This window comes from Schistocerca nitens, chromosome 1, assembly GCF_023898315.1.
Source record: "Schistocerca nitens isolate TAMUIC-IGC-003100 chromosome 1, iqSchNite1.1, whole genome shotgun sequence".
In the NCBI taxonomy this organism is placed as follows: Eukaryota; Metazoa; Arthropoda; class Insecta; order Orthoptera; family Acrididae; genus Schistocerca; species Schistocerca nitens.
Window position 1 is genome coordinate 967,381,246 of NC_064614.1, and position 1,153,433 is coordinate 968,534,678.

General features: G+C 44.2%; 1 protein-coding gene and 6 pseudogenes across 1 annotated transcript; 3 read left to right on the forward strand and 4 right to left on the reverse strand.

Moving 5' to 3' along the window:
* Positions 1 to 123,941: 123,941 nt before the first annotated feature.
* Positions 123,942 to 124,059, forward strand: LOC126210690 (5S ribosomal RNA; annotated as a pseudogene).
* A 19,397-nt stretch (positions 124,060 to 143,456) lies between these two features.
* LOC126195081 (tyrosine-protein kinase Dnt-like) lies at positions 143,457 to 705,456 on the reverse strand. The gene is made up of 10 exons (XM_049933545.1): positions 705,211 to 705,456; positions 363,553 to 363,680; positions 272,378 to 272,624; positions 198,114 to 198,291; positions 166,535 to 166,744; positions 154,514 to 154,629; positions 152,684 to 152,843; positions 151,666 to 151,978; positions 150,100 to 150,236; positions 143,457 to 146,952 (listed from the first exon to the last, which is right to left on the reverse strand). Exons 1-10 carry the CDS (start codon positions 705,350 to 705,352, stop codon positions 146,841 to 146,843), a joined length of 1,743 nt encoding a protein of 580 aa, XP_049789502.1. The 5' UTR covers positions 705,353 to 705,456; the 3' UTR covers positions 143,457 to 146,840.
* On the reverse strand, positions 193,251 to 193,368 carry LOC126207768 (5S ribosomal RNA; annotated as a pseudogene).
* LOC126213078 (5S ribosomal RNA) lies at positions 309,419 to 309,535 on the reverse strand (annotated as a pseudogene).
* On the forward strand, positions 393,746 to 393,863 carry LOC126208986 (5S ribosomal RNA; annotated as a pseudogene).
* LOC126210417 (5S ribosomal RNA) lies at positions 422,800 to 422,917 on the forward strand (annotated as a pseudogene).
* Positions 705,457 to 1,104,388: 398,932 nt separating the features above from the next.
* LOC126212986 (5S ribosomal RNA) lies at positions 1,104,389 to 1,104,505 on the reverse strand (annotated as a pseudogene).
* Positions 1,104,506 to 1,153,433: the final 48,928 nt, after the last annotated feature.

The following is a 1,153,433-nucleotide window of genomic DNA, read 5'->3' on the forward strand; positions in this document are numbered from 1 at the left end:
ATCACACAACACCCAGTCATCACGAAGCAGAGAAAATCCCTGACCCCGCCGGGAATCAAACCCGGGAACCGGCGCGCGGGGAGCGAGAACGCTACCGCACGACCACGAGCTGCGGACAGTTATGGTCTGAGCTGCGGTTTCTTATGACAGAGCGGGAACACTCTCGTGGTTACCCCACACACCCTGACTGAAATTTGTATATCAGACCTCTTGTACTGCCATTCAAGAAGAGCATTCCAGAGGGTGTTTTCCAACAGGATAACACTCGCACACCGACCCCTGTTGTAACAGAACAGGCTCTTCAGAGCATTAACACGCTTCCTTGGCCTGCCCAATCACCACATCTGTTTCCAATCAAGCACATATGGGACATCATCGGATGACAACTCCAGCGTTATCCACTTACAGCATTAACCTTTCTTGCATTGACTGACCACGTGCAACAGGCATGGAACTACATGTATATCCCACAAACTTACATCCGGCACATTTACAACACAATGCCTGCACCTTTCCAGGCATGCATTCAACAATCTCCTGATTATACCGGTTGTTAATGTACCTGGATTTCACATTTGCTGTGATTTAACTCGCGCATTAATCTGGAACGTTGCAATGCTACTAACTCAAATTTATTACCAAAAAAAGTGCATCCCCGAAATGACGTACTTCACATTAATTACTATTTTGGTGTTTCAATTTTTTCTGTCAGTATATACGCTGATTAACAACTACACTCCTGCAAATTGAAATAAGAACACCGTGAATTCATTGTCCCAGGAAGGGGAAACTTTATTGACACATTCCTGGGGTCAGATACATCACATGATCACACTGACAGAACCACAGGCACATAGACACAGGCAACAGAGCATGCACAATGTCGGCACTAGTACTGTGTATATCCACCTTTCGCAGTAATGCAGGCTGCTATTCTCCCATGGAGACGATCGTAGAGATGCTGGATGTAGTCCTGTGGAACGGCTTGCCATGCCATTTCCACCTGGCGCCTCAGTTGGACCAGCGTTCGTGCTGGACGTGCAGACCGCGTGAGACGACGCTTCATCCAGTCCCAAACATGCTCAATGGGGGACAGATCCGGAGATCTTGGTGGCCAGGGTAGTTGACTTACACACCTTCTAGAGCACGTTGGGTGGCACGGGATACATGCGGACGTGCATTGTCCTGTTCGAACAGCAAGTTCCCTTGCCGGTCTAGGAATGGTAGAACGATGGGTTCGATGACGGTTTGGATGTACCGTGCACTATTCAGTGTCCCCTCGACGATCACCAGTGGTGTACGGCCAGTGTAGGAGATCGCTCCCCACACCATGATGCCGGGTGTTGGCCCTGTGTGCCTCGGTCGTATGCAGTCCTGATTGTGGCGCTCACCTGCACGGCGCCAAACACGCATACGACCATCATTGGCACCAAGGCAGAAGCGACTCTCATCGCTGAAGACGACACGTCTCCATTCGTCCCTCCATTCACGCCTGTCGCGACACCACTGGAGGCGGGCTGCATGATGTTGGGGCGTGAGCGGAAGACGGCCTAACGGTGTGCGGGACCGTAGCCTAGCTTCATGGAGACGGTTGCGAATGGTCCTCGCCGATACCCCAGGAGCAACAGTGTCCCTAATTTGCTGGGAAGTGGCGGTGCGGTCCCCTACGGCACTGCGTAGGATCCTACGGTCTTGGCGTGCATCCGTGCGTCGCTGCGGTCCGGTCCCAGGTCGACGGGCACGTGCACCTTCCGCCGACCACTGGCGACAACATCGATGTACTGTGGAGACCTCACGCCCCACGTGTTGAGCAATTCGGCGGTACGTCCACCCGGCCTCCCGCAAGCCCACTATACGCCCTCGCTCAAAGTCCGTCAACTGCACATACGGTTCACGTCCACGCTGTCGCGGCATGCTACCAGTGTTAAAGACTGCGATGGAGCTCCGTATGCCACGGCAAACTGGCTGACACTGACGGCGGCGGTGAACAAATGCTGCGCAGCTAGCGCCATTCGACGGCCAACACCGCGGTTCCTGGTGTGTCCGCTGTGCCGTGCGTGTGATCATTGCTTGTACAGCCCTCTCGCAGTGTCCGGAGCAAGTATGGTGGGTCTGACACACCGGTGTCAATGTGTTCTTTTTTCCATTTCCAGGAGTGTATAAAATTGTCATTTTTACGAAAAAAGCGGGTCTTCTTGTTTCTGCTTGCATGTCACACACAAATATCCAGTTTACATTGCAAATAAACATTGAAGTGCCAAAGAAACTTGTGCACCTACCTAATATCGTGTAGGGCCGCGGCGAGTATGCAGACGTGCCGCAACACGACGTGGCATGGCCTCGACTGATGACTGAAGTAGTGCTGGATGGAATTGACACCATGAATCCTGCAGGGCTTTCCATAAATCCGTAAGAGTGCGAGGAGTGGCGATATCCTCTGAACAGCACGTTGTAAAGTATCCCAGATATGCTAATTAATATTCGTGTCTGGGGAGTTTGATGGGCAGCGGAAGTGTTTAAACTCAGAAGTGTGCTCCTGGAGCCACTCTGTAGCAATTGTAGACGGGTGGGGTGTCTCATTGTCCTGCTGGAATTGCACATGTCCGACGGAACGCACACTGGACATGAATGGATGCAGGTGGAAGTACAATGTTATTGACAAACCTCCAACTTTTTATTTCTTCTTCCTGAATTTTTGATTCACTTTCCAAATATCCCCTTGGTTTCCCATATCGCTTGCTCAATTATTTTTGTTTTGTTTTTTGAGTCATCGTCTTCTGACTGGTTTGATGCGCTCCAAAAATGGTTCAAATGGCTCTGAGCACTATGGGACTCAACTGCTGTGGTCATAAGTCCCCTAGAACTTAGAACTACTTAAACCTAACTAACCTAAGGACATCACACACATCCATGCCCGAGGCAGGATTCGAACCTGCGACCGTAGTGTGATGCGCTCCATTGCGAATTCCTCTCCTGTGTCAATCTCTTCATCTGAGAGTAGCACTTGCAATCTACGTCCTCATTTATTTGCTGGATGTATTCCGATCTTCGCCTTTTAATAGATGTCCTATTATCCTGTCAGTTCTCCTTGTCAGTGTTTTCCACATATTTCTTTCCTCTCCGATTTTGCGCAGAACCTCCTCGTTCCTTACCTTATCAGTCCACCTACTTTTCAACATTCGTCTGTAGCACCACATCTGAATTGCCTCGATTCTCGTCTATTCTGTGATCCAAATGTACATCCTCAGAAATTTCTTCCTCAGATCGAGGTCTATTTTTGATACTAGTAGGCTTCTCTTGACCAAGAATCCCCTTTTTGCCAGTGCTAGTCTGCTTTTGATGTCCTCTTTGCTCCGTCCCTCATTGGTTATTTTGTTGCTAGGTAGTAGAATTCCTTAACTTCGTCTACTTCGTGACCATCAATCCTGATGTTAAAATTCTCGCTGTTCTCATTTCTGCTACTTCTCATTATTTTCGTCTTTCTTCAACTTACACTCAGTCCATATTCTGTAATCATTAGGCCGTTCATTCTATTCAGCAGATCATGTAATTCTTTTTCACTTTCACTCAGGACAGCAATGTCATCAGCGAATCATATCGTTGCTATCCTCTCACCTTGAATTTTAATTCCACTCCTGAAAGACTACATCCCTGTCTTACGCCCTTTTTAATCCGCTACCCCATTGTTGTGGAAGATGAGATTAACTGTATAGGTCATCACCTTTGGATAGCTGTTGGAAACGCTGTACAATGCCGCAAACTCTTCCAGTTTCCATATGCTGCGATGTCTTCCACATTTTTGCCATTGAGAAATTTCGCTTCTGTGTTTCATTTCCACCGATCTGTGAACTGTGGGAGCTGCATAGTTTACACTATGTGATGTTCAGCTTCCTTTGAGAGGCAAAGGATCGAAACGCGTTAATATCGTTTAAGCACCGGACACAGGTGTCGAAGTCATCGTAGAAAAACAAAGTGGACGACTGTGTACAAAACTGTAGTTGTACCCTGCATGGGTGTTTTACAGCCGAAAAAACAATTTTTTAAGCTGCTTGTGAAGGACCAGTACAGGAGCCCTGTATTGTGGTTGAGAGTCTGCCGGATATGGTCTTCCTGTAGTACAGTCGACAGAAATTTATGCCCATCTGTGCAAGTGACTTCGGTCACTGGTCACGTGCTCCAACGGGGCGATACGTGTGTATGTAATATGCTCGGTGTTAACGCGCAGATGGTATTTGTTTCTTCGATGTATCGGAAGAGAGAGACGCGGTAAAATCTTATAGGAGGTTCTGTTATAAGGAATGGTATAACTGGTTAAAGTTTGTATGCACATAGTGCACATAGTTCTTTCAAAACTACACCGATTTTGCTCATAGAAGTGATAGAAATCTAATGTATATATTCTCGTGGAATCATGACAGTTTTTATTATTATTGTCACGGCTGCGTGTCTAAAAAATAGCTGTTACGCCAAGTTCTGTGTTATTTCACATTTTATAACCTCTAATTATAAAGTAGGCACCATTTAAATTATAGCTCGTTATGAAACCTATAAATGATAGTGCTTTTTTCCTTACATGTGAGTAGATAGCATGAAACAGGCTGTGATGATCAAATTGCTTTCAAAACTAGAGCGCAAGGATCTGCTGTATGATAGAAACTTTACAGATATGTCGGTAGAGGAGAGATATGGATCAAAACCGTCAAATGTAAGCACGCAAACCGGAATTGGTTTAGATATAAAAGAGAGAGAGACGCAGTAAAATGTTGTAGGAGGTTCTACTACAAGGCATTCTCTCACGATTTGTTTCTTAAACGATGGTGTGATATAGCATCACACTGGTAAAACAGAACTTTCCTTAGTATACAAAATAATAATGGCAGACGTACTCAAACTCTACCCTCCGCCTAAAAGCTGACGGGAAGGAGGCTGGGGTATAAGATACCATCTTTATTTTTTTTTCTTTTTGGTGGGAAATATATTCAACTGACGCAATGGTGGTGTTGGACAGAGAGGAATTTAATAAGTGTATTACCTGTGACCATACAGCTGTTTGACATCAGAGTTCGCTACAGACACCTGCTTGACAATCACCTTGTAGCCCAAGTAATCAAAAGCAGTACACGCTACCGCAATTGAGGGGAAATCCATCACTGTTCTAATAACGCATCGAAATTGTCGCGAAAAAAAGCAGGACTTGTAATGAACGGGTCATAATGCAACACATATGCTGGGGAAAATTGTTGTCCGAAACGACTGCAGAGTGGACGGTAGTTGGAATTGCGTTCTCCTACATTGGCACTGACGAACTAACCAACTTGGAGGTAGTCTTACCTCCTCTCGCCCTCCCCCCCTCCCTCCCTTCCTCTCCTCACCATAGGTAGGGACAGAGGCCTGTTCTATGTTACCGTTGGTGGTCCACAAAGAGATCCTTCTGGCAGCAGTGATATACTGCCTCCATCTGCGAAAATCAGTTACAGATAGACAAGCTTCTTGCAGTCTGTTAGACGTATTTCTCGGAAAGACTGGACCCCCTCGAACAACAAAGAAATTCCGGAGAACTCTCCAGATCGCTTTTTTAAATGTCCACTGCTTGGAGAACAGGCAGACTGCCTCCATCGCCTCTGCCGGCCACAGCTCCTGACGTACCTTAGAGCAGAGTCTTCCTCAGCTGTGGCTGAGGGCACGTGGCTGGATGCTCAATTCGGCGGTTCTTCGCTAACTCAAAGGGGAAATTTAATGCTACCACCCCTCCCTACACGCCGCCCCCCTGGTCGAGTGCAACTGCGTCAGCGATCTCACACACACTGGACCAACTCCCACACCGCCCCACCGCAAGCGACCGCCGTTCTTCGATGAAGAACTTTTTTATTTAACGTCAATACATCTCTTATGATCATGCATCTTTTAAAAAAGAAAACACATCACGACGATGATACACATCTTTTTTCCACGAAAATAGGCTCAGTCCATTTTCTTTTATGTAAATTGAAGCGGGGTGACTGCTATCAGCTGCAGTGCGACATTATGTGGAATCAGCAGCGACGAGCGAAAATGTGTACTGGACCGAGATTCGAAACCATGATTTCCTGCTTACTAACAAGGGAACCTCCCCAACGCACCCCCCTCAGGTTTAGTTATAAGTTGGCACAGTTGATAGGCCTTGAAAAACTGAACACAGATCAATCGAGAAAACAGGAAGAAGTTGTGTGGAACTATGAAAAAAATAAGCAAAATATACAAACTGAGTAGTCCATGCGCAAGATATGCGACATCAAGGATAGTGTAAACTAAGGAGCGCCGTGGTCCCGTCGTTAGCGTGAGCAGCTGCGTAACGAGCGGTCCTTGGTTCAAGTCTTCCCTCGAGTGAAAAGTTTACTTTCTTTATTTTCAGACAATTATTATCTGTCCGTCCGTCCGTCCGATGCGAGGTAATGCGCCATAGTATGGGGACGGTACACCTAAACAAACATCGAAACACACGACGTCAGTCGACTACAGCGCACGGAAGGGAGAATATTCCTGCTAACGAGGCTCCCTGGCTGGCAGTTGAGTGTTCGCTACTTTGGACGAGAGTGCATTAAATACGTGAGATGTATTCCGTGGGCAATATGAATCCAGCAAATATAGCACGCGACTTCAATAACAATCGCACGGTTTTGCGGTGCGGTCGCAAAACACAGACACTAAACTTATTACAGTGAACAGAGACGTCAATGAACGAACGGACAGATCATAACTTTGCGAAAATAAAGAAAGTAAACTTTTCACTCGAGGGAAAACTTGAACCAAGGACCGCTCGTTCCGCAGCTGCTCACGCTAACCATGGGACCACGGCGCTCCTTAGTTTACACTATCCTTGATATTACATATCTTGCGCATGGGCTACTCAGTTTGTATATTTTGCTTATTTTTTTCATAGTTCCAAACAACTTCTTCCTGTTTTCTCGATTGATCTGTGTTCAGTTTTTCAAGGCCTATCCACTGTGCCAACTTCTAACTAAATCTGAGGGGGGTGCGATGGGGAGGTTCCCTTGTAAGCAGGTGCGGCAACCATTGCGCCGTCTGCGACACAGCATTATCGCAACTGCACTATCTCGGAACGCTTCACGGCTGATCCACACTCCGACCGAGTGTCACCTATCCGCAATCCCTTTCCATTATACTCCTGTTCGCTACTTACAGATTTCCACAGGAGGTTTGACTTATTGGTGCAATTGCACTGAAGAAAGTGGATCCATTGCGCAGGCAGGATTATGAATTATATGAACGTATGGTGCCTGTTCCGTCGAAAGAACGCACACCTTACTGATTCCGCATAATGTTCCACTCGTAGCAGTCATCTCACTTCAATTTACATGCAGTGTTTCACAGCTGAAGGATCTACGTGGTGTCTGTTTTTCGAAGGAACAGCATTTTCTTTTGGTTTATGAGCAAAATCGGTATAGGTTTTGTATTTGACTAGAGGATACAATTCACATCTCAGTACTTTGTGACATCCGTCGAAGTGCACCACCACTGACTGCAATTGATCAGACTGCAGATGACTATACGTATCCACCCTGCGCAAAATTGGAAAGAAAGCTTCCACTATTTTGCTGCGAAAACTAACGATCACCGCAGAATGTCCTCGTTATTTCGAAACCGTCATCGGAGTAAAAAAAAAGCGAGAATTTAAACTACAAAAAAAAATAAACTTCTATATTAAGCAATTTATTTCAGTTTGGTGGACAAATTACGTGACCTGAGAGCGTCTCTCGTTTCCAAGTCAGTGTCTGCAAATAAACTGTCATGCACGTGTGTATTTCAGACATTTCAGACTCACGAAATAACATTAGAGAATACGATATTTCATACCATTAGATCACATGTCGGAAAAAACACAGTCGTTTTACGTTCGACAACAACAATGGCGTCGTCAATTTTTGAGCTGTACTGTGGTTGTAGGCGCACTTTGTGTTGCGCTATGCATACAGTTGTTTAATCGGGACCCATCCATATGATTAGTTACGTAATCAGCATCGATTTTTACTTCAGTTTTCCAACCAAAATAAATAAAGTACACTAACCTAACCTTCCTCTTCTGCAACTGGGCAGTTTCCATGTGTCGGGTGGTGCACTTGTTTTCCGTGCAGAAGGACCCGGATTCGAGTACCAGAAAGGGAACTGTCATTTTTAATTTCCCGTCAGTTCCAGGGTGGTGGGTGGGGTTGGACGTCAGCATATCCATGGGACAAAGAAATTCCCACCAAAATACGAAATTCCCACCAAAATTCGAAATTCCCACAAAAATTCGAAATTCCCGCCAATAGAGTAGGTGGGGGAAGGGGGTGAGGGAGGGGTGAGGAAGGGGCAAGGGTGTGGAGACCCACGTGCAGGCTGAGGAAAACACATGACATCATCCGTGAGTGGATGGGGTGCGGGTGGGCGTGGTTGGTGGGTAATTAATTGATCAATTTAATTAATTTACACATCAATTTTTTATCAAAAGTGTCCTAGCACCGCCCTTACCCTAGTGCTTACATATAGTGCCGCCAACAATCAGAACTTCACGACAGTGTAGGTGTTGATGCAGAAATATTGTACGATGTCTCACGATAGTTTTCACACTTTTTGAATCGAAATTGATTGAGAAAAAATTGTTGCATTAGTTATTGAATGCTCCTCCTACTATATTGCCTATCGTGCGCCTACATTTCTGTGGAAGTACAGTCGATCCATCCTTCTGACAATAATTTGTGACAGTATTATACAGGGTGATTATAATTAAAGTTAAATTATCAAAATTTTCAAAATTTTGAAAAATTTTCGAATGATTGTGATTGTGATTGTGTTTTCCGTAATTTACCGAAATATTTTCGTGCATATAGGCTACTGGTTTCTTTCCCATTGCTACCTAACATCCCAAAGATGTTCTGGCTCACATGCGGTTCCTCTTCGTCGAAATGTCTTGGCTCAAACTGGTCTAGGGGTTGAACCGCACGTGTCGCATTACACGCCCAAAATTAGACACTTGTGACCCTTTGGTTAAATTGTCTGGTTGATGGCAAGTTTGCGAAATACAAAGTTAATATAACATACAATAACAGTAATAATAATACTGGGAACGAAATTAACGACCCATTAATGATATAGGCCACACAGTTGCGATTTGGTTAGAATAATGTTTATTCATAAAGCAAACTAATACCGAAAGTGGTCGTATTTAGAGTTACTGTTACACTCTAAAGCATATCCATTTGACAGAGTTCGATGATTCAGAATCTCATCGTGAAACACAAGTCCAATACTCCACGTCGATGTTTACACGAAAAGTTAGAATTCACACCAGGCGCGCGGCTGCTCACCGCTCAAAGTCCCGCGGTACCACACAACGCGAAATTTTCTAAGTCGTTTCAATCCCTAGCTGCCTAAAGACCGACTGTCCGCTTTCGAGTCTCAATCCGAACTGTCCACTTTGGTGTCTCCAGCCGAACTGTATCCAGTGTCTCCAGCCGAACCGTACCCTTTGGTGTCTCCAGCCGAACTGTACAATTTGGTGTCTAGACAAGAACTGCCCTCTGTCCGCCTCTGGCCGCGTTTCCCGCGCGCCGATCTTCGCTCAGCTGAGTAGCGCAGTTCCCTTTCCATCTGATTGGCTATAGCTTATTCCACACTATTTTACATTTTAACATATTTAAATAATCAAAGCTTGACCACTTCCATTCTTTTACATAAAACCAATACGCCAGCCGGGGTGGCCGAGCGGTTCTAGGCGCTTCAGTCTGAAACCGAGCGACCGCTACGATCGCAGGTTCGAATCCTGCCTCGGGCATGGATGTGTGTGATGTCCTTAGGTTAGTTAGGTTTAAGTAGTTCTAAGTTCTAGGGGACTGATGACCTCAGACGTTAAGTCCCAAAGTGCTCAGAGCCATTTGAACCATTTGAAAACCAATACAATTTCCTTCTTAGCTTTGAATAACACGACCAGTAGCCTTGCACCAGTGTGCTTTCTGATAAATAAATGAAGAACAAAAGTAACTATTATGCACTAAACTTTGCAACAAATATTCCATTACCCAATGAGTCAATAAAGTCGCATACTGTCATCGTTGAATGTGTTTTGTGTGGAGGAACTGAAAATACTGATAATTTAAATTTACTATATCTTTTAAACACATAAAGTTACAGAGTTGATATTTACAATGTTTGTCACTTTAATGATGCGCTCCTATATGAAATGTCGATCGTTAAGATCGACCAAAGCGTTCAAAATTTAGTATTCAGGTCTTTGTTACAAAACTTGTTACTTTCACTGAAACAGTAAATTTATGGAGGATGGCAGATTAAAATTTCTGTGGCTTCATTCCCTGACTTACTACAGAATTAAATAGTTTCCATAAATGTTTCCCTGTGCGGCCGATCTTAGGCAGCCATATTTAACAGTGATACATCTCCTCGGCCACAAAAGCCTTCTGTTGGATTTCCCTATGACGTAGGTTCTCTTCCGTCTCACTCGCACACTACAGCACTTAGGTCTCAATAGACAATAGACACCTGTGGGTTTCTCCACCTCGTGGTGAATCTGCACCCTTTGTGGCATCCGGTCCTCGACGACAGGGTTCGTTTGACAATTCCTGTAGGCTGACTCTTTCGGCCATATATTTAAATGAGAGAGAAATTCTCGTTAACTCACACCATCCTTATTCTGTCCCAACTTGTATTGAGACTTTAATGACCTCGTCATTTAAGTGATCTTAAACACCAATTTCTCTTCCTTCAACGGGAGACTGTGTCTTTCGAAATAGATGAATCTATGATAAAAATAAAAGTATAAATTTACGTCAGACAATTTAACATTAAAGAACGAAAATAAATATATTTTATAGAGTAGTATTTTAACACTAAATTTTAATTTATAAAACCCAGTATATTAAACGTTTCAAATTTTTATCGAAACGACTCCTGTTGTTAAAGTTATTAGTGTTCCCAGGTCGTCCTTATGGTTTCATTGCTTATATTTGCTGATATATTTCAGCATCACAGAATTATTACGTAGTTCCGTGGAGTAAATTCGTAATATCAAAAGTTCTCGAAAGAGAGCAACACTTTCCGCTGCTGCATAATATAAGCTACAAATGCAGCAACTTTTGAATCCTTCTTTTGCGGCTGTCGGCTGTCTGACTTGTTCCTTAACACCATTTGCACCTTGCCCGCCTTAAAAATAGTAAAAAAACTCTAAAAATCCAAGACATTAACACTTTTAAGTAGCTTACTTTCACTGTCGGTTTCCCTAGGTGAGAAGTGCAACTACAATCCTAGACTACTAAACCCTCATAAAATTTACGATTGTACTTGATACTAATTCGTGGTTCCCGCCAAACTACTGTTGTCAGTATAGGGTGTAAAATAGGAGCTTTTTACTTATTTTGTATGTGATATACCATTGGAGACCTTATAATTGTAATTAACTAGTGCATAAACAGTAAATTATGATCTCCTTTGAATTAGGACGTGGAGTAGTAAAATTTTAGGCGGTTTTGTAACTATGTTACTCTTTCCTACCTTTAGTGTTCTAGAGTTAAATTTAGCACGAATCTTATTTCCTGAGTGAAAACTTGTAAATCAATAGTTGGAACTTCTGCTGTTGGCGGAGGAGGCCATCGAAGAGATTGAAGTTGTTTGTCAAAGTAGTACGGACGGTGAAGATTTGGGAGGAACAGACTGAATGAGGCGAGGATTTCTTAGGACTGGAAACACTACCTTGGATCTGAAGAAGGGAGGAGGGTTTTCTGGTTAAATGCTACTTCGAAATTTGGTGCTGTGGATAAAATTGCACTTACGGAGAGAAGTGCTTTGTGAAATATGTGTGTAATTAAGATATTCACAAGGCTATATCTTTTATATGAAAGAAGTCAAAATTCTGGGTATACAGGGTGCTACAAAAAGGTACGGCAAAACTTTCAGGAAACATTCCTCACACACAAATAAAGAAAAGATGTTATGTGGACATGTGTCCGGAAACGCTTGATTTCCATGTTAGAGCTCATTTTAGTTTCTTCCACCTACGCTCAATGGAGCAAGTTATCATGATTTCATACGGGATACTCTACCTGTGCTGCTAGAACATGTACCTTTACAAGTACGACACAACATGTGGTTCATGCACGATGGAGCTCCTGCACATTTCAGTCGATGTGTTCGTACGCTTCTCAACAACGGATTCGGTAACCGATGGATTGGTAGAGGCGGACCAATTCCATGGCCTCCACGCTCTCCTGACCTCAACCCTCTTGACTTTCATTTACGGGGGCATTTGAAAGCTCAAGTCTACGCAACCCCGGTACCAAATGTAGAGACTCTTCGTGCTCGTATTGTGGACGGCTGTGATACAATACGCCATTCTCCAGGGCTGCGTCAGCGCATCAGGGATTCCATGCGACGGAGGGTGGATGCATGTATCCTCGCTAACGGAGGACATTTTGAACATTTCCTGTAACAAAGTGTTTGAAGTCACGCTGGTACGTTCTATTGCTGTGTGTTTCCATTCCATGATTAATGTGATTTGAAGAGAAGTAATAAAATGAGCTCTAACATGGAAAGTAAGCGTTTCCGGACACATGTCCACATAACATATTTTCTTTCTTTGTGTGTGAGGAATGTTTCCTGAAAGTTTGGCCGTACCTTTTTGTAACATCCTGTATAACTTACCGTTCGAAGCTTAGTCTATCCGGCACCAACTGTAAGTTGCCCACAGGTGCCTCCGTCGTGTAGATAACTGGCTCGCCCGTTCATCAACCAGTGGGTAGAGTCGACATTGCGATAGTACATCAACATATCAACATAATATGTGAACGAAAGGCGCTTTGGGATCGACGTTTCAACAGCTGCAGTTCAGTTACAACTGTGCGGCGTGTTTTTCGTCGATGGTACGACACTGCACCCCCTACAGAGTAAAAGGTACTGAATTATTGGCCTCAAAGGTCTCCTGGTCTCACGGTAATTAATTTTTTAAATTATTTGTGAAAAAGGCCTCGTCTACGCGTCGCTCCTTCCAACAATAACTGTAACGTCGCCTAGCAACTGCAGTGAAACCTGAAACTTTCGGCACGCGCTAAAAACTGTGGAAAGATGATGACTATCCTCTGCATCTGTGTCGTGAGTCCGGTGGAGAACAAAGTGAACATTTGTGAAAGGTAAATTACAACTTTGGTTTTAAGTGTAACTGTAAAATGTACCAAAACGTTTTACGTGCGTCCTTTAAAAGTTATATCCTTGAAAAATTCTTTTGAAAATAAAAACTTCGTAGTCCTCCCTGTAAGTTAAAATTTACCCTAAGTTTCTATTTTCATTCATCTAGAAGAAGCAGTCTCGTCAAACTGTGTCAATCCTTTTGAAACACCTTATATTTTGATTTGAGTCTTTAATATTGTTTGGATTAAGATAATTATCGTGTCTGACTGTTATGCGAATGACACGGCTACGATTGCGTACAATACATGACTGTTGCTGATGATTGTAGGTTTCAGGAGATTAAACATCCAAGACCACTAGTCTCCTATTCCCACCCGCGACGGAGTCAGTATGCCCCATCTACGTGCATGTAGAATAAATTTTATGTGCGTGTGTGAAGAAGTTTTCTAAAGTTTGCGCAGCTTGTATCTGAGGTGGGACGTGGGAATCAGCCTGGTATTTACCTATTGGCATGTGGAAAACCGCCTAACAACAGCATCCAAGATGACAGGCACACCGACTCTCGATGTCAATCCGTCAGGAGAATTCGAATTGGGGCCGGCGCGCCTGCTGTCCCGGAAGCGCGCCCCTTAGCGTTCAGGGCTTTGCAGGGCGGATCACAACGCTAGGGATTGTTTTTTAGCTAAGGGGTGGAAGTGAGTCGACTCTGACTCGTGGGTACTAGTGTCTGGTTTGCAAAGTCGACATTTAGTCCGCGTGTTCTTAGTCTTGGTCACAAGCCTCTCGAATATAGCCGCCCAAAGGTGACTTCAACAGAGAAACATGCAACGGTCGATCGGCATCCTATACTTTACGTTTTACTATAGTGAATTAACCCCGGCGGGGTTTTCTCTGCCTCGTGATGACTGGGTGTTGTGTGATGTCCTTAGGTTAGTTAGGTTCAAGTAGTTCTAAGTTCTAGGGGACTGATGACCATAGATGTTAAGTCCCATAGTGCTCAGAGCCATTTTGAACCATTTTACAGTCAAATTGCTAATGAATTTTCAATATCCACTTGCATTGGAATATTCTGTAGTAATTACATTAGTGATTTACTTTATAATCATCTGTTTCTTATTTGTTAATTTATGTGTGAGAAAATAAGTTGAGAGGGAAATGAAAATTGTCATTGTGATCCATAGCTAGTGTATAAATTTTGTATACTCACACATGTAGTTATCATCATTACTTAAATCGCTATTACAAATGGCTGACGACCTTTGTGAAGGCCGTTTCGTTCAAAAACTCTCGTTATTCTTACTCGCAGAGGGTACCCTTTATTACAGATGTTTACTGCTGAGTAAGCTCACAAAACCTCAGAAAAAGGTTTTTTTCCCTCGGTACGTTGTCATTCAAGCGATACACATTTATGGTATCTTCCGGGTAAATGAATTTTTCAGTCCGCAGTCCGGTTTGCCGCGCGATGTGTGGGCGAGCGTTGTCATGGAGAATGTATACGCCCTTGCTCAACATTCCTTTTCTCCGGTTTTGAATTGCCCTGTTGAGTTTTTTCAGAGTCTCGCAGTACCTGTCAGCGTTAATTGTGGTACCAGTGGGCATAAAGTCGACCAACAATGCCCCATTCCGATGCCAAAAGCGGTTGTCATGACTTTACCGGCAGACTGTGTTTGTTTGAATTTCCGCGGCTTTCGTGAAGAAGGATGCTGCCATTGGATTGTTGCTTTGTCTCAGGTGTAAAGTGGAATGCCCAGGTTTCGTCACCCGTGAAACAGAATCCAGAAAGTCTTCCTGTTCGACTGCAAGGCGGTGAAGAAATGCGCAGGAAGCAACAACTCGTTGCCGCATGTGGTGGCAACCATCTTGGGCACACTTTACGATAGTTCAATGTTTCCGTTAAAATTCTGTGGTCAGTGCTTCGGGAAACCTCAGGAACTAACGTGCAGAGGTCATCCAGGTTGATCCGCCGATCTTCAAGCATGCTTTGCTCAATATTCAACACTGTCTCCTCAGAAATTGACGGTCTCTCGCTCCTTTGTTCGTTCTGAATTTCGGTACGACCAGGTGCAAACTCTCTACACTACTTACGAACATTTTTGACATCCATGCACGACTCACCGTACACTTTCGTCTATCGGCGATGGATTTCAATCGGCGCAGTGCCCTTTGCGTTCAAAAACCGAATAACTGTGCTCAATTCGCACTTGGCGGTAACATCCAACGGGAGCTCCATTCTCAACGGCTGCCAAGCCAAGACTGAGCGCCTCAGCGCGGCGTGCCCATGTTTACACACACTCTTCATAACAGTGTGGCCAACACAAACAGTTCTGTACTTATCAAAACTAGGAGACCTTAGTTTTGGGATTACCCTCGTATCTAGTGTAACGTTGCAGAGCAGTAGGAAATGGAACGAGCATGTGAAATTGTAGCAGGGAAGGCGAATGGTCAACTTCGGTTTATTGGGAGATTTTAGGAAAGTGTGGGTAGTTCCTCTATAAAAGAGACCGTGTAAATGACGCTTGTACGACCCATTCTTGAGTACTGTTCGAGTGATTGAGATTACCACCAGGTCGGATTAAAGGAAGACTTTCAAACGTTTCAGAGGTGGGTGGGAAACTTATTACCGGTAGGTTGGAACAAAACGCAGGTATTGTGGGGATGCTCCGGGAACTCAAGTGGGAATCACTGGAGGGAAGGCAACGCTCTTTTTGACGAGAAATGTTGAGAAAATTTGGAGAGTCGGCATTTGAGGCTGACTGCAGAACGATTCTATTGTCGTTAACGTACATTTCATGTAAGGACCATGAAGATAAGATCATAGAGATTAGGGCTTCTATTGAGGAGTATTGATAGCTGTTTTTCCCTCGCTCTGTTTGCTAGTGGAACAGGAAAGGAAACTACTATACTCATGCTCACAAATTAAGGATGATGCTGATACATGGTGAAACAACGCTCTGGTCGGCGGTTTGCGGGTTTAAATCACCTCGGGGTATGACCATGCGGTGCATTTCACCTGCGGTCGTCGCACGGTGGCGCTGTCAGCAGTCCACATAGGCAGAGGTGTGTTGGTGCATGTCAGAGTACGGTGCAGCGGATAAGTGTGCAGACGTTTTCAGACGTGCTAATGGTGACTGTGTGTTTAAAATGGCTCAAAGAACACATATTGATGACGTTATGAAGGGTAGAATACTAGGGCTACTGGAGGCTGGTCAAACACAGCAGGTCGTATCACGGGCCCTACGTGTGCCACAAAGTGTCATCTCAAGACTATGGCAACGATTCCAGCAGACAGGAAATGTGTGCAGGAGCTACAGTACGGGACGTCCACAGTGTACAACATCACAAGAAGACCGATATCTCACCATCAGTGCCCGCAGACGGCCACGGAGTACAGCAGGTAGCCTTGCTCGGGACATTTCTGCTGCCACTGGAACAGTTGTCTCCAGACACACAGTCTACAGACGACTGAACAGACATGGTTTATTCGCCCGGAGACCTGCATTCCACTGACCACTGGTCACAGGATAGCCCGTAAAGCCTGATGTAAAGAACACAGTACATGGTCTTTGGATCCGTGGTCCCAGGTTATGTTCACGGACGAGTCCAGGTGTAGTCTGACCAGTGATTCTGGTCGGGTTTTCATCTGGCGTGAACCAGGAACCAGATACCAAGCCCTTAATGGTTCAAATGGCTCTGAGCACTATGGGACTCAACTGCTGAGGTCATTAGTCCCCTAAACTTAGAACTAGTTAAACCTAACTAACCTAAGGACATCACAAACATCCATGCCCGAGGCAGGATTCGAACCTGCGACCGTAGCAGTCTCGCGGTTCCAGACTGCAGCGCAAGCCCTTAATGTCCTTGAAAGTGACGTGTATGGAGGTCGTGGTTTGATGGCGAGGGCTGGGATTAGGATTGGTGCATGTACACCCCTGCATGTCTTTGACAGAGGAACTGTAACGGGTCAGATGTATCGGGACGTCATTTTTCATCAGTACGTCCGCCCTTTCAGGGGTGCAGTGGGTCCCACCTTCCTCCTGATGGATGACAACGCACGATCCCACCGAGCTGCCATGGTGGAGGAGTACCCTGAAACAGAAGATATCAGGCGAATGGAGAGGCCTGCCTGTTCTCCAGACCTAAACCCCATCGGGCACATCTAGGATGCTCTCGGTCGACGTATCGCTGCATGTCTTCATTCCCCTACGACACTTCAGGAGCTCCGACAGGCACTGGTGCAAGAATGGGAGGCTATACCCCAACAGCTGCTCGACCACTTGATCCAGAGTATGCCAACCCGTTGTGCGGCCTGTGTACATACGCATGGTGATCATATCCCATATTGATGTCGGGGTGCATGCGCAGGAAACAGTGGCGTTTTGTACCACATGTGTTTCGGGACGGTTTTCTCAACTTATCAGCAAGACCGTGGACTTACAGATCTGTGTCGTGCGTGTTCCCTATGTGCCTATGCTATTAGCGCCAGTTTTGTGTAGTGCCACATTGTGTGGCACCGCATTCTGCAATTATCCTTAATGGTTCAAATGGCTCTGAGCACTATGGGACTTAACATCTGAGGTCATCAGTCCCCTAGAACTTAGAACTACTTAAACCTAACTAACCTAAGGACATCACACACATCCATGCCCGAGGCAGGATTCGAACCTCCAACCGTAGCTGTCGCGCGGTTCCAGACTGAAGCACCTAGAACCGCTCGGCAACACCGGCCGGGCCCGCATCTCGTGGTCGTGCGGTAGCGTTCTCGCTTCCCACGCCCGGGTTCCCGTGTTCGATTCCCGGCGGGGTCAGGGATTTTCTCTGCCTCGTGATGGCTGGGTGTTGTGTGCTGTCCTTAGGTTAGTTAGGTTTAAGTAGTTCTAAGTTCTAGGGGACTTATGACCACAGCAGTTGAATCCCATAGTGCTCAGAGCCATTTGAACCAACACCGGCCGGCAATTATCCTTAATTTATGAGCATGAGTGTAGTAGTGGTACAGGGTGTCCTCCTCCACGCACCATACGGTGGCTTGCGGAGTACGTTTGTAGAAGCAGCCCTAATAAATGGTTCGATAGGGAGTACCTTTTGCCATAAACGCCACAGTGGTAGATCTCGCAATTCATTCGGGTTTCGGTGTTTAATTGCTGACTAAGCAACAAAGTTGATTTCTTCTGTCATGCTCACTATAGTTTAATTGTGATTCTTCCTCGTTTGAATTTGTAGTACTGTTGGATCCTGTTGTTCCTAATATGCTGAGTTGCAATGGAACTGTGTCACTGGAAATATAACTGTCAGTAGGACAAGGCATGAGATACATGTATTAGCAATCCACTGTCCATATTAATTTCTCAGCGGCAGACAACGTTTATGGGAGAAAGGATTGCGGGTACTACGGTGAACGCCTACGCTCAGGCTATCTACGTTTCATCTAGCAGGATAGCGCATAGGAGTTAGGTTCCACAACACGACTGCGTTGCACGACAGTGAAATATTACTTACTGATGAAATTCTGGCCCTTTTTGTTGGCAACACGTGTACATTCTGTGACTGCAGTAAGGAATGCTCCAGGTGCATTGGAACGCAGTCAGTCCTGGAGGGCTGGTGTCGGTAATGGCGCGTATCTGAACGCGGGCACGACGGACAGCAGGTGTGCGAGGTGCGGAATGTTGTTTGCAGAAGACAGCAGACAGACAGAGACAGCCCGGGGCGCCTCCGCCCCCTCGCCTTTAGAGGCGCGTGAAACGCGATTTGCCGCCTAACGAGGCCCGTGAATCACTCGCTCGTCAGCGCCGCATCCAGCACGAGACGCGTCGCCGTGCCGCGCCACGATTACTGCAATTGTGTGTCCGCCGCTGCCGACGGGCGCGCCCTCTGCAGTACCAGGACGGGCATCAAGCGAGCTCTGCGGGCAGCGGCTCCCGGCCCCTCGCCGTACGTCTGCTTGTCGCCCGTACTACTCACTGGCGAACATGGGCCACGGAATATTCAGCCCTGGGAGGTGCACTTGAAACTACTAAATATAATTTTTTTGCTTAAACTTAAATAACTGAGAAGGTGAAACTTCTTTATTTAATTCTGAAACTGCTGAGTGAGACTGACGTACTATCACTTTGCTTGTCTTTGCCGTTTCAACACTGACCTACAGAATTTCCCCTGACAAATACAGCTCAAACTTGTTCTATTCATTAACGACCCACAATATACAAACGCAACGCAATCTGACTATTAATTAACACAAAATAATGGCCCTGAATTAGAAGAAATCCTAACAATAGCCCATACATTTCATGTCACTTACAGAAAATCTTCATGACACGAACTACAGCAAATACAGCAAGTACAGGATGAAAAGTATTTAAAGCGACAAACTCTGGTAGATTGTAGGGGACATCAAACTAATATTTTCCCCTAATGTCATTTCTTCCTATGAGGAGTATTTAAACCGGTAGAGGAAGATTTCTCTGGCGGCAAATTAATTAAACCAACAAACACTTTTCCATTTTTTATATGACCAAGAGACAACACATTAACACAACCCAATTTCAATTACAGTAGATTTTCAAAAATGCCTCCATTGAAACATAAACAAAGGTTACACCGTCGGATCATGTTCTGTCTGACACGGGCAAAAACCCCAGGAGTATCCTGAATTGTTCCTGCTGCTGCTACTATCCGGGCAACTAGATCATCTTCTGATGCAAGAGGAGTTGCGTAAACAAGGTTGCGCATCTCTCCCCACACAAAAAAGTCCAGAGGGGACTTATCTGGGGATCGAGCAGGCCATGGTACAGGACCACCTCTGCCAATCCACGTTTCTGGGAACCGTCGGACCAGGAATCGACGCACACGACGAGTGAAATAAGCCGGCGCCCCGTCATATTGGAACCACATGTGTTGTCTTTTAGGGAGAGGGACGTCTTCCAGCAGTTCTGGCAATGCTCTGGCGAGAAAATTGTAATAGTGCCTGCCATCAAATGGCCTAGGTAGCAGATACGGCCCAATTAAACTGTCCCCAACAACACCGACCCACACATTAACGAAGAACCGCACTTGATGAGCGCTAGTAACTGTGGCATGTGGGTTATCCTCACTCCAGACATGCGAATTGTGCATGTTGAAGACTCCATCAAGCCCGAACGTTGCTTCATCGGTAAACAACACAGAGGATGGAAATGTAGGATGCATTTCACACTGTTCCAGGTACCACTGCGAAAACTGTGCTCTGGGTGGATAAGCAACTGGTTCCAGGTTGTGGACACGTTGTAAGTAAAATGGACCTAACAATTGCTCTCGAAGGACTGTTCTTACATTCGTCTGTTTCGTCCCCATGTTACGTGTAACTGCACGAGTGCTGATTGAAGGATCCCGCTCCACATGCTGCAAGATAGCTTCCTCAAATTGCAGCGTTCTTACCGTGCGACGGCGTCCCTGTCCAGGTAATCTGCTAAATGACCCGGTCTCACGCAAACGTTGGTACACAGCAGCAAAGGTCGTATGATGCGGGATACGGCGATTAGGATATTGTTGTTGATAAACCCGCTGTGCAGCTCGTCCGTTGTGGTGCGCTACGTAATACGCACCAACCACTCCAGGTGTATCGCTCCATTAGTAAACAGAGACAATGCACTACTACACTGGTGGACAGCAGTTGCCTACAACTGAAGAGCGTAATACGCCCTCTAACCACTAAAGATCGTAATACGGCTTCTAACAACTGAAGAGCGTAATATGGCTTCCACTGGTTTAAATAATCCCCATAGGAAGAAATGACATTAGGGAAAAATATTTGTTTTGATGTCTCCTATAACCTCCCAGAGTTAGTCGGTTTAAATACTTTTCACCCTGTATATAGCCAGCTAAATGAAAAGATTCTAACTACTGTAGGTTCTAACTACTAACAGGCATGTGGTTAGCAAATGAAAGGTTTTGTTGCAGAGCAAATAATGTATTTAGCAGATTTCACCTTAATCATGTCACATCCAGTTTCAAAAATTATACAATCGTCAATAATTCCGTTATCCACATCGTAGTAAATACATCCATCTTCATTTTACAATCCATTTCCAACCAATATTGAATCTCCATGACTGACACACGTCCAGACCGTCCGCTCGCGCTAACACTTCCACCTCCATCACTGCTAACTTTTATCTTCTAACTGCGAGTCCGACCAGCCACAGAATCTCTTAGCAAGAGCGCACAGCGCTGTTAGTGATACTAATGCAGTCTAAAGCGCTGCCAACATACAGACATATAAACAGGCTACTTACAAATGGCTCTGAGCACTATGGGACTTAGCCGGCCGAAGTGGCCGTGCGGTTAAAGGCGCTGCAGTCTGGAACCGCAAGACCGCTACGGTCGCAGGTTCGAATCCTGCCTCGGGCATGGATGTTTGTGATGTCCTTAGGTTAGTTAGGTTTAACTAGTTCTAAGTTCTAGGGGACTAATGACCTCAGTAGTTGAGTCCCATAGTGCTCAGAGCCATTTGAACCAACCACTATGGGACTTAACATCGGTGGTCATCAGTCCCCTAGAACTTAGAACTACTTAAACCTAACTAACCTAAGGACATCACACACATCCATGCCCGAAGCAGGATTCGAACCTGCGACCGTAGCGGTTACGCGGTTCCAGACTGAAGCGGGCTACTTACACATTAAGTACGTGGTCACTTCTTCGCAATTCCGAATTGAACAGTAGATGTCATGAAAAGCTAAAATGGGATGGTGAGTATTGTGTTGTGAGTAGAGAAGCAGGAAAAGCAGTATGGGTCAGCCAGGAGGGCTCAGTGACTTCCAAGGTAGACTGGTCACCGCATGTCACCTGAATAACAAATCCACCAGGGACATTTCAACAAAACCCAACTCGAGTGTTGCTGATGTTATTGTGAAGAGAAGACTCGAAAGAACCAGTACAGCTAAATCAAGAACAGGCACTCATGTACTGACGGACACGAACCGTTGAGTATGGAAGGCGGTGGTCGTAAAAATGGCATAAATTGATGGAAGGAATCACTGGTGAGCTCCAAAGTGCTTAAAACAGTCCAGCCAGCACAATGAATGTGCGTAGGGAGTTAAAGGAATGGTGTACAGTGGTCAAGCAGCTCATCATGTAAGTCACACATTTCATTAGTCAGTGCTAAGCGACACTTTACGTGGCGTAAAGGGCAATGGATGACTGTAAATGAGTGATTTAGAATGATGAATCGTGCTACACATGGTGGCAATCCAGTGGGAGCGTTTGGATTGACTGGAGAACGTTACCTGTCATGTGTAGTGCCAACAGCAAAGTGTGGATGAGCTGGTGTTTTGGTATGAAGTTGTTTTTCGAGGTTAGCGTTATGATACCCTTATTGCCAGCCCGCATCTCGTGGTCGTGCGGTAGCGTTCTCGCTTCCCACGCCCGGGTTCCCGGGTTCGATTCCCGGCGGGGTCAGGGATTTTCTCTGCCTCGTGATGGCTGGGTGTTGTGTGCTGTCCTTAGGTTAGTTAGGTTTAAGTAGTTCTAAGTTCTAGGGGACTTATGACCACAGCAGTTGAGTCCCATAGTGCTCAGAGCCATTTGAACCATTTGAACACTTATTGACCTTATGAAAACGATAATTACAGAAGGATATCAACACATTTTACAATACTGTGCACTACATACAGTGGAGGAACCGTTCGGAGACGGTGATTTTAGCCGTGTGATAATGCGTCCTGCCGACCGGAGTGGCCGTGCGATTCTGGGCGCTACAGTCTGGAGCCGAGCGACCGCTACGGTCGCAGGTTCGAATCCTGCCTCGGGCATGGATGTGTATGATGTTCTTACGTTAGTTAGGTTTAATTAGTTCTAAGTTCTAGGCGACTGATGACCTTAGTAGTTAAGTCGCATAGTGCTCAGAGCCATTTGAACCATTTTGAACAATGCGTCCTGTCATAAAGCAGCGTCTGTGAGACACTGGTTTGTGGACAGTAATATTCCCGAAACGAATTGGCTTGTCCAGAGTCCCGACCGCAGCCTAATGGAACACATTTGGGATGAGTCAGAGAGTCGACTTCACTCCAGATCCCAGCGTCCAGCATCACTATCTTCTCTGGTTTCTGCTGCTGAGGAATATTGGGCTTGCATTCCTTCACATAAATGCAGACACCTCTTTGGAAGTGTCCTCATCAGAGTCCAAGCCGTCATAAGAGTGAAGAGTCGACACACCCCATATAAATGTCCAGTATTAAATGTCTCAATTATTTTGAGCGGATGGGGTACTGGTACGTGGGTTCCCTTCTTCGTATCACACTTACCCACCATATCTTAGATACCATAAAAGAGGAAGCGGGATGGAATCATGGTTGGTAGTCAATTATAATTAAGACAGTTTACTGACATTACACCTTTTAAGGAATTTGACAATTAAAAATTGTGGACGAGTCACTAGATAAAGTTTTGCAAATACAGTTAGACACCCAACGTACTCAGTACTCAAATAAACAGTCCCTCAAGAGAAAGTTATAAAAAATTTAATGTGCCAGGCATTTATAGAAACTTTAAGCATAGCAATTATCAATTACTTTACATAGCCACTTCATCAAACTCCTTAAAACCAGTTATTACATTAAGATGGCCACACTTAAAACATTCTTCACTAAAATACACTTGTACATTTACTATTTCAATCCGTTAAAGAAGCACTTGTTAAAAGGTCAATTACAAACTTAACGGTGCCGGGCACTAATACCCCTCAGTTTTTTTCCCTTATTAAGAAAACAGAATTACTGAGAAACTTCAGAAATTCAAACTCCCATGCAGGATTTCCCTCAAAATACATTTAATGAAAACAGTTACCAATAAAGGGCGACTTAATGAAACTTCAACACTAGTGCCAAGCTAAGATCCAACTACGTAACATGATAGAACCACTTACATAAAAAACTACAACAGAAAAACTTATCTTTAAAAATGCATGTTCACGTGCACAGACCTGTTGATGAAAGACTACTAGAAAGAGCTGCACAAGGAACTCGGGAAATGCTATGCAATTCAAAAGTTTTGCCAGTTGCTAGTCGCCAATATTTAAGGAAACAGGTTCGCATAAGAACAGGTTACATACAATATACACTCCTGGAAATTGAAATAAAAACACCGTGAATTCATTGTCCCAGGAAGGGGAAACTTTATTGACACATTCCTGGGGTCAGATACATCACATGATCACACTGACAGAACCACAGGCACATAGACACAGGCAACAGAGCATGCACAATGTCGGCACTAGTACAGTGTATATCCACCTTTCGCAGCAATGCAGGCTGCTATTCTCCCATGGAGACGATCGTAGAGATGCTGGATGTAGTCCTGTGGAACGGCTTGCCATGCCATTTCCACCTGGCGCCTCAGTTGGACCAGCGTTCGTGCTGGACGTGCAGACCGCGTGAGACGACGCTTCATCCAGTCCCAAACATGCTCAATGGGGGACAGATCCGGAGATCTTGGTGGCCAGGGTAGTTGACTTACACCTTCTAGAGCACGTTGGGTGGCACGGGATACATGCGGACGTGCATTGTCCTGTTGGAACAGCAAGTTCCCTTGCCGGTCTAGGAATGGTAGAACGATGGGTTCGATGACGGTTTGGATGTACCGTGCACTATTCAGTGTCCCCTCGACGATCACCAGTGGTGTACGGCCAGTGTAGGAGATCGCTCCCCACACCATGATGCCGGGTGTTGGCCCTGTGTGCCTCGGTCGTATGCAGTCCTGATTGTGGCGCTCACCTGCACGGCGCCAAACACGCATACGACCATCATTGGCACCAAGGCAGAAGCGACTCTCATCGCTGAAGACGACACGTCTCCATTCGTCCCTCCATTCACGCCTGTCGCGACACCACTGGAGGCGGGCTGCACGATGTTGGGGCGTGAGCGGAAGACGGCCTAACGGTGTGCGGGACCGTAGCCCAGCTTCATGGAGACGGTTGCGAATGGTCCTCGCCGATACCCCAGGAGCAACAGTGTCCCTAATTTGCTGGGAAGTGGCGGTGCGGTCCCCTACGGCACTGCGTAGGATCCTACGGTCTTGGCGTGCATCCGTGCGTCGCTGCGGTCCGGTCCCAGGTCGACGGGCACGTGCACCTTCCGCCGACCACTGGCGACAACATCGATGTACTGTGGAGACCTCACGCCCCACGTGTTGAGCAATTCGGCGGTACGTCCACCCGGCCTCCCGCATGACCACTATACGCCCTCGCTCAAAGTCCGTCAACTGCACATACGGTTCACGTCCACGCTGTCGCGGCATGCTACCAGTGTTAAAGACTGCGATGGAGCTCCGTATGCCACGGCAAACTGGCTGACACTGACGGCGGCGGTGCACAAATGCTGCGCAGCTAGCGGCATTCGACGGCCAACACCGCGGTTCCTGGTGTGTCCGCTGTGCCGTGCGTGTGATCATTGCTTGTACAGCCCTCTCGCAGTGTCCGGAGCAAGTATGGTGGGTCTGACACACCGGTGTCAATGTGTTCTTTTTTCCATTTCCAGGAGTGTATATTTATATATATACCTGCTTAACCCACCATGGCGGAAGGAAGATAAATACTAAACTTTGGAAGGCGGTATGTGAACGACTCCCGGGTAGTGGCCAGGTTGTTAAACACTGCCCGGCCTAGACCTCGGATGACATTTCACTCCCCCCCCCCCCCAAGGAGCTGGCACAATCAAAGATTTTTGCGCGAATCACAAAGACATCCCAGTAATTATGAAACATAGAAACACTCGGCAGAGCCTTTTACTCGATATATAGGTAAGCGTGTAAAAAAACACGTTACACTACTGACATATTCACAGCTTTGACTTTAAGCATTCAACACATGGACAACTGTATTAATAGACTTCAGGCTCTGAAAACGCCAACATTAAATCATCTAATTAGAAGAAAGACAGAGCACTAGTGAAACTACTGAGAAAGCTTTCAAATAACGACCATCATTTAACTAAGCCAGTTGAACTCTTCCACACCATCTTTAAGTTCGACTATGAAAGTTTCACCATAATAACAAAACTTTAAATGCCTCTGAGTGCGTCGGTCAACAAAACCCAATTACGACCACTTACTTATATCACGTATACAATACGAAGGAGCGGGTCCCGCAGATTCACCACTTCACTTCAAATATTGTTCCCAGCGAAGTCACAGAACTTGTATCTCCAAGCTGCCCATGCCGCCAAAACGCCAGACCAACTTCACACCATAACATATAACGGTTATCACGCTCGTTCGGCAGCCGTTGACACTCGTCTCGTCTTCACTTCAAATTTTGTTCCCAGCGCCGGCCGGAGTGGCCGAGCGGTTCTAGGCGCTACAGTCTGGAACAGCGCGACCGCTACGGTCGCAGGTTCGAATCTTGCCTCGGGCATGGATGTGTGTGATGTCCTTAGGTTAGTTAAGTTTAAGCAGTTCTAAGTTCTAGGGGACTGATGACCTCAGAAGTTAAGTTCCATAGTGCTCAGAGCCATTTGAACGCTTTCTCGAGGGTTACCCGTCGAAGGCTAACAACCCACTCGCTTCGCCCGCCAACCCGAAAGATAAGACACGCGAAAAGCTTAGCTCAACCACAATCGATCTCAACGATACATGAACAAAATAACACTGGCGCCAGCTCGCCACGGCTCAGGTACTTCGTGGCAGATTACAACCGAGTCTCTCGGCTGTCGCGTATGGAGTATTTGGCAGTCTCACACCGGAACCTACGAGTTCTGGGAAAATGTAGCAAACCTATGAGACAGACAGCTTGCAGGATGTCTGTGTACCCCGTCCTTGAATACTGTTAGAGTGTTTGCAGTCCCAAAGTGATCGGTTTAAAAGAGTGCGTCGAAGCAGTTCAGAGGCATCCAGACTACATTTGTTACCGGTCGATTCCATCGATAGGCGAATTGGAATGTTTCGACAGCTTCGTTGGGGATCCTCAGAGTGAAGAACTTTTGCTAGACACTATTGGGAAAGTTTAGATAATAAACATTTACAACAGGCTGCAAAGATTTACTTGAGGACCACTTCACATTTATATAAAATCTACTGTAGTTTGTCTGGTTCTAGTAACAGTGATGTTAATTACCACAATAATGTATAGCGATATAAGCCCCCTCTTCAAACACTAACAGTGGCCACAAAGATCATCAAGTAGACGTATCGATGCTGTCAGCTGGTGAAGAAACTTGGCTGGTTGCACGATGATGACTTATCACGTCTTACACTCTCCGGGGAGATACTATTGGTTCCATTGAATGGGGGCTGTCTAAGCCCACTTTCGTTTTTCTTCTGTAATATTACCTGGTAAACTCGTTTAAGTGCTGATCAGATGGTTTTTCTGTGTGTTGTAATCTGTTAGAAGCAAGAATACTCACTGTGCGACAATATTTATTTTGTAAAATCACCAGCATCCTCTTTTCATTCAAAAATGATATCTGCAGGTATGAATGCGTGGGTGTTTGTGTTTAAATCTACCAGTGAGGGGAACAAAGACTTTCTTGTGCTCTCTGGTAGTGTATTGCCAACCTCGCTGAACTCTTGCAGAGAGTTCTGCCAAAGCGCTTATTTGCAAGTCAACTTGTTCACGCCAGTTCCTCTCCGAACTATTGGCAGTGAGATCCATCCCCACTCCCTTAAAAATAACTGGTCTACGTGTCAACTACCGTTGGCTGGCCTCTTTAATGGCTGGAAAAGTTTCTTCTTTGTGAATCAGACCGTTTCCCGCTTTTCTTTCTCTCCTAACCACTGACTATCCACGCGCACTCACTTGAAAAGCAGTCCTCTTGGCCACGATCGCTGGCTGGCGTTTTTGGAACAACGCTCTCGATCCGGATGCAGAGGCGGTAAGCATGAATGTTCCTTGGAACATGCTTTGGTACATTTTCTGTTTCAGTCATCGAGAGCAGATACTTATCTTTTGTTAGGAAACCGTTTCATTAATTTCACTAAATCCTCAGGAGTGTTCCTTGTGTCGAATTGTGGAATTTTTCTATTAATTCTCTAGAGTGATGTTTGAATTTATGCTTTCCTTTGTTCATAAAAATACCGACCGCGTGCCGTCAACAATGATGCTTCTTTACTTGAGGACCACTTCACATTTATTTAAAATCAGTACTTTAATTAGTTTGACAGTAGAACGATACTGATATAAATCGATTTCTTAGAATAAGCCGATTGATGGTTTCGAGTGATGGGTGTCTTGTGGAAGCAAGGTAAAGTTTGCTACTGCCCAGCCAAAGTTATCGCCTTCATAGATTAACTCGTCGTCCTGAAAGGTTTTATGTGATACAAGTGGCGTCCGAAAGAATAGGCACAACATGTACAATTAAGGTAAGGACGACTAGGTGATCATTCCAGTCCAGATGAACACCACGCCCGAACTCTTACAGCATAAGCTGAGAATTTGGGTCTGACGGGGGGCGTGCAAGGATAGTCCGTGCAGTTGCGGCGCCCACGCTGTCCGGATGGCACAGCGGTCAGCGCGTCCACCCAGTAAGCAAGAGACCTGGCTTGGAATTCCTGTCCGGCAGAAGTTTTCAACTCTCCTCACTGATTTACATCAGTATCCACTAGCAGCTAATATCAGATATTTCCTTGCGTCTTGTTTTATGAAATTTGATTTTTAAAGTTATTTCTCTGGCTGTGGCGCAGGATACTTTTACACGTCCCGACAGCCACGTGTGCACTAGGTAAAAATATCGCCTGCAGAGCCTTTCCTAATGAATGGGACAAATGAACGCCAATTTGCATAATTGTTTTCACATGCAATAGTAGTTACAGAATTTATTATTTGTAATGGGAATGCTTTGGCGCCAGTATCGCTCTGTAGCACTGCCTCTTGCTCCTATGTGGTTCCCTAGAGGTGGAGAACGAAATATTGCTCTTTTTTAGTATGTTGCGTGTGCCTGTTCTAATGTAAACGAGGGATTATTTTCGTCTTTGCATAGACTTTCGGTTTTCATGTCATTGCCTCAGAAATTACTCACGCTGATTTCCCCCTGTAATTTTATTTTATCTTGAATGCTATATAGTAAGGTACTACATCATTTTACCATTGGTTAATATTAGGTCATATGTTTCATGTAATTTACTGACTTTGTAATGAATCACCAGGCAACGGCCTTGCCGTAGTGGATACACCGGTTCCCGTCAGATCACCGAAGTCAAGCGCTGTCGGGTATGGCCGGCACTTGGATGGGTGACCATTCGGGCCACCATGCGCTGTTGAAGTTTTTCGGGGCGCACTCAGCCTCATGGTGCCCATTGAGGAGCTACTCGACAAAATAGTAGCGGCTCCGCTCACAGAAAGCCATCATAACGACCGGGAGAGCGGTGTGCTGACCACACGCCCCTCATATCCACATCCTCATCTGAGGATGACATGGCTGTCGGATGGTCCCGATGGGGCACTTGTGGCCTGCGGAAGGAGTGCTTAATGAATCACCCGTCTTAATCAGAATCGCTTTTTAACTGTTCATCCTCGTCATGCAGTCCCTCATACTATAGTTGTAGTCCCGAAAGGCAAACAGATCAAATCTCTTCCGTATCAGAATTACATCCAATCAGATTTCTACACGTAATGTGGGTTTATATGAGTTGCACTACGTCACCGTATTGTCAAATATCATGTTTTTGGTCAAATTTTTAAATCATCCCTCATGGTTGTCATTGCATGAACGATGTCCAAGACTGAGACGAAATGTACATAAAGTACTCACTTCGACATCTCAGCATCAAAGTCCACTGTTGTAAGGCAGCTAGCACTACTACTCAAGCATCATAACAGACAGTCCTCCGGGATTGATTTCCGCTTTTACAACGAGATCAGCGCTAAACACAAGTAATAGTAATGTTAATATCTGACATTGTCAGAAGAAGAGTGATCTCCATACCAATATAAAAAAGCTTGCAAAGTAGAAGTTTTACTGCCAAGATAGCAGTTAGTACATATCCCGATTGCTAGTTTCGGCAAAGTTATATTGGCGTCTTCAGGTCATCGGATACATGAATTATAAAGCCGCTAAATGTGGTGCATAACCACCTGCCCATTAAAAACATGGAGGTAAACTCACAGAAATGACACTTCCATGTAACACTAAGTGCGCTAAAATAAAAGACATTAACTTTACCAGCAAGGAACTGAGGTATCAAACACATTAAAGAGAGCTCATACTCTGCTCCCACATGCGTGTATGTGCTCAATTTGATGTGTTTGATACCTCAGTTTCTTGCTGATGTAGTTGTGGTTGTTACGGATTTTAATTTAGTGCACTTAGTGTTACATGGAAGTGTCATTTCTGTGAGTTTACCTCCATGTTTTAAATGGCCAGATGGTAATGTACCACAGGTTGAGGCTTTATAATTCACGTATTCAGTGATCTAAAGAAGGCTATATAGCTTTGCCGAAACTAGTAATTAGTATATGTATCAACTGCAAACTGGGAAGTAAAACTTCCATTTTCGGAGATTTTTACATTTCATATTTCCTACTTAATACAGACACAGAGGTGCACCTGCGCCTGGCGACTCCAGCCAAAAACGAGTAGTAAGCTTGCACCGTCGACGAGATCGTTCTACAGCCTGTGAGGCAACGCACTCTATACACTGAATGGTATTTTAGCTAAAGTCGAGTGAAGATTTCGTCAAGAATGTAACTGAAGCACACAGTTATACTAGTAAAACACTTCTGCATTTTCACAACTCGTTTTCACGTCATAATTTTTTTTTAATCTGTAAATCCTTAGACTAAATCTCTGCAAAGAATAATATTAACATCTTATCTTCTTTCTGGTCTTAACATATCATTCATTATGATGGATGTTGACATAGTTTTCCATTCAAGCAAGTGGGAGGTAGTGGTATACATGATGGAAATCAAATATCATAGTCATGGTCCTGCTGTCAATTCATAATGTGTGTATAATGTGTATAGTGCGTGTGGGTTGCGCAGTGACAGGTGTTGACAAACAAATGAACATTGCAGCACTAGCTCGTGACATTATGATACAGCTTCTCTGCAAAAATGTATAAACAAAACAGCGTCTACATCCACGCTGCGCAAGTCGCGGAGGCTACTTTGGTACTACTGTCATTGGTCCAGTCCCATGTTCGATTCGCATGAGCTCCAGTTTCTCTGATCTCCTCGTCGTGCTCATTTCGCGATGGACGTGTAGGAGTAAGTATTACGTTGCCCGACTCTTCTTCGAACGCACGCTTTCGGAACGCCAATAGTACCCTCTCTGTAATCTCTTGTAGTGACTGTTCCTGGAGTTTCTTGATACAATAATTTACCAACAGTCGTATATAGTGTAGAAATTTATTTTATGAACTTCTTATATGCAACCAGTTTCGGCATTACATTGATGCTATCTTCAGACCCCACATGTCATACTCGTAGCCATTAAAATTGCTACACCAAGAAGAAATGCAGATGATAAACGGTTATTCATTGGACAAATATATTATACTAGAACTGACATGTGATTACATTTTCACACAACTTCGGTGCATAGATCCCGAGAAATCAGTTCCCAGAACAACCATCTCTGGCCGTAATAACGACCTTGATACGCCTGGGCATTGAGTCAAACAGAGCTTGGATGGCGTGTACACGTACAGCTGCCCATGCAGCTTCAACACGATACCACAGTTCATCAAGAGTAATGACTGGCGTACTGTGACAAGCCAGTTGCTCGGCCACCATTGACCAGACGTTTTCAATTGGTGAGAGATCTGGAGAATGTGCTGGCCAGGGTAGCAGTCAAACATTTTCTGTATCCAGAAAGGCCCGTACGGGACCTGCAACATGCGATCGTGCATTATCCTGCTGAAATGTAGGGTTTCGCAGGGATCGAATGAAGGGTAGAAAATGATTCAAATGGCTCTGAGCACTATGGGACTTAACATCTGTGGTCATCAGTCCCCTAGAACTTAGAACTACTTAAACCTAACTAACCTAAGGACATCACACACATCCATGCCCGAGGCAGGATTCAAACCTGCGACCGTAGCAGTCGCTCGGTTCCGGACTGAGCGCCTAGAACCGCAAGACCACCGCGGCCGGCCAATGAAGGGTAGAGCCACGGGTCGTAACACATCTGAAACATAACGTCCACTGTTCAAAGTGCCGTCAATGCGAACAAGAGGTGACCGAAACGTGTAACCAATGGCACCCCATACCATCACGCCAGGTGATATGCCAGTATGGCGATGACGAATACACGCTTCCAATGTGCGTTCACCGCGATGTCACCAAACACGCATGCGACTATCATGATGCTGTAACCAGAACCTGGATTCGTGCGAAAAAAATGACGTTTTGTCATTCGTGTACCCTGGTTCGTCGTTGAGTACACCATCGCCGGCGCTCCTGTCTGTCATGCAGCGTCAAGGGTAACCGCAGCCATGGTCTCCGAGCTGCTAGTCCCTGCTGCTGCACCGTCGTCGAGCTGTTCGTGCAGATGGTTGTTGTCTTGCAAACGTCCCCATCTGTTGACTCAGGGATCGAGACGTGGCTGTACGATTCGTTACAGCCATGCGGATAAGATGCCTGTCATCTCGACTGCTGGTGATACGAGGCCGTTGGGATCCAGCACGGCGTTCCGTATTACCCTCCTGAACCCACCGGTTCCACATTCTGCTAACAGTCATTGGATCTCGACGAACGCGAGCAGCAATGTCGCGACGATAAACCGCCATCGCGATACGCTACAATCCGACCTTTATCAAAGTCGGAAATGTGATGGTATACATTTCTCGTCCTTACACGAGGCATCACAACAACGTTTCACCAGGCAACGCCGGTCAACTGCTGTTTGTGTATGAGAAAGCGGTTGGAAACGTTTCTCATGTCAGCACGTTGTAGGTGTCGCCACCGGCGCCAACCTTGTGTGAATGCTCTGAAAAGCTAATCATTTGCATATCACAGCATCTTCTTCCTGTCGGTTAAATTTCGCGTCCTTAGCACGTCATCTTCGTTGTGTAGCAATTTTAATGGCAGGTAGTGTAGCTGTACATGGCTGTTGGTAAATTGATGTATCAAGAAATACATGTCAGTCGTTGTCCCACAGTCCATAATGGATCAGCAAAAGTTCCTGGAGTTTGTTGAACACTTTCATAACGACCTATCAGTTACTAAACGATCGGATGACGAAATGTGATGCCCTTCGTTGAATCTTCTCTAGCTCTTCTGCTAAGCCTGCATGGCAAGGGTACCATATTGATGAGCAACACTCAAGAATCGGTGAAGCAAATATTTTGTAAGCTACTTGTTTCGAGAATGAACTACATTTCCTTAAGATTCTTCTCACCAATCCTAACCCAGCATCTGCTTGTCCTTCAGTAAGTTTCATGCATTCATTCCACTTCAGGTCGATACGGATGGTTACTTCTAGATTATTTACAGTTATTACTCTTTGCAGTGACTATTTGTGCGCAATATGTTACATTTATTTTCGTACAGCGTCAATTGCCACTCCCTGCGTCAATCACCGATCCTCTACAGGTCCTCGTGCATGTTGCTACGTTGGAGAAATATCGAATCTGACTGTGTTGTTCTTAACTGACTGGCCTTGTATTCAGTGGAATGGGGGAATCTAACCCCCATCCAGTCATCCTCATTTAAGGTATCCGCGGTTCCCCTAAATTATAAGGATCAGTCAGATGAAAACGAGACAGATGGAAAAAATAAGTAAACTGTTTATTATTTCAAAAGTAACAGCCGTAACTATTAATAGATTCATCTCAATGTGAGACAAGAGGGTCAGTGCCTTCACGGAAAAATCATACGCAGTTTCCTATGCAACTATTCGTACGAAACAAATCGACGGCCACAGATGTCTTTATTCAGTGCTCAAAAAATTTGAAAATCCCATGGCGAGAAATCGGGACTGTATGGAGGATTTGTGAGGGCTTCAGAGCGAAATTTCTGAGCGTGGTCGAAACAACAGACACGCCAGCTCCAGAAAAGTCATGATGACCTTATGGTCACGATGCTATTGCTTTATTTATAAATTTGAGATCATAATAGGGCTATTAGCTTCATGAATTATACATCAGTGAAGAGAAGGGCTTGAACTTCTGACAATTCGTCATACATATGCAGTGACAAGTAAGAGGTATTCAAAATAAATCTCAGTCGTACGAATTTATCACAAAACGTAACAAAAAATATTTTACTTTAACTATATCAGTGCAGGACATATGTAATTACTTCACAGGTTTCAAGAACAATTTTGCTAGTTGTGTTTCCTGATATTATAGTACCAAACTCAAAAGTACTGGAACTTGCCAGGAATCTCAGATACACCTCCTCTACCATCGACTGCGATTGCCTCTTTCATTAACGTATTTTGCTTCTCTATTTTAAGTCTTATCAACAGTAAAAATTTGTCGTAAGATCTAGGACTCACCCAAAAACAGTTTATGAATTCTTTTAGGTCTGTGGTTATGATTTGAGTCAAAATTTCAATATGATAAGTCGCTCCTCTTTTCGGCTATTCTCGGAACCTTTCGCTGTTTTTTCTTGGTCTGTGCTGTTTATCAGCTATACCTTATACAACTGGGCAATCACTTTCAATTGGGTGTTTCACATATTAGCCTCGTAAAATCGCGTTGTGAACTGACAGTATTATTGATGGTGTGAGAGTCATTTAAATTTATTGATAGTTTGAAATACTAGTGTTGTCACTGAACATTGAAGGTGTGCAGGCTCCATTACAGACGCAGAAGTGTGTTGGGGACTTCAGAGGATGAACAATGATTCATGCAGGCGCCACAGGGCAGCGCAATATTACGTAACAAATTCAGCTTAATTCGATGTAATGATATGGAATATACTAAATAATTATATGACAAAGAATAACAATAAACTGTATCTGTACAATTAAAATATGTGAGGGATGTTAAGAGCTCGCACAAAATAACATGGGGCCTACACAGACTTGCATTCTCGTCCTGAGTGCTGGGTGAGTCCATCGCCTATGTTGGCAAGTCGCGGCCGTCTCAGGTGTTCTTCGAGGATTCTCGAGCTGTTTCTTTACCACATAGCACGGTGCCACAGTCTTGGCCGACCATACACTGTCGCCCAAAAAGTTTCGAGGCTAAATTAATGAAAACTATAGACATTTTAAGATGGTGGTTTTAATGCTTCGCCGGCCGCTGTGGACGAGCGGTTCTAGGCACTGCCGGCCGCGGTGGCCGAGCGGTTCTAGGTGCTTCAGTCCGGAACTGCACGACTACTACGATCGCAGGTTCGAATCCTGCCTCGTGCATAGATGAGTGTGATATCCTTAGTTAGGTTTAAGTAGTTCTAAGCCTAGGGCACTGATGGCCTCACATGTTAAGTCCCATAGTGCTTAGAGCCATTTGAAACATTTTGATTTAATGCTTCGGGTGGCCTATATAGTCTTCTCCACTTTGAATACAACGCACGGAACGTTCATACGACCATATGAAAATGTCAGAAAAGCCTTTCTTTGGAATGTTGTTCAACTCGTGAATTACTTCGGCTCCAGTGTAGGTTATACCGTCAAAGCGATGATTCTTCATGCGAATCGCTGTTTGTTGTCGTTTTGAAGTAGGTGCGTATTGACAATGCTGGTTTTTTTTCAGAAACAAACTGTTCATGTTTTGCCTTTCAGTCAGGTTGCGGCAGGTGACCAAGCATCATTGTTTTTGTTCAGGAGTCAAGGTGTACGAGACCAACTGCGCATACACTTTTCCCTTCATCAGAACTTTCTGGAGAATTTGTTGTACACTTGAATCAAAGATGTTGCTCCACTGCAAAATATTCCATAACAACGTTGACACACTTCAGTTGCACGTCCACTACTTAACACTGCCTGATCACGACTGACTGATGGAAAGCAAATTTGGCTTTTACAGTTGTTACCTGCAATTGTATCCGTAGTTATTGTGCTGACGTCGTTTAGACGCCGGAAATAAAATCAGCCTCGGAAGTTTTTGGAAAAACAATGCAGGTGCGGCAAAAATTCTTCATAATCAGGCGTATGGGATTATTTGCCGTTCCATCAAAGCCGCACGGGATTAGCCGTGCGGTCTAGGGCGCTGCAGCCATGGACTGTGCGGCTGGTCCCGGCGGAGGTTCGAGTTCTCCCTCGTGCATGGGTGCATGTGTTTGTCCTTAGCATAATTTAGGTTAAGTAGTGTGTAAGCTTAGGGACTGATGACTTTAGCAGCTAAGTCCCATAAGATTTCACACACATTTGAACATTTTTGTTCCATCAAAATTATGTCGGGAGAAGTAAAAGAGGAAGTGCAGATCTTACTAAACATTGTGCTTGAGTGGGTAACGGGTGCATCTCGCTATTCCAATTCTATAACAAAATCAATCCAGAACGACGGGGAAAACATAGCTACAAGTCGTTCTCCAAGCTTGAGTACTTCAGAAAGATGTGAAAGAAGGAGAAAAAAGTTAAATTTACCGTGTTGTTCCCCGCTCTTTTCGCTACAAGACTGTTTTTCAACACTCTCCGTTCATTGCGACGAACTTACCCGCACTCCTGGGAGAATCTTTATGCACTGATGGAACCACCCGACTGGTGGACGTCGGAGCGAAGGTCTTGCTGCATCAGTAGCGTCCCTGTCATCCACGTGCTGCTTCCTGTGGAGTGTATCCTTCATTGAGCGAAAGATGGACGTCGGAATGTGCGATATCTGGCTGTAGGGTGGGCGAGCAAGAACAGTCAAATGAAGTTTTGTGAGTGGACAGATTTCTGTAAGACTTTGAGTTGGCATGGAGCAACAACAATTCGTTTGCACTGATTGCTTTTTACGGTATTCCGTTAGGCAGGGAGGAACTCAGCGGGCACACACCTTTGAGTACCCCAACTGGTGGACCAGTGTGTCATCACTTCCAACAGAGACGCCCAGTTGTGCAGCGAGATGTTTGAGATCCGTCGATCGCCTCAGATGAGTGTGTCCACAGGTTCCAACACTGCAGAAGTCGCAGCTGTGTGCGGTCGGCCGGCGTACGGGGGATCGGACACATCTGCGCGACCTTTTTGCGATGATGACAGACGCCTCGCCCAAAGACTCGTCGTGTTATTGTTCACTGTTAGTCTCCGCAGCCATTCTGCAAGCACCTATAATTACCTGCGATGCTTTTGTTTTCTGCCAAAAGAAACTAGATGGAAGTCTCTGCTTGGAATGCACCTCTGATACCGACCCCATTTTGAAGGCTACATGTAGTCCCGCCAAGTACCGGAACGTCATGAAACTATAACGGCTGAAGCTGGAATGTTCCACGATGTCCCACAACAAATTCAGCATTTTTTTTTTCAACTGAAATTGGCCAGAGAAAAAAATGTGTTGCAGTACCTTTTGAATGTCCCTCGTAATTTCAACGTAACACATTTTCCTTGTTTTACTTTGTCAGTATCATAAGCGACATTGTCTGTATCGTTTCATGTTTTGCCCCTTTTTTGTTTTATGAGATTCCCTTGTGTCAGCTCATTCGTCGGACTTGTTTTACCTTCGTTGATCCATTTGTAAGCGGTTTTTATTTTTTTGGTGCCCTAATAAGTAACTTTGAACGTCTATATCACCGATGACAATGTAATTCTGTCAGAGACAGCAAAGGACCTGGAAGAGCAGTTGAACGGAATGGACACTGTCTTGAAAGGAGGATATAAGATGAACATCAACAAAAGAAAAACGAGCATGATGGAATGTAGTCGCATTAAATCCGGTGATGCTGCGGGAATTACATTAGGAAATGAGACGCTTAAAGTAGTAAATGAGTTTTGCTATTTGGGGAGCAAAATAACTGATAATGGTCGAAGTAGAGAGGATATAAAATGTAGACTGGCAATGGCAAGGAAAGCGTTTCTGAAGAAGAGAAATTTGTTAACATCGAGTATAGATTTAAGTGTCAGGAAGTCGTTTCTGAAAGTATTCGTATGGAGTGTAGCCATTTATGAAAGTGAAACGTGGACGATAGATAGTTTAGACAAGAACAGAATAGAAGATTTCGAAATGTGGTGCTACAGAAGAATGCTGAAGATTAGATGGGTAGATCACGTAACTAATGAGGATGTATTGAATAGGATTGGGAAGAAGAGAAGTTTGTGGCACAACTTGACTAGAAGAAGGGATCAGTTGGTAGGACATGTTCTGAGGCACGAAGGAATGTCAAATTTAGTATTGGAGGACAGCGTGGAGGGTAAAAATCGTAGAGGGAGACCAAGAGATGAATACACTAAGCAGATTCAGAAGGATGTAGGTTGCAGTAGATACTGGGAGATGAAGAAGCTTGCACAGGATATAGTAGCATGGAGAGCTGCATCAAACCAGTTGCTGGACTGAAGACCACAACAACATCTGTCGAATTATTGTTATATATTACCTGATGACACCATCGTTAGCAGACTCTCTAATTGTGGTTTACTGGTGTCTTCAGCTGTTGAACTACAACTCCGCTGTCACATCGTCTGCGGAGCTACTAGTCAGATTATTTTGTGCGATTCTCTCTATCTCGCAACTTCTAAACGTTTCAGCTCAACGCAAGGACTGAAAAGTACAAAAATACATACTGTAAGAAGAAGGGAATATACATTCATTCGGCTAGGAGATACATCCAGGCTGGACTGCGGTACACAGCAGTAGTCGTTAATCCGCTGTACTGACTCGAGTTTAGATCACTTCGCAGTCTGGTGATTTATCGCCATACCCGCAAGCGCAAGCTTTATGCTAGCGGGTCGAGTGTGTATCTTCGCTAACTACCGAGGAAGATAAGGAAATGGTGTTCTGCAACTGGGCCGCGGTATTACTGTGCTGTGGCTAGGCTGTGTTTTGATAAGAAAAGATGATTTAGTTGGGTCTGGAAATGAGTTTCATCGCAGAACGGCCAGAAGCGGGGAAATACATATCCACGCCGCCGGGTGGAAACCGTACCGTCCACGTAGAGCGTTTCTGGGGTGGCAATATCCACAAGTTGACAAAATTGCGGGGAGGGCATCGCGCAGCCATTATCCCGCGCTGAGATAACGGACAGCTCCTGTGTAGATGTATATGTGTGTGTGTGTGGTGTGTGTCTGGCCGTGCACGCCGCCTGCGCGTATTCATGAGGTGTCCGGCCGAGCGCGTGATTCACGCCACGGCCCGCGGGCGGCCTCGCTGTTTATCGGCCGTAATGCTCGCGGCTCATCAGCGACGGCAATAACCGCCTCCCCCGGCGCTCTGGGGCAGCAGTTAGAGAGTAACACGGTGGCCGGACAGTACGGTCCCATCGCGAGCTGATGAGGCCGCAGGGACAGAGAGACGCGTGTCCACCAAGTACGCAGCCGCCCTTAGCCGTAGAATCATTCCCAACCGGGACAACGTTGTTCACACGTAACAACCAGTTTTTTTCTAAATTGGCACAATAATGTTGTGACGACGACTTCAGAGAGCTTCTGTTTTTGCTACATCAGTATAGCCCGCAACGACCTCCTCTCGTGAGCCGGCCCCGTCATCTCAGAGTATCGCTAGTACTTACATCCTAAAACTTTTCTTTCATCCGTGCCTCGTAACTGTGGTGATACCGTAAACTGTGAGTTGAAAACAACAGAAGTTCAAATGGTTCAAATGGCTCTGAGCACTATGGGACTCAACTGCTGTGGTCATAAGTCCCCTAGAACTTAGAACTAATTAAACCTAACTAACCTAAGGACATCACACACATCCATGCCCGAGGCAGGATTCGAACCTGCGACCGTAGCGGTCGTGCGGTTTCAGACTGTAGCGCCTTTAACCGCTCGGCCACTCCGGCCGGCAAAACAACAGAAGTGTCACACTCGTAGCCGCGTCCAGAATCGACGCAGTCTTGGCGATGCACGGCGCGAGAGACAAGCTACACAACGTAATGGTCCGCAGATCTACTCGGAAACGTTTATTAGCAATTCAGTATACAGTGAGTAACGTTAATATAGCCCACCCGGTTGGCCGTGCGGTCCAACGCACGGCTTTCCGGGCGGGGAGGAGCACCTGGTCCCCGGCACGAATCCGCCCGGCGGATTTGTGTCGAGGTCCGGTGAACCGGCCAGTCTGTTGATCGTTTTTAGGCGGTTTTCCATCTGCCTCGGAGAATGCGGGCTGGTTCCCCTTATTCCGCCTCAGTTACACTATGTCGGCGATTGCTGCGCCAACAATTCTCCACGTACACGTACACCACCATTACTCTACAACGCAAACATAGGGGTTACACTCGTCACACAGTAACCGTGGGTTCGGTATGAGGCGGCGGAGGGGTGAAGTGGACTGCGGTAGTCGTCGTGGGGTTGTGGACCACTGCGGCTGCGGCGGGGACGGAGCCTCTCCGTCGTTCCTAGGTCGCCGGTTAACATACAATACAATACATACAACGTTAATATACGGAGACAATGAAAAGTTTGTAACACCATAATGTTATTCTTAATCTTTAACCGGTTTGATCAGAAATTTTAACACTAACTGCGTTATGGAATCGTGGTCACACACACACACACACACACACACACACACACACACACACACACATAAAACAAACGTGGCTTGTGTCTGGTAATGATTTCGGGACGTGTGCGTAATCAAAGACATATAAAGGAATCGAACTTTTATTGTCAGCAAGTTTAGAAACAAACTAAAGCCAGTAAACATGAAACTATATATATATATATATATATATATATATATATATATATATATATATATAGGGTGGTCCATTGATCGTGACTGGGCCAAATATCTCACGAAATAAGCGTCAAACAAAAAAACTACAAAGAACGAAACTTGTCTAGCTTGAAGGGGGAAACCAGATGGCGCTATGGTTGGCCCGCTACATGGCGCTGCCATAGGTCAAACGGATATCAACTGCGTTTTTTTTTTAATAGGAACCCCATTTTTTATTACATATTCATGTAGTACGTTACGAAATATGAATGTATTAGCGGACCACTTTTTTCGCCTTGTGATAGATGGCGCTGTAATAGTCACAAACACGTGACTCACAATTTTAGACGAACAGTTGGTAACAGGTAGGTTTTTCAAATTAAAATACAGAACGAAGTACGTTTGAATATTTTATTTCGGTTATTCCTACGTGATACATGTACCTTTGTGAACTTATCATTTCTGAGAACGATTGCTGTTACAGCGTGGTTACCTGTAAATACCACATTAATGCAATAAATGCTCAAAATGATGTCCGTTAACGTCAATGCATTTGGCAATACGTATAACGACATTCCTTTCAACAGCGAGTAGTTCGCCTTCCGTAATGTTCGCACATGCATTGACAATGCGCTGATGCATGTTGTCAGGCGTTGTCGGTGGATCACGACAGTAAATATCCTTCAACTCTCCCCACAGAAAGAAATCCGGTGACGTCAGATCCGGTGAACGTGCGGGCCAGTCCGCCTGTCATGAAAACTGCTATTCAATACCGCTTCATCCGCACGCGAGCTATGTGCCGGACATACATCATGTTGGAAGTACATCGCCATTCTGTCATGCAGTGAAACATCTTGTAGTAACATCGGTAGAACATTACGTAGAAAAACAGCGAACATTTCTCCATTTAGATTGCCATCGATAAAATGGGGGCCAATTATCCTTCCTTCCATAATGCAGCACCATACATTAACCCGCCAAGATCGCTGATGTTCCACTTGTCGCAGCCTTCGTGGATTTTCCGATGCCGAATAGTGCATATTATGCCGGTTTACGCTACCGCTGTTGGTGAATGACGCTTCGTCGCTGAATAGAACGCGTGCAAAATATCTGTCATCGTCCCGTAACTTCTCTTGTGTCCAGTGGCAGAACTGTACACGACGTTCAAAGTCGTCGCCATGCAATTCCTGGTGCATAGAAATATGGTACGGATGCAATCGCTGTTGACGTAGCATTCTCAACATCGACGTTTTTGAGATTCCCGATTCTCGCGCAATTTATCTGCTACTGATGTTCGGATTAGCCGCGACAGCAGCTAAAACAGCTATTTGGGCATCATCATTTGTTGCAGGTCGTGGTTTACGTTTCGCATGTGGCTGAACACTTCCTATTTCCTTAAATAACGTAACTATCCGGCGAACGGTCCGGACACTTTGACTGTGTTGTCCAGGATACCGGGCAGCATATATAGCACACGCCCGTTGGGCATTTTGATCACAATAGCCATACATCAACACGATATCGACATTTTCCGCAATTGGTAAACGGTCCATTTTAACACGGGTAATGTATCACGAAGCAAATACCGTCTGCACTGGTGAAATGTTACGTGATACCACGTACTTATACGTTTGTGACTATTGCAGGGCCATCTATCACAAAGCGAAAAAAGTGGTCCAACTAAAACATTCATATTTCTTTACGTAATACGCGAATATGTAATAAAAATGGGGGTTCCTGTTTTAAAAAAAACGCAGTTGATATCCGTTTGACCTATGGCAGCGCCATGTAGCGAGTCAACCATAGCGCCATCTGGTTTCCCCCTTCAAGCTAGACGAGTTTCGTTCTTTGTAATTTTTTCGTTTGATGTTTATTTCGTGAGATATTTGGCCCGGTCAGTGTCACTGGACCTCCCCTATATATTACATATAGTCCTTGTGTTATAACTATTTTCCAAGGAAAACTGACAAATAAAAACATTTTTATCGAATATACGTTTAGTAACGTCTAAACTATAACAAAAGAGCATATATTTAGTTCTATAGGAAACTTGTAAAATACTGACAACAGGTCAAACATGCATACAAAAAGAGGTAACATTTAAGAGGAGTCTTGTGCACTTGCAATACATTGAACACACAATTTTCGTCTTCACTTTCAGCAATCTGCATCTCGCTTTCTTCATCAGATTCACCGTCAGAGAGTTCACTTGCAGTTTCGTTATCACTTGGAATAGCATTATCAATGGTAATGTTGCTCTCGGGATCGCCGTCTACATCTGAACAGTTAGCATCACATTCTTCAGTCCACCTTGGTAAAAATTTCTCAAAGTTAGAATCTACAGCGTTAACGTTTTCTGGATTCGCGGCCGTATCCCCGGTGACTCTTACGTTCGTTGTTTAGAGTGCTTGACTTGATAACAGACTGCAGTATCTTCATCATGCGACCTGTTTCCCCACCATAGGAAAGTAATGAGTATGGCATGCTGCCTGGTCAACAAATACAGAAGTTACTACAATTTCTTACTCAACTGAAGTCCCAGAAACTTCGCAAAAAAAATGGAGTTTTATATTAAGATAGTTGTCCAATAAATAATAGTATGAACTTTTCTCACATAACTTATAACAGTAGTCAATTAATACCAATTATGTAAAACACTGATCGACTTTCACGTTACTTTAATATGCCGACAGTTGCCAGTGTAGCGCTTGTTTTGATCGTTCAAGCCAAGTTATAACTGTTATTGTTAGAAGGCTGCGTATGTTTACAAGTGCGGTCGATCGTCTAGACGGTTCAATGCCACTCAAAAGTAATACTATCTTTGATGTATGACAGCTAGTGATTTTTCGTAACACTAATGGTAAATCATGTAGACAAACTGCTGCCATTGTCAACATTCGTAAATTTACTGTGGTAAATATCGTCAGGCGATTCAAAACTGAGGACAATGTAGACTCTACATCCCGAAAGGGCCGACCAAAGAAGTTCGATGCACGTTACAAGAGACATCTAATACGTATCATAAAGAAGGAGCCTCCACTGAGTGTACCCAAGCTGGCAAGTGAGCTTCTGGACGAAACTGGAAAGAAGGTGCATCCTCAAACTATTAGCAGAACACTGGAGTATTGTGATTACAATGGAAGAGCGGCTAGGAAGAAACCTTATGTGGAGAACAGAATCGAAAGAAGAGATTGGACTCTTCTAAAGAGTTTATTACGAAGGAAAAATCATGGAAGAACAACGTCGTTTTAGCGACGAAAGTGAATTTAATGTTTTTGCTTAGGATAGACGAAGATTGGCGTGACGGAATAACAATGAAGAATTTAAAGTTAAGAATATTAAGCCGACTGCAAAGCGTGGAGATGGCAGTGTTCTTGTCTGGGGTTGTATATGTAGTGTCGGCAGACTTGCCAACACTACGTACACTAATTGAAAGAGGCGGCCAAGATGCACGCGCTACTCACGAAGGATGGAGTGAGGTCTGAAACAGGAGACTTAATGAATGCTATAAAGAAAAGTACGTAGCTTCTGGACTACTTAACTTTTAATCCTTCCTTTGTATACATCGTTCTTGATGAGACATTTGGAGATTGTGGCGATACAAGTGAGACTCTTTAGATACAAGCTATCTAAGGCTAATGGCGCCTTGCTAGGTCGTAGACATGAACTTAGCTGAAGGCTATTCTAACTGTCTCTCGGCAAATGAGAGCAAAGGCTTCGTCAGTATAGTCGCTAGCCACGTCGTCGTACAACTGGGGGGAGTTCTCGTACGTCTCTCGAGACCTGCCGTGCGGTGGTGCTCGGTCTGCGATCACACAGTGGCGACACGCGGGTCCGACATGTACTAATGGACCGCGGCCGATTTAAGCTACCACCTAGCAAGTGTGGTGTCTGGCAGTGACACCACAGTATATCCGTATTTCGACCTATCAGATCAGTGTTCGTTGTCAGTATTATGGACAAACATGCCCATTTGGATGTACTGAAAAACAGTTTACGCACAAGTGATAAAAAAAGAAGGTATCAAACACGTTCAAATTCTGTTAGGACAATGACCCGAAACATAGGGCTCCATTGTGCAGGACTTGACTTCCGGAAGGCGTTCGATGCAGTTACGCACTGTCGCCTGATAAACAAAGTAAGAGCCTACGGAATATCAGACCAGCTGTGTGGCTGGATTGAAGAGTTTTTAGCAAATAGAACACAGCATGTTGTTCTCAATGGAGAGACGTCTACAGACAAACTAACCTCTGGCGTGCCACAGGGGAGTGTTATGGGACCATTGCTTTTCACAATATATATGAATGACCTAGTAGATAGCGTCGGAAGTTTCATGCGGCTTTTCGCGGATGATGCTGTAGTATACAGAGAAGTTGCAGCATTAGAAAATTGCAGCGAAATGCAGGAAGATCTGCAGCGGATAGGCATCTGGCGCAGGGAGTGGCAACCGACCCTTAACATAGACAAATGTAATGTATTGCGAATACATAGAAAGAAGGATCCTTTATTTTATTATTATATGATACCGGAACAAACACTGGTATCAGTTACTTCTGTAAAATATCTGAGAGTATGCGTATGGAACGATTTGAAGAGGAATGATCATATAAAATTAATTGCTCGTAAGGTGGGTGCCAGGTTGAGATTCATTGGGAGAGTCCTTAGAAAATGTAGTCCATCAACAAAGGAGGTGGCTTACAAAACACTCGTTCGACCTATTCTTGAGTATCGCTCATCAGTGTGGGATCCGTACCAGGTCGGGTTGACAGAGGAGATAAACAAGATCCAAAGAAGAGCTGCGCGTTTTGTCACAGGGTTATTTTGTAAGCGTGATAGCGTTACGGAGATGTTTAGCAAACTCAAGTGGCAGACTCTGCAAGAGAGGCGCTCTGCATCGCGGTGTAGCTTGCTGTCCAGATTCCGAGAGGGTGCGTTTCTGGATGAGGTATCGAATATATTGCTTCCCCCTACTTATACCTCCCGAGGAGATCACGAATGTAAAATTAGAGAGATTCGAGTGCACACGGAGGCTTTCCGGCAGTCGTTCTTCCCGCAAACCATATGTGACTGGAACAGGAAAGGGAGGTAATGACAGTGGCACGTAAAGTGCCCTCCGCCACACACCGTTGGTTGGCTTGCGGAGTATAAATGTAGATGCAGTATGCAGATGTAGATGTAGAATGTCTGTTGTACAACTGCCTGAATGGCACCAGACTTTAACCCTCCCTACTGAGAATGTGTAGGGAGAACTACAGAGACGTTTCAGCCGAACACTAATATCTTACAAATAAATTTTTGAAGCATCAGTTAAAAGAAGAATGGGACGGTTTGTGCACTGACTACTGAAGAAAGATCATCAGAGTACGACGTAAGGTTTGAAAGAAGTGATACTGCAGAATGGCTCCCTGACAAGATATTGAAACATACATTTTTCACAAAAAATTGTCTTGTAGTAATTAGTCCTGAAAAGTGTCCGAATATTAAGGTAACGTGAAAATACGATCGAGTTTTATTGAAATCGTTCTTTAAATAAATTTGGTAAGTTATGTTAATAAAGTTTATATGTGTCATTTACAAGACATGTAACTTAATATAATACTTACTTACGTCTTTTGTTTGTTTTGTTTAGAATAAAGTTATGATGCTGCACAGAAAAGATCTCATAGCGTGCACATATTAACATTACTCACTGTATGTAAATATCATTCTTGGTATAATAACACGCACCCGGATACCCGTGCGTGTTAAAGCACCACTTTCGGGACGGGCAGGTGCGTCGGAGTTCGTATCGGGTCTGCCAGGTAGATACCGACAACGAGCGGTTTGCCGCTCAGCCTGCATGTGAAGTTTAGGCGGTTTCTCACATCCAGCCAGGTGATCGTCGGACTGGTACCCAGGGTCTAGTTCAGGTATGCGATTCGTAAACACTTAGAAAGCCCTCGCACACTTGCACATGCACAACACTGCACACATACACTCAGGGTGCACACATTTCCTACCGGGATGGTGGAGAGGGGGGGAGGGGGGAGGGGTTGGGGGATCAGCACAGGGAGGGCATTTGGCCATGCCTTAAATTAACCATGTCAGATCCTAGCCGCGTAGATGGGGGACAAAAAAGAAGCACGCTCTCGAAATAACAACCATATACAAAGAATATAAATACAAATAACCGGTTGTATTGTTAGTAATAATAGAGACCATTTTGCACATCGAAGTAAATTAAGAAATCATACTTTTGGTGTGTGTTTGGCATTATCTTATGTTTGTTACACACTTAAAAGTAAAGTCTTTCTTCGATCCTTTTCCTGTTGGAGCAGGAACCTCGGGTTATGAATGATAGCTCTGAATAGTTTAGTGAATAACATTTTCTCTCTTTTCGAAATACAAGAAGGATTTATTGTATACCTCGAACAGCTTAAACGGGTATAACATTGTACTCGATAAGGAAGTCCTGTCGTTTGAGCGCCGATTCATAACGAAATACCGAGCGAGGTGGCGCAGTGGTTAGCACACTGGACTCGCATTCGGGAGGACGACGGTTCAGTCCAGCGTCCGGCCATCCTGATTTAGGTTTTCCGTGTTTTCCATAGATCGCACCAGGCAAATGCGGGATGGTTCCTTTGAAAGGGCACAGCCGACTTCCTTCCCCGTCCTTCCCTAATCCGATGAGACCGATGACCTCACAGTTTGGTCTCTTCCCCCAAACAACCCAACCCAATCCCCACAACGAAATTTTAGTTTGCCCTCTTTAAACGTTTATAAATATAAGATAAAGCCTATAACGAAGAAAAAGATCTTATAGTGTCCGACTACAAGACTGGTGGATCACGCGTTAAGCGTTACATCGTGAAGATATCTAGAAGTAATACTAACAAACTACATGGAAATTGTTCTGAATGCCTTATCCGAAAATCATCTGGAGCAGATAATTAGGGAGCCAGCAGTGAAGGTAACACATCAGATCACGAGGTTACCAACAGGCCCGAACTTACCTACTGAGCGTAGAACAGGGAATCATTGATCATTGAGGTCGTTTGTGTATCACTGAATTCGGCTGTGAATAGCAATGTAAATAAAGGTAGAAAGCTATTTCTGTTTTCGAAGAGCGACAAAAACAGATATCAGTTTATCTGAGCGATCAATATGAAAAAATCCATCACCAGAACCGTCGAATTGTTGAGCATTAGTGAGGAAAGTTCAAGGGCGTGAGTTCAAGTTGGGAGGGCTCGAAAGGCCCGCCGTGGTTCGACAGCCGTACTGGGAAGCTGCTACGAAAGCATAGAGACCTTCACTGCAAGTTAAATCGTAGCCAGAGCCTCACAAACAAACTGAATCTTAACTAAACCAAAATTAGCCTAAAGAGAGCCGGGCATTAAGCGTTCAACGAATTCGAAAGTAAAATTCTATCTACCGACTTGACAGAAAGTCCTATGAAGTTTTGGTTTGAAGTCAGTAAACGGATCGAAGCCATATGTTCAGACACTTTGTGGCCATAATAGCATCGAAACGGAGGATGACACAGAGAATGTCATAATATGAACTGTTTTTCTCCTAAAATATTTCACTAACGAAGATCGTATTGCGATTTCTCCTTGAAATCGTCACACGAAGGATCACACGAAGGACGAAATGACAGGTATCGAAATAAGTGACCATGCAATAGACAAGCAACTGAAATCTCTCAGTACCGGGAAGGTCATTGCACTTGATGGGATGAAAATACGATTTTACGTAGAGGGTACTATGTGTAACAACTCTTCCGGCGTCAATGTAGCTTAGGGCTCTAACATTCTGCGTGGTGTCTGTTTGTTCTAAGTCGTGTCTCCCTACCACTTCCGCGCAACGACGCTCTGAGCGTGTTTTTTAGGGAATTGACTAGTTTGAACCTGGGACCTGTTGCTGGTAAGGAGACGCCAGACCACACATAACATGTAGAGTTCAGAAGAGTTCAGTGAGACTAGCGATGATATAACTAAATACTTAATGATTTCAGCGTCAGCTCCACTGCACTCCCTGTAAAAGAATCTTAATACTAACTAAATTTAGTGGAAGGGGTTCAAGGCTTTCCTATTTTTAGTTAGCTGGTAAAATAACGTCGAAAAAGCAGTTAAGGTTACCATTGGAATTTTTATTCTACTCACAAAACATTGTTTATAAATTGCGCTATTCATAAAAGGAAATATTTTAATACAGGATGATAAAAAGCAACTGCGTTCAACAAAAATGTGAACGAATATTCCCTGAATGGGTTTCCAAGTTCTACAATGGATCGAAGGATGACCTATGCCATATCACATCTATAATCTAGGTTTAAATTAAGTTTCATAAAAGAGAAAACTATCAAAAATGGTCTACAGAGACTTTCAATTATCTTTAATTACTTATTTAACTTGTAAATTAAAGTGGCTGATGTGGCTTCTCAATAATTATATAACAGAAAAATCATCGCGTTTCAGATTTTTAACTTCTAATAGCAAATGTGAATACCACGAAGTTTAATTGACGATCGACACTAGTATTACGTAAAAAGGGATGTAACAGATGAGACTTCTGCAGTTCTGAGTGAAGCCTTATGACTCTTATGCGGCATCGCGTGCATTCATTACCTTGTCGTTGGTTAGGCAGCGTCATGGGGCGGCGGGCGGCGCAGCTCCACACACCTCGCCGTCTCGGAAGCAACTCTTTCTAACTTCTCCTTACTACAATTTACCGAAGTTGGTTTTAGAAAAGCTGTCTGGCTGTGTTTTTAACTGACCAATCAGGGTCTCAATGTTATCCTTAAGCTCCGCCTACAAAACTTCTGTCTATCCAATGAGAAACGTTATACTTTTTGTGGTGGGGCAATGTTTTTAACGTTTGCAACGTAACAGAGACGCGTATAGTCTCACGCTAAAATTTGCAGCTGGTGTGGCCCTTTTAGTGTTATCGTAAGATCTATACTGTTCTTCTGGAGGGCTCTATCTTTTAACATGGGCTGGGGGGTGGTCTTGGCGGTCGGCCGGAGATGTGGGTGTCCGGCCCTTATTGTAGGGCCTTCTAGCTTAACACGGTTCTCCTCTCGGCTTCTGTTCTCGTTTCTCCCCTAGGAACTGCGTCTGTTTCACGGTGGGAAAGTATGACATGCATTTAGGCGTTCTTGTGTTAGTCTGTGGTATTCCATTTGCTCACTCGTTACTCGTATTACTTTGGTTAATTTAATGTCACGGTTTATTCGGAGCTATGTGACATACTACTGGATTTGCCTATCATGTCAGGGTTTTCATGGAAGGTGTTGGATTTGCCTGACACCTTACAGGGGGCTGGAGAAGAGTTCCTGGTGAAAAAAAAGGACAAATGTTTCCTGTTTTTAAGAAAGGTGTTGAAGAGACGAGCAAAATCATAGGCCAATATCTATGACGTCGGTGTGTTGTAGAATTTCAAAACACGTTTAAGCTCGCGTATTATGATATTTCTGAAGACAGAGAATCTCCCCTGAAAAAATCCAAAATAGTTCCGAGAAAAACGATCGTGTGAAACCCAGATAGCTCTATTCGTCCATGAGATTTATAAAGAAGGAGTGTAGGCGCCCAAACTTCCGGAAGGCATTCGACACATGCCGGCTATCAGGCTAACTGTGCGACTAGATTGAGAAGTTTGTAGTAAACAACACAGCATGTCATTCTCAACGGACAGAAGTCTTGAGACGTAAAAGTAAATTCGGGCATGGCCCAAGGGAGTGTTATAAGACCATTACTTTTCCTAATATATATAAATGATCTACTGGGTAACATTCCATGAGGCTTTACGCGAACGATGCTGTTATACATAGAAAATTCTCAAAGCCCGAACATTGTACTGAAATGGGGGAAGCCTTACAGAGGATCGACGCTTGGAGCACGGGATTCGCAGATGAGCCCTAACATAGACAAACTGAAACTTATAAATAATTTTTTACTTAAATCGCTGAATGCAACTGAACCTTCTAAAACTGCTGAGTGTTTGTCTTTATCGTAACACTGACCTACAGAATTTTCCCTGACAAATACGGCCCAAACTTATTCTGTTCATTTATGACCAAGAATATACAAACGCAATCTGACTATTAATTAATACAAAAGAATGGCCCTGAATTAGAAGAAATCCTAACAATAAGCCGTACATTTCATAAGTCACTTACCTCACAGAAAATCTTCATGACACGAACTACAACAAATACAGTAAGTATGCAGCCAGCTAAATAAAGAAATGTAATTACAGTAGGCTCTAACTATTAATAGGCATGTGTCTAGCAAAGGAAAGATTTTGTTGCATAGCAAACAATGTATTTAGCAGATTTTACCTTAATCATGTGACATCCAGTTCCAAAAATTGTATAATCGATAATAATTCCATTACCCACATTTTACAATACATGTCCAACCAATTTTAAATCTCCTTGACGGACACACGTCCAGACCGTCCACTTCCGCTAACACTGTTTCTAACCTCCATCACTACTAACAGCGAGTCCGACCAGCCACACAGTCTCTTACAGACGGCGCACAGTGCTGTCAGAGATATTGATGAAGTCTATAGCGCTGCATAGCGCTGCCAACATACAAACATATTAACAGGCTACTTACATAACCCCCCTGCTAGTCTCAAAAAAAAAAAAAAAAATGTACGAAGTCTTTTGGGCAGTAGCCAATACAAAGTTGTTAAAATCTTTTTTTATATTAACGATATCAAATAGATCAGATGCACAAAATTAGTAATATACTGTTGGTCAATAAAGAAAGAATTGTCCTCACAGTCCCTAAACACAGTCCTAATCATTCATTAGAAGAAAAGTCTATGAAAGTTTTATGCGCAAAGTCTGAGTAGTAAAAGAAAATGCACACGTAAGTAGTGGACTTCCATGCAGTCTTGAAGAAGTAGTGTTTTCCTCAAAACGTAAACACAGTGCTGACTCTTGACATGAAGATTGGTAATGGGCCACAACAGAGCAGACCCACAGCAGAATCAGTCGAAGTCTTGAATAATACTGGTAGAATTAGTAGGTCACCACAGAGCACATCCACAGTATTCCTTATAGACCCACTGTAGTCCCTGTAGAGACAGCGAGCAGCAATCCATTGCGACTGTGCGGGTGCACAATTACAGTTGAAGAGTCTTGAGGATAATATAGCAAATCCATGAACCAGCACTTGACACTCACTTTTTTTTTTTTTTGCAGTATCCTTAGAACCAGCAATGCTGTTAACCAGTCCCTTGCTGAATTATCAACACACGTGCATGCACTAACACAGTCATATAACCACTGAGATTTTATACATATAGTATGACCAACAGACAAATGTGTGCAGTAAAATGAATCCCTACTATTTATTTAACATGAAGAACGGCTGTCTATACAATTACAATATTACAGCATAAGAATACAATTACAAAGGTAAAGAAAACATCATTACAGTAAAGAACATGATAATACAGGTAACATTTGTAGTAATACAGGCTTTACAAAAGAATAGAAATAAACATTTACATGAGTACTACAGGAATTATCTCACAAGTAAATAAATCAAAAATGATAATATCCTTAGAAACATTAACTTGACACATAAGCATTAAAAGGAAACATAACAGAATAAAAATGTCTAAACATCTTCCCAAAGTAAAGAACATGTTACCAAGACAGATTAGATTTGAGAACAACAGTATTCCTCATTATAGTGAATGCAGCTTAGTATTAGAAGGAAAAAAAGTTCTACCAAATTAATTTTATCAGGTAAACACACAGAGACAGGAAGAACACAGACACACAAGGGTACACATAAACACATAGCGGGATAACACAAAAGGAAAGGAGAGGCGCTGTTTTCGGTGTAACATTTGGTACTGCCCTACTTGTGGTGAGCGTTGTATACTTCTTTCTCATTTTTCTCCTTTCAGTAATATCCTTCATGCTGATCCCTCCATGACTTTCAGCCAAAACTGCTTCTTTTAATTCTCAGAGATCTCCCTTAGTTCAACATTTGTTCCCAAAAGAAAGTCCTATCTAAACCTGTAGTCACAATATTTGTTCCTAATCGTACAATACTCTTTGGCCAAACCTTTTTCTTACAGCTTCTCAATGCATTTCTTCCAACTCATCACAGCTCATTTTCTTGTAAAGCATACCCTTTCTTAAACTAACTTAAATCTACTGAGCTCCGATACATAAACTGGAGAATGAGTCAATGCAGCAGCACAAAACAATTAACACAAACAACAATGACAAAAATGCAAATTGGCAAAGCAAGCGTCAGCATATCTAAATTAGCAAAGCAAATGCAACATTGCAACTAATATAAGGCAATATGCAGCAAACAAGAAAAATAATCATTGGTAAAACTAGCTTAATACTGTAATACAAAGTAAAATTCAGTAGGACAATGCCTGACAAATAGCAGCAGTAAATGTAATAACTTATACATAAACATAAGAAAGCACAAGCAGAAAAAATATTACACATAAAGACAGCAATGCAGATAAGGGAAATGTCCATTCACATCTTAATGTATATGTCACATTTTAACACTGGCGTGGTGCACAACAACAACTACCAAAAAATTACCAAGTCCTTGAAAAGAAAATTACGAATGCAATTCCTGTTGCTAACCCCTTTTCCTTATTGTTCTTTCCTTTCCAAGTGTTCTTCTTTTTAAGAAGGTGGATCACATAATTATTATTTAATGGATCTGTAGACAGAAAGTGTTTACATTAGCATATGTATTGAAATTTATTTTATAAAATCATTGCTGCAGGGGAGCTAGAAACTATATTTCAAGTAAAATAAGCAAATATGTACAAAGCAAAGCATAAAAACGTCATTCACCTGCATATGACATTTCATAAGTCAGTAAAAATTCTCTCAACTCTAGCAGAAAGACACTTGTCATCAGATGTGTAGACGTAAGAATATTTCTCATCACTTCATAAGCATAAAGTACAAGCTTCAAAGTGTAAGCATATGTTTCGAAGTAGTAGTGCGTTGTGTTTATGGTGCGTTCTGCAAAGAAATGTCGACAACGAGATCAATGGCCTCTCTTTTCTACAGATGTGCTCGCAGTTATGGGAGTGCGGCGTGCTTCGCACAGGCTTACGCGATGTCATTTAAAGTTGGAAGGCAACACCTCAATGGGTTTTTCCAGAATGCTAGCTCGCAGCTGGGTGCAGCACAGCATTTCGTCAAGGTTACATACACTCTTTCCCGAAAAATTTATGATAGCAGTTTGAGCTACAATAAAAGTTTGATACAAATCAAAAATTTCACAGGTTGAAAAATTGCAGGAGAAGTGTGTAGAAACGAAAACTCATCAATAACTGTGTTCAAAAATTTCCGTCGGCATTCTGGTACTCACATTCACATATATACTCACTTTTCATAACGCTTAAAGCACAATTCTTGGTTTCCAACATTTTTCTTCACAAACCAGAACACAAACCAGAATCCCTAACCCCTACTCATTATTCATATACGTATAAACACGCAGCATGATCACATTCCTCATATAGAATCACCTTATTGACCATAAACATATTTCAACCTCATAATACACATGGTCGTCGTAATAATATCATCATAATACATCAAACAAATCTCAAAATCGTCGTAGCATCCTCCAGCAATCTCCAAACCTTAAAAAAATCCTCTCTGCTTGTTTCAGTAGTGTCATCTACCTCAAACGTACTTCAAAAATCATTATCCCATACAATATACCTCTCTCCAAGCTCTCACAGTTTCACAACGGTTCCGAAAACATATGTGAATAGTTCACAAAATGCAGACGAAGTACAATTTCATAAGTGCAAAGTAATTCAACTGTGTAACTAAGTAAATATGTGTCAGAGACGTAGTAAAAAAGTTTATTCCTCTCAGTCAAATGACCAGGTAGCTGTGTAATTCTGTGTTAGAGAAATGTGGTACCGATGTATAAAATTGTATAAGCAAATACCATATTAGCTAGGGCTCCTTTCACTTGCCACACGAATAGTACACAAAGCAGGCGTACCCCCATGAGGGATAATGTAATTATACCTCAGATGTTACAGATTAAAACTGCGGAATGAAATGTATCGCCGAAAACCTTCTCTGTATCATTGTAATTCAAAAATATTTCTAAAAATGTTCCTAGTACAAAAATTAATCTCTCAAATGCATGTCCTATAGCGCTAAGCTATGCTATGCTTCTTGCTATATGTTAATTTCTATCATTGGCTAACGGTAAAAATGTACCAAGTGTCGTAGTTATCGTCGTTCGTAACCAAACGTCTCCAAAAATCAATGTACTTACCTTGTTCTATACAAAAGTAAAGTACTATGCATATAAATGTCGTAGTTATTACGTTTGTTGCCGTGACCTTGAAAGTACTATACTGTAACGTATTGTTGTGTTACGAAAAATACCTGTCCCATTGTAGCTATGCCATAAAATTCATTACCAAAATATGTTTTACTTTCTAGAAGAACGTACAAAAACGGCGCAGACATAAAACAGATACAGCGCAAAAACAATAATGAAGATTGTGTCACTCCTAAGTAGCGTCGTAGTATAATCGTGCAGCTGTCAAGCAAACCGAATACTCTGTCATCAGTGACCTCTCAGAAAGTACTTTAAATAAAAATGTCTTTTCAAGTAAACCAAAATGTTGCAGCGAAACCTCATTATCAGTATATGTTCCAAGAATGTGGACTTTATAGTCGTGACGTAATTGTGCAACTAACAAGCAAAAATGTACACACAATAAGACTGAGTCGTGTGTTCCCCATAAAAGTGGACTTGTAAAATTACTGTCTTAATAAGCTCCATAGGTTGTTGACTAGATGCCCGCATCTCGTGGTCGTGCGGTAGCGTTCTCGCTTCCCACGCCCGGGTTCCCGGGTTCGATTCCCGACGGGGTCAGGGATTTTCTCTGCCTCGTGATGGCTGGGTGTTGTGTGATGTCCGTAGGTTAGTTAGGTTTAAGTAGTTCTAAGTTCTAGGGGACTGATGACCATAGATGTTAAGTCCCATAGTGCTCAGAACCATTTGAACCATTTTTTTTGTTGACTAGATAGTTAATTTCAAAACATCGCTGCATACGAAATGTGACAAAGCGTAAATTTAATAGCAACGACTAAGTCAGATAGCAAATTATTTCACTATAAACGATTTTACACGAGAAATGTGGCATAATCTTTTGTTAATTTTTTATCGCTCTGATGAACAATTAGGAGGGAAACAGTAAGAAAATTGATAAAGCCAAGCCTGTGGATGTATATCATTATTAGAATTCTTGAATGTTCTGAATTTATGCTTTGTGATAAAGAACTTATAGTCAAAGTCATTGTGTCGCCGGGGCGCAAATCTGTCATTCTTACGTCGTGTCGGCGGTCCCTTCTCAAGGCTCGCTGTACCTTACCGACTCTTTTCAAGATCTCCGAAATACCATATATTATTGCCGTGTGACTTTTGTGTCGTAATGGTACGTACTGTGTCCTTAAGGTTTTCCCGATTTTTTACATGTTGCATGATCGTATCGGTAGATGCAACTGAGTCAATTTTATCCTGCAAGGTGGCGTACTTTTCATGTACAATAATGTGCAATTATTTTATGTCAGCTTCAGGATTCTATAACGTGTCTTCATGTCGCGAAAAGGTAGGCTGGAAATGTTCGCAAATTTGTGTTTTTACCTCGATTCGATTCCGAGTGTCTCAGCGGTTAAACCTTCACGTGTTTGTTCATGTGGTTGTTCAATTGTGTTAAATTTTTCGAGGTGTTGCAGTATTCGTTTCAGATTTTGTACCATTGTGTCTAACTTTTGGTCTGTTAGTTTCTGATTTTGTTCTAATTGTTGCTGTCTTTGTTTCTTTTTTTGAATTAATAGCAATATCAATTAGAGTGAGTGAAACATGTTCCATTGTGTTTTTCGTCAGTGAGTTTGCACCGGCAACATTCATATTTTGAAAAGCAGAAAATGTGTCTTGACTTAATTGAGGAAAATGTAGTGATGCAAAACCTAAATCTACGGTATTTGCAAGATTTTGTTCTGTTGTTTCGCATTCCTGGGCCGAACAGTTACCGACCGATCGATCGACAATATTTCCGTGTTCACTGATTGTTTCACTTTCTGCACCGCTATTTACTACCTGGTCCATGCCCCTATGCAAAATTATCAAATTAATGTCTTGAACGTTTGTCAATTCCTTACAAGGTGATACTAACAAGCTACGCTCGTCGTCACTGCCATTTCTCAATTTGCTTTCAGCCTGGTTGTCACACGCCATGATTATCACAGTATTTCACACGATAACACAGAAAAAATACAATCTGAAAAGCAAAAACGGGAAGACACACTAAAATAGCACTGAAAATAGTCAATATCTAATTAGTTGCAAAAGCGACTGCGAAATACTTGGTGCAAATCCACATGCATAACGCTATTGCTTTGTTCATTACAGTATAGTACAACAATAAGAAACTACAACTACAAAGGAAACTCCATATACAATTACCCGCTAGCAGTAAACAATAACTAAGTTCTAATCAGTGGCTCCCCCCATGAACCATGGACCTTGCCGTTGGTGGGGAGGCTTGCGTGCCTCAGCGATACAGATGACCGTACCGTAGGTGCAACCACAACGGAGGGGTATCTGTTGAGAGGCCAGACAAACATGTGGTTCCTGAAGAGGGGCAGCAGCCTTTTCAGTAGTTGCAGGGGCAACAGTCTGGATGATTGACTGATCTGGCCTTGTAACATTAACCAAAACGGCCTTGCTGTGCTGGTACTGCGAACGGCTGAAAGCAAGGGGAAACTACAGCCGTAATTTTTCCCGAGGACATGCAGCTCTACTGTATGATTAAATGATGATGGCGTCCTCTTGGGTAAAATATTCCGGAGGTAAAATAGTCCCCCATTCGGATCTCCGGGCGGGGACTACCCAAGAGGACGTCGTTATCAGGAGAAAGAAAACTGGCGTTCTACGGATCGGAGCGTGGAATGTCAGATCACTTAATCGGGCAGGTAGGTTAGAAAATTTGAAAAGAGAAATGGATAGGTTAAAGTTAGATATAGTGGGAATTAGTGAAGTTCGGTGGCAGGAGGAACAAGACTTTTGGTCAGGTGATTACAGGGTTATAAATACAAAATCAAATAGGGGTAATGCAGGAGTAGGTTTAATAATGAATAAAAAAATAGGAGTGCGGGTTAGCTACTACAAACAGCATAGTGAACGCATTATTGTGGCCAAGATAGACACAAAGCCCATGCCTACTACAGTAGTACAAGTTTATATGCCAACTAGCTCTGCAGATGAAGAAGAAATAGATGAAATGTATGACGAGATAAAAGAAATTATTCAGGTAGTGAAAGGAGACGAAAATTTAATAGTCATGGGTGACTGGAATTCGTCAGTAGGAAAAGGGAGAGAAGGAAACATAGTAGGTGAATATGGATTGGGGGGAAGGAATGAAAGAGGAAGCCGCCTTGTAGAATTTTGCACAGAGCATAACTTAATCATAGCTAACACTTGGTTCAAGAATCATGAAAGGAGGCTGTATACATGGAAGAAGCCAGGAGATACTGACAGGTTTCAGATAGATTATATAATGGTAAGACAGAGATTTAGGAACCAGGTTTTAAATTGTAAGACATTTCCTGGGGCAGATGTGGATTCTGACCACAATCTATTGGTTATGAACTGCAGATTGAAACTGAAGAAACTGCAAAAAGGTGGGAATTTAAGGAGATGGGACCTGGATAAACTGAAAGAACCAGAGGTTGTAGAGAGTTTCAGGGAGAGCATAAGGGGACAATTGACAGGAATGGGGGAAAGAAATACAGTAGAAGAAGAATGGGTAGCTCTGAGGGATGAAGTGGTGAAGGCAGCAGACGATCAAGTAGGTAAAAAGACGAGGGCTAATAGAAATCCTTGGGTAACAGAAGAAATATTGAATTTAAATGATAAAAGGAGAAAATATAAAAATGCAGTAAATGAAGCAGGCAAAAAGGAATACAAACGTCTCAAAAATGAAATCGACAGGAAGTGCAAAATGGCTAAGCAGGGATGGCTAGAGGACAAATGTAAGGATGTAGAGACTTGTCTCACTAGGGGTAAGATAGATACTGCCTACAGGAAAATTAAAGACACCTTTGGAGAGAAGAGAACCACTTGTATGAATATCAAGAGCTCAGATGGAAACCCAGTTCTAAGCAAAGAAGGGAAGGCAGAAAGGTGGAAGGAGTATATAGAGGGTTTATACAAGGGAGATGTACTCGAGGACAATATTATGGAAATGGAAGAGGATGTAGATGAAGACGAAATGGGAGATAAGATACTGCGTGAAGAGTTTGACAGAGCACTGAAAGACCTGAGTCGAAACAAGGCCCCGGGAGTAGACAACATTCCACTAGAACTACTGATGGCCTCGGGAGAGCCAGTCATGACAAAACTCTACCATCTAGTGAGCACGATGTATGAGACAGGCGAAATACCCTCAGACTTCAAGAAGAATATAATAATTCCAATCCCAAAGAAAGCAGGTGTTGACAGATGTGAAAATTACCGAACTATCAGTTTAATAAGTCACAGCTGCAAAATACTAACGCGAATTCTTTACAGACGAATGGAAAAACTGGTAGAAGCCGACCTCGGGGAAGATCAGTTTGGATTCCGTAGAAATGTTGGAACACGTGAGGCAATACTGACCTTACGACTTATCTTGGAAGAAAGATTAAGAAAAGGCAAACCTACGTTTCTAGCATTTGTAGACTTAGAGAAAGCTTTTGACAATGTTGACTGGAATACTCTCTTTCAAATTCTGAAGGTGGCAGGGGTAAAATACAGGGAGCGAAAGGCTATTTACAATTTGTACAGAAACCAGATGGCAGTTATAAGAGTCGAGGGGCATGAAAGGGAAGCAGTGGTTGGGAAAGGAGTGAGACAGGGTTGTAGCCTCTCCCCGATGCTATTCAATCTGTATATTGAGCAAGCAGTAAAGGAAACAAAAGAAAAATTCGGAGTAGGTATTAAAATTCATGGAGAAGAAGTAAAAACTTTGAGGTTCGCCGATGACATTGTAATTCTGTCAGAGACAGCAAAGGACTTGGAAGAGCAGTTGAACGGAATGGACAGTGTCTTGAAAGGAGGATGTAAGATGAACATCAACAAAAGCAAAACGAGGATAATGGAATGTAGTCAAATTAAATCGGGTGATGCTGAGGGAATTAGATTAGGAAATGAGACACTTAAAGTAGGAAAGGAGTTTTGCTATTTAGGGAGTAAAATAACCGATGATGGTCGAAGTAGAGAGGATATAAAATGTAGACTGGCAATGGCAAGGAAAGCGTTTCTCAAGAAGAGAAATTTGTTAACATCGAGTATAGATTTAGGTGTCAGGAAGTCGTTTCTGAAAGTATTTGTATGGAGTGTAGCCATGTATGGAAGTGAGACATGGACGATAACTAGTTTGGACAAGAAGAGAATAGAAGCTTTCGAAATGTGGTGCTACAGAAGAATGCTGAAGATAAGGTGGGTAGATCACGTAACTAATGAGGAGGTATTGAATAGGATTGGGGAGAAGAGAAGTTTGTGGCACAACTTGACTAAAAGAAGGGATCGGTTGGTAGGACATGTTTTGAGGCATCAAGGGATCACAAATTTAGCATTGGAGGGCAGCGTGGAGGGTAAAAATCGTAGAGGGAGACCAAGAGATGAATACACTAAGCAGATTCAGAAGGATGTAGGTTGCAGTAGGTACTGGGAGATGAAGAAGCTTGCACAGGATAGAGTAGCATGGAGAGCTGCATCAAACCAGTCTCAGGACTGAAGACCACAACAACAACAATCAGTGGCTAACTGTCGATAGGTGAAACTTCCAAATAATTTTTTTTGCTTAAATTGCTTTTTCAACTGAACCTTCTAAAACTGCTGAGTGCAACTGAACGTACTGTAACTTTGCTTGTCTTTATGGTTTGAACACTGGTATACAGAATTTTCCCTGACAAATACAGCTCAAACTTACTCTATTCATTAATAGCCCACAATATACAAGGATAACGAAATCTGACTATGAATTAACAAAAAAGAATGGTACTGAATTAGAGGAAATCCTAACAATAATCCATACCTTTCATAAGTCATTTACCTCACAGAAAATTTTCATGACACTTAATACAGCAAATACAGCAGGTATACAGCCAGCTAAATGAAAAGATCCTAACTGCTGTAGGCTCTAACTACAAATAGGCAAGTGGTCAACAAAGCAAAGATTTTGTTGCAAAACAAACAATGTATTTAGCAGATTTTACCTTAATCATGTGGCGTCTAGTTCCAAAAATTATATAATCGTCCGTGACATGCAGTTCCAAAAATTATATAATCGTCAACAATTCCATTACCCACATTTTACAATCCATGTCCAACCAATATTAAATCTGCATGATGGACACACGTCCAGACCGTCCACTCCCGCTGTAAGTAGGCTGTCTACATCTACATCTACATCCATACTCCGCAAGCCACCTGACGCTGTGTGGCGGAGGGTACTTCGAGTACCTCTATCGGTTCTCCCTTCTATTCCAGTCTCGTATTGTTCATGGAAAGAAGGATTGTCGGTATGCCTCTGTATGGGCTCTAATCTCTCTGATTCTATCCTCATGGTCTCTTCGCGAGATATAAGTAGGAGGAAGAAATATACTGCTTGACTCCTCGGAGAAGGTATGTTCTCGAAACTTCAACAAAAGCCGGTACCGAGCTACTGAGCGTCTCACCTGTAGAGTCTTCCACTGGAGTTTATCTATCATTTCCGTAACGCTTTCGCGATTACTAAATGATCCTGTAACGAGGCGCGCTCCTCTTCATTGGATCTTCTCTATCTCTTCTATCAACCCTATCTGGTACGCAGCCCACACTGGTGAGCAGTATTCAAGCAGTGGGCGAACAAGTGTACTGTAACCTACTTCCTTTGTTTTCTGATTGCATTTCCTTAGGATTCTTCCAATGAATCTCAGTCTGGCATCTGCTTTACCGACGATCAACTTTATATGATCATTCCATTTTAAATCACTCCTAATGCATACTCCCAGATAATTTATGGAATTAACTGCTTCCAGTTGCTGACCTGTTAGGTTTTTATGTTGGTAACGCCACGTAGCGCTCTGTATGAAAATCACTGACTGTGCTGTGTGCAGTCTGTGGCTGGCTGGACTCATTGTAGTGTTGGGCAGTAGGATGGGACCAGCGCGTAGCGTTGTGCAGTTGGAGGTGAGCCGCCAGCAGTGGTGTATGTGGCGAGAGAAATGCCAGAGTTTTGAGAGGTCACTATAAGCGGACGATCTGGACGTGTGTCCGCCAGAAAAAGGAAATTTGAAAAAGATGGATGTCATGAATTGATAGATATACATATATGATGACTTTTGTACATTATTAAGGTAAATACGAGGGCGGTTCAGAAAGTAACCTCCGATTGGTCACAGTGCGGGTTGTGGGGGGAGTAGCGACGCCATCTGTGCGTTCACGCACTCAACAGGTCAGTCGGCATCAAGCCGTGGTCGAGTGAACGTCGTACCTGCGCTAGTTTAGTTTTTGTGGCAGTTTGAAATGTGTGCTGCAATAGAAAACCCCGCCAAATGTGAAGTGCGTGCTGTCATAAGGTTTTTTACAGCCAAAGGATATTCTGCAGCAGCTATTCATCGTGAGCTTTGTGCCGTGTACGGACCAAGAGTTATGAGTGAAGGAGTTGTCCGTGAATGGGTACGTTTATTTAAAAGTGGACGAGAAAACGTTCATGATGAAGAGAGGAGTGGTAGACCATCATTGGTGACTGACGAACCCGTTCAGACAGTTGATGCAAAAGTTCGTGAAAATAGACGTTTCTCAATGTCGGAGTTGTCTACTGGTTTTCCACAGATTTCTAAGACTCTCTTGTACGAGATAGTGACAGCAAGATTGGGTTACCGTAAGTTCTGTGCACGATGGGTGCCCAAAATTCTTACCGACCACCACAAAACTCAAAGAATGGCCTCTGCATTAGACTTTCTGTCACGTTATGAGGACGAAGGAGAACCATTGTTAAACAGAATCGTGACCGGTGACGAAACCTGGATTAAGTACGTGAACCCTGAGACAAAAGAACAATCAAAGATGTGGGCACATTCAAATTCGCCTACCAAACCAAGAAAAGCCTCGCAAGATTTTTCTGCCAGAAAACTGATGGCAACGGTGTTTTGGGATGCCAAAGGGGTGTTGTTGGTTGAATTCATGGAACGTGGTACGACCATTAATCAAGACGTGTACTGTGAAACAATAAAAAAGTTACGACGGGCTATACAGGACAAACGCCGTGGTATGCTGACTTCCGGTATCGTTTTTTTGCACGATAACGCCCGTCCTCACTCTGCTCGCAGAACAACGGCCCTTCTTGAGTCCTTCAAGTGGGACGTTATCAACCATCCACCTTACAGCCCATACCTGGCGCCAAGTGATTATCACCTCTTCATGCATTTGAAGAAATGGCTCGGGTCACAGCGGTTTGATGACGACGAAGAGCGCAAAGATGCGGTCACAGGCTGGCTCCAGGCACAAGCGGGTGATTTTTATGCAGAGGGAATTTCAAAGCTTGTGAAGAGATACGATAAGTGCCTCAATCGCTATGGAGACTATGTAGAAAAATAGTGCAAAGATGTAGTTGTAAGATGTATATATTAAAATATTTTTATTTAACTTGGTGTATTTTTTTAAATCAACCGGAGGTTACTTTCTGAACGGCCCTCGTACATTGTTTGTTCTCTATCAAAATCTTTCATTTGCCAACTATGCCTATCAGTAGTTAGTGCCTTCAGTAGTTAGAATCTTTTATTTAGCTGGCAGTATTGGCGCTCGTTGTATTGCAGTTGTTCGAGTAACTAATATTTTTGTGAGGTAAGTGATTCATGAAAAGTATAGGTTATTGTTAAGGGCCATTGTTTTGTAGGAATTATTGAAAGATTGCGTTGCGCAAAAAAAATATTGTGTGTCAGTTTAGTGATGATCAGAACAAGTAAAGAGAGAAATGTCTGAGTACGTTCAGCTGTTTCAAAATAACGTTAAAGTTTACCAGCACAGTAATTCATAATTTTTCTAAGGGGACGTTTCACCACTAAGACAGATTCTAACCTCCATCATTGCTAACTATTAACTCCTAACTGAGAGTCCGACCAGCCACAGAGTCTCTTACAGAGGGTGCACAGCGCTGTCAGTGATAAAAATGAAGTCTATAACGCTGCATAGCGCTACCAACATGCAAACACATAAAAAAGCTAACTGACAAAATGTAACACGTTGCGCACAAATAGGCAGAGAGACCCATTGCTGTATAGCTATACATGGCAGAACAACCACTCGAAGCAGTCACATCCATTTAATGTCTAGGAGTGTGTGTACAAAGCTATTGAAAGTGGAACGATAACATAACCTTAATCGTGGGAACGGTAGGTGCCAGACCTCGTTGGAAGAATGTTCAGGAAATTCAGGCCACCCACAAAGAACGTAGTATACAAAACCCTCGTTCGACCGTATGGGATCTGTACCAAATAGGATCGATAGAGGAAATGGAGCATATCCAAAAAAGAGCAGCACATTTCGTTACAGGTTCATTTAGTAAGCGCGAAAGTATCGCGGAGATGTTCAGCTAAATCCAGTGCCAGACCCTGCAAGAGAGGCGTTGTGCACCACGGTGTGATGTAATGTTAAAATTTTGACAGCGTACGTTCGTAGATGAGCCAACCAACATATTGTACTGTATGTTAACCAGGGACCTAGAAACTACGAAGAGGCTCCGTCCCCGCTTCAGCCGCAGTGGTCCACACCTCACGACGACTACCGCAGTCCACTTCACCCCTACACCGCCCCACACCGAACCCAGGGTTATTGTGCAGTTCGGTGCCCGGTGGACCCCCCAGGGAACGTGTGGTGTGCGTACTGTAAGACCTTCGGTACACACACCATCAGATTATTTGACTTGTCGCTCTAACGAAGTAGCCGAGTGTCAGCAATATGTCTCGTGGTCTTATCGTGGCGTGTTTATCTTCTGCCGTTAGGACAGGCGAAAGAAATGCCACTTGCACGCTTAGAGTAGCAGATTGACGGTGACCAACTTTAAACAGAACTTGATTAATTTTCACACACATTTATTAAAATAATAAAAAGCATAGACATTACATAACTTGATTCTGGATGCTGTTTACAACTGACAATCTGAAGTTCCTTTGGTCTTGGTCGTTAATCTTATTCTCACATATCTCTGATACTTGACAAAGTGTCTATTCGATTATCTTCATGGCTATGTATCGGAATATGGAAATCTTATTAGGCGCAAACTGAAACTTGACTATAGACTAATGCCGACTGACTAAACGGAGGTCTGTACACTCGTTATAATACCTCGAGCGTTCAGGTATCACTACGCGAGTGTGATCCGCGAGGAGAAAAGGTTCTACTTAGCAGCAATCTCATTGGCTGCATTACATTTTAATACGCGGATCGACGGAAGCAGAATTTGGTCCGTCTCTAAGACAGCGCCATCTCGTAGTGTGGAAACGAACGAGCGCTGCGCCTGTGCTGTTGTGCTTAGCGGGGCGCGCTCTAGTGGGAAACTACGCGGAACTATGTACACAACAGAACGTCTCAAACCAGACGAGTGTAACACCTATGTATGCGTGGTAGAGTAATGGTGGTGTACACGTACGTGGAGAACTTGTTGGCGCAGCAATCGCCGACATAATGTAACTGAGGCGGAATAAGGGTAACTAGCCCGCATTCGCCGAGGCAGATGCCAAACCGCCTAAAAACCATCCACAGACTGGTCGGTTCACCGGACCTCGACACAAATCCGCCAGGCCGATTCGTGCCGGGGACCAGGCGCTACTTCCCGCCCAGAAAGCTGTGTCTTAGACGGCACGGCCAACCGGGTGGGCTAACCAACATATTGCTTCCACCTACACGTATTTAGAAGAAAAAAAATGTAAAACAAGAGAGAGATTCGAGATCACACGGAGGTTTACAGTCGTCCTTCCATAGATCCATCGCGACTGGAACAGGGAAAGGGCTACGCGACAGTTGCACATAATGTTCCCTCTGCTGGACGCCGTACAGCAATCTACGGAGTATAGATGTAGAAGTAGATGTGGGACGATCACGTCAAATGAGTATCAGCGAAGGCCGATGGAAGATTTAGATTTGTTGTAAGGGTTCTGGAAAAATGCAATCCTCTTTTGAAGAGAATAAAATACATGATGCTAGTGCAACTTATTCCATAGATTTTTCCAGTGGTTTTAGCCTTTATCGAGTAGCCAAGACAACAGATGTTCAAGGAATTCAGAGATGCGACTTTAAGATCTTAAAAATGTGGTGCCGTTCGTACGAAAGTGTAATAGAAATACACGGAGAGCTTCAATTGGAAATTTTGAAAGCAAGATGACGTAGTACTCGCAAAACCCTATCGGGTAAACATTGTGCTGCCAGAAACGTACATTTCACGTAGAGTTCAAATGGTTCAAATGGCTCTAAGCACTATGGGACTTAACATCTGAGGTCATCAGGTCCCTAGACTTAGAACTACTTAAACCTAACTAACCTAAGGACATCACACACATCCATGCCCGAGGCAGGATTCGAACCTGCGACCGTAGCAGCAGCGCGGTTCCGGACTGAAGCACCGAGAACCACTCGGCCACAGCGGCTGGCTCTCACGTAGGGATCGAGAGGAAAAGATGAGAGAGATTAGGATTCGTACAGTCCTTTTCCATGGCACAATACGTGAACTGAATACGAAGTTACTTGGGGATAGTGAGCGGAGCTGTGGGCGCTAGAAAATAGAGTGCCGGGTGGAGTAATTGGAACACTTCAGACATATACATTAAATGAATGGGTAATTGCGAATAAGGACAACCATCAGTTGTAGACTAGAATGAGGACATGAAAATTTGTGCCGGACCGGGGGTCGATCCCGGATTTCCCGCTTATCGCGAGCGTTCGGCTTACCATTTGACTATCAGAGCACGACTCACGGCTAGACACAAAGTTCCATTTGTCATCAACCACGCTTCTACGACCTGTACTCGCACATCCATTATGTATGATCCCGTGCAGGTCAGCCGTCGTACGTGAAAGGCACTTGCCCGGTATCGCAAGATAAATACGATATTGCAGTGACTGTGTTATTCTGATTACAATGCACACTTCCTTTGAACATACATGCATGTCCAAAGGAACTTTGCACAGTAATCAGAATAACACAGGTACTGCAATGTCGTATTTTCGACGCGTTGTTCCGTTTCAGTTCAGCAGACGCCGTGTATGCGGATAATGCCATACGACATAGGAAGGCACGAAGATAGTTTTCTCGTGTTACGAAGGGTCGTTTTTACCCCTTAGTGATTCTCCACATTCATGATACCACTCCGTCTACAGGCCACAAGTGGCCCATCGGGACCATCCAACCGCTGTGTCATCCTCCGAGGACGATGCGGATAGGACGGACATGGGATCAGCACACCGCTCTCCCGGTCATGATGATGGTATTCTTGACCGAATCCGCTACTTTTCGGTCGAATAGCTCCTCAATTGGCATCACGGAGCTGAGTGCACCCCGAAAAATAGCAACAGCCCACGGCGGCCTGGATGGTCACCCATCCAAGTGCCGACCACGCCCGACAGCGCTTAACTTCGATGATCTCACGTGAACCGGTGCAGCCACTGCGGCAAGGCCGCTGCCACTCCACATTCATGAAGGTCTTCAAGATTTGATGAAGATAGTTTAAACGCATTACCCATATGATCCATGTCAGTGTACTCGAGAACTACGATCATTCCACAATCGTGCGACATTTGCATGGAATGGGCAAGGTTAGAAACTCGGATGTGGGTACCACATAATCTAAACCAAAATATCATAAATCGGAGGGTGGCCATATATGCATCTCTGCTAGCTCAACATCAACTGAGTGGTGAACAACGCCGACCATTCGTATCCTTTATTGTTGCTTGTGAGGAGAAATGGTATCTTAAGCTAACATAAGGAAAAGAAAATGTCTGAGCTCACACGAAGTAGCGGCTCCCCGTACAAAGACCTGTGCGCATCTACAAAAGATAACGTTGAGCAACTGGTGGAACAGTGTCGGTGTAGTGTACTGCGAATTACTTCCCAGAGCTGTAACCACCAGTGCTGGCATTTATTTTCGCCGCGCGGGATTAACCGAGCGGTCTCGGGCGCTGCAGTCATGGACTGTGCGGCTGGTCCCGGCGGAGGTTCGAGTCCTCCCTCGGGCATGAGTGTGTGTGTCTGTCCTTAGGATAATTTAGGTTAAGTAATGTGTAAGCTTAGGGACTGATGACCTTAGCAGTCAAGTCCCATAAGATTTCACATACATTTGAACATTTATTGTCAACAACTAAGACGTCTTGCCGACGCTTTTCAACAACAACGACCAGCAAGCGATGTTGCTCGACAATAACGCTCGCCCGCATTCTGCTAGGTCGACGGAAAACACTATACAGGAGTTGGGCTGGGAAGTCAGTATGCACCCACCTTATTCACTTGATCTTGCGTTCTCGTATTTTCTCATTTTCCGCTCTCTGTCGAACAACTTTCAAGGAACTTCCTTTCCGCTCCAAACATGCCTCGACAAATTCTTCGCCTCAAAACATCGTAGTTTCTACAGTCGCGGAAATCGGAAAATTACTCAGCGGTGGCAGATTGTTATAAACAGTGAAGGAAAATATATTATTGATGACTAAAGTCTCTGTTAAGTGTACCTGTTCCGTTTATTAAACTCACGGAATAACGCTACGAACTTATGCACCAACTTAATACGAGGTTGAGTCAAATGAAAACCTTGAATTTGTAATAACAAATCGAAATTTCGCGCCGTTATCCTGTAAGTTGGTAAACGTGCTACAAACAGCGTGCAGAATGGCCTGTAGGTGGCAGCATAGTGCAGATGCACACATACCGTCGCAGTATCAGTATAAAGATGGCCACCCCACTTGCGACTTGCACCAGGGAAGAACAGCGTTCTGTTATTCGTTTTTTTGCGCAGTGAAGGTGTGAAACCTATTGAAAAACATCAGCGAATGAAGGTTCAGTACGGTAATGTATGTTTGTCACAGCAGCAAGTCTACGAATGGAGTAGGAAGTTCGCAAATGGTGTGACTTCTGTGGAAGATGCTCCTCGTCCAGGTCAGGCACCACGAGTTGTGACCACAGAACATTGCAGCAGTTGCAGCCATAGTGAAAGTAAACCGCCGAGTGACACTGAATGACATTGCAGCGTGTTCACAGATTAGTCATGGGTCAGCACACCACAATGTGCATGATGTGCTCCAGTTCCCCAAAGTGTCTGCAAGATGGGTGCCACGGCAGCTGACTCCTGAAATGAGAGAACGACGTGTTGATGCTTGTGAAGAACTTCTTCGGCGCTTTGAACGAGAAGGTGATGGTTTCCTTGCAAGAATCGTTACTGGGGACGAAACCTGGGTTCACTTCCACCAATCGGAAACGAAGACTGGGAGCAAGGAATGGCGCCATTCGTCATCAGCAAAACCAAAGAAGTTTCAAACAGAACCATCAGTAAGGAAGGTTATGGTTCAAATGGCTCTGAGCACTATGGGACTTAACATCTGAGGTCATCAGTCCCCTAGAAGTTAGAACTACTTAAACCTAACTAACCTAAGGACATCACACACATCCATGCTCGAGGCAGGATTCGAACCTGCGACAGTAGCAGTCGCGCGGTTCCGTACTGAAGCGCCTAGAACCACCCGGCCACCACGGCTGGCAAGCAAGGTTATGCTGACTCTCTTTTGGGACGAAAAAGGCGTAATTTTGGAGCATTACGTGCCTAGAGGGAACACTGTCACCAGTGCATCATACACAGATCTCCTAAAAAATCATCTCCGGCATGCAATCAAATCAAAACGACGTGAATTGCTGTTAGCAGGTGTCCTTTTGCAACATGACAACGCGAGGCCCCACACTGCCCTTATAACAGTTGCAACAATTACAGACCTGCATTTTGAGTGTCTTCCTCATCCTCCATACTCACCAGACCTTGCCCCAAGTGATTTCCATATGTTTGGACCACTCAAAGACTCAACGGGAGGAAAGAAGTTCCGTTCTGATGAAGAGGTACACCACGCGGTGCATGAGTGGTTGCGCGGACTACCAAAATCGCGGAACAAACACTGGTAGCAGTTAGTTCTGTAAAATATCTGGGAGTATGCGTGCGGAACGATTTCAAGTGGAATGATCATATGAAATTAATTGTTGGTAATGCGGGTACCAGGTTGAGATTCATTGGGAGAGTCCCTAGAAAATGTAGTCCATCAACAAAGGAGGTGGCTTACAAAACACTCGTTCGACCTATACTTGAGTATTGCTCATCAGTATGGGATCCGTACCAGATTGGGTTGACGGAGGAGATAGAGAAGATCCAAAGAAGAGCGGCGCGTTTCGTCACAGGGTTATTTGGTAACCGTGATAGCGTTACAGAGATGTTTAGCAAACTCAAGTGGCAGACTCGGCAAGAGAGGCGCTCTGCATCGCGGTGTAGCTTGCTGTCCAGGTTTCGAGAGGGTGCGTTTCTGGTTGAGGTATCGAATACATTGCTTCCCCCTACTTATACAGGGTGATTCAAAAAGAATACCACAACTTTAAAAATGTGTATTTAATGAAAGAAACATAATATAACCTTCTGTTATACATCATTACAAAGAGTATTTAAAAAGGTTTTTTTTCACTCAAAAACAAGTTCAGAGATGTTCAATATGGCCCCCTCCAGACACACGAGCAATATCAACACGATACTCCAACTCGTTCCACACTCTCTGTAGCATATCAGGCGTAACAGTTTGGATAGCTGCTGTTATTTCTCGTTTCAAATCATCAATGGTGGCTGGGAGAGGTGGCTGAAACGCCATATCCTTAACATACCCCCATAAGAAAAAATCGCAGGGGGTAAGATCAGGGCTTCTTGGAGGCCAGTGATGAAGTGCTCTGTCACGGGCTGCCTGGCGGCCGATCCATCGCCTCGGGTAGTTGACGTTCAGGTTTCATAACTAACCTTTTTCGTAGGACTCACCATACAGTTGATTGTGGAATTTGCAGCTCTCTGCTAGCTCTGCGAGTCGATTTTCCTGGGCTGCGAACAAATGCTTGCTGGATGCGTGCTACATTTTCATCACTCGTTCTCGGCCGTCCAGAACTTTTCCCTTTGCACAAACACCCATTCTCTGTAAACTGTTTATACCAACGTTTAATACACCACCTATCAGGAGGTTTAACACCATACTTCGTTCGAAATGCACGCTGAACAACTGTCGTCGATTCAGTTCTGCCGTACTCAATAACACAAAAAGCTTTCTGTTGAGCGGTCGCCATCTTAGCATCAACTGACGCTGACGCCTAGTCAACAGCGCCTCAAGCGAACAAATGTACAACTAAATTAAACTTTATAGCTCCCTTAATTCGCCGACAGATAGTGCTTAGCTCTGCCTTTTCGTTGCAGAGTTTTAAATTCCTAAAGTTGTGGTATTCTTTTTGAATCACCCTGTACTTTCCGAGGAGATCACGAATGTAAAATTAGAGAGATTCGAGCGCGCACGGAGGCTTTCCGGCAGTCGTTCTTCCCGTGAACCATACGCGACTGGAACAGGAAAGGGAGGTAATGACAGTGGCGCGTGAAGTGCCCTCCGCCACACACCGTTGGGTGGCTTGCGGAGTATAAATGTAGATGTAGAAGAATTTTTTTCTAAAGGAATTTATGCACTTCGTAAGCGCTGGAGGACTTGCATTGAGCGTAGGGGAGATTATGTTGAAAAGTGATACAGCTTTTTACCACTTCTGCACAGTAAATAATATTTAAAAAAATATTTAAGGTTATCATTTGACTCACCCTCGTATAATGATTTCATCTCCCATGTCTGCTCCTCTTAATTTTTTCCCTATCGTCTCAGGCGCTATTCAGTCTGGTTATCGGCACGGGTCATAATATTTTGCCTCATTAGTGTATTTAGATCTAGATGTTGAAGTTCTGTGCGGCGTACACTCCGCTGCAGATTGAATATGGGCGGCCGCGAAATGCAGCGGCAGTTGTTCATCAGCAGCGTCCTCTGGTGGTCCGCTGTGAATCCGCCACCCTGTGGACCGTCGGCAGTGACAGATGCGCGCCGCGGCGCCATTGTAGAGCGCGATTGCTGCGCCCCCGGGGGGCACTTACCGCCCTAAGTGCGCCTCCAAGGGGTGGTCCGACCCTCCCGTCAGGAGCCGCGCACTGCTCTGCCGGCTGCGACAGCGGTGCTTTATTTATGTTTAAACTCAGGTCAGCCGGAGACAGGCTCAATCACTGGCCACAGCGGTAACGCTCCAGAACCGCCATGGAGAGGGTGGTAATCGTACAGCCCAAGGGAGTGTGCCGCGTTCGGCGATGAGTACTTAATGAGCCAATATAAGACTACAGACAACTGCAAATAAAATTTTCTTTTATCAGATCTGGATCGTGTTAAACTTCGTGGCTGTTTTTCAACTAATGATTTTTGACAGAAAACGAAGTTACTCACAAATAGCAAGTCTATTAAAAAGCATTTCAGAAACGTGACTAGTTTTTAGTTTTCATGCTCATCTTCGGATGCCTACACTTGTTTAATTACAGTAATAAATTCGTCAGCAGCATATTATCGGCTTCTTCACTGGATAAGTATGTGTCACTCCATATGCTTTGTAGATGACTTTGTAACACACTCGGGGGTACAAATTCTCAACCTGGCCTCTGGTTTCGGCTTTTCTTGGCCGTGCGCCCTGTCCACACCACGTACCTGATAATCCCGCGGCGGTCGTACTGTTCTACGCCACACTGCTGCTGGCTTGCCTGAAATTATCTATCTAAATATGGAAGCCGGTTTAGGGGAGCCACTCAACATTAAAACATAACACTGTTCTACGCCTGGTATGAACAACTATATTCTGAGACGATAAAAGAAAATCGCAGGTTGCGCTCAAAAATGGTTCAAATGGCTCTAAGCACTACGGGACTTAACAGCTATGGTCATCAGTCCCCTAGAACTTAGAACTACTTAAACCTAACTAACCTAAGGACATCACACAACACCCAGTCATCACAAGGCAGAGAAAATCCCTGACCCCGCCGGGAATCGAACGCGGGAACCCGGGCGTGGGAAGCGAGAACGCTACCGCACGACCACGAGCTGCGGACGCACGCAAGTTGCTCTGTTTACATTCTAATTCATAAGTGTTTATCCCAATTAATGGATGATTAGCAGTCCACAATATCACTCAGACGAGCTTACACGTAACCGACACGACGCGGGTTATTGTTGATGATGCGGAGGCCGAATGATCGCACGAAAGTTCTTACGCTCGTCACGCATACACAGATATCTGGTACCAGTCCTCCTTGACACTAGTAATAAATTTTAACACACTTCACAAAGTTAAATTTACAGTTCACAGTTCTCAATTGTAGGAGCGTGCGCGTAACCGTCGCGGCGCGGTTGATTGTTGATGATGCGGAACGCGATGACCAAACGCACGTTCTCACGCTCGCTGCAAGACATTGGCACCTAAATGCTCTCTTTCGTGGTAAATAGTATTACTGATTCACATTAGTTCATCAGGGAGACCGAACACGGCGTGGATGATTGGTGCTGTGCGACACGCAACGAGAGAATACACAAATACGTTATTAGCGGCAATGCTCACTTTTAATTACATCATTACGCACTTTCCTCTGAATCAATTTCATATTCCATCACTTTACTGTAATGGCACTTGCAGCAAGACTTCCACGATAACAATGCTTCTTACATGCAGAGCTACCCACATCACAACGTAACAGTTCCATGTCCCATGCTCGACTCTGCAGGCGCGGCTGCCCGCAAAGATACTCCGCAACCAATCCAGCGATATGACAGTACGCTTACAACTTGAATAACGTATTACATGAAAATGAATATTTCTTTGCTCGCCTTGTATGCGTTCCTGTTGTGCTCACGCCCGCAAAGTTTTCTGTAGAGGTAAGTACCACCTACCTCCCATACTGGTGACCGTGAGGGTCAAAACAAGATGAGACAGAAGTACAACTCAGAAACGCCTGGAGCAATTTCAGTCAAATTTGGTATCAACGTAATTCATTATGTCCATAAAAACTTATTGGGAGTAAGAAACTCCTACTACTGCTGGGGGCGAGGGTGACGATGAGAGCACCAACATCTACAAAGGTCCGAAAACGCCCTAAAGGTCTTTCTTTCCCATGTATAGTTCACTTGGAATACTTTAAAAATTTGCGTTGTTTAGTGAATCATCCACATCGAGCTTCAGCGCCAAAAATCATGCCACCCCGTTTAACACCACAACAGCGGAGAGTGAGACATTTGCCAGCGGCACTTCTACACACATCAAAAAAAGTTTTGCATCACCTCGGTTCCGAGAGTTCTGGAACCTGTATAGAAAATTGGGATACAGATCAACATAAACATTATTTCCAACCTTTCCATTGCTCATGAAAACCACACATTGCTTGTTGTACCATCATACAGCGTGACCTTCAGAGGTGGTGGTCCAGATTGCTGTACACAACGGTACCTCTAATACCCAGTAGCACGTCCTATTGCAGTGATGCATGCCTATATTCGTCGTGGCATACCATCCACAACTTCATCAAGGCACTGTTGGTCCAGATTGTCCCACTCCTCAATGGCGATTCGGTGTAGGTCCCTCAAGTGGGTGTTGGGTCACGCCGTCCATAAACAGCCCTTTTCAATATATCCCAGGCATGTGCGATAGGATTCATATCTGGAGAACATGCTGGCCACTCTAGTCGAGCGATGCCGTTGTCCTGAAGGAAGTCATTCACAAGATGTGCACGGGGGGGGGGGGGGGGGTGCGAATTGTAGTCCATGAAGACGAATACTTCGCCAATGTGCTAGCGATATGGTTGCACTGTCGCTCGGAGGATGGCATTCACGTATCGTACAGCCGTTACGGCGCCTTCCATGACCACCAGGGGCGTACGTTTGCCCCACATAATGCCATCCCAAAACAGCAGGGTACTTCCACATTGCTGCACCGCGGGACAGTGTGTCTAGGGCTTTCAGCCGGATCGGGTTGCCTCCAAACAGCATTATTCAACATGGTGGCGTTGCTGTCAGGGTTCCTCCGAGCCATAATCCGTACGTAGCGGTCATCCACTGCGGTAGTAGCCCTCGGGTGGCCTGAGCGAGGCATATCATCGACAGTTCCTGTCTCTCTGTATCTCCTCCATGCCCGAACAACATCGCTTTATTTCACTCCGACACTCTTGGACACTTCCCTTGTTGAAAACCCTACCTGGCACAAAGTAACAATGCGGACGTTATCGAACCGCAGTATTGACCATCTCGGCATGGTTGAACTACATACAACACGAGCCGTGTACCTCCTTCCTGGTGGATGACTGTAACTGATCGGCTGTCGGACACCCTCCATCTAGTAAGCTCATGCTTGGTTGTTTACATCTGTGGGCTGGTTTAGTGACATCTCTGAACAGTCAAAGGGACTGTATCTGTGATACAATATACATAGTCAACGTCTATCTTCAGGAGCTCTGAGAACTGGGCTGATACAAAACCTTTTTTGATGGAAGTATTTCTCGAAACGACAATCAGTTACACGCAGAATTAACAAGTTGCCTCAGAATTCAGACGAAACTGCTTGGCGAACTTGAAACGTTAAATGTTCACATTTCTAAAGTCGTGTTTGCGTCTGTTTGGTATCTGAAAAATTAGTAAAACTTATTTTAATAGCGAAGTGTGTAAACATCGGTGGAGGGCCAGAGAACTGTGTTAAAATTAAATTCTGAACGAAGTATGTGAAGCTCACTTCAAACGATGCGAAATTCAGGCTAGCCAGTACACCAAACAATTCGCCTGCGAGAAAGCAAACCGTTTTCTATGATGTTTACATACTCTATTTTGCAAAACAAATGACTCACATTACAATGTTAGCCCTGAATATTTTTAGTCTTTCTTTTTAGCTTTGCAAACAATAACCGCACCAGAACTGTTATTATAATCATGCAGCAAATGGACATAAAAATTAACACAAGAGACTTTGTTCTAAAACTGCTTGAAAGTTCACAAGACAATACTTGTCTGAAATCTTTTACCGATTTGAAACCCCCGAAGTGGTATGATTTTTACAAATACATTCCGACAATCACTGTACCTTACAGTGGAAATGAATTTTGATGATAACTAAATTTTTTGGCTGTCTGTGCGCACAAAACGATCATCTGTTCTGCAACCTGTTACTGTTAGGAATATCGATATGACTGCCCGAAACTCAATTTCATTTGCCGTACTTGCCATGTGCAATGGAAGACGGTCTCTTTAACAATTGCAACACACAACTAGCGATGTGCAATGCGAATATACAAACACATTGATGAAAATAAAGTCTGATAAATGAGGAAATAAATTTAACGACTGATAAATGAGAACAATGACTCCAAGTATAACTATGATTCATTAACAGCAACACACCCTTTCATAAAGTTCTCACAACTAAACAAGTTAGCAAACATTTTTCTTAATAATTTTCCTGTCTACAATTACTTTCCTTGACACATATTTAAATTATAAGTCAAATCTAAGAGCTTCACTACGAAACTTCTTACAATAAACTTTAACTATACACAATGTTCTTCAATAAGATACTGCACAGTTACGAATGTATATAAAAACTAGATTACCTTAGAAAACTGTCCTGACATTCTTGCATTCAAATCATCTCAGTTCCACAAATTGTTTCGTCATACCAGTACGTCAAACAATTCACCTACGAGAAAGTTATCTGTCTTCAATTAAATTTACATATGCTATTTGACTTCAAAACAAATGACTCAGATTAAAGTGTTCTTCTTCTTCTTTCTTAGTTCCTGTCGTTCCCTCTGGAACATAGGGCCGTGACGAAATTCCTCCACCTGGTACGATTTCTAGCAAGTCTCTTCACTCAAGGTTTTCCCATCCTCTGCAGCTTCTCTCACGATAGTCCTTTTCCACGTCTGTTTGGGACGACCACGTTTTCTAACTCCTTGAGGGTTCCAATCCACAGCCATCCTTTCAATAGCTCCATCTGGTTTCCTCAATGTATGCCCAACCCAGTTCCATTTTCCTTTTTTGATTTGTATATTGATTGGTTGCTGATTTGCCTCCCTCCAAAGATCTTCGTTTGTCATTATATCTGGCCATCTCACATTCAAAATACGCCGTGGACAGCGGTTGATAAAAACTTGGAGCTGGTTTTTGATGTGGTGAGTCACCTTCCAAGTTTCGAGACCATGCAACAGAACGACCTTCACATTGCTATTGAAAATCCGGAGTTTGGTCTTCTCTGAGATGTTCCTACTTCTCCAGTCAGGGTACAGTTGTACAAATTCACCATTTGCTTTGCGGATGCGACCACGGACGTCATCCTCAGCGCCTCCTGTAGTCGTGACTATACTTCCGAGATGGAGGGAAGATAGGATCTGTTCTACGTCCTCTCCATTAATGGCCAGCCTATTGGTGATGGTCGAATATATCCGCATTTCTTTAGTTTTGCGAACATTTATCATGAGGCCTGCAACTTCCGCCTCTCCCTATAACCTGGCCAGTATCTCTTCAATGTCTCGATATTGTTGTGCCATTAAGCAAATGTCGTCTGCGAAATCTAGATCTTCGAGCATGTCTCGCATCCCCCATTGTACACCTCTCTTCCGTCCCCCCATCACTCTCTTCATCACATGGTCCAACACCTAAAGAAATAGTGTTGGCGAAAGAATACACCCTTGTCGTACTAGCGAATTAGTTCTAAAAGGCTCTGTTACCTCTCCATTATGTAGTACTTGGCATTCATAGTCTTCATACATTTCCTTGATGATGTAAATAACCTGATTACTGAAACCGAGACGAGAATACAAAACCGGATGGATAAACTGGTAACAACCTTTGGCATGAAAAGGAAAACGAAAATTGGCTTTTGGAATATACGAACCTTCAAGGAGAGTAGAAAGCTGAAACAAGATACAAGGGAAATCAATAACTATAAGCTAGATGTCCTGGGATTGAGTGAAGTGAAGTAGCCAGAGTTTGGTGAAATGCAGACATCAGATGGAATTACGTTTTTATATTTAGGATGTGAAGAGGAAGAGGAACGTCGGGATGGAGTAGGGCAATTGTTGACCAAGGCAGCAAAGAAGATTAAAATATTGGCGCTCAATATTGTTGGTCTTTATCTCAAGCCTTGCAAACAATCACTGTACCAGAACTGATACTTTAATTATGGAGCAAATGGACATAAAAATGAACCCATCTGCCTTTGTGTTAAAACTGCTTGAAAGTTCACAAGATAACACTTGTCTGAATATTTTTTCTGATTTGAAACCTCTGAAATGACATGATATTTTACAAATACATTCCGACAATCACTGCACCTTACAGTTAACATGAATTTTGATGATAATTAAATTTGTTGGGCTACCTGTGCACGCGGAACGCTCATCTGTCCTGCATCCTGTTACTATTAGGAATATTGATCTAACTCTCCAAGCCGGCCGCGGTGGTCTCGCGGTTCTAGGCGCGCAGTCCGGGACCGTGCGACTGCTGCGGTCGCAGGTTCGAATCCTGCCTCGGGCATGGATGTGTGTGATGTCCTTAGGTTAGTTAGGTTTAAGTAGTTCTAAGTTCTAGGGGACTGATGACCACAGCAGTTGAGTCCCATAGTGCTCAGAGCCATTTGAACCATTTAACTCTCCAAAATTTCATTTGCCGTACATGCGATGTATGGAAGTGAAACAAGAACGATAACTAGTTTGGACAAGAAGAGAATAGAGGCTTTCGAAATGTGATGCTACAGAAGAATGCTGAAGATTAGATGGGTAGATCACATAACTAATGAGGAGGTACTGAATAGGATTGGGGAGAAGAGAAGTTTGTTGCACAACTTGACTAGAAGAAGGGATCGATTGGTAGAACATGTTCTGAGGCATCAAGGGATCACCAACGTAGTATTGGAGGGCAGAGTGGAGGGTAAATATCGTAGAGGGAGACCAAGAGATGAATACACTAAACAGATTCAGAACGATGTAGGTTGCTGTAGGTACTGGGAGATGAAGGAGCTCGCACAGGATAGAGTAGCATGGAGAGCTGCATCAAACCAGTCTCAGGACCGAAGACCACAACAACAACATGCGATGTGCAGTGGAAGACGGCCTCTTAACAATTTTCTCAAAAATCTTCTGCAGCACACAACTAGCGATGTGCAATGCGCGTATACAAACACATTGATAAAAATAAAGACTGAAAAATCAGGAACTAAACTTAACGACAAATAGATGAGAACAAAGACTCCAAGTATAACTACGCTTCATTAACAACACTACACCCTTTCATAAAGTTCTCACAACTAGACAGCAAAACTCTTTCTTAATAGTTTTCCTGTGTACAGGTCCTTCCATGACACTTATTTCAATTATAAGACAAATACGTGTGCTTCACTATAAAACTCTTTACAGTAAACTTTAACCACGCACAATGTGCTTCGGTAAGAAACTGCACAATTACAGATGTACATAAAAACTAGATTACCTTAGAAAACTATCCTTCTGATATTCTTTCATCCATATCTCAGTTCCACATTTTTTTCCGCAGACTAAATAATACAAAATCCTTTCCAAATAATGCTGCCTCCACTATACAGCAGGCCAGCTTCTATCCTCCTCAAAGCAAGTACATAGCCAGATTGTCTAACACACAGTACTGCTACTCCGACAAGGTAAAACTAATCTCTCTGACCAACATCTGTGATCTCAAGAACAGGCTTACAAAGAATATGGTTGTGTCAATAATATGGCGGTTAAGAACGTTTATCAGATTCACAACATTCGCATTATTGGTCAAAACCTCTTGAAAATTGATATTGCAAATAGGTCAGCCCCTTTCGATCTCGCTAGAGGTAAGAATGAAATGTGTGTACAAATGCGTGTAAAATAAGTTCAATGTATGTGTAATACGAGTGTAAGTCAATTATTATCCGTAATTTTGTTGTATTTTTGTTTATTTTGGTAGTACTGTCATTTTACGTTGATGACGTATGCTTTGTTTATTTGTTGTTATATCTTTGCAATTTTCAAGCTGCTAGGTTAGTTTCGTTATCGCTAATTATGGCTGCTCCGCTGTCTATTTGCACCAAAGAAGAGCAACGTTCAGTGATCCGTTTTTTGTGGTCGGAAGGGATATCAGAGGCCGAAATTCATCGAAGACTTTCGGTACAGTATGGGAACAGTGTTTTGCCACAACGGAGTGTCTATGAATGGGTTGAAAAATTCCGAAATGGTCGCACAACTGTTACGCACGATGTAGGAGCCGGACGACAGTTTACCACGACAAATGAATTGAGCGTTCACGTGAAATGATTCTCTTAGACAGGCGATTAACTCTTCAAGAAGTCGCACATCATCTGCAAATTAGTCACGTTTCTGCCTACGAAATCATTCACAACAGACTTGGGTTTCATAAAGTTTGTGCAAGATGGACCCCAAAAAAACTCACACAGTTGCATAAACAAACGCGCTTGGACATCTGCAAAAACATTTGGATCGCTAAGAGGACAACTTCTTAGACAGCATCATTACTGGTGAGGAAACATGGATCCATCATTACGAGCCGGAGAGTAAACGGCAGAGTATGGAATGGAAATATCCAAATTCGCCGTGCTTACGGTTTTTTGGGACGCACAAGTCCAGTACTGGAACATTATGGGAAAAGGGAAACGACAATAAACAGTGTACGTTACAGTGAGGTGCTTACTGCTAGGCTAAAGCCTGCAAATCGAAGCAAACGCCAAGGATTGCTGTCAAAAAGTATTGTGTTGTTGCACGACAATGCCCGTCCGCTTACTGCTGCCCACACTGCTGAAACTGAGTGGTGAATCCTAAGGACCCGGGTTCGATTCCCGACTGGGTCGGAGATTTTCTCCGCCCAGGGACTGGGTGTTGAGCTGTCATAAACGCTGTCGTTTATCGACTAATAAAGTCATCAGAAAATCAAAACAAACTGCAAAACAATCTGAATGGGGCGAAAAGTGGCAGTTGACCCTAAATGACGAAAAGTGTGAGGTCATCCACATGAGTGCTAAAAGGAACTCGTTAAACTTCGGTTACACAATAAATCAGTCTAATCTAGAAGCCGTAAATTCAACTAAATACCTACGTATTACAATTACGAACAACTTAAATTGGAAGGAACACATAGAAAATGTTGTGGGGAAGGCTAACCAAAGACTGCGTTTTATTGGTAGGACACCAAGAAAATGTAACAGACCTACTAAGGAGACTGCCTACACTACGCTTGTCCGTCCTCTTTTGGAATACTGCTGCGCGGTGTGGGATCCTTACCAGATAGGACTGACGGAGCACAATGAAACATTTCAAAGAAAGGCAGCACGTTTTGTATTATCGCGAAATATGGGAGAGAGTGTCACAGAAATGATACAGGATTTGTGCTGGACATCATTAAAAGAAAGGCGTTTTTCGTTGCGACGGAATCTTCTCACGAAATTCCAGTCACCAACTTTCTCCTCCGAATGCGAAAATATTTTGTTGACACCGATTTACATAGGGTGGAACGATCACCACCATAAAAGAAGGTAAATCAGAGCTCGCACGGAAAGATATGTGTTCGTACTTTGGAATAATAGAATTGTAAAGGTGGTCCGATGAACCCTCTGCCGGGCACTTGAATGTGATTTGCAGAGTATCCATGTAGATGTAGATGTAGAGGGTCGGCGACATACAGCAGACCTGTCAAAGTCCTTTCGATGTTTGAAACGTCCGAGTCAACTTTCTCCCTACTTCGCCTGGTGCGTACGATTAGTTGTATATTCTTTGAATTAGGGATATCTGTTGTGCTCCTGCTCCTATGTACTCCATCGCTTCACGTAGTCCGTTGATTGGACACAGCATTATACACTTTTTGTAAAGCTTCTTTGGTAATTTACAATAGGAAGCTATGTGATCCAGACAGCCGAAAAACTGTTATACATAATTTGAGAAAAAATCCATCTCTCCTAAGGAAACACACACACAGGATAAAATAACTAAAAACGAGTACCTGGTGTTGTCAGTGACACAGTACAATTCTAAGCCGTGTGAATGTCTGGAAGGCCAGCAGTGTCTTTTAGAACGACTTGCGGAGCACTGTTCCCTGGACGCCTTTGTTCCTTACCCTTTGTGTTCCTTTTCGGGAGAGGTGAAAGATTAACTTATAGTTCCATTTTTCATCTGCTCTGAGTGCACCAACATCTGCATACGTTTCTCTCTGAAGCAGGACACAGCACATCGCTGCCTCCGCTGCCAGGCCCCCGCTTCTTTTGCTCTGATTACAGTACTGCAGGTACATTACGTACTTCCAGAATGATTCTTACACTCTGCATCGGAGTGGAAGCTGTTTTGAAACCTTCTGGCAGACTGGCTTTGGATTAGTGCATAAGTTCAAAGCGTTTTAAACACGACAGACAAAAGTAACGGAGACTTTAGTCATTAATAATAGATTCTCCTTGAGCATTTATAACCATCTGCCAATGCTGGGGTAACTTTTTGATTGCCGACTGTAGAAGTCGCATGGTTTTGAGGCGGAGAATTCGTCGAGCCATTTCGGAGCGCATTTACTTCCGAAACGGAAGTTCCTTGAAAATTGTTCGATAGACAGCGGTGCAAGATCAGTTGGATAGGTAGGGTTGGTGCGGAATGACTTCGCAACCCAACGCCTGTATAGAGTTATTTGTCAGTCTATCGCAATGCTGGCGGTGTAACGAGAAAACCATTTACTAGCCTCGCTCTGTCCTATGGCGTTATCCCCATACACGGCGCCTATGTTTCTGGCTGCCCCCGCTGTTGTCACCTCTCTACTGAACTCAAACAGAACAATATGTCGGAAACATTCCGATTTCTCCACTACGCACACTCTATTTTCTAGCGTCCATAGAGCAACTAACTCTCTCCAAATGACAAAATGACAATAAGTAAACTCAAATAGCAACAGTGATATAAAATAAAAAATAACAATAGATAAATAAACCTACAGCAAGCGGAATACCAACATGCTAAACAAGAATATTACGGACGTATTCACCAACCTAATAGAACGTATGGGGCCAGAAAGCCTAGATAACGTGCGTGTTTGGATTTTGTATACAATAGTACATTGCGTGAAAGGTGGATGGACTCTAAACGGCACCTAAAGCCACATGCCGAGATGGTTCCTTTTTTAGGGCACAGACGATTTTCTTCCTCATCATTCAACAATCTAAGGTTGTGCTCCGTCTCTAATAACCTCGTTGTTGACGAGATGTTAAACCACAATATTCTTTCGGTCCTTTCTGCGAAACGTCAAGAAACATCACAGTAAAAGAGTTTTCAAATGGTGCGTGAAGAGATCAGCAAGTGTAAATCCGAGCAGATATTGGCGAATTTAAACGCTTGGTCGTGTGATGGTATCTTTTTGGCTCGTTTCAAAACTGGACAATTTAAAAGCGTCCCATCACTAACAGTGTCTAATCTTTGTACTAATGGTTACACGCAACCATGCCGAATATTACGGACTAACGAACCCACACAAATCGTGAGCGAAAAGTTACGTGAAATTCAAATACCTAGTCTCCTGACTTTAAAAATTTATGTTTTATCCACTGTGTCAAGTACCAAGTGTAATAATTACGACAGTATGAAACTGGTATGAAGCGTAATTGTCTATATAAGTGGAACCTATCAACCCAGTGATATTTCTTCAGTGAAAAGTCTCATGAGTTACAAATAATTTTTGGTGTTCCACTAAATTATTTTAATTTTCTTTTGACAAGATTTATAAGGAGCAGTCAAATAAAAACGAAACAGATGGGTAAAAGTAAATGGCTGTTTATTACTTCAAAAGTAGGTCCCATAACAGTTAATACATTTATCACACTGTGAAACAAGAAGGCCAATGACTTCGTGGAGGAGGCCTTTGTGGCCGAGCGGTTCTAGGCGCTTCATTCCGGAACCGCGCAGCTGCTACGGCGCAGGTTCGAATCCTGCCTCGGGCATGGATGTGTGTGATGTCCTTAGGTTAGTTAGGTTTAAGTAGTTTCTAAGTCTAGGGGACTGATGACCTCCGATGTTAAGTCCCATAGTGCTTAGAGCCATTTGAACCATTTTTGACTTCGTGGAAAAATTTTTGTGATCGTCTAGGAACCATGATTGCAGTCAGGCGTGCACCTCTTCGTCCGGAGCAAATCGACGGCACGAATGTCTTTCTGCAGGGCTTCAAACATAACGGATTCGCATAGCGAGAGGTTGCAACTGTGTGGAGGATGTGTAAGGGCTTTCCATCGGAAGTTCTGCAGCTTAGTTGAAACAACAGGCATGCTTGCTCCGGCTAAGCTATGACTAGCTTTTTCTCTCACTACCCTGCCCACTGACTTTAAAAAACGTGGCGCCACAATTTACGCAAGACGGGGTACAATCACGGTTCCGTAGGCAACCGTAAACATTTTTCTACGAAGGTACTGACCGTCTTGTCTCACAATGGGTAAATGTATTAACATTATGATGATTACCTGTGAAGTAATAAATAGTTTACTTTCTTTTTCTTTTGTCTCGTTTTCATTTGACTGCCCTTTATGTGAACATTGTTTCAGCTTTGCGAGATTATATTAACTGAAGATTCTAAACCAACAATTACAGTTTAAAATTCCTCTTTTATATAGGGCTTAAATGAAACAAATATCAATTAATAACTTGAATATAAAGTATAATATATACAATAATATTTATTAGTTTTATATGAACTGACTATTATCTCATAGGCCATTGTCAGATGAGTTAATGCTAAACTGATAGTTCACACAACGTCAGCGACAATTCATAGGTGTACAAAGAATGCTGTACAAAGATATGTGACGTTTTAAAACTATATCAATACAAAACTCAAGCATGATGTAATACCTCAAGAGACTCTGAACAAATACAGGGTGTTTCAAAAGGACTTTACAGCTTTAAAAATTCAGATAAATGTATTGAAAGAAGATATATAGCTGAGTTTAGTGTTATTTTGTAGGGAAACAAGTCAAGTTTTTTTACCTTAAGCTAAAGATGTTGTGTGTAGCTTCCTTTGGTTATCCTGCACACGTCCCACCGGAAGTCAATTTCTTCCGAAACTCGCTGTAGCAATGCAGGTGTAACTTGCTCAGTGGCGGCGTTAACTCTTGCTTTAAGTTCAGATGGAGAAGCCGGCACAGGAGGTGCAATACGATATCCATGATGAATATCCGTAAAAAAAGTCGAGTGGTGTCAGGTCTGGGAAACGTGGGGGTCATGCAATTGGCGCATCACAGCCAACCCATTGACCTGAAAAGCGGTCACAGAAAATCCCGGACGTCAGCCAGGTAGTGGGGTGGTGCACCGTCTTGCATGAAGTAAACATTTCGCTCTTGGCCATCCTCATCGACCTGTGGTATCAAAAATTGTTGTAACATATCCAGGTACACTACCCCATTGATGTTTCTCTCACAGCAATAAAAGGGGCCACACACTTTGTTCTTGCTCAATGCACAAAAAACTTTCAGTTTAGGGTTATCACGAACATTTTGCAATGTTTGATATGGATTTTCACTGCTCCAAATCCTATAGTTATGTGTCATCCTTGCCACTTAATTGAAAAGTAGACTCGTCAGAAAAGGTGATTTTGTCCAAGAAATGTTCATCCTCATGTAATCGATTTAGCATCCACAAAGAAGTTCTTGCGAGCAATTTCGTCGGTGTTTTTTTATTTCTTATACGATTGTCAATCTGTACGGTTTCAAATGCAAACGGTCCTCAACACACGCCAAACAGTCGTATGTAGGATTTGCAGTTCGCGAGATGCACCCAGGGTCGATTTGGCAGGGCTGTTGACAAAACGTTGTCTCACTCACTTAACGACGTCGTCAGATGTGCTTGGACGACCTGATGATTTCCCATGCCTTACCGAGCACCCTGTTTCTATAAAACATTTATGCCTCTGATCCTTAGCGCACTTGGTACGAAAATTAACCTGAACTGTTGTCGCCGACTTCGATTCTTCAAACCAAAACACATAGTTAACACGCTCGGATCCAGTGAAGGTAGCCATTTTTAAGGCAACTGCCGCTAGAGCTCATTACGGTGTGATTCGGCACTAGCGAACTACACGAGACAAAACTTGGTGTATATCTCTACAAATTGACACTACAGTCACATCTGTAGATACTATGAATTAATTGAAATGAATTTTCAAAGTTGTAAATTCCTTTATGAAACACCCTGCAAATCTTGTATTACAGTATATTCAAATATTAAAAATGAGTGAGTGTATAAAACAGAAATGTACTAAAAGTGAGTAATAGTACAGGCTACTGTGTCATATGGACAAACTGGTGAATGTGACGAACATACTGAATAAAGGGAGGAATATGGGTGTGGAACAGTTATAAAAAGCCTGTTAGCTATTGGTGAGAGGATAATAACTGGCTGCTACTTTAATAAGAAAGAATAATGGAACTATGTTTAGTCATTAAGGACAACGTGAGGACTCTTTGACTGGTGTTTATTAATGGCCATATTTTCAAGTAATATTAGTTGTGTCACTTAAGTTCCTTTATGAAGTACATCATAAAGGAACTAAATGGAGAAAACTAATATTACACGGAATACTGGCCATTAATAAACATCAATCAAAGAATCCTGACATGGTCTTTAATGACTAAACACAGTTCCATGGGTCATCCCTATTAGAGTAGCAGCCAGTTATTATTCCTCTCACCATTAGCTAATAAGCTTGTTATAACAGTTCCAAACCCACATTCCATAGACTTCTTTCTTCCCTTCCCTTTATTCAGTCTGTCCGCCACATTCACCAGTTTGTCGATATGACACAGTAGCCAATGCCATTATTCACTTGTAAAAATTTTCTGTTTTATACACTCACACAGTTTTAATATTTAAACTTACAGTGAAGTAAGATCTATTTGTTCAGTCTCTATAGGTATTACATCATGTTTGTGTTTTGTACCGATATAGTCATAATATGTCACACATCTTTGTAACCATTCTTTGTACAGCTACGAATTCTCGCTGAAATTGTGTGGACTATCATTTTTGCATTAAGTTATCAGACAATGAAATAAGAAGACGAAAGCCAATTAATATCGAATTAATAAAAACTATTGGGGGACCATTAATACTTTGTATTCAAGTTATTGAGATGCAGCACAAATGAGAACAGCGAGGAACCTAACATCAGAATTGATGGTCACGAAGTAGATGAAGTAAAGGAATTCTGCTATCTAGGCAGTAAAATAACTAATGACGGACGGAGCAAGAAGGACGTCAAAAGCAGGCTAGCAATGGAAAAAAGGGCATTCCTGGCCAAGGAAGTCTACTAGTATCAAGCATAGGGCTTAATTTGAGGAAGAAATTTCTAAGAACGTACGTCTGGAGTACAGCACTCTATGATATGAAACATGGACTGTGGGAAAACCGAAACAGAAGAGAATCGAAGCATTTGAGATGTGGTGCTACAGACGAATGTTGAAAATTAGGTGGAGTGATAAGGTAAGGAATGAGGAGGTTCTGCGCAGAATCGGAGAGGAAAGGAATGTGTGGGAAACATTGATAAGGAGAAGGGACAGGATGATAGGACATCTGCTGAGACATGAGGGAATACCTTCCATCGTACTAGAGGGAGCTGTAGAGGGCAAAAACTGTAGAGGAAGACAGAGATTGGAATACATCCAGCAAATAACTTAGGACGTAGGCTGCAAGTGCTACTCTGAGATGAAGAGGTTAACACAGTAGAGGAATTCGTGGCGGGCCGCATCAAACCAGTCAGAAGACTGATAACCCAAAAAAATTCAAGTTATTAATATGACTATGTTCCTCCAATAACCGACCGAATATTCCATAAATAGAAACAAATATCATTTACGTTTCGTTGATAATATTGCGAGGAACGCCTACAAAGTTTAAGATAACACTTTTCTTATAAATACGGTGGTTCAAAAATGGCTCTGACCACTATGGGACTTAACTTCTAAAGTCATCAGTCCCCTAGAACTTAGAATTACTTAAACCTAACTAACCTAAGGAAATCACACACATCCATTCCCGAGGAAGGATTCGAACGTCGCGCGGTTCCAGACTGTAGCGCCTAGAACCGCTCGGGCACTCCGGCCGGCTATACGGTGGTGTTCGTTCGGTAAGAACAGTAACATGGTCTTAATCCTTTTATTTCAAGTATTGAAACTACAGTTATGACAAAGCCCCTTAGGTAATATGCGTTAAAAGTAGTTGGTGCAATATTTTAGCAAAATTAAATTACTTGTGATTAAAACCAATTAAGTTCTTTAACATTAAAGTACATTAAATAACTACAAAAATGCACATTTCCTTACATTAAATAAATCATAGTATAAATCTGGTCATCGCTAAAAGTTTTTACAAGTAAAATTTTTTTGAGATAGTACATATTATTTTTTCTGGGTGTGTTCCAATGTGTGCATGCATCTCTTAAGTAGTTTCTGATAGGCAGTCTATGATAAATGTATTCTGGTCACACAGAGAACATATTATTGATTTTTCGAAGTTGTTTTTTTTTAAACCATATGGTGATGTTCCCAGAAAATACAATGTTTACCTATAAAATTAATAGTTTTCTGACACCTGGTATAGGAATTGTTACGTTAGTTTACCAGACTGTCACTCCGTCGAAAACCTCCAAAAATACTAGCGATTCAATTATATATTTCAAAATCCGTACACCAGTGAGGGTATTACAGCCTCTGTCAATAAGAGGATGATGAAGGCCTTGTAGAAATGTGAACCTTGGCTTTTTTACAAACTTTTCAATACCAAAACCGCAGACGGCTGTATTTCATTGAAATAAATAGAATTAAGAACTGCGACTGATTATTTTTTTATTTTAATAATCTTTATTCGTACTTTCAAGCAGCCAAAGTATCACAATGTCAGTTTTCGATAGATTCTAAGAACTGTTACCGTCCTAAGGTATAGCGAACTAGATCGCCGTTTTTCTCTGCAAGTGGCTTGTCTCTTCCGCTCGATGCGCCTCTGCTTCTTAATTTTCGCCGTATCAGTCAAGCTGGATAATTCTGGGAAATGGTCTTCGCTGAGGCCGCTAAAACCATGTTTTGCAATCAGAGCGTTCGCGACGCGGCGCCAGTGCCGTCTCTGAGGTACATATTTCCCTAGAAGACCGCAAAAGCTATTACACGCACGACTGGCTTTCTTGCTTCGGTTCCTCGACATTCCAGCGGGTAATTCTGAATATCGCATGGCACAGGGTGTGTGACGCGTCAATCGGCAGCCCTTCCCTGACATTCAGAAGTTAAAAGGTGCTACCTGAGAGCCCATTGTGATCTACACACCACAGGCAGTTTCACGTTTGACACAACCACTTTGTCCAGCGTTGCACCGCCACCGATATTGGGGAGATGGAGGCAGGTTTCCTCGCAGCATTCGCCGCACTTTTTTCCCAGTTTATTAGTTTTCGTTTCGTGTCCATAAAGCCATCTCAGCAGTGGAAAAACGGCACAATAGTCTGTCTGAGGCGACTTTAGTGTCTGCTACGGCGACACAAATGTAAGGAAAATACATTTACTTCTCGAACGAAGAAAATCTTCGAGCAGGCCGGGAATAGAACCCGTTCCCCTTCGGTTAGCAATCACTTTCAGTTCTGTAGTGACTTTTCCAGTTGACGTCCTCTTATTTTTCTTCACAATCCTCTTCAATGACCGTCTGACACTCAACACGCGCTTCTGACTTAGCAGATAATGTTTCCAGCTTTCCCTGCATACCGTGTAAAGCTTCGATTCGGTGTCACTTCGCGACCGCTACGGTCGGAGGTTCGAATCCTGCCTCGGGCATGGACGTGTGTGATGTCCTTAGGTTAGTTACGTTTAAGTAGTTCTAAGTTCTAGGGGACTGATGACCTCAGATGTTAAGTCCCATAGTGCTCAGAGCCATCTGAACCGGTGTCACTTGAAATGCTAAACACTTCGGTTGCCTTGGTTGCAGAAGCATCCGCCATACGAGTATCAACAGTTTTGTTCACGTTCGAATTAACTGAGCTTCGACGTAATGCAGACACAATCACACAGAACACTGCTCTGACCGCGAGTGACACTTGCAACGTCTGGAGGACATTGAGCAGCTGCCGTTCGTGGTCACGTATAACAGCGCAACTTGCCGGCTTGGCTAACATCTGTATTTATGTTCAAGTTGAAAGGTCTGTGTGTGTTGATTGGCGACTCCATGGAGTGTCCCGTGCACCACGACCAGATAATGGACATACTTAGAAGGAGAGACAGCATTGGTCGTATTTTTTGTTTTATTAACCACAAAATCGATTTTCGGTCACTTAGTGACCATCCTCAGTGCTAGAAGTTAAACATTTTCACATAACGATCAGAGAGTATAAAACAGAAAATCACAACTACATCTGCATATGAACATAACAGCTGGTAGGAACATACCTGTAATATATAATTTAAATTGTTAGGCACTGGTGTCAACAAGCTTAGAGCGATCACATAAACTGAGAACTGAGGCCGCTGTTTACATGCACCTGTTCAGCAGACCTCGGTGTGACAGGGCGGGGCCGAGTCGGCGTGGCGTGCCGATAATTTTCAGACCTTCTTCTCGGTCTTCTTTGGCAGCAGGATGGCCTGGATGTTGGGCAGGACACCACCCTTTGCGATGGTGACACCCGGCAAGAGCTTGTTGAGCTCCTCGTCGTTGCGGATGGCGAGCTGCAGGTGGCGCGGGGTGACGCGCGTCTTCTTGTTGTCGCGGCCGCGTTTCCGGCCAGTTCGAGCACCTCAGCCGCGAGGTACTCCGTGACGGCGGCGAGGTAGACGGGCGCCCCGGCGCCGACGCGCTCGGCGTAGTTTCCCTTGCGCAGGAGGCGGTGGATTCTGCCGACCGGGAACTGGAGCCCAGCCCTGCTTGAGCGGGACTTTGACTTGCCCTTGACTTTGCCTCCTATTTTCTGTGTGTATTAGTATACACAGTTGACTGCTTCGAATGAAATACGTTTGTTTCTGTAGAAAACTTTTTTATTTAAGGAAGAAGAAAGACTACACAAAGCAAAGACTAGTGCGTTTTCACGATAAGTGAGATAAATGTTCGCTGGCGCTTGCCAGCGGCCATTAGGGATAATTTCATTGAATTCACTAGCCCTGGGACGACGAGACATAACCGAACGAGAGGGGTCTACTAGCAAGGTGTGCTGCAACTGCATGCTGTCTGCCACAGTAAATTGTTAGAGTGATTTGCAACAAGAAAATCAGTGTCTCCAAGAGGAGAAAGATATTTTGGAAACTCGGCCTACCGTCTTTCACACGGAGCAGATGACTAGCTTACAGGCAACAAAGATTGCAGAAGAACACTGCAGAGTGCCTACACCCTGACAAATCTCAGGGGCGTAATTAATTATTAAAGATTCCTAACAATGTCCGAAAGTGTCAGCGAACATTTTGTCTTCAATAAAAGTTGTTCTCCATGAGCTTATCTGTTATCCCTCTTCTTGACACAACTTTATCCTTTTGAGTGATTTACACGATCCCGTTTATCGTTTCGAGTCCCGACTAGAAACGGAAACAAACATGAATAAATTAGAAACTACTACTCCAATCACAGATGGCACTGACCCCATGAGTTCAATATATAAGTAACTTTACGACATGATTTTTGCCTGCATGGTCGTAACTGCACCAATAAGTGGGCTAACAGTTTGAGTCCACGCATCCACAAATCAACACCTGACCTGCAGCCCAAGGGAAAATAAACATGAATGGCTTGCTCTTGCAACCTGTAATTTGAGATACGAGGTGCATTCAAGTTCTAAGGCCTCCGATCTTTTTTCTAATTAACTACTCACCCGAAATCGATGAAACTGGCGTTACTTCTCGACGTAATCGCCCTGCAGACGTACACATTTTTCACAACGCTGATGCCATGACTCCATGGCAGCGGCGAAGGCTTCTTTAGGAGTCTGTTTTGACCACTGGAAAATCGCTGAGGCAATAGCAGCATGGCTGGTGAATGTGCGGCCACGGAGAGTGTCTTTCATTGTTGGAAAAAGCCAAAAGTCACTAGGAGCCAGGTCGGGTGAGTAGGGAGCATGAGGAATCACTTCAAAGTTGTTATCACGAAGAAACTGTTGCGTAACGTTAGCTCGATGTGCGGGTGCGTTGTCTTGGTGAAACAGCACACGCGCAGCCCTTCCCAGACGTTTTTGTTGCAGTGAAGGAAGGAATTTGTTCTTCAAAACATTTTCGTAGGATGCACCTGCTATCGTAGTGCCCTTTGGAACGCAATGGGTAAGGATTACGCCCTCGCTGTCCCAGAACATGGACACCATCATTTTTTCAGCACTGGCGGTTACCCGAAATTTTTTGGGTGGCGGTGAATCTGTGTGCTTCCATTGAGCTCTCTGGCGCTTTGTTTCTGGATTGAAAAATGGCATCTACATCTCATCAATTGTAACAACCGACGAAAAGAAAGTCCCATTCATGCTGACGTTGCGCGTCAACATTGCTTGGCAACATGCCACATGGGCAGCCATGTGGTCGTCCGTCAGCATTCATGGCACCCACCTGGATGACACTTTTCGCATTTTCAGGTCGTCATGCAGGATGGTGTGCAGAGAACCCACAGAAATGCCAACTCTGGAGGCGATCTGTTCAACAGTCATTCGGCGATCCCCCAAAACAATTCTCTCCACTTTCTCGATCATGTCATCAGACCGGCTTGTGCGAGCCCGAGGTTGTTTCGGTTTGTTGTCACACGATGTTCTGCCTTCATTAAACTGTCGCACCCACGAACGCACTTTCGACACATCCATAACTCCATCACCACATGTCTCCTTCAACTGTCGATGAATTTCAATTGGTTTCACACCACGCAAATTCAGAAAACGAATGATTGCACGCTGTTCAAGTAAGGAAAACGTCGCCATTTTAAGTATTTAAAACAGTTCTCATTCTCGCCGCTGGCGGTAAAATTCCATCTGCCGTACGGTGCTGCCATCTCTGGGACGTATTGACAATGAATGCGGCCTCATTTTAAAACAATGCGCATGTTTCTATCTCTTTCCAGTCCGGAGAAAAAAAATCGGAGGCCTTAGAACTTGAATGCACCTCGTACTACGCAACCTAAAAACATACGAGTCGTAACAGATTTAATTATTAGTCTGCAGTTGACATACATACTGATGTAATGTTGTTTGGTGCACCGTCATCAGTCAGCAATAAAAATATCTGCACTTACATATATTACACGCTGTATTATTGAAATTGGATTGCTTGATGGCCTATTATTTTGATTACGGATTTCAGACATCCGAAACAAGAAAAATTCCCACAAAAATTAACACACACACACATCTCGCAAATCTCGCAAAACCAGTAATATTAAGTCTTCACGTGACACATGTCACATAGAGGGCGTGCTCCCTGCACGCAACGCACCGCCTCAAAGCAAAAACAATGTTTTTCGAATACATGATTTCCAGTATAAGTTTTTGTTGGTTCTCTAATTAATGCAAGAAAATATAATCATACATTAATTTCTGACAGGCAATAATTTACTACTGCCATTAAATAAGTCATTACGGTACATTTTATGATAAGCTTCAAAACGATTATTTCTCACAAAACTTAAATACATTCCAAGTCTGGCACTCATATCTATTATCGTGGAACTGCACTCAGGTTTCCTGCGTATTCAGGCATCCTTTGCGTAACATTTTAACAATTAACTTATGGAATTTGCTGAGAGACAACTCGTCTTGGCTTTTTAAAATGGCTCTGAGCACTATGGGACTTAACTGCTGAGGTCATCAGTCCCCTAGAACTTAGAACTACTTAAACCTAACTAACCTAAGGACATCACACACAACCATGCCCGAGGCAGAATTCGAACCTTCGACCGTAGCGGTCGCGCGGTTCCAGACTGTAGCGCCTAGAACCGCTCGGCCACTTTGGCCGGCTTGGCTTTTTATTCATATTTTCTACATCATCTACATATTCGCTGTCAGAAGAATTCATTGTACAAGGACGTCCTCTTCTCCTAGCTACTGACACGCGAACTTAACGGTCTTATTGTTTACCAGTCAGTTTTACCAAGCTCAGAATGACAATATTAAGTAAAAAACGAGACATCGTCGTCTTTCAAATAAGATACACTATTGGCCATTAAAATACACCACGAAGATGACGTGCTACAGACGCAAAATTTAACCGACAGGAAGAAGATACTGTGATATGCAAATCATTAGCTTTTCAGAGCATTCACACAAGGTTGACGCCGGTGGCGACACCTACAACGTGCTGACATGAGGAAAGTTTCCAACCGATTTCTCATACACAAACATCAGTTGACCGGCGTTGCCTGGTGAAACGTTATTGTGATGCCTCGTGTAAGGAGTAGAAATGCGTACCGTCACGTTTCCGACTTTGATAAAGGTCGGATTGTAGCCTATCGCGATTGCGGTTTATCGTATCGCGACATTGCTGCTCGCGTTGGTCGATATACAATGACCGTTAGCAGAATATTGAATCGGTGGGTTCAGGAGGGTAATACGGAACGCCGTGCTGGATCCCAACGGCCTCGTATCACTAGCAGTCAAGATGACAGGCATCTTATCCACATGGCTCTAACGGATCGTGCAGACACGTCTCGATCCCTGAGTCAACAGATGGGGACGTTCGCAAGACAACAACTATCTGCACGAACACTTAGACGACGTTTGCAGCAGCGTGGACTATCAGCTCGGAGAGCATGGCTGCGATTACCCTTGACGCTGCATCACAGACAGGAGTGCCTGCGATGGTGTACTCAACGACGAACCTTGGTGCACGAATGGCAAAACGTCATTTTTCCGGATCAATCCAGGTCCTGTTTACAGCATCATGATGGTCGCTTCCGCGTTTGGCGACATCGCCGTGAACGCATATTGGAAGCGTGTATTCGTCATCGCCATACTGGCGTATCACCTGGCGTGATGGTATAGGGTGCCATTGGTTACATGTCTCGGTCACCCCTTGTTCGCATTGACGGCACTTTAAACAGTGGACGTTACATTTCAGATGTGTTACGACCCGTGGATCTACCCTTCATTCGATCCCTGTGAAACCCTACATTTCAACAGGATAATGCACGAACGCATGTTTCAGGTCCTCTACAGGCCTTTCTGGATACAGGAAATGTTCGACTGCTGCCCTGGCCAGCACATTCTCCAGATCTCTCACCAATTGAAAACGTCTGGTCAAAATAAGAGGACGTCAACTGCAAAAGTCACTACAGAACTGAACGTGATGTCAGACTCGAGAACCCTCTCAACGCAGAAAAAACGGGAAGGGAGTTCCATAAGCGGGGAATTTCAGGACCAGCTGCAATTCGTAACCACACATCAGTTACGCAGCTGCTCGTAACTGGAAAAGGTGGTGAAGCCATGAAATGTGGAGGATGAAAATGTGGAAGAAAGTCATTTGATTAGATGCGTCTTGTTTCACATTGCTTCCGACTTTCTGCCGAGTATGTCTCCTAAGACTGAAACATGGCGGGTGTCCGGTGATGATTTGGGCAACAAAGTCGTCGTACGCCATGGGGCCCATATTTACCGTTCAGGGTAGCATTACTGCCAAGGATTATGTCACCATTTTGGCAGATCAGTTCCATCCTATGGTACAATGTTTGTTCGCTAATGTATTCCAAGACGACAGGTTACCAGTTCACATACACTATTTGATCAAAAGTATCCGGACACCTGGCGGAAAATGACTTACAAGTTCTTGGCGCCCTTCATCGCTAACGCTGGAATTCAGTATGATGTTGGCCCACCCTTACTTAGCCTTGATGACAGCTTGCACTCTCGCAGGCATACGTTCAGTCAGGTACTGGAAGGTTTCTCTAGGAATGGCAGCCCATTCTTCACGGAGTGCTGCACTGAGGAGAGGTATCGATGTCGATCAGTGAGGTCTGGCACGAAGTCGACGTTCCAAAACATCCCAAAGATGTGCTATTGGATTCAGGTCAGGACTCTGTGCAGGCCAGTCCACTACAGGGATGTTATTGTCGTGTAACCACTCCACCACAGGCTGTGTATTATGAACATGTGCTCGATCGTGTTGAAAGATGGAATTGCCATCCCCGAATTTCTCTTCGACTGTGGGAAGCAAGAAGGTGCTTAAAACATCAATGTACGCCTGTACTGTGATAGTGCCACACAAGACAACAAGGGGTGAAAGCCCCCTCCATGAAAAACACGATCACACCATAACACCACCGCCTCCGCGTTTTACTGTTGGCACTTCACACGCTGGCGAATGACGTTCACCGGGCATTCGCCATACCCACACTCTGCCATCGGACGACCTCATTGTGTACCGTGATTCGTCACACCACACAACGTTTTTCCACTGTTCATTTGTCCAATGTTTACGCTCCTTACACCAAGCGAGGCGTCGTTTGGCATTTACCAGCGGATGTAAGGCTTATGAGCAGCCGCTCTACCATGAAATCCAAGATTTCTCACCTCGCTCCTAACTGTCATAGTACTTGCAGAGGATCCAGACGTAGCTTGGAATTCCTGTGTGATTGTCTGGATAAGTGTCTGCCTATTATACATTACAACCTTCTTCAACTGTCTGCGGTCTCTATCCGTCAACAGACGAGGTCGGCCTGTACGCTTTTGTACTGTACGTGTCCCTTCACGTTCCCACTTCACTATATAATCGGAAAAAGTGGACCTAGGGATGCTTTGAGTCTGGAAATCTCGCGTACCGACGTGTGACACAAGTGACACCCAATCACCTTAGCACACTACATAAGAAAACACTTGTGGGTTAAGTTAATACACCGTGTCAACTTTCTCCTTAAGAAGCGTATCAACTGGACCCAAAAGACGCCATTACACTAAACTAAAATCTGCGAGAAATAGGTAGCAGTTGTAATTACTGTTTAAAGTTAATATTCTTACCATCAAACCAAAGGTGGAAATGGCTATCAAAACTTTACTTTCACGTGAGTGTCGATCTGTTCCCCCTCCACTGCCGTTCCCGCTTGCAAGCGTCTTCACGTTTGGAAGTTAATGGGGCTTGTATCAACTTGACCCTGTATCGATTAGACCCAGTCTCCGCTACGATGCGCCGTTTCCGAGTTAATTAGCGTTGAAGTCAGCTAATCAGACACTTGCGAGTGCAAATTCAAGCGGTCCGCCAGAGATGGTGTCGCCATGTGTGTTTTCGTGAGTCTTATTAAAACCGAAAACAGAGAGTGATACAAAAACTGAACACAGCACGTGATCGTGCAGTAGCGTTCTCGCTTCCCGCGCCCGGGTTCCCGGGTTCGATTCTCGGTGGGGTCCGGGTTTTTCTCTGTCTCGTGATGACTGGGTGTTGTGTGATGTCCTTAGGTTAGTTAGGTTTAAGTAGTTCTAAGTTCTAGGGGGCTGATGACCATAGATGTTAAGTCCCATAGTACTCAGAGCCATCTGAACCGGTGTCACTTGAAATGCTAAACAGATTGCGCTGCCCTAAAAATATTGTGTGTCAGTTTAGCGATGATCAGAATAAGTAAAGAGAGAACTGTCTGAGTACGCTCAGTTTTACTCAGCTGTCTTTGTATCAAATAACGAAGAAGTTTAACAGCACAGTAATTCATAATTTTTCTAAGGGGACGTTTCAAAAGGTTTTTAGGCCTGTGATTATTTGTACTTTCTCCAGGACGTTACTGTCCACTTACACGAAATTTGTGTCGACGTCACTGCAGTAGTGGGCAGGGGAACCCCAACATTCTGTTGCACCCCAGCGTACTCGAGACAAGCGGTACCAGTCGCGCGTTACCGGTAGTGGACCCTCGCGAACGGTGACACAGCACACGGCGGGGACCGGGCCGAGGCAGAGAAAGAGAGACGTTAATAACACTTAGCTCGACAGCCGGGATTATTGCCTCGCTTGGCCATTAGACGCCGTATTTAAGACGGAATTAATTTCAGTAGCGGAACCGGGAAAGCAGCTTAGCGGTGAAGCCTTCCCTCGGAAAACTCCGGGGAAACTGGGAAGGCGCTGCCGGGATGAATATTTAAAATGATAATCGCGTCTCAGACGCGCCTGCCTCGGCCTGGAGGAGGTGCAATTTGGCTAATGATGCAGCCACTCCGCGACCGGGGGGTGGTGTGTGGGGAATGTGCTCATCTAACGCAGAAATAATGCAACGCAGCGAGGCCGAGGGGGGGGGGGGGGGACATTCTGGGGACGCAGTGTTGCACTCGCACATGCGCGGGAGTGCGTACGGTGCGTATGTGACGCCGCGCTGCGCCTACAATGCCGCTCTTCTGTCTTCTCCCCCCAACACAAACTCTGGTGGCATTGTGCTCAGGCTCCAGCGCCGGCGGGGAATCGCGGAAGCCCGACCGACACCCGCCGCAGGCCTTGGGGAGTTGGCCGGGCTTCCGGCCTTATTGCCATCCGAGAGCCGGTCACCCGAGTCGTTACGTGACTCACCGGTAAGCGGGCTTTCACGTTTATGAACTGTCGTCCGCATCACCATATTTGCGGTGACACAGCGAGATTGCGACAGATCGAAAAAGGAAGAAGGTGCTTAGAGTGCTGTGATACGGGGACTGCGTCACTCTGCGCGTTGTCGTCAACAGTGTAGTCATGCTAGGGCACGTCATTGTGATTTATCACCTCCTCATCATCTCATATCATCGCAGTCTCCTCTTTCTCCTCCACCTCACCATCATCATTTCCTCAGGTCATTGTAAAGTCAGGTGGTATTGCGCGGACGTGTAACAAGCATTAAGCTGAAACTTGGTTCAAAGGCTCTGAGCACTATGCGACTTGACTTCTGAGGTCATCAGTCGCCTAGAACTAATTAAACCGAACTAACCTAAGGACATCACACACATCCATGCCCGAGGCTGGATTCGAACCTGCGAACGTACCGGCTGCTCGGTTACAGACTGTAGCGCCTAGAACCGCACGGCCACTCCGGCCGGCGTAGCTCAAACTTCCTGACAGATTAAAACTGTGTGCCGGACCGAGACTCGAACTCGGGACCTTTGCCTTTCCCGGGCAAGTGCTCTACCATCTGACCTACCCAAGCACGACTCACGCTCCGTCCTCACGGCTTTTACTGCTGCCAGTATCTCGTCTCCTACCTTCCAAACTTTACAGAAGCCCTCCTGCGAACATTGCAGGAAGTTTCATATCAGCGCACACTCCGCTGCAGAGTGAAAATCTATGATTGGTTGGTTGGTTCCGGGGAAGGAGACCAGACAGCGAGGTCATCGGTCTCATCGGATTAGGGAAGGATGAGGAAGGAATTCGGCCGTGCCCTTTCAGAGGAACCATCCCGGCATTTGCCTGGAGTGATTTAGGGAAATCACGGAAAACCTAAATCAGGATGGCCGGACGCGGGATTGAACCGTCGTCCTCCCGAATGCGAGTCCAGAAAATCTATGGCTCTGAGCACTATGCGACTTAACTTCTGAGGTCATCAGTCGCCTAGAACTTAGAACGAATTAAGCCTAACTAACCTAAGGACATCACACACATCCATGCCCGAGGCAGGATTCGAACCTGCGACCGGAGCGGTCGCTCGGTTCCAGACTGTAGCGCCTAGAACCGCACGGCCACTCCGGCCGGCGTGAAAATCTCATTCTGGAAACATCCCCCAGGTTGTAGCTAAGCCATGTCTTCGCAATATCCTTACTTTCAGGAGTGCTAGTTCAGCAAGGTTCGCAGGAGAGCTTCTGTAAAGTTTGGAAGGTAGGAGACGAGATACTGGCAGAAGTAAAGCCGTGAGGACGGAGCGTGAGTCGTGTTTGGGTAGCTCAGATGGTAGAGCACTTGCCCGCGAAAGGCAAAGGTCCCGAGTTCGAGTCTCGGTCCGGCACATAGTTTTAATCTGCCAGGAAGTTCCATATCACCGCACACTCCGCTGCAGAGTGAAAATCTTATTCTGGAAACATCCCCCAGGCTAAGCTATGTCTCCGCAGTATCCTTTCTTTCAGAAGTGCTAGTTCAGCAAGGTTCGCAGGAGAGCTTCTGTAAAGTTTGGAAGGTAGGAGACGAGGTACTGGCAGAAGTAAAGCCGTGAGGACGGAGCGTGAGTCGTGCTTGGGTAGCTCAGATGGTGCAGTTCGGCGCTAGCGGCCGTGCGAAGCGGAGGTCCGATACTTCCGCCTGTGCGGCGTGTGCGAGTGTTTGTTTACTTGTGGACTTAATCTGCGCGCGGCTAGTAACAACGATCATGGCGAACAAGTACAGGAAAACTACATTACGATTCAGTTTCTGCAGACTACGAACGACCAAAGGCTTTAACAGTGGAACGATTCATTCGAGAGGACGTCAAGATACTGCCAAACGATATTGTCCGAATTCACCTGTCCATCGTTAGTCCCACGGGTATGTTAAGATTGGAAATGACGCGGCGTGTGAGAGAATTCTACAGGCGACAAAAGCAGGTCTCCGATTTTGTCATAATGACGGGAATGTCGGCACGGTAACTGTAGAACATGCTGGTCTGGGTGTACGGACAATACGTGTTTTTGAGTTGCCATTTGAGCTCCCGGCTGACGAAGTTATCGAGGCTTTTAAGCCATGAGGCACGGTACATGGTCCCACGGCAGAACGCTGGACACAATTCGCCACGTACCCCGTTCATAACGGAGTGCGACAGATCACTATTGATCTTCAGAAGCATGTACCGTCCTATCTGACAATTGGTGGCTGTCCGGTGTTGGTGATTTACGATGGTCAACCACGTACATGTTCTGGCTGTGGCCAGGAGGGACACCTCAGGTCGAACTGTATGCAACGGCGGATTACGCAACTGCCTTCAGATGTGTGGGGTCCGTCGCCGGCGATGACAGTACTACCGATCACCTATGCCAAAGTCCTCACTGCGTCCGCTGATGACCGAAAGGACACAGCCCGGTGGAAGATCAAGATGGCACTCTCCGAAACCTTGTAGCAGACGTCGGGATGACAGAGGATGCTGCTCCATCGAGCATACAATCTACGGCGACAACATCAGATGAGACCGAACTCTCACCAAGCACACCGATAGTACACGAAGCAGTTCCAGCCACTACGGTGCTGTGCCGACTGGAACGCACTCTGTGACGACAACATCAGTTTCGACCGAACTCCCGCCAAGTACAACGATGGGACTCGAAACACTTCCAGTTCCTACGGATGCTTTTCTGTCGGGCAGCCGTGATTCCCTACAATCTGAGGACACGGAAGGAAGATCACGCAAACAACGTTCCCCGAAAAGGAGGAAACGGCGTCGTCGCACGACATCTCCTAGGGATGACTCCCCTTGCCCCGACGACGATGTGCCTGTGGACCAAGACGACACAACAGCCTCTACGAAACAGGATGAGGCAATGGAAACTGTTCGATCAGATTGGTTGGTTGGTTGGTTTGGGGAAGGAGGCCAGACAGCGTGGTCATCGGTCTCATCGGATTAGGGAAGGATGGGGAAGGAAGTCGGCCGTGCCCTTTCAGAGGAACCATCCCGGCATTTGCCTGGCGTGATTTAGGGAAATCGCGGAAAACCTAAATCAGGATTTCCGGACGCGGGATTGAACCGTCGTCCTCCCGAATGCGAGTCCAGTGTCTAACCACAGCGCCACCTCGCTCGGTCTGTTCGATCAGACCCGCAGCGGTCTGTCACATTGACGGTACCGGGACGTGGTGATGCTGAAGAGGAATCACAACCATTTGGCTCTCCAGACGCAGATGCTGTGGCTATGGACACGAATATATCACTGCCTGAAAATATGTGGTATGACGATATTGAGGAGGCGCCGGACGTCATACAGAGGCAGCCGCCACTCACGAAGACGGCCTAATAATTGCTGAAGGTGAAGGTAGAGGGGCGAGAGAACGTCTTCTAACTCAGCCCCCAGTGCCGATGCAGGGAGATGTTGTTGCGCCTCGACAGAGTGGGATTCAACGCCATGCGAACCGTATTGCGACATTAAATATAAATGACGTGCGTTCACCGGCCAAAATACACCTACTGAAGGAAACGATGTGGGCATCTGATGTGGATATTGGTTTGCTGCAGGAAGTCCACATAGCTGCACTCCCATACATCGCAGGCTACCAATCCTATTCGTCACATGGAGATCACCATGGGAGTGGGGTGGCAGTTTACGTGCGAGATGGCTTCCCAGTGTGTTATCTTCCGTCGGCCAGGGGAACGGCTTTCACGACGTTTGGGACACGCATCATCAATCTTTATGCACCGTCGGGAAACAATCGGCGGCGGGAAGACATTGCCCCACTTTTCCATGGACGTTATGAATGTGTAATAATTGGTGGAGATTTCAACTGTGTTCTCAGCCAGAAAGACCAATGGCCGCAAGCAAACATCAGCCAAGAGTTGCGAATCGTTGTCAACGACCTTGTACTTAGTGACACGTGGGAATTACGACATGGAGATGCACCGGGATACACCTATGTGACAAGTCATTCGTCGATCAGGTTAGATCGCATTTATATCTCACGGGCTCATGCAATTGATGTCCAGGACGCGGAACGCTGGCCATTGGCATTTTCCGATCACAGCGCTTACATCTGTACGGTGCTTCTTCCCCGTAGAGAGGTGTGGAACAGTAAGGCCCCGTGGAAATTAAACATTCAACATCTACATGATCCTGAATGCCGTCAACGGATCCTTGAGACATGGACGATGTGCGAGCGAAGGATTGTAAGGTATGCGACGAAGCTTGATTGGTGGCTAACTTGTACTAAACAGGCGCTTCGCCGTACGTTGATCTCATATAGCAGGGAGATGGCAGAATGGCGCCGCCGTACGACTGACTTTTATTTTGCAGCACTGCGCGACCTGGATGATGGCCCGCCGGGACAGGACATCTGGATCGAACGCAAAAGGATAAAAGCTAAACTAGTGGCTTTAGCTCGGAAACATCTTCAGGGAACCATGGAGCGCGCCAGATGTCACGATACGGTAAGGCACGAGATTCCTTCCATACACCACGTCGTGAATGAACGAAAGCACCGACGACGCGTTTGGGTACGGGAATTAATTACCCGCGAAGACCGAAGAGTGACGCGTCAAGCGGACATTGTCTCTGCATTCGTCGACCATTACCAACACATCTATCGGGAAGAAGCAGCCCCTGTCGATGACCTCGAACGTATAGCCACGTACGTCTCCCGTACACTGACGGTGGAAGCCGCGGGAACCTTACTGGAAGCCATTAGCTGTGAGGAAGTACATGATGCGATCGCAAAGGGTGCGTTGAATCGGTCCCCAGGCATTGATGGACTTCCTGCTGAATTTTATCGAGAATTTCGCAACGAAATGGCACCGCGATGGACGGAAATGTACAACGAGATGTTAAATTCCGATGCGCCTATTCCACCGGATTTTATGGAAGGCCTCTTGGTGCCAGTACATAAACCGAAGCCAGGAATTACGGTCACACATTATCGCCCCAAAGCCCTGCGTAATGCCGACTATAAGATCTTTGCACGGTTGCTAGCGTCCCGATGTCGTATGTTAATTCGTAGCGTTCTCTCTCCAGAACAGACGACACCGGGTGGATCGGTGAATGTGCAAACAGCTACTGGCGAATGCCGTGATGTGATAGCGCTGGCGGAGGAGTGCCGGCTTAAAGCTGCGATGCTGGCGGTTGATTTTGACAGTGCTTTTGATAAGGTGCGCCAAAACTATCTGTACGCTGTACTGGAACAAATGGGATTTCCAGACCGTTTTTCTGGTCTCATTAGAAGGATTTATGGGAGCGCACAATCCTTGGTACAGGTTAATGGGCGTATAGCAGGGCCCATTCAAATTCGACGATCCATTCGCCAGGGCTGCTGTTCGCGACAGCGTTGGAACCATTGATTGGGAGGCTAACAAATTCTCTTTCTGGGATGGAACTGCGGGGCTACACCTTCAAATGTCGTGCCTATGCGGACTACCTCCTGCTGCTCGTTCGTTCTGAGGAAGAGGTGAAGACGGTCCTTGAACTGTGTTTGGACCACAGTGTGACGGCGGGTAGTGCAGTGAACATGAACAAATCGTCAGCAATGCCGGTTGGAAGGGGCCTTACGCCGGAAGAAATCAGTCCGTTTCCTTATATGCAACGATTCCGCTATCTCGGCATAGACTTTACCTCATCTGTAAAATATACTGCGGCAGTTAACTATCGACGTATTTTACAGACAACACGTACCATGGTCCGACAACATCTCCTACGGCGCCTTGATCCTTTGCAGCGAGTCGAATATCTGAACACTTATGTGGTTTCTCGAATGGTGAATATTTCGCAGATCCTGCCCCTACCACTCACGCTCGGACGTCGACTTCAATCAGCACTAGGCTATTTTGTGATGATTGGGTCGCTCCTCAAGGTGCGATATGCAACGCTCACGCTCCCTACGGACAAGGGGGGACTCGGACTTACGAATGTTCACTGCCGAGCGACGGCGCTCCTTCTAGCCACGATGTACAAGCAATGGCGTAGCGGGCGTGATTCCCTTACATCCCGCCTACTGAATCTCCTAGTTCCAGCGTCCCTCACACCTCCGGTGGCGGTGGGCAACATTACGCCACATTTTGCGCATGTATCAACATTTATCGTGGAACTTAGTTATATCAGAGACGAGCTTCCGCGCACGAGACCCCCATGCGCGAAGGATTTTTATGTTTGACTGCTACGACGGATAAGTCGTAATGTCATTGAACTCAAACACCCGAAGTTGCATTGGCCGAAGATTTGGAGACATGTGTACCAAAAATTCCTTCCTACCTTCGTTCGGGCACTGTGGTTCTCTGTCACGTGTGGCAAGTTCAACACCAACCAACGACTCCATGCAATTGGACTAGTGGACACTCCTCTATGCCCGAAATGTCGCCAAGTGGATGACGACCATCATCGCTTAACTTGTATCGCGGTGGAGGACGTCTGGCTCCTAGGAAGACAGATGGTGGCTTGCTACCTCCGTGTGACCCCGCAACATGTTACACCTGCTTCCTTCTTACATCCGGGGAGTGACTACTTTCCGGCGACTAAATCACAGTCGATCATCTGGGTCAAAGTTTGGACGATCGCGTACCTCTATGGGGATGCTGCCAAGTCGCGACTCGACTTTTGGTATTTCTTGCAGCAAGCCCACAATGAGGTTCATAGATGGCCACGCTATCGGAAAACGTATGCCAACTATCTTCAGGCAGTCTTCCTCGACCCCCCACGTAGTTGGGATGCGCCGGGTGCAGTCGGTGTGCACATTTGACAGCTGATAATGAACCTCACGCTTCTCTCACCGCTCCATGTCTAATGCACATACTATACCATGAAATGATCTACATGTTCCTTTCAACAGAGTGATCTTTATGGAAAATAAATAAATAAAAACAACATCCCAGTTCCTTTACATTTGTGATTTGTTTAAAAAAAAAATGGTAGAGCACTTGCCCGCGAAAGGCAAAGGTCCCGAGTTCCAGTCTCGATTCGACACACAGTTTTAATCTGCCAGGAAGTTTCATATCAGCGCATACTCCGCTGCAGAGTGAAAATCTCATTCTGGAAGTATTAAGCTATCAGAATGATACTTTAAAAGCCTTACACTGAAGTGGCAGAAACCATGGAATACCTCCTAACATCGTGTCGGACCTCTTTTTGCACTGTCTAGCGGAGCAGCTCGACGTAGCATGGACTCATCAAGACGTTGGAAGTCCCCTGCAGAAATATCGGGCCATGCAGTCTCTACACCCGTACAAAATGCGAAAGTGTTGCCGGTGCAAGATTTTGTGCACGAACTAACCTCTCCATTATGTCCCATAACTTTGGGGACACATTAAAGGTTTGGTGTATGTACCGCCTCTACCACGTGATGTAGCAGAGCTCCGGAAGAGAATACGTGAAGCGACTGCCACAGTCGACGATCCATGCTGGTACTGGTATGGCATGAATTCGATTACCGTATTGACTTCTACCGGGTCACTCATCGTTCGCATATCGAATGTTTGTAAAAAAAACTTTCAGAGTTTCTCTTAAAAATGCAATATGTATGACACCTGTACAATGTTTAGTTCTTATGCAATAAATGATTGAAAGTGTTTCCGAATTGTATGTACACCCTGTAGCTGTGAAACAACGGGAAATGAACGTGTAAGTCAAACACTTATGTGCGGTGTATGTAAATTGACTGTGTATCACACTCACTCACACACACACACACACACACACACACACGCACACACACACATGCTGTGCGGGATATGGTGACTTATTGGGAAACAGAACGAATTCCGACACTGAAAGTCTGGACAGCAAAATTAGGAAGTTACTGCCAGCAATGAAAGAAACTAAAAAAACGTGCTGGAAAACCGCCAGAGGTTCATATGCCTACAAAAACAGATTTTGTTTAATAGCTTGAGGATACCATTTCTCATTACTTTCAATATCATTAGCTTTTTATCAATCAATGGCGGAAAGGACGGTCAATGTTCAAGCATGAAATCTATTACTTGTTTGTAAGAAAAATAAAAGCGTCTGTGCGACCGCAAGCAGCCGTGAAGAGGCTGCAGTTGAGCGAATATGCAACTCAAGAATTCAGTAAGATATATACACATATAAAAAAAGTTTTGCAATAACCTCGTTTCCGAGAGTTCCGGAACCTGTACAGAAATTTGGAGTAGAGATCAACATAAACATCATTTCCGCCATTTTTATTGGTCATGAAAACCACACATTGCATGTTGTACCTGTGGTGTCACCGCCAGACACCACACTTGTTAGGTGGTAGCCTTTAAATCGGCCGCGGTCCGTTAGTATACGTCGGATCCGCGTGTCGCCACTATCAGTGATTGCAGACCGAGCGCCGCCACACGGCAGGTCTAGAGAGATTTCCTAGCACTCGCCCCAGTTGTACAGCCGACTTTGCTAGCGATGGTTCACTGACAAAATACGCCCTCATTTGCCGAGACGATAGTTAGCATAGCCTTCAGCTACGTCATTTGCTACAACCTAGCAAGGCGCCATTATCCGTTGCTATTGAGATTGTAAAACATGTACCGTCAAGAGCGATGTTCACCATTTATGGATTAAAGTTAAGTATTACACCGTCTGCGTCCGTTTTTCTAAGTTCTAATTTCCATGTCCTGTTCCAGACCTCACGCCAGCCTGCGTGAACTTAAACGCGTGCCTTTCGGCTTCCTCCAAACCCCGTGGATTGGCTCCTGCCAATCCACAACAGTACCACCATACACCGAGACCTTTAGAGGTGGTGGTCCAGACTGCTGTACACACCAGTACCTCTAGTACCCAGTCCTGTAGCATCGATGCATGCCTATATTCGTCGTGGCATACTATCGACAAGTTCATCAAGGCACTGTTGGTTCAGATTGTCCCACTCCTCAACGGTTGAACGCATATGCAATACTCATCGGTGAAGGGAAAGTTATGCCAATCCTGAGCGGTCCATTCGCCATGTTGGGCCCATATGTACCGCCCTGCATGGTGTCGTGTTTGCAAAGATTGACGTTTCAGCGAAGTAGCGCATCATGCAGCCTATTGCGCACAGTTTGAGTCGTAATACGACGTCCTGTGGCTGCACGGAAAGCATTATTCAACATGGTGGTGTTGCTGTCAGGGTTCCTGCGAGCCATAATCCTTAGGTAGCGGTCATCCACTGCGGTAGTAGCCCTCGGGTGGCCTGAGCGAGGCATGTCAGCGACAGTTCATGTCTCTCTGTATCTCCTCCATGTCCGAACAACATCCCTTTGGTTCACTCCGAGACGCTTGGACCCTTGTTGAGAGCCCTTCCTGGCACAAAGAAACAATGCGGAAGTGATCGAACAGCGGTATTGACCGTCCAGGCATGGTTGAACTACAGACAACGCGAGCTGTGTACCTACTTCCTGGTGGAATGACTGAAAGTGATCGGCTGTTGGACCCCATTCGTCTAATAGGTGCTTCTCGTGCATGGTTGTTTGCATCTTTGGGCGCGTTTAGTGACATCTCTGAACAGTTAAAGGGAATGCGTCTGTGACACAATATCCACAGTCAACGTCTATCTTCAGGGGTTCTGGGAACCGGGGTGTTTCAAAAATGACCGGTATATTTGAAACGGCAATACAAACTAAACGAGCAGCGATAGAAATACACCGTTTGTTGCAATATGCTTGGGACAACAGTACATTTTCAGGCAGACAAACTTTCGAAATTACAGTAGTTACAATTGTCAACAACAGATGGCGCTGCGGTCTGGGAAACTCTATAGTACGATATTTTCCACATATCCACCATGCGTAGCAATAATATGGCGTAGTCTCTGAATGAAATTACCCGAAGCCTTTGACAACGTGTCTGGCGGAATGGCTTCACATGTAGATGAGATGTACTGCTTCAGCTGTTCAGTTGTTTCTGGGTTCTGGCGGTACACCTGGTCTTTCACGTGTCCCCACAGAAAGAAGTCACAGGGGTTCATGTCTGGCGAATAGGGAGGCCAATCCACGCCGCCTCCTGTATGTTTCGGATAGCCCAAAGCAATCACACGATCATCGAAATATTCATTCAGGAAATTAAAGATGTCGGCCGTGCGATGTGGCCGGGCACCATCTTGCATAAACCACGAGGTGTTCGCAGTGTCGTCTAAGGCAGTTTGTACCGCCATAAATTCACGAAGAATGTCCAGATAGCGAGATGCAGTAATCGTTTCGGATCTGAAAAATGGGCCAATGATTCCTTTGGAAGAAATGGCGGCCCAGACCAGTACTTTTTGAGGATGCAGGGACGATGGGACTGCAACATGGGGCTTTTCGGTTCCCCATATGCGCCAGTTCTGTTTATTGACGAAGCCGTCCAGGTAAAAATAAGCTTCGTCAGTAAACCAAATGCTGCCCACATGCATATCGCCGTCATCAATCCTGTGCACTATATCGTTAGCGAATGTCTCTCGTGCAGTAATGGTAGCGGCGCTGAGGGGTTGCCGCGTTTGAATTTTGTATGGATAGAGGTGTAAACTCTGGCGCATGAGACGATACGTGGACGTTGGCGTCATTTGGACCGCAGCTGCAACACGGCGAACGGAAACCCGAGGCCGCTGTTGGATCACCTGCTGCACTAGCTGCGCGTTGCCCTCTGTGGTTGCCGTACGCGGTCGCCCTACCTTTCCAGCACGTTCATCCGTCACGTTCCCAGTCCGTTGAAATTTTTCAAACAGATCCTTTATTGTATCGCTTTTCGGTCCTTTGGCTACATTAAACCTCCGTTGAAAACTTCGTCTTGTTGCAACAACACTGTGTTCTAGGCGGTGGAATTCCAGCACCAGAAAAATCCTCTGTTCTAAGGAATAAACCATGTTGTCCACAGCACACTTGCACGTTGTGAACAGCACACGCTTACAGCTGAAAGAGAGACGTACAGAATGGCGCACCCACAGACTGCGTTGTCTTCTATATCTTTCACATCACTTGCAGCGCCATCTGTTGTTGAAAATTGTAACTACTGTAATTTCGAAAGTTTGTCCGCCTGAAAATGTACTGTTGTCCCAAGCATATTGCAACAAACGGTGTATTTCTATCGCTGCTCGTTTAGTTTTTATTGCCGTTTCAAATATACCGGTCATTTTTGAAACACCCTGTATATATAGTTTATGAATTTCGAGCTGTGTGCATTTTTCGCTCGTACGTTAAGGCCCTAGCGTTTGACACAAGAACATCAAATACAGACATTTTTCGAGCTGTGTGACTAAAAATTGCATTCTCAAAAATGTTTTCATCGAAAAGATGAGCTGTAGACATATAGTTCCGACTCTATTACCAGTCCTGGGACAATTTCAAATGCACTTATTCTGGAACCAATTTCAATAAATTCCAAACTGGAATTGAAGAGTCGATGTGTCTCGAATACTCCATTTTCTTCGAATTTCTTTGAGAAGCACAATGTCATGGAGTAAATTGTCGCGCTACCATGCAGAAAAACTGTTCATTATTTCACAATTGTTGTTATCCATGGTTAATTTGAATCATCATTACAAAAATATCATGCAGTTTGTAGTATTTGCATATTCAGTGCCATTTCTGAAGTCAAAGCACTTTATCTGGATTTCAGTATTAGTTCGAAACTGCACACGTGTCATGTTGTCTGTCTAAGTAGATTTAGTGTAACTTCACTGAAAAATTATTAACGATTTCTGTTTCCTATCTCCGAAACAGTGTCCACTCAGCCTTGCGAGACCAATGGGGGAGTTGCTTTTAAGAGAAGAAGCGGCATCACCAGGATTCACCTACTAACAATAACGGCCGCAGGAATTGACAACATGCTCATCACACGTCCCACGATCATTAATCGCTTCTAGTAGTGCCAGTCGGAACAGGTCTTACGCTAAGTCCGTGAATGGCTTGTTTTAGTTTTGTCATGGCTAACAATAAGCTAGGTGAATTTTGATTACTCTCTTTTGTATTGATGAGCCCGATACTGTAAAAAATTCAGTTGGGTCCAGTGTGGAACGAATTATTTGTTTAACGAAGTGAAATAATCGTAGGGAATTTTTGGTCGGGAGACGTCGTATGGGTAGTTAGCCAGCCTACAGTGGATCGTTCTGTATGACGCCACTCCGGCGACTTGCGTGTCGGTGTGAATGAAATTATGATGAGTACAACACAACACTTGGTTCCGAGCAGAGAAAAATACCAACCCGGGTTGAATTGAATCTGGGATCCCAGGATTCAGAGGCAGCAACACTACCCATTGTTTCCTACCTTTTCTTTTTTTTTAATGATCGCTGTGGGTTTGGTGGTGGTGATGGGGGGGAGAGGGGGGGGGGGCGGCGTGGATCAGAGTGGGCAGGGGTAGGGTCTCGAGACCTGACCACGGTGTCCCCGCACTCCCAGCGGTCGGGACTGACTTTAGGAAAGAAGGAAGTGTAAAGCGTATTGGAAACACAGATAAATAAGATTTTTTATTTCGGTTTTTTATTTATATACACTCCTGGAAATGGAAAAAAGAACACATTGACACCGGTGTGTCAGACCCACCATACTTGCTCCGGACACTGCGAGAGGGCTGTACAAGCAATGATCACACGCACGGCACAGCGGACACACCAGGAACCGCGGTGTTGGCCGTCGAATGGCGCTAGCTGCGCAGCATTTGTGCACCGCCGCCGTCAGTGTCAGCCAGTTTGCCGTGGCATACGGAGCTCCATCGCAGTCTTTAACACTGGTAGCATGCCGCGACAGCGTGGACGTGAACCGTATCTGCAGTTGACGGACTTTGAGCGAGGGCGTATAGTGGGCATGCGGGAGGCCGGGTGGACGTACCGCCGAATTGCTCAACACGTGGGGCGTGAGGTCTCCACAGTACATCGATGTTGTCGCCAGTGGTCGGCGGAAGGTGCACGTGCCCGTCGACCTGGGACCGGACCGCAGCGACGCACGGATGCACGCCAAGACCGTAGGATCCTACGCAGTGCCGTAGGGGACCGCACCGCCACTTCCCAGCAAATTAGGGACACTGTTGCTCCTGGGGTATCGGCGAGGACCATTCGCAACCGTCTCCATGAAGCTGGGCTACGGTCCCGCACACCGTTAGGCCGTCTTCCGCTCACGCCCCAACATCGTGCAGCCCGCCTCCAGTGGTGTCGCGACAGGCGTGAATGGAGGGACGAATGGAGACGCGTCGTCTTCAACGATGAGAGTCGCTTCTGCCTTGGTGCCAATGATGGTCGTATGCGTGTTTGGCGCCGTGCAGGTGAGCGCCACAATCAGGACTGCATACGACCGAGGCACACAGGGCCAACACCCGGCATCATGGTGTGGGGAGCGATCTCCTACACTGGCCGTACACCACTGGTGATCGTCGAGGGGACACTGAATAGTGCACGGTACATCCAAACCGTCATCGAACCCATCGTTCTACCATTCCTAGACCGGCAAGGGAACTTGCTGTTCCAACAGGACAATGCACGTCCGCATGTATCCCGTGCCACCCAACGTGCTCTAGAAGGTGTAAGTCAACTACCCTGGCCAGCAAGATCTCCGGATCTGTCCCCCATTGAGCATGTTTGGGACTGGATGAAGCGTCGTCTCACGCGGTCTGCACGTCCAGCACGAACGCTGGTCCAACTGAGGCGCCAGGTGGAAATGGCATGGCAAGCCGTTCCACAGGACTACATCCAGCATCTCTACGATCGTCTCCATGGGAGAATAGCAGCCTGCATTGCTGCGAAAGGTGGATATACACTGTACTAGTGCCGACATTGTGCATGCTCTGTTGCCTGTGTCTATGTGCCTGTGGTTCTGTCAGTGTGATCATGTGATGTATCTGACCCCAGGAATGTGTCAATAAAGTTTCCCCTTCCTGGGACAATGAATTCACGGTGTTCTTATTTCAATTTCCAGGAGTGTATTATTTAAACGGCGAATAAAAAGGAAACAATAAGAAATAAACAAAGAAAGGCTCTCCAGGTGGCGAGGAAGGCTGCGGCGTTTTGCGATTCTTGTCGCGTCGCGCAGTCGGCGCTGGATCCATCGGGTATGTGTTCAGGGAAAAATTTATCATCTCCCCAATATGTGGTTCTGCATGTTCGGAGTCCCAACTGCACGGAGCGTCGCGGAAAGCAAGGCCTAGGTAATTTGAAAATTGTTGTTGATACTTCTGGTTGCGAACAATTTTGGTACGCCTTTCTTACAAGTAATTTCAGAAGTTCAAGACTCTTTGGCAATGAACAGCGTGTCCTTTGATCCGCACGACTGCTTTGCCTTTCGTACGAGGGTACTAGGTTATTGTTGTTGTTATGGTCTTCAGTCCAGAGGCTGGTTTGATGCAGCTCTCCATGCTACTCTCTTCATCTCCGAATAACTACTACAGTCTGCATCCTTCTGAATCTGATTAGTGTATTCATCTCTTGGTCTCCCTCTACGATTTTTACCTTCCACGCTTCCCTCCCGTGATGCCTCAAAACGTGTTCTACCAACCGATCCCTTCTTCTAGTCAAGTTGTGCCACAAATTCCTCTTATCCCCAATTCTATCTGGTACCTCCTCATTAGATACGTGATCTACCCATCTAATCTTTAGCATTCTTCTGTAGCAACACATTTCGAAAGCTTCTATTTCTTCTTGTCTACGCTGTTTATTGTCCACGTTTCACTTCCATATATACCTAACTCCTCACATATACCTTCAGAAAAGACTTCCTGACACACAAATCTATACGCAATGTTTTCCTTGTCATAACCAGTCTACATTTTGTAACGTCTCTACTACGATCCCTTTCACTTATTTTGCTCCCCATATAGCAAAATTCATTTACTACGTCAAGTATCTAATTTCCTAATCTTATTCCCTCAGCATCACCTGATTTAATTCGACTACACTCCAATATCCTCATTTTGCTTGTGTTGGTGTTCATTGTAGAAGGTATAGTCCGGGAAAAGGAGGGATTGTGGATCGATTTGTGCCGGCGTCACTCGGAGAAAGTACCACCAGATCACGAGCTGCGCGACTCACTAATTGTGTTACTCCAGTAATTACTTGAAATTTCGCCAATCGTTGCTTCCAACAGAGGACTGCTTGCCCGAATAAGCGAGCACAAAATGCGAAATGGGCCAAGCACTTCCTAACTGGATAGGCTGCCCACGCCGCTGAGCGTAGAAGCCGTGATCGAATCCTAGGTAATTTTTGACTCCAAAAACGTTAAATGTGTCTTTATCCATGAACGACTACATCCAGCAGAGGCTTCTTATTCGTGGTGTACTTCTAGCCGTGGAGCATGAGGAAGCCAGTGCAGTAAGCAGTCAAACTGAAACCAATGCATGCGCATTGAAGAAACGGGAGGGTCTAAGAAACGTATGGAACAATTCTGTTTGCTGTGGATACGTATCCTGTAGGGAACGACTCATTTAAGGAAACACCGTTGTAAGAAATGCCATATTGACACAACTCCTTCAGGGATACCTACAATATTAAAAAATGGAATAACAGTAACGTGTCCTAAAGATATGGGACCTTTTAATATGTTTCTGGTGAAGGTTTCAAAGAACTGGGCCAAGAATGAATTCATCTAGGTGCACATTGTCAGCAGTTCAGATGTCATGCCACATCCCTCTAATGCGTCAAAGAACAGGCTGATACAATTCGAAACAGCATAAAACTTCCGGTTACTGAGGAAGTTACTAATAAAACACGTTCTACGACATTTAATATGTGGATTGATTCGTAAAATAATATGCATAATCTGATGCTTACAGCATTTAACATAAACAAACATTGGTCTCTTGTGAATAATGTTTTACCTACAACTAAATTCCTGGACGTTAAGATTAGGGGAGTAAATATTATGAAAGCTACAGAAGAGATGATGACCGGAATGTTTCGCCGAACATGTTGCGAAGTTTTGTTTTGTTTCCGACTACGGTGCCAATGTAATAAAAAGCTTTGGAAAATCACAAAAGTCTTCCTTGTGCTGCTCACTGTATTACAGCGCTTAGCCACACTTCCGATTGACGTAGCATCTTGTTAAACGATGAAGCTAACATCGCAGCAACAATAAATACTGTAGATCGCATTTGCACGTTGCATGAAGAAAAGTGGCCTCTGCTCAGTGTTGAGGGCAGAGGGCAGAGCTCGCAGGAACAGCTTGTACACTGTGCTGGATTCCTTACGCACTCTGTATAACCAAGTTCCTGTGTACTGAGGAAAATAATCCCCATTATAATCTGTAGGAATATAACAATGAACCTGCAGGAAGACTTGTAGATTTCTCGAAATCATTCATGAGGGTGCAGATGAGTTAGAAGACAAAAAAGAACCTCAAATCCAGTCTTTTTTCTTTGGTTTCATAAACGTCAAAAAATCTGCAGTGTCAAAGACAGAGGCTGTAACTGTGAGGTGAGTTTAATTAGTTTACTTACAAGTATTGTTGCATTATGATGCAAGGTAAGGACAGATATGTAATAAACTACCGTAACTGTTGTATACTGGCAGATGTGTATTTGTTAACAGCACGTACAAGCTTTAAAAGGACGAGCAATAAGGCGTAATTATTTCTAAACATAAAACCGCTATGTCCGTTTTGCCATCTCCCGGTATCTCAGTAAGTTTGACATAAATAAAAATCAGTAAATTCCTAACTGTGCGAGATAAAAGTGTGCCAACTGTTCAGGTACAACATGCAACCATTTACGTAATCGTTTTTGTGTAGCTAGTGCATAGTGTCTGACAGCGAAACGGAAGTATTATAATTCGTATAATATTTCTTCATCGTAAAACAATTTTTTCCGGTTATTCTTTCATGATTTCCGCAGCCGTTCTGTACTATTTCTCTCTCTTTTGTTTACTAAAGTTCAAGTGCAGTGCCGCAGCCAGCCAGAAAGAGAGATCCTTTCAAGCAGATGAGGTACACGTCTATATTTTAATGCACCCATGCGCTCACGGTATCTTAAAATCGTGGAACAGACATGAAAAGGATTTAGCAGGCCTGACTGCAGTCGTAACACGTATTTTACACTGAAGAGCCAAAGAAACTGGTACACCTACCTAATATCGTGTAGGGCCCCCTCGAGCACACAGAAGTGCCGCAATACAATGTAGCATGGACTCGACTAATGTCTGAAGTAGTGCTGGAAGGAATAGACACCATGACACTATGAACCCTGCAGGGCTGTCCATAGATCCTTAAGAGTACGAGGGGTGGACAGCACGTTGCAAGGCATCTCAGATATGCTCATGTCTGGGGAGTTTGGTGGCCAGCGGAAGTGTTTAAACTCAGAAGAGTGTTGCTGGAGCCACTCTGTAGCAAATCTGGACGTGTGCGGTGTCGTATTACTGCGCTGGAATTGCCCAAGTCCGTCGGAATACACAGTGGACATGAATGGATGCAGGTGTTCAGACAGGATGCTTACTTACGTATCACCTATCAGACTCGTGTCTAGACGTATTAGCAGTGCCATATCACTCCAGCTGCACACTTCCCACACCACTACAGAGCCTCCACCAGCTTGAACAGTCCCCTGCTGACATGCAGGGTCCATGGATTCATGAGGTTGTGTCCATAGCCGTACGCGTCCATCCGCTCGATTCAGTTTGAAACGACACTCGTCCGACCAGGCATCAACAGTCCAATGTCGGTGTTGAGGGGCCCGGGGCAGACGTAAGACTTTGCGTCGTGCAGTCATCAAGGGTACACGAGTGGGCCTTCGGTTCCTAAAGCCCGTATCGATGATCTTTCTTTGAATGGTTCGCATGCTGACAGTTGTTATACCGCAGCACTGAAATCTGCAGCAATTTGCGGAAGGGTTGCACTTCTGTCACGTCGAACGATTCTCTTCAGTCATCGTTGGTCCCGTTCTTGCAGGATCTTTTTCCGGCCGCAGTTATATAGGAGATTTGAAGTTTTACCATATTGCTGATATTCACGGTACACTCGTGAAATGGGGGAAAATCCTCACTTCATCGCTACGTTGGAGGTGCTGTGTTCCATCTCTCCGCCGCCGACTTTAACACCACGTCCAAACTCACTTAAATCTTCATAACCTGCCATGGTAGTAAGAGTAACCGATCTAACAACTGCGCCACGCACTTGTTGTCAGCGCCGTATTCTACCTGTTTTGGCCGGCCGGTGTGGCCGAGCGGTTCTAGGCGCTTCAGTCTGGAACCACGTGACTGCCACGGTCGCAGGTTCGAATCCTGCCTCGGACATGGATGTGGGTGACGTCCTTAGGTTAGTTAGGTTTAAGTAGTTCTAAGTTCTAGGGGACTGATGACCTCAGAAGTTAAGTCCTATAGTGCTCAGAGCCATTTGAACCATCTACCTGTTTACATATCTCTGTACTTGAATACGCTTGCCTATACCAGTTTGTCTGGTGCTTCAGTGTGTGTATCCCAGCAACAAGCACAGCTAGCGAACGGTGCTTTAGCAAAGCTGGCATGTTATTAACACATCGCCACAGCCAACTAACGCAGAACACGTCAGCGATCTACTGCTGGTCAACAGTAACTACAAATCATTTTCTCTTGCAAACAGATGAAAGGTGTGAAAAGCTACAGCTGTAAATGTACAACGTCGTCAATATGCCCTGTTAATAAAAACAGTCGTCTCCTACATTTCTTGGGTAGTATTTGTGTAATATGTACGAAGTTTCCTGTTAATGACAGGAAGAATAAATCTTCTGTTTGGAAATGAGTCATATATTTTCCTGTGGTTGTACTGAAATATCAGATTATTTTTCACCCACTGCATGAAGTTAGGTGTGGCATGTAAGCGTTCTTGAAATCGTTACTTTTGCGTTTGAAGGAGAAAGAGTGCGAGAGAAAGCTGTTGGACTGGTGAAGTGAGGCGCGGCGAGACTTCTGCCAAGACTGGTCACGCACGGTTATTCGCATGCCCAGAGTCCGGCTGAGCGAGTACATGACCGAGCAGATTCATTTGAGGCTGGATGCGGGCGGCTCGCTCCTCCATGTAGCAGCCGAGCCGTAACTGGTCAAATATAGGCGCTGCAGCACTCTCGCTACATAAGAATGCCAATACCAGGCGTACAAAACTGCACGCGCGACAGAATCGCTTTCCGGGTAGCATTACGCTCGTCTGTAGGCGTTAGTCGGAGCGATGCCCGGCATGCTGCGACTGCAGAAAAGAAACAAAAGCGGTCGCCATATTTCACAGACGACACATGCACAAAATATTTACTTCAGATTACACCTTACCCGTGAAAAATTGTTGTTACTTACATTGTTTGGTGGTTTACCGTCAGATTTTTGGATAAATATAATCCACACAATCCTGAAGATAGCAAGGACAGATAAGTGCGAAAACTATCTTACAATCAGCTGAACAGTTCATGCACCCAAGCTACAGACAAAAATAATGTACAGAACAACGGGAAAGGAAACCGAAGATTTGTTAGACGACGATCACTGGCACTTTAGGGAAAGTAAAGTCGCCAGAGAAGGAGCTCTGGCGTTGCGACTGATACTGGAAGCAAGACTTTGAGGAAATCAGAACATTTTCATATGACCTATCTACCCAGAGAAAGCGTTCAACAATGTAAAATTGTGTAAGATGTTTAAAATTCTTAGGAAAATAGGTCTAAGTTGCAGGGAAAGACGGGTAATACACAATGTGTACAGGAGACAAGAGGAATAAAAATTAATGAAAGACTGGGAACTAAGTCCTCAGATCGGAAAGGCTGTAAGACTGGGATGCTGTCTTTCTGACGTAGTAATCAATCTATAGATCGAAAAAGCTATGATGGCCAAAGAAACATAGTTTCTGGAATGGATTTAAAATTCACTATAAAAGAATATCAATGATAAGATTCACGGATGACATTGCTATGCTCAGTGAAAACGGGGAAGAATTGCGGAACTTACTGAATGGAATGAACGTTCTACTGAGCAAGAAAGTAAAGGGGAGTAACATAAATGTTGTTAGTGAAAAAGCGAACGTCAAATTTGAGGCCTACGAAGTAGACTGAGTGAAGGAATTCCACTACCTTGGAAGCAAAATAACGTGTTACGGACGAAGCAAAGACGACATCAGATTAGCACAAGCAGAGAGGGAATTCCTGGCCAAAAGTAGTGCACTAGTATCAAACATCGGCCTTTGAGGAAGAAATTTCTGAGAACTCGCGTTGAACCATAGAACTGTGTGAAAGCAAATAATGCGCTGTAGGAATAAAAGAAATAGAATCAAAGTTTTTGAGGCGTGGTGCTCTAGAAAGACGTTCAAAATTGAGTGGATTCATAAGATATGAAATGAGGAGGTTCTCTGCATAAACGACGAAGATGTGGAGAACATTGACAAGAAGAAGGAACAGGATGACAGAATATCTGCTGAAACATCAAGGAATAACTTATATGGTAATTGAGGGTAAAAACTGTAGGGGAAGACAGAGGCTGGAATATACGCAACAAATAGCGGAAGACGTTGCATGCAAGCTCCATTCTAATATTAAGAGGTTTACACAGGAGAAGCATTCTCGATGGGCCGCTTCAAACTTCCAGCAGACTGATAGCACAAAAAATGATTACCTAACCCAGCTCCCACGAGCTGTAAATGGACTCGTAACTGTCTGTAATGAACTGTGACTGATTCACTCGTCACACTTTAACTTCTTCGTTCTCAAATTTTTGCGGTAGGTTTACGTGGTTTAAACACGTGGAAATGCTAGGGCGGCGGCTGTAACTCCCTGTTTCACTGAGGAACTTACGTATACAATATGTTAAACGTTCTTGCAGTACCGTTTTGTTTCACATTTGACATAAACGTTTCCTGCCATCTCTCAGAAGTTCTTAAGTAAGCTTGTTAAGTTGTTACGTAAGCTTGTGAAGTAACCCATTAATACCGTGGCTTGTCGTCGAGTAATGCTATACTGACCCGCTGAATTTTTTCTGCCTGTGAGGATGTAGTGGACTTATTTTGACAATGAAAATCAGACTTAACTGTTCATTGCGTTCTGAGCACTGCAATCTCAAGTGTACCAGATACAAATTACTGATATATTGTAAGGGTACTGCTTGTTATTAAGTTTTGAGTAGATGTAAGAACGCCTCCAGAAAATAGTCCTATTTAAAATGTTTTCTTTTAATCCGTTAATACTGGCCCATGAAACAGTATTTGTTTTAAGAACAAGTTAACAAGGGAACACTTACTTTGCACAACTGTTGTTCTATGGGCAGCAATGAACACTTAAATGTACTTTGATGGTCAATTCGCCTATCACCCAGTTCACCACCTGATTTACGAAATGTTTAAATGCTCCATCTTATAGAACAAGCAAGTGAAATGAGCATACCTCACAAAAAAATGGTTCAAATGGCTCTGAGCACTATGGGACTCAACTGCTGTGGTTATCAGTCCCCTAGAACTTAGAACTACTTAAACCTAACTAACCTAAGGACATCACACACATCCATGCCCGAGGCAGGATTCGAACCTGCGACCGTAGCAGTTTACCTCACAATTGGGATCCAAACACTTTTCCACACAAAGATTGAAATTATTGAACAACAGAACAAATATTGAATGGGACTTGAGATGTCACCGGCCGCTACGAAAATCGCGAGGCAACCTAACTGCAAAACCTGAAATATGCGGGTGAAGACGCTAACAATATATGCGTTTCTAAATAAAAGAGAGCCGATTCAGTGTTGTAAATGCTCATACTTTGTATGTTCAAATTACAAATCAGAAATGGGTGTCATTGTTGCCGTGAGGCTATTGCAAACGAGGTTCTCGTGATTGACGATGTTCAGGAGACACCAATGAATGGGAGTAAGGAACAGCTTGAAACTGCAGTGAGACGACTCCAAAGCACGTGGGAGGAAGCATGCTATCATACATAAATAACAAGCAGGAGTCATTGAAATGTCAAATCTGTTCTCAGAGTTTCATGTGCATGTACTGTTTCTTTTTTTTACTTTTTTTGCAATGTACGAATGTGTAAAAATGTAAGTTCTTTATTTTGAAAATTAAAGCAATTATATAATGGGTAGTTGGAGTCTGCTAATAATAACGTCCTCTTCAGATACATGAATGTGTATCAAGAGTGATGCATGTGGCCATATAAAGCTTCTAGTCGCATCTTAAGTTTAAAATAGGCCATGTGCATCATATTTGATCACACCATATTTATCAGGTAAAAAACGGTTTTTTGTCGTTTCATGCGTGATCAGCTATACTAGATTCAACTTTTTTAAAATAAGAAGCAAAAAAATTACGGCCAAAATGAAAAATTTATCAAAAAGCTGCCGGAAATCAAAGTGTTAAAACCAACGGCATCTGGTTTTCCCTGGACGGTTACCCGTCCAATTACTACTCGGGCCCAACGATGCTTAACTGCCGTGATCGAGCGGGAACAGATGTTACCAACGTGGCAACATCGGTTGCGTTCTTTGCAGTGAAATAATATGCTAACCGTACTTTTCAGCACATTACACCGTAAGTCGTAGGTCGCAATAAGAGAATGCCGGAAGCAAATCTCATTGCAAGTATGCTCATACAGACTGTAAGAGGTCCATGACTAAAGAATTTATTGCTAGCGCACTCGAGCAGATGTAATTTAGATGGATTGCTCACGAGCTCCCTGCGATATGTAAGCTATAAGAGAATCTCAGACCAGAGAGCAGTGTTGGCTGCAGTAGGAACTGTGTAGCAATAGGAGTAAATAGTAGCTTGCAGTCGTGTGTATGGAGTTGGTTGGGCCGGTCGTGGAGAGCGATGGCGGTGCCTGAGCGATGTAGTATAAGGTAAAAGCGGCCTCGCGCATATGTACTATTGTTATATCAAGTCCCATGTAAAGGTTTTTAAAAAATACCTTAATAATAATCTTTCTTATAAAAATTAACTTTTGACAATCATTCATCTCAATTTAAAGAATTTACTAATTTCTCCAATCCATAGTCATCTCGATTATTGTAAAGAAATATCAGTTGTTTCTTTTTATACAAGACAAATCTATCGGCCAGCATTGCACAGGGCTATGCCAGAAAAATTTCTTATAGGAGCAGATATACACTCCTGGAAATGGAAAAAAGAACACATTGACACCGGTGTGTCAGACCCACCATACTTGCTCCGGACACTGCGAGAGGGCTGTACAAGCAATGATCACACGCACGGCACAGCGGACACACCAGGAACCGCGGTGTTGGCCGTCGAATGGCGCTAGCTGCGCAGCATTTGTGCACCGCCGCCGTCAGTGTCAGCCAGTTTGCCGTGGCATACGGAGCTCCATCGCAGTCTTTAACACTGGTAGCATGCCGCGACAGCGTGGACGTGAACCGTATCTGCAGTTGACGGACTTTGAGCGAGGGCGTATAGTGGGCATGCGGGAGGCCGGGTGGACGTACCGCCGAATTGCTCAACACGTGGGGCGTGAGGTCTCCACAGTACATCGATGTTGTCGCCAGTGGTCGGCGGAAGATGCACGTGCCCGTCGACCTGGGACCGGACCGCAGCGACGCACGGATGCACGCCAAGCCCGTAGGATCCTACGCAGTGCCGTAGGGGACCGCACCGCCACTTCCCAGCAAATTAGGGACACTGTTGCTCCTGGGGTATCGGCGAGGACCATTCGCAACCGTCTCCATGAAGCTGGGCTACGGTCCCGCACACCGTTAGGCCGTCTTCCGCTCACGCCCCAACATCGTGCAGCCCGCCTCCAGTGGTGTCGCGACAGGCGTGAATGGAGGGACGAATGTAGACGTATCGTCTTCAGCGATGAGAGTCGCTTCTGCCTTGGTGCCAATGATGGTCGTATGCGTGTTTGGCGCCGTGCAGGTGAGCGCCACAATCAGGAGTGCATACGACTGAGGCACACAGGGCCAACACCCGGCATCATGGTGTGGGGATCGATCTCCTACACTGGCCGTACACCACTGGTGATCGTCGAGGGGACACTGAATAGTGCACGGTACATCCAAACCGTCATCGAACCCATCGTTCTACCATTCCTAGACCGGCAAGGGAACTTGCTGTTCCAACAGGACAATGCACGTCCGCATGTATCCCGTGCCACCCAACGTGCTCTAGAAGCTGTAAGTCAACTACCCTGGCCAGCAAGATCTCCGGATCTGTCCCCCATTGAGCATGTTTGGGACTGGATGAAGCGTCGTCTCACGCGGTCTGCACGTCCAGCACGAACGCTGGTCCAACTGAGGCGCCAGGTGGAAATGGCATGGCAAGCCGTTCCACAGGACTACATCCAGCATCTCTACGATCGTCTCCATGGGAGAATAGCAGCCTGCATTGCTGCGAAAGGTGGATATACACTGTACTAGTGCCGACATTGTGCATGCTCTGTTGCCTGTGTCTATGTGCCTGTGGTTCTGTCAGTGTGATCATGTGATGTATCTGACCCCAGGAATGTGTCAATAAAGTTTCCCCTTCCTGGGACAATGAATTCACGGTGTTCTAATTTCCATTTCCAGGAGTGTATATGCGTTACAGGCGACTTCATTGATGTAAGAATTTTCAATTTATTCAGTATGATCTTTCAGGGCCATGACGCAGCACTACTGACGTCCAAATTTACCAGTTTAGATTCACAGTCAGTTAATTATTGAAGGGTTATATATGAGTCACATTTTTTGTTAGGAGGTTAGTCACATTGTATTATTGGTAGGTTACGGAATTTAGCTGTTGGTAGATTACACTGAATGTGAATGATATATAATTATTTTTTTTACTGTTGGGAGGTTACAAGACCTAAGCAGCAACCACCAACCATCTCTTCGTCTGCGTACGGCAGACAAAAATGGCCCAAAACCGAGACACGAGAGGACTCTTTGCTCCCACGCTGTGCCGGTCTAGGCCGCGGTAATTCCTTATTGTTCGAGACACTGATCGCCAAAGTGCAGCGCCCAAACTATCAAAAAAATGTTCAAATTCCTAAGGGACCAAACTGCTGAGGTCATCGGTCCCTAGACTTACACACTACTTAAACTAACTTATGCTAAGATCAACACACACATCCATGTCCGAGGGAGGATTCAAACTTCCTGCAGGATGGACCACGTAACCCGTGACATTGTGCCTCAAACCGCGCGGCCACTCCGCGCGGCCCCAAACTATCCATCTTGACTGACCAAAGACTGTCTTCATCCCAGAAGTCGACTTGTAGGCACATTTTATGTTCCCAAAAGTGATCGTGAGTTAACAAACGCGAAGGATAGTAAAAGATAAAATCTGACAAACAATTTTCAATTCACCAAATGAATGAATGACGAATCGCATGTGCAGCACTATGCATTAACTACCATGTTGCCGTACAAACAGTTTGAAAGGCATATTGTTTGACATGTCGACTGCGGTGAGTATAACAGCCCCGTCATCATAGACTGTGACGCACGCTTAACACCTCAGGAGCTCTTTAAAGTAGTCCACTCATACGGCAGCAGAAGAGACCCGTCTCCATGCGTCTCGTCCCTTTTGCGGTAGATCTCTGGTTCGAATCCTGGTGGTAGAAGAAGTTTTCATCGCCAGTATTTAGTCATCAGCTATATAAGAGATGGCCAACGGCCGTGCCGCAGTGGTAATACCGGTTCCCGCCAGATCACCGAAGTTAAGCGCTGTCGGGCTGGGCTAGCACTTGGATGGGTGACCATCCGGTATGCCGAGCGGTGTTGGCAAGCGAGGTGCACTCAGCCCTTGTGAGGCAAACTGAGGAGCTACTTGATTGAGAAGTAGCTGCTGCGGTCTCGTAAACTGACATACGGTCGGGAGAGTGGTGTGCTGACCACATGCCCCTCCATATCCGCATCCAGTGACGCCTATGGGCTGAGGATGACACGGCGGCCGGTCAGTACTGTTGCGCCTTCATGGCCTGTCCGGACGGAGTATGTAAGAGATGGTGACGTCAATCTTTTGTGTGTGTTCGGAAGCGCTGAAATCGGGGATAAGTAAGCGTTATTTGTCGTTAGGCCCCTTGAGAGGAGGCCCATGTATTCATTTTGTTGGAGGCAATGATGCCGTGAATTCCAGAGAATATCAGCGAAATCCCACACCGTTGCAGCTCAACCAAATTCTGCATTATGTTCACAAAATGAATATTGTTATTCTTCCGTATCGCTTGGGTGTAGAGAGACTATAGCACGCCGGCCGGAGTGGCCGTGCGGTTCTAGGCGCTACAGTCTGGAACCGCGCGACCCCTACGGTCGCAGGATCGAATCCTGCCTCGGGCATTTATGTGTGTGATGTCCTTAGGTTAGTTAGGTTTAAGTAGTTCTAAGTCCTAGGGGACTGATGACCTCAGAAGTTAAGTCCCGTAGTGCTCAGAGCCATTTGAACCATTTGATTATACCGCAGTTCGAGGACCGCCTCCAAAATTTGATCGGTGCATTTAGGCTTCATTCAGTGCGCGAGAATGAAAGCCAGTGAGCTGAGTCTGAGTTTTTATCGGTTGTTTGTCACTGGGCCTTGGCCTCAGTTTTAAGGGCGAATTCAATAAACTGGGACTTTTTCAGCAGAGTATTCCATCAGTATAATTCCAACAGTGAATTTAAGATCCCCGATTGGAGTATAATCACATCAGACGTACCAAGTGGACTCAGTAAGGCGGAGAAACAGCAGCGTACGTCGAATAGCAGGACAGAGGGGGCTGAACAGGGTGAGTCGTCAATGACGTCACGCACACTCGCCCTATAATTACGTTGGCGGCCGCTGCGCGTCGCCAGTTTCGTCAACAGGGCGGGCGGGTGACACAATTGAAATAATTACTGCCTGCCGATTTACGACCCCTGCTGCAAGGGTGGATCATCTTTGTGTACGCCTGTGTAGAGGGGACGGGGGGTAAAAAATGGGTTCGGCGCGCTGGCGTCTGTGCCGTCCGGCAGTTTATAATGGAGAGCGATTCGTTGGCGGTGCACCCGGGCAGCGGTTATGTCATTAAGGGCTGCGACGGACTGGCGACAAATTAAAGCGGTCTCCGGGGGGCAGAATCGCTTGAAGGGCGCCTCGTCACCGAGAGGCCAGCGGTGGCAGATAGGAGGGGCGTTACTCACTGCCGGCACAAACCGCCTCAGGTGAGGCGGTCGAGACAGCTGCGTTCAACAGCTGTCAAGTAGCTGACGATTACTGAGAATACGATTCGTGTCACCTACCGGCTTCTCAATACTCCCATTTCAGTGTCAGTATGTCAGTAAGCAGTATCTGCAGCGAGCAGCTACCTCTTGGCACTGCATTCAGTAACCTCTGCTTATTTCTAAATACACTACTGGCCTTTAAAATTGCTACACCATGAAGATCACGTACTACAGAAGCGAAATTTAACCGACAGGAAGAAGATAATGTGATATGCAAATGATTAGCTTTTCAGAGCATTCAAACACGGTTGGCGCCGATGGCGACACCTACAACAGACAGACATGAGGAAAGTTTCCAACCGATTTCTCATACACAAACAGCAGTTGACTGGCGTTGCCCGGTGAAAAGTTGTTGTGATGCCTCGTGTAAGGAGGAGAAATGCGTACCATCACGTTTCCGACTTTGATAAAGATCGATTGTAGCCTATCGCGATTGCGGTTTATCGTATCGCGACACTGCTGCTCGCGTTGGTCGAGATCCAACGACTGTTGGCAGAATATGGAATAAGTGGGTTCAGGAGGGTAATACGGAACGCCGTTCTAGATCCCAACGGCCTCGTATCACTAGTAGTCGAGATGACAGGCATCTTATCCGCATGGCTGTAACGGATCGTGCAGCCACGTCTCGATCCCTGAGTCAACAGATGGGGACGTTTGCAAGACAACAACCATCTGTAGGAACAGTTCGACGACGTTTGCAGCAGCATGGACTATCAGCTCGGAGACCACGGCTGCGGTTACCCTTGACGCTGCATCACAGACAGGAGCGCCTGCGATGGTGTACTCAACGACGAACATGGGTGCACAAATGGCAAAACCTCATTTTTTCGGAAGAATCCAGGTTCTGTTTACAGCATCATGATGGTCGCATTCGTGTTTGGCGACATCGCGCTGAACGCACATTGGAAGCGTGTATTCGTCCCGGCGTGATGGTATGGGGCTACACGTCTCGGTCACCAGAGGTGGTTGTTCTGGGTACTGATTTCTCAGGATCTATGCATCCAATTTGCGTGAAAATGTAATCACATGTCAGTTCTAGTATAATATATTTGTCCAATGAATACCCGTTTGTCGTCTGCAATTCTTATTGGTGTAAGAATTTTAATGGCCAGTAGTGTAATAAGGATATCTGAGAAAAAAATTGTCATCCCTGGAAGAGATCACAGTAATACTGCGGAACACCGTCTCTAGCTTTCGTAATGGGGTTAGTTCGGCGTGAAAGAGAGTCCATAAGTTTTTTCAGATATGCCATGTCCAGCTCAATCCATTCACCGATGAACAGGTCGCATAGAGCCTCCATATTGCGTGAATATTGGTTGCTAGGATTCTCCCGCTGTCCCCAACGGTCCCAGATCTTTTCTGTGGGATTCAGTTCGGGAGATTGAGCTGGCCAGTCGAGGTGCGATGTGGTGCCTGAGTGTTCATCAGGCTAGCGACACAGACGTATACAACTTGGCCAACTCAGTTGTTGTCATCTTGTTGAGGGTAGTGTCCACAGCATTCATACCACGAAGACGCAGAAGAAAGATCAAAACTCGCTCACCGTTAATCTCGAAATATACTGGCTGGTTCATGTTTGCGGTTACCTGAATCAGTGCCCCCAAAATATCGCAGAGCCCTCTCCAGTTCAAACTACAAACTCCTCATTCGGCCGTCGGAGCTCTCGACGCGTTGCATTACTTGAAAAGAGGAAAAATCGTAAATTGCCAAACTACACTAAGCGCCCCCAGTCAGCTAATGTCCAGTTTCTGCGTTGTTTGGTCCATTGGAGATGGTCACCTTCAGGTTTCGCTGTGGATGAAAGCTTGTTTTGAAGTACACGATCCCAAATGTCAATTGTATTCAATTCACTTCACAAAAAGTCGGGAACTTGGCATGATGGACTGGCATCCACCGGTAGCAGAAAATACTATCCAGCCAATCTATATCATCGCATTGTTTACATTTCGCCATTTCCTTCATCAGACAAGATGCTTCCATAAGGGATTATGCAGTTATATCACAGAACCCCCTGAGTTCTGCACATAATAATAAATTTAGTGTAGAATTTTACTACTAGATAGATATAATTTCTTTTAAGCAAGCACGTATTCAATTATGTAGATTGTACTTATCTCCCTAGTAACCTCATGGTACAAAATGGAATTTACTACAGTATGTGACGTACACTAATGTGGCAAAAGTCATGGGATACCTCCTAATACCGCGTCGGATCTCTTTTGCCCTGCGTAGTGCAGCAGACTGACGGAACATGGACCCATCAAGTCATTGGAAGTCTCCTGTAGAAATATTGAGCCATATAGTCGTCCATAATTGTGAAATTATGCCCGGTGCAGAATTTTTGCATGAACTGACCTTTCGACTATGGCCCATAAACGCTCGATGATATTCATGTCGGGCAATCTGGGTGGCCAAACTGTTACCAGAGGGACGTGTGAACTACGTAATAAATATGCATTTTCTTCAACAGATAATACTGACAGATCATTTTCTACGGATTGGTTTCGTATGAAGTTAAAAAGCCGTTAGAGGTTTTTTCTTGTAGGCATATTCTCCTGGGCCTCTTCTCGCATATTTAAGAAAGCTCAGTGAAAATTTCTTTTCTGCGGCCACATGGATTTATGGCTTAGAAAAATCTTAAGCCCAAAGTATTACGAGGGCAGTTCAATAAGTAATGCAACACATTTTTTTTCTCGGCCAATTTTGGTTGAAAAAACCGGAAATTTCTTGTGGAATATTTTCAAACATTCCCGCTTCGTCTCGTATAGTTTCATTGACTTCCGACAGGTGGCAGCGCTGTACGGAGCTGTTAAAATGGCGTCTGTAACGGATGTGCGTTGCAAACAATGGGCAGTGATCGAGTTTCTTTTGGCGGAAAACCAGGGCATCTCAGATATTCATAGGCGCTTGCAGAATGTCTACGGTGATCTGGCAGTGGACAAAAGCACGGTGAGTCGTTGGGCAAAGCGTGTGTCATCATCGCCGCAAGGTCAAGCAAGACTGTCTGATCTCCCGCGTGCGGGCCGGCCGTGCACAGCTGTGACCCCTGCAATGGCGGAGCGTGCGAACACACTCGTTCGAGATGATCGACGGATCACCATCAAACAACTCAGTGCTCAACTTGACATCTCTGTTGGTAGTGCTGTCACAATTGTTCACCAGTTGGGATATTCAAAGGTTTGTTCCCGCTGGGTCCCTCGTTGTCTAACCGAACACCATAAAGAGCAAAGAAGAACCATCTGTGCAGAATTGCTTGCTCGTCATGTGGCTGAGGGTGACAATTTCTTGTCAAAGATTGTTACAGGCGATGAAACATGGGTTCATCACTTCGAACCTGAAACAAAACGGCAATCAATGGAGTGGCGCCACACCCACTCCCCTACCAAGAAAAAGTTTAAAGCCATACCCTCAGCCGGTAAAGTCATGGTTAAAGTCTTCTGGGACGCTGAAGGGGTTATTCTGTTCGATGTCCTTCCCCATGGTCAAACGATCAACTCTGAAGTGTATTGTGCTACTCTTCAGAAATTGAAGAAACGACTTCAGCGTGTTCGTAGGCACAAAAATCAGAACGAACTTCTCCTTCTTCATGACAACGCAAGACCTCACACAAGTCTTCGCACCCGAGAGGAGCTCACAAAACTTCAGTGGACTGTTCTTCCTCATGCACCCTACAGCCCCGATCTCGCACCGTCGGATTTCCATATGTTTGGCCCAATGAAGGACGCAATCCGTGGGACGCACTACGCGGATGATGAAGAAGTTATTGATGCAGTACGACGTTGGCTCCGACATCGACCAGTGGAATGGTACCGTGCAGGCATACAGGCCCTCATTTCAAGGTGGCGTAAGGCCGTAGCATTGAATGGAGATTACGTTGAAAAATAGTGTTGTGTAGCTAAAAGATTGGGGAATAACCTGGTGTATTTCAATGCTGAATAAAACAACCCCTGTTTCAGAAAAAAAATGTGTTGCATTACTTATTGAACTGCCCTCGTAGAACATGAAAAAAATTGTCATCGTGTTGTATCATTTGAAACCTGGAAAGAGCTTTAAATGCGGCTACACAAATATGATGGTATTAAATTTGATAATCATAAGTCATTTGAGAAATGAAAATTTTATTAGCAAGTAATGTTGATTGTGTATTGTATTAACCTTGCGTGGTCACTAAGAAAATATTCGTGGAAGTATCTAATAATAATGTTGTGTGATGAGGGCCTCCCGTCGGGTAGACCGCTCGCCTGGTGCAAGTCTTTCGATTTGAGGCCACTTCGGCGACTTGCGCGTCGATGGGGATGAAATAATAATGATGAGGACAACACAACACCCAGTCCCTGAGCGCAGAATCGACCCGAGCCCTTAGGATTGACAGTCCGTCGCGCTGACCACTCAGCTACCGGGTGCGGACTTCGTGGAAGTGATAACTATGGTAATTTCCACGAAACTTCCTAGCTACTTGCCAAATATGGTCCAGTTGCGAATCATCATCTTCGCAAAGTTCAGCAGACAGACGGCAGTGCTGTTTCTTAGCTTTCTCCGCGATGTCAAAATTAATATATCAAACTATTTGATTATCATTTCAGAACATAGATATTTAAGATCATTCATAACGGTAATTATTTATCATTTTTGATGGCACACAAGATGTATCACATATCAGTCAAATGTCTGAAATAATTCCGTATGTACGTATTGTAGGTTCAGAAACCACAGTAGACGAATCCTTTATCGATTTCATTTTATTACGTGTGAAAGCAGCTAATGAAATTACAGAAGAAATTTTTGACAAGTTGAAAGAAGATGGTGTAAAACTGTAGTATTGCTGTGCTCAGGGATACAATAATGCTGCGACCATGTTTGGACATACGAGGTGTGATCAAAAAGCAATGGGATTTTTTTCTTAAATAATCTTTATTTATTCATCAACATCAATTTTGTTCCCTTCAGATATAACACACTTATGCCAGTGCAAAAGCACTCTTAGAAGTACTTCTGGAACTCATTTTCCGTTACGGAGTTCAGCTCCTTCAGCGAGTCTGTTTTTATTTCCTCAGTGGTGGCAAAACAACGTCCTTTCATGGTTCTCTTCAGCCTCTGCACAGAAAAGGCGATAGCAAGCATTGAGGCGTAAGAGCGGGACTATTATCTTGATGCAATTTCCACGGCTGATTTTGCCACAATTTAGATCGTTTTCTTCGGACTGCCTTATTGACCATATGACCATAAGGCAGGAACTCATGATACACTATCCCTTTGTAAATTAAGTAAACAGTGAGAAAAACCTTCACTTATGATCGAACTTGTTGATTTTTTTTCGGTCTTGGCTCTTCAGGCAATTGCCATTCGAACGATTGTGCCTTGGTTTCGACGTCATTCCTATGTAGCCATGTTTCGCCGCCTGTAATCTTTGGAAGTTCTGGATCGTTGACGACTTCATTCAGAAATATCTGAACGATGTTTAAGAGACATCGTTTTCGGTCGAAATATGACAATTTCTTCCTCAAAACATCCTTAAAAACTGCTTGGCATGAGCTAAAGGTTATGCCGACATGATCAGTAACCTCTCTGGTAGTGATTCGGCGATTTTCAAGGACCATTTTCTTCCCTTCTTCCACTGCGTCGCCAGTAACTGATGTGCTTCGGGGTCCAGAGTGATCTTCGTCTTGAGGATCTACGCGACTTTCTTTGAAACGTTTGCGTCGCTCGCAATCTCTTGGCTTCCTCATGGCAGATTTGCCAAAAGCCACAGTCAACATTTTGAATGCGGTGCTGCACTTTGTTGCCTTTTTCATGCGAAATTTAATTCAAGTTCTTTGATACATCTTTTTCGAAAGTAAAAATTCGCCGAGCACTCGAAAGCACTTACAACATTTTCGACTGTCACCAATAAACTAAATATTCAGAATAGCTGAAAATGCAGACATACATCAGGAACATGTGTACCAACAAGGAAAAAAAAATTAAAAAATTTCCGTTACTTTTTGATCACACTTCATCTTAACGGAGTTCAGGGACATATTTTTACATACTCCCCAAAACAGTGTTTGTACTACTCACTTAATCTTGTTGGAGTACATGCAGCTACTATTGGAACAAAATTGGTGACCTGTGTTTTTTGCACTGTGCAAAAGGTGTACACACTTTTCTCACTATCAACATACAGGTGAGAAATTTTTAAACTGCATGTTCCAACTAATGTGAAGCGATCCTGTGATGCAAAATGGAGTTCAGAGCATGAACCTGTACATGGGCTTGCAGAGCACATAAATTCGTAATAAAAGCTTTGGTCGTCTTGTGGGATGGACCAGGAGAAACCCCAGAAACCAAAGGAGATGCAGGCAGTTTGTGGGTTAGCAGTAAGAACTATTCTTTCTTTGGATTTCTTTGTTTTTGGAGCCCATTGCTTACTGAAGTGAAGTGAATGATGCTCAGGTGTACCTACAACAAAAACTGGGACTCAAACAACAAAATCTGAAAGTGCTGATTCTATTTTGTGAGAGAAAGCGTGATTCCCTAGTCACAAAAACAGCTGAAAGAGTCAAGGGAATATGTAGTATATTTGATATTTCGACAACAAAAACCGAAAGACGAAAGAAAATATCTGATGAGAAAAGCATCAATCTGGCTTAAATGCGGGAAACTTGTCGAGAACAGCTTGAGACAGTAGAAAATTTACCATTAGAATTAAAGCAACATACAATTACAAATGTATATAATTGATGAGCTATTAGCCTTTCTTCAAATTCAAATACTATTGGATGCAGAAAAACACAAATTCATTGTTTGAAACATTCGGCATTATGTGGAAAATATTCCGAATAAAATGCTTGAGCTATGATTATTGAAGTACATTGTATTAGGTGCCACATTTCTTCATTCAAAGTACATCAGTAAATGGCAATATGTGGTCACAAAAGTGCTCCCAGCAACACTGCAGTAATGCAGCTGATGTACATGGCAAAACTCATATATGGAACAGACTGCTGCAGATAATTGCAGACGTTGTCGAGGACCACTAAGGGTGGAGAATGCCTGGGCAATATCTCTGTCCTTGTCTAAAATATGACTGTGTAACCCTATTTTCATCAGTATTTTAGGTAGCAGGAGGACAACATTAACTGAATTTCCGGGACTTAACCTGGCAGTGTGTGGTCACCCCCTCAGATGGCCAGCAAGCCAAATTTGACCACTGTACCACTATCCACAGAACAGAGAGATCTGTAAAGAGGGCGATACCATAGCAAGGTACCTGTCAGTTCATTACTTTCCTCTGATGTCTTTGGTGTAATCATTCTGTCCTGCTGCTTTTGTTCCCCAAGGAATGTGCAGTTTCATGGCTTGGGTTTAAGAGCTTAGAGGACTTGCCAAGTCATCTGGTGACTAATAGCTAATTGGAAGTGAGAAAGAACTCTTCTTGACAATGTGGTATGCCTTCCTTTCCTATGAACTGCAGTTGTGCAGAATGTCTACATATGCTTATCACACACACATAGGATCATTCACTTTTCAAGTCACTACATTCCTATGTTTGCCATTACGAATAGGAATTTTTGTTGTGAAATGTCTGTAACACACAAAAAGTTTTGTCTTAAAAAGACAAAGCTAAGCAGCTCAAAAATGTTAATTGTGTATGCCACTGTTAGTTGGGATATCCCACACGATGGCTTCAGCTGCCTGTTTGAAAGGGTGTTCTCCTTCCATGCATATTGGTCTTTACCTTGCAGATATGTGAGAATTAGGTCATATGTGTATTTTTAGAGTGTAGGTGAGTGTAGTTGATGCATGTACGAGGGCAGTTCAATAAGTAATGCAACACATTTTTTTTCTGAAACGGGTTGTTTTATTCAGCATTGAAATACACCAGGTTATTCCCCAATCTTTTAGCTACACAACACTATTTTTCAACGTAATCTCCATTCAATGCTACGGCCTTACGCTACCTTGAAATGAGGACCTGTATGCCTGCACGGCACCATTCCACTGGTCGATGTCGGAGCCAACGTCGTACTGCATCAATAACTTCTTCATCATCCGCGTAGTGCCTCCCACGGATTGTGTCCTTCATTGGACCAAACATATGGAAATCCGACGGTGCGAGATCGGGGCTGTAGGGTGCATGAGGAAGAACAGTCCACTGAAGTTTTGTGAGCTCCTCTCAGTTGCGACGACTTGTGTGAGGTCTTGCGTTGTCATGAAGAAGGAGAAGTTCGTTCAGATTTTTCTGCCTACGAACACGCTGAAGTCGTTTCTTCAATTTCTGAAGAGTAGCACAATACACTTCAGAGTTGATCGTTTGACCATGGGGAAGGACATCGAACAGAATAACCCCTTCAGCGTCCCAGAAGACTGTAACCATGACTTTACCGGCTGAGGGTATGGCTTTAAACTTTTTCTTGGTAGGGGAGTGGGTGTGGCGCCACTCCATTGATTGCCGTTTTGTTTCAGGTTCGAAGTGATGAACCCATGTTTCATCACCTGTAACAATCTTTGACAAGAAATTGTCACCCTCAGCCACATGACGAGCAAGCAATTCCGCATAGATGGTTCTCCTTTGCTCTTTATGGTGTTCGGTTAGACAACGAGGGACCCAGCGGGAACAAACCTTTGAATATCCCAACTGGTGAACAATTGTGACAGCACTACCAACAGAGATGTCAAGTTGAGCACTGAGTTGTTTGATGGTGATCCGTCGATCATCTCGAACGAGTGTGTTCGCACGCTCCGCCATTGCAGGAGTCACAGCTGTGCACAGCCGGCCCGCACGCGAGAGATCAGACAGTCTTGCTTGACCTTGCGGCGATGATGACACACGCTTTGCCCAACGACTCACCGTGCTTTTGTCCACTGCCAGATCACCGTAGACATTCTGCAAGCGCCTATGAATATCTGAGATGCCCTGGTTTTCCGCCAAAAGAAACTCGATCACTGCCCATTGTTTGCAACGCACATCCGTTACAGACGCCATTTTAACAGCTCCGTACAGCGCTGCCACCTGTCGGAAGTCAATGAAACTATACGAGACGAAGTGGGAATGTTTGAAAATATTCCACAAGAAATTTCCGGTTTTTTCAACCAAAATTGGCCGAGAAAAAAAATGTGTTGCATTACTTATTGAACTGCCCTCGTATAACGTTATGTTAGTGTTGCATGATGTTGGTGAAAGAAGGGAGGTGGTGAAACTCAGTGTTGGCAAGTAGCCTACTCCTTCCGAATAGCACCAATGGAGCACACTGAACTTAATTTTCCCATTCAATAACCGATCATAGTCAATAGTGTTACATGCCCTCATTTCATTAGCCACTAAGGAGAAGCTTGGAATGTGATCCAGGATATTAGTGCCAAGACTGGTGAAGAGGTACCTTACATCATCAAATCTCCTCCCCATGTGGACAAAAACTGACAGTGAAAATTTAATCTACCACCAGGATCAAACCAGCTTACCTCTGAGATGATCACCACTGTACAAGTGTGCATTATTGACCTCAGCTACAGAGGCAGGGGTGGGTGCTAAATAACTTTTCACAAGATACCATTTCAGTCACCGATTCTACTATGTTTAGATGGGAATAAAGAGGAAAATGGCTCTTACATGTACATTTCTGTATTAATGTGAAGTCTTCTATTTACATCCTTTTTTTTTTGCTTTAATAAGCATTCACATACACAAGAGGAAGGCATGGTCTGTAGCCATCTTGTTTCCATTTGTCAGTGTGATGCCAAACCTGTTTAGAAGTTGTGAATGTTTTTTCTTTTCTTTTTTTAAATGAAAACCAATCCCTCTTCAGCGTGTCTTCAGTTTTTCCTAATATGCTACTGTATATAGAAGCACGATATGTCAGACTGATCATGCAATAGTTTTCACAGTTGTCTGTCAGTGATTTCTTTGGTAATGTAGTATATCTAATGGTATGTCATACAGTCACTTGAAAAACTTTTTATTCATTTAATTACCAACTGACTTTAGTAATTATTATCTTACTGAAGGGAATATTACACAAAATTATTGTATGATACGATACACACAAGTAAATTACATAGAACCATTAAAAAAAATATGACCTAGTAATCTCTTTGTGTTCAAATTTTGTTTTAAAAAGCAAGACTGTGATTTTTTTCAAATTATCTTCAGTTGCGCTTTTTACACAATACAATTCTGATACGTAAACATATAATGTGTATTCTGTTTATTGAAAAACACATTCAGAATACAGAGAACAGTAAGTCATCAAGAAATACAAACATAAAGAAAAAACTTTCCAGAAATTCAAATTTTACTCATTTATCTTTTTTACCCAAACTGCATTTCTTTCATAAAATGCCTTGGGTTCATCACTGTCAGGAACATACTTGAGCATTTTGTGCATATCATTAATTCTGTTTTCACTGACTGGGCACACACCATCTGAATAAATATATCTGGTTGTTAGCTCTGGGATTTGTTGATATGTTGGGCTGAGAATGAAAGAATATTGAATTATTCCTGCTAGGAATGATTTTACCATAACTATTCTGATCTGTTCTGCAGAAAAGCAGAACTCCATGAAATATAGAATAGTGAATGATACCTTTTTATCTCGAGGAATCTTCTTAACAGAAGATTTTGTGGACTTCACATTTATTTTGTAATACTGTGACCATCAGTTGTCGCAATCATAAATATCCTCACTTTCAGTGATAGCTGTGAAACTTCCTTTGCTACTTGAGCTAACTATGTGTTCACATACGTACTTCATTGTGTAGACTCTATCAACAAGCTTCAGTCCTTCTTTTCATTACTGCAAAGTCCCTATTTGATAGCAGAAATGAGTGTCCTCTGATAAAGAAATGAAAACTGATGTTCAGAAAAGGTCTATAAGCACTTACAGCCATCAAAAACATGTCATGTTGTTCTTATTCTGTCCTGGACATCCATCACAAGACAACCAGTGTTCCATAACACAAGATGAAGTACAAGCATTGACGTAATGGAGGAGAAAACTATGTAATTGTCAAGAGAAACAACTTAAGTCTTGGAGTGAAGCTGTTTTGGCAGTAAACAAGAATATTGTACAGAAGATGCAGACTAAGTCATTTTATTAATAAACAATGTAAGTTGGGCATCTGCACACTGCCGTACTCATAACTCAAAGCCATAAGTCATTTTACAAATTCATCATTATGTGTCTTTGCACCAAATTTCATTTTCAGTTCGTCTATTTTTATTTCCTATGGTTTCCATTTCATAGTATGATGTTGCTGCTATCCTTTGGCATTCTTCATAAATAATCTGAAGTATCTGTTTCCACATCAGTTTTCTTTTACATTTGTTTTCTTGTACTTAGAGTGGTCTCTCCACACTTCATGATATATTTTTGAAGTATGTTCCATTCTTTTCTTGTTGAACTATTCAAAATTTATTGATTGTTCTGGTCATCAGCTTATGAGAAATGCAAATTATTATTACTCCAAAAGGATAAACTAGTGTGAAGCCCTTTTTTATGTTTCCTTTCTATCAATACTTAGTTGCAATTTGAACTTATATTCATTCTGTGTATATTCTCTATCCTAGGTAAATGCATATCAAAACATTACTTATCACATTGTAAAGCATGTGTCTGAGGATGAAAATCATGTAAATGAATAATTATAAAATGTCCATACCACAGGAATGAAGGGAGGACTGCATAATTGTAAATTAGCAATTCCCTTTGACGTCTCCTACCTTTCAGTTGGTAAACTCAGATATGATACAGGAAATGACAGAGATCATATATTACTAGAATTAACCATGAAATAATACAGAAATTGTACAAGAGGTGGCATTCTTATACCACTGATCACATAATTTTAAGTTGCAGAGAAAACCCAGATTCAAAGCTATAAAGAAATAGTTATCAGACCTGATGTCAGAATATTGGATTATAAGAAATTAATTACAAATAGGAATCTATACTAGAATACCATAAAAAATTTCAGCATCTTAGAAAATTGAGATAATATGCATGTGGCTGCAAGAACAATCACTTAATACAGGTAGTTAACACAAACAACAAAAGATGTTGCTGACATGAAGAGAAAAAAAAGGAAAGAATACACACCAAGATAAAAGAAATGATGCACCATTAAGGAATTATCTGAGTGGGTTAGAAATCAGTAGCTATGATGTACATGAACAGAGAAACAAATGCTTACAATTTCAGAAAAACTGTATGATTAATTCCCAAGAAAGCTTCACAAACTGAGAATGTCACCAACACACTGCTCCACCTCTGGCCCTTATGCAAGCAGTTATTCCATTTGGCATCAATTGAAAGAGTTATTAGATGACTTCCTGAAGAATATCAGAGCAAATTCTGTCCAGATCATTAAAATTCCAAGCTGGTTGGAGGGCCCTGTTCATAATGTGGCACACATTCTCAACTGGGGAGAAATCCGGCACCCCTCACTTTGTTGCCCTTCACGGTAAGCCATCCTGGGCTTACATTTCAGCAAGATAAAGCCTACCCATACATGACAAGAGTTTCAGCTCCTTTGTATCCATGATTTCCAAACCCTACATTGGCCAGCAAGGTCACTGGATCTTTCCCCAATTGCAAATGTTTGGAATATTGTGAGCAGGGCCTACCCCCCCCCCCCCCCCCCCCAACCAGCTTGGGATTTTGATAATCTGATGTGCAAATTTGGTAACATATCTGCTAGGACATCCAACAACTCTCTCAGTTGGTACCAAACCAAACAACTGCTTTCATAAAGGTCAGAGGCAGACCAATGTATTATTGACTTGTTCAGTTTGAGAAGCTCTTTCCTGTGAATAAAACATTCAATTTTTCTGAAATTGTAATCATTTATGAAGAAATCTTCTTGGGTTATCAGCTGAGTGATGGCATCATCTTGTTGCAATGTTGTGATAAGCTTCATCATCTGATTGATTGACTTCTTCATTAATCCATGTAACAATTTACACTGTATGGATTTCATCAGTAAAATCATATACAATACAATATACCTACAATTTATAAACATAAAATTAATATTTACACACATTTTTAAAGTACCTTACGTTAGTTTTATATTCTTATGTAATTTTCTTATAGTACTGTACAGTTCTGGATTTCATATTATAATTATTTCCTCATGTATTACAATGCAGGCTACTTTAATTACACTATATGTTTTAATTCAGATAGTCCATTACTGTGTAATAACTTTTATTTAATAATTTTTTATTTTTTTTTAGTTTTGTTTTGAACTGTCCAAGCAAAGTGCTGGGATGCTGTGTTCCACCTATCCATATAATTGCTTGACAGCTGTCCACTTCTGCAGGCAGTACAATTGCTCACCTCCAGAAGTGTGGTGCCATATTGGTGGTCAGGGAACATGACACAACCAGTGGCAGGGGATTGCAGTGTGGTCCTGACACTGGCATCAAGTCTCAGATACTGTCCATCTGCAGATGCTGCTGGCTTCAGAACAGAATGTTCCTGACCTATTTACTCAATTGTGGAATCCCATGCTGTGCTCAGCAGAAATCCACTATCATGTTTTCACAACAGTCTACTAAGTCATGATAGCTGATTTGAGTTTAGCACAGCATGGGATTCCACAATTAAGAATTACAGCAATAATGCTCCATTCCTAAGGCAACAGAGTCCACAGACAGATTGGACTACAACCAGGATTCACTGGCCATGTCAGGGCCTGGCTATGATTTCCCATCACTGGTCAAATTGCATCCCCAATAACCACACAGTATCCCTTTCTGGAGGCAAGCGATTGGCCCACCTGTATAAGTGGACAGTGGTCGAGTGACTATACAGATACATGGCATACAGCATCCCCAACACTTTGCTTTGAAGATGATGGCTACAAAACTCATCAAAACATTGCAACAAGACAGCACCACAACTCAGCTGATCACCCGAAATGATTTCCTCACTGGAATATGCCAAGAAAGCCTGCAATCTCATATATTGTAATATCTGTTCTTTTCTTTTTTTTAGATAGAAAATGAAAGAGAAAATTGCACTAGGATTTCTATTTCTTTTTTAATGTGTAGTTCAAGATATGAATCAGAAATGGAGATAGTTAATAATGAAAATTCTGACATTCCATAAATAATGCCAATGCGATGTATACGATCATCTGATGATGTATCAAGGTAGGAAAAATGACAGAAGATAATGATTAAACCTGGAGAAAAAAAATACAAAATAAATATGCTAAATTATTTGCACAATATTTATGGAGGGACATTTCCCCAAAAAATGGAGAAATACTATTATTATTCTACTTCATAAGAAAAGGAGCAGGATTGGAAATTTTAATAACAGCTTAATAGATGTAAGATACGGAATAAAATTTGGGAATATACTGAAAATTATATATATCAACACCATAGTTTCCATTAAACTTCATCCAGATTGTGAGAAATTTAAAATTGATAGAGAAGTCAAACAAGGAAACTCCATAACTTTGTAGCCCTGGGAGAAGTTTTCAAATCTTAAAACAAAGAAAGAATGTGTGTTAATAGACCATATCCGAATCACTTACATTTTGTGAATTATGCTGTGCTGCTTGCCTCTAGTGCAGAAAAACTTCAGCAACCAATGGAAGAACATAGTACAGCAAGTTTGAAAGTAGAGCAAAATCAATTATAATATGACACAAAAAATGTAAAACAAACTAGTCATGTACTTGGTTCATGATAATTTGATTTTACAGCAGTTGAAGATGACGAGTTGATGTAAGACAAAGGAAATATCACGCAACAGTAAAAAAAATCTTTTGGATTGTTTTTGGCAGCCTAAACTGTGTTTTCAAAGCTATGATTTAATGTGAAAACTATTTTAAAAGGTGAGTATTGTTCAGAGGGCTGTGGAGAGCTCCATGTTAGAAATTACTAATCACTGAACAGACTGTTGGGGAGGTGTAATTATTATGGTAAAGAAAATAAGGGGAGGTGTACACAGCATGTAACCAGATGAATACATGGTAGACGGACCAAGAAAGTCATTTTGCTGGATTTCAAGAAATAAGAAAAGGCCAAGACATTGTTGTCCTAAAAAAGATGGATATATCACAATACAAAAAAGGCAGGAACAATAAGGATACATGGAGCAGGAATGTAAAGCCTGGAAAAATATATGACGGGCTTTTATTCAGCAGCTGATGATAAATCTCTGCTGCTGATGGTGATGAATGTTTGACATTACCATTATCTCACAATCATGTTCTGAAGATGGACTGATCTGAGAAAAAAAGCTGGAGAAAGTTAAGGCTGTGGGTGCACCAATGCAAAAACGTGCTATGCTGTATGGCACACACAGAAGTTCAAATATTAGTTTCTTTCTGTTTAGTCCGTCTTTTAAATCATTGTTCTTATTACTAACTGAAATGTTGGTCAAAATTTCATCTGAGCTACACAGAAAGAGATTTCCTGTTAGTTATGCTTGACATGTTAAGTATGTTTTACATATTCTACTTTTAGCAGTACAACAGCGTACGCACGTTTGAGAGGGTTCTCTTTGCAGCATGCATTCACTGTCAATGCACTTTTCGGGTGCAGTAAAGAGCTTCTGAATGGCTTCAAAGTTATTTGCTCATGATTGCAATGTTCATTATAAATGATGAAGATAATTAAAACAGTGACACAAGGTAAGATCCAGTAAATTCCATGCTACCACTTTTTGCTCTTGCTATGAATATCATAGATTGATTTTTAACTCATAGAATAGGTCTGCAAGTTCCTTGTAGGCACTGTAATCCTTTACAACATCTGGGCATGAAATAGCTACAAGGGAATCATCTTTACATTTCCAAGCTGCTGTGCTTTTGTTCTCAATTTTGTGGAAATTTTGGAGAAACTGTAATGGTTCCTGATCTTTCCAACCCACTGGTGTGATATCTGGCCTACTACATCAAAACTGGAGTCCTCCCTGGAACAAAATCTAGCTTTATTGACACAAAAGTGATCATATGATATAACAACAACAAAATTTTAACTTCATGATACTGTATTTTGGGTGGTTTCAAACTAAAACCACTGGGCCCTTATGATGATTTTAATGGCTACATATGAAGGTAATTACATCTAGGGGCTTTCAGGCTGAAACTATCTGTTTTTGCAAGAAATGAAACTGCTTATTATAATTATAAATAGAAATATCTTCCTAAATGAAGTATAAGAACAAAGCATTATCCAAAATTCCAAATGTCTACTGAAGAGATGTTATAAATTAAGTATACAATTATGTGTGGATTCCATCATCCAGTATTCAATACAACACTGCTTTGAAAAGGTGGGTAACCTTCAACAATCACTTTGCTGCTCCTCTAGTTGTCAGTGCTGATGATAGGTGACACCAGCACTCAGTGTTCAGTACTGACTTCAAGACAAAACCAGTAGATGTCGCAAGGAAGTGAAGTAAATAAGTAAATACATGGCTTCAGACAAATCACTGGCTTGGAATGAGGTAAGTATATTACAACTATCATAAAACTTGGTTCCGTCGTTTATCGTTTTATTACAGTATTTACCACAAAATTGTGTTCATTAAATTTTCTCACACATTGTTTTCTAAAACATATTTTATATGTAAATGATGAAATAACTTTTTACCATTTTTATGCATTAAATGAAAGTGTCTTGTACTGTTGAAGTTTGACTACAGATATAGGAAATTAATGAAACAAATTAGTTTCTCTACATTTTATTCATCAAGTAGCTATAATTTATAAACCAATTTGCGCTTTGCAAATGGGAAGGATGTTATCAGTGGTGGAGGACAGCAACACAACAATTACTTTGAAGCATCAGTTGGGAAAGATGTGGGTAGAAGTAGGGGAAGGGTTGGTATTATTCATATACTCAGATTATGCCTGAGAGATCAAGTCGACTCAAGGCTCCAGACCACTAGATTAATCTCTTACAACGTAATGGCAGTTCCATAAAAGTACTTGAGATATTTACACTACCAAGTTCTATAGATGACGGGAAGAGAGCTTCACAAGCACATGTATCATATATACAATGATTCGGTTGCTCATGCTGAAGGATTTTATGCAGCCCGCAATGTCTTCAAATATAACACGCAAGGTTTTCATATTATCTCGTTTGCTATGCACAAACTATCATTCCTATAGAGACAATAAATGGGACTCTTTTGTAGGGAATTTAATGTAGTTAAATTCTGTAGCAGGGCGTGTTTTTGCTAGACACCATAGTTTTCAAATTATTCAAGAAAAACATACAGAAGAGACCTTCAAATGCATTTTTCTTGAATAACTCAAGAATCCTGGTCTCTGGCGAGAACTTATACCACTACAAAATTTAACTACATTAAATTTCCTACATGAAAGTCCTGCTCATTTTTCCTATAGGTCTAACACTGTGTGTATCGAATGAGATAATATGAATGTCTCACATGTCTGGTTTTTGAAGGCATTGCAGGTTGCATAAAACCCGTCAGTAGAGGCAGGTGAATCACCCTGTATATATTTTTTTGCATAATTTTCTTGTTTTAGTTTGAGAACATAGTTTTAGGCTGCATTTGTTATCTTTTTAACAGTGATAGCATTACACGATAGTAAAGCCACTCATCACATAAAATTGTGAACATAGCAGCAAGAGGCAAAGAAGTACTCATGGATTACCGGACAGTTTTTCTGTGTTTAAAATTCATTAGTAGTTTGTCATTATCACAAATTATCATTTTGTAGATGAGACATTAAAAAGATTACTGATTTCATTTGATAAATTCTGTTTCCATGTTGTCTTGTATATAAATTGTTGAAGTGGAATTTCAGGATCATTTTGCACATAGAGAAAATTTAAAATTTGAATGAAAGAAAGTGTATAGTTATATATGGTTCATTTTAATTAATATAAATATGTACATGAATAATTTTACAATAAAAATACTTTTTTATACTTTGATTTACAATATATGAAATAAATAATATTCAAATTATTTACAAATGTTTACAGAAAAATCTTATATACAGTCATATTTACAATGTATGTATATTATAAGGGTCTCTTAAAACTATACAGTCATATGTTCACTTGAAGGAATGATAACTCATTTTGTAGCAGTTAATAACATCCATGAGCAACTGTCTCAAATATGTTTACTGAAATGGTTGTTATATGTACAAAAACTGTATGGAAGATCTATGTTCAATGGTATGATAATATTTGCAGTGTATTACATTAAAATATCTTTATGATATGCATTCTGGTGTCAGTACAAGTCAAAGGCTGCAATTTCTTGTGCTTTGGATAAATTTATGAATATACTGCAAAAACAAGATAACCATAGGGGTCTCTCAAATGATGATATCAGTGAATGTTGCACTTACATTAAACTTATGACATAAAATGTTAATCTCATTCCTGAAAAATTCTCTGACATAAATAGTACGATTGTCAATGGTTTGGAAGCATGTCTATTGACACTGTGCTACTACATGACAGTCTCTACAGCAAGTTCTACATGTCTATAAATATCTGAGACCACTTCCATCTAATGTAATGGCACTTTTACCTAATATACTGTACTGAAGAAATCTGAGATCATCACAGGCAAAGGCAGGGGATGGGCACTTTATCAGTTACATTTTGTACTGCTTGCCAGCTTCTCTATCATAAGGGCACATTGGTCATGATTTTTTTATTAAGTATACCTCAAAAACAGCTGGTAAGGCTAAACACTATGGTAAAAGAGCCTACTGCTACAAACATCATCTCTTTTAAAGTGTACAAAAGTTGCAAAGGACACTTCCATGTAAGAATTAAAATATTCTTCATACAATTCCCACATTTACCTCTAAAAGCTCTAGAATGTCTGAATACTGAATACAAATATTTCTTGATAGCATAATAGTACCTACAATAGCTACTAATACAATTTCCTTCCAATAGCAGATCAATAAAATGATGCACTGCTTTTATTTAATGCTTCTTGACAAAACATTCACAGTCACAATATTAGTGTTAAAACTTAATGATACAAAAGACTGATAGTAAACTATGGAATCCAACAAATAAAAATGTTGTCTGATAAGCATGGTCAAAAGATGATGCAGACTCTGACACTGTGCAAATTAAATTTTTTATGATCCAAACTAGAAACCTAGAAAAAGATTCAAAATAGTGCATGTGTGAAAGTGGACATATGACCACTAATTCACTTTGATAAGGGAAATAAATGGTACAAGAACAAAGGAGAGCAGCACAACATTATCAAAATAAGTATAAGATATTCTGTATATGCCTAACCAGCAGATTAAAGTTGACCGAGGCTCAGAGATCAAAATTACTCATAAACAGTGTTTAGGTATTATGTGTATTTTTCTATACTGGGTAGTCAGAATTATGTAGTCATAAAAAGGCATGAAAAAGTGAAGATAAAAAATCGTTAAAAATCATTAGAACTTCCCAATGATATGTCTGGACAACCATGTCATAAATTTGTAGTAATATTTACATATGATACAAAAACCAATATCATGTTAATCAACAAATGCTAGAACACATCTGATCAGAATTGCCATTGTTCCTTTTTCACCTATGCACAGTCTTAGATATAAATGTTATTCATATTTTTTGTGTTTCCTGTTATACTATTTAGCTTTAACGTGCGCCTCCATAGAGTGGAAGAAACATTTTATGAGAATCTCCACATGACTGATGTGTTTGATGTCCTATCACTTTAATACACAGTACTGCCATTGAGCATTACCATTTTATCATACCTTGAAATGACAAGTTACATGCCTCTGAAGAAGAGAGCTCTGTGACAAAATTGTTACAATTACTGATGCTAATTATCAGCAGATGCACTGGCAAGACTACATGAATGCATGTGTTCACTTAGATATCTCACAGCAGTTACAAAATGAAGAGACAGAAATGTTATAGAATTAGTCTAGAACAGTAGGTTCTAGATTCTATTTGTGGAACCAAACACTTGTACCTAAAAGACATCAAAGTTCTGTGAAAAAACTGAAAATCTGATTTAGAAATGAACTATTTCAATGAAACAAATTCAAATATGTCTAGGCTCATTCTAGAGAGAAATATGACAGACAGTACTGTAAGATTCAATATGCAAGAGATTTTTAAAATGTATAGTACATCAGTGCCTGTAATAATACATGTCACATGGAATGTGGCCCAGTTTTGAATCATTCTGTGCATCTCCTTCTACTAAACATGGCAGGCAATGACATTTAGTCTTTCCCTAGATGTGCCTTGCGATGGTGGTAATAAATGGTCTCTTCCAGACTGCACTGTGGCCACACTTCAGTGGTGATGAAATTTTGTGCATTGTTGTCCACAAAAGCACTTTATACAGCTTTGTAACAGGAGAAGTATTTGCTCTCCTTACTCTTCTTCATTGCGTAGAGATGTCTTCTGACATGACGTGCAGTATAGGAATGAATGCTCTCTTAATGGACCAGAGTGAACAATACAGAAACTGATGAAACACACAGAGAGCAGCTTCTTTCTTATGCAACAGAAAGTAAAAGTAACACAATTCCTGTCCTTGAAGGAAGGATAGTGATTTACAATACATCTCAAATTCTGTTACTCTGTAAGATTCTGCGATAATTTTCAATTATAGTTGTACACAGCATTACATGGATTAAGGAAAACAACAAATTCTCATTTGCTAGTGTCAGTCAATAGGAATTAACTGATTAGAAGCCAAATACATATAAGCTTATGCCAAGATAGTGGCATGGAACAGAATCTTAAGTATGTTTCAGATTAGAAAAAAAATCTGTTATAAATACTTGGTTCAAATAATGACAAGAAAAGACTATGGCACTTAATAATTTGCACCAGAAGATAAACTACAATATCACTCATTAATGTGGATTACTGGGCCAACTCAAATGTTGCATAAAACATAGTTTCTAACAAGAAAAACTATTTCAAATTGTTGTAGTTAATATAGTGATAAATCTGACAAGCATAAGCGAGATACTTTTAAAATGCATAGGTATTACTAATCACAGAAGTTTGTAGGTGATGAGGAGATGCTAAATCTCTAAAGCTGTTACTCAGATTAATCACCCAACATACGTAATTTATCGAGGGACTGTTGTGCTCAAATAATGATGTTCAATTAATGGAGGATAAACCACATAATGCCAGTAAAACAGGATTTCTTGGAATGTTACAGCATCACACACTCAAGTTCGCCTACTTTTCACACACTGAAGTTGGCCTAGTTTATGTTTTAACACAACATTATAGAGTGATACAGTCTTTTCCATTTCTGCTTGTAATGGCATTGTGATATGTCAGAAATGTAGCAGCAAAACAAGCAAAGCTGGATCTACTACACATATCTTGTTAACTGTGTATAGAAATCCTGAAGGCACACTTGGAGCTGACTGAATGTTGGTCTTTCATCAGGACTCATTGCCCAGCAATAAGCCATCACACCAAACCTGAAACAGATGGAAGTTATGCAAAATCTACAAATGTTGCAGGCACATGTATTAAGTGCTATGTGCAGAATATTATGTCCATAAACTTGATTATGAAAGTAAAGACTATTGCTTATAACCTGATCAAAGCTGTTATTTTGCAACAACACAAGTATTAATCCATATTAATTCAGCAAGTAGCAAAATTCTAAATAATACCTAACACAGTGACAAGACAAAGTTATTATAAACTATTGAAGACCAAAGTACACGTTTTCCATTATTATTTTGAATTTAGTCAGGGCTTTTATTTTGGGACAAGTCCAAGTAGCAGATGAGTCAATATCACAATTAGGTTCAACTCATGAAGTGAAGAGCCATTAGCTAGATAGCTAGCAATGGCAAGAGGCTGTTGATGCCAATGAGGGTGGTGACAGAGCATAGCTATGCAGCTGTGGACTAATTTTCAAGCAATGTAATAAGTTTGAAAGCAATCAGAATATTGTCATATGTGTCAAACTATAATATTAGTACCTCTGTAATCAGATTCAGTGGCAGAGTGCACACTGTCCGGTAATATGATGCCAACTTGTGCAATCAGTCTTGTGAAGATACTCTCTACATACCAACTTTGTTCACGGTGACACGCCTGAAAATCCAAGCATACAATCTCCCTAACTTAGATTCGTCCATTCTTGCTATGTTGGAAGGCATGACAGCAGCCAAGTTGCATGTAATAAACATCCAGAAAGTCATGAGCTGTAAGTTCATCTTCAACTTATTTTATAGGCTACTGGTTTCAGCGATATAACTCGCCATCGTCAGGCCGTCTACTCTAGATTGCGGCTCAATTTTTCACTGAAAGAATTTATGTAAAATATGTGCTTACATCATATGTACACAAGCTGCTGAGAAGATTGCTTATTTCCCATATATGACATATGAGTGTCATTCAATAATTAAAGAGAAAAATTGGTCAGGGGAAAAAACAGTTAGTAGGGCAAGTGTGATACTTCTATGGCTTTACGTTGGCATCACTGGAATGAGCCTTGATCAGCAGATGTATCAACATTGTTTTGTTTATACCCTCAAAAATACATTTCAAGATGGCTAGTCCGCTTGAAATGTTCACATTAGTTGAATATCGTTCTGTTATTCAATTTTTACTTGCTGAAGGTGAGAAACCAGTGAATATATATTGTAGAATGTCTAAATTTTATAGTGAAGGCTGTATGGATTGTAGTTCAAAAATGGTCAGGACTCAGTGATTGACAAACACCATTCTGGCCAACTGGTTGCAGTTTAAGCTCCCTCACTTGAAGTCGAACTGATGACGTTATTCATGCCGGTCGCTGTGTGACTGTGGAAATGATAGTTGATAAGTTTCAAGTCAGTACTGGTAGAGTTCACAACATTATCTGTAACAAGCTTAAGTACTGCAAAACATGTGCAAGATGGGTTCTAAAGGAGTTGATGTGACTACACAAGAAAACAAGGTTGAGAGTGTGCACAGAGCTAAGGGAACATTATGAAAGAGAAAGTCAACACTTCCTCAACGGAATTTTAACTTGTGATGAAACTTGGGTTCACTATTATGAGCCAGAATCAAAAAGACAAGGCATGGAGTGGAATTACACCAACTCACCTGTCAATAAAAAAAATTGAAAACCCAAGCATAAGCAGGAAAAGTCATGTTGATGGTGTTTTGGGATGATGAAGGTCCAGTTTTTTGTGATTATCTAGAAGAGCAGCATACAATGAACAGCCAATATTACTCAGATTTGCTTTTCTCTCTCATGTGAGACAGATGTCATGGATCTCAGAGGAGGGGTGTGATTCTCCAGCAAGACAACGCACTTCTTCATATTGTTCAACTAACCTGGTAAACCATTGACAAAATGGGTTCGGAAGTGCTGCCTCATCACCCGTACAGTCCTGATTTAGCACCTAGTGATTTCTACTAGTTTGGTGCACTGAAGGAGGCATTATGTGGGAAGAGGTTCCACGACAATGAGGATGTGAAAAAGTTTGTGGGAAATTGGTTCAAACATTAAGACAAAGAGTTCTTTACAGCCTGAATAGAAAAGCTTGTAGCCCATTGGCACAAGTGCATAAATGTTCAAGGGAGTTATATTGAAAAGTAGAAAAAGTATTGCTTTGTAAAAATACATGCTGTTTTCTCCAAACCAATTTGTCTCTTTGAATACAGAATGATTCTCATACATACATTTTGTCATTGAAAAATTCTATCTAGAATAGAGGGTCTCAGGATGGAATATTATATCACGTAAACTGTTAGCCAATGAAATAAACTGACGATGAAGTTACATCTGATGGCCTTTTCGATATTTATTATACATCAAATCTCTCTGGAAACTGAAGCAAGTAACTTGTGTGTTTATCACACTTAAAACCCCACTGGTCATGTTTGATGTAAGCCTGCCAGCAGAACTGCATCTACACTAACATGCCACACAATGCTTCCAGAGTGGCATGTTACTCTTCCCAGTATGTACAGAATTCTGCCAACAATTCCTTGACAATAGTGGTGAATCTACACAAAGAAGATTCAAAGCAGTAATGACTGATTGAAATGACTACACCATCCTATCACACATTACCTCTGTGGTCTTACGTGTCTGTTCAACTGTTTCACTGAAATCACAACTGGCCTATCAGATCTCACAATTTATGCTCGTATGTGTCAGAATGAATACTGTTACACCTGAAATATTTATCAAATAAAAACAAAAATCATATTATTCCTGATGTTCTGTCTAAGCCTTTAATAGTGCCTAAAACATGGAAAATAAAAGAAAAGAAACTAAATGTGTACAAAAAAACTGTTAAAGAATATCAGACTGAGATTTTAATACTTTGAATTCTTTTTTGTGAGGTCATATTTCTTTACATTGCCACTGAGATGCTCTGTAAATGTGAGTATATCATCTGTCCAAATAGAGTGTGACAGAGAAAACTGGAGCAGGAAATTAGGATAAGAAATGAGTGGATGTTTATTTCCTAATAAGCCTAATTTCTTCAATATGCCAACTGCAGTGAGCAGTATAGTATATTATACCCAGCTTATGACATTAGTCTGTTTAGTAGTGTTACAACCCCTTTAACAAGTCACAGCAAATCAGATCATAAGATAAAGAGGAAACTCACAGTTCATCAGGACAATTTACAGGCTGCACAAGCCTAAAACCATCACTGAGGTATGCAGCCATTTCAAATGGATCAATCTCTGCGTAAGGTTGCTGTGCCAGCGTTGTTAGCTCCCAGAGCAGTACTCCAAAGGCCCACTGAAACAAAGTAAGTTTTTATTACTTCAGTACCTCAATACACTCTGATACTCAATGTGTTGGATAAGAAACAAACAGATCCCTCATCCCACTCTCTCTGTCACACACACACACACACACACACACACACACTACAAATGAGCAAAGTTCTCAGAATGTAAGAATGTAAATCATAAAAGATAAGCAAGTATTTGTTGCAAAATTTTCAGGTGGCAGCTAGTAAGATCTCTGCAGTTCAGTATCAGTCTACTGCCTGATTCATGTTTCAATTAACAGTACTAAACAGAAGAACTTTATGTAACTATTTAGATGAAATTAAAAAGTCTTGTGACATATATTAGGACTGTTAGTATGAATTTTAATATTTTACATTCAGGCATTCACTTCAAGAGCTCAACGTAAGCTTTGACGTCAGTCGTTCATACATGTGCGCTAGTACAATAAGTTTTCTTTGTCACCTAAGACACATTCCATTTTTCGTTCTGCTATTGTTTCTGTTTGAATACTTCTACATTTACATCTACATCTACATATACACTCCACAGGCCAATGTACAATGTGTGGGAAAGCTACCCTGTATCTCTACTAGCCATTTACATTCCTGTTCCACACATAAATAGACCAAAGGAAAATACTGTTTATCTACCTCAGTACAAGCACTAATTTCTTGTCTTTTCTTACAAAATGTATGTTGGCGGCAGTAGAATCATTCCACAGTCAATTTCAAATGCGGGTTCTCTAAATTTTCTCAGTAGTGTTCCTTCAAAAGAACATCAGAGATTCCCATTTTAGTTCCCAAAGCATCTCCATGATACTTGCATGTTGTTCAAACCTACTGGTAACGATCCAGCAGCACAGCTCTCAACTGCTCAGTACCTTCCTTTAATCTGTCATGAAGCAGGTCCTAAACACTCACGCAGTATTCAAAACAGATCACACTGGTGTTCTATTTGTGGTTACCTTTACCCATGAACCACCCTTGCTCAAAATTCTCCCAATAAACTGAAGTTGACTATTCGCCTCCCCTACCTGAATCCCCGCATGCTCATTCTATTTCATACTGCTTTGAAACATTACGCACAGATGTTTAAATGATGTAACTGTATCAAGGAAAACTACTAACACTGTACCCCAACATAATGGGCGTCATCCACATTAACTTGCATTTTTGTACAGTTAGAGCTATCTGTCATTCATCAAACCAATTAGAAATTTTGTATAGTCATACGGAATTCTCATTTGACACCTTCCTATACACCATATAATCATCAGCAAACAATTGCAGATTGTTGCACACCTTGTACAACAGATCATTTATGTATATAGAAAATAACAATTTCATAGCCAGACATAGCGTCTTGTTCAGGTATTCTTTATTGTTTCCACTGTATGATTTAGTTACACTTCTGCTGAAAGTTGTTCAACTTACGACATCAGATGCTGGTGAATAGCTGTTGTGAAGGAGACTTTCTATAGCCAGCCATTTAACAGGGCGATTCTCGTTGTCACCCAGACAATGGTAGTCAGCAGGGAAGAGATCGCGTGAGAGAGCACAGTCTGTGAGCTGCACATGCAGCCTCTCATCGACAACACAGTTCCGTGCTGCAAGGTCACGGTGCACGAGTCGCTTCTTGTGCAGAAATTGCACTGCTGCCACAATCTGCAGTGCCATGTCGACCACCTCCTGTGTTGTCAGAGTATGTGCTACACCTTCCGGGCACAGCTTACATTTCTGCAGGAACCTGGAATGAGCAATTTATTTATGAGTTGCGTTTAATTATGCTTGAGAAGATATTACAGTCAGTGAGGAATAGTTTTGCAATGGGAAAATACACATTTTACTTTGACATACATTTCAAATGCATCAGACAGTACATTCAAGAAGATAAAGTTAATAACATAACATCAAAAAGCCTTCTACATAGATAATGGCAATAACATAGTTCATAATGAGTAAAGAAAAAATAATATAAACTAAGGAGGACATCTTATGCACATGAAACTCCTCTTAATGTAATTCACCAACATGGTGAGCTAAACATAAAAAGATTAGAGGACTGATTAATTAAATGGCATGGTTTAGACGTGAGTTGTCACTCATCAACCTCTCTCCTTCCTTCTGATTTTACACATACCACCTCATTTGTACAAAAGATATATCACAGACATTCAAGATAAAAATCTGTATCTATTAAAGTAAAGAACTGTAACTTATGAATAAAGCTTATGTGAACTGGACCACAGACTAACATTTACTTTAATGTGCACAGAATCAATGGTAAATACATAGTGGATCATGTACCCACGTGAAGAACATCAACAGAACCACTTGTGATTAGGATCTGAAAAGAATTTTAACAAAACTCTCCCCCCCTCCACACCCCTGCACTGCAGATAAATTATGTTATTTTAATAATAGTAATAGATTAGCAAAAACAGATGCTTACCTTTTCAGGTTCGTGTAACCATGATATGGATAAATGAGAAAAGGTGAAGTGTGGTCTTCAATGGACACACCCAGCACAGACAAAATATTCTTGTGGCTGAAGCCGTACATTGCCATTCCCTCTTGCAGTAACAATGAAACTTGTACTTGGGATGCATGATCTGTTTCAAGGAAATTAAAAAACAAGCATGTAGTTAGCAACTTGCTACATCAACAAGTTATAATACATCTTAATAAATAACAGAATGTGTACCAAATTACAGAAACTGTAATATAAGTGCAAGTATTAAGGATGCAACCAGCAGAAAAAAACTGGCAAACAAAATAAAGGGACATAATAAGCTACTTGCTATGTTGATAAGTTATAAATGAACATAATAAGCAACACAAAGCATACCTAATTACAGTTATTGTAACATAATGCAAGTATTCAGGATGTAGCCCAAAGAAAAAAAAGCTGGCAACAAAATATGTAAAGAGATATAATTGGCTACGTACTAGCATGATGGGTGGAAGAGCAAAGGAAAAATAAATAAAGGAAATAATAATAACAAACCAACAGAGAAAATTGCCTTATTTATTTATTTCCCTACCTTATTTCCCTACTTTTTTTGAAGGGGGTGGGTGGGACAGGGGAGTGAGGGGGATGTAATAGATACTACAATTCAAACAATGGAAAGTTCAAGATGGAATAACGTGAAATGAATAGACTGCTACACAACACACAGAGGAAGTGATGAGTAAGGTGACCAACACTCCACATTTCCCAGGATCTCCTGTATAGGAATTCTTTTTAATCCTCCCAGCTTCCCTATTGATCACCTGTTTCTCCTGTGTATTTCTACCATGATCATTTTATAATGGTGATCAGTGATGAAATATTTATTATCAAGCCCACATAGTACTATTGATATTTCGTATTCCATGACTGACAGATCTCCAAGTTTTCAAGTAATAATCAATCCTATAATTTACATATAGTCTTTTTTCTGTTTGTGCATTTATGGAAACAAGGCTCATGAAAATAAATATAATGAGAAGCATTAGTTACTACATCTAATTATCTGAACAGATAATGGCATGCTTTTCTAGAACTTCCACAACAAATAAGTCTTATTACATGTTTTTGCACTCTAAAAACTTTCTCTCAGTTTGTGAAATTATCCCAAAATATGATAATGTATGGCCTAACAAGAGTAAAACTAAATCATGCATGCCAGTTTCTTATATTTATATCTCCATTGTTAACCATTCCAAGAAAATGTGAAGTAGTACGTGCAGTTGGAATTTATTGCACCCAATTATGCCTTAAATGTCCTTTAAAATCATGGTTAGATGTTTACCATCCCCCTTAAAACCATTATCAAATGTTGGTAATCCTTGTGTTGAGTCACAGAGGGGCACAATGAAAAAGACTGCTACATTGGACCTCAGCACCCAGAGAAAGAGGCCATGTGTGTGTGTGTGTGTGTGTGTGTGTGTGTGTGTGTGTGTGTGTGTTTTCTCTGTTTGAGAAGAAGGCCCTTCTATCCAAGAGCTCAAATGTTCAATAGTATTTTTCATTGTGCCTGTCTGCAACTCAATACCTCTGCCACACAATTAGCAGCAACCTACCTTTTCCTACATTCCAACTCTGCTTTCTATGATTATCAATGGACACAGTTGAACATCCTACCATTTGTTAGAGGTTAATTCAACGAAAATGGGGAATTAAATTTCTTATTGTCAGTAAAGTATAGTTTTCTGGCATATTATAGTATTCAACATTATAAACTTTGGCTTGATACTGCCTCATAGATTTATATATATCATTTTGAAGGAAAAATGGTACCTGTCACAGTTTTGACTAGCACTTCCTCTTCCACACCATCTTCATGAGTGTATGAACCACGATACACTCTACCAAATGTTCCTTCAAGAACCACACTACGCAGACGCACACGACACCTATAAAGATACATCATTATTACAAAATGTAATTTTCAAATGCCTTGATAACTCTCCAAAGATCTGAATACTTTTATTCAGCACTACTATATGAAATAAGCTACTTTTCCAATAGCAACAAATTTAATCAATATGTTTTGATTCTGAAAGGTAATAAAGAAATACATGTTGATACACAATTAACAACTTTAGTTGGGATCACTGATGTGCTAGTTTACCTCGGACCAAGCAATCATATCTGCAGCATATCTATGAGTAAACAGTGTGTGGGAAAATACTGCACTGGCTTGCAGCAGTAAGGCCTAATTATACAGGGTTTTTCAGTGTATCACATCTCTGTATACAGCCCACCCCCTCTGAAAAATATAAATATATTTATATTTGTGGATAAATGTAAAATTAACAGCAGAAAATATTTTTTTACTTATTCGTTGCCTGTAATAATCCAGTAGGACTTAAGCATATTAATTGGAGCATGGCTGCTAAGATGATGAAAATTGTCACTTCTTAAACAATAAATACGGAGTAGCGCGAGAGAAACGAAAGTTGATAGGTGTGTTTCTACATCTGAAAGATGTTGTCTATTCAAATTACAAGTCATTCGCTTATGAGTGGTGCCTTTAGAGCCACTGCGAGAATGTAAATCCTGTTTGCTTTAAATACACATAGTAATGGTCATGAGCGTTAGTTACCTTTCAGACTGGACATAGTGAGTTGATGTTAGTCGAGAATGCCTTTAAGATGACGAAGGCGCCATTATCAACAGCTCACTGAGCTTGAACAAGATTGTGTAACTTAGGCTACAAGAAGTTGGACATTCTTTCTCATATTGCAAAAAAGACTTGGGAGGAATGTAGCCACTACATGTAATTGCTGGCAGTGGTGGTCACGGGAATGTTTAGCTGCAAGACAGGCTCTGGACAGCTATGTGCCTGCCATAACCGAGTTGGAAATCAATCCTATTCGTCATATGGCTCTGGCGTATCAAATTGTGTCTGCAGCAGCAATTAACTTCGACAGCTCCGAGCCGGAAGCTCGGTAGTGTGCATTCCACTCACCCCAAACCACAACCTTTTGCGACTTCAGTGGTGTCAAGCAAGAGCTCAGTGGAGAGTTGATTGGAGGTCTGTTATATGTTTTGATAAAAACTGGTGCACCTCGATGCCAGTGACTGCCATGTGTTGGTTCCAAGGAGGCCAATTGAGGAGCTACAACTAGACTGGGTAGCAATTTTGTAGGGCAGCAGGAGCACTTCCGTGCGTATCTCACGCATCCTGACTGCAAATATGTACGTCAATTTAGTGATTCGACATGTTGTGCTACCGTTTATGAGCAAGAGTGTTTTCCAACAGGATAGCACTCACCTAGCATATTCTGCAGGGTGTCCAAATGTTGCTTTGGCCTCCTTGATTACCAGACCTCTGTCCAGTCGAGCACATACAGGACATCATCAGGCGACAACTTCAATGTCATCCACAATGAGCATTCACCGTCCCTGTATTGACCGACCAAGTGCAACAAGCATCGAAATCCATTCCACAAATTGACACCTGACACCTGTACAGCACAATGAATGCACATTTGTGTGCTTGCATTCAACATTCTGGCGGATGCTCCAGTTATTAATGCACCAGCACTCCACTTACACAATTGCTTTTTTCGCGCTTGCGTTAACCTGTGATCTTGAAACGCTAATCACTTAAACATGTTACCTTGGGAAACGTATCCCGAAATTCAATTACTCTACATTGGATATTTCTTGTTGATTGCATTTTTTTCTGTCATTGTACTTCCACGATGCATTTCAAAAGTGGCAGGAAAGTTGGGATGTATTTACGTCAAAAGGTACTACTTTGAAGATTTATGTAACATGTAATGCCTTCAATTAATTTTTTTTAATACCTCAGATAAATATGTTGTCGTTGTTGTTGTTGTTGTTGTTGTTGTTGTTGTCTTCAGTCCGAAGACTGGTTTGATGCAGCTCTCCACGCAACTCTCTCCTGTGGAAGTCTCTTCATCTCCACATAACTGCTGGAACTTACATCTTGCTGAATCTGCTTACTGCATTCATCTCTTAGTTTTCCTCTACGATTTTTACCCCTACACTTCCCCCTGGTACTAAATTGGTGATCGCTTGATGTCTCACAATATGTCGTATGAACCTATCTCTTCTTTTAATCTAACTGTTCCACTAATTTCTTGTTTCTTCTGTTCTGTTCAGTACCTCCTCATTAATTTCGTGATCTACTCACCTAATCTTCAGCATTCTTCTGTTGCACCACATTTCCAACGCCTCCATTTTCTTCTTGTCTGAACTCTTTATCGCCCATGTTTCACTTCAGTACAGGGCTACACTCCAAACAAATACTTTGAGATAGGGCGTCCTAAAAGTTAAATCATTAGTCGATCTCAACAAATTTCTCTTCTTCAGAAGCGCCTTTCTTGCCATTTCCAGGCTATATTTTATATCCTCTTTACTTCGGCCATCATCAATTATTTTTCTGCCCAAATAACAAAACTCATCTACTACTTTAAGTGTCTCATTTCCTAATCTAATGCCTTCGGCATCACTTGATTTAATTCGATCACACTCCATTATTCTTGTTTTGCTTTCGTTGATATTTATCTTGCATCCTCCTTTGGGGTGTCCAAGTCCTTTGCAGGCTCTGACAGAAATGCACTGTCGTCAGGAAATATCGAAGTTTTTATTTCTTCTCCCTGAACTTTAATTCCTTCTCCAAATTTTTCTTTGGTTTCCTTTACTGGTTGCTCAATGTACGGATTGAATAACATCAGCGATAGGCTACAACCCTGTTTCATTCCCTTCCCAACCACTGCTTCCCTTTCATGTCTTTCGACTAGTATAACTGACGTCGGATTTATGTACATGTTGTAAATAGCCGTTCGCTCCCTGTATTTTACCCCTGCTACCTTGGAGATTTCAGTGAGAGTATTCCGCCAACAGTTTCAAAAGCTTTCTCTGGGTCTATGAATGCTATAAACGTAGGTTTGCCTTTCCTTAACCTATCTTCTACGAAAAGTTGTAGGAGCAGTACTGCCTCGCGTGTCGCTACATTTCTCGGAAATCAAAATCTATCTTCCTCGAGGTCGACTTATATCAATTTTTCCATTCTTCTATAAAGAATTCGGAATAGTATTTGCAACGATGACTTATTAAACTGATAGTTGTATAATATTCACATCTGTCAGCACCTGCTTTCTTTGGAATTGCAGTTATTACATTCTTCTTTAAGTCTGAGGATATTTCCCTGTCTCATACCTCTTGCACCCCAGATGTAAGAGTTTCGTCACGGCTGACTCTACCAAGACTGTCAGTAATCCTGACGGAGCGTCACCTACCGCGGGGCCATGTTTCCACTTAGTCTTCCAGTGCTCATGCCACACCATCGACGTGCACGGACCACCTGGGGCTGTCAGAAGATCACTTGGAAGATGGAACGGCGCGCCTAAGTCTTCAGCGATGAAAGCGATAAGCTACAACTTTCCTTCATCTTCGGTGGTTTCGGTAGGGGACGCTAACCAGCGCTCCGTACGTGCAGAATGTTGTCAGACTTATTCTTCTGCCGCACTCAACAGGATAATCCTCGCCCACACATCACCCGTGAAACTCAACATTTTCTGCAAGACGTGCAGCAACTTTCTCGGCCATCACGATCTCTGGACTTGACTTCAATCGAGCACGTGTGGAATATGATGAGGTGAGAAGTGACTCGTGCGACTCGTCAACCAACAGCTCTTACAGAACTACGTGAAAAGATCGAGCAGGCGTGGCACAACTGTCCCAGGACAGTATTCGGCTTCTGTTCGATCGACAGAATGACAGAATCAGCGCCTGCATACAGCGCGCACTACACTAGAGAGCCAAAGAAACTGGCACACTTGCCTAATATGTGTAGGGCCCCGCACGAGCAGCAGAAATGCCGCAACACGACGTGGCATGGACTCTACTAATGTCTAAAGTAGTGCTGGAGGGAACTGACACCATGAATCCTACAGGGTTGTCCATAAATCCATAACAATATTTGGGTGTGGAGATCTCTTCTGAACAGCACGTTGCAAGGTATCCCTGAAGTGCTCAATAATCTTTATATGTGGAGAGTTTGGTGGCCTGCGGAAGTGTTTAAACTCGGAAGAGTGTTCCTGGAGCCAGTCTGTAGCAAATCTGGTCGTTTGGGGTGCCGCATTGTCCTGTTGGAATTGCCCAAATCCGTCGGAATCCACAAGGGATATAAATCGATGCAGCTGATCAGACAGGATGCTTATGTTCGTGTCACCCGTCAGAGTCGTATCTAGACGTATCAGAGGTTCCCTGTCACTCCAACTGCACACGCCCCATACCATTACAGAGCCTCCAACCAGCTTCAACAGTACCCTGACGACATGCAGGATGCATGGATTCATGAGGCTGTCTCCATACCCGTACACGCCCATCTGCTCCATACAATTTGAAACCAGACTCGTCCGACTAGGCAACGTGTGTGCAGTCATCAACAGTCCAATGTCGATGTTGACGGGAGCAGGCGAGGCGTCAAGATTTGTGTCCTGCAGTCACCAAGGGTACAAGTGTGGGCCTTCGGCTCCGAAAGCCCATACCGAAGCGAAAAAAGCGATCCAACTAAAATATTCATATTTCTTTACGTACTAAACGAATATGTAATAAAAAATGGGGGTTCCTATTTCAAAAAACTCGGTTGATATCCGTTTAACCTATGGCAGCGCCATCTAGCGGGCCAAACATAGCGCCGTCTGGTTTCCCCCTTCAAGCTAGACAAGTTTCGTTCTTTGTAGTTTTTTTCGTTTGACGTTTATTTCGAGAGATATTTGGCCCGGTCACGATCAATGGACCACCCTGTATATAGCACGATGTCACATGGAGCAATCCTGTTGGATGTTGAGGATTTTTTACGTGCATCGTCTGCAGCCAGTCTTACGTGTTTGCTGCTCAGGACTACGGGGACACTGGTTTTGTTACCGTCTCAAGTGGGGCGGGACTGGTCGGTCACGATGGGACCATTCTTGCTGCTGGTTGTGTGATTTGGCGTTGGCGCCAGTCCGGCGCCAGTGCGGCTAAATGAAGCCGTGATCAGCGGCGGAAGGCGCCGGAATGCAGCAAGAAGCGGCCGCCGCGCCGCCGGGATAAAAAGCGGGCGCGGCGCCTCCGTCCTCTTCAGTTAACGCTGGCCACTCCCCGCCAGCACCGGACCGAGCCAGTCGGCGACGCCAGCCTAGCGTCTTTGCAGGGAGGCCAGAGAGCGATAGCGGCGCCAAACAGGAAGAAAAAGTGCGCTGCATCCAGCCCCTTGTAATACCTCCTATGTAAGAGTCGATACTGCTAAGCGACTTTTCCAGAATCCCGTACCAGTTGCAGGTTTCCTGCTTATTGGCTTCTGGGGGCAACAAAAACTAAATTTCCAATACTTCGCGCAATTAATGACTGAATTTAAAAATTTAAATGATGTCGTAATCTACTCATTAAGAGACCTAATCATACATTAAAAGTTTAACACCATGAGACAAGTATTCCAGTTAGAAACTGTTTGTTTGTCTTGAGGCAGTGGTAACAGATGGAGTGGAAATATCCAGACTTCAATCATCCAATATTTGAGAATGAGAGCACTTAGTGACTGCCAACAAGGGTTGCACATAATTCCAAAGCTTTAAGAAAAACTTTCTCGCTGACATCCCCACAAAATGACGAAAGAAGAAAAGCTTCCGTTCTAGGTGCTTCAGTCTGGAACCGCGCGACTGCTACGGTCGCAGGTTCGCATCCCGCCTCGGGCATGGATGTGTGTGATGTCCTTAGGTTAGTTAGGTTTAAGTAGTTCTAAGTTCTAGGGGACTGATGACCTCAGATGTTAACCCATAGTGCTCAGAGACATTTTGAGAAAAGCTTATTGCTCACTACATTGTCGCTGTTCATGTAGTAGAATTTCAACTTAAGGCGTGACGCTTTAATTTATTACTGACTTGTATGTATGTATGTATGTATTACAACGGGGACATAGAAGCAACGGAGAGGATTCGTCCCGCCGTGGCCCTCAGTGGTTCAAAACCCAACAACAGGCCACAGCAGTCCACGCACCCCACCGCCGCCCCACACCGAACCCAGGGTTATTGCGCGATTCGGCCCCCAGTGCACCCCCCCCCCCTCCACCGGAACGTCTCATACCAGACGACTGTAACCCCAAATGTTTGCATGGTAGAGTAATTATGGAGTACGTGTACGTGGGAACTATTAGTGATACTGACTTACTACCGACTCTATTTGCAATACAGTTTGCAAACAGTACCTAGATATATCACTGAATGTACACTACTGGCCATTAAAATTGCTACACCAAGAAGAAATGCAGACGATAAACGGGTATTTATTGAACAAATACGTTATACTAGAACTGACATGTGATTATATTTTCACGCAATTTGGGTGCATAGATCCTGAGAAATCAGTACCCAGAACAACCACCTCTGGCCGTAATAACGATCTTGATACGCCTGGGCATTGAGTCAAATAGAGATGCCCATGCAGCTTCAACACGATACCACAGTTCATCAAGAGTAGTGACTGGCGTATTGTGACGAGCCAGTTGCTCGGCCACCGTTGACCAGACGTTTTCAATTGGTGAGAGATCTGGAGAATGTGCTAGCCAGGGCAGCAGTCGAACATTTTCTGTATCCAGTGAGGCCCGTACAGGACCTGCAACATGCGGTCGTGCATTATTTTGCTGAAATGTAGGGTTTCGCAGGGATCGATTGAAGGGTAGAGCCACGGGTCGTAACACATCTGAAATGTAACGTCCACTGTTCAAAGTGCCGTCAATGCGAACAAGAGGTGACCGAGACGTCTAACCAATGGCACCCCATACCATCACGCCAGATGATACGCCAGTATGGCGATGACGAATACACGCTTCCAATGTGCGTTACCCGCGATGTCGCCAAACACGGATGCGACCATCATGAGGCTGTAAACAGAACCTGGATTCATCAGAAAAAATGACGTTTTCCCATTCGTGCACCCAGGTTCGTCTTCGAGTTCACCATCGCAAGCGCTCATATCTGTGATGCAGCGTCAAGGGTAACCGCAGCTACGGTCTCCGAGCTGATAGTCCATGCTGCTACAAACGTCGTCGAACTGTTCCTGCAGATGGTTGTTGTCTTGCAATCGTCCCCATCTGTTGACGCAGGGATCGAGACGTGGCTGCACGATCCGTTACAGCCATGCGGGTAAGATGCCTGTCATCTCGACTGCTAGTGATAGGAGGCCGTTGGGATCCAGCACGGCTTTGCGTATTACCCTCCTGAACCCACCGATCCCATATTCTGCTAACAGTCATTGGATCTCGACCAACGCGAGCACCAATGTCGTGATACGATAAACCGCAATCGCTATAGGCTACAATCCGACCTTTATCAAAGTCGGAAACGTGATGGTACGCATTTCTCCTCCTTGCACGAGGCATCAAAACAACGTTTCACCAGGCAACGCTGGTCAACTGCTGTTTGTGAATGAGAAATCGGTTGGAAACTTTCCTCATGTCAGCACATTGTAGGTGTGGCCACCGGCGCCAACCTTGTGTGAATGCTCTGAAAAGCTAATCGTTTGCGTATCACAGAATCATCTCCTGTTTCTCCTGTCGGTTAAATTTCGCGTCTGTAGCACGTCATCTTCGTGGTGTAGCAATTTTAATGGCGAGTACTGTACCTCTACAATTATGTCGTTGTAAGACGCAAAGTTCAGGAGATACGACGTCATAAGCATTTAGCTGTGTCAAAAATGGTGGATAAATTACCCAGACTATATTCATCTATTGTTTCACAATGAGAGCACTTAGCGACTTCCAACAAACTTCGGGCATAATTTCAAATCTTTTCTACATTTCTTCTTGCTTTCATATATAAAGTCAAATATTTTACACTTTAACCCATTTGTAAAATAATGAGGCATTTGAAGCTATTTAATACCGAGTTGTTACAATTAAAGTGCAGCAGCTCACGGAGGTCCGATACGGGCTGTTGTTCCCTTATGGCAGCGAAACATGGAAGATATCTAACGCGAAACAGATTTACGGCAGAAAAAAATTAGTTCCAGTTTTGGTCACCAGTGCAAACCTGGCGCTGGACAGCATCTAGTCGACGTCTCTGAAGCTCATATTTAACAATTTGTGTAAGCGGTAGTTAATAACAAAATCACCATTATGCCTTTCTCACTTCTTTGGCCTTCTCTGCACACGTCCCATTCCTTATCCATTATGTATGGAAACATTTCTGTACGTATTTTTTTCCATCACTGTGCCAGATTTGCACCTGGTGGTCAGTAATTTTGTCAGTGTAAATCGTTGTGCATTAACGCATTAGAATGTGTACCCAGTTTCGCTGCCATACGATAACTATGGCCCACAATGGACCTCTGTGAGCAGCTGTATCTTAACTATAACCACACGGGGTGTATGGGAGTTCGATTCTTTAAAGAACCGGGGGTTTACTGCTCAGCAGATTTCGCAAACAATGATCTTGCCAAACCCGCTGCAGTCATGGGCTGTGCGGTTGTTCTCGGCGGAGGTTCGAGTCCTCCCTCGGGCATGGGTGTGTGTGTTTGTCCTTAGGATAATTTAGGTTAAGTAGTGTGTAAGGTTAGGGACTGATGACCTTAGCAGTTAAGTCCCATAAGATTTCATACACATTTGAACATTTGATCTTGCCAAACCGTGCTTGCTATATTCGTCCGCAGGATCCAGAAGGCAGCAGACACTACTAATCCATACAGGGAAGGTACGACCGTCCTTTTTCCCTCCGCCTGTCGCCGTCTGCAGTTCGCGACTGGCCGAAGTCACATCACGAGGGATTTGTGGCCATATTGGGGCCTCCTGTTACGTGTGTCTCACAGGAAGTCTTAAGTATTTTCGGAAGTTTCGGGCGAAAGTGTTGTGCTTTTCGAGGGAAGAAGGGAGGCAAACGTTGTACAGTTCGGGACGACGGGAGAGATGCAGATGGTTGTTTGGAAGTACTCAAGAAATAATAAAGTAGAACATATCAACACATCTGAGTATTGTTTCGTGTCATAGTTAATGTTAAGTTCTTCAAGTCGTGTCATAGTTAATGTTAAGTTCTTCAAGTCTGATGCACGCTTTTCTCAATCGTTAATTTGTGTGTAGTGTACAACTACGAGTATACTACATAACACAATTTCAAACACTGCTATTAGCTACAACAATATGTGCAATGTGTCTTGCTACGCATGAAACCTTATACAGAGTTGCAGGAGATTCCAATGCCCAAGTTGATGTCGTGATCCTTTAATTCCTGATGCTGCTCCGACACTCACCAAATGAATAACGAGCGCACGGAAAATCAAAAAAGTTCGTAGAAAACAGAACATAGCCTGTCCTTAATGGAGAGAAATCTTCAGATGTGAAAGTAGCAACAGGCGTAATATTAAGAACTGCAACGAGACTATTACTGATCAGAATGTATGTAAATGACCCTGTGGATAAAGTAGGAAGCTCTTTCAGTCTATTCGGGAATGATGCTGCTGTGGAGTGTAGCGAATTTAACTCTGTCTCGCGGGAAAACGACGACCGTAACCCCTTTTTAATTCATTTTATTCCTGTGAATCAAAGCAGAGAATTAATCTGGGTCCTCCAGTGCACGTTTCGGATTATATATATTGAGCAGTACGTCTTACACAAGCGAGACGAAGTGTGACACCGTGGCCCGGTCTAGGGCTGCCACCTGTCCCAGTTCCGTAAGGATCGTCCCTACTTTCTATTATTGTCCCTTGTACTTAGATGAGTGTGTCGGGACAGCCTCAAGTCGCTCCTTTTTCGGCTCACATTACTGTTTCTGACATGTCCGAAAGAACAGATGCCATCTTCATATCGTCAAGGCTAACCGGCTGATGACTTTCTTCAGTGCGGATGCGTACGAATTGCCTGGACTCTTACGGGACTCGGTGGATTGTCTGCCGCGAGTAATGGGTATAAGACAGGGGCACTACGAAAGTTGTGTGTGGAATGTAAGTTGAGAATGTGGGTCTCACGGGGAGTGTGCCAGAGATACATCCCTGCAGTCGCACTATCCTCTGTGCCCTCGGTGTCTCAGATGGAGCACGGGTAGCTCAGCGTGTTCGGTCAGAGGGTTAGCTGCCCTCTGTGTGTGTGTGTGTGTGTGTAAAAAAAAAATTGAGTTAATGGATCAACGACGAACTGCAACGGGTGTCTTGCGACGTCCGTCCAGAGCAAATGCAACGAACGAAATCGAACAAAATGAGCTTAAAAAAAAAGAGAGAGAGAGAGAAGATGGATAAGCGTCTGCCTTGTAAGCAGGAGATCCCTGGTTCGAGTCCCGGTCCGGGCACACATTTTCAACTGTCCCCGTTGGTGTATATCAACGGCTGCGAGCAGCTAATGGTACTGATTTAATTGTAATTTCATTCTAGAGATCTGCACGGTCGCCAATGGCACCTGTTCATTCGGACATGTAAGCTATTGAAGATATTAGGTCACAGTCTAATTGTAAATTTCTGCGTGCCAAGCTTACACAATTGGCAGTTACATTGCAGATCTATGCAAGGAAATTAAAGTGCAAAAAACCTAATTTGTGGTGAAGTTGTGCATTTGAATAACGTAATATTATCTTGAAATTACTTCCATTTCATCTTTGTACACATTGTCGGCCTTAATCATATGAGCAAATATTGAGAGTGTAAAAGTCTGATACTATTTTATAACATTAAATTTGTGTACATGTCTTAGTTAAAATGTTTACAGCATTGATATTGCTGCAAAATTTACGTTGTTTTATTGAATGCACTTATTGTTTTTTTAATTATATTATTACTTATTGGTTCTTAACTTATATTCATTGATGTTTGCTTTGTGTATGCCGTGTTTTCTGCGGTCTGTTGTCTGTTTGTGTTCTAGTTTTTCTGCGAGTTGAGGTGTGTGGGAGCGGCGCCACGTTCTACTGCGGTGCACAGAAGATGTGCACTGAGGCCTTTTTTCTTTGAGGAAATGCGTGATTCCGGTTTTGTAACTGCTACCGTGACGGGTGAGAGGTACGCCGATATGTTACAGAATCGCATCATCCCCAACCTGGCTGATAAACACCTGCTGGAACGTACGATGTTTATGAAGGGTGGCGCTCCACCCCATATTGCTAGACGCGTGAAAGATCTCTTGCGCGCGTCGTTTGGTGATGATCGTGTGCTCAGCCGCCACTTTCGTCATGCTTGGCCTCCCAGGTCCCCAGACCTCAGTCCGTGCGATTATTGGCTTTGGGGTTACCTGAAGTCGCAAGTGTATCGTGATCGACCGATATCTCTAGGGATGCCGAGAGACAACATCCGACGCCAATGCCTCACCATAGCTCCGGACATGTTTTACAGTGCTGTTCACAACATTATTCCTCGACTACAGCTATTGTTGAGGAATGATGGTGGAAATATTGAGCATTTACTGTAAAGAACATCATCTTTTCTTTGTCTTACTTTGTTATGCTAATTATTGCTATTCTGATCAGATGAAGCGCCATCTGTCGGACATTTTTTGAACTTTTGTATATTTCTGGTTCTAATGAAACACCATGTCATTCCAAGCATGTGTGTCAATTTGTGCCTTTCTATCTAAATTATTCCGTGATTAATTCAGTTTTCAAATTTAGACTGACTTTTTGATCATCCAGTATAATTAATATCATTAAGTGATAACGGATATGACCTGTGTGTTTACTACATGTCACTCGATTACCATTCCTCTTTTGTGATTTTCAGATTATCCGGATTTTCTATAATCCGGATGACCAACGATCGCACCTAGTCCGGAGAAACCAGGTTTCGATGTATAGCAAGTGAAACAGAGAGAGAGAGAGAGAGAGAGAGAAGTACCTCTGTATGGTGAGCTGGGCGATGCGCTCGTGGATGTCGGTCGGCGGCTGGGCGACGGCGCCGGGGGCGGGCAGCGGCCCCGCGGACGTGCGGAGGCTGGCGTAGCTGTTGCTGGAGGCGGCCGACGTGGCGCGCGCCGGCGGCGGGGGCGGCGGCAGCAGGGAGGCGTGGCCCGCCGCGCTGCTGCTGGCCGACCCGTGGCGCGACTCCCTGCACACGCAGCACACACCAGGCGGCTGTAGCAGCGGTAACGACTGTGCACTCGCTGTCTGTTGTACATCGCGACACTCGCGGCTGTATAAGTTGGTACCACCTGACTGCCGGAACGACACTAGCGCTCCAAGCGGCGAGAAAGCCGGCGACTATAGCAGAGCGGTTCCGGACTGAAGCGCCTAGGTGCTTCAGTCTGGAACCGCGTGACCGCTACGGTCGCAGGTTCGAATCCTGCCTCGGGCATGCATGTGTGTGATGTCCTTAGGTTAGTTAGGTTTAAGTAGTTCTAAGTTCTAGGGGACTGATGACCTAAGATGTTAAGCCACATAGTGCTCAGAGCCATTTGAACCATTTTTTGAAGCGCCTAGAACAAATGGTTGAAATGGCTCTGAGCACTATGCGACTTAACATCTGAGGTCATCAGTCCCCTACAACTTAGAACTACTTAAACCTAACTGACCTAAGGACATGACACACATCCATGCCCGAGGCAGGATTCGAACCTGCGGCCGTAGCAGCAGCGCGGTTCCGGCCTGAAGCGCCTAGAACCGCTCGGCCACAGCTTCCGGGTAAATAAGATACAATTCGGAACAATATCGATCAGGGGAACAATGATCAGCTCTAACAATCAATGCCAAGCCGAATAACTACTTGTATAAGCGCCAGAGTTGGACCAAAGCGTTATTGATTTTCTCAACGTGTAAAACTCTCTTTCTCTTGAATAAATCATCCGGTATTTCTGAAATTGCCATCATTTGTTTGTCCGCACGTGTAAATCACTTCGATTTCTATCCCATTCGGATAATCCCTTCAGTTATGAACTATTAGTAGAAATATATGTGTCTAAACTGGCTGCAACAGAGACAATGGGTGCTGTGTTTGGATCTGCATTGTACTCATATTTTTTGCTACTGGCTGGAGACTTTGTGAAGAAAGATAACTGCACACTTTTTTTTTAATACTTAATGTGTGAACCTCACTACACACGGCACAGCATTTTTTTTAGTTAACTACGGAACTGCAGTAGTTGGAAGTGTAAAGAGGATTTGACATTTCAGTCTTACTCGTTTATCTCCATTTGTTGTGCCACTGCAATACAACACAACATTTCCGTTCCTGTTAACTAATGCATGAGTTTTTTTTGCGCTCCGCATGTGGTACTTGGATCTACGAAGCGAAGTTTTAAGGCTTTAACCTTTAAAATCCTGAAAAAAATATTATTGTTTTTAATGGAGTATTCTACCAGATTCCATCAAACTTTTAAATTTAATTTAAATTAACACAAAATTTAAATCGTAGTTGTGGCCGTTACTTTTTCACAACGAATGTAAAATTCAGTATTTCAATTTCAGGACTATACTCACACATCAATATCTCTTTAAAAAATATGTTTTCACTAAAAGTCAACAACAGTTAACTAATTTTGTTGTTCTTTGTATTATCTTGGGGTAGGCATTATGTACCCGTTCCACCCCCTTGGTAATACATCTTACTGAAAATGTGTTTATGTTGCTACGGTTAAGCATGAGCTTGCAGACACAAAATAACGTAACAGATTTTTTAAATCTGCAGGTAGATGTCTGCTGTTCTGGTTCACATTAAAAGACCTGCGCTGTAAAACTATAGCACGCTAGAGGGCCCGAAACAAAACGGCGCAGACCATGGATGAAGAGTCGCAGGATCAGCTCGTCTCCGGCAGCAGCAGAAAAGATGCAGTCAGGTGAGGGCAATCCACGTGGATGAAGACGTCATCCAGATGCCTGGTTGGTAGCATTTTTGAAAAGGACATGGTCAATTTCCTTCCCCACTCTGAGCTTGTGCCCTGTCTCTAATGCCACAGTCGTCGACGGAAAGTCGAACCCCGATCTGCCTTCTTCTTACGATAAGAATCGCTTGATAAAAAAGATCGAGCAGCAGTGTCTGTATGAGCTGTAAAAAGAAAGGCTGTTTTCATCTGAGACTTCAGGCATGTCCAGTGCTACTACACAAGCCTATTGCAAAGAATCAAAAATTCAGAATTACCTAAATGACGTCCTAGCAACACCCCTGGCAACAGTCGGCACATTTTAAGTCTTCGCAGACCTTGAAAATACACTTGTTTCTCTGCCCGCACGCTTCTTGACGTCGCCTCTCATCTAAGTAGTGTTTCCATTATCTACATGTGTGTCCTGTAAAATCTGTCCTCTGCGCTTTAACATTTTCTTCGCCGTGTTTCTGACGGGTGACGGGAAATCATAAAAATTCGTCGAAAGATGTACGAGCAACGGACTAAAATCCACACTCAGGTTTGTCAGTGTCACAACTGTAACGGATGGTAATTCGTTGCGTTGACGCGAAAGTTGCCGAAGCGGCGTCAAATAGAACCACTAGCACTAAGCGGCCCAGCAAACCCAGACGGGGGCCTCCCGGCCAATAATCATCTTGAAAGTTGGACGTCTATGGTTCTGCCGTGTGCATAGACAAACTCTGAGTCTGGGATTTTACTCGTATTATCGCGAGTAGTAGCGAACGAGCAGTGGTCGAGGGGAAACGGAAGTGGTCGGACGCGGCCTGCGGTCGAGAGAAGCCGCGCGACATGCGAGGTCGAAGTCTGCCGTGATCGTGCTAGTACCGCCGGAGGAGACTTCCGTATTAATTGAGGATTTTTCGATAATTTGCCTTTTCGCTGCACGTAGCTGTTGGTTTCTTGCGCACTCGAGGGATTTTGTCAGATTTATGTGTGCCTACGCTCAGAATAATATTCGTAACTTTGTTCAAAAAATGGTTCAAATGGCTCTGAGCACTATGGGACTGAACATCTACGGTCATCAGTCCCCTAGAACTTAGAACTACTTAAACCTAACTAACCTAAGGACATCACACAACACCCAGTCATCACGAGGCAGAGAAAATCCCTGACCCCGCCGGGAATCGAACCCGGGAACCCGGGCGCGGGAAGCGAGAACGCTACCGCGCGACCACGAGCTGCGGACGTAACTTTGTTGTGGCCAGTGGTTATTGAGTATATACATCCTGGAATAATGAAAAGTCCGTGTAAAGTTTGTCAGCACTTAAATCATCAATTTTCTGAATATAGTAATTTAATAGTTTTTATTGGTTTCTTTCATTTTTCTTTACATCGTTTAAGGTTAGTTGACGAAACCCGTCTTGATCATTCAATTTATATATACGAGGGGTGTCCAGAAAGTAAGTTCCGATCACTCGCGAAATGGAAACGACTACGAAAATCAAATGACGTTTTTTCACAGATGTGTTGGGCAGTGTCCCTAGTATGACCCTAGATAGCATCACGCCCCTCTTCTCATTTCTGAGCTCACACTGACCGCGTAAAGATGTCTAGAAAATAGTGTCTCCCGCCAAGTACGAGGGCCTGGTGAGAAATTTCGCCTGAAGCTATGCAGCCAACATTACATAACTGTCGTGCGGTTTCTTCTTGGAGACAATTCTCAGCCTCATTCTGCAGGGTCAATGAAGATGCTCCTGCATCATTTTCAATCGGAAATGTTTGATTACCCACAATACAGCCCGTAATTGTCTCCCTCTGAGTTTCATCTCTGCTCACATGAACCGCTGGCTATGAAGACAACATTTTGGCACAGACAACGAGCTGTGGGCCAGCGTAGAAAATTGGCGGAAAGCACTGGCGGCTGCCTTGTATAACGAGGGTATTGGAAAGTTGGTACAACGCTACGACAAATGTCTAAGGCAGAACGGCGACTACGTAGAGAAGTAGCTGGAAGGTGTAGCTAACTGTTACAAATAAAACATTTCTGATTTTCTTTGTGGTTTCCATTTCGCGACCAATCGGAACTTACTTTCTGGACAGCCCTCGTATAGAAGTATGTCAGTAATTGATGCAATTAGTTCGTGCATTGCTCTCTGCATGGATCGCAGTACTGCTTTTTGAAATATTTTAGCAATTTGCTGATCTGTGCAGTTGCAGCGGCAAGACGAGGTAAGTTGTCCGTTGCGTACAGGAGTACTGCAGAACAGCTGTTAGGAGACGTTAGAGGATATTTTAAATCTCGCAGTCAGATGGTTGAGGTTTCATTAGTTTGTAATGCGTGGGAGGAGTAATTAACTTTCTGTTCAAATTCCCTTTTCTATATATATTCAATCACAATTCCATTACTGTCAGAGACGGAATGTCACGCACATATTTCCGTACATGTCTTTTAAAGAATAATTACGAACCTATTTGAATCTCATTTTACTTCAGTTCAGCGCAAATTCCGTCTACGTATGGTACCTTAGCGGCCTGCTCCCTACATTACCCGATCAGGTAAATTAACTAAAATGATCCTGCATTCCGAGTACTGTCTTAGAATGCAACAAACGACGTCAGTAGCCGAAAGTGTATGGACGTACATCGCCAAGCTTGGCCAGTTCTGTGGGTATAAGGGAAGGTACACAAAACTTTTATATGACAGCCTCGCTGCTCACGTGTCGCAGGCGCCACACAGCCACTTGAGCTGCGGTCTCGTGGGACAGCTCAGAGCCGCAGAGTATAACATAAAGGACCACAAAGGCGGAAGCGTCGCTGGCCCCGAGTGAATGGCACGGTCAATGGAGGCAGCCAACGGCTACCTGTTGCTTCGGCAATGTTCGGAACGGGACGTGAAAAGCACAGATCGGCGGAACAAAAGGACGGAAAACGCGGCTCACTGCAGATCAGCTGACGGACGAATGTTTTCGAATGACTCTGACCGCCTGATATAATGGTCCCTACGTTTAATTGTTGCTGTACGGGGAAAAGGGGGAGGAGGGAGTAGAAAAATATGAGAACACCAAAAACGCCAGACATTACCACGCGAATGCAGTGTAGGAAAGCAGCTGGTATTAAAAACAGCAACAAGTCGTCCCCGAATGAATGAACACAGGTTCGGTATGGCTTTCAAGGGAATATTAAATCATCGTTCCTGCGAAACAGTGACATGTTGAAGGTAACGAACGTGGAGATGGATAGCATTGACGCACCCTACTCTCCAAATTAGATCACATAGACTCAATAATATTGAGATCTGCTGACTATTGTGGCCAGGGAAGATGCAGGGGTTTATCCTCGTGCTCATAAAATCAGTCCTGGACGATACGGGGTGTGTTAACAACGGTCCTGGAACACAGCATCACCACTGGGTAACGAACATTGTCCCATAGAACGGACCTTATGAGCCGAAATATCACATGATACTTGGCAGCACTGCAACCTTGAGAAGAAACCATTGGACCCATGGAATTCTACGATTGTTGTTGTTGTGGTCTTCAGTCCTGAGACTGGTTTGATGCAGCGCTCCATGCTACTCTATCCTGTGCAAGCTTCTTCATCTCCCAGTACCTACTGCAACCTACATCCTTCTGAATCTGCTTAGTGTATTCATCTCTTGGTCTCCCTCTACGATTTTTACCCTCCACGCTGCCCTCCAATACTAAATTGGTGATCCCTTGATGCCTCAGAACATGTCCTACCAACCGATCCCTTCTTCTAGTCAAGTTGTGCCACAAACTTCTCTTCTCCCCACTCCTATTCAGTACTTCCTCATTAGTTATGTGATCTACCCATCTAATCTTAAGCATTCTTCTGTAGCACCACATTTCGAAAGCTTCTATTCTCTTCTTGTCCAAACTATTTATCGTCCATGTTTCACTTCCATACATGGCTACACTCCATACAAATACTTTCATAAATGACTTACTGACACTTAAATCTATACTCGATGTTAACAAATTTCTCTTCTTCAGAAATGCTTTCCTTGCCATTGCCAGTCTACATTTTATATCCTCTCTATTTCGACCATCATCAGTTATTTTGCTCCCCAAATAGCAATACTCCTGTACTAATTTAAGTGTCTCATTTCCTAATGTAATTCCCTCAGCATCACCCGACTTAATTCGACCACATTCCATTATCCTTGTTTTGCTTTTGTTGATGTTCATCTTATACCCTCCTTTCAAGACACTGTCCATTCCGTTAAACTGCTCTTCCAAGTCCTTTGCTGTCTCTGACAGAATTACAATGTCATCGGCGAACCTCAAAGTTTTTATTTCTTAACCATGCAGTAAAGCAACATGCCCTCGGGAAAAGTTAGGCTGTAGTTTCCCCTTGCTTTCAGCCGTTCGCGGTACCAGCACACCAAGGCCGTTTTGGTTAGTGTTACAAGGCGAGATCAGTCAGTCATCCAGACTGTTGCCCCTGCAACTACTGAAAAGGCTGCTGCCCCTCTTCAGGAACCACACGTTTGTCTGGCCTCTCAACAGATACCCCTCCGTTGTGGTTGCACCTACGGTACGGCAAGGTCCATGGTTCAAGGGGGGGGGGGGGGATATGACTAGCCAAATCACCACCGTAGCTCCGCCATGTTTCCCTCTAGGGAAGTAAACTCGACTAGCACTTGGAAACAATGTCAAACAAGACTCGTCCGACCGAATGACACTGTTCACTAGTCCAGGTCTTATGGTTTCGGCAGCAACTTTTTTCTGAGACGGCAATTTGCATCACTGATGTGTGGTTTTGGTATTCCAGATCGCCCTCCAGTGCCCTGCATGTCGAGCTCCCTTCGTGCTGATTTGGCGCTTCGTGTTTATTTGGCGCTGATAGCATTCACAAGTGCGACATTCAGTTCTGTACGCCGGCCGAGGTTCTAAGTTCTAGGGGACTGACGACTTAAGAAGTTAAGTCCCATAGTGCTCAGAGCCATTTGAACCATTTCAGTTCTGTAGTGACTTTTGCAGCTGTCGTCCTCGTATTTTTCATTACAGTAGAGTTGCCAAGTGTGATGTTTCAGTCGGAATTGTTCTCAATTTCCAGTCGAAAACCCGACTCCCGCTTAAATCTTGTCATAACAGGTAAAGATCCCGAGCACAGAAAAAGTACAACATTTCAAATAATATTATGGTCTTCACTTTAAATTGTTAATTGTAGCTTAAAACTGAGCGGCAGCCTTCTAACAGTTACTGGAATTTAAAATTCTGCTTGAGTTTTAGTCACAGAGCTAAGATGGCAAACCTGACTTAACTGCCGTTGTTTTCGTGTAGCGAGTCGTCGATCATCACACTGCTTAATTGTTGTCTTGAAGAACAACTAAGTAGTGTTGTGCAGTTTCCTTGCTCTGTGGCATGTTCGATCGTCAGAAAATGAAGATCGTGTCAAATAATTCGAAAGAGAAGCTGCCTATTACTTGCAGCAGAGTACAGACTATCTTGACAAGCGACGTGGGTTTGAGGACAGCGCGTACAAAGCTTTCAAACCATTTTCATTAACAGGCAGTGCTCAATTTCTGAACTCATAAAAATGACCCGTCGATATGAACTTCGTGTAGGTGAGGATTTGATTTTCGAAGAACATGTGCAATCAAACAACAAGAGGAAATTTTTAAAATTTTTTTTTAAAGTTGAAGTCGGATGATAAGTGGAAGAAACTTTTTCGTCGTTACGAAAACTGTGAAAACCTCTTCAGACTTGTCCGTTGCGTGTTTTCTATGCGTCACTCCAGCGCTGCTCCAGAAAGAATTTTCAGCCTCATGAGGAACACATGGCGAATAAAGAGGGTCAATCGCTACATCAGAAACTGAATTAATGGTGAGGCCCGCAGTTTGTTCGTTTTCTAGACGGGGAGGAAGGGTAGGTGCTATCAAGGAGCAGACGGCAATATTAATAAGATCAAATGCCGTGCTTTCTTATATTGCTTGTTGAATTTTAGGCCTATGCGTGTTTCATCTAGGTTTCGTAAAAAAAAATCCCGATTTTGTTGAGAAAATACCTGGGAATCCTGCCACAATTTTCTTCAATGACCGTCTGTAAAGATCACTTAAAACACACTTTCGACCCCGTTCTGACTTAGTGGATGATGTTATTCCGCTTTAATGTATGCGGTATAAATCATCTATAAAGTGCCTTTTGAAACACTACACTTCGGCTCCCTTGCTTACGGAAGAACCTACCATATAAGCATCAACGAATCCACTTAGCGTCGACATAATGCGCCCGCAGCTACACAAAACACTATTCTGAATACGACTGACTTTTGAGGCGTACTGAAGACATTCCGAAGGTGCCATTCGTGGTCAAATACGAGTCGCTCATGCGACTCGGAGCGTCGACGAAAATCATCCGTTTACTTCCTGTTACAAACAAAATTATATGTAAAGTAAAATTTTACGTGCTCATTCGGTAGAGTGGTCCCAGTTTAGTCTAGTGCGATGTTCACGTTACTGATACACTATGTGATCAAAAGTATCCGGACACCTGGCTGAAAATGCCTTACAAGTTCGTGGCGCCCTCTATCGGTAATGCTACAATTAGCCTTGATGACAGCTTCCACTCTGGCAGGCATACGTTCAGTCAGGTTCTGGAAGGTTTCCTGGGGAATGGCAGACCATTCATGACGGAGTGCTGCACTGAGGAGGGGTATCGATGTTGGTCGGTGAGACCTGGCACGAAGTCGGCGTTCCAAAACATCCCGAAGGTGTTCGATAGGATTCACGTCAGGACTCTGTGCAGGCCAGTCCATTACAGGGATGTTATTGTCGTGTAACCACTCCGCCGCAGGCCGTGCATCATGAACAGGTGCTCGATCGTGTTGAAAGATGCAATCGCCATCCCCGAATTGTTCTTCAGAGTGGGAAGCAAGAAGATGCTTAAAACATCAGTGTAGGCCCGTGCTGTAATAGTGCCACGCAAAACAACAAGGAGTGCAAGCTCCCTCCATGGAAAAACAAGACCACACCATAACAGCACCGCCTCCGAATTTTACTGTTGGCACTACACAACGCTGGCGGATGACGTTCACCGGGCATTCGTCATACTCACACACTGCCATCGGATCGCCACATTGTGTACCGTCATTCATCACTCCACACAACGTCCTTCCACTGTTCAGTCGTCCAATGTTTACACTACTTACACCAAGAGAGGCGTCGTTTGGCATTTACCGGCGTGATGTGTGGCTTAAGAGCAGAAGCTCGACCATGAAATCCAAGTTTTCTCACCTCCCTCGCCGGACGTTGTAGTCGAGCGGTTCTAGGCGCTTCAGTCCGGAACCGCGCTGCTGCTACGGTCGCAGGTTCGAATCCTGCCTCGGGCATCGATGTGTGTGATGTCCTTAGGTTAGTTAGGTTTAAGTAGTTCTAAGTCTAGGGGACTGATGACGTTAGATGTTAAGTCCCATAGTGCTCAGAGCCATTTGAACCATTTTACTATTGTTCGTATTTTGTTGCCGCTGTTGACAGATAAGGGTAATATGGCACCGCTCTATCGAATAGGCACGTAAAATTACGCATTAAAAATCACTTTGATTGCAACGGCAAAGAAACCTATGCTTTCCGTCCACATCGGACGTCGCATGAAAGACGTGGTGTGCAGTATTTATTTGGGCTGACTCCTGCTACATGCTGAAATAACGAAACTGCAAATATCTGCCGAAACACCAGAGAAAATGCAACTGACGACTCTTAGGAGAGACACACTCCACATTGTAACTTCAATTTGTTTAATCCTGTTGTTCGTTTGTGTGATATCATTATATTAGTTGCTTTTAAGCTAACTATGCCATACATCATTTCACACAACGTTACAATTCATCTAATTTTTGTTTAAACACTATATGTTATGTGTCAGTAGATCGATTTCCGTCTAACTATTTTGACTTCGACCTGATATTGAATCGTAACCAAAGATGTGAGACCACTACGGTCGCAGGTTCGAATCCTGCCTCGGGCATGGATGTGTGTGATGTCCTTAGGTTAGTTAGGTTTAAGTAGTTCTAAGTTCTAGGGGACTGATGACCACAGATGTTAAGTCCCATAGTGCTCAGAGCCATTTGAACCATTTGAAAGATGTGAAACGTACCTTATTTTGTCTTCCCTTTCGAATAGCATCAGAAAGAACAGAATAATAGGTGCCAGAAAAGAAATTTCGCTCGGCTCAATCTTCGGACAGTGGTTCAGTTTGTATGTGTAACTGCAGAGTGCGACCTGAGAGAGCTGGCCAGAGGAAGGGGAGCATGTAAAGGTTAAACGCGAGGCATCTGGCCCGCTGGACGCCGTCCAACGGAGACTGCTTTACGCGAGGGAGCAAGCGCTGCGAAGTACGTCCCACGCTGCTCTGCCACGTCTCAGGTGCGGCCGCACTGGCCGCTATAGCGGCTGAGTATGTGCCAGAGCAAGCTACACTACTGGCCATTAAGATTACTACACCAAGAAGAAATGCAAATGATAAACGGGTATTCATTGGACAAATATATTATACTAGAACTGACATGTGATTACATTTTCACGCAATTTGGGTGCACAGATCCTGAGAAATCAGTACCGAGAACAACCATCTCTGGCCGTAATAACAGCCTTGATACGCCGGGGCATTGAGTCAAACAGAGCTTGGATGGCGTGTACAGGTACGGCTGCCCATGCAGCTTCAACACGATACCACAGTTCATCAAGAGTAGTGACTGGCGTATTGTGACGAGCCAGTTGCTCGGCCACCATTGACAGACGTTTTCAATTGGTGAGAGATCTGGAGACTGTGCTGGCCAGGGCAGCAGTCCAACATTTTCTGTATCCAGAAAGGCCCGTACAGGACCTGCAACGTGCAATCGTGCATTATCCTGCTGAAATGTAGAATTTCGCAGGGATCGAATGAAGCGTAGAGCCACTGGTCGTAACACATCTGAAATGTAACGTACACTGTTCAAAGTGCCGTCAATGCGAACAAGAGGTGACCGAGACGTGTAACCAATGGCACCCCATACCATCACGCCGGGTGATACGCCAGTATGGCGATGACGAATACACGCTTCCAATGTGCGTTCACCACGACGTCACCAAACACGGATGCGACCATCATGATGCTGTAAACAGAAACTAGATTCATCCGAAAAAATGACGTTTTGCCATTCGAGCACCCAGGTTCGTCGTTGAGTACACCATCGCGCTCCTGCCTGTCATGCAGCGTCAAAGATAAGCGCAGCCATGGTCTCTGGGCTGATAGTCCATGCTGCTGCAAACGTCGTCGAACTGTTCGTGCAGATAGTTGTTGTCTTGCAAACGCCCCCATCTGTTGACTCAGGGATGGAGACGTGGCTGCACGATCCGTTACAGCAATACGGAGAAGATGCCTGTCATCTCGACTGCTAGTGATACGAGGCCGTTGGGATCCAGCACGGCGTTCCGTATTACGCTCCTGAACCCACCGATTCCGTATTCTGCTAACAGTCATTGTATCTCGACCAACGCGAGCAGCAATGTCGCGATACGATAAACCGCAATCGCGGTAGGCTACAATCCGACCTTTATCAAAGTCGGAAACGTGATGGTTCGCATTTCTCCTTCTTACACAAACAACGTTTCACCAGGCAACGCCGATCAACTGCTGTTTGTGTATGAGAAATCAGTTGGAAACTTTCGTCATGTCAGCACGTTGTAGGTGTCGCCACCGGCACCAACCTTGTGTGAATGCTCTGAAAAGCTAATCATTTGCATATCACAGCATCTTCTTGCTGTCGGTTAAATGTCGCGTCAGTACCACGTTCATCATCGTGGTGTAGCATTTTTAATGGCCAGTAGTGTATATCTGAGAAATTGAAATACCTCTCTTTGCTGACTTGAAAATGTATATATCATTTCCTTGGAAATTAATCGCTGCTTCTCTGCGAACGGACAGTCACTGAGCTCAGATAAAATACAAAACGTCTAATTCAGTAGAAAAAGTGCCTGACCACAACATTATAAATAATAAAAGCTAAAGTCCGTCCGCTGGCGTTGCTAGGCCATTAAGTACCAACCGACCACCATGCTAGTTACAATACTGGTGTGCAAAACTTTAGCCTAGTTTACACGACGGTACTAGGTTGCAGGCAACTGCGCTACCGGCCACTGCGCATGCGCGCCACGCGTTTGAGCAACTCATTGGTGAAACTAAACACTTTCGGCGTGTTCCAACTTTGGCGACACTAGTTGCATGAGTTTTGAGGTTGTGTGTGTTCGTAGAGTGTAGATAAACTGAAGTATGCAGTGAGGAACGGAGAATAATGTTCCCTTTTTGGATATCTATGCTTTGCGTAGGTGTTTGTGGGATTACAGTGATGCTGATTACAAAAATAAGCGATATATTGCTGCTCCAGAGACCTTCACGTGCGGTCAGAACACAGAAAGTTTGACAATATCTGAGCTGCAGGGCAACATTTATTGAATTAGAAGCACATATACAATTGAATTATGAAAAATACAAGCTAATGTAATTCTATCTGTGGAAATGCTCTCGTCTACAAGACTAAAATCCCATCGTTCGAGTTGGCCGACTCTTTTTTTTCTAAGGAATATTGCTGACAGGACGGTAGGCTACACAAATCAAGAAGCTGAATTCTTTATTCAATATTCATCAATCTAAAACGTCCCAGCAGTGCTCCCCATTCACATTCGTTTGAATTTTGAAATAGTGCCACTGTAGAGATCTATCTTCAAGAGATTAGTTTGCAAATCATTCTCTTCTTAATGTGCCCTGTTCGAATAATTACTGCCGTTAATGATAATAATTATTACTGTTAACGTTAATAATTATTGGTGTTAATGAAAAAGTGGCATCACCAACTAAATCCGTATCTTATAGCATGCCGAGTGTTTTCGATTGTAATGCACGCAATGTGATATGTAATTTCAGTTCTGGCGAAGTGCGTCATGCATCACAGTATCTTCATTCCTTATCGCAAAATCACTCCGTCTTCAGGCCACAAGTGACCCACCGGGGCCATCCGACCGCCGTGTCATCCTCACTGAGGACGTGGATAGGAGGGGCGTATGGTCAGCACACCGCTCTCCCGATCATGACGATGGTTTTCTTTGACCGGAGCCGCTACTATTCGGTCGAGTAGCTCCTCAATTGACATCACGAGGCTGAGTGCACCCCGAAAAATGGCAACAGCGCATGGCGACTGGGATGATGACCGCATCCTAAGCGTCGGCCGCGCCCGACAGCGCTTAACTTCGGTGATCTGACGGGAACTGTTGTATCCATTGCGGCAAGGCCGTTGCCGCCTTATGGCAAAATTAACTCTATTTAGAAGATACGTGAACAGTTCTGGTGACATTCTAAGATCATTAAAAGAACTTCCATTACAAATTAATTCAGCAAGAATGCTGATCAATCGAGCTGACATCTTTTCTTCATCCAGTCACGAATCGAAACACGTTTCTTATTTTTTTATTATGCAGCGATTCCACGAAACAAGCTTTAACTCCATCACAAATTTTCATTTCAGACACGACTCAGGAACCCACAAAACGACGAAACTGAAGTGTGTACTGATTTCGCCGTGTCGACAGTCAAATATGAAACCATTTGCGTGCAAGTGATTCCACGCAACGAGTGGCGCAACCCAATGTCGCGGTGTAAAGTAGGCTTTAAGGACGAAAGTAATTTTCGCATGATGTGTCACTGCCAAGTAACAGATCCCTGTGAAGCTTTGAACACAAACAGGAAGAACTGCTACAGTATATCACAGAAGGTAACTGATAGAGATACGCAGCGAGACGAACAGATATGACAGTTTTATTCAAAGACAATAGTTACGCTGAAGTCACCGCGATTCACGATGGTCTCCTGGACATTACAAACGGACGAACAGATATGACACTTTTATTCAAAGACAATAATTACGCTGAAGTCACTGCGATTCACAATGGTGTCCTGGTCATTACAAACGGCGGGACATGGTTCTTAATATGATGTATGATCACCACGGACGGCAGTTCATGCTCTCTGATGTGCTCACATGCTGCCCACAAGGTCGGTAAGGAGTTCTTGGGATAGGGCGTTCCATTCCTCAACCAGCTCGGTTGGAAACTGTGGATGGTCTTTGACACATATACACTTAAGTGTCCCGAACGCATACCACATGCGCTCGATGAAATTTAAGTCGGTGAATGGGCGGGGCAGTCCATTCGCCAAATATCCTCTCGTTCCAAGAGATGGGGTCACTGTTCGATGCGGTGGCGCACTGTCATCCCTAATAACAAAGTCAGGACCGAAAGACCGTTGAACAAGACGCACATAAGGAAGGAGCACAGTGACAAAAAAAAAAACAATGACCGGCGAGTGTACTTTGGTCAAAGATTTGGAGATCAGTACGCCCTTGCAACACTATGCCTCCCCACACCGTAACGCCTGGACTACCAAAACGATTATGTTCGACAATGCTTGGCGTACCCTCATATGACTAGTGCAGGAAACACACAATGGACCCACCAACATTGTCGAATATGATTGTTTCGATGCTGTTTGTGTTATGGTGTGGAATCCTATAATGTCGCGTTGGCGTACTGACCACCAAATCTTTCAATACGGTACTCATTTCCTAATAGGGTCTTTTGAGGGGCGCATTCGACCCCGACTTCATTTTTATGGATAGCAATGCGCAGGTGGAGGATGGATGAACTCTAGAAATGAGAAGATACGAGGGCTATTCGGAAAGTAAGGAACGATAGGTCGCGAAATGGAAACCACAGTGAAAATCAAAACTGTTTTATTTGCAACAGTTAGCTACAGCTTCCAGCTACGTATCTCCATAGTCGCCGATTCGGCTTTGACGTTTGTCGTAGCGTTGTACCAACTTTCCAATACTCTCGTTATAGAAGGCAGCCGCCACTGCCTTCCGCCAACTCTCTACGCTGGCCTACAGCTCGTTGTCTGTGCTAAAATGTCTTCGTAGCCAGCGGTTCATCTGAGCAGAGATGAAACTCAGAGGGAGGCAATTACGAGCTGTATTGTGGGTAATCAAACCTTTTCAATTGAAAACGATGCAGGAGCATCTTCATTGCCTCTGCAGAATGCGGCTGAGAATTCTCGTCCAGGATACCGAGCAGCATACATAGCACACGTCCGTTTGGCATTTTGATCGCAATAGCCATACACCAACATGATACCGACTTTTCCGCAATTGGTAAACTGTCCATTTTAACACGGGTAATGTATCACGAAGCAAATACCGTCCGCACTGGCGGAATGTTACGTGATACCACGTACTTCTACGTTTGTGACTATTACAGCGCCATCTATGACAAAGCGAAAAAAGTGGTCCAACTAAAACATTCATATTTCTTTACCTACTACACGAATATGTAATAAAAATGGGGGTTCCTATTTTTAAAAAAACGCAGTTGATATCCGTTTGACCTATGGCAGCGCCATCTAGCGGGCCAACCATTGCGCCATCTGGTTTCCCCCTTGAAGCTGGACGAGTTTCGTTCTTTGTAGTTTTTTCGTTTGATGCATATTTCGTGAGATATTTGGCCCGGTCACTATCAATGGACCACCCTGCATATATATATATATATATATATATATATATATATATATATATATATATGTGTGTGTGTGTGTGTGTGTGTGTGTGTGTGTGTGTTTGTTTAAGAAAGAGAGAATGAAGATAATTAAGTATATATCGCTGTAGTTTTAAAAAAGTAATAATAATAACCTGAAGTTTCGGTGTGAATGTTGAGCATCTGGCCATGTTTTTCACTGAGGGATAAAGCACTGGCACGGTAGGTCTGGGACATCAGGCGTATCATACAACTCACTGACCTTTCTGCATGAAATGTCACATGTCAGGAAGAATATGTGTTAGTCCTGCCGGTGCGGTAGAGAGGAGATGTTCTTACGAATTCCAGAGGAGCCTCCAAAAAAATCACAGAACGTCACATACACGTGTCAGGAAGCCACGCCGCTACACGGCTGCTGTGAACGTGGCATCCACGTGGAATGCCAATGAGGGCATCTCATACAAGACAGGGCTGCGCGCTGCCGAGGATGTTCCGTGACTCCGCTGAGGATACACAGAAATCTCATTTGGTAGTATGACGAAAATAATCGTGTGTTGTGAAATATGAAACAGGCATCTCCACCGAATTTATAGTACAGGACGTTTGTCAATTAAGAGACTACATTGAAACTTACCATGGCAAACTTTAGATCTTGAGATTTTTTTTTGTGTTGCAGATAAATTGTGACGAATAACGTAAGTGTGGTAGACAGGCCATGTAGAATTGACATATGATGTCGGGCGTGGTGGCTATCTGAATGTGAAATTCAAGTAGCGTGGTGTGTCAAAACATATAAAAACTGTCTTCGGATGCTGCCTGCAACGGGCAGTGTCACTGATGAGAAGAGATCAGAAAGATCACTTCGGAGAACACATGCTGTGACGACTTCGAATAATGGATCTTACCAGCGCCTTACTTAAGGGTCGCATGACAAGGTCTAACGGTTCATACAGTTAGAATCATTCTGAATAGAGAGATATCCTTTACGAATTGGACAGCACATTACTCCTACGATTTATTGTTTTGTGAAAATTGTGACCACAATACGTTGTTCGCTGGAGTCTTTTTGCGCTAGCCTGATGTACTGTTGGGAATTTTTATCAGTGTGCTGTAGTCAGACTGGGCAGTGTTTCACATTTGAGTTCTTTATTTTTTTTCTTCCGACAGACGTAGTTGTCATAATACGCAATTATCATTACTGGGTTAGTAAGGATCTGGACATTTATGTTGAAGACGGAAGGTGGTAGTTCAATGCGGCTTGTCGGTGACTTCCGTTGCTGGTCCTTTCCGATTCATGTCTAAAAGGTATCCAAAGATACTGCAAAATCGTGTATGTCCACTGTAAAATCGTGTATGTCTAGTAATTGCTTAGTGGGGTCACACTGCGCAGTTTACTTCATACAGTATGGTGCACTCGCACACTTCTCAAATGAAGTTCGTAAGTCGTTGCACAAAAGTTTCCAAGGACTATGGGTTGCGCCGGCCGGGGTGACCGAGCTGTTCTAGGCACTACAGTCAGGAACCGCGCGACCGCTACCGTCGCAGGTTCGAATCCTGCCACGGGCATGGATGTGTGTGATGTCCTTAGGTTAGTTAGGTTTAAGTAGTTCTAAGTTCTAGGGGACTGATGACCTCAGAAGTTAAGTCCCATAGTGCTCAGAGCCATTTGAACCATTTTTGACAATGGGTTGCGGTATCTGGTCCCTCATACGAATGTCCGAATCGCAGTCCAAACCAACCATCCTTTGACTTTTTCGTTTCGAGATACGAAAATGAAGAGGAATTACTTGAAAAAATGAAGAAAAATCTAGATCAGGATGGGTGCATTTATATAAAGTAGTCTCCATCCTCTTTCCATCAAAAACTGTTATGCGGCTTTCGGTTCATTATAGTAGTTTACAGTTACTTATTATTAATAAAGGAAAAAATCCGTAATATGAATTCGCGATCATAAAGGAATTTACGAATAATACCGTCTAGATGGCTTAAGTATATCTTTCATTATGTTGTTTCACATAACAAGTTTCGGCTCATGTCATCTTTAAACCCAAACTTAAAAGTTTCTGAAATATAGTTCTGTACCAATACACGGTAAATGCTAGGCGAACCAAAGAACCTGTTATCGGCGCGAAATGGCAGTTTATTTGCTTCACTGGCACGCAAATTTAAGACTGCTTCACCACGTCTACAGACACCTCCATCTGCTTCGGAACCTAAAGAGAGAACGGTTCGCTAAACTGAAATAGCCAGTAGAGTTTATTTGGAGTATCAACTGTTTCTTCCAAGTATGTCGGCTGGTCTTCTTTCGCCGCCGAAGTCGACATTTAACTCTGACGTGAATGGCCTCATTGAACCCAGCAGTTCCCACGAAGCTAGTTCTAAATGGTGTCATTAGTTGACAGATGATGCACTTGCTCCACAGAGGCAAGAGAAAAGTTTATAAACTTCACCTGCTATATACTGCATTCTCCCTCTTCCCCAGGACATCCCTCTCTCTCTCTCTCACTCACTCTCTCTCTCTCTCTCTCTCTCTACCACACCATAAACTTCCACCCCGCCTTCTCTATCTCACTGCCAACTGACAATGCCTTCCTCTACTTTCCACTTGTTCGCTACCTTGTAGTCATCTTTGAGCCCTGCCCCCCCCCCCCCCCCGCTTTCTGCTTCATCACAACCCACATCTCATTTAAGATCAAAACATTATAGGACATGCTTAAAGTCATTCTTAGAAATGTGTACTGTCAATGACTGGAAATATTACATAATAACAGTTCAAGTTCCACTAGACGTTTGAGATTAATTACAATATATCGATGGATATGATTTCTCGGCGGTACAAGCACACTGTTGACATCACAGTTTTTCTGCGAGTGAACAAAAACATGGAAACAAAAAACGCAACACATTACCACTCCTCCATGCGTATTTAATCTGTATATTGAGCAAGCAGTAAAGGAAACAAAAGAAAACTTCGGAGTAGGTATTACAATCCATGGAGAAGAAATAAAAACTTTGAGGTTCGCTGATGACATTGTAATTCTATCAGACACAGCGAAGGACCTGAAAGAACAGTTGAACGGAATGGACAGTGTCTTGAAAGGAGGATAAAAGATGAACATCAACAAAAGCAAAACCAGGATAATGGAATGTAGTCGAATTAAGTCGGTTGATGCTGAGGGAATTAGATTAGGAAATAAGACACTTAAAGTAGTAAATGAGTTTTGCTATTTGGGGAGCAAAATAACTGATGATGATGGTCGAAGTAGAGAGGATATAAAATGTAGACTGGCAATGGCAAGGAAAGCGTTTCTGAAGAAGAGAAATTTGTTAACATCGAGTATAGATTTAAGTGTCAGGAATTCGTTTCTGAAAGTACTTGTATGTAGTGTAGCCATGTATGGAAGTGAAACATGGACGATAAATAGTTAGGACAAGAAGAGAATAGAAGCTTTCGAAATGTGGTGCTACAGAAGAATGCTGAAGATTAGATCACATAACTAATGAGGAGGTATTGAATAGAATCGGGGAGAAAAGGAGTTTGTGGCACAACTTGACTAGACGAAGGGATCGGTTGGTAGGACATGTTCTGAGGGAACAAGGGATGACCAATTTAGTAATGGAGGGCAGCGTCGAGGGTAAAAACCGTAGAGGGAGACGAAGAGATGAATACACTAAGCAGATTCAGAAGAATGTAGGTTGCTGTAGGTACTGGGAGATGAAGAAGCTTGCACAGGATAGAGTAGCATGGAGAACTGCATCAAACCAGTCTCTGGACTGAAGACCACAACAACAACATGCGTAATGTAGTGTAGGAAACCCATTGGCATTCAAAACAGATTCGTCATCTCAGAAGGGATAAATACAGGTCCTGTGTGGTTTTCAAGCGAATCTTACACCAACCTTCCTGCAAAATAATGACAAGTCCAGGTAACAATGACTCAGGTGGATAGCGATGAAGCATCTTCTCTCCAAAGTAGACCACAAATATTCGAAGTACTGAGCCCTGGCGACTGGGTGGGTGGGGGGGGGGGGGGTGGTTTGCAACAATTCATTCTTGTGTTCATAAAATCATTAATAATTACTTTCTTCCACTGCTCCATAGTCTAGGATTTATACCTTCGGCACCATGTATTCCTGCTACAGCCATCTGCACCAGTGGTAAGTGGTTTTGGAATTCTAGCTCGCCTTGCAATTTCTCGCTTATAGAGCTTTCTTCGAGTGGTTTTCGTGTTAATTGGGTTCGCGAGTTCGACAATCAGTTCTGCAGTGACTTTTGCAGCTGTCGTCCTCTCATTTTTCGTCACAATCCTCTTCAATGACGCCTGTCACAATCGCTGAATGCACACTTTCGTCCGCGTTGTGACTTAGCGGATGACGCTTTCCCGCTTTCCCTGTAAGCGGTATACCCGATACGGTGTCCCTTGAAACACCAAACAGTTCGGCAACCTTGGTTACGGAAGCACCCACCACATGGGCACCAACAATTATCCCTAGTTCGAATTCACTTAGGTCCGACACAACGCTCTCACAACTACATGAAACACTGTTCCGACTGCAGCTGACACTTGCAACGTACTGAGGACACTGCACAGGTGCCGTTCGTGTTCAAACACAACTGCAGACTTATTTAGCATCTGCATTTATGTTCAACCGTGACCCGTGAATTTCTCGCGGTGTTTCCCTATTTTTGCCCAACGCCTGAAACTTCACACACCTAAGTCCATTACTAGGGATAAATCTTTGTCTTAGGCCTACATGAAATGTTCTGCATAATCACTCGCGATACCGTTCCGTCTCTCCGCTGATAACTGAGTTACACCCTCTCTCATGCCTCTGACGCGACCACGCGCCTCAGCTCCAGTCTCTGGCCGCACACTCTACAGACTCCACACTAGGGATGGCGGTTATCGCTGAAAAAAAAAAAAAAAAAAAAAAAAAAAAAAAAAAAAAAAAAAAAAAAAACAACAGTGATATCGTTTTTTTCATGCCAATTAAACCTGACTGTTAAAACCGGTTTCTGAAACAACCGATTTTCGATTTTTTGTTCCAGTTATTTCCTGCAATAAACGTGGAAATCGAACAAAGATTGAAAAATTTCGTCTCTCTCCGTTTCAAGATAACATAGAATCAAAATATTAAACAGGCAAACAAAAGGAAATTCTGTCCGTCCATCGTTCGCTGTTTTTCTCGAAAGTGTTAAGTGGTTGAGTACTACAAAAAAAAATCACCAAGATTCCATTACTAATTCCAATATTTTGAAACCCTAATCGAAAAACACATTTTAATCGAAGATCTTACCACTATTTCGGAATTACGAGTAGTCAGTGCTAACCCTGTTTTAAGCGTTCATTTGACCATTTTGAAGGGCTGCATGCAGATAAAGACATATTATGTAGACACAGGCACGAGATCAGCTATTTTCTATTTTTGTTGCTTACTATGAATGAATTGTTGTCACGTCTTCAATTTATTACTGTTACCAACATTTTCCTCCTCTTTCATTATTTCATAGAAACAGCAGACAAATCTCTAATCGTTTAAAGCAAATGAAGTATTGTACCTCATTACTACGTCACTTCGCTAAGAATTTGTAATATGTTGCAGCCCTGTCAGCAACTGTGATACATTAACCCAAAGATTCGCCTCAGTTGCGAAAAGTTACTAGTCTTTACCCAGGCTTCAGCTAGAGTAATCTAGCCCTCTTCAGAAGCATAAAATAAACTAATATATGCCAGAATAAGGCACCGTCAAACATAAAAAGCTATAAGTATCGTGGTACCATGTCAAGCTACGTTATTTAGCTGAGGAACAGCCCTGGCCCCACTTCATGAAAACGGTCGGTTAGCTGCAGACGCTGCGTTGGAACTAACTCACTTCGCTAACATATTTTCAGTCTAGGATTGGTGCCATTCTGCAATAAAGCGGATATGCAGCGACGACAGCAGGAAACTACCATACAGACCAGGTAGGGTAAGTCTTGCACAGTGCACGTTCGCGTGTACTTTAAGCCAAGACACATGGCAACAGCGAAATTACTGTCTCAGCAGTGTTGTGCCATTGCTTGTGCCACGTGTTTGTTAATCATTTCTGTCGGCACTGTTATTAAAATAGCACTGATCGCTTTTATTTCTTTCTATAATAACGCAATATTTCAATCCACTGCAAATTTTACGAATAAAAATTACTACTCTTTTTAAAAAAAAGGTTTTATTATATATGGCTAATTGATATTTCAATTTTTGCTCGGTTATTAGTAGGAAATAATAAACGTCTGTTATAACCGAAACCGAGAAGTACCGAAAAATACCGGTTATTCAGAACTAAAATAACGGCATCAGTTTTAACCGATCAGCTTTTCCTATACGTACTCTGTTCACTCAAACAGTGCCTATCGCTCGCACTAGCCGTTTTCTAGTTCAAAGAGAACCAACAGCGTAAGAAAGTCTACACTGCCCTGGCTGTGGTATGGGCTAAGCCTACAAAGTCCAGGCGCTGGGACATCCATATAGAACCCTTATTGGACAGCCTACAGCTGAGCGGAGAGGTGCTAGAGGTGACAGCCTACGCGGATGACCTCCTCCTGTTGGTTGGTGGCCGTAGCCGCGAAGATATTCAGCCAAAGATAGAAGGGCTGTGGAAAAACTACAATTATGGTGCCGAAATAAAAAAATGACAATTTCACCAAATAAGTCAGCGTATCTCTTACTAAAAGGACAACTTGTAAGAAACCCAACGGTGAGAATTGAGGCTCGTCAGTTCTTCGGCGACGAGAGGCGCGCTACTTGGGAGTCATCAATGATGACAAGTGGAACTTTGCAAAGCACATCGAAACCGTAACCCAAAGAGCCCTAGAAGTACTCAATAACCTCATTTCCATTGGTCATAAGAGATTCCATATTCCGCCTCATTTAATAAAATTATACTGCGACAGCATATTAACATCAATTGTACGGCTCGGGAGTCTAGGAGCACAGGCTCACGAGGGTGGTGTCCACCATGACAGTGAGGAGGGTGGAAAGAAATATGATATTAAGGTCAAATGCGACGGGACATCTCCAGGTGGGGCCCTGTTGGTAATAATGGAGCTCTGTCCTCTTGACAATTAAAATCAGCATGGTTTGGACCAAGAAGGGGGAAGTTGGAAGAACAGGGAACATTCTGGGCGTTCGGGCTGGGGATAAGAGTGCGATTAAGAGACGTTGTGAAGAGCTGTGGCAGGAGTCATGGGAAGCCGATGACACTAGTCGAAGAACATTCCATCTTCTACCAGACGTGAAAGAACGGTTAGGCATGAGATACTTTGAGCCAACATGGGGACTGTTCCATTTCCTCACTGGTCATGAGCCCTATCCGACATATCTATGTCGGTTTGGAAGGAGGACTACGCCTTTGTGTGACTGTGGTACATCGGAGGGTAGTGCCGACCATGTGGTTTACGGGTGCTCCCTTTAAAACGATGTAGCAGCCGCACTACGACCTCAACTACCAAACAACAACACGTACACACTACTGAGACGAAAGGATACATTTTGAACATTAAACAACCTAGCGAACGAGGTATCACGAAAAGTTGTATCGGAATATCTGAGGCACAATCGTGATTAGTAACAAATAACCAAATGGGTCCCAGTATCCCAATCCCGTGCCACCTGTGCGTGGATAGGTCGACTATCATTACAGTTGGAATCCGCCACGTGCAGGACTATGGAGAGCGGGGTGCAACAATACTGAATCAAGACGAGCACCGAAATTGACGTAGGCTAGATACTTAGTAAGTAGAACTTAGAATTAGGAAACAACAAATAGGAACCTGCAGCGATATTCAAGTTGTCTTTGGCCAGCCTAGTGTAAAGGGCACGCTCATCGGGATTAGCTCGGTGGGCAAGAGGCGCAGTAGGTTTATACACTTGACTGACACACCTGTGACGTTGCAGGCAGTGTAGAGGTTTAGTCTCTAAGCACACCATTAGACTAAATAGAGTAATATTAATAGCAAACAAACTGCACATTGTAACACTACTTTAGCTCACCTGTAACCTTGTAATTTAGCTGCTAAGAACCCACAAATTATGTGAGGTGGTGTGTTGTGCATGTATAATATAAAGATCAAGAATGAAGAATTAAAAAAAAAAAAACTCCAGGAGTTTCAGCCAAACAAATGAAGAATTCGAGGATCATCCATCCGAATTTATGATTCAAATAAATCGTTTTCACTATCGATGACGCCAGTGAGGAACATGCTAACGGACAGTCTGTCAGTCTTCTGATACAGACACTCTGCCACTATATATGTTGTAACAAACGTCACCTACGTGCTCACTAACGTCAGGTCGTGGATATAATAATGTGACTCAGAAGTACAGGTCTACGTACCGTACGGCTATCCCACTGTTTTTCTAGAGTGCTGAACACAGCCAGGTCCCAGCCTGTGTAATGCACCAGCGAAGGATCCGCGGTGTGCGCCTGCTGCATCGGCATCAGCGCCAGAACACCTCGGATCCCAGCGCGGTCGCCAGACACAGCTGTGCGCTGTGTGCTGTGCGCTGCCCGCCCACACGCCTTCTTTCTCGCTTTGTGAGCGCACCGTTTATTACCTCTTGTCCGCCATAGTCAGCACCAGTCGAACGTGACGGGCGCAACGTGCAGTTTGATAAAAACAAATAACACACTCCGTTCGGAACAGCGACGCCGAGGCAGGAGTGTGTGTGTTCGCTAACCAGCATGACAGTTCCTAGCGAAACAACAATTACACTGGTCAAATGCTCTCGGACAGCGATACACTGAACGGCTATTCATCGGTCAGCCTGATGTTAGTATTCACTGTACTCTGCACAGTATTTGCTATCTGGACTTCGTAATAATTTATTTCCTCCAGTCGTCAGCGTCTTAAGCAGCTTCGGTATCAGATACAAGTAAATTCAACGAGGAGCTTTGCGTACTAAGTTCATCGAGGTTTCTTCCCGTTTTTAATACAGCAAGACGTGAGACTTTGATTTAGTGTACTATGCCTCAACAGATATAAGTTCCTTTAGTTCAATTGTAATTTTACGATGGAGGAGAGGATGAACTCATATTTTGATTATGTGTTGGCGATGGAGTTGGGGTACTTTTATAGAATGAGGGGGTAGTGGCCTGGTTAGTAGCGGCCTGTCTCCTAGAGACAGAGACAGTATCCCAGCAGGCACAACTTGTTGAGGCAAGTGGTCAACAATAATCAATTAGCTAGCAATGTCAGCAGCATCATCATCATCTCAACTTCAAGGGATTAGGCTCACAGCCAACTTGTTGAGACGAAGCGGCCAACAATAATAAACTAGTCAGCAATGTCAACAGCATCATCGTCATCTCAATTTCTAGGGATTAGGCTAACTGCCTGGTCCCTCTTCAAAGATTATTGTTGAGCCCATCACATTTTGGGTCTACCAGAGCTTTTACTTCCTCTTGGCCTGTATCTCAATCGTTGCTTCACCATTCTTCTGGCATTCTGCCAAGATGTTCTTTCCATATGTTTCTATATTTATCTACTGTGTCGCTTATCCCATCAACATTCAGTTGTTCTCTAATTTGTTAATTCCTAATTCTATCATCGCGTGTGGAAGATCAGACTGGGAAAGAACATGTTGAAACTCACTAACTCTGAACAGTTGTGTAGCATGTATTTATGGCTAATTGATATTTCGATTTTTTACTCTGTTATGAGTAATAAAATAAAATATGCCTGTTAAAACCGAAACCAAAGAAGTGCCGAAAAATACCGGGTATTTAGAACTAAAATATCGGTATCAGTTTTAACCGATCGGTTTTTTCTGTACCTTCTCCACACTGTTCCCTCAAACAGTGCCTATCGCCCATACTACCCGTTGTGCAGTTCAAAGAGAACCAACAGCGGAAGAAAGTCTACGCCACCCTGACCGATAAACAGACGTTCTGTATGGGTTTCAAGGCAAGCTTGTGCCAGTCTTTCTACAAAATAGTGGCAAGTTTGGATAACGATGATGGAGGTGGATGCTGATCACACATCCTTCTCTCCAAAGTTGAATACAAAAGCTCAATAATACTGGTGGCAAGCTGAGATGCGACAGTTCATCCTCAAGATCACAAAACCAGTCCTGCACGATGCGAGGTGTGTGAATAGGGACCCTCTCGACTTGGAACATGGCATCACTATTCGGGAACAAACACTGTAACATACGATGGACCTGATAAGCCAAAATGGTCACATAATCATTGGCAGTAATGCGACCCTGCAGAGTAACCATGGGGCCCAAAGAATACCATGATATGGAAACCCAAATAATCACCGAACCTTCACCCTGTTTCATTCTTGGGACGTAAACTAGCCAGAAGTTGGAAAAAGTGTGGAACAAGACTCGCCCGACCAGAGTTTCTTCCATTGATCCACAGTCCAGATTTCATGGATTCGACACCTCGTTTTCCTGTTACAGGTATTTGCATCACCGATGAATGCTTTTGGAATTCCAGCTCACTCTGAAATTCCCTACTTATGGAGCTTTCTTGATCTTGTTTTGGTGCTGACAGGGCTCGAGAGTGCGACATTCAGTTCTGCAATTACTTTTGCAGCTGTCGTCCTCGTATTTTTCGTCATACTCACAATCCTATTCAATGACCGTCTGTCACGATCACTCAACACACACTTTCGTCCGCATTGTGACTTATTGGATGATGTTTTTCTTCTTTCCCTGTAAGCGGTGCCTCTTAAAACACCAAACGTGCTTGGTTACGAAGCACCCACTATACAACTACCAACAATTTTCCCACGTTCCTGTTCACTTAGCTTTGACATATTGCACTTACAACCACACAGAACATTGTTCCGAACACAACTGACACTTGCAACGTAATGGGGGAATTGCACAAGTGCCGTTAGTGGTCAAATACCATAGTGCAATCTGCAGACTTAGCTAGTACCTGCATTAAAGTTCAAGCATGAATTTTGGGGATGTTTCCATATTTCTGTCCAATCCCTCTACACACAACCAATCCGTCTACAGGCCACAACTGGGCCATCGGGACCATCCGACCGCCGTGTCACCCTCAGTGGAGGATGCGGATAGGAGGGGCATAGGGTCAGCACACCGCTCTTCTGGTCGCTATGATGGTAATCTTGACCGAAGCCGCTACTCTTCGGTCGAGTAGCTTCTCAATTGACGTCACAATGCTGAGTGCACCCCGAAAAATGGCAACAGCGCATGGCGGCCTGGATGGTCACCCACCCAAGTGCCGACCACGCCCGCCAGCGCTTAACTTCGGTAATCTCACGGGAACCGGTGTATCCACTGCGGCAAGGCCGTTGCCAATCCCTCTACAAACATACTCTCTACAATCCGGTGGAAATTTTCGCCGGCCGAAGTGGCCGTGCGGTTAAAGGCGCTGCAGTCTGGAACCGCAAGACCGCTACGGTCGCAGGTTCGAATCCTGCCTCGGGTATGGATGTTTGTGGTGTCCTTAGGTTAGTTAGGTTTAACTAGTTCTAAGTTCTAGGGGACTAATGACCTCAGCAGTTGAGTCCCATAGTGCTCAGAGCCATTTTTTTTGGAAATTTTCCGCCATCAGCCCCTTTCTTTCCCATATTGTCTGATATAGCATGTCTTAGGACGTGTGCTCCAGCTGCTACTTCCTGTTGCTTAGAGAGTTCCTTGCATTTCTTATATTGCTTAGCTGCTTTGTTTTTGAGACATTTCTGTTAGACATTTCAACTGCCTCCTGTTTCTTCTTCCCAGTACATGCTTCACGTTCGTACAATGTTTTGTTCCAGGTTCTCAATTTCAGAACAGTGGAAGGAACAACTGCCGGCCGGGGTGGCCGAGCGGTTCTAGGCGCTACAGTCTGGAACCGCGCGACCGCTACGGTCGCAGGTTCGAACCCTGCCTCGGGCATGGATGTGAGTGATGTCCTTAAGTTAGTAATGTTTAAGTAGTTCTAATTTCTAGGGGACTGATGGCCTCAGATGTTAAGTCCCATAGTGCTCAGAGCCATTTGAACCACTTTTTTTGCTGTTCATAGGCGACGAAGACTAGAATTTGCACGCCAATACCGCAGCTGAACGTCCACTGAGTGGCGATAGGTGTCATCTTCAGGTGAATCACGTTTTATGCTCCATCAGAGAGACTGCCGTTGGCGTTTATGGTCCTTCAGCAATCGTCAGAAGGGTCGAGGCCGGAGGAGGGAGCTTTATATTCTGGGGTATGTTTCTGTGGCATTCCCTGGGTGATATCATTCTGAAAGGCACAATGGATCAACGCAAGTATGCATCTACCCTTTGGGACCATATCAACCCCTACATGCAGTTTCTTTCTTCCTCAGTACGATGGCATCTACCAGCAGGACACTGCAACATGTCACACAGCTCGCAGAGTACGTGCGTGGATCGAAGATTATCAGAATGTGTGAATATCGAAAAATTCGCGAGACGCACATGCTGTGTAGCTTAGGTGATTTTTGTAGGCCAATTACAGATAATTAAGACACAAAGTAATTACTGCAGGTGGGCACTGATATAAATCAATGGAGAATGTTGAAAATTTTTAGCGGATCGGAATTCGAAGCTGGGTCTCCTCTTTACTAGGAAGATGAGCTGATCACTGCGCTATACGGAAACAGTGGGCATTGCAATAGCACGGACTACCCTAGCACGCCTCCTATCAGACCCAGATTCTCGACCTATTGACACATGACGAATGTAGTGCCCCAAAATTTTTATTGACGTAGCCACAGTCTAGCTCCTACTCAGAATAAACAGCCACAGATAAAATACATAGCTATCAACATTCAAGTATTATTTTGTGGATAGGTTCAGTGTGACACCCACAGATAAAATATACAGCTACCAACATTCAGTACCATTTTGTGGATACGTTCAGTGTGACGTTCAGTGTGACAGGCTTTTCACCATTCTGCTATTCACATCTTCCTCCTGGTCTCCATTCTTCACATCTCCTTAGTTGGGCACAGCCTCTGTAACGTGTACTTAGTTATTATCATCTACTCCATCCACTTCCCCAACACTTTTTCTCAGCATTTTCTGTCTTACATTAATGCTCATTACTGTTTGTATGGTATGATTCTTTTTTATTGTCGAATTGTCACTGGAAATTAAATTTTGAATGTTATATGTTGGTTGCTAGAGTGGCAGTTTTTCCACAGCAGCTATGTAAATACTTGTGTATAATACTTATACAAAGTTGACATTCACTACCTTTCCTGACGTGTTACGGTTTTGCTTGTACACAAGTAAATTGGAACTTTGAAATAGTTCATGCTCTATTTTTTATATAAAGTAAAATGGTACTGTGGTGTCACAGCCAGACACCACACGTGCTAGGTGGTAGCTTAAATCGGCCGCGGTCCTGTAGTACATGTCGGACCCGCGTGTCGCCACTGTGTGATCGCAAACCTAGCGCCACCACAAGGCAGGTCTCGAGAGACTGACTCGAACTCAGCCCAGTTGTACGGACGACAGAGCTAGCGACTAGACGTACGAAGCCTTTCTCTCTCATTAGCCGAGAGATAGAATAGCCTTCAGCTAAGTTAATGGCTACGAACTAGCAAGGCGCCATTAGCCTTACAGTGATTGTAATTAAAGTCTCCTTTGTGCGATGTACCACAATGATTGATTAAAGATAAGTAATACCAGCTACGTACTTTTCTTCATAGCATTAATTACGTATCCTGTTCCAGTACTTCACGCCCGTCTGCGTTAGTCTAGCGTGCCTTTTAAGCCACCTCTATCTACAAGGTGTTGGCCCAGCTGCCGACACATCAGGTACTAAGAGTTAATTGTACATATTTTGAAATTTTCCATGTTTTCTCACCATGGTGTCTCAGGTTAAAAGTACACATTCATTTAATTTGTGAAAATATTTACATTGAACTTGCTGTGTTGTACTTTTACTGAAATGTTGTATGCCTATGTTTCATGAGTTACTTTGTAACATATACAAGTGCATGATAGATGTAGATGTTATCAGTATTTTAGTACATGATTTTCTTCTTTCTTTTTAAACACATCATCTGATAAGAACTTAACAAAAGTTGAAAGTAGTGATGATACTATTTGTGCGACCCAGACTGGAAAGAAACAATAAAACAATTTTACTTAGAAGATGGTTACTGTGTCGCCTTCAAGATTATGACTAATTTTTGTTTGTCTTATTATTGCTTATCTCAGACTTCGCTCAGTTTGTGTTGTGTGACTTAAATACTTCACTGATTGTCTGATCATTAAAACATTTAACATGAGTACTATTGAAGTTTGAGAAGCAGAAATGTTTGTTTATGTGGCATTAGTTGTCTTAACCTGTGAGTAAAAGTGATGCTGCCTATTTGCCTGTAACTGATACCTGCCCCCCCCCCCCCCCCCATCATTCGTCCTACTCTTTGCTATCGCATAAGAGTTGGAGCCTGGTTTGCATCCGCACTGGAGATGCCATTGATCATCTTCGCCTTAATTAATCAGAGATAGTTCTTGATGTGATAGACCACAGGCGTCTTTTTACAAACATTGTAAACAGTTATCGTTTACACTATGTAGACTGAATAGTATAGGAGGAAGACTGCATGCTTGCCTTATACACTTTCAAAATCCGTGCACTTGCTTCTTGGCCTTCCGTTCTTATTTTTCCCTACTGGTTCTTGTACCTGTTATGTGTTGTTGTTGTGGTCTTCAGTCCTGAGACTGGTTTGATGCAGTTCTCCATGCAACTCTATCCTGTGCAAGCTTCTTCATCTCCCAGTAGCTACAGGAGCCTACATCCTTTTGAATCTGCTTAGTGTATTCATCTATTGGTCTCCCTCTACGATTTTACCCTCCTCACTGCCCTCCAGTACTAAATTACTGATCCCTTGATGCCTCAGAACATGACTTACCAACCGATCCCTTCTTCTAGTCAAGCTCTGCTACAAAAACCTCCCCAATTCTATTCAATACCTCCTCATTAGTTATGTGACCTACCCATCTAATCTTCAGTATTCTTCTGTAGCACCACATTTCGAAAGCTTCTATTCTCTTCTTGTCTAAACTATTTATCGTCCATGTTTCACTTCCATACATGGCTACACTCCATACAAATACTTTCAGAAACGACTTCCTGACACTTAAATCAATACTCGAAGTTAACAAATTTCTCTTCTCCAGAAACGCTTTCCTTGCCATTGCGAGTCTACATTTTATATCCTCTCTACTTCGACCATCATCAGTTATTTTGCTCCCCAAATAGCAAAACTCCTTTACTACTTTAAGTGTCTCATTTCCTAATCTAATCCCCTCAGCATCACCCGATTTAATTTGACTACATTCCATTATCCTCGTTTTGCTTTTGTTGATGTTCATCTTATATCCTCCTTTCAAGACACTGTCCATTCCGTTCAACTGCTCTTCCAAGTCCTTTGCTGTCTCTGCCAGAATTACAATGTCATCGGCGAACCTCAAAGTTTTTATTTCTTCTCCATACATTTTAATACCTACTCCGAACTTTTCTTTTGTTTCCTTTACTGCTTGCTCAATATACAGATTGAATAGCATCGGGGAGAGGCTACAACCCTGTCTCACTCCCTTCCCAACCACTGCTTCCCTTTCATGTCCCTCGACTCTTATAACTGCCATCTGATTTCTGTACAAATTGTAAATAGCCTTTCGCTCCCTGTATTTTACCCCTGCCACCTTCAGAATTTGAAAGAGAGTATTCCAGTCAACATTGTCAAAAGCTTTCTCTAAGTCTACAAATGCTAGAAATGTAGGTTTGCCTTTCCTTAATCTTTCTTCTAAGATAAGTCGTAGGGTCAGTATTGCCTCACGTGTTCCAACATTTCTACGTAATCCAAAGTGATCTTCCCCGAGGTCGGCTTCTACCAGGTTTTCCATATGTCTGTAAAGAATTCGCGATGGTATTTTACAGCTGTGACTTATTAAACTGATAGTTCTGTAATTTTCACATCTGACCTGTTATGTATTACCGCATAATATACTTTTATCGATATTTCAGTTAAAGAAGAAGTCATGACAGACGCAGAAGAGGCTCTTATGCGACAAGGGCGGTACTCACTGCAGGATGTGCCCGTGTCGGCGCGCCTTGGAGGTCCTGAGGTAGCAGCCCGCGACGGCGAGCAGCACGATGACGATGAGCGCGCATGCGCAGCCCAGCGCCACGTAGAACACCAGCGTCGGCGTCGCCTCCGACACGGCGGCCGCCGCGTCCACCACCACCGACGGCTGCTGGCTCTCTGCACACACACCACACGCGACTCTCACTCGGCTGCTCAGTGACCTCTTCCCTAATGCCTTCAGCATCCACAAGATGTTGAAAACTAAACATTCCTCTCTCTCTCTTCTCTCTAGGCTAGTTGTAGTGATACGACGTCACCAGAAATCTAGATGTCTGTAAATGGGACCATAACTGCGGGAAACCGTCCCTCAGTGGATAAGGACCAAGGGTCACATCTACATCTACATCTACATGATTACTCTGCAATTCACATTTAAGTGCTCGGCAGAGGGTTCATCGAACCACAATCATACTATCTCTCTACCATTCCACTCCCGAACAGCGCGCCGGAAAAACGAACACCTAAACCTTTCTGTTCGAGCTCTGATTTCTCTTATTTTATTTTGATGACCATTCCTACCTATGTACGTTGGGATCAACAAAATATTTTCGCATTCGGAAGAGAAAGTTGGTGGCTGAAATTTCGTAAATAGATCTCGACGCGACGAAAAAGTCTTTACTTTAATGACTTCCATCCCAACTCGCGTATCATATCTGCCACACTCTCTCCCCTATTACGTGATAATACAAAACGAGCTGCCCTTTTCTGCACCCTTTCGATGTCCTCCGTCAATCCCACCTGGTAAGGATCCCACACCGCGCAACAATATTCTAACAGAGGACGAACGAGTGTAGTGTAACCTGTCTCTTTAGTGGACTTGTTGCATCTTCTAAGTGTCCTGCCAATGAAACGCAACCTTTGGCTCGCCTTCCCCACAATATTTTCTATGTGGTCTTTCCAACTAAAGTTGTTCGTAATTTTAACACCCAGGTACTTAGTTGAATTGACAGCCTTGAGAATTGTACTATTGATCGAGTAATCGAATTCCAACGGATTTCTTTTGGAATTCATGTGGATCACCTCACACTTTTCGTTATTTAGCGTCAACTGCCACCTGCCACACCATACAGCAATCTTTTCTAAATCGCTTTGCAACTGATACTGGTCTTCGGATGACCTTACTAGACGGTAAATTACAGCATCATCTGCAAACAAACTAAGAGAACTGCTCAGATTGTCACCCAGGTCATTTATATAGATCAGGAACAGCAGAGGTCCCAGGACGCGTGCCTGGGGAACACCTGATATCACTTCGGTTTTACTCGATGAATTGCCGTCTGTTACTACGAACTGCGACCTTCCTGACAGGAAATCACGAATCCAGTCGCACAACTGAGACGATACCCAATAGGCCCGCAGCTTGATTAGAAGTCGCTTGTGAGGAACGGTGTCAAAAGCTTTCCGGAAATCTAGAAATACGGAATCAACTTGAGATCCCCTGTCCATAGCGGCCATTACTTCGTGCGAATAAAGAGCTAGCTGAGTTGCACAAGAACGATGTTTTCTGAAACCATGCTGATTGCGTATCAATAGATCGTTCCCTTCGAGGTGATTCATAATGTTTGAATACAGTATATGCTCCAAAACCCTACTACGAGGGTTGTCCGTAAAATAAGGTTCCCCCACTCCAAATTCCCTCCCTAGCGAGCTGCCTGCGGAGCTCAGTCTTGTAGAGGTGGGCAAACTGAAACACGTAACTATTTCGAAACAAATGAAACAGTACAATGTAATGTTTCGATACGCTGTTTAGAAACAGTAAAACAGTTTGTGTTTCGTAATCTAATAAACCTACACATTTTATCATCTTGAATGTCTACTTTATAAGTATGTCCAGATAAACACAAATGAGGTGCGAGAGCGCTAATCATATCGCAGAAAGTATGAAATTATCACTTAGGCGTATTGCCAGTTTCGTATTTCCTGCAGCAAATGCGCTGCTTTCGTGTCGTGTGACTTTCATACTTTTCAATTGGCTGTCCTCAGCCATAGCTGAAGACAGAAGAACCACCACGAACGGAACTGGAGGTGGGAGCAAACTGCAGAAACAACGGATATGCTACTGCGATTCCCACATTCCGTTAGTATGGGTAATATACCCATCCTGCTAATTTCCATGCACACAAAGGGAATCATTGTGGATAATAGGCACAATGACTACAGACTCACAAATAACGCCAAATAATTCTAATAAATAATAAAATATAACAGAAAAAAATTTTGTCTTTCAAGGAGTTTCGAACCGTTACTATAAATTCACCATGCTTTCTAGCCCTTCCCGTTCACCATATCAGTGATATGTCAAACAGATTGCTTGCAATTACACCTACATCACATTTATGTATATGTCTAATAATTGTCACTCTACGCCTTTTTTTATTCAAAATGTTGTAGGCTTACTTGCGTTTCTTAATATGATTACTGTATATGAACAGAGAAGCGTATGTTATAAAAAACTGTAATTTAATTGAATGATTTTCACATATTTTTATTTTGAATGTGAGTAGTATGCGTTGTTTTATTGTTTGGTTAGTGTTTATAAAGCAGATGTTACGCCATTTCGGAATACGACAGTCAGCTAGAAACGAAGCTTTATTTTCGTATATCTTAAGCTTCATGCTATTGCTTGTCAAAAAGATTTCGACACTCTTGGAAATGTTTCATGAAGTGGTATGTTAAATGTGTTTCAGTACCTGTGCCGAGCCCGAATCTCGTCCTACACAGAGGGGAATGAAACATCACTGTTTCGATACAATTAGTCCGTTCCAAGCACAGGTGGACTGAAACAGCCTTATTTTGAAACAACGATACAGTTTCTGTGTCTGGCTCGAGATCGAATCTGGTCCGGTTACCCGAGACAGGGGCGGAATAAAATACCACTGTTTCGAAACAGTGAACCGTAGCCGTTCCGAAACACTGAAGCAGTTCCACGTATCGATACACTGTATCGAGACATAGAAACAGTGGCCAATTCTACAGTATTGTCCTGGCAGCCGTATGTGATGGTTCTCCCCCTCGCTTCGCCGGCCAGGTGTGAGCTGCGCTCGGTGATCCGTTTCCTGTCAGCAAAAAACATTGCGCCGGCAGAAATCCATTCCCAGCTATGCAAAATCTACGGAGACAAGTGTAAGAGCGTACAACACGTGCACAAATGATGCAGAGCATTCAAGAACGGGCGTACTGACGTCCATGATGAGGACCGTTCCTGACTGCCATCTGTTTCTGACGAAACAATCTCATATCGAAGAGTGACAGTTCGTGAGCACTACGAAATGATCCCTGATGTCAGCAAAACCTCTATTGACAAGATTTTGACGGAGCATTTAGGGTATGCTAAAGTTTGCGCGAGGTGGGTGCCAAGAATGTTGACTGAAGATGACAAACGTCAACGCGTTGAAGCGGCCCAAGAGCTTCTTTAAGACCATGGAACTCATGGCGAGGAATACCTCGACTCCATCGTCACTGGAGACGAGACTTGGGTGCACTACCGCACACCCCAAACCAAAGAACAGTCCCAACAATGGAAGCACCCAGAGTCGCCGAGGTCGCGAAAACTCAAACAAACGCAAAGTGATGGCAACAGTGTTTTGGGACAGGAAGGGAGTATTGTTGTGCGATTTCTTGCGCACCAATACAACAATCAACGCTGCCGGGTACTGCGAGACACTGCAAAAATTGCGCCGTGCAATTCAGAACAAGAGGAGGGGTATGCTGTCCAAGGGGGTGCGTTTGCATCAGGATAACGCTCGACCGCACACCGCTAAAGCCACTAACGAGCTCGTCGCAAAATTTGGATGGGGTATTGTCAAACACCCACCCTACAGCCCGGACTTAGCCCCTAGTGACTACCATCTCTTCCCTAACATGAAGAAGCACCTGGGTGGAACGCATTTCGGCGACACAGAAGAGCTGGAAGAAACGGTTCTCAGGTGTCTGCGCGGCTTGGCGGCAGATTGTTTTGAATCGGGCATTCAAAAGCTCGTACACCGCATGCAAAAATGTATTGACCTCAATGGCGACTATGTAGAAAAATAGGTTAAAGTCTGAACTTTCCAAAATGTACGCATTCATGAAATAAACATGTCTTACACTGTAAAAAAAACTGGGAACCTTATTTTACAGACACCCCTCGTACATATGGCCGAAAACGCGTTCCAGAGGGGGTAGAACCACTTTAGAATGGAGACGAAACATCTTTGCCAGTGACCCCTGCATCAGCACCAGACACGGACCCACAAGCAGAGGTAACCCAGCGACCGTGTGGAACATTCTCCACAACTACCACTATCCGTAACGCTTTTAACGCGTACCGGTCCTATTACGCACGCACTTGTCTCGGCGGCGACGTTTTTGTCAGTGGTTCGTCACACAGACCCCCATGGTGGTGGTCATCGGGGTTCAATTCGAAGTGGGGCTATCTCTCAAGAGTATTCTACTCCAGTCAATGAAATTGGAGATCGAAGGCGTGTCTGGAGACGCCCCGGACAGCGGTGGAATAGAAATAGTCAGCATTAACGTTAAAGAGATATTCCACATATTGATACTGAAGAATTCATGGATTTTATTATTTGAAGCAACTAATGGTCATGATGTACAAAATTCACATGTTTTGTATAGCTTCCAACACGAAGTTGTAACTGCGATTAGATTAATTGAAGAGGAGCCTGGTGGAGGTAAAAGAGTCGCTTGTTGGTTCAGTAAGAGCTGGTATGAATGTAATTCAGTAAGTAACTGCAAACACAGTACATACACATAGGTTTGACGTTCCGTCAAAATGTCCGTCCGTTATCTCTGGCAACTCGTCGCACTAATAGCTTTGAACACCAAAGCAATCACGCAATGAAGTTCAGACTCACACTGGACCCTTTACTTTGAATGTGGTGGTAAGTCCGTTCGTAGTCTGTAGTTGTGCGCCGCTAACATGATTGACAGCCAACGGCAAATGAGATTGCGCGGCGGGTCGCTCAGATTTGTCTCCCAGTTATGCTACCAGCAAAACAATAATGTAAGTGAATTTACGTGTCAGCCAGTCGCATCGAACCACTGTGAGTACAATTATGTTGTGTGACCCTTCAACGAGAGAGCTTTTTGAACAAATGAGATGTCGCATAATTCGTGGTTATTTTAGTAAAGGTCAGTGTATTAAAATAGCGGCCTCGGGCTTTCGACTACGACTGCCGTCCCACGACCGGATAAACGGAAAGCAGAGCTGATAGATGAAGTAAAGTGTGAAAACGCGCGCCGCCTCACAGCGGGAGAAACACTCACCAGCGCCGGTGCTGAAGTGTTAATTATAAGTACAATTACTGTCATTAATCAGTTATCCCTCTCCTCACACAGAAAACATAACAACACATCGTCAGGCAATTATAGTGTCACAACTTTGGGTCGCTGAGTGTGGCAGCAATCTGAAACAGAGAATAGTATTTCGAATGGTGCCGACTTTTAACGATCCAATATATTTCAGTTATACTATAGCTAGTCTGTTGTGGTCTTGTAACACACTATCTTGTACAGGTTACCAATTATTAATAATCATCATTTCTGCCAAAAGGCAGGTTTTCACGGTAGTTCTCCAGGCTGTCCAGTCTTCTGCCATCCTCTTTGTGTCTGCATAATTTCCTCTTCCCTTTATGTCGTCTATCATCTTGTATCTCCTTCTTCCTCTCAGTCTTCTCCCGCAAACCAATCTTTCCAAAGCATCTGCCAGCAAGCACTCCCTTCTCAATGAATGCCCCAAACAGTTTTTTTTTTCCTTTCTCTTACAACCTTCAGCAGACATCTTCTCTCACCAACCCTTTCGAATACTCTTTCATTGCTCACTCTTTCCATCCAGCTTATTCTCCCATTCTCCTCCACATCCACATCTCAAATGCTTCTAACCTTTTTTCATCCTCTCGTCTCAGCGTCCACGTTTCTGCCCCATATAGTGCCACACTCCAGACAAAACATTTGCCAAGCCTTTTCCTTAGTTCTGTATCTAATTTGACACATGAGTCTACTTTTTCTTTGAATGCCTCCTTCGTTATGGAAATTCGAGTTTTCACCTCCTGGTGACATCTCAAGTCTTCAGTTATTGTGCTTCCAAGATATTTAAATGCACTTAATTGGCTATTTTAATATTGGACAGTCTGCGTCTTGTACTGATGACCATACTCTTTGTTTTTGCTGTGTTTATTTGCATCCCATATTCCACACAACCTTCATTTAGATCTTTCAGCATGTTATTCACTGCCCACTCACTTTCTGCCACTAATACCATGCCATCAGCAAATCTTATACATTCTATTCTCTTTCCACAAATACATATTCCTCTTTTCACATCTGAGCCTTTCGGCAATAATCTCTTCAAGGTATGCGTTAAACAACAGTGGGGAAAGGCAACAACCTTGTCTAACATCTCGTCCAATGTTGCTTCCTTCTGACATTTCATTTCCAATCATTATCCTTACTTTCTGGTGTAAATACAGATTCTGTATCAGTCGTCTCTCTTTCCAGTCTACTCCTTTCCTCTCCAAAATATCCATCAGCTTGTTCCACTGAACTCTATGAAAAGCCTTTTCTAAATCTATAAAAACAGCAAAGATTTCTCTAACTTTTTCCATATATCTTTCCCATATAGTTCTTAACAGGCCAATAACATCTCTTTTTCTTCTTCTAAATCCGAACTGTTCTTCTGCAATCCCTCTATCCAGCTTGCCATATAGTCTTCTATTCAACACTCTCAGCAAAACTTTAGCTGCATGAGAAATTAGACTGATGGTCCGGTGCTCTTCATATTTTTAGTGTTTCTCTTTTTTTCCGTTGGTTATCATAACTGTTACAAGGAAGTCCTCAGGCCATTCCCCTTTGTCATATATCTCGTTACAGAGGTAGACTATTTCTTTTCTTGCCTTGTTTCCCAGACTCTTCAACAGTTCTGCTGGTAAATCATCAATTCCACATGCCTTCTTATTCTTCATCTTCTTCAACGCTTTTTCTACTTCTGCTTCCAAGATGGTGAATCCCTTTCCATCCTAATAATGACAATTAAACGGGACCTACTATTAAAAAAAATGGCTCCCAAGACCAACACTCCTGGTTGCCATGCCGTATGGCGGGCGGGCGACAATCAGGTTGGTATCCCACAGCTTTCTAGCGCGTATCCACACACGTCTTCGGCCTCGAATCTCCTTTACTGGAGTAGGATTGCCTTCAGTGATGAGTCCCACTTCGGACTGATCTCCGATGACCATTGAGAATCCTCACACAGCTATGGGATACCAATGTTACTCTCGCCCGCCGTACGGAAAGACGACGAAGAGTGACGCTCTAGGGTGCCAATCCTTTTCACAGCAGGTCTCGTTTGGATCTCATCCGCGGTACCCTTGTTGCACAGCGGTACACGGACGATATCGCACGTCGCGTTTTGTTGTCCTTTATAGCAAGTCACCCTGAACTTACATTTCGGCACGATAAAGTCCGCCCGCACACGCGAGAGTTTCTACTGCTTGTCACAGAGCATGGCAAACCCTACCTTTGCCAGCAAATTCGTCGGATCTCTCTCCAATTGAGAACGTTTGGAGCATTATGTGCAAGGCCGTCCATCCGTCTCGGGATTTTGACTATGTAAAGCGTCCGTTGGACAGAATTTGGCACGACATCACTTAGAGGAACGTCCAACAAAAAATGGTTCAAATGGCTCTGAGCACTATGGTACTTAACATATGAGGTCATCAGTCCCCTAGAACTTAGAACTACTTAAACCTAACCAACCTAAGGACATTACACACGTCCATGCCCGAAGCAGGATTCGAACCTGCGACCGTAGCAGTCGCACGGTTCCGGACTGAGGTGCCTATAACCGCTCGGCCACCGCGGCCGGCGAACGTCCAACAACTCTATCAATCAATGCCAAGCTAAAGAACTGTTTCGTAAGGGCCAGTGGCGAACCAACGCGTTATTGACTTGCTCTATTTGTGAATTTGTTTCTCTTAAATAAATAACCCAATTTTTCTGAAATTGTAATCACTTGTTCGTCTGTAGATGGGCATCACATCTACCGAATTCCGTCCCATTCGGTTAATTCCTTCGTGATGCATGCTTTCGTTTTGTCTTAGAAGCGACTATCTCGTAACCCGTAAGGAGTAAGAACGGTTTCGAAGGGCAATAAAAATGATTTCATGTAATTGTTGATCGAATTTAAAAAACGTTTAAAACACTGTCCTAACCCACTCATTAAAAGGCTTAATCTTATGTCAAAAGTTTAGCACAATAATACAAGCATAACAGTTAGAAACGATTGTCTTGTGGTAGCTAGCTGACAGCACGGAGACTTCAGACTTTATTCAGCCAGTATTTGAGAACGAGAGCACTTAGCGACTGTCAACAAACTTTACACATAATTTCAAACCTATAACAAACTTTTTTCTCGCTAAAACCACCTCAAAAATGATAAAAAGTAAAAACTTTGTCACTTACTACATTTTCGCTGTTCCTGCAGTAAAATTTCAGCATCAGACATGATGTTTTAACTTATTACTTCTGACCGAGCGAGGTGGCGCAGTGGTTAGACACTGGACTCGCATTCGGGAGGACGACGGTTCAATCCCGCATCCGGCCACCCTGATTTAGGTTTTCCGTGATTTCCCTAAATCATTCCAGGCAAATGCCGGGATGGTTCCTCTGAAAGGGCACGGCCGACTTCCTTCCCTAATCCGATGAGACCGATGACCACGCTGTCTGGTCTCCTACCCCAAACAACCAACCAACCAACCAACCAACTTATTACTTCTTTACTGCGAGTCTTCGTAAACCAGTTAGCACACAGTATACACATGTATAACTGAATGCACATGCAAAATTGTATCATTGTAAAACATAGTTCAGGAGCTATGACATCAGAGGCATTTAGATGCGTGAAAAACTACCTTTTGCTTAAAATGGCTCACAGGCATGACCTTTAAATTTATTACTTATTTACAACTATCTCGAATAGCGGCACACTTTGCACACAGTACCTACATACAACCACCGAGCGAGGTGGCCAGTGGTTAGCACACTGCATTCGCGTTCGGGCGGACGACGCTCCAATCCCGCGTCCGGCCATCCTGATTTAGGTTTTCCGTTATTTCCCTAAATCGCTCCAGGCAAATGCCGGGATAGTTCCTTTGAAAGGGCAGGGCCGATTTCCTTCCCCATCTTTCCCTAATCCGATGAGACCGATAACCCCGCAGTTTTGTCTCTCCCCCCAAAACAACGCAACCCCCTACATACAACTGCGAATGTATCTGCAATATTATATTAATCTTCAGGAGATATGACGTCATAAACACTGCGATGCATGGAAAACTTGCTTTTGGTTGAAATGAAACACAAACAGCCGTATTACAATCATCCAGTAATCGGGCGTTTGAAACTGCTTTATGCATGGCCGTTCGATTCTTTGAAGATGGTTCAAAAAGTGGTTCAAATGGCTCTGAGCACTATGGCACTTAACATCTGAGGTCATCAGTCCCCTACAACTTAGAACTACTTAAACCTAATTAACCTAAGGACATCACACACATCTATGCCCGAGGCAGGATTCGAACCTGCGACCGTAGCAATCACGCGGTTCCAGACTGAAGCGCGATTCTTTGAAGAATCGGGGGTAATTATTTCCTAAGATCTTAGCTCGCTGACATCAGCATGCAGCAGTAGCATGGACTGCAAAACCTTTGTTCACAACTCTACCCGGGAAGTGTCTCCTCGGTGGTCGATACAAGTTTTGCTGTGCACACTACTTCCAGACGGTGACGTCAGAAAGCTACGATCCTAGGCAATACATATCTCATTCCTGTAAGAAGTATATAAGCGAGGTGCATCTGAATATGGGGCTGGTAGCTCCGAAATCGATCAAGACACAATAAAAAGAAACTGCTGGTCATTTTTGCAGTCACAGGAAAATTTTCTCGCACCAACGAATTAATTTCTCTGCACTGTAAGATTTCAGTCGAGCAAACACGCGGTGCCACCGGTAAGGTTGAGGCCTCGGAAACTTAAGTTAAGCTACGCGTTTCAGTCCAGCAGTGAGTCAGCTTACGGTGCTGTCGCACGGCCGTTGTGTACTCCAGTTTGATCAGCGATGGGCGAGGCCGGGAAGGCGTGGTCAAATAGCTTTCATCTGTTCATAGACCTTGCAACGCGAAGTGAGCGTAATCAAAAACTCAAAAGAAAGAGCTTATACATTACAGATTACTCGCTCACTGTAAGACGCGTCACTTGCCCTTTATCACGAAATGTAACTACGTAACTAGTGCAACTGTTCCGTGATACTGTTTCCTTCTTCAGTATATTACAAGAGGCACAATGAGCCAATTAATAGTTAGATGTTGTTGTTGTTGTTGTGGTCTTCAGTCCTGAGGCTGGTTTGATGCAGCTCTTCATGCTACTCTATCCTGTGCAAGCTTCTTCATCTCCCAGTACCTACTGCAACCTACATCCTTCTGAATCTGCTTAGTGTATTCATCTCTTGGTCTCCCTCTACGATTTTTACCCTCCACGCTGCCCTCCAATACTAAATTGTTGATCCCTTGATGCCTCAAAACATGTCCTACCAACCGATCCCTTCTTCTAGTCAAGTTGTGCCACAAACTTCTCCTCTCCCCAATCCTATTCAACACCTCCTCATTAGTTATGTGATCTACCCGTCTAATCTTCAGCATTCTTCTGTAGCACCACATTTCGAAAGCTTCTATTCTCTTCTTGTCCAAACTAGTTATCGTCCATGTTTCACTTCCATACATGGCTACACTCCATACAAATACTTTCAGAAACGACTTCCTGACACTTAAGTCTATACTCGACGTTAACAAATTTCTCTTCTTCAGAAACGATTTCCTTGCCATTGCCAATCTACATTTTATATCCTCTCTACTTCGACCATCATCAGTTATTTTACTCCCTAAATAGCAAAACTCCTTTACTACTTTAAGTGTCTCATTTCCTAATCTAATTCCCTCAGCATCACCCGTTTTAATTTGACTACATTCCATTATCCTTCGTTTTTGGTTGTTACCTATATGCTGTCTTCGTACATAATACACTTTAAAGCGTGAATGGCGTATTACAGAAAGAAAACCTTCTTCGTTGTTGGGCTACGTCACGTTCTTATTCAAGTTTCTTCTTCATAAGCCGATATTTCGACGCCTCTGCTGGTATTCTTTTCAGGACTCTTCTTGTGTCCCCAGTTAACTGACTGTGGATAACAGTTAAGTCCTGTAGAAGATTCCAGCAGAGGGTCGAGACGTCGACCCGTGAAGAAGAAATCTGAAGAGGAACGAACATGACGCGGCCTCACAATTTAGATCTGTACCTACAGATTGGAAAATAGCGCAGGTCGCAGCAGTGTTTAAGAAGGGTAGTAGGAGTAATCCATCGAACTACAGACCTATATCATTGACGTCGGTTTGCAGTAGGGTTTTGGAGCATATACTGTATTCAAACATTCTGAATCACCTCGAAGGGAACGATCTATTGATGCGTAATCAGCATGGTTTCAGAAAACAACGTTCTTGTGCAACGCAGCTAGCTCTTTATTCGCACGAAGTAATGGCCGCTATCGACAGGGGATCTCAAGTTGATTCCGTATTTCTAGATTTCCGGAAAGCTTTTGACACCGTTCCTCACAAGCGACTTCTAATCAAGCTGCGGGCCTATGGGGTATCGTCTCAGTTGTGCGACTGGGTCCGTGATTTCCTGTCAGGAAGGTCGCAGTTCGTAGTAATAGACGGTAAATCATCGAGTAAAACCGAAGTGATATCAGGTGTTCCCCAGGGAAGCGTCCTGGGACCTCTGCTGTTCCTGATCTATATAAATGACCTGGGTGACAATCTGAGCAGTTCTCTTAGTTTGTTTGCAGATGATGCTGTAATTTACCGTCTAGTAAGGTCATCCGAAGACCAGTATCAGTTGCAAAGCGATTTAGAAAAGATTGCTGTATGGTGTGGCAGGTGGCAGTTGACGCTAAATAACGAAAAGTGTGAGGTGATCCACATGAGTTCCAAAAGAAATCCGTTGGAATTCGATTACTCGATCAATAGTACAATTCTCAAGGCTGTCAATTCAACTAAGTACCTGGGTGTTAAAATTACGAACAACTTCAGTTGGAAAGACCACATAGAAAATATTGTGGGGAAGGCGAGCCAAAGGTTGCGTTTCTTTGGCAGGACACTTAGAAGATGCAACAAGTCCACTAAAGAGACAGGTTACACTACACTCTTTTGTCCTCTGTTAGAATATTGGTGCGCGGTGTGGGATCCTTACCAGGTGGGATTGACGGAGGACATCGAAAGGGTGCAGAAAAGGGCAGCTCGTTTTGTATTATCACATAATATGGGAGAGAGTGTGGCAGATATGATACGCGAGTGGGATGGAAGTCATTAAGGAAAGACGTTTTTCGTCGCGGCGAGATCTATTTACGAAATTTCAGCCACCAACTTTCTCTTCCGAATGCGAAAATATTTTGTTGATCCCAACGTACATAGGTAGGAATGATCATCAAAATAAAATAAGAGAAATCAGAGCTCGAACAAAAAGGTTTAGGTGTTCGTTTTTCCCGCGCGCTGTTCGGGAGTGGAATGGTAGAGAGATAGTATGATTGTGGTTCGATGAACCCTCTGCCAAGCACTTAAATGTGAATTGCAGAGTAATCATGTAGATGTAGATGTAGATGTAGGTGTTTTGCCTTCAATGACAATGGCCTCGAGAGGCTGCAAACTTACATAAAACGTCATATTATTCTGGAAAGATTCATAAGAGAATGGATTACTTTCATCAGAGCATAGAGCTGATGTCCAAAGCTTGGTCTTTTTTTACACTGTTGGAAACAAATATTAATTCACCATTTCAGTGGTTTCCAATTCACTCAAGATTACTGTTGCAACAGTCCATATGAAGTACATAAGATGATTACATTCACAGATTAACAACACAAGCTGTTCTGAGGTACCAGGTATCGACCAATGGAGAAGTATCCATATTATTTCGTGATACAGCCTCCACGGGCAGTAATACAGGCGCTGACTGTGGCACCCAGTCGATCGTACAGATAGCGAATACTGCTCCGCGATATGTTATGCCACGCCTACTCGATCCGTTCACGTAGTTCTGTAAGAGTTGTACGCTGACGAATCGCAGGAGTCACTTGCCTTCCCATCGTAACCTACATGTTCTCGATTGGACACAAGTCAGGAGATAGTGCTGCCCAGGGAAGCTGCTGCACGCCTTGCACAGTATATTGAGTTTCACGGGCAGTGTGTGGGCCAAAATTATCCTACTGGAACAACACATCATCTTCCTGTTGTAAAAGAAGGCCCTAACAACATTCTGCACGTACCGAGCGCTGATTAGCGCCCCGTTCAGAAACATCAAAGCTGAAGGAGACCTGTAGCTTATCGCACCCCAAACCATAAGGCCAGTGTGTCTTGGACGAATGCGCTCTACGAGAAAGCACTCATCAGGTGTACGTCGTATGCGCAAACGATCATCATCTGCGTGGAGGCAGAATCTGTTTTCATGGCTGAAGACCACGGCGCACCATTCCAACGGATCCTCTGATGGCACAAGTCTAGCCGTGCACGTCGGTACAGTCCCGTGAGTGGAGGATGGGCTAGAGGTGTCCGAGTCTGTAGCCCCGTTGCTAATAACCAGTTCGCAACAGTTCGTGTTGACACGTCTGGACTCGCAAGAACCTCTTATCTGTCCTCTGGTACCTATGCGATCTGTCATTGCTGTCGCTGCAGTACGAGGACCCTGGTGGACGTCTGTGCTGTGTGGACGTCCAAGAACCTCGTCTATGGATGTAAGAATGTTCACGTGACTACTGATACAAGCACCGTTGCACAATTGACGCAGCACGTCCAACTTGTGTAGCAGTTCTCAGAAAGGACCGTCCCGCCACTAGGAATGCCACAATGTGGCCCCTTTCAGACTCGCTCATTTGGTTTTGGGAAGCATGAATGCATCTCTGTGGCATGGTAAATGTAAATGTCGTGTGAATTGGGCCTCCCGTCGGGTAGACCATTCACCGGGTGCTAGTCTTTCGATTTGACGCCACTTCGGCGACTTATGAGGATGAAATGATGATGTTTAGGACAACACAACACCCAGTCCCTGAGCGTAGAATCGAACCCTTAGGATTGACATTCAGTCGCGCTGACCACTCAGCTACCGGGGTCGGACTGTGGAATGGTTACCAGCTTGCTTTACACGTTTGCAGCACACTGGGCCTTCTGGCTGTCAGCATTTCCTATTAAAGGGTCACGTAGCTGTCGCTCTGGTAGCTATGCCATTACGTTATTTGTTGGCGGAAAACATTAAAACCATTACCAATACATCTACTATCCCCCAAGTGGCATATGCCATTATCGGATCAAAATAGACGTCGTCTTTCCAGGGGTACATTTTTTTTTTTCGTCATTGTATAAGGGGCACGTGGGCGCAGTGGCCTGACACTGCAGAAGTGTTCGTGAGGGAAGTGGTTCAAATCCCCGCTCAGCCATATAGATTTTGGCTGTCCATTGTTTCGCTAAATGACCTGGAGGGGATGCCGGGATGGTTCCTTTGAAAGTGCAAGGCCAACTTCCTTTCCTATCCTTCCCGAAACTGTAATTGTGCTCTTTCTCTAATTCCCTAATCTTCTTTTCGGTTTTCGCCAAAGCAACAGTCGTGCAATATACAAATCACAGGTGGTCAAATAGTTGAGGAAGTTTCTGAAGCTCTTTTCTGAAAACATGTCCGCCGATCGTTATTTTAGTTGTTAGACACTTGGCGATCAGCAGCAGCCCCATGCATTGACTGCCGTTAATATCACAACGCAAACGGCTGCGTCTGGAGTGGTGTCGCGACTGGCAAGCATGGACTTCTGATGAAAGGCACTGCACTGTGTTCAGCGAGTGTTCGAATTTCTGCACGACCCGGGATGACCTTCGTCGGCGGGAACGGCGGCGACCTGGGGAGAAGTCGCATCCTTCGAATGATTTGGAGAGGCATAGCTGTGTTACTCAAGTCATCATGGTGCGAGAAGCCACTGGATATGAGTTCAGGTCACGGCTCGTAGTGATCAAGGGAACGCTGATGGTACAACGATATGTCACGCGTGGCCTCCCATGCGACTGTATCTTAGTTGCTTCGTTTAACAGATAATGCTCATCCACAAATGCCATGTGTCTCTATCAACTGTTTGCGTATGCGGAGGTCCTCTCATCGCTAGTAATGTCCCATTATCTCTACGCAGAAGCGCATCTGTGGGACCAGTTCAGACGTTAACTGGGTCCCAGTGCCACTATCGGGTTATCAAGGACCAGTTGCAACAGTGATGGTGGACCAGCTTACCTCAGGAGAGGATATAACCAAAAACCAAATCAGTGCATTCCTACGGGCCAGAAGGGGAAGCGACGTCATACTGATAAGTGGATTCGTACTCTCAAGTTGTTTCAAAATTTGATTGGATATTGTGATCAATGAAATAAAATTATCTACCCCTTCAGGCCGTGAGGTTTCATTTGTTTGTATCCTTCCTTATGGGTGCTGCACTTTTTTTTGTCAGGCAGTGTACTTGTTCGTATAAGTTTTTGTTTGATTTAAAGCTTGTAAATTCTGATTAAAACTTACGAAAATACACTAACAGATACAAATAGTTGAGGGCAACAGCAGCCGAATTAATCCACGTTTCTGAAGTAAACCGCTTTCACCTGTGTAAGAACTTTTACAGGAACACGACCGGGTTCGTGATGTCAAATCGCATCTTCATATGTACATCTACAAGACAGTTAACGTACAATTGATATTATGATAAAAAGCAGATATCTATCGTAACAATGTATGCTCTGTGACAAGCAATATGAAATAGTCACATGTGAGTATAACATTTATGCCCTCATACTGGTATGAGGGGGACTACTCAGTCTTCTGCAAATGAAATACTGTTACCCGCAAAAGAAACAGAGCGTCATAGTTCAAACTGGATAGCTAAAAAACTGACAAGTTAAAAGAGCAAAACAAGAAAATAATTAAAGGAAAAGCTCCAGCTAGTAACACTGAAAGCCCATAGTTAAGAAAACAACAATCCTCCAAGCGCCTCCCCGTACAGAGCCACACTGCCGGTCAATGTATTCATGTGTGTCACGGAAGGCGCTATCGCGACCTTGCACATAGCGGGGAGAGTTACAAACATTTTCGTGCCTATGGAAATACCATGCAATGACTGAGGCCCTCTTTACACAGCACAAAAAACTTCAGCATACAAAAATACACAAAACCAAACAGACCAGACGCAAGAACATATAACAACAAGCCCAAGATCAATAACCAAGAAATCGAACAACTATGACATTATGTCCCTAAAAGCTAATCAATACCCCCAACACACCCTTAAAAATCAGGCAGAGTTAAGACGTTACAATACAATGACGAACTTTTTTGCCTTTCAAGGACGTAACGTCGTAGTTATTCGTCTACCTAGTTACTGATCCTGGGCTTGTACATGCTCTTGCTTCTGGTCTGTTTGGTCCTGCATATTCGTAATGCTGAAGCATTTTATAGTTTGTATGGTTGTGCTGTGTAACGGGGACCTCAGTCATTCCTACGGTATTTGGATATGCACGAAAATATTCGTAACTTTCTGCGCTATATGTTTGTTGGGTCTAGTGTCTTCCGTGACGCACATGATCACACTGGCTGGCAGTGGCGAGGCGGTTGGAGGGTTGCTGCTCGAGCTTCCTAGTATGAACTTTTCTTAGTCATGCGCTTTCAAGTTTGCTAGCTGCGGCTTTTACCTTTTACTGTTGTCTTATTGTTTTGCTCTTATCATTGTACGGAAACGCGCTTTTAACATGTCAGTTTTTCAACCGGTCAATTTAAACTACGATGTCCTGCTCGTTGTGGATAACAGCATTTTATTTTGAGAAGGTTGAGTCCTTCCCCCCCCCCTCCCCCTTCCTGTATTAAGCCTTAAACGTTTTACTGACGTGTGAGTATTTCACATCGGTTGTCATTGATCATAGAACCCGCCAGGTTAGCCGAGAGGGCTAATGCGCTGCTTCCCGGACTCGGGTAGGCGCGTCGGCCCAGGATCGAATCCGTCCGACGGATTAACGACGTGGGCCGGTGTGTCGGCCAGCCTGGATGTGATTTTTAGGCGGTTTTCCACATCCCGGTAGGTGAATACCGGGCTTCCGCACTATTTGATGGTTTCCACTACACACAGACCGCTGGGGTACACTGATTCCGACCTGGGAGGGGGAGGGGGGGAGGGGGGGGAGGGTGTATGGGCTGGTGGCAGGAAGGTCATCCGGCCACCCCTTTCAATTAACCTTGACAAATCCGTTGTAACCACGCCGACATTGCGGGACAAAGGCGCAAGTGAAAGTGAAGTGTCATAGATCATTACGATAGGTCTCTTTTTTTATCATAATGTCGATGCACGTTTATCTGTACACCTAAAGATGTGATCTGACATCACGGAACTGGCCGTGTTCGTGTAAAAGTTTACATACAGCTGCAAGTGGTTTATTTCAGACACGTCTATTGTAGATGGATTTTCGTATCAGATGTGTAGAGATTGGGGCCGATAGGACGTACTCTAATCTTTTCATCGAATATACGTATCGATATTCATGGTATCGATAACTTTTTTTCTTCCATTACTATTCATGAGTACAGTGACGATACATGTCCTTCGATCTCCGCGTTTCTCCGCGTAACCCCGCCGCGTTCTTACTTGCACGCCGCTGCAGGGACCATCTGCTGCTTCAGCCCCACCATGTTCGTTCGCATCCTGTCGTCAGCTCATCGAGGAAGACCTGAGAGCGCAGCCCGCAGTGAGCACCGCACTTCAGCCTTAACGACGTAATGGCCACTCTACATGCCCGCGTGTCGCGCGCCCAGCCGGATACGGCGGCTGCAGTGTAGGGCCAGACGCCACGGCCTGCAGCCTGCAAGCTGGACCGGCCCCCGCCCATACTGGGAGCGCCATCAGATAACTCCTGGGGAACGTACGGGTGTCGCCGGCGAAAGCAGCCCACAGCCCACACGCACAACTACTGACCTTTACGCACTGCGCACCGCCACTCCAATAAGTAGCGCGTTCGCCTTCAGTCAGTGCACAAACCGCAGCCAACCGGACCTTTCTCGTCGCTGAGAGGCCGAAAGAGAAAACATCGCCCCATTTCTCTCCACTTACACAGTGCCAGAGTCACAGATTATCTGTGATTATTCGAAGAAAAACGCCAAACAGGAAGTGGGGGTGCTTACCTGTATCCTATGGCTAACGACGAAGGAAAATTACGCGGAGTGTGAGAACGATCAGCTTTTATCGACTTACCGATGTGTATGCACGAAAGTAGATGGGACGCGGTGGAGCCCGTCACAGACAGGAAGGGGGGAGAGGGGGGGGGGGGTGAACTAGGGGTGGTGAAGCTTCAAATTTTTTCAAACGCTTTCCTTACTTAATACTGCAAAACATGGATGCATGTGTTCGAGCCTTTTGTGCAACACAGGCAAAAATAGTGGGGTGTGTTTACACAAACCAACAGGAAACATGCCATTGGTGGAAATAACTGTGGTGATTGGTCCCTGCTACTCTGGATACTGGCATTGGGACAGAGTTGATATCTGAACTGGTCCTGCACATGTTCTATTCGGGACAGATCTAGGGATCTTCATGGCTAAAGTAGTACCTCAACATCACACAGACATTCATAAAGACACGTGCCACGTCTGTTGAAAAATGGCACAATGATATTTCACATGAGATGTAATACATGGGGATGTAAGATGTCCGTACATATCCTTGTGCACTCAGAATCTCCTCAATTACCACCAGCTGTGACCTGAAGTCATACCTGATGGCACAAGGACTAACATCACAATGCCTCTCCAAAACACTGGAAGAAAGGGACCTCTTCCCAGGTTGCCATCATACTTACTGATGGTGGTCATCTAGAGTAGTGCGGAACCATGACTCACTGCTAAACACAATGTGATGAATCCAGAATGAGATTTTCACTCTGCAGAGGAGTGTGCGCTGATGTGAAACTTCCTGGCAGATTAAAACTGTGTGCCAGACCGAGACTCGAACTCGGGACATCTGCCTTTCGCGGGCAAGTGCTCTACCGACTGAACTACCCAAGCACGACTCACGCCCCATCCTCACACAGTTTTAATCTGCCAGGAAGCTTCATATCAGCGCACATTCCGCTGCAGAGTGAAAATCTCATTCTGGAAACATCTGCCAGGCTGTGGCTAAGCCACGTCTCCGCAATATCCTTTCTTTCAGGAGTGCTAGTTCTGCAAGGTTCGCAGGAGAGCTTCTATAAAGTTTGGAAGGTAGGAGACGAGGTACTGGCAGAAGTAAAGCTGTGAGGACGGGGCGTGAGTCGTGCTTGGGTAGCTCAGTCGGTAGAGCACTTCCCCGCGAAAGGCAAAGGTCCCGAGTTCGAGTCTCGGTCCGGCACACAGTTTTAATTTGCCAGGAAGTTTCACAATGTGATGAAGTTCATCAGCCGTACATGTTTCCCAGCAATAGCGCCACTCCAAATGCTGCTAGGTCATGGCATGGGATGGTAATGTCCTAGTCCAGCTTCTGCTACTATCTGACCCACAGAGTGCAATGACACAGAATGTTGGAGGTATGGATTTGAAGGGAACACGATGTGCTTGGTGCATAATACTGAGATCCTTCCTTCTGATGTTCGACTGAACATTGATGACAAGTATCCCTGCCATAAGTCTGATGCAGCCAAGAATTAGATCACTATCACATCCAAAAGCACCTCATATCTAGATATTGCACAATTTGATCAACCGGCGAAATGGAGACTCACAAAGAGGCCTCTTTCAAATTCTGTCAGATCCAGATACTAATTTCTCACATGAGTATGTGGGATCTGTGTGTCCTTTACAGTTCTCGAGAACTGAGATGATATGAACACGTTCGACGGACGTGGCAACAACGATGGCCGCAGTGTTTGCTCAACTGGTCTCCCCCAGGGGGAAGGAGTCGAGTGAAAGCCGAGGACAGCGTAAAGGGAACTATAGTCAAAGTCACGGAAAGGAGGGCCCTATGGGAAGGAGACCGGCGGAACAGAAGTTTGTGGCATTGAGAAAAGGCAACTGCTAATATGTGAAAACACTCGCTATAGTAAAAAAAATAGATAAATTTACGCCTCTACTGGACATATGCTGATGAGCCAATTCTTTGGTACGTTTCCGGAGGTATGTGGCACCAGATATCTATACACAGATCACGCCTTTCCCGCAAATTATGGGCCATTATTTGGAAGCGTACGCGTGACGTCCAATAGCCCAGTAGCGGTCCAGATGCGTTCCACAGGATTCAGGTCCGACGGATTAGGTAGCCAAAACACTAACGTGAATTTCTGTCATCAATCTTAAACCATTATGGCACTGACAGGCTGCTGCGGCGACACTATAATAACGGGAAATCGTCACTGACACGAAGAAAGCGGCCGAGAATGAGGGAGGCTCACTTGAGAGGTTATTCGATTGCCGGTTATATCCCCAGCAGTCATCCTCAAGACACCTACGTGGCGCCAAAGTGTCGGTATTACCCAGGCGAATGTGAACTGCAGTAAATGTGCCATAATGCGGACATCTTCGTACATAGAAACGTTTACATGGAAACATCCGCGGTATATTCGCTGTGTTCTTCGACGATTTCCTTCAGCTGCACCGTAAACAAAGTGCCATGTCTTGCAATTCTTTCCACGTGCAGCGCTCCAAGTTAACGTACTGCGAACGCTAAGAAGGCACTGTACAACGCTACATGCTATTTACTGGCTCAGTGCGAACATTTTGACGTCACAGCACTTTGTATTTAAAATCAATTTTGGTGTAACGGTGTTTGAAGAAGGCACTAACGCATGCTTTTGATGCTCACTCAGTGTTCGTTTCCAACACCTGGATTTGCATCTAAATACGTCTGTCCTTGGCTTCTTCGTAATACGTCATGTTCGGCATTGAATTTTTGATCATCTTGTGTATGCGCCTATGGCCACTGAGGAGACGATTGAACAAAGTAATCCCGTGTTGGTATACGTAACCTGTGCACTTCGCTGCAGGCAGGGACAATACTGCTGCGAGATGTACTGCATGCTAGCCGGCCGCGGTGGCCGTGCGGTTCTGGCGCTGCAGTCCGGAACCGCGGGGCTGCTACGGTCGCAGGTTCGAATCCTGCCTCGGGCATGGGTGTGTGTGATGTCCTTAGCTTAGTTAGGTTTAAGTAGTTCTAAGTTCTAGGGGACTTATGACCTAAGATGTTGAGTCCCATAGTGCTCAGAGTCATTTGAACCATTTTTTTGTACTGCATGCTATGTACTGAAGCGGTAAGCGTCACTGCATGGCGTGCAGGATCAGATCAACAGGAAATATTTGTTATTTAGTATTTCTTATTTCTAGTTAGATCTCGAAGTCTCTCATGTTTTTAAAGTTTACCTATTCTGTAGTATTCGATGTTTATAGAAATAGCAGCATTCTCTGTCCAGGATGCAGCTCTGTTGTGTCTGTACGTTAGTGCCCGTAATATAGGAGCTTTCTGTGCTAAATGTTATACTTCACTGAGGACCATGCTTTCTGGTTACGACATGATAATATGATCATGAGAGATACGTCGCCTGCATACTTAATAGAAGCCGAGGTCAATGTCTAGGGAGACTTCGTAGTTTGGAGGCCGGAGTAAGCGCACACAGTATCTGAAGATGAACAAGACTAGGCCTCGAGCCGTCATTGTTTTCATGTCTATAGACCAATTATGCTACTCAAGGAAAATGTATTCCGCAACACAGCTCGTGATACCTCTACTCGGCTGCCATATGCCTCGGATTGCGTGTATCTGCTTTTCAGGTGTTCGTCCGTGCTTCGGCCACTGCTTAGAAATTCTCAGGAGCGGGAACTTCTAGTTCATACGGCGGATGTTTCAGTACCACTGGGAATTCGACGGCCCATCCGCTGGCACACATTTAATTAAGGAAAATACTGGTGCCACTCGTCAATGATACGTAATTACCGTCTGAGAATAGCGACAATTTGCAGCAGCAATTACAGCCTAATACTAACTGTAGTTTTGCGGAGCATCTAATAATCTTGACTGATGCTACGAGTATAATGGGTCCTGCAACGCATACACATCTCGTGAGAACTGCACTCATTAGTAGGGTTTCCGGAGAAGCATAGAAGCAGGAAATAGGGTATTCATCTGCTATCAGATTATTCTAGACATTATTTTAAAATACTGAACTCATCATGAACAGCCTTTTTGTATTTTTTAAAGGCCATCATATTCACCGTGGTCCTTAGAAATTACTTATTTCACTATTGCAGTTTCTGCCTTTGGGTAATTTTCAAGTGGCACTGCAAAATCCCCCGACACATATACATGTCATCATCAAAAACAGACCTTTTCACTGTGGAAATATAGTAACATGAGACGAAGTTCTGTATATCGTGAAAATAATGCAAATTACGTGAAATGTTACCAATGTTAACATCATCGTAAATCGTTACAAATCGATGTTAAAGAACACTGTTTACAGGCAAACCAAGGCCGTTCACATCAACGGCCTCACTTTGCTTGTAAGCACAGTGCCAGAACATCGGTCTGCCGTTTTAAAAATTCTACATGACTGTGGACCCCGACCATGAGAAGTAGAAAGATTAGAATTTAATTTATTGCCGACGTTGAGGTCACTCAAGATGGGAAGGACGAGTTAAACTGAATGGTGATGGTGGAGGATACAAGCAACGCTCTTACGGAATTATGTGATTACGGGAAGAGGCCAGCAAGAAGATGACTGGACGGGGAATTACGTCTGCATTCACAATGTGTGATAGTATGCTCTTAGTCAAAGCTGAGAGCAAATTTTTGTTGCCAATCGGGATATGGTACGGCTATTGTCGCGTCACTACGTTAAACAGAATCCTGTGGGCACAGTTTAGGCGATAACCAGACACACACTGATGAGCCAAAACTTTACAATCATAGCTTGTTTGTCGTCTCTGGAACGAAATACATCACTGATTCTGCGTGTCAGGGATCTGATAGTTTGTTGGTAGGTTTATGGAGCTATAGGCATTAGATGTCTACACACAGTTCATGTAACTCGCGTAAATACCGGGCCGTTGTTCCGCGTACGCGGTGACAGCGCCCGATAACAACCCATATGTCTTCCGCGGGATTTACAACAGGCGAATTTGATAGTCGAGGCATCACCGCGAGTTCAGTATAACGCTCCTCAAATCACTGCAGCACGGTTCTGGCTTTGAGATACGGACAGTTATACTGCTTAAAGATGACACCACCTTCGGGGAAGAGATGAAGCATGAAGGGACGCAGGTGGTTCGCAGCCGTCAGCGTGCCTTCTATGACTACCACGGGTCGCATGCAAGCGCAGGAGAGTCTCTCCCATAGCATAATACTGCTGGAGGATTCCATCTCAAATCATACAGATCAATAGTGAATGGGTCACATTACTATTTCAAAGTTTGCTGAGAAAAATAAATATGTTGAAGTTTACAAGATACCTCTCCAAAACTAAAATATTTTGATTTTCTGGTGATTTTTTAAAAAGCTAGAGACGCCTCTAAATGAGAGTACTTGTGAAAAAGTAGTTGTAACAAAAGGCAAAATTCATAAATTGTAATAAAGAAACCAAAAGTGATAAAGATCTGAATTTATTTTCAATAAATACTTTGTTCCCAATACTACGAGAGAAGAATAATACATGGGTACATCTGAGCTGCTTTCACTTTTTATTTTGCAAAAATAAACTACGAAAGTTTGTAACTTTTTGCGAATTCAAAATTATGTTTTGAAAACATGAATAGTCACAAGATGTTAACTGTCTTGAGAAATGATAAAGTGGAAGGAGTGTTGTCAGCTATGACTTTAATGCATGAAATTCTTAAACAGTCAAAATATTTATACGTAAAGATTAATGAATCTGAATGTTCTAAAAATTTCATAATACGGTAGTTGGTCATTGTACGTAGGGAATTTACAATCACAGTGGGCAATACTTGTCTGTACAAAATGTGAGAAATTTTTTAGGTAAACCTAGCGCTACTCTCAAAGTCAAAAAATTATGGACGTTTAAATATTTAAACTGATCGCTGATTTTAAATAAATGTCATGAAAAACTGGTATTTATGAATCAAAATAACTACTTTGCAACATTATAAGTGAGTGGGAGAAGAATTCACAATTTTGCTCGAAAGCATCATATAATAAAAGTGAGATACATAGAATATTTATATCCACTTTTCTTTTTATGATGTTGTTGTTGTGTGGTCTTCAGTACAGAGACTGATTTGATGCAGCTCTCCACGCTTCTATATCCTGTGCAAGCAAGCCTCTTCATCTCCGAGAAACTTCTGCAACTTACATCCTTCTGAATCTGCTTAGTGTATTCATCTCGTGGGCTCTCTCTACGATTTTTACCCTCCACGCTTCCCTCCAGTACTAAATTGGTGATCCCTTGATGCCTCAGAACATGTCCTATCAACCGATCCCTTCTTCTAGTCAAGTTGTGCCACACATTCCTCTTCTCCTCAATTCTATTCAGTACCTCCTCATTAGTTGCGTAATCTACCCATCTGATCTTCAGCATTCTCCTGTAGCCCCACATTTCGAAAACTTCTATCCTCTTCTTGTCGAAACTATTTATCGTCCATGTTTCAAAATAGTAGCTTACCATTTCTCTGTGGACATTTAAGTAACTTGACGGCTTACTGGAATACGGTCATGCTATACTTCAGGGGTATTCATCTATGAACCGAAATTCAAGGGGGAAAGAAGTCCTCTCCAGGAAATAGGACCTTCTCAAATCCTGTAGCATGCCAGCCACAATGCGACATGGAAACAAGAATCCTTCAATCACTTTGGTAGACAGTGTGTCAGTTGGGAGAGAAGAAACACATTGGTTCAATCCTAGGCCGTTAGAAGCCGATTCTATTGGTCAATTTCAGTGTGTTTTGGGAGATTTCCCGCAATCATCTAGTCGAATGCTGGCACAGGGATACACTTTACTAGAGCAACCCAAAAAGTGTAGCTTTCAAAACAGACTTGTTTTCAACTTCAAATAATAGAGTACATTAAGGTAATGCAATAAATCCGTTTAAGCGATCAAATGGAAAGTTTTTTTAAACAAAACCAACTATTATAGTTGGCATAACATTTGAATAAGCGTCTCTTAAAGTTTGTCCGCTTTGAAGAGAGTTAAAGCTGCATCTTTTGCTGGTTATTTTTGCTGCTATGCAACAGGATTTTGTCAATCAATTAGATTTTTAGTCCTGTTCCGGATTTTTTAATTTTAAATGTAAACTAAACATCATTTGTTTTCGCGATCTTCAGTCCGAAGACTGGTTTGATGCAGCTCTTCACGATATTTTATCCTGAGCAAGTTTTTCCATCCGCGAACAAGTGCTGAGTATACCCACGCTTGACACATTCAGGTTGCTTTCCCTAAGTCTCGGTCTCCCAAACGTCCTTACATTACCAAATTGACCATTCGTTGATGCTTCAGGATATGTCCTGTCAATCGATCATTTCTTTTTCACCAATTCGATTCAGTCTCCTCATTACATATTCGATCTACCCGTGCAATCTTCGGCGTTCTTTTGTAGCACCACATTTCAAAAGCCGATATTCCCTTCCTGTGCGCGCTGTTTATCGCTTACATTTCGATTCCATACAGGGCTGCACACCAGAGCAATGTCTTCAGAAAAGACTTCCTAACACACAAATCTATATTTAAATTTAACAAATCCCTTTCTCTCAGAAACGCTTTCTTTGCTACAGCCACTCTGCATTTTCTGTACTCTCTGCTTCGGCCATCATCTGTTATTTTGGTGCCCAAATAACACAACTCATCTACTACTTCTTCCAATACCGCCTAATTTAATTTGACTAGAGTCCATTGCCCCTGTTTTACTTTTGTTTATGTTTATCTTATAATCACTTTTCAAGACTCTGTACATTCTTTCAACACAAAATGGATATATGAACATAATTTTTTGTGAATAACCCTTTGGATATCCTCGATTTAATCTTAAGCCTTCTTAACGTAATTTAGGGTTACTGCCATTTTGATTCATGGCAACAGTGTAAAAGATTAACTTTGGATTGGGAAATGAAATATGCTTACAATTTAGGTATTAAAATAATTTCCCTTAAAAATATTAAGTGGATTCATATTAGACGTTCGAGATACTGTTTTCTGTGAACTTTCTGCCAATACGTTCTCAAACTCATTTAATCCGTTATGTAGAAAAACGACAATTTTGCAACCTTGCCCCTCCTAGAATTAGTACAAAAAAGAGATAACCAGCAGTGAGTAGTATCGTAAATGGGACACATACGGAGCAAATCACCGAAGCCAGAGACGCTACCTTGTTAGTGAAGCGTCTCCTTGCTACCGAAATAAAAGGAGGAACAAGTTTAAAAGGGAAGCGCACGAGAAGTGCGGAGAGACACGAGGTTTTCGTCGAGCTTCTGCGCGGCGCGAGAGTATTCAGGGAGGCGCGAGAAGAGGGAACACGGCGCGGGGCGTGAGAATGGGAAGCGCCGCTTCCGGCGCTCTTTACGGGCGCCCTAAAACAGGGGAAACCAGCCAGCACAGCACAGTGGAGCACAGCAAGCCGGGTGCCGCGAGACAGACAGGCCCGGCGAGCGGCGGCGGCGGCGGCGGCAGCCACGTGTGACTGGGAACACCTCTGACGTGCTCTGACAACGTACTGCGCCAGCGGGTTCCGACGCTGTTTCTTCGTAGGAACTTCGCCAGTGCAGGGTCTGGTGGATCAGACGAATGCCGGACATTTGCCACGCCGGACATCTGCCACGCCAGACATTTGCCACACTTGCCCCTTCTCCAGGTAGCGATCCCTCAGGTAAGGGACACCCTTCCTCGTACTTCTTCTGTCCGCTTTCAAACCGCAGTCTCCACATCTTACTCGATACAACCAGTACGTAAGGGACCTTCTTTTTCGACATCTTGGTGAAATACAGAGCTTCTTTCCGAAATCGAAATATTTATAACTTATGGGAAACGAAAGCAATTCCGACGATTATGTCAGTATGTAATTAGTTCGGCTAAGTTTAAATATAGATCCCTCTGTCTGTACGGTAGCTTCCTTTCACGCTTACCGATTGCGATAGAAAGTCATGAGAGCAACAAGAAAGGAACGATGTAAAGAGAATGTACGCGAATCATTTCTTTTTGATCACTGCATTTGTGCCTACTGTAATTAATACAACTGCATGCCCAAAAGACAATAAGGAAAGAAGAAATGGGTACGTGAATGTTTGAAAAGAAGAACGACATACTCCATATTAATTTACTCTCTAAAATCCGATATCCCTTGGGGCGAAACAGTAGTTAATAAAGTATAGCGGGACAGTGTTCAAAACATGACTGAAAGTACGTTCATAAACACAGATAAGAATATCTATCATTGACATGTCATCTAAAGTCGACGTACAATTTTAAAATGTTAGAAATAAGGAAATGAAGTAATACAGAATGCTATGCTTCTAACGTACGTTGTTGTTCTACGTTGTTAAGCTCTGGTATTTACAGGGTCTCAGAGAAAGCATCCTAGGTTTCGGAGGGAAAAGCCGTAATTGTAATGATCTGCACTACAACAGAAACAAGAAGCACAACTTAAGGAAAAATAATGTAATGTATGTTCCAGCTCACAAGTGACATTGAAGCAGATAGTTACTGTGACTTAGTATGGGCAGAGGTTATATTCGGCAACCGGAATAAATTAATAACTGGCTCCTTTTACCGACCCCCTGTCTCAGACGAAACAGTTGCTGAACATTTCAAGGAAAACTCGAGTCTCATCGCGAATAAGTACCCTACTCATACAATTACAGCTGGCAATGACTTCAATCCACCTTCCGTATGTTGACAAAAATACATTTTCAGACTCTATTGTAGATAGAAAAGCACTTCTGTAATTGTTCTAAATGCTTTTTTAAAAATTATTTTGAACAATTAGTTCAAGAGGCCATTCAAATTGTAAACGGTTACGAAAACACACTTGACCTCTTAGCCACAAATAATCCTGAGCATCACGAGAAGAAATTCACTAAAACTAAAAGCGAAATATATCTATTTATAAGAGCAACTAAAAATTCGGTTGACATCTTTCTAAGAGACAGTCTCCAATCCTTCCAAACTATGTAAGTGAAGACCATATATGGCTTAAGTTCAAAGAAATAGTATCAACAGCACTCAAGAGATTCATACCAAATAAATTAATAATAGACGGAATTGATCCCCCATGGTACACAAAACACGACAGGAAGCTGCTGCAGGAGCACCGAAAACGGCAAGTATAATTTAGACGAACGCAAAATCTCCAAGATTGGCGAAGTTTTACTGAGGCTCGAAATTTGGTACGGATTTCAATGCGAGATGCATTTAATAGTTTCCACAACGAAACTCTCTCTAGAAATGTGGCGGAAAATCCATAGAGATTCTGCTCCTATGTTAAGTAAACCAGCGGAATGGCGGGTGAGGAGTAGGAGGAGGGGGAGACAAGGGACCCAACCTTTCGGAGCAGGTAAAATCGTGGCAAATGACCGGCGTGGCAAATGTCCGCACACTGGATCAGACACGGATGCATGGAGGCGGGGTCACTAGGGTCATGCCCACTGCCCAGCTCCTCCCCCACCCCCTAAGAAAAGAAAACATTTCAGCATACCATAAAAGAAAACATTGTCCGTTGTAGGCTGCAGATTTACCTTTCATTTTATGTGCTCTTGGCCAGTCTCGACTGAGGCGTCAGTACCAAACACGTATGCATCTACATCTACATCCATACTCTGCAAGCCACCTGACGGTGTGTGGCGGAGGGTACCTTGAGTACCTTATCGGTTCTCCCTTCTATTCCAGTCACGTATTGTTCGTGGAAAGAAAGATTGTGGGTATGCCTCTGTGTGGGCTCTAATCTCTCTGATTTTATCCTCGTGGTCCCTTCGCGATGTTTACGTAGGAGGGAGCAATATACTGCTTGACTCCTCAGTGTAGGTATGTTCTCGAAACTTCAACAAAAGCCCGTACCGAGCTACTGAACGTCTCTCTTGCAGAGTCTTTCACTGCAGTTTATCTATCATCCGCGCTGCTCTCCGTTGGATCTTCTCTATCTCTTCTATCAACCCTATCTGGTACAGATCCCACACTGGTGAGCAGTATTCAAGCAGTGGGCGAACAAGTGTACTGTAACCTACTTCCTTTGTTTTCGGACTGCATTTCCTTAGGATTCTTCCAATGAACCTCAGTCTGGCATCTGCCTTACCGACGATTAATTTTATATGGTCATTCCATTTTAAATCACTCCTAATGCCTACTACCAGAAAATTTATGGAATTAACTGCTCCCAATTGCTAACCCGCCATATTGTAGCTAAATGATGAAGGATCTTTCTTTCTATGTATTCGCAGCATTATACACTTGTCTACATTGAGATTCAATGGCATTCCCTGCACCATGATCCTCTTGCATTTCAGTACAATTTTCCGTTGTTACAACCTCTCGATATACTACAGCATCATCCGCAGAAAGCCTCAGTGAACTTCCGATGTTACGCAGAAGGTCATTTGTATATATTGTGAATAACAACAGTTCTAGCCGGCCGCGGTGGTCTAGCGGTTCTAGGCGCGCAGGCCGGAACCGCGCGACTGCTACGGTCGCAGGTTCGAATCCTGCCTCGGGCATGGATGTGTGTGATGTCCTTAGGTTAGTTAGGTTTAAGTAGTTCTAAGTTCTAGGGGACTGATGACCACAGATGTTAAGTCCCATAGTGCTCAGAACCATTTGAACAGTTCTACGACACTCCCCTGCGGCGCAACTGAAATCACTCTTACTTCGGAAGACTTCTCTCCATTGAGAATGACATGCTGCGTTCTGTTAGCCAGGAACTCTTCAATCCAATCACACAATTGGGTCAAATGGTTCAAATTGCTTTAAGTACTATGGGACTTAACGTCTAAGGTCATCAGTCCCCTAGTACTTAGAACTACTTAAACCTAACTAACCTAAGGACATCAGACACATCCATGCCCGAGGCAGGATTCGAACCTACGACCGTAGCGGTCGCGCCGCTCCAGACTGTAGCGCCTAGAACCTGTGGGGAACTGTATCAAATGCCTTGCGAAAGTCAAGAAACACGGCATCTATCTGGGAACCCCTGTCTATGGCCCTCTGAGTCTCGTGGACGAATAGCGCGAGCTGGGTTTCACACGATGCACATTACGTACTACTTTGTATGAGGTGTGACATGCAAATCAATATGTCAGTCAACATGGGGAGCCACACTTCAGTCTCAGCATGCTCTATATCCAATGCGACCTGAAAGACAGTAAAATACGCCCTTAAAAAAATAAACCAATGCACCACGAAGCAATACTCCAAGCAGGAAGGAAATTGGTAGATGCGATGAACACGTACAGACAAACAGACAGTTACAGTTTCAGACAAAATGGATGATTTACCCAACAGAAAGAACTTCACAGACTGTGCCAGTCAGTAATCGTTGGTCCATCTCTGGTCCTTAGCCGGCCGCAGTGACAGAGCGGTTCTTGACGCTTCAGTCTGGAACCGCCCGGCCGCTACGGTCGCAGGTTCGAATCCTGCCTCGGGTATGGATGATTGTGATGTACTTAGGTTAGTTAGGTTTAAGTAGTTCTAAGTCTAGGGGACTGATGACCTCGAATGTTTAAGTTCCATAGTCCTTAGAGTCGTTTTGCAATGGAGCAGCAACTGGAAACCCACTCCGAAGTAGAAATACGCGGGACAGTACGATTCTGAGGTTCACAGTAAAATGCTGGCGCTACGTGGACCAAATGCAATGTCGCATCCAGCCGTAGAGAAAGGGTGCCAACAAATTGAGAAAAGGACGCACAGATGTGGGCGCGATGCTGATTGGCAAGAAGAGCCATCGACATCGACCACAGATTACAATGTACAGGCCATCTACTAGCTGCTGCTGCTGATGATGATGATTTTGGTTTGTGGGACGCTCAATCGCGTGGTTACCAGCGCCCGTACAATTTCTCAGTCTTTGGATTTCTCACTCTGGCCAATTTCTGAATGAAGATAAAATAACGAGGACAACAAAAACACCCAGTCCCCAGGTGGAGAAAATTCCGACCCGGACGGGAATCGAAGACGGGACCCCGTGATAGAGATGCAGCGACGTTAACCACTTGACCACGAGCTGCGGACATCTGCTAACTCATTCGCAGGCATGGCAGACCGTGCACCGCGAGCATAGCTCAGCAGATGCGCATCTCAATAAACAAATCCGATTTTTAAAATATTATACATTTCGTAAATGTTACTTTAATTACTCGTATGTACGCCAGTGTAATTCCCTGCACAGTCCTAACAAACCTGCAACCTCCCTACAGAAAGATCAAAAGCGTCACAACAGTAAATTAAGCTTTGCTAACAGTCCTTCACTCGTCTTTCAAATGGTGTGCCTCCACCGCATTTGGACTGAACTCAACAGCTGCCTACTTACATAGCCTGGAGCCGACACCGCTGCACCCGAACCAGTCACGGTTGACAAGCGAGTGCTCGCCACGGCATGCCTGATGTCGCACACGAGTACAGCCTCGGCGAGATTAGTATTCGTACCGGGTCTGCTGAGATCTTAACGCTGCATGTTCTTCGTTTTTTCGTGCGCTCGTTTGGGAGGTTGCCAGGCAGAGTCCAGTTAGGTGAGGGGCAGGTGTCCGCCAGCTGGTAATGGCTCGAGGTGTATACATCGCCGTGCTCGCTCCGTATCTGGAGTAGCCGCCTGTACGTCCGTGTCCAGTGTAACGCGGCCTGCTTTCTGACAGGCCGGAATTTACTCCGGTCGACGATTCGACTAAAGATACTTCAAGAGACGTATCTGTTTGCATCTGAGATCAGGAAGGTATTCAGTAAACTTATGAATAGATTATACATGACGATATGGCATGAGAGAGAGAGACAACCGATGCAGCTGCCTTGCCAAAGAACCATGATGCAGCCGATTAAGTTGTCAGTAAGGACACTGCCAGTACTGCCTCGACATACCACTGAAACAGAAGCAGATTTGGTCTAGTCACTGGTGAATGGTGCCGTAGGCGGTAGGAATAGACAGTATCTGATAAAAAGTATCCGGACACTCCTATGTAATGTAGAGTTGACAGCCAGATGTCACGAGAGGCGGAAGCCAGTATAAAGAGGCGAGGAGTATTATACACACATCTAAAAAAGTTTTGCTTCGCCCCGGTTCCCAGAAATCATGAAGATATACGTTGACTGAGGATACTGTATCACAGACACAGTCCCTTTGACTGTTCAGAATTGTCACAAAACCCGCCCAAATATGTAAACAACCATGCATGAGCAGCGCCTATTAGACGGAGGGTGTCCGACAGTCCCAGTCATTCCACCAGAAAGTAAGTACACGGCTCGTGTTGTCTGTAGTTCAATCACGCCTAGGCGGTCAATATAGCGGTTCGATCGCGTCCGCATTGTTACTTTGTGCCAGGAAGGGCTCTCAAGAAGGGAGTGTCCAGTCGTCTCGGAGTGAACCAAAGCGATGTTGTTCGGACATGGAGGAGATACGGAGAGACGGGAACTGTCGATGACATGCCTCGCTCAGGCCGCCCAAGGGCTACTATTGCAGTGGATGACCGCTACCTACGAATTATGGCTCGGAGGAACACTGACAGCAACGCCACCATGTGGAATAATGCTTTTCGTGCAGCCGCAGGAACGTCGTGTTATGACTCAAACTACGCGCAATAGGCTGCATGATGCGCAACTTCACTCCCGTCGTCCCTGGCGAGGTCCATCTTTGCAAGCACTTCACCATGCAGCGCGGTACAGATGGACCCAACAACATGCCGAATGCATCGCTAAGGATTAGCACCACGTTCTCTTCACCAATGAGTGTCGGATATGCCTTCAACCAGACAATCGTCGGAGAAGTGTTTGGAGGCAACCCGGTCAGGCAGAACGCTTTAGACACACAGTCTAGCGAGTGCAGCAAGGTGGACGTTCCCTGCTTTTTGGGGGTGGCATTATGTGGGGCCGACGTACGCCGCTGGTGGTCATGGAAGGCGCCGTATCGGCTGTACGATACGTGAATGCCATCCACCGACCGATAAGTGCAACCATATCGGCAGCATACTGACGAGGCATTCGTCTTCATGGACAACAATTCGCGCCCCCTTCGTGCACATCTTGTGAATGATTTCCTTCAGGCTAACGGCATCATCGCTCGACTAGAGTGGCCAGAATGTTCTCCAGACATGAAACCTATCGAACATGCCTGGGATAGACTGAAAAGAGCTGTTTATGGATGGCGTGACCCACTCACCACTCTGAGGGATCTGCGCCGAATCGCCGTTGAGTGGGACAATTTGGACCACCAGTGCCTTGATGAACTTGTGTATAGTATGCCACAACGAATACAGGCATGCATCAATGCAAGAGGACGAGCTACTGGGCATTAGAGGTACCGTTGCGTACAGCAATCTGGATCACTATCTCTGAAGGTCTCGCTGTATGGTTGTACAACTAGCAATGCGTGGTTTTCATGAGCAATAAAATGGGCGGAAATGATGTTTATGTTGATCTCTATTCCAGTTTTCTGTACAGGTTCCGAAACTCTTGGGACCGAGGTGATTGAAAACTTTTTTTGATGATTGTTTTGTCAGCAGAGACGCAGTATCAGCCGAATCGGTCGATCAGGAGAGCTCTGTACCTTCGCACGTCGACTAGTTACTGGATGATAGGCGAGCAACAAACCCACCACGTATATTTTTATGCTTCTAAAGCTGTCCAAGCCGGTACTCGGTTATACGATTGTGAACTGGAAACGCGAAGGAAAAGCCACACCTAAAACAAGACCAGGCAGACTCCTTATGCTGACGAATAGGAACAGTCGAGGTTCTTTGCAGAAGGTAGCAATAACAGTCGCATGAAATCAGCGGAAGGAACTACTCGAGAGCTCCAAAGTGCTACCAGCAGTCTAGCTGGCACAGTGACTGTGCGTAGGCAATTAAAAAGAATGGGTACAATGGTCGATCAGCTCCTCATAAACCATCCATTTCTGTAGTCAGTACTAAGGGACGCTAGAGGTCGTATAAGAGACGGCTTTCAATTCTGATGGCTGCAAACGAGTGCCTTGTAGTGACCAATCACGCTATAGCCTGTGGCAATCCGATGGAAGGGTCCGCAGCTCGTGGTCCAGTGGCTAGCGTTGCTGCCTCTGGATTACGTGGTCCCAGGTTCGATTCCCGGCTGGGTTGCGGATTTGTTTGCCCGGGGACTGGGTGTTTGTGTTGTCCTCATCATTTTATCATCATCATTCTTGACAGTGGCTAGATTACACTGTGTAAAAATTGGAGTGTGTCAAAAGTGGGAGAGTCTGGGTCTGGCGAATGCCTGGGGAACGTTACGTGCCATTACGTGTAGTGTCGACAGCAGAGTATAGTTGAGATGGTGTTAAGGTGTGTAAGGCCATTTTTTGTGTTTCTCTTTACTGCACTCAAGAAAACAATGAACGGGTAAGGATGCGAATGCGTTTTACACCATTGTGTAGTGCGTACAGCAGATGAACAGTTCGAAGAACACGATTGTCTGTCTCAATATGACAATGCACCCCTTCATAAAGCAGGATCTGTGAGGCAGTGGTCTGTGGATAATAACATTTCTGAAACTGACTGGCCCGCCCAGAGTTCTGACCTGAAACCAAGGGAACGGCTTCGGGGTGAGTTAGAAAGTCGACTTCGCTCCAGATCGCAGCGTCTATCAACAGTAACTTCTCCGGTTTCGGCCGCTGAGGAAGACTGGCCTTCCATTCCTCTATAGACATTCGGACACCGCACTGGAAGTGTCCACAAGAGAGTGAAAGCCCCCAAAAAGGCGAAGAGTGGACGTATGCCACATCAATGTCCACTAACAGATGTCTGGATACTTTCGATAAGTTAGTGTGTATGTATGCTACCTATGATTCCTAGTTGACAGTTTCAACTTCAACGATATTACATTGGAGTTCTGAATCTACATTTGCTCTCTGCAAGTTGAGCTGTAGGGCGAAAAGTTATGTACTGGTATCACTTTCGGTCTTTAATTAATTTTAATCGATGGCACGCATAGAAGAAGGAACATCTGTATGGCTCAATATGAACCTGAATTTTTATTACTGCACGGTCGTATGGAGTAAGTGGAGTATTTCATAACCACCCTTGGCCCGCCAGCATCCTGAATTTTAGCGAAAAGGTTTTATGTAATGCACAAATCATTTCCTGTAGAGGGGAGGAAGATTTGGCAAAGCTATTTATGGAAACCACATAAAACCTAAATCTCGATAACCGGATGGGGATTCGAACCGACGTCCTTAAGAATGTGAGTTCAGTGTAGAAACGAGTGTGACATCTCGACATGTGTTCCCGCTTTGGCACTGTGTTTTAAGCTATGCGCGGTTTCCCTACATCCCTTGAGGCGAAGACCACGGTAATTGCTTATAGCACGTCACCATATAACATTTTCGTTCTGAAGTTTTCTTCATCGCTGCGTGGCTTCCAGTCGAATACCTATAGACGCTAATGGTTTCCTCAAACTTACTACGCCATGCATTTCTCATCTTGAATATCGTTACTGCTTTACTATGTGTATGTCGAGCCTTAATTTGAACTGCAGCGCTATAGTAAACATTTCGCAAACTAAAAAACTTGTTGGATTGTTTATTGCACATGGGCCGTGAAACTACCCGCATGGCAACTTTAGCAGGAATGCTACATAGGTAATTACAATTAATTAATGGGTAATTACCAGTGCCAATAGTGTACCATCCCGGAAAATTTTTATAAATCTGACACAAAATAAGTTACCGCACTGAATACATAGCAGAAGATGATGAAAATTGCTACCGTAAAAGGTCGATGCAGCACCGTACACGAGAAAAGGCAGCAACAGGCTTTCGAATGTTACGCTGTAGCTCTTCCAGTGTGTGTGTGTGGATTATTCGAGTACACTTAACACTTACATTTTGCCACACAGGTAATAGTCACATGGATGGCGATTATGCGATCACAGATGCGAGGTGATTTTACTGCTCCTGTCCTCTCCTCACCGAACGAGCCATAAATTAACTTAGATTTGCATGTGCGGTTTATGCCGAAACGGAACGGTGTGCCGCATTAGTAAGATATTCGGCTTGTATGCGGGAAGACGGCGTTTCATGTCCGGTACTTCCCGTCCAAATGTACGTTCCTCGTGATTTCCGTAAGCCGCTTAGGGCGAATGCCAGTATGGTTCCCTCGAAAGGGCACAGCCGATTTCCTTCTCCCATGCTTCCTCAAAAAGGCTTTGGGATTCGCCTCTAGTGATCACATCGTCGACTGGACGTTAGACTGCAATCTACCTTCCCCCCTACTGACGAAAACATCCATATCCGCAATATCCTCCTTAAGCTGATCTACACATGAATTATTACGACGATCGTTCAATAAGTAATGCCCCACATTTTTTTAAAAAAGTCATTAATATACCTAGACGAGAGAAAGCTTCCAAGTTGTAACAGGATTACGCCAAGGAGATGGGCTATCACCTGCCCTTTTCAACCTGGCACTTGAGAAGGTAATGCGGGACTTCAACAAAGAAAACATCAAGGGCATTCAAATTGGTAATGAACACATTACATATCTGGCCTATGCAGACGACATTGCACTATTAGCATGCACACAAGAAGATCTGAAGAGAAGTATCCAGACCTTGGAGTTATTGGCAGCTAGGATCGGTCTACAAATTAGCTCTGAAAAGACAGAGTATATGACCATAGGAAGAAAGATCCAGAACTCTCAAGATTTAATTGTGAACAACACCAGGTATAAACATGTCAAAGAGTTCAAATACCTTGGATCATTTTTTACAGAAGTAACATCAACTGAAGCAGAGATAAAAGCACGACTGCAGGCGGGAAACAGATACTATCACCCTCTAGACCCTATATTAAAATGTAGAAGTGTCTCGCAACAACTAAAGCTACGGTTGTATAAGACATTAATAATGCCAGTAGTACTTTATGGTTCTCAAACCTGGAGCACTCGAAAGCAAGACCTTAAGCGACTGCTAACATTTGAAAGGAAAGTCCTCAGGAAAATATTTGGACCAGTCAGAGATCAGACTACTGGAGAATGGAGAAGACGCCATAACACTGAATTAGAAGAGCTGTACAAGGAGCCTAACATCTTGGGAGTGATGAGAAGCAAAAGACTACAATGGGCTGGACATGTTGTTAGAATGGAGGCAACAAGATGGCCCAAAATCACAATGAACTGGATCCCGTCAGGCAGCAGACCAGTGGGAAGACCTAGAAAGAGATGGATCGATGGAGTGAGAGAAGATCTGTTGCAGCTGGGAGTCACGGAAAACTGGAGACAGATAGCAGAAGACAGAGACGGATGGAGAGCTCTAACTCTGGTGGCGCGCGGTCCTCTGGGCCTGATCGCGTGATGATGATGATGAATATACCTAGACAAACGTCCTTGCTGGTGCTTCACATTTGATGTTTTTCCTGTGCACCTATGAAGTTTGGAACCGTTCTGGTAGATGCCAGAGCCGTACTACAGCGTCAAAATGTCGTCTACATACTACTCACTTTAACAAGCAGCGTGCTGTTATTGAACTCTTGTTTGCAGAAAAAGAAACCGTGGTGAACATCGATAAAAGTTTGTGTGCAGTGTACGGTGATATTGCAGTTGGTAGGAGTACTGTTCGGCGATGGGTAAAGAAAGTTACAGCCTCAGGAAACTCAGAAACAGAGCTCCATGATCAGCCACGCTCGGGACGTCCTGTCACAGCCATTGCTCCAGACATGATGAATCGTGCGGATGCCATTATTCGTGTCGCCTAGCGTATCACAACTCGACAGTTGACTCTACAATTGTCGGTCAGCATTGGCAGCGCGTCTGCCATGATGTAGACTCTCGGATATTCAAAGAGGTGCTCACGATGGGTTCCACGAATGCTCACAGCGGACCACAAGTTTCAAAGAGAGGCCATTTCATCTGAATTATCGGAGTGTTTTGAGACCGACTGAGAGGTCACGGATGCAGTAAAAACATGGCCACGTCTACAGGACAAGAGCTTTTACCAGCAGGGAATACATGCTCTTCCGCAACGTTGGCGTACGGCTCTAACGTGATGGAGATTATATATTCTGACTCTTAACAATAAATATGTTCTAAGAAAATAAATGTGGGGCTTTACTTCTTGAATGACCCTCGTATATACGTTCAATATGCGGCTCACTTGTCTAATGTTACGCTACGGAAGCTCAACGTACTGATGAGGATTTTATGGTACATAATGTCGTGTGTTTTGTGAGTTCACTTACCTGGGAAGCCTGGTAAGTCCTCATGGAAAGAAATGAAAAACTAAGGATACAAATGTCCTGAACGACTTCATTCAGAAACCGTCGGCTGAACTAAATAGACGCACGTTGGTCTGGAAGCTTTAAATGCTGCCACAACAGAACATTTGTAAGGCCAAAGATACGAATCCTGGGAGATCCACGATACTTCGTTTGTATGTTAAACACACAATCAACCCTTGGTGCGCATCCAGAAGAAGTCGGAGGATACATGCTATTAATGTGATCAGTTAAAACTTCCGCTGCATCTGGGAGGATAGTATGCTTCGTCGAGTAATTCTGCGAGGTCAGCATAAATGTACAGAAGTTATACAGCTTATGGGGAAAGAGAACACGTCCGTACACTACACAATAAAAAAATATGGTACGCAACTAGAAGCATAAGGGGGAGGAAACGAAATGGAACTTCAAGAATTGAGAGTGTATGTCACGTTACTATAGTATCAGAAAATCAAGTCAAATTTAGAAAGAACCTGGCAGCATGAGCCCACTTATCAGTACGACGCTGCACCACCCTCTGTCCTCGATGCAAGAACTGATTCCGTTGGAAAGTTACTTACGTATTCCATAGATCATTTGAACGATTATTTAATTAAGCCAGTTTTCAGGACATACACTCCTGGAAATGGAAAAAAGAACACATTGACACCGGTGTGTCAGACCCACCATACTTGCTCCGGACACTGCGAGAGGGCTGTACAAGCAATGATCACACGCACGGCACAGCGGACACACCAGGAACCGCGGTGTTGGCCGTCGAATGGCGCTAGCTGCGCAGCATTTGTGCACCGCCGCCGTCAGTGTCAGCCAGTTTGCCGTGGCATACGGAGCTCCATCGCAGTCTTTAACACTGGTAGCATGCCGCGACAGCGTGGACGTGAACCGTATGTGCAGTTGACGGACTTTGAGCGAGGGCGTATAGTGGGCATGCGGGAGGCCGGGTGGACGTACCGCCGAATTGCTCAACACGTGGGGCGTGAGGTCTCCACAGTACATCGATGTTGTCGCCAGTGGTCGGCGGAAGGTGCACGTGCCCGTCGACCTGGGACCGGACCGCAGCGACGCACGGATGCACGCCAAGACCGTAGGATCCTACGCAGTGCCGTAGGGGACCGCACCGCCACTTCCCAGCAAATTAGGGACACTGTTGCTCCTGGGGTATCGGCGAGGACCATTCGCAACCGTCTCCATGAAGCTGGGCTACGGTCCCGCACACCGTTAGGCCGTCTTCCGCTCACGCCCCAACATCGTGCAGCCCGCCTCCAGTGGTGTCGCGACAGGCGTGAATGGAGGGACGAATGGAGACGTGTCGTCTTCAGCGATGAGAGTCGCTTCTGCCTTGGTGCCAATGATGGTCGTATGCGTGTTTGGCGCCGTGCAGGTGAGCGCCACAATCAGGACTGCATACGACCGAGGCACACAGGGCCAACACCCGGCATCATGGTGTGGGGAGCGATCTCCTACACTGGCCGTACACCACTGGTGATCGTCGAGGGGACACTGAATAGTGCACGGTACATCCAAACCGTCATCCAACCCATCGTTCTACCATTCCTAGACCGACAAGGGAACTTGCTGTTCCAACAGGACAATGCACGTCCGCATGTATCCCGTGCCACCCAACGTGCTCTAGAAGGTGTAAGTCAACTACCCTGGCCAGCAAGATCTCCGGATCTGTCCCCCATTGAGCATGTTTGGGATTGGATGAAGCGTCGTCTCACGCGGTCTGCACGTCCAACTGAGGCGCCAGGTGGAAATGGCATGGCAAGCCGTTCCACAGGACTACATCCAGCATCTCTACGATCGTCTCCATGGGAGAATAGCAGCCTGCATTGCTGCGAAAGGTGGATATACACTGTACTAGTGCCGACATTGTGCATGCTCTGTTGCCTGTGTCTATGTGCCTGTGGTTCTGTCAGTGTGATCATGTGATGTATCTGACCCCAGGAATGTGTCAATAAAGTTTCCCCTTCCTGGGACAATGAATTCACGGTGTTCTTATTTCAATTTCCAGGAGTGTATATACGTAATTAGTGTAAACATTAACGAGTGCATTGTTATTTTTAATCATTTTAGAAGGGTGTCATAAACCTGTCGTATTCTCTCTCGAGGTATATTGCCCACAACCGTTGTAACTCGTCATTGATATGCTGGATTGTGGCACTGGTTTGAGCTGGCGCCGGAGCTAGTCTCACGCATGTCGTATCAGGGATCCCGATGGCAACTAGAGTGCCTCAACAATAGGCAGACAGTTTATACAGACACGGTCATGTGACGACGAGCGTGGCACGACAATATTGTCGCATGAGACATCACGCATGAGGACCATCGTAGTTTTCTCAATTACTACCAGCCGTGACCGTAAATACAGCCAACAGCTCCGCACGCCATCACGCCACGAGTAACACTGATGTGGCTCTGCAAAAGATTGGGCGACGGTCGCATCCGAATGCTCCACAGATGTGGATACGGCACGATTCGACCAGTCGGACAAATGGAGATCCACAAGAAGGCCTCTTTTAAACTCTTCCAAGTGCTGATAACGCTGTCTCGTACGAGTATGTGGCATCTCCACAACGAATGCTCAACATCCCTCTTACATACCCTATCAGGCCTACTAACGAAAAAAATCGTTCAAATGGCTCTGAGCACTATGGGACTTAACTTCTCAGGTCATCAGTCCCCTAGAACTTAGAACTACTTACACCTAACTAACCTAAGGACATCACACACATCCATGCCCGAGGCAGGATTCGAACCTGCGACCGTAGCGGCCGCGCGGCTCCAGACTGTAGCGCCTAGAACCGCTCGTCCACTCAGGCCGGCCCCTACAAACGACACTAAACACGAAATCAGTAATGTACTGTGGTTGCCGTTCTACATGTGACACGGAATTGCAATTACGAGGGGCATTCAGTAAGTAATGGAACACTTTTTTTCTCGGTCAGTTTCGGTTGAAAAAAAAAAAAACGGAATTTGTTGTCGGACATCGTGGAATACTCCTGCTTCAGCCCATATAGTTTCATGAAGTTCCGACAGGTGGTCGCGCTATGCGTAACCTGCAAAATGGCCTCTTAATAGAGTTGCGGTCCAAGCAGAAAGCTGTCATTGAGTTCCTGTTAATGGAAAACCAGAGTATCGCAGGTATTCATGGGCACTAGCTGCATGTGTACGGAGATCTGGCAGTGAACAAAAGCACGGTGAGGTGTTGGGCGAGACGTCTGTCATCATCGCAACAGGATCAGGCAGACTTTCCCGCGTGCTGGTCAGCCGCACATACTGCGACCGCTGGATTGCTGGAACGTGCGGACACACTCCTTCGAGGTGGTCGACGAATCACAGACACCTCGCTGCTCAACTGGATGTCTTTCTGGTCGTGCTGACACACTGGTCCAGCACTATGAGTGTTCAAAGGCATGTGTTTGCTGCGATCCTCGCCGCCTAACAGGAGACCATAAAGAGCATTTGTCGCAAGCAAGACGTTGGCTCCGACGTCGACCAGCAGAGTGGTAGCGCGCGGGCATAGAGACCCTTCTAGCAAAGTGGTGTTGAACGAAGATTACGTTGAAAATTATGGTTTTGTAGCCAAAAGAGTGGGGTATGATACGGTGTATTGCCATCCTGAATAAAAGCAACCCTGTTTACAGAAAAAAGTGTTGCATTGCAGATTGAACGTCCCTTGTGTAATTATTTACAAACCCGCCGATGGTTTGCACGTGTACAAAGCTATGTTGAAATCCGATCATGTCTACTGGGTGCTTACATTGTTTGTCAGGCAGTCCATACGTCAGGAAACTACACTACTGGCCATTAAAATTGCTACACCACGAAGATGACGTGCTACAGACGCGAAATTTAACCGACAGGAAGAAGATGCTGTGATATGCAAATGATTAGCTTTTCAGAGCATTCAAACAAGGTTGGCGCCGGTGGCGACACCTACAACGTGCTGACATTAGGAAAGTTTCCAACCGATTTCTCATACACAAACACCAGTTGACCAGCGGTGCCTGGTGAAACGTTGTTGTGAAGCCTCGTGTGAGGAGGAGAAATGCGTACCATCAAGTTTCCGAGTTTGATAAAGCTCGGATTGTAGCCTATCGCAATTGCGGTTTATCGTATCGCGACATTGCTGCTCGCGTTGGTCGAGATCCAATGACTGTTTGCAGAATATGGAATCGGTGGGTTCAGGAGGGTAATACGGAACGCCGTGCTGGATCCCAACGGCCTCGTATCACTAGCAGTCGAGATGACAGGCATCTTATCCGCATGGCTGTAACTGATCGTGCAGCCACGTCTCGATCCCTGAGTCAACAGATGGGGACGTTTGCACGACAACAACCATCTGCACGAACAGTTGGACGACGTATGCAGCAGGATGGACTATCAGCTGGAAGCGTGTATTCGTCATCGACATACTCGTGTGACACCCGGCGTGATGGTATGGGGTACCATTGCTTACACGTCTCGGTCACATCTTGTTCGCATTGACGGCACTTTGAACAGTGGACGTTACATTTCAGATGTGTTACGGGCTCTGAGCACTATGGGACTCAACTGCTGTGGTTATCAGTCCCCGAGAATTAGAACTACTTAAACCTAACTAACCTAAGGACGTCACACACATCCATGCCCGAGGCAGGATTCGAACCTGCGACCGTAGCAGTCCCACGGTTCCGGACTGCTCTGGATACAGACAATGTTCGACTGCTGCTCTGGCCAGCACATTGTCCAGATCTCTCACCAATTGAAAACGTCTGGTCAATGGTGGCCGAGCACCTGGCTCGTCACAATACGCCAGTCACTACTCTAGATGAACTGTGGTATCGTGTTGAAGCTGCACGGGCAGCTGTACCTGTACACGCCATCCAAACTCTGTTTGACTCAATGCCCAGGCGCGTCAAGGCCGTTATTGCGGCCAGAGGTGGTTGTTGTGGGTACTGATTTCTCAGGATCTAAGCTCCCAAATTGCGTAAAAATGTAATTACATGTCAGCGCTAGTATAAAATATTTGTCCAATGAATACCTGTTTATCATCTGCATTTCTTCTTGGTGTAGGAATTTTAATGGCCAGTAGTGTACATCTGGAGATGAGGCGTTTGTGTTTTTATTTTCCATAGGGATAGCGCAGGAAACTTGGAAACATTCCAGGTCCGGGTAGTGGTCAGGTTGCTCTGAATTATTCTGGCACGACCTGGGTCGCGGGGGCGCCGAACGGGCGGTCCACTGCGCGCGCCCCCTGGCCGCGGCATCAGATGGCGCGTCGCCCGTCGGCGGAAATACTGCGGGCATTAGCATGCGCCATTGTGGGTGCGCGCCCCGCCATTAATTAGCCGAAAGCTGGCAGAGGAGCAGGCCCTGTTTTGCATGTGGCCGCCGCCGCGGGACCGGTTGCCCGCCCGCCGCGCACTTGTTAGCATTCCTTATTCAAACAGTGGAGCAGGGCGGTGGAGAGGCGGGCGAAGGGCAGGGAAAGGAGAGGAAAGGGAAGGCACCGGGCCCACTCACACAAAGGAGGCGCGCTCCCAGCACCGCGCCGCCGCGCCGCTCCGCCACGTAAGGACTCGCGGGCTGACTGAGTCCTCGACACCTCCAGAGCACTGCAACTGTCATTTGAAATGCTTTTTTATTCCAGTCTATGATCACAAGTGAATTCTTTAGACTATGACAGGTTTCAGGTCTGTAACGACCATCCTCAGATCTAAAATATACACATCTAGTGAGCAGTGTGTCTTTTAACATAAAACAGCAATATGTACCACAATATACTGTCATACACTAGGGGAATGTACAGATAAAATATGGTATAAGGTAGCTTTTTTACACCATATTTTAAATCTATGTGACGATGCTATGCTGATTATATTTATATGTTTTAACGATGCCGTTATGGCCGTATCGCTTAAGGACGTGGTGTAAAAAAGGTACGTTATATCATATTTTATCTGTACTTTTCCCTGGTGTATGACAGTATATTGTGATACATTTTGTTGGCCGGCCGAAGTGCCCGTGCGGTTAAAGGCGCTGCAGTCTGGAACCGCAAGACCGCTACGGTCGCAGGTTCGAATCCTGCCTCGGGCATGGATGTTTGTGATGTACTTAGGTTAGTTAGGTTTAACTAGTTCTAAGTTCTAGGGGACTAATGACCTCAGAAGTTGAGTCCCATAGTGCTCAGAGCCATTTGAACAATTTGTTGTTTTACGTTAAAAGACACACTGCTCGAGTATATTTATATATTTGATCTGAGGATGGTCATTACAGACTGAAACCGCTCATAGTCTAAACAATTCATTTGTGATCATAGACTGGAATAAAAAAGCATTTTACAGTATTGAATCACTGTTTGTACACGCGATTATGTAGCAGTTGGTGTGACAACTGTCATTTCCTCCTCGACGCTGTCCAGCATCTATGCAAATTGTGTTAAGATAATTCATAGAGATGTCGTGTCTTAAGAACCCATGGCTCTACTCATGACCTCACGCAGCTAGGTAAACTTACGTCCGCAAGCCGCCTATGAAATCACTCAGCTATTATCACTTACTGTCATTTGTATTTTGCCTGTACTGAGCCTATTATACTCAGATGTTTCCCACACCACCTTGTGTTGTCGCTTTATATGTATGAGTGACTGTGTGTGTGTGTGTGTGTGTGTGTGTGTGTGTGTGTGTGTGTTCTGTTGTAGTGAATACATACACCGTTGGTGGGACGCAGGGCGATTGGTCAAACTGCTTTCACACTATACGCTTCCGTTGTTATGGCGATTTGCTCCAGCTGCTGCAGATACTGTATTGAAGCTGAAAGTGTTAATCAAAGTTGCTGTAAAATATGCGGCGGGGATCTGTTGTATAGCAATCAGATTTGCCTTCAGTTCTTAGAAACATTGATAGGGAAAAAACACACTTCTTCTCCGAAGAAAGAATCAAATTATTTAATTAGAACTGAACGCTCCCGTTGGAATTGTTCTCGAGCTGGTATTCATCAATAGATCACACTTTAGTATACGTCGTTTGTGGAAATAACACGTACCTTTTTGAAATGAACAAGCCGCGCAGGATTAGCCGAGCGGTCTAAGGCTCTGCAGTCATGAACTGTGTGGCTGGTCCCGGCGGAGGTTCGAGTCCTCCCTCGGGCATGGGTGTGTGTGTTTGTCCTTAGGATAATTTAGGTTAAGTAGTGTGTAAGCTTAGGGACTGATGACCTTAGCAGTTAAGTCCCGTAAGATTTCACACACATTTTTTTGAAATGAATGAAGTGTTATTGACCTTAGCGTCAATGAAATTCTTATCGCACATGAATTAGCGATTCTTTTTCATATACAAAGATGTATATATAGAAATCTTCTTCAAAATCTCGCAATGGCGTCGATTTCTACTACAAAATAAAGAACAGACTCCTCTGTCATGAAATTAAATCTTAACAAGAACAAAAGCTTACTCTCTAAGAACAATTATCAAAGCGCACTATGCCACAGAGTAATAAAGAATATCTCTCTCTCTCTCTCTTTCTCTTTCTCTTTCTCTTTCTCTCTCTGTCGTACTGTCTCATTAATGCTTAGCAATCTTATTACATGATACATCATAATCCCTAAAGCGCGTGCCAGAGGGTATATCTGATGACGCTGTCACTTGCCGCCTTCCCAATTCCATTTGTGAATGGTGCGTGGAAAGAATGTCAATAAATTTCTACACGAGATTTAATTTCTCTGATTTTTCATCGTGGTCATTTCGCAACATATACAGGGTTATTTAGCTGTCCCTACTTACGGGTTTCCTGCAACCTATAACATCTTCAAAAACGACTCACGAAATTTTCAAACGCTCTCGCTCACTGTGTTCAAACTGTTACTCCTACTGAAAACCTGAGCAGGACAGTGTTGTAGGAAATTTAATGTAGTTAAACTTTGTACTGGGATACGTTTCTGCCGGGGGTCACAGTTTTCGACTTATTCAAGAAAAACTCATTTGAAAGTCCGTTTTGTACGTTTTCTTGAATAATTCGAAAGCTACGGCCTCTAGGAGAAACGTATCTCAGTACAAAATTAAACTACATTAAATTTCCTACAAAAAGGTCCCGTTCATTTTCTTCCGTGGAACTAATAGTCTGCATGTAGGTAACAAGAGAGTATGAAAATTTGCGCCTGGTATTTGAAGCTTTGTTACATTTGTACCTTATATGCCGTTTAAAGTGGATTTCCGCTGTTTAGAGTACGTCCAGTTCACGTGGACGGATGTCCTACTGTGTACCGTGTTTTTGTGGTGTAACAAGCACCTGTGACCCGTTATGTATGACTTCTGCACAGGGTTCTTCATGTTTTTAAATATTTTACTTATGACAGACCTTTTATAATGTGCTGATTTTTATCCACATGACCACTTGGTGTGAGGTGCAACGTAACTGAACACGTTTCACAACAAAAAGATTTTTAAGACCTGAAACTGACCACAAAGTAGGTCGAAATAAGATTGTCATAAATAAAGAAACATTTGAAGCGATCTAGGCTATTGAATGTTTTTAGCTCGTGCAGTCAATTGAGACAAAAAAAGTCGCTCTTATAAAAGGGGCTTAAGAGGCAAGAGGGCACTGCGGTGGACACGGGTCACTCAAAAGGGAATTTTAGATAATGCAAAATGCATAGTTACAGGATTCACAGGCTGAAACCTGGGGTAAAACTGCAACTCACTGAAGCTGGTAAATGTGACTGTTCGAAAATCCATTCCAGAATGTCTACACTGCCCATATCTACATGAAGCTGAGAACAGAAAGGACTGATTTCAGCCAAAGAACAATTCCAAGACAGATGCGCAACGTTGGAAAATTATTGTAGATTGAGCGCAATGTGGACTTGAAAAGTAGGTAAGCGCATTTTTTTAGTCGATATATGTTGTGAACTGTGTGTTACTGTATCAGCAAGGGCGATGAAATTGGCGTACAGCGAGATCAACAGTAAAAACGGCATCAAAAATTTTTCGGCGTTTCGTGACAACGTAACATAAACAGCACAGAATTCGTCAGAAAAGAGCGAGACTTCACTGGATGTAAATGCAGCACGTGAGGGGGGGGGGGGGGGGGGCCGCAAGCGCATGCGCATGCGCTGACACGTGACAGCAACAAGTTGTTCATCTCTCAATGAGAGCTGCAGAAATTGTCAGTGTCTCGCTGAAGTGGACACAAATGCTACGATTCGTGGAAAACTCGCGTTAAACTGTTTGCACAAGACTTTAAGGCTTGCACTGTTTTGGAAAGAAACCTCCAGGGAAATCTGCGACAGATAATTGTGACGAAATTGCGTGAAGGGTGATCTGAACGTGCGTCTCTCAATCTTCCTCTTCCTTTCCTTCTGACATCGACCGTGTCCATTTCACGGTTTTGTATTTTATGGTAAAAATAATAACCGAGATCAGTGTAACTCGTAGCTATGGAGTCACATGTGGTATTTTATAAATTGTATACGGAGAGATAATGCCGTTGCCTTTTTACATTCATTAATGCGTTTTTAATCGCATGAATACAGTCATTTAGCGTTCTGTTAGTACACCAATCCGTATTTAACTACAGTGCCATGCTATTGCAACTTTTCGCTAGTACCTCGATCAGCTGCCATAGATCTCAGTTAGCAGTTACAACTGTTTGTTCAGTCTAGTATTAGACGAGATACATTGTATCCACCCTCGACGATGATGATGTTTGGTTTCTGAGGCGCTCAACTGCGCGGTCATCAGCGCCCGCACAAAGTCCCAATGTTTACTCAGTCCAATTTTTATCCATTCTCATCTAGCCACTGCCACGAATGATGATGACGAAATGATGAGGACAACACAGACACCCAGTCCCGGGGCAGAGAAAATCCCCAACCCGGCCGTGAATCGAACCCGAGACCCCGTGATCAAAGGTAGCAAGTATCCATACTTGACTTTTCTTTGTTATGTATTAAGAGTTACGGAGATCCACGACGACCTGTTTGCACATTAGCTCACACCGACTGCTCTTATACTGCGTGATTCAGCTGACCTTACCACTGTCGTTTTATGTAACCTACAAAGTTTTAGCTGTCCTTCATAAGCCACGCACGAGATTTTCGTTTTCTCTCACTCGCTATGCGCAAACTTTTACTCCTAAGAAAAAATTACCTGGACTTTTTTTTTGGAAATGTAATGTTGTTAAATTTTTTACTTTGTTACGTTTCCGCTGGGGTCACGGTTTTCGAGCTATTCACGAAAAAGGTACAGAAGTAACCTTGAAACACACATCCACCCCCACTGATGTGCCGCCAGTGGGGATTTCTAGTACGTTGTTCGTGGCACTCCTCCCTACCACTGTGCAAATATTTCCGACTACGTGAGCTGTTTCCAATAATCGACTTTTCTTGGTCTCGACTGGGCTGTTTCGCCACTAGCATAGTCAGCTACTTCGCTAACATTATTAATTTAAGCGGACCACTGAGAGTAATAAACGACAAACTTTACACAAAAACTGATTACGTTGACTATTCGATCCAAACTTAACCGTTACAGGCACAGTAGTTTCGTAGTCAGAAGGCCCGCCAAATACAATAACGTTTAAACTCGCAAAACTGTTAGATAAAATTTACACAAACGTCAGTATTACAATTTGTAGCTGCTAAAATCTTGGTGACGTCAATGAAGACGGAAAAATATGGACTGTGGGAAATAAATTATGCAGTCGCAAATATTTGTACAGTGGTAGGAGGGAATGCCACGAACAACATACTAGACATCCTGACTGGTTGGGGCTGTGCTTGGGAGTGGGGTGAGTCTGACGGTCATTTCTGTACATTCTTCTTGAATAACTCGAAAACTGCGGCCTCTAGTGGTAACTTGTCCTAGTATGAACTGCAACTACATTCAATGTACTACAAAAAGGTTCTGTTCATTTTTTCCGTAGAACTAACAGTTTTCGCGTAGCAAGTGAGAGAAAATGAAAATCTAGCGAGGGGTTTACGAAGGCCAGTTACACAAAACGACGCGGGTTGCACAAAACAACAGCGATAGGGACAGCTGAATCACCTGTAGACCATTTGATACCTGAGGCGTATACACGTCACAATAATAATTATAAAATGCATGCGATCTACGGTCTGTGTACGAGACCCGGGTAGTTTCATACGATAGCAAAGGTCTGAGAGAGTCAAGAAAGAGTTGGCATATTGTTCTCGCTGTTTGAGTGATGTGGGTGGGCTGCGAGCGTCCGTGGAGCTTCACGTTCGAAGAGATTTGCAATTCGAGGTCACGGCAGCGACTATCGACTCGGCGCACCGGTACCGTTATCGACACACCTCAAGGCCAGAGCAGAACACAGGCTCCAGTGTTGGCTGCAGCCGCCTAGGAATGGCTTCCTCAGCTCGTTGTTTACACTGTCAACGTTGGCATACGGCTTCCTACGGTCATGTTTACACTGTCAACTTCAGCATACGGAGCCTACTGTGCGAAAAAAAACGCCCTGTGATTTGTGGGAACGCTCAGGATTTCAAATCTGGATCCCAACGCTGACGAAGAAGGCTTCACAGCGACGTTAGCACTGCTATTACTATGTAAGAGTTCACTTTCAGCTCCTATGTGCTGTTTGCAAATATTCTTATAGTAGCAGGCAGATACTGAAATTTTCAAGTTTTTTACTGTTGTTATCCACATAGGTACAGGTAATGTCGAAGTCTGGATATATAAGCATATTACTTTTAAAAAATCAATGTCATTCATTCAAGATAATTACATTAATATTTCAATAAATAGGTTGCCCTCTGTGAGTCAATGTTATGAACACAATAAAACGACAAAAATCTATTATTTACATTTTACTAAATTATAGACAAAACAAACGCTTTAACTTTTTCGTGTCACTCAGCATTTACCCTTGGGACTGTCATATATTAGCAAGTTAAATTCATTGCTTTGATGCCGTTCTTCATTTCTTTCCATGTTGCATATCAGTATATATTGATAAACAAGGCATCTATCCCTAAAATTTTTCCATTCTACTCAGCAGGAATCAACCTGGATGCCTCAGCAGGTGTCCCACAAATGGACCTCTTCTTCAAATAAGGGTTTCACAAGGACTTCCTTTGTCACCTATCCTTCTCAGAACCTCTTCTTTTCGCACTTTATCGCTCCACTTCAAATTTAACATACATTCACAACGCCACATTTGGAAAGTTTGCTGAAACTTTTATTTGTCTCAACCTAACTCATGGAGTTAGGCTGAAATTAATGTTTAACGTTCAAATAACGAAAGGGAACTATTCACATCTCTTTGATATGTGTCAAACATGTATTCAAGGGAAAATCTTAAAGAATTATGTAAAATGGGGCCGGTACAAGCTGTTAGCGCTAAATTCCGCGAAGTCTTTCCGGTGCTCGCAACAGACTAAATGATAAACGTACTACTATTTTTTTTTTAATTAGAAAAAAGGAAACCTATATGTATTTGTTATGGGAAACATTAAACTTCCATTTATGGCAAATACATGCAAATGGCCCTTAAAATAATTTAACAACTTGCTTCTCACGGATTTGATTTGCCCCCTTTTATTTTATTCTGCCAGATATGGACTCCCTGCAAACTGCCACATTAATGAAGAACAACGTTTTACGACGCAGCTTTCATTACGAACGACTCTGGTACCATTATACTTCGTTTTTTTTACGCTGGGTAGACTGAAAAGCGAAGCTTGTATCCACGTCATAAAAGTTTTACGGTGGTCCTGCCTGTCCGTGGAGAAAAGCGGCGCACCTGATCAGATCATTTTATTGCTTAACTCTTCTGCAACTTCCCCAGTCGAAGAACGCAAAAGGAGACACGGCGGTGTTAACTCGCTTTGATTGGGGAAACGTTCCGACCGCCACAAATTTCGGCCCAGGTCACCAGAATAAAGATATTTTAGAAATGTGAAATCAGCTGCTGACTTTGACGTCAGGAAGTCCGGAACGTAACTCTGGCAAACCGCTTCTGTCAATAGCTTTCGATTTAAAGGTATTCGTGTCCGTAAATAACGGATGAATGTCTCTACTCAACTTCACTGGAACTGCATACTTGAAGCGGGATTATAAAGACAAGTCTTTAGACTAGAGATTACTGTGAGGAAGAAGACACTTACTGCTAATCAAATGAGGAAATCCAGTTTGACCCAATGATCTGGATGTGGTTAGTAGTGTACGATTACATATTACACGATGCGTTCAAATGGCTGTGTTTTCACCAACTGTAAATCTTACCGCTATCTCAAGAGGAGGAGTAAGAGTTTCGACGTCATTTCATCACAGTTGCACAGCAGCGTCTGATGTTGTCCTTGTCAGGAAACTTGGTTACATTAACTATAGAAGACACACTGTAGCGCCAAAGGAACTGGTATAGGAGTGCGTATTCAAATACAGAGATACGTAAATATGCAGAATGCGGCGCTTCGGTCGGCAACACCTGTATAATACAAGTGTATGGCGCAGTTGTTAGATCGGTTACTACTGCTACAATGGCAGGTTATCAAGATTTAAGTGAGTTTCAACGTGGGGTTATAGTCGGTGCACGGGCGATGGGACACATCTCCGAGGTAGCGATGAAGCAGGGATTTTCCCATACGACCATTCCACGAGTGTACCGCGAATATTAGGAATCCGGCAAAACAGCAAATCTCTGACATCGCTGGGGCCAGAGAAAAGATCCTACAAGAACGGGATCAACGAGGACTGAAGAGAATCGTTCAACGTGACAGAAGTGCAACCCTTCTGCAAACTGCTGCAGATTTCAATACAGGGGCATCAACAAGTGTCAGCGTGCGAGCCATTCAACGGAACAGCATCGATGTGGGCTTTCGGAGCCGAACTCCCACTCGTGTACCCTAGATGACTGCACGACACAAAGCTTTACTCCTCGCCTGGGCCCGTCAACACCGATATTGGACTGTTGATGACTGGAAACGTGATGCCTGGTCGGACGAGTCTCGTTTCAAATTGTATTGAGCTGATGGACGTATACAGGTATGGAGACAACCTCAGGAATCCATGAACCATATATGTCACCAGGAGACTGTTCAAGCCGGTAAAGTCTCTGCAGTGGTTCGGGGAGTGTGCAGTTACAGTGATATGGGACCTCTGACACGTCTAGATACAACTCTAACAGGTGACAAATACGTAAGCATCCTGTCTGATCACTTGCATCCATTAATGTCCATTGTGCAGTCCCACAGACTTGGGCAATTCCAGCAGGACGATGCGAAACCCCACGTCCAGAATTGCTCCACAAAGTGGCTCCAGGCGCAGTCTTCCGAGTTTAAACACTTCCACTGGCCACCAAATTGTCCAGAAACGAACATTATTGAGCATATCTCGGATGCCTTGCAACGTGGTGTTCAGAAGAGATCTCCACCCCCTCGTATTCTTACGGATTTATGGACATCCCTGCAGGATTAATGGTGTCTGAAATACATTTCTACTGTACGTGACTCGGCTAGTTAGGCGTAGGCAGACTATTTAGAGACGTAGTCGAAATTTCACTAGGGAAGCCAGTTAATTTATTCACGAAGTTGGTCAAAATAACAAAACCACAATCACAAAGTCGTATTCTCACAAAGAGCAATTAATAGCTTTCGTAATTTGTAATGGGTCTTAACTCTTAGCGCGGGTTACTTCTTGAGACATTGTTCGTGACAACCCGACAACGCGCGAAGTGATTTGAGCTGTTCATATCTATTCTTATTTTATAAATGTCACAATCAAATTATTCTGCAAATTCATTGATGAGAGCTCACCTAAGTGGTGTTCAGCGCGCAACAGACGTGTGGCAACTTTCTTTGATCACAAACAGCGATCAGTACATGTTTGTGGCGTCAGTAGAGCGGCGCTCTATCAAAACTACGGTTTGGTATTTTTCGCACAATACATACATGACGCTAACATTCTTAGGAAAAGAAACGTAAATGAATATGTCAGAGAGAAACTAGGAGCCAACGTCTTGTCTTTGCTTTTTGCTTGTTTTGCAGATAATTAGAACTGCACATCGTTCAGTGTTAGTCCACTGTGTGTTTTATATCCTTACAAATATAAATCGAATTTTTAAGTAATAAAAATTAGTTCATCGCGCAACTTCTGCGTTTTTATGAAAGCAAAGCAATTATTTTTGATACAAGTACAGTTTACATTCTCAAACATAAAAAATCAATATTATTATCGTTGTTTTTTATACTCAGCAGAACGTTCTCCATCATGATCAAAGGCAAGAGTTCCCTGTTGTTGTTGATAAGTGCGAAAGTTACACATAACAGAAATATGTTTTATATAAGCTAGACGAGGTATTGAAGCGATATTGGTATGTTTTTCTTGTGTGTGTGTGTGTGTGTGTGTGTGTGTGTGTGTGTGTGTGTGTGTGTTAATTTTACCTTTTCAAGGATCAAAAAGAATCATATTTCTGAAACTAATTAACATATTCATCGAATTTTGTTTTTTGATGAACGGAAAACTCAGTTTTTATTTCCTACCTTGTCATAGGTGTTCAGTATGCACCCATCGAGATGCACGCATATGTCAATGCGATATTGAAATTGTTACCACACTGCAGCGAGCATGTCTTGAGTACAGCTTCCACAGCTGCTATTATGCGACGTCTCAGTACATTCATTATTGTTGGTAACGGAGGCACTTTTTTCGTAAAAAAAAGAGGTGGAGTCCCTCCACCCCCGCACCGGCATGATGGCCAACTCAAAAGGTCTACTGCCATCTCTGCATAATGTGTGTTGTGTCGCAGGATGAGGGTGCTGCCATGTTTGCGTACGCCTAGTTAAGGTTAACCATTAATACGCGCTCATCTGGAGGAAGTCAGACGAAGGGTAGCGGTTTGAAGGGCAGAGAGAAAAAGGTACCAAGGCAAGAGCCAAGGGAAAAACCTCTGCGACAGTGAGGACGGGTGTTAAGAGCAGTAGCGGATGCCTTGCTGCCTGCGATAGGTCATGCAAGGGTAGGCTTTGTTAGTAGTGCGTGCCATGCATGTCGGTACCTTTGACGTTGTGCGGTGCTGTTGCTCGGCGGCTGCCGCTGGGGCTTATAAAAGACTTTGTGTCTCCGGTAACGGAGGCACATAAACAGAGTCTTTTATAAACCCCCACAAGAAATAATCACATGCACTCAGGTCCGGTGACCTTGGAGAACAGTAATGTAAGGGTGAATCATTTGGTCCAGTGCGACCGATCCATCGTTCTAGTCCTCTGATTTAAAATTCCCGCACTTCCAGATGCCAGTGTGGCGGTGCCCCACCCTGTTGGTAAATGAAGTCGCTCAAGTCAATCTCGAAATGCACGAAAAGAAAGTTCTCAAGCATATCGAGATATGTTCTTCCTGTAACTGTGTTCTCGGCAAAGAAAAATGGACCATACTCCTTTTCCCGTGAAACTACAAAAACAAATTAAATTTTGGAGAGTCCCTCTCATGTTGTACAACTTCATGTGGTTGTTCCGTAGCCTATATTCTCACATTATGGCGGTTCACGTTTCGATTGAAATGGAATGTTCCCTCTTCACTAAACACTAACCGTGGAAGAAAACTGTCATCCTCCATCTTGCCAAGAACGAAATTACACAACTCCACACGTTGTTGTTTGTTACCTTCACGAAGAGCTTGAGTAGCTGAATTTTGCATGGTTTCATGTGCAAACGTCGACGCATCACACGTCATACACATATCGGGGGCATGTTGAGCTGTCGAGCTGCACGGCAAATGGATTTCTGCGTACTGCTAGTGAAACTATGGCGGACGCGTTCGACATCTGTGTCAAACATTCGGGGACTGCCCAGCGATTTGCCTTTACACAAACAATTTCTCGAAATTGTTCCTGCCATCGTCTAATGCTCTGTGCTGTAGGAGGGTCCACACTATATCTAGCACGAAAGTCACGCTGAACAGTTATTACTGACCTGCACTGCGCAAAACGTACAACGCAAAACGCTTTCTGTTGTCTCGACACCATTTTTACTAGAATTGAAGTGGACGCACACTGCTGCTACCTAGCGAGAACCATGTAAAACTCGAAGAGTTTGCTCTTTCCAAAAGTACGTTGCTCACGCCCATATCTCAAATAACATAATAGTTGTGATTTTTTAATGGAATAATTTTTTGATACACCTTGTAAGTAATAGGATGATAACTATGTAGAACAAAAATGTTCGTAGGTTACGTGGCCTTTTGTATATCGTCACCCAGTTTCTAGACGGTTCAACGGTACAGGTCTTAGGAGGAATCTAGTAAGAGACTGATAGCATGAGTGAAGAAAGCGACCGTTATAAGGTAACACTCGACAGGTATACAACCAATCCAATACACTGTTAACGTGGGTACAACCTTAACTGACCAAAGTTACTACGAAAACTACCTCAGTCTAGACTGACTTGTGACGGTCTACTGTAGCCTACGGTAGATTTACAACTCTAGGCGTCAGCTGCCTGCTACATCACGTAAGATGAGAAGAGAGTAGCCATGGCTGCAAGAGATAAAAATGTTACAGTAGCCTTGCGCGGAAGTCAAACACTGGCAATAAGCACTTCATACAAGAAGGGACTGGAATCTTTTGATAAGCAGTGCTATAGAGGATTGCTGAAGATCAGATAGGTAGGTACTCTAAGTGAAGAGAAAGGACATTTATGGCTCAACGTGGCTAAAAGAAGGGATCGGTTGATCCTGAGGTATCAAAGAATTGTGTTTGTGTGAAATCTTATGGGACTTAACTACTAAGGTCATCAGTCCCTAAGCTTACACACTACTTAACCTGAATCATCCTAAGGACAATAGCCGGCCGCGGTGGCCGAGCGGTTCTAGGCGCTACAGTCTGGAACCGCGCGACCACTACGGTCGCAGGTTCGAATCCTGCCTCGAGCATGGATGTGTGTGATGTCCTTAGGTTAGTTAGGTTTAAGTAGTTCTAAGTTCTAGGGGACTGATGACCTCAGACGTTAAGTCCCATAGTGCTCAGAGCCATTTGAACCATTTGAACCTAAAGACACACACCCATGCCCGAGGGAAGATTCGAACCTTCGCCGGGACCATCCGCACAATCCATGACCGCAGCGCCAAATAATTGTGGTAGGAAATGTATGTGTTTGTGTGTGGCGGGGAGGGGTAGAAATTGTATGAGGGAGACCAACGCTTGACTACAGAAAGCGGTTGAAATTGACGTAAGTTGTAATAGCTATGCAGAGGTGAACACCTGTCGTGGAGAGTTTTCTATTCGGTCTGATGACAACAACAACAACAACAACACTGAGAACAAGAAGATATAAAAACTGCTTGACTAGACACTCTGTTGACTACTATCGACCTGTACAGGGTAAAGAGATGTTGCACCTCAAGATCTTAAGTTTACTTTTTCCCCGCCACGTGCCAGAGTGGCTGTACGCCAGGAAATATTGCGGTCGGTGCGCAGTGTGTAGGCGGGCTGTCCGTGTCCAGGCGGGTGGTCACACGCGCGACGGCTGAGCTTCCAGCAGGTGCGCTGGAGCAGCTAAGCGGCGCGTTCCACCCGGCTGCCACTGCGTACACACGCTCGACACAGCAGAGGACGGCCTGGAGTAGGCTGTCCCTCACAGCGACACAGGGCTTTGTGCCTGCTGCTGCTGCTGCTGCTGGCGCGTCTCCGCTCACACGCCGCTGCACCTCAAACGACGCTGGCGATTTGGGGCATAGCAGAGCAGCGCGGGTATAACTCGCACAGCAGCCGACGGCGGGCACACCAGTCCCCAGGCACACACTGCCGTCCGTCCCACGTAGGCCAGCCATCTTACCTGTCCCATAAAGGCCGCCCCTATACTAATACGTAAATCGACAAGAGAAGTGGGAAAAATTCACTGAACGTTCGTCTTGTAGCAAGTTGCGCCTCACAGAAACTCAGCCATTGCTCTTTCCATGTAGTGGCACTGTCTAAGTCATTTACATCACACTTAAGATTTGTGGTATGTGTGACAGTACACACGAATAATATGAATATATCGTTGTACTTCAATAATCGTTATAAGAACAGCGAACAAAAATTTAATCACTCCCACGTGACATCATGCTAATAACGTGCAACACGGCTTCCACCCTTGATAAGGGACTAATCTCGGGGTGGAAGAGAGTCCAGAAGTTTCTTCAGCTGTGTCAACCCACCTCCGCAGCCGAGGTCGGCAACGCAAGCCTGTGCGGTAGCGCGCATCGGAGGCAAGCCGGCCCGAATCCTAGAACTGAACTAAATTTTCACAGCCACTGTTTGCCCAGAAGGGATGGAGAAGTGGTAGTGTATAGTTCCTGCTCTTTAGTGTTTCCGATGATGTTCTGGATTAAATTCGAAACCTCTCCGCAGTGTCTCATGATGTGAGGGCATGTTGTGATCCGTCCGTCGAATGCGTCCTCCTTGGTGCCCTTCGACAGAAGTAGGCTTTGTGCCGGCACCGGCAGATATTTCAGTGTGCGTTCCCGTGAACGTCTTAATTTGGCCAGTTCGGCCTTGAGTGCTCCCCTTCGTGAAACAGGACATACATTTGGTAATCTACACTCCAATTTACGTATTATTTAACTCTCAACATCCTTCGGGAGGTGGAGATCACGTAAGAACACCCTCCCATCGCACACTCTGAATAACCAGATGGACCTAAGGTACTGTGGTATTTTGAATAACTTTGACTGTCTAAAAAGTGGATTTTTAATTTGATCTACTTTGTCATTCAACTTATTTTTATCTGAATCACTTTTTTACTTCATTATATTTACCTTTTCTTGAATAATCAATTTTCATCTTTAACTTTTTTTATTACTCTATCTTTGGACACATTCTTTCCCAACCTTTCATATTAAAAAATCCCGCCGCGTTTACCTTACGTCGTGTTCTTACCGTTGCGCAGTAGCGCCTCCCGTCGTATGTCGCCTTTGGAAGTCTCAGTTCACACCTGACAGCCTTATATGTCCTGCCCTTGCAACCACCACAGCGTATGTATAGGTCCTCGTTTTGTATTACTGCAAGTTATCATAGTTCTTTCCCATCTTATTACCTTAAATTTCTGACATGGTAAGGTGTCCTTTCACTTGATGTACTCTGCCGGACAAAAAAAAAAAAAAAAAAAAAAATAGCATGTCAATAACACTGCCAGTATGCTGCTGTTTTAGTGTGATGCCCAGCATCTCACTGATTCCACACGGATGGCGTTGGTTATTTAGCTCGCTGGACGCCCCAGTTATGATCTTTACGTCTTTAGTTTTGACTCATTGTACCAACACATGTTTCTTCTCGTACTACGCCATCACTCTATTCGCCCCGATGTTCTGTTTTACTTATTTTGACAACTTCCTGTCTTCAACTTTTTTTATTTTTGACTACGAACATTGGGGCTGTCTTGGAATGCTAATTAGAAACTGTTGTAAGTTTGTGCCTGTTTAAATGTGTACCTAAGATCTATAAAAATACCAAAAGAAATTCCTTGAGATTCTCGAAAAAAAATTAAATTTATTAAAATTTTTAGAAATAATTCTTATAGCATTTTGTCCATTTGTATTACGTGGAATCCTTTCCTTCCTAGCCGGCCGGAGTGTCCGAGCGGTTCTAGGCGCTACAGCCTGTAACCGCGCGACCGCTACGGTCGCAGGTTCGAATCCTGCCTCGGGCATGGATGTGTATGATGTCCTTAGGTTACCAGAATGAGATTTTCACTCTGCAGCGGAGTGTGCGCTGATATGAAACTTCCTGGCAGATTAAAACTGTGAGCCCGACCGAGACTCGAACTCGGGACCTTTGCCTTTCGCGGGCAAGTGCTCTACCAACTGAGCTACCGAAGCACGACTCACGCCCGGTACTCACAGCTTTACTTCTGCCAGTAGAGCACTTGCCCGCGAAAGGCAAAGGTCCCGAGTTCGAGTCTCGGTCGGGCACACAGTTTTAATCTGCTAGGAAGTTTCGTCCTTAGGTTAGTTAGATTTAAGTAGTTCTAAGTTCTAGGGGACTGATGACCTCAGAAGTTAAGTCCAATAGTGCTCAGAGCCATTTGAACCATTTTCCTTCCTATGTAGTTCAGCAGAGGATGCTGCTTTAATGCAGCGAAACCGTTTAAGACTACAAAGAAACCAGCAATTACAGCTATCTTGAGGTTCATTTTACTTCCATTGATTATGAAGTTTAACGGCTGTGGCCACCCGTGTTACAAAGTTTTATGTGCCGGCACTGGGTCTCACCCTTTCCCTTCTTTCACCATCGCTCGACAAGACAAGTATAACACTACATTCTATACGCACGTACTACACTCGCCTACACTCTAGAAATACACACATTACACAACACTCAAGTACCCGCATGCACGAGGCCAATGTACGCGGAGGAAGAACTCCCCTTACGACAGGCGGCTTCCCCCTTCCTTTCTATATCCCAGCCAACAATGCCACACGACATTTAAATCTTTTTCTGGTATTCAATAGACAGCAGCGGCCACTGATGACTAGATCCAGTAGAGTTATCAAATTACGACGACGTTGGTCGCTACGTTTCACACACTGTTCCAAACAGTCCCATGCGTTTTAGAGGAACAAACATAGCATGATTTAAAAGGCCAGTTGAGGTACAACATGACGCTTGAATTTTCGTTAAACCAGGAACGCATTTGTGTAGCTGTTTGCACATGGCTGTCGTCAGCTTCCAAGACGGGACTGTCCACAACATTGAAATCAGGAAGACGCAAAATAAAGCGCAAGATATGGTCACGACACATTTACTTCTGTCCTTAAGGCTGTCGCGCAAGGAACATGGATTCGAAAGTTCTGCGTACCGAGTTTCTGAAGTCATAGCGTTGAAAAAACACGTCGGGGAGTCTTTCAGAACGAGCAGAGCAATATCTAGCCTGTCAGATATTCTGAACTGCTGCTGAACGTTGACCAATGAGACGGAAGAACGTCATCTATGTCACATGCACGTCATCTATCTTCAGTACGGAGACGTGAAGCACCAAACTGTCTTTCAGTTCAAGCCGATGTTTATAAATGCCATTTCTAAGCATCAGCAAATTGAGGATCTCTCAAAATGCCATTTGTTGAATGAAATGATGTGAAGCGTCATATTGGTGGTTAAAGAATTATTGTAACTTGTGTATTATGCAAGTACGACCTTCAAGACGACGTCACACTGAGGATCCATAAGAAATGCAATGTCCTTGGTACAATCTGTTATAACTTAATACCAGTTAATAATAAATCTACCAGTGAAACTTTCAATTAATACCAAATCAGCTGTCAGGAGACAATATATGCAAAGTATGGTCGCAAAACAATAATATCTAGTATAGCGCAGCTTCAACACTCTGCCGTGCAACTAGGCAACATCAGTAGAGTCGTTGAATTGTAAGTTATAACCTGATCTGCTGCTGGTCCACGTCTCACTGTACCCAAAAAATGTTCTACTATGCTTCGAGTTTTCTGATCGGTTCTGATACTTTCTTATTAATTTAATAAAAGTATATTGTATAACATTGGATGTTAAGTAAATATAAGTGTGCCCTTTCTGGGCAGTGAGTTCTTATCGATTAGCGTGATCTACAAGACCGCTTGCACTACTTGCAGTAAGATATTTTGCACTTTGTTTTTTTAAGTTTAGTATTTCACATGTTGTAAAGATTCTGCTGCTCACTAGGAACGGTGATCAAGTGAGACTAAAAAAATGAGAATGATGAAATAGTTTTTATCTTATCTGGAGAAGTATTGTAAAATTTTCCACATTATTTCTAATGGAACTGCCGGCCGCTGTGGCCGAGCGGTTCTAGGCGGTTCAGTCCGGAACCGCGCTGCTGGTACGGTAGCAGGTTCGAATCCTGCCTCGGGCATGAATGTGTGTGATGTCCTTAGATTAGTTAGTTTTTAGTAGTTCTACGTCTAGGGGACTGACGACCTCAGAAGTTAAGTCCCACAGTGCTCAGAGCCATTTGAACCAAACTGCTGAGGTCATCGGTCCCTAGACTTACACACTACTTAAACTAACTTATGCTAAGAACAACACACACACCCACGCCCGAGGGAGGCGGGAGGGGCCGCGCAGTCCGTGACACGGCGCCTCAAACCACGCGGCCACTGCGAGCGGCTTAGGCATTTTAAAATTGTAAAAGAGCCTTTGGGTTGATAACAGCTTCTCCATTAGGTCGTGCTGTGAATGATTTTGGAGAGTTCTGAAAGACATACTAAGGAGCAGAAGCTTTCAGACAGGGTGTGAGGTGTGCCCAAATAATTCAGTCGGTAAGAGCACTACCCGCAGCGCATCTTGAAACAGCACACAGTTTTAACATCTGACCAACTTTCGCGACTCTGCATGTACAGTATGCTCCGTTGCAAGGTGAGGGGTAATTCTCTGTTAACACTGCTCTATACACGACCTGCCTGATGAAGGCACCGGAGAATATATTTCAATTGTACAAAGTGAGATTTATGTAACCTGGGCTGCCGTTCTCTCCTGCTATGGACAGTTCTCCCATTCACCATAATTATCACTGCCGCGTAAGCCTGGAGCAGAGCTACAGAAAGCACACACAAAAAGGTGAGCCACTGTCAAATCTACGGGGAACGCCACGCTGTCTCTCCTCTAAGCCGCGACCACTGCCACGCCGGATTTCGAACGGCTAATGCGTCACGGCGGGAATCTAGACATCGAAAACAACGGCTCTCATTGTGCTCGACAGCTTAAGCAGCGACAGCGGCGCGGGAATCAAAACAAACGTCAACACAGTCAGTGGTGCCTGTAAAAGGGTGCGGGGGAAAAGAAATAATGCGAGAGGTACCGCTCCAGAGTGCACCACACACACACACACACACACACATAGAGTGAGTCAGTCGGGCAAAAACGCTAATGCGGAGCGGCGGACCCCGGTATCTGGATAAGCGGGCAGTCAGTCATGCCAACCGCCACGTCCGTCCCGTATTGCGAGGCCATGCTCATTAGGGCCGTTTCTCGCCGGTTCTCGGCAGAGGTGCCACCACTAAGTGGCCGTCTCGCAGTTCGCTTCATGTCCTGTTACGTCTCAATAGCTAGGCAGCGATGCGCAAGCGGCCTTCGTAACTTGTAGTTAAAGTGATTTTGTTTCAGTTCCACAGTAATGCCCCCTCTGCGCTCCGAGGCTCACAAGGGAACCTCCCCATCGCACCCCCCTCAGATTTTGTTATAAGTTGGCACAGCAGATAGGCCTTGAACAACTGAACACAGATCAATCGAGAAAACAGTAAGAAGTAGTGTGGAACTATGAAAAAAATAAGCAAAATATACAAACTGAGTAGTCAATGCGCAAGATAGGCAACATCAAGGCATCTGGATGCAGGAACGCCCCGGTCCCGTGGTTAGCGCGAGCAACTACAGAATGAGAGGTCCTTGGTTCAAGTCTTCCTTCGAGTGAAAAGTTTAACTTTTTATTTTCAGACAATTATTTTGCGAAGCTGTACAAGTACACAGAGCAGTATTGTTTACGTGATCGTGTGTCAATTATCAAAGTTCAGGCACTCAGCCGGCCGCGGTGGTCTAGCGGTTCTGGCGCTGCAGTCCGGAACCGCGGGACTGCTACGGTCGCAGGTTCGAATCCTGCCTCGGGCATGGGTGTGTGTGATGTCCTTAGGTTAGTTAGGTTTAAGTAGTTCTAAGTTCTAGGGGACTTATGACCTAAGATGTTGAGTCCCATAGTGCTCAGAGCCATTATCCATTATTCAGGCACTCACACATAATCAACTTCGCTCTCCAAAATTCCAGGACATGCTCAGATTTGCTTGGACATGCAGGATTTGACGGTCTACACACGGAAAAATTTGAAAACGTTAAAAACATATGTTTTCACAGAGCACAGGGAAAACTGTGCGACTGTGAAACTGTTGCATTCATTTGTTGCAATTTATGTGACAAACTCTAATGTTTTCATCACTTTTTTGGGAGTGATTATCACATCCACAAGAAAATCTAAATCGGGCAAGGTAGAAGAATCTTTTTACCCATTCGCCAAGTGTACAAGTTAGGTGGGTCGACAACATATTCCTGTCATGTGAGGCACAAGCCGTCACCAGTGTCGTATAGAATATATCAGACGTGTTTTCCTGTGGAGGAATCGGTTGACTTATGACCTTTCGATCAAATGTTTTCGGTTCCCATTGGAGAGGCACGTCCTTTCGTCTACTAGTCGCACGGTTTTGCGGTGCGGTCGCAAAACACAGACACTAAACTTATTACAGCGAACAGAGACGTCAATGAACGAACGGACAGATCATAACTTTGCGAAAATAAAGAAAGTAAACTTTTCACCCGAGGGAAGACTTGAACCAAGGACCTCCGCAGCTGCTCAGGCTAACCACGGGACCGGGGCGCTCCTGTCCTCAGATTCTACTTGATGTTGTTTATCTTGCACATGGACTACTCAGTTTCTATATTTTGCTATTTTTCCACACAACTTCTTCCTGTTTTCTCGATTGATCTGTGTTCAGTTTTTCAAGGCCTATGCACTGTGCCAACTTATAACTAAATCTGAGGGGGGTGCGATGGGGAGGTTCCCTTGTCAGTAACAACCATCACGCATCTGTATGTGACACTGCGAAGCGAGATGGAGAGGAACGAGTACGCATAATGAAGTGCGTGTCACACTGTGGGAATTCTGGGCAATTGAAGCGTGCATGTGAAGCACATCAACTGAAAGTAATGAAAAGTGCCTTGAACAGCAGTTGCATGATGAACATTAACAAAAGTTCAACGAGGGTAATAGAGGGTAGTAGAATTTAGGTGATCCTGTGCAATAAGATTACGAAATGAGACACTAAAAGTTGTAGACGAGTTCTGGAATTCAGGCAGTAAAATAACTGAAGATCCTCGAAGAAGACAGGACTCAGGACGCAAATTGACAATAGCAAAAACGGCCGTTTCTGAAAAAGAAAAATAAATTTTAGTGTGATAAAGCCTTTTCTCAACGCATTCGTCTGAGTGTATCATTATATGGAATGGAATGTGGACGAGGCATCATACACAAGAAGAGGGCAGAATCTTTTCAAATGCAGTGTTCAAGAAGAACGCCGAAGGTTAGATGAGAAGAGCGAATAACTGAATAGAACTGGTGAGGATAGAGCGTTATGGCATCAACATCTACATATTGCCGGGCGCAATGTCCGAGCGGTTCTAGGCGCTTCAGGTTCGAATCCTGCCTCGGGCATGGATGTGTGTGATGTCCTTAGTTTAGTTAGGTTTAAGTATTTCTACGTTCTAGGGGACTGATGACCTCAGATGTTAAGTCCCATAGTGCTCAGAGCCATCTACATCTACATGGATACTCTGCAAAACACATTTAAGTGCCTGGCAGAGGGTTCATCGAACCACCGTCACAATTCTCTTATTATTCCAATCTCGTATAGCGCGCGGAAAGAATGAACGCCTATATCTTTCCGTACGGGCTCTGATTTCCCTTATTTTATCGTCGTGATCGTTCCTTTCTATGTAGGGCGGTGCCAACAAAATATTTTCGCATTCGGAGGAGGAAGCTGGTGATTGGAATTTCGTGAGAAGGTTCCGCCGTAACTAAAAACGCCTTTCTTTTAATGATGTCCAGCCCATATCCTGTATAATTTCTGTGACACTCTCTCCCATATTTCGCGATAATGCAAAACGTGCTGCCTTTCTTTGAACTTTTTCGATGTACTCCGTCAGTCCTATCTAATAAGGATCCCACACCGCGCAGCAGTATTCTACAAGAGGACAAGCGTAGTGTAGGCAGTCTCCTTAGTAGGTCTGTTACATTTTCTAAGCGTCCTGCCAATAAAACGCAGTCTTTGATTAGCCTTCCCACAACATTTTCTATGTGTTCCTTCCAATTTTAGTTGTCGTTATTGTAATACCTAGGTATTTATTTGAATTTAAGGCTTTTAGATTAGACTGATTTATCGTGTAACCGAAGTTTAACGAGTTCCTTTTAGCACTCATGTGGATGACCTCACACTTTTCGTTATTTAGGGTCAACTGCCACTTTTCGCACCACTCAGATATTTTTTCTAAATCGTTTTGCAGTTTATTTTGATCTTCTGATGAATTTATTAGTCGATAAACGACAGCGTCATCTGCAAACAACCGAAGACGGCTGCTCAAATTGCCTCGTAAATCGTTTATGTAGATAAGGAATAACAAAGGGCCTATAACACTACCTTGGGGAACGCCAGAAATCACTTCTGTTTTACTCGATGACTTTCCGTCAGCTACTACAAGCTGTGACCTCTCTGACAGGAAGTCACAAAAAAAAAGGTTCAAATGCCTCTGAGCACTATGGGACTTAACATCTGAGGTCATCAGTCCCCTAGAACTTAGAACTACTTAAACCTAACTAACCTAAGCACATCACAAACATCCATGCCCGAGGCAGGATTCGAACCTGCGACCGTAGCAGTCACGCGTTCCGGACTGAAGCGCCTAGAACCGCACGGCATCCGCGGCCGGCAGGAAGTCACAAATCCAGTCACATAGCTAAGACGATATTCCGTAAGCACGCAATTTCACTACGAGCCGCTTGTGTGGTACAGTGTCAAAAGTCTTCCGGAAATCCAGAAATACGGAATCGATCTGAAATCCCTTGTCAATAGCACTCAACACTACATGTGAATAAAGAGCTAGTTGTGTTTCACAGGAACGACGTTTTCTAAACCCGTGTTGACTGTGTGTCAATAGGTCGTTTTCTTCGAGGTAATTCATTATGTTCGAACACAATCGACTGATAGGGCACAACCGGTGGTGTCGAGGAATAGTCACTGCGGTTATCAATGAAAGAGACAGATGGAGAGAGGGGGAAGGGGGCTGACGGGGAGCGAGAGGAGTAAAATTGTAGACCATAGCTTGACTGCTATAAGCAGATTCCAATGGACTGATTTTGTCACAGATATATGCAGAAATGAAGAGACTTGCATAGGACAGACGGACATGGGAAGATGCATCAAATCAGTCTTCGGACTAAAGACGACAACAAAAACTTACGATAGGCATTGCAGCAGTAACTCTCGTGTGATCTAGACCCGGGAAGAATGGTCCGTACGAAACCAAACTCTGAAGACTGTAAGCGCTGTACCGGCAACGAGCAAAGACGGCTACAGGACACGACGAACCCGAGGCAGCAACAGCGCCGCGTCTCGCTTGGGTGGAAGTTCAGTAACACGCCAAGATCAGAGAAGTGAAAAGCAAGTGCCTATGGGCCTCGTCATCAACGAAAGGCGTAAAAGCGGAGTATGAGTATCTTCGAAACAGACAGAGTTGTCGATTTCCGGGAAAGGGTTTTGGAATACTGAGATGTCTCGCCTTTACAGGGTATACTGATGTACTGTGACTGCTACGGCAGTGATGCGTGTGTGCAACCAACGGAAAGACAGGAGCATGCACACTACTGAGAATCGCCTGCTTCTGCGCGTAGGTTCGATCGCAAAGCAATGATTTCCAGAAATGGGGCTGGTACAGTAGTCTGGGAGAGTGGATGTAACAAGCGCCACTGTATCATAACCTGAATCTTATTTTCGTATAACGTTGACGGAACTATTGCGTCTAACACCTGAAGCCACGTGGTCCAGCTGTGATGTAAAGTGAGTATTTTCATATCCCCTCATTTTTTGGCTCATATCATGGCAAACCTCAGAAACAAAATGCGTAAAAGAAGTACACAGTTCTCTGACGGATAGTGAATAAATATGCCAGTAAAGGATGAGGGGGAAAACAGTTAATGCGCCACATTTATCTGTATTCGACGAGGACGCGGCACCTGTTTGGTCACTTTTCTTTTCAACTAATTCGGCATTCATACAGGGATCACACATTTTACGCAATTACCAGAACTGGTTCCAGAAGACATGATCGGACGTCAACGTGACTTCGTACACTTAGATACCGTTGGCGGTTATGTAAGAGATTACAGCTGCAATTTTGTGAGACAAGTAGAATGTTAACCGGAGTGCGTTAGCGTTCTCCAGGTTTGTATTTGTTATCAGGCCTGGCAGAATATACAAGGGGCGTGAACAGCATCAGATATTGAGTGATCACCGTGAAGAACACGGAGATGGCATGTACACGTATGAGACAGCGTTATCGGCACCTGCACAATTTCGAGGGGCGTGATGTGGGTCTCTGTCTGACCGGCTGGTGGAATCGTGGAATATGCAAGTTTGTGGCGCATTCGGATGTGATAGTGACCGGCCTTTGGACAGCATGGGAACGTAACTGCAGGCCTTCTCGTCGTTAAGGTTCCGCTCGACCACGTCTGCCAACCAAAAGGGAGGATCACCGCATTGTGCACCAACCACGTCACACCGCCTTAACATCTGCGCCTGCGATCCCAGAAAAAGTAATGGACTCCATTCAACATTTTGTGTCATCCCGCACCATCCTTTGATCGGAGACTAGTAGCAGCCTGATTTGGGAATGACCATCCCATGCGTAGCGGTAACCGGTAAGCATGGGCTGCTGATAAATGGCGTCGCACTGTATTCATCGATGGATCAAGGTCCTGAACGACCATCGTCGGCGAATATGGCGAAGATCTGAAGAGGAGTCTCATGTTTTGGAGATGTATTACGGTCTTCTTCGTGGCGTCATGCTTTACGGCGTAATCAGGTATGACTTCAGGTCACGACTGGCAGTGACTGAAGGTATTCTGACGTCACAACGCTACATCAAGGACGTCTTGCGCCATCATGCGTTGCCTCTCATGCGACAGCATCGCTGTGTCATTTTTCAACAGGGCACGGGTATCTCTGAACTGTGTGCATTATTATACAATGAAAGCATTCACGACCAGATGTTTCAGCTGCCGAGAATTCTTCCGGGTTGTATGGCCGTGGCCCATGGAACTCTTCTGTTCCTGACGTTTCGCCCAAAGCTAAGTTGCACATCTTCGGAGGTGCTCCTGGTTGTAGTGAGTCATGCTGAATAACGGGACGGACGTCGAAGAACGGCCTAAATACCGTGGAAAGTGGGCGTGGTCTGGATTTCAGGTGATAGCAGAGATAAACCTTGTCAAGGATAAAATTTAACTATCGATCATAGTACGTCAAAGATAAAAACTTCTCATCGATTCTGTAGCACCACTAGTGATACGAGGCCGTTGGGATCCAGCACGGCGTTCCGTATTGCCCTCCTGAACCCACCGATTCCATATTATGCTTACAGTCATTGGATCTCGACCAACGCGAGCAGCAATGTCGCGATACGATAAACCGCAATCGCGATAGGCTACAATCCGACCTTTATCAAAGTCGGAAACGTGATGGTACGCACTTCTCCTCCTTACACGAGGCATCACAACAACGTTTCACCAGGCAACGCCGGTCAACTGCTGTTTGTGTATGAGAAATCGGTTGGAAACTTTCCTCATATCAGTACGTAGTAGGTGTCGCCACCGGCGCCAACCTTGTGTTAATGCTCTGAAAAGCTAATCATTTGCATATCACAGCATCTTCTTCCTGTCGGTTAAATTTCGCGTGTGTAGCACGTCATCTTGGTGGTGTAGCAATTTCTATGGCCAGTAGTGTATCATACTTTAAATTTGTTCAGAAGTGAATTCTGTATTACATGAGACATAAAAAAATCAACAAGCATGTTATTTTTAAGGTCATATTTATGTAAGTTTTACGTCATAAATGCTTGCATATGTCGCTGTTTTTTAGGTAATTAAAATCCGTGTCCTACTGATAAGTGAGCTTATACTGACAACTTCTTTGAAAATCGGACAAGACGTTGTAATCACTGCAGTAACATGACTTGTTAAGTTCCATTTCGTTTCCTCTGGCTCTTCTCAGTGCCCCCCCCCCCCCTTTATTTTCTTTTTCGTAGGCAATATGTATCGAAATTATTAGTGCTGATTCTAAAATGCTGACAATGTAAGAAAACGTCCAGAAAGCTTAACAGAGAAGTCACTGGTCGCAACACTGCATGATGGACGTTTTATGTTTGTTTCATTACTGAGGGAACTCTCTTTAGATTTCTTTCAGAATAGACTGCCCCCAACAGGCTGAACTTTATTTATTAGCGTTTCTCCATCTCAGCCGGAACACTTTACGCTGCCGCCTCATCAATATTCCGGACTTGATGGGTCCCCCGGGACGCGGCAGAAGCGCTGACCCGGGACCAGCGGCGAGTGGCGCCTGCCCGTATCGCCGTCGTTAGGAGGGCGCAGCCGTTAAGTGCGTTTCTTCGCGGCTGTCACGCGGCCACAGGAATCCGATCACTTCCCGACAGACATCCAGCGGCCGCCCCCAAAAATACCTCTGCAACCGGGGCCACAGCTTGTACGCTTCTCCAGCTATCGACGACCACCGTTCTTCAAAACCTAACTCGAATGACGCGAGTCTGTAATACCTCCGTGCAACATCAATCCAGATTCCCTCGTAACAGAAATTAATGAAGTGTAATATAACGACGCTCTGCATATTTTATTTTATACCGCTTCGAAATATACTGATCTCTCGTAATTCGGAGACGACGCGGTCATTTACCATCCCTAAGGCAGCTCTAGGCAGCATGAGCAATGTCTTTATCTCTTTCGTTTCACTTCCACCACTAAATGAGCAGTTATTTTCCCTTTTTCCCCTCTTCTCTTTACCAGAACATTATACGGCCGTTAAGATAAACGTGACGCAAGTAATATGAAGGTGAGTGAAGAAACGTGTTACCTGTCTGAAGCGACTTACAACTTCTTACATATATCAAGGTGAGTGACTATCTTGGATGAATATATTTGGTAGTATTTGACGTAAAGTACTGATTAAGCAAGTAATTGGATCATATGCTTATGTCGAGTTTCGTAAAAATTCAGTCAGCCTAGTGGCAGTTGAAGAGCAGCTTACTATAGTCGTGTTCCTACGCTCCGCCGGTAAAGGTCGTGTTGAAACGTCTCTGTCGGAAACGTTTCATGTAATCTTTCTCAGATTTCATTTTATTTCCACTCAATACCGGCACCTCGAATTATCGGTGCGTTTCTTGGCTAACCCGCGAGAAAACTGAGCAGCTGGACATGCTTATCTCATTATAAATTAATGGAAAGATGAGGCAAACCTTATTCCGCATCACTCTAACGTATTTATAGATGCATACTGTCCGCCTCCGGTAGCTGAGTGGTGCCGGCACAGTAACTCAGCGTGTTCGGTCGGAGGGTTAGCTGCCCTCTGTAATAAAAAAAAACTGAGTTAATGAATCAACGACGAACTAAGCCGGGTGTCTTGCGACGTCCGCCTCGGTCAGATGCGACGAACAAAAACGTACAAAATGAGATTTAAAAAAAAAGAAGAAGAAGTGGTCAGCGCGACAGACTGTCAATCCTAAGGACCCGCGTTCGATTCCCGGCTGGGTCGGAGATTTTCTCCGCTCAGGGACTGGGTGTTGTCTCGTCCTAATCATCATCATTTCATCCCCATCGACGCGCAAGTCGCCGACGTGGCGTCAAATAGAAAGACTTGCACCAGGTGAGCGGTCTACCCGACGGGAGGCCCTCGTCACACGACACTATTATTATTATACATGCATACTTATGTTCCACGCAAGTCCTCAATACTACTTATGTGATTTTTGTTATGTGCTTCCATACGTCCCATCCTTTCTCAGCACCGGTGAGCGTGTCTATTTAGTATTTCAACAATAGTTAGTGATGCAGCACTTTGCTGTCTGCTGTAGGCACAGGATTGCAATCTCAATGGTTTCAGGTAAAGCAAAGAGGTTTGTGCTTGCTGTGTGTCTTTCGACTGTCGTTAAGCTGGTGTCGGAGAGGATGCTGGTCAGCTCCTCTTACCTAGAGGTTCGTTATTCGGGGAGCTTGCGAAAACATTTGGCACTGGACGGCTGGTGAGCGCACATCGTAACTGTAAGAGCCAGGCGAGACTTCGCCTTGGAACGTGAATTGTGTAAGTCCTCAGGCCAATGTGAAGTATTCTAGTTCAGTTTATTTCACGATGACAGCCTCACAATTATATTTGATTGTTCGTTAAGAGTACTTTGTCTTACGAGAAATTGTTGTCTGGAAATGCTTTCTGCCAGGAAACGCTTAAGTTATTCAGAGAATGAATTCTATTAAGTGAGAATGATAATGTGCGTGTGAATGTACTCTCGTGTGAATTTACTTTCATTTCTTGTAAATTCATTTCCGTTTCAGCTGTATCTATAACTTTCCAGCTTTTTTTTCATGGCATCACACATGGTCAAAATCCTTTCTGTGTGTCCTCAGCACTATCCAATTGTGTTTTCTATGGTTGAGTCGTGCGATAGGAAATATTCAGTGTAGTTAGATGTGTTCGTGTGATTCGATTGTGTTAAACTCCAATTTTCGAGTACGCGCTTTGTTCGTGTAGGTCACATGCACAAATGATTCCGTTGAGTCCTGAGCTCCTCATCTTTTTTGTTTAGTAAATTGTTTTGTATTCGTTTGCATTTTTACTACCGTGGCAAGTATTTATCAGTTTAATTTATCTCGTAAATATTCAGAAAATTTGCGAGCGTTCCACTTGATTTGCTGTGCTGGGGTGAATGAGCCGCGTGGTCTGTAGCTATGTGGCGAAGGGCTGACTTCCTTCAAACTGTATTCTTTTAGTGTGAAGTTAGTGTACGTATGAATTTACCCTATCCTTCTCTCATTTTGTACGAATTATATGCATGAAGTGTCTCAGTATCAAACATACATGCTATATTCAATGACAGAATTTTTGTCTAATAAAAGGAAAGCATCACGAAAGGCACCAATATCCGGCAAGAGATCGCAGGACTCTGTTCTTCTACCTTGAAGCAATGGGTGCAGTTCATACGCCGACGATGATATTTTTTCCATTTAAGTGTCATCACCAGTCCGTTGTTCTGCTCTAAGATTAATCTTAAGTAGCTGTAGAACAACGTACGGCTCACCTGTGTGTACCCCAACCCCCAATATTTCTGCGGCCAGTACCCTCGGACACTACAGTGTTGAACAGCGAGGACACTTAACGAAAAATTTTGCCTTAAAGTTGAGGTTGTCTTTCTGCAGAGTGAAGCTGCTTGAGTAACAGCGAAACAAAAAATTAAAGAGTCAAGTGTCTTGGACGCTTTCCCACCTTGTACTGTGCAGGATGGGCCATAGAGGTGGCCCGCAAAATATTTCATGCACCTTAAGATAGGCAACCCTGCGAGCATTACCTGCCCTAGGTGCAGACGATGTAAGCTGGGCTGCCTATCGTAACGTACATGAAATTTTTGCTGGTCAGATTTATAATTACAACACCTAGCAGATAATAGACTACTAGCCATTAAAATTGCTACACCAAGAAGAAATACAGATGATAAACGGGTATTCATTGGACAAATATACTACACTAGAACTGACATGTGATTACATTTTTACGTAATTTGGGTGCATAGATGGTGAGAGATCAGTACCTAGAACAACCACTCTGGCCGTAATAACGGCCTTGGTACGCCTGGGTATTCAGTCAAACACAGCTTGGATGGTGTATACAGGTACAACTGCCCATGCAGCTTCAACACGATACCACAGTTCATCAAGAGTAGTGACTGGCGTATTGTGACGAGCCAGTTGCTCGGCCGCCATTGACCAGACGTTTTCAGTTGGTGAGAGATCTGGACAATGTGCTGGCCAGGGCAGCAATCGAACATTTTCTGTATCCAGAAAGGCACGCAAAGGACCTGCAACATGCAGTCGTGCATTATCCTGCTGAAATGTAGGGTTTCGCAGGGATCGAATAAAGGGTAGAGGCACAGGTCGTAACACATCGGAAATGTAACGTCCACTGTTCAAAGTGCCGTCAATGGGAACAGGAGGTGACCGAGACGTGTAACCAATGGCACCCCATACCATCACGTCGGGTGATACGGCAGTATGGCGATGACGAATTCACGCTTCCAATGTGCGTTCACCGCGGTGTCGACAAACACGGATGTGACCATCATGATGCTGTAAACAGAACTTGGATTTATCCGGAAAAATGACGTTTTGCCATTCGTGCACCCAGGTTCGTCGTTGAGTACACCATCGCAGGCGCTCCTGTCTGTGATGCAGCGTCAAGAGTAACCGCAGCCATGGTCTCCGAGCTGATAGTCCATCCTGCTGCAAACGTCGTCCAAGTGTTCGTGCAGATGGTTGTTCTCTTGCAAACGTTCCCATTTGTTGACTCAGGGATCGTGAAGTGGCTGCACGATCCGTTACTGCCACGCGGATAAGATCGACCAACGCGAGCAGCAATGTGGCGATACGATAAACCGCAATCGCGAAAATAGGCTACAATCCGACCTTTATCAAAGTCGGAAACGTGATGGTACACATTTCCCCTTCTTACACGAGGCATCAGAACAATGTTTCACCAGGCAACGCCGGTCAACTGCTTTTTGTGTATGAGAAATCAGTTAGAAACTTTCAGCGCGTTGCAGATGTCGCCACCGGCGCCAACCTTGTGTGAATTCTCTGAAAAGCTAATCATTTGCATATCACAGCATCTTCTTCCTGTCGGTTAAATTTCGCGTGTGTAGCACGTCATCTTGGTGGTGTAGCAATTTTAATGGCCAGTAGTGTAATCTAAGAGTATCTAATCATACAGTAAGAAAGATATACTGGCTCGATCATTTGCTATATGTTTTTGTTTTACATTCTGAAGATGATGACACAGGCTGATACGTATAACGATCAACAGAATCATTTAACAAGAGTGACTGGAACAGATAAACGGTTGCTGTATGATAACAAGGTAATACGTGTGCCTGTATACGATTATGTTCCTGGTTGCAGAGGTAAAGACGGACTCACCGGGGTCGCCCTTCCGGCAGATCTTGCGGCGGCGGAAGAGCAGCGAGGTGACGTTGTTGGTGGCTCGGTGCAGCGTCACGTTGACGGACAGCGCCACGTCCACCTCGGCGTCGGCGCGGCCGGTGCAGGGCAGCGTGACGCGCCACGTCTGCGCGTACGTGGGCACCTCGCCGCGCGCGCTGATGTTCAGCTGCGGCGGCCACAGCGCCTCCAGGTCCGACGCCCACACCGACACCTCGTACGGCAGCTGCGGGCACACGGCGAGGCGCCAAGTCAGCACCGCCAAACTGTCTACCGACACGGACGAGTGTGCCTACAAAGCTACTGAAAAGCAGCTACAGCTCCGTCAATATTACGAGGCTTACTCCGAAAGAAATGCGCACTGTTTTTGTAAAAATACAGTTTTCATTCCGCATGTGTGAAAGTTTAACAGTGTGCAGATACTTCCTTCCCGCTTGTTTTCAAATTTACCAGGAAAGTACTTGGGCTCGAACAAACACAAATACACCAAAATCGTGTGAGAAATAATGTAAAGGTCTCTTATTGCACTAGTGATACTCCCGCATCTGCAAAACTCTGCAGTCGTCCGTTAGAGGCCTCTGCGTGTGCCATGCCGCATTGCACACTGACCTGCCGGTAAGCCAGTCGGGACCAATAGGGACGGTGCAGTGTGCCTCTGAAGTTGCGTTTTGTGACATTATTTGTGTATTGAAGCGTCAGATGGCTATGCGATTGGTAATCAATCCTGCTAATGTATTGCGATTGGCTGGGATGAAGTTACGAAGAACTCTTCTTCGTGAAGATGGTATTGGTGTAGGAGACGAATGATTCGCATGTTTTCTGGTATCTATTATAGTGCAGAAATATGAGCATAAGTTAGAAACAGATACTGTTGTAACGCTAACACATAATGATGATGATAGGGATGATAATGACGAACAACTCATTGCAAACGGTAGTGCTACGGCAAGTGCGGGAAGAGGCGATGGAAGCAGTGACAATGATACCAACCGTCTCCTAAGAAGAAGGTTAAAGTTGCACGGCGTTTGATGACATCACACTGGACAACATGTACGATGATTATTACGTAAGAGGTTTCGACACATACGACAAGCTCCTGAAAAGATATCCTAAACTGAAGCCTAAAAGCAATATTAAAAACATACTGGATTACGTGGCAAAGAAAAGAGAAGGAAATACAGTTTTCAAAGGGAATCGTACACTGCTGTTCAAGACCATCAAGGAGCGTGTAATGGCGAAATTCGGTGAAGCGTGAGAATACGGTTCCGCCGTTCATAATTGGCATTTACAACATTGGGCATTGGACGTAGCCAGAAATCTCGGGTGTACAAACTTTACAGCTTCACTAAGATGTATTACTAATTTAAAAAAGGAGTTTAGGATAACATCACGCAGTATCACTATGCTCCAAGCACGAAAAGATAAGGACGACGAAGAAGAGCTGATTGAAAGAGCTCAAACGTTTGTTGCTGACGTCAATGAGCATATCACGAGAGAAAACATCGATATTAGTTCTGTATGGAACTGTGATCAGAGTCAGTTCAACTATGAACTTTCTTGTGACAGAACACTGTCCACGAAAGGGGAGAGAAACACTGTCGCGATGTTGCAATCAGTTAACTGTGCAACACATAGTTACATGATCCATGTTGCTATATCAATGGACGGACGATTGGCAGAAAAACTCTATATTTGCTTCCAAGAATCCAGTGGAAAGTTTGGAACCCGCGTGTCAAGGGAAATAGAAACGCGGTGCCCTGCAAATGTCGTCGTCGATGCAAGTGTGAGTGGGAAGATGGCGAAACAACTTCTGAAGACGTTTTTTCTGTCAGTTTTGAATCCACATTTGTCGAGAAAGTCATTAGCACTTTGTGACTCCTGGTCTGGACATAAGGATGAACGAGTACTACTGGAAGCATTTGGCGGAAAACATGTAGATTTAAAAATCATTCCGCCTAAAACTACAAAATATGCACAAGCTCTGGATGTGTATTTCTTCAGGCAATATGAAATATATGCCAAGAGAATAACAGACTTCATTAAACTACGTTCCAGTAATATGCAGCCGAAATTGCACGATAGATTCTTTATCATGAATATGCATTCTGTCATTTACAATCAGTTATCTGCTGGAGTATACAGACCAATGCTTCGTTACGCGAGGCAGAACGCTGGCTACGATATTGGTGAAGCAGTGAACAACTTCAAAAGTGTCACTGACGTGGCGTTCAACACTGATATTATAGAATGTGCAAATACGCCATGCGATCAACTTGCATTTCTTCGCTGTGCATTTTGCAGTCATTCGTATTGCTCGGAGCATTTTATTGACATTTCGCATTTACATTTATAGTTAAGATTGCTGCATTGCGTATGGCGTCTACAATTACATATACAGTGATATCTAGAGCATGGCTGCAGAGTTTTGCAAAAAAACGACACCCACCAGCACATTCAGAGGTACATAACGGTCCTCTAACCAAACGTTCATACAGATCTGTTTGTTCGAGCCCAAGTACTTTTCTGATTAGTTCAACCTGTTCCCGTGAGTGGGGCCGTCACAGCGTGTCTTCAAGATGGCTGCTACACTTGACGTTCGTCAGAAGCAACATGCTTTCATAGAATTCCTGTGCTGTGAAAACGAGAATGTGGGAAACATCCACGATAGGTTGAAAAAGGTGTATGGAGACGCTGCTGACGATCCCAGTACAGTTAGTCGGTGGGCAAGCAGATTACGTGATGAATGCGGGCACGGCAATATTGAGGACTGTCCTCGCAGCAGCAGGCCTCGTACTGCACGCACTCTAGGCAATGTGCAGAGAGTTAACGAATTGGGGACTGCTGACAGACGCATCACAGTGAACGAATTGTCACGCTACGTTGGGATAGGAGTACGAAGTGTTTGCAGAATACTGAAAGTGTTGGCGTTAAAAAAGGTTTGTGCCAGGTGGGTTCCCAGGATGTTGACAGTGGCTCACAAGGAAACAAGAAAAACGGTATGCAGCGAACTTTTGGAACAGTACGAGAATGGTGGAGATAAATTTCTTGGAAGAATTGTGACAGGTGATAAAACATGGCTCCATCATTTTTCACCGGAGACGGAGAGGCAATCAATGGAGTGGCATCATGCAAATTCACCAAAAAAAAAAAAAATCAGAACCACACCTTCTGCTGGAAAATTTATGGGTACGGTGTTTTTCGATTCCGAAGGACTCTTGCTTGTGGACATCGTGCCAAGTGGAACCACCATAAATTCTGATGCATATGTGACGACACTGAAAAACTTCAAGCTCGACTGAGTCGTGTTCGACCACATCGGCAAAAGCAGGATGTTTTGCTGTTGCACGACAATGCACGGCCACATGTCAGTCAACAAAGCATGGAAGCGATCACAAAACTCGGGTGGACAACACTGAAACACCCGCCTTAGAGTCCTGACCTGGCTCCATGTGACTATCATCTCTTTGGGAAACTGAAAGACTCTCTTCGTGGAACAAGGTTTGAAGATGATGACTCCCTTGTGCACGCTGCCGAACAGTGGCTCCAAAAGGTTGGTCCAGAATTTTATCGTGCGGGTATACAGGCGCTGATTCCAAGATGGCGTAAGGCAGTTGAGAGGGATGGAAATTATATGGAGAAATGAAAATACCGTTCTTAAAGGATGTATCTACGCACTGTAAAACTTTCAAACATGTAAAATAAAAGATGGATTTAAATAAAATAGAGTGTATTTCTTTTGGAGTGACCCTCGCAGTTTGTGAGCAAAAGGTGCATAACTTCTCGATTCCTTTCAGCATTATCTTTATGTCTTACCACTTTGCGTAAACAAAGAAAGGTCACTCCGCATATATAGTAAAGATAAATCGCAATTAATTATAGGCTTATCAATGCAGAAAAATTTTTGAATTTGGCAGTTGAAAGTTAGATGGGCTGATAAGAAAAGAAATGAGGTGGTTCTCCTGAGACTCAGCGAGTAAAAGGATCCTACGGAAAACCGTCACAAGGAAAAGGGACAGTACGACAGCGCATGACTAAACACATGAGGGAATAACTTCAATGGGAGTAGGGATCTGTAGAGGGCGAAAGCTGTAGGGAAAGACAGATAGGGTGTTTTTACCCTTCAGTCCTCTGAATGATTTCATGTGACGCGCTAATAATTCCTTTCCTGTGCCAACCTCCTTATCTCGGAATTAGACTTGCACCCTAATTCTCAATTATTTGTTGGAAATATTCCGGCCCCTGTCTTCCTTACAGCTCCTTCTACTACCTTGGAAGTTATTCCCTTATGCCTTAACATGTGTCCTGTCATCTTGTCACTTCAGTTCTTACCTTACCAGTCCGTCTAATTTTGAAGACCCTTCTCCAGCAGCACACCTCGAACGTTCCTATTCTCTTCATTCCCGGTTTTCCCGGAGTCCATGATACACTTCCACATAACGCTGGGCCCCAAACGGGCATCCTCAGAAATTTCTTCCCCAAATTAATGCCTAATTTTCATACCAGTAGACTTATCTTGGTCAGGAATACCCTCTCCGCCTGTGCTAGTCTGTTTCTTAAGCCTTCCTTCCTTCGTCCGTCATGGGTCATTTTGCTTCCAAGCTAGCAGATTTCCTTAACTTCGTCTACAACTTGGTTCCCAATTTCAGTGTTAAGTTTTTCACTCATCTCTTTCTGCTATTCCTCATTACTTTCGACTTTCTTCGGTGTACTCTCAGTCCATATGGTATGCTCAATAGACTGTTTATTGCATTCAGTATCTGCTGTAACAATTACTATTTTTCACTAAAGACAGCAAATGCCATCAGCGAATCTTATCATTGATATTCTTTCCCCTCCTGAACTTTTATTTTCGGTGCCGTCATTGCTTATTCGACGTACAAATTCAACAAGAGGAGAGAAAGACCGCATACCTACGTTTCACTGTTTTCAATCCGAGCACTGATATAACAGATAATTGCGGATGTTTAGCGCAAGTGCACTCCAAGGTGAAGAAGTTCGCACCGTGGCGGGCCGCTTCAAACCAATAAGAATACTGATGACAAAAATAGATGGTATCACTTGTTACGAAATTTGTTAAGAGGAGGATGGAATATAGTCAACAATAACTGGAGTTAAAATTTTTACTCTTTATTGAACACTTCAGTTTAACTTACAAATAACCAAAGTTAGTCACGATTACGCATACTAAAAAAAGACGTACCACGAAGGGAAAGAGCTTTAGAAACTGATCAAGTCAATAACGCGTTGGTCCATCTCTGACCCTTCTGCAAGCGGTTATTCGATATGGCACTGACCGATACAATTGTTGGGTGTCCTCTTGAGGAATATAGTGCCAAATTCTATTCAATTGGCGCATTAGATCGTCAAAATCCGGAGCTGGTAGGAGGGCCCTCTCATAACGCTCCAAACGTTCCCAATTCGGAACAGATCCAATGACCTTGCTGGGCAAGGTATGGTTTGGCCAGCACGAAGACAAGCAGTAGAAACTCTCGCCTGTGTGCGGACGAGCATTATCTTTCTGAAATGTAAGCCGAGGATGAATTATCGTAAAGGACAACAAAACAGGGCGTAGAATATCGTCGACGTACCGCTGTGCTGCATGGGTGCCGCGGATGACAACGAAAGGAGTCGAGCTATGAAAATAAATGGTACCCAAGACCAACAGTCTTGGTTGTCGGGCCGTATGGCGGGCCACAGTCAGGTTGGTATTCCACCGCTCTTGGGTACGTCGGCAGGCACGTCTTCGCTGGTCAAAGTGGCTCAGTTAGAAGTGTGACACATCACTGAAGACAATTATACTCCAGTCAATGACATTCCAGGCCGAAGATATGTTCGCTGACGCCCCGGATACCGGTGAGATAGCAACCTGACTCTCGTCCGCCATACGCCCCATCTACCAGGAGTAATGGTCTGGGGCGCCATTTCTTTTCATAGTACGACACCTTTCTTTGTCATCCGCGTCACCCTTACAGCTGAGCGGTACGTGGACGATATTCTACCCTCAGTTTTGTTGCTCTTCATGCCAGGCCATCCTGGGCTTACATTTCAGCAAGATTATGGTTCAAATGGCTCTAAGCACTATGGGACTTGATATCTGAGGCCATCAGTCCAAATGGTTCAAATGGCTCTCAGCACTATGGGACTTAACATCTGTCATCAGTCCCCTAGACTTAGAACTACTTAAACCTAACTAAACTAAGGACATCACACAGATCCATGCCCGAGGTAGGAATTGAACCTGCGACAGTAGCAGCAGCGCGGTTCCAGGCTGAAGCACCTAGAACCGCTCGGCCAAAACGGCCGGCGAGCAAGATTACGATTTTCCGTACAATGCTAGAGTTTCTACTGTTTGTCATCGTACTTGCCAAACATTATTTTTCGCAGCAAGGTTGCCAGATCTCTCCGCAACTAACAACGTTTGGAGCATTAAGGGGAGAGCCCTGCAACCATCACGAGGTTTTGCTTTTCTAAAGCGCCAATTGGACAGAATTTGGCACGATATCTCTCAAGTGGATATCCAACAACTCTCTCAAACGATGCGAAGTGGAATAACTGCTTGCTTAAGGACGAGAGGTGGATAAACGCGTTTTTTGAGTTGCTCAATTTGTGTCTCTCACTCTCTTGAATAAATAATCCAATTTTTCTGAAAGTGTAATCATTTCCTCGTCTGTATGAGTACATCACTTCTGTCGATTTGCGTTACATTAGGATAATCGCTTCATGGTGCGTCGTTTTATTCTTCTTCTTTTTTATTAATATCATGCTTATCCAAAGTTTTGGATAGTACACAAAAAAAAAGAAAAATGTGTTCTTGAAAGCTGTATGCACTGTGCACAGTTGTCTACGGGAGTTCTAATGATAGATCGCGTATTATCCACATTACACGTTTCTGAGTAATGAATGATTACTTCACCAAAACAGAGTTGCCTCATAATATTATGCCATTACATGCTAGAAAATAAAAATGGGCAAACAAAAGTAACTGTCGGACACCGGTATGTCTCAAGTCTGCAACTGACCGCTTAATATCTATAAGTACCACGTGACTCGCATCTGCCTGGGCCGGCCGCTGTGGTCGAGCGGTTCTAGGCGCTTCAGTCCGGAACCGCGCTGCTGCTACGGTCGCAGATTCGAATCCTGCCTCGGGCATTGATGTGTGTGATGTCCTTAGGTTAGTTTAAGGAGTTTCTAAGTGTAGGGTACTGATGACCTCAGATGTGAAGTCCTATACCGCTTGGGGCCATTTTTTTGCATCTCCCTGGGCCGCATGGGAGGCAGTTGCTAAACGTGTGTTTCCACAACGTCGTAAGTAAATAAAGTCAAAGTTCACAGCAGTTAGTGCTTGCGTTTTAATTTGTTTATCACTGCGTACTCGATTTGAATACAGTGCATCTTATCATCCAATTGGGGGTGGGGGGGGTTCATCAACAATTCAGAGTTTACCGTGTTCAGGCCGATCAGAACACGAGTCGTTGTGCCATGGAACGAGCCACTGGACGATGAATGAGAATCAACACCATAGCCAGTACATTGTGCAGCTTAAGGAGTAACAGAGTGCGCCCACAGAGCTGACACGATGCGAGCACACAGCGGCAGCGGCTGTTCAGCTGGGCTGCTGGGTCGCCCTAGTGCGCAGGGCGTGCGCGGCACGTGTGGCGGGGAAGGTAGGAAGGAAGCGGAAACGAGCAGTTTTCAGCGGCAGCGGCCGGGCCCACCCACCGTCCAGGGAGGGCACTCGCTAAACACTGCGCCCTTCACCAGCTCAGTGCCGAAAGTAAACATCGGCTGACACTGACGCCCACAGTGTTCCCAGTCGTTGTACCATGAGAAAAGTGATGTGTTTCTGCAGACTGTTTTGCTTTCTCATACATAACTGACAAGGGAACCTCCCCATCCCACCCCCCTCAGATTTAGTTCAAAGTTGGCACAGTGGATAGGCCTTGAAAAACTTAACACAGATCAATCGAGAAAACAGGAAGAAGTTGCGTAGAACTATGAAAAAAATAAGCAAAATATACAAACTGAGTAGTCCATGTGCAAGATAGGCAACAGAACAGCCGCTTATGAGCCCTCGAGCGCCGTGGTCCCGTGGTTAGCGTGAGCAACTGCGGTACGAGAGATCCTTGGTTCAAGTCTTCCTTCGAGTAAAAATTTTTATTTTCAGACAATTATCAAAGTTCAGGCACTCACACATAATCAACTTCGCTCTCCAAAATTCCAGGACATGTTCAGACTTGCTTGGACATATGCAGGATTTGACGGTCTACGTGCGGAAAAATTTGAAAACGTTAAAAACATATGTTTTGACAGAACACAGGGAAAACTGTGCGACTGTGAAGCTGTTGCATTCATTTGTTGCAGTTTATGTGACAAACTCTTATGTTTTCATCACTTTTTTGGGAGTGACTACCACATCCACAAGAAAACCTAAATCGGGAAAGGTAGAAGAATCTTTTTACCCATTCGCCAAGTGTACAAGTTAGGTGGGTCGACAATATAATCCTGTCATGTGACGCACATGCCGTCACCAGTGTCGTATAGAATATATCAGACGTGTTTTCCTGTGGAGGAATCGTTGGACCTATGACCTTGCGATCAAATGTTTTCGGTTCCCATTGGAGAGGCACGTCCTTTCGTCTACTAATCGCACGGTTTTGCTGTGCGGTCGCAAAACACAGGCACTAAACTTATTACAGTGAACAGAGACGTCAATGAACGAATGGACAGATCATAACTTTGCGAAAATAAAGAAAGAAAAATTTTTCACTCGAGAGAAGATTTGAACCAAAGACCTCTCGTACCGCAGTTTCTCACGCTACCCACGGGACCACGGCGCTTCTCAGTTCACATTATTCTTGGTTTTGCCTATCTTGTCCATGGACTACTCAGTTTGTATATTTTGCTTATTTTTTTCATAGTTCCACACAACTTCTTCCTGTTTTCTCAAGTGATCTGTGTTCAGTTTTTCAAGGCCCATCCACTGTGCCAACTTATAACTAAATCTGAGGGGGGTGCGATGGGGAGGTTCCCTTGTGAGTACCATTAACATTTGTGTCAACTCCTCCTGCCACCGAAAGGAACAATGCTTGGTCGCACATGCTGTACAGGTAGGACTTAAGCACTGCATGGCGTAGTGATGGCAGCAGCCAGCACTTAATTTGCCACTGGAACCCTAACAAGGGCGTTTCAAAGTCAGTGTGTAGTCAGCAAGTTCCGAAAGTAGTAAGTCGTAAAAATTGGAAGATTTACGACCGCTGTGAAGTCCACAACATTTCCTGCTCATGAACTTAGTTGTACCGACCGAGGTGGAGCGGTGGTCAGCTCACTGGTATCGCATTCGGTTCAAACCACGTCCGGCCATCCTGCTTTAGGTTTCTGTGGTTTCGCTAAATTGCTCCAGGCAAATGGCTGGTGGTTGTTTTGAAAGGGCAGCGTCGATTTTCTTCTCCATCCTTGACAATCCTAGCTTGTGCTAGGTTTGTAATAACCTCGATGTTGACGGGACGTTAAACCTAACCTCCCTTCCTTTCTTCCTTTAATATAGCTGTACGTAACTGAACGCTTTCTCAAGAGAAGAGGTACTTACTTTCTTTGTTCATCCACTCTCTAAAAAATACATGAGTACACAAAAAGAGTGAAAAAGAAAACAAAGTGCGTAACGTGAAAGTCTACTATTTTGTAAATTCATTGGTTCACATCTCACTGATGATAACCTTTTTTTATGGAACTTTAGTTTCTCCCGGCGTACAGAATGTTCAAATAGCTTACGGGAATACAATTTGTGCTTTGAAAATGACAGGGTGTGCAACTGTTGAAATATTGCCAGTTGTCGAAGACTTCATCCAGTTGCTTTCCCGTAGATTACTGGAACCTTTTTTTTAAATTTTATTTAAGTTCTATATTCCTTATCAAATGGAAGTGTTAATTAAACAATGGTAAATCACAATTTTAATAACAATGACTTCTTTCTGTTTCATTTACTAATCGCAAGAAAAAGCGAGTCTTCATAATAAATTCAAATTTGCTACAAAACTGTGTGACATCCTATAGAAAATTAAATATTATCTTATCATTGATTGCCCAATTTGTTTCATTTAACAACAGGCCATTCCACAGGCCTGTATCATTTAATGTATTTTAATGACCAGTAATAAAAAAAAATACAAAAGTATTACTTTATTAAAATTTATGACTCAATATTGCTTAATTAACATTTCCATTTGATAATAAATATAGAATTTATATAAAAATAAAGAAAAAGTTTCTTTGAGCGAGTTTAGAATCAACGACTTCATCAAAACTAGACTTTATGAACACAGTTACAGGCAATTACGTTAATGTGTTCGAAATGTTTGGAGTTAACAGCGGTCGGAAATCTTCCAGTATTCAAATGCGATGAAGCTGATACCCGGGCACTGGCCTTCAAATCCTACAAGTAAGGCCCCCTTGTGAGGATGGGACTCTGGAACCGGATACACAGTCGTAAGGTACTTTTACATACTTTAATGGTTTATTAAAATTAGGGTGAATAATAACGTATGCTTCACACTGGAATCCAGCGCCCAACATCAGAGCTTTATGTGGTCTCGACTCTTAAGGAAGAATGGGTTGCGATTCCTCTATTGACATTCAGACACCTTACTGAAACTGTGGCCAGCAGAATTCAAACCGTGATCAAAGGGAAGGGCGTACACACACCCATAATGATGTCCACTAAAAGTGGTTTGAAAATGGCTCTGAGCACATCTGAGATCATCAGTCTCCTAGACTTAGAACTACTTAAACCTAACTAACCTAAGGACATCACACACATCCATGCCCGAGACAGGATTCGAACCTGCGACCGTAGCGGTCGCGTGGTTCCAGACTGAGGCGCCTAAAACCGCTCGCCCACCACGGCCGGCCACTAAAAGTGTCCGGACACAGTTGATCAGGTGATAGGGGTACGTATAGGTATAGAGGGTGGTTATGATTAAACTTCCGCTACTTGAGAGGACCCATGGAAAACGATAGATCATAGGACAATAAAACTTTTTGAAAACATATGTTCAAAAATGGTTCAAATGGCTCTGAGCACTATGCGTCTTAACTTCTGAGGTCATCAGTCGCCTAGAACTTAGAACTAATTAAACCTAACTAACCTAAGGACATCACACACATCCATGCCCGAGGCAGGATTCGAACCTGTGACCGCAGCGGTCGCCCGATTCCAGACTGTAGCGCCTAGAACCGCACGGCCACTCCGGCCGGCGAAAACATATGTAATGACATGCGGAAGAAAAATAACGAACAAACCATTTAAAGAAACACATTTTAATTTCCACGTGAGAAGGTGACATTTGTTAGTTACGTACATGTATACGTTTCAGGTTACTAACGTTGTTCATTGTGACGACTATCTGCATTCACGGCAACCTGCAACCGCAACAGAGACTGCTCTTCTGCTGCCGAAACATCTCAGGTGGAATATTCACTACCTCCCTCGCTATGTTCATCTTCAACCTCCGACATGTGTTGGAGTGGCGTTGATAAACCCTGTCATTCAGGGAAACCACGCGGCTTCAAATCTGGTGATCTTGGTGGCCGCGCAGTTTGAAACGAAAGGCCAACGATTCGGTTTTCTCCTACTGTGTTACGAAGTAACCGCGTGGTCTCAAGGGCAACGCGAGGTGGATCTCCATCGCGCATCAATACAGTTGAGTCCAAAGCACCTCTCTCCCGTAGAGCACGGACTAAAATAATATTGGCAAAGTAGATCACAGTAACGTGTGCCGTTCACTCTGCGTGTCCTTGGTCATTGGGATCCCAGTTCCTGGAAGAAAAATGGGCAAATCATGAACTGTACCGCGAATCCACACCACGCAAAGACGCACTCACTATGCATGGGAACTTCATGAACGTTTCTTGGCGGTGACGATTCCCAAATGCGATAACTGTGAGTGCTCACTGCCGCGGTGAGCGTAAGGTATGCATCACTACACAAAATGTTTAACCTTTTGAAGAAACGTAAGAGGGAAGTCTACTCGAAAGTCTCCGTCACGTGGCAGAAGTTAGTGAGTAATGTGAAGCTTGCACACATATCATTTCACAATTGTTCGCAGTACTCTTCGAACGGTGGACCATGGAATGTCCAAACGTCGTGACACAGCTCGCGCGCTGCTTGAAGATCGCACATTGCGTTCAGAATTCTCAGCCGCGGCAACGGTAACTCGTTCTACAATTTGTGGCGCAATAGGCCTTCAGCGTCTTCCAGGAGCAGTTCGCAAGTCGTCAGTTAATTCGAACTTCCAAATATGCTGTTTAACTCCTTTAATGCATCGATTGTCGCTAAGGGCAGCAGCACTATTGCTGTTATTTAGATGAAACAATATTACGAGTAAAGGCCAGCTCACCTTGTCCAGAGCCACGTTGGCTGGCTGCAGTTGTAATGCGCACTGATGCTTGCGTTTCAACCCTACGGAGCCGTACCTGTACCGGTGCCTAACGGAAACTCATGGCACTAGCAGCACTACCAACGCAATTCCTGCAGCGTACAGTCTGAACCTCATTCCTATACAGTGAAGAACCGATACGGTAAATAGTTTTCCGTCAACACCTGTACAAGTATGTCACTAAAAACTGTTATAAACTATTTTTCTGAAGCTAATGTCGACTATTTCGTCGTCATTTGGCAGACCTTGAAGCTTGAAATCCTATATGCGAGACACCCATTATTACAATATACATTAAATATATAGTTAGTGCTGCGGAAGCAAGTGGACTTGGTATATGACATATACAATCGCCCTTCGCAACTGCTTGCCTTCCGGAAAGTGGACATTTGTGAATCTTAGTAGGAGATTTCATCCTAGCAACACTGAAGCATTTTCCGTTGACTTTCTCTCAGAACGTACTTTTTAGGGTAAACTGAACTGTAACTAAGGTCCTGAAGCCCGCCCGGCTAGCCGCGCGGTCTAACGTGCTGCTTCCCGGGCGGGAAGGCGTGCCGGTCCCCAGCACGAATCCGCCTGGCGAATTAGTGTCGAGGTCCGGTGTGCCGGCCAGTCTATGGATAGTTTCTAAGCCGGTTTTCCATCTGCGTCCGCGAATGTCGGCTGGTTCCCCTTATTCCGTTTCAGTTACACTATGTCGGCGATTGCTGAGCAAACACTGTCTCCACGTACGCGTAGACCGTCATTACTCTACCATGCAAACATTTGGAGGTTACACACGTCTGGTACGAGACGTTCCCGGCGCGTGGGTGGGTGGGTGGGGGGGGGGGGGGCGGGGGCGTCCACTGGAAACCGAACCGCACAATAACCCTGGATTCGGTGTGGGGCGGCGGTGGGGTAGGTGGACTGCTGTGGCCTGTTGTGAACCACTGAGGGCTACGGCGGGACGAAGCCTCTTCGTCGTTTCTAGGTCCCCGGTTCAGTACACAATACACAAGGTCTGGAACAAGAAGATACTGAGTATGACATTCACTGGGGAAAGTGACATCTACTACTAAGACTTAAAACTGTTGAGTTAACTTTATTTGGCAAATTTAAAACATTTATGGAATATGGTTGAATAGTTTATTAAAAAGAATACAAAAATTTCCAGAATTTAAAAATAGAAAGTAACTGCTTAGATTACAATATTTTGAAAAGGTGGGCATAAAGTAATCTCTCCCCCCTCCCGTTGATTTTTGCGAGGGTCAACTGACTCACACATCGAGACTCGAACCGGGACCATGCTTTTAACGCGCCGCTTTTCTTACGACCGAGTTACTCAAGTGTACTTGGAAATACCGGGTGATCAAAAAGACAGTATAAATTTGAAAACTAAATAAACCACGGAATAATGTAGATAGAGAGGTAAAAATTGACACACATGCTTGGAATGACATGGGGTTTTATTAGAACCACCCCATATTGCTAGATGCGTGAAAGATCTCTGACCTGAAGTCGCAAGTGTATCGTGATCGACCGACATCTCTAGGGGTCCTGAAAGACATCATCCGACGCCAATGCCTCACCATAACTCCGGACATGCTTTACAATGCTGTTCACAACATTATTCCTCGACTACAGCTATTGTTGAGGAATGTTGGTGGACATATTGAGCATTTCCTGTAAAGAACATCATCTTTGCTTTGTCTCACTTTGTTATGCTAATTATTGCTATTCTGATCAGATGAAGCGCCATATGTCGGACATTTTTTGAACTTTTCCATTGTTTTGGTTCTAATAAAACCCCATGTCATTCCAAGCATGTGTGTCAATTTGTACCTCTCCATCTACATTATTTCGTGATTTATTCAGTTTTTCAAATTTATACTGACTTTCTGATCACACGGTACATAGATAATGGATAAGAAAATATGAACAAGATATTCTAGGTAGGAATATCAGGAGCAGGACAGAGTTGTAGGGAAAATGAGCACAAGACAACATTTGTCGCTTGTAGCTGACAAGGCCGTATCTCCGTTCTCAGCTGCTACGGAGCGCTGCCTGAGACGAGTTCCAGGAACCGCAGCTGCAGCCGGCGCGGCGCTCGCGGATCGGCATCGCCGCTGTGCGTCGCAGGAATGCGGCGCAGGCACGTCTCCCGGGAGACGCTAATGATTACGTCACAAAGTCGGGCAGGAATGCGGGTGGAGAATGCGGACGACTCGGCAGGCGCCACACGTCACGTCAGCTCAGGTGGGGCGGCCAGCAGCTGAGAGCTACCGGCGCGTGGCTGCGCCGGCATGCGGCCGGCCCGCGTTCCACGCATTTAATTGGCCGCCGCCGTCCCTGGCACTGCGCTCCCGCTACAGTCATTTCCCACCACTCCTCCCACCGTTCATTTCCTCCGTTCTCTGTTACAGTTTACGGAACCCTTATAGGATAGCTTTTTTGTCCGTCTATACGTCTGGTCTGTCCGCCTATCTGTGCGACTGCTAAGAACGCTTTTTGTCAGGAACGAGTATATGTATCAAGTTCCAATTTATCATCCCTTGACAGCGTAAAAATTTTAACCTGCTAAGCCAGTGCAATCAAAAGATACGCCCATCTATGTGACATATTTTGATGAAATGATTATTAAATGGACACCCTAGCTGCAAACAGGCGTTGATGTACTTCATTGGAGACATGTTGAAAATGTGTGCCCCGACCGGCACTCGAACCCGGGATCTCCTTCTTACATGTCAGACGCTCTATCCATCTCTTTTTTCCACTAAGCGTGCATAAATCTTAACACAAAACTCCCATTCACCGATGTAAGAAAGACAAAGAAACCTCTTCTCTGAAGAGAAACTGAACACTGATACAACTTAACAATTCTTCTTGAATCACACAAATACTTTGGAAGTCAAACACGAGTAATTCTGAACAAAATGTTTTGAAAAAAAAAAAATCTTCGTGTGACAAAAAAAATGGTTCAAATGGCTCTGAGCACTATGGGACTCAACATCTTAGGTCATAAGTCCCCTAGAACTTAGAACTACTTAAACCTAACTAACCTAAGGACATCACACACACCCATGCCCGAGGCAGGATTCGAACCTGCGACCGTAGCAGTCCTGCGGTTCCGGACTGCAGCGCCAGAACCGCACGGCCACCGCGGCCGGCTTCGTGTGACATAGAAGTTCCGGAAGCAAGGTAATAGTAAATAAGAATAAGAAACCAAGTGACTTAATTTTCTTCTGTTCGTTCTCGTTCAAGGTGTTGTAGTGGTTCCACATATTTAACCAACACCCATTCTTTCAAAAATGATCTTCAGCATGTTGCAGTAGTGCGTCTTGTGGTTGCGATACGTGCTGATTTTTGCATATTCACACTTCATGTAAACGCGGAATTCTATCTCGTTGTCCGACCCACGTTTGTGGATGACATAACGAACATATTTTCCCAGTAACCACCTAATGGCGTTGGTTTTCAATTTCGGAAAGTATGTCATGTCTGGTCTCAGGAGGAGCGATGGCGTTATATATTCCGTCGAGGATCTGGTGAGAAAGGCGATTTGTTGCCTGATCCGATTCCAGTTGTGCACATTGCCACCACAGGTGAATCTGTGGATGAGTATATCCACCAGATTGCATTTTCCACAAAGGTGTGTCTGGTTTAAACCGATCCCATATAGTCTCTCGTTGGTGCTAATGACATTGTTAACTTGGCACTGAGCACTATGGGACTTAACTGCTGTGGTCATCAGTCCCCTAGAACTTAGAATTACTTAAACCTAACTAACCTAAGGACATCACACACATCCATGCCCGAGGCAGGATTCGAACCTGCGACCGTAGCGGTCACGCGGTTCCAGACTGTAGCGCCTAGAACCGCACGGCCACTCCGGCCGGCGACATTGTTAACTGTTTTGTACCATGCGGAAATAGCGTCTGTAGATAGCCCGGCATAGTTGATGTTCCTCCATACAGCTTTCCAGTCACAATTAGGGAATTTCGTTTCAATTGCGTTTCGCCCTCATTTAACTTCCTTTCAAGTATGATGTCGCGTGCTGTGATACATGTGTTGCTTCTGATTTTGTCACTAAGATAACTTGCTTCGAGGAAAAAGTTCCTCACATACTGCAGACGGGCATTAATCCTTCGCATATCAATCGGTGCTTGCAGGCTATGGGGTGTCACAGCCTCAAAGAGCTTTGCGGTTATACATTGTGGAAGTTCTCTGAGTATTTGGAAAGTCCGTTTGAGGAACAGAGCAGACACTTTATTGCGAATATCCACCAAACCGAGGCCCCCGTTTCTGACATCCAGTATAACGGTAGTCGCACCAACCCTGAACATGTCTCCTCGCCATAAATAATTGGTAACAGTGGACATGATCCCTTTCGGTACTACATCCATCTGAGCCACTGAGGGCACAGAGGATAGTGCGCCTGCAGGGACTTATCACTTGCACGCCCCCCGTAAGACCCACATTCCCACCATGTCCACACCACTACAATCGTAGTGCGCCTAATAGATGTTTGCCCATCATACTCATTACTCGTGGCAGATTAACCTACCAAGTCCCGTAAGAGTTTGGGCATAGCGTGTGCGTTCGCACAAGAAGGTCAATGGCCGGGAAGCCATATTTTAACTATATATGAAGGTAGCATCCGTTCCTGAGAGAACAGTTACCGTTGATGACCATGCAGCTTTCGTTAGAATGAAATGATAATTAAATGGACACCCTAGTTGCAAACAGGCGTTGATATACTTCATTGGGGACATATTTTGATACTCGAAAACTCACTTACCAAAACCTAAAGCGTACTTCCCGTTGACCTAGATCCGTCAAACTTGGAAAGACGTACAGCTTCATACACAAGTAAAGGTAAATATCTGAAAATTGTTAATTTATAATTATATCACACTAAAAGAATCTTTTATCATATTTTATCCATCTGTCTGTCCGTACGTCCGTTAAGAACCATTTTTCTCTGGAATAGGTTGGCCTATCAAGTTCAGATTATGTCATACCCTAAAGTCAATGAGCCCTTGGCGGTGTAAAACATTAAATTTCTAATTCAGTTTAGTCAAAAGATTCGGCTATTTATCTCACATATTTTGATCCTCGAAAACTCACCCATCGGAACCCACAGTGTGTTTCCCGTTGACCTAGAATCATGATATTCTGCAAGAAGCAAGGTTTCGCTGTACAAGGAAAAAATCCGAAAAGTGTTAATTTGTAATTATATGTCACGAACAAATATTTTTTCTCGCTTTTTACTCGACGTCTGTTTATCTACCCGTCTGTTAAAACATTTTTTTCCCCTCTGAAACGTGTTGGCGTATCAAATTCAAATTTATGTCACATAGTTAAGTCTACGATCAAATGGTTCAAATGGCTCTGAAAACTATGCGATTTAACTTCTGAGATCATCAGTCCCCTAGAACTTAGAACTACTTAAACCTAACAAACCTAAGGACATCACACATATCCATGCCCGAGGAGATTTCGAACCTGCGACCGTCGCAGCAACGCGGTTCCAGACTAAAGCGCCTAGAACCGCTCGGCCACAGCAGCCGGCGGTGGAGGTTCCCTGCTGTTTTGGGGTGGCATGATGAGAGGCCGACGTACGCCGCTGACCCACGGGATCTACGGCGATTCGCCGTTGTGGAGTGGAACAATATGGACCAACAGTGCCTTGATGAACTTGTGGAGAGAATGCCACGACGAATACAGGCATACATCAGTGTTGCTGGGTATTAGAGGTTCCAGTGGGTACAGCAATCTGGACCACCACCTCTGAAGGTCTCGCTGTATAGTGGTACAACCCGCAATGTATAGTTTTCAGGGGCAATAAAAAGGGCGAAAATGATGTTTATGTTGATCTGTATTCCAATTTTCTGTGTAGGTTCCGGAACTCTCGGAACCGACGTGATGTAAAACTTTTTTTGGTGTGTGTATTATCCAACGACGCTAGAGAGCGTCGAAGTTATAAGCGCCGGTGCCTGCCGCAAGACCACTCATTAGGCAGTAAACGTGACTTTGTTCGCTGACGAATCGTAGGCGGAACGTGTCGCAATACTGTTTGTTATTCAGTAGACAGGCCTTGTCTCCTGTGAATTCGATGCTCTGTTGTCTCGGTGGATAACGGTTTCGGACACGGGTTTCCAACCGCAGTTGTTTCTCCTGAAAGCTTCTGAAATTTCCAATGCTTTTCGATATAAAGTAGAGGAGAAAAATAAATTGCAATTGGAAACCCGTGTCTGAAACTGTCTTCCGCAAAGGCAACAGAGCATCGCATTCTTAGGAGACAATGCCTTTCTACGCAGCAGCTTATCCGCTGGCGGTTGTGGCAGTCGTCACGATCACTGAATAACAAATTATAAAAATGGCTCTGAGCACTATGGGACTTAACATCTGAGGTCATCAGTCCCCTAGAACTTAGAACTATTTAAAACTAACTAACCTAAGGACGTCACACACATCAATGCCCGAGGCAAGATTCGAACCTCCGACCATAGCAGTCGCGCGGTTCCGGACTGAAGCGCCTAGAACCGCTCGGTCATCGTGGCCGGCAACAAATTATACTGCGAGAAGTTTCGCCTATGGTCTTCCATTGTAGAAAGTCAAATTTGCTACTGAAGGGGTGGCGTAGTGACGGTCACCGCCGCCTGTAAATTCGTCGTTCTGTAGTGTCCTTGGATAACACTACCGGACACGGATTCATATCGTCGATTTATTTCTCAAGACATCCTCTAAAACCCCTTGAAGTTTGTCGCAACATTTCTGGGACACCCTGTATACTTCAAGGACTTACTACACCAAATTTTAAATTGTAACTTCATCTTTGAATAAACGGGTCAGTTCCGAATATAAATACAGCCTTTTGCATTCTTTATTTATATTAACCAAATCTACAGATGAATCTTTAGGATTTGCTTGACAACGTCGCCATTTTCTGGAGTTAGGAAACATAACCTGGCGACACTATTTTAAAGTGAAAAGAAATTGTACAGTGTGAAAGACAGGGGTGGATAGGTAAAGCCAGATAAGTGAACCGCGCTATGGAGTACTGCCAATTGATACGAGAATTCACTGACCATAAACTTACATGGCAGCAGCTTCACAAGAGACACGAAATCCTAAAAATGTACGGAACCTCAATTCTCTTATCGTTCTAGCGAATTTCTGTCTGGACAGCCATCAGGAAATCAGAAATGACCTGACAAAAGCGTGCGTTACGATACCACTTTGAGTGAAAATCAACTTCGGCCATAGTACTTGGTGTCACGTCGATTGTAGTCACCCACTGGCATTGGAGGGAGAGCCTTTGACCATGACTTGTGTATTCTCCTGGAAAAACGCCAGAGAAACGAAACCCAGTACAGTGCCATAGGCGCTACATCAAGAAGCAGCCATGGCATCCCTCAAGATTTTAGAACAATGGAACTCATAAGATAAAACAAAAATTATAGACAAAGTTAATGTGTTTTAACGTTTAAAATGATTGTGCGTTAGTGTTTAAATATTAATCACCCAATTTTCTTCATGATCTACGTTAAAACAAGATGGTCAACGTGATAACATTGCTCGATGCCCTTTTTCCTTTTTGTAAAGGTACTGGATCGGAGGGTCGTTATTAAGGAAGAAAACAGAATATGGAAAAGTGCTTTGGAAAATGCCGTATGATTGATGTTCAGATCTGCTTTGCCTACCGTGATTTTAAAGGAATGTGTGTTTTTCAAGGAATTTTGCACAAAACTCTATAGGTCTGTAAAATATCATGACTGGATCATCGACGTATCGACGCATTTGCAGCCTATACTAAAATGAGATGAAATGAGCGTCCTTAAACTGATCAAATACTAATAAAAAGACCAAGGTACATATATGTACCTCGCCTGTAACTGACCTAAAAATAAAGGAGTTAGTCACTGTGAAGCATATGAAAACCTCCAATCCAGGAATTGAGACTTACCATATGCGTCTCAATTTCAACTAAAATAGTGGACAGGGCATATCCTAACCGAAACTTACCCTTGCCCTATTTTTGGTACATGAAACGCGCTCTGTGAAACTGTAGCTTATGGAAGTTGTATACTACAAGCACAGAGATATTCGTATCGAAATGGGACTATGTCCTTCAATTCTTGAAAGTATTTGGAACGAAAATTCATGTGGGAGAAGTTTGGCGATCTGTCGAAAGTGGAGGAAACTGTAATTGAGAGAACACAGAAGCACAGAGCAACAGTGCCCCTAGTGGTCTGGCGGTGAAATTTGAGCACGAGAAAATATGTCGCAAAATTTCTTATTTACAATTCAAAATACGCGATTAAGATGACAATATTTTTCATTTATACTTCATAACCAAGATAGACACAAAGCCCACCCCTATCACAGTAGCACAAGTCTACATGCCAACTAGTTCAGCAGATGATGAGATTGAAGAATTGTATGATGAGATAAGAGAAATTATTCAGATAGTTAAAGGAGACGAAAATTTAATTGTGATGGAGGACTGGAATTCAACAGTAGAAAAAGAAAGAGAAGAGAAAACAGCAAGTGAATATGGGCTGGGGTAAAGGAATGAGGGAGGAAGCCGCTTGCTAAAATTTTGCAGAGCATAACTTAATCATCGCCGACACTTGGTTTAAGAAGGTTTCAGATTGATTATATAACTGTTAGAGAGTTAGGAACGAGATTTTAAACTGTAAGACATTTCCAGGAGCAGAAGTGGAGTCTGGCCGTAATTTATTGATTATGAGCTGTAGATCAAAACTGAAAAAATTGCGAAAAGGTAGGAAATTGAGGAGGGGGGACCTGGATAAACTGAAAGAACCAGAGGTTGTTGTCACTTTCAGAGGCAGCATTGGGCAAAATTTGACTAGAACATGGAAAAGGAGTAGTGTAATTAATTTATTAAAAACTATTCCACAAGATTTCTGGATTGCAGCCGGATCTCATCCACTTCTTTCCACGATATTTCGGCTGACAACCTTACAACCATCTTCAGGCGAGTGTTTGACACTGGTGATTGCTAGGTTTTTTTTTTTCTTTATTGTATTTCAATTCCCCATCGGGGCAGGCTGGCAGCGGCATATGCGCTGCTCTTCAGCCGAAAGACATAGAACAAACAATAGAAGACAATTAAAAATAACAAAGGAGAGAATATGGTGAACATAGATAAAAAAAAAGGGGGAACATCATGGAAGGCAATAGACAAAAAACAGGGTGACTGTAAAATGGAGATAAAAAACTGTTAAAACTGTTTAAAAGTAGCACACACAAAAAGCCACACACTGCGACAATTAAAAGAACACAAGGCACAGTATGACTGGAGCATAAAAAGTATCGACAGATGGCGTAGCACAGAACAAACACTGACGGCGAACCTCAAGGCAGTACACAATTAAAATCACACCTCTCGAAGCACAGGAGAAACAGCACTAAACACAACACTGATGTGTCACACTGACGATGATCAAAACAGAGGATCTGCCAGGCGCTAGGAGATGAGTGGGGGGCACGCTGAAGAGGGCCCAGTAGGGAGGGATGTGGGAAGGAATGAGGCAAGTATGGGGTACAGGGTCTCAGGGGAGGGGGGGGGGGGAAGGAGGAAAATCCGCTCTGGGAGAAGGAGGGAAGAGGAAAAAAGGGGGCCCTGGGGAGGGGGGGGAACAAGGTCAGGTTATAGTTGGAAGGAAGGGTAGATGTCATGGCGAAGTTCGTCATCCGGGAGGGGGAGGCGTTGGAAATTGCCTGATGAAGGAGATGGAGTGTGTGGAGGTGGAGAGAGGGAGGGATACAGCGATAGAGGCGCGGCAACGGGCGTGGCGTGGAGAGGAAGGAGGAAACCAGAGGGTGGGGGGGATCAAGCCTGCGAACAATATAAAGGATGCATAGATGTTGGAGGAACAGGAGGAGGTGGGGGAAGAGGATCAGTTTATACAGGAGCCGTGTGGGGGAAGGAAGGCGGATACGGAAGGCAAGGCAGAGCGCATGGCGTTCGAGGATTTGGAGGGCCTTGTAAAAGCGGGTGGGGGTGGAGATCCAGGCAACGCTGGCGCAACAGAGGATAGGACGAATGAGGGATTTGTAGGTGTGGAAGATGGCAGAAGGATGCAATCCCCATGTCCAGCCAGACAGGAGTTTCAAAAGGCAGAGGTGGGAATGGGCTTTCTACTGGACGGTCTGGAGATGAGGGGTCCAGGTGAGGTGTCGGTAGAGGGTGAGGCCAAGGTATTTCAGGGTGGGGGTGAGCTGGATGGGACGACCATAAAGGGTGAAGTAGAAATCATGGAGGCGAAAGGAGCGAGTGGTGCGGCCGATGATGATTGCCTGGGTTTTGGAGGGGTTGAGACGGAGGAACCACTGGTTACACCAAGTGGTGAACTGGTTAAGGTGGGTTTGGAGGGTACGTTGAGACTGTTGAAGGGTAGGATAGAGAGCCAGGAAGGTGGTGTCATCAGCATACTGGAGAAGGTGGACTGGTGGGGGTGGCTTGGGCATATCAGCTGTATACAAGAGATAAAGGAGAGGGGAGAGGACAGAACCCTGGGGGACGCCAGCCGTGGGATAAAAGATACGGGAGTTGGTGTTGTGGAAAATGACATAGGAAGGTCGGTGCGAGAGGAAGGAAGCGAAAAGATGGACAAAATTGATAGGCAGGGCGTTGGTTTGGAGTTTAAAGAGGAGACTGGGATGCCATACACGGTCATAGGCATTTTGGAGGTCAAGGGAAACAAAAATGGCGGAGCGACGGGAGTTGAGCTGGAGGGACAGAAGGTGAATAAGGTTGAGGAGTTGGTCTTCAGCAGAGAAGGTGGGTCGGAAGCCACACTGGGTAAGGGGGAGGAGGTGGTGTTGAGCAAGGTGCTGATGGATACGGTGGGAGAGGATGGATTCAAGGACCTTACTGAAGACGGAGGTGAGGCAGATGGGACGATAGGAAGAGGTGGCAGAAGGGGGTTTGTTGGGTTTGAGGAATAAGAGGATGCGGGAGGTCTTCCATAGGTCAGGGTAGAAGCCAGTAGAGAGGATGACATTATAGAGATGGGCGTGGACAGTCAGGAAGGAATAGGGCCTTTGTCGAAGGTGACGGTAGGTGACACAGTCATAACCAGAGGCCGTGTTGCGTTTGGACCGGAGGATAAGTTTAATGTCTTGTGCTGTGATGGGAGTGTTTATGTTGGAGGGGGGCAACTGCCCCAAGTACTGGAGACTAGGAGCAAGTGGAGCGACCAAGGTATCGGCACGTTCCATGACGGTGGGGAAAAGAGAATAATCAAAGTGGGGATCATCAGGGATGGAGAAGACCTCGGAAAGGTGGGAAGCGAAGTGGTTGGCCTTACTGAGGTTGTCGGGAAGGGGGCGATCGTTATGGAGAAGGGGGTAGTGGGGAGCGGAAAGGGAACCAGTAAGGCGATGGAAGGCGGACCAGTACTTGGAGGAGTTGATAGGGAGGGTGGCGTTGAGTCGTTTGCAGGTCTGGCGCCAGTCTCGGCGTTTCGTTGCTGTAATAAGGTTCCGTACGTGTCGCTGTATTTGCTGGTGGCGTTGGAGTGTATCCCTGTCACGAGTGTGCAGAAAGGAGCGATAGAGGCGGCGGTATTCACGGAGGAGGAGGACAGCCCGCGGAGGGAGAGTGGGACGGTGTGGGTGGATGGTTTTAGTAGGAACATGGGCCTCTGCGGCGTCAGTAATTACCTTCTGAAGGAAGGACGAGGCGTGGATGATGTCGTCAGGATGGCGATAGGTAAGAGGGTGGCTTTCGACCTGGGTGGAGATGGAGTCCCGGTAGGCATCCCAGTTGGCACGGTGATAGTCATGGACGACCTTGGGAGGGGGTGAGATTGCTAGTGCAAGTCCCTCTATTTATACGTAAAAGTGCCGCAGGCGCGAATGAGCCAAGTTACCGTAGCATGCGCGCCACCTGTCGATTCCAAGGCCCTCTACAATATTACTGCATCTATGGAGCGCAAACGAATGCGTGAAAAAAGTAAAACATGCACACAGACGTGTCCAAAACAATAAAATGCAAAATTTCAATATTAAAATTAAAAATACTTGTCGCTCGACATGTCAGAAGCCATAAAAAGTTTTCTTTTCGTTGAAATTAAAGAAATCAACGGGTCCCAGGTCTTATTCAATAAAAAGCCGCCATCACGATTACTGAGATTTTCCGCTAAACGTATTTCCACGGATTCCTTCACAAATGAATCCCAGAAGGATCTCGATGGGGCCAAGATTTTCGTGGCCGAATAATCCATAGTATGTCCTGTGGAAATACGATGTTCGGCTATGGCCGACTTACTAGGCTGTGAAAGGCGTCCATGACTATTCCCGTGCCAACTGGAATGCCTAACGGGATACCCTCTCCACCCAGGTCGATAGCTACCCCTTCACCTACCACCACCCTGACGATGTCACCCATGCCGCCTCCTTTCTCCAGCAGACCTTGTCTGAGGCCGTGGAGGCCCACGTCCCTACTGTCGCCATCCACCCCCACCGTCCTACCTTACCCCCACAGACCGTCCTCCTCTTCCGTGAATCCCGCCGTCTCTACCGTGCCTTCCTCCGCACGCGTGACCCGGACCCACTACGACGGTACCGGCAACTCCAGCGACACATTCGTAATTTGCTCGCGGCTAAGAAACGCCGGGACTGGCGACAGACATGCACCCGTTTAAATACTACCCTACCTATCAACTCGTCCAAGTTCTGGTCAGCTTTCCGTCGCCTTACCGGAACTAAAACCTCCCCTACTATCATCTTCTCCATGATGATCACCCCTTCCCTGACACCCTTAGTAAGGCCAATCACTTTGCCTCCAACCTCTCCGATGTATTTTCCATCCCCGATGATCCCCAGTTCGATTACTCCCTCTTCCCGGACATCCGCGATCGAACTGACACCTCTGTCCCTCCCCTCGCTCCTGGTTTCCAGTACTTGGACAACATTGCACACACGGAACTCAATGCCCCTATCACTACACAGGATCTCATTGCTACACTCCGCACAAAACGCAACACCGCTCCTGGTCACGATCGTGTCACCTACCGTCACTTTCGTGAAGCTCCTGTCTATTTCCTCTCCACCCTGGCCAGGCTCTTCAATGTAGTCCTGTCCACCAGTTACTACCCCGACCTGTAGAAAACCTCCCGTATCCTAATGTTCCTTAAACCTGGCAAACCGCCGTCCGCCGTCTCCTCCCACCGTCCCATCAGCCTTACCTCGGTCTTCAGCAAGGTCCTGGAATCTATCCTCACCCGACGCATCCACCAGCATCTCCGCCAGCACCGCCCCCTTCCCGTTATCCAGTGTGGCTTTCGGCCGTCCTTCTCTTCCGACGACCTTCTCCTTCACCTCACTCATCTCCTTTCCGACCAGCTTAATTCCCGTCGCTCCGCAATCTTCCTCTCCCTGGACCTCGAACGACCTTATGACCACGTATGGCATTCCGGTCTCCTCTTCAAGCTCCAAACCTTCGCCCTTCCCATTAACTACGTCCGTCTGATCGGCTCCTTTCTCTCCCGCCGTCCTTCCTATGTCACCATCCATAACACAGATTCCTACACTTTTTTCCCCTCCGCCGGTGTGCCCCAAGGCTCCGTCCTCCCCCCTTCTGAACCTTTTGTACACGGCGGACATGCCGCCGCCGTCACCCCCCCCCCCCATCCACCTTCTCCAGTTTGCCGATGACACCGCCTTCCTTGCCCTTGCCCCCACCCTGCAGCGCTCCCAACACCTTCTCCAATCCCATCTTGACCGGTTCACCGCTTGGTGCAACCAGTGGTTGCTCACGGTCAATCCCTCCAAAACCCAGGCGATCATTGTAGGCAAAACCACCCCTTCCTTCCGCCTCCGTGATTTCTATCTCACCATCTATGACCGTCCTATCGCCCTCACTCCCACCCTTAAGTACCTTGGCGTCACCCTCGACCGTCGCCTCTCCTGGACTCCCCATCTCCGGACAATGCAAGCCAAGGCATGCTCCCGACTCCGTCTCCTCAAGCTCCTTTCCCGCCGTACGTGGGGTCTGGACCCCTCCACCATCCTCCACACCTATAAATCCCTCATCCGCCCTATCCTTTGTTACGCCCATCCGGCCTGGATCTCCGCCCCCCCTACCTTTTATAAATCCCTCCAAATCCTTGAACGCCACGCTCTCCGCCTCGCCTATCGCATCCGTCTCCCCTCCCCCACGCGGATCTTGTACGATCTCATCCCCTTCCCCCACCTCCTCCTTTTCCTTGAAAGGATACGGATCCTGTACACCTCCCGCAAACTCGATCCTCCTCACCCGCTTGTCTCACCCATCCTATCCCACCCCCGCCCACTGCTGCACCTGTATTCCCACGTCCCACCCGGTCTCCATCTCTCCACCCTCCTTACCCTCTCCCAAGGTGGCTTCCGCCAGCTCCCCCTCCCTGATGATGTCCTCCTCCCCTCCATCTACCCCTCCTGTCAACTTTGATCCTCCCCCCCCACTTCCTGTGTCCTTTCCTTTGGGCACCCTCCCTCCCTTCCTTTTCCTTTTCCCCGTCCCCTCCCTACACCCCTCTTCCCCCGGGCTTCCCCTCCCCCTTCCTCCCTTCCCCCTGTCTCCCCTGCCCATGGCATCTGCTCTTCCCTCTCCCTCTTCCACCCCCCCCTCCTCCTCTCTTGGCAGGTCCCCAGACTCGTACACGGTTAGTGAACATTCGCGCGCTGGAGATCAATGCCTCATGTTCTGTGTGTGCCGTCGTTTTGTGCTTAAGTGGTTCAGTGTTATTCGTTTTGTGCGCCTACGTTCACGTGTGACAATTTTCGTTTCTGTCTGTTTCCAAGTGTCTTAACAATTTTATCTTGGACTCTACGCCCGTGAACGGCGCCTTGTATTTTAAAAAGTGTTTGTCTCCGTTTATATGTCCACCATCTTTTTTTCTCTCATTGTCTTCATTGTATCTTTGTGTTTCTCTGCGGCCAAAGAGCGGCGTAGTATGCTGCTGCAGGCCTGCCTGTATACAGGTTTCAAAATGACAATAAAGGAATAATAAAAAAAACTAGCAATCTCCAGTGTCAAACACTCGCCTGAAGATGGCTGTAAGGTTGTCAGCCGAAATATCGTGGAAATAAGTCGATGAGATCCGGCTGCAATCCCGAAATCTTGTGGAATATTCGATACGCCGGGAAAATTTCAAGAGTCACATTATTAAAAACTGTTATAAAAATTGAGATAGTTGACTATAAAATTTGAGTATTTTCTAAACATGAAGTTTTAAAATTAACAGCTCATTCATTTTTTCATAAATAAAATAAATTCTAGAGTTTCATACACCTGTAGTTTGTATACTGAAAGTATAGGGGGGGGGGGGAGGGGGGAACAGGGAAGGGGAGCAGATGCGGTATGGGGAGGGGACGAGGATGGATAGGCTGGCATTGATTCAGAGTTGGTAGGATATAGGATGAATATATGTCAGGCCGGAGTTCGTTCGTGGTCAGGGAGAGGGTTGAAATTTCTTCGGGAGAGGACTTATAAGCTGTACAGGAGGAGGGTTGGTGGGATGTGTAGGTAGAGGCACGGCACCACACTAGGATTGGAGAGCAGAGGGGACACACTAGGACTGTTGGGAGTCGAGATTGTGTTCAGTGTAGGTTATTCGGAGGGGTTCAGTGTGAGTGAGCAGAGATGGGAATTTAATGATTTGGTAAAGGATTCTTGTTGGAGTAAGGTAAGTGGATGTGGAAAGCAAGGCGGAAGGCATCGTCTTCGAGGATCTGAAGCAGCTTATAGAACTTCGGTGGGACAGATATCCATCAACATTTGTATTGCAAAGGCTGGGGCAGATCATAGACTTGTATGTGTAAAAACAGTGGAGGGCTGTAGTCCCAATTTTCAGTTAGTTAGTAGTTTTAGTAGTGTTGTCTACTGTGGGCTTTCTGTTGGATTGTTAGTAGGTGAGGTTCCCATGTTAGATATGCCGGTCGATGGTGAGTCCAAGGTATTTTACAGAGTTAGCTGGATAGAACGGTGAGGTAGAAATCGTGGAGTCGGAAGGTGCGGGAGTTGCGTCCTACAATTATTGTCTGTGTTTTGATGGGGTTAATCCTAAGGAGTCATTGACCCACCAGGTTAGCCGAGAGCGCTAATGCGCTGCTTCCTGGACCCTGGGTAGGCGCGCGGGCCCCGGACCGAATCCGCCCGGCGGCTTTAGACGGTGTGCTGGCCAGCCTGGGTGTGGTTTTTAGGCGGTTTTCCACATCCCTCTAGGTGAATACCGGACTGGTCCCCACGTCCCACCTCAGTTATACGGCTCGCAGACATCTGACAGTTGGGGTACACTCATTCCGTCCCAGGGGATATGGGATGGCGGCAGGAAGGGCATCCAGCCACCCCTTAAATTAATCTTGCCAAATCCGATTAACCATGCCGACCCTGCGTCATTGCGGGAAAACGGCACAAGCGAAAGAATCTTAAAGAGTCACTGGTTAAACCAGAGGGTAAACTGACTGAGATGGATTTCTGGAGCGCAGGATAGAACGTGAGGAAAGCTGTGTAATCAGCAAACTGAAGGAGGTGGATGGGAGAAAGTGTTTTGGACACATTGGCAGCGATAAGAGGTAAAGGAGAGGGGTCGGAACGGAACCTTGGGACACTCCTGCAGTGGAATGGAAGGTTGTTGACAATGACATCAGATGAGAGATTGGAGAGGGTTGATGCAATGAGTCGGACATAGTTGATTGGAAGTGCATATGTATGGAGTTTGAAAAGGAGACGGGAATGTCAGACGCTGTCATATGCTTTCTCTAGGTCAAGGTACACAAAGATGGTGGATTTACGGTTGTTGAACTGTAGATATACGAGATGGGTGAGGTTCAGAAGATGATCATCAGCACAGGAGGAGGGAGGGAAGCACTGGGTAATAGGAAACAGACGGTGTTGCTGCAGATGCCGGCGGATGCGTCAGGAGAGGATGGATTCAAAGGCCTTGCTAAACACTGAGGTAAAACAGGTGGGGCGGAAAGATCGTCGAACGTGCACACATTGCGACTCTGCGGCATTTGTGTATCCGCGCGATTTACACGGGGACAGGCAAGCCGCGCCAGAATCTGTGTCATTAGGCAAGGAAGTGTCAGTCATCTTTGGCAACTTCCGCCACGCTGTGCGAAGTTTATTCGCCTATGTGCCGCACACCGCAGCCGTGTGGACGGCAAGCGGACCGAGCATCGGCTTGCAGCGTTCTAATAGACAGCCTCTGGTTGTGTGGGAGGAAGCAGAGAGGCCCCGGGGCGGCGTGTCCGGCGGCGGTCTATTCCGGGCCGTTTACTGTGCCATTTAACGCGCGCGTTCCACTAGAAAAACACAGCCAGGCCCCGAGACCGGGCCAGACAAATTAATGCGGCGCCGCGCCGGAGGCGCGATGCCATGCGACGTGATGTGCTGTAGCTGGCCGGCGTATTTTTACGAGTGGGTGGGGCGCGCCGGGGTGTCGCGTTTCGTCTGTTTGTTGTGACTGCCCCGTCCGACGGCGGATGTCGGCTGCCGGCACGCCTAATAACGCCCCAGGGTGGAGCTGACGCGTGGGAAACGTCACTCACACCCACAACTCCAGAAATAACAACGACGATTCAGCCATTACATTTGATATGGTCAAGTGGAGAACGGCGCAAAGAAACACTGAAACTAAATCAGTGGACACTGTAAAAAAAATTTAAAAAAAGATTTGCTGGCATCCTGTTTCTCCAGTTTCTTAATTTTAAGTACAGCAATATACATGGGGTCAACGGCGTTGCTGTAGTGGTAACACCGGCTTCCGTCAGATCACTGAAGTTAAGAGCTGTCAGGCTTGGCTAGGACTTGGATTGGTACCGTCCGGGTCTGCCGACTGCTGTTGGCAAGTGGGGAGCACCCAGCACTTGGGAGGCCAATTGAGGAGCTATTTAACTGAGAAACAGCGGCACCGGTCACGAAAACCGACAACGGCCGGGTAGAATAATGTGCTGGCCACATGCCCATCCATATCCGGCGATGTCTAAGGTTTAAGGATAACACGGCGGCCGGTCGGTACCGTTGGGCCTTCAAGGCCTGTTCAGACACTGTTTGTTTTTTAATATACAGGAGGATTCAGTTGCCCCTACCGACAGGCTTTATGCAACCTGCAACACCTTCAAAAACCTAGCACAAGATTCATATTTGCTCGCTCGCTATGTGCAAACTATTTGTCCTACAGAAACAAATGGACAGAACCTTTCTGTAGGAAATTTAATGTATAAGGCCACAGTTTTCGAGTTATTCAAGAAAAACTCGTCTGAAGGTCGCTTTTGTACGTTTTTCTTGAATAATTCGGAAACTATGGCCTCTGTCAAAAACCTATTCTCCAGTACAAAATTTAACTAAATTAAACTTACTATATAAAGGTTCTGTCCATAAATTCTGTAGGGCTAAAAGTCTGCACATAGCGAGCGAGAGAATATTAAAATCTTGCATGTGGTATTTGAAGGTGTCGTGGACTGCACAAAACCATGTATACAGGATGATTTCTTGATGACGTTACAAACTTTCAGTGATAACGGAGAAGGATAAACATATCAGTCTCAGGCAAGGGCCCCTGGTCTTTAAACGACCGAGACAAAAGGCATCAGCGAAAATCTATCAAGTTTTGACTTGGTCTCGCGCAGAGCACAAAATAAGTGCCCCAACTTCCGAAGCCCGCGGGTCCGACATTCCCTGAAACGTGAATGGGCAGTGGAGGTTCTTTTTTCATGGCCAGCACTTTCACCTGACGTTACCCTTACTTGATTTCTTTCTGTGGCAATATGCGAAAGCAGGAGAGCTTCAGTAAAGTTTGGAAGGTAGGAGACGAGATACTGGCAGAAGTAAAGCTGTGAGAACGGGACGTGAGTCATGCTCAGTTGGTAGCGCACTTACCCGCGAAAGGCAAAGGTCCCGAGTTCGAGTCTCGGTCCGGCACACAGTTTTAATCTGCCAGGAAGTTTTTAACCGAAAACCGCTTGCTTACGCGATAACCGTCAATCCTTGTTCGGACGTGTCCATGAAGTATTGCGCGAGGAAGACTGAGCCACTCGCACTCATATGAGACAGCATAAGACCAGTGATCGTATTTTACGGTTCCTTCCAAGCAGGGACCGGATATGAGTGTCACGCCCTGTCAATGTCAATCGGTTTCTAAACAGAAAGGAGCTGCTGAAGTGACCGAATGCAGGTTCATCTCACCCAGTTTCAAAGGGAACATTGGGAAGGAAATTGCATACATGGAAAGTTGGAGTCTTCTACCTCGCGAAAGACCATTGCTCAGAGTGGCACAGACAGCTTGTAACAACAACAACGCTTTACTATTGTACATATAAGTAATTTTTTTTCCGTCTGATTTTTCGATAAATTAGTGTAATCGATGTTCTGATTTCATTTCTTTTTTTGTTTCATGTCATTGTGTTAAGAAAACTGTAAACAAATTTCAATGTGAATATTAATGTTTATGTCAAATGTCAAGCAATATTGTAATATAATTGAAATGTAACAAATGCTGAGGCTGTTGTAAGATGTTTAAGACTGTAACTGTGCGTCTGGTCCATACGTAGGCAATGTGTTAGAATATGTAGAATGTAAAACCTCGGGTGAATACCCTGTCTGTAAGGGAGCGGTAAAAGGTGGATGGCAGGCGAGCGCGGGAAAATGCGCAAGGGGGCTGCACGGCACAACGGGCTCAGCAGTTGGAGTTGGCACTGGTTTGAGCAACACCTTCTGGAGCGAGGAGGCTCTCCTGGAAGACGTAGTTTCACTGAGCCTCGGGTATGCCGTTCCAACGCCCATACAGCATGGCAAAATTCCATAGGCACTAAATGGAAAAGTATTGCGACGCTATGTGTGCTCTGTGCCTCGCCATTTCGCCGCCCGCCAACCGCCGCATCGATACAAACAGGTTTAAACTTTTAGTACTGTATTGACCAGTGTTACTTTTGTTCCATACTGTTCAATAACAACTTAATAACAACTTAAATTTTACCAGAACTTTCCTATCATTTAATTATCCTCACAACTAACCTAGATAGGGTCCTTTCCAAATGTAGTGCAACCCGAGTGTCCCGAAATGAAAAATTAAATTTTGTGTTAATAATAATTACTTGCAGACCTAACTATGTAAGAATGGTGTTTAAAGAACTGTTTTGTTAATGAACCAGTAAATGTATAACGAAGGTCTGACAAAGTTGGAAGATAACTTTAATATTGATTTAGTAATGAAGTTTAATTATTTCGAGACAGATATAAAGGTATTTAAATAAGCAGGAAATAAGATAAAAAGAGTAGTAACTCAGATACTGGAAATCTTGAGCGCATAATGAATTCAGTAATTAAATTTTTTTTATACAGTGATCATAACAGTTTCAGGGTCCCCCCCCCCCCTTTTTTTATTCATTTGAATTCTGAAGTGTTCTAAATTGATTTGACCAGCAAAAGTTAAAGTCAATATAAAAGCCAAAATTTATCAGTGTTTTATCTTTATCAAAATTGACATTGTGTGTGTGATTCGAAAGTGCTATTTCTAGGGTAACCTATGCCCGATTTTAATCAGATCAATAGACAGTACGAAGTTTTGTAGTAAACAGTACGTGAAATTATCAGTTCAATAGATTTTCTGGTTCTAAAATTCTACTATATTATGCAGTGTTACTACTTGTTGCTTTGCACGAATATCTGCCAACTTGTACAGGGAAGAAACTCAGTTAATGCCTAATTAGGCTGGCGACCGTATTATTAACAAATTGGTAACATCTTCTGTGTTGCTTTTTGTCCGTCCTGACGTGTAGTTGCATTTCGGACTTATCTGACGTATCATTATTATTACAGAGTGGGTGTAAGTCTGATTTGCCATCATTCAGGTACACGCGGTCAATATATATACAAAAATCCTGTCTCGTAAGGTGAACCCCACGCACTTACCATAGTACAGGCTTTAATGAGTATCGTGTGCCCCACGCGCACGTTACAAGCTACCATCTCTAACTGGCCAAACAGCACACAAAGTGAACAGTTGCTGACTGGAATGTGTAGAGTAGCCCGATAAGTCGTGATATTTACGTGCTTTTCGAGTGATGCGATGCGTTTAATGCGTGGACAGTTCATTGAGCCGTATAACCCGTAGTGTATGCAGGATATAGTTTATGGTGGAGATTGTCGTGTGATGTTTTGGGGGTGTTTGCCGTGTTATGATCTGGACCAACTCATTTAGGTTAAAATCAGCATTAACCAAGATCACTAAAGCAACATTCTCCGTGACCAAGTGATGCCCCTTCTATTGCATCTTCATGATGCATTTGCTGTAGACGTTTCCATCATCCAAGATACACTGAAGAGCCAAAGAAACCGGTACACCTGCCTATCATCGTATAGGGCTCCCGCGAGCACGAAGAAGTGCGACAACACGACGTGGCATGGACTCGCCTAATGTCTGAAGTAGTGCTGGAAGGAACTGATACTATGAACCCTGCAGATCCATAAATCCGTAAGAGTACGAGGGGGTGGAGATCTCTTCTGAAGAGCACATTGCACGGCATCCCAGATATACCCAATAATGTTCATGCCTAGGGAGTTTGGTGGCCAGCGGAAGTGTTTAAACTCAGAAGAGTGTTCCTGGAGCCACTCTGTAACACTTTTGGGCATGCGCGGTGTCGTATTGCCCTACTAGAACTGCCCAAGTCCGTCGAAATGCACAATGGACATGACTGGATGCAGGTGATCAGACAGGATGCTTAAGTACGTGTCACCTGTCGGAGTCGTATCTAGACGTATCAGGGGTCCCACATTACTCCAACTGAACACGCCACACACCATTACATAGCCTCCACCAGCTAGAAAAGTCCCCTGCTAACACGTAGCGTCCATGGATTCATGAGATTGTCTCCATACCCGTACACATCCATCCGCTCGATACAATGCGAGGCTTTGTGTCGTGCAGCCATCAGGGGTACACGAGTGGGCCTTCGGCTCCGAAAGCCAATATCGATGATGCTTCGTTGAGTGGTTCGCAAACTTACACTTGTTGATGGCCAAGCAATGAAATCTGCAGCAATTTGCGGAAGGGTTGCACGTCTGTCACGCTGAACGATTCTCTTCAGTCGTCGTTGGTCCCGTTCTTGCAGGATCTTTTTCCGGCCGCAGTGGTGTCGGAGATTTGATGTTTTACCGGACTCCTGATATTCACGGTACACTCGTGAAATGGTCGTACGGGAAAATCCCAACTTCATCGCTATCTCGGAGATGCTGTGTCCCATCGCTCGTGCGCCGACTGTAACACCACGTTCAAATTCACTTAAATCTTGATAACCTGCCAGTATAGCTGCAGTAACCGATCTAACAACTGCGCCAGACGTCTTATATAGGCGTTGCAGACCGCAGTGCCATCTTCTGCCTGTTTACATATCTCTGTATTTGAATATACATGTCTATACCAGTTGCTTTGGTGCTTCAGTGTAGGAACAGCCATGTGCCTAGCGCTGCACGTATATCTTCCTTGTTTGACTAACAGTCAGGCACACCACTGCTCCTACAGCAAATGCTGCTTGTCCCTACTGGAACTCCGCAGTTCGCAGTCTTTTCACTTCCTCTCTCGGAGATTGGTGAACTGCGTAGATTCCTTGATACCTGCCACTACCTTGTAGAGTGTCGACTTTGTTTCTTTTTTCCTCTGGGATCAACATATGTACTTTCTTTGGCTATGTATGATAATCCATTCGTTCTAAATAATACCATGTTATCATCTTCCTCTCAATACCTTCCACGATGTTTCTTTCCAGTTACACTTTTTTTTAATTTCTTCATTTCTCATTTGGTCTAGTATTGAGACTCTAGCACTTCGTCTTCAGTAATTTATTTCGATGGACAGCAGTTGATCTTTTCCTGTCCCTCTTCTTTCCCAAACATCTGACCCATATACATACTTTATATTATTGTTTTCTGCATAACTTTTAGTTTTATTTGTAGTTTGTCAATCCACACCGACTTTCCCACAAAGCTCCATTTGCTCCTACATACTTTTAATACTTCTTCCAGTTGGATTTTTAACAATCGAGGAGGCACTGGATAATCCTGTCGAAACAATTTACCTAGTGAATGTATGTGGTGCATTAGTACCCTAATTTGGTACAATGCTTTGGTTCAAGTAGATCTGTAGAAAAGAAATTATTATGTAATATTTTTGCGTAAGAGTACTCATACTCAGTAGGTTTTTCGGCTGCCGAACTAAAAATGATGAACTCCTGTGCGTATATAGTCACTTCGTAGGATGTGACGTATATTGAGTGCACGTAACTAGAGTAACTGAACGCAATGAGTTGGGTCAAACGGCGCCGTTGTCTCTTTGTCTCTAATGTAAATAAACTTAGACACCTGATTTTAGAAGTTAATAGGACGCGTTTGAGCGTAAGACGGGAAATAAATTAGAATAAAACTAAAATAGTGGAGAATCAAAACATATAAAAGAAAACAGTAGAAACCAACTACAAATTATAAAATTAGATTACAAGTTATTGTAGTTAAAGCAACTGAATTCAACGCTGGATGAATAACAAATCAAATAGACAGATAGCAAACTGGAGAGTTTTTGGTAAAGGGTGTGAAGAACTAAACTTCATACGTGCCTGAAACTGAAAGTTTACAATCAGTTGTCAGTGCGACATGGAAGTTTAATGTGAAAACCAATAGCGCACTGAGGCCCGCGTAGCGACTAGTGGCGAGAGGGAATGGAAATGAAAACAAGTAAATGGAGCACGAAAGGAACTCGAGTGGATAGCGTTATCAGGACTGTGATGGAAAACAATAGAGGTAGTTGAGGTATGTAGTCACACGAATTTACGACAGGCAGACCAAGGAAACACTTTGCTGGGTCTGGGAGATAGGAAAAGGAAGATCTGCGCTTAACATCCCGTTGCCTACGAGGGGTCATCATAGGTAAGATACAGAAAGGCTGGGTAAGAAAATCGGGTGTGCCCTTTTTCGAAGTAACCATCCCGGAAGCTGCCTTAAGCGATTTAGGTAAATCATGGAAAACGACCATATTGGGATTTGAACAGTTGTCCTCCTGCATATGAATCCACTGTGTTGCCCACTGTGCTACTTCGGTGGGAAAAGACCGAGAAAACAACCTCCTAACGGTAATTTGTAGATGATTTTAGAAACCGTGCTAGAGCAACGTGGATGCCTGTACCGAAACGACTGGAGAAGTCCGGAACAGGTCTACCTTCCAGCAATATATGTCACTATATGTGTGGAAAGATGATACATATATACACCAGCAGAAAATTCAGATAATTTGCAGAAAAAATTCCCGTTTCACTTTTCTTTAAATGGTCACCTGCGGTCCTCGTTCGCTACTCAAACTTATCGCACATTTTACAACCAATGTGTTTCGTTCAGATGAAGCACTCCGTCTTCAGGCCACAAGTGGCCCATCGCGACCATCCGACCGCCGTATCATCCTCAGTTGAGGATGCGGATAGGATGGGCGTGTGGTCAGCACACCGCTCTCCCGGTCGTTATGATGATTTTCTTCGACCGGAGCCGCTACAATTCGGTCGAGTAGCTCCTCAATTGGCATCACGAGGCTGAGTGCACCCCGAAAAATGGCAACAGCGCATGGCGGCTGGATGGTCACCCATCCAAGTGCCGACCACGCCCGACAGCGCTTAACTTCGGTGATCTCACGGGAACCGGTGCATCCACTGCGGCAAGGCCGTTGCCGTTCAGATGAAGGAGCTCCATGAAATCTTTATGATGTAGTCACCTTAAGCATGAATTAGTTTTATGTTTTTCCGACTTGTTGTTTGTGTGCCACAGGAAAGTACCGATAGCTTCTTAAAACGGATTTACCTGAGAATTGGTGCAAATCTTTTCGCTTCCTTTCAATGTTACCTGACATCAAGCACGAGCGCGCGCGCTCACTCGTGTGCGTGCTTTTACTGTACTTTGAAACGATAGATGATGTCATGTAGATAATGATTCCAACTTACATGTATTGATTTTAAACGACATGAAAAAGATAATATAGTGTATTCGGAAAATTGCTCTACAGTTTCCACCTACGTTGGAAATGACGAACGTAGTTACTTCGGTTTTTGTCACAAAGCGTGCATGAGCGAAGATTTTGTTGCGCTCCACAATAAATAAATAAATAAATGGGCAATAGGTTTTTTGAGATGACACGCTCCCCAAAAAACTCTTCCAGTAGATGCATAGTAGTGTGCGCTGTACACCTATTTGAAATCATGAGTAGTTTATTGCGCCTTTCTTTAACTGGCTAATTAAATAGTGGGTCATTAAACAATAACTTTCACTGTTCACGGTTTCTTCAAAAAGTAAAGGGCCAATAATGCGACGTCCGGATGTTACCAACCACACATAAATTTTTTGCTCACGCAATGGCGTTTCAAACACAGCACGAGGATTCTCCGTCGACAAAATCGTGTGTTTTGTGTGTTAACATAAGCATGCAGTCACGCCTCGTCTGTGAAGCAAGTCACGTCAAGAAAATCAGTGGTATTACTCTTAATAAAATATGTAAACCATTTCCAGCAAGGGATTCACTTGTCATCATCCGCATCTTTCACTTCTTGCATTCTTCTTCTTTCGCTTACGCCATAGTCCCGCAGCGATCGCAGGGTTCGGCGCGGTTAGAACGGATTTGGCAGTGTTAGTGTTAGGGATGACCAGATGCCCTTCATGCCACCACCCCGTACCCCGCGGGGTGGAATCAGTGTACCCCAGCTGTCTGCATCTAGTGTAAATCGTGAAATAGTACGAACGTGTTTCAAATGTCTGCGTGACGCGTGGAACTGAGGCGGAACGTGGGGACCAGCCCGGTATTCACCTGGCGGGATGTGGGAAACTGCCTAAAAAACACATCCAGGCTGGCCGGTACACCGGCCCTCGTCGTTAATCCGCCGGGTAGATTCGATCCGGGGCCGGCGTGCCTACGCGAGTCCAGCTCGCGGCTACCCTGGCGAGAGATCTTTCAATTCTTGCATTAAATAAAATAAATGTCGTGCGACTAGGGCCTCCCATCGGGTAGATCGTTCGCCGGGTGCAAGTCTTTCGATTTGACGCCACTTCGGCGGCTTGCGCGTCGATGGGGATGAAATAATGATGATTAGGACAACACAACGACCCGGGCCCTTAGGATTGACATTCTGTCTCGCTGACTATTCAGCTACCGGGGACGGACAATTCTTGCATTGCTATCATTTTATAAGGAAACAATGTCAATATTTGTCTTGCCACTTAATGCGCTGTTGCAAGCCCGACATGTTTTACTTGTACCAACTTCCTCAACGATTTTGCTCCGCTCTGCTCCATAGAGACAGAAATATCCAACAACTTCTGTTCGTTTAATTTAGGTGGTCTTACAGTTCATTCGGTACCTAACACTGAGCCTGGCTCTCGAAATTTTTCAATAAATCGAAGAACCGCAATAACGACGATGTGCGGAGGTTTCGGCAAAATTTCAGCAAATGCCTCCATTTATTTATAACCTAGTCTAAACACATTTTGAACAAGAAAAATAGGTTCCTCATTTCAAAATACTATAATTTAAAAATAATTTGAAAATCTAGACACTACAAATCGCATTCAGTAACTTTCATCTAGTGAACCAAACAGTAGAATGAAATAAATAATAGTCGTGTTTCTATGAAAAAAGCAGTTAAGCCAACTTTGTTTCGAACTTTCAACGTAATCTACATCTATAGTCGGTAGCCTAGTGCACAGTGGCTCTCCAAAGGCACTGCACATTGAGCCAATGAGGTTAATGTACAGTGAAAAATCGACACCCAACTAGTGGGTTGGTTGAATGGCCAAGATAGAGTTGTCAAAGCCCCAGCTCTTTAAAAAATTTGTCCTCTGGTGCTAATATGTTGTCTGGCGGAGATTTCAAGGTTGCGGAAAAGATATCACATATTAGTTTCGGGAAACAACTTGCCTAGTTTTTGGCGTGAATAACACTTGTTACGGCCTATGTCACTATTACAACAGTAAAAGGTGACTACGCCTGTCCTGTTCATTAGCAGAAATACGTTCATTCACACGCATACACCTACATCTAAATTCGAGGCTTTATGGTTTCCTCCGTTCAAATGTGTCCGTACGGCAGACAGTACCAGGCTATTCCGAGGTGTATTTGATGGCTGCAGGAACGGCTGAACGACACTAAGTGCGGAAACCGAGGTAATACGAGACTGGTTAGGCCGTGGCACAAAAAACACCTGCCAGTTCTATGTAACAGGGACGACGCCCCTCGAAAATTCCAAGGCGACAGCAAAGTTCTTCGCGATCGCTGCCGATAGAGCCGTTTTTAAGGCTCCTCGGCTCGACACATCGTGCTCGCCCAAGCGCCCGTGACGTGTCGCGTCGTCTCACTTCTTCTTTCGATGATTCACAACGAAAGGGAGAACTTACTTGGTGGGGAAGAATAACCCGATAGTAAGGTCAATTCACGATAGGTGACGCCAGATCGAGCAATTTGTTCTCAATAACCATAGGTCGGAAATGCACTATCCCCATGAAAGGCACACAACCGTCGAGGATCACGCGGAAATCCGTTCCGCAAAAAATGGTTCAAATAGCTCTGAGCACTATGCGAATTAACTTCTGAGGTCATCAGTCGCCTAGAACTTAGAACTAATTAAACCTAACTAACCTAAGGACATCACACACATCCATGCCCGAGGCTGGATTCGAACCTGCGACCGTAGCGGTCGCTGAGCTCCCGACTGTAGAGCCTAGAACCGCACGGCCACTCCGGCCGGCTTCGTTCTGCAAGCTAAAGTGTGTGTGTGTGTGTCTAACAGTGCGGTTCTTTCCTATTACGCTGCTTCTATATTATGCTGCGATTACTGTTCATTTTTTCGCCGATGTCAACTTTAGAGCTACACTGAAGGCGCGAATATCGAGAATTCACTATACAAAATGTGATTTACCAATAAAATAATGTTTAAAATTTAACTTATGCGCTCTATTTCACTACTGTCTTAGCTCACATTACTGATCTACTAAATCTGTCAGACGAAAATTCATTAATGTTTTCTCTACACTAACAAAAATCACATTTCGCCCTTAGATTTCACTGAACCTTATAGTGCCATACGTCGATTTTTTTTAAAGGTTAGATCGATCGCAAAATTACTTTGCGCAGATGTGTTGCGCAGTGTTCCTAATATGCCAGTCGATCGCTTCACTTTCAGTTCTGAGCGTACAGTGAGTACGTAAAGATACGTATAACAATAGTCTCCCGCCCTGTGTGAAGTGCGTGCTGTCATTCGATTTTTCCATGACGAGGGATTCCGCCCGAATTTACGGAGCCAATAGAACGTAATTGCCATGCCTCACGGCAAAGTGCGGCAACGGAGCAGGAACACTGAAGCACGACGAACTGACGTTCATGATGCAGGTGATCCAAACAAATAAGTTCAAATGTGTGTGAAATCTTGTGGGACTTAACTGCTAAGGTCATCAGTCCCTAAGCTTACACACTACTTAACCTAAATTATCCTAAGGACATACACACACACCCATGCCCGAGGGAGAGCTCGAACCTCCGCCGGGATCAGCCGCTCAGTCCATGACTGTAGCGCCTTAAACCGCTCGGCTAATCCCGCGCGACGCAGGTGGTCAGGGAAGGAAGCGACTATCAGCTGATGATCTTGTTCAGCGAGTGGATCAGGCGAGTAGAGAATATCGTCTACGAAGGGCAGCTGCCATCCGGCACTGTTCTTCATGACAATGCTCGGCAACATACTGCAGTGGCAACAAAAATGCATCCGCAACGATTTCGATGGGAAGTGTTTGAGCACTCAACCCACCGTACAGCCTGGGCTTGGCTCCCTCTGATTTTCATCTCTTTACTCTCTTGAGCCGCTGGCTATGAGGACAGCATTTTGGACAGACGACAAGCTACAGACTAGCATAGAAAATTGACGGACAGCACAGGCGGCTGGCTTCTGTGACGAGAGTATTGGAAAGTTAGTACCATACAATCACAAAGGTCCAAGTCGGAACGCCGATCACGAAGAGAATGAGCTGGAAAATTTAGCCAAACGCAAATACAACATACTTGATTTTTGCTGTGGTTTCCATTTCGCGACCGATCTGACCTTGCTCTCTCTGCACCACAGGTGAATATCTTAACGAGTGAATGGCAGTACGGCACTTTCGGCAATGATGGTTCGATAGCCAAGTTTCACCCAGTAAACATTTCAGAAAATTAGCGCCTAACGTAAGCAGCCTTTTATAGGAATTTAGAGTCGACCAAGCTTTGATTGTTCAACTGAAATCATTATCTTCAGCTAATTTCATTTGTAAATGCCTTCTTTAGCATAACATATATTTGCTGGGGCAACCTGGTTCAGATGCACACAGTTCCGTGCGCTCCTTGCTAATTGGCTGTCGTGTCGTGGCCGTTGTTCCGTAAAGGAGCATCTACGGACTATGGTTATCTGCAAAATTTTCGTCGATTCGACGTCTTGTACCTTGTTCTGACCCTTGTATCAGTCCGCATCTCTCCACGGTGCACACGAGGTGCATTGAATCATCCTTACCTGCAAGTCCTGATTCTCTCGGCACAGTTACTCTGAATGTCTCTATCTCTGGCGACAACAAGGGACAACAAATCATTCTTTGAATGTCGCTGAAGATACTGCACGTGTGATATCTTTGTGGAAAACAGCAATACTTGAGAACGGAGGTGGATCTAGTTTTCCCACATGGGAGCATAATTTCACGCTGATGTAGAGATGACGCAAGTTAAAGTGATTTGCGAAGTAAAAATAAAGTACAATCTTTGGCCATACGCCACGACTGGACTACTTGCCTAACTGGCAAGTAGAATGCATTCTTTCTTAACCGAAACATCACAAACGAGTCATTTTATAAATTTACGTAGTTAATTAAACAATGCAAACTGGAAATAATTTGATATTTGTTTATTTCATTGTGGCTAGGTACTGTAGTGAGGCCTAGTTCGTCTGAGTGCTGCTGTGTCAAAAAAATGGTTCAAATGGCTCTGAGCACTATGGGACTTAACATCTATGGTCATCAGTCCCCTAGAACTTAGAACTACTTAAACCTAACTAACCTAAGGACATCACACAACACCCAGTCATCACGAGGCAGAGAAAATCCCTGACCCCACCGGGAATCGAACCCGGGAACCCGGGCGCGGGAAGCGAGAACGCTACCGCACGACCACGAGCTGCGGACTTGCTGTGTCTTGATGTTGATTGGAGCCTATTGGTTTGTTGTTGTCAACCAGTTTGTTGACCTGCCTGGTTGCCGAAATTCACCAGAGATTTTTTAACAGCTGTCTTTCATGTCGTGACGAAACCACAATCGTCCTGTAATTGTGGTTCGTGATTGTTGTGGGAGGTGGCTGATCGGAACTACTACATATGAAAAATTATTTCGCTTTATTACAAGAACGAAGAGTCGAATATTTACAACTGCCTTTGAATAGTTAAGCATCACTTGATGCACACTTTTTTTCCTGTAGTACAATTTCAACATTTACGTATGTAAATTTCCATCTGAGACTCGACTAGCACTGGTGTTCTAACTAGATGATGTTAATTGCTTCATCGGAGGCCACGGACTGGAGCAGAGCGATTCAATGCTTGACTCTATATTGACCTATGTGTGATGGCACTGCACTGTGAGACACAAGGCGAATCTTCATGCAAGCCTCCCAATCATCGCTGATGATTGTACGAGACATCGCCCATATCTGTGGTATTACGTTGCGTTGCTGACTTCGGTCGTGGCATTGTGATGTTTGGATGATGCCATGTATTTATTGCAATGATTTTAAAACATTCGTAAATCTTTCTTCACGTTTGGTATTTTCCTTCTTTTCTTATTTGGTCCCATCGGGAAGTTAGCAATTTCTCAGCGCGTTGCAGTTGGTTCAAATGGCTCTGAGCACTATGAGACTTAACAGCTATGGTCATTAGTCCCCTAGAACTTAGAACTACTTAAACCTAACTAACCTAAGGACATCACACAACACCCAGTCATCACGAGGCAGAGAAAATCCCTGACCCCGCCGGGAATCGAACCCGGGAACCCGGGCGTTTGCAGTTGGTAGATGGAGGCGGAGGGTTGCTGGCCTATAGCCCCGGCCATATTTATCGCTGGGAAAAATCTCCGGTATTCATTTGATAGCAGGCTGAGCGGACCTGGTACCATCTTGGAGGGACTGAAAAGAGGAAAATTCCCCGCCCCTATCCGGGATTGAACTCGAGACCTCCAGGGCCAGATGGACGCAAACATCGTAGATCAACAAAAGGATCAATTTAATATGTTTGAACTAAGTCCTGCGCCATGACACAACCAGTCTCCGGTTATGTGAGTTAGCAAGAAGCTCGTACTAAATGTAGATTTTCTAATGGTGATCTACGTCAGGCATGGGTAACCTTTGGTGACCTACGGGCTTGATTGGCAGACGTCCCTAAGCTCACGGGCCAGCCACTTTGTTACGTGACGCGGTATAAAACAAAAAACCATAGCGTGACATTAATGATAAAGGGTAACGAGCTGATATGAACAGAACCGCTTTATCGACACGCCACGCTAACAAATTATGCCTTAAAAACACGCTTTTTTGAGAAAGCATCCAATTTATGTTCACTCCATCTTCTGATCCTTACATTTATTTCTGCGTTGTGACTACTCTTACTTTACTTACGACTTCTTACAATAGCTGTTCTTAAAAACTTCCGTTGCAAAATTCTTCAACGCCGTTAGTAAAGAAAAAATGTTCGCGACATGTAAATAAATGTAAACGTTTGAATACTGGATGCCAGGTGTCTTGAAATGTTTCATAGAAAAATGGACGCCTATAAAAGCAACTGGTTGCAGCTAATTCATTATATATTAGCACCAACTTCAACAGATGCAGAGTTCTGACGTACACAAAGGGCAAGATTTATTTATTAATGTTAATACGAGAAAGGATAGAAAAACAAAATACAGCAGCGAGGTGCGGAATTCCAATCAACATGCAGTTAGGACTACCTTAGCGACTTTTGGCTACAGGCAGCTCATTTGGGTGTTTGAAATTGAGTTTGTTAATGTAATTGTAACTAATAATTAGTATTAGCAAGTATTTTTAAATATTTGTCCAAAATACTTACGATGACTGATTGCATAGGTGTGACTGTTTCTGTAACACATTAAATACAATTTCTTCCGCGGGGTCTGCAGCTCGTGGTCGTGCGGTAGCGTTCTCGCTTCCCGCGCCCGGGTTTCCGGGTTCGATTCCCGGCGGGGTCAGGGATTTTCTCTGCCTCGTGATGACTGGGTGTTGTGTGATGTCCTTAGTTAGGTTTAAGTTTTTCTAAGTTGTAGGGGACTGATGACCATAGATGTTAAGTCCCATAGTACTCAGAGCCATTTGAACCATGTTTTTCTTCCGCGGGACGGACTGAACGAATAGCGGGCCGGATGCGGCCCGCGTGCCACCGGTTGCCTATACGTCCTCTATGCAATAAGAACAAAGAAAACATTTTACGCAACAGTGAATGAAACGTCGCACGATACAGTTTGCGAAATATTATTTGCACTTCCGCGGCCTTTGACAGTAGAGATTCAGTACGAGCTAGCTTCCTACTTCTTGCGTATTCTTCTCTTCAATGCCAGGCAAACCATTATTCAACTTCCCACCAGTTTATTGTCCGAGAAAGATTAATGGAGTCTCGTCCGTCCATTATCAGGATAACGGAGGAAGTACACAGGAAATCGATGTAGCTCTTATTCCAGCGTGTTTATCGGGACGCAGATTCTCTCTCCGCGGGCAGTTTATTTCTCCTGGAGACTGGATAATGGCAGTCATCTATCTCGCTGTCGCAGTTGATGAGAAAAGCGTCCGAGGAATCAAAGGGAATGCAACAAAGAGCATGTGATGTAGTACTTCCGTAAACATACCTGACGCAGTCACTTCTCTCTAGGGAGGTTTCTAAAATGAAAATATGACAGGGCTGTCAGAGCGCAGGAACTTGCTTGATTCGAACAATGCTATCTGTTGTTTTGTACCGGAAACAATGGTTACCGCCACAGTATGTAAAATTTTTTGGAGAGGAGTAATAAATCCATTTTTCGCTTTTCACTCCCTTGCTCATATTATTTCTAGGTATTTCGCGACAGATTTTTTATACTAACAAAATTTTAAGAAACAGTAAAATATTTTGAGAAGTGATTTGTCTAAAAGCACAAAATCAAAAAGATTAGAGAAAGATTTCGAGTTCCATTTAATGAGGCTCGAATTTATGCACAGCAGCTGAGATGCTCATACGTTAGTGAGGTAAAGATATCAAGGATATCACTGAATAAAATTCCAACAGACACTTATCCTGTAGCATTCGTTAGAATTCTAACATTCTAACTTTGAACATCAGATTATCAGTCTGAACCTCATTTGCTGTAAATTATTTCAATCATTCAAACGGGCGTCCGATGTTCCCCTAATCCACATATACTATAAAAGTGAATGTATGCATGTATATTCCACATGTCCTCCTAAATCACTTGATCGATTTCAGCCAAGCTTGGTATTGATATCACTGCCTGGAAAGAACCACTGTGGGTACCTCTCAAAGGGGTTCGGGTGAAAAATAAGCATAGTTCACGACACGCAAATACCAGAATCCGTTCATCCCGTATTTGAGAATGAGGGCACTTAGCGTTTTGCTGAAAACTTCACATATGGCTTCAAACTTTCAAGAAACTTTTTCTCGCTGTCGCTTCCCACAAAATGAAAGGAAAAGGTGCATCACTTACTATATTTTTGCTGCTCATGCGGTGAAACTGCCATATCAGGAATTACGTTTTAATTTATTACTCGTTTACTACTACTTCTATTCGCGACACACTTTGCATACAATATTCACACATACCACTGCATGTACTCGCCAAATTATATCATTGTACGACACATTGTTCAGGTGATGTCATCAACATTGAAGTGTGTGAAACGAAACTTCAAGTAATATACGCTAGAGGTACAGGTGAAATGTGTGTACAAATATGTCTGAAATACGGTATATACATACATATATATGTCTAGGGGAAGAATGCTCCTCCTAAACCTCTGGTTCGATTTCTACAAACTTGGTACATATATAACTTACTGACAGCTTCTGTATTTTATTTCTTACTTCTAGACAAACTGACAAACAATTTTGATCTTACTTTCGACTTTCTTCCAAATTTGAAGTTCTGTTCAGAAATAATGAAATGTAATATACTTAAATATCGACTGGTGTTCTATTATTATAAAGAGGATATAGATCAAGAGATAGAAGATAGGTTTCAATTTATGCTGTGATTTGATAGTTTTTGACATTTCATTTACATATCTTACTGCCGCTGTTGGTAAAATATACCAATTTGCTCTCAAATCACTAATTAAGTTTTTTCATAGTTACCCTTACGACTTTCAAGCAGTTAGGTATTTTTCCTCTTGAAAACTAGACCTCACCCTGGCTAATTAGATACCCCATTTTTCCTTTTCTCGCTATACGGTTGGCTTTGAAAATTCGGACGAAACGCCATTTGTAATTTCTAGAGATTCTTGCATCGCTCGCTACACAAAAGGGAAGTTTCATAACACTATCTGAAAAAGTTTCACTCGTTTATAGCCTTCCCAGCAAATAGTGTTAAGTGTAATCTCTCTCTCTCTCTCTCTCTCTCTCTCTCTTTCTCTGTGTGGTGTGTGTGTGTGTGTGTGTGTGTGTGTGTGTGTGTGTGAGAGAGAGAGAGAGAGAGAGAGAGAGAGAGAGAGAGAGAAAGAGAGATGCTGAAAACCATGGCCCCTATGTGGTATCTGGAGCCGATTAGTTTGGGCCTTAATAGAGAAGTTTACTTTGCAAATACAGCTATGCTTACCAGGACAATATTTTATACTGACGTCAGTGGCATCTCAAAATCAGTTACCTCGCAAACGATTCTGTGACTGGCCGGTGCTGGAGATGGCGTGATATGATGAGATTAATTGAAAGTATATCAGGAATGATTAAACTGGCTGTCAGTTTCCTTGTTCTCCTAATTAATTGGCGATGTTAAACCTCACCTGTCGGTCTGCTGTTGTCCCGACCGAAGCCAGGATCAGATTCCATCACATCTAGCTCGGATTTCAGTATTCAGTTAATAATAATAATAAAAAAGAGACTAAACAGAGAAATCACAGGCGAAGGTAAAACAGACAAATCTGGTAAAATGTTGCATATGCTGTCTCCGATGGACATATTAAACGAAAGGTAGCCTGTTACACGCGAACAACGGTTACTGCACACAAATTTAAGAAAGAAAGTGGTGGGAACTAGTTTTGCTGCAGGTCAAGACTCAATAAAATTTAAACAGGAAATAGTTATGGATGTTGTGTTGCGTGGTCTAACCCCAGAATTAAGAGAGAGCGCGCTACGAGATACTTGAACGCTAACTATCCTGAGAATTGAGGTGACCATCCTGGGCAGGGGAAGTTTATATTGCTATTGCAGAAACATAATACGATCACTGCTCCTACTGTTTGGTGTAAGTGCTGTTGCAGTGCATCGGAATTATTACCGATCAGCACGCAGAAACTGTTTACTGACCACTACTGTAGCGAGTCACTGGGCGCTACCGATGTGACATGTATTCACACCCATGCACAATTTCAGCAAATCATTAGCCGAGGACGGTGACGAACCTGCACCAACTGTCCGCAGCTCGTGGTCGTGCGGTAGCGTTCTCGCTTCCCACGCCCGGGTTCCCGGGTTCGATTCCCGGCGGGATCAGGGATTTTCTCTGCCTCGTGATGACTGGGTGTTGTGTGATGTCCTTAGGTTAGTTAGGTTTAAGTATTTCTAAGTTCTAGGGGACTGATGACCATAGCTGTTAAGTCCCATAGTGCTCAGAGCCATTTGAACCATTTTGAACCTGCACCAACCAAGAACTGACTTCAGTTGGGGCGTCGAAGGCATCTCTTGTCACTTTTGTGTGCGGAGACACAACAACACTGTGATACCTCCACGGTAAGAAGAGGAGCCCCGTGACCAAACTAACAGGTGTGCATCTTGCGGATTTGTTCCGGCTCGTGAGGGCTGTACCTGTGGCCTACAGGTTGGGAGACCTAGAACAGCCGGTCTTCTACGAAAACGACGGGTAGGGTGTATCCCTCCGCCGCTGGTAAAGGAAGACTGAAGATCAAACCAACAGATACCTTGGTCTTCCAGAAATACGCCATACTGTGCAAATTCTGTATTGATTAAACCAGCCGCCAGGAAATTATAATCTCTTCATATGCCGGGCGTCCTGTGGTTAGGCAAGCCTATGGAGGTACCGCAGGGAGTCTGTATCCGCTATCGATGGACAGGGACGCACACCCATGCATAACGGCAGCAACTCATTTGATATGATTTAATTATATCGATTTTTATACTACATCTACATCTACATTGCAGAAAACATTTAAGTGTCTGGCACAGGGTTCATAGAACCACCTTCATAATTCTCTATTGCCGGCCGCGGTGGCCGAGCGGTTCTAGGCGCTTGAGTCTGGAACCACGTGGCTGCTGCGGTCGCAGGTTCGAATCCTGACTCGGGCATGGATGTGTGTGATGTCCTTAGGTTAGTTAGGTTTCAGTAGTTCTAAGTCTAGGGGACTGATGACCTCAAATGTTAAGTCCCATAGTGCTTAGAGCCATTTTTGAACAATTCTCTGTTAATCCAATCCCGTATACTGTGCGGAAAGAACGAACATCTGTATCTTTCCATACGAGTTCTGATTTCCCTTATTTTCTCATGGTGATCGTTTCTAGGTCTGCGTCAACAAAATATTTTCGCATTCGGAGGAGAAAGGTGGTGATTGGAATTTGTGAGATGATTCCGCCGCAACGAAAAACGCCTTTGTTTTAATGATGTCCGTCCCAAGTCCTGTATCATTTCAGTGACACTCTCTCCTCTATTTCACGATAATACAAAACGTGCTGCTCTTCTTTGAACTTATTATCTGTACTCCGTCAATCGTATCTGGTAAGGATCCCACACCGCGCAGCAGTATTCTAAAAGAGGACGGACATTTTCTATATGTTCCTTCCAATTTAGATTGTTCGTAATTGTAATTCTTAGGTATTTAGTTGAATTTACGGCCTTTAGATTTGACTGATTTATCGTGTAACCGAAGTTTAACGGATTCCTTTTAGCACTCACTTGGATGACCTCACACTTTTCTTTATTTAGGGTAAAAAAAAAATGACTCCAAGCACTATGGGACTTACCATTTGAGGACATCAGTCCACTAGACTTAGAAACATTTAAACCTAACTAACCTAAGCAAATCACACACATCCATGCCCGAGGCAGGATTCGAACCTGCGGCTGTAGCAGCTGCGCGGTTCCGGACTGAAGCGCCCAGAATCGCTCGGTCACAGCGGCCGGCATTGAGGGTCAATTGCCAATTTTCGCACCACTCGGATGTCTTTTCTAAATCGTTTTGCAATTTGTTTTGATTTTCTGATGACTTTACTAGTCGATAAACGACAGCGTCATCTGCAAACAACCTAAGACGGCTGCTCAGATTGTCTCCCAAATCATTCATATTGATAAGGCACAGCAAAGGTCCCATAATACTACCTTGGGGAACACCAGAAATCACTTCTGTTTTACTCGATGAATTTCCGTCAATTACTGCGAACTGTGACCTCTCTGACAGGAAGTCACAAATCCAGTCACATAACTGAGGCGATATTCCATGCAATTTCACTGCAAGCCGCTTATGTGGTACAGCGTCAAAAGCCTTGCGGAAATCCAGGAATACGGGATCAGTTTGAAATCGCTTGCCGATAGCACTCAACACTTCGTGCGAATAGAGAGCTAGCTGCCCGCATCTCGTGGTCGTGCGGTAGCGTTCTCGCTTCCCACGCCCGGGTTCCCGGGTTCGATTCCCGGCGGGGTCAGGCATTTTCTCTGCCTCGTGATGGCTGGGTGTTCTGTGTTAGGTTAGTTAGGTTTAAGTAGTTCTAAGTTCTAGGGGACTGATGACCAAAGATGTTAAGTCCCATAGTGCTCAGAGCCATTTGAACCATTTAGAGAGCTAGCTGCGTTTCACAAGAGCTAGTGGGCCCATTAGTCTGTGACCTATACCAATCAACTCCTAATTTAAAGAGTACTCTTAATTTGTAATCAAAAGTACAAATTAAGTTTTATTCGGGCATTCTCCCTGTGTCAAACGTCTGGAATAACTGCTACTGTGCTTCTATATGCTTTGTGGCTCGGTAGCCAAAGTATCAGTGCGACAAATCGTTTGCAGACCTCGTTTGATCCTATTGTCGTATATTTTCACACGCGGGAATTTTTGCTATTATCGTAATTGTGAAACACGTAGTGCAGAAGCTCTCGTTGACTTTGTTTTAGGTTTATTTTTCGTATCTTGCGGTAATCAGGAAGATTCGAATAGTAAAGAGTTTCGAATGGGCCTTTTATTACACATTATCTGGGAATACAGTCATGCACATTATTTTTCTGTTTTCTTTTCTACAGGCATTGTCCAGTCTAATACTTCTTTTACAGGATTTGGCTGGTTTTATTTCATTACTTCACTTGTGGCCGGATGCTCTTCCTGACGTCACAGTTGTTAACTCTCAGGAAGGGGACTCGGTGCGCCATATGGCTGTGAATCGTGTCTACGTCCTTCTTTGTGTTATCCTGTTTTAACAGCTGGCGTATCTTAGTATTTAAGGTGGAATTTGGGGACCAGACCAGCGCGAGAACCTGATTAAAATTCACACTCCGTCTAGCCGGAAACCAGCCCACAGTCGATCAAAGTCTGGTCAGCTAGCGCGCTGTGCGTTACGCTATACGGGAGATCAGTCTTATACGTTTTCCCATATCTCACTGACGTACTTTCGGACCACAAATACAGGGTGATCAAAAAGTCAATATAAATTTGAAAACTGAATACATCACGGAATAATGTAGATAGAGAGGTACAAATTAACACACATGCCTGGAATGACATGGGGTTTTGTTAGAACAAAAAAATTACAAAAGTTCAAAAAATGTCCGATGGCGCTTCATCGATCAGAATAGTAATAATTAGCATAACAAAGGAAGACAAAGCAAAGATGATGTTCTTTACAGGAAATGCTCAGTATGTCCACCATCATTCCTCAACAACAGCTGTAGTAGAGGAATAATGTTGTGAACAGCACTGTAAAGCATGTCCGGAGTTATGGTGAGGCATTGGCGTCGGATGTTGTCTTTCAGCATCCCTAGAGATGTCCGTCGATCACGATACACTTGCGACTTCAGGTAACCCCAAAGCCAATAATCGCACGGACTGAGGTCTGGGGACCTCGGAGGCCAAGCATGACGAAAGAGGCGGCTGAGCGCACGATCACTACCAAACGACGCGCATCTGTCGGACATTTTGTAAACTTTGTTTTTTTTTTTTGTTGTTGTTGTTCTAATAAAACCATATGTCATTCCAAGCATGTGTGTCAATTTTTACATCTCTATCTACATTATTCCGCCGGCCGAAGTGGCCGTGCGGTTAAAGGCGCTGCAGTCTGGAACCGCAAGACCGCTACGGTCGCAGGTTCGAATCCTGCCTCGGGCATGGATGTTTGTGATGTCCTTAGGTTAGTTAGGTTTAACTAGTTCTAAGTTCTAGGGGACTAATAACCTCAGCAGTTGAGTCCCATAGTGCTCAGAGCCATTTCTACATTATTCCGTGGTTTATTAAGTTTACAAATTTATACTGACTTTTTGATCATCCGGTGTATTGTGGACGGTGGTGAGACCATTCTGGAAACCACGTAAGTAATTCCACAACAGGAAACAGAAAAGCAGAACACCCATCCTGACAGAGTAGTCGTTGTGAATATTTAAGTTTTTTTTTTTTTAACGAATCTGTCACCGAGATTTGTAGAAAGAAAGAAAAAGAAAACCACAGTTAGTGAGCGGGATCTCCATCAACTCCTGGCACTAGCCGCTGATCTCTGGTGTTTGTTTAAGCTTTCAGAACGCGCGCGCTCCCGCCAAACACGCGCAGTTAATTTTATCCCGGGCAGCTGAGACCGGCCGTTGTCCGCTACAATAACTGTTTGCGAGCGTTCCCAGGCGTCGCGGCGGCCCTGCCCGAGGTGACGAAACGCAGCCAGCGGGCGGCGCGACGCGTAAACACGACGGCCGCTGCTGGGCCGGGGCAGAGAGCGGGGTAGGCGCCCCGGGATTAGCGCCGGGCAGGCGGAGATCGCGTTTCCGAGACGTGTGCGCCGAGTCTAGCAGGCTGCCGAACTCATCCGTCGCGCTCTGAATGGATGAAGGCCGATTCACACGAGACGTCATGGGAAGACATAGCGCGTCAGGCGACGTCACCGTCAAGTCGTTTCGGGCCAACGAGATACACGGGCCCTGCAACGAACTGGTGACGTCACACTACAGTCGGTTTGTCCGCCACATTTCGCATACACTCGGCTCCGTGCAGAGCCAACGCGAGATCAATATTTCCCCCTAAAAGTCTTAATTCTTCATGCGCTATCGAGAATTCGCATGCATTTAAACACGGAGTCAAGAACTACTAAATTCTTTGGAAATACTCTACTGCCCATTAAAATTGGTACAATACGAAGATGACGTGCTACACAAGCGAAATTTAACCTACAGGAAGAAGAGGCTCATGATATGCAAATGATCAGCTTTTCAGAGAATTCACACAAGGTTGGTGTCGGTGGCGACACCTACAACGTGCTAACATAAGCAAAGTTTCCAACCGATTTCTCATACACAAACAGCAGTTGACCGGCGTTGCCTGGTGAAACGTTGTTGTGATGCCTCGTGTAAGGAGGATAAATGCGTACCATCACGTTTTCGCCTTTGATAAAGATAGGATTGTAGCCTGTCGCGATTGCGCTTTATCGTATCGCAACATTTCTGCTTGCGTTTGTTGATATCCAATGACTGTTAGCAGAATATGGAATCAGTGGGTTCAGGAGGGTAATACGGAACGCCGTGCTGGATCCCAACGGCCACGTATCACTAGCAGTCGAGATGACAGGCATCATATCCGCATGGCTGTAACGGATCGTGCAGCCACGTCACGATCCCTCAGTTTGCAAGACGTTTGCAAGACAACAACCATCTGCACGAACACTTGGACGACGTTTGCAGCAGCATGGACTATCAGCTCGGAGAGCATGGTTGCGGTTACCCTTGACGCCGCATCACAGACAGGAGCGCCTCCGATGGTGTACCCAATGACGAACCTGGGTGCACGAATGGTAAACGTAATTTTTTCGGATGAATCCAGGTTCTGTTTACGGTGTCGTGGTGGTCGCATCCGTGTTTGGCGACATCGCGGTGAACGCATATTGGAAGCGTGTATTCGTCATCGCCATATTGGCGTATCACCCGGCGTGATGGCATGGGGTGCCATTGGTTACACGTCTCGGTCACCTCTTGTTCGCATTGACGGCACTTTGAACAGTGGACGTTACATTTCAGATGTGTTACGACCCGTGGCTCTACCCTTCATTCGATACCTTCGAAACCCTACATTTCAGCAGGATAATGCACGACCGCATGTTGCAGGTCCTGTAGTGCCTTTCTGGATACAGAAAATGTTCGACTGCTTCCCTGGCCAGCACATTCTCCAGATCTCTCACCAATTGAAAACGTCTGGTCAATGGTGGCCGAGCAACTGGCTCGTCACAATACGCCAGTCACTACTCTTGATGAACTGTGGTATCGTGTTGAAGCTGCACGGGCAGCCGTACCTGTACACGCCATCCAAGCTGTATTTGACTCAATGACCAGGGTGTCAAGCCCGTTATTACGGCCCGAGGCGGTTGCTCTGGGTACTGATTTCTCAGGATCTATGCACCCAAATTGCGAGAAAATGTAATCACATGTCAGTTCTAGTATAATATATTTGTCCAATGAATACCCGTTTATCATCTGGATTTCTTCTTGGTGTAGCAATTTTAATGGTTAGTAGTGTAGGTAATCGCACCTCGCCAGAGACGTCTCCCTGGCACTCGTGAAACCTGCGGTGTCGCGTGCTGTGACGTACCCGCCGTGTGGTCGATGCCCACGAGAAAGACAGGCCGTGGCGGTTACGTCACAGCGCGTAGCACAACAGGTCTTACGAGTACCAACAGGCGCCTCCGTCGGGGAGCGAGTAACTATTTCAAATGAGTTTATTAATTCTTAACTGTGCGTTTAAATGCATGCAAGCTCTCGATAGTACAGGAAAAAGTTACAACTACGACAACAAAACAACGAAATTTATCTGCTAGGAAAAATATGTACATACAAACACATCGTACTATTCATCCACAAAATTTCGGGCGAACTGCTGGATGTTTGCAACTTCCTGCCACAATATATCGGCGCAGAGTCTTCTGGCCATCTTCAGGTATCTCAGGAAAGTTTTAAATCTCGCACATCATACTATGTTTATAAGGGAATACAGACTCTATAGTCTGTTTTTCTTATCCATTATGCCTTTTTTCCCTACGTAACAAATAATGTCATGAACAGTTGTACGTTTCTCCTTCAGCAGAGCTCACTTTTTCCTCTTAATAAAATGTTACTTAATGAAATACGCTTCATCAATTTATGTTCTTATCTACATACAGTGTACATGTTAGCTGTGTTCAGTTATTGTAAAACTTAAATCAATATTTCCTTTCAAATATCTGACATCTCTTACAGAAGAATACTGAATGGAAAAAAAATATCCAAGCTGTCAAGGAACACTTGCAATGGGTCACGAACAAAGCAAACGAATGAGATAATGACTGAGAAGAAGCAAAAGAGCGAAATCCAGTACTGTAATATGAGAGTACGACCTGGCCTGAGCAGCGGTCAGGTGCTGATGCGTGGACGTGAATTTCTGTGTATTATTTATGTTTAAAACTATTAAACACTGAGAAGAGCTACAAACGAAGCTAAATATAACAGGTTTTATTGCAGTGGACATGGATTTGGTTCAAACGGCTGTGAGCACTATGGGACTTAACTTCTGAGGTCATCAGTCCCCTAGACATAGAACTATTTAAACCTAACTAACCTAAGGGCATCACACACATCCATGCCAAAGGCAGGATTCGAACCTGCAACCGGAGCAGCAGCGCGGTACCAGACTGAAGCGCCTAGAAACGCTCTGCCACCGCGGCCGGCTCGCGCATGTATCTGCATATGGGATCTCGTAAGCAATCGCTGTACTAAGGAAGGCAAACTTCATCGGATACTGTCGGCAGTTTCTGATACGACTTTGATCAGACGGTATGCTGAAGAATGCAGATAGTTTGTCGATTAAAATTTGCTAGCAGATTAAAACTGTGTGCCGGACCGAGACTTGAACTCGGGACCTTTGCCTTTCTCGGGCAATTGCTCTACCATCTGAGCTACCCAGGCACGACTCACGCCCCATCCGCAAAGCTTTACTTCCGCCAGTACCTCTTCTCCTACGTTCCAAACTTCACAGAAGCTCTCCCGCGAAGCTGCAGAACTAGCACTCCTGCAAGAAAGGATACTGCGGAGACATGGCTTAGCCACAGCCTGGGGGATGTTTGCCGATTGTTGCAGAAGACGACAGATCCACTCGCCACAGGTGCTCGTGGTTCTCATACTCCTGTGCGTGTATGGTGTAAGTAGGCGACTTCAGGAGTTCCCTTGGCCGAAACGCATCTACATCTATGCGCCACAGCGGAGGGTACTCCTGGCACCACTATTAACCCCCCCCCCCCCACCACCTTTTGCTGCTGCATTGTGAGAAGAATGACCGTTGGTGAAGTTCTGTATTATCTCTAATTTCTGTGATTTTCTTGTTTACGCATGTCGGAAGTAGTAATCTGTTGCCCGATTCTTCCTGGAACGTACTCTCTCGGAATTTCAATAGTAAACCCTTCCGTGATGCATAACCCCTCTCTTGTTGTGTCTGCCATTGGAGTTTGTTAAGCATCCCCTTAACGCTCTCGCGTCCCGACTAACGATCGGCGACGCGACTCGCCGCTCTTCGTTGAATGCTCTCCACCTCTTCCGCCAATTCTATATAGCCAAGAACCGGTTTAACAAGTGTTTTGAAAGCCACTCCTTTCGTGGATGATTTTACTTAAGATTCTTCCAATCCTTCTACATCTACATGATAACTTTGCAGTTCACAATATTAAGTGCCTGACACGGCGTTCATCGAACTATCTTCATCTGTTTCTCTATAATTCTTCTCTTGAACGGCGTGCGGGAGAAACGAGCAGTTAAAATCTGTCTGTCCGAGCTCTGATTTCTCTTGTTTTATCAAAAAAATAAAAAATAAAAAAAATGGCTCTCAGCACTATGGGACTTAACATCTGAGGTCATTAGTACCCTAGAACTTAGAACTACTTAAACCTAACTAACCTAAGGACATCACACACATCCATGCCCGAGGCAGGATTCGAACCTGCGACCGTAGCGGTCGTGCGGTTCCAGACTGAAGTGCCTAGAACCGCTCGTCCACAACGGCCGGCTCTCTTGTTTTATCTTGATGATCGTGGCCGCCAACAAAATATTTTCGCAGTTGGAGGAGAATTTTGGTGATTTTTCAAGAGAAGATGAAAAACGTTTGTTTCAGTGAGTGTCACCTCATTTCACTTATCTTGGCCGTGACACTCTCTCTCCTATTTCGCAATAATAGAAAACAAGTTGCGGAGGTTCGAGTCCTCCCTCGGGCATGGGTGTGTGTGTTTGTCCTTAGGATAATTTAGGTTAAGTAGTGTGTAAGCTTAGGGACTGATGATGGCTCTGAGCACTATGGGACTTAACAGCTATGGTCATCAGTCCCCTAGAACTTAGAATTACTGAAACCTAACTAACCTAAGGACATCACACACCCAGTCATCACTAGGGACTGATGACCTTAGCAGTTAAGTCCCATAAGATTTTACACAAATTTGAACATTTTTTTTAAACAAGTTGCCCTTCTTCGAAATTTTTCGATGTCCCCCGTCAGTCTCATCTGAAGCGGATGTCACATCGCACAACATTACTCCAGAAAAAGGCGGACGGGCGTAGTGTAAGGAGTCTCTTTAGTAGACCTGTTGCAGTTTCTAAGTGTTTTGCCAATGAATCGCAGCCGTTGGTTTGCTTTACCACAGCATCATTATTGTGACCTTTTAAAAAATAAGTTACTCGTACCTGTAATCCCTAAGTACATAATCGAATTTACAGTCTTTAGATTTGTATGATTTATAGTGTAACCGAAATTTAGCGGTTTTGTTTTAGTGCTCGTTGCTTCCGCTCGTTGTTCCCGCTTTTCGCACCATACAGGTATCCTGTCTAAACAATCTTTCAATTCGTTTTGATCAGCTAATGACTTTACACGAAGATAAATGGTAGCATCATCATCTGCAAACAATCTAAGTCGACTGTTCAAATTGTCTCCTATGTCGTTTACGTAGGTACAGCAGAGGGCCTATAACACTTCCTTGGGGAGCGCCAGATATTACTCCTGTTTTGCTCGATGACTTTCCATAAGTTACTACGAACAGTGACCTCTCTGACAGGAAGTCAAGAATCCAGTCGCACAGCTGAGGCGATACTCCACATGCACGCAATTTGATTAGAAAACGCTTGTTGGGAACTGTGTCAATAGGTACGTCTGATGACGAACGTCGGCCGAAGAACCCGAGACAGGAGCCAATAGGCAGCTTGTCACAGTACTCGTATATGTTCCAAAACCCTACGGCAAATCGACGTTAGTGATATGGGTCTGCAATTCGGTGTATTACAGCTATTTCCTTTCTCAGATATTGGTGTGACTTGTGAAACTTCCCATTCTTTGGGTACGGAACTTTCAGTGTGCGAGCGATTGTGTATAGTTGCTAAGTATGAAGCCATTGTATTAGCATACTCTAACAGTGGTTCAAATGGCTCAGAGCACTATGGGACTTAACATCTGAGGTCATCAGTCCCCTATAACTTAAAGCTAACTAACCTAAGGACATCACACACATCCATGCCCGAGGCAGGATTCGAACCTGCGTCCGTAGCGGTCGCGCAGTTTCAGACTAAAGCGCTTAGAACCGCTCGGCCACCGCGGCCGGCTCAGCATACTCGGAAAGGAATCTGAGTGGTAGACAATTTGCATCGGAGGCTTGCCTCTTAAGTGATTTAAGCTGCTTCGCTACACCGAAGATATCTAGTTCTACGTGACTTATGTTCGCAGTTGTTCTTTATTCAATTTCTGGAATATTTTTAAGGTAATTGCTGTTTCCACGCGCATGTAATCGGGCAGTCGTGGACATCTTCACTTTTATATACGCAGTGTCATATATTTATTTGCCTTTTTTAAGTGATTGAAGATATCTAGTTCTACGTTACTTATGTTCGCAATTGTTCTTTATTCAATTTCAGGAATATTTACGTCGTCTTCTTTGGTGAAAGAGTTTCGGAAAGCCGTGTTTAGTAATTTGCTTTAGTGACACTGTCATCAGTAACATCTTTTTTTTCGCGAACGTATTGATTGCGTCTTGTCGCTGGTGTACTTCACATATGACCAGAATCTCTTTGGATTTTCCGCCAGATTTCGAGCCAAGAGTTTTGTTGTGGAAACTACTGAAAGCATCTCTCAGTCCCAACATGGCGTCTGCTTTTCTTTCCATTGGTTTTACGTCGTCATTGTATTTTACGTAACTGCTTGGTATTTTTACGGTAGTTACTGTTTCCACGCGAGTGTAATCGGGCTGTAGTGGACAGTATCGTATATTTATTTACGTTCAGTGTCAACCGACAGTCCCTGAACCAATCGTCGATCCACTGGGCAATTTGCGATCGTGTGGTGTTTCCAGTCGAGAGGGGAAAGCTAAATGGGACGCGCCAATTCAAGCATTCGAACAGTGCAAGCGAATTAGGCAGCTTTAAAAACTCTCTTCTGCTCCACACGCCAGCTGTATCGGAGCACCGCACTCAGCAACTCGCATCGGGAGCACCTGCAGTGGAAGTTAAACGAGAGCTGAAACAACGCCGTTCACGCGGAAGAAGTTTAATTGTAGGCTGCCGATCGCGTGCACAGGCCGCGCAGCCAAAGAACGCGCGGAATACGCGATCGCAGATCGGGGCAAAAATTTGCAGTTACTACGCGCCAGCTACGCGAAGGAATGCCGTCGCTGATAGCAGAGCTGATGGAGAGGCTGTGAGAGCGGGCCACGGCGGCCTCTTGACCATTCTACGGGCCTGCGGGCCAACTGCGGCCGGCAACGAGATGAGGAGCGACCGGCAAGCGGCGCTAATTGCAGTGGAGAGGCTGTCTGGTGGAATGGGGCGGCCGGGGGGGAGGGGGGGGGGGGCGGTTGAGGCAGAGCTAATCGCTGCCGGGACGGGACACGCCACAAATAAACACGTCAGCGCGCGTTTGTTTTCGGGACGGCGCCTCCCCTCCCCTCCCCTCCACTCCACTCTGCACCCACACTTCATCTCCGGTTGCCGGCTGCAGCCCGCTGCACCGCCTCGTCACCCACGCTGTCATTCTCCACGCCGTTTCCTGCGCTGACACGACTCGTTCTGGTCTTTTTGTTCTCACGCAGAGACGTCCGGATGTTGCAGCCACCCTGTATCACCCCATTATCTCCTCTACGCTCCTCTGCCTTCGCACTCGTCACCTGTCACCTCTCACGATTTCTTCCGGGCGATTCAACTCCACTACTCTGGTCTGGTTTACCGAGGACTTGCGTCGCATCTGCAACCGGTGTTCGTGGGCCATCACACTGCAGTTTTCTACGTCTACATCGGTATGACGACTCTGCACTTCACACTTAAATGCCTGACAGAGGGTTCACTTTCGCAGTATTTCTCTACCGTTCCACCCTCGGAGACCACGCAGGAGAAACGAACACTGAAATCTCTCCGCGTGAGCTTTGATTTCTCTTATTTTATTACGACGATCATTTCTCCCTATAGGAGTGCGTTTTATGTCTGCCTGGAGTGGCAAACATAAGTTGGAATTGGTAGCAGGCCGTGACCGGGGTGTGACGCAAGATCTGATGGCTGAGAAAAGATTAGTCTCAAAGTGAGGCGCCAGCGATCAGGAAGATTACTTATCTTTATTCCCCACACTGAAGCAAGCACCGTCTATTGCTCTCATAGCAAGTAGCTACATAATTAAGTTCACAATACAATTCACAAACCCACAGTGCAATCCAAATCGTAAATAAGTTCTAAGCCCAAGGTTGTCATAATAAGATCTATACAATAACACTTCGATATTAACACAGCTAGCGAGCTAGAGCGAGTGGCCCTCGCGTCAGATTTGTCCTCCCTTCATTTCTTGTGGCCATAGAGGGAGTTGCAGGCAAGAACTATTGAATGGCGCGACGTCTTCAGCCGGAGATAACGCCATGAACCTCCGGCGGCATATCATATCCGGGACACTCTCTCCCCTATTTCGCGATAGCACAAAACCAGAAGCTCTTCTTTCAACTTTTTCAGTGTTTTCCGTCAGTCCTATCCGACAATGTCTCTGGTAGTCCATCGAGGGCAGCTGGACATGAACTACCTGAATAATGATAGCTGAAACAACAGTTGTACTATATTTCAACGTTCTTTATTCGAAACGTGTTACCAGTTTCGACGCCAAAAAGCGTTGACGATGACATGTAATAATCGGGTCAGATATGGTAGAACATTTCAAAATGAACTTGAGAATGGCTATAAAGCCGAAATCATTAGCGTGTAATGTAAATAAAATTAACTGTGAAATGGCGGAAAATTCTTTCAGACAGTTCTGCATGACCGTGGTCGCCCACGAAGGAAAGACCATTAAAACAGCTGGAGAGTGAAATTTCGTGTACAGGTCTCGCCGCATCGGCAGACGCCCTTGTTTTAACAACTGCCATTCCAACTCGCATATTATATCCGTGACGCTCTCTCCCCTATTTCGCGATAGTAGGAAACGATCTTCCCCTTCTTCTAACTTTTTCATTGTTTTTCGTCAATCCTATTTGGTCAGGATCCTATACCGCACGGCATTATTCTAGTAGAGAATGGAGAAGCGTAGTGTAAACAGAGGATTTGTTGCATCTTCTGCGTGTTCTGCCACGCAGTCTTTGATTCGCCTTTCCCACAACATTATCTATGTGATTGTTCCAGTTGAAGCTGTTCGTAAACATTATCCCAAGGTATTTAGTTGAATTTACAGCCCTTAGATTTGCGTGATATATTGTGTAACCGAAATTTAACGTTTCCCTTTAGCACTCATCTGGATGACCTTCTTTAACAAAAACTAAAAGCTACCACTCAGCGCTTTAGGAATATTCTAGCAATTTCCAGGGTAAGGTTACATTTACGAAATGATACTACTGGTTCAGCCACTTTTTACTGTCATGTATTAGCAGGACGCGTTTCGGCAGCATACTGCCATAACCAGATGCATTACCGTTACATGATGCATGGTGAGGATTATTGGTGGGTGTGCCAGTGAAGCTATGTACCAAAATATAAAACTGTAAACAAAGGTTCATTTACTTTCGTACAGGGGTAAATTTCGGCACATAACCTCACTGACACATCCAGCAAGCAAAAAATCGTCATCATACGTCAGCTTAATTTACATTTAACTGTACAGCACATGATGATGGCAGCTTGCTGTCAAAACGCGTCGTGCTGGTAAATTTTAGCTAAAAGTAACTGAAATTGAAAATACTGTTTCGTAAATTTATATCTCAATCACTGACTTTGCATGGGCAAATTTAAGATTACACTGATTTAAACATTTCATACCGAATTTTAAATGTAATATAGAGTGATTTTGAAGAAGTAGACCTGCCACTTAATTTGTAACACTTGATCATATCAGAATAACTGTTGCATGAAATCAATTTGCTGGTTTGTCAACAGTTCACATCCGGAGAAAAAAAAAACACGGCTGATGTCTCCTACGCCACATTAACAATAAGAATTATCTATAATGATTATCTCGAAGTTGTATTCATGAGGTTTGCTGGGGAATGTTCCATGGTTAAATCTCATTCGAATTATGGAACTTTTTATTTGTCTTTATTAGCGGGACCAGGGTGTCGGGAGAATGTTTGGCTGTTCTTGACCATAATACTTCTCTTTACTGCGTATCGTTAACTGATATTCGTCTTCCCATTGGCATCTTGCTCTTCTTTGTAATATAGTCTTCAGGTCTGCTGGCGGTATTGTAATAAGATTTTAAATGTGCCGTTTTGAGCAACAGTCTTCGCTAAGTCGTCGATTATCACTGTGGATCACAAATTAAAGTTCCCGCCGCGTTTTGCTAGCGGTAGGTGAAGGTTCATCTCAAGAACTGTTGTATGAGTTTTGATACGGATTCCACTAGTAGGTACACTGAATCACGAGGAAGGTTTGTTAATACAGTGCGTCCCAGAAATATTGCGGTAAACTTCAAGAGACTTTAGAGGGTGTCTTTAGAAATAAATCGAGGATAGGAACCCTGGTCTGCAAACGTCATCCAACGACGCTACAGAGCTTAGAAGTTACAGATGCCGGCGCCCCCCACTAGGCGCCCTTTCGGGAAGAGTAAACAGCTGAAAGTCTTGCGTGTCACTGGTTTCCATCGTCAGGCATTGCGCATTTCTGTAGCTTCCGCAAACAATGTATTTTATGGTGTGCTAATCACAGTTCCTAGGCAAGTCCCGATTAGCTAAACACGTTTCCAACATTCGTGAGTGAGAATACTTTTCCCGTTTTTACGGTGGAAAATAAATACTATTTACTCCACATCCAAATAGCTGTACTGCATTTACTACTGTCAGAATTAGTTACGACAGATTTCAAAGCAATACGGCTACATTTTCAGGCACAAAAGTTGGCAGTCGATACACAGCATATCACCTGAACGCGAGGCAGCTTATCCGTTCACCAATAATTATGAAAACATCTCACATGACGAAAAGATAGGTTGATGTGTTTCCATAGCTAGGCTGAAAATTGCGTGCATCAGTCCGTCCACATTATCAGATGGTTCAAATGGCTCTGAGCACTATGGGACCTAACATCTGAGGTCATCAGTCCCCTAGAACTTAGAACTACTTAAACCTAACTAACCTAAGGACATCACACACATGCATGCCCGAGGCAGGATTCGAACCTGCGACCGTAGCGGTCTCGCGGTTCCGGACTGTAGCGCCTAGAACCACTCGGCCATCCAGGCCGGCCCACATTATCAGGCTGGAGTCCAGTCATACTCGTACTTTCAACTACAATTCTTCGCACCGTACTGCAGTTCTTTTCAGCAATGGCAGCAGGTGCAAAGTGTCACGTTTTGGAAATAAAACCCCATTAACTTTGATACAGTTCGAAACTAAACGAATATACTTACAAGTATTTTTTACGTCTCACGAATCGATCACACAGATTCTACACCTACATACATACTCGGCAAGCAACCATGCGATGCATGGTGGTGAGTACCTTGCACCACAGCTAGTCATTCCATTCTTGTCCCACTCGCAAACCGAGCGAGAGAAAAACTACTGACCGTATGCTTCCTTAAGAGTCAAGATTTCTTTTATCTTCGTGGTTCTTACGCGGCGTGTACGTTAGTGGAAGTAGAATTATTCTGTATTCTGTCGCAAAAGCTGGGTTCTCTAAACTTTCTCGATAAGGTTTCGTAAAAACAAGTCTTCTTCTATCCAGGAATTTCTATTTCCCCAATATTCGCGCGGACAAATTTAGGACCATGCCTTCCTGTTGCTTCGATGCCTTTCTGTAATAGGCTGTGCTGGGGATCCCAGACATTCGAGTAGTACATTGGAAAGGGTTGCACTAATGTTCTCTACGCAGTCTTCTTTATACCAGAGGTACAGTTTCCTGGAATTCTCCCAATAAACGATGTTACCATTTGCCTTCACTACAACCGACCTTACGTGCTTGTTCCGTTTCACGTAGCTTTGCAACATTACTCCTACATATTTCATCGATGAGACTGTGACAAGCAGCAGATTACTGATACTGTATTCGAATATTACAGAACTTTTTTTTACTCATCTGCATTAACTTCAGTCCCGTAGGCCGCAGCTAAGCCATGTCCCCGCGATAGCCTTTCTTCCAGGAGTACGAGTGCACCCGAGTATGCGGCAGAACTTCCGTAAAGTTCAGGAGGTAGATGAGAGGTGCTGGCAGAGCTTAAGCTGCCTAATAATACCTTCCGCGAAAATTAAGGTTTCGGGACTGATCCCCAGCCAGGCGTACGCTTATAACCTGTTACGAAGTTCCAAATTAAAACCGTGTTACAACTTTGAGAAACTGACGACCACAGAGTATATTTCTACAAGACTGGGAGTCTTCCCACTACTTACTTGTAACTCATAAGCTCCAGTTGGTGCATTAATTAACAGAATTTTTAAGTACAGTTAGTTCCTATCGTCTACTGTGAGTGACACCGCAAATTTATTTAAATTAATCTGACAGCTACTGGTCACTAAATTAGCTGAATAAGTTTTGTTTTATTTGTTTAATAACACTGAGTTTTTCGAGCTCTGGCCACTCTTTTTCAAATAAGACGTACAATTAAAATGTAAAGACTACGAACAGTGTTTCATCTAAGTACTATAAGCGATTAATGCTCAGGAGAGGCGTTAAGCAATATTTTATTAGTTTTTAACAACAGAGAAGTTATGTACCAACAACTTTTCAGGAATTCAGCCGGATGACGTCTTCGACACAACCGATATTTCGACATGTGGACATCCCGTCGTTTTCAAGGTCAAATGACGTAATTTTCACCTGTAGAAATATTGGCGGTAGTCGAAAACGTCACCTGCCTGTATTCCGCGAAGATGCTTCAACACTTTGTATACAGGAAGAAATTAAAGTTTCACAGATGAAGTACTGTTTATGTTCTTTATGCTTTAATCGTACGCAGTATATGAAGGCCATTTCCAAGAGACTGAAATAAACAGCGATTAAATCATTAAAATGAAATAGTAACTGTCAAGTGACTTAAAATACATGCATAAAATTCGGTAACAGTAATCGTCTGCATCATCACAGCCGTGTTTCCTTGAGATATATGGAACGACCAACAGAATGACGAAAGTCGAAGGCTGGTTATACTCAGAGAGGTACAGAGAGTAAAAACGTGCACGCCGAAATGCGCCAAAGCGGCTGGGAGCTCAGTAGTTATCAATGAGTATGAACGTCTGCAGCGTCATCAGCGATCACACGGCTTACGATGCGTAGCGGGATGCCTGCATTTGAGGGGCGTGCGCAGCTGACACTGCACCAATCTACTCAAACGCAACCGTCATCAAGCTTCAGGCTCTATACTGCATGTGGCCAGATAAGATCAGTGACAGTTAACCTAGGTTTTATAAAGGCAGTCACAATGTCAGTGAAGATCTGTGGCACGTGTAACGTTATCGCTGATTATTTCAGTTACAGTTGCTATTTAATACAGAGGATCGGTTTTCTTATTTTAATGTCAAGGCAGCCATTCACGACGACGACGTTGATGAGTAGCGCTGAAGCAAAGCTGAAAAAATTTAAAGGTGGATGATAAACCGGTGATCGACCGTATTAAATCGCAACTGTGACTGAACTAAAAATCACATGATTTCTTATGACTGCAAACAAACGTGTGTTCTGACTAATATATTTAAGCCGATTTCAGAGCTGTTCCTTACGCTAAAAAGTTTGTTTTAGCCGTGCTTGCAGGAATGTTACTAAGAGAGCACGCGAAAATGCTCTGATTTTTATGTGAATGGGGTAGCTGTACAAAGCAAAAGCATTAGAGCGCAGAGATTTGGGCAAATCTGAAGCATTTTTTGGCTTGTAGTAAAAACATATCTTGCATGAACAGCTTATACGACACAAAAATATTGCTTTTACCGATACATGCCAAATTCGGCTTGATCGGGCAGCACTTTTCAATAAATTTCATATAAAATTCCCGTCGGTAGTGTGAAGAGAAAAATGAAAGCCGGAAGTTAGTTGGTCCTCAGAGTCACAAACTGATGAAGGACCACGAATTTCAGAACAAAGAAAGAGAAAAAGATGCATGGACTGCCTTCAGGCGTGGTACTGAACACTTCCTGGGGAACAGAAATCAGCCATTTCACAAGAACATTGTCAAAACCGTGTTGTAAAATCTGAAGTGGCTGGGTTGTAGCATCAGCGTAAAAGTGCACATCTTGACTAATTACGTAAAAATCTGGGGCCTTATAAAGTAGAGCAAGGAGATCGTTTCCATCAGGACACTGAGGAGGCGGTGTAGAGGCAGTGGGGAAGATGGAGTGAAAGTAGGATGGCCTGTTGGTGGACGTTGAGGAGGGCCAGTAAAAATGAATCTTTTGTAAGTAAATCAAAAACAAGAAAGTTTGAAAATTTGATGTAGCTAAGAGTTCTTCTTCTGGGGCAGCCGGAGCTGTATAAGTCGGTTTTGTAAAATGAAGAAACCGCCAACAGTTGCTTAGTCCGCAATATTTTATTGTGGACACGAATGGTTTCGGAACACTTAAAATTCTATCATTTGGTGGAAAAATGACAACACTTAATCATCTTCACCGCACAGTTGTCAGTAACTAAAGGTCTCGTGTCAAAAGGATAAGATGAACGCAAATTCCATGAAAACCGTTCCCCTTGCTGCGCGAGCGAGGACACAAACAGGAAAACTGTGTGGATCAAGCAACTGTTGGTGGTTTCTTCATTTTACAAAATTAATGTAAGAGCGTACCCATAATGATTCTAAGAAAACTGTTTGAAGTATTTTAGTATTTGCCTAAAAAATAAAGAAATAATTATAAACATTTAGGCCTCGACAGATTTTTTATTTTAATATTTGCGTTTCAACTACTTACATCTTCGAAATATGTATTATTGTCCTAAGAAGTCTGACATGATAGAACAAAACGAAAGTAATTTCCATAGCAAGCTTTATAAGTTTATTCTACAACGCATATTTTTGAGAAATCACCTGACAATAATTTTAAAAATGTGTATGCCTATAGGCCAGACGTCAATGACAGCAGACGATAAAGGAAAAGGGTAGTGGGTCACCACTGAAGCACACAAGAAAAGAGGATACTGATTGTCTTGGGTAAAGAGCGGGAGGGAAGAAGAAAACAAAATCGAGTAAGAGACTACCGCGGTCCTACAGAACGTCTAAGGGACCGTCAAATGGTTCAAATGGCTCTGAGCACTATAGGACTTAACATCTGAGGTCATCAGTCCCCTCGAACTTAGAACTACTTAAACCTAACTAACCTAAGAACATCACACACATCCATCCCGAGGCAGGATTCGAACCTGCGACCGTAGCGGTCGCGCGGTTCCAGACTGAAGCGCCTAGAACCGCTCGGCCACTCCGGCCAAGGGACCATCTCCCACCGGAGGTAGCGCAGTTACCAGCTCGCCATTCCGCGAGGCACAAACGTGGAACGTCTCCTGGGGAGACGGTGTGGCAGACTGCTTTCTTTCTTGCTGCGCTGGCTGGCTGGCTGCGTTCACCCCTGGGTTGACCCTGAGTAACCAGCAGCGGAAGGTGTCGGGCGGACATAATGGCCGTTTGATAAGCGGGCCGTGTTGTGTTACCGCGGGCTGTTTGTTTTGTGGAGCGCGTGCTTAATGGAGAATCCATTAGCGGGCCCGGCCCAGGCGGGGGCGGCGTACACACACACACACACACACACACACACAGACACACGGGAGCCAGCCTGCTGCTACAGCGCTCCGGCCGAGCGTGTTCACGCCTCGGGGCTGCTCTTCCTCCTTTTCCTCAGTCCTGCTTTCTGGAAGACTGAAACTGCAACAAGTGCACGCGTCACCTTCCCTCTCTGACCAACAATAGCAGTTTCTAAGTGGTGACTTCGCGGGATCATCATAACTGTTCGAGAGAAAAGAACGTGCCCCCCAAGTACTGTACAAGGTCTATAACGGCCGAAGAAAGGATTGATCCGATAAAGTGAAAATTTTGATTCTAGCTGACGCCTTAGACCAATTACGAAGTGAACATGCATTAGGTACCGTAACCAATGTAGCGACTATAACGTCATATTCTTGGCCCTATTTTTAAAACGATTTCCGGTATTGTAAAGTAAGCTTGTAAGTAGGCTGTTTAGGTTTTTATGTTGGTAACGTCACGTAGCGCTCTGTATGAAAATCACTGGCTGTGCTGTGTGCAGTCTGTGGCTGGTTGGCATTGTTGGAATATTCGCTATTGTAGTGTTGGGCAGTTGGATGTGAACAGCGCGTAGCGTTGTGCAATTGGAGGTGAGCCGCCAGCAGTGGTGGATGTGGGAAGACAGACGGCAGAGTTTTGAGAGCGGACGATCTGGACGTGTCTACCGTCAGAAAAACGAAATTTGTAAGACTGGATGTCATGAACTGATATATATATATATATATTATTACTTTTGAACACTATTAAGGTAAATACATTGTTTGTTCTCTATCAAAATCTTTCATTTGTTAACTATGCCTATTAGTAGTTAGTGCCTTCAGTAGTTAGAATCTTTTATTTAGCTGGCAGTATTGGCGCTCGCTGTATTGCAGTAGTTCGAGTAACGAAGGTTTTTGTGAGGTAAGTGATTCATCAAAGCTATAGGTTATTGTTAGTCAGGGCCATTCTTTTGTAGTGATTATTGAAAGTCTCATTGCGTTGCGCTAAAAATATTGTGTGTCAGTTAAGTGTTGATCAGAATAAGTAAAGAGCGAAATGTGCGAGTACGTTCAGTTCTGCTCGGCTGTTTGAAAATCAAATAACGTAAGAGGTTTATCAGCACAGTCATTCATAGATTTTTCTAAGGGGAGGTTTCAAACTCTACAGCTGTAGTGCAACTGCGACAAACAGATAAGAAGAGCATTATCACTTTATCAGAAAGAAAACGAATCGCGTATCGTACATTTGTAGCGGAGACCACGATAGACGGTGAGAATTAAAAGTAAAACAATTTGTCGTATAAAAAAAAGCTGGTAATTGGCCTAAACATTAAAATTCCCGCCTAAACAGAAGAGATACTATTTAGTTTCTCGTACGCAACATAAACTTTAAAAATAATGATAATTCCTCTCGAAACTGTGGAAAATATGACAACGAATATCTACATAGAGAGACGCAGTTCAAAATGCGTACCACGAAATGACGTGCTTTGTGAATCTTGAAATCTCTCCTATGGATACATAATCATTTCAAGGTTGTTTTTATGACATATTACGGTAAGCTGAGTAAAAAATGGTTCAAATGGCTCTGAGCACTATGGGACTTAACATCTACGGTCATCAGTCCCCTAGAACTTAGAACTACTTAAACCCAACTAACCTAAGGACATCACACAACACCCAGTCATCACGAGGCAGAGAAAATCCCTGACCCCGCCGGGAATCGAACCCGGGCGTGGGAAACAAGCTGAGTAAGAAATGCTCACGTGACAAACAGCTTTATGTGTATGACTACATCACTGCTTGTTCGTTAGCACGATGATTTACTGCCCGATGAACTTTTAAGCCCAAGCGTGCGAGTGTACAAACAGCTTCTACGCTGGCTGTACGTATGCAGAGACATTCCGTGGCGACAACCTGTCTTGTTATGCCGTATGTCGAACAGGCGGCCATTTCTTCTGCTCCTCGGGGAATGGAATTCAGGTTATCTGCTACAGACGTGGAATTCCTGCTTAATGTATTTCAATCCGTGACTGCGAATAACGATGTAAAATGAATGAAGGTCCTCATTAATCAGGAGCTACTGTCCACAGAGACGCCCGTGCCATTTCCGTTGACCACCGTTCTGCCATTGTGTCGTTGCACTTACACTGTATATGTCGTTTAAAGGAATCCATACTAAGCGATTAGGTATCATGTGACCTTCACAGCGCTATGACATTAACGCATAGCACGGGTATGGAAGCCTACAATGACAACGCTGCTAACTACTGGAGTATTTATGATAGCGATTTATAGTGTCTTTCTAAATATCCATTACACATTTTGAGGGCTTGTTGTGGAGACTGGGCGCACGTCATTTTAAATAGGAACTCACGATTGGAAATGTATCTTTCCCACTCAAGAGGAACGAACATCAAATAATGTCTTCCATTCACCGCGTCTGATGCTTGAGAGAATGGTGGTAACTCATTGTGATTCCGGTAACTGTTATATTTACATAGCTGCGACATGAATTCACGAAAACGGTATGCGACGCTGTGCAAAAGTATGCACAGTCTGCAAATGGCTGAATATGTCGCTGAGGAAAAAATCATTGACTGGATGCAAGCTGATTTTTATTATTCCAGTATTATGTGTTTCGAACACGGCCATCACCAGATATCCCGGAACATCATCTTATACATAGATACAAAAGCTACATGTTGTAGTAGTAACAATCACTAAGCAGTCTGCTTATCATCGTTACAACAGATGTTTTTTTTTATCTACGTAAAACATGATGTTCCAGCAGTCTGCTTATGATTGTTACTGCTACAACATGTAACTTTTGTATCTGTGTGCAACGTGAAGTCACAGGACATCTGATGATGGCAGTGTCCACGACGCGTAATATTGGAATAATGAAGTCAGCTTACATCCAGTCAATGACTTTTTCCCCAGCGACCTGTTCAGCATTTTCCAGACTCCACATATGTTATATTTACAGCCGTATAATGAAACAATACGGCAGAAGATGGTACACTCTGTCTTTTCCTGGAGGAGTCTCTCTTAACAACGGAACTTAACAGTCATCCTAGATGGACTTAAATGTGCGGAAAAAATAGGAGAAAGTAGTGATCTGTATTGGCGCTGTTACAGGACCGTCTCGTCGACAATACCAACAATTAGTCAGTACATCAAATAGCAGAAGAAGAGGTAGGATTACGTCGTTGTGATTATAAGACTGCCACGATGGGGTGAAAGAACACTCAAGCGTAGGAAAGAATGGAGATTTATACAGACTAACGAAGGCGGCACTTCGCATTGGTACAAGGAAATGTGACCAGTTTTTGTCACATACACGTACTGCAGCTTGTACAGGTACTACTTAGAAGTAATTAGAAAAACACACTGCCTCTATTACATCAATATTAGGTACTGCACTACGCTGAAGTAAATGGGAACATGACATTACGACCATGGTAGAACTGTGGCTGCAAGATCGTGTGCAGTGTGCAACAGGAAAGGCACTGTGTAAGTGTGACATACTATCAGTTGAAATCTAGCGCCTACAGAAGATGGTTCAAATGGCTCTGAGCACTATGGGACTCAACTGCTGAGGTCATTAGTCCCCTAGAACTTAGAACTAGTTAAACCTAACTAACCTAAGGACATCACACACATCCATGCCCGAGGCAGGATTCGAACCTGCGACCGTAGCGGTCTCGCGGTTCCAGACTGCAGCGCCGGAACCGCGCGGCCACTTCGGCCGGCGCCTACAGAAGAACAAGTTGACACACGAAAGGAATAAAAAAAATAAAAACTATCGATAATGCCCAGCAGGATTAAGCGGAACGTAGTTGGTTAAAAACGAAAGAAAGATTCAGTTGCAAAAGAGGGATTTGCTCTTATCCAAACGGTAAACACAATCAGAAGTGGCTGTTTGCGTTGCCCACAGACGGCCCAAAGCTAGTATAAGAACTGTGCCTCAGTACTTAGGATTGAAATCGATGGTCAGTTGTAAAATAAATAAGAGACTCAACGCTGAAGCAAATACATGGTGTATATAAAAGTATGTCGCAGTTTAAATGGCATATTGTAACAGTTTCATTCAGAGTATTTACAGCAAATCATACATCAAATTGAAGGTAAACTAACTTAATTTTTATTGAAAATGTTCACTATGTGCGCACATCAAACCAAAAATCCAGTTCTTCTCATACTTTGGTGAACAAGTCTGGAGTAAAGGAGGCACCAGCCTCTTCAGTTCTGTGTCTCAGCTCTGGTATACCTCTAGGTAGTAGGGGAACGTGGACGCGATCTTTTACAAAGCTCGAAGGGAAAAAAATCGTAAGGCGTGAGCTCTGGTGAACGTGGAGGCCAGAGCAAAAGAGTTCTGTCGTATTGACCATTAAGAGCAATCCAAGAACCGGGGCTGGGACTTCGACGTTTAACAATTCTCTTATAAAGAGATGCCAATGGAGAGGGGTGCATCCTGTTGCCAAATGAAGTTATCAGGTTCAGCTTCTGATTGGGAATGCTCTGCCTCGTGATGACTGGGTGTTGTGTGATGTCCTTAGGTTAGTTAGGTTTAAGTAGTTCTAAGTTATAGGGGACTGATGACCACAGATGTTAAGTCCCATAGTGCTCAGAGCCATTCTAATTGGGAAAAGAGCCATTCTTGTCACATATTCAGATAAGCCATCCCTGTTGCCGTAGACTGAGCGGAAAAAAAAATGTTTAGTACTCTTGACGGTGGGACCCAGCGCAAAAAAGTTTAGTTTTGGGGAATGTCTTTGATATCGAATAGGTTCATGAAGGTCTGCTGACACCCCCAGATACAAACATTACGCATATTGACCTTTCCATTTAGACGAAAAACTGCGTCATCACTGAACGCTACACGATGAAGAAAGGTATCTTCTCGCTACAACACTTCGTTTGCAAAGTTGTAACGTGCTCAATGGTCATATACCTTTAAGGCATGTACCAGCTGTAACTGACAAGGAGGCATGTGTACAGTTTTTTTTCTTATTTTAACCTTCCACACTGTGTTGTTTGGTAATGTAAGTTCAAGTCTTGTTTTCCCAACAGACTCTCTACGGCGGTGAAAATAAAATGCTCTGACACGGTCGACATCCCCTTCAGATACTTTTAGTCGTCATATGCTTTTCCCTTTACACAAATATCCGGGGCGTTTAGAACTGAATATACCATCAGCGGATGTTTCTGCCACATGGGGGATCACAATTAAATGGGATGGAAATAACAGACTCACTCTTAGCAAACTACAGAACACAAAACGCCTTACGCTCAGTAGTCGTCATTTTGGGTATGTAGTGGTGCAAGCACGAAAACAGCAGAGAAGTACTAGCGCTTGCAATTAACTGAACTGTTTGCGTTACTCTTTCTGACCTTGAACCAAGACTCAACAACGCTTTCAGTTTATAGTATCAAAACTTATACGTCTGGGAATGAACTCTACAGATGTAGCAGTCAGGGCGAACAGGCTTGGATGGTGGGGTCATGTTGCACGCATGGGAGAAGCAAGGTTACCCAAGAGACTCATGGGTTCAGCAGTAGATGGTAGGAGGAGTCGGGGTAGACCAAGGAGAAGGTACCTGGATTCGGTTCAGAATGATTTTGAAGTAATAGGTTTAACAAGAGAAGAGGCACGAATGTTAGCACTGAATAGGGGATCATGGAGGAATTTATAAGGGGGACTATGCTCCAGATTGAACGCTGAAAGGCATAATCAGTCTTAAATGATGATGATGATGATGATGATGAATTTATACGTCGGGCGTCCTTTTATGGGCAGCCTGTATTTTTTTCTGAATCATGGTGGCCAGACTGATATTTGTGCAATGAGAATAGAGTGCCTTGACTAGCAGGCATCGAGTAAAGAAGGGGAGCGGGGCTTGCGTGGGAGTCATAAACTCCCAAAACCCAAAATCACTGTACTAACCACTGAAATCAACAGTTGTCGATAATATTAAAAACCCCTGGCGTCAGTGGTGTGTTAAATGTGGGGGTGACGACACTGTTTGTTTTTTTTTAATGGGGGGGGGGCGGGAGAAGGGGTGAGATCGAGTGGAAAGCTGACCCCTATCTCCCCTTCCCAGGAACAAACCGTGGACCCGCACCTATTGATCGCTGCCCCACTTGGCTCAGAGTGCGAGTATAAAGGCTGCTAGATCAAGATTGAAATGGTTCAAATGGCTCTGAGCACTATGTGACTTAACTTCTGATGTCATCAGTCCCCTAGAACTACTGTACGTAGGCTGTTTAGGTTTTTTTTATTGGTAACGTCACATGGCGCTCTGTATGAAAATCACTGGCTGTCCTGTGTGCAGTCTGTGGCTGGTTTGCATTGTTGTTTGCTATTGTAGTGTTGGGCAGTTGGCTGATAACAGCGCGTAGCGTTGCGCAGTTGGAGCTATGTGGGGAGCAAAATAAGATGGTCGAAGTAGAGAGGATATTAAATGTAGACTGGCAATGGCAAGGAAAGCGTTTCTGAAGAAGAGAAATTTGTTGACATCGAGTATAGATTTAAGTGTCAGGAAGTGTTTCTGAGAGTAATTGTATGGAGTGTAGCCATGTATGGAAGTGAAACATGGACGATAAATAGTTTGGACAAGAAGAGAATAGAAGCTTTCGAAATGTGGTGCTACAGAAGAATGCTGAAGATTAGATGGGTCGATCACATAACTAATGAGGAGGTATTGAACAGAATTGGGGAGAAGAGGAGTTTGTGGCACAACTTGACAAGAAGAAGGGACCGGTTGGTAGGACATGTTCTGAGGCATCAAGGGATCACAAATTTAGCATTGGTCGGCAGCGTGGAGGGTAAAAATGGTAGAGGGAGACCAAGAGATGAATACATTAAGCAGATTCAGAAGGATGTAGGTTGCATTAAGTACTGGGAGATGAAGAAGCTTGCACAGGATAGAGTAGCATGGAGAGCTGCATCAAACCAGTCTCAGGACTGATGACCACAACAACAACAACAACCTAAAGACATCACACACATCCATGCCCGAGGAAGGATTCGAACCTGCGACCGTAGCGGTCGCGCGGTTCCAGACTGTGGCGCTTAGAACCGCTCGGCCACTCCGGCCGGCCTAGATCAAGAAGAATCGGATGCTTACCGAGTGTGGGTCAGAGTAGGTCTGAAGCGCGCGGGGCGGCGAAGCAGCAGTGTTGAGGTTGAGGAGGTCTCGGCTGAGCAAACGGCCTGCAGGTATTGGCGCTGGCTCTGCCTTTGTCGGCGCGGCGGCCGCCCAGATGCGCTATCTGCTATCTGCACCTCGCGGCACGCCACGCCGCGGCGCTCTCTTTTGTAGAGCTGTTCGGCGCCGGCGCTCGGAGGGGGCAGAGCGTGCCTGGCCGTGCTCTGCTGTACCGTGGCGGCAGGCTCGCGATGTGGGCCGATTAGCGGCCAGGCGCCTGTCTGACTGCCCGCCTTCTCACGACAGGCAGCCCGGGCCGCGCTGCCACGTGACCGGCGGCCAGCTCCGGGCATTGGGGCTCCACTATGTGAGGCCCATTTTCTGTTTTCAAGGTTCGCACAATCGATGGAGCCTTGGACAGACGTGTTGCGCAGTATCTGTAGGAGGCACGTCGATCGCGTCACGTCGCACTCCTCACAAGGGAACCTCCCCATCGCACCCCCCTCAGATTTAGTTATAAGTTGGCACAATGGATAGGCCTTGAAAAACTGAACACAGATCAATCGAGAAAACAGGAAGAAGTTGTGTGGAACTATGAAAAAAAAAATAATCAAAATATACAAAGTGAGTAGTCCATGCACAAGATAGGCAACATCAAGGACAATGTGAGCTCATGAGCGCCGTGGTCCCGTGGTTAGCGTGAGCAGCTACGAATCGAGAGGTTCCTGGTTCAAGTCTTACCTCGAGTGAAAATTTTACTATCTTCTTTTTCGCAAAGTTATGCTCTGTCCGTTCGGTCATTGACGTCTCTGCTCACTGTTAAGATTAGTGTCTGTGTTTTGCGACAGCACCGCAAAACCGTGCGATTAGTAGACGAAAGGACGTGCCTCTCCAATGGGAACCGAAAACATTTGATCGCAAGGTCATAGGCCAACCGATTCTTCCACAGGAAAACACGTCTGATATATTCTATACGACACTGGTGACGGCATGTGCGTCACATGACAGGAATATGTTGTCGACCCACCTAACTTTTACACTTGGCGAATGAGTAAAAAGATTCTTCTACCTTGCCCGATTTAGGTTTTCTTGTGGATGTGATAATCACTCCCAAAAAAGTGATGAAAACGTAAGAGTTTGTCACATAAACTGAAAATACAAAATTAAACTTTTCACTCGACGGGAGTCTCGAACCAAGGACCTCTCGTTTTGTAGCTGCTCACGCTAACCACGGGACCACGGCGCTCATGAGCTCACATTGTCCTTGATGTTGCTTATCTTGTGCATGGGCTACTCAGTTTGTATATTTTGATTATTTTTTTTCATAGTTCCACACAACTTCTTCCTGTTTTCTCGATTGATCTGTGTTCAGTTTTTCAAGGCCTATCCATTGTGCCAACTTATAACTAAATCTGAGAGGGGTGCGACGGGGAGGTTCCCTTGTCAGTTCTGAGCACACAGTGAGAACGTAAAGACGCATAGAGCAATAAAGTCTCCCGACAAGTGTGAAGTGCGTGATGTCATTCTTCCACCTAATTTCATGCGAACAACATAACTTGTCATGCGTAACAGCAAAGTGCGGCAATGGTGCAGGAACTTTGAACAAGGACGTACAGATGTCCATGACGCAGGCGGTCAGGTAAGAAAGCGAGTGTCAATCGATGATCTCTTTCGAGAAAATCGTCTCCGAAGAGCAATTCAGAACACCCCAAGAGCAATGTTGTCACCAGGCATTGTGACAACGCTCGGCGGCACACTCCAGCTGCACTGAAGACGCTCCTGCAGTGTTACCGATTGCAAGTGTTTGATCACCCACCATACAGCCCGAAACTGTCTCCCTCTGATTTTCATCTCTTTCGTCATATGAACCGCCGCCTATGAGGACAGCTTTTCGCACATACAACAAGCTACAAATAGTTCAAATGGCTCTGAGCACTATGGGACTTAACTTATGAGGTCATCAGTCCCCTAGAACTTCGACCTACTTAAACCTAACTAACCTAAGGACATCACACACATCCATGCCAGAGGCAGGATTCGAACCTGCGGCCGTAGCAGTCGCGCGGTTCCGGACTGAAGCGCCTACAACCACTCGGCCACCGCGGCCGGTGACAAGCTACAGACCAGCGTATGAAATCGGGGAAAGCACAGGCGTTTGCCTTCTATGACGTGGATATTGCAAAATCTGGCATCACACTACGACAAATGTCCAAGTCGGAGCGGCAGCTACGTACAGAAGTAGCTGGACGGCGTACCTAAATGTTGCAAATAAAACATTCTTGATTTTCACTGTGGTTTACATTTCTCACCAGACCAGCCCCTGAAAAAAAAGTAGCCTCTGTACTATATTTTGCTCATCGCAAGCTCAGTCCTCATTGCACGCTCAGAGACTGGTCGTCGAACGATGACGACTAGTATCAGATGTTATGGCGCCACAGGAAACAGGCCCTTCTTGCGTACAGGTTATTCGTCCTTATTGTACTTATTGTAAACGACATGGTGATTTATTCGACTTAATTCCGCCGGCCATAGGGCATCCAGGAGAATTCTCCATCCATCTCTGCCTTTGCTGCAGTCTGGAACCGCAAGACCGCTACGGTCGCAGGTTCGAATCCTGCCTCGGGCATGGATGTTTGTGATGTCCTTAGGTTAGTTAGGTTTAACTAGTTCTAAGTTCTAGAGGACTAATGACCTCAGCAGTTGAGTCCCATAGTGCTCAGAGCCATTTGAACCATTCTGCCTTTAGCTGCTGCTACGGTAGCAGGTTGGAATCCTGCCTCGGGCATGGATGTGTGTGCTGTCCTTAGGTTAGTTAGGTTTAAGTAGTTCTAAGTCTAGGAGACTGATGACCTCAGATGTTAAGTCCCATAGTGCTTAGAGCCATTTGAACCATCTGTCTTTGACAATTTCTCTCAAATCTAATCAGGTCTTGCCAATTCTCCTTGCTTCCGCTCTCCTCTTCCATGTACCTCTCTGAGCCTTCCTCTCCTACATGTTTCCTGCGGATTCCATTCGAATGCTTTCTTCTCGATTGCTACGTTTCGCTTCCTCAATGTTCGCCCCAGACATCTCCAATTTCTCTCACGTATTTTGTCATCTAGGCCAACGACCTTGCGGCAGTGGTAACACCGTTTCCCGTCAGATCACCGAAGTTAAGCGATGTCGGGCTGGGCTCGCACTTGGATGGGTGACTATCCGGTCTGCCGAGCGCTGCTGGCAAGTGGGCTGCACTCAGCCCCTGTGCGGCAAACCAAGGAGTTACTTGATTGAGAAGTAGAGGCTCCGGTCTCGGAAACTGACATACGGCCGGAAGAGGGGTGTGCTGACCACATGCCCCTCCATATCCGCATTCGGTGGCACCTGTGGTCTGAGGATGACACGACGGCTGGTCGGTACCGATGGGTCTGTCAGGGCCTGTGGGCGGAGTTTACATTTTATCATCTTTAAGTATTTGCTCGATGTTATTTATTTTTTCTGGCCGCCAGATATTCATGATGCGTTGGTGACACCTACTTCTGAAGCTCTCCAACTGTGATTTTATCTTCTTGTACTCATTGTCAACTTACACTGGCATGTGATGTTTATGTTTGCCTTCCTTCTTTATGCAGTTTTTCACGTATTTTCCAGCTCCATCATCTCCTGCCACCACACTGGACTCGCATTCGTGAGGACGACGGTTCAATCCCGCGTCCGGCCATCCTGATTTAGGTTTTCCGTGATTTCCCTAAATCGCTCCAGGCAAATGCCGGGATGGTTCCTTTCAAAGGGCACGGCGGACTTCCTTCCCCGTCCTTCCCTAATCCGATGAGACCGATGACCTCGCTGTCTGGTCTCCTTCCCCAAACCAACCAACCAACCTGCCACCATACTACCTACGTCCGAGAAAGTTCGTCTCCACCTGCTGCTCCCCTAGAAACAGAGGCATGAATGACACAGTGAGGCACAGAGCTGAAAGATTTCACTCTTTCTGCCAACTGACTGACGCAGTTCTTGTTTAAAATCTCACTGAACAGTAGGGTTGTTTGCCCCGCCATTCGTGCTCATATCGTATATCGATTTTTTTTTTTTTTTTTTTTTTTTGCCAGCAATCCGAAGACTGATTTGCTGCAGCTCTCCACGATAGTACGTCCTGTGCAACTCCCTTGGTCTCTACGAAGCTACTGCAACCTACATCCACATGAAGCTGCTTACTGTATTCATGTCTAGTCCCATAGTGCTCAGGGCCATTTCTTCCTCTAGATAAGGGGGAAAATTATTGTTTCTGAGTCATAAATATTGTTACTGGTATACAGTTTTGTGCAGTCTCAATGAAATTGGACAGGGTGAGTGAAAACGAACCTTACGGTGGTGAAAGATTGCATTTCAAACTGAAGTAAAAATGAAATCCTCTACCTTATGCACACTGGTACTGCAGATGTAAGGCACTATAGTACTATTTATGTGTAAAGATCACACATTGCAAGTGTTGTATCATTGGCATACGTTCGGGAAAAACATACAGCAGTAGACTGTAATTAGTGATACTGAATACGCGAGCGTGCATGTGTGCGTGTGTTTTAGAAAGAGAGAGAGAGAGACAAGGCCCAGATGACAGGGAAACATAACGAAATTTTTGTGATAATGTTGTAAATATAATGCTAAAACGTGAATTTTCCAGTAATGTGGCTAAATCGCAACCATTTAAACGATCATCGGTAGAATCTCTGCGTAAAAACAAACAAAATAAGATGCTTACAGCCTGTGTGATGAACATGGTGTATGCATTATAAATTAAGGAAATAAGGATTCAATAACCGTCAGCGACGAGGTCATTTGAGACACCGCGTGTACTCGGTTTGAACAACGGTAGGTGCAAGAAATCGTGTGTTGTGTGTCCGTTACGAGTATATAGTCTTTGCAATTATCTCGCACATTTCTTTCTAGAAAGAGTGTCTGAAATCGAATCTTCCGGGTGCATCAGTTAGTACTTATTCCATCATTGCAGAGTGATTTTTCTTGGAACGTCTTCCAACACATCCTTCGATTATACAATTCTGATTTCGTAAGTTTGTTTAGTTGAAAACACACTTGGCAGCAAACGCATTTGTTGTCTGCGATTGTTTGTAAAACGAAAACTATCAGCTACAAAAATAAATACAGCAGAACAAAGTTAGCCGCTTCTCTTTTTTCCGTTCTTAAATAATTACACTTCCTCGATGAAAGCGCATAAACTGCAAACCGATGACTGTCAAAGAACTTCGTTGGAGTACCATGGAAACTTTTCAATTTGTTTTTCATCTGCGCTCCGCGTCGTAATACACAAGGCGCCTTAAGCACGATACACAACCTTTTGTATCTTGTAGGTTGTAACAATGGCTCTACCGTGTGAAAAGAGGCCTCCCTCCTCTGCAACGAGGTACGACCCGTCAAACTGGTCAAGGTTTTCATAAGATTTGATTTCTGTGTGTTCAAATGGCTCTGAGCACTATGCGACTAAACTTCTGAGGTCATCAGTCGCCAAAACTTAGAACTAATTAAACCTAACTAACCTAAGGACATCACACACATCCATGCCCGAGGCAGGATTCGAACCCGCTCGGTTCCAGACTGTTGCGCCTAGAACCGCACGGCCACTCCGGCCAGCTGATTTCTGTGTGTCCTCATATCAGAATACAGAAGGGTTATATCGCCCGAATGCACATAAACTGCAGAAATTTCGCTTGAAAAGTTCGCCCTGTGCTGAAGGAATGTCCCTCAATATTCAAACGGAGCGGCATTCCACACTAGAACCCCGTAGAATTCAATTTCTCTGTTCGCTGCTACTTCACATTTTAGTTGGATTCACCCTTAAAAACGAACACAAGTTTACTCACAGAATATGTAGAAGTTAAATATTCAGCGCGTCACCTCCATTATGGAAACTTGATTTGAAAGCGGCGCGGTAACTTCCGCGCCGCCTCCCACCTAACGACCTGAAACGAACTTTTTCAGGAAGGCACTACAGGAGAGGCTGCGCATCCCTCCTTCGTCTACCACAAATATTTAAGTTCGTAAGAATGTGGGAAAAACGTGAGTGCTTTGTTTGGCCTTCGCAAACCCAAAGCAGTGTCGAAATCTGAAAAGACAGAACAATCGTCATAATCGTAATCCACTAAAAGTACTGAGAGAGTTCCAGTTTTGTGACTACACGAACTGTCTTCATAATCACTCTTTCCTAGAAATCGGCGTTGGAGCATGGTACATTATACCATAGTCTCTGGCGTTATAACAAAATACGTGTCCATTTAAACTGGCTCAATTGGAGATCGCAGACTATTTTTTCGTCATCATTGTTTCTTGTGACCTCATCCAAAGTTACGACGCTCAGGGAACATAAAAAACCTGACCTGTGACATATTTATTCTTGTTTTATAATGATCGCGAAGTTTTCAACATTTGCTTCCTTCTAGAAGATCCGGTTTCAGTACAGACATTATGAAATCTACTTTGGGTATCTTTCCTCAATTGTTACACAAATTCAGTTTTGAGAGTTATTTCTGGCTGGTAAATTATGGCCGGCCGGTGTGGCCGAGTGGTTCTAGGCGCTTCAGTCTGGAACCGCGCGACCGTTACGGTCGCAGGTTCGAATCCTGCCTCGGGCATGGATGTGTGTGATGTCCTTAGGTTAGTTAGGTTTAAATAGTTCTAAGTTCTAGGGGACTGATGACCTCAGATGGTAAGTCCTATAGTGCTCAGAGCCATTTGAACCATTTTTTTGGTAAATTATAAAGTGACGCAACCCAGATAAACAGGGGTTTCAAAGTCTTTGCGACAAACGTCTAATGGTGATAGTAACATGTCACGAGGAACAACTTCTGTTAGAGAAAAACTGTTCGCTGATGCTTGCCGGCAATCCCAGGAGCCCTTTTGTATTGCTTATGCCCCTGAGATGCGGCAGCGATTAGGCACTATTAGTCTCAGCAGAGACGCAATACCAGCTCTCACGACTCATACTAGCTTAAACTAACTTATGCTAAGAACAACACACACACACATGCCCGAGCGAGGACTCGAACCTCCGGCGGGAGGGGCCGCGCAGTCCGTGACATGGCGCCTTTAACTGAGCGGCCACTCCGCGCGGCGAAATATTCAAATTTAGTGCCACTTTGTAAACATAAGGCAAACGATGAACAAATGAGCAACATACTACCTCTCACTGAATATGGAGGCGGAAGTGTGTTCTCAAATCACGCTTTGTGGAAAATGCGTTTGAAGCAAGATAGTGAAAGGATAACCTAAGTACAGTACCATACACAACTGCTGCCGACCGTAGTGACCGAGTGGTTCTAGGCGCTACAATCTGGAACCGCGCGACCACTACGGTCGCAGGTTCGAATCCTGCCTCGGGCATGGATGTGTGTGATGTCCTAAGGTTAGTTAGGTTTAAGTACTTCTAAGTTCTAGGTGACTGATGACCTAAGAAGTTAAGTCCCATAGTGCACAGAGCCATTTGAACCATACACAACAACTAACCGCGAAACGCACATATTTTCCTCATGACTACTTTGCAGATGACATGCTTTCAAAACGAAAAAAAGGCACAAACAACCGATCTGTAAAAATGCAATTTCAATAGCAATGTAATTTTCAGGAAAGCAATCTAAACAAACCCGACAAAATGCACATGTTATAATTTTTTGCCCTACAATGGAAAAGGGTTTATAATCTTTGAAGTATACGTTACAGAAACAAATCTGACCCACAGAAGATGACACATAGGTGTCGAAAGATATCTGGGTGAATAAAAACAAACGAGGTTCTTACTTAACGCTAATTTAAGAGAAAAAAGAGTAATACCAACAAGGGAAAGAAAGCGCTGCAGTTTTGGACTGACCAATAAAACAAAAAATGCCGACAGCCCCTTTTTGCTCGTCTCTTACAGAGGTCTTCTTCCCCTCACCGTTAGTATTTCGCAAGGTAAGCGCGTCACTCGGCTCTAGTTGCTTTTGAAATACTACCTGTCATAGAGGATAATGTTTCATTGCAAGCGGTGACTAGCCGTCTTCCAGATGGAATTTCTTCTTTCCGCTATTGCGGCAACGAGACACTATAAAAGCAGGATAAACACACAGACAGCTCGGCTCCCTGCAAATAAGGTCGTTTACCCGGAGATCCGCGTTTAGAAGGCGAGGAGGCGAACAAAAACCGAAGGAGGGAATTTGAGTATTACAGACACAGATGGCTCCGGGCAGTGGAGCCGAGCGCCAGACACCTGCCATTACGCGTCTGTGCTTGCGGCTGCCTTGATACCCACTTTGAGGAGCACCGCCACAAATGACAAAAACACGAGGGAAACGTCGGAACAAAGCACGCAATACGATTTCTTGTCAGCCTCGTGCTAGTCACGTTCTGTAATTCTCATTGTTCATTTTATTCGCAAAAGTGTGAAAGTCGGATTCACAAGGCGTCACAAAAACCTACTGGTTACTTGCCTGCTCAAATATTCTACTTCTAGTGCACACCAATCTTTAGAGTGTAGCGCTGTTTATGGCTCTTCTGTGTCATATAAAAAGATAACGTAACCATCAGCAGTCAGTACCTTTATTCTCATTTGATAACAAAATAGATTGCAACATTTTCTACATTACCTCAAATTCTGAAAACGTGCCTCTACAAATGAGATGTATGAAAATATCCTGCACAGGTCTCAAGAAAAAAGAGTACAGGCTGTCGAGCGAAATAGTTGTCTATAGCTGATCAACATTAAAATGAAGTTTAGTGTTTTGTCAATCGGCAGCAATTGTGGTCGACTATAATGAATTAATAGGCAACCAGCTGCATATAAGAAATTTAATATTTCACCTGTTTCGGGCACTTAGTGCCCTTCTTCAGAAGGATGTATTCACGGTGTCAGCATGAGACTAGTACAAAGAAGCGAAACAAAAAGTGCAGACATCACGCCAGAACATGAGCCCATCAGGCAACGGAATTCATCATTTGAAGTTAGTCTCAGGGTTGCTGTTTATGATACAAACCCAAAACTTAAAAACGATTACAAGTCTATGCTATACTTATTGGATAGATCTACAAAATAATATATGAACAGATAAGGCCTATTCATCGAAAAAATACATTCTTTCTCATCAGTGCAGTACACTAATTCGTACGCTCCGTATGTTCATTAGAAAATATGTGAAAGAGTGTAGCGAACTTGTTAGAAAACTTAGAGGAAAACTTAGAAAACCTTAGAGTAAGGAAGACAATACGAGGGAACAAAAAAAGTTGGATACGAGAAGTAAGCGAAGAAAACGGAATAAATGAAGTCGAGAAGGAGACCAGACATGAAGAAAATTGAGGAAATGGCTAATAAAACGATAGTGTTGAAGAAGAAGAAGAAGAAGTGAAGTGGAAATATATGAAGGACAAAAGCAGCAGGTTAGGCAACGAAAAGAGGGTACTTATCCAGCACGTTCCAGAATGTTCACTCAGAGATTGTGTCTAGCAGAACGAAATCACCATACAAAGCGTAAAGCTTCCTTGACAATGCCTTCTGAGTAACTTTACTCCTCGTGCTATATGTCGTAACACATTATTAGTAGACTCACTCACTCTTTCTCTCTCTCTCTCTCTCTCTCTCTCTTTCTCTTTCTCTCTCTACGTCTATTCACTTAATGTTGAAGGAAGTCGCTTGAGACGGAGTACAAGCTTGGACTGCGGAACTATGGGAACGAAAACAGGCCGTGCGCTTTCAAAGGAATCATCGAGGCATTTGTCTTATGTGGTTTAAGGAAACCATGGAAAACGTTGCCTTAAGCAGAAGATACACAGTTTTTAAATATTACAGAAAAAAATGATTTAACACGATAGCTGCTAGTTAATTTTTTATAACTAACAGTCCGGTCAAACATCAATCAATCCTTAGGTAAAAAGAAAGACATTAACTATGTTAACATTGTGTATCACTGAATGCAGACTTTCACGTGCGGTGTTTGCATTATTCCTATGTTTGTTTCATGGTCCAAGGCATAATTCTCTGCCGAATGTTTCGTATTCCCACACTGGAGGCATCATCAGTGCTAAATAAAACAAACAGTGCAAACTCTTCCGCACTACAAGCTCCAAAACATACGTCTGCGTGATCTTGCGATCTTAGATAGCGGTGTAATGATGTCACGAACCAACCGTTGCATATAAACACTTCGATTTTAGTGAGTTTGTTTGAGACTGTAACTGCCATCTGGGACGTTAAAGCGTCTGATGAGGTCTCCAGGACTAGAAGATGATGTTGCTAATGGTGAGAAAGTGTTTCAGGAGACCAAACAGCTATGGTCATCAGACTCCCTTTCACCACACCCAGGGCAGGAACAGTGACCCAGTCTGTCTGCGTATGGCGTTAATTCTGTGTGCAAGGGTGAGAAACTGTACTACACGTTTGCGTAATAGACAGAACATGGGAACCAGCCCGGTATTCACCTAGTAGGATGTGGGTAACCCCCTAAAAACCACATCCAGCCTGCCCGACGCCGGCACGTCGACCCTCGTCGTTAATCCACCGGGCGGATTCGATCCGGGGCCGGCATACCTCCGATCCCAGAGGCGGGTTTGGAAAAAAAGAATTATGTTGCGAACCGCGGTATGTCCGTAAATCAAATATCAGTATAACTATATATCACTGATTTTTGTGATACAAGATATGTACCATCACAGTGTGGCCTTGTGCTTCGCTCTGCTACCGTTTTGCCTAATTCATAAATCGTGAACTATTCTACATTCTACAATTTTTTTCAGTTGCTGTATAAGGTAGATCAAGATACAAATTATAATGGCTGGACGCATTAATGTGGATGCATTAATGCATTTTTCTACCAATGGATGTCCTATTTAGTGAAATTAATTCACATATCGTGGAAAATCTTTTAAGTCACGGGAAACCTACATCCGGATGGGCGGACAGAGATTTGTGCCGACTCGTTCCCTAATACGAGTCCAGTGTCTTACCACCGCGCGGAACCTCGCTCGGTTCTGAATGTTGAAAGCACAGACTGCGACGCGGACTGGAGTTGAAGGACAGGCAGTGTAGTAGGCAGCTGGAGACCGGAGGGGAGAGTTGCACTATTGTTGCTGGTGACAGCCCCAGACGTTACACACTGATTGCTACCTCCCCTCCCCTCCCCTCCTCACCCCTCGCTAATTCGACCCCGCAGACGTTGTGCTAATTAATCTGTCCGTCAGAACGGTCCCAGGGCGTGAGTGACAAGTGCCTTACCGAATACACAGGCAGCGGCAGCCTCAACCCGTTTCCATTAGCCAACCGCCGTCAACTGACAGGGCGCCGGCAGTTGTGGCCGAGCGGTTCTAGGCGCTTCAGTCTGGAACCGCGCTGCTGCTACGGTCGCAGGTTCGAATCCTGTCTCGGGTATGGATGTGTGTGATATCCTTAGGTTCGTTAGGTTTAAGTAGTTCTAAGTCTAGGGAACTGATGACCTCATATGTTAAGTATCATAGCGCTCAGAGCCATTTTTTGAACTGACAGGGCGCTGATAGGTTTGTCGATGTATACTACGGTATCTCTTAGAGCTCCTATAATAACAGGCTGAATCGTCCGCGAAGTTTCCCCCAACTCTGACAATTTAACCACCCACCTTTTGGGTGGTTAACTATTCAAGCAAATTTTTACGGTACTTATTATGAAATTGAATACTGCGTGTACGAAGTGTACCGAACAACAATTAATGTGTATAGAGATACTTGGAATGCCCTTTTCATATAACGGAAAACTGAAATGTAGTATTACACTGTTATAGAAATGTAGGCTCGAAACTTCCGCGGCAGTCTGTAAATATTAAATGTAATGAATTACGAACTCCGTCCCAATGTCTTCAAATATGGATGCTAGACAGTAACAACCTATGTCTGCTTATTAGCTTTTGATGGTATGTTGCCACTTGTAAAAGTGGTGTTTACGTTTTAATCGTAAGTAGGTGCTTTAAGAAATACGGCAGTTTTATTTTTACAGAGGGGAATTGTACCATGCATGAACTCAACCATAGAAGTATGTTCATACAGGCCTATGAAGCAAAACTACCATTTTATGTTATTTTTTGTTCATTACGTCCAATTAGTTAATGACCTTGTGGATAACATCGGAAGTTCCCTGAGGCCTTTTGCAGATGATGCTGTAGTATATCGAGAGGTTGTAACAATGGAAAATTGTACTGAAATGCAGGAGGATCTGCGACGAATTGACGCATGGTGCAGGGAATGGCACCTGAATCTCAATGTAGACAAGTGTAATGTGCTGCGGATACATAGAAAGAAATATCCTTTATCATTTAGTTACAATATAGCAGGTCAGCAACTGAAAGCAGTTAATTCCATAAATTATCTGAGAGCAGACATTAGGAGTGATTTAAAATGGAATGACCAAATAAAATTAATCGTCGGTAAAGCAGATGCCAGACTGAGATTCATTGGAAGAATCTTAAGGAAATGCAATCCGAAAACAAAGGAAGTAGGTTACTTGTTCGGCCACTGCTTGAATACTGCTCACGGGTGTGGGATCCGTACCAGATAGGGTTGATAGAAGAGATAGAGAAGATCCAACGGAGAGCAGCGTGCTTCGTTACAGGATCATTCAGTAATCGCGAAAGGGTTACGGAAATGATAGATAAACTCCAGTGGAAGAATCTGCAAGAGAGACGCTCAGTAGCTCGGTACGGGCTTTTGTTGAAGTTTCGAGAACATACCTTCACCGAGGAGTCAAGCAGAATATTGCTCCCTCCTACGTATATCTCGCGTAGAGACCATGAGCCCACACAGAGGCATACCGACAATCTTTCTTTCCACGAACAATACGAGACTGAAATAGAAGGGAGAACCGATAGAGGTACTCCAAGTACCCTCCGCCACACACCATCAGGTGGCTTGCGGAGTATGGATGTAGATGTAGTTTTTGCCCAGCAGGGGTGTCTGAGTAAACACCCGTTCTCGCTAAGCACCAACCGTAAAGTTTGTGTGCATGAAATTCACGCTTTTATTGTTTTTATCATTAACAGAAAAATAAGACGGCAACGTTGTCACTTGTTGTGGTCACAACTTTATAGTTTGGAAGTTATTTTACTTGTGCAGGTTGCCTCACAATGATCAATCCGTTGTAAAAATATCTTAATTATGAAATAAGAAAAGGAGTTATGTATTATTCAGTTTGTGTATGTATAATTAATCACAACAGGCCTAAATATTCGTTTTCACTTTGCCAATTGCGAAAATGCCTCAAGAAAAAAAAATTGAGACGAATTGCTTCATACAATCGGTTTCATATTTATAATTACTTTTATTAACATATACTTGCAATACACAATTGAATGCCAGGTCGTGGTAACCAGCTGTCTCGCTTTCTTCGTCAGGATCACATGGAAATCTAAACACGTGAAAACCATTTTTGCAATGGTTAGTGCAGTTTACAGCTGAGCAGCCACCTTTTTTACGATAAATTCTTCAATACATTTAATCAGAAACATCCACTCGCATCGGGACTCATACATAAGCAAGTATGAATATAGTATACTCTAGGGAAAACATGGCAGACCGTTCAGCTCAGGTTATAGGAGTCTTAGTACCTCTGCACACGTCACCGTATCGAGTATTAGACTGCTCCACTGGACCGCTACATAGAACTACACTTAAACTCTTCCAAATTAAGTGGTAGCGGGGGCATATCTTTTACGGAAGTTCTTTTGCGCACTCGTAACAGTCTTGGCAACATGCGAGCCCTTTACGTCCTCCATACAGTACCGACCTCTTCGCATGATATTTCCATACCTTTGGAGCTCCGAAGAAAGGCATTCGTGGCCGTCAATTTCCTTCCGTCGAAGAGACACATCCCCGGGTACAACCATGGTTCGGTAGGGAAACGCAGACATTTTTCCATGAAGGCAGTGACCATCTTGCCTCACAGTAGGATAAATGTATAAACATTTATAACTGTTACAATGGAAATAATAAACAGTTTACTTACTTTTCCCCTTGTGTCACGTTTTAATTTGTCAGCCCCTCAGTCGTCCGCAGTGGCCAAGCGGTTCTAGGCGCTTCAGTCCAGAACCGTGCTGCTGCTACGGTCGCACGTTCGAATCCTGCCTCGGGCATGGATGTGTGTAATGTCCTTAGTTAGGTTTAAGTAGTTCTAAGCCTAGGAGACTGATGACCTCAAATGTTAAGTCCCATAGTGCTTAGAGCCATTTGAACCATCTGTCTGCCCCTTACAAACGAAGCGCGAACCTTGCGGTTCCACCAGAAGAACGAGTTCCCGTATCAGATGCCATGATACAGTAAGAGGGAAAGTAGGAGAGTTCCATGAAGTCTGAAGATTGAAGGAAACTTTAACCATTCATCAAGATTAACACGTCTCTGCGGGATTAAAGAAACCGCTCTACAATGCCAGAAACTTCATGGTAACAAAGATGCACCTGATACGTTAAGCGGTGAACTCTTCAGTTGCATCGAGGATAGTACTTTTCACTCCAACCAGATTTACAATACTGATGAAAGGGCACTGTACTGGAAGCGCATTTCCACATTTCAGCCTCTCCAACACACGCGCCTGTTGATTTCGAACTGTCAACGTTTTTCGGATACTGTATAGCCTGGTGTCCTTGTTAACCTGAACAGTCTGGCTTTTCTCAGGGCGGTAATTTTAGCATTTTAAGCATTGTGCACTGCAGCGCCAAAGAAACTGGTATAGGCATGCGTATTCACATTCAGAGATATTTAAACAGGCAGAATACGGCGCTGCGGTCGGCAACGCCTATATAAGACAAGTGTATGGCGAAGATGTTAGGTCGGTTACTGCTGCTACAATGGCAGGTTATCGAGATTTAAGTGAGTTTGAACGTGGAGTTATAGTCGGCGCACGACCGATGGGACACAGCATCTACGAGGTAGCGATCAAGAGGGGATTTTCCCGTACGACTATTTCACGAGTGTACTGTGAATGTCAGAAATCAGATAAAATATCAAATCTCGGACATCGCTGAGGCCGGAAAAAGATCCTGCAAGAACGGCACCAACGACGACTTAAGAAAATATTTCGACGTGACAGAAGTGCAACCCTTCAGCAAATTTCAATGTTGGGTCATCAAAAAATGTCAGCGTGCGAACCATTCAACGAAACATCATTGATATCGGCTTTCGGAGCCGAAGGCCCACTCGTGTACTCCTGAAGGCTGCTCGACACAAAGCTTTACTCCTCGCCTGGGCCCGTCAACACCGACGTTGGATTGGAAACATGTTTCCTGGTCGGACGAGTCTCTTTTCTAATTGTATCGAGTGGATGGACGTGTACGAGTATGGAGACAATCTAATGAATCTATGGACCCTGCGTGTCAGCAGAGGACTCTTCAAGCTGGTGGAGGCTATGTAATGGTGAGGGGCGTATGTAGTTGAAGTGATATGGGACCCCTGACACGTCTAGATAAGACTCTGACAGTTGATATGTAAGTAACTATCCTGTCTGACCACCTGCATCCAGCCATATCCATTGTGCATTCCGACGGACTTGGACAGTTCCAGCAGGACCACGCGAAACCTCACACGTCTAGAATGGCTACAGAGTGGCTCCAGGAACACTCTTCTCAGCTTAAACACTTCCGCTGGCCACCAAACTCACCATACATGAACATTATTCAACACATGTTGGATGCCTTGCAACGTGCTGTTCAGAAAAGATCTTCACCCCCTCGTATTCCTACGAATTTATGGCCAGCCCTGCAGGATTCATGGTGTCAGTTCCCTCCAGCACTGCTTCAGACATGACTTGAGTCCATTCCACTTCCTGCTGCGGCACATCTGCGTGTTCGCGGGGGCCCTACACGATATTAGGCAGTTGTACCACTTTCTTGGCTCTTCAGTGTAGAAGACGATCCAGCAGTATAAACAGAAGGGTGTTGACGAGATTGAGAACGGGAGCGGAAACCTTCAGACGTGTATCAGTTCTGGTACTCCGCAACTCACCGGTCGTCCAGCGAGCGACTGCCAGGTGAAGTGGAGGCTCTCGATGCCTGGGTGCACGGGCACCACGAAGTTGAGCGCGTACGTGTTGACCATGCCGTCCCGCACGTAGAACAGCTCCGCCTCCAGACCTGCAACACACCAACACACGAGTTCACAACCCACACACAGGAACAATGACGTCACGAGAGAAAGAGGCAGTGTGCAGACAAGGGACACCAAATAAAAAAAAATTGTCTCATTTTTTGTAATATAAACTTCAAGTTATACAAGTAACGCGCAAGGAGAACTCTAGATGCGGTTTATTGGTAGAATCCTGAAGTGATTCTGTCCGACAACAAACGAAATTGCTTACAATACGTTAGTTCGTCCAGTCTTAAGAGTATTGTTCGTCTGTATGGGACCCTTACCAGTTGGGTCTGATTCAAGAGATTGAGAAGGTCCTAAAAAGAGCGGCAAGATTTGTGACTGGTACATTGAGCCATCGCGAGAGCGTTACAAATCTCATTTAAAGTTTGAAGTGGGACACACATGCTGGTAGACGACGCGCTAAACGGAAGGGGCTTTCTCACTAAATTCCGAAATCCGATCGATCTTCGCCGAAGATGTTGAGCATATATTACTACCACCAACTTTCAAATCGCGCGGGGGGGAGGGGGGATATGACTTCGGCGAGAATTGTGCCCTCCGCCACACACCTTGCTGGCTAGCGGAGTATATATGTAAATGTAGATGTAGAAGTTATTGCCAGATCATCAGTGAAGTGTTTCTCATCATTTGGCTCAGTCCGCAGCTCGTGGTCGTGCGGTAGCGTTCTCGCTTCCCACGCCTGGGTTCCCGGGTTCGATTCCCGGCGGGGTCAGGGATTTTCTCTGCCTCGTGATGATTGGGTGTTGTGTGATGTCCTTAGGTTAGTTAGGTTTAAGTAGTTCTAAGTTTATAACACTTCCATTCCGCTACCGCTACACCATAACCTTAAAGTAGGAGTCAGTTTGCAAAACAGAATTATTTTGTTATAGCAATTATGGTATAAAGCAACAGAGCAGTGTTACCCTCTGAGAGGAATTTTGTTGTGTTGACCGTGTTGTACCTATCGGAAGTGAAAGTCAGAATTACGTAAATATTCGAAAAGTAACAAACATTATTTTGCCTATCTGCACTGTTTAATTGATAAAGAAAAACGGTCGCCAGCCTAACTAGGCAAGAGAATGATTAACATTCTCGTTCAAGAAAATAGTTATTAGTAACTCTAATGGGTAAACACAACCTATACTTGGCCACACGCGAGTGCAATGAACTCTGACACAGTCATATGTTTACGGTAAGAGTGAAACTAACAGTTGGAGCAGCACTAGCTATTTGCAAAATTATAACAGGTACAGAAAAAACACTATCACTTTCAGGGCTTACACAAACTGAGTGGCCTTCATACTGTTAATATGCACACAAGAGATACAAACACTTGGTAATCATGAACATATAACGTTTCACAACTGCAGCTTTCTCACTTTTACTACAGCGAAACACAATACTGACAAAATTGCAAGAAACTGACTCACCTTTTAGAATTTATTACAGACAACAACGTGATCATTTGCTTTATAAGCCTCAGTCTTAAGAACTTTTAATTTTGAAGTTAGCAACAACACATTAATAAGCAGTTTTACTACGAAAATTATTTCAGCAAGCATCATTAACTTTAACTCACTTTCTAGCCACATTAACTTTAACTTTCTCTTTACTATGTTCAAAGGGGGCATTAATTAGAAAACTGGGTTTTAATGTACTTTCAGTAAGGACACTCGGTAATCACTTTAATTCAAACGGAGAGGAACCTGAGAGGTGTTATGATGAGGAGAAAAATCAAGGTTGGTATATAAATTCAGATATAAATTACCTTATATTTGAGCATAATAACACATCCATTAAGCTGATCCTTCACTGTACATCATTATAGTATTACGTTACAGTGATTGCGCAACGTGGTGGCAACTGCACGTTGGTAGGTGGATTCGCAGACTGAATTGCTGGACTCTGTCATTTCTTGGTGGCGACGACAGATACAAATTCCAGAATAGTTCCAGCTATTTATCCATCCATCCGAGGCATTGGGAAGTAGCAGGAAAAGCCTCTCTCGGAACCAGCACCATATGCGTCTTTTACATGGCAGTGCACAGACTCGTAGCTCATCTCCGACTGCTGGCTCGTCCCCGACTGACTATCAGTTCCACCTTTTCCACCTAGGCCAAACACAATTTGCGCGCGCTACACAGTTCCGTTCCCGAGGGGAATCACACTACCTCTTATACACAAAATTACTAAGATTCCTAAGTGAGGATCAGCAGTTTACATAACAGTAAACAATCATTTTAAACAAAACAGAACATTTGCACATATTGACATTTCTACAAAAAATTATTCACACAAAATCACAATTATATACAGTAAGTTTTGTTCCCTCCAAATGGGACAAAGAATATAAATTGCAGATACACTACTTTGCATTGAACCAAAACATGACGTCAAAGTTTGTACAAAGAAAGGAGTATACAATTTTGTGTTATCTATCCAATCACACACATTTACAGAAGCTCAACGAATTAACATTAAATAAACAAAAAGCAAAATAAATCAGTAGAGCATTAGAACTATGGTGTTACAACTTCTAGGGGACTGATGACCATAGATGTTAAGTCCCATAGTGCTCAGAGCCATTTGAACCATTTGGCTCACGATAAACCAAGTCTGAACAAGTTTCGACGAGATTTGTGCCTGATTTTCGTAAGTGAAGACCATCTGTGTCCCCTAAATTATGATCAGATGAGACAGAACGAAGATCTTGGCATGATAAACAAGTAACGACGAAAGGTCTCCACTGTAGATCTGGAAATCGATTTAATATAAAACGCGAAACGCGACTGGAAAGTAAACATTGCACAGGATGAAGTGAAACAAGCTGATAAGGTCAAAGCGGAGTAAAGGACCTCGAACCTAGCAACATTTTCCAGATAACCGCAGATCGAAAATATACGGATCTGGATGATGATCGGGTTGTAGGGCGCTCAACTACACGGTCATCAGCGCCCACTACACGGTCATCAGCGCCCGTACAAAGTCCCAATTTTTTCACACGAATGATGAGGATGATGATGATAAAATGATGAGAACAACACGAACACTCAGTCCCCGGGCAGAGAAAAATCCCCAACGCGGCCGGGAATCGAACCCGGGACCCCGTGAGCCAGAGATAGCAACGCTAGCCACTAGACCACAAGTTGCGGACTACGCATCTGGAGCTACGGCCGCCAAACGGCAATCGGCGAGCAGGGTCCGGAAGTTTGTCCACTACGCGTACTTGTTTGGGCGTAAAATGTAAAATTAAAACACCTTTAGCCGTCTATACTTTGAATATAATTTACTTAAGCGACCAGATTCGTTGTCTCACTACGCCACCTTCAGGCACCTGCGTAAGAACAACAACAATAATGACGGTGTGAACTACATAATAAAATGGCGGTATAAAATTTAAGATATCACCTATATGCAGCGGTAACATGTGGTAAGGATCTGACACAAAGCAAACTGTACAAGCCGTACACATTAGTTGTGATATCACATCTTCTACAGTTCTTTTTCTTAAATGTTTACTACATATTAGCACTGCATATAACTGATCTCTTAAATTTTACACCGTCCCTTTAATATGTAATTCACTCTATCATTATTGTTGTTATACTTACGCAGGGGCTTGAAGATGGCGTAATGAAATACCAAAACAGGTCGCATAAGCAAATTACATTCAAAACATAGACGGCTGAAGGTGTTTTTAATTTTATAATGAACAGCCCAAATCCCTCAATCATCTTGTACAAAGATGGACTTACAGTGTCCGTGTCTAGCAGTGTGGTTCTGTCCAGCTAACGATACTTCTGTCTTATGCTGTGTTCGTTGCTGTGGTTCTTGTCAACTTCGAAGCGAAGCTGTGGGCAGGACTGTTGTGCAATTGATGTAAAAAAAATGTAATTTGAGAACTTTCGTGCAATTGCTGTAAAAAATGTAATTTGAGAACAAAAGGACTGTTTAAAATTTAATTTCTCTCTTCATTCTTGTCACCGTATTATTTCACACTTAATGTTCTCATACTGTACCTTTTCATATAAACGGTAATTCATGCAATCTGTGTGTAGTAAAAAGTAAAAGATATGGTCCTTAGATATCACTATTAATAACATTGTACCTTACAGTACCAAATACCGACTACCTCACTACAGTGGTGTTCCTGCAGTACAGTTTATTATCTTAACAAATTAAGATAATTGCGATGTATTTAGTCTACTTGAAAGAAAGTCGAGCTTTACGCAGTAAATATAACAGAATTTCGGGATGGGAATTTAAAGTTTGACTAGCTATAAATGTTCAATTAAAGTCATTATCTTCAACTACTTTAAAGGGTAACGGCGCTCTTTGGCATAACAGGCGTTAACTGAAGCAAAGTAATTTCAGTAGTAGTAGTAGTAGTAGTAGTAGTAGTTGTTGTTGTTGTTATTGTTGTTGCAGTTTTATGCATCCCTAGATCTCTTTTAGAAAGATATTGGACATGTGTTGCTATTACAACCAAAAACAAAGCAATTCACGTATACGGAAATTTGCATACTTACAGGTCTAGTTTGAGAAGGAAGAGGCACATAGTCGGCCGTGGCCTTATAGTAGGAACCATCCCGGTGTTTGCTAGAAGTGATTTAAGGAAACCACGGAAAACGTAAATTGTAATGTCTGAATGAAGACTAGAGCGTCCACCGTCCCGAATTGATGGCCGATATATTTGAAACAGTCCTGCCTCACTCTGTTTATTCTTAGTGTGCAACGTTATTTTATAAGTAAGTTATTTAATAGAATAAAAGGCTAGCGCTAAACTATTCATCCATATCTCACTCCAAGTCACTGCACACATCGCTTCACAATACTACACACACTGTAACTCATGTGACTGCCTTGTGAGATGTTGAGCTCGGAAAGACGATAAGGTGTGTAGTATTACACACTGAATAGCGTTGAGAGCAAGATTTTCAAGAAAAGAAATGTACTGTGGAAGTGTCATGTGGAATGATAGATGTTTTGTTCAAAAAAATGGTTCAAATGGCTCTGAGCACTATGGGACTCAACTGCTGTGGTCATAAGTCCCCTAGAACTTAGAACTACTTAAACCTAACTAACCTAAGGACATCACACACATCCATGCCCGAGGCAGGATTCGAACCTGCGACCGTAGCAGTCGCACGGTTCCGGACTGCGCGCCTAGAACCGCGAGACCACCGCGGCCGGCAGATGTTTTGTTACTGTTACTATTATTTATTTGTGTTACATTTTTTACTAAACTCTTACTCAGCGGTATCTAAATAAGCCTTCGACGTATAAAATGTATTGTGTAACAGGTACTTTTTAACAGACTTTTTAAATCATTTTCTTTTAGCAATTCCTTCAGTCTCTCCAATTTATTGTACAGTTTTATTCCTTGGTAGGAAATACTATTTTGTGTTTTACGTTCATTCTTTTTTGGTGAAAGTAAGTTCACAGCAATTCTACTTCCATGGTAATGGATAGAGCTGCTTGTGCAATAATTTTCAATGTTATTGTGATGTGATGCACGCAGTTCCGCGTGCTCATCGCTGGTTGCTTATCGTTTTATGGCCGTAGCTCCACAACGGCGCATTTCCAACAGTGATTCGATTCGACGCGCTCTACCACGCTGTTGCGTAATTATATCACGGTAATGCTCATCTCACAATATTCCCTACAAACGTGAAGTAATTTTGACGTCACACGCAATGTAGATAAACGAAGGAACTGCTATCGACTTTCGTTAGCGTTTGGTTTGTGAGAAGTCTTGTGACGTGAGAATTATCCGTGAAATAACTGTGACAAGAAAGAATATGAATGTTACTGCTCATCGTTACACTTGCAGCAGTTTAAGCCGTCCTCTTAGGTTCCTGCCTAACCACACATTAGGAAATTATCACTTATTCGGAAATAAATAGCCAAATAGTTCAGCCTTTGTTGTCTAATAAGACGTAAATGTTAAATAGCATCGAAAAATGCTGAACATATTACATTCACAAGCAAGTCCCAAAATGTGTTAACAACGCGAAGATGAAATAAAAAATAAAGAAATTAGCCCTTAGCGGAGTGCGAACCTACATCCGTCGGCTCTGTAGACAACGATATATCCTCCTTTTTTTTCACAACTTAGTCATGTAACTTTTGTTTCATGTTACCGTTATCATACCTGTGGCAACTCTTCGAGGCTTATATCGTTAACGCGTTAGTAACTCACATTTCATGATAAGGATAACGTGCTTGTAATACATTTTCAATGCGCCGTCGCCTTTAAACAGCATACTGCAAGTTATAATTCAAAATATCTAAATGTGCCAAAACGCATATGGTGCCTGCCACATCAATTATCGATACTGCGTGTGACCTCAAAACGGCGAGGATCACGTTTGCAGGACTCTTGTGAAATGAGTGTTACCATTATTGTCAGCTCGTTGTTCTGCTCCCTGTATTGCAACATGAAGAAGACGTGTGAATGTATAAAACGAATAAACAGAAAGCTGCTTTAGAAGAATACAGGTGAGATGATTCGTTACGATTACTATTTAATACAACAATTTGAGAAACCGCGAGTAATCCGTTTATTACTTATTCAGATTTTTAATATTCCTTAGAACAGAAGCATGCGTAAGAACTTGATTACTAATGGAATGCTACATGTCTGATAAAGCACGAATGTTGTTCATATTCTTTCGGAATAGGCGATAACTCGTAAAAAACTTTTCTTCCCATTTAATAGATCCGGGAATGAAACTTGGAAGATTGAAATGCAGGATACTTTCAGCGAGAGCTCGAAACACTTTATAATGGTACATAACTTGGTGTTCATACCTTCTACGTTGAGTCTTGTGTGTATCGAAACGTTACCAAGACGTCCGCCGGTGGGCAAGACGTAGAGAAACCCATCTCGCGAAGTGTACTGCATTTGTGAGAAGCGGCTACCTGTAAAACTCATCACAGGAATGAACAAACCGAACGTTCTCTGCACGTCGCCTATCTTTGCCGTAGCGACTCATCTGTGGCGAGGTCTTCTCACGCGGTGTTTTTTTTAGCAGCAAAGAAATTGCAGACGCTTTGCTCCGAGACGCATCGCTCCTCTTACAAAGCCCTCCCCTTTCCCTACATCGCCGTGGCCAGAAGACGATGGACCGCGCTTCGGCGCTACAAAGGCACGCTATGTAGCGCGGTGCACTCTGGGAGCTTTCCGCCGCCACTGCCACCGCGTGATGTAATCACGGCCGCCTCAAAGCCCGCCTTGGAGCTCTCAGCAGATGAACGCCGCCCAGGTATTCCGAGTTGGACTGCTCACGATGAAAGCTGTAAGCGCACGCATTTCGTTGTATTACTTTTATTTTTACTCTGGCCCGTGCTCGTAGTCGCTAACGCTCGCTCAAGCTGTGGCGCTCAGTCGGCAGGTTTCCAGTTCGAATCCTGGAGGTGGGAGAAATATTGTCGTGTCACGTTCGCCTCAACACTGCTTGCGTGGCAGGTGTAGTATGTGGTACACGGACTCGTAAACGTGGCTGCGATGAATGCATGTACAGCATATAGGTAGTATCTTATTTGTGGTTATGTTCCACACTCTATCTATCGCTTGCGCATTGTCCCGCGGTTACGCAGGGTCGGCCATGGTTAACCGGATTTGGCCTCTTAATTGCAAGGGGTGGCCTGATGCCCTTCTTGCCGCCACCCCGTACCCCCCAGGACGGAATAGTGTACCCCAGTTGTCTGCGTCTAGTGTAAATCGTGAAATAGTGTGAATGTGTTTCAAATGTCTGTGAGTCGTGTAACTGAGGCGGGATGTGGGGACCAGCCCGGTATTCACCTAGTAGGATATGGAAAACCGCCTGAAAACCACATCCAGGCTGGCCGGCACACCGGCCGTCGTCGTTAATCCGCCGGGCGGATTCGATCCGGGGTCGGCGCGCCTACCCGAGTCCAGGAAGCAGCGCGTTAGCGCTCTCGGCTAGCCTGGCGGGTTGGTCATGTTCTACATCTACATCAATATTCCTCAAGCGATCTGACGGTGTGTGGCGGTAACTGGTACCTCTAACTGGTCACCTCCTCCCTGTTCAATTCAAGGTCAGCGCGTCAAAAAAATGAGTCTAGATAAGCCTCCGTACTATCTCTAATTTCTCGAATATTCTCGTTGCGGTCATTTCGCGAGTCGTGTGGGAGAGGGGAGGGGGGAATAATTTGTTGTCCGAGTCTCCCCAGAAAGTACTTTCTCGAAATTTTAGTAGTACACGTTTCCGTGATGCACAGCGCCTCCCTTGCAGTGTTTGCCACTGGAGTAGTAGTAGTAATAGTAGTAGTAGTAGTAGTAGTTGTTGTTGTTGTTGTTGTTGTCGCTGTCACTGTTGTTCTTCAAATGGCTCTGAGCACTATGGGACTTAACATCTGAGGTCATCAGTCCCCTAGAACATAGAACTACCTAAACCTAACTAACCTAAGGACATCACACACATCCATGCCCGAGGCAGGATTCGAACCTGCGACCGTAGCGGTCGCGCGGTTCCAGACTGAAGCGCCTAGAACCGCTCGGCCACTGGGGCCGGTTTTGTTGTTCTTGATGATGATGATAAGAGAAGGGAGAGACTGGCGTATATCGCGTGCTCTTATCGAGTAACACATGGAGACTACCGAGCTTAACGTGTCAACCCGACGGACGGAACACCATCAACAGCGTCACATCGCACCTCGACTACGAGGCTGGTTCAGTGCCTCATTGAGCAGAGGCGTGTGACTGCGGATGCTGATTGGCCCGTCTGACGGGGGCGTTAAGCTCGGTAGTTTGCCACCCTGCACTCCCCCCCCCCCCCCCCCCCCATGTCGCTACCGTACAACAGAAGACTTCACCATCTCCCTTCCTTCTACACAGTATTCATCAAAACAACAGAACAATACAACAATACTTTGCTGATCCACTTCTCTCTCACGCGCAAACGTGATACATAAACACATTTGTCAATCCGCAACAGGGCGTTGGAAGGCAACGCTAACAGTCCCCCCTTCTGTCATTGCTCAAGATTACGCTGTGAAACTTCTGCCTCGTACCCAACACACAGTGGGCAGATTTTAGTGTACTATGATTTTGAGGAAAGTTCCAACTAGGATGCAAGATATGTGAAACAAGAGACATACCATGAGGCTTCAAGAAGAATGTAATGTAATAATTCCAATTGCAAGGAAAGTAAGTGTTGTCCAATGTAACCCGTCAGTTTATTAGTTCATGCTTGCAAAATACTGACTCAGTTATTTGCAGGCGAATGGAATAACTGGTAGAAGCAGAAATTGGGGAAGATCAGTTTAGGTTCCATAGAAATGCAGAAAGAAGTCAGAAAATACTGAGACTACGACTTGCCTTTAAAGTCAGACAAACGACAGGTGAATCTACGTTTATATCATCTGTATGTTTACAGAAAGGTTTTGACAATGTTGAGTGGGCCAGTCTTTAAAATTCTGAAAGTAACACGGATAAAATACAGGGAGCGAAATGTTATGTACACAACTTGTACAGTAACCAGACGGCTGTTACAAGAGTCTGTAAGAGTATTGTCATATCGCTGGCTTAGTTGTGGAGTATCTTTGCGGGCAGCCGCGTCTGTAATGAGTCGAGCACAGGACACGAAACTGTTATGTTGTGTAGTGTGTAACTCTGAATGTAGAAGTATTGTTAGTATTCAGGTTAAGTGTTGCTACAAGTGTTATTATAGTAAAGTGATGACATATGGAAATGGTTCAGGGGAAAGTGCGTCAAGAAGTAATTGAAAATGAGCAATGGCGTTAATAACGTATTTATGTATCCTCTCGTTGCGTGTCGCATAGCATCGATCATCCGCGCTGTGTTCGGTCTCCAAGAATGAATAAATGTGAATCAGTAATACTATTTACCACAAAAGAGTGCAACGTGGTGTGGACAGGGCGCACGGTCAAGAAAAGAAACAGTTACGAAACGAGAAGTCAGTTTAAAGGTACCTCCACCCCCTTATTACTCCCGGGGCGTGTTACAAGTCGAGGGGCATGAACGGGAAGCAGTGGTTGAGAAAGGAATGAGACAGAGTTGTAGCCTATCCCCGATGTTATTCAATCTATATTTTGGGCAAGTAGTAAAAGAACTCAAAGAAAAAGTCGGAGAAGGAATTAAAGTTGAGGGACAAGAAATAGAATTTACAATTTTTTTCGACGACGTTTTAACTGCTTCAGATGTGGCAAATGACTATCAAGAGTAGATGAATGGAATAGATAGTGTCTTGAAAACAGGTTATAAGATAAACATGAGCAACAGTGGAAATGGAAATGAAGTCCCATGCTTCTCGACAGAGCGTAGGGGAACGATGCGGGAGACCCGCACCGCCGTACTAGGCAAGGCCCTAATGGAGATGGTTTGCCTTCCTCCGAGCGTAATGGGGATGAATGATGATATAAACTACAGTAGAAGAAGGATAATAGAATGTACTCGAAATAAATCAGGCGATGCTCCTGTAACCAGATAAAGAAACGTTACGTTTTGCTATCTGGGCAGCAAAATAATAGTCGAAGAAGACAGGATATAAAATGTAGACTTGCGATAGAAAAAAAAAGCGTTTCTGAAAATGAGAAATTTTTTACGATCGAAAATAAATTTAAGCGCTAGTGAGTTTTCTCTGAAGTTATTTGAGTGGACCGTAGCCTTGTACAGAAGTGAAATGTGGACGATAAACACTTCAGACAAGAACAGCACAGAACCTTCTGAAATGTGCGAGAGATGAACGCTGACGACTGGATGGGTGAAACGGATAACTAGTGGGGAGGTGCTGAGTCAAATCCGAGAAGAAAGGAATTTATGACACAACTTGACTAGAACCAGGCATCTGTTCATTGGACACATCCTAAGGCATCAAGAAAGCCTCCCTTTAGTAAGGGAAGGAAACGTAGAGGGGTAAAGACTGTCGAGGGAGACCAAGGCTAGCGTACAGTAAGCAGTTTCAGATGGATGTAGGTTGTAGTAGCTCTGCGCAGATGAAAAGGCTTGCACAGGATAAAGTAGCGTGAAGAGCTGTATCAAACTATCAATAAAATTTTATGTTATGCAAAAATATCAATATGGACATTCAAATTTAAGTGTTCGATCAGTCTGGAAGCTGTCTTATTTTGTGCAAGCTGATAATAATCGGGAGAACAACAGCGTTGTATGTTTCAGTTACACTGCAAGATATCCTCCATCTTACACAACAAGGCGTTTCTTGAGTCAAAGTTCTCATCATACAAAGACGGAAAGCAATCGCAACACCAAAACATACTTAATGTAGAGTAATGAAATTTTGGGAACACTTTTGTCAGGGTAACATATTTAAATGATTAACATTGCAAGATCGCAGATTAATGTAAGCCCGAGATAAGCTATTGCAAATTTCAAATGCTAGTACATTAAAAACCGGTGTAACTGCCAGCATATTCAACGTAAGCATGCAAACGTGCCTGCGTCGTTTTGTGCAGGTGCCAGATGTCCGTTTGTGGAATGGAGTTGCATGCCTGTTGCACTCGGTCGATTAATACAGGGATAGTTGTTGCTATTTGTAGATGTTACTGGCGTTGTCGTTCGATGATGTCCCACATGTGCTCAGGTAATCGAGCAGGTCAAAGCAACATGTCGACACTCGGTAAGGCACGTTGGGTTACAACAGCGGTATGTTGGCGAGCGTTATCTTGCTGGAAAACACCTGGAAAGCTGTTCATGAATGGCAGCACAAAAGGTCGAATCACCAGATTGATGCACAAATTTGCAGCCAGGTTGGGGGACAACCACGACAGTATTCCTGCTACCTTACGAAATCGCACCTCAGATCATAACTCCAGCTGTAGGTACAATGTGTCTAGCACAAACAGAGGTTGGGTGCAGGCCTTCGGCTGGCCTGCTTCTAATCAACAAACGGCCATTACTGGCACCGAGGCAGAACCAGCTTTCATCAGAAAACACGACAAATCTCCACCCTGCTGTGCAACGAGCTGTCGTTTGACACCACTGAAGTCGCAAATCGTGGTGCTTTGAGGTCAGTAGAATGCGCGCTACACGGCGTCTGACCCGCAGCTCTCCTTGAAGTTTCTGGTTAGTAGCAGATCATTGTGTCACTGTGGTGCCAATTGCTGCACAGATTACTGCTGCAGATGCAGTACGATGCGCCACAGCCATACGCCGAGCACGACGGTCTTCCCTCTCGGCAGCACCACGTCTTATTGCGACCGCACATTCTCGGGACCACGGCTGCCAGCAGTCACGTACAGCGGCTGCATTTCTGCCAAGTCTTTCTCCAACACCGTGTAAGGTACATCTTCTCACAGCCTTATTACACGACCTCTTTCAAAGTGAGGTGCTGAAAATGGCGTCTTTGTCGCTTTAAATGCATTATTAAGTAACACCAGCTCACCACGTCCTATCTCAAAGGTAATAACGATCACGGCAGTTAAAAGGTGAATTTAAGGAGAACCTGACTTGCATGCTCATAGAGGCACTACTAGCGCCAATCTTATGCGACTGGCGCGAATTTTTCTACATCTTTCAGGTGTAGAAACACGCCTTCCAGCCTTCGTTTATGTCGTAAAACTTGTTCTTGGTGTTGCGATTTTTTTTTTTCGTCCGTGTATTTCCGGCACTTATACCATAGCATGATGAGAGGTTTGATTAGCGTTAACTCAGCATGGCTGTGAGGGCACAGCTAGTGTGGTCCTGATGCCGGCTACAGACTCTGATTTCCGGCCAGCTACCGAACACTTGCACGTGATGGCAGCTCAGCTCAGCTCAGCACCTGCAGCGCATCCTGTCAATGACGCAGCGTCCGGCTCTCGCTGATAGGACACCTGCTGTCCTGTTCAACAGCCGAACGCTGCCACTGTACTGCCGGCGAATAGATAACAGTTAACGCACCTATTCCACATTACGCAACTGACCTCTTGTATGCCGGATTTCGTTCTTACTAACTATGTAAGCAACAGCAAAGGATACACTGCTTTCCTTTTCGTTTTTACCACGTATGTATTAAGTCACGTTCTTGTCCCTCTCTGTCCGTCTGTCTGGTATAATTTTTATAATTGTTTTTAAACTAGTTTACAAACGGTGTTTTACAGCATTGGACCCTTACCTAGCTTGCATTTATCGCAAGTCTTTCGCCCAGCGGAAAGTCCCAGACAACTGGAAAAAAGCGTAAGTGACTCCTGCATATAAAAACGGCAAAATTACGGACCCGCAAAATAACAGGCCAATAGCCCTAAAATCGGTTTCCTGTAGAATCCTTGACCATATTCTCAGTTCGAATATAATAATTTTGAAACTACCTGGCAGATTAAAACTGTCTGCCGGACCGAGACTCGAACTCAGGACCTTTGCCTTTCGCGGGCAAGTGCTCTACCATCTGAGCTACCCAAACACGACTGACGCCCCGTTCCCACAGCTTAATTTCTGCCAATACCTCGTCTCCTACCATCCAAACTTTACAGAAGCTCTTCTGCAGAAGATGGTAGAGCACTGCCCGCGAAAGGCAAAGGTCCCGAGATCGAGTCTCGGCCAGGTACACAGTTTTAATCTGCCAGGAAATTTCATATCAGCGCACACTCCGCTGCAGAGTGAAAATCTCATTCTATAATAAATTTTCTTGATACCGAGAAGTTTGTGTTCACGAATTACCAAGGCTTTAGAAAGCATAGCTCGCGCGGAACTCACCTTGTCCGTTTCTCAGATGATATCCCGCCAAACATGGATGAAGGGCATGAGGCAGATCCCATATTTCTAGATTTCCGAGAGCATTTGAAACGATGCGCCTCTCCAGTCTGCTAATGAAGATACGAGATATGTAATATGTTCCGACATATGTGACTGGCTCAAACACGTCTTAAGTGTCCTCGTCGGCCAGAGTTCATCAGAGAAAATGGTATCGTCAGGAGAGAACCAGGGAAGTGTGATAGGCCATTATTTTCTGTATACATAAATAACCTGGCGGACGCGGTGGATAGCAATCTGCATTTGTTTGCAGATGATGCTGGGGTGTTTTAAATATCTGGGAGTAATGTTGTAAAGCAATATGAATGGAACGATCCCGGAGGCATTGTGCTGGGTAAAGCGAATGATGAATTTCGGTTCATTGGGAGTATTTTGGGAATATGTGGTGACCTGTAAAGGAGACTGCACAAGGGCGCCAGTGAGACCTGTTCATGAGTACTCCTGAAGCGTTTGGAATCCCGTACAAAGTCGGATTCAAGGCAAACATCGAACAAATTCAGAGGCGGGCTGCTAAATTTGTTACTGGTAAGTTCGAACAACATGCAACTGTTACGGACATGCTTCAGGAACTCAAATGGTAATTCCTGTAGGAACACTGTTAACAAAATGTAGAGAACTGGTATTTGAAGCTGACTGCAGAACGATTCTGCTACTGCAAGCACACATTTCGCGTAAGGACCACGAAGGTAAGATACGAGAAATTAAGTTTCATACAGAGGCATATGGTGCAGTACCACATATTGATACCACCCTAAGTCGTATCAAGATTGGTAACGGAATTGCAACTTTCCGTCTGACACCGACAGCACTCGCACGGGATCTGGCGGACCCAATGGTGCGCGTCCACTGAGTCACAAGTCCAGCAGCTCTGTTCTACAAGCGCCCTCTGCCGCCGAAATATTGGACGGCCGGTGGCAGACGCTCAGCCCACTTGCGCTGAGAGCCACTTCGCCACGCAGATGCCGCCAGTTGCTGCTCCAACTAAATCGTTCATGCTTAGTACAGTGTGTCTCTTCGTTGTGGACATTGACGTCGGAATGTATTTCTTGCTGCATCATTTCTAATAAGTCTCCATATGCTCCCAGAACTACCAGTTAAGTAAATTTTCGGTTTACTATGTTAACTTGTTCGCTAATCATTCCTACTCCTGTCCAGTTTCCCTTCAACAACAGCTGCTGCACCACTCTCTGGCCCACCTCGCGTTACTGTTGTATACGAAGTCGCACAGAACATACAGACTGTCGTTTTTTGCTAGTGGGACAGGAAAGGAAACGACTAGTAATGGTACACGCTAACCTCCGGCACGGACCGTGTGGAGTATATATGTAGAAGTATGGAGTATATATGTAGATGCAGAAACTAACATCTTGAAGAGCTAGACACTTGAAATTTTAACTATAGCCCACAACTGGATGAAATGTCATAAAGTTCCAGCACAGTATATGTTCCAAAATCTTAGTACAAAATGATGTCAGTAATGTGAATTTGTAATTCAGATAATTACTTCTGTTTCCCCTCTTGTATACTGATGTGACCTGTGCAACTTTCTATTTCTTAGCTACGAATCTTTTGTCGAGTAGGCGGTTGTATATGATTGTTAAATGCGGAAGTATTCCATCACCGTGCACCGTATGAAACGTACGTAAATTAGTATGCAATCTGGACCGGAAGCCTTTTTGTTTCGTGACTTAAGTTGCTTTGCCACACTGGATATTTACTGTTAAGTTTTCTACAATTTTTTGCGTAATCGAACAGCGTCCCAGAATACACTGTGGCCATGTTTGAGTACATATGAGCACTAGGATAATTTGTGAACCGCACGAACAAATTCTAGGCCCGAGATCTCACACGATGGCGCACCCGATGACAGACATGTGATGAGACACACGATGGTAGTGGTGGTTGCTGTAGGGGAGGGCGCGACGCCGCGGAGGGCACGACGTGCAGCCGCCGCCCCGCCGCCCCCGCAGTGCGGTCGCGCCACCGTCTCATTAGGCGGGGTCGATACCCGCCACAGGTGCTCGCGGAGACGCCCTTAGCCGACGCCTCTGCGGCGCCCGACACGCGTAACGCAGCAGCAGCCGGCAACCGACTCCCTTCGCACAAAATTACTGCCCTCTGGTTCACACTTGCGCGTAGGCAACACGTTAACAAAAATACACTGACAGAAAAAGATCTCAACACCACGACGCAGTTGTGCGACATATACGAAAGTCAATAGGCGTGTTTTTACATCTGAAAGGTGATTTCTATTGAAAATTCGGCCCTGTAGTACCACTGTGAGGATGCAAATCAGCTGCGATTTATTTACACGTTGTAACGGTCGTAAGCGTTAAGTACCTTTGAGATTGGACGTGATGAGAGATGATGTCAATCATGAAGGCGTTTAAGGCGACAAAGACGCCATTATCAACACCTTACTGAGCTTGAAAGAGGTCGTGTAAAAGGGCTACCAGAAGCTGAATGTTCCTCCTGCGAAACTGCATAAAGCCTTGGCAGGAAGGTTGCCACTCTACATGATTGCTGGCACCAGTGATCAGTGGTATGTACGGTCGCAAGAAGACTGGGCTCCGTACGGCCACTTACCATTACCGAGAGGTAAGACCACCGCGATCGCCATATGGCTCTGTCGCGTCGTAATGCATCTGATGCAGCAATTTCAGCAGCAGTTGGCACCACAGTGACACAACGGGCTGTTACAAATCGGTTGCTTGAAGGACAGCTCCAAAACAGACGTCCTGGAGAGTGCATTCCACTGATCCCAAACCACCGCCATCAGTGTTGTCGAACGGGAGCTCACTGGAAGGTAGGGTGGAGGTCTTTTGTATTTTCTGTTGAAAGCTGGTGCTGCCTCGGTGCCATTTATGGCTGTGTGTTGGCTAGAAGGAGGCCAGTCGAGGGCCTGTCACCAATACGTCTGCTTTACCAACACCTGGAGTTGTGGTCTGGCGTGCGACTTCGTATGACAACAGCAGCACTCTCGTGCTTATCCCACGCATCCTGGCTGTAAATTTGTACCTAAGTCTGATGATCGACCTGTTGTGCTGCCATTCATGAACAGTACTCCAGGGGGCCTTGTTCACAGACCGCTAGTGTACCCCAATATGCTCAATAGACTGTCGACATGCCTTGATCTGCTGCATCATCTGATTCGTCTCAAATCGGGCACATATGGAACATTATCAGACAACAACTCCAGCGTCATCCACAAAGAGCATTAACCGTCCCTGTATGGATCAGTCAAGTACAATAGGCATGGAACTCCATCCCACACACTGACATCCGGCGCCTGTACAACACAGTGCATGTAATTTCGCATGATGGCATTCAATATTTGGCGGTTAGATCGATTATTAACGTAGCAGCGTAAAGATTTGCAATCGGTTTCTCCACCCTTACATTAAATTGCGATCTTGTAATGATAATCACTTAAATATGATACCTAGACAAATGTATGCCCTGAATTTAATTACCCTACATTAATTATTTCTTGGTGTTCGGATTTTCTTTCCGTCAGTGTAACTAATACTAAAACTGACCATCTTTGGCCCATAGTGTATTCAAGATTCGAAGCGGAATAGTTTCCATGTACAGCTACTAAGTTTGTGTAAATGTTCACACCTCATAACTATTGCAATGTACACCCCTATTAACTGTAGTCATCTCTTCGTCTACCGCTTCAAATTTCAGCCCCCCCCCCCCCCCATCAGCTCTGACGGTTGACTGCGTTCTGGCTAAATTTTCGCCTGCTGAAGTCGGACTTCAAATGTAAATTTCATACACTAAAGTAGTAGAGACCAATCAGGACCACATTTCAATATAACATATACTATCACATTCTTCATACGTTTCGTAATTTCTATAACTGAATTATTGTAGTTTTATTGGAACTTTTTCCTTGACATTGGGAAGTCAGATGACGTCGTGTTACATGTTGTCTTCACATCATGCAAACTGGTATATATTAATCAAATAATCCATTTCTAAAATGCACATTAATTTCCAGAAATGAAAATAATTCTAACGTGCAACACTTCTCATTGTAAGATGCATTGTAATATGTGCTTCTAAATATATTAAAGAAAAGCGTTGATAAATTCATCGATTCTATATTAAAAAAATGGCTCTGAGCACTATGGGACTTAACTTCTGAGGTCATCAGTCCCCTAGAACTTAGAACTACTTAAACCTAGTTAACCTAAGGACATCACACACATCCATGCTCGAGGCAGGATTCGAACCTGCGACCGTAGCGGTCGCGCGGTTCCAGACTGGAGCGCCTAGAACCACTCGGCCACTCCGGCCGCCGAGTCTATATCTATGAATTAAATAATATTATGAATTAAAGTGTAAACAAGCGAAAGTACTAATATTGACACTGTTCGCCGGCCGGGGTGACCGAGCGGTTCTAGGCGTTACAGTCTGGAAGCGCGGCCGCTACGTTCGTAGGTTCGAATCCTGACCCGGGCATGGATGTGTGTGATGTCCTTAGTTTAGTAAGGTTTAAGTGGTTCTAAGTTCTAGGGGACTCATGACCTCAGAAGTTAAGTTCCATAGTGCTCAGAGCCATTTTTTTGACACTGTTCTTTAATTTATAATTACAAAATAATTATTACACCAGCGGATATCTGCTTCGGTGAATGATTTTTTCCGTGAAGTATTGAAAACTGCGAATATCAGTGGACATCTGTGTGAAAGCTGCGAGCTGCTTTTAGCCTGATCTTGTCTCTGCGGTCCCCACAGAAGCTATACGGAGAACATTTACGAACCTGATCCAAAAAAAATGGTTCAAATGGCTCTGAGCACTATGGGACTCAACTGCTGAGGTCATAAGTCCCCTAGAACTTCGATCTACTTAAAGCTAACTAACCTAAGGACATCACACACATCCATGCCCGAAGCAGGATTCGAACCTGCGACCGTAGCGGTCACGCGGTTCCAGACTGTAGCGCCCAGAACCGCACGACCACTCCGGCCGACTGAACCTGGTCTAACGTGATGTCATTGAGAGACTGAGCAGAAAACAGGGCTAGTCAAGTGTAAGGGCAGAAACCAGCTGCGACCTTCTTACAGGAATTAATCATGCCAAGATCCAGTTCCACGCATTTCGCTCGGAGGAAGAAAGGATCAGTAGTCAACTTTCCGTCGATTACGAGGTTCTTAGAGACGGAACACAATCTCGTGCTGGGGGAGGAAATCGACTGCGCCGTTTCTAATCGATTCAGGAAAACCCTAATATCTGTTCCAAATGTCAGGGACTGAAACCGCCACCCCCGTTGGCCACCTCGCTCGACAGACTTTACTAGAGCAGACACGTTTAGCAACTCGTTGCTCGACGTTATTTCTGCAACAGCACCTTATTGAATGGCAACAAACAACATTGATACATGAAGGGCCTTTTTTTTTCTTTCAGGATACGTGAAGAGCACGAATACGTGCAGCTGGCGTGCCGCCTCACAAACAGAACGTGTTTCAGGAAGAGCCTCGAGGACACAGTGGTTAACAATTACTCCAGTGAAGTGCCGCTGTGAAAACATGTGACGACAGGTCGGCTATTATACACTTCGCCCGGGCATCAAATTAGTGGTCCGGTAACGACGTGTGGAGGGGTGGTGGACAGGGGGTGGGGGTGGGGGAGATGGGGCGGGGCCGCGCCTTCTCGCAACTCACCTCCTTTGATTGAGCCGCTGCCGCTGCTGGCGCGTCTTTCTGCCGTATTTTCGTGACTCGTTAACTAACGCTATTGTCGGCGAATAAGGATCGCGGCGAAGCACAGATGATTCAAGTTCTGCGCTCGGCGTGCTGTGGCATGAAATGCTCCGGCCTTACATAACGCACCCATACATAAAAACTCCGCAAGCCAACGCACAGTGCGAGGCGGAGGGCACTGTGTTTCTATATTTCAATTTTCTGCCTCGTTCTATTAGCTTGTTGAGCGAAGGAAAGATGTCTATCTATACGGCTCTGTGCTCGCCCTCATCTCTACCTTGTTCTCAGAATTCCTAAGCGAAATATACGACTGTGGCAAAAGAACTGTCGCACAGTCTTCCTCAATTACAGCTTTTTTAAATATACCCAACGGGACTTCGCAAGCACTATGTCGTCTTTCTTATAAGGAATCCCATTTAAGTTCCTGGACCATTCCTATACGTACTACACCGTCCTGTTAGGAACTTAGCAGCACGTCTCTGAAACCGGTCAATGTCTGTCGACGAGGAATCCAAACGCTGAAAGAGTATGCACGGAAGCAGACATCCACTGGTGTAATAATCAACTTGTTATTAAAAGTTAAAGAACAGTGTCAATAACCGGCCGGGGTGTCCAAGCGGTTCTAGGCGCTACAGTCTGGAACCTCGCGACCACTACGGTCGCAGGTTCGAATCCTGCCTCGGGCATGGATGTGTGTGATGTCCTTAGATTAGTTAGGTTTAAGTAGTTCCAAGTTCTAGGGGACTGATGGCCTTAGAAGTTAAGTCCCATAGTGCTCAGAGCCATTTGAACCATTTTGAACGGTGTCAATATTACGACTTTCACCTATTTGCACTTTATGCACTAAATAATATCTGATATAGAATCGATGAATTTATCGACGCTTTTCTTTAATTTATTTAGAAGCACATATTACAACACATCTTATATACAGAAGTGTAGCACGTTAGAATTATCACACTAGCGTCTTGCAAGCCATTTCTTTTACAAATGCGCCGCACTTTCCGGGTAGCATTTCAACATACCTCGTCTTCAACTCGCTTTCGTGATCGTCCGATTTCGTACAGTGTCTTAATATTACTCCTGAATAGCTATACGATGTAACGATATTGACAAAAATTTGCAATCGAATAATTTATTACAGGTGTTATTTTGGATTTATTCACATTTAAAGAGAGTTGCCATTCACTAACGTAGTGAAAGTAGTGTCCAAATCTTCCTTCGTTACCTCACGATCATCCGACATTGATACCTTCCGGCAGACAGCACCATCGCCAGCGAACAATCTTATAGTGCTGCAGATCCTGTCCGATAAATCGCTTACATATAATGAGTAACGTCACGCGTGGATAATTGCCTCTGTCATGTTACAATGTCACCAACTGTAGCTTGCATCACAGGAAACAATGTCAGCCTTACCATCTCCGTTACGGGTTAACATTACATTCTGTCCTCAACGAAATATTTTGAAACTGAGTACTTGCGTGTGGTTAATGTTCATAATATGAAAAAATAATAAAACATAATCTGATTTAATCTCAACATCGCGTTTACATTGTGATATAAACCCGAACAAAAACTCCTGTTAAACTAAAAAAAAAATTAAAAACAAATCTGAAAGCGCTGTAAGTGATTTCTGAACAGCTGGTACGCAGGTGACGAATAACACATGGAAACCATGAATGAACACTGAAACTTTAAAATATGTATTAAAGTGTTCATTTAACGCAACAAAGGCGGATTATGTAGCACCTGATAAACTTCAGAATTAATTATTCTTTAACCAGAGATTTCATTCGACCACTATGGAGCCCAATACAACTTATAAGGCTTGACGGTCATGAGAATACTTCGTCCTCGTCTGTTGGTCACCTTTTCTGGGGTGCACTGGCCAGGACCTGTAGAATATACAAATCGCTGGGCACAGTCATTCCTTCACAGCTGAGTGACGGAAATTTCTGTCAGTACGGGTTCTATCATCACACTAACAGATTAGCAACTTCAGCGTCAGACTGTGAGGCGTAAACGCCCATGGCGTGCGTCAATGAAATGGAACTATATGGCCGCTGTCGTAGTATGGCCGATCGCTATTGTGTTGTGGCTTATCGGTATACAATGTGATTTTTATTAACGTTTAAAAATCTCTGAAGCGAAGCCGATAATGCTGAGACAAGTAATTTAATGTCGGACACATTGGGCAGCAAATGTCTGGAAATACCACAAAAAGTTGATGCTAGATGTTGACCACGTGACATCACCAGACAACGTATCTCGGCGGAAGTGTAGCGGTTAGACTTGTCGGGCCCACCCTAGCCGATAGAGGGCAGTGCAGCACATCGCTCCGTTAGGCTCCTCTCTTTTCGTTCTTGCTGTTTTTCGATGTCGTACGATGCTGCTCACGATAGTGGTAAATCAACACTATGAGAAGCGATTTACATTTACCGATCTTGCAGACATATGTCTCTGTTACGATATTGCTAATTCCAATGCGGTGGCAGCAAGGCGAGTTTACGCGGAACGTTTCCCACAGTGTTTTTTTACCTTCTCAAACACCGTTTCCTTCAGTGGGTCGTCGAACGCAAGTAAACAGTGAAGGCCAAAATGCGCTGGGGGAAGGTAACACAGTGGTCAGACGTGCTGTGTTTTGAAATCAATGTTAATCATAATGTCAGATCTAACGCATCAAACGATTTCTACTTTGTTGCTATTTGTTCCCACTACCCCTGAGACATCGGACAGTGCTAGAACGAAAACAGAGTAAAGACACAAAGGAATTACAGACATTGCCTGCAAGTGGACACGGGGTCAGGGATTTTCTCTGCCTCGTGATGACTGGGTGTTGTGTGATGTCCTTAGGTTAATTAGGTTTAGGTAGTTCTAAGTTCTAGGGGACTGATGACCATAGATGTTAAGTCCCATAGTGCTCAGAGCCATTTGAACCATTTTTTGCAAGTGGACATTGATTGAAATCAAAGGGGAAAGTCGAAAATTTGTGCCCGACCAGGATTTGAACCCGGGTCTCCTGCTTACTGGGCTTACCACTAAGCCAACCGGACAAAGAGATCATTGCAACTGTACAGACTACCCTAGCACGCCTCCCGACAGACTCAAAATCTCAATTTATCCACACAGTACTAATATAGTTCTCCTTGCGCATTATCCTCATTAGTCTCGGCATTGCGACGATTACCAAGACAGGTGTGCATCCGCACTCAAGACATCATTGGCTGGCCGTTGTGACCGAGCGGTTCTAGGCGCTTCAGTCCGGAGCCGCGCTGCTGCTACAGTCGCACGTTCGAATCCTGCCTCGGGCGTGGATGTGTGTGATGTCCTTAGGTTAGTTATGTTTAACTAGTTCTAAGTCTAGGGGACTGATGACCTGAGATGTTAAGTCCCATAGTGCTTGGAGTCATTTGAACTAAGACAGCATTCGCCGTCCTCGCCTTACTTGTATATGTGTGGTGTCTGTTCATTCAGACATGTCTGAAGAGACACTCCGTATGGAAAACAGAATAGCCTAGCAGAACGGTCTGCAGCACGGCCTCCTGCCTGTGCGGGCTGGATCAGCAAACCCAGACGCTGTACTTGCGCCGAGTTACGGTCATCTGATGACAACGTGTGTTCAAAACATGCCATTCAGAAAACAGAGCAGCCTAGCGGAGCTATGTGTAGCACTGTTCCCTCCTGGTGAGGGGTAGGACCAACAAACCCAAAAGCTGCACTTGCGGCGAGTTACATCATCTGGCGACAACGTATGTTCAAAACATGCCATTCACAAAACAGAGTAGCCTAGCGGAGCGATGTGTAGCGCTGTTCCCTGCTGGTGAGGGTAGGATCAACAAACACAAAAGCTGCATGTGAGGCGAGTTACGTCATATGGTGACAACGTAAGTTCAAAACTTGCCATCCACTTCTCGGGTACTTCCAGATATATGCGGACCCATGTGTGTTATATTAAATTAATTGTCTCAGATTCATCTACGTCACTTCAGAGGTTTTTGAAAGTTAGTAAGGATCATTCTCTATATAAAACAGTGTCAGGTTAGTATTTTAGGTTGTTCACATCGTAGGAAATTTATGACCTATTGATTTAAGTCACATACAGCGTATCTGGAACTCCTATGACACTGGAAACCTTCGCAATGTTGCACGAAAGCAAACAACAAGGAGTAATTGAAAGGGTACGACACCAACAATTATGAGCGAGTGCTGCATGAAAACGTTAACTACCGGTGTCAGCCAACGACGCCATGTCCTCTCGCCCCCTCCACACCCCCACCACGTTAAACCGCAAAACTTTCTTCCTACAAGTCCTTGGCGTTGACGTCCCGTATCGTTGAGGTTTCAGATTCACTGTGGAAAGTATTGACCTTCCGTGTCGTCGTGACCAATTCCGCCCTTTACCGACAACTGGAGCTTAAAGTTGGAGCCTGTCCCGAGAGAGTATCACGAAGGTAGAACAATCGAGAGAGCGCTGCCTGCATTGGGGCGAGACCCTGAGGCTTGTCACGCGCCACTCTGCCCCTCGGCATGTATCAACACGGCGGCCACGCGCGCAGCCCCAGTGCAGCAGTAGGTAGTGTGCGCCGGTTGATCAATTAGTCGCGCGGCCCATTGTGCGGGGCTGCCTGAGCCAGAGGTGTGAGAAGCCAGCAGCGGCGGCAGCGGACTGGGGGCAGGAGGGCCCTGGCGCTACTGCTGCCGCTGCTCCCGGACCCCAGAACGGCCGCGGATCCGCTTTCACGAGCGCAAGCCTGCCAACCCAACGAATACACACTGCCTCTCCCGAACACGCCTAGTATACTTTCTTAACCGTACACAGATTGTTTCAATAAGGTGTTTTTTTCTGTAATTTATAAAACGTGGAACGAATAGGTAAACATGAGAAACAATACGATTTCTGCGGCGTTATCAGCAGAGTCAAAATCTTTCAACACAGATGCTGTTCCGCAACGGCGAAGGTAAACGAGTGATCTGAGAAAAATGAGCCAACGAGTTGCAGATGTAAAAGGTTTATTAACAACGCCTGACCATTGTTTCAACAATTGTAAAATTGTCTTCTTCAGAAGTACATGGACCTATTGGGGACATTTTTTAGATCATAGTTAAACAGAATTACCAAGGTTTAAAGGCTGTACAAAATCACTGGATAAAAAGTAATAAACCAAAATTACTTACACGTAAAATCACATTTCGCCGCCGACAAATTTCAGAGCACAGACGCCTATGTCAAGTAAAGGCTGCCACACACGTAACTGCATGCTTGACAAGCACCCTTGCGCAAGCATGTACAAACTTCTGGCGCCTACACACGCTTCAAGCATGCTTGTACAAGCATCTGTTTATAAGGAGCCGGCCGGGGTGGCCGAGCGGTTCTAGGCGCTACAGTCCGGAACCGCTCTGCTACTACAGTCGCAGGTTCCAATCCTGCCTCGAGCATGGATGTGTGTGATGTCCTTAGGTTAGTTAGGTTTAAGTAGTTCTAAGTTCTAGGGGACTGATGACCTCAGATGTTAAGTCCCATAGTGCACAGAGCCATTTTGTTTATCAGGATATGTCGATCTCACAAGGCTTTGGCAACCTTTCTGCTTGTGTTACAAAAAAAGTGGCATATGGAATTAACAGTGGTTAAAGCAACGATAACATTACTCCCGTATTAGCTATTCTTGGCAGACATGCTACGGAAACTATCTCACACTACTGTTTTTCTTCTCTCTTTCTCCACTGCATTCTTTGACTTGACTTACAGTATAATACAACCACTGTACAGAATGTAATTTAACACGACCAAATATAAATTAAATCAAACCCAATCACTGACAAGTTCCTGCACAAGCCTCTCTATTTTTGGTACATACACTAAAACATACAAACGTTTGAACTCTTGCACAAGCATGCATAATGGAAATTCGATCAGTTATCAAGATCCTTGTACAGGCCCAATGTTTGCGCAAATTTATCCTACACATTCTCAAGAGCGTTTGCACAAGCTTGCTTGTCAAGCATGCAGTTACTTGTGAGGCCGCTTTAAAATTATACGTGTGACCATCATTAGAACCAAATAAAATCTGTTAAAAACATTCCCCCTGGAACGGGGCTAAGCGCAGAAATCTTCACATTAAAAGATACATGGAGTAAAAGGTAGTGGCACGATCTGTAAGCTTATATAGCCGGTGCCATGCGGCGACAGAGTTGCCGCAGTGCACGGAATAGCAAACATCGGTAGGTGCCCAACCTGCGCGAAAATATATGCACAAAGCAAGCACCTAAAGTGTAAACCACGAATCGCCACGCGTATATCGAAAAGGAAGTGAGAAAATTTCTTAGACAGAACAATGGGGTAAGATGGGAGGTAGGGAGGAGGAGGAGAAACTTTAAAAATGAATTATAACAGTGAAATATTTCATAAGAAAAACAAATCTGAAGAGAATGAATGACAAGTGGAGGCCAATAACGAATTCCATCTGCACTAACCGGTCTGAATCTTCAAGAAACCGTCGACTCGCAGATTGCTGGTGATCATTTAACATGTTACCATCCCTACCGAGTGTATGTTTAAACATTTCTAGTTCTTCACGAAAATCTTATTTCCGCCCTTTAAGCTCCTGACACAAAATCACTGTTCCACCAAGATCTTTAGGGGAATGCTTAGCAATGAATGAATGTTCAGCGCCGGCCGGAGTGGCCGAGCGGTTCTAGGCGCTACAGTCTGGAACCGCGCGACCGCTACGGTCGCAGGTTCGAATCCTGCTTTGGGCATGGATGTGTGTGATGTCCTTAGGTTAGTTAGGTTTAAGTATTTCTAAGTTCTAGGGGACTGATGACCACTGCAGTTAAGTCCCATAGTGCTCAGAGCCATTTGAACCTTTTTTTTTTTTGAATGTTCAGCAAATGTGAAGTGGTGCACATTACCACCATCCTTTCCAGTTTATTTAGTTTATTTAATTAGATACCCCCTTAAAAAGTATCGACGACTGTTTATTGGTATTAAATCGTTACTGAACGAACAAGCTATAGTTGTGTAGTTGAAAGTGAAAAGAAAGGCAGAGATACAGTGATACTAGGTACAATGGTTGAGGTGCTCGATATCAGAGTCAGACATAGTAACCTTTATTTATGGATTTTTAACGTCTCTCACGAGGCATTAATTTCACCATATCGCCAAAACTAAGTGTTTCCTAATTTAACATAATCCGACGGATAATAAGGTGTCATCTCCTTTTCCTAAACCAAAAACACTGAATGTAATTGCACTGAGAATAATAACGATCTCAATGAGCACATTTGCTTCCACTGTTGAAAATAACTGTCAAAGCCGCGAACTACGGAACAAAATTCCAGTGCGGACAACGAGACATCTCCAGAAGGCATGAGGTAAGCAGTGCTCTCTTCCAGCAGTCAGTTAATCACTGAGTGCAGACGTTTGTTAGACGTGAGGAACAATCTATGGACTTAGCCTATTCAGTCACAGTAATGTGTCGTCATAGGAATATCCTCTTCCCTTTTTACAAGTTCAGGAATCACCACAACTTGATTCGCCAATGTTCTAACCCCCACTATCCAGAATACCTTACAGGTAATATGAAAACAGTAAAGATTTCGGTTTAACGTCCCTCGTGTACGACGATATCGCTAGAAACGGATCACAAGCGAAGTTGGATGAGAAGTGAACATAGAAGTAGGCCCAGTTCTTATCTATGAAACTCTCCCGGCAATCGTCCGAAATAATTTAAGGACATCAGGGAAAACTTAAATCTGGTTGCCATGTTAGCATTTAAAAACCGCTCCACCCATAAGAGGTGTCCAGTGCCTGTAACTCCTGTATCATTTCGCTCTGAACGTTGCAAGTTGTCACTAAAGAAGGAAACAACTGTACCATTTCGTGGCGACATATAACGACTCACATTGACGAATAATCTTTAGCTCAGTTGGTATTACACTGTAATTCGTCAACTGAGAACTACTGTACGTGCTGGAACAATAGCGCCTAACCAACAAGCAGGTAGGCAACCCGACATGCATGATCCATTGACGCGCTTGAATATGAAAATGTAGAACATGTAAAAGTAACGAATAAATAAATAGTACTCGATGTAATTGCAATAGTAAATTATGTCGAGATCGATGGCTTTCTTGTTTTCTGTTCTTACAAATGACTATTGGCAAAAGTTAATTAGCTGGACCGTCTCTTATGACTAAAAATGAATCTTATTCGAAACGAACAAACGAGGAATTCGACAATTCAATGTTTTTATTGATACGGTCTTCAAGTCTACTCATCTCCGCCTAGCTACTGCAACCTACACCCACCAGAGCCAGAATGCATGGAATTATGGTATGAGGGTGACTAGAATTGAACTCGAAAAATAAGAAAAAGAAAGAAAACAGGTCTTTCACGCATCGTGCAAAATGTTTTACGTCCCGGTAATCCAAATTTAGGTTATCTGTGGTTTCCCCAGGTCACTTAAGGCAAATGCCGGGTTGGCTCCTTAGAAAACGATGCGGCCGTTTTCCTTCTCCAGCCCAGATGTGCGATCCGTCTCTAATGAGCCCTTCGTCGTCGGGACGCTTAACCCTAATCTCCCTTCCTTCTAAAGAAGCAAAGCTTAACCTCCCGTTCGGCCACAATCCATTACCCTTACGCTGGTAACAAGGACCCCTTCTTCACCTTCCACTCTCCTTTTTGCGATTAATACTGTGTTTATATGAAAATGGTATACCATCGGTGACCATGCAGCTCGTTAGAATGAAATTACAATGAAATGAATACCCCTAGATATATGTAAGGCTCACCGGCCATTTGACCATCTTCTTCTGTGCGGATGCACAAACAGTGCCCGAACTCTTACGGGAACCGGCAAAAAGCCGCAAGTAATGAGTATAATGGGCAGAGTCACTATGAATACAGTGCGGGACAATGAGTTGGGAATGTGGGTCTCACGGGAGGCGTGTCAGAGATAAGTCTCTGCATCGCACTATCCTCGGTGGCTCAGATAGGAGCCGGCACGGTAGCTCAGCGTGTTCGGTCAGAGGGTTAGCTGCCCTCTGTAATAAAAAAACTGAGTTAATGGATCAACAAAGAACTGAAACGGGTGTCTTTCGACGTCCGCCCAGAGCAGATACAATGAACGAAACCGAACAAAATGAGATTAAAAAAAAAAAAAAAAAAAGATAGGGAAGCGTCTGCATTGTAAGCAGGAGATCCCGGGTTCGAGTCCCGGTCGGGGCACACATTTTCAACTGTCCCCGTTGATTTATATCAACGCCTGTATGCAGCTAGGGGTATTCATCTCATTGTAATTTCAATACTGTGTTTCGCCATACAACCTCGACATGAGTGAGAAAATTTTAAGCTTCTAATCGTCACTCATTAAAGAAGAGTTACTCTTCGTGTGTTGGTGTCGATGGTATTAGAGTGCAACACCATCACAGGAAAAGGAATGGTGGAGGTCGGAATCGCCCATGACTGTCGTAGGGACCATCTCAACACACGCTGTGATCTGGGAAAACTACCGAAAAGAAAAATCCTGATTGTCAGATGGGAATTCTAGACTTAATTTGCTGCGATTTCCTTTGACCTGCCACCGGACAACTAAGGTTGATGGTGTTTTCACAATAGTAAATTCTACATGTACTTAAAATAAAGCTTATTTGTTTTCTTAGTGTTTTAACTAAGCTTTTGCAGCTTTATATACTTGGAAACTTAAACCTAACTAGGAAACAAAAGGGTTTAAAATTAACTATTTATGTATAAGTAAAATAGGAAGTAGTGCGACAGAAAAGAGGAGCCGTCCAGGAGGGAGTAACTCGGAAAAATACTGAGCCTCATTCTCTTGGCCAGCCACCGCCCGATCTTCGCTACTCGCCACCGGAGGGCGATGATCTCCGCAATGCTTTTGAGATTCTCGTCCTCAGATGGCGTCATCCTGCATCTAGGTTAGGTTCTATTTTACATCTACTGCAGCATTACTGTCCTCCATTTCTACATTTGTCTTACACATCTAATATTATTGTCTAAAGTACAGTACACGCTTTTCGCGACTCTGCGGTTTGAGGCACCAGTAACGTTTGGTTATTATCCTGTTCATAATTCTAATATTTTTAGTTCTTCAGATTTTTACCAGATGTCTTTGTGTATTTATGTTCTGTATAATTAAGTGATCAGTATTGCTCCATGCCTAGCATACAGGATTCACCTGGATTATTATAAGGGACAGACAAATGAAAACGAGACAAATGTAAAAAAAGAACGTGCACTGTTTATTATTACAGAAGTAACCGCCATGACTGTTAATGCATTTATCCTACTGTGAAACAAAATCATCAGTGGCTTCATGGAAAAATCTTTTCGGCTACCTACCGAATCAGGAATGTACCCAAGAGTCTTCGTCCAAAGAAATCGACTACCACGAATGTCTTTCTTCAGCGTTACAATATTATGGAAATATAAAGGGGAAACATCGGGACCGTGTGGAGGATGTATAAGGGATTTCCAGCGAAACTTCTTCAGCGTACTCGAAACAACCTTGGCAACATGCGAGCAGCTCTCACACATCCTTCATACAGTCCCGATCGGTCCACATGCGATTTTCAAATTTTTGAATCCCTAAAGAAAGACTCTCAGGCAACGGCCTTGCCGCAATGGATACACCGGTTCCCACCAGATCACCGAAGTTAAGCGCTGTCGGGCGTGGCCGGCACTTGGATGGGTGACCATCCGGGCCGCCATGCGCTTTTGCCATTTTTCGGGGTGCACTCAGCCTCGTGATGCCGACTGAGGAGCTACTCAACCGAACAGCAGCGGCTCCGGTCAAAGAAAACCATCGGAATGGCTGGGAGCGCGGTGAGCTGACCACACGCCCCTCGTATCCGTATCCCTGGCTGAGAATGACACGGCGGTCGGATGGTCCCGATGGACCACTTGTGGCATGAAGACGGAGTGCAAAGAAAGACTCTCATGAGAACAGACTTGCTTCAGACGAAGAGGTGCACGCCTGGTTACAATCGTGGTTCCGTAGACAATCACAATGATTTTTCCATGGAGCTACTGACCGACTTTTCTCACAGTGGGATAAACGTATAAACAGTAACGGCGATCATTTTTGAAATAATGAACAGTTTAGTTACTTTTTTCCACCTGTCTCGTTTTCGTTTGACTGCCACTTGTAGTCTTGAATTCTAGTGTATCACCTGTATCAGCCAGCCTATGTTAGTACTTTGTATTTACTCCTTATCCTATCTCAGTCCGTCTACGTCACTGCCGCTGCCTTCCGTTCTGCTACAACTACTTTCAGTCTCGCTAGTACTGTCCGTGCAGTCATTCGTCACCTATGCTCGTTGCCGCCTGTACTCTCGCCGCAGCAAGTGTTCTTTATGTAACGATATAGATATTCTGTTTTTATAGTTCTTGAGATCGGTCCTCATGGTCTGGTCTCTAAGACATTGCTTTATGTCGTAGTGTGAGTATAGTAGTCGCATTTCCTGCGGGACCCCTCTCTCACCCGTCAGACGGTAATACGAATCATGCGCCTCTGACGTGGAAAGTGTCAACCATCTCAATGTAGAAAACGAGCTCAGAATCAAACGGGAAGGGTATTGTATTGTATTGTACGTTAACTGGGGACCTAGAAACGACGGAGAGGCTTGGTCCCCGCCGCAGCCGCAGTGGTCCACAACCCCACAACTACCGCAGTCCACTTCGCCCCTCCGCCGCCCCACACCGAACCCAGGGTTATTGTGCCGTTCGGCCCCCGGTGGACCCCCCAGGGAACATCTCACACCAGACGAGTGTAACCCCTATGTTGGGGGTAGAGTAATGGTGGTGTACGCGTACGTGGAGAACTTGTTTGCGCAGCAATCGCCGACATAGTGTAACTGAGGCGGATAAGGGGAACCAGCCCGCATTCACCGAGGCAGATAGAAAACCGCCTAAAAACCATCCACAGACTGGCCGGTTCACCGGACCTCGACACAAATCTGCCGGGCGGATTCGTGACGGGGACCAGGCGCTCCTTCCCGCCCGGAAGACCATGCGTTAGACCGCACGGCCAACCGGGCGGGCTCATCAAAAGGGTCCTGCGAAGTCTTTTGAGTACTTGCAGTGCGTGCAGAACTCGGAGAAGAGAGAGACCCTAAAGGGAATGTGTGACATGACCGATTATCGCTCCGAATACGATTCGGAGTCCCCACAAAACGATGAGGAGCGTTGAGCCCGCTCCACAATATTTTTATTGCTGCTGTCACAACTAGTTTCGCGACGTTCCAGATTTCAATCTCCTGCTCCTCCTCCTTTGACGTATAAAGAAGACGCGAACGCGAGACGAGGCCATTCGCTTCGACACCGCAGCTGTGTGCCGGGGCGATGAAAGCCCAGGAAGGCGGTGTCGGAAGACATTGCCGTCATTCCGCGACAGCTTTGTGCCATCCAGCACTGGGAACTGCAACTGGAGAGGAGGCCTCCTGGAACGGAGCCAATTTCCAGTAACACGAGCACCAGCCTCCTTTTCTCCGCAGCGCCGACCCAAATTAAACTCGACTGCGCACAGCGTGAGCGCCTCGCGGCATGTGCCTTATTGGCCGAAATCAGAGCGCGCACATCCCGCGTCTGCTGCGATGACCGAATGGTGGAGCGCGGCCACCGCTAGGGGCCGGGAAGGGCCATGTAAAGCAGCGCCGCGCCGCGAGGAAATCCATTTCTACTTTTCGTGCGCCGTTTTTTCGTCCCCTCCGTTCTCTCTTTGTGTGTGTGTGTGTGTGTGTGTGTGTGTGTATGTGTGCAGGGCAATAGGGGTTGGACTCTTTGTGGGCCTGCACAAAGACATTCAGCTGTCAGGGCCGGACCGCGCGTGAGAAAGCCACAATGGGGCGGCGCTGGCGAGGTGTCGGCGGCACACGGTGCGTCGACAATCGCGTCGTCGTCGTCGCAGAGGCCTGTTAAACGCACACCGCCCGCACGCCACCGCCAGCGCGCCGCTCGCAGCGTAACACTCGCATCCGTCTCAGCGCCCCTAGTTTGGAGCCGCCTTTCCTCACACTACCGGAATTTACTAATTCTGCATTTCCTAATACACTTTCGCCGGCCGGATTTCTTCCGTGGTCACGGTATTTCGAAATGAACTTCGGATATATCCGAAAGAACACACACACACAATCAGATGACGACGAACAATGGTCCTTTCTTTCAGTGCGGATATACACTACGTCATCAAAAGTACCCGAACACCTGGCTGAAAATTACTTACAAGTTCGTGGCGCCGTCCATCGGTAATGCTGGGGAAGTATCGATGTTGGTCCGTGAGGCCCGGCACGAAGTCGGCGTTCCAAAATATCCAAAAAGTGTTCTCTATAGGATTCGGGTCAGGGCTCTGTCCAGGCCAGTCCATTACAGGAATGTTATTGTCGTGTAACCACTCCGCCACAGGCCGTGCATTATTAACAGGTGCTCGATAGTGTTGAAAGATGCAGTCGCCATACCCGAATTGCTCTTCAACAGTGGGAAGCAAGCGTAAAACATCAGTGTAGACCTGTGATGTAATAGTGCCACGCAAACAACAAGAGGTGTAACCCTCACTCCATGAAAAACAGGACCACACTATAACACCACCATCTCCGAATTTTACTATTGGCACGACACACGCTGGCAGATGACGTTCACTGGGCATTCGCTATACCTACACCCTGCCATCGGATCGCCACTTCGTGTACCGTGATTCGTCACTCTACACAACATTCTTCCACTGTTCAATCGTCCAATGTTTACGCTCCTTACATCAAGCGAGGCGTCGTTTGGCGTTTACCGGCGTGATGTATGGCTATGAGCAGCCGCTCGACCATGAAATCCAAGTTTTCTCACCTACCGCCTAACTGTCATAGTACTTGCAGTGGATCCTGATACAGTTTGGAATTCCTGTGGACCTAGGGATGTTTAGGAATGTGGAAATCTTGCGTACAGACGTATGACACAAGAGACACGCAATCACCAGATCACGTTGGAAGTCCGTGAGTTCCGCGGTGCGCCCCATTCTGCTCTCTCACGATGTCTAATGACTACTGAGGTCGCTGATATGGAGTACCTGGCAGTAGGTGGCACAGTGCACCTAATATGAAAAACGTATGTTTTTGGGGGTCTCCGGATACTTTTGACCACATAGTGTACACCTTGCCTGATCTCTTACGGAAAGCAGGGACTGCGAGTATAGGGTTCATGGGTTAAGTGCCGCTCCATCAGAAGTGAATAACAAGCTGGGAATCGGGATGGGAAGGGAAGGGTTCATGGATGGCGGACGCGTTTTATAAGATCACTCTCACGTTAGGCGGACATTCGAGTTCGAGTCCTGGTCCGGTACAAATTTTCACCTGCAACTATTTACAGACTTCAATGCCCAAATGCGGTAAACGTCATTTAAAACCACTGAACTTTCATAAACAGATGGCAGAGCAGTGAGGGAACAGAAGAGCAGTTGATAATAAAAATTTGAGCAAAGTAACAGAAGCGCAACTTACCTTGCTTAGTTCCGAAACATAATGTTAGTATTCTTTTTTTTGCCACAGAAATGTGCGGTACCTTAGAAAACAGAGCTTGACATTGAAGGCCGGAGATCCTCTGGTCATAAAAGGTGCACAATATGTAAATTCCACGCAGGAGCAGTGAATTGTTAAGCTGTGGTGTGCATCCAGGGCCATGTAGACTGATAAACAGGCACAGGTTGAGGGAGCTGGCAACACATTAGGTAAGGTACTGCGGCACATAGTGATGTGGTGTCGGTGCAGCAACTGTGCCGGCTGGTGGGACGTATCCGCGGAGGGGGGGGGGGGGGGGGCTTAATTCAGGATTCGTAAGGCAGCTCTTTGCCTGTCGAGGTCGTTCCGCCTCGCAGGGCCGAGAGTGAAACGTCTGCAAAAGCGCACGTGCCGACTTTATCTACTGCGAGCGTCGTATGTTAATTGTGGCTGGGGCCATCAGCACTATGCATCTCCCGTGTTCCAGCTCATGCACAGAACTACCTCAAATGATGTCAAGTGCGTATCGTCTGCTTACCTTCTTAATACACGGCACGAACATCGTCCGAACCAGCGCACGACAATCCGTGGGGCCATCCATTTTTTGCTGCCTGCAGAGTCATATTTCGTTTTATGTCGTACCTTATCTAAAGGGTTCAAAACTTGATGTTTACTTTCTTACAGATATCACGGCTTTGCAATACGCAGACAGTGATATTTCCAGGTAGGAAGCGATATAATCATTTTTGTACTTCGTGTACTGATAGTACATCATTCTAAAAAACATGAAATGGCAGCGTGAACTGCGTTCTTTCCTTTTTTGTAAATAATTTTCTGAATGTTTCGATTTCCTTTTATTATCATTCTAATTCAATATACGTAACTCTTTTTAGGGGTACACTTTCCTCAGGGAATGCCAGATTAGATAAATGTTGGCAGTATTACGCGATCGCAAAGTCGTCTGCCGTAAAATATCAACAAAATTCCTCTACAGTTCTTAATTTTGTGTTCGTTTTGTTTCCTTAAACTCCAAAAACACTGATATTTCCTAATTTTTTGTTCATCAAATAAAATCCTGCTTTGAAAAAATTTCAAAAAGTTTCTTTCACTTAATTATTGTACATGTCCCATTGCTATCGAAACAAAGTGAATCGTTGGATTTTGGGTTATATTTTATTGCTGCAGCTTTATAATATTGGCAACGGCCTTGCCGCAATGGCTACACCAGTTCCCGTCAGATCACCAAAGTTAAGCACTGTCGGGCGTGGCCGGCACTTGGATGGGTGACCATCCAGCCGCCATGTGCTGTTGCCATTTTTCGGGATGCACTCAGCCTCGTGATGCCAATTGAGGAGCTACTCGACCGAATAGTGTATATCTGTCGGGAGTGCTTTAGTCTGGAATCACATGCGGCCAACAACATTTTCAGGTTGCTACAAACTGATAAGTGGGAACTGTGTGTGTGTGTGTGTTTATTACTAAGGGACCAAACTGCTGAGGGTCATCGGACCCTAGACTTACGCACTACTTAAACTAACTTACGCTAAGAACAACACACACGCCCGTTCCCGTGGGAGGACTCGAACTTCCGGCGGGAGGGGCCGCGCAATGCTGACTTGGCGCCTCTAATTTTTTGGAAATTTATGGTAAGATCCTATGGGACCAAACTGCTGAGGTCATTGGTCCCTAAGCTTAGACACTACTTAATCTAAATTACGCTAATGACGACACACACACCCATGCCCGAGGGAGGACTCGAACCTCCGATGGAGGAAGCTGCGCGGACCGTGACAAGACGCCTTTCACCGCGAGGCATGTGGGAACTAGAAGTTCGGTAATCCGTGATCTAAACAGGAAATGTCTGAATAATAAATTGATGCAGGGAAGCTGACATCAGAACACAGCTGTGAGCAACTGACAACCAAGACGTGTTACGGATGCAGCATATTGTTGAGTCAGGAGACTATTCTGAACACATGTTTGCAACTTTCTAAGAGATCCTACTAAAGGTGCCAGAACCACCGTTACCTTAGCTTTGATCATTTCTCCCCTTTACCTGCACCCACGCCACGTTCTCACTGCTTACAGCTCCGTATTCTCACCTTGTGTCAGATAGTGGAACTATTATTTTTTCAGTGTATTCCGCAAACCATGATTAATGATCATACCTACGACGTTTCGGCGTCCTGAGATGTATACAGACTGTACTGCGCCTTTCGCAACACCGTCAATTTAATTATAACCATCCTGTATGTAGGCATGTGGCAGTAACATTGAATTTACGGATTTGTCTGCTAAAATAGACCAGACCGTCTTCCTGTTTAAGTCTCTGTGTTTCACGTGATTTGCTGGCGACATGTAGTTCTTTCCCCAATGATTTTCACTATAAAAAATATGTTACAGTTTCGCAAGGCACGAATGATATTTGCTGGTATCCACCTATCACATATACGTGTATATCTGTCGGGATACCCCAAGAATCCATCAATAAGTCCGACGGACTTGCCGGTAACTTGAGTGTACTTATGAGATTTTTCGCTACAAAGGCTGAACATTTTGCTTCACAAGCTGTTAAGTTTACGCCGCCGTAGTTAGCCGGTCACGTCAGCTGATACCCAACCACACGAAACAACGAACCAGTCTTTGTACTAGAGAGATTAGAACCAACGAATTTGCGATTAAGAGACTCGCAATGGGTTCGAAAGTGCTTGTAATCAACAGCCCTCGGAAATCTAATTTTCAAAGGCAATACTTTCAAGTGTTTATAAATGTGAAATTGTGAACTGCTGCTTTAGAAACGTGATGTGTGAGCAATTCTTCAATGACTATAAACACGAAGAAAATCAAAGAGGGCCAGTCCGTATGGTTGTCTTTTAACTTGTAAAAAAAATAAAAAAAATAAAAAAAGTTGGATCGAACCCACGGTAAATTTCTCGGCAGAACGCCACCGAAAATCACTGGTACACACAACAGAAACATCATACCTTTAGCGCGATATGCATATGATTATATGATATGGCAGTATGCTGCCGAAACGCGTCGTGCTACATATTTCTATTGAACGTGTTTGAAGCACCAAATTGTGTTGTTTATAAAATTACTGTTTATGTTGCATTACCACTGCCTACAATGTTTTAGACTGCAGCTAGAGTTGCTCTGTACCAAAAGTACGGGTCGGTGGTTTCATTCTGGTGCATAAATCACGTAGTAAGTGCTAGGAATACTGGCAGTACTGATAGCTTTGGTATGGAAAGAAACATAAATGAATGTGTGAGTAGAAACTGGGAGCCGACGACTTCTCTCTGATTTTTTTGTTTACTTTTTGTTTGTTTTGCACATAATTAGAACCACACATCGTTCAGTGTTAGTCATTTGTGTATTTTATATCGCTAAAAAAATAAATTGCATTTTATAAGTAATAAAGCAATTACGTTTTATGTAAGTACTGTTTGCATACGTGAACATTAAAAAAATCTATGCTATTACTGTTCTTACCTTGTACTAAACAGAACGTTCTTCATCATGATCAAAGGCGAGAGTATATAAGCTCGACAAAGTACTGAAGCGTAGTTTGATATGCTTTTCTTTCGATAATTTTTTTTATTTTAGCTTTTGTTGAGGTAAATGGCTTTCCTAGCACTGTATGATACGTCTGTACCTTTTTTCTACACCATCCCTCCGTTTCACGTTAGAAATCAACAATTTTCGTACAAAATCTGAATTAAATACTGACAGTCTCAATCTTGCTATAAATACTGTTTATTTTTATGTAACAAACAGAAGGATAACTATGCAGAGCAAGAATTTTCCATTAGTTACGTCCCCCGTTATATATCCTCACTCAGCTTTTATATGGTTCACAACTTCCGGTTTCTAGCAGAATTTACAGGGTGACAATTATTAGACTATATGTACTAAAAAAGGTCATAATTTCTGGATGGTTTGCGTTAGGGCGTTCAACCTGCACAGTGGCAGAGGAGCACGATGGGAATTAGTATGCCCTGTGTGGTTTGGTTTAGCGACGAAGCCCACTGTTTTGGATGGATTCGTCAATAAGCATTTGGAGGACTGAGAATCTCGATTGTGAAGTCTCTTCACCCTCAACGGGTGACTGTGTGGTGTGCAATGTCCAGTCACGGGATAATCGGTGCGATATTCCTTGATGGCGCAGTGACTACCGAACGGTGAGTGAAGGTTTTGGAAGATGATTTCATCTCCATTATCCAAATTGGCCTGATTTCGACGCAGGTTCGAATCCTGCTTCGGGCATGGATGTGTGTGATGTCAGGTTAGTTAGGTTTAAGTAGTTCTAAGTTCTAGGGGACTGATGACCACAGCAGTTAAGTCCCATAGTGCTCAGAGCCAAGTTAACAATGTCATCAGCACCAACGAGAGACTATATGGGATCGGTTTAAACCAGACACACCTTTGTGGAAAATGCAATCTGGTGGATACACTCATCCACAGATTCACCTGTGGTGGCAATGTGCACAACTGGAATCGGATCAGGCAACAAATCGCCTTTCTCACCAGATCCTCGACGGAATATATAACGCCATCGCTCCTCCCGAGACCAGACATGACATACTTTCCGAACTTAAAAACCAACGACATTAGGTGGTTACTGGGGAAATATGTTAGTTATGTCATCCACAAACGTGGGTCGGACAACGAGATAGAATTCCGCGTTTACATGAAGTGTGAATATGCAAAACTCAGCACGTATCGCAACCACAAGACGCACTACGGCAATATGCTGAAGATCATTTTTGAAAGAATGGGTGTTGGTTAAACATGTGGAACCACTACAACACCTTGAACGAGAACGAACAGAAGAAAATTAAAAGTCACTTGGTTTCTTATTATTATTTACTATTACCTTGCTTCCGGAACTTCTATCCCGGCGGGGTCAGGGATTTTCTCTGCCTCGTGATGACTGGGTGTTGTGTGATGGCCTTAGGTTAGTTAGGTTTAAGTAGTTCTAAGTTCTAGGGGACTAATGACCATAGCTGTTAAGTCCCATAGTGCTCAGAGCCATTTGAACTTCTATGTTACACGAAGATTTTTTTTTTCTTTTTCAAAACATTTTGTTCATAATTACTCGTGTTCGACTTCCACAGTATTTGTGTGATTCAAGAAGAATTGTAAAGTTTTATCAGTGTTCAGTTTCTCCTCAGAGAAGAGGTTTCTTTGTGTTTCTTACATCGGAGAATGGGAATTTTGTGTTAAGATTTATCCACGCTTAGTGGAAAAAAAAAGATGGATAGAGCGTCTGCCATGTAAGAAGGAGATCCCGGGTTCGAGTGCCGGTCGGGGCACACATTTTCAACATGTCCCCAATGAAGTACATCAACGCCTGTTTGCAGCTAGGGTGTCCATTTAATAATCATTTCATCAAAATATGTCACATAGATGGGCGTATCTTTTGATTGCACTGGCTTAGCAGGTTAAAATTTTTACGCTGTCAAGGGATGATAAATTGGAACTTGATACATATACTCGTTCCTGACAAAAAGCGTTCTTAGCAGTCGCACAGATAGTGCCATAGTGCTCAGAGCCATTTAAACCATTTGATTTCGACAAGATGTAGTTCATGCAAGACGTAGCTCGACCCCATCGAAGCAGGATAGTTTGATGTCCTGGAGCAGCACGTTGGGGACCGCATTCTGGCTCTGGGGTACCCACAGGCCACTGGCATGGGCTTCAATTGGCCGCCATACTCTCCGGATATGAACACATACGACTTCTTTTTATTGAAGACAAGGTGTACAGCAATAACCCCAAAACCATTGATGAGCTGAAAACAGCCGTTCAGGAGGTCATCGACAGCATAGAAGTTCCGAAACTTCAGCGGCTCATGCAGAATTTCGCTACTCGTCTGCGCCACATCATCTAAAATGATGGCAGGCATGTCGAACACGTCATAACGTAAATCCAAATATCTGTAGTGACGTTTACATGTTGAATACCGTTGTGCACGCTGTAGTTTGTAACTACACTCCTGGAAATGGAAAAAAGAACACATTGACACCGGTGTGTCAGACCCACCATACTTGCTCCGGACACTGCGAGAGGGCTGTACAAGCAATGATCACACGCACGGCACAGCGGACACACCAGGAACCGCGGTGTTGGCCGTCGAATGGCGCTAGCTGCGCAGCATTTGTGCACCGCCGCCGTCAGTGTCAGCCAGTTTGCCGTGGCATACGGAGCTCCATCGCAGTCTTTAACACTGGTAGCATGCCGCGACAGCGTGGACGTGAACCGTATGTGCAGTTGACGGACTTTGAGCGAGGGCGTATAGTGGGCATGCGGGAGGCCGGGTGGACGTACCGCCGAATTGCTCAACACGTGGGGCGTGAGGTCTCCACAGTACATCGATGTTGTCGCCAGTGGTCGGCGGAAGGTGCACGTGCCCGTCGACCTGGGACCTGACCGCAGCGACGCACGGATGCACGCCAAGACCGTAGGATCCTACGCAGTGCCGTAGGGGACCGCACCGCCACTTCCCAGCAAATTAGGGACACTGTTGCTCCTGGGGTATCGGCGAGGACCATTCGCAACCGTCTCCATGAAGCTGGGCTACGGTCCCGCACACCGTTAGGCCGTCTTCCGCTCACGCCCCAACATCGTGCAGCCCGCCTCCAGTGGTGTCGCGACAGGCGTGAATGGAGGGACGAATGGAGACGTGTCGTCTTCAGCGATGAGAGTCGCTTCTGCCTTGGTGCCAATGATGGTCGTATGCGTGTTTGGCGCCGTGCAGGTGAGCGCCACAATCAGGACTGCATACGACCGAGGCACACAGGGCCAACACCCGGCATCATGGTGTGGGGAGCGATCTCCTACACTGGCCGTACACCACTGGTGATCGTCGAGGGGACACTGAATAGTGCACGGTACATCCAAACCGTCATCGAACCCATCGTTCTACCATTCCTAGACCGGCAAGGGAACTTGCTGTTCCAACAGGACAATGCACGTCCGCATGTATCCCGTGCCACCCAACGTGCTCTAGAAGGTGTAAGTCAACTACCCTGGCCAGCAAGATCTCCGGATCTGTCCCCCATTGAACATGTGTGGGACTGGATGAAGCGTCGTCTCACGCGGTCTGCACGTCCAGCACGAACGCTGGTCCAACTGAGGCGCCAGGTGGAAATGGCATGGCAAGCCGTTCCACAGGACTACATCCAGCATCTCTACGATCGTCTCCATGGGAGAATAGCAGCCTGCATTGCTGCGAAAGGTGGATATACACTGTACTAGTGCCGACATTGTGCATGCTCTGTTGCCTGTGTCTATGTGCCCGTGGTTCTGTCAGTGTGATCATGTGATGTATCTGACCCCAGGAATGTGTCAATAAAGTTTCCCCTTCCTGGGACAATGAATTCACGGTGTTCTTATTTCAATTTCCGGGAGTGTAATTTATGTTTTTTTTCATATAGGTTCTCGCGTCCGTCGGCCGTCGTAATTTAATATATTATTATTATGTTGATTGTTGCCGACTTACGTGGTGGGCCTTAATAAAAATGATATTTCATTCAATTTTGATTTACAATTAAATGCTTTTGTGAAGTTCTCCTTTTTAACAATATTAATCCTAAATTATTTGTTACGTTAATGAATGTTACACTCGCCTTAAAACATGAGCATGTGGGTTGAACAATGGAATAATCTTTTCATATTAATTTCCTCGGCTAGTCAGCTCACTTTAAAGCAAAAAATCTTTAGTTATTAATTCCAATTGCGACCCACACACGCGCGAGAGTATTTCTTCTTACCTCCGTTAACCATTGCATTGTAGTCAGAGTCCTGGCTCAGGCTCTCGTCTGTGGTACTGAAAGTAAGAATCTTAAAGCTACGTATTTTCTACAACGTCGGGCGGCTGTGGAGAAAAATGAATATTATGTAAATAGCGGGGGAGTTTTTCATTTCCGGAAATTTTTTTATAAGTTAATATCACCAGGTAATGGTGTCGTTGGCTGCATGGGCCGCTGCGATTGTTAAACTGTAAATTACTCGAATGCAGGTTATTTCAAGGAAGGCGGACATGAAATCGGGATCACCTCTTGCAAATTAAAAGTGAACAATGATATTAAATCAATATATTATCTGCTTAATTAGTACAAATATGCTTACATTTGCCAGCACTCGCAAGATGTCCGTCTACACACAATCAAGACAAGAGAAGAAGTGAAGACGACTAAAAAATTAACAAAAGAATGTATCTTGTCGTCTCTTTGGATCATTTTGTTATATTTCTCTGCCCTCGAAACTTACACAGAGAAATTATTATAATCCAGGTACATGATAAAAATGAATATCATTGAATTTTTAAATGTCTCTTCTTTATAAATACTGTTTTTTAAGTCTTTTCGTATTATTTCACTGGGGACGCTATAAGGTCAATAATTGTCGCCATATAGTAAGACACTGATCACATACGCAGACAAAACGATCGAAATGAGGTAACTCCTGATAGGTATGCAACGCAACTAATGTGCAGGTAACGCGGTTACGATCTTAATTGACCAAAACTACTAGGAAAACTATAGTAGTCAACGCTTACTTGCGGTAGTCTACGGTAGTTTTTCGGCTCTACCTGCAACACATATTTCTCCCCAAAAGAGGGGAGCATACAGAAGTGGGTTCGCTGACCAACCACAGCAGAGCAGAACAAAGCCCTGGGAGCGCCGGCGTTTCTCGCTGTACGCGTCGGCAACACTTTGCACTCTGTGAATAACGGGTTCGTATCGCAGCCGAGAACAATGCGCCTACCTCACTCGCGGCAATGAAATACGGCTGGGTTGCGTGCAGGCGCTACAAGGAAGTTGTCGTCGGTTGTAAATGAACGCCTGCCGATGCCTCCTTAAGGAGCACACGACTGCTTGCGGCACGAAGCCACGCCGCGGGCACCCATTCACCGGTGCTGCGTCGGAGCTGCTCGCGGACTATTTTAATGCAAACCCGCGCGCGGCTCCCATACGCAGCGCCCCGTCTGACAGCTCTCTTTTGTGCGCGCACCAACAATAAAGACCATTATCCTGCGCCGAGTGGCGACGCCCGGCATAAATATTTACATAAACGCCGCACACTGAAATACAAATGACGAATTTGGGAACGGAGATGAAAAGAGAGGTTACAATTGTATTTAGATTTACGGCAGCGACCGCGCCCTTGCTGCGGCGTGGAATTTTAATTAGCGTCCCGTGTTCCTTAGTGCTGACACGGTGTATTCGACGAGTGTGTGTCTGTGTGTGTGTGTGTGTGTGTGTGTGTGTGTGTGTGAGAGAGAGAGAGAGAGAGAGAGAGAGAGAGAGAGCGAGAGGGGGGGTGGGAGGGGGGGGGGCGTGGCTTGCGTGGTCGCAAGTCAAATCGCCCTACAAGACTGAAGGAGAGAGCTGCTGGGAAGTCTAGCAGCTAGCACCAAAAGGGGTAAGCGGTATCCTAGCTACGGTCTCTTCAACACACACTACTGGCCATTAAAATTGCTACACCAAGAAGATGACATGCTGCAGCCGCGAAATTTAACCGACAGGAAGAAGACGCTGTGATATGCAAATGATTAGCTTTTCAGAGCATCCACACAAGGTTGGCGACGGTGACAACACCTACAACGTGTTGACACGAGGAAAGTTTCCAACCGATTTCTCATACACAAACAGTAGTTGACCGGCGTTGCCAGGTGCAACTTTGTTGTGATGCCTCGTGTAAAGAGGAGAAATCCGTACCATCACGTTTCCGACTTTGATAAAGGTCGGATTGTAGTCTATCGCGATTGCGGTTTATCGTATTGCGACACTGCCGCTCGCGTTGGTCGACATCTTATCTGCATGGCTGTAACGGATCGTGCAGCCACGTCTCGAGCCCTGAGTCAACAGATGGGGACGTTTGCAAGACAACAACCATCTGGACGAACAGTTCGACGACGTTTGCAGCAGCATGGACTATCAGCTCGGAGACCATGACTGCGGGTACCCTTCACGCTGCATCACAGACAGGAGGGTCTGCGATGGTGTACTCAACGACGCACATTGGAAGCGTGTATTCGTCATCGCCATACTGGCGTATCACCCGGCGTGATGGTTTGGGTGCCATTGGTTACACGTCTCGGTCATCTCTTGTTCGCATTGACGCCTCTTTGAACAGTGGACGTTACATGTCAGATGTGTTAAGACCCGTGGCTCTACCCTTCATTCGATTCCTGCGAAACCCTACATTTCAGCAGGATAATGCACGACCGCATGTTGCAGGTCCTGTGCGGGCCTATCTGCATACAGCAAATGTTCGACTACTGCTCTGGCCAGCACATTCTCCAGATCTCTCACCAACTGAAAACGTCTGGTCAATTGTGGCCGAGCAACTGGCTCGTCCCAATACGCCAGTCACTACTCTTGATGAACTGTGGTATCGTGTTGAAGCTGCATGGGTAGCTGTACCTGTACACGTCATCCAAGCTCCGTCTGACTCAATGCCCAGGCGTATCAAGGCCGTTATTACGGCCAGAGGTGGTTGTTCTGGGTAGTGATTTCTCAGGATCTATGCACCCAAATTGCGTGAAAATGTAATCACATGTCCGTTCTAGAATAACAAATTTGTCCAATGAATACCCGTTCATCATCTGCATTTCTTCTTGGTGTAGCAATTTTAATGTCCAGTAGTGTAGGTCGAGAACTTCAGATATTTAACACGTCGGAAGATAGGATCCTAATCGTCTGCCTTATACAAGGCCAGATGAGATGCAGAGGTGCACCTGCCGGAAGCCCCTATACGGTTCCGCTGGTCTCGGCCTGTGGCGGCGGTGTGACGGCCTGCGGGCTGCCGCCGCTGCAGACGAGCTGCGCCGAGGACAGCCGGGGCGACGTGATTTGCCGGCTGAGTGGCGCCGCTGCACGCCTGGATTACGGCCCACGCCTCTGGCTGCTCGCTTTGAGCCATTCGTCGCGCCTCGTCCGCCGCCCTGGGGTAGCTGCCGCTTCTATACCAGTCCGCCCCGACGCAAGAAATCTCGCCGGTACGCTACTTCAGCCACCAGCTCCTCAGCCACAGCACCTGCCGCTATGCTAATGTCTTCACCGTCTCCGGACCACTTGCATACACTCAGCAGTGTTCCCGCAAATATTTACTTTGTAGCACAGAAACTTTCAAGGGTCTCTCAGCTGCCTCCGGATGCATCTCGGACGCATCGGCATCGTACGTGAGAGGTCCTCAGCTGATACGTACTGGTGAGCACGTCAAAGTCTTAAGGCTACTGCGCTGCGTCCAGCAAAACCAGGTACTGTTTGAAAGAGGAAAGGCAGCAGCCGATGAGGAGGGCGAAGGGGGGAGGGAGGAGTCGGCGGAAAGGTCAGTGTCGTTATCCTCACATCAAAAAAGACTTTATCAAAAGTGCTTGTACACTGTTGTGCAAAAATTAAGCATGATGTGTTGCTGCCAAGTAACATAGCTCGATGAAACTTGGACAATGCATATACTAAAGCGCAAAGAAATTGGTATAGGCGTGCGTATACAAATACCGAGATATGTATACACGCAGAAGACGGCGCTGGGGTCATCAACGACTATATAAGACAACAAGTGTCTGGCGCAGTTATTAGATCGGTTACTGCTGCTCCAGTGGCAGGTTATCAAGATTTAAGTGATTTTGAACGTGGTGTTATAGTTGGCGAGCGAGCGATGGGACACAGCACCTTCGAGGTAGCGATTTGCCGTTCGACCATTTCACGAGTGCACTGTGGATATCAGGAATCCGGTAAAACATCAAATCTCCGACACCACTGCGATCGGAAAAAGATCCTCCAAGAACGGCACCAACGATGACTGAAGAGAAGCGTTCAACGTGAGAGAAGTGCAACGCTTCAGCAAATTGCTGCCGATTTCAGTGCTGGGCCATCAGTAAGTGCCGGAGTGCGAACCATTCAACGAAACATCGATATGGACTTCCGTAGCCAAAGGCCCAATCGTGTACCCTTGATGACTACACGACACAAAGCTTTACGCCTCGTCTGGGCCCTTGAACACCGACAATGGGACTGTTGATGACTTGAAACATGTTGCCTGGTCGGACAAATGGTTCAGATGGCTCTGAGCACTATGGGACTTAACATCTGAAATCATCAGTATCCTAGACCTAGAACTACTTGAACCTAACTAACCTAAGGACACCACACACATCCGTGCCCGACGCAGGATTCGAACCTGCGACCGCAGCAGCAGCGCGGTTCCGGACTGAAGCGCCTAGAACGGCTCGGCCACAGCAGCCGGCTGGTCGGACAAGTCTCGTTTCATATTGTATCGAGCGCTTGGACGTGTACGGATATGGAGACAACCTCATGAATCGATGGACCCTGCATGGCAGTAGAAGACTGTTCAGGCTCGTGGAGGCTCTGTATTGGTCTGGGGCGTGTGCAGTTGGAGTGGTATGGAATCCCCGACACGTCTAGATACGACTCTGACAGGTGATAAATGCGTAAGCATCCTGTCGGATCATCTGCATCTATTCATGTCCGTTGTGCATTCCGACGGACTTGGGCAATAGCAGGACAATGCGACATCCCACTCGTCCAGAACTGCTTCTCTGCTCGCCAGTAGGCTGGTAAGGGGTTCTTTGGTAGGGCGTCGCATTCCTCCACCAGAACGGCCGACAGATGCTGGACTGTCGTTGGTGCACGTGGAGGTGCCGCAGTACGTGTCCCCAAGGCATCCCACATGTGCTCGATGCGATTTAAGTCGGGGGAGCGAGCGAGCCAGATAGTTCACCGAATATCCTCAAGTGCGGTCCGAATGCACTCTGAAAAGACGCACATGGCGAGGGAGAGCAGTGTCACAGTAACGTTTACCGTTGAGTGTACCGTGCTCAAAAAATTGGACGTCAGTAAGCCCACGCAAAAATTATGCTTCTCCACATCATAACACTTGGACGTATCCTCACTTGGTGATAGGTGGAATCACGTAATGCACCCAGGAACATTGCCCAGGTGTTACGGTTAGTGAGCGTGTGTGAGTGTGTATGTGTGTGTGTGTGTGTGTGTGTGTGTGTGTGTGAGTGAGTGTGTGTGTGGAGGCATGACTTTTCATGGACGTACTGACCTCCGTATCTTTGAACACCATACACTTACCGATTAACGTTGCTGTTTTGTGTTTTTTCGGGGTTGAATTCGGCCCTGACTTCATTTTTATGGATGACAATGCGCGACTGTCTTGAAGAGCACAAGGTGGTGGAGCTATTGAAATGAAGGGATATTTGGCGGATGGACTAACGTGCCGGTTCCTCCGATTTAAATCTCTTGGATCACGAGTGGGATGAGATGGGGCACTTATTGCAGCACGTCCAGATTCACCAACAACCATCGAGCAGTTGTCAACCCAGCTGGCGGAGGATTGGAACGCCCTACCGCAAGAACTCGCTACCAACCTGGTCGCTGACACTGGAGCACGCTGCAGAGCGTGCAGTGTCGTCCGTGGATGTCAGATATCCTATTAGCAGCCATGTCAAGTCTTCTGTACCGTCCAGGAGACCACCACAAATCACAGAGACGTCAGTGTAATAAGTCCTTCCGATTAAAGCTGTCATTTATGTTCGTCTCATTGCGTGATTCTTTTTCAGTTACATTCTGTACTATATTGTACCAGGTATTTCTATGTGAAATCGAAGTTTCATTGGGCTACGTTACATGGCACTATGACAGTATGCGAGAGCTAGTTTCGTCTTTAGGTATTGCACATCAGTGTATTTTGTAAGTCATGTTCTTACTACATGAATTTCATTTCCTTGAGATTCTGTCAATTAATCTGAGCCTGACTTCCGATTTTCCTACAATATGTTTCATTTGACACATCAGTGTATTTTGTAAGTCATGTTCTTACTACATGAATTTCATTTCTTTGAGATTCTGTCAATTAATCTGAGCCTGACTTCCGATTTTCCTACAATATGTTTCATTTGGCAATTTCATTTTAGGTCGCTCCAGATGGTCATCCTCGGTGTTTTAATGTAGCGACTGGTTCCAGCGATCTTGTCACCGACAGTGTAATACAAAGAGGTGGCAAATGTCTTGGGATCCCTTCTAATATCGTGGTGGACCTCCTTTCGTCCGGAGTAGTGAAGCAACTCTAAGTGGCATAGACTCAACAGGTCGTTGAAAGTACTGTGAACAAATACTGAGCCATGCTGGCTCTATAACCTTACATAATGCTTAAGTCTTAACAGTCTTGACGGTGCACGATTTTGTGCGCGAACTGATGTCATAAATGTTCCGATGAGATTCATGTTGGGCGATCTGGGAAGCCAAACCATTAGCTCCAATTGTCCAGAATGTTTTTCAAACCGATCGCGAATAATTGTGACCCAGTTTGGAAACATGAAGTCCATGAATGGCTGCAAATGGTCTCCAAGTAGCCGAACATCGTCATTTGCAACCAATGATCGGTTCATTTGGACCATAGGACCCTAAACATTCTGTGTAAACACGGCTCACACCATTATGGAGCGATCACCAGCTTGCACAATGCCTTGTTGACAACGTGGGTCCACGATTTCGTGGGGTCTGCACGACACTCGAACCCTATCATCAGTTCTTACCAACTGAGATCGGACTCGTCTGGCCACGCCGCGATTTTCCAGTAGTCTAGGGTCCGACCGATATGGTGATGATCCCAAATACACTCCTGGAAATTGAAATAAGAACACCGTGAATTCATTGTCCCAGGAAGGGGAAACTTTATTGACACATTCCTGGGGTCAGATACATCACATGATCACACTGACAGAACCACAGGCACATAGACACAGGCAACAGAGCATGCACAATGTCGGCACTAGTACAGTGTATATCCACCTTTCGCAGCAATGCAGGCTGCTATTCTCCCATGGAGAAGATCGTAGAGATGCTGGATGTAGTCCTGTGGAACGGCTTGCCATGCCATTTCCACCTGGCGCCTCAGTTGGACCAGCGTTCGTGCTGGACGTGCAGACCGCGTGAGACGACGCTTCATCCAGTCCCAAACATGCTCAATGGGGGACAGATCCGGAGATCTTGCTGGCCAGGGTAGTTGACTTACACCTTCTAGAGCACGTTGGGTGGCACGGGATACATGCGGACGTGCATTGTCCTGTTGGAACAGCAAGTTCCCTTGCCGGTCTAGGAATGGTAGAACGATGGGTTCGATGACGGTTTGGATGTACCGTGCACTATTCAGTGTCCCCTCGACGATCACCAGTGGTGTACGGCCAGTGTAGGAGATCGCTCCCCACACCATGATGCCGGGTGTTGGCCCTGTGTGCCTCGGTCGTATGCAGTCCTGATTGTGGCGCTCACCTGCACGGCGCCAAACACGCATACGACCATCATTGGCACCAAGGCAGAAGCGACTCTCATCGCTGAAGACGACACGTCTCCATTCGTCCCTCCATTCACGCCTGTCGCGACACCACTGGAGGCGGGCTGCACGATGTTGGGGCGTGAGCGGAAGACGGCCTAACGGTGTGCGGGACCGTAGCCCAGCTTCATGGAGACGGTTGCGAATGGTCCTCGCCGATACCCCAGGAGCAACAGTGTCCCTAATTTGCTGGGAAGTGGCGGTGCGGTCCCCTACGGCACTGCGTAGGATCCTACGGTCTTGGCGTGCATCCGTGCGTCGCTGCGGTCCGGTCCCAGGTCGACGGGCACGTGCACCTTCCGCCGACCACTGGCGACAACATCGATGTACTGTGGAGACCTCACGCCCCATGTGTTGAGCAATTCGGCGGTACGTCCACCCGGCCTCCCGCATGCCCACTATACGCCCTCGCTCAAAGTCCGTCAACTGCACATACGCTTAACGTCCACGCTGTCGCGGCATGCTACCAGTGTTAAAGACTCCGATGGAGCTCCGTATGCCACGGCAAACTGGCTGACACTGACGGCGGCGGTGCACAAATGCTGCGCAGCTAGCGCCATTCGACGGCCAACACCGCGGTTCCTGGTGTGTCCGCTGTGCCGTGCGTGTGATCATTGCTTGTACAGCCCTCTCGCAGTGTCCGGAGCAAGTATGGTGGGTCTGACACACCGGTGTCAATGTGTTCTTTTTTCCATTTCCAGGAGTGTAGTTCAAACGGCTCTAAGCACTATGGGACTTAACATCTGAGGTCATCAGTCCTCTATACGTAGAACTACTTGAACCTAACTAACCTAAGGACATCACACACATCCATGCCCGGGGCAGAATTCAAACCTGCGACCGTAGCAGCCGCGCGGTTCCGGACTGAAGCGTCTACAACCGCTCGGCCACAGCGGCCGGCCGTGGTGAGCCCAGGGGAGGTGCTGAAGGCGATGTCGTGCTGTTAGCAGTGGCACTCGCAGCCGTCTCCTGTTCCCATAGCCCATTAATGCCAAATATCGCCGCACTGTCCTAACGGATACATTCGTCATATCTCCCACATTGACTTTTGCAGTTATTTCACGCAGTTATGCTTGTCTGTCAGCACTGACAACTCTGCGTTTCGAAAACGCCGCTGCTCTCGACCGTTAAATAAAGGTCGTTGGCCACTGCGTCGTCCATGCTGAGAGATAATGCCTGGAATTTGTTATTCTCGGCACTACCTTGAGACTGTTGATCGCGAAATATTGGATTCCCTATCAATTTCAGAAACGGAATGTCCCATGCGTATAGCTCCAGCTACCATTCCGCGTTCAGAGTCTTTTCATTCCCGTTCAAAAATGTTCAAATGGGTGTGAAATCTTATGGGACTTAGCTGCTAAGGTCATCAGTCCCTAAGCTTCCACACTACTTAACCTAAATTATCCTAAGGACAAACACACACACCCATGCCCGAGGGAGGGCTCGAACCTCCGCCGGGACCAGCCGCACAGCCCATGACTGCAGCGCACAAGACCGCTCGGCTAATCCCGCGCGGCTTGATTCCCGTCTTGCGGACACAATCACGTCGGAAGACTTTTCACAAGAATCACTTGCGTACAAATGACATCTCCGCCAATGCATTGCCCTTTTATACCTTGCGCATGCGATAACACCGCCATCTGTATATTTACATATCGCTATCCCATGAATTTCGTCATCTCACTGTAGCGCAGTAGTAGATTTCTTCGCCTGTTTGTGCGCAACATTTATTAGCGTAGTAGACAAGGACAGGGGAGAATCAGCGGTACGTTGTTGAAGGAGAGCGAGCATCCGTGTGAAGTGATTTATAACGGAAACCCGAGTAAGGGTCTAGTATTCGGCAGGAAGAGAGATTTTCAGCGGTTGTTATCAACACCGACTCAAAGGAAGGCCTCGGCGCTTGTTCGTGACGTCCCGTCAGCTAGGCACGGCGAACGCCAGGTCCGTTGCAGGCAGAAACGCCTGGGCGTGCTTATCACTATAAATCTCTTATTTTTGGAAAAAACTGTTTGCCGGCCGAAGTGGCCGTGCGGGTAAAGGCGCTGTAGTCTGGAACCGCAAGACCGCTACGGTCGCAGGTTCGAATCCTGCTTCGGGCATGGATGTTTGTGATGTCCTTAGGTTAGTTAGGTTTAACTAGTTCTAAGTTCTAGGGGACTAATGACCTCAGCAGTTGAGTCCCATAGTGCTCAGAGCCATTTGAACCATTTTTGAAAAAACTGTTTGGTATTGTTTTGGATTCTGCAGTTTTATTTAGATGAAAGATTTTCTTACTATCGTAAAGCTACAAATGAAGATCATAGTTCTGTATTACTGAATCCTGTCCAAACAAACGTAGACCATTATGAGAAGATGCTTTGCCCCATTGCAAGCTTCGGAAATTTTAGATTCAAGAAACTATATTTACTTGATCCATTTTGCTATCGAAACTTACCCCAACCCCCTTACAATTAACTCGTTTCTTTTATTTATTTATTTATTTATTTTCGTTTGACATCGTCACTGGAAATGTGAACTAATTTACATGTGTAAATGTCCAACTGTTGACAGTCATTAGATTACAGTCGTTTTCAACGAAAGGAATTCTAAACAGGAAACAAAATAGCTTCATACATCGAAAATACTGCTGAGCTTAAACTTTTTTAAACATGGACATTAGAAAAGATGAATATTCCCCTCTTGCAACTGAAAGGAGAAACTTTATAAGATAAAAAAAATTTATTTGATAAAACAAGTATCTCTCTTTTGCCTCTTCCTCTGTCCCCCAGCCCCTCGCCCAACGTGTACAATCGCAAGATATTTCATTAACATTCAGTGCTCCTCACCCCATAGTCAACCAAGATACCTAAAGAAGTGCACGAATATGTTCAGTTTCTTGTAAAAGCAACCCAGTACAAACGTAACTTCCTCAGATTTATAAATAAGGTAAAGAAGCACGAATTCTGTTGCTGCTGTACCATGAAGTTGTTTCTGTATGTCAATCCTTAAAACAGGTGGAAATTCAAGTTCAGGAGTACACTATTTGTTAATAAGTGTAATGAATTGCACAATTAATTGATTGCAGAAATCTCTCAGAGCAATGTGTGTTGGTCAACTACCGCCAATAGTTTCACATTTTCCTGTGTCAGAGAGGGAGACACCACCATTATGAGTATGCCTGCAACAGACCTGGCGTTCGCCGTGCCTAGCTGACGTGACGTCACGAACAAGCGACGAGGCCTTCCTTTGAATCGGTGTTGTTGTTATACGGGAAGGACATCGACAGAGGGGAGAGACACAACGGCAAATTCTGATGCTCCACCACGCTCCTGTTTATAATGAAGTCAGATTCCTTCACAGAGCTTGGCGAATAGATCGTGACGGATGGATTGCATCAATCCCATTAAAGGAACGAGGGAGTAAGAGGGAGAGGGTGTTAGCCGAGAAGGCGCTCCGAGCAGCAGACGGCTATTCACATAGCGGCAGGAGGTGGGGCTGAGGTGAGCGAGATTTCCGCCCGGCTGTGTCGCGTCGCCAGCGGCACAATTTGTCAGCGTCGCCCGGTCGCAGCTGCGGCGCGGGGCTGGCTGGGTAGCGTACTGGTGGGGCGCCCTGTAGCGCGGAGCGGGGGGACAGACCGCCAGCTGCGGACACCTCGGCCGTCGCGGGAGGCAGCCGCAGCCGCGGCAGGAGCTGCGGCGGGAGACGCGGCCCGCCGTCCAGCTGCCGCCGCCACGTAAACACCGTGACCGCCGCTCCGCCGCAATCGTGTCGGCTCGCCGTTCGTCACGGCGGCCATCACGGCGCGCACGTGCCAATGGCTCAATTCGCACGTCCACGTACCGGCCGAGTACAGTCTCTCTGACTCTCTTTCGGTGGAACGCTGGAGAATGGAGCGCCTTCAGGCTCACATCCTCGCGCAAGTCCTTCAGTTACGCCTCAACAGTCCCACGGAAGGTCGGCGACCGGACGGACTGACAAACCCCCCTGCTCCTTCAGGTGAACCGAGGTTGACAACCAGGCGAGGTCGGCTGCGTTCAGTCTGCCGTGAGTATTCACGGATAACACCTAATGTTGTTGTGATCTTCAGTCGTGAGACTGGTTTGATGCAGCTCTCCATGCTACTCTATCCTGTGCAAGCCTCTTCATCTCCCAGTACCTACTGCAGCCTACATCCTTTTGAATCTGCTTAGTGTATTCATCTCTTGGTCTTCCTCTACGATTTTTACCCTCCACGCTGCCCTCCAATACTAAATTGGTGATCCCTTGATGCCTCAGAACATGTCCTACCAACCGATCCCTTCTTCTGGTCAAGTTGTGCCACGAACTTCTCTTCTCCCCAATCCTATACAATACCTCCTCATTAGTTATGTGATCTACCCATCTAATCTTCAGCATTCTTCTGTAGCACCACATTTCGAAAGCTTCTATTCTCTTCTTGTCCAAACTATTTACCGTCCATGTTTCACTTCCATATATGGCTACACTCCACACAAATACTTTCAGAAACGACTTTCTGACACTTAAATCTACACTCGATGATAACAAATTTCTCTTCTTCAGATACGCTTTCCTTGCCATTGCCAATCTACATTTTATATCCTCTCTACTTCGACCATCATCAGTTATTTTGCTCCCCAAATAGCAAAACTCCTTTACTACACCTAATATTATAATTTAAATAGCTGGACAAGTGCGAGTAGAACTCGCGCTCTCCGGGCCCCGATATTTCGAAACTATTCGTTCAAATTAATACAGGAGGCAGAGTACATCAAAACAAGCCCGCCTGACTAGCCGCGCAGTGTGACGCGCTGATTCCCGAGCGGGAAGGCGTGCCGGTCCCCGGCACGAACCCGCCCGGCGAATTAGTGTGGAGGTCAGGTGTGCCGGCCAGTCTGTAGATGGTTTTTAAGGCGGTGTTCCATCTGCCTCAGCGAATGCGGGCTGGTTCCCCTTATTTCGCCTCAGTTACAATATGTCGACGGTTGCTGCGCAAACACTTGTCTCCACGGACGCAAACAGTTTGGGTTACACTCGGCTGGTATGAGACGTTGATGGGGGCGGGGGAGGGGGGGGGGGGGAAGGTTTCCACTGGTGGCCGAACCGCACATTAACCCGGAGTTCGGTGTGGGGCAGCGGTGGGGTGGGTGGACTGCTGTGACGTGTTGTGAACGACTGAGGGCTACGGCGGGACGAAGCCTCTCCATCATTGAGGTCCGCCGCTAGTAGCTGAGTCGTCAGCGCGAAGGAATGTCATACCTAACGGACCGGGTTCGATTCACAGCTGGGTCGGAGATTTTCTCCGCTCAGGGACTGAGTGTTGTGTTGTCTTTATCATCATCATTTCATCTCCATCGACACCCAAGTCGCCGAAGGAATCTTTTTGTATTTCCCCTGTTAAGGACATTTTCCATGCGTCACCTTCCTCAACCTAATGATACAGTTCCTAATCAAACTGCACCTTCCTGCGGTCAAATGATGACAAAATATCGTTGATGCCGAGGCCGTTAGAGAAGAATAGCTTCAGAGAAGGAGAGGGAACGAAATCGACCCTGTCCTTTTCGGGAACTATCGGTCGATTTGCCTTAAGCGACTTAGGGAAACCACGCCCGCCCGGAGAGCCGAGCGTTTTAAAGCGCCCGCTCCCGGAAAACGCTGAGGCGCGATGGCCCGGGATCGAATCCACCCACTCCACCTAAACGACACGTTCAGGCTGGGAGGCACTGTAAACCCCGTACCCGGTCTTAATCCAACTACCACCAATATTGCCGAAAACTATATAACAACGCCGACTCCGTAGGGGGAAAAAAAAGGACAACAAATTAGTTAGGGGTACCACGAAAAACCAAAGCCTGGATGGTCTGTAGGGGTATTGAAATGTCATCTTCCCAAATGTGAGGGTAGCATCTTATCACTATGACTGGATTGATGTCTGGAAAAAGCAGGGCCAGGTTTAGAGTTGTAAAACTACCGTAGGCTGTTGTAGACTATCATAAGTAACTGCAGACTACAGTACTGTTGCTATTTGCTTTGGTCAGTTAAGGTAATGCCTGCGTTACATGTAAATAAATTGTGTCGCATACCTGTCGGGCGTTACCTCAAAACGACCACTTTCTTTCTGTATGAGATCAGTGTCTTACAAGATTTTTCTAAAAACCGGAAGTGGTAAAATGTCTAGAAGCTGTGTGAGGACACCTAAATAGACGCATTATCTACGGAACATATTTGTTCGACACAGTTAAAAATAAAGAGTATTTACAGCGAAATTGAACTTCTCAACGTTTAATTCAGACTTTATTCGAAAATTGTTTATTTCTCATGTGAAACAGAGAAACGTCGTTGTAAAAAATAGAGAAAACAATACAGATTTATCATACAGCGCTAGAAAACGCGATTTCCTCAACAAAAAGATAAAATAAAAAAATTGCAAACAAAAATATATCAAACATCGCTTCAATGCTTCGTAGAACTTACATAAAACATGTTTCTGTCATTTATAAAAGACTTTCGAATTTATCCATAATAACAGGAAACTCCTCTGATCGTAATGAAATGCGAGGGGTTCTAGGCGCTTCAGTCCGGAACCGTGGGACTGCTGCGGTCGCATGTTCGAATCCTGCCTCGGGCATGGATGTGGGTGGTGTCCTTAGGTTAGTTAGGTTTAAGTAGTTCTAAGCTCTAGGGGACTGATGACCTAAGATGTTAAGTCCCATAGTGCTCAGAGCCATTTGGACCATTTTTTTCGTAATGAAATGTTCTACTGAGTGCAAAATAACAGCAATAATTGAATATATTTTTTATGATAGTGCATGTAAACCGTGCTTGCACCAAAAGTCATTCCTTTAGTTGGATAAAAACGTAGAAGTTACGCTATCAACTAATTTTTATTATTACTTATAAAATGCAATATAAATTCTGTTAAGATATAAAACACATGTTGGACTAAATTGAGTGACGTGCTGTTCTAATTATGTGTAAATGAAAAAAGAGAGAAATCGTCGGCTCCCAAAAATGGTTCAAATGGCTCTGAGCGCTATGTGACTTAACTTCTGAAGTCATCAGTCCCTTAGAACTACTTAAACCTAACTAACCTAAGGACATCACACACACCCATGCCCGAGGCAGGATTCGAACCTGCGACTGTAGCAGTCCCACGGTGCCGGACTGAAGCGCCTAAAACCGCTCGACCAGCACGGCCGGCGTCGGCTCCCGATTTCTCTCTCACACACACTCATTTATGATTCTTACCCCATCACCAATGCTACCAATACCACGTGTAATACTACCAAATTTACTACATCATTTATGTAGTGCACCAAAACTATCGAATCGTAGTTTTGGTAGAGCGCAACTGTGGTCAGGTCATTTTCGTTTAGGTTCTACACAGTTACCGAAATCACAAAGACAGTAGACGGTGTAGTAGTGAAGACGTGCGTAAGCGCAGCACACGTGTTTCCGGGAGTGTCGCAGGAAGAGGCGAGATAGCAGGGAGGTGCGACAAGTAGACGGCGCGAACAGGGAGCGCTTTGAGCGGCGGGGCGCGGGACACGCCGGTAGCAGCAGATAGCGGCCGGACACGTGTTGACACGGCGATAGCGCCGTCGGGGGCGCTGCCGGGCGTCTGCACAGGCGGACGTGGATCAACGGCTCGAGCGGCAGGCGGGCTCAAGACTCCGAAAGTCCCTCTCCTTGCCGTCCTGGGGCTCATCACCCTACACACGAAACAGCCCTTATAATCATAGAGGCACTTTAGGTAAAAAGTTGCCGGCCGGAGTGACCGAGCGGTTAAAGGCGCTACAGTCTGGAACCGCACGACCGCTACGGTCGCAGGTTCGAATCCTGCCTCGGGCATGGATGTGTGTGATGTCCTTAGGTTAGTTAGGTTTAAGTAGTTCTAAGTTCTAGGGGACTTATGACCACAGCAGTTGAGTCCCATAGTGCTCAGAGCCATTTGAACCATTTTTTTTAGGCAAAAAGTGACCAGCTTTCAGTGTCACGCTGACTTCCTAAACCACCTACTGGCACCACTCGCACAGTGGTTCTCTAGGAGTAGTAATGGAAACAAAAATACACCACTGGCCATTAACATTGCTTCACCAAGAAGAAATGCAGGTGATAAACGGGTATTCATTAGATAAATATATTATACTAGAACTGGCATGTGATTACATTTTCACGCAATTTGGGTGCATAGATACTGAGAAATCACTACCCGGAACAACCACCTCTGGCCGTAATAACGGCCTTGATACGCCTGAACATTGAGTCAAACAGAGCTTGGATGGCGTGTACAGGTACAGCTACCCATGCAGCTTCTACAAGATACCACAGTTCATCAAGAGCAGTGACTGGCGTATTGTGACGAGCCAGTTGCTCGGCCACCATTGACCAAACATTTTCAGTCGGTGACAGATCTGGAGAATGTGCTGGCCAAGGCAGCAGTCGAACATTTTCTGTATCGAGAAAGGCCCGTACAGGCGGTCATGCATTTTCGTGCTGAAATGTAGGGTATCGCAGGGCTCGAATGATGGGTAGAGCCACGGGTCGTAACACATCTGAAATGTAACGTCCACTGTTCAAAGTGCCGTCAATGCGAACAAGAGGTGACCGAGACGTGTAACCAATGGCACCCCATACCATAACGCCGGGTGATACGCCAGTATGGCGATGACGAATACACGCTTCCGATGTGCGTTCACCGCAATGTTGCCAAACACGGATGCGACCATCGTGATGCTGTAAACAGAACCTGGATTGATCCGAAAAAATGACGTTTTGCCATTCGTGCACCCATGTTCGTCGTTGAGTACACCATCGTAGGCGCTCCTGTCTGTGATGCAGCGTCAAGGGTAACCGCAGCCATGGTCCCCGAACAGATAGTCCATGTTGCTGCAAACGTCGTCGAACTGTTCGTGTAGATGGTTGTTGTCTTCCAAACATCCCCATCGGTTGACTCAGGGATCGAGACGGGGCTGCACGATCCGTTACAGCCATGCGGATAAGATGCCTGTCATCTCGACTGCTAGTGATACGAGGCCGTTGGGCTCCAGCACGGCGTTCTGTATTACCCTCCTGAACCCACCGATTCCATATTCTGCTAACAGTAATTAGATCTCGACCAACGCGAGCAGCAATGTCGCGATACGATAAACCGCAATCGCGATAGGCTACAATCCGACGTTTAACAAAGTCGGAAACGTGATGGTACGCATTTCTCCTCCTTACAAGAGACCTCACAACAACGTTTCACCAGGCAACGCCGGTCTACTGCTGTTTGTGTATGAGAAATCTGTTGGAAACTTTCCTCATGTCAGCACGTTGTAGGTGTCGCAACCGGCGCCAACCTTGTGTGAATGTTCTGAAAAGCTAATCATTTGCATATCATAGCATCTTCTTCCTGTCGGTTAAATTTCGCGACTGTAGCACGTCATCTTCGTGCTGTAGCAATTTTAATGGCCAGTAGTGTATAAGAGTCAGTAAAATTAAACTGGCTGTTTTACTGCGTCATGTTGTGTTATAACTAGCCAGTCTTTTCAGCCACTATTGCAGATAGCCTTCATCAGGATGACTACTTGTAGTTTTTGGTAACTACTGAGTAATTAAAATTAATTAATGTCAAACATTCGCAGAAATAAGCATCGGATATAGCTCTAGTTGGTCCGGTCTCTCAGCCAAAAAAATGGTCGTCAAGCCTATCAAAGATATAATAATGAACATTGAGTTTGTTCATCTTCTATGCGTTGCTACACCATCATCCGATCACAATAACACTTCGGTGAGCTGTTGTGCTCATATTGGGGAAGGTTTCTGTGGGTTATCAGCTAGGCAACGGCCTTGCCGCAGTGGATACACCGGTTCCCGTCAGATCACCGAAGTGAAGCGCTGTCGGGTGTGGTCAGCACTTGGGTGGGTGACCATCCAGGCCGCCATGCGCTGTTGCCATTTTTCGGGGTGCACTCAGCCTCGTGACGCCAACTGAGGAGCTGCTCGACCGAATAGTAGCGGCTCCGGTCAAAGAAAACCATCATAACGACTGGGAGCGTGGTGTGCTGACCACACGCCCCTCCTATCCGCATCCTCATCTGAGGATGGCACGGCGGTCGGATGGACCCGATGGGCCACTTGTGGCCTGAAGACGGAGTGCAAGCATCAGCTCCTACCCATAGGAAAGAGGTGGAAAAGAGGGAGAGAAATCACAGAAGTTTAACTCAGAAACATCTGGAGCAGTTTCAGTCACTTTTGTATATACATGACTCATTATTTGTACAATTATTTGTATAAAAATATTGTGCAGGTAATACAGGCAACCACCAATAGAAGTAGGGTGAGAAGATGTGATGTGTAAAATCATTCTCTAACGACCGATACCAGTACCATAGTTCTCGGGTCGCTGGACTTAAGGTAACGGTCATGATGGCGTTTCACCCATCGTGTTGCAGGAGGCGTGAGGAGGGAGAGTGCAAAGACATTAACATATCAGCATATCTCTGTAACGCTCGATGAAATTTCTACTAAACGTTTCACACGTATCACTTGCTGTCTGTAAAAATGTACTGTGGCAATTAGGCACCACTAGTACCTCTACGGGTGAGAATTTAGAGTGAAAAGGCGTGTCGTAAAAGCATAACTCAGGACCTTCTGGAGCAAATTCATCCAAATTTGTTGAATTAACATACTGTGGAATAAGAAATGGAAGAAATACGAACTACAGCTAGGAGTTAGGGTGACGCTGGGAGGGGATGACACGTATAAACGACTGAAAACGACCTGATGGTATTTCTTTCCTATAATTAGTTGCCTTCGAATACTTTGAAAGAATGAAGCGTCTGTGTTGTTTGATGCATCAGCCACATCTGTTTTCGGGCCATAGATCATTACCGCATATACATTTAACGTCCTCGCTAAATTCGCGTGGTGTCAAATGTGGAGAATCAGACAGACGCCAGCGACAATCCTCTTTCTCGAAAAGATAATCAGTTACTCGCAGAATTACCAGTTTCCTCATCATTCGCTATAGATGCGGGTGAAATGCGTGTACAAACATGTGGAATGCTAGATTGCACTGTGCCTCAGAATGCTACTCTTAATACTACGTCCACTTTCCGTAATGAAATGTCCAATAAACATAATCAATTATCAGATCAGTTATCCCTGAATTATTATTTGAAGTACACACGTTACGTAATGAAATGTGTACTAAAATTAAAATTACCCTTTTTCCATAATGAAATGTGTATTAAGAGTAACGTGTCAACTAAATCTGAATATTGTCCGCTAAACTGTCAAGCAAAATTTTCGCAAAACATGAATTCCGAAGCAAAATACGTGTTCAAATAACATGTCTGTCTGCGGACACATCAAAGTTAAAATAATAGTGTAAGACTTTCACAACTGATGTAACAAATTTGTCACTGCAACACGCTACCATAAATACTGATACAGCTGCATTGAAGGATGGAAACGAAGATTTGGCAACTTGTTTGTCGAGTATATACTTATTGTACGATCTGTACGGAAGTTAGATACTAACGTATATTCAGAACCAGCACTCGTAGTACAGCCTTCAGCTGGTGACCTTTTAACCCAGTATGGCACTACGGAAATGGTTAAAGCTACGAACATGGCGATCTTACATGCATCTAAACGGAAGTAAGCAGGGCTCTAATGAACTTCCTTTGTTTCATATAAAAATAACGAAATTAATCCATCGGCTCCAGCACATCGAGTTCAAGGATATACCTCTCAGCATGGTAATTAATTAAACAACAAAATTTAATTTCTTGCAGCCTGAAGCCAGGGACAAAAAGTTTTTCACATGATCAGTTACATCTTTCACTCTCGCGAGTGGGACAGCCAAAAATGAATTTGTTTTTACAGAAGACGGTAAGATCAGAAATACTGATATCTCAAAGGACTTGAAAAAAATTTCAAATAAACATAACGTACAAAAATTATCATTATCATTCATTTATTTTGCACTTATAAATGTGTCTGCTTTGTTTATGTACAGTACACAGAAAGAAAAAGTGATTGCAACGCATGCCGGTCTCAGCTGGTTTCAAAAAATAAATACAAAGCTGCAACGACAAGCCACAAGTAGACATATCGATGAAGACTGCCTGCAATAGCAGTTGAAACGTTTGTCGCTTTATCATTTATGAGGCCGCCATACACCAAAGATTATTATATTGAAACTGACTCCTGCTGCTAAATCCTATGCTCTTAAAATATAAACTGCCTATTTGGCATCACCTTCATAATCTGCGAATGATTCAAGGAGAGCAGGGAGTCAAATAATAAGCCTTATGAAAATAAAAGAAACTAACAGAATCTTCCGTTGGTTCTTGGTAGAACAACATTATAATAAATGAAAAGCACCAGTTTGCTTTTGTTCTATTTGTTTTATTCTACAATATTGTAGAATAAAAGCAAACTGGTGCTTTATTCTACAATATTGTAGAATAAAAGCAAACTGGTGCTTTTCATTTATTAAAAAAACTTAAATATATAATAAAAACAAAACAATAACCACAAAATTTTAGTTTGTTTAATGGCGCTCGTCTGTGAAATCTGAACCTGCTTCTGGTTAAATTCGGTACCGTATTGTTCCACCATGCACATTGTAAGATGACTGTGTCACCCTTGGCAAGCCGTCCACACGGTGGTAGAGAATCGCAGCTACTCAAAGCTGTCGCACGCTTTCTATGCGACGTCCCTTCTGAGGTTACCCACTGCTAGAGTCAACTGGTCCAGAGCATCCTCAGTCGACTTTACGCCAGCAGACACCGCAGGCCATGCCATTCACTTCCTCCAGGGGGGAACGAGTGCACAAAATGGACTCGTCGTACTAGTGCGTTGTCGTCTTGAAACCTAACACATTGCCTACTAAAGCATAAGGAAATAAGTTGGAGGAACTTGGTCCGATACTGAGAAGTATTCAACTTATCAAAGACCCCGATCATACTGCCCAAAATACATGACTGATGCATCTCCCTGCTGAACTTGTCAGACAGCAATTCTGAGATATGTCTTGGTGGGCATGAGGAAATTCCTCATCAGGAAGAACTTCAAGTCTTGTAAAGCATCATATACCAACAACAGTGGGCAGCAAATACTCAACCAACACGAGGCACGGAAGCATCAGCAACATCCCACAAAATGCCACACGCTAATGTCGCGGAACGCAGGTCTATCTTTGTATAGTAATGCGATATCAGTGATTACCTGACGCAGTGGTAAACCTGCGCTGCTAAGAGGCTCTGGAATGATATATGCGAATGTGAAAGGGTGAGCCAGACAAATGTCTACCAAAAATTATTATATTTCATTGGCTTACCTCAAGCACACACGCAGCAAATGAACTTCAGACCTCAGATTAATATAATGAAACACGTAAGTGCAATGCACTTGAAGATCGTAGCATGCTACCCAAACACCTAGTGCAAACAAATTTAGTAAATAGTGACTGAAAGAGCAGAAATTATTTCATAAATAGGAAAGATTAAACTGTTCATCACGTCTTTAGACTCAGTGGCTTCCAATGTGTATTTCCGTTGTGAGTCACAGATGTTTCTTTGTCAGTCGTTATCTTTGATTCGCGATCGCAGGCGACATCGCTGTGGCGACGGCAGCCATCTTCGATTAACGAACATCTCTGGTAAGTAATCGCTGCCATCTTGGCCGACAACAGGCAGTATCTCTGGCGATGTATCGCAGCAATCTCTGGCGCGGAGCCGGCGAACAGCGCTACCAATCACGGCCACCGAACACGGAGGACACAGATTAATCGAGCGGCAGCTTACTAGCCGCTTGAACAACCGAGGGTGGAAGAGGAGTGCTCCTTACACGGTAGCGGCGTTCTGCGTGAAATATGCCTCGACCGTGGGGAGATAAGCACAGGCGCATACATCAGCAGGCACGCCGGACCAGTGCTAATTAACGAAGGCACCCGCAGATGTCTGGACCCAGATAGCCGGGGGACAAAACGGCTCCTCGCTTTTCTTTCCCCATCTCTGGCGAGACCGCAATTAAGGGGGCGAGAGACGGATGGAGCCGAGGGGGGTTCGCTGGCGAGTTTCGCTGCAACATCGAGGTCCAGACCTGCGGAAGATTCCGATAACGCTGGCGCAACAGGTCTCGGGTTTCTCTTTTAGCGACGCTTATTATTGTGAAACATGACCTAGCTTGGATTTATATTCGGTTCCCAGCATGCGTTGTCTTCCCTATTTTTTAGGAGGCGGGTAGAACTATGTCCGTAACTTAAAGGATCTTTGAAATGTACGAAAAATACTGTGCCCTGTTGTCACCATGCAGATTAACAAAAGTTGTTACGAAAGAACACTGAAACGTGTGACATAAACGAGTCACAAAATCCTGACAGGTATACAAGGTTATTCAGATGTATGGGTTTAAGCAACCGGCTATGCCTTCAAAAACCACAAATGAGATTGTAACATTCTCTCGCTCGCTACGTGCAAATTACGAGTCCTACAGAAATATAAACTGAACGTTTTTGTGGGAAATTTAATGTAGTTACATTTTGTACTGCAATAAGTTTTTAGTGGAGCACTTAGTTTTCCAGTTATGCAAGAACACCGCGGTTGAAGAGCACTTTGACACGTTTTTCTTGAATAGTTCGAAAACTACGGTTTATGGCGAGAACGTGTCCCCTGTACAAAATTTAACTACATTAAATTTCCTGCAAAAAGGTCCTGTTTGTTTGTTCTGTAGGACTAATAGTTTTTAAATAGTGAGAGAGAGAGAGAATATGAAAATCTTGTGCGTGGTATTTGAAGGTGTTGTGGGTTGCATAAAACTCACAGATAGGGGCAGCTCAATCATCTTTCATAATTACAAAGGGCAATACGTGTACAGAGTATGTTACAACTTGTAACATCCTTTTTATTTCATGAACGATTCAAGATATAGAAACGAAGCTTTCAGAGAAAGATAGTACACAGATGGACATGTTATCTTGCTACAGGTTTAATATTGTTAACTCATCCATTAAATTAGCTATTCAAGCAAGTATGTTCCTAATTTTTTTAAATAAATACTTTAAATAAATAAGACGACATAGCACTTTAACGACATTCGAAAACTCTTGAAAAGACAAATACAATAATATTATGCTTGTTAATTCTGGTACTGAAACTTTTTGCAAAAAGTACCTGATAAACCTGCCAAAAGATCTATTATTTCGACACAAAGTCTGCCAAGTGGGGCTCTCAAACCGAGTTCCGACCGTATATATAGGGTGCAATAGATATAAGTATAGATAATTTTATGTGTGGTACTTTACAAAGATCATTGTGTTGGTTCTTTTTTCTCTGCACTGAACAGTCTTCCCACAAACACGCCACAAAACAAGTACCTGATGTTTTCTGCACCGTCATAACTGCATCACTAAGTAGTGTACGTCTGTCAGTATAGACTACCCGTTTAGTGTCCATGAGCCCACACTTCCATATCTGACCTGCTGCCCAGGGGAAAATAAGCATTAATGGTTTGCTTGTGTCATGTGGATCTGGAGGTACTAACCAACCTAAAAATACACGACTTGTAATAGCTGTAATTATTAGATTGCAAGTGACGTAAATACCGATGTAATGTTGTTCAGTACTTCGTCCTCAATCACCAGTAGAATCTTCTGCATTTATGACTGTTACACTCTGTACAGCATATGTGAAAACACTGAGACACATACATAGTTGAAATAGTTTTCTGATCCTTTTCTGACACCCTTAAAGGTTGGATACAGGTCGTTTCTAGAAAATCGTAGCTGTACCTCTGTCGTATAGAATACCGTCAAGAGGACATAAGTTTTATCTCAGTAGCCTCGACTTATCTTGTTGTTGCATGTAGCGACGGTGCCTAGAAAGACAGGCCAACTTGGCAGTGGTGGACGCAGCAAAGACCATTCTGGTCGTCAACTCACCTCTAAGTTTTAGCACATTTCTCAGATACGCGAAATGATTCAAAGCTAGTATTGACATGTGTTATATGAGGTGTATTCAGGGAGCATAAGTCGGATGGACCCGAGTTCTCGTTTTTGTGTTGGTAAACACGTCTGAAACGTATGTGTACAGAGTTAGCCGTATCGGATATTTAGTCTTTTGTCAGCTGTCAAAAAGAATACACGTGTTTAGGTGCTATCGCTGATTATATATTTTGTATCAAATGGATCACAGAATTCACACTAAAGATTACTATAAAAATGAAATAAAGTGCAGCAAAGTTTTACAAATGTTAATATTCATTTTGGTTATTGTGCTGTGAGTAATGCGAGGGTTCACGAATGGTATAAGCATTTCGAAGAAGACGTTAAAGACAGTAGCACTCTGGATGCCACAGCACATCAGCAATCGATGACAGTGTAAACGGGGAAAGGAATGATTATGAACGGTCGCCGAATAACTGATGATGTTGGTATATCAAATGGCTCATACCATGAAATGTTTTCAAATTTTTGGGTATGAAACGTGCGAGGACAAAATTGATTCCAAAATCACAAAATTTAGAACAAATTCTCAGGAGCTGCAGTCAGATGTGAAGGTGTGCTTACTGTATTGTTCGGTTTTAACGGCGTAGTTCTCCACGATTCTTGTCACAATATCGAACGATCAATAAAGACTACTGGCCGCGCGGGATTAGCCGCGCGGTCTTGGGCGCTGCAGTCATAGACTGTGCGGCTGGTCCCGGCGGAGGTTCGAGTCCTCCCTCGGGCATGGGTGTGCGTGTTTGTCCTTAGGATAATTTAGGTTAAGTAGTGTGTAAGCTTAGGGACTGATGACCTTAGCAGTTGAGTCCTATAAGATTTCACACACATCATCAATAAAGACTACTGCTTACACGTTTAAAGCAGTTTACCTGAAGCACTCTGAGACCTGTGGCGAAGCAGTCCATTGCTCTTGCCCCACGACAATGCTTGTTCGTGAATTTTCGGTCAAAATCAACACTGTAATAATGCCAGAACCTCCACAGTCGCCAGACATGTACTCATGTGACTTTTTTCTGTTCCAGATGATAAAAGATCGTTGTTTTATATGCGCACAAGGGTAAGCCACCGTCAGCCGGAAAACTGGCTTGAACAGCACAACGCTTTACTTGCCACGGTCGTATTGGAGATGGTATGCCGTTTCCTTTCTCCGACCTCTGAACTGACTTCGCAGTCAGTAATAGGGGGACCCATAGTTTATCGTGGCCTCCAGACCACGGCGAACTCAACATTTTTGACACTAACAAGCAGTGGCAGAGGTGACAGTCTAATGGCGCGATTAATTATGTTCATTCTACAGAAAATGTCCACTCACCTTGTGCTGAATTTCCTCTTGTGAAGTATGGCCCACATCCCTTCCTTGCTAAAAACGAATGGTGTTCTTCTACCGGAAACGCTGTAGTAGAACCAGCAGCATTATACGAATCCAACGGGTGCAACAGCTGTTCTTCAGTATCAGGTTAGCTGAATGATTAATAGAAAGGTAGTTCGTGGGTGAAGACTTCGATGTATTGACCCTTGTTTGATACAAAAACCCTGCCAAGCCCTTGCTAATGTTAAGTTCTAGTTTCAACACTAACACGCAGTCACAGTCACTCGTAATAGCGAGTTTATGGTGTGGAACTAAACCTAATACCAGACAGCATTACAAAGCGGATTATCTGTAACATAATGCTATCTCAAATATTACACAATTTGACCTGAATGTTAATTTCACAGATACGACTTGTATAACACGCCATGCGTATTCTGATTATTCAAACATTACATGTTACATACTAAAACGTACACGTGCCTAGTTCAACGGGCCGCTGAACGCTCAGAAACGATGCGACTTGTCGTTATAGTACGTGGGCCACAACGTCAAATAAGCAATCGCAACGCGCTCCAGCTGCAGTTGTCGGCTGTATCTGGATCGTAAATCACACTGTTTACGAAATGGACGGGACTAAAATTCCTGTATTAGCTGTGTTAAAACGTACTTTCCTCCCTTGTATACATGCTAGTCAGGTTGTTCTGTCTGTAGTATACATAAATAAAAACTTCAATATCCGTGAAAATATTACAAGGCAAAAAGGAAAGTACCGTGTCAAGTCGATAAGGACATCGGCTTATAAAAGTTCCATTACAAATAGTATGATGCAAATTTACAACAGTTATCCACACAAGATAAAAATTATTTCATCATTCTTACAAAAACGCTAAGGCCATTCTTACATGATTACTATTCCTACTCAGTAGCAGAATCTTTACAAGATGTGAATTACGTAACTTAAAAGAAAAATGGGCAAAATATGTTATAGCAAGTAGTGCCAAGTGTCTTGTAGTTTAAGCCAATCGAACAAACTCACTCCCCAAAAAGAGCGCACTAATATTTACATAACATCCAATATTATAGTTCATACTTAACGGAAGTATCAGACCGTATTAAAAACGCGAAAGTTAAGAAAAAAAAATAACTGGATGTAGCAGGACGCAAACCACCATCGTATCATACATTGCATCACGATCCTGAGACACTATTCATTGAGGTTTATTTTTTTATCTCATTTTATTCGTTATTATTTATTGCATTTATTCGGGATGGAAGTTCCATGACACTCGTTCAAGTTCATCGTTGGCCCATTCACTCAGTTTTTTTGTATTACAGAGACCAGCTAATCCTCTGACTGAACACGCTGAGCTACCGTGCCGGCATCAACATCGTATGGCCGTTGTTACCAAGCTTTAATCGTAGTTATATTATTAATTGAAATTTAATTATAGCTAACTGTACAAAGAACAATGCGGTTTTAATGGATCCTCAACATGTCGTTGTCTTCAAATGCCATATTCTCATAATATGCAAGTTAGAATAATTCTTTTACCACGAATACGACGTTTCTCGTCTTTTATTACAACGAATCATACAATTGACGGCGGGTTTCCGAGAGCTCCTCAGTTCGCTGGTGCTCCGAAACGACATATATACATACGGGCTTCAACTGAAAGCCAATATGGCGCCTCACAAGGGAGATAGCGTGCTCGTCCGTGGACAGCGTGCATGTGACGTAGAAGGCGTTCTGCCATCTCATTGGACAACGCTCAAACGCACTTTCAGAATATCTTACAGGCTAGATAGTGCTCTGCACGTTCGGAAGTCTCCCCATCGTGCTATTCCACACTATGAGGTCAGAAACTCGGCACGCTCAACGCTCGAAGTTCGGATGAAAGGTCCGTGTGCCGACGGCTTTACGTAGGCACTGTGAGGTACGGGAGTTTCCAGGTATTTTGTAGCCAAAGGTCGGAAATAAATGATTTCGTTGAATGGATGTGAAATGTTGTACTAATTTTGAATATAAATGAATAAGCTTTATTAGTAGACTGGAGTGCATTTTTTATGTGTAGAATAATGATTCGGAATATAAAGATTTAGTTATTATGTAAGAAGATTTATTACGGGACAAGTCCTGTTTTGTGCATTTTATTATTTGATAACATTCTGTCTGGTCTCGTGCCGTTTCAAGAGGTGAAGATGTCTTGGCGGGCAAGACACTCAAAGGCGGCATAGAGTCTTCTGCACCAGCCACGCTGTCAAGGAGTACCAGTGACCGGAAGTTGATATCAATAATAAATACATGTAGTATTGAAAAAATCGCTTGTTATTCGTTACCCAGAAGGTCTTCTCTAGCAAGATACTTATTTAATTTAAAGGATCAATTAAAGCCTTAAAAGATCGGAGTTGCCAAGTCGTGGGTTTTAGTAAAAATTAAGTTATTCTACAGATAGGAAAAATATTTAACAAGTCGGGGGTTTGCAGATTACTCCGACATGAAGACAACAGCGAGGTAAATTAAAAGATAAACGAACACTCGAAGCGAGATGCAGAGAGCTACGCAAATGGTTCAAATGGCTCTGAGCACTATGGGACTGAACGGCTGAGGTCATCAGTCCCCTAGAACTTAGAACTACTTAAACCTAACTAACCTAAGGACATCACACACATCCATGCCCGAGGCAGGACTCGAACCTGCGACCGTAGCGGTCGCACGGTTCGACTGTAGCGTCTAGAACCGCTCGGCCACACTGGCCGGCAGAGTGCTACGCCTCAACAGATTAAAGTCATGGGAGTGACCAGGGATCTAACCTGTGACGTTTGGATATGTAGCCTGCACTTTACACGACGCCCTCACGATGCATATATGAAATTAAAACGCATCACAGAGAGAGCTAAGGGCTATTCGAAGAACCGGATTTCAGAAGCGTTTCTAGTATTGGAAAAAGCTCTGACGGGTAAGTGTGTAATACCAAACGGCGACTATTTTGAATGGGATAACACTGATGTAGATGTATAAATTAAATTCTTTTAAAAAACCGTTATTTCTTGAACACACCACTCAACGTTGCATACGTTTTTTAAAGAAATTTCGCGTGCCATTGTAAAGTACATCGATCCATATAAAAATAATCTTCCTTCCTTCCTTCCATCGGTCGGTACCAAAACTAATAGTATTAATCCTCTTGATACAATGAAGTCTCTCTCAGTACAAAATAGTCGCAGAATACCTCGTTCTTATATTTAGAACCGTGAAGGACGTAAAATGGGATTGTACGTTTTACGTGATTCGTCCTTTCTAGTACATTTAACGCTCAAATATCTGAAACAAGATAAAAGTATAAGAAGTAATTTAGGGAAACTACAAAAAGGTAAACGAGAAAAGTCGTACGGGATTTAAACTGAGCACGGTTCGATTCCCGGTACTGACAGGACTTTTCCTTTGATGGGAGACCGGAAGGGGGTGCACTCAGCATAGCGATGCCAACTGGAAGCTACTTGACAGAATAGTAACTGCACCACGCCTGCAGAACTGACAACGCCCGGGGGTGTGATATGGTGCCCCTTCACACTGCATTCAAAAATGGCTCTGAGCACTATGGGACTTAACATCTATGGTCATCAGTCCCCTAGAACTTAGAACTACTTAAACCTAACTAACCTAAGGACAGCACACAACACCCAGCCATCACGAGGCAGAGAAAATCCCTGACCCCGCCGGGAATCTAACCCGGGAACCCGGGCGTGTGAAGCGAGAACGCTACCGCACGACCACGAGATGCGGGCACACTGCATTCAAATGACGCCGTTGGCAAAGGACGACACGACGGTCTGTCGGTGCTGAATAGCCCTCCTGTGGCCAGAAGGATGGTTCTTAACACTTCTCGGATAAAGAAATGGTGGAAGACAGATCAGCCACCGGGTAGGACCTGTTTCCACCTGCAGTAGAATATAGGCTGTAAACGAAATTAAATTGTTTTGTGGAAGGCAGAGACATTGCCTAGTGACAAAAGTTCGGCGGCCGGAGTGGCCGTGCGGTTCTAGGCGCTATAGTCTGGAGCCGAGCGACCGCTACGGTCGCAGGTTCGAATCCTGCCTCGGGCATGGATGTGTGTGATGTCCTTAGGTTAGTTAGGTTTAATTAGTTCTAAGTTCTAGGCGACTGATGACCTCAGAAGTTAAGTCGGATAGTGCTCAGAGCCATTTGAACCATTTGACAAAAGTTCAATTTTTATTCTTGTTGGAAACTGCCCGGGCCTGTCCTACTAAGTGACAACCTCGGAGGGTCTGAAGATGTTGACTACATAGGCCGTGGTGTTCATCTCTTGCGTCCGTGCTTGTAAGAGCTGAGAAGAAACTATACAATTTTTTCTCACGCTCTTTAAAAGAGGTGCAGCTACTCGTGTACGGCTGAAACGCAAGCAGTTGATTATACTCACGGTTGTTTACATTGGAGCTCAGTAGCGCGTTTATTTTTTTTCGTGGTATCTAATCTGAGGCCGCACTCACCTATCTTTCTAAAGTTAAGCGTACATTCGAGCTGCGTTTTCTGCGGGGAGAAAGGCGTAACAGCAAGACAATCCATGGCCGCTACATGCTTCAAACAAGTTTGGTAATGTTTCCTAGAAGTTAAACATAGGAAATAGAGTACGGGGGAGGAGAGGGATTGGAGAAGTATATTACGATTTGTTGTCTCGCCAACTGTGAGGTCATGTCGGATCTTAATTAGCACCATGCTTCTCCAGATCGGGCTGCGGTGAATGAATGTTTTATCGAATCGATGGCTGGTGTACAAACTCTCGTGCGTAATTTGCGGAACCAGCACACCTGGAAGAAGGGATATTAATGATAAATGGCTTAGCCTAAGGGATTTTTCTAGGATGAATTTTCACTTTCTTTCTTTGGGCCTAGTCCCGCTTCAACGCGGGGCTGGCCTTGTTATTACGGATTTGGCAGTGTTAGTTGCAGAGGATGGCCAGATGCCCTTCCTGCCGCCACGCCGAACTCCCCCCCCGAGACGTAAGAGTAGTGTACTCCAGCTGTCTGCGTCTAGTGTAAGCCATGAGAACGTGCAAACGTCTTCAAATATCTGTGTGTCGGGTAATTGAGGCGGAACGTGGGGACCAGCCCGGTAGTCACCTAGCAGGATGTGGAAAACCGCATCCAGGCTGGCTGGCATACCGGCCCTCTCGTTAATCCGCCGGGCGGTTTCGATCCGGTGCCGGCGCGCCTACCCGAGTCCAGGAAGCAGCGCGTTAGCGCTCTCGGCTAGCCTGGCGGGTAGGATGAATTTTCACTGTGCAATAACATTTCTAACAGGAGTGCTAGCCCCGCAAGGAAATCAGGAGAGCTTCTGTGAAGTTTAGAAGGTAGGAGAGAGGTACTGGAGGAAGTAAAGTTGTGTGGGTGGGTCGTCAGTCGTACCTAGATAGCTCAATCGGTGGAGTATTTTATGACAAGAGTGAAAGGCCCCAATTTAGAGTCAAGGCCAGGCACACAGTTATAGTCTGCCAGGTTTTCCCAAATCAGCGTACTTCTGTAACGAAGTATTATCTTGAAAAGCAGACAAGTATTCATTCGAATCATGTTAAAATTTTAAAATGACGAATAGGCTGGCAACTTGCTTTAAATTTCCAGAAATGTAAATTTATGTACTTCAAAAAACGAAAAACGTAGATCCTCTGACTAAAATATCAGTGAGTCACGACTGGAACTGATCACGTCACAAAAACGTGTGGCTGCAGCAGTTTGTAAGGATATGAAATGGATCAGTCACATAGGCTCAATCTTAGGTAAAGTAGATGGCAAAGATCGGTTGATTGTCAGAACACCACGGATATGCCATTACTCTACAAAGGAGACGCCTTACAAAAGATTCGTGTGACCCACCCTAGTGTATTTCTCGTGTGTAGGACTCGTATCAGACAGGACTAACAGGGAATATTGAACGTAAACGGGAAAGGGCAGCACGAATGATCGTAGTTTGCATGCATCGTTGTAGAATATTTTAATTACTACTGGAAGATCCTTCAGTTTTTTATGTATCTACTAGTTGTTTTTCTTAAAGCCCGAGTACTCCCACCAGTATAAACCTGGAGCACCGACTCATATTATAACCTGGAGCTTTATAATATTCATCTCTTTTCAGATGGAATGAAAGCATGTACTATACGCAAATGGAATATGTATACTCGTATGTAGACCTAGTGACTCATTCACTGATTTATTTTGACTAGGTTGTTGTTCCTGGATAGACACGCTTTTACGTAGACCCAAAGCACATCATCATTTGTGATATGATGTCAATTTCAATCTACACATTATGAATGTTATTAAGTAAAAGAAAAATAAGCACGTAACGTTTCAGGTCGGTGTAGCATTTACTGTATGGTCTTCTTGCACTAAACCACAGTTTTGCAATAGGCATAAACATCAAGTTTACCGTGATGTCTGTACTGTCGAGTCTACTTGAACTAAATCTCAGGTTTTGTAGTAAATATAAACATCGAGCACCGCATCGTTTACAAACAGCATTCTTAGTCACGGATTAAGATGTCTTATTATGCGTGAGTCATTGTCATTGCTACTATACCATTTTCATGTGACCTATAAATCTTCACGGTCATACTTCTGTCTCCCATGATTCACTACTAGCCATTAAAATTGCTACACCAAGAAGAAATGCAGATGATAAATGGGTATTCATTGGACAAATATATTATACTAGAGCTGACTTGTGATTACATTTTCACGCAATTTGGGTGCATAGATCCTGAGAAATCAGTACCCAGAACAACAACCTCAGGCCGTAATAACGGCCGTGATGCGCCTGGCCATTGAGTCAAACAGAGCTTGGATGGAGTGTACAGGTACAGCTGGCCATGCAGCTTCAACACGATACCACAGTTTATCAAGAGTAGTGATTGGCGTATCGTGACGAGCCAGTTGCTCGGCCACCATTGACCAGACGCTTTCAGTTGGTGAGAGATGTGGAGAATGTGCTGGCCAGGGCAGCAAAAAATGGTTAAAATGGCTCTGAGCACTATGGGACTTAACATCTGTGGTCATCAGTCCCCTAGAACTTAGAACTACTTAAACCTAGCTAACCTAAGGACAACACACACAGCCGGCCGCGGTGGCCGTGCGGTTCTAGCGCTGCAGTCCGGAACCGCGGGGCAGCTACGGTCGCAGGTTCGAATCCTGCCTCGGGCATGGATGTGTGTGATGTCCTTAGGTTAGTTAGGTTTAAGTAGTTCTAAGTTATAGGGGACTGATGACCTAAGATGTTAAGTCCCATAGTGCTCAGAGCCATTTGAACAATTTTGAACATCACACACATCCATGCCCGAGGCAGGATTCGAACCTGCGACCGTAGCAGTCGCGCGGTTCCGGACTGAGCGCCTAGAACCGCGAGACCACCGCGGGCCAGGGCAGCAGTCGAACATTTTACGTATCCAGAAATTCCCGTACAGGACCTGCAACATGCGGTTGTGCATTATCCTGCTGAAATGTAGGGTTTCGCAGGGACCGAATGAAGGGTAGAGCCACGTCATTTTCGTGGTGTAGCACTTTTAATGGCCAGTAGTGTATATATAACCCAAGGGTCTATCCTCAGGTTCTCGTGTAATGCTTCGTAGTACTGATTTTAAGCAGGTACCTGATTAAGCACTTTTAGTACGCTAATCTAGAACATTACATTAAACTACCTAGTTCGCTACAGTTATTTACACGGCCTTGTCAGTATCGAAGAAGAGAAACTTCAGTACTGCTCGTCGCAAAGACGTGCAGTAACTCACAGGGGCCATACAAGAAAACGTTCGGTTAGCGGCGTTATAACGAGGTGATACTTTATTCCCGCGCCTTACGAAACCCGGTGCCGCGGCCGTTTTTCTGTCGTGGCGGTTTCGCTCTCATCTCTCGCGTCCTCGCGCGACACTAATCTTTGTGCTGCCAGAGCGCAGGATTTACTGCAGCGCCAACAAAGAAGACACTGTGCAGACGCGGACATTTAAATACACTGCGGCACATTTTGAGCTTATCCCACGCAATTTATGTGCTTACACAGTGCGGGAGCCGGCGCGGGGTCCCGGGGGAGCAGCACCAGAGCGGCAGCAACGTCTTCTGCCAGGAATAGCCCGCGCCCGCGATTAACGGCTCCGCTGGGGCCGAATTCATTACTCGCGTGCGGATAAATCCAACACGGTCAATTAAGGGCGGCATATTCAAGATGGAGAGCGGCATTTTAACGCAGTCCTCTTAGCGCGACGTGCAATTAAATCACAATCGCGCCAATTAAGGACTTGTCTGACTAACAGTGCAGCTCTGAAGTTGTTCTCGAATGTTGGTGTCCTTGACATGGGTTGAATGTATGCCAGACAGCAGATACCGTGACAGAGAACTACCTATAGCCTGATTCAAATTAATTAGCCTGTAACATTTCATGTGCACAGTTGCTACACTGTTGCAGCAAGTGCTGCAGCTGCCCTACGATCTTTGCGGCGAATGAAAATCGTCTTTGCCTCTTATCCATATATTTGAAAAAATAATTGTATGTATATATGTACGTTCATCGGTAGGTTCCCTATCTTCTAACGCAATGGATCGACTCCAACCAAATTTGGTGCACGTATACGTTCGTGTATGTAGACAGCGTTAGCAAACTATATTACAGAAGGAGGAGTTTGAGGGGTAATAGAAAGGCCCAACTCAGAAAAGGCTGGAACAGTTTAAACCAAATCTGATGTATATACAGACTGACAAAAATCTCAGCACCAAGAAGGTGTTGTGCGACACAAGCGAAAGTTGGTAGGCGTGTTTCTACATCTGAAACATGATGTATACCCAAATTTCGCGACAGTCGCGTAACACTGGTGCTGGTAGGGCCAATGTAAGGATGCAAACCAGGTTTGATTTAAACACACGCTGTAGCGGTCGTGAGCTTTAATTACCATTGATTGAACGTGGTGAGTTGACGTTAGTCAAGAATCTCTTTAACTCGACAAAGACGCCATTATCAGTATCTCAACGAATTTGAAAGTGGTCGTGTAACAGGGCTACGAGAAGCTGAATATTCCCTCTACTATACTGCAGAAAGACTTGGCAAGAATGTAAGCAGTGTACGTGATTGCTGGCACTAGTGGTCATAGGAATGTACGGACGTAAGAAGATCAACTACGGACGGCCACCTGGGGATACCGAGAGGGGAGACCATCGTGTTCAGTATTGGCTCAGGCCCACAGATGTGAGCAGCAGTTGGCACCACAGTCACACAACGAACTGTTACAAGTCGGTTACTTCAAGGACAGCTTCGATCCTGTAGCGCGTACTGCACTGACCCCAAAACCACCACCTACTGCGACCTCAGAGGTGCCAAGCGAGAGCCATTGGAAGGCAAGGTCGACGTCTTTTGTATTTTCTGATGACAGCTGGTTCTGCCTCGTTGCTAGTAATGGCCGTTTGTTGGTTAGATGGAGGCCGGTTGGGAACCTGCAACCAATCTGTCTGCGTGTTAGACACACTGGATCTACACCAGGAGTTATGGTCCAGGGTGCGATTTCAGCAGGAGCACCCTCGTAGATATCGCAAACATCCTGACAGAAAATTTGTACATCATTATGGTGATGCGATCTATTGTGCTGTTCCAGGGGTGTTTTCCAACAGAATAACGATCGTCCATCTACCGCTGCTGTAATCTAACATGCTCTACAGAGTGTCGACATGTTGCCTTGGCCTGCTCTATCATCAGATATGTCTCCAGTCGAGCACATATGGAACATCACTGGACGACAACTCCAGCGTCATCCACAACCAGCATTAACTGACCCTATATTGACAGATTTACGTTTTTCTTTGAAACAGGAGAAATGTTCGCATCGGTTATGCTTCCTACTTGAGAACTGGCAGGCACAATTCTTTGTGCAGCGGGAGTGGCAGCATAGTGGTAGCCGACAGCAGTAATGGAGCGAGTCCACTGGTTGTGATATAGCATTCACTTAAAATCCTACCGTAAAGTTTGAGTTTAACACAAAACCTTCGCATATATACCAAATGGTATCCCAGGAGTAAATTGTCAAAATCATGAAAATGGTCAGCTAAAAAAAAAAAGCAATATAAAATACAAATAAACAAACCCTACAGATCTCTGCTAGCCGGCCGGAGTGGCCGAGCGGTTCTAGCCGCTACAGTCTGGAACCGCGCGACCGCTAAGGTCGCAGGTTCGAATCCTGCCTGGGGCATGGATGTGTGTGATGTCCTTAGGTTAGTTAGGTTTAAGTAGTTCTAAGTTCTATGGGACTGATGACCACAGCAGTTGAGTCCCATAGTGCTCAGAGCCATTTTTTGAAGATCTCTGCTGTTCTGTTAAATACGTTTCATGTCCATGTCAATAGCTATTAGGTGCTTGCTTTTCAGTGGAGATCAAGTAGAGATATAGTGGATATTACCTTTGACTGACAAACGCTAGTAATACAAGCACATTGAGATTCCGAAATGTTTTTCTTTGCCTTAACTCTGTTTATCAAAGAGATTATACTGCATATTGAAACGCTAATGTCAAAGGTTAGCCTGTTTTCCATTACGACGCAGAGTCAGTTCACACACACACACACACACACACACACACACACACACGTATCCACACACACACACACACACACACACACACACACACAGAACGGACAGAGACAGAGAAAGAGAGAGAGAGGGACGGAAGGAGAGAGAGAGAGAGAGAGAGAGAGAGAGAGAGACTTCGCAAGATTGAAGTTAATCGTCAAAGCACTGGATTCAAGTAGTGGAGGTGCAGGATTCAAAACCCGTCTGGATGTTTATGTTTAGATTTAAATAGATTTTTGACTCAATTTTATCAAATCCACGACATCCACACTGTCGTCTGACAAGCCATAACGTAAGCGAACAGTATGGCTGTCGAGGAGAGAGGCCGTGCTCTGTTACTCGAACTGTTTTATGTGAACGGCAACAATTATAGTGCTGCATTGAGAGAGTATCGCCGACTGGAAGATCAGAGGAGAGGTCCGATGTCATTAAGCGGCCTTTAGAAGTTGAGGATAAATCCCAAAACGCGGTGTGACCTTGGTGTGGTACTTGGAAGGCGGCCTATCCCGGTGGAAGTTATTGACGAGGTTGCTGTTGCTGAGACTGACCATGCAGCACGTGGCCCGGGTAATGCTAGTCCTCGCGCAGTGTCGCGAGAATTCTCCGTCCCATAGTCAACAGTACGGAAAGTTTTGCGGTCTGTTTCACAGTAGTACCCGTACAAGAGCCAGACGATGCGCAAGTAAAACGTAATGAACCACAGCAAATTTCTGAATTTTCTCTTCGGTTTCTGGCACGGATCAAAGTTGATGACATATGGCCGCGCAATGTTCTATGAAGTGACGAGGCATATTTTACACTATAGGATTCAGTAAATACACAGAAGTGTCGAATTTGCGGTAGCGTTATACTGCGTGTCCCGCACGGAGAGTCGTTGCAATCACCACATGTTGGCTGCATAGTGTGAATTCACAAGTACCTTTGTTCTCGGTCCGTTCTTCTTTGAAAAGAATGCATGCACATGACCTGTATGCTGTACCGCGACGTCAGTACGTTATCGAGACCTCCTTGTACAAGAATTGATTTCTGCTTTGGAAAAACACAAGCGAGTGGAAACCACTGCTTTCATGCAATATGGGGCAACACCTTATGTCGCTCGCCCAGTGAAAGATGTGCTCAATGCATGTCCTTCAAGATGACCTGTTCTGGATCCATGTGACTTTTTGTTCTGGGAATATAAAAAATAACGCCTCTACCTAGTACACATTCTGTCTCTACCTGGTCTATGTTGCTTACATTCCACCGGAACTGTTGCGATCAATTGTTGATCACATCGTTTTGCGGATGCAGCATCTCGCCAATGTTTCCGGTGCTCATATTGAACAAATTTGTAACATCACGCCTTTCTCGCTTGTTTGACCTTTTCTGTCCGTGTCCCGTCCGTAATCCATTACATATGGAAACATTTCTATACGTCTTGCTCCCATTCAAGCGCCAGAATTTGCACCTGGTAGCAAAAACTGACACTATTTTTTTCAGCGTAAATCAGTCCCGCATTACCGCTTTAGAATATCTACTAAGTTTCGCTGCATACGATAATTACAGCCCACATTTGACCTATGTGAGCAGCTGAACATTAATTACAGCCACCTGATATGCAGCCTGCAAACTAATGAGCGAGCAGCCGAGTCCCAACTCTCTCTACCCAACTACGTCACAAGCAGCACCTAGTGACGATTTCACAAAGTTAAACCGGTTTCTCCGCAGCGCGTTTTAAACCGTTGGCTATGCAGTGCTACGAAACGTCCGCGGAGCGTTGATTTCTCACTACACGCGTTAATTCCGCACGATAACGCTTAAATTAGTAAGTGATATAAGTGAAGCAGTCCGCCCCCGTAGTTGAGTTCTCATGCGGAGGACCTGGGTTCGCTTGCCGATACTGTCAAGGATTTTTTTCTTGGTAGGAGCACTGGTATGTTGTGCATTAAGTCCCGTGTTGCCAACTGAGGAGTTACTTGACCGGGTAGCAGTGACTCCTCGGTCTGGAAAGTCGTCAGAAGGGGAGCATGATGTCACAAGGCAGACAATGTCACGGTGACCGGTAGACATCTTTGTGCCTTCACGGCCTAGCGAGGATCTCGTCTTCTTTATATATAAGGGTTGTTCAAAAAGAAACGAGCCGGAGGCATAATTACAGTAACCAGTACCTGTATGTTAGAAGTATTGACCCTGGCTGTTGAGACACTTGTCCCACTGTGACACAAGGCGGTGAATGGCTGTCTCATAAAATTCCCGGGGCTGCGATATTAACCAGTTCCGCACGTACAGCTGGACGTCGTCGTCCGAGTTGAATCTTTATGCTGCCGTTCTTCTTTGACCCAGATGGCCCCCTTCTGATTCACTTCCTGCAGCACGGGAGAACATTGAGTGCCCAGTGTTGCTCGCAAACGTGACCACCCTTTCACAAGCGATCAAATCAAAACGACCAAGCAATCACACCAGTTGGGTCATTCTGCTCCACGACAATGCAAAGCCTCATACGGCCAACACAGTCGCGGCACTCCTGCAGAAATTCAAATGGGAGGTTCTCGGCCATCCTCCATACATCCCGGACCACTCTCCCTGCGATTACGCCATTTTTGGTCCCCTTAAAAAGGCTCTGATGGGCAAACTATTCACCTCGGACGACGACGTCCAGCTGTACGTGCGGAACTGGTTAACATCGCAGCCCCGGGAATTTTATGAGACAGCCATTCATCGCCTTGTATCACAATGTCTCAACTGCCAGAGTCAGTACTTCTAACATACAGGTACTAGTTTCTGTAGTTATGCCTCCTGCTCATTTCTTTTCGAACGCCCCGTATAAATAAAACAAGAAAAGTACACACACAGAAATTACATAAATCACCGGACGCTGCACTACAGTGCTAGACTCGAAACCGGTTCTTAAGTGTTCCTGTACGGCAGCTGTAGCGTTCTTCCAGGAAAATCCACCTCCATCTCCACAAACACTACTCGCTCCTCAGTTGAAGTTAATATCGTCGCTTAGGTGTTTTATGTCTTAGAAATGACTAAAGTACTTTCTTAGCCCGTGTTCCCCCTATTTAGAGTACATCTGACATACCAACAAGTGAAACTTACTACAGTGTTTTCTACTGCTCTAAACATTGGTGCATAATTTCGTAGCGTTTGTCCGTAGTTTCATAAACACAACAGATATACTTAACAGAGAAGTTAGTCGTTATTAATACATTCTGCTTCCCTATTTACAACAAATACATTCTGCTTCCCTATTTACAACAGTCTGCCAATGCTGGTGTGACTTTTCGATTCCGCTACTGCAGAAACCATGTTGTCTGGAGGCGAAGAACTTGTCGAGACATGTTCGGAGTTCATCTTCATCCGGAAAGGAAGTTCCTGGGAGGTTTTTCGATAGAGTGCGGGAAAGCTGAAAAGACGGTTGAAAAAGGTGGTTGCGGATGCCTTCCTAAGCCAACTGTTGTAGAATGTTTTTGATCAGTCTAAGGGAATGCGTGCTGGTGTTATCGTGGAGTAGCTTCACCTCACGCAGCCTTCCTGGTTGTTGTCCTTGGATTGCGTCTGCAAGACTTCTAAGTTGTTGACCGTAAATGTCAATAGCAGGCCGGCCGGTGTGGCCGAGCGGTTCTAGGCGCTTCAGTCTGGAACCGCGTGACCGCTACAGTCGCAGGTTCGAATCCTGCCTCGGGCATGGATGTGTGTGATGTCGTTAGGTTAGTTAGGTTTAAGTAGTTCTAAGTCTACGGGACTGATGACCTCAGATGTTAAGTCGCATAGTGCTCAGAGACATTTGAACCATTTCGTCAATAGGCATGGTTACATCTCGGGGTAGGGATTTGTTGAACTCCACGCCGTCGCTGTTCCACCAGGTGCATTACATTATCTTTCGTGGATGCGTACACGTCTTAGTGTGGGGAGCTGCATCTGTGTTTGGTCTCAACCAGTCCTTTCTTTTCCTCATGCTAGCGTAAAGGCACCCTTTCTCATCACCAGTAACGATACGGGATAGGAATGGTCGGAGTTGTTTACAAACAAATTCATGACGATGAATCGGAGACGTACATATGGGCGCCAGCTGATTTTTGTGATTTTTGTTTAGAATAGGCGGTACCCATATAAACGGTTTTTGAAAGTTCCCCATTGCATGCAAATGTCGCACATGGTCGAATGATCATAGTTCATCACATTCGCCAGTTCTCGAGGATACTGGAGTGGATCATTGTGGATTAATGCTTTTAAACGTGCCCCATTAAACACACAAGTTCTTCCTGAACGTTGAAGACTCACTAATGTCCAAAAGATTCTCCACAGAACGAGAAAACCATTTCGTTGTCGTGCTCTGTCCAATGGCATTATCCCTATCAATGGTGCAAATGTGTCTTGCTACCTCCGCTGCTGTCACAACTCCATCGAACTCTAATAGAAGAATACGTCCGTACTGTTCCGAATTTTCCACTTGGCGCTACATTTTCTAGCGTCCACAGCTCCATTATCTCCAAGTGGCAAAACGACAATATGAAACTCAACTAGCAACAGTTACAACACATTCTGTCGGAGGATCATCCGCAACTGAACATTATATCAGAGGTTGAAAATAGCGCTACAGTTGTGAGGTTCTTTTCATTTAAACAGTGTGTTAAATAAAAAGAACCTTACAACTGTAGCTGTACGTTCAACCTCTGGTAGCAACAGTGAACTGTAAATAAAATATCACAATCGATAAATAAAAACATAGCAACCGGAGTACCAAGATGCAAAACAAAAGGGCTAGGAAATCATGCACCAGCCTAATACAAGAACTTATATACTGTTTGTATGATGCCATTGTTACTTCGTGCTACGTTATTTTATACGCGTTGACTGGGGAAACGAAGTGAGTACTGTGTGTATTCAGCGCGTTGGATTACAGTATTACAGGTACAAAAACAAGAGGCTAGTAGAGAACAATGAAACAAGCAAATAATCCTAATAAACACAGATTCAGAAACGGATAGTCTCCTAGATAAGACGTGTGTACATGTACAATCACACCAATGTTACAATACTGTTAATGTCTAAGGTCACGTTAATTTCGAAACCCCAAGTGAGCCGTAAATTGCGTAGCGGTAAACTGCCCTAGTTTGGCTTTATCATCATTCCGGATGATTAAGTACTGGTAAAGAGCACTTCAACAACAAGTGTATCGGACGTTGCTCGTCAATACCATGTCCTCCTACGTCCATCGATGTGAACCAATTGGATTTTGTGTACGTGTTTAGGGTAGGAGGAGGGGGGGAGGGGGGCGTGGGACAGTTTTTAAAAGCTTTTGGTGTATTAAAGCAGTGTTAATAATGAACTCTGAGAAAGTACTGTGTGGTGGCTGTTAGAGAATTCCAAACAAGCCTGTTATTTTGGAACGTGTATGGGCATCTATGAGTCGACGTACTGAAGCCTGCCTTTACGTGAACGGTAACCATGTGGGACACATATTACTATGTGTTTGTCCCCAAGTACATATATGCAGTTTAGACCCCTGGGGACACTGTTTCAACATGTTCCAGTACATCGTCGCAATACGTCGTATCAGGGAAGTAATTAGTATCTGGACCTATGTTTATTAGCTTGTTTCATCGTCGTGTACTCGCTGCTTTCGTTTGTGTCCATCGACCCCTGCATACGCATATGGAGTATATATTGCATTTTTTATGCGCCTGCAGAAATTTCTCTCTCTCCAATCAGGCATCATCAGGCGTCTATATTTTATGCCCAACACCAGTATTCAAGTCGCGACCTGACGCCTCACACTACAAAGAAAAACATTCGTATGTAAATAAACTGTGCCACTTTGCAACTTGAAAAGTCGGCTACTTGGTGAAACACATTCACACACAATGTTGAAAAGTATTTAATTAGAATTGGGGGAAAATTCCTCCGTATCGAAAGTTCGTTATTGCCCTACATCAATATGGCGTCCCTCAAGATCTCAGCCAGCAGGGCGATGAATGAAGATGCGGCGTGAAGAGGCTCGGAAGTTTAATTAAGGGGATCTGGAAGAAGTGAAGCCCTTTGGCCAGCGGTCTGGAGTCGTTACCTGCCCTGCGAGCCGGGCGGTAGGGCCCCCTCTCCCTGGCCCTTTGTGCGCAGGGCGGAGGGCGCATTCCTGCGCGCAGCGCTGTCCTGCGTAGCGTGGCGTGAAAAAGTCACGAAACGTACACAAACAGGTGGCTTAATTACGGCCGTCACTCAGCGAGAGCCATTGTGCCGGTGACGCATTCAGGCGGACGCGACGGCGCCGGAAATGAGGCGGCGACCCGCTTCGCCTGCGTGCGCAACCGCAACCAAAACCACAACCACGCCTTCTGCATCACTCCAAGAGGTACTCCAAACGTCACTTTCAGAATTTGGAGCAGATCACCGGCGACTCAACGAGTTGGCCATCACTGGTCATCCGATTGGGAATTAGTTACGCCCGGTGACTCCCAATGGAAAGCAGGTTCATTCATTGATCCTGTTTCGTAGAGGAAACTTCAAGGTTGCAAAACGAGTCAAGGTGTCCATTAACAAAAGATAAGCACCTCTTAAGGTACTTTACCAGTACATTGCATAAACGGTAAGATTTCACTATACTAGTTGCTACCAGTTATGCTTACAAGATCAATCGGCTCAATGCAACTCTCAAAAATTTTCGAGAAAAACGACTCTGAAGTTTTCTGAGCTGTTTTAGTACATCACCGAAAAAAATCGCAACACCAAAAAAATAATTAATGTAGAGTACTGACATTTCTCAAGGTAACATGTTCAAGTGATTTACATTGTTAGACCACAGATTAATGTAAGCGCGAGATAAGCCACTGCAAATTCGAAACGCTGGCACATTAATAAAAGGTGTAACAGCCAGAATGCTGAATGCAAGCAAGCATACGTTCATGCATTGTACTGTTCAGATGCCGGATGTCAGCTTGTGTGATGGATGGCTGGTTCAAATGGCTCTGAGCACTATGCGACTTAACTTCTGAGGTCACCAGTCGCCTAGAACTTAGAACTAATTAATCCTAACTAACGTAAGGACATCACACACATCCATGCCCGAGGCAGGGTTCGAACCTGCGACCGTAGCGGTCGCTCGGCTCCAGACTGCAGCGCCTAGAACCGCACGGCCACTCCGGCCGGCTGTGTGATGGAGTTCCATGCTTCATGCACTTGGTCTGTCAGCACAGGAATGGTTGATGCTGGTTGTGGATGAGGCTGAACAAAAAAAAAAAGGTTCAAATGGCTCTGAGCACTATGGGACTTAACATCTGAGGTCATCAATCCCCTAGAACTTAAAACTACTTAAACCTAACTACCTAAGGAAACCACACACATCTATGCCCGAGGCAGGATAGGAACCTGCGACCGTAGTGGTCGCGCGGTTCCAGACTGAAGCGCCTAGAACCGATCGGCCACACCGACGCTGAACATACTGTAGACTGTAGAGCATTTTGGGTTGGTATGTGGGTGAATGTTATCCTTTTCGAAAACACCCGACGGAATACTGTTCATGAAAGGCAGTACAACAGGTCGAATCACCAGACTCACGTACAATTTTGCAGTCAGGGTGTGTGGGATAACCACGAGAGAGCTCCTGCTGTCATACGAAATCGCACCCCAGACCCCAACTCTAGGTGTGGGTCCTATGTGTCTAGCGAGCAGATAGGTTGGCTGCAGACCCTTAACATCGCACAAGATGGTCTTTACTCTCGATAGCGCCCTATAGCCGTCCAGAGACCGGTCTTACTGCGACCGTACGTTCTCGTGACCACCGCTGCCAGCAGTCCCGTACAGTAGCTACATTTCTGTCAAGTCTTCTCGCGGTTACGCATAAAGAACATCCAGCTACTCGTAGGCCTATTACAGGATCTCGCTCAAAGTTAGTGTGGTGTTGACTATGGGGTCTTTGTCGCCTTAAAGGCATTCTTGAGTTATTCAACTCACCACGTCCAATCTCAAAGGCAATTAACGCTCACGACCGTTACACCGTGTGTTTAAAGCAAATCTGGTTTGCACCTTCCTGGTGGCGCTACTCTCGTCACTCTCATGAGACTGGCGCGACATTTGAACAGACGTCATCTTTCAGGCATAGAAACACGTCTACCAACTTCCATTTATGTCGCACATAACCTTCTTGATGTTACGATTTTTTCCGCCAGTGTAACTTAAAATAAGATATATTTTTCGACAGGCAACCTCGCTCTGTGGGAAGCTGCTCGCCTGCCATGTTGGGGTTCATGGTTCGATTCCTGGCTTAAGCCAATTTGTAAAGAAAGGTGCAATGTTGTACGAGCATTTCCATAAAGCCCGAAATACATAAAGATTGAAAAGAAATGTCAGTAGCTCTCGAGACTAGTAATCGCTACATCGATGGGTAGAGTCTCGTTATGTGTTTAGTTCGAACAGCTATTCCATTTATATATAAAATTGAACAAATATATGCTAATTAGAAAGTAATTATCGTTTTTATGGAAATGATCGTATTTTCATTTATCATTACATATATCGTATAAAAATCTAGCTTTTATTGTAAAAACAAATTCTTAACTACTGTTTTTCATTTTACGTATTTTACGCTTCACGGAAATACTCACAGAACATGTACCTTTGTTTAAAGATTTATCTTAGCTTGCAATCATCGAACCAGGCCGTCCACGTAGCAGACGAGTTTCCCATTACACAGCCACACGACCCGTCGAAACACGAGCTTCTTTAGACATTCGCAGGGCTCCCTTCACCTAGCCCTCGACTGAGCACCGGTGGCGTCACAGCTAGTACGACGGCTACACAATGACGAGGGCAGCAATCACATTGCTACTATTCTCCGATGGGCTCGTATTAGTGGATAATCTTACCCAGAGATACGATCAAGAACACAGCCTCGTATCCTTCAACTCCTAGATCGAATTACTATTTGCAGAGGTGACAGTGGAACTTTCTATGATGGCCGCCGTGCTAGTGCAAGCGTGGAGTGATTCCAGTACTGTGTGAACCATATTGCACTTAGTTACTACTTGACAATGGGCAATGAGCACTCGACCGAAAGCCTGGGAATGAAAAAAGCACTTGACGCGGTGGGAAACCCGAGGAGATTTTATTCGCTAAATCAGGATGTTACGAGGAAACGATAAGCCGTCGCCAACAGAGCGATGGGGAGCGCTACGCTGTGGCGTTCAGGCCAGCCTTGCGTTGGTGACAGAAAGGAGGAGGTGGAATATCGGAAGTCGTTCCGAACGCGAGGAGGAGCAGGTAGCAGGCGATGGGGGGCAGCGACGTGTTGACCGAGGGGAGGGCTGTTTGCGCCGGGCACACACAGCCGCGCCTCTTCACGCCTGACACCGGATACGGGCATTCCAGCGCGCGGACAATGTCTCGTCGCACCACGCACGCTGTGGTCCTGGTTCGATCCTCGTCTGTCTGCCTGACTCATATTTTCCGAGCACTTAGACGACCTACTGTTACTCGTGAAATTTTCCCTTTTCAGAAAAGTTCCACGGCTGGTTTCTCTTTCCTTTATAGAAAGTTGCACATACCAAGTAATGATCCTAGCTCGTATCGAAGTAGCCCCCTTGGCTATCTATACATGTACACAGTTGCCACGGTCCTGGAGGTCTTGGAAGCAAGAGGGGAAATTTTCAGCTGTGATACTTGTAAGCTCATTTGTCACAGCCCGTTGGAAGTCTGCGACATCTTTATGAAGCTTTCTTACAGTCGCCTTTTCACTCGCGGAAATTAGAAAAAATCGCAAGGCGAGAGGTCCAGCGAATATCGCGGATGTGGGACGGCAATAACAAAACGTCTGACCAGATACTGGGTAACAGATAAAGCGGGATGGGGGCCTTGCATTGTCATACAGTAATAAACAGTCCCGAGAATGCCACAAATCAGGGCGGGTATGTCGAACTGCTTGTCGCAAACGCTTCAAAACTTCAATATAAAGAGTTTGATTAACCGTTTGACCTTGAGGAATATAATCATGGTGAACTAATCCTTAACTATCAAATAATGCTATCAACAATGTCTTTGTTCTCATCGATTGTCGTTTGATTTTTTTTCGAGGGTGGTGATCCAGGAATCTGCCATTCAGCACTTTTGACGCTTCCTGTGAAGGTCATACTGGTGGCAGCAGTTTTCATCGCCTACAATAATCTTTGACAGAAATGTAGGATCACGTCTGGTTCTGTCCAGTAGTTCAGCAGAAATTCCTCCTTCCGTTCGTCTGTTGGTGCGTGAGGGACGAGATTTGCATTAAGTTTAGGTTTCTCTAAATCTTCGCGTAAAATCTTATGACACACATCACGATTCAAATTAAGTTCTTCTGATATCGCACGCACAGTTGCATGACGGTCTTCTTGCAATAACTGCCTTACACGCTTCACGTCTGCATCGGTATATGCTGTAGACGGGCGACCAGCTTTGCAGTCACGAAACCTTTTGTACCACTGGAAAACACGACTTGTTGAAAGTTCCTGGCCTGCAAACGCTTACTTAATCATTGTACACGTTTCATTAGGAATTTTCCTGAGAACGCAGAATTTGCTGTTCGCTCTTTGCACACAATCAGCATCCACTGTGTCATCGTAACTAATGCGCCAAAAACTCAGTGTGCTGCTAAGCACAGCCCTGCCACCTAGTGGGTTTGCGCGTAAACATGGCCAAGGTCATTTCAAGGGCGCACACATAACACGTAACATAAAAACATGTTCCTTTTTAGTACCGCAAACTCAGAAATAAAAAGAAATCCTGGAACTTTTCTGACAAAGGGAATAATTATACAGGCCGAACCAGAACGTCATCTACAGTAATTCAGAGGTTGTTCAGCGACATTTTCTGCGTATTTTGGTATAACTGACCCTGTAGTCTTTAGTGGCTCGTTAAAGAATAGTTATGTAATTATGATGTACTAGCTGAGTCCGGGTATGTATTTATTACAGTCTCCAATTAGTCCATCTCCTAGTCCCCTCTCGCTGTTCATCTCTTCCTCCCTTATCAGCCTCTCCATCCCATCCTCTTTCATTTCTCTGTCCGACTCTTCCTCTTCCCCCTCTCTTTCTCGATCTCCTCCTCTTCTACCTCTTTGTCCATTTCCTATTACCCTCTCTCTATCAATCGTCCCTTCCCCTCTCTTGGTTTATCTCCTCCTCTGCACTCTCTCTGTCCATCTCCCCCTCCCCTCTGTCTGTCCATCTCCCCTTCCCCCCTATCTGTGTCCAGCTCATTCTTCCCCACCTCCCCCCTCCATGTTATCACTCCTATCGCAATAGGAGGCTGATGTTTCTTACCTCCACAGTATTTATTTCCAGATCGTTATTAATTTGTGTACCAAATTTGTTGAAATCGCTCCAGGGGCTGAGAATGAGCCTTTTACCCGCGCGTTTGCACACGTTCGCACATATTTTTCGCATATTTACAGTGTTTCACAAGTGTTTGTACACATAGCTCACCTGTGTCTCTAGCGAATTTCTCCCTGCAGTCTCATTTTCACGCAGCTCAATGCTTATGACGAAGTATCTCTTAAACTATTTGTCGTACAATGATATATTTGTGTACGTACATTGAGTGGTGTATTTAGTTATCAGTTGCAAAAAGTGCTGCGAATGGAGAACGTAGTAAAGAAGCACTAAATTTACACGTCATGCATGATACGGGAGTTTTTCACGCATCTCATTGTTTATGACATCGTGAAAGGGTACAGTACCGCCCGACATTGAAAATAGGTACAACATACTTCATTACTTTTGTCAGAACAACACTTTTTTTTAAAAAAATAACTCAATTTCAATTAATACAGTGAAGCCGGATACCAGTGTGGGAAAGAATGACAATTTATTTATTTAATTGATCACATGTGCACTCCCACAAAATAAATCCCTACATCCAGTTTGGTGAGATCTGTGAAATGAATGAATGTATGGTCGCCTGCTAACCGCAGATAGTGAATGTGAATATATGATCATCTTTGAGACGTTCTTTTTGCCACCTTTGGTGGAACCAAGGAGATGAAACTTACCGGAGCTTTGAGCGCCTGAAATGTGGCTGACCAATACAGTAGCATGGTCTTCCCCCACCTCGACAGAGGTGCGAGATGACCTGAAGAATGGCCATGTTTCAGCACTCTGCCGCTGGATCTAGTGTTGGTAAGACCTGTTTTAGGCGTGCTCCGTAAGGACAAAAGAGTGGAGATATGGTATGCATGTGAAATACTTAAGCGTAGTTTAGAATAATAATTTCTTTATTTCAGGAACTTTTGTGGGGAGAATTAAATGTCAGGCAGGTAATATTAATGGAATCATAGTAATCTTTGGAAGTGACCAACGGTCCCAATGAAACCACATGTAGCAATAAGTTGAAATACTTCTGAGTGCTTAAGTTAAGCTGAATTACTAGCGTGTGTACTATAAGTTGGAAATATTTAAGAAATGGCGCGTGCAGGACTTGAAATTAGAGACGAGTACTTCCACGTGGTGAGTACTGTTTGAGTCTCAATCTGTGTATGAGACAAAGGATAAAGAGAAGTACTCGTCCATGGTATCAGTTGAGGACTCGCGTGTGTGATGAATATGTTCTTAATATTACTTTGCGTGATATGATTCCGTGTGTCGCTAGATTCAAACTCTGAGTGAGAAGCAAGGTGAGTCGGCCGTCTATCTAGCAACGCCACTTGGCTTGCATTGCATAGGAAGACGTGCATATATCTCTAGAGTTCATAGTAGGAAAGAAGAATTACGAAGTGGGGCAGTGTCGTGTGAAACTGGGATAAATACTAATTGAAGTGGGAAAGCTGAAAGTGATAGTGTTGTGACTATTTATTGTGTTGTATTCCTTGTTGTAGTGTGGTGTATGTCATGTAATTTGGGTATGTGTGGTTTGCATGGGAGAGTAGCTAGGTAGTTGCAGAGGTAGTGGGTTATGCGTGTTCCTTTTGTACTGCTCGGTCTGGAGGAAAATTTCGTGATGATGATTGTGAGAGTCGAAGTGTGAGATATAATAAAAGATACACCATCCTATCCAGAAAGTGCACTGTAGCGTTAAATAATTACGAGACGATAAGGTAGAGAATCACCAATGTTAAGCCATGCCCACTGGGCGGAATGTCTCATGTGTTATTGTTGTAGGTTATAGAATTTGTGTGTTTAGGTTATAGAATTTATCGGAATAAGTAAGTTAGTGAAAAGAAAAAGATTGGTGGACTTTTCCTTCGAATTGTATGTTGTCATGATGTCCCGAATTTATAATGTGTGCGCCATTCATATTCAGTGCGGTGGCCACGTGTTGATAAAAGCCGTTAAATAAAAGACAAAAAAGAAAATGTGGTATTGCCAGTGCGTAGTGAACAGTCAGAGTTCTGTAAATCACTGATAGTCAGATGTGCGTTTCCGTTGCGTATTATTCATACAGGAGGATAATTTGTAACTTAATTGTGAGTACGAGAGTTCATGTTACTCGATAAATAAGAATGAATCCACTCGCTTGGCAGACCACTCATCTTGCAGGCCTGACTGCTTGATGCCACAGTATGAGCAAGGCATGTGGGTGCCTCTCAATCGTATCTCCTGGACTATCAGTCGTACAAATATATAAATTTGCTTGTACATTTATTGGTATATGTGAATACCATCTACAATATTTGTCGCTAATACAATTAGTAGTAAAGAAGTAACACACTGAAACGTCGTGGTTTATACAGAAGGTTTACTATATGAACAGCATAAATGTATTAGCGATAAATTTTTCTCTTTTCCTAATATTGTAGGTGCTGTCAGCGAGAGAAAGTTTCATAAAGATATGAAAGTATTCGAAAAATTTGTTGCAAGTCATTTACTGCTCTCATTCTCAAATACCGGATGAATAAAGTATGGGTATTCTCACGTCGTGGCCTACATTGCTTTTCCACCAGCACGCTCGCCCCTCTGACAGGGATGTGGTTTTTACCCGCACAGCGATTCTTTCCAGACGTTAACTCATGTACAAGCATTTTTACAGTACCTGTGGATTCAGATTGTTACTCCAGTTACCCTCGTGCCGTGAACAGTGAAAAACTCGGTAATATCCAATCATCAAAACCCAGAAAACAAAACACACAGTAGCTCAACAACTCCCAGACGAAAGAGGTACACATGGATCACAACGTTCAATTTAATAATCAGCGAAAACAGTGAAATGCAATCAGAATTCGATAATGAGTGCAAGAGGATGTCACTTTAAACATAAAAGTAACAGCAACAACTCAGGCCAGACGCCGGATGTCGGTGAGATATTCCCATAGTACTTCAACGGCGCATCTGACCGACATCTACAGGTTTTACGAACACACAGGTGAGCTATGACTATAGTTATAAAACTACCGTAGGTTACCCTAGACCACCACACGTAAGCATAGATTACGAAAGTATTCCTAGTAGCCAAGGTCAGTTAAGATTGTATTCACGTTACCTGTGTGTTAGATATTTTGTATATCTCTCGGGCTTTACCTCATATCAATCGCTATGTTTACATATGCGATCAATGTCTTATTAGTTTCCTCTAAAAATTGGAAGTGGTTAACCGTCTAGAAACTGAGTGAGAACGCATAAAAGGTCACGTAATCTACGGAACACCTTTATTCTACATGGTTGTCCTCCTGTATTACTTAAAAGTAAACGGCACTTAGAGTAAAATTGAAATTGTCAGTCTTTAATTCACGTTTCAATCGAAAACTGTTGATTTATAACGTGAAACACAGTGATGTTGGGGAAAAAAAGAAAGAGAGAATCACAATGCACAATTTCTTTTTTAAAAAAATATATAAAATTTAAAAAAGGAAACAAAACAAAAATATATCAAACATTGCTTCAATACTTCGTCGAGCTTATATGAAACATGTTTGTGTGATTCACAAATAACTTTCGCATTTATCAGTAACAATAGGAAATTCTTGCCTTTAATCACGATGAAGAACCTTCTACTGCGTATAAAATAATGACAGTAATTATAAAAAAAAATTTTATGTTTGACATGTAAACCTTACTTTCATCAATAGTAATTGCTTTGGTTGCACAAAAGTGCAGAATTTACGTGAACAACTAATTATTGTTGCTTATGAAATGCAATTTATAAACGATATAGAACACACAATCCACTAAAACTGAATGATGTGCTGTTCTAATTAAGTGCAAAAGAAACAAACAAAATATGGAGAGAATTTGCCGGCTCCCACTTCCTCTCTTACACATTCATTTATATTTCTTTCCCTACTAACACTACCAACACTACCTGCAGACATGATATTTACTATGTCATTTACGTACTATACCAAATCTACCGAACCGTAGTTTTGGTAGAGTGCGACTGTAGCTGTGACAAAAGTCTCTTATTTATGTCAGTCTAAGTAAGAAACGCGCAGGTGTGGAGGGTCAAATTCGATGGCTAACAGTGAAGATGTCCTTATCGCGGAACTATTCGTCATAAAAATGGATGACGCTTCGGCGACGACACAGATATTCTCATGACAACAGTGTGCATCGTCACACGCCAAAGCGGAGGCGTATATCGGCACGTGACTGAACAGAATGCGCTGGAGGGGCTGACGGGCAGCGCCAACAATGAACAACAGCCTTTGCGCGTGCGCCGAAGCTCTTGGTTCAGACAGATGACGAATCTGTCCCATCCGCTACCGATCACGATATCTTCGCTGTTGGTCACCGAATTCGGCGCCTTCACTCCCGCGCGTCTCATACCCACACAGGCGTAATAGGAGGCATAGTTGCAGCTCAGCAAGTGGTGTAACACATGGAAACTTCAAGTAAATCCGCGGAAAGGCCAAGCCACCATATTTGCCTGCTCCACTCGGCGTTTTTATTGTCCACATTTCCATCTCTTCATCTACAACCACTCTGGCTAACAGAGTAAGGTATTTGGTTCTAACTCTCGAAAAGAAAACTAAAACGGAATGCACATCTCCCTACCATCCAACACAAAGTCCTAAACCAACTAAAACTACTGACAGGCCGCACGTGGGGTTTACATCCATCTACTATTATCGTCGTCTATAAATCCTTCATTCGCTCCTTCCTCACCAACGCCAATGTTGCTTGGATCTCTGCCTCCCCTAATAGTACCTCGAAACCGTGGAAACACATGCACTCCGCATCGCCTTCCGCATCCATCTACCCTCCCCAACTCGCATTTGTACCAACCCATTCGTTTCACACATCCTCTTCTCTTCCTAGAGCACCTTAGGATCCGATGAGTTAATCGCAAAATCCATTCCCAGTATCCGATTTCCCAGACAGTAATCACACACCCAGTTTTCTGCCGCGCCACCGCAACCATATTCCACGTGGCATGCACGATCATACCTTATCCATCCTCTTCCGCCGAAGTTTCAACCAACTCCCACTCCCCAACGATGAAATCAGCCTCGAGATATGCTCCTCATTCATCTAGGTTTTGAGACTCGTCATTTGCTGTGACCTATCGATAGGTCGTCTATGAACCATATGGCATCGATCTCGTTAACGGATGTTGGGCGACTTATGAATGTATGCGATGTCTTTTTCGACGGTGACTGAAGGCGTAAATTTCGCCATCACTGCTTACGTCTATTTTTGTTCCAGTCTGCTACAGGCAAATCTCTTAGCCCATAAGTAATTTATCTAAACGGTGCCGAAAACACTTATCCGAGGGTTTCTGTGCCATGTCGTTCACAAATTGAAGACAAGCTGCTTACTTGCTGTCTCACATTTTCCCGCTCAATGTCTTCAGTAATGCGTAGTTGTGAGGATGAAGTTCGCAGAAAAAGGGTTGACAATTCTTAACGATTTTAAAACAGTTTAATTTTAATGGATACTAATGGCGGCACGGTTCACATAAATGCGAAAAACTGAATGCAGTTCACACACATTTCATGTAACAAGGGTCCACATAGTGTTTCACTTCCTGCTCCGCTACCCGCCTACTTACCGCTCCACCCTCGCCGTGGCATCATGCAAAGGTAAGTGTTGCGAGCTTTCCACTCGCTAGGGATGGGAAGTATGAAGGACGCTACCAGTCGGATCACCACGTACATACAGGATATCTGTCGCAGAAGACCACAGAATTACTATTCAGAATCCCACAACGGGAGTGCACACACGACTTTGACATTGTGGATCTAATATAATGTCATCTTTAATTTTTGAGAATATTTCTCGTAGAGAAAATCAGCGATCTAGCTAAAATACTTTAAAATAGATCAAAACATTCTTTATCACAACAAAACATTTATTTGCAGTGGAATCGGTTTCGGTCATGATGTGACCATCTTCGGACCATGGTAGGCGGTGGCGGCCAACAGAGACGTTTCTCCAAGGAACTCAACCGCTTAACTGCTCGTGGAGCCACGAGACGTGTTTCGTTCGCTGCCACCGCCTACCATCATGGTATAAATAATCTGAAACGGTCAGATTTTGACTGAAACCGCTTATCACATACATTTTTAATGTCATTTTTGAATCACAACCTTGCTGGAATCACAGATGATATCTTTCGTATGCAGACAGCAAATTTATTTATTTTGATAGAACTCTGCAGATCATTCCTGTGCTACACATCCACAGTTTCCTCTTTTTCTTCTTTCCTTTTTTTTTTACGATTGAGGCACCAGTGTTGAGGCACCAGTCTTAGTGTTATGACGGGAGTGGAGCCGACAATACTTCACTATGACCACTCGTCACGTAAAGCCCATACACAACCGTCATCAGGTATGCCTGCCGTGCGCGGCCCGCCTGGTCATACGTCATGCCACCCCTGCACGACACAGGCGCAGACACGCGTGCCTTTGTCTCCGTCTGCGAGTAAATCACTCGCCTCATTGGAGGGCTGTGGCACGCCGAGGCGGCGAGATGTACTGTTTCCGCCAGCGGCCCAAGTGGGAAGCGGCGACCGCTTGCGTCTTCCCCGAACACTGTACTCAGTCGGACAGGGATGGCGCGTCCAACAAAGAGTTGTTCCAGCAGCATTACGATGTCAAGCGCTTCCCGAATCTCAACATCTCGTCATCTCGAAGCCGTCAGCAAATTTGTTTGTTTTACTTAAACGTCTACACTCCGCAAGCCACTTCAGGTGTGTGGCGGAGCATGGTTCCGGTACCTCTAACTAATCTGGAGAGGCCGGAAGAAAAGCCTCATTCGAAAGAACAGTTCCTTTATGTAACTGGTTTACACGGTGCACAGTTGGCCTGAGTCCACGCAAGAAGAATATTGTAGCATGGAACGTCTATAACTGGAAACACATTGGCGAAAATGAAAAGTGTTTCACTATCAAGCACCAGCCTGGTATTTATCAAACTTCCCTGTTCCCTGCCGGCTGCAGAGGCCGAGCGGTTCTAGGCGCTTCAGTCCCTAACCACGCGTGTGCTACGGTCGCAGGTTCGGATCCTGCCTCGGGGAAACCACGCGTGTGCTACGGTCGCAGGTTCGAATCCTGCCTCGGGTATGGATGTGTGTGATGTCCTTAGGTTAGTTAGGTTTAAGTAGTACTAAGTCTAGGGGACTGATGACCTCAGATGTTCAGCCCCATAGTGCTTAGAGCCATTTGAACCATTTGAACCCCGTTCCCTTCGCGAATGACGCGCGGGAATAATGAGTGTTGGTAAACCTCTTTATTAACTCTGATTTCTCGAATTTTGTCGTTGTGGTCACTTCGTGAGACACATGTGGAAGGAAATAACACGTTCTCCGACTCTTCCCAAAATATTCTCTCTCTCTCTTTCTCTTTCTTTCTCTCTTTGATGCACAACGCCTTTCTTGTATCGTCTGCGTAACGCTATCGCGCCGACTATACGATCCCGTGACGTAACACGCCGCTCTTCGTTAGATCTTGTCTATTTCTTCTATTAATCTCTCCTGGCAAGGGTCCCATATAGGCCAGCAATGCTCGCGAACCTGTCGACCAAGTGTTTTGTAAGCCACCTTCTTTCGTAGATGATTACATTTCCTTACGATTTTTTCGATGAATCTGTCTGGCGTCTGCTTCTCTTATTTGTTTTACGTGGTCATTCCGCTTACGGTCGCTCTGGCTGGTTACTCCTAGATATTCTACTGTGATTAGTTACTGTTTACAGCAGTTTGTCGTCAGTAGTGTGTAGAAGAACAGTAGTGGGTTACTTCTCCCATACACGTGCAGTTCGTTACATCTATTTATTTCGTGGGTCGACTGCCAGTCCCTGCACCATTCATCAATCAAATGGTTCAAATGCCTCTGAGCACTATGGGACTCAACTTCTTAGGTCATCAGTCTCCTAGAACGTAGAACTACTTAAACCTAACTAACCTATGGACATCATACACATCCATGCCCGAGGCAGGATTCGAACCTGCGACCGCAGCGGTCTCTCGGTTCCAGACTGTAGCGCCTAGAACCGCTCGGCCACTCCGGCCGGCCCATCCATCAATCCTCTGCAGCTCCTTCTGCAAGGCGCTCCAGTCATCTGGCGTTAAAAAAACATAAACTCCGTCCACAGGTCACGGCGGGCCCATTGGTATAGACCGACAGCCGTGTCCTCCTCTGCCAATGTCGTCACGATGAGGTAAGGAGGGGAGTGCGGTAAGGGGGTCTGCGGTCAGCATACGGTTCTGCCGGACGTTGTCGGTTTTAGTAACCTGGAGCCGCTCCTAATCCGTCAAGTGACTCGTCAATTGACGTCATGATGCTGAATGCACACTTCTGCAGCTCTCCCAACACGGGAAACTTCCTGACAGTACCGGGAATCGACGCTGGTCCTCGCAGGTTCGAATCCTGCCTCGGGCATGGATATGTGTGACGTCCTAAGATTAGTTAGGTTTAAGTAGTTCTAAGTTCTAGGGGACTGATGACCTCAGAAGTTAAGTCCCATAGTGCTCAGAGCCACTTGAACCATTTTTGAGGCTGGTCCTCTGCATGGCAATAAACCGCACTGACCACTCAGCTGCAAAGGCGGAAGTCGTTTGGCATTGCTATCTTCTTACAGACAGCCGCGTCATCTGCGAACGGCCTTATTGTACTTTCTTCTAGTTATTTTAAAAACCACTGAAGTTTTTTTAAATTTCATTCCAAATTTTCCCCTGTTCTGAGTTTCGTCTTCAGTTATGTCTATCTCTTCTAACGCTCTCTGAATATCTTTGGTTCACTGACTTTCTTTCTGGTATAGTAATCTTGGAAGATTGTTTTTTAATTAATCAGATGTCCTCCATTTCTTTCAAGTATGCAAAGAAACTGACCGCCATCTCCGAGCTATGTCTGAGGGTTTTGGAATCTTCTTCTTTTTTATATACAGTTCTTTGTGGTTTCTTAATTTTGATTTCGTCTGCGGTTAGTTCCAGAATTTTTAAAACCATTGTCCTCTCTTTTTTCTCCATTTTTTCTTGCTGTTTCTCCTACTTTACGTGTAGCAATGGACTGTGATGTACTGAGCACTTTCGGTTTTATAGCTCTTCTGGCGTCTAGTTTTCGCATTAACGGGGACTGATTTTTTTATTGTAAGTGTCTCTGGAGAGTTTATACGCCCTCTCCATCTTCTGGCACCTGTCGTTGTTTGTTTCTTTGGTCAGTATTCGTTTGAATGATTACTTAAATTTATAAACTTTATTAATTTTTCGGAAATCTGTTTTCAGTGATTTGGAGCATCTACGATATTTGTCACGTACTACGTTTTAAATATTGACATTTGTAGGCCTGCTTTCTGCGATATTTTTCCGAGGAGGATTATTTACGTTATGGCTGATTCAATTCAGAGCCAAAGACTGTAAAGTCATCCGCAAAGGCTAGGCAACTGGTTCTGATTCCTTTCTGTATCGTTTTTATCTTTTCCTAGCGCACTTTCCCACTCTTCCATTATTTTGTTTTCAAAACGCAATTAAAGAGTAAAGGGGAGAGTCCACATTATAGTGCTATCAGTCATACAAGGTAGGCTTTAAAGACCACATTTCTTAGCTGCTGGTAGATCTCTCAAGTTGTACCGCCTTGGTCTCTGAAAGTTTTCCGTAGCTAATGTTTTAGCCTGAGTTGTGCTGGGTATCTTCAGAGGTGCTCTTGGTTCCACTGAATCAGTTGGCAAGTCTCAGCGGAAGCCAGAGCACTTCTGAAGATGCCCAGCAGAACTCTCGCCAAAACTTTAGAAAGGGAGAAGTTTGATGGACCACGACATATAACCCGCATGATTTACCAGGATCTTAAGTAATACCAACGTTATCAGGTAAGCAACCACCGAAAATCTCTATGAAGGTATGCGTAGCCGAAGACGTCATTCGCCGACCGGTTCTAGGCGCTTCAGTCTGGAACCGCAGCGACCGCTGCGGTCGCAGGTTCGAATCCTGCTTCGGGCATGGATGTGTGTGATGTCCTTCTGTTAGTTAGTCTAGGGGACTGATGACCTCATATGTTAAGTCCCATAGTGCTCAGAGCCATTTTTTGAAGACGTCATTCGAGAAGCTCCATTTACACAAAAGACGCAGTCGCTGAGAAATTTCTTTGCTGGGACAGTAACAGAGTATAGGGAGGTATAAATCAAGAGGAGAAGAAAGCAGTGACTTCTCGAGAGCCTTGTGTCGGATTCCAGGGACCAACTGCGGGGGTACCCTGCAGTGGACGCACGCCGGGGGGCGACGCCAGATTTTTTTTTGTCACCGCACAGCTGAAGATAAGACGGCAGGGGGCGGGGGACGCTGGCTTTTTCTGTGGGGCAGTAAATTGGCCATTCCGTGAGGCAGCGGCCCTCCCACGCACCCAGCACCACCACCAGAGAGGCACAACACGGCGCGGCGCAGCGGGGCGCCGCAGAGATATATGAAGACGTTTCACTCGGCCGACGGCCGCGTCTTTGTCTGGTGCGCGCGCGCTCTATTCGGATGGGCCGCACATCAATTGCGTGGACGAGGACCGGCTCCGGCGTAACGGCCTCCGCCCCCGCTGCGGCCTATGGAACGGCGTCGCACTGTCGCAGCTGCGTCCCGCCAGCGCGAGCTGTGTAGCCCGGAGGACCGCATCTGCAGCGTGGTGCGGCACCATTAATAACACGCCCCTGCCCCGCGGCTGGAAAAACACGCCGAATCTGTTGTGACTTCGGTGGCATGCGACTGATGCCAGCTGCGGAAACAGCTTCGCTTCCGCTTTTGGGAACTCGGGGAGTGGAAGACGGAGGCATATCCTTACACAGGGTGTCCCAAAGCCTTTTGTCTCAGACATCTAAGGCTGGCAGATCACGTCACGGGGACCAAGTTTTGTTAGTGACAAAACATTCGCTGACGCTTCTCGGGCCGAGCGGGCTTAGCTGCGCCGTCTCGGCGCTGCAGTCATGGACTGTGCGGCTGGTCCCGGCGGAGGTTCGAGTCCTCCTCGGGCATGGGAGTGTGTGTGTGTTTGTCCTTAGGATAATTTCGGTTAAGTAATGTGTAAGATTAGGGACTGATGACCTCAGCAGTTAAGTCCCATATTTTTCACACACTTTGAACATTTTCAACGTTAGGCGTCCTTTTGCATTGGTTCTGACCCTACTACATACCTTAGAATCTAGGTTAAGGGAAGGCAATCCTACGTTTACAGCATTTGTAGACTTTGAAAAAGCTTTTGACAATCTTGAGTGCAATATTCTTTTTCAAATCCTGAAGGTGGCAGGGGTAAAATACAGGGAGCTAAAGGCTATATACAATTTGTGCAGAGACCAGATGGCAGTTATAAAGAGTCGAGGGGCACGAAGGGGAAGCATTGGTTGAGAAGGGAGTGAGACAGGTTAGCAGCCTGTCCCCGATGTTATTTAATCTGTAAACTGAATAAGCCGTAAAGGAAACGAAAGAAAAATTTGAAGTAGGAACTAAAGTGTAGGGAGAAGAAATAAAAACCTTGAGGTTTGCCGATGAGATTGTAATTCTGTCAGAGATAAAGGGGACTGGAAGAACAGCTGAACGGAATGGACAGTGTCTTCGAAGGTGGATACAAGATGAAGGATAACCGAATTAAATCAGGTGATGATGAGGAAATTAGATTAGGAAAATGGTTCAAATGACTCTGAGAGCTTTGGGACTTATGGGACCTCAGAAGTTAAGTCCCATAGTGCTCAGAGCCATTTTTTGAACTTAACTGCTGAGGTCATCAGTCCCCTAGAACTTAGAACTACTTAAACCTAACTAACCTAAGGACATCACACACATCCATGTCCGAGGCAGGATTCGAACCTGCGACCGTAGCGGCCGCGCGGTTCCAGACTGTAGCGCCGGCCGGCTAGATTAGAAAATGAGACACTTAAAGTAGTACATGTGTTTTTCTATTTGGCCAGAAAAATAACTGAGGATGGTCGAAAGAGAGGATATAAAATGTAGACAAGCGATGGAAAGGAGAGCGTTTCTGAAGAAGAGAGATTTGTTAACATCGCATATAGGTATAAGTATCAATAAGTCCTTTCTGAAAGTATTTGTATGGAGTGTAGCCATGGATGTAAAACATGGACGATAAATAGTTTAGACAAGAAGAGAATAGAAGCTTCTGAAATGTGGTGCTACAGAAGAATGTTGAAGATTAGGTGCGTAAATCACGTAACTAATGAGGAGGTACAGAACAGAATTGGGGAGAAGAGGAATTTGTGGCACAACTTGACAAGAAGAAGGGATCTGTTGGTAGGACACATACTGAAGCATCAAGAGATCACCAATTTAGTACTGGAGGGAAACGTAGAGTAAAGAATCGCAGTGGGAGTCCAAGAGATGAATACACTAAGCAGATTCAGAGCCGGCCATGGTGGTCCAGCGGTTCTCGGCGCTTCAACCGGAACCGCGTGACTGCTACGGTCGCAGGTTCGAATCCTGCCTCGGGCATGGATGTGTGTAATGTCCTTAGGTTAGTTAGGTTTAATTAGTTCTGAGTTCTAGGAAACAGGCGACCTCAGATGAAGTCCCACAGTTCTCAGAGCCATTTGAACCATTGTGAAGCAGATTCAGAAGAATGTAGAGTGCAGTAGTTACTCGGAGATGAAGAGGCTTGTACAAGAAAGAGTAGGATGGAAAGCTGCATCAAACCAGTCTTTGGACTGAAGACCACAACAACAACAATAGCAACAACATGCCATTGAGAGGTATACGGAATTCTTGTTCAAAATCCCTCTGTCAGTTTACTGAATTTAGTAGCCCCAGTATGCCTGGTTATTAGACAATACTAGTTCGGACGGCGAATACTAAAGAACGAAAGTGTTGGCGGGAAGCGTCAGTGAACATACTGTCAGAAACAAAAGTTGTTCCCCAAAACGGATCTATCACCTCTAGACATCTGTCGTAAGATTTTGAAACACCCTGCGCAGATTTTTTTTCTTTTTGAAGCCCACCTTCTGCAAAACAAAGATTTGTTTTTAATATTTTCCCAAATGTTTCTTGAAAACAGCTTACGTGGTTATAAGACGAAGTAATTTCAGTTCATTTTCCATTCCGTGATCATTTTTCTCAATATCTATTATTTCGAAAGCAATACTGGGTAGGGTTTTCTCCAGTCGGGAACATGACATTTGTATTCTCGAAGAGGAGCTTTCCATTTCCATTCCAATGACGCAGACGTGCACCTCGTCGGTTGTTCCGCATGGGTAAATACTGGTGGTATCACTGCACAGAATTAGAACTACGCTAGTAAATTGCCCCAATCTTTCTCAGTCAGGCACATGTGACGGGTAGACTCATCACTCTCCCCTCTGCCTAAGTTGTGTACTTACCTCTGCATAATTGAGTCTAGCGTCAAGTGACCATTATGAGTTCCAAACAGCTGAGCCTTGCAAACCGTTATGAATACGGTACACGTTTAGATTTATCCCCTACAAGGCAGTGACAAACAGTAATAAACACTGGAGTGATTGATTAATTTTTATGTTAATTAAATTAAATCCAATCTTATTACACTACACTCAGGTACTACAGTATCGCACTCAAACCTGAAGATTTGTATTCAGCAGAGACAATTACTAGAACTCAATCTCAGAAATAATGGACTTATCATGTCAATTTTCGACAAAATAGCGGAAACCAGAAAGGTTGCAAAAAGGATATCGACATAGCAGAACAGAAAACACAATATAATGAGTGTAGAATTATATTACGATAGAGGGAAGTCCGGGATCAGTGAAAAATACAGAAAAAGCGGAGAGGTTCAGAGAAAAACTAGTTAGCCTGGCGATCTATCCTATGACAAGACAAAACAACACGAGTACTGTTCTCGGGAGAAGAGCGAATAGAGACGAGACCAAGAATGACGGAATACTGGCGAAAGAGAAAAGATCTTGAAAAGTGAAGGCATTGTGGAACGGCAGTCCGTTAGCAGGTAAAAGAATCAATTGAAATACATAACAGAAAGTAAAATTTACGTCCCTATGCCTCGGTTTCTTTCCACGCCTACTATCTCCTGTGAATACCATCCACCCGTGATTACCACCCACCAGTGACTCTGCGTGTGTGTGTGTGTGTGTGTGTGTGTGTGTGTGTGTGTGTGTGTGTGTCTTACACTTAATGTATTTCTGCTATCATGTTGATCCAAGTGTCCCCAGTGTTGCTCGCAAGTTGTTGCGTTGTCATCTGGGATATTCGTAGGCAGTATCTTTGCACGAGCGTGGTTTCTTGTCTCGATGGACCCACGTTAGATGACCAAGGTCGGGTGCACAGTGGCCACAACCTTGTAAGCCAGGGCACAGGCTGCTCCTTCGGAGACGTTCAACAACAGTAGTTTCTGTATGTGACATTATCGTTAAAACTGTCAAGGTGGGCTGTTTATATCCTCATGTTTAAACCAACGAAACGTGACATCATTTACAGATCGGCAGATGTTCTAGCAATATTCAAGCGTGTTACGCACTTCGGCTGCTTAATCGTTTCTCTCTGTCAAGATCACACAGAGAGCAATTCTGGCATTCACCTGGTAGTGGAAGGGAAACTAAAGAAAAATCAATCGATCACTGCTGAGTTTGTGGACCCACAGAAGTCGAAAAAAGTTCTTAAACGATTTGAGTGAAGTGCAAGGACGACCGAATAATCTACAACATCCACAAAACTCAAGCTAGAGTCATACTCGTAAATGTTAAAGGACAATATAGACTAGTACGTCTTAAGCAAGCTATAAGACCTGGTTGCAGCTTATCGCGTCCGTTGCCCAATTTGTAGGTCAAATGTGCAGTGTTGGAAGTGAGAAGACAATTTCGGAACACGTTCAACATTAAAACTGGTAGTGATACTGCAGTGGAAAAAGTAGCAGTATTCTGCAACCTAGGAATACACAGGATGACCTAAGCGATGGAAATGTATGAAGTACATTACCACAGTCGAAGAAAGCTTTCTTCAGCGAAAGAGCTCTAATGCCATTTAATATTTCTAAAATTTAAAAACCTCTCTCACACCGGCCTGATTTAGCTTCACTGATCAGGATAGTAAAAACATGCGTATATTAAGGGAATTTTCATTGACAAAGCAGGCTTATCACATTCACACAGTTCAATACTGTTCTATCCTGATTAAATTAAGCTTAACTTAAATTCCATAAGGCAGTGAAGCAATTTCGAAGTCTCGGTGCGACGAAAATTGTCAGTCGATCTTCTGGAAACATTTGTAATAATTATTAACTTTCGGTGATCACATGGGGAAGACCGGAGATCTGCTGGTAAGACCGTGTTAGCCCATTTATTTGAAGTAACTGGATATCTTGAGCATACAAAACGGCAGGTTCGTCCAGTGTAAGTCAGACGTTCCCCACTGATCCCGTGCAACACAGCGTAGTAAGCAGACACTGTCAATAATAATAATCCGTTAAATAATACGCGAACATACTTACTTTAGTTTAGTTCATGTATTAAATTCCTTCTCATACAGAATCTCATCAAGATGGCGACTAGCTCAACAATACATACATATACATCCTTCTTTCACGACTAATCGGCAAGAAGTCCCTATTCTTTTCATAAGAGAAAACATAGATAGCAGAGAAGCTATTCCATGGAGTAAATGGGCGCTCCAAGGAATAATTGGGCTTGAAACTACTTTGCATTGATAATCGGTAAGATAAGAAGAGATATTTCGAGATATGTACTGAGTTATATAATTTATAAAATTTCTAAAAATATCGCGGAGAGACCGCTGCAAGAGACATTACAGCCACAAACTTTGTTATAAAAATAAGAAAGAAGCACCCGAAAATATACGTATGGAGGACTGCGGTGTACACTATCTGATCACAAGTATCCGCATATCTCTGTGTAATGCAGAATTGATGGCTGGATGCCGGCCGGAGTGGCCGAGCGGTTCTAAGCGCTACAGTCTGGAACCGCGCGACCGCTACGGTCGCAGGTTCGAATCCTGCCTCGGACGTGGATGTGTGTGATGTCCTTAGGTTAGTTAGGTTTAAGTAGTTCTAAGTTCTAGGGGACTGATGACCTCAGATGTTAAGTCCCATAGTGCACAGAGCCATTTGAACCTTTTTTTTTATGCCTAGATGTAACGAGGGGATCTTCCACCAGTATAGAAGGAGGTAGGAGGCACTGTGTCGTCAGAAGAGAAGCAAATAACAGTCTCTCTCTCTCTCTCTCTCTCTCTCACACACACACTCTCACTCTCTCTCTCTCTCTCTCTCACACACTCTCACTCTCACTCTCACTCTCTCTCTCTCTCTCTCTCTCTCTCTGTGTGTGTGTGTGTGTGTGTGTGTGTGTGTGTGTGTGTGTGTGTCGCGCGGAAGGGGGTGAAGGGAAAGAGGATAAAAACTGTAGAGGGGGGCCAAAGCTTGGATACAGTAAGGAAGGTTCAGATGAATGTAGGTAGCAGTAGTTATGCAGACATGAATAGGGTTTTACAGTTACAGGATATACTGACGTTTATAGTTGCATCAAACCAATCTTCGGACTGAAGATCACAACAACATTTACAGCATGCACATACAGCTATTTTTTTTCTTTTTTTCTCCTCTCTCTCTCCGTGAATTTCGGTAGAATTACCCCTTGACGTATGCTGGTATTCTTGCGAACGCCCTGTAAGTAGTTGTAAGTGGAGGTGTACTTCACCCGGCGTGGATGCTGGCGCTGCTACCGCCGTGTCGCCAGGCAGCGAGCAGACAGGCGTGGAATGCACAGTGGCCGCTGCTGCCGCCCCCGCACAGGTAAGGGCGGCGGCGCTATCTGCGCGGTGCGCCCCCACACAAGGCCCCAGTGTGCGCGCCTGCCCCACGTCCAGATGGGTATCGCCGCTACCTGCCCGCTGCCACGCGCAGCAGCAGCAGCAGCAGCAGCAGCCGGCGTTCCCACGTGGCCCGCCACTCCGTGTCACGTTACACGGAAACGCGCCTCGTGTAAACACGCACAATTTGTTTAGCGTGACGGCTTCGTTTCTCTATTCGAGAGGCGACTCCGCAGCCTGACGTCGCATACAGAATGAGAGGTCGAGCAGCGAGCCCTGAGGAGCGCCTCTTCCCACCGGAAACCGTCCGAGTCATTTAGTACGGCGTCGTTGACTTGTAAAGACACAGTGGATGCCATCAGCGTGCCGTGACGTCGGTAGATACACTCCAGTAAGAGCTGAGGAATTCATCGACCCCTCTCTTTCACACTGCCAGTTGCATATTCACACAGCAGACACGATCACTGTTGGCCATATACAGCACAGTCCCAACAGTAAACTTAACTAGGCCCAAACGCTTCCGTGATTCTAGTTCGGTGGTAAGTTGCTTGCCGAAACTGGGGGATTCCTCCGAAATATTCAGAATTGTGTTTGGCATGGCCATTCCACAAGTCTAGCTTGTAGAGATTTCGCGGAAAAGAGTAGACACTTAAAGAAGTGTCCCACCTCTCAGATTTAGTACATAATGAACAGCAGGCAAGAATTTTTTTTAATTTGGGCGGTGTCATCTCACGAATAAAAAAGGTCTGGATCTCTCTGTTGCGACTGGGGATATCGGGAAGTACTCACGAGCCGTAACGGCAGAACAGGATAATTTCTCCACATAATCTCAATCTCGACGTCGAAGAATTTTGGCTGATTTAGCTTAGTTACACTGTGAATTATAATCTCGAAAAAATGAGGTTACGTAATTTATGTTTCATGTTTGTTTTCAGCTGCATGCCTACGGTCCGGATAATACATTAAAATCCGTGCGCCATAGTAGTACGCCGCTATAGCAGCCAAAACAAAATTTTACAGCTCATTTCGATTTTATCAGTACCCTCCGGCAGGTTTTTTTGCCTCCTATAGTGGCGTATTACGGTGGTATGGCGCAGAGATTTTAATGTGCATCAGGACCGCAGGCATGCAGTTGCAAACAAACAAGAAAAATAGATTCTTAATCCTAGTATGTTTACGCCTTTTTCAGAATTTGACAAATTTTATTTTATTTTTTATTTTTTTAATTGTGTGAACGACTTATCTAAGGACCCATGTGGTTACCACCCACACGCACCCAAGAAGGGAACCCCTCAAGGGCTAATAAAATATCAGGGCAGGTATTAAACAAACTTTGAAGCTGTTGATATAACAGCAGCATGAAGGAAGGTAAGACAACAAAAGAATGGAAAGACAGTATTACAGTTGCAGTGTATAAAAAAGGAAGTAAGCAAGTATTACGTAATTACCGAGGAATTACCCTGTTTGATACCACTTTAAAACCCATAACATCAGTAATTACACACAGAATTCAGAAATATATAGAAATAACAGAAAAACAGCGGGGATTCAGGAAAAACAGGAGCGCAATAGATGCCATTTTCGTTTTAAGACAGATTGTCGAGTAATCCGTTAAACTTAGTAACAAAATCAATCTGTGCTTCATTGACTTGTTAAATACTTTTGACAGGATTAGAAAACAACATATAATCCAAGCCTAAATCCACAAGAGAATATCAACGTGTTTACTGAAATCGTAGAAGATATATATGACACAAAAAAATTATAACACGAAGGATTCACAGATGAAACTATACTAAATAAAGGAGTTATACTAGGAGACTTATTGCGCCCACTGCTGCTCAACTTCATAATGGACCACATCAGTGGTGAAGTAGGAAAGAAACCGGGTATAAAATGGGAAGTAAAGTGGTAAATATTATGTGTTATGCTAATGATGCTGTACTGATACCAAATAACAAGGATAATTTACGAAGGTTGATTCATCAATTTAATAGAACAGGTAAGCAATATAATATGGAAATCTCATCTAAAAAAATCTAAGAGTATGGTAATATCAAAAGAAACCTATAGAATGTAAATTAGAAGTAGATGAGTTTTAATTATCTACAGACTGTTATTACCTGCTGTAAATACTTAACCATGGCAGTGAAAAATCGAGTGACAAAGGCAGTAAGGGTAGCTGGGTGCCTGCAAAATACTGCATGGAGAAAGCAACTTATGACTACTGAGGGAAAAATAAAAAGGTATAAAAATGGCGTGTCCTATTTTAACAAACGCAGCAGAAACTAAAGCAGAAACGAAAAAGATTAAGCAAAAGTGAACGGTAGTGGAAATGAAGATACTAAGACACATACAAGGAGTAACCGTGTGGGACAAAAGAACAAATATGTAGATAACGGAACAGTGTGGAATACAAAAGATAAATAAATGGATGGAGACAAGAAAAATAAATTCGAAGGATTATGTGCAAAACATGGATCCCACAAACCCATCTAAAATTTGCAAACAGGGACTACCCGGGTGACCAGTCAAGAGACAGGACAGCAGCTTGTCCAGTACATTGGCGGAATGAGGCAAACCAACGGGGCAAATAAAAGCCGAAGACGAAGAAAAGTACTATGTGAACGGATGCCCGTCCTGACGTCACAGTCGTCGAGGTTACTTGAGGGAGTGAAGTATCGTGCGCCTTCCGTCTGTGAATCGTGTAAATTTTGTTCTGCGTTTTACCCTACTTTAACTGGTTGCTTATTGTTTTCTCCGAGAAGGCACTGGGCGCCCAGTCCAGCGTTTGCCCAAACGGGTGTGGGAAATTGAAACAGTAAATGCACTCAGGACGGTCAGTGTATCAGACTACCGTCCTTAATTCCCCGTGGATCCGATCCGGGTCCGGCCTACCTTCCTGCCCCGCAAGCGCGCTCTGCGCGTTACCCTATACGAGCAGGACAAACAAGAAAAAATAGTAGCGTAATTTTATGTTCTCGTGGTGATAATAATCTTTGTACCAGCCAAAACTACAAAGGGACATATGACAGGATTTCAACCACTGGACACGTACTAGGAAAACCCAAAAAGAACGGTAGCTAGGTGTGAACGACTTATCTAAGGACCCATGTGGTTACCACCCACACGCACCCAAGAAGGGAACCCCTCAAGGGCTAATAAAATATCGGGGCAGGTATTAAACAAACTTTGAAGCTGTTGATATAAAAGCAGCATGAAGGAAGGTAAGACAACAAAAGAATGGAAAGACAGTATTACAGTTGCAGTGTATAAAAAAGGAAGTAAGCAAGTATTACGTAATTACCGAGGAATTACCCTGTTTGATACCACTTTAAAACCCATAACATCAGTAATTACACACAGAATTCAGAAATATATAGAAATAACAGAAAAACAGCGGGGATTCAGGAAAAACAGGAGCGCAATAGATGCCATTTTCGTTTTAAGACAGATTGTCGAGTAATCCGTTAAACTTAGTAACAAAATCAATCTGTGCTTCATTGACTTGTTAAATACTTTTGACAGGATTAGAAAACAACATATAATCCAAGCCTAAATCCACAAGAGAATATCAACGTGTTTACTGAAATCGTAGAAGATATATATGACACAAAAAAATTATAACACGAAGGATTCACAGATGAAACTATACTAAATAAAGGAGTTATACTAGGAGACTTATTGCGCCCACTGCTGCTCAACTTCATAATGGACCACATCAGTGGTGAAGTAGGAAAGAAACCGGGTATAAAATGGGAAGTAAAGTGGTAAATATTATGTGTTATGCTAATGATGCTGTACTGATACCAAATAACAAGGATAATTTACGAAGGTTGATTCATCAATTTAATAGAACAGGTAAGCAATATAATATGGAAATCTCATCTAAAAAAATCTAAGAGTATGGTAATATCAAAGAAACCTATAGAATGTAAATTAGAAGTAGATGAGTTTTAATTATCTACAGACTGTTATTACCTGCTGTAAATACTTAACCATGGCAGTGAAAAATCGAGTGACAAAGGCAGTAAGGGTAGCTGGGTGCCTGCAAAATACTGCATGGAGAAAGCAACTTATGACTACTGAGGGAAAAATAAAAAGGTATAAAAATGGCGTGTCCTATTTTAACAAACGCAGCAGAAACTAAAGCAGAAACGAAAAAGATTAAGCAAAAGTGAACGGTAGTGGAAATGAAGATACTAAGACACATACAAGGAGTAACCGTGTGGGACAAAAGAACAAATATGTAGATAACGGAACAGCGTGGAATACAAAAGATAAATAAATGGATGGAGACAAGAAAAATAAATTCGAAGGATTATGTGCAAAACATGGATCCCACAAACCCATCTAAAATTCGCAAACAGGGACGACCGCAAGGGAAGCGGCTACCCGGGTGACCAGTCAAGAGACAGGACAGCAGCTTGTCCAGTACATTGGCGGAATGAGGCAAACCAACGGGGCAAATAAAAGCCGAAGACGAAGAAAAGAAGTATGTGAACGGATGCCCGTCCTGACGCCACAGTCGTCGAGGTTACTTGAAGGAGTGAAGTATCGTGCGCCTTCCGTCTGTGAATCGTGTAAATTTTGTTCTGCGTTTTACCCTACTTTAACTGGTTGCTTACTGTGTTCTCCGAGAAGGAGCTGGGCGCCCAGTCCAGCTTTTGCCCAAACTGGCGTGGGAAATCTAAACAATAAATGCACTCAGGACGGCCAGTGTATCATGCTACAGTCCGTAACTCCCCGTGGATCCGATCCGGGTCCAGCCTACCTTCCTGCCCCGCAAGCTAGCGCTCTGCGCGTTACCCTATACGAGCAGGACAAACAAGAAAAAATAGTAGCGTAATATTATTTTCTCGTGGTGATAATAATCTTTGTACCAGCCAAAACTACAAAGGGACATATGACAGGATTTAAAACACTGGACACGTACTAGGAAAACCCAAAAAGAACGGTAGCTAGGTTTTCACGATTAAGATTCTCATTTGCGAGTTTTTCTCCATGCTGTCGAAAGCCTATCTTTGCTGCTGTATGGCGCGTTATCTCACTCAAGACTTTCGGACGTTTTTGTAACTGTCGATGGCTAATGTTGCAGTGGTTAACTGAAAAGAAGAAGAACCGATTCTTTCACCTAAGTTCATCAGAAGGCCTTCCTGTCGACTGTTCTGCATCTGCCTTACTCTTGCAGCCTCCATGTTAGTATCAGAATGTGCCAGTAGGCATATGACAGTTCTACGGAAGTTTAGTTCTCTCAGCGGTCGGCTCAGTTCTTTAACACCTCGCGCGTCAAACTGGTATAGGGTCTTTATCATCATAATCATGTTCGATAAATGCATCCTCCTGAATTTCCCACGCGTTGTGGTCTTCACCTACCTGCATCCATGTTGCCGCTTCTTGTTTCCTAATTTCTGCCCACTTTCCATTTGGTAGTTGCATTCGCCTTTCGTTATCTCTTGGCATCCGGCATTAATTTCCTTGGTGTGCCTACCATCTATTGGCCTGGTTACTATTCCGCCCATGTCCATTTCAGTTTCACTACGGTCATAAGTCCTTCTTCTACTCCATTATATTCCCCTTATTATTTTTATTTATGTTAACATAGCAATTTTCACCATTGGTCGATGAGAGACGCTCATTTTTGAGGTACATAACCGTCAGTTCAAAAAGTTTCGAGACTGGCTTAGTAAAAAATAGAGAAAAGATGAGATGAGAGATTTAATGCTTTAGATGTTCTACTAGTCTCTCTGAGAACGTTCGTATACCCATGTGAAACTGTCAGAAAAATCCTTCATGCTGATGTTCAGCTAGCGCGTCACATTATCTTGTATGACGGTTATGTCGTCAAAGCGAATTTCTCCACTTTGTCGCTTTGTTGTCGATTCGTATTGAAAATACCACCTCTCGACGCCCGAGATAATTTTTTCCAGTGAGGAACGGCTGCATTTCTGAACAATTTCTTGAACACTTTATTTAGCGATTTTGTTCCATTGCGATTTCTGACAGCACCAACGTTGACACACTACGACTGAACATCCACTGCTTAACACTGCCTCTCACAACTGACTAGTCGAACGCACATCTGTTGTTTGCAGTTGTTGGTTCAAACTGGCATCGTAGTTACTGCGCTGACATAGCTTACTCGCCTGGAATAAAATCAGTCCCGGGACATTTTGGTCGGGTGGCGTACATCCTTTTGTTGTGCATCATCAGTGAGGGCAACACCAACGAGAGCAAAGAAACCAGGTGTGTGTGTGGCACAAGTTCCCCATACAAAGTAATATAGAATCCAGAACATGTACGTTGATATGAAAAAATGTGAAAAGGTGTAGAATTTACAGCTTTAAGTGGAATCAGAAGGAAAATCTACGTGCACAAGGTAAGCTACGCTGGAGACGGTAGCACAGTAAGGGGCGTAATGAGGTTCACCTTCCGAATCCAAAGAATGAATGCCAGGAATGAAATTCTACTCTCCCTCTCTCTCGAGGAAGAGGAGGAGAAGGTTCAATTTAGCGACTTGCTGAGGACACTGAATCTATGAAAATATTCTAAGGTTACAGTTTAACGACTTGTCAACACTGAAGTCTTTAGAGAGGAGTAGTAGCTCATTTCGAAAGAGAAAGAACAGTGGCCGTATCCGTGGAACCATCGGGCAGTCGTCTTATTTATGAAAACAACATAAAACCTAAGTGCGGGGAATTGCTGAATTCCCTTACGAACTCGAGTTCAGTGCGCTATCTTACTCCGTAGGAGCCAGCAGATGCAGGACGCCTCACAGCTGTAATCACTGTAACGAGAGACGGAACGTCTTGAGACATTACTAGTGTGTGCCGAGCCAGGACCCGAATCCGGGACTTAGCTATTCGGGAGCTTTCCCGGTATGACTCAGGAAGCAGACTCACGGATGAACTTCTGCCAGAACCTCTGTCTACTTTACATACAAGAACCTCTCCTGCATGCGTTGCTGAACTAGCGCTCCTGGAACAAAGCACTTCTACTCTTCTTCTTCTGTAGTGGTCAATCCAAGGATTGGTTTGCAACAGCTACAATGGCAGCTTGCCTCCATTCTGTGCGCCTTTCAGCTTTTCTCTTCATTTCTTTATTGGTGTTACATCCCACATCTTTCACGATTTGATCCATGTACCTCAGTCGTGGTCTTCCTCTTGGTCTTTTTCCCTCGACATATCCCTCTATGATTGTGTTCAGGAGTCCTTTATGTCTTAATAGACGGCCTGTAAATTGCACTCTTCTTTTAACAATGGAAATCCAGAAGCTTCTCTTCCCACCTGCTCTTTCCAGAACCACTTCGTTTGTGACCTTGTCGATACATTTTATTTTGAGCATGCGTCTACAGCACCACATTTCAAAAGAATTTAGCTTCTGGTCTTCCTCTGTCCCGAGAGTCCATGTTTCACACCCATAGCATGCCACACTCCACACATATGATTTCAAAAATCTTTTCCTGATTTCAAGGCTGATGCTCTTCGATGTTAAGATGTTTTCCTTCTTGTTAAAAGCAGCCTTTGCTTGAGCAATTCTACTTCTCACTTCTGCCTTGCTCCTTCCATCCCTGGTAATATTACTCCCCAGATAAGTAAATTTATCAACTCGTTCAAGCAGTTCATTGGCTACATGAACTTGGACTTTCACTTGATCTTTTTTGTCGCATGCCATCACTTTTGTTTTTGCTTTATTAATTCTCATATTATAGTCTTCCCCCATAACTTTATCCATTCTATTCAGTAGGACTACAAGATCTTCTTCACTTTCAGCCAGGACAGCTATATCATCGGCATATCTTATGATATCTATTCGTTGGCCATGAATTACTATACCTGGCTGTGAATTTTCCCTTACTTTTTTCAGCGCCTCTTCAATGTATAGTTTAAAGATAACAGGGGATAGTGCGCAACCTTTTCGGACACCTTTCCGTACTTGCACCTCTTCTTGTTTTGTCCGTCCACGGATAACTGCGGTCTCGTTTTTGTACAGGTTCCATATCATTTTTCTATCTTTATAGGCTATTCCTACTTTTTTGAGTACCTCAAACATCTTATCCCATTTGACATTATCAAAGGCTTCCCCTACATCTACGAAAGCTATGTATGTTGTCGGGTTCTTATCAAGTCGTTTCTCTATTATTAGTTTTAGAGCAAATATACTTCTCTGGTTCCTCTATCTTTCCGGAATCCAAACTGGTCTTCGGAGAGTGTAGAGGAACAAAGCACATTGCGGAGAAATTCTCAGCTACAATCCAGGGGATTATTTCCAGAATGAATTCCAGTCTTCCGGTCCAGTATATAGTTTTAATATAACGGAAAATTTCGAAATAGTGCATACACCGATACAGACGGAAAGAACTGTTCTGGTCAGTTGAGAGGTATTCTGTGTCGACGAGAGGCGGCAGAAGAATACGTGGCGGAGGGCAAGCAGGAGAATGTAGTGAGGACGGAAGGAGCTACTGGTGAGTCGCTCTGCTTCAGAACCGAAGCCGACGCGCGCCCGCAGCACACCCGAGCAGAGTCAGCGCGCGTCCAGGTAGTGGAGAGTCCGACAGCCCAGCCCAGACGGAGACGGATGGGCCGGCATGATGGATGGCGGGCCTCGGGCCTCTGCAAACATCGCCGCCCACCGCCGCCCCACCCCTCACCGGCGCCACAGCAAGAAAAACGTCGGGAAAGGGGAGGAGGGGGCCACAAGTCTCCCGGCAACGTCACATCACGCCACGCCATATGGGAACACACCTCCACAGCTGACATCCGGCAGCGGTTGGACGACTCTGCTAACGAAACAGTTCGTACACAAATATATTTGCTTACAGGAAGCTTTGACCGTGCCATCTGGCGCAGTAATAGCCATACAGTACTCCTACATCTACATACATATTCCGCAATCCACCATACGGTGCGTGGCGGAGGGTACCTCGTACGACAACTAGCATCTTCTCTCCCTGTTCCACTCCCAAACAGAACGAGGGAAAAATGACTGCCTATATGCCTCTGTACGAGCCCTAATCTCTCTTATCTTTGTGGTCTTTCCGCGAAATATAAGTTGGCGGCAGTAAAACTGTACTGCAGTCAGCCTCAAATGCTGGTTCTCTAAATTTCCTCAGCAGCGATTCACGAAAAGAACGCCTCCTTTCCTCCACAGACTCCCACCCGAGTTCCTGAAGCATTTCCGTAACACTCACGTGATGATCAAACCTACCAATAACAAATCTAGCAGCCCGCCTCTGAATTGCTTCTATGCCCTCCCTCAATCCGACCTGATAGGGATCCCAAACGCTCGAGCAGTACTCGAGAATAGGTCGTATTAGTGATTTATAAGCGGTCTCCTTTACATATGAACCACATCTTCCCAAAATTCTACCAAAGAACCGAAGACGACTATCCGCCTTCCCCACAACTGCCATTACATTCTTGTCCCACTTCATATCGCACTGCAATGTTACGCCCAAATATTTAATCGACGTGACTGTGTCAAGCGCCACACTACTAATGGAGTATTCAAACATTACGGGATTCTTTTTCCTATTCATCTGCATTAATTTACATTTATCTATAATTAGAGATTAGCTGCCATTCTTTACACCAATCACAAATCCAGTCCAAGTCATCTTGTATCCTCCTACAGTCACTCAACGACGACACCTTCCCGTACACCACAGGATCATCAGCAAATAGTCGCACTTTGCTATACACCCTATCCAAAAGATCATTTATGTAGATAGAAAACAACAGCGGACCTACCACACTTCCCTGGGGCACACCAAATGATACCCTCACCGCTGATGAACACTCACCATCGAGGACAACGTACTGGGCTCTATTACTTAAGAAGTCTTCGAGTCACTCACATATTTGGGAACCAATCCCATATGCTCGTACCTTAGTTAGGAGTCTGCAGTGGGGCACCGAGCCAAACGCTTTCCGGAAGTCAAGGAATATGGCATCTGCCCCATCGTATTCTGTCGATGATTGTTCAAATCCCCGTCCGGCCACCCAGTGTTAAGATTCCCAAAATTGCTGAAGGCTAGAGTTGTAACGCGTAGTACGGTCGTTTTCCTAGTAGCCTTGGTCAGTTAAGTTAGTAACCGCGTTACTTGTACGTTAGGTGGGTTACATACCTACTGGGCGTTACCTCACTTCCATTCCTTTGTTTGTGTACGTGGTCGGTGTCTTACAAGATTCCCATAGAAGCCGGAAGTGATGAGGATATATGAGGAGCCACACATCCTCCGGAACATTTTTCTTCCGTATCGTTCTCCTCCTGTCTGTCACTTAAAATAAACTTTACTTAAGCAAAACTGAAGCAGGCAATGTATAATTGACGTTTTATTCGAAAATTGCTGATTTCTAACGTGTAACGGAGGGATATTGTATAAAAATAAAAATTTAAGATATTCAGGTTTTTCATTTAGCACTAGAAAACGCAAAGTAGTAATGTACCAAACATCGCTTCAGTACTTCGTTGAACTAATACTAAACATGTTTCTGTTATTCGTAAATAACTTTCACAATTATCAGTAATAACAAGAAACTCTTGCTTTTGAACACAGAGTAAAAAATAGCAACAATGATTATATAGATTTTTTATGTTCTTGCGTGTAAACTGCACTTGCACCCAAAATAACTGATTCAGTTACATAAAGGTGCACAAGTTAGGAGGTCAACTATTTTTTAGCACTCATAAAACTCGATTTATATTTTGAAAGGATATAAAATATGTGCATTTTTGTGATTCTTGAGTTTCTCCCGGCGTATTTGATAATCAAAATATCCACGGGTGTACTGCCGGTCTACAGTGTCCAACGGGCACAATATTTCGGCGATCATACATGTCGCCATCATCAGGTGAACTGACGGACTGAGCTCCTGTGAACGTGCCGGCACGGAGATCCGTACACTATGGCTGCTCAGGTGGAACTGGGTTCGGTCGCGGCGGCGGCGGATTTAAATACCCTCCGCCCGCGGCGCGCTCACTCCGCCGTCCGCGCCCCGCGCCACGGTCGCGCGGTGGAACAGATTGCGACGGCGTCTGAGATGACGTCGGTGTGATGGCTCCGTCCGCCGTGGTCGTCACAACTATACATTTGCTCGATTTACTCTTGATTAATCCAATCGCTGGTTCCCAAGCCTTGCTAAGATTATAGCCACAGTCACGATTTATGAGGTCGTCATTGGTGCGAATTTCGATGGCCTCTCTAACAACGCTGTCCCAGTATCTCGACGTCTGTACCAGAATCCTCGTGCGTTCATACTCCATAGCGTGGTTTTCCGACAAACAATGTTCAGCGACCGCCGACTTGCTCGGATACATCAGTCGAGTGTGCCTCTGGTGTTCACGGCATCGATCCTCGACGGTACGCATCGTCTGACCAATATACGACTTGCCACATTGACACGGAATCTGGTACACGCCGGCCTTCCTCAAACCGAGGTCATCTTTGGCGCTCCCCACCAGTGCACGAGTTTTATTCGGAGGACAAAACACCGTTCCGACCCGGTGTTTCTTCAAAATGCGGGCGATCTTTCCCGAGAGTGCGCCTGTATATGGGATAAACGCAGTGCCTACCTCCTCCCTCGTGATTTCATCCATATCCACAGGTTGTGCTGTAGTGGCTGGGCGGAGAGCACGTTGAATCTGCCACTCTGAGTACCCATTTTTTCGAAATACAGTTCTCAGATGTTCCAATTCCTGGGGTAGACTCTCTGCGTCAGAGATAGTGCGCGCCCTATGTACTAGAGTTTTAAGTACCCCATTCCTCTGTGAAGGGTGGTGGCAGCTGTCTGCGTGCAAATACAGATCAGTGTGCGTTGTCTTCCGATACACCCCATGACCTAGGGTGCCGTCAGGCCTTCTCTTGACCAAGACGTCGAGAAAAGGTAGTTTACCCTCCGTTTCAGTCTCCATAGTGAATTTGATGTTGGGGTGTATGGAGTTTAGATGTGTAAGGAAGTCAAGGAGTTTATCCATACCATGTGGCCAGATGACGAAAGTGTCGTCCACGTAACGGAAAAAGCAAGTAGGTTTCCATTCGGATGACGACAGGGCTTCCTCCTCGAAGTTCTCCATGTACAAATTCGCTACCACCGGTGAGAGTGGGCTACCCATGGCGACTCCCTCCGTCTGTTCGTAGTATTCTCCATTAAAAAGAAAATACGTGGAAGTCAAGACATGCCTAAAAAGTTCAGTGGTCTTCTCGTCAAACTTCTGACTAATCAATTCTAGTGACTCTCGCAGGGGTACCCTCGTGAACAAGGAAACGACGTCAAAACTCACCATGATATCTGACTCACCCAACGTGAAGCTATCAAGGCGTTTAACAAAATCCACGGAATTACGGATGTGATGAGGGCATTTACCCACGTAAGGACTTAATATTCCCGTCAGGTATTTGGCCAACAAATATGTAGGTGCCCTGATGTTGCTGACAATGGGGCGTAATGGTACCCCCTCTTTGTGAACCTTCGGGAGTCCATATAGTCTAGGCGGTACCGGACCTTGGGGTAACAATTTCTTAGCGTCACCCTCCGGTAAATCTGCGTCCTTGAGAAGCGACCTCGTCTTGTTGTCCACCTTCTTTGTAGGGTCAACGCTGATCTTCCGGTAGGAATCGTCATTTAGCAGGCTCTGCATCTTATCAGTGTAGTCCTTATGGGAGACAACAACTGTAGCATTGCCTTTGTCGGCCGGTAAGACAACAATTTCAGAGCGCTCCCTCAGATCACGAATGGCCGCCCTCTCTTTACTAGTGATATTTGACTTCATCGGCTTGGATTTCGTCAACGCACGACAAGTTTCACGACGTATTTCCTCAGCTGATTCAGGCGGAAGTCGAGCTGCAACCTGTTCAACAGCACTAACAATTTCTGCGACCGGAGTGAACTTGGGGGTGGGAGCGAAGTTGAGACCTTTCTGCAAAACCGAGACCGCATCATCACTCAACACCATGCCACTCAAATTGATGACAGTCTTGCCCGGAACCTGCAGTGATGGTTTGTCAAGGAGACGTGAGAACTTAGCTGTTTGACGTCCCGTTGCCTTCTTATGGGCGGAATCAGCTGCAACCCAGGTGACACCATCAATCCAATCCCAGGAAAAAGAAGTGAAATTACTAGCCAGTTGCAAATGTAGTTTGAGTAATTCCTGTGAGATAAACTCAAGGCTCCGGCGGGTGAATTGCACTCTCTCACGTACCAATGCGAGGCTGGCTCGTTTCTTGATTCTCTTAGCTGCTGCAGAATCGATGTGATGCATAACCTTAGCAAAATTTGGAACAACGTTCTCGGAACGACATCTCTTTAGAAAGGCAAGGGTACTTAGCAAACGACATCTACGGTGGCGCAACTTTTCAAATTTCTTCATGCTGCGATACATCTCCTCCCCGTAAAGGTGTATGATGTGATTCTTGAGTTTCTCCCGGCGTATTTGATAATCAAAATATCCACGGGTGTACTGCCGGTCTACAGTGTCCAACGCCGGGAGAAACTCAAGAATCACATCATACACCTTTACGGGGAGGAGATGTATCGCAGCATGAAGAAATTTGAAAAGTTGCGCCACCGTAGATGTCGTTTGCTAAGTACTCTTGCCTTTCTAAAGAGATGTCGTTCCGAGAACGTTGTTCCAAATTTTGCTAAGGTTATGCATCACATCGATTCTGCAGCAGCTAAGAGAATCAAGAAACGAGCCAGCCTCGCATTGGTACGTGAGAGAGTGCAATTCACCCGCCGGAGCCTTGAGTTTATCTCACAGGAATTACTCAAACTACATTTGCAACTGGCTAGTAATTTCACTTCTTTTTCCTGGGATTGGATTGATGGTGTCACCTGGGTTGCAGCTGATTCCGCCCATAAGAAGGCAACGGGACGTCAAACAGCTAAGTTCTCACGTCTCCTTGACAAACCATCACTGCAGGTTCCGGGCAAGACTGTCATCAATTTGAGTGGCATGGTGTTGAGTGATGATGCGGTCTCGGTTTTGCAGAAAGGTCTCAACTTCGCTCCCACCCCCAAGTTCACTCCGGTCGCAGAAATTGTTAGTGCTGTTGAACAGGTTGCAGCTCGACTTCCGCCTGAATCAGCTGAGGAAATACGTCGTGAAACTTGTCGTGCGTTGACGAAATCCAAGCCGATGAAGTCAAATATCACTAGTAAAGAGAGGGCGGCCATTCGTGATCTGAGGGAGCGCTCTGAAATTGTTGTCTTACCGGCCGACAAAGGCAATGCTACAGTTGTTGTCTCCCATAAGGACTACACTGATAAGATGCAGAGCCTGCTAAATGACGATTCCTACCGGAAGATCAGCGTTGACCCTACAAAGAAGGTGGACAACAAGACGAGGTCGCTTCTCAAGGACGCAGATTTACCGGAGGGTGACGCTAAGAAATTGTTACCCCAAGGTCCGGTACCGCCTAGACTATATGGACTCCCGAAGGTTCACAAAGAGGGGGTACCATTACGCCCCATTGTCAGCAACATCAGGGCACCTACATATTTGTTGGCCAAATACCTGACGGGAATATTAAGTCCTTACGTGGGTAAATGCCCTCATCACATCCGTAATTCCGTGGATTTTGTTAAACGCCTTGATAGCTTCACGTTGGGTGAGTCAGATATCATGGTGAGTTTTGACGTCGTTTCCTTGTTCACGAGGGTACCCCTGCGAGAGTCACTAGAATTGATTAGTCAGAAGTTTGACGAGAAGACCACTGAACTTTTTAGGCATGTCTTGACTTCCACGTATTTTCTTTTTAATGGAGAATACTACGAACAGACGGAGGGAGTCGCCATGGGTAGCCCACTCTCACCGGTGGTAGCGAATTTGTACATGGAGAACTTCGAGGAGGAAGCCCTGTCGTCATCCGAATGGAAACCTACTTGCTTTTTCCGTTACGTGGACGACACTTTCGTCATCTGGCCACATGGTATGGATAAACTCCTTGACTTCCTTACACATCTAAACTCCATACACCCCAACATCAAATTCACTATGGAGACTGAAACGGAGGGTAAACTACCTTTTCTCGACGTCTTGGTCAAGAGAAGGCCTGACGGCACCCTAGGTCATGGGGTGTATCGGAAGACAACGCACACTGATCTGTATTTGCACGCAGACAGCTGCCACCACCCTTCACAGAGGAATGGGGTACTTAAAACTCTAGTACATAGGGCGCGCACTATCTCTGACGCAGAGAGTCTACCCCAGGAATTGGAACATCTGAGAACTGTATTTCGAAAAAATGGGTACTCAGAGTGGCAGATTCAACGTGCTCTCCGCCCAGCCACTACAGCACAACCTGTGGATATGGATGAAATCACGAGGGAGGAGGTAGGCACTGCGTTTATCCCATATACAGGCGCACTCTCGGGAAAGATCGCCCGCATTTTGAAGAAACACCGGGTCGGAACGGTGTTTTGTCCTCCGAATAAAACTCGTGCACTGGTGGGGAGCGCCAAAGATGACCTCGGTTTGAGGAAGGCCGGCGTGTACCAGATTCCGTGTCAATGTGGCAAGTCGTATATTGGTCAGACGATGCGTACCGTCGAGGATCGATGCCGTGAACACCAGAGGCACACTCGACTGATGTATCCGAGCAAGTCGGCGGTCGCTGAACATTGTTTGTCGGAAAACCACGCTATGGAGTATGAACGCACGAGGATTCTGGTACAGACGTCGAGATACTGGGACAGCGTTGTTAGAGAGGCCATCGAAATTCGCACCAATGACGACCTCATAAATCGTGACTGTGGCTATAATCTTAGCAAGGCTTGGGAACCAGCGATTGGATTAATCAAGAGTAAATCGAGCAAATGTATAGTTGTGACGACCACGGCGGACGGAGCCATCACACCGACGTCATCTCAGACGCCGTCGCAATCTGTTCCACCGCGCGACCGTGGCGCGGGGCGCGGACGGCGGAGTGAGCGCGCCGCGGGCGGAGGGTATTTAAATCCGCCGCCGCCGCGACCGAACCCAGCAAAGAGCGGCCTGAGCTGGCGAGGTGAGCGCATCGCTGGTGTTGCGCGCTTCGCTTACTCGGCCGTTGAGAGCTCGTGAAGAGGTTTTTCCGTGCTGTGGGCGCCGCGGATAGCAAATTGTCGTGCGTTGTTTTGACGACGCGTGCAAATTGTCGTGTTCCGCGCCTCGCAGCATGGGAAAGAAGCGTGCGCAAGGGAAACCTGCCGCTACGAGGGGTCCTTCGGTTGTGCAACTCACTGAGTCTGCCGACCGTGCAAGGAACTCCAGAGAAGACGAGTCGCGGCCTGTCCCCCCTTTGTACGTCAAGTGCAAAGGTGGGTGGACGGCGCTGTTCGACACCATGACGAGCTGCGCTCGGAACGAGGTGGTCTACGAGTCTGTCGATACAGACTCGCTGATCTGCGTTCGAGCCGCAAACGTGGCCGACCACAGGGCGATCAAGGTCGCAGTGGCCGACCACATCGTCGACGCGCCGCCGGCGCGAGAGAAGGCACCTTCCGTCGGAAGGACGAAGACGACTAAGGCACTCCTCAGGGGGTTGCCTTGGTGCTGTGATGAGGCAGCGGTCCGGGAAGGGCTGCTGCGAGCCGGGTTTGGTGGTGCAGCCGCAAGGTTGCACAACCGAACCAACAAGAAGAGGGCGCCGCTCTATGCCGTGACCGTGCAAACGGTCGACGGCGGGAGTGACATCTTCGACTTGCGGAAGTTGCTGGGCTTCCCGGTTACGACGGAGGCTCTCCCGACCGCCATGGATCCTCAGCCCCAGTGCTTCAGGTGCCAGGGCGAGGGCCATGTTGCGAAGTATTGCCGCTACGCGGCGCGGTGCGTCAAGTGCTCAGGTGAGCACGACAGCCGCGCCTGCGACCGCGGCAGCAACGCTCTGCCGACTTGTGTCCGGTGCGGCGGCCCGCACGTCGCCAGTTGGCGCGGCTGTGCGGCTTTCTCAAGCCGCAGCCGTGCCGGGGGCGGCGAAGCGGCCGCGGCCGCACCGACGCAGCAGCAGAAGAGAAGACGACGTCGGAAACGGCGTAGGGCGCAGAACAGCCCGGCGCAGCTGAGGGACGGCGCAGCAGCAGATCCACCTGCCAGGGGCAGGGACGGCCGCTCGGAAACGGGCAGCCAGGACGCAGCTCGCCTTCCCGCGAAGAGATGTGACCTCGAACTCGGCACCGCCGTGAAGGAGGCCACAGCGGCCCTCAAAGCCGTCATGGCGGCGGAGAGGGCTGCCTTCGCAGCCGCCGTGGCTGCAGAGAAGGAAGAGGCCTTGAGGCAACTGCGAGCAGTTTTCGCCCAAGGCCTCAGCGCAGTCGTACCTGCGAACACTCCTGCGACCTCGCAGAAGGACGTTCGCGCGCCTATCCCTGCTTTTGTTCCAGCAGCACAGCAGGTGAGAGGCGCAAAGAGGACAACCGCCGCCCCAGCGGAACCGGTGGCGACGCCGTCGACCGCGGGAGCGACCCTCATCGCGACAGCGAGAGCGAACGGCCTGCATTTCTCCGACGCTGAAGCGGCGCAGCTCATTGAACCAGCGGAGCTGCTCGAAGCTGCTGTGCAGAAGTCCTGCGCTGTGCAGTAGAGGAGGACGCTGGACGGTAGCCAATCGCCGTCGTTCTGCACCGGCCTGATGAAGCTGCATCAAGTCACTGACGACAAGGTGCAGCAGAGGGCCTAACAGCAACGCATGCGTTGCCGTGCCGAACTTTTATGTTACAGGGAGGAAGCCACTGCGGCCGGCCCAGGAGACTACAAGAGAGCCCCGCCGCAGCACCGGACTGACCCCGCTAACGACCACGCAGCACATAGGTAACGATGCACGATACCTCACGCTAACCTTCCCTCACCTTGCATGCTCTGTCGCAGCTAGCAAGCCGCTACTGCCCTTATTACCCGACCTACTGTCGCAGAGGTTTTTTTCCCTTGGCGCTGGCCTTGGCACTTTTTTTTCCTCTGCTCTTAAAAACCGCTACCCTTCGATCGTTTTCGACCACTTCTATCTCCTGATGGACCATGTTAATGAGTAGTCTTACCCAGACGCATGGACAACATCACAGCCTGCATCCTGTGACGCCTGATTCAAAAACTAACATGTTTACGGAGGTGACAGTAGAACTTTTGGTTTGGTCACCACGTTGGTGCGGGCGTGGAGGGGCCCCATCCTTTATTATAAGACCGAACCCAGTTCCACCTGAGCAGCCATAGTGTACGGATCTCCGTGCCGGCACGTTCACAGGAGCTCAGTCCGTCAGTTCACCTGATGATGGCGACATGTATGATCGCCGAAATATTGTGCCCGTTGGACACTGTAGACCGGCAGTACACCCGTGGATATTTTGATGTGCATTTTTAATTATGTGCAGAACAAATAAACAAAAAATCTTTCCTGCCAATGCTAACAATACTACCCGTAATCCTACGACTTGCTACGTAATTTATGAACTGTACGAAAACCACCGGACCGTAGTTTTGTTAGAAAGCGACTCTACTCAAGCGAAACGCTGGGTTGGTTCTTTTAAAAGATAACGGCCAATTTACTTCTCCATTCTTCCCTAAACAGAGCTTGCCCCTAAACTTCCTTTCTTCTTTGTGGTCGGACGATGATACTGTTGCTAATCTCTCTATTGTAGCTGCAAGTTTCAGTACACAAGTTGAGCATCGAGCCACCAAAACAGATGCCATTAAATAGCCAGAGCGTTACAGGAGAAACAGTAAAAAATTTGGGATATAGTAGTGTACACTAACGTCCAATTTTTATTGTTTACACAGACAGTTGGTAACAGAAGTAAGTTATCATTTTGCTAGTTGGTATATATATATATATATATATATATATATATATATATATATATATATACGAGGCCTGTTCAGAAAGTAAGCTCCGATTGATTGCCAAATTGAAACCACAGTGAACATCAGAAATGTTTTACTTGTAACAATTAGCTACACCTTTCAGCTACTTCTCTACGTAGTCGCCGTTCTGACTTAGACTTTTGTCATAGCGTTGTACCAACTTTTCAATAGCCTCATCATAGAAGGCAGCCGCCAGTGCTTTCCGCCAATTCTCCACGCTGGCCTACACCTCGTTGTCTGTGTCAAAATGTTGTCTTCAAAGACAGCGGTTCATGTGACCAGAGATGAAACTCAGGGGGAGACAATTGCGGACTGTATTGTGGGTAATCTCACATTTCCATTTGAAAACGATGCAGGAGCATCTTCATTGCCCCTGCAGAATGCGGCTGAGAATTGTCTTGAAGAAGAAACAGCACGACAGTTATGTAATGTTAGCTGCATAGCTTCAGGCGAAATTTCTCACCAGGCCCTCGTACTTGGCGGCAGACACTATTTTCTAGACATCTTTACGCACTCACTGCGAGCTCAGAAATAAGAAGAGCGACGTGATGCTAACTGGGGTTATACTAGAGACACTATCCAACACATCTGTGCAAAGCTTTATCGGATTTTCATAGTCGTTTCCATTTCGCGACCGATCGGAGCTTACTTTCTGAACGCCCCTCGTATATATATATATATATATATATATATATATATATATATATATATATATATATATATATATAATTGTGTGTGTGTGCAAATCCAAAAAATGTTACGTAGTGCACGAAATTAAACCGGCTACTGATGTCTCAGAACCACTGAACGGAACACTCAAGTATTTCTCAGTTCGAAGGTTAAAACAGGCTTTCAAAACGCCTTACTCGGCTCACATACACGAGCAATACTTTACCGCCTGAACGACCTGACCAGATCCGTGTCCACCGGCATAAGACCACGAAAACAGCTCAGCATGCTCCCAACTCAGCGAATCATGTGACCAACTGCATTAGTCACACATCCACCTACGACCAGCCTCATTTGGGCGCAAACACTATTTTATATTTAACATTTAAATTATATTCATTGAAAACTCCCCCCAAAAACTCCCATCCCAAATTAAGGATCCTACTCACCCTCTTCCTGCCTAATTGAAATCTTAACATCTACTAATTTTACACTCCAACCACACATTCTCCTCCTGTAAACATCCCACAGATCTTTTTTACACGACATCCTCTCCAATATCTTCCTTCAACTAAATCCATATCCCAAATCAGCAGTAGTCCCTAACATTCATAATTGTTATAACACCCCCCCCCCCTTTTTTTTAGATCGTTAAATCGCCGGAATCCACACGCGCTATTCACCAATCTTACTACATTTACTCCTTCCATTTCCACACTGCGTTCTTCAAATGTTATTTTCTGTTAGTACCGATTTACAACTTTTCAGTCAATACACGGACAGTCAAATTCCGTATCGATTAATGTAGAAGGTTAACTGTTTCATCGTGGATGACTTGTCTTGACACCTATTTTTCCACATTACTTTTCTCTCTCGTCGGAAAATTCTTGTTAAAATTCCCCATAGTATACATTTCCAAAAGACGACGTTGCCACAGCTGTGACATGTGTTATTATACGACACTGCTGCCTGTTATCTTACTGGTACATTTCTGAAAATGGGTTCCTTAGCAAAACTTTATCTACTAAGTCGTTTCTACAACCCCTAAAAGCCAGTTATAGGAACAATGAAACACGGTGTACAGACGCAGAACACAACCGCTTTACCCAAGCGTCACCTCCCCTCGCACTCCGCACCGGCTCGCTTACTTACTTGCAAAACGTCGTATTGTTGAACATAGAATCCGTAGTTAGTGCAATTCGGTCCTACCCCTCAACACACAGACCCATCCGCGAGGCACCGATCGCGGTAGAATTCATATTAAGTGCCAAAAAGCTGCAGAGCGTAACCCTACAGTAGTAGGTATAAGAGGTGTGCCTTCTAACACGAACGTAGTGGTAGCCTAACAATCGTTCACAAAAGAAGCAAGTCGGTATTCTCTGTCCAACTTGTCCTCCTTGTGTGCTCGACTAGCGAACCGTTACGCGCGCCTCTTGTATCGCTAGTCTAGTCATCGGTGGCGCTGCCGCGTACCGCCGGGAACAATACGCCGGCGTCTGCAGACTGGAGCAGCGATATTCGGAATAAAGGCTCGGCGAAAGACAGGCGCGCCATTGTGGCGCGTTGCAATTGGAACCGCCGGAAATTAGGTATCGACCACGCCGGCTGTCACAATAGGCGCCGAAACAATGCTGGCAGCGCGTCAGACGTGGCCCTCCTGTGTGCCAGTGTTGGGCGACGCTGCCCGTTTTGGGAGACAGCACACGGGCCGCCGCTGTTAACAGCTGGCGCTGCCGCTTTGTCAGCCCTAAATGCCCGCCCAACGAGATTTTTCAGCGCTTTGTGGCATTAGTGGCTATCTGAAGCACTGTGCAGTGATTCGTCACCACACCGATAGGCGTGTGATATTGAGGCAAAGCTGTGTATTTATAGGTACAATTTTTAAACAGTCAGTGACTTGAGCGCGGGAGATTCTATGGATGGTAAGAGTTTTTAACGTCCCGTCGACAACCAGGTCACTTGGGATGCAGCGCGTGTTCAGATTAGGGAAAGAAGGGGTGCGCAAGCGGCGGTGCCCTTTCAAAGGAACCACCCCCGCATTTGCCTGGAACGATTTAGGGAAATCAGAAAATCTAAAGCTGGTCGGTCTAACGGAGATTTGAATCGTCGAGACCAGTGTGCCAAGCACCACCCTCGGTGCAGATAATAGAGGAACAACACGGGGCACATTCAGTGACAGAAAGCTTTTGGTAACGTGCTGGGGTAATTTTATACATCTGCATCTGTAATACGTAAGATAACTTACAGTGTCTGGCAGAGGGTGCTTAATGTGTAGTGGCTTCTTAGGAGAGGAAGTAAGCTCAAACTCGGTGAAGGAAACAAAGATAATGTCAGTCACAGGCCTCGTGAAAAGTTGGCCTCATCAGGAAAATTAACAGAGAAAATTTCTTCTGCTGCTCCTAAGGGATGAATGAGCCTGCCAGACCACTTGTGGTGGTAACATGGGAGGTGCCAGTGCAGGATATTCTCTGAAGACAATCGCCCAGGAAGGACAACGGGTTTCATAGCGGAAGAAGAGAGCATCTCTAGAAGGGCAGAGTTAGAGATCAGATTGGAACGTGTTGTGCGGCCGTCGCCTCGAAACATCAGCCTCTGCTTGTGCCCGGCCGCTGTGACCGAGCGGTTCTAGGCGCTTCACTCCGGAACCGCGCTGCTGCTGCGGTCGCAGGTTCGAATCCTGCCTCGGGCATGGATGTGTGTGATGTCCTTAGGTTAGTTAGGTTTAAGTAGTTCTAAGTTCTAGGGGACTGATGACCTAGATGTTAAGTCCCATAGTGCTCAGAGCCATTTGAACCATTTTGATCTAGTTGCCTCACTGACTATTCCGAGGTTCAATAAAGCACCTACAGAAACGAAATATCATTTTAAAAAGAGAAGCTTTGAAAGAAAATTCTGATTATTGTAAACTCTGGTTGATGGTTGTGAGAGTTGCACTAATGGGAAATGGTCTCAAAAAGATCATTAACCACTGTTTAAGATTTTCAAGAAACTGAAGCTAGCAGCGCGCCACTTTGACGTCCCACGCGGCATTATTGTGCGTATTATTCGTTCGGGGGAGCCTTAACAATCGCACAGCGCTCCCCCGTGGCGACGCAGTGTAATTGGCGCCGGTGAGGGGCAGGCAGTAGTGGCGCCTAGTGCAGGGCGGCCGCGCTTTCAAAGCCAGCCGCGCTTATACACGGGCACGCCTCAGGCGGCTGCCGGCTGGTTCGGCCACGCCACGGCGCGGCGTGGCTCTGCAGGTCGTTACGCACGGCGGGCGCCTCCTCCCCGCCCCCATCCTCCACCCGCGCGCCCTACTGCCACTGCGGCTCGCCTAATTAACTCGCTCACCGCGTATCGACCCCGGCACCCGCTATCAGCCGCCAGCCTCGCGACAGCTGCGCGCCCACGCTCTGCTCCGCAGAATATCCTCAACACAAGTCCAGCAGGTCCTACCCACACGCTATGCGGTAATCCACAAGTGTACTGCAAGTAACGCTAAAGCGGTCGTAACTTGTTTATTAAGTCGCGTAGATCATTCAAACCGAGCACACATTTGGAGCGTCTGTAAAGCCGACTAACAGGAGTGTACGAGGAGGCGTTGTGATTCGGCGTGCCGTCCACCTGCACCCTGTCATCTCATTCAGTGGAAACAATAGTAGCTAGAGGTGGTAAATTACAACTACGGTCAATCAAATCGACAGCCCAGGTCTGGAGAACCTGATGCCAGCCACATCGATGGAAAGAAGTAATGCTCGTAAGGTTAAGAATAGGACGTGGGTCATGATGAGCTGTAGTAAGGACAATAAAGATTTGCCTTGGCTCTGACCACTGCCACTGATAATAATAATACTGAAATGAAATGAAATGATCGTATGGCATTGTTGGCCGGGAGGCCCGATGCGGGGAAGTTCGGCCGCCGTATTGCAAGTCCTTTTTAGTTGACGCCACTTCGGCGAGTCAATGATGATGAAATGATGATGAACACACAACACCCACTCATCACGAGGCAGAGAAAAATCCCTGACCCCGCCGGGAATCGAACCCGGGACCCCGTGCGCGGGAAGCGAGAACGCTACCGCAAGACCACGAGCTGCGGACATAATAATACTGTCTGGACCATACAGCAGCGCGGCAGCCATAACATAGTTATTGTTGTGCTGTGCTGTCAGATCGTTCGTTTATTGTTGCGAAATGACTAATGAAGAAATTTCTGGTCTACTGCGACACACAACTCGGACAAGGCATATACATCAGATATTTAAGCATAACGAATCTACGAAAGGTGTCCAGAAATGAAGTTCCGATCGGTCGAGAATTGAAAACGACAGCGAAAATCCTATGAAGATTTGCACAGATGTGTTGGACAATGTCTCTAGTATGCCTATCAATCGCGTCACATAGCACTTTGCAGTTCTAAGCGCACACCGAGCACGTAAACATGCCTATAAATGGCTCTGAGCACCACGGGACTTGACTTCTGAGGTCATCAGTCCCCTAGAACTTAGAAATATTTAAACGTAACTAACCTAAGGACATCACACACATCCATGCCCGAGGTAGGATTCGAACCTGCGACCGTAGCGGTCGCGCTGTTCCAGACTGAAGCGCCTAGAACCGCTCGGCCACACCGGTCGGCAAACATGCCAATAAAATAGTCTCTCCCGTCAAGTATGAGTGCCTCCCGTGATATTTCGCCTGATTTCATGCAACCCCACATAACTGTCTTGCATTTTCTTCTTCATGACAATTCTCGGCCGCATACTGCAGGGGCGATGATGTTCATCTCTGTTCACATGAACCACTGGCTACGAAGACTACCTTTTGGCACAGACAACGGGCTGCAGATCAGCTTAGAGAATTGGCGGAAAGCGATGGCAGCTGCCTCCTACAACGCCACGACAAATGTCTAGGTCGGAGCGGCGACTATGTAGAGAAGTAGCTGAAAGGTGTGGCTAACTCTTGCAAATAAAATATTTCTGATCTTCACGGTGGTTTCCATTTCGCAACCTATCGGAGCTTACTTTTTGGTGGACTCTAGTATGTGTCTCAATATTACGGTCATAGATGCATGGAACAAAGTACGTATGTAGTGGGTGGACTATATGATAAGATCTTCATACATTTATTTCACAAGCTGCAACATCCACCACATTGTGCCAGGTGTTAATAATAGTATTTCGAAAAAAAAAATCATTTATTGGTAAGTTACATAATCAGTGTTTTAGACACTAAGTAGTGTTTATAGTAAAAAAAATTTTAATAGTTTAGGTTAATGACAAACTGAAACAGTTGGTTTTACCCATCAGAAAATTTATTTTACCACTCACGGGGTAATTACTCCCAAACCGGGAGCGTCTGTACTGGAAGGACCTGCACTCCACCTTGGCATCCGACTACGTATCTTGCACCTTTTTGTAAAGTACCCTCACCTCCTCCTCAAACACCTAGAAAATCTTCGCCTGTCTTACGTCTCCGGTATACGTGGTTCGTAATGTCCTCGCCTGTCTTACTCATTGCCTCCCTCGTCAGGAGCTGGTACTGCATTTCTGGCCTCGTTCTCCGACGGGACGTTAAGCCATAATCTTCCTTCCACTTTCCCAACACTTCATTGCAGCCCCTGGCCTCGAGAATCCAGGTCTTCTGCAGCGTCTATGCAGCGTTATTCGTAAGTACCTCTGGCCTTTCAGAATACGATCGCACGAAAACTACTGGACGTACGGAGAGATGACAAATATCAGTGTACAGAACATCTCTACAAGTTTTCGTTTCGTAGAATGCGCCTTGGCATAGCTGTAGAGCACACCACTAGCAGACAGCTGTGTGAGAACATGCATACAAATCGTCCGCTCCGTATTGTCGCATCCACAAGTCCATGCCTGTAGATAGGCAGCCCAATGAACAGATAACCAAAGCAGGCTGCTGTCGTAGCGCACTCCCAGTATTGTTCTGCCCACACTGACGTTTGCCAAGTCACAAACGGAGCCTACACTGAGCACGTTTAATGTGAGTTAAAAACCTGGAGAAGTGCTCTGTCCGCTGATATGTGTGTATTATCTTGATGTCTTGTAGTTATCGCACAGTCATCTTCTGAAACCCCAGAGGTACTTACGCATAACCATTTATTAGCAGATAACTCATTCCCCTCATCCTAAACATACCACAGTCTTTCTGAACAAAACTGTAACCACCTCGCTTTCTCCCCTCCCCCCAAAAACTCCCATCCCAAATTAAGGATCCTACTCACCCTCTTCCTGCCTAATTGAAATCTTAACATCTACTAATTTTACACTCCAACCACACATTCTCATCCTGTAAACATCCCACAGATCTTTTTTACACGACATCCTCTCCGATATCTTCCTTCAACTAAATCCATATCCCAAATCAGCAGTAGCCCCTAACATCACCACAGAACAGCAGAACAAACTTCACCATTATTCTGTCATGAATACTTTCCTATTTTATACGGTTAACTTTATTTTTATATGATTTTTATTTTTAAGGCAAAGGCAATCCGCTCGCTGCTATCCGTACCCCTCTAGGGAGGCGGTATATACAACCAAGAGCTAAAAAAGAGAGAAATGAAACATCAGCGGCACATCAGTTTCAGACTCCGTCGCTGAGCAGTGTACTTGCACTGATTATTACGACGTTCAGATCCCGGTCACCGCATAATTTTCTTTGGAACTTCATGGAACCGGTGTAAATACATCAAGATAATTTCATCAATTAGGACGAGATCCTCCACTCAGGTAGTTCATGGAACCCTGCTGCCATTGCAGCAATTTTATCTTTTTTTTTTCATTTCTGCATACATTTATATGTGCCGTAGTGTTGTCAGCTACATCTGTGTATATTCACATCTTTCAATGACGTGTCTTGGCATCTCAAGGAATAAAAAGATGTGAATTTCAACTAGGAAGTGAATCGCCCACTCGCCTTGACGGTGATTGGAAGGTTTCCGCTAGTAATATGGAAAGAAATATTCATGGAACATGAATGTATATTGCCCAGCCTTTGTAAACGAATGTCTACTAAAGGTGGCTAAAAAAAATTAAGAAGTCATGAAACGAGCAAGCAAAATTGTTGTCAAAGTTTAAATACTAACAAAACGTGTTTATGACCTACATTAAGCGTAGTCAAATCAAGGAAATGAAACTGCAGGATGCTACTCAAAGAGTCGAAGCCTACCAATTCTGACAAAAATTTATTTATTTTTACTAGCGCTGTAGTCATCTGAAAAGTGAAGAAGATATTTCTAGTAAGGAAACCTTTTCGACTGCTAAACTTATTCTATGATTCTGTTTAAAACACAAACAGCCACTTTTAGCCCGCATGGCCTCTTTTTTGCCAGAATAACCGTTGAACCAAAATATGAATCGTATTTAACAGTACAAACGCAATGCACTTGATAAGGCGTCACTCCCAGTCCACCTGGATTTGATACCACAGAGATCCCAACGTGTTTACGAAGTGTGCCCTGAGTAAACTTGTATGTAACAACTGCTGCTTAGATTGATGGATTATTAATAAAAACAAGACAACATATGTCATAAATATGAAGGCAAACAAGTAGACATTACCGTAGCGCCATACATGTCATCGAGATGCATAAGAGCAGGCTGCGACGTCATTACTCACCTGAAACAGAACGAACTACAATCAGTAACCCTTCTACACGCATTGAAAATAACATTATTTGTCACACTGAAGGAAGAATGGATGTCACACGTTGGTTAAGAACGCACAGAGACATGCAGAACTATGGAGTCCTGGAGATAACAGACTTAATGACATTTTTAATAATGCTATTTATAAGGAAATAATTTATTTGACTAAGTATGAACTTCGTACGAAGTAATGACATCATTCACGAGAACTGCCACAGCACTAATGGTAGTCGCGAAGACAACGATGGGTCGCAGTGGTCAACGCACTGGCTTTGTGTTCCGAATTGTTCCGTCTCAAATCTCCACGGGACAGCCGTCATTAAAATTTTGCCCGCTTCCCCTGCATTACTTTCGAAGGAGCCCAGTATGGCTCCATGATGTAAGCTACGGATGATTTCTTACACACCTCTTATGTTGTTGAAAATTAAGGAAAAGACAGAGGGCGTATCTCGCTGTCGGTACATAATTTACTCATCTCGAACAGTTACAAGAGGCCGCCGGAAGTTAAAATTACCGCAATGCTGACCGATCCTACCATGCTAAAGAGTACTGTGGAGTTGTTCAGTACAGTGCACGTTCAAGTCTGTGGGTCAAGAATTGCACGCTTCCGAGTCATTCTCCTTGCACACCAATGAAATGAAATGTGTGGCGAGGGCCTCCCGGCTGGTCGACGCGATCGCTTCGTGCAAGTCTTTTGAGGTGAGGCCATTTCCACAACTTGCACGTCGATGAGGATGAAATGATGATGAAGACGAAACAAACACCCAGTCCCTAACCAGAGAAAATCTCCGACACAGCCGGGAATCTCGCAGGCATAAGGTCAATCAGGTGCTCGAAGGTTTCTTGGGAAATGGCAGCCCCTTTCTTCACACAGTGCTGCACTAAGGAGAGGTATCGATGTCGGTCGGTGAGGCCTGGCACGAAGTCGGCGTTCCAAAACATCCAAAAGGTGTTCTTATAGCATCCAGGTCAGGACTCTGTGCAGTCCAGTCCATTACAGGGATGTTATTGTCGTGTAACCACTCCGCCACAGGCCGTGCATTATGAACAGATGCTCGATCGTGTTGAAAGGTGCAATCGCCATCCCCGAATTGTTCTTCAACAGTGGGAAGCAAGAAGGTGCTTAAAGCATCATTGTAGGCCTGTACTGTGATAGTGCCACGGAAAACAATAGGGGTGGCAAACCCTCTCCACGGAAAACACGACCACACCACCGCCTCCGCATTTTACTGTTGGCACTACACACGCTGGCAGATGATGTTCACCGGGCATTCGCCACACCCACACCCTGCCATCGGATCGCCACACTGTTTATCCTGATTCGCCACTCCACTCAACATTCTTCCATTGTTCAGTCGTCCAATGTTTACACTACTTACACCAAGTGAAGCGTCGTTTGGCGTTTACCGTGATGTATGGCTTATGAGCAGCCGCTCGACCATGAAATCCAAGTTTTCTCACCTCCCGCCTCACTTTGATAGTACTTGCTGTGGATCCTGATGCAGTTTGGAATTCCTGTGTGATAGTCTGGATAGATGTCTGCCTATTACACATTACGACCCTCTCGAACTGTCGGCGGTCTCTGTACACTTTTGTGCTGCACGTTTCCCTTCATGTTTCCACTTCACTATCACATTGGAAACAGTGGACCTAGTCATGTTTAGGAGTGTGGAAATCTCTCGTACAGACGTATGACACAAGTGACACCCAATCACCTGACCACGTTCGAAGTCCGTGAGCTCCGCGAAGCACCCCCATTGTGCTCCCTCACGATGTCTAATGACTACTGATGTCGCTGATATGGAGTACCACAATTCTCCTAATGTGAAAAACGTATTTTTTGCGGTGTCCGGATACTTTTGATCACATAGTGTATGTTCTTATTGACACATCCATTCGCACGGAATGTTGTCTGAAACTCGTGTAGTACAGTAACCAGTAGTTAGCCAGCAGCTCCATAAGAGCCGGATTCAGCTCAGCAATACAAACAAGCGGCCACAAGATTGAACTGACGTGCCGCATCAACGTCTCGCTGCAACCAAAACACCATGATTCAAGTTCGCACTGGTGGTTGGAGACCACCAATTTATACAGAGCAAAGTTTACACGATTTGTAAGCAGGTGGTGCAGACGACGAGTCTCCCGGAGTTTAAATAACGACTGGAGACTGAGGTATACTCGGTTGTAGGACACCACCCGTCTGTTTTGACCTGTGACGCGTTGCGCTGTGTCGCGATGTGTTGTGTGACGCCATCGAGCTGTTGTATGATTGTTTCGGAGTGGAAGCAAATGTCGTTGGGGGGTGGGGGGAGGGGGGGGGAGGGGTACGAAGAGGTGGCGTGATCTAGCGGTTAATTATGTGGTAGCGATGTGTTTGTGAGGTATCTTGTTGTGTCATTTAGCTTACTACAAAACAAAATGTTCAAATGTGTGTGAAATCTTATGGGACTAAACTGCTATGGTCATCAGTCCCTAAGCTTACACACTACTTAACCTAAATCATCCTAAGGAGAAACACACACACCCATACCCGAGGGAGGACTCGAACCTCCGCCGGGACCGGCCGCACAGTCCATGACTGCAGCGCCTAAGACCGCTCGGCTAATCCCGCGCGGCTTAGTGTATTACAGTCGCCATGATGTAGAGTGTACGAAATTACGTGGTGCCACAATGGACTACATTCCGCAGAATGCTGGAATATAAAACGTAATGTGTCGTAAAATTTAAACTGCCTGCGTAGCCACCGAGTAAATGGATCAATGTGTTTTAATTAAAACATGGGAAAAGATAGGTGGGTCAATGTTTTTACTATATCGAACATATGACTCTAGTATTAATAAACACTGATCCAACCATCTTCACCCATGATTTAGTTCAAAAACTGCGATCCCCCTACCGTCTCCTATAATTTAATTAAAAAAGAATGATCCACTTACGACGTTTATCGAAAACTAGTTTCTTATGAGTTCCACCATCTTGTCCTATTCGACTCATCATTCACCATGTTTCGGCCGGCCGCGGTGGTCTCGCGGTTCTAGGCGCGCAGTCCGGAACCGTGGGACTGCTACGGTCGCAGGTTCGAATCCTGCCTCGGGCATGGATGTGTGTGATGTCCTTAGGTTAGTTAGGTTTAAGTAGTTCTAAGTTCTAGGGGACTGATAACCACAGCAGTTGAGTCCCATAGTGCTCAGAGCCATTCATCATGTTTAGTTCTCATCATTCAGCGCGCATACAGTTACCAACCGCAAAAGAAACAGGAAAGCCGCTGACAGCTTAAGTGGGCTTTTACTATAATCTTGAGCTATATAGTAAACTGGAGATTTGGGTTCTTCCTTTTGTAGTCTGGCGGAGGGGTGGGGGTGGTTATTGGTATCCCGGTCTTGGGGCTGAGCTGTAGAGGTGAAATGGAGATTGAGATACCGGACCGGCTTTTGTAGTTCTGCGAAATGAGGGATTTAGAGTTCAGCTATATAGGGGAACTGGAGACTCGAATATCAGCCTTTGTAGATGTGGCGGTGGGGGGGGGGGGGGGGGGGGGGGGAGAGGAGTTTATAGGTATTGGTATCCTGATCTGTGAATGAGCTACATAGTTTGACCGGAGACTAGGATACCGTGATCTTATGGTGCGTTTTGTATGGTTTTGTCGTGTTTTGTTTTTTGGTAATTTCGAGATTTTGTTTTTTGCAGAGTGTTGCGTCTTGAACAGTATTATGGTTCTTATTATTGAATTTTTAATTTGTCACCGTACAAAACCTCCTTGCTCCCGCGGTTGTCCATGTAATTTCATTGGTTTTTGTAGTGGACTGACAAGGCAGCCAGTCCACAGTGACGGGTAGCCGAAAGGGCAGACGTACACACACGCCGACTGGCGCGAAGTCTGGAACAGGATTCGTAGTGAATGTGATAAAGAAAAGAACGTAGCTACTAGAACACTTAACTTTTAGATCGTCCTTTGGTATACAGCATTCTTGATGATACAAGTGAGACTATCTTGAGATACATGCAATGGTACAAATGGCGCCTTGCTAGGTCGTAGCCATGGACTTAGCTGAAGGCTATTCTAACTGTCTCTCGGCAAATGAGAGAAAGGCTTCGTCAGTGTAGTCGCTAGCAACGTCGTCGTACAACTGGGACGAGTGCTAGTCAGTCTCTCGAGACCTGCCTTGTGGTGGCGCTCGGTCTGCGATCCTGACAGTGGCGACACGCGGGTCCGACATGTACTAATGGACCGCGGCCGATTTAAGCTACCACCTAGCAAGTGTGGTGTCTGGCGGTGACACCACAGTTTTAATCAGTGTACTGGTTCGCATGGTATTTTTATTTTTGCGAGGAGTGCTCCGTTTTGGCCGCCATGTTGGATACGTTCGAAAGAGGGGTTTGACGGCATTCTGAGGACGTTATTGGTCAAAAAAGACAAGTGGTATCACAGTCTCCGGTAATACTGGTGACAGGAAGAGCACCCGGCCACACAAAATAAAATTGTAGATCATTAAAAACGCTAGGAAAGAGAGAGAGAGACGTGGGGGGGGGGGGGGTGTCGCTCTTGAGTATACACTTATAACAACTGACATGAAAATCATAGATATATACAGAGACATACAGAGCAAGAGACACGAAGAGCACAGTAATGAACAGTCGTTAAGTTTTTGTCAAGCATATCATTAGTTTGGCAACAGTTACATAAACAACTAAGAAATGAGATATCAAGTGAACACACCTTTACGACAGAACTCACGCACAGTTCCCGTAAGAAATATTGTAACTACTGCCAGATCAGTAATGGTGTTCCGCAGCAGCTAGCTTACGAAATACGCAAACTATGAAACAAAAAGATCATGGCGTGTAAATAGGTCGATGTTTCGGAAGTAATGTTACAGTGGGACATTTAACGTATAGGATGAGCGGAAAAGCAGACTAAGGGCCAGGAAAATGAATAATAGTAGTAATCAATTTATACAAAAATTATGGGTTTTCTAATGTATAAGGATCGCATATGAAAACTGTATTGCTCGAGATTAAATCTACTGAACATACTTTACAAATAAGGCGAAAGGCGTGTGGAACACATAAAACAGACTGCAGCGAGAAAAAGGCGACTGAATTTATAAAACGAACTTGTAAGTAACAGCATTGCAGTTAACATCCCGAATGTTGGTTCGAACACCACAGACTCTGGACTGCATACTCCTTCTTTATGTGGTATTCCTTCGCCTATTGGCCTATCCCTGACTAGAAAACAAGTTGTAAATGACTCTGCAGTTCACCTTACAGCCCTTACCAACGTGTAACTTGACTCGCTCTCTCTCTCTCTCTCTCTCTCTCTCTCTCTCTCTCTCTCACACACACACACACACACACACACACACATCATTGACAGTAATGAAAGTCCAATTGACGTCGCAGGAAAAGAAACGGCTTTGTCCTAAAGGAAAGCAAAGCTCCAAACCTTTGCAATTGGAATCTGACGCTAAAACACTCACCGGTAAAATTAAAGCGACTGGCAGACAGGGGAATGTGCCGATTCACTACGTGTTGCTTCGCGTCAGTTGGTACACGTGTGATGGGGATCTGAGCCTCCAGCGTCGCGGCTTTGAGCAGATTCATTTTCAGGCATATCTCGCGTGCACCGCGCCGTTTGAGAACGCAACACCCTCCCGTCGAAAGCACATGCAGCAGACAGATAAAATCACGACGACAGAACAAGCGCCAGGTTACAGTCGATCACTCATTGTTTGAGTACCGACTGATCCCTCCCACAATGGGGCACGGGCGAGCAAACGATTGTGTGCGCCCGAGAGGTCGTTACTCCGCGAGAAGTCGGATAACACGCTACAAATGAGAGGCGCCGCGCAATTTGGGGAAGAGTGCGGTCCTGTGAGCTCACAATGGGGTATTATCGGGCCATCGGCGGCTTCGGCTGCCGTTATTGTGGGTGGGGAGCCGAGGGGCCGGCCGACACAATGGCGCGGGCAGCCCCCGCTTATCTCCATCAGGTCCAGGTGCCAGCCAAGCCTCTCCACCACCCTCGGCGCGTCTCCTCCTGACGAGCCCGTCAGTAATGAACGTGGCCACAGCTCAACAGACGTTACGTGGCAGGAACTTGCTCCAGCGCGAAGACTACACGCCGATCTATTGCTCTATTTCGTCATACGCGCCGTGTTCCTTGACTTCCAGAAGACGTCTGATACAGATCCGCACTGCCGCCTAATGAACAAAACACGAGAGCACGGAATATCAACCAATTCTGTGACTAGACTGAAGAGTTTCTAGCAAATAGCACACATCATGTCATTCTGATTCTGAACGAAGAGAGGTCGTCACACGCAAAAGTAAATTCGAACGTGCCGCAAGGGAGTACTATTAAAACTAAACTCTTCCCGAACAGGCCATGAAGGCCAAACGTTACCGACCGGCCGCCGTGTCATCCTCAGCCCATAGGCGTCACTGGATGCGGATACGGAGGGGCATGTGGTCAGCATACTGCTCTCCAAAAAAATGTTTCAAATGGCTCTGAGCACTATGGGACTTAACTTCTCAGGTCATGAGTCCCCTAGAACTACTTAAACCTAACTAACCTAAGGACATCACACACATCCATGCCCGAGGCAGAATTCGAACCTGCGACCGTAGTGGTCGCGCGGTTCCAGACTGTAGCGCCTAGAACCGCTCGGCCACCCCGGCCGGCTACTGCTCTCCCGGCCGTATGCCAATTTCCGAGGCCGGAGCCACTAGGTCTCAATCAAGTAGCTCCGCAGTTTGCCTCACGAGGGCAGAGTGCACCCAACTTGCCAACAGCGCTCGGCAGACAGGATGGTCACCCATCTAAGTGCTAGCCCAGCCCGACAGCGCTTAACTTAGGTGATAAGACGCTGGTCCGCAGCTCGTTGTCTGTGCCAAAAAACAGTCTTCGTAGCCAGGGTTCATGTAAACAGAGATGAACATCAGAGGGAGCCAAGTGTGGGCTATAACATGGGTGATGAAACACTTCCCATTGAAAACGCTGCAGGGGCGTTCTCGTTGCCCCTGGAGTATGCGGCCGAGAATTGTCATAAGGAAGAAAATGCATGACAGTTATGTGAGGTTGCATAACTCAGGCGAAATCTCACGGGAGGCACTCACACTTGACGCGAGACACTATTTTATAGGCATGTTTGCAGGCCTGTGTAGCCGAGCGGTTCTAGGCGCTTCAGTCTAGAACCGCGCGACCCCTACGGTCGAAGGTTCGAATCCTGCCTAGGACATGGGTGTGTGTGCTGTCCTTAGGTTAATTAGGTTTAAGTAGTTCTAAGTTCTAGGGGACTGATGAACTCAGCTGTTAAGTCCCATAGTGCTCAGAGCCATTTGAACCATGTGGTCACCCATCCAAGTGCTAGCCCGGCCCCATAGCGCTTAACTTCGGTGATCTGAAGGGAACCGGTGTTACCACTGTGGAAAGGTCGTTGGCTCTTTTTAAATACACCACCATCAAATCAGAAATAAACTGCCTTGTAATGCGTTACTGTGGACAGTGCGCAGTGAAGTCCACTTAAAATGTGAAGTCTGCATTTCATTCCGGATGATGTAATTTTCGGTCCCGCACTCCTTTCTCCTTGATACATTCAACAATAGCGAGATTGCAATCGGAAACTAGCTTCAGGTATGCCCCTTGACTTAACCAACGAACTTTGCAGTAATATATGAAGTCTCTGTTGTGGATTGGTAGGAGAGCCAACCCTTATAGAGGAAGCCGAAAGGCACGCGTTTTAGCTCACGCAGGCTGGCGTGAGGTCTGGAACAGGACAAGGAATTTAGACTAGAAAAAAAGGATGTAGCTGGTGGAATACTTAACTTTAATCCATTAATGTTGAACGTAGCTCTTGTCTGTACATTCTTTACAATATCAATAGCAACTGATAATGGCGCCTTGCTAGGTCGTAGCAAATGACGTAGCTGAAGGCTATGCTAACTATCGTCTCGGCAAATGAGAACGTATTTTGTCAGTGAACCATCGCTAGCAAAGTCGGCTGTACAACTGGGCGAGTGCTAGGGAGTCTCTCTAGACTAGACCTGCCGTGTGGCGGCGCTCGGTCTGCAATCACTGATAGTGGCGACACGCGGGTCCGACGTATACTAATGGACCGCGGCCGATTTAAAGGCTACCACCTAGCAAGTGTGGTGTCTGACGGTGACACCACAGTCTCCATACTCTTCCTTCATTTCCGCTGAAAACTGCTGCAACTGAAAATGGAATAATGGGTGCAACTTCAGAAACTTTACTATTCGTACCACCACTTTCTTCAAGTGCTTCGCGCGTGCAAATTTAGCACAAAGTGTTTCTTGATGTACTGAATAATTAATGCCGTAGGTCGATCATTGTAATTTTTTGCTCTTTCATTGTCGTCTCAAAATTTGAATTCTTGCTGCATGATACTATAGTGTCGTTTCGTAGCAGGTAAGCAGTAGCAGATAATCAGAATTGAGAATTATCATCCCTCTCTTCTGTTATTCCCATAGATCGCTAGACTGCCTCTTTTTGTGCTAACAGTCACTGGTCCTGAGAACGTCCTTCATACCGTGAGTAAATAGCGAAGGGTCAACAGCGCTCACAGTACGCTTCTGCCGAACCCGGAGAGTCGTGCCGACCAGAAAATGCCACAATGCTGTGAGGGTACTTGCGAGAAGTGGCGAGCAAACCAAAGCCGATTTGACAAGCCGGGCCTTATAAGGCTCACCGGCCATCTGACCATCTTCTTCTGTGCGGATACACAAACAGTGCCCGATCTCTTACGGGAATCGGCGGTAAAGCCGCGAGTAATGAGTATGATGGCAGGAGCACTATGAATATAGTGCGGGACAATAAGTTGCGAATGTGGGTCTCACGGGAGGCGTGACAGAGGTCAAGAGATCCCGCGTTCGAGTCCCGGTCGGGGCACACATTTTCAGCTCTTCCCGTTGAATCATTCAACGCCTGTATGCAGCGCAGAACCTTGCCTGCAGGCGGCCCGCTCACGCTGCACGCGTGAAGTTTGGCACGCCGTGGCTGGCCCTTCCACAAACTGTTTACTGTCTAAAATCAGGTAGCCTGCTAAAAAGTAGTTGTGAATGTACTTGCATGAATAGGGCTGAAAACTAATATGTCCAATTATGTTAAAACTAATCAGATATATGTATCCTGTGAACTGACTCATTCTACACAATTCGGAAAAGAAATTTGTTAAACTCATGCGTGGGACATGTAACTAATCAACTACGTTGCCAGAAAAAAAATCATCCTCACAGACTGTGTTTAGTGGCACTAGGTGTTCTACTGACAGTGATTCATTTGTCATTGTCATCGTCGATCAGGAGCCGCTTAGGAGGTCTGTCTGTTTTGACTCTGCACGCAGTAACTGTGCTGAGTGTAGAGGTCAACCATTTGAACGCGGTCGCCGGCCGTTGTGACCGAGCGGTTCTAGGCGCTTCAGTCCGGAACCGCGCTGCTGTTACGTTCGCAGGTTCGAACCCTGCCTCGGGCATGGGTGTGTGTGATGTCCTTAGATTAGTTACGTTTAAGGAGTTCTAAGTCTAGGGGACTGACGACCTCAGATGTTAAATCCCATAGTGCTTGGGGCCATTTGAAGTTTGAACGCGGTCGCGCCACGGATCTGCAACAAGCTGGAAGGACATATCGACAGAGTACTGCGCATATTGGACACAAAGAGCCGACGGTGTGTCGCAGCTTTCGGCAGTGGTCTGTGGAAGATTCCTACACGTGTAGACAAGCTTCTGGACGTCCGCGTAATACTGAATAACGTCAGAATCGACGGATGTGCGAGCGGCAGTGACCAACCTAACATCTACCAGGGACGGAAGCTGGGTACATGCTGCACCTGCCTCGTCACTGGGAATCGTTTGCTTGCAGCAGGACTAAGATCATTTGCGCCTCCGTCCATGCTGCCACTGACCTACGACACCGCCAAGCTCGGCTACTCTGGAGTCGTGAAAGAGTTGACTTGTGAGTGCAATGGCGCTTAGTTTTTCCCGTGATGGGAGTAGATTCAGTCTATCTGCGCGTAACTGACATACACGTGTACGGCATAGACCGAGGTCCACGAGAAAGACAGGCCGAGGTACGTACGTCACGGGACGTGACACTGCAGGTCTTCCGAGTGCAAACAGCCGTCTGTGGCGGCGAGAGAGTAATATTTCAGAAGAGCTAAACTGCGTATTTCAGTGATTGCAAGCTCTCCATCGCACACAACAAAGTTCAGACTTTCAGTCGGTACCTTTTCTTTGAAATATCTATTTCTCGCAGGCCCTGCGCAGAGTCGACCGTTCGCGAAGTATGATAGATAAGGCGACTAGTGTAGCGTCACAAGTTCGTTTCAGGGCCTATATACATAAATGTAACATACTGCGCATAAATCCACTACTGTACAGCTACACTATTGATGACAAACAGTTGGAGACAGCGTCTGCCGTAAAATATCTAAGCGTAACTATCCAGAACGACCTTAAGTGGAATGACCATATAAAACAGACAGTGAGAAAAGAAGATTCTAGACTCAGATTCATCGGAAGAATCTTAAGGAAATGTAACTCATCCACGAAAGAAGTGGCTTATAAGGCGCTTGTTCGCCAGATTCTTGAGTATTTTTCATCTATCTGGGATCCGTATCAGGAAGGACTGACAGAGCAGGTAGAGAAGATCCAACGAAGAGCGGCGCGTTTCGCCACGGGATCGTTTAGCTGGCGAGAGAGCTTTACGGAGATGCTAAAACTCCACTGGCAGACGTTATACAAGAGAGGCGTTGTGCACCATGGAGAGATTTACTATCGATATTTCGGGAAAGCAGTTTCCAGGAGGAGTCAGACAACATATTACTTCCCCAACATACATCTTGCAATTTGACCTCGAGGAGAAAATTCAAGAAATGATTCTTCTCATGCACTATTCGCGAGTGGAACAGGGTTGGAGGGATCAGATACTGGTACCGAAAGTACTCTCCGACACACAGTATTAGGTGGCTTGCGCAGTATGATGCGGATGTAGATGTATTTCTCGTGAGCCCCGGGTGTAGACATGGTGAGCGAACTATCCGGATTGCACTCTACCACGACACCAAGTCTCCATCCGAGGTTGAAAGGTGTGGGAGGCTATCTGTCACAACTCGAGATCACGCTTGGTTTTCCTGCAGGGTAAAGTAACCAGTGCCTGCTAGATTGCACAGGTTTGTAGCGGCACTACCGTTTGGGATAGGTTTGTAGCGGCACTACCGTTTGGGATAGGAAAAGTCAGTGCAATATTTCTGAGCGAGCAAGTTACAGCCAGGTGTGGGCCTGTTTACAGTGAGTTACGCTCACCAGCAGTTGCGTGGTAATATACAGGTCAAGGGGCGTAGAACCGCCGGAAACTGTACACGCAGCGGTTTGCATGACTCAAGTCACAGGCAGAAGGTGCCCACTGGCCAACCTAAGTGTTATGAGTACATGACGTGGAGCGGCGCATTCAGCAAAACAGAGGTGCACAGCCACATATAAAGAGGCGCCCGTTCACTAACAACACATTCAAGCGTGGCAGCTCTCCTGGATGGTGGGGCCTGTCTCACCACTGGCTACACACAGAAGCTGATGGGGCGCCAGCGTTCCAGTCCACGGTGGGTCGCTGGTTCAACCCTCTGAGGCTGACACAGGCCATGGCCTGCTACTGTGGGCAGTCATCTTGGCTTCCAACACGCACCGCAGACATCCAGGGCGAGGGCCGCAGATTCAGCTGCCGGATTGCGGGCGCTTGTTGTCGCTGTGACCCAAGCCACGCCAGCGGGCTCTGGCTCTGAGTACTATGGGACTCAACATCTGTGGTCATAAGTCCCCTAGAACTTAGAACTACTTAAACCTAACTAACCTAAGGACATCACACACATCCATGCCCGAGGCAGGATTCGAACCTGCGACCGTAGCAGTCGCGCGGTTCCTGACTGAGCGCCTAGAACCACTAGACCACCGCGGCCGGCCCACGCCAGCGGGGACACACGGTGCGGGCCACCTTGCAGTTCTCAGCGGGCAGCGCTGAGGCAGTGCAGGATGAAGGCTGCTAAGTCAGTTGCTGGCGCAGCCCTGATGTCATATCACTGCGGCCGTACAAGGCCGACACATTAGCAGAGCGCTCGACGGGTTGCTGAGGTGGTGTCCTCAGCATTGCGGGACCCAGTGACACAGACTGAGGGGAACGCACCACTGTAATTGGAAACAATAAACCACTTAGAAAGCTCTGACGAGTCTTAATACGGTGCCTTCTACCTCTTACATTTGGTGTTTCTGTTACATTTGGTGACAGAAGTCGCTACTACTGGTTGTTATCCCTCTGATACAGTCTCTTCTTCAACAAGATGAAGATGAGCTTTTTCAGCAGGACAATGCATGTTCACGTACCGCTACTGCGATGCAAAGTGCTCTACATTGTGCAGAACGGCACTGACGAGGAGGATAACCAGTTATCTCTCCAAATGAACACGTAAGGGACATTTCTGAAGCAAGAACTTACTCGCTCTCCTGAAACTACGAAGAAAGTTGCTGAATTGCGACCAAAGGTGCAAATGCCTAGGACGATCTATTGCAGGTTGCCATTCGGCACCTTTATGATCGTTTGCATGCGAGAATACACGCCTACATTGCCGCCGGAAGGAGGTACAGTGTGTATCGAAGCAACTATTTGGGCATCCCTTTACTGTGCCATGTGTGTTTCATTTTGTCTCCTACAACGAAGACCTACCTGTCACGTCACTTGTCAGTAAAATGACCTAGTCCTTGAGGATGTTGCATGGTTTGTTTTTTTTTTTCGGACATTGTAGCTAACTAGCGGCCCCGCAGGTGCAGTGTTGCCAACAGTAACTGGGAAAGAGTGATTTAATAGCGCAGCCGTTCGATGTCCGCGGCCAGCGGGCTGTCACTGCAGCAGCCGGCGGCAGCGGAGGCGGCTAAGCGCGCGCTTCACGGCCGAGCGCGCTGCCGCGACAGCTGTGCGCAGCATCTGCCGGGTAATCTCACGTCAATTACGAGCCTGCACCTGCAGCTGCCAGCTAGCATCTAGTGGCCAGCGGCTAGCCACGCCATTATACTTGCAAACCGCGCGCGGCGGCCACGCCGCGACATCTGACCGCGCGCGCGTCGGCTCTCCGCGGCTCAGCAAAGCGCCGCTGCCAATCCTGAACCGTAACGTCACTATTACCGTGATCTATCGCCGGCGTTCCGCTCTCCACCGATGGCGACTGGCAGCGACTCAGCTTCGAGATTAACGGCCGTGCCCACTCGCTTTGCCATCACCTACGCGCCCAAGTACTCGCACGGGACTAGCTGGCGCGGCGATAGGGGGCATTGGAACCGCATTCGACAGCAGAAGAATTTACGTCTCTGTTAAGCCATCCCGTACGTTTTTCAGTGGTTTCTGCAAGCCGACGGCCGCGAAAGTTAATTTCAGAAGTACAAAACGCCAATTTCCTTTACTATTTTCGTTTAATCTGACCTCAACGTCCGGCTGCAATGGTCTCGTGTCGACGGGTCATCGACACCTCAATCTTCCTTTTAGGCTCCTTCGAAGACATGCATACTCGCACAGTCCACACTAAGGTCTGTGCTGTTTGGAAGGCAGTGGTGAGCTCGCAACGTAGTGATAGCTTGTAAGTCCCATGAATTTTCGAAAGGAAACGCATCACAAATAATATTTCCTTAGCAGGGTAATTCAGCTGCCCCTATTTCATGCAACCCACAACGCCTTCAAAACCACGCGCGAGATTCTCATGCTCTCTCGCTTGCTACACGCAACTACTAGTCCCACAGAAACAGTGAACAGGACCTTTTTGTAGAGAATTTAATGTAGTTAAATTTTCTAGTGGGATACCTTTTCACCGGAGGCAACGGTTTTCGAGTTATCCAAGAAAAACGCGTTTGAAGGTCACATTTGTAAGTTTTTCTTGATGAATTCGAAAACTACAGCGTCTAATGAAAAAGTATCCCAGTACAAAATTTAATTAAATTAAATTTCTTAGAAAAAAGGTCCTGTACATATTTTCTGAAGGGCTAATAGCTGGTTGCGTAGTGACCGAGAGAATACGAAAATCTTGTGCGTGGCATTTGAGGGCACTGCTGGCTGCATAAAACTCACATGCAGGGGTAGTTCAGTCAGCCTGTATATTGTCGAGTCACATGCCATGTGGCACTGTCGGCTGGTTATCCCGTGGGATGGTTTCAGATGTCTGCCGGAGAGGGTGTTCTTCCACTGTTCACGATAACGCCTTTCGTTGCGGGTAAGTGAGAGTTGCGTCAGACGGGGATTTGTATAGTGCAGGTCGGTGAAATGGATGCGTGTATTGTGTAGTGTTATGTTAGTGTTGCCTGACGATGATGAGACAAGGGAGAGGCTGAAACCCAGTCCGGGCACAGAGCCTACCCTTCTCGAATATCGGCAAGGGGGACGCCAAGTTTAACGTCCCCATCAGGCAGACAGGTCACCATCAGCGGTATCAACTGCTCCCATTTCATCAGACACTGCGGATAGTTTATGAATTTAATCCACGACATCGGCGCAAAGACTGGTGACGTCACCATCTCTCCTCCCCTTGGCTGTCAAATTCATCCACCACCAGGATTCGAACTGGCTTACCCCCGAGCCGAGACCCACCCGCACAGGCGTACGCTAGCGACCTACTGAGGTACCAACTGTCATCCCATATTACAGCGCACACAGCCGCTACATGAAATGCATTATTATTGCCGGCCGGAGTGGCCGAGCAGTTCTAGGCGCTTCAGTCTGGAACCGCGCGACCGCTACGGTCGCGGGTTCGAATCCTGCCTCGGGCATAGATGTGTGTGATATCCTTAGGTTACTTAGGTTTAAGTAGTTCTAAGTTCTAGGGGACTGATGACCTCAGAAGTTAAGTCCCATAGTGCTCAGAGCCATTTGAAATGCAATATTACACTTGGCCTGAGTGATTCTATCGCTGCTGTCTGTAAAGAGTAAACGTTCGGTCAATACAGTACAACAGCAGTGGGGGAGGAAAGGAAAAGTGTATGCAGTGTTCCCCAACCTAGTTGAACGATACGTAGTGAATGATTTTCTAAACGAACACTAAGATTTAGGATTTCTTAGATGCTCACTTGTATTACGTTTCAGGTAATTTGGGAACCAAATATGTAATTTCAGTATTTGTTTTTATTCCTCCAGACGTGTTGCTGAAAGATTACGCATTTGCCAGCGCAGACGATCAAACGATATGGGTGAGCATTTGCTCTGAAATGTGGGTTCATAATCCATAGCCTCAAGATAGCTTTTGGTATAGAATAATGGTTTTACAGCACGTGCTGAAACTACTCCCCGGACTATAACATATCTCCCACCGAACGACTATTTCCATACCTCGCCCCCTCCTCCCTCAACATCGCCACTACCTTTACTTTTACAGCACTTGTCGCAGAGTGCCTGTTATTTGACGATCGTCAGTTCAAAGAAGTTACGCACCGCCAGTACGTCACAGTCCATAACAAGTGTCTTCTGTCTTAAAGTATTTTCCGCCAAAGCACCGTCGTTAGCAACAATGAAGACTTTTCAAGTCACCATCTCCTTCGGCGTTCCTTGCGCAACAGGTTCGTCGCCGATGAGTTACTATAGCCACGAGTCTGGTCGCCCACGTCATTTTATTATTTTTTAAGTTTTTTGGTCAGGACGTGCTCTGCTGTAACATATCTGGTCGTCATCACTGTCGACATTCACTTCGCACATCAAAGGCAGTTTCCCAGTTCTATGTGTTGTCATTAGTACACTCGCTATACACTTTCAGCAAACAGGCAGGCAGACAGGCGTCCGAGAAATATTGCCCCTGCAAACAGCTGTTGGCTCTCTGTGATACTCAACACCATCTCTTCGTTTGGTAATTTTAGCAGTTCATGAACTGCGGATTAAGTCAGCCTGTCAGACTCACTATAAACTGCACACATTAAACTGATCGTAAGTTAGGAAACTAGCTTTGAATATCCTTACGAAAAAAGGAAATAATAGTAATTGTAAGGACGGAAGGCAGTTTATTACACTGCCACAGGCAAGTTTCCATTGACCTATCGACCATGTTGTCATAAATTCTCGAACAGTATTATCGGCTGCAAAAATATTTGGACCCACGAATTGGTTCATCTTTGGAGGCAATGCAACTAACTTAGAGCAGATCTGAACCGCATGACAAGCGCTCATTGACAAGTGTGCAGTAACTATACTCCCCCCCTGAAAGAATTCCCTGGCAGTTGTTTTGAACAGGCTGGTGCTACTTCTGCAAAGTAGCACGGAAGAAATACGTGGGCATTAACAGTGTGTTCTCGAGCAACAAATTTTGAGTTAACCAAGATTTTTGCTTAAGGATTGAACAGTTATTTGAGTCTTTTTAAGGCCTCTGGCGTGTCTCAAGCAATGGGGAATGAAAACTTTTGGCACAGAAATATGCCTTGGACCATGGCCTAATGGCCATAAAACAAAACTTCATGAAGAACAAGAACACAGGCCGTGGAAGCCTGCACTGTATGACGTAACCTTCCTCTTTTTTCAAGTTCCTCAGCAGAAAAAAAGAAAAAGCGCAAGATGAAAATTTAAAGCATACACCAAATAGATACATATCTTTGATTCATAATGCACCAACTGACTGTAACTGTTTCCCGTAGAGTATTATTGTGAGGCTGTTTACGAACTTAAAATGAGTCAACTCACAGGCAGTTGACAAAATGTTTACTACAGACGTGTTCCTACGTTCCACCGTAAAATTTCCCTGCACTAAACGTCGACAACGCGTAATTGACGTTTCTTTTGAAATATATGAAGCCAACTTTGGAGACTTTTCATTTGCTAATGGGGACGACTGAGAGAGTCTGTGAATAGTATAGGAGATCTTCTGAACGTTAGGACTCGGCGAAAAACCGTGACTGACCATATCGCACTAAGAGAATAGGGGTAGACACTGAAAAAATTCTAGAAGCAATGAGGGGAGACTGAAGACTGAGTGATCCTCGTATTACTTGAATGTTGCAAACGCACGAAGGAAGTTATTGGCGCACGTAAAAGAGTACAAGAACATGAAGAACGTTAAGTGCGAAAATACTAATAAAAAATTGACCTGGTGAAGAAAACGAAAGAAGAAAATTCGTTTTGGTATGTGGAACAGGTTGATGAAGAGCCCTGTTTTTTTAAAGACTGTTAGTACTTACTGAAGCAGGGACAAAATCCAATGAGCGAAAAATTATTCGTAACTGGTCTAGAAACCAGATTTTAACTGTAATACTTTTCAAAGAAACACACCGCCATTTGACTGCTTTATTCTTTAATAAATAAAGCCACATTTCGGCCTTTTATGCTGTTTTCAATTATTTGATTTTATGTCTTTAACATACGTTGCAGCAGACTTAACATGTTGTCAAGCTCAAAGTTGGCCATAAATTAAGAAACATATTGACTCCTCACGAAATGCCAGATGCGATTTTAAACAGAACTCAAGTCAAGGGAGGTTCGCGGGTATCAATGTAATTCTGTCACAGACTGCAAAAGACTTGTGAGATCCGCTGAACGGACTGGACAACGTCTTGAAAACACAATATAAGGTGAATATCAACGTGCGTAATGGAGTTCAGTAACATTATATCAGTTATTGCTGATGGAATTAGATTAAGAAGATAAGCCATAAAAAGTAATAGACGAGTTTTGCTATTTGTGCAACAAAATTACTACGTCGGAGTGCCGGAGGTTCGAGTCCTCCCTCGGGCATGGGTGTGTGGTGTGCGTTGTCCTTACGGTAAGTTAGTTTAAGTTAGATTAAGCAGTGCGTAGGTCTAGGGGCCGATGACATCAGTTTTGTCCCTTAGAAGCTTACGACAAAATATGAAGATTGGCTAAGCAGATCGATATCTAATGAGATAATACTGTATGGAATTGGGCAGAAAAGAAATTTGTGACGCAGAATTACTACAACAAGGGATCGACTAATAGAAGATATCGTCAAACTGGTAATGGAGGCAAGTGTGGGAGGTGGAGGGGGTTAAAGTTGTAGATGGCTGGCTCTGAGCACTATGGGACTCAACTGCTGAGGTCATTAGTCCCCTAGGACTTAGAACTAGTTGAACCTAACTAACCTAAGGACATCACACATATCCATGCCCGAGGCAGGATTCGAACCTGCGACCGTAGCGGTCTCGCGGTTCCAGACTGCAGCGCCAGAACCGCGCGGCCACTTCGGCCGGCTAAGTTGTAGAGGGAGACGAAGGCTTAACTACAGTACGCAAGTTGAAATAGATGTAGGTTGTAGTAATTATGCGTAGACGAAGTGACCGCGCAGCATAGAATAGCGTGTAGAGCTGCATCAAACCAGTCTCGGAATGAAGAGCACAACAACATCATGTACGATGAAACTTGGATATTTTTGTGCAGAAGTTAGGGCAATACGCGCATCGAAAATAGGTGTACCGAACATTATTACCTTCCTCACCTGAGAAGAAAACACGTGTAAGTCGTTTAAAGTTCAACGCAATGCTAATCGTTATCTTCGGTATTCAAAAAAATGGTTCAAATGGCTCTGAGCACTATGGGACTCAACTGCTGAGGTCATTAGTCCCCTAGAACTTAGAACTAGTTAAACCTAACTAACCTAAGGACATCACAAACATCCATGCCCGAGGCAGGATTCGAACCTGCGACCGTAGCCTTCGGTATTCAAGGCATCATTGCGACAGAAGGGCCACTCACTAGTCAGTTAATTAACAGAAAGGATTTTCTTATTTTTATGTACAATGCGACGGTGAGGATTCAAAGCCTAGGATAACCTGCTCAAGGTGCAAATTCCAGTATCCGACGGCGCTGATGTGTAGGAACATGAAAACCCATAAATGATAACGACCAGACCAGGACAAAAAGGTAATGACTCGATATACATGCAGTTATTGCAGAGCCTGGTTTCACAGCCAGATTTATGGCTTACTGTTGCATCATCAGCCTTGTTTACTTTCGAGCAGGAATACAATAGCGCGCGGGCGACACGAGCGCGTGTTCACTTTTACTGCTCCCTACGACACGACGCGACGTGCTCGCCGATCCGTGACCATCCGCTCGGCGAAAGAAGGGAGCGAGCGGCCGTAGACGGGAACCGGGAAGCGGGCTACGGAATTAGAATGCCGATTTCCGCTCTGGAGGAGCAGACCCGGGTTCGCAGTTCCGCGAATTCTCCGCGTGGGGCCCGATGCTCTAGACACGGCGTGACGGCTCCCCACGACGCCTCTGCATTCGTTCCAGCCTCTCTAGCTCTCTATGACAGCTCACGCGTAATAGCAATGCGGAGATTTCGGGCTCACGGCTTTGCACGTATGCGCTAGGGAGTGCTCTGACTTGATTCTCGTGGAGCTGTGCGACACGACGTGAGGCGATTCTCAGAAGCAATCACACCAGCGCGGTTAGGCTAGCTGTCACTTCGAATCAGCGTCAAGCTGAAGCCATGCGATACGTTGTACAGCGTCAGTCATCTTTACTTAGAAATCAGTTTGGCAGCTGCTCGAGCAAAGCGAAGATCAAAGTACAGAATACTCACTCTCCACCACGCGCGCGCGCTTGTGTGTGTGTGTGTGTGTGTGTGTGTGATGGAGACTCATCCGAAAATTAGAGGCAGATCGAATGCAGTAGGAGACGACGACGTGGGTAAACATTCTCCAGTTGTTCTCGTATTGCATCATCACTTGATGACAACAGGTTCAACTTCCAGGAATCTTCGGTGCGGCACTGGCTGTTTATGGCTTCCATATAATACGGGGTGGTCAAAAAGTCTCTCCGCAGTGCCGTATGATTGTTAACCGCGCGTGCCGTATGCCGCAGTGAATATACCGAAATGAAACTCAGTGAAACACAAGTTATTAATTTATTGAATACTCATTTTTACTTACCAATTTTCACATTAAGTGCTGAAAGTGTCCCCCCTGTTGTTGAATACACAACTGAATTCGTCTAATAATACGGCACGCGCAGCTATCAATCATACGGCACTGCGGAGACTTTTTGAACACCCCGTAGAAGCATATTACATCTCCTATAACTTGTACACAAACCAGGCTGCTATTATAAGAGTTTGACATAAAACGGACACAGCGGTTGAGAAGCGAGTGAGACAGGGTTGTAGGCTGTCCTCCACCTTATTCAGTCTGGGCGTAAGCAGCAAAGGAAACCAAGGAAAAACATGGTAAAGGAATTAACTTTCAGAGGGAAGAAATTAAAACTTCGAGATTTGCCGTTAATACTGTCATCCAGTGATGACGAGAAACAGCTTGGAAGAGCCGTTGAACGGAATAGGCGATTTGTATAGGAAAGAGGTTATAAGACGAACATCAAGCAAGGGTGTTGCAGTGCAATCGAATTGAGTAAGTTAGCGTTAAGGACAATAGATAAGTAAATGACACACTGAAAGTAGTAGATGAGTTTTTCAATTTACGCAACAAAATTACTGATAGGTCCTCCGAGTCTTTCGCGGCGGCATAATTGGGTTAAATGTTGGCGGTTTGCAAATCCCGTCAATTTGAGGTATATACTTCTCGACCTTTCGACAGCTGTCACCGCCATCGAAGGTTCCAGAATTTTATCTCAAAAGTATCCAATTCTAGAAAAGAACTAAAGACGGAAAAAGTAAAGATGATATAATTATAACCACTCCTTTCCATGGCTACCGCAAACTTCTTCTTGAAGTCGGAAAGTATTTCGCCTGTCTCATACATCTTGCTCACCAGTTGTTCGAGTTTTGTCAGGGATGGCTCTCCCAAGGCTATCAGTAGTTCTAATGGAATGTTGTCTACTCCCGGGGCCTTGTTTCGAGTTAGGTCTTCCAGTGATCTGTCAAATCCTTCATCAAAATCATATCACCCATTTCATCTTCCCCAACGTCCTCCTCCATTTCCATAATATTGCCCTCAAGTAGACCACCCTTGTATAGATCCTCTATATACTCCTTCCACCTTTCTGCTTTCTCCCTTCTTTGCTTAGGACTTGTTTTCCATCTGAGCTCTTGACATTCATACAAGTAGGTCTCTTTTCACCAAAGGTCTCTTATTTTCCTGTAGGCAGTATCTATCTTGCCCCTACTGATATATGCCTCTACATCCTTATATTTGTCATCCAGCCATCTCTGCTTAGCCATTTTGCATTTCCTGTCGATCTCATTTTTGAGACGTTTGTATTCCATTTTGCCTGCTTCATTTACTACATTTTTATATTTTCTCCCTTCATCATTTAAATTCAATATCTCTTCTGTTGCCCAAGGATTTATACTAGCCCTCGTCCTTTTACCAACTTGATCCTCTGCTGCCTTCACTACTTCATCTCTCAAAACTACCCAGTCTTCTTCTACTGCATTTCTTTCCCCCGTTCTTGTCAATCGTTCCATAATGCTCTCTCTGAAACACTCTACAACCTCCGGTTCTTTCAGTTTATCCCCTCCTAGTTTTACGGGACTCTTTAATCACTTTCGAAGCCTCGTTTACGATTAGCAAGAACTTTTATCGATAAGCTCAATTCTGGTGCAATATTTTATGAGTTGAAATTTATAGCCCTCATCACCCAGTGAACCACAAATGTGATCCTGTGCTCCATAGTCCAATCGGTGTATGTCCTCTGCTTATTCTTTAATTTATTCATTTATTATTGCCTTCAGTAGTAATTTATACTTATACCAGTTTGTAATTTCCCCAGATTGTCTGATGATGCCTAGATCAGGCGAAACGCGTCACAGGTGAAGATTAAATAAACCGATCTTGTGCAAGGTCTCTTTCTCTGTTCTAAAGATTACATAATTTGCAGTCAAGGAACAAACAAGAAAAGTTTTCTAAAAGTCAAAAATATGTTTTTAATATCGAATAACAATCTATGTGCCGATAAAATTTTTCTGAAAGTGTTTGTCTCATGTACAGCTTCATTTGGAAGTGGAATGCGGATGATAAGCAGTACGGACAAGACGAGGGTAAAAGCTTTTGAAATGTGGTGTTGCAAGCAAAATGCTGAAGATTAACAGTGTCGATCGAATAACCAGTGAAGAGTTGTGGAGTGTGATCAAGGAGAGAAAAGGTTTATGGACGCTTCTCTAAAAGGAGGGAAACACTGATAAATTTTATAGGGAGGGTGTGGTTGGACTACAGTAAGAAAATTCGAATGGATATAGGCTGGAGGAGTCAGCACAGTTGAAGAGACTTCCACAAGTAGCGTCGCGTGGACAGCTGCATCGAGTTAGTCTTCGGACTGAAGACCACAACGGTAACAACGCAGAGGAACGGGAGAGATCCTATAAAAAAATTCGCTGCCCTAATTTCAAAAGCCAATCACGATCAATATGGGATGTGTTTTCCTTAATTTTGGAGCAGAAGGGTGATATCACCGAGTTTTGCTGATTGTATGGACTGTGTTTAAATGTTCAACTTACGAATATTATAAAAAAGTTTTCTCGTTCGAACGTGGATGTTTGCGATTCAACTTGTAGCACCAGATGCCGACAAGCCTTGTAATCTCGCCTTTATTGTTTCTAGTGTAACACACCCCAACAAGTGGGTCGGTTCGTGCTATGAAGAGGGGGGAAAAAAACGGACGTTTCCGGCTAGATCTGAGCGAGCCCAGGTCCCTGGTTGCGTTTGCGTGCGGCGAACTCACTCACCAGCTGCCTTGCTCACATGGGGAGAGTTCCACAAATTTATGAGGCATTAGAACGAGGGCTAAGCACGAGAACGTGACTGCAGGAGCAGGCACGAGTACATTTTATGGAGAGCTTAGAAGGCCCCTTACCGCCGCTGTACTAGGCCGACGAATTTATCGTCCTTATTTTCCATCGATGATACGTATTAATAGTGACAATACGGAAGAAAATTCGTTGTTTCTTGTTTGTTTCCAACGAACTGCGAGATACCAACAGGCAGAAATTCAGCTGTGATTTTCTTTTCCGTGTTAAGTGACATCACCATTGAATCAAAATTATGCACCCAAGAAAGCAGAGAAGGAGGGAAAGGCATACATGCTGAACTTGGTCAGGTGATAGGCTTAAATTAATGAGCCAAAGCAATTATAAGTGAGAAGGTGATCTTCGGATCTGGAGAACTGCGAAATAATCCCCAGATGTTGTGAAATGCTACCCTAATGCCGAGATTGTTTCCTGCCATCCTATTCACGATATTCGTCTTGGTTCGTTATTAGAACTCTTGATCACTTACCTATAAAGACGTCCCTAACTGAAAATTCAGAGAAGATACCTGAAGCAAAACAGACGAGAAGTATGGTCAAATTTTGTGTGCTTATCAAGTATGTTCAGCTAGTAGTGAACATCTTCAAAGTACATATTACCTGACTAGACAAAGGTTTCAATTCACAAAGTAGGAATCATCTGACTGGACAAACCTGTCAGTTCACTACACTCACTCACAATATTTATGTACCTCGTTCCATTCACTATCACAAAATTAATCACTATTCTCACAAAATTACTTTCCGGAATTAAAAAAAAACCGTACAGTGACAGATCAGCTGAGTGAGGTGAGTGTTCAGGAACTGATCTGTTTTTATTGCACAAAAATTGCTGCACTGATAAAATGTTGTGTGTGGCCACATTGTCCTGATCCTTTTTAAATCCATTTCATTCCCTATGTGCGACGATCTGCAGCCACTTTCCTGTCAACAGCAAGTGCCGTCAGTGAATGGAACGAATTTGTTTCCAAACAAGACACACAGCACATGCCGTTGACATTTTCGCAGTTGTGCAAATGTCTTCCGTGCAGCCGGCTGCGGTGGTCTCGCGGTTCTAGGCGCCCAGTCCGGAACTGCGCGAGCGCTACGGTCGCAGGTTCGAATCCTGCCTCGGGCATGGATGTGTGTGATGTCCTTAGGTTAGTTAGGTTTAAGTAGTTCTAAGTTCTAGGGGACTGATGACCACAGATGTTAAGTCCCATAGTGCTCAGAGCCATTTTTTTCTTCCGTGCAGTTGTTGTTGTTGTTGTTGCTGTGGTCTTCAGTCCTGAGACTGGTTTGATGCAGCTCTCCATGCTACTCTATCCTGTGCAAGCTTCTTCATCTCCCAGTACCTACTGCAACCTACATCCTTCTGAATCTGCTTAGTGTATTCATCTCTTGGTCTCCCTCTACGATTTTTACCCTCCACGCTGCCCTCCAATGCTAAATTTGTGATCCCTTGATGCCTCAAAACATGTCCTACCAACCGATCCCTTCTTCTAGTCAAGTTGTGCCACAAACTTCTCTTCTCCCCAATCCTATTCAATACCTCCTCATTAGTTACGTGATCTACCCATCTTATCTTCAGCATTCTTCTGTAGCACCACATTTCGAAAGCTTCTATTCTCTTCTTGTCCAAACTATTTATCGTCCATATTTCACTTCCATACATGGCTACACTCCATACAAATACTTTCAGAAACGACTTCCTGACACTTGAATCTATACCCGATGTTAACAAATTTCTCTTCTTCAGAAACGCTTTCCTTGCCATTGCCAGTCTACATTTTATATCCTCTCTACGTCGACCATCATCAGTTATTTTGCTCCCCAAATAGCAAAACTCCTTTACTACTTTAAGCGTCTCATTTCCTAATCTAATTCCCTCAGCATCACCCGATTTAATTTGACTACATTCCATTATCCTCGTTTTGCTTTTGTTGATGTTCATCTTTTATCCTCCTTTCAAGACACTGTCCATTCCTTTCAACTGCTCTTCCAAGTCCTTTGCTGTCTCTGACAGAATTACAATGTCATCGGTGAACCTCAAAGTTTTTACTTCTTCTCCATGAATTTTAATACCTACTCCGAATTTTTCTTTTGTTTCCTTTACTGCTTGCTCAATATACAGATTGAATAACATCGGGGAGAGACTAGATGTTAAGTCCTATAGTGCAGTATAGTTCTTTATATCAGGCAACATTACGCGTCTCTGTCCACTGTAATGAACAGCAGACCTTTGATGCGTCTCTATGCGGCAAATGCTTGAGGCTGAAAGCGATAACCGATGGTGTCTTCGAAGCCTACTATCTAACAGCAACCGCTGATGTCCGAATAAGAAGAATGGGACTGAGAGGTAGCATTCGGGAGTTCTATGATGTAGGAATTACTACTCCTCAGTAAACTTCAAAAGACGGAAAAGAGGGGTATGCCAACTGCTGAGGAACGCAGTGGCCAAGTTCTATCTGCTCGGACATAGGAACATAAAATGCCTTCGTTCCTCAGAGGTTTCCCGTCCTGCCTTGGGGACAACTGAAGCAAGGGGGGATGTTTTCTGTATCAGGACGCCTCTTTGAATACGGAGGAGCCAATTAAATATTCAGTGAACTTGAGAAATGCAGAGGCAGATGTAGATGGATTTCAAGAATGACGGTCGATGTGGTCGAGCGGTTCTAGGCGCTTCAGTCTGGAACCGCGCGAACACTACGGTCGCAGATTCGAATCCTGCCTCGGGCATGGATGTGTGTGATGTCCTTAGGTTAGTTAGGTTTAAGAAGTTCTAAGTCTAGGGGACTGATGACCTCAGATGTTAAGTCCCATAGTGCTCAGATCCATTTGAACCATTTTCAAGAATTTTTTTTATGATTACTCAACGAACTAAAGTACTTTTGAAATTAATTCATTGACTACGAATTCCCCGGCATCAGCTGTATTATGTATAGATCTAGTCAGGAAGTTAATTACGAAAGTACAGCTGTGGATCGTTAACAGTGTCTGTTCTTTCAAAGATGAGTGTAAGAACTAAAGTAGTTCAGCAACAAAGCCCAGGAGACCACAGGACGCAGTTCTATACGCTGCTTAAATCATCTGCCTTAAGATCCATATTAAAGTTAAGCAGCGTTGAGAATCAAAAAATTCACAAGTCCGGCAGTTACGGATTTGGCGAGAGGCGATTTTTGCGTTCAGTAATATTACCCACCTAGTAAGGATCAAATGAGGTTCAAGTATTAGCTATTAAAAAGAGTCATTATGCGCTTCTATGTGTGGAAGCCATTAACATACACAAGCATTGCCATTTCCTCTATAGTGAAGAAGAAGCACTAGATATCAACAATATACGGATTTCATCGCAGGCAAAAACAACGGCCACTAAAGTCGAGTGCAGCGCGGCGACGGACAGCCTCAAATCCAAGCAATCAAACTCGGCGAGAGTCAGCAGGAGACGCAAAACTGGACAAATACGTAGTGGTGATAACATGTAAATAATAACTGAAATGTAGAACAGTTGAACAATCAGTGCTAGAAAATTTACTATCAAAAACAGCCTTGATCACAATTTATTTATTACGGTGACAGGTTTCGACCACTTCAGACCAATGAGTAAGAACCTCCTTCTGGTGGTAAATAGCTCATCTGAAGATGACCACAGTAGTGGTCGAAACCGGTCACCGTAATAAACACATTGTGATCAAGACTGTTTCTGATAGTAAATATTTGTAACACAATGATCACTGTTCATTCCCACAATGTATTCAAAAGTGCTAGAAAACACTTGAAAATGTTAGACACGCGCGCTGACGGAAAGGAAATCCGTCGGCCGGTGCTGGTATGAATATTTTACTGCGCAAGGGAATGTGCACTGCTTTGGAACCTCCTGCTAGATTAAAACTGTGTTCTGGACCTGGACTCGAACCAGGAACCTTGTCTTTCGCGTGTTATGCTGTTACGTGTGAGCTATCCAGACACGAGCACTGCTGCCACTACCTCTCGTCCACTTTCGTAGCTTCACAGTTGTTACCACTGTGTGAATTCTGCATCGCTCTGCGTTACTATGTCATCATTTCTGTTAATGGAATTTTTCTTTCACAGTTCCTGTTTCGGAAATAAACATTTCAAGTCAATGGTGGTAAGGTGTGAGTTGGGCGATAACATCTGGTATGACCGACGCCCCCGGAAGTGGGTACATAGTGAGGTGTTTGCGGGACGAGTCGGTCAGTTGCATTGGTATTCTCGCTGGGCGCGCGCTGTCAACCTGGGGTATTAGGGGCCACTTACAAGTTGGAGTGGAAACCTTTCGACAGGGCTGGCTGGCGTCGGTTTAAAATTCCGGGCCGACGCCCGCCATTAGTCTATGTCCCGGGCTTATCAGCGCAGACCCGGCTGGCTGGGCCAGCTTTTTACCGCCACCTACGCACCTGTCGCCTGATCGCGAGGACGCAGCGTGTGTGAGCGATCACCGTGTCCCGCAGTATACGCCCTCCAAGTACATGGGTGGTCCGCGAGTAGCGCCTTCAAACTTGATTATTGTCATTATTGCAGCATCTACTAATACCGTTACTAGGTACTGCTTCTGTTACTACCACTCACTATAACGCTGAAAATGGAGCAATTACTTAAATGATTAACAAGCTTCCAGGTACTTAGTAAATAAAAAAATGTTTTAAGCAGGCTTCAAGTCTACTCTTCGAATTCTTTTCTTGGGGCATAGAACGTCAAGTCTGTTTTTAAATCAATAACAGTGACGTAATTTCAAAGATGGTATACGTATGTTAATCACAACTCTTGATTTTAGCCGACAAGTAACTGCTGCAGATTTTCGTTGTAATATAACAACTGCGAACAAATTCTCTATCTGGCTATTTCCGCAAAACCTATTTTGTGATCTTGCACTTTTCTTTTGTGCTACATAATTACTATAACACAATTAAATATACGTAACAGCGCTGCATACCATTCTATTCTTCCAGTGAATTAACTGCTATTAAACTCTGTGACAAAAAAAAAAATAAACAGTGGAGCATTCAGAAGGGGCGCAGGAAACGAAATGAAACCCCCTGTGTTGAAAGGGTATGTAACGTTACGTCAGTGATTAAAAAAATCAAGTCAAATTCACAAAGGCCTTGGCTGTATGGGCCTACTTATCGGTGTAACGTTGAAATAGTCCTCTTATAAATAATATTAATGTGAGTAATAATCGTATAATCTAATACAGGGGTTTCCAGGCTGTGGTAAGCGTCCCACTGGTGGTACGCAAGGACATTTCAGGCGATATGCGTAAAAGGAAACACAACATCTATGTATATAAGTAAAATTACTATTATCTCATTTATTTTGGACTGTGCACAGGATATAGGAAGGTGAGACTGTAACTTCCCCACCCCTCCCATAATTATCCATCGCTGTCTTGGTCAGAAATCTTTCATCTCTTTTTGACGTTGGTGGCGATAATTTGATCGAGTCTTGTCGGTGATTGCAAATGCTGCCAATTTTGCCGTCCACCGATGTGTGGCGCTTCAGTAATTTTTACAGTTCATTGTTGTTATTGACACTCTGCTGGGCGTTACATTAAATGATAAGAAACGCTTGCGTCTGGAACTGGAGTGTGCATATTAGAATGAGCTATATTACTATATACTACTATAATATACGACTACTATAATTGTGCTGTGAAGTTTATCTTAATTGCGTTATTTGTACGAGACAGTTCTGTCATACATAGTAGTTGATCGGTATGACGCAAAAACCGTGCGTGTTGTTTGCGCTGAGCCAGATAGTGAAAATTTTTTCGCGCATACCGTTCCTCACCCTCCGGCAACCACTGCCCAACAGCGTGCTTTCCCCCCACCCCCCACCCCCACCCTCAGTCCCGGACAAAATGTCAAGTGGTATGCACTGACAAAAAGTTTGGGAACCCCTGGTCTAGTAGCCAGTCTATTCCACCTAATGACAGCTACTAAAAATCTTACCCTAGGAAATTCTGTATGAATCAATAAATCACAGTCAGCAGTCGTTTTAGTTAACCAAGTTAACAGTGACTGAAGTTAACTGGAAATTTTTTCCTTATTGGTGATTACAACTCCGTGCTATGCTATCTGTACTGTATAGCCCATGCCCTTGCATGTTACATCGTAATTACTTAGGGTGGTATGCCAGATCATCTCCGAACTTAGATTTTGCAACGACTCACCATGGGCCGCCAATAATTACCAAATAACATAAACGAGAACTCCCGATGATGAAATTGAAACTCGGAAAACCGAAAGTACTTTAAATTGTCTCACTCTGTAGGACGTAAACTGTTTATTTTTCTTTATGCTCTCCAGAATAAATGATAAAAACCCTTCGTTTTACGTAGAACATCGAACAACGAATAATAGCGGAGATTAAAACCCTCCGATCGGTTAGCGCGCCGGCTGTGGTGGCCGAGCGGTTCTAGGCGCTACAGTCTGAAACCGCGCGACTGCTACGGTCGCAGGTTCGAATCCTGCCTCGGGCATGGATGTTTGTGATGTGCTTAGTTTAGTTAGATTTAAGTAGTTCTAATTTCTAGGGGACTGATGACCTTAGAAGTTAAGTCCCATAGTGCTCAGAGCCATTTGAACCATTTTCGGTTAGCGCACAAAATTGCTGCTGCACTGATTATATCATATTCCTTCCTTCCTTTCTTTCTTTCTTTCTTTCTTTCTCGGGGCCTTTGTCCCGCTCCAACGCGGGGTCGGCTTTGTTATTACGGACTTGGCAGTGTTGATTGCAGAGGGTGGCCGGATGCCCTTCCTGACGCCACCCCGAACCCACTGGGACGGAATTACCGTACACAGCTGTCTGTGTCCAGTGTAAGTCATGAATTAGTGCGAACGTTTTCAAATGTCTGTGAGTCGTGTAACTGAGGCGGAACTTGGGGACCAGCCCGGTATTCACCTGGCGGGATGTGGAAAACCGCCTAAAACCGACATCCAGGCTGGCCGGCATACGGGCCCTCGTCGTTAATCCGCCGTTAATACGGGGCCGGCGCGCCTACCCGAGTCCAGAAAGCAGCGCATTATCGCTCCCGGCTACCCTGGCGGGTCCACTGATTATATCATCTCTGGCGCATGAATTTTCCATTTCACGATACGCGCCCTGTCTAGCCTGGATGGATGTACTGATTGGATTGGGGAGACTATTATAAAGCCGGTGTATTCTTATATTCTGGATAAAGGCACTGGGGCGGAGTTGACGTCGGAACTGGTCCCACATATATTCCGCCTCGCACATATTAGGGATGTTGCTGACCACGGGACATCACGCAAGCAGTTAATAGACACAGGTGCCATGTGTGGACGAAAATTAACCTGTTGAAAAATGGCACCACGGTACTGTCTCATGAGAGGTAACAAATAAGGATGCCGAATGTTCGTGACGTACCGTTGTGTTCTCAGAATTCCCTCAATCACAGCCAGTCGTGACGTGAAATTATACTCGACGGTTCTCAATTACGCAAAAAAGCTGTACTGGACAGTATCAGTCGTTTTATACACTAGATCAGCTTCAAACATTTCCCTGTATCGCGTTGGCGTCCATGTTCGCGCACTTTTTTTTTTTTTCCTTTCGGTCGGAATCTAGCATGCGGCGAAGGCGCCGTCATTAGCAGCTGTGGTCGAATCGCATACACGCAGCCGAGCCCCCGGAGAAAAACACGCGTTGCCAGCCATCGCTGTAAGACTCTATCTGCGGTCGACAAACAGCTCCACCTAACAACGGACGCAAATCGCGACTCGGCGGTGGCGCCGATCGGGCCGGCCGCATATCCTGGTGAGCGCGGCCTGGACTGGGCGTGTTCTCGGCCGTGTAACCGCACACCGCCGGCAAAAAGGGAATACCTGCGGTCGCGACAGGGCGGCAGCGGCTGCGGCTGGGGAGGCGTCGAACCGGCCCACGCCGCTCGCCATAGGTCCAGCCTCGAGGACAACGGGTGATCGCTCTATACCTCACAGACCTGCTGCCACGTTTGGATTAACACAATAACAGCATTGCTTTACTAACAAGGGAACCTCCCCATCGCACCCCCCTCAGATTTAGTTATAAGTTGGCACAGTGGATAGGCCTTGAAAAAATGAGCACAGATCAATCGAGAAAACAGGAAGAAGGTGTGTGGAACTATGAAAAAATAAGCAAAATATACAAACTGAGTAGTCCATGCGCAAGATATGCAACATCAAGGCTAGTGTGAGCTCAGGAGCGCCGTGGTCCTGTCGTTAGCGTGAGCAGCTGCGGAATGGGAGGTTCTTGGTTCAAGTTTTCCCTTCAGTGAAAAGTTTAACTTTTATTTTCAGTTTATGTGACATCACTTTTTTGGGAGTGATTATCACATCCACAAGAAAACCTAAATCGGGCAAGGTAGAAGAATCTTTTTACCGATTCGCCAAGTGTACAAGTTAGGTGGGTCGACGACATATTCCTGTCATGTGACGCACATGCTGTCACCAGTGTCGTATAGAATATATCAGACGTGTTTTCCTGTGGAGGAATCGGTTGACCTATGACCTTGCGATCAAATGTTTTCGGTTCCCATTGGAGAGGCACGTCCTCTCGTCTACTAATCACACGTTTTGCGGTGCGGTCGCAAAACACAGACACTAAACTTATTACAGTGAACAGAGACGTCAATGAACGAACGGACAGATCACAACTTCGCGAAAATAAAGAATGTAAACTTTTCACTCGAGGGAAGACTTGAACCAAGGACCCCTTGTTCGGTAGCTGCTCACGCTAACCACAGGACCACGGCGCTCTAGAGTTCACACTATCCTTGATGTTGCCTATCTATCACATGGACTACTCAATTTGTATATTTTGCTTATTTTTTTATAGTTCCACACAACTTCTTCTTGTTTTATAGATTGATCTGTGTTCAGTTTTTCAGGGCCTATCCATTGTGCCAACTTATAACCAAATCTGAAGGGGGTGCGACAGGGAGGTTCCCTTGTAAGTTCAAATTACGAGGGAAGGTATAAGCGATCTTCATTACTAAACTGGTTATTTCATTGCTCTCTACACATGCAAAGCTATCTTGATCTGACCCGCCCTCTCTTGCGCCAATGTCACATCGACATCCATTCTACACTGCGTCTATCAATCACTCCAAACCCCCGAACGCCATCCACTTTGTCTAACTTACAGCATCCGCCTACCTTCGTCTAACCAAATTCTCTACCAAGTCGTTAAATTACCCTTCCTCTACATTCACAATTAAAACCGCCGTATATCCTAAAAATACCACACACTTGAATCCAACGCTCTCATTGTCTCCCTGTCCGCTCCCGGTAGCTGAGTGGTCAGCGCGACACAATGTCAATCCTAAGGGCCCGGGTTCGATTCCTGGCGGGGTCGGAGATTTTTCTCCGCTCAGGGACTGGGTGTTGTGTTGTCTTAACCATCATCATTTCATCCCCATCGACGCACAAGTCGCCGAAGTGGCGTCAAATCGAAAGACCTGCACCCGGCGAACGATCTACCCGACGAGACGCACTAGCCACACGAACTATTTATTTTATATCGCACGAACTATTATATTTTATATCCCCGATAGCTGAATGGTCCGTGACGGACTGCCGTCATAAGGAGCCAGGGTTCGATTCCCAGCTGGTTCGGGGATTTTCTCCGCTCAGGGACTGGGTGTTGTGTTGTCTTCATCATTTCATCCCCATCCGGCACGCAGGTGGCGTCAAATGTAATAAGACCTGCACCACGGCGGCGGGACCTGCCCCGTAAGGTGTCTCCCGGCCAGTGATGCCAAATGTTCATTTCCATACACTTTATTGTCTCCCTGCTAGTTACCGAATTCCAGCATGCTACCGTGCCACGGTAAACATATCCCACCCAGCCCTTCATATCCCCTCTCAGGCAATTCTGCCCAAACTTTTATTCTACTTGACATCAGGGTTTCCACCTTATATCCCACACAGTCCTTTCCTTTTTTCTCTATTGCAAAGAACTGATCTTCATCGCTGACATGGCCGGCCGGGGTGGCCGAGCGGTTCTAAGCGCTACAGTCTGGAACCGTGTGACCGCTACGGTCGCAGGTTCGAATCCTGCCTCGGGCATGGATGTGTGTGATGTCCTTACGTTAGTTAGGTTTAAGTAGTTCTAAGTTCTAGGGGACTGATGACCTCAGAAGTCAAGTCCCATAGTGCTCAGAGCCATTTGAACCATTTGAGCCATCGCTGACATCTGTATCCGAAACCCCATTCTCCTGCCACACACTCTGCTACACTACACACATCCCAACACACCAACCCACCAACTCCTTTACCACTCCATTCTTCACAGCGCATCTTTACTCTCCTAGGCTACTCCCAACTTTTTCTTTCCTATTCCAGATTCCTACAATGTGCCGTAGCGAAGAGAGTGGTAACTTTCAATAACTCAGAAAATAACACGTTCATGTTTTAACATTTTAATATTTTGAAACTGTTTATTTTTGTAAGCGCTCCCCACTGGAGAGGACTGCCAGCTCATCTCGCCCTGAAGGCCGAAGTAATGACGTCACAACATAAAAAATATGTGCTTTTATCAGATCAAATAATAGAGGGACAGCCTTAAGTTCTTGTTACTGGCCATGGGGGTGAGGACAATGAAGAATAGCTTCATGCTCAGCATTGCTGAAGGATAAGATGTGCCTTCAGTTATATTGAATAGTATGCTAGTACTTTTGATTCGACAGTGTTCAAATGGTTCAAATGGCTCTGAGCACTACGGGACTTAACATCTTAGGCCATCAGTCCCTTAGAAATTAGAACTACTTAAACCTAACTAACCTTAGGACATCACACACGTCCATGCCCGAGGCAGGATTCGAACCTGCGACCGTAGCAGTCGCGCGGTTCCGGACTGAAGTGCCTAGAACCGCTTGGCCACAACGGCCGGCTTCGACAGTGTAAAAGAAGTGTTCTGTAGATAGGCATGAGGCGAGTGAATTAGGGATATCGAAAATCGTGTGTAGCTTTCGCTCACATGAACGCAATAACTTGTACGAAGTTGCGCTGCGGATTACGTGACTGCGCTCCGAAGTATGCGCTTTTCCACACAAAAGAGAAATTCACGGAACGAATTACACTTTACAGTTCTCTTCTGCTTTTGAAAGATCAGTAGCCGTTCTACACTGTGAGCCATTAAGGTTGCAACAGCATGAATGTGGCAAGCATCAAACGTGGGTTTGCCAACGGATAGTGGTCCGTCAATGAGAACTCTGGGCACTGGAGTGAAACCATATCGTGGTTTCAGTAGGGTCACTGTTGCACGGTTATGTTTGGATGCTCTGAAGGCAGCAAACGTTTCCAGACAGCTTTCATCGTTATAGGAACCTCGTACCCTGTCTGACGGTACGGCCTGCAAGTGGGTACATAATACACAACACTATCTTCTGCTTGGTAATTTGGACAGCAGACATAGTTCTGAAATATCAAGGCAATGGCTCTGCTATATCTTCGAGGTCTCCATGACGTTACATTTCAACACGAAAACGCAAAACCACAAGTTGCCAGAGCTGTCCTGAGCTACCTCGATGCAGAGGGTGTTTGACACTTGCCATCGCCAGCACATTCCCCAGATCTCTCAGCCATTGAAAACAATTGCTCATGAGCTGACGACACCCATTGAAAACTATTGCTCATGAGCTGACGAGAGACTCGCATGCCTACACTCACCATCCACCGCTATCGATTACTTCTGGCACAGAGTTGGAAAAGCATGTAATGTCGTACCAGCATCTGCCATCCAAGCTCTCAGTGCGACTCGATACCAAGTCGGGTTAGAGGGAATGTTGCTACGAAAGTGGTCAGTTCTGTATACTAAATCTCGCACCCTGTATACCCCAAACCAATCGCAAAATTTAATCACGTACTTTCCTGCCATACTGTAGAAGCACAATACGTAATATTTCTTTACTTGCTACCCTTCCAAGCGTAAGTTTAACGGCCGGCAGTGTTTTATTAGTAGACAACAAAACGGGTGGTGGTCTTGTAGATGGAATATGGCGAAGTTTACTTTCTTCGGAATGCCGGTGGACAAAGCAGTAGAGGGTGTGTGCGTTTTCCAAACACTGGAAGAACAATAGCGGTCGATAGTATCGCCGGACCGGAGCGGCCGGCCAGCAGCCGCTGATGCCTGCCTCACGGATAATTACCGGCAGCGCCGGCGGAGAGAAAGAGCGAGAGGAAGGAGCGGGCGCTGCCCGGACCAGTCCAGATTGCATCGGACATCCCGGCCGCAGACGCGTCACGAGCTCGCCGCGGGTCGACTTGCCGAGGTCGATAATTCCAGAGCCCGCCACCGCTCTCCCCCACTGTCGGTTTTTGTGCTCGGCGACAAGCCTCACTTCATTACTGTGAGATCTGTGCGCTGTACATATTGATAGTAGCGGAATACTGATAATCGACAACGCAGTTCGATAACAGCCCAGAGTCGACACGAATGTGAGTTCACAAAATGCATGGAGACAACACAAGGTCCGTACCTAGAAGGTAACTGGTACTCTGGGAAGTTTTCACTAGCAGCCGAGGAACCGAACTACAAGTCGGGGAGATATCCTAATTTTTCTGCGGCTTCTTAATAAGGACTAAGGGCTAAAGACAAACATATTGCTCTTAAATTGGTTGCGCACGCAACTACTACACGTTAACTGGGATTGGCAGCTTTGTCTTTGGGGTGCGGAGGGGGGAGGGAACAACATTTTTCTGCTAGCACATGATGTGAAGAGTTGCTGGCTCCTGTTTTGAACACAACCGATGTAGATTCTTCCTGCACGTCGGTCAGGGGCCTGAAGAAGACGTAGTAAAACGCTGAAACTGGTTGCCAAATTAAAGAAGGTTGAAACTGGTCGGCTGAAAGACATCCTTAACAGTGAGAATTGGTTACGACGCCACGTTCCCAAGTTTCTGCGTTGTGCGGTGTTCGACACACACAGGATTTTAGAACTTCAAACTCGCCACAATCAGCTGAACGTCCCTGACTCACTCGGGAGATCCGGCCCGCCATCCACCGATTGCCCACCCGTAGGCTAGACCATTCTCATCACTGTGGTACACGTCTAGATGTTCTGGTTATACAATAATTTCTGCTGACAAGCTCTAACCTCTCGGAATCTAATACTATAGAGAGCATAAACAATTTGAAAATGAAATTACATAGACTTAGAAACAAAAATGGCTCTGAGCACTATGGGACTTAACATCTATGGTCATCAGTCCCCTAGAACTTAGAACTACTTAAACCTAACTAACCTAAGGACATCACACAACACCCAGTCATCACGAGGCAGAGAAATTCCCTGACCCCGCCGGGAATCGAACCCGGGAACCGGGGCGCGGGAAGCGAGAACGCTACCGCACGACCACGAGCTGCGGACAGACTTAGAAACAAAACATTAACTAAACAGGCGGTTATACGAAATACAAGGAGAGAAAAGCCTAGTCATTCTCGCAGCATAGAACAGAAATATGCTTAGTGGTCAGTAGGCTTATACCTAAACATAAGGCGGGCCGCGGTGGCCGAGCGGTTCTAGGCGGTTCAGTCCGGAACCGCGCGACTGCTACGGTCGCAGGTTCGAATCCTGCCTCGGGCATGGATGTGTGTGACGTCCTTAGGTTAGTTAGATTTAAGTAGTTCTAAGTTCTAGGGGACTGATGATCTCAGATGTTAAGTCCCATAGTGCTCAGAGCCATTTGAAACATTTTTGAACCTAAACATAAGGAGAGAAAAAACGCAGTGACAGTCCGTGACATAGAAGCAAAAATACCTAAAGTCTTGCTGAACGGATGCACTACTCTAACTACTTGGAAACACAAACACAGTGGCCCTCACAACAGGTGACAGACAGTTGTAGACACTAAGCAGTGTTCACCTACGATTTATACCCCCGACGGCTGCTGCCATTATCAAATTGATTAATTGTGCTGGCTTCGCGGCTACAATAGTCCCTCTCTGGTTATTGATGGTCCTTCGTGGTTTAGTGTTCCGATCAGAAGCGCTGGGCTGAGGGTCTTTGACTGGTAGACTATTTAAGCGCCCGCGGCGTATCGGTTGCCCTAGAGTCCATTCCGCGGTGATGCGAGGATACTCCGAGAGGCGGCGGATCACGCGGCTGCTGGCAGAATGAAAGAGCGAGCGGAAGGTGCAACGAGCGGTGTGTTGTCCGCTGTCATTGTGCGGAGTCTGCTTGGTCGCTGAGCACGAGTCCCACTAAAGTATTGTAATCCAGTCTGAGCGGCCAATTTGCACTGGTGCTCACAAACAGCGGTGACCGTTTGTTAGTTTGGTTGGTTTGGTGGCTAATACATTGTCTAATGCATCAGAGAGTCCCAAAGCCTGGTTACAGTGGAAGTAAGAGTACAGTTATACTACTGGATTGTATTCTGTAACTGGATTGCTCTGCTGAGCGTATATATTATGAAACAGCTGGTTGGTCTAAGTGATTTGATATTAGTAATTCGCCCACGATGTTCTGTTCAAGTTCCTTTCGCCCGTTAAGAAATGTCGTAACTTCAGGTGGCTGTAATTTAGTACGGTGTTCATATTTAAAGAACTATCTACATCTACATATACATTTATACTTCGCAAGCCACACAACGGTGTGTGGCGGAGGGCACTTTACGTGCCACTGTCATTACCTCCCTTTCCTGTTCCAGTCGCGTATGGTTCGCGGTAAGAACGACTGCCGGAAAGCCTCCGTGTGTGCTCGAATCTCTCTAATTTTACATTCGTGATCTCCTCGGGTGGTATAAGTAGCGGGAAGCAACATATTCGATACTTCATCCAGAAATGCACCCTCTCGAAACCTGGACAGCAAACTACATCGCGATGCAGAGCGCCTCTCTCGCAGTCTGCCAGTTGAGTATGCTAAACACCTCCGTCACGCTATCACGGTTACCAAATAACCCTGTGACGAAACGCGCCGCTCTTCTTTGGATCTTCTCTATCTCCTCTGTCAACCCGACCTGGTACGGATCCCACACTGATGAGCAATACTCAAGTATAGGTCAAACGAGTGTTTTGTAAGCCACCTCCGTAGTTGATGGACTACATTTTCTAAGGACACTCCCAATGAATCTCAACCTGGCACCCGCCTTACCAACAATTAACTTTATATGATCAGTCCACTTCATATCGTTCCGTACGCATACTCCCAGATATTTTACAGAAGTAACTGCTACCAGTGTTTGTTCTGCTATCATATAATCATACAATAAAGGATGCTTCTTTCTATCTTTTGCTGTTGTCGTTGTGTAACGTCCTTTAGATATTTTGGGCTGTAAATGCAGTTGCTTTTACTCAACCATTACGTAAAGATTAACTGGGTGTGTGATCACTGAATTGTTTATAATTCTAGTACGGTTAAGTAGCCTGAGCCTGTTGCTACACGTAAACCGAGGTGGTGTTTGTGAACTATCTGTTGAATTACTGAGGGCGTGTAGAATACGAGTAACTAGCTTAAACTGTTTGCACTGCTGTAGATCCGGAATTATTTCAGAAACTCAAGTGCTCTTCCTTGCACTGGTCAAATAGTTACTTCTTACTTGAAGAAGTGTCTTGATATCATTCAATTGTTGTTCTGTTAAGTTGGTATGAGAGAGAGCAATCGTCTATTCACAGAAAAGGTTAAAAGTAAATGGGTTTGTGGCGCTTAATGCCAAGAGATAATTCTAATACTTGTAACTGCTTTTCATTGCATGTTTTCTATAGATGAGCGCGTCGGATTACGTATGTTTGTTGCCGTTATCAAACATCCTAACCAAGGCTGTGACTTCTCATCTGCTGGCCGAGGTGGCCGAGCGGTTCTAGGCGCTATAGTCTGGAACCGCGTGCCCGCTACGGTCGCAGGTTCGAATCCTGCCTCGGGCAGGATGTCTGTGATGTCCTTAGGTTAGTTAGGTTTAAGTAGTTCTAAGTTCTAGGGGACTGATGACCTCAGAAGTTAAGTCCCATAGTGCTCAGAGCCATTTGAACCATTTTTGAAATTACAAAAACAGTGATCGACAGACGGAAAATATGTCTGTTTCTTGCTCTTAGTATCTGATTTCCTAGCCTAATTCCTCACTGTCGCCTGATTTACTTCGACTAAAATTCCTTTGCATTAGTCGATTTCAGCTCGTAACTGCTTCTCGAGACACTACACGGGGTGTTTGAAAAAGAACTCCCGAGTTTCAATGTGTCCTAGAATCTATACAAAGTGATATACACTATTCTAGTTTGTGCTGTTTGATTCATCAGCTCTCCACGTTTGACTCCCCTGCAGTTGGCAGGTCAGCTTGACCTTGACCGTCATCAGTGCTATTTTTTTCCCACTGTTCCCTAGTTCAGTCCAGGCGCGCGTGCAATGCAGTGCAGCGTACCTCAGCAACATTTCATGTCAGTGGAACAGTTAATCGTCATAACTGCAGAATTTGGGGGGCAGAGAATCCACATGAAGTTATTCAGCGTCAACGTGATTCTCCCAAAATTAATGTCTGGTGTCGTTTGCTGGAAGATCGTGTGATTGCTCCTTTCATTTTTGTAGAAAAAACAATAAATGGGGATGTTTACTGTGACATGTTGTCAAAGCACGTCTTCCCCCAAATGGACGATATTGAGGCGGAAAAGGGGCTTGTGTTTTTTCCAATAAGATGGCGTCTCACCGCATTACAGTAACCATGTGCGTGCGGCTCTTGACACTCGCTTTCCAGGAAGGTGGATAGGCAAGGGCTGGCCCAATACCTTGGCCACCACGAAGCCCAGCCTTAACCCCACTAGACTTTTTCTTTTTGGGGTCACATAAAAAATGTTGTGTACAGTGAAAAGATCAGAGACGTCAACCATTTACGGGAAAGAATCGTCGCGGCGATTGGGACAGTTACACCTGAAATGTTGGTGAATACGTGGCGAGAAGTGGAATATCGTCTCGACGTGTGCAGGGCAACAAATGGGTCCCACGTTGACGTCTATTAACATTAAACAAAACTTGAAGGCATTCTCTTTCATGATATGTACTCATTGATGTAATTTTTCATTAATTTCCCCATTAAATTTATGCTTAAAAGTAGGGAGTTCTTTACCAAACACCGTGTACATTCCGTTCAACATCTCTTCTACATCGATGCAGTCTCAGATGGAATGATCAATATCATTGGCGAATCTGGGGAGAGAGACAATATACCTGTCTCACTCCCTTCTTAACTACTTTTTTCCGTTTCATATTCACTCACTCACGTAACTGCAGTCTCATTTATGTACCGATTTTCTCTCTCTGTACCCCTACTAACACGTTCGTCATTCCAAAGAATGCATTCCAGCCAACATTGTCAAAAGCTTTTCTATAAACTTGATAAATGGAAAAAATTAATGCTATGTTTGGGCACATCTACATCTACTTCTACATCCATACTCCGCAAGCCACTTGACGGTGTGTGGCGGAGGGTACCTTGAGTACCTCTATCGGTTCTCCCTTCTATTCCAGTCTCGTATTGTTCGTGGAAAGAAGGATTGTCGGTATGCCTCTGTGTGGGCTCTAATCTCTCTGATTCTATCCTCATGGTCTCTTCGCGAGATATACGTAGGAGGGAGCAATATACTGCTTGACTCATCGGTGAAGGTATGTTCTCGAAACTTCAACAAAAGCCCGTACCGAGCTACTGAGCGTCTCTCCTGCAGAGTCTTCCACTGGATTTTGTCTATCATCTCCGTAACGCTTTCGCGATTACTAAATGATCCTGTAACGAAGCGAACTGCTTTCCGTTGGACCTTCTCTAGCTCTTTATCAACCCTATCTGGTACGGATCCCACACTGCTGAGCAGTATTCAAGCAGTGGGCGAACAAGCGTACTGAAACCTACTTCCTTTGTTTTCGGATTGCATTTCCTTAGGATTCTTCCAATGAATCTCAGTGTGGCATCTTCTTTAGCGACGATTAATTTTATATGGTCATTCCATTTTAAATCACTGCTAATGCCCACTCCCGGATAATGTATGGAATTAACTGCTTCCAGTTGCTGACCTGCTATATTGTAGCTAAATGATAAGGGATCTTTCTTTCTGTGTATTCGCAGCACATTACACTTGTCTACATTGAGATTCAATTGCCATTCCCTGCACCGTGCGTCAGTTCGTTGCAGATCCTCCTGCATTTCAGTACAATTTTCCATTGTTACAACCTCTCGATATACCACAGCATCATCCGTAAAAAGCCTCAGTGAACTTCCGATGTCATCCACAAGGTCATTTATGTATATTGTGAATAGCAACGGTCCTACGACACTCCCCTGAGGCCCACCTGAAATCACTCTTACTTCGGAAGACTTCTCTCCATTGAGAATGACATGCTGCGTTCTGTTATCTAGGAACTCTTCAATCCAATCACACAATTCTGTCTCTCTTACCGTCTTTTCTTATGTTGTCACTTCATAACCGACGTCAAGATAATAATGAAGGGGAGAAGGCACGGAAGACTATTCCCTGCGCTATGCTAGAAGATGATTGGCGGCAGTTTCCCTGACGAATGGCGGGATGTTTCCATCGACGAGACCACTGTGGCCACTTTCCCCGCCCTTCCGCAGCTGGGCTGCTGCCGCGCCACTAACGACCTCTACGTCGACGGACCGTTAAAGCGGACCGCGCCGCCGCCCTGAAGCTGGTCTGTCTTCACGTCCACGTTCACGCTCGCGCTCGTCCGTCAGCGCGGCCGTTCGGAATGTCCGGAGCTGCGAGCAGCACGGCTGCCGGGTCGGACGCGAGCGCGCCCAGAGTAAACACGCCGGCCGGCGCGTGATTACTCGATAATTGCGAGCTGTCGGGCCAGCCGCCTTTATTTAGGGGCCAAGCCGCCGGCACGGCCATTACCATAACAGGCAGGAGAGGAACAGAAGGGGGGGGGGGGACAGGCACTGGTCTGCCTTCTAACGAAATGGGACTTGATGACGTTTAGATCCGCCCGCCCTCCTCTCTCTCTCTCTCTCTCTCTGTCTCTCTCTCTCTCTCTCTGCTCGACTACTCACCTTGTCGCTGTCACTGAGACCACCACTCTGTTTCAGCTCACGCTCGTAATGGAAAGTAACACAGCCCCGTCCCACGGCGCTGCTATCTGACAACTTAAACTTGCTCCGAATAACTCGAGTTCAGACGGCACCGGATGAAGCGCATCGTCACTGCAACGCTGGATCAGTTCTACCTTTGGTAAGGACTTTTTAAGTAATGGAACACAATACGTCGACCTGGAAAACGAGAATTCATTTATACTTATATGGATATGATGTCTGTTCTTTCGGACATGACCTGCAGCCGTCTATAACGAAATTAGAATTATATTAATATCTTCAGCTGCTAACGGGCGTTGATATATATCAACGGGGAAAGATGAAAATGTATGCCCCGACCGGGGCTCGAACCCGTGACCTCCTACTTACATTGCAGACGCACTTTTTTTTTAATTGATCTCGTTTTGTTCGTTGTATCTGCGCGGGGCGGACGTCGCAAGACAGCCATTTCAGTGCGTCGTTGATCCATTAACTCAGTTTTTTTATTACAGAGGGCAGCTAACCCTCTGACCGAACACGCTGAGTTACCGTGCCGGCGACATTTTTTTTCCTGTGCTTGTTTTTTTTCTTTTTTAATCTCATTTTGTTCGTTTTAGTTCGTTGCATCTGCTTGGGGCGGACGTCGCAAGACACCCGTTTCAGTTCGTCGTTTATCCATTAACTCAGTTTTTTTATTACAGAGGGGTGCTAACCCTCTGACCGAACATGCTGAGCTACCGTGCCGGTATCCAGCTGAGCCACCGAGGGCACAGAGGATAGTGCGACTGCAGGGACTATCTCGCGCACACCTCCTGCGAGACCCACATTCTACCTTGTATGTCCACACACTATATTCGTAGTGTCGCACCCCAACACACTCATTACTCGTGGAAGACATTCTTACCAAGTCCCGTGAGAGTTCGGGGAACATGTGTGCATCCGCACAGAAGGAGGAGGTCATGGCCGGTGTTGCCAGAACGATATACTTATATGGATGCACACATATTCCCCGAACTCCCGAACTCTTACGGGACTTGGTAAGATTGTCTTCCATGAGTAATGAGTGTGTTGGGGTTGGACACTACGAATGTAGTGTGTGGACATACAAGGTGAGACTGTGGGTCTCACACTACATTCGTGGTGTCGCACCCCAACACACTCATTACTCGTGGAAGACATTCTTACCAAGTCCCGTGAGAGTTCGGGGAATATGTGTGCATCCGCACAGAAGGATGTCATGGGCGGTGTTGCCAGAACGATATACTTATATGGATGCACACATATTCCCCGAACTCCCGAACTCTTACGGGACTTGGTAAGATTGTCTTCCATGAGTAATGAGTGTGTTGGGGTTGGACACTACGAATGTAGTGTGTGGACATACAAGGTGAGACTGTGGGTCTCACACTACATTCGTGGTGTCGCACCCCAACACACTCATTACTCGTGGAAGACATTCTTACCAAGTCCCGTGAGAGTTCGGGGAATATGTGTGCATCCGCACAGAAGGATGTCATGGGCGGTGTTGCCAGAACGATATACTTATATGGATGCACACATATTCCCCGAACTCCCGAACTCTTACGGGACTTGGTAAGATTGTCTTCCATGAGTAATGAGTGTGTTGGGGTTGGACACTACGAATGTAGTGTGTGGACATACGAGGTGAGAATGTATGTCTCGTGGGAGGCGTGCGCGAGATAGTCCCTGCAGTCGAGCTATCCTCTGTGCCCTCGGTGGCTCAGCTGGATAGAGCGTCTGCCATGTAATTAGGAGATTCCGGGTTAGAGTCCCGGTCGGGGCACACTTTTTCACCTGTCCCCGTTGATATATATATCAACACCCGTTAGCAAAAGACGGTATTAATATAATTCTAATTTAGAATTCATTTAAGTTAAAGGCGTCGTCAGGACTGCGCCAGAAAATTGTGGGAAGACCGCTATTGTTTTTTGTACACATAGACGATTTGAGGGATATTGTCGGCAGCGATCTGAGACTTTTCGCCGTCGTCGCTGTAGTGGACAGGGAACTATCGTCGATAAGTGACTGCAGGAAGATCAGGATGACTTGGACAGTATTTCTGTTTGGTACAAGAAATAGCAGCTTGCTTTGCGCGTGCAAGAACGCAAATTAAAGCAGATGGATAAGAAGAACGATCATGTAATGTTAGAATACAGTATTAGTGGTGTGCTATATGAGACAGCCACGTCGCTTATTCACCGGCGGAAAAAAGTCGCAACACCAAGAAGGAGCTGTGCGACATAAACGAACACAAAAGGTGACGGTCTGTGATAACTGTTTTAACTCATCGCTATTGTCATGAGCAATCGCAGTTGCCAAACAACAGTCCAACATGGATGATGTAAGGTTATTTACGGTTTCTTTACACCAGAAAGTCTTACAGACTGATAATCTGTATATAATTGTATCAACATGAAGAGAAAGCACGTAGACACTGCGGATTCGCGTTATGGTTGGACAGTAGTTCAAAATGTGATGCGATCGCATTCGGCTTCCGATTGAACCTTCCGATAACAATGCACAGCGGAGCAAGCAATTTCCGCGGCGAGAGATGCTTATCCGACGAGAATCAAATAAGTGTGTACAAATGAAGGAGGCAGTACAATTCCGGAAGGGCTGTAATCCCGTAAGCACACAAAGCGAGCTTTCGACTCATCGGCGCGTCCACTATTGTGGTCGGAATGAAACGCCGCCTCCTCGCAGACACAATAGGCCCTGGCTTATCTCGGTTCAGGCCGCCGCCTTCGTCCGTCCCCTCGACGAATCGAGAATTTAATGAAACATACAGTAGAATGATGGCGTGGCAAACATGTTCTGTGAGGCTACGGCAGGAATGAAATGACCGTCGAATCTTGTTGGAGGCTATATCTACTGCGTTGCGTTCCTCTGGAAAAGGCATGTAAATAGTATTGTACCACTACAGGGACAAGAGACGTCGTAAAAACGCCGAGTCCTCACTCACGCCTTACCAACCACGTACGCAAATCGTAAAACTTCACGACAGAGCGTCAGGGAGGCAGCGGTCGTAAATTTTGTACGAAAATGGAGCGCCTCAAAAAGGATTTCACGGCTGCTGGTTGTGATGAATGCGGCCGACTCCTAAGAAAGCTAAGAGATGCACCAGACAAAAAGTAACGAGATTATTTCCGTTAATAAAATGCAAGCATCACGCAGAATCTCCCGGCATTCAAATGGTACTGAAGGCAACCCAGTGTTCTTATTCGTTACGGAATGTTGACAGGCGGACTCTCCCTGCTCTGGAACAAAAGCAACTGAAACATGCACGTAAACGCGACGCCCTGCTCCCAGCCTAAGAAATTAATTTCGTGCGTGCAGGGCGAACAAAGAGGTTGAAAGCGATGTACTGTTCCGGCGGGGATGATGAGTAGCCGTAGTGAATGAATAGCAGCAGCTCAAGTTTACGTGCGGTCTGGCTAGTGCGACGAACTCACACACCTACAGCGCGCAGTACGGTGTTGACTCTCCTTGTCGCTGACCAATATTTCCAGCATTGCCAATAAAACTGAAACCAGCACGTTGAGGCTCCCCTGCAATACAATCATGACACTTTTTATATCTTTTTCCCAGAAATTCCCAAAATGCAGGGAGTGCAGATAAATCCATGTCCACTGCAATATAACCTGTTATATTTAGCTCCGTTTGTAGCTCTTCTCAGTGTTTAGTAGTTTTAAACATAAATAATACACACAAATTCACGATGCAGATTTTGATTTCTAAAATTCAAATGGCTCTGAGCACTATGGGACTCAACTGCTGTGGTCATCAGTCCCCTAGAAATTAGAACTACTTAAACCTAACTAACCTAAGGACATAACACACATCCATGCCCGAGGCAGGATTCGAACCTGCGACCGTAGCAGTCGCACGGTTCCGGACTGCGCGCCTAGAACCGCGAGACCACCGCGGCCGGCTTTTTGATTTCCTTGAGAGCAACAATGCAGACAAGCTACACTACTGGTCATTAAAATTGCTACACCACGAAGATGACGTGCTACAGACGCGAAATTTAACCGACAGGAAGAAGATGCTGTGATATGCAAATGATTAGCTTTTCAGAGCATTCACACAAGGTTGGCGCAGGTGGCGACACTTACAACGTGCTGACATGACGAAAGTTTCCAACCGGTTTCTCATACACAAACAGCAGTTGACCGGCGTTGCCTGGTGAAGCGTTGTAGTGATGCCTCGTGTAAGGAGGAGAAATGCGCACCACCACGTTTCCAACTTTGATAAAGGTCGGATTGTAGCCTATCGCAATTGCGGTTTATCGTATCGCGACATTGCTGCTCGCGTTGGTCGAGATCCAATGACTGTTAGCAGCATATGGAATCGGTGGGTTCAGGAGGGTAATATGGAACACCGTGCTGGATCCCAACGGCCTCGTAGCACTAGCAGTCGAGGTGACAGGCATCTTATCCGCATGGCTGTAACGGATCGTGCAGCCACGTCTCGATCCCTGAGTGAACAGATGGAGACGTTTGCAAGACAATAACCATCTGCACGAACAGTTCGACGACGTTTGCAGCAACATGGACTATCAGCTCGGAGACCATGGCTGCGGTTACCCTTGACGCTGCATCACAGACAGGAGCGCCTCCGATGGTGTACTCAACGACGAACCTGGGTGCACGAATGGCAAAACGTCATTTTTTCAAATGAATCCAGGTTCTGTTTACAGCATCATGATGGTCGCATCCGTGTTTGGCGACATCGCGGTGAACGTACATTGGAGGCGTGTATTCGTCATCGCCATACTGGCGTATCACCCGGCGTAATGGTATGGGGTGCCATTGGTTACACGTCTCGGTCACGTCTTGTTCGCATTGACGGCACTTTGAACAGTGGACGTCACATTTCAGATGTGTTACGACCCGTGGCTCTATCCTTCATTCGATCCCTGTGAAACCCTACATTTCAGCAGGATAACGCACGACCGCATGTTGCAGGTCCTCTACAGGCCTTTCTGGATAAAGAAAATGTTCGACTGCTGCCCTGGCCAGCACATTCTCCAGATCTCTCACCAATTGAAAACGTCTGGTCCAATGGTGACCGAGCAACTGGCTCGTCACAATTCGCCAGTCACTAATGTTGATGAACTGTGGCCTCGTGTTGAGGCTGCATGGGCAGCTGTACCTGTACACGCCATCCAAGCTCTGTTTGACTCAATGCCCAGGCGTATCAAGGCCGTTATTAGTGAAAATGTAATCACATGTCAGTTTTAGTATAATATATTTGTCCAATGAATACCCGTCTATCATCTGCATTTCTTCTTGGTGTAGTAATTATAATGGCCAGTAGTGTACTTAAATAAACATATAATGGCTGATATCCCAAGATGCCTGTAGTGCGATTTACACTATAATATATATACGCATTTTATTCGAGGGAGGAGTATCCAACACTCAAAAAATAACCTGCTACCCTCACAGCGGCTGACCTGTTTCAGGGCAGTAAATCGTCTTTGTTACGAGTCGTGAAAATGTTAGGATTCCGCTATAAATCCATCTCTGGCAGAAAGTTACTAATGGAACGCCAAGATATTGCAGCCTGGCGATGCTGCTTTCTTGCAGAATTAGTGGGGACACATTTTGGTGATATCGTTTGGCTTGATGAAACGTGGGTGAATGCAGGACACAGTTTAAAAAAAGGCTGGACAGACGGTACCATCAGCGGTAATATGGCAGCTCCGATCGGCAGAGGAAAAAGGATAATAGTAGCACATGCCGGAAACTCAAAAGGTTTCATTCCAAATTGTGTGTTGCTATTCAGTTCAAATAAGACCTCCGACTACCACGAAGCGATGAACCACAATACTTTTGTGAAATGGTTTGAAGACTGTGTGCTCCAGAACGTAATAAAAAACTCTATCATTGTTATGGATAACGCTCCTTGTCACTCAGTAATACAAGATAAAGCACCCACAAAGGCAACGAGAAAAAACGACATTGTTAGCTGGTTACAGAAACATAAGGTACAGTTCCACAGTAATTTGACAAGGGCAGAATTATTAGAACTTGTATCGCAAAACAAGCCACAGAACCCGATTTACATTGTGGATGAAGTAGCAAAAAAGTACGGGCATAAAGTGCTCAGATTGCCTCCTTACCATTGCCATTTCAATGCAAAAGAGCTGATTTGGGCTCAGGTTAAAAGGCATATTGCTGCAGAAAATAAGAAATTCACATTAACCGAAGTGGAACGCCTTTTGAAAGAGGCAGTTGAAATTGTGACATCGGAAGACAGAGAAGGTAGTGCATCACGTGAAAGGAGTCTTACAAGGACGCATGGAACAATGAAGGTATCTTACAACAAAGTGTCGAAGACTTGATTATATCTGTCAAAACGAGCAGCGATACGGATAGTTCCACTGACTCTGACTCTGAATGTGTTTTTGCATTGTCTGATTAGTGTGTAGCGTACTTACTACCATTAAATATTGTGTTTGCTAATTTATTTCGATTAATTCTTATTCTTGTTGTGAGACTAATAAATACTGTTTGACCAGCTCTCGTGTCATCTCCTTACGGTAAGTTACACTGAATTTTAATTGTGTTTCATTTTGTATGTACACCAAGATGTTATTCAATGTGTGTAATAGTTTTCGAGATTTGAAATCTAAAGAAGAAAACTTTTCTAGACGCGAAAATTTCTTACACTTCAATAGTTAATGTAACAACGGCCCTAATTAAAATTAAGAAAAGATATTTGATATGCTTATAGATACCACTGAGACCGATACTGTATGTAAATTTCAAAATATTTACATAATATTTATAGGAGATAGAGATTTTAAACGACATATTTGTTTCGAGTTCAGTACTGATTGGGTTGCTTAAAAACGATGTTTTCAGAAATTTATATACAGGAAACGTGATGCACTACGAATACTTTTAAGGATTCTTTGCCGAGTGCATTATTTTGGTAATGAATGGAAAAAAATATTTTGCTGTGGCACCAGTAGTTTTTCAGTAATGACGTGATAAGTTAGAAGCTGTTTGCGAAATCGAGAATTTAAATGGTTTCAAACAAATTAACGTAAATCTCGTCCTAATTAAAATTAAGAGTAGATATTTGACAGATTGAGAGACATTGTAGAGATATACGTCATATGTGGGTTTGAAATTTTTTACTTACTTTTTGTAGAAGATACAGGCTTTAAAACGATTTTCTATCGCCGGGGGTAGCGATGCGCTGACGCGGCTGCCTCCAGCCAGTGCTTGACGTTACAACGCCGCAACTTCGCAGCGCAAACGTCAAGTGACTACTACTTTAAATTAGATTATAGTGCCAATATACTAACACTGCAAGCATTTATTCAGCAAAGTTATAAACCCGTCAAAAGTTGCACAGACATTAGTTGTTATTTAAATGCCGACCAGTTTCAGACCTTAGTCCACTGTCAAGCGATCCACCCATGTCCGAACATAACACCATAATGCATGTACGCTTTAGCTGCACGCAGCACTCGACTGTCGTATGCTAACAGCACCTCGCACTTAACCATCATACAAGCAATGGTGGCCAGCGCACACACATAACAGTGTTATGGTAGGACTCATGTAACTGGCTTGATAATGAACTAAATTCCGAAACTGGTCGCCATTTAAATACAAACAAACTTCTGTGCACCGCTGACGGTTTTGCAGGTTCATGAATTACAATAAGTTGCTGCCTACTGCCATTCAGAATGCTGGAATAGGACTAGCATTTACGTTACAATTCACATGACCAGTTTCCTAGCGCTCTGGCGGAAAATAATCCAATTTACTTACGTTTCTCATGGAGGTAGCATCGAAATATTGTACATTACACACAAGCTGTCGTTGCTAACGTTTATTGTAGAAGACTGTGTATTTCAGCATATTTAGCGAATAATAGGAGACGCGCAAACATCATTCACACTGTTATCTCAGAGATATTACACTTTTGTCAAAGATACCATCATATTTGCTTTTTATTTTCGTCAGTTATATTGATTTCAAAAACGCGTGGGCTTCTGCGTCTAGTCTTAATGTAATAAAGTCCTTTTACAGAATAGGCTGTGTCCTAATGAGAAAATAATAAGAACAACAAAACAATGGCCGAAGTTTCAACTGAAGTACTGCCTTCTTCCTCCGGGTCTCTGCTGATATGATTTCTGGCATATATTTTCAAGACGTTTCATAAAAATATGAAAACGATGTGGATTTAATTTTGATTTGTTTTTATTTTTCGGTAATTTTCGAATTCATCGTAGAAGTTCACTATTCGGATGGTTTCGATGTAGTGCAGATCTCATTTTGTTTCAGTGACGAAACGAGGACGATAGAAAAGCCTATTACTACGCGGCCTGTAAGGCCTGTTTGTTATAAAAGATCGTTTTTGAGTAGAAAGCTACAGGTCACAATTTAGAAGATTGTGTATGTGACTAAGACGCCACATGTCTGATGTATCCGTTCCCACTGCAGGTATTTTTCGAACTGGAGCGTACAATTTCGTCGACTATTCACGAGTGCATTACGTTTCCAACAGGGTCCATCATTTACTCCATTCTTTTATACGCTAAAGGTATGCGTAACTAATTGTGAGAGAGGTTTGCGATAACGCTAGAAGCATCAACAACTTTCGTGTACATACGAAGAAATAGACTGATGTGGATGGAGAAAGCAAACTCCTTATTGACAATAGAAGTGCTTTTTACAGAGCGATTATTGCAAAGACATATTATGTCAAACTCATTACGAGGTCAATGTGCCTCTGGGCTACGTATAAACAGAATTAATTACAATTAACATTTTTGTACTAAAATATTACAATGACTTCCGCGTCTCTGGAGTGATGTCAATATTGCGACCACACACACACACACACACACACACACACACACACACACACTCACTGCGCTGGCTACGAGCCACCAGAACCGTTGACATTGGTGAGATATACGAAGGAGCACGAAAGCCGAAAGCTGCAGCAACCAATCACGAATGTAACGCAGGCACACCCTGCGCTGTGGCGTGCAGATCGTAACCTCAGCGAACAATGCTGTCGACGAGAGCACAGCTGCAAATTTGGAACACAACGCCGAGCGTGACAAAACAAATAGCAGAATCAAGAGACGCGAGCGCCTTGTGTCGCCGATTTACGACAGCTGGCGGCAGTGGCGCGCCGGTCGCCCACTTCCACAATCCCCTACACCACGTCTCGAGGTACGTCGTAGGCAGCGCAGGGCTGCCAACGCCACGGGGAGTCCCCTAGCGGCGTCAGCCTGCCTGTGTCAGAACACGGCGTGTTTCAAGTGGCCACAACTGTCGCGAGAGCCCTCCCGCTGCTGTCGCAACATCCTGCAGTGGGCGAAGAATACGGCCGCGGCTCCCCATTCATTTTCGGTGCCAGCAAAGCCAAACTTTTTGTTATACCCACAACTGTACTACAGGATGATCTGCCGTATGAAAACCAATGCACAACGGGCTGCTGATCTTTTTCATCCTACAGCCATCGTCAAAAAAATATTGTACAATTTTCCAACAAAAAATTCGCATTTGAGCGCCAAAGCGGTTGTGCAAATATCGCCTGTGTATACAAGCCATCCTCTTCTTTTGATTTTTGTTTTAAATATGGACCCTCCTCTTCCCCTTCCTCCATCACCATGGGCACCCCAGCGAGCTATTCCCTATTGTTAATCATATTGTTACCTTGTTAATGGAGTACTCGGTACGCTGATAATTTTTACTTTGAGACCGTCTAATCACAACTGAATGAAACGCAAGTCTTCGCCTTTATTCTTTGAAAGAAATCTTAGAGGCAAATTTCGTGATGTCGATCTATATAGCTGACGCAAACCGTAACATCAAATCAAAACGAGTTTTCAGTTCCTGTTTCTGTGAAGTGCGAAAACGGAATTTGGATGACAGTTATAATACGAAGAATAGTTGTAACAATGGTGCAAGAACACAATATGTGGATCAATATCCACGAAATCTGCCACTGAAGATGCCTTGCAAAGAATAAAGTAGAAACGCAACATTCAGTTGTGATTTAGACGGTCCCAAAGCAAAAATTATCAGCATGACGTAATATTACACGCAACTAAGGACTAGAAAAGTTGAAGATTTTAATGCAACATTTCGAACAAAAGGAGCTAGATTTAAACCTAATACTTTCTCGAGGTAAGTAGATCATGTTTTTGCAGCGTAGCCGCGTGGCATGATTACTAAGGCCATTTCAGTTCCATTACTGGAAACGCTCCAGATACCGTGTACCCGGATACGTGAGGACGATTACTTCCCTCTGTTTTGGATACTCTGTTCCGGAAGAGAATGAAATTCACGCACAGAACCTCAATTGCAGACATCAACTTAAGAGATGGTCTTCGAATTAGCATTACTCGAAAAGTGGACCTGGCGTTGATCCTTTAGTAATAAGCAAAAGTAGTAATATTCACTGACATTTTGTGACTTTATGTTTAAGGTTTTCCATGCCCGAGGCAGGATTCGAACTTGCGACCCTAGCGGTCGCGCGGTTCCAGACTGAAGCGCCTAGAAACGCTCGGTCACAGCGGCCGGATGTCAATTTAAATTTCGTCCCAAAACGGCAGTCATCGTAAGACTGCAACAGTCGTAAGAAATACCATGTTCCTTACTTGTCCGCCCAGCGTTCTTAGCATGAAAATATTAAAAGAGATGTGAAGTTCATTGTCAGTTCTCAATGTTGAATTTCGTTGTCTGTTCCCATTAATACAACACTCTTAAAAATGAATTTGCCATGGCACGCGTTAATGAGCCACGCTGGAGCGTATAACTGCCCACGTCGTGTTGTGCCGACTTCACTGTAGCTTGAATGGATTTTTAAGTTTTTTTTCATATGCCCGACTTCTAATTTCACCACCCAAGTCTCCAGGGTTGGGCAGTTATTGCCCGATGACGACACGCAATACAGATTGTTAAAGCGGAGTTCGCCGTTATTAGTTATGTTTTTAGATTTAATTTTATTACTCGTACAGAGACTCAACGTTCCTTTGTTTAACAGCGCGTCGTCAAAATAAGTATGAAATGCTCCTGTCTTTGCAATACATAATGTCGAGTATTGAGTTAAAGTTCGGACCTATTTTGCCATTTTAGAGCTTCTGCTTCTATAGTTTCAGTATCAAATGTTCACTATTTTCAATTTACTTCCTATTTCAGTTCAGTATTTAACACAAATTATATATCAATGTAATTTCAGAGATATTAAGTCGGTTCTACACTAACGGAATAACACGTAATTGTCATTTAACATCAGTTTTATTAATAATCCTTCTTCTTATGACGTAAATGTTACTGAATGATCACTATGTAGAAGGAAAGAAGGATTGATCCTGATCATGAGATAATAGCTTTTAATGAGCCCGCAATCGTTAATTAAATAAAAAGTCACGTTCAAGGATGATATGCGAACAACTTTCGTTACGTTCGTTTTCACGTATCTGTCAAAACTAATCCTGTCGCCCACAATTCAAATTAACACTGACGTTAACCCCTTTTGTCGGAACATCGAATCGTAAATATTATGTGAAAGTTTATTATAGTCCCCGAATTAATTCCTTTCAGATAGCGCACGACGTAACAGCAGAACGGAACACAAACGATTTGTTTTAACAACCGAACAACGCAATGACGTCACATTACGACAATGTCCGCCCAATGAACATCTCTTTGAATTTATCTTCTCTACTCTGCTTAATTAAATTATTCCTAATTACAATTTATTCAGCTATTTAACGAAATCATCTAACAAAAAATAAAATAAATTTATCCCAACGTAAAAGATCCGATATAAGCGATACATGGCTACTCACTGCTGTGGTGTGATGACCGCGAGCCAGCTTGCACAAGCAGCTGTGCTGAACTGCTAGACTCCCTAGTGTGCCTGTTAGCCGGTTAGACCGGCAAGAGCCCCAAGCACCATGCAAGTGTCACTCTGTGCAAATGTTCCAACCCCTGGTAATGGTGGTGTGTGTGTCGGGGAGGGAGGGGGGCAGCAAAAGCTGTACAGGAAGATCAAGGCTAGGATACAGTCAGCAAGTTCAAATGGACGTAAGGTGCAGGATGTACGAGGAGTTTTACATGATAGACCAGTGTTGCTAGACGAATCAAATCTTTCTTCGGACTGACGAGTACTCCATAGCCTGACGTGCGCTGTGTACCGTCGACACCAGCGATACAAAAAAATATGGCGTGCCAGTGACTTTCACGCGAGGATCCTTAATTTCCAGTCGGCCGAAGTGGCCGTGCGGTTAAAGGCGCTGCAGTCTGGAACCGCAAGACCGCTACGGTCGCAGGTTCGAATCCTGCCTCGGGCATGGATGTTTGTGATGTCCTTAGGTTAGTTAGGTTTAACTAGTTCTAAGTTCTAGGGGACTAATGACCTCAGCAGTTGAGTCCCATAGTGCTCAGAGCCATTTGAACCAGTTTTAATTTCCATATCAGAGTTCCGCCTGTGTGGTGGTGAGGTGTTGGGGAGAGGGCGCTGGGGACATTCGGACCACACGAGTGTTTACGACCTGCCAGTCATCGCACGGGGAGCGCTGCCTATCAGTGGGGAAGTTCGCAGGGATGCGGAAAAGCCAGTGCATTCGAGTGAAAGCGCGTCGTCACGCGTCCTCCCTTGTTGCTGAGGCAGGTGGTGGGTGGTGCGCCGTGGGCTCCGAACAGGTAGAGCCTCCTGCGGCTGTCAAGGCCGTCCGAGAGGCCGCGAGGCAGCGCCACTGACGGGCAGGTAGCAGCCGCGACACGCACGCCCGAGAGCAGCTGCAGCAGCTGCCTGCCTCGCCGTCTCCCACTTCCAGGGGAAAACCACTCGCCAGAGCAACAGTTTTTGCTGCGTCAGATACCCGAAACAACCGCTCCAATCACAAAACTCGCCACTCACGGTCACAACAAAATGTAAAAATGTGAGAGAAATCTTTTGGGACTTAACTGCTAAGGTCATCAGCCCCTAAGCTTACACACTACTTAACCTAAACTATCCTAAGGACAAACACACACACCCATGCCCGAGGGAGGACTCGAACCTCCGCCGGGACCAGCCGCACAGTTCATGACGGCAGCGCCTTAGAAACTATTGTAATAAAAATAATGTAACCACAGAGGCAAAGATAAGCCACTACAAGGCAACGGTGAGGAATGCAGTATTATATGCTGCTGAGACGATGACACTAGGAAGAAATGGGGCAGAACGACTAGAGAAAGAAGAGAGAACAGTACTGAGAAAAATACTGGTCCCAAAAGAGGTGGATGCGAAGACTAGGTAAGAATTGTACCGGAACATGAGGACAATATCCGGGGAAATCAGACTCAAAAGGGTACGGTTTGCTGGACGGAATGACGAAGAGAATGTAGGAAACAACAGGGAGGACAAGGGGAAAGACAGGAACCAAGTGGGGTGTTGAACTTCGGAAGGACTGGTTGGAATTGGGGATCAAGGTCGAAGGAAAGGAAATTGGGGGAACAAATACACACCGACCAATATGCCGGAGATCAACGACAGAGAAGAATACAGGACAAGATTAGAGTGTCAGCAGTGGAACCGACAGGAGAAAAGGACACCGAAGATCTCGGAAGAGAAAGAATGAAGAGGTTCTGGGAGAAGAAGAGGAAAATGCAACCCACGAAGGGGCTACCTGTGGTCCTACAGAGGCCATAACGCAGGAAGAAGAAAGAAGAAGAAGACCTATCGTTCACGTTTAATCCCTATTGGACCATGCAGTGAACAACAGAGGACATTTTCAAAGCTCTGGTTTAGCTTCTCTTTGTGCCCATATTGCTATCATTCTGTCAGAATGGGCTCTTTTTCCATTCGCCAGTCCAAGTTGTTCCTATCTTCTTGGGTGTTGGGTCCAGTCGTGAATTATCTACTTACAAAGTTTTCTGTCTGGTATACCAAGCTACTTGATTCAGGATCTTGTTTGGCTGCACCGATCGACTTCACTCTTACAATTTTATATTTACTATGACTTTCGTAGGACACCAGCTGTCTAGCTAATCTGGTTGTATCCATTCCTTTAATATTTCCATAGAATTTTAGCCTGTGTTTTACCATATATGAATACATGTTGGTACATTTCTCAACTTTTTATTTGCTCTTCGTCTAATGTGTTCTTTTTTGGTACAATTTGAATCTTTAATTTTTCTAACCAGGCTACTTTTCGTTATCTCTTTTCGATTCCTTCAATTTTTCTGTTTGAAATGAGTGTTTTAGCCCCCATCAAGACATTCTAGTTTAATGACTTAATGGTACTGTCCCAGTTATTTGTATTTTGATACGGATTTTTTATTACAGATACTATTAGTGACACGGAAAGCTGTTTCCACTACGTGACAAGAAACTTCGTAATCAGTCTTTTCTAGACCACTCTCTTAAACAGTTGCCTTTACATATAATACGCGAGTTGCTCCATGCATTTTTGACTGATAGAATCCAGTGCGTTACTGAACGGCAAATGCCGAACAAAAACGATTATAAGACCAGTTAATCCCAAAGAGACGTAAAATTACCTCTAATGTACTCAATATACACTCCTGGAAACTGAAATAAGAACACCGTGAATTCATTGTCCCGGGAAGGGGAAACTTTATTGACACATTCCTGGGGTCAGATACATCACATGATCACACTGACAGAACCACAGGCACATAGACACAGGCAACAGAGCATGCACAATGTCGGCACTAGTACAGTGTATATCCACCTTTCGCAGCAATGCAGGCTGCTATTCTCCCATGGAGACGATCGTAGAGATGCTGGATGTAGTCCTGTGGAACGGCTTGCCATGCCATTTCCACCTGGCGCCTCAGTTGGACCAGCGTTCGTGCTGGACGTGCAGACCGCGTGAGACGACGCTTCACCCAGTCCCAAACATGCTCAATGGGGGACAGATCCGGAGATCTTGCTGGCCAGGGTAGTTGACTTACACCTTCTAGAGCACGTTGGGTGGCACGGGATACATGCGGACGTGCATTGTCCTGTTGGAACAGCAAGTTCCCTTGCCGGTCTAGGAATGGTAGAACTATGGGTTCGATGACGGTTTGGATGTACCGTGCACTATTCAGTGTCCCCTCGACGATCACCAGTGGTGTACGGCCAGTGTAGGAGATCGCTCCCCACACCATGATGCCGGGTGTTGGCCCTGTGTGCCTCGGTCGTATGCAGTCCTGATTGTGGCGCTCACCTGCACGGCGCCAAACACGCATACGACCATCATTGGCACCAAGGCAGAAGCGACTCTCATCGCTGAAGACGACACGTCTCCATTCGTCCCTCCATTCACGCCTGTCGCGACACCACTGGAGGCGGGCTGCACGATGTTGGGGCGTGAGCGGAAGACGGCCTAACGGTGTGCGGGACCGTAGCCCAGCTTCATGGAGACGGTTGCGAATGGTCCTCGCCGATACCCCAGGAGCAACAGTGTCCCTAATTTGCTGGGAAGTGGCGGTGCGGTCCCCTACGGCACTGCGTAGGATCCTACGGTCTTGGCGTGCATCCGTGCGTCGCTGCGGTCCGGTCCCAGGTCGACGGGCACGTGCACCTTCCGCCGACCACTGGCGACAACATCGATGTACTGTGGAGACCTCACGCCCCACGTGTTGAGCAATTCGGCGGTACGTCCACCCGGCCTCCCGCATGCCCACTATACGCCCTCGCTCAAAGTCCGTCAACTGCACATACGGTTCACGTCCACGCTGTCGCGGCATGCTACCAGTGTTAAAGACTGCGATGGAGCTCCGTATGCCACGGCAAACTGGCTGACACTGACGGCGGCGGTGCACAAATGCTGCGCAGCTAGCGCCATTCGACGGCCAACACCGCGGTTCCTGGTGTGTCCGCTGTGCCGTGCGTGTGATCATTGCTTGTACAGCCCTCTCGCAGTGTCCGGAGCAAGTATGGTGGGTCTGACACACCGGTGTCAATGTGTTCTTTTTTCCATTTCCAGGAGTGTACATAAAATATTTCTCAGGTAGTGTCAGAAGCACTAAAAAATTGTTCGCTGACAATAGTGTTGTCTATAGTAAAATATCATCGTTGAATGACTGCAAGGAAATGCGAGCGGATTTCGTAAAATTTCCATTCCGTTTAAGGAATGGTAGCTTTCTTTCAAATGGTTCAAATGGCTCTGGGCACTATGGGACTTAACAGCTGAGGTCATCAGTCCCCTAGAACTTAGAACTACTTAAACCTAACTAACCTAAGGACATCACACACATCCATGCCCGAATGTGCAAGATAATAACCATAACAGACAGGAGGAGCTCCATTGTATCTATCAGTTCACAAGATTAATGCTAAATCTACATAGCATCTCAATGTTGCTGTTGTGGTGGTCTTCAGTTGGAAGACTGGTTTAAAGCAGCTCTCCACGCTAGTCTGTGCAAACGTATAGTCTCTGCGTAATTACTGCAAACTGCATCCATTTGAACCTGCTTAGTTTATTATTACCTTGTCTCCGATCTACTATTTTCATATCCCACACTTCCTTCTATTATCCAACTGGCGATTGCTTCATGCCTCACGATGTGTGTTATCAATCGATCCCTTCTTATAGTCAAGTTGTGCCACTAATTTCGTTTCTTCCTAATTCGATTAGTAGCTTCTCATTAGATAGCCAATTTATTCATCAAATCTTCAGCATTCTTCTGTAGCACCATACGTTAAAAGCTTCTATTCTCTTTTAATCTGAAATCTTACTGTCGCATCCGTACAGGGCTACACTCCATAAAACGAACTAACGAATTTCAGAAAAAAACTACCTAGCACTTAAACTTTTATTCGATCTCCCCTTCTTGAGAAATAATTTTCTTGCTATTGCTAGTCTGAATTTTACATCTTCTGTACTTCGGGGACTGCTAGTTAATTTCCTGTCCAGATAGCTAAACCGAAATGCTTCTAGCATTCCATTTCACAATCCAATTCTGTTAGCACGCCTGATATATTACGGCAATATTCCAATGCCTTCGTTTCACTTCCGTAGCCGTTCACGACAACACGCCTTTTCCAAACATTACCCATGCCATTCAACTGTTCTTCCAAGTCCTTTGCAGTGTTTCACAGAATTACGATGTCATCGGCAAACCTCAAAGTTTTTATTTCAAAAAATGGTTCAAATGGCTCTGAGCACTATGGGACTTAACATCTTTGGTCATCAGTCCCCTAGAACTTAGAACTACTTAAACCTAACTAACCTAAGGACAGCACACACATCCATGCCCGAGGCAGGATTCGAACCTGCGACCGTAGCAGTCGCGCGGCTCCGGACTGAGCGCCTAGAACCGCTCGGCCACCGCGGCCGGCGTTTTTATTTCCTCCGCCTGAAATTTAATTTCGTTTCCAAATTTCTTCTTGGTTTCCTCCATTGCTTGCTCAGTATACAGACTGAATAGCACTGGGGAGAGGTTACAAACCTGTCTCAGTATCTTCTCAAATACTTCTTAGCTATCTAGTCTTTCGACTCTTTACCACTGCATTCAGATTTCTGTGACTTATAGATATTTTATCCCCGCTACATTCAGAATTTCAAAGGGTATACTGCAGTCAAATCAAGTAAATATTGACGAGTAATACAAAGAAGCGATACGAAATGAGGCAAACGCTCAAATTCCGTAACAGAGAAGGCGTATGAAAGACTTGGATTTTTTGAAATGGTTCTGGGAAAGAGCAGCGTATCTGTAAAGGAAACCGCACACGAGACCACACTTTTAGATTACCGCTCCAGACATACCACGTACACAGATTCTAAAAAAAAATGGTTCAAATGGCTCTGAGCACTATGGGACTCAACTGCTGAGGTCATTAGTCTCCTAGAACTTAGAACTAGTTAAACCTAACTAACCTAAGGACAACACAAACATCCAAGCCCGAGGCAGGATACGAACCTGCGACCGTAGCGGTCTTGCGGTTCCAGACTGCAGCGCCTTTAACCGCACGGCCACTTCGGCCGGCTACACAGATTCTCCAAGAAATTAAATGGAGACCTTGAAAAACGACAGTTTTTCTCGCAAGACCTTCATGGCTAGATCTAGATAACCAATATTCTAGGAGGCCTTGGCGACGATGTTCCGGCCACCGTCGTACTATATATCTTTTGCAGGAATCGTGAGAAAAATCAACGTGAGAGAGGTGCGCGCGCGCACATGCACGTACACACACACACACACACACACACACACACACACACACACACACAAGTATATTAGTCTGAGAAAATTCAGTAGCTCGTCTAATTTTTCGATCGTGAGTTAAAGTTAAATACGTTTTTGCTGTTGTCAGTCACAACTGGTTGGCATCTTTCTTAGATTTCCCTTAATCCTGGATGTTTCTAGGCGAAACACGTCATGGTAAGGCTGTTTTGCCAAAAAACTGCATCTTAAGTACACAATGGTTTTTCCGCGTAGTAGGTACTCTTGAAGCGTTATGACGGGCGCCTGCGTGAAGGAGAAGCAGAATTTTTCTGAGAAGTTGTTACTTCTTTCTCGGTTCACTGGTCTGCTGCTAACTTTTAGTATTTAAAATGTCACTCACTGTGCCCATTAACCCGTGCAGCACTCTCCTTCTTCGATCACTGGAGAAAGGTATCTTTTTCGATATTTTCCACACAATTCACTTTTTGGGGGACAGCGAACTTCTCTTTTCCTGCACCTTCTTTCTAGAAACGTGGAAGAAACTACGTGTTTACGTGCCGAAAGGCGCCGATGTACTGAGGTACAAGTAATCAATAGTCTGAAATAACACACCTAGCCGCACTTTAGTGGGGCAAATACGATATGTGGTGCTTGGTACTTACTGTTAAAAGCGGGGCTCTCAGAACATTTGGATGCGATGATAACACGTTCTGCAGTAAGCACCCTGGTCTTTGGTTGTGACTTCTGTACTTACCTGGAACAAAACAAAATGCGATTAGACACATTGGATCTTTCGTATATGTCAAAGCTAGTTTACATACGTACATAACACAGGAAGAAAAAAGTCAACCGCTTATCGAGTGCTGTTACAACATGTATATACAGTATAACTAAAACCTTAAAAATAAACGTTCCTTACCTGGATTTATCCATAACAACAAACGTTCCGTACATACATATACTGAAAAGCACTCCTTTAAAACAGGGAGCTAATGGTCCTAAATCATCGGTATTGCTACATTTAATAGATCGATGATGACAAACTGTACCATCTTCTGCGCCCTCCAACGAACTTTTACGCACAGTTCAGTTTTAAGCGACTTTTAGCCAACACTTCTAATGTCAACTGCCTAAATTTCGCTACTGTCTAGGGACCAAACTCACTGCCAATCGCTATCGTAGGCCACCGTAGTCTTAGCTTCATTTAACAGACAGTCTGTTACCGCGGAAACATTACTCAAGTATACATAGATTTTTACTCATTGTTTTAACATCGGTTTTGATGGCATCACAGAGATGCTGCTTTAATTATGTGAGTTTGTTATTTAGTTTTATGTTTCATGGATCATTTGCACGATAAATAGTAATGATGTGGAACGAGTCATTTCATATTCACATCGCAGATTTATTCATAAATACGGTTCCATGCTGAACATTTACAAATTTTTAATTATGATGATGATTATTATTAAATGTACAAACGTGAGTGACATATTACAATAACAGAAATTCTTCGACGCAAGGAGTTGTCAAGAAGAAGCTTTGTTGGCCGGAGTGGCCGTGCGGTTCTAGGCGCTACAGTCTGGAACCGAGCGACCGCTACGGTCGCAGGTTCGAATCCTGCCTCGGGCATGGATGTGTGTGATGTCCTTAGGTTAGTTAGGTTTAAGTAGTTCTAAGTTCTAGGCTCAAATAGCTCTGAGCACTATGGGACTTAACAGCTGAGGTCATCAGTCCCCTAGAACTTAGAACTACTTAAACCTAAGTAACCTAAGGACGTCACACACATCCATGCCCGAGGCAGGATTCGAACCTGCGACGGTAGCGGTCGCGCGGTTCCAGACTGAAGCGCCTAGAACCGCTCGGCCACCATGGCCGGCTAAGTTCTAGGCGACTGATGACCTCCGAAGTTAAGTCGCATAGTGCTCAGAGCCATTTTTGAAACTTTGTTTGTTGGTTTTCAAATTTTACTTTGCTTACAGGCAGACATTTTATATCAACGGGTAAGTGACCAAAAATTTTAGCTGTAGCATTCTACAAACCTTTTAGTGCTAAAGACAACCTTAAAGTGGAGCAATAAACCTGATATTTCCTTCTGGTATTGTAATCACATACATCATTGTTCCTTTTGAACTGGAGTAGATTATCTGAAACAAACTTCACGAGGGAATAAATATATGGTGAAGTCGCATTCAGAATGCCAAATTCCTTTACAGGTGTGTGCAGGATGATCACAGGTGAGTACCACATACTATTCTTACAGTACGCTTTTCAGCAATGGGACTGTTTATCTTAAAGATCAGTTACCCCATAACATTATTCCATATGGTATTATTCTATGAAAATATACCAAATGTGTTAACTCACTCCTCTGTTCTTCCCCATGATTTACGATGACCAAATTCAAATGCGGCTGAACTACGTTATTTCAGGAGTTCTAAAATCTGTCATCTGTATGGACACCTAAAATTTTTTATGTTTCCCCCTTATTTATGGTTTCCTCACAGTATGTTAACTTATCATTGGGGTAGTACCCCTAGATGTACGAAACTGATCTGTTATGTCTTTTTAAAACTGAGAGTGAGACCATTTGCAGAAAAAACAGAATGGCACTGTCAAGAACATCTATTTCTTCTGTTGCTGTATTGCAATACTAATATCATCCCCGAGAAGAACTAATTGTGGAAACCACACATCTAGCTCGCCCTTGCTTTCTTTGTATTCTTCATCCTGATTAAGGCTAGCGACGTGGATACATAATGCGATAGCCTCGCTGAATAAATCAGCATGTTTTCTCAATATCAGCCAGATCAAGCAAGTCACTCGTGCAAATGCTATAGCCAAACATTTTCGGTCTTGAAAAATGACGTTACGCAAGTCCATATCTGTATTATCTCTCGCCTTCAGAATCGTAATTTCAGCAGAATGTCCTGTAACAACAATGTGTTATTTATACAGTCTGAACAGTAACCGAAAGACTACATCGGTGTCTTATACCCTTTGCTTCCATCCTTATCTTTCGCTCTTTTAATGTGGAATCTAGAAGGTCAGATTCGAATTTTTCAGATACAAGAGACGTTTCTGAAGATATAAATTTTTTAACTGTCATAAAAGCCCAACACCAACAAATCGTGGTTTGAGGCTCTGTAGATGTGCCCTGACTTATCACTCTTAAGCGGTGGTAACATAGTTGAGGCTACCACTGCAGAATGCGGTTAGTAATAGAAGATGCAAGATAAGGATTTGACGTCCCGTCGACATTGAGGTCATTAGAAGCGGAACACACGCTCCGATTTACCAGGAACACAGACATAAATCAACCGTGCCTTTCTCAATGGAGCCGTCCCACCACTCGACGTAAGCTGCCCCGCCTCTAATGACCTCGATGTCGACAGGAGGTTAAACCATAATCTTCCTTCTTTATCACTAAGACGACAAGTTGTACATGTGGTATATTTCCAAAGCATGAACGTGAAATTATTGTGTAATGCTATGCCTGCACTAAAGGTTTACGCGGATAAATCTCCAATAAGAGTTACTAAACGGCTAAAATTTTGCGCGAACGTAGATATCTGCGAGAGGATAACAGAGATAATAATTACATTGTCGTTGAAAGTTAAAGGGCAGTTAAGTATTATTACACGACGGTCGTCAAACTGGGTTCATTGCGATCACTGAACACGATTGCATCAGGCTGCGTTTGTTACTGTGTGAAATGTAGCACGTTGACATTATTTAACGCTATGCTGAACTGACATACACCGATGAACCAGAACATTATCATCACCTGCTTAATAGCATGTTTGTCCGTCTTTGGAACGAAATATAGCACTGATTATGCTTATTAAGGAGCCGACAGTTTGTTGGTAGGCTAGTGGAGGTCTGCAGCGTTAGATGTCCACGCACAGGTAACATAATTTGCATAAATAACGGCCCGCTGATAGGCGCACGCGGCCATGCCGCCCGATAGCGACCCCAGATGGTTTTCATACGATTTATATCAGGCGAATGTGGTCGCCGAGGCTATAACGCTCTTTAAATCACTGCAGTACGGCTCTGGGTCCGAGACAAGGGCAATCAATCAGGTGAAAGATGACATCTCCGTCGGGCAAGACATAAAGCGTGAAGGGATGCAGGTGGTTCGCAGGTATCAGCGTGGCTTCAATTACTACCACAGGTCCCATGCAAGTGCAGGAGAATGTCTCCCATAGCATAATGCTGCTCCCACCAGGCTGTTTCCGTGACGCGGTGCACGTTTCGAGACGCGCCATTCACCCCGATGATGGCGTTTGTAGAGTCGACCATCGACCTAGTGTCACAAAAATGTGATTCATTCGAAGAGCCGACACGTTTCCATTGATCGACGATGGAATCCCGGTGGCCCCGTGTAGACTGCAGTTACAATAGACGATGTCGTTTGGTCAACATGTGAACACGTACGGGTGGTCTGCTGCGGAGCTCCATGTTCAACAATGTACAATGAACGGTGTGCTCCGAAATACTTGTGCTGCAACCAGCATTGTGCTCCTTCAGCAGAGATGCCACAGATCACCGTCTATCCTACTTTACAGAGCAAACGAGCCTCCGAACCTCACGTTCTGTGAAGAGTCATGGACGTCCAACCATTTAGCGCCTAGTGGTGGTTTCACTGTCCTACCTCTTTCCGTAGATGCTCAAGCCACTAGCACATGAACATTCGATCAGCGTTGCCTTTCCGAGATACTCGCTCACAGGCTCTGCGTAGTAATAATCTGCCCTTCGTCAAAGTCGCTTATCTCAATGGATTTTCCTCATTTGCAGCCCGTATCTGCGCTAGGGTGATCCCCTGACCGTGTCTGCTCCGCTTACATACTTATGTTAGCGTCACATGCCCGCATAAAGTTCTCACAACTAGACAAGTTAGTAAAATATTTTTTAATAATTTTCCCGTGTTAATTACTTTCCTCGACACTTGTTTCAATTATAAGACGAATCCATGTGCTTCACTACAAAATTTTGTACAGTAAACTTTAACCATACGCAATGTTCTAACAATAAATTACACAATTACTAATATAAGAAAAACTGGATTACCTTAACACTTTAGCTTACATAATTCCTAGATTAATACAATCGCACTTTAATCAAAAACATCTTATTGCAAAATCGTATCTAAATACTGCTGCCTCTGCTGCACGGCAGACTAGCTTCCATCCTTTTCAAACCAAGTGCGCTGCCAGACCGACAAACACACACTGCCTGAATATGGTTATATCGATACCACAGATGTTGAGTACATTTATCAAATTCGCTGCTCCATTCACATTTATGGCCAAACCTGCCTCTCATGGTCTGCTGCGGAGCTCCATGTTCAACAGTGTACAATGAACGGTGTGCACCAAAATACTTGGGCGTGCACCAGCATTGTGCTCTTTCTGGAGAGATGCCACAGATCACAATCTGTTCTACTTTACAGGGCAGACAAGCGTCCGAAACCCCTATTATGTAAAGAGCGGTGGACGTCCAACTATTTAGCGCCTAGTGGTAATTTCACTGTCGTCCTACCTCTTGCCGTAGATGCTCAAGACAGTAGCACGTGAACAATCGACCAGCTTCGCCGTTTTCGAGATACTCGCTCACAGGCTCAACGTAATAATAATCTGACGTTCGTCGAAGTCGCTTATTTCAACGGATTTCTCCATTTGCAACCTTATGTTCGCTAGAGTGATCCTCGTCCGTGTCTACTCCACTTACATACTTTTGTTACCACGTCACGTGCCCGTAACTCGACTAGGTGGTATCCAATGCCGCGGTGGGCAATGGTCATGTTTTGCCTTATCGGTGTATATTGGATGTTTACAAATTCCTCCTTTTCATAGTTCTTTGGCACCTGTTGATAATTTGCATTTTGTATCGTCTCTATATCCACGATCACCAGTTTTTTGCTATCAAAACAGAAGACTCATCTTCTACTTTTACTTTCCCTTTCCTAATCTTGTTCCCTCAGCAAAAACTCACCTACGAATTTTACTTCCTCCTTCGTAGTCTAAGTCTCTAATTAACACCTGATTTCATTCGACTACAATTCATTACACTTGTTTTAATTTTTTTGATGTTCATCTTAAAATATATACAAGGCACTATCCACTCAGTCAAACTGCAGCACCAGGTGCTTTGCGTCTGTGACGTAATTACAGTGTCGTCGCCAAACTTCATTTCTTCTCCCTGAACTTTAATTTGTCTCCAAATTTCTCCTCCATTTCCTTTACTGTTAGAACAATATAGAGATGAATAACGTTGGGGATACGCTAGAACCCTGTCTCCACTCCCTTCTTAACCACTGCTTCCCTCTTAGATCCTTCGACTCGTATAAACTAGTGTCTGGTTTCTGATCGAGTTGTAAATAAACTTTCGCTCAATGTATTTTATCCCTGCTACCTTCAACATTTCAAGGAGTGTCGGCCAGTGAATATTGTCAAAAACTTTCTCTAGATCAGGAGTAATCAACCTTTCTTACTGACCACTCACTTATGTATCTCTGTTAGTAGTAAGATTTTCTAACCTCCCACTGAGAGTAACGATGATTTGCAATCTTGGGAAGTAACTTTATAAAATTTATGAAGCAGAGTCACGGCTAGTAAAAGCATATAACAATAATAATTAAATACTTCATGTAAAAATGTTATGAAATCCTGATGAGAATATCTTTAAAAGCGCTACTGCCCACCAGGAAAGCTGGATCGCCCACCAGTGGGCGGTAGAGTCCAGGCTCACTACCACTGCTCCAGACCTACAAATGTCATCTCCTACATCTTAGGATCAGTTTTGCCTAGTGTGGCCTCACATTTATCTGGAACCCAAATTTATCTCCCCCGAGGTCGGCTTCTACCGATTTTTCCATCGTTTTGTACATAATACGTGTCAGTATTTTGCAAGCATGGCTAAACTGATGGTTCGGCAGTATTCACGCCTTTTAGGGCGTGGCCCGGGGCGAGGTGAGGTAGAAGCTGTTGGGCGGGAACGGAGCTGTCTAGCTGTCTGTCTGTGGTGTAGTGGCGACCCTGCCGCCGGGGCTGCCCCGCCTAGCCGCTGGCAGGCTGGCTGAGGTGTCTGTAGTGGCGACCCTGCCGCCGGGGCTGCCCCGCCTGCTGGCTGGCTGCTGTGCTAAGTCAACAGCCCGTCAGCGCCACTCCAGGTCGGCAGTTTACTTTAGCCCGCTCCCAATTTAAACTGCCTTCTCTCACCTCACACTCCCCACTCGCCTTTTTTCACCCTCGGCAGTACTTCGACTTATTTTCATCAGAGATGGAGACTTTCGACTTCTACGCCTCCTCTGGCAGCAGCTGAGAAGACAACGTAACTTCGAGCACGTTTCATGCCAGCGTATTATGACCTTGCTGGAGACCAACAATTTGCTCTGTTGCAATCAATACGGAACCTGTAAACAACGCTCGCGTGAAGCCCAGCATGCTCTGTTCGTCCAGGATACCGACGAGGCAGTAGATAACGGCGCTGAGGTGGATGCTGTGTTCCTTGGCTTCAGGAAGGCTTTCGAGACAGTTTCGCACTGCCGCCTGCAGAAAAAAATTCGAGTTTACGGAACAAGAAAACAGCTTTGTTATAGGACTGAAGAGATTCTTAAAAATGGAAATGTCGTTCTAAACTGAGACAAATCTTCGAACGTAAAAGTAATTTTGAGGATGGTCAATGAGGATATTCTCGCATGAAATCTTTTCTACAGAGAAGTCGCAACTCTAGATAACTGTAGCGGAACGCGGAATGACGTGCACACGATCGACGCTTTGCGCACGGATAGGTAGTTAACCGTCACCATAAACAAATGTAATGTATTCCGCACAAACACGACTGCCAAAAATCAATGGAACGTCATTGTAAATGCTTGAAAAGTGCCGGGAACCAAGATGTCTTTTGGATCCCTCAGGATTTGCTCCGAAAAATCAGTCGTAGCAAAACACGCTCTAGAAATTGTTTCGTTTCAAAGGTCGGAGGAACGCGAAGGCACATCATCCCTAACAGGATCGTGCATAGAGTAGCGCTGTAGTGTTTAAACTGACCTTCGAGATGAGGACAGTTTAGCTCCATAATCACAGTGCCTTCTGCCACGAAGCCCAGCCCGTCTCAAGGAATACATCAGCCCTAGATTTTGAACCACACTATCTGGTCCACATGCAGTTACTAGGCTTACACATACTATCCCAGCTATACGTAAGGATGAATATTCCGTCGCCTAAATATCGTGGATAAGGAACGATTTGACTTGGATGGCGATCCGAGAAGATCGTTAAGTGCGGCTTTTCAACAGGTACGTTACCTTAGTGCAGGTGGTGCCCCACACCTCGTAAATAACAGAAACGTCAGAGATCCACAGCCAGAAGCTGCTAATAAACACTTTTTTACTGCAACATGTTTCAGCCCTCAAATCATTCTCAAGTACCTTAAAGTCATTTAAAACAGCTAGCCGGGCACTAAACATATGGTGCCAAACAACATAAAAGCCTTCGTACATCACTGTTAAGTGGGAAAATACATTACATCGCCAGTAACATTTTAATCGCGTACGTAAATGCGACCTGCAGAACATATAATTTGCAGACGAAAACTCTTGTTCCATTTGTTTTGTTACCCAGTTGTCTACTTGAAAATAGGGTAAAATGTTTTGTTTCTAGGAATGACTCTCGGAAAGCACATGTGACGATATTTATTTAGCAGGCAGGCGCACGCGGATTTTATAATGAACAATCGCGCGGGAGATTTCCATATCCCTGTTAACAATACGCGACAAGCACGTAGCAGCCGTATTCGCTTGAAATTTGCCCATTAGTAGGCTGATTCCAAAGTTAAGACCCAAAATGATACTTTTGTTAAGATTAATTCCTCCAGCAAGCTATGATTCGTGCCTCGCTGACTGAGACATTGTACGCATAGTGACAGAGCGTAATAAACCCTATCATCCAGGCAAAGCTACAAACAACAATACTTGGAAAGTTAACAATTATATTTTCCTCAAGACGTTCTTAGTTACACGGATAGGTTCGTTGTCAAATGTATTTGCTATTTAATACGGTTCTATAAAAGGGAAATTTAAAACCTGAAGAGAGGTCTCACGCCTGTCTCACTCCTTTCTCAACTACTGCTTCCCTCTCATGGAATGGACATACGCATACAGAAATACTTACCGAGCATCTTGACGGGCTAATCGCCAACGTAATAGTAGTCGTCGGTTACAGCCAGTGGCGGATACATGCACAAAAAAAAAAGTGTGTTAACTGTAAGACGGCTGTGTTGTGAGGGGAGTGCGGGGACAGGAGGAATCAAGCATTGGCTGGCAAGGGGAGAGGAGCCGTTGAGGGGGACAAGGCACGCCTACCAGTTGCTGTGCTGGTACTACAAATTGCGCGTCATGCTTACACGAAAGCAGACAAAAGGCTTGGAAGTAAAACTCGTTTTAAATGTTGTTCGTAAACGAAACTGAAATCGTCATGTACATTAATGTATGTATGTTTGTCTACTATGCGCTCACAAACCATTCATCCGATTGCAATGAAACTTCGGTGAGTTTTTCTCCGAACGCCCGAAAGCCGTACTGGGCAATGTTTCAACAATTAGGTAAACGTTGTATGCGTAGCGCTATTGCTTAGGTAAAGGCTTGAGACGCAGCGAACCCGCGTTCGATTCCCACTACTCGCAATTTTTTATTTTATTTCATTCCCCGTAATGTTAAACTATTAATTATAAAATTTAAATATACTTAAACAGGTCATATAGTATAACGTAACTGTCAATCTCTACATATAAAAATGAATGTATTTATGTCTGCCCTTGTGCGTTCCCAAACCATTCATCCGACTGCGATGAAATTTTCGTGATTCCTTCAAAGTGATCGCGAACAAAATATCTGAAATGGAAACTCACCTTTTCTTGCCAGGCGTTTGTGGCGATACGCCAGGATGATTCTTGGAAAACTGTTTGAATCTTCCAGTGCTACGCATGCTTTGTCCTGTGTATGTAGCAGCTCTCACTGAAGATTTGTAAATGTGGTGAAGCAATTTTTTCTGCTCCCTTTCCCTTTCGCAGCATTCAATCATACGCAATATAATTTTGCAAGCATCGCTACGTAATACTGATTTCCTTCTAACCGTAGGCCTACCGGTAGGGTTTGTTGGCGACTCCCGAGATGGGTCAGCAACTGCCTCTTCACTCATTTTGATAATGTTTAGCACAACTGCACAATAAAAACACGTAGAACAGTACAGCGCAAAACAATAACGAAGCAGACGACAATGGCTACCTTGTACAACACAGTCAGCTAAGTAATGTTGGCATCAGTCGAAACTGCGTGCCTACCGAAGCTTCCCGACGTTTACCGACTTCGGCCGATTCAGGACTAGGGAGAGGTCTGCCATCTAAAAGTTTACACCCTTGTAAGGCCGACCGCATTGCCAGCCGCGCCGCCACCGCCAGTCAGGTGACCAACTTTAAACAGAACTTGATTAAGTTTCACACACATTTATTAAAATAATAAAAAGCATATATATTACGTAACTTGATTCTGGATGCTGTTTACAATTGACAATCTGAAGTTCCTTTGGTCGTGGTACGTTAATCTTATTCTCACATATCTCTGATACTTGACAAAGTGTCTAGTCATTTATCTTCATGGCTATGTACAGGAATATGATAATCTTATTAGGCGCAGACTGAAACTTGACTACGGACTAATGCAGACTAAGGCAGACAAATGCAGACTGACTAATCGGAGGTCTGTACACTCATTATAATACCTAGAGCGTTCAGGTATCACTTCGCGAGTGTGATCCGCGAGGAGAAAAGGTTCTACGTTAGCAGCAATCTCATTGGCTGCGGATCGGCGGAAGCAGAATTTGGTCCGTCTCTATGACAGCGCCATCTCGTAGTGCGGAGACGGACGAGCGCTGCGCCTGCGCTTAGCGGGGCGCGCTCTAGTGGGAAAGTTGTGTACGCGCTGACTACGCGGAACTATGTACACAACACAAACTGTAGCGCCTAGAACCGCTCGGCGACAGTATCGGCGGACCCGTAAGACACAGTGGAGGAAGTTGCGCGGAATCAGGAAGTCGTCCGGGTTTGTGAGCGTAATCTCACGGCTGCTGCATGGACCTGAGGGAGGCCGGGTATTGGTTCTGCCTTTATGATGGGGTCTCTCGCGGTATTTGTTGTGTACCTCTTAATTGGTATGAAACAACAGAGGTGCAACCGTTCCGCAAATTGATACATATTTCATTGCTGGGCCATCAACAAGTTTCCTGTCTTACCACCTGCATCCACTCATGTCCATTGTGCATTCCGACGGACTTGTGCAATTCCAGCAGGGCACGTCCAGAAGCGCAGTGGCTAGCACACTGGGCTCGCATTCGGGAGGACGACGGTTCAATCCCGCGTCCGGCCATCCTGATTTAGGTTTTCCGTGATTTCCCTAAATCGCTCCAGGCAAATGCTGGGATGGTTCCTTTGAAATGGCACGGCCGACTTCCTTGCCCATCCTTCCCTAATCCGATGAGACCGATGACCTCGCTGTTTGGTCTCTGCCCACAAACAAACCAACCAACGTCCAGAAGTGCTACAGAGTGCCTCCAGGAACTCTCTTCTGAGTTTAAACACTTCCGCTGCCCACCAAACTCCCCAGATATGAACATTCTTGATCATATCTGGGATGCTTTGCAACGTGCTGTTCAGAAGAGATCTCCACCCCCTCGAACTCTTACGGATTTATGGACAACTCTGCAGGATTAATGGTGTCAGTTCCCTCCAGCACTATTTCAGACATCACTCAAGTCCATGCCAGTCGTGTTGCCCGCATCTCGTGGTCGTGCGGTAGCGTTCTCGCTTCCCACGCCCGGGTTCCCGGGTTCGATTCCCGGCGGGGTCAGGGATTTTCTCTGCCTCGTGATGGCTGGGTGTTGTGTGCTGTCCTTAGGTTAGTTAGGTTTAAGTAGTTCTAAGTTCTAGGGGACTGATGACCATAGATGTTAAGTCCCATAGTGCTCAGAGCCATTTGAACCATTTTTGAACCAGTCGTGTTGAGCGGCACTTCTGTGTGCTCGTGGGGTCCTACATGATATTAGGCAGGTGTACCAGTTTCTTTGGTTCTTCAGTGTGTATCTACAACGTGCTGTGGTAAAGCCGTTCTTTGCTCTCGTGGGTGCTGTGGCCGTTGTCCACATTAGGAGGCCACGTCGGAAATGCAGAGGGAAGGAAACGGTCGCCACCACGTTTCCCGGGCGGCGGCATCCGCTACAAATCCGGGCAGAGCAGTCGTCGTCAGACAGCGCCGTATCGGTTTTACGGCTGCCGCCTCCGCCGGCCGGGAGGCCGTAAAACGCGATCCGCTAAGCGACCCGACCCGGCCAGACCAGGCCACGCCCCGGCGCTAAGCGTCGCGACGTCGCGCGTGACCTGAGACGGCGCGGCGGAGTAAACAGCAGGCGCCTCTGCCGCTGCTGGCGCCACATAAAATGCTTCCCCTGCCCCCCCACCGGCCCACATCCGGAAACAGTGGCGCCAGCCACGTGGCGTTGAATGGCACGCACCCAAGGGGTGGGCCAATAATAAACCGAACAGTGATTATAATATATGCATTTCCTGTTTGCTGCAGGGCGTTTCACACAAGGAAAGTAAACAATGCATAATATGCGGCTAATGCAGGATCGACTTTTGATAGCAGCTGATCATCGAATCTGTTATCCGTTTCATAATGATCAACCCCTGACTGAGATCGTATTCTGGTTACATCGCATGATGAACGTCGATATGTTGTACTTCGCCGGAATCGTGGAAAAGTCTTATTTACTGTAAGTCGGAAAGCGGCGCGGAGGATTGCCGTTGTTAGGTATACGTCGAAGCGATTATTCGCAATGATAATTAACCTCTACATAAAAGTCCGCGCCGATGCGGATATCTACAGTAATAACTACTTTGTGCATAAAAGTGAAGAGACAGTGTCGTTGATTTAAAATACATGCGATTGACAGCAGTAGTTGTCAGTATCGATGTCCATTTGGGATTCGATGGCTTGAATATGCAGTGTCCTGAAGAGGTTAGAAGGATCGTTGGCATTTTTAAGAGCGCCATCGACTACTTCCTAATTTTTCGCAACTTTTACAAATGCATCTTTTTTCCGTCGTCAGAGCAGCTGTAGTAATTCTAAGTCATTGGTGTGCAGTTTGTACTAACAGAGATGAGTCATGTCATTACCGAAAGCTACCACAAAGCTCTTGTACGATACTAAATCTATTGGAATCTTCGCTTCGTCATCTGTATCTTGTTAGCGTTTGACATAGGACACGTACAATTTTTTGTATGAAATGAGTGAATTTAAGACCTCTGTCTTAAATGTATCCGGTGAGCTTATGCCGTGTATTGACTAGGGCTCGTCCACCCAAGAGTAATGTAACAGCAGCAGAGAGAGCTGCTTTACGCTCTCTCAAAGTTGATTCTGATATTGTTATTTTAACTGCGGACAAGGGCAATGCCACCGTTCTTTTAAATAAAGAGGATTATTTACAAAAGGTGCAACGTGTACTATCTGATTCAGCGTATCGAAGAATCGATGCTGACCCCACAAAAATGTTGAGAGAAAGACCAACAGCCTCCTGAAGAAAAGTGGTTTGTCGCAGGACACTGTCAAGAGTCTTAACACCTATAGAGCTGTTCCCCTAGGTTATATGGCCTCCCGAAGGTTCACAAGGAAGGGGTTCCTTTCCGTCCTATAGTGAGTAACATCGGCGCTTCGACATACCGTGTAGCCAAGCATCTTGCTTTTCTGTTGACTCCACAAGTAGGTCGGTGTGAACATCGTATCAGGAACTCAGCTGATTTTTTACGTCGTTTGTAGAGACTGTAGTTGAATGACTGATATTTTAGTGCGTTTCGATGTGGTCTCTCTCTTCACTCGTGTTCCTCTGTCTTATTCTTTGCGATTAATTGGGGCTATGTTTGGTGCTGAATTAACTAATCTCTTTCGGCTTGTATTGACATCCACTTACTTTTTATTCAATGACCAGTATTACGAGCAGACAGATGGAGTTGTGATGGGGCGTTGTCTTCTGTGATCGCAAATTTGTTTATGGAAGGCTTCGAGGAACGTGCATTGGAGTCGGCGCCTTTGAAACCCACCTGTTTCTTTAGATGTGTTGACGATACCTTTGTTGTTTGGCCTCATGGTAGGGAGAATTTGAATGATGCCTTTCTAGAACATCTGAACTCGATCCACCCGAACATTCGTTTTATGATGGGGGTGGAAGAGGATGGTTGCCTTCCCTTTCTTGACGTGTTGGTTAGGAGGAAGGATGATGGATCATTGGGACATGCAGTCTACAGGAAACGTACTCACACCGACTTGTACTTACAGGCTAATAGTTGTCACCATCCGGCTCAGCGTCAAGTGGTACTTCGTACCTTGGTGCACAGGGCACATGTCGTTTCGGACGCTGAGACTTTGCAAGCTGAGCTGTCCCATCTTGAAGTTACGTTTCGTCAAAATGGTTATAGTGATAGACAGATTGAACGTGCGTTTCGCTATCGACCAACTGTACATCGGGTGATTGATAATAATTCTGAGTCGACACCTAAGTGTACTGCCTTTTTGCCTTGCGTAGGAAACACTTCCAACGAGATCGGTCGTATTTTACGGAAATACGATGTGAAATGTGTTTTCCGACCTCCATCTAAAATTAGAGCGCTTTTGAGTTCTTTTAAGGATGATCTTGGTCTGCGTAAGGCGGGTGTATATCGCATTCCTTTTAGCTGCGGCACGGCATATATTGGTCAAACTATCAGGACCGTGGAGGACCGATGTACTGAGCATAAACGACACACACGATTACAGCAGCCAAGTAGATCTGCTATTGCCGAACATTGCTTGGATACTGGTCACCCATGTTATATAACACCGATATATTGGCATGCACGTCCAGCTATTGGGACAGTGTTATTAAGGAAGCAGATGAGATTAAATTAGCGAGCAACCTCGTTAACAGGGATCGAGGTTTCTGTTTAAACTCTGTTTGGAATCCGGCTCTCTCCCTTGTCAAAAAACAGACGGACAGAGTCAATGTTACCTCACCTGCGAGTTCGTAGTCTCACTATCGATAGCTCTGACTTTGTTCATCTTTGGTGGGACTAGTGTTCAGTGTGTGTGCTATCTTTCCTGCATCAATCCGGGAACCGAGGTTTCAAATTTGCATATATGTCGCCTGTACGTTGCAGTTTGCGTTGAAAATGGTGGGGTGTTCTCCCGCCGAAATATGGGCGGTCGCTGAAAGTGTTACCTGGCTGAATTCCCGGAAGTTATTTGAAAGTTGTATACGCCAGGAGAAACTCAGGTCTCAAATCCAACAAAGACTGAAAAATTTTGAGTCTCAGTTTCAATATACATAGAATCAAAATATTGAATTAAATAGGCATCTGACAGGAAACTTAGTCCGTCCACTGTTCACTGCTTTTCTCGGAAAGTGGTAAGTGGTCGAATACTACAAAAAATCACCAGTATTCCCCACAGATTCTAAACTCTCTCCAAAAATCATGTTATAATCAAGGATCATACCACTATTTGAGCATTACGAATAGTCAGTGCCGAAAGGTGAAAACTTGGGTTGAAGGACTTTGTTTTACGTATAATTTGTCTGTTTCCAAGGGTTATAGGCAACAGATCAGCTACTTTATATTTTTATTGTATACTATGAATGAATTGTCGTTGAGTTTTTAATTTATTGCTGTTACCATAATTTCCAACCTCTTATTATTTCATAGAAATAGTAGACAAATCTTCAGTCTTTTAAAGCAAATGAAGCATTGTAATTCATTGCTACTTCACTTTGTAAAAATGTTTCCATACAAGGGTTGGTGCCATTCTGCAATAAAACAGATTGCCGACGACGACAACGAGAAACTACCGTAACGCCTAGACGAGATGTGGTCCAGCCCTGCATACTGCGCATACTTGCTTACTTTAAGCCACGACGCACGGCAACACGGACATTATTGTGTCGGCAATGTTGTAGCAGTTCTTATGCCACGTGTTGGTTGCTCGTCTTTGTCGGCATTGTAATTAAAGTAGCACTGATTGCTTTTCCCATTTTCTGTAATAACGCAATATTTCACACCATTACCAATTTTATTTATAAGAATTACTAAAAGAAGTTTAGTTAAAAACGAAAACTTTTAGTAGTGCTGCTATAGCTAACTAATATTTCTATTTCTTTACTTGGTTATCAGTACAAAATTTAAAAAAAATTGTTTTAACTGAAACCAGACAAATACCGAAAAATACCGGTTATCCACGCTAAAATACCGGTATCAGTTTTAACTGGTGGGTTTTTCCCATCCCTAACTTATACTCCTAACGCCATGCATGGCATGCTACGCTGTATTACATGCGGTTATGAGCGGCCTGTGCGTTCTTACTGTGTCAAACAGAAATGACGACGTCCGACTTCAGAACTAAGGCGTACCAAACAGGTTAAAAATGTCTTACAAAGTTTTAATATCCGTAGATGCGGATGACAGACTTGTCGGATGCGGTGCGGATAACACTTCCTTTATCTGCGTGGACTACTGGTGATGGCTGCGAAATGGTCGAGCAAGTTTTGAAACTGCAGTGACGCGTCACCTGATCGTTGGTAACGAAATTTAGAGGTGTGGTAGCCACGTCTGTGGCGCCAGGAGGAAGCGCCGTTTCCGGTGCGCTGGCGCCAGCGTCTCCAAATGGCGTACTGTATGCACAGTGGCCGTTGTAGGCTGAGGCGCTTGAGACTCTTTGCTAACAAGGAAATGAAGTGCGACAGAGTGCGCCGAAGGATTTTCAGCAATGCCAACAGCAACGTGTCAATCTGAGGAACAGCCGGCCGGAGTGGCCGAGAGGTTCTAGGCGCTACAGTCTGGAAGCGCGGGACCGCTACGGTCGCAGGTTCGAATCCTACCTCGGGCATGGATGTGTGTGATGTCCTTAGGTTAGTTAGGTTTAAGTAGTTCTAAGTTCTAGGGAACTGATGACCAAAGAAGTTAAGTCCCATAGTGCTCAGAGCCATTTTTCAATCTGAGGAAGAGTACGATTTTAAGCTGTAGGAAATCAAGCGATTGCGACATTTCGCCAGATCATTTTATTGAGAAAGATGGCAGTCTTGACGACTGGTGCAGTACTTTATCAACTCTGACGCCGCAGAAATGTTTCTATACTGTCAGAGGCGATGCGGTTGGTTATCAGTAAAGGAAAACCTCATTACTTAATTACAATACGCTCGAAAGTATCTTCCACCACCTTGAACTATTCGTGACTCGGGTAGTCGATGATGCGAAGTGGAGCTTTGGAAACTGCACTTCGTAGCCTACAGTAAATGATTCAGGGACACTCTAAATGAGAATGATAGCATTACTTTGCTGTGGGAGTAAATAAATTAATACAAACGATGGGATAGTCATTTATTTCTATTGCGAAACATCTTCCACCCATTTATTGCTTAGTATTTAATAATGTCGATGTAGACGAGGAACTAAAGTGTAACATTTTTTTTTTTCCCCTGAGGAATATTGTCTGCGATTATTCATAAAATTATCGTCCGAAAGAGAGATCAGAATACGCACAACAACTATATTTTACATTTTCAGGTCGAAATGGTTTGTTGCATAGCTGACTCATCCTCAAGGGGAATCAGCCTACGGCGCTGACGGAGCTCTCGTGTGGCTGCGGGGCCTGTTGCTGAGGCGAAAACAGTCCGCTGATACGTTTCCCGGCTGTGTCCCTCATCCATTTAACAGAATACCTCGTGGAGTCCAGAGTCCGCCTCACACACAGCACTCAAAGAAATTTTTAGAAAAGGATAATGCTCTCACGAACCCGAATGTCAGACCATAAAATGTTTCACTTGGAGTGATCCTACTGGAGATGTCTTCCTCCCACCTTTCAACTGACCTACCCAGCTAGTGACAGAGGGACCTACACTTGAAGCATGTTGAAACTCGGTGTTTTTTACATCAACAAACATTGGCAGAGGTGATACAGATTATAAGTGATAAATAAAACACTAACCATAGATAGTAATGGGAAACAAACTGATGAGTCCGCTCCTGTCTACTTGATAGTAAGTAATCATCGATCGTTATCCGTTGGTATGTAGTTCACATCCTTGCAGAAAAAAACTTCAGGCCTGGTTTCCGTCAGTTTTTGTAGAACATATGTGCTTTTCACATTTCACTGCCCAAATATGTGTTCCAAAAATTACTTATCAAAACTAAATGCTATTAATAAATCACAGCCGGCCGGGGTGGCCGAGCGGTTCTAGGCACTACAGTCTGGAACCGCGCGACCGCTACGGTCGCAGGTTCGAATCCTGCCTCGGGCATGGATGTATGTGATGTCCTTAGGTTAGTTAGCTTTAAGTAGTGCTAAGTTGTAGGGGACTGATGACCTTAGAATTTAAGTCCCATAGTGCTCAGAGCCATTTGAACCATTCGAATAAATCACATTTGCAGTATTTCTATCACCCCAGTTTCACGGGAGGAAGATATGCATCGGGTTAATAATATGGAAAAAATAAGATAAAACGCAAGTTATTACGAAATTTTCGTGGAATACATACAGCTTAAAGAGACAGACGTTAATTTCCATCTACCTTCTGAAAAACATGATGTTGGTACAAATGACAAAGTAACCAAAGAAAACGAATTAACAACCTAAGAAAGCTTGTAAAATATAAGGTACAAAACGGAAGTCTCACTAGTAACAAGTAAATGTTTTAAAATTTTTCACGTATGTAATGAAAATAGTCACGTACACACTCATGTCGGCACATGTGAACTGAAATATGTTAGTTCAGATTAATTTGAGAAAAAATTGTGTTTTACCATAGTAGGCAGAAGCCAGTTCTGGAACCTAAACTGATAAGAAAGTGCTGAGACATCAGAAGGTGCATTTGGACCCGCCAAACACAGCGCAAACATCGTATTCTAGACTAGGAACGCTGGATGCAGAATATCTCCACGCGGATGTTGTGCGGTAACTGACGGCGTGGAGTTTTTTCATATGTCTCGCGTGCACCGATCTGATTTGAGACTGAGTTTAGCTCAGACTTACTGCACATGGCGTAACACCATCTGTCTGTAGTTATTTAACTCGAAAAGAGATTGCCTTTCCAATCAAGGAACTCGTGCTAAATAAATAAGTCCGCCAGACCGTCACTGAAGGCTGTGGAACAACGTTGCTATTATTTTACTACATAAAACACACACACACACACACACACACACACACACACACACACAGAGAGAGAGAGAGAGAGAGAGAGAGAGAGAGAGAGAGAGAGAAAGAGGGGTTTCCAATTGGGAACATATCCCCTACAACTGGATCGTCCAGTAAATGGCTCTCAAGAAAATAAAAAAGTAAAAGAAGATGAGGGTATACAATGGGAGCAGAGAAGGAGAAGTATATAATGCGAAAATACCTTCAGCCCCACACAGATGCTATACACGACGTCTCTGATAATCTCGATCACCCGAGTCGTATCATACTGTACCTCCCAACCAATCTACAGGTTCCTATACAGCTACATTAATTTCGTACGAATATCTTAAACGATGTGCTGTATCAACGTGTCCCTCACACCGCTAAAAGCTTTGCATGCCATTTTTTGTATTGTTTAAATAATATTTCCGTCAGTTTTTTATTTACTTTCGAATACAATGGCAAGAGCACTCAGATATCGTCTATTGCACCTCTACTGATTATTTCAAACGAGGAACAGGACTGGAGCCTTAGTCTTGACCACGCATTCTCACTCATCGTCGCTGCTCACTTGAGTTTTAACGTATTTCGCTGATACACATCCGTTGCCTGCACTTCTCTCTTTTCCGGTTTTCTCACCAGACATTTTAAACTAGGAAGACGTACACCCCTGACAGATGTACAAAAGTTTGCAAATTCTTTATCTCTAGGTGATAGTTAACTTTTACAGCAACCAGACGGCACTTATAAGGGTCGAAGTGCATGAAATCGTAGCAGTAGCTGCGAAGGGAGTGAAACAGTACTGTAGTCCTTTGATGACGTTATTCAACCTGCAAACTGAGTAAACAGTAAAAGAAATCAAGAAGAAATTTGGAAAGGGAATTTAACTTCAGAGGTAAGAAATAAAACTTTGCTATTTGCAGACGAAATTGATATTCTGTCAGAGACGGCAAAGAACTTGCTAGAGAACTTGTGCGGAATGGATAGTGTCTTGAAAATATGACTATCGACTAAAGTAAAACAACGATAGTTGAGAGTATTAGAATTAAATGAGGTGATACTGAAGTAATTAGATTTGAAAGAATGGTTCAAATGGCTCTGAGCACTATGGGACTTAACATCTATGGTCATCAGTCCCCTAGAACTTAGAACTACTTAAACCTAACTAACCTAAAGACAGCACACAACACCCAGTCATCACGAGGCAGAGAAAACCCCTGACCCCCGCCGGGAATCGAACCCGGGCGCGGGAAGCGAGAACGCTACCGCACGACCACGAGCTGCGGACTAGATTTGAAAGAGAGACACAAAAAGTAGTACTAGGAAAGTTTTGCTACTAGTTAGTAAAATAAGTGACGATGACCGAATCAGAGAGAACATAAAATGCTGACTGACAAGAAGACGAAAAGCACTTCTCAGAAAGAGCGATTTTCTTAATATCGAAGGTAAATGTGTCAGAAAGCCTTGTCCCCAGATGTGTGCCTGGAGTACAGCAATGCATGGAAGTGGAAAGTTCAAACAAGAAGAGAACATAAGCTTTTGAAATGCAGCGCTGTATGAGAACACTGAACAGTAAATGGATAGTTTACGCAACTAATGAAGAAGTACTGAAAAAAACTGGCGAGAAAAGGGCGTCATTGCACATTACAGGATATATCATGACACATCAAGATATCATCATGTTAGTACTGAAAGAAGAGTGGGAGATCAGTGCTTTAACACAGCAAGCAGTTTGAAATTGATAGAGGTTCCTACCAGTGATTATTCGGAGATGGTGAGGCTTGCACAGGACGGACAATCACAGTGAGCTGCACCAAACCAGTCTCTGGACTGAAGAAAACGACAACAACAGACACTATTGCTGAAACAATTTTTCTTCACAAGCTTCCAGCATTCTGGAGCAGCTGTGGATCAGTAACTTCTGTTAATCAGTACAATGAAAAACCAGTCTAAAGTTGCGAATTTTGCGTTTTTTATTTACTCGATGACTAGTTTCGGGCCGAAACCCATTCTCAAATCATCGTAAAGTATTCAAAAATAGTATTTCCGAAGATGTGAAAACCATGTCAAAAATGTACAACGAGCAGATACAGCGCAATTAGATAGTTACCTGTATGCGCTGTAACTGTTCGTTGCACGTTTCTGACGTGGTTTTCAAATGTTCGGAAATATCATTTTTGACTATGTTACGATGATCTGAAAATGGGTCTCGGCCGGAAACTAGCCATCGAGTGAATAAAAAAAAATCGAAATTTGCAACTGTGGACTGTTTTCCGTTGTACTAATTTTTCTTCACTCCAGTCTTTTGTAATACGCTTCGTGAGTAACTGAATACTTGCGCTGTTTCAGCTGCATCTTCATCAGTTCCGATGTTTAACTTGTTAAACAGTCTCATTCCTGATACATGTCCATACTGCCGTTTTAATTTTATCGACCGTTACTAAAAATGTTGTATCACGTACCCTGTCCATTCCGTGTAAAAAGTGATGTAAGTCATCCTTACTTCAAGACCTGGTACGAAATGCCAAATATTTGCTCTCGTTCGTGTTTATCGACGTGTGTAGCAGAACCAGAGCACCCGGTTCGGCGCCGAAGCTGCCATTAGATGCTATCGCCGGTCACGCCTGTGACAAAAGTCGCCGCCGAAAGCTGTTACACGAGAAGCACATTTACAAACAGAGCGCAGGGGGACGTGATTTCCTGTGTCATAAAGGAGACAGTAGCTTATTGTTCGGGCGCCGAGGCGGTGCAGGACCCTATCGCAACTGAGGAGATCTTTGCAGAAAGCGACTCCCCTCAGGAAGTCACACAGAAGGCGAACGTTGTGGCCCGTCGGAGGTGGAGCCAGCCGGCAGACAGCTCTGATTGCAGCATGTTCTCTCCGTGCACAACGTGAGGTTTCAGTAGCATTCTTCACAAACGACAAATTAAATTCGCCGTCTGCGATTGCCTGTTCGCTGACAGGGTGTGTGCTACTAAATGCGTCGATGATCAAGCCGAACAAGGTGACGCAACGGTTGAGATACTGGATTTGTATTAGGGCTGGGCAGTTTACTATTTCAAAACTTAAGAGTTCCCTAAATCATTTGAGACGAATGCCAGGACCATTCCTTAAGGGAATCTGCTTTCTCCTTTGTCTTAACTCGAGCGCCAGTTTAACCTCTATGGAAACTCAGCTCGCCCTATTTGTCCAAGAAATTCACAGTGCCGTAGACACTGGCGAGCAGATTGATGCCGTATTCCTGGACTTCAGGAAGGCATTTGATACGGTTCCGCATTTACGTTTAGTGAAAAAAATACGAGCTTACGGAATATCGGACCAGGTTTGTGATTGGATTCAGGATTTCCTAGAAGAAAGAACACAACATGTCATTCTTAACGGTTCAAAATCTGCAGATGTAGAGGTAATTTCGGGAGTACCGCAAGGAAGCGTGATAGGACCTTTATTGTTTACAATATACATAAATGACTTAGTTGACAACATCGGTAGCTCCGTGAGGCTATTTGCAGATGACACGGTTGTCTACAAGAAAGTAGCAACATCAGAAGACTCGTACGTACTCCAGGAAGACCTGCAGAGGATTAATGAATGGTGCGACAGCTGGCAGCTTTCCCTAAACGTAGATAAATGTAATGTAATGCGCATACATAGGGGCAGAAATCCATTCCAGTACGATTATGCCATAGGTGGTAAATCATTGGAAGCGGTAACGACCGTAAAATACTTAGGAGTTACTATCCGGAGCGATCTGAAGTGGAATGATCACATAAAACAAATAGTGGGAAAAGCAGGCGCCAGGTTGAGATTCATAGGAAGAATTCTAAGAAAATGCGACTCATCGACGAAAGAAGTAGCTTACAAAACGCTTGTTCGTCCGATTCTTGAGTATTGCTCACCAGTATGGGACCCTTACCAGGTTGGATTAATAGAAGAGATAGACATGATCCAGCGAAAAGCAGCGCGATTCGTCATGGGGACATTTAGTCAGCGCGAGAGCGTTACGGAGATGCTGAACAAGCTCCAGTGGCGGACACTTCAAGAAAGGCGTTACGCAATACGGAGAGGTTTATTATCGAAATTACGAGAGAGCACATTCCGGGAAGAGATGGGCAACATATTACTACCGCCCACATATATCTCGCGTAATGATCACAACGAAAAGATCCGAGAAATTAGAGCAAATACGGAGACTTACAAGCAGTCGTTCTTCCCACGCACAATTCGTGAATGGAACAGGGAAGGGGGGATCAGATAGTGGTACAATAAGTACCCTCCGCCACACACCGTAAGGTGGCTCGCGGAGTATAGATGTAGATGTAGATGGACCTTGACGTCGATGGGACATTAAACACCAAAATTCCTTCATCCGTCTATGCTAATCGAAGTACAAACTAATAACAATTCCAACAGACAGCAGCTGGGTAATTTACCTGGCATGTAGGTTGACAATGGTGATGCACTGTGATGGATGGAATGCTTCTTATTGGCCATTTTGTACCTCAGTGATACTACACAAGCTTGGTTCGGAAACTGTTCAGTGGTAATGCTATTAGTTTACATGCGTTGAAGATATCCCATCAATCCCGTTTACTGTGAAGCTAGTACACCTTTCCCTCATTTGCTCTGAAAAATATTTCTGTTCACTGATTTCTACAAAAACCGCCTAATTATTTCTCTTATACAAGGTCTCAATATTCCTACAGAAGATAGTATTGGTCAAAAGTAGAAGAAATTTCCAATAATTGTAAGTCTTGGAGCAACACCCGTTGAAGTACGGGACGTTTTATTCGTGACGATTGGTGTACGTCGTCTTAATGTTGCAGTTCACTGTGCATGTCTGAATGATGGTTGTAATTCGCAGAACTCTGATGGTGACACTGATACAAATCATATCAGTGAAACTATCTGCTACATCCGTCAATTGAGGTTGTGCTGCGACAGTACCTCACTGCAACCTTCCGTGAGCGATGGATTGGTCGAAGTTGTCAGGTAGCGTGGCCTCCTCGTTCACAAGACATGAATCTGTTGCGTTTCTGGATACGGGAACCTTCAAATAGCATTTGTGTGTCCGCTCATCGACAATGCACAATACATCCAACACATTCCAGATGGAGCCAGGTGTATTTGAAAGAGTGCGTGGTTCACTGCGAAGAGATGTTGAAGGATGTATCAGGATGCATGGTAACCATATGCAGCATTGCCTATGGTCACTACTTCTACGTTAACAGACAAAAGAAAATGGCAAGAAAGATTGGTCGTACCTCAACAGGTGTTGATTTCCGGACATAAGTTTATGGGAACTTTTCTTCTAATTTAAACCAGTACTACCTCTTGTGGGAATGTGTTCTGCCTTCACGTTACTACAACTGTGACTAAAATACGTAATGTTAAAACTCTTTTATATAAAAAGGTACTACATTATATTTCCAATAATCAACACAGTTTAATTAATAATTTAGACTGCATTTATTTAATAACCGTGCTAGCACTCAGAACATTCATGCAAAGCAATTTCAGTTTTTTGGTCATACAGAAGCTTGAACTAGAAATAGTACTTTCAGAACCTGCAGGCACAATATAACTTCGACCACAGATATAATTATTCGATGTAAACGAATATGTAACTTGGCAACATGGCCGATACTGCGCTGTTTTTGTGCAAAACACAATGAAAAAATATTTGTGCCATGCTTATAAAGGCAAAATTAGAGACCACAAGCAGAGTAAAAATTAAGTGCGTCTAATTAGTAATACACCGTAAACACACAACGCGTGAAGTATAGCAACTAAACAAAGCTGTTAATTTGTATAGGCGAGCTGCAGCATTCAAACTGCTGTCGATATTTTAACGATGTACAAATGAAGGTTGATTAGGTGTTATCCCAACTGAAGATAGGTGAAAGCCCGAAAAGCGTACTGGCATAAATAAAAATACCTAAAAAAAGTGGCTGGTTGCTTCATTTCTTATAATAATATGTGACACTTTCTAAATACCCGGTATACGTTGTTTACCCACAGTCATTTTTCCATTGCCTTCAACCGGTAGCTCTCAATGTTCGTTATTTCCCAGGAAGAAAGACAACAAGGACCTTATAGACGGCGATAACAGCTGAGGTGGGAAAGTAGGAAGAGGTTTTTCTTCACCTTGTCAATGAAAATACTTCAATTTTCACCTTGACTTTTCCTTGTTGTGTACATTCATACTTCTGACACTACCACAGATTTAGTCCAGAATGGATTTTCACTCTGAAGTGGAGTGTGCGCTGATTTGAAAATTCCTGACAGATTAAAACTATGTGCCGTACACGATACGGTATTGGTAGAAGTAAACCGGTGAGAGCGGATCGTGAGTCGTGCTTGGGTAACTCAGGCAGTAGAGTACTTGCCCTTGAAAGGGAAGGGTCGCAGGTTCGAGTCCCGGTGCGGCACAGAGTTTTAATCGGACAGGAAGATTTGCTGTTCTCTAGGTTGAGAAGTTCAATCACAGTCTTAAGGGCAGATCAAAGAACAATGCCAATATACAGAACTGTATAAAAATCTGTGTATGTTTATGATCCAGTTTAAATCAGGGAAGCCTGGAGCTATTTTAACAACCCGTAACACAGATATGACTTTTACCTGGGAGAAAATATAGTGTGGGTAACAGACATCCTGCATTACAAGGGAGGAAGGGTTGATGAGATTTCAGTAAGATCGAGCACACTTGCGACTTGTTAAATGGCGAAAAAGTACGAGGGGCCAAACATTTTTGATTTCCATAACGGTGATGTGGAGATGATCTGACATGAAAAGTAAAAATGCACGAAGACCGATATTACCGTCTAATTCAGTTTTTCGGGTCGAGAGATCGATCAATCGCAGTCTTGCTGAAATATACATCCACCTTTAGCTGACAATTCTAGGTAATCTTTGCAATATTTTTCTGTGTCTTTATATTCTGCCGGGGGCCGGAAAATAGGGTGGAGGTTGGATGAAGATATAGTTGGGTGGTGTGGTCAGTTACGTGTACATGGGTTTTATTCATCTAGAGATTCATTTAGGCTTACCCATAATGAAATAACTAAATATGTTTTTTAAAATCAAGTTTTCTGTCAAATTCATATCAAAGGAAATTTGTAGAAGATTTTAATTTATAATTTATGTAGGATACTCATAGTTTTAAAAACTTGTTCATAGGGTAACTCTGACTTGATAACTCTTTGCGGCTAACAGAAGACTGCTAATATAATCTGTCAATGTCGGCAAATCAGCAAGTGATATTGGCAAGAGTTAAATTGACAGGCCCCTCCCCCCTCCCCCAAACATTTACATTTTTCGGAGCTGATGTTGAATAAATGTACATAACGCGCAAAAAAAGAAAAAAAATACATTGACATCTGTCTATTATGTAACACAGCTTTTCTGTATTTACCTTGTAGTTTTAGTAAGTTATAAGCAAACGTACGTCCAATACCGACCTGTAATGAAGACAGATACCGTCTGGATAACTTGGTGTGTTTCAGTACGGTAACTGATTTCGACCTTCGATATTTGGTTATCCTCAGAAATTTGCATGTAATGACTGAAGCGTAAAGTGTCACAGCGGTGAAGATTCAATAAAAGATTAAAAAATTACCGAGTGTTCGCCCTACTAACAAACTGTGCTTCGCATCAGTTAAACGAATGGGTCTGAGGATGACACGTATCAAAGGTCCAAACTGGTTTGCCTAATAAAACATACCAAATGACTAGGATCGTGACTTTTCTTATTAAGTGGTCACGATTCCCTGACATATTGTGTCTTCAATTACGACACATCAATCTGTTGCCACAACCCTTACACGCATTGATCTTCGTCGGCTTTACAGATTGACAACCAGAATCGTAAATTCCAACGTAACCTATACATAGGGCTATGCAAGAAATCAGCCTAATAACTCAACCAAGATTTTAAGGAAAACATGTGAAATATGGAAACGATTCAGTTTGTAGCATCCTGTGAACTATTCGTCAATGTGAAAATAGATTAGCAACATCTTTGGTGAACTAATAGATATTTGTATTATTAAACAGCAATTGAGGGCAAGACACCTCAATACTTTTTCATAAAGTCCATTCTTAGTACTAAAATAACATGTAATATCTGCACGTATGTTACTGGAAAACCCACAGCAATTTTCGTCTTACCGACAATTGATGGCCCTTAAAAATTACATTACTGCACTGAAAAAATCAGTACTTACTTGCGTATTGTAGCAGATAAGGAAGTTTTATATTTTAATCGCGCGGAAAAATACTCTTCTCTTTGCTTGCTATCATTTCCCAAAATCTCTTATCGATACCTCAAACCGTTCGGGAGATAAGAGAGATGTTATAAGTATTTCGTCCTCGTTTTATCGTTTGCACACGTGAGCGGAACTGAGTGCGACACATACAGTCCACTTTATCGAGAGTAGAGATAGATATAGATCTCCTTCCATTTTTAAAGGGTTGGGTTGGGTTATTTGGGGGAAGAGACCAAACAGCGAGGTCATCGGTCTCATTGGATTAGGTAAGGATGGGGAAGGAAGTCTGCCGTGCCCTTTCAAAGGAACCATCCCGGCATTTGCCTGGAGCGATTTAGGGAAATCACGGAAAACCTAAATCAGGATGGCCGGACGCGGGATTGAACCGTCGTCCTCCCGAACGCGAGTCCAGTGTGCTAGCCACTGCGCATTTTTAAAGAATAATTTAGTATGTTAGCTACATTTCACACGCTGCAATGTATGCAAATGCAAACTCATACCGACTTCTATTTTTCACTGCAAGTTATTCGAATTATTTTTGGATGTGAGGTCCGCCAGTTACGCAAAACACCGTTTTTCTCAGTACCCAAACATATTTCGGCACCACTGTGTCAACATCAGTGGGTTTTCGTTTTTATTTATTCTGCAATGTGAACATTTTGTTAAATGATTATAAAATTATGTGCATTTTTACTTCAAACAACAGATCGTGTCTTTTTGTTAATACCTTTACATTTAGTGAACACTGGATCACTTTTGTGTTAATTATTACAGGTGGCTTGTCATCTGCAACCAAACGATGTTGATGAGAAAAGTGTTTTGCTGGGAGTTAACCTATCTTCTAGAACGTAATTTAGTTTCTCGCGATGTTTTCGCGCCTACTTTCGTATTTACTTACGATTTCGTGTGGCAAGCACTTCCATTCTCCGCATCATGCTGAGATGTTGTGATGCATACGTAACTATAACAAGTATTTTCCACAAAATAACGTATTAAAACACTTTTTTACTACACCAGAACACTGTGTGATTGTGGTTTGTTATGTGTCCCAGCCCAGTCAGTGTTCATTTGCTCAGCAGAGAGTTCGGCACCTAATTTGAATTTTATTTGCATTTTATCTTTGTGTGTGTGTGTGTGTGTGTGTGTGTGTGTGTGTGTGTGTGTGTGTGTGTGTGTGCGCGCGCGTCTGTGATCCAGAAAATTCATGTTCACCAAATGTAAAGGTATTTACAAAAAGACACGATCTGTTGTTTGAACTAAAAATGCACATAATTTTATAATCATTTAACAAAATGTTCACATTACAGAATAAATAAAAACGAAAAACCACTGATGATGGCACAGTGGTGCCGAAACATGTTTGGGTACTGAGAAAAACGGTGTTTTGCGTAACTGGCGGAACTCACACCCAAAAATTGTTAACTGTAAACACGGCCAATGCAAGGAGCTGCAAATCAAAAAGATGGATATTCGAATTATATGCAATAGCTCACTTAATGCTGAAACATCACAGTGCCTGTAAGCACCAAGGAAATGACAGGCGGTTCATTACGAAGCTGACGAATCATGCTGTGATACGCGAGAGATTTTTTTAACTGAACAGTTTACTTAAATTAATTTGAGAAAAACTGAAAAGCAGTCGGCTGGCGCGCAATGCCCTTCGCGGAGTATAGCTGCAGCCCTGCATATTGCACCGTGTGAGTGGGACCACCGGCGAGCGAGCTAGTCAGTCTACACTTGCGACACGGCACGCTACTTTTTACCGCCCTGCCAGTGTCCAGAAAAGTTAATTTGTCTAGCTAAAAACTGTAGTAGAAAATATTAGACCACTACTGACTATTGCAGATCGCAACATACATAGAATTGTCCGGCAAACGGGATGCGGCTAGCTACTGAAATAAAAGTTTTAACTTGGCAATGTAAATTTTCAGGTGTATTTTTACGATAAAGATCACAGTTAATACTGCCAAGCCCGTACTAAGTGGCAACACAATGTAAAGTTCACACGCACATCACAATCACACACGTAGCCAGTTTATGGTATTTATACCCGTTACCGAAGTTAATAGAGTTCACCGGATCGTTTAGTTATGAAAATTCTCGCTCAAATGTTGTGTACTCTGCTCTACACGTAATACCTGTTCCAGTCTTAGATCGCACAACACGCCACGCGGTTTTAACAGTCAAAAGCAATAATTTTGATATTCCGTCCGAAATTCCACACGACTCCCACTATACCGTTCACTTAAATACACTTTGTACTACTTCGCGAACTCGTAATTAGCATTTTCCCGCGAGTTTACAGTACTTTCGTCGGAGCTGCTTTCAGTGAGATGTTACTAGTTCGAACTCTCAGCCCCGACCTCCCTAGATCACAACTAAGGATTTGTTCCCAGCATAGATTGGCGCGAGCCTGCATTTTTCTCATTGGCTGATATCACAAACAGCAAATCAAGTTGCAGTATTATCCCGCGCTAACCCGCGCTTTACTTCAATGACCAATCATAGTAAAACATTTCTTTCAATGGCAATTGCTAAATAAATAAGTTTAGAAAAGTGTCAAATATAAAATTACTCCTTCTGAAATTACCGATTAATTTGTGTTCTACTCATGATTTATTAGTACCATAAACTGACTGCACATTTAATTATAGTAAATCCCCTGTATAGTTTAACTGGTACTTAATGAATAAATAAAACAATTTTCATTTACTTCTGTTCTTCTTCACTCATACAACACTCACACTACTAATTACTACACATATAAAACAATTATAATTATGCAAATACATTAAATATTAATCAAACATAACTTTACAACATTGTTTTGACTACGACTGCTAGCACTGTCCGTGAACTGCTGACCTCTGCCGCCTACTAGTACAACTACGCGCAGCTCTGTAACTCAGGTCCGTGTCAGCTGGTGACATCTGTCGATGACTCATGCCTATAACGATATCGTCCTAACAAGTGACAGGAGCGATGCGAAGGCGCTACGCCTCACACCAACACCGACTCAAAGGAAGGCCTCAGCGCTTGTTCGTGACGTCACGTCAGCTAGGCACGGCGAACGCCAGGTCTGTTGCAGGCATACTCATAATGGTGGTGTCTCCCTCTCTGACACAGGAAAATGTGAAAATATTGGCGGTAGTTGACCAACACACATTGTTCTGAGAGATTTCTGCAATCAATTAATTGTGCAATTCATTACACTTCTTAACAAATAGTGTACTCCTGAACTTAAATTTCCACCTGTTTTAAGGATTGACATACAAAAACAACTTCATGGTACAGCAGCAACAGAATTCGTGCTTCTTTACCTTATTTGTAAATCTGAGGGAGTTACGTTTGTACTGGGTTGCTTTTACAAGAAACTGAACATATTGGTGCTCTTCTTTAGGTATCTTGGTTGACTATGGGGTGAGGAGCACTGAATGTTAATGAAATATCTTGTGATTGTACACGTTGGGGGAGTGGGTGGGGGACAGAAGAAGAGGCAAAAGAGAGATACTTGTTTTATCAAATAATTTTTTTTTATCTTATAAAGTTTCTCCTTTCAGTTGCAAGAGGGGAATACTTATCTTTTCTAATGTGCATGTTTAAAAAAGTTTAAGCTCAGCAGTATTTTCGATGTATGAAGCTATTTTGTTTCCTGTTTAGAATTCCTTTCGTTGAAAACGACTATAATCTAATGAATGGCAAGAGTTGGACATTTACACATGTAAATTAGTTCACGTTTCTAGTGATGATGTCAAACGAAAAATAAATAAATAAATAAAAGAAACGAGTTAATTGTAAGGGGGTTGGGGTAAGTTTCGATAGCAAAATGGATCAAGTAAATATAGTTTCTTGAATCTAAAATTTCCGAAGCTTGCAATGGGGCAAAGCATCTTCTCATATTGATCTACGTTTGTTTGAACAGGATTCAGTAATACAGAACTATGATCTTCATTTGTAGTTTTACGATAGTAAAGAAAATTTTTCATCTAAATAAAACTGCAGAATCCAAAACAATACCAAACATTTTGTCCAAAAATAATAGATATACAGTGATAAGCACGCGCAGGCGTTTCTGCCTGACCTGGCGTTCGTCGTGCCTAGCTGGCGTGACGTCACCAACAAGCGCCGAGGCCTTCCTTTGAGTCGGTGTTGCTAACACTCCCTGCTAGACAACAGCGGAGCGCCTCACCTAGCAAACTTACGGCGAACCTTACTCCGTGTGAAGCGGGGTTATCAATACATTTTAAAGATGGAATACTTCTAGCGGCGTGGTTCCCATTGCACCAGAGAGAGCCTGAGAAAAATGGCTCGGCTCATTATGCGGCCACAATTAAGCGGAGGTGGCCGCGCACACCCGCCCTTTCTTATCGCGTCCGCATCGCGCCGCCCCCGGGGGCAGCCTCGCGGACATCCTGCGACGGCCGGCCGATAGTATTCACTGTTTGTTTTGAGGCGGCAGGCAGTCGGCCAGCCAGCGCCCCAGACGCGGACCGCCGCCCCCGCCGACGAATAAAGCATTAACATAAGAATAAACACTGAGGCCCGCCCGGCACTTATCCCATCATCGGCCATGAATAGGCAAGCGCGTATAATTCAGATCCAAACACGGCCCAAGGAGGCAGGCAGGCAGGGTGGGAGGTAGGTCGGTAGGAAGGAAGAGCGAGGAGACTGGAGGAGAAGTGGCCGAACAAAGGGCCAATTTAAATTCGTAATTTACGGGGTGACGTCAGCGGGTGGCCACACCGTGCGATACGCATCGGCCCAGGTCCGCTCTGCCGCCTTTGTGGGGGTCCGTAATGGCGGCTGTCCCTATAAAGCGGCTGCTGGCTCGCCCGGAACCTTCCCACTGCCGGCACCTCCTCTTACAGCTTCCCTTATCGGGCATGAGGACTGTATTAGGGTGGCGCCACCCCGCACTAATGCCTGCCCTACTTAGGATATCTCTGCCGTTTCTGGACCTCCTCCAGGTCTGTCCCGCGACAGTTACGATGCGACTTACACGACTGCCTCGTTAAACACCGCTGGCGCGACACATTAAGAACTCGGAGAGCTTCTTTGCCGGGCGTGTGGGTGACGGGCTACAAGTATTGCGTCCGTCGGTCGGGAAGTGTGGTGGAGAAACTAGAGATCGGCGTGCGATCTGCGTCCTCGGAAGTCTTACGACTTGACTCCTCTTTGGCTCATTACTGATGCAAAGGAAACACGTTTGGTTTGCTAAGGGTACCGTATATTCTCAACACACAAAAATCTTCTTCCTCTTCACTTCAAGGAACAGGCTCATAGCCTGCTCCGTATTCATAAAAGCTACCTTTTTCTTGGCCTTCCCATATCTCTCTTTCTTACATGTCTACAGTCTATTTCAAGTCCGACTATTCTTTCTGACTCCCTTGTTCCAATGTACTTCTTCCATTTTACGATAATAATATACCAGCTACACTGCTCTTTTTCTATGAGTTTTATAGCGAAAATCACAGTGAGCTCATTTCGGCATATTGCCGTCGTCAGGTGCTCTGTAAACACATCAACAGGTGATAGTCTTCATATTGTAAACTGTAACAATGATCATTAAGGTATTATACATTCGACTGGTGTTTTTACCTTATGCGTAATGACGATGACGCCACAGGCTGTCTTTGTTAGAATTTGTGTTTAGCCGCTACTTGGACATTCGCTGTAGACGATCCATACTAATAAAAATAATCAAAACATAACCGAATTTCCAAACATCCCTAATTTATAGTCGTAATTATGCAAACTTGTGACATCACTGATTCATTGTCATCCAAGCTGTCGAGAGGAATAGCAACCCATAAAAACTAATATGTATCTAAAAATCAAATATAACAGTACCTCTATAACGAACGTCCACGTAACGTCTAAATACAAGTTCCAACAAAGACAGCATATGGCAGCATCGATATTAGAGGTAAGGTAAACATAAATCGAATGTAAATATCATTACGATCGTAGCTACAGTTTACAATTCCAAGACTATCACCTATTAATGTATTTACAGAACACCTGACGATGGTAATATGCCCATATGAGCTCATTGTGATTCACGCAATACAACTCATATAAAAAGATCAGTGAACTGTACTGATGCATAATGAAGGAGAACGACATATATTTGATCTGCCTGTATTTTTCCGTAATTTTTTAGACGAGTTCATCTCCTTGCTAGTCTGTTTGTGCTTCACGAATCTACATTTGCCGCGGAGAAGACCTGGCTGTTCGATTTTCACAATAATTAAAAAAACACGCACTGCTTTCGTAGAGCAGCAAGTTCTCGTGGACCATACCTTCCAACGCGTTCCCCGGCTTTAGTCTGATTCCTTTGAAGAAATTCGATATTCATCTATGAGATAGCAGGAGAGTATTCGTTAATTATTTCCACTGTCAATCCATACGTCGTAAAATAGCAAACAGTCGGAAACAAGGAATTTCATTTCTTTTTTGCATACTAGCTTACAAACCCCGCATTGTCCTGGTATTCATTTTTCCAATTTTACATTATAAATGAAAATAAAAAATGAACTGTGTTTGCAGTGATGTACCATAAAAAATTTATTTTCCACGTATTCGTGATACCATGTGTGAAATTATGAAACAATCGTAAGAATTAATGTATTGAAACTTCACGCATGCTACGGCATTTTTTCACATATGTCAGTGCATATGACGCGATATTTCTTGAGCTATTTGCCGTACAATGCTGTAGTTTTGTAGGTACATTCAGTGGCGTATTATGGATACTGTCAGTAAGAAATGTTGCCAATAGAGTTAGTAGCAAAGAAGTAATAAATTTAAACGTCATGCACGATGCGGCCGATTTTCACGCGTCTCAGTATTTATGCAATCATATATCCTGATATATGTGTCACACAATATATAATTTTACAGGTACATTCAGTGGCATGTGTGGATACCGTCTTTAAAATATGTTGCGAACAAGCTAGCAAAGCAGTAATAATTTTAAAAGTCATGCACAATATGGGAATTTTTCACGCATCTCACTGTTTACTTTGTCATATCTCCTGAACTACCTGTACTGTAATTTTGCAGATGCATTTAGCGGCCTATGTGTATACTGCCTACGAAATTCATTGCGTATAGAACTAATAGCAGAGAAGTAATAAATTTAAGAGACATGCCCGATGCGGCAGTTTTTTCACGCCTATCATTGCTTATGACATCATATCTCCTGAACCACAATAGGTAGGTGGTTCTTAACCCCACGGCAATTGTTGCCTGACAGGCTGACAGTAAGGAACATCGAAATCGGTTCAGGGGTTCAGTGGTTTTTATTTTAAAAATAGGTTGAACATTTTGCAATTTTTTCTTGTGACAACATGTATTGTTGCGTATTACCAAAGTTTGTTTTCAGCAATAAAAATATTGAAGTCATAATAATGAGTTGGAAAGAAAAATTACTTAAGAGTACCAGCCTCGCAAATAATAAGAGCACCTTGCTGTGCTTTATGACTCACGAGGACGTGGCGCTCTGCCTTTCAGCCTACGATTAAGTTGTATTAAAGGACAGGGGTCACTCCCTGGGCGGGGGTGTCGAGCCCACTCGGTGCCGGATGTGCGTGCTGCACGTTTATTGGTCGAATGAGCACTCTATGGTCCTGGCAGAGAGGGCACAGAGGCGAGAAAACAGGGGCATCAAACGGTGCAGCCGCTGATGGATACGCGCCCTTCGGCAGGAAGCCCCAAAATTGCTCCCGGGGGTGGGAGGAGGGGGTGCCCACCCCATGGCTTCCGGCCAGCCATCTGGCGCACCGCACCACACAAGTTGAGCCAAGACAACGAGGCCGCAGAGGTACGCTCTCCCCAATCTGTCGCACTGCTTTCAGTTATATGTACGCGTGGTTCCTGTTCTTTCGGAAATATCCAAAAAAGAGGCACCACGCTAAATCCATAACTGCAAGACATTATTTAAGTTGAAGGTGGAGAGGGGGGAAAAAGAAAAGGAAAGCGTAGCAACTAATGACATTAGCTGCATCGGGGCTTCCTGCAGAATCAGCGGCGACGAGTGAAAATGAGTGCCGGACCGGGATTAGAACCTGGGATCTCCTGCTTACTAAACAGATGCGTGAACACTGCGCCACCCGGACACTGCGATTCTCGCAAATGCCCGGACTATCTCGGCAGGCGCACCAGCTGGCTGTCTGCAGCCCCACTCGTTTCCTTCATGCTCCTTAGATTCCCACTGGAGGTCGAACGTAAATGTGCATCAACGATGAAGGTTGTAGTTCTTTCGCACATGTCCAAAAGAACAGACAACACGCATTCATAAAACTGATTCACCTTGATACGCAGTGCACTGAATCCACAACCTTCCGTGCAGAGGTACACATTTAATACACGGAAGCGCCAATGAAACTGGTGCAGGAGTGCGTATTCAAATATAGAGATAGGTGAACAGGCAGAATACTACAGCGCTGCGGTCGGCAACGCCTGTATAAAAGAACAAGGGTATAGCGCAGTTGTTAGATCGGTTACTGCTGCTACAATGGCAGGTTATCAAGATTTAAGTGAGTTTGAACGTGGTGTTACAGTCGGCACACGAACGATGGGACACAGCATCTCCGAGGTAGCGATGAAGTGGGGGTCTTCCCCTATGACCCATTTCACGAGTGTACCGCGAATATCAGGAATCCAGTAAAACATCAAATCTCCGACATCGCTGCGGCCGGAAAAAGATCCTGCAAGAACGGGACCAACGACGACTGAAGAGAATCGTTCAACGTTACAGAAGTGCAACCCTTCTGCAAATTTGTGCAGATTTCAATGTTGGGCTATCAGCAAGTGTCAGCGTACGCACTATTCGACGAAACATCATCGATATGGGCTTTCGGAGCCGAAGGCCCACGCGTGTACCCCTGATGACTGGAAACATGTTGCCTCGTCGGACGAGTCTCGTTTCAAATTGTATCGAGCAAATTGGCGTGTACGGGTATGGAGACAGCTTCATGAATCCATGGACTCTGTATGTTTGCAGAGGACTGTTCAAGTTGGTGGAGGCTCTGTAATGGTGTGAAACGATTGCAGTTGAAATGGTATGGAAGCCCTGATACGTCTAGATACGAATCTGATAGGTGACACGTACGTAAGAATCCAGTCTGATCACCTGCATCCATTCATATCCATTGTGCTTTCCGACGGACTTGGGCAATGCCAGCAGGACAATGTACCCCCCACGCATCCAGAGCTGTTTAAACACTTCGCCTGGTTACCAAACTCCCCAGACATCAACATCATTGAACTTATCTGGCATGCCTTGCAATGTGCTGTTCAGAAGACATCTCCACCTCCTTATGGATTTATGGACAACCCTGCATGGTGTCAAGTCCCTCCAGCACTAACTCAGACATTAGTCGAGTCCACGCCACGTCGTGTTACGGCACTTCTGCATGTTCACGGGGGCCTTACACGATATTTGGCATTGTGTACCAGTTTATTTGGCTCTTCAGTCTAAAATGTTCCGGGGTATTATGCTGTGGTCGAATAGATTTCACCTTAAAACCGGACGTTTCGTCCCCACCTGCGGAGGACATTTTTAAGAGGGATCGTAGCTTTGTTGAATGTCCGAATCACACCCTGGCTTACTTAAGACATTCGACCACGGCATAGTAGTCCGAAACATTTTCTTAATTGTGACATTTCCGTCGTGGCAGTTTACATTTTACAGCTAGATACACATTACATTCGAGCTCCAGTGGGAATCTAAAATAACAGAGCTTGGAGTACATGCACGGAGACTGCGTACAGGTGGCACTAGGTGGAAATGTGGGTCGACTGGGGAGCGTGACAAGGTGGTCCACGCATTTCTGATGAACGCTGTTCCCGGGTGGCACAGTGGTTAACGCAACTACCTAGTAAGTAGGAGATCCCGGATGTGAGTCACAATTCGGCACACAATTTCACTCGTCACCGCTGATTCCGCATAATGTTCCGATGCAGCTGATATTAATTCCTCTCTTTTCCTTTCATTTCTGCCCCGTCCACCTTGAATTTCCTTAATTTTTATTGTTCTAGTTACAAAAAATGGCTCTGAGCACTATGGGACTTAACATCTGAGGTCATCAGTCCCCTAGAACTTAGAACTACTTAAACCTAACTAACCTAAGGACATCACACACACATCCATGCCCGAGGCAGGATTCGAACCTGCGACCGTAGCGGTTCCAGACTGTAGTGCCTAGAACCTCTCGACCACCCCGGCCGGCTCTAGTTACATCAACTGTTTTGATGCAGCCCGCAATACCTACATTCATTATCCAAAGTATGATTGGTATCAAACGAAATTAGTGACTGGATTGGGGATTTCTTGGTATGGAAGACGCAGCATGTTATTTAAGATGGAGGTCATCGACAAGCCGGCTGCTGTGGCCGAGCGGTTCTAGGCGCTTCAGTCCGGAACCGCGCTACTGTCGCAGGTTCGAATCCTGCCTCGGGCATGGATATGTGTGATGCCCTTAGGTAAGTTAGGTTTAAGTAGTTCTAAGTTCTAGGGGACTGATGACCTCAGATGTTAAGTCCCATAGTGCTCAGAGCCATTTGAACCATTTTGAAAACATGCAGTTTAATTGAGGAGTGAATCGTGAAATGTGGTCGCGAAAACATCTGTTATCGGAATGGAGTTCCATGAAAGTTATGTATTTTCATGACGTCACATCTAGGGCACCACTACTTCTCGCAAGAAATGAACTGTCGTTTCAAGGCTATACGCGACACTCAGACGTGGCACAAAGAATCAATACCCAATGTCAATTTTAACTAAGTGTCAGTTACCAATAGCAGTAAACTGATACCCTTAGATTAAAAACAAATTTCACACGAAAACGGGGAAAATGCTAAATTTTGCAACATTCCATCACGACCACCGATTTCGAATTCTCTGTAAAAACCACCGATTTCGCATTATTTTTGGTGTTATCATTTATACAACATTTTCGTGCATCTACATACTGATCAAGCGCCTGTAGGTAAAGTGGCCAAACGTGCTGTACGAGATTTTTCCGTATTTGACAATTAAAAAAATCAAAGATGGACCTTGTATGGGACGCTAAAATCGCTTTTTTAATATTTTCCGCTAATTTATAGTACTCGTGAAGCTTATTTGTCGGAGTTACATCACTGATGGGCGTGTGCGTCGCTGAAGAATATACTGAAGTAATCGTTTATCTTATAACACGTCTGTCGGGAGCGTGTTACGCTACTCCACATTAATTATTATTATGAGTTTACGTCTGAATTTACCTTATTTAAACGGTAGCCTAAGTCAGCTGTCAAAGTGACTTGAGGGGGGACGTTCATGAAAAAATACAATATTTAAACGATGCACCAAATCCACAAATTTGAAGATACAGCAACGAAATGTACCATGTTTTACATGAAATTAACACATTTACTTTCAGGTTCTTTGGATTATATATTTTCAATATTTTTTATGGAATTAAAAAAATGTATTTAAAAAAGGTACTTATACCTTTTTCGCAATCGCTATTTAAGAGATTTGTACAAGATTTTCTCTGTTTGCATACAGTAATTTTCCCTCATGAGTTTTTTGATACCTCCAATGGGAGAATTTTAATAATCGTTTAACTGTAATTCTGTAAGTAAAATACAAAATTTATGGAAAATTCCAAGCACTTTATAACATTTATTGGGTCTATAGAAATAAGTGCATAAAATGTCATAATTCTACACTTCGTAGATTCCGAGAAAAAGGTACATAACCTTTAAAAACATAATATTCACATTACGCAGTTTACAGTTCATCGTAACCTTTTTCTTATGTCACCTCTTCAGAAGACCCCTTGTACTCAGGATCCTATTTCCCTTCATGGCCTCTCTTTTGGTTCCTTATTTTCTGCCGTCTTTGCTTTAACACCTATTCAACTGACTTTTCAGCTGCAGATAGGCGTTGTAAATCTATTTTTCTCAAGATGTCTTGAGTGAAATTTCTTATCCTAGGCCCATTCTCCCAACAACGTTCATCTTCCCTACGTTCCCCTCATTAAATACAAGAACTGATTCATAAGTTCCAGTTCTGAGGACAGTAGCGTATGAAAACGTGGCAAAGCAAGAATTGTTTCTTCAGAAACAAAGCAGCTGGTTTGTTCTTGTTTGTAAGATACAGAACAGAGTCACAGATGATATATAAAACCAGAGGACATATATCACAGCCATATAAATGTATCCAGTGAAAGTAATCTACGCAGTCGTTGCTCTCTGAGCTAGTACTGAAGTGTTGCTTCAAAAAGTGGACGTAGCAGCAAAGTCACTTCACACATTTAAGTGTTTTTCTGGCACTTCAGATGCGGTTTCATCATTTAGGCTTTTGGAACTTATTTCCCATGAGTTCAAGTAATAAATTTTAAAAAAAGGAAAAATTGAAATTTTCGGTTCATTTCACTAACATCCCCCTTGAATAATACAATCTATGTACTACTCAACAATAATTTGAAGTCTGAAAAGCCGAACGAACGGCAATTATGTGTAGGAAATAGACGTCAGTGCCCATACTAGACATTAGTTGTTAGTTGTACGAATACGATTAACCTCGAAGTAATAAAGTCCAATTCATCTCCTAACCGTGTTAACCTGCTATGTCTTTATTTAGAAAGATGGCAAATGCGTCAGTCATAGATACAGCTATAAGGAATCTTTTGAAGTTGAGAACAATGACAAAAAACTGTTGACCAAGGGAAAAGAAATAAGCGCCGTAAATACGATTTTTCAGAGTGGAATTATTTTGATTAGAGTTCAATCTTTAACATTTTGAATGTTTTGTACGTGTTTATGCGAGCTCTGCAGAATTTACACTGAACGTGATTAGTAAGCCAGCAGTATTTTATAAAACTGCTTGACGTAAGTTTGCTTGTTATTACATGTGCATGTCCGTCCCTTTGTAAAATTAACAGCTGATCATGGAGAAAACTTGGAACTGTCATTAGCGTCCCTTATTGGGGTGTTGGAGAAGTTGGCAACCCTAGCTGCAGGTCGCCGTACATGGCGACGCCACGAGACGTAAATTACGAGTGCGTCACTCGCCAGCCGCGAGCCCGGCGCATCGGCATGCGGGGCGCTGCCTTTGGCACGCGCGAGATTTACCGGGCGTCGCTCCAGCCAGTCACAGCGGCCGCCGTGATGTACGCCGCGCTCTGCTGTCTGCAAGCTCTGCCACACTCGACTAGTGTTGCTTGCTCCAGCACTGTCTAACCCGCACGTTTCCCGCACCGGCTGACACGCTTAAAATCCGTGCGCATAACCAATGCGTCTTTCTCGACTGGCTTTGTATCGAAAAGTTCTCCATTTGCTACTAGCTCACCGACCAAAGAATTAAGCATCTGGTGTGCCTGTGCCAATATTAACTTCGGGAGCTATCTACAGTGTATTTGAAAGATAGCTTACGAGAGAGTCTCGTTTTTAAACAAAAATCCGCACTCTAGGAAGGTAGAAACATTGTAAGTTCGTTGGCCGCGCTGGATTAGCAGAGCGGTCTCAGCCGCTGCAGTCATGGACTGTGCGGCTGGTCCCGGCGGAGGTTCGATTTTTTTTTATTTTTTTTCCTAGATGGTTCAAATGGCTCTGGGCACTATGGGACTTAACTGCTGTGGTCATCAGTCCCCTAGAACTTAGAACTACTTAAACCTAACTAACCTAAGGACATCACACACATCCATGCCCGAGGCAGGATTCGAACCTGCGACCGTAGCGGTCGCTCGGCTCCAGACTGTAGCGCCTAGAACCGCACGGCCACTTCGGCCGGCCCCTCGGGCACGGGTGTGAGTGTTTGTTGTAAGGATAATTTAGGTTAAGCAGTGTGTAAGCTTAGGGACTGATGACCTTAGCAGTTAAGTCCCATAAGATTTCACACACATTTGAACATTTTTCTTGAAGTTCGTTGCAAATATCTCGGAAGTGGAGTCATCGAAAGGGTGGTGATTTTAATTTAAGGCCATTTGAATAATACACGCCGATTTCGTATTCCATTTTTGTCTGATGTGCCACATCCAATTTGCAGAAAATCAGGACTTACAGAGTGATAGTATAAAAAACAGGAGCACAAAGTCGTAGCCAGTCGCTGTGGCCGAGCGGTTCTAGGTGCTTCAGTCCGTAACCGCGCTGCTGCTACGGCCGCAGGTTCGAATGCTGCCTCGGACATGGCTGTGTGTGATGTCCTTAGGTTAGTTAGGTTTAAGTAGTTCTAAGTCTAGGGGACTGATGACCTCAGATGTTAGGTACAATAGTGCTTAGAGCCATTTGAGCCAATTGAACAAAGTCGTAATAAGTCGTAATACGAGAAAGGACGTAAATTTTCAATAATTATAAGTATTTTATTATAATATATTATGAACAAAATTGAGACACTGGTGCACAGGTGCTCATCAAAACTACCAATTTTGGACTGGGAATAAAAAAAATTAGCAGAATTGAGACCACAGATGCAACAGTCTGTCAATTTTGCTGTTAATATATTATAACAAAGATTTTTTTTTAACATGGCTGTTATTCAACAGCCTTATACTACATTCAACTTAGGATTGCACGTAAATGATAGGTACACGGAACTAAGTTTCCACACCTACTAGGGGTGTCTTCATCAGAATGAAAAGTTGATAAATCGTAAAATTACACTGCTAAAAAGCAAAAGTCAAAACTTGGAGCACCTATTGATGTAGTTCATAGCTGGGCATATGTGGCAAAAGCTAGAAGAGCTTTTTTTTTATTTTTGACTTGAGCATAGCTGCTCCAAATTGTACTGTCTCTTTTAAGCAATGTAACTTTACGATTTAACAACATTTCATTCTGATGAAGACACCCCTAATAGGTATCGAAACCTAGGACAATGTACCAATCATTTATGTACAATCAGTTGGCTGTTTAATCCGAAGCTGAAAAAAAATTATAGCAATGTACTTACTGAAAATTTACGTCCTTTCTGTATTTCCACTTTTTAACGCTTTGTGCTCCTATTTCTTGTACCACCAGTTTGTAAGTCCGGTTTTCTGCTAATTAGATATGGCACGTCAGACAAGAATGGAACACGAAATGGAGCGCGTGTTATTCAAATGGCCTTAGATCAAAAGTACCACCCTTTCGATGACCCCATTTCCGAAATATTTCCAACGAACCTGCAATGTTTCACCTCGGAAAAGGCGGATTTTTGTTCAAAAATGAGAATGTCTCGTAAGCTTCCGTTCAAGTGTACATTAGACAGGTCCCGAAGTTACTATTGGCACAGGCACGCCAGATGCTTAATTCTTTGGTCGCTGACGGAGTAGCAAATGGAGAATTTGTCGATACAAAACCAGTCGACAAAGACACACTGGTTGAATGCTCGGATTTTACAGTGTTAAAAAATATGTTTCGTACACAACTTAAAGAAGTAGTGCTCAGTATGACAGTTTCTCAACCACTGTCAATATCCCAGAACCATTGGCATTAGGCCTATACCATATAACGTGAAATAAAATGATATTGTGTAATCTAATTATTAATTGCGTTTAATATTGTCCATTGTGTAAAGTTAATTTCCAGCGCTAAGCGGATTCTATCTTTGCTCATAATGTTGGTTATCTAAGAACTACTGTTCCTTGCGGAACTAGTCACTTGTTGCATGAAGGTGGCACAATAATCCGAAAACTCGTTAGAAATAAACAAAAATCAGTTGAACAAGAACAGTTTACTTGTTATTCAACGTCAAAATTTTGTAAAAAATGGAGGTACATTTTTAATTAGTGTTCCTCACAACTATGAATCATAAGTTTGCCTACAAAAAATCTTAATAAGAAACGCGTACAACGTGTTAAATGTGAAGCATCAAACCGATATTAAATAAATGTATGCTTCGCGTTTCTTAAGAATACTAATGGCAATGTAAGACTTAAGACGGGTCAATGTTTAGGCTTGTTGGTGTTCTTAGTTTATGTAACTAACTAGCGTATATTTTCATTCAAACTGTCTATATCTGAAACAATGTTCAGAAAACGATGGCGTGGGGGTAATGACACGACGATGGAAGCCGCGTGACAGAGGTACACTCCGGGCATGCGCTGGAGTGGCAGTCTAGTTTGCCGACTGATCGCAGGATATTCTTCTGACTTCCTTGCGTGTCGTCATCGACGCGCTCAGGAACCCATTTCGAGTCTTTAATGCACTCGGCCGTTTTTGACGTGAATACGCATTTAACTCCGAATGGTTAGCGATACTCAAAAATTTCGTGGGAATTTCTTTGTCCCAGGGCTGTGCTGAAGTAAAATTATAATTGGAACACAATTCTTGACAAAAGAAACACATTTCACGGAAAAGGGATGTTTTCTCAACTACTAAATATCGCCCTTTACCTTCCATTACTAATTTAGTAGGAAGACATGTACAGTTGTTTCTTCCACATCTTACTGAAAGTAATGTCCGATTGTCATAAACAATAAGAAATAGATTTTGTTATTCCTTAAGAAACTTTATACAGTTTATAATTTATTTACTACAAATCGTCATGCGAAATATTTTTCATTACTGTAGTTCTTTTACGTAATATTTTTCAACAACGCTTCATTTTATAAACCCACTTACGAAATTTTACAATATGCTATATCTGCGTATGGAAGATTGGAGGAAGGTAATTTTAAGAGCAGGAAGTGAGTCTGCGCAGTTTTGCCCAGCCAGGAGACCAGCATATCACCACGGTCCGGACCTGCCCTGGGGGGGTAGAGGCAGCGAAGGATATTCCTTGCTACGTTGTTGCTGTTGTGGTCTTCAGTCCAAAGACGGGTTTGATGCAGCTCTCCATGCTACTCTATCCTGTGCAAGCCTCTTCATCACCGAGTAAATACTGCAACCTACATCTTTCTGAATCTGCTTAGTGTATTCATCTCTTCGTCTTCCTCTGCGATTTTTACCCCCCCCCCCCCCACACTCTGCCTCCCAGGCTTCCTTAGAGTACTACATCGGTGATCCCTTCATGCCTCAGACTGTGTCCAACCAACCGATTCCTTCTTCTAGTCAGGTTGAACCACAAATTTCTCTTTTCCCCAATTCTATCCAGTACCTCCTCATTAGTTACGTGAGCTACTCATTTAATCTTCAGCGTTCTTCTGTAGCACCACATATCGAAAGCTTCTATTCTCTTCTTGTCTTAACGGTTTAATGTCCATATTTCCCCTCCATACATGGCTACACTCCATACAAATACTTTACTCGTTATTAACAAATTTCTCTTCTTCATAAACGCTTTCCATGCCATCGCCAGTCTACATTTCATATCATCCCTACGTTGACCATAATCAGTTACACTACTGGCCATTAAAATTGCTACACCAAGAAGAAATGCAGATGATAAACGGGTATTCATTGGACAAATATATTATACTAGAACTGACATGTGATTACATTTTGCCGGCCGGTGTGGCCGAGCGGTTCTAGGCGCTTCAGTCTGGAACCGCGCGACCGCTACGGTCGCAGGTTCGAATCCTGCCACGGGCATGGATGTGTGTGATGTCCTTAGGTTAGTTAGGTTTAAGTAGTTCTAAGTTCTAGGGGACTGATGACCTCAGATGTTAAGTCCCATAGTGCTCAGAGCCATTTGAACCACTTGATTACAAAATGGTTCAAATGGCTCTGAGCACTATGGGACTCAACTGCTGAGGTCATTAGTCCCCTAGAACTTAGAACTAGTTAAACCTAACTAACCTAAGGACATCACAAATATCCATGCCCGAGGCAGGATTCGAACCTGCGACCGTAGCGGTCTTGCGGTTCCAGACTGCAGCGCCTTTAACCGCACGGCCACTTCGGCCGGCATTTGATTACATTTTCACGCAATTTGGGTGCATAGATCCTGACAAATCAGTACCCAGAACAACCACCTCTGGCCGTAATAACAACCTTGATACGTCTGGGCATTGAGTCAAACAGAGCTTGGATGGCGTGTAGAGTACAGCTGCCCATGCAGCTTCAACACGATACCACAGTTCATCAAGAGTAGTGACTGGCATATTGTGACGAACCAGTTGCTCGGCCACCTCGACCACACGTTTTCAATTGGTGAGAGATCTGGAGAATGTGCTGGCCAGGGAAGCAGTCGAACATTTTCTGTATCCAGGAGGGCCCGTACAAGACCCGCAAACATGCGGTCGCGCATTATCCTGCTGAAATGTGGGGTTTCGCAGGGATCGAAGGAAGGGTATATCCACGGGTCGTAACACATCTGAAATGTAACGTCCACTGTTCAAAGTGCCGTCAATGCGAACAAGAGGTGACCGAGACGTGTAACCAATGGTACCCCATACCATTACGCCGGGTGATACGCCAGTGTGGCGATGACGAACACACACTTTCAATGTGCGTTCACCGCGATGTCGCCAAACACGGATGCGACCTCACGATGCTGTAAACAGAACCTGGATTCATCCGAAAAAATTACGTTTTGCCATTCGTGCACCCAGGTTCGTCGTTGAGTACACCATCGCAGGCGCTCCCGTCTGTGATGCAGCGTCAAGGGTAACCGCAGCCATGGTCTCCGAGCTGATAGTCCATGCTGCTGCAAACGTCGTCGAACTGTTGTCTTGCAAACGTCACCATCTGTTGACTCAGGGATCGCGACGTGGCTGCACGATCCGTTACAGCCATGCGGATAAGATGCCTGTCATCTCGACTGCTAGTGATACGAGGCCGTTGGGATCCAGCACGGCGTTCCGTAGTACCCTCCTGAACCCACCGATTCCATATTCTGCTAACAGTCATTGGATCTCGACAAACGCGAGCAGCAATGTCGCGAAATGGTAACCATTTCTCCTCCTTACATGAGGCATCACAACACCGTTTCACCACGCAACGCCGGTCAACTGCTGTTTGTGTATGAGATATCGGTTGGAAACTTTCCTCGTGTCAGCACGTTGTAGGTGTCGCCACCGGCGCCAACCTTGTGTGAATGCTCTTAAAAGCTAATCATTTACATATCACAGCATCTTCTTCCTGTCGGTTAAATTTCGCGTCTGTAGCACATCTTCGTGGTGTAGCAATTTTAATGGCCAGTAGTGTATTTTGCCCCCCAAAGAACAAAACTCATTTACTGCCTTAAGTGTCTCATTTCCTAATTTAATACCCCCAGCATCATCTGATTTAATTCGACTACATTCCATTATCCTGGTTTTGCTTTTGCTGATGTTCATCTTATATCCGCCTTTCAAGACGCTGTCAATTCCGTTCAATTGCTCTTCCAGGTCCTTTGCTGTCTCTGACAGAACTATAATTTTGTCGTCAACCTCAAAGTTTTTATTTCTTCTCCATGGGTTTTAATTCCTACTGCAAATTTTTCTTTAGTTTCCTTTACTGCTGCAGATTGAATAACATCGGGGACAAGCTACAACCATGTCTCAATCCCTTCTCAACCACTGCTTCCCTTTCTTGCCCCTCGACTCTTATTACTGCCATCTGGTTTGTGTACAAATTGTATATAATCTTTCGCTCACTGTATTCTACCCCTGCCACGTTTAGAATTTGAAAGAGAGTATCCCAGTCAACATTGTCAAAAGCTTTCTCTAAGTCTAATGCCTTACTGTACCGAAAGTATTTCTCCTGTGACGTTGGATCGCAGTTTTATCTTTGCACTGGTTGCATATCGCGGGGAAATACGGCCACGCTACTGCGGGAGCGGACGCCGTGTTATCTGCAGTGCAGGCGCTCTTCCGCCGTCATAAGTCACAGGGCTGCGCTCCAGAGTATCTCTCGCCGGTGGCGCTTTGTGACGTACCTGCCGCTCGTCGCTGACGTAGGTCATAAAAGGCTGCGGGTAAAAGAGGCTACCGTCTGTCCTATCGCCAGGCGAGCAAGGCGAATGTACTGTTCTCGACTTTCTGTGCAGGGAGTTTTAGTCTTTGCATCAACCGTTTAGGGATGACAGATAACGTTACGGAGAACAACTTTTTGTTAGAGACAAAATGTTAGCTGATCTATTACCTTCATATGTTTGACGCAAAGACTTAGGAACGTCCTGTATATCCAGTTTCTTTGCACGAAACTCTTGCCTACAACTTGCAGAGTTCGCTTTCTGTTTAAAGAACAACCCATGCGCTGCCGCAGAATTTTCGACCACTGCTGTGTCATGTGTGGAAGTACAACGATGAGCTACTCTGGCAACGCTTTATGTGTGGAACCTACGAAGAAGATGATTTCTTTCACAGATTTTTTTCTCACTGTCTGTTCAATTTAGGACTAAAAGAATCTATAGCACAAAGCACTTGTTCAGTCACAAATGAGGAAGAATCTATCTATAATTACTACGATGTAATAGCCTGAATCTTCTGTAATACATGATTGCTCGATAGCTTATTTTGTGACGTCAGACATAAGCAGAAGATCTAGGGTTCGAGGTGCTGCTGCTGCTCAGGCGCAGTTTAGTTCTTGCACTTCCTGCTAGCTTCATCTCTTGCTGAGAACTGTGTGCACAAAACGCCACAGCACGCCCTGTGGTTCGCATTTAATCTATGTCTGGCTGGCTAATTGATTTCTGAGATCGGTGACAGGTAAAGTGATTACTCCTCTGTTGTTTGTATTATTCGCCAAGGTACTGAATTTACTAAGCGTCAAGCGATAGACACCATCGTTCACATAAAAAGAAAAATCGCAAAAAACAAGCTGCAGTTGGTGCATCCAAAAACGGTTCAAATGGCTCTGAGCACTATGGGTCTTAACATCTGCGGTTATAAGTCCCCTCGAACTTAGAACTATTTAAACCTAACTAAAGTAAGGACATCACACACATCCATGACCGAGGCAGGATTCGAACCTGCGACCGTAGCGGTCGCGCGGTTCCAGACTGAAGCGTCTAGAACCGCTCGGTCACAACGGCCGGCCTGGTGTATCCACACCAGTGTCAGAAAAATAGCTCTACTGACAAGAAGACATTGTTCACAGCTCACAATCGTCAAAAGATCCGAATGTTTACATTCACGTTATCACCTTTTATTTTCGGCCTGTGTTGATGATGAGCCGGCCGGAGTGGCCGTGCGGTTCTAGGCGCTTCAGCCTGGAACCGCGCGACCGCTACGGTCGCAGGTTCGAATCCTGCCTCGGGCATGGATGTGTGTGATGTCCTTAGGTTAGTTAGGTTTAAGTAGTACTAAGTTCTAGGGGACTGATGACCTCAGATGTTAAGTCCCATAGTGCTCAGAGCCATTTGAACCATTTTTTGTGTTGATGATGTTTGGTTTGCAGGGCGCTCAACTGCGCGGTTATCAGCGCTCGTACAAATTCCCAACCTTTGCACAGTCCGAACTCGCCCAACTCATGAATGATGATGAAATGATGAGGACAACACAAACACCCAGTCATCTCGAGACAGGTGAAAATTCCTGATCCCGCCGGGAATCGAACCCGGGATCCCGTGCTCGGGAAGCGAGAAAGCGACCACGAGCTGCGGACTCGGCCCGCGTTGATTCGCTGCATTAGCACTTGGCAGTGCCCCGAATGCCGAAACTGCATTTATCGTGAGGAAGTACACTCCCCCCCCCTCCCCCCCCAAGAAAAAAAGGCTCGCCCCAAAGGAGTTATTCGTATTGGTCACTAATTGATATTCATACAGGTATCGACGGAGAATTCAAAATTGTAAACTTTGGCGACTGATGAACAACTGCGTGACGCTGCAGCGCAGTTTCATCGCACAGCTGGCGAGGAAAGTAAGGAGGGGATACGCCAATAACAAGCCATGAAGACTTTGCGAATTTCATTCCGTGTACGCAGTTGGACAATGAATACACCTCGCATACAGGTGCGTGAACAATATACGCAGATGGCAGCATTTGAGGGAGGACGTGTAGTTGAGCTCAAAGAAGCCGGCTGGAGTAATCTGCGAATCGCTCGACATTTGAATAGAAGCAATACCATTATTCGAAGATGCTGGCAGGAATGGGTGAACCATGGTCTAAAACAGCGTCAAGAAGGAAGCGGCCGGAATATCGAGACGACAGGACGTGGTGTTGGTGACAGTTGCGCGGAGAGACACTTTTACAGAGAGGGAATGTGTTGACATTTGTAGGGAGCCCAGGACACTGTAGATAGTGGACAGGGTGTTTCAGAAGTGGGGTACACCGGCCTCTCCGCCGCTACCTGCGACGTGTTCTGCGGAAGGCCGAAGCCCATTTCCTGCACAGAGTTCCCTGTCCTCGCACCCGTTCGCAGAGTGCGTGACGCTTTCTCAAAGTTTAGTACTTCAGTTGACCCCTGACTGGCAAGTAGCGTTACATGTGGGAAGGTAGCCATGTTTTATATTCCAGATGAAGCAGCAAATGAAATGCGAACACATTTTGTCAGCCCAAAGAACCGGGTAAAAGAAACAGACGCTACTGTTTCATCAGTTTACGTTGAAGAAGCGGGGCAAGTGCGACACAATCGTTACACTGCATTACGCGAAAATGTATGGGAACTACACAAGATCCCAACGATTCTGGAGGAATATTCTTCCAAGAAAATGATTTACTGATGAATGATGGTAGCAATTTTTTTACTTGCAGATGATAACAGAAGGCCGAATGACAGAATACTGGTATCTGCTAGCGAAAAGGGAAAAGCGTATCAAATCACGAATCTTTCTTTGCGGATGGAACGTTCAAGGTTTCGAGCAAGCAGTTTCGACAGTTGTTTATACTTCACGCTGACCTTAATAGTTCTTGGGACGGAAAAACACCATTCCAGATGTTTAAACTTTGATGTCAAATAAAAAGCGAGAAACACATGAACTCTTTTTTAAACTACTAAAATTTACGCATCCGGATAGAACTCTGTATCTCTGATGATGGATTTTTGAAATTGCCGTCATTCAAGCAGCTTACATTTTGTTTCCTTTAACACTGATGAATGGTTCCAGTTATCATTTTAATCAAAGTCTGTGGAAAGAAGATCAGTGTTGCGGCTCTTTCCAGCCTATAAGCAAAACGAGGTAGTTCTCCGTCACATAAGAATGTGTTCTGCTCTAGCACATGTTCCCCTGGCAGCGTTGGATGTGACTGGCTGTGTATTCAGGACAGCACGTCTGAAAACCAAAACCTTCAGGGATTTTAGGACAGTTTTGTAGACCAGTGCATTTTATGACAATTTTGTGGACCAGTGGCTCGATAACGAAGAAAGATGTAGAACTGCAGTGGAAGACGCCATCGCACCAATAATAACGTCTCTCCCTGTTCCACTCCCAAACAGAACGACGTCGAACAGATGTGCAGAACTATAGACCTATATCTCTAACGTCGATCAGTTGTAGAATTTTGGAACACGTATTATGTTCGAGTATAATGACTTTTCTGGAAACTAGAAATGTTCTCTGTAGGAATCAGCATGGGTTTCGAAAAAGACGATCGTGTGAAACCCAGCTCGCGCTATTCGTCCACGAGAGGCAGAGGGCCATAGACATGGGTTCCCAGGTAGATACCGTGTTTCTTGACTTCCGCAAGGCGTTCGATACAGTTCCCCGCAGTCGTTTAATGAACAAAGTAAGAGCATATGGACTATCAGATTGGATTGAAGACTTCCTAGATAACAAAACGCAGCATGCCATTCTCAATGGAGAGAAGTCTTCCGAAGTAAGAGTGATTTCAGGTGTGCCGCAGGGGAGTGTCGTAGGACCGTTGCTATTCACAATATACATAAATGACCTTGTGGATACATCGGAAGTTCACTGAGGCTTTTTGCGGATGATGCTGTGGTATATCGAAAGGTTGTAACAATGGAAAATTGTACTGAAATGCAGGAGGATCTGCAGCGAATTGACGCATGGTGCAGGGAATGGCAATTGAATCTCAATGTAGACAAGTGTAATGTGCTGCGATTACACAGAAAGAAAGATCCCATATCATTTTGCTACAATATAGCAGGTCAGCAACTGGAAGCAGTTAATTCCATAAATTATCGGGGAGTACGCATTAGGAGTGATTTAAAATGGAATGATCATATAAAGTTGATCGTCGGTAAAGCAGATGCCAGACTGAGATTCATTGGAAGAATCCTAAGGAAATGCAGTCCGAAAACATAGGAAGTAGGTTACAGTACACTTGTTCGCCCACTGCTTGAATACTGCTTACCGGTGTGGGATCCGTACCAGATAGGGTTGATAGAAGAGACAGAGAAGATCTAACGGAGAGCGGTGCGCTTCGTTACAGGATCATTTAGTAATCGCGAAAGCGTTACGGAGATGATAGATAAACTCCAGTGGAAGACTCTGCAGGAGAGACGCTCAGTAGCTCGGTACGGGCTTTTGTTGAAGTTTCGAGAACATACCTTCACCGAGGAGTCAAGCAGTATATAGCTCCCTCCTACGTATATCTCGCGAAGAGACCATGAGGATAAAATCAGAGAGATTAGAGCCCACACAGAGGCATACCGACAATCCTTGTTTCCACGAACACCACGAGACTGGAATAGAAGGGAGAACCGATAGAGGTACTCAGGGTACCCTCCGCGACACACCGTCGGGTGGCTTGCGGAGTGTGGATGTAGATGTAGATGATGAGATAAGTCAATGGTAGGAGGAAGGCAACGTCATACCACATCTAGTTTGGGCCAGTACATCATTGTGGTGTTGAGATCAACCTTCTGGTTGATGACACCATTAATATTTAAGTTCAGATGGCAGTTTAGCTCGGAAGTAACACGGCAACCGAACTTCGAAACTACTCCTCGGTATGAGTATTGTTCGGTTACTCTTGGCACAAATTCCTAGGAGACTTCGCCGCGTCGTTGGCATCACTGAGGGTATTCCCCTGTGATGGACAGGGAGTGAGCCCCTCCCGAGCACAATTTATAGTGTGTCGGGCGGGCGCGGAGTGGCTGTGAGTCAGCAGGTGGCAGTGCCGGGGCCGGCCCCTGAGGACGCGGCGCGCCTGACTGACACCCGACAAGCCACCGTTAATTCGCTCTACAAGCCGGCACGGGGGGCGGGGGCACCACCGCCCAGGGCCGCCAACACTATTTATTCTCCAGTCTCGGCAGTAAATTGGTTTTATATCGCGCAGCATCGCTAGGCTGACTCAACCGCGGGGCCCTCCCTGTCCTTTCAAGCGTGACAGCTACGGTGACGAGACACGATGACTTGGGGTAGGCGGGCGGCCGCTCCGGACCCACAGGAAATGGGAACGACACTGCCACAGTATTTGCAAGTTGATTACACCCTGTAGCAAAAGATGAGTTCCCGCGCAATTCGAGAGGCTTCGCGTCGAGGCAACAGCGAAAGCCCCCTTTGTATTCCCGGTAGACACCATGCTGCACTGGCCCCTTTGCACTGGTAGATGTACGGTATAAGTAGCGACTAAATAAATACATCAAAACATGGGTATCATTTGTCAAGCACGTTTCTTGCGGCGCAGTGGCTACCATACTGGACTCGCATTCGGGAAGACGACAGTTAAAACCCGCGTCCGGCCATCCCGCTTTAGGTTTTCCGTAATTTCCCTAAATCGCTTCAGACAAATCCCTGGATGATTCCTGTGGTGTCACTGCCAGACACCACACTTGCTAGGTGGTAGCCTTTAAATCGGCCGCGGTCCGTTAGTATACGTCGGACCCGCGTGTCGCCACTATCAGTGATTGCAGACCGAGCGCCGCCACACGGCAGGTCTAGTCTAGAGAGACTCCCTAGCACTCGCCCCAGTTGTACAGCCGACTTTGCTAGCGATGGTTCACTGTCTACATACGTTCTCATTTATAGAGACGACAGTTTAGCATAGCCTTCAGCTACGTCATTTGCTACGACCTAGCAAGGCGCCATACTCAGTTACTATAATCTGAACAGATAATATTGTGAATCACGTACCGTCAAGAGCGACGTTCATCATTAATGGATTAAAGTTAAGTATCAAACTAATTACGTCGCTTTCTGAATTCTAATTACTTGTCATGTTCCAGATCTCACGTCAGTATAGTTCTTCGCTCCTCGCGCCAGCCTGCGAGAGCTAAAACGCGTGCCTTTCGGCCTCCTTTCGTAACACGGTGTTGACGCTTCTGCCAACACAACAATTCCTATGAAAGGGCACGGCCGACTTCCTTTCTCATCCTTCTCTAATCCGAGCTCGTACTCCGTCTCTAATGAGCTCGTTGTCCAAAATGGTTCAAATGGCTCTGAGCACCATGGGACTTAACTTGTGAGGTCATCAGTCCCCTAGAACTTAGAACTACTTAAACCTAACTAACCTAACGACATCACACACATCCATGCCCGAGGCAGGATTCGAACCTGCGACCGTAGCAACAGCGCGGTTCCGGACTGAAGCGCCTAGAACCGCATGGTGAGCTCGTTGTCAACGGGACGTTAAACACTAATATCTTGCCCCTGCTCCTCCGTTTCGCGTGGTGACATCTTACGGTTAACAATTCCTTTCATCCGTAACTCTACGGCGCAAGGAAACGAGCGCTCAAAACAGAGGTTTCAGAGACATACGAATGGAACCGAGAACGAGGATCAGGATTAATTTGAGGAAAACACGCGGACGGGTGGCCCAACTTGATGAGTCTTTTTTAACCCCAAATAAATATTTTTATTTAATAACAAGTCTATCTAAGCCAACTAACAGTTACCAACATTCTTGCCAAATTCATACAGATAGTTAAGCTTTTTAAATTAATGCCACATTTGCATTATAAATAAAATTACAAATGCTACTCGAAGAACATGTCAGCTATGCAATACAGTGATGCCCCAATGACAAACAGCTAATTGGTTAAATAAGCCTGCGACTGCACTCTGTCCGCGCGACTACCGTCACGCTTTGGTGTCATTAGACAATGTTATTCTGCTCCCATGTATACAAGGTGTGGCCAAGGTCTACCCATGTGTAAAAACCAAAGCAAATCGTAATACTTCACTGATTGGCAAAAGACTGTTACACATAAATCAAATTATGTACTTAAACTACAGCGCCCCTAAAACACTATTTAAACGATAACGACCATTTAATCCTTTTTTTAATCCAGAAACTCAGTGCTCAGTTTGCCCAAAGGCTTTCACCACGCGCCCACAAGGACCTTACGATAATAGAAACACAGTAAATTATTTCCTCAGAGTAAATAACGCTACGTCCTAATCCGACTACACCCTCCACCGCGGCACGAATGACAAAGTATACAACTTGAGGCTGGAACGGGAGATCCGCCGAAGCGCGTGTGACCTGCCAACAAAGGAGCCTCGAGCGATGACAGGAAAGCCGCCGAAGCAGAAGGAAAACGCGTCCGTGCTCCGGACCAGCAGAACAGCAACACATCAACCGCTGCCGATACAAGGCTGTCAACATACACCAAATAATAAACAGCAAAGATGTTTGATAGAGAAACTTCCTGGCAGATTAAAACTGTGTTCCGGACCGAGACCCGAACTCGGGACCTTTGCCTTTCGCGGGCAAGTGCTCTACCATCATCCCCTAGGCTGTGGCTAAGCCATGTCTCCGCAATATCCTTTCTTTCAGGAGTGCTATTTCTGCAAGGTTCGCATGAGAGCTGCTGTAAAGTTTGGAAGGTAGGAGACGAGGTACTGGCAGAAGTAAAGCTATGAGGACGGAGCGTGAGACGTGCTTGGGTAGCCCAGTTGGTCAGCCGGCACGGTAGCTCAGCGTGTTCGGTCAGAGGGCTAGCTGCCCTCTGTAATAAAAAAACTGAGTTAATGGATCAACAACGAACTGAATCGGGTGTCTTTCGACGTCCGCCCAAAGCAGATACAACGAACAAAAATGATATTAAAAAAAAGTAGGTAGCGCACTGACCCGCGAAAGGCAAAGGTCCTGAGTTCGAGTCTCGGTATGGCACACAGTTTTAATCTGCAAGGAAGTTTCATATCAGTGCACACTCCGCTGCAGAGTGAAAATCTCATTCTGGAAACATCCCCTAGGCTGTGGGTAAGCCATGTCTCCGCAATATCCTTTCTTTCAGGAGTGCTAGTTCTGCAAGGTATGCAAAAGAGCTTCTGTGAAGCTTGGAAGGTAGGAGACAAGGTACTGGCAGAAGTAAAGCTGTGAGCACGGGGCGTGAGTCGTGCTTGGGTAGCTCAGTTGGTAGAGCACTTGCCCGCGAAAGGCAAAGGTCTCGAGTTCGAATCTCGGTCCGGCACACAGTTTTAATCTGCCAGGGAGTTTCATATCAGTGCACACTCCGTTGCAGCGTGAAAATCTCATTCTGGAAGTTTGTTAGAAATTAACACACACGGAAATATTTAAAAGGGCAATTAGAGATTATTTTCGAAGAAACCAACTATTAAAACTGTAGTATAGGAGTGGTCCACTCAAACACTGCAAGTTATTCTTCCTAGCAACAACAAGAAACAATGGACAAAGTCATTTAAAAGAATAATTAAATAATAATTAAAACAACATTAAATAAATCAAGGTACACCTTTACCGGAGCCTCACAGGGACTAATAGAAACTGTAATTTGCATATCGTCCAAATGGGAGATGACGGGTTAAAATATACATATATAATCCGAAAGGTTGCTCAACACGACGTAAGAAAGTGTGCAAATACAAGCATATACACATACATGACCAGCACGTGCGTACCTTTAGGTTGAGCACACACAGTTTTACTTACAGGCCAAAACCAATAACTTCCCCCACGAAGAGCTATAACGTCTACAGAAAACAGGAATTACAATCAGTACTATCAGTTACTCAATGGCAAGAAAACATGACTTCACATACGAAATTAACGTTGCAAAATACTAGCTTGGCGTTTACAGAAGCCTCCAGATTGACACGCACAGCCCCAAAAGGTGTCAGTGGAGGGCATAAAGGAACCAGATTCCTGGCCAACTCACACCGGGGCAGAACTGACACTCTTTTATGTACAGTACTTACTGAACAGTGCCAACGGCCTTGCCGCAGTGGTTGCACTCAGCCTTTGTGAGGCCAACTGAGGAGCTACTTGATTGAGAAGTAGCGGCTCCGGTCTCGGAAACTGACATACGGCTGGGAGAGTGGTGTGCTGACAACGCGCCCCTCCATGTCCGCATCCAGTGACGCCTGTGGGCTGAGGATGACACGGCGGCCAGTCGTTACCTTTGGGCCTTCATGGCCTGTGCGGGAGGAGTTTCGTTTCGTTTTACTTCCTGAACAGTCTTCATGTACAATTTCAAATAGCCATGGATGCCAATAGTTTCACGACTCCAGGTAGGCACCGGATAATACTGCCCTCCTGTTCGTAATTGCTAACACGTTGCGCAATACATCCCGGTGTATTTAGGACACCACAGTTAACAGATGCACTTCGTAACCAAGTTGCACGCGACGAGAGCCGCTCCTTACTCGCTAACTCGCCGGTACAACGATGAACGCTGGAGGCTAACGCGGTCCCCAAGGCCCAGCGGTTTCAAAACACTGCAATCGCCAGACGCCGAGTACAAAGACACATCCGTCCAGCTCCGTGTCCCACGCACCACTCACTATCACACAGCCCCAGAGGGAACACACAACCAGACAAAGATTATACGACGGCGCCCAGAATCGATGGGACGCGCGTACAAGTGGCGCCAGTAGGATTGCGCCCGCGTTCTCACAGAAACCACCACGGCACAACGAAGAGTTGGTTACTGTCAAACAGAAGTCGTAGCGCTAACGACGTTTCTCCAACGAAGATATCGACATGATGTTTGCTGCCATATGACTTCTGAATCACGTCATGATGGCGTAGGCCGACCAGTCACAGGCCGACTATTGGTTACAGGAGATCAGTTTCTCTTGCCGATAGCCGGCCGCGGTGGTCCAGCGGTTCTGGCGCTGCAGTCCGGAACCGCGGGACTGCTACGGTCGCAGGTTCGAATCCTGCCTCGGGCATGGGTGTGTGTGATGTCCTTAGGTTAGTTAGGTTTAAGTAGTTCTAAGTTCTAGGGGACTTACGACCTAAGATGTTGAGTCCCATAGTGCTCAGAGCCATTTGAACCATTTGAATATCTTGCCGATAACGATAGAGAAAGTGTTTGAAATTACAATGAAATGAACACCCTTAACTGCTTACAGGCGTTGACATACGTCAAAGGGGACAGATGGAAATATGTGCCCCGACCCGACATGTCCGAAAGAACAGATACCACCTTAGTATATATATAAAGTGGTTGAAAGTTCGAATTCTTACTCACATCTGACGCGGCAAAAATGAAAAGTACATTTTATTCAAAAGTATACTTTCCCCATCAGTTCACTATTTTCGATCATCATGTGATATTCAGACTTTTAAACTCCGCCTACTGCAAAACACACAAAGTGTTTCTTTTGTTATTTTACCCAGACATGTTTCCCTGAGTCATCTTTTGTGGGTCTCGATTTATTTCTATAAAAATATTATTCAAAGTCCATGGTTGTTTTTCTATTGTAAGACTAAAAACTTTGACTGCTCACCTGAAAATTAAATTACTTGAGAGAACAGATTTGTACAGATCTTTCTGCATTTACATCTTTTTAAATTTTTACAGCATATCATCCGCAATGTAGTCGGAGGAATTTCCTTGGAAAGCTGTCAATTTTGAAACACTTTCCCGGAAGTGGTAGCGGTGTATGCGGTGGACTTCCCTGTCCTGTTGTAACCATAGGCATGTTCTGCTTTTTGGTCGTAATTACATACACTTTTTTTAAGAATTTTCGCAGATTCGAGAGTAAACTTAGATCTCTGTACCCATCGACGGCCGCTGCGTTACCATCGCCGTTCAGATCACTGTAAAATATTAAAAAGATGTAAATGCAACAAGAAATGTGCAAATCCATTTCACAATTAACGTAATTTTCTGCCAACCAATCAAAGCAAAATAGAAATGCACATGTTCTAATTTTTGGGCGTAATACCGAAAAACAATGAAGAACTTTTAACAGTATTTTTACAGAAATAAATCGAGACACGCAGAAGATCACACATAGGCGTCGAAAGATGTCTGGATAAACGGAAAAAAGAAAGAGATAACGTTTACCTGAAGGCAGGGCTTAAAAAGTCAAATTTAATTCGCAAACACTGAAAAAATTTCAACAGGAGTTTGTAACGCCAACAAAATCTCAAGGTTGTGCCAAACATCTTGTGATGTATAGTCATTCCTTTCCAACGCTTGCGCAGAAGTTGATACTTTCAGTTATTTGCGCCCAAAAGGGATTACTGATTGAGAATATCTGAAAATGTTCCTTCAGCAGCTGACAACCGAGAGGACGTCCCTACAACCATTGTCGAAACCAGAGGATTGGGGTTATTTTAAATTTACTGCAGAGAAAAATAATGGCACATGTATACTACTGTCAAGGCGAGCTGTAGTCATTGCTTAGTGTAAAGGTACCGATTGTTGATGAATACGTTATTTATTTGTATTTTGTTGCTGTCAGGAACGGTGTTCTATTTTGTCACGTTTCGAAGTCGTTTACTCCACATTCAGCCTTTACGTGCGTACAACTTATACTCTTACATTATACTTTATCAAACTAGAATAAACGTTGCAATGTGGCATTGGTCAGTATTTATTTATTGTTTATGTACTGCACTTCTTACGTTTCCTGCCACGTAGTAGCTACTGAAGTTTGTACTCGTATGTCTCACAATTTCCAGTTAACTGATGTGTGGGTACAAGTCAGACATTTTTATATTTGGTACTGCCTTAATAAGTACACGAGTCCGTGTACTGCTTGTTTTTGCTCTGTGTCCAACAGCCTTCCCGCGAAAACATAAATTTACTACCTGATGTATTCTGCACGGTCGTAACTGCCTGTCAGTATAAAGCAACAGTTTTGCGTCCACACTCCCAACACTTGTCCTGCCACCCAAGAGGGGGGAAAAAACATTAATAGTCTGTTCTTGCCATAAGTTCTTGCAGGTAATAACGAACCTAAAAATATACCATTCCTAATCAAAATTATTAGTCTGGAAAGGAAGTAAACACTGATGTAATGTTATTCAGTATACTGTCCTCACTTACCAATAAATACTTCTGTACTTATAGCTGCTACACCCCGTATATTGTAAGGTGAAAATAAAGCTATCATCAACTGGAATGGCCGGCCGCTGGTGGCCGAGCGGTTCTGGCGCTACAGTCTGGAACCGCGCGACCGCTACGGTCGCAGGTTCGAATCCTGCCTCGGGAATGGATGTGTGTGTTGTCCTTAGGTTAGTTAGGTTTAAGTAGTTCTAAGTTCTAGGGGACTTATGACCTCAGCAGTTGAGTCCCATAGTGCTCAGAGCCATTTTTTTTTTTTTTTCAACTGGAATGTTAGTTTGAACAGGACAGCGTTTTATTAGTCATGGTGCTATTACAGATGGTATGCGGCCTTTCAGCTGACTTTCCCAGGCACTTGTTGGGGATCTACATTGCCGGCCGGGGTGACCGAGCGGTTCTAGGAGGCGCTTCAGTCCGGAAACGCGCGACTGCTACGGTCGCAGGTTCGAATCCTGCCTCTTGCATGGATGCGTGTGATGTTTTTAGGTTAGTTAGGTTTAAGTAGTTCTAAGTTCTAGGGGACTGATGCACCCATAGTGCTCAGAGCCATTTGAACCTACATTTCTGCATGGATTCCGACTCATGTTGCAGTCATGCATTTCTCGCAACAACAAGTATTGACAGATAAGAAGGAAGTGGAAAGTGACAGGTAAATAGCCTAGGAATGACAGCGAATCGAACCGCAGACCTTTGCATTCATAATCTGGCGTTTTACCACGAAGACACATTGTTAGAGCAAGTTTAACTTACTACAGAAAAGAAAAACTTTCGATGGGTCAGAATAAAGTCACGAATAAAAACATCTAGTTGTGTATTTCATAACAAGAACGTACTCGTAGTATTGTAAACGACTATGTAAATATTGCTTATAAATTAAACGACTTTTTAGTGCTGTAATATTACCATTTAATTTTGTCTTTTACATAAAACACGTCTTCAGTGGATATTTCTGTAATAACAGAGAAAAAGAGTAACTGTAAGCAACATTTCATTTCTATAAAAAGATTTTGACACGACCTGTTTTAAATTTATAATTAATAAAAAATGGTTCAAATGGCTCCGAGGACTATGCGACTCAACTTCTGAGGTCATCAGTCCTCTAGAACTTAGAACTACTTAAACCTAACTAACCTAAGGACATCACAAACATCCATGCCCGAGGCAGGATTCGAACCTGCGACCGTAGCGGTCGCGCGGTTCCAGACTGTAGCGACTAGAACCGTTCGGCCACCCCGGCCGGCTATAATTAATAGATGGAGAAACAAAACTGTATATTATTCTAGCAGAAACTACTGAAAATTCTTTTCATATAAAATACGAAACAAATATGGAAGTACATATAAGTAAAAACTTATTGTAACTGCGAAGTTGCAGTAATTAATAGCGGTTTTTTGCAAGTAATACAATTTAAGTATTCGCAGCATTTGTGCTTGTAAAACAGGAGAAGTTTAATAAAAACGATTAATTTTTCACTGAAGAAGACAATGGTTATGATGGGGCTTTAGAAGTAGGGAGCGATGGAACGGAAGTGCAAAATGCTCAGGAAGTTCTCTTTTAGTAGAGAACGATTCTTTAGCATTGGTGGCAGGGGTGCGTTTATAATATATTTACCAAAAAGCGCTTCGCCTGATTCAGGGATTTTCAGATTGGCCTACACAAAAAATATACATTTCGTTACAAGTGACACGAGCCGATTTTGCAAAATTGGAGTTACTAGCAACTAATTGTATCACGACTTACTGAACATCAGATGGTGTTAGGTACATGGGATACCCAGCATACAGAACATCGCAGCAAATATTTGGAAACATTGCGCGCGTCCTATAAATAAATAGAATGGAATATAGGTGAAAAAATCACACCCTGTGACCAGTTTGTCATTAATATGCATTTCACACTCCATGAAATAGAAACACAAAACGAAAAAGGAAGAAAAACAGATTACCTTATTGAGATAAACAAAAGAAGATCAGGGCTACATTGATCCGTCATCATAGACATCGGCGTGCGATAAGTGTCTGCACCTCATAGCAGATGGCGCTAGTGAACTATTAGACGATATGTATAAAACTGATATAGAAAACTAGTCGTAATGAAATTGTGGAGAATCCATTTACAAATGTGAGCCAAAATAGCAGTAAAAATTGCTAGGTATAGTGCTGAGACGTAAAATCGCGTAAACCCACAAATGGAAACGACAATCATCAAAGATGGATGCAAATGATAACTGGTGGTACAAATCCAAGGACATATAAGAATTAAAAAAAAAAAAATACAACTGAAATTGAAATAAAATTGGGGCATAAATGCTAGATGCCTAAAATTGGACCTATTGAGAAATAATATACGAAACTGATACAAAACTAATCGCATTGAGATTGTGGATAGTCCATTTACAGATGAGGGCCAAAATAACAAGACAAAAGTAACAAAAAAAATTGCGTGCTATAGTGGTGTGTTCTGGTGACCAGTATTGTGTGCATAGACCGGATACGAGCAACTACATCTCGACATGAAGGTAGGACTATGTAGGCCTGTTCCTGTTGTGCATTCACTGGACTACGTCGCATGTCTCAACAAGGTAATCCCTTCTCTTTCCTTTTCCTTCTGCAACTTCATGAAGTGCAAAATACATTTTTATTACGGAGCAGGTGACTGGGTGTGGCTTTATCCCGTTCTATTTATTCATAGTGGCCGCGCAATGTTTGCAAATATTTGGCGTGGGCAATTATTTGCTGGGACGTTCTGTATAAAATGGTTCAAATGGCTCTGAGCAATATGGGACTCAACATCTGAGGTCATCAGTCGCCTAGAACTTAGAACTAATTAAACCTAACTAACCTAAGGACATCACACACATCCATGCCCTTCCAGACTGTAGCGCCTAGAAACGCACGGCCACTGGGGCCGGCCACGTTCTGTATACTCGGTATTCTATGTAGCCGACGCTATCTAATAATCAGCAAATAAGCCGTTTGTATCTAGAACGAAATTTTCACTCTATAGCGGCGTGTGCGCTGATATGAAACTTCCTGGCAGATTAAAACTGTGTGCCGGACCGAGACTCGAACTCGGGACCTTCGCCTTTCGCGGGCAAGTGCTCTACCAAGATGCCTGAATCAGGCGAAACTAGTCAGTGGTAAATAAACAGTAAATACGTCACTGCAAACCAAAACCGACTGTTTCTTCATCGTATATTACTTGTTGCTGTGCCATTCCTGCCGTGTGTTGAAGATGTTTTACATTTTTAATCTACACACTGCATCTGTTCGACCTCGATCTGATTGCTACGTACCAACTGCGTTTGTCGTTGTGCACTGTTAACGTGTCAGGCGTATGAGACAAATAACGGCTGCTCAGAGACTGCAGTGATGGGTAAGGTGCGTGAAAGCTTGGCACTGAAAATACCAAATGTGCGTCGCGTCTCCTAGGTGCGAGCGCACGTCTTGTACGGGTGACGGGCAGAAATCTAGGCCTTCCTGTCGGCTGACGCCTTAGAGCCGACAATCGGATTTGTCAGGAGCTGTCAAACGGCGACGGCGCGGGTCGGTGGGCGGGGGAAGGAAGCTTTGTGCCGCGCCTGAGGCTGGCCGGGGATCTCGTCTAAGCCGCAGCCAGGCAGCCGCAGGTAGCTGACTGGCGCGTCCTGTGCCCTGCGTGCGGCTGGCGACCTTGCCAGCTGGCGGGACGTGGACGTAGCCGCCCCCTCCTCCCCCGCCTCCCAGCCACGGCCGCGCGGCTGACGCCGTTATGTTAATGAGCGGCCCTAAGCCCGGCCGCGTCAATCTCTCGCGTAATTGGAAACACTGGCCGAGCGAGCTGTGTGACACGGCCTCCAAGCGTCGCCTGCTCCCTACGAGATGTCTGCTCGCGGTCTTACTCCATTGGCATATGGCGCCATCACACACTGACCTGTATTCCTATCAACGCATCACTCCTATCCTATTTATTTCTGTTTATCTTTTTGCCTACATCTATATCTATTTACAGGGCGAGTCGCGTAAGATGTAAAAAAATGGTTCAAATGGCTCTGAGCACTATGGGACTCAACTGCTGAGGTCATTAGTCCCCTAGAACTTAGAACTAGTTAAACCTAACTAACCTAAGGACATCACAAACATCCATGCCCGAGGCAGGATTCGAACCTGCGACCGTAGCGGTCTTGCGGTTCCAGACTGCAGCGCCTTTAACCGCACGGCCACCGTAAGATGTAGCAACCCCTTTTATTCCGGGGGCGATTGCACGTATGGGCATGCGGTTTTCGGTGAATCATATGGGGCACATACGTTGGTACATGCACGATAATCACAACGTTTATACTGACGGAGATAATGAGGCAAGTATATGTTTTTTAAATGGGACGCTATACTTTTTTTACCATCATTCGAACGCTCCGGAAACGACCTGTATAGTGATGTAACGCATGTTGCTATTGTGATTCAAACTTTGCTTAAAAGAGGGCGGATGAGGATTTACCTACGTAGCGTAGGCCGTGCATGCTGCGTAGAGCCAACACCGACTCAAAGGAAGGCCTCGGCGCTTGTTGGTAACGTCACGCCAGCTAGGCACGGCGAACGCCAGGTCTGTTGCAGGCAGAAACGCCTGCGCGTGCTTATCACTGTAAATCTCTTATTTTTGGACAAACTGTTTGGTATTGTTTTGGATTCTGCAGTTTTATTTAGATGAAACATTTTCTTACTATCGTAAAGCTACAAATGAGGATCATAGTTCTGTATTAACGAATCCTGTCGAAACAAACGTAGATCAATATGAGAAGATGCTTTGCCCCATTGCAAGCTTCGGAAATTTTACATTCAAGAAACTATATTTACTTGATCCATTTGTTATCGAAACTTACCCCAACCCCCTTACAATTAACTCGTTTCTTTTATTTATTTATTTATTTTTCGTTTGACATCGTCACTACAAATGTGAACTAATTTACATGTGTAAATGTCCAACTGTTGCCAGCCATTAGATTACAGTCGTTTTCGACGAAAGGAATTCTAAACAGGAAACAAAATGGCTTCGTACATCGAAAATACTGCTGAGCTTAAACTTTTTTAAACATGCACATTAGAAAAGATAAATATTCCCCTCTTGCAACTGAAAGGAGAAACCTTATAAGATTTAAAAAAAAAAAATTATTTGATAAAAGAAGTATCTCTCTTTTGCCTCTTCTTCTGTCTCCCACCCCCTCCCCAAATGTATACAATCGCAACATATTTAATTAACATTCAGTGCTCCTCACCCCATAGTCAACCAAGATACCTAAAAAGAAGAGCACCAATATTTTCACAGTTCTAAAAGCAACCCAGTGCAAACGTAACTTCCTCAGATTTACAAATAAGGTAAAGAAGCACGAATTCTGTTGCTGCTGGAACATGAAGTTGTTTTTGTATGTCAATCCTTAAAACAGGTGGAAATTTAAGTTCAGGAGTACACTTTTTGTTAAGAAGTGTAATGAATTGCACAATTAATTGATTGCAGAAATCTCTCAGAACAATGTGTGTTGGTCAACTACCGCCAATAGTTTCACGTTTTCCTGTGTCAAAGAGGGAGACGCCACCATTATGAGTATGCCTGCAACAGACCTGGCGTTCGCCGTGCCTAGCTGACGTGACGTCACGAACAAGCGCTGAGGCCTTCCTTTGAGTCGGTGTTGGAGCACGGCAACTCGGCCTGTGGGTCGCGCGAGGCGTGTTTACAGTCTGCAGCCGCTTCCGACCGCATCGACCTTCAATCGTACAATATTTTCCAGCGTCTTTTAAGCGAAGTTTGAATCACAATAGCAACATGCGTTACATCACTATACCCGTCTTTTCCAGAGCGTTCGAATGATGGTAAAAAAAAGTATAGCGTCCCATTTAAAAAAACATGTACTTGCCTCATTATCTCGGTCAATATAAACGTCGTGGTTATTGTGCATGTACCAAAGTATGTGCCCCATAGTCGGCTACGATTCGTCGAACACCGTTTGTCAATACGTGCAATCGCCAACGGAATACGTCTTACGCGACTCACCCTGTATACTGTCCGCAAACCAACTTGTTCCATTGTCGAATGGTACGCGGGAACGACTGTTGCTTTGCTCCTCTTCACTGATTTTTCGCGACCATGTACGTAAGAGGAAGCGATATACTTTGAGGTGACAAGAGTCGTGGCATAGCAGTGTGCACATATACAGATGGCGGTAGTACCATGTGCACAAGGTACAGAGTTTATAAATGAATATCAGGGTTTTAATGCTTTATAATATTAATTACATTAAACTTACAGTTATAAATAATATGACAAATGAAAGAGCAACTCAAACAGTTGTGTTTCGCACCAGTGCGCATGCGCACCGCGCAACGATTCCGCCGCAATCCGCTAGACAGCGGTAGTAGCGAAGATGGCGAATAGTGAACAGAAAGTGTTTTGTGTTTTGCAGTTAGCAAAGACCGAATCTGTAGTTACTGTGCAACGTGCGTTCCGGCTGAAGTTCGGTTGTGATCCTCCAAGTGCATTAGTGGAGCTTACATTTACATTCAAGTGATACACGTGAAAAGGTTTACGAAGTGATTATTAGGCGCGCGACGGGAATTTACTGACTCTGAACACGGAACGGTAGCTAGACGCATGGGATGTTTCACTTCGAAAATCGTTACGGAATTCAATACTGCGAGATCCACAGTGTCAAAAGTGTGACGAGAATATCAAATTTCAGGCATCATCTCTCACCACGGACAACGCTGTGGCCGACGGCGTTCACTCAACAACAGAGCAGCGGCGTTTGCGTAGAGTTGTCAGTGCTAACAGACAAGCAACACTGCGTGAAATAACCGCAGAAGTCAAAGTGGGACGACGATGAATGTATCCGTTAGGACAGTGCGGCGAAATCTGGCGTTAATGGCCTGTGGCAGCACACGACTGACCCAAGTGCCTTTGCCAACAGCACGACATCGCTTGCAAAGCCTCTTCTGGGGTAGTATCCTAGACGGATGGAAAAACTGTGGCCTGGTCAGAAGAGCCAGGATTTCAGTTGGCAAAACCTGGTGGCAGGGTTCGAGTATGGCGCAGACCTACGAAGTCGTGGACCTAGGTTGTCAACAAGGCACTGTGCAAGCTGCTGATGGCTCCATAATGGTGCGGACTGGGTCCTCTGGTCCAACTGAACCGATCATTGACTGGAAATGGTTATATTCGGCTACTTGAAGACCATCTGCAGCCATTCATGGACTTAATATACCCAAACAACGATGGAAGTCACTGGGCCATAATTGTTCGCAATTGCTTTGAAGAACGTTCTGGACAATTTCTGCGAATGATTTAGTCACTGATCCTTTACGGGACATAATCGAGAAGTTTTTTCGTGTCCAAATCCTGCACCGACAACACTTTCACGATTGTGGATGGCTATAGGGGCAGCATGGCCCAATATTGCTGCAGTGGACTTCCAAAGACTTGTTTAGTCGATGCTACGTCGATGCTGCACTACGCAGAGCAAACCGAGGTCCGATACGGTATCAGGAGGTATCCCATGACTTCAAAAATGGTTCAAATGCCTCTGAGCACTTTGGGACTTAACATCGGAGGTCATCAGTCCCCTAGAACTTAGAACTACTTAAACCTATCTAACCTAAGGACATCACACACATCCATGCACGAGGCAGGATTCGAACCTGCGACCGTAGCTGTCACTCGGTTCCAGACTGAAGCGCCTAGAAGCGCTCGGCCACAGCGGCCGGCCCCCATGACTATTGTAGCTCAGTGTATTGTTTGCTGCCACACTCTCGGAATTTTAACAGTAAACCATACTGTAATGCGAAATGCCTCTCTTGCAGCGACTGCTACTGGATCCGGACGAGTATCAACGAGAATTTTTCGCGCATAGTGAACCAAAGTGTGACGAACGCTCCGCTCTTTTTTGTATCTTCTCTACTTTTTCTATCAAACCTATCTGGTTAGGGACCCAGACTGACGAGCTGCATTCAGGTACAGGTTGAACGGATGTTCTCTAAAAAATGTCCCTCCTCATGAGTGGATTACAGTACTTGAAGTTTCTTCCAATAAATCTGTCTCCCTTCTGTTATTATTGTTTTATGAATTACAGCCAATGGTGCACTTTTATCTCTTTTTTAACTATATTGGTCATTGCTGACAAAGGAGTACATCAATACCTGAATCCATACACGAGATCGTTACTGCTGGCTAGCTCGGAATTGCTAAACCAGGAGGTAGCCTTTTCGGATCCTGACAGAGGCATTCTGAAATACAGTAATTGGGATGCGTAACAGATCATTTTATTGCAGAGGTCTCACATTTTTATGAAAGACCAAATCTGTGTTAAATTTCATGGCGTTACTTTTGTTAAATCATTTTACGATAGTGATGGCGATAAAATTATAATTCTTTCTGCAGAAACATTGTGTCCCAACATTTTTTAAAAAGCAAATAATGTCACTGAATAAGCTCTCCGAAATATGCAGCGAAATAAAAACTATGGTGCATAATTTGTATAATCAACTAGCCTTCTGACATTAACCCTCAATGGACAATAAAGGCAAACAATGTTCATCTAAAATTCCCGATGAAAGATATCATAACGAGAGACAGATGAAAATAAAAATTAAATATTTTTATTCTCCACTGGTTATAATAGACTTCTGGCAAAGTATCTCAAATGCTTTTGGCAACGTATCGTTAATGTCAACGAATACTTCTTCAGAATTTATGGACGCATTGATGTTGCAGGTCTTTGGATGTGCGTTGTAGGGTGATTTGTATAGTGTGAATATGGTAATTACTTCCCAGCTCGTGTTATGATGATATGCATAAAAAGCTCGGCTACGTGTATCAGACCGGAATCACCAGTAGTTTCTATCCGCGTTGCGTTCTCTTTTCTAGCCCGTAATGTGGCGTATAATGGAAACCGTTTATCCTCTAAATGATTTCCATCCCGAAGAGATTTTAATCAGCCCTGTATGCATTACCCACTCAAAACTTCTGTTCTCCACCCTAACATCGCATGCGTATCTGTCGCCATTAGGCATCTTTTTTAAAAAACTTGGTGTTCACACGTTGCTCCATCCCACTGCGGCACACTTCTTCATAATCACTTCTGATGCCTTAGTCGTGTATCCTTCATATGAATCAAGAAAATAACATGACGACGCATACTGGAGTGTACAGACAGCAATTTATCCTCGCTCCACAGGGGACTACGATTGGAGCAGCACAGAGGGGGGACAAATATTCTTTGAAAATATCCTCCGCCCAGACTACAATTATTTTCAGAATGAGATTTTCACTCAGCAGCCGAGGGTGCGCTGATATGAAACTTACTGGCAGATTGAAACTGTATTCGGGGGGTTGACGTTTGTCGCGCAGGATTCCCTTCTGTGTCGGTGTACAAAGTGAACGTGGATTCCAGCACTAATAATCTGGAGGTTGCTCACAGATATTTTCTGAGTATTTTGGTGTAAGGGACATGTGGTCTCTTGTGGCTCTTTACAGATTAGTAATGTAATTATGATGTATCATGTGTCTTCGAACTGTGAACACGGGAAAGTGTATAGCAACGCATTATCGACTGACGTTCAAGAATTCCAGGACTTTCGGCGTACTACTACTGCGACAATCCTAACAACCAGGTGCAAGTGAGTATCAACCAGAGTCTTGTAAACTGGACTCTCCACACTGCTCCAGAAGGAGAAGTCCAGTGATGTCATTTCTGGTGACCGAGTGAGCTACGGAACAGGTCCACCACGACAATCTACTGTTGACCAAACGAAACTTAATCGCTCTATAAAGACACATAGCAGACGTGTCCCTTACACCAAAATACGTAGAAAATACCCCTGAACCACTTCCGAAATACTGTCGGTGCAGACTGGGTTCGCTTTGTAAGAGACGTTTTACGTATTACGTTAAGCACTATGACAACGCATTCACACCTTTTTTAATGCAAGACTGATCTGACGACGGCTGTAGATCACAACTGAAACCAGAAGCTGTAAAAGTAAAACTAGTATAAAGTAATGACGGTTCTCACACTTCGCTACGGTACCCAGGCAGCTTAGGGCTGTGAAAGGCTTACTGGAGTAGACAGATTGAGAAACAGCGACATTAGGGAGGCATTAAACGTATTTAACGTAAGAAACAGAAATGAAGACAACAGAAGAAATTGGAGTGAACATCTTCACAGAATTAACAGTGGCAGTGTGACATTTCTGGCTTTGGAATCCTAATATTCCACACCAAGCTTCACCTGAAAGTTTAGTTTGGTCGTTGGGTCACGTAAGAGGTGCAGCGAGAGGCAGGCAACAGACAGTGAGTACCAATTCGGCGAGAAACTGCGTCAGCTTTGTAGTCGGTTAATCTAATTGGCTACCACATCAGGATCCAGGCACAATATCTCCAATTTTCATTTATTAATATTTTTGAACAGCATGCGGTCATCAGCTTACTTTAGAAGTCATTTTTATAACAACTTTCATTAATATTAGAATAGCGACTGCGTGCAGTACCGACAAGATCAGAGTAGAGAATGTGTAACTTTATTTGTGAGTGTAGTTTATAGAATGCCTTCAACGTACCAGGCGTATTAATGTTTCGTAGGTGGACTGTGATAAGTGTGACTTCGTCGGCGTACATTTGTAAAGTGGTTTCTTAGCAATTTGTGGCTTATCTGCAACACGATTTGTGTGGTAATAAAAAAGCCTCTCGTATTCCTGATTGTAATTTGACTGGTTATTTCGTAGCCTTAGCTATGTTACTCGTTTCTTACAGCCTCACATCAACAACAATGGACTCACGACGTATGTGCTACTTCTACTCATTGACAAAGACTTCTTTAGAAGACGTCAATTGGGTGCACAATTACGGAATGCCTTGATGTGGCAGAATAGCCTACACTGTGTGCCCAAGGGTCCATTAGCATTGCTGGTGTTGAATTCCAAACTGCAACGCTATCTCGCGGTGAGCTGTGTGTTATGATCCTGAAGTTCGAACAACAGCTGTGTAAAAGATCAAAGCGTTAGCATCGACGGAGCAGGTGTCCTGGCCGCAATTGTAATAGTACGTGTCTGGCACTCCTCGGAAAATGGTGATGGAGCATTGAGGCAACATCAAGTTTTGTGTTGAATTTCGTGCTTTCGGGCGAGAATTCGTCAAATTTGACTCGAATGCCGAGAGGTAGGTACCTGGTTCCTCCACCATGAGAAACCCCAGTCCACAGACTGAAGATTGTGCGTGAGCTTTTGGCCAGCAAATGGATCACAGTCCTGGATCACCCACCGTATTCGTTGGATTTAACACCTGCCGATTTCTCGTTGTTCCCTAAATTGAAACTGGCAATGAAAGGACACCATCACGACGCACTTAAGAACATTCACGAAAATTGCTCTAAATCCGATTCCAAAAAAGGATTACATTGACTATTTCAAACCATTTTTGAAACGATTCCAGCTGTGTATTGATCCAGGTGGAGACTATTGTGAATAAATTCAGTGACAGTGTAAATATAATGAATGATTTTTCGTTTTACATATCTATAATCCTAACAGAAATGGGACACACAGTGTATATGTCGTACCTTTTCAGTACAAAAGGAAACTGTTACATGTTATCTGTGGCAACACAGAGAAGGATATGAATGAATCAATGTGCAGAGCGCCTGATTGTCCAGACACTGATTGTACTCGTCACATTTTGCTTCTGTCACTCAAACTGCAACGTATTGTATCGTCGTAGCAGACTGCCAAACAACGGCAGGAATCTTATAATCCGGTAGCCAGAAGAACTCTGGAAAGGTCAAGGCAGCGAGGGCCATCGTAACACACAAAGGCCTGACACAAAGTGCACAGGGGAAGAAACTAGTGATTGTCACCCGCTTAAGTAGAGGAAGAAGAAGAAATATTTGACGGAGTTGCTAAAATATGGGCATCGTACTGGCGAGCACACGTACTGCCAGGCTTTTGTGGGCCGCGACTACAGCGGTTGCTGTCGTGACGCCCCACGAGGGCATTCAGTGACCGTCGCTGCCGTAATGTATGCGCCGAGCCGCTACTGTGGCTTTCTGGGCCGGCCCTAACTCCAGCACCTCGGCGGGACAACAGAAGCCACCGTAGGGGGACAGCGGCCCGCCTTTAATTGCAAATGAACAGAAAAGCCACAGTCCGGACGGGGCGAACGATATACTGAGTGGACATGCAAATTATTTTTCGGGAACTGTATCCTTTGGCGGACAAAAGGGACCGCCACGCAATTACCATGGACGTTCTGAAAGGCCTTCCGCCGTCCAGCAAGTGTGTGGGGTACGGAAGAAGGGGTAGGAGGAGAGGGGAGGGGTGTTATTTATTAAAGCATTGTTGCAGAGCAGGGAGTGCTATTAATACTTGTCGCTGGCGCGTCGCAGCACACCATTTGTTCCGTCGATTAGTGTCACGGGCCGTATTCAAATTCGCAGCAGCCAGGCTGGCCCGGGCCTCTCATCCTTCCGTAGAGAGAGCGGAAAGGCAAAAGAAAACAGAGGCGGAGAGGAGAAAACAAAACAAGCGGGAGAGACAGAGAGAGAGAGGCGAGGCGGCCTCGGTGGGAAACGAGGTAGGGAGGCGGGAGAGCGAGATTCGCCCTAGGCGATACCGGTATGCCAACCGCGCCTTCCAAGTCTCCACTGGAGATCGCGCGCCCATTAAAAAAGCCGCCACGCAGAACCAGACCGGCCGGCAGAGTTTGCGCGCCGCGGGGCTTGTATGCAAAGTACCAATAAGCTGCCAATACCATTCATCAGCCGCCGTAACGGCAGGCTCTGACAAAGCGCTCGCCGTCGACCGATCGATCGCTCGATCCACCGCTCGCTCTCGCCCTCTCTCTCTCTCTCTCGAACGGGACGAGCGGGCTAGGTCGGAAGGCGCGGCCGCACAGAGGAGACGTGACAGACAGCTGCCAGCCGGCGCGTGTTCGAGTGCGTGGAGCGCAGTGTCGTGTGCGTCACGCATGGTGCAGAAGTGAGCTCGGGCGGGGAATGCTAAACAGGGCAGCCAGACCGGCGTACCTGTCCGAGAATGCTCGCGTCGCATGTTCTCGCCGAGGTACGTCTCGCTACGCACGATACGCTTGTAACTCTCCTGGAACGTCCTTAGTCGACAGCCTTAGTGCCAATCACAGACACCTCGAGGATGACGAGGTTACCTCCGAATACGCGTTCGCCTCACTCGAAATCCGAAACTTTTACCTGCTCAACACCCCAGACTCTACAACTGGCCTAAAGCTGCCCTTACCTCCAGTGCCCGAACGCCACACCTAGGAGCAGACCATTGATTTTCTGTTCGCCACTCTCTGTAAGACATCGGCATGCCATTCTGTACGGGTGTAGCAATGATAGGCGCTACAGTCTGGAACCGCGTGACCGCTACGGTTGTAGCAATGATAAGCCACAGCGTACGTAGGCACACTGTAATGTTTTTATTGATGTAGTTCAAAATGGTTCAAATGGCTCTGAGCACTATGGGACTCAACTGCTGTGGTTATCAGTCCCCTAGAACTTAGAACTACTTAAACCTAACTAACCTAAGGACATCACACACATCCATGCCCGAGGCAGGATTCGAACCTGCGACCGTAGCAGTCGCACGGTTCCGGACTGCGCGCCTAGAACCGCGAGACCACCGCGGCCGGCTATTGATGTAGTGGTATTCAGCTCGAAGACTAGTTCGAAGCTGCTCTCCGTCTAATCTATCATGTGCATCTTTGCATAAATACTACATCATATACGCATTTGCATAAGCTTCGTGCAGTCAAGCGTTGGCGTCCCTCTACAATTTTTAACACCCACACATCTTGACGACCTCTAGATGCCTCAAGAAATATCCATCCAATCAACCCTTCCCTTCTTTTAGTAAAACTGCGCCACAAACAACTGTCCTCCCGAACTCGCTCCAGTACCTTATCGTTTGTTATCCGACCTACATTCAAAATTCTACTGTAGCTCTACGCTTCAAAAACCCTCTGCTTTCCTATTGTCTTAACTATTCATTTTCCACTTTGTATTTCTGTAAAATGTAGACTGGCAATGGCAAGGAAAGCGTTTCTGAAGAAGAGAAATTTGTTAAAATCGAGTATTGATTTAAGTGTCAGGAAGTCGTTTCTGAAAGTATTTGTATGGAGTGTAGCCATGTATGGAAGTGAAACGTCGACGATAAATAGTTTAGACAAGAAGAGAATAGAAGCTTTCGAAATGTGGTGCTACAGCGAATGCTGAAGATTAGATGGGTAGATCACATAACTAATGAGGAGGTATTGAATAGAATTGGGGAGAAGAGGAGTTTGTGGCACAACTTGACAAGAGCAAGGGATCGGTTGGTAGGACATGTTCTGAGGCATCAAGGGATCACCAATTTAGTACTGGAGGGCAGCGTGGAGGGTAAAAGTCGTAGAGGGAGAACAAGAGATGAATACACTAAGCAGATTCAGAAGGATGTAGGTTGCAGTAGGTACTGGGAGATGAAGAAGTTTGCACAGGATAGAGTAGCATGGAGAGCTGCATCAAACCAGTCTCAGGACTGAAGTCTCAACAACAACATTTCTGTACAAGGCTACAATCTAATAACGCTTAAATTTATATTCGCTGTTTATAAATTTATCTTTCTACGAACACTTAGCTTGCTGTAGGTAGCTTGCATTTTATATCCTCTCTACATCTGCCGTAGTTATTACGTTCACCATATAGCAAAACTTATTGACTACCTTTAATGTCCCATTTCCTAATCCGATTGCCTCAGCTTCACGAGATTTAATTCGACTATATTCCATCAGTCTCGTTTTACGTTTGACGATACTCTTCTTGTTACCTATTTTCCCAACATTATCCATTCCGTTTATTTGATATTTCGAGTCACTTGCTGTCAGTAATAGAAAACAATACCATTAGCAAACCTTTAAGTACTTATTTCTTCTCCCTGAACATAAATTCGTTTCCAAATTGTCCGCAGTTCGTGGTCTAGTGGCTAGCGTTGTTGCCTCTTGATCGCTAAGTCCTGTGTTCGATTCCCGGCCGAGTCGGGGATTTTCTCCGCCCGGGGACTGGGTGTTTGTGTCGTCATCATCTCATCATCATTCGAGGCGTGACGAGAATGGAAATGGAAAGATTGGGAACTTGTACGGGCGCTGATGACCACACTATTGAGCGCCCCACAAAACATCAGCATCATCGTTTTCAAATTTATCTTTAGCTTCTTTTAATTTTGCTCAGTGTACAGATCGAATATCATGGGGGATAGGTTACAACCCTGTCTCACCCCCTTCTGTTTCCGTGCAAGCTGTGAGTAACCCTTTTGTCCGTGTATTTTATCCCTGCTACCTTCCAAATTTCAATGTGTTTGAGATAACATTGCTAAAAGCTTTCTATAAACTTACAACGACCACAAATGCAGCTTTGCCTTTTTTCATCCCATCTTGTAAGGTAAGATTACAAATAAAAAAGTTATTGTTTTAAATGCTCTAAATAACAGAAGGATGACGAAAAATTATTCAGAGGAGAGGAATTATACAATAACGAGCACCAATTAATAGTACTTTTATTGAGAGCATTTTTTTTAAGTCAACGTCAAGATTTAAGCTTTGTATGAAACAGTTTTCCATAAGTACAATCCGTCCATTTCAGGATTTTGCCGTAGCACAATTTTGTTTGATATAAACACTTGTCTTCATTTGGTTTTCCTATCAGTTTTTGGTACGGAACCGGGGCCGACACCGTTTAGTCGAAGAGCCTCTACTCTTCAAGAGTTCCTCCCAAAAAATGCAAATGTTGGATTCAACAGATTCAAACAGAGTTAAAATGAGAATGAAAATCTCGCAGGCCTTTGCTGTTCTCGAGAACGCAATGGACTCGTTTGTTCAAATATATGTGTGCGTCCTTCTGTCTGAAGTGTTGGATAAGAGGACCCTTTCTCGAGCTTCTGTGAATTACAGAGTTCGTGCCCGCTGGATGTTTTTTTTTCTGGATCTTTGAAACCAAGGAGGCTTGAGTGTGGACAGCCTGTATTACAAGATAAGTGGAATTCAGTTCGTCAGTAACTTGATGGGGTATAATTTTAAATTATTTTTTTCCAGATTAGTAAATTTTTAATTTTCACAGTGTGAGTTGGTTCATACCCAATGTACGTAGTGATACCTGTGAGGAACTTGTTTGAAATTTTCTTGCTGTGATTTGAAGAGTGATGTCGAGTGCCACTGATTTATTATGGCTAGTGGTGTGACGTTTTCGGACAGAATATAATGGGCAGAAGTCGAAACTGATATGGCAGTGATTTTAATAGCTATTTGATGAAGGCTAGTACTTGTTATTTTTCAGATGACCAGAGTTATTATGTTACGTAATACGTTATGATGCCCGTAAGGAATTTATGCATTGAACCTTGTGGCCTGTGGACGCATTCCATTTAAAAAATGAACATCATCATTTGTGTTCTATGGCGGTTGTACAAATTTTACACTGGTTTCGGTGCGTCGACGAACGTGGTTGCTTAGGATTACTTTATGAACTAATTGTATTTTATTTAACCGGCAATTGTGGCTGATTCTTAAATTATATCACCTGTAATTTAAAAATGTTTGGTTCTAAATGTCGTATACTGATATTCGTCACATGTTCTGCATATTATTTAAGTAATGAACGAATGTAATGTTGTGGCTAAAACCATTTCAGCCCTTATCCGTGAAGATGATCCATGAGTGAAACCGGTCTATATTTGATTTTAAAATAAAAGCGTCTGATGAACGAACATGCATATTATACTTGTAATATCAGTTTATCATTTCAATCTTAAAATTATTTATTAATTAGTTGTATTTTTAATTGTAAAATTTTGGAACGATCTTTGAGCAGATAAACTTCATTTTAAAAATTATTTCATTTTACCAAATTATGTTTTCAATTGATAAATGTTTACAACTGCCATTCTGGAAATTATCCTACCAGACATCGCTCCACATGACTACATGGAATATAGGCGAATGAAGCCAGGAGGTGGTTTAGAAAGACTTTTTGTGGGGTTTAACCCTGTATGGAAATGAAATGTGGACGACAGGTAACTCAGACCAGATGATAGGTTTTGAAATGTGGTACTATAGAAGAATGATGAATATTGGGTAGGTAGATCCCGTAACTATAAGAGATGAGGAGGTACTGACTCGAAGTAGGGAAAAAATAAATTTATGGCACAAAGTGGCTAAAAGAAGGGAGCAGTTGACAAACCGTGAGACCTCAAGGAATTGTCAGTCTGGCAATGGAAAAAAGTGTGGGGATAAAAATTGTAGAGGGAGACGAAGGTTTCAGTAAAGCAAGCAGGTTCAAATGGATGTTAGGTTGCGGTTGTTATCCAGAGATGAAGACTGCACACGATATACTACCGTGCCTCGCTGCATCATACTTGTCTGCGGACTCAAGGCCACAACAACAACAATAACACTTCATACACTACTGGCCATTAACATTGCTACACCAAGAAGATGACGTGCTACAGACGCGAAATTTAACCGACAGGAAGAAGATGCTGTGATACGCAAATGATTAGCTTTCCAGAGCATTCACACAAGGTTGGCGCCGGTGGCGACACCTACAACGTGCTGACATGAGGAAAGTTTCCAAGCGATTTCTCATACACAAACAGCAGTTGACCGGCGTTGCCTGATGAAATGTTGTTGCAATGCCTCGTGTAAGGAGGAGAAATGCGTACCATCACGTTCCCGACTTTGACAAAGGTCGGATTGTAGCCTATCGCGATTGCGGTTTTTCGTATCGTGACATTGCTGCTCGCGTTGGTCGAGATCCAATGACTGTTAGCAGAATATGGAATCGGTGGCTTCAGGGGGTAATACGGAACGCCGTGCTGGATCCCAACGGCCTCGTATCACTAGCAGTCGAGATGACAGGCATCTTATCCGCATGACTGTAACGGATCGTGCAGCTACGTCTCGATCCCTGACTCAACAGATGGGGACGTTTGCAAGACAACAACCATCTGTACGAACAGTTCGACGACGTTTGCAGCAGCATGGACTATCAGCTCGGAGACCATGGCTGCGGTTACCGTTGACGCTGAATCACAGTCAGGAGCTCCTGCGATGGTGGACTCAACGACGAACCTGGGTGCACGAATGGCAAAACGTAATTTTTTCGGACGAATCCAGGTTCTGTTTACAGCATCATGATGGTCCCATCCGTGTTTGGCGACATCGCGGTGAACGCACATTGGAAGCGTGTATTCGTCGTCGCCATACTGACGTATCACCCGGCGTGATGGTATGGGGTGCCATTGGTTACATGTCTCGGTCACCTCTTGCTCGCATTGATGGCACTTTGAACAGTGGACGTTAAGTTTCAGATGTGATACGACCCGTGGCTCTACCCTTCATTCGATCCCTGCGAAACCCTACATTTCAGCAGGATAATGCCCGACCGCATGTTGCAGGTCCTGTACGGGCGTTTCTGGATCCAGAAAATGTTCTACTGCTGCCCTGGCCAGCACATTCTCCAGATCTCTCACCAACTGAAAACGTCTGGTCAATGGTGGCCGAGCAACTGGCTCGTTACAATACGCCAGTCACCACTCTTGATGAACTGTGGTATCGTGTTGAAGCTGCATGGGGAGCTGTACCTGTACACGCCATCCAAGCTCTGTTTGACTCAATGCCTGGGCGTATCAAGGCCGTTATTACGGCCAGAGGCGGTTGTTCTGGGTACCGATTTCTCAGGATCTATGCACCCAAACTGCGTGAAAACGTAATCACATGTCAGTTCTAGTATAATATATTTGTCCAATGAATGCCCGTTCATCATCTGCATTTCTTCTTGGTGTAGCAATGTTAATGGCCAGTAGTGTATATAGACTCCGTTTCATCTCACTAATCGGTTCAATAAAGCCGGCGTGACTTACGTACTGCTTGGGAAGTATAGGAACGTTTATTACGACCGAAAAATCCACTTTTTTTTTTTTTTAGTTTTACTGAATTGCGTCACACAGAATCCTCTTTCTCTAACTGTCATTCACTCGAATGTAAACCAGGATTTAGTGCGCGCGCTTAATAATTAATAACAACGATGTGGCAGCAGAATGCGAATATATGTAAAGGAGAAGAGCTGGACTTTGCTTTTGGAATGCGTCAGTTGTAAGACATCGAGTCGTAAGATACAGGGCTGCAGGAGTGCGGTGGAAGCATGCGGAAATGCTTGAGAAACTGCAGACACATCCATCGTCCGCGTGGCGCCTCGCCTGTGCGAGTACGTAGTCTGCGGCAAAAAAGGCACCTCCGAGGTGCTGCCGCCGCCGCTGTGGACAGCAGAGCACGCTGCCGGATCATAGGCCATACATCGCGCTGCCTGCCTGCCCGCGATGGAGCAACGCGGAACACCTGCTTCTAGCACGGGAAACTCGTTTTGAGGCTTTTACAACGCGAAAAACTGTGCTGTTACAATCCGCTTTTTATTTTGGTCCTAATTGAAATTGTAGTGACGAAATCCAAAAAATTAAACCGCAGTCGCGTTTCCAAATTAATTACGAGTTTTTCGTCTTTCTGAGCCCCAGGAGGAACTGGTAACTTAATCTGTTCTGTCTACCGTACAGGGTCTATACGAACTCTGCAGACGAACTTTCAGAGGTTCGTCTGGAATGTTTATTGAGACGTGTGATGAATATGAACCAATGGCCACCGGTGTGGCTAGTTACCGATTAATTACAACTGTTAAGATATGTAATATCTCTGGCACTGTGCCTTCTGAAGCTCAGCAAGCAATATGAAGCACTTAACCACAAATTGTGTTCTGAATTACACACAAAAAATATTTGCTCAAAAATTTCAATAATTGGCCTGTATAGAACTCCACTGCAAAATACAACTTTAGGCGTGGCAATAACAACCGCAATCACTCAATTTTGTTTTCGTTCTTGTTTCTTTAGAAACCACAATTTCCGATGGTTGGATCGTGCTCTGACACACAGCCTTGTGCAGCAACGTGTGAACAACCTCACTCTGTGAAAGTAGGGTGAATTAATAATCTGGACAAACGTCCTCCTTTCGCTTCCCACGCCCGGGTTCCGGGTTCGATTCCCGGCGGGGTCAGGGATTTACTGTGCCTCGTGTTGACTGGGTGTTGTGTGCTGTCCTTAAGTTAGTTAGGTCTAAGTAGTTCTAAGTTCTAGGGGACTGATGACCATAGATGTTAAGTCCCATAGTGCTCAGAGCCCAAACGTCCTCCTAACACAAAAGAATTACTGGTTTCAGTTACTATTATCATCATAAAAATTACCCTTTGGTCTCAATAGCACTTTTATCCCTTTACAATATAGAACTGATCTTTAGATCATGTACTCACGGGATTGATGTCACTATCTTTACACAATCAAGAAAGAAGATCAGGGTTAAATGTCCTGTCGACGATAAGTTAATAAGTGACTTTTCGCGCTCTTCTGTAAACACTGTATCATTTCTGATTCTGTCATCAGTGAGACACTAACCTTCCTTCCTTCCTTCTTCATACTGGGACACTCGCGACTCCCTTTTCCAAAGTAAGTGTAATCCCCTTCCCTCGTTTAAAAAACAGACTCGACGCTTCGGAGCGCTATAGACGCCGCAGAAAGCGTAGCGTGCAGTAAAGGAAAGCGTAGCGGGCGGTAAAGGAAAGCGTAGCGGGCGGTAACGTGTCCTTCCATCGCCGGCGTATTTTATGGCAGCGTTGTGGTATATGTGTGCCAGTCGGGTGTATGGATTCAGCGGAGAAGATGGGCTGGTGTGGAGACGTGACACAAAGCAGCTTCCGCTTCTGGGCGCACCCACCACTGCACCGTAAATGAAGTTGCCCGATCTGCTGGTATATCAACGTGAACTGTCCAGCGTGTCTGCAAGCAACGGTGTACCACTCACACCTGTATAACGCGGCGCAAGAAAAGGGGACGGCCGGCCGAAGTGGCCGTGCGGTTAAAGGCGCTGCAGTCTGGAACCGCAAGACCGCTACGGTCGCAGGTTCGAATCCTGCCTCGGGCATGGATGTTTGTGATGTCCTTAGGTTAGTTAGGTTTAACTAGTTCTAAGTTCTAGGGGACTAATGACCTCAGCAGTTGAGTCCCATAAAAAAAAAAAAAAAAAAAAAAAAAGGGGACGTAAAAAGATCGTAATCAACAGGAACCGGGACACTAGTGTCACGCCTTGTCAACGACAGGGGGTTTCAAACCCGATAGGAACTGCTGTTTCCAGTCCATGTAAGTCGATCTCAACCACTATCCAAGCGAACATTGCGAAGGACAATGCACTATGCATGAAATGTACAAAGGCTCCTCGCCAAAGGTTCATTGCTCACAGTAGCACATAAAACGACACGTCTTCAGTGGGCGAAAAAATACAGAAACTGGAATGTAGTTCATTTTATGCGTATAGCGTAGTCCGACGAGTCGTGATTTTGGCTGCTTTCAAAGACATCGAGTACACTGAGTGCGATTTTTTTCGTTGGGTTCTGTGACGTTTTGTCAGATCCCCAGAGGATTTAATTAAGAAAATGACATAGCTATTCATAATGTAAAGGTTCAGCCAGTATTTCTTACGCGGACGCCGCGCAGTACCGCAGACACGGAAGGGAAAATGTCACACAGTACAACTAGCCTGAGCTAGTAAACACGTCGAGGATACGAACAGCGCGTCTCTCGGACCTTGGAGGGTGAGAAGGAACTTTCCGTCCGGGACTCGGCCCGACATATCGAAACCAATGTAGGTCCACAGCGACGAAATGTCCGGGAAGACCGAAAAATAAGTTAGAGAAAGCGGATGCGAGGGCTGCGTCCGAGCAGGGCAGACCTTCACAATGGGTATTTAAGGGCATCCACGAGCAGCAAGAAGCAGAGTCATCGCAGAAGTCGAAGAGGGCACAAGCAGCGCCCAAGGCCCGGCAGCATCGAGAAGGTAGCATCCGCTACTGATGAGTTTATAGTAACTGCAACTACGAGAAGACGGTGATGCTCTGGTGGAATCAACTACAACTGTCAGTTAAGTAGAAGTTTTTACCGTGGAATAGTTTTGAACAGGGACAGTTTGTCTCTGTCTCAAGTAGCCTCTACAGCTAGTTTCAGCAATAGAAGGAACAAGCCACTGGCTGGTGCTTGTCTCCTGTGGAATGGGATAAGGGTCCTTTATTTAAAAGAAGAGTAAAGTGGAGATTCTGGCTGAATCTATAGAAGTGTACAGAGTAAGGGGAAGGGTCTGACACCTCACATGTTCTTTGTGATATTAGTTTAATAAATTACGTTAAAGGAGAAATCTCACCTTACTGTTTTTTAGTGCTGCCAATTCCCCCATTGTACCCGCTACCTATTGGAAAAAACTGCCTAAGGTATCCACACCTCCTACACGCCCTTAGACAGTCCACGAGATTCTACTCCCTCTCACCTCCGTAATAAAGACTAGTTAAAGGGAACCACAAACCCATAATTGTCGTCAACGTCCCGATTGCGCCACGCAGGCTCGACCAACTCTGTATTGGCACCCGGGACCTGTGCCGGGACGCGACAGTTTTCACGTGTTTTTCGGAGCATAAGTTTTTCCCAGTCAGTCAGGTTACAGTGAACATTAAACAAGATGACCAAGTGTTGCCATTTTTTTTTCAGGATATTCATGATGTGTATGCTCCGGATACTCCTATATTCCAACATAACCACAGTGGTGTTCAGATGACTGCACGCATACGTTCGTGGTTTGAAAAACACTCAGACACACTATCGCACCTCGACTAGCCAACTGAATCACCTGCTCTCAATCCCACAGAAAGTGCCTGGGACTATTTGGAACAAGGGGTCACGCGCAACACTTAAAATCGCCGTAATTTGACAGCTCTACAGAATCTCATTACCTAAGATAGGCTTCGGGTATATGGAATACCTCAAGAAACGTGTGAACTCTCTGCGTCACCGAACTGGGGCTTCATCAAGACTGCAGGCGGCTTTACACTGTATTATGATATCCGATGTGATTGCTTCCCTCACCATTTCCAAGTTCATTTCCTCCGCCCAGGGAACGCCCCAAAATTTCAAGATAAACAAATTTCTTCCACGTTTACAGCGCGTACGAGCTGCTGCCAGCCCTGGAGTTCTTCAAACAGAAAATGTACGATCTGTTTCAAATTCTCAATAAATTGGTTACGAGAATCATCCCAAACATCACAGATAAGTACTTCAAAGGAATTCAGTAGATGTATCTAACTGCACCTGTACGCTATCAGATCGAAAATATCTGGAGACCTATAAGTAGATATAAAAATGGAGTGCCTCTACACTTCTCCTTTATGGCGGATTGAACTCTACTGGGTACAGTTTCAGTAAGGCGCCTCAGTGTCGGTGGAAGAGTAGCAATCAATTGTTCCTCGAGAGCCAAAACCAGAAAAGGTAGCTATGCGACCAAAGTCTACGATATTCCTACGTTGCGACATCGTATCACTAATGCGATTGAAACAATAAAAGAGGAAATCTTACAAAGCACTTGGCAAGACAATGAATATAGACTCGATATTCTTCGTGCTACAAATGGTTCACATGTAGAGGTGTGTTGATGATAAATAAATAAATTCTTTGAGATGCTCTACAATGTGGAGCATTTTTCATTATCGTATCTACTGTGTATTTTATTTTATTTTCCTGGGTCTTTGAAATCATGGAGGTTTGAGTGGGGCACCCTGTATTACAAGATAAGTGGAATTCAGTTCGTCAGTACCTTCATGGGGTATAATTTTAAACTTCAAATCAGAATGAGATTTTCACTCTGCAGCAGAGTGTGCGCTGATATGAAACTTCCTGGCAGATTAAAACTGGACTGCGTGGCGGACCGAGACTCGAACTCGGAATCTTTCCCCTACGCGGGCAAGTGCTCTACCAACTGAGCTACCCAAGCACGACTCACGACCCGTCCCCACAGCTTTGGTAGGTAGGAGACGAGGTACTGGCGGAATTAAAGTGGTGAGGACGGGTCGTGAGTCGTGCTTGGGTAGCTCAGGTGGTAGAGCACTCACCCGCAATAGGCTTAGGTCCCGAGTTCGAGCCTCGGACCGACACACAGTTTTAATCAGCCAGGAAGTTTCATCACTTCAGATCACTCGTTTCCAGTCGTCCACTATCCAGATGCGTAGCTGTTTACACCACCTCAAGCGTCACTTAGCATCGTCTACAGAAATCTGTGGCTTATAATAATGTTCTCGACCACTGTATCCCATTCTTTTTAACGCTCTACGCACAGTCGTCGTGCTAGCTGCACTGCTGTTATGACTTGCAAAGCCACGAGGTGATTCCTTCCTCTGATTTCATGTGATTTTTGTACAACTACCGTCTGTAATGCCCGTCGGTACAGGAGATCTCGGTTTAGCTGTGTTTGTTCCTCCACGTTTCCACATTCCAGTCGCATAACCAACGATCGATTTGGGTAGCTTTAGAAAAGTTGCGTTGGAGTGTCCACGATGGATTTGTTACTCAGGTGACTTCTAATAACAAGTCCACGTTCGAAGTCGCTGAGCTCTTCTGGCCGACCCAGAATGCTTTTACTGCTTCTCTGCTGACAACGCAATACTCTCGTGACATCTAGTGGGCTGGTCCGTATACTTAGGAGTATCGGGACACTTTAGTTGAGACAATGTACTCATTTTGTTCCCGTGGCGCAGTTTGCGACAAACCTGGAGAGCGCGAGTGCGGCAGTGGCCGGTCGCCGGCTGTGAGGCCGTGGGAGCGGCAGCTGCGTCGACTATCGCGGCCTGCTGAGCCGAGAGGAGTCGCAAGGCTGAGCTGAGCCCGGCTGATCAATAACGCACGCCGCCGGTGGCGTCGCGTCGCGTGCCGAGGCGAGCAGCGTGGCGTCTCGCGCGTGTCACGGCCGCCAAACTGCGTGAGGCGCCGCGGCGGTGCGTTACGCACCAGTGTCTCGCCCTCTGCAACCCTACCAGCGGCCCAGTTATGGTGCGTTGGGTATGTACCGTCTACTTCACCACCAGTGACCAGTTTAAGATGGACCATGTAGGAGGTGGACAAAAACGTGGAAACACTAAAATTACACTTTCCATCATAACGATGACGGTCGACGGGACTTTAAACCCCGAAGTGGTCAAGCACGCTTCTCTCCAAAGTACACCACAAAGGCTCAATAATATTAAGATCTGGTGATTGGGGTGGCAATGGGGGGGGGGGGGATGCGACAAATGATTCCCGTGCTCACAAAACCAGCTGTGGACGATGCGAGCTGTGTGAATGATGGTTCTGTCGTCTTGAAACACGGCATCACCACTGGGGAACAAACACTATACCATAAGGTGCATCTGGTCATCGAGAATGGTCGTATAATCGTTGACAGTAATGAGACCTTGCAGCGTAATCATGGGACCCGATGGATGCCACGATGTCGCTGCGCATTTCATCTCCAAACCACCGTCATATTTCACTTTTGGTGCGTAAACTTGGCCAGAAATTGGAGATACTGTGCAACAAGACTTATCCGACCAAATGACTTTCGATATCGCAGCGCCTGTGTTATTCTGATGACGATAAACCGCGGCGACCACGGCCGTTACGAAACACGTCAGATGAATTCGCAATGGTGAATAATGATTACCACCAGCTGTAGAATGGAATGAGGGAAATGAAAATCTGTGCCGGACCGGAACTCGAACCCGGATTTACCGCTTATCGCGAGCGGTCGCCTTACGATTTGCCTATCGGCGCACGACTCACGGCCAGATGCAAACTTTCACATTTCGTCAACCATACGTCACCGATTGCTTTCTTCCGTTGCTCCATAGCCCGGGTTTTACGGCTTAGGTACCACATTTCCCTGCTAAGGCAATTTGCATCACCGATGAGTGGTTTTGGAATTTCAGCTCGACATGCAATTCCCAGCATTCCTCTTCCATCACAATCTGTCAGCATCCTTCAACACTCACTTTGGTTCGCGTTGTGAAATGGAAGTTTACGTTTTTTTCGCTTTCTCTGCATGTGACACTGTGTCTCTCTTGAAGCACCAACTACTTCGGTTCCCATCGTTAAGGAAGCGTCTACTATACGACTAGCAACACTTTTCAAATTCAGTCATAAATACACAGAACGCTGTTCCGACCGCGGCTGACACTACCAACGTATTGGGGACTGCAAAGGTGTTGCTCGTGGCCAAATACAACAGCGCGTGGTACAGGCTTGGCTATCATCTTGAGTCAAATGAAAACCTTAAATATTTTTAAAAATATTATTTATTGTGCAGAAGTGGTACAAAGCTGTATCACTTTTCAACATAGTCTCCCCCACACTCAATGCAAGTCCTCCAGCGCTTACAAAGTGCATAAACGCATTTAGAAAAAAATTCTTTTGGTAGTCCATGCAACCACTCATGCACCGTGTGGCGTGCCTCTTCATCAGAACGCAACTTCTTTCCTCCCATTGCGTCTTTGAGTGTTCCAAACATATGGAAATCACTTGGGGCAAGGTCTGGTGAGTATGGTGGATGAGGAAAACACTCAAAATGCAGGTCTATGATTCTTGCAACTGTTGTACGGGAAGTGTGGGGCCTTGCATTGTCGTGTTGCAAAAGGTCACCTGCTGACAGCAATCCACGTCGCTTTGATTTGATTGCAGGCCGCAGATGATTTTTAGGAGATCTGAGTATGATGCACTGGTGACAGTGGACCCTCTAGGCATGTAATGCTCCAAAATGACGCCTTTTTCGTTCCAAAAGAGAGTCAGCATAACCTTCCCTGCTGATGGTTCTGTTCGAAACTTCTTTGGTTTTGGTGATGAGGAATGGCGCCATTCCTTGCTCGCTCTCTTCGTTTCCGGCAGGTGGAAGTGAACCCCGGTTTCGTCCCCAGTAACGATTCTTGCAAGGAAGCCATAACCTTCCGTTCAAAGCGCAGAAGAAGTTCTTCACAAGCATCAACACGTAGTTCTCTCATGTCAGGAGTCAGCTGCCGCACCCATCTTGCAGACACTTTGTGAAACTGGAGCACATCGTGCACAATGTGGTGTGCTGACCCACGACTAATTTGTAAACGTGCTGCAATGTCATTCAGTGTCATTCGGCGGTTTTCCTTCACTATGGCTTCAACTGCTGCAATGTTCTGTGGAGTCACAACTCGTTGTGCTTGACCTGGACGAGGAGCATCTTCCACTGAAGTCATACCATTTGTGAACTTCCTACTCCATTCGTAGACTTGCTGCTCAGACAAACATGCATCACCGTACTGAACCTTCATTCGTCGATGAATTTCAATTGGTTTCCCACCTTCGCTACGCGAAAACCGAATAACAGAACGCTGTTCTTCCCTTTTGCAAGTCGCAAGTGGGGCGGCCATCTTTATACTGATACTGCGACAGTATGTGTGCATCTGCACTATGCTGCCACCTACAGGCCATTCTGCACGCTGTTTGTAGCATACTTACCAACTTACAGGATAACGGCGCCAAATTTCGATTTGTTATTACAAATTTAAGGTTTTCATTTGACTCGCCCTCGTATATTCAGGCATACATCTTCGCCGTGTTTCTGTATTTTTGTCCAAACCCTGTACTTATGTTGCGGTTGACACCAGCCAGACGGCTGCACCAAGCGCTGACTGTCTGCAGGACACCCTGCATTTCGCTAAAGAAATAAATAATAATAATAAGCATTTCCTGTACACGACCGCATGATCCTCGAATAGCTATAAAGAGCTTCAGACGATGTCAATCAGCTCATTTGTCTATGGTACACTGGAAAAAAATTAGCACACACGTTTCGAGGTTTCCATTTCACTCAAGATTTATTGCTGCAACAGCGAATATGGAGTTCATGACATTATTACATTTACAGATCAGTAGGACGTAGGTTGCAAGTGCTGCTCTGAGATGAAGAGGAATTCGTGGCGGGCCGCATCAAACCAGTCAAAAGACTGATGACCAAGAAAAAAAGAAAAAAGAAAAAAGGAAAAGGACAAAGTGTTGCGAAATACCAGGCATCCACCCAAGATGAAACACCCATATTAGTACGTGGCGCATGCAGCCTTCACGGCCGGCAATGCAGGCACAGAATGCGAATACCCTCCTGGGATACATTATGTCACACCTCGACTTGTTCATGTACTTCTGTAAGAGTTGTTGGTTGACGAGTCCCAAGAGTCACTCCTCGTCTCATTTTATCCCACATGTGCTCGATTGGAGACAAGTCCGGAGATCGTGCTGGCCAGAGAAGTTGCTGCAAGTCTTGTAGAGCGCATTGAGTTTGAGGGGCAGTGTGTGGGCGAGAGTTATCCTCTTGGAACAACACATCACCTTCCTGTCGCAAGAACGAAGAAACAAAAGGTCTAAGAACATTCTGCATACACCGAGCGCTGGTTAGCATCCCCTCCAGAAACACCACATGTGAACTGCAGTTGTAGCTCATCGCTCCCCAGGCCATAAGGTCGGGAGTGGGATCGGCGTGTCTTGGATAAATGCAGTCTACGAGGCAGCTCTCACCAGGTCTACGTTTACGCGCAAACGACCATCACTGCTTTCATCGTTGAAGACCACGGTGCGCCATTCTATCTTCCAATTGATCCACTGGCGGCACCAGTCGAGCCGTACATGTCGCTGCAGTGGTGTGAGTGGACTACGGGCTAGAGGTGTGCGTGCCGTAGCCCCATTACTAATAGCAGGTTCGTAACCGTCCGTGTTGACAAGTGTAGGCTCACAAGCACTCTTATCTGCGTTGTGGTAGCTGTAGGATCTGCCACTGCTGCCCTTATAATACGGCGATCCTGGACGGCGTCTGTGCTGTGTGAACGTCCAGGACCTCGCCTATAGGTGTGTGAATGTTCATGTGACCACTGACGCCAGCACCGTTGCACAGTTGACGCAGCACGTCCAACTTGTGTGACGGTTCTCCGAAAGGACCATCCCGCCACTCGGAAGGCCACAATTTACCCCTTTCAGACTCTTTGCTGACTGTAGGAAGCACATGTGCGTCTCTGTGGCACGATTCCCTGCTTTACACATGTGTACCACACAGGAACCCCTGGCAGTGAGCATGCGATATTAAAGGGTAGACACAGATTGCTCTCTGGTAGGTACGCCGCTATCTGTTGGCGGACGACGTTGAAACATCAGTACATCCACTGTCCCTCTGGTGGCATATGCCATCAACGGATCAAAATCGACGTCGTTTTTCCTGGTCTACTAATTTTTATCCCGACAATGTAGACCGACGGAGGTGGCGCAGTGGTTAGCACACTGGATTCGCATTCGGGAGGACGCCATCCCGATTTAGGTTTTCCGTGATTTCCCTAAATCGCTCCAGGCAAATGCCGGGATGGTTCTTTTGAAAGGGCACGGCCGGCTTCCTTGCCCTTCCTTCCCTCATCCGATGAGAGCGATGACCTCGCTGTTTGGTCTCTTCCCCCAAAACAATCCACAACCCAACCCGACAATGTACATCCCAAGAACGCTCTGGGATGCGAGCGATGTTACTTTCACTTCACAGGACTTCTCCTTGTTTAGAATGACGTGCGCAGATCGATGGTTCACCCAGACTGTAACCAATTACTGTCTCCCTCCTCTTCGCCCAGTTGCGCTAATGCGTGAACACTAATGACGACGACGTCGTTCGGGAGGTCATTCCGTCTGCTATAGTTGTCTTACCTGGACAAATGCCAGAAGCGGTGTCCTGCAAGTCCACCACACGCACTCGCTGCAGGTTTCGGGGCAGAGTGTTGCAAGAAGCGCGTGCTGGACTTGCGAGCCGGCTTGTAGTTTCGCAGAGCTGGTGGGGGCGTAAATTAGGCGTGAGGCGCGGCGCGCAGACACACACGTGTGGCCGCCACCATGCGTCGACGCCTGTGCAATGCACAACCGCAGCCGATACCTGCCTGCTCGCCAACGAAACGTATGAGGTGAGACGCCTATCTCTTCGGAACAGAAAGTACGGAGCACACGTACTGTCCAACGTCATCTTGTACCGCGGACCGGTTAGTCTTAGAACGATGGAAAACAAAACCGTAGCACAAAGAAGGAGTTGTGCGAGATAAACGAAAGTTGGTAGGCTTGTCTCAACATCTGAAAGATGATGTCTATTCATATTTCGCACTTCTAGCGCCACCATGAGGACGCGAATCAGGTTTGCTTTAAATACACGCGGTATCGGTCGTGAGGGTCAGTTACCTTCGAGATACGACGTGCTGAGTTGATGTTAGTCAAGAATGTCTTTAGGGCGACAAAGACGTCATGATCAGCGCCTAAATGAGTATGCACTAGGTCGTGTAATAGGACTGCGGGAAGCTGGATGTTCCTTCTGCGATACTGAAAAGAGAGTTAGCAGAAACGTAGCCGCTGTATATGATTGCTGGCAGCGGTGGTCCCGAGAATGTACGGTCGCAAGAAGGCCGGGCTCCGGACGGCCACGTGGCAGTAATTAGAGATAAGACCACCGTGTTCAACTTATTCCTCAGGTGCATCATATTGCTGCATCATATTGCATGTGCAGCAGCAATTTGAGTAACAGTTGGCACCACGGTGACACATCGGTTGTTTCAAGGGCAGCTACGAATCAGACACCCTGTAACATGCATTCCATTGACCCCAAACCACCGCCATTTGCGGTTTCAGTAGTGTCAGGTATAACAACCCTACCACAACAAAGGTCAAAATTTAATAATGATTGTGGTGTTGCTCACGCTGCTAAATACTGCATTTTCGGTCAACAACACAGTTATTATGTGGCAGGTGTCATTAGAGCACGGTTAATAAAGTCATTTCATGTAATAATAAATAAACTAGGCACTCATCTTTTCGTGTTTCCAACGCTGGTCTCGTCGTAAAATTATGGCTCAATCGTCGAAAATCTAGGTGGTTATGATTCCAAGCTCGGATGCAAAGAGGCCTAGGTTTTATTCTGCTATATTCAAAACTTTTGTAGATGCGCTTCACAAACCATTCTTGAAGATTAAACCTTTCAAAGTTAGCACAATGGTGATGTAAAAAAATAATCAGCACTCCGAATTTAAGTTACACTTTCTTTTTTATTGCTTTTGTTGCGATAGCACGTAACACACAAAACATCACTTCACAATACAAAACATACTTGAAAACATCTTCCTCACTGTTAAAGTTCACATTTTATAAACTGGCTACAATATGCGCCTTTCCAACATGACGTCCAAGACTTGACTTTCTCGAGGTCCGACTCTCTAACAACTAACTAATAATCGCTTACGCGCCCAAAAATCAGAGTTTACAAGTACGTCAAAGATCATAGTGACAAAAGAAAGAATACACATAAGAGTAATATCATTGCAACATAAACATATCGATGTATCAAAGAACCTCTACATTAATGAAATCAAATCTGAATGTTGTCTCAGAAACATGTTAAATACTTTACAGAAACACAGTAGAATTTTGCTGGTTACGAGAGGTTCAGGTGAGCTGCCGTAATTGTTACGTAACTCAAGTACCATTACACAGGCAAGAGCTCATTGTAGGGCACGGGACGCCTGTTGTGTTGCCTGATGAAAAGTCGTTCTGCCTTGGTGTTAATAATGGCCGGTTGTTGGTTACAAGAAGGCTAGCTGAGGGCCTGCAAGCAAACAGTCAGCCGGCCGAAGTGGCCGAGCGGTTCTAGGCGCTACAGTCTGGAACCGCGCGACCGCTACGGTCGCAGGTTCGAATCCTGCCTCGGGCATGGATGTGTGTAATGTCCTTAGGTTAGTTAGGTTTAAGTAGTTCTAAGTTCCCCAAGTTGAGTCCCATAGTGCTCAGAGCCACTAGACACTAGCAAACAGTTTGCATGCTAGACACACTGAACCTACACCTGGAGTTTGGTCGGGGGTGTGATTTCGTATGAGAGCAGCAGCGCTCTCATGGTTGTCCCCCGCAACGTGACTGCAGAGTTGTACGACAGTCTGATAATTCGACCCGTTGTGCTGCCATTCATGAACAGCATTTCGGGAGGTTCTAATGGATCAAATGGCTCTGAGCATTATGGGACCTAACTTCTGAGGTCATCAGTCCCCTAGAACTTAGAACTACTTAAACCTAACTAACCTAAGGACATCACACACATCCATGCCCGAGGCAGGATTCGAACCTGCGACCGTAGCGGTCGCGCGGTTCCAGACTGAAGCGCCTAGAACGGCTCGGCCACTCCGGCCGGCTTTCGGGAGGTGTTCTCCAACTGGATAACGCTCGCTCACATACCGCTCTTGTAACCCAATATGCTCTACAGACTGTCGACATGATGCCTGCGTCATCACCAGATCTGACCCCAATCGAGCATATATGCGTCATCCACAACTAGCATTAATCGTTTCAGTATTGACCGACCAACTGCAACAGGCATGGATCTCCATCCCTTGTAATGGACTGGCGTGCACAGAGTCCTGACCTGAATCCTGTAGAAAACCTTTGGGAAGTTTTGGAACGTCGACTTCGTATCAGGCCTCACCGACCGACATCGATACCTCTCCTCAGTGCAGCACTCCGTGAAGAATGGGCTGCCATTCCCCAAGAAAACTTCCAGCACCTGATTGAACGTATGCCTACGAGAGTGCAAGCTGTCATCAAAGCTAAGGGTGGGTCAACACCATATTGAATACCAGCATTACCTATAGAGGGCGCCACGAACTTGTAAAGTCAATTTCAACTGGGTGCCCGGATACTTTTGATCACATAGTGTACATAACAACTACTTTAGTTCAGGCGGCCTTATCCCTTTTGTTGAGCGTGCGAAGGACATGTTTCTGTGGCAGTGAAAATCTCTGTGCTGCGTGACGTAGAGTGAGCTGAGGTACACATGTGGGGCAGTGGCTTCTGAACCCCATACCGAGTTCTGGTTTTGTCTGGGATGGGTCTGTCATTAGTTGTCGTTGTTGTTGTTGTCTAATAACGGATTGATGCATTGTGGTCCGTCCATCTGCTGCAGCTGTCGCTGGAGCTCATGGCGATTCTTATGTCAAGGCGCTGTTGTGTGGTGGCATACGACAGCCGCTAGCGTTGACGTGAAAGATACCAGATGTGCTTGCTGATACCGATGGACAAACGACAAAAAACGCAAACGCCCTCACTGCCAGACGCAACAGAGTACATTGCCATCCCTGTAAGCGCTCAACCCGGCGCTGCTGAAGTCAGCTGCCATCTTAGATGAGGATCCTCTGCTGGTCACGTCATAGCTTCCAGTCATACGCTTGTCTCAGGCATGCCGTGACCTCATGGTTGCTAGCTCCCACTCCTGCGAATTCACAGCACAGTCTTGTAGATTTAGAAACGCTGAGCAAAGGCACACAACTCCGTCGAAGGGGAAATAACAAGTCAGCTCCATTAACACCACGAGCGTGCAGGTGACAGTTTTTAGAATTATTTACCCCATTAACAGCAAGAGACTTGCCTTCGCCGAGAAAGCGAAAGGGAAAAGAGCATTTAGTACTTATAACTCCGTGGCGCAATCGAAAAGGCGTGATACAAATCGACTACCGTCACCCACGACTTTGCATTTTGTTTCCGCACCAATTCTGAGTATAAACTTAGCGACGTGGGCCAGCAGCCCCAGTGTAAAACACTCACCTGAAGATGGCTGAATGGTTGGCAGCCGAAATATAGAATATAGTGGAAAGATGTCGATATTGTACTGCTGCTAGCCCGAAACCTGATGATGTTCAGCTTTTGGATTCTAGACGGCTTCACCTTGAACATCAGAGACAAGGAACAACGTAGGTTTTGAGCTGCTGGGGAGTCTACACTATCTCTCTCCACTAATCCATTAATTAAAATGTTTTTGCAAGCTAATTACAGCTGTTTATAGAATAAAAATCAGCTTCAGTTGCCAGTAATTTTCTTAATTTATTCCACGACCGGTTTCGAAGCTTAAAGCTTCATCTTCAGGTGCCACCAAATAATTATGGGAATAAGTGTGTGGTAGTCGGGACCAGGCAGTCACGGGAGATCACACCAACATAAAACAAAATCATGGGAGCGTAGGACCACGTAGAACGTGGATGTGATCCCTAATGACTTGACTAGCCCGACCACCACACACTTAGGTAGCCTATTATTTGATGGCACCTGAAGATGAAGCTACAAGCTTCGAAACTTATCGTGCAATAAAATAAGAAAATTACTGGCAATTGAAGTCGATTTTTATTCAATAAATATGTTCCTCGGTTTCGAATGTTCACCTGATCAAATATTTTGCATTCCAGCTGTGTTAACGAAAGATGAAGCCAAGAGGGGGAAAAAAAGGTACATTTTGCGCGTATGGTTACAGGGAGTGTTGGGTCGATGCACTATGTACCGCGTTACTTGTTACGGAATAAGACACGAAGCCTGCAAAGTCCTATACGTAGCAGGAACCCCTTTCTTCAATCTCTATACTGGGGACCTCGCTCTTAATCTTGGAGGCATCTCGTTGGGTCGACAAGACGGAGTCCTATCTGCGTGGGATTAAAATCGCGCGTTATTAAGGAACAAACGGCCTTTGCGGACAAAGCGCGGCCTCTGGGCTGTAGCTGTCGGGCCGGCTCCCTAATGAGCCCTCTGATCAGCGCGAGAGCTGGGCGCCTACATCCTCGCGTGCTGCTCGTTGTTCCCCCGTCCTGCATAAAGGAGTTCATTAAGCCGTGTGTGCGCCGCGCCTTATCGCACGACTCCCGGCCCGGTGCCGTATTTCTCCTTTATCTCGACCGGGGAATCCCCTACCTGTTGTCCCTGTCGCACACTCACCCTTAAGTCCTCACTACACACTGATATGTTTTAGTTGCTGTACTCTTCCTCTCCTCCCTATTCACGGCTCTTCTTTGTTCCTGTTCTGGGCTACTACTGAACATCTGCATAAACGTCATTCTGGGTTAGGTATTCAGGCCACTGTTTCTTTCCTGCTCTCTTCCTAGTGAAATTAACTAAATTGAACGTTTCAGAATGAGCACAGAGCGAAGTAGTGCAGTTGAGGCTCTGGACTCGTATTCAAGAGAAGCGGCGTTATGATCGTCCTCTCTTCATCCTAACTTATATTGTACATGTTTCCCGAGAGTCACTTTAAACGAACTGCAGGGTGCTTCGTCCAGAACCGAAGACCGATGCATTCCTTCGCGGAAGCACTCTGTCTCTTATCATCCTGCCGACTATGATACGCTCAAATCTACCAATCCTATTTTTTTTTTTTCAGACTAGGCGCCATACACTGTTCCCCACATCCGTTTAAGACAATATTTCTGAGGAGAATCTTATCACTGTATCAGATAAAGTCATCAGTTTCAGACTTATCGAGAAGCGTTGAAGACGTCGAGGGAATTCCGCTGGGCTGTCTCCTGCAAGCTGCTAGCGGAGGTAAGTTGTCATTGGCCTCCTCGTATCTTCAATTAGCCAATGTCCTTGCGCGATGGTAACACCGGTTCGCGTGAGACCATCTAAGTTAAGCGCTGTCGGGCTGGGCTAGCACTTGGATAGGTGACGATCCGTTCTGCCGAGTGCTGTTGGCAAGCGGGGTGCACTCAGCCCTAGTGACTGAGAAGTAGCGGCCGGAAGAGCGGTATGTTGACCACATGCCCCTCCATATCCGCATCCTGTGAAGCCTATGGGCTGAAGATGACACGGCGGCCGGTCGGTACCGTTTGTGCCTTCATGGCTTGCTCGGGCGGAGTCTTTTTAGTAAAAGGAAAGGAGGTGTCGAAACTCGAGGTTATAATTAAATCTTCACCACTGCCCCTTTTACTAGGGAAAAAAGTAGACCGTCTTTTGAAAAATTTCGGCGCCTGATGTCATTCTTGGGCTATAAACGACTTCTGCGCAGTAACTACGGTGGCAGCTTGAACCAACAACTGTAAGCATCACACGTGCATTCGACCAGTCTGTTGTGTGGACGGTTATTAAGTAGCGGATCTACGAGCATAATGTGTCAACTTTGTTATGTTGCAAATTGCAATGCAGCAACATCTCCAAATCAGGTGCTCAAAACATTCACCAGAGTACATTAGTGCAATGTCTGATTCTCCCGAATGTTTTGAAGAAGAAAAAAAAGTTTATCCCGCACACCTTGACTCCAGAACAGAAACAACGACGCGTGGACACCTTGCGCGAAATGCGAAACGCGGACAATTCTTTTCTGGAAAAAATCTTCACGGGTATTGAGATTTGGTGTTATCAATACCAATCTAATGCATAAAGTCAAAACGCTGAAATTCACATGCATGGAGGTCAACGCTTTGACGATATAACCTACATTCAAGCCAACGTAAAGTGCGAGATGAACAACATTCCAACGACTTTTCTGACAGTTTCAAAAGGTTCTATGAACTTACTGTGCGTTTTACTCAAGGGGGACACGGTACAGACTGTGTAGAACACATGAAGCATTACGACACCATCTTAGCGTTTTTTTTTTTTTTTTTTTTTTTTTTGTTAATGCTGTCTCGGAACTTTTTGGACTGAACTACTCACGAATCACTAGTCACGTCTTCGCAGGGAAACGGCTGACTTACGTAGTGACTATTTATGGGATATAATCTAGGTGCAATTTCAGTTACAGTATAAGGCGACAGAAAACGAAGCCGGTGCATCAGTATGCTCCTCAGCAATGATATAGATGATATGACAGTCTGCTGCAGCCGTTGCACTGCAATGATTAATGGGGTGCGGTTGACCGGCCGGCCTGGCTCATTAATCAGTGACAGGGTATGCCGTGCACCACTCAAGTGTACAGCTGCCGTCCGCCTATTGTCCTCAGAGAGTCGCCCTCGCAAATATGGCAGAGGTGGGCGAGTTCAGTCTTGGCTCCTAGGAGGAGTGGAGTGACGTGGAGCTATGAACAGCACCGCGTTCGCTGTCTATCTGTCACTGTTCGCCGGCGGTCGGCACCCATGTGTGCTGGCTTCCCGTAATACGTACAGTGTGAATGCCCTGCGCTTGGTGACTGCTGTAACTAGGAATAACAGAGTAAATATACCACCGTTCTACGGTTTATTGACGCAACACTGTTACAAAATCTGTTACCAAGCGCCAAGTTGAAGCTGAACACTTCATGGAAATTAGACCACTGCCCATTAAAACTGCTACACCACGAAGATGACGTGCTACAAACGCGAAATTTAACCGACAAGAAAAAGATGCTGTGATATGCAAATGATTAGCTTTTCAGAGCATTCACACAAGGTTAGCGCCGGTAGCGACACCTACAACGTGCTGACATGAGGAAAGTTTCCAACCGATTTCTCATACACAAACAGCAGGTGACCGGTGTTGCCTGGTGAAACGTTGTTGTGATGCCTCGTGTAAGGAGGAGAAATGCGTACCATCAGGTTTCCGACTTTCATAAAGGTCGGATTGTAGCCTATCGCGATTGCGGTTTATCGTATCGCGACATTGGTGCTCGCGTTGGTCGAGAGCCAATGACTGTTAGCAGAATATGGAATCGGTGGGTTCAGGAGGGTAATACGGAACGCCGTGCTGAATCCCAACGGCCTCGTATCACTAGCAGTCGAGATGACAGGCATCTTATCCGCATGGCTGTAACGAATCGTGCAGCCACGTCTCGATCCCTGAGTCAACAGTTGGGGACGTTTGCAAGACAACAACCATCTGCACGAACAATTCGACGACGTTTGCAGCAGTATGGACTATCAGCTCGGAGACCATGGCTGCGGTTACCATTGACGCTGCATCACAGACAGGAGCGCCTCCGATGGTGTACTCAACGACGAACCTGGGTACACGAATGGCAAAACGTCATTTTTTCGGATGAATCCGGGTTCTGTTTACAGCATCACGATGGTCCCATCCGTGTTTGGCGACATCGCGGTGAACGCATATTGGAAGCGTGTATTCGTCATCGCCATACTGGCGTATCACCCGGCGAGATGGTATGGGGTGCCATTGGTTACACGTCTCGGTCACCCCTTGTTCGCATTGACGGTACTTTGAACAGTGGACGTTACATTTCAGATGTGTTGTGACCCGTGACTCTACCCTTCATGCGATCCCTGCGAAACCCTATATTTTAGCAGGATAATGCACGACCGCATGTTGCAGTCTTTCTGGATACAAAAAGTGTTCGGCTGCTGCCCTGGCCACCACATTCTCCAGATCTCTCACCAATTGAAAACGTCTGGTTAATGGTGGCCTAGCAACTGGCTTGTCACAATACGCCAGTCACTCTTCTTGATGAACTGTGGTATCGTGATAAAGCTGCATGAAGCTCTGTTTGACTCAATGCCTGGGCGTATCAAGGCCGTTATTACGGCCAGAGGTGGTTGTTCTGGGTACTGATTTCTCAGGATCTATGCACCCAAATTGCGTGAAAATGCAATCACATGTCAGTTCTAGTATAATATATTTGTCCAATGAATACCCGTTTATCATCTGCATTTCTTCTTGGTGTAGCAATTTTAATGGTCACTAGTGTATATAAATTGATGGTGGTTATACCAATATCCAGGAATTCCGGCTGAATTCGCAAGTCCGTTGAAATACCAAGCCTAGTGAACGTTGAAGTCCAAGCTCCAGTATAGCATTCGGATTCTAAGTGCAGCCGAATCAACATCCAACAGCAGGTCCACCGCAGCATAGCACTTCCGAATTTTGGAGTAGAAACATAACGCGATGAGAACTGGCTTGCAGACGTGTGGAGCGCGGGGAGCTGGCGGCTGGGGTCGCTATATACTCTGGGCGGCCAATCGCTTAGTGTTATGTGAGGTCAATGCCCCAGGGAGCTGCACACGGAGATGTGCGGCCAACATTGTGTTTCTCGGCCGCGCGTAGTGGAGCGCGGCGCAGCTCGGAGAGGAGATTTAATAACGGTGGATACCACTGTGACGTTTAGAACTGCAACAGTGAAGCTCCGCCATTCTTCACAAAAATGTAAAATGTAGCTTTCATTGTTAAAATGATTACCTTTTCCAGTGGATTTTGTGAAAGCCTTTGATCGAAACAAATGTAGGCAATGAGTAGTGACAGTGGCAAATCACCACACTTCTTCATAAGGGAAATGAGGTGTCCCAGAAATGTTGCGACAAACGTCTAGTGGAGCTGGGGCAATCATAAGAACCGGGGTAGCAAACCATGGACGCAAAATTCCGGGGTAAGTGGTAGCAGAAGTCGAAGATCTGAAACGAAACAAGACAGCGATTCATTTGAAATCTTCATTGGACATAATGAGTACACATGATGTACTACATCAACATAGCTCTAATGTTACAAAGATGCTCGACGTTTGCACCATCTGACGCTACACATGCCTGACATAGACGGAGCATCGACTGTCGCACACGCGCGAGCACACCAGGTAGTTTCTCTGATTGTAGCAGTTTGGCAGACGATTCTTGCGACGAGATTCATTTCAGACTCCACAGGACCGTGATGCATGAAGGTTTTTACGACTCCCCACAGACAAAAATCAGGCCTCGATAAATTCGGTCAGTTTGTGGACCAGGGAACCGCACCACCACGTCGATGCCAGACGTCCAAAATCAGAAGGTACCCCATCACGTTGGAACCACATGATGCGTCTCAAAATTACTGGAACATCTTTAGGCAAGCCGGGAAGAACCTGTTCCACAAAAGTCTGATAATTCGCATTGGCCAAGCGGAATGGTACGAACGAACTAAGCAGTAAAAGAACTGCATCAATATTGTGCAATACAAAAATTATGTAACTACACGATAAAACTTCTTTGCTTGCCAGGTCAGAGAATGTGATATTTCTCCAGAACTAACACCCGAATGACAGCAACACTTCTGCACAACGTTTGTTCACAAAAGACCTTCCTTGCAAGTAGAGGGAGCTACTCTCCAGCGACGCATTTGTGAAGTAAGCCACTGGTCCTTTTCACCCAGTGGTTCGAGTCTCCTGGGCTTATCCTAGGCTCTGTGACTAACTCCAAACATTTCTAGCAATTTTATTCTGCTGTTCCTTGGCTTTTACCGCGTCTCCTTACGCGCTCCGCTGTACCACAGCTTCGGCAGATTTTGTTTCATTTCTCTTCGCGGCCGGATGCCCTTCCTGCCGCCGCACTCGTCGAGGAAACCTACGAGAGGGAAGTCGCACGCTTCCTCTCTAGAATCGTGTAAACTCTGTTCTGTGTGTGATCGTGTTTTAGCTGTTTGTGTGTCGTCCTGTCTGAGGCAAAAATTGGTCACCAGCCCAGCATTTGCCTAAATCAGCGTTGGGAAACCGCATAAAAACCCACACTCAAGCCGGCCGATGCACCAGCCACAGTCGTTAACCCGCCGCGCGGCTTCGATCCGACTCTGCTGGCCCACCTTCCTATTTATTTAATTTATGAATAAATAAATGAGCTGTTACAATTTAAACTTCATGTTTAGAAAACACTCAAATTTCATAGTTAATTATCTCAATTTTTATCACAGTTTTAATAGATTTGCAAAATTCTAGAGTTTCATATGCCTGTAAGCATGTTTTGTATGCTTTGCAAAATTGATCGAAGAATCTCTCTTACTTATGAAGAAGTGTACCTATAGCAACAAATGCAGCCAATAGTAAGTGAAAACGTGATGAAAATTGACATGTAAAAAAATTTATTTTGTTATGTTTTTGAACTTCCACTGCTATGAGTGTGAAACCTGAATCCTTCCTGGCCATACTGACAAAGATTTATGAATTTATTTGTAAAAGTATAGACAGTGGAAATTAAAATGTCCTGTGGTGCCTCTCCTGCTCCAAGTCGGCCCGTCTGACGTCCTACCCCCCTTAAGCTTTTTGGTGGAAGCTCAGAATAAGCGAATAAATACATACAATACGATGCCTAAAACACTAAAGTCATCATTTCCAAAATAGCAGTCCGATATAAGAACACTCCGAGAAAGCGTAAGGAAACCAACCTCATCAAAACGGAGTACTGCCGCACAGTATTGTAGAGGTTTCGAATACTATTGACCTCGGGGCGCCACTACTGCCCAGTGATGTCGATGTCGCCAACATTTCTGAAGATGAGACGCGCCAATAATGATGCACTGGTAGATGGATGTGCGGAGCGCTAGTGTGAACAACGGAGGAACAACAACCAACTGTCATTCTTGAAGCAACATAGCACACCTATGTAATGAGAACTATCATCAATAATACCCCACAACTGAGTTGATGATGTAGTGTATAAACAGAAGGCACCCTGTGAGAACAGATGTTCCAAGCAGCTATTGTAGGCTCTCAATGTGGGTAGCCTAAGAAAACCAGGTAAGCCGGCCGAAGTGGCCGAGCGGTTCTAGGCGCTACAGTCTGGAACCGCGCGACCGCTACGGTCGCAGGTTGGAAACCTGCCTCGGGCATGGATGTGTGTGATGTCCTTAGGTTAGTTAGGTTTAAGTTCTAGGGGACTGATGACCGCAGAAGTTAAGTCCCATAGTGCTCAGAGCCATTTGAACCAAAACCAGGTAAGAAAAGTAAGCAGATTTATTCTCTTTGTAGCGTGGAAACGGCGTCTTTGGACATACGTTCTAGCGTAATGCTTTACTATGCCCACTCTAGACGTGTACAACAATAACTGTGGAATACTTGTGCAGTCAATTACCGAAGCATGTATGCAAACCTTGCCGCGATGAATTTTGGTAAATTCTACCAGCATCTTCAAAAATCTTTGTTTCAGGTTGTTAGATCGAACTCGTCAATTAGTGAAATTGGTTCACGGAAAGAGAACCAAAAAATGGTTCAAATGGCTCTGAGCACTATGGGACTTAACATCTGTGGTCATCAGTCCCCTATAACTTAGAACTACTTAAACCTAACTAACCTAAGGACAGCACACACATCCATGCCCGAGGCAGGATTCGAACCTGCGACCGGAGCGGTCACGAGATTCCAGACTGAAGCGCCTTGAATCGCACGGCCACACCGGCCGGCTAAAAGAGAGCCAAGGATACATCCAAAGTTCACAGAACGTCGCTGGTGTCACGTCCGACGCATAAACGCCGGAAAAAAGTAATTTCCATATATTTTTATACGAGACACTGAACAAGGCAGAACAGTACAAAAGATAGCGAAGTATCTTACCATTTCTTCAGCTGACAAACAATTGCTCTTGTTAAGGTCATTTCCAAGTGAAAACTGTTCAGGCACCTCAGTTAACTTGTTGGATGTGCCATGACTCATTCGGAACTAATTTTACAGCATGGAGTATTTTTCACACTTTTCTCAAACACTTCTTCGTTATCTACTGTTGACTCTATGCCTTCCAGCTAAACTTACAATAATCAATGTCAACACACGCGCTTTTTCTTGAGCATTCGTCAATTTCGTTGGATTTGGTAAAGCAACGTTTGAGGCGCGGCGAAAGTGTGAGTATTGATGAAGAATGCTGTCAGCAAAACTCACCACGTAGAGAGAGTCCACAATGCTGACGAAAATTAGATGGAAACAGCGGTAGTGACCTTTTAAGATTCGTTTGACACTGTCTTTTACTATTTACAATAGATACATTTTACGCAATGAAAAAACATACTTAAATTTTACACCGAATAGACGGAGCATTACAGCAGGAAATGCAGTCGTTCACAGAGAGACGTAGAAAGTGTGTGGCGCCGACAGAGGCCATTTATACTAACCAGGTGCGGCTGATTTCGCTTTTGTAGCATCTGTAGGTAAAGCGTCCCTCGAGGACGTTTGAATGCTATCTACTCAGCACATCGTTGTCTTCATGGATTGCAACAGGTGCACGAAGTTAGTGGCTTGGCAAGTAATAGTCAACCCAACGCAATTTTGTAGCGGTTTAGGAGAAGGAGTACATCTGAGTCGCTTAGGTATCAATGCTAGCGACGCAGTGCTTCTGTGGCCGAGCCTTTGTAAGCTGTACCAATTTCGGCAGCACGTCGCACTTCTGCCACGTCACCAATCCATGTGTCTGTAAGACGCCAAGCAACAGCGCGGATCGAATAATAATTGAAGCTGATTATAGCCGTGACGTATGTCTGAGTGCCGAGGACATTGCAGGTCCAGACTCAAATGGGAAGGCCTGAATTTGTATGTCAGAAGAAATATATGTGAGTAAACGGTGATAGGTCAGAACACTATGACAACAGCCCACTGCGACAGTGGATGTCGCATGGTGGCGTTGCGGGGACGAGCAGACAGAGACAGGGGATCACCATAGCGAAGACGTGGAGTGTAAAGGGGAAATCAACATAGATAAGCGACTTCGACTTTGACAAAGAGCAGATTATTATTACGCAGAGCCTGTGAACGAATATCTAGAAAGTGGCGAAGCTAGTCGAATGTTCTCGGGCTACTATCGTATCTACGGAAAGAGGTAGAAGGACAGTGAAACGACCACTAGGTGCAAAATGGTTGGACGCCCACGACTTTTCACAGAACGTTGGGTTCGGAAGCTTGTCTGCTCTGTGAAGTAGGATAGATGGTGGTCTGTGGCTTCTCTGCTGAAAGAGCATAATGCTGGTGCGCGCGTAAGTGTTTTGGAGCACACCGTTCATCGTACATTCTTGAACATGGAGCTCCGCAGCCGACCACCCCTACATGTTCACATGTTAACCTAAGTACGTCGTCATTTACGATTGCAGTGGGCACGGGACCCAGTATTCGACGGATGATCAGTGGAAACGTGTCGGCTCTTCGGGTGAATGAATCACATTTTTGGTAAACTAGATCGATGATCGTCTCAACAAACGCCGTCATCGAGATGAACGGCGGCTCGAAACGTGCAGCCCGCCACGGACGCAGGCTGGGGGGGCAATATTGTACTACGGGAAACATTCTCCTACACCTGTATAGGACCTCTGGTAGTATTCGAAGACACGCTGACAGCTGCGAACCACCTGCACCCCTTCATGTTTGATATTTTCGCCGACGGCAATGTCATCTTTCAGCAGTATAATTGTCGGTGGTTCGGAGCCAAAACCCTGCTACAGTGGTTAGAGGAGCATTTTAATGAACTCACGTTGACGTTTCGGCGACCAAATTCGCCTGATGTACCATAAATTGTATGGAACTCATCTGTGTTGCTATCGGCCGCCATTACAACCATGCGAAGATCAGCGCCCCGTTATTTACGCGAATTACGTAATGCCACGTACCTCCACAAACCTACCAACAAACTGCTGGATCCCTGATACGCAGAATCAGTTATGTATTTCGTTCTGAAGACGGACAAACAGACAAACGAGCTGTCAAGCAGGTGATCATAATGTTTTGGTTCATCAGTCTACATAGTATGGATCTGAATGCACCATTATATTGACAGAAGCAGTTACGGCTTTTACCCAGTCAAAGTCGCTGTAAAGAGTGGTATGTAGTTTCATATAAAGAATGCAAGGTAGAAACTAAGTAAATGGACAGGAATTGACCAGCCCAATGAAAAAGTGCTGTAGTTCCAAATGTAACATTAAATGGCACCAATACATTTCCACCACGAACTTGAAACTGTATCGATCTGGCGCTGTTCGGCGTTCCCAAGTTGTTACGAGTAAGCTTATACCCATTCCACTTAAGACTTCTTAATTTTCATTCCGAAGATTGGTTGATAGCTATTTTCGTTCTCTACTGTTCTAGTCTCTTCACTTCCCGCTCCTACACCACCCTTGACCTGTCTGGACATTTTCAGTAATCCTCTTCCTCTCTTGCCTTAAATCATTCTTTCCGTAACATTAACTGCAAGACAGTTGTGTCGGTAGAGGTAACCAATTAACTGATCTTTTATTTTACGTCAGAGATATTTTTCCATCTATTCTTCTAAGAATTTCTTAATTTGTTAAGATTTGCTGTCAAGTTATCTTTTCCATCCTCCCGTAGAACCACATTTCAAATGTCTTGAGACGTCTCTTGCCATACGCACCAACAACCCAAGTTTCCGATTTGGTTGGTTGGCTGATTTGAGGGAGGGGACCAAACAGCGAGGTCATCGGTCCCATCGGATTAGGGAAGGATGGGAAAGGAAGTCGGCCGCGCCCTTCCAAAAGAACCATCCCGGCATTTTCCTGAAGCGATTTAGGGAAATCAGGGAAAACCTAAATCAGGATGGCCGGACGCGGGTTTGGATCGTCGTCCTCCCGAGTGCCAGTCCAGTGTGCTGACCACAGCGCCACCTCGCTCGATCAGGTTACCGAGCCACACTAGGCCACGCTCCAGGCAAAACTCTTAATAAATGCGGTTTTGCTCTCCACATTTATGTTTCTTTATGTAAGCGCCTTTTGCTCTTGTTACAGACTTCCTTGGCATGTGCAATGCTGTCTTCACGCCGGCTGAACTTTTGCCGTCCGATGTGATACTGCTCTTAAGTAAAGAAAAATATTTACATGTCTGAGTGGTGTATCATTAACGCTAATGCCTCCTGCAGTACGTTGGCGGATATTTACTATAATTTCGGTCCTCTATTAATTTTCATGTTATACTTCATTCTGTTAACGTGTTTTGCTATGCTCTCCATTCTTCTCAGTTACATTTAACCTGTCGGCAAATACTATTGTATTGATTCCCACTTTATAAATTATAATCGTTACACGTACCATACCTGTCCCAATATACAGGTTGAACAATACTGGTGGCAAGCTACATCCTTGGTGCACTCCGTACGTAAGCGTCTTTCATAAGCGGAGATCAAAAAGTTAACGATCAAAAACCATACAGTCCCGCATCAGTATGCCAGTCAGATAAAATCGCCGTGAGCATTCAAGTAATCATTTCACAGACGTATCACGTTGAAGATACCCGTTGGGAAAACACCTTGCCTGCTGTGTGAAGAAGTCGTAACACCGAAAACGCAGATAAAGTACCTTCTTCACAATCCAAAATTTTCGCCGTTTGATATTCGTTGATAACTTACACTGTACTTTTGATTCTGAAGCTGTAAGCTGTATTACAGAAATTATATTTAATACGTAATCAATGTACTAGTGTATTTAATTTTGGCTGTATATAACTGATTGTAATAATGATGAAAATATTGTAAATTGCTGGGTAATAGCCAAAGGGAACTTTGTTGAAATGTATCGATAGCAACGACAAAATGGTAGTATCTGTGCCGTTGATTATCTTTGCGCACGGAGAGTATCTGCCGCGTTGCGAACAGAGAGGAAGCAGAGCAGCGAGGGTCATGGAAGAGTGCGGAAATGTTTGTTGGGCGCTCCCGCAGCCGCCGTGTGCAGCTATGCTCGCGCCGATTTTGACGCGCCTGATTTGTTAAACCGCAAGTATTGAAAGTACAGCAGGAGTGGACAGGCGGAGGAAGCTGCGATTCTAACTATTGCCTGTCCCATAATTATCCGTGGCTCCAGACACGACTCGGGGTTCTCATCGAACAGCAGCACCAACAACAACAATGGCAGCTCAGCATTGTCGTCAGCTCGTACATTCTTCGTCGTCCGCACACCTACAACATCGTAAGACGGTTCAAAAAATGTTCAAATGTGTATGAATTCCAAAGGGACCAAACTGCTTAGGCCATCGGTCCCTAGACTTACAGACTACTTAAACTAACTTATGCTAAGAACAACACACACACTCATGCCCGTGGCCGTTCAGTTCGTGACACGACGCCTCAAACCGCGCGGCCCGTAAGACTTAACTTACAAACATAGTAATGTAGAGGCTTTGCCCAGCAAAATTCCTTTTACAAAGTATGAATAACTTGAATAATAACTTGCAAAAGTTAAAACTTGTAGGGCACCTGCTTCGTCATTGTCCTCAGACGTTATTAACAAACAGGGTCCCTTTCCTTTCCATACTAACATCCAGTGTCCCAAGAACATAAAAAATTAACTATTCACTGCCAGTTTCAGTCTAAATTTTCCGGCACAGTAACTGTTCATCCTTGTATTGCATAACAGAGGCTACTTTAAGTAAAGTATAGTTTCAGTGGCAAAACAAATAATTAAAGATACAGCACAGATTAAGAGTGCACAATTTCATTTATTCTGTACTTAACTTTGCGAGTGACTACTGCTGGTTTGGTATGTATTTTACTGTTATTTTAAAAGTTAAACCAATTGCTCATTTGATTAAAGTAAATTCAATTCAGTCTCTCAATAATCAAATTGCTTGCCTTTTTCTGTCAGAGACAGCAAAACACCTGCAAGAGCAGCTGAACGGAATGGACAGTGTCTTGAAAGGAGGATATAAGATGAACATCAACAAAAGCAAAACAAGGATAATGGAATGTAGTCGAATTAAGTCGGGTGATGCTGAGGGAATCAGATTAGGAAATGAGACACTTAAAGTAGTAAAGGAGTTTTGCTATTTGGGGAGCAAAATAACTGATGACGGTAGAAGTAGAGAGGATATAATATGTAGACTGGCAATGGCAATGAAAGCATTTCTGAAGAAGAGAAATTTGTTAACATTGAGTATAGATTTAAGTGTCAGGAAGTCGTTTCTGAAAGTATTTGTATGGAGTGAAGCCATGTATGGAAGTGAAACATGGACGATAAATAGTTTGGACAGGAAGAGAATAGAAGATTTCGAAATGTGGTGCTACAGAAGAGTGCTGAAGATTAGATGGGTAGATCACATAACTAATGAGGAGGTATTGAATAGAATTGAGGAGAAGAGGAGTTTGTGGCACAACTTGACTAGAAGAAGGGATCGGTTGGTAGGACATGTTCTGAGGCATCAAGGGATCACCAATTTAGTATTGGAGGGCAGCGTGGAGGGTAAAAATCGTAGAGGGAGACCAAGAGATGAATACACTAAGCAGATTCAGAAGGATGTAGGTTGCAGTAGGTACTGGGAGATGAAGAAGCTTGCACAGGATAGAGTAGCATGGAAAGCTGCATCAAACCAGTCTCAGGACTGAAGACCACAACAACATCAACTACAAAAACAACATTTCTACATTTTGCACTACGTTATACTGAGGTTACTAAAACTCTTTTTTTTACATAACAATGTTAAAATTAAGCCAGTCATTTATTTAACCAGTAACTTCATTTAAATTTACTTTCAAAATTTACTAGTTCAGAATAAGTAACTGCAGACCAGCGCTCTCTGATTCATTTATTTTCTCGTGAAGTGCCGTGCTGTGGAAAAGCGTGACAACCTTCTGTTGCCATGCCAGTGATTATTTGCTTAAATTTCTTTGCCATTACCTTTCTCAAGATTCTGGAGATTCATTGCCCTAGTGGTCTGGCGTCCATTTAATGATCCTTTTTTTAGCTAATCAAGTGTTTTCTTTGTGTTATCAGTGATTTTTGTAGTAAATGTTATGTGGTACCCTTTTTCCCCCTGTGCGGTTCGTGAGCGATTGCAGTATATTCCGCCCATTTCAAAATTATCATCAGTATTTAGCTTAAGTTTAGAATAGATTCTTCCTTCAGAAGAGTCTGTTGTACACTTTCCTCTAACTAACTGGCGTTATTTTCCTTCGACAACGATAGCCTTATTAACGGTAAAATTTCATTAGACACCGATCACGGTCAGTTATATCTCAACCCAGTATGCCAATTAGGAAGGGAGAGGTTACAAAGTCCGTAACTGCCTCCTGCAAATACTCATCCGACAGAAATTGTCTACCCTTCAAGGCCTTTTTTTAAGAGGTCGAAGGCTTGATAATCGCATGGTGAGAGATCGGAACTATAGGACAAGTGCTCCAGACTCCAGAGTTGGCGTAACTTCTGCGTTTCGACATTTTCTATATGGGGGCGTGCCTTATGAAGCAGCATCACCCCTTGCCGCAGCCATTCCACAACGGCAGGTTTTCGACAGAATTCTGTGTCATACAGATTTTTCTGTTCAAAATGGCTCTAAGCACTATGGGACTCAACATCTGAGGTCATCAGTCCCATAGTCTTACAACTACTAAAACCTTACTAACCTAAGGACATCACACACATCCATGCCCGAGGCAGGATTCGAACCTGCGACCGTAGCAGCAGCGCGGACTGAAGCGCATAGAACCGCTCGGCCACAGCGGCTAGCTCATTTTTCAGTCTCCGATGGATGTCTCCGATGTTTGTTCTGTATATGTGCGCGGATGCGGACAAAGCGACGTGTAAAAATTTCATACTAAGCCCCTGGAACGATTTCAGTCGTAGCATGCACATTAGTTACAAACTGGAGAGAAATACTGTAGGTGAAAGAACCACCAGGGGTGAGTGTCATAACGTGGAGAGAGAAGGGAGGATGAGGAGATGGATAGACAGCGAGGGGAAGGAGGAGGAGGTAGGCATAGATAGGAGCAGGAGGAGATAGGGGAGGGGGAAAAGGACAGAGAAAGGGGCAAGTAGGAGATGGACGAGGTGGAGGAAGAGACAGACAGAGAGGTGGGGGAGGATGAGCTTAACAGACGAAGAAGGACATGGACAGCGAAAGAGAAGAGGAGATGGACAGAAAGAGGAGAGATATGGAGACGGAAGGGGGTGGAGATGAACAGGAAGAGGGGAAGAGGATACGGACAGTGAGGGGTGAGGATATGTATGGACGGATGAGTTCAAAAATGGTCAAATGGCTCTGAGCACTAGGGGACTTAACATCTGAGGTCATCAGTCCCTTATAACTTAGAACTACTTAAACCTAACTTATCTAAGGACATCAGACACATCCATTCCCGAGGCAGGATTCGAACCTGCGACCGTAGCAGCAGCGCGGTTCCGGACTGAAGCCCCTAGAACCGCTCGGCCACAGCAGCCGGTAGTTTCCTCGAATGAACCACCGCTATGGTAGCTACTCTCGTAACTTCCAGCCTATAATTCAGAATTGTTCCCACTCTGTCCTAACTCCAAACAATTGGCTGTAGCCACTTGGAGCGCAGTACTCTGTTGTAATCAAGCTGTAGTTCGGAAACGGTTAGCCCGATGCGGCCTTGAGTTACGTATGAGCGGCCACAGCGATCACGCAGCACGTGAGGTGACCAAATTAGTGATAGCGTAGCTGGGACGGCCCCCGCAGCGCGAATGGGCGGCCAGTTCGCGTGTTCGTAGCAATTAGGTACCGGCCGCCCACGCCACCATAAACAAGGACAGCACTCGATAACTCGCTCGCAGCGGGACTTTATTTACTATGCATTGGCCCGTTTGAATTTCAAATGTAAAACGCCCTGTACATCACCCGCAGCCCATCTCCGACAGGAAAACATTCTCCGCTTTGCGTCCTCGCGCAAGAATTTATATCTGGGCGGGAGCAGCTCGCGCGGTTATGCTGCGGCGAACAGCATCGAGCCTCCTCCCACAGGTCCCGCTTTTCTCTGTTGCTCGCTGCCGACGCCGAGCTTTTTCGCTTTGTTTATAGCGGAGTCAATGCTCGTGCATAATCGTCATTCGCCTTGTCACCTCTCCATGCAACGATTTCTTATATATTATATGTATAATGCATGAGAGGCAGGCCGGAGAGGTGTAGGGGCGGAGCACCTTTTATATGTTTGCACTTGTTATGCCGAGGAGCCTGTGAACACTTTGAAAACCAACACAAACGGTTCGTTAGACGTGTGAACGAGGTGTCCAAGCCAGTAAGGGCCATTCTCGCGCGCGCTGCACGCCCAGATAAGTGGCGTATGCTAATGGTTGTTAGCCACAGCTGTCAGGAACGCGTGGCGAGCGAAAATAACCCGTAACCGCCTCTCTGCCTGGAGAACGGTCGAGCGAGTAAGGCGCCCGCTTTTTTTTGCCCGTCTCTCCTTCTCATTCTCTCTCTTCAGCTACCCTTTTTTCCTTCCTTTTTGCTTTGTTTACTTCTCCGCCCTACCTGAGTCTCCTCTTCGCGAGTGCAACAAAAAGACTCCGGGCCGGTCGGTTAATAAAAGTTGAGGGGGGAAAATGGCCCGGGCGAGCTGCGGAAGAGAGAAAACTCTCGGAATTATCACCTGCTTCCACGGCCGCAGCCAAAGCACAGGCAGGCTGTTGGCATCACAACGAGGTGCCTGTTTGCGTTGTCTCTGCAGTCACGTCCCGGCGAGCAGACTTGAGATGAGATGCAGTTACTAACATTTGCGCGGAGAGAATGCAAACGGCGAGATTTTCCTAATGTTAGGCAGGCGTCTATGGAGATGGAAGGGGCAACGCTGAATGTAACGGCGCATTTCGCTGTGAAGCCCGTGAGCTGCTATATAGTAGTTTCGTGTCATTCTGCAACGGTGCTCATTGAACGTAAAAGCTATTGTTTTGTTGATTAAATAAGGCAAGCAAATTTCATCTCAAAACGTTCAGTGTCCGAAGTCTACTTTACGAGACTGCTAAACCTCTCCAACTTGTCTTCGTACGCTGTTTCTTCTGTATATGCCGGAAACAACATATACCATCTTCTTATAGATAAGGCTTACCGGCCAATGATTTTCTCCAGTGCGGATGCACTCACATTGCCCGAACTCTTGCGGTAATCGGTAGATTCACTGCCGCGAGTAATGAGTATAATGGGCAGGGGCAATACAAATGTAGTGTGTGGACAGTACGATGGAAATGTGGGTCTCACGAGGAGCGTGCCAGAAATACGTCCCTGCAGTCGCACTATCCTCTGTGCCCTCCATGGCTCAGTCGCATAGATAGTCTGCCAAATAAGCAGGAGATCCCGGGTTCGAGTCCCGGTCGGGGCACACATTTTTCAACTGCCCATTTAACAACGTCTGTAAGCAGCTAGGAACCAGATTTCATTATAATTTCATTCTTCTTAACAACGCCTGTAAGCAGCTAGGAACTAGATTTCATTATAATTTCATTCTTCTAGAGCTGCAAGATCACTAATGATATATGTACAGATGCCAGCTTCATGCGTATCCATCCACGTCCATTGTACATTCTCACGGACTTGGGCAATTCCAGCAGGCCAATACGGCTCTCCACACGTCCAGAATTGCTTCAGAGTGGGTCCAGGAACACTGAGTTTAAACACTTCCGCTGGCCACCGCACTCCCCAGAAATGAACATTATTGAGCAAATCTTGGACGCCTTGCAATGTGCTGTTCAGAAGAGATCTCGTACTCTTACGAATTATGGACAGCTCTGCAGTTCCCTCCAGCACTACTTCAGACATTAGTCAAGTCCATGCCACGTCGTGTTGCGGCACTTCTGCGTGCTCGCGAGGGCCCTACACGATATTAGGCAGGCGTTCTTTGGCTCTTCATTGTATAAGCGAAGTCGTTGTTTTGAACAACGGAGTGCCTGTTGGAGAGGAGGGAAGGGGGAGTGCGAATCAGTTTGTAAAGTCATTGACCTCTACTCAGGTCACTAGGTTTCTGCCTTTGTAATTCATATATTTTGTAAGATTTTTTTCTCAAAATAATGGCCGGTTTGCAAAATGATGAAATAGCAGACATAAACATATCTGACAGTGATGAAGTTGTTTCGAAGGATGATGATCATGTTTCGGGATGCACCTCTTGATCTTCACTAGGAAGCGCAGACGAGACACCAGAATAACAAATAGTTAGCAGTACGATAATGAAGTCAAAGATTAAATCAATTGAAACAGAACCCCTGCCTCAACTGGGACGGCATGCAGCATGTAATATACACTCCTGGAAATTGAAATAAGAACACCGTGAATTCATTGTCCCAGGAAGGGGAAACTTTATTGACACATTCTTGGGGTCAGATACATCACATGATCACACTGCCAGAACCACAGGCACATAGACACAGGCAACAGAGCATGCACAATGTCGGCACTAGTACAGTGTATATCCACCTTTCGCAGCAATGCAGGCTGCTATTCTCCCATGGAGACGATCGTAGAGATGCTGGATGTAGTCCTGTGGAACGGCTTGCCATGCCATTTCCACCTGGCGCCTCAGTTGGACCAGCGTTCGTGCTGGACGTGCAGACCGCGTGAGACGACGCTTCATTCAGTCCCAAACATGCTCAATGGGGGACAGATCCGGAGATCTTGCTGGCCAGGGTAGTTGACTTACACCTTCTAGAGCACGTTGGGTGGCACGGGATACATGCGGACGTGCATTGTCCTGTTGGAACAGCAAGTTCCCTTGCCGGTCTAGGAATGGTAGAACGATGGGTTCGATGACGGTTTGGATGTACCGTGCACTATTCAGTGTCCCCTCGACGGTCACCAGTGGTGTACGGCCAGTGTAGGAGATCGCTCCCCACACCATGATGCCGGGTGTTGGCCCTGTGTGCCTCGGTCGTATGCAGTCCTGATTGTGGCGCTCACCTGCACGGCGCCAAACACGCATACGACCATCATTGGCACCAAGGCAGAAGCGACTCTCATCGCTGAAGACGACACGTCTCCATTCGTCCCTCCATTCACGCCTGTCGCGACACCACTGGAGGCGGGCTGCACGATGTTGGGGCGTGAGCGGAAGACGGCCTAACGGTGTGCGGGACCGTAGCCCAGCTTCGTGGAGACGGTTGCGAATGGTCCTCGCCGATACCCCAGGAGCAACAGTGTCCCTAATTTGCTGGGAAGTGGCGGTGCGGTCCCCTACGGCACTGCGTAGGATCCTACGGTCTTGGCGTGCATCCGTGCGTCGCTGCGGTCCGGTCCCAGGTCGACGGGCACGTGCACCTTCCGCCGACCACTGGCGACAACATCGATGTACTGTGGAGACCTCACGCCCCACGTGTTGAGCAATTCGGCGGTACGTCCACCCGGCCTCCCGCATGCCCACTATACGCCCTCGCTCAAAGTCCGTCAACTGCACATACGGTTCACGTCGACGCTGTCGCGGCATGCTACCAGTGTTAAAGACTGCGATGGAGCTCCGTATGCCACGGCAAACTGGCTGACACTGACGGCGGCGGTGCACAAATGCTGCGCAGCTAGTGCCATTCGACGGCCAACACCGCGGTTCCTGGTGTGTCCGCTGTGCCGTGCGTGTGATCATTGCTTGTACAGCCCTCTCGCAGTGTCCGGAGCAAGTATGGTGGGTCTGACACACCGGTGTCAATGTGTTCTTTTTTCCATTTCCAGGAGTGTAGTTCACCTGACTCAAGCACCAACGAGGTATGTCACTTCTCGAACTAAAAATGAATACTCAGCTTCCAAAGATTTCCTTCCGTCATCAATGGAAGACATTATACTCACCCATTATAATGCTGAAGGAATGCATTTGTCTGAGATCAGTGCAAAAAATTATATGTTCTTGACCTAGATATTTATCCAGGTCTGTTGTTATTAGCAGGAATTAGTAAGTCACATAATGAGTCTACTGATAGTTTATGGGATGATTACATAGGGCCCACTTTTCAGAGTTACAATGTCACTAGAAACGTTCAAAAAAGAATTAATCCATTTGACGACCGTGAGACAAGGCGAAAAATAAATGAGCAGGATAAGTCTGTAACTGTGAGGGATTTGTGGGCGAAATGGGTAGAGATATTACCTAAATTATACAATCCCATTATGTTTGTTACAGTAGACGAAAGACTTGTTGCGTTCAGGGGAAACTGTCCTTTCCGCCAGTATATGCCTAGTAAACCGGCGAAGTATGACATCACGTTTTGGGAACTATGACGAGGAAACAAGTTATGTATGGATTATTCAGTTTTATACTGAAAAGAACCAAGGTCTAAGGTTTGTAACTGACTTGTCTTATAGCTTGAAAGGGCATAACAATACCTGCGACAACATTTTCACCAACTTCGAGCGATGCCGACGAAGAGAAATATCAAAATGATTGGAAGTGTACGAAAAAACAAGCCTTCCATCCCACCAAGAATATTGCAGGCCTAGGCGAGTCTTAATCACCCATTAACATTTGCTTTCACAAAGGGCACAATGCTTAAATAATACATCCAAAAGTAAAACAAATGTGTTATTGTGCAAAGCACTCTGAACCATAATGCAGAAGTCAGTGACGTCACCAACAGAAGAAACTGAAGTTGTTTTAGATTACAACGCTACGAAAGGAGCTGTGGACGCACTAGACCAGATTCTGGTGAATTGCATACTAAAGAGCAAGATAAGTGTTCTCAAATATCATCGACATATCTGCATATAACCCTTACGTGCTATTAAGGGCAACTTACGCCCAATGGAAAGTAAACCCCTACGGCGAAGAAGACTATTCCTAGAAATTCGTGTCGAGCAACTAACTGATGGGGACATCTTTCAAGAGGAAATGCTGCAACAGAAGCTATGGAGAGAAGAACATCGTTTGAATCTGCACACCCCACATCGGAAGAATGTAGTCCTAGGAGTAAGGAGAGGCAGATGTCATCTGTGTGGGGAAATGCAAAGCAAGCTGCTCCTCTCAGAACTTTTTTCGGTGTTTTCTGTCTACCTTGTCTGGTAAGGATTTCATGCTGTGCAGTAATACTCCAGATGAGAACGGACAAGCGTAATGCCAAGTAGTTAGTTTTACAGATCTGTAGCATCTTCTTATTGTTCTGTTGATAAAACGCAGTTCCGCACCATTTTCTGTGTGTCAGTTCTTAATTGCAGTCCCTAGGTATTTAGTTTACCATTACTCTTGATTTCTTTATTTCCGTATTATTTCGCATACACGTCATAACGATACAAAATCACTGTGTGAATCAATATTGGGCACGAGTAATATTTTGTCAATTCCTGCAAAGCCTTAAAGACGAATAAAGAAATATTTGGCGTGCAGATCCGAATCACGCTGAGAAAACTATATATACTGCGGTACATGAAAGAGCTAGTTGCAGACACAAAAGGCTGCCCCGGCAACAAGATGACTGTAAAGGGAAGTCCGAGTGAGGTGCTATTAGAGAGGAAGGATGATAGATGGTCTCTAAAGGCAGCACTATTTCAGGATGAATGCGGTAAGAAAGTACACGCTAACAGACAGAATGTGCACGTTACACTGGAGCGCTATTCTGAGAAACATCATGATAACCTTGTAACACGAAAGGAGAATGTCAAAAGCTGTCGCACGGCTGTGGGCGGAAAAAAAAGGTCCTCTCTTGCCTCTCGTCCATTCGGGTATTTTGCAGAGAGAGAGAGAGAGAGAGAGAGATTACGAGAAAATGAGCGGTGTACGGACGTCTCTGTACAAAGCCCAAAGCCTCGCGAATGAGGTGTAATTTGGGCGCCGCCTGCACGAAACGCGGCTAGTCCAGTCGGACTGCAGGCGCCTCGAACGGTTGGCATTTCTCTAGCGAGCACGGCCGTCTTTCATTCCGCTTTGTACGAGGTGACACACAGACAGACCCGGTTATCTCATTTCACGCAGTGGGCGACTTTGCGTAACGCCCGCACGGCGGTATCTCGTCTCTCTTTTCCGCTGTGTCAATACAGACTGAATTACGTTCGTTTCTTATTTCATGCTGATGGTGTTGGTATTCATGCAATCTCAAAGGTGTTCCAAGCTGCACAGGCAGCATGAGATATTGCGGCTCTGAGCAAAAGGCGCCCTTAAATGTAAGAGGTTTAACGGGAGAGACGCCTGGTGCCAGATAAAAGTGTGGAATAACAGCACGATGCAGACTGGAGACAATGCGAACGACTTCCTGTCAGCTCCTGAAGAACATTACCAGGTGTACCGGTATCAAATGAGCGTTAAGATACAAATGTGTCGATAGGGAACATTTGTCGTGAACGAGCCTTATTTTTTTTTTTGTTAGGTTGGTATGACATCTGTCAAAGCTATTTAGTATACGTCAAGTCATGGAACAAACAACATCATATGTTTTCATCGTGTTAACAATGTCGAATTTTGTACCAGAAAGTGATGATTTGCGGAAAGCAGTAATTTTTTGTTTTCATTTGAAAAAAAAAGTACTGCAGAGTCGCATCGAATGCTTGTCGAGGCATATGGTGATCATGCTCTATCAGAAGCAACATGCAAAAGATGGTTTCAACGGTTCAGAAATAATGATTTTGATGTAAGAAATGAACGTGGAAGACCACCAAAAAAGTTCCAAGACGCCGAATTGCAAGCAATATTGGATGAAGATGATACTTTGAATCAGAGGCAAATGGTAGCAATGCTAAATGTTGCACAATAAACAATTTCTGACCGTTTGAAAGCTATGGGAAAGGTCCAAAAGTGTGGAAAATGGGTCACGCATAAATTGAATGAAAGACAGATGGAAAACCGAAAAACCATTTGTCAAATTTTGCTTCAAAGACATGAAAGAAGATCAATTTTGCATCGAATTGTTACTGGCGTTTAAAAATGGATTTATTTTAAGAATCCTAAACGGGAAAAATCATGGGTTAATCCGGGACAACCATCAACATCGACTGCAAAACCAGATCGATTATGCAAGTTTGGTGGGATCAGAAAGGTGAAGTGTATCATGAGCTTCTAAAACCCAGTGAAACTGTGAATACTAATCGCTACAGACAAAAAATGATCAATTTGAACTATGCATTGATCAAAAAAAGACCAGAATGGGCCAGAAGACATGGCAAAGTAATTTTTTTACATGACAATGCACATGCACACAAAGCAAAACTGGTTCAGCATACAATGAAAATACTTGGCTGGGAGCTGCTACCCCACCCGCCGTATTCACCAGGCTTGGCCCCTTCCGACTACCATTTGTTTCAATCAATGGGACACGCATTGGCTGAGGAACACTTCGATTCCTACGAAGAAGTCGAAAATTGGGTGTCAGATTGGTTTGCTAAAAAAGACGAACATTTCTATTGGCGTGGTGTCCACAAATTGCCAGAAAAGTGCAAAATGTATAGAAAGCAATGCTCAGTACTTTGAATACAATGTTTTTACTTTTCAATTCAAAATTAGTGTTTCATTTTCACAAAAAAACGCTCATTTCATACCGGTACACCTGGTATGTTCCTACGTATAGCTATTACAGAAAAACAGTCAAGTCTCTGCTTAATCCAGTTTACAGGGCAATAAGCGACTTATTTTCACGCCAGAATTTCTTAATAAAAAGTAGCAGTCGAGATCGTAAATTAATTTTAAAATGTGTACAACTCTGCTTCCGCCGTTTCTTCCCTAACATTTGAGGCTTTAATGAAACAAATTGGCTTCACATGTATCATTCAAAGTATATTCCATCGTTGGCCACTACTTTCTCCCATCTTTCGGGCAGTGTACGAATCCTGTGTCGAAAAAATGGTTCATCTTTTGAAGTGATCCACGAATCGATCTAATTTGTGACTTCTTCATGAGATCGGAAGTGTTCCTCAGCCAGGCCATGCGCCATTGATCTAAACAGGTGACAGTCGGAGGGAGCAATGTCTGGAGAATACGGCGGGTGGGGTAGGTCTTCCAATTTTAACGTTTCCAAGTGCGTGTTGACCTCTCTTGCAACCTGGGGTCGAGCATTGTCGTGCTGCAAAATCACTTCATCGTGCCTCTCGCTGCATTGCGGCCGCTTGTCTTTTAATGCTCTGCTCAAACGCATTAATTACGTTCGATATTTCACTTGATTTTAACACCTCACCAAATGCAGAGCATGATCTTTGAGCTGTGAATATTCGGTTTGGCCGTCGACGTGGAAGCATGGTCGGGATATCCCCATGATTTTTTGCGGTTAGTGCTATCTTAATGAACCCATTTTCCTCCCCGGTCACAATGCCATGCAGAAATCCCTTCCACTTTTGCCTCTGAAGCAACTGTTCACAAACACACAAACGCCGTTCAACGCCTCTTGGTTTCAGCTCAAACGGGACCCAAATTCCTTCTTTCTGAATCATGCCCATAGCCTTGAGACGTTTTGAAATGGTTTGCTGTGTCACTCCCACTAATTGTGCCAATTCCTCTTGAGTCTGACGCTAGTCTTCACTCAGCAATGTCTACAATTCTGCATCTTCGAAAACATTCTGTCCTCCACCACTATGCCGATCTACGACGTTAAAATCACCGTTTTCTTGAATCGTTGAAACCACTCACGACACGTTCTTTTCACTAATGGCGTCCTTACCATACGTACCGGAGAGCATTCGGTGAGACTCAGTCACTGTTTTCTTCATATTGAAACCAAACAGTAACACCTTCCGCAAATGACGAGAATTGGGGTCGTAAACTGACATTTTCAATCAAGAACAACTTTATGATGCAGACACAAATCGACTAATGTTTGAGTGAGGTTATGTTGACCGAGATCCTAGCTAACTGCCTGACGTCTGCGATCTGTTTCTTTTGATCGCTACTTACCGTTGTCGCCAACTATCGGCAAACGGCGGAAACAAAGCTGTACACCTTGTATATTTAACGATGGTAACCCGTTTCTGGTATTATAACCGTCTTCAGATCAAGATTGTGAAGTAATACAATATTACCAGCTTTAAATCCATACATTTCGTAAAAATGGATGTGTTTATCAATGTTCCACATCTCCTCCTAAACCACTGGACCCATTTCAATCAAACTTGGAATACATATCCCTCACTGCCAGGCAACATCGTTGTGAGGGTAAGAACCATATACCTATCATAGTTCAGGAGAAATGATGTCACAAACAATGAAATGAGCGAAAAACTTGGCGCAGATGCACGACGTTTAAATTTATTACTTCTGTGATGCTGACTCTATTCCACATATCTCGCTAAATGCACCAACACCATTACGTAATGGTACCACAAGTAATTCAAAAGATATGACGTCATAAACACTGACGCGTGAAAAACTGCAGTGTCATGCATGACGTTAAAATTTATTACTTCTGTGCTACTAACCCTATTTGCAAAATATATCGTAGGCAGCATCTGCACATGCCATTGAATGTGTCCACACATATATATCATTGTACTATACACCGTTCAAGAGGTATGACGTCATAAACACTGAAATGCGTGAAAAAAATTCTCCATCTTACACGACGTTGTAGTACATTATTTCCTTCTACTTAGACACCCCTTCAGTCGAGTCACAGCTGGCAGCGCTTTGAACAGTTTTCAATAGCGAAGGGGAAACCGCTGTAGGTGAAAATGATAGCCAGCTATGGAGACATGAAGAGCCGTTCCTTTGAGACATTTACGAAATCGCGTTGTAGACATGGGAAGCAGCTGCGTCCAGCACACAGCAACTGTTCGTGACTATGTCACACCGAGTCTACTTCAGGAACACGTATAAGATTTCGTTTCCACTAGAAAACTGGTAAAATGAATACTTGCCACGCCGGGTTTGTCTGCTAGTTTTAACATAAAAGCGACACTAGTTAAGATACAAAATAATGTTTCACCCAGATGACCAGATGTTCCAGTGCCCGGAGTCATTGCGTGGTACCCAATAGTATCCATCACGAGCTGTTATCTAGCCGTTATAAAAGGGTAATGCTGTAGGCCATGGGAGGAGCTTAGAGTATACAGGGCGTATCAAAAAGAATCATCCGATTTGGCAGTCTATATTTCTAAAACTAACAAAGATAGCCGGCCGAAGTGGCCGTGCGGTTAAAGGCGCTGCAGTCTGGAACCGCAAGACCGCTACGGTCGCAGGTTCGAATCCTGCCTCGGGCGTGGATGTTTGTGATGTCCTTAGGTTAGTTAGGTTTAACTAGTTCTAAGTTCTAGGGGACTAATGACCTCAGCAGTTGAGTCCCATAGTGCTCAGAGCCATTTGAACCATTTTTGAACAAAGATATACAATGAATTTTGTGTTGAACGCGAAACCCAAATTTTTCACACCTTTTCATAGCTGTTCAATGTGGTCCCAGCGAGATGCGCGGCATATGTCAATTCGGTATTCAAACTGTTCCTACACTGCAGCGAGCACGTCTGTGTGAGTCACAGCTTTCACAGCTGCTGTTATACGATGTCTCAGTTCATTCATGACGGCTGCTGTGGCCGAGGGCGTTCTAGGCGCTTCAGTCTGGAACCGCGCAGCTGCTACGGTCGCGGGTTCGAATCCTGCCTCGGGCATGGATGTGTGTGCTGTCTTTAGGTTAGTTAAGTTTAAGTAGTTCTAAGTCTAGGGGACTGATGACCTCAGATGTTAAGTCCCATAGTGCTCAGAGCACAGATATTCCATTCTACTAAGCAACGATTGTGCTAGACAGAACCCCAACGGTCACCAAGTAATTCGTACTCGGGAAACTCAGTCATTTCGTCGTGAAGCAGTGTTATTTGCTGCATTATAGACAAATCTGCTTAACAGCTTATCCGCAATGCTCCAGTATATTTTCTTTTTGACACATAAACCGTGCGTAAGTAGCTGTCACCAATTATTTATTTTCCACTACACTTTCCGGAAGATCTATCATGAGGTTCACTTAAATTGTGTACGTCAGAGGTGAAAACCCTTTTTTAATTAACGCAACCGGTATTAATACGATATCAAAAATGCTGCAGTTAACTCTCATTATTTTAAAAATGTATTTTTAGCGTTTTCACATAGTATTTCAAGACACAATAATATGAAGTTGAAATTTTTCTGGTAGTGGTTCCACCGGTTAGTACGTACCATGACTACTATGACAAGCTGTTTGGATCTTCTTCTTCTTATGCAAGAACCTCGTGGTTCAGGGAAAATAATTAAAGTACTGATCTCCATGGGAATTTCCTCATCTATCAGAAGCGAAATTGAAAGAATGCGTCTTTATTGGATCTGGCAGTCGAAAAATGATGTTGCGCTCTAGCTCTGAATAAAAAAAAAAGTCTGTGAGTGAAAGGGAATCTTCGGCGTAATTCAAAGAGATTTTTTATACGTTCTGGGGGATCAGTAAGGACCCGACTGACGTTTCTGCTGTAACAAACATACTCGGAAAGTTTATGGACTGTTTGATGAACCTCAAGTTTCTTTTTCTGAACAGTCATCTTGACATTCACGCTCAAATTTTGGGCGATTTCAGCGAAGGACAAGGTGAGCGCTTTCATTGACTCATCGAAGTGACGGAAAGATGATATCAGTGCCGCTGTGAAATCAGTATGACGGGAAACTATTGTTGGTAACTTCACGGAACATTCAACAGCAGAAACAGCCATATTAGATGCTTTAAAGGAGAGAGAAAGGAAATATAAGGGAATGGATTCTGAATTAGTATGTACGCTGATTTTCTGCTTCATAACGAAGTCATATTTAGATAAATTTGAATAGTGAGTTCGTTATGTACGCACCTGCACGCACATCATGTCCATCCCGAGAGATGGAGCGATGTTCGGCTTTCATGGACCAGCAGGAAGAAACAGGAGTCGTTAAACGTACTGCAGTTTATTTTCTTACGATATATTTTACCGAAAGAAAAGAGTTCCGTAAGATAAAATTTTGTTTTTTAAATAAAAAACTAGAAAATCCACTGTTTATTTGATATACAATTTCAAACTCCAAATATGATTTAGAATTTTGCTCCGCTCAGAGTTACTGAAATGTCTGTATATTACACGATTATGATTATTCTAGGCCACTGAATCGCTAGGTCACAGTTCATTACAAGCATTTCACAGACACGAAGAATAAAAAAATCCGATGTGGAATTTCGAAGTTGCTGATTTTAAGTTAAAACGATAATTTGTCATTTTTATGTGTGAATAACCAGCTGAAAACTTTTTTATAAAAAATTTTGCTAACGCAAAAAATGGATTTAGTTTGTCTTGGGGCATAAGCACATCGTTAATGCCGCAACCTTTAGGTGCGGTAACACAAACTGTGATGAGGCTGCTTACAGCAGTTCCATGCTACAAACAGATTCAAGCAATAGCAGCTGCTATCTTTTCAGAACAACGTAATCGCAAGAACTGAGAAAATATGTCAGAATGAGGGAATTCTTAACTCCTTGTGAAAGCGAAATACTATAACACTTTTGTCCGAATTTCAGAAACGTTACAATTGTATTTCAGTATCAAGTAGCTATAGCAATTGCCGGAGGGTGTGGCCGAGCGGTTCTAGGCGCTACAGTCTGGAACCGCGTGACCGCTACGGTCGCAGGTTCGAATCGTGCCTCGGGCGTGGATGTGTGTAACGTCGTTAGGTTAGTTAGGTTTAAGTAGTTCTAAGTTCTAGGGGAACTGCTCACAGCTATTTAGCTATAGCAATTTCTTCCTTGCCTCAAAAACATCTTTAATTTTTAGGTCTTAATGAGGCAACGGCTTGATTTTTCAAATAAAGAAATACTCTTTTAGAACAAAATAGCTTATTCTTTATCGCTACTTAAAAGGTAAAAATAGTCTTAACTTCTCGCAACATTTCTGCCATAGCAATTCTTTGATTTTTAGCCTATACTCTGGGTGAACAGCACTAATGAAGAGTACTGTCAAACAGTTTGTTTTGCAGATGCAGTCTTAAAATGTAATTCTGTTGAAATCAGTGTACAGGTATGTTGCCCCGTTTTTATAAAGCCTCGATCCGGTATTTCCTGCCCGAACGCCGCTTACGCAAGGTCGGTTACCGCGTGCGGCCGGAGGAGGCGTTCGACCAGATCGACAGCTCGCGAGCGATCTCTCGCGGACGATGCACCCGGATATCGTTCGTCAGCTGTCACGACAGCCCGGTAATGGGATGCATTATGCGCAGGCGCGACACTTCATGGGCCGAACCGCTTTGCATCGCGAGTAACGAGGCGGCAACATGTACTGGCAGGGGGAGAGGGATGGGTTAGCGGTATGGAGGGCGGGGGGGAGGGGAGCGGGTTGTACCTGTGGAGGGAGTTACAGCGAATTTACGGCTCCCAGGAGCCGCAGTGTAGCGTCGTTTCTCAGCGGCCGTCACCTCTAAACGGCGCAGAGCCGTCGCAAACAGCAACTCTGGCGAAGTTCACGGCACAGTTTAGCTGCCGCTTTCTGTAACTTATTTCTCTCAACGAGCCAACATTTTTTTTCCATTTTTCTGGCATACGCTATAAGTTGAGCGTCTGTATCGTGCAATTAAGTCTATGCCAGCGTTTGAAGTTTGTCCTGCCTGTTTTCTGTGCGTTCAAGCTGACTCTATGCATAATTCCTTCTCAGACAAGTCTATATTTTTATGCTGAAGACATTTGTTGTAGTAGGCGACAACTTTGGGCTACAGAATGCTCTGAAAAAATAAATCACACAGAATGGTCCAAATCTTTAGAATATAAAATACAGGGTGAGCACAAAGTCTTGCCCTGATTATAAAAATTTATAACAGAATAACCATTTGACATAATAAGTTACATTTGATGCCGTTACATAGGTTAATGTTACTACTTGTTGTGACCAATAAATGGCGATAGTGCTCCACAACACCGACGCGATCTGTTAGGTCACGTTAGTTGCTGGCGAAATGGCGTCGAAGCACGAGAAAGCGCAATATGTGCCTTGGTTTCACGAAACGAAATCGCCTATCAGTGTTCAGCGAAAATTTCGGGTCTCTTATGGACGCAGCCCTCCTGAAGTTAAATCAATAAAGCGATGGTATGAAAAGTTTAACGAAACAGGCAGCGTTGAAGATCGTCCTCGAAGTGGGAGGCCTCGTGTGATTGATGCAACTGTTGATCGTGTTCGGATATCGTTTCAACGGAGTCCCTCTAAATCATCTCGTCAAGCATCACGTGAACATCAAATACCGCAAGCAAGTGTGTTGAAGATTCTTAATGAAAGGCTTAGGTTGCATGCTTACAAAGTGCAAATCGTGCAGGCCTTGCAACCTAATGATTTGCTGACACGTGCTGAATATTCAACTGAGATTCTCAACAGGACTGATGGCGCTGACGATTATTTAAATCGCATTTGCTTTACCGATGAATCCACATTTCATGTCAGTGGAATGGTAACCAAGGATAATGTCCGTATATGAGGTTCAGAGTCTCCACATGCTACTGTACAGTTACAGCGAAAAAGTGAATGTTTGGTGCGGCGTCATGCATAACAAGGTTTTTGGACGTTTTTCTTCGTGGAAAAATCCATTACCGCTAACATTTGCTTAGACGTTTTTTGCAACAGTTCATAGCCCCACAGACGAATATCAACCATGCATAATTTTCCAGCAAGATGGAGCACCTCCTCCCACTGGGCTTTGACAGTGCGTTGAGTTCCTGGATGAAACATTTCAGGATCGGTGGATTGGAAGGGACGGTCCAACCCCCTGGCCACCCCACTCTCCAGACATTACGCCCATTGACACTTTTTTCTGGGGTATATCAAGGACAGAGTCTTCGTCACACTAGTTGCTGACGTCGACGAACTGAAGGCTAGGATACAACCTGCTGTGGGTACTGTGATAGAAGACATGTTACGGAACACTTGGCGGGAACTGGAATACCGCCCCGACATTCTCCGAGCTACCAAGGGAGCACACATTGAGGTTTACTAACGTAAGTTGTCTTTAAAAAAACTGCTCACTAGCCTATGTAACGGCATCGAATGTAAATTATTATGTCAAACGGTTATTCTGTAATAATTGTGCTCACCCTGTATACAGAAGGCAGAGGATTCTGAATACTTCCAGATAAGGTGCTAAAAAAAATGATTCATAACAGAACTATGCGTACCACTATCTCATTCGCTTTTTTCTGTTCCAGTCGCGTACGGCTCGCGGGAAGAACGATTGCTAGTAAGGTTCCGCGTCTACTCGAATCTCTGTAATTTTATCTTCGCAGTCTTATCTTTTAGCGCCGTCCAGTGCGCGAGACAAACCATGCGACGTATCGCACCGTTGACCCCCTCCGAAATGTCTGTTAGCAGACCTCGATTACTTCTACACACTGCTGCACACATACTGTTATGCCAAATAAGGATCGTCAGCCTTACTTTGACCCTCGAAACAAGGTTAAAATAATCATTCTTCTATGTTATTAAACCAGTGTTTCCTACCCTGGGGAGATTATCAAGTATCCCCTGAGGGGTAAAATGAAATTTTCTGAGGCGGAAAAACAAAAGAACGCGATTGTGTTTCGGTCAAACAAAAGTTTTTAAAACCACTATTCTTATCAGAATTTTGTGAGACTGTTAATACTGATTACATAAGTTGGCAATTATTACATTTTTCCCCTAATACTAGTATTAACGAGTGGAAGTATGTGGTGGAGGTTACAGCGTGTGAAACGAACGGGCGAACGTCATTTTCCTCACTTAGTGCTCCCACTCTGTACATACTTTGTTGCACTTTGTATCATGCATCTACAATAGTAAAATTCATATATACAACACATATTCTTAAGCATATCATGGAAAAGCCCTCTCCGAGGTGTAGGTAGTTCCTGCAATTGGTCAGAATTTGTTTCATCATTCACTTCGCAACAGATAAACGTACTAACTGATTGCATAACATGACAGTAACTATGTGCTGGCTAATCCATATTATTATTATCAGTAGTAGTAGTAATAGGAGTAGTAATACTAGTAGCGGCAATGGTCATACTGAAAGCATTGTCAACCTGAAACGTTCCAGTTTCTGCCATTTTAGAAGTAAGGAATACAGCAATCACGTAGGCCTAAGTGTAGTAGACATAGTTTAATTTTAAATGGGAGTGCAGGGTGTGGATGAGGGCAGGTGTCGCTAGGGAAAGGAGTGGTTCAGAGGAAGCATGTTTTGTAACAAGTGCCTATTTCTTTTCTGAGAAAGAGTTGTAGGTAGCACTTGTGATGCACTGAGAACTGTATCACCACCCTATAAAAAAGAAATAAGTGGTACCAATTGTTTCACTGACCCTTTGGTTTGTGGTTTAATAACACAGTAACCAAATATTTATCGTTCGTCATTTTGAAAACAAAAAATTCTTTTTAATTCCAAAGTTTAGTAGGGCGCTGATGTGACTGTGGTGTGGGGAGGGGGCGTACTTCCTAACATATGAATGCACTCAGGCGTAATGGTTCAAATGGCTCTGAGCACTATGCGACTTAACTTCTGAGGTCATCAGTCGGCTAGAACTTAGAACTAATTAAACCTAACTAACCTAAGGACATCACACACATCCATGCCCGAGGCAAGATTCGAACCTACGACCGGAGCTGTCGCTCGGCTCCAGGCTGTAGCGCCTAGAACCGCACGGCCACTCCGGCCGGCTGGCGTAATGGTCTCAAAAAGCTTGTGAACCGCCACAATAATTAGTGCTCTGGTAACACTCTCATTCTATCAAAATGTTCTCAGATCCGACCACTGCACTGGAAAACGAACACCACGCAGTCACTACACCGTCTACAACAGGGATACATTGTCTCCATCGTAAACCATACTGGTTAACTAAAGATAAAAGGAAAGAGGACGTACATATGAACAGGTGTCGATTGAAACAAATGGAATTTACTGTCTTCTATAAGGCCTCACCAAGGCCATCTCGTTGTTATCAAACACATTCTCCAGCTTGTTGATGTGTCCAAGTACCGAGTTGAGACCTTTCTCCGCGTAGCAAATGCTCACTCACTGGCTCACACCCTTTCTCATAAAAACTGAGGATCGTTCACGGAACAATTAAAATCTCAGCCCCGGCCTACAGGACTCGCGACTACCGCTCTAACTTCGTCGGGGCTGCCAGCTGATTCCCCACCTCGTGAGCTGCCAAATCTTGCACGAAATTACAAGGGCTGATCTATAAAGAATTATCATAATGTTTGTTTTGACAAAATACCTCTATTCATGCTCATAATTTTGATAGCCCTTCTCAAAATATTCTCCTCTGAATGTCCCAGCTTTTCTGCCAGTCTGCAGAGACATACTGGAAACTATTTTTGATAGGCTCTACTGAATCATCTCCAAAGTCTTCACTACTGCACCTGATGGTGGAAAATGTCTTCCACGAAGGCCGTTTCTTCAGGTTAGAGAATAAAAAATAATTACACGGGGCTAAATCCGAACTGTAGGGAGGGTGACATATGCACTTCACATCGATTTTTGCACGATATTCAGCTATAAGAATTGCAGTATGCGGCTGTGCTGTATCGTGGTACAGTATCCACCATTATTCCTGGTATGGACTTGCAAACTTTGCATTACATCCTTGTAGTACTGTCCAGTTACTGATGTATATCTAGGTACAACATATTGATAAACCAATCCACGAATATCAAAAAAATTAGAGGACCATGACTTTTCCAGCAGGCACAACCTCTTTGGCTTTTTGGAGGTTGATGATGAAAAAGATCTCCACACTGAGCTTAGCTGTTTGCTCTCAGGATCAATCTGCTGCAGCCAAGTTCCGTCAGCAGTGATTACCTTTGAAAGAAACCCCGGACCTTACTCTAACATCAGCTACAAGTGCATGCAGACTTGCATCCGAATGTCCTTTTGTTGGGGGTACAGCAGTCACGGAACCCGCCGCGCACAAACGTGTCTTGCGTAAAATTTCCGTTACCAACTTATGGGTGGCACCCAGTGAAATATTCAGTATTTCAGGGAGTGTTCGTAAGATTTTTCGTCGATATTGTCTGACAATGACGCAGCAGGTGTTTTTGGTTTCCTCTGTAAGGACCAGTAACTGGAGCTCCTTTCAGATTGATTGCCTCCCTCTTGAAACAGTTTAAACCATGTAGATCTTTCCACGAAATGTATTCGAAATTACGAATACGGACGATCATCAGCTTGTATAATGGTATGGTGACAATGAAAATTGGTTCCGGACCCGGCCTCGAAACCGGATATGCCGATTATCGCGAGCGGTGGCCTTACTATTAGGTTATCCGAGCACGCTCAACGGCCACAACCAAAATTCCGTACGTCGTCAGCCACGTGTTTAAAACTTGCACTCGTACATTGACTATGTATATTCGCGAACAGGGGAGACATTTTAATTGAAAGTTGCTTGCCCGGTCTCGGCGAATAAATATTTATCCAGCTTAACATTTATTCGCCGACACCGGGCAAGCGACCCTTTCATGAGTCCAGTCAATTCAACTTTTCAACGTTGTGAGTACTTTTAGCTCATGATTAAATTCCTCATTCAATTTCTTAATCTCATTAGCCATACCTTCCTCTGTCCGGGACTGCGTGTTTGTGTTGCCCTCATCATTTCATCGTCACACTCATCATCAACATCATCACCAACATCATCATCATCATCATGTGTGACAGTGGCTAGATTGGATTGTGTAAAATTTGGGACTTTGTACGGGCGCTGATGACCGCGCAGATGAGCGCCCCACAAACCGATCATCATCATTATTATCCATCTCTCTTTTCCATACAAGCTTCTACTTTCATTTTTCACTTAAAGTGAATTTTCACGCGCGTCGTCGTGCCCACGTAGTGTAGACAACGTTTAGTACAGGAGCACTGCTGATCGGAAAGCGGTTGTACTCACGCACGGCTATATTAAAATCACATGGTGCCGCAAGACACTGTACCGTCTCTCTTCTTCCATTCAGCAACGGTACGCGGGTGAAATAAGGAATCTGCGGAAAAAAATAATAACCCACAAGAACGTATTTTGAGTTATTGAATGTTATATGTTTGCTTACCCGCCAAGTTAGCCGAGAGCGCTAACGCGGTGCTTCCTGGACTCGGGTAGGCGCGCCGACCCCGGATCGAATCCGCCCGCCGGATTAACGACGAGGGCAGTTGTGTGCCGGCCAGCCTGGATGTGGTTTTTAGGCGGTTTTCCACATCCCTCTAGGTGAATACCGGGCTGGTCCCCACATCCCGCCTCAGTTACATGACACGCAGACATTTGACACACATCCGCACTTTTGCATGATTTGCACTAGATGCAGACAGTTGGGGTACTCTGATTCCGTCCCGGGGTGGCGGCAGGAAGGGCATCCGGCCACCCCTTCAATTAACATGCCAAACGCGATTTAACCACGCCAACCCAGCGCACAATGCGGGACAATGGAGCAAGCCATAGATAGATAGAATGTTATATGTTTGGTTAAACTTAAAGACAAGAATAACAATAGAATACGACAAAGCAATTTATAAGGTAGACAACGAGCTCTAGCGAGACATAAGGAACCTTATTTGAAAACACAACAGATTACGAAGTTAGACTATTCTTGACTTTAATGGGGTTAGCACTTTCTTCCGCCGATCCCTTCGTATTAAATAATACTGTGCGACGCTTTCGTTCAAATAATTTTTCAGTAGTTATGTTACTGTTCGTCTGAGTACAGTCAATGGGAGTGCAGCGTAACTAAGAAGATAAAAGCTTATCTCTCATCCCAATAAATTTTAATATCTAGCGTTGAGATGCCGCCACTGGATAAGCACTTGAGATAAGGTGCCACTCATCCTGCTGTAAAAATCCACTCTGAATTACTGACATACGTATCTTTGAAAACAGTAGCGAATGATAATACATTTTGGAGCTATCCACGAAAAGAATTATCTGCATCTACATCGATATTAGCACTGCCGATATTCTTAAAAATACTACGAATCAGATATATCGATATTTAAAGCAATATCATTATTGGCAATCGACGTATCTAAAAAATCATAATCGGCGGAAAAATATCGACGTACCGGCAAAAGAAAATATCGACTGCAGATTATAAATATACCGCCAGTTTTAGAGCTATATATTTAAATATTGATTTATTATTAGATATTCTGCTAATCAACGAGCTAGCAGCCTGCTTATTCCCCTTAGAGCAAGAATTGAAAGGAAACGATGCACGTTCACGCTTGGCGATAGCCATTTCGCTAACTGCAGGTAAGTGGCACGATAAAAGGTGTCGCTCGGCTTCGTCACATAACGGATTTGTCTGGGTTCCAGCGACCTAGCAGTTGCGGGGTGAAGTTAAACGTTGTAGTTTCGTGGTAGCACCGAGAGCCGATGACGTCAGCATTCCCCCTCACACGACTTGGCCCACCACAAAAAGCATCCTTATCAATCAGATTTTTGTTCATCAGTTTCAGCAACTGTTTTGAAGGATGTCGATGTGAAGAAATAGCACACTGATTGCATTAACAATTGTTTATTGACGCAACTGGTGCATTATTTCTTCACATCGGACATGTTGTTATTCATTTCCCACCGCCCCCCCCCCCCCCCTCGTGGATCTCACTTCTTCTTTGTGCCATCTATACTTGCTTCACACAGTCAGAGAAGGCTGGACGTAATGAAAGCTCAAAAAGTAGTAAGACTCCTTTACATAGTGAAATTCAAATTATGCTCGACTACAATTTCAAGAGAACAACTTAAAATATTTACCGAAAATTGCGAAAAAACTGTAATACAAAATAAAAATATTGGAGCTCGATATCGCCTTTCCATATCGATATATCGGCGAAAGAAATGTCGCCGATACGTAACTACATACTTTGGAAAAATATCGATGTATCGATATTTTATGAACAGCCCTGATAGCAAGCTATATTGTGTTGCGTGGGGCAGAGTACTTTGGTACCACTGTCACTTCCCTCCTTTCTTCTTGAAGACCGAATAGTCCACAGGAAGAGCGATTGTTGGCAAAGCTCTTGTGGACTTGAATATCTCTTAATGTTACGTTCATGGTATTTTCTCGAGATATAAAAAGAAGCAATATATTGGTTGACTCTTCTGTGAACGAACGCTCTAGGAACGCTAACAGTAAAAGATATCCTGACACCCAATGCCTCTCCTTCAGAGCCTGTCGCTAGAGTTGGGTGAGCATCAACGTGACGCTTTCGAGTGTACTAAATGAACGTGTGAAGAACTGGGCTGACCTTTGGATCTTCCCTATTCCCTTTATTTAATTCCATTTAGTACAGATTCCAGACTGGAGATCGGAATAAAACGGCACCAACAAAGCTGATGCAGATAAACATCAGCCTTTTGTACGGACTAAGCTACGTAAGTATTCTAGGCATTGATCAGTGATTTGGATGAAATCAGACACGAAGAATGAATCCACCTTGTAATTTTCGAAGTCCGCTAGCTAGATCGACATCCTTGTCGTCTTCATGGTAGAGTTAGTTTTATCGGTCTGGAAGGAAATCACACTCATTCGATGCAACGCTTCTATGAAGTACGCCAGCTTAGTGCTCTAATCGTACAAGGAACGATACTATCCGACTGTTTGTGTTCAGTTTGAAACATAGTTGAAGAAACATTACATAAACATAGGCTCTAGAAAAAAATGTTGATTGATTTTTGAAAATACTGTCTCCGGCGGAGAGTTAACGAATATTCTGTGGTCGCTACAAACCGTCGATACGGATATCATAAAGAAATTATTATTAACTCGTTGGATGAATTCTTCTGAACGTGACCCTTGTATTTACAGTAGCGTTCTCGCTTCCCGCGCCCGGGTTCCCGGGTTCGATTTCCGGCGGGGTCAGGGATTTTCTCTGCCTCGTGATGACTGGGTGTTGTGTGACGTCCTTAGGTTAGTTAGGTTTAAGTAGTTCTAAGTTCTAGGGGACTGATGACCATAGATGTTAAGTCCCATAGTGCTCAGAGCCATTTGAACCATTTTTGTATTTACAAAAGTGCAAAACATTACTTTACAACATCACACGTCGCTTAACAATAAAGCTTCAACTTCTAGAAAAACAGCGAGGCGCCGTTTTTCAATTAAAAGGGATGGTCGGAAACCTTCCTTCAGGAATCATCTGACAATTACATGAAGCGATTCGGGGCAGTGAGGGAAATTCAAAGCGTGTCGTCCTCAACTCCCACCAGTGCAGGACTTACCCACATGGTAAGTTCGGCAGTAACTTCATCTATTAACCCTAGTCGGCAAGAAGCTAGTTCCGGCCTGTTCACAGAGCAAAGTGTAGACGTTCTTGATTCGTCTTGCCGGAAAACACGTGTTTTCGTTTCTCATGCACACTATTTTTTGTAATTTTTTTATTAGTAATCGACTACATTTGTATTTTTAAATTTCTGAGTCCCTGTAGACTACCTATGCACAGTACGAACTTAGACTATTTAGTTTACAAATCATCATCATCATCATATTATTGTCACAACCGAAATCCGCTCTTCATGTTGCTCCTTTTTATATACAGTAAGCGTATACTGTACTCCTTACCTCGTCCAGGAAGCTTTTTGTGCGTCCTCGTATTGTTTCCTCCAACGAATAGCTTCTAACACTAAGAATCTGTTACCCTTTAGTGAGTGGCCCACAGATTTAATTTCCGGTTGCTGCACTACCACAAGCAGACATCTACGTTTATTCAGTTTGTTTTTAGCACTGTCCTATGCTTTTGTTATCTACCCATAATGATCCGGTAAGTTTTCTTCGCGGTCAGGTTTCGATTGCCTGACCCAAATGCTTCCATTATTTTGTAGCTGACCAATATTCCTTGCTGTGTAACAACGTGCTGTAGCTAAACATTGTAATAGTAAATTCATCGTTATCGATTCTACGTTAGGTTGAAAGCAAAATCTTTGCTGCTGCTTGATAACTTGTTCTGTAGAAAATCCTATATTCTGAGGCCAATGTAACTAGTTTTCCAGACGTCTTTCCGATTACGAAGGAAAAAATAACTGGTGATTATGGGAATACCGTTGATAAATAATGACTGAGATTCATGAATAATGACAGAGACGTTACAGTGTTTGAAGCAGTATCGAACACCCAACCGATAATATCAGAAGCAATGTTAACAGCATATTTTTAAGAAAAATGAAATATCATGTTCGGCCGTCCGGCGACCGTAACGTACGTATTAAATCGCCTATCCCTTGAACCAAAAAGAAATGATAGACGAATTAGAAATACGGGAGAGGAACTAGTCAAAAAGCGACGACAAAGGATATGTTGTTGGCCGGCTTGTGTGGCCGAGCGGTTCTAGGCGCGACCGCTATGGTGGCAGGTTCGGATCCTGCCTCGGGCATGGATGTGTGTGATGCCCTTAGGTTAGTTAGGTTTAAGTAGTTCTAAGTTCTAGGGGACTGATGACCTCAGAACCTCACTTGATACTCATCAACACCCGTCAGCAGCTGAAGGTATTAATATATAATTCTAATTTCCTTCTGTATGGTGTCCTGCACTGATAGCTTGTCATGTTTTGTTGTGACTGATCGTTCTTCTTTTGCGTCCTACGGGCACTGCACACAACACACACATTAATGTACTTTGTGTAGTTTCGTTTGTTGTAAACGCCTTTTCACTCCGCAAAGCGCGGTGAGCACTATGAGTCTTCAATAAACAAAACCCACTGATGGTGGCACAGAGTTACCGAAATATGTTCGGGTGAAAAAAAAATACCGGTATTTTTGCATAAAGGCGGAATCTATAACGTATAGCTTAACTGCAAGACCGGAAGAAACAGCTGCAGATCCAAAATATGGATAGTAAGCGAAATACTTTAAGCACCTTGGTATTCGCCAATAGCTAGACAATAACAGTCAACATCAGAAGACGAAGTGGCGAAAAACAGGGAGGGGACGTACTTCCAAGTAACAATCGCCGGCTGCAGTTCCTAGGAAAGGAACTGCCCCATCACGGCAGCAATCCGGCAACCGTGACCGGCGTATCTAAAGCTGGCGACTCGTCTCAGTACCAACGACGAGCGTAATGGAACACACACGACGTGAAAATTTTACTGCCCGCCTTGCTGGCAGTGCGGCAACAAGCGTGGCCAACACGCGTCCATTACGGCGCGTCGAAGCGATTTGGCACGCCGCGGGGACGGCGGAACACGGGCAGCACGGCCGCCCCACCCCAGGATCTCACGAGAACACAGCCGGGCGCTGTCGCCGCCGCTAGCACTAATAACAAGAGACGCTACAGTCTCGGCCGCGGGACTGTTTGCTCTTCTAAACCCGCGTGAAATTACGCCGCGCGGATGGCACGTGAAGGAACGCCGAACTCGGTACACAGAGTCGGTCCGGCGGAAATCGACGCAGCGCATTCACGATTTATTAGTCCGCTGTTAGCAGAGGGAAGGCTGAGTGCGATACGCGGACGATAAGCGGCTTTAATTGTGGTCCGGAGGTGCTACGCCGGCCGGAGAAGTAATGGACGCAATTTCACGGACAGCGGAGCCCGGCCGTACTTCTTCCTTTGTTCGTCTTTTGTCGGCACTCAAATAGGCATGCACTAACTGGCGCGGCGAAGATGTAAAGCATAGCGCATAATTCATACGGCAAACACTGTTCAAAGATGCTGTACCGGCGTGTGAAGCGATCGTAACAGTCACGCTATAACTTACCTATGCAGGAAAGTCGTTGCGTGTGCAGCGGAAATCTGTGCAGGGTTTAGATGGCTCTGAGCCCTATAGGACTTAACATCTGAGGTCATCAGTCCCCTAGAACTTAGAACTACTTAAACCTAACTAACCTAAGGACATGACACACATCCATGCCCGAGGCAGGATTCGAACCTGCGACCGTAGCGGTCGCGCAGGTCCAGACTGAAGCGCCTAGAAACGCTCGCCCACTCTGGCCGGCGCAGGGTTTAGAACCGCGCACATAATAACAATAAAAAGTATAAAAATATTATACGACACTCATTTCAAAATTTCTGCACGTTGTAAGTTAGAATTGAAAAAAATATTTTATCTTACAAAATACGTTTGCAGGTCTTCAATATAATCTCCATTCTTGTTATGACAACTTCCCAATGTTTCGGCAACTTCTGTATTCCAGACAGGGCACCTTCATTGTTGAGAAGCTTCATCAGTTGCGTCAAAACGTGTTCCACAGAGTTGATTATTCAGTTTGGGACACAAATCACAGTGTGGTATTTTCATATAAGGACTCCATGGTGCATTGCGAAGTATCAGGGTTATTCGGAAAGTAAGGAACAATCGGTCGCGAAATGGAAACCACAGTGAAAATCTGATGAAGTTTTGCACAGGTGTGTTGGGCAGTGTCTCTAGTATGCCCGTCGATCGCGTTACGTCGTTCTTTTCAGTTCTGAGCACACAGGGAGCACATAAAGATACCTAGAACAATAGTGACTCCCGCCAAGTACGAGGGCCTGGTGAGAAATTACGCCTGAAGCTATGCAGCCAACATTACATAACTGTCGTGTGTTTTCTTCTTCGAGACAATTCTCAGCAGCATTCTGCAGGGGCATTGAAGATGCTCCTGCAACGTTTTCAGTTGGAAGCGTTTGACTACCCACAATACAGCCCGTAATTGTCTCCCTCTGAATTGCATCTCTGCTCACATGAAGACAACAGTTTGGTACAGACAACGAGTTGTAGGCCAGCGCAGAGAATTGGCGGAAAGCACTGGCGGCTGCTTTCTATAACGAGGATATTGGAAAGTTGGTACAACGCTAGGATAAACGTCTAAGTCGGATCGGCGACTATGGAGATAAGTAGCTGGAGGTTGTAGCTAACTGTTGCAAATAAAACAGTTTTGATTTTCACTGTGGTTTCCATTTCGCGACCTATAGTTTCTTACTTTCCGAATAGCCCTCGTATTTCCCATCCGTATTGGTCGAGCGTGTCTCACTGGTAGGGCAATACTCGGCCTTATATTTTTCGTGCCAAATGACGACACCAGCTGCAAGTACATTCTTTGACGAATTTTCGGACGTAAAACATTTTCCAGAAACAGCTTGTAGTACGTGCCTTTTTGTAGCTATGACTCCATTCATGACATACAGAAATATCATCATCGGTTTCACCTTTGATTGTTGGCGGTGGGAATGTTTCGGTTGCTGACGACTGAGACTTCAGTTCTGGCTCAGAATCTAATATCATGGTTTCATCAAGTGCAACAGTCCTTTTCAGAGTCTATTCTCACTCTTGAGGGTATTTTTACTCTGTCTTTGCAACTACAAAAATGCGCAATTTTTTTCAGCAGACGCGTTTCGCTTCATTGAAGTAAAGCATTATCAGTGGTCTCAATTTCATTTCACTTCTTGTTCCTTACCCTCTCCTCTAACTCACACTCCGTGAGACTATCATACAATAATCTAATAAAAAAAGAAAAGGAAAAAAAGCTGTAGTAAAAGATTAACTACTGGAAAGTAGTACTTAGAAGTATAAAAACAAACATAAAACAGTGGTGTGTGTAAAAGCGTGCTGTGAAAAACGTAAGAAATGCACAGTGCTGTAGAAGAACTAAAAATTAGACCAATATTATCAGTGTCTAAAGCAGAAATCATCAGCGATGTGCTAACAGTCGGCATTTCCCAATTCAAGCGATAAATCAAACGAAAGTCACCGTAAGTACAAATCAACATATTCTTAACGAACAGCTTTTCGATCTTAAAGCAAATAAAAACTTAATTACGGACCATTGATGGTGCTTTATCTCATTAAAGCGAAACGCATCTGGTGAAAATAATCACGCATGTTTGTAGTTACAACAACAGGACAAAATGGTTAAAATGGCTCTGAGCACTATGGGACTTAACATCTATGGGCATCAGTCTCCTAGAACTTAGAACTACTTAAACCTAACTAACCTAAGGACATCACACAACACCCAGCCATCACGAGGCAGAGAAAATCCCTGACCCCGCCGGGAATCGAACCCGGGAACCCGGATGCGGGAAGCGAGAACGCTACCGCACGACCACGAGCTGCGGCCAACAACAGAACAAAAATACCCTCAAGGATTGTAAAGCAACTACGGACAATGTGGCCGCAGAAATGAACAATCTGTTCTCCCTCTGTTCGATAACGTTGAAGCAATTCCTCTGCGATTCTTTTGCGAACTACTTTCCGTCCTTCACTCAGATCGTGTGGAACCCATCCGGCAGCTAATTTTCTAATCGTTAATTTTTCAGTTATGATTCTATAAACTGAAGCGACAGGCATTCTGCCTCACATGCAATTTCCTCACATGCTTTTCGTTGATGGTGTCTAAAAATGTCACTTGAGGGGTGTGGTCTCTTGCAGTTGATGCCTTCAGTTTCTCGGGTTGTCCTCAGCGCTCAACGGACCTTTACGGAAACGAGCCGGCCACCATTATACTGTGCTATAATCCTCTGCACTAGTCCCACATACCTCTCTCAAAGCATTTCCATTGCGTTCTTTTCACTTAGGGATTAGATTTTGATTGGGGAACGTTAGTCACTACGTGTAATCCGACCTGACTCTGTTTCAGTTTCCAATTAGTACTCACGACACTGTCACGCGAACCAGCAAACACATATACGGCCGTTACGCCTAAAGCCTCCCTCATAGTTGACATGAATTTCAGCTTGATCACGCCACCGTGACGGACACGCATGCGCACTGTGCAGGACTTTTGAAATGACGTTCGTAGAAACAATAATTTGTTGAGATTAGTACTTAGTACATCGCTGTAACACGACTTGAAATAGAGAGAAATGTGGGGCTGTTACAAAAGATTCATCAGTTTTCAACGCTCTATGTTTTTTTTTTTTTTTTTTTTTTTTTTTTTTTTTTAAACAGCACTCTACCTTAGGAACATACTGTCAGTGGGTCAACACAGCGGCACTGATGCGTTCTCTGGGCTGTTGCAGTGGTCTTGTCAGTGGCAGTGCGTAAACATGGTCCTTAATGTACCCCGACAATAAAATCACAAAGCATTAGTTCGGGCGGCCTGGGCATCCAATACGCCCAATCCAGCAATGTGTTTAAGTAGCGACGAACATCGATGCTATAATGAAGGGTCTTGTTGGAAGATGAAATTTTCGGAATCAGCAGTCAGTTTCGGAAGCAACCAAACTACAACATATCAAGTAGGAGTTACCCGTCGTAGTCATCTCACAGAAGAAAAATGACCCTGTGACGTTGCACAGAAAACTGTAACCTTCGACGAATCTCGTTCGTGTACCACAATTTCGTGAGGAATTTCAGTGTCCCACACTCTCACACTGTGGCGATTAATATTTCCAGATAAATGGAAGGCTGCTTTGTCACTGAATATCAGCTTGGAGGCGAAATGTTCGTCCTCAAGTGCTTCCTGCATCGTGATGCTAAACTGAAGTCGCCAGCCGAAGTCATCCGGTTTGAATTGTTGCACGATCTGCAGATAGTAAGGACTGAAGTGTAACCGCCGCAAAATCTTCCACACGGTTTGTTGCGCTACTCCAAGTTCGTGACTTGCGGACATAAATTTTTTTTGAGCACATGCGAAACTTTCCCTCGCCCTCTCCACAGTTGGATCTGGCACATCTGATTGACCGACACTTTCCTGTTAACGGCAATCCTTGTCTCTAAATGATCGATACAAATGCACAATTCTCGATTTGCATCGTGGTTCTTTTCCTCGTTCCTTCTGAATGCTCGATGCACTGTTGTAAAAGGTAAAGAGCTCGTATATTGCAACACAGAAAAACTTTTCTTGCTTTGCCGTCATTTCATCAACGCACTGCACTCGCTGGGGACGGAAGGGAGAGGTAGGGGAGCACATTTTGAACTCGCTGAGTTCTGTTCATGCATCAATGCCGGTCGGGGCGGCCGAGCGGTTCTAGGCGCTACAGTCTGGAACCGCGCGACCACTACGGTCGCAGGTTCGAATCCTGCCTCGGGCATGGATGTGTGTGATGTCTTTAGGTTAGTTAGGTTTAGATAGTTCTAAGTTCTAGGGGACTGATGACCTCAGAAGTTAAGTCCCATAGTACTCAGAGCAATTTGAACCATGCATCAATCATATTTATACATGAACTTTGGAAAATACAGCCCTTCACATCATTTGAAAAACATTCGTCCAAAGCGGGCTTACATGCTTCAAGCAGTTTCTTTAAGGACTGTAACAGAAACGAACTCTCATTACTTTCACGAGCTCATAATTTACATGATGTGTGCATTCACTGTTATTAGTGTTTCACTTACAGTACTACGGTTGTGAAGAAAGGTCTGGAGACTACAACTATGCGAGCTCGTAAATGGGGAAGCGCGATGAGGGTGGATGCTGTTTCTTTCAGCTGTCTTGCCTGCGTTCGTGAAAGTAATTCTTTGTGCCGTTTATTTCTTAGTGGAAGGCTTTTCCCTTTCTGTCTTGCCGTATTCTGCTTCCTGTCGTTTAGCTGTACGGCTTGCTGACTCACCGATCATGCCAGATTTATTGCTGCCAGCAGGTACACTTGGCTTCTGAATCGTCGTCTTTATCTGAATAGAGAGATCCCCGGTACAGATCAGGCCGCAAGCCCAAAAGGTAAGTGACCGAAAAGTATCTCGTGATAAACATAACTTGCACATTTCTAAAATTCCCTGTCTTTTTCGTGGTATTTAATTTTCATGCTACCTTAATCTCCCAAAGTTAGCTCAGATATTTAGAAATCGGTACATATAAAAGTTTTCAGTAATTTTTTTTTATTGGTATGGTTGGGATTATAACTCCCATACTCCCCCTCTTCGATCCGCGCTTCAGCAGATGTGGCAGATTTTACCGTGCAAAACGGTCCGTAGACTAAAGTCCTATTCGCACTCGACGTCAACGGGACGGAACGTCAGGTGACGTCATCGTCGGATGGTGGAGTGTCCATGCAGTAGGGGGAACGTCAACACGACGTCAATTCGTTTAGCCCAGGTCCCAACGGTGAAAGGGAGGTTATGAGAGGCATGATACAAAATGTCTCAATCAGAATTAAAGAATTGGCAGTGATACGTTTTATTAATGGCCAAAGCAAACTTCATAGCGGATGTTCCTGTTCAGTTTTGTATGGCAAACTTGCTGAGAAGTGGAACAACTTAATGAATGTCGACATCTACTTGTTAGCGAAGATATATAGATGAAAACACATCGAGCCGGCCGAAGTGGCCGCGCGGTTCTGGCGCTGCAGTCTGGAACCGCGAGACCGCTACGGTCGCAGGTTCGAATCCTGCCTCGGGCATGGATGTGTGTGATGTCCTTAGGTTAGTTAGGTTTAACTAGTTCTAAGTTCTAGGGGACTAATGACCTCAGCAGTTGAGTCCCATAGTGCTCAGAGCCATTTTGAAAACACATCAAACGTTATTTATAAGGGGATACACAGAGTCTGTTTATCTCAACCACTTGTTCTTTCTTTCATAAGTCGCAAATAACGTCAGAAACTGTGCAGTTTTTCTCCTTCAACAGAGCTGACTTTTTCACTTACGAATTTATTTTTCAATGAAAACTAGGTAATCAATTTATGTTCTCTTTCATACGCAATGCAGGGGTCTACTCTGTTAGGTAATAAATTATAGAACCTAATTTTGTTTTTTTTTGTTTTTAGATATCAGGCTTCTCTCGTGCAAAAACACTAAATGCGAAACATTTGCTTTGTGCCTCGAAAACAAAGCAAAATAGTAGAAAAGGACTAGTAAGGGGCAAAAAGCTCGAAGTCTACTGCTGTAAAATGAGGGTTTGCGGCGAAACAGATCAACTTTCGGTATTAGCAGACAACGATGGTTCCTCCGCACCAGTGTCAACGTCATAACTTTTTTCTCGAAAAACCTTGGGTCGACGCCCCGTTCCGTATCGTTGACGGCCTGCGAGAATGCCGCCATTTCAGAAGCTCTGTGGAATGTTTAGACGTGTCGTTTTGTTCCATCACGTGCGAATCGACTTTAAGCCGACTGTTTTCTTTATACGCGACACCCTTTACAGCAAAAAGTAAAGAATATGACGACACGGAAAAAAGCTGGAGCTTTCTGTTGAACGTTTGAAGAAATGAAAGTTCTGTAACAACCAGGAGACAGCTGTAAAGAAATCAAAAAGTGATTTCAGGACGATATATTGGCAAGAGATTTTTAAATGATGAATGCTATGGTTTTCTCTAACTTGATAATCTAGAAAGAGACCTAGATCTCAAACATTTTTTGTCTTTTTTCTGAATGTGAATAACAAATATTGATCACAGCTGCAGTCTTCCTATTACGAATTAGAGGATGGAGACATTATGTTACGTTAGCTTAAGGTTAGAGTATCTATTAGGATGCTGGTAATTCTACCATGAACAGGTTAGTGGCAGGCCGATAGCAGAATTCTCAAAGAACACTAAATCGTATTCTGGTGGTGATTTGTGCAGGGCATGGGCAGATGAGCGTCTTAGCTTGTGGACTGGCCGTCAAGTAGGACGAAACAGTACATAGAAAAATCTCGCCACGCCGTAAAGCCCAAGTTGAGGCTGGAAAGATATCAAGATGGATCATAATAATACTATGCTATCAAGCAGCCTAACTAAAATACTTTTGATCAAAAGTATCCGGACTTTTAGTAGATATCAACATGGGATGCGTCAATCCTCAGCGTTGATGAAGGCTTGAACTCCCCTGGACACACATTTAAAGAGGTGTCCGAATGTCTGTGCAGAAATGGCAGCCCATCCTTGCTCAATAGCCGAAATCAAAGGAGGCTGTGATGTTCGACACGAAGCTCATGCCAAAGGTGTTCATAGGGTTCAAATTGGGGCTGTGCGTAGCCCAATCCATTTCAGATATGGTCTTTATGAGGGGGTATCTTGTCATGCTGATACAAACAATCACATTCTTCGAACTTTTCCTCTACTATACTCTGTACACAATGCTGTAATGTGTGCTCGTATCCTCGAGAGCTGTTTCTTAAGTGCAATAAGGTGGCAACGCCCTAACCACGAGAAACACGCCCAAACAGTAACATCGCCTCCTCAGTACTGCACTGTTGGCACTTCACATAATGCCAGATAACGTTTTCCAAATATTCGCCAACCAAACAATTCCATCGGATTGCCGCAGGATGTAGTGTAATTCATCACTCGAAATCAATCGTTTACAGTCATCAACTGTCCAGTTACGTCGCTCTTGACACCACCTCATGAGGAGCTGGTCGGCCATTGTAGTCTTTTCCTTTTAACTCCCTATGCACTGTCATTGTGCTAGCTGGACTGTTCCTAGCACTTTGGAACTCACGGGTGATTAATTCCGCTTATTTTATGGGATTTCTTACAACCGCCTTCCGTAATGTTCGACGGTCCCTCCCTGGCAGTTCATGAGGTCTGCCTTGTGCTGGTTTAGTAATGGTTGTAGCCGGCCGAAGTGGCCGTGCGGTTAAAGGCGCTGCAGTCTGGAACCGCAAGACCGCTACGGTCGCAGGTTCGAAGCCTGCCTCGGGCATGGATGTTTGTGATGTCCTTAGGTTAGTTAGGTTTAACTAGTTCTAAGTTCTAGGGGACTAATGACCTCAGCAGTTGAGTCCCATAGTGCTCAGAGCCATTTGAACCATTTGAAGTAATGGTTGTTCTTTCGCGTTCTCACTTCACAACCACATCACGAACAGTTGACTTGGACAGCTTTAGGAGGGTTGAAATGTCCCTGATGGATCTGTTGGTTAGGCCACATCCGGTGGCAAGTCCACGTTCAAAAACGTCACTGACCCCCACCTGAGCGACCCATTCCGCTGTTACCGCTTTTCAACTGCCAACACAATACCTCTCGCCTCTTGTCACATCCAATGGTGAATTCCTCATTGCACGGGAGTGTCAATATCCTTCTGATCGGATAGGGCATCTTCGAATAACAATCGAACAAAACCTAATCTGGTGATCGAACAAAACCTAATCTGGTGGTCCCAAGCGAGTTGCTTAAGTACACGCACACACAGAGGTAGCTAAGCGTTATGTCTCACCTACAAGAACCATAATGAGTTTAAAGCCAAGACAGTTGTGACAATGGACAATATACTTAGAGAATCGGTGTGCAGAAATAATGACTGGTATTTCTCTGCAGCCAATATGCCTACCCGTTTTGGAACACATCTGCCCACACGAAGAACGTAGACGTCATTGTTATTCAGGCAAATTGCATAGTAACTGGTTCGATGAAGGTCACACCTTTGGACAAGCTGTACAAGGGTGAGACACCTTTACTCCATTAATGCGACCAGCAGCTCATGTATACAATGAGAAATTCGAAGAAATCCGTTGACGCTTGCCCTGCCAAGGGTCGGGCAGATGACACATTCAGTTTTAAAATACATGGGAGGGGTGGTACAGCAGCCAGTAATATACGACGAAGAAACAGGTCTGACCTGAGTTCGGGGATGTATTTATCAAAGACGTGTTTCATTTGATTCAGGCGTCTTCAGACTGGCTGAATATTAGATAGTGTTAGGTACATGGGATGGTGAGCATATACAAAACGTCCGAGCAAATAACTGCCGTTCTCAAATATTCATAAATAATGCGTGGTGTCCTTCTTGGGGCTTGTGATATAGTCCAGTGAATGCCAAACACGTTCAGGCCTACATAGGTCTATCACCATGCATCTGTATAGGCCTGATCCTGTTTTACATTCATTGGACTACGTCACATACCTCTCAACAAGCACACCGCGCATTGTTTCCTAATATTTGACGAGGGCAGTTATTTTCTCGGACGTTCTATATGCTCGGTATCCCATTTACCTAACACCATCTAATATTCAGCCACTCTGAAGGTGCCCGAATCAGGTAAAACGTATCATTGGTAAATAAATAATAAAGACGCATTCGGCGTAACGCAAAGACTGTCATGCCACAGCGCAGCACAAAACCACCAGACTGGTATTGCTTCAAGAGGATGAACCTACTGCCACACTTCCGTGCAAGACTTGAAGAAAGCTACGAACAGATGTGGTGTTAGTGAAGAATCTACCAATACGGATCCTGAAGGATGACTGCAACTGCGGTCAGATTCAACTCATGAAGCATGTTTTGGAGTGCCTTGCTCCTCCTTCCCATCGTACCTTGAAGATCTATGGGAAGAAAAATACCTATGCCGCTAATATAGCTCCGTACACTATGGAAAAACCATAAAAATATGATGATTTTCTGAAACTAAACAGAAAATGAAAGCACTACAAAATTATTACTTTTTTTAATTTTCTGATTTATAAAAGCCTGTGTAACGACCATTGACCCTGCTACCTATGTTGCTTATCGAAGATATCATATCCCAAAATGTTGATTGGAGCTTTTGTTTTCTAACGCTTGTCGATAACTGTCGATTCCACATATAGCTACATGTTCTCTCATAATATTCTGGGTGAGTAACACGTACACCACCTCCAATAGAGCGAAGACTCTTTCTGCAGGGTGTAAAGTACAACTGTTTATGACGTACCACAGTGGTTTAGGAGAAGTCGAGACAAACAATCTGATAAAGGATACTTGTGGTCTATCAAGCTAGAAAACAACCCCAAATTGACATAAAAGTTTTATGAGTACGATATCGCATCACAGGGTAAAAAGAGATCAGTATTGGAGAAACCAACGTTTCGGCCATGGTCGCAGTGGCTTTCTTCTGGTTCTGCTGAGACACAGAAAAAGGCCACTATAACCGTGGCCAAAACGCCTGTTCCAGTATAGCTTTGTTTTTACATTATGATGCGGCAACGTAAACAGGAAACTTTTATATTAACTGACACCGGCCGCGAAGCCTCCGCAAACACACATCAAAAAAAGTTTTGCATCACCTCGGTTCCGGAACCTGTACAGAAAACTGCAATAGAGTTCACCATAAACATCATTTCCGTCCTTTTTTATTACTCATGAAAACCACACACTGCATGTTGTACCACCATACAACGAGACCTTCAGAGGTGGTGGTCCAGAATGCTGTAACAACGGTAACGCTAATACCCAGTAGCACGTCCTCTCGCATTGATGCATGAGTGTATTGTTCGTCGTGGCATATTATGCACATGTTCATCAGGGCACTGTTGGTCCAGATTGTCCCACTCCTCAACGGCGATGCGGCGTAGATCCCTGAGGGTGGTTGCTGGATAACGTCGTCCATAAACAGCCCATTTCAGTCTATCCCAGACATGTTCGATAGGGTTCGTGTCTGGGGAACATGTTGGCTAATCTAGTCGAGCGATGTCGTTATCCTAAAAGAACTCATTCACAAGATGCGCAAGATGGGGGCGCTAATTGTCGTCCATGAAGCCGAATGCCTCGCCAATATCCTGCCGATATGGTTGCACTATCGGTCGGAGGATGGCGTTCATGTATCGTACAGCTGTTTCGGCACCTTCCATGACCACCAGCGGCGTACTTCGGCCCTACATAATGCCACCACAAAACAGCAGGGAACCTCCACCTTGCTGCACTCATTGGACGGTGTGTCTAAGGCGTTCAGTCTGACCGGGTTGCCTCCAAACACGTCTCCGACGCCACCGGCTTGTTCGTGCACTTACAAATTGTAAAACTGATGTTTGTGTACATGTTACTTCCCAATTTTGTGGATTGTAATATCGTAAAATTAACAGTTAAATGGTTTTGTTTGTATTACTAAAATTGTCACTCAGTAGAGTGGCGTGTACTACGACATCCTCATCTCTTGTCTCTCGCTCATTTAATCATCTCGCTGCACCGTCATTTTACCTTTTATGTTTGTCTATTACCCATGGATCGACTCCTAATTTTGTACCGCGTTGCATGATGTCGCGGTTGCAATGATGGACCTCACCATGGACGTTGGGAGTGAAGTTGCGCATCATGCAGCGTATTGAGCACAGTACGAGTCGTAACACGACGTCCTGTGGCTGCGTTCCTCGGAGTCATAATCCGTAGGTATTGGTCATCCACTGCACTAGTAGCGCTTGGGCGGCCTGAGCGAGGCATGTCATAGACAGTTCTTGTCTCTTTGTTTCTCCTCCAAGCCCGAACATCATTTTGATTCACCCCGAGACGCCTGGGCACTTCCCTTGTTGAGAGCCCTTGCTGGCACAAAGCAACAATGCGGACGCGATCGAACCGCAGGCTTGACCGTCTAGGCAGGGTTGAACTACAGACAACACGAGCCGCGAACCTCCTTCCTGGTGGAATGACTGGAACTGATCAGCTGTCGGACCCCGTCCGTCTAATAGGCGCTGCTCATGCATGGTAGTTTACACCTTTGGGCCGGTTTAGTGACACCTCTGAACGCCAAAGGGAAAAGGGACTGTGTCTGTGATAGAATAACAGAGTCAACGTCTGTCTTCAAGAGTTCTGGGAACCGAGGCGATGCAAAACGTTTTTTGATGTGTGTATCAAGCTAAACCTGGCCTACAAGTACCACCGAAGCTATAGCGCATGTGTGGCGCGTGAGATTTCACAATCCTCTCACCCTCTTACGCCACCGGCTTGTTCGTGCACTTACAAATTGTAAAACTGATGTTTGTGTACATGTTACTTCCCAATTTTGTGGATTGTAATATCGTAAAATTAACAGTTAAATGGTTTTGTTTGCATTACTACAATACGAATTGGAAACCTTAAGTAATTTTCGTATAACTTGTTCGAAGGTCTACTCCTTCATTACAGGAAAGGTCAATTTACTGATATTAAGGAAAGTCGGTAGCATAAGAGGGCGAGAGGATATTACAAATGTCGCGCCGTGGCCATGTGCTGTAGCTAATGTAGGTTTTGTAAGCAAATTTGACGTTGGTTTTCCCCTTTAGAGACAAGTGTCCTTTATCAAATTGTTCGGCTCTTCCGTAATGGAACGTCCCAAGCGTTAGCTACAATTACCATTCCGCGTTCAAAGTCTTAATTCCCATCGTGCGGGCTAATCATTGCGGAAACCTTCTCACACGAATCACCTGAGTGCAAATGACATCTCCGACAACGCACTGCCCTTTTATATCTTGAGTACGCGATGCTCCGACTTATTGAGCTCCTGGCTCAAGTATGATAAGACCACCGTTACTTCCCCAAATCCAGGTACTCTATGCTGGAGTCAGGCATTTAAAGAAAAATTGACAAATACCAACTCATAATGTGAAATCTCACATTCCGAGCGAACAACACGGTAAGCAAAAGAAATTGCTTGCTGAGAGTGCCTTGGCCGGCCGAAGTGGCCGTGCGGTTAAAGGCGCTGCAGTCTGGAACCGCAAGACCGCTACGGTCGCAGGTTCGAATCCTGCCTCGGGCATGGATGTTTGTGATGTCCTTAGGTTAGTTAGGTTTAACTAGTTCTAAGTTCTAGGGGACTAATGACCTCAGAAGTTGAGTCCCATAGTGCTCAGAGCCATTTTTTTTTGAGAGTGCCTTGTGGTGGTCGGCCAAATGCATTTTGCTGTGATGTTGATGGGTTTATTGACGGTTGAAGCACACGATGACAATACAGTTACTTCATTCCAGATGTTCGTCGGTAAATGCGTTTCTAGGTGCATGTCTCATGCTACATCTATCCATTTGTAACAGGAACTTCAGTTCACTTCAAATGGCTCTGAGCACTATGGGACTTAACATCTATGGTCCCCTAGAACTTAGAACTACACATCCATGCCCGAGGCAGGATTCGAACCTGCGACCGTAGCAGTCGCGCGGCTCCGGACTGAGCGCCTAGAACCGCTAGACCACCGCGGCCGGCTTCAGTTCACTGATGCAAACAACTTTCTGTCGTTCCATCACATCATCCGGATATTTGCACCACACCTTTGGTACTCAGTAGAGTGGCGTGTACTACGACATCCTCATCTCTTGTCTCTCGCTCATTTAATCATCTCGCTGCACCGTCACTTTACCTTTTATGTTTGTCTATTACCCATGGATCGACTCCTAATTTTGTACAGTTTATGCACTAAGTTCTAACTGCCGTGGGCTGGTAACTAGTGTTCATATAAGTAACAAAAGAATTTCGTGGAGATTTACATTGAGGTGATGAAAATCATGGGATAGCGATATACACACATCGAGTTACTTCAACTTCCATAAGTCCTATAAATGTCTTTTTGGAGGTATTAAACTAAAAAAAAGGGGGGGGGGGGCGTTCAATTTTTGCCTACAACTTGAGATATAATTTTATTCCTGCCACACACTGAAAGGTCTGTCAACATATCAACTTAATTTTTCAATAAAAATTCATTCACGGTTATCGCTTGTTTCTTGATTTCTTGAGTTACGGCATAAATTCGAATAGTCTGTTACTGAGGCGTTGACCAGTATATAAAACGTTGCCTCTTTTGGTAATAAATGACAAATCATAACTGAAAGTGTACAATACTCTACAACTGATGAAATGGACAATTTTTGCTTCCGTGCAGACCCAGCAGTGATACTCGGGAGTGTCTCATTAAGAGTAACAGTGCTTTCATACAATCCTCCCAGTCGCGTCTGTTTTCCGATTAGCCACATCCACGATAGTATCGTCTCAGAAGAAATGAAAACACAGCTGGAAAATTAGATTTTTAATGAAGCGAGGCGCCCCATCCCTACCCGTGCTGATAACGCTGCCACTACAGGCGCGTCCATCAATCATGCAAATTGTTTCTGTCAAGATCCTTCATCAGCACTTTAAGATCAACACACCTAACAGCGCCCCATCACAGAAAAAGAAGGAGGATGGGAGAGGAAAGCAATCTAACAAAAACAAAGGAACCACTGACACTTCTCGATTGGCTGACGATATTCATAAAGCAGCAGTCGACTACAGGGCACGCACAAGGCGGCGACGCGAGAAAAGGAAACGAGGTGCTAGATTTACTATATCCCGAGTCGGTTTTACGCCAGTGACGCGATGTATGGGACATTCCCGGCGCGCTTGTAACAAAATGTGGCGGTAGGCGCACAAAAAACCGCTCGTACGTCAATGTCTAGTTTAAATTCGGCAGTCCTTTGGAGCCCGCTACACGCGCCGTCCAGCGCACGCACGCTCTTCTCTGCGTGGTCTCCTCTCGTTCTCTCTTTCGTTTCTCCGTTCTTTTCTCTGCATTGTTTCACAACAATGGTGTCGCTCCACGTAGCGGTCTTTGATAGTAGCCACAGTGATCCCGAATGCAGTTTAAACACAGGTATTTACTAGCAGCATTGCCTGCCACAGGAACATGTTCGATAAATAGTGTTGTTTGGTCACGTATGTTTCCACCCGTTTCAATGAAATAAAGTTCGAGATACACTACAAAAAGTCGTTACTGGTACACATGAAGCAGTAATGATTGTTTACTACAAATGAAAACTCCATGCGATTAAAAATTTCCGCCAAGGAACATCAGGTATCAACTTGGGATGCTTGTGGAATAATTGACTTGGGTGTAGCATTGAAGAAATTGTTGTTTTGTAAAAGTGACAAATTCGACATTGTAATTTTTTGCCAGGAGCATTACAAGAACGAACGACTTTATGGAAAGATACGACATAACACAGCCACGTGAAAGAACACGGATAACAGTTACTTTCGATAATGAGTTGTAAATTACGGTAGATTTCTTTTACACAGATGGGATGCGAAAAGATGTTAAGCCGCGTGACTTCTCTACGAAAATGAACACGTGCGCAGTCTCAAACACAACAGAGTAGTACTACTGTTGACGAATTGTTCGTTGCGTGTCGGTGACACGACGCACTCCCGATTCGTGCCGCTTCACAGTAAATAACAGTGCTCGGACTTACCGAGAAGGCGCCTGACTTCGGGCTGGCTGAGGTACAGGTTGAGATTCCCGGAGCACAGGTCGAGGAGGAAACAGCAGAAGAGAGAGCAGGCCAGCCGCAGGCGGCCGGCGGCGCCCCGGGAGGCTTCGGCGTGCAGAGCCATCGCCGCGTCACATCACAGATGACAGCCACTCGTCGCCGCGTCGCGAAACCAGCACGGAACACGCGTCGCTGCGTAGCACTAGCCCCGCCCGACCGCCATAGCTTTGCCAGACTGACTGGCCCGCAGCCACAGACTTGGCGCGAGCCGGCCTGCCGTCTGCTTGTTGGGGGAGCCGTGGTGGGGGGACGCCGCGGCCCGAAGGTCGGCGGCGACGCACGAGCGCGCACGATCGCTGCGCTCCACGCGCGCTTCCCCATCGCGCCGCCTCGCAGCATCCGTCCGTAGCACAGAGCGAGGTGAGGACTGAGCAGGCAGAGGAACGCCTACCTGCTTGCCGCGTTGCTACGGAGATTCCACGCTCACTGAAAGGTAGCCAGTTGGTTAAGTAGATCACGCGCGCCGGGTACTTGGGACGTTATCGCGACCTACGCTTTGCTGACCACTTGGTAGAAATTATTCGGAAAGATATGTTAGTCTAGCATTTGTAGACGAAGAGAAAGTTTTTGACAATGTTGACTGGAATACTCTCTTTCACTGAACGTGGCAGGGGTAAAATACAGGGAGCGAAAGGCTATTTACAATTTGTACAGAAAGCAGATGGCAGTTATAAGAGTCGAGGGACGTGAAAGGGAAGCAGTGGTTGGGAAGGGAGTGAGACAGGGTTGTAGCCTCTCCCCGATGCTATTCGATCTGTATATTAAGCAAGCAGTAAAGGAAACGAAAGAAAAGTTCGGAGTAGGTATTAAAATCAATGGAGAAGAAATAAAAACTTTTAGGTTCGTTGATGACATTGCAATTCTGTCAGAGACAGCAAAGGACTTGGAAGAGCAGTTGAACGGAATGCACAGTGTCTTGAAAGGAGAGTATAAGATGAACACCAACAAAAGCAAAACGACGATAATGGAATGTAGTCGAATTAAGTCGGTGATGCTGCGGGAATTAAATTAGGAAATGAGACACTTAAAGTAGTAAAGGAGTTTTGCTATTTGGGTAGCAAAATAACTGATGATGGTCGAAGTAGAGAGGATATAAAATGTAGACTGGCAATGGCAAGGAAAGCGTTTCTGAAGAAGAAAAATTTGTTAACATTGAGCATAGATTTGTCAGGAAGTCGTTTCTGATAGTACTTGTATGGAGTGTAGCCATGTATGGAAGTGAAACATGGACGATAAATAGTTTAGACAAGAAGAGAAGAGAAGCTTTCGAAATGTGGTGCTACAGAAGAATGCTGAAGATTAGATGGGTAGATCACGTAACTAATGAGGAGGTATTGAATAGAATTGGGGAGAAGAGGAGTTTGTGGCACAACTTGACTACAAGAAGGGATCGATTGGTAGGACATGTTCTGAGGCATCAAGGGATCACCAATTTAGTACTGGAGGGCAGCGTGGAGGGTAAAAATCGTAGAGTGAGACCAAGAGATGAATACACTAAGCAGATTCAGAAGGATGTAGGCTGCAGTAGGTACTGGGAGATGAAGAGGCTTGCACAGGATAGAGTAGCATGGAGAGCTGCATCAAACCAGTCTCAGGACTGAAGACCAGAACAACAACAACATGATACTCTATGAGCGGTTTTTAATTTGTAAACACGAAACTGTAGCAACACTTTGTTTGTATACTATACATGGTGAGCCAGGAAGAATGGTATATCCTATGAGGGGAGATAGTATCGGTGTTATACAACAAAGAACTTCAAATGTACTGTACATATGCCCTTTTCTTAACCTATCTGACAAACAGCTGTTTGAAAATAACGGGCGCCAACAGTACTGAAAGTACATACGACGTCGTGTTGTCAAAGGAATGTCCTCCAAGTATTCTAGTACGGCAACTTGAAGGAAATCAAGATACCGTACTCCAGTAAGACTGTCATCTGAAATAACTAGATGATGAGTTGCTCATCAGTAATACTGCACCACACGTTCTCTGAGATAAGCCGTCGAAAATTCGTTTCCACAGTAGCGTACAGATCTTTCTCTATCGACACGTCTAACCTGGGGTGTTATTGTTGCCATTGAGGGTAAATGGCGACTCATCACTGAATAGAATACATGCAATGTGGTCAGATCAGCAACACAGTAGCTGCCTACAAGAGCTGCAAAATGCATCACAGTTCACGGTGTACTTGTTGAATATATTTTGTAAGGAAATGTACACAATTAAACACAATATCATGTCGTAATGTTTTAGTACCATCGCCTTCGTTTGTCCTGTTCTCATTATTTTCATTAGTTTTCTCGGAAACACTTCAGAACAGGACATACAGGGTGTGTCCTGCCAACCCGGAAGGTTGCAGTGTTGGTGTGCGGGGAGGGGGGTTTCGCAGTTGCCTACTCGGAGTTGGTGCCACAGGAACAAACTATCAATAGCCAAATTTACTAAAAAGCCCTTGAAAGGCTCCGAAACCGGATGCTTCGCGTCAGGAAGGCGATTAGTGGAAACTGGTGTCTCCATCACGACAACGTGCCGTCTCGTACCCTCTTTATTGATTGCGAATTCCTGATCAGGCACGATGTGGCAACGCTGCCCCAACCTCCACACAGTCCTGATTAGGCACTAACGGACTTGTTCCTGTTTCCTCGAATAAGGAGAAGCTCAAAGACCCACATCTTGGTATCGTAGATGCCAGATTGCTGTACACACTAGTGCCTCTAAAGCCCAGTAGCACGTCCTCTTGCATTGATGCATGCCTCTATTTGTCGTGGGATACTATCCACAAGTTCATTAAGACACTGTTGGTCCAGATTGTTCCACTCCTCAACGGCGATTCGGCGTAGATCCCTCAGAGTGGTTGGTGGGTCACTTCGTCCATAAACAGCCCTTATCAATCTATCCCAGGCATGTTCGATAGGGTTCATGTCTCGAGAAAATGCTGGCCACTCTATTCGAGTGATGTCGTTATCCTGAATGAAGTAATTCACAAGATGTGCACGACGGGGACGTGAATTGTCGTCTATGAAGACGATTGTCTCGCCAGTATGCTGCCGATATGGTTGCACTATCGGTCGGAAGATGGCATTCACGTATCGTACAGCCATGACCACCAGCGGCGTACGTCGGCCCCACATAATGCCACACCAAAACAGCAGGAAACTTCGACTTTGCTGCACTCGCTGGACAGTGTGTTTAAGGCGTTCAGCCTGACCAGGTTGCCGCCAAACACGTCACCGACGATTGATTGAAGGCATTCGTGACACTCATCGGCGAAGAGAACGCGACGCCAATCCTGAGCGGTCCATTCTGCACGTTGTTAGGCCCATCTGTGCCGCGCTGCATGGTGTCGTGGTTGCAAAGGTGGACCTGGCCATGGACGTCGGTTTGAAGTTGCGCATCATGCAGACTACTGCGCACAGTTTGAGTCGTAACACGACGTCCTGTGGCTGCACGAAAAGCGTTATTCAACGTGGTGGCGATGCTGTCAGGGTTCCCCAGAGCCACAATCTGTAGGTAGCGATCATCCGCCGGCCGCGGTGGTCTCGCGGTTCTAGGCGCTCAGTCCGGAACCGCGCGACTGCTACGGTCGCAGGTTCGAATCCTGCCTCGGGCATGGATGTGTGTGATGTCCTTAGGTTAGTTAGGTTTAACTAGTTCTAAGTTCTAGGGGACATGATCTAAGATGTTAAGTCCCATAGTGCTCAGAGCCATTTGAACCATTTTTGAGCGATCATCCACTGCAGTAGTAGCCCTTGGGCACCCTGAGCGAGACATGCCATCGACAGTTTTTTTCTGTCTGTGTCTCCTCCATGTCCGAACAACATCGTTTTGGATCACTCCGAGACGCCTGGACACTTTCCTTGTTGAGAGCCCTTTCTGGAACAAAGCAACTTTACGGACGCGATCGAACAGCGGTATTGACCGTCTAGGCATGGTTAAACTACAGACAACATGAGCCGTGTTACCTTCTTCCTGGTAGAATGACTGGAACTAATCGGCTGTCGGATCCCCTACGTCTAATAGGCGCTGCTCATGCATGAGTGTGTTTTGTGACATCTCTGAACAGTGAAAGGGACTGTGTCTGTGGTACAATATCCACAGTCAACGTCTATCTTCAGGAGTTCTGGGAACTGGAGGTTTTGATGTGTGTAGTAGGTTTTCCGGCCATCACTCATCCCCCCCCCCTCAAAAAAAAAAAAAGGTTCAAATGGCTCTGAGCACTATGGGACTTAACATCTGAGGTCATCAGTCCCCTAGAACTTATAACTACTTAAACCTAACTTACCTAAACACATCACACACATCCATGCCCGAGGCAGGATTCGAACCTGCGTCCGTAGCAGTCGCACGGTTCCAGACTGTAGCGCCTAGAACCGCTCGGCCACCACGGCCGGCTCACTCATCCCCATCTCATCACATGCCCATACCATTTTAAACGCCGTTTTCCCACCTCTTCGATCCTGTTTGTGGGACTTGTCATTCGTTTCCTGATTTTTCTCCTTTGGATGTTCTCTCGCCTTGAAGCTTTACAACTTCGTCCAAGAAAATCCATAACAAATGAGAATATTCTTCGAAGAAGCACCGAAATGTCACAAACATGAGACTGTGGTGTATAACAGAATGGAAGTATGCGAAGTAAACAAGTGGTAACACATCAGTGTCAGACACAGTGCAGTTATAGATACAGGAAGACGACAGAGACTAGTTTGAGCTCGAGATCATGAATGTGTTCCATGAGAGAGAGATTTTCGTTTATCTTCAGTTTTAAGATTTTAAAATGAACAATTTCACTGATCTTTTGACTGCCTTGTAATTAAAAAGTTTCACTGCCACAAGAGCTTGCATCAAAACCTATATGTACTACATAATAACCAATAAAAGCGTTTTGTTTGCATGTTTTAGTTTCTTTGTTTTATAATATTATTGCCTCAGAATTTTAGTTGCGCTTTGTGTCGATCGAGCAAGGCCGTTCGCTTATTTTTTCATCAGCCTTCTAATTGGTTTTATGGTATGCACCAAGACTTCCTCTCTTGTGTCAATCTGATTATCTCAGAGCAGTACTTAACCCAATTGTTTGTTCTACATATTCCTATCTCTGTCTTTTCCTGCAGCTTTTACACTCTGTGGCTCCTTCCAGAAACGTGGAACATATTTCTTGATGCGCGAGTAGATGTCCTGTTCTCTTTCTTGTCACAGTTTTCTGTAAGTTCCTTTTCTCGCTCATTCTGCGGAGAACGTCCTCGTTTCTTATCTTATCAGATCACCTAATTTTCAACATTTTTCTATAGAACTATGATTCAAACATTTCAGTTCTCTTCTTTCCCGGTTTTCCTACAGCCCACTATTCACTCCCATACAATGTTCAGCTGGAGAAGTACGCTCTCAGAAATTTCTTGCTCAGTCTAAGATCTCGTAGGTATCTTTTGGCTGGGAATATCCTCTTTCGCTGTGACAGTCTGCTTTTTATATCCTCCTTGCTTCGTCTTTCAACAGTTATTTTGCTTCCAAGTAGCAGAATCCCTTCACTTCATCTACTACGTAGCCCCAATTTTGAGAATACTGGAGCTATGCCTTGCGCTCTCCACGCTGGGATGGTGTGATGCGTGAAACAACTCTATGACCTCTTTTATCGGCAGGTAGCTGGTGAATCTCATTGGGCCCACCGAGCGAGGTGGCGCAGTGGTTAGGCACTGGACTCGCATTCGGGAGGACGACGGTTCAATCCCGCGTCCGGCCATCCTGATTTAGGTTTTCCGTGATTTCCCTAAATCACTCCAGGCACATGCCGGGATGGTTCCTCTGAAAGGGCACGGCCGACTTCCTTCCCCATCCTTCCCTAATCCGATGAGACCGATGACCACGCTGTCTGGTCTTCCCCAAACCAACCAACCAACCATCATTGGGCCAACAGCACCTCCTTTTGGAATGTGGGCAGCTTTAACGGAAGTTGGGTAGTAACCTGAAAGATGGGCTGGCGTCTTCACCAACTGTGGTCAGTCAAAGTTGCGCCCGCCCTCCAGCCCTCAGAGCATGACCAAGAACCTATTTTTGGCTTTCCGCGTGAATATCAAATAGCAAGACACGACGGCACCGCCCGACCAGCATGGAAGAGTCAGTTACGTTTTCTCCAAAAATTTGGTTCAACCATCAGAACTGCGCTGCCGCTATACAGTGTTATCGTTGCATAATTCTGACCTTCGTGAAGGCATTGCTTCAACCCTGTACCAGCTTCGCGTTTAAAATTGTCATTCGATACGCAAAACAAACGAAGTTATATGTGCTTTCCCCTACTTTTTCATGAATTTAACAACAGTTCTTACTCGTTTCATTGGCACCAAAATAAAAGTCATTCCTCCGTTGTAGGACTTTTTGATATGGGGAGTTGGGAAGGACTAAGTTGGGGAATTTGCGACCAGCTATCTTCTGATGAGGTAATTTGGAGGGATCGTATGCTAGTGGCCGTTTGGTGCTGTTGGACACGCTTTGCTCTTCTTGAGGAGTAGTAAGTTCACGGTATGGGGTGGCGCGATCAGTATTCTGAGCAACTCGCTTGCCTGTGTGTTTCTAATACGTAACTTGTGTTACGATCTGATTTAGTGTTAACTATTGAATTCGCGAGCTGCACAGATAAGGATCTTCGTTCATCATAAAAAAAAGTTCAAATGTGTGTGAAATCTTATGGGACTTAACTGCTAAGGTCATCAGTACCTAAGCTTACACACTACTTAACAACACACACACCCATGCCCGAGGGAGGACTCGAACCTCCGCCGGGACCAGCTGCACAGTCCATGACTGCAGTGCCTTAGACCGCTTTTTTTTTTTTTAAAAAAAATCTCATTTTGTTCGTTGTATGTGCTCGGGGCGGACGTCGCAAGACACCCGTTTCAGTTCGTCGTTGATCCATTACCTCAGTTTTTTTATTACAGAGGGCAGTTAACACTCTGACCGAACATTCTGAGTTACCGTGCCGGCACCGCTTGGCTAATCCCGTACGGCGTTCTTCATCCTCTGTGCAGTGCTCCAGGAAAATTTTTGTGCCCCCAACAGTGTTAGCGTAATTCTTGGTCAGTTTCATTGAATATTCACATAACTTTGCTCTCTGGCAATTTGTTGTTAGTTTCTTGGAGCATACAAAGCAAATAAACACCTGTTATCTGCAGCTTTGAATTAAATATCAATATCCTTCAGCTTTCCCTACAAATCTTCCTGGTAACGCGATCCATAAAAACTACGTAATAACTTGTTGTACATCCAATTGGTTCACGCCTCAGCCGCGTCCTTCTTCACAGTGATCAAGTACCAGAATAATTTACTTATTATTTTGTGAATGCAACGAGCATTGCACTCGCTCGTCAGGTTATCAGTACGATTTAGTTCTACTCGTTATTTTGTGATAACGAAGAGCATTGCTCCTCTTGTATTCCTAGGATTTGGTTTTATTAACTGGGGAGAGTTGAGCCCATTTCCCATAGATGTATAAATTGGACGTGGGCTGGCATTAATTCGCAACATTTACAGAGGATACCATTGTCATCGGCGAATCTTATTAATGATATCTTTTCACTCCTGAAAGTTTCTTTAAGGGGAGGTTTACTATCTTTGGCCCGAAATAAGCATGTTCTTTGAGAATATTTTTCTCTAGATGTGTTATAGATATCAATGTCAAATTTGGTTAAAATGTTTATTGATATTTCCTTTACAAATGGGAATTTTTTTGACCGGAAATGTCGAAGATCAAAGGCGCAAGTGCCGTCGGAACGAAACAATATTTCGATGTAGACTTCCACGCGCGTATGTCACAGGTCAGCCGGCTCGTCTGAAATCAAAATTGAGTTCACGATAGTGAAGTATATAAGATTCTTTAGGAGCTGTACCTCGCTTAAGTTATTTGGACCATAAGAAACAAAATAGTGTTTTTTTCATCGATATTTCGATTTCGTCGGCCAAGTAAAAATATTTATAGTTGATGGATTGTAATAATAGTGATACAACTCCTAGACAATTTAGTTAGCTTCGTCGGAAACAAAGAATCATGCCAATCGGTTCAGTTGATTTGAAGTCACCATACCACGCGATAAAAAAAAATCGAGGAAAACGCGTTTGAAGTTTTGGCTACATATAAATGCAATATTATGCACCTTCCTTTTCCTCTTAGAGGGCGTTCTCCTCGATCTGGGCCATCCTGCGCTGCTCCAGAGCCGCTCGTACGGCCGGTGAAAAACTTGAATCCGGTGGTCGTCCGAATGCTTGGCGATCTGCGTCGAATAGAGTTCCAGGGTGACGTCCATCGTTGTCATGGTCTTCAGAATCGCTGAATACCCTTCGTTGAAGCTGCTCACTGCCAGGAAAGTCTCAATCTCCCCAGTCTTCGCACCAGAATGCAAATGCATGGGGGCTAACTTCCAAACACAAGGAATTAAAACTTTCATTTGAATTTAGTGTGTTTCCTCCCAAGCACTGGTACAATAACTCGTCCTCGGAAAGGGCCTCGTATATCGTATGAATCACTTTTTGAACTTCTTTGGAGAGCGGCTGGTCGTGTTGATATTCGTCCAGTTGTCCGGTAGCCTCTGCAATGCGCCACTTGCACCAACTAGTTTCCCCAGCCGGCCATTTTTGGTGTTGTGTGTGGCCGTCCGTCGAACACTTGTGGAAATACATTGCTCAAATTGCCTTCTTCGACTGTTTCACGGAATTGGAATCCTGTCGGATTGCCTAGCCATAGTATGTCGTAAGCTTCTTGATCACTGGATCACTTGATTCTTGGCCAAGCACATAGAATAACTTTCCGCGGCTACAAAGTCGAAACTCCCGAAAAAAACTGATGCGTGAAAAAGGCCGATTTCAGGCAGGTGCGTTTTTTTGTTCAAACGCGAATAACAAACATTTCCGTTCCACATTCGGAAAAACCGTTTCAGGGGTTGATTCTAAACACTTTTATGGATCCAAAAATGCAATTTAAAAAAAAAATGAATTTTTTGTACCAATAGATAGTAAACCTCCCCTTAATCTCCTTCATTGCTTCTCTGGTGCACAAATCGAAGTGTAGGAGAGAGCGGCTGCATCCCACTCTAACACCCTTTTCAATCAGACAAATAACAGACAGCACGCAGAATCCTCAGCTGTGATACATATTACTGAAACTGAGGATGGGGAGGGAGAGAGAGAGAGAGAGAGAGAGAGAGAGAGAGAGGAGGGGGACGGGGGCAGAAAGGAAGAGAAAGGAGAAGGGAAAGGACAAGTCCGAAAGAGCAGACACCATGCGTTCATACAACTGAGTCGCCTCGATGGGCTATGAATTCACCAGCTTCAGTGCGAATGCACAATTACGTTCGACCTTTTGCGGAAATCTCAAGGTGGCGAGCATGGAGGACATGGACGACTGCGGGTAGGTGGCGCCAAGGAGTGTATGGAGGTATTTCGCCCAGCTGCAATAAACGCTCAGTCTGGGTGGCGCAGTGGTTAACACTGCTGTCTAGTAAGCAAGAGATCCTGGGTTCGAATTCTCGTCCGCCACACTTTTTCACACGGCACCGCTGACTCCGCATAAAGTCCCGAAGCAGCTGGCGTACTCAGTTCCTTTCCTTTCCTTTCTCCTCCTTCCTCCTTCAGTTTACATTATATTACAAAAATATTATCGAATGAATCGTCTGCGTGAGTTCTAGATAAGAAGCCACTATGCGTGCGGAAATGTCATTTTTCGTCACACGCTAATCGCAGGTTAACACGGCAGGTAATTCCGGCTATCGGTTCTGGTTAACTCCTGACTGAAATACCGTCAACCATTCGCGGATGAAGGCAGCGCTTCTGTTTACGAGTGTGCTTGTACCAAGGGCTGGAGGCGCACGCCACTCTTAATTCACGAAGCTTTATGGCGGCTCTTTTATCGCGTGTCTTACACTTGTTGAGTCGTCCCTGCCGCGGGTCGCTATCAACGCGTAAAATTAATTGGAGCCGACCGTCGGCTCGGACGCTGTTATGGTAATGACTGGCAGAGGTGGGGTGTACAGATTTACACAGCCACTAGGCCGGACGCGGGTATACGTGCCGCACTGTAAGATCCGAGCTGCGTGCGGCCCACGGCCATCTCGCCCGCACTCGTCACGAACGTATTGCGCCTAGCCGGCAGCTGCACGTTTATTGCAGATGTTCAGGCGGGATAGAACGGTCGCCACAAATTTCGTGCGTGCTGTCCCCGGAGAGGACCTGCATATCTTTTTCATCATTCAATTGCAGCTCTGTGTCAGTGATGCATGTAAGCAGTTTCATTTACAGATACACTGCACTTTTCGAAGATCCTCCCAACAAATAATCCATTTACTTTCTCTAATGGTGATTTTATGTGACTCTCCCATTTCACATCGCTTCCTGCTGTAACACTTAATTCCGCGATGTGACATTTTCGATTTATTATACGTGAAACTCCTGGTTAAATCCGCAGGACAGAGCAGGTAGCTGGAATTGTGGAAAGGGGCCAAAAATGAGCGGCTGTCAGTTACACTCGAACACAAAGAACTTTATTTACTTGCCCAAACATTACAGCGCAAATTTCGAGCTTAAGGGCACAACCTATTTAATTTTTTTAAAACGGCTGAAGGCCCATGATCTAAAACACAACTACAATAAATTTTAAAAAGGCAGAAAACGCAAGGTTTTATACTTAAATAATATTTCAAATGAGAATGAAGGCCCAAACAATGCAAGACTTGACAAGTAAGGAACTTTCAATCTTAAAACGGCTGAAGGCCCATTATTTAAAACCCAACTAAAAGCATACAAATTCAAACCATCAGCTATGAGCCATTAAAATACACAATGAAACGCCAATAAGAAAAGGCAGTACAGCCAGCGGCGCTCAGAAGTTTCCGGGGGTCGGTCTGCACTTGAAATATTAACGTTTGCTTAGGGGGAGACAGGTAGTCGGCCCAACTATATCCGATCCGCCGGCAACCCAACCAAGAGACAGTCAACAGACCCACCGACAAGACGACTTGCTTTCCACTCGACCAGTACACAAGGAGCTCCAATGCCAAACCGTAAAAGGCGTAGCCGCCCACAACCAAGTGTGCATAAGCTGTAAAAACTACACACACACGTGTTGGACAGCGGCAACACAGTGAGAAAGGGACACTGCCTGAATTTTACGTCAGCGGCCAGGGCAGGTAACCGGAACGCTAACGGCCACAAGGCAGAAAATTCCGCTGGTGCACTTGGACTTCAAATAACCAAAATACAGTTAAACTCCACCGGATGGTGGCCAAACCTTTGCCAACTCGAACACTCGCTATTGCTCACGGGAATACCCCCAACAGCCAACCATGAAAACCAACGGCACAATGTGAACAGGCTGGCTACGGTAATTAAATCACCACTCAACTCTGATGTCTTGGGTCGGTGAGCCACGAACCTCGCAGCAATCGGAACAGCCCCCACACACTCCGACACTGCGTAGCGACCGCCAGCGGGCCAGGCCCACTGCACCGCGCGGAGATTTCCTGGCTGATCCACACCGACCGACCGACTGGTCGCAGACCGCCCCGTACGTCGACAACATTTAAAATAACTTGTCAGTCAAAATCACACAAACTGCACACAGTTTCTCGAACACTTGCACGAAGAACCAGACAACATTAACGGCAGTAACAGTACAATAACAGGGACGAATCACGAGTCGGCGCACACAGCCAACCCACAAGCGATCGCCGGCCAAATACACGTGGTCCGGCAAGACGAGCGACCGACGACCAACCAAAGTCGTCGCCACTCCAATCATGTTCGTCAGCAACCGTCGGGCGAGTCGTGGCGGTCCGGACCTCACTGCTGCCGCGGCCCGACTGAACTTGTGCCGCGTGCCGAGTCAAACACTGCCAGGTCCGAACTAACTGCTGGCACGTTCCAACTCACTGCACGACACACGACAACCAGGAAGTAATAGCACTCCAGCAAACATAATACGGCAGGGCCTATATCGATAAGCGCTGCTGCTGCCACTCACGCGCAGGCAATGCAGCAACTCAGTGACTCCAGTAATTGAAAATTAACATAACGAGGCGGTAGTTCAGTAAAAACAGAACGTCAAATGAGATATGGAAGGATCACGAGCCACGCACGGCTCAACACGTATTATCTTACGTTTATTAATATACAGGGTGTTACAAAAAGGTACGGCCAAACTTTCAGGAAACATTCCTCACACACAAATAAAGAAAAGATGTTATGTGGACATGTGTCCGGAAACGCTTAATTTCCATGTTAGAGCTCATTTTAGTTTCGTCAGTATGTACTGTACTTCCTCGATTCACCGCCAGTTGGCCCAATTGAAGGAAGGTAATGTTGACTTCTACATCTACATCTACATCTATACTCCGCGAGCCACCTTACGGTGTGTGGCGGAGGGTACTTATTGTACCACTATCTGATCCCCCCTTCCCTGTTCCATTCACGAATTGTGCGTGGGAAGAACGACTGCTTGTAAGTCTCCGTATTTGCTCTAATTTCTCGGATCTTTTCGTTGTGATCATTACGCGAGATATATGTGGGCGGTAGTAATATGTTGCCCATCTCTTCCCGGAATGTGCTCTCTCGTAATTTCGATAATAAACCTCTCCGTATTGCGTAACGCCTTTCTTGAAGTGTCCGCCACTGGAGCTTGTACAGCATCTCCGTAACGCTCTCGCGCTGACTAAATGTCCCCATGACGAATCGCGCTGCTTTTCGCTGGATCATGTCTATCTCTTCTATTAATCCAACCTGGTAAGGGTCCCATACTGATGAGCAATACTCAAGAATCGGACGAACAAGCGTTTTGTAAGCTACTTCTTTCGTCGATGAGTCACATTTTCTTAGAATTCTTCCTATGAATCTCAACCTGGCGCCTGCTTTTCCCACTATTTGTTTTATGTGATCATTCCACTTCAGATCGCTCCGGATAGTAACTCCTAAGTATTTTACGGTCGTTACCGCTTCCAATGATTTACCACCTATGGCATAATCGTACTGGAATGGATTTCTGCCCCTATGTATGCGCATTATATTACATTTATCTACGTTTAGGGAAAGCTGCCAGCTGTCGCACCATTCATTAATCCTCTGCAGGTCTTCCTGGAGTACGTACGAGTCTTCTGATGTTGCTACTTTCTTGTAGACAACCGTGTCATCTGCAAATAGCCTCACGGAGCTACCGATGTTGTCAACTAAGTCATTTATGTATATTGTAAACAATAAAGGTCCTATCACGCTTCCTTGCGGTACTCCCGAAATTACCTCTACATCTGCAGATTTTGAACCGTTAAGAATGACATGTTGTGTTCTTTCTTCTAGGAAATCCTGAATCCAATCACAAACCTGGTCCGATATTCCGTAAGCTCGTATTTTTTTCACTAAACGTAAGTGCGGAACCGTATCAAATGCCTTCCTGAAGTCCAGGAATACGGCATCAATCTGCTCGCCAGTGTCTACGGCACTGTGAATTTCTTGGACAAATAGGGCGAGCTGAGTTTCACATGATCTCTGTTTGCGGAATCCATGTTGGTTATGATGAAGGAGATTTGTATTATCTAAGAACGTCATAATACTTCGGTGCTTGTGTTGATATGCGACTCATTGCTTTACAGTACTAGCATCAAGCACATCAGTACGTAGCATCAACAGGTTAGTGTTCATCACGAACGTGGTTTTGCAGTCAGTGCAATGTTTACAAATGCGGAGTTGGCAGATGCCCATTTGATGTATGGATTAGCACGGGGCAATAGCCGTGGCGCGGTACGTTTGTATCGAGACAGATTTCCAGAACGAAGGTGTCCCGACAGGAAGACGTTCGAAGCAATTGATCGGCGTCTTAGGGAGCACGGAACATTCCAGCCTATGACTCGCGACTGGGGAAGACATAGAACGACGAGGACACCTGCAATGGACGAGGCAAGTCTTCGTGCAGTTGACGATAACCCTAATGTCAGCGTCAGAGAAGTTGCTGCTGTACAAGGTAACGTTGACCACGTCACTGTATGGAGAGTGCTACGGGAGAACCAGTTGTTTCCGTACCATGCACAGCGTGTGCAAGGCACTATCAGCAGCTGATTGGCCTCCACGGGTACAGTTCTGCGAATGGTACATCCAACAATGTGTCAATCCTCATTTCAGTGCAAATGTTCACTTTACGGATGAGGCTTCATTCCAACGTGATCAAATTGCAAATATTCACAATCAACATGTGTGGGCTGACGAGAATCCGCACGCAATTGTGCAATCATGTCATCAACACAGATTTTCTGTGAACGTTTGGGCAGGCATTGTTGGTGATGTCTTGATTGGGCCCCATGTTGTTCCACCTACGCACAATGGAGCACGTTATGATGATTTCATACGGGATACTCTACCTGTGCTGCTAGAACATGTGCCTTTACAAGTACGACACAACATGTGGTTCATGCACGATGGAGCTCCTGCACATTTCAGTCGAAGTGTTCGTACGCTTCTCAACAACAGATTCGGTGACTGATGGATTGGTACAGGCGGACCAATTCCATGGCCTCCACGCTCTCCTGACCTCAACCCTCTTGACTTTCATTTATGGGGGCATTTGAAAACTCTTGTCTACTCCATCCCGGTACCAAATGTAGAGACTCTCCATGCTCGTATTGTGGACGGCTGTGATACAATACGCCGTTCTCCAGGGCTGCATCAGCGCATCAGGGATTCCATGCGACGGAGGGTGGATGCATGTATCCTCGCTAACGGAGGACATTTTGAACATTTCCTGTAACAAAGTGTTTGAAGTCACGCTGGTACGTTCTGTTGCTGTGTGTTTCCATTCCATGATTAATGTGATTTGAAGAGAAGTAATAAAATGAGCTCTAACATGGAAAGTAAGCGTTTCCGGACACATGTCCACATGACATATTTTCTTTCTTTGTGTGTGAGGAATGTTTCCTGAAAGTTTGGCCGTACCTTTTTGTAACACCCTGTATAAAAAGAGCTGCCTTCATCACACCAAGCGCAATATTGTCCAAATCTTGTTGCCTTCCCTGCTAGGACTCGAACCTCCGCCGGGACCAGCCGCACAGTCTATGGCTGCACAGAAAGATTCTGTGGGCGGGGATTATACTCGCATGCAACTAACGGCACAAGTAACCTGTACAGAGAGTGGAAAAGATGTGGAAACACCGTGAGAAATGCTTGCTTGAACACAAAAGCAGATACTGGCCAAGCCTGCAGGTTGTAATGTTTGACCACTAATGGCACTTGTCCAGTACGTTGGAGGTGTCAGTCGTCATCAGAACAGTGTTCTGCGTAGTTGCTGCTTTACGTCGGACTAAGTGAATTAGAACGTGAGCAAATCGCTGATGCTCGTATGGAGGGTGATTCTGTAACCAAAGTGGTCGAAGTGTTTGGTGTTTCAAGAGGTACCATATGTAAGATTTACACCGCGTACGGGGAAAGCGGAAAAACATCACCCACTAAGTCACAAGGCGGGTGAGAGTGTATTGAGTGATCGTGACAGACCGTCGTTTAAGAGGATCGCGAAGAAAAATAAGAAGACGAGAGCTGAAAAAGTCAAGGTAGAAGTCAATGTCGTACTAGCGAACCCTATCAGCCACAAAACAACACGAAAGAAGGGAATTTGTGGGGTGAGTTGAAATTCCAAAAGCACTAATGAGTAATGGAAATGCTCGTGACACGAAAACGTGCGGAGTGGCCGCGCGGTTGGAGGCGCCATGTGTCTGACTGCGCGGCTCCTCCCGCTGGAGGTTCGAGTCCTCCCTCGGGCATGGGTGTGTGTGTTGTTCTTAGCGTAAGTTAGTTTAAGTTGTGTGTAAGTTTAGTGACCCATGACCTCAGCAGTTTGGTCCCATAGTAATTCACATACATTTGAACATTTGAACGAAAACGTGTTGCTGAAGCTATAAAATCTGGACTGCGGTGCAATGAAGTGAAGTCAGTTGATCTGATTGGAAGGTGGCTATAATTTCACACTTTACGAGCACTCATCCACATACTTTGCCGTTAACTACAACCACAATTAGGTATCCTTTCATAGGTTCTACATCGTGTATATGAATATTTAAAGGAGACTCACATTGTCACGAACGCCTCGTAAATAATTGTTAACGCTTATTCCTATACTAGTAGAGGTTGTAACGCCAGTGGTTCAAATGGCTCTGAGCACTATGGGACTTAACTTCTGAGGTCATCAGTCCCCTAGAAGTCAGAACTACTTAAACCTAACTAACCTAAGGACATCACACACATCCATGCTCGAGGCAGGATTCGAACCTGCGACCGTAGCGGTCTCGTGGTTCCAGACTGTAGCGCCTAGAACAGCTCGGCCACCGCGGCCGGCAACGCCAGTGGAGATGAAGCGGCAGGCAGAACTCAAGCTCTGGATGGAAGGCATGCACAGGTATTGAACCTGCTTAAAAACAGGAAGTAGCTAGACGGACATCATGGCACCTGAGCTGTGGAGCACAATAGGGTGACGGCCGGCCGCTATTGTAGCAGTACCGGAAGGACAACCGGGAACTCTGCAAATCTTGGACGCAGGTGAGAGGAACGAAGAAGAGGCATCTCGGAAGCCTCGCAGGCTGGGTTATTTCCAAAGATTTTTACTCAGAAGCGTACCATTGTACGAGTATAGGTTTTTGCTCGCAAACTTTCTGCGCTGGACCACAAAATAATAAAATATGGTTGGTCGGCGTTCGGAAGAATCTGTAGAGAGGGAGAATATTCTGTGGTTTCGGGAATATGATCGTTTTCGGAATTACGAGGATAGCGTGCCGAGCCTTGCTGGGAAGCCAGCAGTGGAGAGACGAGGTCTTCTGTTTTGAGCGCCCGTGTGTGACGGTCGCTCGATATCAGCTTTGTTGGTACAGACGGACTTGCTGTCTTTGCTCTCAGTAGAAATTATAGTTAGAACAGTTAGGCACTGTACTATTGCGAACCTATACGATTGTGGACTTCACCTCCAGGTTGGAAGTTGTCGTTGAGTACGCAGCGTTCAGTAACAGAGCGCACTGCTTCTGCCTACATTTACGTTGAGACGTTATCTGAACTCCGTCCTTGTGACTGGGAGTTGGCGTTTCTCGTCTGTAGAACACAGAGAGGAGAAGACAGTATTAGAGTATATTGGTCAGAGGACCACCTTCTGCCATCCTAGTGTTTAAAAGTGTTTATTGTGGCTGGAGTTCTTCCATCGTCGCAGACGAGTATGAGAACCATCACTTCTATGCACTGGACACAGTACATACGGTGATATCGCAAATTGCTTCAGCTTGTTAGGGCTATAAAGCTAAACAGCTGTGATCACGTTATTTTATTTCCACTGAGGTTCCACACCACCTTAGATCATCTTTGATAGTAGTGTCTTCTAGTGTTTGGTACGTTCATGATGTCAGTCATTTCGCGTTAGTGATATTAGACCACGCAGTCATAATAAGGAGCAGAGTTGGGCAATTGATTAATAATTTTAGTCAGGAAATATAGACAATTGTACTTAAAAGGTTGATTTTAATCTATAATAAATATATATTGAACTACAACGTTTATCATTTTGGAGTATTAGTTGCTTTCATCATTCATTTATATTTAGATTGTAATTTATATGTAAAAAAGACCAATAAGAGGTACTAAGATCTGCTTCAGGGGGTAGTCAGACAGGGCCAAATCATCATTTTAGGGTTTATTATTTTCCATTGTTCACATTCATTTTTACACCCGCCTGGAGTAGTACCTTGGAGGATGAGTATTGGTTCACACTGTTTCCGTCTTCATCCCACTTAAAATCCCAAGAGTGAAACAAGGCGGGGTGTGGTGACGATTTTGGCAGCCATGTCATGGTATTCAGTGAGCCCCATGGTTACTCTGGAAGGCCAAGAGTTATGTGACCATTTTGGCTATTCAGTTCCATCCCATGTCACAGTGTTCGTTCCCCAATGGTGATGCTTTGTTCCAAGACGACAGGGCCCCTGGTCATATACTGCATAATTCAGGACTCGTTCTGGGAGCACGAGGATGAATTGTCGCACTTCCCTTTGCCATCACAGTCATCAAATCTCATGGCTGTTGCGCATTTCTCGTTTACTTTGCAGAGTAAGGTACGTGATTGCTATCCACCTCCGTAATCGTTATCTGAAGTAGCGTCTATTTTTTTTGGAAGAATGCTATAAGATTCGCTTGACAACCATACAACACCTGTTGCTCTGAGACGACTGGAAGCTGTTTTGAATGCCAACGTTTTTTCTAGACGATATTAGGCATGCTACTGATATCAGTTTTTGTTGTTCTCACAATTTTTTCCATTATATGTATGTGCATTGGTGGCCGAAAGACCGGCATAAGAAGTCACCCTCATTATGCCAAAGGCCTTGTCAAAGAGGGCGGGGGAGCGGATACAAGTTCAGGACACTTTCTTGTCCTTGGGATGGGAAACTACCCCTGAAGGTGAAGCGTCCCCTTAGAAAAATTATGTATTACTGTGCTGGTAAACTTCAGCGTTATTTGATACAAAGACAGCTGAGTAAAACTGAAGATACTTAGACAGTTCTCTCTTTACTTATTCTGATCATCACTAAACTGACACATAAAAGAGCTTAAAAATAATAAAGCCCCTGGAGAGGATAATATAGTTGCTGAACTATGGAAGTACTCTAGTGACAACATGATACAGTGTCTATCAGAAATACTAAAAGAAATCTGGACAACACACAGATTACCACCAGACTGGACATCTGCACTAATACATCCACTACATAAAAAAGGGAAGAAAACAGATCCTAGCAATTAGGGGAATCTCCCACTTACCAGTGACCTATAAGATCTTGTCTATGGCGCTTTTAAAAAGAGCAGAAGAGATACTTGACAAACAGCTAGGAGAGTATCAGGCTGGATTTAGGAAGGGAAGGTCATGTGCAGAACAAATACTAAATTTAAAGACAATAATAGAAATGAGGAATATCAGGAACTTAAAATATGTAATTACTTTTGTGGATTTTAAAAAAGCCTATGATTCAATTGACAGAAATACACTGCTTGATATCTTAAAAGAATTGGGACTCGATGCTAAAACAACTGAAATAATTAAAAGTACTTTGACAAATGCAAAATCGAAAGTAAAATTTAGGGGAGAGCTCTCAAAATCGTTTGAAATAAAGTCAGATGTTCGACAGGGAGATGGTCTGTCACCTCTGCTTTTCAATTGTGTCTTGGAGAAGGTAGTTCGAGAATGGAGGAAGGCCATCAATACCAAAGGGATTCAACTAGGGAGAAATCCAAACAAGATCACTGTCGACTGTTTAGAATTCGCAGATGACATGGCATTGATTACAGATTCACTAGACAATGCCCAAGAACAAATAAGAGAACTACAAAAACAAGCAGCTAAAGTAAGACTACAAATATCCTATGAAAAAACAAAGTTTATAACAAACATCTGTGATGCTCCTCAAAATATTGCAGTTGACAACAACACAATACACAAAACAGATTCCTTTAAATACCTAGGAGAGTGGATTACATACAATGCCAAAGAAAAGATAGCTATAGAAACTAGAGTGCACAAAATGGAAAGAGTGTTTCATATGACCAAAAACGTTTATAATAAAAAATCCTTGTCCTGGAACACGAAATTAAGACACTACCAAACAGTGGCCAGACCTGAAGCTCTCTATGCGGCAGAAACACTTAAACTAACAAGAAATGGAGATCTTGAGAAACTAGAGAAGGTCGAAAGAAGAATTTTAAGGAAAATACTGGGAGCTAAAAGAAACGATAATGCTGAATACAGGTTAAGACCAAACAGAGAGCTATATCTGAAAACGGAGAAACTAACTGATGTAATGAGGAAGAGGAGACTACAGTTTTTTGGACATATATTCAGAATGGATAACAACAGACTAACCAAGCGGATATTCACATTACTCAATAGTTACAAATCCAAGCCAGCATGGTTCATAGAGACTGAAAAGGACATTGAAAATGCTGGAGTTACAATAGACACAATAGAAAACAGAACCCATTTCAGAAAGGCAGTTCAAAAGGCAGAATTTCAGGAGAGAAAGAAAATAACTAGACGAAAGTGGACTCAAGAAGAAAGGGAACAACACTCTAAAAGGATGAAGGAAATTTGGAAACTGAAGAAATCTAATACAATGAAGAGTAGCCAAAGTTGATTCATCGTACCCTCCAAATGGGTTATTCGAGAGAAAAAAAAAAAAAAACTGACACACAATATTTTTTTTAGCGCAACGCAATCTGACTTTCAATAATCCATACAACAGAATGGCCCTGACTAACAATAACCTATACTTTTCATGAATCACTTACCTCACAAAAATCTTCGTTACTCGAACTACTGCAATACAGCGATCACCAATACTGCCAGCTAAATAAAAGATTCTAACTACTGAAGGCACTAACTACTGATAGGCATAGTTAGCAAATGAAAGATTTCGATAGAGAACAAACCATGTAATTACCTTAATAGCGTTCATATAATTTTGTGACATCCAATTAAACAAATTTCCTTTTTCTGACGGACACACGTCCAGATCGTCCGCTCAAAACTCTGGCATCTCTCTCCCCACATCCACCACTGCTGGCGGCTCACCTCCAACTGCACAATACTATGCGCTGTTTACATCCAACTGCACAACACTGCAATAGCGAATATTCCAACAATGAGTTCAACCAGCCACAGACTGCATACTGCACAGTGAGTGATTTTCATACAGGGCACTACGTGGCGTTACCAACATAAAAACCTAAACAGTCTACTGACAAAGGTGGAAGAATCAGCAATGATCAAAGGCTTGAGGATGTAGAACGCAATGGAAACCACTGCATTAAAGACACATAACGTGTATCCACAGGACATGTGGCCTGTAATTGAGAAAGTGTCATCATGATCACTCTAGTGATAAAAGGTTCCGAAATAGTCACCCGTTCGATCTACGGGAGGAGACTGCCAAAGGGGAGGTGACCATGAGCAAAAGATTGAACAACCGACGAAAGGATAACGTTCTATGAAACGGGGCGTGGAATGTCAGAGTCTTCAACGTGCTATGGACGTTAGAAAATCTGAAAAGGAAAATGCAAAGGCTCAGTGAAGTGAAATGGAAAGAAGACAAGGATTTCTGGTCAGATAAGTATAGGGTAATATCAACAGCAGCAGGAAATGGGATAACGGGAGTAGGATTCGTTACGGATAGGAAGGTAGGGCAGAGAGTGTGTTACTGTGAACAGTTCAGTGATAGCGTTGTTCTTACCAGTATCGATAACTAACCAACACTGACAACGATAGTTCAGGTGTACGTGCCAAGGTCGCAAGCTAAAAATGAAGAGCTAGAGAAAGTGTATGAGGATATTGAAAGGGTAATACACTATGTAAATCGAGATGAAAATCTAATAGTCATGGGGGACAATATGGTTTGGGACAAGGACAGAGACGACAGAGACTGACTGAGCTCCGTAATAAATTTCAGCTAGTAATAGAGAATACTCTGTACAAGAATCACAAGAGAAGGAGGTATACTTGGGAAAGGTCGGGTGACACGGGAAGGTTTCAGCTAGATAACACCATGGTCAGACAGAGATTCCGAAATCAGGCACTGGATTGTAAGGTGCGTCCAGGAGCAGATATAGATTCAGATCATAATGTAGTAGTCATGAAGAGTAGGCTGAGGTTTAAGAGATTAGTCAGGAAGAATCAATATCAAAAAAGTGGTATACGGAAGTACTACGGAATGACGAGAAAAGCTTGAATTTCTTTAAGGCCACAGACACGGCAATAGCGCAGCAGGTAGTACAGTTGAAGAGGACTGGACGTCTCTAAAAAGGGCAATCACAGAAGCTGGAAAGAGAAACATAGGTACAAAGAAGGGAACTGCGAAGAAGCTATGGGTAACAGAAGAAATATTTCAGTTGATCGATGAAAAAAGGAAGTACAAAAATATTTAGGGAAATTCAGGAATTGAGAAATACAAGTCGCTGAGGGATGAAATAAGTAGGAAGTTCGGGATCTAAGACGAAATGACTGCATGAAAAATGTGAAGAAATCGAAAAAGAAATGATTATCGGAAGGAATTTAAAGGAAGGGTGGTAACATTAAGAGTGAAACGGGAATTCCACTGTTAAATGCAGAGGAAAGTGCGGATATGTGGAAAGAGTACATTGAAGGCCTCTATGAGGCGGAAGATTTATCTTATGTCATAGAAGAGGGAACAGGACTCGATTTGGAAGAAGTAGGAGATCTAATATTATAATCAGAATTTGAGAGAGCTTTTGAGGACAGAAGATTTAATAAGGCAGAAGGGATAGATAACATTCCATCAAAGTTTCTAAAATCATTGGGGCAAGTGGCAATAAAACTACTGCTCACATTTGTGTGTAGAATGTGTGAGTCTGGCGACATACCATCTTACTTTCGGAAAAATATCATCCACACAATTCCGAAGACTGCAAGAGCTGACAAGCGCGAGAATTATTGCACAATCAACTTAACAACTCATGTATCCAAGTTGCTAACAAGAATAATATGCAAAAGAATGGAAAAGAAAATGGAGGGTGAGTTAGATGACAATTAGTTTGGCTTTAGGAAAGGTAAAGGCACCAGAGGGCAATTACGACGTTGCGGTTGAAAACGGTAGCAATACTAAAGGAAAATCAAGACCCGTTCATAGGATGTGTCGACCTGGAAAAAGCATTCGACAGTGTAAAATGGTGCAAGATGTTGAAAATTCTGAGAAAAATAGGGGTAAGCTATAGGGAGAGACGTGTAATATATAATATGTACAAGAGCCGAGATGGAAAAATAGAAGTGAATGATCAAGAACAAAGTGCTCCGTTTAGAAAGCGTGTAAGACAGGGATATAGGCCCCTACTGTTCAATCTGTACATCGAAGAAGCAATGATGGAAATAGAAGAAAGTTTCAGGATTGGAATTAAAATTCAGGGTGAAAGTATATCAGTGATACGATTCGCTGATGACATTGCTATCCTGAGTGAAAAAGAAGAATAATTACATGATATCATGAATGGAATGAATGGTCTGATGAGTACAGGATATGGTTTGAGAGTAAATCGAAGAAAGATGGAAGTAATGAGAAGCAGGAGAAATGAGAGCAGCCAGAAATATAACATCACGATTGGTGGTCACAAATTAGATGAAGTGAAGGAATTCTACTACATAGGCAGCAAGATGATTCATGACGGACGGGGCAAGGAGGACATCAAAAGCAGACTAGCACTGGCAAAAAGGGCATTCCCGGCCAAGAGAAGTCAACTAGTATCAAACTTAGGCCTTAATTTGAGTAAGGAATTTCTGAGAATGTTCTTTTGGAGCACAGCACTGTATGGTAGTGAAACACGGTCTGTGGGAAAACCGGAACAGAAGAGAATCGAAGCATTTGAGATGTAGTGCTACAGACGAATGTTGAAAATTAGGTGGACTGATAAGGTAAGGAATGAGGAGGTTCTGTGCAGAATTGGAGAGGAAAATAATATGTGGAAAACACTGACAAGGAGAAGGGATAGGATGATAGGACAACTGGTAAGACATCAGGGAAGATTTCCATGGTACTAGAGGGAGCTGTAGAGGGCAGAAGCTGTAGAGGAAGACAGAGATTGGAATACATCCATAAAATAATTGAGGACGTAGGTTGCAAGTGCTGCTTTGAGATGAAAAGATTGGCACAGGAGAAGAATTCATGGCGGGCCGCATGCAACCAGTCAGAAGCCTGATAACTAAGCAAAAAAAGTATTTGAAGCTGACATGCATTTTCTGGCTATTTGAAATGATTAAATGTTTGAACCTCTACTTCACCTGTGTGAGAACGCAACGTTATATGATAGCGTGATTGATTATATTTTAACTAAAGTTCAGTCTTGATCACAACACATATGTCTCAATAACATAGGTGTTGTGATCAAGACTGAACTTTAGTTAAAATAGCCCACATCTCGTGGTCGTGCGGTAGCGTTCTCGCTTCCCACGCCCGGGTTCCCGGGTTCGATTCCCGGCGGGGTCAGGGATTTTCTCTGCCTCGTGATGGCTGGGTGTTGTGTGATGTCCTTAGGTTAGTTAGGTTTAAGTAGTTCTAAGTTCTAGGGGACTGATGACCATAGATGTTAAGTCCCATAGTGCTCAGAGCCATTTTTTTAGTTAAAATATAATACTCTATTGATCACTGTTTCCAAAAATGTTTACCAAAATTGTATATAGTGTGATTGAGTTTAGTTTGAAATTTTCGTGGCTAACTGTAACCCGTATTATAATACCGTAATCTTTCTCACTCGAATTGATTGAGATGATGATGGAAGAAATTTGAGAGGTTTGTCTACCCGCGTAAGAGACGCTAAGGAGTTTCCGCATTAAGACCGTTACGTTGGCTACCCTCACCACGTTAGTCTCCCGAGCGCCCCAGTCTGGCTGCGGTGGGGGTATGAACTACCGTCTTTTTGCAAAAAACACGGTATAGTTTCCGCATGTAAGAATCAGGAGGTCTTGCTCTGAGCAATGATGATGTTTAACGTTATTGTTTCTGGCGTATTATGTGAGGGTATTTTATTTTGTCTTTCTCAATATTTAGCAAATGAGGAAAATGAGATGTCCGCGAGGACGCTTTATTCTGATCCAAAGTACCTCTACAATAACTAGGAGAACAATGTGACACTGTTAGATTAAATTTATCTCCAAACTAAATTTATTATGAGTTTTACTGGTTCATATAGAGTTTATTTTACTGTTGTTTCCTAGTGAGAATAATCTGATACGGAGAAGTAGCTGCTTTCGTGTCTGGAAGTCGCATGCTGTCTGTATCTTTCCCAGCAGGTCGATCTATTCAGATACTATGCGAGTGAAACTATTCTTACTGTAGTCGTTTAGAATGTTACTTCATTCTTACCTCTTTCTAACTTGGTACGAATTGTGCCACGCCAAAAATTTGTTTCCTGATGAACGACTTCCCAGGTGGTGTTGAGTGAGATCAAAGCTCTCTGTCTTCCCAGTAAATGTAAGTTGCTTGTGAGTTCAGTATTTAATAATGCTTTCATCCGCCCCCCCCCCCCCCCCACGCACACCAATATTTTTTTGAATGTTGTGTCTTCACGAAAGATAAATTTTCTTCTTACACAGCACGCATGACCATGAGTTCTTTTGTTCTAAGAATAACACACTAAATGTTTCCCGTCCGCCTGTGCTAAATTAAAAGAAAGTGGACGAACTTCTATAGTGAATTTTTACATCGTAATTTCCTTACGCAGGTGAAATGTCCATGGTGAGAGGCGTAGGCATTTCGGTATCTGTCCAGTCGGCAAATAACACGTAGCATTCCACTCTGGACGAATTCCCTTATGTCTGTACAACTTGCCTTCATTTGTCTGAAACGCGATTAAAAAGACTTGACATGTAGCCTATTTGAAGACTCATGGCCTCCAATGGAAGTGAAATTTTTTCTGTGGTGTGTTTGCTACGGGCAAAGAATGACAGTTTCCAGCTTATCCATTATGGATATTTTAGAACCCGTGACTGTTAATTGAACATAAAACTACAACCAGTGACTGGTTTCAGTTTTTAGGTGTTTACAATGATAATTTTGCTTTGATTGCGTATGTGTATTGAGGCGAAAGTAATTTTTTCCCCTCCCTTCTTTCCTGCAGCTCGTGATGCTGTCCACAACTTTAGGCCCATAGATAAATCAATATCTTCTTTCTTGTGCCAACGGGCGACGCATATTTATAATTGTAACGAGCAAAGGTTTCCTGGTTACTCGAATATTAGACTATAAATACAACTGACCTTTGCAAGAGGTATAATCTTTTGCACTGTAATTCCGTTATTGTTGCAACTTATTTCAACGTTTGCGTAAATGACTCAAAAAACTGAAGTTCAAATTTAGTAACGTTTCTCTAAATTACCAAGATACGTCAAGTCCGATCCTACTCCTCGTGACTGATGCCCTCTTGTTAATAATGCAGTTTTAGGGAGAGAAATAAATGGTATGAGATGCTAATGAAATGAAAGCCCCGTGCTTGTGGTACATACTGTAACGTTTTAGCTTTATTTTGGTATGGTGAAAGTGGTACTGATGGATAATAAAAGCGGGTTAAAATCTGTGATCTGTCTGGGGAAGTTAACCGTGGATTACTGGGCAACATTAACATTAGGTATCTAGTCTAAGTTTACCAAATTCCCAAACAGACTGACATTAATGATAATCTTTTAATAGTCATACGACAACCGGTAATATATATATAAAAAGGAGAATTTAAATAAAAAGAAAGAATTCAGTTTATATTTGGAAATTTATTTTAAGATTGATCATGAAATTTCAGCATATTAAATTCTATTCGTAACAAGCTGGTGCCTTATTTAGGATTGTGAAAATCTTACGGAACACATCAAATATAGAGCCAAGATTGGGAGTCTGCATACAACACAGCATTCATAAAACAACACACAAAGAACATTGAAACATATGCAACAGAAAATTAACCACTACCAACAGATTCAAATTTTCACCCAAAGAAATTACGTTCGTAGCACAATCCTGTCCGTCATGTAATTACCACACACTGGTAGACTAAATTCATATTAACTCTTTGTGAAATCTTCGCGAAAAGAATAGCTGAGGGCTACTTTGATGATTACACCACATGCTTCACGTGGTCAACTTGGTTTACACAAAGCGTGTAACTCACAATAATTTCGATAATTAAAATAAATTAGATCGAAAAGCAAATTACAAAAGAAAAACCTCGAACTGGTTACTAACGTCTTACTGTTAACCTGACGGGTCAAACAGTTATATAAGCACGTGGTACTGGTCTCACAAAGTACACCCCACGTGGGTTGAACATAAAGAAAAGTTGCTATATTGCAAAATATTGTCAAGACGAGACGTTATAATCACACAAGCATTTGCATTTAAGATTGATCTTAGTTAGAGCTACTGATCAACACGTGGTTCCACTTTACTCACAAAGTAGTAACAAAGCAACTCCCGGAAAATAATATGAACTTCACACGAGAATTACACTATGCTGCAATTTAAGATAACCTTAGATATCTTAGAGCTAACCCGAAATAAAGGTAATTAAATTCTCAGTTAGGCTGAACTTAACAAATCCATTGTCCTACGGACTTAGCAGACACGCGCTTAGCCGGAGATCTTACCATTTCAGACGCTCGCCACCGCCAGACTGCAACTGCCTACTACCGAGCGTGCTTCCTGCGGGTGGCTCACAAAGACAAACGGAAGGGGCCAGAGGGGCAGCTCGATGGAGTCGTAGAGTCGAGCTGCGAACTTTGCTTTCATGCCCCACAGCTAATTCATTGCAAATTATAACCTGTAATTGTGATCCTGCAGTCAAATATGCTATGCATTGGTTAGATTTGTGAATTAAGAAAATGCATAGAAATATAAAATAAAAGATAAGCGAATAATTAAATACGAGGGTTGGAACTTTAATGGTGGCAACTATTTATTTACAGCTCGTACAAAATAGAAGCGTGTTTCAAAGTTTTACTGGCCTTCAAAGTAGTCACCAGCATTGTGTACAACCGTTGCCAGCGATGTGGAAGTCGTAGGAGACACTTAGCAGTGCCAGTTGTATTGACAGTCCGAGCGGAGTGGTCTATTGCGCGACGAATTTGTAGCACTTCTGAAGCGAACGCCGTGAAGTGTTTCCTTCAGTTTACAAATCGACTTGAACTCACGAGGGCTTAAGCCAGGCGAGTGCGTAGGTGGTGTAGCACTTAGCAGCCCCATCAGTCAAACAAATCAGTAACAGCTTGCACTGTACGTCCTTGAGCATTGTCCTGCAAAATGATGGTCAGGCCTTGCAGAAGGTGTCTTCACTTCTGTCTCTAAGCTGGTCGTAGGTTGTGTTCCAAAAATGAACGGCTGTACGACACGTGAATGCCTTCCTCCGATCGATAGTGCAACCATATCGGCAGCAAATTGGCGAGGCATTCGTCTTCATGGACGACAATTCGCGCCCTCATCGTGCACATCTTGTGAATGACTTCATTTAGGATAACGACATCGCTCGACTATATTAGGCAGCATGTTCTCCAGACATGAACCCTATCGAACATGCCTGGGATAGACTGAAAAGGGCTGTTTATGGGCGACGTGACGCACCAACCACTCTGAGGGATCTATGGCCATTTTTCCCGCTGAGGAGTGGGACAATCTGGACCAACAGTGCCTTGATGAACTTGTGGATAGTATGCCAAGACGAATATAGGTATGCAACAATGCAAGAGGACGTGTTACTGGGTATTAGAGGTACCGGTGTGTACAGCAATCTGGACCACCACCTCTGATGGTCTCGCTTTATGGTGGTAGAACATGCAATGTGTGATTTTCATGAGCATTAAAAAGGGCAGAAATGGTGGTTATGTTGCTCTCTATTCCAATTTTCCGCACAGTTTCCGGAGTCTCGGAACCGAGGTGATGCACAACTTTTTTTGATGTGTGTATATACATACTTACGTGTATAAAATTTTGTTTTAAATACCAGATTCTATACTTTCAGGTCAGAAACGTTTCTTCCATTTTCTCATTTTGTGAAAGGATAGTCCACATTTGTACTTACAAGATTTATAGATGCTGTTCGACATGTGTGCTTGCTGTGCTGGTTTTAAAGATATTCTTCTCCTTCCAGTCTTTTAAAACTTCACTAGTACAGCACTGAGAATACGGAAGTCTATGAAATATCTAGGCGTATGCGTATGGAGCTATTTAAATTGGAACGATCACATAAAACTGATCGCAGGAAAGCCAAATGCCAGACAGTTTCATTGTAAGAATTCTCAAGAAATTTACTATACGCCAAAGGAGGAGGGTTACAAGACTCTCGTTCGATCAGTACATCAATGTTGCTCATCAGTATGTGATCCGTGCAGGATCGATAACGGAAATACAGAAGGCCCAAAGAAGATCAGCGCGTTTCTTTACTGCTTCTTTTAGTATGTACGAAAGCCTCACGGGTAAGGTCAACCACTCCAGGAGTTCTGCATCATGGTGTGGTTTATTGTTAAAGTTCGTAGGGCGTACGATCCTAGAAGAGTCAACAAATATATTGCTTCCTCGTGCGCATATCTCGCGAAAACATCGTGAATATGAAATTAGAGAGATTCGTTCCCACGCGGCAGCTTACAGGCAATCGTTCTTTCCGCGAACCATTGGCGACTGCAGCAGGAAAGGGGCAAGAGAGACTGGTACACAAAGTATCCTTCGCCACAGACTGCAAGGTGGCTTGCTGAATATTCACGTGGATGTAGATACAAACATACGTTTTCCTCATGTTCCGCTTGAATGTTATTGCCAACTATTGAATGTTGTTGCAAACTATCGATTGTCTGCATGAAACGAACTTGGTTTGTATACGTGTGCTCGCGCGAGGGCACCGGTGTTTGTGTGTGTGTGTGTGTGTGTGTGTGTGTGTGTGTGAGTGTGTGAGTGTTTATGTGTGTGTGTGTGTGTGTGTGTGAACTGATACATGCTTTAGCACAGTAAGATATACACATGCTGTGCACCTGCAATTTTCAACTATTTAATTACTTTGGCTAGATTTAGCACGGAGTTGGTGGTTATTATGTATCTGGTAGTTTATTACCTGTTAGTTCTCTGCAGTAGCTTCACTGTGAAAGTCACGAGAAGAGCAGACGAATCTCAGACCCATGGGATGTATAGAAAACGTACATACATCGAAGCTACACAAACCAATCTCTGTTTTCTCTGGTCTCACAGTTACCGGTTCATAAAGCTTTCACGTTTTCACATAGTGGGAAGAGCACTGAAAAATTTGCAACCCTTAAATTTTTTTCAGAGGAGTGTGTATTCATGAAAACAAATAGCATAGGAATTACGGAGAAAATCAACAACGCCTGTCGAAGAGCCGGCCGCGGTGGTCTAGCGGTTCTAGGCGCTCAGTTCGGAGCCGCGCGACTGCTACGGTCGCAGGTTCGAATCCTGCCTCGGGCGTGGATATGTGTGATGTCCTTAGGTTAGTTAGGTTTAAGTAGTTCTAAGTTCTAGGGGACTGATGACCATAGATGTTAAGTCCCATAGTGCTCAGAGCCATTTGAATTTTTGCCTGTCGAAGAGATCAACACGGTAGAAGAAAGAACAGTAGTCAATTAACTGACCTATTCCGGGAAAAAATCGCGATGGGAACATGTCATTAATGTATTTCAGGCTCGCTAAAGAAGGTAAGAGATCTATTTCATAAGATTAAAGATGACCTCAGTTACCTAAAACAACATTACTTACCAATATGCCTCATCGTGCGTGGCGTAAATTAGCAAAACAATCTAAGACATAAACAAGTAACAGAGTGATACACCCAGATAAAGAAGCCAAGGAAGTTGATAACGACCGCTGTCACAAGCATAATCGAGAAATGGGATAGTGGTATAGTCGTGTAAGCGCCAAGTTTGCTTCAAATGGCTCTGAGCACGATGCGACTTAACTTTTGAGGTCATCAGTCGCCTAGAACTTAGAACTAATTAAACCTAACTAACCTAAGGACATCACACACATCCATTCCCGAGGCAGGATTCGAACCTGCGACCGTAGCGGTCGCTCGGCTCCAGACTGTAGCGCCTAGAACCGCACGGCCACTCCGGCCGGCGCGCCAAGTTTCTGGGAAAGTGTAGGTAGTATATGAAATACCGCTATTGGGAACCAGAATGAACAAAGACGGAAGTTTAAACACTGACAAGGATTGAGAAGCCGCACTCAACTTATTGTCGTCGAGATAGTCACTACTCAATAGATGAATTCTTAGATATAAAGTAGTAACTGAAAAAAAATTATATATATATATATATATATATATATATATATATATATATATATATATATATATATTTTTTTGTGTAAAGAAAACTTATGTTAAAGTGACACGTTCCACATCATTACGAAATGTCGTACTCATGATCTATGGAACAAGGATTAATGTATGTATGTACCTCCACAAAGCGTTTCAAAGGTTTAAACCTCCATCATCAGGTGGATTTACAATTGTTAGTATGACGTGTGTCTGTGTGTTGTGTTACAATTTTTTTGTGTTCCTCCAAAAGATCGCAACACAACACACAGACACATGTCATACTAACAAACGTAAATCCACCTGATGATGGAGGTTTAAACCTTTGAAACGCGTCGTGGAGATAAATAAACAGTGACTGGTAACAGTAAACTTGATGTTTCATTCCAAGAAATTCTCAATTACAAGCAGCCATTGATTCACTATAACTACTTTATGGTTTGGCTCATTATTCTGGAAGAATCTGAACGTCGACAAGACGTCCAACCCTCCAAAACTTCGTGTTCAATACATTTTAATGTAGTCAGGTATTATTCGTCTTCAGTTAAAGTTTGTGATACACACACCTCAGCTGAAGACGCACACACTAACTGAAGACATATCATCACATATCATGCTCTGGAATCACCGTGGTTTAATGTATCTGAGAATAATAATAATTGATAATAATAATAATAATAATAATATCTGTAATTATTCGCGAATAAAGATTAGTAATTATAAGCAGTTGTTTGGTGCATTTTTCTAATAATCATGTCGTTATCACATCAGTTCTGTCTTCATTTCAGTATCGATCTACGGTATCGCCAGTGGTAGAGCGTATATATTGTACAAACATGAAGATTGAAAGTTACCATCGGATCATGTTGTGTAAACTTTGCAACACTTCTAAGGGGCGTCAGCTCTGTAAATGGCAACAACTTGCCGAAATTGATAATGTGCATATTTTATATACATTTAAATGACCGTGACGCAATAAATGATCATACAAACATTTACAAAAGTCGTATATTCCTAGATGACAATACGCTATTTATTTTCGGAATTATTCTAAAGAAACTTTGACACAGCTGGATACTAAGGCGAAATGACGATCGTCTCACAGAACGATGGCGTGAGAACCAATAATTAAATGTTTGTCGAAGAGTCTTGAGGACGTTGGGAGTTGAACTTACGTTAGGTATAAATAGCATTCCGTGAGCAACAGTTGCTCACATATTAGCTCGAGTCTATGCAGTGAATACGTCTTAGGCCATCGCTAGGAGTACGTGAGACGAATCACGCATATTGGGCACAAAAAGGAAAACAAAGTCAGCTCTACTTGACATCCTCGAGTATACTTTTTAGCATCCACTCTGATAAAGATAAACTCTGAGACGGCGGGCAAGGCAATTCTTTCACAGAAGTTAAAAGCCGGAGTGAGTCTTTTGCTCTGGATATAATGTAGTCTCTACACGAGTCTTCTTTCGCCCAAGTTGTAGTTAATGGCGTAGGACGCAACATTAATACGTTTCGGTCATCGCAGACGACGTCGTTATATTTAAGGAGCTGTGAAAGCGAAAAAAGCTGTTGCGGAACCAGTATGATATTAAGAAAAATTGCTACCTGGTGAAATGATTGGCCATTAAGTTCGGTCATCCAAAAATGCAAATAATGCCCTGGAGGGAGTGAGAAACCAGTCATCACCGTCCACTGGAGAGTCAGGTTGGTGCGGTTTGTGGCTTCCGCAACAGCTACGAGCAATGAGGCGCAACCATGCGACCACGCACATTTCGTGTTCTTAGCCTGCCACGTAGTATGTTGGGCACTCACGAAGCGCTCAACGAAGGATCGAAGCTGAGTACTTCATTCAGAGGCATTAGAGATGTGATTGGTTTATTCAGTTCCGTGAAATGTTCAATGGTTTCACTGATTTTATACCGAAAATTACATAAATTATTTATCGACATGAAGCCAGTAAAATTATGATGCATTCTAGTGGATTTTAAAATGTTTTTGTTTCCATGCTGTTTTTATTTGATGACAATCAGACAGGAGTCTGAAACAAACGTTTCCCTAAAGACACGAAATGAAAACCTAGAAATTATTTCTAGTGACTTAAAGTATGACAGAAATTTTCTTTATCGTCACCTCGTTGAATAAACGGGGGAAAACTACGACGTTTTTAAATTTATTGGAACATTGTTCCAGGGAAAGCAGCGATCTATTGATATTATTGCCTATTTCAATACACGCGGCCGTAATAGCATTTAAAATAAAAAATAAAATAAAAATAAAAGACTTAAATGCAATATCGTCTGTGTTTACTGAAATAAGTTATAACTTTCTGTTTCAGAAATGTCGACCCTTGCAATAACTGTCTTAGGCGTTGTTGTTGTGGTCTTCAGTCCTGAGACTGGTTTGATGCAGCTCTCCATGCTACTCTATCCTGTGCAAGCTTCTTCATGTCCCAGTACTTACTGCAACCTACATTCTTCTGAATCTGTTTAGTGTATTCATTTCTTGGTCTTCCTCTACGATTCTTACCCTCCACGCTGCCCTCCGCATTCACAAAAAAAAAAAAAGAAAAATTGTGGCTGACCGAAAAGTAAGTGTTGTTCCTTCGCTGCTAGGCCCGAGGAAAGTCTTTTACTATATAGTGACAAGAAGTGAATCTCTACCTTATTGTTACACAGCTAAGTATGAACAACATTTACTCCAGTGAAAGGAAACAGTCAACTAACGCATACTCTGAGAAGCCTGTACCACCGTAGAGGGATCTTCAGAAAAGATTTACATGTTTCCCGTATTTGATCGACAGAGTTAGGAGAGAGGACGGAAAAGCGGGCAACAAATGAGAAACGCACGAACCTACTAAATATTCTGGTGAAGCCTCTACGTGCTATGATTAGACCTTCTTCTTATGCAGGTCGTGACATCGAATCAGACAGGCATTCAACCTGTCAGTGTCGTATGGCACGACAGATATGTTCTGCCTAGGTACAGAGTACAGCAGTAATTATCGCCTGAAGAACTGAGTCGCTGAGTGACGAATACACCGATATTTTCCAAGGACGATTTGACAGGTTAATGGGCGGAGTTACGATAGCAAAAATGGTTCAAATGGCTCTGAGCACTATGCGACTTAATTTCTGAGGTCATCAGTCGCCTAGAACTTAGAACTAATTAAACCTAACTAACCTAAGGACATAACACACATCGCCGGCCCGAGTGGCCGTGCGGTTCTAGGCGCTACAGTCTGGAACCGAGCGACCGCTACGGTCGCAGGTTCGAATCCTGCCTCGGGCATGGATGTGTGTGATGTCCTTAGGTTAGTTAGGTTTACTTAGTTCTAAGTTCTAGGCGACTGATGACCTCAGAAGTTAAGTCGCATAGTGCTCAGAGCCATTTGAACCATTTGGACCATAACACACATCCATGCCCGAGGCAGGATTCGAACCTGCGACCGTAGCGGTCGCTCGGTTCCAGACTGTAGCGCCTAGAACCGCACGGTCACGTTACGATAACAATATCTATAGTTCAGAGAAGAAGTCTTGAGAATTCCAGTAACACGTTGTTGTGCTAGACGTACGTTTCAGCTTTATTTGCTGACATGGTGAACGGCAGAAAGTAATGGAAAAAGTGACATACAATACAGCAAACGAAATTACATCGGAACGTTGCCTTCTTGTGTGTGGCGTAAGCAGTTGTATGAATTTTCTGGAAGAGTGCTTCCATTGGGAATTGTGCGGTTAGATAGTGGTCCCAATCTTTTCAAATTATAGTCAAGTCTCTATTTGTGGCAACGACTGTGTGGTCAACATTTTACGAATACAGTGATGAAGCGATCTCAGAGCTGCAACATCTCATACTCTATAATCGAGATGTGCACAGCCGGTGCCCCATCGTGACTGGCACTTTGAGACACCTATTTCCTCGCTCTCTACTGCCGTCTCGCCAAGAGTTGCGTCAGCTCGCATCCCATTGGCATCTTTGGATCAGCTTTGCCTGATCCAGCACCCATCACATCTCTTGTCTTTCAGAGTTTCCTCTTACATTCACTACTTTCGCTCCGGCATTTTAATATCCCCGCTCGCATTTATCAACATGATACACAAGTCTCTAATACCATCCTAACAACTGGTTGTGTCTACTGCCCCATCATTTCTTTGTGACTTGGTCTGAAGGTTTTCGTGCTGCAGGGAAATGTTAGACGAGGTCTAAAGGCAGTTGATGCTACGTTGTTATTACCATAGTATAATTATTACATTATTACAAGTGTTCTTGCTGATCACTTGTTCCTTCTCGAAGATTCCGTGATTTCCGTTTTTTAATGACATAATTCTCTGAAAAATGCTCATTTTAGAGGTAGGTTGGTGGAATGTCTTTTGAAAGTGGACGAGCATTATGTTGTTGTAGTACACTTCCAATACAGTTTAAAATGGTCATCTGCCTCCTTAGCTAGTCACCTATACTCCTTCATACATTTACGAAGATTTATTTAGTTGGTTAGACCCAACCAGAGTACTCCATAGTATCTGAAGGAAACTGCTTAATGTACCGGAAGGCTATAATTAAACTTCCCCTATTTAACAGATTATAATACGGAAACTAATTACCGTACGAGTACCAAACTTGATAGCACTAATGTCAAGGACAAAGGGAAGAGAATTAATGCAGAATCAATTAAACTGAAACACTTTTAATGTCCTGGTACGATACCATTACATACCGGTACCATTACTGCTAAAAGAAGGGGTTCAATATGGCGCCCATCAGTGACCAGATGAGTCTGAAAGCGCAGGACTGCATTTTGCACACCAGAACGAAGCATGTCCATAGGTATGCTGTCTACCTCTCTTGGTATGCTGCGCTTCTGATCAGCACATGTGTGAATGTACCCCTGGTAAACCCTGTCCTTTAGGTAGCACCATAACCGTAACGATCGACTGATAATTCGATCGTTTCCGAGTGTGTTTCGGAGAAGCAGGTGAACTTTACGAGCTATGTGCGGTGGGACCCCATCTTGCATGAAAACTGTTGAGTTCAATGCGTCTCTCTCCTTTAGGGCGGGTATGACATGTTGGCGAAGCACATCGCAGCAACGCTGGCCAGTCACACTGCACGTCTTTGATCCTTGACCTGTTCAAAAAAGAATGGGCGAATGATGAACGGAGCCGTGAAGTCACACCATACGGTGACACGTTCACCATACTGAGGGACCTCATGCACAGTGACTGGAGGTGAAAATCCCCACACTCGGCTATTCTGTGCGTTGACCCGTCTGGATGAGCTTCGTCTGTACATAGGATGGTCCAACCCTCGTGGAGAACGAAGTCAACAAGACGTTGTGCGTCCTGTGGTGCAAACTGCTGTACGATATGGATCTTCTACGGATACCATTTGAGAATGGTTCGAAGCAGCTTCCGGTGACGATTGGGAATTGCGCGCAGCATGTGCTGCCAAAGCAACAGCGATTTCATAACCACCTGTGATCGTCGGCCTCTTTCCGGAGTGACTCCCAGTTCTCCAGTTGATTCGAACTTCATCATGCTCCACACAGCAGGTGGAGAAAGAAGACCCCTCCGTAATTCTTTCAGCCAGCGATATTCACGAAGTGCAGCTACAGCATCAGTCGCTTTAATAACAGAGCTTCACCAATAATGCCCTGCTCCTTTTGTTCCAGCTCATGTTGACATGTCAACATGTGCACTGCGGCTGGTCGGATGTGTGAGACTGTGGATTACGATGACTGATCATGGCACTGCAGGCCATAGCCGGAACTGGACGGTGGCGCTGTGACGCGTGAAAATCATGCACCCCATACTCTGGACATAAATGCTACCAAGTTTGGTACTCGTACGGTAATTAGATTCCGTGTTATAAACTGTTAAATAGGGAAAGTTTAATTGTAACCACCCGGTAGATGAAAGAAAGTAACTAGTTTTATTGCTCTTAGTCATACAGCACCGCTAACAATATTATTCTATGTAATCGATACGGAACGATTTAGAAAATTCGGAGATTTTACTAAAGAAAATATTGACATGAAGTTCAAGTTATACGTTATTTTAAATGGCTCTGATATTATAGATTTCGAGCAATGATAACGAAATATTTAGTGAAAATATACACACTTCATATTTGAGAAAGTGTGTTACATGTTGAAACAATCACTGAAAAATCTCTAACCATTCTAATAATTTTTATTGGCTTAAAAACATTATTCACAGTGACTGGAAGCTAGATTTACTCGTGAGCCATTATAGCCTTTTAGACTTGATGTAATTCGGATGAGGTAATAAAGTAATCGCAGAGCACTTACTAGAACACATAATTTTTGCGCCAATGAATGAAAATACATTCAGAAAGATATAATAATTATGGTACCTCAGACAATGAACTTAAATCCTCAAGCCACGTTATGTTTATCACTTTAAGAAGAACACTGTAATGTAGTAGTATGTTCTGGAATAGCGTGGAACATCGTACACTGAAGAGCCAAAGAAACTGGCACCCTTGCCTAATATCTGTGGTGTCACCGCCAGACACCACACTTGCTAGGTGGCAGCTTTAAATCGGCCGCGGTCCATTAGTACATGTCGGACCCGCGTGTCGCCACTGTCAGTGATCGCAGACCGAGCGCCACCACACGGCAGGTCTCGAGAGACTTACTAGCACTCGCCCCAGTTGTACAGACGACTTAGCTAGCGATGCACACTGACGAAGCCTCGCTCATTTGCTGAGCAGATAGTTAGAATAGCCTTCAGCTAAGTCAATGGCTACGACCTAGCAAGGCGCCATTAGCCTTACATAGCTTGTATCTAAAGAGTCTCACTTGTATCGTCAAGAGCGATGTACCACAAGGATGGATTAAAGTTAAGTATTCCAGGGGCTACGTACTTTTCTTTATAGCATTCATTACGTATCCTGTTTCAGACCTATCTCTAGCCTGCGTGAGTTAGCGCGTGCCTTTCGGCTACTTCCGAGTGGCGTGGCTGTCTTGTTACGCCACAAAAATATCGTGTAGCCACCCCCCTCCCCCCCCCCCCGCGCGAGCACGCAGAAGTGCCCAATGTCTGAAGTAGTGCTGGAGGGAATTGACACCATGAATCCTGCAAGGCTGTCCATAAATCCGTAAGAGTACGAGGGGGTGGAGATCTATTCTGAGCAGCACGTCGCAAGGCATCCCAGATATCCTCAGTAATGTCAATGTCTGGGGAGTTTGGTGGCCAGTGGAAGTGTTTAAACTCAGAAGAGTGTTCCTGAAGCCACTCTGTGACAATTAGGAGGGACGTGTGGGGTCTCGCATTGTCCTGCTGGAATTGCCCAAATCCGTCGGAATGCACAATGGACAAGAATGGACGCAGGTGATCAGACAGGTTGCTTACGTACGTGTCACCTGTCAGAGTCGTATCTAGACGTACCAGGGATCCCATATCACTCCAACTGCACACGCCCTCACCATTACAGAGCCTCCACCAGATTGAACAGTCCTCTGCTGACATGGAGGGTCCATGGATTCATGAGGTTGTCTCCATATCCGTACACGCCCATCCCTCGATACAAATTGAAACGAGACTCGTCCGACCGGGCAACATGTTTCCAGTCATGAACAGTCCATTGTCGGTGTTCACGGACCCACGCGAGGCGTAAAGCTTTCTGTCATACAGTCATCAAGGGTACACAGGTGCGCCTTCGGCTCTAAAAGCCCCTATCGATGATGTCTCGAAATCTGCAGCAGTCTGTGGAAGGGTTGCACTTCTGTCGTGTTGAACGATTGTCTTCAGTTATCGTTGGTCCCGTTCCTGCAGGATCTTTTTCTGGTCGCAGCGATGTCGGAGATTTGATGTTTCACCGAGTTCCTGATATTCACGGTACACTCGTGAAGTGGTCGTACGGGAAAATCCGCACTTCACCGCTAACTCGGATATGCTGCGTCCCATCGCTCGTTCCCCGACTATAACATCACGTTCAAGCTCACTTAATAGCTGTCATTGTAGCTGCAGTAACAACTGAACCAGACACTTGTTGTCTTATATAGGCGTTGCCGACCGCACCGTTGTATTCTGCCTGCTTATATATCTCTGTATTTGAATACCCATGCCTATACCAGTTTCTTTGGAGCTTGAGTGTAGATTGATGAAGAAGTCTGTAGAACATTCCATGGTTTCGAAGCTAGCTGTATTATATAAGTCATTGCCGTCAAGTGCTGAGGAGAAGATGAGATGTTTAAACACAACTGCTATGCGAGACTCTCCTAGAAGCCAGACAAGGAAGGCTTAAGTGGACTGTTTGGTTTGCTTGGGAAGTTGCTGCTCCATGCAAAGTGTGACAGGCAGCAAGAGAGTCGCTGCCAAGTCATGAACACTTGGATGAAACACAGGAATTCCCGTTGAAACAAGTGGATTTATTATTGTGTACCTGCTTCCTTGACGTGTCAGGAATGCAAACACTAGAGACAGTTTACTGTGCCGAATGCAGGCAGTGCTAGGTACAGTCACACTGAGAAACAGCGTGAGAACGAGATGGGAGTTCCTGAGGTATAAGACAGCCACCACAATATCAGAAATCTCCACCGTGAACGAAGATTGTAAGGCGTGCTTACACAATGTCTGTCTGAAATTGCGTGGGAGTGCAAATGAATGATTGAGGCCGGCAATCAGGCAGCACAGGATGGAATGAGTTAAGCTGTGGGTTTAGCTGCCGAAGGTGTCGCCCTGATGCTGCAAAACTAGGAATGTGAAAGCTGTCGACAGGCAACTTAACGCCAGACAAACAACAAAGTTTCCGACGAATTGCACCGATCTCGTATCTGCCCCATACGCTCTTATGAAAAATTAACCCCCTCGAGTGGCGAGATGAAGGAAGTTATTCCCCCGTACTTCCCCAGTTACTGAGTCTTGTCTGTGACCAGCAAATCAGACCTAAGTTTTATATTAGTGTCAGTCACACTAATATGAACATGACTGATTACGTGATTTACTTCTGCAATAAATTTTTATATTAATTTCTATGGTTTGCATATCAATTTCTTATGGGTACTACATTCTGACGTCCGGCGTGAGGTCTCTCGTTTGTTATTTTAATCTCGTTATAATTAAGGTCGGTTATATTTCCACGATAATATACATTATTACACCATTTGATCAAAAATATCTGGACACCCCTTACGTAGGGGCAGAAGTGACTCCTAGGTACCACGAGAGACCTACCCGCCAGTATAAAAGGAGATGTTGAGTAATGTGATGTCAGTAGAGAAGGAGTGGCGGCAGAATGGGATGGCCAGAAGAGCTCAGTAAATTCTAACGTGGATTACTCCCTGAATGTCACCTGAGCAACAAATCCATCAACGACATTTCTACCCTTCTAAAGCTGCCCGTATGCATTGTTGATCATGTGATTGTGAAGTGTAAATGCGAATGAACAACCAAAACTAATCCAAGACCAGGCAGATCTCATGGAACTTCTGACAAGGACCGTCGAGCACGCGGAGGGCGGCTGTAAATAAATCGATTGAAATCAGTGGAAGGAACCATCCGGAGTTTCAGAGTGGTGCCACAAATCCAGTTTATTCAATGACTGTGCGTAGGGAGTAGAAAGAATGGAATACAATGCTGGAGCAGTTCCTTGTGCGCTACACCTTTCCGCAATCAGTGCTGAGCGATGGCACTGGACAGTGGATGACTGGGAACGACTGATTTGACTAGATGAATCACGCTGTACCCTGTGGCAATACATTGGAAGGGTTTGGGTTTGGCGAATTCTTGGAGAACTTTACGTGCCATCCTGTAGAGCGCCAACAGTGAAATACACAGAAGGTGGTGTTACAGCACAGGGCTGCTTTCGAGATTGCGGTGTGATTCACTTACTGGACTTCATATAGCGCTAAATGTGAAAGGAAACTGAACCCATTCTAACGCATTGTGTAGTGCGTATTGTAGAGGAACAGTTCGGGCACAATGATTGTATGAACATGACAATGCACCCTGTCAGAAAGCAGCACGTTTGAGGTAATGGTCTGCGGACAAAAATATACATAAAATGGACTAGCCTGACTAGAGCCCTGGCCTAAATCCAATAGAACACCTTTTGGCTGATGAGCCGTGGCTTTCTTATTCAATGTGTTGGACAAAACGTTGGTTGCTATTCTGTGTTTAGTCTCCCGCGGTTATCGCTCTTATGCTGTTATCCTCTCTTTCCGCGGGTGGCAGCAGCGGTGTGTATCGATATTCGCACCTCGGACTATCTTTGGCCTGGCGCTTATAGTTTCCAGCTGGGCTGTGTGCGTCCAATCCGTCGGTTGGCGTGGAGCAGCGAGGAAATCTCCCTAGCGCGCAGTTTGGCCGGGCCCGCTGGTGGCCTCTTTGTGGTGTCGGTGTGTGTGGTGCTGTTCTCATTGTTACGAGGTTCGTGGCTCACTGATCCTGGACATGGAAGTTGAGTTTTGACTTAATCTACCAGCAAGTCACAACTGTTAACATAGTGTCGTTTGGAGTTCGTTGTCGTCGCCGCGAGCAACAACGTGTGTTTTCAAGTTGGCAAATTTTAGCCAACCTCTGGTGGTGTTCAACTGTACTTGGTTATTTGAATTGAAGTGCACCAGCGGAATCTTCTGCCTTGTGGCTGTTAACGTTCCAGTTACCTGCCCTGGCCGCTGGCGTAAATTCAGGCAGTGTATTTTCCTCATCGTGTTGTCGCTGTCCAGCACGGTGTGTAGCCTGACAGCTCAACGTACAGCTGGTTGTGGGCGCTAATACCTTCTACGTTGTCCCTGTTGTGTGCTGGTCGGATGAAGCGGAGGTTATCTTGTCGGCGAGTCCGTTGACTGTCTGTCGGTTGGTTGTCGTCGGATCGACAATGGTTGGGCCGACTGCCTGTCTCACCTAAGCGAGCGTCAGTGTTTGAATTCCAGGCCGACCGTCGGAACTTCACCATTGGATGTACTGCCTTTTCTTGTTTGTCCTTGTTGGTTGTACTTGTATGGCTTCTAGCCGATTTCTAGATTAAGGTTGTTTTGCCCTTGAGGCGTCAGATGGTTTAGGCCTTCAGCCTAATTTAAGAACTGTTTTACATGAAGCCTTTGCGATTTTTTAAAATTAATATTATTGAGTCTTAAGTGTTGGGCCTTCAGCCGATTTTGAATTTAAGTTGTTTGCTCTTAAAGTGTCAGATTATTTAAGCCTTCAGCCTAATTAAGGAACTGTTTTAAGATAAGGCTTTGCCTTTTAAATTTCTGATTTTTGTTGAGCTTTAAATTATTGTCTTTCAGCCGTTTTTTAATTAAAGTGGTCTTGTCCTTAAGGCATGAGATTGAACTGCGCATTCAGCAACTACTTAAGTTCCAAAACTAAAGCTGTTTTTTTTTCAAAAATGTTTGATCAAATAAAAGGTTGTACGTTCGAGTGTAACTGACAGCCGCTTATTTTGGCCTCTTTCCACGACTTAAACTACCAGTCCTGTCCTGTGGGTTTAGCAGGGCGTCTCAGCTGAGAACGTCGACTTCGCTCCCAGTGTGCAGCTTCAACACCTTCTATTGCCTGCTTTGCACGCAGGAGGATGAGTGAGCAGTGGCGATAGGTCGGTGGGCCCAGATTGATATGGCTTCAAAACGTGATGTGAAGAGACCTCCACACATTTTCCCATTGCCCTTGGCTAGTGCTGATGAACGTGTGGTGGCTTCTGCCTATAACTGCTGAGTCAGTACCCTGCATTACTGAGGCTGGCGGCCTCTGTAGATCATGGCCATTGATACCAGAAACACTATATTATGTTGTGCTACGACAGTATTCCACTCGGGCATAGTAGTCTAACGGCGGCTGCCACTGTGGCAACAAATCCCACTAGGAACTCAGCATTGGTGGTGGCTGGCAAGGATGACAGGTCATTGTGGCAGTGGCATCAAGTCCTGTGAAGGACTTAGTGCGGGCAACAGGTGCAGCCTGGTCTCGAACCCGCTGTTGGCCGTGTCCCATCATCTCGCTGTCCATCTCGCTCTGGTGTCGCGCTGGAGCTCCTGGATTCCAACGACTAAAAGTGTTCCTTGTTTTAAAATCCAGACTTACAGTATTTATATGCCTTTGACGCCCATCTGTTTCACTGAAACCCGGCACCTAGTTGTGTCGCCTTAATATGAGACTTGCCCTGGTATTGTGACATAGCGTCAAATGCTATACTGTTACTGCTCTGCTCGGTTATCTTTGCTTCTCAATCAACTATCGTGTCTATTGATCCAAATGTCGCACACATGTCCGCACTCTATGGCGGCTTCCATGAAATTTCTCCTCACTTTTGCTACGGAATTACAATTTTCTGCCCAAAAACTGGGTAGTGGCACCACACTGCCCTTCCCTGCAGAGAAGGTCTGATCCATCAGGTCTTATTTTGACCAGTCTTCCGCTAAGGTAACTTTACTCTTTGTTCTACAGACGAATGCGCTTGTTACTAGACTGGTTACTCCTGCTTACTAGACAACTATCGCACTCATCATGGGCTTGACAGACTCTATCCCTTGCTCACAGAATCCAGTCCACGGGAACTCGAATTGGATCAACCCTCTGAACGCCTCGTCGTGTCAAGAACATAAACGCTAAGTCAAGAAAAGTCAGAGTCACTATAGCGCTAGGGAGTGCGACTCTTGTCACGGTTACTTTACGTCTGCGATCTCAGTATTGACTTACATGCTGCAGCAATTGTTCTGCATTGGTTTGCCCCTCCTGTGCAGCTATCATCTGACTTAACGAACGATCCAGGCTGTGTTCCCAGGTGGCGTTAAGGAAGGAAAGGTTCTGCTTGGACAACATCTCTAGGGGCTCGTCTGGACAATACAGCAGTGGCCCGTCATAGTGGTTGACGGATGGAACGTAGGTCCCATATCACACTTGGTCCGACTGATCAACAGTACACTGCCCTGTAAGTTTAAACATTTTGCTCCCATGATCCTCCCTTGTCCATAGCAACTGGTCACCACTACCATGTTGTCGTATACTGAGTATATCCAGTGTAAACTTGAGCACTGAAAATACAGTTTGCTTTCGGTCTCCTCTTTCTGCTCTACCTCTGAATAATTGAATTGAACATGCACTTCAGACTATGGCGACCTCGCGTACCGTGCACGTGGTGTCCATCCCGCTCAAGCACTGCTGAAGCCCACTCTCGGTCATCACCACAGGTCGATCCTCGTGTGCTGCTACTAGCAACACCTACTCTTCCTTCACTTGCTCAAATTTCCCTATTGCCACTATTTTCATTGAATAGATGCGCACCGTGTAACATTTACGTAGTGCATGCTTGCTCGCTACCAGTATAGTCACTGACGCTCTGCCACATACACTCGTGCTTTATCCGTCACCATGTTCACTGCTGTACTGTGGAAGTCCAACGACAAGTGACTACCTGGCTCAACTATTTGCTGCAATTCCGGCTGTAAATGTTCCTGAATCTTCCTCAATCCTTTGACATATTGCTCAGGGGACAGCAAGACTGGATTCAACTGCCTGTGAAGCGCATGGTGCATAGACTCCTGTAATTTTATCAGCTCTATATTTAATCTCAAATGCGATCTCCTGAAGACTGCAACCATCTCGTCAGTTCCATTAATTAGTGCTGTACCTCTTCGCTGGCGGTGGAGTGGGTGCACTGCAGAGTCATCACCTGGACGGAGGAGTTGAACTTTCCAGGATACAAGATGTAATATAATCCAGCCATAGCTGGTCGCTGCGTCTAATGTTTTTGTGTTTTGCGCCGCCAAAACCTGAAGATTCACATCTCGTCAGTGTTATCTTCACAACCAGTACCGGGATTCGTGCTTGTACGGCTTCCAAATCTTGATACTAAGTACTAGCTGAGTCCCAGGAATAATGCATATCCTCCTCGGTAAGCTGCCAGAGGATGTGTGCGTTGTGTAGCACCATATCCTCCAGAATCATGATCTGCATGGAGCACAACTCTTCTGTTGCTTCATTTGTCCGAGTTATCTCTTTCAGGACCCTTGCAGTTTTATTCAATCTGCTCACGTCACTTGCTTCTGCCGCCCCAAGCAAGATTTTCCGTATCCTACCTCTTGGGTCTATCGAACCCCTTTTTGCCCTTCTGTCCTCGCTTCGTGTGCTGACTGCTGCCACTGCTCAGATGACCTCCAGCATCTGCTCTTGCAAACGCACTTATGCTCTCAGTAACCTCCTGCGTACCTTGAAGACTTCCCTAAGCACCCCATTACTACTCGCTTACTGTTACACCCCAGCGAACACCTTTCCAAGCCTCCATAAGTCGTTCCGTAGTCTCCAAACACAAAAACGTTAGGCGCAGCGACCAGCTATGGCTGGATTATATTACATCTTGTATCCTGGAAAGTACAACTCCTCCGTCCAGGTGATGACTCTGCAGTGCACCCACTCCACCGCCAGCGAAGAGGTACAGCACTACCATCACTAGCATTCTTCTGTCTGGTCCTCCACTGTTCGGCGACCTGAGCTCAGGGACCTCGTCACCTTCCCTCTCACGAGAAGCCCACAGTCCACGACAGCACGTCTTCGCATACAATAAATAAATCCTAACTGTTGTAGTATCTTAATTAAAACAACGTCAACCACCCATACTATACACAAAAGGAAAAAAGAATCACAAAACATAATACATACGATTACTTCCTAGTCCCTATTGCATATCGAGCTTGAGGTGTCTGGACCCCTCATTTCTATGTCCATCTCTTGGCTTCTTCTTTCCTGGCTGCTTCCCTATTTTCATTCCCACTTCCTGTGCAATCGCTTCTGGCGCACTCTTCAACGAACATGCGGAACTGTTGACATTGTAGGCAACTGTAGCTTGACATTTGCTGGTGATGTAGTATCGATCAGTTGGTATGTGCCGTGTTACTAACTTCTTCATTTTTCCCGTCGGAGCATAAGGACTGGATAACATCACCTACTGTCCCACTATGTACTGTGGCGATGTTTCCACTCGCTTCACTACATCTTCTTGTTTTTCAAACTCCTTTGCATTTGCTCGCTGGCCCTTCTCCACACCTCCGTAATGTTTCTTGTCAATTTTCAGACTGGTTCTCCGTTTACGCCTCCGTTTTGTCTAATCATGTTGAATAGTGATGGTATCTTCTTCCAGTATGTACCTCGGAGTTACATGCACTCAATGGAAAAATTAAATTTGTGTCCCCGTCTGAATGTGTGCATTCATGTAATAATTCAATATTTTCTCAATCTTCTGATGTACCAGTCCTTTCATTCCATTGGCCTGAGGATAAAGTGGAATTTTTTTTTTCTGTTATTGACCAAAAGAACCTTTAACTCAGTTCTGACGTTAAACATGTCCTCTGATCCGTAATTATCGTCCCTGAGGCACCCCAAAATTAAATACCCTCCTCTTCACGAGTGCTTGTGTGACTGTGACTGCCTGTTGATCTATCACTGGCGCCTGATATACGTAACGAAAAAAAGGTATATTATGGTCAGCACAAAACGTTAGAAGCTGGCGTCCAGTTGAATGGTTCTAATACATCGACCCCAATAAAACTAAATGGTTGCACTGCCTCTGGTAACTTTTGTAGTAACACCTGTTATCCCTCCATCAGTACTTCTCTGCCACTCTTCAATTCGTTACTCTGCAACACCCTTGCCATAACAAGACGTGGTCATGCATTTCACGGGACATCTCTTTCAACACTGCTGGCGCAAACACCTGTGGACCTAATTTGGTCTCTCTGCACAGTGAACCATCATGTAAGCTGAACTGCTGCTTGCTGTATTGTTTACATTCCTGCACAACGCACACTAATGGCCGACGTTACAAGAGAGGAGCTGTACATAACGGAGATGTTTACTATCCGAATTCTCAGAAAGTACGTTCTGGGAAGAGTCCAGCAACATTTTAATTCTTCTCACGTAAGTCTCGCGAAATGAGCACAACGAGAAAACTCTAGAAATCGGAGCTAATACGAAAGTTGACCGACAATCATTCTTTCCAGCCGCAGTTTATAAATATAACATGGAAGGCGGGACAGGTAATGCTACCAGGAGTACTGTATTTTCCACCAAAAACCGCAAGGTGGTTTGCGGAGTATATTTGTAGGTGCGGTATTCAGCTAGGGGTCCCAGTATAAAAATATGTGTAGGGAGAGCACATGTTTGAATAAGAATCATTTCGATCTGCATATCTGCCGACTTGTGAAAAAACTGATTTTGTTATTATGCAGAAGAAATGTAAGATCCCCCGTAACGTAATCTACAACTGTGAACGAATTAGATGAAGAAATTCAGGAACGTGGGAGAAGGAGAAGAGGAAGAAGAAGAATGCGAATTCTAAAAATACCCATCTTTTCTCACACGACACTAAAACCGGTGCAACTTTTACCTTTTGTTGACGATTGGAGACTCATTTCAAAAGATGTATAGCGACTGTAGACACACATTAAAAAATAATAACTCAAATTTTACTGCTTTATTTGCCCTTTATTGAGTCGTTTTTGTTCAAGACTGGTGTTCACGGTAGCACTTCGGTTAGTGCTTGCACATTAATATAAGTGGTTCTAGTAACTAAATTACTCAGAAAATTCAGACAAATCAGATCAAAATAGTAAAGAAGAGTAGCAAAGATCTAAAAATAATCATTTATACACAAAAGGCTGTGTAAAAACATGAAGAGCTAAAAACTGAACAAATCTAAAGTTTACTGCTGCAGTCAACCAGAAAAATATCCTGTGTTCCTCCCTTCACTCTGTGTAGGACAGTTGGAACCTTTACAAGTACACATTTAAAAAAACAGTTGTTGCGGTCTCTCAAGGTAAAGGTCAAGTTATCAGCCAACCCACAGGCTGTCTGCTTATTAGAAAGTAATCTGCATTCTGACAAAATGCGAAGTTCAGGTGATCGTTCGCCCTAAGCTCCGCACACTGCTGGAGCATCTCGTCAGAGGAGTAGAAAACGTAAAGTCGTACAGCATCACTGAATGGAAGACCTCCAGAGGGTAGCTTCTCTTATCTAATCGGAAAGGCTTTCCACCCCTTCGCGAAGAGTGAGCATGGTGGACGAAGAATATCTGCCCAGTGTAGGTTACTGTGTTTAGCACGTGCAGGGTTTAGTGGCAGGTTTTTGTTACTGGCGATAGCGAGAGAGATAAGGGAGGAGGCGAAACGCCGGTCCCGGTACATGGTCTGCTCCTCTCGACTAGCCACGAGGGGGGCTGTGGGCTGCCGAGCTTAACGTTCTCACCCACAGAACGAATCACCATCGGCGATGCTCCTCGCCTTCGCTTCCTGAGAAGCTGCGAAGAAGTTAGGAGTTTAAGGCACGACGTAATCACGAAGCCAGTTGATTAGGAGCTGTACGACACCAGAAGTCGTAGCGGCTACCTCACAGTCGGGTTCCACCGCTCAGGCGTGGGTTAGCGACCTCGGCTGCGGATTGGGAATCCTTGCATCGCAGGGCAGTGGCCAAACTGAAGTCAAGTTGACACTACTTCATCTCGCATGAGTGGCTGAAAGAAGTTGCTACATTGCTGGGTGATATTTACAACACACGTTTTAAATTCAACATGAAATATCAATGTACATTTGCATATTGTGTCTTAAAAATTATGAAGGAACTACACTGTTGCCAGAAGCTGGCTTCTACAAACCTCTGAAGAAAACACTTTACCATCTACAAAATTAATTCAGGATATAAGGCACTCTATCATATCAACCACGCTATGCAAAAGGACTGACGGACTCCCTCTGTTAAAAACGATAGACGTCATTATGACATCTTGAATGATATGAGTTTGCCACACTGGCTGTTATTGTTAGAATTAAATCATTCTTTTTTTTATATCGCTCACTACTTTCCTGTCAGAAAGGTCACAGTTCGTAGTAACAGACGGGAAGTCATCGGGTAAAACAGAAGTAATATCTGGCGTTCCCTAAGGAAGTGCTATAGACCCTTTATGTTCCTGATCTACGAGGCGTGTTTTTTCAAGTAAGTACCGTTTTGAAATTAAAAAAAGACGTGCTAAGATATCTCAATAATTTTATTTTTACATGAAAGCCTGTACCTTAATCTACTTTGCTACATAATTTCCGTCAATATTGAGGCACTTGTTATATCGTTGTACCAGTTTTTGGATACGCTCCTCATAGAAGTCTGCCGCCTGACTTGTTAACCACTGCATCACCACTCTTTTGACTTCGTTATCGTCTTGAAGACGCTGACCGCCCAGGTGTTTCTTCAAGTGCAGGAACAGATGGTAGTCCCTGGGCGCAAGATCGGGGCTGTACAGAGGATGATCTAGAGTTTCCCATCGAAAAGATGTGATGAGATCTTTGGTCTGATTCGCCACAAGCGGACGGGCATTGTCTTGCAGCAAAACGATGCCCGTGCTCAACTTCCATGGACTGTTGCTTTGCTCCTGGCGTGACGTAGGCCACCCATGTTTCATAGCCGGAAAAATCTGGCTTAAGAAATCATCACCGTCGTTGTGGTACCGCTCAAGGAAAGTCAATGCACTGTCTAAACGTTTGGTTTTGTGCACATCCGTCAACATTTTCGGTACCCAACGTGGGCACAATTTTCGGTAACTCAAGTTCTCGGTCACGATGCCATAAAAACATTACGAGAAACATTAGAAAAGTCATCCCGCAAAGAGGAAATTGTAAAGCATCTGTGTCCTCTCACCATATTGTCCACTCCCTGCACCAAACTGTCATTAACAACCGAAGAACGCTGCACATTTGTGCGTCCATCTTTAAATGCTCTCACCCACTTTCTTACCATTCCATCACTCATAATGTTTTCTCCGTAAACTGCATAGATCTCACGATGAATATCGATTGCTTTTAGGCCTTTAGCACTAAGAAATCTTATAACAGCCCGTATTTCACAGTCGGTGGGACTCACGATTATCGCATTCATCTTAAACACTCAGTACACAACGTAAAAAAGGAAGAATCAGACTGTAATGGCGTCAGTGCGTAGATTAAGGTACAGGCTTTCATGTAAAAATAAAATTCTTGAGATATCTTAGCACGTCTTTTTTTAATTTCAAAACGGTACTTACTTAAAAAAACACGCCTCGTATATTAACGACATAAGAGACAATCTGAGTAGCCCTCTTAGATTCTTTGCAGAAGATGCTGCCATTTACCTTCTTGTGAAGTCATTGGATGACCAAAACGAATTACAAAATGATTTAGATAAGTGTGAACTTATTCACATAAGTACTGAAAGAAATCCGCTAAATTCCGATTACGCGATAAGTCACACAAATCTGAAGGCTGTAAATTGAAATAAATACTAAATACTTAGGGATTAAAATTACGAATAACCTAAATCGGGACGATCACATAGATAATGTTGTGGGTAGAGCAAACCAAACACTGCGATTCATTGGCAGAACACTTAGAAGGTGCAACAAGTCTACTAAAGAGACTGCTTACACCACGCTTGACCGCCGTATCGCGGGGTATTGCTGTGAGATGTGCTGTCCGCATCAGGTGGGACTGACGGATGACATCGAAAAAGTTAAAAGAAGGGCAGCTCGTTTTGTATTATCGCGAAAATACGGGAGATAGTACCACAGACAAGATGCGTGAATTGGAGTGGCAATCATTAAAACAAAGGCGTTTTTTCGTTGCGACGGGATCTTCTCATGAAATTTCAATCACCAGTTTTCTTCTCCGATGGCAAAAACATTCAGCTGGCACCCACCTACATAGGGAGAAATGATCATCACTATAAAATAAATCAAGGCTCGCACAGAAAAATTTAAGTGCTCGTTTTTCCCGCGCACTGTTAGAGAATGGAACGGTAGAGAGACAGCTTGAAGGTGGTTCATAGAACCCTCTGCCAGGCACTTTATTGCGAATAGCAGAGTAATCATGTAGATGTAGATGTACTGTGTAGTTCTCACTGTGTAACCTTTCTCCTTTATGCAGTTCTTCTCAGATATACGAGAAACATTATTAAAATACAAAGCAAAGAGCAACCATCTGTTGGTTAGGTGATAAAATAAAAAGTGAACCTCAATAGTATAGTCAGTTAAACGGATATGCTTGGGTCACCGCCAGCGTACTTTTCTACGTCACTTAGTCTTATAGACATAGCGTCATCGTCCTGATACACAATAAAATAAGCTCCATTTCAGTAAAGTTAAACGAGGTAAGTGTTCAGAAAGGGAGGCTATAAAACAATTAAGTGTTTGTCTACCTTACTTTAGAATTGCAGACATAACACCAAGTGTTACAAAAACAATAACTGCACAACATAATAACTCACAGTGTAAAGGAGTACTGAATTATAAAAGTGACAGCTTGTGTCTGACTGCTCAGAGATAAACCTGAGCGGAAAGATATGTTCTATGTTAGCGATTCCCAAGCTCTCAGTGTCCGTTACCCTTCAGTGCAATTAGATATTAGGTAGTACCACGGCCCCACTACCATACCATTATCAACATTGGCGTCTGATGAAATTTTAGAATAAAAAAGAATTTTCTTTTAACACTTCCATTTTAAAAATGACGAAATGTAAGTGATATTTAGTTTTTGTGGCTGTTTTATAAAATAATGAAGTAACACTCAGAGCATCGCGAGTGCTACGCACAACTCCTCCTCAGAAAATGAAGTTAACTATCCAGACTGGGAGTGAACAATTTCTACAAAACACGCTTCCTCTGCACCATTCCGCTGCCTAGTGGGGGAAAAACGACTGTCTAGATGCCTTTGTACGAGCCTTGCTTTCTCTTATCTTCGTGATCTTTACGTAAAATGTACGCTAGTGGCATTAGAATTGTTCTGCAGTCAGCTACTAATGCCAGTGCTCTGAATTTTCTTATCTGTGTTCCTTCAAAAGAACGTCGCTTCCCTCCAGGGGATTCCTATTTTGAGTTCTCGAAGCACCTCTAAATACTTGCGAGCCAATTGAAACTGCCTGTAACAAATATAGTAGGCCGCCACTGAATTACTTCGAGATCTTCCTTTGATCCAACGTGGTGGGGATAAAAAGAAAATCTCCCAATAAATCGAAGTCGATCATTCGCCTTCCCTACTACAAACCATGCATGGGCTTGTTCCGTTTCATATCAGTCTGCAACATAACGCCTAAATCTTTTATCAGCGAAGTTAAAATGTGTGCACTACGTTTAGAGCTACTGTTTGTAACTCACGTTATTGCCGGTCTCCTTTCTTCTGAACTGACAATAATTGGAAGACTTCAGACTGCCAATGACTCTTGTCTGACGACTATCACTAATAATAAAAATAATAATAATACATTTTAGGCCCTACAGCAGTGTGATAGTAATCATAACATAGCTAATATTGTGTTTTGCTGTCAATTAGTTTGTTTATTGTTGCGAAGCGAATAGACCTAATGAAGCTATTTCTGAACCTAAGGACATCACACATCCATGCCCAATGCAGGATTCGAATCTGCGACCGTAGCAGCAGCGCGGTTCCAGACTGAAGCGTCTAGAAACACTGGGCGACAGCGGCCGGCTACCGCTCAGAAGATAACGTTTTACCCCTTATGAGTTAATTACCCCCAAGTTGTGAACTACTACTATGTGTGTAGATTAGATTAAATTAGATTTACTTTCATTCCAATTGATCCGTAGTGAGGAGGTCCTCCAGGATGTAGAACATGTCAGAAAAACAACAATACATGACAAATATTTACAACTCAAATAAATAAGCTAATGTACCATTCCACTCGTCCCAAGTGGCATGGTCGTCATTTTTTAATGAACGCTGTGTGAAAGAATCATTTTACAAATACTAATGCACTGAATTTAAAATAAAAAAGTTTTTTATTTATTTATAAGGTAATACACGTGTAATACAACTACTAAATACTTATTTACAAATAACACATTACTGCACTGAAATTGTGCAGAAGTTATATTGTACTTATATACAAATATACACACAAATCAGTTGGTTCTACTGAAAAATTCATCAATGGAGTAGAAGGAGTTGGCCACCAATAAATCCTTTAGGCTTCTCTTAAACTGAATTTCATTGGTTGTTAAGCTTTTTATGGCTGCTGGCAAGTTATTGAAAATGTGTGTCCCTGAATAATGCACACCTTTTTGTACAAGACTAAGTGACTTTCAATCCTTGTGAAGGTTTTTCTTATTTCTAGTATTGAGTCCATGAATTGAGCTGTTGGTTTGAAAAAGTGATACATATTTAATGACAAATTTCATTAAGGAATAAATATATTGGGAAGCAGTAGTTAGTATCCGAAGTTCCCTAAACAGGCTTCTGCAGGATGTTCTTGAGTTCACACCACATATAACTCTTACTGCACGTTTTTGTGCCCGGAAAACTTTAGCTTGGCTTGATGAATTGCGCCAAAAAATAATCCCATATGACATTATGGAATGAAAGTGAGCATAGTATGCCAGCTTTTTCATTTTTATATCCCCTGTGTCTGACACAATTCGCATTGCAAATAGAGATTTGTTAAGACGCTTCAGCAGTTCTGTGGTGTGCTCCTCCCAGTTGAATTTATTATCAAGCTCTAATCTCAAGAATTTAACCACTGTCCACTTCTTCTATCTGCTTGTCATCGTATGTTAGGCATATACTCGTGGGACACACCTTACAAGTTCTGAACTGCATGTAGTGTGTTTTTTCAAAGTTTAGTGACAAAGAACTGGCTAGGAACCAGTGATGAATGTCCACAAATATTTTATTAGCTGACCTTTCTAAGACTACACTTGATTTGCTGTTTATTGCAATGTTTGTATCATCGGCAAACAAAACCAACTTGGCTTCTGGTAATATTACTGATGAAAGGTCATTGACATACACAAGAAAAAGTAAGGGCCCTAAAATGGAACCTTGTGGGACCCCACATGTAATTAGTTCCCAGATGGATGATGCCTGATAGCTTGATACATGTCTCTTTCCTAATAACACCCTCTGTTTCCTGCCAGAGATATAAGATTTGAACCATTTTGCTGCATTTCCTGTTACACTATAATATTCTAATTTACGTAAAAGAATATTCTGATTTACACAGTCAGATGCCTTTGACAGATCATAAAATATACCAGTTGCCTGGAATTTTTTCTCTAATGAATTCAGCACATTTTCACTGTAAGTGTAGATAGCCTTCTCTATATCAGAACCCTTTAGAAATCCTTTGTTAACCATGAAACTCACAGAGTAAAACATATGAGTGTAATGCGAGACGTGCAGGTAGAGAGTCAGTGACGTTATGGAAGGTACCGACAGGAAGCTTTAGCCATGCCGATTCCAGTGCCGTGGCCAGCTGCGTTAGGTTTCTCTGTTGAGGATCCATGGCGCGAACAGACCGATCGAGGTGGTCCTGTAGATTCTCGATTGGGTTAAAAACCGGAGGCTTTGGTGGCCTGGGGAGTACGGTAAACTCATCCTGACGAACCTCGTAGCACGCACTTACATTGCAAGCTGTGTGGCACGTTGCATTGTCTTGCAGGTAGATGTCATCGTGCTGAGGAAAAACAAATTGTATCTAGGGGTGGACATGGTTCCCGGGGATAGATGTATACTTGTGTTGATCCACTGTCCCTTCTAGAATGACGAGATCACCCAGAGAATGCCCTCCGATATTGACCCTTCCGACGATTGTTCTACATCTACATCTACATGGATACGCTGCAAATCACTTTTAAGTGCCTGGAAGAAGGTTCATCGAATCACATTCACAATTCTCTATTATTCCAATCTCGTATAGCGCGCGGAAAGAATGAACACCTATATATTCTGATTTCCCTTATTTTATCGTGGTGATCATTCCTCCCTATGCAGGTCAGTTTCAACAAAATATTTTCGCATTCGGAGGAGAAAGTTGGTTACTGGAATTTCGTGAGAAGATTCCGTGGCAACTAAAAACGTCTTTCTTTTAATGATGTCCAGCCCAAAGCCTGTATCATTTCAGTGCCACTCTCTCCCGTATTTCGCGATAATACGAAACGTGCTGCCCTTCTTTCAACTTTTTCGATGTACTCCGTCAGTCCTGTCTGGTAAGGAACCCACACCACGCAGCAGTATTCTAAAAGAGGACGGCCAAGCGTAGTATAGGCAGTCTCCTTAGTAGATGTCCTGCCAATAAAACGCAGTCTTTGGTTAGCCTTCGCAACAAAATTTTCTATGTGTTCCTTCCAATTCAAGTTGTTCATAATTGTAACTTCTAGGTATTTAGATGAATTTACAGCCTTTAGATTTGACTGATTTATCGTGTAACCGAAGTTTTACCAATTCCTTTGAGAGGCACCCACATGCCTTGCTCATACTGTGGCATCAAGCAGTCAGGTCTGCAAGATGAGTGGTCTGCCAAGCGAGTGGATTCATTCTTATTTATCGAGTAACATGAACTCTCGTACTCACAATTAAGTTACAAATTATCCTCCTGTATGATTCATACGCAACGGAAACGCACATCTGACTATCAGTAAATTTACAGAACTCTGACTGTTCACTACGCACTGGCAACACCACATTTCTTTTTGTCTTTTATTTAACGGCATTTATCAACACGTGGCCACCGCACTGAATATGAATGGCGCACACATTATAAATTCGGGACATCATGACAACATACAATTCGAAGGAAAAGTCCACCAATCTTTTTCTTTTCACTATCTTATTTATTCCGATAAATTCTATAACCTAAACACACAAATTCTATAACCTACAACAATAACACATGAGAAATTCCGCCCAGTGGGCATGGCTTTACATTGGTGATTCTCTACCTTATGGTCTCGTAATTATTTAACGCTACAGTGCACTTTCTGGATAGGATGGTGGATCTTTTATTATATCTCACACTTCGACTCTCACAATCATCATCACGAAACTTTCCTCCAGATCGAGCGGTACAGAAGGAACAAGCATAACCCACTAATCTTTTGAAACTACCTTGCTACACTCCCATGCAAACCACACATACCCAAATTACATGACATACACCACACTATAACATGGAATACAATACAATAAATAGTCACAACACTATCACTTTCAGCTCTGCCACATCAATTAGTATTGATCCCAGTTTCACACGACACTGCCCCACTTTGTAATTCTACTTTCCTACTATGAACTCTGGAGATATATGCACGTCTTCCTGTGCTATGCAAGCCAAGTGGCGTTGCTGGATAGACGACAGACTCACCTTGCTTCTCTGTCCGAGTTTGAATCTAGCGTCACACGGAATCATATCATGCAAAGTAATATTAAGAACATATTCATCACACACGTGAGTCCTCAACTGATACCATGGACGAGTACTTCTCTTTAACCTTTGTCTCATACACAGATTGAGACTCAGACAGTACTCACCACGTGGAAGTACTCGTCTCTAATTTCAAGTCCTGCACACGCCATTTCTTAAATATTTCAACTTATGGTACACACACTATTTCTTAAATATTTCAACTTATTGTACACACGCTAGTAATTCAGCTTAACTTAAGCACTCGGAAGTATTTCAACGTATTGCTACACGTGATTTCATTGTGACCGTTGGTCACTTCCGAAGATTACTACAATCCCATTAATATTACCTGCCTGACATTTAATTCTCCCCACAAAAGTTCCTGAACTAGAGAAGTTATTATTTCAAACTACTCTTAAATATTCCACATGCATACCATGTCTCCACTCTTTTGTCTTTACAGAGCACAACTAAAACAGGTCTTAACAGCACAAGATCCAGCGGCAGAGTGCTGTACATGGCCGTTCTTCAGGCCCTCTCGCACCTCTGTCGAAGTGGTGGAGCACCTTGCTACCGTATTGGTCAGCCACATTTCAGGTGCTCAAAGCTCAGGTAAATTTCATCTCTTTGGTCCCACCAAAGGTGGCCAAAGGATCGTCTCAAAGATGATCATATATTCACGTTCACTATCTGCGGTTAGCAGACGACCATACATTCATTCATTTCACAGATCTCACCAAACTGGATGTAGGGATTTATTTTGAGGGAGTGCACATGTGATCAATTAAATAAATAAATTGTCATTCTTCCCCACACTGGTATCCGGCTTCGCTGTATTAATTGAAATTGAAAAATGTGTTGTTCTGACAAAAATAATGAAGTATGTTGTACCTATTTTCAATGTCGGGCGGTAATGTACCCTTTTACCTTTTAGCACTCATGTGGATGACCTCACACTTTTCGTTATTTAGAGTCAACTGCCACTTTTCGCACCATTCACATATCTTTTATAAATCGTTTTGCATTTTGTTTTGATCTTCTAATGACTTAGTCGATAAACGGCAGCGTCATCTGCAAAGAACCAAAGACGGCTGCTCAGATTGTCTCCCAAATCGTTTATATAGATAAGGAACAGCAAAGGACCTATAACACTACCTTGGGGAACGCCTCAAATCACTTCTGTTTTACTCGATGACTTTCCGTCAATTACTACGAACTGTGACCTCTCTGACAGGAAATCACAAATCCCGTCACATAACTGAGACGATATTCCATAAGTACGCAGTGTCACTACAAGCCGCTTGTGTGGTACAGTGTCAAAAGCCTGCCGGAAATCCAGAAATACGGAATCGATCTGAAATCCCTTTGTCAATAGCACTCAACACTTCACGTGAATAAAGAGCTAGTTGTGTTTCACAGGAACGATGTTTTCTAAACCCATGTTGACTGTGTGTCAATAGACCGTTTTCTTCGAGGTAATTCATAATGGTCGAACACAATATATGTTCCAAAATCGTGCTGAATATCGACATTAACGATATGGGCCTGTAATTCAGTGGATTACTGCTACTATGTTTCTTGAATATTGGTGTGAACTGTGCAACTTTCCAGTCTTTGGATACGGATCTTTCCTTGTTGTCGTGCTTTCAGACATTTCACGCCGATGATGCCAATGGCCATCTGTCAGAGCATAAAAAGCGCTTCGTGTGGAAAGGCCGTACTTCGCCAGTCAGTGGAAGACCAGTTTTCGTACTGGCGTGCCAGTTGCAACCTTCGTCGCCGATGAACTGCAGTCAGCTTGGATGCATTAACCAGGCGCCTGCTGTAGCGGCTCATGCGGAGCAACGTTCGCTGAACGGTCGTCGAGGAGACACTGTTGATAGCACTTTGGTTCATCTGGGCGATCACTTGCTCAACAGTTGCACGTCTATTCGCCCGTACACATCTGCGCAACCATTGTTCACCGCTGTCATGTATAGGCCTTGGCGGACTGCAGTTGCCTCGGCGGCTGTTTGGGATATTGCCATTTTGCCCTGTACGGTACACGTTGACTACGGCAGCACGCAAACAGTTTACAAACTTAGCCGTATCGGTTCCACCCTTGCCCTTTTGAACATCAGATGAATCGTTCTGTTTTCGCATTACGATAACGATAGCACTGTTTTCCGCGTCCCATTCGACACGCTTTATATGCCCTCCACCGCTAGTACTGCCACTTGCTGTGTGTGAGTGGTTATTTCACGTTGATATCGAACATAGGCGGTGGTGGCAATTGAGCCGTGCGCAGCTCGCAGTTACCGTTTATTGCTCGTCATCTTGTTTTTATGGTTCTGTCGCCTCGTTTTCTTTTAATTCGATTTACTGGCGACACTAGATTGCTGGTTTGCTTGCCCGTGAGCGGCAGCAGGAGCGTTTATCTATAAGTGCACTGTCGCACTATCTCTGGAGCGACCGTTAGTACACTGCTGGCCACCGTAAATGCAACACCAAGAAAGACAAGAGGTAGCACAACACAATTTATTGTGTAGATAACATGTTGACCAAGTATCAAATGATTACGTTTACAGACGTCTGTGACATGTGGTTCCTGCCAGAATCAGTAGCCAGAGTAGCCGCCATTGTTGGAGATCACCGCTGCCACACGTCTCGGCATTGAGTCAAAGAGACGTTGGATGTGTTCCTGGGGTACAGCAGCCCAAGCAGCTTCCACACGTTGCCAAAGATCATGTGGTGTGGCAGCTGGGGATGTAATCTGGGTCACTCGTTGAGCAACCATGGACCACATGTTTTCTATCGGCGAGAGATCCGGAGAGCGAGCCGGCCAGGGAAGCAATTCAATCTGGTTATTGACGAAGAACCTTTGGACAATGCGTGCCACGTGTGGTCGCGCATTATCCTGTTGAAATATGGCTGTGGCAGAGCTCTGAAGGTAAGGAAGGACAACTGGCTCCAGCACCTCGGATATGTAGCGCCGGCTATTTAAAGTACCGGCAATGCGTGCTAGAGGCGTGCGAGAGTAATATCCAATACCGCCCCATACCATAATACCCGGTGCAAGACCAGTGTGGCGGTGCATAATGCAGCTGTCCAGCATCCTCTCTCCACGGTGTCTCCACACTCGAATCCGACCATCGTGGTGCTGCAGACAGAAGCGTGCCTCGTCAGTAAAGACAACGTCATTCCATCCTGCCGTCCACATCCGTCTGTCATCACACCATTGGCGACGGAGACGTCTGTGGTTCTGTGTCAATGGTAGACGAAGCAATGGAAGTCTTGCGGACAGACCACTCTGCTGTAAACGGCGTCGAATGGTACGCGCAGACACTGGATGATGCATTACAGACGCAATGTGCTGTGCTATGGTTCGGGATGTCACTGAGCGATCCGTCACTGCCATGCGCACAATTTGCCTATCAGCACGTGCAGTGGTGCACTGAGGTGAATGCGATCGACCACGTCGGTCCGTCGTACCCTCCTGCATCCAACGGTCACATATCCGCATTACAGTTGTTTGGTTTCGTCCAACTCGACTAGCGATTTCTCTGTATGATAATCCACAATCTCGGTAAGCCACTATCCTTCCTCTGTCGAACTCGGATACTTGATCAAAAGATGTTCACTGTTGTCTACGACGCATAACTGATCGTGTTGTGAAACAACCACAAGGTAAACACACGTGCCGAACGTACACTCGTCGAAATCGCCAAGCCTTAAATGGCGCTATGAGGTGGCGCCGCAGGCGCGCGTGATGTGCGTCTGCGCTGAAATTCTAATCAGTTGCATATCTCATCGCTGCAAACTCATGGTGTAAATTTCACTTGATTCGGATGCTTCCTTCAGGGTGTTGCATTTACGGTGGCCAGCAGTGTATTTCCGGGTCGTCGTCTGTCGGGAGTTCAGTCGGGGACATAGCGCCAGGGAGGCGTGGACAGCCAGTACTTGCCGACGGAAGGAGATTGGAGCGGGAACGGCCGCTGGTTGGTCGTTCGGTTGGTCGTCTCATTAGGCGACGTTCATGTGGTCTTTTGTCCGTTTCTGGGCCTCGTTAGTTGGTCATCTTGCCGGACGCGGGTCGGTTCCTTCCTCTTGCAGAGATGTCGTCGCCGATGGGCAAGAGTTACCTCTACATGGGTGGGTGCGAGCGAGTTGCCCGGGTCACCGTGTCTCCGAGTTCCGAACGGACATCGAGTTGAGTCGGGTTGGAGCTGGAGTGAGCTCCGGACAGACAAGACTCGCCCGACAGTTGCCGACACTGATAACTTGAGTGGGGACGACTTTGGTTGGTCGTTCGGTCGGTCGTCTCATCGGACGACCTGTATTTGGTCGTCGATCTCTTACGGAAACTGTGTGTGTGTGACTGTCATTTCTCCTTTTGTTCCACGGTGACTGGTTTTAGGATTGTCGGAGTTCTTGGTGCAAGTGTTTACGTGGAATTGTGTGTAGCTTCTGTGATTTCCGCTGAGCAGATGAATGCTGTCTGCGTACTGGTGAAGCCAGTCAGTCGGTTGCAAGAGAGTGAGTGTTTATTGTGCCTTGGCTGTATTTAGGCGCCGATATTTGAAGACATAGTGCTGCTGGTATCTTGGTTTGTCGTGCCGCTGGTCGGGTGGAAGGGAATTGCTTAGATTGTTGGTTGTTTCGTCATCCGTCCCTAGGTCGTGCTGCCACCCGATTATTTAGGGTTACGCTCGACTGCCCGTCTCACCTGAACTGTGGTTAGTTTCCTCACCAGGCCGATCCTTGGAACACTTCTGAGCACCACTCTTTGTTGTTTGGATTGTAATTTTACGAGTATTTTGTCGCAGGTACTGTGCCAGGCCTTCAGCCGTGTATTAATACTGTCTGTTTTATGTTTAGTACAGGTATATGGCCTTCGGCCGAACATCATAACATCTTTAAGATTAGGCCTTCAGCCGTGTTTCATTTAAAATTATTGTTGCTCTGCATTTAGGCTTTCAGCCGAGTTTGTTTCAGAATCTGTGGCTTCAATATGTAAATCCTTGTCTGTAAGGTTTCTCTTTAACTATCTCAAATTCTTGAAACGGCCTTCAGCCATGTTCTGTAAATGTTTAACTTAAGGTTGTCTTTAATGATTCTTGAGTAATTGTTTGGACCTTCAGCCGACAAGATACGTCAAGTTTTCTTAAGATGTTTTTCTGTTGTACTGTGTAAAGGCTTATCTTTAAAGTCTCTCTTTTATGATGTAAAGAAAAATTTCTTAATTGGGATTTCAGCCGAAGAATTAGCTTGAATTTTCCTTAATATGGCCTGTAGCCGGAATTTGTAAATGCTTGTCTTTTAAAGAATTCCCTTAGCTGATCTGAAAGATTATTTCGGACTTTAGCCAAGAAGATATTGTAATTTTACTTAAGTAAGGCCTTCAGCCGTTACTCCAAATCCTGGTATTTTAAAAGCAATCATTTAAGCTTATTCTGGAGAAGTTTTTTGGGCCCCCAGTCGTGAATTGATCTTTGTTGTTTTAAAGAGAAAACTCTGCACTGATTTGAGGAATAAATTTGTGCCGCGCGGGATTGGACGAGCGGTCTAGGGCGCTGCAGTCATGGACTGTGCGGCTGGTCCCGGCGGAGGTTCGAGTCCTCCCTCGGGCATCGGTGTGTGTGTTTGTCCTTAGGATAATTTAGGTTAAGTAGTGTGTAAGCTTAGGGACTGATGACCTTAGCAGTTAAGTCCCATAAGATTTCACACATATTTGAACATTTTTTTAAATAAAGTTGTGTGTGTTCTTGTATAACAAACAGTAATTGACCTTGGCCCCTTTCCACAACCCCATCCGCTCTGTCCTGCCAAAACAGATTTCAGCAATAATGTGACTGGATCGTGTATAGCCGCGGAGTGGCCGCGCGATTTGAGACGCCATGTCACGGACTGCGCAGCCCCTCCCGCCGGACGTTTCGCATTATTGTGGCCAAGATAGACACGAAGCCCACGCCTATACAGTAGTACAAACCTCCCTCGGGCATGGGTGTGTTTGTCTGTGTGTGTGTGTGTGTGTGTTGTGTGTTGTTTTTATTATAAGTCTAGGGGCCGATGACCTCAGCAGTTTGGTTCTTTAGGAATTCACACACATTTGAACATTTTGATCGTGTATAATGAGATCTATGATACGACGAAGCATCACTTCCCATCTCTCTTCTCAGGAGTAGCAGCAATAAAAAGCATCCAGACAAAATGATAAAAAATAGTACGTAAACGAGAAAATATTTTCGTAATACATTTTGTTTTACACGGTACGCAGTAATAGATGCAACCTAAGTCCACGCGACGTCTCTTTTCATTTTTCTCAGCAACAGGAAACATGAAATAGGTTCGGGATGTCAAAATGAAAGTATAAAGACAAATACCAGAGGATCTTCGTCCATTCCGGAATCGGGCATCTTATTATTTATACGTAGTCGAATGTTTAAAAGTTAAAATGTGACAAGTTTTACTAAAAACGAATAAATTATAGAAAAATATGAAACTGTACGCACGAAATATTTTCTGGTTTTTCTCTTTCACACTACCAAAAACCATCCACCCAGTTGGTGGGGAGGTAAACAAGGAAGAAAATAAAAAATGAGAACCTGTGGATGATTACGAATCAAGAATGAAGCACATAATTAGCCTTCCATAAACAGATGTAAAATGCAGGATGTTAGAAAAGTATAGAGCAACCACTATATCAAAACAATATGGAAACTCACATCTATATCTCTCTTACCTAAAAAATTATAATAACTACAATATTAAATCATTAATATAGATTTTGAATTTTATCTCAAGCATAGTATAATCACCTCCGAGAGGTGAAGCATGTTTTAAAAATAATGGAATTCCCCGTAGAATAATGCATTAGACTTGAGATAAACGACTGGAACAGGCTTATTTATCACCGTACCATCTGTTGAGTGGTACTTAAGTAAATAAATTAGTGAAATCAAAGTGAACTAGAAATTAGGATATAAATGGAAAACTTGGTTTAGTTTAGAGAGTTACATACTCGCAAACAGCGAGCCGAACAGCAGAACAGAAAAAACAATGACCGTGGAGTCAGCGAGTTCCACATAAGCGGGCGCTGTCGATTCAGCCGCCAGGGCATCGCCCGACCGGCTCACGTGTTTCGCAGTTGTCGTATGCGAGCAAAGGCCCTCGCCTACATCCCAAGAGCCAATGACCGACGTTAAGAAGATTCTTCGAGAAGCTTTTCAACGTGACAGAAGAGGCAATGACCGGCTCACGTGTTTCTCAGCCGTTACGTGTGATCACAGGCCCTCGCCTACATCCCAAGAGCCAATGACCGACGTTAAGAAGATTCTTCGAGAAGCTTTTCAACGTGACAGACGAGGCAATGACCGTGAAGTCGTTCACCTCGAGTAAACTGAAGTGAATAAATACGCAAGACGCAGTGGGCCAGACAGATGCAGATGAAGCCGGAGACATACGAAGACAGAGACGGGGGCGGAGACGAAGACGAAGAAGACGAAGAAGTTTTCAGTCAGTTTCGGTGCTGAAGACCGTCATGTAAGAAGAGGAATAGCAAGCAGTAGCCGCAGCGCCAGAAGACAGAAGTTAAAAGGTATTTGAAGTCTGATTTTTACGTACCCGGGTGACTCGTGAGGACGGGAAGGAGACGGCCTCACATCAGTAGTCACCTGTGAGCTGGGATGAAGACCTGACAGCCGAAGACTGGCGAGCAGGAGTCCGTGGTTCGAGTCCGCCACACTGGCCTTCCCCCGCCGCGCCGCTCCGCTGGCCGACGCAGAACACACGCGGCCGCTTAGAGAAGAGAAACACTGGGACGCGACACCCAAGGTATCATCCGATGCACGATTTCGCTCGCAATAATTAAACGGGCCACCTCGCGCTGCGCTTCTCCAGTCAACTGAGCGAGACAGCGACACGAGATACACACCGCTACGCGTAATCAGACGCCGCCGCCGCCGCCGCCGCCGCCGCCGCTGCCGCAGCAGAAGACTTCACAAACGACACAGCTGCCGCTCTCCGAACCAGAACATCCCGTAAGATACAGTTGTACGAATCTTCAATAAAAGTTATTCTTATGTAAAAATGATGTTTCATTCGACCTCATACCCGAGCCAAGGAAGAACCCACCCTGCCCACATGTTGTTAAGAGAGAAAAGTTAATTTATTTAATATTTTCACCCTGACAGAATGCTTTAGAATGCTCATCCTGACAATTGACTTGCATCAAAAGAGAAAACCCAGTTACATTTAGTGACAGAAGTGCCACATTTAGTAACACAATTGTTACAGTTGATGTCAGAAGCCGTTGTAGTTGTTACATTTGGTGTCAGAGAAAAAACTCTTGGCTCAATATGAGGTGTGAGTGACAGTCACTAAAGGTCCACAGTTAGTATTGTTTAATGTGTGAAAGGATAGAGGTTTGCATAGCAGTCGTAATATTTTCTTTATTTAGAAGTGTATTTTCTCTCATAATTTTAAGAGTTTTATTTAAACATCTTTTTTATTCAGTGTGGTAAGATTGTGTAACTAATAGTTTGTAAAATGATGACACGAAATCGTACAAAGTCAGAGTCAGCACCACAAGCGGTTTCTGCTGAGGAAGCTATTCAGATCTTAGTTAATCAGATAGAACAGCTTAAAAGTGATAATAATGCATTATTTAAACAGTTGAGTGAGGTTAGGCAAACCAGTTCAATCCCTCCCACCCTAGATTCCTCAGCAGCAGCCTTAGTAACTCCTTTTTCAGGTAAACCTGGCGAGGACATAACAGCCTTTTTTGATGATTTAGTAGCAGCTGCAAAGTTAGGATCATGGTCAGATGAACAGCTCTTACAAATGACAAAGTTAAGATTGACAGGAGAGGCTAAAGCACACGTATTATACCATGAAGAATTACGGAATGCTCCAACATTTGAGGAATTGAAGAAAGGATTGCTTAAACGTTTTCAAAAACAGAACAGCTGTAGATTTTATAGGGAAAAATTAAACACTATCACTCAGAGGCAAAACGAGTCGTTAGAAAGTTTTGTAGATAGGATTAGAAAAGTTAATATTAACACCTATCAGTTGACAACTAGTGATGAAGCAAATAAAGTTATTTTACAAGAGGCAGAAAATAGAGCTCTGGATACATTTTTACGTGGGTTGCCTCCTGAAACGTCCCGTTTTGTCAGGGCAGAGTTCCCTAAAAATTTAGCAGAAGCTGTATCTGTGGCGACAGCTTTTGAAGAAATAGACATTGCTACCAGATACAAGGAGAAGCGAAATGTATTTTCAGCAGGAGTACGATGTTTTAGGTGCGATCGACAGGGACATATAGCAAAAAACTGCAGACAACCTCAATGCACTAATTGTCAAAGAATAGGTCACACATTCAAGGAATGCAGGTCTAAGAAAGTTTTTGGAAATAGAAATCAGTTAAACTCAAACGGGAATGCCGGAGCCGCCGCCAGGCGTTCCCAATAAAATTTCATGCCATTAAGGCGAATGTGAAGGCGGAATGCTGGTTATCTGCTACCATACAGGATAAAGAGGCAAGGATACTAGTGGATACAGGCGCAAACGTATCAATAGTAAGTAATGAATGTATTGGAGAAAAGAAATATGACCCTCCAAGGTATAGATTGAGTGGAGTAGGAGGAGGTACAGTGAAGTCATTAGGATGTACATCACTGATTTTCTATATTCACGGTGTACAATTTCAGGAAGATGTAGAAGTGGTAACAAAGGTAACTGACGGGTACGACGCGATCCTAGGACTGGATTTCCTGAATAAACATCACGCTAAAATCGACCTCAGACAGCAAACTGTAGAACTTAGCGGAATAGTGTTTCAGCTAGGTGACACCGCTGCGAAGGGCCCTCTGCCGCAAGATTTCCCTAACCGGAAGGCGAAATCAACTATACTGCGTGCAACGTCCTTGAAGGTTGATTCGCGGGATCAGATACCATCTGGCTCAGGAAAACTTGTCTGGATGACCGTTGACCCCGACGTACCTACAGATACAGTATGTCTAATAGAGCCTTTAGAGGAAAATGAGGAATTAGATGTATCACATTGTTTTGTACGTAGAAGTGTTGTACGGGTTCAAGACGTTGAGGGAGAAAGAAAAGTACCGGTACATATTGACAATTTCGGAGTGGAGGACAAAGAGTTGCATAAGGGAATATTAGTAGCTACAGTCAGTACTTTTGAAGAAGAAGATTTCATTTGGTCAGATATTAACGATGGTCAGAAACCAGACGCCTATAAAACCGCATTACGCCAGAAGATTGAGCATTTGAAAGGAAATGATAGAGACACGATAGAAGCAGTTTTAGTTGAGTTTCAAGATTTATTTAATGCAGAAGGTCCACTGCCAGCAACAAATATCACACAGCATAGGATCCCAACAGGAAGTAGCCCCCCAGTTTATAGGAAGCCTTATAGAGTTGCGCATCACTTACAGCCAGTACTGGATGAATTTATAGAACAGCATCTAAAAGATGGAATTATAGAATATTCTGATTCGCCTTATAATTCAAATATCGTAATTATTCCAAAGAAGTCTCCCGACGGTACGAAACGATATAGATTCTGTTGTGACTACAGACACCTTAACAAACAAACAATCTCAGATGTTTATCCTCTTCCAAACATTACAGACATCATTGACAGTTTGGGTAACAGTAAATACTTTTCAACAATCGATCTACGTAGCGGATATCATCAATTGGAAGTTGCACCTGAAGATAGGCATAAAACAGCATTTTCTACCCCTGGAGGCCACTGGCAATTTAAAAGAATGCCTTTCGGTTTGAAAAATGCACCAGCAACTTTTCAAAGACTACTCGATGGAGTATTGCGAGGACTCAAAACTCAGCAATGTTGTGTATATCTAGACGATATTATTGTATTCTCCAAAGACATTAATGAACATGCTGTGCGTCTGCGTAATGTTTTTCAGAGACTTAGAAAAGCTAAATTAACATTAAATATGGAAAAATGTACTTTTGCATTGGCAGAGGTTACTTACCTAGGGCATGTCATTAGTGAAAAAGGAATTAAAACAGATCCTCGATTAATTTCGGCAGTTAAGGACTTCCCAACACCACAACGCGTTAAGGAAGTACAAAGTTTCATTGGTCTTGCATCGTACTACCGGAAATATGTTCAAAATTTTGCTGAAATTGCCCGACCCTTAACCCAATTATTGAAAAAGGGTGCAAAATTTCATTGGTCTGAAGATTGTGAATCAGCATTTCAAACCCTTAAAGATAAGTTAACACACAGTCCAGTATTAGCCTACCCAGATTATAATAAAGAATTTATTTTATCCTGTGACGCAAGTGGTCATTCAGTAGGAGTTGTTTTGAGTCAGAATATTAATGGCGCGGAACACCCCATAGCCTACGCTTCGAGACAACTAACAACGGCAGAAAGAAATTATTCCACAACAGAGAAAGAATTGTTAAGTGTTATTTATGGCATCAAATACTTTAAATGCTACTTGTATGGTAGGAAATTCAAGGTCATTACAGACCACGCAGCTTTAAAATGGTTGCTTGGGTTAAAGGATCCCTCTAGTCGTCTCACCCGTTGGTCTCTATGTCTTTCCGAAATGGATTTCGAAGTTATCCATAAACCAGGCAAAAAACACACGAATGCAGATTGCCTAAGTCGGAAAATAGCACTTTTGGAAGCAACAGGCCGAGATACTGAGGACTGGAGAAAGGCACAAGATGAGGATACAGAATGCAAAAAATACGCAACTCAAAAACAATTTTGCTTTGAAGATGGTGTATTATGCCGTAAAACAAAACTTGGACCGCGAATTGTTGTTCCCCAACACCTTAGACAAGAAATAATGGCAGAGGCCCACGATCATATCCTTGCAGGACACGGTGGACAGCGGACAACCGAAAGACGTGTAGCAGAGCGATTTTGGTGGCAAACCAGAAAGCAGGATGTTGCGCAGTACGTTCGTAATTGCATTGCGTGCGCACAACGAGCTGAACTTTCTCGTTCAAAAATACCCTTACAGAGGCTCCCCGAGGCTTCATGTCCATATCAAATCTGTGGAATCGATCTCTACGGGCCATTTCATAAAACACCTGCTGGTAATAGGTATGTTCTTACAATTATAGATCATTTTTCACGCTATCTAGCTATGGTGAGTCTCCCAGATCAGCAAGCAAATACAGTTGCCCAAGCTTTAGTTAACAACTGGATACTTAAATTTGGCGTACCTGAAGCTATTATCACAGATCAGGGATCTAATTTTATGTCGGAATTAATGAAACAGCTATGCCACTTACTAAAAATACGCAAATTACGCACAACTCCGTTACACCCTCAGTGCAACGGGCGCACAGAAAGAGTTCATCGGACAATTGGCAAGATGCTTAGTTATTATATTAACGAACAACATTCTAATTGGGATACGTATTTACCAATAATCGTGTCGGTATACAACGCCAAAACGCATGAAGCAACTGGCATGTCACCTTATGAAGTGGTCTATGGGAGAAAAATGCCGTCCCCTTTTGATGTAATCAGGCAGAAAAACGGAAAAGTCGGAGAAACAGTAAGAGATTTCAGCCGAATGATGAAGGATGTATGGAAAAAGGTTCAAAAATCTAATACAAAGGCTTTGGAACGACAGGAAAGATTAGGTAATACCCACGCTAAATATCCAAATTACAAAATCGGTCAGTGGGTTATGCTTTCAACTCCTTACATAGCTAAAGGAAAAACGAAGAAATTTGTAACAAACTACAGAGGTCCTTATCAAATTATTGAGATCACGTCACCAGTCAACGTTAAATTGCAACTGCCCACCCGAACTACCATTGTCCATGCAAGTCGTTTAAAACCTTTTAAGGGCGCTCCAGATGTAATTCCTTCAACAATAGTATCTGCTTTTCCGAAGGGTGGAGGAAGTACCCGAAAAGGAAAAAGAGTGGCCACGCCAGCACAACATACAGACATGGCACCATACAATCTTCGACCAAGAGTGCGAATGTCCTAGTGGAATCTCAGTAGACTGTGGATAGTATAAAAATGTACATAATTAATAAATGATTTATTTTCTAAGAAAGAAAATTTGAACGTAGAAACATGAAGATCTTGTAGTTAACAATGTATTCCTTCTTTTCTTTGTTTTTGTTTTTACGAGATTGGTAGGTTCATAACCATGTTGTTTGCTTTTTTCAGAAAACGCCATGCAAGCATTTCCTACACAAAACCTATCCTACCTCAATGACTCCCTTGACAGTTCCCTTCTGAAGTCATTAGATACGTTCATAAACTCGCAGCAAGGCAAAATTGATGCCAATGTTATGATGCAACATGTTTTAAAGTTAAAAGGTGAACGCAAAACTAAAATTATAATGCTAGGAACGGGTATATCTGGAACCTTTGTGTTGGTGTTTCTGCTTTGTACAGTTTTTTAAGACGAAAAAATAAGCCAAATAATAATATACCACTTCATCAAATCCCTGTTAATTGGATACCACACTCTTAACTAGTGTACTGCAGTAGTTACTTTTGAGCATTAGTGTATTAATTTTGTTTATTGTACTTCATTCTTTACTACACAGTCTTATGTTAAAGTAAACAATTCTGTAGAATAAATATTCATGCATTCATATAGGTTTGATTAAACAGGTGTTGCTATGTAACTTTCTGAGTGAATAATCTTTTTTTTGTTTATTCATTGTCACCAAGGTTGGTTACACTTATTATGACCATTTATGTGTGAACTATGTGATTTATGACCGTACAGTGCTTTTGTAAAGTGATAAAGTATTTTCAACATACTGAATGTGAAGCGTGTGTAATCTTCTAAGTCGAGAGTTTTCATTGCTTATGTTAGTGCTTTTGCCGTGTGAAGAGTGGAGGAATGTTGAGTGGTAAATTCGAGGGCGAATTTCTCCGAAGGGTGGAGGAATGTTGAGTGGTACTTAAGTAAATAAATTAGTGAAATCAAAGTGAACTAGAAATTAGGATATAAATGGAAAACTTGGTTTAGTTTAGAGAGTTACATACTCGCAAACAGCGAGCCGAACAGCAGAACAGAAAAAACAATGACCGTGGAGTCAGCGAGTTCCACATAAGCGGGCGCTGTCGATTCAGCCGCCAGGGCATCGCCCGACCGGCTCACGTGTTTCGCAGTTGTCGTATGCGAGCAAAGGCCCTCGCCTACATCCCAAGAGCCAATGACCGACGTTAAGAAGATTCTTCGAGAAGCTTTTCAACGTGACAGAAGAGGCAATGACCGGCTCACGTGTTTCTCAGCCGTTACGTGTGATCACAGGCCCTCGCCTACATCCCAAGAGCCAATGACCGACGTTAAGAAGATTCTTCGAGAAGCTTTTCAACGTGACAGACGAGGCAATGACCGTGAAGTCGTTCACCTCGAGTAAACTGAAGTGAATAAATACGCAAGACGCAGTGGGCCAGACAGATGCAGATGAAGCCGGAGACATACGAAGACAGAGACGGGGGCGGAGACGAAGACGAAGAAGACGAAGAAGTTTTCAGTCAGTTTCGGTGCTGAAGACCGTCATGTAAGAAGAGGAATAGCAAGCAGTAGCCGCAGCGCCAGAAGACAGAAGTTAAAAGGTATTTGAAGTCTGATTTTTACGTACCCGGGTGACTCGTGAGGACGGGAAGGAGACGGCCTCACATCAGTAGTCACCTGTGAGCTGGGATGAAGACCTGACAGCCGAAGACTGGCGAGCAGGAGTCCGTGGTTCGAGTCCGCCACACTGGCCTTCCCCCGCCGCGCCGCTCCGCTGGCCGACGCAGAACACACGCGGCCGCTTAGAGAAGAGAAACACTGGGACGCGACACCCAAGGTATCATCCGATGCACGATTTCGCTCGCAATAATTAAACGGGCCACCTCGCGCTGCGCTTCTCCAGTCAACTGAGCGAGACAGCGACACGAGATACACACCGCTACGCGTAATCAGACGCCGCCGCCGCCGCCGCCGCCGCCGCCGCTGCCGCAGCAGAAGACTTCACAAACGACACAGCTGCCGCTCTCCGAACCAGAACATCCCGTAAGATACAGTTGTACGAATCTTCAATAAAAGTTATTCTTATGTAAAAATGATGTTTCATTCGACCTCATACCCGAGCCAAGGAAGAACCCACCCTGCCCACATGTTGTTAAGAGAGAAAAGTTAATTTATTTAATATTTTCACCCTGACAGAATGCTTTAGAATGCTCATCCTGACAATTGACTTGCATCAAAAGAGAAAACCCAGTTACATTTAGTGACAGAAGTGCCACATTTAGTAACACAATTGTTACAGTTGATGTCAGAAGCCGTTGTAGTAGTTACACATCGTAGGGATACTTCCTGCATACGAGTAGTTTACACCAATGCAAAATATATGGGCATGCGGTGGAAGTACCTTGTTCAAGGCTCAATAAACAATGCTGCTGTATTTATCGCCCCGCCACTTGCGAAACAGGACTGCTATAAACATCGGACCGGTTCCAGAGAGGACCTTCCAGCCTGCGGGCTACAGGAACAATGCAAGTATGTGCTGCTGGACACCGGTGTCTTATCCAGATTCAATCCAACAGCTTTCGTGGCGTTACTGCATGCTCAGAAGCCTTTCATAGCTTAGAAAACTGGTTTACAGCAAATCAACCACGGCTACTGGTGCTGATTTATAAACCTTCTCCACATTTTCACCACTTTGTGAGCAAAATTTACAAGAATCTTTTCTCAGTAAGGCTTCCACTGACGTTTTATTGCCCTTGGTAATTTCAAAGAGGAAAAATGCGTGAAAAATAACGTGAGATATTATTCTCAAGCATAAATTTTCAGTCACAATGTTTTCTCTCTGTTGATATATATCTCTGTATAAGTTACATTTCCCAACTAAAACCGCTCATTGTTCTTCGTTAAACACCCTCTCAGGCACTTCTAAGACCTTCACAGGTTTCTGGAAATTCCCTGAAACTTTTCTTGTCGCTATAGGTTCCGCCTTATGTAAAAAACACCCTGTTTTCTTTTTACCCGAAAATGTTTCGGCACCTCTGTGCCATCATCAGCGAGTTTTGTTTATTTAAATTGTAAAAATTGAACATATTTTAGCCTGTAAGTGATCTAATAAAGTGAGGTACAACCTAAAATATGTTCACTATTTACAGTTTTCAACAAACCCATTGATGATAGCACAGAGGTGCCGAAACATGTTTGAGTAAAATGAAAAAAGTGTTTTTGCATAAAAGGCTGGACTTATATCCTGTTATTTAACAGCAAACACGGTAAGCAAAACAAGACCTGTAGATCCTAAAGATGAGCTATAGCGTCTGTTTCAACAGCCTGGCAGATAATCGATATCCTTCTTTTGAATATTCAGTCCGCTGTACTTCCTCAGTTTTCTTTTACTTTTGATTTTTTTTTTATATTGGTAGTCGTGGTGTCTTAGCGGGCAGATAACTAGACGTCGCCTCTGCAGAACCTGAGTTCGATCCCGAACGAGAGCGGGGATATATCTTCGATTGAGTTCCTACAGGACGATCAGAGGTCCACTAATCCTCAATGAAATGAGTTCTGTGGATTTTTCATGGGAGCAAAAGGGGGCCTGGGAAACAGGGCCTCCACCCCTCTCCCTCCTAGTTAATGTAGTGAAGAACGGCTGTACTCTGCACACAATTAAGCCGATAGCCCGGTCGCGGGCTTGGGCCACACAGTTTACCTTTATCTTTTCGTTTAAATTATGAGTTAAAGGAAACGCAATATCGATAACTTTGAGTCTTATTGATTGTTTTTTTTAATTCTTTATTGATAACCATTATAATTATACAAGTTGACCCACTTCCTTAAGCTCATTAGTGGGTCCTAACAGTTATACATTTATATTGAAATGTGCAGCTAGCTTTTAGTTTACTAGTGAGCTACAGTTACACTAACAACAATGGGCATTTAATATCTATATCTACTGTGTATATCTAATTCCTATAACTAATTGAATTTATGTATTTACTGCAGCGTCACATGTGTGCCAGTAAGAATATAAACCTACTTAATATGCCTTGTTCTTCGAGCTAACCCCGAAGAACATGCCCCTGGCACTGGGCAGGTCTCGACGTTATAATTCGCTGCAGTACCTATTCTAATTTCCTATAACTAAGTCCTACAACTAACTTATTCTACGTCATATTCGGTGTGTCGTAATCGGTGGTTGGTCCCTACTCCTCCTAATCCTGAACATGGCGGATTCCAACTCGGGTGAAGTCGGCCAGTCCACGCACAGGCGGTATGGGACTAGGGCTCTTGGTCACAATCGGTAATAATTGTTATCCTTTACTGTATCTCTCTTAAATATTCAGTTAAAACTTTTCGAGATACCTCGTTTGCCAAGGTGTTTAGAGTCTGAAAGGTTTCTTCACGTCTAAGCAGTTGATACGTGTCATGGTTAGGAAGTCTGTCTCGTAGTGTGTTTGCAACATCATTGAAGAGAGGGCATTCGTAAACAACATGTTCGGGTGTACCCTCCGGATCGCCACAGTCGCACGCTGGTGTCGCCCTTTTCCCAAATCGACATAAGTATATCGGGTAGGGTCCATGGCCAGTGAGAAAGTGAATCAGACCTCGTGTAGGCTCGAAGTACTTCATACCCAGGCGTTCCCTCCTTATTGATTGTTTCAATGATAGCTACATCTGATGTTTTGTCCTCAGCCATCTTCTAGGGTAGCCGTCACTGTCAGTATACGACAGATGATATCGCGGAAGTATGTTTATAATAGGAGTTCGTGTATTAATTTTGGTAACTGCTTACGTCTGCCCAGATACGTGGTTTCCGTAGTGCAGGGCAATGAGCCATGATTTGCGCTACTGATTTATTTCTTGCCTGCTCCTGAAAGTCAATTCCATATTCAGGATGTGCTTTTCGTACATGCGTGTCATTGTTATTCACGAATCACCATGACCATTCCGTTATTCTCAGGTCACAAACACATCGTCCGGAAGCCACTGTAAAGTATTTTGGTCGTCATAAGATGCTTCTAGAAGTCGGAAAAACTTTCTCTCCATGTTGTGGGTTGCTCTTACAAGAGAAACTGCCCATCGCAGACCCCTCAGATTTACTGGTAAAAAGGGCCAGTGAATAGCCCGTCAAAAACTGAACACAGATCAAACATGGAAACAAGAAGAAGAGTTACTAAACTCTGAGGAAAAGCAAAATAAAAGCAGTGAACGCTCAAAGTTAAATATGTGCAACATGGAGAGAATTGTAAAAACCGCGGCATCGTGGTTGTGCGCTGACGGTGCTGGACTGCAAAGTGGAAGATCCGTGTTCAAATCTCCCTCGTGATCCACTTTTTTGTTCACAAATTTATGTTCTGTCCGAACGGTCATTAAAGTGTCTGTTCGTACTATACATTGGTTACACAACATGAGTCATCTGATAAGAACATATTACCGTCGCAAGTAAATGCGATGAATATTGAGAGTAGACGAGATGGCGCATAGATTTCACATGGAAATTAAAACAACAAATAAACGGGTGTAAATTATGCTACAACAAAGGAATGAAAGAAACTTCCAAAATGGAACTTAAGAATCATAATACATGGTACTTGTGTAGAACAGATAGGAGGTAAATATATCTGGAGGTCACTTCCTTACACTTCGCTGTTGCAGACGGATCTTACAACACAACACACACAAATCTGAATACATACACGTCAGTGACAGTTCATAATTTAGCGAAAAAAAATCGGAAACGAGAGAAATTTGAACATGGATCTCCGTCGCACTCCATCACCGTAGCTACGAGGGCTATTCAGAAAATAGGGAACGTTTCTGTCTGACGCCGCTAGGCGCGCGCCGATCGCGTGTATTTTGGTATGTGCGTGCTCGGCAGCTCAAAAAATGGCTCTGAGCACTATGGGACCTAACATCTATGGTCAGCAGTCCCCTAGATCTTAGAACTACTTAAACCTAACTAACCTAAAGACATCACACAACACCCAGTCATCACGAGGCAGAGAAAATCCCTGACCCCGCCGGGAATCGAACCCGGGAACCCGGGCGCGGGAAGCGAGAACGCTACCGCACGACCACGAGCTGCGGACTCGGCAGCTCAGTCGGCATCCATCTGTGACGGAAGGAACGTCTCTGCGCGTCTGGTTTTTTCGATATTCGAAGCTAGGCTACCACAAATTTTGTGCACGATGGGTCCCCAAAATGCTTACATAGCACCATAAAGAACAGTGAATGGGGGCAATGTTGACATTTCTGGAGGCCTACCACAAACATGGTGATTCATTACTGAATCGAATCAATTGCGAGACAAAATTACAGTCCATGGAGTGGGGGCACACAGGATCCCCCCCAAAAACCAAGAAAATGTTTGCAAACCTTGTCAGCAAGGAAGTTGATGGCGACATTGTTGTGGGATAGGCAAGGTGTGCTTCTTATTGATTTTCTCGAACGCGGAGCGACCATAAATTCTGCCTGGTGCTGTCAAACTTCGCACAGCCTTAGATGAGCAGTTCAAAACAAACGCCGAGGAAAGCTGACGTCCATAATTTTGTTTTTGCACAACAATGCCCGACCTCACACGGCAAACCGTATTAAAGAACTCCTTAATTCATTCAAATGGGCAATTTTCCCTCATCCGCCCTTCAGCCTCGATCTTGCACCAAGCGACTTCCACTTGTTTCCCAAGATGGAGAACTGGCTTGCAACGCAGCGCTTTGATAACGACGCGGAACTCCAGGCGGGCGTGACTCACTGGCTGAAGTCACAAGCGTCAGAATTTCACGACGAAGGTATTTCAAATCTTGTCCACCGCTTTGATAAGTGCCTCAGTGTGTTTGGTGGTATGTGGAAAAGTAGTATGTCAGTCGCTCTTTCAGATGCATATAATAAAATCTATTTCTTATTCTTAGTTTTATTTTTAATGCGAAAACGTTCCCTACTTTCTTAATAGCCATCATACATAGCCACGGCGCGGTGCCTGATCAATTGCGTTCGATGTTGCAGATCTTGAGCTTGGACGGATCACTGTTTCTATTTTGCTTTCTTTTTTGTAGTTCAGAACACCTCTTCCTGTTTTCATGCATGATGTGTCTTCAGTTCTTGACGGGCTTTCCACTAGGCCATGTAACCACCAAATCTGAGGGGGCACGATGTGGAGTTTCCCTTGTTAGCATTTGTCGCTTCAACTTCACGTGGTTGTGCGGCAGATGAAATGGACTGTAGCTGCTGCCAATTTCCATAACTTTCTTCAAGAGATCATCTTGATTTTCCAGTTATTGACGAGACTGTTATAGATCTGAAAGGTTTGCAATACTCCTCTCCTATTTCCTTTCGCGATGAATAGTCTATCAGCGGAAGAATTTACATGTTGGTTTTTGATGTTACTGTCTTTAAAGAAAAGAATATTACCTTTTTTGTCTTACTTCAGTTGAATCATACCGCGAAAGCTTATTATAATCATAAACATATACAGGAATCAGAATTTGAATAGTTTGAACAATGATTTAAGATTACTTTACCGTGTCCAGATAGGCAGAATACGTGAAGCTAAATAATCTTGACATTGTATCAGCTACAGAGATAAAACGAAAAAAGAACTGAACAGAGATTTTGGAGCATACACTGAGAGATTAGAATGTTTATGCAACTACAGAGAGTACACCAAAGTTCATACACACTCGTTTCTATGTCGTATAAAACGAAAACGGTTTTGTATATTTTAATACACTATGTTATCAAAAATATGCGGATACCTGGCTGAAAATGACTTACAAGTTCATGACACCCTCCATCGGCAATGCTAGAATTCACTATGGTGTTGGCCTACAATTAGCCTTGATGACAGCTTCCACTCTTTCAGGCATACGTTCAGTCAGGTACTGGAAGGTTTCTTGCGGAATGGCAGCCCATTCTTCACAGAATGCTGCGCTGAGGAGAGGTATCGATGTCGGCCGGGGAGGCGTGGCACGAAGTCGGCGTTCCAAAACATCCCAAAGCTGTTCTACAGAGTTCAGATCACGACTCTATGCGGGCCAGTCCATTACAGGGGTGTTATTGTCGTGTAACCACTCCGTCACAGGCCGTGCATTATGAACAGGTGCTCGATCGTATTGAAAGATGCAATCGCCATCCGCGAATTGCTCTTCAACAGTGGGAAGCAAGAAGGTGCTTAAAACATCAATGTAGGCCTGTTCTGTGATAGTGCCACGCAAAACACAAGGGGTGCTCCCACTCCATGGAAAACACGACCACACCATAACACCACCGCCTCCGAATTTTACTGTTGCCACTACACACGCTGGCAGATGACGTCCACCGGGCATTCGCCATACGCACACCCTGCCATCGAATCGTCACATTGTTCAAATGGTTCAAATGGCTCTGAGCACTATGGGACTCAACTGCTGTGGTCATCAGTCCCCTAGAACTTAGAACTACTTAAACCTAACTAACCTAAGGACATCACACACATCCATGCCCGAGGCAGGATTCGAACCTGCGACCGTAGCAGTCGCACGGTTCCGGACTGCGCGCCTAGAACCGCGAGACCACCGCGGCCGGCGTCACATTGTGTACCGTGATTCGTCATTCCACACAAAGCTTTGTACTGTTCAGTCGTTCAATATTTACTCTCCTTACACCAAGCGAGGCGTCGTTTGGCATTTATTGGCGTGATGTGTGGCTTATGAGCAGCCGCTCGACCATGAAATCCAAGTTTTCTCACCTCCCGCCTAACTGTCATAGTAGTTGCAGTGGATCCTGATGCAGTTTGGAATTCCTGTGTGATGGTCTGGATAGATGTCTGCCCTATTACACATTTCGGCCCTCTTCAACTGTCGGTGGTCTCTGTCGGCCTGTACGCTTTTATGCTGTGCGTGCCCCTTAACGTTTCCACTTCACTGTCGTATCGGAAACCGGGAACCTAGGGATGTTAAGGAGTGTGGAAATCACGCGTAGTATGACACAAGTCACATCCAATGGCCTGAGCACGTTCGAAGTCCGTGAGTTCCGCGCAGCGCCCCATTGTGCTCCCTAGCGATGTCTAATGACTACTGAGGTCGCTGATATGGAGTACCTGGCAGTTGGTGGCAGCACAATGGAGCTAATATGAAAAACTTATGTTTTTGGTGGTATCCGGATACTTTTGATCACGTAGTGTATCTTCATGAAACAACAAAACAAAGCACTTGTTGGAAGCAGCATCTCCAGTTTCATAAGATTTTGCAGCAAACAGTTCTACTGTGCTTTGAAAACACTGTAGAAAAACGGTAAGTAGTTACCCCTCTTTCTTTCTTCTGACAGTCGTAAAAGGGGTTATCTTGATATCTATCCTTTTGGTAGTGGGAAGGAGTTCAACCGTGGTTGATACGCAACCTGGGAGAGACTAGATCGTAGTGTAATAAGCAAATAAATATTAACTTAAGTATTGAAACTTGAACTGACAGTGCAGAATCAATTTTTCGTAAAACTATAGTACTCAGAATCTATGTTTTGTAATTTCAAATAGGAATTCGAATGAATTCGAGATTAGGGTTTAAGGTGCCGTAAATGGCGAAGTAATCAGAAGCAGGGTATAGTTACGGTTACTATTACGATGCCTACAGCAACTAACTGATATTTTAGATTTTATACAGGTGGTATCAGATCTCATACAAGATCAAGGTCATTGATCCGACAGTACTGGCACAAAACAAACTAAGTCCTTAAAAGCACATAAACTTGCATTGTTCATTGTGGTATTTTCTGCCTAAGCAAGTGACTGAAGGTAATTTGTTTACTGCCATACGCATTTCGCTTTTCTTATTTGTGAAGCGCCTTCAGTGGCCTTGTAATACACTTTTCTTTTTATACATACAATAAATGTATCATGTGGTGATTACAAAATGTTACTACGTTAGATTCTGTCATGTTTTTCTCTTGAGTTTTAGGTTAGAATCAACTTTTGTAGCACAAATTTCGTGACGTTAAATTATCGTTTGGTGTTACGATTTCCAGCGCTGTTAGTAGATGTATTTGGTCATGGAGATGTGTTCATTAGTCTCCAAGTTCAGTCGGCCGACTTCCGGCGTTCTTTCACCGATATTTAATTCAGCAAATCGCATACATCACTTGCACTTTACATTTTGTGTTCAACATGTGTGTTTTCAGTGTGTAGTGTTGCCAACTGTCGCTGTGCGTTTATCTCTAGTCTTTCGTTTGTGTTGTGTGTGTGGTTTGATATTTTCATTTGTTTTCCCCGCGCGCATGTGTGTTCGTGTGTGTGTATTTGTGCATTTAAGTGTGTGTGTTTTTTTGGGTGTAAATGTGCCGTTCTGTGTGAGAATGCGATATTTTCAATGGATATTTGTGTGTGTGTGTGTTTCACATTCTTAGAAAGAACTAAACATTTACACAAAACAAAATACACGCACACACACACACACACACACACACACACACACACACACACACACACACCACAAAGTGTAAAGTGCAAGTTGGGCTAACAGCGCTGGAAATCATAAACACCGAACGATAATTTCATATCGTGAAATTTGTGCCACAAAAGTTGATTCTAACCTTAAAAACAAGAGAAAAACATGACAAAATGTTACGTAGTAACATATTGTAACTACCACATAATACACCTATTATATGTATAAAAAGGAACATGTACTGCAGGCCACTGAAGATGCTTCACAAACAAAACAAGCGAAACGCGTATGGCAGTAAACAAACTGCTTTCAATTAGTTGTTAGACGGAACATACCTGCAAGAATTTTGAAGCAACTAAGGAACGACGGAAAACAGAAAAAATGACGACTTACAATGTCAAAGCGAAAAGAATCTGCCGAAGTCACGTATTCTTTCACCAAGTAGGGACCGAGAGGAACACTTGAATCTTTCACCGTGTAAGCGACATTACGTCACCTCTTTTCATGCACGTAGGTCTGTGGGAGAGTTCTGGTTCAATACCTGATACGGGAGCAGTGAGTTTACACTCATAAAGCCAAATCCTGAAGATCACCGTAATAATAACAGTGAATGGGCGTTGTACGTAACCTTTGTACAGGCCTATTAACATGACTAGCAACCGCATTTTTTTTATAGGCCACAGTATAGTCAAGCATTGCAGCCACCGGAGTGTAAGCATCGAGTGAAGTGTGTAAATGGATCCCATTTTTTCCTGCCTACTACATCGACAGGGTTATATTTACAAGAGATGACACGGCCATCGGGTAGACTAGTATCCACCAGGACAATCAGAAGTAACTACACGTGTCCTGTGAGCGGATTGGCGGTAGTAACAAGCTCTAGCTGTTTGCACCATACACTGTTTTGACTCTAATAGACAACTAACGTCTGCGCAGAAGACTCGGCTGTTATCGAGTGTTTGTTTGCGTTAACGACGTTCAGGTGTTGGGCGATTTTGCAATTGGGAACGTGACGAACAGTATGCCAAGGTCAGACTCTTGTCAAAAAACAGGATGGCAGATGATGTTGTCTTTAGGTTGAAGACTGAATTGGTCCACCTTTACTTGATTGCCTACATGTGTGGAAGACTTTTCATCTCTGCATAGCCACTTCACCCCAAATTCGAACCTGCTTTTGTAGCCAGGCCTTGATTTGCTTCTACTGTTTACACCGCCTGCATTCCTTGATGCCTCAGTTGTTGTTGTTGTGGTCTTCAGTCCTGAGACTGGTTTGATGCAGCTCTCCATGCTACTCTATCCTGTGCAAGCTTCTTCATCTCCCAGTACCTACTGCAACCTACATCCTTCTGAATCTGCTTAGTGTATTCATCTCTTGGTCTCCCCCTACGATTTTTACCCTTCACGCTGCCCTCCAATACTAAATTGGTGATCCCTTGATGCCTCAGAACATGCCCTACCAACCGATCCCTTCTTCTGGTCAAGTTGTGCCACAAACTCCTCTTCTCCCCAATCCTACTCAGTACCTCCTCATTAGTTATGTGATCTACCCATCTAATCTTCAGCATTCTTCTGTAGCACCACATTTCGAAAGCTTCTATTCTCTTCTTGTCCAAACTATTTACCGTCCATGTTTCACTTCCATACATGGCTACACTCCATACAAATACTTTCAGAAATGACTTCCTGACACTTAAATCTACACTCGATGTTAACAAATTTCTCTTCTTCATAAACGCTTTTCTTGCCATTGCCAGTCTACATTTTATATCCTCTCTGCTTCGACCATCATCAGTTATCTTGCTCCCCAAATAGCAAAACTCCTTTACTACTTTAAGTGTCTCATTTCCTAATCTAATACCCTCAACATCACCCGACTTAATTCGACTACATTCCATTATCCTCGTTTTGCTTTTGTTGATGTTCATCTTATATCCTCCTTTCAAGACACTGTCCATTCCGTTCAACTGCTCTTCCAAGTCCTTTGCTGTCTCTGACAGAATTACAATGTCATCGGCGAACCTCAAAGTTTTTATTTCTTCTCCATGGATTTTAATACCTGCTCCGAATTTTTCTTTTGTTTCCTTTACTGATTGCTCAATATACAGATTGAATAACATCGGGGAGAGGCCACAACCCTGTCTTACTCCCTTCCCAACCACTGCTTCCCTTTCATGTCCCTCGACTCTTATAACTGCCATCTGGTTTCTGTACAAATTGCAAATAGCCTTTCGCTCCCTGTATTTTACCCCTGCCACCTTTAGAATTTGAAAGAGATTATTCCAGTCGACATTGTCAAAAGCGTTCTCTAAGTCTACAAATGCTAGAAACGTAGGTTTGCCTTTCCTTAATCTTTCTTCTAAGATAAGTCCTAGGGTCAGTATTGCCTCACGTGTTCCAACATTTCTGCGGAATCCAAACTGATCTTCCCCGAGGTCGGCTTCTACTAGCTTTTCCATTCGTCTGTAAAGAATTCGTGTTAGTATTTTGCAGCTGTGGCTTATTAAACTGATTGTTCGGTAATTCTCACATCTGTAAACACCTGCTTTCTTTGGGATTGGAATTATTATATTCTTCTTGAAGTCTGAGGGTATTTCGCCTGTTTCATATCTCTTGCTCACCAGATGGTAGAGTTTTGTCATGACTGGCTCTCCCAAGGCCATCAGTAGTTCTAATGGAATGTTGTCTACTCCGGGGGCCTTGTTTCGACTCAGGTCTTTCAGTGCTCTGTCAAAATCTTCACGCAGTATCGTATCTCCCATTTCATCTTCATCCACATCCTCTTCCATTTCCATAATATTGTCCTCAAGTACATCGCCCTTGTATAGACCCTCTATATACTCCTTCCACCTTTCTGCTTTCCCTTCTTTGCTTAGAACTGGGTTTCCATCTGAGCTCTTGATGTTCATACAAGTGGTTCTCTTATCACCAAAGGTCTCTTTAATTTTCCTGTAGGCAGTATCTATCTTACCCCTAGTGAGATAAGCCTCTACATCCTTATATTTGTCCTCTAGCCATCCCTACTTAGCCATTTTGCACTTCCTGTCGATCTCATTTTTGAGACATTTGTATTCCTTTTTGCCTTCTTCATTTACTGCATTTTTATATTTTCTCCTTTCATCAATTAAATTCAATATTTCTTCTGTTACCCAAGGATTTCTACTAGCCCTCGTCTTTTTTACCTACTTGATCCTCTGCTGCCTTCACTACTTCATCCCTCAAAGCTACCCATTCTTCTTCTACTGTATTTCTTTCCCCCATTCCTGTCAATTGTTCCCTTATGCTCTCCCTGAAACTCTGTACAACCTCTGGTTCTTTCAGTTTATCCAGGTCCCATCTCCTTAAATTCCCACCTTTTTGCAGTTTCTTCAGTTTTAATCTACAGGTCATAACCAATAGATTGTGGTCAGAGTCCACATCTGCCCCTGGAAATGTCTTACAATTTAAAACCTGGTTCCTAAATCTCTGTCTTACCATTATATAATCTATCTGATACCTTTTAGTATCTCCAGGGTTCTTCCATGTATACAACCTTCTATCATGATTCTTAAACCAAGTGTTAGCTATGATTAAGTTATGCTCTGTGCAAAATTCTACCAGACGGCTTCCTCTTTCATTTCTTACCCCCAATCCATATTCACCTACTACGTTTCCTTCTCTCCCTTTTCCTACACTCGAATTCCAGTCACCCATGACTATTAAATTTTCGTCTCCCTTCACTATCTGAATACTTTCTTTTATTTAATCATACATTTCTTCAATTTCTTCGTCATCTGCAGAGCTATTGTTGTTGTGGTCTTCAGTCCTGAGACTGGTTTGATGCAGCTCTCCATGCTACTCTATCCTGTGCAAGCTTCTTCATCTCCCAGTACCTACTGCAACCTACATCCTTCTGAATCTGCTTAGTGTATGCATCTCTTGGTCTCCCCCTACGATTTTTACCCTCCACGCTGCCCTCCAATACTAAATTGGTGATCCCTTGATGCCTCAGAACATGTCCTACCAACCGATCCCTTCTTCTGGTCAAGTTGTGCCACAAACTCCGCTTCTCCCCAATCCTATTCAGTACCTCCTCATTAGTTATGTGATCTACCCATCTAATCTTCAGCATTCTTCTGTAGCACCACATTTCGAAAGCTTCTATTCTCTTCTTGTCCAAACTATTTATCGTCCATGTTTCACTTCCATACATGGCTACACTCCATACAAATACTTTCAGAAACGACTTCCTGACACTTAAATCTATACTCGATGTTAACAAATTTCTCTTCTTCAGAAACGCTTTCCTTGCCATTGCCAGTCTACATTTTATATCCTCTCTACTTCGACCATCATCAGTTATTTTGCTCCCCAAATAGCAAAACTCCTTTACTACTTTAAGTGTCTCATTTCCTAATCTAATACCTTCAACATCACCCGACTTAATTCGACTACATTCCATTATCCTCGTTTTGCTTTTGTTGATGTTCATCTTATACCCTCCTTTCAAGACACTGTCCATTCCGTTCAACTGCTCTTCCAAGTCCTTTGCTGTCTCTGACAGAATTACAATGTCATCGGCGAACCTCAAAGTTTTTATTTCTTCTCCGTGGATTTTAATACCTACTCCGAATTTTTCTTTTGTTTCCTTTACTGCTTGCTCAATATACAGATTGAATAACATCGGGGAGAGGCTACAACCCTGTCTTACTCCCTTCCCAACCACTGCTTCCCTTTCATGCCCATCGACTCTTATAACTGCCATCTGGTTTCTGTACAAATTGTAAATAGCCTTTCGCTCCCTGTATTTTACCCCTGCCACCTTTAGAATTTGAAAGAGAGTATTCCAGTCAACATTGTCAAAAGCTTTCTCTAAGTCTACAAATGCTAGAAACGTAGGTTTGCCTTTCCTTAATCTTTCTTCTAAGATAAGTCGTAAGGTCAGTATTGCCTCACGTGTTCCAATATTTCTACGGAATCCAAACTGATCTTCCCCGAGGTCGGCTTCTACTAGTTTCTCCATTCGTCTGTAAAGAATTCGTGTTAGTATTTTGCAGCTGTGGCTTATTAAACTGATTGTCCGGTAATTCTCACATCTGTCAACACCTGCTTTCTTTGGAATTGGAATTATTATATTCTTCTTGAAGTCTGAGGGTATTTCGCCTGTTTCATACATCTTGCTTACCAGATGGTAGAGTTTCGTCAGGGCTGGCTCTCCCAAAGCCGTCAGTAGTTCCAATGGAATGTTGTCTACTCCGGGGGCCTTGTTTCGACTCAGGTCTTTCAGTGCTCTGTCAAATTCTTCACGCAGTATCGTATCTCCCATTTCATCTTCATCTACATCCTCTTCCATTTCCATAATATTGTCCTCAAGTACATCGCCCTTGTATAGACCCTCTATATACTCCTTCCACCTTTCTGCTTTCCCTTCTTTGCTTAGAACTGGGTTGCCATCTGAGCTCTTGATGTTCATACAAGTGGTTCTCTTATCTCCAAAGGTCTCTTTAATTTTCCTGTAGGCAGTATCTATCTTACCCCTAGTGAGATGAGCCTCTACATCCTTACATTTGTCCTCTAGCCATCCCTGCTTAGCCATTTTGCACTTTCTGTCGATCTCATTTTTGAGACGTTTGTATTCCTTTTTGCCTGCTTCATTTACTGCATTTTTATATTTTCTCCTTTCATCAATTAAATTCAATATTTCTTCTGTTACCCAAGGATTTCTACTAGCCCTCGTCTTTTTACCTACTTGATCCTCTGCTGCCTTCACTACTTCATCCCTCAAAGCTACCCATTCTTCTTCTACTGTATTTCTTTCCCCCATTCCCGTCAATTGTTCCCTTATGCTCTCCCTGAAACTCTGTACAACCTCTGGTTCTTTCAGTTTATCCAGGTCCCATCTCATTAAATTCCCACCTTTTTGCAGTTTCTTCAGTTTTAATCTACAGGTCATAACCAATAGATTGTGGTCAGAGTCCACATCTGCCCCTGGAAATGTCTTACAATTTAATACCTGGTTCCTAAATCTCTGTCTTACCATTATATAATCTATCTGATACCTTTTAGTATCTCCAGGGTTCTTCCATGTATACAACCTTCTATCATGATTCTTAAACCAAGTATTAGCTATGATTAAGTTGTGCTCTGTGCAAAATTCTACCAGGCGGCTTCCTCTTTCATTTCTTAGCCCCAATCCATATTCACCTACTACGTTTCCTTCTCTCCCTTTCCCTACACTCGAATTCCAGTCACCCATGACTATTAAATTTTCGTCTCCCTTCACTATCTGAATAATTTCTGCAGAGCTAGTTGGCATATAAACTTGTACTACTGTAGTAGGTGACGGCTTCGTATCTATCTTGGCCACAATAATGCGTTCACTAAGCTTTTTGTAGTAGCTTACCCGCGTTCCTATTTTCCTATTCATTATTAAACCTACTCCTGCATTACCCCTATTTGACTTTGTGTTTATAACCCTGTAGTCACCCGACCAGAAGTCTTGTTCCTCCTGCCACCGAACTTCACTAATTCCCACTATATCTAACTTTAACCTATCCATTTCCCTTTTCAAATTTTCTAACCTACCTGCCCGATTAAGGGACCTAACATTCCACGCTCCGATCCGTAGAACGCCAGTTTTCTTTCTCCTGATAACGACATCCTCTTGAGTAGTCCCCGCCCGGAGATCCGAATGGGGGACTATTTTACCTCCGGAATATTTTACCCAAGAGGACGCCATCATCATTTAATCATACAGTAAAGCTGCATGCCCTCGGGAAAAATTACGGCCGTAGTTTCCCCTTGCTTTCAGCCGTTCGCAGTACCAGCACAGCAAGGCCGTTTTGGTTATTGTTACAAGGCCAGATCAGTCAATCATCCAGACTGTTGCCCTTGCAACTACTGAAAAGGCTGCTGCCCCTCTTCAGGAACCACACGTTTGTCTGGCCTCTCAACAGATACCCCTCCGTTGTGGTTGTACCTACGGTACGGCTATCTGTATCGCTGAGGCACGCAAGCCTCCCCACCAACGGCAAGGTCCATGGTTCATGGGGGGGCGATGCCTCAGTATGTGTACTAAAACTATTTCTCTTCAATTGGTCACATAATACCATGTGGCCCTTGCTTCCTGACTCCACTTGTCATCTCTTCATTAGTTCCCCGACGTATCCATCTAATCTTCAGCATTCTTCAGTAGCACTACAATTCAAAAGCTTCTATTTTTCTTTTATCTGTACTGTTCATCGTTCATGTTTCACTTCCATACAAGGCTGGACTTCTGACAAATACTTCCATAAAAGATTTTCTTACATTTAAATTTATATTCTATATCAACAAATTTCTCTTTTCAAGAAACAAAAAAAAAAAAAAAAGTAAAATAAAAACCTTATCTTGCTATTGCCAGTCTGATTTTTATATCACCTTTCACTTGGACATTCCCACTTATTTTGCTACTCAAATAGCAAAATTCGTCAACTACTGGTAGTCTCTCGTTTCCAAACCTAAACCACAGTATATCACCTCAGTTCGAGCATGCTCAGTTCCCATTGTTTTACTGTAGCTGAGTGTTCCGCTTGCAGTTTCCGTTCCAGATATTTTCCATTCCGTTCAACTGACCTTCGAAGTCTTACGCCGTATCTGACACAGTTAAAATGCCAAATATTTACTTCATCTCTCTCCAAATATTTTTACATCTTTGTTCCTGGTTTCATTCACGCTTTGCAGGTTGAATTATAGTGGAGTTAGAATGCAACCCTCTTTCACCCCTTAACAGCTACTACCTCTTTTCATGTCCTTCGACTTTGTTAGGTACTGCCTGGTTTTTATACAAGTTTTAGATAACTTTGCCTTCCTTTTTTTATCCCTGCTAATATCAAAGGATGTCAAAAAGTGTCAGAGATATTACCTGGAAATTAAATAATGAGTGAGACAGTGGAAGCGTGCTTCACAAAGAAAATAAAAAAGAAACGTGAGAACCGTTTCGAAAACATTGTTAGCTTCTTTTTTGTTCAAGAAGGAGATGATCAGAATGAATTTTTTCCACAAGGTCAACACTGGATTAGCATTACGACCTTCAAGTGTGAAAACGATTCCGTGAAGCACTACAGCAAAAAATGGTCTCCGTCTTAGCGATCAAAGAGTTGGCTGTACCACTACGACAACGCTCCTGGTCAGAGAGTACTATACGTATAACCCCTTCATCTGCTCAGAGATGAAGTCTCCTGCCTAGTTATATATGCATATATCGAGGTTAGCCTTTATGCACAACAGACAACACAGGACTAGAAGCAGCTAGCTGAAAATACAATAATTACGTTCATATTGATATACTTTTATCTGGTTGCAAGTAGTAAAAATATTTCAATATAAACAAAATATTAATAAAAGTCGTTTATTCTGAACAAACGTTACCAACGGTTGTAACATAATATTAGACCAACACTAAAAAATTCAGCAAATGTAATAAGTTGCCTGTGAAAACCCATTGCTCTCATACTAAGCTTATGTACCGTAATATCACAACTGCAGCTTAAATACCGACATGGATAAAAACTATGGGGACTAAAAAATTCCAACACTGCTACTATTTACGTAGACGGCGTATCGGTACACCTATCTATCTCATCTGTAGTCCACCAAAACTCAACTGGAAGAGGACGCCCCTTTTATGACCCAGAGAGCTGGGATCACACTGCGTGTAGGACACCAGATGCCGAGTGCGGAAATGGTCCAATTTATGCCCGGAGGTAGTACACAGTGGTATATACAATGGGGCGACGTCAGGTGCTGGGCATAAGCGAATGCCCCAAGGAAGTGGTGATGCCGACGGCCAGTGAGACATTACGATGGGCTGTGCTGCTGGCATCATGGGGATGGGAAGGCGTCGCCCATCCAGACGTTCTCCAGCGCAATGCCAGCTCATACCGCGATGCTGTGATAGACAACCCATCACGCTCAAGTGAGGACAGCTGACGGTGTGGTCCAGGATGTCAGTTGTCGCGAAGACTAGGCCCTGATCATCCACCACAGATCGACAAAGACTGCAGCAGATGTTCTTGGGTCGAGCAGTGGGCTTCACAGACGTACCATGCCTTGTCAGTGTAGAGACGACAGCGTGCAGGTCGTCAGCGAGCGATCATCAGCAGAGGAGGGCTGGCCTCATACCAGTCATCTCTCCATCTGCGGTGACCCTGTAGGCAGCAACAGCAGACTACAGCTGTCGTAAGCATCAAGTTGGTTATGTCTCGGGGTTAAAATCAGCAAGCAGGGAGCAGGCTGACCATCACTGATCAGCTTGTAGTGGTTCCACTGGGCATTCTCTCTGGTTCTAGTGACACGTACAGAACGACACCATGACTGGATATGTCTATGAGCCCCAAAAGCCTTGTTATACAGGTGATTTTTTCCATCGCGTACAAACTCTAGGGACTGATCGATAAAAGGATACGGAACAAGAAAGCTGGAATGAACTTATGTCCAGAAATGCATGGTTTCGTTGCTAGAGACCCTTTATTCATTCATACATTGTTAGACTGCGATCTAATATGCGCTGTACCATGCAACCACTGTTACAGTCTGTCTTGAAAATGGTTCCCATATGCCTCAATGCATGCGTGTACGCGCCGTACCATGTTGTATCTCACACGTTCACATCGGCCAGGCTGCATCCAGACAGTGTCAAAGGCAGCACAGATACGCTGATCCAGTGTCTCCATATCTGGAATGGGCTGTGCACACACGATACATCTGAGAAGTATCAATAACCAGAAATCGCATAGTTGAGATCCGGTAAAGGAGCAGGCCATGCTACTGGACCCCTCGTCCAAGCCATCGACCAGGACAGATATACTAGAGATGCGTGCGGACGTTACCGGTTAAGTGGGCTGGAGCACCATCACGCAGCAGCAACATAACCCTTCGAACCATCAACGGCACTTCTTGTAGCAGGTGAGGCAAAGTGACCTGTAAGAAACGCAGTTAGTTCCGGTCTGTTAGGAAACATGGAAGGAACACTGGTCCCTAAATACGGTCGTCAACTATCCAGGCTCACACATTCCGGCTGCATCAATGCTTATGATTCTCAGTCACTATATCGTGGAGGTTCATCTACATCTACATCTACATGGATACTCTGCAAATCACATTTAAGTGCCCGGCAGAGGGTTAATCGATCCACCTTCACAATTCCCTACTATTTCAATCTCGTATACCGCGAGGAGAGAACAAACACCTAAATCTTGCCGTATGAGCTCAGATTTCCCTTCTTTTATCGTGGTGATCGTTCCTCCTATGTAGGTCGGTGTCAAAATATTTTCGCATTCGGAGGAGAAAGTTGATGATTGGAATTTCGTGAAAAGATTCCGTCGCAACGAAAAACGCCTTTCTTTTAATCACTTCCAGTCCAAATCCTGTATCATTTCTGTGACACTCTGTCCCATATTTCGCGATAATACAAAACGTGCTGCTTTTCTTTGAATTTTTTCGATGTACTCCGTAAGTCCCATCTGATAAGCATCCCACACCGTGCAGCAGTATTCTAAAAGAGGACGGACAAGCATTGTGTAGGCAGTCTCCTTAGTAGGTCTGTTACATTTTCTAAGTGTCCTGCCAATAAAACGCAGTCTTTGGTTAACCTTCCCACAACATTTTCTGTGTGTTCCTTCCAGTTTAAGTTGTTCGTAATTATAATACCTAGATATATGGCTGAATTTACGGCTTTTAGATTAGACTGATTTATCATGTAACCGAAGTTTAACGAGTTCCTTTTAGCAGTCATGTGGATGATCTCTCATTTTTCGTTGTTGAGGTTCAACTGCCACTTTTCGCACCATACAGATATCTTTTCTAAATCGTTTTGCAGTTTGTTTTGATCTTCTGATGACTTTATTAGTCGATAAACGATAGCGTCATCTGCAAACAACCGAAGACGGCTGCTCAGATTGTCTCCCAAAACGTTTGTAAAGATAAGGAACAGCAAAGGGCCTATAACACTACCTTGGGGAACGCCAGAAATCACTTCTGTTGTACTCGATGACTTTCCGTCAGTTACTACGAACTGTGACCTCTCTGACAGGAAATCACAAATCCAGCCACATAACTGAGACGATATTGCATAAGCACACAATTTCACTACGAGCCGCTTGTGTGGTACAGTGTTCTGCATACTATCCAGCAGATGAATGTTATGAAGGTTGGAGATACCACGGTGAATAGGATGGCTGACACAAATCCCAGGACCTTGGTTGCCTGGTGAAGAAACCAATGACAAAGGCACTCCCAATGTGGAAAGTCTGTCGGTAGTAAGCCCTGCATACGCTGCAAGTGATAAGGTTAGTAACAATGGTCATGGAGAATGTTCCACACGGTCGTCTGGCTTACCCTGTATTGACGGGCCAACTGCCTTGTACTGACGTGGGCGTCGTCTTCCGCAGTATATTCACATTTTCCTCCAAGTCCGGTGTCCGAGCATTTCGAATACGTCCTTCATGATTTCCTGCTTCATGAAACGATCCTGTCTCAGACGAACGGTGAAACACTGTTGCAAACATTGAATGCTGTGGTTGATGTCGGCGGGATAGATTTCCTGATACAACCTTGCTGCTTGCCGCCCGTGTGCCATTTATCTTCCTGTAAGTAAACGTCATGTCAGCAAGCTCTCCATTCGAATACGGAACCACTGTATATAATGTTGTATCACATCCTCTACAAGGTGAGTCAGCAAGAGAAGTGAAGCGGACACAACATTATCAGTTACTATGGCAGGAGAGAACGCTAGAGCATGACGTATGAGGACAGTACCACCCTCTAGGAGGAAACCATGCATACTGTAACTGTGGCTACGTGGTACAGCGTGTATTATAACGAAATCTCTGTAACAAAGTAAGATTGAGTAAATGGTCTCTAACATGAAAACCATGCATTTCCCGACATTGGTTCATTATACTTTTTTTGTTTCTTATCCTCTCATTGAGCAAACCCTAGAGTTTGTACATGGTGGAAGATGGTTCAAATTGCTCCGAGCACTATGGGACTTAACATCTGAGGTCATCAATCCCCTAGAACTTAGAACTACTTAAACCTAACTAACCTAAGGGCATCACACACATCCATGCCCGAGGCAGGATTCGAACCTGCGACCGTAGCGGTCGCACGGTTCCAGACTGAAACGCCTACAACTGCTCGGCCACACTGGCCGTCCATGGTGGAAGAAATTGCCCTGTATAAAGAGCCCAGTCTGCACCTACGAAGCAGTGACTCTGGGCGTATGATCGCATTTGACCTCATTTATTGATCTTATCAGCATTCCTTGCCTCGCTGTGGTAACTGGATAATTTACTAATTTGAGATCCATTGGTTTCCTCTGTGTGCAGCGATCGTTCAATATACGTAGACTGAAGAAAGGGCAACGGAAACTTGCAAAAACCGTAGTTTATTGCAGCTCTAGATTTCGACTATAAAAGTGTCAAGAGTTACGTAAGTCCCGATGTGTCAGAGAATAACATATGTCAAAATAACACTAGCATTTACATGGCAGACACTAAACGTTTTGCGTCTGCTATGTAAACGCTAGTATCATTTTCTCAAATGTTAAGCTCTGACACACTGGGACGTATATGACTCTTTGGTAATGCATCGATGATGACTCTGTTACAGTCGAAATCTAGATCTGCAGTAAATTACGGGTTTTGCAACTGACTGCTGTCCTTTCTACTAGTGTGATTTGAAAATTAATCTGGATCACCGAGCTCGGGTCTTTCTGCAATATTTGACTAATGAATTGCCTCAGTGTATAATGTGGCTGTAATTTCGCACCTTACAAGAACTCACCTACATACTTTGCCGTGATCTACGAATACACTACTGGCCATTAAAATTGCTACACCAACAAGAAATGCAGACGATAAACGGGTATTCATGGGACAAATATATTATACTAGAACTGACATGTATTTACATTTTCACGCAATTTGAGGGCATAGATACTGAGAAATCAGTACCCAGGACAACAACCTCTGCCCGTAATAACGGCCTTGATACGCCTGGGCATTGAGTCAAACAGAGCTTGGATGGCGTGTACAGGTACAGCTGCCCATGCAGCTTCAACACGATACACAGTTCATCAAGAGTAGTGTCTGGCGTATTGTGACGAGCCAGTTGCTCGGCCACCATTGACCAGACGTTTTCAATTGATGCGAGAGCAGGAGAATGTGCTGACCAGGGCAGCAGTCGAACATTTTCTATATCCAGAAAGGACCGTACAGGGCCTGCAACATGTGGACGTGCATTATCCTGCTGAAATGTAGGGTTTCGCAGGGCTCGAATGATGGGTAGAGCCACGGGTCGTAACACATCTGAAATGTAACGTCCAATGTTCAAAGTGCCGTCAATGCAAATAAGAGATGACCGAGACGTGTAACCAATGGCACCCCATACCATCACGCCAGGTGATACGCCAGTATGGCGATGAAGAATACACGCTTCCAATGTGCGTTCACCACGATGTCGCCAAACACGGATGCGACCATCATGATGCTGTAAAAAGAACCTGGAATCACCCGAAAATATGACGTTTTGCCATTCGTGCACCCAGGTTCGTCACTGAGTACACCATCGCAGGCCCTCCTGTCTGTGATGCAGCGTCGAGGGTAACCGCAGCCATGGTCTCCGAGCTGACAGTCCATGCTGCTGCAAACGTCGTCGAACTGTTCGTGCAGATGGTTGTTGTCTTGCAAACGTCCCCATCTGTTGATTCAGGGATCGAGACGTGGTTGTACGATCAGTTACAGCCATGCGGATAAGATGCCTGTCATCTCGACTGCTAGTGATACGAGGCCGTTGGGATGCAGCACGGCGTTCCGTATTACCCTCCTGAACCCACCGATTCCATATTCTGCTAACAGTCATTGGATCTCGACCGACGCGAGGAGCAATGTCGCGATACGATAAACCGCAATCGCGATAGGCTACAATCCGACGTTTATCAAAGTCGGAAACGTGATGGTACGCATTTATCCTCCTTACACGAGGCACCACAACAACGTTTCACCAGGCAACGCCATCAACTGCTGTTTGTGTATGAGAAATCGGTTGGAAACTTTCCTCGTGTCAGCACGTTGTACGTGTCTCGACCGGCGCCAGCCTTTTGTGAATGCTCTGTAAAGCTAATAATTTGCATATCACAGCATCCTCTTCCTGTCGGTTGAATTTAGCGTCTGTAGCACGTCATCTTCGTGGTTTAGCAATTTCAATGGCCAGTTGTGTATAATGTGATACGTTGTACATCGCATATATGAATATATAAAGGAGACTGACATTGTCACATATGTCTTGTAAATAATTGTTAACACTAATTGCGTGAAAGGTGACGGAGTTTCTTAATTATAAAAACGGCGTAATGAATGATTGCCTATACTAGTAGAGGTTGGAACGCCAGTGGGGATGAAACGGTAGGCAGAACTCAAACTCTACGTGGAAGGCCCTCACAGGTGTTGGTCCTGCTTAAAAACAAGAAGTAGCTTGACGGACGTCGTGGCACCTGAGCTCTGGAGCACAATAGGGTGATGGCTGGCCGCTATTGTAGTAGAGGCCGGAAGGATAACCGGACAATACTTCCGAACGCTGAAAATCTTGGACGCAGGTGAGAGGAACGAAGAAGCGGCACCTCGGAAAACACGCAGGCTGGGTTATTTCCAAGAATTTTTACTCAGAAAGATACGATTGTACTTTCCGCGCTGGACGACAAAAGACTGAAATATGGCTGGTCGGCGTTCGGAAGAATCTGTAGAGAGGGAGAGTATTCCGTGGTTTCGGGAATATGATTCGTTTTCGCAATTACGATGGTGGGGAGCCGAGCCTTAGTGGGAAGCCAGCGATGGAGAGACGGGGTCTTTCCGTTGCGGGCGCCCGTGTGTGACGTTCGCTCTATATCAGCTTTGTTGATACAGACGGACTTGCTGTCCTTGCTCTCAGGAGAGCTTATAGTTAGAACAGTACTGTTGCGAACCTATACGATTCTGGACTTCACCTCCGGGTTGGTAGTTGTCGTTGAGTATGCAGCGTTCAGTGATTGAGAGCAGTTCCTCTGCCTATACTTAAGTTGGGACATTATCTGAACTCCGTCCTTGTGGCTGGGAGTTCGCGTTTCCCGTCTGTAGAACACAGAGAGGAGAAGCCAGTATTAGAGTACATTAGTCAGAGGACCGCCGTTGCAGTCCTAGTGTTTGAAAGAGTTTATTTGTGGCTGGAGTTCTTCCATCGTCGCAGACGAATACGAGAACCGTCACGTCTACTCACCGGACGCAGTACATACTGTGATATCGCAAATTGCTTCTGCTTATTAGGGCTATAAAGCTAAACAGCTGTGATGACGTTAATTTATTTCCATTGAGGTTCCACTCCACCGTAAATCATCTTTGAAAGTAGTCTCTTCTAGTGTTTGGTACGTAGATGATGTCAGTCATTTCGCGTTATTGATATTAGATCTCGCAGTCATAATAAGGGGCAGAGTTTGGCAATTGATTAGTAATTTTACTTAGGAAATGTAAACTTTGTAATATAAAATTTTATTTAATGTACAATAAATATATAAGCAGGACCAACGTTTATCATTTAGTAGGATTAGTTGCCTTCATCATTCATTCATGTTTATATTGTAATTTATAGAATTAAGAGATCCAAAGATCTGCTTCGGAGGGTCCAGGGCCAAATTTTCATTTTTGCGTTTATTATTTCCCGTTGCGCACATTAATTTTACACCCGCCTGGAGTAGCATCTTGGAAGTGGTGCCGAAGTTATTTCATAATATCTTGTTATGTAGCACTGCGGTGTTGCGTTTCCGCTTCCCTCTCTCGGACGTTGTGTGGCATTGCTCCCCTGGTGCCCTGACGTCCGTACATTGGTGGAACCTTTTATTGACGGTCCGATGGGTATACTGCCACAGAGATAGCCTTCTGTGTTTTGCGCTCACGAGGCAGGTCCGTAAAAATTCAAGCATGTACAATGAAATTATTCTGTGGGTTAACATGGTCACGCCTACATGAGGCTTGAGCTGTACCACATCTCCACTGGAAGTGCGAGTCAACCATGGGAAGATATTTTGTTGATGCTCACCTACAAAGAGAGAAACGATCATCATAGTAAAATACAGAAATCGTAGCAAACACATGAAGATTTAAGTATTCATTTCTCCTACGCTCTATTCGACAGTGGAGCAGTACGGAAATAGTGTGAAGGTGGTCCAGTGAACCCTATGCCAGGCACTTAACTGTGAACTGAAGAGTTGCAATGGAGATGTTGATGTCATATTCTACTAGGCGAGCAGTTCTAGAAAAATTCTATCCAACCATAAGGCAGTCATGCCACGATGCTGCCTACTTTTGGTATTACCTCAGAGTATTAAACTGAACTCCTAGTGAACTCCTATTTTCTTGTTTCGTTTAACCTTGTCTCGATCTCGAGCTTCTGTTTCTTTCTCATAAACTTTAACTGTGATTGTTAGTGTATGATCTTAATTATCTTTGTTTTCCGATTTCCTGGGACAGTATTTGGATCGCACTCTCTGCTGGAGACTACTGGGAGCACTGTCAGATGCGTGATGCCCGTTGGCGCCAATATTCTGACTTTCAGAGGCGATTTGAGAGAACATGTGCGAGGGCTGTGACACGCTAGCAGGCAGCTATTGCTCGCTTGCACCTCCTGCCCTGCCTTATGCACAAAGAACCCACCACGCTGAGGTCCCCAGCATCTCTAGTTTACAATCTTAACAGCTGCGCTGGTGGCTTGTACTGTTACAGCTATCAGACAAATTTGGCTAAAAGTGAAATGAAAACGATTTAAAGAGCACCCTGTTCACTGGATCAGGCCTCTTGTGAAACTCTGAAATGACCTATATAAAAACTTCAACCTAATGGATGCTTCAGTTGTATAGTATACCACAATGTCTGTTACTGCCATCTAATAGGGGTAGCCACAAGGCATTGATTACCTCTTCAAAAATGTCAAAGAGTGGCAATGAAACTTGGTATCAATATTAGCCATTCTCATCATATTCACCCTACAAATATTTCCCCTAATTTTCATGACTTGATGGAAAACTATATTGTAGAAGTTTTGCATTTCGGCTGTTCAGGAAACTAGGATATGACTGTCACATGTCACTATGTGATATTGTTTCGTTTCCTGCCACTATTTCTTGGTTACTTTATTGAGTGCACTGGACATGTTAGCGTGGGAGGAAACCTCTGCATTTTTCTAGCTTGGAAAATGCGCCCCGATGTGCTCTCAGTTCTGCTTGTCGGTGGGAGGTGATCAGTGGTTCTTATTGGGAGAGGCGAGCGTCCCTGGGCGGCTTGGCATTTTTGGCGGAAGTTGAGCAGCAGCGCCGGCCGATGTGGCCGAGCGATTCTAGGCGCTTCATTCCGGAACCGCGCTGTTACTACGGTCGCAGGTTCGAATCCTGCCTCGGGCATGCATCTGTGTGAAGTGCTTAGGTTAGTTAGGTTTAAGTAGGTCTAAGTCTAGGCGACTGATGACCTCAGGTGCTTAGAGCCATCTGAACCATTTTTTGAGCTGCAGCCTCCTCCGTGTTTTTGTTGGCAGAGCCGGCACATGCCCTCGCTTGGCGCAGAGGACGCCGTGCCATCAGTGCCGTCCCCAGAGAATAACTGAGCGTGATTTTTTTGCCCTTTCTGTAGATATGTCAAAGGACGGGACACAATGGCGTCTTCCAACCAGTGTGGTAAAGTCGGTTGCTCTCTTAGCAAAATTTTGGTGTGTCGGTCGATTGAGTCATCCTTGCCATCGTGTTTGACGTGAAGAAGCTGACCAATCGAGGACGAACTGCTACAGAGGAGTACTAACCTCATGTTTGTTAATGTGGGTGTTGTACGTGAAAACTACGAAGTTTCTGCTGCGTTCCCCCACTCTTTTTTTTTTTTTTTTAAAAAAAAGAGATATTCGCGTTCGTCACATTAGAAGCAATGGCGAGTCGTCCCCTTCATGGACAGTTGTTTTGAAAGTGAGTAGCTGAGGGAGTTAAACTAAGTTTCCGAGCGATCCACCCCCTTGCCGCTGTCTGTTGTTGATCGGCGCAGGCTAGCTGATTTTGGGAAGTGTAAGTGTCGCAACTGAGGTAGCACAATCCATATTCTGAGCCGCTCGCTATTTACCTACTTTCCTATCCAATTCTGTTGCTCAGTTTACTGTAACTTGTGGCCTTCTGTTTGCTTCGCTGACTTTTAATTGATGAGCTGTCCAGTTGACATCTTGTTGTCTTTTCTCCGTACGGTCTTCCATATAATTTCGTACCTCCCCACAGTATTGGAGTAATTTTGTGATTTCATTTGAGCTTTTTTCGAACTTTCCTCTGCGTTAATTTTATGTGAATTAGGTCAGTCATTAAGAGCAAATAAAAATCTAGTGCTCTCAGGCTTGTCTTATATTTCAATATTCGTTACCATTTCGCTCTGAAAGCAAAAGGGATAACATCAGCTCGCTACACTGAATTACACGCTATTCGGCAAGTTCTCGCGTAGTGTTTGTTCGTTCCTGTATTTGTTCTGTTGTCACAGGGTCTGCCAAATTGTTAAAACGTTTGCCCCACTGCGGTCACCACCACGGACTGTGGCCCTTGCAGGGCCCCCTGCTCCACTGATTTGGCAAAACCAGCCGCACAGTGTCGCAATGAATGCTGAGGCACTTCATGTACACGTCCATGAAGTGACTAACGACGCAGTCATCGCCTCCCAAAAGCAGATACACACCAGCATGTTCCACCTGTAGATGCAACTAAAGTAAGAGACCTGCAGCCATCGCAGAAACGCCAACGGGTTCACATGGAGGAGGCGGAGGAAGACGACAACCAGCGAGACAAACTGGAAAAAGCGCTAGGTGCCAACGCCACCTAAGCAGGTACCATCACCCACCAGCATACAAGCTGCACTGTAAACTTCTACGCAACTGCTAACAAAGGTCTTTTCATCTTATTTGTTGAAAACAGAGATGAAAACATAGGCAGACTGCATCCTACTGCAATAGGAAAAACTGTTAGACGGGAATGTGAGTCGATATTCAAACACATAATCAATATTACGGCTACAGTTAAAAATCGTGTTAAAATTCAGACTGCGTAAGGATCTACTGCCAATGTCTTGGTTCAACATTCTTTCTTAGACAAAGCATTCTTCATTACAAACAAGACATCGTCAATAATGTTGAAATCTCTCTTGCGGAGGACGAATTAAAACGGAAATGACTTGTTGCCGCAAAGTTAGTACCATCAGAATATTTAGTAAAATTGTAACACTGAGTGAGCAAAATGTAGCAAAGGAATTTCCAGTTTGTGTTGTGACATTTAGATCACAGCGACCCCCACAGTTAGTTTGATTGACTGTGTACTAGTGTTTTTAGTACTCCATTCCTCTGAGAAGGGTGGTGGCAGCTGTCTGCATGCAGGTACAGGTCAGTGCGCGTTTTATTCCTGTACACACCGTGGCTCAGGATACCATCAGCTCTTCTCTTGACCATGACGTCCAGGAATGGTAATCTTCCTTCTGTTTCGGTCTCCATAGTGAATTTGATGTTTGGATGTATGGAGTTTAGGTGTGTAAGGAAATCTAGGAGCTTGTCCCTACCATGGGGCCAGATGACGAACGTGTCATCGACATAACGGAAGAAACAATTGGGTTTCCAATTGGATGACGCCAAGGCTTCCTCCTCGAAGTAGTCCATGTACAAATTCGCGACCACCGGCGAGAGTGGGCTGCCCATTGCGACTCCATCAGTTTGCTTATAGTATTCCCCATTAAACAGAAAATACGTTGATGTCAAGACATGTCTAAAGAGTTCGGTGGTCCTCTCGTCAAATTTCTGCCCAATAAGCTCGACTGACTCTCGTAGAGGCACCCTGGTGAATAGTGAAACCACGTCGAAGCTCACTAGGATATCAGTGTCTTTCAGTCTGAAGTTGTCGAGACGACAGAAGATAGCATGGTCAGATATATGCGAGGGCTATTGTACTCTCAGCGTAACGGGTCATGCGTACAAGCTGCTAACAAGAATAATTCACAAAAGAAGGGAAAAAAATCGAGGATCTGCTAGATGATCAATTTGGATCTCGGAAAGATAAAGGTACCAAAGGGGATGCTGTGAAGTATCAATTATAAATGGAAGCAAGACTTAAGGCATAGTAAAGAACGTTCATAAGGTTTGGTGAACTGGAAAAAGAGCTCGTCAATGCAAAATGGTGCAAGATATTTGAAATTCTGAGGAAAATATAATTCAGTTATAAGAAAAAATGGGTAAACTAGCGGTCAAACACTCCTATCGGTGCACAAAAAATCGACTATAGCCCTATTTATTTAAAAGACTCTGACTGAAAAGGGGGGGGGGAGGTACTAGCTGCCTTATTCTTCCTTCCTCAGCACCTTTAAAAATATTCCCAAAGTTTTGGCATCCGAACATATTCGCGCTTTTTTTTGTCATACAGCTCACCTCACCACAAGCTCCCCTAACTGTAACTCACTCGTACTCACTAGTCTATCGCTGTAAGTCGCTCATACTTACCCACTCCCAGTGAAACTTCTTAGTGTTTACTTAAACTGCTGAGTGAAACTCCTGCTGCAGTCTCTTTACTTATTTTTATCGTTTCAACACTGACCTACAGAATTTTCCCCCAATTGCAACTTAAACTTAACTTATTCATTTATTACCCACAATATACAAACGCAACGGAATCCCACTGCTATACAATGACAACATAGCTTCAAATAATTAACACAAAAGAATGGCCATGAATTGGAAAAAATCCTAGCAATAACTCAAACTTTTTCATAAGTCACTTATCTCGCAGAAAATCTTTATAACACGAACTGCAGCAAGTACAGCAAGCAGCAACTACAGCCAACTAAACAAAAATATTCCAACTGCTATAGGCTCTACTACTAGGACGCATGTGGTTAGCAAAAGAAAGATTTTTTTGAAGAGAAAACAATGTATTTAGCAGATTTTACCTTATTCATGTGACATCCCGTTCCAAAAATTGTATAGTCATCAATAATTCCTCTACCCAAACATTACAACTACATCCATTCTCATTTTACAATGCACGTCCTACCAACACTGAGTCTCCGTGAAGGGAGCGTGTCCAAGTTGTCCGCTCGCTAACTGGTAACTGCTAGTCCGTCAAACCACAGAGCCTCTTGCTGAGGGCGCAGAGTGCTGTCAGAGATATTAATACAGTCTATAGCGCTGCCAACATATAAACAGGCTACTTACACCAGTTGTCCTTTCCCACTAATTCATTCAGCCTAACTTATTGTCATTACCTTTTTATGTATTTCTGTTATTGTCTCTTGCTGCTGTCTCTTCTCATTGTCACTATCTCTCTATTCCTCACTGTCATATACTGCCACTGTCAGTGGCTCTCACACACTTCCATCTTTTCTTTCTCTTTATTCTTCCCCTCTCGCACTGTCTCCTTCACTCTTTTCTCACTACTGTTTTGTCATTGTCAACTATGTTCCATTGCCACCGTGTGCCTCTCTCTCTCTCACACTGCCATTCTCTCATTCGTTCTTTCTATAACACAACCACTGTCTATCATATTCCAGGATTTTTTCCATCTCATTGTCACTGCCACTGTCTTTCTCTCTCAGTATAAAGAAGAGCGAAAATACGTTCGCATGCCAAAATTTTTGGGTACATTTTTAAAGTGCTGAGGATGGCAGAATGAGGCAGCTGGTACCCCACTTTGTAGTCAGTCTTATAAATAAACAAGAACTTATCTGCATTTTTTGTGCTCCGATAGATGGTTCCCTTCTCTTCCCTGATGCAACAGGGCATGTAACTCATATGAAAAGAAGTTTATTGGTAATCAAAATTTACTCATGTGAAATTGAGATAACGCAAAACTAATTTTACATCTCAGACAGGATTTTGCATACAAAAAAATGTATGTGCTTCAGTACTACATCATGAGGTACCATATGATAACAGAGACCATATGATAACAATTCCCTATGCTTTCACTTTATAAACTACGTTTCGTCTCACGGTAGGGTACCTTTGACCCTCTGTAGCTCGGAAACGGATAAAGATATGAAAAAAATTTTCATGGTTGTTCGAAATCGGATCTTTGAAATTCATTGTAAAAATTACTGTCATTTTCTGTGCATAGCCGACTCTGGATCCGTGGATGGGTTTTTGTACCCAAAAAAGGAGTTTTTGGAGTGTTTCTCGATAGCGAATAAAGATTTTTGAAAACGGGGAGCTGGATCCTCTAGATAAATGCCTAGATAATATATCGTTAAAATCTGAACAATTTTCTGCCGTTATTTATTATTTAGATTTCGACTCATATAGAATTTTACGTGCATATGTAAGGTAAATTTTAACCTCTGTATCTGAGGAAAGGATAAAGATATCAAAAAAATTTTCAAGCTTGTTAGAGACCGGGATCTTAGGGATATATCGTATAAATTTCAGCCATTTGCTGTGCATAGCCGTCTCGGCTGGGTTCTGGTTCGCTGGTTACGGCGAAAATATAGTAAAACACTTTTTGTGGCGTTTTCCGAGGAACCACCCATCGACTAGTGGTGCCTCCAGGAGTCCGATCAAGCCCACCGTCCATCAAGTAAGAAGAACCAACCGATTTGCTTCATTTGCATGAGCAGGTGGAGGTGTGTAATATTCACGCTTTGACCCATAGAACAGTGACACTTAGAGGATCCTTCTGTTGGGTGTACAAATGGGCCCTATCCCAAGGGTTGTACAAAACAGTTGACCCTACCTTTTTGTGACCAATAGAACCAATGAACCAGTGGTATGCGCGTCACTTTGGAACGTATTAGGTGTACACACTGAAAAACCAAGAACCAAGTGTCGGATTGAAAATGGTGTAAGACATTGATGTACTCTTTCGTTCCCACTATTAAAATTATATCCGAATGAGCAATGGTGGAAATAAATCAAAGGCTCAAGAATTGGATTAAAATTGTAGGTCAAAGGACAGCAATAATAAGATTCGTTGATGACGTTGCTATCCCCAGCGATAGTAAGGAAGAATTGCAGGACCTGTTGAATGAAATGAGCGGTATAGAATGTGGGCTGAGATTGAACCGAAGGAAGATGAAAGTAATGAGGGATAGTAGCAGTCAGATTGATGATAAACTTAATTTGAGGAAATATTTTTTGACAATATACGTCTGGAGCACAGTGTTGTGTGGTAGCGATTCATTAACTGTGGGAATACCACGAAGGAAGAGAATCGATGCGTTTGAGATGTGGTATAATAATATCATGTAGAAAATTAGATGGACTGGTAAGATAAGGAATGTGAAGGTTCTCATCAAAATCGGTGAGGAAAGGAACATGTGGGAAACAGTGGCAAGAAGAAGTGACAGGACGATAGGATATGTGTTAATCAGGGCATTAGGGAACAACTTCCATGGTACTAGGGGGAGTTCTAAAGCGTACACACACTTTCCTTTACAACCAAGATGTGTCCTGTCAATCGATCGCTACTTTTGGTCACGTTGTGCAATAAATTCAGTTTTTCCGCAATTCGATTCAGCTCGTCTTCATTAGTTATTCCAGCTAGACATCTAATCTTCAGCACTCTTTTTTAGCATCTCATTTCAAAAGCTTATACTCTATTCGTGTGTGAATTGCTTATCGTCCTCTTTTCACTTACGCACAAGGCTACACTGCTGACAAATACTCTTTGGAAATACGTCCTAAGACATGAATTAATATTAGATAATAAATTCATGTTCTTCCAAAACGCCTTTCGTGCTGCAGTCAGTCTGCATTTTCCAAATGGTTCAAATGGCTCTGAGCACTATGGGACTCAACTGCTGTGGTCATCAGTCCCCTAGAACTTAGAACTACTTAAACCTAACTAACCTAAGGAAATCACACACATCCATGCCCGAGGCAGGATTCGAACCTGCGACCGTATCAGTCGCACGGTTCCGGACTGCGCGCCTAGAACCGCGAGACCACCGCGGCCGGCTGCATTTTCCATCTTCTCTACTTAATCCACAGATAGTTGTTTTTCTGGCCAAATAGCGAAAATCGAAGCTGCTAGTATCTCATATATTATCTAACTCTATCAACGTCGCCAGATTTAACTCGATCGCATTCTGTTACTCTTGTGCATTTTATAATCCCTTTTTCAAGACGCGTCCTTAGCAATAAATAACTCTTCCCAACCTTTGCTGTCTTTGACAGAATTACAGTTTCATCGGCAAACCCCGAAGTTTTTATTTCTTCTTCCTTGAATTTTAATTCCTTTTCCAAACTTGTTCTTTTTTTCCACTGATTGAATAACATCGGGGAGAGGCAACAACCCTGTCTCACTTCTTTCTCAATCGTTTCTGCCTTTTCATGACTTTCGATCCTTATAGCCGCAGTTTGGTTGCTGCACAAGTTGTAAATAACCTTTCGATTCCTGTGCGTCAGCCCAGCTACCTTCAAAATATCAAAGAGTGTATTCGAGTCAACGTTTTCAAAAGCTGTCTGTCAATCTACAAAAGCTATAAACGTAGGTTTGTCTTTCTTCAGTCTGTCTGTAAAGAGACGTGGTAGGGACAATAGTGCCCTGCGTGTTCCCATATTTCTCAAGACTGAAAAACGGATCTATCCCGAGGTCGTCTTCTAGCAGTTTTCCAATTCTTCTGTAAATAATTCGTGTCAGTATTGTGCATGAATGACTTATAAATCTAATGCTTCGGTAATATTCACCTATCAGCAGCTGCGTTCTTTGGAATTGGGATTATCACATTCTTCTTGACGTCTGACAGTATTTCTCTGTTTCATGTATCTTGCGCACCAGGTGGAATAATTTTGCCAAGGTGACCTTCCCGAGGACCTCAGTAACTCTGAGGGAATGAGAATGTGCCTTGTTTCGGTTCAAGTCTTTGAGTGCTCTATCCAATTCTCCTCTCAGTATCTCCCAAATCGTTTTCATCTTCTTCCTCTTCCCTTTCTATAATATCACTTTTCAGTTTCTGTCCCTTGTATAGCCATTCTATATTTTCCTTCACCTTTCAGATTTTCCTTCTTTGTTTAATACTAATCAATTTTCTCCTACTAATTTACCTTCTTTTCAGTTCACTATCATCGAATTCCAGTCCTCCATCACAAATTTTTCTCTCCCTTCGTTGTCTGAATAACTTCTTTTATTTTATCGCATATTCCTTCAATTTCTTTATCGTCTGCAGACCTATCGGGCATATACATTTAGCCTGTTATGGTAGGTGTTGCTTTGTGATTATCTTGACTACAACCGTTCAATGCGCTGGTCGTAGAAGCTTGACTGCATTCGAATTTTCTTATTCATTATTGTACGCCTGTGTATCAAGTTTTAATTGGTATTTCTAACCCTGCATTCACCTGACCAAGCGTCATGTTCTTCCTTGCACCACATTCCAGTAACTACCGCTATATCTAATTTGAACTTGACAATTTTCCTTTCTACATTCTCTAAGCTACGTATCTGATTGACCTATTATTCTAAGCTTTGACAAGTAAAAAGCCAGTTTTACTTTCCCTAATGACGACATTCGCCTTAGTTTTCCCCAAGATCAAAATGCGGGACTTTCTTACGTACAGAATATTTTACTGGACGCCATCGTCTTGTAACTGCGTAGTAGAACTGAATGCGCCTTGCGTTCGTCTTCCAGCGCACCAATGTAATGTTAACTGATGTTATAAGGCCAAATCAGCCAACTGTCCAGATTATTTCCCCTGAAACTATTGAAAAGGCTGCTGCTCCTCTCCAGGAACCACATGATTTTCTGTCCTTCTAGAGATACGCCTCTGTTGTGGTTGCACCTACGGATATTTATCATTGAGGTACGTAAGCCATCCCCATTTATGGTTCGTGAACCGGGGAAAAATACATGCAGCAAATAATTGAGGACCTGGAATGCAAGTGATACTCCGAGACGAAGAGGTTGACACAAGAGTGGAATAAGGTATTCGACTGTTTTATGGAAGTTGTCTTGAATTGTTAATTATGTCATTTTATACTTCTAAACTGCTATTCTTCCTCTAGAACTTCAGTATTCTTTTATAAACATGGCAATGAAATTAAAATAATTTGAAAGCCAGCTGAATCGCTCCATTAATCACATGATGCCATTGACGTCACTGGCTAGCTCGCAACTCCTATTGTCATAACGTTAATTCACGGAGGTGTCTTGTTTTCGAATTTACTTTTCGGAAAATGGGTTACAAATGGTGCTTAGTACCGTAGTGTACAAGTACAGCTATAAAAACTCTTGAAGAATTGTTTTTGAGTGGTCCACAGAATGAGAAGATGCGTAAAATGTGGTGGCACTGTACTGGCAAATTGCCACCACGTCGACTAACTTAATTAAAATTGTGCCACGCTGTGAAGTTAACATTGATTTACCTCCGAGAGATCCTTTCCCGCTGTTACAAGGAAGGATAGAGTCACTGAACGAAATTAATCTCTTATCGAAAATTGATGTTTTACCTAAATTCAAATTGTTCAGTAGGTCAGCTGTTTATAAGACTGTGTCCATAGATCGATGTTTCGAATCAAACCCGAAAGAATATTTTAACTTATTTGTAAAACGACTCGAAAAACCTCTCAAGTGAAAACCAAGTCACAAAAACAAAAGTTCAAGGCTCCCATCAGAAACAGAATATTATTGTGTTTTCCTTGCAGTTTAGATGCGCTCACATTGCAGTCGCTGTTTAAACACGCCACGTCCAAAATGATATTTTCTAGAAAATGTGACCAACCACGTTTTACTTCATTAGATATAATGTTTTTTTAAATTTTTATATTTTTTATTTTATTTTATTTTTTTATCTTCGTGCTGTTTATCTAGGATCCTTAATGTTTAAACTTACTAACTTTCATCTTACATAAGGATGAAGTAAGCCTGCTTCAGATAGTGACGTCAGTTTAAACTCACAAACAGCACAGCCCTTACGTTTGTTTTAACAGCGTGTTGTACGTGCTTTACATCTCTCCATGTAGAAAACCTCATCGTACTACTCCTCGTCGTATTTTGGGCGTATGGTGATACCTCAACTACTAGCAGTACTTCGCAAAAAAGTGAGCTGTTTGTTAGCAAAGTAAATGCATTCATCCTCTGTCAGCCATTTATCACAAACAACTGCTACAATCAGTTCTTCCCAGCGCTGTTTCGTATTTCGAGTAGAACTATTAAAAATAATTGATCCTTTAAGGATTAGAACATGTGACCTTTTTATGTGCATTGATTTGCACTATCCTTTGCGACACGGAATTCCTGCTGTGGGTTACAACTCTGCTGACTGTCTTCTGTAAAGGAAACAAGCACTAAGATTTGAGAAGAATAGTTCTATTCTGCGCTGGGTCGTAGCTCATTACTGATAGCTGACAATCTAGTTATAATATACTGACCCATTTGCAAAAGTTCCAAAATTCCTTAGTTTTGAGCAAGTTCTATGATGTTGTAGTGAGCAGGCAAAAGAATGTCCGTCGCTGCACATATCGCTGCTCTAACTGGGTGGAGCATAAACATGTCAGCTTTCTCAAGGTTTCCACTATTAGCGTTCACAAAATTTCTTTCTGTTCTTATTTAAAAGGTGTTATTGCATTCTCCATCACTAAACAGCTAAATCGATTGCAGAAAAAGTACGCAGAAATCGTAACTTAGTCTAACACCACTACGAGCGTTATTCGGAAAGTAAGGAACGATCAGTCGGGAAATGGAAAACACAGTTAAAATCTGATGAAGCTTTGCACAGATGCGTTGGGCACTGTATCTGGTACGCCCGTCTATCGCATCATGTCGCTCTTTTCAGTTCTAACAGTGAAAACGTAAAGGTGGCTAGAAATTAGTCGCCGGCCGAGGTGGCAGAGCGGTTCTAGGCGCTACAGTGTGGAACCGCGCGACCGTTACGGTCGCAGGTTCGAATCCTGCCTCGGGCATGGATGTGTGTGATGTCAAAAATCAAATGGCTCTGAGCACTATGGGACTCAACTGCTGTGGTCATCAGTCCCCTAGAACTTAGAACTACTTAAACCTAACTAACCTAAGGACATCACACACATCCATGCCCGAGGCAGAATTCGAAACCTGCGACCGCAGCAGTCGCACGGTTCCTGACTGCGCGCCTAGAACCGCGAGACCACCACGGCCGGCTGTGTGTGATGTCCTTAGGTTAGTTAGGTTTAAGTAGTTCTAAGTTCTAGGGGACTGATGGCCTCAGAAGTTAAGTACCATAGTGCTCAGAGCCATTTTTTTTTAACATAAGGACATCACACACATCCATACCCGAAGCAGAATTCGAACCTGCGACTGTAGCGGTCGTGTGGTTCCAGACTGTAGCGCCTAGAACCGCATGGCCACTCCGGCTGGCTAGAAATTAGTGTCTCCCGTCAAGTATGAGGGCCTGGCGAAAGATTTCGCCTGAAGCTATGCAATCCACATAACATAAATGTCATGCAGTTCGTTCTACACAATTCTCGGTCGCACTCTGCAGGGGCAATGAAGATGCTCCCGCAGCGTTTTCGAGGGGAAGTGTTTGATCACCCACAATACAGCCCGTAATTGGCTACCCCTGAGGTTCACCTCTGCTCAAATGAACCGCTGGCTATGAAGACAATATTTTGACACAGACAACAAGCTGCAGTCCAGAGTAGAAAATTGTCGAAAAGCACTGGCGGCTGTCTTCTATAACTAGGGAAGGGAAAAGTTGGTACAACGCTACGACATATGTCTAAGTCTGAGCGGTGACTGTGTAGAGGAGTAGCTGAAAGGTGTAGCTAACCGTTGCAAATAAAACAAGTTTGATTTTCACTGTGGTTTCCATTTCGCGACCTTTTATTCCTTACTTTCCGAATAATCCTCGTATAACACACGTACGCTTATCCTTACTTCTAGTCTGTGACGTCACCAGACCTTCAACCAATAACAGAACGTCTTCGATCACGTGACCAAATCTTAATAGTTAATGATTTTTAAGCTTTAACTATATAAAAATAATAGATATGGAGTGAGAATATTGACAGTAAATGCTATTTGAATGTAATAATCAGTAAGAATAACAACAATCTGAGCCACATTTTAATGTAGGAAAATAGCCTATTCATGGAAGGCCGCGTCTGACCAGTCAGAAAATGATGAATGTGTATGGTGTCTGTTCTTTCGGACATGTCCGAAAAAACAGACACCATGGTGGATCGTGACAGCGGTGAAGAATCAAATTTCGATGAATTACTAACATCAGCTATGTACGGGACATTGATAGAAGTCAACGGGGAGAGCTAAAAATGTGTGCCTGACTGGGATTCGAACACAGGATCACCTGCTTATTAGGCAGGTGCTCTGAAACATAAGCCACCGAGAGCAAAGGAAGAATAAGTGTGGCTGCACGGACTCATCTCAAGCACGCCCCTCAGCAGACCCACATTCTGAAATTACTCCCCACGCTACGAAAGTAGTGCTCTCTGCCCATTCGGACATGTCCGAAAGAACAGACACCATACACGTATAATTACTGTGATCACAAGTCAAGGATCATTTCTGTGCAGATGCACACATACGGTCTAACTCATGCGGGAACAGGCCTTGCCACGAGCACTACTTTCGTAGTGTGTGGAAAAAGTTGAGAATGTGGATCTGCTTCGGTTCTGGGGGGGGGGGGGGGTGAGCGTGCTTGTGGTAAGTCCGCGCAGCCATGGTAATTCCTGCGTCCTCGGTGGGCAGGGATTAGAGCGCATTCCTAGTAAGCAGAAAATCCCGGCTTCGAATCCCGGTCGGGCATACATTTTCAAATCTCCCAACTGATTTCTATCAATCTTCCGTACACAGCTGATGTTTGTAATTCGTTGAAATTTAAGAACAGTGATAACTTAAAAATAGTTCAGACGTTTATATCGAAGCCTCCAGTTTGACCTTGACCAGGAACTACGGTGTAACTTCACAGTTTTCAGATCAGCAAATCATTACCAGAGGTGACATAAGCTGTAAGTAAACGAATAACTGCTATGACATACTGATGGGGACTGAACCCTGGGCCTCTGGGGTAATCGTCTGGCACTTACCCACTGAGTCATTAATCCGCTGCTATTCAGGATGGACAAAAACAACCTCGTAATAATGTCAGAGCACTCTAGGGGACGTCGAACCGAGCAAAATTTTCCAGACAACCACAGGTCTGAAATACAGTGTTGTGGAGCTGTAGCTACAAAACGACATCCAGTCGGCGGCGAGCGCGCTGTCGTTTGTCCCGTAAAGTAAAGTGGTTGGTTGTGTATACTAATGCGGTTTTGTTCGACTGAGCTGCTGCTGTATTTTTAGAGAGAATGCACCAGTCATTGCTTGGCCGATGTCAACATTGTAGTAGAAATTTCGTGTACTTCCTGTGAAAAATGTGATTTGAGGAAAGTGGAGTTTTTAAAACGGTTTTTCTGCTTTGATTTTTAGAGTAGGTTGTTTCAATAGTCTAGATTTATCTGAAGAGAATGGCAGAAGACAGAAGAACATGGAGAGTTACCACGTGAAAACGTGCCTTTTGGCAAAATACTCGTGATGACTGTGATGATACCGAATAAATATCACAGAAAATTCGCGTCTACCGTGACCAGTCATAGACAGGAATTTAAAATTTGTCTAAAAAAACTAGAAACTAAACTCCTCCCGAACAGGCCATGAAGGCCCAACGGAACTGACCGGCCGCCCACAGGCGTCACTGGATGCGGATACGGAAGGGCATGAGGTCAGCACACCGCTGTCCCGGCCGTATGTCAGTTTCCGAGACCGGAGCCGCTACTCCTCAATGAAGTAGGTTTTCAGGTTGCCTCACAAGGGCTGAGTGCACCCCGCTTGCCAACAGCGCTCGGCAGACCGGATGTTCACCCATCCAATTGCTAGCCCAGCCCAACAGTGCTTAACTTCGGTGATATGACGGGAACCGGTGTTACCACTAAGGCAAGGCCGTCGGAAAAATTTGTATATGTTTCACTATTCATCTGAAACCCTTACTTTTAGCTAATTTGATTTGTACCTGCGCTTTTTAGCGTAACAGAGATTAGCTGGAGCAACTTAGTTCAAATGCAGGCACCTGAACGCGCTTGTTGCTAACTGCTGTCGTTTCGTGACCGTGGCTCCACAACAGTGCATTTTCAAACTGTGCTTATCCGGAAATCTACCCTGCTCTGACCGCATTATCAGGTTTTGTTTTCTACACATTGTCTAAATATTCTATAACTCTTGTGAGACGAGGTTCTTCTGGTCATTGTAGAATGCTGTAACGCTAGGGGTGCAGCGGAAGTATGATAATCATCGGTAACACTCGCCCCAGTTGTACAGAACGAATTTAATGTTAGCCACATTGGCGCTATGACGGAACTGTGTTATCCAGAGGTGCTACACAGGGGCTATCGTGTGGAGCTGGTGGTATTGTGGAGCAGCCAGTTGGCGTCCAGTTAACACGCCAGGGGCGGGTAAAACAAACACGGCACGCACGTTCCTGCTCCTTTATAGCGGCCATCCCGTGCCTGAAGTCTTGCGCACACACACACACACACACACACACACACACAGCTTCCGGAACATGGTCCCACCTGCTGCTGCCGCTAACGCCACTTGTTTGCTGCCCCGTGCGCCTTCGCATGTTCCCTCGCGGGCGCACGCCGACTGGTCAGAGGAACAACTGAACACCACACACTGCTGAAGAGCTCCTTACCAAATGATGTGTCAGTGGTAGAATTGGCCAGTAAAGATTAATTAGAATGAGAGGGAGTAACGCACCATGGTTGAGCTACGCACGTAAAGTTTACCTGAATACACCTAAATACTGCCACGTGGATTACTGGGGTGGTAGTGAACCTCAGTGATGTGTGGACTTCAGAGTCGGGCGTGGGGCGATGTGGTGTCACCGCCAGACACCACACTTGCTAGGTGGTAGCCTTTAAATCCGCCGCGGTCCGTTAGTATACGTCGGACCCGCGTGTCGCCACTATCAGGGATTGCAGACCGACCGCCGCCACACGGCCGGTCTAGTCTAGAGACACTCCCTAGCACTCGCCCCAGTTGTACAGTCGACTTTGCTAGCGATGGTTCACTGTCTACATACGCTCTCATTTGCAGAGACGACAGTTTAGCATAGCCTTCAGCTACGTTATTTGCTACGACCTAGCAAGGCGCCATATTCAGTTCCTATAAGTAATAACTTCAAGAATGTATTCTGAACAGACAATATTGTGAATCATGTACCGTCAAGAGCGACGTTCATCATTAATGGATTAAAGTTAAATATCAAACTAATTATGTCCGCTTTCTGAAGTCTAATTCCATGTCATGTTCCAGACCTCACGTCAGTATAGTTCTTCCATCCTCACGTCAGCCCGCGTGAGCTAAAACGCGTGCATTTCGACCTCCACTAGTAACACAGTGTTGGCTCTTCTGCCAACACAACAGGCGATGTTTCTAGAATGCCACCAAGTACGTAAGGCATTTTCACGAATCGTGACGGAAACACTGGTGAGTGTTAAGGATTACATGTTGAAATTACCTGAATAGCCTTTCTAGGTCTTACCTTTCTTGGAAAGGGACACTCTCCTTTTAGAAGTGGATCTCAATCGACCATGAAAACCGTCGACCTTTTTCAAAAATTGTTGGCTTCAAAAACTTTTCTGTACTCTCCGCCACCTACGTTACCAGCCGAATTGGTCTCCCTCCGCTCTTCCAGAAAGGGCTGAAGGCATGGTCGATTTCTGCACGAGATCTAAGAGCTACAGCATCTTTGTTTCCTTGATCGAGTTCCAACTGGATATTTCTACCCGTACTTCCTGTTTGAAGGAAACGGTCATCGTGCAAAATCGTTCCTACTCCCATGAGCCACGTGTCAGGCACCGTGCAGTTCCTCTGTTGACTGTTTTAAGACTGTATCTATGAATTTATTTGTTTATTTACATAGTTTACGCCCACATTGTAGCGCTAAAATCAAACATAATACAACAGAGTCTACAATAATTAAGTTTAGGACTTAGCAGTCAGCAATTTTTCCGTTGCCCAAAACTTCTTCATTCGCTGTGATCTGGCTGCTCGTTCTTCTGCAGATATGACATCCTTCTTCCGTTCTGATTGTTTGAATGTCAGCCGTGTGTATTTGTTCTTCAGAAGCAGTTTCTCTTCTCTTTGTTGAATTTGGTGTGTGGTGAGGTTCATTTCAGAAATGGTTCAAATGGCTCTGAGTACTATGGGACTTAACGTCTGAGGTCATCAGTCCCCTAGAACTTAGAACTACTTAAACCTAACTAACCTAAGGACATCACACACATCCATGCCCGAGGCAGGATTCGAACCTGCGACCGTAGCGGTCGTGCCGTTCCAGACTGAAGCGTCTAGAACCACTCGGCCACTGCGGCCGGCGGTTCATTTCATCCAGATCACTTTGTACTTCTTTAAACTAGATGTTTTTGGTTTTACTGTTCCAGAACTAGTCAAGAAGTTGCTTCAGGATTCTAGTATTTGGTAGGCGAGATATGTTGCCGAAAAATGCAATCCTTCTTTTCCGGATTGTATCAATAATCCATTCTCTTTCTTTATACACTACTGAATTGGGCAAAAGTCGCCACTGCCCATTAACTTGGTGTTTGCTCTTTCATTAACATTCCAAGTAATAATCGCAACAAGATATTTAAACTTTTTTACTACCTTAATTTTTTGATCATTATGGAGTATGATATGGGATGTGTCACTGGGAAGCTGGGCATCATTTCTTTTTTCTCAAACGAAATTTGCAATCCGAGCTTTGCCGATAATCGTTCTAGTTGTTCTACCTGAACCTTTGCTTCATCAATCTCTTTTTTCACCATCCATAATTCACCCATCACCTTTCCGGATCACATATATTCTTCTATGTCTATGAATATATAATAAACTATCCAAACAAAATATTAATGAACTTACCACTAAAAGAGCACACTGGTGGCTTTGGAGCGCTGTGGGGGGTGTAGGATTGGTACCAGGCCGTCGCGTGAGCCTCCATAGCTAATGTAAGCTATGTCAGTGCAGTGACAAGCATGTGCCAGTTGGTTGCCTGGAGTCAGCGTACTAGGATGAGTCAAAGCGTAAGCCTATACTGGAGACAGCAATTATCGCTGAAACAACCGCTTTTCGTTTATATCGATTTTTTTCCCCTGCCACTTTACCCTGACTTGAAACCGTTCAAACAACCGCTTTCTGAAATGACCGATTTTCTTTTATTTCTGTTATTTTCCGTAATACCAACGGCCTTGCCGCAGTGGTAACGTCAGTTCCCGTCGGATAACCGGAAATGAACGCTGTCGGTCTTTGCTAGCAGTTGGACGGGTGACCATTCGGATCTGCGAGCGCTTTTGGCCAGCAGGCTGCACTCAGCACTTCTGAGGCCAGTTGAGTTAAACTGACAACAGCCAGGAGAGCGATGTGCTGACCACATGCTCCTCCATATCGGCATCACGTGACGCCTGTCGGCTGAAGATGACACGGCGGTGGGTCGGTACCATTGGACCTTTCGAGGCCTATTCGGTTGGGAACCATTTCCCATAATAAACGTAGAAATCGAACAAATGTTGACTCTCTCAGTGTCAATACACATAAGTCGCAATATTAAATTAAATAAGCAAATAAAAGAAAACTTAGTCCGTCCACCTAAAAATGGTAACTGGTTGAATATTACAAAAAAAATTGCCAGTAGTCTGTTATTGATTCCAATTTTCTGAAACTCTGCTCAAAAATCATGTTGTAATCGCGTATCGTACCGCTGTTTGGGCATTAAGACTAGTCAGCGCTAGCCGGCCGAAGTGGCCGTGCGGTTAAAGGCGCTGCAGTCTGGAACCGCAAGACCGCTACGGTCGCAGGTTCGAATCCTGCCTCGGGCATGGTTGTTTGTGATGTCCTTAGGTTAGTTAGGTTTAACTAGTTCTAAGTTCTAGGGGACTAATGACCTCAGCAGTTGAGTCCCATAGTGCTCAGAGCCATTTGAACCATTTGAACCTAGTCAGCGCTAAAGGTTGAAAACTGGGGTTGATTAACTCTGTTTGCCATGCGGATTTGTCCATCTTGAAGGGTTACAAGCAAATAAAGGCATATTATGTGGACACAGGCACCAGATCAACTACTTTCTATTTTTATTGTATGATGTGCCTGAATTTTGTTAAGTCTTTAAATTATTACTCTTACCATAATTTTCATTCTCTTTTATTATTTCGTGGAAACGACTGACAAAATTTTAATCTCTCAAGCAAATAAAGCACTGTACTTCGTTGGCACTTCATTTCGGAAAAATATTTCCGGTAACAGGGTTGGTGTCATTCTGCAGTACAACGAATGTCCGGCGACGACAGCGAGAAACTATCGTGTAGACCACGTGGGGAGAAGTTCTGCGCACTGCACGTACACGTGTGCGTTACCTTTTAACGTCCCACCGGTTAGTGAGTAGTTAAAAATGGTTTAATTACCTGTGAATATCTTGCCTTCGGTGTCCCTTGACGACTGCATACATGAGCTAAAATATGCTTGTCCAACAAATACAGAATACCATAATCGATTTCACTACAGTGATGTAGGCCACAACTGAAGTAAAGTAAGTAGGTAGATTTAATCACTTCAGAACGTGTGTCTTATGAGCTCATGATCAATCTTCGGTGTAATAAGCCTCGTTGTTACTACTACAGCTAACCAATGGTAGCACGTACTACACTGGCGATATTAAATAGTCCAGATGCAGTAATTTGATAGAAATGCGAGTGTGAGGTCCATTGCATAGTTCAACACTAATACTCGACAAAGTACGAATGTAAAGTCACATTTCATTCTGCCTTTTGCGATATTAAATCAAACTGTTTAACACTCCGAAATAATCCGTCACTGTACTGTTCTAATATGCTGTTTTAGGCAATGTCCAACACACGAGTTGCTCTGTTATAAATCCAAACCTGAATCATGCACCAAGAACTTAGCTCAGCTGTACGCACAGATCTGTCCTCTAGTGGGTCCAACACTACTCATCTGCCCTAACAATACTCGAGGCCGAGTAATTATACTCTTCCTACAATCTACCATAGGTTATAATAATGCAAAGCATAATTTATAATATGAAATAGTTTAACAACATAATCAAACACTCTATAATGTTCCTTACTTTGCTGGAACAAGTTTAAGACATTTTCTAAACACATAAAAACGACATTAATATTGAAATTAAATAAGCATTCTAACATTGCTAAACGATCAATTTTCTATATTTTGTTAATTCAGCTCGAGATTTAATTCCTACCATTTACAGATAATGCGTACGAAATATATTATTTTATCTAAACTTTTCCATATATTAATTTCCTGAATCTAATTTTGATTGTTTATGGTACAAAGGGTGTTGTAACTACTATTTTTTGGTATTGCTATTATTCTTCTAAAAGCCTTTTTCCTATTATTGAAAAGTAATTGAATTTAATTATAGCTGGAGATGTAAGAGTACTGATCTAGTCATACATAATGCAGGGGTGGTAACCATAAGTGTATATATATATATATATATATATATATATATATATATATATATATATATATATATATATATATATATAGCATCACTGAGACTTGAAATGTCTCTGGAAGCATGTAGATTTATTTGAAATTCACAGAGAGTTAGCGTGCTTCTTCATTCTTCGTTATTCAGACTTGTTTGACCACAATGGAAGCGTCTAAGCCGCCTGATACTTTGTATCTAATGGTGCGTACATTTCGATCAACTCAGCATGGATTGTTTCACCGATGTTCCCTTTCAGATTCAGGAAATGAGTTACCACCGGATACGCGACTTCATCAGAGGGTTGCGCTATCTTGTTTTGGGTTTTCTAACAGCGGGCGGTGATACTCGGACTCATGTACATCTTTGCGTACCAGAACTGCTTATTTGTACGAGAAAAAATAAGTTAATTACATGACCTAACTTTGTTGACATAACTATGTTTCGCAAATATCCCCTCGTTGCTGCGTACGACTATGATCTAGCAGGCCGATGTGGCCGAGCGGTTCTAGGCGCTTCAGTCCGGAACCGCGCTGCTGCTACGGTCGCAGGTTCGAATCCTGCCTCGAACATGGATGTGTGTGATGCTCTTAGGTTAGTTAGGTTTAAGTAGTTCTAAGTCTAGGGGACTAATGAGCTCAGATGTTAAGTCCCATAGTGCTTAGAGCCATTTGACGACTCTGATCCATACAAAGGCGTCACGTGCCCGTCACTATTGCAGTAGGATTCTGTATATGAGTGAAATAAAATACTGCGGCAATTGTTACTCAAAGACCATTCGTCCTCCACTGTTCTAACTCAAATACTGGTACTGCCGCCTTTGACGTCGACAAGGTGTAATTGACTTTCTTTTTATTATTTTTTTATACTTTCTTGCTCTAGCAAGTATAATTGCCAGACCTTAACGAGCAGCAACGTTTAAAAAAAGGAGGCTTCATCTTAAAATCGTGATAATACAAGGCAGACGTTCGTTTTAAACCAGACAACATGCCAATGACAAAAGAGTGGTGCCAGACGTAAAAGAGTCAGCACGTTTTGCTGCCTGGGAAGAGTAAATAACAAATACATCAGATTCGGCGATTTTCCGCCACCACCAATCAATGAAACATATAACTACTCTGATAATAAATTCTGCACTATTGGAAATTCAAGGTTTCTGTATTTCTATACAAACTGAAACACATTGTTGGCAATACCGGTCAAAAATTTTATTTTCACTTTCTCTGTTATTTTTCGATCATCCGTTTTGTGGTGGACAAATTTCATCTGTTTGCTAGGAAATTAAACGCAGTCCTCGCCGCTTAGAAGGATGGTTTATTAGAAGACCAATTGGAGAAAAGGCAATGCATACTTCGCATAGGATATAGTTTAAGTGTATCCTAATCAAAGACGAATGCGATTCACAAAGGAAAAAAAACAACTGAAAGAAAGGTTAAATATTTTGTGAAATGATTGGTATAAAAGTAAAAAGTAAAATAGATTACAGAAATATTTTGACGTGACTTTGAAGATTCTCGAAATCATGTACAGCAGTTGGCATGCTCATATGTTAGTGACTTAAGGAGACCACTGAGTGAAATTCCAGCACACAAATATCTTCTAGCACTCTTTAATGTTCTAGGATTTTAAGTTAAACATTGATCTTTAATTTCTCAATCAGCGCGTCATTTACTGTACATAATTTAGAGCCTCATTCAAAGCAGCTTTAAATGTTTCTGTAACCGATTTTATTTCTTATCTTTAGACAGACCATGTCACAAAAGAATTGTCTGTTTTTTCTTTCAAGCTTATTTTTTAATTTTCAAGTATGTTTTCAGAAGCGTGAAAACCCAGACGTGCTCTAAATAGATCAAACTACGTAATTTGAAACGCCAAATAATTATCCCTAAACAGCCTTAGATGAAAGTTTCCACTGCCACGAATAGATCGCTTGTTTTCCAATGCAGGGCGCTAAATTCTTTCCACTTATGTATTGCGCAAGCGACGTATGCACGAAAGCTCTGAGCTGCAGCTGCGTGGTAAGCTCCTCATGTGCACCAGATGGACTGGGCATTCGCCTGGGCACATCTCGCACCGGGATCACGTTCTAGAGTGCCTGCGACGTAAGATGAATACATCACCACAGAATTGTGTTAGCGGGCACGTTTGCATCAGAACAGGCCAACGCGTGCTCTAAGTGCCCATACGCTGTAGGAGATCGATGTGAAATACGAGCCACGGGTGTCTCCCGTTTCTCAGTCTCAGAACACCTGTTTGACTTTCAAACTATCACATCAGTATAGAAGAGCTGCACATCTATGACAAACCGTGCCTTTGAAGGAGGTGATTAATTAGCTGTGGCTAACTAAGGAAATACAAGATTACATCAACACTCGGCACGTTCGCGAAAGTTTATCGCACGAAGTACGGCAGATGTCCAGGGAGTAGCATGATACACTGTCTGATCAAAGGTATCCGGACACCTCTATGTAATGCGGAATTGACGAGTAGACGCTACGAGAGGCATACCCGACGGAGTAGAAGGAAGCGAGGAGTATTGCTAAAATCCCTGGGCTAGCAGGACAGAGCGGATGTGGTTATATTAGTGGAAAGAGGCCAAAATAAGTTACTGTCAGTTGCACTCAACATACTAACTTTATTTCTTAAAACACACAATCGCAGAAGCAATAATCAGAACTCTCAAGGTTTTAACGAAAGACCTCCTTTGATTTAATTTACATCGGCTGAAGGCCACATCGAAAATCCAAGACACAAGGCCTAAGCAAGGAATTGAGGTACAGGACTTCTGATGGAGGTTTCACTTCTTTAGAAATTTTTTTTGGTCTTCAATATAACAGGCTGAAGGCCTTATCTTAAAATATTTCGAGTAAATTTCGGCTCAAGGCCTGATACTAAAGAATAACAATCTTGTGACTTAGGGCAAGACAAGGATATTGAATTTTTTAATTTAAGAGAGATTAAAACTCGGCTGAAGGCCACACACCATGCAGAAAACAATTTTACGGCTTAAGGCCTAAAGGGAAGAGCTTCTAAATTTCAACTCAAATAGGCTACAGGCTTTATCCTAAAATTCTTCACATAACTCTCGGCTGAAGGCCGCATACGAAACCCAAATAATCTCACAGCTTAAGGCCTAGACAAAGAAATTTCCAATTTTTAATTTAAGCTCGAAAACTCGGCAGAAGCCACATAAAAACTAGAAAATATTTCTTAGGCCTTAAGGCCTAGATAAAATTTTTCAACTTTTGATTTGAAAAGGCTGAAAACTCGGCTGAAGGCCACATACCAACTTGAAACCAATTTACAGCTTAAGGCCTAGACAAAAGGAATTTTCAATTTTAATTTTGAAAGGCTGAAACTCAGCGTAAGGGCACATACCAAACAAGAAACAATTTTTTTTCATGGCTTAAGGCCTAAGTAGAAAATCCTTGCAATTTTAATAAGCTAAAACTCGGCTGAAGGGCACACAGGGTGCTTGAGACTAAAAAGGAAATCACTATGTAAAACACAAGGAGCAACACTCAGAAAGTTCCAAGGATGGGCCTGGGAAAGTAACACTAATGCACGTTTAGGTGAGACAGGCAGCCAGACCGACAACCTCTTAATAGGAAGGCAACCCAAACGAAAGCCAGCCGACGAACCAACCAAGATCAGTTCTGCTCCACCCGACCAGCAAAACGACAACAAGATGTCAATAGCACAACGTTCTGGATACTGGTGCCCAATCCAGCCAAGTCAGAATAAACGCCCAAAACTACCAACAACACCTCAGCTGTCGAACTACACGCCGTGCTGCTAGACAGCATCAACATGATGAGGAAAATACACTGCCAAACTACGTCAACGACCAGGGCAGTTCACCAGAACGTCAACGGCCACAAGGCAGAAGATACCCCTGGTACACTTAATTAATGAAGGAATGAATTAAATTAAGTTAAACACCATACAGGAACACTGCTGCAATTCTAGCCAACTTCAATGCACACACGTTGTTGCTCACGGGAATCTTCCAGAAAACGACAACCAGGATCAAACGAAGAGAGGTGATAGCAGTTTAAAAAAAACAAAACAAAAAATAAATAAATAAATAAAATAAAATAAAATAAAAATAAAAATAAAAAATAAATACATAAATAAATAAATAAAAATAAAAAATGGCTCTGAGCACTATGGGACTTAACTGCTGTGGTTATCAGTCCCCTAGAACGTAGAACTACTTAAACCTAACTAACCTAAGGACATCATACACATCCATGCCCGAGGCAGGATTCGAACTTGCGACCGTAGCGGTCACGCGGTTCCAGACTGTAGCGCATAGAACCGCTCGGCCACTCCGGCCGGCTGATAGCAGTTGAGGCTAGATAGTAGGTTAAGTGAGCACTCAACTTTAGTGTCCAGGATCGGTGGGGGACGAATTTCGTAACCCACGCAAAAAGCGCCATACAACTCCAATTGCGCGTGCACGTCGGCAGCAGCTCCAGCTTGCCTACGCGCCATGGAGACTTCCTCGCCGCTCTGCCCCAACCAATCGACTCGTTGGCCCTAAAACGGTCAAAGGACCAAATACTCGTCGGCCGATGAGACGACCGACCGAACGACCAACCAACGGTCGTTCCCGCTCCGTTCTCCTTCCGTCGGTCAGCTCAAGTGTGTCGCGAGCACTCGCTGTCCACACCTCACCGGCGCTCCGTCCCCGACTGCACTGCTGCTGCGTCCCGACCGAACTCCAGACACACGACGACCTGGAAATACAATCGGTCGCTCCAGAGATTGTACGACAGTGTATTTAGCGATAAGCGTTGCTGCTGCCACTCACGGCAGGTAAGGCAGGAAGTTAGAGGCGCCAGTAAATGGAACAAGAAAACTAGCCGGCAGCACCGTAAGAGAACATAACAAACAAGCAACGGCATGAACACGAGCCGTGCACGGCTCAATTGTGTTGTCAATCCAGAAGTAGTTACAAGAGATGGGATCGATCGGGAGAGCTCAGTGACTTCCAAGGTGGACCAGTCATCGGATGTCACCTGAGAAAAAAAAAAATCGATCAAGGATATTTAATTCATTCTAAAGTTGGCCAAGTCGACGGTTGGTGATATGATTCTGAAGTGGAAAAGCGAGAGAACAACCACTACTAAACCAAGACCAAGCCGAACTAATGTACTGACAAACAAGGACTGACGAGAATTGCGTAAAATCAGCGGAATAGATCACTCGTGAGTTCCAAAGTGCTATCAGCAGTCGAGCTACCTCAGCAACTGTGAGGAGGGAGTTCAAAAGAATGAGGTACAATGATGGAGCACCTCCTCAACCACCTGTAAGCCACACATTTCCGTAGTCAGTGCTACGCGATGGTAGACGTGGAGCATAGAGCAATGCCAATGGACAGTGGGTGGCTAGAAACAAGTGATTTGCAATAATTAGTCACTCTATACTCCGTGGAAATCCGATGGAAGGGTTTGAAATCATATGTAGCGCCAACGATGATGTACAGAGGAGGTGGTGTTAGAGCATGGGGGTGTTTCTCATGGTCAGGGTGTGGTTCCCTTATTGTTCTTAAGAAAATGCTGAGGTAGCCCCCTAGCACCTATATGGTTGAGGGTCTGAGGCAAAACGGGTTGAGATAAAAGCATGACTCAGAAACGTCTCGAACAGTTTCATCCAAATTCCGTGTAAACGTGAATCATTATTTGTATATAAATACGGTGGGAGTAATATACGCATCTATCGCTAGAGGCCGCGGTGAGGATGAGAAGCCGGCCGCGGTGGTCTAGCGGTTCTAGGCGCGCAGTCCGGAACCGCGCGACTGCTACGGTCGCAGGTTCGAATCCTGCCTCGGGCATGGATGTGTGTGGTGTCCTTAGGTTAGTTAGGTTTAAGTAGTTCTAAGTTCTAGGGGACTGATGACCACAGATGTTAAGTCCCATAGTGATCAGAACCATTTGAGGATGAGAAGATGTGACTTGAAGAAACTTCCGGAAGCAACCTGTTGGAATTTCCTACATGCAGTTAGTTGACTTGGGATACTTTAAAAGTATGAAGTGCCATCTGTCTCTTAGTTGAGTTCTTGAGTGCAGCAACCACATTGTGAGAATGAACAGTGGGCCGAGCCAAACACTTTGCCTACGTGTTTCGAGGCCGAAGATCCACCACACGGCACAATACCACAGATACATTTATCGTTCTTTCTAGTTTCTAGAGTCGCATGGCGTGAAACAGCAGAGAATCAGTTGCCAGCGACAGTTCTTTTTCTCGGAACGACAATCAGTTACTGGTAGAATTACAAGAGTTTAAAATTCGCTAGGGATACGGATGAAATATGCGTACAAATATGTGCGAAGTATGATTAATGTTTGTGAAATATACAGGGTGTCCCAGAATAAAAGGCCAATATTCACGGTTACGACAGGATTGGATCATTCGGAAAAAAAATCTAGTAAACATGGGCTCTACAATGCATACCTAAACAGCTCTTGGCACTTGTTGATATTCACTACTGTGAAACGTATCTCTTCTACTCAACAAGTGATCATAGCTCTTAAGGTATGCACTTTAGAGCTCATGTTTATTAGAAATTTCTCCTTGGAATGATTTTTTCTGGTATGTCCATGAATGCTGATCATTCCTCCTGCGACGCCCTGCATATATAGGATGTAACGGGTATAAGTGCAGGTATTTCTCGTGGAGGTATGTACTGTTTCATTTTTTTAGGTTTGAATCAACTTTTGTAGCACAAATTCCGTGGTGTTAATTCTATCCTAAGAAAACAAGAGAAAAACACGACAAAATGTAATCTAGTAGCATATTATATCTACTACGTATACTTTTATTGTATGCATTAAAGGAAACATGTATTTCAGGCCACTGATGATGCTTCCCTAATAAAAAGAAGCTAAACGCTTATGGCAATAAACAAATTGCGGTTAGTTAGTCGCATAGACAGTACATACCTCCTCAAATTTAGAGCAACGAATGGAAAGACGGAAAACAGAAAAAAATGCAGATATTTCTGTTGGTGACTGAGGACCGTGTACTGAACAACATTACATCAGTGTTCACGTCACGTGCAAGATAATACTGACTGGTGTAACCATTAGGTTTCTTAGTACCTCCAAGAACATGAAGCAACAGCAAGCCATTAAAGATTATTTTCCCCTGGGCAGCAGGTCAGGCGTGTGGACGCATGGTCGCAATACGGTCAGTCTATACTGACAGGCGTAGTACACTTACTTGTTACTGATGAAGTACGACTGTGCAGAAAACATAATGTAAAGTTTGTGAGGTGTTTGTGGAAAGACTGATCGACGCAGAAAAAAAGCAACGCACTTGATGTGTGTGCAACTCAAGGTACCACATGTAGAAGTATATGCTCTTATTCTCAGTAAACCTCGTATGTAAGAAATCTATGACATACTTATGACACTGAAGGCGCGGATATTTAGCTATTGCTTATTGCTATATAAAATATCCGGAAGTCTTTCAAACAGGGTGAAACACAGCACTCAACATCCTCGCAATTTGTCAGCTCTATGGGATCTAATAATCGACGAGTATCTTCATAAGGATATGACAAAGCTGAAGAAATCTATGGACGCGTTTCCTCTCCTGACTGAGGTCACTATCATTAATAGAGGTTGTTGTTGTTGTGGTCTTCAGTCCTGAGACTGGTTTGATGCAGCTCTCCATGCTACTCTATCCTGTGCAAGCTTCTTCATCTCCCAGTACCTACTGCAACCTACATCCTTCTGAATCTGCTTAGTGTATTCATCTCTTGGTCTCCCCCTACGATATTTACCCTCCACGCTGCCCTCCAATACTAAATTGGTGATCCCTTGATGCCTCAGAACATGTCCTACCAACCGATCCCTCCTTCTGGTCAAGTTGTGCCACAAACTCCTCTTCTCCCCAATCCTATTCAGTACCTCCTCATTAGTTATGTGATCGACCCATCTAATCTTCAGCATTCTTCTGTAGCACCACATTTCGAAAGCTTCTATTCTCTTCTTGTCTAAACTATTTACCGTCCATGTTTCATTTCCATACATGGCTACACTCCATACAAATACTTTCAGAAACGACTTCCTGACACTTAAATCTATACTCGATGTTAACAAATTTCTCTTCTTCAGAAACTCTTTCCTTGCCATTGCCAGTCTACATTTTATATCCTCTCTACTTCGACCATCATCAGTTATTTTGCTCCCCAAATAGCAAAACTCCTTTACTACTTTAAGTGTCTCATTTTCTAATCTAATACCCTCAACATCACCCGACTTAATTCGACTACATTCCATTATCCTCGTTTTGCTTTTGTTGATGTTCATCTTATATCCTCCCTTCAAGACACCATCCATTCCGTTCAACTACTCTTCCAAGTCCTTTGCTGTCTCTGACAGAATTACAATGTCATCGGCGAACCTCAAAGTTTTTATTTCTTCTCCATGGATTTTAATACCTACTCCGAATTTTTGTTTTGCTTCCTTTACTGCTTGCTCAATATACAGATTGAATAACGTCGGGGAGAGGCTACAACCCTGTCTTACTCCCTTCCCAACCACTGCTTCCCTTTCATGTCCCTCGACTCTTATAACTGCCATTTGGTTTCTGTACAAGTTGTAAATAGCCTTTCGCTCCCTGTATTTTACCCCTGCCACCTTTAGAATTTGAAAGAGAGTATTCCAGTCAACATTGTCAGAAGCTTTCTCTAAGTCTACAAATGCTAGAAACGTAGGTTTGCCTTTCCTTAATCTTTCTTCTAAGATAAGTCGTAAGGTCAGTATTGCCTCACGTGTTCCAGTATTTCTACGGAATCCAAACTGATCTTCCCCGAGGTGGGCTTCTACTAGTTTTTCATTCGTCTGTAAAGAATTCATGTTAGTATTTTGTAGCTGTGGCTCATTAAACTGATTGTTCGGTAATTCTCACACCTGTCAACACCTGCTTTCTTTGGGATTGGAATTATTGTATTGCAAGATTAATAGAGGTGGCCTATTTAAATTTCGTACCAGCTGTGCAAGACTGGCGCTAGTAGCGCCACTATGGCGACGCAGATCAAGTATGTTATACACTCCTGGAAATGGAAAAAAGAACACATTGACACCGGTGTGTCAGACCCACCATACTTGCTCCGGACACTGCGAGAGGGCTGTACAAGCAATGATCACACACACGGCACAGCGGACACACCAGGACCCGCGGTGTTGGCCGTCGAATGGCGCTAGCTGCGCAGCATTTGTGCATCGCCGCCGTCAGTGTCAGCCAGTTTGCCGTGGCATACGTAGCTCCATCGCAGTCTTTAACACTGGTAGCATGCCGCGACAGCGTGGACGTGAACCGTATGTGCAGTTGACGGACTTTGAGCGAGGGCGTATAGTGGGCATGCGGGAGGCCGGGTGGACGTACCGCCGAATTGCTCAACACGTGGGGCGTGAGGTGTCCACAGTACATCGATGTTGTCGCCAGTGGTCGGCGGAAGGTGCACGTGCCCGTCGACCTGGGACCGGACCGCAGCGACGCGCGGATGCACGCCAAGACCGTAGGATCCTACGCAGTGCCGTAGGGGACCGCACCGCCACTTCCCAGCAAATTAGGGACACTGTTGCTCCTGGGGTATCGGCGAGGACCATTCGCAACCGTCTCCATGAAGCTGGGCTACGGTCCCGCACACCGTTAGGCCGTCTTCCGCTCACGCCCCAACATCGTGCAGCCCGCCTCCAGTGGTGTCGCGACAGGCGTGAATGGAGGGACGAATGGAGACGTGTCGTCTTCAGCGATGAGAGTCGCTTCTGCCTTGGTGCCAATGATGGTCGTATGCGTGTTTGGCGCCGTGCAGGTGAGCGCCACAATCAGGACTGCATACGACCGAGGCACACAGGGCCAACACCCGGCATCATGGTGTGGGGAGCGATCTCCTACACTGGCCGTACACCACTGATCGTCGAGGGGACACTGAATAGTGCACGGTACATCCAAACCGTCATCGAACCCATCGTTCTACCATTCCTAGACCGGCAAGGGTACTTGCTGTTCCAACAGGACAATGCACGTCCGCATGTATCCCGTGCCACCCAACGTGCTCTAGAAGGTGTAAGTCAACTACCCTGGCCAGCAAGATCTCCGGATCTGTCCCCCATTGAGCATGTTTGGGACTGGATGAAGCGTCGTCTCACGCGGTCTGCACGTCCAGCACGAACGCTGGTCCAACTGAGGCGCCAGGTGGAAATGGCATGGCAAGCCGTTCCACAGGACTACATCCAGCATCTCTACGATCGTCTCCATGGGAGAATAGCAGCCTGCATTGCTGCGAAAGGTGGATATACACTGTACTAGTGCCGACATTGTGCATGCTCTGTTGCCTGTGTCTATGTGCCTGTGGTTCTGTCAGTGTGATCATGTGATGTATCTGACCCCAGGAATGTGTCAATAAAATTTCCCCTTCGTGGGACAATGAATTCACGGTGTTCTTATTTCAATTTCCAGGAGTGTAAATACACGCTGTAACTGTCGTGTGAGGTAGCTCCTTTTGAGACTGGGCATGGTGAGCTGATGTTAGTCAAGAATGTTTTCAAGGTGACAAATGCACGATTATCTGCACCTCAATGAGTATGAATGAAATCATGTAATAGGATTACCCGAAGCTGGATGTTCCGTCTTTGATTTTGCAGTAAGACTTGGCGGGAATGTAGCCACTGTACATGACTGCAGGCAAAGGTGCTCGCGAGAATGTACGGCCACAAGAAGACCGGGCTCCAGATGGCAACGTGGCCTTAGCGAGAGGGAAGATCATCGTGTTCGGCGTATGGCTCTGGCGCATTGTACTACATCTGCAGCAACAGTCTGAGTAGCAGTTGGCACCACAGTGATACAACGTACAGCTACGGTACATGTAGGTACTTCAAGGACAGCTCCGAGACAGTCGCCCTGTTTCATGCATTCCACTGACCCCCAAACCACGGTCGTTTGCGACTTCAGTGGCGTTAAGCGAGAGACTGGACGGCAGGGTGGAGATCTGCTGTGTTTTATGATGAAAGCTGTTTCTGCCTCGGTGCCAGAGATGGCCTTATGTTAATTGGGAGGAGGTCAGTCGAGGACCTTCAACCAATCTTCCTGCATGCTAGACACATTGGACCTACACCAAGTATGGCCTGGGGTGCGATTTCATGACAGCAGGAGTAGTCTCCTGGGTATCCCAAGCACCCTGACTGCAAATTTGTACATCAATACCGTGATTCGACCTCCCGCGCTGCCATTCATGAATATTGTGGTGTCACCGCCAGACACCACACTTGCTAGGTGGTAGCTTTAAATCGGCCGCGGTCCATTAGTACATGTCGGACCCGCGTGTCGCCACTGTCAGTGATCGCAGACCGAGCGCCACCACACGGCAGGTCTCGAGAGACTGACGAGCACTCGCCCCCAGTTGTACGGACGACTTTGCTAGCGACTACACTGACGAAGCCGCGCTCCTTTGGCCGAGCAGATAGTTAGAATAGCCTTCAGCTAAGTCCATGGCTACGACCTAGCAAGGCGCCATTAGCCTTACATAGCAATTGATACTTATCGTATAAAGCATGTCTCATCAAGAACGATGTATACAACAAGGATGGATTAAAAGTTAAGTATTCCAGGAGCTACGTACTTTTCTTTATAGCATTCATTACGTATCCTGTTTCAGACCTATCTCTAGCCTGCGTCATTAACGCGTGCCTTTCGGCTACTTCAGAGTGGCGTGGTTGTCTTACTACGCCACAACAAATACCATTATAGGGGGTGTTTTCCAACAGGATAACGCTAATCGATTTACTGCTGTTGTAGCCCAACATGCTGTATAGAGTATCCACATGCTGCCGTGGCCTGTACGATCAAAAATGGTTCAAATGGCTCTGAGCACTATGGGACTTAACTTCTGAGGTCATGAGTCCCCTAGAACTTAGAACTACTTAAACCTAACTAACCTAAGGACATCACACACATCCATACCCAAGGCAGGATGCGAACCTGCGACCGTAGCGGTGGCTCTGTTCCAGACTGTAGTGCCTAGAACCGCTCGGCCACTTCGGTCGACCCTGTAAGATCACCAGATCTGTCTCCAATGGAGCATATATGGGATGTCATCTGACAACAACTCCAGCGTCATCCACAAATAGCATTGATCGTCCGTGTACTGAAAGACCAAGTGTAACAAGCATGGAATGCGTTGCACAAACTGACATCCGGCACTTGTACAGCACAATGCATGCACGCTTGCATGCTTGCATTCAACATTCTGGGTGTTACACCCGTTATAAATGTACAGCATTCGTGTGTCAGTGTATGTAGCATGCAGACTGGTTGGTTGCATGCCCTCAACAGACCTCCTTCTAATTAACGCATAGGCATCACTGGCACCGAGGCAGAATCAGCTTTCATCGAAAAACACAGCAGATCCGTACCCTGCTATCCAGTCTCGCGCTTACGTTAGTCTGTAATCTTGCAATATTAATCACTTAAATATTTTACCTAAACAGATGTATTCCCGAAACATCGTTACTCAACATTAATTATTTTTTGATGTTGCAGTTTTTTCCCTGTCAGTGGTTTTTCGTGCTGCGAGCTTAGCTGTGGTCTTAAGGACCAGCCGCCGTGTGCCACGTTAGCCGTGGAGCCTGGCAACGACCGCCAGAGGCAGTCGTCCGCTCCTGGGGCAGCGTCGCGGCTGTTGACACCCGCGGCCTGTCACGAACCCGGGCCCCGCAGCCCGACAGCATGGCAGGTGGACGCGCCGCGGGGAGTAGCCTCTGCCTGCCTAAACATTTGTCCTCCGTCCGCGGAGCTCGCCGTTCCCACGTGACTGAGCATTTGCCTCGGCACGCTGCTTCTCAGAAATGTTACGTTTCTCTCCGGATGTGGTGCTTCTAATAAGACGCGGCGCAACAAATGCGCCTCGTGGTCACTTTACGAAGAACTCATTCGCTGACTATTATCACATATGATGGTGCAAGGATACATGGTACATCTCGAAAGTAAGGAGTTATTAGTTTGAAAAGATCACAGCAGAGACATATCAAAAACATATTTTGAGACACACACACACACACACACACACACACACACACACACACACACACACACACACACACACCGCCTCTCCCCCCTCCCCCTAACACACACGCGGCATTCCGTCAATGCGATGCAACGCCTAGAGCAGTTTTTCCCGACCTGGGGGTAATTACTTCCTGAGGTGTAGAACGAAACTTTCTGAGGGATAAAAACAAATTGAGTTCAATGAAAATTTAGTAATCATTCTAATTTTCTTTTGTAGTTAACCGCTATTATCGCTGTTATAGTAGACTTTTATATACAGGGTGCCCCATTTATCTTGACCACCCTAAATAACTGTTTGTCCAGATGCAAATTACAAAATGTTTCAAGCAATTGTTCTTTAGCCGTCAGGGGGACAGCAGTCAGCATGATTGCCTTCGTTGTAGCTTTGCTTTTTACAAAGATATGAACAGAGCTATGACTTTTTTAAATGGCACCGTGTATTTTTTATTCGGTAATTCATTTCCTCTCCTAAAGACCTGTTCAAAAATGTATTACAGTGTACCATTCACTGAATCTCAACGTTATAAATTACGTAACACAACACTGACGTTGACGCTCCCAACGCTTAGTACAGGTACTCGCGATAATGGAACACATCCACGTGCTGACGTTGACAGAGGACAAATATAAACATAAATAGAATGCACACCCGTCATTCCGTCAACCATGGTCAGTTGAAGAGTTGCGTGAGTATAGCGCACACCAACGAAGAGAAGATAGAAATGCTACTCATCTCTGGGGAATGTAAGTTATCAGAACAGTAATTGCTATACTGTTTCGTTATGTACGAGTAAATTTAGTACAGTAGTTTAGTCCTTTTGTATGCTGTTGTGTAGAGTAGGCCTACAGTAAAAGCTGTCCTTCCTACAAACTGCATCGGCATAACGTTTCCTTTGCTGTTGTTGTTGAAGTTAGGCGAACTGCTACGCAGGCATCGGAACTGTACAGAGAGCGATGTCCTGACAGGAACCCACCTTCCCAACGGATGTTTCCTCGTCTTGTTGCGACGCTTCAGGAAACAGGAAGTTTCAACCCACGACAACGCAATCGCCGTAGCACTCGTACAGACGAAGCTGCCGAAGTTACTGTTCTCGCTTCTGTTGCACACGACAGCTTGAACATGAGATTAGCATTCCTAAAACCAGTGTACATCGTATTCTTACGCGTCACCGGTTCCATCCTTACCATGTACACCTACATCAAGAACTCCATGGGAATGATTTCCAGAATCGTGTACAGTTCTGTCAGTGGGCACAGCAGCAAATCCTCGCCGACCCGAACTTCGTATCCAATGTTCTATTTACCGATGAATGTTCCTTCTCAAACAAAGGACAGGTAAATACAAGGACCGTGCATTATTGGTTCAGCGACAACTCACGATGGCTTAGACAGGTGGAACATCACCGTCAGTTTAGAGTTAACGTCTGGTGTGGGATGCTTGGTACTACAATTATTGGCCCTTATTTCATCAATGGTAGTCTGAACGGCACAGCGTATGCCAACTTCTTCGGACGAATTCTTCCTCCTCTTCCGGATGAAGTGCGCATAAGAACCAGAATGTTTATGTGGTATCATCACGATGGATGTCCAGCACATAATGCCTTGCGTGCACGTCGTGTTCTGAACCGAAGGTATCCTGCCAGATGGATTGGTCGAGGAGGAACAAAAATATGGCTCTGAGCGCTATGGGACTTAACATCTGAGGTCATCAGTCCCCTAGAACTTAGAACTATTTAAACCTAACTAACCTAAGGACATGAAACACATCCATGACCGAGGCAGGATTCGAACCTGGGACCGTAGCGGTCGCTCGGTTCCAGACTGAAGCGGCTAGAACCGCTCGGCCACACCGGCCGGCTCGAAGAGGAACACTTACTTGGGCCTACCAGGTCTCCTGATTTAAATCCTCTGGACTTTTTTCTTTAGGGATACATTAAAGACGTTGTTTAGCGATATTCCAACAACTCCAGAGGACATGCAGAAACGTATCATGCTTGCTTGAAATTCTCTTCAGCAGGAAACACTGGAACCAGTAAATAGTTCTTTCATTCAACGAGTGCACCAGTGTATCGGTGTCCAGGGTCACCACTTTGAGCACCTTTGAATGTTCTGCTCCAGGGCAATGGTGCAGGAGAGTCAATTTTATGTTATGTTTTTACTTGATTTTCATTTGTTTTCGGACCACTCCACGAAGTGGACGAGATTGTTGTCCCGGGCTCAAAGGCAATGTTGTGTTATGTAATTAATAACGTTGTGTTTCAGTGAATGGTACACTGTGATACATTTTTGAGTAGGTCTTTAGGAGAGGAAATGAATTACCGAATAAAAAATACACGGTGCCATTTAAAAAAGTCATACCGCAGTTCATTGTTGTTGTTGTTGTTGTGGTCTTCAGTCCTGAGACTCGTTTGATGCAGCTCTCCATCCTACTCTATCTTGTGCAATCTTATTCATCTCCCAGTACCTACTGCAACCTACATCCTTCTGAATCTGCTTAGTGTATTCATCTCTTGGTCTACATCTACGATTTTTACCCTCCACGCTGCCCTCCAATACCAAATTGGTGATCCCTTGATGCCTCAGAACATGTCCTACCAATCGATCCCTTCTTCAAATTTGCCACAAAGTCCTCTTCTCCCCAATCCTATTCAGTACCTCCTCATTAGTTATGTGATCTACCCAACTAATCCTAAGTATTCTTCTGTAGCACCACATTTCGAAACCTTCTATTCTCTTCTTGTCCATACTATTTATCGTCCATGTTTCACTTCCATACATGGCTACACTCCATACAAATACTTTCAGAAACGACTTCCTGACACTTAAATCTATACTCGATGTTAACAAATTTCTCTTCTTCAGAAACTCTTTCCTTGCCATTGCCAGTATACATTTTATATCCTCTCTACTTCGACCATCATCAGTTATTTTGCTCCCCAAATAACAAAACTCCTTTACTACTTTAAGTGTCTCATTTCCTAACGTAATACCCTCAGCATCACCCGATTTAATCTGACTACATTCCATTATCCTCGTTTTGCTTTTGTTGATGTTCATCTTATATCCTCCTTTCAAGACACTGTCCATTCCGTTCAACTGCTCTTCCAAGTCCTTTGCTGTCTCTGACAGAATTACAATGTCATCGGCGAACCTCAAAGTTTTTATTTCTTCTCCATGGATTTTAATACCTACTCTGAATTTTTGTTTTGTTTCCTTTACTGCTTGCGCAATATACAGATTGAATACCATCGGGGATAGGCTACAACCCTTTCTCACTCCCTTCCCAACCACTGCTTCCCTTTCATGTCCCTCGACTCTTATAACTGCCATTTGGTTTCTGTACAAGTTGTAAATAGCCTTTCGCTCCCTGTATTTTACCCCTGCCACCGCAGTTCATTTCTTTGTAAAAAACAAAGCTACAACGAAGGCAGTCACACTGATTGATGTCCCCCTGACGGATAAAGAACATTTGCTTGAAACATCTTGTAATTTGCATCTGGACCAACAGTTATTGAGGGGGGTTAAGATAAATGGGACACCTTCATAATAGATTTTTACTACCAGTTATCTGACATCCTCTGCTAAAGAAAAGCCTTCTCCAGGTGCTTTCATGCAATGCGATCTTCAGCGCTACGAGTCCGTGTTGCCGCCGCATATTTTCTAACGTCACCCACCTAACTACAATTATTTTTTTTGAATGATTTCGTGCTGCCTTCAGCTGCCATTCTCTTTATTCCATTTATGTGTGCATAATTTCCGTCTTAGGCCAATTTAAAGAACAATGGAAGTATTATACATTACGTACTTGTCATTTTAAGACAGTAACAAGTCATATCTCTAGATTTGCTAGGCGCATTGTAATAACTTACTTTATGGGCAATTTCTTAGTGGTACATTATGCCATGTACGTCCTTGATCGTAGGAGTGCAAGTAATTGTCATTAAATTTGAAATGATTCATCTATATTACGTGAGTTACAGAAAGGAAAAATCATGGATATAATGGAAGAAATTGAAATTTACCTGCGTCTAAAAGACCACTCAGAGTTTTAAATGAGCAAAAAGACGTGAGAAATGGCGAAATGGAACTTTTTACCAGCTCTACTACGAAGCATTACAGAAGTATGGAATTTGTACTTACCACTGCACTCATTAATAAATATGACTGTACTGCGAAAGATCACGCAACCATAAACCCGTTATTATTCGATTCTCATAGTTTTCAGTGACGCTTTATTACAGTACTGTGATCCATTTTATATATAAGATATTTGTAGCAACTATTAAAAAATGACGTGCTCCCACAATAACAGGACATATATCTATAAGTTATTTTAAAGAAATTACATACAGTCATATTCAGACCAATGATGAACGATAATTAAATATAATTGAGAACGTAGACGTCTGTAGGCTAATTAACAAATCTCTTTAACATAATTCTAATCTTCCTTTTGTGAGTACGTTAAAAACATCTACCTTATTTGTAAGAGCCTTGGAACAACTGCTGGAAAGCAACATGGTCCTAAATAGCAAAAAGCCTTTCCTAATTTCTTCTACGACAGTTGCATGCAGTCATAGGAGCAAAGATGTACGTGGTAAAATATACTACTAAAGAATCACCCATAAAGTAAGTTATAATTTCCCTAGTATATCTAGAGATATGCCTTGTACTTATGTTAAAATCACAAGCGACACTAATGTATCCGACGTATAATTCTTCCATTTTAGATACCTGAAAATGACCTAAGGCTGAAATTATATAATTGTACATAAAATAAAGAGAATGGCAGCTGAAGGCACCACGAAATCATTCAAAAAATTCAACGCAGCTACAGACCCTATCGCAATAAATATTACCTGGATGGGACAGGTTTGTACCCCGTTGTTGCGATGGTGACAGACTCGTCGCCCAACGACTCAGCGTGCTTTGGTTCACAGCCAGGTCTCCGTAGACATTCTGCAAGCGGCTATGACTATCGGCGATGGTCTGGTTTTTTGCAAAAAGGAATTCGATGACAGCTTTCTGCTTGGAACGCACCTCCATTATAGACGACATTTTCAAGGCTACGTATAGTGCTGCCACCTATCGGAACTTCATGACACTATATGGACTGAAGCGGGAATATTCCACGATGTCCCACAACAAATTCTGCAGGTTTGAATCGAAACTGGCTGAGACAAAAAGAGTTGCATTACTTACTGAAGTCCCTTTAATAATACGTGAAGAAACGTGTGGACTGTTCCACGACGTAGCCAACAACAAATATATTTCGATAAGGAACCACGTATGAGAAACGCACATTTCGAGCCTCTAAGTATGCATGAGTATGTCCATTTCTTCCCATGGACAGGGCTTGATTTACTCACGAAGTCATGTTCCATTGTCATAACTCGTATGTATAGGCAGATGAAAAATCATGATCAACAGTTACATGGGTGATGTCGAGTAAGGAGAGAACGGCGCCGCTTTTAATTTACTCAAGCTCGTGGTGTAGATTTGGCAACATCACACTTTTGATATAAAATTAATTAATTAATTTGAATCAATTACCCCTCCCCACACCTCCCCCACCACTACCATACACTTCCTGCTCTCTTTCCCTCCCCTACCGCACCTGGAAAAATGGCGGGAAAAATCGTGCAGTCTATGCTGAGCTGTTGGAGTGGAAGGATCTCATTGCATGAAACTGAAATCAATGTCAATTACATTGCAGAGGATATACTGTTTATGTATAAAATTCAGTTTGCATATTCTTTATTTAATCAATCTGCAGGAGACAGGGCTGTGAATCTCTTTATTTGGCGGGAAAAGCTCATCGTTCTCTGCTGTTTACTTAATTTTGGAACGTGCAAGTGTAAAATACTTCAAAAAATTATTGACCTGTCAATAAATAATTAAATATGCAAATAGAGTTACTTAGTTAGTTACATGTTCCATGAATAATTTTGCATGATTGATCATAATGATGTGAAAGATTCATTTTACATTCACATCGCAAATTAAGAAAAGAAGATATACAGATATGTGTTAGTAATTCCTGCCCAACTCCTTGTAAACATTACATTAACAGAAATTCTTGTACAGAATAGAAGGAGTTGTCAAGAAGAAATTTCCTCAATTTGTTATCAAATTTTAATTTGTAGTCTGCCAGACATTTTATATCACTGTGTAAATGATCAAAAATTTTTGTTTCAGCGTTGAGCACTCCTTTTGTGCTAAAGACAACCTTAACGTGGAGTAATGAATGTAATTTTTCCTTCTGGTGTTGTAATTATGTATGTCATTGTTACTTTTGAACTGCAATGGATTATTTACAACAAGCTCCATGAGGGAATAAAATGAAGCAGTAATCAGAATGCCCAACTCTTTAAACAGATATGTTCAAGATGATCATGGGTGAGCACCACATATTATACTAACAGCACCGTTTTGCACAATAAAGACTTTCTTTCTTAAAGATGAGTTACCCCAGAACATCAATCTATATGACATTAATGAATGAAAATATGCAAAATAGGTCAACTTACTGATTTGTCCCTCCCTAAGAGTTGCAATGAGTCTAAGCGCTAATGTGGCTGAACTGAGGTTTTATAGGAGTTCCAAATTGTGTTTTCTCCAATTTAAATTCTCATCAATATAGGCCTCTAAGAATTTTGAAGTTCCACCTATTTATTACTTCCTCACCATGTGTTACACTTATCACTGTTGTAGTACCTCTACATGTGCAGAACTGAATATTTTGTGTCTTTTTAAAACTGAGGGTGAGACCATATGCAGAAGACCACTCAATGATACTTTTAAGAACTTTTTTTTACAATTTCATCTGTTTCTGTGCATATGGCAAATGGCTCTGAGCACTATGGGACTTAACATCTGTGGTCATCAGCCCCCTAGAACTTAGAACTACTTAAACCTAACTAACCTAAGGACATGACACACATCCATGCCCGAGGCAGGATTCGAACCTGCGCCCGTAGCAGTCGCGCGGTTCCGGACTGAGCGCCTAGAACCGCTAGACCACCGCGGCCGGCTTCTGTGCATGTGCTAGGGTTGATTACAATACTAGAGTCATCTGAAAAATGAACTAATTCTGCTTGTTGTATATTAGATGGAATATTGTTCACATATATAAGGATAAATTGTGGACCTAATATTGAACCTCAGGGAACCCCATGAGTGAATTCTCTCCAATCAGATTTATGTTACTGGACTATACTTCTTGAATTACTAAGTTAAACTTTCTGCGTTCTTTGGTTAGTATGAAATTATCCATTGGTTGGCTATACCATCAATCCCATAAAATGTCAATTTATCTAGGAGGCTACTGTGATTCACAGCGTCAAATGCCTTAGAAAGGTCGCAGAAAATACTAACTGGAGCTATTTTATTATTTAATGCTTGTAAAACCTGTTGAGTGAACGTTAATGCTTGTAAAATCTGGTGAGTGAACATGTAAATGGCATTCTCAGTAGAGCAACCCTTCTGAAATCTAAAGTAGTTTTCTAAGGGTACTATTGTTGCAAAGGTGAGATACTATGCTAGAATACATCACCTTCTAAAAAATTTTGGAGAACGATGTCAGCAGTGAAGCAGAGCAGTAGTTACTTACGTCTGTCTTATCACCTTTTTAAATGAGGGGCTTAGCAATGGCACATTTCAGTCTCTCTGGAAAACTGCCTTGACTTCGTGATGCATTACGTATTTCAGATAAGACTGTGCTTATTACATGTGAACAAATTTTTAGTAATATTTAGGATACACCATCAAAACCAGATGAGATTTTACTTTTGAGAGGTTGTATAATTTTCTTCATTTGGAGAGGATAAGTCCTGATACACTCATATGATTGAATTTTATATTGCTGTGATTTTGCTCTTGAACTGTCTGTTGCTATGTTTTCTACTATATTTAAGAAATGACCATTAAATGCATTTGCTAGTTGTGATTCATCACTTACAGCCCCTCCATTCAGGTAAATAGTGTTGTTGTCTAGTTTTGTGGCTGGTTGCTCTATCCCTCATTTCACTAAATTCCTCATAGCTTTAAGTCTCGTGTCAGAAGAACTGATTTCTGACACTACTTGCATGTTCCTTGAATTTAAGTAACCTTCCTTAATAATTATGAGTAGTTTTTCTAACGTGCAGCTACTACAGGATCTCTACTTGTTCTTGCCAAAAGATACGTTTCCCTTTTCCTTTCACAAGACACTTCCATCTCTCTAGTAACCCATGGTTTTTTACGTGCCTGTTTAGTGTCCTTTTTGATTAGCTTGTGTGAATTTAACAGGGAATAGGTTAAATTTTATGTTAGCTCTTAGTTCATTATAAATTACATCACTTGTCATCTCCTGTAAACTATTCTTAAGAACTTTGTCCTGGAGTCATTAATTATTGTAACTGATTTCCACTGAGGAGTACCCATACTGTAACGTGCTACGTTATTTATTCTAACTAACTGTAGATCATGATCAGAGAGAGCATTTGTCACAGGTTAAACAGTTATCTTCTTACTTTGAGCTTCAGCAAAGAAAACATTATCAGTTAGGGTGCTACTGCCTTTACCCACCTGAGTTAGTAAATTAATTACTGAGATCAAATTATAGGATTAAAATAAGGTTCCAGATCATATTTATTATCAGAATCCTTTAGAAAATCTACACTGAAGTCACCACAGACTATTAACAGCTTGCTGCCCTCTGACAAATGGCAGAGTAAGGAATCTAGGAATCTTCATAAATAATTCAAAATTCCGAAGTTGGAATATCGCCTTTTTTCAATCGCTCGTGCAATGCCGCCACGAAATCGGTGGCAACATCAGCATAAACAATCACTGCCTGTTATTACTCTGCTACAGAAAACAATTGTAACACTAAACATGGTCAGTAGTCACTTATCCCGCAGAATAGAGGTCTTTTTTGACGCTAAATCACATATATCGCAAAAAAAATCATAACTGGTGAAAATAATCACGGGAATATGAACTGACACCACTTTACACTGTTCATGTGCCTAGAAATTGTAAATCAAACACACAACCAAGAAATGCTTGTTAAGAACATCGTTACAGGTAGAAATAACAACGGCAAACCGCCGGAAGATTGTCTTCTTCCGATCGCGACAAATGGTACTTAAAATCATCGCAAGACACAGTCCTAATGATAGCAGAAGAAAAAACGTAACTGCAGCCATCGTCGAACACCTGCACCTTCCATGGGATCGCAGCGCTCCCTGTGTGTTGTAAGACACGTGCAGAACTCGCAGGTCCTGCTAGAGATATGCGCTGGTGGCTTTCGTGTTTGTCAGTAGCCGACCACCTGCATATCATTATTTGTACATCCCAGAACGAGAAGTTCGTTCAGTCGGCAGCTGCTTCAAAGGCCTTCCTAGGAAGACGATGTCGCCCTGTGCGCAGCGGCCAGTCATGGCAGACTGTTTCTTTTCTTTTTTTGTGCCCAACATCCTACAGACCGGAAGCAGCAAGCCTTATTCGGCATCATCTGGCCCTTGTATCGGTCTCACTATGATGTGGTCTGTTTCGATTGCATCAAAGACATTTCCTGGAAGGAATGCTCACTTAACAACATACTTCCTGCGTTCTGTCTGAAGGCCGCTGTTTCCTTGTGAGCCTCCATATCTCACAGCATGTCTGAGGCAGCAGATATGTAGTGGCATCTTCAAAGACCTTCCTAGAAAGACAGGCAAAGCACGGTGTGTTTCCTGTTTCCCAACACAAGATTTTGTTTCAAAGATATCTGGAAAAGTTGTATGGCAACTACCAGGATGTTGACCTTGGCCTTGATGCAGCCAGCAGCCGGCCGTTGTGATCGAGCGGTTCTAGGCTCTTCAGTCTGGAACCGCGCGACCGCTACGGTCGCAGGTTCGAATCCTGCCTCGGACATGGATGTGTGTGATGTCCTTACGTTAGTTAGGTTTAAGTAGTTCTAAGTTCTAGGGGAGTGATGACCTCAAATGTTAAGTCCCATAGTTCTCAGAGCCATTTGAACCATTTTTTTTGCAGCCAACAATCGGTTTTCTGGGGAGGACTTATGAACGCCAAGAAGGACAATCCTTGAACCTTGACTTTGTGATTAACACCTGTTCACAGGATTTTGCGATAACTTTGATGTAGCCTATAACAAGTTTTCCGAGTAGGACTGGTGAACATTGACAGATACATTCCTAGAAAGTAGACCTTGTGAACAATACCCACCCCCAGAGGATTTAACACCAGTTTTGATGTATCTGACAACTCTTTTTCTCCAGAAAGGACTGGTGAACACTGACAAAGCATTCCCTGTCTTCCCACATGCGTACTGTATGAGGGTGGTATTGAAGGACATGAACAATAGCTGTCCCAGGCGATTTGAATCTGTTGTGATGTATCCGAAATAAGGTTTTTTCCCCGGGAAGGACTGGAGAATCCTTACAAAGGCATTCTCTGTGTTCTCACCTGAATTCTGTATGTGGATGGCCCTGAAGGATATGAACAGTACTCGAAGTGTCTGAACTTGCAGCTCTAGGTTTTCACTCTGTACAAGCATTCCTATTGGTTCCTGCCGAATTAGTGGGTGGAGCTTGAGCCTATATAGACCCTAAACCCCCTTCACAGTCATCTTCATTCTGCTCTAATCTGTGACTAAGTGCAGTTGTCCCGCCTTTTTCGTTGAGTTTTCGATAGTGCATCCATCCACGCCCACCACGAAGTGGGTGACAGCAGTAAACAGTAGCAGTGCCAGCGGCAGCAGCAGGAGCAGCAGCAGCAGCAAACGTCCTCAAGAATCAGAGATGCCGTTCGAATTTCATAGCAATTTGTCTATCACATCAGCATGTTAAAATTTCGTGAATTTCATAACATGTGTTTATCAAGTTAGTGTATGATTAGTATACTGCCGTTAAAAAAGCTTCGTAGCATATGTTTAGCAAATAAATATGTTCAAATTTCGCAAATTTCGTAGCACGTGTGCCTGTCAAATCACTATGTCAGAAAGATTTTCTGTACTGCAATTTTCTCTTTGTTGTTGTTACAGCATTTATTCCTGAAATGCTGGCCAACAAGTCTGGGAAGCTTCCAGCGGCAGATCGGCCGACGCAGCTCCCCTGTAAGTACATATTCTCGTAAAAGTGTTTTTTTAGTGTTGTATTTCGTATATATGTTTCTTCAATGTATAAGTCTTCGAATCGATATGTTCTTGCTGTTGTAGATGAATTCGAGAAGGTCGAGGAATGTGTTACACAACCTCCAATAATGCTATCACAGATGTCATGTAAGTTCATATTCTTTTTGTTAAATTTTTGTTCATAGTGCTGTATAAATTTTTTTTGATCATTGTTATTATTGTTGTAGACGATATCAGTGAGCTGGACCAGTGGATCCACGTCGGTCCAGTCAGTGGGAGCCGCTGATCCGAGAATATGAGCCGGATATGTCAGAATGGGTACAGGGTGGCCGACGTAATTTAATTTTTGTAGTATAATCAGTGTACTTTCTTTCTTTGCAGCAGGAGCAGCCGCCGAGTTTATAACATGTGTACCTCTTTTTCGTTATTCTTTCTCTACACTTGGAGAACCAGCACTGCTGAGGGTGCGAGCTTCTCCTCCACCATTCCTTCGGTACACCATGGCGCAGGTGCAAGGTCAAGTGAAAACGGCATTGCCAAAATGCAGTCTGTGTGGCATGCCTCGCCGACCAGTGGAGGCTCGTGACTGCATGAACCACAGCTGCCTCAGGCGCCACAGTCCCAATCGCTGTCAACCCTGCCACCTCCACCACTGCCTCCACCACCGTTGTATCGCTCTGGTAGCCGTCGGATTCCACCCCTGGCCTCTAGGACACCACCACTGCAAGCACATGGGTCATGGCTGCGAGTTGTAGACAGCTCATGGCAGCCATTGCCACAGCCCGGATGCTCACATAGGAGCAACTGCACCGCACTGTCGATAGCCTCGCAAGGATGGTGTGCCATGTCACGTACTTCATCACTCCACTCCGCAGCCAGCTTTGTCCACAAGATGGTCATAGTTCTTGGCTGCTACTATGGCTAGCGGCAGTTCCCTTTCCTGTCCTGTTATAGACACGCACCAGGCTAGTACTGAGATGTCACAGCTAAACTATGAGATGACTAAAGTCGTTTTTGAGGAACACAATACACCTCTACAAATAGGAGGGAACAGAGATCTTATCGGTTTTCTGAAAGCGAGCCTTTCTTTTATGGAAACAGAGCTCCTCAGAATCATTATTTATCCAGAGTACCGCACCATAAAGTTCAGCGTTGAGCTGTGTTGTGAATTCACACATCCCGCCAAACAGGTTGGTTGGTTGGTTGGTTTGGGGAAGGAGACCAGACAGCGTGGTCATCGGTCTCATCGGATTAGGGAAGGATGGGGAAGGAAGTCGGCCGTGCCCTTTCAGAGGAACCATCCCGGCATTTACCTGGAGTGATTTAGGGAAATCACGGAAAGCCTAAATCTGGATGGCCGGACGCGGGATTGAACCGTCGTCCTCCCGAATGCGAGTCCAGTGTCTAACCACTGCGGCCAAACAGGAGATCAGTAATGTACACAGGGTATTCATTGTAACGGAAGACAATGAAATAGCTCGAAAACTGCACATCAGATCAAAAAAAGTTAAAAAGGTTCCAACATTTAGAAGATTAAGTATGCAACAAGGGAAGAAGAAAGTTGCTATAAACATTGATCGTAAATCTCATATCTATGGTCTACAAACACTGTGAAGGATTACTGTGTTTCTGTGCTCGATGTGACCACCATCCACTGCAACGCAGCCCTCCACCCTAAGACTGATGGAATAACACATTAGTTGAAACATCCCTGGTTGTTGACAGACTGCGTCGCAGGCACGGATCACATGTTATTGTAGTCTACCCACATAATTAATTGGGATCGAATACGCCAAGGTCTTTACATGTCTCCAGAGCCAAAAATCCACAGGGTAGTTTCCATCGGTTCTGGAAACTCGTTTAGATGTCGCCTCACCCTACGTTGAAAATGGACCAGTGCCCCATCATGCACGTATCACATTTACAGTCGTACATGCAATGGGACATTCTCCTGAAACACAGGTAACTGGTCCCAATGGAAGCCACGATACCTAGCACCATTAAATGTTTTTTGTAGAACGTAAGGAACTAGCAACCTGTCCGCCGTGGACGCCTGCCCAAATATTGATACTAAATGTGTGCTGGTGTCGTCTCTCTTCAAGTGCATGCGGGTTGGCATCAACCTATAAGTGTGTGTTATAGTAATTTACGATACCATCTCTCGTGAAATCCGCCTCTTAATGAAACAACACCTTCGCTGTGAACTGCAGACCCTGAGCACACGTTTGGGGAAACCACTGTCAGAACTGCAATCTGGCGGGGCGATAGTGCGGCAGCAGAGCATGGATTCATTGCACATAGAAGACTGTCCAGTCAACAGACTTAGCAACACCTTCCGCGGCACCTATCCTTGAGACATTCGTTCCAGTGTTGTTCTTCACATGTTATAATACAAGTTGCTCCATATCAGGTGTGCGAGTCGTTCGAGGTCTGTCACGTATTCGTGTTGCGAAGGATCCCATTTCTGACAGTCGATCGAACAGGGTACTAAACATCTTTACAGGTGGTGTACGGCGTCGTGGATACTTGACGACATACCGGTTACATGCCTGTACCCTGTTTCCATCTGCTTGCCTGTAGCAGAAGACCGCATCTACCATCTTCAAACTGGTGCAAGGATTGCCAGTCAACTATTGCAGTTAACTATTAATGTTAAGAAATGTAAAGTTGTGCACTTCACAAAACAAAAAAACGTCACAGTTGGAGTCCGTCAACTCATAAGAATATCTGGATGTAATATTTTGTAGGGTCTCATAGGTATGGCAGGTGACATGCTTCGGTTTATTGGTAGAATATTAGGGGAATGCAAATAGTCTACAAATGAGAGTGCTTACAGATCACTCGTGCTGCCTATCCTGTAATTTTTCTCAAGGAGTACTAAATAAGTCTAAGGTGGGATATTGAACATACACTACGTGATCAAAAGTATCAGGACACATGGCTGAAAATGACTTACAAGTTCGTGGCGCGCCTCCATTCGTAAAGCTGCAATTCAATATGGTGTTGGCCCACCCTTACCCTTGATGACAGCTTCCACTCTAGCAGGCATATGTTCCATCAGGTACTGAAACGTTTCTTGGGGAATCACAGCCCATTCTTTAAGGAGTGATGCACTGAGGAGAGGTATTGATGTCGGTCGGTGAGGCCTGGCACGAAGTCGGTGTTCCAAAACATCCGAAAGGTGTTCTATAGAATTCAGGTCAGGACTCTATGCAGGCCAGTCCATTACATGGATGTTATTGTCGTGTAACCACTCCGCCACAGGCCGTGCATTATGAACAGGTGCTTGATCGTGTTGAAATATGCAATCGCCATCCCCGAATTGCTCTTCAACATTGGGAAGCAAGAAGGTGCTTACAACATCATGTAGGCGTGTGCTGTGATAGTGCCACGCAAAACAATAAGGTGTTCAAGCCCCTTCCATGAAAAACACGACCACACCATCACACCACCGCCTCCGGATTTTACTGTTGGCACTACACACGCTGGCAGATAACGTTCACCGGGCATTCGCCATAACCACACCCTGCTATCGGATCGCCACATTGTGTACCGCGATTCGTCACCCCACACAACGTTTTTCCACTGTTCAATCGTCCAATGTTTACGCTGCTTACACCAATCGAGGCCTCGTTTGGTAATTGCTGGTGTGATGTGTGGCTTATGAGCAGCCGCTCGACCATGAAATCCAAGTTTTCTCACCTCCAGCCTGACTGTCATAGTATTTGCAGTGGATCCTGATGCAGTCTTGAATTCCTGTATGATGATTTGGATAGATGTCTGTCTGTTATACAATACGACCCTCTTCAACTGTCGGCTGTCTCTTTCAGTCAACAGACGAGGTTGGTCTGTACGCTTTTGTGCTGTACGTGTCCCTTCACGTTTCCACTTCACTATGACATCGTAAACAGTGGACCTAGGGATGTTTAGGAGTGTGGAAATCTCGCGTAGAATGACACAAGCGACACCCAATCACCTGACCATGTTCGAAGTCCGTGAGTTCCACGGAGCGCCTCATTCTGCTCACTCACGATGTCTCATAACTACTGAGGCCGCTGATATGGAGTACCTGGCAGTAGGTGGCAGCACAATGCACCTAATATGAAAAACGTATGTTTTTGGGGGTGTCCAGATACTTTTGATCACATAGTGTATACTGGGAAAGGCAACACGAATCGTCACAAGTTTATTTGATCCGTGGGAGAATTTAACAGAGATGCTGAAGAAACTGAAGTGGCAGGCACTTGAAGACAGAGGTGGACTATCCTGTGAAAGTCTAGTTAGAAATTTTCAAGAATCAGCTTTACATGATGACTCTAGAAATATGCTACTCCTCCGTACGTATCGCTCCCAAAGGAACAGCGAGGACAAGTTTAATCACAGCATGCATGGAAGCACGAAGGCAGTTCAAACGTGAATGCAACACGAAGGAGCCCCAGTAACTGGTAAAATTGACAGTACTCTATTCCACGCACTTCACAGTGGTTCGCAGAGTATCCATGAAGATATAGATTTACAAGTACAAGCTCTCCGCATGCCTTACGGGGCTAGAACTCCCGGAAGAAAGGAGCACTGGCCACGAAAAGATAGGTTACGTTTGTAATCTCAGTCGCAGCACTATTTTAATCTGCCAAGAAGTTTTATAACAGCGCACACTCTTCTGCAGCGTGAAACATTCGTTCTGTAAACAGTGTAAATATTAACTCCATGAATTTTCAATTGTATCTGCACATCGTCGTCATCTTTTCGCGATAGTTCGGCTGACAACCATTCAGCATGCGTTGCCTGAGCGCTGTTTGATGAATATCGGACCACATGCGGCGCGCGGACGTATGCTTAACGCTGATTTTGTATGCCACGGCCTGTGCCGAATTGCAGTCCCGCGAGCTTAAAATTCTTTGCTCAGAATAATAAATTTAATTTCTACTAGACGTGTCATTAGATGTAAATTTTTGTTTTGTGACGATATTGAAAAAATACCACGTCCAACGCCTTATGAAGATGAAAGCTACCATTACATTAATTAGATTTTTCGCCAACCGTATTCCCACAGATTCCTTAGTAAATGAATCGCAGAAGGATCTCGTCATCGCCAAGATTTCCACGGCACAGTAATCAGTAGAACGACTTCTGGAGACAAGCGAGCCGTCTATGGTTCACTACTGGGCTGGGAAATGCGAGTGTGGCGATCGTGTTAAACGCATATTACGCGTGCTGTGGGTGTTGCTTGACCAATGTAGGCTATGCCACATTGCTGTGGTATTCTGTAAACTCGAGTCTTCCGCAAACCCAGATCATCCTCCGTAGGTCTATTTCGAAGGCCGGAAGAATACTATCACATGTCGTTTCTTTAAGATTTTGCCTAATTTAAGTGAAATATTTTCCACATGTAGGAGGTACGCGTTGGACTTGAACAGCTTCTTCTCCTCGTGCTCTTGTGAGAGATTTGGTTTATTCCTTATTGAAGCTGTTATAGTCTTTGAACACAGACTAGAGGTATTCTAAATGGCTCTGAGCACTATGGGACTTAACATCTGAGGTCATCAGTCCCCTAGAACTTAGAACTACTTAGACCTAACTAACCTAAGGACATCATACACATCCATTCCCGAGGCAGGATTCGAACCTGCGACCGTAGCGGTCGCGCAGTTCCAGACTGAAGCGCCTAGAACCGCTCAGCCACACCGGCCGGCAGAGGTATTCTAGCGACTTTGCTGTGCTTTTTCTATCACAAGCAACACTTGGTTCGTGTGACAATGTTCAAAGAAAGCCCAAGGTTTGTGGAGGATGGTGGTAGCTAGACGTCTGCGAATGTAAGCCCGTATGTGTTGACTTACGACAAACAGAATACCCCGACGAACCATTCACTTTCCGATTGCCTAACATGTCTAGAAAGGGCAAACCGGCCGATGTGGCCGAGCGGTTATAGGCGCTTCAGTTCGGAACCGCGCTGCTGCTACGGTCGCAGGTTCGAATCCTGCCTCGGGCATGGATGTGTGTGATGCCCTTAGGTTATTTAGGTTTAAGTAGTTATAATTCTAGGGGACTGATGATCTTAAATGTTAAGTCCCATAGTGCTTAGAGCCATTTGAACAATTTTTTCTAGAAAGGACAGCATGTGTCCTTCATAGTCAAAACAGTGTTCTATGTAATTTTCGTTGCATTACGTCGGAGATGAGTGAATTTGAATGTCTTCAAATTATTGGTGCTCTTATGTTGGCTGTTTCGGTAACCAAGGTAGACTAAGTGTTTGCCGGTTCAAGAGGCACCGTATCAAAGAGTTGTATACAGACAGAGAAAGCGAAGAAACATCATCCGCTAAGTGACAATGCGGATGAAAGTGTGTGCTGAGTGATCCGTACAGACTGTCAATGAGGAAGATTGTGACGAAAAATAAAGAGGACGACAGGTGCAAAAGTTGTTGCAAAATTGTAAGTCGCGCCCGCGAGCCCTGTCAGCATCGAAACAACTAGAAGGGAGCTCTATAAGCAGGTAATTGCTGGGCGAGGTGGAATTCTAAAACTACACATCAGTGATGCAAATTCCTGTAGCAGGAAAAGTTGGTGCAGAAGCCATAACCTGCACTGTGAAGCAATGGAGAAAAGCCATTTGGTCGGATGAGTCTGGTTTAACACTGTTTCCAGCTTCCGGCCGACTGTATGTCCCAAGAGTGAAACCAGGCGGAGGTGTGGTGATGATTTGAGCAGCTACGTCGTGGTATTCCATGGGCTCTCGTGGTTACTCTGCAATATCGCATTACTGTCACGGATTATGTGACAATTTTGGCTAAACTGGTCCATCCTATCGTATAATATTTGTTTTCCAATCGCGATGCTATGTTGCAAGGCGACAGGGCCCACTTTTGTGAGAATGATGATGAATTTTCACATCCTCCATGGCCACCACAGACACCAGATCTCTGTATTCTTTGTAGAGAAGGGTGCTTGATCGCTATCTTATTCCAGCATCGTTACCTGAACGTGTCCCCTATTTTGCAGGAAGAATGGCATCAGATTCCTTGGAAAAATAGACAGAACCTGTATTTATCATATTTGAGAAGAGTCTAAACGGGAGTCCTGTACCGTATTATGCACGGTAATGTGTTGTGTTTTTGGTGTTCCAATACTTTCATCCATCCTATGTATGCGTATTCCGTTGACGCACGTTTCTTTGATTAGTGGCATTATTCAATAATTTATTTTGTGCGTTTTTAGCGCACTTAGCGGAAAATAGGCGAACCCATGTGTGTCTGAGGACGCCATCGCTACTCATTTAAAAGGAGTAGAGCTGCTATAGCATTGGGAAACAGCCTGTAGCGGCTCCTTATGACGTGCTGAGGTAAGGTGGATACTCACCTTCTAGGTAGACTATAACATACAGTGTATCCAGCGGCAGTGTCAACTCTATTACAATTTTTACATGCGACACAAATTCCGGAAGGCAAAAAGCTAAATTTGGAAAGTGTTTTCCGATTGTCAGTTGTTTTATAGAAACAGCATTTGGAAATCAGTTGTTGAGATTCCTGATTTGACCAGCACAATGGCTGTTTCTCTTAAATTAAATATCAGAGGTAGACAACTTCGTGCTGAGTCTAATACATTAGTGGAAATCAGGCATAGACAGCTGCAGGAAAATTAACACTGTCGCTTGGAATAGTTGTGCACAGTGTTACCAACAAATGCATTGAAATGGTATCGTACTTGATCTCAGTAGTACAGTATACAAGAAGACATCAGCGATTCTGGTGGCAGAGGGTGGAACTCGGTATAAAGGCAGTCAGCTCTGTGCGGTGTTAGTGTGTGTATACGTGCCTTTACTCCAGATATGAAACAGATACCTTTCGTGAAAGGAGATGATGTGTACATAAACCACAATTGCGACAATGCAACTAGGAAAACAGTTATCACGTGACGTAGAAGCAAAAATCGGTACGTACAAGGAAGTGGGACTCTCTAATCGTGAAATTTTCAAGAAGATGAACTGCTGAATTACAGTGATAACTTTTTTAGATTGGGCGCACGATGTGGACCGAAAGGGAAATATGGGTAAAGTAGAAACTTATCTGAAGCGCACAGCAAGGGCCCCAAACCGTTATTATTGCCAACTTGTTGTTTATTTACAGTTGCCAGTAACTGCCAGAAGTACACGACAAATTTTGTCACATGACAAACATCTTGTATTCAAGAAAAGACTGCAGAAACCCGCATTGTCACCCAAACATAAACAAGCTGGATTGGAGTTCGCTGGATTTAAGAACGGGATAAAGTGATCTTCAGTGATGATAAAAAGTTTAACTTAGGTGGACAAGATGGTTTTGAATATTACTGGCATGATCTGTGAACAGAGTAGCAGGTACGAATAAGGAGAAATTTTGGTGGTGGAAGTGTTATGATCTGGGCAGCCTTGACCTGGGCAGCCTTCTATGCTGAAACTGAAGCACGCTTTGTTTGGCTAAACATTAGACGGTACTCTAATATATACACTAAGATGCTAGAGACAGAAGTGATTAGAATGTATGAGGACATGGGAGACGGAAGTTTAATGTTTCAGTAAGATACTGCATCCGTGCATGTTCCTGTACAACAAAAATGTGGTCTGAAGATAAAGATACCGATGTCTTACACCGACTTGCACGTAGTGCGGATTTGCACCCCGTGCAAAATCTTTTTGAAATATTTGCAAGGCGTGTTTATCTCAATGGAAGGCTATTTGAAGCCGCATGTGAACTGAAAAGAGCGATACGATAAGAATGGGATACAATTTCTCTACAAGAACTACAAACCCTAACAAAATGAATGCCGAAGAGAATTTTTGAGGTAATTAGGATGAACGGAGGTTGGACAAAGTATTAACAATGCAATAACATAACAGGACAGTGAGTGCCTTTATACCAATTTCCATTATGTCGTATGAGCAGAGCCTCCCGTCGGGTAGCCAGTTCGCCGGGTCAAGTCTTTCGATTTGTCGCCACTTCGGCGACTTGCGCGTCGATGGGGATGAAATGAGCGCAGCGGAGAAAATCTCCGACCCAGTCGGGGATCGAACTCGGGCCCTGAGGACTGATATTTTGTTGCGCTGACCACTCAGCTACCGGAAGCGGACTACTCCATTCAGCTAATGCAAACATTTTGTTTGCTATGATTGCCGAAGCTGAATAAATGAATGAAAATTTTTGCCACAGCCAGGATTTAAAATGGGGTCTGCTTGCGTAGTAGGTAGGATTGCTGACTATTACATCGCCGCAGCACTACGGCTAATGTTACTGCACGGACTACTCAAGTCCAACGCCGTCCCCAAAAGTAGCAGAACTCGTTAACTTCATCTACTTTGTGGTCTCCAGTTCTGATGTTAACTCTCGCTGTTCTCATTTCTACTACCTCTGATTACTTTCGTCTTCCCTCGATTTACTGTCAATATGCTGACTCATTGGAGTACAGTAGTCCGTGCACCAATGTTAGTTACAGTGCTACAGTGGTGTAATGGTCAGCAGTCCGTCTAGTAAGCAATGAGAACCAAATTCATTTCTCGGCCGTGGCACAACATTTAATTCATTTATTTAGCTTCCATCATTATCGTAGATGAGGATGAGACTTAAACGTCTAGAGGAAAATTTAATTATAAGACCTCATTTCGTTGTCGTGTTATGAAAGAAGCTTTGTAACTCTGTGATAATTGCTTATGTCTCATATGTATCTAATATTTCGATAGTAAATTCGAGATACACTACTGGCCATTAAAATTGCTACACGAAGAAGAAACGCTGATGATAAACGGGTATTCATTAGACAAATATATTATACTAGAACTGACATGTGATTGCATTTTCACGCAATTTGGGTGCATAGATCCTGAGAAATCAGTACGCAGAACAACCAACTACGGCCGTAATAAAGGTCTTGATACGCCTGGGCATTGAATCAAAGAGCGCTTGGATGGCGTGTACAGATACAGCTGCCCATGCAGCTTCAACACGATACCACAATTCATCAAGAACAGTGATTGGCGTATTGTGACGAGCCAGTTGCTCGGCCACCATTGGCCAGACGTTTTCAATTGGTGAGAGATCTGGAGAACGTGCTGGGCAGCGCAGCAGTCGGACATTTTCTATATCCAGAAAGGCCCGTACAGGACCTGTAACATGCGGTCGTGCATTATCCTGCTGAAATGTAGGGTTTCGCAGGGATCGAATGAAGGGTTGAGCCACGGGTCGTAACACATCTGAAATGTAACATCCAGTGTTCAAAGTGCTGTCAATGCGAACAAGAGGTGACCGTGACGTTTAACCAATGGCACCCCGTACCATCACGCCGGGTGATACGCCAGTATGGCGATGACGAATATACGCTTCCAATGTGCGTTCACCGCGATGTCGCCAAACACGGATGCGACCATCATGATGCTGTAAACAGAACCTGGATTCATACGAAAAAATGACGTTTTGCCATTCGTGCACCTACGTTCGTCGTTGAGTACACCATCGCAGGCGCTCCTGTCTGTGATGCAGCGCCAAGGGTAACCGCAGGCATGGTGTCCGAGCTGATATTCCATGCTACTGCAAACGTCGTCGAACTGTTCGTGCAGATGGTTGTTGTCTTGCAAACGTCCTATCTGCTGACTCAGGAATCGAGACGTGGCTGCACGATCCGTTACAGCCATGCGGATAAGATGCCTGTCATCTCGACTGCTAGTGATACGAGGACGTTGGGATCCAGCACGGCGTTCCGTATTACCCTGTTGAACCCACCGATTCCATATTCTGCTAATAGTCATTGGATCTCGACCAACGCGAGCAGAAATGTCGCGATACGATAAACCGCAATCGCGATAGGCTACCATCCGACCTTTATCAAAGTCGGAAACGTGATGGTACGCATTTGTCCTCCTTACACGAGGCATCACAACAACGTTTCACCAGGCAACGCCGGTCAACTACTGTTTGTGTATGAAATATCGGTTTGAAACTTTCCTCATGTCAGCACGTTGTAGGTGTCGCCACCGGCGCCAAGCTTGTGTGAATGCTCTGAAAAGCTAATCATTTCCATATCACAGCATCTTCTTCCTGTCGGTTAAATTTCGCGTCTGTAGAACGTCGTCTTCGTGGTGTAGCAATTTTAATGGCCAGTAGTGTATGAATACACGCTGTAACGGTCTTGTGAGTTAGCTCCCTTTGAGACTGGGCGTGGGGAGCGAAAGAATGCCTTCAAGGTGACAAAGACACCATTCTCAACACCTCAATGCGTTTGAACGGAATCATGTAATAGGGCTGCACGTAGCTGGATGTTCTTTCTGTGATTTTGCAGCAAGACTTGGCGGGAATGTAGGCACTGTACATGACTGCTGGCAGCGGTGCTCGCGAGAATGTACGGCCACAAGAAGACCGGCCTCCAGATGGCAACGTGGCCTTAGCGAGAGGGAAGATCATCGTGTTCGGCGTATGGCTCTGGCGCATCGTTCTATATCTGCAGCATCAGTCTGAGTAGCAGTTGGCACCACAGTGATATAACGAACAGCTACGGTACATGTCGGTTACTTTTAGGACAGCTCTTCCTGTCGGTTAAATTTATCCTACAGACATTGTACTTTTTCTTTTTTGGAACCCTGTCTTTATACTGATTTTCATTATTGTACTTCTATTTTTCCTTGTCTGTACAAAAGGTCGTTCCGTCAAGATTCGATCAAAAAGTTTCATAACAAGACGTAACGTGAGAAACCAAGCAAGTTTCTAAATCGGTTGTGCGGTTATTTGAGAGCGAAAATCTTTTGGGGAAGTGGAAAATCTGCAGCTAGAGCCACATTTTCTGAATCGATAGTGGAGTATCTACCTGACCGACGAGAAACGGTATCGGGAAATCGGTTTACGATATCCGGTTTTGGGAACTCCACGTAAAAGTAGTGTGTGCGTCTGTGTTACGCTGTCCTAAGAAATTACGAACCTGGCGCATGTTCGTCATTACACACAGGCGGCAGCGAGCAATATGTCTGCTGGCGAAATGGTGAAAGTTTACAAGAGGGGAAGGGGGGAGGCTTGGGGGGGGGGGGGAGAGGCAGGTGGGAGAGTAGGCTGCGCCATGTTGCCTGCTCTCTGCCGTTACTCAGACGGCGGCAGTTGGCCCTGCTGCCGTCCCCTGCTGGTGCTGCTGTGCCGCTGGTCCCCCATGTAAAGTGGAAACGGCGGGCCTAAATCATAACGCCATACCGCGGAGCGATAACCGCCCGGCCCAGCAGGGAGCTGGCGGGATACTCGTGGAGGCGGCCCGCGCCAGATCCTCGCCTCAGATACGGCCTAAGCGGGCCTGTCCGTACAAACAGCCGCCTGTCGGTCCAGGAGGGCGGGCAGACACCACCGAAATAAAACTAAACGGCACGCACTGTCGTTTCTCCCGCTGACTTGTACGTACTGAAATGGCCGTCACATAAATGTTGCTGCGGAATTTGCCGTCCTGGCGAACTAACGACCCTATTTGTGTTCCTAGTAAAGAGGAGACGTGTCCTTAGTGAAAATTTCAGACATACCACCTGGACCATTACAGTGGCTTTGCTAGTAAGAGACTGCCTCTGGGTTCTTGGTCTCTGAGACGCGGTAATACTCGTTCGAAGAGTATTCGGAGGCAGGCACCGTACGAAATACTTCCAGGAAGTTGGTGATACGGCCTGCGGTAGAACAAGGAAAACATGCGAGGCCTGCATCACAGGTGACGTTTATTTCAATGTAATTGAAAGCGCACCAGACAAAAATGTATACATCAAATAAACTCGGAATCGCGAATGAGGACAACTATCAGCAGTAGAATGGAATGACGACAGTAAAAACTTGTGCGGCACCGCGACTCGAACCCGAATTTCCCACTTATCGCGAGCGTTCGCCTAGTATTTTTTTTAATCTCATTTTGTTCGCTTTCGTTCGTTGCATCTGCTCGGAGCGGACGTCGTACGTCACCTGTTTAAGTTCGTCGTTGGTCGGTTAACTCAGATTTTTTTTTTTTTTTTTTTTTTTTGACAGAGGGCAGCTAATCTTCTGACCAAACACGCTGAGCTACCGCGCCGGCAACAAATGTAACAGGAAGACTCAAATGGTTCAAATGCCTCTAAGCACTATGGGACGTAACATCTGAGGTCATCAGTCTCCTAGACTTAGAACTACTTAAACCTAACTAACCTAAGGACATCACCCACATCCATGCCCGAGGCAGGGTTCTAATCTGCGACAGTAGCAGTAGCACGGTTCCGGACTGAAGCGCCTGGAACCGCTCGGTCACAGCGGCCGGCTCATTTAGCTATCCGCGCACGACTCACGGCCCGTCGCAAACTTCCATATGTCGTCAACCACGCGTCTGCGACCGGTACTCGTACATCCATTATGTATATTCCCGTACGGGTCAGACGTTGTAGTTGAAAGTCGCTTGCCCGGTATCGTCCAATAAATACGATATTTCAGTGCCTGCAAAGGTGCCACCACCTTCAGTCTTGATAACAGCTCAGTTCGACTAGGAAGAGAGCCCACAAGTTTCTTCAGGTACGCTATAACCACACACGATTAACTTCTATAGAGCTACCAAATTGTGGGAATGTTGATTGTTAAGTTTCACCACGCTGTTCCACATAGACTTTTCTATGGGATTCAGAACAGTCAGTTGAGATGCAATACGACCTACAACTACATCTAAACTCCGCATGTCACCTCACAGTGTGTGGTGGAAAGTACTTTGCCTACCGGAGTCACTTCCTTCTTTTGCTGTTGCACTCACTTATGGTTCGCGGGAAAGAACGATTGCTGGTAAGCTTTTGTGTGGGCTTGAAATTCTCTTGTTTTACCTCCATGCCTTTCCGCGACGTAAACGTAGGAACCAGTTTAGTGGTCGACGCTTCTAGGGAGGTAGGCTCTCGGAACTTTAGCAGCAGACAACAGTGTGATGCAGAAAGCCTCTCATGCAGCATCTGCTACTGGAATTGACTTAGCATCTCCGTCACGATATCGGGCTTAGGAAATGAATCTGTAATGAAACGTGCTGCTCTTCTTTGGATCTTCTATATTTCCTCTAGTAGTCTTAATTGCCACAGGCTGCAGGCTGACGAGCAATATTCAAGTACTGGTATAATGATGGTTTTGCAAGCTACTTTATTTGTTGATCAGCTACGTTTGCTGAAGATTCTTCCAGTGAATCTCACCGTGACCTCTGCCTTGTCCACGATTAATTTTATATGGTCTTTCCACGTAGCGTCGGTCCCTACCGCATACTGGAAGTAACTGCTTCTAAATGTTCAAATGTGTGTGAATTCCTAAGGGACCAAACTGCTGAGGTCATCAGTCCCTAGACTTACACACTACTTAAACTGACTTATGCTAAGAACAACACACACACCCATGCCCGAAGGAGGACTCGAAACTCCGGCGGCAGGGGCCCCGCGATCCGTGACATGGAATCTCAAACCGCTTCTAGTGATTGTTCTGCAACCGTGTAATCATGTACTAAAGAGTCTTTCTACTTGTTTTCACAATACTTCGCATTTTTTTTATGTTGTAGGTCAGTTGCCACTCCGTGAACCAAGCGTCGCGACGTTTTTTTGGTGTTCCGACTCCTCTGTATACAACAGCATCACGCGCGAAAAGCCTCATCGCAGTTCCGACGTTATTTGCTATCTCACGTATACAAACTGAGAAAAGTAATGGTCCTATAACATTCCAGTGGGGTACGCCCGAAGTTACTTTAATGTCGTAAGGCTTCTCTCCAGTGACAGTAACATGCTGCGTTCTCTTTGCTAGAAATTCTCTCTGTTAAGTCTTCAAAAACTAGGAACGTATGCGTGCAGCTCCGTGGCAATGTTCACAACACACCCATAATGAAGATGTGGAAGAGGGACAACGTCTGTTTGCTGAGGAATCTGAAACAAACAGCCTTGTTCAGCTTCACGGCAATCAGCGGAGTGGACCCAAGTCCTGGCCAGAAACCCCGCCCCCCTCCCAAATAATCGTAAAACCACCTCTAGCCTGAACTCCGCACTCCACAGAATAAGGGTTAAACGCCTCAATGGGCTGCCAGCATCACTCGAAAAAAAAGGGAAAAATAAGCTACTATCCAGTTTCTGTGTTATGTGGCACTCTGAAGAGGTGTAGCTTTACGCGCCGCTGGCGTTTTTCGACATACGCTACTGCAAATGGTCACTGCATGCAGTTTCATTGGCGATGTTGGCTCGCAACCTATTTGAGATAGACCCAAATTCACTGACAGCGGCAATTACTGTCGGGTTTGACATTAATTACCACTGATGAAGCATTCGGTCTCTGTCTATTACGATGACCACTTTTTATGTGACGTATTACATAGATGTATCATCTCTTGTAGACGCGCTGGAGCCGGCCAGAGTGGCCGAGCTGCTCTAGGCGCTTCAGTCTGAAAGCGCGACCGCTACGGTCGCAGGTTCGAATCTTGCCTCGGGCACGGATGTGTGTGATGCCCTTAGATTAGTTAGGTTTAAGTAGTTCTAAGTTCTAGGGGACTGATGACCTCAGAAGTTAAGTCCCATAGTCCTCAGAGCCATTTGAACCATTTTGTTAAGTCCCATAGCGCTCAGAGCCATTTTTTAGACGCGCTGGACAATCTACGCTAATAGAATAAATCGTGCAACTTCATTCTAGGTGTGGTCTTATGCACGTTGAATCACGATTGCTCCTTTGTGCCATTGTGTTACGTCTCCATGTCGACCCTTTTTACTACGCTCATTCCAAACAACCGACTGACTGTAACGCGTCCTCTTATATTATATTTTTCTAGTGTTATTGTTAGAAAAATCTTTATTCAGTCGGTCGTCGAAATTTTGAAATAAAATTTATTGTGGATGCCGCGTAATAAATATTTCGCGTGAAGCGCTGTTGCGACACAGGGAAAGATCAATTGTGGAAACTAAGCCACTGAATATTACAAACAATGTTATTAAAGAATACGGCTGACTGACTACATCAAATAAGAGGGTACGTACATTCGCGAGCGAGAGTAAAAAAAAAGCGTTAATACGGTGTAGGAAATGAGTCTTAAATATACACTCCTGGAAATTAAAATAAGAACACCGTGAATTCATTGTCCCAGGAAGGGGAAACTTTATTGACACATTCCTGGGGTCAGATACATCACATGATCACACTGACAGAACCACAGGCACACAGACACAGGCAACAGAGCATGCACAATGTCGGCACTAGTACAGTGTATATCCACATTTCGCAGCAATGCAGGCTGCTATTCTCCCATGGAGACGATCGTAGAGATGCTGGATGTAGTCCTGTGGAACGGCTTGCCATGCCATTTCCACCTGGCGCCTCAGATGGACCAGCGTTCGTGCTGGACGTGCAGACCGCGTGAGACGACGCTTCATCCAGTCCCAAACATGCTCAATGGGGGACAGATCCGGAGATCTTGCTGGCCAGGGTAGTTGACTTACACCTTCTAGAGCACGTTGGGTGGCACGGGATACATGCGGACGTGCATTGTCCTGTTGGAACAGCAAGTTCCCTTGCCGGTCTAGGAATGGTAGAACGATGGGTTCGATGACGGTTTGGATGTACCGTGCACTATTCAGTGTCCCCTCGACGATCACCAGTGGTGTACGGCCAGTGTAGGAGATCGCTCCCCACACCATGATGCCGGGTGTTGGCCCTGTGTGCCTCGGTCGTATGCAGTCCTGATTGTGGCGCTCACCTGCACGGCGCCAAACACGCATACGACCATCATTGGCACCAAGGCAGAAGCGACTCTCATCGCTGAAGACGACATGTCTCCATTCGTCCCTCCATTCACGCCTGTCGCGACACCACTGGAGGCGGGCTGCACGATGTTGGGGCGTGAGCGGAAGACGGCCTAACGGTGTGCGGGACCGTAGCCCAGCTTCATGGAGACGGTTGCGAATGGTCCTCGCCGATACCCCAGGAGCAACAGTGTCCCTAATTTGCTGGGAAGTGGCGGTGCGGTCCCCTACGGCACTGCGTAGGATCCTACGGTCTTGGCGTGCATCCGTGCGTCGCTGCGGTCCGGTCCCAGGTCGACGGGCACGTGCACCTTCCGCCGACCACTGGCGACAACATCGATGTACTGTGGAGACCTCACGCCCCACGTGTTGAGCAATTCGGCGGTACGTCCACCCGGCCTCCCGCATGCCCACTATACGCCCTCGCTCAAAGTCCGTCAACTGCACATACGGTTCACGTCCACACTGTCGCGGCATGCTACCAGTGTTAAAGACTGCGATGGAGCTCCGTATGCCACGGCAAACTGGCTGACACTGACGGCGGCGGTGCACAAATGCTGCGCAGCTAGCGCCATTCGACGGCCAACACCGCGGTTCCTGGTGTGTCCGCTGTGCCGTGCGTGTGATCATTGCTTGTACAGCCCTCTCGCAGTGTCCGGAGCAAGTATGGTGGGTCTGACACACCGGTGTCAATGTGTTCTTTTTTCCATTTCCAGGAGTGTAGTTACGCTTGTACACACTCAAATGTATGCGAACATACGAACGGGATAGTGGCACGTAAATTTTGAGTGCAATCATCCCCCGTGGCCTGGATAAAAAGAATTACAGTTAAATGCATTTATTCATCTTAGAACGTAAATGCGCGGACTTCGAAAATAAATGAATAGGAAGACTGCAAATTCTGAATGTCGCGGCAGATATACTGAAATTGACGGTAGCGGCCACGAAAGGAAAAAGATGAACACATTCACGTACCTCTATTGTTGAACAGCGTTGCCTTGAAGATCGTCGCCTATCTAAATTCTCTGCACAAAATTAAAATAATAGTAATTTTCCAGAATTTCAGGAGTTGGGACCCATGGTATCACAAAAGACGAAATCGCTCTACTTCAAAATCACTTTCATTATTTAACCCATTTTTATCATTAAGAAAAGGCACAACACGTCTTAACACTAGGACAGGATAACAGCGAAAGGTGATTTATTCTAAAACCAATAAACGAAGAACGTAAAGCTTCTTTTGTTCAGCAAATGCTGTACACATTAATCTCTGGTAGTTGAACTAATGTCTATATATTCATAAAAAATTATATAATTCCTTTACGTTGCCTCCTTGGGCGAATTGTCCGAAGAAATGTCAAATTCCAGGCAATTAGCCCAACCACTTTACACACTGGTAGTTCTTGAGTCCTCTACACACGTACTTAAAAGGCATTGTTCATTTCTTTAATGGAGTTCTCTTCATCACTTGGTTTATATAGTTCTGGTGCTGGCACTGGTACTTAGCAAGGAAAATAAAACATACACACTAGGGCACACAAAATACTTACATACTAGATACAAAAATTACTACATCGTCCTTTACATTAAATACAGGGATATTACATCATGTTTTACATCAAATACGCGGATATTACATTACATCCTCTTTTAGATCAAATACATAGATATTACATTACGTCGTCTGTCAGATCAAATTTATAGTTCAGTTCTTTACGATTCACAGTGTCATTGTTCCCGCGTACAAAAAACATCTTCAATCACGTTGACAATAACATTACACTTCACAAGTCTTTTCTATGATTCTGCAGTTACGTTTTTCCTGAAAACAAGAAAGTTTTACAAGAACGTCGTATATTTTAGTGTATCGATCCATGCTGTATGGCGCATACACTACACTTCACCGCCATGACTTAAGTCAGAGGTAAAAGGTCATGCGACCAGAGTGCTCTTTCAAGGTACTTACTAATACACTGAGGGAAAAAAAATAGTACATTTTTTCGGAGGTTTCCAGTTCACTCAAGATTTATTGTTGCAACAGTGCGCATGGACTACATGAAATAATTGCATTTAGAGATTAACAGCATAAGCGATTATATGGTGCCAGGTGTCAGCCTATGATGCAAAGCCCATAGTAGTACAAGGCGTACCCTCCGTGGTTGGTATCCAGTCAATCGCACCAAATGGCGAATACTGTCCTGGGATATGTTATGCCATGCTTGCTCGACCTGTTCACGTAGTTCTGTAAGAATTGTTGACTGACGATACGTACGAGTCACTTCTTGTCCCATCATATCCCACATGTGGTCGACTGGAGACATGTCCGGAGATCGTGCTGCCAGGGAAGTTGCTGCACGTCTTGCAGAGCACGTTGAGTTTCAAAGGCAGAGTGTGGGCGAGCATTATCCTGTTGCACGAACGTCAAAAGAACAGGTCTAACAACATTCAACATGTACCGAGCTCCGGTTAGCGTCCCCTCCAGAAACACCGAAGGTGAACGAGTGCTGTAGCTCATCGCACCCCAGACCATAAGGCATGTGGCAGGGCCAGTGTGTCTTGGACGAATGCACTCCACGAGACAGCGTTCACCAGGTCTACGTCGCATGCTCAATCGACCATCACTTCCGGCAGGCAGAGACTCTGCTTTCATCGCTGAAGACCACAGAGCGCCATTCCATCTTCCAAGTGATCACCAGTCGAGCCGTGCACGTCGATGATGCGGTGTGACACGTATGGGCTCACAAGCAATCTGCCACTGCTACCGTTACAATACGACTATCCTGGAGGGCGTGTGTGCTGCATGAAACTTCAGGACCTCGTCTACAGGTGTGAGGATGTTCACGTGACCAGTGATACCAGCAGCGTTGCACAAATGATGGAGCATGTCCAACTTGCGTGTGCGATTCTCCGAAAGGACTATTTCGCTACTCGAAAGCCAACAATTTGACTCCATTCCGACTCTGTCAGTTGGCTGGAAGAAGCACGATTGCGTCTCCGTGACATGGTCGCCTGCTTGCTTCACACGTCTGCAGTACACTGAACCTTCAGGCTGTGAGCATTTCCTATTAAGCGGTAGACGCAGGTGACGCTCCGGTATTTATGCCACTACGCTATCTGTTGGCTGATGATGGTGAAATCGGTGTCAGTACATCTGCTATCCCAGAGGTGGCATATGCCGTCATCGGATCAAAATCGATGTTGTCTTTCAAGGTGTACTACTTTTTTTTAGCAGTTTATTTTTGCCAAGCCATCCTAACTTCTTCGTTTTGGATAACTTGCCATCAGTGAAATACATTCCATGCTGACGGGAGTGGATAACAATTTATCTCCTTTATTTTCACAAGTTAATAAAGGAGCGACTGAAGTCAGACATGGACGTAACTTTCTTTGAGATGATCCATGTGAAAGTCGTCGCTAAACTGCTACCAGATATGAAAAAAAAAGATTAGATTAGATTAGATTCAGTTTTCGTTTCATAGATCCAAAGAATGAGATGATTCTCGTGGGTATAACATAACATAAAAACATAAAACATTTGAATGTAATACTTACTACCATGATCATTTGTGAGGAGATTGCCTAAATAGGTCAATACGATGCGGTAAACAGGAACGGGTAATATTTACAGAATTAGCATGCTGTCAGAATGAAACATTGTTATGCACTATTAATAAATTTATCATACACAAAATACCTAATCTTGACTGATGTGACCAAGTGCTGTCAAAACTGAAATCTAACAGACATTTTTACTTAAGCTGGCTTAACAGTCTCTGTTAAGATATTCATCTATAGAGTAGGAGGAGTTGCCTATAAAAAGGCTTTGAAACTCTGTTTAAACTGTGCCTTATCTGAAACCAAGATTTTAATGGTTGCTGGAAATTTATTGAAAATGTCTGTTCCTGAATGCTGGACTCCTTTTTGGACCAAGGTAAGAGATTTTAGGTCTTTATGTAGATTGTTCATGTTCCTAGTATTGAAACTACTTATTGAGCTATTGGTTGGAAATAGAGATTTATTACTTGCAAGAAAACGACAACTCAGTCGGGATTTGCGCAGTCTGCGATTATAGGTGTATAAAATAACTAACGTCACAGGCGTATCAAAAGAACGGGTACAGCTCATTCGACTATAGCATTTCACTGTTTTGCGAAATTTGGCTGCCACATTTATTCTATACCAGACAGAAACACTGCGCAAAAGAAGTATAACTTTTTCGAAACCCCGTAATGTCTCATATTACGACAATTTAGCTGAAAGTTGTCTACAGCCTTCCCCTGTGACGGTGCAGAAGGGCGGCGCCCTACGGCCTCTCATCACGTGTTCGGCAAGGTGTCGACACATGCGGAAAACAGGCCACACCTCAGAATTTCATGTGAGGTGTAAAGTGGTTAATGATGTCTCATCGGGAGCACATTTCATCACAGTTCTGTCCAACACCATCGCAGACGTGTCACCCCCTCCCCCCCCCCTCCGTTACACATATTTAACCCCTTCTTTTGACGCCTTTGAGACGTAGGTCAGAACTGCGACACGCAGCTTTGAAATTACGGTTTTTTATGTGTGGCCTGGGAAAACATTTCAGACACAGCGCTCCTCGGAATCGGCACGAGAAGCCGTCAGGCGTGGCGTCACGTGTTCTGGACTGTTGTTGAAATTGCTCGTCAATATTTTATAAAGTTTTAGTCTTCAGTTACTTATTTCAAAGTTTATTTGTTTTAATATTTGCCGTAAAAGTAACTGATTAGGTGATTTTTCAATAATCTCAGTCTTTCTTCCTGTGTTATTACTCGAGTGCTCTGTTGTTCGTGTGTCCTTACATCGTTTGTCCAAGCCTCACGCCTAAGTAGTGTGTTTACATTTTGCGGCGTGTAGTTGTAGCTGTAGCTGTTTATAAAGCTAAGTACCAACGAAGTTACTTGTGCACTGTTATACAGTTATTAAAATTAATAGTTTTCAGTGGTATTTCGTGCTGTTTGTGGCGAAATAACGATTTAATAAATTTTTGGGAACGTTCGCTTGCTGTGTTTTTTACTGTTTTCTGTGCGTTAAAGACTTTTAGTAAATTTCGTGCTTTAGTTTTCAGCTGACGGTTCTAATTGTTTCTAGTGAAACATTTCAGTAAAATTTTCATTCAGTGTTTTAACTTCGTTGAGTGTTCCAGAGGTGGTTTGAATTTTTGGTTTTAGCTAATAATTTTGTGAAATTTTGTTGTTATTGGTATTCGTTGTGGCTTAGTAGTATTAATACAAGCAGTTGCTTTCTTAGTAGAGAGAGAATTTCCAGACCGCTATTGTTAGTTCAATAAATAGTTCTACTGGTGTCACTGATCTTAGGTAATGAGACGTATAATTTTTTTTCAGCAACTGTAAAATTTTACCATGAGTGAGAAGTGCGGGCTCTGTTGTAGGTTTGTGAGTAGTGGATTACGGTGTGGGATTTGTTCAAAGTATTTTCATTGGGGGCAATGCAGCGGGGAAGCCAGTGGGCATTCTAGCGAGATCCTCTCCTGGGAATGTAGTGAAACTAAACTTGTAATTGCTCTTGTTTATAGGTCCCATAACGCTGACTTCAGAGCATTTGTGTTCAAGCTAGAGAGGGTTCTTGATTTACTGTAAGAAGTACCAGAAATTGTTTGTGTGTGGTGACTTCAGTATTAATTTTGTGTATGGTTGTGCAAGGAAAAGGATGTTAGTTGATATCCTAAATTCATGTGATCTGATGCAAACTGTGTTTCTTTTTCAACTAGCGTGCAGGTGAACAGTAGCACAGCCATTGAAAATATTTTTATTAATTTTCCATTATTAGAGGGGCATTTTGTTAGTAAAAGGGTGAATGGCCTTTCAGACCATGATACACAAATTTTAACACTAAAAGACTTTTGTACTCAAAGAAACGTCAGACATAATTACAAACTATGTAGGAAAGTAGACACAATCAAGCTACAGTAGTCCATTACAAACAGTACTGTAAGGTGCTTAAAAATGTTATTAGGAAAGCAAAGAGTATGTAGTATGCAAATAGAATAGCTAATTCACAGGATAAAATTATAACCATATCGTCAGTTGTGGAGAAAGTGACTGGTCAGCAGCACAATTCGACGATATAAAGTCAGTTCGTAGTAAAAATATTTGTGTTAGTGATATATCAGATATATGTGCATTATTTAACAATCATATTCTGAGCATTGCTGGTGAATTAAATAAAAATTTATTTTCTACAGGGAATTATATAACTCCCTTGGCAAATGCCTTTCCAAGATTGATGTCTGAAATATTCTCTGTGATACAGACAAAGGGTAAACTGAAGACTAAGGACTCTCATGGTTATGATGAAGCGCCTAGCAGAATATTGAAGTACTGCGCTTCACACGTTAGCCCAGTATTTAGTCATATTTGCAATTTTTCTCTTAGGAATGGTCAGTTTCCTGAAGTATTAAAGTACTCAGTAGTATAGTCACTTTATAAAAAGGGAGAAAGGTATAATGTAGACAATTATACACCTATTTCTATGCCATCAGTGTTTGCTAAGGTTATTGAAAAGGCTATGTATATAAGGATAATTGATCATTTTATATCACACGATTTGCTGTCAAATTTACAGTTAGGCATTAGAAGTCGTTTAACAATTGAAAATGCTATGTTCTCTTTTCTCTATGATATACTGGATGGATTAAACAAAAGGTTTCGAATAATAGGCATATTTTTTTTATTTAACAAAGGCGCTTTATTGTGTTGATCACAAAATATTGTTCCAGAAGTTGGACCATTATGGAATACGGGGAGTAGCTCACAATTGGTTCGCCTATTTCTTTAGCAACAGGCAGCAAAAGGTCATTATTCACAGCGCTGAGAATGGCTGTGATGTGTTGTATGAGTGGAGCATGGTCAAGTGGGGGGGGGGGGGGGAGGGAAGGGGGTGCCCCAGGTCACTCTTATTCCTTATTTATATAAATACGGGTAACTCTAAAATACTTCTGTTTGCTGATGACACTAGCTTGGCAGTAAAGGATGTTGTGCGCAACATTGTCTCGGTTTAAAATAGTGCAGTTCATGACATATGTTCATGGCTTGTACAAAATAAACTAACGCCAAAACAGAGTAAGACGCAGTTTTTACAGCTTCTCACACACAATTCAATCAATAAAACTCGACGTTTTAATTTCACAAAATGGGCGTATGAGTAGTGAAACTGAACAGTTCAAATTGCTAGATGCTCAGATAGATAGTAAACTGTCGTGGAAAGCCCATGTTCAGGATTTTGTTCAAGGACTTAATGCTGCGATTTTTACTATTGGAACGGTATCTGAAGTGAGTGATCGTTCTGCACGAAAATTAGTCTACTTTGCTTATTTTCGTTCTCTTATGCCGTATGGTATTATATTTTGGGTTAACTCTTCCCATTCTAAAAGGATATTTTTGGCTCAGAAACGGGCGGTTCGGGCAATAAGTGGTGTAAGTTCACGAACCTATTGTCGATCCTTGTTCGCGAGTCTGGATATTTTGACATTGGCCTCTCAATATATATATATTCTGTCGTTTCTTGTTAACAATATCAGCTTATTCCCAAGAATAAGCAGCTTTTACTCAGTTAATACTTGGCAGAAATCAAACCTGTATTTGGATTGGACTTTCTTAACTCTTGTGCAGAAAGGTGTGCAGTATACTGCTGGATCCATTTTCAATAAGCTACCACAAGGATTTAAAACTCTTAGCAGGAATCCATGCGCTTTCAAATCGAAATTGAAGAGTTTCCTCATGAGTCACTCCTTCTATTCTGTCAGGGAGTTCCTTGAAAAATCAAGCTCATTCTTGTTGTATTGTTGTTTGAGTTTTCTTAAACTTATTGCTTGACTTTTTTCGTGTTCATAAACATTTTATTTTTATCTGTTATTACTTTTACGTTGTAATTTCATGTACTCAGAAGTTCAATGACCTCGGAGATTTGCTCCTCAATTGACGTGTAAATAAATAAATAAATAAGGTGGTGGTACAAACGGCTTCAGTGAAACACACCCTCCCTTGTGGTGCTGAGTCCCACACATTTCGCGGTCGAATACGACTGCTCACAACGCGATGAGCAACAGGAGGACACTCTTGATAACGTTTGACACTGCTGATACCCCTCCGACGATTTATCACTACTGAGCACACCGTGGGGTGCAGCCCTTTGGAGTTTTTTTTTGCTCGGGTATACCGAGTGGAAGCACTATACACCGTTCAAATCATTTTGCGAAACCTGAACTGAGGCGAGGCAGCAAAGGATGTTTATGTTTTTTTCAGCCCTCGTGTTTCGCGCCCTCCTCTGGCGTGGTCACGAAACAGTGGAACATTGACAAGTGCCTGAATACACCGGCAAAGGTTCTTTTTAAGACCCCTTTGTTCAGCAACATCGTCGATGTCAGCCCCGTACATTTATTGAGCACTTTAAAAATGTACCTGTACAGAAACTTCGACACCTCTTCAGCTGAGTGGTGCCTCGAGAGTGCTCTAGCAGCTGAGGGCAGACAAACCGGAATACGTATCGTGTAAACTACGATCCATATTAGCATTTACATCTTTTAAATGACGTTGTACATTAGCATTACTTTGAACTAAATTGTAATTCACTTTCTCTAAACTACGATCCGTATTAGCATTGCTTGCAGTTAAGCTACCATGATTTATTTTATTCTTGTTGTCAATGGCGCTAGACTAGCGGCCAGTAACTCCATGTTTTTCATGACACATGTATACTCAGACATGACCCTGAAGTTCCCATGACAAACTTACCACTATTAAAAGTAAGGGTACTATCTTCCCTCTACTACTATAACTTCAAAACTACCTCTGTGGATAGCCTCTATTTAACTGTCACAAGTTATTATTATTACCATTTGTCATATTCCCTTAATTCTCATTAGCGCTAGTCACTTTCTGGACCACAGAGTTTTACTGTCCAAAAAGTTTCATCAATCGATCTGACTCACCAAGACTAAAAACTGAATTCTGTCCTCCATCTCCAGACGACATTAAAGTTGACAAGAATATGCTGGCGATCTTAGATACCTGCCTTGACGAGTGTGGCGGCCGGCAATGAGCTCTGCATGGCGAACTGCTAACAGCGGCAGCTCGGAGTGTTGATCGCTGCGAGAGGGTTTGGATCTCTCCCGCGGCCGCTTTGGAAGTCAACTTGCACAAATTCTCCTTGTCCCCCCCCCCCCCCCCCCCACGGACCCCATTCAAGGCTTTCCTTTTCTGTTCTTGAGCCTTCATATGAATCTTGTTCTTCAGCATCTTATTTGCTTCTTAGTTCTTCCTGTCGTCCTCTTTCTTCCGAACGAAATTGCTCTCTTAAACACTTTTATTCTGGTACTATATTCCCATCTCAAAGTGAGACAGCCTCTTAAGCTAACCCGCAGTACGTATCTCAGGTGACGTATCAACTCTTTCGTCAGCTTAAAGTCACACCGCACGAAGATCGTATCTCATCTACGTCGGAAAATTATTTCTGTGAGGATTTTGTACGATTTGGCGCACTTAAATTGGGGATGAATCTGGAATGTATCAGTTAAACTCGATTCTTCCTCCAAATCAATGCAGAAATCAATAGCATCCGGGTGAGTTGATTTTTTACGTTGCTATAACGACTCAGCTATATCGTTTTATTGCAAAGTTCTTTATGATCCGTCAGCTCTGAGAATCGTAGTATCTGCAAACACACTATGTCTTATTTCTTATTAGAAATTGTCCCTACAGTGTTAACTCTGCTTCAGAGAGAGAAGAAACAATGGACATATAACCTCATGTAATCTTACGCATTTTCACTTTTTTTAGGTATAACTGGCGTAATTGCCTTTCGCCAGAGGTCATCGTTACTTCCGCAAAGCTGAAGTGAATAGTCCCTGGTACGAAATTTCGTTCTTTCAAATAAAATGCAGATTGTAATTCCAATATAATTTAATTACAATTTCAATAGAATTTAATTACAATTTCATTTTATTTGAAAGAACGAAATTTCGTACTGGGGCCTATTCACTTCAGCTTTGCGGAAGTAGCGATGATCTCTGGCGAGAGTTAATTAGGCCAGTTGTACCTAAAAAAGTGCAAACGCATAAGATTACATGAGATTATAGGCCAGGCCCATTATTTCTTCTATCTGTAATGAATAGTTAACACTGTAGAAACAATTTATGATGATGGGAAAGACTATCAAAATCCTTTGGCTACATTGCGATAACTTTTAGAATCCAAAGATATCTTTTATCTCCCCGCTAGCGACAATGTGAACTTCTTGTTTAGTTAAGATCTTTTATAAAAGTGCAGATACTTTTTTGCAGTTCTCCACAAAATTCTGTTCACCAGATTTTCACAAAAATCAAAATACCGATAACTTACAATTAATTTCAGGAATCACTCAAGTTTTCATTTCCGCATAATACGTACAGAATCGTATAACGCAGTAACAAGATCCCAAGATCGATTGACGAGTCTTTCGTTATTTTACATTCTTACAACAAATAGTCGTAGGAAGAACTTGGAACTACCGGCATCTTCCCCATACCTACTGCCGCCGATTTGACGGCGAAAAATGCTCGGTGGTGCCAATGCTTTCTCGGATATCGAGAACATCTATCGCTGCCAACTTCTTTCTCCACCACCCGTGAAACAAAATCAGATGCTTCGTGGTTACATGTCAATAATTCAAAATATATAATATAAAAATTTAAGTCATACTGTCATAAAAATGTATTTAAATTTACCATACATCGTTGCCGCTGGGAATCACGTAATGATGCTATTGAGTTCTTTGTACCACTACACGTGTCGTTGAACCCTAGAGTGACTTTTCAGGGCGCCACGCATTTGCACCATTACAGAGAAATTTTGTAGGCACGTTTCAACCAAATTTGAAATTTGTGCGTCGTAATGGGAGACAGTAACGGGGCTTCGAAAATGTGATACTTTTATTGCGCAGTGTAGTTACGCGATAATTTATTACTGCTTGTGAAACACGGGTTCGCCAATTCACACAAAATAGATATAACAGTAAAAGTAATGAGTGGAAGTCAGATGCCTTGTAAGAAAAAATGTAAAATTGATTATACATGCCAGAAATGTTTTCTCTCGTGAAACCTGTATTCCTCTTATTTATTATCTTGCAAAGGTTAAACCAAATGCTGAACCGTTTGACGAAGACTTTCAGACTGAATGGAAACATGCAACAGAAAAACATGAAACAGAAAAAAAGGAAAGTTTTCATATTGCCTAAGCGCCTGCTCGGAGAGGAGCAACCTATTCTGTCAAATAGTTAATAACCCACATTTTCTCTATCTCCCTCATTATGATATATCGCGTAAGTTATCTGTAGAAAATGTAACTAACTGACTTCGGTAATATCTTACAACTTATCGGTTCAAATACATCCCCAAATTTTTAAATCATTTAAGCTAAATTAAGCAGCTTTTTAACTGTACTCAGATTAGTTGTGAACTACAAACACAGCTTTAAAACAGAGTTGAGAAAAAATCAGAATAGTAATGTATTTAATAGGCATCATTTGCCACATAATTGACGAGAAGCGGTAATTACAATCATATCAAAATAAAAAGCATGATGGAGTATGAAGTCATTTATTTTGTTTAGTTTCTTTGTGCATTCATTGGCGCAATGTAGGCGACTAATAACAGGCTCTCAAGTCTACATTGGGTAGTATTTACGTTTTTCGTTGACTGCAGGGTTAAAAAAATTACAAAAAATTGCATATGACGACTTAAAGATGAATGACACAAACTGTAAAGGCAAGGGTTTTACTTTCAGGTGGAAGTTTTATAACAAAGGAAGAACCAACTGAGAGCAAAGAGACAACCAAAAGCAGAGGCGAAAAGACGATGCTAACCGAAGAAATTCTACCCTTTAGCGAGCAAAAAAGAAAGTAAATAAAAATAGAGCAATGAGTCTGATGGAAAGCAAGCTAACGGCACTAACCGGACGTATGAAGAAACAGTAGCTGAGGAACAAACAGAAAACGTTGTGGTTATAGGGAACACTGATTGTGAACAAAAAGATTAAAGTGGAAATTATCAATCTACAGATTAAGCACGGAAGTCTCTTTTAACTTCAGAATTAACGGTAGCTAAGAGGGGCAGACCAACCTCTCCTGGTGTTGTACTACTACCTCGATGGACAAAGAAGAATAGTGATGGGTTGCTACTTCTGCATTCAGTTTTCAGAAACGTTTACTGATCCCTGAACATAGCCATGCTATACAGTTGTTTAGTTCACCTGTACCTAGTCTCAGTCGAAAAAGAGAAAATACCTTTTACTGCATTTCAAGTGAACAGAGGAAGCGTGAAATTTCGAAGCGGAAAAATGTCTTCTGCAGGAATCGGACCTTTTTCAACACGCTATGAGACAGCATCACAAGCAGTCGTAAACCTATGAATTCTGCTCTCCAGTTTGTCTGAATGCACAATAATCTGACAAACTAGAGAGACGACGACTGCCTTGGTTCAGTCCTATTCTACTGCCGGTGTGAGGTTTACAATATTCATATTGTCGAATCTTGACCATGGATTACGCTTTTCCAACCAATCCAAAAAATGCACCTTTCAAAATACATTTTGTTCAGTTGTAGTTATGCCGGTAAAAACATTTATAATCGAAAGCTTGGAAGTAATGCAATGAATCAGTTAACATGTTCAGATACGAAGTTTCGTGAGGAGACGAACTGTCGTTGAAGTCATCGAAGTTTAATAAGTGTATTTTAAAGTTTATGAAACGTCCCTTAGAAAAATTATAAATGACTGTGCTTAAACTGACACACAATATTTTTAGCGCAACGCAATCTGACTTTCAATAATCCCTACAAAAGAATAGCCCTGACTAACAATAACCTATACCTTTCACGGATCACTTACCTCACAAAAATCTTCGTTACTCGAACTACTGCAAAACAGCGAGTGCCAATACTGCCAGCTAAATAAAAGATTCTAACTACTGAAGGCACTAACTACTGATAGGCATAATAAGCAAATGAAAGATTTTGATAGAGAACAAACAATGTATTTACCTTAATAGTGTTCAAAAGTCATAATATATATATATATCAGTTCATGATATCCAGTCTTACAAATTTACTTTTTCTGGCGGACACACGTCCAGATCGTCCGATCTTAAAATTCTGCCATCTCTCTCCCCACATCCACCACTGCTGGCGGCTCACCTCCAACTGCGCAACGCTACGCGCTGTTAACAGCCAACTGCTCACAGTACAATAGCAAACCAGCCACAGACTGCTCACAGCACAGTCAGTGATTTTCATATGGAGGGCTACATGGCGTTACCAACATAAAAACCTAAACAGCCTACTTACAAGTTCATTCCCTTTTTCCCACCAGGGGGTCCACAACTCTTGTGGATGTGTGCGTGGCGAGCACGGGGCCCCGAGCTATTGCAGCCTTCTTTCTCTCCAGGGCTGCATTTCCTTCCCCTTCCCCTCCTTTCCCCTCCTTGCTCCTTTCCCGTCGCCCTTTCCTCTCCCTCTCTTGGTGTCCTTGCTTATGTTTGCCCCCGCTATCCTCCTGGTTCTGTTGGTTTTACAATTCGGCTTTGTTGCGTAATCATCTCCTCCTTTTGGCATTCCTTGGTCCCCCTCTGGGCTTTGACCTCCATTACAAAATTTCTCCTCCGTAGTGTGAGCCATTTGGGGAAGAGCACCTTACCTAGTGTCTCCGACGTGCGCCCTCCTAGTACATTCCACCTTTTCTTTCACGCCAGTGTCTGATAATAGGGTGCATAGCCAGCACGGTAGCCAGCCCGTGTGGTGGGGTCCCTGTGTACCCTTTTGGTTGAGCCCCCTGAACACACAGGGATCACACTTCTGATACCTGAGCTGTGACCTCCTCATGCATGCCTTGGAGTGGTTGCTCGTCATCCTGGAGCATTGGAAATCCCGGCAATGGCCGCCGTGCCAGACGGCCCTTGCTGTGGCTGGGTGGCGCCCGTTAGGGGAGCCCCTTATCGGAGTGGGTGGCATCAGGGCGGACGCTATGCAAATGAAATGCATACGGGTCCAGAATTCTGGCCGTTCTTCTGCGGCCGTCTCTCTGCGTGGAACTGATTCTTCAAGTGCTGCTTCTCTTGCCCCTTCGGCCTTCCCTTCCGTGGCTACCCCCTGGGAAGAGGGTCAGGCCCGTCGGCTAGGGGTGAAACCTTTCCCCCGTTATCTAGTTTGCACAAGGACTGATGGAGATACTTTCACCAATACCAAACCTTTATTCTTTATGGAACACATTGAAGACAAGTTTGGCGAAGTGGACTCCCTGAGCAAGATGCGGTCGGGTTCGTTGCTGATCAAAACTGCTTCAGCTGCCCAATCTGCGGTCCTTCGTGCCTGTACTCATCTTGGCACAATTCCTGTGTACATTACCCCCCACCAGTCTCTAAATATGGTACAGGGTGTGATTTTTCACAGGGACCTCATCCTTCAAACTGATGAGGAACTTCGGGACAATCTCGGACGGCGGGGTGTTCACTTTGTTCGGCGTGTTCAGAAGGGTCCTAAAGACAATCGCATTGATACTGGTGCCTTTATCCTGGCCTTTGAAGGGTATACCCTCCCTGAGAAAGTTAAGATTATGGTTTATCGATGTGATGTGAAGCCGTACATCCCACCTCCTTTGAGGTGTTTTAAGTGCTTGCGTTTTGGACACAAGTCTTCCCGCTGTTCACAGGCCCCTCTCTGTGGTGACTGTGGACGTCCACTCTAGGTCCCTGTGTTCCCTCTCCTGTGTGTGTAAATTGTCATGGTAGTCATTCTCCACGTCACCAGATTGCCCAGTATATAAGAAGGAAAAGAAGATACAGGAGTATAAGTCCCTCGATCGTTTAACCTACACAGAGGCCCGTAAGGAATATACATGTCTTCACCATGTGTCCATGACATCTAGTTACGCCTTGGTTACATCTTCACACCTTACTCCCCCTTCCTTACCCCCATCCCGGACCCCTCTCCTCCCCCCCCCCCTGCGGCTCCCACACCTTCTCCTCTGGGCGCTGCTTCCCCTCCCCAGCCGGAGAAGGGTCCCACTCCTTCGGCGCCTGCCAGTCAAGGGCGCCTCTCCCGGGATGCCCCTTCCCGGCACCTTCCAGGCCAAAGGTCTGCTGCCGCGCGACGACCGCGAGAGCCGCGGTCTGTCGGCCCCCAGGTCGCCCGGTCTCTTTCTGTTCCTGATCTTGCTGCAGCTGGCTCCTTTATGCCACACAGCCCTCTCGATCTCAGCCTGAAAAGAAGAAGAAACGTAAGTCCCGGGACAAAGAGCCTCTGGTGTCACCAGAGGTCCCTTCCCCGACTTCACAACCGGATTCTAACCTGTCGTTCATGGATGTCGCCCCCTCCTTGTCGGTGACGGGTGGGGACCCGGCGGTATGACTGGCTTTAGCGTGTTCAGCCCCCATTTAAATCATCGTTCTGTGGTTCTCCAGGGGAATTGTAATGGATACTATCGTCACCTTCTGGAATTGCAATCCCTTCTTTCGTCTTACTCTGCAGCTTGTGTGGTTCTCCAGGAATCTCATTTTACTGATTCTCACTCACCGACCCTCCGTGGGTTCCGTGTTTTCTGTCGAAATCGGGTCGGACCCCTGTGGGCTTCTGGTGGCGTTTCTACGTTGGTCCATACAGACATTGCTAGCACGTGGATTCCTCTTCAAACTACATTGGAAGCTGTTGCTGTTAGGGTCCACCTAGACTCTGCAGTCACAGTTCGCAATCTTTATCTCCCTCCTGACAGGACTCTTACACCTGCTGCCTTAACTGCCCTTCTTCAGCAACTTCCTACTCCCTTCCTCCTCCTTGGGGATTTTAATGCTCATCATCCCTTGTGGGGCAGTGCCTTTCCATCTAGACGAGGTCTTCTCATAGACCAGTTTATTGGAGACCACGACATGTGCCTTGTTAATGATGGCTCCCCTACTCATTTCAGTGCCGGTCATGGTACCTTTTCTGCCATTGATCTTTCTCTTTCTTCTCCTTCTCTCCTCCCTTCATTACACTGGTCGCCACACGACGACCTTTGTGATAGCGACCATTTCCCGTTGATTGTCTCGCTCCCTTCCCGCTCCCCGATGGACAGGTTACCTCGTTGGTCTTTCCAACGCGGCGATTGGCCTCTATACACTGCACAGGTCGCGTTTTCTCCCTCTTTGTCGGGTTGTATTGATGACGTCCTACGTGACGTGTCTGACGCGATTGTTCGCGCTGCTGACCTTGCTGTCCCGCGCTCATCTGGACCATTTCGTCGCCGGCAAGTCCCATGGTGGAGTACGGCCATTGCCATTGCCATCCGTGATCTCCGCCGAGCTTTGCAACACTTTAAGAGGCACTCATCCGTAGCCAGCCTTACTACCTTTAAACGCCTCCGCGCTAAAGCCCGTTATTTAATCAAACAGAGCAAGCGGATATGTTGGGAACGATTTGTTTCATCCCTTGGTTCTACTGTCCCTCTGTCACGGGTATGGGCTACACTTCGCTCTCTCCAAGGTTGCCATCGGCAGTCCACCCTCCCAGGCCTTCACCTCCCTGATGGCCTTTGTACGGACCCATTAGTTCTTGCAGAACATCTTGCGACCCATTTTGCAGTGGCATCAGCATCAGCCTCCTATCCAGCTGCTTTCCTTCACCAGAAACAGCGGGCTGAAGCTTCCACCTTATGTTTTACCCCTTGTGAGTCAGAATCTTACAACGAACCTTTTACTGAACGGGAATTTCTTTCTGCTCTATCTTCTTCTCATGATACGGTCCCTGGCCCAGATTCCGTTCATCACCAACTGCTTCAACATCTCAGTGCTCCACAACGGCAACATCTTCTTCGGGTGTTTAACCGTATCTGGGTCCAGGGTGACTTCCCTTCTCAGTGGAGGGATAGCATCGTGGTTCCTGTCCTTAAGCCTGGTAAGAACCCCCTATCTGTTGACAGCTATCGGCCAATTAGTTTGACCAATGTTGTTTGTAAGTTACTTGAACAGATGGTAGCCCGTCGGCTCAATTGGGTCCTCAAATCTCGGGATCTATTGTCCCCTTACCACTGTGGCTTTCGAGAGGGACGGTCTCCAATCGATCATTTACTTCGCTTGGAATCCGCGGTTCGGCAGGCTTTTTCCCAGCGCCGCCATTTGGTTGCAGTGTTTTTTGACTTTCGCAAGGCCTATGACACGGCCTGGCGCCATCACATCTTACTTACCCTTCATCAGTGGGGTCTTCGGGGCCCACTCCAGATTTTTATCCGCCAGTTCCTGTTCCATCGATCATTCAGAGTTCGAGTTGGTATTGCTTTTAGTTCTCCACGGACCCAGGAGACGGGCATCCCACAGGGTTCTGTCTTGAGTGTCCTTCTTTTCCTCATTGCTATCGATGGACTTGTGGCCTCTGTCGGTCCTTTGGTCACCCCTGCCCTGTATGTGGATGATTTCTGCATTTGGGTTAGTTCCTCTTCGATGGCATCTGCAGAGCGGCAGCTCCAGGGAGCTATACGGCGTGCCTCTGCATGGACCCTCTCACATGGGTTTCGATTCTCTCCTCTAAAATCGCGGGTGGTCCACTTCTGTCTCCGTACTACGATCCACCATGATCCAGAGCTCTATCTCGATGCACAACGATTGCCTGTGGTCCCACAGTTTCGTTTCCTGGGCCTTCTTTTTGACAACAAGCTCACTTGGCTGCCCCATATCAGACATCTGAAGGTAGGCTGTTTCCGTAAACTCGACGTCCTTTGCTTCCTTGCCCACTCCTCTTGGGGTGCGGACCGTTCCCTCCTTCTCCGTCTTTATCGTGCTCTAGTTCTGTCTCGCTTGGACTATGGTTGTCAAGTTTATAGTTCAGCTGCTCCTTCCACACTGCTCGTGCTGGATCCAGTCCACCATCGTGGTATCCGTTTGGCCACCGGTGCCTTCCCTACTAGCCCTGTTGATAGTCTCCTGGTTGAAGCTGGGATTCCCCCCCCCCCCCCCTTTCTGTTCGGCGGTCCCAGCTTCTGGTGTCTTATGCACTCGCTATCCGTTCCTCTCCCACTCCTTCCTATTCTATTCTGTTCCCAGACCATGGACGTCGCTCACCCGACTCCCGCCCTCGGGCGTGTTTACCGGTTGGGCTCCGCCTTGCGTCTCTTTGCCGTGATTTTCAGCTTCCTTCTTTGTCCTGTCTTCCTCGCTCCCTCCCCCCCCCCCCCCCCTTGGTTAGTTCCTCGGCCTCGAATTCGGATGGATCTCCGCCGAGGTCCAAAAGATTCCATCCCCCCGGTGGTGTTCAGTTCCTTTTTCCGCCAAATTTTATGGGAGTTTCGGGATGCTGTTGTTTTTTACACTGATGGCTCTAAATCTACTGATCATGTGGGGTATGCCTTCACGTCCTCTGTCGGAACGGAAAATCATCTGCTGCCACCTACATGTGGGATGTTTACTGCGGAATTGATGGCAATTTCCCAGGCCCTTACCTTTATTAAACAGTCCCAACACAACCGCGTTTTGTTATGTACGGACTCGATGAGTGGCCTTCTTGCTATTGACCGGTGTTTTTCGCGCCATCCCTTGGTCTCTGCCATCCATGACCATCTCGCTGATATTCACCGTGCTGGTGTTCCATTGACTTCCTTTGGGTCCCTGGCCTTGTGGGTATCCCGGGTAATGAGCTCGCTGATCGTTTGGCTGGGGGAGCAGTCACTTACCCCCCGTTTTCTGTAACCCCTCCTGCAGCGGATTTACGGCTTCACATCAAATCCCACTTCGCACAATCATGGGCCAATTCTTGGGAGGCTACTCCCCTGTCTAATAAACTTCGTGCGATTAAGGTGACACCAGGCCCGTGGCGTTCTTCCTTTCGGCTCTCCCGAAAGGACTCGACCACACTGTGTCGTCCCCGCATTGGGCATACCAGGCTGCCTCATGGTTTTCTTTTGCGTGATGAGCCACCCCCACTTTGTGGTTGTGGAGCCTTCCAGTCAGTAGCCCACATTTTGTTTCAATGCCCCCTTCTTTCGGCTCTGCGTGCTAAGTACAGACTCCCCCACACTTTACCTTTGATGTTGGCTGACGATTCCCGGATGATCTCTCTGGTTCTCGGTTTCCTCCGGGAAAGTGGTTTTTATTCTCAGTTTTAAGGTTTTTAATCTCACTCTGGTATTGGGGCAGGGCGGTGAGTGTTTGGGTGTCTCCCACTGTAAGCAGTGTTCGGAGATTCCCGATTCACCTCCCTGACCAAAATACTCTTCTCTTCCCCTTTTACTCTGTTTTTACCTTTTTTTTAAAGGATTGGTTAGTCTCCTTTTCCCATACGTACTTCTACATTCTAGCGGTTGTACCTTTTAAGTCACAGGTGGTCTTGCCTATGCTGCTTCAGCATAGCGTTGGGTTTGTTCTCTTGCTGACTTCCCTCGTTTTGTTTTTACCATTGACAACATGACTGCCCCTTTACGTTTTTAGCCTTTTCCCTTTTATTGTTCTGACTTTCCTGAGATGTCACATTAGCGGAATGGACCACATTTGAAACAAGAGACTGATGACCTTGCTGTTTGGTCCCTTAAACCTCAAACAACCAACCAATCATTCCCTTTTATCGACTTTTTGAGACATTAACGTGCCATTTTTGGTTGGTTATTTTTGTTGACATCCAACAGGATTTGTTGAATCATCCTGGATTTTTATATTTCAGATATTTAATTTGAATGTCAGCCTAACATTAGTGGAATATAATAATAATTTTGTGAGTAGCTTTTACCTGTATTTTGGAAGTCATTGGTTGCAATGGATGTAATCATATGACGATGTAATTTCAGATTCCTAATTAAAAAAGGTAACCCTGTATCACATGGAGTATTGTTAAAAGATCGCTTACACGAATGAAAAATTTTGGAAATTTGTGGTGAGGTCTTATAGGACCAAACTGCTGATGTCATCTGTCTCTAAGCCTACACACAACTTAACCTAACTTACACTAACTTATGCTATGGACAACACACACACCCATTCCCGAGGGAGGAGCCCCACGGACCGTGAGAAGGCCCCCTAGACCGCGCGGCTACCCCGCGCGGCTTACACGACTGAGATATGCATACTGTTTGGATATCAAAGTAATCTATCTTACAAGTACAATAAATAAACCGTCGCGTCACGAGGGAATTATCTGAGACGAAAATCGGTAGATATGATGTACATGTATAGCCCTTTCAGACCCGATATGCACAATTGTGTGGGTGCGGTTTATTTGCGTTGCAGCATCATATTATTCCGCTATGCAGTTGATTCCCAAGTCACACGAGTGTGCAGGAATCGCTGTATCGAACACAACTCCATTTTTTATCGATATCTCGTTACAGACGCGAGATGTTGTGTCTTAATCTTTGGTAATTTTCAATATGGCGTGTCGAAAGCATGTCTGTCGAGGTAAATGTTTGTTGTGCTCTATTTATCGCGTTTTGACATTTGGAAAAATGTGTTTGAGATTCCGAAAAGTGTACAGAAGTAAATAAAAATATGTCCGCCACAATTATTTGAATACTTTCACAGGTACAATGAATGTAGCATCAACACGCACAATTGTGTGTGTTGGGACTATTTGACCGGCATATGGTCCATTTCGGTCAATGTTTGTGGTTACGATTCGGAACAGATTACGGAATATATAAGTCATTTTACGATTGTATTTACGCATTATTTTCACAGTTCGTTTGTTTGTTTCGTTTTAGGGCTTACTGACGAGGAAATTCTAGCTAAATTAGATGACTCTGAAGTGGAAGTCTTCAGTAGTGATGACGAATTGTTAGATACAACTTGGACTCTTCCAACAATCAAACCTAGACTTGGAGAAAGCTCTGAATGTTCTGATGAGGAGGAAAATTGTAACAATGCTTCTGCAACAATATTACCAGTTGCACCAGAAGTTCAGGGCAATTTTACCAGTGAACACAGTAGAAAGAATTCTAAAAAAAAAACAGTGGAAACACATCGTCGTTTGTCCACTTGGAGAAAAAGACCATTCACCTCCAAAATTTTTGCGCACTCAGAGAGTGAGGTAGGACAGGAAATTAGATCTTCTTGGATTCCGACAAGTGATTGGCGAAGCGCTAATTTCTTCTTCTTCAGGACAGGAACATGAAAGTGAATCCGATGAAGAGCCACCAAATGAAATGTACAAACCAGCAAACACACCATGTGATGAGAAGCGGCTAGACGGATATCATCACTGGGGATCTGTTGATGATATGCCTTCAGCTCGTTGCTGCAGGCAAAAACATTGCAAGAAGAGGACGAGAACAAGATGTCTGAAGTGTAATATTTATTTGTGTTTGTCAAAAGACAGTAATTGCTTTCGTGTATATCACTGCAAGAAATGACATAAATATGTAAGATAATCCCGACCCACACAGTCGTGTGGGTTCAAAATTTGTATCGAAATTAAAAAATAAAATTTTCTAACCAATTGGTCCAAGATTTTATATTTTTTTAGTTACAGAAATGCATTTATTTAAAATTTTCATTTCAAGTTTGGGTGGGGGTCTGAAAGGGATAGACAAATACATGACTACAATTTCAGAAAAATTGGATGATTTATTCAAGAGAAAGAGGTTCACACATTGAGCAACTCAGTAACGCGTTGGTCCGCTTCTGGCCTTTTGTGCAAGAACGTATTCAGCGCTCGACACTGACAGAGTTGTCGGTTGTCCTGATGAATTTCGTGCCTAATTCTGTCCAACCGGTGCTTTAGATCGTCAAAATCGCAAAATGGTTGGAGGGACCTGCCCATAATGCTTCTAACGTTATCAACTGGGGAGAGATCCGGCGATCTTGCTGGCCAAGGCAGTGTTTGGCAAGCACGAAGACACGCAGTATAAACTCTCTCCGTGTGCGGGAAGGCATTGTCTTGATGAAATGTAAACCCAGGATGGCTTGCCATCAAGGACAACAAAACGGGGCGTAGAATATCGTCGACGAACAGTTTTGCTATAAATGTGCCAAGGATGACAATCAATGGGGTCATGCTATGAAAAGAGATTGTGCCCCAGGACATCACTTTTGGTTGTCGAGACGGGCGACAGTCAGGTCGTTATCCCACCGCAGTCCAAGGCGTCGACACACACGTCTTCGACCTAGAGTTTCATTCACTGAAGCAGAATTGCCTTCAGTGATGAGTCCCTCTCCGAACTGAGCCCGGAGGACCAGCGAAGACGTGTCTGGCGACACCCAGGACGGCGATGAGATACCAATCTGGCTGTCACCCGGCCCCACAACTAGGAGTGATGGTCTGCGGTGCCATTTCTTTTCTTACCAGAACCACTTTTGTTGTCATTCGTGGCACTCCTGCAGCACAGCGGTACCTCGAAGACATTCAACATACCGTTATGGGGACTTCATGGGAATCCATTCGGGGCGTCCATTTCATTTATTTAATGCCCGCAAGCACACGGCGAGAACTCCTATTGCTTTTCTTCGTTTGTGCCAAACCCTGTCTTCGCCAGCAAGGTCACGGAATCTCTTCCCCGTTTGGGAATTTTTGGAGCATTATGGGCAGGGTCCTCCAACTATCTCGGAATTTTGACTGTGTATCGCAGCAACAGGACACAATTTGGCACGATATCGTAAATATCCCGTAGGAGGACATCCAAAAATTCTGTTTATCAGTGTCACAGGGCCACAGGGGGACCAAGGCGTCACTGACTTGCTCAGTTTGTGAAGCTGATTCCCTTTCAACAAATCTTCCAATTTTTCTGAAATAGTAATCATTTGTTTGTCTGTACGTGTAAATAACGATTTCCATCCCATTTGGATAATTCCTTCGTTGTAAGTAGTTTTTTTTGTCTTATAATGTATTAAATGGATAATTATCAAACATTTCACGTACAATAATTTTCATTTATTTATTCTCCAAATTGCTGGTTGAGGCTCGACACCATTTAAAACTAAGTGAAACTGCTATATCAAAAACGGAAATTTTAGATTTTTGCGCCCTATTGGATGAATTTCTGCGGACTAATTTCTGCGAGCAGTGGAACAGCCGCAGCTTGGGGCCGAGACTGTGGGCGGCTGCTGGCTGACAGCATACGGATAGTGGACCCGCGTGCATCGAGCCGTTCGGCGTTGTTCTTGTCCCGAGAGTTCCGTCCTGCTTCAGCGTGGAATGGAAGCGTACGACTGGAAAGCCCGGTGGCGGTTGGCGACTGACGGTATGTGGGAGTGGTGCTGCAGGCAAGGACGGCGGGCCGCTCGGTGTTGTATTGAGGTCCCAGTAATCTCTTCCTGCATAAAGCGCTTCGCATGGGCCAGTGCGGGATCTTGTTCTTGTCTGCCCGCCGCATGAGCAACTGTGCACAGACAGAAAATAGAGCGGTTACTAGTCCAACGGAGCTTACGTGGGCAGTGATTCAGTACAAGCTGACCGCGTATTGATACTGCCTTTGATTAATTTGTGTGTAGTTGCTCCCGCCTAGTTATCTAATAATAATTATTATACTACTGAGCCAAGCTATTATCCAGTTGTTACATTTTCTCTTTCAGGGGTTATGAGTATGTCAGAGTAGAGCTCTATTTCTGTCGGTTCTGTAGTGTAGGGTGTAATATAGTTTAATTCTGCTGTTTTTGGTGTTCTTAGTATTGAGCTTTTAATCATAAGGTTTTGTTTTATTCATTGTAGGTTTTAATTACTGTTTCGTGAATCATGGGCATTGACTTGACCTAGTGTAATTTAATTCTGCTGTTTTCGATGTCGATCTTGTTCTGTTCGTTGCGGATTTTAATTTCACATACATTACTCACGAAACTCAGTTCCAGTTATTTAGGAGACTTTTAAATGCTTTTCTTGCATTTTAGGTGTAGGTTTTTTTACATAAATATTTCTTACATTCATTGTCTAATATTTAAAGATTGCCTGTTGAGGTTGTATCATTCCTGTGCATATGTTAATAGAAGATTTTGTCACACTTGTTTGGAATTTTTAGTGAATCTGTTGTTAATAAATTGTATTTTCTGATAAAAAAAGTATGAAGCCCCACAACACCTTGCCACCTCCCATCTCTGAGACTATACTGCTAGGAAATCCGCCGCATTGCTAATTTTATCACTGCATTTTCAATTATTTCTGATTCAATTAAACAGAGTTTCGGTTTCGAAGAGTGTACGCATTATTTTCGGGCACCTTGTACATACGGTGTTCCTGGAGGAATGGTCAGCACTCAGGGATATGACAGAAACACCTATTAGAAGCAATAATCTCGGTATTCACACAAATATTTTTTGAAATAGAACACATTAAATGTACATTGTTATTTATGGAACTGATGACTTTAGACAAAACTAATTTGAATCATTCTGAAAAACAGAAAGCAAAACGTTGTGCTGAACCGTTCAAACAGTGTCCTAAAGGTAGGAAATCTGAGTGACTGAAGATTCATCATAAATGGAATCCCACAGGGTTCAATTTTGTGTCCATTTTAATTCCTGTGGCAGAAAGAGGTTGAAAGCGACGCGGTAGGTTGTGGTAGAATAAAACGTCAAAGAGGTTGCATAGGTAGTGCAAGTGCGTGTGCGCCACTAGACAAAAAACAATTGCCATTAAATGTGTTCTAAAAAAATGGTTCAAATGGCTCTGAGCACTATGGGACTTAACTGCTGAGGTCATCAGTCCCCTAGAACTTAGAACTACTAACCTAAGGACATCATACACATCCATGCCCGAGGCAGGATTCGAACCTGCGACCGTAGCGGTCGCGCGGTTCTAGACTGTAGCGCCTAGAACCGCTCGGCCACCCCGGCCGGCAAATGTGTTCTAATTAGGAAACAATTCGGGAAAGAGTGTATGTCCGTTTAGTATGTTTTGCGTCAAAAGAGCGTTCCTACCATATGCCTGATTGTAGAAAATTCCTCCCGAGACATCCTGTGTATCTGTACTGGCGTTAAAGCGGAGCCCACGTACACAGAGTCGAGCCGGGGCAGAACGCCACCGCGCTGTGAGCTGCCCCTTGAGTTAACGTGCAGCGAGCTAGCTGGGCACCGGGCGCGTTCGCTGCCAGATCCACGGCTACGCACGCCCCTGCCTTCCTCGTTCCCCCTCCCCTTCCCCACCACTTGTTCCAGGTTCCAGGCCACTGTTTGTTGGCACCTCACTCCTAAAATAAATACGGCGCCAGCGTAACCCGGACGGAGGCAGTGTCAGATTTTTACGGCTGGCTGGAAACATTGTTGTAGCAGCCCGCTGTGGCTGTGTGTGCCGTAATTGCTGCCCCTTTGTTATCGCGGAAGACAAAAACAGGTGGCGGCCGCGGGTAGTGGGGCGAGGAAGACAGACGGACTCTGCCGGCTGTGGACGTTCTGAAGCCCAGAAAGAACGAGGTGCTATGCAGAGTCCCTCTGCTGCTGGTTGTCGGTATATGACCCCTAAACAGGATGCAACCCTCAGCCTGTCAGACCTTCACTGGCAAAATACACGGACTGTAGATTACCGTTAACTGTTTTGAGATTAAGGTAGCAATGAAAGTAATGTGTGTGTGAGACTGAAACCAACAGGGCGTCGACAAAAATAATGGAAACACCAAAAGCTCTATACATTCCTCTGCCTAATACTGTGCAGGTCTTGCATTGTTTTCAAGGGAATCTTATACTATTCTTCCTACAAAATAGTGGCAATTTCAGGTAATGATGATGGTAATTAGCGATCACGTACCCTTCTCCCCAAAGTACATTACAAGGGCTCATTAATATTCAGCTCTAGTCACTGTGGTGGTCAGAGCAGATGGGACAGTTGATCCTTGTGCTCATAAAACCGGACCCGGATGATGATAACTGTTTGAACAGCTGTCCTGTCATCTTGAAACACAGCATCACTATTGCGGAACAAACATTGTATCATAGGATGGAATCGATCATCCCAAATGGTCAAACCGTAGCACAAATTCGAAACGATAGGGCCCATGGAATACCACGACAAACCTACAAAATCATCAACGAACCCCCGCCATGATCTAATGTTGGGACTTAAACTCGACCAGACGTTGAAAACTTTGTGAAAAAAAAAAAAAGACTCATACGACTAAAGGACTTCGTTCAATTATTCGATAGTCCAGGTATTATGACTACGGCACTAGGTTTTACATTAGTGATGAGTTGTTGTGGCGTTCCATCCAGCACTGCAATTCCCTGTTTATGGTACTTCCTTCCTGTTGTTGTGATTGCTAACAGTGTTCGCGAGTGCGAATGTAGAAATGGTTAGGTGCATGATTTTAAAAGAGTCGACTGCGGACCTGCATCCTGCTCTGCGGACTTGCATCCAGGTTTCGCGTCCACTGTACCTGTGCGGGTCCAGCTCTAAAGCCGGTTGGACAGACAGTATCTGTAAAGTGAATTCGTGTCCGCTGGACCTGTATTGGTCTGGTTCTACAGTCAGCGGGCTAGGCTTATTATGAAGCGAATCTTCTCTGACCGAGAAGGATTGCACTAATGTTACACAGGAGTTAAAGAAGATGCAGCCCATAACTTATTAACAGACAGTCTCGATTTTTTTTAAGAATAAGAGGATGTTAACTGTGATGAAATTATGTTTTATTACCAGAAAATAGAAAATCACAAACACTTTGTCACATTATAAATTCACAGTCATCAGTTACTATATATGTCATCCAAATCACATTTTTTTTTTTTTTTTTTTTTTTTTTTTACCGACCGAGGTGGCGCAGTCGTTAGCACACTGGACTCGCATTCGGGAGGACGACGGTTCAATCCCACGTCTGGCCATCCTGATTTAGGTTTTCCGTGATTTCCCTAAATTGCTCCAGGCAAATGCCGGGATGGTTACCTTGAAACGGCACGGCCGACTTCCTTCCCCGTCCTTCACTAATCCAATGAGACCGATGACCTAGCTGTTTGGTCTCTTCCCCCAAAACAACCCAACCCAATAAGTATTTTTCTGAGTATCTCCACAACACTACTTCCTTTGTTAACTATTAGTTCTTGCTGTAAAAGTGGCCACTTTTGGTCAATCAATATTTTTAAATAATTACTAGTATCAGCTACGTTAGAAGTTCGACTCAACAATTTTTCCCGTAAATATACACACATCAAAAAATGTTTAGCATCACCCCCGTTTCCAGAACTCCTGAAGATAGACGTTGACTGTGCATAATGTGTCACAGACACAGTCCCTTTGACAGTTCAGAGATGTCACTAAACCCGTCCAAAGATGTAAACAACCATGCATGAGCAGCGTCTATCAGACGGAGGGGGTCCTACGGCCGATCAGTTCCAGTCATTCCACCAGGAAGGAGGGACACGGCTCGTGTTGTCTGTAGTTAAACCATGCCTAAACGGTCAGTAGCGCATTGTTACTTTGTGACAGGACGGGCTCTCAACAAGGGAAGTGTCCAGGCGTCTCTGAGTGAACCAAAGCTATGTTATTCGGGCATGGAAAAGATACAGAGAGACTGCAGCTGTCGATGACATGCCTTGCTCAGGGCGCCCAAGGGCTACTACTGCAGTGGATGACCGCTACCGGCGGATTATGGCTCGGAGGACGCTGACAGCAACGCCACCATGTTGAATAATGCTTTTCGTGCAGCCACAGGACGTCAAACTGTACGCAATAGGCTGCATGAAGCTCAACTTTACTCCCGACGTCCATGGCGAGGTCCATCTTTGCAACCATGACACCATGCAGCACAGTACAGATGGGCTCAACAACATGCTGAATGGACCACTCAGGACTGGCTCATCGATGAGCGTCGCATATGCCTCCAACCAGACAATCGCTGGAGACATGTTTGGAGGCAACCCGGTCAGTCTGAACGCCGTAGACACACTATCCAGGGAGTGCAGCAAGGTGGAGGTTCCCTGCTGGTTTGGGGTGGCATTATGTGCGACCGACGTACGCCGCTGGTCGTCATGGAAGGCGCCATAGCGGCTGTACGAAACGTGAATGCCATCCTCCGACCGAGAGTGTAACCATATCGGCAGCATATTGGCGAGACATTCGTCTTCATGGATGACAATTCACGCCCTCATAGCGCACATATTGTGATTGACTTTCTTCAGGATAGCGACATCGCTCGACTAGAGTGGCCAGCATGTTCTCCAGACATGCACCATATCGAACATGCCTGGGATAGATTGAAAAGGCCTGTTTATGAACGGCGTGACCCACCAACCACTCTGATGTATATACGGCGAATCGCCGTTGAGGAGTGGGACAATGTGGACCAACAGTGCCTTGATGTACTTGTGGATAATATGTCACTACGAATAGAGGCATGCATCAGTGCAAGAGGACGTGCTACTGGGTATTAGATGTACCGGTGTGTACAGCAATCTGGACCACCACTTCCGAAGGGCTCGGTGTATGGTGGTACAACAAGCAATGTGTGATTTTCACGAGCAATAAAAGGGGCGGAAATGATGTTTATGTTGATCTCTATTCCAATTTTCTGTAAACTCTCGGAACCGATGTGATGCAAAACATTTTTTGATGTGTGTATATATAAACATGCCTACAAGCGCGTACGACTCAATTATACTAAATTGTGAGCAAGAAATATTATCTGGGATAATTTTTCAGGCTTCAGTCTGCTCCGTCGCTCATTAATTATGTGTCCCATCCTGGAAAAATCCTCTCGAATGGCACAGAGATGGCAGGGATACACAGCCGGGTCAGCTTGACTTTATAGAGATGTGGATAAACATCTTTTCTTTGTTTCAACCAGATAAGAGAATCTTGAGTCCTGTCAAGTAATTCTTCAGTAATATGTTTATCTATTTCTATAGCGCTCGATGGAGCAGGATTTTGTGGAGCAAGTAAATTCTTAACTTGTTGATCAGATTTTTTCCAAATCAGCGACTGCAAGTCCTGTTGACTTCGGAGAGTGTCTTCAATATTTGTACTAATTTCGTCAGTATTTAATTGTAGCACACGGCTGGTGGAGCTCACCTATTGCTTTTTCTGCATTTCTAGACGCTTGACCATGAGATTTGATCCTTGGATCTAGCAACGTCGCTTGAGAAATTAATTCTTCTGTTCCAGCAAATCTTGAGTTTATCTCGCGCTTAATTGCCTTGCGTTGTTCTTCAATACAACTTCTATTTTGTTCTTTTGAGTATCCATTTAACTTGCCCAGCATGGCACAAACATAAATATGTTTGTTTTATAGGAGGACTTGTTTTTCTGTTCAAAGAGAATATGTTACAACACGGAAAACATGTAAAACTTGTTTGCACTATGATATAATTTCCCGCTCATGAACAAATTATTTAGCTGTGGGTTCTCAACGGCTAGAGTAGTTACTATAGCAGTCTTCATTATATTAAATCTAATAAACATATCATACGTTGAATTCCAACGAGCTAGACAGTCCTGTTTCAGTTTCAGTTTTGGATGGTTTAATTCTTTTTCATGTAAATATCCTTTAGCCTGGATAAGGAATATGAACTTGGCTTAAAATATTCGACAGTATTCTTACTTTCGCTATAACTGATTAATTTCTTCCTGTCACAGACCACAATTTACTGTCAAATTTAAGGAGTATGTAAAGCATCACACTTGTCTCCACCCTGCGACTGTCACAGCCTTTAACATGTTACTAGCATTATCCGTTACCATGGCAATAGCATTATGCTGTACGAGGGAGACGTATACTCCGTTCAGATACAACATCTCGGAGCATTTTTGCCATATTGTCAGTTCCGTGCCAGCTTTGATAGTAAATAGAGTCCAGCAGCACATTTTGCAACGTTGGGTTTTCATAGATGAAGTGAGCTGTGATGGCGTAGAAATGGTTTTATTATTTTGAGACGTCCATCCAAATGGTTCAAAAGGCTCTGAGCACTATGGGACTTAACATCTGAGGTCATCAGTCCCCTAGGCTTAGAATTACTTAAACCTAACTAACCTAAGGACATCACACACATCCATGCCCGAGGTAGGATTCGAACCTGCGACCGTAGCAGCAGCGCGTTTCCGAACTGAAGAGCCTAGAAACACTCGGCCACAACGGTCGGCATACGTACATCCATCAGCAGTTAAACACACATTTGTTCCTCACCTACATAAATTTCAAATTTCTTCTTTCGGTTCGTTGTGGATGGCAGGCAATAAATTGCAACATACTATTTTTCTTGTTGGCATCTTATATGCTGGACAAAGTAAATTAAACAGTTTGCGGAACTCAGGATGTTTTATAATTTTAAATGGATGGTATTCTTTTACAATCAGTTTTAGTAATTGAATATCAGTGTGTTTGGAACGCTGAATTGGAAGGGGTCCTGTATTAGTCGTATAATTTGTAAATAAATTTGATTTTGGTGTTTGATACACTGTTTGGGGTTCTTGAGATACTGTAATGCAGGGTTGCAAGACTGCTGAAGCGGTAGGTAGAACTTCTACTGAATTGAGTGGTAAATACACTCCTGGAAATGGAAAAAAGAACACATTGACACCGGTGTGTCAGACCCACCATACTTGCTCCGGACACTGCGAGAGGGCTGTACAAGCAATGATCACACGCACGGCACAGCGGACACACCAGGAACCGCGGTGTTGGCCGTCGAATGGCGCTAGCTGCGCAGCATTTGTGCACCGCCGCCGTCAGTGTCAGCCAGTTTGCCGTGGCATACGGAGCTCCATCGCAGTCTTTAACACTGTTAGCATGCCGCGACAGCGTGGACGTGAACCGTATGTGCAGTTGACGGACTTTGAGCGAGGGCGTATAGTGGGCATGCGGGAGGCCGGGTGGACGTACCGCCGAATTGCTCAACACGTGGGGCGTGAGGTCTCCACAGTACATCGATGTTGTCGCCAGTGGTCGGCGGAAGGTGCACGTGCCCGTCGACCTGGGACCGGACAGCAGCGACGCACGGATGCACGCCAAGACCGTAGGATCCTACGCAGTGCCGTAGGGGACCGCACCGCCACTTCCCAGCAAATTAGGGACACTGTTGCTCCTGGGGTATCGGCGAGGACCATTCGCAACCGTCTCCATGAAGCTGGGCTACGGTCTCGCACACCGTTAGGCGTCTTCCGCTCACGCCCCAACATCGTGCAGCCCGCCTCCAGTGGTGTCGCGACAGGCGTGAATGGAGGGACGAATGGAGACGTGTCGTCTTCAGCGATGAGAGTCGCTTCTGCCTTGGTGCCAATGATGGTCGTATGCGTGTTTGGCGCCGTGCAGGTGAGCGCCACAATCAGGACTGCATACGACCGAGGCACACAGGGCCAACACCCGGCATCATGGTGTGGGGAGCGATCTCCTACACTGGCCGTACACCACTGGTGATCGTCGAGGGGACACTGAATAGTGCACGGTACATCCAAACCGTCATCGAACCCATCGTTCTACCATTCCTAGACCGGCAAGGGAACTTGCTGTTCCAACAGAACAATGCACGTCCGCATGTATCCCGTGCCACCCAACGTGCTCTAGAAGGTGTAAGTCAACTACCCTGGCCAGCAAGATCTCCGGATCTGTCCCCCATTGAGTATGTTTGGGACTGGATGAAGCGTCGTCTCACGCGGTCTGCACGTCCAGCACGAACGCTGATCCAACTGAGGCGCCAGGTGGAAATGGCATGGCAAGCCGTTCCACAGGACTACATCCAGCATCTCTACGATCGTCTCCATGGGAGAATAGCAGCCTGCATTGCTGCGAAAGGTGGATATACACTGTACTAGTGCCGACATTGTGCATGCTCTGTTGCCTGTGTCTATGTGCCTGTGGTTCTGTCAGTGTGATCATGTGATGTATCTGACCCCAGGAATGTGTCAATAAAGTTTCCCCTTCCTGGGACAATGAATTCACGGTGTTCTTATTTCAATTTCCAGGAGTGTAATAAGATACATAGTTGTGGTTAGTACTGTTAGAATTGTTATTGATGTTGGTAAATTCTTCACTGGTAGATAAATTTATCTCAAGCCTTTCATGGTGTAGTGGAATATTATTGTGTTTGTTCTTCATACGTCGAACGAGATTTCTCGTTCCAGTTCTTGGATTGTAAGAAAGATTTAAAGAACGATATCGATACTTAGGTTTATTTTCTTCGCTTGTAAAATGACTCCAGGATTCACTGGTCTTGGGCAGTGGCGTAATGAAATCTAAAATCACGAAAAAGCTATTCTAAAATACCGGTATATTTCCAGTACGCGCACAAATACATTATTGCAGTATGAATAAAAAGCTTAAGTAGTTATCTGTCATTAAATCCATGTAGTGTCCGTAATATCGTATGCAGTGGTCAGAACTGACTTGCAACATTTGCTTGACAGACTGGAGAGAAAATAAATTAAAACTTTTAAATATATGATTATGAAAAGTATCATGAAAATAAAAAAATTGGGCTGTCCGTTATTGTTTAGCATGTAAAGATATCCACACCTTAAAACCACACCATAAAAAACTCCAAAACCGAGCAATACAACGTTACTGCAGACTTTTTGTCACAGCTTCATTAGTTAGTATAACTCGAAATTACTTTTCAGTAATAAGCTCACCTTCCGACGAAACTTGCAGTTCACTGAATAACAACACAAATTCAGGAAACGCTCCGTCGGGGCTGTACTGAACAAAATCATTATCATAGGAAGTCGGGACGGACAGCGGCCTGCCTCTCCGACCTGCGCCACGTTCGCACAGCAGACAGATTCTCCACCGGCCGTAGCAGATGAGTGCAGCTGCTGGCGCGTCTAGCCACAGCAACGCAGGTACCGTAGACTCCACATCTGGCGCGGGCTTTACCACTCAGTCTCCATTCCACACCACCATTGCGTTTCCAATCCCGGCCGCGTGTGGAAAGTTTGCTGGCCAATCGACGTCAATGCGTGTCCGAGGCTGCGTGTCCGACTTGCACTCGGGTTTACATCCATCAACAGTGGAACTGATGCGGGTCCAAGGAATCGTTTCCATTCGAACCTATCCATCTGTAGTGCAAATTCAGTTTTGCAGTGACTTTTGGCAGGTGTCGTCCTATTCTTCGTCACAGCGCTGTACTATAACCATCTGTCACGAACACGCAACACACACTTTCGTCCGCGTCGTTGCTTGACGGGTCATATTTTTCCGATTTCCCTGTATGCAGCATAAATCTTCTATACGGTGCCTCTCGAAAGAAGAAACACTTCGTCTACCTTAGTTACCGAGGCACCATCCATAAGAGCACAAGTCATTTGCCAACAGAAATTCTTCCAATCCATCTGTGGCATAACTCAGCAAATCAGTGTTTAATAGTATTAATTGAAAACAGTCTTGATTGCAGTTTTAGTTTTTTATTTATCAAGTACGCGTTTCACCTTATTTAGGCATCTTCAGGCTGATCTTAATTTGGTATTCCATCTAGAAAGTATTTACCGAGGTTAACGAAGGCGATGTTGGTCTGATGTGCTCGACGATACCCTTTAGCTACCCTGTCTAATGGATCGTCCTAAGAAATACCAAATTAAGATCAGCCTGAAGATGCCTAAATAAGGTGCAACGCGTAGTTCAAAATGGCTCTGAGCACTATGGGACGCAACATCTTAGGTCATAAGTCCCCTAGAACTTAGAACTACTTAAACCTAACTAACCTAAGGACATCACACACACCCATGCCCGAGTCGGGATTCGAACCCGCGACCGTAGCAGTCCCGTGGCTCCGGACTGCAGCGCCAGAACCGCTAGACCACCGCGGCCGGCTGCAACGCCTAGTTAATAAATAAAAAAAAACTAAAAGTGCAACCAATACTGTTTTCAACTAATAATAATAATTTGCCAATGTTCGAATTCATTTACGTCTGACATAATGCAGTCAGAACTCCATAGAACATTGTTCTGACCACGACTGACTCTTATAACGTTATGAGGACATTGCACAGGTACCGTTCGTGGTCAAATATGACAGAACTTGTGGTCATTGCTTGTGAAGCGTTGCAGATCCACTATTCCAAATTTTGGTTTGAGATAATTTTAACTTAAAAAAAAAAAAACAAAGAAAACTTTCCGGGATATCTTTATTATCTGGGTTGCGAGCATAAACAACATAACAAAATGGCTCTGAGCACTATGGGACTTAACTTCTGAGGTCATAAGTCCCCTAGAACTTAGAACTACTTAAACCTAACTAACCGAAGGACGTCACACACATCCATGCCCGAGGCAGAATTCAAACCTGCGACCGTAGCGGTCGCGCGGTTCCAGACTGTAGCGCCTAGAACCGCTCGGCCACTCCGGTCGGCAAACAACGTAACAACTGAGATGCACCGAACTATCTCTCAGCATGAATGTTGTCAGCTTCACACTAGCCAAAAGCGATACGGCGCCATTTTGCAAATATGTACATCTGTAACTGTGAAGCATCTGCTTGCTACACAGGCCTACACCGTGCGAAGATTCCCCAGAACTGCTCACCCTTAGGTGAGTCTGCATCTTTTATTCTGGTGGCTAATGACGTTTTTCCCATGGCGTCAAACAACTCCTGTGCCCAGAATTATGACATGTCTTACGATCATATTAATTTTCATATAATTTTAATCTTCTCTGGTAACCAGTTATAAAGATGATTCTTTGCCTCAAAATGAGATTGGCAATCGCTCACAAACTGCCTGTCTCTTCGCATACAAATCATATTTATAATAAATATTGACTGATCTGAGATGAATGTATGATTCAAGCTCTAAAAACGTGCAGGAATAAAAATAACTAGAAAAATGCCAAAATAAATATCAGAAACAATGGTATTGCTAAGCATGTGGAACAATTCCGGCACATCAGATTATCTTTTTCAGTCAGTAGTCTTCTGAATGGTTTGATAAGGTCTTTCACGAATCACTCTTCTGTGCCCACTTGCATTGGGCAGAAGCAAACAGGGTGGAGAACGAAGCGGACGTAAGCGTCTGTGCGCACTGCCACACCACAAGCAAACACACAAACAACTAGGGCGGTCCTCATGACCGCGACACAGGAGTGCACAGGGCTTGACAGGAGAGCCTGAATTAACCCTACAGACCGATTGATGTTTGCCAAAATTAAAAAGGGCCATTGAAAATCAGCTACAGTGGCTGCCAAGTAAAAGATTGTATCCAACACAATGCAAGTCGAGCCGGCCGGAGTGATCGTGCGGTTCTAGGCGCTACAGTCTGGAACCGAGCGTCCGCTACGGTCGCAGGTTCGAATCCTGCCTCGGGCATGGATGTGTGTGATGTCCTTAGGTTAGTTAGGTTTAATTAGTTCTAAGTTCTAGGCGACTGATGACCTCAGAAGTTAAGTCGCATAGTGCACAAAACCATTTGAACCATTTTGCAAGTCGAATTAAAGGAACTGGCGCTAAATATGAGTCACGTTACCAGATAATGTTAATATTTACATAACATGCCTAAAACCCATGTTATAGTCGGCGCATGAGTGATGGGACACAGCAACCCCGAGGTTGCGAAGAAGTGGGGATTTTCCCGTACGACCATTTCACGAGTGCACCGTGAAAATAAGGAATCCGATAAAACATCAAATCTCCGACATCGCTGTAGCAGGGAAGAGATCCTGCAAGAACGTGACCAACGACGGCTGAAGGGAATCCTTCAACGTGACAGAAGGGCAACCCTTCCGCGTACTGCTGCAGATTTCAGTGCTAGGCCATCAACAAGTGTCAGTGTGGGAACCTTTCAACGAAACATCATCGGTACGGGTTTCGGAGCCGAAGTCCCACTCGTGTGCCCTTTATGACCGCAGAGCACAAAGCTTTATATATATATATATATATATATATATATATATATATATATATATATATATATATATAATGAAGATGATATCTGTTCTTTCGGACATGTCCGAAAGAACAGATACCATCTTAGCGTCTGCCATATAAGCAGGAGATCCCGGGTTCGAGTCCAGGTCGGAGTACACATTTTCAGCTGTCCCCGTTGACATATCAACGCCTGTATGCAGCTAAGGGTATTCATTTCATTGTAATTTCACCAAGCTTTACGCCTCGCCTGGGCCCCTGATACGTCTAGACGCGAGTCTGACAGGTGACACAACGTAAGCACCCAGTCTGATCACCTACATCCATTCATGTTCATTGTGCATTCCGACGGACTTGAGCAATTCCGTCAGGACAATGAGACACCCCACATGTCCAGAATTTCTACAGGGTGGCTCCAGGAACACTCTTCTGAGTTTAAACACTTCCGCTGGGCACCAAACTCGCAGACATGAACATTATTGAGCATATCTGGGATGCCTTGCAACATGCTGATCGGAAAAGATCTCCATTCCGTCTTACTCTTACGGATTTTTGGACAACCCTGCAGCATTCATGGCGTCAGTTCCCCCCCAGCACTACTTCAGACGTTAGTCGAGTCCATGCCACGTCGTGATGCGGCACTACTGCGTGCTCGCGGTGGCAGGTGTACCAGTTTCTTCGGCTCTTCAGTTTATAAGGAACAGCCAAACAAAGTTCTTAAAAGGGAGTTGACTAACTAATATGAGAATGTCACTATTAGGGCCAGAGTAATTACGCAATTCAATTCACTTTAAGCATATGTGTTGCGAAAGAAACAACGAATCATAATAGGTCAAACACGTGTGATCAACGAAACTTCAAAATGTTCACACAATGAGCCATTAGCCAAAGACAGACTCTCCCACGGTGGGTACAGCTTACATTCGGAAAGAAAACAGGCAACACCCGCATATGGGCAATGTTCAAAGCCGAGCAACAACACAGTTGCAAGTGCCTCCTATGCAGTCAATGTTACGCCGCAAGACCTTGTAACTGTACTGTCATGTCGCTGGTTTAGTTGTGGAGTATCTTTGCGGGCAGCCGCGTCTAGAGAGTCGAGCACGGGACACGAAACTTATGTTGTGTTGTGTGTAGCTCTGCATGTAAGAAGCATTGTTAGTATTCAGGTTGAAGTGGTGTTACAAGTACTATTACAGTAAAGTGATTAAATATGGAAGTGATTCAGAGGAAAGTCCGTCAAGATGTAATTAAAAATGAGCAGTGCTGCCGATAACGTATTTTGTGTATACTCTCGTTGCGTGTCGCACAGTATCAATCATCCGCGCCGTGTTCGGTCTCCCAGAATGAACTGATGTGAATCAGTAGAAATTAATTACCATAAAAGAGTGCAGTCAAGTGCCAGTGTCTTGTAGCGAGCGTGAGGACATGCGTTCGATCATCCCGTTTCCACATTATCAACAATCAGCCACGCAGCGACAGTTACGCGCACGCTCGTACAAGTGAGAACTGAGAACTGAAAAATTAACTTTACGAACAGTGTTATATCATTACTAGTGACAAGGAGGACTATTACGAGATATCTGTATGTGTGACGAACGTAATAACTTTCGTTCGATCATTCGGCTTCCGCATCATCAACAATCACCCGCGTCGTGTCGGTTACGCGTACGCTCGTCCGAATAATATTTTGGACTGTTAATCACCAAGATTGTTAATTGGGATAAACATTTACGATTTAGAGTGTAAACAGTGCAACCTGTGGTTTCCATATCGTCTCAGAATATAGATGTTCATACCAGACATAGAACAGTGTTGTGTTTTAACGTTGAGTGGCTCCCCTAAACCCGCTTGCATTCTTCGATGGATAATTCGAGGCAAGCCGCGGGATTATCAGGTACGTGGTGTGGACAGGGCGCACGGTCAAGAAAAGCAGAAACGACAAACAGTTTTTAAGTACCCCACCCATTTGTACCCCCGGGCGTGTTACAACCTGACGGAGCGTTAGAACCCAAGAGCTTGAACAACAAATTCCTAACCATCCTCCAGCAACTGCAGGGTAACAAATACACATTGCGAGCGGAACACAGTAGCCGTCCTGCAGGAAACGCAGGATCCTCACGGTACGGCCCAACCAAGACGGCGGCGCGAGAGCGTCACTCGCTCTAGTTGTTCCCGTCACAAACCCGAGTGAAACAAACGCTAGAGGGCGGCCAGAAGGACGAGGGTTCCGCTGCCCTCCGCTGTCGGTTCGTAACTCGCCTTCTGCTCTGACAGGCCACCTGCCAGCTGTGTGGAATGGCCAGCAGGCGGCGCTGCAGCACCAGCGGAGCGCTCAACGGAAAGATGGTACGAAGTAACGGATCAAAATATCACGTGCGAGCCGCAGGGCTCAGATTCCTATGGCGTGTAGTCAAAGTCAGAAACTGATATTTCAGTGTATCATTCTGGAGCGCAACTCCTGAGCTAAGGCACTGAATTAGGCATTTAGTTCCATGAATTTGTATTTAATGCATAGTCTTCAGAATTTTGTTGTAATTAGTAGGTATTTGAAATGCAGCAGCTGTTTTCCAGTTTCACTGTTAGATTGAATACGAAGGATGAATGTGATTTGTAAGCTGCAGACTCGATGCTAATTTAGACTCATTTGTATATGAAGAAAATTAGCGGTGTCCTTAACCAGAGGACTGAGAATGTTTTTCTTGTAACTTCAGGCTTTCCCGGCGATCTAATGACATCTTGGGTTGTCGGGTGTTCTGGCGGATATCAGCGTCGTACTTGCACGATATTTCGGTCACGTAGCTCGTAACCTTCATCAGGTGCGACCTGAGATAGTTCAGTCTCAGGTCGCACCTGATGAAGGTTACGAGCTACGTGACCGAAGTATCGTGCAAGTACGACGCTGATATCCGGCGGAACACCCGACAATCCAAGATGTTAATGTTTTTCTTGCTATGTTATATGACACGCACAAAAACCGAAAACATGTCCACATGCCCGGTTCGTTTTAGACAAGTGCTAGACTAAAAATCTGATAGTGTTGTTGTCTCGCTGATATCTGCGTCTCTGTGGATTTTTTAAATTTGAAATCAAATTCCTATTCCAGTGATGATTCTTTCCAAGACTGAACATCAGTCCTGCTAATTATTTACTGGTTTCAGTAATAGATACTTAAATGCAAATGTTTGGGAAAAATATAACGTGTCATACTGTAGAACTCATATATACCTTTCATTTAAATTAATGTTTCATTTTTCTGTACTTTTGTAAATAGAAGATTGCTTTTCTGAATTATATACCCAATAAATGCAACAGAATAAAACTACTAGTATCAATTAAAACTAGCTAAACGAGGGATAGCATGCACTACAGTACTATAAATAGTTCTAAAAAGAAATTGTACTGTTTATATTTTCCGTTCAGTGTTTCAGTGGAATACTAGAAAGTTATTACCATTTGTTCGTTATGATTAATTTTTGGATATCTTGTTATGTTTAGAGTCAACAGTACATATTTTCAAAAGAGCACTAATATTTTTCTAGAAAATTTTGGTGCTTATCCTATGCATAGAATTTTTTTATGGTGTGTATTATAATGAGACGAAGCATAAATATAATCGGTAATTAATAAGTTGCCGACTTGGTCACAAATTATGTTCAGTTGTATTCTCATTACTGTATTAAGTTAACATCGGTGTTGCCATTTTGAAAACAATACAAAACGGAAAAACTGATCCAGCCAGAGTGAGACATGTTGTGCGTCAACATCGACTTAACACGGTCTGCTAGATGCAGCCTCTCTTAAACTAAAGTTCCTGCTTTTGAAATTATATCTTGTGGCGTCATTAATATGGCACTAATAAAGACATACATCATAGTGAAAAAGTGTGTTTTACTTCAGTTCATATTTTACATAATTTTGAATTAAGCTGAAAGTGAATTTTCTGCGTGATTCGGCGCACAGTGACGGAAATATACGAGTGTTACGAAATGTCGATTCTCATTGCATGGAAATCACGTTTATAACATATTGATTGAACCATGTTAACTTGAGCGTACAATGGTTAAAAAGATACCAGACAAAGTTTACTACAAAACTGCAGAAATTAAAGTAGAATGAGATTATTATGAATACCAAACGATGACATTCGATATGGTGAGTGCGAATCTGGAGTGAAACTTTGGTCGAGGAAGTATGTTTTAAATGTAGTCTATACATTCTTATTGGTGCATTAATTAATCAACAATTAAAAATCTGTTTTTTCTGATTGAATGTCTTTTGACCTACAAGTTTGACTCAGATTGATCTTTTGCTTCAGAAGGCTGATTTTCGAAAGGATCGATAAGGAATAGAGAAGTGCTCTTATAAAGGCTTGACAGGATAACGCATGGAAACTATCACTTACTAGACATGTGCGGAAGGTGTACTTCAAAATTAGGTACCATATGTAAAAAGGAAACTTACAGCGGAAATTTAAATTACAGGAAGACCGATGGTAGGATAAAAGAAAATAAAATGATTTCTATGAAAAAACCCTACTAATTTCGAGCAATTTTATTTTGCCACCATAAGCTGCTCTTACCATCTTATCCAAAAAGTTTCGGGACTGGATTAATAAAAGGAAAAAAACCATAGGAAAATCTTAAGGTGGTGGTTTTATTTCTTCTGGTGTACTCTTCAGTACAGCGCACAAAAAGTTCATACAGTCATCTGAGAGAGTCAGAGAAGTCCTTGTTTGGAATGTTGTGCAACCGCGCGTGTCACATTGACCTGGGCGACAGTTACGTCATCAAAGCGGTAACCCCTCATATGAATTTGTGCACCTTGTCGGTTTCCGGTAGGTTCGTTTCGATAACTCCGAGTCTCAAAATTTCTCCCAGAAGAGAACAGTCAGCGTTTTGCATTTCAATCGAGCCGCAGCATGTCTACAAGTAACGTTGTTTTTGGTCAGGAGTCAGGTTGTACTGAACAAACTTTGCACACATTTTCCTGTTCTTCAAAGCATTCCGGAGAATGTCCTGGACACTATTTATAGATGTTGCGTTTTGGGACACAACGTCGTTGATACATTGCGGCCGCACGTCGGCCACCCACTGCCTGCCCACAAGAAGCTGGTCGAATGCTCATCTGCTGTTTGTGGCCGTTAGTTCACAAGCTACCACCGCAGTTACTGCGCTTACGTCGCTTATAAGCCAGGAACAAAATTAGTCTCGAAACATTTTGGACGGACTGTGTATGTTTCGTTAGAATCGAACTTTATTATGCGTATATCTAAGTTATAATGAATTAAACATTCTTAGTCCAAAGCTATCGATCAAGTGACGATTGTATGCTTGCAGTACATCTTTAATAAAAAAAAAAAGAGCGGCGAGCTCAGAAGACTTACATCACAATTTGATGATCAAATTACGATACAAGTCACAAATCGGAGGAAGAGAGATAAGTTGAGACAAGAAGATTTCACAGTTCTTTCTTCCCCTATCGTCCCATGATGTCGTGCCAAGACTCCAATAACGATATGCACTCTCCATTTCAGTAATATTTTTACGTCACCAAGAGATGTCTAAAGCACTTTCCGGGACAGTATAATGTTGGCCGTCCTGTAAATTCACCAACTTTCCGTCTAGAACAGCTTATAGATACATTGGCAAGTCAAGTACGTAACATTATTTTGACCATGTGGACATACTTGCGAATCTCATTTATTTGTACGTGATTCTTATTGTGAAATGTTAAGAAAGCCCCCGAAGAATCGACACATGGTGCAAGGATTGGCAACTGACCCTCAACAAAAACAAATGTAAGGTATTCTGCATAAATAGCGGGAAAACTCATTATTCAAACACTACAAGACTTGCCGAACAATAACTGGAAACAGCACATCAATAAACATGATGATCAGCAGTAGTTTGAAAAGCTTGTCAGGGTGTTTGCAGGGTAGCTTGTGCAGAGAAATAATGGTTAAGAAAAAAGTTCGATACGTTACGCTGTTTCCTTGATAATTAGCATTGCCGTTAGCCAATCTGGCCGTTGCGCGCATAAATTCAGGCGGCCCGCCACAAACAGTTAGTGTCAGTTGTTTTCATAGCGCAGATGGTAGAACACGAGACTGCTCGACCTTTCGCTCGGGTTCGATTCTTACTGCCGCCCCATGTCCAAATTTTGTATCACACTCTTGTCCGGTTTTAGGAAACCAAACGAAGAACACATGTGGCGGTACCGTCTCTAGCGGGCCGCTTGAATTTGCACGCGAAACGTTGTGATTCACTAACTTCAATGCCAATTAACTCGGAAACTACGCAGTATATCTAATTTTTTTGTTAACAATTATTTCTCAGTACAGTCTACCCGGCAATACTCTTACAAGCTTTTCAGAATGTATCTGGCCATCGTGTACACCAGGGAATAAGGAAACGACTTAAAGTGGTACATCACATTTAACCAATCATAAAAAAGGCAGATGCCGGAAATTCATTGAAAGAATCCTCAGCAAGTGTTGTGCACCAGCGTAGGAGATATCTTAACAAAACACACATTCTATCGGGTGTTATTCTGGTGTACTGTAACAAGTACGGGGTTATTACAAATGATTGAAGCGATTTCACAGCTCTACAATAACTTTATTATTGGAGATATTTTCACAATGCTTTGCACACACATACAAAAACTCAAAATGTTTTTTTAGGCATTCACAAATGTTCGATATGTGCCCCTTTAGTGATTCGGCAGACATCAAGCCGATAATCAAGTTCCTCCCACACTCGGCGCAGCATGTCCCCATCAATGAGTTCGAAAGCATCGTTGATGCGAGCTCGCAGTTCTGGCACGTTTCTTGGCAGAGGAGGTTTAAACACTGAATCTTTCACATAACCCCACATAAAGAAATCGCATGGGGTTAAGTCGGGAGAGCGTGGAGGCCATGACATGAATTGCTGATCATGATCTCCACCACGACCGATCCATCGGTTTTCCAATCTCCTGTTTAAGAAATGCCGAACATCATGATGGAAGTGCGGTGGAGCACCATCCTGTTGAAAGATGAAGTCGGCGCTGTCAGTCTCCAGTTGTGGCATGAGCCAATTTTCCAGCATGTCCAGATACACGTGTCCTGTAACGTTTTTTTCGCAGAAGAAAAAGGGGTCGTAAACTTTAAACCGTGAGATTGCACAAAACACGTTAACTTTTGGTGGATTGCGAATTTGCTGCACGAACGCGTGAGGATTCTCTACTGCGCAGATTCGCACATTGTGTCTGTTCACTTCACCATTAAGAAAAAATGTTGCTTCATCACTGAAAACAAGTTTCACGCGGAACGCATCCTCTTACATGAGCTGTTGCAACCGCACCGAAAATTCAAAGCGTTTGACTTTGTCATCGGGTGTCAGGCCTTGCAGCAATTGTAAACGGTAAGGATTCTGCTTTAGCCTTTTCCGTAAGATTTTCCAAACCGTCGGCTGTGGTACGTTTAGCTCCCTGCTTGCTTTATTTGTCGACTTCCGCGGGCTACGCGTGAAACTTGCCCGCACGCGTTCAACCGTTTCTTCGCTCACTGCATCCAGAAGCTTTTTAACCGCGCATACCATCGCCGAATGGAGTTAGCAGTTGGTGGATCTTTGTTGAACTTCGTCCTGAAGTGTCGTTGCACTGTTATGACTGACTGATGTGAGTGCATTTCAAGCACGACATACGCTTTCTCGGCTCCTGTCGCCATTTTGTCTCACTGCGCTCTCGAGCGCTCTGGCGGCAGAAACCTGAAGTGCGGCTTCAGCCGAACAAAACTTTATGTTTTTCTACGTATCTGTAGTGTGTCGTGACCATATGTCAATGAATGAAGCTCCTGTGAATTTATGAAATCGCTTCAATCATTTGTAATAGCCCTATAGAGTACTTAAGGAAGACGCCGGGCGGATACCACAACACACACACACACACACACACACACACGGCTTTGCAGGAATTATTAAAACTTGAACGTGGTAAATGCTTAACTTCGTAAACAGTTACTGTCAACATGGATGACACTTACTTCATCCTGTCGCTGACACTTAGAACACTTAACACTTCGTCATTTCAGAATGGTAGTTCACATCACAGTACAATTTTATAAAGTTTTGAAAAACTTTTTTATTCACTCGCTGCCGGATCTTTGCTAAGACGATGCTGTCGTCGTTAGCGGTGATTGGAAGTGATCGCTGATTACATAGAGATTGGACAATTACGTACAGAGTGGCTGAGTGACACTGTGTTCGGACATAAATATAGTATACTGCCGGGAAGAAATTCGTAACACTAAGAAGAGTTGTGAGACAAACGGAAGTTGGTAGGCGTGTTTCCACATCTGAAACGTGGTGGCTATTCCAGTTACGTGCTAGTCACATAACAGTGGCGCCACTATGAGGATACAGATCAGGTTAGCTTTAAATACTCGCTGTAACGTCTTGAGCGTTAGTTACCTTCGAGACTGGACTTGGTGAGTTGTGTTGGTCAAGAATACCTCTAAAGCGACAAAGATGCCATTAGCAACACCTCACTGAGTTTGAGAGTCAGTGTAATAGGGCTATGAGAAGTTGGATGCTCCTTCTGCGATACTGCCGAACGATATTGCAGGAATGTAACCACTGTACATGACTGCTGGAAACGGTGTTCATGAGAATGTGCGACCGCAAGAAGACCGGGCTCCCGACAGCCACGTGGCAGTACCGAGAGGGAAGACCACCGTGTTCGGCGTATGGTGTAACGTTGTTGCTTTAATTTGTGGTGTAAGCGGTACTGATTGACAATAAAAGCGGTTTAAAAGCTGTGAGCTGTCTGGGGAAGTTAACCTTGCATTACTGAGCAACTGTTTCACCAGGTATCCAGTCTAGCTTACCAAATTCCCAACCAGACTAACATTAATTATAATCTTTTAGTAGTCATACGACAACCGGTGATATGTATATAAAAAAGAGAATTTAAATAAAAAGAAATAAATCAGTTTATATTTGGAAATTTATTTTAACATTGATCATTGAAATTTCAGCATATTAAACTTGATTCCTAACTAAACTGGTGCATTATTTAGGATTGTGAAAATGTTAGATTCTAATCTTACGGAACACACCAAATATGGAGCCAAGATTGGGAGACTGCATACAACACTGCATTCATAAAACAACACACAAAGAACGTTGAAACATATGCAAGAGAAAATTAACCACTACCAACCGATTCAATTTTCACCCAAGTTACGTTCGTAGCACAATCCTGTCCATCATGTAATTACCACACACTGGTATACTAAATTCATATTAACTCTTTGTGAAATCTTCGCGAAAAGAATAGCTGAGGGCTACTTTGACGATTACACCACGTGCTTCACGTGGTCAACTTGGTTTACACAAAGAGTGTAACTCCACAATAATTTTGATAGTTAAAATAAATTTGATCGAAAAGCAATTTACAAAAGAAAAACCTCGAACTGGTTACTATCGTCTTACTATTAACCTGATGGGTCAAACAATTATATAAGCACGTGATAGTGGTCTCACAAAGTACACCCCACGTGGGTTGAACATATAGAAAAGTTGCTATATAGAAAAATACTGTCAAGACGAGACCTTATAATCTCACGCACATTCGCATTTAAGATTGATGAACTTAGTTAGAGTTACTGATCAACACGTGGTTCCACTTTACTCACAAAGAAGTGACAAAGCAACTACCGGGATATATTCTGAACTTTACACGAGAATTACACTGCCCTGCAATTTAAGATAACATTAGATATTTTAGAGCTAAACCTGAAATAAAGATGATTAAATTTTCAGTTAGGCTGAACTTAAGAAATCCATTGTCCTACGGACTTAGCAGACACGCGCTTAGCCGGAGATCTTACCACTTCAGACGCTCGCCACGGACAGACTGACTGGTCCCTTCCTGAGGGGTGGCTCACAAATACAAACGGAAGTGGCCAGAGGGGCAGCTTCCTATACCAATATGACAACGGACGGACAGGACCATACTAAGGATAGAAACCTCTTTGCTTTTAGAAAGCGTAGCTACCTGTTCCGACGTTGGTCCTACTGTTCTCTAGTAGACAGGCTTGTCTGCTACCCTCAAGCATGCAACTGGAAATACATTTGCTCATTCATCCTCTCACACAGAAGGGAAGGGGGATGACAGTATCTTATCATATACAGTATATAAAAGAAAGCGGATGTAGGTTCCGTATGAGACTGTGTGACATGAATTACATATAAACTGTGTTTTAAAGTGTAGTAGTGTGACAGATCGTTCTTGTTTATGTGTAAAAGTAACACGTTCCACTACTCAGTCTCCTCCCAGATAGTCAGAAACGCCACAGTAAATTTAGAAGAGGAATTTATGCCGTAAATGACAACAGATTTAAGAAATTAAACATGAAAGGAAGCCAACAGAGACCTTTCAATGGCTCTGGTGCATTGTACTGCATCTGCAGCAACAACTTGAGCAGCAGTTGGCGTCACAGTGACACAACTTACTATTATAAAACGTGTACTTCAATGACAGCTACGAGATAGGGGCCCGGTAGCGTGCGTCGCACTTACCTCAAACCGCCGCCGTTTGCGACTTCAGTGGTGTCAAGCGACAGCTCACTGGAACCAGGGAGGAGGTTTGTTGTGTTTTCTAGTGAAAGTTGTTCTTCCTCAGTGCCAGTGGTGGCCGTGTGTTGACTACAAGGAAGCTGGCTGAGGGCTTGCAAGCAACCTGTCTGTGTGCTAGACACACTGGACCTACACCTGGAGTTATGGTCCGGGGTGCGATTTCGTATTACAGCAGGAGCACTCTAGTGGTCATCCCACATACCCTGACTGCAAAGCTATACGTCAGTCTGGTAATTCGAGCTGTTGTGCTGCCATTCTTGAACAGCATTCCATGGGTTGTTTTCTAACAGGATAACGCTCGGCCACATACTGCTGTCGCAACCCAACGTGCTCTACAGAGTGTCGACCTGTCCCTTGGCCTGCTCAATCACCAGATCTGTTTCCAGCCGAGCACATACAGGACATCGTCGGACGATAACTCCGGCGTTACCCACAACAGCATGTACCGCCTCTGTACTGACCGACGAAGTGCAACAGACATGGAACTTCATCCCACAAACTAACACTCGGCACTTGTAAATACAATGCACGCTCGTTTGCATGCTTGCATTCAACATTCTTGAGGTCACACAGGTTATTAATGTACCACTATTTCACATTTGGAATGGTTTATCTCGAGTTTACATTAACCTATGATCTTGCAATGTTAATCACTTGAATACGTTATCTAGATAGATGTATTCCCAAAATTTTAGCATACTACATTAATTATTCTTTTGGTCAAGTTACCTTCCATTCACAAGGCTGTTAGACGGAGCGACTGTTATATTGACTTGTAAATAATAGATTTCGGCTATCAGTCGTCCTTTTTAAATTTTATTGGCAGATCTAGATTTCAGCTAGAAACTAGCCATTCTCAATGCAGTATCATTTTTGATCAATGCATGCAATGCCTGATGGTCGGGCTTCATCCACATTTCATTGAATATTCAATGACCTGTGGATGAAGCCCGACCAACAGGCATTACATGCATTGATCAAAAATGATAGTGAATTGAGAATGGCTAGTTTATAGCTGAAATCTAGATCTGACAATAAAATTTTAAAAAGACGAATGATAGCTGAAATCTATTATTTACAAGTATTCTTTTGGTGTTGCAATTTTTTCCGTCGGTATAACTTTCGCACTACGGCGGAGTAAGGAATGCCTGGGAGCATGTCTGCGCCGATATTTCCGATTCGTTGCTGCTTCTGGTAGCGACTGTCTTTACTTGTTGTATCGTCGTGAGGTACCAACTGTTGCATGAGAACTCATTCAAAAAAATGGTTCAAATGGCTCTGAGCACTATGGGACTCAACTGATGTGGTCGTAAGTCCCCTAGAACTTAGAACTACTTAAACCTAACTAACCTAAGGACATCACACACATCCATGCCCGAGGCAGGATTCGAACCTGCGACCGTAGCGGTCGTGCGGTTCCAGACTGTAGCGCCTTTAACCGCTCGGCCACTCCGGCCGGCCAAGAACTCATTCTGCGGACGACAACATGCTTGTCTTGCGCGTTAATATGGGGTCCTTCCCAGTTAGTATTGATAGAGGGAATAGAGAAGATTCAAGGAAGAGCAGCGCGATTTCGTGGCAGATGTTACAAGAGAGGTGCGTTGTGCATTACATTATGGTTTACTGTGAACATTTCGAGAGCATTCGCTCTAGAATAGTCAATCAATGTGCATTATTGCTTCCTACAACGTTTATCTAACGAAACGTGCATGAGGGTAAAGTTAGAGAGCTTTGAGTTGACAAGGTGGTTTTCCAAGAATAGATCTCCACGCGCACAATCTGCGGCAAACTCGAAAGGCGGGAAGTGACATTGGCACACAAACTTCCCTCTGCCCCACACAATGCGGCGGCTTGCGGAGTAAACATGTATATGTTGTGCAATGAAGCAATACACTGCACACTTCTTAGCAAAATAATGTGCACGGATTGAGCAACAGGATCAGAAATAAATGAAATGACCGTACGGCATTGTTGGCCGGGAGACCCCATGCGGGGTCTGTGACCCCGCCGGGAATCCAACCCAGGACCTCGTGCGCAGGAAGCGAGAACGCTACCGGAAGACCACCAGCTGCGGACAACAGTATCAGAGATAACCAATATACCGTCCTGTTGCCACGAAGTGTTCAATAATTTGAGGAGTGGCATATCGTCAGACGTTGTACCGGTTGTCAGGTTGAGAGTGGAGCACGGCTTGCGTAAGTCCTCATGGATCCCTGACACATGGGATTTTCTATTTACGACGTCATTCAGGCACTGGGCTAATTCCATGCTTCGTTGTTAGGGTTGCTACCTCTGGAACTCGAACTAAGAAAACGTCGCCACTGGAGTGAGCTGCACACCAACTGGAGAAATCGTTTGCTTGCCACTTTCCCCAATGATTTTAGAAATTCCGATCAACGTCTACCTCTTCTACCTGGTTTGTTCAGAAGTCTTCTAAAGCTCTGTCAACCGCTGACTCTATTAGGTTCTTTTCCCTTCTAAACCGAGAGGCATTCTTTTTCAATCACATCAGCAAGCATTTACTCCCATCATAGAGGCCCTCAACGTGTATCCTTAAGCCACTCTCTCTTCTGCCGGCCGAAGTGGCCGTGCGGTTACAGGCGCTGCAGTCTGGAACCGCAAGACCGCTACGGTCGCAGGTTCGAATCCTGCCTCGGGCATGGATGTTTGTGCTGTCCTTAGGTTAGTTAGGTTTAACTAGTTCTAAGTTCTAGGGGACTAATGACCTCAGCAGTTGAGTCCCATAGTGCTCAGAGCCATTTGAACCATTTTGAACTCTCTCTTCTGTGTTTAGTACTGTAATTAGTTTTGCACTCCTCATGCTCACACCCTTACTTTTAATTTCAACGAAATTTATGTACACATATCTCCCCTTTTTATGGTTTCATAACTCAATCGGTAAAAGCCGAACCCTTATTGAACCACTTTGTCTTCTGGCGGTCTGTCCATGTGTCCGTCTGTCTGTAGACTGTTAAAAAGCCTTTTCTCAGGAACGAGCATTAAGTTGAAATTTATGCCATTTGCTGAAGTTTACTATCCCTTTGTGGTGTAAAATATCGAAGCTTCTAAGCCAATGCAGTCGCAACACATGGACGTTTTAATATTTTTTTTTTGTGGGATCTAAAATTTAAAAAACCTCTCTCACACCGGCCTGATTTAGCTTCACTGATCAGGATAGTAAAAACATGCGTATATTAAGGGAATTTTCATTCACAAAGCATTCTTATCACATTCCATAAGTCAGTGAAGCAATTTCGAAGTCTCGGTGCGACGAAAATTGTCAGTCGATCTCCTGAAAACATTTGTCATAATTATTAACTTTCGGTGATCACATGGGGAAGACCGGAGATCTGCTTTTAAGACCGTGTTAGCCTATTTATTTGAAGTAATAAACTGGATATTTTGAGCATACAAAACGCCAGGTTCGTCCAGTGTAAATCAGACGTTCCCCACTGATCCCGTGCATCACAGCGTAGTAAGCAGACACTGTCAATAATAATCAGTTAAATAATACACGAACACACTTACTTTAGTTTAGTTCATGTATTAAATTCCTTCTCATACAGAATCTCATCAAGATGGCGACTAGCTCAACAATACATACATATACATCCTCCTTCTTTCACGGCTAATCGGCAAGATCTCCTTCATTCTTTTCATGAGAGAAAACATAGATAGCAAATAAGCTATTCCATGGAGTAAATGGACGCTCCAAGGAATAATAGGGCCTGAAACTACTTTGCATTGATAATCATCGTATATTAAAGTTTAGGAATCGGTAAGATAAGAAGAGATATTTCGAGATATGTACTGAGTTATATAATTTATAAAATTTCTGAAAATGTCGCGGAGAGACCGCTGCAAGAGACATTACAACGTGTACGTCACATATTTTGCTACTCGAAGACTCACTCATCAAAACCTACAGGGTACGTCCCGTTGAGAGAGAATTACGAAATTAGCAAGAAGCCGGATCTCACAGTACCACGAGAGAAAACAACCAAAAAAATTGTTAGTTTCTAATTATACCACACGAAAATTATGTTACCATTTTTTATAAAACCGCCTGTCTGTCCTTCTGTCCCTTAAAACCCCTTTTACTTAGAAAGGTGTAGATGTATCAAGTTGAAATTTATGTCAAACGCTATGGTCTACAGCTACTCGGCGTAAAAAATTTAAGCTAAGTCAGTGCATCCAAAAAGTTAGATCATTTATGTCACCTATTTAGAGTACCTCTAACTCACTGATCAAAACCTATTGGGTACTTCCTGCTGGTCCAGAATCATGAAACTTGCCGAGAAGCAAAGTTTCACAACAAAATCGAAGTAAACAAAATCAGAAAACTGTTAACTTGTTGTTAACTTGACCGCGCGAGAGTTCAGTTGCATGTAGGGAGTCGGCAGTTGCGAGGCGGTTGTTGTACGTAGCGAGTCGCGAGAGCATGTAGTAGCGCGCGAGAGACAGTCGCAGTTGTGTGTGAGGAGTCGGCGGGCGTCGACATGGGGCTCTGGTCAAGGTTCAGGACGAGGTGTATTTTTAAATAAGGTAGTGAAGCAGCATTGCGCTCATCTGATAGTGTAATGTATCTTAACAGTAATTAATTTGTTCGAGAATCGCCCCAATAATAATTTTGTTCTGAAAGCAATTTTTTAAGAAAATAATCATTACAATTGAAACAATACTTCCTATGCTTTTCCTGCCAGAATCAATTTATCAGATTTGCACAGGGCCTAAGGTCATCGCAGATGACCTTATAAAATTTATCAGGTTGATCATAACGTTAATTTTGTGGGGACTTAATATTTGTTCACATTGTTATTATCATTGAGTTTTACTACTGTAGGAAGATGACATTTGGCACTATTTGCAATTCTATTCAAATCTTATCATTTATAAATTTTTGTGGGGAGGTTACACTTAGCACGATGTCCTTTTACATTTAAAATATTTGCTTTTTCATTTTTTTGTGGAGAGGTTACACTTGGCTCTATTCCTATTCACATTTAAATATTATTTCAAAAAATTCTCCGGTGAAATTACACTAATGTCCCCCCTTTTTCAAAATTCTCCGGCGAAATTAAACTAATATACCCATTTACAAAAAATTCTCCGGGGAAGTTACACTATGTATGTCTTTGACAGGCTTTATATCGCTGACTGTGCAAGACTGCAGATCCAGAGATACTGCTTCTGGTCTGAGATTATTTTAGTGTTGGAGTAAGAGATCATTTGGCGCTCAGTTCTAGGTAGCAGTCTGTGAGCGAAAGATGATGGAGTAGGCAGCTTTTGTGATGTGCTGTGTGAAGCCGCCAAGTGTTAGATTAATTTAGGTACGTCATATTGTTGAACTTGGAAGCAGAAGTCTTCATGGAAGCAATGTAAGATGTTAAATAATTATGATTTTTGTTTTTGCTAGTGTGTTAAAAAAATGTGTGTGAAATCTTATGGAGCCGGTCGGGGTGGCCGTACGCTTCTAGGCGCTACAGTCTGGAACCGCGTGACCGCTACGGTCGCAGGTTCGAATCCTGCCTCGGGCATGGATGTGTGTGATGTCCTTAGGTTAGTTAGGTTTAAGTAGTTCTAAGTTCTAGGGGACTGATGACCTCAGAAGTTAAGTCCCATAGTGCTCAGAGCCATTTGAACCATTTTGAAATCTTATGGGATTTAACTGCTAAGGTCATCAGTCCCTAAGCTTACACACCACTTAACCTAAATTATCCTAAGGACAAACACACACACCCATGCCCGAGGGAGGACTCGAACCTCCGCCGGGATCAGCCGCTCAGTCCATGACTGCAGCGCCTAAGACCGCTCGGCTAATCCCGCGCGGCGCTAGTGTGTTGGTATAGATGAGTTGGCTGATAATTTGTAATTGTTGAGTAACCCCAGAATATACGTAAACCGTTTTGAAAAAAAACCTAGTTATATATTTCACTTATGTAATGCTTCCAAGATTTGTCAAGAGAGCTATATGTAATTTGCTGATCTGCATTTATGTTGGATTAGTGAAGTTAGATAATAGTTGCTGTTTATATCTCATTGTTTGTCAATCAATTGTCAGTAATGTAATGTTAATTGTTAAATGTTTTTGAAAAGACAAACTTAACCTGCTATATAATTTTGCTAAAAAAAACTCATTGTTAGTAATTCACCACAATCAGTACCGCCTCCCTGTCCAGGTCATACGTTTTTCAACGAAGTTGGATTTTTCATAAATTTTTTCATAAATGTTTTCTGCCAAAACAATTTCACATGCATTTCAAAATATCACTGCCAGCATTGCACATCGATCAGCCAGTTGCTAGCATATTTATATTTTTTTAAATGACAGACTAGAATATATCGCGTTACTCCGTTGCTGTTCTAGAGGCAAGACAGTTTAATTTATTGTTATGTGCACAGGGACCAAAGTCATCAGTTTTGAACAGGGCCAGAGGATTCAGTGCCTAAGGGGCTGAATGTATTTTATAGTGACTGTATTTCCTTATTGGTATTGGGAGTTGCATTGCTCAATCAACTCGTGTGAAGTTTTGCTAACAATAACACAGAGGAAGCACACCACTTGCACTTACAACATACACACGACAATTAGACTTCAATACCAATTCCACGGTTTAGACATTCATTCAACGTAATCTTAAAAATGTTCAATGTTACAAAAAGAACGTTACAATAATATACATTTTTTCCCCCTAGTAGCAAGCTATCTTTTCCATCCTCCATTTCCGATTTCGGTTCCAGTGAAAACGCCTCCGCCACAACGACCATTTTAGTATAATGTAAATGACCGGCTCTTTCAAGGGACAATAAAATTAATGCTGTAACTATTTTGATCAGGGTATTAATTTTTCAAAATGGTTCGATGGACATCTGGAGTACTTCGAATGACAGGCCGTGAAAGTTCCAGAGGGAGTGTTGATGTGAAAAGAAGACGTTCGTTAGCGCCAGACGGAAGTGCGCCGGTGAGTGATTAATCGTCCGTCGCCGTTGTTTATGGCGGCGTCTCATTTTTGTCCGCTGCCGATTAATCACCCGACAAAGCCGCTGGCCGGTGACAGGGTTAATTATGTCATTCTGGACCGGCGCCGCTCCACAGCGGACGACCCGGAGTGTATCGCGCCCAGATATTAATTACCGGACCCACTCCGATACGGCGCCGTCCGCTTCCACAACAGAGATATAGCGCTGTTACAGACAGAGCGACTGCGAACGAATTGCTCCGCCACCAGAGCGTCTGAGGTCACTGGCTTCGCGGACAGCCGAGGAGATCTCCGGGGCAGATACCGCGAGGTTCACCAAACCCGTCCGCTCTGATTAATACGTCTTATTAAAGTGGATCCGTTAAACGCTTCGTCGCACATTTCCGTCATCTTGTTTGGTACGTATTATGGAATAAATTGAATCGGTCGTAGCATCTGCATATTAATGCGCTTCGCGCTGAATGAATTCAACACGAGAGATTGTCCCACTTGTCTTCGTTATCTGTATGCCCACAACGCATTTTCCACTTTAGCCAGTGCATCAGGCACTCGGCACAGCGAATACACTGCTGAAATGCGCTACGTCTACTTCGATACTCCTCAAGCCACCTTGTGCGAGGCGGTACAGTGGTTAAGGAAACTGGGCATGGTTTTGCGATTACCGTGGTTCATACTGCCACGACGTCCACATTGTTGTGTCTAGTTCATACAGCATAGACACAATGAGGTAGCTAGGTGCACGCTAAACTAACGCAGACGGGCTTGAAGTACTGGAACAGGAGACTTATTAATGCACTAAAGAAAAGTACGTAGTTTTATAATACTTAACTTTATTCTCTTGTTGGAATACATCTCTCTTGAATACTAGTAAGCTATAAGCACTGATACAAATGGCGCCTTGCTAGGTAGTAGCTATGGACTAAGCTGAAGGCTATTCTATCTGTCTCTCGGCAAATGAGAGGAAAGCTTCGTACGTCTGGTCGCAAGCTATGTCTTCCGTACAACTGGGCGAGGTCTAGTCCGTGTCTTGTGACCTGCCATGTGGTGGCGCTAGGATTGCGATTACACAGTGGCGACACGCGGGTCCGACATGTACTACAGGACCGCGGCCGATTTAAGTTACCACCTAGCAAGTGTGGTGTCTAGCGGTGACACCACACACATTAACACAAATAACGTGATGGTTCCTTCTAAGCAGGCAGACTGGTTTTGTTGCCTTCCGTTGCCATAGTCAAAGCTGTCGTTGGCGGTCGTGGGAACCTAAATTTGTTACCTTCCTTTTTTTTAACCGAACGAGATGGCAGATTTATTAAAAACTAAAAACCCGCCTCGATTGCGAAAAAAGCACCTAGTGTTAAGTGTTAACCCAGGTTTCGGCGTAGATAACTACACCTTCTCCAGAACAACAATAAAACCCACAAGTGCCTAAGAAGACCTTTGTCAATGATTAAAAGAACACCATAGCTATACATTTATAAACGAAAAAGAAAAGGAAAACACAAACAGTACATATGCACATATGTACACATGTAGCATAAGCAACCAAGTGCGGTTATTTTTAAATTTCATCTCCTATTTAGCTCGTCTCTTGTTCTATCCATTCCATTTTTTGATATACGCTGATCCACGGTTGGGAATATATGGGCTATTTAGCCCCGACCCATGTATAAACTTTCTCTTATTCGTATGCGCATGCGCATTCAAGTAACTTCCCTAGTCTTGCGCATGTGCATTGGTAGCGGGTCAGGCTTGTAAGTGAGCAACCGTTTGTAGCTGCAGTTTATGGCGGGTCATGGCCCATCGAACATAGGCCGGTGTGAGGTGGAGTGTACACCATTAAGTAGTGGTTTTGACTTTGTACATAATTACTGTTTGCGTTATCCTTTTCTTTTTCGTTTATAAATGTATAGCTATGGTGTTTTTTTAATCATTAACAAAGGTCTTCTTAGGCACTTGTGGGTTTTATTGTTGTTCTGAAGAAGGTGTAGTAATCTACGCCGAAACCTGGGTTAACACTTAACACTAGGTGCTTCTTTCGCAATCGAGGCGGGTTTTTACTTTTTAATATACGAGGCCTGTTCAGAAAGTAAGCTCCGATTGATTGCCAAATTGAAACCACAGTGAACATCAGAAATGTTTTACTTGTAACAATTAGCTACACCTTTCAGCTACTCCTCTACGTAGTCGCCGTTCTGACTTAGACTTTTGTCATAGCGTTGTACCAACTTTTCAATAACCTCATCATAGAAGGCAGCCGCCAGTGCTTTCCGCCAATTCTCCACGCTGGCCTACATCTCGTTGTCTGTGTCAAAATGTTGTCTTCAAAGACAGCGGTTCATGTGACCAGAGATGAAACTCAGGGGGAGACAATTGCGGACTGTATTGTGGGTAATCTCACATTTCCATTTGAAAACGATGCAGGAGCATCTTCATTGCCCCTGCAGAATGCGGCTGAGAATTGTCTTGAAGAAGAAACAGCACGACAGTTATGTAATGTTAGCTGCATAGCTTCAGGCGAAATTTCTCACCAGGCCCTCGTACTTGGCGGCAGACACTATTTTCTAGACATCTTTACGCACTCACTGCGAGCTCAGAAATGAGAAGAGCGACGTGATGCTAACTGGGGTTATACTAGAGACACTACCCAACACATTTGTGCAAAGCTTTATCGGATTTTCATAGTCGTTTCCATTTCGCGACCGATCGGAGCTTACTTTCTGAACGCCCCTCGTATTAACCAACGATTGCTGACGCGCTGCGATGTTGAAGGTTCTTAGGTGGCAGATTGGTAAGGCAGTGGATTCTTCTTCTGGAGGACGCTTGTTTCAATTATATAATAATCTCTATTGTAGTTTTTTTTGTATTGGTGACGTTGTTGTGAGTATTTAAGTTACTAAGTAGCTATTTAAACTACTAATAAACACGAGAGAATTTTTAACAAACGTAGATATCTTCAGTTGAAACTTCCTGACTGAGATTCCGTGGTCGATGTATAAAATTTCCACCTGACGTTTCGTCTCCATCTGCGGGAGACATCTTCTGAGGTCGTCCGGTTACTGCAGTAGCCGGACGACCTCAGAAAATGTCTGGCGCAGATGGAGACGAAACGTCAGGTGGAAATTTTATACATCGACCACGGCCTCTCAGTCCGGAAGTTTCAACTGTAGACAACACCGGCCGTGAAAGCCTACATTGTAGATATATTCTATGCAGCAGTAATGAATAAAATTGAATGTACTTGTAATGTTATTTCAGGCAGTTTTAATTTCCACTACGTAAGGTTTTTGAGCAAGAATAATGACAGACATGTAATCTCAGCAGTACCATGTGATAGTAATTGTAATATGCAAAATATAACGACATGAAACGAGTGGTTTAGCTATTTAGTTTGTTGGTACTGTTACTACAGGCATTTTCAATTGGCCATAGGCCGAAACTATGCAATTACTGTAATGTAATACACGATATAAATGGCCTCTTGTACACACTAGGATAAAAAGACGACACACCACGAAGGAATTACCCGAATGGGACGAAAATTGCTATATGTGATGTACAAACAGATGATTACAATTTTAGAAAAAAATGGATGATTTATTCAAAAGAAAGAGCCTCACAAATTGAGGAAGTCAATAATGATTTGGCCCACCTCTGGACCTTATGCAAGCAGTTATTCGGATTTTCATTGATTGACATGGTTGTTGGGTCTCCTCCTGTGGAAAATAATTTGATGCTAAATCACAGTAAGGCTCAGTTTTTATGGTTTCTAACTCACAATTCAACAATAACCGATATTTTGATCAGACAGAATGCGCATTTTATAAGCGAGACGGAACAGTTCAAGTTCCTAGGCGTTCGGATAGATAGTAAGCTGTTGTGGAAAGCCCATGTTCAGGATCTTGTTCAGAAACTAAATGCTGCTTTATTTACCATTAGAACAGTATCTGAAATAAGTGACAGTTCAACACGAAAAGTAGTCTGCTTCGCATATTTTCATACGCTTATGTCGTATGGTATTATTTTTGGGGTAATTCTTCTGATTCAAAAAGGGTATTTTTGGCTCAAAAACGGGCTGTTCGAGCTATATGTGGCGTAAGTTCGAGAACCTCTTGTCGACCCCTATTCAATAGTCAGGGAATTCTGAAATTGCCCTCACACTATATATATTCTTTAACGTCGTTTGTTGTTAGCAATATTAGCTTATTCCCAAGAGTTAGCAGCTTTCACTCACTTAATACTAGGCAGAAATCAAATCTGCATGTGGAATGCACTTCCTTGACTCTTGTGCAGAAAGGAGTGCAGTATTCTGCTGCATCCATTTTCAATAAGCTACCACAAGAACTCAAAAATCTTAGCAGTAGCCCAAACACTTTTAAGTATAAACTGAAGAGCTTCCTCATGGCTCACTCCTTCTATTCTGTCGAGGAGCTCCTGGAAGAGCTCAAAAATTAAGCAAATTCCAGTGTTACACTGTTGATTTTTTTTATTTAAAATTACGACTTGTCGCCTGAATATGTTTCTTATATTTCATTTTATCCATTTCTACTATCGTGTTATAATTTCATGTGTTGACTCGTTCGATGACCATGGAGATTTCTCCTTAGTTTGGTCCCACGGAACAATAAATAAATAAATATCCTGTCATATTTTCTCCTATCGGTGCGTTAGATCGTCAAAATCCGTTACTTGTTGGAAAGCGCTGCCCAATCTGCTCCAAATGTTTTCAACTGGAGAGGGCTAGGGCGACATTGCTTGCCAAAATAGGGCAAGCATGAAGAAAAGCAGTAGAAACTCTTTTCGTATGCAGGCGGCCATTATCTTACTGAATTGTAAGCCAAGCATGGCTTGCCACGAAGGGTAACAAAACGAGAAACAGAATATCGTCGACGTACCGCTGTCCTGTAACGGTGCCGCGGATGGCAACGAAAGAGGTCCTGATACGAAAAGAAGTGGTACCCGAGACCACTACTCCTGGTTGTCGGGCCATGTGAAGGGCGACAATTAGGCTCGTTTCCCATAGCTGTCCCGTCAGTTTCCGGAAACGTCTTCGCTGGTCGTCGCGGGATTCCTCGGCGAATCTGCTCGGCGCCATTGCAAACGGGCTTGTTAGTGTACGGAAGTCAATTGTGGTCGGGACAAGGGGCGCAATGAACTCAGATCCTTTGCTGTCAGCCGCCTGTTAATGGTCTTTGTGGTCACAGAAGCACCAGTTGCACGTGGATCGATGATAATGATTAATTAGAGGCTCTGAGTGCCTCTCGGAGGATTGCTGGTTCCTCAAATTCTGTTGTTTCTCTAGGTCGATCACTTGATACTGAGTTATTTATTTATTTACACATCAAGTTCCATAGGACCAAACGGAGGAGCAAATCTCCAAGGTCATGGAACGTGTCAGTACATGAAATTACAACATAAAAGTAATAACAGATAAAAATAATACGTTTATGAACCCGAGAAAGGTCAAGTAATCGCAATCAAGAATACAACAAGAATCAGCTTAATTTTTCAAGGAACCCCTGGACAGAATAGAAGGAGTGACCCAGGAGGAAACTCTTGAGTTTCAATTTGAAAGCGCGTGGATTACTGCTAAGATTTTTGAATTCTAGTGGTAACTTGTTGAAAATAGATGCAGCAGTATACTGCATACCTTTCTGTCCAAGAGTTAAGGAAGTCCGATCCAAATACAGGTTTGATTTCTACCGAGTATTAACTGAGTGAAAGCTGCTTATTCTTGGGAATAAGCTGATATCGTTAACAAGAAGTGACAGTAAGAAATGTGTATATCGAGAGGCCAATGTCAAAATACTCAGACTCGTGAACAGGGATCGACAAGAGTTTCGTGAACTTACACCACTTATTGCCCGACTCGCCCATTTCAGAGCCAAAAATATCCTTTTAGAATGAGAAGAGCTACTCCAAAATATAATACCATACGACATAAGTTTAAGTAATCGCAATCAAGAGTACAACAAGAATCAGCTTGATTTTTCAAGGAACTCCTTGACAAAATAGAAGGAGCGACTCATGAGGAAACTCTTCAGTTTCGATTTGAAAGCGCGTGGATTATTTATAAGATTTTTGAATTCTAGTGGCAGCTTATTGAAAATGGATGCAGCAGTGAACTGCACACCTTTCTGCACAAGAGTTAAGGAAGTCCGATCCAAATAAAGGTTTGATTTCTGCCGATTATTGAAAGCTGCTTATTCTTGGGACTGAGCTGATATTGTTAACAAGAAATAACAGTAAGGAGTATATATATTGAGAGGCCAGTGTCAAAATACCCAGACTAGTGAACAAGGATTCACAAGAGGTTCGTGAACGTACACCACTTATTGCTCGAAACGCCCGTATCTGAGCCAAAAATATCCTTTTAGAATGGGAAGAGTTACCGTAAAATATAATACCATACGACACAAGCGAATGAAAATAAGAAAAATAGAGTAATTTTCGTGTCTTACGATCACTCTCCTCAGGTACCGTTCGCATAGTAAACATGGCAGCATTAAGTCTTTGAACAAGATCCTGAACGTGGGCTTTCCATGATAGTTTACTATCTATATGAACACCTAGAAATTTGAACTCCTCAGCTTCACTAATCACATGGCCATTCCGTGAAATTAAAACGTCAATTTTTGTTGAACTGTGTGTTAGAAACTGTAAAAACTGCGACTTACTCTTATTTGGCGTTAGTTTATTTTGTACAAGCCATGAACCTATGTCATGAACTGCACTATTTGAAACCGAACCAATGTTGCACACAACATCCTTTACTACCAGCCTAGTGTCATCAGCAAACAGAAATATTTTAGAGGTACCTGTAATGCTAGAGGGCATATCATTTATATAAATAAGGAACAGGACTGACCCCAACACTGATCCCTGTATCCCATTCAGACCCCACATCACAGCGATTCTCAACACTTTGAGTAATGACCTTTTGCTGTCGGTTGCTAAAGTAAGAGGTGAACCAATTGAGAGCTACTCCCCGTATTCCATAATGGTCCAACTTCTGGAACAATATTTTGTGATCAACACAATCAAATGTCTTAGTTAAATCAAAAAATATGTCTGGCGTTCGAAACCTTTTGTTTAACCCATCCAGCACCTCTCAGAAAAAAGAGAATATAGCATTTTCAGTTGTTAAACGACTTCCAAGGCCTAACTGCACATTTGATAGCAAATTCTGTGACGGAAATTGATCAATTATCCTTACATACACAGCCTTTTCAATAACTTCAGCAAACACTGATGGCATAGAAATAGATCTAAAATAGTGCATCTTCATGTTTTTGCGGCATAAAATTTCGGGCGTGCAGCCACATAAATTCAGCTTCTTGTTCTAATATTTCGGCTGAATACCTTCCAGTGATCTTCAGAGTGAGCCGAGATGACTAATACTCCAGCACTTGCTCCGTCCTTTTAAACTAGGGGACCGAACCATTGCGCATGCGGCCAAAGATACACAAGGCACCAGAGACGTTAATAGGAGGCAAAGAGGTGTAACATATGCATGGAAAGTAAATTTATGGCTTCGCAGTCCATCCACACGGTGATATCGATGTGTCACGGAGAGCTGCACCGGTCGAGACGTGTTTGTGATTTAATTACAGAAATGGCTGGATTCCATGATTTGTCAGAGTTGAAGCCGCTATCTCTATTAATTAAAATAGTCGCCAACCGAATTTCAATTGCTTCTTTCACTTGTGAGTCCCAGAAAGATGAAGTGGAGGCTTGAACGAATCATAGTGAGAGGCACCCACATGCCTTGCTCATACTGTGGCATCAAGCAGTCAGACCTGCAAGATGAGTGGTCTGCCAAGCGAGTGGATTCATTCTTATTTATCGAGTAACATGAACTCTCGTACTCACAATTAAGTTACAAATTATCCTCCTGTATGAATAATACGCAACGGAAACACGCATCTGACTATCAGTAATTTACAGAACTCTGACTGTTCACTACGCACTGGCAATACCACATTTTCTTTCTTTTTTTTATTTAACGGCTTTTATCAACACGTGGCCATCGCACTGAATATGAGTGGCGCACACATTATAAATTCTGGATATCACGACAACTTACAATTCGAAGGAAAAGGCCACCAATCTTTTTCTTTTCACTATCTTATTTATTCCGATAAATTCTACAACCTAAACACACAAATTCTATAACCTACAACAATAACACGTGAGAAATTCCGCCCAGTGGGCATGGCTTTACATTGATGAATCTCTATATTATGGTCTCGTAATTATTTAACGCTACAGTGCACTTTCTGGACAGGATGGTGGATCTTTTATTATTTCTCACACTTCGACTCTCACAATCATCATCACGAAACTTACCTCCAGACCGAGCAGTACAAAAGGAACATGCATACCCACTACCTCTGAAACTACCTTGCTACTCTCCCATGCAAACCACACATACTTAAATTACATGACATACACCACACTGCAACATGAAATACAAGACAGGGATAGTCACAACATTATCACATTCAGCTTTCCCACTTCAATTAATATTTATCCCAGTTTCACACGACACTGCCCCACTTCGTAATTCTACTTTCCTACTATGAACTCTGGAGATATATGCACGTCTTCCTGTGCAATGCAAGCCAAGTGGCGTTGCTGGATAGACGGCTGACTCACCTTGTTTCTCTCTCAGAGTGTTATAGTTTGAATCAAGCGTCACACGGAAACATATCTCGCAAAGTAATATTAAGAACATATTCATCACACACATGAGTCCTAACTGATACCATGGACGAGTACTTCTCTTTATCCTTTGTCTCATACACAGATTGAGACTCACACAGTACTCACCACATGGAAGTACTCGCCTCTAATTTCAAGTCCTGCATACGCTATTTCTTAACTATTTCAACTTATAGTACACACGCTAGTAATTCAGCTTAACTTAAGCACACGGAAGTATTTCAACTTATTGCTACACGTTGTTTCATTGTGAGCGTTGGTCACTTCCAAAGATTACTACGATCCCATTAATATTACCTGCCTGACATTTAATTCTCCCCACAAAAGTTCCTGAAATAGAGAAATTATTATTTCAAACTACTCTTAAATATTCCACATGCATACCATGCCTCCACTCTTTTGTCTTTACGGAGCACAACTAAGACAGGTCTTAACAGCACAAGTTCCAGCGGCAGAGTGCTGAAGCATGGCCGTTCTTCAGGTTCTCTCGCACCTCTGCCGAAGTGGGGGAGCACATTGCTACCGTATCGGTTAGCCACATTTCAGGTGCTCTAAGCTCAGGTAAATTTCATCTCTTTGGTCCCACCAAAGGTGGCCAAAGGATCGTCTCAAAGATGATCATATATTCACATTCACTATCTGCAGTTAGCAGACGACCATACATTCATTCATTTCACAGATCTCACCAAACTGGATGTAGGGATTTACTTTGTGGGAGTGCACATGTGATCAATTAAATACATAAAATGCCATTCTTTCCTACACTGGTATCCGGCTTCACTGTATTAACTGAAATTGAGTTATTTTACAAAAAAATGTGTTGTTCTGACAAAAATAATGAAGTATGTTGTACCTATTTTCAATGTCGGGCGGTACTGTACCCTTTCAATAGAATCGGGCAATTTCTGTAATTAAATTACAAAGACGTCCCGACGGTGCTGCCTTACGTGACACATAGATATCACCATGTGGATCTACTGCGCCGATTCCTGTCCCGCGAGAATATCCAGGAAGCACTTACGGACTTATTCACGCAGCATTGCGATGATTGAATGATCACGGGAATTTGCCCGGTTGGCATACCGATTCCGGACTGTACGATCTTCGAAAGAAAACTTTTTGATCGCTACTTATAAATTAGTGATCCCTTCATGTGTGAGATTGTCGGCTGTCAACTAATCCCTTCTTTCAGTAAAGTTGTGCAACAGATTTATTTTCTTTCCAATTCGATTCACTACCACCTCATTACTTGCAAAATGGCTCTGAGCACTATGGGACTTAACATCTGAGGTCATCAGTCCCCTAGAACTCAGAACTACTTAAAACTAAATAACCTAAAGGAGATCAAACACATCCATGCCCGAGGCAGGTTTCGAACGTGCGACCGTAGCGGTCGCGCGGTTCCAGACTGAAACACCTAGAACCGCTCGGCCACATCGGGCGGCCCTCATTACTTACACGATCTACCCATCTAACATGCGGTATTCCTCCATAGCATCAGAAATAGATTTACAGATTGCACTCTGGTGCTATGTTGGTCACCATGGACGTCATCAATGATGTCCTCGATGATGTGATCGATGAGTCGTAGGATACGCCCCCCCCTCCACTCCCCCTCACCCCCATGCGGCAAGAGGCAATTTGCTTACTTATAAAATGGCGGGAAACTCAAATTTTGGCTGGATTTTCTTCTACTCTTACGTCGCTATCAAAATATGGCTGTTGTCGTAAGTATAATTTGACGGGAAATTCAAAAACCCAAGATGACAATCGAAAATGGCTACCAGGGCACACTGGTGCAACTCTACTATGGTGTCAGAAACTGATATGCTAGACAAAGGGGGAGGAGGGTATGTTTCTGTGCCTTGTCTAGCTCCATCCTGTGCTGCCCCCTCCCACTGCTGGAGGTAGCTGACCAGCTGCAGAAGGGCTGCCGTCGCGTCAGCCGCCAGTCTCCTTGCCACCCTGATGCCGGCCACTGTTATTCAACACTGGCTGCTGCTGCTGCTGCTGCTGTCCATACCCCGACTGAGACAGTATCCAAGCTAGCCACTGCACTTGCTATTCTCGCTCCACTAGTGCTGCCAATCGTGACCCGCACTTGGCGCAGCTAGTCACCTCAACCACGGGCAGACATGAAAGTTCGCTACTGACACAGCATGTGACGTTATGCTGATGACTATTCCCCCAAAGTTCGGGGTGAAGAAACAAAAGCTCTGAGCTTCGCCGATGACATTCTAATTCTGTCACAGACGGTAAAGGGCATGGAAGAGCAGTTGAACATAATGGAAAGCTGCTTGAATAAAGGATGTAAGACGAACATCGATAAAAGCGAAACAAGGCTAATGGAACGTCGTGGAATTAAATCAGGCGACACTGAGGGAAATAGATTAGAACATGAGACACTAAAAGTAGTAGCTGAGTTTTACTACTTGCTCATTAAAATAACTGGTAATGGCGAAAGTAGATAGGATATAAAATGTAGACAGGCAATGCCTAGAAAAGCATATCCGAAGAAGAGAAATCGGTTGATATCAAATATAGATTCAAGTGTTAGAATGCCTTTTCTGAAGGTATTTGTCTGGAATACAGCCTTGCAGTGAAGTGAAATGTGGCAATTAACAGTTCAGACGGAAAGAGAATACAGCTTTCCGAATGTGATGGTTGAAATGGCTCTGAGCACTATGGGACTTAACATCTGAGGTCATCAGTCCCTTAGAACTTAGAAATACGTAAACCTAACTAACCTAAGGACATCACACACATCCATGCCCGAGGCAGGATTCGAACCTGGATCGTAGCGGTCGCGCCGTTCCAGACTGAAGCGCCTAGAACCGTCGGAATGTGATAATAGGTACACAGAGGGTATTCTGGTGCAAAGTAGGTCACGAATGACGATACTGATGATGTCATCGACGAGTTGTAGGATTTCCCCACCCCTCCCCTGTCTGACAAAGGTTAAATTGCTCTGTATAAAATCGCGGAAAATTAAGAAAATGATTGAAATTCAAAATTCGTGGGGTTATCCCCCACTCCTACGACATCAGTGTGGAAGTAGGATTGATGTCTTAAGTATAAATTGGCAGGAAATTATAAAAAGTCCAAGATGATTCAACATGACAAGTAGGCCATGTTAGCACAGCTCTACTATGTCGTCGAAACTGAAGTGGGAGGACAAAGTGCAGTAACTTGATGATAGATCATTGTGGAATTCCGCTCTGCCTGACCTAAATTAAGCATTTCTACTCTGACGTCACCATTTAGACATCTCTCTACGTTTGGCCAGCACATATGTCGTACTAACTTGAAGTCTGAACTGTATACTGTCTAGTAGGAACAACTGCATCTTTATTTAAACAGACGCCTGGATGAATTGCCCTAAGAGGTGCCACGCCAATGTTGCAGGCTCTGAATCAGGCAGGAGGCCAATGCGTGGTGGTATCAGTCAGGGTAGTGCTGAAAATTCAGCTGGCCAGCTCACCTGTTGATTCGCTCTGGAGAACTAACAATATGTCTAATGTTAAATGTGATCATTCAGATGACAACACTTGATGCAGGCATAGAATTGCGTTCTTATTTGAGCATGAATATATACCCAGCTATGTGTATAAATACATGAAACATGGTCGCCGTCTGCTGCAGGTTGGACTGGTTGCATGCATGTCATTACGTAGGATTCCATTGTCCAGAAACCACAAGCTCCTCCTACTGCAATGGGCATGTGGACACCGTCACTGGGGTGCTGAGTGGGAACATGTAATCTTTTCGGATGTGTCCTACAATTATGGCCGCATACATGTCCGCTGGTACCGTGGTGAGCGCAACCTGGATGGCTGCATTGTGAAGCGTCACTGCAGACACACACCAGGTGTGATGGTTTGGGGCGCCATTGGTTACAACAGCCGATCTCGCCTCGTACATATTGCGAGCACTTTGAACAGCAACCGGTACCTAATGGAGGTTGTGGAGCCTGAGGTGCTACCCGTGCTTCAGGCATCTCCACAGGCCACATTTCAACAGGACAGTGCCCGGCCACATATAGCGAGGAATGTACAGGGCTTCTTCGACGAGCGACGGGTACCATTGCTTTCCTGGCCTGCACTTTCACCAGACATGTCGCCCATCGAACATATCTGGCATGTGGCTGGTCGGCAACTGGTGCCTCACGGTCCTCCAATAACTGGTGTCACGGATTAGTGGGTTCGGATACGAACTGCGTGGAGGGAAATCCCTCAGGAATGCATTCAGAACCTTATTGATTGACGTATAGCAGCTCTAATTGCAGAGCATGGTGGCCACATGAAAATTGAATACTAGGGCTCAAAGGACATGTAAAGATTTGAAAAGATAATCATTTGTTACTTGTCATGTACCTAACCCTTGGTATTAAACAAACTGAATTCAAGCGTTTTCTTCTTGGTGTTGCAAATTCCACAAATGATAGTGTAGTATTCTACACGAGCTGGTTGACGAAGCATCCTAATCATAAGGAACTGATTAGTCTGCAAATACTTTGGAAAAACAGAATAACAAGAATGAGGCACTCCTGGCCAGCAGTATGAAGTCGATTATTGTCAGTCGACCAGACAGCAGTAACACGAATGTACTCAAGTCTTTGATAATGCATATATATAATGTTTTCAAAAATACTGTTTCAATCGAAGTACCAGCTACTCGAGGAAATACTTTCAGATATTAATGGCCTTACATAAAGACTTTCACGCAAAGTGATGACGTGCTGTCACCTGAAGGGTAAAATGTAACGGAGTGTTCATATTCGATGATCTCATAGTGGAAAATCAGAATCAAGTATGCAAATACATTTTTATGCTGGCCATAGAGGTCTTGATATATTTTCCCTGAGCAGACATATTCAAGGATCTCAAAACAACCAATAGGAGATAATGTGAATCTCATTATTGTCTTCAAATAGGATAATATGAATTTAAAGCCTATTTACCAGGAACATGTAGGAAATGACTTGAAGTTCGATGAATTAGAAACTTTACGTAGAGATTGGTGGGATCGTTCACAATACAGGCTTTTAGTTATTGATAAAACGAAGCATGTGAATTAAGACTGACATTTCAGAACTTTCAGGATGTTTTTAAAATATGATGGCATGAGTATATTATGACACAACAGGGCAACTTTGTCACTATATATTGCGGTATGGACAAGTTCATGAGATCATTCACTCAGAATCCGTCTAAAAGGGGGAGGCACAACTTTTGCCTGTACATTGATGTAAAAATTCAGATAGCGACAGTGTTAAGCGTCATACTACTAGACATGAAGTACTCCACAAAAGGATCAAGGAACTAAACACTTTTTCTCAAACTACTTTGAGATTAATCAGTTAAATGCAGTGGTTGGTGTAATTGAAAAGAAGATGAGCGAGACAAGCTAACACACAATATTTTTAGCGCAACGCAATCTGACTTTCAATAATCCCTACAAAAGAATGGCCCTGACTAACATTAACCTATACCTTTCATGAATCACTTACCTCACAAAAATCTTCGTTACTCGAACTACTGCAATACAGCGAGCGCAACTACTGCCAGCTAAATAAAAGATTAAAACTACTGAAGGCACTAACTACTGATAGGCATAGTTAGCAAATGAAAGATTTGATGGAGAACAAACAATGTATTTACCTTAATAGTGTTCAAAAGTCATAAAATATATATCAGTTCAAGATATCCAGTATCGTATCTGCCATCTCATCTTCGTCTTTCTCCTTTTCACTTTCTATATCACTGCTTCAAGTTCATTTACCTTGTGAAGCTCCTGTATATATTCCTTCTATCTTACAGTTTTCCCTTGTTTGCGTATCATTGGTTTCCATCTAAGCACCCTCTGATACACCCGACAACTTCTGTAGGTCCCATCTCCTTAATTTCCTACCTTTTTCTAATTTCTTCAGTTTAAATCTACAGTTCGAACCATAAATTGTGGTCAGAGCCCACATCATCCACTGCAAATGTCTTACAAATTAAAATCTTATTCCGAAATTTGTGTCTTACCATTATACAGGACATTGCAGGAGAAATGAATGGTCAATATTCAGAAATATGCCAGGAACGATCATTTGAACCGCAAAAGTCAGGTAAACATGGACTTCAAACAGCATACCGCTAGAGTTACGAGCACGTCTTTATATCTGATACTGTGGGACAAATCTCTTGTACTGTGAGGTCTTGGGTTTCCATAGTTTGGGGAGCAGGTAGTATGGACCATAACAAGAAAAAGTTGTGTAGTAAACATGGGTTTTAAAACGCATACCTTACATTACATTACATTACAACCAGCTCACAAGTTTTTTATTTTTTTAAAATGATTTCATTGCACCATTACTAGTTTTGATATTTTTGTAATGGCATGACACTTTACCAATGAATGGCATGCAGACATATTTCACAGAGTTTTGAGGAGCTAGTTTTGCTAAAGTGCTGTTTGTTTTGGACTTAGAGCTATCTTTGCTACTGCATTTGTCTTCTACAGTGAAGTTTATTGATGGTGTCAGAGATGTAACCATTATTGAAGACTATTAGTGTCATTCTTTTTAGTTATTGTAGCTGATTTTCAGTGTTTAAGGGGATTTTTTCCATTTTGTTGAGCATTGCCCTATAATGTGCCATTTTGTGTTGCTTAGGGTGACATGATGAACTGTTGATTGTGACATCTGTTGCAATCGGTTTTCCATATACTTTAAATTACTAATTTTTAGACCAACAATTTTATGTCATTGTCAGTTTCATATTGAATAGTAAATTCATGCTCTTTTGCAAACTGACCAATTTTTTAAATAACATAATGTGTCACCCATATAGTGTTTTTTACACATTATATTTTATTTATTATCACACTGGCATTGAAAAATGATGTTTTAAATTATTTATGTAAGCGTTTGGTAGCAGTCTAGTAAGGCTACTGCCCAATTCAGGGCCATCTACCTGTTCATAAAATTTGTTATTAAAGCAGCAGTACACATCTGATAGCACTAATATTAAAAGTTCAGCAAGCTCATACATTTCGGGTAGACTATCTTTTTTTAAATTTATTTTCAATTCCTGAGATTTTTCTTTTACTGGTATATTTTTGCATGAGTTAACTATAGCAAAGGATGCAAATCTGGCTGTGTTTTATATGAGAATGTCTTTGATGTTATCTGAAAGCTCATAGCCATTACTTTTACAAAAATTACCTTAAATGTGAAGCCACTGGTGAAGATCTCAATAGGTTTTTTACTGATTTTACAGAAAGGGCTCTTTTGTGAGTTCACAGCTGCAATCGAAGTTTTGGGGTTGAAGGGATAATTATTATGCATTCTAATTTTGAAAATGATATTTGGAAACAGTTTCACGCTTTGAGGACGTTTTTAAGTTTGGCTTGTGATTTTAGGGTTGGATTGGAATTAATTTCTTTTATGTTGTTGTTTCTGAAATACAATATAGTGTATTATTTATGTAACTTTCTTCATACATTATTTGCAGAGCTTCCATTGTCTGTTGTAAATACAAATACTTAATCTCCTTGAGTTTTTTATTTATTTTTCTGAGACAATTTGACTGTTGCGAAAATTTACATAATGTCTTGTTCATGTCTATGTGTTTCTGGCTTAATTTATTGTATTACCTACTGCATTTTATCGCAGTTATTTAATTTAGCCATGTCACATGCAATTTTCGTTTTAATATTTAATTTTTTATTTTTACTTGTTTCATGTGCAGTGTTATGTTTTAGGCCTCATTTAGCAGGTTTTGTGCATAACCAGTAAAATTTACAATTCTGGAAATGATAACTATAGCAAAGAAACGATGTTCACCAGATAATGGTTTATTATATGATTTATTGCTTGAAATTAAGGCTGCTAATTTCCTCTTATACCTTTGTGAAATGATGTGAAGTTCTATCCTAATGAAAACACAATACATATGAAATGTACAGGGAACAGCAGGTTACTTAGTTCTAAATAAAGTATGTGTATCTGTCTGTTCAGAAGCTCTATCTGTTTGTACTGAGCTCTTATTTCACTACATAACCAATACAGTTCACCACCTTTGCTAGGTAGGCACTTTTATTGTTCTTGATGTTCTCTTTGATATACCTTGGCACACTTTTTCAGTTAGAAATTTTTTGTTAAATGCTATAGCAAGTATTACTTTCATTAGCTGAATCTTCCACTTTCTGAAGTCATGCACAGTGCTCTTTGCCTTAAGAGCTTAACTTACTTGTACAGTGGACGAGATGTGTTCCGCAGTAACGAAGAAGAAAAAATGCTTATAACACTTAACATATCATTTTAGAACCTTTATTTACAAGATGTTTTGTTTCGAATGTCCGCTTCTGTCACATCCCTGAATATTGAACATTTCTCCTGGGACACCCTGTATAATCAGTTTCGATCTTCCAGTATATGCAGGTTTTTTCTACACATACAAGCTTGTTTCATGACTCTTAAGCCAAGTTCTAGAGACGATTAAATTATTCCCTGTGGAAAATTCTACCAAGCGACTTCCCCTTTCATTCCTTTCCCCCCCAATCCGTTTTCACCCACTATTTACCTTTCACATCATTTTTAAGTCGAATTCCAGCCCTCCATCACAATCAAAATTAAATTTTCCTCTTCCTTAAGAACTATCTCAATAATTTATTTTGCTTTATCGTAATTTTTTAAATCTCTTCATCATCTGTGGAGCTAGTTAGTGTGTAACCTTGTGCTACTGTGATGGGCGTTTGCTTCGTGTCTGTTTTGACTATGATAATACACTCCTGGAAATGGAAAAAAGAACACATTGACACCGGTGTGTCAGACCCACCATACTTGCTCCGGACACTGCGAGAGGGCTGTACAAGCAATGATCACACGCACGGTACAGCGGACACACCAGGACCCGCGGTGTTGGCCGTTGAATGGCGCTAGCTGCGCAGCATTTGTGCACCGCCGCCGTCAGTGTCAGCCAATTTGCCGTGGCATACGGAGCTCCATCGCAGTCTTTAACACTGGTAGCATGCCGCGACAGCGTGGACGTGAACCGTATGTGCAGTTGACGGACTTTGAGCGAGGGCGTATAGTGGGCATGCGGGAGGCCGGGTGGACGTACCGCCGAATTGCTCAACACGTGGGGCGTGAGGTCTCCACAGTACATCGATGTTGTCGCCAGTGGTCGGCGGAAGGTGCACGTGCCCGTCGACCTGGGACCGGACCGCAGCGACGCACGGATGCACGCCAAGACCGTAGGATCCTACGCAGTGCCGTAGGGGACCGCACCGCCACTTCCCAGCAAATTAGGGACACTGTTGCTCCTGGGGTATCGGCGAGGACCATTCGCAACCGTCTCCATGAAGCTGGGCTACGGTCCCGCACACCGTTAGGCCGTCTTCCGCTCACGCCCCAACATCGTGCAGCCCGCCTCCAGTGGTGTCGCGACAGGCGTGAATGGAGGGACGAATGGAGACGTGTAGTCTTCAGCGATGAGAGTCGCTTCTGCCTTGGTGCCAATGATGGTCGTATGCGTGTTTGGCGCCGTGCAGGTGAGCGCCACAATCAGGACTGCATATGACCGAGGCACACAGGGCCAACACCCGGCATCATGGTGTGGGGAGCGATCTCCTACACTGGCCGTACACCACTGCTGATCGTCGAGGGGACACTGAATAGTGCACGGTACATCCAAACCGTCATCGAACCCATCGTTCTACCATTCCTAGACCGGCAAGGGAACTTGCTGTTCCAACAGGACAATGCACGTCCGCATGTATCCCGTGCCACCCAACGTGCTCTAGAAGGTGTAAGTCAACTACCCTGGCCAGCAAGATCTCCGGATCTGTCCCCCATTGAGCATGTTTGGGACTGGATGAAGCGTCGTCTCACGCGGTCTGCACGTCCAGCACGAACGCTGGTCCAACTGAGGCGCCAGGTGGAAATGGCATGGCAAGCCGTTCCACAGGACTACATCCAGCATCTCTACGATCGTCTCCATGGGAGAATAGCAGCCTGCATTGCTGCGAAAGGTGGATATACACTGTACTAGTGCCGACATTGTGCATGCTCTGTTGCCTGTGTCTATGTGCCTGTGGTTCTGTCAGTGTGATCATGTGATGTATCTGACCCCAGGAATGTGTCAATAAAGTTTCCCCTTCCTGGGACAATGAATTCACGGTGTTCTTATTTCAATTTCCAGGAGTGTACATTCAGTAAACTGTTCCTAGTAACTTATATGTATTAATTTTTTTTGTTCATTATTAGACTTATTTCTGCAGTACCCCTCTCTGATTTCTTATTTATAGCCCTGTACTCAGATCACCAGAGATCCTGTTTCTCCTACAACCAGACTACATTAATTCACACTCTATCTATCTTCAATATCCATTTGCTTTCTTAAATCTTCTACCCTTCCTACCCAATTAAGGGATATGACAACTCACGCTCTGGCCTGTAGAATGTCAGTTTTGTTTTTCCTAGTGACAGCATCATCCTCAGTAGCATCTGCCTTGAAATCCGAATGGGAGAGCATTTTACCTCTGCAATATCGTCATTCAACCATGCCATAGAACTGCACGCCCTCGGGAAAACAGTGGCTGTAATTTCCCTTTGCTTCCAGCTTTCCTAGTACCAACACAACTACGCCGTTTTGATCGATGCTATAAGGCCACGTCATTCAATCATCCAGAGTGTTGTCCCTGCAACTACTGAAAAGGCTGCTTCCCCTCTTCAGGAATCACACTTTTGTATGGCCTCTGAACAGATACCCCTCCATTGTGGTTGCACCAACTATAGTGCTGTCTGTATGGTTGATGCACGCTAGTCACCCTACCGCGGCAAGCTCCATGGTTCACCGTTTGGGGGGTTTGGGAGGTTTGGGGGGGGGGGGGTTGGAGTATAGACATTAAGATAAAACAGAGAAGTTTCAGTACATGCTGCGGTTTGATATTTTTTGACACTTCAATTATAGAGCCAGCAGTAGTTGTTGGTGAAATATTTCAATTTTTTCCTACGTATCACTAATTAAGTTGTTTAATTATCCTGATTAATTGGAAGCAATTAAATCTTGCTTCGCAAAACCAAACTTCACGTTGGTCAAGGCCGGCCGCGGTGGCCGTGCGGTTCTAGGAGCTCCAGTCCGGAGCCGCGCTGCTGCTACGGTCGCAGGTTCGAATCCTGCCTCGGGCATGGGTGTGTGTGATGTCCTTAGGTTAGTTAGGTTTAAGTAGTTCTAAGTTCTAGGGGACTGATGACCACAGCAGTTGAGTCCCATAGAGCTCAGAGCCATCTGAATCATTTGAACCACGTTGGTCAATTTGATACCCCATTCGTATCTTTCCAATACTGTATTTGGTTAATAAGCACTCCGTCTTCAGGCTGCAAGTGGCCCATCGGGACCGTCCGACAGCCGTATCATCCTGAGCTGAGGACGCGGATGGGAGGGGCGTGTGGTCAGCACACCGCTCTCCTGGTCGTTACGATGGTTTTCTTTGACCAGAGCCGCTACTATTCGGTCGAGTAGCTCCTCAGTTGGCATCGCGAGGCTGAGTGCATCCCGAAAAATGGCAACAGCACATGGCGGTCCCGATGGTCACCCATCCAAGTGCTGGCCACGCCCGACAGCGCGTAACTTCGATGATCTGAGGGAAACCCGCGTATCCACCACTGCAAAGCCGTTGCCATTTAGTTAATAACGTTGGGGTAAAATTTTTCCCTCAAATCAGTAATTAAGTTTTTTGTTGATTACCCTCATTATTTTGAAAGAATTAAATATTCCTTTGCAAAACTAGAGCTCACGTTGCTCAATTCGGTACCTAATTTGTTCATTTCCCACTTTTAGTCTGACTATGAAAATTGGGATAAAAAACATTGTGTATTTCTAGGGAATCTTGTTTTCGTTCCGCTCAAACATTTAACCAAATACTGCAATACACAGTATTAATGTACTAAAATAATATTTATTTTATAATTTATTGTGAACCGGCTTTCGGCCCTCTAGGCCATCGTCAGAAATCGTAAAGAGAGAGAGAGAGAGAGAGGCGATATGTGCCCCCTTCCCTGGCACCTCTAGACCAGAACCCTGGCTGAGTGTCTGAAACACTGCACTTAGGAGTCTAATGATAAAGAATTGTATGCCCTCACTTTTCCTGCCCTTGCCAGCCAATTACTGAAGATGAAAATTCATCCCTCGTCAGGATTCAGAGCGGCTAGTTCCTGTGCGAGCGCCACCGCATTAGGAAATTTTAACGGCCTCGGCTACATAAATGAATGTGAATGGTCTCCTATACAGTTATCTCAAAGAATGTCGTATTCCATTAGGAACTGTGCTGAACCATAACAAACATCCACTGCGACTGAACATTAAATGCGAACACAAGCGCATACTGTTATATAGAGTTCATATCTCGACGCCAAACTTTATGGTAGCATTTTGAGCGAGCCATTATTTGAAGCTATTTTTGTACGAGAGATTAATCGGAACAGGTTTTCTCTGCCCCCTCGTCAGTGTAAGCTATCCGCGTCACGGTCCGCTCGCTGGTTTTCTGCGCGATCCCAGTCGCAGCCATCGCCACGTCTCGCCGGGCCGTTCGCACGTCGTTTGTATTCATTAGGCGACGCGGCCGTGTTTCGCCTTAATTCGCGCGCCGCTCGCCCGGAGCGCTGTCAGCAGCTGCGGCCGCACGGTTTTTAATTAGCGCGTTAGCGGCCAGGCGAGGCACGCTTGGCTCCCAGCCACTCGCATATCGCGGCCCCGCGATAAATCGATTCTCGCACGACCAGAGCCAAACGACCCTGCGCTCGCCCTCCTCCATTCCATACAGCGTCGCCTTCCCCGCTCTGCTAATGAGCCGTGTTCCGTGAATTAAAAACAAGAAGAGAGAGTCGCAGCGTGCGGGGGGAATGTAGCAGCTTTTAATTAAACTGGGGTACGAAGGGTTGGCGATGTACTGGATCAAAACCAGAATCTTGTTTAACGTGGTATACGTGAGTGCACAGAGTGCAGGCATTTGCGCAGTATGCCACCGTGGTGGGGGGATAGAGGGGCGAAGTTGGGGGAGAAAGTTTAAATTGACCAACCGCGCAACATACAAGAGTACGATGGAATATATACGGAACTCCCCGTATTTGGTAATATCTAGAGTAGTGGATAACGGACATGAAAAAACTGTTGACAGTTCTGACGCAATTATATTGAATTTCCCACGTTTTTCAAAAATCGATGGTGGATTACGACATAATGGGCATTTTCGGCTACTGTGGGGAGGTTGAACCATGTACGATGATTCGAGATATCTGCTGCGATCGACTGACTGGTTTGTCTTCAGAGAATGTCTCCTCTCCGGTGGTGTGGAAGTGGCGTGCGATGCCAGCAAGAGAGAGGGCGCAAACGGGTCAGATGGAGGAGCGGCTGTCCACATGCGGGAAGAGTTGGTGAGCGTAACGGCTAGCTAGTGGACGCCTTTGGTGAGGCTGCTGGGAGCAGTGGAGCGTCCGTATGTGAAGTAAGACACACGCGGAGACTTTCGCGAAGTTGGAGGAAGAAGACGGCACTCCATGGTAGCCATCTTGTTTAGTCTGACAGCCTGTCGCTTTTGGAACTTCTGAAACTTCTGATCATTGAAAACGACAGGACTGGATTCGGTTTCATCCAATAAAGTGATCTTGTTCTAGAACCTGTGTTGTGAAGCTGATCTTCTAAGAGGGGGTGAAATATGGACAGCGCCGATAACGTGTAAGTTGATTTGGTTTAGAGGAAGTAAGGCATGAACTGTGACCTATTGGTCGAGAAGGACCTGTTGTTCTGGTAGTCAGGACTGAAAATCGTGGTACGATTAGTACAAAGGCATGAGCAGTCCAAGGGGTGGATACATGTTAAGTACGAGGGTAAGTTAATTATTAGTTGTACGAGGTGTGGCTAGAAAAAAACCGGACTAGTACTGGTGAAACAATAAAACGAATGCAATAAGGCTGAAAGTCGCGTGGCCTGTCACGTGACTCTCGCTCCGCCTACTGCTCGAGTTTCATCTGCCTCCTGCACTCAGTCTGCCCGTGGCGTCTGTTTCAAGTAGTTGACGTTTTGTCTGTGCGTCGGAAAATGTTGAGTGTACAGAAAGAACAGCGTGTTAACATCAAATTTTGTTTCAAACTAGGAAAATCTGCAAGTGAAACGTTTGTAATGTTACAACAAGTGTACGGCGATGATTGTTTATCGCGAACACAAGTGTTTGAGTGGTTTAAACGATTTAAAGATAGCCGCGAAGACACCAGTGATGACACTCGCACTGGCAGACCATTGTCAGCAAAAACTGATGCAAACATTGAAAAAATCGGTAAACTTGTTCGACACTTTCCTTGTCAACTCCTGTTAACTCAGACACTGCTCTGATTGTTAAACGGCGATCTTGTCGAACAAGTTTACCGATTTTTTCAATGTTTGCATCAGTTTTTGCTGACAATGGTCTGCCAGTGCGAGTGTCATCACTGGTGTCTTCGCGGCCATCTTTAAATCGTTTAAACCACTCAAACACTTGTGTTCGCGATAAACAATCATCGCCGTACACTTGTTGTAACATTACAAACGTTTCACTTGCAGATTTTCCTAGTTTGAAACAAAATTTGATGTTAACACGCTGTTCTTTCTGTACACTCAACATTTTCCGACGCTCAGACAAAACGTCAACTACTTAAAACAGACGCCACGGGCAGACTGAGTGCAGGAGGCAGACTTATTATTCACAGATTCAGGGGGCCACTGAGGCTTTGTATAATTACGTGCATGATATTAGTACGTGGACGAAGGCATTGTATATGAATGTAGCGGAAACGGATGTGGTAAAAAGTATTTTGGAAGGAATCAAACTAGAGGATAGGTTGAGGAGGGCCGTTCTTTTTTTTTATATACACTCCTGGAAATTGAAATAAGAACACCGTGAATTCATTGTCCCAGGAAGGGGAAACTTTATTGACACATTCCTGGGGTCAGATACATCACATGATCACACTGACAGAACCACAGGCACATAGACACAGGCAACAGAGCATGCACAATGTCGGCACTAGTACAGTGTATATCCACCTTTCGCAGCAATGCAGGCTGCTATTCTCCCATGGAGACGATCGTAGAGATGCTGGATGTAGTCCTGTGGAACGGCTTGCCATGCCATTTCCACCTGGCGCCTCAGTTGGACCAGCGTTCGTGCTGGACGTGCAGACCGCGTGAGACAACGCTTCATCCAGTCCCAAACATGCTCAATGGGGGACAGATCCGGAGATCTTGCTGGCCAGGGTAGTTGACTTACACCTTCTAGAGCACGTTGGGTGGCACGGGATACATGCGAACGTGCATTGTCCTGTTGGAACAGCAAGTTCCCTTGCCGGTCTAGGAATGGTAGAACGATGGGTTCGATGACGGTTTGGATGTACCGTGCATTATTCAGTGTCCCCTCGACGATCACGTGTACGGCCAGTGTAGGAGATCGCTCCCCACACCATGATGCCGGGTGTTGGCCCTGTGTGCCTCGGTCGTATGCGGTCCTGATTGTGGCGCTCACCTGCACGGCGCCAAACACGCATACGACCATCATTGGCACCAAGGCAGAAGCGACTCTCATCGCTGAAGACGACACGTCTCCATTCGTCCCTCCATTCACGCCTGTCGCGACACCACTGGAGGCGGGCTGCACGATGTTGGGGCGTGAGCGGAAGACGGCCTAACGGTGTGCGGGACCGTAGCCCAGCTTCATGGAGACGGTTGCGAATGGTCCTCGCCGATACCCCAGGAGCAACAGTGTCCCTAATTTGCTGGGAAGTGGCGGTGCGGTCCCCTACGGCACTGCGTAGGATCCTACGGTCTTGGCGTGCATCCGTGCGTCGCTGCTGTCCGGTCCCAGGTCGACGGGCACGTGCACCTTCCGCCGACCACTGGCGACAACATCGATGTACTGTGGAGACCTCACGCCCCACGTGTTGAGCAATTCGGCGGTACGTCCACCCGGCCTCCCGCATGCCCACTATACGCCCTCGCTCAAAGTCCGTCAACTGCACATACGGTTCACGTCCACGCTGTCGCGGCATGCTACCAGTGTTAAAGACTGCGATGGAGCTCCGTATGCCACGGCAAACTGGCTTACACTGACGGCGGCGGTGCACAAATGCTGCGCAGCTAGAGCCATTCGACGGCCAAAACCGCGGTTCCTGGTGTGTCCGCTGTGCCGTGCGTGTGATCATTGCTTGTACAGCCCTCTCGCAGTGTCCGGAGCAAGTATGGTGGGTGTGACACACCGGTGTCAATGTGTTCTTTTTTCCATTTCCAGGAGTGTATAAACCTAGAACCTGGTTGGAAATGGAAGGACTTTGTAGCCAAGTTGAGAGTATTAGGTGGGCAGATCAGCATCGTGCACTGGGTACAGACAAGTATAGAGGAGACAGACGAAAAACGAGATAGCAAGGGGGAGTGGCTTGTGTTTCAGGTGTCACAAAGAGGGACATGTGGCTCGTGATCGTCCTCAGAAAGTAAGGGGAGACGCATCAGAACAACAACGGGCTAAGCCCAGTATGAGGAGAGTGGCAGTTAAACAGAGTAATAGGATAAGAATGATCGGAAACGTTGGTTTGTCCTTTATATGTGCTAGTGAAAACGATGAACGAATATGTGCCTTTGTGGATTTGGGAAGTTCGGTTTCCGTTATGGGGAGCAATGGTACAAGGCTAATCTCGGGGTGTGTAAGCTTCCGAAGTTACGAAAAAGTAATATGAAATGCGAGGCTACAGAAGGGCCAGCACTGAGCATAATTAGAGAAATGGTTGTAAAAATTAATATTCAGACCTGTTCGTGGAAAATGATGATAGTGGTGGCTGAAAAACAACCCAATGGTTTGACATTAGGATTCGAATTTGCCCAAAAGATGGGATTAAACTGTGACTGGGCGGTAAGGCAATTTTCATCAGGGAAAGTGCATCCATTCTGTAACCATCAGCTGGGGAAGGGGATTAGTGAGCCACAAATAGGTCAGGGTTCGATTATGGAGCATGTTGATGTAGGGGAGCTATCACCCCAAGAAAAGGAGGAATTTGATGGAGAAATATGGAGATCTACTGATGCAGCAAATGAGTGTGACTAATACCACATAAGGTTAAATGACCATGAACAGTGAAGCAGATGCAGTACAGATTGTCTCCTCCTAAAATGCAGGAACTCAAGAAGATAATCTACAAACTATTACAACAAGGAGTTATTTGGCCATCTAGTTCAGCTTACATGTCGCTCTATATTTCTTGCTCCTAAACCCGGGAGAGAGGTTTCTTGACCGGTAGTGGACTATAACAATTAAATAAGAAAGTGATTTTGCAATCAGTCCCATTACCAGACCTACATACGTTGCCTGAGTTAAAGGGGCTAGGTAACTTACAGTTTTGGATTTGAACCAGCCATACTACCAAATACCTTTAACTGGAGAGTCAAATGAGGCCACGTCCTTTTGTACAGATTGGGATCTTTCTGAGTTCCAGCAAGTTCCTTTCGGGTTATCGATGGGTGCTGCTGTGCTCTCTCAGTTATTAGACTATGTATTTGATGAGATAAAGTTTAAGTTCCTGAACCATTACTTGTGATTATTTATACTGCTTCCCTGGAGGAGCACCTGCAGCACCTAGGCCAGGTGCTACAGCATTTAAGAGAAGCTGGCCTCACTGTAAAGCCATCGAAGTTTAGCTTGACCCATTCCCAGATATCCTTCTTGGGTCGTATCATTTCGGAGCAGGGAGATCCGATAGATCAAAAGCGCCGGCCGCGGTGGTCTAGCGGTTCTAGGCGCTCAGTCCGGAGCCGCGCGACTGCTACGGTCGCAGGTTCGAATCCTGCCTCGGGCATGGATGTGTGTGATGTCCTTAGGTTAGTTAGGTTTAAGTAGTTCTAAGTCTAGGGGACTGATGACCATAGATGTTAAGTCCCATAGTGCTCAGAGCCATTTGAACCATTTGATCAAGCGCGAACAAGGGCTATTCAGAGACTTCCTCCTCCCAAAGCTGTGAAGTGGTTCCCTAAATTGATAGGGATGGCGAGTTTTTTTTAGAAAAGTCGTGCCAAATTTTGCTCTGTTAGCTGCACTTCTCAATGAATTACGTAGAAAAGGAATAAAAATTGGTCTGGACGGAGTCGCGCCAGGCCGCCTTCGAAGGACTTGAGCAGGCACTCACCAGCGCCCCAGTACTAGCAGTTCCCGATTTTGAGAAGGAATTTATCTGTGAGACTGACGCCTGAATGGCTGGCGTCGCTGCCGTTCTTTTACAAGAAGACGGTGGAAGCGTCGACCGATAATGTATGCATCCAGACCATTGTCGGAGTTGGGAGATCGGTACTCTGTGTATGAGCTGGAAGCCTTAGCTGTCCTATTTGCGATTGAATTGGGTGCTGGTCAACCCACGGAAAAGAGGTAGAACTGCTCAATGGGCGGTCCATTTAACAGCACTCACATTTGAGGTGAGGCATATCAGGGGGAGTCACAGTATCATAGCGGACAGTTTGAGCTGTATGTTCCAGGAAGAGCCCGAGGATGAGCTAGAGAAGAAAAATGGGGAGGATGTCAGGAAAGTGAAGAAGTTATTAATCTCAGTCACATATTGATGAGTCTGCCGTAGTTCTTTAAGAACGTGGACGTCTGTCAGAATCAGGACAGGCAATTAAAGATTATTAAGGAACAACTTCAGGAGAGAGTGTAAAGGGTTATTTCATCTGCAATTTGGCCTTGTCCTTTCAGCCACACAATGAGAAAATAGTCCAGCCCAAGGAATTACGGCACTTGTGTTTAAGTATTATCATGAGCCTGAGGTGGGTCAAGGAATATTTTGTGTGGAAGGGAATGTATAAAGATACATAGTAGTTAGTGGTTTGTAAAATTAGCAAACCTAGTAGTGACAGTCTTGAGGGCTAGCTGGCGTTGACAAGGGAACAAGCCCTATGGATAAATTGGCTATTGACTACTTGGGCCCACTGCTCAGGATAAAGGAAGATAATAGATATTTGTTTGTGGTTGTGGATGCTTTTTCAAGATACACTCCTGGAAATTGAAATAAGAACACCGTGAATTCATTGTCCCAGGAAGGGGACACTTTATTGACACATTCCTGGGGTCAGATACATCACATGATCACACTGACAGAACCACAGGCACATAGACACAGGCAACAGAGCATGCACAATGTCGGCACTAGTACAGTGTATATCCACCTTTCGCAGCAATGCAGGCTGCTATTCTCCCATGGAGACGATCGTAGAGATGCTGGATGTAGTCCTGTGGAACGGCTTGCCATGCCATTTCCACCTGGCGCCTCAGTTGGACCAGCGTTCGTGCTGGACGTGCAGACCGTGTGAGACGACGCTTCATCCAGTCCCAAACATGCTCAATGGGGGACAGATCCGGAGATCTTGCTGGCCAGGGTAGTTGACTTACACCTTCTAGAGCACGTTGGGTGGCACGGGATACATGCGAACGTGCATTGTCCTGTTGGAACAGCAAGTTCCCTTGCCGGTCTAGGAATGGTAGAACGATGGGTTCGATGACGGTTTGGATGTACCGTGCACTATTCAGTGTCCCCTCGACGATCACGTGTACGGCCAGTGTAGGAGATCGCTCCCCACACCATGATGCCGGGTGTTGGCCCTGTGTGCCTCGGTCGTATGCAGTCCTGATTGTGGCGCTCACCTGCACGGCGCCAAACACGCATACGACCATCATTGGCACCAAGGCAGAAGCGACTCTCATCGCTGAAGACGACACGTCTCCATTCGTCCCTCCATTCACGCCTGTCGCGACACCACTGGAGGCGGGCTGCACGATGTTGGGGCGTGAGCGGAAGACGGCCTAACGGTGTGCGGGACCGTAGCCCAGCTTCATGGAGACGGTTGCGAATGGTCCTCGCCGATACCCCAGGAGCAACAGTGTCCCTAATTTGCTGGGAAGTGGCGGTGCGGTCCCCTACGGCACTGCGTAGGATCCTACGGTCTTGGCGTGCATCCGTGCGTCGCTGCGGTCCGGTCCCAGGTCGACGGGCACGTGCACCTTCCGCCGACCACTGGCGACAACATCGATGTACTGTGGAGACCTCACGCCCCACGTGTTGAGCAATTCGGCGGTACGTCCACCCGGCCTCCCGCATGCCCACTATACGCCCTCGCTCAAAGTCCGTCAACTGCACATACGGTTCACGTCCACGCTGTCGCGGCATGCTACCAGTGTTAAAGACTGCGATGGAGCTCCGTATGCCACGGCAAACTGGCTGACACTGACGGCGGCGGTGCACAAATGCTGCGCAGCTAGCGCCATTCGACGGCCAACACCGCGGTTCCTGGTGTGTCCGCTGTGCCGTGCGTGTGCTTGTACAGCCCTCTCGCAGTGTCCGGAGCAAGTATGGTGGGTGTGACACACCGGTGTCAATGTGTTCTTTTTTCCATTTCCAGGAGTGTATGTATGACTGGTAGTAACTGGACGAATGATGGCTGATGTTAGTATAAGAGCCTCGAGGAATATTTTAGCTAGCTTTGGGCCGCCAAAGAGCCTAGTTAGCGACAATGCAGCTGCTTTCGCTTCTAGTCAGCTCAGCTCTGGTGATTTTATTTCAACCATGTCATTGATCACGTAACTCCTTATTATCCGCGGCCATCATTTGAAGAAAGAGTTAACAGGAACCTTAATGCGATATTGATTGCAAGTCAACATCAAGATCAATTGATTCCGTGGCTGAATTATGTTTTCAATACTGCCAACCACAGGCGTCATAAGACCTCCCCGATTAAGTTGATGCTGGCATACACTACTAATTTTCCGTTATCTACCCTATGGCAAATTGATGATCTGTTGCCAGAAAAATATCATCTTTTCACGGCTAAAGGGAACTGGCGCAAGGGGAGGCCCAGCGTATTAGCTCTTCATTAAGAATTTGGGCCACAAGCAAAGGGGCTGACAAAGTAACACGATAATGTTACCCAGGTTTCTCGATCCCTGTGAGGTTATTAAAAAGGTAACCCCAGTCTCTCTCCTGGAATGGGATGTAACATCTGGAAAGACAGAGTGCACATATTCCAGAGTAAGGCGTCATAAGGCAGTTTGGTGGGTAAGGGTAGTGGTAAGGAAGGGAGGTGGAGTCTTGTACTGGAGATCATGATAATACCTTGTTAGCATAGGGAATAAACGTGCTTATTTTCTCTTGAAGATTTCCGCTGGTATCGATTGACTGGCTTGTCTTCATAGAATGCCTTTGGTGGTATGGATGAATTGTGCGACGCCAGTAAGAAAGAGGGGACACACACGGGCGAGATGGAGAAATGCCTCTGCACTTGCAGCAAGAGTTGGTGAGCGTAACGGCTAGCTTTGGGGAGGCTGAAACACATGCTAAGAGTTTCTGCAATTTGGAGGAAGAAGCCGACACACCATGGTAGCCATCCTGTGTAGAATGAACTTTTGGAACTTTCGAAATTTTGGTCAATGAAAACGAGGGAACTGGTTTCGGTTTCACCCGATGAAGTCATGTTGCTATACAACTTCGTGGAACTGTGTTCTGAAACTGATCTTCCAAGAGGGAGAGAAATATGGACAGCGCCAGTAACGAATAGGTTTATTTTGTTTGGTGAAAATAAGGTACGAACTGTAACCTGTTATATTGGCCGAGAAGGACCTGGTGTTCTGGTAGTCAGACTTCAGAAGTGTGCTACGAATAGTACAGAGGCATGACGGCTCCAAGGGTGGGTAGATGTCAAGTAATTTTAAGTAAGGTAAGTCTGTACATGATACTTTGATAAAAGGTTGTCTTTTCTGTTGTCACATCTCACTGTGTACGGTTATATAGAACACTGGAATTTTCTTGTTTGAGGACTGCGTGTATTGGAATAGATTAGTAATTACTGGAAATAGTGGAGAGCTCTCAGGTTAATGTGTTGGTAACTGTTCTTGGTAAACTGAATTTTATTAATTACATTCCTTTTTGTTAACTAACTGTAAATGATCATGTGAGAACTTAAGCTGGCCATTTTCCGCGTGACCTTTGCTTAAATTGTTTGTTATTGCGTGATCTCATAAGTGCTTTTGGTAGTCTGATTTAACTTGGTGAAATTTAATGACAAGTGCCCTCTGGAATTGTTAGTTTATAGATTATTGTAAAAGAACTGTCTTCTGGTATTGTCTGAGTTTTTTGTGACTTCAACTTAAGAGACTGAAAAGCGACTTTGTTCAATGGAGGTTGTTTTAAAAAATTGTTTTAATATTGGTGTTTAACATTTTTGGGTAACTGTCTTTGCGTAAACTCTTGTAAGTGAATGTTAGAAAACAAAAGAAAAGGATTTCATTGTAAGATGAAACTGATTGACTAATGATTGTTGGATCTGAAATAAAGGAAGAGACTAACGCTTGCCATTAGCAGAATAAATTAAATGGTAGTGCATGGGGTTGACTGTTCAGTCAATTTTTAAAAAAAGGTTGTTGGGGTACTGAAAATTAATAGATCTTTGTAATAAGGAATGTTCGATTTACAGTGTACAAACAGTTCCCTCCACTTCTCCACTAGATCCCTGTCTCTGCCTTTCATGGGGAGGTTATAAATAAACTGATGGTGTTCCGGGTGCTTTTTTCTTTTTGTTCGTTGTTGATCGTTGTGATTGGTCGTTGCGGACGTCGCAAGACATCCTGTTCAAGTTCGGTGGTTGATCCTTCCACTCATTTTTTTTTTTTTTATTACAGAGGCCAACCGGCTCTCTGACCGAAGACGCTGAGCTACCGTGCCGGCAGTGCTTCGGTGGGGGTTGTACACATCGCAGGACACTGAAACGTCGCAAGCATGATAATTAATTGGTGCGATTACGGAGTATGCTGAAAAATAGTTGTTCCACTTTCTGCCACCAGGTGAAAATATGGCTCTGTAAGCAATCAGAATGTGGTGTGGGGTGAAGGAAACATAACAGTGGTTCAAGCACGTTGTTACGATATGGTCAGAAGTTCATGTATTCAGTATGGTCTTCCGACTCAGCAACATGTTGCATCCATAACACGGCATGGTCGATTTTGCTCGCAGGATATCTGGTGTAATCAGAGCAGTATGTAGTCATAGGCTACACTTCAGGTCAGGAAGGGTCCAAATACGTCTCTGTCAGACACGATCTTCAGATATCCCCACAACCAGACGTCAGATGCCCTTAGGTCGGGGTCTGGAAACGCTGCACTTCTTGAAATTGCCCAGATATGATGCGGTTGTTACCTAAGGTTTCTCGTAGCATATCTTTCACCTGGCAAGCGACATGCGGTGTCATCCCTTCTTTGATGAAAATAGTGGTGTCGACATAGTTGCATTCTTGCAAAGTAGGAATCACGTGTTGCATAAGGAGGTCCTTATGATGTGCAACAAGTTTCGATACACCTGAAAGGCTCACGCGATGTCACGACCTCGAAGAAAGACGGACCGAGAGCTAAGGGGCTTGAGAAACCACAATAAACAGTGATGAAAGCTGAGTGCAGTGGATGTTCTTGCACAACATGTGACGGAGTAGGATCCCATATGCGACAGTTCTACGCATTCACTGCACCGTGCAGAGTAAAGTGCGCTTAGTCCGCTCAAAGTATATTTCGTGGCCACATGTCATCCATTCCCTTGTGTGCCAAAACGCATTGTAGCCTCTCTTCCATTTGGTGCACGTTCTGAATCTTGTAGGGATACCAGTGTAAATTAGGCCCCCTAAACTTTTGAACTGTTGACCAGAGCAGACACAATTCCCGTGACACAGCTCGAGCACTGGTTGTAGAAGAATTTCAGGTATGTGTTGCACCGGCGGGTATAGCAACAGCAACTTCATCGGCATCTGCGGTTAAATGGGCCACCTCCCTCTGCATGCCGCAGCGCCTAATTCACCTGTTTCTTTAAATTTCTTAATGGTTTTCATTAGCATATTTATTGACATGAGACCTCTTCGCAGCTGTTCCTGTCGGTGATATTTCCGCAAAACAGTGCAGCTGTTGCTGCCATTTTGATAATACAACTTTATTCTCAATAGGCATTACGTTTTGTGGGGAATATTTCAACTTCCTTAACCCTTTACACCGACTATCAACTCACAAAAGAAGTCAACACGTGTCGCAAAGCAACAAACAATGTACCAACAGAAAACAGGAAACATTTCACATTCTGACTGCTTACAGCGGCATATTTTCAACTGGTGACATAAAATGGAACTATTACTTTTTTTAGCTTACTTTGCAAGTGCACCGATTAATCTGCGCAATATCAAGTTGGGGGGTGGAGGGCGTTACTTTACGTCCATCTTTTGAAAAAATTGCAATCCAGTCACTTATTTTATATTTCAAAATTATGCTAAAAACATTGTTGTTTTTAATGAATTCTTCTACCAGATCCCATACATATTTTAAATTTTTAAGTGAAAATTAACCCAAATATTTAAGACCCCTTAGCAGATGTCACTTTCACCAGTGAATAATGTATTCAATATTTCGAGGTTCAGGGCTTGTAAGTTAAAATCCCTTAAAAAGTATGTTGAGAGGGAAAGTCAACTACAGTGAAGAAAACTGCAGAATCATCGCCGGTGGAAAGGATGATCCGTATTCACCGAAGTCCAGTTTAGTACATAAAGGATATACAAAAATCGTTCGAAGTCATTTTGGAATGTGGGAGTAATCAATTGAGGAATATCAGAGTTACGATTTTGAAACGGGAAGCCACAGAATTATTTTTTGCCGAACATTGTTGCCCTTCGTAACCCTCCCGTTTCTTTCAGCCTCACATACCCTTCCGAAGTCACAGTGCATACTAGAGCGTTGGCGGTCAGCTCACGGGTCTGGTTGAAAATGTAGTGATGTGACAAAGATATTTTGGGTGCAAAAAGAGGAGAGATTGGTTCAAATGGCTCTGAGCACTATGGGACTCAACTGCTGTGGTTATCAGTCCCCTAGAACTTAGAACTACTTAAACCTAACTAACCTAAGGACATCACACACATCCATGCCCGAGGCAGGATTCGAACCTGCGACCGTAGAAGTCCCACGGTTCCGGACTGCACGCCTAGAGCCCCGAGACCACCGCGGCCGGCAAAAAAAGAGGAGAGACGGAGGCAAGAAGTTCGTGACAATTGGGCCATACATCGATGTTCTTGTTTAAATTCCTAAGCTCTGTTGAAAGTGATCCGTCCATGTGGGTGGTGTGGCAGAGGGATCAGTACACTACAAACTGTGGTTGTACCGAGACTGAAAGAACTGCAGGCAGAATTACTCCTCGTCGCCTGAGTAGTGTTTTCATTGTTGCTTCTCCCCCACGCCCATAGGATCAGGAGGTAGGGTTAGGGAGCGGGGGGCTATCAATGGTATGTACAACCCTTTTTAGTATCATTGCAGTTAAAAGACATAAAATCTAAATAGCATCATCAAAGAGTTAAGCATCTACATACGTTTTTCAGATTAGTAAAAGTTTGATTTTAACTGACTGTTTTAGAAAAAAATTACAAACATTTTTATTTTTAAGTTAAAAAAATTAAAATAAGAAATTAAATGTTGGTGCAGGCATGTAATCTTGATATGAAGCATCGTACTTCACTAAAAGTTGAATGACATGTGCTGCGGAGGGACTGCCAGGAGAGGGAAGCTCAGGCGTTCTGTAGTATCGGAGGTGCGGCTAAAAACAGAAGGTGAATGGTAACAATTGAAATGAGGGTAGTTGCTTGGACAGTAGGTGGAAAATGGAGTGAGGGCCACGCTAAACTATGAAAAAGAGGGACGGAGACATCGAACTGGGACAGAAAGCCCTGATGTGGAGTGGGGTAGCGACAGAAGATTTAGAATTTGTAGGGTGGTTAAATATCGGTAGGGATTTGATTGCCCGCGAGAGGGAGTCGATTTGAGTGTACATGGAGAGTTTGTACGTCTAAGATCGGTATAAAGGGGTAGTAGTAGTACGGTATTCTGCCTTACTGCAGGTCTTGTCACGGGTTAAGCCTCTTCCACTTTTGTCTGTCCATAGCCAGTCTTTTCATTTCTGAATATTTGTCTCATTTGGTATTGTCCAGCATTTGATATCTTCTTTTTCCTCTTCCCCTTTTTGCCTCCACCGTTCCTTCTATTCCTTCCTTCAGTAAACAGTCCCTCCACAAACAATGTCCAATCCAGTTCCGTTTTCTCTTTCTGATGACTTTCAGCATGTTTCCTCCTTCTCCAACTCTTCTTAATACTTCTTCATTCCTTACTTGCTCTTCCCATTTCACTTTTTTCATTCTTCTCCATATCCACATCTCTAGTGCCTCCAATCTTCTTTCATCTTCCTTCCTCAATGTTCAGGTCTGCGCACCACATAGTGCAACGCTCCAGATGTAACATTTGGCAAGTCTTTTCCTCAGATCTTTGTTTAATGATCCACTAAGTAATTTCTTTTCCTCTTGAATGCTTCTTTTGCCATTGCAATTCCTTCCCTAATTTCTGTTGAGTAATATGTATCATCCATTATTACACTTCCCAAGTAACTGAAGTTATTCAGTTGCTCTGTTTCCTCTCCCCCTATTTTCATACGGCATTTTGTCCCCTTTCCTCCAATTACTATGCTTTTCGATTTCTTCTTGTTAATCCTCTCCTCCTGTTTTAATACGGCATTTTCTCCCCTTTCCTCCAGTTACCATGCTTTTCGTTTTCATCTTGTTAATCTTCATTCCATATTCTTCTAATTTTGTGTTTAGGTCATCTAACATTTGTTCCTTCTCTGTTGCACTCTCTGCCATTACAATCATGTCGTCTGTAAATCTTATACAGTCCACTCTCCGACCCCCTACAGAAACTCCTCTCCTTCCATCAAAACTTTCACTAATAATTTCCTCCAGATATATATATAGAACAGTGTTGGTAATAAACAACAACCTTGTCTTACATCTCTTCCTAGTTCAATTTCTTCACTCATCACACCTCCTATGCTCTCTGATTCAAATATAAATTTCTAATTAGCCGTCTATCCTTCCAGTCAACTCCATGTTTCCTCAGGATTTCCATCAGTTTGTCCTTTCTGACACAGTCAAAAGACTTCACAAGATCAATGAACACAAGATACACCTTCCTTTTCTTCTCCATGTACGTCTCCCCTATCACTCTCAGTAGCCCAATGGCATCTCTAGCTCCCATTCCTCACCTGAAACCAAATTGTTCATCTCCCATTAAGCAATTCAGCTTTCCATATAGCCTTCTGTTGAGAAATATTCAGCAAGAGTTTGGCTGCATGCGATATCAGGCTCACTGTCCTATGTTCCTCACACTTTTTGATGTTCTTTTTCTTTTCTATAGGTATTAAGATACTTTCTGTAAAGTCCCTTGGCGATTTTCCTGACATTTCATGTATATAAAGGGGAAAGATAACAAATTTGAAAGTTAAAGGAGAAACAAAAGCGCTGTTAGATCTGTCTTCACGGAAAGGTGGAATAAATGGAGGTGTCCAATGTGAGTGAGAACAGGTGGGAATTTGATAAGATGGTAAAGAATTCGTAAAGAAATGTACGGCACAGCAGATGATGTCAGGCAACACTGGCACAGCAGAGGATAAGTTGAAGCAAGGGTTTGTAGGCGTGGAGGTTAGTGGAGGGATATAGTCCCCAAGTAGTAGAAGCCAGGAATTGGCATTGGTCACAGTATCGAAGGATGAAAGATTAGAGAGGCACATTGCAAAAACGCGAGCATTATGGGATTTCTTTTGGCTAGTTAATACATGCCGTTCAGATGTTAACTATCAGCCGAGCGTTTAGGCTGACGTATTTGACTATGTTAGTTAATAGTCAAGGACACTGGACAATGGTTAGGTAGCAGTCGCAAGGATTGATACTGTGGGTGGTTTGTCCTACAATTAGTGGGATAGAAGGTATGGCAACCGGTATTGTTAATAATGACAAAGGATGGGTGGTTGAAGTGAGAAAATGTAATATGGCGAACTAAGCTAACTAGAAGTGCAGGTGTTGCAGATTTTTGGTTGTTGAACGGGGCAGAAAATGGGTAAGGTACACCAATCTCTGGAGAAGTTGGGACAGGAGCCACTCTGATTACGAGGAATGAGTAGAGACTGATTCAGGATGGATTCATAAACATTGCAGAGGTGCGTCAAGGTTGTTTATGTGGTTTACGGAAAAGTAGGATTTTGGAGACTTTCCGCAGTTCAGGATAGTAACATGTGAAGATGATAGCGTTGTACTGGTTTTAAGACACTCTTTTTACGTTTCCATAGGTAAGAGAGTCGTGACTGGAGGTAAATTTTTATGTAATAATTGTTTTATGTTATGTTGTATGACTGTTGTGCTTAGTCCTATCTGTGGTATGTTGTTCTAATAGTGGACCCTGTGAGCCAGCGGTTGGACAGTGGTATCTGTATGTTAATGGATTGTAGGGAGCAGGGATAATCGCAATGAGGGTCGTAGCGAATTTTGAAGATTTCGGAGAGACTGAATCAATGTAGCTTCGCTGATGATGGATATTTGTTGTAAAGGAGAAGGTAGTGAGACATGGAGATATTGTCAGTGAATCCAAAGATAAACATATAGGAGTTTACTGAAACTGTATCGTTAAATCCGGTGCATGTCTGATGCCAGTCCGTGTGTGCCGCGCGGGATTAGCCGAGCGGTCTTAGGCGCTGCAGTCATGGACTGTGCGGCTGGTACTGGCGGAGGTTCGAGTCCTTCCTCGGGCATGGGTGTGTGTGTTTGTCCTTAGGGTAATTTAGATTAAGTAGTGTGTATGCTTAGGGACTGATGACCTTAGCAGTTAAGTCCCATAAGATTTCACACTCATTTGAATTTTTTTGAACCAGTCCGTGTGTACAGGAGCATTCAATAAGTTGCCAGAGTATATTGAATGTCTTGAGGCCAGTGCTGTGTAGTTGAAGACTGAGGATCTTATTGATGAGCATTTACCTTTAGACCACTCAAGATGTTTTTCACTGAAACTCTTGAAAATAGTTTATTAGGTCATACCATGAGGTGAGAAAAGTCATGAGATATCTTCTAATATCGAGTCGAACCTCCTCTTTCCTGGCGTAGCGCAGAATTAGACGTGGCACGGACTCAGTAAGTCGTTGGAAGTTATCTACAGAAAAACTGAACCGTGTTGCTTCCATGCACGCCCATAATCGCTGAAGTGTTGCCGGTGCAGGATTTTGTGCACGAACTGACCTTTCGATTATATACCATAAATGTTCGATGAGATTCATGTCGGGCGATCTGGGTGGCCAGACTATTCAATCCAGATACCATGAATGTTCTTCAAACCATGCACGAACGATTGTGGCCTGGTGGTATGGCACCCAATCAGCCCCTCCACTTCCCTCACTCTGATCATCTCTTCCTCTCATCTGTCTCTGTCCATCTCCACCTACCCCATTTCTATCCACCTCCTCCCTTCTATGTCTGTCTGTCCACCTCATCCTCTTCCCTCTTTCACTCTCCATCTGCTTCACCCATCTGTGTACTCAACTGTGCCTATCCCCACACATAGACCCTACAAAACATTGTGATATTATCCACTGCCTGTCAGGCAGGGCAGCCTACATATCAGCGGCTGAAAGATTCTATTTTTTCAATACGTCGATTGCTTTCAGAGCTAGGAGGTTCTATTACCCACAGAGCTAATTATCATATAATAGTCATGTGTTTACAAACTTCGGTTGAAATCGATTAAGTGTTTTAGGAGCTCAGGCAACTACCACTGATCATTTCTTTCTTGTGACATCCAGTATTGATGGAAAACATTGATTTGTTTCCTATTCGAAAGAAAATGTTTTCTAAAGTAGAAATTTACTTGCCTGTTTGACAGTGCGATCCAAAATTAGCCTACTGCCATATTGGTTTTTTTGATACTTTGAAGGGGTACAGTACCGCCCGACATTGAAAATCGGTACAACATTCTTCGTTATTCTTGTCAGAACTATATATTTTTTCTAATAATAACTCAATTTCAATTAATACAGCGAAGCCGGATACCAGTGTGGGAAAGAATGACAATTTTATTTATTTAATTAATCACATGTGCACTCCCACAAAATAAATCCCTACATCCAGTTTGGTGAGATCTGTGAAATGAATGAATGTATGGTCGTCTGCTAACCGCAGATAGTGAATGTGAATATATAATCATCTTTGAGACGATCCTTTGGCCACCTTGGGTGGGACCAAAGAGATGAAATTTACCTGAGCTTTGAGCACCTGAAATGTGGCTGACCAATACGGTAGCAAGGTGCTCCCCCACTTCGGCAGAAGTGTGAGAGAACCTGAAGAACGGCCATGTTTCAGCACTCTGCCGCTGGATCTTGTGCTGTTAAGACCTGTCTTAGGTGTGCTTCGTAAAGACAAAAGAGTGGAGACATGGTATGCATGTGGAATATTTAAGAGTAGTTTGAAATAATAATTTCTCTATTTCAGGAACTTTTGTGGGGAGAATTAAGTGTCAGGCAGGTAATATTAATGAGATCATAGTAATCTTCAGAAGTGACCAACGGTCACAATGAAACCACGTGTAGCAATAAGTTGAAATACTTCCGTGTGCTTAAGTTAAGCTGAATTACTAGCGTGTGTACTATAAGTTGAAATATTTAAGAAATAGCATGTGCAGGACTTGAAATTAGAGGCGAGTACTTCCACGTGGTGAGTACTGTGTGAGTCTCAATCCGTGTATGAGACAAAGGATAAAGAGAAGTACTCGTCCATGGTATCAGTTGAGGACTCATGTGTGTGATGTATATGTTCTTAATATTACTTTGCGAGATATGTTTCCGTGTGACGCTTGATTCAAACTATAATACTCTGAGAGAGAAACGACGTGATGAGTAATGAGAGGATAAAGATGGTACATAGTGAGAGAAGCGACGTGATAAATAGTAGTTGATAAAGGTGATATTTAAGGAGAGAAGCGACGTGAAGCAGTGTGATTAATAAAGAGAGATTCGACGTGATGAAACAGTGGTAAATGAAGGCCTGTGTATGCTGCAATCGAGATTGATGCGAATGGCGAAGGAAGACCAGGAAATGATGGAGTAATGGACGAACGGAGAGCCGAAATACGAATGAAGAGATGAGGACAACTGTATGACTTGAAGGGACATAAAGAGAGTATGAGATCCAGATGGTGGAATACTGACGTAAGATGTAGTATAAGTGTAAATCTAATTCTTACCATAACATTTGCAATATGGGAAAAATAATATTTTGTTGTTGTTGTTGAAGCCTGGTACCAGTATAACTAATCAAAACGGTACCAAGAAGGTGAACAGTTATTTTTCAGTATGAATAATTCGCGTATTTTTTGTTCTTAGATGAAATGTCGCAATTCTAAGTTGATATTTAGCAGGATGAATAATCGGTAAAATGAATGCAGAGGTAAGCCGATGGAGAGAGGTGCCAGAGTGAAAGGATGTAATCAGAGACTGGAATGCTATCTCCGAAACAACTCCATGTGTTATGTGGTTGAGTATAAGGTACCAAAGGTATGGTATGTTGTCGTGAGTGTGGTGGTGTTATGAGTATAAGGGAGCAAAGGTATGGTATGTTGTCGTGAATGTGGTGGTGTTAAGGATAGCTGACTTCTAGACCTATTCTGTTAGTGTATTAATGGATTGAATGAGAAGGAGAATGTGATGTCTGGTGAGTGAGAGTCGTAGAGTAGTGTGATCAATGTGCACACTCCTGTAAAGGAGATGCTACCGATCCATAACTAAAACATTATTGTGCTTTATTGTTTGATTTGGATGAACCTCGATGGCAGGTCAGGATCTGACATCATGTGGATGGTACATACATATCCGAGAAATGTTGTTATATATAATAAAGGTAAAATATATAGAGAGATACGAATTTCAGTCTGTCATAAGCACAAAGGTGCATTGTATGTTGTAGATTTAGAGTCATCAGTTTCTAAAATGTTTATTGTGTTAGGATGTTAAAGCAGTTTACTATTTAATAACATGTGGTAGGTAATTGTGAGCTGTGTAGATTATTTCTTATTTTTTTGTTAGAACACTTTCAAGGGGTATTAATTTCAGTCTGTCACAAGCATAAAGGTTCATTGTATATTGTAGTTTTAGAATAAACAGTTTCTAACATTTTCACTGTGATAGGATGTTAGAGTGGTCTACTATTTGATATTGTATTTATGAGCTGTACAGATTGTTTCTTATTCCTTTTTTTTTTTGACACGTTCATGTTTTGTATGAGGGACGACAGGTACAATCAATAGCACAAGTGTGGGCTGTATATAGAATAGAGATAAATGTTGGTGTTGTATGTGTAGAAAACTAGGGTGTATGATTTTATGTTTTTTTTTAGAACAAAGATTCTTTTATTACCAATGTATCTAATAGATCATACATGTAATCAATGAGTATTTAAATACTGTAAGAATATCCTTTTGTCAGTAATGTTGCGAGATGTATGGAAGGGTCTGACTGATTGGGTGTCGCAGCGCTGAGGGGCTACATAGAACGCGCCCGTACCACGTAACCCAAGCAGACGTCGGCATGGGAGAGGCAACAGAGCCGGTGCGCTCCCCACTCCACTGCCGGTCGAGGTACACTCCACGCACCCACTACAGCAGGTCAACGGTCTGGGGCGACACGCACGTACCACTGGCCATTCATAAGTTCCGCCACCCTTACGACTGGGGAAAGTATCCTGCGGAGGCAACAGCGGGTGGTTTCTTCTGCTCAACGGCTCACGCGGTGGCGCCACGGCAGAATGAACGATGCGCGGCAGAGTCCGGCGGGCATTTTTTACCAGCAACTATTAACTAGTACTGGACTGTGGAGCCGTGAAACAAGATGACTGCTCATATGTCTCCATAAGGTGGAAAGTGAAGGACTGGTGTTCCCACGTTGTGAGTGGTGGAAAAGATTTTGTCTTTAGCAGACAGGACGATTGTTTTGTTTTGTCTTGACCACTGAACGGTGGGATCCATAAACTTTTGGCAGTGACTTGTTAAGTGTGCTTTGTGAATTGCATGTGGGACACTTGGTATACTTAAAGAGGACAGTTGTCGTTTGGTGACTAATTATTGTATGAACGCAAGAAACTAAAGTGGGACATTGACATTTGCATTTGTAGTAGGAGACATTTCTTTAATTGGTGCAGGAATAAGTGCTGTTTGTTGGAACTTTTAGTTACACCATGAACTGAAAGGACAGAACCGTGGGTAATAGTAGTTGTGGGGCCATTTCTGGATGACCAGATTCGTGTGGATGGTACTCTGAGAGTGACTATGACATTTGTGTTTAATGTGTTCAAAATGCCGATTTGAGTGACTTAAAGACTTTCGTCTGGGTAACCATGGAAGAGCTTTGACACCGAGACAGTGTTTCTAGGGAACCTGTCAGCAACTTTTTTGACCCCAAGAAAATCACAGAATGAAATGACTCCGTGTGACTTGCAAGATAGGAAATAATTTATTTGTATTTGTAATTGTGTAAATTTTTTTATATGTTTCATTCCTGAAGGGACAGCAAGTGTAATTGTATTTCAGTAACATTTGTGTTTAGAATAGTTAGTGTTTTTTTGTTTGTTCTGGGTTATCAAGTTCACATAGCATGTTTATTAGAATATTTGGTACAATGATGCTTTAATTATTAGCCAGTGGCGTAATACTAACGTAGCGGCTCTTGTTGCATTGGTCAGTAAGGTTGTCACAGGGGACAAAAGTTTGCATTGCACAACAAATATCGGAATTAACTGTTGCATTTTGATGTAGTGGACAGTAATAATCTTGTTGGTGTGTTGACTGAAGCCACTTATTTGCATTATCACAGTGGTGATATTTCACATTAAAGTGTAACGAAGGCTAGTCGAAATGCAAGTTCTTGTCGTCTAAATGTGTAACAACAGAGAAATGAGCAGTAGAGTAAGGTACGAGAGCTACTGGTGGATTCAAGCACTTATTGCTAACTATTTACTCTGTGTATTGATCAAAGTTGATGGACTGACTAGCTCAGCAGCAGGTATTTGCACTGGTGGACAAGGATAAGGTTAAACCTACAGTCGAGTAGTGGTAGCAATTGCTTAAGTGATGATAGTTAATGAGGTATGACATGATGTCTTAGATAAACTATATTATGTAACCAGTATGTAACTTGTGGTATATATCATTGTTTTTTTCTCAGTTTTATTTCTCTGTAGGTTTGATGTATATTTTAGAGTAATGATATGGAGCCTGACATTCTACATGTAACTAGTGTACGCAATGTTTTTCTTTTGTTGATTTTGTTTTGTATTTAGACATTGCCGTTTAAAAGATTATTACAACGCAATTTATGAATGTCGGATTACTTGTTCTGTGTTTGGATGGTGAGCTATTTAAAATTTCATGAGTACAATTAGTATTTTTCTTATTTGTCATAGAATTAGTGAAGTTTCGATTACTCCTAAAAATAACGGAGATCCCGGTAACTAAGCAAATTTTTATCTCACCATTATTTTTTATTTGTATGATGTAATGTTTTATTTGTCATTTGTATTCATGTAAATTTGTATGTGTATGTTACTCCGGATTGTGGAGAGTACAATAATGCAACAACTGTGTCAAGAATTTGGTAAAGTAACAGCATTTGGTCGTCTATTTGAGGTCACCAGGGGCTAAGGTCTCCTCCTGGTTATTTTGATGACTTGCTACGTTTGTTCTAATACAGATTTCTTAAAAAAATGTTCGGAACTACCCTCGCATTGCAAGGATAGTATCGTGCCATTTTTTTCTGCATGGGTAGCTGGTGGTGAAGGGATACAGTACCGCCCGACATTGAAAACAGGTACAACATACTTCGTTATTCTTGTCAGAACAACATATTTTTTCTAATAATAACTCAATTTCAATTAATACAGCGAAGCTGGATACCAGTGTGGGAAAGAATGACAATTTTATTTATTTAATTGATCACATGTGCACTCCCACAAAATAAATCCCTACATCCAGTTTGGTGAGATCTGTGAAATGAATGAATGTATGGTCGTCTGCTAACCGCAGATAGTGAATGTGAATATATGATCATCTTTGAGACGATCCTTTGGCCACCTTTGGTGGGACCAAAGAGATGAAATTTACCTGAGCTTTGAGCGCCTGAAATGTGGCTGACCAATATGGTAGCAAGGTGCTCCCCCACTTCGGCAGAGGTGCGAGAGAACCTGAAGAACGGCCATGTTTCAGCATTCTGCCGCTGGATCTTGTGCTGTTAAGAACTGTCTTAGGTGTGCTTCGTAAAGACAAAAGAGTGGAGACATGGTATGCATGTGGAATATTTAAGAGTAGTTTGAAATAATAATTTCTCTATTTCAGGAACTTTTGTGGGGAGAATTAAATGTCAGGCTGGTAATATTAATGGGATCGTAGTAATCTTCGGAAGTGACCAACGGTCACAATGAAACCACGTGTAGCAATAAGTTGAAATACTTCCGTGTGCTTAAGTTAAGCTGAATTACTAGCGTGTGTACTATAAGTTGAAATATTTAAGAAATAGCGTGTACAGGACTTGAAATTAGAGGCGAGTACTTCCATGTGGTGAGTACTGTGTGAGTCTCAATCTCTGTATGAGACAAAGGATAAAGAGAAGTACTCGTCCATGGTATCACTTGAGGACTCATGTGTGTGATGAATAAGTTCTTAATATTACTTTGCGAGATATGTTTCCGTATGACGCTTGATTCAAATTATAATACTCTGAGAGAGAAACAAGGTGAGTCAGTCGTCTATCCAGCAACGCCACTTGGCTTGCATTGCACAGGAAGACGTGCATATATCTCCAGAGTTCATAGTAGGAAAGTAGAATTACGAAGTGGGGCAGTGTCGTGTGAAACTGGGATAAATACACTCCTGGAAATTGAAATAAGAACACCGTGAATTCATTGTCCCAGGAAGGGGAAACTTTATTGACACATTCCTGGGGTCAGATACATCACATGATCACACTGACAGAACCACAGGCACATAGACACAGGCAACAGAGCATGCACAATGTCGGCACTAGTACAGTGTATATCCACCTTTCGCAGCAATGCAGGCTGCTATTCTCCCATGGAGACGATCGTAGAGATGCTGGATGTAGTCCTGTGGAACGGCTTGCCATGCCATTTCCACCTGGCGCCTCAGTTGGACCAGCGTTCGTGCTGGACGTGCAGACCGCGTGAGACGACGCTTCATCCAGTCCCAAACATGCTCAATGGGGGACAGATCCGGAGATCTTGCTGGCCAGGGTAGTTGACTTACACCTTCTAGAGCACGTTGGGTGGCACGGGATACATGCGGACGTGCATTGTCCTGTTGGAACAGCAAGTTCCCTTGCCGGTCTAGGAATGGTAGAACGATGGGTTCGATGACGGTTTGGATGTACCGTGCACTATTCAGTGTCCCCTCGACGATCACCAGTGGTGTACGGCCAGTGTAGGAGATCGCTCCCCACACCATGATGCCGGGTGTTGGCCCTGTGTGCCTCGGTCGTATGCAGTCCTGATTGTGGCGCTCACCTGCACGGCGCCAAACACGCATACGACCATCATTGGCACCAAGGCAGAAGCGACTCTCATCGCTGAAGACGACACGTCTCCATTCGTCCCTCCATTCACGCCTGTCGCGACACCACTGGAGGCGGGCTGCACGATGTTGGGGCGTGAGCGGAAGACGGCCTAACGGTGTGCGGGACCGTAGCCCAGCTTCATGGAGACGGTTGCGAATGGTCCTCGCCGATACCCCAGGAGCAACAGTGTCCCTAATTTGCTGGGAAGTGGCGGTGCGGTCCCCTACGGCACTGCGTAGGATCCTACGGTCTTGGCGTGCATCCGTGCGTCGCTGCGGTCCGGTCCCAGGTCGACGGGCACGTGCACCTTCCGCCGACCACTGGCGACAACATCGATGTACTGTGGAGACCTCACGCCCCACGTGTTGAGCAATTCGGCGGTACGTCCACCCGGCCTCCCGCATGCCCACTATACGCCCTCGCTCAAAGTCCGTCAACTGCACATACGGTTCACGTCCACGCTGTCGCGGCATGCTATCAGTGTTAAAGACTGCGATGGAGCTCCGTATGCCACGGCAAACTGGCTGACACTGACGGCGGCGGTGCACAAATGCTGCGCAGCTAGCGCCATTCGACGGCCAACACCGCGGTTCCTGGTGTGTCCGCTGTGCCGTGCGTGTGATCATTGCTTGTACAGCCCTCTCGCAGTGTCCGGAGCAAGTATGGTGGGTCTGACACACCGGTGTCAATGTGTTCTTTTTTCCATTTCCAGGAGTGTATTAATTGAAGTGGGAATGCTGAAAGTGATAATGTTGTGACCATTCCCTGCGTTGTATTTCATGTTGTAGTGTGGTGTATGTCATGTAATTTAAGTATGTGTGGTTTGCATGGGAGAGTAGCAAGGTAGTTTCAGAGGTAGTGGGTTATGCGTGTTCCTTTTGTACTGCTCGGTCTGGAGGAAAGTTTCGTGATGATGATTGTGAGAGTCGAAGTGTGAGAAATAATAAAAGATCCACCATCCTATCCAGAAAGTGCACTGTAGCGTTAAATAATTACGAGACCATAGGATAGAGAATCACCAATGTAAAGCCATGCCCACTGGGCGGAATTACTCATGTGTTATTGTTGTAGCTTATAGACTTTGTGTGTTTAGGTTATAGAATTTATCGGAATAAATAAGATAGTGAAAAGAAAAAGATTGGTGGCCTTTTCCTTCCAATTGTAAGTTGTCATGATATCCAGAATTTATAATGTGTGCGCCACTCATATTCAGTGCGATGGCCACGTGTTGATAAAAGCCGGCCGGCCGCGGTGGTCTAGCGGTTCTGGCGCTGCAGTCGGGAACCGCGGGACTGCTACGGTCGCAGGTTCGAATCCTGCCTCGGGCATGGGTGTGTGTGATGTCCTTAGGTTAGTTAGGTTTAAGTAGTTCTAAGTTCTAGGGGACTTATGACCTAAGATGTTGAGTCCCATAGTGCTCAGAGCCATTTGAACCATTTTGATAAAAGCCGTTAAATAAAAAAAGAAAGAAAATGTGGTATTGCCAGTGCGTAGTGAACAGTCAGAGTTCTGTAAATTACTGATAGTCAGATGTGCGTTTCCGTTGCGTATTATTCATACAGGAGGATAATTTGTAACTTAATTGCGAGTACGAGAGTTCATGGTACTCGATAAATAAGAATGAATCCACTCGCTTGGCAGACCACTCATCTTGCAGGCCTGACTGCTTGATGCCACAGTGTGAGCAAGGCTTGTGGGTGCCTCTCAACTTACCAACAGTGACAGTAAAACATGAAGAATACGCAGTACTCCAGCATCGCATTGGCCAGCACTGAATGGTATCATGGTATCACCATATAACGGAGTTACTCAGTTGCTTCTGGAGTACTGGTTATTCTTTGGTTTACTGTACCTGTGAACACATATCTGTATCGCACTAGACTAATTTGGGGTTGTATCAAATGCACACATAAAATTCCACTTTAAAAATAATTTTGTTCATAATTGGTAACAAACTGACGCTTGCCATCGATACCTTGCTTCTCACTAAAAACGTTATGAGCAATAAATTAAAAAAAGAAAAAATAAAGAAAGAAAAGAATTCACATATCTGCAAAAATATCAGAAGAAATGTACCTGGGCACTCATAGGAGGGACATGCAGAATATAAAAGGTGTTAGAAACGTAAATACAAAACAGGCAGGCTATACTCACAGGCGACTGTGCAGGTATGACTGTGCAATAAACATCGAGTAGTAGATTACGTGATGTATTTGTAGGAAGACTATTTCAAACAGAGAAAAAGAAATAGATAACCACTTCAGTGTGTTAGTTATTTTTTTCTCTGTGTCTCACAGACACGTAACATAATGTACCATCCGTTTCTTTTTCTGCCCAGTCGTAACTGCACCAATAAGTGGACTACATTTGTTAGTACAGACTTACCGTTTTGCGTTCATGCTTCAATACCTGATATGCTGGCCAGGGGATAATTAACATTAATGGCTTTCTTGCAGTGTGTGCTTTGAGGTACTAACCAACCTAAAACCATACTACTCCTAGTAGCCGTGATTACTAGTCTGCAAACGAAGTATATACTGATACAATGTTGTTCGGTATACTGTGCTCAGTCGTCAATAAAATACCTGTTCTTTTACCGCAAACATCCTGTATAAATGTTCCGCTTATAGCTATTAAACCAAATTCTGTCAGATAGGATGGCGTTTACAGTGCTTTTCTGTCGGATGGGTAGGACTGAGCGACAGTGGGAGATAATGTTAAGGGGAGAAGGTTTGCCAAATGCGTTACTAGTATAGTGCACAAACGTACTTGGAGTGGACGCTGCAGACGCTAACAGAAAGCTTAAAGTGAGACTGAAGTGTGTCTTGATAGCTAACTCTGTAGGCATCGTCCACTGATTACTGTCATTCATAATCCGCTCGTTAGTTAGTGTTGTGATTTCGTCTACCGTAATGGTTCGACTGAACGAATACCTGTATAGCCCACCACTTCTCCCACTGCACGATGAAAGTGTCACAAACAAACCTATCCTGTCGCGCAAGTGACGCTCGCGGCGAAGCTGCATTGATGAAATGAAACCATCGTATGGCGTTACTGACTGGAAGACCTCAACTGGGGCTCTTCGGACGCATATTGCCAGTCTTTTTACACTGAAGAGCCAATGAAAGTTGTACACGTGCCTGATATCGTGTTGGGCCCCCCGGAAGCAAGCAGAAGTGCGGCAACACGACGTGGCACGGACTCGACTAAAGCCTGAAGTAGTGCTGGACGGAACTGACATCACGAATCCAGCAGGCTGTCCATGAATCTATAAGAGTAAGAGGGGGTGGAGATCTTTTCTGATCATCAAATTCCAAGGCATCCCAGATATACTCAATAATGTTCATGTCTGGGTCGTTTAGTGGCCAGCGGAAGTGTTAAAACTCAGAAGAGTGTTCTTGGAGCCACTCTGTAGCAATTCTGGAAGTTTGGGGTGTCGCACGGTCCAGCTGGAATTGCCCAAGTCCGTGGGAATGCGCAACGGACATGAACGGATGCAGGTGATCAGGGAGGATGCTAACGTACGTGTCACCTGTCACAGTCGAATCTAGACGTATCAGGGTTCCTATGTCACTCCAACTGCACACGTCCCACACCCATTACACAGCCTCCATCAGCTTGAAAGTCCCCTGCTGAAGTGCAGGGTCCATGAATTCATAAGGTTGTCTCGTTACCCGTACACATCCATCTGCGCCATACAGTTTGAAACGAGACTCGTCCGATCAGGCAACAGGTTTCCAGTCATCAACAGTCCACTGTCGGTGTTGAAGGCTCAGGCAAGGCGTAAAGTTTTGTGTCGTGCAGCCATCAAGGGTACACGAGTGGGACTGCGGCTCCGAAAGCCCATATCGATGATGATCCGTTGAATGGTTCACACGGTGGCACTTGTTGATGGTCCAGCATTGAAATTTTGCAGAAATTTGCGGAACGGTTGCACTTTTGTCACGTTGAACGATTCTCTTAAGTCGTCATTGGTCCCGTTCTTGCAGGATCTTTTTCCGGCCGCAGCGATGTCGGAGATTTCACAATACACTCGTGAAATTGTCGTATGGGAATGTCCCCACTTCATCGCTACCTTCGCTCGTGCGCCGACTATAACACGACGTTCGAACTCACTTAAATCTTGATAACCTGCTATTTTAGCAGCAGTAATCGATCTTAGAACTGCGCCAGACAGTTCTTGTCTTATATAAGGCATTCCTACACCAGTTTCTTTGGCGCTTCGTTGTATTCGACGCCATTACGGCGACTTGAGCTTCCATTATGAAGTGATTGCAACAAGACAGCACCCAGTTCCCAAGCGGATAAAATCTTCGATTCCGCGAGGAGTCGAACCGGGGACAGCGTGTTCTAGAGGCAGCAACACTAACCGCTAGACCACGAGCTGCAGACGGTGACGTGGGCGGCGCCGGTGCCGGGCGTCTGGGGTGGGCGGCGTTCCCGCGGCGCGACGTGTCAGCTTTAATTACGCTCGGCTAACAAGCCCCGCCACCACAATGGCGCGCCGGATTGGCCGCGCTGACTCGGCAGGACGGACACCTGCTGCAAAAACGCCGGCCGTGTCGTGCCGTGCTGTGCTGCCACGCCGCGGCGGCAACGCCAATTACAGCAGCGCACCACGAATTTGTTTGGTGGCGCAGGTGCCACTTCCAGGAATCCGGCCGGCCAGAAAAAAGACCGGCCAGTTGTCAACGTCCAGACATCCTCCAGCGACGTTTTTTTTCGCTCCCGTAAAGGCCGCTAACTCGTCGGGGGCGGCATGCGTCAGGCCAGTGACGGGGAAGAATGACTGGTCAGCTTCAGCTAAATGGCTGTCCCACATAGATTCCTCGCGCGTTGCAGGCCGTCGCACACACTCTTAACAAAACTAAGAAAAAGTTGTGTGTGACTGAGACATCAAATTCTAAACCTACAATCTTCACACTTAAAAACCTGAGGAAAGGAAAATCAAATTATCGAATAGCCTACTCGATAGCGACCAATACACTGTCTGACCAGAAGTATTCCGACACCCTTATGTAATTGATCACTATATGTCACTAGAAGCCATCCGACAGCATAAAAGGAGGCGAGGAGTGTTGTGTTGTCAGTAGAGAAGCACCAGCTGCAGAGTGGGTCCATTAGGAGGACTTAATGACTTCGAACATCTACTAGTCAATGGACGGGCCCAAGTAAACAGTCCATCAGGGATATTTAAACCTGCTTGAGTCGACTAGTGTGATTGTCAAGTGGAAACATGAGGAACAACCACAGGGAAACAAGGTGGCCATATTTTGCTGACAGACGGGGACTGTCAAGCATTCCAGAGAATGGTTGTACAAAATCTCATGAAACCAGCTGAAGGATACGCTCTTGAGGTCCAAGGTACTATCCGCTGTCCAGCTAGCACAGTGACTGTGGATAGAGTCTTTTCCTCCCGATATTTGCGAGAGGAACAGGAAGTGAAATGAAGAGCAGCGATACTTAGTGCCCTCGGCCATACACCATACGTTGGCTTGTGGAGTGTGTACACAAATGCAGAAAAAAGAATGAGGTACCATGGTCAAACCACATATTTATGCAGTCAGTGCTAAGCGACGTTTGAGGTGGCGTAAACGACTCCACTGGACGGTGGATGACTGGAAACTAGTGATTTGGAGTGATGCTATACACTTAGGCAGTCCAATGCAATCGTTAGGTTTTAACTAATGTCTGGAGAACCTTACCTGTCGCCAAGTAACAGTGAGGTATGGGGGCGGTAGTAATGTGGTGTGGGGGCGTTTTTCATTGTTAGGGTGTTGTCAACTTATTACGCTTAAGAAAATGCCAAATGCGGAAGAACATGATCACATTTTGCAGTACTGCGTACTGTGTACTGAAAGGTCTCTGTTGGATTCCTTTCATGTTAATTTCTTAAATCTGTTGTCATTTACGGCATAAATTCCTCTTCTAAATTTACTGTGGCGTTTCTGACTATCTGGGAGGAGACTGAGTAGTGGAATTTGTTAATTTTACACATAAACAAGAACGATCTGTCACACTACTACACTTTAAAACACAGTTTATATGTAATTCATGTCACACAGTCTCATACGGAACCTACATCCGCTTCCTTTTATATACTGTATATGATAAGATACTGTCATCCCCCTTCCCTTCTGTGTGAGAGGATGAATGAGCAAATGTATTTCTAGTTGCATGCTTGAGGGTAGCAGACAAGGCTGTCTGCTAGAGAACAGTAGGACCAACGTCGGAACAGGTAGCTACGCTTTCTAAAAGCAGAGAGGTTTCTATTCTTAGTATGGTCCTGTCTGTCCCTTGTCATGTTGGTATATGAAGCTGCCTCTCTGGCCACTTCCGTTTGTATTTGTGAGCCACCCTCAGGAAGGGACCACGGCAGTCGGTCCGCGGCGAGCGTCTGAAGTGGTAAGATCTCCAGCTAAGCGCGTGTCTGCTAAGTCCGTAGGACAATGGATTTCTTAAGTCCAGCCTAACTGAAAATTTAATCACCTTTATTTCAGGTTTAGCTCTAAAATATCTAATCTTATCTTAAATTGCAACGCAGTGTAATTCGAGTGTGAAGTTCAGAATATATTCTGGTAGTTGCTTTGTCACTACTTTGTGAGTAAAGTGGAACCACGTGTTGATCAGCAACTCTAATTAGCATCATCAATCTTCAATGCGAATGTGCGTGAGATTATAACGTCTCGCCTTGACAATATTTTTCAATATAGCAACTTTTCTATATGTTCAACCCACGTGGGGTGTACTTTGTGAGACCAGTACCACGTGCTTATACAATTGTTTGACCCATCAGGTTAATAGTAAGACGATAGTAACCAGTTCGAGGTTTTTCTTTTGTAAATTGCTTTTCGATCTGATTTATTTTAATTATCAAAGTTTTTGTGGAGTTACACTCTTTGTGTAAACCAAGTTGACCACGTGAAGCATGTGGTGTAATCATCAAAGTAGCCCTCAGCTATTCTTTTTGGGAAGATTTCACAGAGAGTTAGTATGAATTTAGTATACCAGTGTGTGGTAATTACATGACGGACAGGATTGCGCTATGTACGTAACTTCTTTGGGTGAAAATTGAATCGGTTGGTTGTGGTTAATTTCCTCTTGCATATGTTTCAACGTTCTTCGTGTGTTATTTTATGAATACAGTGTTGTATGCAGTCTCCCAATCTTGGCTCCATATTTGATGTGTTCTGTAAGATTACAATCTCACATTTTCACAATCCTAAATAAGGCACAAGTTTAGTTATGAATCAAGTTTAATATGCTGAAATTTCAATGATCAATGTTAAAATAAATTTCCAAATATAAACTGATTTATTTCTTTTTATTTAAATTCTCTTTTTTTATATATATATCACCGGTTGACGTATGACTATTAAAAGATTATAATTAATGTTAGTCTGGTTGGGAATTTGGTAAGCTAGACTGGATACCTCGTAAAACAGTTGCGCAGTAATGGAAGGTTAACTTCCCCAGACAGCTCACAGCTTTTAACCCGCTTTTATTGTCTATCAGCACCGCTTTCATAGCAAATTAAAGCAACAACATTACACATGGCGACCCTGTTCTGTGATTCCGCTAGACTCTGGAATCTCTGAAACGTTAGACTGTGAGCGTTGTATAATCTTAATTTTTTTACCTGTAGCGCTCAAACAACTTCTGCGTTGTTTCTGAGCAGACTATCAAAAGATTCACAGCGTTGTTGAGTGGCGTTGTGTTGTTTGTCTTGTTTTGTTTTCTATATTTGTGTGTTTTATATGTGTGTGTATTTTTTTCGCTTGTAAATCGCACTGCCTTCGATCAAAGACATAAATTTGTTTTGCGTGTGAAAAAGTGCGTACTAGGTTGGGTACCTTTTGTGTGAATGTCGTAAATTTTGGGGGATACATTTATTTTGATTAGTGTGTCGCGTACCGGGTATAAATGGAACTAATGCAGACACGTAACCAAGCTAAAAGTAGGCGGTCCAACAAATTAAGCAACATTGACCAAGGGGATAATTTGATTTCGAATATTAACGCGTCGGACGGTTCCAAAAATGCATTGGGGAATACTTCAGAGGAAATGCAAAACAGGACGAACGGGGTCACATCAGAGCCAGAAATTAATTTGCCTCCAACTAACCAAATTGATTTGGCAGAACTCATGAAAGCCTTATTGCAACAAAATAAAGAAAACGCAGAGAAATGTGAAAAATCGATCCGAGAGCTAGGCGAACAAATGACGCAGAAATCTGAAAAATCGATCCGCGAGCTAGGCAACAAATGACGCAGAAATCTGAAAAATCGATCCGCGAGCTAGGCGAACAAATAGACGAAAAACTAATTCAGCAGACAAATAAAGTCGACAAGTCGATGCAGAGAGTGTCCGATGATATCTCACAAAGAATAAACAATCTGGCAAGTGAAATAAAAAGTGATATTATGAAAGAATTAGGCCGTACATTTGAACAAATCGATGATCGTCTGCAAGCCTTAGAACAGGGCAAGCGGAGTCGCGATGCGGAATCGAAAGAGAGCGAAGAACAGCTACTTAGGAATTTCCAAGCGCTGAGAGAAGAATGCCAAAGGGAACGCCAGCAGGTACTCTCGAGGGTCCAGGAGGCGGAAACGCATTGTCCCGCGTCCGTTAGCAACACAGTAGCGGACAACAGTCAAGCGAATCACGCACTCGAACAGCAAGTAGAACAATTGAAGCAGATTGGGGCGGAGGACAACAGACAAATATATGATAAGATTGCGGCTTTAGCGGACATCGTAGGCACGATGAAGGTGACGGAGAGCGATAACAATACTACACAGGTAGCGGTCGCAGAGACCGAAGAAGTGCGTTCGCTTCTTAGATTTCAGAAGGGACAGTTTGAAGTGAACAGGCGGCACAAAGCTGTAAACGCGTGGCGCATCTGGAAAGCCGCATTGGGTGTGATTCCAAACTCGCCAATAGCACTAAAAATAGCCATACGAACAGTGCAGAGAGGGACTCCGGCCACGAGGGAGATTTTGACGACAGGGAAGAATGTATTTTGAGGGGCAGACATGAGAAAAATAGAAACATTCAAGGGCCTCGCCGGGAGGAAATGCGGGGATTTGATTTCAAACATTTCCTTATGTCCCCAGGATGTTGCTAAGCCATGTCTCCGCAATATCCTTTCTTCCAGCAGTGCTAGTTCTGCAAGGTTCGCAGAAGAGCTTCTGTGAAGTTTGGAAGGTAGGAGATGAGGTACTGGCAGAATTGAAGCTGTGAGGACGAGTCGTGAGTCGTGCTTGGGTAGCTCAGTTGGTAGAGCACTTTCCCGCGAAGGGCAAAGGTCCCGAGTTGGTAAATGTACTAATTAACATCTACGCAATATGGTAGCTCTGCGGGGACCATTCACGAATGTATGGCCTCAGCTGAAAACTGCAAACCTGAAGAAGTTTGCGGATTCTCTTCAAGGTCAAACTGATGCCATTATCAAGACTGTAGGTGATGTTAGACGGTATTATCGCAATGCGTCCTGAGGTTAGCTGTGCACTTGGCACGATCCTCAGCAGATACAAATGCTTCTGAGTTTGTCACCTATGTACGGTTTCTGGCTTTCCAACGGAGGATTTCGGAACCTCTTTGGTTTTGCACAAAAAGATTTTCTTGCGGCTACCGTGAACTGGGTCTCACGTGACACGTTCTGAACACTCCGAATGCTGGAATCTGAAGGTAAATCGAGCAGTTTTGTGATGTGAGAGCCGCTGAGTCGGACAGCGTGGTCTCCTAGGACCAGAAAGACAATACACTTGCTTCCGGCGTACAATGGGCCAACTAGCTTCAAAACATGGATGTAATAAAAAATGGGTATAAAATGCTAACAACTGTGTTCTTTTCATACTATTTAGGCGGCTGATTACGAATTCGCTGTCCAATGCAAAATGTCGGGATCAATTTGGCGGAGGAAAACTCATAAATTTAGCGGAATCGAGTAAAACTCCGTGTATAAAGTATTCTGAAGTTGTCAGTAACGAATTATAAGACATCTAGATTGCCGTATGGAAATGTTTTATTTGACATTTACCATTATGTCAATCGAAATCTTGGTCACATTCCATTTTCTGGACTCTCAAGGTTAGTGAATCGGTAGATGTCAGGAAGCAAAGGAATACGACGTGCATAGTCTTCTCACAGGGATATTTGCGTGTAAAATCTTCTCTGTAATGCTGGCTACCCTTATCCCTGGCTTCCTGCGCATCTTCAGATAGCCGACTAGTCGGCACCGGGGCAGCTTCGATATCATTGCGTCAGAACAATGTAGAATGATGTCGGTATCGGATGCTGTTGCAAAGTATTCTGAGTTCGGTGGAGTAGGCAACTGTTTTGCGAGTAATATAATTTTTTTCAGATTTCTTGATTGATATGTTTTAGGTCTAGAGTTCTCTGTACTAAATCTGAATAGTTCTGCAGCATTTTGCGAGAAAAACTATGTTTGGATAATTTCAAACTTGCAAAAAATTATTTGCCACTTTGCCAAAAAATAATTATCACAATTCTGATAACTCCCCAGGAATTCCACAGAAAACCCTAATGATATTTTTTTGTTCAGATGATGGTTTATGAGGTAATTGTAATAATGAGGGGCTCATTTCTACCGTGTTGCACTGCTGCACGGCAGAAAAATGAGCGTTCACCATTAAGTGCAAATACGTGCACGCAAATACATCTGAACTCGTTAAATATACTACTAAGGCAAAAAAATGGCTCTGAGCACTATGGGACTCAACTGCTGTGGTCATCAGTCCCCTAGAACTTAGAACTACTTAAACCTAACTAACCTAAGGACATCACACACATCCATGCCCGAGGCAGGATTCGAACCTGCGACCGTAGCAGTCGCACGGTTCCGGACTGCGCGCCTAGAACCGCGAGACCAGCGCGGCCGGCTTACTACTAAGGCAGTAGGAGGGCCGTTTACAAAAGGGAGCCACGCAGAGGAAGTTTTGTGTCCAGTAATTTCGGATAGTATCTATATCTACATCGGTACTCTGCAAATCGCATTTAAGTGCGTGGCGGAGGGTTCATTGAACCACTTTCACAATAGTTCTCTCTTATTGCAATCACATACAGCGCGCGGAAAAGACAAACACCTATATCTTTCCGTGAGGACTCTGATTTCCCTTATTTTATTATGATGATCGTTACTCTCTACGTAGGTCGGCGTCAACAAAATGTTTTCGTATACGAAGGAGAAAATTGGTGATGGAAATTTCCTGAGAAGATTCCGCCGCAACGAAAAACGCCTTTGTTTTAATGATATCCACCTGAAATCCTGTATGATTGCGGTGACACTCTCTCGCCTATTTCTCAATAATACAAAACGTGCTGCCCTTATTTGAACTTTCTCGATGTACTCCGTCAATCATATCTGGCAAGGATTCCAGACCGCGCAGCAGTATTTCTAAAAGAGGACGGACAAGCGTAGTGTAGGCAGTTTGTTTAGTAGATCAATTACATTTTCTAAGTGTCCTGCCAATCAAACACAGTCTTTGGTTAACCTTCCCCATAATGTTTTCTATGTGTTCCTTCCAATTTAAGTTGTTCGTAACTCTAATTCCTAGATACGTAGTTGATTTTACGGCGTTCATATCTGACTGGTTTATCGTGTAATCGAAGTTTAACGGACTCCTTTTAGCACTCATGTGGATAACTTCACACTTTTCGTTATTTAGGGTCAATTGCAAAGTTTTGCAGCACACAGATACTAATATAAGTAGTATTTTACTGTTAAGTCTTCATACCTCATTTAGTGGTTAAAAATGCCATACACATAACTTCTGGAGTGCTAAACATTTTATTTTATCCTGTCAACTATGCAGGATTGCTGTCATATATTAAACAGAACACAAAAACACTACCTGAAAATTGTGTCGTCGTCCCCTTCACCGTTTACCGCGAACAGTCACGGCACGCATCTTATCGACTTGAGACTGCAGTGACAGCGCAAACGAGTATGCACCAGTGCGACCTGCTCAAGATCTTGCGCTACTGAAGTCTAAAGATTTTTTCCTGTTCTTTCCAGGTTTTGAAGTGAGTTAGCCTATTTTGCTGCGGCAAGAAGGGAACACACGTGTTTGTTGTAGAGGACTACCCCGAGCTGGAAGTGCTCTCGAGAGCATGCAAACTGCAGCTACTGTTTCAGCAAGTGGTAGACCAAATAATTCTTATCTGCGGTTTGCATTGTTTCATGGCTTTCTTGACGTGAGTCTTTACGGTCGCGAAGTGCTAGATACACACCATGTTTCCGAACTGATGTACAAATCTCTTGTTCTGCAAACTGTTTTAAAGTCACCTGAAAAACATTTTTAGTTAGCATCACATCGAACATGCAGCTCGTAGGGGATGTGACAACGGAGTGCCCATAAAGGGTTGCTCTTGCATTACACATTTCTTGAGTTGATAATGCCATATTCGCAGATGTAATAGTTGATAAAAACATTTCTGCCTTATCGATCGCGATGAAAACAATAAATTACCACAGCAGCGGTACATATAAATGCAATTGAAAATGGGCAAATCAGATTTTAAGACTAAGTTGATGATGTTGATTAGTTAATTACGAACTGGACATTAAACTTCATTAGATAATGTAGATCAGGATATTTTGCACGTCAGTGAAGCTGTGATGGACAATGCTGTTGGCTAGAGAAATTCAAGTGTGACTGACATGGACGTACACATCTGAGTCTGCTGCTATCAGGACGCATGGGGGATAGGAAGTGTAATTCGAAACTAGGAGTAATTTTAACTTAGTTTCATATAAACAATTTATAAGGCAAATCTTGGAGTAGGCCAGTACTAGACCTAGGTTATGCTATACTTTGTGCAGCAACAGAGATTTAGCAACAAAACTGAATTATGAAATTACGGTACGTCTCTTTTTTTTTTGCGTAAGTAGTAGTTAGAACGATTTTCCACAGACTCTATACTGCGAACCTTGCATTTAGTGGCAGACAACAAAAAGAACCTTGTTCTGTGTGACTTGCCGGCGTTGCAGATGTGTGGGAATTACTTTCTCTAGCTTGCTGCTTTAAACATGCGGTGCTACAGATCCTAGTATATCGATATTTTGGTAGCAGTTATTCGACCTGAACCTGTTATTTGGCTTATGCTTGTGGATTTCGGCACTGGTACTGCGAATTTCAGCTTTAGACGACTCTGGTTTGTTATCGGATTCATTAGTTCTGCTAATTCACTCTGTCAGTCTCCTCTGACTATAGAATGGAAAGGAATGATCACACAGGGTGAATAGCAGATAGAGCAGGTGAAAGACTTAGATTATTGGTAGGATACTGGGAAAGTGCAATCAGTCTGCAAAGGAGACTGACTATTAAGCACTCGTTCGATCGCCGGCCGCTGTGACCGAGCGGTTCTAGACGCTTCAGTCCGGAACCGCGCTGCTGCTACGATCGCAGGTTCGAATCCTGCCTCGGGCATGGATGTGTGTGATGTCCTTAGTTAGGTTTAAGTAGTTCTAAGTCTAGGGGACTGATGACCTCAGAAGTTAAGTCCCATACTGCTCAGAGCCATTTTGAACTCGTTCGATCCTTCCCTAGTATATTACTCGAATCTATCGGAATCATACTACATAGGAGTAACGTATAGAAAGAAGATCAGCATGAATAATCACTGGTTTGTTTCACTACACGGGAGAGCTTCATGAAAGTGTTGGAAAATCCGAACTGGCAAACGCCAATTATTCCGCGAAAGTCGAAGTTTGTAAAACCAGTATTAAGTGAGCAATGTACTATACCAGGTGTAGAAGTGTGAAACCGGAACTTCCCTATAGATGGAGCTAGCCGTCAGTGTAGGGCCAGAGAGACCGCGTCTGCGGCGCCATCTGTTCCTGTAGCGGCTGACGACGAATGTCAGCAGACAGTAACCCAAGTTTCATACATCGGTATGTATTTCAAAAACGTAAACTTGTCGAGTTCTGTGCCTTCGAACTACGATTTTCAGACAGCATTGGTTTGCTGTTATCATTTGAAGAAGCTGCAGAATCGCATCGAATGCCTGTCGAAGAGTTCAGCGAACATGCTCTTCGCAGTGTTTCGAGTGGCTCAAAAAATTCAAAGGTAGTGACTTTGACGTGAGAAACGATGAACGCGAGAAACCACAGAAAAAGTTCTATGACAACGAATTGCAGTACTTATAAGATGAAGATGGTCCTCAAACTCAACAGGAACTCGTGGGACAATTGAGTGCGACGCAGAAAGCCGATTCTATTCGGTTGAAAGCTCTAGGAAAGGTGCATAGAGTGGAAAAATGAACTGAAAGAAAGTTAGCAAGCAAATCGAAAGATCACTTGTGAAATGCTGCTCTCCAGATGCAAAAAGAAGTGATTGCTTCATCGAATAGTGACAGGTGATGAAAAATGGATATATTTTGAGAATCCTAAGCGCCGTAAATCATGGGTAAATCCAAGCGAACTATCGATATCCTCTGGAAGACCACATCGATTTGGAAAGAAGACAATGCTTTGTGTTTGGTGGGATCAGGAGGGTGTCATCTATTATGAGCTGCTAAACCCTGGTGAAACCATTAACACTGATCGCTACCAACAGCAAATGATCAATTGAAATCGAGCATTACGTGAAAAACGACCGGAATATGGAAAAAGGCAACACAAAGTCATATTGCTCGATGATAACGCCCCATCTCACACAGCGAAACGGGTCAGGGAAACGATCGAGCCGCTCTGTTGGGAAGTACTAGGGCGTGCGGCTTCTTCTCCAGACTTGGCTCCGTCCAGTTATCATGTATTTGCATCATTGGGACACGCTCTCGATGAACAACGCTTCAGTTCGTATGGAAAAGAACGAAAATGGCTCGCTGACTGGTTTGCTTCGAAAGAAGGACTGTTTTTCTTGGCGTGTTATTCATAGCCTGTCGGAGAAGAGGTAGAAATGTATAAATAGCAATGGAGATAATTTAGAATAAAATATTGTTTATCACTTTCAAACAACAAACGTGTAATTATTGCAACCAGATTCCGGTTTCATACTTCTACACCTGGTAAGCCACTAAATATCCTTACCGTAGGGACTGCAAAATGGAAAGAAATCCTAATACGTGATACAACGTGACGCACCTTCTGCTATGCATTTCACAATGGACTGCAGAGTACGGATGTAGATATAGATGTACACACACACACACACACACACACACACACACACAGAGAGAGAGAGAGAGAGAGAGAGAGAGAAATTGTCCTGCTATCGGTATTAAATTCTAAGAGACTTATCATAGTAATAAGCAGCTTGCGCTTTCTCACAAATATGATTCTCCGACAAGTATGACTGTGTGCCCAAAAGTAATGCCTTCGCATTCGTTATAAAACTCCTAAGTTTGGAAATAAAACAAACGTTATCAAAATTCTACTTATTTTTCATATTTACATATTTATTTATCAACACAGTTACCCTGGTGACGAACACCTTTCTCCCAACGAGAGACAATTTTGTTGATATAGCACTGTAGAATGTTTGATTTTGTGGATGGAGCCACAACTTCACCTCTGCTTGCATTGCTTCATCACTGTCAGGGTGAAGTCTTCGAAGATGTTCTTTAAGTTTTGTAAACAGATGAAAATCGGATGGGGCCAAGTCGACACTGTAAGGATGATGAACGATGACAGTGATCCAAGACATCGGATTGCTGGAAATGTCGTAGCGCTCATGTGTCGTTTGGTGTTCTCATGCTAAAGGAAAGGGCGCTCCATGTTTGACGAATTCTTGGAATTCGAAACTCGGTTACAGAACGCTGTTCCTCATCTACCGACATAGTTACGTTACACACCGCCATGTTACACGCTAAAATTCGAAGTCCTCTAGCGGTAGAGGGTTGCAAATATGTAGACATGAAGAATAAAAATGTGCAAAGTTAATAACTTTTGTTTTATTTAACAAGCGTTAAAATTTTTCATATCAAAATCTTGGAGCCATTACTCTTCAAAACGCCTTCGTAGTAAACGCGAGGGGGGCGGAATATGTGCGCTTGCGTTTCTACTGGGGAAGCTGTTCTTGTACTTGCAGCACTGTAGTCAGCGGTTAACATACATAGTGTCATCGACGGGCGTTGTATCAGTCTGTTCCCTATAATTTTGCTACTGAAGAATAGTTTTCGCATAGATAATCCGGAGGCTGTGTTTTTCAGCACACCCTCCTAAGTGCGAATACATAGGATGTGCTGCAGAGACAGTTTCTGGTCATCCCACTGTATATTGTATGCAACACGATTCTAAATTCCCATTACACACTTTCAGGCCTTGTTGTGAGGGCTGAAAAGTTATCAATTTCATACAGAACTATAAAAACTCATATATTCTTCTTCCACTGTATAGGTAAAATAGGGCTGGCCGTCGTGGCCGAGCGGTTCTAGGCGCTTCAGTCTGGAACCTCGCGACCGCTACGGTCGCAGGTTCGAATCCTGCCTCGGGCCTGGATGTGTGTGATGTCCTTAGGTTAGTTAGGTTTAATTAGGTCTAAGTTCTAGAGGACTGATGGCCTCAAATGTTAAGTCCCGTAGTGCTCAGAGCCATTTGAACCATTTTGAACCAGGTAAAATAGGGATGGTACCTTGCTGTGACTCTGGTAGTTGTACAATATAGTCTTGCTAATTTTGTACATACTGCATCAAACGATCCCTGAGAAGATAAGGAGCAAGTCTCCCCACTTGAAGCTGGAGATAAAGGACCTTTGACAGTGTAAGTTTCAGTGATAGAAACCAGATATGAAAACACACCAGTAGAGTGAGGATGTACTGTCCGTTGAAGCCGGTTCCATCTTCTCTTGTCTTGTCGTATTTGGTAGTAAGTCTTCTAACTTATTTCATGGGGTTTTTGTGGTTCTTTTCGTAGTAGTAGTGTTGCCGGGTGCAGCGTTCTTGATGCGTCGCTTTGACAGAAAAGATCTTGGTATTGTTTCATTTTGTAGTGACGATGCTATTTTGTAAATATTTACACTGGTCTTATTCAGACATTGACAAGGTACGCAATCTAGACTCAAGCAACACAGTTCGTTATTATATATTGTTTTGCTAGTTTTTAGTATGCACTGCTTGTGATGCGTTGCTAATGAACTGTTTATTCTTACGCTTTATAACAGACTGCGACGATTATTGAAGATGGCCTGCGTTAAGTCCAGCTAAATAATTTTGTGATGTTAAAATTTCCAGCCTTTCCTAACGTTCACGGCCCAGAAATATGATTTAATTAACTATCGGAAAAATTTCAGGCTAGCTGACATAGAAGTTGAACAAAGATTTTATTATTTGCGTTGTACTGAACGTTAAAGTTAACAGACGACTGTCACTGTTAATATCATTGTGACTCGAAGTAAACTTTTCATGCTAAAAAAATCCAGATTAAAATCACTTTTTAAACTCTTACAGCCCTTCTAGTTGAAAGTCACTTCTTAATCAGTTCTCTTTCGATAAACAATTAAGTAATATTTCTCACTCTCTCCATAGTTTCAACTTTGAGAAGCTGTTATTTCGTAGGGTAAAATAAGCGCCGACTTAGCGCAGAGATATCTTTGGTTAGAGAACGTACACTGTTTGAAATAAACTTTGTTGTACTTGCAATACTTTCTTTACAAGCATAGATAAATAAGAATTTCACTTCAGTCTCAGTTAACACGCCAGAAATCAAGTCAATAAACGTATATTAGCAACAAGAGCGAGCAATAAGTGCAGCAAGCGAGAAAAGGAAGTGAGATAACAATGTCGTGTAGTAGCTTATGTAGACGGAAACAACCTAAGACATAAAATTCTTTTATTCCTTTACTTAGTACTCTTAGAGACTGCTTTGTATTTAAATAATGTTGAACTTTAGTAGTTCGTTTTATTACTAAAAATATGATACAGGCATATTAAACTACGTCGCCTACAACTGACGAAAATGCGGGAGTAGCTTCACCGTACTAGTTATGTAACTACACACTTAAGAGGGCAGTCCATGACGAGGCCGCTCTCACGCATCTTCGAGTACATTGATGGCCTCTACGAAGGGGGGAGGGGGGAGGGAGGGGAGGGAAACTGTCTGCTGACATGCTGGTAGAAGAAATGGATGAAGATCTGGAAGACATAGGGGACCCAGTATTAGTCAGTGTATGACGGAGCTTTGGAAGGCCTGCGATCAAATATGGCGGGATAAATAACATCCCTTCGGAATTTCAAACTCATGGGGGGCGGTGCACCCAGCCGACTATTCAAGCTGGTTTGTAGAATCTATTAACGTGAATATAGGAAATATCATCCACAGAATTCAGAAGTCAGCAAGAGAACTATCTCATTATCAGCTCACACATCCAAGTTGGTGACAAAAATGATGTACATTGAACTGGAAAGGAAAGTTGAAAGTTGAACATCACTTGGATTTAGGGAAAGTAAAGGCATCATATCGGCAATTCTGACGTGACACCTTGTGACCTAACAAGTAATAAACGCTTCCTTTCCGCACCTAGGCTGCTGGTACGATGTGTGACCGCTAAATTGTTTGTCTCTCGATTGTCTAGGGGAGCGACCACACGGTCATATATTCCACTGAAGTTAAAAGATTCTGCTACTAACACCTTTTGAATATTTAAGTATGGGAAATGAGTAATCAACAACTATTGCCGACACATGATAATTTCTTGATATTATGAGTAACTAAGAAAATGCAACCTTTAGTATCGGCAGTCTGTTGCACGGAGTGGGCACATGAGTATCTAGTCCAGCATAAGACTGCACGAAAATGAGATCAACTCTCAGATCTCTGTTACAGTCTTTTGCCAATAATGCTGCAGAGTTCAACACTGTAAATTAAGCTGAAAATTACCATCAACTAACCAGTACAGTTCAAAATTGAGACTCTTCACGCTAAATCGCTGATGTTCACTGCCTCTACACGAAAATTCTGCCAAGCCTAACACGATATGCAACATCAATAATACAGAGTTGCGTGGCACTACACACCGATTTTTAATAAATCTGAAATTTGCACATAGGATTCGTCTGTTATTTGCGTCAGAAAGTTTAGTGGAAGTTTCAGAGACTGATTCTGTGTCGCTGAAATGTCGCAGTGTTAAAATTTATACACAAAATTGCACAAATTTTAACAATGTGACATTCCAGCCACCCGGGGCCGGAATCAGTCTCGGAACCTTTTACTAAACTTCCTGACTCGAATAACAATCGAATTCCATTCTGGTGCCCCCCTGGTTCACACTCTATTCCTCACTTTACGCGTCCAGTCCCTACGTAGCCGCACCCCCACGCTGCCTACAAACCCTTTACTGCCCAAATAAAGCAAAATGACACAGTTGTTGTGCATCAGATAACTTAATGAATTTCATTCATTAGAAAGTGGTGGCCCCAGTATACGTGAAACATGGGTGCGACAACTCGCAAGGGTCACTATAAAATCCTATTTATTACAATTTATTGTGAACTTCAGGTTAAACACAATTGCCCAAGGACATGAATTATTACATTCAAAAGGAATTAACAGCACCTTGGCAAAAGTTGGGTAATGAGACTGAGGTGGGTGCGTTAAAGTCAATACGACATATGAGGGGGGGATTAAGTTCGCGGAAGCCGCATTGCTAGATCTTAATCAGTAAAGGAAAGAAAGAACTACAGAAAAAATCATGCTTGTACCCACTGTCTTCATAGTGGAGCTGCTGACTTCGACATTACTAATGACTGTAACTGAATTAAAAATGTAAAAGCCCTAACGCCAATCTGAGAACTACACGTACATCTATTGCTTGTTTTCCGAACACTGCAGTAGCTCACCTCACTTACCACAATAGGTACCTGCACCTGGTGGCTGTGGTGGGTAGAAATGTTGTCTTCTAGTCTGTGCTGAGGGCTGCTCTCCCTTAGAATCTAAGTTTCTCTCTCGGCTGAAGCATCCTCTCCTCCTCTGGTAAGTCTCACTGTAAGTAAAGTCCACGGAGCGCTCCCAGCAAGAAGCTGAATTTTTACGTCTGCATGACAGTGATTCCTGCGAGTGATGTTCAATCCGGCCCATCGTAATAATGCAACAGTCTTCCTTCCAAACTCAGTTTAAAAATAATAAACCAGTCGTATGAGTTTTTAGGGTTAGGGTTCAGAAACAAGCAGCTCCCTCCATCCGTCCTGTCACATGTTTTTAGTGAACCAAGTGTCGTGCAAATACAAACAGCGTTTTCTCGTCTCCCACTCTACATCCTATCCGTATTACCCAATGGCAGCAGCCCTTACTATTTCTTAACAGTCAACATCAATGCGTTACATCAGCACCAGGACGGCGACGGGTCCCATGACCTTAAATACTAAGGTGCCGGACAGCCTCCTGTCTTATTTCACTTCCCAGATTTCTATCTTTGTATTGCTTCGGCTTTAGCGTCTCCCAAAATGCTGACTTCCTGTGAGGGCAGGGCATCGCAAAACTGCGGTCTTCCACTGTCTGCTCAAGGCGTGTCTTTCCGGTGTCGGCGGACTGTTCACGATACAATGGCTTTCCCTCGTTTACGACACAAAACAAATGATGCCTCTTTGGCGGAATTTATCCCTCACACAATATACTGCTCTGGTTTACCACCTATCCTTGTCATCCCCTTGGCAGCGACTGTCTTTTGAAAAGGCCTGCAGCCCGCCTAACGAGTGGACGCTGGCTGTTTCTTCCTGCTCGGGTGACCTCCGCCCAATCTTTACTCAAGACGCCGCCCAGTTACGTTTAAACAGACATCCAGAAGAAGAATTTAGTATGGAACTGTAGTAATTGGATGTGTCGATCATTCACATTAACATTAATCATACCTGTACTCTCGTTTCTAGTTTGGGGGTAATTTTGGTTGGCTGGACCTGTTAATTTATTGGGATTTAATTATGGTACAGAGATAAAACCAGTTTCCTTCCGGTCGTCGGCTTCGTACTTTCCTGCCGGTCTTGGCTAGCATTTGGATGGGAGGCAGAGCCTGCCGAGCGCTATTGGCGAGTGATATGCACCAAGCCCTTGTGAGGCCAGTTGAGGAGCTACTTGACTGAGAAGTAGTGACACCGCTCACGAAAACTGACAACAGCTGGGAGAGCGGTGTGCTGACCACATGCCCCTCCATATCCGCATTCAGTGACACCTGTCGACTGAGGTTGACACGGCGGTCCGTCGGCACCATTGGACCTTCGCCCCCAAGGCCTGTTCCGACGCAGTTGGTTCGTTGGTTACACGATGGTTTTGCGAGAAAAGTCATATAAAAATATCATTGAAACGAATAATGAGCGAATTCATTTCCCGCTATTCCCGTAGGTGATGACCATTTGTCCCTAACTTCAATAATTCTTACTGATTAATGAAATTAATTGTAAGATTAAAATGAAATTAATTTTACAAAATGGGTTCAATTAGCTCTTTCGTAGACACAGAAAATTTAATATTACTATCCTCTACAGTACTTGTTGTTAAGTTACAATAAAATCAGTTACATAACAATAATTACAGTTACGTCTTATAAATGCTTCAATTTTCAATTTTGATCCAAGTTTTCACATATCATTTGCTGCCACATGAAGCGTGCCGTCGAATGACAACGTGATCACAGCTGTCTCCCTTTTCTTTCTATGACTCTTATTATTTTTCAAAATCAATGTTAAAATGTGTTCTTTACTATTGTCGTAGCTCGGTCATTTGTTAACGAAAACTGTAGTGGCATTCTCTCGAAGCACACCCAGTGGCCTCCATGAGGTACAGTCTCCCACGGTAAACTTCTGGAAATTCGGGCGCACTCTTTGGCAGCGCTGGCTCAAACTCACAGTCTTCCTGGCCAGCTACATTGGCGTCTGCTGTCACGTCGCTGGAGTAGTCAGCCAAATCCACGTTCCCTGAGGCTATTCCCTATTACTAACGTTGGATCTACATCATCATCTTATGTCCTAGCTCTTTATTCGCATGAAGTGTTGAGTGCTATTGACAAGGGACTTCAGATCGATTCCGTATTTCTGGATTTCCGGAAGGCTTTTGACACTGTACGATACAAGCGGCTTATAGTGAAATTGTGTGCTTATGGAATATCGTCTCAGTTATATGAATGGATTCGTGATTTCCCGTCAGAGAGGTCACATTTCCTAGTAACTGATGGAAAGTCATCGAGTAAAATGGAAGAGATTTCTGGCGTTCCTCATGGTCGTGTTATAGGCCCTTTGTTGTCCCTTATCTACATAAACAATTTGGGAGACAATCTGAGCAGCCGTCTTAGGTTGTTTGCAGATGACGCTGTCGTTTATCGACTAATAAAGTCATCAGAAAATCAAAACAAATTGCAAAACGATTTAGAAAAGATATCTGTATGGTGCAATAATTGGCAATTGACCCTAAATAACGAAAAGTGTGAGGTCATCCACATGAGTGCTAAAAGGGATCCGTTGAACTTCGGTTACACGACAAATCCTTCAAATCTAAAGGCCGTAAATTCATCTAAATACCTAGGAATTACAATTACGAAAAACTTAAACTGGAAGGAACACATAGAAAATGTTGTGGGGAGGGCTAACCAAAGACTGCGTTTTATTGGCAAGACACTTTTAATGTAACAGATCTAATAGACAGTCTGCCTACACTATGATTGTCCGTCCTCTTTTAGAATATTGCTGTGTGGCGTGGGATCCTTACAAGTTAGGATTGACAGAGTACATCGAAAAAGTTCAGAGAAGGGAAGCACGTTTTGTGCTATCGCGAAATAGGGGAGAGAGTGTCAGTGAAATAATACAGGATTTGGGGTGGAAATCATTAAAACAAATGCGTTTTCCGTTACGGCGGAATCTTCTCACGAAATTCCAATCACCAACTTTCTCCTCAGAATGCGAAAACATTTTTTGACACTGACCTACATAGAGAGAAACGATCACCATGATGAAATAAGGGAAATGAGAGCTTGTACTGAAAGATATAGGTGTTCGTTCTTTCTGCGTGCTATATGAGATTGGAAAAATAGAGCATTGTGAAGGCGGTTCGAAGAATCCCATGCCAGGCTCTTAAATGCGATTTGCAGAGTATCCACGTAGGTGTAGATGCACATGTCTTAACCTGACAGTAGACGCAAGATCTTTTTTAAAAAATGAAGACACTTTTATATGATGTACAGACCTCAAACAAACGTTTGACAATATAAGATGGTGCAAGAGGGACAATAGTTATGAGCTGCAGGGAATGACAGGTAACACCTAATATGTAAAGAACTATGAAGGAATAATAAGTATGAAAGGCCAAGAAAGAATTGATTGGATTGTAGTGGCGACTTCCACCACCGAATGTGTCAGGATGACCAAATGTAGCGGGAAGACACCAAATGTAGTGGATAGGTGCCAGGAGGTGCCATATTAAAACTCAGCAAGAACTTTCCAAGTGATTTATTGTTTTTTAGCTACAGTGGCCTCGTTCCTCTTGGTCTGCGTCACAGGGCTCTGCAGTGCTGAGGGAGCACCCCAGCGGCCTGTGCAACTCAATGCTGTGTCGTGCCAGCCTTGTGCAACAGCTGCAGAGTTCTGATTACACTAGGATCGCTGCGCCAGCAGCCGAATCGGTGACCACCATCCTCGATGTCTCCGCGCTCCTCCACCGGGAGCCGTAGGCCGGACTCGCTGCTGCTTCTTCCTCGCTGGCGTAGCTGAGATCGAGTGGCAACAAGCACCTGCTATCAGTCATCCGAATCTGCGGCCCTCGCCTCGGGAAGTCTCTTGTATGTGTCAGGAGCTGAGACGACTGCCCATGGTAGCAAGCCGAAGAGTGGCCCGCCGCTGGCTGCGGACCCCGCGTTGGCCTCAGAGGGTCGAACCAATGACCCACCATGGACTGGAACGCTGGCGCCCCATCTGTTGCTGCGTGTAGCCAGTGGTGTGACATTCCACGCCGTCCAGGAGAGCTGCCACAGTTGAATGAAGCTCGTTAGAAAATGGCACCTATTTATACTCGGCTGTGTGCCTCTGTTTTGCTAACGCACCGCTCATAGTCACATATGCACAACACCTGTGTTGAGCCCGTGGGCCACTTCTGCCTGGAGCTTGCGCCATGCAAACCGCTGCGTTTACGCTTTTCAGCAGTTCGACGGCCCTGTGGCCTCCATACTACTTCTCAACCGATGTTATGCGTCACTCACTGCAATCCAACCCACACCTGGCTGTAACTTGTGCTCAGAATATCTCAAAAAACTAGCTTTCCCTATCCTAAACGGTGGTGCCGCTACAGTATCAAAAGGAGTAAAGACAGGCAGGGATGCACACGACTTTCTCACTGTAAGTTTATGCAGGGTGTTACAAAAAGGTACGGCCAAACTTTCAGGAAACATTCCTCACACACAAATAAAGAAAAGATGTTATGTGGACATGTGTCTGGAAACGCTTAATTTCCATGATAGAGCTCATTTTAGTTTCGTCAGTATGTACTGTACTTCCTCGATTCACTGCCAGTTGGCCCAGTTGAAGGAAGGTAATGTTGACTTCGGTGCTTGTGTTGACATGCGACTCATTGCTCTACAGTACTAGCATCAAGCACATCAGTACGTTGCATCAACAGGTTAGTGTTCATCACGAACGTGGTTTTGCAGTCAGTGCAATGTTTACAAATGCGGAGTTGGCAGATGCCCATTTGATGTATGGATTAGCACGGGGCAATAGCCGTCGCGCGGTTAGTTTGTATCGAGACAGATTTCCAGAACGAAGGTGTCCCGACAGGAAGACGTTCGAAGCAATTGATCGGCGTCTTAGGGAGCACGGAACATTCCAGCCTATGACTCGCGACTGGGGAAGACCTAGAACGACGAGGACACCTTCAATGGACGAGGCAATTCTTCGTGCAGTTGACGATAACCCTAATGTCAGCGTCAGAGAAGTTGCTGCTGTACAAGGTAACGTTGACCACGTCACTGTATGGAGAGTGCTACGGGAGAACCAGTTGTTTCCGTACCATGTACAGCGTGTGCAGGCACTATCAGCAGCTGACTGGCCTCCACGGGTACACTTCTGCGAATGGTTCATCCAACAATGTGTCAATCCTCATTTCAGTGCAAATGTTCTCTTTACGGATGAGGCTTCATTCCAACGTAATCAAATTGTAAATTTTCACAATCAACATGTGTGGGCTGACGAGAATCCGCAAGCAATTGTGCAATCACGTCATCAACACTGATGATCTGTGAACGTTTGGGCAGGCATTGTTGGTGATGTCTTGATTGGGCCCCATGTTCTTCCACCTACGCTCAATGGAGCACGTTATCATGATTTTATACGGGATACTCTACCTGTGCTGCTAGAACATGTGCCTTTACAAGTACGACACAACATGTGGTTCATGCACGATGGAGCTCCTGCACATTTCAGTCGAAACGTTCGTACGCTTCTCAGTAACAGATTCAGTACCTGATGGATTGGCAGAGGCGGACCAATTCCATGGCCTCCACGCTCTCCTGACCTCAACCCTTTTGACTTTCATTTATGGGGGCATTTAAAAAGCTCTTGTCTACGCAACCCCGGTACCAAATGTAGAGACTCTTGGTGCTTGTATTGTGGACGTCTGTGATACAATACGCCATTCTCCAGGGCTGCATAAACGCATCAGGGATTCCATGCGACGGAGGGTGGATGCATGTATCCTCGCTAACGGAGGACATTTTGAACATTTCCTGTAACAAAGTGTTTGAAGTCAGGCTGGTACGTTCTGTTGCTGTGTGTTTCCATTCCATGATTAATGTGATTTGAAGAGAAGTAATAAAATGAGCTCCAACATGGAAAGTAAGCGTTTCCGGACACATGTCCACATAACATATTTTCTTTCTTTGTGTTTGAGAAATGTTTCCTGAAAGTTTGGCCTTACCTTTTTGTAACACCCTGTATATCGAAGGAGCAATGATGAATATACGTTTAAGAAAGTTTCATGAGTGGTGTTAAGATACCGGATGAAAAGACATCAATGGCAGGATACGCTGATAACATAGCAATTCTAAGTGAAAGTGGGGAATGATTCCAGAACCTGTCTAATCGAATGAACAGTCTAATGAGGATGTGCTGTGAACTGAAACTAAAATGAAGAAGAAAATAATGAGGACTAACTAATAGAAATGAGATTAGTAACGAAGTTAAAATCGAAATTGTAGACTACGAAGTAGACAAAGTGAAGGAATACCGCTAGCTTGGAAACAATGTAAAACATGATGGACGAAACAATGAGGACTTGGAAGGCAAACTCACAGTAAAAAAGAGGATCCTGACCAAAACAAGTCTATAACCGTCTAACATCAACTTTAATTTATGGAAGTAATTTCAAAGAATGTGTGCGTGCAGTAGAGTATTGTATGGAAATGAATCATGGGCTGTAGGGAAGTCGGCAATGAAAATAAACGCGGGATTTGACAGGAGCTGCTATAAAGGGAAGTTGAAAATTAGGCCGGCTGATAAGGCAATGAATGTAGAACTGGCGAGAACAGGACTATGTGGAAACACTGAAAAAAAAAAGAGACAGAATGAGAGGACATTTATTAAGACGTAAGGGTTAATTACTGTGGTACTATAGGGAGCTGTAGACTGTAGAGGCTGAAAGTATAAAAAGATATTGGAATGTAGTGCATACAGACTATGGGCTAATGAAACTGGACCACCAAGAAGATGGCATAAAACAAAGCCGTGATTAACATTTCAGAGCCAAATAGGCAGCAGTGATACCATCTAGATTCTGTACGAGAGGAAAGATTACTCTTCGGGATTAGCATTGAGGCACGGCATTTAAATGTTGTTCATTTTACGCCCCATGAGAAAGCAGAAGCATCTGTCAACACATGTAGGTACTCGACAACAGCAGAACGGCGGCCTAATAGAGACTGCAGTCGAGTTGGCCCGCATCTCGTGGTCGTGCGGTAGCGTTCTCGCTTCCCACGCCCGGGTTCCCGGGTTCGATTCCCGGCGGGGTCAGGGATTTTCTCTGCCTCGTGATGGCTGGGTGTTGTGTGATGTCCTTAGGTTAGTTAGGTTTAAGTAGTTCTAAGTTCTAGGGGACTGATGACCATAGATGTTAAGTCCCATAGTGCTCAGAGCCATTTGAACCATTTTTTTGAACTGCAGTCGATCGTACCGCGACATTCCTGCACGGGCTAATCGGGCTCCCACGACTGTCATGCGATGATGGCACTAATTGGATCAGGAGAGACATACTCTATGCTATCAATATCATAAAGGCCCCACACGACTAGCGTCCGAGAGGACACTTAGTTCGTTTGCCACTGCTGTACTGTTGTGCGACGTACCTTGAGCCAACCAACGTGCTTATTGTAGCGAGGCATCTATACACCTGGACAGTGCGACGACATCTGAAATACAACGGACAGTTAGCACAGCGACCACTGTGAAGTTTCCCCTTCATGCGGCAGCAGCGGAGCACCCCAAGAGTGGTACTCCGGACGACGACACCGGACACTGAAATGGTACTGTATCGCCTTTTCAGACGAGAGTCGGTTCCATGTACAGCATCACGACGGTCGTATCCGTGTGTGGAGGTCCGAGGTGAACGCACGTAGCTTTATCGTATTTTCCAGCATCATACAGGCCTAGCGTCTGGTATGGGACGCCATTTTGGTAGAAAACATGATCTGAATGTACATCCACATACACACTCCGCAATCCACCATAGGGGGCATGGCTGAAGGTACACAGTACCAGTAATAGTCATTTCACGTATGATCCCTAACACTTCGTCTCTTCCCGATCTTTACGCGAAATGTATATTGGTGGCAGTAGAATCGTTCTTTAATCTGCTTCGAGGAACGAAGAGAACTTCGCCTTCCCTCCAGAGATTCCTATTTGAGTTGCCGAAGCATCTCCATGACACTTGCGTGTTGATCGCACCTACCAGTAACAAATCTATCAGTCCGCCTCTGAATTGCTCCGAAGTCTTCCTTTAATCCGAACTGGTACGGATCCCAAACACTCGACCAGCACTCAAAAATAGTTGCCATTAACTTTCTATATGCAGTAGTCTTAACAGATGAACCAGACTTCCCAAAAACTCTCCCAATTACCCGAAGTCGCCGATTCGCCTTGCCTACTACAATCCTCACATACTCGTTCCATTTGAAATTGCTTTGCAACGTTCCACGCGTCAACATTAAAACGACGTGAATGAGTCCAGGAGCACCCTAACAATGCTGTATTCGAGCATTACGGGACTGTTTTTCTTACTCATCCATTTGAACTTACGGTTTTTTATATCTAAAGCTAGTTGCCGTTCATCACAACAACGAGAAATTGTGCTTAAGTCATCTTGTATTCCCTACAGTGTCTCAAAGACGGCACTTTACGGTACACCACAGCATCATCAGCAAACAACTGCAAATTGCTGCAAACCCTATCCGCTGGGTCATTTATGTACATGGAAAATAATAGCCGTCCTATTACACTTCTCTAGTGCACTCCTGACGATACCCTTGTCTCTGATGAACATTCGCCTTCGAGGACAACGTACTGAGTTCTACTACTGAAGAAGTCTTCGAGCCACTCACATATCTGTGAACCTATTCCATATGTTCGTACCTTCGTTAACAGTCTGCAGTGGGGTAACGTGTACAACGCTTTTCGAAAATCACAGGTATGGAATCTGCCTGTTTCCTTTCATCCATATTTCGCAGTTTTTAATGTGAGAAAAGCGCAAGCTGAGTTTCGCACGAGCGATACTTTCTGGAATCCCGTTATTTCGTGGACATAAGCTTTTCCGTCTGAAGGAAGTTTATCATATTTGAACTCACAGTACTTTCAAGGATTCTGCAGCAAACTGGTGTTAACGATATTGCACAGTAATTTTGCGGGTCCGTTTTTTACCCTGCTTATATACATGCGTCAGCTGCCATTTCTTTCCAGTTCCTTGGGACTTAGCACAGGGCGAGAGATTCGCCATAAATGCAAGCTAAGTGAGGGGCCCGTCCTGTAGAGTACTCTTTGTGAAAGCGAATTGGGATTACATCCCGACAAGACGACTTTTTTGCTTGCAACTCCTTCAATTATTGCTATACTATATCCTCCGTACGGGAGTTCTTGCAATGGTTAAAAGACGGTACGATTGTACGTTTCTCCTCCATGAACCATTTCTTATATGTGAAATTCAAAACTTCGTCTTAGCTTTTTCTATATTTTGCTACCACTCCAGACTGATCAACGATTGACTGGACAGAAGCCTTAGATCCTTTTAGAAATTTTGCAGAGGTCGAGAATTTTCTCGGGTTCTTAACCACATCTTTTGCTAAGGTATGACGGTGGCAGCTGTTCTATGCTTCGAGCATAAATCTTTTTACAGACGCACGAATCTCTACATTTACGCATTTACGCATTCTCTTTCAAACTGAGAGTGCAACAGACTTTGCTTGCTCAGCATTTTCCGAATTTCGTTGTTAAATCACGGTTCGTGTTTCCGGTGCTTAATCCACTTACTAGGAACATAATTTGCAGAGCAGGGTATACAATCCGTGTAAACTTGGCTCACAATTCCTCTACGTCCGTCACTTCTGATTCGCTAAGTCGCTAATCTGTACAACACGGGATACATTTGTGACCCTTTAAGGCCATTAGTGTGGTCTGTCTTTGAGGTCTGCGTGACATTATATTTCAACCAAATCAGGATGTGCGTTTTCCGTGCTGTCCCATCCTACTTGAATAGTGTTCGACTGTCTCGCTGGCCACCACGTGCTCCAGAGAACTCACCAACTGCCAACATCTAGTAGCGGGGTGCAGACTAAAGAGACTGCCTGCAGTACGTTTATTCTTCCACTATTGTGCTCTACGGGATCCTTACCAGATAGGACTGACGGACCATATTTAAAAAGTTCAAAGAAGGGCAGCTCGTTTTGTGTTATTGCCAAATAGTGAGAGAGTGTGATGGAAATGATAAACGAGTTGGGATGGCAATCGTTAAAATAAAGGCGTCTTGGGTTGCGGTGAGATTTTTTCACGATATTTCGCCTCTGAATTTGAAAATATTTTACTGTGACAACCTACATACAGTGTAATGATCATCATAACAAAATAAGAGAAATCAGAACTCGTACAGAAATATTTAAGTGTTAATTTTTCCCACACCCTGTTACAGCGACAACGGTAGAGAAATAGTCCGAAGGTGATTCGAAGAACGCTCTGCCAGTCACTTAAGTTTGAATTGCAGAGTAGTCATGCAGATGTACATGTAGACAGACTGCCTCTCCATCACTCGCCAGCTACTACTATTGACGAACTCTGGCATCAAGTTGAAGTCGCGTGGAATGAATTCACGTATGTCATTCAACCTCAGTTCGATTCGATACGTAATTGGATAAGAGCCATCAGCACTGCTGGAGTCAGTGGCGGCTGGAAACGGCACATTCACAATTATCTCGCAAACTGTTCATTTGAAGACCGATGTTTACTGTAACGTTTTGCCTCTGTTATCATAAGGTTTCGCCAGCGTGAGTTTTCTATACTAATTACTATACATCCTGTATAACAGGCTTTGGTCTGACACTTCCAGAACTTGCCATGCATATAGCTGACTACTTTTTATGTATTCTGTTTCAAGAAAAATGCGAATTTGATATCCTTATAATGACCAACATTTCAAGCATAGTTCATTTCTTTTATTTTTCATTTTCGCTATTACGCTTATTACTCTCCAGTCTTTTTCGGACCTTCTTCTTTGCCTTACATATTGCTCATAATTGTCTACAATGTTTATTTTTATTTCGAAAGTATCTGAATAATCCACGTCTAACGAAATTTAGTCTTGAGCTCATTTAGATCTAACAGCTGTTTTCAACAAACACCTCTCTTTGAACTTAGAAGCGACTGATGGACACCTAAGAAGTTTAACATAATAGATCAACACTAGAATAAGTGCTTGGATCATAATCGTACAGCGTACCCCGGCAGATTTCAGAGATTTTATAGTACTATGGAAAACCATGGAGGTATAATAATGAATTCTATTGACGTCACAAACTTGAAGCCGACGTCCGCCTTATCAGTGGCTCCTAATATTAGCTTCTGGTGCTTCGATTGAGAGAAGTCGTGGAATGTTTTTGATCACAAATACCAGCTTGCGTCATTTACGGTTGTACTAATCACTCTCATTGAAGTCTAAAGTGTAAATGAATCACATAATTCTTCTGTGGAGTAGTTCAAGCGATATTTTATTCTGAATATACATATAACAAAAAGAGTTTTGCATTACCTCGGTTCCGAGAGTTCCGGAACCTGTACAGAAAATTGGAACAGAGATAAACATAAACATCATTTCCACCCTTTTTATTGCTCATGAAAACCACACATTGCATGTTGTACCACGATAAACCCAGAACTTCAGAGGTGGTGGTCCAGACTGCTGTACACACCGGTACCTGTAACACCCAGTAGCACGCCCTCCTGCGTTGATGCATGCCTGTATTCGTCGTGGCATACCATCCAAAAGTTCATCAAAGCACTGTTGGTCCAGAGTGTCCCACTTCTCAACGGCGATTCGGCGTAGATCCCTCAGAGTGGTTGGTGTGTCACGTAGTCCATAAACAGCCCTTTTCAATCTATTCCAGGCATGTTCGATAGGGTTCATGTCTGGAAAACATGCTGGCCTCTCTAGCCGAGCGATGTCGTTATCCTGAAGGAAGTCATTCACAAGATGTGCACGATGAGCGGCGAATTTTTGTCAATGAAGACGAATGCCTCGCCAATATTCTGCTAATATTGTTGCACTATCAGCAGCAGGATGGCACTTACGAATCGTACAGCCGTTACGGTGCCATTCCATAACCACCAGCGGCGTACGTCGGCCCGACATAATGCAACACCAAAACAGCAGGAAACCTCCACCTGGATACACCCGCTGAACAGTGTGTCTAAAGCGTTCAGCCTGACCGGGTTGCCTCCAACACGACGATTGTCTGGTTGAAGGCATGTGCGACACTCATCGGTGAAGGGAACGTGATGCCAATCCTGAGTGGTCCATTCGGCATGTTTTTGGGCCCATCTGTACCGCGCTGTATGGTGTCGTGGTTGCAAAGATGGATCCTGTCATGGACGTCGGGAGTGAAGTTGCGCATCATGCAGTCTATTGCGCCAGTTTGAGTTGTAGCACGACGTCCTGTGGCTGCACGAAAAGCATTATGCAACATGGTGGCGTTGCTGTCAGGGTTCCTCCGAGCCATAATCCTTAGGTAGCGGTCATCCACTGCAGTAGTAGACCTTGTGCGGCCTCATCGACAATTCCTGTCTGTCTGTATCTCCTCCATGTCCTAACAACATCGCTTTGGTTCACTCCTTGACGCCTGGACACTTCCCTTGTTGAGAGCCCTTCCTGGCACAAAGTAACAATGCGGACGCGATCGAACCACTGTATTGACAGTCTAGGCAAGGTTGAACTACAAACAACACGAGCCATGTACCTCCTTCCTGGTGGAATGACCGGAACTGATCGGCTGTCGTTGTTTACATCTTTGGGCTGGTTTAGTGACATCTCTGAACAGTCAAGAGTTCTGGGAACCGGGATGATGCAAAACCTTTAATGATGTATGTACTACGGCAATTATGGTTACGCTGCTTGCTTTTACTATAGTGGTTTTAATTCTGTTATTTGACTTTATATTTACTATAAATCCTACTCGAAATGCTGCCTGGGTTAACGCTGTGCGAAGGAAAGTTGGGAAATCGATCAAACATTTCAAAGGACAATGTTTTCTCAGCATTTTCGGGAAGACTACATAAACTGAACATTGTTTTCAGCACTCGGTTCAAATGGTTCAAATGGCTCTGAGCACTATGGGACTTAACAGCTGTGGTCATCAGTCCCCTAGAACTTAGAACTACTTAAACCTAACTAACCTAAGGACATCACACAACACCCAGACATCACGAGGCAGAGAAAATCCCTGTCCCCGCCGGGAATCGAACCCGGGAACCCGGGCGCGGGAAGCGAGAACGCTACCGCACGACCACGAGCCGCGGACTCAGCACTCGGTATTCAGGAAAATGCTGGATAATGAAGTCAGCCTTTCATATCGGATACGACTCTTCTTCGTTATGCTCAGTGCATAACAAAAACAAAGTCACATTAACGAGACCAAACGCGATGTGTTAATGGATCAAATATACATTTAAGACCATAAAAACGTCTGTAAATGCCGTCATGACGATGCGTTAATCTCGAAAAACTGTAACATTTTCTGCTTCAAACATTGTTGCGTGAACGCAACTGGATAAGAGCAAGGACCAATCCTAAACAGCAGTCTGCTAAGGTTCTGGGGGCATCTAACATGGCGGCGCCGGCTTCAGGTCGACGTTTGGCGTTAGTCTCTAATGTCAACGCCCATTAATACACCTCCATGGGGAAACCAGAAGAAAATAGTCGTGCATTACATGTAAATAATAGCTCCATGAGCGAGGTCTTATGCTAGGATTTCCTGTCACTTTGTTCAACATCTGTGTTTTGTCATTAATAAAATACATTGATCAGCGAGAACGTTATGACCACCGATCCGCTGTCGTTGTATCCCCGTCCAGGCGATATAAAGTATCGATATAAACTATTATCCAGACGATAGGAGCGTCACCTGGTGAGGAATGATACACACACGCTGCACGTAGTATCAGTGAGCTTTCTGTACACGTGTAGAATATGGAAGGCTCGCGTTCTGACCGAAGGCAGATTGTGATGGCACGGAGGCTCAGCAGGAGCATTTCGGTAACTACACGACTTGTCGGGTGTTCGAAGAGTGCTGTGGCGAGTCTTTCCAGCACCTGGCGAAACCCAGGTGAAACCACGTCCAGAGTTCGTGGGGTTGGGCAGCCACCCCTCATTACAGATGTCGGATGTCGTAGGCTGGGGAGACTGAAAAAAGAGGACAGGAGGCGAGATGTGGCGGAAGTTACATCAGACTTTCATGCTGGACAGAGTTCAAGTGTGTCTGAACACACAGTGCACCGAACACTCCTAACGATGGACTTCCGCAGCCGACGGCCCATGCAGGTGCCAATGTTAACACTGCTACATCGGCAACTGCGACTGAAATGGGCACATAACCATCGGACAAGACGTTGGCGCAATGGCAGAGCGTTGCATGGTCTGGTGAATCCTGATACCTTCATCATACCGATAGGAGGGAGCGAATCCGTCGCCTTCCAGGTGAACAGCTCTGTGATACCTGTCTTGCGGGACGGAGCTAAGCTGGCGGCGGCTCCGTAACGCAATAGAGAACATTCACGTGGGCTTCCAAGGGTCGAGTGAAGCTCTTGCAAGACACCATGACGGCCACGGAGTATCGTAAACTGGTTGCAGACCACGTACACCCCTTCATGACGATCATGTTTCCCGAAGGCACAGTGGCATTTTTTAACAAGATAATGCACCATGTCACAAGGCAAGGGGTGTGATGGAGTGGTTCGAGAAACACAGTGGCGAGTTCCAATTGATGTGCAGGCCCCCCAATTTGCCAGAGCTGAACCAGATGGAACACATCTGGGATGTGATTGACCTTGGCTTCTTGGCTTCAGAGCCCCCTCCCCCCCCCCCCCCCCCCCCCCGGGAATTTACGGGAATTAGGTGGCTTGTGTGCGTAGGTGTGGTGCCAACTGCTTCCAACGACCTACCGAGTCATCATTGCTTCAGCGCCACGACGCGTCGCCGCTGTAACCGTGCGAAAGGTGGACGTAACGGATATTAGGTAGATGGTAATTATGTTCTCACTGATCAGTGTATTATTCGGTAACACGGAAAATATTAGTTTCCCAAGATAACGTAATTATGTATTTGTTTTACTGACTTTTGTGGCATTCTCTTACGTCTAAATATTCTTAGAGATTTTGTTTACTGTTAACATTCCAATGTGCAAAGTACATCAGCTGTACAGAGGAGCAATAATAAAAATGACAATAATATTTAACGTAACGAATGTTGCTATGACAGTAACTTCAATCTTATTACTGTTGTGTGAAGTACATTTCTCATTATACAGGGTGTATCATAATCAATGGCGTAAACGCATACAGTTGAAAGTACACGATACTAGAAGTAAACAAAGCCTCAGTAAACATAAGGTCGAAAATGCTTACCTTAAGAGCTGCGAGTAAGTTTTCATCTTCGATACTGTGAAGCAAATTTCTTCTACTGCAACCTCTTTGCTTTCCATATTTTGGGAAGTGATCATATGGACCAAAACTGGAAAAAAAAAGTCTGATAAACATGTGCTCTAAAATGCATACCTTAAGAGATATGAGCACCTGTTCATCTTCAGTCTTTGGAACACAACTCTTCTAATGAACAAGTGCTCATAACTTTTAAGGTATGCATTTCAGAGCACATGTTTACTGGACATTTTTTGCTTGTTTCGGTCCATACTTCCCAGAACATGGAAAGCAAAGAGCTTGCAGTGGAAGAGATTTACTTCACAGTATCGAAGAAACTGACCATTCCTAAAGGAAACATTACAAATATAGCTAAATACAGGGCTAACATGTGCAGCACAGTACTTTAATATTCTAGTAGACACTCCATCATAACCATGAGAGTCCTTAGTCTTCAGTGATTTAATTCTTGACTCAATCTCCCTCTTGTCTGTATCACAGAGGACTATTTCAGACGTCAATCTCGGAAAGGCATTTGCTAAGAAATTTATATGATTTCCTGTAGAAACTACATTTTTATTTAATTCACCAGCAATGCTCAGAAATGGTTGTTAAATACTGTACATATATATGATTTATCAGTAACAGAAATATTATTACTGCGAACTGACTTTATACCATCAACCTTGTGCTGCTGACCAGACACTTCCTTCACAACTGACCATATGGCTTTAATTTTATCCTGTGAATTAGCTATTCTATTTGCATACCACATACTTTTTGCCTTGATAATAACATTTTTAAGCACCTTACAATACTGTTTGTAATGGGCTACTGTAGCTTGATTGTGACTACTTGTAACATTTTTATATAATTCCCGCTGTATGTAAACAGTTTACAGCCAGCCTCAATAAATACTGAGAAATTGGCAATCACTACTCAAGTTCGTATGAATCCGTTACAGTCCTATTACAAACCAGCCTTGTCAACGGACAGTTTGGAATGGGTTACTTTTCTGCGTCGATGATTTAATATTCTGAACCACGAATAGCGATCTTATTCAGCTAATTTTCGATAGTCTCGAACCCTTTTAATTTAATTTACGACAGCGACAAAATTTACAGTTTCGCAACATTCTGTGGCTATAAATTTTACTGGAACCTTAAAATTAACGACTTCACGATACGAAACTTGTCGAACGGGACCCGAAAAAATACGGCGGTGAAACAGGATGCGAGTGTGGGCCGCCGCCGCTCGGGCGTGTCCGGCCGCAGGAAACTGGCGTCCGAAGGCCAGGCGTATTTCACGCGCGAGTCGAAGGGGCAGTCAGTCGCTAACGACCCGGCGAAGGCTCCTCAGCTGTAAATAATCTGCATTCTGCACAGGTCTGCGTCTGGCCCTACAGTGTGTGATCCAGGTTCACTACAGGCGGCGGTGGACTGTAATTATTTGATTCCTGATGCATTATAGTAACCGTAATTTTAATACGTTACCTGTAACAGCGATATGCCAGTCGTTGTTTTCAGATTTGCACTTCACTATTCGATTTCCTGTTGGTTGTGAGTCAATGTAAACATACGACTAGACGATAGGCAGCTCAGTTGAATAAAACACTACTCTCGGATGTATTCGAGCAGAGCGTTAGTCTGAGAATCGGTACAAATGCGACGGCATGCGTACTTAATATGCTCCAAATTGCCACGCATGAACACCGGATTGCCGGCCCTTGTGGCCGAGCGGTTCTAGGCGCTTCAGTCCGGAACCGCGCGGCTGCTACGGTCGCAGGCTCGAATCCTGCCTCGGGCATGGATGTGTGTGATGACCTTAGGTTAGTTAGATTTAATTAGTTCTAAGTCTAGGGGACTGATGACCTCAGGTGTTAAGTCCCATAGTGCTTAGAGCCATTTGACGCCCTTTTTTTTTTTTTTTTGAAAACGGGATTTTTCGGTTGTCATACGTTGGGTTCTATTGCCGATAAAATGGTAGGGTGAAGTGTTTTGAGTAGTTACCGCGCTAGGGATCATTTCTGTACCCAATAGAAAGATCGTCTTAGTGTCACTGTCGTGCAGTGAAAGTCCAAGTATGAATATTGCACACGTCCTCCTGCTTAGGCTAAAGGAGTTAATCGTTTAGCTACTCCATCTTTAGATGTGGTCTGCAGTGGGCTTGATGTGACGTATGGAGGCGTTATTAGTTCATGGGCTGTTCCTCGGAGAACCCCCAAAAAAGAGTTTTTATGCTATATTTATGGAGTCACCAGCGGACCAAAACCCAGCCGAGGATTTCAAGACGGCTATGCATAGCAATCGGCTGAAATGTTTACGACACATTCCTAAAATCCCGCTCACGAAAACACTTTACAATTTTCTTCATATTTTTCCGAACTTCCTGTAGGTCAATGTTCACATGCACTGATTTGTCTGTAGAGATTGGTGCAGTTCCAGATTCAATAACGATGACGAGCATCATTTATATCACATCCTGAAACAGTCGCTAAGATACGGTTCTGCTTCGAGATACTATCCTGTGCTATTGTCTCGAGGTACTGACTGATTAACCGATTGCAGCCGTGTATCTCCTTATATCCACATTCAACAGATGTATGTCTGTATGGGAATTATTTGTGTGACACTAACGAAAAGTGTAACGTAGTTCTTTTCGTAACTGGTCTGCTTGGAATTCAACTTGAACTTCCTTGCGTCTGAGTCTTAGACAGCTCGGCACTCTTCTAAGGAGGCTGTTTCCCACATCTTCTGCAAGACATTGCAGTAAGGGGTCTAGGCTGACAAACAGTATTCAGGAAATAGTCGATTTATAGTCTCTTAAGTGTTTTTTTTACAGTTATTTATCGGTCTTGCAATTAATTTCCCATTACAGCATATATCTCATCGTTCTGCCTTAAATCACTCCGGACAAAAACTTCGGTATGTTTAAACGTAGTGACTAAATCCAGTGACTGACTGCTAATCGTGTAGCCCAACAATATCAGAGATTGTGTATTGACGCTTAATACATTACATTTCTTCATGTTGAGTCGGATGACAATTTTTGCATCAGGTGCTGATAATCTGCAAGTCCCTTGAAACGTCCCCTTAGAATAATTATGAATGACCGTGCTGGAAACACTCTTACGTTATTTGATTTCCAAACAGCTGAGCAAAACTCAACGTAGAGCAAAACTCAACTTACTCAATTCTGATCATCACTAAACTGACACACAATATTTTTAGCGCAACGCAATCTGACTTTCAATAATCTCTACAAAAGAATGGCCCTGACTAACAATAACCTAGACCTACCATGAATCACTTACCTCACAAAAATCTTCGTTACTCGAACCACTGCAATACAGCGAGCGCCAATACTGCCAGCTAAATAAAAGATTCTAACTACTGAAGGCACTAACTACTGATAGGCATAGTTACAAATGAAAGGTTATGATAGAGAACGAACAATGTATTTACCTTAATAGTGGCTCAAATGATTCAAATGGCTCTAAGCACTATGGGACTTAACATCGGAGGTTATCAGTCCCCTAGACTTAGAACTACTTAAGCCTAACTAACCTAAGGACATCACACACATCCATGCCTGAAGCAGGATTCGAACCTGCGACCGTAACGGTCGCGCGGTTCCAGACTGAAGCGCCTAGAACCCCTCGGCCATACCGGCCGGCTCCTTAATAGTGTTCAAAAGTGATCATATATATATACAGGGTGAGTCACCTAACGTTACCGCTGGATATATATCGTAAACCACATCAAATACTGACGAACCTATTCCACTGACCGAACGTGAGGAGAGGGGCTAGTGTAATTGTTTATTACAAACCATACAAAAATGCACGGAACCTACGTTTTTTTAAATGGAACCACGTTAGTTTTGTTAGAACATATAAACAAATACGTAATCAGTGCCGTTTGTTGCATTGTAAAATGTTAATTACATTCGGAGATATTGTAACCTAAAGTTGACGCTTGAAACCTCCGACGTTCAGTTGCGTGTTGTAATAAATACGGGCCACGGTCGGCGACCAGCATCTGCCGGGACATGTTTACGATGACGACCGTGTTTACGAGTGTGGCTGTAGTGCACTGTTGTGGTTTGGTCTAGCTGTCGCAGTGTCCGCATGTAGCGCTTGCTGCTATTGTTATTCTGCATTCGTCTCCGCACGCAGACCAACTGTAGTACACCGTGTTACCAGACGTCTGTGATAGTGTAGTGTTATAGGAACTGTGACCATGGTGTATTCGAACTCTGAAAAGGCGGAGATGATACTCATCTATGGTGAGTGTCGACGAAATGCAGCTGAAGCCTGCAGGGTGTATGCAGAACGGTGCCCGGACAGAGAGCATCCAACGTGCCGCACATTGCAAAACATCTACCGCCAACTGTATGCAACAGGTATGGTCGTAGCGCGCAAACGGGTCCGTAACAGGCCCGTCACAGGAGAACCAGGTGCACATGAGTACACGGGACATTGCGAGAGCCGGTGGACTGAGTTAAAGTAGTGTCATGCACATACTGCATCGTCACCGCTTTCACCCGTTTCATGTGTCGCTACATCAGCAATTACATGGTGATGACTTTAATCATCGAGTGCAATTCTGTCAATGGGCATTAACAGAGAATGCGCTCCAGTTTTACCTGTTTACCGATGAAGCGGGTTTCACAAACAACGGGGCAGTGAATCTACGGAACATGCATTACTGGTCCGTGGACAATCCTCGCTGGCTCAGACAGGTAGAGCGACAGCGACCGTGGACTGTAAATGTATGGTGCGGAATCATTGGCGACCACCTCATTGGTCCTCACTTCATTGCAGGGGCCCAAACAGCTGCAACTTATATCGCGTTTCTACAGAATGATCTGCCAACGTTGCTCGAAAATGTCCCACTGGAAACGCATCGACGTATGTGGTATCAGCATTATGGTGCACCTGCACATTCCGCAATTAACACTAGGCTGACCCTTGACAGGATGTTCGACGGGCGTTTCATAGGACGTGGAGGACGCATAAATTGGCCAGCCCGTTCTCCTGATTTCACACCTCTGTACTTCTTTCTGTGGGGTACGTTAAAGGAGAATGTGTACCGTGATGTGCCTACAACCCCAGAGGATATGAAACAACGTATTGTGGCAGCCTGCGGCGACATTACACCAGATGTACTGCGGCGTGTACGACATTCATTATGCCAGAGATTGCAATTGTGTGCAGCAAATGATGGCCACCACATTGAACATCTATTGGCCTGACATGTCGGGACACACTCTATTCCACTCCGCAATTGAAAACAGAAACTACGTGTGTACGTGTACCTCACCCCTCATGGTAATGTATATGTGCGTCAGTGAAAAAGACCAATAAAAAGGTGTTAGCATGTGGACCTAATATGCTGTTCCAGTCTCTTCTGTACCTAAGGTCCATCACCGTTCCCTTAGGATCCCTACGTAATTCGGTGCTCTCCGATACACACGATCGAACAGCGGAGGAGTGGTACTCAAGCGTCAACTTTAGGTTACAATATCTCCGGATGTAATTAACATTTTACAATGCAATAAACGGCACTGATTACGTATTTGTTTATATGTTCAGATGTGCTAACAAAACTAACGGGGTTCCATTTAAAAAAACGCAGGTTTGTGTTAAAAACATACTTCCGTGCATTTTTTTTATCGTTTTTATTAACCAATTACACTAGCCCCTCTCCTCACGTTCGGTCTGTGGAATCGATTCGTTAGTATTTGATGTGGTTTACGAAATATATCCAGCGGTAATGTTAGGTGAGTCACCCTATATATATATATTTCATGACATCCATATTTACAAATTTCCTTTTTCTGGCGGACACACGTCCAGATCGTCCGCTTATAGTAACTTCTCAAAACTGGCATCTTTCTCCCCACATTCGCCACTGCTGGCGGCTCACCTCCAACTGCACAACGCTACGCGCTGTTCACATCCAGCTGCCCAACACTACAATAGCGAATATTCCAACAATGCCAACCACCCACAGACTGCACACAGCACAGTCAGTGATTTTCATGCAGAACGCTACGCGTCGTTACGAAGATAAAAACCTAAACAGCCTACTTCCATCCTCAGCGTGTCTAACAACTTCACCTCCATGAACAGAAGTGCATTCCCCACGAGCACACTTACGAAGACATGCGACATTATCCGCCTAGGCATTTGTATCTATCGTATTTAGCAGCGGCCCTATCGCGGTACCTTGGAATATAGTATTGTTGAAGTCTTTCACTTCCTGGCTGGAAATCACTAGAGTTTTACCAGGATATAGACCAAGGACCCGTGTGGCGTCGTTAGACGCGATAAAACAGTATTCAAGTTTATTCCATTTGTTACTCCGATTACAAGTAGTTCATCGTCTTCTGCGACGGCTGGTGTGTGTGTAATCCGGGGAGGAACCTACTGAATCCAGCAGCGAACTCAAGACTGCTGAGGCCACTGCAGCAGCTCGGTGTGGAAGTCAATGGCTCCCTGGTGCTGCAGTCTGCCACCCGCTGGCGAGACCGGCAAGCCCCGTCGGGAGTACTGTGGAGATGGCGGTGACCGCGACGTGTGTGTTTGATTCACACCCTGTTTCCGAGAGGGCTAACGACGTGACCACCATCGATCTTGCTGATGTAGTGCTCTAGGCCACAGGAGGTGAAGCATTTCTGAGGTCAAGGATAAGCTCAGCTCTACAATATCGTTCGTAATGCCCAAGTCGGATCTTCTCTTCTCGAGTTGTCAGCAGCATTCATTTCCGCTACATTTGCTTAACGAATTTGTTACAGTGTCATTATTGTTTAGCCAAACCCCAGCCAGGCCAAGGTAGCGCCCTACCTGTTGTCTCTTACATAGCCTTCCGAAGGCAGTTCGGTCTGCACTCTTTTAAAGATTTTCTGCTAATGTCTCTCGCAGTCTAGATCAAGAGCGTCGAGGTTGCTGTGTTCCTAATCGAATAACGCTGCTGAAATGTTTACGCTTTCCGGCTGGCGGCTGTTGATACTTCCGCGTGATTAAGTAACGCCGGCTGTTCGAGCTTTTCGTTTCGAAATTTTGCTGGCCCGTTTCCTTACTAATCTGTTGCGTAACATTCCCCTCTAAATTAGTAAAATTCGTCCTGAATTTCACCCTTCTCTATCTGTTTGGTTAACCATCTTACATATTAAAATGTATTTTGAGCATTTTATTTCTTTAAGCACAAAGAAAATCTTACTGTAACTCAACATTGTTTTTCTAGCTTTCTTCTTTTTATATTTGGCTCTAAATTCTCTTACTTATTAGTACTCATCCATTCCAAAGGAATTTCATGGACAGTTGTTCCCTTTGCATGATTTATTCTCTTTCTGAGACGAAAGTAGACTACATAGACAAAAGCTAGTATCACCACAACACTAATTCTAAAGGTATGATTTGTTTGCGCTTCTCTTGATATTTCTACACATGCTGTAACATTTCGCCGGCCGCAATGGCCAAGCGGTTCTAGGCACTTCAGTCTGGATCCTCGCGACCGCTACGGTCGCAGGTTCGAATCCTGCCTCGTGCATGAATGTGTGTGATGTCCTGAGGTGAGTTAGTTTTAAGTAGTTCTAAGTTCTAGGGGACTGATGACCTCAGATGTTAAGTCCCATAGCGCTCAGAGCCATTTGAACCATTTTTGTAATATTTCATTTACCGAAACTTGTCCTTTTTCCTCAATGACTAATTCATCTATTGCCTATAGTAAAACGATGTCTAAAGTATTATTCATTAAGGTTAGGATTTGCATTGGTGACACGCTAAAACGTTTTTACGACCAATAAAACACTGGTAGAGATCCTGTACCGACAGTTGTACTTGTTATCGTGGCAGGATGATGAAACTTAGTTTCGGCTGTATCGCACTTGGTTCCATTTGCTAACTATCCACCTTGTGTGAACTCTAATTTTATCATCCCCGTACATGTCTTATTATCGCAGCAGTTTAGCTTTATCGTCACTGGCGAAAGCGTCGAATGTAACCAGTGACTGCCAATCTGATACAAATGTCGTTCCGGCATTGATACTTTTTTTTTTTTACGCTCTGGTGCTTCCGTGTTTCCTGGGAAAAATTTAATTTCACACGATGACTTGTCACTTTGAACCACCTGCGCTGGACAAACTGCCTCAAATTGTTTAAATAAAGCCTGAAAATAAAGACTTATGTTCATCCTATCCAGCACAAGCTGATTCCTTTACCAGCCAATACCTAGGAAGGTAGGAGGTGTTGAATAGAATTGGGGAGAAGAGGAGTTTGTGGCACAACTTGACAAAAAGAAGGGACCGGTTGGTAGGACATGTTTTGAGGCATCAAGGGATCACAAATTTAGCATTGGAGGGCAGCGTGGAGGGTAAAAATCGTAGAGGGAGACCAAGAGATGAATACACTAAGCAGATTCAGAAGGATGTAGGTTGCAGTAAATACTTTGAGATGAAGAAGCTTGCACAGGATAGAGTAGCATGGAGAGCTGCATCAAACCAGTCTCAGGACTGAAGAGCACAACAACAACAAACCTAGGAAGAAGTGGCGGTCGGATGACTTAGGTTAGTGGAGATAGACGAAGTGACCTATTTTACTGCCGTTTTCTTAGGTTAGTGGAGGTAGCCATGGTTTGCTGCATTGTCCTGATGGAATTTGAACTTCCCGCCATTATCTGAGGGAGGGGAGGGGAGGAGGGAGGGGGGTTATGTTAGTGGAGGTAGCACAATTTTATTGCAGTAGGTAGCAGTGTTCTTGCGATGAGAGGACCATCCACCTCCAGGATTCAGAACGGTGACCACTGAATATAGCTTCAGCACACATGCATGCGTTGCCGATCCTGTAGTGAAAACGGGTAGAAGGACTGACACTGCAAAAATATCAGTCTGTCTTTTGTGGCCTTGAATCCGGTGACCGAATGTTATTTACAGTGCTCAAGTAGTACAGTCCGTTAGCTGCCAGGTCCCGTTTCTCGTTGAAACACTGGAGAACTGCAGATGATTCAGTGGTATCTGGGTCACCAGTGGTTGCTATAGCTCAAGACAGGTTAATAATTAGTAACGAAAGCCATTTACTGTTAAGGATTCAAATCTCAGGGGGACCAATCGACTGATTTGGACGCTGTTGGCCTCCAGCTCTGGGCCGACACACCACCGGGCAGTAATTTATGGGGATTAGAACTTGTCGAATCCATGATGTACGGAATCACTGCTACATTGCACTCTGGAGGTGGACCAGCATGCTATTGAAGGGGCGGTCATAAGCTTTTGCCTCATCAGAGTAAGTTTTCGGTGTGAGGAATTGACATCAAAATGGAGGAAGGTCGCCATAAACTTCTTCAAGCGGGTCTACTATGTATGTAAGACTGCTCAAGTTGAAGACGTCGGCAGTTAGTAGTTTTGTAAGGAGCGTGTTTTTATGTTTGTATGTTGGCACCACTATAGGCTGTATTAATATCGCTGACAGCGCTCTGCGCCCTTGGCAAGAGATTCTGCGGTTGGACGGACTAGCAGTTAGTGACTGGAGAGAGAAGGATTTGGACATAATTTCTTAGTGGAGACTCAGTGTTGAGGACATGTAAAATGAGACTGGATGTAGTTGGTAATGTTTGGGTAGTGGAATTATTGACAACTATATAATTTTTGGAACTGAATGTATGGGTTATTGTTAGGATTTCTTGCAATTCTGGCCCATTCTTTTGCGTTAATTATTTGAAGCCAGGTTGCCACTGTATAGCAGTTACATTGGGTTGGGCTAGTATATTGTGGGTAATAAATGAATAGGTTAAGTTTGAGTTGTCTTTGTCAGGAAAAATTCCGTAGATCAGTATTTAAATGATAAAAATAAATAAAGAGACAGTAGTTTCAATCAGTAGTTTCACCTGTTGACTCTTAGCCGAGGATACTTCACTGGAACCTTATGATTTTCTTGTAGTTTGAATAAGTAGTGCATGATTAGAAATTAGTGATTGCTTACTGCTAGCGCATAATTGTATGTATGGAATTTCCTTCGTAGTTGTACTTTCTTGTTGTTGTACAGTACTGTCATGAGAACTGTACTTGTGGCATGTGAGTAACTCCCATACGCTTTTGCAACTAGTTACATATTGATTGTATGCAGTACTATTTCAGTGTTTCTTCTTATTTTTGCTTTTCAAATTGGTTTTTGCGTGTTATTGTGCAGAATAGTGTGATTATCATGGCGAGTGAAAGGCGTAAAACTAGCCTGCAAAGCAAGGTGAGAGATGACAGTGACGACCAGACAGTAAATAACGGGATGGAAATTGAAACAGTCAGTGAACAGGGAACAATTGTCGATCGATCGGTCTGTAACAGTTGTCTTCAGGACTGCGAAATAACGGAACAATATCTTGCAAATACCGTACGTTCAGGTATTGCATCAATACACTTTTCACAGTTAAGTCAAAACAAACACTCTCTGCTTTTCAAAATACGAATATCGCCTGTACAAACACACCGACGAAAAACACAAAGGAACATGTTTCAGTCACTAATGCATTGTTATTGCAATTAATTCAAAAATTTGATCAAACCGACCAAAACCTTCAAAAGTTAGACACAAGGGAACAAAATTAGAAACGAACACAGCAACAAATGGAACAAAATCAGAAACACAGTATTAACTTCAACAGCTAGACATAATTGACGAAATTAAACAAACACGTGAAGATTTAACTGCTGAGATACACAAAAATCGAATCGAAATATCAAAACATTTCTGAAGACGTAAAAACACAAATTTGTGAGCATTTTCAGCCTATTGTTTCGTGACATGAAGACACATTATAGAAACATGAAGCAGCAATAAAAAATTGCAGACCACTCTACACGAAAATCATGACGCCTTGGAACCTAAAACTGACCCTTTTGCGTTCACCGATATGGTCGTGCAATTTGTAAACAAATCAGGAAAACTTAAGGACACAGTAGATACGATTACTACACAAATGGACACTCTAAAATTTGGTTCAGAAAAACACACGGAGGAAATCAGCGCATTATCGGAAAAAGTAGCCGAACTTTCGGATCAGTTAACAAATTTATCTACGAAGGTAGATGAAGATTTGAATGATACAAGACCGGTAGCCTTTAATGACACAGAGGAGTACGAGAAAATTAGTACATTTAAACAGAGTCAGAAACAAATCACTACACAACACAAAAAGAAATGCGAGAAGTATAAGATCAGTTGGCACAGGTCATACAAGAATTACATATTTCAGAGGATACTCGCGCTCCGACACGGGAAGAGGGATTTAGAAATACGGAAAAGTCACACGGTAATAATACATGGTATTTCGGAGATTTTGAAAGTAGTCGGCAGGGTGCACCGAACCTTCGAGATGGAACCGCCGACACGTCGCAATGACCGACTTGCGAGTTTATCGACATGACGACTTTGACTACAAGCTCTTCATCACATCGCACAAATATAAACATTTGAGAATTCTAGTAATGACATACATCCACAAGCTTTGCTTCATCAATTTTCTCATTGTTTTCCTCCTAATTTGTCATTAGAGCGTAAATTATAATTTATGTGTGGCTGTTTAGAAAATGAACCAGCTGTAAGAATGGGATCGGTTATTCGGGACTGTCAAAGTGAAGGAGATTTTTATCATACCTTCCTTTCTGCATATTGGTCTCAGGCTATTCAAGATCGATAAAAACGGAGTATTATAACGATGAAGCATTTCGAACAGTCTGAATTTTCCAGACCTGCAAAATATTTTGCAGATTTGTTACACAAGAATTGAGAGGTGGCATGAGCCCCCTCTCATATTTCTATCTTACGATTCTCCTCTTTAGTTGCATGCGGTGGAGGGTTGCTTTTCCTTAACACGCGTACTTCCCACGCAGCGTCTCTCGTCACCCGGGTGGGCCGGTGACAGGCGGGCTCGGTGGAACTGGAGAGAGTTAAGCCGACGTGTGTGAGGCAGTCGAGTGAATGCTTTTCAGACGCCGACATTGTCAAGAGACACGCCCGCTGGGGTGTGAAGTAGCGGCTGGGCTAGAGGTTCCGTTACTTCAGAGAAACTTTGCGAAAACACTTTCTGGCGGGCTACCAGCGAGGCGTGGGAATGACTTGTGTACCCACGCAGTTGTGGCGGGAAAATTCCCGCACTTTCTGCAAAATCAGCACAGAAATTGGCGCCAAGAATCTCCATTGGTGGAATGGTAGTGCTCCGGCAATGGAGTGGAATTTCCGCCGGTTTTCGAGTTGCTGATTGGAACGTAACCACGGCCACTGTCGTGGGGGCGGGAATGTTCGGTGTTCGGCCTGTGCGGGTGCTCTGGGTAGTCGGCAGTCGCCTTTCGGTCGAGGACGTCTGAGCAACCAGCCCTCGCCTGCGGTACGCCAGATCGTGTTCTGGGAGATAAGAAGACTGTTGGTAATGTACGTCCGCAGCACCGGCAGATAGGGATTTTCCTAGGTGATAATCAGAGCTCAGCAGAGCGCGCCTGTTCATCCTTTTCTAACTTTGTTCAGTTTCGAGTAGCAGCAATTACTATTGGGTTAGCTGTGTGTCTCTCTTGAGATTTGAGTGGAAAGGAATTGGCTCCACATACCACTTCGTCTTAAACCTCACGATCTAAGTTAGGGACAACTTCACCTTTACTGTGTTTGTATGAATCTCCAATTTTAGCCGATTTGATGTTTTATATTTCCTGTGTCTCTTTTACTATCCTGCGTTTAATCTTAATAAATCATATTGTTATTTTGGACAGAACTTTCTTTCTGTTAATCAATAGAGCAACCCTATCATTCCTCACTATGCTAATGAAACCTTTGTTTATTTAACTTATTTATCAAATTAAATTATTGCAGGTGCCAAACTCTCTTCTACTCCACTAGCAGGGTTGATTAGAGTCAGTTCGCGTATTTGTTTTATCCTTGTGCAACAGCAAAAGTCGGAGTTAGAATAGGGGGGGCTTAGAGCATGATTTACACATGTGGATTCTAGTAGAATTTAGTGATAAATACACTACTAGCCCCGGCACCTCGCAGAATCAGTATTTGTCAAACCCCTACAGCCCCTCGGAAATTATTCGTATTCTTTTTATTAAATTGCCGGAACACTTAAGACATATTATTTTGGCTGGACGTTGTAAAGATATCGAAGCTTTTCAGGGACTTTGGCAAGATTAGGAAATCGTGACGGACAGTCGCATGATGCGAAAACAGGGAAACAACAACAATTACAGTTCACATCCATCACAATTTCGTGACGACAGAAATAATGACCGTACATGACAAATCGTGGCCAAAAGAGACACCAGCCGTATGACAACCATTGGCAGAATAACAATAATTACAGAGAAAGATCAAATGGTTCAAATGGCTCTGAGCACTATGGGACTTAACTGCTGTGGTCATCAGTCCCCTAGAACTTAGAACTACTTGAAACTAACTAACCGAAGGACAACACACAGATCCATGCCCGAGGCAGGATTCGAACCTGCGACCGTAGCGGTCGCGCGGCTCCAGACTGTAGCGCCTAGAACCGCTCGGCCACTCCAGCCGGCGAGAAAGATCACATTTCCGTGGTAATGACTATGACAGAGACAACCGTAGAAATAGAGAATATGGGAACCAGAATACTTATTACCAAGGGAAACAAAATGACTTCATGTGCAACAGCCCACCTGGTAATTACGATTCCGGGAGAAATTCTCGACCACTTAATCGACAAGAAAGAAATTACCGACAAGACTGCGGACACTATAGTCATGATAACAGACCTGAATTTAATGAGAACTGGCGTGATTCAAATAGAGCAGGGCCCTCTCAACAAGCAGAAATTGTATAAATTAGACCTCCAAATCCCAATGACGCGCACTTCTGGCAGCCACATAATGTACTAATGAAGCTGGCGACATAGCTGCCATGACTATCTATTACGTGAAAATGGAAGACATTAGGGACATTTTACTCCAGGAACATGACATGAAATAGAACAATACTGCATATCTTGTAAGTTACATCACGACAAATGACATGAACTATATGGCAGTACTTGACTCTGTCAGTCCTACTTCGGTAATTAGTGAAACATATTTCAGTAAATGCAATATATCGAACGATTGCCCCAGACAGCGTAGATGTACGCCAACAAATTAAATTAGAATACTTTTGTAAAGCCACAGATTTATTATGAATTTTCTTGTTGTTCCATTATGTCGACGGAGGTTATATTAGATGTAGGTTTTTTGAATGAGTATAAAGTAATTTCAAACTTTCAGAACGCCGAAGGTATGTCAATATATTTGAAATTTGAATATTGGCTTTCAAACCATGACGAGGAAATCAATCGGCTTTACTTTTTGTCAGATCACAGTTTAGAACTTTCGACGAAATATAATCACTTTTCAAGTACTGACAGGGATGCTATTGGTGACGTATTAGATACTAAAGTTTTAATTTAGAAAAAAGTTCAAACACTTGAGAACTGTAATAACACTGATAGGCAGGACCTTTTTGACATCTTACAAGCACATTCCACAGTCGTTACTCACAAAACAGGAACAATTAAAGGATTTCAATACAAATTTCGTGTTCGTGAGCATACTAAATTTTGCGTCAGACCATACGTAATTCCGGCACATTATAGGGACCGTGTTAGAACTGAAATACATTCAATGCTTGATGAGAGCATTATTGAACCAGCGGTTAGCTCATGCAATAATCCATTGCGTGCTGTTGAGAAACAAAACGGATCGATCAGGCTTGTCGTAGATTCCAGACAAATAAATACCATAATCATTCCTGAAACAGACAGGCCGCCAACGTTGGAAGAACTTCTTCAAAATTTCACTGGTGTAAAAGTGTTGTCTTCTATTGACCTCAGAACCAGCTTTTAACAAATTGAACTTCATCCAGAACGTAGAAAACATACGGCTTTTCCTTGTTTCGACGTTTGTTATCAGTTTCGGAAACTTTCTTTTGGTATGAACATTTCTTCAGCAGCATTCATTCGTGGGCTAATCATCCATATTACCTGAGTTCTTAAAACGACACTCACGTCGTACGTGGACGATATTTTAATAGCAGAAGCCTCTTGGGAACAACATAATCGTATGCTCAACAGTTTGCTACGTATTTTCTCTGAATTACAGTTAACTTGGAAAAATATGAATTAAAGGTGAAGTTTTTGGGTCACATTATTTCTTCAGAAGAATCTCAGTATCCTTTACGTTCAAAAAGTAGCCTTTCGAAACTTCGTCAATGATTCTTTAAAGGACATCGTTCATGAGCAAGACAAGGATCAGATTTGGAAAGATATTAAAAGTAAATGATATGAAAAGACACACCCGCAGATTCGTCATTATTATCTGGTTAGAGATAACATAGTCTTCAAACGTTGCACTGTTGATGACAAGCTGTGGGTACTTTGTATCCCTGACGATTTTGTTAATAAGCTCATTTGGTACATTCATTTCACCTACGCATGTTTTGGTCCACGAAAATGTTATCATATTCTTCGGACGATTTGTTATTTTAACAACATGGAAAAGAGAATTAGGAGAATCTTGTCTGTTTGTAAATCTTTGTCAAAAAGCTAAACCGTCTATCATCTCACATTGTGCTCCATTGTTTCCTATTATTCCTACTACAGTAAATTAAAAGAATTAGCTGCTGTTGATCTTCTGGGATTTCTTGTTAAAACATTGGATGGATTTTCGTGCGTTCTCGTCACTGTTGAACTTACTTCAAAATTAATTTCTTTCACACCGTTACACAAAGCCACTGGACGTTCTGTAAAAAACGCCTTTATTAAAAATTTCTTACATGAAGTTGGAGATGTTGAGAAGGTCATTTCAGATAACGGACCACAATTCAGATCTGCTATTTGGTCACGCATGCTTCGGAATCGTAATATCAAACCTGTTTTTATTTCACTCTTCTCTCCACATTGTAACCCGTCTGAACACATTATGAAAGGAATTAATAAGCTTTGCAGATCTTATTGTCACAGAAAGGATCAGTGTTGGGGCAGGTACTTACACTTATTTCAAAACGTACTGAAACGCAATGCCTCATGAGTCCACTGCTTTACCAACTATTCTTGTACTGAAGAATGAGGAACCACCGAACAGAATCAGAGAGCTTGTACCTTTTCCGAGTACACGTTAACTTCGACTTAATGACGTAATTGATTTTGCTATTAAAAATATAAATTCTGCTGCAGACAGAATGAGAAAACTACATGGTAAGACAAATGCAAAGAAAATACACATTGGTAAAAAAGTTCTCATTAAAGCCCGTTCATTATCACATAAGAAGAAACATTTGAGTCACAAATTCTTTCTCATTTACAATGGACCTTACAGGATCTGACGTATACTGCATGATAATTGCGTTGAATTTGAAACTCTACGTACTAAGAAAAATAAAGGATTACATCACATTTCTCATGTAAAACCGTTTATTGAGAAATAATTTGCTCTCTGACTTAGTCTGCTATAAAATTTTTCACGGCAAGTTACTATTACGTTCTGTCACATTTAGCATGCAGCGATTTTTTGAGGTTAACTATTTAGTCAAGAACCTATGGATTATTAAGACAGTAAATTTACGGGTTCACTTTTATAGGGAACAGACGGCACAGTCTTATTGTGTGTACTTTTTTGCTTTTTAGTTGCACTACTACATCACGACTATAAGGCTCACATTCTTGGAACATATACTGTTAATGAGGTTTTACTGCAACATTCTGGTTTACTTAAGAAAAAAAAGAAATTCTATCTAAAGTACTTTCTGAGATGTCACAGATGACACAGTTTGTCTGACAGATATGCGATGATATTACGACATTACTTATGAGCGACACAATTTTCTTTATTGCTTTTACGCTGTATCTGTTTTTTGTCTGGACATTCTCACATCAATACGTTGCAGTACAGTACTTTCAAGGTCACGGCAATGAACGTAATAACTATGACATTTATACGCATAGCACTTTACTTTTTTATATGACAGGGTAAGTGCATTGATTTTTGGAGAACTTTGCTTATGAACGACGATAACTACCTGGCACATTTTTACTGTTCAGCAATGACAGAAATTATCTTACAGCAAGAAGTATAATTTAGCGCTACATGACACGCATTTGAGTGATTACTTTTTGTGCTTGAAACATAATTAGAAATATTTTTGAACTACAATGATAGAGAGAAGGATGTCAGTGATACATTTCATTCTGCAGCTTCAATCTGTAAGATCTGAGGGATAATTACATTATCACTCATGGGGGTACACCTACATTGTGTACCAAGCATATGGCAAATGGAAGGAGCCCTAGCTAATATGGTATTTGCTTATACAGTTTTATACATCGGTACCATATTTCTCTAACACTGAATTACACAGCTACCTGGTCATTTAACGGAGAGAAATAAGCATTTTTCACTATGTCTCTGACATTTGTCAAGCTAGTTATACAATTGGACTACTTTGCATTTATGAAATTGTACTTTGCATTTTGTGAACTGTTCACATATTCTTTAGGAACCATGGTGATACTGTAAGAGCTTTGAGAGATGTTTATTGTATGTGACCTTTATGTAAAGCTCTGCTGTGCTTGCCTGCGCGACAGCCTCTTTGGCATTTACCTATTGTCGTGTTACCTGTTAACCTTATTGGTGCCGCTTCAGCCGCTTTATAGCTCACTGCACTCCCACAAGCGCTCTCATAGCTGTAGAAAAGAGAGGTCGTTTACCTCGCTGTTGACTTTTATTTGCAGAACACACCACAAACATGTAATACACTATTACTGTAAACATATGATTACACTTTGGAGTTTGTACTTAGTGCTACTTACTGAAATGTTTATGAAGTGAAGTGATGAGAAATATTCTTACATTTACACTCCTGATTATGACAAGTGTCTCTACACGAGAGTTGAGAGAATTTCTTCTAACTTACGAAATGCCACATGGCTACTGAATGTTGTTTTTATACTTTGCTTTGTACATGTTTGTTTATTTTATTTGATATCTGATTTCTGGCTGCACTGCAGAATTGGTTTTATAAAGTAAAATTTAATACATGTGGTAATGTGAACACTTTCTGTCAACAGGTCCATTAAATAATAGTTTTATGATCCACATTCTAAGAAAAGAGCAGATGGAAAGGAAAGTACAATAAGAAAGAGAAGTAACAGGAACTACATACATAATTATTTTTCAAGAACTTGTTATTTATTTACCATTTTTTTTCTTTCTCTTTTTTTTCTTTTTTTGGTAGAGTAAGTTGTTGTGCTGGACCACTTTAGTGTTGGGATGTGACATAAAACCATTGAATTTCACATGGGAGATAGTATAGGACTTGTTCCTTGTCCTGGTGCTTCGCATAGTTTTGATGATAAGAATTGCACACATACTATTGTAAGCTTACACATATATTTCCCTTATCTGCATTTCTATCTTTACTGTAATATTTTTTCTGCTTGTGCTTTGTCGTGTTTAAATATAAGTTATTGCATTTGCTGCTGCTATTTGTCAGGCAATGCAGTACTGAATTTTACTTTGTATTACTGTCCTAAGCCAGTTTTATCACTGATTTATTTTTCTTGTTTGCTGCATATAGCCTTATATTAGTTGTAATGTTGCATTTGTTTGGCTAATTTAGATATGCTGCTCTTTGCTTTGCCAATTTGCATTTTTGTCATTGTTGTTTGTGTTTGTGCTGCTGCATTGCCTCGTTGTCTAGTTATGTATCTGAGCTAGTAGATTTAAGTTAGCTTAAGAGGGGGTATGGTATATAAGAAAATGAGTTATGATGAACTGGGAAGAAATGCATTGAGAATCTATAACGAAAAGGTGTGACCAAAAAGTATCGTATGATGAGGAACTATTATTTTCACAGAGGAAATAAACAGACATGAGTAAGGTATAGTGACAACAGGTTTAGGTAGGATTTTCTTGGAAAGAAATGATGACATAAGAAAAATATGGAAGTACAAGCAGTGGTTGGAAGTATAAATATAGATATATAGGATTTTTTTAAAACAAATGTTGAAGTAAGAGAGGTCTGTAAGAATTAAATGAATTTTTAGTTGGAAATGAGATAGTTTGGGTTGAAAGTATAGCAGGTATGAGCATAAAGTATATTACAAAAAAAGAGAAAAATGAAACAGAGGTATAAAATGTGCACTGCAAGTACTGCAGTATCAAATGTTACCCTTACACTTTGACATGTTTACATTTGGAAACAGATCCTGTCTCTTCATTTGTGTTATTCCGCTATGTTTGTGTGTAGCCTTGTGTCTTTGTGTTCTTATTTCTTTATGTTTACCTGATAAGATAAATTTGGTAGAATTTTTTTTCCTTTTAATACTAGGCTGCATTCACTATCATGAGGAATACTGCTATCCGCAAATCTAATCTCTGTTTTTGTACCATGTTCTTTACGTTAGGAAGATGTTCACACATTATTTATTATGTTATGCTTCTACTAATACTATCATTTTTCATTGTTTTACTTATGCCATAATTCCTTTAGTATTCATATATAGGCTTATTTCTATCCTTTTGTGAAGCCCATATTACCACTAATGATATTTATATTATCATGTTCTTTAATATAACGTTTTTTCTTTACATTTGTAATTGTATCCATATGCTATTAAATTGTAATTGTACAGACACCATTTCTAAAAGCTAGGTAAATAGTAGGGACTTATTCTACTGCACACATTTGTCTGTTCGTCATACTATATGTATCAAATCTCAGAGATCATATGACATCGTTACTGCCTGAACATGTATTGATAATTCAGCAAGAGACTGGTTAAAAGCATTGCTGATTGTAAAGTCATTGTAAAAAAATATTGTTAGTGAGTACACAAGTGGTGGCTCAGGGAACTGTAATATGCATCAATACTGACTACACAATGGTGGTTCATGGACTTGGTATATTACCCTCTAGATTCTTCAATTGTGATTGTGCACCCACACAGTCACAAAACATGGCTGCTGGCCATCTCTACAAGGACTGCAGTGGGTCTGCAACTTTGCTATCTGCTATCATAATCTCTACAACGACTACTGTGGGTCTGCTCTATGGTGACACATCAATTCTATCAATATTCCTCGAGATTTCGACTGATACTGCTGTGGGTCTGCTCTGTTTTGATCCTTACCAATCTTAGGATACCAACTGAAATCTTCATGTCAAGAGTCAGCACAGTGTTTCCATGGGGAGGACAACACTTCTCTTTTAAGACTGCATGGTTGTCCACTACTTACTTGTGCATTTTCATATACTGCTCAGCCTTTGTGCATGAAAGTGGCATAGGCTTCTCTTCTAATGAATTATTAGGACTATCTTTAGTGACCGTGAGGAGAATTTTTACTTTATTGACCAACAGCATATTATTTAATCTTTGAGTGAATTTCATCTATTTGATATTGTTAATATAAAAAATTAATAACTTAGTCTTGGCCACTGCCCAAAACACTTTGTAAATTTTTTTTTGAGGGGAGCAGGGGGGCGTGGGGGGGCTACATAAGTAGCCTGTTTGTATGTTGGCAGCACTGCAGGCTGTGTTAACATCGCTGACAGCGGTCTGTGCCCTCAACAAGAGATTCTGTGGTTGGACGGACTAGCAGTTAGCGAGCAGAGAGAGAAGGGTCTGTACATGATTTCTTAGTTGAGACTCAGTGTTGGTAGGACATACATTGTAAAATGAGGGTGGATGTAATTGGTAACGTTGGGTAGTTGAATTATTGAAAACTATATAATTTTTGGGACTGGATGTCACATGAATAAGGTAAAATCTTCCAAATACATTGTTTGCTCTTCAACAAAATCTTTCTTTTGCTAAGCATATGCCTCTTAGTACTCAGAATTTATAGTAGTTAGAATCTTTTTGTTTAGCTGGCTGTAGTTGCTGCTTGCTGTAGTTGCTGTGGTTCGTGTTATGAAGATTTTCTGTGAGGTAAATGACTTACGAAAAAGTATGGATTATTGTTAGGATTTCTTGCAATTCAGGGCCATTCTTTTGTGTTAATTATTTATTTGAAGCCATGTTGTCACTGTATAGCAGTCAGATTGCGTGGGCTTGTATATTGTGGGGAATGATTGAATAAGTTAAGTTTGACTTGTCCCTGTCAGGAAAAATTCCGTAGGTCACTTTTTAAATGATAAAAGTAAGTAAAGAGACAGTATCTTCCCTCAGTAGTTTCTGTTTTTGTTACTTCGAAAGAGAGTTAGCGTTTAGTTACTTTTCTTAGAAATGTGTAAAATTGGCCTTTGAACTAATCGGAAGTGTTTTGGAAACAGTCTCATGACAAAATCAATTTTAAGCCATTCCTCGTTCTGTGACACATACGCTTATGTTTCGGACGAAGTTCGAAAAAGCCCTAGGAGAAGGAGTTCACGAACATATGAGATGTGATCAGCAGTGAGTCAATCAAGTGTGGTCATTCGGACGTGAAGGAATCAGCGGCTGCGGCATAATATCACAGCAATGAGAAGTTAAAGTTCTGGGTACGCACTCACTTGTTACATTATCCCGTTAATTGACTCACTCTCACCAGAAACATCTCGTGTGGGTAGTAAAAAATGGAAGGGGCAAGCCAAGAGGGCTTGGCATTTTTCAGAGGAAATATACTCTCAGTATTGATCATGCTTATGTTTTGGTTACGATTTGGAAAATGGATCTGTAGTAGAGTGGAGCTATTAATGCGGAGATGACATAGTGTGGCTATTTGGATACCGGAAACTGCGTCAGCTGCAAGAACTCTGTTGTGAAGTGGTCGTAGAAGATAAAGAAGCAGAGGAGGTAGGTACAAAGTTCTAGGATTTCGACGAGGGTGCGTAGATTACCGTGGCAAACACGAGCCCCCGGAGTGGTGGACTCGCCACCTGGTTAGCGCGGCGCGCGCGTAACTCGAGGTGAGTCCCAGGAGGCAGACGGCGCGTCCTAGCGCGGCTACGCAGCGCCGCCGGGCCTGTCCTGGTCTCCTCTGGCCGTTTGGCGTCGGAGGCGGCTGCAACGGGAGACGGCGCGGCGGCCGCCGGCCAGCTGTCGGTGCGCGGCGCGAAAGACGAGCCCCGGCCCCACCCCACAGCCCCCAAGCCGCGGCGTCCGTGGTCGCCACTCGCCCAGCCGGCTAGCGTTACACGTCGCTTCGCGCTCCGCCGCCCGCGTGCAACTCGCTGCCTCTTCCAAGGCGCCAGTACACAGGACGCGCAGCGGCACCGATCGCACCACATCACACCCGCGGATTTTTAAGAGTGTAGTTACCGAAGTGGCCCTATTTTTTAACGTTATTGTTATTCGCCGTTGTCCATTTCCCGTTATCAAGCATCACGCCGGGTTGAGACGTTCCACCATTCTTCTTCTACACTTGTAACTTTTTTTCTTATCCAGATTCCTTCCTCTTATACTGGTGTCGATCACATCGATCAATCTTCCTCTGGGTCTCCCTCTTGCCTTCAAACTTGGCGTCCATCATTGTTTTGTTATTCTCCTATCTTCCTTTCTCTTTATATGTCCACAAAATTTCAAACCTACTCTTCTCAAGTATATAATTCTGCTTTCCTCCGAAAAATTCCTCCCTAACATCTTAATTTATATCTCTGTATTCTTCTTTTACCCTAACATACTTCTCAGGAATTTCTACTCTCCTCTCTTCTCGTCACTGTCGAGGTCTCCGATCCATATCGGTGTGCACGCGACAGCATTTGTCAGCTCTGTTTCTGATTGTTGTAAAAAGGTAGGGTCAAGTTTTTGGATATCGCTAGGGCTAGGGATCATTTTTATAACCAAAAGAAGGATCGTTTTATTGTCACTATCCTACAGTACAGGGCCAAATTGTGATTATTGTACACTTCCTCCAGATTAGGCAAATGGAGCAAATCGGCTGCTTTTTTTTTATGCGGTCCACTAAGGGCTTCGTGGGACTCACGGAGCCACCATTAATGCGTGAACTGTTTTTAGGAAGATCCCACAACAATGGCTTTCTACTACAGTTTTGCCGTCACCAGCGGACCAAAGCTCAGGCGAGGATTACAAGACGACTATACGAAGGAAATGGTTTAAATTTTTACGATACCTTCCTAAGACCCCGATCTCCAACAGCCTTACAATTTTCTTCCTGTCCTGCCTTCGTCCGTTACCGACATACCCTACTTCTACCCTTAAAAATCCGGTATGAGGCAAAAACATAGTTTACACAGTGAAGTGGCACGGAGAAATATGCTGTAATGGGTCTCCGTAACGTCTGGGAACCGCATGTTGTAGTACTGAATCACATACTGATTCACATGCAAAATTTTCTTACACATAGAAACCTTTCTGAGGTGTAAAACTAGTTTTGCATTATTTCAATTTAACTAAACTATCTCAATTTTACTCACCAATACATTTATTTTCATATGAGTTATATGTCCTGCTGCATCAGGAATGAGAAGGGAACAAGAGGAAAAATTCAAAATGGCTCTGAGCACTATGGGACTCAACTGCTGAGGTTATTAGTCCCCTAGAACTTAGAACTAGTTAAACCTAAACATCACAAACATCCATGCCCGAGGCAGGATTCGAACCTGCGACCGTAGCGGTCTTGCGGTTCCAGACTGCAGCGCCTTTAACCGCACGGCCACTTCGGCCGGCGAGGAAAAATTAACCTTCGAAGCACAAGAGTTGTCAATATCTTCCTGTTTATTTAAAAGGATGACTGAAACGTGGGGTACCAGCTGCCTAATTCTACCTTCCTCAGCACCTGTAAAAATTTTCTCGAAAGTTGGGCATGGTCACGTATTTATGCTTTTTCATGTAGGTAGAAAAGAAGATAGTGGCAGTGGCAAAGATACAGAAAGTAATAAATACTGGAAGGTAGTAGACAGTGGTTGTGTTATAAAAAGAGGGAAGGAGACATTTGCAGTGTGAGAGAAACAGAGGGATACAGTGGCTGTGGAACTTAGTTGACAGTGACAGAAGAGTGCTATGAAAAGGGTGAAGGAGACAGTACGAGGTGGGGAGGAATAAAGAGGAAGAGAAAGTGGAAGTGGGTGAGTACCAGTGATGATGAGAGAAAGAATATATGACAATAACGACGAAGAAGAGACAGATAGTCGCAGTGAGAAGAGACAACAGCAATAGGTTCAAATGGCTCTGAGCACTATGCGACTTAACTTCTGACGTCAGCAGTCGCCTAGAACTTAGAACTAATTAAACCTAACTAACCTAAGGACATCACACACATCCATGCCCGAGGCAGGATTCGAACCTGTGACCGTAGCGGTCGCTCGGCTCCAGACTGTAGCGCCTAGAAACGCACGGCCACTCCGGCCGGCCAACAGCAATAGGAAGGAAGGAATGAGAGACTAGCAGAAAGAAAGAGCGAGAGAGCGGGAGACAGTAACAGTGAGAGGATGGAACCAAGGGGATGTGGGTGAGACACAGGGGACATGACAGAGACGGCACGTGATACGCGCATCAGGCTATCTGCGGTAGCAGGTACAAGCTCAAGGGGAGACTGACAGTCATTGGTGTTGTGAACTCTTTCTTTATTTTAACAGAACATACTGTCAGATCTATTAAACGTCTATTGGAGAAAACCTCCAGTGATATTAACTACGATGAAACAAAATAATTTACAATCATAAAACTGTACCAGATTGATGAATAGAAAACAGATTAAATACAGTCATAAAAACTGTAGCAGTACAATAAAAGAGCTGAAAGTTCTTTCTCGAAAGAAACTTTAACATTTACAGTCCAAAGTAGAAGTATACTCTGCAAATAAGTGTCATACAAGGAAATTACTCTAGCGCCTGATAGTAGAGGTGCGCAAGACACACAAGAGAAATATCCAGACAAAATTGATGTTAAATATTGTGTCCTGAAAGGTACAAATAGTCAGAGAGAACCTTTGTGAAATTAACAGATCTTAAATATGTCGCTGTTTGTCCAGTTCAAGAACCAACTGTGCAGACAAGGAGTAAGATTAATAACTATTCACACACACTTGCATAAGCACATTTAAGTAAATAAAATCTAGTAATTATTCAATTAGCAAATGAGCTGGTTAACACTTAAATAATTTACATGAGCTAGAAACAAAAAAAAAAAAAAATTGGAAGAGCAGTAGGCGCACAGTGATTAAGAAACAATTAACTACATCGAACTATTATATAGCCCTGTCTTGGCAAGGCACAGTGGACTCGGAAAGATTAAGAGCACGTGCACCCGTTCAGTCGAGTGCGGACTTGGCTCCGCTTTCGGACGTTGCGCCTGCCCTGTCAACGAGGTAGCTTTCACTCAAGTCTCACCAAATGAAACACAAATGGTAGCTTAATTAACAGAGGAATATAGATTTTAGTACAGGAAGTGCGCCAGGCGTCTATAGTAGACTGAACGCCGCCGAACTACAGTCACATTTACTGCTACAAGAGCCGGCCGCTGTGGCCGAGTGGCTCTAGGCACTTCAGTCCGGAACCACGCTGCTGCTACGGTCGCAGGTTCGAATCTTGCCTCGGGCATGGATGTGTGTGATGTCCTTAGGTTAGTTAGGTTTAAGTAGTTCTAAGTTCTAGGGGACTGATGACCACAGATGTTCAAATGGCTCTGAGCACTATGGGACTCAACTGCTGTGGTTATCAGTCCCCTAGAACTTAGAACTACTTAAACCTAACTAACCTAAGGACATCACACACTTCCATGCCGGAGGCAGGATTCGAACCTGCGACCGTAGCAGTCGCACGGTTCCGGACTGCGCGCCTAGAACCGCGAGACCACCGCGGCCGGCTGACCACAGATGTTAAGTCCCATAGTGCTCAGAGCCATTTGAACCATTTGCTACAAGAAAAACAAGTGAATAGTTTTTCAGCGAGTAAATGGAGTCAAATTAATGAAACTTGTAAGGCGGGCAAAGTTCAAAATACAGTTACCGAGGTGGAAGATCGACTGCTAACCACAAAATGTACCAAACTCGCGGCAAGTGTGCGAGATCTAGACAAGTAACTGCCACGGGGAGAGGTGCACTGAACCCATAAACATCTACGTCTACGTCTACGTCTACGTGATTACTCTGCTATTCACAATAAAGTGCCGGGCAAAGGGTTGAATGAACCACTTTCAAGCTGCTCTCTCTACCGTTCCACTCTCGAATGGCGCGCGAGAAAAACGAGCACTTAAATTTTTCTGTGCGAGCCCTGATTTCTCTTATTTTATAGTGATGATCATTTCTCCCTATGTAGGTGGGTGCCAACAGAATTTTTTCGCAATCGGAGGAGAAAACTGGTGATTGAAATTTCATGAGAAGAACCCGTCGCAAGGAAAAACGCCTTTGTTTTAATGATTACCACTCCTATCCACGTATCATGCCTGTGGTACTATCTGCCCTATTTCGCGATAACACAAAACGAGCTGTTCTTTGAACTTTTTCGATGTCATACGTCAGTCCCACGTGATGCGGATCCCACACCGCACAGCAATACTCCAGAATAGGGCGCATCAGATTGGCTAACGAATCCCTGATTAACAGCAGGTAGAACATAACCTTTTAAATATCATTACAACCACGTATAAGATAGTAGTAACACACCCAAAATAAAGACGCCACTGAGAGACACTTAATAATTAAAATAAAGAGGCCACCCTTACAAACAATAAAAACACACCGTCAAACTTGGTAGTATAAACAACAAATAAAACAATAAATGAAATTGTGCGCTCCAGTAACAGTACATGAAGGACGTGCCGCATGAAATGAACCCACATAATATGTAAATGCGCGCCGCCATAACTACGACGTCTTTCAGCAGCTAATTAGGAAGCTGAGATCGAACTTCGTAAATAACACTCGGATTGGAGCACTAAATAAAGAAACAAATTCAGTAGTGCTATAGGAGCGCACACGCAACTTCCCTCTCTAGAGACAGAAGCGGGATCAATAACCAGAAGTCTGATATGGAACCGGACGTGAATCTGAAATAAAAAACCAGAAAACTATCTAAACAGTCACAGTACTGATTCAGGAAATGGCAATTATAGCTATGGTTACTGCAGATGCTTGGCTCGCTTGCACCCGACAAACCAAATAGGAAGCTCACCAGACATATCCGTACAACGATCCAGAAAGGACAGTGTGGATCCGACACACAACTTCAATATCGCGGCGGTGCGCTGCCCCCCTCCACGTCCGGCCGGTCGGTGAAGCACACAACACACTCTTTTCCTCGAAGCGCGCCACACGCCCAAAGATTTACAGGCGGCCACAATCGTGGTAGTAACTGTTCTCAAATCTTGAACCCCCCTCAGTGTCTCTTCCTGGTATCGCCGATGCGTTTAGAGCCTGTGACGGTTAATTGCCGATTTTCAATTAGCTATCAACTGCCGGCACACTACTCGCCTCGTCGCCAGGATCCAACTCTGTAGCCTCACTCTGAGCGAACTGTTTCACTTTTCCGGTCTCGCTGTCACTAGGGTGACCTAATGCAATTGTTTAGAATGGAGGACAAGCAGCTTCAAAAAGGAGGACAAAATAAGAAAAAAAGAGGACACATCAAACGGGTCAACTGCAGATGTGGATACCACCCGTCAGTTTTGGACAAGTCACGTGACTGCCGGGAACTACCGGTAAAACTAGTAGTTAATTGTTACTGATGGTCAGGTGGTGGTTAACTGAGCAATATAAAAAAAAAATTAAAAACATTGATTGTGGTGACAGTGTGGCGTCAATTGTTTTGTTATGTCAACAACACGAAATTGTTTACAAAGCGAAAAACGTGAGACAATTCACCTCCCTTTATTCGACGCACCGCTAACAACATCTACAATTCAAGCAGCAGCTGACGACATGTAAACTGCACTTTAACCTTCCGAATAGAAATAAATTGAATGACTATCGAACAATGAAATAAAACCATTACAGTTAATCTGTCGAGTTATTTCTTACCTTTATTGGCCACTGAGACGTACGTTCCAGCTCCACATATCTAACATTCCGCTTCAGATTCATTTCTCCCTTTCTTAAAGCCGGATATTTGCAGGAAAGGACATCAGAAAATGTACACTTCCGTTTAGGCATAGCCAGATGTTTTACGTAATTCACTCAGTTAAAAATTACACTCACAAATCACACGTTCACTACAGGAAGGCAAGCCAATACAAATTGAAGATACCAAACGAAAATTTTAAATAATCGATATTTGCGTTCGCTTATAAGTAGATCAACAATAACATCGACAATCCTGGTGCCACCTACTAACACCGCCTTCGTGCGTGTTTATCACGAAGGCTGTGCCAATAGTTAAAAGTATTTTAGAAGTGAGCAATAGAACGGGACGAAATGTAAAATTAAATATATTACGCTCAACTTTGAGAAAAAGCCGGACACTGTAAAAATCCGCTCGGACCCCGGACAAAGAGCTAAAAAGGACATGTCCGGATTAATCCGGACGTCTGGTCACCCTAGCTGTCACTGCCTTAGCGCCTCCGATCTCCGCGCTAACCACCCTCTCCAAAGGCAAAGATGTTCCACTAGAGAAGGAGGCGCGACCTATCGATCGCGTAACGGTTCAAGAGAGACAGAAAGAGATAATAATGAGTTGGACTGAATGCGTGAGTGAGAAAGGGAAACTGGGAGTGGACTGGTATGAGCGACTTCCAACGATGGAGTACTACTAGCTGAGTGAGTTATAGTTAGAAGTGCTTGCGCGTTCAAAATGCGCAAATATGTTCGCCTGCCACAATTTTTGGGAAAATTTTCGAAGTTGTCGAGGAAGGTAGGATGAGACAGCTGGTACCCCAGTTTCAAGTTAGTCTTTTAAATAAACAGGAACATTCACCCTTTTGGTGCTCCAGTAGGAGTACTTTTCTTCTGATTGACATACGATTAATACTTCAGAGATAATGAACACAACTCGGCAGGAAGCAAGGAATAGGGATTGGCAGTAAGAGAGCGCAAGACACTGACACTGAGGGGAGACTGATAGAAGGACAGAACGAAGGGTACTGTGGCTGCAACAGAGGTGACAGTGACAGAGAGACTCAAAGAGATAATGACAATGAGTTGGGCTGGTGGCGCTGAGGAAAGTAGAATGAGACAACTGGTACCCCCACTTTTCGGTCAGAGTCTTTTAAATTAGCAGGAACATATTTGCATTTTTTCAGCTCCTATAGGGGCATTTTTCCGCTGGTGTCAAGTGCGCATTGTACTGGACCTTCCTCAAACGTCATCGGTGAGCCCTGCTTGCCTCATATCGGTTCTGGCCGCTCGTTTAACTTATCCGGTTTTCGTTTCTTAGTGACGGATCCCCTCGCTTCCTGCTTTGTGACGGCCTTGTGATTTAATCGCACGCATGGTTCTCTGTTGGGTCTTGTTTAGCTGGCTCTTCCGGAAGCTAACTGGGGTCTCCCGCCGAGAATGGACTCATGGTCGCCATGTTTATCGCGGAGAGCAGCTCTGTGCCATTTGAAGGCTCAGTGCTCCCTTTTCCCTAGGTGGCCGCTGATTGCATCTTCTGAATTAGCACAATTCCCTTTTTGACAGCTTTGTATGGTGGATGTGGTCCCTCCAGCATAGGTTACAATTCGCACTTATGATGAAGAAATAAATGGTGAGTACATTTTTTTGCGTGATTGGATGAGATCTGCGTAAAGTCCTTTCCTATTAATGAGCCTTTTGTCACTGAAATTGCTTAGGGTTCTCCCCAATGGCTTTGTACAGTTTTCATTGGTGCCCATTAGTTTGGCCTCTGTTTTTAATGTCGCCAGCAACCCTGATAATCGGAACATGCTCGAATTTTTCTTAAGACAGTTGTAAATGAATGAATGGATGCACTGATCGGACTATAGGGACAAAACTGCAAGCTCATCGGTCCTTTAATCCTTTATGTGTCAAGCCGTGAATAAACCCAGAGAGAGAGAGAGAGAGAGAGAGAGAGAGAGAGAGAGAGAGAGAGTACACAAAAATACAAATATCAAACGCCTCGACTGTAAACGAGAAACAAGAAAACCAAGAGATGGAAGGGAGTAGAAGTGAGAGAGGGGTAAAAATACACTCCTGGAAATTGAAATAAGAACACCGTGAATTCATTGTCCCAGGAAGGGGAAACTTTATTGACACATTCCTGGGGTCAGATACATCACATGATCACACTGACAGAACCACAGGCACATAGACACAGGCAACAGAGCATGCACAATGTCGGCACTAGTACAGTGTATACCCACCTTTCGCAGCAATGCAGGCTGCTATTCTCCCATGGAGACGATCGTAGAGATGCTGGATGTAGTCCTGTGGAACGGCTTGCCATGCCATTTCCACCTGGCGCCTCAGTTGGACCAGCGTTCGTGCTGGACGTGCAGACCGCGTGAGACGACGCTTCATCCAGTCCCAAACATGCTCAATGGGGGACAGATCCGGAGATCTTGCTGGCCAGGGTAGTTGACTTACACCTTCTAGAGCACGTTGGGTGGCACGGGATACATGCGGACGTGCATTGTCCTGTTAGAACAGTAAGTTCCCTTGCCGGTCTAGGAATGGTAGAACGATGGGTTCGGATGTACCGTGCACTATTCAGTGTCCCCTCGACGATCACCAGTGGTGTACGGCCAGTGTAGGAGATCGCTCCCCACACCATGATGCCGGGTGTTGGCCCTGTGTGCCTCGGTCGTATGCAGTCCTGATTGTGGCGCTCACCTGCACGGCGCCAAACACGCATACGACCATCATTGGCACCAAGGCAGAAGCGACTCTCATCGCTGAAGACGACACGTCTCCATTCGTCCCTCCATTCACGCCTGTCGCGACACCACTGGAGGCGGGCTGCACGATGTTGGGGCGTGAGCGGAAGACGGCCTAACGGTGTGCGGGACCGTAGCCCAGCTTCATGGAGACGGTTGCGAATGGTCCGCGCCGATACCCCAGGAGCAACAGTGTCCCTAATTTGCTGGGAAGTGGCGGTGCGGTCCCCTACGGCACTGCATAGGATCCTACGGTCTTGGCGTGCATCCGTGCGTCGCTGCGGTCCGGTCCCAGGTCGACGGGCACGTGCACCTTCCGCCGACCACTGGCGACAACATCGATGTACTGTGGAGACCTCACGCCCCACGTGTTGAGCAATTCGGCGGTACGTCCACCCGGCCTCCCGCATGCCCACTATACGCCCTCGCTCAAAGTCCGTCAACTGCACATACGGGTCACGTCCACGCTGTCGCGGCATGCTACCAGTGTTAAAGACTGCGATGGAGCTCCGTATGCCACGGCAAACTGGCTGACACTGACGGCGGCGGTGCACAAATGCTGCGCAGCTAGCGCCATTCGACGGCCAACACCGCGGTTCCTGGTGTGTCCGCTGTGCCGTGCGTGTGATCATTGCTTGTACAGCCCTCTCGCAGCGTCCGGAGCAAGTATGGTGGGTCTGAAACACCGGTGTCAATGTGTTCTTTTTTCCATTTCCGGGAGTGTATTTAAACTATTCGGGCATTGATTCAGTAAAATTGTATATCCTTTGTAATCTGAATGTTCAGGCGTTCTGACTGTTTTTAAACATTTGTGTCTTCAACTGTCTGATTATTTTGAAGCTTTTGTGGGTTAAACGGCACAGTTCTTTTGCTTCAGATTTATTGCGCCAAGGCCAAAGACCAATCTCCGATCGGTACTATCTTTCTGTTACATAATTTTAATGTGTGTTCTGTGTATGTTGTAGAGTCTGAGCTGAATCAAGCAAGTGTGTGATGAATGGGGTGAGCTCCAGCCGCTATCCTAACATTGGCTAATGCATTCATTTTCAGCTCCTTGTAATTCTGTTTCAAAACTATGAAACAATGCTCCTCTTTTCATATCTTTCGTGAATTATCGGTTTAAACATTCGTTTTCTTACTGATTAGGCACTTTAAAAGCTTGATTTAGTTAAATGTTTTCAGAAATTGAACATTTTGCTTAATTGTTTCTCAAATGCTGTTGATTTTAAAATATTATTCTAAATAATTCTGACTAGTGTTCTGAGTGCCTCTTAAGCAAGCTCTTAAATATTTATGATATTTAAGATCTGCTAAGACCTGAAAAAAGTAATAGTGTAAAATGTTTGCGTTTGGTACACCTAGCACCTTACCATATCCAGATACAGGCTCTCTATCATTCCAGTTGTCACCTCCCTTCCCCAGGCCAAGCCCTTCACAAACTGGTAAAATGTAATGCTCTGTTACATCCTTTCGCTAATTTCTACCTCCACCCTTGCATTCTGAATTATCTCACTTAATAAATATTTGCAGTTGTACACATTTTCAGATTCCTGCAATTAAATATTAATTTGCCCTCCCCTCCCCCTTCCCCCCCCTCCCCCCCCCCTCCCCCGCCCATGAACCATAGACCTTGTTGCCCCGTTGGTGGGGAGGCTTGCGTGCCTCAGCGATACAGATAGCCGTACCGTAGGTGCAACCACAACGGAGGGGTATCTGTTGAGAGGCCAGATAATCGTGTGGTTCCTGAAGAGGGGCAGCAGCCTTTTCAGTAGTTGCAGGGGCAACAATCTGGATGATTGACTGATCTGGCCTTGTAACACTAACCAAAACGGCCTTGGTGTGCTGATACTGCGAACGGATGAAAGCAAGGGGAAACTACGGCCGTAATTTTTCCCGAGGGCATGCAGCTTTACTGTATGGTTAAATGATGATGTCGTCCTCTTGGGTAAAATATTCCGGAGGTAAAATAGGCCCCCATTCGGATCTCCGTGCGGGGACTACTCAGGAATGTGGACTCTGACCACAATCTATTGGTTATGAACTGTAGATTAAAACTGAAGAAACTGAAAAAAAGGTGGGAATTTAAGGAGATGGGACCTGGATAAACTGAAAGAACCAGAGGTTGTACAGAGTTTCAGGGAGAGCATTAAGGAACAATTGACAAGAATGGGGGATAGAAATACTGTAGAAGAAGAATGGCTAGCTTTGAGGGATGAAGTAGTGAAGGCAGCAGAGGATCAAGTAGTTAAAAATACGAGGGCTAATAGAAATCCTTGGGTGACAGAAGAAATATTGAATTTAATTGACGAAAGGAAAAAATATAAAAATGCAGTAAATGAAGCAGGCAAAAAGGATTATAAACGTCTCAAAAATAAGATCGACAGGAAGTGCAAAATGGCTAAGCAGGGATGGCTAGAGGACAAATGTAAGGATATAGATTATAGAGGCTTATCTCACTAGAGGTAAGATAGATACTGCGTACAGGAAAATTAAAGAGACCTTTGGAGAAAAGAGAACGACTTGTATGAATATCAAGAGCTCAGATGGAAACCCAGTTCTAAGCAAAGAAGGGAAAGCAGAAAGGTGGAAGGAGTATATATACGGTCTGTACAAGTGCGATGTACTTGAGGACAATGTTATGGAAATGGAAGAGTATGTACATGAAGATGAAATGGGAGATACGATACTGCGTGAAGAGTTTGACAGAGCACTGAAAGACCTGAGTCGAAACAAGGCCCCGGGAGTAGACAACATTCCATTAGAACTACTGACAGCCTTGGGAGAGACAGTCCTGACAAAACTCTACCATCTGGTGAGCAAAATGTATGGGACAGGCGAAATACCTTCAGACTTCAAGAACAATCTAATAATTCCAATCCCAAAGAAAGCAGGCGTTGACAGATGTGAAAATTACCGAGCTATCAGTTTAATAAGTCACGGCTGCAAAATGCTAACGCGAATTCTTTACAGACGAATGGAAAAACTGGTAGAAGCTGACACTGGGGAAGATCAGTTTGGATTCCGTAGAAATATGGCGACACGTGAGGCAATACTGACCCTACAACTTATTTTAGAAGCTAGATTAAGAAAAGGCAAACCTACGTTTCTAGCATTTGTAGACTTAGAGAAAGATTTTGACAATGTTGACTGGAATACTCTCTTTCAAATTCTGATGGTGGCAGGAGTAAAATACAGGGAGCGAAAGGCTATTTACAATTTGTACAGAAACCAGATGGCAGTTATAAGAGTCGAGGGACATGAAAGGGAAGCAGTGGTTGGAAAGGGAGTGAGACAGGGTTGTAGCCTCTCCCCGATGTTATTCAATCTGTATATTGAGCAAGCAGTAAAGGAAACAAAAGAAAAATTCGGAGTAGGTATTAAAATCCATGGAGAAGAAATAAAAACTTTGAGGTTCGCCGATGACATTGTAATTCTGTCAGAGACAGCAAATGACCTGGAAGAGCAGTTGAACGGAATGGACAGTGTCTTGAAAGGAGGATATAAGATGAACATCAACAAAAGCAAAACGAGGATAATGGAATGTAGTCAAATTAAATCGGGTGATGCTGAGGGAATTAGATTAGGAAATGAGACACTTAAAGTAGTAAAGGAGTTTTGCTATTTAGGGAGTAAAATAACTGAAGATGATAGAAGTAGAGAGGATATAAAATGTATACTGGCAATGGCAAGGAAAGCGTTTCTGAAGAAGAGAAATTTGTTAACATCGGGTATAGATTTAAGTGTCAGGAAGTCGTTTCTGAAAGTATATGTAAGGAGTGTAGCCATGTATGGAAGGGAAACATGGACGATAAATAGTTTGGACAAGAAGAGAATAGAAGCTTTCGAAATGTGGTGCTACAGAAGAATGCTGAAGATTAGATGGGTAGATCACATAACTAATGACGAGGTACTGAATAGGATTGGGAAGAAGAGGAGTTTGTGGCACAACTTGACTAGAAGAAGGGATCGGTTGGTAGGACATGTTCTGAGGCATCAAGGGATCACAAATTTAGTATTGGAGGGCAGCGTGGAGGGTAAAAATCGTAGAGGGAGACCAAGAGATGAATACACTAGGCAGATTCAGAAGGATATAGGTTGCAGTAGGTACTGGGAGATGAAGAAGCTTGCACAGGATAGAGTAGCGTGGAGAGCTGCATCAAACCAGTCTCAGGACTGAAGACCGCAACAACAACATTGCCCTTCCCTCCTTTGTTTCCTCTAGTCACCTCCATAGGCTAACTTTCTCTGCACTTTGCATTTCTTTTTCATTTAATAAGTCCAGTTGTTTCTGTAGTTCTTTAAAGCCAGTTCCCTACTATACAATATCGGCGGAACATAGGAACATCCTCATCTCATTTCCTTTATAAGCTTCTTTTGTCTCTTTCACGATTCCACCCATTACCGTTACAAACAATAGTGATGACACTACACTTTCCTGTTTTAGCTCTGTATTATTCCTAAACCAATCACAATCAGTTCTTCCATCTTGCATATGGAAGTAGCTGAAACTTTCTCATGGGTTGCTTGAAGAATTCTAATTTTTTTTTCTTGCTCTTTTTGTCTCCAAGATTTCCCCTACCTTTTCTCTGAGGACATTATCATGTGCCATTACTAAGTGAAGAAATGTCATCATCAATCTTTCCCATACTCCCAATGCCCTTCTATGAATTGTCTCATACTAAAGATTGAATCTACTGTTGATCTACCATGTACAGAGCCATCCTCTCCATTGTTTTTACTACTTGCGATTTGAATGTGTGCCCTTGACAGTTGCCGCATATTTTCCTGTATCTTATCTTGAAAACTGGAATTATTATTTTTAATATTTGCAGCTTTCTTCCTCAGTTGCTACTCTAGCTATATTTATAATATACAAATGGAAAATTTTGTCAGATACAAAGAATATATAAGAGCACTGAACAGCGAATGTAGCTATGCCACATATGCATCATATCTAATGAAAAAACAAATAAAAGCAGGCAAGTTAATCCTACAAGGAAATCTAGTGACAAAAGAAAGAGAACAATCATTCTCCAGGAGAAGCATTTCATTCTGAGGGCCATAAATAAAAATGAAAATATTCTCGATGGCAAAAAATTAAAAACACAGGGACAATATGTAACTTGGATTACTCCTGGATTATAAAACGTTCAAATAACACTGGAATGCAGCCAGGTGACGTCTTCGACAACAGCCAATATTTCGACAGGTGAATACCGTATCATTTTGAAGGCTTCAATGCAACGAGATGGCATTGTGCATGGAAATTTGGAATATGAGTGTGAAATGCATATGTTATAAATGTACAGGACATCCCAGAAATTTTGCGACAGACTTTGAGGGTTGTAGATGGTGCATTGAGGAACAATTTGAGGACAGAAACCCGCGTTCGGAACTATCATCAAAAAGCGCTACAGAGCGTCAAAGTAATAGGCGCCGACGCCTGCCACTAGGTCACACCTTCGGCAGCAAACGTGACTTTGTACACTGGCGGACCATAGGTGGAACGTCTCACAATGTTATTTGTGATTCAGTGATCTCGGGTGATTACCAGTGGAGAAGAAGGAGATATCTGCCACATCGACAGCCCTTATCTTCTACGAATGCGATGGTCTGTTGCCCTGGTGGACGACTGGTCTGGACAAGGGCTGACATCTGCAGTTTATTTTTCTCCTGAAAACCGAAAAACATAGGAGATTTTAGAGAGTTGTTGGTTAGAATTTCAACCTTATGTTCTCAGCATGAGATGGTTATTTACAGGCAGGCAGGAGGCTCTAGTGTCGAAAGGGTTTCCTGTCCTGCTGGTGGGTAGCGATCAGCGGATGGACATGTCTGCGCAAAGACATTTCTAATGTGCGAGATACCACTGAGGGTGTCACCGAAGCAGTGGGAGGGAGGGGGGGGGGAGGATTTGAGGCTTAGAGGGATCCTTTACTGTTTTATTCACGCGTGTGTCAACATCGTGTTGGCCCCCTCTCCTCCCTCCTCCGTGCACACGCCAGAGGAAGGAGTGGAGGAGGAGGGATGGAAAAGCATAAAGATCCTATCCTGCTTCGGATCACGCTCAAGCTCTCGTCGAATGGTTTTGAACGGTTCCTATCCCTTTTCGGAGAGACTGGTGAGTCTAGTCTCCCAGTGTACAGAGACGGAGGGAATGGAGATGACGCCATAGAACCCTTTGCTGGGACCTTCGAGAAATATGGGCCCAGCAACGAACTTTTGACGTCATACTAGGTCTCCTCGAGCGCCACACTTCGCGAACCCTCGGCTATGTTGTAGGGCCATCAGAAAATATATCTTCTTCTTCTTTCTTGGCTCTACAGCTCATGATGAGCCTTGGCCTCTTCTACTATTTCTTTCCATTTCTCTTGGTCCTTTGCCAATACTCTCCAGTTTCTATAGCCCATCTTCCTAACATCTTTGATTACTCCATCTTCCCATCTGGCTCTTGGTCGACCACGTCCTCTCTGCCCTCCTGGCTTTCCTTGTAATATTCTTTTTGGTACTTCTGCATCATCCATGCGAGCCACATGTCCCGCCTACCTGAGTCTGGATGATTTCACTACCCTTCTGATGGGTTGGTCTTTGTATATGATATACAACTCATGGTTGTATCTCCTCCTCCATCTTCCTGTTTCACAGATTGGGCCGATAACTCGTCTAAGTACCCTTCTTTCAAATGCATCCAGTGTTTTAATGTCTTTAGTTGTTAATGTCCAGGCTCCAGAGGCATATGTACGCACTGGTCGTATAGGTGATTTATACATAGTTAATTTCGTGGAACGATTCAGGAGCTTTGAGGATAGAAGTCTTGTTAGGGGAAAATAGGCTCTGTTGGCTGCTATTAATCTCTGCTTAATTTCATAGGAGGTATCATTTAGATGTGTAACTGTCGAGCCCAGATACCTGAAATGTTCAACTCTCTCAAATGTATAATTGCCCATTGTTATTGCATTTGGCATATTTTCTCTATGTGCTTTTCCAGCTGCCATATATTTTGTTTTTTGTTCATTAATAATTAACCCCATGATGTAACGACGCTGATATCCGGCAGAACACCCGACAACCCAAGATGTAATTAACCCCATGTTTCTACTGGCCTGTTCAAGAGCTGTAAATGTCTCTTGCATTTCTTTTTGGGTTCTTGCTATTACATCTATGTCATCTGCGTAGGCCAGTCAGTATCTGCACTGATTTACAGATCGTTCCCCTATTCAGAAAATATATGTCAGTGAAAAGGTACTTACTAAAGGTCTTAACTTCGTCGTGTGCTATGGAGAGCTTGCATCCAAGAATTATGAAACTCGTCTGAATTAATTACTCGCTCCCTGCTGGAGACGTTTGCTGGCACTCTTATGATCTGCAGTGCCACGTGCTATGACGTGCGCGAAGTGGCCAGTCATTCTCGTGGGCCTCGAGCCGCTGCTGAGTTTCATGCGAGTATATAGGGCTCATTTCTGATCTTTAGCAGAGGCCGAACTCTTCGCGGTGCTGACAGGGCGGCTAGCCTTCGCTAACATTCTCTGAGAGCAGAACACTCTGACACGTATCGCAGCCCTTAAATCAGTTCACTGGGACGCTAAATGGGCTCCAGGTGATGTACTCGCGCACGGGGAAGGGCTCGCACATCGGGGCAGGCGGTCAGACGCCACGGCGCAATCGCCTGCAGGGTGTCCCTGCCGTATAAGGCGGCGTGATATATGCGCGCTGTTAAAGTGACGTATGTGCGCGCCATCGTGCCAGCGAGGCCACGAGGCCCGGTACGGCACGGCAGAGCACGGCACGGCACGGCAGATCGCGAGATGGCGACCCGCTGAATAAACAAAAGGCACGCCGCGCGCAGGACGGTAGCGCGCCCCGCGCAGATACACATCGCCATTGTTGCTGCCCGGCAATAAATACACGCATATCGCGCCCCCGCGCCGGGCAGACGCGGAGCGCTATGTCTCTGCGACGCCGAGACCATTAGAGGAAGAAGCCGAAGATTAAAATCGATGCCCGTTGCAAGCAGGCACGATCGAGTAACGGCAGAGGCGGCCGTTCCCTATATTTCTCTCTTCACGTCGGCCTTTGCTCTTTCTGCGTTTATGGACTTCCCTGCGGAAGACCTGCAGATAACCTCCTACTAGAGCAGTATGAACATATAGCCAGTACATATTTAGAAACGGGAATTTCTCGTCGTTTCATTTTTCTACTTGAGCAAACATCAGAGCTTAAAGGTAATACTATGCAGCTGGTCCTGGCGGAGGTTCGAGTCCTCCCTCGGGCATGGGTGTGTGTGTTTGTCCTTAGGATAATTTAGGTTAAGTAGCGTGTAAGCTTAATGACTGATGACCTTAGCAGGTGAGTCCCATTTGATTTCACAGACATTTAAACTTTTTTTTTTTTGAAGGAAACAGTACACCCCTTTAGAAATTTCCAATTTACTCAAGATTTATTGTTGCAACAGTGCTAATGGAGCACATGGAATGATTACATTTACAAGTCAATAGCACAAGTGGCTCTGTGGTACCAGGTATCGACCCACGCTGGAATACCCATAACACTAAGTGTCGTAGCGTACATGGCGGCAATGTAGGCACTGATTATGGCATCCAGTGCATCGTAAAAATGGTGTATACTGTCCTGGGACACGCTATGCCACGCCTGCACGACCTGTTGTAAGTAGGCGGTTTAGGTTTTTATGTTGGTAACGCCACGTAGCGCTCTGTATGAAAATGACTGGCTGTGCTGTGTGCAGCCTGTGGCTGATTGGCATTTTTGAAATATTCGCTATTATAGTGTTGGGCACTTGGATGTGAACAGCGCGTAGCGTTGCGCAGTTGGAGGTGAGCCGCCAGCAGTGGTGGATGTGGGGAGAGAGATGGCGGGGTTTTGAGAGCGGATGATCTGGACGTGTGTCCATCAGGGACAGTAAATTTGTAAGAGATATATATATATATATATATATATATATATATATATATATATATATATATATATCAGTTCAGGATATCCAGTCTTACAAATTTACTGTCCCTGATGGACACACGTCCATTATATATATATATATATATATATATATATATATATATATATATATAATGACTTTTGAACATTATTATGGTAACTACATTGTTTGTTCTCTATCAAAATCTTTCATTTGCTAACTATGTCTATCAGTAGTTAGTGAATTCCGTAGTTAGAATCTTTTATTTAGCTGGCAGTATTGGAGCTCGCTTTACTGCAGTAGTTCGAGTAACGAAGATTTTTGTGAGGTAAGTGATTCATGAAAGGTATAGGTTATTGTTAGCCAGGGCCATTTTTTTGTAGGGATTATTGAAAGTCAGATTGCGTTGCACTAAAAATATTGTGTGTCAGTTCAGTGACGATCAGAATAAGTAAAGAGAGAAATGTCTGAGTACGTTCAGTTTTGCTCAGCTGTTTGAAAATCAAATAACGTAAGGGGTTTATCAGCACAGTAATTCATTAATTTTTCTAAGGGGAGGTTTCACTGTTCACGTAGTTCCGTACGAGTTGTTGGTCGACGAGTTGCATGTGTCACTTCTCGACCTATCATATTCCTCACGTACTGGATTGGGGACAATTCTGCAGACCGTGCTGGCAAGGGAAGTTATTGCACGTCTCGCAGAGCACGCTGAGTTTTACGGGCAGTGTGTGGGAGAGCATTATCCTTTTGGAACGGCACGTCACCCTCAGTTTGCAAGAACGGTAGAAGATCGGGATCTGCGTGTACCGAGTGGTGGCTAGCGTCTCCTCCAGAAACACCAAACTTAAATGAGAGTTTTAGCTTATCGCAATCCAGAACATAAGGTCTTGGATGGGGACACTGTGTCTTGGACGAATGCACTGCACGAGACAGCGCTCAACAGGTCTACATCGTACGCGCAAACGACCATCACTTGCCCAGAAGCAGAATCTGCTTTCATCGTTGAAGACCACGGCACACCATTACACCTTCCAAGTGATCCTCTGACGGCACCAGTCGAGCCGTACGCGTTCAGTCTGTGGGATGAATGGAATTCCGCCTAGAGGGACTCGCGCCCATAGTCCCATTGCTAATAACCGGCTCGCAATATTTCGTGTTAACACGTCTCCGCTCACAAACCCTCTTATTTGTGCTGTGGTACCTGCTCGATCTGCCACTGCTGCCCTGGTAATACTTCGATCCTGCCGGGCGTCTACACTGCGTGGACATCGACAGCCTCGTCTAAGGTGTGAGAATGGTTCAAGAATGGTTCAAATGGCTCTGATCACTATGGGACTTAACATCTTAGGTAATCAGTCCCCTAGAACTACTTAAACCTAACTAACCTAAGGACATCACACACATCCATGCCCGAGGCAGGATTCGAACCTGCGACCGTAGCGGTTGTGCGGTTCCAGACTGAAGCACCTAGAACCACTCGGCCACAGAAGCCAGCGTGACCACTGATACCAGCATTGTTGCACAACAAGCGCAGCCCATCCAGCTTGGGTGTCAGTTCTCCTAAAGGACGGTCCAGGCACTCGGAAGACCACAATCTGACATTTTTCACTCTCGCTCATTTGGCTGTAGCAACCACGAGTGGGTCTACGTGGCCTGGTTGCCTACTTGCTCCGCACGTTTGCACCGTACTGAGCCTTTTGGCTGCGAGCATTCCGCATTAAAAGGTAGGCCAAGGTGGCGCTCTGGTAGCTATACCAACACGCCATCTGTTGGCGGACGACGTTCAAATCATTATCAGTACATCTACTATCCCCCATGCACCCGTCGGAGGTTCGAGTCCTCCCTCGGGCAGTGGTGTATGTGTTAGCGTAAGTTACTTTAAGTTAGATTAAGTAGTGTGTAAGATTAGGGACCGATGACCTAAGCAGTTTGGTCGCATAAGATCTTACCACAAATTTACAGAATTTTTTGCTATCCCCAGATGACATGTGCGTCCATCGGATCAAAATCGATATTGTCTTTCCAAGTATGTTAATTCTTCTCGGGCAATGTAATTATACCGACGTCTTGCTAGTATATCTGGTTTATGGACGTAGTTGCCGTCCAACGTTTGTGCCAGGGTATTCTAAAAACTTGGCGTATGAACAATGTCAAAGGTTGATTCGGTTTTTAAGCGCATTTAGAAATACGATTCCTAGTACATACGGTGTTTCCGTGTATACAGGGTGTTAATACAGTGCTGTTCGAAACATCAGGACTAAAGTAACTTTCGCATGATGTGTCGCTGACAAGTAACATAGCGCAATGAAACTTGGACCGTAGAAAGAACTGCTACAGTACAGTACAAAAGATAAGTGGAACAAATACGCTCTGTGACGAACAGAAATAACACTTTTATTACACTTATTAAAAGCTAACAACTACACTGAAGTCACCGCCGTTCATGATGGTCACCTGGAAGTTACAAATGGCAGGACATGGTTCTCAATAGGGTGCCTAATCATCACGGCACCGGAGAATGCTCTGCGACGTGCTCTCATGGTAGCTACACGGTCGGTAAGAATGTCTTGTCTGAGCCGTGGCGCCATTGGGTTAGTAGACTGTTCTGTCTTGCACCACTTCCTCAGGTCTAGTATCGAATATCGCTCTTGTGGCCCCATTGCCAATATCTACGAGGAAACCTGTGTGTTGTGTCCTTAGAAGTTCTTTTTCTTTTTTCCTTTATTGTACTTCAATGCTGGCGGCAGCCGAAAGACATTAATCGTGCAATAGAAGACATTTAAAATAACATAGAGAATATGGTGTACATCGATATAAATAAGGGGAACATCGTGGAAGAGAACATACAAACAGGGGGGCGACTGTAAAATGTAGATAAAAACCGTCAAAAATTAGCACAGACAAAAGAAAACCACACAGTGGATCATAAAAGTATCGACGGATGGCGTAGCACATAACAATCACTAACAATAACACTATGTACAAGTCCAGCACACAATGAAAATCACAGCTCTTGACGCACAGGAGAAAAGCACCAAACACAACACTGACGTAGTACACTGATGAACATGAGCAAACAGAGAGGATCCGTTAGGGTCATACAGACAAGGGAGGAGGGATGAAGGAGGGGGGGAGATGCGGGAGGGGGGAAGAAGGGTGGGCGGGGAGGAGATTGGGGGGAGACGGGTGGGGGATACGCCGAACAGGGCCGGGGAGGGAAGGACGTGGGAGGGAAGCAGTCAAGGATGTGGTGCAAGGACTCAGGGAGGGAAGGAGAAAAATCTGCTTTGAGAGAAGGAGGAGAGAGGAAATAGGGGGTCCTGGGGAGGAGGGGGAACAAGGCCAGGTTACAGTAGGAAGGAAGGGTAGATGTCACTGCGAAGTTCAACATCCGGGAGGGGGAGGTGCTGAAAATTGCACTGATGAAAGAGATGGAGGACATGGATATGGAGAGAGGGAGGGATACAGCGAGAGAGGTGCGGCAATGGGTGGGGGGGGTGGAGAGGAAGGAGGGGGGGATCAAGCCTGTGGACAGTGTAAAGGATTTGGAGATGTTGGAGGAAAAGGAGGAGGTGGGGGAGGGAGATGAGGTCATACAGGAGCCGTGTGGGGAATGGGAGATGAATGAAGGCAAGGTGGAACACATGGTGTTCGAGGATTTGCAGGTCCTTGTAAAAGCGAGTGGGTGTAGAGATCCAGGCAACGCTGGCGTAACAGAGGATAGGATGGATGAGTGATTTTTAGGTGTGGAGGATGGTGGAAGGATGCAATCCCCATGTCGGGCCAGACAGGAGTTTCAGGAGGCAGAGATAGGAATGGGCTTTCTCCTAGATGGTCAGGAGGTGAGGGGTCCAGGTGAGATGATGGTCGAAGGTGAGGCCAAGGTATCTCAGGGTGGGGGTGATCTGGATGGGACGATCATAATTGGTGAGGTAGAAATCATGGAGACAGAAGGAGCGGGTGGTTTGGTCTATGATGATTGCCTGGGTTTTGGACGGGTTGAGATGAAGGAACCACTGGTGAGCTGCGTTTGGAGGGTGTGTTGGGACCATTGAAGGGTAGGACAGAGAGCCAGGAAGGCGCTGCCATCAGCATATTGGAGAAGGTGGACAGGTGGGGCTGGCTTGGACATATCGGCAGTGTACATGAGATGTAGAAGAGGGGAGAGGATGAAGCCCTGGGGGAAGCCAGCAGTGGGATAAAAGATACGAGAGTTGGTGTTGGAGCGTCTTTGCTTGCCGATATATATACGGGGTTCGCTGGCCCGAGATGGAGGCACGAAGTTTGGAATTGGCAGTAGCGTCGCGACAAGAGGTGGTCGCGAGGTCCGAGCGGCCGAAGCCACAAGCTGCGCAAGGAGGGTCTGCACAGAGCAAAGATACCGGAGTATTTCACGGGGTCAGCGTCGGCTACAAGCGGCAGGTCAGCATTGCGTCGGTTGGTTGGCAACATTCGCGTCGGACAACCACTCGTGGTCTGGCTGCACTTCCCCACCTGGCTTTCATTGGCGCCACTCAGTAATCGCTGCGACGCACCGTGGTTCCATGGAACTGTTTGACGATAAGGGGAGTAACATTCTGTAATCCTCGTGGTGATTTGTTTCTTTGTCTACCTGCCCTCCTTATTATTTTCTGATTTGTACCCGACCTTCAGAGTTTTACTCGGTCGGCTCTTTGGTCGTAAATATGAGCAGTAGTATTGTACTAAGACAGTAGTTGTCTTTTGAAAGTTTGCCCCTCCATTATATTGCCTTTCGTTTCTGGTTTGTACGGATCATTAATGTTCTAATTAAACAGCTCTTGATCGTAAATACAGCCGGAACAATTGTAGTAAGGCACAGGTTGCCGTTAAACAAAAGAGTGACCTTCTGATTAGATTTAGCTGTTAACCGATTCAGTTCTTTCATTGTAATTGCATTTCTGTCATTAGTTATAATCTGAACAACCTGTTGTACTAAGCTGTTCGCTTCTTTGTTTGAAAGACCGGGTCATTATTGGCGTATTTTAGTTGGATCTTGTGGTTCCGATGACTGAGTTCTCTTGTAACAAGTATTCACACGTGATGTTTTAAGAAGTTACTTCAGAGTGGTATTAATAACTGACAATCAGTTTAACCTTGAAAATATTAACAGCCAACTGTCACTAGGACTTTACTCTTATTGTCAGAAGGGACGGGTTGGGGTCCAGTCGTACCTTGGTTGCCGACTGAAATTAAGAGGTTGGTTGCTTTGAAGTAAGCCTTATCATTGTCATATTGTTTGCTAATCTGTTTAACCTTTAATCACAGGTGCGCATCTTAACCCCGAACCTTTCGATACACAGCTTTCAACTTAAAAGTTAAGTCATTTGTTTTGAGTAATCGAATCTCTCTCGTCATCAGTGGTGCTTATATAATTTTCATGTGTCGCAGAGAGGCAGTTAATAAGACAGAATGTGTCCAGCGCTGAAGTAAACACCGCTGTTTCACACGATAACGGGCGCGTTGCAGGTCCGGCCGTCTTGTAATTTTTTTTAATTTTTTTTTATTTGGAAATTTGTGGTAAGGTCTTATGGGACCAAACTACTTAGGTCATTGGTCCCTAAGCCTACACACTACTTAATCTAACTTAATCTAACTTACACTATGGACAACACACACACCCAAGCCAGAGGGAGAATTCGAACCTCCGACGGAGGGGAGCTGCACGAACCGTGACAAGACGACTCAGACCGCGCAGCTACCCCGCGCGGCTTGTAATCGATGTCATATTGTTTGCTGTTTTGCAATACAGCACTTCAGATTTCTTTTGCAAAGATTAAAATCTTATTCAACTTAAGGTTTCAGGTCAAAAGAATTTTGCAAAATTGTTCATTTTGTTAAGGAAAATTTTATGGTTAAATGCTTTGATTATCTGTAAAACACAGTGTATATACACTTCTGGCCACCGTAAATGCAACACCAAGAAAGACAAGAGGTAGCACAACAAAATTTATTTTGTAGATAACATGTTGACCAAGTATCAAATGATTACGTTTACAGACGTCTCTGACATGTGGTTCCTGCCAGAATCAGTAGCCAGAGTAGCCGCCATTGTTGGAGATCACCGCTGCCACACGTCTCGGCATTGAGTCAAAGAGACGTTGGATGTGTTCCTGGGGTCCAGCAGCCCAAGCAGCTTCCACACGTTGCCAAAGATCATCTGGTGTGGCAGCTGGGGATGTAATCTGGGTCACTCGTTGAGCAACCATGGACCACATGTTTTCTATCGGCGAAAGATCCGGAGAGCGAGCCGGCCAGGGAAGCAATTCAATCTGGTTATTGACGAAGAACCTTTGGACAATGCGTGCCACGTGTGGTCGCGCATTATCCTGTTGAAATATGGCTGTGGCCGAGCCCTGAAGGTAAGGAAGGACAACTGGCTCCAGCACCTCGGATATGTAGCGCCGGCTATTTAAAGTACCAGCAATGCGTACTAGAGGCGTGCGAGAGTAATATCCAATACCGCCCCATACCATAATACCCGGTGCAAGACCAGTGTGGCGGTGCATAATGCAGCTGTCCAGCATCCTCTCTCCACGGTGTCTCCACACTCGAATCCGACCATCGTGGTGCTGCAGACAGAAGAGTGCCTCGTCAGTAAAGACAACGTCATTCCATTCTGCCGTCCACATCCGTCTGTCATCACACCATTGGCGACGGAGACGTCTGTGGTTCTGCGTCAATGGTAGACGAAGCAATGGACGTCTTGCGGACAGACCACTCTGCTGTAAACGGCGTCGAATGGTACGCGCAGACACTGGATGATGCGTTACAGACGCAATGTGCTGTGCTATGGTTCGGGATGTCACTGAGCGATCCGTCACTGCCATGCGCACAATTTGCCTATCAGCACGTGCAGTGGTGCACCGAGGTGAATGCGATTGACCACGTCGGTCCGTCGTACCCTCCTGCATCCAACGGTCACATATCCGCATTACAGTTGTTTGGTTTCGTCCAACACGGCCGGCCAGTGTGGCCACGCGGTTAAAGGCGCTTCAGTCTGGAACCGCGCGACCGCTACGGTCGCAGGTTCGAATCCTGCCTCGGGCATGGATGTGTGTGATGTCCTTAGGTTAGTTAGGTTTAAGTAGTTCTAAGTTCTAGGGGACTCATGACCTCAGATGTTAAGTCCCATAGTGCTCAGAGCCAGCCCGTCCAACACGACTAGCGATTTCTCTGTATGATAATCCACAATCTCGGTAAGCCACTATCATTCCTCTGTCGAACTCGGATACTTGATCAAAAGATGTTCGCTGTTGTCTACGAGGCATAACTGATCGTCTTGTGAAACAACCACAAGGTAAACACACGTGCCGAACGTACACTCGTCGAAATCGCCAAGCCTTAAATGGAGCTATGAGGTGGCGCCACAGGCGCGCGTGATGTGCGTCTGCGCTGAAATTCTAATCAGTTGCATATCTCATCGCTGCAAACTCATGGTGTAAATTTCACTTGATTCGGATGCTTCCTTTAGTGTGTTGCATTTACGGTGGCCAGCAGTGTATAAACAGGTTGTGTCTTCTTTCTTTATTCGTGTCAGAGATACACGAAATGAACATATATACAATACATACAAAGAAAACTATACAGTATTCACATAGCATTGGGCAACTTTGATAGCATTGGGTGCTGCAGACTTTGTCCTTCATGCTACAGCTGGTTGGGCATGAGTTACATTTGAAGATATGCCGGGCTGTCTGCAATTCACCGCATTCGCATAGTGTTGTGTTGGCATTCGGCAGTTGGAAGTTCCATTTAAGGAGTTTGTCCCTCGATCTGGCGACTTCCGTCCGTATTCTGTTCAAGGACTTCCAGATGACCCACTTCTCTGGGTGTCCAGTTGGCAGGGATTCTTGTGGTGTCATCCAGTTTGACAGGTTTTGGCATTTTTTTTTACCACTTGGTGAGTCGGGTAGCCGCAGCTGATCCTTCTAACTGCTGTGAAGTTGTTAGGAAACTCTTCCTGGGCTTCAGTCTTGGCTTGGCAGGTTGATGTTCAAAGAGTGGATGTGAGGTCACTGTATCTGATTTATGCCTCTAGATGTTAGCGGCGACCTCTCTTCTGATGTTACATGGAGCAATCCCAGCGAGACATTCAACTTTGTCCATGGGGGTTGGCCTTAGGCAGCCTGTAACAATCCTACAGCTGTCATTTAAGGCTACATCAACCTGCTTTGCATGTACTGAATTTTACCACACTGGGCTAACGTTCTCTCCTCTGGAATAGCATAAGGAAAGAGCTGTTGTTCTGAATGTTTGTGGATGCGTACCCCAGTTCAATCCCGCCAGTTTCCGCAGAAGGCAGATTCAGGAGGATACTTTCTGCTTCAGCTTCAGACAATGTTGCTTGTTGGTCAGTGTACAGTCGAGAGTGACACCCAAATACCTGGGGTGGGAAAAATATTCTAGTGCAACTCCATTCCAGAATATTTCAAATTTAATGTCGGCTTGTTTATGTCGTAGAGCGGGACGACTATCGCAGCACGTCCACCTGCTGCAGCGACCATTCAGCAGTCGGAAACAGCGCGTTGGAGGAATGGAACGCCCTGCCACAAGAGCTCCTTACCAACCTTGTGGACAGAAGGCATGTATTGCTATCCGTGATGCTCACACACGCTACTGAGAACCGTTTCCCGCCATCTGGAACGTCCAGAGGACCATCAACAGTCGCGGTTACTTATTATTGTCTTTGAAGAAAAGTGTCACTTCTGTTCGTTTCATTGCGTATTTCTTTCCGTTAACTTCTGTACTACAATGTAACAGTTCTTTTTATGTACAGCCTGTTTCTTGGAGCTATGTTACTTAGCATCACGTGAAAATTACTTTCGCCCTTACGTGTTGCCCACCAGTGTGCAAACATTCAAAGGAATGGAAAACGTATCGATCGTAGATACGGAAACCTAGTACGAAAGCGACTGAGCTACGAAGCGAAAAATGTATTGGTATAACTCTGCCACCGGAATACGGAAGCTTACGAATCGTCGTTTCTGCAATGATCTGTTATTTGCGCAGTTGATAACATTGTTAAACAGGTGTTCCCTCCAAGGTGGATAGTAAGAGAAGATCCTACTCGTTCACGTAAAAGAAACCTATTTTGTTTATCGTTCTGAAGTGGGGTGAAAATTCTTCCGTCCCAGTCACATGCCTGAAAGAGATTTCATGGAAAGAATTCTTGGGCACGACATAATTTAATGTAATGTCATCATGCCTGTACAGAAGCAAGACTACACTACTTTGAATAACTGTTGTCAGTACAGCACCTTGCGCAGATAACAAAATTATTACAAAATGGGCCTACCTCAAGTCATGTCATAGTGTGCCTCCGATTAAACATTTCCAGTTTGTCGTTTTCCCTTATACATTATCTGATGAAAAGTATCCGGAAAACTATTAGTGGACATCAATATGGGGTGTGTTCACCCGTTCGCCTTTATGACGCACTCTGCTCAGACACTTGCAACGGGATGTCTGAATGTCTGTGGAGGAACCTTCCTCAAGACCCGAAACCAGAGAAGGTAAAGTGATATTGGAAGTGTAGTCTGGAACGAACTCATCCAAAAGTGTTCCATTTGGTTCAGACTGACACTCTGGGCGGGAAGGTCAACTACAGGAATGATATTGTCCACAAACCATTTCCTCACAGATGGTGCTTTATGACCAAGTCCCTTGCGATCCTGATCATGGTATGCACACTGTTTTCTTAAACGCAATATGGGGACCCCACTCCAACTACGAGAAAACTTCCACATATCGCAACATGATCTCCTCCGTACTTCATTGTTGGCACTACACATAACGGTTCTAGGCGCTTCAGTCTGGAACCTCGCGACTGTTACGGTCGCAGGTTCGAATCCTGCCTCGGGCATAGATGTGTGTGATGTCCTTAGATTAGTTAGATTTAATAGTTCTAAGTTCTAGGGGACTGATGACCTTAGATATTAAGTCCCATAGTACTCAGAGCCATTTGAACCATTTGAGCCATAACGGGAGGTAACGCTCTCCAGGCATTAGCCAACCATCGGATGTCCAGCAGGTAGATTCTGATTTATCATTTCAAATCATTCACTGTGCAGTGGCGTCGCTCTTTACGCCACCTCAACTCTCACTCGGCATTGAGTACAGAAGAGTAGGCCTATGGGCAGCTCGTCGATCATTGCACCCCACTCCTTTTAACTCCATACGCACAGTCACTGCGCTTGCTGAAATGCTAGTAGCGCCTTGGAAGTCACTGAATATGGTCACAGTTCTGAAGTCATCAACTAGAGATCATGTTATCTTCTGTAGATATATGTCAATAATTTCCTTACTATACTGCAGACGATAATAATTACGAGTAATGCATTTTCTGCACAGCAATTAATCCTTTGAAACTAAACCTAAATCTGAACTCCGTCCGAACAGGCCTCGGATGGCCCAACGGTACCGACTGGCAGCCGTGTCATCCTCAGCCCACAGGCGTCACTGGATGCGGATACGGAGGAGCATGTGGTCAGCACCCCATTCTCCCGTCTGTATGTCAGTTTACCAGACCGGAGCCGCTACTCCTCGATCAAGTAACTCTTCAGTTTGCCTCACAAGGGCTGTGTGCACCCCCCTCGGCAGACCGGATGGAGTTAATCCTTTAAAGTATATGTAAATCTCTGCTTCTGCTGCTGTTAAGAAACGATTTGGTTCCACTACCGGTTGTGTTCACTGAACATCCACAGGTGAATTACAACGTAACAGAGACTTACACAGCTAACAGTAGCAACCGTCACTTTCATTGCTGAAACAGGCAATGAACAAAGATATAGAATCCACAAAAACAGTACACATTACCATACCTAATGTGGTGTAGGAAAACCATTGGCATTCCAAACAGCTTCCAGTAGTCTCGGAATGGATAAATACAGGTCCAGTATGTTTCTCAAGGCCACCTTACGACAATCATCCGGTGAAATAGTGACCAATTCAGGCAACGATCATGGAGGTGGACAGCGATTAGGCACCCACCTACACAAAGTACACGACAAAGCCTCAATAATATTGAGATCTGGTGACTGTGGTCGCCTGACAAGGTGTTGCAACTCATCCTCGTGTTAAAAAAGTCAGTGTTGGACAGTGCGACCTGTGTGAGCAGGGGCCCTGTGGTCTTGGAATACATGACCACCACTGGAGAACAAACATTGTACCATAAGAGGAACATGATCAACCAAAATGGTCTCATAATCCTCTGCAGTTATGCGACCTTGTAGCATAACCGTGGGACCCACGGAATATCACGATATGGCTGTCTAAATCATCACCGAACATCTGCCATTTTTCACTATTTGTACGTGAACTAGACCAGAAGTTGAAATCAGTGTTAAACAGGACTCATCCGACCAAGTGATTTTCTCCTATTGCTCTATAGGTTTTATGGACATGGCACCACATTTTCATCACTAATGGGTGGTTTTGACATTCCATCTATCCCTTCAATTCCCTGCTTGTGGGGGCCCCCTTCGTGCGCTTGTGATGGTGTCACAGTTGACGAGAGCGACATTCACTTTTAAGGTGACTTTTTCTCTCGTCCTCTTATTTTTTGTCACGATCCTCTTCAATGACCATCCAACACGATCGCTCAACACACTCTACCGACAAATTACCTGACGATCTTTGTCTTCATACTGTCTAAATCTTCGTAATGGTGCCTCTTGAAGCACCACACACTTCGGCTGTCTTAGTTATGGAAGCACCCACATTCGAGAACCGACAGTGCATTCACATTAAAATTCACTTAGCTCCGACATGATGCACTCACAACTACACAGCACACTATTCTGACCACGACTGTCACTTGCAACGTACTTAGGACACTGCACAGGTGTCGTTGGCGGTCAAATACAACAGCGTAACTTGCAGGCTTGGATACGATCTGCATTTATGATCAAGCACGAATTTCTGGCTATGTTTCCATATTTTTAACACCCCCACCCTCCTTTTGTTCAAATTGGCTGCTTAATTGACGCCTCTGAGATGATCGAATCGGATGAATCCAAGACCACACGGTGCAGCATCGCCTTTTTTGAGTTGTGTCGTGGTCATCAAATAAGTGTGACAGACAACATAAAGATAGCTAGTAGGAAGTGAATCTGATACACAGAAAGTCGTAATTGTACTGAGGCGGCGAGCATGCACACACGACATTGTCTTGTCACAGGGCAAAATTAAGTTACAACAAAAATAATGTTGACAACAGAATGAGTAACAATCAACAACCATTTATTATAAGAATATGTACAAATACTCGGTTTTATTCTAAAAACGATATGAAGATAATGAGGCGCAGCGAACTATTTTTGATTTCAGCACCAGTCAAAACCTATCTCAGTGAACGATGACTACCTAATCTTATAGCAGATCCCGTCTGGCTCTGCTGTCGCTGTCAGCGTTCAAGTCCTGTCTCTGTTAACAGCACACACTGCTGGCGTATATTGCTATACCCTGCGATGACTGCGTCAACTAGACCACTGTCTGATGACTGCCGATGAAAGCTGATGGCAATTGGTGGCGACTGACCACGTGGGGCTGTCCGCCCGCTTCCGTCCACGATCGACGGACGAATGTTCATTCGCGGTCTACACTTGTAAGTGTACTGTCATATCGCTGGCTTGGTCGGAGAGCATCTTTTCGGGCAGCGCGTTTGCAGAATCGAGCGCGGGGCATGGAGCTGCTATGTTGTGTTGTTGGTACCTCTGCATGAAAATGTATTACTATGGAAGTTCAAGTGTTATTACAGTGAAGTAATGAGATACGGAAATGAATACAGTGAAAAGAGTCGCAAAGTAGTAATGAAATATGAGCAGTGCCGCCGATAAAGTGTTTGAATATCCGCTCGTTGCGTGTCGTGCCGTACAGCATCAATCGTCCGCGCCGTGTTCGATTTCCCTGAATGAACTACTGTTAATCGGTAATACTATTTATCGAAAAAGAGAGCATTCAAGTGCCAGTGACTTGTAGAGAGCGTGTGGACGTGCGTTCGTCATCGCTTTTACGCATGGTCGACAATCAGCCGCGCCGCGACGGTTACGCGTATTCTCGTCAGAGTTATATTGTGGATTGGTAATCATCCATTAATTGGGATAAACACTTGTGACTTGGAGTGTAAACAGTGCAACCTGTGATTTTCATATCGTCTCAGAATATAGATGTTCATACCAGATATAGGACAGTGTTGTGTTTGATGTTGAGTGGATCACCTAAACCCGCTTGTGTATTTAGATACATAATTTCAGGCAAGCCAGCAGCAGTGTGGAGCAGAACAGGACGACCGCCGCGGGATTCTCAGGTACATGATGTGGTCAGGGCGCACGGTCGAAACGACAACCAGTGCATTATGAGCAGGTGCTCGATCGTGCTGAAAGATGCAATCGCCGCCCCTTGAATTGCTCTTCAACAGTGTGAAGCAAGAAGGTGCTCAAAACTTCAACGTAGGTCTGTGCTGTGATAATGCCACGCAAAACAACAAGGGGTGCAAGCTCCCTCCATCAAAAACACGATCACACCGTAACACCACCGCCTCCGAATTTTACTGTTGGCCCGCTCCGGTCGCAGGGTCGAATCCTGCCTCGGGCATTGATGTGTGTGATGTCCTTTGGTTAGTTAGGTTTACTTAGTTCTAAGTTCTAGGCGACTGATGACCTCAGAAGTTAAGTCCATAGTGCTCAGAGCCATTTGAACCATTTTACTGTTGGCGGATGACGTTCACCGTGCATTCGCCATACCCACACCCTCCCATCGGACCGCCACGTTGTGTACCGTGATTCGTCACTCCACACAACGTTATTCCGCGGTTCAATCGCCCAATGTTTACGCTCCTTACACCACACGAGGCGTCGTTTGGCATTTACCGGCTTGATATGTGGCTTATGAGCAGCCACTTGACTATGAAATCCAAGTTTTCTCACCTCCCGCCTAAGTACATGCAGTGGATCCTGATGCAGTTTGGAGTTCCTATGTCTGGATAGATGTCTGCTATTACACATTAAGACCCTCTTCAACTGTCGGCGATCTCCGTCAGTCAACAGACGAGATCGTCCTGCACGCTTTTGTGCTGTGCGTGTCCCTTCACGTTTCCACTTCACTATCACATCGGAAAGAGCGGACTTAGGGATGTTTAGGAGTGTGGAAATCTCGCATGCAGAAGTATGTCACAAGTGACACCCTACCATCTGACCACGTTCGAAGTCCGTGAGTTCCGCGTAGCGCCCCATTCTGCTCTCTCGCGATGTCAAACGAGTACTGAGGTCGGTGATACGGAGTGCCTAGCAGTAGGTGGCAGCACAGTGCACCTAATATGAAAAACGTATGTTTTTGGGGGTGTCCGGATACTTTTGATCACATTGTGTATATTTGACATAAACGAATATAGTCACTGAGAGCATAGTTGCTGAATGATGAAACCAGCCACAAAAACTTTTTAAATGTTTTATTTTAGTGCCTTAACCGGTTTCGGGATATCATGCCCATCTTCAGATGGCTAATATTTTTCATTACGTAGTAGTTTTGAACAAAAGCATGTCGCCTGCTTGACAATACTTTACAGTACAGACGTTTTGTTTTGTTGTGGTCCATGTGGTTTCCTGTCTCGATGTATATTTCCTTGGTTCAAATGGCTCTGAGCACTATGGGACTTAACTTCTGAGGTCATCAATCCCCTAGAACCTAGAACTATTTAAACCTAACTAACCTAAGGACATCAGACGCATCCATGCCCGAGGCAGGATTCGAACCTGCGACCGTAGCGGTTGGTTGGGTTGTTTTGGGGGAGGAGACCAGACAGCGAGGTCATCGGTCTCATTGGATTACGGAAGGATGGGGAAGGAAGTCGGCCATGCCCTTTCAAAGGAACCATCCCGGCATTTGCCTGGAGCGATTTAGGAAAATCACGGAATATCTAAATCAGGATGGCCAGACGCGGGATTGAACCGTCGTCCTCCCGAATGCGAGTCCAGTGTGGTAGCCACTGCGCCACCTCGTTCGGTCACCGTGGTGGTCGCGCGGTTCCAGACTGTAGCGCCTAGAACCGCTCGGCCACTCCGGCGGGCTATATTTCCTTGAATTCCACCACAGCACACATATTGTAAATAAAATATTGTGGCACACTTCATACTATTCTTAAAAGTGCGTGTTGAGGGTCGCACGTACATTATACACTTCATTATACACTGGATGTTTTTCTATAGAGTGTGAAGTGTCATTCACTCGTAGTTCTACACAACGCTTTTAGTTTCAAAAGAACAACCCCATTTAACGACGTTGTCTATTTTACATGTGTGAACATACAACTCTGACATATTTTTCTCAGTACGTTGTAGGGTCAATTTTTCGTGTGCGGTTCACAAACGTCAATGTGCCCTCCACGGGATACAAGGCAAACATCCGGACGATAGCCCAACCCGTCCCGTACTTTTCGGCGGAAAATCATCGAGTAAAATAGATGTGGTAACTGAGCACGTTAGAAGTCCTTGAGTTCGGCGGAGGGCCCCATTCTGCTCTCTCACGAAAACTAATGACTACTGAGGTCGCTGATATGGCATACCTGTCAGTAGGAGGCAGCACAATGCACCTGATGTGAAAAAGGTATATTATTGAGGGTGACCGGATACTTTTGATCACATAGTGTATCTTACAAAATCCTGCCGTATATCGACGTTAATGATACGTGCCTGTAATCCAGTGGATCACTCATACTGCCTTTCTTGGACATTGGTGTAATCTGTGCAACTTTCCAATATTTGGATACGGATCTTTCGTCATGCGAGAGGTTCTTTGTACAGGGTGATCAAAAAGTCAGTATAAATTTGAAAACTGAATAAATCACGGAATAATGTAGATAGAGAGGTACAAATTGACACACATGCTCGGAATGACATGAGGTTTTATTAGAACCAAAAAAATACAAAAGTTCAAAAAATGTCCGACAGATGCGCTTCATCTGAACACAATAGCAATAATTAGCATAACAAAGTAAGACAAAGCAAAGATGATGTTCTTTACAGGAAATGCCCAATATGTCCACCATCTTTCCTCAACAATAGCTGTAGTCGAGGAATAATGTTGTGAACAGCACTGTTAAGCATGTCCGGAGTTATGGTGAGGCATTGGCGTCGGATGTTGTCTTTCAGCATCCCTAGAGATGTCGGTCGATCACGATACAGTTGCGGCTTCAGGTAACCCTAAAGCCAATAATCGCACGGACTGGGGTCTGGGGACCTGGGAGGCCAAGAATAACGAAAGTGGCGACCGAGCACACGACCATCACCAAACGACGAGCGCAAGAGATCTTTCACGCGTCTAGCAATATGGGGTGGGGCGCCATCCTGGATAAACATCATACATTGCAGCAGGTGTTTATCAGCCAGGCTGGGGATGATGCGATTCTGTAACATATCGGCGTGCCTCTCACCCGTCACGGTAGCAGTTTTGCTGTCCAGCGCCATCCGTCGGACATTTTGTGAACTTTGTTTAGTTTTTTTTCTTTTGGTTCTACACTACTGGCCATTAAAATTGCTTCACCAAGAACAAATGCAGATGATAAACGGGTATTCAGTGGACAAATATATTATACTAGAACTGACATGTGATTATATTTTCACGCAATTTGGTGCATAGATCTGAAAAATCAGTACCCACAACAACCACCTCTGGCCATAATAACGGCCTTGATACGACTGGGCATTTACTCAAACAGAGCTTGGATGGCGTATACAGGTACAGCTGCTCATGCAGCTTGAACACGATACCACATTTCATCAACAGTAGTGACTGGCGTATTGTGACGAACCAGTTGCTCGGCCACCATTGACCAGACGTTTTCTATTGGTGAGAGATCTGGAGAATGTGCTGGTCAGGGCAGCAGTCGAACATTTTCTGTATCTAGAAAGACCCGTACAGGACCCGCAAAATGCGGTCGTGCATTATCCTGCTGAAATGTAGGGTTTCGCAGGGATCGAAGGAAGGGTAGATCCACGGGTCGTAACACGTCTGAAATGTAACGTCCACTGTTCAGAGTGCCGTCAATGCGAACAAGAGGTGACCGAGACGTGTAACCGATGGTACCCCATACCATCACGCCGGGTAATACGCCAGTTTGGCGATGACGCACACACGTTTCCAATGTACGTTCACCGTGATGCCGCCAAACGCGGATGCGATCATCATGATGCTGTAAACAGAACCTGGATACATCCAAAAAAATTACTTTTTTCCATTCGTGCACCCAGGTTCGTCGTTGAGTTCACCATCGCAGGCGCTCCTGTCTGTGATGCAGCGTCGAGGGTAACCGCAGCCATGGTCTCCGAGCTGATAGTCCATGCTGCTGCAAACGCCGTCGAACTGTTCGTGCGTATGGTTGTTGTCTTGCAAACGTCCCCATGTGTTGACTCATGGATCGAGACGTGGCTGCACGATCCGTTACAGCCATGCGGATAAGATGCCTGCCATCTCGACAGCTAGTGATACGAGGCCGTTGGGATCGAGCACTGCGATCCCTATTAACCTCCTGAACCCACCGATTCCACATTCTGCTAACAGTCATTGGATGTCGGTCAACGAGAGCAGCAATGTCGCGATACGATAAATCGCAATCGCGATAGGTTACAATCCGACCTTGATCAAAGTCGGAAACGTGATGCTGCGCATTTCTCCTCCTTACACGAGGCATCACAACAACGTTTCACCAGACAACGCCGGTATACTGCTGTTTGTGTATGAGAAACCGATTGGAAACTTTTCTCATGTCAACACGTTGTAGATGTCGCCACCGGCGCCAACCTTGTGTGAATGCTCTGAAAAGCTAATCATTTGCATATCACAGCATCTTCTTTCTGTCGGTTAAATTTAGCGTCTGTAGCACGTCACCTTCGTGGTGTAGCAATTTTAATGGCCAGTAGTGTAATAAAACCCCATGTCATTCGAAGCATGTGTCAATTTTTACCTCTCTATCTACGTTATTCCGTGGTTTATCAAGTTTTCAAATTTATACTGTGATGACTGGGTGTTGTGTGATGTCCTTAGGTTAGTTAGGTTTAAGTAGTTCTAAGTTCTAGGGGACTGATGACCATAGATGTTAAGTCCCATAGTGCTCAGAGCCATTTGAACCAAATTTATACTGACTTTTAGATCACCCGGTATGTGTGGCACAAATTTCATCGAGTTATCATAGTTGTGAGTGAGCGCATACGGCAAGAGTTACTTTCGTCCTTAGGTCTTGCATACCAGTGTATTTGCGTTGGTTTTTTTTTTTTTTTCATGGCAACTTTTGTTGCCTGTGACACGAAAATCCCGGAACGTAGAAATGCCAAGAGCGCCCGCACAGGTGATGTACTGTATGTAATCGGGTGAGCGGGCTGTGGCTCCAGGAGAGGCGCAGCAAGTGTCTGCAACCTGTTGCGCCGGCAATCACCGCCGCCGGCCGCTCATCCGGCATGCGGAGGGCGGCCGCGGGCCGTCAGCGTCACGCATCCCATTGTATGGGCGGCCGCGCTCGCCACATGACAGCGGCGCACAACGCGTGCACACGCATGCGGCGGCCGGCCGCGAGGCGCCGTGCGCCACACTCCGAGGCCGCTCTGCGGACGCGGCGTGGCGTGGCGTCGGCGCTCCACAGGCAGAATTACTGCGCCAAGGACTGCGGCGCCGTCCACGTTGAAGCGCCCCTGTGTGACTATCAAGCTCCGCAGTAATTCGTGAATGGCACGCAACGAATTACTTAATATGTACACTAACGGAAATATAGCACTGAAAGACCAAAGTCGAATCAAGGCCCCGGGAGTAGATAACATTCCATTAGAACTACTGACAGCCTTGGGAGAGCCAATCCTGACAAAACTCTACCATCTGGCGAGAAAAATGTATGAGACAGGCGAAATATCCTCAGACTTCAAGAAGAATATAATAATTCCAATCCCAAAGAAAGTAGGTGTTGACAGATGTGAAAATTACCGAACTGTCAGTTTAATAAGTCACGGCTGCGAAATACTTACGCGAATTCTTTACACACGAACGGAAAAACTGGTAGAAGCCGACGTCAGGGAAGATCAGTTTGGATTCCGTAGAAATATTTGAACACTTGAGGCAATACTGACCCTACGACTTATCTTAGAAGCTAGATTAAGAAAAGGCAAACCTTCGTTTATAGCATTTGTAGACTTTTGACAATGTTAGCTGGAATGCTCTCTTTCAAATTTTGAAGGTGGCAGGGGTAAAATACAGGGAGCGAAAGGCTACTTACAATTTGTACAGAAACCAGATGGCAGTTATAAGAGTCGAGGGGCATGTAAGGTAAGCAGTTTTTGGGAAGGGAGTGAGACAGGGTTGTAGCCTATTTTCGACGTTATTCAATCTGTATATTGAGCAAGCAGTAAAGGAAACGAAAGAAAAATTCGGAATGGGTATTAAAATCCATGGAGAAGAAACAAAAACTTTGAGGTTCGCCGATGACATTGTAATTCTGTCCGAGACAGCAAAGGATCTGGAAGAGCAGTTGAACGGAATGGACAGTGTCTTGAAAGGAGGATATAAGATGAACATCAACAAAAGCAAAACGAGGATAATGGAATGTAGTCAAATTAAATCGGGTGATGCTGAGGGAATTAGATTAGGAAATGAGACACTTAAAGTAGTAAAGGAGTTTTGCTATTTGGGGAGCAAAGTAACTGATGATGGTCGAAGTAGAGAGCATATAAAATGTAGACTGTCAATGGCAAGGAAATCGTTTCTGAAGAAGAGAAATTTGTTAACATCGAGTATAGATTTAAGTGTCAGGAAGTCATTTCTGAAAGTATTTGTATGGAGCGTAGCCATGTATGGAAGTGAAACATGGACGATAAATAGTTTGGACAAGAAGAGAATAGAAGCTTTCGAAATGTGGTGCTACAGAAGAATGCTGAAGATTAGATGGGTAGATCACATAACTAATGAGGAGGTACTGAATAGGATTGGGGAGAAGAGGAGGTTGTGGCACAACTTGACCAGAAGAAGGGATCGGTTGGTAGGACATATTCTGAGGCATCAACGGATCACCAATTTAGTATTGGAGGGCAGCGTGGAGGGTAAAAATCGTAGAGGGAGACTAAGAGATGAGTACACTAGGCAGATTTAGAAGGATGCAGGCTGCAGTACGTACTGGGAGATGAAGAAGCTAGCACAGGATAGAGTAGCATGGAGAGCTGCATCAAACCAGTCTCAGGACTGAAGACCACAACAACAACAATGGAAATATGTTTCTACTTGAAATGTATTCGCAGTTTTGAATGCGAACAACCATCAGCTGTACAAGGCGACGACGATGTGGACATTTGTGCCGGACTGGGACTCCAAGATGAATTCCTCGCTTTACGTGAGCGGTTGTCTTGACTGCTTTCGCTATCAACGCATGACTACCGGCCACACCCAAACTTCATTATTTCGTCGTTCCTGCTTCACAGCTTGTACCCATAAACACATTACGTAACTCTAGTACAGGGGAGGACATTTTAATTGACAGTTGCTACCTGCTATTCGCGGATAAATGCATGCATGTACGTCCAAACACTGCATCGTTTTCCTTAACACGGTCACTACAATATCGTAAATATGTTTCTACCTTCAGAAAGTACAAATTACTCTTCTTTAACATGCAAACATGTGAAAGGGTATGCTGTTCGTTGGGCAGTGACACTTGGCAGGTGATACACTATGACGTTGGTATCAGCTTTTGTTACTTATTAAGTCTGAATACTGCAAGGTCGTTAGCCAAATAGTCATGAAGCAACTCACAGCAAACTCATAATTTTGGGTTAAATCAACGCATCTCTCTCCAGTTAATTAACAGACTTACAATCAGACAGTCGGCCGTTGTGACCGAGCGGTTCTTGGCGCTTCAGTCCGGAACCGTGCTGGTGCTGCCGTCGCAGGTTCGAATCCTGCCTCGGGCATGGATGTGTGTGATGTCCTTACGTTAGTTAGGTTTAAGTAGTTCTACGTCTAGGGGACTCAGTTGTTAAGTCCCATAGTGCTTGGAGCAATTGATTTATAATCAAACAAACGTGTGAGTGCAATGCTCGTACTTTGCTCGAATTATAAGAGAGTGATCATTGAGTTTGGCCACTCTGTGCAACGATAACAGCGTCACAGTGAGAACAACAAAGTCTGGTGTGTAAAAAGTTGTATTTATTACTAGTGGGTAGCGTAAAAGCTACAATACGAGAAAAAATTAGAACAATTCAAAGGATCTTGAAATTTAAATCAGTTCTGAACATGAGAGGTTTTTATTTGCTCTAATTATTGGACACAACTCACAAGTAGTTAACAGACAGCAAAATGTTCTAAAAATCTGGATTGAATTCACACAAAATGGCGCTAACACAGTGGGGAGGCACCAAACTAAATGGGAGACGGCATGGAGAGAACGCAACAGGTTATCAGTAGCTGGTCAGCTCGCAAATTCAGCTTTAATGAGACTATACCACTAATTATAATCAAATGAGCAACCCAAATTGCATGCCAAAACAAATAGCGAGCTGCTGACATTACGGATCCTGTTACCACAGATTACGAAACGTAACATATTGCTAACATCAGCAGAGCATGCAGAACATGCGCTTATCAGCACCAGATGCGGCCGGGAGACCAACCATACGGCGGCCAGAACACAAAAGCCACGGAAGCTACGCCTCCTTCTCCTCAGCTCTCTACTTTCAAAACCCTCTATGCAAAGGACGACTCAATGCTATTGGCAATGTGATGGACGAGAATATCGCTTGGTTGATGAAAAACTGGGAGAACGCAGCAGAAACTTCCCATTCTTGGTGTTCAAAACGCTTATTAATAGCACTGAGGTTATTAGTACCGTAGGTCTCTCGCCCCCCCCCCCCCCCCCCCCAAATCTGCCCTTGCCTGTGGTGTGTCATCTTCGTGCCGACTTTTTAGTGCAGTGTTTCCAGTAATTGTTAAGTGTCGTGCGTCTTTTCCGAAGTGTTGCGAACGGACATCATAGTGTCGCTGGGTGTGATTTTTATATCTCTTGCGAACTGAAACCATACTGTCACCGTGTTTTTTTAATTGTCTGTCTACTATTTTCCCTGTCTGCTTCCTGTGTATTTTATTATCATCGCCCATTATTTGTTTTATGTTTTAACTTTCCACAATTTTCCGCCGTTGTACGATTTACGTCACCGTTTTATCGCCTGCTTTTATTGTTTCTTATCTTTTTATGTTTTAAAAATTCTGTAGGCTGAAGAGCAGCGTATTAAGCTGCTGTCAGCCCGCCCCCTTCGGGGGGAATCGAAATCCAATAAGGGCAAAAAAAGTACCCTGGGGCAGTGTCTTCTGGATTGGTCGGCACCTTAGCGCCAAACACACTGCCTGGAACACTCAGTTTTATTGAATGACCAAAATTTTGGAGCAAAAGCAACGGTATTTTTCAAGCTCTTTGGGAGGTGTCACATTGTCCACTTTCGATATTCGTGCAGAAAAGGAAAAAATGTCATACTAACAAGGGGAAGCCACGGCGTTTGGAACGCGGATTTACTATAAACTTCGTACACTCGTAGTGCTCTATTGGGACAACACAATTTAGCGCCGGCCGCGGTGGTCTAGCGGTTCTAGGCGCCCAGTCCGGAACCGCGCGACTGCTACGGTCGCAGTTTCGAATCCTGCCTCGGGCATGGATGTGTGTGATGTCCTTAGGTCAGTTAGGTTTAAGTAGTTCTAAGTTCTAGGGGACTGATGACCACAGATGTTAAGTCCCATCGTGCTCAGAGCCATTTTTGAACAAAATTTAACATTCAAGCCCCGTAATCGCTGGATCGAGTCCCGTTCGTCAGTTTTTTTTTTATTTTCAACACAGTCATTTTCTTTACCATTTATAGTACAGTAAAAATACGTGTAATCGGTTGAACTTTTATTAAATTTACAATGTTATTTGGCAGTCTACAAATTTTTATTACTACAGATAATATAATATTCATAACTATGGACTAGTAAATGACCAACCGCATAAAGTTATACTGAAAATGTTTGCTTGTTCGTGATTTGAGAAATGCCTTATACGTGGAAGGAGCCCGAAACTGCTTGTTACCTCCAAGTTTTGACCGCCACAGACGGGTTTCAAAAGATGTACAATTAATTGTCGCTCTCGACATTACGAGTACTAGTTGCAGGATGGTATTTTTCAAAAACATGGAAAACATAAAGTTAAACAGCACCAGCTGCATTGAATAAATGCTATGTTTCGGCAAGGTCTTTTGAGGTTTTCCGTGGAAAAACAAACCTCGTTAACATTCTCAAAAACCTCTCTTTCAGCCGATAACTTGGAAGCAAATCATGCATAACGCAGTATTTACATTTTCAGTATCACTTTATGCGTTTGGTCGTTTACTAGTCGATAGTTATGAATAATATATTATTTGTGGTAATAAAAATTGTAGACTGCCAAATAACATTGTAAATTTAATAAAAGTTCATCCGATTACACGTATTTTTACTGTACTATAAATAGTAAAGAAAATGACTGTGTTGAAAATATAAAAAACTGACGAAGGAGACTCGATCCAGCGATTACGGGGCTTGAATCCTAACCACTCGGCTGCCGCCGCTTCATGGTAAAAACGGCCACGCACACACACACATATATATATATATATATATATATATATATTAGACTACCGAAATTATCTTGCGATTTTCTCAATAACGCTTGAGAAGTACGCGCCACTGCTTACACATTTTGCTGTCCCAATAGAGTACTACGAGTGTACGAAGTTTACAGTAAATCCGCGTCCCAAACGTCGTGGCCTCCCCTTGTCAGTTATTCTGTAGTGTCGGCTTCCGACAGTAAGATCCTAAGACCATACGGGGATGCATCTTCCCATCGCGAAAAACGCAAAACCTTCGCCATAAGCTGTCAATAAAATAACCACCGAAGAGCGACAGAAAATGAAACAATGTCGACTAGAGATATGTGACAGTACTATTCCAGTTACATTACAAGATTTACCCTCTAACTATCAGAGGTATTGAAACACTGCGTATCTGAAGGACATTGCATTGGACCACACAGGCAGTGAACAAGACAGACATGGTCAAACTGTATTTCATGCCACAGCGCGAAAAACTGCGAGAATAACAATGTCTCTCCGCGTCCGTGAATCGTAGGAAAATGTGTGAACATATGACGTGGACACTGTGACGTACGGAAGTTTGAATCAGTCTGGAAGGCAGAGCAGTCTGACAATTAACTCACTGCATATCGTTTGTGGCACTTCCGAATGGGTGTACTGTGCTGCCATCTATCTTCAATTAGAAAATCTGAGACAGTTGATATCGGTCATCTAGTATTTACCAAGATAAGACTTCCATGAATCATTCCACGCCTAAAAGATATTTTCAGACCTTGTGGGTACAAGATATATACACTACTACTGTCACACTACAAACCGTGATCCTAGAAATATTTCGTGATCGAATTCATGAACAGTGAAACTGTATCGCAGTGCTTCCACTATCCTGAGCAAAAAAGTATCACAAACTTACTCTGGCGATGTGTATCCCTGAAGTACCTATGTTCATCTTCCTTATGACGATACTACGTCATGGTTCACTGGTCTACCTGACGTTCAACTTCAGAATACAGTACCATTAGGAAGTTGTTGGAGATATTAGATGCAATATGTGCGAAGTATAACAGTTTATGTGAGGAATTGCTTAAAAAATTCCACACAAGCCTTGAATGCTAGACTGCTCTCTGTTTGCAGCAGGTATTACTGTAGTTCAACGAATCGTCTCCATTGATACTAGAGACAAAACGCTAGCTCTTGCGTCCCGTGACGGATCTAAGCAACAGATTTAGATCTGGTGTGCCCTGCACGGCATAATCCGGACGTTAATGGCAATATTGTTCGGTTGTGTTTTCCCTAGTTAACCTTTATAACGCAGTCGGTAGGCAGTGGAAATTTCTTAGTTGTTAAGTGTTGATGGTGGCTAATGGAGATGGGATTATGATCTACCAAAGTAGCAAGATGATATAAACACTTCCAATATGCCTGTTTAATATTAGACGTCTCTATATGCGAGATGTCTGTGCAACAAATCCCTTGACGAATATATACATGAGCTACACCTGATAACAACCTTTTCCTGTCGAAATTCGCTTCACTGAGATTCCGTCGTATTACGCCTGGGCGTTCCACAGCAAAACGACAAGAGACACCTGGTTTCTTATTCTAGAAACTACGAAATACACAACCTCAGGTGTTTACAGGTAAAGGCGGACCTTGTGAGCTGCTCTTTCGTCCATTGAATCAGTAGCTACTTGGTCTAATCAACGGGAGATTAATACTATGCAGATTCTTGTTCCTAATAGTAAATAAATAAAATCCGCTACAGTGCTGTTTGAGACAAAGACAAGCTATCTGTGTTCGACAGTATTAAATGAAATATGTATAAAATTGTTACTCGTCTGTTAGTTCCAATTGCGCCAACCGAGTTATACTGTCTTCTCGCGAATGAAGTCATACCATGTCGGAGGAGAGGACATCTGGCCACAACGTTAAAGCACGGTAAATTTGCCAAATGATGAAGACAACCACATCATTAAAAAATGACCTGAAACAGGTTTTGACAGTCCTTTTATATATATTAGGAGTATCGGCGGTCCTGATTAGCTTATTTCGATCACGTCCGACGTTTATTTTGCTTCAGTTGAAGATTCACTGATACTGTACTCCTCACCTGCAATTGTTTCACTGGTCTCAGGGAAAGATGACACGGAAACATAATCCAGTGAGTGGACGGCCCAGCAGTTGCAATCCCGCCGTGAGGACGGCGACCGCCCAAGACGCGGGGGCGTGGCTTTGCATTTCAATAAACCACACGCCGAGGCAGCGCGCCGTGCTTGCAAATCCTCCAAGGCCGGCCGTCTGGGGTACACAGTAGCCGGGTCAGACACCGCGGTGGGGGTAAGCAGCGCCAAGGACGGAGAGACAGGGAAGCTTCGTGGGATGGTGGAGGGGGGGGGACGGAGCGGGGGAGAGTCATCTGCACCCAAGGTAGTGAGCACTACCCTTGCCCTAAAGCAGGATTACTTGGAGAACGCAGCTGACGACAATAGCCGGTTTGCCGTCGTATCTCCCTAGTGACGTCGCAGAAGGTAGCCCTGGCTGGCGGAATTTCGCACGGGAAGCCGGACTAAATACCTCTCCACAACCCCCACCTCAACCCGCGGTTTGTACCAACGTACTGAGCCACGTAAGGTTTGATCGTCTAATTGAAGTGTCCACGGCCGGTATGTACATCTTTGCAGGTTTTTCACATTTAGGAGCTAGGCTGCGGTACATGACATGTTTTTGTGTCTAAGTTTCTTTCCTAATGATGGAGATTTCCTCGGAGGCAATAAAGGTAAATGAATATTTGAAACCTTCGACGGACCTATGTCCATCGATTGCCACAGCCAGAATTTACAAACCTCCTGGCACAACCGGCCAGCGTTCATAGAAACGCCCGGGTTAAAGAACATAAGAGCAATTATTTTCGTCTGGACAGCACGGATTAATCAGCCATGGCATATCATGCAACGGGACGGGGTCCAATCATTACTATGCTAGGATGTACAGAGAGCCCACAGAAATTCGAAGGGGAAAAAAAAAAAAAAAAAAAAACCAGAACGACTTTGACATAAAAGGACTGAACTCAGGCAATTTTTTAGGTCTTAGTGCTAAATAAAGCAAACACTACCGAACAGATAGAGCTAGGATCTAGGTGTAGTAAGATGCTCACCGAAATAATAAAATAACTTTTGAAGTAAACTTATTTATTGGTTTTTGTAAATTTCAGAAGTAAATCTATTTGTTCGCCACAGACTCTAAGTTCCCAAAACAAATCGTTAGGTTCTGAGAAGTACCAAACTTTATCGAAATTTACTCAGATAGATTCTCTAATACACATCGGCAAAAATCTGACACAAAAAAATTGTATATATACGTGTGTGAGGCATATAGAATCTAGAGTAGCATCAGTAAATATCAAAAATTAAAATAAATAAAATACATACACAGCTGAAAAAACATAAAGAAAGAATTGCTATCTCACTAGTTTCCACAATCAGGGAAAGCGGAAATGTAAATTAATGTACACGTCTCGGAAGCAGACTTTTGTACCAAATGTCACCAGATGGGAATGTTAGCAAAAAAATTTTTAAAGGTATACATTCATCTTCTATGGTAAGCTTGAAATCAAGAAAGTTTAATTGATTTCTTGACTTGGCGCTTACTATAGAAGGTAATAAAATCTCTTTCAATATTTTTCGTGAAGTAACATATACTGACCAGATCGCACCTGCATCTTCCACTCATCCACTGTCCCATAACAAGCCTTCTTTCACTCTGCTATTGACCGAGCTACTTCTGTTCCACTTTCGAAAGAAAAGTTTAACGACGATATCAATTTATTCAAAACGATAGCAGTTAATAACGAGTATAAACCTAACATAGTAGATGACCTACTTAAAAAGAAAACTGCCAAAAGAGTTACTACGCTCGGCGCCTCTATTATTGAGTCTAACCCAAAAAAATATTTCTCTATTCCTTTCGTGGGGCCCATCTCCTATCAGATTCAACGTCTTCTTCGAAATAAATACGACTGCAAAGTTTCTTTTTCTACCAATAACAATCTGAAAAAAAACTTCATTCATAATTTGCAATCTATTTGTTCCACTTTAGAAAATCCTGGCATTTACAAAATTGTCTGCGATACCTGCACTTCTTACTACATAGGACAAACAGGACGTGCCTTTACAACCACATATAAAGAACACCTATTAAGCCGGCCGTGGTGGCCAAGCGGTTAAAGGCGCTACAGTCTGGAACCGCGCGACCGCTACGGTCGCAGGTTCGAATCCTGCCTCGGGCATGGATGTGTGTGATGTCCTTAGGTTAGTTAGGTTTAAGTAGTTCTAAGTTCTAGGGGACTGATGAACTTAGAAGTTAAGTCCCATAGTGCTCAGAGCCATTTGAACCATCTGAACCAACACCTGTTAAGAAAAAATGGCACCAGCCCCAAAATCCACCGTTTGCCGACCGTCTTCTGGTTACAGGTCACGCACCTAAAGCTATTTGCGATTGCAAAATTTTGCACACCAAAAAGAAAGGGCGTAGATTAGATATTCTAGAAGAATTGGAGATTTTTAAACATCTTTCTAGAAGTGATAGCCTAATTCTCAATGAACAGCTGCAGCTCCCCGAAATAAAAATTTCTTCATCGGTATGAAGCCGTTACTTGACATTTGACTTCGGTTCTCCTCGTGCAGATGGCCAAATTGTTCTTTCCATCTAAGTCATTCTCATAATTTTAATTATTAAATAGTTTTTTGGCTGTATTCCATGTTATATTGCTTTCTACAAACTGTCATTCAGCCCTCTCTGTAATTTTCATAATGACGTTTTATGTTTTATATCGTACTTCTAAGCTCTGATGCAGACAAAATGTTACGTTGTCTGCCACTGTCAAACAAATGTTGATTTTCATTATGTACTGAACATTATTCATTATAATTTCATTTGCGTACACTTGAATGTGAAGTAGTCTAATTGTGCCTACGGGCCGGCCGGAGTGGCCGAGCGGTTCTAGGCGCTACAGTCTGGAACCGCGCGAGCGCTACGGTCGCAGGTTCGAATCCTGCCTCGGGCATGGATGTGTGTGATGTCTTCAAGTTAGTTAGGTTTAAGTAGTTCTAAGTTCTAGGGGACTGATGACCTCAAATGTTAAGTCCCATAGTGCTCAGAGCCGTGTTTGTGCCTACGGCTGCTAGATGGCACGCTCGTTGCAATTCCATGTGCACATGACCGCATTTGTTAATGCGGGCGCGCGGGATTAGCTGAGCGGTCTTAGACGCTGCAGTTATGGACTGTGCGGCTGGTCCCGGCGGAGGTTCGAGTCCTCCCTCGGGCATGGGTGTGTGTGTTTGTCGTTAGGATAATTTAGGGTAAGTAGTGTGTAAGCTTTTTTTTTGTGTTAACGCGGGCACCTCAGTCCGTTGCATCCTGTGGCCCTACAGGTATGAGCGGCCCGTAGTGGCTCGCCTTCACTTATTCCATCTTAAATATTTTGGGGCCAAAGCCCTTTTGGCGTGTTAATTATTTTATGTGTGACATGTAAGTACTGTTTATGTCTTTTACTGTTATTCAGTACTTACACTCTTTATATAAAAATGTCTTACCCTATAGCTCTGTGACTGTGTTAGAGGCCACTTTAATTATTTTCAATTCTGATGAAGGCACTCCTAGTAGTGTCGAAACCAGGTTAATTAAGTCTAAAAATAGTGACCCAGGGCTCATTTCTTGAAATTGTAACCTAGAAACGGTCCCTGAATGTGCAGCCATGTTAAAAACTTTGTCACTCTATTTTTGATATGGAAATTGCGTCAGCTCTCCCTTTGCCTCCAGCATTAGCCAATAGGAACACAGTATTCTGAGGAGCTGCAATTTGCTGATCAACAGAATGCCTCCACTTGATGCTTTTGTTGGGGGGCGGCGAGATCAAACAAGGCTAGTATCCGATCCGTGGCCACCTGTATTCAGTAACATGAACTATAATTAGGATATTGGGTGGTTTTGACCTTCGTGGTGGCACCCTGACGGTACACCACACACACAGGCCACTCCAAACAGTGTCTATTATACTGCACTTCATTTCATTCATGGTCTGTAGATCACTTTTGTAGGATTTAGCTGTCAGTGCTTTAGGACTGCTGTGTGTTTCTTGACCTGTAGAAAACAGTGCACCGAAAGTGGCGGACGGTGGTCTCACAGCAGCAGTAGCAATTTCGCGAGTAAATGCAGTAAGAACCAATCAGAGTGCTCCATACACAGGAAGTTGTATGACGTCAGAGAGTCACATGACAGTCTTTTTTTGGGGGCGTGGGGGTTCTAGGAGGCTCTACAGACTGGTTCGAACAAGACGGCGAACAGAACAATGTATCTACAGAAAGTTCCTTGACGTCAGAGAGTCACGTGATGTTTTCTTTATTCCAGTGTTGAGAAACAAATCCAAGCGGACCAGTCTCCTCTGAGCTGGACAGGTAGGAAGCTGTCCCCCACTCCCCCCCCCCCCCCCCCCAAACGCCATTGTGGCTTTATAGCATCTCCAGACCAGCATTTGTAGGACGTTTTCCTAGTCTGTAGGGCAGTGCTTCGAATTCTATTTGTCGTGAACTTTTAGATATGTCGTTGTTCTGATTTTCCCGCCTGTGCTTCGAAAAGTGAGGAAATAAAAATAAGAGTCTTAAACACCCCCGACTCCAGCAGCAAATACAAACTAAGCCCATTCAGCGTTTCCATATGCGATCAGAATAATAAAACGCCGCAATTGTTTAAATATTCGATATTGTCTTGTAATTCACAAGCTGTTTAAACAAACAGTATTCCACACAGTGTAGTGAATTTCCCGACAAATTCTTTAACTAAATAAACTATACTTCAAAGATTTCCTTGTAGCCTATGAACTGTTTACATCAACATTATTCAACACATTGCCTTGTTTTCCAGAAATTGTTTAAACAATATTCCATGAACTGGAATCGGCTTTCCCGCACGGAGTGGCCGCGCCGTGTCACGGATTGGGCGGCCCCTCCCGCTGGAGGTTCGAGTCCTCCCTCGGGCATGGGTGTGTGTGTTGTCTTTAGCATAAGTTACTTTAAGTAGTGTGTAAGTCTAGGAACCGATGCCCTAAGCAGTTTTATCCCTTAGGCATTCACACACATTTGAACATTTGGAATCGGTTTACCACCAAATTCCTTAAATAAATAAATAAACAAACTATATTCCATATATCGCCTTGTATACCATAAATTGTTTAAATAAACAATATTTCACATATAGCCTCGATTGCCTAAACAATATTTCATACACTGCAATTGACTTTTCGCAAAACGTCCAAACAACTGAGTCTTTTAATCCGCCAATTTCCAGGTGTCGGAGGGGAGGGGAAGGGGAGAGGGAAAGTTGGGTTTCGCAGAGGCTGAGGGGTTAATTAATTCGTGGATTTAATTAATTATTCGATCAAATTGATATCAAAAGTTTGCTTGTATTGGTTAGGGGATTCCCTGAGAGGTGGGGGAGAGGAGAGGGCGGGAGGGATGGGGGGAAGTTTCTCAGAAGGACCGATTATCCCAGGGGAAGTCATAATCCACTTAGCAGAACAATAGGTTAAGGAACTGTCAATAAAAAGAGAAGAATAGATTTGCCCCTGAATGTATGCTTGTCATTGATGTGGCAACCTGCACTAAAAATGCCCTGATGCCGCCGTAACCCCACTACAAATCCCTTTGAGTACACCAGATACCCTGCCCCGAGCATCTGCTGGCGTTGCATGTTACGGATGCAGCATGTTGCAGTGTCGGGAGATCGTATGGAACACATGTAATTTGTTACCATACCCTAATAAATATGCCAGAACTACTGTTATGTGCACCCACACCATATTCTGACTGCTTACAGTGACGTATGTTCACAAGATAGCAGAAAATGGAACTACTATTTCTTCAGAACACTCAGCTAGTGCACTGAATGATGAACTTACATACGATGTTTGTACTTCCAGCGATGTATACTGGCTGCACTGCAGCAATCGGAGCACCGTCAGTTTAATTATAACCACACAATATTTCAGTCGGGCTGCGTACGTCAACGGTGGTGGACCGATAAGCACTGAACAGGTTGGTGAGTGCATCACCGGAAGTGACCGACTTCATAGTTATGCGCATCCTAGTCTTCAGTGTTCTGACAAGCGCATCAAGAACGAGCTCCCAGGGACGGTCTTACAAAATAGACGCAAACTCCTTGCCAAGGATGCTCAGGGCGTGGCAAGGACTTTCAGCGCTGTGCTGGATTCGGATTGACTGTGAGCGCAAGCACTGCCGTTCCGGACCGTACGTTCAATGACGTCTTCGGTGCCGGCCAATAAACGTGACGCCACGCTAATGATGTCATCCTGGACATGTCTCAATGGCAGTTTTAAAATATGTGAGGGTGGAGGGAGAGGACGAGGGGGAGTGAAACGTAAACGAAATAGAAACTTGCAGTCTAAGAGCAGGGCAGCGTCTATTAAGCTGAGGCAAAGCAACAACGGAAATAATGTTCGGAATGCCGAGTCTTTGCTCTTGGGGTGGTGCTCTGGTCTGTTGTAACTCTGAATCTATCTTGCGAAGCACCGGACCGTGGCTGGTTTCTGTCGCTACTTCGCTCGCCGTAATCAGATATTCGTCGAGGGTGTGTCGCTGATTGACGTCAAAACACACAGTCGCTGCCTGTCGAAGATTGCGTCTGGCTCGCGCGGCGGGCGGGAAAGAGTGAGTGCTGCATGGTGCGCCTACAGTGGTTCTTCTGGCTACAATAACTTTAATACAGAGCAGCTGTTCGGTCTTAGCTGCGAACTTAGAATGTGGATTGGTCATATGACCTTTGATAGTGTAAGTAGGCTGTTTAGGTTTTTATGTTGGTAACGCCACGTAGCGCTCTGTATTAAAATCGCTGACTGCGCTCTGTGCAGTCTGTGGCTGGTTGGACTCGTAGTTGGAAGTTATTCGCCAGTGTAGTGTTGGGCAGTTGTAGGTGAGCCGCCAGCAGTGGTGGATGTGGAGAGAGAGAGAGATGCCAAAGTTCTGAGATGTTAATATCAGCGGACGATCTGGACGTGTGTCCGTCAGAAAAAGAAATTTGTTAAACTGGATGTCACATACACACACACACACACACACACACACACACACACACACACACACACACACACACATATATATATATATATATATATATATATATATATATATATATATATATATATGTGTGTGTGTGTGTGTGTGTGTGTGTGTGTGTGTGTGACATCCAATTTAACAATTTATATATATATAATGACTTTTGAACACTATTAAGGCAAATACATTGTTTGTTCTCTATCAAAATCCTTCATTTGCTAACTATATGCCTATCAGTAGTTAGTGCCTTCAGCAGTTAGAAACTTTTATTTAGCTGGCAGTATTGGCGCTCGCTGTATTGGAGTAGTTCGAGTAACGAAGATTTTTGTAAGGTAAGTGATTCATGAAGGGTGTAGGTTATAGTAATTCAGGGCAATTCTTTTGTAGGGATTATTAAAAGTCAGACTGCGTTGCGCTAAAATATTGTGTGTCAGTTTAGAAATGATCAGAATAAGTAAAAAGAAAACAGTTTCATTACGTTCAGTTACACTCTGGAGTTTGAAAATCAAGTAACGTAGAAGTTTCTCCAGCACAGTCATTCTTTTCATTCAAAGTTTCAATAGCTTAAAATTTCGCCTCTACAGAATAACGTGGAACGTGTTTTACGTCGTAAATAATCGCAGACACTCCCTTTTTGGTTTACGAGTAATTATGTTGGGCCATGGTCAGCCTTTTGGAGCTAAATGTAGTCGGTTGCTCTACGTAATCAGCATGCTTATGCGAGAGTACAACGCCAGTACCAAATCCGGAAGCGTCCATGGCCGGGATTGAACGTTTGCCCGGACAAAATGTAGCCAAGTATAGAGCTGTTCTAACACAATTAATTTCTGGAATACGTCATGCTCATACAGTACCTGAGTGCTGCTGGAGCACATTGAAAAAGGAAAAGGAGAGGCAAAGTGACTGTCTCGCGGATCAAAGCTTGGTTGGTGAAACTTCTTTAGACAAATTTATAGTTTTAGCAGTGAAGAAAAATATATAATCATGTAATGAGAATGTTTTCACGATCTTCTGACTTCAAACTCAAGGAAAGATAGTCACAGACTTTATTTAGTTTCTGTTTCTGATACCTGGTGAAGTAAATTCTTGTAGACAATACTATACTGAGTTCCAAGAATGTGTTTAGCCAACAATATTACTTCCCCTATAATCCAGCTATGACTGTAAATGTACTTTAACAGTAATCAGCAGCAGTACATTATCTCCCCTAATGAATTTAGCTTTTATGAGCAAATAATCTACAAAATGTGGATTCTGCTCTGCTTGTGACACCTGATGAAAAATTACTAAACAGAATCGCCAGTGTTACAGACTCGCCAATGTTAATACAGCAGTACTGCTTACAAATTGCTTTGTGAATGTGTGAAATGGTAAGAAGAAACAGACATGAGATTCCTGGACGGATCGTGAGTCGTGCTTGTATAGCCCAGGTTTTATTGTTCCAGAAGAGGAACACTGTGTTAGCAGAGATGTCGTGTTCTCTATGGAAAAGAAGCACTGATATGAAACAGGAGACTCGTCTGGCTTAGTCAAAGAGGAGAAGCCCAGTAAGTGCTGGAAGAATAAAAAATCTTGTTTTTGAAGAGAAGCAATGTTTATTTTAGAAGATGATGCTTTTCTGTCTCCAGAAGAGGATTTTTGTTGGTTATAAAGGAAGAAGTTTCCTTGCTTTCAGAAGAGGAGTGCTCTTTATTTCGGAAAGAGGTATCGTGTTTGTACCTTGAAAAGAAAATTTTCTTCTTGGTTCGACAAGGAACTATGGTTGTTTATTTCGATGGAAAGGAGTACCCTGTGCCTTAACAAAACGTAGAATATACTGTGAGAAAGAATAGGAGGCACATTTCGAGAAGAAAAAGAGTCAGTACAGCACTTGCCCGCGAACATCAAGGGGTGGTTTGGCACCCAATTTTAATCCACCACGACGCTTCAAAACGCAAAATTATCATATCACAGTACAGACATTTTCTTCAATGGTACTACCATCAACTCAGATAAACTTTTTACATTCTTTATCAAGTAAAGCTCTTAAACTATTCAAAGTCTCAACTCATTTGCATAAAATCTGTGTCATGGCCCATAACCAAGTCATTATCAATAACTACATGGCAAAAAGTTGATGGGTATGCAATATCTTTCATAATGCAAAAGACAAATGAACCTCTAATTATTATGAACAAGTCACTCGCGATGTTCCACATTTATTTATTATCTCTTTCAAGTCACTTAATGATTTTAATGACAGTGTTCAAACATTTTGAATACCTATGATTGAAGTTTATCTTTTCAAGCGATGAGTTCCGGAAGCGTTGCCTACGAACTTCAGTATGTTCTCCAATAGATAATTATGTTCTTAGATATGCAGGACACCCTGGCTTCAGGGTGGGAACTGTATCTCGTAAATAACAACAAGTATTAAACTTTTCTAGTGTTACTAATTAATAGCAATGTTATATACAGTTTACAACTGCGAATTTTTCTACTAATCGAAGCAGCTGAGAGGGGGAGGGGGATAATAACACTAACAAATCCTCTGTCTCATATACGCCTACTTACAAACGACGAAAGTTTCTTCTGATGCCAACGATCTAAGGAATAAGAGTAAACTTCTCTAGCATTGCTGTCATCGATACATTGAATTCTCTCTGTATTATGGGACTGAAAATGCAATTCACACTTCTGCAAAGGTAACAAAGGGGTTATCACCCATATTCTAAACGCGAATTGGTGTTTGTAGCAATTGTGTAATCATTCTCAATATGACGCAATAAATATTTATGATGCTTGCATGCAGACTGAAGCGACAGATAAAAATTTGTACCAAGATTGGGGTTCGAACCCGTGTTTGCTGCTCACTAGGCAGATCCGTTAACCAATGCTCCACCCTGGCACAGTGGCTTTGCACATCTGCACAGACCACCCTAATGCACCTCCCACCTCCATTCAAGTTCCCTTACACATCTCAGCCCACTTGGTATTCCCTGTAAACTCGAACAGAATTGCAGAGGCACTCCGCTGTATTGGAAAAGGACCTCAGTCCACTTGGTAGTGGTGAAAAGGTTCTGTTGGTGTAGTGGTTAGCACATCTACCTAGTGAGCTGGAGAATCCCAGTCTTGGTACAAATTTTCTTTCGCCACTTCAGTCTGCATATGTACTTTGAGACTTGAATAGATCTCTGGAACCAAACAGTTTCGTTTGACAATAAATATTATTTTTACTCGCAATCGATTACTATACGTTTCAAAGTCAAAGAGCGAACACATTTAATTGTTTACTACGAGTTGTTTTGTTGAGATCAAAATTTCCAAGTGCTTCGCTTCCAGGTAACTCTTTGACAGTTTGAAATTAAACACGTAAACTTTAGGTCTTCACAAGGGATTGTATTACAGGCAGGACCACAGTGCTTCGGTGTCATTAGCGCAGTTCAGCAGACATCCCTTCTAATGCTTGTTACAAATCATAGATCACTGAAACATAACTAGGTTTACTACCTGTGCTTTATTATAGCATTGTACATTATTTTGAGCAGTTTTTCTCTGTAATTTATGAGAACAATGAAGTACGTGAAAATACTTTGTTGCACATAGCATGATTTTTTTTTACGTAAATCGTTAAAAGACCACAGAAGCTGATCATAATTTTGCGTATGCGGATTAACTTGGCAAGTGGGCCATAAACTGAGTACTCCTTTTAGAACGCAATCTAACATCTAATGTCAATATTGTCACTGTCAAGGATTCTTGTCAAAGTTTCAGCAGAGAAAGAATGAGGATCCGTTAATTTCATTTTCTTTGCAACTCGAAAGTACCGCATATGAGTCTGCTAGACCGTGTGAAGTAAGTAAACGTCTCGGTGTCAACTACTTATTTGAAGAAAAGTTGTCCGACGCCCTCCAAATTACTGTTCGTTACATATCGGCATTAGTCACTACATTTTGTGACCAAACGAGACAACGGCTGCCGACCACAGTGATCTAAAAATTGTGGTACTATTGCTGCGTGGCAAAGCCATGTGTTGTGTTTTGGCGACACTGATAAATCAAATGTCAAACTTCCTGGCAGATTAAAACTTTGTGCTGGACAGATACTCGAACTCGGGACCTCGGGGCGTGAGTCATGCTTGGGTAGCTCAGTTGGTAGAGCACTTGCCCGGGAAAGGCAAAGGTGCCGAGTTCGAGTCTCGGTCCGGCACACAGTTTTAATCTGCCAGGAAGTTTCATATCAGCGCACACTCTGCTGTAGAGTGAAAATTTCATTCTAGAAACATCCCCCAGGCTGTGGCTAAGCCATGTCTCCACAATATCCTTTCTTTCAGGAGTGCTCGTTCTGCAAGGTTCGCAGGAGAGCTTCTGTGAAGTTTGGAAGGTAGGAGACGAGGTACTGGCAGAAGTAAAGCTGTGAGGACGGGGCGTGAGTCGTGCTTAGGTAGCTCAGTTGGTAGAGCACTTGCCCGCGAAAGGCAAAGGTCCCGATTTCCAGTCTCGGCCCGGCACACAGTTTTAATCTGCCAGAGGTTTCATATCAGCCCACACTCCGCTGTAGAGTGAAAATTTCATTCTTAAATCAAGTGTCCCTATGCGGCCTTTAATAACTGCATCATGTATTGAGCGGCACTTTCTGGGTTGGAGGACAGGGCCGGTGTAGGCGAAATTTTGTGTTCGCTAAAATTCCCCGCTGGTGGCAAGAGAGGCGCGTGGCCACCCACACTCTTGAAGCTTCCTGTGGTTTAATTGGTTGAACAGCGGTGCCTCGAGATGTTACCAGAGTTTTTGCACGGACGGACTAAGGGGGTGAGACAGCCGGCACACAGAGCTACCCGCTGGCTGGCGGCACAGCCGACCACCTTTCTACTACATGCTGGACTTTAAGAAACGCAGTTAGACGTTTTCTGGAAGCACAACAGAGGAGGAACCACCGCCATATTTTCGCATTCAGTGTGCGAAACAAGCGACTTTCTAGTGCTAAACGTGCAGCCAATAAGGAAAGAGAGCACTGCCTGTTGCCAGCTTCAGGTTAGACTACGGCGAACTTTCGGCAGGCCTTCGCTGCAAAGTCGTGTGGAAAAAGAAATTCACGGTTGTCATGGTGACAAACCGTGGGATTTGCTCTCCCCGCGTTTGAGAGCAGAGAAAAGTGAGTTACGGAGGTGTCGGGTCGCAGGCAGGTTGCTGGGTATTCCTATATGGAACCACAGAACGACGTCTTTTCTACTAAGGTTACGAGTGGTGTCCGGTCCAGGCTGCCGATTCTTGGTGCTGTTATGAGTAAGTGTCATGTGCAGTGCAGTCTGTGCAGTCTGCGCAGCTCTCAGCTTACTAGTGGCTTCCACAACTTGTGTTGTTGCTATTTGGTTCAGAGTATGTATTACAAAATTCGTGTTCCGAGCCTCGCCAGTATTGCTGCATTTGTGAGATACCCAGGCTTCGATAAATAGTTTGACCAAGAAGTTCAACAGTCTTCCAAATAGCTTTCAGGAGCCTTCTACTTCCGAACACTAATTCCGAAGTCAGTTTTCAATTAATTTCACCGAATAATCGGGATTCGTCATTGTACTCCATGCTCAGTGATTTTAATTGGTATAGAAAAGATCTTGTATTTGCCAGTACTTAGGTGGGGATTGCAAAGAGAGACGACTGATACAGAATCTATATTTACACCAGAAAGTAAGGATAAGGATTGGAAATGAAATGTCAGAAGGAAGCAGCATTGGACGACGTGTTAGACAAGGTTGTTGCTTTTCCCCACTGTTCTTTAACGTATACCTTGAAGAGATTATTGCGAAAAGCTTAGATGGGAAAAGAGGAATATGTATTGGAGGAAAGCGAATAGAACGTATACGATTTGCTGATGACATGGTATTAGTGCCAGAAAGTGAGCGGACAGTGAATAACATGCTCAAAGATCTGAATGACGCTTGTGTGTAATATTGGATGCAAATAAATACAGCAAAAACAAAGAGTATGGTCATCAGTACAAGACACAGACTGTCCAATATTAAAATAGGACAATCTACCATTAGCCAAGTAAGTGAATTTAAATATTTCGGAAGCACAATAACTGAAGACTTGAGATGTCACCAGGAGGTGAAATCTCGAATTGCCATAGCGAAGGGGGCATTCAACAGAAAGATGAGACTCTTCTGTGGCAAATTAGATGAAGGACTAAGGAAACGGCTTGGCAAATGTTTTATCTGGAGTGTGGCACTATATGGGGCAGAAACATAGACCCTGAGACGAGAGGATGAAAAAAGGTTAGAAGCATTTGAGATGTGGATGTCGAGGAAAATGGAGAGAATAAGCTGGATGGAAAGAGTGAGTAATGAAAGAGTATTGGAAAGGGTTGGTGAGAGAAGATGTCTGCTGAAGGGTGTAAGAGAAAGGAAAAAGAACTGTTTGGGACATTCATTGAGAAGGGAGTGCTTGCTAGTAGATGCTTTGGAAGGATTGGTTTGTGGGAGAAGACTGAGAGGAAGAAGGAGATACAAGATGATAGACGACATAAAGGGAAGAGGAAATTATGCAGACCTGAAGAGGATGGCAGCAGACCGGACAGCCTGGAGAACTACCATGTGAAAACCTGCCTTTAGGCAGAACACTGATGATGATGATGATGTGGGAATCGTTTTAATGATTATTTTTACTCCGGTTGTCCTACGTCTACTTTGATGAGGCAAACTTTCTATTAATCTAAAAAAAAGAAAAAATCATTAAATGGTTTTATATATCTGAATTTTGCGCTTACTGTGTCGGCGTTCCAGAGCTAAACAGATGCCATTACCTGCAAATTTACTGATTAACCAGGGAAAAGGCTCAAGACAAAAAGAAGGACAAGAAACGACGTGAGAGTCTTCATTGTGTTCTAGTTTGAGGTTGAAAGATTGCACTAAAGTTCGATTATTCGGTTTTACAACTTTATGTAATAGTGAATCGTGGATAAAGGCTACATTCATAAATTAAGTACTCCCTGTACAGCTACTGTTTGATTTCCAGTTTCTACAAATATTTTTATTGCTTTTTGTTACTGATTAAATGAATTTCTCCTGCTTCTGCAGGTAGCATAAAGATTGTTCTTCTGTCTCAGGATCATTCTGTGGTGTGATACTTTCCACGGTATTAATTTTCTGGTGGAATTAATCATGTTACAAGTTTGCGAGAGTGGCAAGCAATTGCACTAACGGTCCACTATTTAGCTTATTAGGTGTGAATTTGCTGTTAAATTTAATTGTGCTGTGAGTTAGCGCATATAACAGGGTGACTTCACTGACCTTTGCTGAACTCCCAGCGACGGCAAAGGCTCAAAACAAAAAGGACAAGAAACAACGTGAGAGTTTTCATTGTGTTCAGTTTTTAATGAGAGGTGGAATGATTGCACTTACGTTCGATTATTCGGTTTTATAACTCTATGCAATAGTGAATCGTGGATAAATGCTATCTTCATAAATTAAGTACTACCTGAGAGTTTTCATTGTGTTTGAGTTTTTAGTGTGAGGTGGATTGATTGCACTGAAGTTCGATTATTCAGTTTTACAACTTTGTGTAATAGTGAATCGTGGATAAATGCTATCTTTATAAATTAAATACTCCCTGTATAGCCACAAAACGTGATCTTAGTCATGAAACGGATGAAACACCGGAAAAATGTGGCAAAAAGACTGTCAAGACAGTGCAGATGAATAAACGATTGCAGAAGGATAAAAGTCAATGGGAAATCAGACATAACGAATCTAATGGAAAATGCAGATTATGTGGAGTTACATTTCTATTTGCTTCGGCAGGAGTAGGACAGGGTAATGGAAAACTATTTGTGCAATAATGTGTTTGGTAGTGGGTGGTTATGGTGGTTATCGGTCTGGTGTTTGGTACTGGGTGAGGTGAACAGTTTAGTCTGCTTATTTTCAGGTTAAGTAACAGCTGGAAAGAAAACATTAGGAATGAAAATCAGAAATGAAAAGAAAAGGAAAAAATGCATCTCGACTATTTAAGAAATTTCTAGACTTTGATTCTGTTCTCACATCTATAAGTTCATCATGCAGTGATCTGGAAACGGCTAGTGCACCTGAAGTAGCATGGCAAAACATAATTTGTCCTACAACAATATGGACTGTATTGTTTAACTGAATCAAAATTATTTATGTTAACTCAAGTTGTGACACAATTTCAAGTATTTGTCTTGCCAGAACCAAAATTAAAGCTCTAGCTCCGGAGGTATTGGAGCCATGTGCTATTCATAATGCAATAGGTGATCTAAATAAAGACAATTTATTTAGCTCCTTACAATGTGATACTTCTCAAAAGAAAAACATGAAACTACTCCCAGTTATGGTACAATATTGGTTCAAATGGCTCTGAGCACTATGGGACTTAACATCTGTGGTCATCAGTCCCCTAGAACTTAGAACTACTTAAACCTAACTAACCTAAGGACATCACACACATCCATGCCCGAGGCAGAATTCGAACCTGCGACCGTAGCGGTCGCGCGGTTCCAGACTGAAGCGCCTTTAACCGCTTGGCCACACCGGCCGGCTATGGTATAATATCTTTCAGCCAAAAATGACATTCAAAATAAGTTTCTAGGTTATTATGAAATTGTGATCAGTATGCTTTTGGCATGTTTCATGCAGTTCAGAAGTCAATGGAAAAATACATATTACCTTTTCATAATATATCTAGGCTCATTAATGACAACACAAATGATAGTTTTGGATTTAAGCACTTTCTATGTACAAATACGAAAGATTTGGCACCAGATTTGATTAAGGGAAACTATCACACACTTACTGTGTGAGACATGCCATGAGTCTTTTTATTATATGACATTGAGATTCAAATTTTGAAAATTAGTGTTCATTTTTCCCACTCTTATGAAAAAAGGGACAAAATTTTAAAAATTGTAGATTCATTGGATAATTATTTTCATGAAGTGAAAATCCATCTGGCAGCAAGGAGGCTCCCGCTTTTACCCTGCATAGAGAGATTTTTATTAAATTGGAAATCCATCACAAGTTATTTTGGAAGCTCAAGGGAAAATTATCCGTTAATTTTGCAAAATTTATTGGTGCTTAACACTGTCAATAACTTTTTGTAGCCATATGACACATCTATTTAATAAAACGCTAGAATGTCTGGAAGGCAACTGTGTAAAAATTGTGGGTATCTATAATATCATGGATAATGTTAACATGCACTTACAAAAAGAAAGAGAGATCTATTCTTCGGATATGGAATTGGAAAAATGTTACTGTTGTTTTCACTTGATATGACTAAAAAATGCACAGGAATCTTTTTTTATTTGTTAATAAATATTTGAAGTACCCAAATAAACGGTTTGATTTTAGTGACACAAACTGTTTATTTGCACCAAACAAGACGAATTTAAAAAGTGATGTTGAATTTTATAATTTTTTTACATAGTTGAAAATTGAAAGCTGCAAATACTCTATTTAATTATGAATTTTATGGAGATATTGTGTTATTAAATAGATTATATTATAAATATATATTTCTGAAGGTTTTGCAGAATTGTCCACTGTACACAAATTATGTATTTAATAAGGCAAAGGATGATTGTAAGTGGTGGGATGAAAGAAAACAAACGAATTTGACAAAAAAAAGGGTGATTTATGTACCTTAACTAAAATGTATACTGAAAGACGCTGTGATGCCGTTTATCAGTGACAATTATTTTTTATGCATTGCTAAAAGCAATAAAATATAGTTTACACAAAATAATTAAGCAAAATAAATACTGCTTTATTTTAATAGAATATACTTTATTCCTATTTTTAACAATCAAAGACGCTGTGATGCCGTTTATCAGTGACAATTATTTTTTATGCATTGCTAAAAGCAATAAAATATACACTCCTGGAAATGGAAAAAAGAACACATTGACACCGGTGTGTCAGACCCACCATACTTGCTCCGGACACTGCGAGAGGGCTGTACAAGCAATGATCACACGCACGGCACAGCGGACACACCAGGAACCGCGGTGTTGGCCGTCGAATGGCGCTAGCTGCGCAGCATTTGTGCACCGCCGCCGACAGTGTCAGCCAGTTTGCCGTGGCATACGGAGCTCCATCGCAGTCTTTAACAGTGGTAGCATGCCGCGACAGCGTGGACGTGAACCGTATGTGCAGTTGACGGACTTTGAGCGAGGGCGTATAGTGGGCATGCGGGAGGCCGGGTGGACGTACCGCCGAATTGCTCAACACGTGGGGCGTGAGGTCTCCACAGTACATCGATGTTGTCGCCAGTGGTCGGCGGAAGGTGCACGTGCCCGTCGACCTGGGACCGGACCGCAGCGACGCACGGATGCACGCCAAGACCGTAGGATCCTACGCAGTGCCGTAGGGGACCGCACCGCCACTTCCCAGCAAATTAGGGACACTGTTGCTCCTGGGGTATCGGCGAGGACCATTCGCAACCGTCTCCATGAAGCTGGGCTACGGTCCCGCACACCGTTAGGCCGTCTTCCGCTCACGCCCCAACATCGTGCAGCCCGCCTCCAGTGGTGTCGCGACAGGCGTGAATGGAGGGACGAATGGAGACGTGTCGTCTTCAGCGATGAGAGTCGCTTCTGCCTTGGTGCCAATGATGGTCGTATGCGTGTTTGGCGCCGTGCAGGTGAGCGCCACAATCAGGACTGCATACGACCGAGGCACACAGGGCCAACACCCGGCATCATGGTGTGGGGAGCGATCTCCTACACTGGCCGTACACCACTGGTGATCGTCGAGGGGACACTGAATAGTGCACGGTACATCCAAACCGTCATCGAACCCATCGTTCTACCATTCCTAGACCGGCAAGGGAACTTGCTGTTCCAACAGGACAATGCACGTCCGCATGTATCCCGTGCCACCCAACGTGCTCTAGAAGGTGTAAGTCAACTACCCTGGCCAGCAAGATCTCCGGATCTGTCCCCCATTGAGCATGTTTGGGACTGGATGAAGCGTCGTCTCACGCGGTCTGCACGTCCAGCACGAACGCTGGTCCAACTGAGGCGCCAGGTGGAAATGGCATGGCAAGCCGTTCCACGGGACTACATCCAGCATCTCTACGATCGTCTCCATGGGAGAACAGCAGCCTGCATTGCTGCGAAAGGTGGATATACACTGTACTAGTGCCGACATTGTGCATGCTCTGTTGCCTGTGTCTATGTGCCTGTGGTTCTGTCAGTGTGATCATGTGATGTATCTGACCCCAGGAATGTGTCAATAAAGTTTACCCTTCCTGGGACAATGAATTCACGGTGTTCTTATTTCAATTTCCAGGAGTGTAGTTTACACAAAATAATTAAGCAAAATAAATACTGAAACTTCCTGGCAGATTAAAACTGTGTGCCCGACCGAGACTCGAACTCGGGACCTTTGCCTTTCGCGGGCAAGTGCTCTACCAACTGAGCTACCGAAGCACGACTCACGCCCGGTACTCACAGCTTTACTTCTGCCAGTAAAGCTGTGAGTACCGGGCGTGAGTCGTGCTTCGGTAGCTCAGTTGGTAGAGCACTTGCCCGCGAAAGGCAAAGGTCCCGAGTTCGAGTCTCGGTCGGGCACACAGTTTTAATCTGCCAGGAAGTTTCATATCAGCGCACACTCCGCTGCAGAGTTAAAATCTCATTCTGAAAATAAATACTGCTTTATTTTAATAGAATATACTTTATTCCTATTTTTAACAATCAATATACATTGTTTGCTAAAGGAAAAGGTGGTAACCTTATAAATGACAATAGTAACTTTTAAAGTGTTCTGTTATTATACATCAGTGAGGTACTAATAAGAGCGAAGGGGTGCTGTTGTAAACTGTTAGTTTTTACTGTTATAAATAACAACAAAAAATTCCTGCTACCTAATAATAACGTTAGCTGCGCTAATTGTTATTGGAAAGTAACAGTTTAGCAATACGTGAAAGGTGCTGGAGCACATTCAAAAAGGAAAAGAAACATAAGCGCAAAATAACCGTCTCGTGCATTAAACAGTGGACGGCGACCGTTATTTACACAGATTTATATGTTTAGCAGTGCAGAGGATTATGTCGTACCTTTCAGTAAACGTTTTCGAATAAATGGCCGTAATAATACGCTGAGCGCCGAAAATCGATAAAGAGTATGTGGGCTCTGGCAGCAGCCTGGAAGTCTGTGCGACGCCACAGAAGGTGAGATCATGAAGTGGGACAATCGTAAAAATAGTAGTGCGTTTAAACGTAGCCTGTCATGGTGTGCAACAGAATCACATAAAACAAGCAGAGTTCTTTTATCTGAGGTAACGGGATACATTGATTTACTGTTGACATAGTGCAGGGAGGACTTCAGCGGCAACTTCTGTCATCAATGTAAGACAAGTCATTCAGACGACGGCTCCTGAGCCTGCCTTCTGGGCTACTTAGCATGGGTTGGGAGGGGGGGGGGATGGGGGGAGAGCACGCAGGTGTCATGTTTGTCGTGGGCGGCTCCTGACACCTGAAGAGCAAACAGCTCGCTCTCCACTAGCTTCCAGACTCCAGCCTGCCACGCCTATCGTCTTCCTTCTGCTCGGTGTGTGGGACGTACTTCCGGGTTTTGCTCCACGCCGCTGCTATGTTGCCGCAAGGGTCCGTTCTGGGTCCACGAGTATTGAGCCGCTTGAAAGAGATTCATTTCAACTTTGTTGCTTTCACAGTACAGGAGACGGTGGACACAGCTGCTAAGTATCTCAGTATGGGGGATAAAACTATTATGTGTAACTGCCCCAATCACTTGAAAACGTCTCGTGGTTGACGGTTTCCGGTTTCTTCGGCTACAATAGTAAATAGTTTTTGGGAAGCGAATCGTATGGTTAAAGATAGCGCATGGACCTAAACGATTTCAAAAGGATGAGGACGTCACTAAAATATAGGTCGTTAAAGTGACTCACCCTTGGGCTGATTCGTGGTTTAACCAGATGCTACGCCGTTTCCATATGGTACTTGCCATTTCAGCACACTGTACAGATTCAAAAAGTCACACACACACTTGCGTATATTCTAAAAGTGCTTCATCCAAAGTACTTTGTGGAATTGTACACAGTTCTATATGGACTGATTTACTAGCGATCATCGAAAACTACTGGCAGATGGTAGTTATTAACCTCATAAGTGCTACAGCAAAATGTTGAAGATTAAATGGGTACATCGAGTAACTAATGAGAGGGTACTCAACAGATATGGGGTTAAAAGAAATTTATGGCATCATTGGACTAAAAGAAGAGGTTGGTTGATGGGACACATACTAAAACATGCATGTCTGGTCAGTTTAGTCGCGGAGTGGTGGGCCGGGAAGGGGGGGGGGGGGTGTTAAAATTTTTGAGGGAGGCTAAAGGATGAATACGGTAAGCAGGTTCAAGTGAATGTATGTTGCAGTAGTTTTTCAGAGTTGAATAGGCTTGCGCAGGACAGAGCAACGTGAAATACTGCACGAGACCAGTCTTCGAACTGAAGACCACTACGACAAGCTCTATATGTTCCGCGGTAGTTTCACGAGGTTCCACTTTTAATTACCAAACTCATACTGTCTGTAATTCAGTCCCGACATGGTTGACTGTAACATTTTCTACTCTCTATCCCAAAGTAGCACGTGCATCCCGTGCATCCTACGTCCTCAACTGTTTGTCGTATGTATTCCAGTCTCAGTCGCTGTTAATGCATTGTGGGCGTGGGACAGCGGCTGGTCAAATATTTAAAGAAGAAAACCGCCAAACAGCCGTTCAAATTGAGAAGTGATTTTATTTTCTCTACTAGTTCCGGCAGTTCAATTTGACATCTTCAGGCTCCATCTGAACCTCTCAGAAATTATCGATATTGGCGTACTAGAGCCATCCGTTTCTGGATGTCGTGAATTCTCAAGTGCTTACTTCGAGTGAGTTGCAGTCAAGTCCCAGTATGCCAATGTAGATAACTTTTGAAAGGTGTGTATGTGGTCTGAAGAAGGCATAATGAATTGCCGAAACTGGTAGCAAAAATAAAATAAAATAACTTCTTAATCTGCAGAGCTGTTTGGTGAATTTGTGTATTAAATATATCAATATCTGTCTTCCGCGAGTGTTTTGACCCTCTACACCTCCCTCTAGCACCACAGAGGTTATTCCCTGATGTCTTAGGACATGTCGTATCATCCTGTTCCTTCTTCTTGTCAGTGTTTTCCTTGTGCTCCTTCCTGCGTCGATTCTGCGGAGAACCTCATCATTTCTTCTTTTATCAGCCCATCTGTTTTTCAACATTGTTCTGTAGCATCGCATCTCAAACTCTTCGATTCTCTTATGTTCAGATTTTCCAACGCTCCATCCTTAACAGCCATACAATGCTGTGCTCCAAGCGTACATTCTCGGAAATGACTCCTCGTATTACGGCCAATGTTTGATGCCAGTAGACTTCTCTTGGCCAGGAAAGCTCCTATCGTGATCACTAATTTTCACGTTGAACTTGTCGCTTTTCTCATTACCTTTGTCTTTTTCCGGTTTACTCTGAATCCATTTTCTGTACTCACTAGACTGTTCATTCCACTCAACAGTTACTGTATTTCTTCTTCACGTTAACTGAGGATAGGGATGTAATCAGCGATTCTTATCATTGATATATTTTCACCTGAACTTTAATCCAACTCTTGAACCTTCCTTTTATTTCTATCACTGGTTCTTAGATGTACATTGTATATAGATTGTACAGTAGGGGCGAGAGACTGCATCACTTTCTAATACCATTTATAATCCGGGCACTTCGTTCTCGGTCTTCCATTTTTATTGTTCCCACATGATGCTTGTACATATAGTGTACTAGCTGCCGTACCACGCTTCACTCAGTGACTTGATATGAGATTATGTGGTAGTTGGAATAAGGATAAACTTTAAAGTATAAGAGGTAAAAAGTTTTTGTTGAAAACATTTTCTAACTGTTTACCATACTTGTTTATAAGCAACATTTTTTAGTTTTTTATTCGTGGTATATCGTATGTACAAATATATTTGAGAGCAAGCTATATATAGTTGACCATGAGAGAAGTAGGAGTCTTTGAAGCTGATGCCGTAGTATTTTAAGGTTTGTCCTTTCGCTTGTCAATCTTAAAGCCGGCCGTGGTGGCTGTGCGGTTCTAGGCGCTGCAGTCCGGAACCGCGTGACCGCTACGGTCGCAGGTTCGAATCCTGCCTCGGGCATGGATGTGTGTGATGTCCTTAGGTTAGTTAGGTTTAAGTAGTTCTAAGTTCTAGGGGACTGATGACCTAAGATGTTAAGTCCCATAGTGCTCAGAGCCATTTGAACCATTCAATCGTAAAACTGTAGGCTAATTTGATTGGAAATTGAAGTCTTTTAAATCTGAATGGCTGGTCAGTAGAGATCAGTGATATTCTGGGGATGTGCTTTGCACATTCGTCATAAATTCGGCTTTGATGATGTTTTGCGACAGCTGTTTCACGATCATCCTTGTTCCGTTGCATTGTTTTGGTGAATAGAGTTTTCTGAGTAGTATGATCGGAGATCCAGTTTTGAGCCGAAGGCAGTGTATGGCATTCCTGGTAGTTGGAAAGAGTTTAAAAATTCTGGAGGGAAGTTTTTCAACGTTCACCATAATTTCAATCAATTCGTATATTCTCTCTTCACAGGGAATTTTGTTTTGAATATTAAAGTTGACGTTATTTTTAGTTGGCAAAGTTGCCCTTTCAAATAACCGTTCCGGATTGGTATGGTTGTGAACAATATTTGGATAAATTTGATCGATAAGTTCGTGTCAAGCAGTGGCTATGTTGAGTTTAATGAGGCCGGTCGTCTGGTCAGTAGGACATGTGCCTTGGCCTATTTGTAAAAGTTGTTGAGCAAACTTTCTTTCGATAGTTCAACTCTCATATTTTTTTAGTCGTAATATTTGTACGAGGCTCATTCAAAAAGTAACGTCCGATCACGAGCGAAATGGAAACCATAGTGAAAATCCGACGGTGGTTTGCACAGATAAGTTGGGCAGTGTCTCCAGTATGCCCGTCGATCAGTTCTGAGTTCACAATGAGCACTTGAAGATGCCTAGATAAATAGTCTCTCCCGCCACGTGTGAGGGCCTAGCAAGAGATTTCGCCTGATGTCATGCAACCCACATAACATAACTCTTACGTGTTTCCTTCTTCAGAACAATTATCGGCCACACACTACAGGGACAATGAAGATACGTTCTCGATGGGAAGTGTGTGATCACCCGTAATACAGCGAATAACTGGCTCCCTCTGAGTTTTATCTCTGCTCACATGAACCGCTGGCTGTGAAGACAACATTTTGGCACAGACAACGAGCTGTAGACCAGAGTAACGAAATGGCGGAAAACACAGGCGGCTGCCCTCTACGATGAGCATATTGGAAAGTTGGTACAAAGCTAGAACAAATTTCTATCAGAGTAGCGACTATGCAAAGAAGCAGCTGGAAGATGTAGCAAACGGTTGCAAACAAAACATTTTTGATTTCCAGCGTGATTTCCATGCCGTGACCGATCGGACCTTACTTTCCGAATATCCCTCGTATGTGTGGCCAGACATGATTTTCTTAGACATGCATTGATCTCGTCTACTGGCTTTGACTTGGGGATACCCGGAAGTGTTTGTCGAAAATCTCCTGAGAGTATGAGTAGAACTCCCCTCATCACCGCAGAGTTTCCCCACAAGTCTTGTAATGGTGATGTTTTATGTCCCATTGAGCTTTCGGACCAGAAAATAATTTTAGCTTGCTTTGGAAGTTCACTTCGTCCAGATGCTCTTGAGATTTCACATACCGGGAACTGTTCTTCGGCTATGTTCAACGTTAGTCGTAGGGCGGAATGGGCAGTTCGTCCTCCTTCCATAAGATAACGGCAGTGCAAGTGTCTTGTTTAGCACATATTTCCGTCAGGAATAAATTTATTACAAGCGTTCTCCCTAGTGCCTACAGGTATATAGTTCTGCCAGTGTTGTTGTCAATCAAGTCCATGATAACGTTGTAAATTTTCTTTTGATTGTCACTGAGGAATGGTTTGTTGCGAGCAATGTCTTGAAGAGTTCCTTGATGTTGCTTTTCTCCTTTGTAATTTCGATGTTTAGCACAATGATAGCATCTTTTCGTGGTGCTTGCGTCCCAAGTTGTACTAAGGCCTCGTTGTTTATTGCTAAACATTTATATTGTAGGATGTTTCATTGAAGATGTTGAATTCGATGGTTACTCCGAATGAGCTTGTCGGATTTCGTACAGTATGTCAACACTCATACTATCTCTGGAGGAATCCAATAGCTGTTTTCGATTCGATGACGAATAAGTCTCCCACTTGTTCAGCTGAAGCTATGGTGAGGCTTCCTGTTGTGTTAATTCCTAGTGGTTGTTGTTTTTCAGTGGTCCTAAGCGGTGGCATGCTTCTCTGTACGTCTGGCATCGGTAACTGTCAACACTCTTGAGATCTGTGAAACCTGTTGGTCCCCACATTTGGTGTAGTAACATCCAGAGATAGAAAAATTCGCGTTGTTCGGACATACGGTGTGTACTCGGCCTAGTGCGCCAGTTTTCATGATTCCTGGATGGTCTACTGGAATTCCTCGTTTTCGTCGTAGAAATATTTTTCTTGTTGTGTTCCGCTTACGACAGGTAGGGACGTCGACATATAGTTATGTTTCGCGACTGGATCCTTTCGATACAGTTCGTAAATGCTGTTAATTTGGTGTTCTGAGGTGGTTTGCTTGCAGTTTTTCTGGCGGTAACTTTTGTGAAGTAAACTCTCTGTCCAGTCTCCAAATGTACTGATACATGTTGCACAGCTGGTCCGCGTTCGTGTTTGGGAAAACCGAACTTTGTTAAAGCTGATGTAGCTTCCCATTTGGTACATGAGACTCTAGTCGTTTCTGTTTTGCTGTTCGCTGTATTTGGCTATTAGAAATACACGTTTATGTGTGCTTGGAACATTTTAAAAAGTAGTATGTTATATGGTACTACCCACTGATTATCTATTTCCAGTTCGTCGCTGCCTCGCATTCGTATTTTTACTGTGATCGTCTTCTGTATTTGTGATAGCCATCAACTCCGGTTTGTGAGCCGTCTAAGTATGATTTTAGCTTTTTTTGTGCATTTTACATGACTCATACATGACGAATTGGTGTTTAATGACCAGATGGTCCGTGAATCATAGTTTTCTCCTACTATGCCGTACAGTTCCGGATCTTTTAGTCGATTGAGAAATTCAGCTTGGATGGCTTTGCGATATCCTTGGGATGAATTCTGTCAGTAGCCACATGTGATAGTGTGGGTGGGGCAGTCGTTGTTTTTCTTATTTGATTGTGAACATCCAGCATCTAACTGCTCGAAAGATGTGGTATTTTGTGATGACTTCAATAAATATCATCTTTTTGACGGGAAACTTGGGCTATTGTGTCGTATCGATGCATGGGGGATCGTCTGTATCTTAGTTGTTATTTCATTTCTGACCACGACGACGACGAGTCGCATGTAAATGTTATGAAAAGGTCATGTCGTCCATATTGCCTTATGTACTTCACGTCCGTCCCCGGTAGCTGAATGGTCAGCGTGACGGATTGTCAGTCCTCTGGGCCCGGGTTCGATTCCCGGCTGGGTCGGGGGATTTTCTCTGCCCAGGGACTGGGTGCTGTGCTGTCCTCATCATCATCATCCTCATCGACTGCAGGTCGAAGTGGCGTCAAACTGAAAGACCGGCACCCTGCGAGCGGTCTGCCCGACGGGGGGCCCTAGCCATACGATTAAATAAAATATGTAGTTCATGGCATGTTGAGTGTATTCGCGCATGTGTTCGGTGAGGGGTAAGATTACCATTGTTCCAGTGTTATCAATGTTTTCGTCATCTTTGTGTGCGTCTCGAAGGTGGATGTATTCTCACGTGCGATGTTTCTTCTAATTAAGTCTTATGTAAAGCATCAATTCCGCTTCTATTTTTGCATATATGTCTACCAAAAACTGTTGGAATAAAGAGCGAGTGTCGAGAATATTATTGCCTCTGATCACAAAGCTGTAAGCATAGAATTCCTTGACAGTGACTTTTCTGTTTGTTTCTACTTCTGTTTCACGGTGAATTTGTTCCACATTAAAATGACATCCGTCCTCTCCGTGTGGAAATATTAATGGATATTGGAGTACATCATGTGAGCAGTGTGTTGCCGTGCTTCCCTTCTCCGATATACAGTTAGGGCACGGCTTGTGTTTTCGTTGTCCACAATTACGATGGCAACTTCATCTACCTGCGGTGCATTAAATCGACGTTCGTATCCTGCAGGTGGTCTTTTGTCGGCTCGAATTATAACTTTATAGTAATCAGATATCATTCGGTGTAACGAGGTTTTGAATATGTGCATCAGTTGATTGTATTTGTGTCAGATCTTCTGTATATTTTGGACTACTTCTCATCTCAATCTACTGATACTTGTGCATCATTGATCAGTTTCTGTCTTTCATATTTTGAAGTATTTCGATGCTGGAGTTCCTCCGGTCATGTAATGTAAAAATTACTGCACATGTTCTCCCAGATGGTGGCGATCGGATTTTTTCCATTCATGCAACAGAATGCTGGTGTTTCTCTACTGAATTTTTTCGAATTGAAAAATTGGCAGATGTTTCTTTTTTTCCGAGTACGACGTGTTTGTTATATTATTTAGTCAGGTTGTTAGTTGTACTGTTTACCTGTCCGCACTTTTCGTAGGGTGGTATTATCATGTCTGTCTTGAGCTCGCAATCTTTTGTTACAAGATAGTGTCACAATTCTTGATTCTACGATCCGTTCATTTCGTTGTTCTTCGGTTTCTCTGCTTCTCACGGTGCTCATTGTCGTTCGTTGAGAACTTACACGCGCTTAGCACTCCTCGTCTGTTTCGTTTTTCAAAACACCTTTTTATTAGCAAGTATACTAAGTACACTTTACGAACTTTCCACGCTTAATTTTCGATTTATATTAAGTCATTGCGTTACTTTGACTATTCATGCTTCACTCTTTGTTTTTATTCAGTCACTGCACTACTTTTTCATTTTCTCCTTTCATCGCAACATTCTAGAGTGTTCTGGAGTGTTCCACAATGATCTGGGATGTTCCAGGATATTTCCGAACATTCTGGAATCTTCCCGAAAGTTCCACACTCTTCCCGAATATTTCAGAACATATTGGATCATTGCGGAACGTTCCGAAACATTCTGGAATGTTTTGGAGTGCTCTCGAATACTCTCGAATGTTCTGGAACGTTCTAGAATGTTCTAGAAATTTGTAGAGGGCGAAACTTCCCTCCCTTTCATCTTCAAAAGCACGCTCTTCGGGTAAAAACGGGAACCTTCTTCATGGATGGAGATAGAGAGCTACCACGCCATATAACTCCCTTGACCGTACCGGGTCTCGTTTCTGAGTACTCTTAGTTTTATAATATATACTGATTGCCCATCATTCCCTTTAGCTTACTCGTATTTTTGCCAGAATTTCTAGCATCATGCACCATTTTACGTTATCGAACTCTTTTTACTATGACGACAAATCAAACAAGTGTGTCTTGATTTTTTTTCAGTATTTCTTAAACTATCAATCGCAACGTCAGAACTGTCTCTCTGATGCCTTTACCTTGTCTAAAACCAAGCTGATCGTCATCTAGCAAATTCTCAATTTTCTTTTCCACTCTTTTGTATATTATTCTTTTCAGCGGCTTTGATGCATTATCTGTTAAATTGAATGTACGACAGTTCTCTCTTATCTGCCATTGCTATCTTCGGTACTGTGTGAACGATATTACATTTCAGCATGATAATAACGCCCCCTGCCAAACTTCCCGCCCCCCAAGCAATAGACGAGAATTTTTACTGTTTGTCTTAATGCACGCTAAACTACTTTGGCCAGCAAGATCACCGGATCCCTCCCGCAGTTTAGAACGTTTGGAGCATTATCAGCAGGGCCCTCCAAGATGCACGCGATTGTGAGGGTCTAACTCACCAGTTGGACAGAATCTGGCACTATAGCCCTCAGTGGAATATCCATTAACTCTATCAGTCAATGTTAAGCTGAACAACTGCTTGCATAACTGCCAGAGGTGAACCAACGCGTTATTGACTAGCTAAATTTGTAACGCTCTTTCTCTTGAATGAACCATCCAGTTTCTATGAAAATGTAATCATATCACTTGCGTCATACGTCTGTACGCGATATTTACACACTCCTCAACATCCCTAGGTCCAATGTTTCCGATGTGATATTCAAGAGGAAACGTGAAGGGACACGTACAGCACAAAAGCGTACAGGCCGACATCGTCTGCTGACTGACAGAGGCCGCCGACAGTTGAAGAGGGTCGTAATGTGTAATAGGCAGACATCTATCCAAACCAACACACAGGAATTCCAAACTGCATCAGGACCCACTGAAAGTGCTATGACAGTTAGACGGGAGGTGACAAAACTTTAATTTCATGGTCGAGTGTCTGCTCATAAGCCACACATCACTCCGGTAAATGCCAAACGACACTTTTTCTTGGTGTAAGGGGCGCAAACATTGGACGACTGAACAGTGTAAAAACGTTATGTGGAGTGACGAATCACGGTTCACAATGTGGCTATCTGATGGCAGGATGTGGGTATAGCAAATGCCCGGTGAACGTGATCTGCCAGCGTATGTAGTGCCAACAGAACTATTTGGAGATGGTGGTGTTATGGTGTAGTCGTGTTTTGCATGGATGGGACTTGCACCCCTTGTTGTTTTGCGTGGCACAGGCCTACTTTGATGTTTTAAGCACCTTCTTGCATCCCACTGTTGAAGAGCAATTCGGGGATGGCGACTGCATCTTTAAACACGATCGAGCACGTGTTCATAATGCATGGGTGGTTACACGACAATAACATCCCTGTCATGGACTGGCCTGCACAGAGACCTGACCTGAATCCTATAGAACACCTTAGAGATGTTTTGAAACGCCGGCTTCGTGCCGGGCCTCACCGACCGAAGTCGATACCTCTCCTCAGTGCAGCACTCCGTGAAGAATGGGACGCCATTCCCCAAGAAACCTTCCAGCACTTGACCAAACGTATGCCTACGAGAGTGGAAGCTGTCATCAAGGCTAAGGGTGGGCCAACACCATACTGAATTCCAGCATTACCGGGGAGGGCGCCACGAACTTGTAAGCGATTTTCAGCCAGGTATCCGGATACCTTTTATCACATAGTGTACATCACATTTACCGATTCCGTCACGTTTGGGTAGTTCCTTCGCGGTGCGTCGTTTTTCCTTTTTTTCTCCGTTGGAGTGTATTGCGAAAATAATTCAGAGTTTGCTTTGTTGTTGCTCCGCGCATCATATCAGTGCTTATATATTGCTCCCATGGTCAGTCAGTTTCTGTTGACAAGATATTACTAAAGTGTACTTTTGTAAAGTCAGTCAAGCGTTTTTCTATTATAGAAAGCATATTAACATCAAACTTTCAGTTAACATTAACGTATGCGCGCTATGGCCATCCTCCTGCACGACATATCCGCGTATTCACTCTGGTCCACACTTTTTCCCCTTTATTGATGACAAAGCACCCGAAAGCAATCAGGTGTACTCAACTTTGATGGAGCGGAACTAATAATGCTGTACACGTGGAAGAGACCTGGAGACACTGGAATGTTTCAGATTGATTATATGATGACTGAAGTTTCGGAACCAGATTTTTAACTGTAAGACATTTCCAGCTTATGAATTGTAGATTAAACTGCTCCCTGCCGCCGTTGGATAAGCAGCTGCCAGCAGCAAGTCGTATACTCTTAGCTCACTTATTTGTTACATAGTTTAATTCTTAATTTCTTTGCGTGTTTTTTTGGGTACTTGCATTGTTTAATTAATAAATTTCGGGCGTATTATAGTATTTGAGAGTTCTAGCATCGCGCTTTAGTACCTGAATAGTGTAAATTCGCGTAGTCGTCTGTCCTCTGTTTTTGTTTTGAACGGCCAGTGTCGGTTGGTCACAGCCAGGGTGCTCCCTGCCGCCGTTGGATAAGCAGCTGCCAGCAGCAAGTCGTATACTCTTAGCTCACTTATTTGTTACACAGTTTAATTCTTAATTTCTTTGCGTGTTTTTTTGGGTACTTGCATTGTTTAATTCATAAATTTCGGGCGTATTATAGTATTTGAGAGTTGTAGCATCGCGTTTTAGTACCTGAATAGTGTATAATCGCGTAGTCTCCTTCTGTCGCCGAGCAGTGTGTCAGCAGTGCGCAAGTAGCAACATTACTGCATTTACTAGGCAATCTTGTATTCTGGAAACAACCCCCAGGCTGTGGCTAAGCCATGTCTCCGCAATATCCTTTCTTTCAGGAGTGCTAGTTCTGCAAGTTTCGCAGGAGAGCTTCTGTAAAGTTTGGAAGGTAGGAGACGAGGTACTGGCAGAAGTAAAGCTGTGAGTACCGGGCGTGAGTCGTGCTTCGGTAGCTCAGTTGGTAGAGCACTTGCCCGCGAAAGCCAAAGGTCCCGAGTTCGAGTCTCGGTCGGGCACACAGTTTTAATCTGCCAGGAAGTTTCAATCTTGTATTTTAATAACCGTTTAAATTTTGTGTCGAATTGTTTGTGCTCTCTGTAGATTAGTTCAGACGGTCTTTGCACAACAGTTTTTAGCATGGATAGGGACTGCGACGGCTGTGTTCGGATGCGGGCGGAGCTGGCATTGCTTCGCTCCCAGCTTCAGGCAGTGTTGGCTTCGGTCACACAGCTTGAGGCTGTTGCCAATGGGCATCACTGTGGGGGTCCAGATGGGGGTTTGTCGGGGACGGCCAGCTCGTCCCTTGCATCCCCCGATCGGACTACGGCTGTGACTGCCCTGGATACTGGTCACATTGAGGCTGACCCCTAACCCGTGGTAGAGTGGTAGGTCCTCTGGTAGTTGGGAGTTCCAACGTCAGGCGCGTAATGGGGCCCCTTAGGGATATGGCAGCATACCGGGGGGAGTCATTCCAGATGTGGAAAGGGTCCTTCCGGATGCCATGAAGGGTACAGGGTGCACCCATCTGTAAGTGGTCGCTCATGTCGGCACCAATGATGTGTGTCGCTATGGATCGGAGGAAATCCTCTCTGGCTTCTGGCAGCTATCTGATTTGGTGAAGACTGCCAATCTCGCTAGCGGGATGAAAGCAGAGCTCACCATCTGCTGCATCGTCGACAGGACTGACTGCGGACCTTTGGTACAGAGCCGAGTGGAGGGTCTGAATCAGAGGCTGAGACGGTTCTGCGACCGTGTGGGCTGCAGATTCCTCGACTTGCGCCATAGGGTGGTGGGGTTTCGGGTTCCGCTGGATAGGTCGGGAGTCCACTACACACAGCAGGCGGCTACACGGGTAGCAGGGGTTGTGTGGCGTGGACTGGGCGGTTTCTTAGGTTAGATGGCCTCGGGCAAGTACAGAAAGGGCAACAGCCTCAAAGGGTGCGGGGCAAAGTCAGGACATGCGGGGACCGAGCAGCAATCGGTATTGTAATTGTAAATTGTCGAAGCTGCGTTGGTAAAGTACCGGAACTTCAAGCGCTGATAGAAAGCACCGAGGCTGAAATCGTTATAGGCACGGAAAGCTGTCTGAAGCCAAAGATAAATTCTGCCGAAATTTTTACAAAGGCACAGACGGTGTTTAGAAAGGATAGATTGCATGCAACCGGTGGTGGCGTGTTTGTCACTGTTAGTAGTAGTTTATCCTGTAGTGAAGTAGAAGTGTATAGTTCCTGTGAATTATTATGGGTGGAGGTTACACTCAACAACCGAGCTAGGTTAATAATTAGCTCCTCTTACCGACCTCCCGACTCAACAGCATTAGTGGCAGAACAACTGAGTGAAAATCTGGAATACATTTCACATAAATTTTCGCAGGATGTTATAGTCTTAGGTGGAGGTTTCAATTTACCAGATATAGACTGGGACACTCAGATGTTTAGGACGGGTGGTAGGGACAGAGCATCGAGTGACATTATACTGAGTGCACTATCCGAAAATTACCTCGAGCAATTAAACAGAGAACCGACTCGTGGAGATAACATCTTGGACCTACTGATAACAAACAGACCCGAACTTTTGACTCTGTAAGCGCAGAAGAGTGAATCAGTGATCATAAGGCCGATGCAGCATCTCTGAATGTGGAAGTAAATAGGAATATAAAAAAACGGAGGAAGGTTTATCTGTTTAGCAAGAGTAATAGAAGGCAGATTTCAGACTACCTAACAGATCAAAACGAAAATTTCTGTTCCGACACTGACAATGTTGAGTGTTTATGGAAAAAGTTCAAGGCAATCGTAAAATGCGATTTAGACTGGTACGTGCCGAGTAAAACTTTGACGGACGGGAAAAACCCACCGTGGTTCAACAACAAAGTTAGGAAACTACTGCGAAATCAAAGAGAGCTTCACTCCAAGTTTAATCGCAGCCAAAATCTCTCAGACAAACAGAAGATAAACGATGTCAAAGTTAGCGTAAGGAGGGCTATGCGTGAAGCGTTCAGTGAATTCGAAAGTAAAATTCTATGTACCGACTTGACAGAAAATCCTAGGAAGTTGTGGTCTTACGTTAAATTAGTAAGTGGCTCGAAACAGCATATCCAGACACTCCGGAATGATGATGGCATTGAAACAGAGGATGACACGCGTAAAGCTGAAATAGTAAACACCTTTTTCCAAAGCTGTTTCACAGAGGAAGAACGCACTGCAGTTCCTTCTCTAAATCCTCGCACAAACGAAAAAATGGCTGACATCGAAATAAGTGTCCAAGGAATAGAAAAGCAACTGGAATAACCCAACAGAGGAAAGTCCACTGGACCTGACGGGATACAAATTCGATTCTACACAGAGTACGCGAAAGAACTTGCCCCCTTCTAACAGCCGTGTACTGCAAGTCTCTAGAGGAACGGAGGGTTCCAAATGATTGGAAAAGAGCACAGGTAGTCCCAGTCTTCAAGAAGGGTCGTCGTGAAAATGCGCAAAACTATAGAATAATATCTCTGACGTCGATCTGTTGTAGAATTTTAGAACATGCTTTTTGCTCGCGTATCATGTCGTTTCTGGAAACCCAGAATCTACTCTGTAGGAATCAACATGGATTCCGGAAACAGCGATCGTGTGAGACCCAACTCGCTTTATTTGTTCATGAGACCCAGAAAATATTAGATACAGGCTCTTAGGTAGATGCCATTTTCCTTGACTTCCGGAAGGCGTTCGATACAGTTCCGCACTGTCGCCTGATAAAGTAAGAGCCTACGGAATATCAGACCAGCTGTGTGGCTGGATTGAAGAGTTTTTAGCAAACAGAACACAGCATGTTGTTCTCAATGGAGAGACGTCTACAGACGTTAAAGTAACCTGTGGCGTGCCACAGGGGAGTGTTATGGGACCATTGCTTTTCACAATATATATAAATGACCTAGTAGATAGTGTCGGAAGTTGCATGTGGCTTTTCGCGGATGATGCTGTAGTATACAGAGAAGTTGCAGCATTAGAAAATTGTAGCGAAATGCAGGAAGATCTGCAGCGGATAGGCACTTGGTGCAGGGAGTGGCAACTGACCCTTAACATAGACAAATGTAATGTATTGCGAATACACAGAAAGAAGGATCCTTTAATGTATGATTATATGATAGCGGAACAAACACTGGTAGCAGTTACTTCTGTAAAATATCTGGGAGTATGCGTGCGGAACGATTTGAAGTGGAATGATCATATAAAATTAATTGTTGGTAAGGCGGGTACCAGGTTGAGATTCATTGGGAGAGTCCTTAGAAAATGTAGTCCATCAACAAAGGAGGTGGCTTACAAAATACTCGTTCGACCTATACTTGAGTATTGCTCATCAGTGTGGGATCCGCACCAGGTCGGGTTGACGGAGGAGATAGAGAATATTCAAAGAAGATCGGCGCGTTTCGTCACAGGGTTATTTGGTAAGCGTGATAGTGTTACGGAGATGTTTAGCAAACTCAAGTGGCAGACTCTGCAAGAGAGGCGCTCTGCATCGCCGTGTAGCTTGCTGTGCAGGTTTCGAGAGGGTGCGTTTCTGGATGAGGTATCGAATATATTGCTTCCCCCTACTTATACCTCCCGAGGAGATCACGAATGTAAAATTAGAGAGATTCGAGCGCGCACGGAGGCTTTCCGGCAGTCGTTCTTCCCGCGAACCATACGCGACTGGAACAGGAAAGGGAGGTAATGACAGTGGCACGTAAAGTGCCCTCCGCCACACACCGTTGGGTGGCTTGCGGAGTATAAATGTAGATGTAGAAACTGCAAACAAGTAGGAATTTAAGGAGATGGGACCTGAATAAGCTGAAAGAACCAGAAGTCGTTGAGAGTTTCAGAGGGAGCGTTAAGGAACAAAACGTCTAAAAATGAAACTGACGGGAAGAGCAGAATGACTAAGCAGGAAAGGCTGGACGATAAACATAAGAGAAGCATATAATCAGTAGGGAGAATGATGTATACTGCCAAAACGAAAATTAAAGAGACCTTTGGAGGGAAAAGAACAACCTGTATGAATATCAAGAGCTCAGACGGAAAACTAGCTCTAAGCAAGAAAGGGAAAGCAGAAAGGTGGATGTAGTGTATAGAGGGCCTGTACAAGGAAGATGTACTTGAGGGCAGGTTTATGGAAGAGTACGTAGATGAAGATGAGATGGAGGATATACTGCGTGAAGAATTTGACAGAGTACTGAAAGATCCAAGTCCAGACAAGACCCCAGGAGTAGGTAACTCCGTTACAACTACTGGTAGTCTTGGCAGAGCCAGCCATCTGGTGAGCAAAGTGTATGAACAGGTGAAATACCCTCACACTTCAATAACAATATAATAATTCCAGTTCCAAAGAAAACAGATGATAAAGGGTGTGAATATTATCGAACAGTCAGTATAATAAGTCATGGTTGCAAAATACTAACACAAATTATTTACAGAAGAAAGGAAAAACTGGTAGAAGTCGACCTCGGGGAAGATCAGCTCGATTCCGGAGAAATGTAGGAACACGCAAGAAAATACTGACCCCAAGACTTTTGATAGACGATAGGTTGAGTGAAGGAAAACGTACGTTTACAGCATTTCTAGACTTAGAGAAAGCTTTTGGCAATGTTGACTGGAATACTCTCTTTGAAATTTTGAGAGTAGCAGGGGTAAAATAAATGAAGCGAAAAGCTCTTTAAAAGCTTTGCAGAAACCAGATGATAGTTCTAAGTGTCAACGGGCATGAAAGGGAGGCAGTGGTTGAGAAGGGAGTGAGACAGGGCTGTAGCCTATCCTCGATGTTGTTCAATCTTGTTCAATTTGTATACTGAGTAAGTAGTAAGGGAAACAAAATAAAGGTTTGGAGCAGGAATCAAAGTCCAGGAAGCAGAAACGAAACTTTCGAGGTTTGCCGATGATATTGTAATTCTAACAGAGATAGCAGAGGACTTGGAAGTTCAGTTGAACGGAATGGACTGTGTCTTGAAAGGAGGATACACGATGAACATCAACAAAAGGAAAACGTGTATAAAGGAATGTATTCGGTTTAAATCAGATGATGCTGAGGGAGTTAGAGTAAGAAATGAGACACTTAAAATAGTCGACTATTTTGCTGTTTGGACAGCAAAATAACTGATGATGGTCGAAGCAGAGAGGATATAAAATGTAGACTGGTAATGCGAAGAAAAGCATTTCTGAAGAGGAGAAATTTATTAACATCGAGTACAGTTTTAAGTGTAAGGAAATCTTTATTTGAAACTTTTTGTATGGAGTGCAGACATATATGGAACTGAAACACGATTGATAAACAGTTTAGACAAGAAGAGACTATAAGCTTTTGAAATGTGGTGCTACAGAAGAATGCTGAAGATTAGATGTGTAGCTTACGTAACTAATAAAGAGAAGCTGAATAGAACTAGGGAGCCAAGAAAGTTGTGGCACAACTTGACTAGAAGAACTGATCGCTTAGGACCCATTCTGAGACATCAAGGGGTTTACTAGGGAGATGAAGATACTTGCACAGGACAGAGTAGCATGGAGAGCTGCATCAAACCAGTCTCCGAACTGAAGATCACAACACATATCGAGACGACAGTATCCTTACATCCCATATGAATTAGACTCCACTGAAGTGTGGTATTTGTTCTAAAGTTATGTGGTATAGATTTCGAACTGTGGCTTCATCTTCAAGCACTTTAGATCTGTGATCAATGTGTTATAACACAGCAAGTATGTTTGCATAATGAACTATAGCATCCTCTCGTTATCCGGATATGCTTGTGGCGGTATTGGCGGACTTTTCTAAGGGATCTCAATGACGCTGTGCTTAGGAAGAATGAGCTACACGGCGTAGACCGTACAGTCTAGCAGTAAGTCCACATACCTTTTAGCATCTGACGAAAGGACGATGCAAAGAGTTCGGATATTCAACATTAATGTTAAGTGTTAATTATTAACACTTCTAAGAATAAGGAGAATGGTTGTACTTGATAAACACACAATTGGACAGTTGGACCACTACTCTTAACTGCAACCCATAATGCGTATGAATGGTTATTACATAGGGTACTGAACTTTTTTGCCAGTGGCCTTGCCGCAATGGTATCACCGGTTCCCGCCAGATCACCGTAGTTATGCGCTGACGAGCTTGGCTAGCACTTGGATGGGTGACCGTTTGGCTCTGGCGAACGCTGATGGGAAGTGGGATGCATTCAACAACGCCATTCGGGGAGCTGTCTGACTGAGAAGCAGCGGCTCCGATCACGAAAACTGACAACAGCCGGAAGAGCGGTGTAGTGACCACTTGCCCTGCCATATCCACAACCAATGACGCCTATCGGCTGAGGATAACGGGCGGTTGGTCGTTACCATTGGTTTTCGAGGCTTGCTCGGGCGGTGTTTAAACCGGACTTTCTTATGCTCCTACTTTTGATTAAACCTGTGGATTTTACTCATACTCTCAATTTAGCGGTGTTCATTCCAATCCGCCCGTCAACACTGCCACAATCTCTGTCCTCACCCTTCGATCTGCCTTTACCGTGGGCATCTGCTCTTCTAGTCTGTCTTCTAGTCTGTCGTAAGAAAATATGCCGCTGCCGTTTCCTGTAATCTTTGATTTCATCTCTCACAGCAAAGTTCTTAAGTTCTTTCGGGACCGTGCACGTTTTATGACTAATCACATACATTACTTAGCTCTTCTGACACATTTTATTTGTTTTATTTGCCTTCTGTTCTTTTTTCTTGACTTCTCTCAGCCAGATTTCAGTACCACATGGAAGTGTCAGTATGATCATAACTTTATAAAACGTTGCACACACCACTGCAGAGTGAAAATTCATTCTGGAAAGTGTTGTGTACATAGTTCCGCGTAGTCAGCGCGTACACAACTTTCCCACTAGAGCGCGCCCCGATAAGCACAACAGTGCAGGCGCAGCGCTTGTCCGTCTCCACACTACGAGATGGCGCTGTCTTAGAGACAGACCAAATTCTGCTTCTGCCGATCCACGTATTAATATGTAACGCAGCCAATGAGATTGCTGCTAACGTAGAACCTTTTCTCCTCGCGGATCACACTCGCTCAGTGATACCTGAAGGCGCGAGGTATTATAACGAGTGTACAGACCTCCGATTAGTCAGTCTGCATTAGTCTGTATTTCTCTGCACCAGTCTGTACCAGTCTGCATTAGTCTGCAGCCAAGTTTCAGTCTGCGCGTAATAAGATTATCATATTCCTGTACATAGCCATGAAGATAAATGAATAGACACTTTTCAAGTATCAGAGATATGTGAGAATAAGATTAACGTACCAAGACCAAAGGAACTTCAGATTGTCAATTGTAAATAGCCTCCAGAATCAAGTTAAGTAAGGTTTATGATTGTTATTATTTTGATAAATGTGTGTGAAAATTAATCAATTTTTGTTTAAAGTTGGTCACCGTCAATCTGCTACTTTAAGCGTGCAAGTGGCATTTCTATCGTCTGACCTAACGGCAGAAGATAAACACGCCACGATAAGACCACGAGACATATTGCTAACACTCGCCTACTTCGTTAGAGCGACAAGTCAAATAATCTGATGGTGTGTGTACCGAAGGTCTTACAGTACGCACACCACCGGGTTGTGGCTAAGCCATGTCTCTGCAGTATCCTTTCTTCCAGAACTGCTAGTCTTGCTCGTTGCACGGATAACTCTTGTGATGTTTGGAAGGTAGGTCATAAGTAAAGCTGTGTGAGGACCCGTCGTGAATCGTGCACGGCCAGCTCAATCGATAAAGCTCTTGCTTGAAAAGTAAAGCTCGATATTTCCAATTACTTTCTGGCAGACACTTTTAATCTGCCACAATGTTTCAGTAAAAAGTTGTTGGAAGCGTTAAAAATAATATTATAAAATGATAACCAAAATGATGGGCGGAGGTGCAATGCAGAGTGGATAAGGAAACTTAACAAAATGCGTGGTAGCGGGAAAATAGTAAGATAACTACGATAACTCATCTTAAGGTCTAGTGAACGATAGAAAGTAAAAACTCTTCGAAAAAATTCAATGTTCACGTAATGCCAATTTGTGAGAATATTGCGTCGAGAAACAAACAAAAATGAGGAAACTTGCACAAAATAGGAAGAAAAAGAAGTAAAAACTTACACACAGTACTAGTTCTTACTACAGAGTATACAAACAGCGAGACACATTTCTGAAGATCTATCTATATTTGTTATAATAGTATGTTGCATGACTTATTGGCACCCATCGATGAGGCTATATCTGTGGCAGTTTTGTGGGAAACGAGTTCTCAGCATCTCTTCAAGAGATACATGTGTACCACCTTCGGTGAAGCGTAGAATATTTTCTTGCCACGTTTCTTTTCCGTAGTCTTTTTGTTTAAGAATGATGTTAGTGAATTCGAAGCCATCGAGTAGCAATGACAGTTTCAGTAAATACTATGAATTATGTTATAAAGATAATTAGATACAATTGGCATTTTGTAGCGGATATCGTAAACGTGTAGTGAACTAGCTATAACGTGAATAGGTATTTATTAATTATGGCTGTTCTGCAGGACAGCTACATGCGCCGCTCACTCGTATCGCCACGGAAAAGATGGCTGCAATTAGTTGCTTATTTTATCCCGTATACTTTTAGCAAATAGTAAACCTGTCATCAGGCATGCATGAAAATTGTAATTGATGGTGATTACGCTTCGGCTCATAGCGCAGAGCTGTTTTCCTTGTGAGAAAGGCGGCTGAGGCGAGCGCTGTAAATATGTATAGAGGGCAGCGCGCGTCCGGGGCTCCTCCCAACGTAATGGCGTCAGAGACAACTGCCGGTCGCCAACCGCATTTCCATAACGACTCTTTCCATTAGCGGCAGCCACTACGCCCTGGCTACACGCATCATTCGGTCAGGCCAAATATTTGTTTACGGCCTCTAATTTCGGAATTAGTGCTGTGGAATAATGGCAGCAGTCTCGGAAAATAGCAGCAATTTCGTAGAAGCGTAAATTGTAATGATTTACAGACTTCCTGTGTCGGTGCACGCCCTCCCAGTTAAGAAGCAGTGTGTCTCATAAGTTGCTATATGTACTGCCGTACGTCTCGTTGAGTATGCGTTGAGAGATATTTCTCGCTCTCCCTTGGCATGTTGCTGGAGACAGCTGAAAAAATATAGATGGTTGTGTGTCGGACAAGAATGCCCTGGCATCAAGAAGAAAGTGAACTGTGTGACCACACTAACTCAACATAAGAGAAAAACCAAAACGCGAATGGCGTAAGAGAGTAAATTCATTTCTTTGTTTTTGTCTTTTCGTTTCATGAATGTGGTAGAATCGCTTACCCACAATGGATATCAGCTTGTACGAATTGCTCATAGTTGTGGAACTTGGTTATTGACTGAATCTGCAGTGACAGATGCGACTGTAATCGTGAATTGCCGGGATCAGGGAAATGACATGAAAAGACTAGGCCCAGTTAACTAACATAATTTACCTTGGATAAGATTTACTTTTGATATATTTTTCTTTGGGTAACAACAGCTCCCCTTTAAAAAACAGATGGGAAAATTGAAGTTAACAGTCATTACAAATAGTGAATGAGGCAGCTGTTGAATTACGATGATAATAATAGGAAACAAATTCAAGAAATAAGACCTTAAAAACAATTGCCTTTTTAAAATTAAAAATTTTAAACAAACCATCCAACTAAAATTATTGAAATAGTTCTACATAAATTTCTTCAAAACATTAGGCTGCCCCCACAAGGTTTAGACCAAAAAGTTTACAATAAAACACAGAACAAGGGTACAATATATTTTAAATATTAAAGACCAAACTTTTTTATGCGAAATCAGTTAATCAAAGGCCTTTTGGCCGACGGCAAAAATTTCGTTTACAGTGCAAGTCGGATAACATAAGATACTCAGACGGGACGCGTGATTGCAAACAGGTAGCAAGCCGCGCTAGGAAATTCTCGAGGGCCGTGCAAACGGCCACAAGTAAACCAGCCCCAAACGACAAGAAGCCGCCGACACGGAACACTCTGCCAGCAACTTAGTAAGTACTTTTAACAAACAAGAAAAATAAGTATCTGATTGGATTGCGCAACAAGTAAAATTATTGTTTCACCGTGATTGCACTTATAGAGCGTTTCCACTAAGTTAATACGCCACAGGGAATAAGTTTCGCTGCCAGAGAACTACTGAAAGAAGGCTGTAATTGCTTCCAGGACAGAATATAATAAACAACTCTGTAGTATCTCACTAATAGCTGCGGCTCACAACATGCTTAAAAGGGCTCGATAATAGTCATACCAGAGAGTCCACCAGCTTCTAATACACCATGAAAACAAATATTGGAACTTAGAAATCGCTGGTTCTCCTGCATAAGAATTTTAAAACAGATTTTTCCTTTCCTTTAAAAACTACAGGGTTATTATAATTAAAGTTAAACTTTCAAACCGCTGTATAAATAACACAGCTAGTCAGAATGACGTCAAATTGCAACGGAATATTATCGGAGAAGGGGGAAAACAGGTGGCAGAAGAAAAATAAATACACTCCTGGAAATTGAAATAAGAACACCGTGAATTCATTGTCCCAGGAAGGGGAAACTTTATTGACACATTCCTGGGGTCAATACATCACATGATCACACTGACAGAACCACAGGCACATAGACACAGGCAACAGAGCATGCACAATGTCGGCACTAGTACAGTGTATATCCACCTTTCGCAGCAATGCAGGCTGCTATTCTCCCATGGAGACGATCGTAGAGATGCTGGATGTAGTCCTGGGGAACGGCTTGCCATGCCATTTCCACCTGGCGCCTCAGTTGGACCAGCGTTCGTGCTGGACGTGCAGACCGCGTGAGACGACGCTTCATCCAGTCCCAAACATGCTCAATGGGGGACAGATCCGGAGATCTTGCTGGCCAGGGTAGTTCACTTACACCTTCTAGAGCACGTTGGGTGGCACGGGATACATGCGGACGTGCATTGTCCTGTTGGAACAACAAGTTCCCTTGCCGGTCTAGGAATGGTAGAACGATGGGTTCGATGACGGTTTGGATGTACCGTGCACTATTCAGTGTCCCCTCGACGATCACCAGTGGTGTACGGCCAGTGTAGGAGATCGCTCCCCACACCATGATGCCGGGTGTTGGCCCTGTGTGCCTCGGTCGTATGCAGTCCTGATTGTGGCGCTCACCTGCACGGCGCCAAACACGCATACGACCATCATTGGCACCAAGGCAGAAGCGACTCTCATCGCTGAAGACGACACGTCTCCATTCGTCCCTCCATTCACGCCTGTCGCGACACCACTGGAGGCGGGCTGCACGATGTTGGGGCGTGAGCGGAAGACGGCCTAACGGTGTGCGGGACCGTAGCCCAGCTTCATGGAGACGGTTGCGAATGGTCCTCGCCGATACCCCAGGAGCAACAGTGTCCCTAATTTGCTGGGAAGTGGCGGTGCGGTCCCCTACGGCACTGCGTAGGATCCTACGGTCTTGGCGTGCATCCGTGCGTCGCTGCGGTCCGGTCCCAGGTCGACGGGCACGTGCACCTTCCGCCGACCACTGGCGACAACATCGATGTACTGTGGAGACCTCACGCCCCACGTGTTGAGCAATTCGGCGGTACGTCCACCCGGCCTCCCGCATGCCCACTATACGCCCTCGCTCAAAGTCCGTCAACTGCACATACGGTTCACGTCCACGCTGTCGCGGCATGCTACCAGTGTTAAAGACTGCGATGGAGCTCCGTATGCCACGGCAAACTGGCTGACACTGACGGCGGCGGTGCACAAATGCTGCGCAGCTAGCGCCATTCGACGGCCAACACAGCGGTTCCTGGTGTGTCCGCTGTGCCGTGCGTGTGATCATTGCTTGTACAGCCCTCTCGCAGTGTCCGGAGCAAGTATGGTGGGTCTGACACACCGGTGTCAATGTGTTCTTTTTTCCATTTCCAGGAGTGTAGTTACAAAATGTAGCAATAGATGGCGCTGTAAGCATCATAATTTAATAGTGGTCGACTGCAAATGACAAATGAATCATACAACAATGCCTAAGGCGTACGTTTGACTTTGAGCAAACTGTACTACTCATTGTGCTTGGGTGTACAGGTGTGATAATGTTAGTTACGTAAGCTCATCCACAAGGTCACATTACATCGGATGGGAAAAGTCGGTTTTTAATTGTCCTGAGGCCAAAAGCGACATAAAAAGCATCACTCACGTTGGTTTTTAATTGCCCTGAGACCAAAAACCGCATAAAAACATCAATCTAAAAATCAAATAGGATTATTAATTTTCGTGTGACTGGCGCAAAAGATGTTGAATATGTTGCTCACCGTTTTATGGAACAAGTTGAAATCGAGAAACAGTGTATTCCACAACTGATCAAAGTGTTTTCGGGTTCACATTCAGAATGTGTTGCACAATGCGTGCCTTCAATGCAACTTAGTTTGCAATCGGAACAATGAACACAACAAATTTCAGATAGCCTCACAGCCAGAAGTCACACGTATTAAGATCGCGTGATCAAGATGGCCTTGGTGTAGGAAAATAAAAAGCACTCCGTCTTCAGGCCAAAAGTGGCCCATCGGGACCATCGGACCGCCGTGTCATCCTCATATGAGGATGCGGATAGGAGGGGCGTGTGGTCAGCACACCGCTCTCCCGCTCGGTACGATAGTTTTCTTTGACCGGAGCCGCTACCATTCGGTCTAGTAGCTCCTCAATTGGCATCACGAGGCTGAGTGCACCCCGAAAAATGGCAACAGCGCATGGCGGCCGGATGGTTACCCATCCAAATTCCGGCCACGCCCCACAGCGCTTAACTTCGGTGATCTGACGGGAACCGGTGTATCCACTGCGGCAAGGCCGTTGCCTGGCTGTAGGAAAATGGCAGCTTATAATTCTAGCATTTCCGAATTCCGCTTCAGTAGCTGCTTAACTGGATTTGCAATATGCGGAGGTGCGCCATCTTGCATAAAAATGATCCCATCCAAACATCCACGCTGTCGGAGAACCAGAAAGACGTGGTTGCGCAAAAGACACTCATAGCGCTTACCAGTGACGGTACAGGCAACAATACCGGAAGCACCTGTCACTTTGAGAAATTATGGCCGTATGATCAATGATGCCGTAAACCCGCACCACATAGTGACCTTTTCAGGATGGATTGGTACTGGTTGATTTGCGTGTGGATTTTCGAATGCCCATGTTCGACAGTTCTGTGTATTGGCATACCCTGTCAGATGGAAGTGGACTTGTGCGTCCACAAAATCTTCCACGGCCAATCATTGTCCACTTCCATGCGAGCAAGAAATTCTAAAGCAAAGTTCTCTCTTGCTGGGAGGTCAAAAGGGAGCAACTCGTGCACATGGGTAATTTTGAATGGGTAGCAAAGAAGGATGTAGCGTACCATGCTCACGGGTATGTCCGATGTTCGGGCAGTCCTCCGTGCACTACACGTTTGCATACCACGTGGTGGTGGTGGTGGTGGTGGTGGTTAGTGTTTAACGTCCCGTCGACAACGAGGTCATTAGAGACGGAGCTCATGCTCGGGTTAGGGAAGGATTGGGAAGGAAATCGGCCGTGCCCTTTCAAAGGAACCATCCCGGCATTTGCCTGAAGCGATTTAGGGAAATCACGGAAAACCTAAATCAGGATGGCTGGAGACGGGATTGAACCGTCGTCCTCGCGAATGCGAGTCCAGTGTGCTAACCACTGCGCCACCTCGCTCGGTTTGCACACCACGTCTCTTCCTGAATTGCTGTAGTCACCGCTTCCTCTGACGTCGAATCAAAAAAATAAAAGCACAGAAACGGATTGTCTTATCGGAACAAGTAAAATGTAAACGGTTTTTGTAAAACTAAAATTGTTACTTTGTAAATAAAAGTTTATAAACGTTAAAAAAATAGTTTTCTTCCTCTACTAGGTTGCACACCAAAAGAACCCGTGTTTTCGAATTTTCGAATCATTTCTCCACTAATGCCTTTTTCAAACCCTTACAAGCAGAGAGCGATAATGCATCGAGACAGTCAAGGCGAACGTCGCAGACGCGAAAGGAGGAAAAGCCGTGTACCCTGCGTGTTTATAGGTCAAATGGCTCTGAGCACTATGGGACTTAACATCTGAGGTCATCAGTCCCCTAGAAATTAGAACTACTTAAACCTAACTAACCTAAGGACATCACACACATCCATGCCCGAGGCAGGATTCGAACCTGCGACCGTAGTGGTCGCGCGGTTCCAGACTGAAGCGCCTAGAACCGCTCGGACACAATGGCCGGCCTGCGTGTTTATAACAAGTTCAATGGGTCGTGCGCATGACTGGTGTTTTCATTTACGTATTCTGACATATACACCGCCATCTATTGATCAATTTTGACACTATTTTTTTTCTTCTGCCATACGTTTTCCCCCTTGTCCGATAATATTCCACTGCAATTTGACGTCATTCTGGCCAGTGGTGTTATTTCTATAGCGTTTTGAAAGCTTAACTTTAATTATAATCACCCTGTAGGTAAGGCATAAGCACCCGATATAGCTATGCGTGACAACTAAGCACATTACATAACCTAAACAACATTAACCATGGCAACTATTATGAGAGAGAACGCTGGCCGTCAGATTAAGAAAACATACTTCAAAATGACACAGAGCAAACAGGGCAGCATACCAGTCCTAGAATGACTGAGCTGAAAAATGGGGCGTGCATGACGACTCAATGAATTTAAATACGAACATCCGTTCAAACAGCTTGCAGAGTGGGAAGTCGGCGCACAGAGCTGAACAATTAGTTGCGCACAACGTAAAGGAACCAGACCTTTTTCTCCTGCCCAGTGCGGTGAAGAAGAGTATACGATGACCAAGAAAAGAAGTCATACTCGTCCGGACCACGTATCCATTATTCCAAGCACCGCTGCTGTCACCGGCTCCACACTTTGCAAAAACTATCCGTCGCCGGCCGGTGTGGCCGAGCGGTTCTAGGCGCTACAGTCTGGAACCGCGCGACCGCTACGGTCGCAGGTTCGAATCCTACCTCGTGCATGGATGTGTGTGATGTCCTTAGGTTAGTTAGGTTTAATTAGTACTAAGTTGTAGGGGACTAATGACCTCAGAAGTTAAGTCCCATAGTGCTCAGAGCCTTTTGAACCAACTATCCGTCAACTGCCTGAGCTGCGCCCTTCTCAGGCCTCCCTCTGTAGACGCGACTTTAGTGGCCACTCTTGAAGACTAGCGTAGCAGCGCTAACCGTACAAAGGAGTAATCCGTGCTTCATGGTGAGACGCCAGCTAAACGTTATCGATAGTGGAAAGAGCTGCCACGGGTCAGTGACGAGAGATTCATGTGAATGATTCTCGATGCGACTGGATATACACTGAAGGAAGTGGGAAGTGTTCCAGTACGAAGGACAAATCCGATATTTATCAGATATTAGCCTAGTACCCGACGTTACCCAGGAGTGTATTTATTTGTCTTATATTAGTCCATCTCCTCTTTCCCACTCACCCTACCTGTTTCTTCCCCCTCCTGTCTCTGGCCATCTGCTCCCCTTTCGTTTTTCTGTCCATCACCTCCTCTCTCCGTCCTTATCTCTCCATCTCCTCCTACGCTCTATCTATCACCATTCCCCCCTACCTCACCTTATCTGTGACCATCTTCCCCTACCACCTCGCTATGTGCCCTCCGCTCCTCTCCCCTTCCCTCGCCACATTATCCCGCTCCTCCCCACAGTACTTACCTCCACATTGTTACTAATATGCGTATCAAATTTGCTTTAAATGGCTCCAGGGTTTAGGATGACGTTTTTACTCATTGATTTGGCCCCATATGCACAAGTCAGATATATTTCACACATGTTAACCTATTTCTCACGTATCTGTACACATATTTCATCTGTATCTCTAGCGGATTTCGTCCTGCAGTTTCATTTTCACGCATTCCAAACTTTATGACGTCTATGTCTTGAACTATATGATATACAGTAATATAATTTTGCAGATTTATTCAGTTATATACGCGGCTGTTGTCTGCGATATGTGATTTTATAGAGATAATAGTAAAGAAGAGATAAATTAAGTCGTCATTGTATGATGCTGCAGTTTTTCACATATGTCTGTGTTTACGACGTCATGTCTCCTGAACCATATGTCCTTCAATGATATATTTTTGTAGGAATATTCGACAACGGATGTGGATACTAACTGTGATACATGTTGCAAATGAATTAGTGGCAACTAAGTAACAAATTTAAACGTCTTGTACGATGTGGCAGTTTTTCACGCTTCTCAGTGTTTATAATATCTCCTGAACTATGTGTCGTATGGAGATATAATTTTGATGGTAAATTGAGTGGTATTTGCGAATACTGTTTGCAAAATGTGCGGCAAATACAGTTAGTAGTAAAGAAGTAATACATTAAAACGTCATGCTTCATATGGCAGTTACTGCACGAACAGCGAAAATGCATCATTTAGTGTGTATTCTCAGAGAGAAAAAGTATGGTAAAGATTTGAACTTAGGTGTAAAGTTGGTTGCTAGTCTCTAAGTGCTCTCATTTTCAAATACTGGATATATGGTGTTCGGCTTACTTAGATATACATTGCTTTTTGACTCCCAACGCCGCGCGGCTATGCGGCTTCCCCCTTCGGAGGTTCGAGTCCTCCCATGGGCATGGGTGTGTGTGTTGTTCTTCGCGTAAGTTAGTTTAAGTCAGATTAAGTAGGGTGTAAGCCCAGGGACCGATGACTTCAGCAGTTTGGTTCCATAGGAACTTACCACAAATTACCAAAAAAAAAATTAACCCCCAGCCCTTTGACAGGTTGTTGGTTGTTTCCCTCCAGCGACGATTTCCATACACTAAGTGAACCAAGTTTCGTTCATATAGGTCCAGTGGTTTAGGAGATATGGACCATACATACGTACATAAATGCATATATACGCACTTCCATTTTTATAATATGTGCGGATTCTTAAGATGTACATCGCATAACGGGTTCAGAGATGAGGTTAATCATCAAAATCAGTATGAGGCGTGGCTCACATGGGTATGAATACATTCTTGCATTCCTCTTGGTGTGGAAGCAAACAGATCCAGAATGTCATCTTGAAGAAAATCTTCCCATGCCTGAAAGATGCAATGTCAGTTCATGAAGACTGCTGGGTAGAGGCGGATATGAAAGTAATACGCATCCCCGCCACGATCCGTGAGAGTAAAATCAGGGGACTGAGTAAGTGGGTTAAGGAGACGTGCATTCGTCAAAGCGTTTGTGATATGAAGTACTGTTTGGGATCTTACATTGTTGTGCAGAAAAATGCTGTTTGGTGCCTTGATTATGAGAAATACGGCTACATAACATACTTTCCACATACTGGCGAGCATTGAACAATTACTAAATCAGTTCCGTTTTTGTATCCAGCTGCTCCCCACACCATAATTCCAGGAGTTGAAGAGCTATGGGTAATGAGAATAGCTGATTTCTGTAATTTTTACTAGAGTGTTCAGATACATGTTGGCGTCATTTTGATTGCAACAAATAAAAGTGAGACTCATCGAAGAACGCCGCAGAATGTTACTCAGGTGCCCAGTTGACTTCGGCCTTTGACCATGTAAGTCTCTTTTGCTGTGGTTTGTCGTCAGCGGTAAACGACGCATGGTAATGTGAGATCCCACCCAAGTTTCCAGTAATCTTTTCTGACGGTCTGTTGTGAGACTTTGCCTGCAGCCTCTGCCCGGATTTCACCTGTTGTCGTCCGTCTATTCGCCAGAGCCAGTCGAATGATCCTACGATTTTCACGTGATACATTTCCTCTGGGCAGACCTGTCTCTACTCTTCTTGCGAGTCTGTTGTCCTAAGTCTATCTTAAGGGAGAGACGTTCGTGAAAAAAAAAACCATTATATTTAAAAGATGCATCAGATCCTCAATCTTGAAAATACGACAATGAAATTTTGTAGTGTGCTTTTGCATGAAAGTAATAAATTTACTCTTTAGTTCCTTTGATTATATGTATTTAACTTTTTATGGACCTTAAAAATTTTATTTAAAAAAATAGATGTACCTTTCTCTCAGATACTCTCAAGTGATTTCTACAAAATCTTTCATGTTCAATCGCTAAGCACATAGTAAGGTTCTCACATGAGGTATTTTGAATATACCGAAGAGGATAAATTTAATAATTTTTATCGTAATTCTGTAAGTATAACATACAATATACAATTCATGCAAAATTCGAAACACTTTGCCGCACACCTCAGCTGATACTCAGATTCAAAATTTACCCTTGGAAAAACTTTTATATCGTTTATAGAAATAATCGTACAAAATTTCATAATTGTAGCCTTCATAGCTTCTGAGGAAAGGTATATAAACCTTAGAAAAAGTAATTTTCAGGATATGTAATTTAAAGTTCAGCCTAATCTTTACTCTGAAGTCACCTCTTCCGAAGGCTCCAGATTTGTACTCAGAGTCCTCTGTCGCTTCAAGGCTTCTCTTCTTGCTTCTGCCTTCTTTTCTTTACCAGGTCTTCAACTAACTTTTCAGCTGCAGAGAGGCGCTGTAAATCTATTTCCCTCAAGATGTCATGAGTGAAATTTCCTTTCTAAAATCCTATCCTCTCTAATACCTTCATCCTCCCTACGTTTCCATCATTAAATACAAGAACGGCAGCTTAAGTTTCAATTCTGATAACTGTAGCAGATGAAAATTTGATTTTAGGGCGTCATTTTCATATAAGTTGATGTACAGACTGATTTGTATTCTGGGTTTTGCCATGAGCAGACGTTTTTAAAAGATCGGAATCAGCCAGAAACCTGTAATATCCAGGATACAATTTAGAAGCCTCTCCTTGTGAATGTGGTTGGTTGTTACCCTTCTGAGCCTACAGATATTTAGACTATCTAATGTGGCACATTATGAAGGGGATATTAATTGGTTTGCACCACATGGAAATACACTCCTGGAAATGGAAAAAAGAACACATTGACACCGGTGTGTCAGACCCACCATACTTGCTCCGGACACTGCGAGAGGGCTGTACAAGCAATGATCACACGCACGGCACAGCGGACACACCGGAACCGCGGTGTTGGCCGTCGAATGGCGCTAGCTGCGCAGCATTTGTGCACCGCCGCCGTCAGTGTCAGCCAGTTTGCCGTGGCATACGGAGCTCCATCGCAGTCTTTAACACTGGTAGCATGCCGCGACAGCGTGGACGTGAACCGTATGTGCAGTTGACGGACTTTGAGCGAGGGCGTATAGTGGGCATGCGGGAGGCCGGGTGGACGTACCGCCGAATTGCTCAACACGTGGGGCGTGAGGTCTCCACAGTACATCGATGTTGTCGCCAGTGGTCGGCGGAAGGTGCACGTGCCCGTCGACCTGGGACCGGACCGCAGCGACGCACGGATGCACGCCAAGACCGTAGGATCCTACGCAGTGCCGTAGGGGACCGCACCGCCACTTCCCAGCAAATTAGGGACACTGTTGCTCCTGGGGTATCGGCGAGGACCATTCGCAACCGTCTCGATGAAGCTGGGATACGGTCCCGCACACCGTTCGGCCGTCTTCCGCTCACGCCCCAAAATCGTGCAGCCCGCCTCCAGTGGTGTCGCGACAGGCGTGAATGGAGGGACGAATGGAGACGTGTCGTCTTCAGCGATGAGAGTCGCTTCTGCCTTGGTGCCAATGATGGTCGTATGCGTGTTTGGCGCCGTGCAGGTGAGCGCCACAATCAGGACTGCATACGACCGAGGCACACAGGGCCAACACCCGGCATCATGGTGTGGGGAGCGATCTCCTACACTGGCCGTACACCACTGGTAATCGTCGAGGGGACACTGAATAGTGCACGGTACATCCAAACCGTCATCGACCCCATCGTTCTACCATTCCTAGACCGGCAAGGGAACTTGCTGTTCCAACAGGACAATGCACGTCCGCATGTATCCCGTGCCACCCAACGTGCTCTAGAAGGTGTAAGTCAACTACCCTGGCCAGCAAGATCTCCGGATCTGTCCCCCATTGAGCATGTTTGGGACTGGATGAAGCGTCGTCTCACGCGGTCTGCACGTCCAGCACGAACGCTGGTCCAACTGAGGCGCCAGGTGGAAATGGCATGGCAAGCCGTTCCACAGGACTACATCCAGCATCTCTACGATCGTCTCCATGGGAGAATAGCAGCCTGCATTGCTGCGAAAGGTGGATATACACTGTACTAGCGCCGACATTGTGCATGCTCTGTTGCCTGTGTCTATGTGCCTGTGGTTCTGTCAGTGTGATCATGTGATGTATCTGACCCCAGGAATGTGTCAATAAAGTTTCCCCTTCCTGGGACAATGAATTCACGGTGTTCTTATTTCAATTTCCAGGAGTGTATGTGGCCAATACTGCACTTTTCATGTCACTTACTCTGCATATGTTCTGGCATTACTGAATGATGAAAAATCGAACAATTACTTAAATCTCCGTCAGTAGCTTAAGGCAAAACAGGAATGCTTCTTCATGAACAAAGCAGCTCTTTTATTATTTCTAAGATACGGAACAGAGTCATACTTAATCTGTAAAACCAAAGAGTGTATATCACAGTTTTCTAGATGTATGCTGCTCAAGTTCGCTTGAATGTAACCCATAGAATTGTTGTTCACCGAAGTAATATTGAAGTGTTGGTTCAAAAAATAGGTATGGCAAGAAGGTCTCACCACTCATTTAATTATGTTTCAGGCACTTCGGATGCAATTTCACTTACTGTCTCTGAGTTTCAATAATAAATAAAAAATAAACTGGAAATTGACATTTTCGCTCAGTTTCATGAACGTCCCCCATTACGCCATCATTGCACTACAGCAGACAGTCTGTGCCATCATTCGGTATGATTCTCCCATGTCCCCCACGCCAATGATTCGCCGCTCTCGAATTCCGAAAAATGGCGATCAGGTTTTCTCTGCGCATGTCGTGTTGTAACATCCATTTCAAAAGTTCCAGTAACTCTAGACACACCTAGTACCAGTCTCGTACTTACATCATTCTTTATCCGTAGAAATGGCTTATTTCTGTACTAAAAATACTGAAATTAGCTCGCACAAAGATGAAATCTTAATCAGTACACCCACATGCATGTAAAGGAGTTATTGCCTGCTAGCATTTGGTCAAGGTATTGACGAGGGTAACACTTCAGGTTTCCGTCAGTATATTTCTTTGATGAGATGGTTTGGAGCAGTGCGTTTTTAGCCTCACTGAAAAAGTGAGCAGAACTGTTGGCCGTGAAACCAGGGAAGCTGCGACGACTCAATGGTTTCGCACGTCGCCGAGAGTCAAGTGAAATATACTTTTAAGCTGTTAAGCAAAGACTCTGATCACACCGTATAAGGATGTGTTGTATACCCTTGTCACATACGGGAGGCAGGGTTCATTGCAGGACAAAACTCCTATAACAGTACCTTTATATGTTTAGTTAGTTGATTTTTAGATGTACTCGAGTTTATGGTGGCTGTAACCTTTTACGCAGCTGAGACGTAAATTTGATATATTGTTTTTGTATGGGATGTACGCATGCGTACTAATCCGTTTGTACGATGCAGAGCTGCGTTTCATAATCAGCATTAATCAGAAGGAATGGGGCTCCAATTACTACCATGTTCTTTCCTTCGTTTGGCTAAATCAGTTCAAGAGAACGCAGAGGTGATTCCTTAAACAGACTGACACCACTTTTCACTTCATCGTTCTGCATCTCAGCCAGAATGTGGTGTCTGGCTACCTGACTGATGACCATAGATGTTAAGTCGCATAGTGCTCAGAGCCATTTGAACCAATCTGGCTACCTCGGTGTCGACAGGAACTAACTCTGTTCTCCCTTTCTTATTTTCACCTCCAAGTGACTAATATCTCCTGTCTTTTCTACTTTTTTAATTTTTTTGCAGATCAAAATTCACTGCCCCAAAAAATATACAAAGAAATAAAATAAAACGGACAGAGAAATGACAGCTTACAAAAGGAAATAGTTGACTCTGGTTGGCCATCAATAAAAAGTGGATGCGCCTACCAATCGTACTCCCTCAGATTTATTGGTAAGATGACTCATTGAATAGCCTGTCAAAAACTGAACACAGATCAAACATGAAAACAGGAAGAAAATGTACTGAACTGTGAAAATAAAAATAAAAACAGTTAACTGTCGAAGCTTGATAAGTGCAACATCGGATACAGTCGTAGAGTCACGGTGTTGGAGTACAAAGCGGACGAGCCGTTTTCAAAACTCCCCTGTGCAACTTATTTTTATTTCTGTTTTTCAAAACATTATGAAGTGTCCGTCCGAAATGTTTGTTCTCTTTCTGTAGTCTTGGCAGTTGTCATACTACACATAAGTTACAGAATTTGACTCATGTAGTAAGAACGCGAAAGGCAACTTCAAAAACATTAAAAACCTGTGTTTTGATAGTGTAATTGTGAAACTGTTGCGTTAATTTGTTGCAGCTAACGTGACAGTCTATTATGTTTTCATCATTTACTTGGGAGTGATCACATTCCCATTCATACGAACGCCTAAATCGGGCAAGGAGGCGTATCTCACTCACTCACCAGGCGTACAAATTAGGTGCGTCGAAAAGGGATTCCTATCATACGACACGGTACTGTCACTAACACCGTGCATGATACATCAAACGTGTTTTCCGGTGGAGGACTCGGTTGACTTGTCGCCTTGTCATCAAAGGTATGCCGTTCCCATTCGAAAGCCACTTCTTTCGGCTGTTAATAAAGTGGTTGCGAAGTATCAGCTCTCGATATAGGTCCTTTCCTCACACCTCGCCGTTGCAACGGACGATACACTACGACACAGACACAAATCTGAATGTAGCGAACAGCGAAAAAAACAAAGAAAAAGAAAAATAGGTATGAGGTAGCTTTGAACACGACTCGCCCTCTTTGCAGTTCAACACTTTGACCGTTTAACCACGACGCCGTGGTATTTCGAGCTCCACCATATTTCTTGTGGTTGGATGGTTCACTGTTCCTGATTTGCCTTTTTTTCCAAAGTTGAGTGACGGCATGTCAACTGGGCTCTCTTCCCTCTGAATCTGAGGAAGAGGGGCGGGGGGAGGGGGGGGGGGTGCGATGAGGAGATTCCCTTGTTAGTATAAAAAATATTTACATGTTTTGGAAACTATTAAAACTACAGATAATTACTATTGTTATTTTAAACATTCATGATGACAAATTATTATGAAAGAACAGCACGGCGCTCTACATGAAGTTCCTGCAGAGAATAAGGATAAATTGGGAAAGCAGCAAGTCATTCGTTCTGAGGGATAGTACGATGAAATACCATGGTTTGGTGATTGTTGGTATGTAAGGGACAGTGAACTAAGACGGGAATGTCGGCAAGCCTTAACAGTTTGTATATGGAGGGACAGTGTTTCGCAGCCTTTCTGAGTGAAATGAGGCGAGATATCGGCCAGTGCCCGCAGGAAAGTTTATCACCTAGGTAAACTTTAAATTGAAGATAAAATAATATTCCTTTTAATAAAGTGATGAAAAATAAGTTTCTATTGTAATTATGATTAATCTGTTCCCATTCTGTCAGCAACAACGCGAGAAATGCATGCTTGAACATGAATGAAGAGGCTGGCTAACAAGGGGAGGCCGCCAATTGTGAAATTCAGATTCGATTCATACTGCGCATAATAAAAGCTCATGGCCAGAGGTGTAATGTAGCAAAGAACCAAGATGCACTTCTCAGCCGTTGTCGAGAAAATCGACAGTTAAAAGAAACCGTTGCGGTGAAATACTCTCTACGATTAATAATTTTCTACAGCGTCGTGGCGCAGCGGTAAGCGCTCGGGTTCGTAATCTGCAGGTCGCCGGATCGAATCTCGCGTCATGCAACCTTTTTTTTTAGTATTTGTTTTTTGCAGTTCAAATATATATATATATAATTCCCGGCAATCAGTTGCAACAATTATCCATATAATAAGTTGTTGAAAGTCGTTTGTCGTGGAAAAACTGGCGACTTCGAATATCATTATGTTTTCCGCAAACAAAGTTGTATTTCACAAATGTTATTAATTTTCTTCATAATGTTAACCACGTATAGTTAACGGAAGACGTAGAAACGGTATTCCGAAACGAATACGTATAGCGTAAGACAAACGTTCGAATTAGAATAGAGACCCCACGAACACAAATTTGCTGCGGCAGGTATGAAATATAAACTCCGTTACTCGCTCGTTACACTTGAAGGACAGATGTTGAATGGGCCGAAACGAGCCGCCGCATAACAGCGTAGTTGCCTGCTAACTTCGAAAGAAGGTAGATGCGGTCCCTAGCGCAACTTATAGCATCGTCGAAAATCAGTGCGGACGGGAGAGCTTTGGTACACCCTGTTAAAAAAACGGAAAAATGGAGGCAGTACAATTGGAGTGCGATCCGCTTTCACCAACATGCATAAACAATTCAGTAATAGTATATATATATATATATATATATATATATATATGAATTATAAAAAACTAATAATAAAAATAAATTGCATGGCGCGAGATTCGATCCCGCGACCTTCGGATTACGAACCCGAGCGCTTACCGCTGCGCCACGACGCTGCAGAAAATTATTAATCGTAGAGAGTATTTCACGGCGACGGTTTCTTTTAACTGTCGATTTTCTCGACAACGGCTGAGAAGTGCATCTTGGTGCTTTGCCACATTACACCTCTGGCCATGAGCTTTTATTATGCGCAGTATGAATCGAATCTGAATTTCACAATTGGCGGCCTCCCCTTGTAAGCCTCTAGATTGCGCTGTTGTATCTGACCACGAACGATACCTGTGCAATGTCGTCAGTATGATGCATATCACAGTTGTGGTTCAAAAAATGGTTCAAATGGCTCTGAGCACTATGGGACTCAACTGCTGAGGTCATTAGTCCCCTAGAACTTAGAACTAGTTAAACCTAACTAACCTAAGGACATCACAAACATCCATGCCCGAGGCAGGATTCGAACCTGCGACCGTGGCGGTCTTGCGGTTCCAGGCTGCAGCGCCTTTAACCGCACGGCCACTTCGGCCGGCCACAGTTGTGGTCAGAACAGCGTTCTTCCTACTTTTGAGTGCAGTATGTTGGAGCTACTTGAAATCGAACGAGAGCAAATTGTTGGTGTTAGTGTGGTAGATGCTTTCGTAACCAAGATATCGGAAGTATTTCGTGTTAACGAGGCACGGTATCGAAGATAATGGTGGATACAGAGAAAGCGGAGAACCATCATCAATTAGGTAACAACGGGGACGAAAGTGTATGTTGAGTGATCATGACAGACGGCTATGGAAGAGAACTGTGACGAAAAATAGGAGACAACTGCAAAAGACACTGCGAATCCTAATGAAGCACTAGCGAACCGTGCCTGTCAAAGCAACACGAATGAGATCCACAGGCAGGGAATTGCAGGGTGAGATGGAATTATTCCAAAACGATTCCTCTGTGGTGCAAAAGCCCTCCGAGTCACATGATTGCCAAAGATTAAGAGACCAGGTTCATCCGATGGTGTAATATTTGTTCTCCAATGGTGATGCTGCATTCCGAGACGACAGGACCCCTGTCTGCACAGCTCCCATCCTCCAGGGTTGGTTTTGTAAGCACGGGGATGGGTTGTCGCATGTCCGCTGGGTATCAGTCTCGATTTCAGCGTTATATAGGCCTAACTCCATCCTGAGACATCCATATCGTTGTGTAATCAGTCGACTGTGGACTGTCACACGGATGACAGAGGATTCAGTCATATAATTCGATCAGGTCAAACATATACTGATCAACCAGGGCACTATGACCACCGACATACTATCACTATAAATCCGTCCAGGTGAGGAATGGCTGCTAGTCAGACACACGCACGGTGCGTGCAGTATCAGTGACCCTACTGTCCGTGTGTAGAATGAGGAAGGCGCGCGATCTGTCTGACTGAGGGCAGATCGTGATGGAGCTGAGGCTCGACACGAGCATTTCGGAAACAACGCAACTTGTCGGGTGTTCGAGTAGTGCTGTGATGAGCGTCTTCCAGACGCGGCAAACGAAGATGAAACCACTTACAGACGACGTGGGCTTGGGCGGCCGCCACTCATTACACATGTCGGACGTCGTAGGCTGGGCAGACTGGTAAACAAGGACAGGCCGCGATCTGTGGCAGAACTAAAATCATACTTTAATGTTGGGATGAGTACTCAGTGCACGGAAAACTACTAACGATGGGCCTCCACAGTCGACGACTCATGCATGTGCCACTGTTAACACCACGATATGGGCAACTACGACTGAAATGGCCACGCGACCATCGACTTTGGACGTTGGGGCAGTGGCAGAGCGATGCATGAGGTGATGAATCCCGATTCCTTCTTCACCATGCTGGTGGGAGGACGCGAATTCGTCGTCTTCCAGGGGAACAACTCCTTGACATCTGTACCGCGGGACGGAGACAAGCTGAAGGCGGCTCCATGATGCTCTGGGGATCATCCACGTGGGCATCCTTGGGTCCAGTGGAGCTCGTCCAAGGCACCATGATGGCCAAGAAGTGTAGTACACTGGTTGCTGACCACGTACAGCCGTTCATGTCGATCATGTGTCCTTACGGTGGTGGTGGTGGTTAGTGTTTAACGTCCCGTCGACAACGAGATCATTAGAGACGGAGCGGAAGCTCGGGTGAGGGAAGGATTGGGAAGGAAATCGGCCGTGCCCTTTCAAAGGAACCATCCCTGCATTTGCCTGAAACGATTTAGGAAAATCACGGAAAACCTAAATCAGGATGGCCGGAGACGGGATTGAACCGTCGTCCTCCCGAATGCGAGTCCAGTGTGCTAACCACTGCGCCACCTCGCTCGGTATGTGTCCTTACGGCAGCGGCATTTTTCGTCAAGATATGCGCCATGTCACAAGGCCAAGAATGTGATGCAGTGGTTCGAGAAACACAGTGGCGAGTTTCTATTGATGTGCTGGCCCTTCAACTCGCCAGATCTTAGCCCCATCGAACAAATCTAGGATGTGACTGAAAGTGACGTGAGCGCTCGTCATCCCTCCGCCCGGAATGTACGGAATTAAGTGACGTGTGTGTGCAGATGTGATGCCATCTCCCTGTAGTGACCCTCCAAGGCCTCACTGCTTACATGTCACGACACGTCGCCGCTGCTATCCGTGCCAAAGATGGACATACCGGCTATTAGGTTGGTGGTCGCAATGTTCTGGCTGATCAGTGTATATTAATAAATGCTACTGAAAGCCCTAGAAGTCCATTTGACAAAACTGATGATACGGAACATGGTAAATTGTGATTTGTTACCGATCAAAGAAAGAAAACTTAAGAATTTTTTGGGTTTCTTCACCAAAGCCAAAATTAATGAGTTAGTGAGTCGGTCAATAAGGTTGTTTACTTGTAACAGTCCTTTTTTGTATTAGGCTTAGTGTAAGCCATGTTGCAAGCTCAGTTGGTTTCTCACGAATGTTTACAATGCTACTACTGTCAATGACATGTTTTCGCAGATGCAGATTGTAACAAATGGAATCAATGTTAATGCTTTTCCGTTAACAGTGCACCCTCTTCACCAACTTATAGCCAAAGAGTGTCACTTTTGTTTGATACGTATTTTTGTCACTGCATTTTTTTTTCATAGAGTCGAAGAAACTGTACCTTTGTTCGATAAATAATCTTTCACTGAAAATGGTGTTAGAAACCAGGCATTTCCTCGAAAATTTTCCAAATTATTACTCGTTACTTGTGAAGACAACCACGACTGGATGGACTGCAAAACAGATAGATTTGTAAAAGCAGCCTGTACTGATTTTTGTTAATTAAATAGCATTTTCAAAATTAAGCTACCGATACGTCTGTTAAGAAAAGTTTACCGTCGGTATGGTTGACAGTACTGACTCACAGTAAAGACACATGGGCTCTAAATGTGGAAACCACTAAGTCCGGCTTTTCGAGGAATGGAGAGGCACATATTGGGACTTGGGGGAATGACAGGAAAGCAAGTAAGTTCATCAGGGAACAGGCTGGAGTGAAATGTGTAATTATGACTGTAATGAAAAATAAGTGAACTGGCCTTTATTCAGCAAGGGATATCTAGTGGCTGATGGTGAAATGATGTAATAAGTATTAGAGAATAAAGAATAATGGTGAGGCAATATTTTAATAACACTTCAAAATCGTAAAAAATACTTCTCGATTTTACCCCTTAAGGAATTTAATTTTGCTCACAGGAAGTTGGGAAAGGAGAGGACAGCCGTGGTAGCCAGTACGCATTAGAGTTGCCATCACTAAGTAGAGAGATAAGACGTGCGATGAATCAGCTCAGGGTGACAATACAGAAGTCGTACCGCGAAGACGCTAAGGCTAAAAGGAGTCTGGGGGTGGGGGGTACTGGACGACAACGACGCAAGACTTCGAGCGATTCAGCTGTGTAATTGATAGCCATTTCGAAAATTCCATCGGTCACAGTAGTCAGTTGTTGCGCGCTATTGATGTACCGGCTGCCCACACACGGCGTGGCGTTTGCTGGCGAACACGTCTAACCACACAAAGGGCGGGTGGTCCTTTGTATTGTGTCCACCTGAGAACGCCGGCCCGTCACTTCCATTGCTGCCTGACGGTCGCAGGTAGCAGAGCTCACACGCCACCATACATCGCCCACCAATCTTACTTTCCAAATGGTAGCACGTTGTGATATAATTCAATTCAAGTCGCCTCTCTTTTCAGGAATCCGCGGTCAGTTGCGACTAGTAGATCTATTTCAAATCGATTGTCTCAGATGAAAACTGCTTAGTAAACTATAACCTAAAATTGTATGCAATAAAATTTGGTTCTGATATAGCACAACAGACACTTTCGGCCACTACACAAAATTATCCGTCCCTTTCGTGATCGATTTTTTCCTTGTATGTGCATGATGGCTTTCTTCTTGTGGTTAAAGTTTTCTTATTTGGTTTCATTGTTAAGAAATTATCTTCAGCTTTACTAACATGTATTGGAAGTGAGAACCACCTTCACAGTGACATAATAGGTTTTGTATGGATATCGCTTCATGAAATAATCCTGCGAAGTCTGATACGAGAACGCTGCTCGTTTTAATTGCAGCACTTCTTTTTAGAAACGCCTTTTAAAGTAACCGATCCGTTTCAGTAGAAACACGAAATTCAAATGCCTTGATTCTGATAACTAGTTTTACTTAAAGGACGACGTTTCAATTACTATTAATTAAAACTTCGCTAAGGATATATCGACAATTTTTGTAATACTTGGCCTAGGCAAAATAGAATTTCAGTTTCATAAAACGGAATCGTTTGAGACATATCACGATAACTTTGTTTAATTTTTATTTTCACATTTTTCAGTTATATTTGTTTCTGTATGATATTAGCTCTTCCACCTCCTTTCAGCAGGGCTCATTCAATATATCATAAAGGCCATTTGCATGCCAACGGAACGGGCAATTTGTGGGGGATTCCCAATGTAATCTGGATCCACTGAATCATCTGGATAGCTGCCCACAGAGATCCCCGCCAGGCTGCGACGGCCCAAGGAATATCTACCAGCCGCCGTGTCATCCTTTTTGTCTTTTTGCGTCATGCGGATGTGGTATGGAGGTGCACGTGGTCGACACACTGGTCTCCCTGTCGTTTTGCAGACTTACCAGACCGTGGAGTAGCTTCTGTTCGGTCACGTCTCTCCTCATCTGGCACCACGAGGCTGAGTGCAACCCACACCAATCCTCTTACCAAGGAAATTTTCTTGGCAGTACCTGGAATCGAACCCAGGTTCTCCGCGTGGCAGTCATCTACACTGACTACTCAGCTAAGGAGGTAATTGGCCATCAGCATAGCTTACAATAACGTCATAATTAATTTGAATTGTAAGACATGTCGTAATTGTGACGTAAGGCTTCTTTGATACTATGGGAATTACAAGCCACCAGAATAAAAACGGCAGAACCAGCTGGAAGGAGGCACTCGGGCAGTTGTAGTGGCAGTCTTGACGCGATATCGACAAGTGAAGCAAGCTGCTCCTGTGACAGACAAAAATGTGTATATTTGTCAAGATCGTGGTGTATTGTTTTCCCTGGTGTGAAGTTGGTAACACTAATGCAGTGGGCTTATTCAATGTGTATCTCACCCTTGTTGTTGGTGTTTGTGATTTGTTGATACAGAAAAGATGGTCGGCAGCGTAAAATGGTGCAAGCTGTTTTAAATTCTCAGAAGAACAGGTGTTTAATGTAGAGAAGGACGGGTGGCATACAATTCGTGCAAGAACCAAGAGGGAACAATAAGAATGGAAGACCAAGGGAGTAGTTTTCGCATGAAAAAAATGTAAGGCGGGGATGTATTTTTTTCTCTACTGTTCAGCCTGCATATTGTTGCAGCAATGACAGAAGAATTCTTCGGGACTGGGATTAAAATTCAGGGTCAAAGGCTATCAGTAATAAGGTTCACTGATGATATTACTATCCTCAGCGACTGTGTGGAAGAATTACATGGCATATTGACTGGAATGAACAGTCTAGTATACTCAGAATGTAGACTGAGAGTAAAACAAAGAAGGGCGAATGGTTCAAATGGCTCTGAGCACTATGGGTCTTAACATCTGAGGTCATCAGTCCCCTACAACTTAGAACTACTTAAATCTAACTAACCTAAGGACATCATATACATCCATGCCCGAGGCAGGATTCGAACCTGCGGTCGCGCGGTTCCACACTGAAGTGCCTAGAACAGCACGGCCACAGCGGCTGGCGAAGGGCGAATGTAATGTGGGGTATCGAAACGACATTACCGATGTCGTAGACATCAAAACTGGGGGCCAAGTAGAAGATGAAGGAATTTAGCTAGTTATATGTTCATCATTTCGCCCGACAGATCGTAATGATGTGCAACGAGTCAGTTCACAATCACATTCACATTGCAAATTAATTTGTACGTACGTTTACATTCTGAACATTTCTAAGGGTTTTTTATTTTTTACAAAAAGAAAAAAAAAGATATAGCCTACAGATGTTAGTAATACCTATGGAATAGAAGGAGAAACTTCCTCAGCTTGTTATCAAATTTTACTTTGGTATCTGTCAGATATTTTATGTCACTGGGCATGTGACTAAAGATTTTTGTTGCAGCATTGTGCACTCCTTTTTGTGCTAAAAACAACTTTAATGTGGAGTAATGAATGTAATTTTTCCTTCTGGTATTGTAATTATGTACCTCATTGTCGCTTTTGAAATGTAGTGGATTATTTACAACTAACTTCATCAGGGAATAAATATACTGTGAAGCAGTAATCAGAATGTCCAACTCCTTAAACGGACGTCTACAAGATGATCGTGGGTGAGGACCACATATTATTCTTACAGCACTTTTTTGTGCAATGAAGACTTCCTTTCTTAAAGGTGAGTTAATCCAGAACATTATTCCATATGACATTATTAAATGAAATTATACAGAATTTGTCAGCTTAATGATTTGTCTTTCCCAGCATTTGCAATAAATATCGCTGAACTTAGTTGTTTTAGGAGTTCCAAAATGTGCTTTTTCCAATTTTAATTCACATCAATAGAGACCCCGCAGAATTTTGAAGTTTCTACCCTTTTTATCATTCCTCATCACGTGTTACTCTTGTTATTGGTGTAGTACCTCTAGATGTGCAAAACTGCGTTGTATTGCTTCTTTTTAAAATTGTAGTTGAAACCATTCGCAGAAAATCAGCCAATGCCACTTTTAAGAAATTTCTTTACCATTTCTTCTGTTTCTGTCTGTATGCTTGGGTTGATTACAGTGCTAGCGTCATCTGCAAAAAGAAATAATTCTGCTTGTTGTATGTTAGATGGAATATCGTTTACATGTATGAAGAACAGTAGTGGACCTACGATTGAACCATGGGGAACACCATACGTGACCTCCCGAATCACATTTATGTTCCTGGACTACCTTTAAATGCGAACATTTTAGGTTGGGCTTTACCGTGACTGTTATTGACATTAAATCAAACAACAAGTTTACTGTTACCAGTCACTGTTTATTTATCTCCTCGACGCGTTTCAAAGGTTTTAAATCTCCATCATCAGGTGGATTTACATTTGTTAGTATGTCATTTGTGTGTGTGTGTGTTACGATTTTTTGGAGGAACTTGTGGCACTGTGTAATGGAGAAAATGGTTTTGGGTTTCTTTTGACAAAAAATTAATCGTGTATCTAACGGTAAACATAAAATAAGTAAAATGAAGTACCTCCAGTGGTCCAGAACTATAATGCTTGAATTATCAGGTACAGCATTCTGCATTCTTTTGGTTAGATGTGTCATCATCCGTTTTTTGACTATATCATAAATCTCATAAAAAGTCAACTTATTAGGAGGAAACTGTGATTCACACAGTCAAATGCCTTAGAGAGGTCGCAGAAAATATCAACCGCACTATTTCATTAATTAATGCTTGTAAAATATGTTTAGTGAGCCTGTAAATGTCATTCTCAGTAGAGAAACCCTTCTGAAGCCCAAACTATGATTTGCTAATGACACTGTTGTTGCTACGGTGAAACGGCATTCTAGAGTAATCATCTTCTCAAATATTTTAGAGGATGAAGTCAGCGGAGCACATGTCAATTCTTAATAATAGCTCTCTTATTACCTTTCTTAAAGAGGTTCTCAACAACGGCATGTTTCAGTCTCTTTGGAAAAATGGCTTGATTAGTGATGCAATACATATTTCAGATAAGAGTGGGCTTATTACGTGAGACCAAATTTTTAGTACACCGTCAAAATCATATGAGCTTTTATTTTTGAGAGAATACTGTATATAATTTTCTTAATTTCAGAAGGAGAAGTTGCGATAATTTATAGGATTGATTTTTATGGGAGTCACATTTTCAACATATTTCTATGATTTTGCTCTTGAACTATGTCGCTGTGCTTTCCTCTGTATTTAAGAAATGATTATTAAATGTATTTGCTACCTGTGGCTCATCATTTATAGCCCTTCCATTCAGTTCAATAGTGATGTCTTGTTCTATGGCCGGTTGTCCTGTCTCTCGTTTCACCACATTCTATACAGCCTTAAGTCTGTTGTCGGAAGTACTGATTTCTGATGCAAGGTGCATCTTAAAATTTTTAATAACCTTTATTAGTAATTTTGAGTAGTTTTTATTGTGTGCGACCACTACAGGATCCCGACTTGTTCTTGCCATAAGAATCAATTTGAATCCCACTGTCTTTGTTACCCGTGTTGGAAATTTAATTACTGAGACTAAATTGCAGGGTTCCCAGACAATATTTCCTGTCAGAATCCTTTAGAAAATCTACATTGGAATTAACACAGTCTATTAACTGCTTGCTGCTGTCTGATAGATAGCAAAGTAAGGAATCCAGATTCCTTGTAAATAATTCAATATTTCCCAGTGGTGATCTGTGTACAGTTACAAATAAATGGTAGACTAGTACAGGCAAAGTAGACATTCTTTGCTACATCGACTAGAATGAAATGCAAGTCTACAGCACGGCATTATATGGAAGTGAATCATTGAGAAACCCAGAATAGTGGAGAATCGAAATGTTACGCCAGAAATGCTAATCAATCATTCAGACCTACTCAGCTGAATGATAACATTACATAAAAGCTCACCAGTAGGTCATTTCTTCTTTTCGAGTCGAATGAGCTTTAGCATCTTCACAACTCGTACGAGTTCTTCACGTGGCGGAGATAGAGCCCCTCTGAAGGAATCAGTAGTCCTGTGAGGTGTTTGGCCAATCCATAAGTTGGTCAACTGGGACCTGGCTGTGGTGCCCCCGCCCCCCCCCCCCCCTCCGAAACCCCATCTGGCCTATAGCGACTAGAGGGGGTAGGCTACTGAGCTAAACCACCCGGGTAAGGACAACCAAAGCGCCGTCTCGACATTTAGCCTGATGATGAACTCACTTGTAAGAAATCCGAAAAGTTTGTATTACATGAATGAGTATTGGAGAAAACTTAAAGCCAATTGGCATGTAACGAAATAAGAAGAAGAGTGATTTGGAGAGATGAATGACGCTAAACCTCGTGACACTTCGATGGAGTGTCTGATTTGGCGAATGACTGGAGAACCTTACCTGTTATCATGTGCAGCGCCAACAGTAAACTGCAGAAGAGGCGGTGTTGTGGTATGGGGCGTTTTTCGTGGTTAGTATGTATTTCCTTTTTTGCGCTTACGAAGACGCTAAATCTGGAAGAATATGAACGCATTGTTCAGCTTTGTGTACTACATACAGTAGAGAACAGTTCAGAGATGATGACTGTGTTACTATGGCAATGCATCCTGTCATAAAGGAGCATCTGTGAGACCATGCATTGGGAGAATAACATTTGTGAATTGTACTGGGCTGTCCAGTCCAGAGACTTTACCTGAAGCCGATGGAACACCTTTAGAATCAGCTAGAACGTTGACTTCAAAAAATGGCTCTGAGCACTATGGGACTCAACTGCTGAGGTCATTAGTCCCCTAGAACTTAGAACTAGTTAAACCTAACTAACCTAAGGACATCACAAACATCCATGCCCGAGGCAGGATTCGAACCTGCGACCGTAGCGGTCTCGCGGTTCCAGACTGCAGCGCCTTTAACCGCACGGCCACTTCGGCCGGCAGAACGTTGACTTCGCTCCACATACTACTTTCCTACATCACCATCTCCTCAGGTTTTGGCTTCTGGTCAAGGATACACTGTCATTCATTCACAAACGTTAAGATACTCCATTTAAAGTGTCTTCAAAAGAGGAAGGCGAAGGGTTGACAGACCCCACTTAATGTCCACTAATACATGTCTGAATACTTTCTATCAGATAGTGTGCACCCTTGACCAAATGCGAAAGGTAGAAGCAGCATGCAAAAGATGCCAACACATCTATCATGCTTAGTATTGTGACGTGGAAACTTTTTCCGAAATTGTCCCGTAACCTGCTTCCTGATTTAGTACGCAAATCCATCTAGTAATGAAATCAAATCACTAATTCTGCATGGAAGCTGCAAGGAACGATAACAAATGCCAGTTATTGCAAATATAATTAATGCTGTTTCTATTTCTTTTGGTATAATGACAAGTTATCCTAATGTGCTGCAACCTGGGGCTTTTTGGTGGCTGGCAAAAGACGGAGTCGCGAGGGGAAGCGCGTAGGTCATAAAAATGTTTCTGTTGAAAGCCAAGTCTCTGCTAGGTACGTGTTGAGGGCAGATCAACCCAATAAAAAATTTTACCGTGCAGAGTGGAAAGAATGCCTTTTAGCAAAGGTAAGACCTGAAAGAGAGGAGGCCGGCCGCTATGGCCGAGTGGTTCTAGCGCTTCAGTGCGGAACCGCGCTGCTGCTGCGGTCGAAGGTTCGACTCCTGCCGTGGGCATGGATGTGTGTGATGTCCTTAGGTTAGTTAGGTTCAAGTAGTTCTAAGTCACTGGACTGATGACCTCAGATGTTAAGTCCTATAGTGCTTCGAGCCATTTGAACCATTTGAAAGAGAGGAGAAATCACAATGCTGCTACTGTTGAACCTATGAAGTCCGAAAAAGGGCAGCTGAAAGTTTTGTTCAAAATTTGGTAAGGAGGTCCATAATTGGCTCATAGCAATTATTTTAATAGCAGGAGAGAGAGCTTATTTACGTGTATGTGCATGATTTGTGATTGACCTTAACAAGAAATCTGTCATGTATTGGGTCGCAGGTTCGAATCCTGCCTCGGGCATGGATGTGTGTGATGTCCTTAGGTTAGTTAGGTTTAAGTAGTTCTAAGTTCTAGGCGACTGATGACCTCAGATGTTAAGTCCCATAGTGCTCAGAGCCATTTTTTGTCATGTATTGGGGGAGACTTCTTGTCTCCTGCTCTGCTCCAAGAGAGAAATGTCCTTCATTGGTTAACCACAGCAGAATCCGTAAGAATAGGGAATTTGTTAGCCTATTTGTTAAATTATTACTGGTCAGAACCTGAAAAGTCGGTTGCAATTGACCATTGAGATTCCGGAGCTGGCAAAAGCAGCCAAGTTTTGTAAATGAGAGTAAGAGCGCAGTTGCTACATGGACATCATAGTGAGCACTCCTGCTTAGGACGTCATAGAGAAGACTGCTCCAAGGTACCTAGTACAGTATGCTTTGGCTTAGAACTGCAGAACAAAATAACTTAGAGCAGAGATTCTGGGGCTGAACCTAGAATTCTCAGCCATTACTGCAGCCCTCCGCTTTGCCTGTGCTTTATTGGAATGGTTAGCATCGGCTGTATTTGCGTTCACTGAGGCGAGATAAGTGGCAAATCATTTATCGTGCATTAAACTTTCGTTTTGATGATCTAATTTTCACAGCCAGCTAGCTGCATCCACTATGCCCCTAGGTGAGAGTGATGGTGCTTGTTTATGCTTTTCCAGGACTTTTTTCTTAGCTCTTTAACTTATGTAGCAATCATTGGTAATATTCTGTTTTTACGTTGTTTGTGCCATGTATCCATCAACCTGTGCCGAGGCTATCATACATAGTTTCAATCCCTTGTTCCCAGGATAATCAGTTGTATTCTTGACCAATAGGTAAAGTATTTTTGACGTCTTTTAGCAATAAAATTTCTTCTGTAGTTTGTTGGATCCCATTATCAATATGTCTACGTGAGATGCGGTACCCATATTTCAAGCTCATTTGGACCACCTCTGGTAATTTAATTAGACAAGCTGTCTTCCGTCGAGTCACTTCCTTTTTTTTAAATTTGCATGATCTTAATTGGGAGCTGTCTGTCACTGTACCTCACCAAGGGCAGATTCTGTAGGATCTCAGGGATGTGCTAAATGCTCAACCGATACCTCATACTACACAACTGAAGAATAGTATTATAATCACAGGTTGCTATAGAAGGAAACGAAATTGTTCTGAAAGACAGTATGTCCACAGTAGTATGACCCTGTGAGTGTGACTACGTGCTGCGTGCCATCTGAATAACTAGTAGATTTGGAGATTCAAACAAAAAGGACGGGGAGGGGTGGGGGGAGATATCGCTCCCTACATGACAGCGGGCGTACCAAACGTGGTAGTACCGGAGTAACTGAGTAGCTATCCAGATAATAGACTGTCAATTTTAGTGAAAATACGTGTATAATTATCTCTGTCGACCACAAGCTGTGCCGTCGCGGACCCAAAAAGATTTTGTAGTTGAAGCGAATCGAAATTGTTCTCTACGTATTAAAACGAAGCGGTGTGATGGGAAAATATCTTTATTGTTTGATAGTTTTGTGACAGTTTCGCAGAACTACGCTCGAGTATTCTTTGTCCACTATCGTCTACCCCTGACATTGATTATTCCTTCGCTTTAACTCAGTACATTACGATGACTGCCACATGTGAGTGCAGGAATTTTGCACTGAGAACGTGCAGCATCTATGTCTGGTTTCTGGTGCTTTCATTCGACTGTTTATCAAGTTTATGATTGTCATTTCAGAATGTAGAGATTGCACAGGAAAGAGTGTAATTCTGGGAACAACGTGCTCATTAGAATATGTGCATCACTCATGACGGAACTGACACTCACCTTATGATAAGTTGATGTACTGGACGGTGAAGATTCCTTTGTCTGGACAGCATACAATATGTCTGGGGAAAGGAAAACAAGTAACAAAACTGCTCGGTAGAGCTCGTGTTACTCATTACAGCGGAAACTCCAAGGCAGCAATTAGCTGCGAGTTTACATATTCAAATGAGAAAAAAGTGGTCGATGTAGTCGCAACTTAAATGCCTACCACACGATAAGCAACGGTTACAGCTCGTGCGCTGTGGCTGCAGTGTTGGTTATTCCTGGGAGAGGTCACGCTCGTGACCCCAGTTAGCACACTCGCGAGGAAGTTATTTCGTGCATAATGAACAACACTAAATAAAAATTAATTCTGTAGTTTATTTAAACCTTGGATATTTTGAAAGGGGTAAATTACGGGAGAGGAAACAATGATGCAGAAAGTATTCTAGACGATAGGAATGGCAACTCGAATCGAAAATAGTAGTATGTACAATATATTAAGCTACGTGGACGAACGCGTAAACTGATAACGTTAGGCAAAATATGAAGCAGTCAAATATCTTCACCTAGACAGTAGGTGGCAGCTATTTTCTGTTGTTCATATACAGCCTCTCAACAAGAAATTGTCTCATTGCTTAAAATATCTAGAAAAAGAAGACTGAGCTCTCGTTCCAAGAGCAAGCGGAACCTCCCAGGTTTTTGCACCACATCTTCTCCATATGACGTCAGTACAATGGTACATTATGTCTATAAATTAAGTAATCTTCGAGATCAATGAAATAATGTGAGACACGGTGATAATATTGTCAGGTTGTCCGGTAATATTCTGACACTTGATGCAATGACCACTGGGAAAATGCTCCTATCGGAGCACAAAAAAATGCGAATATGTTTCTGTTTATTTAAAAGACTGATCGAAAAGTGGGGTACCAGCTGCCTGTTTCTGCCTTTCTCAGAACATTTAAAATTTTCCCAAAAATTTTGGCATGCGAACATTTGCTCGCATTTTTTAACACGAAATCTCCTAAAATCCCCACATCCCCAAGTCCTTCTCTACAAGTTCCTCACACCGATCCATTCCCAGTTGCCCTTTCTCACTCATTCATTCACCCAACTCATTGTCATTATCTCTTTGTGTCTTCATTGTCCCCTGTGTCACAGCCACCGTCACCTTCGTTGTGTCCTACTACTACAATCTCCTCTCAATCTCACTGTCTCCCCGTCTCCTTCATGCTCTCACTTACTGCTAATATTTCACTCCTTCCTTCTTGCTGCTGCTTGTTCTCACTATCATTGTCATATACTCTTGTCTCTCATTATCATTGGCTCTCACCCACTTCTACTCTCTTTTTTTCTCTGTTCCACCCTCCCCCCCTGACACTGTTTCTTTCACTCCTTTCCTAGTTCTGTTTTGTAACTGTCAAGTGTTTTACTGCCACTGTGTCCCTCTCTTTCTCTCACACTGCCTTTGTGTCTTTCGTTATTTCTGAAACACAACCACTGTCTACCACCTTCCAGTATTTATTACTTTTACGAATTTTTGCCACAGTCACTGTCTTCATTCCCGACAGCATTAAAAAGCGTGAATATGTTCACATGTGGAAATTTTTAAGGGCAGCTGGCACCCCATCTTTCAGTCAGAGTCTTTTAAATAAACAGGAACATATTTGCATTTTTTGTACACCGATAGGAGCATTTTTCCGTTGATTCTCTTCTTCTCCCTGCTGCAGTGGGGCATGTAGCTCATATAAAAGGAACATATTGGTCAGTATAATTTACTTACATGAAATTGAAATAACGTAAAACTGATATTTCAACTGAGACCGGATTTTAAGTGCAATAAAATTTTGCGTGTGCTTCAGTACCACATCATTGGATTCCCTAATGATACGGGACACACTTTACAGCACATTTCTCCGTGCTACATTTTCACCTCACAACTGATTTTATGTGCGTATTTTACGTGCTCGAGTGAGGTAACTTTGAACCCCTGTATCTCGGAAACGGATAAAGATATGAAGAAAATTTTAAAGGTTGTACGAGATCTGGATATGAGGGGTATACAGGGTGTCCCACTCAAACCTCCCTGATTTCAAAGACCAAAGAAAAAAAAAACTCACAGAGATACGACAATGAAAAATGCACCACATTCTAAAGCATCATAGAGAATTTATTTATTTATCGTCAATACAGACGAATGGAAAAACTGGTAGAAGCCGACCTCGGGGAAGATCAGATTGGATTCCGTAGAAATGTTGGAACACGTGAGGCAATACTGACCCTACGACTTATCTTAGAAGAAAGATTAAGGAAAGGCAAACCTTCGTTTCTAACATTTGTAGACTCAGAGAAAACTTTTGACAACGTTGACTGGAATACTCTCTTTCAAATTCTGAGGTGGTAGGGATAAAATACAGGGAGCGAAAAGCTATTTACAATTTGTACGGAAAACAGATGGCAGTTATAAGAGTCGAGGGACATGAAAGGGAAGCAGCGGTTGGGAAGGGAGTGAGACAGGGTTGTAGCCTCTCCCCGATGCTATTCAATCTGTATATTGAGCAAGCAGTAAAGGAAAAAAAAAGAAAAATTCGGAATAGGTATTAAAATCCATGGAGAAGAAATAAAAACTTTGAGGTTCGCCGATGACATTGTAATTCTGTCAAAGGACTTGGAAGAGCAGTTGACCGGAATGGACAGTGTCTTGAAAGGAGGATATAAGATGAACATCAATAAAAGCAAAACGAGGATAATGGAATGTAGTCGAATTAAGCTGGGTGATGCTGAGGGAATTCGATTAGGAAATGAGACACTTAAGGTAGTAAAGGAGTTTTGCTATTTGGGGAGGAAAATAACTGATGATGGTCGAAGTAGAGAGGATATAAAATGTAGACTGGCAATGGCAAGGAAAGCGCTTTTGAAGAAGAGAAATTTGTTAACATGGAGTATTGATTTAAGTGTCAGGAAGTCGTTTCTGAAAGTATTTGTATAGAGTGTAGCCATGTATGGAAGTGAAACATGGACGATAAATAGTTTGGACAAGAAGAGAATAGAAGCTTTGCGAGGTGCCGGGGCTATCAGTGTATTTATCACTAAATTCTACTAGAATCCACATATGTAAATCATGCTCTAAGCCCCCCCTATTCTAACTCCGACTTTTGCTGTTGCACAAGGATAAAAAAAAATACGCGAACTGACTCTAATCAACCCTGCCAGTGGAGTAGAAGAGAGTTTGGCACCTGCAATAATTTAATTTTATAAATAAGTTAAATAAACAAAGGTTTCATTTGCATAGTGAGGAATGATAGGGTTGCTCTATCGATTAACAGAATGAAAGTTCTGTCCAAAATAACAATATGATTTATTAAGACTAAACACTGAATAGTAAAAGAAACACAGGAAATATAATACATCAAATTGGCTCAAATTTGGAGATTCATACAAACACTGTAAAGGTGAAGTTGTCCCTAAACTAGATCGTGAGGTTTAAGACGAGGTGGTATGTGGAGCCAATTCCTTTCCACTCAAATCTCAAGAGAGACACACAGCTAACCCAACAGTAATTGCTGCTACTCGAAACAGAACAAAGTTAGAAAAGGATGAACAGGCGCGCTCTGCTGAGCTCGGATTGTCACCTAGGAAAATCCCTATCTGCCGGTGCTGCGGACGTACATTACCAAACGGTCTTCTTATCTCCCAGAACACGATCTGGCGTACCGCAGGCGAGGGCTGGTTGCTTCGACGTCCTCGACCGAAAGGCGACTGCCGACTCCCCACAAGAGCACCCGTACAGGCCGAACACAGAACATTTCCGCCCCCACGACAGTGGCCGAGGTTAAACGTTCCAATCAGCAACTCGAAAACCGGCGGAAATTCCACTCCATTGCCGGAGCACTACCATTCCACCAATGGAGATTCTTGGCGCCAATTTCTGTGCTGATTTTGCTACGTCACGGCGCTATGCCCTGAGCAAACCAATCACCGTTACTATTTTGCAGAAAGTGCGGGAATTTTCCCGCCACAACTGCCAGGGTACACAAGTCATTCCCACGCCTCGCTGGTAGTCCGCCAGAAAGTGTTTTCGCTAAGTTTCTCCGAAGTAACGGAACCTCTAGCCCAGCCGCTACTTCACACCCCAGCGGGCGTGTCTCTTGACAATGTCGGCGTCTGCAAAGCATTCACTCGACTGCCTCACACACGTCGGCTTAACCCGCCTGTCACCGGACCACCCGGGTGACGAGAGACGCTGCGTGGGAAGTCCGCGTGTGAAGGAATAGCAGCCCTCCACCGCATGCAATAGAGAGGAGAGTCGTAAGATAGAAATATGAGAGGGGGCTCATGCCACCTCTCATAGCCCCTACGCCATTTTAGATTGTAATTGGTGAGCGGTTGGCTCACTTAGGAGCAAGGTAGTGAGTCAATCGCCCAAGAACAATCTCGCAACTGGCTCCACATGCCGCACTCTATAAAGAAAATCACTGCAACTGAAAAATGCAGCTCATAGAGGGAGGATTATTTATGATGTAGCCAACTTCACCTTCTTAATATGGAACACTAACACTCACATCACACATCCATACCCAGGGAGCCCCTTCCAAACACCGATTCACGCAGACATTCACGCTCTAAATATGGCCCGGGCATCTGAGCCAAATATGGAGCAGTTTATTCTTTACAATCAGAGTTGGAGTGCTCCGCAATTAAATGCCCAAGATGTTACAACAATTTTAATCATTAAACTAACCTGAACTCACTCACACATGATACTATTTAAGTTAACAATCTCTTTGTGAGCTTTCAGAATCTAATTACAACATCCGATTCATTCTGTCTCCCTGCAGCAAGAATAACCTTTACAAAATGTTCCCTGAACTGATGGTCCATTCACAATGACAGTGGTGGTATCTGCTTCAGTTTATGGGGACTTCAGGCACACTGTTCGCATACACACAACAATAAATACAAAATACAAAAAAAAAACATGGTGTGGAGAACAATACAGTAATTTGTAATAAGAATTACAGTGTAAAACACAAACACATACAAGGTATAACATACATTACAAAACCAACACTAGAGAAAGAAATTTAAGAAAGAAAAAAAAAAAAAAACAAGGTTCATGGGGCATCAAGTTGTGCGTGCACATTGCACAATGTTCACGACTGTGCTGAGAATGAGGCACTAAAGCACATTGCTAGAAATATTCGAAGCACTTCACACATTACACCTTACTGACATCACATAGGGCTAAACGTCGGGTGTTGTTGCTATGTTGTTGAAACGGCAGTAGGGTATGCTGGAGCATCTGCAGTACTCTGTTGAGATTGGACCAAGACCCACCCATATGATGACGGCAGTATGGTAGGAAGACACAGTGATAGGCTCTCCTTACGTCGATTAATTGTCTCTGAGGTCTACTTGTTGGGATACATCACTAGTCTAGGCCTCTTCTCTCGCTGGACAGTACTTTATGTTTCCCAATATTGCAGTTCGACGAGGGATGATGGCACGTGGAGTGACTATTGTTAAAACTGCTCTCTAATAGAGAGGAGAAGTAAGAAATGAGACCATACATTTGTTAGTGTGGCACGATACTGCTTTGTGTATGCAGATCGGCCAATGCTAGTGAGTTGTAAAACCCCAAACAGGTGAGTATAGAGCGTCCCTTTCTGTCCTGAGGCACATGAGGCGCAGGTTCTGACACGATATGTGATCTTCTTTGTGTACTCACGACAACGTGGTCTGCCGCAGGGAATCCCTCCAAACGGCTGCCGCGTCTGGAGAGCTAGCAGGCTGTCGCGTGTGGGTCGCGTGTCAGTGCCAACGGCCAGCCTCACTTTCGCTTGTAGCCTGGCGAGGGTCCTGCGTAATCCCTCAGGTATGCGGCCGGGTGACTGTCAGCCTGTGGACCGGATGTTCTCGCCCTTCACGTCAGGTAGGGTGCTGACGCTCTTTTCTTGCAGGTAGCCGTAGACCTCTTGTTCCCGCTCCGGCCCGCCTCCACATTGCCACGATCCTCATCATCTGCACAATTCTTACAAAAATCTTATGCCTAACTTTTTCCCATGACCTTCTATGTTATAATAAATTTACATAATGAAACATTGATGGTCTGTCATTTCAGACACTCTTATTTTACTTTTATAGTTATTAATCTATGGCAATCATTATAACATCTAATCTAGACATGGAAATAATTTATTTTGATATATGTGTAGAGACCGATCTCAGTATGTACATGGTGTGTGATAACTGATGCTTTGTAATGGATGAACAACTAAATGTGCGGGCCAGCACTAATATTACTATTAATTATATAGATCGACAGTAGTCATGCTCAAGAGTTACCTACCATATGCCAACGATCTACATTCTATGTCTTCTAAATAAATTAAATTATTGCAGGCTGAAGTTTTACTGAGCTATAAAGAACATGCAACTATTGTACGTTCGAACATGCAACTATTGTACGTTCGCTCGCCGGTCGTCCCTCCATCTCGTGTCTGTGGTTTCATGACCTGAAAAATAACATCCCAACAGGCGCGCACCAAACACAACACTTGTGGTAGAAAACCCCCACAATATTAATCTAGTTATTGTAAAAATCCTAAAGTTTAATTTATCCTAGAATATGGTACTCTATTATTATTATTAGTACTTTTTTTTATACAATACTCTTACATAATTCCTGTTACGTTGAGATGTCTCGCTGCTCGCCGCTATTGACGACAGTGATGTGCGCGCCGTACGACATGGCCTCCGAGTTCTCACTACGCCTCACTGAAACTCCAGAGACTGGGTTAGCCATGGCTATACACGACAATAAATTTATAGTTGCAACTTCCTTCTCTATCTGATGCGGTTTTCGGGATCAAAGCACACCTTTCCAGAAGCAATGTAATATGACCAAGCCAGGGGTGGTTCCTATTGAGGATTCAGTCGCCCAACACACGCCAGCTACACAGTATGTCACGAATATCCAAGTATAAGTCCCTGGTTATTCATCTGTGACAGTCACGAGCAGCACGCTAAATCCCCAACCAGCACATTGGCATGGTAGGCTTTATGCTCGCATTTCTCTCGTCTAGGGCACCATTGGAGTCAAACGCTCACAGGATCACCCCGACTTGCAAGACAACGATGCTGGCGCAGCTCTGCAAAAAAAAACTATACTGCCCATATTCATCCTCGAAATCACGCAATATACCACAATCTTGCAGTGCACTGACGCGTGCCTGCAAGCATTGGTATGAACGACTCACGAACTGGTTGTGGCCGCTATGGAGCGTATCACGACTTCTCAGAACGCTTCTAAGAGCACGTTCTTGTATGCGCCCGTTTGTGCGACATCTCGTCACTCATCATTATCCCACAACATGGACACCAGATAGGAAAGGACAAAAACATTGCTCATGGAAAGGTAGTCCCTCTTATCGCAACGACAGAGGAGATCCCGAACATAGACAAAAAAAAAAAAAAAAAAAGGGTAGCAGCAGTAAATTCTTATGCAAGACAACGCAGCGTGTTAATACTTTAGCAATCTTAATCTATTAATGCAACGGTTATTGTTCCCCGAAGAAAGGTTCATATCTTTGCCTATTCTACTATGTACACCACTTACACTACTACTATTCCACGAACTCCTTTATGTGAGAGATGTGGTGAAGTCCTATGGACTTCTTTCCTTTCAGCGTCTCCAATTCATAAGCATTGTGGTGAGCTGCTCTCCTTATACGGTACGGGCCGTTGTAAACAGAATAGAATTTTTGGCATTTCATTTTTTGTTTGTTCGAAAGTCGGAAAGACTTAACGAGCACCTTTTGTCCAATTTGGAAGTGTCGTAGACGAGCTCCCCTGTCGGCACGTCTCTTCCTGACCTCTGCTGCAGCCCGTATCCTCTTGAGAGCCAAATCCACTATGGCTTGATGCTGCGTTCGCGCCCTTGGTGGGAAGTTTACGACCTTGGTTATCAAGTCCTTAGGAATCCGGTTTTTCAGTACTGTAATGGGTGCCAATTTTGTTACCCCATGGGGTGCCTCATTGATCACCTCCTGGAAGTCTTTAAGGAAAACGTCCCATGTCGTGTGCTGTTTGTTACAGTACAACCGGCACAAGTTTCCGAGTTCTTTAATAACCCGTTCTGCAGCATTCGAGCTCGGATGGTGTGAAGATATAAAAATGGGATCCATTTTACATCGACGCAACGTCTCCTTCCATGTTTTTGACTTAAACTGTGGCCCGTTATCAGAAATAATTCTACTCACATGAACAACCTGTGGTAGGAAATCCCGGATTAGGGCTCGTGATACAGTTCGTCCTGTCGCCCTCTTCAGTGGCGTAAAGGTAACGTATTTGGACGTTAGTTCAACAAACACTAATACGTAAGTATATCCTCTTCTTGTTCTTGGCAAAGGTCCCATCAAATCTGTTGCTGCTAATTGTCTTAATTTGGTCGGTACGATTGGGTATAATGGTGCCTGCATGCTCACAGTGGTGTGCTTAGCCTTTTGGCAGTCTTTACACACCGACAGTACCCTCCGAATTCGACGCTCCATGTTTCGAAAGTAACACATGGTCCTTAGCTTGAGATTGCATTTGCGTGGTCCGAAGTGTCCATAGCTGAGGTGAGTATGCCATATAACCTTGTTTATTAGGTGTTCAGGGATGCATACCCCCCATTCAGTGTCATTGGCATAATTTCGGTGGAAAATTATGCCTTTCCGCAAGAGGTAGAACTGCCTGATGGTGGCGTGTCTTCTGTCTATCCATTTCTGTTTCAATAACACTAGGGCAGGGTCCTTGTCTTGCTCCTTCTTGATGTCCTGCATACTACCGGTAATAAAATTTTCAAAGGCTACTTTCTGCATATAGTAAAGGCAGTAGTGATTTTCCTCCAGATCTTCTTCCATGTTGTGCTCAAATCCGATCGGTGACCGTGATAAGGCGTCTGCAATGATGTTCTGACTGCCGGGGATATATTCTATCGAAAAGTTGTACTGCTGCAGATATGATGCCCACCTAATGAGCCGCCTGTGATTAAGCTTTGCAGTCATCAAGAACTCGAGTGCCTTGTGGTCTGTGTAGACCCTCGTCTTGCGACCAAACAGAAGGTATCTGAATTTTTCAAACGCCCATACAATAGCCAGCGCCTCTAACTCGGTTACTGAGTAATTCCTCTCACTCTTGGCTAGTACTCTGCTAGCAAACGCAATTGTCTTCCACACCCTGTTTCCTTCATGTACATAGTCTTGGAACACCATGACACCCAGACCGGAGTATGAACTGTCCGTTACTATGCAAAGCTCTTCTGCTAAATTAGGGTGCGATAGGATGGGTGCTTGTAATAATGCGAATTTTAATGCTTTCCATTCGGATTCGGCCGCCTCATCCCATTCCCAAGGAATCTTCTTTCCTGTAAGTTGATGCAACCGAGGACTGCTCTGAGTTTTGACATGTATAAAGCGGTTGTAAAAATTTATGATCCCCAAGAACCCCCTTAACTGCTTCTTTGTTGTAGGAATGGGAAACTTTTCAATCGCTTCGATCTTTTCGGGATTTGGCGCAATGCCCTCACCCGTGATGATATGTCCTAGAAATTTCACAGAGGACGTCCCAAAATTCGATTTTTCGATATTGATAGTCACTCCGTATTCCTTGAATGTCGCTAGGAGTTCACCGAGGACCGCATTGTGCTCTCCCCAAGATTTCTCCGCGATCAGCAAATCGTCCACATAGCTGGTACCATGACGTTTCAAATTATCGCTTAGTATGCCGTCCAGCCCCCGAATGAATGCGGCAGATGAAACGTTCAAACCAAATGGTAGACGACGAAACCGGTAACATCTTCCAAATGCTAAAAAGGCTGTGTACTGTCTGCAATTTGGATGGAGCTCGATCTGCCAGAAACTCGATTTTAGATCAACTGATGAGAAGATTGATATTCCATGGAAGTTTTGTAAGAGTTCCTCTAATCGTTCCGGTCTGTCTGTTTCGGGTTCTATTATGGTATTAATTTGTCGCGAGTCCAAGACTAAACGAATACTACCATCTGCCTTCTCGACTACTCTTAACGGGTTATTATAGGCTGAAGCCGTAGGCTCTATTATTCCTTCACTCAGCATTCGCGTAATTTCAGCTGCTACTTTCTGTCGATATGCCAAGGGGATTGGATAGGGTGGCACACGAAACTGGTTGTGCGGACGAACACGAAATTCATATTGGAAGTTCTTTATTGATCCTGTCTTGGGAAGGAAGATCTCCGCATGTTCTACTAGTAATTTATGAAGTTCTTTGCGGTGGTCGCTCCTTATATTCTTTATTGCTTCCACTTTTTCTCCTATTTTCTCCTTTATTTCTCCCATTATTCCGACTACATTCTCATCCGTGTCCTCTCCCTTACCCGCAACGTCGACCTGTTCTTCGTTTCTGCCTTTCAGACACGCATAGTTTATCCGTACACAGTTAGACGGTAGTTGAGCTGGGATCAACTGGTCGTCGAACTTAATGTGGACGGGATTCCCTTTCCTCAAAACCACTTCACCTCGTCCTAGATCAACTATCGCTTCATGTTCATTTAGGAAGTCCGTTCCTATTATCATGTCGATCGCAAGATTTGGCACGATCCAGAAGTTACACTCTATTTTGTGTCCTTGGCAGGAGAATTCCAGTCTTGTTTGTTGGGTGACATCCGTACATTTACCCGCTAATGCCCCTTTTATTTTGGTTTTCTTAACCGATAGGACAGGCCAGTCCATCTCCTGAGAGCACCTCTTGTATGCTGCCTCGGATATTGCTGTTATGTAGCTTCCACTATCTATTATCGCATTCATACTCTTTTCAGCTATTGCTACTGTGATAAGAGGCTGCCGATCTTGTCGAGGAGTTGCTTTATGTTCCTCGAGCAGGATTTCTGATAAATCTTCGTAATGTATCATCCGTAGTTGGCCAGGTCCGAGATTACGTGCGAAATTCCGGCGGCCTGTGTTCGCACTAGTCTGGCGTCAATCCCTTGTTAAGCTCCCCCTCCTCTGACGTGCATTAGGATTTGCGGGTCTAGTTTCAATCTCCTGGTTCCACTGTTGTCCTTGGTTTCGCTCTCTCCAATTACGGTCGCTTTGCCGTTCGTTATTCCTCCTATCCCAGATTCCTTGTCTAGATTGACCCTGCTCCCTGACGTTCTGGTTTCCGTGTCTTTGGTTTCCATAACCTTGAATAGCGTAACCTTGACTTCCGTAACCCTGGTTTCCTAACTGACCAGTGCGATTATGCGATCTGTTGTCGTCTTCTGTTCCTGGCCGGTGGTATTTGTTACTTTGCCCCTTCTTCCTGTCCTTTGCGTCTTGTTTATCAAAGACTACTTCGAGTTCGCGCAATAGACTCTTGAATGCTTCTATGTCAGATCCACACTTGCCGACAAGTGTCTGTTGGTACCTAACTGGCAATTTGGAAAAGCAAAATTTAATGATTTCTCCGTTACTATATGGACTATCTAAAAATTGATTCTTCTTGAGTAAATCATCAAGAAATTTGGTTGCGCTCCTATGCCCGGACACTTCCAGTTCAGGACAAAATATTATTTCCTCTTTAATCCTGTCTTGCGTTTCCTTTGACCAGTAGGTCCGCAGGAATGCACCAACAAATTCCTGATAAGTCCGACACGTCACTGCCACACCCCGCATCTTTTCCGCGGCTTGGCCTTCGATGTGTCCACACATGAATTCTAATTTAGCCTGGGTTGGCCATGATGCCGGTAATGAATTTGTGAACTGCATCACCCAGCTCTTCGGATGCATCGACCCTCCATTTTCTTTGAACTTCTGGAATTTTAGCATCGACAGGAAGTGACTGTGATCAAAATCCGTTCTGATCCTCGCACTGGTGTTGTCACTCGTTTACGATACTTGCACGTCTGCTGAGTGTCCTGCTCTATCTTGCTGATAACTGTGATGTGCTACCTCTGTATCACAGTGGAAGTGGCACTCAGAATTCACTCTCCTAAGTGGGCTATAATTATTGGAGCTATTACTCGCTGTTTCTGCGTGTGCATTGTTAGTTCCGCACTCGGTCATTGGGCTAGAGCACGGCGGGCTTTTCCTCGGAGACACAATTCTGTGTACTCCATCATGGGTATCCGAACGCGCAGTGCTCGTGTGCCCGTTTTGCTCTAGTTTTGCTATCCGACTCTCTACTTCTTCCATTCGTTTCGTGGTGTTCGCAACCGCGATATTACCTTGAGTTTTTAAGAATGCTAGGGATTTTGAGTGGGATTGTGTTGTACGTCGCAAGCGCCCTGCGAGTTTAGAAGTTGCTTCCGCGACTTTCATTGCCCCTATTGCTGCCGTTTTGGCCAGGCCTGCAACTTTTTGTGCAGCCATTGACATTTGTTTTACTTCTCCACATTCTTTCTTTATTGTTAGTAATTCCCCACGAATTTCCCCTATATGCGAAATTATTGCCTCAGTGTCCTTCTTACGCTGTTCATCAGCTTCTTCCTTCTCCTGCTTACGTTGTTTCTCCTCTTCTTCCTTCTCCCTCTTACGCTGTTCGGCAGCTTCTTCCTTCTCCTTCTTACGTTGTTTCTCCTCTTCTTTCTTCTCCCTCTTACGCTGTTCGTCAGCTTCTTCCTTCTCCTTCTTACGTTGTTTCTCATCTTCTTCCTTCTCCTTCTTACGTTGTTTCTCATCTTCTTCCTTCTCCTTCTTACGTTGGTCATCGGCTTCTTCTTTCATTGATCGTAGGAAGCTCAGTATTGGGTTTACGTCATCTTCTTGATCCTCTTCAAACATGGGCGATGTAACTCGGGACACCTGGGCGCTAGAGCTCTGACGTGACCGAGCTGGCCTCTGTCTGCACTCGTTCGTTTGACTATAAACTTCTGCTACCGTCTCGACCTGTGTGCCTGTCTCTGTTCCAACCTCCAATTCACTATCATAATCATGGCCGCGACGTTGCTCTAAGATCGCGTCCAAATCACCGTGCTCATCAATGACCCTGTCGTCCTGTCCTGCTAAAAATGTGCCCATCTCATCTCCGAACCTATCCCCGTCAGTAAACTGCCCCTTATCCATTATAGTATCCACTTTTGTTTTAGCTTCGCTCACTAATAGTCGTGCCTTACTTCTCGTGATCATTCATGAGAAACAAAATTTATCCAAAATACACAATAAAAATAATCTACTCCCAGTATTTTTACACATAGACATAAAATTTCAACAACGCTGTTCCAACGCTGTAATCACAAACACAATTTGATGTGGTACAGAAACCGCACACAAATCCGACAAAGTGCGATGTGGTACGGACACCACATCAACGAAACACAAAAAAAACAATGAACAAAAAAAATATATACACTGAAAACAAAAACTGTAATCATGCGCCGCTACTTAAAACTAAACGCGGAACTACCAGAAAAAAACTTGGGTATTAATCAATAAAAAAAATTAGAGAAAAAAAATTTGAATGTTCGTACTAAGAATACTGTTTGTTAATCAGTGATTCTCAGGAAAGATCCGAGGCTAAGGGTCGCCATATTATGCGAGGTGCCGGGGCTATCAGTGTATTTATCACTAAATTCTACTAGAATCCACATATGTAAATCATGCTCTAAGCCCCCCCTATTCTAACTCCGACTTTTGCTGTTGCACAAGGATAAAAAAAATACGCGAACTGACTCTAATCAACCCTGCCAGTGGAGTAGAAGAGAGTTTGGCACCTGCAATAATTTAATTTTATAAATAAGTTAAATAAACAAAGGTTTCATTTGCATAGTGAGGAATGATAGGGTTGCTCTATCGATTAACAGAATGAAAGTTCTGTCCAAAATAACAATATGATTTATTAAGACTAAACACTGAATAGTAAAAGAAACACAGGAAATATAATACATCAAATTGGCTCAAATTTGGAGATTCATACAAACACTGTAAAGGTGAAGTTGTCCCTAAACTAGATCGTGAGGTTTAAGACGAGGTGGTATGTGGAGCCAATTCCTTTCCACTCAAATCTCAAGAGAGACACACAGCTAACCCAACAGTAATTGCTGCTACTCGAAACAGAACAAAGTTAGAAAAGGATGAACAGGCGCGCTCTGCTGAGCTCGGATTGTCACCTAGGAAAATCCCTATCTGCCGGTGCTGCGGACGTACATTACCAAACGGTCTTCTTATCTCCCAGAACACGATCTGGCGTACCGCAGGCGAGGGCTGGTTGCTTCGACGTCCTCGACCGAAAGGCGACTGCCGACTCCCCACAAGAGCACCCGTACAGGCCGAACACAGAACATTTCCGCCCCCACGACAGTGGCCGAGGTTAAACGTTCCAATCAGCAACTCGAAAACCGGCGGAAATTCCACTCCATTGCCGGAGCACTACCATTCCACCAATGGAGATTCTTGGCGCCAATTTCTGTGCTGATTTTGCTACGTCACGGCGCTATGCCCTGAGCAAACCAATCACCGTTACTATTTTGCAGAAAGTGCGGGAATTTTCCCGCCACAACTGCCAGGGTACACAAGTCATTCCCACGCCTCGCTGGTAGTCCGCCAGAAAGTGTTTTCGCTAAGTTTCTCCGAAGTAACGGAACCTCTAGCCCAGCCGCTACTTCACACCCCAGCGGGCGTGTCTCTTGACAATGTCGGCGTCTGCAAAGCATTCACTCGACTGCCTCACACACGTCGGCTTAACCCGCCTGTCACCGGACCACCCGGGTGACGAGAGACGCTGCGTGGGAAGTCCGCGTGTGAAGGAATAGCAGCCCTCCACCGCATGCAATAGAGAGGAGAGTCGTAAGATAGAAATATGAGAGGGGGCTCATGCCACCTCTCAGCTTTTGAAATGTGGTGCTACAGAAGAATGCTGAAGATTAGATGGGTAGATCACATAACTAATGAGGAAGTATTGACTAGAATTGGGGACAAGAGGAGTTTGTTGCACAACTTGACTAGAAGAAGGGATCGGTTGGTAAGACATGTTCTGAGGCATCAAGGGATCACCAATTTAGTACTGGATGGCAGCGTGGATAGTAAAAATCGTAGAGGGAGACCAAGAGATGAATACACTAAGCAGATTCAGAAGGATGTAGGCTACAGTAGGTACTGTGAGATGAAGAAGCTTGCACAGGATAGAGTAGCATGGAGAGCTGCATGAAACCAGTCTCAGGACTGAAGACCAATACAACATCAACATTGTCAATACACCTCTACATGTGAACCATATGTAGTACGAAGAATATCGAGTCTTTATTCAATTTCTGGCCAAGTTCTTTGAAAGATTTCCTCTGTTACTGTTGAAATCGCTTTAGTGATACGATGTCGCAATGTAGGAATATCGTCCAATTTGGTCGCATACACGCGGTCCTTCACGAATCCCCACAAGAAGAAATAAGGCGGCGTAATGTCGGTTAAACGTGGTGGCCAGGCAATGGGTTCCTCCGCGTCCGATCCAACGATTGGGAAATGTCCTATCCAGGATCTTGGGAACAGCCGTTGACCAATGCAGCGGTGCTCCAACTTGTTGAAAAATGATGTTGGGTTGCAAGTCTTGTATCTGAGGTTACACAAACTGCTTCGACATGTCGAGATACACTGACCCATTCACTGTTTGTTCCGCTAAGAAGAACGGTCGAATAATCCTGTCGTCCATTAGCCCATACCAGACGGTTAGTTTAGGGCTATCACGAACATGTTCAATGACAACGTGCGGATTTTGCGAACCCCAAATCCGAACATTATGCCTATCAACCCTTCTGATAGATGAAAGGTTGCCTCATCTGAGAATAAACATCTTTTCAGGAAGCTGGCATCCATATCAATACACTGCAGCATATCCGCAGCAAATTGTTGTCAGCGTGGTTTGTCATACGGGGTCAGATGTTGCAGAATTTGCACTTTGTAAGCACACATACGAAGACGCTGGTGAACTAAACGATGCAGTGTTGATGGAGGTACATCAGGTTGCCTGAATTTACTTACGTGGGCTTCTGAGAAACGTTTGTCTGATGTCCTCCACTGTCTCTTCTGAAACTCCGTAATGTGCACCGCCACAATGCTTCAGAACACTTCCTATATCATCCCTTAATGGTTTTCACATTAGGTGGTTCGCATTCATACACACGACAATAATTTCTTTGCACAGTAATCGGCGATTTTGTGTCAACAAACCACACTATTGCTTGCGCGGGCTGCTTTGGAGTCGCCATTTTCACTTCATGCGACCATGCTGCACTCTGGTGACTATACTTGGCACTGCTGACGCGGGAGTATAAATTCTTTCAGATGCTCTACAATGTGGTGCACATTTCACTGTCGTAGTCGTCTTGGAATCCTCGGCTGGGTTTTGGCCCGCTCATGACGACGAAAATAGAGTAAAAACACATTTTTTGTGAAGTTTTCCGAGGAACTGCCCATGAACTAGAGGGGCCTCCATTAAGTCCCATCAAGCTCGCCGTAGGCCACATCAAATACAAAGAGAACCAGCCGATTTGCTCTATTTGCCTAATCTGGAGGAAGTGTGTAATATTTCTATTTCGACGCTGTAATGTAGGATAGTTACTTTAAGATGATCTTTCTGTTGGGTGGACAAATGGTCCCTAGCCCAAGAACTATCCAAAACACTTGACCCTCCTTTTTATCACCAACAGAATCCGAGGTATGAGTCCGGAAAATTCCGTTATTGTGAGGGGCGTTGTGGAACGTATTAGGTACGTACGCTGTAGCGTGAGGATAAGGATACGACGTAAACAGAAAAACTGGCGATGGGTCACGGCTTATAGCATGTGGTGCTCCGCCAGTCGTATGTGAAACATCTATGTGGATTGTGGCGCACAAAAACGATGGATCAGGCCTTTCTGCGTTGCCTGCTGGAACGCCACACATTAGCGGACAGGCGTCCTCTATGTCAATAATGGTCCGTTGTGGCGGTGTAATGAAAGGAAGGAAGATTAGCTTGAAGTCCGTCGACAACGAGGTCATTAGATACGAAGAACAAATTTGGATTAGGGATGGGAGGCAAAGACCATGCCCTTTTGAAAGGAACTATCCCGACTTTTGCCTTACACTGTTTATGGATTTCACGGAAAACCTAAATCCATATGGCCGGACGGGAATTTGAATCATCACCCGCCCTTTTCAGGGACAGTTTTATTTTGTTCACCCTGTGTATCACTATATACCATGAACTGAAATGTCCCGCTGCGTTTTTGTTTCTGTGTATGAAGCCTAATCTAAGGAATTGTTGTAGAAATTTTGATACGGTTTTCACTAATAGGTGGGCTGATTGACGAGAAAGGCATGTGTGTATCATTTATAAACATTTCGTGTAAATTGGCTGAAGCGGGTGAATTAAAGTCCCCCGCCGCGTTTTCTGTCTGTACATGACTCTGAAATTGCTGCACGGATTAGGATACGATTTTCAGTAATAAATAGACTGATTCACGAGGAAGCTGACAAGTCGTTTGGCCATATGTACTTAGTGCTAGCCGTACATATACGTCGTATATAATACACCTATTGTGCCGGCCGCGGTAGCTGAGCGGTTCTAGGCGCTTCAGTCCGGAACCACGCGACTGCTACGGTCGCAGGTTCGAATCCTGCTTCGGGCATGGATGTGTCTGATGTCCTTAGGTTAGTTAGGTTTAAGTGGTTCTAAGTTCTAGGGGACTGATGACCTCAGATGTTATGTCCCATAGTGCTCAGAGCCATTTGAACTATTTGAACACCTATTGTACACATCAGAATGTGCATCCTTTCTAGAAAACGATTCAGAAAGCTAAAAGATAAATAACAATACACGAAATTTGCGTTTTTGAACACTCTTGCAACCTGCTAAAATTGTATTCTTGTTCTACACGCTTTCTGTACGTACTTTACACCACTATGTAGTGCAAACGTAGGATGTGTATTTTTCAACTATAAAAAGTATCTTAATTTGGAACTGTAAACAAACTCTGCAGGTGAATAAAAAAGAAACCAGGGACGTTATGCGTTCGAGCAGTACGAAAATTTCAAATGATTTGAAACTGTTCATTGCCGCGCACGTGCAATAGAGACAGTTTGCATACTAAATGTGATCGCTTATACAACAAAGCTATTAACATCCATCTGATACAACCATTATTCTTATGTACTGCGAGAAAGGCACACAGACCGTTGCAGGATACCATCACTGTAGAGAGCAATCGCTACAGTTCCCCTAGGTAACTCATGCTGTAGCATACGTAAGCTTACCACGAAACCATCACAGACAACAACAATGGCGTAGCTATATCTGTCCCTTTTTGTGACATGAGCACGATTGATTCAGCGTCATCAAAATGTGTCTGCTGTGCTGCGTGCTCCAATACGACTGCATCATGTCTCTTGTTGTCCTGCCACAGTTTAGTCCACCAAGTCCACTGTTCAATTGGTGACATAGATAATGACTGCCAACCAAATATGGATACTAATGAACAATGTATCGATTATTTGAGAGCATCCCTTCCAACCAATCGTTGAAGTCTCCAGTGACAGCCACGACAGCTTTCGTACGACACAAAGCCATCTACAGCGTTCTTCACACAATATAGCAGTTGCAGTGCGATACCATGTTGGCGTTCTGTTCGGTTACAATCGCGAAAAAAAAAAAAAAAACAAGAAAACCTATGCCTCTTTTTGCATCATAATCTCTCTTATCTTGCTCTTATACTTCTTTTACAGTGTACGTAATGTGCGAAATAATACCGGCCCAATTCTGTTGCCCCGGAAAACTGGAGTCTTCCTCTCAAAGATTTTCATATGAGATCTATGAGTATGTCTGTGTGCTTTCTTACTAAGTGAAAAAATGGGTCACCTATCTATCAGCAGCCCTCTGAATCCTTCCAATTTCTTTCTTTAACTTGGGCTTGTGATGATTTTAATGCACTGCCAGTACTCAAAAATGAAATTCGTTAATAGTGACGGAGAACAAGCTCTGATTGGGAAAGGATAGAGAAGAAAATTATCCGTGTTCTTTTCATCCTATCATTTGCCAAATGCGATTTAGGAAAACTACAAAAAAGCAGAATCTGTCTGGTCAGGCGGGAATTTGAACAGGTATTCTCCCTAACTCGCGTCCAGTATGTGGCCATTGCATCACCTCGCTTGGGATTATTTGAGAAGAGATCTCATTAGTGCCTTGTACATTATCATTTTTTAGGATGTTACACTTTCTCAGTATTTTACAAATAATACAATTCGTTCGTTTACAGTTCTAAATCTATTTGCATGAGTCGATCTACTTCGTAGCATTTTGTAACGTTACACCCAAATATTTAACACATGTGTCAAGTAACGTGATGTTATGTCCAGGTGCGGACTTGGATCAATGTAGACTGGTAGGCAAAAACCCGTCAGACGCTGTGGAACTGATTAGTATGCAGAAACTCGTCAGACGCTGTGGAACGTAGAAGTTCTTACTCATTTTAGTTTAAGAAAATTAAAACTATGTAACACTGAATATGGTGTGGTGTTATGAACCTTAAATCATTTTCTTATGTCAACATATGCCACAGGTAAAGACCAGTAACTGTTCCCTTGCCTCATCCACATTGTGCAGGTTTTTATCCGGTTTGATTTTCCTTATAAATCATTTGCCTATTAGTAAAGTACGAAATTAGACAGCCATGGACGTGTAAAGCTCTTTGATTGTAATTGTTCTCCAACTGAATTGAATGTTGTCCAGTGAAAAAGTTCCCAGTTGAAAAACATAACAATTTGTATCGGTACGAAATGTCAGTTTACATCGTACATTTGAGCCTACGGGACCTGTACGTAGCAATAAGATGTACTGCGATGTAGATGACCATAGCCTCGCTTCTAGATTCATGAACGATTGTTGCTCTCTTCAGAACAAAAAAACAGTTGCAAGAAAACAAGGAGAAACTGTTACTCAAGAAGATAAATGTTAAATGAGATAAAATTCAGCAAAATTATAGAATAAAAGTAACATGTAAGTAAAATATGAAGAGAGGAAAAGTTTGTCTTGGAAATGGAAGCATTAATTTGGTGCAAATCAAATAACGCCGATAGTGGGTGTGATTACACCAAGTGCAAGTACAGCGCGGACCCTTTCATAGCTGTTCGACGAATATTAACGGATCCCTGTTTCTCGAAAAATCGAAATACCTCTTTTGTCTCTTTTCAAGCTAAACAATCTCGTCATAAAGCGAACGGTCCTTTATCGATCTGCAACCTTCTGGTCTTTTGAATAATCTTCTGGATGCCGAATCTATTCCTCCGTACTGTTGTCACAATCTGTGAAGAACCACTCCATGAACATTTATCCCAGACTGTCCTACTTGCAATTTGCCAACCACCACCCACCACATTTTGACCGACATATGATATATTAGCTCCATGCATCTCAGATAGCTTCTCTAATTGTTTTAGACTACCAAACGCTGTCCTGCTCTCAAACCGGAGGCTATTGTCTGTGCAGTGATGCCAGCGAATTTCAGCTGAGCTACTTTGCATGTATCAATGTATTGCAGCACTGTTATAATCACATACTGTAATGCCTGCCTGGTTGTGTGAGGCATGCTTTTGGCAAGGCAGTCATAAATCCCGCGGCATATATGCTTTGACAGGCAGCAGTAGCCGGCCGAGACACAAGCAGCAACAGGGAGGTAAGCGATTTTGAGACTTTTACGAACTCCTAATCAGAAGCGAATATTATAATATCATTTGTGTGCTTTACTAGTTTAGTTTCTTGAGTTTCTGCGTGTTTATTTACTATCTAATAGCCACAGTTCTCGCGTCTTCGTTTGCGTCGGAAAGTAAACCGATTTTGTGACACATAACAAGTTCCTAAGTAAGGGTGAATTATTTAGTTTCACCTGAGTGCTTCGGTAGTTAGGTTTTTGAATATCTGCGTATTATTAGACATAGTTATTGCGTTTTCGTCAGGGTCTACAGCAGAGTTGCGCAGCACGTGCCGATAGCCCAATTATCTGCACAGTTTAGTTTTCCACGATCTTTAGTAAGGACAGGGACTGCGGTTGTTGTGTGCGGATGCAAGCCGAATTGGTGACACTTCGCTCTCAGATTCAGGCTGTGATGGCTTCGGTTACACAGCTTGAGGCTGCAGTGGATGGGCACCACTGTTGTGGGCCGGCCGTGGAGATCAAAAGGACGTCCGAAACGTCCGAGTCCTCCAGTCGGTCCTCACTGGTCGCTGGCCCAGTTACTGCTCGCACTGAGGTTGACTCCTCCCCTGTGATCGAGTAGGAGGTCGCTCCGGGGCATAGCAGGCGGCGAAAGACTTCCCAGGCGGCCGCACGTAAGGCCTCCCCGGTTTGTCTGACAAACAGGTTCCAGGTACTGTCTGTGGCTGACACTGTCTCTGAGCCGGATGGTGTCGCCTGTCCTGTTTCAGAGGAAACCTCTCAGCCTGCAAGATCCGAACAATCACAGAGGGTGGGATTATTGACTCACGTTCATAAATTAAGGATAATGCTGATACATGGTGACACAACGCTCTGGTGGGTGGTTTGCGGGTTTAAATCACCTCGGGATATGACCACGCGGTGCATTTGACCTGCGGTCGTCGCACGGTGGCGCTGGTAGCATTCCACGTATGCAAAGGTGTGTTCGTGCATGTCAGAGTACAGTGCAGCGAGTAAGTGTGCATACGTTTTCAGACGTGCTAATGGAGACTGCGTGTCGAAAATGGCTCAAAGACCACATATTGATGACGTTATAAGGGGTAGAATACTAAGACGACTGGAGGCTGCTCAAACACAGTAGGCCATAGCACGGGCCCTCCGTGTGGCATAAAGTGTGATCTCAAGATTATGGCAACTATTCCAGCAGACAGGAAATGTGTCCAGGCGCTATAGTACGGGACGTCCACAGTGTATAACACCACAAGAAGACCGATATCTAACTATCAGTGCCCGCAGACGGCCACGGAATACTGAAGGTAGCCTTGCTCTGGACCTTACCATAGCCACTGGAGCACTTGTCTCCAAACACACAGTTTACAGACGACTGAACAGACATGGCTTATTCGCCGATGACCTGGTCACAGGAGAGCCCGTAAAGCCTAGTGTCAAGAACACAGTACATGGTCATTGGAACAGTGGTCCCAGATTATATTCACAGACGAGTCCAGGTACAGTCTGAACAGTGATTTTCGCCCGGTTTTCGTTTGGTGTGAACCAGGAACCAGATACCAAGCCCTTAATGTCCTTGAAAGGGACGTGCATGGAGGTCGTGGTTTGATGGTGTGGGGTGGGATTACGATTGGTCCACGTACACCCCTGCATGTCTTTGACAGAGGAACTGTAACAGGTCAGGTATATCGGGAAGTCATTTTACACCAGCATGTCCGCCTTCTCAGGGGTGCAGTGGGTCCCACCTTCCTCCTGACGGATCATAACGAACGGTCCCACAGAGCTGCCATCATGGAGGAGTACCTTGAAACAGAAGATATCAGGCGAATGGAGTGGCCTGCTTGCTCTCCAGGCCTAAACCCCATCGAGCACGTCCGGGATGCTCTCGCTTGACGTTTCGCTGCACGTCCTCAAACCCCTAGGACACTTTAGGAGCTCCGACAGGCACTGGTGTAAGAATGGGAGGCTATACCCCAGCAGCCGCTCGAACACCTGATCCAGAGTATGCCAACCCGTTGGGCGGCCTGTGTACGTGTGCATGGTGATCATATCCCATGTTGATATAGCGGTACATGCGTAGGAAACAGTGACGTTTTGTAGCCTATGTGTTTCGTGCGGTTTTCTGAACTTATCATCAATACCGTGGACTTACAGATCTGAGTCGCGTGTGTTCCCTATGTGCCTATGCTATTAGCGCCAGTTTGTCCGCCCCTGGTAGCTGAGTGGTCAGCGCGACAGAATGTCAGTTCTAAAAAAAAAAAAAAAAAAAAAAAAAAAGTTCAAATGGCTCTGAGCACTATGGGACTTAACATCTGTGGTCATCAGTCCCCTAGGTCTTAGAACTACTTAAACCTAACTAACCTAAGGACATCACACACATCCATGCCCGAGGCAGGATTTGAACCTGCGACCGGAGCAGTCACGCGGTTCCAGACTGAAGCACCTAGACCGCACGGCCACATCGGCCGGCTACGACATTTACATTTAGCGCCAGTTTTGTGTAGTGCCACGTTGTATCGCACAACATTCTGCAATTATCCTTAATTTATGAGCATGAGTGTAGTTGGGAGCTCCAACGTTAAGCGCGTTACGGGGCCCCTTAGGGACGTGGCTGCGAAGAAGGGAAAGAAAAGCAATGTGCATTTCTTCTGCATACCAGGTGGAGTCATTCCAGATGTAGAACGGATCCACCCGAATGCCATGAAGAGCACAGGGTGCAGCCAACTACAGGTAGTTGCTCACGTCGGCACCAATGATGTGTGTCACTTTGGATCAGAAGAAATTCTCTCTGGTTTAGAGCGGCTAGCAGAAGTAGTAAAGGCTGACAGTCTTGCTTGCAAGATGAAAGCAGAGCTGACCATTTGCAACATAGTCGACAAGACCGATTGCAGACTTCTGGTACAGATCCGAGTGGAGGGTCTGAATCACAGGCTAAGACGGTTCTACGACCGTGTGGGCTGCTGATTCCTCGACTTGCGCCAAAGGGTGGTTGGGTTTCGGGTTCCGCTGATTAGGTCAGGTGTCCACTACATGCAGGAGACGATATACACGGGTAGCAGGGGCTGTGTGACGTGGACTGGGAGTTTTTTTTAGATTAGAGGGTCTCGGGAAAACACAAGAAGGGCTTCAGTCACAAATGGTGCTGGCCGAACACAGGAAGAACGTAGATATAGGCACCATCGGTATAACATAAAATTTTTGAAATTTTTGAAAACATACTCAGCGGTCGTAAAATTTGTTAAAATTTAAAACAGCCTTGATCGCATTTTTTATTTATTGATTGGAGTGAGTGACCGGTTTCGTCTCTTTCATAGAATCATCTTCAGACTCCAGAACGGTGGATGGACACTGCCAGACGAGTTTCGTCGACCCTCGCTCGACGCTCGTGTAACTCAAAGCGAACTTCGAGGGTCAACGAAACTCGTCTGGCAGTGTCCATTGGAAGGAACACATAGAAAATGTTGTAGGTAAGGCTAACCAAAGACCTCTTTTAGAATGCTGCTGCACAGTGTGGGATCCTTACCAGATAGGACTGACCGAGTACATCGAAAAAGTTAAAAGAAGAGCAGCACGTTTTGTATTATCGCGAAGTATGAGAGAGTGTGTCGCTGAAATGATACAAGTTTTGGGCTGGACATCATTAAAAGAAAGGCGTTTTTCGTTGCGACGGAATAT

Bases quoted from the DNA above. Each gene is read 5' to 3' on its own strand.
- LOC126195081 (XM_049933545.1), bottom strand. From the start codon at position 705,352: ATGGCTCTGCACGCCGAAGCCTCCCGGGGCGCCGCCGGCCGCCTGCGG. The intron at 363,681-705,210 runs GTAAGTCCGAGC...GGTGTGTTGCAG, and splicing joins CGAAGTCAGGCGCCTTCTCG to GTCTGGAGGCGGAGCTGTTC. The intron at 152,844-154,513 runs GTACCATTTTTC...TCCTTGAAACAG, and splicing joins GCTAGTCAAAACTGTGACAG to ATCATGCATCCCAAGTACAA.